At 38.9% G+C, this 1,153,433-nt stretch overlaps 1 protein-coding gene, 1 long non-coding RNA gene and 1 pseudogene across 6 annotated transcripts; 2 read left to right on the forward strand and 1 right to left on the reverse strand.

The window, feature by feature from the left end:
- Positions 1-14,617: 14,617 nt before the first annotated feature.
- On the reverse strand, positions 14,618-928,706 carry p120ctn (adherens junction protein p120). Of its 5 annotated transcripts, none has more exons than XM_067140688.2 (18): positions 928,133-928,704; positions 843,522-843,619; positions 800,462-800,630; positions 742,955-743,147; positions 711,644-711,868; positions 682,514-682,639; positions 588,456-588,665; positions 538,092-538,311; positions 507,865-508,018; positions 505,065-505,204; positions 465,806-466,044; positions 402,709-402,780; positions 332,671-332,816; positions 286,191-286,443; positions 258,016-258,154; positions 187,998-188,343; positions 83,035-83,127; positions 14,618-15,513 (listed from the first exon to the last, which is right to left on the reverse strand). In XM_067140688.2, exons 2-18 carry the CDS (start codon positions 843,566-843,568, stop codon positions 15,325-15,327), a joined length of 2,961 nt encoding a protein of 986 aa, XP_066996789.2. In that variant the 5' UTR covers positions 843,569-843,619; positions 928,133-928,704; the 3' UTR covers positions 14,618-15,324. The 5 variants fall into 5 exon arrangements, with proteins under 5 accessions (XP_066996789.2, XP_066996790.2, XP_066996791.2 ...); XM_067140689.2 differs by lacking the exon at positions 928,133-928,704 and adding an exon at positions 927,817-928,073; XM_067140691.2 differs by lacking the exon at positions 14,618-15,513 and adding an exon at positions 39,441-39,612 and having other exon boundaries at positions 928,133-928,705.
- On the forward strand, positions 56,977-71,957 carry LOC136864852 (piggyBac transposable element-derived protein 4-like; annotated as a pseudogene).
- LOC137498534 (uncharacterized) lies at positions 632,763-633,774 on the forward strand. Its single transcript, XR_011017815.1, has 3 exons — positions 632,763-632,903; positions 632,993-633,087; positions 633,189-633,774. It is a non-coding gene; the product is annotated as an uncharacterized lncRNA (long non-coding RNA).
- Positions 928,707-1,153,433: the final 224,727 nt, after the last annotated feature.

Below are 1,153,433 nucleotides of genomic sequence, written 5' to 3' on the forward strand. Positions count from 1 at the left end.
GTAAGGAAGGACATTAAACATATGGAACTAGACTTACCAGAGCTGGTCGAGCTGGAGGCATGCGGGATTGCCATGCCAGTGCGAGGAACACTCATCAATATCATATCGGCATACGCCAGACCTAAAAGCATTAACACACAAGACATCGAAACGGTACTAAGGCTAAATCGAAACACGATCCTAGGAGGAGACCTAAATTCGAAACACGCCAGCTGGGGCTGCCTGAAACCTAACGCAGACGGCACAAGGCTGTACAACCACATGCTATCCCAGGACTATGTGGTAACAGCCCCCAGTGAACCCACGTTCCTAGCGCCAAACGAACAAGTCGACGATATACTGGACATAGCCCTACAGCGACATATTCCTAAAAAACACAGCATTGAAGTCATAAACGACCTAGGGTCGAGGCATCAACCAGTGATATTTACACTGGAAGCGAATCCAGAGGAATATGAGAATAACCCCAAGCGCCGACTCAACTATAAAGCAGCCAAATGGGGTAAATTCGAAAGAAAACTCGATTCACTCCTACAGGGGACTGAGGACATACAAATAGTAAACCCAGCCCAAACGGATGAATCCTTAAAAACACTCATAAATGCAATCCAGGCAGCCACAATTGCGAGCATCCCGGTACATAAACCTAAACAAAACACTAACATCGAAATACCGGCCCATATTAAAGATTTAATACGTACGCGCAAACAACACAAGCGCAACTGGGCCCGATACCACCGCGATGAAGACCGGATACGTAAGAATGAACTCAGAACTGAAATCGAAACCGAACTAATGGAACACAGGTCGCGGATCTGGAATAACAAACTGAGTACGTTTGACACAAATACCAGACTGGTGTGGAACTTAGCGAGATATTTCACGCGAGAAACACACGTGATCCCAACAATTAAGGGGCCTAACGCACCAGTATACGAAAACCAAGATAAAGCCGAGGTGATAGCCGACTCACTGGAAGAGGCCTTTACGCCCAATGACGAACCGTCAGACCCCGCCTTCATTAGACAAACAGAGGCAAGATAGCGGAATTCCTAGCAAACGCACCTAAGCCCGAGGTTAAGAAGACTAATATCCATGAAATTAAGTGGATAATAGATCACCTTAACCCGAAGAAGGCACCCGGCCCAGACGAGATTCAGAACATAATACTCAAAAAGCTAACTCCGAAAGCCCTCGCACTACTCACTAAAATATACAATGCAATGTTCCAATTGCAGTATTTCCCGGAACAGTCGAAAAAGGCCAGAATCCTTGTATTTGGCAAACCAGGCAAGGACAAATCTAACCCTAATAATTACAGGCCCATCAGTCTCCTGGACGCCCTCGGCAAAGTATTCGAGAAAATACTGCTGAAAAGGCTAATAGCACATATTAAGGAAAGAAGAAACATTCAAAATGAACAATTCGGTTTTAGGAACAGCCACTCCGCCCCGCAACAGCTTACCCGGGTCTTAGAACAAGCGACCATCGGACTAAACAAGCGGAGGGACACAGGCGCGGTATTCCTTGATATCCAGAAGCATTCAATAAAGTCTGGCACGAAGGCCTATTAGCGAAATTAATAGACCTCGAATTCCACCCAGGGCACATAAGATTAATTAAATCATACCTGGAAGGCCGAGAGTTCCAAGTAGATGGTCACAACACACTGTCAAGCACGCGACCGATCAGGGCGGGCGTAGCCCAAGGGTCACTAATAGGGCCAATCCTGTTCATCCTATTTACGAATGACATGCCCACAGCGGAACTCACTACCACGCACCTCTACGCGGATGACACTGCTATCACAGTACAACACCCTCAGCTAGCATGCACCCGAAAGAGACTACAAGTAGCACTGCGAACCCTCGAGCCCTGGCTAACCAAATGGCGTATCAACGTCAACGTTGACAAATGCCAACCTGTGATGTTCACTAGGAAGAACAGACGCACACATAGGCCAGCCAATATAAAACCGCTCAAACTATTTAATCAAGATATAGCATGGCACGACAAGGTCAAATATCTAGTAGTAGTCCTTGATAGAAAACTAACTATGCTATATCACATTAAAGACATCCAGCGGAAAACACACGCACGACTGTCACAGCTCTATCCTACACTGAATAAAAGATGCAGTATTAACAAAAGAGTAGCAATCAACATGTACAAGGCCCTAATTAGGCCAATAATAACGTACGCAGCCCCACCTGGGGCTACACTGCTATGACGAACCTGGATAAGCTGGAACTAACACAAAACAAATGCATTCGAGCAGCGGCTAGACTCCCGTATGACACACCAATACGCCGCCTACGCGTAATTGCGGAAGTCAGCTCGATAAGGCAACACATACGGAAACAAACACTCCGAATGTACACGAAGTCATGGGATAGTAAGGTCAACCCACTAGTCAGTGGAATAGGACGCTATGACGTCGACCTATACACCAAATACCCCACGCCGAAACACATTCTGTTCAGCCACAGGGTTAGGAGGCCGGGGGCCCAAAACCGCCCCCCCCCCCTCTTAAGCTGACACCAACCCACTACAACGTCATCGGTGTACCTACTCTAGCGGATTAACATCGAAAACTGTAAAAGCTGTCTGGGAAAACTATAGTGCACTAGTAAAACATTTTAGTGAGGCCAAAACTGACCACCAGAGAGACTCCCAAGAAAGGGCAAAATTCCAAGGTCTAGAGAGTATGTTAACATATGTGGAATTCCTAGAAAATATTGCAATTATGTATCTATACATAGCGCTTAAACGTCATGGGTGTACTCTTGTTGAGTTAGCTGATTTGACATTAGAGATGCAGAAACGAGAGACAAGTCTGACAGAGGCTCAAAATGCAATCAAGTGCACTATAAAACTGTTTGAATCTATGTGTAACTCAGCTTCTGGACAATAGTACAGAACAGTTCTTAAAGCAGCAAAAAACAAAAAGTTTAGTAACATAGGATTGTGACGTACCCACTTGGCCCACAGATGTTTGACAAAATTATAACGTGGCGGGTCACTTTAATATTAAAATAAATAAATGATACGTCATTGTTTCTCCATAAACAGTATCCCAAGGGCGCCAGTCTTCAAGCTTATGGCTTGAAAACGAAAGTTGATAATTAATAATAATAATAATAATAATAATAATAATAATAATAATACGTAATGAGACTCAAAAACTCCCAGGGGTGAGGGGAACGGAACACAAATCATTAAGTACTCTAACTTGGAATTTAAGGATCATTAATAATAATTTCAGAACATACAAATTAAAACAGCTATTTATTAGGATGAAAAACGTGACGTAACGGCGTATTAACAAAATCTGAACTTACGGAAGCAAAAGAAAAATTGAATGAAATTAACTCTACGAAAATGAACTGTTGCGCGAAGACTTGCAGCAACTTATGCCATAAGCTCACCATATGTACACTCTGTTGTCTTGAAGCTGATGATGGGTGGATATCTAGTACCGGCTGCCTCATCTGTTGCTGGATTCCAGTCCTACTTCTACATTTCCCGTCTTTAACACTTCCTACTGTACTCCTTACATAAAGTCGTAATGAGTCCTAATTTTAAATGCAAAACCACCATGGGTTATGTTCATGGAGAGAATACACTTGTATTCTTCCGTATTACGGAACAGTAGTGTAGCTAAATTCATAATAAAAGCTCTCCTCCCCTATACTAGTCAAAACCGGTCTCCCGTTGACTACCTCTCGTCATTGAGGTAACAAGTCCCAATGAGAGTAACTTTTGAGTAGTATCCTACGGTACTACTCAGATGCGAAGTGAACTAAGTTAAAAACTTATCCGATGTGCAGACGTAGAATCGTAGTAAGAGTGTCTTCCAAGAGTGAGAATCAGAATCTCAATCTCCTCTCCAGCTCTTGTCGGCGGGTATATATCGGTTCAAAAATCTCCTTCCATCAGCCATATCACATGGTCCAGTAAGATTCGAGGTCTCATCCCTTCTCCTATGTATTGCTGTGAATCCATCACGTTGCTTCATTACGTTCATTCACATAGGCTGAACTTTCCCGCTGAAATAAAGCGTCAGGTAGCTGTGCACCATCATGCTGAAACCATAGCTGTCGTCGAACACCAAGTGGAACGTTTTCTAAAGCGTCAGGCAAAGTATTGCCCAGAAACGTACGATAGAGGGGCGCATTCAACTTGTCGGGCAATATGCAAGGGCCTAAAAGCACTCCTCCCTCGATTCCAGCCCACAGGTTTATGCCAAAGCATGCCTGAAAGCCACGTTCAGGGGTGAGATGTGGGTTGTGGTCAGACCAATAATGGTTGTTGCGATGGTTGAAAATACCTTCCCGAGTGAAGCTACATTCATCATTCCATATCACATTCTTTATAAAATGTTCGCTATTTTCAACTTGTTGCAAAAGCCATTTACAGAACTGTACTCGAATGCAGTCTTCTGGCTGCTGGTGTTAAGTTAACGTATAATGATATGGATGCAGTTTTTCGTTGTGCAACACATCAACAACCATTGTTTGAGATACCTGGAACTGCCTTGCAATATCACAGGTACTTCGCCTAGGTGAATGGTGAATGGCTTCAAGAAGGACGACCTCTGTCCACTACTTGTGGACGAAGATTACCGGTTTCCCGCAGGCGTTGCTCAAGGCGATGAAAAACATTCTTATAGGGATGGCGCTTGTGAGGGTACCGTGCTGCATACTCACGAGCAGCAGCAGAAGCTTGGTTATCAGATGCACCCAACACTAAAAGCATATCAATGTATTCGCTGTTTGTGTACTCCATCAGGAAGCTGCCCTACATGCACTTGACAGGACCAGTTATGGTTGTGCATTGCATGGTTAGTCGACTAATGCATTCATTTGAATGGATCACACTGTCATGGGTTCGACTATTGTCATGTGACAACAGGGTGTCATGCTTACAAACGGAGTTACACGACTGGAACTAGGGACATGGCATCACGTACACAAAATGAAAAAAACAACCTGACGTAGATTCGAGCCATAGCTCCATCGTGCTTGTGGGTTTGATAAGCGAGCAGTCTACTCAGTGAGCTGCGACGGCAGGTGTGGTAGAGAGGGATGATGCACGTTTCTCTATTACATTACGTTGCGCTGCAGGATGCGACAGTGTTGCCAGCTTCTTGTTTTCGACTTGTTTTCCAACAGCACCAGATCTGATTTGGCTACAGAAACTTTTGTCTTGCAATGGGATGGGGAATCGCATGCCGACCTCCACGTGCAGCATTTTTTGTTCACCCTGTATATACAACCGTTGCCCCCTCTCTACCACGGGGAGGTGAATGTCAGGATTTCACTGTCATTGAAACTGGGACCAAAAGGCATTTCCCAGTTTCTCTAATTCTTTAGATATTTAGATGGTAAAATCATTGATTATTTTCAACAACAAATCATCAAACATAAAATTTTAAGCCCCTTCCTTACTGTGTCATTCTTTTGTGATTTGGACCATTTTGTTATGTGAATCTAAGACTATAAATGCTCTATCCTTCATCTTAATTACCAGGAGATACTTGGTCCCTGCATTTGTTAGCCACCTGTATATAATATATATAATGTACAGGGTGAACAAAAAGTACAGCACGTGGAGATCGGCATGCGGGTGCTCGTCGAAATTCATGACAAATGTTTATCTTGCAAAACCTAGTCCCACCAATAGGTTTAATGGAAATGCGAGGTAAGAAACGAGGCTCTGGCAACGCTGTAACGGCATGCAGCGTGGCCAAGCACAGGTCGCATGAACTCGGCGCTCTGCCGGAGCTGTCTCATTAGTTCAGTGAGACGAGGTAATGCCATAAATGCCGGTTGTGCGGACGCGCCGATTTTCGAGTTGCGTTGGCGCCATTTTTTTTTCAGTTAATGTATCAAATTGTCTCCACTGTACACCTCCACAATGCAATACACTATGTTCTGTCTTACTGTTACAGTTATCTTTATTTAAACATTCAAACATAACATGAACTTCTTACAGACATAAACGACCACTTTGTTTCGTCCATGGCACAAATAAAGCCAATACGTGGAACATAATAGTTTATACAGTAACATTGTCTCTATCCAGTGCGGTACAAGGAAACACACTACAGTACAGTAGGTAGGCTATACTGGATTGCCCATTATGCTATGCACCATAATTCCATAGTATACGTGTGACATCCAGTCTTATCTTCACAGAGCCGGTACCTACACTTTCGAGCAATCTCCACTTTACAGCAGATGTTCAAAGCGACCACCTTTCATTTGCAAACACTTCACCACTCGCTGGAGCATACTTTGCCGGACCCTATGCAACACACCTACATCCACCATTGCTGATGCAGCATGCACGCGAGCTATTAGGTCTTGTACATCCATGGGTGGAGTACTATAAACATGTTCCTTTAAGTGTCCCCACAAATAAAAATCTAGTGGATTATGGTTCAGGGAACATGGAGGCAGGAACATTGGACCTCCATGACCAAGCCATTAATATGCATCACATGACCAAGGGATAAAATTGTCACTTGGTCAGTTGATGATAAATAAAAAGAATGAATTACTTCAGAAAGTTAAATTGACTAAGCGACATTTTATGGATAATCAGACACTTAATGACTTTCTATGTAGTTGGTGATTGGTATAAAAATTGGTATAAAAATAGAACTGACCTTAGTCCTCCTTATGGTGAAAGAAATCTGCCAATCCATTCAAAACTCGAATTTATATGCTAACAAACACGTTCGCGTCAATATCTCGAAATGACAATTTGGCACTTGGTCAAGTCATGCACGATACCACCCAATTGTATGGTGCTGTCTTTGTTTTTTTAGTTTTTTGCTATTCGCTTCATGTCGCACCGACACAGATAGGTCTTATGGCGACGATAGGACAGGAAAAGCCTGGGAATGGGAAAGAAGCGGCCGTGGCCTTACTTAAGGTACAGCCCCAACATTTGCCTGGTGTGAGAATTGGTACGGTGCTGTTTTTTTTGTTTTTTTGTTTATACGTTGCACCGACACAGATAGGTCTTATGGCGACGATAATACGGTGCTGTTAACGGGAACATTAGCATACATGTTAGTAGTATCAAATGCATGAAGAATGTGGTATTTGGATAAATTAAATTGTTTAATTTTATTGCATAATTCTATGGAATTCTTTACTGATGTATTGGCTTGAAAATGAGTGTGACTTCGGGAATTTGTGAATGAAGCGAGATACCTCATAGGTCGGACTATTTTTGAAATTGATAATGGGTCTTATGGGGATGTCGGCTTTATGGATCTTGGGTAGCGCTTTTGCTGTGGGAAGCTTCGGATTCATAATAATCATTTTGAAATTTTCAAGGTCATTAAACAATAATAATAATGTTATTTGCTTTATGTCCCACTAACTACTTTTAAGGTCTTCGGAGACGCCGAGGTGCCGGAATTTAGTCCCGCGGGAGTTCTTTTACGTACCAGTAAATCTACCAACACGGGGCTGTCGTATTTGAGCACTTTCAAATACCACCGGACTGAGCCAGGATCGAACCTGCCAAGTTGGGGTTAGAAGGCCAGCGTCTTAACCGTCTGAGCCACTCAGCCCAGCAGGTCATTAAACAGAAACGAAATGTTCTTAATGATGGTTTTTAGGTCTCTTTGTATTTTATTACTTGGATCTTTTTTTATTATAGAGTTTTTGAAGTAGTTCTCTGCAAAAAACGTATGTGCTTTATTAATATAGTCACTTTTGTCCACGATTACGGTAGCATTCGCTTTGTCAGCCTTTATTATTATTATTATTATTATTATTATTATTATTATTATTATTATTATTATTAAGTCATTGTGTTTGACTTTTTTCTCTAGTTTGTTTACTTTAGCTATGTGTTCTGTGTTGGCTTTAATGGTTTGTTGTTGATTAAGGATAGAAAATAGCTTGCGTTTGACTTCATATCGGACCTCTTCTTGTATGTTTACGGGTAATTTATTAATGGCCAATTCCGATTCAGCTATGGTGGAAATTAAATTAACACGGTTAGAAGGATTACCCCACATATGTTTAGGTCCCTTACTCAGCACATCGAGACATCAGCATCAAGATTACTTTTACCTTTGTAAAGTATCTCACATGTGCCTCAGATGAATAAGAATGGATATCAAAATATGACGACCCTGCAGTGGAAATCGGCTCTATGAATAGGAACTTGGAATGTTAGAACCCTGCATAAACGTGGATCCTTCAAAATCCTTAGTCAACAGTTGGAGAAGATTAGAGTGGGAATTGATGCAATTCAAGAGACTAGATTATTAGGTAATGGTATACATGATATGGAGAAGTATACACTTTTTAAGGGTGGTAAAGAAACTGAACTCTATGAATATGGTACTGCATTTTGTGTCCAAAATTCACTAGCATTGTCAGTGCTGTCCTTTGAACATGTGAATGCAAGATTAAGCTATTTGAGGGCATATGCTAACGGTTTAACATATCACTGGTGAAATGCCATGCCCCCACAAACTACAAGGATGATCACTTTAAAGACTCCTTTTATAAGGATTTGTTAGAACTGTGGAATAAATTACCCGAACATGTCAAAATGATTTTGGGTGATTTCAATGCAAAAGTTGGAAAGGAAGAAATTTTTGTGCCAATAGGAAGGGAAAGTCTGCATGACGAAAGTAATGATGATGCCACTAGACTAATCAATTTTGCTACATCCACAAACATGAATGTGCAGAGTACCACCTTCCCACATAAACAAATACATAAGGAAACATGGTATTCAGGTGACGGTAAGACTACCAATCAGATAGATCATGTACTAATTGATAACAGGCATAGAAGCTCCATAACCGATATCAGAGCTTACAGAGGAGATGAGATAGGATCATAACACATTATGATAATTGCTTCTGTTAAAATTAAATCTAAAACTTCTTGTAAGTCACAGACTGAGGAAAGATGCAAAGTAGACACTGAGAAACTGAAGCAGGAGGATGAAAGATTAAAGTATAATGTGGAAATTAAAACAGATCTGATATTCTGGGAGAAGATCCTATAGAAGACATTGATGAAACAAATTACCAAGTTTGTGAACGAATGAGGAATAACGCAAAACAAATCATAACAACATAGCAATGAAAGTTATACCAAAAGGTGCTAGTAAGAAAAAGAAATGGTTCGATGAAGCATGTCAAGATGCAGTTAATGAAGTGGCAAGATGGCGGAATAAGTGGCTGCAGTCGAATAAGAATGTAGATGTTGAGGAACTATACAGAGAAAAACAGAAAGAATGTAGTAAATTATTTTGTAGAAAGAAAAAAGTCTACCTGACACAACAAATAAAACCAATCCAAGATGACTACAGAAACAGGAACATCTGCTAGATGTATGGAACTGTCAACACAATTACTTTTTTTTGCTATTGGCTTTATGTCGCAGCGTCACAGATAGGTCTTATGGCGACGATGGGGCAGGAAAGGGCTAGGACTGGGAAGGAAGTGGCCGTGGCCTTAATTAAGGCACAGCGCCAGCATTTGCCTGGTGTGAAAATGGGAAACCACGGAAAACCATCTTCAGGGCTGGCGACAGTGGGGCTCGAACCCACTATCTTCTGAATACTGGCTGCACTTAAGCGACTGCAGCTATCGAGCTCGTTCAACACAATTAAAAAAAGGATTTCAACCAAGATCAAGTATTATGAGAAGTCTGGAAATTTAATTACTGATCAGGACTAATTATTAAATTACTGTAAGCAATACTTTGATTCCTTGCTGAATTGTACTGATCCAGAAATCTGTATTGGTAAACCATCTAGTTTCCCATCAGAAGAACAAATACCAGAGCCATCGTATAAAGAGGTATTACGAAGTATTATATGTTTAAAAAACAATAAAGCTTCAGGTAGTGACAACATTCCTGCTGAGCTTATTAACCCATTGAGCCCTGCATATTAGTTGGATTGAAACTGCATTGGCACTGGGATTATTTTGGAGGAAATATAGTGTCGCTTTATATCATGAGAAATTTCTTACTTACAAGACCATTAAAGATTTAAATATACATGAAAACAAAAGGCTTTCATACCATAAACTATGGAACAAGGAATTCAGTAAACATTTCATTTTATTAGCATCATGGGACCGTACTCAGTCCGCCTGCTGAGCTATAACACGATCTTCTCTTTGCACTTCCTCTTCGATTTCCACATCTATCTGTTCTTCAGGAGTGTTGCTCACACTAGTACTAATATTACTACTAATTTCACTGAAAAAATTACATTCCTAATCATCATTACTTCCTAAAAGGGGGTTATATATCGGTAAATATCAGTTCTATACTGGCAGCCATCTTGTTTACAAGCGAATCTCAAAGTCTAGAGATAGCCCACTTCAAACTAATATTACCAAGCACACTATCGATATATATTAGCAAAGAGCATATAACATTGCAAAGAAAGAGTCCCTACACAAAGCACAAATGCAACTCACTCTGCCATCTCTTGAGGAAAAGTTGAATTACGTAGTAAAATGAGACAACGGAACAGTTCCGTGGTCCGGAATTTGGTCCACCGAGTCGAAGCACGGAACAGTTCCGTGGCTCGGGCCCAATGAGTTAAATATGGTGGAAAAAAGTACACAAGTACATATATAAGATCATTCTAAGGATATGGCATGACAAAGTTATTCTAAAAGAATGGCAGGGATCAATTATTGTCCCAATTCATAAAGGAGGGGATAAGGAAGAACTTCAAAATTATCGTGGTATATCTCCTATAAACACGGCGTACAAAATTCAGTCTTTTCTTCTTTTACAGCGTTTAAAACCATTTGCTGAAAATGTTACTGGGGACCATAAGAATTATTTTGGTAGTAACAGATCCACTACAGACAACATATTTGCAATTAAAACTATTAATGATAGGGTGTGGGAACACAAGGAGTCTGTTCATTATCTCTTTATAGATTTCTTCAAGGCATATGATTCAATCCACAGAGAAGGGCTGTGGAACATCATGATGGAGTTTGGCTTTCCCATAAAATTAATTAATATGTGCAAACTGTGTATGGATGGTAATGTTAGCTGTGTTTTGCTCAAGGGCAGAAAATCAAGTTCCTTCCAGAATAAAACTGGTCTGTCTGAGACAAGGGGATGCACTATCTCCTCTTCTATTCAACAATGCACTGGAGAAGATTATCAGGAAATTAGCTCTTCTACCTGCGGGCATCATATTGGGGAGACAACATAAAGTCCTTGCATATGCGGATGACATTGTTCTTATCGGCCGCAATGAATTAGAAATTAGGCAGTTATTTGTGAAACTAGAGAAAATGGCAGCAAAAACTGGCTTACGGGTAAATGATAAAAAGACATTACATAGTTGTACAGAGACCGAATCATGAGATGGTTGACAGATTGCCTTTGAAGATTGGGGAATATATATTTAAAAGAGCAGAGGAGTTTAAATTCCTTGATGTATTAATCGATGAGCAAAACCGAAGGCAACAGGAACGCCAAGTAGAATTAAGAATGCAAATAAGGCATTTTACTCTATGAGCCCTATATTAGGCTCTAAGTTTTTAAACAAGGAATGCAAAAATGATTATCTACAATACAATCATTCAACCACTACATCTGTATGGATCTGAGACATGGAGTATAACCAAGAAAGAGCAGCAGCAGTTGCAAGTCTTTGAGAATAAAGTTTATAGAAAAATATTTGGCCCATGGTTCAATCCTATCTCTCAAAGCTGGCAGAAGAGATCTAATTATGAGATTTATACCCTCTCTCAACAGCACACTACAATGGGTGTGATGGAATCCAACAGACTGCACTGGGCTGGACATGTACTGAGGATGCAGGATAACAGAGCACCAGTAGATCTATACAAGGAATATCTTAATTGTAAAAGACCTTCAGGAAAACCCTGAAGCACCTGGAAGAATGAGATCAACAAGGTATGCCGGACCATTCAAATTGATAAGTGGGAAGAGCGGACTCAAGATCGAAAAGGATGGAAGAGGATTGTGAGATCAACAGTTACCCTACAACCCTTAGCAATAAAGTTATATGGGGGTCAAAAATGTGAGAATTTCTTTTCTATTTTACAAGTTGCTTTACGTCGCACTGACACAGGAGGCCTTATGGTGACAATTGGATAGGAAGAGGGCTAAGAGTGTGAAGAAAATGGCCGTGCCTTGTTTGAAAATGGGGAAACCACAGAAAACCATCTTCAGGGCTGCCAACAGTGGAGAATTTCTTAACCGACTTCATATTCTGACCAATGATTCGTATATCATTGAATAGAGAATCTTACGTCTGATATATGGGGATTAACAATGTGAGAATTCCTTAATTTACTACATATTCTGACCTATGATTTACATATCACTGAACAGAAAATCATACATCTAATTTCTTCTTTTTTTTTTTTACGTTGCACCGGAACAGATAGGTCTTATGGTGAAGATGGGATACAAAAGGCCTAGGAGAGGGGAGGAAAAGGCCATGGCCTTGATTAAGGTACAGCCTCAGCACTTGCCTGATGTGAAAATGGGAGACCACAGAAAACCATCTTCAGGGCTGCCGACAGTGGGGGTTCGAACCTGCTATCTTCCGAATACCCTTTACACACTGTAACCACTCAGAATAACATGACTTACACAAGTGCATACGTCGACTGGTATGGAACGATAGAGTGGTATGCGGTAGTTTGAGCCTGCTCGGGTTATATAATTACTCATCCGGGTCGCTAGGCAATCGCCCAGATAAGTAAGTTCATTGTAAATAACATCAATAATGTAACAGGCATAAAAATAAAATCAGTAAATCAGTTTTTATTTATTTATTTTACAGGGAGAAACAGTTCTCACGCATATTCTTTGGTTTGCAGTCAATGGCCCATTACCTTTCAAATGATCCTTAGCAACAATACCATCAATTACGGTACCCACTTGTAAATAAAATTGTATTGAATTAACTATCTAACATGTTTTCCATTTCACCCACTTGTGTTGTGCAATATTTTCATGAAAACCCAGCAGAACAGTCCATCACCTGTCCCCACCCATATAAAAAACACAATAAAAACGCATAACAGGACAGGTGTAGTCTAAGACATACATTGCATATAACAGAAGAAAAAAAATATTGAAGAAGGTATTTAAAATGGTGGATCAATTAAGAGACTAAGAAAGAACACAACTATAGTAAACTGGACTCTCTTAATAGTGAGCATTGATGAAAAGAATTGAAAACTAAAAATTTGAAGCCAAGGGACAGTGGAACTCAAGTGAGTAAATTATAATACAGGAGAGGTATAGAACTGGGTAAGAGTAGACCATTCTGCCTTTTGCGTTTCATTTTTCATGTAAGAACACTGATTTTTTTCATTTCTTTTTACATAATTCTGTATGATCTGTTTTAAAACACAGGAATGGTCTAATATAAAATTAGAGAGTACATCACAGAACTTAGAGTACAAACACCATTCACAATATCATTTGCGGACGATTTTCAAGTCTGCCCGTTGCCAAGTACTATTTCAAAATATACAATCTACTTAAAAAACACATTTAACACGTCGGTGACGAGCCCCGAGAAATTACGGTTTTATTCACGACCTCGTTTTCAGTCTCTCTGTGGCATCTCTTGACCATATACTGACCTATTTCGGACTTGCACATTGAGTAGAATAAATCGTAGATGTATATCTACCACTTCTTTTATTCATGGCCTTCTTTTATTCTTTGATATAGTTTTGAAATGTCGACTTTCTTTCTGCTTCAGTAAATGATAAGATGGAGTGCTCGTGTAATACAGTGTTAGCTGACGATGACATTTTAGAAGAATTGTATGCCGATGATCGTTCAAATGGATATAGTGATTGTGAGTTAGTGGCAAAAGAATGCGAGATTGATAGTGGAAGTAATATTCAAGACCCTACATGCCATAATTAACATAATGTGCTCATTTATTCAAGTGACTCTGGTGATGACAACGATGTATAAGGAAGTGATGCTGAAGATGGTTTTATAAAGACAGATCCATCAACTTTAAAGATAAAATCTTGACTAGTTTAATATTTATGTACACTTTTATAATCATGTACGCTCTAGTACGCTGAGTAAAAATATGTCCGGTCCACAGGGTTTGTGACAAGCTCAAGCATCCGTTCAGCAATGTGTTATGAAACAAAATACTAGATTTAGGAGTTTCATGAATAATAAATTCTGTAACAAGGGAACAAATAGACAAGCATCATAGAACAGGATGACACTGAAAATAAAATAGCTTGAACATACATATTATGACAACCATTTCACTTTACACTGTCTTTTTCTGCTCACACCAATAAAGATTTTATATATGTATCCCCCCCCCCCCCATTCTATGATGTGTCTATTATGTACTTATCTCAGCAAATCTCTCTTATTTTCTATTTTTCCTTTTCCAGCACGTTGTTGCCTGTTATTCTTCAATAATTTCCATTGAAAGGGAAGATGACATGAAAAAATAAAAACTGTCGTTGACAATACAAAAGGGAGAGGGTGTTGGTTTCCTTGATTTTTAAGTGAGAATGTGTATTGCCAAATAGTATGTATATAAAATCAGAATAAAACAAAGCTTCATTTAAAACAGTAATATAATAATGAAAATAAAAAACAAAATCTCTTCATGTATACATATGAGCAGGTTTACAAAGGGTATCTTGTGTCTTGTTCTTGCACATGTAGCATCTTTCACAGTAACTCATCCAACTATTCAGTATTCTATGTGATATAATAAACTTGCATAATGTCTTGATGAAGTTATAACAACACATCGCAGACCAGTGAGGGATGTCTTGAGGTCACAAGTAAACACTACCACAAATTGTGTTTTTCCTTTATAACTTCCTTTTGTAGATATAGCAATACAAGGACAAACATTAATACAAATGGAATGCTTGTTCTAACACCAACACACAAATATTCACTGTTATAAGTTAACCTGAACCTGAGAATAAGACTCAATAGGGGTCTTTGGATGGCACTTCCACCAATCTGACAAGTGACCAGGTAATATAATGTTCAACACGTCAACTGTGTTCCCCACCATTTTCGGGTCAGGACATTTTCTTTTAAAGCATTGCAATCATTCAACTTATCCTTTTATATTTACAATTATTTCACTTGCACTCCAACTGTAAAATATACACTTATTATTTAAAACTTGATGCTGATGGAGTAACTGAGCATACGGCTTAAAGAGGTACATTAGAATGCTTCATCTAAATTGCTAGGATATCTCGTAAATGACTATTGACAAAAGATAGTTGAGTGATGTTCAGTTTCACACCCATGAGTCCCCACCAGCTGGATTTTCACTATGACTGTCCATCACTATTCCCTTAGTTGGTTCTTCATATCCCCAAAGATCTCCAGGACCTGGAGGAAGCTGTCCTGCACCAGCCTCATACTGGCGATTTTTCTTCTTTTCACGATTTACTTGAGCATATAGAGGTTCACCTGGTTTTGCGATCTGAAACACCCAATAATCTACAATCAGAAGAATCTCAAACTTGACGTACCTGTTTTTATCAACCGACCAATAGGCTACTCTGACAAACAAGTAAAAGGAATACATCAAACAAATTCGTGTTTAAATGGGACTCTGAATATCATTTCAGATGCTTATTGAATACCAATAATTCATTAATATGGCAATTAATGCATAGATGGTACATCAGAATGAGACAACATACAAGTTAATGTGACAATGTAAAGATGGTTAACAAAAATAAATTAAAACTAATGACATGAAGAAGAAGACTTCTTGCACTTCATGCTTTTTACCAACAGAACTGTTAGCACAATAATGTCCTGTCCACCGGATGATAATTAGATACGTATGATATCAGCTATTTTCTAAAAGAACAAAAATTATGATTAGTACACTGTGTAAGGATGATCATAATTGACAAAGAAAGGGCCATTAAATCACATGAGATTATTTTTTGAGGCATCATAAGGCAACACTGTAGAGTATATGCAGGGTGAACAAAAAATGCCGCACTTGGTGGCCAGCATGCGATTCCTCATCCCATTGCAAGACAAAAGTTTATATAGCCAAATCGAATATGGTGCTATTGGAAAACAAGTCAAAAAGAAGAAGCTGGCAACACTGTCACATGCTGCAGCACATCGGAATCTAATAGAAAAACACGCATCATCCCACTCTACCGTACCCGCCGTCGCAGCTCACTGAGTAGATGGCTGGGTTATCAAACCCACATGCACCATGGAGCTAGGCTCGAATCTACGTTTGGATTTTTTTTCTTTTGTGTGTGTGACGTCAGGTCCCTAGTTCCCATCGTGTAACTGTGTTTGTAAGCACGACATCCTGTTGTCACATGACAATAGTCGAACACATGATAGTGTGATCCACTGAACTCAATGCATGAGTTGACTAACCACGCAGTGCACAACCATAACAGGTCCTGTCAAGTGCATGTAGGGTAGCTTCCTGATGGAGTACACAAACGGCGAATATGTCGATATGCTTTTAGCGTTGGGTGCATCTGATAACCAAGCTTCTGATGCTGCTTGTGAGTATGCAGCACGGTACCCTCAAAGGCACCATACCGATAAGAATGTTTTGCATCACCTTGAGCAACACCTGCGGGAAACCAGTAATCTTTCTCCACAAGTAGTGGACAGAGGTCGCCCAAGGACTAGACGTAATCCAAAAAGAGAGGACGACATTCTTGAAGCCGTTTACCAATCACCTTGGCGAAGTACCCGTGATATTGCAAAGCAGTTCCAGGTATCTCAAACACTGGTTGTTGACGTGTTGCACGACGAAAAACTGCATCCATATCATTACACGTTAACTTAACACCAGTGGCCAGAAGACCGCATTCAATGAGTACATTTCTGTAAATGGCTTTTGCAACAAGTTGAAAATAGCGAACATTTTATAAAGAATGTGATATGGAATGATGAATGTAGCTTCACTCGGGAAGGTATTTTCAACCATCACAACAACCATTATTGGTCTGACCACAACCCACATCTCACCCGTGAACATGGCTTTCAGGCATGCTTTGGCATAAACCTGTGGGCTGGAATCGTGGGAGGAGTGCTTTTAGGCCCTTACCCATTGCCGGACGAGTTGAATGCGCCCCACTATCGTACATTTCTGGGCAATACTTTGCCTGACGTTTTAGAAAATGTTCCACTTGGTGTTCGGCGACAGCTATGGTTTCAGCATCATGGCGAACCACCACACTTCGGAATAACTGTGCGTAACTGGTTAAATGAAGCGTTTCCAGGGAAATGGATCGGTTGTGGAGGTCCAATGTTCTGGCCTCCACATTCCCCGGACCTTAATCCACACTACTTTTATATGTGGGGACACTTAAAGGAATATGTTTATGGTGCTCCACCTCTGGACGTACAAGACCTAAAAGCTCGCGTGCATGCTGCATCGGCAATGGTGGATGCAGGTGTGTTGCGTAGGGTCCGGCAAAGTATGCTCCAGCGAGTGGCGAAGTGTTTGCAAATGCAAGGTGATTGCTTTGAACATCTGCTGTGAAATGAATGTTGCTTGTAAGTGTACGTACCGGCTCTGTGAAGATAAGACTGGACGTCACACGTATACTATGGAATGATTGCGCGCAGCATAATGGGCAATCCAGTGTAGCCTACCTACTGATCTGTATTGTGTATCCTTGTACCGAATTGGATAGAGACGATGTTACTGTATCCACTATTATGTTCTACGTATTGGCTTTATTTGTGCCATGGACGAAACAAAGTGGTCGTTTATGTCTGCAAGAAGTTCATGTTATGTTTGAATGTTTAAATAAAGGTAACTGTAACGGTAAGAGAGAACATAGTGTACTGCATTGTGGATGTGTACATTGGACACAATTTCATACATTAACTGAAAAAAAAAAAAAGGCGCAAACGCAACTCGAACATCGGCGTGTCCGCACAACAGGCATTTATGGCATTACCTTGTCTCACTGAGCTAATGAGACAGTTCCGGCAGAGTGCCGAGTTCATGCGACCTGTGCTTGGCCACACTGCATGCTGCAACAGCGTTGCCAGAGCCTCGTTTTTTAACTCGCATTTCTATTAAACCTATTGGTGGGACTAGGTTTTGCAAGATAAACATTTGTTGTGAATTTCGACGAGGAACTGCATGTCGACCTCCACTTGCAGCATTTTCTGTTCACCCTGTATAGTACACATTCACTCTTTCTGGCTTTTTGGATTTTGAGATCATTCAAAACCAACTTCTTGTCATGGAAAAAAGAAACACCACCCCACGTTACTACTACACACACTTCCTCAAATCATCAATTCTAATCCATACTATCGAAAGAATTACCTTGCAATGCAACACATACATCATAGCATATAGAATAAGAAGTATGAGCACTGTACGTGTTGCCATGGTATGCTGGCTAGATGGTGCAGTGAACACCTGAGACCTAGTGTGATGAACAATGGCATGCACAACTACTGCTAACTACATAAGAAATATAGAAATACAGAATTCACAAGTATGGAATACTACAGGAGCTGGACAATTTGGAGTATTTGCAAGATAATTAACTCACTTTCATCAGCATACATAGTTCTTATCCTCTTTCAAGTAGTGGAATACAAGTTTAGGTAGTAAACACAACACATGGCTTTTACAGCTTCATCACTGTGAGATTTTCCCTGGAATTACATTTAAACAATCTAGACACCCAAGGAAAATACTGCACACCCTCCCATAAGCTGATAGCACACGATAGTTTTGCCGCAAAAATTACTATTTCCACTCGCAACAATACATTCTATACACTTTCCCGTGGCTGACAGTAAAAAAACACAAATAGTTTAAAACATACAAATTTTAACACACACACACACACTCTCTCTCTCTCTCTCTCTCTCTCTAAAAAGTTTCCTTTATAATGCTTGTCTAACTAGCATTAATAGCTGTTAAGTTTGTCCTTAATGCTGAGGAAGGAATTTAAAAGTTCATATTAAAAACCACTGTTGATCTCTTGGATGAAGTAAAAAATTAAAACAATTAACATCTATGGTCTTGCTTCTTGTTAGAAACAATCCTGCTAAGAAGATCTTATCCTCCACACAGTTATGGACTTTCTTCCTCATAAGACATATTTAAAATGAGTTGCCCCATGATAAATAGCTTTATTGGATAAACTTGTCTAATGACAGTTCTTGTCCAAATGTAAACAGAGTGGATCAAACAATCCTGCCATGCCGTTGAATTGAGTGCCTGATTTTAAAATAAGGAGAAATAAACTTAATACTGGTCCGTGGTGGAATTTTAGTATGTAAAAAACTCAACTAACAAGTCAATAAATTCCACCTTTAATAATCTTTGATTATTCTTACATTAATAGAACTATTTAAAAATGGTACATGTTTCGGCTGAAGATGTTTTCAAAAGAATACAAAACATGTACCCTTTTTAAATAGATTAATGTTCTTTCAATGTAGGAATAATCAAATAAAATTAAAGTGGTGGAAACGTGGAATTTTTCAAACTTGTTAGTTGAGTTTTTCACTTACATAATGTACCAGCACAGTGAATGCCTTCTCACTCTCCAGCCAGACACGAACTAACAGCACATGTTGAAATAAGCCTGAAGAATTATAACGGAAACATTTTAGTGAGTATGTTAACATTTTTACATTTTTGACTATTTGTGTTCTTAGTGTTAAGTGAGGTTAACGGATTTTAGAACAGGAGGAATTTTTGTTTATGACGTCAAATTTGCTGATGAAGAGAATGGCCATTTCTTGAAATAACTGTGTAAACTAACAAGTTTATAATATATATTGACAGGGCGGACCTAACAACTACCCATGGCATTTTTCCACGAACTTAGTCAATACGGACCAATAATGGTCAAATTTGTTGATTCTAGATACTTTCAGGTCTCTTACCTCCAGTTTTTAAGATAGGCCTATTCTATGCCCATCCAGTTTTCACTCTTGTACAGCAAAGTCAGCCTCACAACAGTGATATAAGGATCTTTCTTAGAGAATGCTGTGTAACTTGACTAATACATGACTGCAGAAAAAATATACATATGTGACGCTCTTCAGGAAACCATACCTTAAGTCACGAAATTGCATTTTTGGTTTATTTTATATTCTGATAGTAGATAAATTTGTGAAGATTATCATGAAAACCAGAAGTCTCTAAGTTACAAACTGATTACTTTATGTAAGTTTTGAAGTTGTAAGACAGAATTTAGTGAATTTCGACAAAATCAATTGGAAAATGGGGTATAGTACTCAGATAATATATTAGTGACTTAAGAAATTGAACGTTTCACTGGATACAGGAATATCAGCTTTGTGTATTAAAATAATATCCATAAACATTTAGGAGTTTTACTCTCCATAAATTAAATATGTAAACATGTTTAATAATAAGAAGAAGAAGAAGAAGGAGAAGAAGAAGAAGAAGAAGAAGAAGAAGAAGAAGAAGAAGAAGAAGAAGAAGAAGAAGAAGCTAGATCCAGAGCTGGATGGTTACCAAGGAGGTTTCAGGAAAGGACGGTCATGTGTGGAACAGATTATGAATCTGAAATCTGTCCTTTCATATCTTAAACTAAGGAGCAAGCCTTTCGTAGTAATGTTCATAGATTTTAAGAAGGCCTATGATTCAATTAACAGAAATACCTTACTTCAGATCTTCAGAAATTTTGCTTGGGCAGTAGAACAAGAGCGATCTTCCAACACACTCTCACCAACACCATCTCAAATGTGAAGTTCAGAGGAGAGATTTCAGATGCCTTTGAAATACGGACAGGAGTTAGGCAGGGAGATGGACTCTCAACAGTGTTGCTGAACTGCATTCTTGAGAAAGTGATCTTTGAATGCCGCAGAGAAATGAGTTATGAAGGAGTTGAAAGCGGAGTCCAACTAGGCCACAAGAACAAGAACCTTTCAATTGACTGTCTAGCCTTTGCAGACGATCTTGCAGTTTTCGCTAATTCCTTGGATGTGACCAAGAAGCAGATCAACCAGCTCCAAACACAAGCTGCAAAGGCGGGCCACCAAATCTCCTTTGAGAAAACGAAATACATTACAAACATCAAACTGGCGCCAAGTGAACTAGACGGAACTCGCGGAAAAGTCAAGCGGGTTAAAAAATTTAAGTATCTTGGTGAATGGATAGAACCTAACATGTCCAAAAAAGAAGCCTTTGCATCATGCATGAATAAAATTGAAATGGCTTACCACCTGACTAAAAATTTCTATAACAAAAGATCTATATCTCTGAATGCAAAAATCAAACACTATTGCATTGTCATCCAGCCAGAGGCTCTACACGAGGTGGGATGTCTCGCCATGAAAAAAAAAAAGGCATGATGCAGAAATTGCAGGCTAAAATTTTGAGGAAAATCTTGGGTCCAGTCAAAGACAATGGTGAGTTTAAGAGACGGCACAACCAGGAGTTGTACTCGCATGTGGAGAAAATAACCAATGTGATGCAGAAAAGGAGGATTGCTCTTTATGGACACATGGGCCGATGAAGTAAACACGGTTAACCAACCACATTTTCACTTTCCTCCCAGAAAAAAAGGCAAGGGGGGGGGGGGCATGGTTCAGTGAGGTACAGGAAGATTTGCAGGAGATTGGGATTTCATTTGAAGATATCCAAGGGTGTGACCCACTTAAAAGAAAAATTCCAAGAACATCAAAGTTTCCAACCAAAGCCGAAGCTGAAAACTAGAAAGGCATGGACAAATGAGCGAAAGGAGCAACACCGTCTACGAATGAAGGAATACTGGACCAACATTAAAGCTCAACGGAAACAGTTGAAATGACGTGGTCCATAGTTGGCCGAAATGAAACGAGAAATAATAATAATAATAATAATAATAATAATAATAATAATAATAATAATAATAATAACGGTAGCAGGTAGGGACCCTCTTTGGGGGCAGTCCTACCCAGGGAATGGCACCCCTGCCTATGCGAGTCCCAGAGCACACTGTAGCATCGGATAAGAGTCCCAGATCAGGGTTGAGAATGAAGACCTCAATGACATCTTCGGGAGAGTAGGTGGACTTCGGTACGGTGGAGATGGCAGAACAGTCAACCCTACACTCGGGGATTAATATGAGTGCAACAAAGCCACACAGTCAATGGTTTCCAGGGCGGCAGAGGAAGATTCCCAGTGGCTTGGAGGGCAGAAGAATCAACTCCAGGTCTTACCGTCTTTGTTTTACTCATGGACAGGGCATTGCTCTGTCCCACAAGTGCCACTGCACAACAACTACCATGATGGATGGAAAACGTTTGGAAATTAATAGCCCAGCCAGTAAAATCCAGGGCAAACTTGTTGGTCTTAGGGTACAGTATTCTGGGGGCCCTAACCAATCATGTTTAGATCAGTTGGAGGGTCCATCACCCCCCAAGCTGAAGATGAAGCAGAAACACTTCTTTGGATCACTCAATGTAAACACTCTTCCGAAGACAGGTAAACAGATGGAACTAATAAAAGTACTTGCATAACATCAGATAAAACTACTAGCCATCCAGGAAACAAGGTACATATCAAATGAAATCTCAGTAGCAGATAACTTCAAGATACTAAAGGGAAAACCTGCCATTAAAGTTAAGAAATCTGAGAAAACCAAGAACATGATGGTAATACTTGGTACAGCCTCCTTCGTTCACCACTCAATGGTAGAATCCATCGTGGATTTCAGATCTCCATTTCCAAGACTGTCTATACTGACACTAAAAAACGGCAACAAACTGTATACTGTGTTTAATGCCCATGGTCCTATTAATGACGACAACAAAAAGAATTCTCAGAAAGTACAGGAGTTCTTGTCTCAACTTGAAAAAGAAATATTCAGTACTCCAGACAGGCACACCATGATTCTAACGGGGAACTTTAATGCTCAGCTAGGGAAAGAAAAGAAGCACAGAAAGGTGACAGGTAAATACCCAGCTCACCATAGGACTAACAAAAGTGGTGAAAGTTTAATAGATATCTGTAAATCTTTCAACATGAAAATAATGTCCACACAGTCCAAGAGAACCCCAAAGCAGATGAAGACATGGCGGTCACCCAACACTCTGCTAGGAGAGTTCCAAATTGACCATGTTGCAACCAATAACCCCAGAGAAATAATGAATGTTAGAGTAAAACAAGGAGCAAACTTCGATTCAGACCACTATCTGACAAGGATCAAAATGAAGTTCATTCCTAACACCACCAAGAAGAAAACTTTCAGGATACAAAAGTACAGAATTGAAGAACTGAAAATAAACCAAGATATAATAGAAAACTATCAGAAAGAATTGGATTTATTGAACACACATAAATGGGATGAAATGGCTCAAAAAATCCAAGAAGCTGCAAAAACATACAATATTTCTTGCTAAAAGGAAAAAAGCATCCATGGTGGAATAATGAGTGTGAAGCTGCTCTTCTGAGGCATGGAATATATGGAACTCCACCAAATAGGATTTTGAAGGGTTCAGAACTCAAAGGAAATTGACAGCCACAGTTCTCAGAAACACCAAATGAAAATTTGAAAGAGAGCAATTAAGGGATATTGAAGAAAAGTTCAATAAGAACAACACAATAAATTTCTATAAGGTCTCCAAATCAAAACTTAGAAAATTCTCTCCACCCAGTATTGGCTTCAAGAACGATTTTGGTAAATTGATTCTGAACAACAAACAAAATTGTGAACATTTGGCCAAATACTTTAAAGTATTACTGAATTGTAAGCCTCCAAAGAAAGAGATGTCTTTCCAAGAACCCCAATCCAAACTCCAGAAGGATGGTATCATTCACCCGTTATATAAAAAAGATAATACAAAACTAATGTTAACAACTATAGAGGCATATCACTCCTGTCAGTTGCATATAAGATATTGTCTAAAGCGCTCCAGAATAGAGTACAATAGAGAATCACACAGATCAAGAGTTGGGGGAGTACCAAGCAGGATTCAGGAAAGGATGGTCCTGTGCAGAGCAGATATTTACCCAAGACTTTAATCAAAACTAAAACTTTAGCAGCAGAGAAGAAGGTAATTATGACATTTGTAAATTTCAAAAAGGCATATGACTCGGTCAACAGGGACACATTAATAAAAGTGTCAGAAGAATTAGAATTAATGACAAAACAACAAATATAATACAACAGACATTAACAAACACTTGGTCACAAGTAAAATTCTTTGGAGAGTTACTAGAAGCATTTGAAATCAAGACAGGTGTGAGGCAGGGAGTAGGCCTCTCCCCAATCCTTCTCAACTACATCTTACAGAAGGTGATGAGGGAACGGCGAAAAGAAATGAGTCAGCAAAATATTCAAAATTAGAATTAAAGAAGGTTCAACCTATTCAATACAAAATGTGTTGTACAAGATGTTCACAACGTGTTATTTATTATTACTAGTACCGGTTTCGACGCTTAATGGCGTCATCATCAGCTAGAAATCACAAAGTGGGCAGGGTACATAACATAAAATTGTATACACGATACATGCATTGCAAAGTACAAATGATTGACAGTTTTTACATTAAGAGCTAGATGAATAATGAGTAAAATATGATGGCATAATATAACGCATAGAGGCGTTATAGTCTAATGAGGTAGGTAGGTAGGTATTGTACAATAAAATTGATCTGATGAATGAGAGTAAAAGTCTTAGCATAATAATAAAACGATGCAGTAAAATTGTCCACTCTTCTGTTGTTATCAATGGAGATATATCAGTCCAGGTCCAGTGTTGTGTGTGGTTGGCAAAACCATCAAATATTTGTTTAAGGCCGGTACGCCTGACGTTGAGTGGTTGAATAAGGTTGAATTTTGAGGTCGTCTCAGCTCAACATAGGTGATGAAGCTTAAAAGGAAGAAAAGCTAAGTTAATGAAATGGATAGCTAAAGATGGGTTCGCGGCCGAATGTGATGGAATATGGGACTCGCCTTGTTCAGCGTGCTGGTTGTGTGTTGTGAGAAGGGTTGTGGACGAGTGAGATGGATGTGAGTAAGTTGAGTGTGAGTGGAGGAGAGGTGGGAGGGGCAGGAAAAGGAGAGGTGGGGGGAGGAGAGAGGAGGGGTGTGGAAGGGATGGGAAGGCGGAGTTTAAGGCGGGTCAGGGGGATGGAGTAGTGGTAGTGTGCGACATAGGAGAGTGTTGTGCAGAGCGTAAAAGATCAATTTCTTCTTTGTGGATTTGATGCCTCTAAAGACTTCGATTAGGAAGTCGAAAAGAATATTAGATTTTTCTGAAATTTCATTGAGCTTTAGATTGGGATTAAAAAATTGGTCTAAATAAATAAAACAGTTTTCAGTAACATCGAGTAAAGGGCCTTTGTATATGTTCTTGAGAATTTCTAGGGCTTGTTCTATGGTAGTGAAATTATGCTTTGAGTCATGTATGTGGTGGCCTATTGCAGAAAACCTATTATACTTAATGGCATTAACGTGTTCTAGGTATCTAACTTTGAAACTTCTTCCGGTCTGTCCGATGTATGAGGATAAACAGTTATTGCATTCGAAACGATAAACACCTGACTTTGCGTGAATGTCGGATTTGTTTATCGACTTGGAATTGTGCACTATTTCTATATTTCTATTGTTGGTTCTGTACGAAATTTTAATATTATGTTTCTTGAAGATGTTAGTTACACTGTGTATGTTTTCATTGAAAGTGAAGGTGGCGTATAGGGCGGGGTTAGGTCTGTCTTTGGTTAATGTTGACTTTAGTCTGTGTTTACATTTATTGATAATGCGTTCTATGAATGAGGAATTATATCCGTTATATTTAGCGATGCCACGTATGGTATTCAGTTCTTTCTTTAGATTTTCTTTAGATAATGGTATTTTTAATGCTCGGTCTACCATACTGTAGTAAGTGGCGCACTTATGTGTGTATGGGTGTGTGGAGTCTCTTCTGATAGTTGCCGCTGTTTGTGTTGGTTTTCTGTAGATATTATATTCTAGTGAGGAAGGCAGTCTCTTAATTGTAAGGTCTAAAAAATTTATTGAGTTATTGGACTCGGACTCCAATATAAATTTTATATTAGAATCTATATTGTTTAAATTGTTGAGGGTGGTAGCTGCATTTATCGTTCTGTCATGTAGAATAACCAGAGTGTCATTGACATATCTGGACCAGAAAAGTATGTTTGAGAAGATATTATTGTTATTAATTGCCGTGTATTCTAGGGAATCTATGTATATCTCCGCCAAAATTGCTGAGGCCGGCGACCCCATAGCCAGTCCATCTTGTTGGTATATACATTTGTCAAATGTGAAATAGTTGTTGTGAATCACTAGTTTAGGACCTGCATGAAATCCTGGATCTCGAGTTTACTTTTCGGTTATTTTGAATTATGGAAAGGAGTTTTTTAGTGTTAATGCTGGGATACATATTGTTGATTTCAAATGAATGAAAGGTGTATTTTAAATTTGTTCAGTTTTTTGATTAATTCAATAGTGTTTTTTATGGATTTATTCAACTGGAATTTATAATTTTTACTAAGGAATTTCTGAATGAATTGGGCCAATTTGTATAAGGGGCTAGGTCTGTAGTTAATGATGGGGCGTATGGGGACGCCGGTCTTATGGATTTTGGGGAAAGCTTTGCCAGTAGGCAGACTGGGATTCATATTAAGTAATCGCGTTTTTTCTTGTTCTGTAAAAAGGAATGATGTATTTTTAAAGTTTGTTTTAGAAGACGTTGGATTTGCTGAGTCGGATCTTTCTTAACTATGGAGAAGGAGCCATTATTGAAAAAACTTTTCGTTTTTTCAATATAATCGGTTTTATGCATGACAACAGTCGTATTGCCCTTATCGGCTTTTGTAATGATAAGGTCGTATCTTTAATTTTCTTCGCGAGTTTAGTGATATGTTCTCGTTCTGCGAAGGTTTCTTTGTATATACTACTATTAGTGGATGTTGTTTTGTTTTTTAGGTTATGGATTTTGTTTAATTTCCGTTTAACGTCCAATCTGACCTCATCTTGTAAGTCTGAAGGCATTTTGTTTATGGCTGTTTCTGATGCTATGACTAGTGTGGTAGTGATATTAACTTTATTTGGATTTGGCCAATTGTGTTTTGGTCCTTTTTCAAGGATCTCGTTTTCCTTGTCTGATAGTTTTATTTTTGTCAAGTTAACTACTGGGGGGTGAAAATGTTCTATTAAAGACTCTTGGTTACGGGTACTCGGTTTATTAGAAATTTTTGTGGTTGGTCTGTTTAGCCTTGCATTATTTTTCAGATTGTTAAGTTTCTTCTCATGTGTTGCTTGTTTTTGCACCAGTATGTTGAATAGTTTTTCCACGAGTTTTGTTTGAAATATGTCCCATTGAGCTTTGGAAAGTAAGTGCGCTGTCTCAAGGTGTGTCTCATATAGTTTATTGTTCAAGACAGATTTTTTTCTTGTATAAGAATCTTATTTCATTCTTAAGCCAAATTATATTTACTTTGATTTGGGTTTTCGAGTGTTGAGGGGATTTATGTTGTATTTTTTCAAGTTGGTTGTGAGAAAATTCGGAGTTAAATTGTATGATAAACATTGTTTCAAGAAGTGAATGTCCTTGCCCAATTTTGCAATCTTTATTTTTAGGCCCATGTATTGGTGGGCTTTAAATTTTGCTTGGTTAGCTTTGTCATTATAAGTTAAGAACATTTTCCCGTATTGAACTGAGATTCACAGTTAGAATTAAAGAAGGTTCAACTTATTCAATACAAAATGTGTTGTACAAAGTGTTCACAACATGTTATTTATTATTACTAGTACCGGTTTCGACGCTTAATGGCGTCATCATCAGCTAGAAATCACAAAGTGGGCAGGGTACATAACATAAAATTGTATACATGATACATGCATTGCAAAGTACAAATGATTGACAGTTTTTACATTAAGAGCTAGATGAATAATGAGTAAAATATGATGGCATAATATAACGCATAGAGGCGTTATAGTCTAATGAGGTAGGTATGTATTGTACAATAAAATTGGTCTGATGAATTGAGAGTAAAAGTCTTAGCATAATAATGGAACGATGCAGTAAAATTGTCCACTCTTCTGTTGTTATCAAGTGTTGTGTGTGGTTGGCAAGACCATCAAGATGAGGTCAGATTGGACGTTAAACGGAAATTAAACAAAATCCATAACCTAAAAAACAAAACAACATCCACTAATAGTAGTATATACAAAGAAACCTTCGTAGAACGAGAACATATCACTAAACTCGCGAAGAAAATTAAAGATCACAACCTTATCATTACAAAATCCGATAAGGGCAATACTACTGTTGTCATGCATAAAACCGATTATATTGAAAAAAAAACGAAAAGTTTTTTCAATAATGGCTCCTTCTCCATAGTTAAGAAAGATCCGACTCAGCAAATCCAACGTCTTCTAAAACAAACTTTAAAAATACATCATTCCTTTTTACAGAACAAGAAAAAACGTGATTACTTAATATAAATCCCAGTCTGCCTACTGGCAAAGCTTTCCCCAAAATCCATAAGACCGGCGTCCCCATACGCCCCATCATTAACTACAGACCTAGCCCCTTATACAAACTGGCCCAATTCATTCAGAAATTCCTTAGTAAAAATTATAAATTTCAGTCGAATAAATCCGTAAAAAACACTATTGAATTAATCAAAAAACTGAACAAATTTAAAATACACCTTTCATTCATTTGAAATCAACAATATGTACCCCAGCATTAACACTAAAAGAACTCCTTTCCATAATTCAAAATAACCGAAAAGTAAACTCGAGATCCAGGATTTCATGCAGGTCCTAAACTAGTGATTCACAACAACTATTTCACATTTGACAAATGTATATACCAACAAGATGGACTGGCTATGGGGTCGCCGGCCTCAGCAATTTTGGCGGAGATATACATAGATTCCCTAGAATACACAGCAATTAATAACAATAATATCTTCTCAAACATACTTTTCTGGTCCAGATATGTCGATGACACTCTGGTTATTCTACATGACAGAACGGTAAATGCAGCTACCACCCTCAACAATTTAAACAATATAGATTCTAATATAAAATTTATATTGGAGTTCGAGTCCAATAACTCAATAAATTTTTTAGACCTTACAATTAAGAGACTGCCTTCCTCACTAGAATATAATATCTACAGAAAACCAACACAAACAGCGACAACTATCAGAAGAGACTCCACACACCCATACACACATAAGTGCGCCACTTACTACAGTATGGTAGACCGAGCATTAAAAATACCGTTATCTAAAGAAAATCTAAAGAAAGAACTGAATACCATACGTGCCATCGCTAAATATAACGGATATAATTCCTCATTCATAGAACGCATTATCATCAAATGTAAACACAGACTAAAGTCAACATTAACCAAAGACAGACCTAACCCCGCCCTATACGCCACCTTCACTTTCAATGAAAACATACACAGTGTAACTAACATCTTCAAGAAACATAATATTAAAATTTCGTACAGAACCAACAATAGGAATATAGAAATAGTGCACAATTCCAAGTCAATAAACAAATCCGACATTCACGCAAAGTCAGGTGTTTATCGTTTCAAATGCAATAACTGTTTTTCCTCATACATCGGACAGACCGGAAGAAGTTTCAAAGTTAGATACCTAGAACACGTTAATGCCATTAAGTATAATAGGTTTTCTGCAATAGGCCAACACATACATGACTCAAAGCATAATTTCACTACCACAGAACAAGCCCTAGAATTTTCTCAAGAACATAAACAAAGGCCCTTTACTTGATGTTACTGAAAACTGTTTTATTCATTTAGACCAATTTTTTAATCCCAATCTAAAGCTCAATGAAATTTCAGAAAAATCTAATATTCTTTTCGACTTCCTAATCGAAGTCTTAAGAGGCATCAAATCCACAAAGAAGAAATTGATCTTTTACGCTCTGCACAACACTCTCCTATGTCGCACACTACCACCACTCCATCCCCCTGACCCGCCTTCCCATCCCTTCCACTCCCCTCCTCTCTCCTCCCCCCACCTCTCCTTTTCCTGCCCCTCCCACCTCTCCTCCACTCACACTCAACTTACTCACATCCATCTCACTCGTCCACAACCCTTCTCACAACACACAACCAGCACGCTGAACAAGGCGAGTCCCATATTCCATCACATTCGGCCGCGAACCCATCTTTAGCTATCCATTTCATTAACTTAGCTTTTCTTCCTTTTAAGCTTCATCACCTATGTTGAGCTGAGACGACCTCAAAATTCAACCTTATTCAACCACTCAACGTCAGGCGTACCGGCCTTAAACAAATATTTGATGGTTTTGCCAACCACACACAACACTGGACCTGGACTTATATATCTCCATTGATAACAACAGAAGAGTGGACAATTTTACGGCATCGTTTTATTATTATACTAAGACTTTTACTCTCATTCATCAGACAAATTTTATTGTACAATACCCACCTACCTACCTCATTAGACTATAACGCCTCTGTGTGTTATATTAAACCATCATATTTTACTCATTATTCATCTAGCTCTTAATGTAAAAACTGTCAATCATTTGTACTTTGCAATGCATGTATCATGTATACAATTTTATGTTATGTACCCTGCCCTCTTTGAGATTTCTAGCTGATGAAATAACACGTTGTGAACACCTTGTACAACACATTTTGTATTGAATAGGTTGAACCTGCTTTAATTCTAATTGTGAATCTCAGTTCAAGACGGGAAAATGAAGTTCTTAACTTATAATCAGCAAAATATCCCGCATGAATTCAAGATAGGACACAAGAAGGCTGGACTTAAATTTGAATGTCTTGCATTTGCAGATGACTTAGTGTTCTTTGCTGAAAATCTAGACTGCGCCGATGACCTTAGATGTTAGGCCCCTTTAAACATCATCATCATCATCATTGAAAATCTAGACACGCATAGAGGTTTTGCAAGAAACAGCCGAAAAGGCAGGACTGCAAATATCCTTGGAGAAAACTAAGTACATGAACACAGATCCCTAAGAACCAATATGGACAATGAAGACCAAGTATGGTGACATAAAGACACACCACAAATTCTGACACTTAAAAACAACAGGAAGCCAGCTATCCAAGAAAGAGCAAAGAAGATGGAGATTGCATTCAGACTATGCCAGGAAACCTGTAAGTCTAAATCCCTCTCCTATCAAGGCAAACTAAGACACTATAATACTGTGGTGAACCCTGAATGCCTCTATGCAGCAGAGACAATTGCCAGAAAGGGGATTACCAAAATAGAAAAGAAAGAGGGTAAATTTCTGAGGAAAATTCTGGGACCCAAGAAAGCAACAAGAAATGAGTTTACTTTCCATATGAGATCAAATCAAGAGCTGTATGAAAAATGTGAGAACATTTCAACCTCGATAAGAAACGGCGACTGACTATCAATGGACACCTGAGAAGAATGGGACCGGAACGCCTAGCAAATAAGATCCTCATCTTCCAGGAAAGAAGAAAGACCCAAGTACCATGGCTGAAAGAAGTTCATCAGGATCTTGAAAAATGTGGCATTGAGGAGGGAGATATTACAAACATAACGGTGTTCAGAAGACAATTGAAATAAAAATCTTGTAGGTTCCACCTTGCTCAATACAAATACACTGTTGTTAGATGGTTTTTACAACTTATATTTTTTTGCAGAACTAGTTTCGGTTCTCATTTAGGCACCATCAACAGCTGCATAATAAGTCAAGAAAAACTTGGAGATATAACAATATAAAACAACATATTGATATAATTAACTCCTTAATATCTATCTAATGTTAAGTTTAAAAACTCTAATTCACAACAAGATAACCCTTGTGAGTCAAAAATGTAAAATCTTTATCTCTGAGTGACGAGTTGTCTTCAATATTCTGCGATGGCTATTATTCTATACACTTGTACAAATCAAGTTCAAATATAATCTTAAAATTGAAAAATTAGAGCTGAATCAAGTCCTGTAATGATCCTATAGTAAGTCCAAGGCTTGTGAGCATGAAACAAACATTTATGTAAAAAAAAAAAAAATTAATTATATATTAATTTTGGAGATAAATTTTCACACTAATTGTTCAGGGACCAGTGGTGGATTGGACAGACCAAGCAACCTGAACACAAAGAGAGTTACAACTCTGAATATGTCCAAGATGCTTACTCTTTTCAATAGTAACAGATATCTCGACTCTCAGCACCACTTAACAGGCTACTCAGCTGTTGTCCACAAATCATGACCTAGGACATGACTGCAGAAAACCATTTCATGAACTATGTTCAAGTTAAATGTGAAGTTTTCAGCATGCAAAATCACAGTGTGTGTCTGTTAGTTCTTCTCCAATTTCTTTTTTTGGAGGCTTAAATGAACTTAATTTTATGGAGATGGTTTAGTTTTCAAAGCCAATTTTGCAGGATTGGAGAAGATTTGTAAGATGAAGACATATTTTGGCATTGGCATCTTGTACAAGCAGTTGAGTGTCATCCAGAGCATGGGAAACAACATAGCTTTTATAAATTGCAACAACTATTCTGCAGTGATTACCTTAAGAGCAGGTTTGGTAAGATGATGTTAAGACTGACTCCTGTCACAGAATTATTGGGACTAATAGTTAAGAATGTCACTTTTAGGAAGGGCAGCTTACATTATAAACTGGAGAACCTACAGGAATGACTTCAAATAAATTTGGAGTCATCTTGTTCCTTTGTGAAATTGGGTATTTCAGGGCTGAGAAATTCTATGTCTATCACACAGATGTTGACAAACAAGTAAAGTGACAGGCTGAATCTACTGTCACCATTTTGTGGGATCTGAAGTAGAATGGGAAGGGAGGATAACCAATAGGAGGGAAGGGTTTTGAGTTTCAAGCAAATCTAATCAGTTTAGCAACACAAAGAATGCAGAAAAGGAGGATATAATGAATCCACCGTTTTCATTCTTTTGGCAAGGGAGAAGTAGAACAGGAAAGTTGAAGACTGTTTGGTAATAAGGTTCATAAAAACAGGATATTTTAGCACAACAGATGTTGGAGGAGAAGGCATGTTATTTTCTGTTTCAGACAAGGACACAATATCTGTATTGCAAAACAAACCTTCAATGTTTGTTCTATAGAAAGAAACACAGGATCATGTTGCATCTGATTTCTACATAAATCAGAAAGAAATAGATTAGTAACAAAGAACACAATTGTTGTTGGTGCAACACACTGAGCATCTAATAGCATCCTTCAGACTCACCTTGCTAACCTGAGAGGCAGCGATTACAGATACTTGTCGCACCGACACAGATAGGTCTTATGGCGACGATCTGAGACAAAATGCCAGTGAGATGAAGCGTTTGCATGTAGGGTCAGATGCTTTGGTTCAGGTTTTGTTAGGGCCTATTACTTTGCAAAGCTTCTCACTTTAGAACATGACAGGAAATTGTTAACAATTAGCAAGTTTTTGAGCATTTGTGAATCTGGTCAAACAATCAAGAAGGAATTATGTTTTGTAGGTACTGTATGAGATGAGTTCAGAGTCCACAGGTCAGAGAGATGGCCAACACGTGACAGACATACTGATAGATTCTGATAAAGCAAGAAAATTGTTAACAAACAATATTCATAAGCTGGACTGTACTTTAATTGCCATATAAACTTGTCTTTGTTGTGTGGTGATGTGCATTCTCTTTGGTAAAAGAAAGCAGGACAATAATGTAACGTTGGCTACTACATTTTTGACACATGACAATGAATCTCTGAAAGTCAGATGTGTGGGTATTATGGAACATGCAAAAAGGAAAGTAATGGAAGAAATCAAACTTGCTGCTCTGGATTTTATCAAGAAGAGATGGGGAAGGAAGATACAAATATTGATTACCACAGCTTTCTTAGGGGCAAACCACAGAGGTAATCATCCCAAATCAGGAAAACTGATTGTTACCTATACATTATAAACTATGACTGAATTTTGAGATTCCTGAAAGGAATGCTGGAATGGGAGGATTCCTCTATTGTATTGTGCAGTAATTTATGATAGCAAACCTGAAACCTGTGCCTCATCTTCACTGCATCTTGTACAAAAAATTGGGGACCTTTCCCCAAATGTCTGCCTGCCATAACTTACACTTTCTGTACTGATGAGATCACAGAGAGAGGTCAATAAATGTAATTTCAGACATAAGCAAAATATCATTCTCATAAGTAATGAAATGGATGTGATTTCTTCAAGTTCTTCCATTGTGTAGATTACTCTTAGAAGAGGTTCAAGGTTTTCCACTCACCATTGTAACCGTCCAGGCTTCTCCAGCCCTACTAATTTAATATAATATCATTTTACGTGATATCATCTGATATCAAGTTTATCCGCCATCGGCAATTATTCGTAATAACATATTTATTCAACGTCAATCATTTGTAATCAAGGCCTTTTGGAATCATATTGTATATATAACATTGTTTTATTATTTAAATTATTATATTATGTAGGATAGGAATTCATTATGTTGTAAATACGGTCAATATGTTGAGACATAGTTGTTTTCATTTCATCTCATATTTGTGTATACGGAAAGTTATTCTTGAAGCTGGGATTTTGTGTGACTCATGGGTTTAGCGAAGGCAGTAAACAGCGACCCGCGCGCGAGGCTTGCAAGCTGGTCAGAGTACATCATCGCCATGCGTACTGGACTCGAAGAGAAAGAAGAGAAGGGGAGATGATAATGCGATCTACGAATCAGATGTTTCGTTATATAGAGATCTGAGATAAAGCTGTTACCAAGAGTGGGGGAGCCCGGTGATATTATCAAGAGCGGAGCGAGATACCTACGGATACTCCATCACTACTACTTCTACTGTGAACATCTACTTTGAACGACGTTATCTGATTTTTGAAACAGTGTGTGGTCGCTCCGCGACATAGTTATTTTTGTACAATGTGTTGTCGCTTCGATACTGTGCTTACGTGCGGTAATGTTATCGGATCTACGTGAGACGAAACAAGCTTATGGCTTGTGTTATTTTCAGTAAATCTTCTGGATGAAGAACTATGTTTAGTTCAAGTCCATGGAATTTGGTACAAGTCTGTACCGTATAAATAGTATAGCTCAGTTGGATTGAGATTTCTACTAATATGGAAAAATTCATATCTCTGAATTTTCTCCTCTTACGATCAACGCTGATCAGTTTTTACAAGTATAGGGCCAATGTCTAATTTAAAGACTAGGCAATTAGGGAGTGTTAGTCCAGATAGCCCATACTACATCAGAGAAGGAAGGAAGGATGCCCTTGGAGCAAATTCTACATCGAGAAGAAGAGAACGAGTAACCACGGAAACCAGATGACTTCAACGGAAGCTGAAATTGGTGAGCTTCAATTAGATAAAGCAAGCAATTAGTAAATTCAGTAAAGTAAATTCTAAATTCCTCCACGCTTTAAGGAAACTTTTCCGATCCATCTCATTTTTTTGTATAATAAATTCATTTGTATTTATATTGCATTAATTTTCTTTCTTAAGCGATACTCAATGGTTAATTATTTAAAATCCTACCCCTGTGATTTAAGTGTAAGTCTCTATGCTAGTAAATATAAATTTTGGTTTTTTACAGTTTTTTTTTAAACTGTAACCCTGGCGCCCAAACATCACATAGAGAAATGGGAAACCATGGAATGTTAATTGTTTCTATTTGCGTGGCAATTTGCGGGCAAGCCACAAATAGTTTATTTGATATTCATGTGCCCCAAGATAATAACTTTCATCTCCCCAAGTGTTTTGATGAGGGGTCGAACAGTTACACCATCACACTGTATTTGAAGTGAAGTGTAGTCTGTTCATTCTGCTGCTGTTATGAAACATCACCTAGAATAAATCCTAGTAGAGTTCAGGTGATGTAGTGGTAATGAAAGTTGTTTCAACTGGTAAACGTACTTATCGGCCCCTAATAGAGTTCAGCGATAATAAATATAACTCCGACATCTTCCTTTCACATTAATAACTGTGTCATATCAGTTAATTCATTGAAAGAGCTTATGAAATTTATCAAAGGTCTTCTAGATGCAAAGTTTGATCCAAGAGATTGAGAAGGTAAATCAATTTAAAACTCTAGACATCATTTCTTCAATGCTTACTTAGTCTGTCCTAGAATAAGAATGTTCTATTTATTTATTTTTTGCTAATGTGATTTAACATCACACTAACACATCAAAGGTTTTCAGCGATGCAAGGATGGGAAAGGGCTAGGAATGGGAAGGTAGTGGCTGTGGGCTTAATTAAGGTAGAGCCCCAACATTTCCCTGGTGTGAAAATTGGAAATCATGGAAAATCATCTTCATGGCTGCCGACTGTGGGATTTAAACCTACCATCTCCCAAATTCAAGCTCGTAGCTACGCAACCCTAACTGCACGGCCAACTCGGTCGGTGTTTGAAGTACTGTAATACTGATGAGCCTGAGATAAGGAGTTCTTGACCCTGTTAGGTTCACATATTCTGTGACCTTGTTTGCCAAACTCTTGCTGAAGGAAAGTTGGGAACAAAAGATATGCTAGGATGCAGAAATATAGCCTAGATAGAAGAGAAGTTTGCATAATGGGCAGAACAATTACCAGGACAGCAGATAACAGCAAAGTAAATCACCTCAGCAAACGTTTGGGAATCATACTCTTTACATACTTCCCGTGATGTCTGTAAATCTGCTTTTGACATAGGTGTGGTTTAAAAAAGGTACTACCACAATGAAACAGTTGTTAGCACTAAGAGTACCATTGCTAAGACGAATCAGTGCTAAGGAGTTGCATTTCTTTTTTTAAAAATCAGGATCCAAATGTTCATGTAACAAAATGTTTGGGACTTGTTCATAATCTATAGTATTTCTGGATGTATTCTTTCACCACTCTGAATTGGATTCAGAAAGGGGGAAAATCAAGAACTGTTGTGATAGATAGACCTCTGACTTTTAGGAGCTAAAATTTTTATTTTAGATGCCAAAAATATGCTCTCAAAAAAAAAAAAGTTCTGAAAATATATTTTAGACAGCTTCAATATTTATCCATTTTAATATACATTTATCAATTAAAATACCATTTTTAATTTACTAAATTTATAATAACTCTTGGGAGGAAATATAAAACAAATTTCACCTCTTTGCTACAAACATCAAAGAATATAATTTTACCATATGATGTGAAGTGGGAAAACTCATGTAACCTTTTAATTAAAGAAGACTTGGAAGCTGGCACTTTCTTGTTTTCAGCAGGTCAATAGACATTAGTGACAGATTACAGGCATTTACTGCAGAAGGTCCTTAAAGACATTTGGAAAGCATGTTTTACAGCTTCTCGGTTTCAAGATTTTCTTTGAAAAGTATTTCAAGAATATACTGTTCAAGATACTTAAAACGAGTCAGCAAATATTTTACTTTCTCAGAATAAATTAACAGTATTTTTAATTGATTTAGGGATAAAAAATAGGAATATAGGCAAATACAGATTCTAGTGCCAATTTAGGCATTTTTAAACAATATAGGACCACCATTTTTAACCTTAAAAATACACGGAAATTGTAAATACAACTTCATTTTAAATCATCTCATAAGGAACAAAATAGGTTTTTGTCTAAAATCTGAGGCCTAGTGATAAACTACAAGAAGGAGATCCTGGAGTTCTTATGGGGAGAGGAGAAAGAGGTGTCAACACATGCAAAGAATACCCAATTCAGTTGATTTACTTTCTCAAGGCCATAATGTTAAGTGTCTCTTCAGTTGGAAGGCCCTACTGGGTTGATGCAGTATGAAGAGTTGAGAAATGAAGATGTCGTGGATATTAGAGGGGGAGAAGATAAATTCAAACAAACCTGTCACAGTGTGCCAGGTACAAGATACTGTGACTGTATGCTTTAAGCCATGATCACACGATATCAAATATTGATAATAATTATGTCTAGATATAAAATACATTTGAAATATTTAACTAGTAGAGACTGGGGAAAGAATTGTGTCACCAACACATACAGACAGAGATAAGCTCTTTGTGTTCAGAGGTTGGGAATTGTAAGACTGGTACAGGAGCACCCGTTAGCCAAGATGAGGCGTATGCCTCTATTTTGAAATAAACTGCTGCTTAAACACAAGGAGATTTTCAAATTAGCCACTGACAACTGAGTGTAAAGAAGTCAATACTGAGAAATAGACTTGAACGACTTGGACTCGAAATATACAAAGCACCCTGGGTGAAGCTAGGAGAAGCCATAAAGTTTGATTTGCCAGTCACCTGAAAATTTTAAAAGATATTTTAAGATCATAGATGCCACATCCACAATGTTCAATACAAAAAAGCGCCACCAGTATTATTTGAATGGATTGGTTAGGAAATAATAACAGGCTCCAAACGAGGGCAAACTTGTTTGAAAATTTGTGTGTAAATAAATAGGGGGAGAGACAACAATGTGGTGTCTAGTTAATTTCAGAGTTTTGTTCTGAGGAAGTCAGTCAGATTTTTAAACAGGCAGTCATCTCAGTTATATTCACAGTCCTTACTGTACTTGGTGTTTGAAGCATGCCGATTCTTAATTGTCATAGAAGATGCATACTTATTTTGTGATGGTAAAAAGACTATAATTTTGTCATGCATCTTGGGAGAGACACTTAGCCATTTCAGTGCTTTGAACGGAGAGACTTCTATTGGAAACAAGTATAATCAACGAGATTACAGTTTAAATATCAAGTGACTTCTTAAGTCAGTATATTTATGTCCAATCCTTGTCCCGTTTCCCTACAGGGTTTGGTATGAAGTGAGATGTATCTTCGTAGTGAGTATTTTCTTACAGCTGGATGCCCTTCCCATCATCAACCTCCTTAAGGAAGACGTCATATATGATAGCAAGAAGGGAGAGGGTGAAGCCTGGTGTCGGCACATAGCCTATGCTTGTTGAATAGCACCAAGGCTTAACGTTCCTATCCAACAGACGAATCACCATCGACAGCATCATATGCCCTCACTCAACACTGTGGAGAGGTTTGAAATTAAATCCAGGCTTCTGGTATGCAATCTGGTGATTAGAAATTGTATACCACCACATCTCCTACCCTGTCAGCCAACATTCTGATGGTGAAACTTTTCCAAGCAACAGGACCCGAACTGGCTAAGCAAGGTGTCAGTTCATAAACACTTGAGGCCTTAATAATCATGACCACCAGGCAGGCTAAGTGAAAGTAAATTATTTTGTTATTTCAACTCATGTGACTGAAGTTCAGTATTAGTGAACAAGACCATTAGATATTCAGATCACAGTGGGACTGACCAAGATAAAATATGAGTTAGAGTATAGTAGAATCATTAATACTTGAAATCGAGCACTTTGTGTCAATTAATATTTGTGGTGCTACCTGTTCACTCATGGAAGAAAGAAGACTGGTGCATTCTGGACTTGGCTAGCTATGGTTGTAAGCAGTAACCCAACCAGGATGAACCAAGGACCACTGATGACTGTTTCCCTGGACATCGACGTCATGGAGGAGTAAAAAGATGGGACCGCCCGCTCCAAGGTCCATTCCAGATGCAGTAGGACGAGTACTCTAATTATTTTAAGAATGTTTAACCACCTAGGGGAAAATTCATAATAATGATAATAATAATAGTAATAAAAATAATAATAATAATAAAGTCGTAACTATACGTAACCCTGCATCTATGTAGATAGAGCCGCCGCTTTGAGGCTGGCAGTGTTTTCTTATAATTATATAGGAAAAGTGGGTCCTTTACCTTCTTTAATAAAATTTCATGTCACTGCCATTTAATTAAATTATGATATTTTTAAAGTTGACGTAGCGTAATGAATATTCAGGCAATGAAGTTACTGTTGGTATTCCAGTAAATAATGTTCAACTTGGGATGGCTTGAAGGTGTTATCTTAAGACAGCACATGTACAGGGTATGATTTGTCTTCTGTATGTTTCTTTGTTGATAAACTCAATTTGATGCTTGACAAGGGATCCGAGTATCCTCAATGTAAATATTTTATGTATACAGTAGATAATGTGTGTCCAGTGTTATTTCAGTAGGTGATGGTATGGTATCAGACAATTTTGTGTGGAGATATTTGGGATACCTCAGTTCAATTTCATATTTCAGAAGGTGCAACATTGTTAATGAATGTGGAACATCTAATATAGGTGTTTATTTCTTCATACAATTTGATGATCATTTGTAAGTTGCTAACAGATGGGATCTCAGTTTGACACCAAATAGTAATAAATAACTTTTGTACTGTAAAATTTTAACATGTCTTCACATTATTAAATTCACTGATGTTAATTTAACGAGTGTAAGATTTTCATGATAGGAATGTCGAGGCATGTTCGGACATGATGAAAGGCCACATTGGCGTATTCAGGATCATCAAAAGGTATTAATTATATTCTACTGTGAAATTGTTCAGGGAATTTTCGTCAAAATTTGTACTTTACAAGCACAAGCTAGGATCATTTTCATTTGTGCCTTTGTCATGGTAAATTGAAGTCTCTCTTGAAATCATGTCAATCACAAGCTAGGACTGTGTCCACATCTGTTTTTTCTGTTGTGGTAAATGATAGGTTTCTTGAGATAATATTTCAGAGGTAATGTCATTTTGGTAAGAATAATTTTGGATAGAATAATAATGTTATTGGTTTTTACGTCCCATTAACTACCTTTTTAAATGGTTTTCAAAGATGCTGAGGTGCCGGAATTCAGTCCCATAGGAGTTTTTTTATGTGCCAGTAACTCTACCGAAACAAGGCAGACATATTTGAGCTCCTTCAAATACTACCGAACTGAGCCAGGATTGAACCTGCCCAAGTTAGGGTCAGAAGGCCAGCCTGACAATTTAAGATAGATACTGTCACAAATACGTGGGTAGAAATGTCATATAGGGCATGTGGTTCTTAGTGCCATTGTGTTAAAATATTATTCACCATTCATCAGTGAATACCGTTTTATGAATTGCACAAGTTGTCAACAAGCCTCGGTAGTTGATTTAGGAACCATCAGGTTGCTAATGTTTCACTGCATTAAAGTACCCTAGCATCGCATTAGGATCTGGAGCTATATAGGTCAGTATTTTTATCTGTATTTGGCTACAAATTTATGGAAGAGCGCAAAGTCTTCTTTTTATCGAGTTGTTCCGTCGAGGTATTTTTCCGAATTGTCAGATATTGTGCATTACTCCCAAGAGTGTCTTATGTCATAAGGTTTAAGCACGTGTTGTTTTCATCATCATCCACGTCCATGATTACTGTATGTGTATGCCTGAGTCCAAGCGTCATCGTAAAATAATTCTTACAACACAGAAGTGAACTAATTCTGATATATGTGTGTGGCATTTGCATGTAGTCACGTGTTACTTCCACAGGAGAGATGGTGTATTATTTTTGGATATTGTTATTTGGATTGTGATCAAAACATTAGTCGAATTTGCAGATGCTAGTAGTAGCAATTTTTAGAATATTCATTGAATAGTAGGTTAATTACTTGGTTTTTAAATGGCAACACAGCTTTTGTTAATGTCTAGACGACCTAATTCACATTTTGGTATTTGATGTCTAGATTGTTGTTCTGACATCTGTTTATCTCAGAATGTAGTATATATATTTGATTACATATTCCAGTAATTGTACTTTTTGTTTTGTGTTTCGTTTCAGAAATTAAACGTGTTTTTCAGATGTGTTTTTAATATGCGTGCAAAGTAAGTGGTTGAAACCTACCAGTGTTAGATTTCAGATTTATTCATTTGATTCAAGGTTTTTGTGTGTGTTAACCTTTCAAATGGTAATGACGAAATAAACTGTCATAGCCGCATGGCTTCCTAAGTGGCTTTGACAGAATATTCCATCATCACATTGTAAATGTCTTTCGGTGATGGGTATGACAAGTTATTCTGTCATAGGATCCCAAGATCGTTTTCCTCTGTGCGTGTATGTTAGTTTCGAGCTTTGCCTACAGCAGCACTCTCCTAAAACCATGTGACCGGGCGAAATGTTTTTGTTCCGCGCCCAGCTAGCAGCAGGCTGGTGCAAGCGGAGCTCGGAAACATCTGCGAGAAAAAGAACTATTTGATTTATTACACTGTGACAATTCGGAGAGTGATGTGTCATCTGATAGCGAGACTAATGTTGAAATGTCAGGAGATAGCGAGTGCAATGGTGAAAGCGACTCAAGTGAACGTGACGGTAGCACTAGCCGTGATATTCAGCTCGGTGTATGGACAAAGGTAGGATCTGAATGGCCAAGATTTACATTTACGATGCAACCTGGACTAAATGTACAAAATGAAGACGTAAATAATCTGCTAGAATATTTTCAATTGTTTACACTCTTGAATTAGTGGAACTAATCAGTAGGGAAACCAAACGCCATGCTCAACAGCTTTTGGAAAGCACACCAACCTTGAAACTATATTCGAGAGTGAATCAGTGAACTGACATGAATAAAGATGAAATTATGACTTTACTTGTATTCTTTCCCTTGCAAGGCATTCATCAGCTACCAGACAACAAGAGCCATTTTTTCTTGTAGACATATATTAGAGACCCCAATATTTTTGGAGCTGTTCTCTGAAAGAAGATTTTCTCCCCTTCTCAAATTCTTACACTCCATCTATAACGAAGCATACAATGAAGCCACATGTGGTCCGAAGAAACTCTATAAACTGAAACCTATTCTGGACCACTTGAATAGCAGGTTCCGAAGTGTGTACACATCTGAAAGCGATGTGTCTGTAGATGAGACTCTTTTGTTACTGCTGCTTCCCGTTGCTTTCCTCACTGAGCCAGATTCTCTTTCCTTGCCCTTGGCACTGTAATCATTTTAATAGCTTGAAAGTGAGACTTTGTTTTTTTAAACCTGATGAAAATACCTGACCAATTAAAAGTATCACACCGTAAGTTCCTGTTGCTTTCCTCAGCAAGCCAGACACCTTGCCACTCATACTATGATAATTTTTGACAGCTTGATACATATTCTGTACTTTTTGAACCTGATAAAAATACTATACTACACAAGAGTATCTCACTACTGTATATGTTACTTCCCAGTACCGTACCTTATGGAAAATGTGCCACTGTATTAGTAGCTACTCAAAAGATATGTATCACTTGAAAGGTTAAAATTAAATTATCGACCCACTCATTTAGAGAAGTTACAGTAATAGTAGCTACTCCCCTAGGTGTGTAAACAAGCATGGTGAGGATCCCACAGTGATGTTACAAGGAAATGGGATGGAATATTCATCCAAAATAACTTTGAATAATTATAGTATCGTCATTGGAAAACTAACACTGGCATAATTTATATTATAGTGTAGTGTACTTATCTTATAACAATACAATTTTTGTGTGTTAAACCTGTTTGCACTGGGCGAGTTGGCCGTGCGGTTAGGAGCTTGCAGCTGTGAGCTTGCATCCGGGAGATAGTGGGTTTGAACCCCACTGTCGGCAGCCCTGTAGATCGTTTTCCGTGGTTTCTCATTTTCACACCAGGCAAATGCTGGGGCTGTACCTTAACTAAGGCCACGGCCGCTTCCTTCCCATTCCTAGGCCTGTCCTACCCATCGTCGCCATAAGACCTATCTGTGTCGGTGCGATGTAAAACAAATAGCAAAAAAACCTGTTTACTCAAGTTTACTTATAGCTGTTGTTTTCCACCTTGCTGTATCTCCATTTGATTAGTTACGTGTTCCCCATTTTTGCTGACTTAATTCTTAATACGAACTGAGTACGCTTTTAGTTCTGAGTTAGACTGGAGCATTAACATATTTTTAAGACATATGGGGACAATACATCAAGTGAATAATGTTGCGGTGTTCTGTGAATTATTGCCTAATAACAGAATGAAAGATTCTACACTACTTGAGGTGACAGGGATAGACATGCCTAGACCATTGATAGTAAAGTGTGGACAGAAGGCTTGGATTGTAATTTTTGTGTGTGTGCCATTAAACCAGCGGGTTGACCCGCCCCTTTGTGATATAGTTTTATGCAACCCCTGTGTTTAGTGCAATTCTGAAATACACTGGTCCCTCTCCCTAAACTGGGGTAATATAATGAGATGTGTGGAAGACACCAGGAATCTCGAGTGACACTATTTATAAGTAAAGAACTGAAATCTTTGCGGATGATGTTATACTGCATAGAGTAGTAAGTCAGTCATGGGATTATGAGCAACTACAACAAGACCTAGACAATGTTGTGAGATGGACAGCAGACAATGGTATGATGATAAACAGGATGAAATGTCAGGATGTAATTTTCATCAAGAGGAAAAGTCCTCTCAGTTTTAATTACTGTGTTGATGGCGGGATACAACCTCGTGGGAATCACTACGTACCAAGGTCTTAATACGAAGTATATTTTTTTAAGTAAGTACCGTTTATAAATATTGCCGCTGCAGCGTTACAATCGTCGTAACAATTCGAAACAAGACCAATTTTGCTTGTTGTTTTAAGGGGCCTAACATCGAAGGTCATCGGCCCAAGACCAATTTTACAAGGATGATTCTACCCCATACATTAAAAAAAAATGTATTTATAAGTATAGTAAGAACAAGTGTATGTGTGCTTTTTGTTTTTTTAAGACTTCTAATCAATGTTTTTTTATGCAATATTTTTCTGATCTTAGTGGACATAAGTGCACGTTTGTTATTTATATAGGAATTGTGTGTATGACAACTCTTTACTGCCTGTACATGCCTATTTTTAATCATCTATGCTGGAAATAAGTGGCCGATGATGTCTCAAAGAGATGAAACATGTCCTACAAATATTTTTGACATTAATGTACTTTAATTGCTAACGTGATTATATTGTGTATTGAAAAGGTGGAAACCTGAAGTCTTTTTATTTTGAAGTAAGTGGTATGTTCTGAGCTGTCAGTGGAGAGATGGCATGGAATGACATTAGTAGACAAATAAGCTTGAGTGGAGATTTTAAAATTCAGAAAGATCATAATTTGAAGATAAAAGATGGAATTAAAGAGGACAAATTGGGGCAAATAAGTAAAGGACTGGAAAAAATATCAAGAGAAATATTGGATAAAGTTCCCAGTTCTTTGAAAACATTTAGGAAAAGGCTGGGTGACAGCCCTAAATGCAGATCATCATTAACTGATTGATGATTGATCAATTCATCATGGGTACCCCGAATGGACCTGTAAAATGAGAACAGGTATGAAGAACATGCATCTCATAACAGGTGGTGCACACACAGACCAGAACAGGTATTGTATAGGCTGGAAACTGCAAGCCTCACAATAAATCACTTGGCGGGAGGGGGGGGGGGGCAGTTGAAGATATGATAGTGGACAGCGCTCAAGGGCACAGAGGTTCAAATCCTGTGCAAATAAATATATATTTATGCCAATTGCCTGGGATGTGATAAGGTTGCATACTTATTAGTTTTCACTAACTGATTTGGTTATTTGGCTCTGAAAAGGGCCGTTGACATTTTGGCATAGGATATGGAGCTTGGTTGGATGAGGTGGTGATGGTCTGTGGCTAGGACACATGATATCAGTTAGCTAAGTGTTGCAAGCTTCGTAGGACATAGGCAGGGCAAAGTGTGCCCCGCTGGAACAATAACAACATGCGATGGCAGGTAGATATGAAATTTTCCAGACTCTGGAGATGTCACTCTGACCCACTGCAACATGGTTACAACAGGAGGTACACCCAAATACCAGGAACAGGTATTGTAGAGACTGGGAACTGCCCGCTGCATGTCAAGCCTCGCAATAGCTCACCTGGCAGGGGCGTGGTCGGAGATAGGATGGTGGCCAGTGTTTGAGGGTACAGAGGTTCGAATTCCACTCAAGTAATCTTCTTTTTACTGCCAATTATCTGGGATGTGGCAAGTTTGCATACTTAATAGTTTCCAAAGACTAATTTGTTTATTTGGCCCTGAAAATTGTCATTGGTATCGTCGCAAATGTTATGGAGCTGGGTTGGAGGATGCTAGGAAACATGTGACAGGATTTCAATTGCCTATATGGTTTGATAAAGCACCTACTCAAACTGATGATCTCCATGGTCAATACAGCTGCACGCAATGTTGTAGGACCGTCACATATTGCAACATCTCCAGTGTAACAGATTTGTATGCCGTGGTTATGAGCTATCTAAAGTGACCAGGATTAGCCAGTTCCAGTTCATACACCAGTTATTTTACATGGTCCCATAGAAAACATTCCAGGGACGCAAGATCAGGTGATCTGGCAGGCCAGGGGGATAGGTCTTCCTGTTCCTATCCATTAATCAGGATATGCTGCATGGAGATGGTTCTGGGTGACCACAGCCACATGCGTTGGAGCTCTGTCATTTTGAAACCACATCCTGCAGCGGTCAAAAAGTGGCACATTCCAACAACGGTGGTAGTTCATCTTTGAGAAACTGCACTTAGCATTCTCCCGTCAGATGGCCCTTAACAAAATGGGAAGCAATGAGGTGATCTCCCACAATGCCACAAATGTACCTTCACGCACCATTGTACCTGAAAAGCTGCCTAATGTATCCAATGGAGATTATCCACACTCAAGTAGTGCATATTACGGCAGATAATGGTTCCACCGTTTGCGGAACCGTGCTTTGTCCGTAAATAAGATGGTCATTAAAAAGGCCGGATCAGTGCTGCAGGGTCCCTTGACTGAACGTAACCCGGGCTTCGAAATCATGACCACAGAGCTCCTGTTCTATGTCCAGATGGTAAGGGTATGCAGTATCTGCATAACAGACGACCGGCAGATGATCATATCCTGTGTGCTAGTGTGAGGGTTATGCTGGATAGCATCCAACACAACCTCTTCATTGTGAGCAGACGTCACAGAATGAACTCGAGCAGGCCATGTCCTTCCCAGGGATGCAGTAGCAAGAAGACATCACTCCACACTCTGAAATATCATGTCTGTCTATTGTAGTTTATCCGGATAGTGTTCTTGATACAGACATTATGCCTGGTATGCATTCAGTCTAGCTTCTCCATAAATGAGTAACATATCCACATACTCGTAGCTGGAATACATCATGATGCGGTGAATAAGTTTTGTGTTGTGATTTGCCTCCAAGAAAGGGAGTTCAGGGAGTTACCTGCCATCACATGTTGTTATCAATCCAATGGGGAACACTTTGCCCAGCCTGTGTCCTACAAAGCTTGAAACAAATACGATGTAGTAACTGTTTACCTGTGTCTTGGCCATAGATTATCACCTCCTCATCCTCATACAACCATGCCCTATGCCAAATAAATAAATCAGTCTGTGGAAACTATTAGGTATGCAATTCCAGGCAATTGGTGGTCAAAAATACTTGCAACGCACTCTTTTCCTACTAATCACAAACCTATTTGGTACCTCACAAGTAAAAGCGACCCATGGCGTTCCCTGCGTGGTGGTACTAATCACAAGGAGTTTCATAGTTTTAATACAATCATCCCTTGGCTGCCCCTTTTAGTCACCTCTTACAACAGGCAGGGGATGACATGGGTGTATTCTTCGCCTGCGTCCACCACCCACAGGGGGTAAAATGCATTTGAAAAGACGGTGGATCATAGCAGTAAACTGCAAGAAGTAATTTGAGATTTATACATTTTCATTAATACAAAATACGTAACTCTTTACAACATGCATTTTTACCATCTTACAAATAGGTTAACAATTAGAAACAAATTATTATAGCAATGCTATATATGCAAAGCAAACTGCAGTAGGCCGTCTTTCCTAGATAACACATATCATAATAGATACACGTTGTATTGTTTTGCCATAGTATTAATTATAGCCAGTAGAATAATAATAATATACCGTACTGTACTACAGACCAAAGTGTGAAATTTTATAGTATTTACAACCTAACGAAATGGGTTTGGAAAGGCAGTAAACAAATAAAATTATACATATAGGCCTACATTATGCAATAGCTCATAGAAATAGTGTATTTTACATCCACACATTCATGTCCTCATCCTGAGGTGGTGCATTTCTTTTCAAGCACACCACTAATGGCAATGAGCTGCATGCACCGTTTTAACCACATACCAACCCTCATGCTAATCTTAAGTTTCTGGCAGTGTCAGGATTCAAGCCCGGGCCCCCGAGGAAGGCAGCTAGTAGCACCAACCGTTATATTACAGAGGTAGACTCGATCATATTATAAAAACAGACACACAATATAATCACTTATTGGCAACTTTAAGTGATTCTGAACTTTTCTTCTCATGCATAATTTTTGATCGTATACATGCCGTTTCAATATCAGGAATTGCAATATGTCCAACATCAAGCCTTTTTATCAGAAAAAGTTCCCCTACTCTCTTCCCCCTGTTGTAGTTTTCTTTCCCTACGTTTGAGATGCGAGGTCGAGACCATCCACAGGGTCAATCAGTACGTGAGGTGATATGTTCTGAGCAAACTGAATAAACAACAGCTGAAATATGCTAACATTTCATGAAAACAATTATTCGCCTTCATGAAATAATGATAGTTACCAAGGCCTTCCTTAGAAAAAATAATTATGTTTAAAATTAAATCAAATTAAAATTTAAAGTTAATTGCCTCCGTAGCAGCATTAACCTACGCTAAGATGATATCGTGTTAGAAATAGACCAAGGATATTTTCCTGAAGACAGCATCGTTGAATGTGTATATGAACACTAATCTTGTTATCACCACTACTAATAGACTGCATAAATTACTACGTTGCCTCTATCGTGAAATGGTAGGATATCTAGTGAACCAATGTTTCTTTCTCACACCAGGCAAATGCTAGGACTGTAACTTAATTAAAGCCACAGCCACTTCTTTCCCATTCCTAGGCCTTCCCTATCCCATCATTGCCATAAGTCCTATCTGTGTTGGTGTGACGTAAAGCAAATAGCAAATAGAAAAAAAAGTTTCTTTCTGATCACATTTTTTGCAGTTATTGCTCTGTTGCTATTTCCTGCAAACTGTTTTTCATGTAAATTTATTATATAACCACACTCTGCAAGTTTGGAATAATGTGGCCAATTGTTGTTGCATAAAACACTCTGAAATAGACTTATTATTAAGTCGGCCAAGGAAGCGTGCGGCGAGACGATAGACGATATGTGCGCGGTGAAACGCATTAACTTACAATGTTCGCCACTCGCAGTGCAGTGGTGCATTTCTCCCATCAGTGCACGGAGCCTACAGCGACGGTATTACTGCTGAACCAGAAGCACCGACAATACCGTTTATGGCAATCGCAAACAGAGTGACACTAAGAACCGATCCCTGTGGGACTCCATTTTCTTGAACGTGGTATTGAGAATATGCCCTCCCACCTCGGACACAGAATAGATGGAGGAACAAAAATTTGCAATTAATACCAGCAAGTTACCTCGGAATCTCCATTGATGCAAGACTGAAAGGATACCATATCGCCGTGTGGTGTCATAGGCCTTTTCTAAGTCAAAGAAAACAGACACCAAATGCCGTTTGCGGAGAAATGTATCCATGACAGAACTCTCCAGGCATACCAGGTGTTCAGTGGTCGAGCGAGCGGCTCAAAGACCACATTGGTACTCGGACAAAAGTCCTTGTTTCTCTAGACACCACACAAGTCGGCGATTTAACATCCTCTCAAATAGCTTACACAAGCAGTTAGTGAGACAAATAGGTCTATAACTTCCTGCATACTTAGGATTTTTGTCAGGCTTGAGGACAGGAATGACTATGCCCTCTCGCCAATGAAACAGAAACTCACCCTCTATCCAGATTCGGTTGAACACTTGAAGGAGATATAATAGACTATCCTCACTAAGGTGTTTCAACATTTGGATATGGACATTGTCTGGCCCGGGAGACGTGTCCTTGCAAAGCACCAAGGTGCTGCAGAGTTCCCACTCTGTAAAGGTCACATTATAGTCCTCCGAAGCTTGAGTGGCAAAACTAAGGTGATGACGTTCTGCCTCCCGCTTCAAAGCAAGGAAATCACAATGGTAATTCCCGGAGCCAGACACAGCCGCGAAATGACTTGCAAGATGGTTAGTAATCGAGAGTGGTTCAGTGACAATACTGCCTAAATGGAAATTCCCGGTACAGAAGATGATCCATGGATACCCGACATACGTCAAAGTTTTGTCCACACTTGAAACGATGGAGTATGTGATTACATAAAATCAGCTTCATGGTCCGTATCGCACTTCAATAGATTCACAATTAAGTATTTATTTTCCACCTAGTCGATACAATGATTGCTTAAGACAATTTTTAATGGTCAAAAGTGGTACATGTTTCGTATATTATCAACATCTTCAGCCACATAACACTGTTTAGATGAAAAATGTATAAAATTGACAAAGTAATGCTTTAGAGGAAGTGTCCTTAAAATTAACATAAGATTGACAAGATTAAAACAAACAAATAACTCAAGAGAAAATATATAAATTATTTCTACAATAGAAAGCAGTCGTCAAGGAAACACTTGTACAATATTCCATAGAGAAATTGTCCTAATAAATATTCTTTTCTTAATAATTCATGAAAAAAGATCAATTTATAAATTAAAAATTATACAATTTATAAGTAATTATCGAAATGAAGAAATCCTGATATCACAGTGCGGCTCTTATTATTAATGTAGATGAAGATATAACTAATTCCTAGTTGTCAAATCTTATTAAGCCTGCTTTCCTTTGGAACAGTAACTCCTGTCATTCTTTCACAGTTTTGCGCCGGGTGAAATATTGATGATGCGTTCTTCCTTGCTCTTGCACCTGAGGAGGTGGAGGAGCGGGGGATATATGACCTGTGGCAGTCATAAATTTACCAACATAGAACAAGACCTGACCATCATAAAAAAGTTAAAAAAGGGCAGCTTAATGAACACATATGAAGACCTGTACATTCATCTAGACCAACTTGTAAAGAAAAATGATAACCTTAATGAGGCTGTAGAATATAAGAATCCATTATATTATCAAATTCTTGTATATTTGAAAATGCTTGAGAAGGATCACGAAAAAAGAATTGGAATTTCTCCTCCTACAGATAGCCCTACAACTTATTCCTCCTCAGTTGAAGCTATAGGTGACAGCAAGGAAGTTCTTGACACACCTATATCCCCCGCTCCTCCACCTCCTCAGGTGAAAGAGCAAGGAAGAACGCATCATCAATATTACACCCGGCGCAAAACTGTGAAAGAATGACAGGAGTTACTGTTCCAAAGGAAAGCAGGCTTAATAAGATTTGACAACTAGGAATTAGTTATATCTTCATCTACATTAATAATAAGAGCCGCACTGTGATATCAGGATTTCTTCATTTCGATAATTACTTATAAATTGTATAATTTTTAATTTATAAATTGATCTTTTTTCATGAATTATTAAGAAAAGAATATTTATTAGGACAATTTCTCTATGGAATATTGTACAAGTGTTTCCTTGACGACTGCTTTCTATTGTAGAAATAATTTATATATTTTCTCTTGAGTTATTTGTTTGTTTTAATCTTGTCAATCTTATGTTAATTTTAAGGACACTTCCTCTAAAGCATTACTTTGTCAATTTTATACATTTTTCATCTAAACAGTGTTATGTGGCTGAAGATGTTGATAATATACGAAACATGTACCACTTCTGACCATTAAAAATTGCCTTAAGCAATCATTGTATCGACTAGGTGGAAAATAAATACTTAATTGTGAATCTATGGGAGTATGTGATGTCATAGACGTCACATCTCTCCCACGATGCTTTCTTACTTTGGCGAATAAGAACTCGCGCCTTAGCACAGAGTTTTTTAAATGTTACCAAGCTGGCCACAGTAGGCTGCCTACAATAATGTTTATGAGCGTGACAGCATTCTTTGATAGCTGCTGCAATTTCTTCGTTCCACCAAGGAACGAGTTTTCGGTGAGGAGTCCCTGAGAAGGAGGGAATGGACTCCTCAGCAGCAACAAGGATAACTTGGGTGATGTAAGTTATATCGCCGTCTATGGTCCGCCTAGTTTCGTCGTTAAAGACAGCTAGTGATGTATGTGCTGTAACGTACACTGAAATGAGTTGGTTCACCTGTGCTCAAAATACACCAATCCAGCTCTGTTACTAATGTTTCCAACTCCCTTCCCCTGGGGCAAGGTGTTTCAGAGCCCCACATGGGGTGATGGGTGTTAAAATCACCCAATAAGAGGAAAGGAGGTGGAAGCTGATCTATAAGATCAATGACATCATTTATGTTAAGAGACTGGCCTGGTGGAAAATAAATGTTACACAATGGTGCTATGACAGGTAGCGGTATCCGCACCACAACTGCTTCCAGTGGGGTTCTTAGAGGAACCTCTTTGCTATAGGTATCAGAACGAAGAGAAATACCCACGCCACCGGATGCCCGGTGAGCATAATATCATTCTGGCAAGTATAGTCTGAAATTTCTCAAGACCGTATGATGACCTGGTCTGAAGTTTGTCTCCTGAATACAGACTATACTCGCCGCGAACTCACTAATGAGCTGACGCAGCTCAGCAAAATGCCTGTCATAACAGTTACTATTCGACTGTAACAGTGCCATAGTGTGGACTATAAAAAGAGTGTCAGGTTATGAGCGACAAGATGCTCCTAAATCTAAACACTAGCAACATCTACATCCAAAGAAGTAGATGACAGCTCGACATCCATCCCGTCATTAACAGACGGTGGGACTGACAACCAGAACTTCGACGCTTACCGCGGGGAGGGGGAGTCCCCCTACGAGGGGAGCGTCCAGATTTAGGAACAGGCATACCTGCTGGAGCGCCCGGTAAGGGTGCTCCCATTCTCCGCCTTCTTTTCGAGTTTAGACGGGCTGGAAGATCATTTCGCAGCACTGGTCAACGATGCCGCCTCCGCCGGCTTGGGCACAGCTTTCGCTGACCTCTTAAGGGGACATAGCCTTCCCTCCCCTGCTGTGCCAGATTAGGACTGCCAGCCGGCACAGACTTCTTGTTGTTCGAAGGTTGGGTGGTCCCCCCCTTCGAGCTTTTATTCTTTGCGACTTTGCTCTCAGGAGCAACAGTCACAGCAGCAGTGATCATCATGGGTAACGATGTTGTGAAAGACGAACCTGGGAGACTCTGAGCTATCATGCTGTAGTCTAGTGTACTGGCAGGTTTATTTGTGGAATTAAACTTACGGCGCGCTTCCTGGTAGGAAAGACCATCCAGGGTCTTGATCTCACACAGATATGTCGGACATTTCCAATCTCGAGGAGAATGAAGACCAGAGCAGTTAGTGCACCTGTACGGAGTTGTGCATTCCTCCGCGCCGTGACATACTCTTCTACATGTACCACACACAGACTGATTCGAACAACGAGATACCATATGTCCGAATCTCTGGCATTGATAGCATCACACAGGAGGCGGGATGTACGGCCTCACATCGCAACGATAAGTTGTCACCTTGACTATGCATGGTAACACTGATAACATGAAAGAGACGATAAAGGCACCAGTGGCAACGTCTTCACCATTGACTTTAGGCGCAATGCACCGGACGTGTGTCACGCCACGGTTCTTCATGTCTTCCGAAGAGGACTCCGCGAACCAGATTTAAGAATTTGTGCTCCTCCAATTTGACGGGGATTTCGCCAAAGTAGTCGCACTTAAGCAACTGATCGGCTTGCAGTGCTGTACGAGTCTTCAAAAGCAAACTACCATTGTGCATTTTCTTGAGATCCTCAAGTTTACTGTAGACACCTTCAATGTGTGTACTAAAAAGGATAGATTTTACCAGCTTAAGATCATGCCCATTGGTTCTGGTAGCAACCAGAAACCTAGGAAAGCTGGATCCCATTCCCTCATGCTGCGCATGTTCCCAGGGAGTTGAACCTCTCAAGGAAGCAAATGTTAAAGACTTCGGTGGGGGACCACCTTGGGCAGGTCGAGTACGTTTTGAAACCATGCCCGAAATCATCCTCTCCGAATGCCACCCACTCCGATTAGGGGTCTTTGTAGCCGAACCAGGCAACCCACCTGGCCGTAGCTGGCATTGCCCGGGGTCCGATGTTCGATGATGCCCAGTACGGTATGACTGAGGCAATGAGCACTAGAACTCCCTTCCTCCAATCACCCACAATAGCATGTAACCCATAGCATATTCAGAGCACTAAATATAGAGAACAAATAAAAACAAATAATAATACGTCCTTCTGACATTCTGCTGTGCAGGGACCTGTGTTGTCAGGCGGATACTACTGCAAGGGTAGATGACGCTCACACCCGCCACTCTCTGGGTGGTTACTGCATGGGCTTTCGGGCGTAAACGCACATCAAGAATTTTGAATCGGTCTACAAGTTACCCTCAAAAAACAATAAAAAATGAAGAGGAGACCATGGCCACATGACCCTTTTAGTCGCCTTCTACGACAGGCAGGGATTACCTGTGAATGAATTCAGCCCCTCCCATCAACAGGGGGTTCAACACATTGTACCAAACCGCAATCCATGTCCGCACTTAGGTTGCCCCTTTTAGTCACCTCTTACGACAGGCAGGGCATACCACGGGTGTATTCTACATGTGCGTGCCCCATCAGCAGGGGTTTAAAGATAGTTTAGCCCGGGAGCTGACTTCATTCTTACAGAATACTGCTGCTCGCAACTGTGAACTCACTGAATTACCTTTGCTGCACCTAGAGTTAACCTATTATACTACCACTCTGGGAGAACACACATCCTAACTACTTGAAGTTTACTGCCTGTTTCAGCTTTGTATCCCCAATCTGACATTCAATTCTCTTGGATTTCTTACTTACTGACATCAATTTAATCTTGGAAAAGCTAATTTTCATACCATACTCATTGCACCTATTTTCAAGTCCCAAGATAACAGACTGCAGGCTTTTGGTACAATCTGCCATTAAGACCAAGTTGTCACCATAGGCCAAAATGCTTACTACATTTTCAGCTAAACGAATCACTCCCTGCTACTTAATACCTTTCTGCAGATGATCCATGCAAACTATGAACAACAAAGGTGAAAACTATATCCTTGTCTAACTCCTGTAAGTACCTTAAACCAAGAACTCATTCTATCATCAATTCTCACTGCAGCCCAATTGTCAACGTAAATGCCTTTGATTGATTTTAATAATCTACACTTAATCCCATACTCCCCCACTACGGCGAATCTCTTTTCCCTAGGTACTCTGTGATATGCCTTCTCCAGAGCTATGAAACATAAACGTATCTATCCCTCCCGTAGCATTTTTCAATTACCTGGCACATACTGAAAATCTGATCCTAACAGCCCCCCCTGTGGTCTGAAACCACACTTGTTTTCATCCAACTTACTCTTAACCACTGATCGCACCTTCCCTTCCAAAATTTCAGTGAACACCTTGCCTAGTATACTGATTAATGAGATACCTCGTTAGTTGTTGCTATCGTTCCTGTTCCCTCTGCTAGAGATAGGTTCAATTCCTGCTTTTGTCCAATCAGAAGGTACCTTGATAACCCTCCATGTTAATCTTATTACTCTGTGAAGCCATTTCATCCCTGTCATACCACTGAATATCACCACTTCAGGTCTAATTTCATCTATCCCTGCTGCTTTATGACGATGGAGTTTATTTACCATCCTTTCCACTTCATCAATCAACTTCATCAACATCATTATCCTCCTCCCCATGACGACTTGGCTGTTCGTGACATCACCAGGAAGATTTCCTTTTACAGTGAAAAGATGTTTAAAATATTCCTTCCACCTATCCAGCGACTCCCTGGGATCTATTATGAGTTCACCTGATTCACCCAAACCACTACTGATTTCATTTTTCCCTCCTCCCCATCTAAGATTCTTTATTACTGTTCAAAAAGGTTTCCCTGCTGCCTGATCTAGTCTTTCCAAGTTATTACCAAAATCTTCCTACAACTTCTCTTTGGATTCAACAACAATCTGTTTCAATCTGTTTCTTTCACCTATGTACAATTCCATGCTTACTGTCCATTGTTTAGAACTTGTCACTAATCATATCTATGTACTTCCGTCTAATTCCTTGTCCTGGAGATTTTCTACCCTTATTCATCTGCAGACAAATTTCACCTTCTCTATCCTAGGCCTAGAGATACTTGGTTCACTACAGATCAGATAATGGTCTGCATCATAAAAAAAAAAAAATCACTGGAAATCACGCACATTCTTAACAGATTTCCTTAATTCAAATTCGGTTATGATATAGTCTATTGTTCACCTAGTACTCCTACCCTCCCATGTGTAGCAGTGAATAGCCTTATGCCTGAAGAATGTATTCATACCTGCTAATCCCATACTAGCACAGAAGTCCAGCAAATGCTCCCCACTCCTATTAGCTTCCCCACATTTACCAATAACCTGTTTGTATCCTTCAGTTCTATTTCTAACTCTTGCACTGAAATTACCCATTAGCACTATCCTAGCCTTGGTGTTGACCGACTATATCACTCAGTGCTTCATAAAACTTGTCAACTTAATCCTCATTTGCACCCTCACACATGGCGAATACACTGAGACAATTCTCATCGTAATTCCTCCAACTGCCAAATCTACCCACATCATTCAGTCATTTATGTGCCATTTTGTGTGCAATAGTATTCCTGATAAAATGTCCTACCCCATACTCTGCCGTTCCGATTTTGACACCCGTCAAGTACTCTTTATAATCTCCTATCTTTTCCTTGTTATCTCTCCTTATTCAAATATTATTAAATGCTAACATATCCAGGTGTAACCTCTTTGCTGACTCAGCCAGTTCTACTTTCTTCCAAAAGCCCCATTAATATTGATAGCTCCCCATCGAATTCAATTTTGTTCACCAAGCTGTATCCTAGGAGTCCATCGCCAGTCAAATGGGAATGGGACTCCGTTACTCCCATAGGCCCTGAGGCTTGCTTAAAGCGTTCTGAGCGAGCTCGGTGAAAATTCTGTGGAAGTAGAGGATGTTTTAGAACAGTGGAGAGGTTCTGACGAAAGTATGTCAGTTTCAGGTGATTTGAGTGATGTGGATGACATCGCTGTATGCAAAGTCCTTGGTTCGGGATCAGATACGAGTGATAGTGAGCAGAATGGTAATGTGCATGTCACGGCTAATACATTTCGATGGGAAAACATGTCTAATTACGTTGGTAAAATAGAACAGTTTATAAGGAACCCAGGACCTCAGAATGAAGCAGTTGGGGAATGTGATGGTGTGAAAGTTTTTTAAGGTGTTCTTTACGGACGAGTTAGTGGAACTAATAGTTTGTAAAACAAATTTATATGCTAACCAAAGTATCCGAACGTACGAATAATGTGAGTCAAGATCAAGCTATCTTTGGTCATTTTAAAATATACACAGGCAAAGACACTGTATTTGAAACAATACACACATCAACAGACACAACAAAAACTTATGTTATAGTTTTATCAGAATGAGGGATTGGAAACCAGTCATGAAGGGCGAGATATACACTGCGATTGCTTTTTATATGCTAATGGGTATAATACAAAAGCCTATGCTAAAAAGCTATTTTTCTAAAAACTCTATTCTGTCTACATCAATTTTTGGGTCTGTTATTTCAATGGATAGATTTGTATCAATTAGTAATTTTATGCATTTCGACAACAAACTTTTTGAAATTTATCTGATTATGTCCTACCTAAGAAATAAGTTCCAGACTTTGTACTTACCAGAACAGAACATTGCAGTTGAAGAGTCACTAATTCTATGGTGGGGTAGGTTGTCTTTTAGGCAATATATACATCTAAAATCCGCAAAATTTGACATAAAATCGTACGAATAATGTGAGTCAAGATCAGGCTATCTTTGGTCATTTTAATATATACACAGGCAAAGACACTGTATTTGAAACAATACACACATCAACAGACACAACAAAAACTTATGTTATAGTTTTATCGCTTGTGGAGCCACTTCTCAACGAAGAATACAGGTTGTGAACGGATAATTTTTATACATCACCTGCTTTGGCTCGTGAGTTAAAATCACTGAAAACTGACTGGGTAGGAACTTTGCACATCAATAGAAAGGACATCCCGAAAGATGTGATCAACACAAAAGTAAAGGAGGAAATTATAGCTTAAATGTAACAAAGGCTTTTCAGTCTGTCAAACATACAGCAAATACAATGTAAATTATAACATCATAAACATACCTGTAAACAACACACTAACATACAAAGAATGACATGTTTCGTCTACAAGAACATCCGCAGATTCTATCAAATCACTTTAAAAACAATCTTATATATGTACAGTATTGTTTACGCAGCGTAAACTTGTCAATGAAAGAGAGTTTAGTGATAACATGAAACAGTAATGACAAAAATAAAAATATATACAAGTATTAATATAATGAAAACTTGCGTACTTATCTAGACTGCCGATGTTAAGTCCATTGTCACCAAGCACTATTTCAGGACTGTGGTCATGGGAAGATTTTGGTGAGGCACGCTGCGCGTGGAGAGGGGAGGGCAAGAATGGAAGGGGCCCTGTAAAGCGATGTGGATCTCTCCTATTGGATGATTGATTGAGTATACTGTACAGTGGGGAGGGGAGGGAGAAGTGGGGCGGAGTGGCTGGGGCACTGTGGAACCTTCCATCAACATTGGAGAGGGGAGAGAGGTTACTGACCTACTCCATGTTAAATGTACTTTTATGTAGTATGGATGAATGCAAAATTAATAATTTAGGTGAATAAAGTAAGGAACGGTATTATTATTATTATTATTATTATTATAAAAACACAGTTATAAAACCGGAAGCTACATATGCAGCAGAAACACTCTTTTACCTGAATAAACAATCAAAGACTGACAGACTTCAGAAAATTGAAAGGAGGATTGGAAGAACCTGTATCAACAAAAAATATCAGAAAGATGGACAGTGGCGGTTAATACCTAACAAAGTCGTGTACAAAGAGCTAGAACCCATTACAGATACTATGCGTAAGAGGAGACTGGGATTCTTTGGACATATCATGAGGATGCAGGACTCGAGACTTCTGAAACAACTAGTACAACACAATCTCGTCTCAAAAAATACCACAACCGGATGTAAATGGATCAGAGAAGTAAGAGAGGATCTGAAGGAAATAGGCCTTACAACAGAAGACACCAAAAATAAGATAAAATTGAATACAAAACTCAAGAATACAAACCTCCGCTTTACCCTTACACAAAACAAACCAACAACACGCACATTTTCAACTGAGGAAAGGGCACGAAGATCGGAGCGTCTGAAGAAGTACTGGGAGGACCGCAAAGCCCGAACAATCCCTTCAAAGAGACCTGAACGACGGACTGACTAAAGTGATCCTATGTGGTCATAAAAGAAGAAGAAGAAGAAGAAAAGCAATTTAATGAGTAGGTGTTGTCAGATATTATGTGAGTAGAGTGAATAGGGGGGAATTATTTAAATGTGTATGCTCATTCAGGTTATTTGCATTAGCATTTTTTGCGACGTAAATTTCTATTACTTCTTTTATATTCAAAGATTTACTTTTATTTTCGAAGTGTAAAATTTTTAGATCAGTGTTGATGTCTGTGAAATGGTGTGAACAGTCGTATATGTGCTCCCTGAAGGCTGAATGCCGATTATATCTGATCGCATTTTGTGTTCTTTGTATCTTGTATGGAAATTACGTTTTGTTTGACCTATGTATGTGGCGTTGCAGTTAGGTTCTTGGCACTTGAGTTCATATACTCCTGACTTTGAGAAAGGGTCCTTTTTGTTTAGGTTGCATTTGCTGATGTGTCTCTGTAGTGTGTTATTCGTTCGAAAGGCTACTTTTAAACCTTGTTTCTTGAAAATGTTAGCTACTTTGTATGTGTTATTGTTAACATAGTTGAGAACCACGTAGTTTTTTTTGTCATGTGTGGTGCTTTCCTGGCGACTTTTCTTATGTTTATTTAACAGTTTATCTACTGTGCCTGGAGGATGGTTGTTTTCTTTCGCGATTTGTTTAATGATTTGCATCTCTTCGTTGAAATCCGTTGCGCTCATTGGTATGGAAATAGCTCTATGTATCATTGTATTCAGTCCTGCTATTTTGCGTGTGTATGGGTTGTTCGAGTTGTTGTCAATTGTGTGCGACGTCTGAGTGGTCTTTCTGTATACTTTGTAAGATAGGTTGTCATTATTCCTGTTGATTGTGATGTCTAAATAGTTTATTTTCTTGTTATTTTCTGGCTCCATTGTGAAGCTGATGGATTTGTGTAATGAATTTAGAGTGTTTAATAACTGGTGTGCATTAGTGATGTCATTATCATATATGCATATGACGTCATCCACGAATCTGCTCCAATGTAAGATTCCTTTTGACAGCTGGCCCATTAAGAAGATGTTTACGAAGTTATTCAGAAAAATGTTTGCTATTATACCTGATAACGGTGAGCCCATGGCTAATCCTTCTTTTTGGCAATAGATTTTGTCATTGAATGCAAAGCAATTTTGGTGTAGTGTTGTTCTAAGAAGGCTAATAATTTCTTTGGTTTCTTGTAGAGAGGTGTTTTCTTTAAGAAGATTTTCGATAATTTTAATGGATTCATCTATTGGTATGTTGGTGTACATGTTAGTGATGTCAAAGGATATCATACGTGTGCTCTCTGTTATTTTAAGTTTATTTAGTTCTTTAATTAGTTCTAAGCTGTTTTTAATTGATCTGTCTCCTTTTTTAGAATTAGGTTCAATTGTTTGCTTAAATTGTAACTTGGCACATCTTTAAAATTTACTATTGGTCTAATGGGACACTGCTCTTTATGTATTTTGGGCAGGGCTCTTAGTGTGGGTAGTTTAGGATTTTTGATGGTGAGGCTTTCTTTTTCTTGTTTTGTGAAAATGAAGTCTGTTTCCTTGATAGCTTGCTTTATTTGGTTTTGAAATTTATTTGTAGGGTCGCGTTATTTTTAGGGTCGCGTTGCAATTCTTGAATACCGTTGTTGTTGATAAATTCTATTGTTTTTTCCTATGTATTCGTCTTTCTTCATTATGACTGTTGTGTTACCTTTATCCGCTTTCGTGATGATAAGGTTGTCGTTTTAAATTTTGTTCTTAACTGTTTTCAAAGCCGAGTATTGAGTTGCGTAATTCGGTTGTTTGGTGGAATTTTCATGTGCGATTATTTTTAGGGCTTCGTTGGTGGCTACGTTTTTTATTATTTCTCTTTTTGCAGAGGGTATTTTGTCGCAAGCAATTTCTACATCAGTGATGAGCTGTTTTATGCTGTTTTCGTTATGACGTTCCTGGCAGTTGAATTTGAGACCTTTCTCTAGCAGATTTATTTCATTCTTTGAAAAGGTAGTGTCTGATCTGTTAATTAGTCTAGGGTGAAAATTCGCGAGTTTGTTGAGCTTAGCGTTTTCTGGATTTTTCTGTTTAATCATTAGGTTATGTATTTTATTGTCAATGACCTTCTGTTTCTGGATTGCTTCCTTTTTAATGTAATTGTGTAAAAAGTTGGAGTAGGACGTCCATTGTGTGTGGTGCCAGAAGTTGCTTAGGTTTAAATGGATGCGTAGAATTTGTTTATTGATTTCCTGTTTCTTTATGTACGTGAATTTGATTTCGTTTCTGATCCACAGTAATTGTGATTGAGATGTTGATATTTTAATGTTATTTAATGTTATTTTGCTTTTACGTCCCACTAACTACTATTTAAGGTCTTCGGAGACGCCGAGGTGCCGGAATTTAGTCCCGCAGGAGTTCTTTTACGTGCCAGTAAATCTACCGACACGGGGCTGTCGTATTTGAGCACCTTCAAATACCACCGGACTGAGCCAGGATCGAACCTGCCATGTTGGGGTTAGAAGGCCAGCGCCTTAACCGTCTGAGCCACTCAGCCCGGCTGTTGATATTTTAGCCGAAGTTGTTGTGGGTTAAGCTTTTTATGGGTATGTACTTAGGAACGAGCTTTAATTCTAGACATTTCTTATTAAATGTAATTGATTTGTCAATGTTCATTGGTCTAACTGCAACGCCACATACATAGGTCAAACAAAACGGAATTTTCATACAAGATACAAAGAACACAAAAACGCGATCAGATATAATTGAATCGTGCAGTCGAGTAAGGAACTAAGTCAAAATCGGCCATTTTCATTTTATTGCCTCATTTACCACACATAACCAAGCCCTATCGTTTGGTAAAGGAAAGAAATAAGTCAGCCTTCTCCTTGTGGGAGAAACTGTGGATGGACATCAGGCATATTGTGAAGAAACGCACTAAGTCGATGACTTAGTGCGTTTCTTCACCACTTGCTATTCATGACTTAGTTCCATTCTTTGCCGCACGTTGCATGCGATGTAGGTATAACAGGGGATATTTCAATTTACGGCGTTGGTACAACACAAAGGACAACATACTGGAGGGAAACAGAAATCGTACGGTACATGGTGGGTTATAGTGTACAGTATTTCAGTTTGTATCTCGGTGGATGACAAAGTGATCTATGTATTACGTTTGAGAATATGACTCCGAAAAGGAAGGCACAGCCTGAGGGCCATTAACATAGTGTTCTGAAACACGCAAGACTCAGAGGACTGGCATATGTGAATAAACGTGGGAGAGTTGTGGAAGGCAAAGAAACCGGTTCTGACTGCAGGTAAGTAAGGAGCTTGAGAAGTATTACTAGGGATTGTTTAGTAAATAATATTCTAACATGCAACCAAACTTTCTACTCTTGTTTTAGATAACAATACGTATGGTACAGATTTATACTTAGTATTAATAATATGTTATTCTTCTAGATGCAGAAAGAAGTGCTTTGAGATTATAAACGAAGAGGCTCGCATGTCCATTCTTTCCAAGTTTCTTCAACTTCCTAGTAAGGATGCACAAGATTTACACTTGCAGCGCCCCATCGAGAAGAATGAAATTAAGACCAGAAGACCGAGGAATGAAAATTCAAAGCAGCGAGCAGCAAGTTTCACTTACTTTGTTATGGATGGCAACAATAGAAAGAAGGTATGCCGTTCAGCTTTTATGAGCATGCATGCCGTCACTTAGAAAAGAGTATTCCGTATCACAATGCTTCTTCTTCATGGAGAAATTCCCAGGGACAAGAGAGGAACCAATCCAAATACCAGAAAGATACCGGAAGATGTCACTAAACTGATATCCGATCATATTCAATCATTCCCTCTGAAACGGACTCATTACGGAGGGAAAGAAGTGCATTACTTAAATGCCCGCTTAACTATTAAAGAAATGCACAACATGTTTGTCACAAAATACCCGGAGTGTGGAGTCAAGTACAGCTTCTAGAGGACTTATTTTGTTGAGAATTACAACTACCGATTCGGACGACCACAGATCGATGTCTGCGGCAAGTGTGAGGAGTTCACAGCTAAACTTAGGAGTCCACATATTTGTGAATCAGCAAAGCGTGCAGCTCAGGCTGAATATGATGTTCATAAAAGAAGAAGCAGGAAATTCTACAGGTCTTTGAAAGAAGTTGCAACACTATGCAGAACAAATGACAAAGTGACAGGCCTTGCCTTTGACTTTATGCAAAATCTGCCCCTGCCACACATACCGGTGCAAGAAGTGTTTTACATGAGACAGTTGTGGGTGAATGTGTTTTGTATTCATGATCTTGCAACGGACAAGTGTGTTGTGTATATGTATCATGAAGGCCAAGGAAAGAAGGGTGCGAATGAAGTTGTTTCTTTCCTGAAAGATTATATAGACGAATTTGTGTCAGAAAATGTTGACCAGTTACACGTTTTCTCTGATGGTTCTCCAGGCCAAAATAAGAACCATACGGTCATAAGACTAATGCTAGGCCTGGCAGCTTCAAATCGATTTAAGGAGATTAGACAGTACTTTCCCGAGAGGGGTCATTCATTCCTACCATGCGACAGGGACTTTGGGCTATTTAAGAAAAACATTAAAAAAGTAGACAGAGTTTATACTATCGAAGAGTATATGGCAATTATTGTAAACAGCAAAGCAAATGTTACAGTTAAGTTAGTAGACTCAAGTGCAGTATTTAATTTTGACAAGTGGTGGCCTGAGTTTTAAAAAAAAGTGACTGTATCAGCTGAAACATCGACAAAAAATACTCCTCGTGCTGGAAAGATTGCATTTTCTCCTTCTTCGTTTAAAGAATACAGATATAGGGCAGAGAAACCAGGAGTTATTGTAGCACTTCCCTTCATAAACAGCATTGTGAAATATACGTTTCATCTTGGGAAAGGTAACTTTTGCACATTTTCCTTGCAACCAATGGCAGCATACAGAGGGTGGGGTTCCAATAAAAGCTGAGAAAATAAAGGACTTGCGTAAACTGTTGAAATATGTTGCGAATGAGGATGCTTTGGCATTTTATTTGGACATTATTTCGCAGCCAATGAATTCCCCTTAGGTTAGTAGTCTCGGTTGTAATACTGTAGTTATTTGGCGCTTCAAGGTCATTTGTATTTGTTTTCCCTGTTTTTTTCTGTTGGATAAACTGTAAACAGTGCTTATGTATTGCATTAAGCTATGTTTAATATATAACAAAGGTTGGTGTAGTTTGTATGAGAGATTTATTCCCAAACTCCAAACTTTTTTCGGTATTATTGGAGAAAGGAACTAAGTCAAAAAAGTTTAAACGGTCATAAAATTTATAAATTTTTGTTGAACATTTTTCTGTTACCTCCATTACATATCTATCACTGATCTAAATATTATATAAAATAATGGGAACTATTCATTGAAGCGTGTCGAAGAAAATCAGTTTTTTTGCTCTCCTGAAAAGTAGCAAAATCTGACTTAGTTCCTTACTCGACTGCACGATTCAATTGGTATTCAGCCTTCGAGGAGCACATATACGACTGTTCACACCATTTCACAGACATCAACACTGATCTAAAAATTTTACACTTCAAAAATAAAAGTAAATCTTTGAATATAAAAGAAGCAATAGAAATTTACATTGCAAAAAATGCTAATGCAAATAACCTGAATGAGCATACACATTTAAATAATTCCCCCCTATTCGCTCTACTCACATAATATCTGACAACACCTACTCATTAAATTACTTTTATAATAATAATAATAATAATAATAATAATAATAATAATAATAATAATAATAATAATACCGTTCCTTACTTTATTCACCTAAATTATTAATTTTGCATTCATCCATACTACATAAAAGTACATTTAACATGGAGTAGGTCAATAACCTCTCTCCCCTCTCCAATGTTGATGGAAGGTTCCACAGCGCCCCAGGCGCTCCGCCCCACTTCTCCCTCCCCTCCCCACTGTACAGTATACTCGATCAATGATCCAATAGGAGAGATCCACATCGCTCTACAGGGTCCCTCCCATTCTTGCCCTCCCCTCTCCAAGCGCAGCGTGCCTCACCAAAATCTTTCCATGACCACAGTCCTGAAATAGTGCTTGGTGATTATATTAATACTTGTATATATTTTTATTTTTGTCATTACTGTTTCATGTTATCACTAAACTCTCTTTCATTGACAAGTTTACGCTACGTAAACAATACTGTACATATATAAGATAGCTTTTAAAGTGATTTGATAGAATCTGAGGATGTTCTTGTAGAACAAAACATGTCATTCTTTGTATGTTAGTGTGTTTTTTACAGGTATGTTTATAGTGTTATAATTTACATTATATTTGCTGTGTGTTTGACAGACTGAAAAGCCTTTGTTACATTTAACTAAGTCAACACTGGAGAACATGGCTTCATTCTTAACAAATTGTAGCTTGGTATTCCAATCAGGTTTCCGTCCTAAAATGGCATGATAAGAAAGATGTCGCAATGATTTCTACATTCCATGGGGCAGAAATTGTCACAAAGAAAACAAAGCGTGATCAGGAAAAAGGAAAGCCTGTTTTGGTTGCCGACTATAATGATCACATCGGTGGAGTCGATCTGAAAGATCAGCTACTTCATGGCTATCTGTTAGAGAGAAAAAAGAGGACCAAGTGGTACATCAAGTTATTCAGGAGGTTAATGAATGTCGCAATTCTAAACGCAATGATCATTTGCCGGAGAAATTCACCTGAAACCAGAATAGATCATTCGAAATTTAGGGTGGATGTCGTCCAGGCACTGCTTGTGGAACATTCAGGTTCATTATTTTGAAAGAAAGGTGCCTGGACGTCATTCTTCAGACAAAAATGTGCCTCGTCTCGCTGAAAGGCATTTCCCTGAGAGAATCTGACCAAATGAGGGAAAGAGTAGGCCAACCAAACGATATGTCGTGTACTACAAACAAAAATTCGGAAAGAGACATTGTTTTTGTGACTCAGGCTGCAAAGCGGGTCTCTGCATTGAGGGATGCTTCAAAATGTTCCACATCAAACTCGACTTTTCAGGTAAGATAGCATCATATTTTTGAAAAAAATGGAGTTTTCTAAACAAGTATGTGAACGTTTTATTGAAATCTGTAGAATAGTACCAAAGATGTGCTACTTTGAATAAAGCTTTGCACAAATCTGAGAAGGTTTGAACACCGCATTCAGAACTCCTCCTGCAGCATAGACACTACCGGGCATTTAAATCCACCGTGCTGAAGGGTTAATATTCATACACCTCGTTTGCCTTCCTTGATTTTTCCTCTATGCAGCATCTACCTTTCCTACAACCACACAACTTCAACATTCTCGCACTTCTCTTTCGGCCATTCTTTCTTAGCTGACTTGCACTTTCTATCTGCTACATTCTTTAGTTGCCTGTATTGTTTCCTGCCCTCCTTATTTTTTTGCATTCTTGTATTTGCGCCATTCCTCAGTCAGGTCTAATATCTCCTGAGTTATCCACTGATTCTTACTTGAACTTATCTTTCTTCCTAACTTTCCTTCAGCAGCCCTATTTAACTCATTCCTCATGAGTGACCACTCTTCATTACAGGTTATTACAATAATATAAACATTTATTATATCCTCCTATTCCATACAGTTTTCATCTGCCGAGATTAATTTTTATTCTACCCAAACATATTTCGACTCCATTTGTGTTGTCCTCAGTGGGTTATTTTAGATTAAAACATTATCAAATATTACTATATTTACGGAGTATATTTCTGAAAATTCATACTTCTTAAAATTATGTAAATAATTCCATTTTTGGAATTATTTAGATAATTTTAATAACTATATATTTTAGCAATATACTCCATAAATATAGAAATATTTTATAATGTTTTCATCTAAAATAACCCACTAAGGATGACTCAAATGTAGTCTAAACATGTTTGGGTACAGTGTTGTGAGTTATAATGTCCATCTTCAATTCCTTCTGTGGTCAAGGTTATGACCTATTAGATGTGTTGATGTGATCCATTGGATATAATTACTTAGTGGCAAAGGTAGTCACCTGAGTATTGGCGGGAAAACCATACTTCATTGGGTTAGGAGGAAATGCCAACCCAGAACCCTGAACATCTGGGGTTGTCCCTCTGCGGTTAACAACCGTAGTTGTAAATAGGAGCTTGCTCCACCCAAGGTTAACTACCTTCGAAAGTCAACCATGGAAAGGTCTTTTAGGAAAAAAATTCCACCGTCCTGTCCAAGAAAGCAGGAGAAGGCTACATCGGATTCGGTGGGTAGCCACCTTGAAGGCATCAACGAGTCGGAGCGTTGGCAATCACCCATTCCTATGCCCGCACATAAGAACAGGATTAAACAAGATCAGATCAACTACATTGCAACTTATAATATTAATTCTCTACTTAAAGCAGGAAAACTAAGGAACATGATGGATGAATTAGATAAACAGAAAATTTTAGTAGCAGGACTCCAGGAGATGAGAAATACTACAGAAGAACCATTTGAATCTCAAGGCTACAGAATTTACAACGGGAAACCTGGACTAAGGGTTATGAAACAATGTCCCCAATTTGGAACTGGGTTTATAGTCAATGTGAAAATAATATATTCGATAATTGATTTTCAAGCCATCTCACCTAGAACTGCAACTTTGAGTTTAAAAGCATCCAACAAAATTTATACCATCATAAATGCCCATGCTCCTACTAATGAAAATAATTTTCTAACAAAGACTAGGAAAGAAGTGGAAAAGTTTTGGGATCTCCTTGACCAAACTGTAAACCAAATAAATATTAACAACGTTAAGTTCCTATTAGGGGACTTCAATGCCCAACTTGGAAGAGAAAAGAAATACCGAGATATCATTGGGAAATGGGCTCCACATAAACATACAAATAAGAATGGTCAAAGACTTGTTGAACTCTGCAGAGAACACAAACTGATCTCAAAGTCCACCTAGTTCAAAAGGAGGCCCAACAAACTTAAAACTTGGAAACATCCTGATTGGAGAAAAGGGGAATGGCAGCTGTAACACGTATTTATGGACAAAACCTTCCACAGAGAAATCTACAATGTTAAAGTATTAAGAGGAGTAGATATAGGTTCAGATCATTACATAGTCAAAATCAAAATTAAGTTCACACCACTAAAAAAGAAACCAAAATGCAATAAACAAAAGAGGAACTTTGATCCACACCAATTAATTAGGAATGATAAATATAGAGAAATCACACAAAACATAAAACTGACAGATAAATTAGAAGAACTGGTTCCAATTCTCAGGCAACAAGCTGAAAATTTAGCCCCACTGAACACATGTAAAAGACATGCCTGGTGGACCTCAGAATGTGACAAAATTCATGAAGAAAGACATCAGGCATGGTTAAAATTTCAAACACACAAAACATAAGAAAGTGCAACCAAACTCAAAAATATCAGGAAAAAGTTCACACAAATTATCAGGAAAACCAAGAGACAGTCGCAGAAAGATCTAATCAACTCAATAGAAGAAAACTACCACAAAACCAATTCCAGAGACTTTTACAAAAAGGTTTGGAAGACAAGTACAAAAAATTTGCCCCTCCCACATTAACCCTTTGGATGCCGACCCATAATAGGGCATCATATGAATAGAATGCCAAGCATGTTTCAATGGATTTTCCATTACTGTATAAAATTTGTTATTTACGCCTCATTTTAAAAGATATGGAAGTAAAATTTGGTATGTGAGCTTGATATACTCCAAGGAATATAAACATGTGAATTGCATTTCAAAAAACAAAATTTTGTGGAATATTGTGCACAAAAATAATATTACTTTTTATTTAAAGAAAGGAAAAATATAATTTGAAATTAATTAGCACATTTTACACTAAATCCAAAGTGACAAAGTGAAGATATTTCATCTTAACTCTTATCGGGGATGATATATACCAATTTATATTGTTAATGTAGGTCTATTTTCCAATTTATAAACTAATTTCCAAAAACATTGAACATGTGGAGAGAAAGACACCAACAGTGTAACCTGTCAACGATTGGATATTTTATGAATTTTGGGAGATTAATAGTAATCATTTGAGAGAACTGTGTCTAATAGCAGTATTTGTTACTACAGAACAGTTCAGAAGATCAGAATAACATACAAAATCAACTAATAGTGTCAGGAATGAAAGTGTAAAGAACAGATTGAAATATTCTATGGGTGGAGCATCAGGATGAGGTAGGCCTACATTTTTGGTCCTGGGATTTGATAAAAATGGTGGGGATGGACAACATTACTTTCAGGGAATATGCATTCAGTCCAAGAATCACCTAATTCACTGTCACTGACATTTTCATTAGCACTGTTACTATAACTCTTTGACGTTCCACGAAATGTTGTAAGCCCATTAGCCAATGGCACGGCTTCATCATCCCTGGTGCGCTATCTGAAGACCCCAAAAACATCATAATCATCACTTTCGCTAAAATTAGAGTCGCTTACATCTTCAAAGCACCCCAAAAGTTCCTCAATTTCTTCTCCCGAATTAGGCCTACGTGAGGACATGCCTTGTTGTGATAAACGTACTATTTACAACTTTACTACGACCTAAATAAATCGCTAAGTAACTATAAATACAGTAGAAATAATAATAAAGTTAATATATTACGATAAGTAACTCAAATGCATCAATTAGAACGTAAAATTATTAAAAACAAATCACAACACGCGGACATAAACAAACAAGGAGGCTGCCATATTGGATCATAGACGTCAAGCGCTCACAGATCATACACTCAAAATCGACGAGTAAACTAGCAAAAATGAAGCTATGTCAGTGCAATCTAATGACATAAGAAGAATTACAAACATTCTACCTTCTTTCTACTTGATTTGTGGCGCAATATAGCGCCTTACAGCATAACTACACGACTTATACGAGGGTGCCGATCGAATCGGCATCCTGGCATTTTTCGTACAGAATGTAAGTGCCGATGCATCGGCACCTTGGCACTGTAAGAGTTAATGCTGAAAAGTGAGGATGGAAAAATGACACATAATGACAACGAAAATGCCGAAATCGTGGCAAAAGCATTCATTAAACTTTTGAATTGTGAAGAACCCCAGGAACGTTTAGCAATTAATACAGACACGCCCATCAAAACCCCGCCTGAACTCATAAACCCCCCAACAATCCAAGAGGTGGAAATAGCACTCAAAGAGTTGAAAAATTATAAGGCATGCGGAGAAGACCAAGTTTTCGCAGAAATGTGGAAATATGCCAGTGATAAATTTCGAACATCCTTACACATGGCCCTAACAAAAATCTGGATAACAGAAAAGTTCCCTGAACATTGGACCACAGCCATAATCCACCCACTCCACAAAAAAAGGAGATAAAAGCAATCCAGATAATTACAGAGGTATCTCTCTCTTAGACTGTACATACAAGATTTTCTCCAGAATCCTATACAGGAGGATCAGAGAGCAACTAGAGGAAGAATTAGGTGAATACCAAGGAGGCTTCAGACCTTGGAGAAGCTGGGCAGAACAAATCATCACTTTAAAATTAGCCATAGCATATTACAAGAAGCAAAACAAACCTCTTGCAATAACCTTCGTGGACTTTAAAAAAGCTTACGACTGTATCCATAGACCTTCAATGTTGAAAATTTTAAGAAATTCTGGACTCCATCCAAAATTAATCAAATTTATAGAACTCGCCTTAACCCCTCAGCGCCGACCTCTATACGTGGTATAGACCCAAACATGGTTTCACATTTACGGCTATAGCGCGAAGAGTTTTGGAGTTATGGGTACGCAAATTGTTTTGTGTCCAAGAAGAAATTTTGGAGTTTATCATTGTAAAATAAGAATTGAAGATCGTTAAAATGTAGTTTTTTTTTTGCAAGAATACATATTTGTCAAGTAAGTCTGAGCCCTAATCTCTGTTTTTATTTTAAGTCTGTTTGCTTCATTCTTTCCCGCAGAATAAAATAAAGAAATCATGATCTGAGTAGTTTGTCTTTTCGCGTGATGTTCTTTGCTCTATTTGTACATTTACAGTGCAGTTTATTTATTATATTTACCTTTATTTCTCGGCTTGTAATATTTTCGTAACTCTCCACGAGCGCTCTGTGCAGGCATCAGTTAGTGCTGCTTTCCGTCATACGATATGAGAACCAGCTGTGAATGGTATATATCACATTTGAAAGACAATGTCTCGACCTTTTATCTGAAATATGTATCGAGTTGGTTTATTTCCTCATAAATGTTATTCCCCTCATTCAGTTTCGTACTGCTGCCTTCGGTCTTGCTGCAGCTTCATCAGTCCGTGTGACGCGCCGCGCTCAATGGATAGCTCCAGCCGTGGTTTGACTGACAGTAACGTGCTTGAAATATTGTATACTTCAGACGAAAGTTTAGTCGGAAGTAGTGGTGACAGTATTACCAGCAGTGATAATGAAATAGATGATTTGGCTGTGGCGGATGCAGTGGTAAATGATGAGAGTGACGATGAGGAGGAACCAGTACTTGGAAATTTCATGTGGGAGATTATGGATAATTATACAGGTCAAAGGGAAGTCTTCAACAGTGAATTCGGACCAAGAGGTGGTGCACAAAATATAAGTGAAATCGTTGAATGTTTTGAAACGTTCTTTGATATTAGTATAGTAGAGTAAATTGTGAAAGAAACTAACAGGTATGTGGCACAATATCAGAAAGCACGTGGAAATCTTTTTTCGTTTCGGTCACCTGTTCGATTCTGGACACAGCTGAAGCAAGCAAGCAAGCAAGCAAGCAAGCAAGCAAGCAAGCAAGCAAGCAAGCAAGCAAGCAAGCAAGCAAGCAAGCAAGCAAGCAAGCAAGCAAGCAAGCAAGCAAGCAAGCAAGCAAGCAAGCAAGCAAGCAAGCAAGCAAGCAAGCAAGCAAGCAAGCAAGCAAGCAAGCAAGCAAGCAAGCAAGCAAGCAAGCAAGCAAGCAAGCAAGCAAGCAAGCAAGCAAGCAAGCAAGCAAGCAAGCAAGCAAGCAAGCAAGCAAGCAAGCAAGCAAGCAAGCAAGCAAGCAAGCAAGCAAGCAAGCAAGCAAGCAAGCAAGCAAGCAAGCAAGCAAGCAAGCAAGCAAGCAAGCAAGCAAGCAAGCAAGCAAGCAAGCAAGCAAGCAAGCAAGCAAGCAAGCAAGCAAGCAAGCAAGCAAGCAAGCAAGCAAGCAAGCAAGCAAGCAAGCAAGCAAGCAAGCAAGCAAGCAAGCAAGCAAGCAAGCAAGCAAGCAAGCAAGCAAGCAAGCAAGCAAGCAAGCAAGCAAGCAAGCAAGCAAGCAAGCAAGCAAGCAAGCAAGCAAGCAAGCAAGCAAGCAAGCAAGCAAGCAAGCAAGCAAGCAAGCAAGCAAGCAAGCAAGCAAGCAAGCAAGCAAGCAAGCAAGCAAGCAAGCAAGCAAGCAAGCAAGCAAGCAAGCAAGCAAGCAAGCAAGCAAGCAAGCAAGCAAGCAAGCAAGCAAGCAAGCAAGCAAGCAAGCAAGCAAGCAAGCAAGCAAGCAAGCAAGCAAGCAAGCAAGCAAGCAAGCAAGCAAGCAAGCAAGCAAGCAAGCAAGCAAGCAAGCAAGCAAGCAAGCAAGCAAGCAAGCAAGCAAGCAAGCAAGCAAGCAAGCAAGCAAGCAAGCAAGCAAGCAAGCAAGCAAGCAAGCAAGCAAGCAAGCAAGCAAGCAAGCAAGCAAGCAAGCAAGCAAGCAAGCAAGCAAGCAAGCAAGCAAGCAAGCAAGCAAGCAAGCAAGCAAGCAAGCAAGCAAGCAAGCAAGCAAGCAAGCAAGCAAGCAAGCAAGCAAGCAAGCAAGCAAGCAAGCAAGCAAGCAAGCAAGCAAGCAAGCAAGCAAGCAAGCAAGCAAGCAAGCAAGCAAGCAAGCAAGCAAGCAAGCAAGCAAGCAAGCAAGCAAGCAAGCAAGCAAGCAAGCAAGCAAGCAAGCAAGCAAGCAAGCAAGCAAGCAAGCAAGCAAGCAAGCAAGCAAGCAAGCAAGCAAGCAAGCAAGCAAGCAAGCAAGCAAGCAAGCAAGCAAGCAAGCAAGCAAGCAAGCAAGCAAGCAAGCAAGCAAGCAAGCAAGCAAGCAAGCAAGCAAGCAAGCAAGCAAGCAAGCAAGCAAGCAAGCAAGCAAGCAAGCAAGCAAGCAAGCAAGCAAGCAAGCAAGCAAGCAAGCAAGCAAGCAAGCAAGCAAGCAAGCAAGCAAGCAAGCAAGCAAGCAAGCAAGCAAGCAAGCAAGCAAGCAAGCAAGCAAGCAAGCAAGCAAGCAAGCAAGCAAGCAAGCAAGCAAGCAAGCAAGCAAGCAAGCAAGCAAGCAAGCAAGCAAGCAAGCAAGCAAGCAAGCAAGCAAGCAAGCAAGCAAGCAAGCAAGCAAGCAAGCAAGCAAGCAAGCAAGCAAGCAAGCAAGCAAGCAAGCAAGCAAGCAAGCAAGCAAGCAAGCAAGCAAGCAAGCAAGCAAGCAAGCAAGCAAGCAAGCAAGCAAGCAAGCAAGCAAGCAAGCAAGCAAGCAAGCAAGCAAGCAAGCAAGCAAGCAAGCAAGCAAGCAAGCAAGCAAGCAAGCAAGCAAGCAAGCAAGCAAGCAAGCAAGCAAGCAAGCAAGCAAGCAAGCAAGCAAGCAAGCAAGCAAGCAAGCAAGCAAGCAAGCAAGCAAGCAAGCAAGCAAGCAAGCAAGCAAGCAAGCAAGCAAGCAAGCAAGCAAGCAAGCAAGCAAGCAAGCAAGCAAGCAAGCAAGCAAGCAAGCAAGCAAGCAAGCAAGCAAGCAAGCAAGCAAGCAAGCAAGCAAGCAAGCAAGCAAGCAAGCAAGCAAGCAAGCAAGCAAGCAAGCAAGCAAGCAAGCAAGCAAGCAAGCAAGCAAGCAAGCAAGCAAGCAAGCAAGCAAGCAAGCAAGCAAGCAAGCAAGCAAGCAAGCAAGCAAGCAAGCAAGCAAGCAAGCAAGCAAGCAAGCAAGCAAGCAAGCAAGCAAGCAAGCAAGCAAGCAAGCAAGCAAGCAAGCAAGCAAGCAAGCAAGCAAGCAAAGCAAGCAAGCAAGCAAGCAAGCAAAGCAAGCAAGCAAGCAAGCAAGCTTTATTTATCCTGCCAAAGTTAGGGATGTACTCCCTTTCTTACATTTAACCAGTCTTAACCTAGAACACTTAATAATAACTACTGATGATAATAATATGATAATATGAACAATAACAACAGTAATAGCATTAACAAAGGTAACCACACTTAAAAAAAGATCATATCATCTATATAATATAAATCGAACGTAGAGTACATTAAGAATATAATTATGAATAATGAGTTCTATAAAAACTACTTAAGAAAAAGTTTAGAAAATATATACATTTCTACAGTACACCAAAATATTGCCTTCAGTTGAGAGGTGAAGAGAAGGATTAGTTAGAAGGAAAAGAAGAAGAAGATCTGTTAAAGGAAGAGGGAAATGTTGATGAGGCGGCGGTAGGAGTAGGTGTTTTCAGGTCATAATTTGATGATTCATGGATGTTTACCTAGTATTTCGACACAGGCATGTTTAAAAGCTAAGCTGCTGGACATGCTTCTGACGTCCACTGGTAAGGGATTCCATTGTCGGGCTGCGGAAACGGTGAATGATTTTGTGTAGATTGCTGTTCTGTGTACAGGAAGGTATAAACACATGGTGCTGCAGGATCGGTTATGGTCTGTGGAGAGGAGCTTCATTCGATCATGGAGATAGGCTGGTTGAGAACTTTTAAGAATAGTATGCAAAAAGCAAAGAGTATGAAGTGTGCGTCCTTCTTGCAGGCAAAACCACTCGAGCTGTGTGTAAGACGGTGTGACATGGTCAGCGTAACGAAGTCCACAGATAAATCTTACACAAGCATTCTGAGCACACTGTAATTTCCTTCCCCAGTCTACTCCTAGGTTGTTGTAAACTATATCGCAATAATCAAAATGAGGTCATGCGAGTGATTCAACAAGAATTTTCTTTAGTTTAAAAGGGAAAGTGAATTTGAATTTACTGAGACAGTGTAGCGTTCCGTATATTTTTCTACACACAGATATAGTTTGGGCAGACCAGGACAGATGTTCGTCAAATATTACACCAAGATTTCTTACATTTTGGCTATACTGTATCGGAGTACCACTTATGGACAACTGTGGTAACGCTGTTCGATTGAGTTTGAAAAGTAATTTAGGGTAACCAATAATTATTGCCTGGGATTTTGATGGGTTTAATTTTAATCCGTGATTTCTGGCCCATATATCAATGGTCATCCAGTCTTCATTCAGGTGACGTGTTTGAGTGTCGGTTTTCGGGTTTGCTGTGTATATATATATCTGTAGGTCATCAGCGTATAAGTGGTATTTACAGTGTTTTAATCCGGAAGATATGCCATTTATATACAAAGAGAAAAATAGGGGGCCCAGTACAGATCCTTGTTGTATTCCTACGTCGATATGCCATTTATATACAAAGAGAAAAATAGGGGGCCCAGTACAGATCCTTGTTGTATTCCTACGTCGACCGTACGCCAATTTGAATATTCATTGCTATTATCAAGTACACACTGCCGGCGACCGGTGAGATAGGATCTGATCCACTGGAGTGCACTCGCTGAGAAATTTAAACTATTTAATTTGGATATAAGTATGTCCCTGTCAACAGTCTTTACTAAAGTCCAACAACGCTAGAACTGTCAGTTGTTTGTTGTCCATAGCTTGCCTTATGTCATCAGTCACATGTGTTAATGCACTGCAAGTGCTGTGTCTCGGTCTAAAGCCGGACTGGTGGATATCAAGAAGATTGTGTTGAATAAGATAGTCGGTAATTTGCTTGTGAACTGTGAATTCTAAAGCTTTTGACAATATGCATAAGATGCTAATCAGTCGATAGTCACCAACGTCCTTCGCCAGTTTTATTTTCGGAAGCGGGCGAACTATGGCCATTTTCCATATTTCTGGATAAGTCCCCTGTTGCAGTGAGTAATTAAAAATATTCACCAATGGATAAATGATGTGGTGGAGAATTTTCATGAGCATTTCATGGCCTATATTATCTACGCCCCTAGCCCTGGTCTTGATGCGTTTTATTGAGTCAATCACTTCTTGCGGTGTGACGTGACTGAAGTAAAATTGATCTCTTTGTGGAGATGGTGTATTATCATATGTATTAATAGTTTTCTCCTTTATGACCGGATTAATTCCCGTTGGCGAAATAAAATGGTCGTTTAATTCATCTACGTTAACATTTAGTTCATCGTTAGATTTCTGGTTATTGATGCCAAAATATTTCATAGATTTCCACATCGTCGAAGGGCGTACGTCAGAACTAATCAAGTTGGGGGCGTAACGTAGTCTAGCGCTTCGAATTTTAGAGTTCGTTTTATTACGCAGTGTTTTATAAGTCTGGTGGTTCACTTCCGTTAGGTAGTGCTTGTATCGTCTATGAGCAGCGTCTCGTTTAGCCATTAAGTGGCGAATTTAGTCATGTATCCACGGTTTAGGAGCTCTGGAACCTTTTCCCGTATGTACTGGGGCGTGCCGATCGTAGAGTTGCGTTACTAGGTTATTAAATGTTGAGACCATTTCCTGTAGATTATTGGCGCGATTTATCTCCATCCACGGCATGGAAAGAGCATCTTCTTCTAATTTATCTGCGTCAATTCGTCTGAGGTCCTTGAATGATAATATTTTCGACCTTGGTTCTGGAGTTTGTAATTGGTAGGACAGGTAGATTAAGCTTGTCTACATACCAAGGGCCTCCAAAACTGTTCAAAATATATCCTATTCTGTGTCATTTGAGTAACAAATTTCAGTCCCTGTACTTACCACAGCAAAATATTGTTATTGATGAAAGTCTGACTCTGTGGAAAGGGCGCCTCTCGTTTCGGCAATACTTGCCACTAAAGGCCTCAAAATTTGGCATGAAAACATTTGAACTGTGTGAGTCAAGTACTGGTTATTTGTGGTGTTTTCTTGTATACACAGGGAAAGGAACTCTCACCGAATCAACTCTTATCACACCAGAAACCCCGAAAACTGCAGCAATTGTCTTGAAATTGTTAGAACCTTTGTTAGGCCGCAGACACACCTTATGGATGGACAATTACTACAATAGTCAGAATTAGCGAGGGTTCTAAAACATCATTCAACAGACTGTGTTGGGACACTGAAACTGAACAGAAAAAACGTTCCCAAGGAAGTAAAAGAATTAAAAAAAATCTTAAGAAGGGGGAAATAATAGCTAGGCATTCTGGGCCTGTCACTGTGCTAAAATGGTGTGACAAAAAAAATGTTACGTTCGTGTCCACATACCACAATGAAGAAACAAAACGTGTTACTAAGAGGGGGAAAGAAACAGTAAAGCCTTTATGCGCGATAGATTACAACTATGGCATGGGGGGGCGTTGATCTCAAGGACCAGTTACTACATATGTTTTTAGTCGAAAGAAAGAGAACAACTAAATGGTATATAAAGCTGTTCAAAAGACTATTGAATGCAACCGTCCTAAATTCTCTAATAATATTCAGACAAGCCACAGGGACGAACATTGAGCAGTTATCTTATCGCATTCAGCTGGTAGAAGGTTTGTCTACAAAATACGCTCGCACGGGCAGGGAACGAAACATTCAAGGCCGGCACGCATCAGATAATACAGTTCCAAGGTTGCAAGAAAGACATTTTATCAGGATATTAGCACCAAAAAGTGAGTAATCCAAATCTCAGAGACGTATCGTGTGTTCAAAACACGGCAAAAAGAAGACGTCGGTGTACTGCTGCCAGGAGTGTGAAGTGGGTCTCTGTCTCGAAGAGTGCTTCGAACTCTATCACACGAAACTCAATTACTAAGGTAATGTGAAAAAATTATGTAATTATCTGCATATACATAGTTCTATCATAAGGAATTCCAAATTTCGTGAATATCATGCTACTCTTATACTTGTAGTAACGCTTTAAGTGAATCAATGTATTTGAGACGCGCGTAGTTGAAATCTCATCCAGCCGCGGGGAAGGAAGCTCTTTAAATAGCTGTGACGCTGAGGGGTTAACCAACACTAAATCAAAAGTCAAGTTCATAGGGGAATTCTCTAGCCAATCATCATAAAAACTGGCTTAAGACAAGGAGATTGCTTCCCACCACTGCTGTTCAACTGCGCCTTGGAATGATGGAATGGTACAAGAGTAACCCAAAGAACATCCGAATTGGAAGACCCAAAGACAACATAAGTTTAAATTGCCTAGGATTTGCCGATGACCTTGCTCTCTTGTCCAACAATATTCAGGAAACCAGACAACAAGTTATATCACTACAGGAAATAGCACAGAAAATTGGTCTTGGAATATCTTTTGAAAAGACAGTAATCATGTTTACTGACAGAAGACTCATAAACAAAATTGCCATAGGAAACCAAGAAATCAAAATTGTAGATAAATTTAAATATCTGGGAGAAATCATAACATATAACCTCAACGAAAAGCCAGCATGGCATAACAGAATAAATAAACTGACCAGAGCACAATATGTCACCAAGAATACCTACAATAAAAAGGCCCTGTCAATAGCACCAGAAATAGCATATGCAAGCGAAACCATCTTCAAAACAACTAACACTGCACAAATAGACAAAGTACTCAAAATAGAGAGAAGAATCATTAGAATGTGCATCAACAAATCATATGAAAAAGATGGACACTGGAGAGTAGCTTCTAATGAAACAGTCTACAAGGAAATAGAACCAGTAATGAGCACAATCAGGAAGAAATGCATTTCAGTTTTTGGACATCTAATCAGGACACAGAGAACAGGATCATCAGGAGAATTTTAGAAAAATTATGCAATAGTAAGTGCAACATTAAGTGGATTACTGAAATCAAGGAAGATATGGATTAACTACAAATTACAGTGGAAGACCTAAGAAACAAAACCGACAAAATCAAGAAACTCACAGACAAGCAAACGAGACTGAAAATCAGAATCAACAGACAATAGGAAGGGTGATTTCCGATGAAGAAAGAAGGATAAGATCAGAGAGAATGAAGAAGTACTGGGCTGACAGGAAACTGAAAAATTGTTTGTATAAAGTTGCCTAGAGTGGTCCAATGAAGGCCATAAAATGTACATACATACATACATACATTATCATTATAGACTGTTATGCCTTTCAGCGTTCAGTCTGCAAGCCTCTCAGAATATTCTAAACGTCGCCAGAATCCTCGATTTGCAACTAGTGTTGTGGCCTCATTTAGTTCTATACCTCTTATCCTTAAATCGTTAAAAACCGAGTCTAACCATCATCGTCTTGGTCTACCTCTACTTCTCTTACCCTCCAAAGCAGAGTCCATTATTCTCCTAGGTAACCTATCCTCCTCCATTTGCCTCACATGACCCCACCACCGAAGCCGGTTTATGCGTACAGCTTCATCCATCGAGTTCATTCCTAAATTAGCCTTTATCTCCTCATTCCGAGTACCCTCCTGCCATTGTTCCCACCTGTTTCTACCAGCAATCATACTTGCTACTTTCATGTCTGTTACTTCTAACTTATGAATAAGATATCCTGAGTCCACCCAGCTTTCGCTCCCGTAAAGCAGTGTTGGTCTGAAAACAGACCGATGTAAAGATAGTTTTGTCTGGGAGCTGACTTCCTTCTTACAGAATACTGCTGATCGCAACTGCGAGCTCACTGCATTAGCTTTACTACACCTTGATTCCATCTCACTTACTATATTACCATCCTGGGAGAACACACAACCTAAATACTTGAAATTATCGACCTGTTCTAGCTTTGTATCACCAATTCTGTTGAATTTCTTACCTACTGACATCAATTTAGTCTTCGAGAGGCTAATTTTCATACCATACTCATTGCACCTATTTTCAAGTTCTAAGATATTAGACTGCAGGCTTTCTGCACAGTCTGCCAGTAAGACCAAGTCATCAGCATAGGCCAAACTGCTTACTACATTTCCACTTAATTGAATCCCTCCCTGCCATTTTATACCTTTCAGCAGATGATCCATGTAAACTACTAACAGCAAAGGTGAAAGATTACAGCCTTGTCTAACCCCTGTAAGTACCCTGAATCAAGAAATTCTACCACCAATTCTCACTGAAGCCCAATTGTCAACATAAATGCCTTTGATTGATTTTAATAATCTAACTTTAATTCTGTAGTGCCCCAGTATAGTGAACATCTTTTCCCTCGGTACCCTGCCATATGCTTTCTCTAGATCTACGAAACATAAACACAACTTTCATCTGTTCCAATTATGAAAATCTGCTAAGGCGCACATAAAATTATTCCCCCATTTACTATGAGATATACATGCTGGAACAAAACAAAATGTGAAATTGTGATTGGGTGCCACAGAAATAAATAATTAAATTGGTAGAGCACAAATGAACCCTTTCTGTCAAGGCGATGGTCATATGCTGACGAGAAGCCAAACTCTTTTCAGTGCAAAAACAGGTTTTGCAACTGCAAATGGAAAATTTTTTACATGAAAGGGAGAAAAGAGCAGAACAAACAAGTACAACCGGTACGGTAGGTAATAAATATGCAAAATCAAACCATATGTGAAGGGAACACTTACAGGCCTAAAAATCACAACTAAGAAAGGATTGTGGAAGGTGCGGGAGCCCTATTGAGGTCCATCAGAAGGAATGGTGTTATGGGGAAGAAAAGGTTTACGATAACTGACCCTTGACTAAATATGTTGAAAATAACAAATGAAAAATTACAACAAACAAGTTAAATGACATAGCAACTGATACTTAACTCACAAACCAAAGATGTTTAATCCTTTTAGTACCAGTCGCTTATAGGTGGACTACACGAAGAATACCAGGCTTTTTTTAAGAAATTGCATAAATGTCTTAGTGAAGTTCAAATAATGTTTAATTGGGATAATGTTTAGTTTAACCCACTTGTGTGGCTGAGTACAAATGTCGCCCAAGCGTGTGATGAGTATTTATGAGTCATTTGTGTGAGCCAAGTTACAGACTTCCTCTTTCATTCCTTTGTTCCAGTCTGAATTCTCTTCCTAGACCTACCACTGCATTCCAATCTCCCATCACAATTAGATTCTCGTCTCCTTCCCTCTGATATGGTTGCACCTATGGTTGCAACAAAACCACTCTTTGTAGCTCTCCGATTGTTAATTCACTCGTCAGCTGACAGATACCCGAGCCAGTGTGCGAGACTCATCTCAAGTGGAAGGAGACAAGTCTCGTTAGTGAGAAACAAACTTTATTCATATACATGACGAGTTCTGTCTCGCAAGTGACTTCCGTCTCAATCCTCCTTCGAGACTTGTCTCCGAGTTACATCTCATTTTTATTCATATCACCCAATAATGGTGGTTCTGGTACATTTATTAGGATTTATGGTTACAAACACTGCTCAATATGGCCTCCCAACTCAGCAACATGCAGAATCCGTAACACGGTATTGTCGACAGTTACCTGCAGCATATCGGATGAAATCAGAGCAACGTATCATTGCGTTTAGATCAGGCAGAGAATGGATATGTCTCTGATAGACATGATCATTCAAATATCCCCACAACCAGAAGTCGCATGGATTTAGGGCAAGGGATATTGAAGGTCACGCATCTGGAAAATGCCCAGAGATGATGTGGTCATTACTGAAGGTTTCACCCAGCAAATCTTTCACCTGGTCATTGACATTTGGGGTTTCCCCATCTTGCATGAAAATAACGATATGGTCACAGTTATGTTCTTGCAAAGATGGAATCACGTGTTGCACAAGGAGATCCCTATAACATGCAGAAGTCACTGTACACCTAACAGGGGTCATTTCCACACAGAAAAGCGGACCAACAATGAAGGAGCTTGTAAAAACACATCAAACAGTCACATAAGCTGAATGCAAAGGTTGTTCCTGCAATAACTAAGGAACAGACACAACTCAATTCCACCAGAAGAACATTCTGGCATCAGAGTTATGGAAAATGGTACATTCTGACTGCTTGCAGTGCCATATTTTATCGTGGTGGCAAGACTCAGAACTAATAATTATTGTGGCATAATTCACGAGCACATTGCTTAGTTAGCATATCTACAAAATTTCAGAGTCCTACAATCATTACAGCCCGCGCTGTGCTGTGCTGAACACCGTCAGTTTAATAATTGTGGACACCCATTATTTAAGCAGGGTAAAAAATTTGGTGTCAGGTCAATTTGATTTGTTTATTTGTGTCTTTATAATGTGGCGAAGTCAGGGCTCATGGCCCTCTCTTACACTTAACCACACACAATTTTTAGACTTTAATAGCATCAATAAATATCACTGTAATCAATTACAGTTTATGATATAAGATAAGTAAGTTACATAAGGAATAACAATAACACAATTAATTGAGGTTACTATTGATGAAAAAATCATGGGATAAATAAAGAGTGGACAATAACAGAAAGTATCAAATTAATAACTAAAGAATATATTTACTAACTAGCTTAAAGGAAAACTTATTCTAATATGAGGCAAAAATAAATTAACTGAACATTACTCTGTTACAATCTGAGTTCACTAAAAACCATGTTACTATGTTATCTATTTCTGGGAACAGTGCATAGTCTTAAATGAGAAGAGTAAAAACGTAAATGTGATAGCCTAAGATATTTAAATCTAATACATAATTTTTGGTTTCATTCACACATCATTCGCTTTTACATTCAAGTCCCCTTATCCAGCTCCTGCTGGGTGTAACATACAATAATCAAATATTTAAAAATAATATAATATTACTTTAACTTACTGCAGTAGATGGGTAAGTCCTGGCACTGCCCGGAGGAGGTGCATGCGTACCACCTTCAGGATAAGACATATCTGCCATTGGAATATCTTCATTCTGGACACAGTAAAATAAAGCACACTATAAATAATCTTTCAGAGAATATATGTTAAAGGAGAGATTTACAGAGATATACACTCATCATATATTATCTGTATACATGGATTAATTCTGTTTCTATGTTAACAAATAGCAAGTTGTGCATCAGTATGAAAATAATACCACACTGTAGGCTAGGTACAAAATTAGAATTCATTATGGCCTTGTTTCTAATCTTTCACTTATTTCTGTTGTGGCATTCTACTTTGTGTGCTCTGTACTGTATATATATATATACACACACACACTCACTCTTACATTTTTTGAACTTACCTTTTGATGTCTACCCTGCATATGTTTCAACATGTATACCTTCATTCACTCCCACTTAATTTTGTCTGGTCGCTATATTGGATGTTCATCCGTTTCCTTCGTTTACGTATACGTCATGTGCTCAGCTGTTTTCTATGGTTGTACCTTCTGGAATCATTTCACTGCCTATATATTCTCGCCACCTCGCCTGTTTCGGCAGGTGGAATCGAGATTGTAATCCTGGGACGAATGACCACATAGGACCTCGTCATGGCATGAAAGCTTTATCTCTGCCCCATCATTCTGCAGCTGTACTTTAAGGTGAGAGATATAGAGACCATTTTATATATTATTTAACTTATATTTTCTTCTACGGCTACCTTGACAGGAGTTGGGGGAGTGATCTACGCATTCTGGACATTTACCAAGACTTTGAGGATAAACTCAATATTATCCATGTCAAACTACATCATCGAAACTGAATGCCTGTCTTCCATAATCCCTTTACCTATATTTCTCATGTACATCTCACGTTTTTTTTCTGGATGATCTCTCCCATCCTGGCCTTTTATACTGTAGGTTATGCATGTTTTATATTCTGTAAATATGAATTATGATCCCTTGGAATAGATTTTTTTGTATCACATCTTTATACACACTTGAGGTGCCTAGTATCAAACATAGACAAAAGCCATTTTGTTAATTTTTCAGTAGAGGCACATTTTTGTTTCTCTATGTTACCTCCTGATATGAGTGTGAAAATTTTAGTATGCCATATTGCCAGCCCTATGAACGAGAAAACCATGGTTGACACTTAAGAATTTCATTCTAAGGCAATGTAAAATGTTTAAATATGACGATGTCCATTTAGAAACTAAGATTAGCTTTTGTCCATTTTTGATACAAACATCCATGTAATTGTCCACTTATGAAACAAACTATCTCAATATTTGGAATCAAAGTTTCAGGATGACACCAAAGTAAACTTCTGTTTTAAAAGAAATATAATGAAAATATGAAAGAAATAAGGTTATTCTTATACTATGTTCACAATTTAACATTCATTTCAGTTCTAGCTTCACTGTATTTCTGGGCAAATAACCTCTAGTTCATCACATGTGTCTTCAAAACTATCACATTCAAAATCATTAACAGCTTGTTCATTTTCAGTACAACTGTTCTTGTTATTGACCCGACAAGAGAGGCATTTAATTTCTCCTTTTTTTCCAAAGTGCTTACCCCGTCATTTTTCAACATCCTTAAGTTTCTGTGGGTTTACATTCACGCCAATATCAATGTGTAAAGGATTCAAGACATTAGACTTGCCTATCCTGCCTTTGTGACCTTGTGCTCGATACCTGTGTCCAAATAGTAGCCTATGTCACTTTTAACTACAAAATTACCTCTCTTCGTGCAACTCAGTACAGTTTTTTTTTTTTACACTGTGAAATACTGAAATGAAGTTGACTAGCAAATTTCAGATAAATCTGTGCTTGTTCTTTCCAATTCGGTGGTTCCCAGGTTTTTCCAGTCACTTTCACTGTGCCGTACCTTTTGAACACTTCATTATGTTCATCTGGACTTATTATGGTCATCAGCTTCTTCAGGTCTTTCTCAACGAGTCCAAAAATCCTATCTGAGGGCAAATATGAGCATCCAATAATTGGAAATACCAGTTCTAATTTCTTTGCCTCATTCTCCAGCCACGTATAAACAGACACATTGTCAGGGCGCAGTTTCATTTGAGATGTACCTGTTACAACTGACAGATTGTAACATCAGAGTTGTCTGGAATAATAAGATGACTGATCACTTAATTAGGGCAAAACAATGTTCTTTTGGCAATCATAGGACATTAAGAAACAGTCCCTATTTCGTTTAGGTGTCAATAAAAATTCTCTGCTTTTTTTTTTTTTTTTTTTGGATAGTTCTCTTCAAAATTAAGGTTGATCTTTCCTGTTCATTCTTTTCAAACTTAATACATTGCTCTAGTTCCAAGCATGTGGTGCACTCATCTGTGCCTGGAGAAGAAAACCCTAAATTGAACCTGGTATTAAAAATCCTGAGATGTGTTAGGCTTAGCAGGTCAGCAGATGAGTAAATTTGTACTTGCCTTTAACTATAATACAAGTCTCGGATGGAAGTTTAAAAATGGAAATGGAATTGGCAATTCTCCGATTACAGTTGCACAGTATGATGGTAATGTTGATGTTCGTGCAAGTGTTAGAACAGAGAACAAAACCCAATTTGGAACAATATTTTTTTTTTTTTTTTTGCTAGGGGCTTTACGTCGCACCGACACAGATAGGTCTTATGGCGACGATGGGATAGGAAAGGACAAGGAGTTGGAAGGAAGCGGCCGTGGCCTTAATTAAGGTACAGTCCCAGCATTTGCCTGGTGTGAAAATGGGAAACCACGGAAAACCATTTTCAGGGCTGCCGATAGTGGGATTCGAACCTACTATCTCCCGGATGCAAGCTCACAGCCGCGCGCCTCTACGCGCACGGCCAACTCGCCCGGTAATTTGGAACAATAAATATTTTAACATTGAATGGGAAGGAAAATGAATTGATTGACCTAATGGAGAGACGAAAACTCGACATCCTGGGATTAAGTGAAGTAAACTGGAAAGAGAAAGGAATGAAGAAACTAAGAAAGGGGTACACCTTGTACTGGATGGATAACAGTAAAGAGAAGAGAAATGGAGTGGGATTTGTAGTGAATCCGAATGTTGAACTAATAGCTGAGGTTGAGTATGTAAATGAAAGAATTATAATAATGCACATACATGTAAACAAGGAACTACTGAAGATAATACAGGTGCATGCTCCACAGACAGGATATAGCATGGAAGAAAAAGATGAGTTCCTCAATGAACTGGAAACCCATATTGTTGGAGGTGGGATCATGACAATGGGAGATCTGAATGCTCATGTGGAAACTGACAGAATGGGATATGAGAATGCTCTGGGCTCACATGGGTATGGCGACAGAAATGAAGATGGAGAGAAACTGTTGGACTTTTGTATCAGAAATAACCTGATAATAAGGAACACATGGTTTATGAAGAGAAATAGTCATAAGATCAGCTGATATAGTGTGGATGGATAGTATGGAACATTCCATCGATTTTTTTTTTTTTTTTTGCTAGTTGCTTTACGTCGCACCGACACAGATAGGTCTCTAAATTTTACAATATTTAAAATTCTTTCACCGTTCTGATAAATAAATTTGCCAAAAGGGGAAAAAAAATATCAAAACGGTGGAAGAACTTTAAATATTGTAAAATTTAGTGATTAAATTTTGATACAGAAAATTAAGTTGATTACTTGCAACAGATAGGTCTTGTGGCGATGATGGGACAGGGAAGGTCCAAGAGTGGGAAGGAAGCGGCCGTGGCCTTAATTAAGGTACAGCCCCAGCATTTGCCTGGTGTGAAAATGGGAAAAAATGGAAAACCATCTTCAGGGCTGCCGACAGTGGGGTTCGAACCTAGTATCTCCCGAATACTGAATACTGGCTGCACTTAAGCGACTGCAGCTATCGAGCTCGGTCATCGATTTTATAACAACAGACTGAGAATGGGAAAGATACGTCATGAATACGAAGATAATCCCCAGTGAAAGTATTGAAGGTGATCATAGATTATTAACTGTGGAATTAAAACAAGTAAAAATCCCTAAAATTGTATTGAAAAAGAAACCAAAGATCACGATTTGGGAATTGGAGGAGGGGGATAAAAGAATGGCATTTCAAGATTGTATAAAAAGGAAGTTGCCTAACACAGAAATACGAAGTGGAGAAGAAGAGTGGAACAATATAAGATAGACATTTGTGGAAGCAGTAATTGATGTATGCAGGAAAACAAAAGCAAAGGGTTAAGGGAAAGGAGACAAGGTGGTGGACAGACAAAATTAAAAAAGAAATAAAAGAAGGGAACAAGGTGAAGAAAGAAATGGATAAGGAAAAGCAAAAAACGTATCAGAGGGATGAGAATAAGACAGAAAGGTTACATGTGGAATACAAGAGATTGAAACTACAAGTAAAGAGGAGTATCTAGGAGGAAAAGGAGAAATGTTGGGGAGAGTTTACCAACAAAATTGAGCAAGATAGTTGAGGAAATCAGTAACTATTATACACAGTAATAAAATCAAAAAGAATAAATAAAAAGAAATCAAGGCATTAGAGAGAGAAGATGGATCCATAGTATATGATGAAAAGGCTCTTCAGAAGGTGATGGCAAAGTATTTTGAAAAACTTTATAACGAGGACGACTGCTCGAAGGAAGAAGGAGATAAGAAAATGGAAATAATAGATGGAGAAAAAGAAGAGAACCTGATGACATGGTGAAAACTTGAGGGCAGTGAAAGCAATGACCAAAGGTAAAGCAAGTAGAAAAGACAAATTCAATGCTGATATGATTAAGGCAGCAGGAAGCATTAGACTACAGTGGCTATACAGAGCCCTCAAAGCCATATGGAAGGATGAAAGGATACCTGAAGACTGGCAACAAGGAAGCATTGTACCAGTGTTAAAAAAACAAAATAGGAATAAATATGAAAATTATAGAGGTATAACCCTATTATCACATGGGCTAAACATAATGGAGAAAGTCATAGACAAAAGACTGAGGGATGTAGTAGAAACACAGGAAGAACAATATGGCTTTAGACCAAATAGATCAACAATAGACTCAATATTTACAGTGCAAACGATAATGGAAAAACATCTGGAAAGGAACAAGAAAATCATCTTCGTATTTTTGGATTTGGAAAACGCTTATGGTACAGTTAAGAGAAAACATGTATGGGAATGCCTACTGAAAAGGAATGTACCAATATCATTAATTAGAAACATAAATGTGTTGTATCATGAGAGTAAAAGCAGTGTACAAGTGGGGAGTGGTGACTGAAACATTTTATACAAAAAAAGGTCTTAAGCAAGGAAGTGCACTGTTGCCATTATTGTTTATTATATTGATGGATGAAATCATAAAACGTGTAAAACAGAGTATCAGCAGTGATGAAGTGAGTGCTTTGGTATTTGCAAATGATGTGATGATTTGGGGAAAGGGAGAAAAGGAAGTAGAAAGGAGACTGGACATTTGGAATGAAAATCTGAAGGAGTTTGGAATGGTAATTAATAAAAAGAAAACTGTAGTCATGAACTGTGGAAAAGATAAAAAGAGAAGCCAAGTGAACATAGATGGAGAACGGTTACAGAATGTAGAACAGTTTACGTATCTGGGTAGCATTATTAATGGAAGTAATAAAATCAACCCTGAAATTAATAACAGACTAAGTAAAGGTACAAAATTTTATCATCAAGTCAGAGAGTTTTTTTGGGATGACAAAGTACCCAATAGAACGAAATTAACATTATATAAACAATATTTCATATCAAATGTAACATAAGGACTAGAAATGCTGGTAACTAATAAGAGACAAGATAGTAAGATCCAAGCAGTAGAAATGAAATTTTTAAGAACATCCATTTAAAAGGCAAGAAAAGATTGAATTCAAAATATTAAAATCAGAGAAGAGCTAAATACAGAACTGTTAGTAGAGAACATACAGAAAGCCGGACTGAGATGGTTCGGACATGTAAAAAGAACGGGTAGCAAGAAGGGAATTGGAAAGAGAAGTTAAGGGAAAGAGACCAGTTAGAAGACCGAGAATAAGGTGGATGGATCAGATTTGGAAGGAAATTAGAGAAGTTGGACTGGATGTGGTGGAAGTAATGGAGCAGGAAAAGTGGAAGGACAGAAAGGAGTGGAGGAAGCTTGTCAACCACACCCGGACGAATGGAATGGGACATCGATGATGATGATGATTGAAAATGTGCTAAAAGTAAGCTTCCTTTACTTGCAATTCAACTTCTCTACCTTCATTATACATATGCAAGTTCAGGTGGACACTCCAAAACATTGTCTTCCATATTAAACGAAAATATTTTCCCATATATTTATATTATAAGTAAAACGCTGAAAAAAGTATGAACACTAAACTTCCAAGCACGCACCGACAAGAGAATGTAAACAAACGGTCGCCATGAAAATCTGATGTCACTTGTAGCAATCTGATTGGCTGAAACGGTCATGTCCGTTTTTGATAGAAACTATGTTCGGAGGTGTCCAATTATGAAAGAAACTGCATATTTCTAAGTTAAAAATAAAGTACGAGTCACTAATTCAGAGAGAGCATTAAAAATACTATAATGATCGATCATTAACTGAATTTTGATATAGATGGCGCATGTCCGCGTTTGATATTAGGCACCTCACTTATATTTTCAAGCAGGTTGTTACCACTACCTCTGGTTGTAAATTTAACTATTTGGTAGACTCTTCCCATCATTGTGGAATTTGTTTATATGCATTGCCCTATATTTGTCAGGTCCATTATATTCGCTAGTTAGCTTTAGATTTAGGCACTTAATCTTCTATTTGTTTAGGTGACCACACAGTATAGTTTGCTGTAAACAATGTTATATAATTTAGGGTTAAGGGACATGGCACCAAAGAAATATTTTATCATGTCGTTATTTCAGACCTTGACAACAGCGAAGAATTTAACATCCAGTTCAATGGAGAGATCACTAGTTCAGTCTGCAATGATAGTGGTATTTTTTTTTTTTTTTAATGACTGAGCTCGATAGCTGCAGTCACTTAAGTGTGACCAGTATCCAATATTCGGGATCAAACCCCACTGTCAGCAGCCCTGAAGATGGTTTTCTGTGGTTTCCCATTTTCACACCAAGCAAATGCTGGGGCTATACCTGAATTAAGACCACGGCAACTTCCTTCCCATTCCTAGCCCGTTCCTATCCCATCATTTCCATAAGACCTATCTGTGTCGGTGAGACGTAAAACTTGTAAAATAAACTTTTCAATGGTGACCATTACTTAAGTTAACTAGTTCAGTTCAGTCTGCAGTGATAGTGCATTATTTATTTTCAATGGTGTTGAGTACTGAAGTTCACTTAAAGTTTTATTTTTTGTTAGTGGTGGTGGTGGTGATTATCGAAGTTAACTATTCTTTTAATTTTTGTCAACGTTGGTGTTAATTATTGAGGTTAACTATTCTTTTAATTTTTGGCAACAGTGATGTTGATTATTGAAGTTACATGCTCAAGATGTACTTTTTTTTTATGAGGGTACTGATTTACGGATATCAAGTGGTTCTTTCTTTTATGGGTCGTGATGATGGCGGTGGTAATTACCAAAACCAAGTGATAAGTTTATTTTTTAATAAGTGATGTTAGGAGTGTGATATATTCATTCCTTACCGGAGTGATGGTAATGATCACTGAAATCAGTAATGTCAGTTTCATAAAGGATGAAGATCATTTGTTTAACCCATATATGCCCGAAACTTTTGTTTTTGAATGAAGTGTTCATTTTCACATTTGTTGCTTCTTTTAGTGATATTAGGTTAATGGCAACACTGATTTTTTGTTTCTATTAGCGTTACTGTCTGATTGGCCATGGGTCGAAAACGACCCTGTGGGCATATAAACTACCTTTTCCTAAATTGTTGTCATAACATATCTTACAGTTATTTACTAATGCAGACAACCATTATTGTGTGAAATGTTATTGTTTTGTTTAATACAATTATACACAAATACTATTAAACAGATAATTATGAGTTCAAGTGAATTACAACACATTCACAAAAATATTGCAGCACTAGAAAGTTACAAGCACTGTGTGCATCTTACACTGAAGTCTGTCTTCATGAAAAGCTATGCATGAAACTTTGAGAAACATTTATCATGCAACGCGACATTGCATCTCTTGCTTGCTTTCGTGGTTTTACTTTTGCACGAAACACATCTTTTACGTTTCTGACCCACAGTAATCATATGACCATCACTTTCGTGTGCGATTTCTGGGACATTCTTTATGACATTCCTTGATCGGGTAGATGGGCCGGGTTGTGTTCGCGCAACTCCATATTTCAGAAGAAGCGTTTTAGCTAGATCCCTACGAAATGATAGATGCTCATTGGTTCTTCCAAGGGAACGAGATAGAAGGTAGGCATTGTTCACATAAACATCTAGCAGCCAAAATACAATCGATGTGTACCATTTCTTTCCCCAAATTCCAACCCGGTACACAACAACATTGCTATCCATTTGATCCACTCCACGCATATAACCATTGTACTGATGAAAACCGAATGTCTGAGGAATGGCAATTCCTTTCTTCTGTGCTGAAGAGTACCCTTGCGTGGGTCAAATAGGATGAACTCCGTAGTCACTTGACAGGAGCGTAACAACGTTGTTATCATGCCACCTAATTGCATTGATACCGTGTTTCTTGTTTATCATGGTATCAAATGCTCCTCTAGGCTCCTTGCCCATAACATCAATTCCCTTTAGTGGACAGTATCCTGTACGGTCCTTTCTAACAGTTCCTGTTGCCTCTACACCTTTTGTCTGAAGCAGTGACCTTCATCAGCGGGAGGTTGTATAGCCACATCAATAGTTGAAACCTCTTGTTTGGAAGATAACCTTTCAAGCTCTTCTAAAATCTCAAAAGTTATAAGACTGTTTGGGAAACTAGGAAACATGAGAAGAAGAACTTTTAAGTTTTAGTACCGAGTCGGTAATAGATTCCCTCTCCCCAAATATAAAAAACGTTGCAATAATAACGGAAAGAAACTAAGCTGAGCATTAATGCAATTATGATCATATTTGATGAAATGCATGAAAGGTTCCTTAAATGCCCACAGGGTCGAAAACGACCCATATCAAATATCTCGTTTTATTACATGACCATATAGAAAAATTAAAAAACTTGTGACATGTAGTCGTAAACTATATTCTTTACTCTTAGTAACAGCACAAGAACCAAGCTAAAATAATAAACAGCAAAATTGTCAACTTACATTTTCTGCCGCACTGCATCAATACTATGCTGAAGGATGTAACACAGCAATCTGTTTGCAGTTACAAGGCAAACAATACAGCTTCAAATCAACAATCACACATTCACAATAATAGCCAACATGCTGACAAATACATAATGATGATTTTAAGTCGAAAACGAATGCATGGGGATAAATGATGGCAAATGACTATTGTGGGTCGTTTTCGACCCTGTGGGCATATATGGGTTAAAACCAGCCATGTTAGTTGCTATTGGTGGTGTACCGCTATTTTATTATAACAACATCCAGTTATGTTACTCTCTTCATTAATTTCCTTTTGATGGTACCGTTCATAAATGGTTGGGATAAATAAATTTAATTATTATTCAGGGGAACAATAAGATTATTTTTAAATGTTTTAAATATCCATGCTTCTCAGATTTTTCATTCAAAATTATTTATAAAAGGAACATAACCTGAAAGTTATTGTGTGTATTAACTTAAATGTAAACTCAAGTTGTTTATTAATCAATATTGTGGTTCAGTGATACATTCCATTTAAATAAATTTTTAATTTAAACAATTATTAAAGTAACGTAATTTCATGTTAACTGGCTGTGACACAACATGGAGTGATCACTTGTTTTAATGAGATATAAGAATTGCTACCCAGTCCAGAAAGCCAAGAATAACAGCTGAGAGGATTCGTCATGCTGACCACGATACCTCAATCTGCAGGCCTTCGGACTGAGCAGCGGTCACATGGTAGACCATGGCTCCTTGAGGCTGTTGCGCCATGGGGGTTTGGTTTAGTCTGTATAAGAATTGCTAACACTGAATTTTGGAGCACCATGACTTGCCAAAGAGCAAGTTGATCTGCGAAGTAAATTCATTTAGTTTATATACTCGGCACAAAAATTAGGGGAACAAATGTTTGACATGCTGTAAAAGTTTATGTTGTGGAGCATGAAATATGTACAGGTTTATACAAATTGCTACACACCGCAGTAATGGTAATTCAATTGCGTAAAGTTTACCCTATTTAACATAAACACGCTTCCAGTCTCGGCGGGTCTCAATACAAAGTAGTCCACAGTACATGAACCACTGTCGCCAAACCATTGGTGATGTTAATATGCATTAGTTGAGTATGAGACAGTCAGCATGAGGCATCTAAGCGAAGCAGAAGTGTCTCGGGCTGTTGCCCTACATCAAGAAGGGAGAACAATGCGGTATGTGGCTAACGACCTCAGTGTGTCTCCATCCGTTGTGCACAGGGTCTGGTATCGTTATGCGGAGACAGGGTATGTTAGACACCGTGGACAAGATCGCAAACGGAAAAGTACTGCTCAACAAGACAATTTCCTACGGTTATCAGCACTACGCCGGCCCTCCAGCAATGCTAGGGAACTGCGAAGTGACCTTGGAAGAGCTTCTGGCATTCAGCTGTGTGTTCAAACCGTACTCAATCGATTAAGAGAGGATAACATACGCTTTAGAAAACCTGCTAGCGTAACTCCCCTCACTAGGGAACAGAGTAGAGCTCATCTTGCATTTGCCAGAGAACATTGTCAATGGCAACTGAGACACTGGCGTCAGGTAATGTTTACAGATGAGTTCAGGTTTACCTTAAATGGACCGGATGGCCGTCAATGCATGTGGTGACAACGAGGACAGTGATTCGTTGAAGGTCTTATGCAGGAAGTGGACAGACATGGTGGTGGATCAGTCATGGTGTGGGGAGGGATGATGCTTGATAATCGTACGGATCTTGTAGTGGTACCTGGCTGTCTGAATGCTGCGGTGTACATCAGGGACATTGTAAACGACCATACTGCTCCTGCTGCTCTTGGTGTAAGGCCTGATTTCTTGCTGATGCATGACAATGTGACAGCCCATACTGCACGAGACAACAGAGATCATCTCCAGTGATTGCACATCTCTGTGATGGACTGGCCTGCAAGAAGCCCCGACCTAAATCCACTGGAGCACTTATGGGATGTATTGCAGAGACAGATTCGGCAGCGCGAAAATGCTCCACAAACATTACACGACCTCAGCGGAGCACTGGTTGAGGAGTGGGATGCCATTCCACAGGCAGTCATCTGACGTTACGTACGCAGCATGACACGCAGGTGTGCAGCTGTAATTGAAGCTTAGGAGAGGTACAACATGATATTAGACAACTATCATTTGAGTAAGCAGATTGTTCGGCAAGAACTTTACATTGTGATTGTGGTAGTTCACCTGTTGTGTTGCAAATTGTGGTGAATGGTTAAATGCAATGCCAATGGTTTGGTTGTTGCTAGTTAAATAAAGCATACAGTTCCTTCACCAACATGCGTTTCTTTTCACAAATCCATGTCGAGATTCTACACAGCATTAAAAACCTGTTCCTCTAACTTTGTGCTGAGTGTATAATCATCGATTCAAGTATAACCAGAGGTTGTTTTGGTTCCATAAAGGATCCATTCGGTGGCTGATGATATCCTATGTGATATTTTATAATTGGTAGATAACCTTGATTAAGAAAAATTCAGAGTCCGGTCATGAAAACTGAATCTTTAACAAAATCAACCAACGGCGTTACTTGCAATCCGATATTTTTCAGGATTTTCTCTTTTTCATTCCTTTTCTTATTTTAATTTCTAGCAATGGCAATTTACGTCAAATTAAATTAATAATAAAACAAAGCTTTATTCTAAGGCAATCCATTTTAAATCCACATTTATGTTAAATTTTTGTCATCTGTGTTGTAATATTAATTTGTTTATTTTGATGCTTCACATCTATTTAATTCAACAGTTCCTTTCGAGATAGTAAATCCATCTTAGCCCAATTCTTGAATTTGAAAATTAGATTTCCTTGTGTCACCCATTGATTTATGCCAACAAGTGCCAGAAGAACCTGAAAACCCTGAGACAAGAATAGTCTACATCTGCAAGAGCCGGAGGCAGCAGTTGACAATCGGCAAACAAAGGTAAAATACATAGTATGTTGCTTGTAGTTATCACCGAGATCTGATTTCTAAATCAACACATAACACATAAACAACAAATAGCACAGGAAATTGTTTCCAGAAGGTAAAGAGCAGCTATCTTTCCGATAAACCCAGTAACAACCTACCTGGTCACTAAGTGGATGTTATGCGAACTGTTCAGAGAGTAAGATGTAGTAGCTCAGATGGTAGAGGAGCTGTATATGGGTGATAAGTATAAATTACAGTGCCCACTTTTTTAAAACTGCTAACTAGAATATTTTGTGAGCAGTTGCTTTTATGAATACACTAACAATATTAACAGGGAACAGTTATCATAATTCCCTTATTACCGGGCGAGTTGGCCGTGCGCGTAGAGGCGCGCAGCTGTGAGCTTGCATCCGGGAGATAGTAGGTTCGAATCCCACTATCAGCAGCCCTGAAAATGGTTTTCCGTGGTTTCCCATTTTCACACCAGGCAAATGCTGGGGCTGTACCTTAATTAAGGCCACGGCCGCTTCCTTCCAACTCCTAGGCCTTTCCTATCCCATCGTCGCCATAAGACCTATCTGTGTCGGTGCGACGTAAAGCCCCTAGCAAAAAAAAAATTCCCTTATTTTGTTTTATTTCACTATATAGCAGTAGGTATGATATATCTGGTCCATTAATAGCTTAGGTAAGCACAGAGAGAAGGCTCATTATTTCCTTTCACTTTTGTTATTATCTACTTGCACTTAAATAAACACATTATTTTATGGTTTAATGCACAAAACGTGTTAGTTCCTTGTTACATTAATCATAACATAAATGGCCTCCCCTTTTATTTTTCTCTGAAGTACTACTTGCTGCATATGACTTGCATAGCATCTAAATATCAGCCTCGTTCGATCACTCGGTTCAGGTCCAATCCTAGGTCGAAAGCTTAATTCTGATGTGACAAATCTTTTCCCTGTGTTTTCCTTGTATATTTTCTGAATTTTTATTTCCCTGTACTCTCCCTGTTTTTCCAGAAAATGAGTATCTTGATGTAGGGCATATCATTCAGAAATTACAGAAAGAAAAGGTTATCTTAACTCCTTGAAATACCTTTCTATCAATATGTAATGTAGTTGTAAGTAACCAACAGCATGTGGCCCACAATTTTCTTGAATTCCTGCCAAGGGAAAGAAAGGTATTTTAATGTGAAAAGAGTACTTCTGATCCTCATACTCTTGAGACTGATAAGATATTTTAAAGTAAGACCATAACCAAATCTGAACTGATGGCTATGATAAAAGGTTCAGAAGGGAAATGAATACAAGAAAAACCAAAATTCTATATGCAGAAAACAGACATGTTAAAATTGTGAACCAGACCATTGAAACTGTTGACGAGTACATCTACCTTTTCCACATAAACAAACTAGGGAACAACCATCGAACAGCAGAAATTCCTCAGAGACTAGGGTCAGGTTGGCTGACACTCAAGTAGCTATGATTTATTTTGATCGGCAAGGTACACCAGTTAGCATGAAGCCCAAGATACACAACATGTGCATTCTGTCAGCAACAACTTACGGCCTAGAAATTGGGCTTCTAATTTTACCTGGAATCCAAACTATATACATAAAAAGTTCCACATGCAATGGCTAGGAATTGCCTTTGTTAGAAGCCAGTGACAATGTCACTCCACTCTCATCCCCCTCCCAACTATTTTGCAGTTCAATCTATCCATCTCATCTTCAATATTTTTTCAGAAGACTACATTTTGAGGGTTTCTTGCTTTGGTTAATCAATAACTTTTGTTCTCATAACTTGTATCATCAATGGTTTTGCATACCACCCCAGCATGAAACCTCTCTAAGATTTAGTTTCTTATCAAATATTTCCAAAACTCATTTGTCTTCATTTGAGTACATTTCATCATGTAAGTTTAATACTTGTTTACTTTCATCATGTACTCTGTTTGAAAGACTTGGTTAGTATGTTGGTGACAACTAATACAAAACTGACAAGAATAACTCCTAGTCACTGGTAGGATACCAATTAGAATATGGTTCCAGTGTATGGCGCCCCTCATCAGAATTACTAGATTCAAAAACTGGAAATTACTCAAAAGAAAGCAGCCTGATTTGTCATGCATGATTTATGACAAAAGAGTAGTGTTATGAGAATGTCAAAAACTTTGGGCTGGGAAATATTGGAAGTAAGGAGATGAGCTGCTAGACTAAGCAGTATCTATGATCAAAATCTTCTGGGCTATTCTGCCGTGGTCCACTCTTCTCATTTCTGCCACTACTGCTGCAGAAGTCATCTTCTGTGGCATCGTCTAACTACTCTCTCCTGTGTTTCACTGGCTAATGCAGCAGTCGAAACGTCTGGCAGGAAGGAGAGGAGTGGACCATGGCAGAATAGCCCAGAAAATTTTGATTGTATTGACTCCGGCTAGGAAAGCCTTCATACTTTGACAAGTAGTATTTATTACATGTTATCAATCTCAATGTTATGATCCGTATTGAAAAATACTATATGTAAGCAAGTACACTATACAGTAAGGTCCACCTGTTCAATACACAAATAATTTATTGATTAATATCTCATTAACCTTTTATATGCAGTACAGTTTCGTCCAATATTTGGATATCATCAGCCGCTACACTAATGGTTAAGGTTAACATTTATATTAAAATGATGCCCTTAGATGTTCTGGGCCGCACGCGCGCTACACTGAAGGAATCAGCGTGTCCTCCTAGTCCGAAAGGACCGGGCAACCCGTTGAACCTCCTTCGTGCTAGGGATTGGGGCTTGCAATTGTTCCCCATGAACGAGGAATTCCCAGTAAGCGTGAGTCATAAGCTCGCGTTGATTACGTCCCTGCCCTTTGTACACACCGCCCGTCGCTACTACCGACTGAATGATTTAGTGAGGTCTTCGGACCGGTGCGCGGGATCTGCTTCGCGCAGTTTCCGATGTGTCTGGAAAGATGACCAAACTTGATTATTTAGAGGAAGTAAAAGTCGTAACAAGGTTTCCGTAGGTGAACCTGTGGAAGGATCATTACCGAAATTGTTTTTAACAAAAAACATTTCGAGAAGGAGGAGTCGGACGGCCCCGCGCGGTCCTCTCCTCCGGCGAAACACAGGTTTCAAGGAATATTCCTCATGCTTAAGCTTATGTGAGCTATCCTGTCTAGTATACAATGATTAAAAACATTATGTCAACAGCATTAACACAAAACACTACATGTAACCTATGACATTATAAGGGACAAAACATTTCACATCAGTTGAACTAACACAAATATCGTTAAAATGCTTAAGTGAAATCTACTTACACAATGCAATTTATTTATGCACAAAACTAATTTAAACTTTTAAGTAAAGGGTATGTTGCTGTACATAATTGTATGCGCAAAAGTTATTTACATTATTTACACCATCACGTGCACAATTTTCAGTCTGATTTAATAGCTCAAGTTGTGGCTTGCTTTGCTTCCTTCAGAAAGTCAACAGAATATGTAGTTTGTATAACATGCTTCAGAACTTCTGCTCTTCAAAATGGAAATGGCTTTCAGAGTTCCATTGGACATCGATGACCTGAACTGGGTTCTGTTCTTCTTAATCAGGCTAAAACGGCTCGCTAGATGCAGGTCTTTTGATCTGACTCCCGTAGGCGACCTGCGCATTGTGATGAGGATGAAATGAGATGAAGACGACACATACACCAAGCCCCTGTGCCAGCGGAATCAACCAATTATGGTTAAAATTCCCGACCCTGCAGGGAATCGAACCCAGAACCCCTGTGGCCAAAGGCCAGCACGCTAACCATTTAGCCACGGAGCCGGACACTATGTAATATAACAACAACAGACAGAGTGAATCTAGAGATTCCATCATATTTATTATGTCCATCAGCTCCACAGATATTCAACAGTGCCCATTTTGAGTCATTTGCAGCTCGGTTACTTACAACACTAGATAAGTCGTTTATCTGAAGAGGTACAAACTGTCTTTGAAGTTCATTTACAGCATCATCTCAATTCATTTTCTCTTTTACACAAAATAACAGGTAACTTCTCTAAAAATAAATTAACAAAACAAGACAGTGCTTCTTGAGTGGCATCAAGTTTAGCAACCTGTGCATGTTTTAACACATCACTCTTAAAAGGGAACTTGTTAAGCATGTAGTCACAGCCTGCATGAAAATAGTTTGTGATTGATGAGAAAAAGAGAGATTTGTCTTCAACTTGTAGCATCTTAACCAAGTTTGAGGTTTGAATGCCACTAACCAATTCATCATCCTTCTAATAACAATGTTATTTGCTTTACATCCCACTAACTACTTTTAGGGTTTTCGGAAACGCCGAGGTGCCGGACTTGTCCCCGCAGGAGTTCTTTAACACGCCAGTAAATCTACCGACACGAGGCTGTCGTATTTGAGCACCTTCAAATACCACCGGAATGAACCAAGATTGAACCTGCCAAGTTGGGGTCAGAAGGCCAGCGCCTCAACCGTCTGAGCCACTCAGCCTGGCCATCATTCTTCTAATTTTGGATTGGGTGATACTGCACATCAAGTAATGCAGACCATTTAACTACACTTGGCTTGACAAACTTGGTGAGCATCTGTTTCAATAGATCCATCATAAATTTAACAGTGTATGGATATGTGGAGAAGCACTGTGAAGGACTGTATTGATCTTATCAATGATAGGATAGTCAGATGTAAGAAAGTACAAAATGCCTTGTTTAGGTCAGAGGAAAAAAACTGTAACTGGATTCCAGTGGTTACACGATACACAGTTAAAAAAAAAAGGAAAATCTAATTACAGTAGAAGTCCGCTATAGCGAGCACGGCATATAACGAGAACTCCATTATAGCGACGACCCTTTTCTGTTCCTTCAAAATTTCTACATTAACCTGTGTATCGTCCTTCGGTTACAGCAAGAACCCTCTCACTGGCGCATCCGTTATTACGAACTATTAAGCGCGCGCGATTTTTTCCTTTACCGATAGTTATGCACCCCAGTGATGATATTGCATGCGATCGATTACCTTCGGCATCGTTTCCTCGCTATGTGCACTACCGATTTCTCTCGTCGACATTCGAAGGCGATGTCGGAGTCGATTAGTAATATCCGTCGACAGCTGTTCCGTAAAGAAAATTCGAAATGAAAGAGAACATATTTTCGTAATAAATGCGAAAATAACGTGTCCGATAACGGTTGTTAACTCGTTAAAAATTAAAGCTGACTAAACGACCGCTTAATTTTGAGGCTAAATACTGCAATTTTTTAAGATTGGTATACACCTCGAGATATGGCAGGGTGCTTAATTGATTTCATAGGTTAGTTTGTGTTTTGTCGCGTCTGGTTAAATTACGGAAAGGCTATTATGAAAATTTATAGCGATGAAGGTATAATTTCTCTACCGGCGCTTGAAGTGTGTTTTCATCATACGTATAGTACGGTTAAGTTAGGATACGTGACGCTGTTTGAATAAGAAAACTGAAACGTTTGCAACAAAATGCAATCGATCATCTTCGGTACGGTACAGTTTTCTCACTTTGTGCATTTGCGAGTTCTCTCGTTGGCATTCAAAGGCGATGTTGGAGTTGATTAGTAATACCCATCGACTGCTGTTCTCTAAAGAAAATTCGAAATGAAAGAGGATAACACGTTTTCGTAATAAATGCGTAATTCTATAAAGAAAATTCGAAATGAAAGAAGATAACACGTTTTCGTAATAAATACGTAAATAACGTGGCCGATAGCAGTTTTAACTCGTAAAAATAAAGACTGAATAAACGATATCTTAATTTTAACGTTATATACGGAAATTACGTAAGAATGTCGTATACCTCAAGATATGGCAGAGTGCATCACTGATTTCAGAGGATATTTCATATCTTCTCGCGCCTAGTTACGGCTATTTACATGTAAATTTTTCGCGAGGAGGTTATTTCTCTACATGCGTTTCAAATATGTTTTCATGATAGGCTACATATACGGTTAGGTTAGGTGACGTTGTTTGAAGAAGAGAGCTGAGGTATTTTCCACACAAATCTCTGGAGTGATACCGTATTTCTCCCAATCCAAGACTTTTTTCCCTCAGAATCTCATGCGAAAACTCAAGGGTTGTTGCATTCGCGGCCTAACAGTAAGTTAATGGATACCACTGGCAACTACCGCGGTAACCACGCTGCTTCTTTTCACACGCGCACAGAACTCATTGACGTCCGCTTCTTTACTACACATCGCTACCGGTTGTACAGTGTACAGTGCCTGCGTGTTTCTCAAATCTGCAGAATGGCATCAAAATATGCGATCCTTCGAATTCTTAGAAAAGCCATGGCTACTCAGTGGCAGAGTCATAACGCGTCTATTGTACTTGACGCTTAGTAAAATTAAGGTTTCTAGAGAGCAGGAATATTTTCGTGATGGATAGTCGTATTGTAAAGATACGTGGAAAAGGTATTGCCGGCAAATTTTCAGCGGGTTCTAGTCGATATTATGATGCCAAAGTTAATATTTATTAAACACTCGGAAATGTAGAATAATTGTGCAGCCGCAAGAAAATACGGCATACGCCTAACTAAAGCCAATATTTGGCGTTAGCGTGAAGACAAAGGGCTAAACAAAATGCGTACTGTACAAAAAATGCATTCAGTGGTCCACAACAAGGACGCTTTAGAGAAGTCGATGATGAAATTGTGAGGTATGTGCACGAAAAACGCAAGGGCGGTTGGCCGTACCGTGGCCCAATAAACTCGTTCGTTGACATTCAACGTTCACGATTAGGCCTATACATCGCTAGCCGTTGAATTTGGCCGCACCCGACAAGCGAGACGTGCGTGTAGCGGTAGCCGGTTATATCTGACGCTGCGTAAAAGTAACAGTTTTATAGACAGCAAGAATAATTTCCTGATGGATCGTTGTATTGTAGAGACGCATGGAATAGGTATTGCCGGAATATTTTCAACGAGTTCTCTTCGGTATGATGATGCCAATGTTAAGTTAATGGTCCTTAAACCCGCGGAAATAAAGAAGAATTGTGCAGCCGCAAAAAAGAATGAAATACGGCGTGAAGAAGTCAATGTTCGGCGTCTAAAAATAGTCTAAAAATGCGTAGGCCTGTACGATTTTACAAACTTCCTTTTGAGCCTGATTTAATTTTTTTGAAGGAAAAAGTGGGGTTCATCTTGGATTCGGAGAAATACGGAACTATATTTTTTTCAGAATGAAATTAAAAATACACTTTCACGTAGTATCGGATTACGAAAAATAACAAACAAGTAAGCCGTAGTGTGGATATCATCTGCGGAAACGCAAGTTTTGAACAAACTGATTGCCGTTTCATACCGATTTTAAAGTGCAGAAAGGGTTTCCCGACTTTTATACAACAATCGGATATAACGACAATCCGTTATAGCGAGTATTTTTCGCTGTTATGAATTCTCGCTATAACGGACTTCTACTGTACATGGCACTTTAAAACCTTAGCACAAAATAAAACATCAGATGAATTACGCCAATTACATACAAATGAATATAATAAAGGCATGTGGAGTGGCTCTGAGAAACCTACCAGGGTCATTGGGATACGAAGGTTACGGGCTTCCAGCAAAATCAACGGTGATCCCTAGATTCAAGATATTATTTTCCAAAATAAACATTACCAAGAAAATTCAGAACAAAATCCATCTATCCAAACAATCCAGTCAAGCTATTTCCAAAATACAAATTAGATGTAGTTGCCGTAGGGCAAGAGGTTAACTAAAGATATCTTAACATAATGAAACTTCTACAATACAATTTTGAGGCTAAGAGGAACCACAGGATACAAATACTATATTAAATGAAAGTTAATGCGATTTCTGACAATCGCGCCACCTAATGGAAATAGGGGGAAATCAGAAATATTCAAACTTGGCGCAGAGGCCAGTTCAACTTGCTTCTGAGTAATTGGGTGGCAAGTCTGGGCGAGTACGGTGAACTCCTATGTGAAAATACAAGCAAACATTAAATATAAATTAAGGTGGAAATGAAACCAACAGTGCTTACCCCAAGAAAGCCCGTCCCGGGAGGGAGGATTTGCCGACATGCATCTGATCGCTGGACTAACGAGAACGTGAAAGACCATGAAATCTTGCCTCACCCTCTTAAGAAGTTGAGGTTGGCCCTGGTGTGATCACCGAGTGACCAATCAGAGCACAGGAGTGCTCCTATCGCCACACAGATCCACCAATCAAAACCCTTTATCACGTCGCGATGTTTTCACAATATTCCAGATCACCATCTAACTCTAATCACGAACTTTCCATCTTCCAAGTTTAGTAAAGACATGCTTCTAGAATCGACAGGGGCCAATACACTGTTCCAAAAGTCTGCATCACAACATTTCCAGAACCTTACCAAATATCACCAAACTATAATAATATTTTACAATCTAGTAGTTCCTTCGGTACATAAACTTCACAGGATAATATTTTACACCATACAGTAAACATTTCTTTGAAAGAGGCATATTCCACAGGTCATATCCAAGATGGTATTTTACACAACGTAGCAAATGTTTCTTTGAAAGCAATTCTCCACAGGTCTCAGAAACATAAACAGCTTTTCTTCATGAGATGTAGGGGGATTCACGACTTTGAGATCAAGTCAGTCACCTTTAGAGGAACACGCCATTCATTTAGCAGAAGATGAGGTGGAGGAATCCCACTCACTCTTCATTTTCTCGTCATCAGATCTACTGTGTCCTGCTTTGGAAACAGTAAAAAAGGATATACTGGCAGAAATATTTGGAGCACACACTACCACCGGATCCTTTAAAAAATGAAAGAAATGGATCCCACTGATCCCACCTGTCTAGGTATAACCATATTGTGCACACATGCTTCAACAACTTCTTTGATTCGTTTCCATGCATACTTTCAAATTTCTGAAGACGTTCTTTTCTTTCTGCAACTCTTCTCCAATTAATAGGAAATATCAACAAGAATCTCATCAATTCTAACTCAAAGTTGCAGCAGCCTTTTCAGCAGCTATGTTAATTAGATGGCAGCTGAAACCAATTCCAAAAGTATCCTGACGAGCTTCTTTCAATATTACTAGAACTTTATTTTTCTGTCCGATCATAACAGGAGCATTGTCTGAACAGAATGCCAAACAGTTCTTAATTGGCACTTTATTTAATTCCAACTGTGACAATAGCAGCTTTCCTATGTTGCGCCCTGTCGAATCCCCTTCCAATGCTGGTACCGATAGAACAGTACTTATAATACTTTCTTGAGCAGCATCATAAAAAGTAACAACTATGGGATACAACTTGGAATCAGTATCATTCATTTCATCTGTCAGCAAAGAAAATGAGTTATTCTGTAAACAAGAAACAATCACCTGCATTGCAGAATGCGCCATTTTGTTCAAGACAAATACATTGTTTCTGTGCAACCACAACCATATATTTTTGTGATTTCTGACATATATAACATCGTTCTGAACAAACCTCCTGCATGATCAGCTGCACTCAATGGAATGTTCTGTTCCACTAAAAAAAAAGTAAACAAACACTCAGCCTTGATGACATCGTAAAAATTATCTCCAGCTTTGGCAAAGAAAACCATTTATTTTCTAATTATCTCCCTTAGATTTCAAATTACCAAGATGCTGAACACACATTACACGATTAATCAGGTTTTTTTGTCGCCATGTGCTATGTTTACATCACAAGAGCACACGGTACAAAATGCAAATTTGTCTCCTTTTGTAGATTTCAGTATACATGGGAAACCCGAAGAATAGGTTTCCCTAAACACCTGATGATAATGTTTTTGTTTTTTAGATTTACTCATGATTACCAATAAACAACATGATTGTAAGACAAAATAAGCAAAACACACAATTCACGTAACTTTACAACTACATAACCTCAGCTTTGCAACACATGGCAATAAATATGAAGCAAATTAAGTGACGAAAACAATTCACATGTTATTCTGTAACTACAACATGACCCACGCTTTGTAATTCGCAGTGAAGAACAAAAGAACTATTTTTTATACAGGACAGAGAAGGTTATTGAATGAGTCAATGTATTAAAGAACAAGTAGACAGTTATCCAAGAGTCGGTCTCTTTCAACATAAACAAACTGATATCGATCGACTAAGATTCAGGACTCATCTCGTATTCCCTGTTCAAGACTGTAACGATCGGATGAATATAAATCAGAGTGATGTATCAAATGTTCGCTGGTCACACAGTGAAAGGTTGTTCTGGCTTGAATTATAAAAAATGAACTTGGTATGTAAAAATGTAAAATATTATAGTACATCCATAAAACTGTAAAACACACTGCCTTTCTGTAAATTTCACAGAAAAAACGTAAGGTTGGCAGGGATGCATACGCAATATCAATATAACTGACCTTAATAATATCATAATATTTATCTGTAGCCCCCAAAACTTAAGAAGCTGGCTATCACTGATTTATTACAACTACAAAGACATAATGGGAACATTTATAACATACATCAACAACATAGTTACGGTGAAAGTTGCTAATCAAACAGTCATGGAAGGAGAAACCTTGTACAATGAGCCTGTATTTGAAAAAAACGGGGATTAACAGAGGTCCTCAACAGTCCACAGAATGTTCAGAATCGAAACAATATGCCATATGGACCAAGAATTGTTCTTGATGATATTCAAAATATCCAAACTAAAAGAAAGCATGTTTAAGAAATTTAGTAAACTGAAGATCAATGACCTGGATATGGCTTACCAACCTGTCTTACAGATGATTTTAGTGACAGTGCTGAAGAAATCCTGCCAATTTTTAAATCACCATCTCAATTCCAATATTTGCTTATGATTTGCTATTGCTGTTAAATAATATTTCTGTTGGTGAGTTTACCTAGTCCTATGGAAGGCAGTTTTGAAAAAAAAAACCAAACAAACAAAAAAAAAAAAGTGGCATCATTCTTCAAGAACCTGCAAACGGTGTATGAAAGGAAGTATTCGATCTGTGCATACCGGTATATGGTTTTTTATGATAAAATAAGAAATATTTTGTATAAATAAGTAAAGAAATCTTTGATTTTGCTCAGTTCCTTCTGGTTTTCCAATATTTTCTCAATCAACCTCAAATCTGTCAAAGATCATTTTTTTTTTTTCTTGCTAGTTGCTTTACGTCGCACCGACACAGATTGGTCTTATGACCACGATGGCATAGGAAAGGGCTAGGAGTGGGAAGGAAGCGGCCGTGGCCTTAATTAAGGTACAGAGCCGATGACCTTCGATGTTAGGCCCCTTTAAACAACAAGCATCATCATCAATTAAGGTACAGCCCCAGCATTTGCCTGGTGTGAAAATGGGAAACCACGGAAAACCATTTTCAGGGCAGCCGATGTCAAAGGTCAAAAGGAGTGCTAATTATGACTGTGACCACAACATTTTTAATAATCATCCATATCTTGTGTCCCTGCAATGCCAGTAATAATAATAATAATAATAATAATAATAATAATAATAATAATAATAATAATAATAATCAGCAAGGGAGATAAAATGCCTTGACACTCTTCATATTAAAATGATGTCTATTGTCATAAATGCATATGTTACAAAGTGCAAAATATCTTTTTAAACTGAAAATTCACATGATTATTTAGCAACTTGAAGAAAATAAAACTGAGAAGTCCAAACGAGCATCACTCTGCTAATTATACATGTTTTTCTTTCTAGAATTTGCTTTACGTCGCACTGACAGAGACAGGTCTTATGGCAATGATGGGATAGAAAAGGGCTAAGAGTGGGAAGGAAGTGACCATGGCCTTAATTAAGGTACCGCCACCAGATTTGAACGGGTGTGAAAATGGTATAATGACATTTTAACATTGGAATTTCTTTAACCATGTCCCTCTATGTGAGCAAAACTCGATGGATCATTTTCCGTACAGTCCTGTATTGTGCTCTGCACGTGATTGGTCTGTCTCCTCCCATTCTTGCTTTCACTAACGGGAGTGCGGACAGCCTTGGTGAGTGTTGGGGGTAGACATTTTGGCAGTTGACCTCTGTTCTTTCTACGAGTCAGATGTGTTATGTAGGCTGCGTTATATTTCCGGGGTTTATCCCGGTTTACATCCCCCCTCCCCTTTTGGGGTGGGAATTTTATAAAAGCCTTATTTATATCACTTTTCTTCTATTGATCTGATTGCTATTTGTCTTATTTCGATCTGCATTTCCACTCCAACCTTCCATGGATTACTGCGATTCTCGTTAGTATATTGGGTATTTATATTATATTATAGCTGTTTCTCTTAACTTCATTTACTGACCCTTTTCTAGAGCCTATTATTCTTCAGGTTTGTGATTTTAATATATAATTGGGTGGTCAGTAATTTTGATTCAGTCCTTCTCCTGAAAGCTTTCAATCTTGTACTTATCCATGTGTAGATCTTTATCCGTTGGTTATCCTTCCAGTGCCTCCTTTTATTATGCTTATTTAATACTTCTAATATCAGATACTATTCGCATTGTATTATCCTTATGGGACGTTTTCGGGTGATTTCTTAAATTGAATCATTTCACCCCTCCTCTATGAACCGTGTGACCTTGCCGTGGTGGGGAGGCTTGCGTGTCCCAACAACGCAGATAGCCGAGCCGCAGGTACAACTATATCGGATGGGTATTTGTTGAGAGACCAGACTAACGAAAGGTTCATCAAAAGGGAGGGTAGCAGCCTTTCGGAAGTTGCAAGAGCGGCAGTCTAGATGATTGACTGATATGGCCTTGTAATAATACTCAACATGGCTTAGCTGTGTTGTTACTGCTACACGGCTGAAAGCAATGGGAAACTACAGCCGTAACTAACTCCCGAGGACATGCAGCTCTCTCTGTATGAATGATGTACTGATGATGGTTTCCTCCCGGGTAAAATATTCTGGAGGTAAACTAGTCCCCCATTTGGATCTCCGGGTGGGGACTACATGAGAGGGGGCGATCATCAGGAAGATGGATACCGACATTCTGTGAGTCGGAGTGTGGAATGTTAGAAGTTTGAATCGTTGTGGTAGGTTAGAGAATCTGAAAAGGGAGATGGACAGACTAAAGTTAGATGTAGTTGGTGTAAGTGAAGTACGTTGGCAGGAAGAACAGGATTTTTGGTCAGGCGACTACCGAATTATCAACACGAAATCAAAGAGGGGAAACGCAGGAGTTGGTTTAATAATGAATATGAAAATAGGGCAGCGGGTAAGCTACTATGACCAGCATAGTGAAAGAATGATTGTCGTCAAGACAGACACCAAACCAATGCCCACCACAATAGTGCAGGTCTATATGTCTACTAGTTCAACGGATGATGAGGAAATCGAAAGAATATATGAAGAAATAGAAGGTTTAATACAATATGTAAAAGGTGACGAGAATCTAATTGTGATGGGAGACTGGAATGCAGTGGTGGGCCAAGGAGGAGAAGGTAATACAGTAGGAGAATTTGGATTGGGACAAAGGAACGAAAGAGGAACTTAGCTGGTTGAATTCTGCACTGAACATAATTTAGTCCTTGCCAATACTTGGTTCAAACACAACAAATGACGGCTGTTTACGTGGACGAGACCTGGAGACACTGGAAGGTATCAAATACACTTTATTATGATTAGGAAACCAGGAGTTGGATTGCAAAATTTTCCCAGGAGCAGACGTGGACACTGACCATAACTTGTTGGTCATGAAATGCCATCTGAAGTTGAAGAAATTGAAGAAAGGAAAGAATGCAAAAAGATGGGATCTAGACAAGTTGAAAGAAAAGAGCGGCAGGGATTGTTTGAAGGAACATGTGGCACAAGGGCTAAATGAAAAGGCTGAAGGAAACACAATAGAGGAAGAGTGGATAGTCATGAAAAATGAAGTCAGTAGGGCTGCTAAAGAAATGTTAGGAAGGAAGAAATGATCAACTAAGAATCAGCAGATAACTCAGGAGATACTAGACTTGATTGATGAACGACAAAAATACAAGAATGCTAGAAATGAAGAGGGCAGAAAAGAATACAGGTGATTAAAGAATCAAGTGGATAGAAAGTGCAAGGTAGCTAAGGAAGAATGGCCGAAGGAGAAGTGCAATGATGTCGAAGGTTGTATGGTCCTGGGAAAGGTAGATGCTGCATACAGGAAAATCAAAGAAATCTTTGGAGAAAGGAAATCTAGGTGTATGAATATTAAGAACTCAGATGGAAAGCCACTTCTAGGGAAAGAAGACAAAGCAGAAAAATGGCAAGAACATATCCAACAGTTGTATCAAGGTAAAGATGTAGATAATTTGGTTCTGGAACAAGAAGAGGCTGTTGATGCTGATGAAATGGGAGACCCAATTTTGAGGTCAGATTTTAACAGAGCTATGAGCGACCTAATATGGAACAAGGCACCTGGAATTGATGCCATTCCCTCTGAATTACTGACTGCCTTAGGAGAAACCAGCATGGCAAGGTTATTCCATGTAGTGTGTAAGATGTACGAGACAGGAAAAGTCCCATCCGATTTTTGGCAGATTGTTGTTATACCTATTCCCAAGGAAGCTGGTGCTGACAGGTGTGAAAACTACCGAACCATTAGTTTAGTATCCCATGCCTGCAAAATTTTAACATGTATTATTTACAGAAGAATGGAAAAAGAAGTTGAAGCCGAGTAGGGAGAAGATCAATGTGGCTTCAGAAGAAATGTAGGAACACATGAAGCAATCCTAACTTTACGCCTGATATTAGAGGATCGAATCAAGAAGGACAAGCCCACGTACATGGCATTCGTAGATCTAGAAAAGGCATTCGATAATGCTGATTGGACCAAGATATTTATGATTCCGAAGGTGATTGGGATCAGATACTGAGAACGAAGAATTATCTACAATCTGTATAAAAATCAGTCTGCAGTGATAAGAATCGAGGGCTTTGAAAAGGAAGCAGCAATCCAGAAAGGAGTGAGGCAAGGCTGCAGTTTGTGCCCCCTCCTTTTCAATGTTTACATAGAACAGGCAGTAAAGGAAATCAAAGAGGAATTTGGAAAGGGAATCATAATCCAAGGAGAGGAAATCAAAACCTTGAGATTTACCAATGATATTGTTATGTTATCTGAGACTGCAGAAGATCTCGAGAAGCTGCTGAATGGTACTGACGAAGTCTTGGGTAAGGAGTACAAGATGAAAATAAATAAGTCCAAAACAAAAGTAATGGAATGCAGTCGAACGAAAGCAGGTGATGCAGGAAATATTAGATTAGGAAATGAAGTCTTAAAGGAAGTAGATGAATAATGTTACTTGGGCAGTAAAATAACTAACGATGGCAGAAGTAAGGAGGACATAAAATGCAGACTAGCACAAGCAAGGAAGAGCTTTCTCAAGAAAATAAATTTGCTCACTTCAAACACTGATATAGGAATTAGAAAGATGTTTTTGAAGACTTTTGTATGGAGCGTAGGATTGTATGGAAGTGAAACATGGACGATAACTAGCTCAGAAAGAAGGAGAATGGAAGCTTTTGAAATGTGGTGTTACAGAATAATGCTGAAGGTGAGATGGGTAGATCGAATCACGGATGAAGAGATAGAATGATAGGACACATCTTAAGACACCCAGGACTTGTGCAGTTGGTTTTTGAAGGAAGTGTAGGTGATAAGAACAGTAGGGGTAGACCAAGGTATGAATATGACAAGCAGATTGGAGCAGATGTAGGATGCAATAGTTACGTAGAAATGAAAAGTTTAGCACAGGAAAGGGTGGCATCTCCATCCTATCAAACCAGTCTATGGACTGATGATTCAAACAACAACATTATTTCACCTTGATTTTTTGAAAACGGTGGCCATTATCTTAATTATGCCTATCTGTTCCGTAAGCTAACCTTTAACGTAACTCCCCTTGTGGTGAAAAACATTAATTGTAATCAAGTTTGTAATGAGGAAAATGAAACCACCCCTATTTTTGTGCGGTGATTTGTCACATGTTTTTATCACATGACATTCTTTTTCTCGTCGTCTTGGTGATCCTTTATTGTGTGATGTTTTGTTTTTGTGAATGTAATCTGGAGTCTGATTTGATTGGGATCAGTGACACGTTGGTGTTCGATTTCACTCGAGCTCGGCCTAGAAGAGTCTGTGCTGATATTTATCGATTTCTCATTTTATCCAGGGCTTCTTTGGATGATCAATGATATCATGACTTATTCAATTCTGTTAAGTTTGATTAACAATCATTGAAATAAGAAGTGCTCTCTCCTAATATTAACATTGGCCTAGAAGACTTAGTGGTGATAGTTACTGATTTCATTTTTTGTTTTCACCACTTCATGGTTGATTTATTGTGTCAACCCTGTGATTCCCCAGTATTTAATTAATGTATATTATTGAATTAAGGTGTGTTTCCTCCTTGTGTTTCATTGGGCTTGATGTGTCAGTTGTGATATTTACTGACCTTGTTTTAAACTTCCCTTTTACTTAATTTATTTAGGGTTTGATCCCTTTGCATTCCTTGTACGGTGGGTTTTCTGTTAATTGCATTTTGGGAGGGCATTCCCTCCCTCATTTTTGGTCCCAGGGAAAATCAATGTATTTTCACCGTACTAAGATATTGGTTGCATTTCTCTCCTATTATTCTTCTCAGTTTATTTAATTAATAACCTGTTCCTTCTTCTTGCCAATTTATCCTAATACCAAACCCGATCATTCATCCTTCTGTAATTCTTATACACCTTTATTAAATTTTACCTTTCCTAAAACGGGTGTTATCCGTTCATGACAACCGTTTGGAATTTAAGTCTAAATTTTTGTAGATAGGTTCTGATACAGAGGTCACCCTTGCATGATCCACTCTAAGCTTGCTCTCCACTCATTTACCCTTTTGAGCTAAGTTAACTTTGTCCATTCTTGCATGTGTAATATTTTCTGTTCTTATTTGACTTGGGGTGTTATGACACTGTAGTGTTTTTATGTTGTCTGTGTAAGAGTACAGTGTGTGAGAATGTTAACCTAACCTGATCTTGGTATTTAGTAACATATTTATGTTCACCTCTTAACTTCCTGTGTTCCTTATCACCTGCCTCGTTTCAGTGTTTTAATTTATATTAAGTGTATGTCACAGTGCATTATCTGCACACTGCAGTGTTTAGGCTATATTTTATTCATATATATCCTGCCACATCACAGTGAAACACTGGAATGAGGCAGGTAATAAGGAACACATTAACTTAGGAGATGAACATAAATATGTTACCAGGTACCAAGATCAGGTTAGGTAAACATTCTCACACACTGTACTCTTACACAGACAACATAAAAACACTACAGTGTCATAACACCCCAAGTCAAATAAGAACAGAAAATATTAAACATGCAAGAATGAACAAATATAACTTACCTCAAAGGGGTAAATGAGTGGAGAGCAAGCTTAGAGTGGATCATGCAAGGGTGACCTCTGCATCAGAACCTATCTACACTAGAGTCCCGCTAATCCAAACCCCGTTAATCCAAAAGCCCGGTTAATCCGAACTGAAATATTCAATTAAAAAAAAAAAATTCTCGTTACTGAAATGAAAGAATGTATTACAGAATGAAGATTTACCTGCATTATATTAGTCATATTTTACTAGAATAACTTAATGTAAACATAATTACACATCATTCACCATCAATCACTGGTCGTTTATCTTTACAAAGTCTGTTAGTTTCTTTTGCCATAGTGATTGGAACCTACTCGAAGATGCAGTGTTAACCCAGCGTCTCATAATCATCACATCAGTGGGCGTAGCTGCGGAGTGTTGCTCGGCGTAGCGTATGGCAAGTTCTAACGCGGCCGCGGCATCTGAATGTGACACTAGTTGTTCATTGTGGTCTTCTTCGTCGTCACTCTATTCCTCATCAACTCCAGATTCTTTCTCCACCATAGCTCTTTGTAATTTATAGGTCTGTCTGTAACTGGTGACAGTCAGCTTCCATCGACTCGCTAATGTCATTTCTATTGGCTTCCTCACACCCAGGAAGTTTTTGAACGATTTCAAGGAGAATGACATTTGCAGACACTTCTGCTGGACTCTCAATGAATGCGAGACTCTGTCACAATTTCTTCCATGTTTTCCTCATGACCTGCTCACTGACACCCTCACGTTCTGCAGCGCTAGCACTGAGAGTGCGGCAGAGCTATTAAATAAACATCGCAAGCAACTCTTCGCATCCCGGGCACAATGCAAAAGTGTAACCCATACCCAGTTTAGCAGTTTTAGGAGACAAGTTTTAACCTAGTTTTAGTCATTTTATCTTCTACAGGTCCTTAACTACCCTACTGTAATTTTATAGAGTATTTTATTAATGTAACTCCTAAAGGATGGACATTTCAGATTACGGTATGTACTGTACTGTACTGTACTGTACTGTAGAAACTATTTTCCTCAGACGGTTGAGGCGCTGGCATTCTGACCCCAACTTGGCAGGTTCGATCCTGGTTCAGTACGGTGGTATTTGAAGGTGGTCAAATACGTCAGCCTCGTGTAAGTAGATTTACTGGCACTTAAAAGAACTTCTGCAGGAGAAAATCTCAGCACCTAGGTGTCTCCGGAAACTGTAAAAGTAGTTAGTAAGACGTAAAAACGATAACATTATTATTAGAAAATATTTTCCGGTTAATCCGAAAATTTCGCAATCCGAACAGTCTCCGGTTCCAATTAGTTCGTATTAACGAGACTCTACTGTACTAAAATTTAGACGTTAATTCCAAATGGTTGTCATGAAAGGATAACGCGAGTTTTAGGAAAGGTAAAATTTACTAAAGGTATATAAGGATTACAGAAGGATGAACGATCTGGTTCGGTATTAGGATAAATCGGCAAGAAGAAGGAACATGTTATTAAATAAACTGAGAAGGATAATTAATAGGAGAGAAATGAAACCGATATTTTAGTACGGTGAAAATACATTAATGTTCCCAGGGAACAGAAATCAGGAAGTGAATGCCCTCCCAAAATAAAATTCACAGAAAACCTACCCTACAAGGAAAGCAAAGGGATCAAACCCAAAATAAATTAACTAAAAGGGAAGTTTAAAACAAGGTCAGTAAATATCACCACTGACACATCAAGCCCAATGAAAGACAAGGAGAAAACACTTCTTAATTCAAAAATATACATTAATTCAATTCTGGAGAAACACAAGGGTTGACACAACCAATCAACTATGAAGTGGTGAAGACAAACATGAAATCAATAACTATCACCACAAAGTCTTCTAGGCCAATGTTAATACTAGGAGAGAGCACTTCTTATTTCAATGATTTTTAATCAAACTGAACAGAATTGAATAAGTGATGATATCAATGATCATCCAAACAAGCCCAGGATAAAATGAGAAATCGATAAATATCAGCACAAACTCTTCTAGGCCGAGCTCGAGTGAAATCGAACACCAACGTGTCACTGATCCCAATCAAATCAGACTCCAGATTACATTCACAAAAACAAAACATCACACAATAAAGGATCACCAAGACGACAAGAAAAATAATGTCATGTGATAAAAACATGTGACAAATCACCGCACAAAAATAGGGGTGGTTTCATTTTCCTCATTACAAACTTGATTACAATTAATGTTTTTCACCACAAGGGGAGTTACGTTAAAGGTTAGCTTTCAGAACAGATAGGCATAATTAAGATAACGGACACCGTTTAAAAATTTAAAAAAATCTAGGTGAAATAATACAATTTAAGAAATCGGCTGAAAACGTCCCATAAAGATAATACAATGCAAATAGTATCTGACGTTAGAAGTATTAAATAAGAATAATAAAAGGTGGCGTTGGAAGGATAACCAACGGATACAGATTTACACATGGATAAGTACAGGATTGAAATCCTTCATGAGAAGGACAGAATCAAAATTACTGACTACCAAAATATATATTAAAATCAAAAAACCAGAAGAATAATAGGATTTAGAAAAGGGTCAGTAAATGAAGTTAAGAGAAACAGCTATAATATAATACCAAATATACTAACGAGAATGGCAGTAATCCATGGAAGGTTGGAGTGGAAATGCAGATCGAAATGATAAGACAAATAGATTTACATACCAATCAGATCAATAGAAGAAAAGTAATATAAATAAGGCTTTTATAAAATTCCCACCCCAAAAGGGGGGGGGGGGGGTGAAAACCAGGATAAACCCCAGAAATATAACACAGCCTACATAACACGTCTGTCTCGTAGATAGAACAGATGAAGTTTCCAGTTAGCAGTGCAGAAGGCAACCAAATACATCACTTTTCCTGAATACTAAATCCTGCAATACACAATGATAAACAAATAAATAAATAAATAAATAAATAAATAAATAAATAAATTAATTAATTAATAAACAAATGCAACACCTAAAGATATTTGAAAAACTGAGATATAATGCACATTTTAACATTTCTCATGAAACTGTTTCCTAGACCTATCTTAAGATGAGATATTATTTATAATATGTACATAGTTTACATAATACTTGAAATAGTACTGAATTTCTTACTGCTCGTTCATTCTGTCTATCAATAGTTAACTAATAATTCATTCACTCGATCATTCCTGTGCTCTCATACTTCCTTTCACTCTACCAGACTACCGTTCACTCCAGGTGGTTCGGCATATTCAACTACTGTAAACAATAACTAAGTGACAACACGGTTTACTGTGTTGTGCATCGTTGCAACATTGGAGGAGAAGGTGTAGGTTTTCACAGATTTTTATGTCGAGAGAAATCTCCAGAGATATATCCAGCTTAGTTATAAAAGGTTAGTCACACTAAAATCTCACCAACTCAACATAGCTTCGTATGCTTTCCACATTTCAGAGACCAGGACTATGAACTATCAATTAAATATAAAGCCGAACTCCTAAGACAAAATAGAAAGTGTGTGTTAAAAAAGGTTCTGCGCCCGCGCTAAATATGAGGGGAATGAAATCTGTTCCTGCTGCAAAGTGTGCATCTACATATATTACGAAGTAATTTGAAATATTCTAAATATAATTTTAAATTTGTTATTATTCAAAGTATTAATATGAATGATTGGTAGAATGAAAGGAAGTATGTGAGAAAACGAGTGAAAATTAGTGAGCGAACTCATGAAAATCTGTTTTTTTGTTTTTAATTCATTCAGTTAGTTAGATTTCGTTAGAAGAGTGAAATGCCACAATTGGAACTTAAAAATCTTCATTGGATTGCAAAATATGAAGGTCCTAAGTTTTAGGTAGGGGACAGCGTGATATCACTGCTGACTTACGACAGGATATTGCGCGCCACTTCCGTCTGCCTACGAGTTTTTCTCAGTGTTAGCACTTTGCTTGAAATGAATAATCATGTCCAGAAAAATGAAGCCTTATCAATTTAAACCAAAGTGCAAAACATCTCAATTAGAAAACGAACCAGTGGCATCTGTTCTTTCAGTAAGACAAGGAAACCCCAACTGGTGCAAGTGCGAACATTGTGAAGTGATGCCCACTGCCGCTGAAAGTTTCTGCTGTAAAGAGAGTGAAATTATAAATGAAATGTGCCAAAGTGTGACGTGTGTTGTTTGGCACAAGGACTTTTCTAATGTTGTGTTAAATTACAATGTATTATATACTGCATGTTGTCTTCATATGGATAAAATGAATATCCACTATGTGAAGGAAAGACTGGCTATGAAAACTGATGCTAACAGGCAGTCCATAGCCTTTCGCCAGTTTGTATAGTGGGTCAGTTCATCAACTCCTTTAGGAAGAGAGAAGATAAAAGTTACACCATCTTGTGTAGTGAAGGCAATCCAAGAACAAATATCCCCAAGGAGGAGGTACATATGTAGGATTCCAGACTGCTAAGCAGCAAGAATATTAATAAAAATGGGGTTTTCAGCATGCTGATTAAAATTTAATCTTGCTTTCAATGAGTTAAGATAACTAAACTCGAAAATAAGTCGCCTGGGCCTTTAATGGAACTGTTTCGTGTGTCTGCGAGTGTGTGGGTGAATGAGTGAATCATTTAATTTTAATATTATTCATTTTCCTCGGTAGTTACGTCAAGATTTACACTATACATACTCCATGATAACGAGTTACAAAATGATTAGGAGGACTGCAGTAATGAGCAATTCCAACAGTGCCACGATTCTAAACCTGAGGTGATCATCTTGAGTTTTGAGGGGCTTATGTTTGCATGCTTCCTATCAGATGGTGAATGGCAGGTAGTGCATGTAAGAAATAGCTGGTTTTTAGAACCTGCTTTATGTCACATGTCACATTGACAAAAATAGGTCTAATGTTACTATGGGATAGGAAAGGGCTAGGAATGGGAAGGAAGCGACCATGGCTTTAATTAAGGTACAGCCCCAGCAATTGCCAGGTGTGACAATGGGAAACCATGGAAAACCATCTTTAGAGCTGCCGACAGTCGGGTTTGAACCCACTATCTCTCGGATGCAAGTGCACAGCAGCGTGCCCGAAACCACAAGGCCAACTCGCCCGGTAAATAGCCGGTTAACATCACATTTAGAATTGCATATATTACATACCTGGATGGGCCCTTGGTTCACCTCTATATCTCTGCTTAGAGCTACGGACAGCACTACGAGATATAATTATCTTGTAGGCGGTCTGGCAACACCACGCTCCCATAGGCACCCTCTGCTTGATGTCATAGCTAGTCGCCATCCCTCACTTCCATACCATGTTAAGGATGAAAACTTACATCTGGTTAACACCAGGAGCTGTTCTTTCAGATGAGAAAGTATGAGCAGATAGTCTTCATTATATGCTTGTTTTACAGTCTTGAGGTTCTTATCGTACTTTTGACTATGTAAAAATACAATTATACGTCAGAGCACTGTCACCACAATACACCTGCTGGCTGCCATCTAGACTATGTACTGAATCTTAAGAAATGTTGTCAAAGATTGCCAAACAGAATGATCTCAACTATACGCAAGAATAGCTAACAATACACCACCCCAACGGTACAGTTATGCAGCCCAAAATTACTGCCTATCACAAGAATGCAAATCTCTGTTTCCATACCCAAGTGTGAGGGAGAGAATTCTCTGATCATCTTGGTGTTAAATAGCACTTATGGGAATGACGTTTCTGTTGAGCTCAGAGGATGCCGCTAGGGCAGCAGCATTGGTAGAGGTTGAACACAGCTTGCGTCATGTGGTCGAGTTGTTACACTGTGCTCCATCAACAATTTCACGTACCAAGCAGAGGTATTGGGACTAGGTTCTCACTCTCTCAGGCCAGCATCGGGTAGGAGGACATCAATCTCTGCAAAAGATGACCAGTATTAGCACTTTCAAATTTTGCGTGACCGGCACTGTCCTGCGGTTCAAGCCTAAGTCGGCTAAGTCAGTGAGTGGTCAGTGAGAAGAAGGTCATATTATGCTGAACTCTACTCCAGAAGACCTGCTGCTGACCCAGATCTGACATATCAGCATTGACAGAGTCGGTTATGTTTCAGAGATCATCAGGACTGGGTTGATGAATAGTGGGAGACAGTTCTCTTTAGGGACGAATCTTTGTTTAGCCTCCAAATCCAGCATGGACGAGAAAGGGTGTGCAGGATACGTGGAAAAAGGTATATTCTCTATGCACCTTTTCTTCTTTCAGTGGCAATCTCTAATGGTTTGGGTAGGCATCTCCTTAGCTGCCCAAACAGAGCTCACCTTTGAGGAAGGTTGACTACACTGATGAAATCCAGGAAGAACATGTTCTTTTTGTACCATTCACTGGTGAAGATTTCCTACTAACATAGGACAGCGCACACCTTCATTGGGCAAGATGTGTCCTTCAGTACCTCAACGAAGAAGGCCTGCACGCAATCTAGGTCTCAACCCACTTAAGTATCTATAAGACATTTTTCAAAGAAAACTGTGTAGTCTTAGTCCAGAGACCGTGCAGGAGCTGCAGAAGTCCTTCAGAAAGAAAGGGAGCTCATTCTTCAGGAGGACAGTACTCATCAGGATATTGCCTCAAAGGGTTGAAGCTGTGATTCGTAGCATAGGTGGGAACACACTTTTTTGAAAGAGTGTGTGATGGTGCAGAAATACAGAGCAATAACAACATTTAAGTGAAAGAAAATGAACTGCTTTAAACAATTTTAACTTGTACATAAAACAAGGGTGAATTTAGCAAGTTTTTTATCCCTGTGAATAATCTGATGTATATTGTTATTTCTCCTAACGAAAATTACTCTAGATACCTCAATAGTAATGAGTTAACCGACTATCATAAAGATAACACAATACACAAGTTATTTTTTATATTTTTTATGTTTGTGATATTTGAAGTCATTTCTTTTCAGTTTTGACTCAGTTAATTTATAACTGTTGGGTTCTTCAGTCTGTCACAACAAATTTAATAAATAAATATACAAATTGTCTGAAAAAGGAAATGTATGACTACAGAATTATACCTCAAAAAAGAAAGAAATATGTATAGTTTTGACAGACTGAAGAACCCAACAGTTACAAAAAAATAAAAACACACAAGTTGGTCATTGATTTTAATAAAGTAAATCACTTTCTTCGCAAAATCTGAAGGGTTTCAATTTTTTTGTTTGTCAGTGTAGTATAAAAATGTTTGTCCTAAACTGGAATTTACCGAGCTCGATAGCTGCAGTCGCTTAAGTACGGCCAGTATCCAGTAATCGGGAGATAGTGGGTTCGAACCCCACTGTCGGCAGCCCTGAAGATGGTTTTCCGTGGTTTCCCATTTTCACACCAGGCAAATGCCGGGGCTGTACCTTAATTAAGGCCATGGCCGCTTCCTTCCACTTCCTAGGCCTTTCCTCTCCCACCGTCGCCATAAGACATATCTGTGTCGGTGCGACGTAAAACAAAATAGCAAAAAACTGGAATTTTGCATAATATGCAGTTAAGAATTAGATTTTGCTGTAGAGAAATGAAAATGAAATGGCGTATGGCTTTTAGTGCCGGGAGTGTCAGAGGACAAGTTCGGCTCACCAGGTGCAGGTCTTTTGATTTTACGCCCTTAGGCGACCTGTGCGTCGCAATGAGGATGAGATGATGTTAAAGACGACACACACACCCAACCCCCGTGCCAGGGAAATTAACCAATGATGGTTAAAATTCCCAACCCTGCCAGGAATCGAACCCGGGTCCCCTGCGACCAAAGGCCAGCACGCTAACCATTTTCATTGTTGCTGTAGAGAGATTTACAGCCACATGCTACACCAAATTTGAAAATCATTTAAACATCTAGGAAACAGACAGAGAGCAGTGACTTACCATGTAAGAATGTGTGGATAAAGTACACATAAAAGAAAAACATGGGTCCAATATTTTCACCTGCAGCCTTCATTAGTAATGATGGTCACTGTTGGCCAGTAGACACTGTGTGAGGAGAGGTGAGTGGAGGGACAAACAAACATGAGAATGGAAAAAGGGAGTGGTTATCTAATGTTAAAACTGTGTACTTCCCTGGAACTGATCATCAGCTGATGTCCCACTTCGGAATCTCTGAACTGTGGAACATTCACTGAATGTGGTTTGATGGTGCCTGGTGTGAATGGGGACAGGAAGATTTATGTTGGGGTTTTTTGCAGGTATTGCAGTGGCCCCATACATGTTTAGCAAGTGTATTCCTAGTTGAGCCAATGTAGAAAGCTGGCCAGAGTCTGCAGTGAAGCTGGTAGATAATGTTGGATGAAGTACTGGCACAACGACCTTGCATAGGTTAAGAATTGTCAGTGATGCTGCTGGTAAAAGTGGTCCTTAGTTTACGTAAATGACAGGTCTTACAGCGGCTGTGGTCACAGGGGAAAGAGCCAGAGGGGGTTAGGGTTGGCATGGTTCATAATGAGTTGGAATGTACTCCAAGTTTTAAAATTTAATATAGTTTGTGTAGATCTGGATGATATGTGGTTATGAAGGGTACAGGGTTATGTTGCTTAGGGAGTCTGGAGACGAGATCTGGCGGTCAAACAATTGAATGTGGTTACTAGCAGTAAACGTCTTCCTCAGGCATTTGTTGTAGGAAGCGTGGGGTTTAGGGGTTGAACAAATCAGTTTGCCCCCCAAGGGCCAGGCTGAATGGTAGAGATAGTTTAGTGATTCGATCATTAAAAATTCACGTGATGTACTCATCATGGGTGACTCGATGATACGCTGGAGTGGTGATATTTCAAGGAGGACTGGTAAAAAGGTACAGAGTTACCTGAGAATAAAAATTGGACAGCCGTCTCAGCAGGTTGAAAGAGTGTAATATAGCGACAATGTGCAAGTGTTGGTGCTTCATGTAAGGACCAATGATCTTAGAAGAAGGGTGTCAGTAGATTATTTAATGGGAGATGTGTATGAACTGGCGAGAGCAGCTAAGAAAAAGTTTAAGAACGCGAAGATCATGCTTAGTGGTGCAGTGCGAAGGAAGGATGTACCTCTACGGTGGGTGAAGGCTTTGAATGACTGTATGGACTGGTTGTGTCAGCAACTGGACTTGGTGTATGTGGGAGACAGATTGCTGGATAGGAGACCGGGACTTTGTGTGGGACAGACTGCACCTGAACAGGCAAGGCTCCTAAGAGTTAGGAAACCCGCACGAGAGAGTCATTGAGTGGTTCCCGCAAAGATGAGGAAGACTGGAGTCGGAGGAGGGCTGCCAACTGGAGCTGGTGATGGGCAATGAGCAGCCACAGATTATAGACTATGAAGGTAAGACCCTAATACTATTGCAAGTGAATTGTCAAAGCGTGCAAAAGAAAATTATTGAATTTTGGAATATTACTGAATCATGCCATGCAGATATTGTGATTTGTACTGAGTCACGGCTGAATGGGAATGTAAATAGTAGCAAAGTAAATCAGGGCAATTTCTTGATATATAGAAGGGACAAAAGAGTTTAGAGGTGGCGGAGTATTTATCCGGGTGCGAAAGAACAGACAGTTCTTAAAAATGGGTTGATGTGGATCACGAAATGCTGTGTGTGCTCAAGGGAATGCCAACCCCATTCAATTAATAGGAATACACAGGGCTCCTGGTAACAACTCCTCGGTACTCAATAGGCTGTATGACTTATACAAAATTAATTTCATTTTATTGGCCCGTATCGATGATTGACTACTTTCAACGGGATGGGCAGGTCCACCTATTCAATACCATACATACATACATACATACATACATACATTATCATTATAGACTGTTATGCCTTTCAGCGTTCAGTCTGCAAGCCTCTGAGAATTTACTGAACGTCGCCACAATCCTCGATTTGCAAATAGTGTTGTGGCCTCATTTAGTTCTATACCTCTTATCTTTAAATCATTAGAAACAGAGTCTAACCATCGTCGTCTTGGTCTCCCTCTACTTCTCTTACCCTCCATAACAGAATCCATTATTCTCCTAGGTAACCTATCCTCCTCCATTCGCCTCACATGACCCCACCACCGAAGCCGGTTTATGCGTACAGCTTCATCCATCGAGTTGATTCCTAAATTAGCCTTTATCTCCTCATTCCGAGTTCCTTCCTGCCATTGTTCCCACCTGTTTGTACCAGCAATCATTCTTGCTACTTTCATGTCTGTTACTTCTAACTTATGAATAAGATATCCTGAGTCCACCCAGCTTTCGCTCCCGTAAAGCAGAGTTGGTCTGAAAACAGACCGATGTAAAGATAGTTTCGTCTGGGAGCTGACTTCCTTCTTACAGAATACTGCTGATCGCAACTGCGAGCTCACTGCATTAGCTTTACTACACCTTGATTCAATCTCACGTACTATATTTTTTTTTTTTTTTTTTTTTGCTAGGGGCTTTACGTCGCACCGACACAGATAGGTCTTATGGCGACGATGGGATAGGAAAGGCCTAGGAGTTGGAAGGAAGCGGCCGTGGCCTTAATTAAGGTACAGCCCCAGCATTTGCCTGGTGTGAAAATGGGAAACCACGGAAAACCATCTTCAGGGCTGCCGATAGTGGGATTCGAACCTACTATCTCCCGGATGCAAGCTCACAGCCGAGCGCCCCTACGCGCACGGCCAACTCGCCCGGTACGTACTATATTACCACCCTGGGAAAATACACAACCTAAATACTTGAAATTATCAACCTGTTCTAGCTTTGTATCACCAATGTGACATTCAATTCTGTTGAATTTCTTACCTACTGACATCAATTTAGTCTTCGGGAGGCTAATTTTCATACCATACTCATTGCACCTATTTTCAAGTTCCAAGATGTTAGACTGCAGGCTCCCTCCCTGCCATTTTATACCTTTTAGCATATGATCCATGTAAACTACAAACAGCAAAGGTGAAAGATTACAGCCTTGTCTAACTCCTGTAAGTACCCTGAACCAAGAACTCATTCTACCATCAATTCTCACTGAAGCCCAATTGTCAACATAAATGCCTTTGATTGATTTTAATAATCTACCTTTAATTCCATAGTCCCCCAGTATAGCGAACATCTTTTCCCTCGGTACCCTGTCATATGCTTTCACTAGATCTATGAAACATAAACACAACTGCCTATTCCTCTCGTAGCATTTTTCAATTACCTGGTGCATACTGAAAATCTGATCCTGACAACCTCTCTGTGGTCTGAAACCACACTGATTTTTATCCAACTTCCTCTCAACGACTGATCGCACCCTCCCTTCCAAGATGCCAGTGAATACTTTGCCTGGTATACTAATCAATGAGATACCTCGATAGTTGTTGCAATCCTTCCTGTTCCCTTGCTTATAGATAGGTGCAATTACTGCTTTTGTCCAATCTGAAGGTACCTTACCAACACTCCACGCTAATTTTACTACTCTATGAAGCCATTTCATCCCTGCCTTCCCACTATAATTCACCATTTCAGGTCTAATTTCATCTATTCCTGCTGCCTTATGACAATGGAGTTTATTTACTATCCTTTACACTTCCTCAAGCATAATTTCACCAACATCATTTTCCTCCTCCCCATGAGCTTGGCTGTTTGCTACACCACCAGGATGATTTCCTTTTACGTTGAGAAGATGTTCAAAATATTCCCTCCACCTCTCCAGTGATTCCCTGGGATCTATTATGAGTTCACCTGAATTACTCAAAACACTGTTCATTTCCTTTTTCCCTCCCTTCCTAAGATTCTTTATTACTGTCCAGAAAGGTTTCCCTGCTGCTTGACCTAGCCTTTCCAGGTTATTACCAAAATCTTCCCAAGACTTCTTTTTGGATTCAGCAACTATTTGTTTCGCTCTGTTTCTTTCATCTACGTACCAATCCCTGTCTGCCTCGGCCCTTGTTTGGAGCCATTTCTGATAAGCCGCCTTTTTACGTTTACAGGCTGCTCTCACTTCATCATTCCACCAAGATGTTCGCCTTTTCCCATCTTTACACACAGTTGTTCCTAGGCATTCCCTTGCCATTTCTATTACAGCATCCCTGTATGCCACCCATTCACTTTCTATATCCTGAACCTGCTTACTGTCTACTGTTCGAAACTTCTCACTAATCATATCCATGTACTTCTGTCTAATTTCCTCGTCCTGGAGATTTTCTACCCTTATTCGTTTGCAGACAGATTTCACTTTCTCTACCCTAGGCCTAGAGATACTTAGTTTACTACAGATCAGATAGTGGTCTGTATCATCGAGAAATCCCCGAAAAACTCGTACATTTCTAAAAGATTTCCTAAATTCAAAGTCTGTTAAGATATAGTCTATTATGGATCTGGTACCCCTAGCGTCCCATGTGTAGCAGTGAATAGCCTTATGCTTGAAGAATGTATTCGTAACAGCTAAACCCATACTAGCACAGAAGTCCAGCAAACGCTTCCCATTCCCATTAGCTTCCATATCTTCCCCACATTTACCAATCACCCTTTCGTATCCTTCAGTTCTATTCCCAACTCTCGCATTGAAATCGCCCATTAGCACTATTCTATCCTTGCTGTTGATCCTGACCACGATGTCACTCAATGCTTCATAAAACTTGTCAACTTCATTCTCATCTGCACCCTCACATGGTGAATACATGGACACAATTCTTGTCCTAATTCCTCCCACTGACAAATCTACCCACATCATTCGCTCATTTACGTGCCTAACCGAAACTATGTTGCGTGCAATGGTATTCCTGATAAAGAGCCCTACCCCAGACTCTGCCCTTCTCTTTCTAACACCCGTCAAGTACACTTTATAATCTCCTATCTCTTCCTTCTTATCTCCCCTTACCCGAATATCACTTACTCCTAGCACATCCAGATGCATCCTCTTTGTTGACTCAGCCAGTTCTACCTTCTTTCTTCCATAAGCCCCATTAATTCAATACCATATACCATATGTTTTAATATTATTATTGTGAATTATACATTGGAACTAGTTTCAATCTTTAGGTCATCTTCAGCCTAGACGCATTGTTTGGGGGAGATATAATAATAATAATAATAATAATAATAATAATAATAATAATAATAATAATAATAATAATAATAATAATAATAATAATCGTATGGCCTCAGCTACCGCGTGCAGACATTTCGATTTGACGCCATCTGGCTGTCTGCTCGTCAATTTCGACATTCCATTTTATTCTAGGCCCACTAGATGGCAGACCGAGTAAACCGAAACTCTCTTGGGTAATACCAATATAAATGGTCCGTTATTGGATATTATCAATTTTCCAGCTAACTCATTCTTGGTTACCAGCGTCTCGCCCTCGTGTGCTAGGGTGGGCTCATCAGTTGGTACCTAGCACACCTACCAATACGCTGGCTAGTGCATACCGTGGAGGCCACTGCCTAGGCTACATGCAGCCACCGGCAGTGCCAATGCACTAAGAGACTTCGTCTCATTACCAAAAATTGATGCCTGCTTGGCTATCAGATGATATATGTATATGTTGATTCCCATAGGGAATTGGTATTATAAATTTACTCATTCAGGACAAATGTTTCAGATTCCCTATGGGAATCAACATATACATATATCATCTGATAGCCAAGCAGGCATCAATTTTTGGTAATGAGACGAAGTCTCTTAGTGCATTGGCACTGCCGGTGGCTGCATGTAGCCTAGGCAGTGGCCTCCACGGTATGCACTAGCCAGCGTATTGGTAGGTGTGCTAGGTACCAACTGATGAGCCCACCCTAGCACACGAGGGCGAGACGCTGGTAACCAAGAATGAGTTAGCTGGAAAATTGATAATATCCAATAACGGACCATTTATATTGGTATTATAAATTTACTCATTCAGGACAAATGTTTCAGATTCCCTATGGGAATCAACATATACATATATCACTCTCTTGGGTATCCGTGGCTGAGATTTTAATGAATTTTGTTGGGTAAAACACCACATGTGTCACCAGAGATCTTTTACATGCCAACATCGTACGACATGGAGTGTCGAATGGACTTTTTTCCGCCCTTCAAAAATCCGACTACCTCTGCCGGGTTTGAACTCGCTATCTTGGGATCTGGAGGCCGACACTCTACCACTGATCCACAGAGGCAGCTTGGGGGAGATATAACATGCATACACACTTAACTTAATCTAATATGTCACTTATGGTATGTCTACAACTATTTAGATACATTTTGAAGTCCATGTAATTTGATGTATTTGCACATACGTCTTAAAAATTCTGTTGGGTTAATATTGTATTTGTATAAAACACTATGATATGAATCTTAAAAAAAATGTTCAGAAAATAAACACAAAACATTCCAATTGACAAAGTTACTAAAACACATTTGAATATTTCTCTTGGTATTATTTTGAACATGCCGGTGTGTTGTCGCTTGTCATGTTTATAAAATGTAGGTACCTTTGATGTCAAAAATCATTTTGTGTACATACACAGTTAAATAGAGTAGATAAATATACTAGAATGTTCATCAATATACATATTTTTGTACTTTGTCTTTATACTTTATTGTAATTCACCACAGTCCCATTAATCCGAACTGAAATATTCAGTTTTTTAAATTCACCTTATTGAAATGAATAAACATATATAATGAAGATTTACCTGCATTTTATTAGTCATATTTTACTAGAATAACTTAATGTAAACATAATCACACATCATAAACCATCAATCACTGGTTGTTTATCTTTACAAAATCTGTTAGTTTCTCTTGCTGTAGTGATTGGAACCTACTCGAAGATGCAGTGTTAAACCAGCATCTCATAAACATCACATCAGTGGGAGTAGTGGCGTTTTCTCGTCTACGGGTTCTACTGTAATTTTCTACAGTATTTTATTAATGTAACCGCTAAGGAATGGACATTTCAAATTACAGTATGTACTGTAATGTATTGTAGAAACTATTTTCCTCAGACGGTTGAGGTGCAGGCCTTCTGATCCCACCTTGGCAGGTTCGATCCTGGCTCAGTCCGGTGGTATTTGAAGGTGCTGAAATACGTCAAACTCGTGTAAGGAGATTTACTGGCACGTAAAAGAACTCCTGCAAGAGAAAATCCCGGCACATACGCGTCTCCGGAAACGGTAAAAGAAGTTAGCGAACGTAAAAACAATAATATTATTATTAGAAAATATTCTCCGGTTAATCCGAAAATTTCGTAATCCAAACAGACTCCAATGAGTTCGGATTAACAATTGTCTACTGTATTAAAATATTTGGGATTGATTGTTATGATGAACACTTTCTCTAATAATAGACCTGTTGTTATAATTCCATCCATCCGTCCGTCCCTCCATCCATCCTGATTTGTTGTTGTTCGAGTCATCAGTCCATAGAGTGGTTTGATGTAGCCTCCATGCCACCCTATCCTGTGCTAACCTTTTCATTTCTACGTAACTATTGCATCCTACATCTGCTCTAATCTGCTTGTCATATTCATACCTTGGTCTATCCCTAACGTTCTTACCACCTACACTTCCTTCAAAAACCAACTGAAGAAGTCCTCGATGCCTTAAGATGTGTCCTATCATTCTATCTTTTCTTCTCGTAAAATTTAGCCAAATCGATCTCCTCTCACCAATTTGATTCAGTATCTCTTCATTCGGGATTCGATCTATCCATCTCACCTTCAACATTCTTCTGTAACACCACATTTCAAAAGTTTCTATTATATTTCTTTCTGAGCTAGTTATCGTCTATTTTCACTTCCATACAATGCCACGCTCCACACAAAAGTCTTCAAAAACATCTTTCTAATTCCTATATCAATGTTTGAGGGAGCAAATTTCTTTTCTTAAAAAGCTCTTCCTTGCTTGTGCTAGTCTGCATTTTGTGTCCTCCTTACTTCTGCTATCGTTAGTTATTTTACTACCCAAGTAACAATATTAATCTACTTCCTTTAAGACTTCATTTCCTAATTTAATATTTCCTGCATCACCTGCTTTCGTTCGACTGCACTCCATTACTTTTGTTTTGGACTTATTTATTTTCATCTTGTACTCCTTACCCAAGACTTCGTCCATACCATTCAGCAGCTTCTCAAGATCTTCTGCAGTCTCAGATAAAATGACAATATCATCAGCAACTCTCAAGATTTTGATTTCCTCTCCTCGGATTGTGATTCCCTTTCCAAATTCCTCTTTGATTTCCTTTACTGCCTGTTCTATGTAAACATTAAAAAGAAGGGGGGACAAACTGCAGCCTTGCCTCACTCCTTTCTGGATTGTTGCTTCTTTTTCAAAGCCCTCGATTCTTATTACTGCAGACTTATACAGATTGTAGATAATTCTTCGTTCTCGGTATCTGATCCCTATCATCTTCAGAATCTTAAATAGCTTGGTCCAATCAACATTATCGAATGCCTTTTCTAGATCTACGAATGCCATGTACGTGGGCTTGTCCTTCTTGATTCGATCCTCTAAGATCAGACTAAAGTCAGGATGGCTTTACCGTAAAGTCAGGATGGCTTTACGTGTTCCTACATTTCTTCTGAAGCCAAATTGATCTTCTCCCAATTCGGCTTCAACTTGTTTTTCCATTCTTCTGTAAATAATACATGTTAAAATTTTGCAGGCATGAGATAATAAACTAATGGTGCGGTAGTTTTCACACCTGTCAGCACCAGCTTCCTTGGGAATAGGTATAACAACAATCTGCCGAAAATCGGATGGGACTTTTCCTGTCTCATACATCTTACACACTAAATGGAATAACCTTGCCATGCTGGTTTCTCCTAAGGCAGTCAGTAATTCAGAGGGAATGGCATCAATTCCAGGTGCCTTGTTCCAATTTAGGTCACTCACAGCTCTGTCAAAATCTGACCTCAAAATTGGGTCTTCCATTTCATCAGCATCAACAGCCTCTTCTTGTTCCAGAATCAAATTATCTACATCTTTACCTTGATACAACTGTTGGATATGTTCTTGCCATCTTTCTGCTTTGTCTTCTTTCCCTAGAAGTGGCTTTCCATCTGAGCTCTTAATATTCATACACCTAGATTTCCTTTCTCCAAAGATTTCCTTGATTTTCCTGTATGCAGCATCTACCTTTCCCAGGACCATACAGCCTTCGACATCCTTGCACTTCTCCTTCAGCCATTCTTCCTTAGCTACCTTGCACTTTCAATTCACTTCATTCTTTAATCGCCTGTATTCTTTTCTGCCCTCTTCATCTCTAGCATTCTTATATTTTCGTCGTTCATCAATCAGGTCTAGTATCTCCTGAGCCATCCTGATTTATAATTAGCTATTCTCATGTCGCTGTAATTAATTTCCTAACATTCTGACAAATTGTAATATTTAGTGATTGTAAATAGTTTTATAAACAAGTCAAATGAAAAAATATTTCAACCTTTTGTAATTATCAGAATCTCAGACGTATTTCTGGTATATTCAGTGGATAATATTTTAAATAATCAATTAAGATTTATACAGGGCTCAACACAAACTGCAATGAAATGACAGACTGTTATTTTGTTATGCAAATCTATATATATATAATAAGAGTTTTGTCTGTACATTGCTCAGAATTTGAAAATAATGGTATTTCCGTATCGACCAGTCATGACCATAGTAACAAGGAAATGCACTTTTTACTTTTCCGTTATTTCTGTCTGTATGTATGTACACGCATCACGAGAAAACGGCTGAAGAGAATTTAATGAAAATCGGTATGTGAAGTCGGGGGATGAGCCGCTACAATCTAGGCTATAAACAATTTTACTCGCCCTGTATGAAATTGTAGTTTAGGGGAAGGTGCCTAAAATGTAATTTTTAAATACCTATGCTATTGGTCCTATCGAAAAGTACTACATAACAAAATTTATATAGAATACAATTTCCGACCATTTATGCTTTATTCAATTTTACCATACCGACTATGATAAGAGTTGTATTTTAGAGTCGGAAGAAAAGTAAATGTGAAGGCCTACAATATAGAGAGCACATAACATTGATCAACAATAACATTACATTGACCACTGTTTGTGGTGATGTTCTTTGTCTCTTACGTTGCCGCTCAACTCCGATAGATGTGATTACTGCTGCGTACCGAGTATAACAGCCTGACTGAATATTGGCGGGAAATAGCCGGGGAGTTAGAAAACTTTCTTCTTTAGCATGTCATTCCTCTGGTTTATACATTTTCTGATACCGAACTGCTGGTATGTAACTCACTGGTTCATTATAGTATTCCAGCCATTCGATCCCTACTCTGACGTGCTGTTTTGAATGAGCAGTGTGCACTCTTAAGGCAGAGGCTCACTTAGTAGTAGTAGTAGTAGTAGTAGTAGTAGTAGTAGTACCTGGTCTAGAATTAAAATTTAGGCATGTTCCAAATTTTAGCTCCACAATTCACTAAATAACTCAAAATACAACCCTGAAAAGATCTGTTTCTTAAAAAGAGCTTTTTCTTCTTCACTTTTATTAAATTCTACATTCCTGTTATTCAAAATTAGCAGTGAAGAGGGGGTTTCTCGTCTGACTTGGAGGAAAAAATTGCCTCCAAGTCAGATAGATTTTTCCGCCGCCAGTGTAGTGAAATGAGATTTTCTGACTCATCGGGTACTCCTAAGAAACAGATTAGTAAACGGGCATATTTTTTGCCCTGAAACTCTCCACTATTCGACCCTCAACCTGAAAAAATACTAAGAGTGTTCACGGATCACGGCTGTCTGCGGCGTGGTCATTCCAGGTCTGGAACTATGGACTGTTAGATCAGCAGCGTAGTACTGTTCGTTAAAAGTGACAATATGTGTGATTTTTCATTTGATCGAGTATTTCATGTGAAATAATTGCTTTTAGTCGCACCATTCCTACTGACGTCATTGTAATGACCTATGTTCATTTCAGTTGGGAAAATCACTAAGACAGTCTTTCTGAGGATATAAAAAGGCAGGTGAAGAGTGAGTGCCTGCCATTATAATACAATTCCCCTACCTGATTGTGACTGATGGTAGACAAGCAGGCTTGCTCACGTGTACTCTATCTAACCTAGAATTCTGTATACAATGTAGAATTCCGCAGCAAAGCACGGGTACATCAGCTAGTAACGTTATAAATAAGCACTGTAATTTGTACCTTTGACACAACTTTTAATCAACAGCTAACAGATGTCATTCAATCTTTCTTTTAGACTGCTCCTATTTTAAGTATGTTAACATTAAATCTCACTAATTACACTTTAATTATGAATCAGGTGCTTGATTTCACCTTGAGGAGGTACAATGATTGAAGATGTCTTCTATGAAAGGCGAAACATGTCTCATATTTTATAATGTAAAAAGGATCAAATCCTAATTATATAAGACTGTAAAGTATTGAATAGGTGGTTAATGAATAAATTAATTAGCAATATAATAAACATACCACTTAGTCGAGCAGCTTGTCTCCCAAGTCCTTCCAGCCCAAACTTTGCAACATTTTTGTAACGCTACTCTTTTGTCGGAAATCACCCAGAACAAAACGAGCTGTTTTTCTTTGGATTTTTTCCAGTTCTTGAATCCTGTAATCCTGATGAGGGTCCCATACACTGGAACCATATTCTAGTTAGGGTCTTACCAGAGACTTATATGCCCTCTCCTTTGCATCCTTACTACAACCCCTAAACACCATCATAACCATGTGCAATCATATTAATGTGATTACCCCAACAAAGATTTTTTCTTATATTAACATCTAGGTACTTACTAAAGGAACTTTCACACCATTAACGCAGTAATTAAAACTGAGAGGACCTTTCCTATTTGCGAAACTTACCACCTGACTTTTAACCCTGTTTTATCATTATACCATTGCCTACGGTCCATCTCACAACATTATCGAGCCATTTTGCAGTTTCCCACAATCTTGTAACTTTACTCTCTACAGAATAACATCTGCAAAAAGCCTTATCTCTGATTCCACTTCTTTACACATATCACTGATATACATAAGAAAACAAGGTCCAATAATACTACCTTGAGGAATTCCCCTCTTAATTATTACAGGGACAGATAAAGCTTCACCTACTCTAATTCTCTGAGTTATTTTTCCTAGAAACATAGCCACAAATTCAGTCAATCTTTTGTCAAGTCCAATTGCACTCATTTTTGCCAGTAGTCTCCCATGATCTACCCTATCAAATGCCTTAGATAGGTCAATCGCAACACAGTCCATTTGACCTCCTGAATCCAGGATATCTTCTATACCTTGCTGGAATACTACAAGTTGATCTTCAGTGGAATAACCTTTCCTAAACCCAAACTGCCTTCTATCAAACCAGTTATTAATTTTGCAAATATGTCTAATACAATCAGAAAGAATGCTTTCCCAAAGCTTAATGCAATGCATGTCAAACTGACTGGCCTGCAATTTTGAGCTTTATGTCTATCACCCTTTCCTTTATACATAGGGGCTACTATAGCAACTCGCCATTCATTTTGTATAGCTCCTTCATGCAAACAATAATCAAATAAGTACTTCAGATATGGTACTATAACCCAACCCACTGTCTTTAGTATATCCCCCGAAACCTTATCAATTCCAGCTGCTTTTCTAGTTTTCAACTTTTATATCTTACTGTAAATGTCATTGTTGTCATAGACAAATTTTAATACTTCTTTAGTATTAGTTACCTCCTCTATCTGGACATTATCCTTGTAACCAATAATATTTACATATGTGCCAGTTCACTGTCATAAATTGACAGTGGGAACTAAAATGGATGCATTTGCCACGAGAAGAATAGATACGGCACATAAATTCAATCATCGGTATTGAGAAAGTAATACATATAGCATAACCGAGGCGAGGAATATAAAGGTGGCAGTGAGAAAAATAAAAGAGAGCCTAAGACTGTTATAACATTATTATTACTACTTCTCATAAAATACTGCAAGCAAGAAGAAGCCACGTACTCATCGTGAGTATAGTAAGTATATATTACGAGCAGCTAACCGAAATGTGAAAGGATTTATCATAACATTTGGAAGAAGGTGGTTGATATTACAGAATATTGCAGTGAAACACATAAATAAATGTCAAGAAATTAGAGTGGCACATTGAGAAAAAGATTACGTAAAGGATTATGTCACAAATCCCGAACAGCAGAAGCAGATAACATTTAAAGCTCGCCAGCAAGAAATATTTAAGTCACGCCAATTAGTATCAACATATAAAATTTAAAAAAATAAAAAAATAAAAAAAATTGAATTTTAGATAGACATATTGGTAATCTAGGAGAGAAAATCAGAATTGAAACTTACAGAAACGCTTTACTTAACACCTATATTAATGTCAGAAGACAGTGAAGACCCTAAGATGACGAAACTATGTCTGTACGCATTTTTGTTACATTTGCGCAAGGGATGCCCGTCAACATGAGCTAAGAAGACTATAGCCGATGTCCGGGGAAGGCTTACCCGAGATGACGAAGAAGGAAGCATGACCTGTCCCACAACATCCCAGAGACCAGGAGGATGTAGCAGCCAGACCTAAATCGCAGATGTCCCAGTACGTCTTATTCTAACGTCATTGGAGCAGAGGGAAAAAGGTAAGTCATATACGTCTATGGAGTAAGTAAAAGAATAAAAAAAAGTCTTTTGAAATGAAAGGTTATTTCCTTGTGTAATAAAGCGATAGTGAAGCAGTGAAATCTTCGAATTAGCTCATAAATAGTGGATTTTTGTGTGATATCATATATATGTGACAGTGTAGAGGGATGATAGGTAGTCATCTAAATGAAATAGCAATTCTTTGGCTAGGATGTGAATGTGATATATGTAACTTGTCAATGCATTCGTAATGTTGTCTAACATAGAGAAGGGGTTAGCATATATGAATTAAAAGAGTTATACTGACATTGTGGTTAATGCAATGAATAAGATGAAAATGAAAACCTACAACCTGTTTTCCAGTCATTGACTGGGTCAGCGATGTAATGAATGAAGCATATATAGGCTGTTAGTACGATGGGGTCACCACTCCCAAAGTGATATATTAATGACTGATAGATGCCATGAAATGAGAATGGAGAGCGTTGCTGGAATGAAAGACGACAGGGAAAACCGGAGTACCCGGAGAAAAACCTGTCTCGCCTCCGCTTTGTCCAGCACAAATCTCACATGGAGTGACTCGGAAATCCAGTGGTGAGAGGCCAATGCGCTGCCGTCTGAGCCATAGAGGCTAATGAGTAAGATATGGTTGGTAAATTATAAATGGAGGTGATACAGTGCCATATGTAGGTTATAGTTGGCTTATATGAAGCCGTATGAGTTATATGAAATGAAACATAAGTGAATTAAGAAGAAATGGAATATTCAAGCAAATAGATGATGATTATGGAATAATCTGCGTCAACTCAACGTGTACATGAGAGTTGTTGAGATGAAAGAAGAAATATGATGAGGAGATATGAAACGGATGATATATATACGAAGAATGAGTGAATAAGAAGTTGAATAATGATGGTGATAATTATTATTTTGTCGATAAAGAAGAAAATGATTTACTGCAATGGTTATATTGAGAGGATTGATGCAATTTGAGGTTAGTCATATATATTTAATGCCATGATGAGTAATAATTCTCAGGTATTCCATATCCAACACTGAATATGATTTGTATAGCTCACATATAGGAGGTAGGCACATATAAGTCATCGAGATGAATCTATGTAAGGAAAGTTGAGTAGAATATTAACCAACATTACCCCAAATTTCAACCACAGTCATGTTCCTTTGACAAATAGAAATATATCAAAGTCATCGAGATGAATCTATATAAGGAAAGTTGAGTAGAATATTAACCAACATTACCCTAAATTTCAACCACAGTCATGTTCCTTTGACAAATAGAAATATATCACATTTAATTATCACGATTATGCTATTGGTGAGGTTACCTATACATAATTGCTAAAGATATTGGTTATTAGAGTCTTCTTAAATGACATACCATACCTATTTTCATAAATAGCGATAAGTGGGGTGTTGTAAGTTATTAATGACATGTTGATATGTTCCATGAGATATATTTATGCAGTTAACTTAATTCATAGAATTTATGAGAGGGATGGTATCCACATGGGCTATTGGTAATCATGATAGATGATAATTTTGAGGAGCGCATATGTAGTAAATGACTTATCGCTTATCTTTTTCCTGACGTATCCACATATAAGAAAAATGATGTGATTGAAATCCTCGATATTAATGAAAGTATTGATATCCTCAATATTATTAATATTGTTAATGTTACTGATGTTATTGATATTATCAATATTATATTAACGGCATTATGGAGATGTGAAGATATGAATACATAAAAATTAGGATATTTGATTCAAGACAGAGATTGATGTTCAATGATTTTGCTGATAGATCTGTAAATTTTGTAACATTAACAAATGTAGGGATTGTATTCTCATTCAGTCACAAAGGAATTGGACAAGAGATGTGATTTTAATTTACAGGCACAGAATTCAAAGAATTATTTCAGATTTACTTTTTAATTTTCGATACAGAATTGTAAATAATTTATTTTGTTTTAATCAAAGATCTTTGATGAGTTACTTCAATGATTAACGAATTTTAAATGAAGAGAAAGACATATTTCTAATGATATTTCATTCCTCTTTTATTTTCAAGATTTTCAATTATAATAAATGATGATAGGCAAACTTATTGGCATTTTCATATTATACTAGGATAAGTAGATAGTTATAGTAAACCTTAGGTTAAGGATTACGAATTTTACTATGCGAAAATAATTGATCAGCGAGATGGAGACGTCCATTGACTTAGTTGAATGGAATTCAGCCGGCAAACACAGCTAACTGATTATCTCTCCGAACCCACGACCTCAAGAAGCAATGAAAATGGAATTTTAGATGGAAATGAGCTAGTCTGGATTTCTTTGCGGCCTGGCCTGGATGCAGGAATGGTGCAAATACTGCTGACTGAACACTTCTGCCTTTTGAAGATCCTTGGATACACACTCCCATTGTTCATTAACGATTCCTGGAATATCCTTCTTGGAACCTGTTTCTGCCTTAAAGTACCTACACATACCCTTCCATTTTTCACTAAAATTTGTATGGCCACCAATTATGCTTGCCATCATGTTATCCTTAGCTGACTTCTTTGCTAGATTAATTTTCCTAGTAAGTTCCTTCAATTTATCTGTACTTCCACAGCCATTTCTAACTCTATTTCTTTCCAACCTGCACCTCCTTCTTAGTCTGTTTACTTCTCTGTTATAGTAAAGTGGATCTCTACCATTCCTTACCACTTTTAAGGGTACAAACCTATTTTCACATTCCTCAACAATTGCTTTAAACCCATCCCAGAGTGTTTACATTTTTATTTACTATTTTCCACTGATCATAGTTACTTTTTAAAAGCTCCCTCATGCCTGTTTTATCAGCCATATGGTAGTGCCTAATAGTTCTAATTTTAATACCTTCCTTTCTTTCACATTTATTTTTAGCTACCACAAAAACAGATTCATGATCACTAATACCATCCATTACTTCGGTTTCTCTATAGAGCTCATCTGGTTTTCCAGCACCACCTTCAGAATATTCTTCCCTCTAGTTAGTTCCATCACTCTCTGAATCAGATGCCCTTCCCATATTAACTTATTTGCCATTTGTTGGTCAAGCTTCCTGTCGTTCGCATTACCTTTCCAATTGACATTTGGTAAACTGAGATCACCCGCTACAATCACGTTTCTTTCCTTATCGTTTCCCACATAGCTGATTTATCTTATCAAATAATTCTAAATCAGTGTCAGGGCTACAGTTTCCCAGTCTGTACACTCAAAAGACCACCCGCTACAATCACGTTTCTTTCTTTATCGTTTCCCACATAGCTGATTTATCTTATCAAATAATTCTAAATCAGTGTCAGGGCTACAGTTTCCCAGTCTGTACACTCAAAAGACATCGAGTTGCCTATTTATCTTTAGAAATGAGCCATACACCCAGAATTTCATGTTTGTCATTTTTAACTTAGTTGTAGCTTACAAATTCTTCTTTCACCAGAATGAATACTCCCTCTCCTACCATTCCTATCCTATCTCTACGATACACACTCCAGTTCCATGAAAAAATTTCTGCATCTATTATATCATTTCTCAGCCATGATTCAACTCCTATTACAATACCTGGTAAGTACATATCTATTAGATTACTTAATTTATTCCTTTCTTTACAATACTTCTACAGTTCAGCACTAACACTTTTATGTCATCCCTCCTCGACTTCCAGTTCCATGCTCCCTTATCACCGCTCCCTAGGCCACCCCGTTTCCCTGAATGTACCTTCGTATAAACCTTCTAAACAAATTTCCTAATTTATATGTAACACTGCAGTTTATGTGAAGGAGAGGTGGGGGTGTATAAGTGGGAAGGTTTAGTATACTACCTCTGTGTTATTTTTTTTACATATATTGGAAGAATTATATCATATAGAATATTCGATTTCTAATTGAGTTCATTGATATTATGATTAGGATTGACGTACGAATCGATATGAATGTATAGGTTTTCCAGTAAATTGAGCATCTGGCCTTTCTTCTCGGCCTTTAAAATAGTCAGATCTTGATTAATGGAGGTAAAGGTATGTTTTCAACATACCATATGCTGTCCTTTAACAGAAAATCTATTATATTTGATAGCATTCACATGTTCCTTGTATCTTATTAAAAAGATTCATCCTGTTGGAAATACGTATGAAATATTACAGTCTTTGACATTGTAGTTTATAAATTCCTGACTGTTCAAATTTTTTACCTTTGTTTATTGTGTTTATATTACAAAAGTGTGAGAATTCTTGTTGTTAATTTTAAATGTTATTTGCTGTTTGTTCTTCCTAAAAACATTGCCAATTTGATAGATATTGGAGTTATTAAATGTGAAGGAGATATAGGTTCTTTTTTTGTTTTTGTTTTTCTCTGGTAAGGGTAGAAATCCAACATCTTAACTAAAGTATATTAATTTTTTTGGTAATAAATTCTGTGTTATATCCATTCGACTTGGCTATTGATTTTATAGTGTTTAGCTCGTCTCTGATATCTTTTTTTTTTTTTTTTTTTTGGTTAATGGTATGCTGAGTGCACTATTTACCATACTATAATAAGCTGACTTTTATGGGATTGGGGGTGGAGTGAATCCCTTTGTATGGTGGTATTTGTGTGCGTAGGTTTTCTGTAGATTCGGTAGGACAGATGGTTGTCTTGTAATTTGTAAGTCTAGATAATTAAGCTTCTGCTGAGATTCAGATTCTATTGTGAATTCGATGCACTGGTTTATGTTGTTTAGATTAGATAGGGAAGAATCTTGGAATTGATCATTATTTTGGTATGTTCCAAATGATCTATGTATATTTCAAATAAGATCCCTGAGGCTGGCAATCCCATTGCCAGGCCATTCTGCTGGTAGATCTTATTATTAAAATGGAAATAATTGTTGTTTAATATCAATTTTAGAAGAGGTATAATAGCTCCTATGCCAAAACCGCCAATGTGACAATGCTCTCCCTATCCATTATTTCCCTTAAGACTGGTCACGCCTTCCAGCAACATTACACGTGATAAAATTCATTTATGGGTCCGTATTGAAAGTATTTGTATTAAATAACACTAGTATGTTTTTATTGTTCACCCACCTATTCAATACAATACAATCTTAAAAATTAGGACTTCGTCCTTATCAAAATTGTTACCATAGAATTAATACATTGGATGGTATATGTTTCACCTATCATTAGTAGGCATCATCAGCCATATTTTTTACCTTAGGAATAGATAGGTACCCGAATGGAAATGACATGAATACTGTTAAAAACTAACTATGTCTCGTAAAATGGATTAGAGATCGTTAAACAACTATTATAATATAAAATGTAATATACTATTACTTAATAATATTTGTGTCTAAAAACAAGACAATTATTTGAGGATTATGACATAAGTGGTTGATTCTTGATATTAAAAGATATTACAATAAAGATAAAAATCAGAAAGCACATTCCATTCAATTGTCAAATGGCGTGTTGTTAAAAACTTGAGGAAAGTTGAGCACTGGTAATGGTCGTTGGTTCTTAAAGTTGATAAGTATTGATTTTCATTTATATGCTTATAAATTTTGAAGAATATTTGTATGGCATGTTTCTTTTTGATAATATTGGTTGGAATGCTGCTGCCGTTAGCTATACTGAAGTTTGTGTAGATGTCATCAGGCCATCTTCTTTGATGTAGTATTTGTGGGAAGAGATCGTGATAGGTGTGGCTCTTTATTTTTGGACGTGTTGAGGTGAGCGTACTAGTCGAAAGAGAACGTTGTTGTTGTTGTTGTTGTTGTTGAGAACAACTATTACTACAATATTATTAAAGTGGGATTGACTGTCTTCAGACCTAAAATCACTACCATCTAATATATTCAGAAATTAGCTTAAGAAGTGGTTACTCATGCATCCCATTTATTCAGTGCAGCAATACCATGAAATTAATGAATTTGATATATATTGAAATTACAATTTGTTATTAGTTTGCGTATGTACTGTACATTATTTTGACAATGTCTATTGTATGTAACATACTATGACCGAACAAAATTCTATTCTATAATATTTGGCCAATTGTGCTTTGGGTTATTGCTCAATATTTTATGTTTTACTTCATTCAAAGTTACATTAGTTAAATTGACAATTGGTGGATGAAAGCCTTGTAGAATATTAGGGTTTGGTCGATGTATTGCCTAGTGTCGTTTGTTGAACTCCCCAGTTTATCTAATTTAATATCTAATATTTGTTGTTTTTGGTGTGCAATGATTTCAACTTTTTGTTGTATATATGAATGAAAAAAATCGTACTGGGGTCTATTATTATAAATAAAGAGAAGGCGTTCATCATAACTGTATCGGAATGTACACCCGCCCCGTTCATTTAAATGAAGCGCCTTGGAGAATGCCATCTACGATCTAAAACCCGCAACAACTAATACAAGAAGTTCGGATATTCATCTACAGATGTCTCTACTATGAACTTATGTCCTCTGGTGTGAAGATTGATTATTAAAATTGTAAAGTAATTTTATATTCTAAGGGTTCCTAAACTGAACTGATTATTCTTTGTTTTTGGTGTGTTAAAGTTTACAACACTTCTATCCCTTCCCACCAACTTCAGATGGTGGCCAATAGAAAATTGTGTATATTTATTTTTCAGCTAAGTGACATTGTCTGGTATTTATTTAATTAAACAATAAAAAACTGGGGGAGTGTCGGGGCTTAACCCAGTGTGTTCTGGAACCTTCCTCTTAGGTATAAAAGCTGACCCATTTTTGGACCAGGTTATCTTGTTGAGCGTTCCAGTCTACAGCGTGTGTGTTTATGAAGGAGGCGGAAGACGATAAGTCCATCAGCTCAAGGTAATGGCAGTCCTGGTTTAACTAAGTGATAGTCTTTGAAAGTTAACTCGAGGGGAAGGTTTCCAATCTTTATTAATACAACTTTAACTTTCTAAAATGTAAATTCCAAAATTCTCATGTAAATTTCAAATAAGCCAAAGGAACTTCACCAAAATCAGGGAACAGAAAGTGAGCAACCCTTTTGTGTTCCCTATCATCTTAATTTTGAGGTGACTATGATTTTATAAAAATTTTCAGTTTGTAATCTTTGTAACTTAAATATTTTCTCCATCTAGTCACCTCAGTAGTATAGGCTTAGCCTCTGTAACTTTGGGCCATAAGCCCAAATAGGGTTTTTTCTTTTACTTTTCATTTCAATTTTAAAGGAGGGCAAGTGTCCGCCTCCTCACCATTTCGATTTTGGGGCCAGTAACTTTAACCTGCTTTTTTTTTCCCCCCCACAAGGCCTGGTAGGATGGGTACTCGATACCCCTGTTAAGCTTTCTTCATTCCTTTTATGTAATGATGTTAGGCTGTTGAGTATCTAAGACAGTGAATACTGTTGGAATTTGTGAACTGTAGGTTGTGCCTTTGATAGGCCTGGACGTTTCTAGAAATAGGTTCCCACGTGTAAATTTTATAGAGCATAGATGCTCTTTCTATTAAGGTAAAGGTGTTAATGTAAATGTTAAATGGTGCCTTTGGAAGACTGGAATGGTGTAATGTTTGGAGAATAGTCTCCTAGATAATTTTCTTGGAGCAAAGGTGCTCTTGTCATTTATTATATTACTTCTATATCTCATTATTGTACCTGAAATCTTTCCTTTGCTCAGTGAATTGTTTGTTAAAATTTAACATCTGAAAAGAAACAAAACAGAGAGAAAGAAATATAGCTCTAATTTTAAAGTTTTAAATTAATCTTCTGATTGTCCTATATCAACCCATTCATGCCTGCACCTTCTTTCACCTCTGTAAAGAACTGTATCCCTGTAACAGTAACAATCAAATCCAAATATTTTATATTATAATAAGGCATAAAGGCAAAGTACAAAAAATGTATATTGAAGAACATTCTAGTACACTGACTGACAGAGCAAATGCAACACCAAGGAGGAGTGGTTCGAAAGGGATGAAAGTTGGGGAAAAAACAGAGTCGGCACGGAAGAATAAAAAACAGAGTCGGCACGGAAGAATAACTGATGTTTATTTCAAACCGATATGCAGGTTACACAATGCACACGGCATCGACTCAGTAGGATGTAGGACCACCGCGAGCGGCGATGCACGCAGAAACACGTCGAGGTACAGAGTCAATAAGAGTGCGGATGGTGTCCTGAGGGATGGTTCTCCATTCTCTGTCAACCATTTGCCACAGTTGGTCGTCCATACGAGGCTGGGGCAGAGTTTGCAAACGGCGTCCAATGAGATCCCACACGTGTTCGATTGGTGAGAGATCCGGAGAGTACGCTGGCCACGGAAGCATCTGTACACCTCGTAGAGCCTGTTGGGAGATGCGAGCAGTGTGTGGGCGGGCATTATCCTGCTGAAACAGAGCATTGGGCAGCCCCTGAAGGTACGGGAGTGCCACCGGCCGCAGCACATGCTGCACGTAGCGGTGGGCATTTAACGTGCCTTGAATACGCACTAGAGGTGACGTGGAATCATACGCAATAGCGCCCCAAACCATGATGCCGCGTTGTCTAGCGGTAGGGCGCTCCACAGTTACTGCCGGATTTGACCTTTCTCCACGCCGACGCCACACTCGTCTGCGGTGACTATCACTGACAGAACAGAAGCGTGACTCATCGGAGAACACGACGTACCGCCATTCCCTCATCCAAGTCGCTCTAGCCCGGCACCATGCCAGGCGTGCACGTCTATGCTGTGGAGTCAACGGTAGTCTTCTGAGCGGACGCCGGGAGTGCAGGCCTCCTTCAACCAATCGACGGGAAATTGTTCTGGTCGATATTGGAACAGCCAGGGTGTCTTGCACATGCTGAAGAATGGCCGTTGACGTGGCGTGCGGGGCTGCCACCGCTTGGCGGCGGATGCGCCGATCCTCGCGTGCTGACGTCACTCGGGCTGCGCCTGGACCCCTCGCACGTGCCACATGTCCCTGCGCCAACCATCTTCGCCACAGGCGCTGCACCGTGGACACATCCCTATGGGTATCGGCTGCGATTTGACGAAGCGACCAACCTGCCCTTCTCAGCCCGATCACCATACCCCTCGTAAAGTCGTCTGTCTGCTGGAAATGCCTCCGTTGACGGCGGCCTGGCATTCTTAGCTATAATGTGTCTTGTGGCACACGACAACACGTTCTACAATGACTGTCGGCTGAGAAATCACGGTACGAAGTGGGCCATTCGCCAACGCCGTGTCCCATTTATCATTCGCTACGTGCGCAGCACAGCGGCGCATTTCACATCATGAGCATACCTCAGTGACGTCAGTCTACCCTGCAATTGGCATAAAGTTCTGACCACTCCTTCTTGGTGTTGCATTTGCTCTGTCAGTCAGTGTATATTTACCTACTCCATTAAACTGTGTATGTACATAAAATGTGTTTTAAGATCAAATGTACCTATATTTTATAAATATTACAAGCAACAACACACCTATATGTTCAAAATAATACAAAGAGAAATATTTTGAAGTGTTGTAGTTACTTTGTAAACTGGAATGTTTAGTGTTTATATTCTTAAAAAAAAAATTTTTAGAATCAAAACATAGTGTTTTATACAGATACAATATTAACCAAATGGACTTTTAAGATGTGCAAATAAATCAAATTACATGGATTTTAAAGTTAATGTATGTAAATAGTTGTAGACATACCGTAAGTGACAGATTAAGTGTGTAAGCACGTTATATCTTCCCCAAATGATGTATCTACGCTGAAGATGACCTAAAGGAAAGGTCGAAGCTAGTCCCGAAGTATAATAAACAATAATAACAGTAAAATGTATGGTAATGAATAGGACGATGTTACATGTAAGGCAACAATATGCAGAAAAGTTTAATCATTGCAGGTGAATTAAATTTTCCAGGTATAAGCTGGTCTGGTAAGGCTACGGGAAGGGGCTACAGTCAGATCACTGTAAACAAGCTAATTAGGGATAGTGGATTTATCCAAGTAGTAGACTTTCCTACCAGAGGAAACAACATATTAGAAGTTTTCCATTGTTTCCCATTTTCACACCAAGCAAATGCTGGGGCTGTACCTTAATTAAGGCCATGGCCACGTCCTTCTCACTCCTACGCCTTTCCTATTCCATCAGTGCCATAAGACCTATCTGTGTCTGTGCGACTTTTATCCATAAATAACCAAACATGCGAAATTTCTACCTCGCCCGAATCATACGGTATATTTAAAATGGAAATAACTACAGTGAAGCGTTCACCATCATAACTTGTTAGATGCCATTCCCCAATCTCAGTGGTATGAGCTCCATCTCGTGCTTATAGTGGAAGCAGTACCGTTGTATACGTCATGATAGTGAAGATTATTCATTCACTAGTTCATAAGTCTGTTTTCGACAGTCAAAATTACTATCTATAAAGTAACTGGAAATTCTAAATGGACTATTAATATATCTTATGAATAAAAGTCACACTTCGCAGGTTTTATATGGCATTTGAATGGGATTAAAACACGTATTGTAGTATTTTCGTACAAACCATATTGAACGCAGCTGCAGCTTGGAGTTGTGCTTTGATATCTATGGATCTGCATACTCTTGAGAAAGCTACATACAACTGTCCTCTAGTGATTGGAAATTATATTACACCACCTCCTCTACCCTGCTAGCCAACATTCTGATGGTAAGAATATTTTAAAAGAACGGGATTTGAATTGGCTAACCACGGTGTCAGACCATATAAACTTGAAGCATTAACGACCATGACCACCAAGTGTGCTGTTCTATCTCATGCATATCAATAGACACAAAAATGATTCATTCATTTCACTGAAGATAGTATTTTTCATTAAACAGTTCAAGTATGATAGTTATCAATTCATAGTTCTTGTAACCCATAACTGGTACCAGTTTAAGTCTCTCAAATATATCTGTTGAAGGCAACAGAAGCCAAGATATCATGCCGATTGATATGGCTGTGTATCTATGCCATCGTGGTGATATGCGACGACTTTGCTGATAGAAACTTATTTTTCGTTTAAAAAAGTACGAAAGTCATAGTTATGAGAGGTTCATTGTACTTTTCTTGTAAAGAATACATAACAATGTATAAAAGGTACCAATTTTGGCTGCTGAAATCTTTTCGTTTTCTCAATGTCGCTGTGAATAACGGATAGAATTAGGGATTTTATATATATTGTACCAGGAATGCCTACGGCCTGGCACACTGTATTTTTAATTCACAATTTATTTGCGACATGAAGGCACTAGCACTTGAAGACAGTGCGCGAGGTGAATGTTCGAGACATACCTGCAAGCTATGTGTGTGTGAGAGGGAGAGCGCTGCGTCACAGGCAGGGAGCAGGCCGGATGATGTAATCTCCACGGGCAGCCAGCTCACCAGTCTAGAAAGTACTAGAACATTTTCTATACCGGCTAAACTCTTTTAGCTATAAAATAATAAAGTAAATCATCGTGAAGCCCATATTTTAAATGTAAACTGGCCGAAGTTTCAAGAACATCGACCTACATATTTTCAAGGTATTGAGGTGGAAAGGAAACATATTTTTTCGCGAGAAGCAGACAGCCAGCCTCGACTTCGGGTATATAAGTCGCAACGAGAGTTGCAATCTACAACTCGACTATGACGGGTTGTACGGTCACCGTGTGCAGGTGTCGAACCTGAAGCTTTGTCACGTTATGCGAAGTTAATCACCGTACTTGTAAAATTTCTGCCATGTTACGGACTTGGAAAATCCAACGTGTGCTAAGTTGAACTCTAATATTTTCGGTGACATCTCCGAACTTAATAAAATTTCAGCGTGTGCTAGAATGAGTGTTTAACATTGGACAGTGACATATCAGAACTTAAGATATTTCGAGAACTCGGAACTTAGTATTTGTAGTAATCGAGTGGGGACAGTTTTTCTTAAATATTACTTGTATTTGAATTGTGGTATCAAATAACTTGGCAAATCTTAAGGACATTTTATGACATTTCCATGAAATATTAACCCAAGTGAAGTGTAACAACACATAATATCCCCTTAATATTTGTGTTATAAATAATAAGAAACATTTAAATACATCTTACTGTGTAGTACATGGACTGAACTTACACTTTATATTCCGATAAGCTTTGAACTTCAGGTTTTATTTTGAACTAAGTATAACGTGTTCTGACTGACAGAAACATTATTCTCATGTGTAAATAGTACGAATTATATGGACAGTGTTTCAATAACTTGTATTACTTGAACTATGCTTAGAAAGTGTGTCTACCTAAAACTGTGGACACTTTCAAACAGTGATGTGTGCTTCGAAACCATAAATGTTTCAAACTGTGCTTCAATTTCACTCAAGAGCCATAATTATATCAAAATGTGATTATTACTTTGAATTTTACATAACAGACAGTGATCCAAAGAGCGATTCTGAGTACTGTTTACCAGTGACTTGCTAATATTCACTTGATCAGATAGTGCTATTTTTAACACTCGCAGTTAATCGTCAATTGAACTTCCTCTTGTGTCTTCACAATTAAGTGACACCAGAAATTTTGACCGAGTGTTTAATCCTCATATCAACCTAACATCTGAATCGACGTGGGAGATGGTTCGTGGTACGACGTGGGAGATGGTACGTGGTACAGCGTGGGAGATGGTACGTGGTACAGCATGGGAAATGGAACATGGTACAACGTGAGATATGGTACGTGGTACAACGTGGTGCTGACACCATCGAAGGAGTTCCAGATGATGTTCGTAGAACCGCATTCCCCAGTTCCAGCGTCATGAACATTCAGGTGATATGAGTGCATTTAGCATTAAACTTTTAAGCTGTTAAAAGCAGCGATTATTTTGAAACCATTCATAGCACTAGACATTTACGAACTTCCTGAAAATGCACTTTATTCTTTTCAAGTGTTACTTTAACTTCATGTGCTAATCTGATTTCAAGTGCTGATTCACGTTCAAGTGATAATTTAATTTCAAGTGATAATTAATTTAAAGTGATAAGTTAAACAGACTTTAGGAGATTTAAAATAATTTTATCTTAGAGACACACTAGGTTATTCAAATAATATTGTGAAGTGCTTAACTTAAAGAGACTGTAAGCATTATCAGTGAATGATTTAGAGAGACTGTAGGTCTTAAAAGAGAATGATCTAGAAAGGTTACAAGTGTTTATTCCAGAAAATTCTAGAGACTCATGAAACAATATTTAATTTACAAATTTCATGAAGAAAATAAGTTCATTTTCAAATTTCATTTATTGCAAGAATTTTTCAGAATTCAAAATATTCAATGAAACATTCAAGAATAAACTTGACAGAAGATATTTCCAATATTTTCAATGTGAGGTAATAAGGAAGTTATTTATGCGCCAAGTCATTCAAATAAATTTTAATTTTGCAACATAACATCTATTATTTCGCTCTGCGTACTCCTTTCTCTGTACAGGCTCCCAACGACCGAACGCTACCTAAGACCTTTCTCATGCTCCTTATTCCAACTACTTTTTCTGGTACTATATATGTCATGGCAACTATTTTTGTCGCGAACAGGAGACAACACGGGAAATCTAAGATATGCATTTGGAAATATAGGGCATGCACTTATGCATAGTGCCTGAAGACAAATTCTGACTTCAGGAGTTTCTCGTTGGAAAATGACAGAACACAGGCCATTCGTAAACATTGTTTTATTATGGTATAGACAGCAAATACACAAGACTACGTACAAAGGACAGGTCTCCACTGGTTACAGACCTTCGAAATAACCACCCAAGGTTTCCACTGCGCGTTACCAACGGTGGGACAGGCACTGAATACCATTCGCTGCATGTGTATCGCTAACGTGTGACACCCCTCTCCGAAATGCTGTTACGATGTCCTCTTTGTTAGCAAACCGTTGTCCATGTAATGGCTTCTTGACTTTGGGGATTAAATCGTAGTCACACACTTAATACTTCCCGCAGCTCTGCATGGCAATGGCGTGCATTTCTGCCATGGAGAACTGCTCTTTTAATATACGATTGCTGCTTCTGCTTGTTGACTTCCATTTTGTGACGCTCTCACTCATACACTGAACTTGAGGAATGCTTAGACCCATACTGTTGTTTACATACACCATCTAGTGGCACCGTACGCAAGTACATATCGTACGTTTCCAAATGCACATCTTAGATTTTCCGTGTTGTCTCCTGTTCGCGAGAAAAAAAAAAAGTTGCCATGACTTAGACTCGACCTCTGTATATATAGATTTCAAGGTCCATTTTAAGGAATATGAGAAGTTTTCCCTACAACAACATGTTAACCTTTTAAAATCAACAAAAGGAGATCCGTCCATCCAGATATTATTCCAATGTTTTTGTTAATTGCATTTGGCTGATGATGACCACAATAGGTCGAAACATGTATGAAGGAAAATTGACTAAATTTATCTCTTAAATTGTGTGTTCAGCAAAGTATTGAAAGGCGGACCCGAAAATTTAAATTCTTAAGAATTGAAACCAAGAGTTTGTAGTCAATACGGAACCACAATGAAGTTTATTACCAGGCTGAGTGACTCAGATGGTTGAGGCGCTGGCCTTCTGACCCCAACCTGACAGGTTCAACCCCAGCTCAGTCTGGTGGTATTTCAAGACGCTCAAATACGTCAGGCATGTGTAGGTAGATTTACTGGCACGTAAAAGAACTCCTGCGGGACTAAAATCCAGCACCTCAGTCTTTTCAAAAACCGTAAAAGTAATTAGTGAGACATAAAGAAATGAAGTTAATTGTTTGCAAGAGTGACGACGTCTGGGTTATCTCGTAGTCCTCTCAGAGCATATTTAGTATGTGTTTTGACAGGTTGTGTTGGGTAGGAAGAGAGGTTAGGAATTGGGAATTAGATAGACTGATTAGGAGAAAATTAGACACTATATGAAGGGGATGTTCAGGTGGTAGGTGCTGAGGTTCAATACTAGATGGGCCCGTGAAGTGAGTTGGGGATGGCTCAATGTCATGGCTCCTAAACTTGGATAGATAACCATATTCGTAACCTAATAGCTATATGAGACGCTGCTGATAGACGATACAATACCCTACAGAAGTGAACCACCAGACTCATACAATACTATGTAATAAAATGACCTCTCGGATTCAAAGCGTTAAACTTGATTGGACCAGATTCAAGACCTGCGACCTAATTCAACGGGAATTAATCCAATCATAAAAGAGAAATTAATTTGTATGACAACGCACCATCCCCACACAGAGATAAATTTTACATCAGCCATATCACACCATAAGAAGTGATTGACGCAATCAAATGCATCAGGCCAAGGTTAGGGGCTAGATACTGGTAATATGGGCTACAAAATGCTATTCAAAATTCTCCCTCACATCATTTATTCAATGGTATGTACGTCTTTAGCAACAGGGGACTTACCCTGAACCGACGAAAATGGCCACATTTGGCCCACTTAAAGAAATAACACTGGCAAAGGACATCAATGAATATCAGCCGATTAGCATGTTATTTATACTATCAAAAGCTTAAGACTTTATAGCTCACAAGCAGATTACCAATTATCAGAATCAACACAATCTCTTCAATCTCCAACAGTCAGGCTTTAGCTAAGGCACAGTACTTGCAGTGCAAGGTGACTGACGACATACGGCAAGATATGGACAATAAACAACTAATGGTTCTGCCATTATTGGATTGATAGACGATACAAACATTACCCTACAGAAGTGAACCACAAGTCTCATACAATACTACACTATGTGATCAAAAGTATCCGGACACCTACAAAAACATGCGTTTTTCATCTTAGATGCATTGTGCTGCCACCTACTGCCAGGTACTCCATAGCAGTAACCTCAGTAGTCACTCGACATCGTGAGAGAGCAGAATGGGGCGCTCTACGGAACTCATGGACTTCGAACGTGGTCGGGTGATTGGGTGTCACTTGTGTCAGAAGTCTGTACGCGAGATTTCCACATACCTAAACATCCCTAGGTCCACTGTTTCTGATGTGATAGTGAACTGGAATCGTGAAGGGACACGTACAACATGAAAGTGTACAGGCCGACCTCGTCTGTTGACTGACAGAGACCGCTGACAGTTGAAGAGGGTCGTCAAGTGTAATAGACGGGCATCTATCCAGGCCATCACACTGGAATTCCAAACTGCATCAGGATCCACTCCAAGTACTATGACAGTTCAGCAGGAGGTGAGAAAACTTGGATTTCATGGTCGAGTGGCTGCCCATAAGCCACACATCACGCAGGTCAGTGACAAACGACGCCTCGCTTGGTGTAAGGAACGTAAACACTGGGCGATTGAACAGTGGAAAAACGTTGTGTGGAGTGACAAATCGTGGTACCTGATGTGGCGATCCGATGGCAGGGTGTGGGTATGGCGAATGCCCGGTGAACGTCATCTGCCAGCGCGTGTAGTGCCAACAGTAAAATTCGGAGGTGGTGGTGTTTGGTGTGGTTGTCCTTTTCATGGAGGGGGCTTGCACCCCTTGTTGTTATGCGCGGAACTATCACAGCACAGGCCTACATTGATGTTTTAAGCCCCTTCTTGCTTCCCACTGTTGAAGAGCACTCCGGGGATGGCGATTGCATCTTTCAACACGATCGAGCACCTGTTCATAATTTACGGCCTGTGGCGAAGTGGTTACACGACAATAACATCCCTGTAATGGACTGGCCTGCACAGAGTCCCGACCTGAATCCTATAGAACACTTTTGGGATGTTTTGGAACGGCGACTTCGTACCAGGCCTCACCGACCGACATCGCTACCTCTTCTCAGTGCAGCACTCCTTGAAAAATGGGCTGCCATTCCCCAAGCAACCTTCCAGGACCCGATTGAATGTATGCCTGCGAGAGTGGAAGCTATCATCAAGGCTAAGGGTGGGCCAACACCATATTGAATTCCAGCATTAACGATGGAGGGCGCCACGAACTTGTACGTCGTGTTCAGCCAGGTATCCGGATACTTTTGATCACATAGTGTATGTAATAAAATGACCTCTCAGATTCACAGCGTTAAACTTGATTAGACCAGGTGCAAGACCTGCTTTTGACACTGTTGACAGAGACATACTTACACCCAAATTAAAAAGTTTAAATTTTTCCGCAAGTGTACTCCAGTGGTAAGTTTCAATCCCTCCAGCTGCCAGCAGTGTGTATTTAATTATAACAATGAGTATTCAAATTGGCATATGGTTGATATGAGCATAAAAGGATTTGTACTTGGGCCTCCTATTTTTCTCTTTGTATATAGGCCTAACTTATTGTGTATTGATTGGTGGAAAAACACATTTCTTGTCTGTACATATAGGCCTAACTGATAGAGCGTCTAGAAAAAACTGTAAGTAGCACTTGCAAGCAGATGAGTTTTAATTATATACACATACATACACACAGTTAACCTGAATGAAGACTTGATGGATTGAAATCAAACCCACCAAATTCCTGGGCAATAATTTTTGGTTACACCAAATTACTTTGCAAACTTAATCGAATAGCGTTACCACAGTTGTCCAAAAATGGCACTCTAATACAGAATAATAAAAATATAAGGTGGTTTAATATGATGAATATCCGCCCTTGTTTGCCCACATTGTATCAGTGTGTAGAAAAATATATCCATATATCCATATATATATGATTTCCACCTATTCAATACTACACATTATAATATTATGGATTATTTAATATTATATATAAAAGTGTACATTGTTTGGCTCAACTGAAGCATAATCTGCACTGAAAAGACACAAAATGGTTTTTGCTTATTGAACAAAACATCTCATAACAATATGATATTGATATACTTAAAATTACAGGTCTGTAAGGTCTCGTATGAGAACTTATTGTAAAACATGTGTTCAGGACAGCACAGATAAAATATGATGAAAATAACATTAACATCTTGTACAAATTGTTGGCTCCATCCACCAAAATCTTTTTGTTTCAAGAATAAATCTTGGTGTAGTACTGATACAATCTTATATGTACCATAGTCAGTATGGGATTGAAATGGTGTTTAATGATTATTCTTCATAGTAGTAGAAGTCCAGGACAGGATTCTCAAATATTTATGTAATAGACCTAAGAATGAAAATTCTAGTTAATATATTGAAAATGATTCAACGTATTAAATTTGTGGTACATATTAAATGTCTATTATAAGCCATAAATTTCATTTATGTTCCGTATTGAAGTGCAATTTATTTATCTTGTCAATTTATTTCTTGTATTAAATGTCTACTCGCCTCGCAGGTCAGTGGACCATCATGAAAGAGAATGTATGTGTGCTGCTGCTCAGCACTGACTGAAACTTAGGAGCGGAACACGCAAGACTGGCAGCGTGTGTCGGGAGGGGAATAAAGGGTAGAGGGTGAAGGAAATAAAGTTATGTTCGGTTTAAAATTATAACTGAAGGTCTCTTTTAGCAGAAAATTAATTCCTTCGGATATTTAATTCAGATTATAGCTGGGGTTACATTTTATCTCTTTCAATATAAATATTTTTGTAAATATTGAATAGTTACTTTTGTTGGCATAACATAAATTCTTCATATCTTGCTCTATTGATGAAAATGAGTGTTCCACAGTCAGTCATATGTCGAATCATTGCTGAAAATCTATTACATTTCTGGGCATTGTCATGTTCTTGGTACCTAACTAGGAAACTTCTACTGGTCTTACCTCTGTAGCTTGTATCACAATTTATGCATTTCAATTTATATACTCCCAAATTTAGGAATTTGTTTTTAGTATTGAAAAAGTGTTGAAAAATATATTGGAGTTGGTTTTAAATATAATGTTGATGTTTTGTCTCTTGAACAGATTGGTGATCTGATGTAATTTTTTAATGTTATTAAATGTGAATGTGGTATAATTTGTTTTTTCTTTGTTTAATTGAGTAAGTGTAGTGTTTGTTTTGTTTCTAATAATTCATTATCTTATTGATGATGGTCTTATTGAATCCATTGTCCTGGGCTATGATGTATATGGTATTTAAATCCTTTTTATAATTTCGTCTTGATAACAGGATGTTGAGTGCTCTATAGGCCAGACTGTGGAAAGCCACTTTTTTTTCTGGGCTCCTGGACATATGGAATCTTGCTTGATGACATTGCTCGTTTGTGTGGAGTTGCGATGTCATAAATGTGGTTACCACTTCACCTTTTGATGGTTAAATCTACAATTTTTTTTTTTTTTTTTTTGCTAGTTGCTTTACATCGCACCAATACAGATAGGTCTTATGGGCGACCATGGGACAGGAATGGGAAGGAAGCGGCCACGGCTTTAATTAAGGTACAGCCCCAGCATTAGCCTGGTGTGAAAATGGAAAACCATGGAAAACCATCTTCAGGGCTGTCGACAGTGGGGTTCAAGCCCACTATCTCCCGGGTGCGAGCCCACAGCTGCATGCTCCTAACCGCACAGCCATCTCGCCCGGTAATCTAGAAAATGAAGTGAGATTGGATTCTGTTTCTATTGTAAATTTAATATAAGGGTCTGATGTGTTAAGGTAGTCAAGTACATGGTGGAACTGTTTGAGGTCTGTTGATCTATGATCGCTGTCATCATTCCTTGCAAAGAAAAAAAAATTATGGAATGCTACATTGTCTCAGTAAATTTAAATTCAATTTCTCTAAAATGCTAAAAAAAATTCTTGTTGAGTCACTTGCAGTATCTCATTCTGATTATTGTGATACTAATTCATAAGAACCTAGGAGCAGAATGGGGAAAGAAATTACAGTGTACTCAGAATACTTGTGCGAGATTTATCTGTGGGCTTCTCTATGCTGACCATGTCACACGGTCATATTTGTGGCTTGGGTGGCTTCATTTGCACAAGCGCCATACAATTCATACCCTTTGCTGTTTGCATAATGCTCTTAAAACTTCTCAACCAGCCTGTCTCCATGATTGCACCAAACACCCCTCCACACACCAATAAAAAATATACCTGATCCTACAGCATCATAACTTCCCTTCCCGTACACAGAACCACCATGTGAACTAAATCATTCAGCGTTACCTCAGCCTGACAATGGAATCCCATGCCAGTGGATGTCGCAGGCACGTCTAGCAACTTGGATTTTAAAACATGCCTGTGTCAAATTACTAGGAAAATCTTAATGAATCATCTAGTTATAAGTAAAACTACTCTTCCTCCTACCATCTCATCATAATTTCCCTCTTCTCTCATACATCATTTTCATTCTCTTCCTTCTATTTTTCCTTTCTTTCTACTCTGCGTTGAAGGTGATACTTCGGCATCTTCTTAACATCTTATTTTTTCATTAATGCCATTTACACCGACTCAAATTTAATGTTCATATGCATCTTATGAACATACATTGTGCGGTAAGGGGTGCACAGCGGTGAGCCTGCAGTCAGGAGATAGTGGGTTCGAACCCCGCTCTCGGCAGCCCTGTAGATTGTTTTCATTGGTTTTCCATTTTCACATCAAGCATATGCTGGGACTGTACCTTAATTTAGGCCATGGCCACTTTCTTCCCACTCCTCGTCCTTTCGTATCCCATTGTCCCCATAAGATCTATGCCAGTGAGACATAAAGCAACTTTTATTTTTAAAAATGTTAAAAATTATATGAGTAACTTAATATCACTAGGTTAGATTATTTCATTATTATTATTTGCATCAATTAAAAGTAAATATTATTAGTAGAAATGCATAGAGTTAACAATGTTTAAGTGTAAGAAAGGGGGTACATCCCTAACATTACCATGATAAATAAAACGTATTCTTCACAGGGAATCAACTTTCTACTGGTGTCAGAGTGGAAAAATATAAGATTTGAATTGACAACCTGATGCAGATCAGAATAAGACTTTCCACCAAGTAATACTGAAGTGAAGCAGTCACCTACTCCTTAGAAGTAGATTCACAACTCAAGAACAGCTTCAAGTTCATTTCCAAGTTGATTATGCTTCCTTACAAAGCAAAGCGTACTGTGCTTTTGCGTTTTCTGCAACAGTATTACGAATTCTATTACATTTATACACAAAGCTTCCAGTAATACATTAAACCCCGGTTTCCCTTGCTCTGACTGGCACACACTTACTCTAGGATCCAATGATTGCAGAAGAAGGGGACGAAAGCAGCAGCGTGAGACAGGTGGCACCATCTATAGACGCAACAACAGAAACACGAGAGGAAGACAACCAGGCAAAGGCGCCAACTACTGGAGAGAGCAGCAATCCGGATGGTAAAGATATAGAGGGCATAGATCGTTCCCAGAAAACATTCGGGGAAACAAATAACATGAGGACATCTCTCGGCGGCATAAATGAAAGTGCAGCTGAGAGTCACAATAGCACACCATCTGCCGATGACGAGGAAAACCACCAAGGAAGAATACAACATGCAGCAAATCCTACATTTCCAATAACACAAGGTAAGAAACGTAATAACGCTAGAGTCAAGCAGACGACAATAAATGTCGAGACAGTAAATGAGAAATTAGAAAGCATAATGGAATTCCTGGAAAACAAGCTAGATCAAATAATTGAGCAAAAAGTTAACCAAAGTCTAAAAAGCAAAATTACAACAGAAATAAACCACACGGTCAGGACAGCACAAAATGCATTCGATGAAACAAGCACCAGTACACGCGAAGAGAAGAATCAAATTCACCAGAGAGAGACAATAAGGGAAACGAGAAACAAATGGAATAACATATCGCCCTTAACCAATCAAAGACAAAATGATGACGGTGAACTAGAAGCGGCAGAAAAAATGGCATGGCTGCACGTAGGTCGGCTTAAACAGAGCACCACGGCAACTAATATAAGAAAATTCTTGGAAAGGAATGGCATCATAGGACACATAGAATGTGAAGAACTTCATACACTGGGAGACAGAAAAGCTTTTAAGGTCGGTTTCCCATATATCTATCTGGAAGATGCACAGAGCGCGGATTTCTGGCCACAGGGAATAAAAGTCAGAAGATTTCGCTTTCGGAGATATGATAGGAGACCAGAGGAAGAACGAGGGGTGGAACTTCAGTAAACATCTCACCCAATTGAAAAAGAAGAAGGGACCTTGGTCGAGCACGGAAATAAGTGTATTATTATGGAATATAGAGGGAATAAGAAACGCAATACCCCACATATCACAGAAGACAATAGACGACACAGATGTTATGATACTGACAGAGACATTCCTCACAGAACCAATGGAGTTGCAAGGTTACTATGGTATACACACGCTAGCAACCCCGACAGAAGGAAGACCAGCAGGGGGAGTCACAATCTTCATAAAAGGGAAACTGGGAGATATCAAGCGAATCATCAAGGAGGAAAACATGGTCACAATAATCACATCAGAAATTACGATAATAGGAATTTATATTCAGCCAAATACACCTATAGAAAACATAATGGATAAAATATCTATAGCCATAGAACAAACGAAAGCAGAAAGGAACGTTATAATTGCCGGAGATTTTAACTGCAGGATAGACAAAGAAAATACCAAAACTCGCATCCTTCTTGAGACACTGGAAGAAGAAGGCTTCAAAATAGCGAACAAAAAAGAAACACCAACCTACTTTGCACAGAACGGTCATAGCGCCATCGGCCTACTATTTTTTAGAGGAGTACAACTACAATTGTGTAAACAAGAAGGCCTATGGAACTCATCGGCAGCACCAATAAGGAAACACATATCTATAATGACACGCCTACGCATGGAAATCCAAAAAAGAGGAAGGAAGCAAAAAGACCAATTATATAGAAAATCCAGCGGGAAACAGTAGAAGAAAGCGAGGAAAACATTGGGAAAGCTAGAAACCTAATAGAAGAAGAAAGACAAGAAGAAGCCCTAGCAACAGCCACCAAAGTAATAACGAAAGCTATAATAGTAAAGGAAAGAAGACACGCACAACCTTGGTTTGACCAAGAGTGTTACAAGGAAAGAAAAGCAACTCTAAAGGCCCTGAATGCAGCAAAATTATACAGACGCCCAGAAGACTTAACAGCATATGCAGAGAAAAGGAAAAAATATAAAGAACTAATAAAAAAGAAAAAAGAAGAATATACAGAGAAACAAGGAAGGAAACAAGCCGAGGAAGCAAAATCAGACCCATACATAGTGCTGAAAAAGAAGACATCAATCGCAACAGGAGAAATTCATATGGAGAACTGGGAACATCATTTCTCAAACATACTGAATAAGGAAGGGCTGAAGCAAGCATATGACATAGAAACAGCAGAACCCGCACATGCTGTGGAGCCAATAACAATGTATGAAATTAGGAAAGCAATACAAGGAGGGAGAAACAAGAAATCCGCAGGACCAGACAAAATTTACATGGAACACTTAAAAGATTCACTTGGCGAGATGGAAGAACTGTGGAAAGACCTAATGAACAAATGTATACAGACTGGGAAAATACCAGAGGGATGGAACACAGCGACTCTAAAGATATTGTTCAAAGGAAAAGGGAGCAGAACATCACTAGACTCATTTAGAGGAGTAGCACTAGAAAATGCATCCTTTAAAGTTTTCACGAAGATACTAAATGAAAGATTATTGGAAGCCTTCAGTGGGTACATTCCAGAAAATCAATTCGGTTTTATGAAAGGCAGGAGCACGGTCCAGGCAGTGAAATACCTAATAAATCAGGTAGAAGAAGCCTTAAGACACAAACGAGGGAAATATCACGCAGTCTTTGTTGATTTCAAGAAGGCATTCGACTCAATCGACAGGCGAAAGCTAATCGAGAAAATGAAATTGACAATCGGCGAGAGAGACCCACTAGTGAGAATAGTTGAAGCATGTCTACAGAGGAACATAATCCGAATAAACAACAACGTAGAAATTTCTGAAGACATAATACAGACGAACGGAGTTATGCAAGGGGATCCCATGAGTCCCACACTTTTCAACATTGATACAGCAGATGTGAACCGCATAGTAGAGGAAGGATCAAAAGCAGAGCTGATGCTATACACAGATGACATGCTGATCGGAGCGAAAGAAAAGGAGGATGTGCAAAGGGCAGTCCGCAGACTAGAGACCTGGGCGGAGGAAAACAGCCTACAGATAAATGAAGAAAAGACAGTACAAATGACCTTCAGAAAAGGTGGGAAATCAACGCCCAAAGACACCATAACATTACACCAAAAGCCATTACAAAAGGTACGAAATTACAAATATTTGGGAATAACACTACAGACAACGGCGGCGTCCTTTGGTATACATATTCAAGAAAGAACGGCAGCAGCAATCAGAGCCTCATACAGCATCCAAAACATTTCAAACCTATCAATCAGCACGGCGATGAAACTTTTCAAGACGACAGTAGCGCCAGTGATAACATATGGAATTGAGATCGTGTGGGAAAAGCTGAAGATCGGAGACCTGATGAGAATAGAAAGAATAAAAGCAATGTTCATGAAGAGGATTACCCGAGTCGGAAAGACAGCGCCATCCCGGATGGTATACGAAATGATGCGGGAGACGTATTTCATAGAAGACATACGATCACAATTCTACCTACAATCAACGGAAGCAAGCAGGGCACTAGTAAACATCAGGGAAAGGAAGAAAAGTGAAATCGACCTCGACTTCTACGCCTCACCAGCGATGACGGACGATAGATGGACTAGAGAGTGCAACACACAACGCCACGTGATAACACGACTCTCCATACATGGGTTTCACCACAAGATATGCGTAAACCAGAAGTTCCACGAGCCAGACGAAGATTGATAGTGCATTTTGTGTGGACAGAAGTGTAGTAGATATCACATCATAACATGCACGAAAAGAACCAGGACAATTACAGACTATAGCAAAGACTGAAATGTGAAATTTATTTAATGCTCAAACTTGAGTGTACATTTCTCTATTAATTAAAATGATTGCAGTTCTTGATTGCTCTGAAAGAGGGTGATTAAGAAGTCCATTACCATAGGATAGCTCTGCTACTACTGCAAATAGTGAACAATGTGAAGAAGGGAAAGTGGTTATAGCTTTTTGGTTATATATTCTACCCTAACATGCTTGAAGAAAAAAAAAAAAAAAAAAAAAAAAAAAAAAAAAAAAAAAAAAAAAAAAAAAAAAAAAAGGGGGCAAATGCAATTTCGGTCATGCCCCATTCTGCCCACATCTCAACCCTTCAAAACAGTACAACACCCACAAACTCTCTGGCAACATCATGCAGTACACATGATTGTAGGCATGAACACCCCTGGGATGGAGGATGTGGTGATATGTCTCCCTACATGGACATGAGCAGTTTGTGTGTCTGTGGTGTGGTGAAGTCCTTCCATTCTGTGAGTGCTGGTACTAGTTAGATGGGCAACAAATAATGATATACACAATTCAGGAGAAGGTTTATCAGAAGCGATAGAGGAATAAAACTGATGGCATCCAGATGAATCTATGACACAGCACTCCATTACTGGTCACTTACTGCATCATTTTCAGGTCACAAGCAAGATTCATGACAAACCATATACAGGGTGGCCAAGTACAGCTAATGTTATAGTTAAGCTGACAGTTTGTCCAAGAACATCAACAAGGAAGTGGCATCAGTCAAGCTTCAGTATCCAAGGCACTATATATCAATACTGTTTCCATCCCTATAAAATACATTTTATGCAAGAACTTGATGGTGATTAGACTGATATAAGGAAGAAGGATGGAGTTCCGCAAGATGTAGACACCAGCTGAACCTGCAAGGTGATAACATATCCTATGATGCGGCCTGATTCCATTCATATGGAACACTCAGTAACACATAACGCTGTGTAGTGGGCCGTTGAAATCTCCATCCATTGCAGAGGCACATCGGCAGATGGACCCAAGGGTGAATATATAGTACAATATATATAAGAATGTTCTCTGAGTGACAGACTCACTGATGAAAAATTTAAAAATCATTTTAAGGTTAATCTGTGATCCTATTTGGAGGATCTGTCCCTAGCATAAAGACGTAACTTATCCTCCCAACAGGATGGGGCACCCGCACACTTTGGATAGACAGTTAGTCAGTGGCTGGACTAAGTAATCCCTGGGTGCTGGATTTGGGGTCCTGTGGAATGACCACCAAGATTGCTCGACCTGCCACCACAGAACTACGTTCTCTGGGGGTCTTCAGTACACCAACTGGTTCCAAAAATCCACTTGAACTGCAGGACAATTTATAAACAACATGTAAACATGTTACCATTGATGTTTTCACGGCCCGTAATTATAGACATGATATAGGCTTTTAAGGCTTATGTCGCGTCAAGAAAATAAGGTGAAATTCTTTATATTTTGCAGAGAACTTTGATCCATGTCTTCAGAAGAAAATCTCGACTGTTCACGAGGAAGACTTCTCCAATAATGAAAGTTTGAATTTAGATGTTAATAATACAAGTGTAAGTTCATTTGTCACCAGACAGTTCACCGTACATAGTACAGTGCTAGTATTCGAAGCGGAAGCTGACAACACGATCAGAATCGGTCTGGGAGGTGGGGGCATAACAGGTGTACACATATTATGAAAGTATGACACTGACACAAGCCTGAAATGAAACACCTGGTGATAATGTACGAATTTTGAAAACACAGGAACGAAATAACAATAGTGAAAGTACAGGGAAGAGAACTATACATGTAAATCCTTAATGGCTGGCAACCATGTAACACTTAATTGATAGCCAGTGTCCCTGTTGAAATTGTTAGGATTTCTACTTATTTCCACAGTTTCCCGTATAATCCTAGACCTGTAGTGTCTAGTGTGGGTAAGAGTTCGAGCATCTTGGAACATGACATCGACCCAACGATAGGACGTGCTCAGCTAGTGCCGATTTGCCTGGCTGGTTGAGACGAATATTTTGTTTATATTTAACTTGTGTGTTTGACAGACTGAAAAGCTTTTCAGTTACATGATCTGTCTCAGAATGAAAATGGGTTCTACTACTGATTTTTCACTTGTGAATCCAAACTGTTCCTCTTGCAACTGACTTTTCCTGTTTTCTCTAATATTCTTCTTTCCATTATACTGGCAACATGGGAGAGGATGGTCATTCCTCAGCAGTTACTGTACATCTTCTCTCCTTTCTTGAATATTGGTATTATAACCCCCTTTTCCCTATACTTGGGCACTTTTTTTCTCTCTCCATTCACACGAGAGTTTTTTAAAATAAAAACACTGGAATCCCGCTGGTCCTGCAGCCTTGATCATTTCTATCGCTACTTCATCTATTCCCACAGCTTTTCTCATCTTCATCTTTTTAACTGCCCATTCCACCTGTGTCACTGTAATATTTGAATCCTTCTCTGAATGCCTTCTTCATGTGTCTGGTTTCTCATGTTCAGTGGTTCAATAAAATATTCTTTCAATCTATTCATCATCACTTTTGGTTTTGTTGCTAATGCTGCTTCTTTATTCTTCATAAATCCGGTGTTCAGTTTCATTCCTACAATTTCTTATAATTCCAAATAATTTTTTCTCCACAGTTGAAATCTTCCTTTACTTCTTGAATGAAACTTTTCTTCAGCTGCTACTTTTTTGCAAAAACTTTCCGCACCCATGCATCTGGCTCTACTCTCTTCAGTCTTTTGTGTTTTCCATTCCTTCAAACTTTTCTTCTTTTCCTTTATATTTCAGTCTAGCACTCCCATCATGTTGTCTCTTTCCCTCTTACTTTTCCTGATGTTCTGTCACAAGTATTCTCTGCACACCTTACAAATGCACTCTTAAAATTATCCCACTCCTGTTCAACAAGACTAATATCTGTCCTTGGTATCAGTTTTTGTAATTCTTTCCATAACTCTTCCTGAATCTCCTTTTCCTTCAATCTTCAGGTCCTAATCTTTCTTGTTTTTTCCTTGTAGTTTTGTGACCTTGCCTTCTATCAACTTTGCTATCGCTGATCAATGATCACCCACAAAGGCTTCCTCAGGCATAGCTGTACCATCCATAAGATCTTTCCATGTCTTTTTTCCACTAATATGTAATCAATCAACAAGCCCACCTGGTGGCCATGATCCTTAAGGCGTTTAAGTCTAAACGGTCTGACACCATGATTAGCCGGTTTGAGTCACGTTGGTTGAAAAAATTTCACAATCAGAATGTTGGCCGGCTGAGTAGAGAGGTGGTGGTATACAATTTCTAATCACTAGAGTGCGTGCCAAAAGCTTGGATTAAATTCCAAACCTCTCTGCAGTGCTCATATGGAGCGAGGGCATATGACGCTGCTGATGGTGATTCATCCATCGGATGGGGACGTTAAGCCCTGAGCAGACCCCTTGGTGCTATTCAACAGGAGTGGGGTATGTGCCGGCACTGGGTTTCACTCTCTCCCTTCCTACTATAATATATCACGCCATTCATTTCATTTCATTAACTCCTCTGATGAGGTTGACGTCAGGAAGGGCATCCGGTCATAAAAAAACCCACCACAACAGATTCATCTCATTTCATACCCGACCCCGTAGAGACATGGGACAAGGGTTGGACAGGCAAACAAACAAACAAACAAACAAACAAACATGTAATCAATCAACAATTTTGTTCTTCTGTCTCCCCATTCATACCTGGCAATCATCTGACTATTTTTCTTCCTGAACCATGTGTTTCATATTATTAATTGGTTCCTCTAGCGGTAGTCGATTAACACTTCCCCTTCTTAACTCCAGTTGCAATATCCATAATGTACAGCCCCAGAATCTCTTCTCTTCTTACTTGTGCATTCAGATCCCCCATTATAATTATTTCCTTGCCTTCTACAGTATGTATTTCTCCACTTCTTCCAGAAATTGTTCTGCATTCTCTTTATTTCCAGTTTATGGAGCACATACTTGGACCAGATCTTGTACTTCTGTCTTACTGAATCCTTGTAATGATCATTCTGTCACTGATCTTCTTCACCTCCTCCAAATATTCAGGTCATCCTTTCTAATGACCATTCCTAATCCATTTACTGCATCCTGCTCTCCACTGTAAAACAGCCTATACCCTTCCTTCATTTTTCTTTCCCCTCTTTCTCTCCATTTTGTTTCACTAAGGCGAAGTTCTTCCATGAACTCTCTGTCAGGGTTAGGATGTTGACTATCCCAATCGGGATTTATTGTAATTCTGGTTGCCCTCTTGTCACACCTCTCCAAGAACCTTAAAAACTGCACGCAGAATGCAGGGGACGCCCTAGCATGTTCCTATGCCGCACCACGACTGCACTCATATTTAGGCTGTTATTACAATGGGTTTGCCATTCCCAGAGGCATTTTATAGCTGCTGCCAGCAGGTGATGAGGCCGCTCCTTACATGGAAGCCTTTTTCAGCCGCAGACTTGTGGTTCACTTCTGTAGGGTAATTAGTTGTTTATTGTCCATATCTTGCCTTATGTCGTCAGTCACCTTGCACTGCAAGTAGTGCAAAAACGCAAGTTTTGAACAAATCGATTTCCGTTTCATACCGATTTTAATGTGTGTGAAGTTGTTCCCAACTTCTACAAAAAATCAGATATAAAAACCATTTGCTGTAGCAAGTAAATTTTTCGCCGTTGTGAATTCTTGCTGTAACAGACTTCTACTGTATCCAATTTCATTTCTTGTACTTCCCTGCTAATGCATTTTAAGTCCTTAATATCTGACTAAATACTACACTAAGTTGTTGTGGTCATGATACTTACTTGTTGATAGAGATACTACAGGTCATTCATTTTAATCATGAATTTGCTACAACAGAACAAGACAGAAAGTCTACACATATCACCAAATGTCACCCTTCTCAACATATACATCCACATGTATCAATATCATAACCCATCGCACAGTCTGAATGAAATCAATGAGCACCGAAACATGTACTGTAATAAATAATGTTGTAAATATCATCCGACAACATTGTATTGGTATTGAAAAGGTGGAACCTGATAGACTTTAAATAATTGTGATCTCAGTTCAATACGGACAAATAAGATGAAGTTCCTTACGTTTAATGAAATCAATGACACTGACAAATGACAGTTGACAAAAGTAAGATTAATACTTCACAAGTCGGACCCACTCATGCAACCTGCTCGACAACTTCCCCTAACCTTCCCATTCCATTAATGGCAATAAATCAGACAACAGTAGCACTCAAACTGTCACACATTCACAGCTGTGGGCGACTCCTAGTCCAGCGGGGCCAATTTCCGAGCGAGTTTCCAATCTACATTTTGAAGTCATTTTCCCTAGCATCTATACTTATTCTCACCCTCAGAACTTTTGCATCTTGCAGACGTTCATCTGCTTTGTAAACTCATCCATTTGAACAATTTGGGCCGTATTGACAGAACATCAGAAGATAAGAAAATACCCAGCTTGTTCCAAGAACGTATCATACAAATCAAGAATCTGTTTTATCAAGTCAACAACATATTGACTACATCATAGTTAATATCTACATTTCTCAAAATCTCAATTCAGAAATTTCCACTTCTATTTGAAAGACTCAATCAAACCAAGGTCTATGTTCTGTTTCAAAATTTAACATACCCTTCACACCCAACAAAACACAGTGTTACAAACAGGTCATTCTCTTCACCAAGAAGCAGCACTAAGTTTTAAGAATTTCCTAAGATGTACAGTAGTTTTATATGAAAGGCTGAGCGCTAGAGTGGTCTAAACCTCCCCAATGTCGAAATTGAGTTAATTGCGCCATCTGTTATTAGCTTTGAACTACATAATACAATGGATATATACTGAACAAAGTCGTTTTTCGTGTGTAAGCAGCTATGTTATTTTTTGCCCTCGGAAGAAAGCAATGAATATTTAGTGCAACTGTGGTCTAAGCCACTTATGCCTATCAGAATTGGTATATGAGGTCACGTGCACAAACAAAATGGCTGATGGTGTTAGTGTTGTGATGTAAGTAATAGTTCTGATGAAAATTCAATGGAAAGGGACAGTACAAGAAGTCGAAAGAAGACAAGAAATGAAGAAACGTGGGCTAGAAATATGAGGAAGAAAAAAAAAAAAAGAAACACTAGAGAATAATATGCCGGTCATACGGGAAAGACATTTGCAAGAGACAACAAGGTCCACCGTGTAACTGTGTAAATAAGTGCTATGAAGAGATCGGTGAGAATGACAGAAAGGGAATTTTCTAAAGGTTTTGGAGACCAGGCTATTTTGCTCTACAAAATGCATTTGTAAGTGGTAGTGTCAAAGTGAGTAACGTAAACAAACGTTATGGTGAAGATAAAGTAAACAGCAGACGTCAATTTTCTCTCGAATATTTTGTTTGTGTTCAGGGTTATGATAGGAAAATTTGTAAAGAAGCCTTCATTTTGTTACTGGGAATAAGTAATGGTAGACTGAGTCGTGCTTCCACAAGACAAGTGGAAGGAACTCCCAAACATGATGGTAAGGGAAAACACAACAGTAGGCCAAATAAAACTACTGAAACCCAAGAAAAATATGTTCAGGAACATATCAAGTCCATCCCTAAATGTGGAACTCATTATTCAGTGAAAGTTATTCCTCACAGAAGATATCTTCCAGAGGGGTTAAATGTATCTAGACTTTGTTATATGTTGAATGGATGAAAACTGAACATAAGAATGAACCTCTTGTGAGTGAGTACATGTATAGACATATTTTCAATACCAAATTTAACCACTTTCCAAAAGCCTGCAACTGACACTTATAAAACATGTGATGTGTTGAATGCTTAGCTAGAGTGTGCAGGTCAGGAGGAAGGCAGAATGACATTAAAAGCAGATTTACAACTGCACCAAAGAAAGGTTACACAGGCCTATGAAAATCTTAATGATGACATTAAAAAGTCAAAAGAAGTCAATGATATGAAGGTTATTACATTTGATCTGCAACAAGCATTACCAACCCCTCATCTTCACCCTAATGAATTATTTTATAAGCATCAGTTATGGACATATAACTTTTGTGTACATAACTGCACAAGTAATGAAATTTCTATGTATGTGTGGCCTGAAAATTATGCAGGAAGGGGTGCAGATGAGATAATCACTTGTTTGGGTGAATTTTGTGATGAACACCTGCAGGGTATTAAAACACATTCAACTTCAAATCACATAAAAATGCACACCTCATTTTATATTGATCTAACACATGTTTACAATACAACACAGAATTCATATACTCATCACCAAATCCAAATCCATGCGCAGTGCTTCAACATGACATTAATTTCAACATTACTATTTTTAAGTCATTCTCATGAAGGTTCATATGTTTTTTGTACGTCTTTTAGTCTTTAAGAGAATAATTATTCTTTACCATGTTTTGTCAGCTGATGATGGCCTGAAACAAACCGAAACTTGTACCAACCACATTGTGACTCATCATGAGTGATACTAGTATTGATTAAGGTGACCTTAATTAACACTTTATTTTGAGACTGGTAACTGTCAATACAGATCACAATGAAATTTGTAATTTGAAAATATATCTTTGTTTTATATTTTAGTAAACATTCAGCATTTTCAGTGCATTTAGCATTTTAGTACATTAAAAAAAAAAGGTCAAAATTGGATTCAGTGGTAACTTAAAATGGAAATACCGTAGAACAAGACCCCGTGGGAGATAAACATTTTCCCTCTAGTGAAAAATCACTACCCCCAGATTATTTTGTACCCTCTGAAGAATTCTGAAACAAGTAAAAATAATGAAAAAAATGTTAAAAATCAACAATAGAAAAAATGATGAAGTAGTCAAATTTAGGAAAACATTAAACTAACTTTCAAAAATTAAACAATTAATTGATGAACTTCCATGCATCTAACTACTTCTTCCAGCCCAGAGAAATACCGGCCTTGTTATCAAAAAAATAACCTCTAAGCACAAAATATATTTAAGAAAATACTAGGAATGTCCAGAAAGTAAATATAGTTCGAGTATTAAAAAGTAAGCAATTGAGAACAGCACTTACAATGTCATTAAATTCTACATACAGCACAAGTCCATTATAGCAAGAACTCTGTCATAACTACAGTTGACCTGTCTAAAGCATTTGATAGGGTGTATCATGGGAGACTACTGGCAAAAATGAGTGCAATTGGACTAGACAAAAGAGTGACTGAATGGGTTGCTATATTTCTAGAAAACAGATCTCAGAGAAGTAGAGTAGGCGAAGCTTTATCTGACCCTGTAATAATTAAGAACGGAATTCCTCAGGGCAGTATTATTGGACCTTTATGTTTTCTTATACATATAAATGATATGAGTAAAGAAGTGGAATCAGAGGTAAGGTTTTTGCAGATGATGTTATTCTGTATAGAGTAATAAATAAGTTACAAGATTGTGAGCAACTGCAAAGTGACCTTGATAATGTTGTGAGATGGACAGCAGGTAATGGTATGTTGATAAACAGAGTTAAAAGTCAGGTTGTGAGTTTCACAAGTAGGCAAAGTCCTCTCAGTTTTAATTACTGCATTGATGGGGTGGAAGTTCCTTTCGGGGATCATTGTAAGTATCTAGGTGTTAACACATTGCTGACCGGATGCTTGAGCTTGTCACATACCCTGTGGACCGGACATTTTTCTACTAAGCATACTAGGGTGCACTTGATTACAAAAATGTACATAAATATTAAACAAGTCAAGATTTTATCTTTAAAGTTGGTATGAGTACCGACGCCCCTAGTAGTACTCCAACATATGCATGATAAGCAAGCAAAAGCATGTTAATTCAACAACACATCATTAATGTTTACATCGTTGTCGTTGTCAGAGTCACTTGAATAAATAAGCACACTAGGTAAATTACGGCATGTGGAGGCTTGAATATCACTTCCACTATCACTCTCACATTCAGTTTCCATTAATTCATAATCACTATATCCATTTGAACGATCATCAGCATATAATTCTTCGTCGTCAGCTAACACCGTATTCTGCGGGCGCTCCATCTTGTCATTGACTGAACCGGCAGAAAGAAAGTCGACGTTTCGAAACTAAATCAAAGAATAAAAGAGGCCGTGAATAAAAGAAAAGTGGCAGATATACATCTATGATTTATTCTACTCAATGTGCAAGTCCGAAATAGTTCAATATATGGTCAAGAGATGTCACAGGAAGACCGAAAACAATGTCGTGAATAAAACCGAAATTCCTCGGGGCCCATACCCTACCGCTGGCGAGCGTACTAAGAGATTTCTCGGGGCCCGTCACCCATGTGTTAATATAAGGAAAGATCTTCATTGGGGTAATCACATAAATGGGATTGTAAATAAAGGGTACACATCTCTGCACATGGTTATGAGGGTGTTAGGGATTGTAGTAAGGATGTAAAGGAGAGGGCATATAAGTCTCTGGTAAGACCCCAACTAGAGTATGGTTCCAGTGTATGAGATCCTCACCAGGATTACCTGATTCAAGAACTGGAAAAAATCCAAAGAAAAGCAGCTCGATCTGTTTTGGGTGATTTCCGACAAAAGAGTAGCTTTACAAAAATGTTGCAAAGTTTGGGCTGGGAAGAATTGGGAGAAAGAAGACGAGCTGCTCGACTAAGTGGTATGTTACAAGTAACTATTCTCATTTTGGTTCCGTATTGAAGATGACGTATATCAAAAATATTAATATAATATTTATAAACCCACCTGTTCAATACAATACAATGCAATACAATACAATACACTGTTTCATGTGGTTAAAATTTATACATAATACATAAAAGTCAGAGGTACATGTTTCACATTTTTTTTTTTTTTAACGGGCATCATCAGCCTATATCAATCTTAAAATTAATGGATACGTGATCTTTCTAATCTTATAAACTATAGAGTAAAATGTTAGACAATGATTTCATAAAATGTTGTACTATAACATCTGAAATAAGGATATTGCACAGGAAGTATATTAAAAAATACTGTGAATTAACAGTTTTTGAAGATTACAACGTGGTTAATCATGAATATTTGAGCGTTTAAAACCAAAATGGATCCTCTTCTTATACATCATTAGGACTGTGACGGCCTTGAGTGTGAAAGCACAATCATCTAAGAAGGATGTTTACTCCATTCCCATAGCATGAGTTCAAGTTTATAGTAAAATCAATGTCAGTTATTTGAAACAGAAGTGTGCACGTATCAAATGTGTTAATATATGTACGGTTGAATTTATCAGAAAGTCGTAGAAAAGTAGATGGGACATCTTGTGGAGACATTGCTAATGATAGTATGTTGTGTCAATGCTAGCTGATGTCGGTGTTTAGTTATGTTAGTACGTTAATCAATTGGATCCAAAAGACGGTCAAGTGGGTGTTATTAACCCTGTTGAAATATTAGTTCGAAGAAATGATCGAGTTTTACCTGAAACAAAATGTTAGAGAAAGTTAGTTAAATAGTACAAGACTTCCCGTACGTCAAAAATGCCTAAGGAGGTACTTACTCGTACGGTGCGTTTTAAGTACGTAGGGCTGCTCCAGCAACGCTAGCTCGACTGACCTTTCTATTTCTAGTATTATACCGGTGTGGCTGAGGCGGTGAAGGACACGGATGGGGGGAAAGGGTGGGTGGATCCTTGCGTGCAGGTGTTGTTGTTAGAGGGCCGTTAGGAGCAGGATGAGCGGGCCTAACATTTGGTGAGGTGGTGGGAGCTTTAGAACAAAAAGTTCTGAAAGTCTGCGGGATTGTATTATGTTTCGAGTTCACAATACCTAATAACTTAGGAGTTAGGTCATATAAAGGATTTTTTGCCTCTGTGGCATCATTAAGATTATGGTCTTTGTTATAGGCTTGGTCTAAGAAGATGTAAAGACTTTCTAATTCATTTATAAGTTTTCCTTTGCCTATACATCTTAGAATAGTGAGATCCTTATCAACTGATATAAACTGGTGTCCTGTTTCACTCATATGTGAGCTCATCGCTGACTATTTGTTATGTTTGAAGGCATTGTAATGCTCCATATTTCTCGTATAGAAGCTGCGCCCAGTTTGACAACATAACTAAATCCACACTGAGCGCAAGTTAGTCTGTAAATACCAGATCTCGAAAAACGGCTGTTTTCGTAATCGACTTTATTATGATTAAAAAATATACTTTGATTTGTATTTACTGTTCTGAAGGCAATATTAATGTCATATTTCTTCAGTGTGTTCACGATCTGGTGGATGGCTGGGTTGTTGGTTGTACGTAAACGTGGCGTAACTAGTTTTTTTAGGTTTATCCGGAATGAGATTCGTGGATAGTTTACATTTAACTTTATTAATTAAATTAAATATAAACTATCCACCAATCTCTTTCCGGATAAACCTAAAAAAATTGTTACGCCACGTTTACGTACAACCAACAACCCAGCCATCCACCAGATCGTGAACACACTGAAGAAATACGACATTAATATTGCCTTCAGAACAGTAAATACAAATCAAAGTATATTTTCTAATCATAATAAAGTCATTATAAAAAAAGCCATTTTTCGAGATTTGGTATTTACAGACTAACTTGCGCTCAGGGTGGATTCAGTTATGTTGTCAAACTGGGCGCAGCTTCTATACGAGAAATATGGAGCATCACAATGCCTTCAAACATAACAAATAGTCAGCGATGAGCTCACATATGAGTGAAACAGGACACCAGTTTATATCAATTGATAAGGATCTCACTATTCTAAGATGTATAGGCAAAGGAAAACTTATAAATGAATTAGAAAGTCTTAACATCTTCTTAGACCAAGCCTATAACAAAGACCATAATCTTAATGATGCCACAGAGGCAAAAAAATCCTTTATATGACCTAACTCCTAAGTTATTAGGTATTGTGAACTCGAAACATAATACAATCCCGCAGACTTTTAGAACTTTTTGTTCTAAAGCTCCCACCACCTCACCAAATGTTAGGCCCGCTCATCCTGCTCCTAACGGCCCTCTAACAACAACACCTGCACGCAAGGATCCACCCACCCTTTCCCCCCATCCGTGTCCTTCACCGCCTCAGCCACACCGGTATAATACTAGAAATAGAAAGGTCAGTCGAGCTAGCGTTGCTGGAGCAGCCCTACGTACTTAAAACGCACCGTACGAGTAAGTACCTCCTTAGGCATTTTTGACGTACGGGAAGTCTTGTACTATTTAACTAACTTTCTCTAACATTTTGTTTCAGGTAAAACTCGATCATTTCTTCGAACTAATATTTCAACAGGGTTAATAACACCCACTTGACCGTCTTTTGGATCCAACTGATTAACGTACTAACATAACTAAACACATCAGCTAGCTTTAACACAACATTCTATCATTAGCAACATCTCCACAAGAAGTCCCATCTTCTTTTCTACGACTTTCTGATAAATTCAACCGTACATATATTAACACATTTGATACGTGCACACTTCTATTTCAAATAATTGACATTGATTTTACTATAACTTTGAACTCATGCTATGGGAAAGGAGTAAACATCCCCCGTGGATGATTGTGCTTTTTACACTCAAGGCCGTCACAGTCTTAATGATGTATAAGAAGAGGATCCATTTTGGTTTTAAACGCTCAAATATTCATGATTAACCACGATATAATCTTCAAAAACTGTTAATTCACAGTATTTTTTAACATACTTCCCGTGCAATATCCCTATTTTAGATGTTATAGTACAACATTTTATGAGATCATTGTCCAACATTTTACTCTATAGTTTATAAGATTAGAAAGATCGCGTATCCATTAATTTTTAAGATTGATACAGGCTGATGATGCCCGTAAAAAAAGGGTGAAACATGTACCTATGACTTTTATGTATTATGCATAAATTTTAACCACATGAAATAGTGGATTGTATTGTATTGCATTGAACAGGTGGATCAATAAATATTATAATAATATTTATGATATAAGTGGTATGTTCCGAGCTGTCAGCGGAGAGATGGCATGGAATGACATTAGTAGACGAATAGGTTTGAGTGGTGTCTTTAGAAGTAGGAAAGATCACAATATGAAGATAAAGTTGGAATTCAAGAGGACAAATTGGGGCAAATTTTCATTTATAGGTAGGGGAGTTAGAGAGTGGAATAACTTACCAAGGCAGATGTTCAATAAATTTCCAATTTCTTTGAAATAATTTAAGAAAAGGCTAGGAAAACAACAGATAGGGTATCTGCCACCTGGGCGACTGCCCTAAATGCAGATCAGTATTGAGTAATTGATTTTTTTTTCTTTTCATTTTGTCCCTTGAAAATTCCTGTATTAAACTGTGTATTATTCTTCAGTTACAGCAAGAACCCTACCACTGACGCATTTGTTAATACGAGCGATTAAGCGTGCATTATTTTCTTCGTTATTGTTATTTATGTGGTCCAACAATTATACTGAATGCGATTGATCATCTCTGGTATAGTTCTTTAGCCATTGCACTAGGGAGCTCTCTTGTCGACATTCAAAGTTGATGGTGATGTCGGAGATGATTAGTAATACTCGCCAACTGGTGTTCTGTGAACACAATTCAAAATGAAAGAGGACATGTTTCCATAATGAATGTGTAAATAACTTTGCAAATTGCAGTAGCTAACTCGTTAGAAATAACGGTTGATGTAAACGATCGCTTAATTGTAATGCTGAAATGCCTTTGCTGGTGGGACCTATTGTTTTCAGTGCACTATGTCTTCTAGTATAGGCTAGAGTAAGTTTGTTACTTTCATTGACCTGTCTCAGTCTTATCCTTGGCTTTGACAATATGAAAGTGACTGAGGTATGAGCAATGCTAGTAATATCATTTCTTAAACAGCCAGTCCCTGCTATGAATGGTATGAAAATATTGCTCATAGGGTCGGCAGATGCATGCATTTCAAAGGGCTTGGCAGACTGATATGTAATAGAAAATTCTGGCTCAGCGAGGAAAGCAACGGGAAACTATCTCACCACTCATTTCCCTAGTATGCCTCTTCAGTGATGCCTAGGCCATATATGACAGCTGATGGCGGAGCTATGAAGGATCCAACCAGCCTTAGGGCCGAGGACTGAACGTACACATACATGTACTGAAATTATGTAAGAATATGAAAAAATGAAATGGCGTATGGCTTTTAGTGCCGGGAGTGCCCAAGGACAAGTTCGGCTCGCCAGGTGTAGGTCTTTGGATTTGACTCCCGTAGGCGACCTGCGTATCGTGATGAGGATGAAATTATGAAGAAGACGACACATACACCCAGCCCCCGTGCCAGCGGAATTAACCAATGATGGTTAAAATTCCTGACCCTGCCGGGAATCGAACCCGGGACCCCAGTGACCAAAGGCCAGCATGCTAACCATTTAGCTATGGAGCCGGACTGTAAGGATGTGATATACCTCAAAATACTGCACAGAGTGGATGATGGATTTCAGAGGTTAGTTTATTCACAAAAACATTGTTAGGGCGTTTCTGCAGGGGACAAGGAAGGAGAACGTGTTAAGCGAGAAAACGAAGTATTGAATATAGAAATAAGAACTATGCAATAGTTATACGTAGGCCTAAACACCTGATATGATTTTTTTCAACATTCTTGCATTGTACATCGCGTATGTACGGGTACAGTGAAAGGTTTAGGTTTTCCATTGGGGTATACCAAATAACAACAGTGTATTAAGAGGTATGTAAAATACCAGACAGAAACCATAAAAACATTTGCACTGGGGCCATAAAAGTATCTGCGCATTATTGCAGATCACACTTTTTCTAAAACAAACGTCAGCTGAAGCTCGATGTTTCAGAATTATTTTTTTTGCTATTGGCTTTACATCGCACCAACACAGATAGGGCTTATGGAGACGATGGGATAGGAAAGGGCTAGGAGTGGAAGGAAGCGGCCGTGGCCTTAATTAGGGTACAGCCCCAGTATTTGACTGGTGTGAAAATGGGAAACAATGGAAAACCATCTTCAGGGCTGTTTCAGAATTAAACACTGTTTTCTAGTCACACAAGTCGACCATCAATTATCGAGATGTTAAACTCGGCCACGTACGAGAGGATGAGTTTGACAGTCGTCTTGAATGCAACACGATTTTGATCGACTTGAGTCGAAACTTGAAGGTGCGAGCGTCAACATACCTGCCAGCGTCGAAATATGCAGATGCCTGTCTAATTCCTGGATTTTAATTTCCGTCTTCATTCATAAATGATTTACATGACTTCCGCAGTATTCACAACTGGACTACCTCAAGACAAATATGCACCATGCTACTCAACTTCAGACGATTATGTTCCTTATTCGTAGGCAATTATCATTATAAGCCATAAATTTCATTTTTGTTCCATATTGAAGTGCAATTATAAGAATAAATTGACAAGAGTGTGTCCACCTTTTCAATACAATATATCAAGCAAATGATATTACATAAATCTTGGGACTAGTTTCAGCCACTTACTGGCCATCTTCAGCCAAATAAAAATTAAACAAATCATGTGATAACTAAAACATATGTAAACCAGACAAAGGAAGGTAGGAATAATTGTAACAAACAAAAATCAAGGTTATGATCTTGTCACAACATGATGTCTGTAAGTTGACTTAGGACCTCAGGCAAAGGTAGTCTATCACGCAACAAATATTCGCCACCCTTCACTATATCACTCATAAAACAGAATAAATTTCTCAGCACACACAGGCTTACTGTGTTATTCAGCAATACCAATGAAAACTGGAGAGCAAAAGTGAACTTTCCTCAGGCTAATGGCGTGCTTCATTGAGGTGTAATTTATCCTGTGAAGTTTACAAATTCAAGGCCATTTCCCATTTTCGTGCAACTTTTCCTGACCTGCCTCCTGTGGTGAGGGCTCTAATATGTGTTGGAGATCATGTTCCTTTGACAGGAGATGACAAAGAACATTTTTAGGACTAGGAAAAATGTGATCGTACTAAGTGGTGAAAATTTGTGATGCGATAAGTGAGGGTTTTCATATAGATTTTATATGACGTGAATTTAGACACTGAATTTACGACACGCTAAGTGAGAAATTGCCTTAGTGAAGAACACATTAAGGATGTTTCACTGTATTTTCTCACGTCTGGTTAAATTTCTGATGATGATGATGCTTGTTGTCAAAAGGGGTCCAAAATCCAGGTCATCGGCCCCTCACAAAGGTACTTACTGCTAGTAAAGTATTTGTCATGTTGCTGTACTAATGAAGAGTAGCGTAGACTCATGGTATTCCACACATTATGGTACTACTCACAGGTAATGTAATACATGCATGTAACTAAGACCTATGTTGTTTCTCACATAATGGCACCACTTACAGGCAACGCAAACTTATGGTGTTCCTCACATAGGTGTACTAACCACAGGAACTCGTACTATCCTGTGGTGTTCCTCACATAGTGTGTACTGATCATAAGCAACGCAGTCCCATGGTGTCGCCCATATAGTGGTACTAATCACAGGCAACGCCCAGACCCATGGTGTTTCTCACATAATGGTACTATTACAGGCAACGTAAGCCTGTGGTGTTCCCACGTAGAGGTACTAATCAAGGGTACTGTAAATCTCACCCTGATTCACACTCTGTTGCTACTAATCACAAACCTATTGTGTACCTAACATAGTGGTACTACTCGCAAGTAAAGGCAACCCATGGTGCTCCCCCCGTGATGATATTAATTACAAGTAATCTCATGGTTCTAATTCAATCATCCCATGGTCGCCCCTTTTAATTGTCTGTAACGACAGGCAGGTGATTCCATGGATGTATTCTTTGTCTGCGTCCCCCACCCACAGGGGTGCTTGAATTTCTGAAAGTCTATTCCTGTGTAAATTTATAGCAAAAAGGTTATCATTACTGTACTGGCGTCCAGCACCATGGCTAAATGGTTAGCATGCTGGCCTTTGGTCCAGAGGGTACCGGGTTCGATTCCCAATAACCTTAAATGGTTAATTCCCTTGGCTCGAGGACTGGGATATTTGTGCTGTCCCCATCATCCCTGCAATTCGCACGACACAAAACACTACCCTACACCACAATAACATGCAGTTACATACACATGGCAGATGCTGCCCACAGTCATCGGAGTGTCTGTCTTACAAGGGCTGCACCCGGCTAAAAATAGACACACAAATTTATTGTTAGTATTATTATTATTATTATTATTATTATTATTATTATTATTATTATTATTATTACTCTACTGGCGCTTCAAGTATGTTTTCATGATACATATAAAGTTAAGTGAGATTTGGTGATGCTGTTTGAATAAGAAAACAAAGGTTTGTCACAGATTCTACTCCAATTTTTGTGAATGAAATTGAGCATATGGATTCACAATATTTCAGCATTAGAAAAATAACGAATAAGCCATAGTACGGAAATCTGCAAAAATGCAAGTTTTGAACAAACTGATTTTTCTTTCACATTGATTTTAAAGTGTATGGGGTTTCCCCCAACTTATAAAAAAAGATAATCATATATAACGACAATCCGCTATAGCGAGTAAATTGTTCGCAGTTATGAATTTCCGCTATAACAGACTTCTATTGCACCTTAATACTCCTTTTAACATAATCACCATTCAAATTAAGGAAAATCACATCTTGGCACTAAGTTGCTCAGCACGAAGTGTGAATTGTTTCCAGTGAAATGAGTGGAGTAGCTCCAGTGATGTGCATTAGGTTGTTGTGCAGAAACAATGCCAGAGATCCATACACCAATTTATTTTTTTATTTTTTTATTTTTTTTAATTTTTTTAATCGCACATACTAAGTTTCTTCAAAGTTTAACAGTTTGCTTCTGTATACAGTGCTCTGGCATGAATTCCACTAACTAAAATCCCCAGCCATCACAGAATACAGTGGACATGATTTTTCTTGCAGAGGCCATTGTTTGCTTTCTCGTGGCACGTGATAAATCCAAGCTTCATCACTGGTGAAAATTCTGTCCCAAAAAACAAAAAAACAAAAAAACATTTCCTTCCCGTTTATACCACTACAAACATTCCAAGGTGCTTCCATGTGTTTGGTTTGGCACCTATCTCAAACACAATTTTTTGAAGAGGAAATGCTGACTCACAATTTCATGCAAAGAAGATTTTGAAATGTCAGAAAATTGTACAGATAAATCAGAAATTGTGAACTACCTCTTGGAATAAATTTTTGCTTCAATATTGTGCACCAAATATTTGTCAGCTAGGGATGAGTGGCCACCACGCTCCTCAACATGAACATTATCACTTTCTTCATTAAAGGACCTAATCCACTTTCTAACCCAGCCTTCATTTATCATATTCAACCCATAAACTTAAAAATTTTGTAACTGTACAAGTGTACGATCCCCAAATTTTTAGGTTAGGAAATTTTCGTAAAATAATTTGTAATATTGAAGTCATGAAAATCATGTAATTTTGTTCATTTATAATGTAAAACATAATATTATAAGAAGAATTTGTAGTAGGGAATTTTGTATATGTTTAACTTTAATTTGTGTAAGTGTCTGCACATGGCATGGCAGTGTAGGTTGCTCAAGAATTGTGCAACACGGAAAACAGCGGCTGTATCGGGAAATTGAAATAATAACATTAAGTTATTTATTAGACCACCTAATCAATACAAAATCGTCTTGGATGATTTACACAAATTTGTTAGCTAATAATGGGACATGTTTCGCCTTCCCTGAAGGCATCATCAGCCATAGTCTTAACCTTAAATTAAAAATAAGCGTCTAAATAACATGTAGTAATGAAATGAATTTTAAAAATCTTGAAGAGATTTGAAGTAAAATAACATTAAAAATAACAATGATGGTTTGAAAATACAATGTGATGAGATACAATAGTGGAAATATTAACAAAATTAACATTAGAAGGCTGCTAAAATAAGTACAATGGATAAAACAACAGATTGTTATACAACAAGTAGTAAGATTGCATAAAAGTAAAGTTGATAGTCATGGCGGTTATAATTAGACGATGGCGAAAAATCTTATATAATCAAAGTAAAGAGGAGAGAATAAAAGTCGAAGTTAGTCGAGAGATCCAAAGTTCATCATGATCTTGAAGATAAAAGACGAAAGTCAGATGCATATGGTGAAGTTGTAGAACACGTTGAGGATATGAAGTTGGTGAATAGAAGTTGAAGAACAGTTTCAAATAGGATCACTATGGACCATCTCAAAATTTGAAGTGATGTTTAAATGTTGTAAATTGTGAGTTTGTAGATATTCTAGTTGAAAAAGCATATAAAAGTGGAATCTGTAAATGGAAGCAAGAAACGTAGAGTTAATTGTGTGAAAAGATATTTGAAAAATATGGAAGTAGAATCGTATGCACTTACCATTTGACGGTGACAAAGATAGCTTGTAATATTATGAGTTAGAAGAATTTGCAACCGTAGACTTCTTGCTACGTGTGTTATAACTGAAGTTTTGTGCTGGAGGGGGATCTGTTTGCGTTGACGTAACTATTGGAGGGGGGCTGCTATTGGTGGGAGGGAAGGAAGAGAGTGTATTACTGCGCGTGTTGTAACGGTGTAAGGCTATTGGAGGGAGCGATGTTCCGGTGGGTGTGGCTATGGCTTTATTGGTTGTATTTGAATTAAAGGTACTAGCGGCGGGGGGAAGGGAGGGGGGTATATTAGCTGTAGGGGAGGTGGGAACTCTAATTGATGTGAGGTTGAAGATTTTTAAGAATTTGTTGGTGAGGGAAGTTGATTCTCGTAATAAAATAAGAATCTGTTCATACAAGGGGCTTTTTTTATCAATAGTGTCGTTTAGATTTTTATCTTTATTAAAATGTTGGTCGAGGAAAATAAATAAGTTTTCATATTCTGTCATGAGTTTGCTTTTATCGACTCTTTTTAGGATATGGAGGTCTTGTTCTATTGTGGTGAATTTATGCCCGGTGTCCCTCATATGGTTGGCCATTGCGGAGAATTTGTTGTGTCTTTGGGCATTGTAATGCTCGGCATATCTGGTAGAGAAGCTGCGGCCAGTTTGGCCAACATAAGAAAAATTACATGTAGAGCATTTCAGTCTGTATATTCCTGATCCAGAGTAACTATTGTCTGTGATGTTGATAGAGTTGTGATTGAAGAATAAATTACGATTAGTGTTTTTTGTTGTGTAGGCTATTTTTATTTCGTGCTTCATTAATGAATTGGTTATCGGGTAAATGCTATGGTTAGTGAACGTGAATTTAGCGTATTTTGGTTTGACAGGTTTTAATGGGGTTAAATTGGTAGCTAGTTTCAGTTTAGTTTTATTGATGATTTTATCAATCATACTCGTGTTAAATCCATTGAATTTAGCTATTTCCTTGATGAATAGTAATTCTTTCTTTAAATTAGTAGAGGACATAGGGATCTTTAATGCTCTATATATTAAACTGTGATAAGTGGCTTTTTTATGTGAGTTGGGATGTAAAGAATCATAAACAACCATAAAAAATGATTCTTTACATCCCAACTCACATAAAAAAGCCACTTATCACAGTTTAATATATAGAGCATTAAAGATCCCTATGTCCTCTACTAATTTAAAGAAAGAATTACTATTCATCAAGGAAATAGCTAAATTCAATGGATTTAACACGAGTATGATTGATAAAATCATCAATAAAACTAAACTGAAACTAGCTACCAATTTAACCCCATTAAAACCCGTCAAACCAAAATACGCTAAATTCACGTTCACTAACCATAGCATTTACCCGATAACCAATTCATTAATGAAGCACGAAATAAAAATAGCCTACACAACAAAAAACAGTAATCGTAATTTATTCTTCAATCACAACTCTATCAACATCACAGACAATAGTTACTCTGGATCAGGAATATACAGACTGAAATGCTCTACATGTAATTTTTCTTATGTTGGCCAAACTGGCCGCAGCTTCTCTACCAGATATGCCGAGCATTACAATGCCCAAAGACACAACAAATTCTCCGCAATGGCCAACCATATGAGGGACACCGGGCATAAATTCACCACAATAGAACAAGACCTCCATATCCTAAAAAGAGTCGATAAAAGCAAACTCATGACAGAATATGAAAACTTATTTATTTTCCTCGACCAACATTTTAATAAAGATAAAAATCTAAACGACACTATTGATAAAAAAAGCCCCTTGTATGAACAGATTCTTATTTTATTACGAGAATCAACTTCCCTCACCAACAAATTCTTAAAAATCTTCAACCTCACATCAATTAGAGTTCCCACCTCCCCTACAGCTAATATACCCCCCTCCCTTCCCCCCGCCGCTAGTACCTTTAATTCAAATACAACCAATAAAGCCATAGCCACACCCACCGGAACATCGCTCCCTCCAATAGCCTTACACCGTTACAACACGCGCAGTAATACACTCTCTTCCTTCCCTCCCACCAATAGCAGCCCCCCTCCAATAGTTACGTCAACGCAAACAGATCCCCCTCCAGCACAAAACTTCAGTTATAACACACGTAGCAAGAAGTCTACGGTTGCAAATTCTTCTAACTCATAATATTACAAGCTATCTTTGTCACCGTCAAATGGTAAGTGCATACGATTCTACTTCCATATTTTTCAAATATCTTTTCACACAATTAACTCTACGTTTCTTGCTTCCATTTACAGATTCCACTTTTATATGCTTTTTCAACTAGAATATCTACAAACTCACAATTTACAACATTTAAACATCACTTCAAATTTTGAGATGGTCCATAGTGATCCTATTTGAAACTGTTCTTCAACTTCTATTCACCAACTTCATATCCTCAACGTGTTCTACAACTTCACCATATGCATCTGACTTTCGTCTTTTATCTTCAAGATCATGATGAACTTTGGATCTCTCGACTAACTTCGACTTTTATTCTCTCCTCTTTACTTTGATTATATAAGATTTTTCGCCATCGTCTAATTATAACCGCCATGACTATCAACTTTACTTTTATGCAATCTTACTACTTGTTGTATAACAATCTGTTGTTTTATCCATTGTACTTATTTTAGCAGCCTTCTAATGTTAATTTTGTTAATATTTCCACTATTGTATCTCATCACATTGTATTTTCAAACCATCATTGTTATTTTTAATGTTATTTTACTTCAAATCTCTTCAAGATTTTTAAAATTCATTTCATTACTACATGTTATTTAGACGCTTATTTTTAATTTAAGGTTAAGACTATGGCTGATGATGCCTTCAGGGAAGGCGAAACATGTCCCATTATTAGCTAACAAATTTGTGTAAATCATCCAAGACGATTTTGTATTGATTAGGTGGTCTAATAAATAACTTAATGTTATTATTTCAATCTAATATCATCAATACGGACCAAAAATGATATTTATTACATGTAATGTATCGGGAAAGACGGTTGAAGTCATTTGGAAGTGTTACAACATGTGGTATAGAAACCTAGGCTTAGACCGGGAAGTGGATGCTGAAGATGATAATTCATCAATATGGATAATTGTGCAAGTTCGCCATTTGCGAATTGGCAGCTTGGTAACGAATCTGAAAGCTCCAATTTCAAACGAGGTCACATTGAACAAGAGACGCTTGAAGATGTGGCAGTGGTAGTGTTGTTTCCAGTGGATTTTAGTAGATGCTACGCCACATGGAGCGAGCCTATATATGTCTGAGCATGCAACGAGTTTCTCAGCTTGCTTGTCATGGAGTGATGGGTGAAACATATTGTGCATGCGTGCTACGAGTTTATTTTTAATGTGCACGAGTTTGCGGTTACTGACCACTGATACTGAGGTTGCTGTTGAAGACGATTGCCACTGTGAAGTCTTTGTTGTACGAGTTCCTCACGGGTGCATTACTGCAAAATTAGCGAGTCATGACGAGTGCATTACTTGTTAATTCACATTCCCGGTGAGCGGATGGTGGAAAATGCTACACGGTGTTCTTTTGTGAGCAAGACTCTTGATTCCTCACTGAGGAAATGCACATTGTGGGCAGTCTTTTTATGTGTAATTAGGAGGTAATATGTTATGCACAGAACTAATTACGACTTGACAGAAACGTAGCTGAAGTGTTTATTACTTGCTCATTCTTTGAATAATACAACATGCTTGTCATTATTTATTAATCCTGCAGCAGACATTTTACATTGTGGATGTGTATGGCTCAGTTATAGAGTATAGTGAGGTGGCTGGGTTTTTTTTTTGTACCGTTATGACATATGGTAAGAGTCCACGGTGATGATGCCAATGTGCTAATGTATTTAATTATAAGTTAAAAACTTCATTTTCCCGTATTGAACTGAGATTCACAATTAAAATATCAAGGAAGGTTCAACCTTTTCAATACAAAACGTGTTGCATAAGATGTTCACAACATAATATTTATTAAATAGTTAGAACCGGTTTCGACGCTCATTGCGTCATCAGCTACAAAAATCACAATGGGCAAAGTACATGTCATAAAAAATTGCATTAATAACTCTTGCATGGCTGAATACAAATGGCAGACTGCTTTTTCTTAAAAGCTAGAAGAACTTGAGTAAAATATGATGATGTGATGTGACACATAAAAGCATAGTAGTTTGATGGGTAAGTATTGTGCATAAAATTGAACTGGTGCTTTGAACATAAAAGTCTGAATATGATGATAAAACGATGTGGTAAAAACAAAGTAGTAAAATAGTCCACTCTTCTGATGTTCAATTTAGGCACCAAAGTCCAGGTCCAATGTTATATAGCAATACCAACAAAAAGATTTTGTCGAGGCCGGGACACCTGATGTTGGGCGATTGAATAAGGTTGATCTTCGAATTAGTCTCAGCTCAACAGGGTGGTGAGTCTTGTCCACAACTCTTCTTACACCACACACTCAGCACGCTAAACAAGACTCACCACCCTGTTGAGCTGAGACTAATTCAAAGATCAACCTTATTCAATCGCCCAACATCAGGTGTCCCGGCCTCGACAAAATCTTTTTGTTGGTATTGCTATATAACATCGGACCTGGACTTTTGTGCCTGAATTGAACATCAGAAGAGTGGACTATTTTACTACTTTGTTTTTACCACATCGTTTTATCATCATATTCAGACTTTTATGTTCAAAGCACCAGTTCAATTTTATGCACAATACTTACCCATCAAACTACTATGCTTTTATGTGTCACATCACATCATCATATTTTACTCAAGTTCTTCTAGCTTTTAAGAAAAAGCAGCCTACCATTTGTATTCAGCCATGCAAGAGTTATTAATGCAATTTTTTTATGACATGTACTTTGCCCATTGTGATTTTTGTAGCTGATGATGACGCAATGAGCGTCGAAACCGGTTCTAACTATTTAATAAATATTATGTTGTGAACATCTTATGCAAGTTTTGTATTGAAAAGGTTGAACCTTCCTTGATATTTTAATTGTAATGTATTTAAGGTTAGGAAGGGACAGTCTTCATATCCGTAGGATAATCAATTTGAAGCTTGGCCTTCAGAATTATGTACGGTTGTGGTATATAGTTTGTGGATATGGTTTATGTATGTTTATATTAGGCTCATCACGCGGTGATAATTGTTGGTTTCGGTTTGGTTTTATTTTGTTTTTGGGAGTAAATTGACGTAGTGAAACTTGTGGTAAATCCTTTATAAGTAGAGTGAGGAAAAACCTGGCATGCTACCTAAAGTTAATTTCAGGTGTAAATAGCAACAGGTAAGGTTGTAAAGTAAGTCTGGAGCTTCGTCAGCCTGATGACTGTCGCCTTGGAGAGGGAGTTGCTCGTTGCTCTACAAAGTTAATTATTCCTGTAATTGTTTTTGCAGGTGGCCCCCAATCTTGTTATTTATACTTATCCTACTGACCATTCATTTAATTTAGTATCTTCAATAGCTTGTAGATGTTACAATTTCACTGTGAATTTTGTGCAGCTGAATATTTTTGGTGTTCACAAATTTAATTATCTCATAATTCAGAACTGATAAACTGCTCAATCATTTTAAACATGGCAACTGACACACAGTGATACCCAACATCAACTAAAACAAAATGGCTAGGCTGGTAGATTGTTTAATGGAAGAAAGTAAGTAGACATGCGTGAGATATGCACGGACAGCACACCTTCTAGTCATACGGATAAAACAAAGAACTATATGAAATTTACGCAAACATTTGTCAGAGAAGGAAGCAGGATGGATTTCTCTTACATTCCTAAATTAAGTACTGATTTACCTTCAGTCATCCAGTACAAATGGGAAAAATGAATTTCAATCAGGCATTGAATTATTTGGGATTAAATGTAACTAATGTAACTAAATGTATTCTAATTCATTATTCAGGTATCTTTCATATCTTTGACATGCTAAGGTGATCCATCTGCATTTTCTGTATCCAGCCCAACACAGTAAGCTTCCTAATAACAGGACAGAAAAAGAAATTGCCTCTGAAGGCCAGTAGGACACTTAAAAATGTTGGGAAAGCCAACGAATATATATGTATGAAACTGAAATTGTTTCAAGGTAATAGAATTTTAATAAAGTTTTACAAAACTGTTTCTATGTAGCGTATGACCAGTTGTTTTATATATATGTTTAAGAGGAGCTGTGGAAAAAATTTGAAATACTTAAACGACCATTCCCTCCTAGACCCATTGCAATCTGGCTTCAAGAAGGACAGCACTGCATCAGCCCTGCTCAAAGTAACTGAGGACATAAGACACACAATGGACCAAAGACTGGTGATAATACTTACTTTCCTCGATTTCAGTAGTAGGACATAAGACACACAATGGACCAAAGACTGGTGATAATACTTACTTTCCTCGATTTCAGTAGTACATTTGACACTTAAAACATCTAGGCCCTAATAAGCAAGATGAAATCTTACTCCTTCGATCAAGGAACCTCTCACTGGCTAACCAGGAAGGCAGGCACCCCACAGGGCAGTAATTTTTAGGCCCTTTGCTCTTTATTTTGTACATAAATGACATCATATATAATTTAAAGAATTGTAGCTACCATCTTTAAATGGATGACTTACAAATATATCGTCGCTGTAAGAAATCTGATTTGCCTCAAGCCATGACAGACATCAGCGCTGACCTTCAGTAACTTAATACTTACTCCTTGAAAAATTCCCTCCAGAACCCCCTCAAGACTCGAGCAATCATTACTGACTCAAAAATTGTTGACTACACTATGAGATGAGATTATTGCTCCAGTTATACTGAATGATAGAGTTATTCCATTCAACCAAACTGTGAGAAATCTTGGAGTGACAATGGTCTGAACATACTAAAAGCGTTTATAAATAGGTATTTTCGATACTTCATACTGTTACATAATAAGCTCTGCTCTTATGGATCGATCACTATAAAGGTTAAGTGTAAGAGAGGGTCAAGAGCCCTGACTTCACCACCTGCAAAGGCATAATAAATAAATAAATAAATAAATAAATAAATAAATAAATAAATAAATAAATAAATAAATAAATAAATAAATAAATAAATAAATCTACATAAAAATAAAATAATTACCAATACTCTTTACTACTACTACTACTACTACTACTACTACTACTACCACCACCACCACCACCACCACCCTCACAATGGATAGGAAACTCTGCTGATTTTCAAACCCATAATTACACTAACACGCTCTTTACATTTGTTTATTACTGCCTTATAAACCATAACAAAACTGTAATTCATCAAAACTATGTAGCTGAATTTATCATTTGGGTATCAAATACTCATATTTTAAAGTAGCTTAGAAAAAAATTACTAAATGCAAGACAAGATATTTATGCTCCTAACAAAGCTACCGACTAAATTCCTCAATAAACCAAAAACTGTTAAATAAGAAAAATGCACAATATTGAATGAATGACACAGTCTGTTAAAAAAATTAAAATGTACGAACTAGAACAAGTTAAAAAGTTCACAATCATTGCCTTAAATTATCTTATTTAAGAAGCCTGAGAACTCCAAAGGCTATCTAGTACTTTAGGGAATACATCTGTAAGAAGTAGTACACAGCCTTGCTGTAAACATGTATTCTGTTCATTCATAAATAAATCTATAAAAATGAATACAGTGCTCATAATATCACTCTTATTTCTTTATTCTGACACATACTTGGCAGAAAAGGTATGAGTGCAAAGCCTAAAACAAGATTGTTTTTCAAGACAAAATTTGAAGGAAGTGGCCTTAATTTGGTGAAAAAGGATGTTTCACCTATTTAAATGAGAATACCCAATCTTTTCTGTACTCCTGATCTTCATTCCACAAGGTAGAGTTAAAGAAACTTGAAAAAAATTACCTGTATTCCATGTACAGAATAAGTTAATTGAACAGAAAGAGGAATATATAAAACATGGATTTTAACCTCTTAACCGGGCATGACGAGTTAACTAGACTAGAGCCTTTGAAAATTGTATCTGCTGGGCGGGACGTGTTACCTCTTCTCTTACTGTTGATGAGTTTAGTTCTACGATCGCTTTATAGATGTCAGTAGGTTCCAGACTTGCTGAGCCACAGTGTGCGGCAATATTTCATTTCATTTTCTTCCGTACATAATGACTAAGCGCACTCGTTTGGATCATGAAACTATTCTTCATCTCATTGAATCAGATGACGAATTAGGTGACAACTCTTTGGATAGCAACGACAGCACAAGTGGTGAAAGAGACAGTGAACTTGCTTCTGAAAATGAAAAAGAGGGAGAAGATACTAGCTTGTCTACAACAAGAGATGCAGCCACTTCGAACTGGCATAGCCAAGGTTATCCTCGTGATACTTTTACATTTGTATCGGATAGTAAAATAAATACTGAAGCAGTTGCAAGAAGTCTAATTACATACTGAATTTTGGTTTGAATAAATAAATGCAAATCAAGAGAAACCATTTTTCCCTTTGGGAAAATCAAATGATGATAAATATGTCTTGTCTCTTGGTCATGGACATCCATCAATGGCTTCTAAATTCAGATGACCATCAGCCATAAGACATAGCCCACAAGGTTGCTAGATAACGCTGTATGACCAACAATCCATACCTTACAACACAGCCTGCAAGAGTTACACTTCCATCATACCTTCTGTGTCGCTAACTTCTGTAACACAAACTTTCTGCTGACCACCACCATAAGACATATTTATGTCAAAATGGGCAGGTTGGATAACTAGTCATCTGTGAAGGCCTGCACAATGGGCGGGACGAGTTCCTTCGTCATTCGCAGAAGCATAATGGGCGTGACGAGGTAACTAGTCACCCACATCACGACAATGGGCGCGACGAATTAACTAGTTTTCAGCCAAAATATATTCCCTGCTACGAACGCTTGTTTCTCAGTGGAAACTCCCCAGTTAAGAAGTTAAGAGCCAATTACAACAGAAACATTTAAAAATGATTGGTCATACCAAGACTGGAAAAAAGATCACCTCACCGGCATTTTTTATGTTCACCAACTATCAACAATTTTATCATGAAGCAATTTATGGAATCCCTTTTGAATAAAGAATGAAAAACTGCAATAAGAAGTGAATTCTTATGATATGGATATCACAGAAAAGAGGACAAAATACACATGGAAGACAAAATACCAGTATAATATAACTTTATTGCAGTGTGAGATACATAATGCTTGTAGTTTAAAAGGGGCTAACATCTAGGTCATCGGCCCTGTGAGATACAGTATTATCATAAAAACTACAGAGCAAATAATGAGAAACCAGCATCAAATATAAAAAGGTTAAACATTTTTGTCTTTAAAAAAGAACCTCTACAGGTCCTGTTCTTTCTATATAATGGAAAAATCCTGTTTGTGCCTTTACATTCATACCCCTCAGAACTGCCGTTACTAACCCCATTTCACGTGATATGGAATTACCAGAGAGAAGAAAGAGAGAAAGGAATGTGTAAGTGATGATTTAACAGGGCATCACCTGTTGATATATCGATGGGCCAGGACTCCTGGATGCACTATTCACATTCGTACTGCGTTGCATTGTTCTATCTTCATATCGCGTGCCACCCTGACTGGCCATTGGACGATTTAGTGTGCTATTTGCATTGTTAGGCGAGTTAGGACCAGCATTCCTGGCAGCAACAGTTTTGGTGACAAAGTCCTGCTCCTTCCAGCCGTGTTTCTTATACACTTCACGTAATTCCTGATGTTGCCACATAGTAAAAAGTACTTGACCAGCAAACTTCAACACTCTTGGCGTATACTTTTGCCGGTGACGAGTAATAGTCATTAGACGTTCCACACCCCCAGCTTCCAATAGTGATCTGAAAATTTAAGAAGAAAAAAAAGAGACATATTAACATTTTTAAAAAAAATTCAAGAGCGCTATCTTTCCCTATGCAACAATTTTCTTCCTTCCAATTTTGCTTTATCTCTTGCACTATAAATTATGAATGTATATAATAGAACAAACACATGTACGAATATTTATCAAACAGAGGAAACTAGGACAGTGGATAGACAGATACATACATACATACACCAACGCAAATAATGCAAGGACACATCAGAGCATATAGGCGAGGAATAGAAAGGAGAAACACAGATGGCAATAAGTGAACATGTGGAGTAGGTGCTCATCTCTCATTGTGCGTGGGTGACCAGGTTCTTTTCTTCTTCCATCTGAATGAAACTTGCTTTTTCTTTGTTTTTTCTTTTCTTAAGCTAAACTGGATTTTTCTTTACTCTACACTTCATACATCCCACTGAAGATGATTCAAGAAGCAATTCCATCTCCGCAAGGGTTAATGAGTGTGGCTGGGATCTACAAAAAAGTTTATCAGGGGCTGGAAAGAAATACAGCACAAATCCACTATAACGAGTACGGCATATAATGAGAATCCCGTTATAATGGTAGTTTTTGTCTGTCCCTTCAAAATTCCTATATTAAACTATGTATTATTCTTCAGTTACAGTGAGAGCCCTATCACCGATGCATCCAATATTATGAGCGATTAAGCACGTGCAATTTTTTCTGTTACCGACATTTAAGAACCCAGCAATTATACTGCATGCGATCGATCATCTTCGGTATCGTATCTCCACTATGTCCACTAGCGAGCTCCCTCGTCGACATTTGAAGGCGATACACGTAATAAATATCATTTTTGGTCCGTATTGATGATATTTGTTTGAAATAATAACATTAAGTTATTTATTAGACCACCTAATCAATACAAAATCGTCTCGGATGATTTACTATTAGTTAACAAATTTATGTAAATCATCCAAGACAATTTTGTATTGATTAGGTGGTCTAATAAATAACTTAATGTTATTATTTCAATTTGAAGGCGATGTCGGAGTCGATTAGTAATACCCGTATCGTCGCCATAAGACCTATCTGTGTCGGTGCGACGTAAAGCCCCTAGCAAAAAAAAACAAACAACAACATGTAATACCCGTTGTCTGCTGTTCCGTAAAGAAAAACAGAAATGAAAGAGAAGAAAGTTTTCGTAATACGTGCGTAAATAAAGTGTCCGATAGCAGTTGTTAACTCTTAAAACTAAAGGCTGAAATAAACAATCGCTAAATTTTAATGCTAAATACTGCAATTAGGTAAGAATGGGATACACCACAAGATATGGCAGAGTGCATCATTGATTTCAGAGGTTAGTTTTATATTTTCTCGCATCTGGTTAAATTTCGGAAAGGTTATTCCCATCCAAACTTACAGCGAGATGATTATCACTTTTCTACTGGCACTTGATATTTTTTTTCATGGCACATACGGGGTTAAGTTAGGTTAGGTGACACTATTTGAAAAAGAAAACTGAAGCGTTTGCCATAAAATGTGACCTTTCTCGTCGACATTCGAAGGCAATGCCGGAGACGATTAGTATTACCCGTCAATTGCTGTTCTATAAAGAAAATTAGAAATGAAAGAACAGACCATGTTTTCATAACAAATATGTAAATAACGTGGTTGATAGCAGTTGTTAACTTGTTAGAAATAAAGGCTAAGTAAACGATCGCTTAATTTTAATACTCTATACCGAAATTAAGTAAGAATGTGATACAACTCAAAATACGAGTACATCACTGATTCAGAGGATAGTTTATATTTTCTCACATCTAGTTAAATTTCGGAAAGCCATGCAGTTTTGTAGCGAGGAGGTTATCATTTCTCCACATGCGCTTGAAATAAGTATTGTTGCGTATATGTAATTTATATGATAGGTTTAATTATAATGCGTAGTATAAATCAAAGATAGGAACTGATTAAGTCAATAAGTAGACACTAAAGCATGGACACATCTTGCTTCAAAAATAAGAATAAATTGACAATACAATATATCAAGTAAATGATATTACGAGGATAATTTAAAAAATAAGGTCTTTTTTTTTTTTTATCAACACAGAAATCTGTTCGTGTGGCTGTTGGTCACAATATTGTGAAGAGTGTTTCCCATGCTCGCATATAAACATACGCATTCCGCGCTGAGACACTCGGTCTTGGCTTGGCAGCCGTTGAGTACGGAGCTCCTGTTGGATGTTACCGCCTACTGCGAAGTGTGCGCAGTTATTCGTTTTTTTAATGCAACAGGTACTGAACCGATTGAAATCCATCGCCAATTGACGGATGTGTATGGTGAGTCGTGCATGGATGTAAAAAATGTTCGTAAGTGGTGTAGAGAGTTTGCAGCCGGTCGGACTGAAATTCACGATGAACAAAGGAGTGAGAGAACGTCAGAGACAGTTGTGAAGGTTGAGCAAATCGTGCGTGGAGATCGGCGGATCACCCTGGATGATCTCTGCACTTTGGTTCCTGAGGTTTCCCGAACCACAGCTCACAGAATTTTAACGGAAAAGTTGAAATACCGGAAGGTGTGCACAAGATGGGTTCCTCCCAAGTTGACTGAAGACCACATGCGGCAACGAGTTGATACTTCCCGCACATTTCTTCAGCGATTTGCAGCCGAACAGGACAACTTTATGGACTCAATTGTCAGGGGTGACGAAACCTGGGCGTTCCACTTTACACCCGAGACCCAGCAGCAATCACGCCAGTGGCGGCATCCCTCTTCACCAAAGCCGTGGAAATTCAAGCAAACACAGTCTGCCGGTAAAGTCATGACAACTGTGTTTTGGGATTGAAAAGGGGTATTGTTGGCCGACTTTATGCCCGCTGGGACCACAATTAATTATGACAGGTACTGTGAGACCCTGAAAAAACTCAGATGGGCAATTCAGAACCGGAGAAGAGGAATGTTGAGCAAGGGTGTAAATATTCTCCATAACAACGCTCGCCTGCACGTCGCCTGGCAAACCGTTGCTCTCCTGCAACAGTTTCAGTGGAACATCATCACCCACCCACCAACCCTACAGTCCCGACTTGGTGCCCAGTGACTATCACTTGTTCCCTAAGTTGAAAGAACATTTGGCTGGAAAGTGATTCAGCACGGACGACAAGGTGAAAGATGAGGTTCATAACTTCCTGAACAGCATGGCAGGGAGCTGGTATGATCTGGGCATACAAAAACTGTCACAGGGTCTACAAAAATGCATCGACGGATATGGTGATTATATAGATAAATAGCTAAATGTTCAAGCTGTAAAATGATGTAAACCATTGTAGAAATAAACAGGTCTATGTATTTATAAAAAATAGGAGACCTTATTTTTGGGATTACCTTCGTACATAAGTCTTGGGACTAGTTTCAGCTACTTAGTAGGGTTGGGCACTATGTCCCTGTTTCGGCACAAGGTGCCGGTGCACAGTTATGTTCCGCTGTTCCAGAACACCGAGTGTCAATTGTTCCGAAACATTCTCAAGCGAGCCGGAGACACTGACTCGCTGTCTCATCAGAAGCGCCACTATGCACTGCCCTTCGCCTACTAGCTGAACTGTGCAGCGGGCGCACGGGACGCGGGACTGTAGCTGCGCAATGTAGAGAGAACTTCCGGAGGCAACATTACATGCTCCGCGGCAGTGGGAACTGGGAGTGTGCCTGTACGGAACGTGCTGTGTGGTGTGTGCCTGTGTGTAGTTATGGCCATGGTCCAGCATAAAGCTGCAGGGAACGTGAACGAACAGTCGGAACACTGAAATTCGCGCCCAATAATCACGTTAAAGGCTGCTTTTAGGTTAAGATTTTTCCGGTCAGTATAAAATACACATAACACGGTTACAGTGGCAGTGCAGGTGTTTAAAAGTAACCAATTCAAGAATATTTTCACCAGTTGAATGTATTGGCCTGTATTGTGAGTAATTAGTGAGTAATTAATATCTCGAAAATTTCCCTCAACACTTTCTCGGGGATTGACGTTAAACATTAATTTGGACTTTAAAGGAAACTTTTAAGCCCAAGAAAAATATGGGTCGTCGCTTTGGAATTAAAAATATAACTGGATGAATACATTGTTGTACTTTCGTGCTGTTAGGCCGGGCGCACATTGAGAAGCAGTTGGCCGCAGAGCAGGGAAGAGCAGAGCAGAACAGCTCGAAGCTTACGAATTGCGAAGTAGACGTGAGCGCAAATTGCCACGCAGGGTCTCGTCGGTTTTCAGAAATAACATGTTTTCTTTAGACTCTGTGATACTGGGGCATCCAGTATTAAGAGGCTCTTTTTTTCTTTTTCTTCAAGCATTCGCGATTTTTCTCATTTTGTTAGTCATCTTCACAATTTCCCTTGTGCTGATGGCAACGCGGTTATTCAGCTTAAGACAATCGCAATAAAAACAACCACCTTCGCCAGTTTACAAGACTGAACAATATTTCTATGTTACCGATGTTCGGCGTTCATATGGACTAAGCAAAGAATTTAATTCATGATTATTTTTATATTTTTTACGTCGCACCGACACAGATAGGTCTTATGGCAACGATGGAATAGTAAAGGGCTAGGAATGGGAAGGAAGCGACCGAGGCCTTAATTAAGGTACAGCCCCTCCCCCCAGCATTAGCCTGGTGTGAAAATGGGAAACCACGGAACACTATCTTCACGGTTGCCGACAGTGGGGTTCGAACCCCCTATCTCCCGAATGCAAGCTCATTGCAAGGCGATCCTAACCGCACGACCAACTTGCATGGTAAATTCATTAATAGGATCACAGTGGGGGAGAGGGAAAAATATGTATTTACAAATGTACTGCTAGATTTTCATCTAGTTGTCACAAGACACAAGATAGTAAAATCAATCAACATTGACAATCTGTTGTGAACGCGTTTGCATTTATATTTGACAAGACATGATAAATGATTTTCCATATTTATCTCTTCACATAAATGTGATGATGGATGACGGCGACGGATTCGGCGATGATGCTCTCCATAATCAGCATTAGATCTTTGTCTTAAATTCTATATGTTGCGAGAACTTGGGTCACGGATTGTTTCATAGATATATGAGGATTACATTCTTTTGTTTGCTGTTTGTTTAACGTCGCACTAACATATCGAAGGTTTTCGGCGACGGAAGAAGGGTGGAAGATTGGGAAGGTAGCGGGCGTGGCCTTAATTAAGGTACAGCCCCAGCATTTGCCTAGTGTGAAAATAGGAAACCACGGAAAACCATCTTCAGGGCTGCTGACAGTGGGGTTCGAACCCACTCTCTCCCGAATGCAAGCTCACAGAGGCGCGACCCTAACCGCACGGCCACTTGCTCGGTGGATTACATTTTAGGCTTTTCTCTAAACTACCTTTTTACGAAGCATGAATAAAATGATTTATAGCCTAGGCTGTAGTGCCTTATTCCACGAATTTACATACCGATTTTCATTAAATTCTGTTAAGCCATTTTCTCACGAACATACATACATACATACATACATAAATACATACATACATACATACATACATACATACATACATACATACGTACATACTGCATTGCAGACCACATGATTCACATAGTACCTACAAAACATGGTGAGACTGAATGGCTGTGGTAATTTTCTCCTCCATTTCTTAACTAACTGCGTGACACGTGCGCAGGAAACTGTATTTCGAAGACTGCGGGTGGTAGGCGGAAGTAGGTGCAGAACCGGCCTGCTCTGCTCTGTCCTGCCCTGTCTGTCAACTTGCGATGGTGCAATGATTTGTGTGGATTACAAAAATCTGCTCTGCGCTGCACTGCTTTAGCTGCTGCTTCTGCGTCCCAATGTGCGCCTTATGCTCTCTGCACTTCGAATTCCTTCCCTCTCAACTTCCATTTACTTTCTTCAATATCTCGAAAATTTCCCTCAACACTTTCTCGGGGAATGATGTTAAAAATTAATTTGGACTTTAAGGAAACTTTTAAGCCTAAGAAAAATACGGGTCATCGCTTTGGAATTAAAGATATAACTGGAGGAAAAAATGTTGACACTCCAACACAGGGCGGCACACAGCCGGTATCGACAGGCAGATAGCCAAGGCCAACTAATCTATCTAGTGCGGCCTTGGCACAGCACGTTCGGTTCAGGCACATTCCAGCTGAAGCGGAGCATGTCCTGTTGCCTCTCGAAGTTCTCTCTAGGACGCAGTTACAGCCCTGTGTCCTGTGTCCCGTGTCTCGGCACTCTGTACCGAAACACTCTGCCTCAAGTTCCTAATGTTGCGGAACAAGTGAATGTTCCAGTCTGCCCAACCCTACTACTTAGTGGCCATCTTCAGCCAAATAAATTTAACAGATTATGTGATAACTAAAACATTTATAACAGAGACAATGTTGCAGGAATAATTATAACATTAAATTAAAAATAATAATAAAATTTATGGTTATGATGACCTTGTCATGACTGATGTCTTAAAGTTCACTTAGGACCTCAGGCAAAGAAGTAAATCTGGAAATGATAGCCAGAATTGGGAATGAATCAACATACAGAAAAGAAAATTAAAGGAGAAGTATTATTTATGAGACTCACCTCTAATGTCTGATGGAGAACAAGCACTGACTTGCTGGAGGAAGCATGCAATGTAAACAAAGGAGTAGGTAGTGAAGGAGGGGAGGGGGAGGGAGGGGAGAAGGGGTGTCTAAGGTGGAGCTGAAGGATGTGGAGAGAAAGACTGCTGCTGATGGGGAAATTCAAAGAGAGAAAGAATTATTTTTATCTGACTCATGAGTACTAAAGATAGGAATTAAGAGGCCAAATAAAATGTTTGATTACTCTAAAATTTCATTTAGATTGAAGTTAGGATTGGAAAACTGTTTCAGATGGATAAAACAATTTTCTGTGATATTGAGCAGGGGGCCTTTCTCAGCCCCAGCATTTGCCTGGTGTGAAAATCGAAAACCATGCAAACCATCTTCAGGGCTGCCGATAGTGGGGCTCGAACCCACTATCTCCCGGATTCAAGCTCACAGCTGCTCACCCCTAACTGCACGGCCAACTCGCCCAGCAGCACCTTACAAATGATATTGAATGCAGTTATAGCTCGGAGTTGTGCTTCGTCGACGGATCTGTGTCCTCTTGAAAAAACAACGTTGTAAGCAACGCTGAACGATGGCAGCTGTGTGAGCTGTTGCGTTATCGTGTAGGATTATGAAGTTGTCCAAAAGATCTGGACGTTTGATGTGCACTGCACGGCGCAATTGGTACAACAAAAAGGAATTGTAATAAACATCTTTGTCCACGGACACTGGACGGCCTGGGCGAGTCAAATCGGCAGTTGATACTCTACCCCATTTGAACGTCTCCACCTACCTCGCCACTGTTATATAGGGCATTGAATGCACACCTAATGCTTCCCGTAGCTCTGCATGGCATTGGCATGCATTTCTGCTGCGGAGAACTGCTATTTTAATATACGATCGTTGCTCCTGCTTGTTGACTTCCATTTTGTGACACACTCACTCACACACTGAACTTGGGGGCATGCTTAGACCCACACTGTTGTTTACATACACCATCTAGTGGCATCATACGCAAGTACATACTGTACGTTTCCAAATGCATATCTTAGATTTTCCATGTTGTCTCCTGTTTGAGAGAGCACATGGGTGATACTAACCATAAGTTCACTAATATCACCACAACATGAGAATTCTGAAAGTTATACAATATTGCTCAATTCCTTTAGAACAAAAATCATGAAATTACAACAAGAGTCATGATAAGATACAAAGATCAAACAATCAAGGAAAATTGGGCACAATTAATTTCACCTTGAAGGTAGGTTAAAAAGACATCAATCCAGCAGAAGAACCATTAAAAAATTGTCTTCATGATTTTGAATAATGTTCTTATTCTTTAGCTCAGGAGTGTCAGATTTTTAGACACATGCAAATCTTTTGGGAGCGGACAACTCTTGATGACACAGTAGCTTTTCTCATTTCATGGTCTTTGGAACTGCCAGGCTCGGCTTTTGGGATTGTAAATGATGCTAAGCTAGTGGTTGATCTACATTGAGCAATAACAAGCAACTCATTTTTACAGAAACCCAGTACTGGATCCCACTGCTCTAACAGCCTCTGCAGACACCTTCTTAATGATAGCCATCTTGTGCAAACATGTTTCAATATCTTCTTCGTTTCCTTGTTGTGAAGCTCTTGGAATTTCTTAAACCCTTAACTGGGTTAGGCGTCAACAGCTGTCACACGAGTATTGGGTTTGACGCCTTTAGGCGTTCTTGTACTTCTAAATGTGTTCTTACGTAGGGTTAGCTTCCTATAGGCGTCTGACTGTTCTTAATCACTTCTGCCATCTACTATCATAATTTAAAACAAAATCCATTCATATTAGATGTGATTATTGCCGTTCTATTCATTTCTATCTGGATTCACGCCAGTTGGGTAGTTCGCGCCTAGGCGGCAGTCCAACAGCAGTCTCGTGTTGCCTCGTACGGTCCGCGCCAAATTCTTTGTAAATAATTTATTTGTGTATATGTACAATGAAATAACTAAATTTGTGAGTTGTTGTCATGGTTGTTGTTGTTGTTGTTACTAAGATACAGTTGTTCTGCAAACTCCACTGCCATGTTCTGATAACATTTTGTAAACTGGTCTGTATATGATGGTAAACTGTTCCATGTGACGTGATAATGGCTTGGTTAGGAAAGACGTTAAATTATCTGAGAATCCGCGGACCGGATGTAGGAATCACTCAAGAAAACATTGTGTTGTGTGCCTGTCAAACCAGAGGCGACGGGAAACTGTCGACTACTCTGAGGAATGTGACGTGGACTTCGTGCTTGCCCTTGCTTCCGTATTTACCACACTGTGCGCAATTTCTGAATGACGTATGAACCAGAAAGTATGTAGAACCTATTGATGCATATCTGAAAACTTGAAAAATGTCATCATAATAATGAAAGGAACACTTTTTAAATTCACGTTTGTATGAACACACTGTGTATATATGTATATATTTATGGGTTTACAAGAAAAATGGTAATAACATAATGCTATTGAAATTTTACTATATAACTCATAATTTAAATAAATCAAGTAAAATATATTTTTCTGTTCAGGGGACGCCGGCCCATGGTGTAGGGGTAGCGTGCCTGCCTCTTACCCGGAGGCTCTAGTTTCGATTCCCGGCCAGGTCAGGGATTTTAACCTGGACCTGAGGGCTGGTTCGAGGTCCACTCAGCCTACATGATTAGAATTGAGGAGCTATCTGATGGTGAGATAGCGGCCCCGGTCTCGAAAGCCAAGAATAACGGCTGAGAGGATTTGTCGTGCTGACTACACGACACCTCGTAATCTGCAGGCCTTCGGGCTGAGCAGCAGTCACTTGGTAGGCCAAGGCCCTTCAAGGGCTGTAGTGCCATGCGGTTTGTTTTTGTTTTTTGTGTTTACATCTGCTGCACGCTACTGTACCCATTCCAAAATTGCGCGTTGCGCTGAATAATTACCCACTGGCTGGTTGATGTTACGAAACTATTCCCCAGTTAAGGGGTTAAGGCATTCCTTCCTCTTGCAACTCTCTTCTAAATAATAGAAGATGTCGACTAACAGTTAATCAACTTCAACAGGCAAACTGCTTGCACCTTTTTCAGCAACCAAGTTAATCAAATGGCATAAGCAACCCAGTACAAAGACAGTTGACTGTGCTTCCCTTAAAACAGCAGCAACCCCATTCTTCTTTCAAATCATGACTGGAGCATTGTCAGAACAGAACACTACACAATTATGAATTGGTATTTTGTAACACACTAACTGTGAAATGACCAAATTCCCAATATTACGTCCCGTTGAATCACGCACCAAGACTGGGACAGACAACACTGAGCTAACTATCTTTTCCTGCTTTGCCACAAAACAGGTGACGATAATAGGGTAAAGCTTGGCATTACTATTACTGTTCCCATCTGTAGCTAAAGAAAATGGTTCACATTGCATGTAACCAACGAGTTCACTTCTTGAATCCATAGCCATCTCTTTCAAAATTTGTGTGATTTTCGTATGACCACAGCCATATGTTTTTGCAATTTCGGAACCTGGAAACCTTTTTCCTAAACAGACCATCAGCATGATTGCCAGCAGCTAACAGGATATTATGTTCAATTAAAAATGAAGTGAACAAGCTTTCCGCTCTGACTATATCAAGGTCGGCTCCAGAAGAGGTAAAAAATGAATTAATTTTCTGACTGCCAACCTTAAATTTTGTATTGGAGACGTGTTTGACAGATTTAATATGATTTACTAATTCTGTTCTACCTCCGTGAGAAACGTTTATATCACACGAGCATATGGAACAGAATGCGAATGTTTCGCCTTTCTGTGATCATATAAAACAAGGAAATTCAGAAGAATATGCCTCCCTAAAAGATTGATAATATCATTTCCTAGTTGAACTCATTACGAACACCACTAAAAATACTAAATCGCTTACAAATTCGTCACTCATTTCCACGAGTTTCAGAAGAACCGACAATGTTACTCATAACATCATACCCACACACGAACAAACCCTTTCAAATGCTACGAAGCACGACACAGTTACTAAAGTTATATATAAATTCACAGCCTGCTACTTGTTTCGGAACATCTCGGTGAAGAGTGAATGAAATAGTAGTCGAGGTCGAACAGGTGACAAAAGCACGGTGAAAATCGATAATGCGATTATCGATACATTTACTGGTCGAATTTCAGCTACTATCGAAAGTGAAACAAATCCGATTTGGACGCAAAAAGCGAAAACAAGCATGGATATTCAAAATCCGTAGAGTAACGTTGTTCATCCGTACAACCATAAAACACATTCAAAATCCGTACATTTTACGGAAAAACCGGAATACTTGGCAGGTATGAGATTTAGAGTTCTTACCGAAGCCTGAAGGGTGAAAGGGGAGTCAAACTCACTGCATTCGAAGCTCAAATGAAAAGAAAGTTTTTAGCTCACCCAGTCCTCACACATGATGAATTTGCAGATTAATGGAAATAACAGAGTACGTGTAAAAACACACACTTCAGCTGGAGTCCCTGCACACCAGACCACAATCGAAGCTGGACTGATTTTTGAGGGAATAGTCAACGAATTTTATAGGACAGAAGGAATGTCATCGAACAAGAGAGATGAAGATGACGGGTGCACAAGGCTGAGGAGCAGGTACAGAACAAATTCTTCTTCTCCTTTTCTTTGATTAGAGGAAGCCGTTACAGTTTTCATGATACATACAGGGTTAGGTTAGGAGGGACGCTGTTTGAAGAAGAAAACTGGAACGTTTATCAGTGTGTCCTCTGGAGTGATATTATAATTTTTTCAGAATGAAATTTTTAAAAATTAAAATTAAACGTACACTTTCAAGTAGTATCAGATTTCGAAAAATAACAAATGAGCAAGCCATACTATGGGTATCTTCCACCAAAACGCAAGTTTTGAACAAACTGATTGCCATTTCTTACCACTTTTAATGTGTATGGACTTTTTGTCGACTTTTATGAAAAATCTGATAAAACTGTGGCAGTATTAAGACAGCAGGGGAAATCAATGGAAATTTCTGAATTTATTGTTTCAAAAATTATTTTTTCTGGTAATGTATAAGAAATTATCATGTTTGGACCTTTGAACTTGGAAGAATTCTGTTTCAGAAACTCCTTTTTATGTGTTGTATCAAAATTATCATTTATCTGTAAATTTTAATATTTTAGTTTGTTATCAAAAATTGTGAAACGGCATGTACATACAAGTGCAGTTCTAGAAACGCATTTCCTGTTGCATAAAATACTTTTCTGGAACGTTTATTATCAGCAAGAGAGAAGAGACTTTTCATTGGAGAAATTAAGAGTTTATGTAATGGGCGCATATGAAATTCGAGGGTGAAGCCCATAATCTGATTGGTTCTTTTGGTGGTTGCACCATTTCCTGTTTCTCAAACTTATGTGCTCCTTCGGTGGGAGCGAGGTAGTCTCTGCATCTTTGATTTTTGACCATCCTAGAGAGCAGACGCGCTCCCCCATCGGTTCCCTCATGGGATACCTGGTCTCAGGGTAAGCACCGATTCTTCTTTCATTTCGGTTATTAACTTCATTTAAATGTAATTTCTTTTCTTGCGCAGGAGTTTATCCCTGAAATTCACATTCATTGCCAAATTTGTCGAAATGACTTAGGTTGTACCTTTTGTTTCAGAGGCAAATTTTTTTAAAACCTTGTAACTAATAATGTTTGCCTCCCAGTATTTCTGTGTCACCTAACACATGTGCTCAAAATCTATGTTCATTACCGGAAGAGTTTTAGGTAGGGACACAAGTTTTCTGTGGCTCTATGTTGGGACCTTTTTTTTCTACCCTGGGTACATTGGGATTAGCCCTCATTTAAATCGTCATGTATGGCTGCATACTTCCTTTGAAAGTTGTGATTAAAATGTCTTTTGTGCATTGCACATGTCTGCAGGCGCGGTTAACACTTAAATTTACTTTATAAATATCTTTGAGTTGTCTGACTCATTGGCTGAATGGTCAGCGTCGAGGCCTTCGGTTCAGAGGGTCCCGGGTGCGATTTCCGGCCGGGTCGGGGATTTTAATCTTGTCTGATTAATTGTTCTAGCCTGGGGACTGGGTGTTTGTCCTAACACTTTCCTCCTCATACTCAGACAACATACTTCACTATCAACCACCACAGAAACACACAATAGTACTTACATCCCTCCATATAGGGTTGGCGTCAGGAAGGGCAGTCGGCTCTAAAACATGGCCAAATCCACATGTGTGTCACAGTTCGCACTCACAACCCCATAGATGTGGGAAAAGCAGTGGAAGAAGAAGAGAAAAAGAAGAAGAAATACATTTGAGTTTTTGTTTTGGTCTATCTGTTATGAGATTTGCTTTGTTTCCTTTTTAAAATAAATGTGTGTTATCCAAGGGCAATTACTCTCTCTGTTTCCTTTCTTCACAAAGGCTACTTTCCATTACCTCGCAGGGTTCCATGCTGCTTTCCACAACCATTTCGTTGTTGTCGTGTTTCCTTTTTTTTTGCTAGGGGCTTTACGTCGCACCGACACAGGTAGGTCTTATGGCGACGATGGGATAGGAAAGGCCTAGGAGTTGGAAGGAAGCGGCCATGGCCTTAATTAAGGTACAGCCCCAGCATTTGCCTGGTGTGAAAATGGGAAACCACGGAAAACCATCTTCAGGGCTGCCGATAGTGGGATTCGAACCTACTATCTCCCGGATGCAAGCTCACAGCCGCGCGCCTCTACGCGCACGACCAACTCGCCCGGTTGTCAATTCTTAGCGAGTGATAATGTCAAAGCCTTTACCTCTGTTCAGTTCCGTAATTTCTGTTTTGATTTGTCAATTTCTCACATAACGACCACCCCGTATTATCCGAGACCTAATTACACCGAAAGAGTTAATAGAAATCTTAGATCTGCTCTTATTGCCTATCACTCTGGTGACCACTCTAAGTGGGATTCATCGCTCAATTGGTTGTCTTTGATGTATCCACAAAGATGCAAACAAAATGCTGTCAATTGTGTACACTATTTTATTTACAAACTATATTTACATCTTCTACAAACACGCACTAAATAAGATGCCATCTTGAAACAAACACTTGACTGCGAAGATTAAGAATAAGACGGCGACACTTGCATGTCAACCAAACTACCAATCCAACAAGGTCTACACATCTGACTTCAAACACTCGACTAACACGACTTCCACAAGTCACATTAAAACAACTCAACTCTACCGTCAAGACTGTCTCTTTATATACGATGCCTGTCCAGGCTTATAAAAGAATATGACACAACATTTATTCTCATAAATTCAAGAGTCTCCAATAGGCTATTTAAAATGTACTTATTGCAATGTGTTGCAGATTCAGGAAATCGCTCACAACTTCCGCATAATCGCATGGTGCACTTTCTTGCTGAAAGATCACGTCACGAGGAGGTTGTGGCACAACATACTGCTCCAACATGTCTAGGTAACGTGTTCCATTAACTGTAGGCTCCGCGAAGAAGAATAGGCCAATAACCCTGTTCTTTAACAATCCACACCACACATTCACTTTTGGAGAGTCCCGTTCCAACTCTATCACTACGTGGGGGGGTTTCAGATCCCCAAATGCGGCAATTGTGCTTGTTTACCGTGCTGGAAATATGGAATGTAGCCTCGTCCGAGAAACAGACCGAATCGAGGAATGCCTCGTTTCCATCAATTTTTTCCAGAATTGTCTCCGCGAATGCCTTCCATAGCGGCCCATCCTGAGGTTCGATTTTTTGATGAAGATGTAGTTTGTACGCCCATAGCCGCAACCTTTTGTGGACGACATCATGTATTGTCGAACAAGGTAATTGTAACTGTCTACTTGCTTGTCGAATTGACTTACGAGGGCTCCGCTTGAAGGACTCGCGGATTAAATCAACAGTAGCCTCTGAAACTGCGTGCTTGGCGTGGCGACCCGACATCGACAGCAAGGTCGCAGATTCTCGACGGCACCTGTCCCATTTCATGATTGTTACATAAGTGGGAATATCATCAGTTGGTAACAGTCCATACTCACGCCAAAATCTAATGTTGTACTAGTGTAACGTATTTTATCTCTGCGAGCGAAAGCACACAGAACACCTTCTGCTGTGGAGTCCACATGGTTACTGGCACGCTTCTTGTGAACAATGCAGTTATGCGCATGCGGTACCACCGCCACTGCAAGCGAACACAGAAAACATTTCGAGTTACCCTAGTAGTAGAAACAAACCGCCAATAAATATCTCCATTATTTCTGAAGTTATTAAATTTTATATTATTATACCTTTAACCCGGACACCTTGTATATATACGATCATAATTATACCAAATAAAGTTTGTATACAACATAAATAATAATATTCATACTAATAGATGTAAACAACTTCATAGGCACACCTCACAAGTAATAATAATAATAATAATAATAATAATAATAATAATAATAATAATTGATATTTGCATTATTTACCCATGGTTAAAGAATATTGTTTCCAAGTTATATTAGTCTATTACACTTGCGTCATCTTTATCCTTTAATATTCCTGTCCATGAGAGTCACAAGCAAACGCCTGCTTCATTATTGCTAGCTTTTACTCCTAATTCTCCACTTTCAAATCTAGCGTCCATTAACGATCTCCTTCCTGACGTTGCCAACCCAGAAACAATCCGTGCTACTTGGCATCGTGCATGTAAAAAATTTTAAGGTTTATTACGCTCAAGTTCAACGTAGCTACAACCACGGGCAAAGGCCGCACAATCTGTCTGTGGGTAACCAGGTGTTTGTTAAAACTCATCCTGTCAGTAGTGCTGCGAACCATATTATTAGTAAGTTAGCAACCAGATTTCAAGGTCCCTGCACAATTTTGAAATTTCTTACCCCGGTATCTTTATTGATAAGTAATCCTGAAAGGAAGAGGACCAGTAGAGTGCATTTATCGCAGATTAAGGTACCCTAGTTATTAGTATTGGTGATGTGAATTCCTTTATCTGTGACCATTTATGTCTTAGTTGTAAGAAATGTCTGTATTAATTCATGGCGTGCCAACCTACATGTGTGTTATCTCTGTGTGTATAAACCTTTGTGTAGGATTAAGAATAGGAATTGTAATTGTGATTTGTGATTATTTTAGGTATCCCCTTTAGGCATTTTTTTAATGTATTGGATTTTATATGGTAATGATTAGGTCATGTAAGATTTTGGTTTTATGGTCACGACTTAGGAAATTGCAACTGTAACCTTGAGGCTCTGGGGTAAACTCCTGTAGATTTTCCTGTCTTATCTTTCGTCCTTTTTCTAAATTAATAAAATAGTGCTTGCCGTGGGTTTGCTGGTATCCCAAGCGTTGAAGGGAGGCTCTCAATTGAGCAATTACTGAGCCACCGGTTGGGTGATGTTTGTTTAATTACCGTAAAAAAAAAACCACCTTTGGATATCGTTTTTCTTCGTCGAAACCCTTCAGAATTGTTGGACGCTGGCCTTGCCTGATCTATTCTCCTTTTCTGCTGCGTATCTGTTTATGTTGCAGCTGCTGCAAATTTTTTTATCTATCTGGTGGACACAGTGATCGGGCCAGCTAGAAAGACGCCTGGTCCACATGCACACTTTGGACGATCCAGCGTAGCGCATCCCCTCTTGACAGAGCTCCTACTACAAGGACAGATCAGTGCATTAGTTTACACTCAGTTGTCGTGCGCTGCTTTCTAATTTCTCATTGTGTAGTAACTGTGGTTAGCAGTGGTTTACGTTAGGCCTATCTGAGACAGAATGGAAGGCATTAAAAGTAGTCTGCATTGTAAGGTGCTAAAGAGTCAGACTCGTGCAACAATCTCGAACATTATATATAGACTTTATGAAAAGGGGGGCAATGGAAGGAAAGTTTGTGATAGATTGTAAGAAAGTGCAGGAAAGAGTAGCAGCAGCGGTTGGAGTGTCAGAAAATTCAGTGGAATGGATTAAGAGCGAAAAACAAAAAGCGATAGAATTAGGAAAAACTTATGGATAGTCTGTTTGAAACACCAAACAAAAAAATTATGTGCACAAAGAACGTTACTGGGACGACTTTGACGAAGGTGCCGTATGCTGTATTGTTAACAATTTTTTATTTAGTTGAAAAATGTTTACCTACCGTTTCAAAAAGTTATTGAAAAATTAAAGTTCAAAGAATCCAATGCTAGTGTCAAGCGAATCCTTTGATCATTATGATATCGTAGGAAAAAAACTAACACTAACAAGCGCATCTTAATGGAAAAACATGACATAAAATAAAGGGATTTGTTTATTTGAAAAATAAAAATAAAAAATTGCCCAGTATTGGGCAGAGGATAGGCCTATAGTGTACACGGATGAAACCTATATACATACGTCAGATGTATCCAGCAAAGGCTGGTCTTATAATTCAATATCCGGTATATCAGCGCCCATGTCAAAAGGAGAAAGGCCTATAGTAGTACATGCTGGCGGGGAAATGGGTTTCATCGAGAACTGTCTGCTAGTCTGGAAGCCTGGCAGCAAGAGTGGCGACTACCACGATGACATGAATAGTGACAATTTTTTTTAGTGAGTAAAAGATATGCTTATTCTTAATCTTCCACCTCGCAGTGTTCTTGCGATTGACAACACGTCATATCACAACAAGGGAGTAGATCGTGCTCCAACCTCCAGCTCACGGAAAGTGATGATGATCTCCTGGCTAGTGAATAGGAACATTCCACACTGTGAGACGATGTAAAAACACGAGCTTTATGAGCTTGCATATGGACAAGAAAGGCATTCCACCTATCAATGCTATTTATTATGAAGCAGACTTACATAATAATAATAAATACATAATAATAAATAGTATTGATAGGTGGAATATCTTTCTTGTCCATATACGTGTATCCAATCAATACGGAAATGAAACTTATAAATAATGATACTTTATGAGCTTATCAAATTCCACAAGCCAGCACACAAACCCTACTTCCTACATGAACTCCTGGAATAGTACAGACACTCGATCCTTCGACTGCCCCAATATCACCCTGAATTAAACAGTACTGAAATAATGTAAGCAGAAGTGAAGAACTGGGTAGCTTCTCACAATGTCATTTTCACTATTGACAATGTAGAGAAACTCGCTAGACAGAAATTCACATCAATGTCCACTGAAGACTGGAAGCGTATATGTGAACACGCAAAGAAGGTGGAGAAAGACTTCATGAGGGATGAGGAACCTCTTGAAGACATTATAGAGTCCTTTGTGATCTAGCTAAGAGCTGACGACACGTCATTCCATGAAGACGACAGAAGTGATGACGGAGGACTCAGTGGAATTGAAGAGTCGTAGAGGATATTATAAAACACGGGTGTGCTCATTTTGTGAATATGGTGCCATTAGTTTATTATTTCAAGTGTCATTTAAGTTATCTTTGTACACGTACGTTGTTGCCTTTTACTCAGTATATGTAGACTCTCTATGGTGTTTATCAGTAGCGTAGCCAGGATTTCAGTTTGGGGGGGGGGGGGGGGAGGGGGCATTCGCCCAGAATTTTATTTTGATAGGTGTCCAAACTTCCAGAGTTTAGGTGGTATAGAATACCTAAAAAGGAAATTAGTGTCCTTGGATCCAAGTAAAAGTGGTGGATTCGTGCGGATTCCGGAAGCTAATAGTAATATTATTCTTCTTCTTCTTATTATTCTTCCACCCCTCCTCCCCGCTTTTCCCACATCTGTGGGGTCGCGGGTGAGAACTGTGCCGCACATGTGGATTTGGCCCTGTTTTACGGCCGGATGTCCTTCCCCGTGCCAACCCTATATGGAGGGATGTAATCCCTGTTGTGTGTTTCTTAGGTAGTTGGTAGTGTAGTATGTTGTCTGAATATGAAGAGGAATGAGTTGGGACAAACGCCTAGTCCCCGAGCCAGAAGAATTAATCAGACACGATTAAAATCCCTGACCCGGCCGGGAATCGAACCTGGAACCCTCTGAACCGAAGGCCTCAACACTGATCATTCAGCCAATGAGTCGGACTCTGGAAGCTAATATTAATATACGTTATATATAAAATGCTTAATAAAAGTAGATTCGTTAAAACTCCTGGGGTATCTGGACTCCTTGGACGACAATCCCCCCCCCGGCTGCCACTATTACTCCCATCCCAACGTAACTGCAGCATTTCATATATTCCGAGTACAAGTGAAATGAATGCAAGAATAAACAGTGTGAGTGAAGAAGCAATATTCTGGTTTAGCATAAATACGGTAATGTTATTATAATAATGATCATGTTATAAGTAATAAGGAAGTGACATTTTATACAAGTAATGCGGCGGAAAAAAAAAAACCCACACACACATCGAATACAGGTTTCTCGCCCTTCTTGTCAATGGCTAGATGATGAAGCCAAGAGAATGATGGCCCACCCTGACTCGTTATTTCGACATTATAAACAAACCCTAGATGACACAGACTTTGAATCTTACTGCATTTTAAAACATCGCACAAAGCAGTTAATCAGAAATAAGAAATGTATATATTTCCGGAATTTAGCTAAGAACTTAAATTATAATCGTGCATGGGACCAACTTAGAGCTCTGGGAATAGGAAAACATCAACAGAGACAGACGACTTCTGATATTCCACTTGACGAACTGAACGATTACTTTAGTAGAACAAATATTCAACCTACCCCAATTAACTGCACTGAATCACTGCCATCCCCTCCAGCCAATCAACCATTCACATTGTCACAAAAAATCAGGTTGAAAAGGCTTTGCATTCCACTAAATCAAAGGCTACATGTGTAGATGATATTCCTATTACTTTTATACATAACATTATGGGTGCTGTCCTGCCTATACTACTGACGCACATACTGAACTACTGTTTACTAAACGGAAATTTCCCTACTGTCTGGAAAACAGCCAATATTATACCGGTACCTAAGATTTTAAATGCATGATCACCCTCTGACTATCGTCCTATGTCTATACCCCCTGCGCTTTCTAAAGCCTTTGAACGTTTAGTATACGAGCAAGTTCTGGAATACCTAAATCATAGTGCTCTTTTGGACCCTTTGCAATCTGGATTTAAGAAGGGCCACAGTACCGCGACAGCACTTTTGAAGGTTACTGAAGACATTAGAAACGCTATGAACAAACGACTGCTCACTATACTTATCCTTCTTGACTTCAGTAGCGCCTTTGACACTATAGTAATTCCAACTATGATAAAGAAGACGAAACGGCTAAATTTCGACCTGGCTGCGCTTAAGGTTTTTAGTTCTTTCTTGAGTAACCGTCAACAGCATGTAATAGTAAACGACAAGGCTTCTAAATGGAAAATTGAACTTAGTGTTGCTCCACAGGGCAGTATTCCTGGGCCTCCAATTTTCTGTATTTATATCAATGGCATACCATCTGTGACAGGAAATAACACACACCACCTCTATGCTGACGATCTTCAAATATATCGACACTGAAAGACAAGATATTAACAATGACTTCCGACGACTCAATATATATGCACAACGAAACTCTCCTATACTAAACTGCACAAAATCTCAGGAAAACATAATTGGATCACAAGAATTACTCAGCTGCTCAAACAATGTCGCAATCCCGCCTATCCTACTGAATGGTAACATTATTCCCTACATTAAAACGGTTAAAAATCTTGGCGTAATGATGAATGAAACAGTTGATTGGTCTGATTACATGAAAGAAATACGTAAAAAGATTTTTGGAGTGCTTCACCCTCTTAAACGGCAGAGGGATGTATTTCTATTTGAGCTACAGGCCAAACTCATACAGACACTCATTCTCCCTATTCTTGATTATTGTGATGTTTCAGTTGAAACGACGACAGAAGAAACACTTGAACTTCAACGAGAACTGAATTCCTGCCTGCGATTTATTTACATTATCAGGTACGATGTTCATATCACCCCATACTATCAGACTGTCTCATGGCTGATGTCTGATGAACGTCGCCAGCTACACACTTTAACGATGGTATTTAGGTTGGTAACTGAAAGTCAGCTACTATATATTTCTTCTAAATTCATCTTTTTATCATCATTTCACAACTTAAATACACGTTCTAGATTCATTTTTTCTATTCCACTGCACCCCACAAAAAAGTTAATAGATAATTTGTGGTGGCTGTCCCCTGCTGAGGACAGCTGACTTAATGGTTGAATATGAATGTGTGCGTGCCTGAGGATTAGTCATTTTTAAGAGTTATTAATATTAATTAGCTTTAATATTAACCCTTTCGCACTCAGCGCGCCGATCTGAGAGGTTATGGTGAAAACGCTCACGGCGCCGATATATCGGCTCTGTCTTATTTATGGATTTTGGTCATTTGCGTAGCTGTTAAATCGCAACAGTTGATCGTGACGGTACACTAAAGCGTTGAATTTGCGTTTAACTCAACAGACATATCCACCAGCCCTACAAAATATTTTTATTTTCGACAAATGAAATCTGTTGACCGTGAATGTTTATGTTGTGGTTATTTGAAGATGTTATTGCGTGGATCTGTTTTGATTGGCTTATGAATACAACAAGTTGATATTGCTATGAGTTTTGTTTATAGTTTATTTCATTTCTTTGGTATATCGTGTGTTCGATGCACTTCGTAAACTACAATTTTACTCCTTTTCATAACTCCGTTGTTGCACGTGCTTGCGTCATCCTTTTATAGTAATGGCTAGGCCATATTCAAGGCCGAATGAGGCCGATATCCATGAATTTTCAGATGATTTAGACAGTAATAATGACCTTCTTTTGCCGAAAGTGATTCCCGTTATGTGGGAAGTGACACGGTCCTAACTGCTCACCGTGCATCGGACCGCGAGGCCCTGACATCGATGACCGTTACATGTACACTGAATAACTTTGTGCAATGCTTCATGAGTGAATTGCAGCACACACATCATATTGATATCAAATTATTCAGAATCAATTCATCCACGTCTAGGAGTAAAGAAGGAAGACGCAACAATGTCTAATTTTTCTGTCTTTGAAGACAATTTATTTTAAAAAATTATTTTCAAAATTTAATAATTTTTTTGGGCTTAACCAATAACAATACGTCCGAGGTATATTCATATCTGAAATGCTCATAGTTTCCTGTATTAGTGTGATTAATTTTATTTTAATGTGTGTTAAACTCTTATGTGGTGAATTTTTGTAATTTACTTTGGAAAATAAAAAATTGGTCTGAGTGTCTTCGAGCAAACACCTGCATATAGGCTGAGTGCCAAAGGGTAAATTTAGTTAGTAATATATTTAAATTTATTTTCAATTCTATTTATTTATGTAGTTTTAACTATTTTAAGTATCTCAGTATTTTATTTAATATTCTGATTAGTATGTGGTTAAGTATACGGCAGGGCCTGGAGCCCTAACTTCGCCACTGTACAGAAGACACAAATAAATAAATAAATAAATAAATAAATAAATAAATAAATAAATAAATAAATAAATATAGAATATAAAGCGTATGGGTATATATATTTTGTTAGTTGGTAAAGAAAAATTTCACGTCACAATATTTGCTTGGTAGGGTTTACCTTGTCCTATTAGTTTTCTTCGCGGTTAGGGTCGCTCAGCTGTGAGCTTGCATATGGGAGATAGTGGATTCGAACCCCACTGTCGGCAGCCCAGAAAATAACTCCATGTGGTTTCCCATTTTCACACCTAGCAAATGCTGGGGCTGTACCTTAATAACGCCATGGCCGCTTCCTTCCCACTCCTAGGCCTTTCCTATCCCACCGTCGCCATAAGACCTATCCGTGTCAGTGCGACGTAAAGCAAATTGTTAGTCAGTTTCCCTCGCAAGCCAGGGATACAGAATATAGTTACAGTTTTGCGACACTAATATTCGTATGTATAATTTTTATTAATGCGCCATAACCAACAACACGGAGCTGTTGCCATTTCAACACCGTTTTAAGGGCCACTGACCCAAGCCAGGATTTGAACCTGTGAACTTGGACTCAGAAGGACAGCGACTCAACCAACTGAGCCACATGAAAAGGAGGCGTTTGTGATTATTGTTATAAAAAGATGCCGTTAGTATTTTTAGAAAGGTTTTATGAGCAGCATTTATTACGGCATACGTTTTCCAACTGTCCTAAATGCACGAGGCCGGACAGAAGAACTAGCTGGAAGCTAAAGAGCCTTGCAGGGATGTCGCTTCCTTCTCTGTTCACTTTTCCAAACCAAACTCCATGGCGTAACAGCCCCGAAGGGCCATCGCCTACCAAGCGACCGCTGTTCAGCCCGGAGGCCTGCAGATTACGAGTTGTCGTGTGGTAAGCACGACGAATCCTCTCCTCCGTTATTCTTCGCTTTCTAGACCAGGGCCGCAATCTCATCGTCAGATAGCTCCTCAATTATAAACACGTGGGCTGAGTGTACCTCGAACCAGCCCTCAGATCCAGGTAAAAATCCCTGGCCTGCCCGGGAATCGAACCCGGGTTCTCCGGTAAGAGGAAGGTACGCTACCCCCTACACCGCGGGGCTGTCTGGTTACTTTTAGGTCTCCTTATTTTAGAATTTGACTTAAAGCATCCTGCATTCGATTTCCAGCACTGACAGAGTTAAGAAAGTCATGGGATGGGGAAGACACGACCTTGTTTGTGGGTGTAGTAGAGTTGGCCTTGAGTCTTCCGTAATCGAAATATCTACGACCTGGAAGGTAGTCACCTTCATGGGGTGTAGTACCAAAGTGGTTCCTATTTTTTTTTTAAGAAGACAAATTAAATGAAATTTCTACTTCCTCACAACGAAGAACGATATTATCAATTTTACGAACAGTTTCAATAATGCAGCCGGTTTATGTTAAAAGTACAGAAGCTATGATTGTACATGGTAACAATCAAAACCATCTATATCTACTGAAGATCCGTCACCGCACTTGGTAGGACCGGCTTTTTTTTCATATCCACCAGGCGAGTTAGCCGTGCTGTTAGGGGAGCACAGGTGGTTGCTCGCATCCGGGAGATAGTGGGTTCAAATCCCACTGTCCGTAGCCCTAAAGATGCTTTCCCGTGGTTTCCCATTTTCACACCAGGCAAACACTGGGGCTGTATCTTAATTAAGACTACGGCCTCTTCCTTCCTACTCTTAGCCCTTTCCTTTCCCATCGTCACCATAAGACCTACGGTGCGATGTAAAGCAAATTCTAAGTAAAAAATAAAAAAAATCTTTTCACAACCTCTTCCAAGGCAAAGTTGTATCCATGCTACTGGCCTCGACTTACACCCCATCCGCTGAAATTATTTTGTGGGTGTGCCACTGCATCCACTCACCATTTGAGATACAAGTAAGCCCAAAGAATGGTTGGATACTCAAAATACACCACCATAAATGACGCGGTTATGGCTCAAAAGTATAAAGAAAGGTAAGGGACGGGATCTAGTGTTTTAAGTAGAATCCATATCAATACAACGTGACTTCCCATTTTAAAAATGTTTCATGCATCGACTGCGATTAAAGCCTGAGCTGTCCTGATGAGAAGATAGAACCATTGGAACAGAGTTATCACGCCCGCCAATTACAAAATATTTACCCGCAATTTTGATGGAGCAATTTGAGGTTCCAATCAGTCGCCGGGCATTTGACAGAATATACAGGCCTACATATCGAACTTAGGCACGCATCCGCGATTGTCTTGCTATTGCTAGAATTTAAAAAAAAAACTTTTTCATAACTTACCGAGGATTAACATAGTTTTGGCTTCTCAGTGGCCCTCTTCAACAAATGTAGTTATATGGCACAAAATGCGGAACTGACGTACAGCTCAAAATCCTTTCACAGTCTTCCCAACGCTGCAAATTAAACACAGCACATCTCTCAACCACGGTACAACCCGAGGATCCCTAGGATATTGTTGTTTTCTAGAACCGATGTGCAAAATCTGACACTATGTTGTAAGCTTGCAGCTGTTTCTGGTCGTGGACCCAGTTATCTTGGTGGTCACGTTCCGGCCCCCAACTGAGTAATCCCTTGGTAATTGCCCTTTTCCTGTCCGGCTCCATGGCTAAATGGTTAGCATGCTGGCCTTTCGCCACAGGGGTCCCGGATTCGATTCCCGGCAGGGTCGGGAATTTTAAACTTAATTGGTCAATTTCGCTGGCAGGAGGGCTGGGTGTATATGTCGGCTTCACCATCATTTCATCCTCATTACGACGCGCAGGTTGCCTACGGGTGTCAAATTAAAAGACCTGAATCTGGTGAGCCGAACTTGCCCTCGGACCCTCCGGCACTAAAAGCCATACGCCATTTCATTTCATTTCATTTCATTTCTTTTTTTGTTGCCCTTTTCCTTGTGTCTTGACATTTGTCAACACACGGTTACATTCCCAATACTGAGGCCTCTACAGGGAAATATTCCCGCACATCACAATCCTAAGTGTTTTCCTTTCATTCAAGCAGTACAAATATGGAGAATTATGATTAGACCTATTGAGCCTTGCTAGTAAATTCTTTGTCGCTACGTTAATTTAACATTTCGGCATAAGTTTTTAAGTTGTTCATACCGTACGAAAAACAACGGCTGATCGTCGCTCTAGTTTCAGGAAATATTTTGGGGGAGGCCCGGCCCCACTGCCCCCCTCCCCCTTGGCTACGCCAGTGGTGTTTATTTGTATGAACTGTATTTTTTTTTTTGTACCTGAGAACCATTATATCGTTATATATGTCATACCATTAAGTCACATTTCTTATTTTACAAGAGAGCAACAAAATCTTGGCATTAAGAACTAGGGACAAACTATCATATAGTCTAGCACTGCTTTCTCGCCTTATAGCAAAAATACTACTTTTTGTTCTTCTTCTTCTTCTTATTATTATTATTATTTCGTTTCACCCTCTTTGTGGTACATTGGATCAATCCTTTCTCTGTGTGTTCTTCTTTTCTCAGTGCCCAGTATTTCTTCATTCTTTCTGATCTTTGTTTCCTTTCGTCTTCCGAGATAATAGATTTGGCTTTTAATGTAGATCTGTCTTGGAATCTTATATTTTCTTCTTTAGTTATTACTTAAGCTGTTCGACCGAATAGTGAGTTTTTTGCAATTTTTAATTCTATCAGGTCTTTTTCAGTTTCTCTAAACCAGTTCGATTTGGTTTGGGGTTACGAAAGAAGTCAAAGATGTGTTCGGTTAATCTATTAGAGCTCAATCTGAGAAGAAGATAACCGTAAAGACATATCCTCCTGTTTTGCATAGTATCAGAGAGTTGTCAATTTCTTGTAGTGCGTTTCATTCTTGATATATATTCTTCTTCTTCTTATTATTATTATTATTGACTTATTTTACATGGCGTGGCTCAGGTTATGAAGTCTGCTGTTATAGGAAACCATATTCTACACTATACATCTACAGCATCGTAAAGTTAATTCTACATCAAGTTATAATTTAAAATAATGATTACGCAAATTGATACACGAAAAAGATTTTAACAGCTACTATAATAAAGAGGTTAAATTATATTCTAACTCCTTATACCTATCTATCATCTGTAACACTTCTAAATAAATTCATTTCGGTTCGGTATGTCTGTAATTTACAGCTGGAAGGGAATTCCACTAACTGAAAATCTGCGGAGTGTTACATGTCAGTTATAACAAATATCTCGAGTCAACTGTACGTTGCCACAACATCAAGAGAGAAGGGGAAGTCAGAGTTCTTGCTCCCAAGGCTCTGCTTTCTCACTCTCACACTTCCCCTCATTGGCTATCTTCCTAGCTGGCCAGATCTCTACTACTGTGCCTGTCTGGATGCTGCACTACACTATTTGGTCGCAATGGTCCAATACTGGGATCGGAGTTGACAGAATGTTCCTGACTTTATGTGGTTGGACTGAAAGTGTACGGGGAGTCTGTTGGCAGGTGGCCTGTGTCGACAGCTACCTAAATCAGAGACATCCAAAAGAAAAGGAAGTGGATGCATATTGATGTTCCTACAGTGAATAGCAACAAAATTGTGAAGCGTGTGGCAAAACCTCCAAATTATATGAAATATTTCGCAGTTTTCAAGCATAGCTCGAGTTTGTGAGGTGGAAGATGTGGCAGTGTTAAGACAGCAGGGGGAATCGATGGAAATTTCTTAATTTATTGTTTTAAAAATTATTTTCTTGGTGTTGTATAAGATATTATCTTGTTTGGACCTTTGAACTTGGAAGAATTCTGTTTTAGAAACTTCTTTATATGTGTTGTATCAAAATCATCACTTATCTGTGAATATTAATATTTTCGTTTGTTATCAAAAATTGTGAAACGGCGCTTACCTACACGTGCAGTTTTAGCCTTTTCAGAAACGTGTATGCACAACTGTGCGGGTTCGTATTTTATTTATGTCTGAGCTTATTTCACGCTTTCTTGGCGCTAGACCGGACTGTAGTGCTTGTGCGGGACACGTACAATGTACTTCAGTTGTTTTTATTTAGTGCTTGACCACCAGGGGGCAGGAAGAAGAGTTTAAAAATATAGTTCATCGGCAAGATGGCGGGAAGCAGTAAAGCCTAAAGTAAGTATTTTATTTATTGCATTCATATTAATCTAGAAGCTTTACTGAATATCAGAATGTAATCAATGAAGTGTGTAAATTGTTTAGCGAATGTACATTGTCAACTTATAACTTCGTACGTAATACCATGAGGTTTTGAGTGATTATATGCACAATTGTGACGGCTAGGTTTGCCTACAGGCAATTCATGCGGAAGTGCTGGGTGCAGCCACCAAGAGGACTGTGAAAGCAAAATTTGTACTCTACGTGAGAAATGTAATGTACAAGATTTTAATTGTTTTAAATCGTTCCACACTGTAAAATAGAACATTTGATCATGTACATATGTATATTCACATGTACTGAGCTGAATTTTTTAAAAATATTCTTTTTTGTAAGTGTACAAATTGAAAATGTACTGGGAAATAGTGAATGTGATTATTCTGCACAAGAAATATCAGAAAGTGATTACAGTACAGAACCTGCAGACTCTAGTTCTAGTTTGAATCCCCGTTCGGTATGAACGTCAGATGGAGGTCAGATTTCAAGGCATGTTCAGAGAGGAAAAATGATGACAATGGGTTAACCACATATATATTTTTAGAATTTTAGTGTATTAATTTTAATATTCATGGTAGCCTAATCAATTACAATTAGTGAAAAGGAAACATATAAGATAAATAGAGCATAAACTATAAGAGAAAAGTATCAAAATTCATAAGCAAAGATGTTGATATTACAGTATTTACTTACTAGCTCAAAGAAAAACTTGTTAAATATTCAATCTGGGTCAAAATATTACTAAATTACAATCTCTAGGAACCAGTGCATAATCTTATGAGAAGAGTAAAACACAGATGGGGATAACCTAAGATACTTACAGTGAATATGTATTATTTGACTTCATCCACACATCATTCACTCATTCATTCATGCATTCATTCAAGTCAACCGTATGTCGCAGTGACTGCAGTCAATGTCTCTTCATAAGACGTCCAGTTGTAGTGTGTCTGTGATGAATTCTGTAACATTTTTATATACATCTTCACCACGTTCCACGGTAATACCATACTGGAGGAGATAGTTATGACTGTACCGAGCCAAGCCGTCAATCACTTCGTTATGACAATTTAGACTCTCATTCATCACCAATATCTTTAGGCTTGGTTTCTCAGAACTGACGCATGCGAGGTGCGAGGCCGACGTTGCATACTTTCGTCCCAATAACTCTGCGAGGCTCGTGGTTTCCCAGGCTGCGAAGCGGATCAGTTGCCGAGCATATGTCTTGTTCAATGGATCTCGCAGCCTGTGTGCTTCTGTTGGAAGAGGAAGCGGATTATGTGTCAGTACTGGAGGGTTTTCTTTACCCCTATAGCAGTATCAATGGAAACTGTTGATGATCTTGTGATGTCAGCCTATATCGTCCACAACCTTCTCCGGAATGAGCGAATTCCTTGCCCGAATGAACACTTTATTGGCAATTTGGAATTAAGAAAACATTATTCCTCTGGCAGCTGACAACGGGGGAAATTCTACACATGATGCTTTCATGATAAGAGACAGTTTCAAGAAATATTTTTGTAGCAGGGAGGGAGAATTGGCATGGCAAAGAGAATATGCTAACAGGATGGAGTGAAAGTTTTTTCTAACGAACAAACATGTGTTTGTTTACCTATAGTTTACTTTTCTGCGACCCAATTAGCATAATAACGGGTTGAACACCGTTATTAAAATAAAACACGTGATTTTATTAAATGAACAATACTGAACTCCAATTTTGTAAAATTATATATATTGGCATATTTGATATTAAAGTAATGGATTTATTGGTTGATATATCATTTCCAACTATGTTATTTAATCCTTTGAAACTGAACTCACTATATTTGTTATAAGTAACATCAATAATAATAATAACAATAATAATAATAATAATAATAATAATAATAATAATACTAATAATAGACACTCTACCACCGTTCCACAGAGGCAGCTACCACATCAATGAAACAACAAAGAATCCCAAGAACGGAGGTTCCAAATGACAGTAAATTAACATTAATCGTCTGGTACCTCCGTTTTTGGAGTTTCTATTTTTACGAACTCTTTCCTTCTCAAAACGATTGTATAATCCATTAAACTAGCAACATTTATTAGCCGTTCTATCCAGCTTCAGCGATATCATTTTCCGTAAGTTGTCTTTCACAACACTATTTTTGTAGCTCTGGTGTTGTTATACAACACTGGGTGCATAACTTCTTCAGTCAGTTCCTCGTCCATTTTCGTCCGTAAAGCTCATCGTGTTGCTTAAAACAGTGAAAACAAGAACAGAACAATGTCGCCTCGCACAAATCTGGCCGGACGAATCAGTGCGCGGTGACGCTGCGAAGTCTCATTGCGAAGTTGCGCACACTGCTCACCGCACAGCTTGAGAAACCACTTGCATAAGCTCGTGTAGTCTGAATTTGTGCGAGGCAGGCCTCGCACCTCGCACTTCACATGCGTCGGTTCTGAGAAACCAAGCCTTTTGTCTATAGTTTGTAGTTTCACTGGAAAATTGGATCTTGTAGGTTTCAAAGTCGGCAGCCAGACTCAGTATTTCTTAAGGTGGGTTGGCAGTACCGGCAACAGCACTGCAACCAGGAAGCAAGGGATCGAGTGAACCTTGCCAGTCGAAGAGGAGCATGCTTGTCATGGAGTCCTAATAGTGAGTAACAGTGAGAAATATTTATGTCCATGTAATGCAATTGTCACATGTTGTTCCAAGGTACATCATATGTGTCACAGTGTAGCTGACCAATCCCCATGGCACTACAGCCCTTGAAGGGCCTTGGCCTACCAAGCGACCGCTGCTCAGCCCGAAGGCCTGCAGATTACAAGGTGTAGTGTGGTCAGCACAACAAATCCTCTCGGCCGTTATTCTTGGCTTTCTAGACCGGGGCCGCTACCTCACTGTCAGGTAGCTCCTCAATTCTAATCACGTAGGCTGAGTGGACCTCGAACCAGCCGTCAGGTCCAGGTAAAAATCCTGGACCTGGCCGGGAATCGAACCCGGGGCCTCTGGGTAAGAGGCAGGCACGCTACCCCTACACCATGGGGCCGGCACAGTGTAGCTGACAAGAGTCTATATTTAGCATGCCTCTGTAGGTTACATATTTAGCTTTATACTTCGGCATCTGTAGCGAGTAGCAGAAATAAATGTGATCGTGTGTAGAGATACCGGGAACAGAAATTTGTCCATGTTTGACAGCCTTCTGGGAATTATTTAACACTGAAATCTTTCGAACTAAAGAGTAAAGTAGGCATAAACAAACATTTCGTTATCACGCCGCGAGGTCCACATGCTCCTTCTGTATCGGTAAATCTATATACAAATAAAATAACTTGTCCTGACTGACTGAACGACTGATTCATCATCGCTGAGCCAAAACTGCTGGACGTAAAGAAATGAAATTTTGGAGATACATTCATATTAAAATGTAGGTCTTCACTAAGGGAGGATTTTTAGACATTCCATTGCTAAGGGGGTGAAAAAGGAGGGGTGGGGGTGAATTTTAGAAATGAGTGTATCTATATCTTGAAAACTGAACAGTTTAAAGACATGAAAATTGATATTCGGAATCTATTTTTAAAATAAAGAAAAATGCATTTTTTGTTTTCGGAAAATCCTGTTAAGGGAGTGAAAAAAGGTGAAAAGGGGGTTGAATACTTTTTATTTGGATACTTATATCTCAAAAACGGAAGATGTTACAGATGTGAAAATTGGTATTTGGGATATCCTGCAAAAGTAAAGGAACATGCACAATTTGTTTTCTGAAAATCATCTTAAGAACAGTGTTCTCCCCAGAAATTTTCGTCAGCCGGGTTGCAGGAATGGGTAGCCAGGTGGGGAATAGAATGTAAAAAAGAATATGATAAAATTGTAGTTTATTTCCCTCAGGTTATTAACAGTAATACCAGACAAGTATACATGAACTGCAAAATTGAACTATTTCAGTGTTATTATCACAAACAAGACATAACAGAGTATCCTGAACTCCTAGTGTCGCAGTGCACATTCATAATCGTGTAACACCGGGGCTTACCACTAGATTTCTGTGGAGTGCCGATGGGCTTGTGAAGTCCCACAGAATCAAGTGCTCGCGTGCGATTCCATACTAATTGAGACACCGCGCACGACACAACGTGATAGTCAAGCTAAGTATTTAAAATCCTATGTAATTGATGCAATTATGCTGCCAATAATTAAGATTTATAATTTGAACAAACAGTTTTACAGTGTTTACATTTTTATTCAGAGCATCCAATGACTCAAATAAAAATATTATGTAACTAGCACATAATTATATACGCTATGTTAGCCAGACGGTCTGGAAAAAAGGCAGGGTGGTGCGCCCATTAAATAGGTCCTACGGAGAACACTGCACGGGGAATGTTAAAGGGCATGGCTGAGTGGCTCAGATGGCTGAGGTGCTGGCCTTCTGACCCCAACTTGGCAGGTTCGATCCTGGCTCAGTCTGGTGGTATTTGAATGTGCTCAAATATGTCAGCCTCGTGTCGGTAGATTTAATGGCACGTAAAAGAACTCCGACGGGACTAAATTCCGGCACCTCGGCGTCTCTGAAAACCGTAAAAGTAGCTGGTGGGACGTAAAGCAAATATTATTATTATTATTATTATTATTATTATTATTATTATTAAAGGGGGTACATTTTTAGAATGAGCATATGAGGTGCCTAATATCAAACATGGACATGCGCCACCTATATCAAAATTGAGTTAAGGATTGGCCCTTATAGCATTTTTAGTGCTCTCTCTGAATTAGTGGTCCGTGTCTTTCATAATCAAATATTTGTACGTAATTTTTTACATAGAAATATGCAGTTTCTTTCATAATCGGACAACTCCAAACGTAGTTTATATCAAAAACGGACATGAACGTTTCAGCCAATCATATTGCTACGAGTGACCAGAGAATTTTTATCGACATCTTAAGGAAAAAAGAGGAGGACTGCTTTTTAATGTCCTGTGATTGCCAAAAGAACCTCGTTTTGCCAAAAATTAAGTGATCAGTCGGCTTATTATTCCAAACAACTCTACTGTTACAATCTGTCTGTTGTAATAGGCATGTCTCAAAGCAAACTGCGCCCTGATAATATGTCTGTTTATACGTGGCTGGAGAATGAGGGAAAGAAATCATCAAACGAAATACCATCAGCGTTTGCCAATGAGTTACGATCTAATGATTTACAAGGCTTCACTTCAGTCAAGTTGATTGCTGATGGCTGCGCCGGCCAAAATATAAACAGTAATATGTTGGCGATGTGGGCAAAGTGGCTTACAACGTATGCACAATCCTCTGTTGACAAATTAAAACTGGTATTTCCAGTTACTGGACACTCATATATGCCTCCAGATAGGATTTTTGGACTCATTGAGAAAGACCTTAAGAAGATAACGACCATAGTAAGTCCTGATGAATATCTTGAGGTGTTCAAAATGTACGGCACAGTGAAAGTGATTGGACAAACCTTGGAACCATTGAATTGGAAAGAACAAGCACAGATTTATCTGAAATCTGCTAGTCAACTTCATTTCAAGATTTCACAGTGTAAAAGAATTTCTCGGGAGTGCGAAAAGAGGCAATGTTGTAGTTAAAGGTGAGGCCGGCTACTATTTGGAAACACGTATTGAACGCAAGATCACGAAAGCATGACAGGTAAGTTTAATGTTAATAAATCCTTTACTTCTGATATTGGCATGAATGTAAACCCACAGAAACTTAAAGATGTTGACAAATTTACTAGGAAAGCATTTCGGAAAAGATTCAACATTAATGCCTCTCTTAAGTGGTATGTCGAAGTCATCAATAAGAACATTTGTAGTGAAAATGAACAAGCTGTTAATGATTATTTATGAATGTGATTGTTTTGAAGACCTTTGTGATGAACCAGAGGTTATTTGCCCCAAAATACAGTGAAGCAAGAACTGAAAAGAATGTTAAAAATGTTAACAAAGTATAAAATGGAAGTTTACTTCCGTGTCATCCTGCAACATTTTTCCAAATATTGGGATAGTTTATTTCAAAAGTGGACAATTACATGGATGTTTGTATCAAAAATGGACAAAAGCCCAACTCTGTTTCAGAAATGGACATCATCATATTTGAACGTGTTTTACATTGACTTAGACTAAAGCTCCGAAGTGTCGACCATGATTTTCTTTTTCATAGGGCTGGAAATATGACACACACAAATTTTCACACATATAACAGGGGTTTAACACAGAGAAACAAAAATGTGGCTCTACTGAAAAATTAACAAAATGGCTTTTGTTCAAGTTTGATACTAGGCACCTCATATATAAAGTATGTATCAAAAACTTAACATATTACAGATGTGAAAATTGGTATTTTTAATATCTTTTAAAAATAAAAGTAACACCCTTTGTTTGTTTCTGAAAAAAAAAAAAAAAACAGTGGGGGGAGGGGGGGGGGGAAGGGACTGAAAAAGGGGTTGAATTCTTTTCATGTGGATACTTATATCTCAAAAACTGAAGATGTTACAGACATGAAAATTGGTATTTCGAATCTCCTTTAAAACTAAGGAAAAACGTATTCTTTTGTTTTGTGAAAAATCCTCTAAAGGTGGGGGGAAAAAGTGAGAAAGGGGTTGAATACCTTTTTGAGTATACTTGTATCTCAAAAACTGAAGATTTTACAGTCATGAAATGTTTTATTTCAAGTCTCCTTGAAAAATAAAGAAACGCATATTATTTGTTGTTTTTGGAAAACATACTTGAGGGGGAGGGTGAACAGGACTGACAAAGGCGTGAGCTTTTAAAATTAGTATATCTCAAAAACATAACACGTTACAGATGTAAAAATTGGTATTATTAATCTCTTTTAAAAATAAAGTAGGCCCTAACAGATACTTTTTCTTTTCGGAAAAATATTTGGGCGGTGAGGCGGGGGGGGTAAAAAGGACTGAAAGAGGAGTTGAATTATTCTTATTACGATGTATCTCAAAATCTGAAGATATTACAGACATGAAAAATAGTATTTGGGATCTCCTTTAAAAATAAAGAAACACGCTCATTTTTGTTTTTGTAAAATCCGCTTAAAGAGGTTGTAAAAAGGACTGAAAAGGGGTAGAATTCTTTTTATGAGGGTACAAATATCTCAAAAAACTGAAGATGTTACAGACATGAAAATTTGTATTTGGAATCTTCTTTAAAAATAAAGAAACCCGCATTCTTTTGTTTTTGGAAAATACAATTAAGGGTGGGTAAATTAATTGAAAAACGAGTTTAATTCTTTGTATGAGGATACTTACATCACAAAAATAAAGGATGTTATGGATGTAAAAATTGGTAACTGGAATCTCCTTTAAAAATAAACAAACATGCATTTTTTGGGGGGAGGGGGGGGAAATCAACTTAAAGGGGGGGGGGGTGTAAAAGGAGTTGAATTCTTTTTATGAGGGTACAAATAAGAATTGGATTTAAAGAACATTACACCCCTAAGGGGTTCAATAAATCAATACTGATCTGCATTTAGGGCAGTCGCCCAGGTGGCAGATTCCCTATCTGTTGCTTTCCTAGCCTTTTCCTAAATGATTTCAAACCGAGCTCGATAGCTGCAGTCGCTTAAGTGCGGCCAGTATCCAGTATTCGGGAGATAGTAGGTTCAAACCCCACTGTCGACAGCCCTGAAAATGGTATCCGTGGTTTCCCATTTTCACACCAGGCAAATGCTGGGGCTGTACCTTAATTAAGGCCACGGCCGCTTCCTTCCCACTCCCAGCCCTTCCTTGTCCCATCGTCGCCATAAGACCTATCTGTGTCGGTGCGACGTAAAAAAAAAAAAAAAAAAAAAAAAAAAAAAAAAAAAAGATTTCAAAGAAATTGGAAATTTATTGAACATCTCCCTTGGTAAGTTATTCCAATCCCTAACTCCCCTTCCTATAAATGAATATTTGCCCCAGTTTGTCCTCTTGAATTCCAACTTTATCTTCATATAGTGATCTTTCCTACTTTTATAAACGCCATTCAAACTTATTCGTCTACTAATGTCATTCCGCGCCATCTCTCCGCTGACAGCTCGGAACATACCACTTAGTCGAGCAGCTCTTCTTCTTTCTCTCAATTCTTCCCAACCCAAACATTGCAACATTTTTGTAACGCTACTCTTTTGTCGGAAACCACCCAGAACAAATCGAGCTGCTTTTCTTTGGATATTTTCCAGTTCTTGAATCAGGTAATCCTGGTGAGGGTCCCATACACTGGAACCATATTTTAGTTGGGGTCTTACCAGAGACTTATATGCCCTCTCCTATACATCCTTACTACAACCCCTAAACACCCTCATAACCATGTGCAGAGATCTGTACCCTTTATTTACAATCCCATTTATGTGATTTCCCCAATGAAGATCTTTCCTTATATTAACACCTAGATACTTACAGTGATCCCCAAAAGGAACTTTCACCCCATCAACGCAGTAATTAAAACTGAGAGGACTTTTCCTATTTGTGAAACTCACTACCTGACTTTTAACCCCGTTTATCAACATACCATTGCCTGCTGTCCATCTCACAACATTTTCGAGGTCACGTTGCAGTTGCTCACAATCTTGTAACTTATTTATCACTCTATAGAGAATAACATCATCTGCAAAAAGCCTTACCTCCGATTCCACTCCTTTACTCATATCATTTATATATATAAGAAAACATAAAGGTCCGATAATACTGCCTTGAGGAATTCCCCTCTTAATCATTACAGGGTCAGATAAAGCTTCACCTACCCTTATTCTCTGAGATCTATTTTCTACAAATATAGCAACCCATTCAGTCACTCTTTTGTCTAGTCCAATTGCACTCATTTTTGCCAGTAGTCTCCCATGATCCACCCTATCAAATGCTTTAGACAGGTCTATCGCAATACAGTCCATTTGACCTCCAGAATCCAAGATATCTGCTATATCTTGCTGGAATCCTACAAGTTGAGCTTCAGTGGAATAACCTTTCCTAAAACCGAATTGCCTTCTATCGAACCAGTTATTAATTTCACAAACATGTCTAATATAATCAGAAAGAATGCCTTCCCAAAGCTTACATACAATGCATGTCAAACTTGCTGGCCTGTAATTTTCAGCTTTATGTCGATCACCCTTTCCTTTATACACAGGGGCTACTATAGCAACTCTCCATTCATCTGGTATAGCTCCTCTGACCAAACAATAATTAAATAAGTACTTCAGATATGGTACTATATCCCAACCCATTGTCTTTAGTATACCCCAGAAATCTGATCAATTCCAGCCGCTTTTCGTTTTCAACTTTTGTATCTTATTGTAAATGTCATTGTTATCATATGTAAATTTTATTACTTCTTTAGCCTTAGTCTCCTCCTCTATCTCGACATTATCCTTGTAACCAACAATCTTTACATACTGCTGACTGAATACTTCTGCCTTTTGAAGATCCTCACATACACACTCCCCTTGTTCATTAATTATTCCTGGAATGTCCTTCTTGGAACCTGTTTCTGCCTTAAAATACCTATACATACCCTTCCATTTTCACTAAAATTCGTATGACTGCCAATTATGCTTGCCATCATGTTATCCTTAGCTGCCTTCTTTGCTAGATTCAATTTTCTAGTAAGTTCCTTCAATTTCTCCTTACTTCCACAGCCATTTCTAACTATTTCTTTCCAGTCTGCACCTCCTTCTTAGTCTCTTTATTTCTCTATTATAATAAGGTGGGTCTTTACCATTCCTTACCACCCTTAATGGTACAAACCTGTTTTCGCATTCCTCAACAATTTCTTTAAACCCATCCCAGAGTCTGTTTACATTTTTATTTACCGTTTTCCAGCGATCATAATTACTTTTTAGAAACTGCCTCATGCCTGCTTTATCAGCCATATGCTACTGCCTAACAGTCCTAATTTTAAGACCTTCCTTTCTATCACATTTATTTTTAACTACCACAAAAACAGCTTCATGATCACTAATACCATCTATTACTTCAGTTTCCCTATAGAGCTCATCTGATTTTATCAGCACGACATCCAGGATATTTTTCCCTCTGGTTGGTTCCATCAGTTTCTGAATCAGCTGTCCTTCCCATATTAACTTATGTGCCATTTGTTGGTCATGCTTCCTGTCGTTCGCATTTCCTTCCCAATTGACATCTGGCAAATTCAGATCTCCAGCTACAATCACATTTCTTTCCATGTCGTTTCCCACATAGCTGACTATCCTATCAAATAATTCTGAATCCGCATCAGTGCTACCCTTTCCCGATCTGTACACTCCAAATATATCAAGTTGCCTATTATCTTTAGAAATGAGCCTTACACCTAGAATTTCATGTGTCTCATCTTTAACTTTTTCGTAGCTTACAAATTCTTCTTTCACCAGAATGAACACTCCCCCTCCCACCTTTCCTATCCTATCTCTACGATACACACTCCAGTGCCGCGAGAAAATTTCTGCATCCATTATATCATTTCTCAGCCATGATTCAACTAAACTATTCATTCCTCCAAAAACCATTTGGCGTACAAAGTTGTAATTGTACAAGAAGGGTTTTCTTTTAAGTCCTAGGTGTAAAATACCATATACTTCAAAACATTTCTCCTCTAAGAGGTTTAGATAGTAGCTGACTTCCGAAACCGTTTCAGGCACGAACGTAACTTTTTTTTTTTTATGAAGGGTGGTCTTCTATATCCTAGATGTTAATAAATATTTCAAAACATTCACCCCATAAAAAAATATTTATTCCCCCATTACTGTTCAAGGTACAAAATCAAAATTTCACAGGTTGGTCGCTTTTACGTCCTACATATTAAATCAGATAGGGTTTAAAACATTCAAATTCTACTGCACGGGGTTCATGTGAGTGGTAGATTATAAAACAAATAATCATTCCCCAAAACCGTTTGACGTACAAACTGAGGACGTATTTTACATGCTCAGCTGACAGTGGACTCTCCAAAACTTTCATTTTAAAGCCGTGGTGAAGCACGGGTATCTTGCTAGTATAAACATAAATGAAAACTGACGGATAAAACCACTGGGTCTAAACATATTTGATAACAAAAATAAACACATTTTTAACTGTGCACATCATTATATTTATAAATTTGTTGACAATGTTAAAATTAAGCATGCATTTTAAATTAAGAGGATATCTAGGAACATTTAGATGCATGGGGTGGAACAATATGGAATGAAATCTAATGCCAAAAAGTGTGAGATCATGATCACAACTAGGAAAAAGGAGAGACCTATGAGAGGGATAATGCTTAGGAAGGTAGAGATTTTCAAGTACCTGTGAAGTATCATAGAGGCAAGTGGACGAAATGTTAAGAAGCATGGAAGACAAGCAGGAGCGTTCCTGAAAAGTGTCAGAAGCCTGGTTTGGAGCAGCAAGGATGTCCCTCCGAGAAGAAAAAGTGACATACAGGACGTGCTATGTACCTATTCTGACATATGCAGCAGAAACTTGGCTAACGAGGCAGAGAGCCATGACTAGGATACAGGCAAGCGAAATTAAATTTCTGAGATGCAGGATAGGAGTGACAAGAATGGATAAGATGAGAAATAAAAAGGTTACAGATATAGTAAAAGAAGAGCCACTACAGAACAGGATAGAGGCATCTAGACTCAGATGATGTGGACACATGAAGAGAATGACAGGAACGGATACCCCGGATGATGCACGGAATGGAGATAACAGGAAAATGACCAAGAGGAACACTTCAAAGATGATCGATCACATTTAGTATAATCGCTGGAGTCCATAAATATTGGTAATGGAATACACTAAACACGTTTAATTGCTCGTAATAACGGATGCATCAGTGATAGGGTTATCGCTGTAACCAAAGGATAATACACAGTTTAATATAGGAATTTTCAAGGGGCAGAAAAAAGCTGTCATTATAATGGAGTTTTCGTTATATGCCGTTCTCGCTATAGCAGACTTCTACTGTAGTTAAAAATAGTCCTCGCGCTTATAATTATTAGCCCGTTTTTCAGTATACGGTTTCCTTCTTTTTATGATTCATTCCAGTAACATTAGCTCTGTCATTCATTTTAATCATCATCATCATCGTCATCATCATCATATGCAGTTTCCAGTGTTGGCTGGGTCTAATTCGAACATACACCTCTCCATCTCCTCTTGTGTTCCCAACAATTCTTCTTCACTCTTGCTCATTCCTCTCTTTTTCTGCACACATTCTTCCACTCATTTTATCCACCTTGCTCTTGGTCTTCAAATTTACGATGTTCTAAGTGAGAGATAGTCGTAATGAGGAACGCACTACGACGTTTCCCTGTATTTTCTTGCTTCTGGTTAAATTTTGGAAAAACTATTCCCGAGTAATTATAGTTCGTATAGGGGAAGAGCTTACTTGAGGAAGATTTAAAGAGCAGGTAGACAGTAATCTGATTCTAGAAAGGTGCTCTGATGTTTGAGTATGCACCAAGACATAACAGTGCAACACTTGGGAAAAAGGTCTTGGGTATGAGGTGAGCTGAGAAGGTTGAAGACTTATTTCAATATTCTAAAACTCTTGGGGAGGCAAGGATGACATGTAATAATGAATGTTACAAGTTTCATGGTCTAGGAGGGCTGCAGACTTTGATCCATTGCCTAGGCATTTCAGATGTTAAAAATAACATATAGAGTAACCCCTGGTAGTAAAACACCTACTGAAATGGTTGTTCCCACACCAGATTTTTGGGGGACTTGCAACCTGAACCCTCCCCTGCATTCTATTCCTTACCTACATTATATAATTTATCCTAACCCTACACTAATTCAGTTTTAACAGTCAATTATTCTACTGGGTGTGCACAGTGCTATCGGCTCATTTCCACAATGTTATGGAAAAACTGAAAAGAAAAAAAAAAAAGACGACACTTTGTCTTGTCTTTTCTTGTAATTCTCCATCACAATGTCTGGTCGAGGTTCATAGCAACTTTCTCCTGTGGTTCTAGGACTGTCCTCAATTACCTGAACTCCACATATTAAGTGCATTTCACACAGTAAACATCTCCCTCATTTCTTGATGTCCACCCCCACAACCCTAAAAGAAAATTCAACACTTCAGATATCTAATTTCCTGGAATCCTGATTGTTTCCTGGCAAGAAGATCGGAGTAAATTTATATTTGAACATCCTGACTTGATCTTGTAATCCCTTAATATTTCTATAATGCTGTTCTTAAATGTACTCATACCGGTTCCAACACAGTCTCCGTATCCCTGTCAGTCCCATCTGGAACATACTTTACTTCTGAAGAGTACATTTTAGAGATTTTTCTTAAATTTCAAAGTAAAAGCCTTGCCAGCAGACTAATGTCATTATCACATCAATGTCATACACTACATCAAATAATGTTTGTAAATCAAAATTTCTCAGAAAAATCACATGGTCGTATAACATTTTCAGAAGCACGACAAGAACTAAGTCATGTGGCCATGGACAGACTGTTCTACCATGGTTAGTTTGACAGGGAGCTCTCTCTGGTAACCTTCACAATGCAGTGAAAGTTACGAACCAAATATTAAAAGAATTGTGGAGTCAAAACAATCAAAATAAAATGCACGTACCAGCAATCATAATACATGCAAAGGAAAATTTAGTTTTGTGTTTTGTTTATTTATTCATTTTTACAAGATCTGTTTATTAAACCTGTTTTCTATTACCTGATTCAGAATAACAGTAAAATATTGTTTGTTTATGATTACTGAAGGACATTTGTTTATTTATTTATTATTAATTCCTTTATGCGAAAAATATTACAGATTGTCGAATATTTTCTTGTAAATGTATCTTTTAGCGAGAAATATTACAGATTGTCGAATATTTTCTTGTAAATGTATGTTAAAAAGTATGTTTATGTTAGTGATGCATGATCAAGAGCTTCAGCTATTAACTTGCCAGTGCACGGCTCACAAAAAGTTACATGAGTAAATGGGTTGGGTCTCGCAGACCCATCAACAAATTTCTTGTTTATAGTATGCTACAATATTTTTATTTTCAATATTCATTCTCTCCTATTCCGATAACATTATAAACACATTGCTGTCACAAAACCGTTGATGATTAACACTTACTTAACATTTTACAAAGCATTTCACTAACCACTGCAAATTTACACAACATTTTATTTGATCACAAAATTCGGAACTTATCAAGTCAAAATTTATGAAATCATCATAACCTTATCTTCACTATCCAGAATGTTCACTGGAACATTCACATTTCAGCTTCACATTCACTGCACACGAATACGGAGTGTTCAAGACACAGGAACTTTCTGCATAAACAGCACGAGTAACGAGTCGTTCTGTCTGTACAGTATGCACGACGTCTTCTTTTATTTTCTGTGTTTTCACTTCCTGCTTCTTCCATCACCCCAGATGTCCTTCCTTCAGTATCGCGAATGCTCTCTGGAAGATATCGTGAGACAGCTCTTTCTCTTATTTGTTCTTCAGTTAGAAGAAACAAGAGTTTCTTCAAAAAATTTCTTCTGTTCCTTGTGTCTGGAGAGTTAGGGTTGTTGGCTCTGAATATTAACTAAGCCTGTAATATTCAGCAGCGCATAGAAGACCACCATTGTCCAACGTCTGGTGTTTCGAGCCACGTCGTAGAATGCCGTTCTCTCGTCTACACGGTCTACACCACTCTTAGTTGAATTACAGAATGCGACTATTTCAGGCTTCCTCGTTTCTCCTATAGTTTCGTCAGTTTTATCATCTCTGTGCATCGACGGCAGTAATATTTTGCTAGTTGCTTTACGTCGCACCGACACAGATAGGTCTTATGCCGACGATGGGACAGGAAAGGGCTAGGACTGGGAAGGAAGCGGCCGTGGCCTTAATTAAGGTACAGCCCCAGCATTTGCCTGGTGTGAAAAATGGGAAACCACGGAAAACCATTTTCAGGGCTGCCGACAGTGGGGTTCGACGGCAGTAAAACAACAATTCTTCTCTTATTTGGAACATAGGAAACCAACGTCATGTCCTCTTGGAAGCCAAATAAACTGCCGAGAGGTTTTCGTTTTGCAGCTACAACAAAACTTGTGGGCAACTCTCTCTTATTTTTTCAAACAGTACCGACCATGGTAATATTATGTTTATGCTTCGTTTTTTGACACTAGGGTACGAGGTAAACCAGTTGTCAACTGTCAAACTACGTCCACTTCCAGACACAGGGATGCACATTCTCTCTACATCAGCAGGTCTGAAAGTCGCATCTTGATATGGGCCTTCAGGTTGCTTACCACAGTAAATTCTTAAATTGTATGTATAAAACATCTTTGCATCCACTAGATCGAATACTTTAATTCCATATTTACCTGGTTTCATGGGAATGTACATTCTAAAACTGCACCGTCTCTGGAAAGACCAAAGCATCTCATTTAATTTCAATTTCCATTGAATGTTTCCATCAGTTTTCTTACAGCTGCCAATTTATCACCTCCTCTTCTCTGCTGCCTGGTCCCCACATCATCAAAGCGAATACATTTCAGAAGAAACCTGAAACGTCTGAAAGCCATACTTACTGGAAAGCAATCCGTTCCGAAGCCATCAGTAGAGCAGAAATCTTGATTATTCATTCTTCCACCGTGAAGGAAACCCATACCATACAGAAGTCCTGTAAGTGCTCTAATTTCTGAAACTGTCGTAGGTTTACAGTCACTGGGATCTTCATATCTGGAAGAAATTTCTACAATGAAGATATTCATGTACGCAACAATACTTTCGATCATACCACTGTTGAAAAAACAAATTCCAGCATTCTGCAACTTCTTTTGCTCCTTTAGCAGGCCCTATTACCCTGGGCAGTTTATGCACAATATTGTTCATTCTTGTACGGACATTTGCGGTGGGTCTCATTTTCTTCCATTTTGTAGTTTGATCTCTACCCATGAAATGATTGTTGGATTGAGACTGATACGTTCTTGAATCATTTCCTTCTACCTCTTCTTATTCTTCTTGCACATCTGCGTCAGTCTCAGAGTCTGTATTATGGTCACTTGTAGTAACGAATTTGGGTTCTGCATCAGAATCAGCGATATCGGATATATCCTCATCTGATAATAGTTCTTAAAATAGTGTGGCAAGTCATTCCATATCACTTGGATTGCTGACATCGTAACGCTCCTTTTCCTTAGACCTACGAAGAAACCAATTCATTAGCCCAGGTCAACCCATTTTCAGTCTCACCTCTGTACCAAAAACCCAAGGAACTACAGTGAAAGACAACCAGGCTAGCTAGACCACGGATTTGGACAAGACACTAAGATATAATCTTCTTTATGTACACGGTTAAAATTGAAAGACTAAAATGCTTATGATAAAAAACTTACATGACTGCACGGATTGGGTCTCACGGGCCCACAGAGCACTATAACTTACCACAGCTCACGTACAAAAGCAATCACTTCCATGCTCGTCTGCAGGAGTACTACACCAGTGAAAACAGAAGCCGGAAATATGCAGCTCCTGCCGTCTATCAGAAAATCTAGGAAATAAGAGTGCATGGGTCTCACAGACTCAACCAATGCACTGGCAGGTTAAACATGTATCTGTACACACAAGTTCTCTCCTCCAGTCTCTCTTTCCACAACAATATGAAAATTATCTATTATTTTTATGCATTCATAATTATTTTGAGAAGGAATCATCTATGCATTAAGGGTGTTTACAACAGTTTCTCTGTCACTATGATGTGAAATTTATGTAATTACAATGAATATATTGTTCCTAAATTTACACACAACATGAACTGATCATAATTTTCACTTGTAAGAACCTCCCTAGTTAACCACTTGACGTACTTTGACAGATCTTGTTTATTTCCGGACCCGCTCCAAGCTGGTTTCATTTGTGAAAGGATTTGATATTAGTAAGGTAACATCTTGACAGATGGAAGCACAGCAAAGTATGTCACAGCAGACATTTGCCACGACTGTTACGCTTATGCAACCCTCACATAGTAGCCAGCATCCTTGAGACAAAGATTCATTCACACAGAAGTGAATGTTATTTACAGAGTGTGGATTTTCAACAGCTAAATTCATACTAATCAGAGAAATCAGGGATGTATTTTCCAAATCAGTTACCACACTTTCTTTGTACATAACCAGTAACTTTTCATACTTGTGTCTGAAAAAGGAAGGTGTTATTTTTCCTTCCCAGCAGTTTAATGTTGCACTAACTCGTAAAGCAGTAGGTCCTCTTGAGATGCTGGAATAGGGGAGTATTAGAGCTAGGAATGTAGCAGTGATGGCCTTATTTAAGATATAGCTCCAAATACATTTGCTGTGAAAATGGGAAACAACAGAAAACCACATTCAGAGTTGACGATGGTGGGGCTCAAACCCATCATCTCCTGAATGCAAGCTTAAAGCTATGCGACCCAAACTGCAGACCCAACTTCCCTGGTATACTTAAATTAGCCATCAGCACAACACTATCTTAGTTTTTAACCCTTGTGACTGTATTACTCAGGGTCGCATAACACTTGTCCACTTTAGAGACAAATTTACTAAAAGGATTCTCATCCCTGACATATCAGCCATTTCCCTAGTTAACCACTCGACGTACTTTGACAGATCTTGTTTATTTCTGGACCCGCTCCAAGCTGGTTTCATTTGTGAAAGGATTTGATATTAGTAAGGTAACATCTTGACAGATGGAAGCACAGTTTTATTCCATTGATGTATTCGATAAACACTTCTGTGCAGTTATTCCGTGGAAAGAATAACTTGTATCTTAGCAACCTCAATGTAAGCGAAATCATGGCTGCCTCCAAGTTGAGTAACGAAACGATTATAAGGGATTTTTTAGAAGAGAGTGACATTGATACAGTAATAAGCGACAAAGAATTTAGTGGAAATGAAAGTAGTGAAAGCAGTTCGAGTGATAGTGACGCGAGCGCTGGTAGGAGTGAATAAAGTGCTGTTTTTCTGTCAAATATGTAACTGAATTTTAGGCCTACAACTGGGAGCACGTAAGTAATACACCAGAGTATCATTCATGCATCGCAACAGGTGAAATAAATAGTGTTGTTCAAAGGCATCTAGAACAATGCCCGAACGAAGTGCAAGTTGTGAACGTATTTCTAACAGCAGACGTTTGGGAACATCTAACCAATGGGACAAATGCTTATGCAAGTAAATGTCCTGTATCAGGTGCCAAGGATATAAATAGGGTAATGTCATGTGAAAAGGAACACTGGTTTCCTGTATCTGTGGATGAAATGAAAGCCAGATTACCTTGAAGTGGTAAAGTATGATGGAAAAAAGAAGTTCAGACCCTATCTTGTTGTTGTTTACAACTGTGGAATGGGTGATGTTGATTCCCATGACCAGAGACTCTCATCATTTCCCTTGATGAGTAAGTATGTAAAAGGATACAAAAAAATTTACTTCTACATGCTAGACATGACATTTCTGAATTCCAACATCATTCAGTGTATCCTCAACCCTGACAAGAAGTGAGTACACTTTACCAGCTTCCGGATCAATTTGGCCGAACAGCTGTTGGTAAGTGTGACCTTGCCTGACTATCCAAAATGACGATGCCCAAGCCCTGGGGATACACCACCGAGACTTCAGGGGAGGCACTTGGGACACCTTCCAAACAAAATAACCCCCAAAACGAAGAAGGTTATCCCATCACAGAGATGCAAAGTCTGTGAGTTCTAGTAAGAAAGAAACCGGACTGCTCCTTAGGACATACCGTCTATCGTTAGCCTACCCACACAAATCGCTATCTTCATGCAGATTCTCACCACCATCCAGCACAAAAAAAAGGCATTCTCACGACACTCGCCAAGAGGGCATTGGCATTGTTGGCTACAGTCATAAAAAAAGGGTGTAGTGTAACAAGCAAATATAAATAAAAATCAGCTGATTCTTGTATTCCGATCATTTGTAGTTCTGAGTAGGCAGTTAAAGTATCCGTAATTTATATTTCAGACCCTCGATATTTCAGTATTTATGAGCGGTTAGGTAATAATCAAGTTCATACATTCCAATAATTGTAATTCAAGTCCCTGGCATAGTTTAGACAGAAATACTTATGAGAAATTATTGTAAACAACTTCATCTTTTTCAGCATTTAAGGACACTTTTATTCTCCGTCCCGCAGAATAGGGAAAATAATAGTAATCCACCATCTGTAATAATCACATAACCACATTTCAGTTGAGAATTGCAGTGTACATACGGTATATTAGATAGTATCTTGTCTGTTATATTCGTGTGTATTTTTGTGCAAACGGCAGGTTTAATTTCTATTACAGCACAGGAGGATAAAGTAGTACTAACATTAATCTGTCCATGTGTTTAACTTTGTTGGTAATCTTAGAGTACCAACCGGTAGTTCTTGCAAATATCTAATTTAGGCCTAATTAGAATTTTCATTTCTATTTGTGTTCAGTAATAACCTAGGATAGTCTGAACATAGTTTAATCATTACTGTAGTGTAGTATAGTATCTTATTAGAAAATAGTGTGTTTATTCTATTACTGTGAAATATTTGTGTAGTATAGTATCGTTACTGTGGTATCTGTAGTAACTCTCTTACTAGAATTCTGTTGTTGTAATTAGGGTAGACTTAACTGCAGTTAGGAATTGTGTAATTCTTGTGTATTATACTCTGTTTCCAGTAATTAACAGCAATTTTCATCCTGTTAACGTGTTGTAGAAATAAAAAAAGTCATACAATAAAGTAGTATTGTAGTGTAGTAGTAGCCGATATTAATTATTGTCGTGTGATCTTTGTGAACTAACCTAGACATTTTTTTTCCTTTCATTTTTATTTTGCACAGAATGTTATCTTATTCTTCCTTTTCATTTCATTATTTAGTAAAGAATGGCTAAGGAGTGCGAGTGTAGGAACTGTGGGTGTGGCCAGGCATTAAGGAGTATGAGGGAAGAGTTGGAGAGTTTGAGGGAGATAATTAGGATTCTCTCAGAGGACAGGAAGGAAAGTAGGCCTCCCTCAAACAATGTACAGGATACAGTAGGTGTAATAGAGGGATGGGAAGGAAAGGGGGAATTGTAGAAGACAGGTGGTCTAATGTTTTAAGGGGGAGATTGCAGGCTAAGGGCTCCATTCAGGATCAGAATTCAGGACAGGCGTCTGTGAGAAATCGGTACAGGTCACTGCAGGTAGAACAGCTGAGGAAAGATGAGGAACAGGGAACTGTTGTCGAGAAGTGTGGAAGTAGGTGAAAGGGAAGAGGTAGGAAAGAGAAATGTGGAGTAGCGGATGGGAAAAGACAGGTTGAACAGGGTCATGGTATGGAGAAAAGGGAGGAGGAAGTAGATCTGCAGCTGTCAGGAAAGATAGGACTGACCAGGAGGGGAGGGGATCAAATGAGATGGGTAGGGTTGAGGCTCTGGTCACGGTGGATTCCATCGTTAGACATGTCGGGGAAGTGTGTGGAGAAAAGGGTACCAGGGTAGAGTGTTATCCAAGAATTAGGTTAAGGCAGATGTTGAAAAAAGTAGAAGAGAAGGAGGAGGGAAAGGAAAAGGTGGTAGTGTTTCACGTTGGTACTAACAATATAAGAAAAGCAGGAAATAATTATAATTTCGTGTGGCTATTTCTAGCCGAGTGCAGCCCTTGTAAGGCAGACCCTCCGATGAGGGTGGGCGGCATCTGCCATGTGTAGGTAACTGCGTGTTATTGTGGTGGAGGATAGTGTTATGTGTGGTGTGTGAGTTGTAGGGATGTTGGGGACAGCACGAACACCCAGCCCCTGGGCCATTAGAATTAACCAATGAAGGTTAAAATCCCCGACCCGGCTGGGAATCGAACCCGGGACCCTCTGAACCGAAGGCCAGTACGCTGACCATTCAGCCAACGAGTCGGACAGAAAAGCAGGTATAAGTACCAACATAGTTGGAGATGTGTGGGACCTGGTAAATGCAGCATGGGTGCAGTTTAAGGAAGCAGAGATTGTTATCAGTGGAATACTGTGTAGGAGGGATACTGAATGAAAGGAGATTGGGGATGTAAATAAGACTATGGAGTGGGTATGTGGGAAACTGGGAGTGAGCTTTCTAGATCCTAATAGGTGGATAGGAGATAGGGATCTGCGCTCAGATGGCCTTCACTTAAACTGCAGTGGTACAAGTAAGTTAGGAAATTTGTTTAGATGGGTTATATAGGGAGATATTTCCAGGGAAACAGTGTGGCCTAGGGAGCGGTGTTAAGGGAACAGGGAACTGGAAATCAAGTAGGCATGACATAAAAATGTTAGTGCTCAACTGTAGAAGTATTGTGAAGAAAGGAATAGAATTAAGTAATCTAATAGATATATACTTAGCAGATATTGTAATAGGAGTTGAATCACGGCTGAGAAATGATATAATGGATGCAGAAATTTTCTCACGGAACTCGAGGGTGTATCGTAGAGATAGGATAGGAATGGTGGGAGGGGGAGTATTCAGTCTGGTGAAAGAAGAACTTGTAAGCCATGAAAAAGTTAAAGATGACACACACGAAATTATAGGGGTAAGGCACATCTCTAAAGATAATAGGCAACTTGATGTCTTTGGAGTGTACAGACCAGGAAAGGGTAGCGCAGATGCTGATTCAGAATTATTTGATAAGAAACGATGGGAAACGATAAGGAAAGGAACGTGATTGTAGCGGGTGATCTCAATTTACCAAATATCAATTGGGAAGGTAATGCGAACGACAGGAAGCATGACCAACAAATGGCAAATAAGTTAATATGGGAGGGGCACCTGGTTCAGAAAGTGATGGAACCAAATAGAGGGAAGAATATTCTGGATGTGGTGCTGGTAAAAACCGGATGAGTTCTATAGAGAAACCAAAGTAATAGATGGTATTAGTGATTTGAGGTGAAAGAAAGGAAGATATTAATACTAGGACTATTAGGCAGTACCATATGGCTGATAAAACAGGCATGAGGTAGTTTTTAATAAGTAACTATGATCGGTGGAAGTCGGTAAATAAAAATGTAAACAGACTCTGGGATGGGTTTAAAGCAATTGTTGAGGAATGTGAAAATAGGTTTGTACCTTTAAAGGTGGTAAGGAATGGTAAAGATCCACTTTATTATAACAGAGAAGTAAAGAGACTAAGAAGGGGGTGCAGGTTGGAGAGAAATACAATTAGAAATGGCTGTGGAAGTAAGGAGAAACTGAAGAAACTTACTACGAAATTGAATCTAGCAAAGAAGTCAGCTAAGGATAACATGATGGCAAGCATAATTGGTGGCCATACAAATTTTAGTGAAAAATGGAAGGGTATGTGTAGGTACTTTAAGGCAGAAACAGGTTCCAAGAAGGACATTCCAGGAATCATTAATGAACAAGGGGAGTGTGTATGCGAGGCTCTTCAAAAGGCAGAAGTATTCAGTCAGCAGTATGTAAAGAGTGTTGGTTACAAGGATAATGTCCAGATAGAGGAGGTGACTATTACTAAAGAAGTATTAAAATTTACCTATGACAGCAATGACATTTACAGTAAGATACAAAAGTTGAAAACTAGAAAAGCAGCTGGAATTGATAAGGTTTCGGGGGATATACTAAAGACAATGGGTTGGGATATAGTACCATATCTGAAGTACTTGTTTGATTATTGTTTGCATGAAGGTCCTTTCAAATGAATGGAAAGTTGCTATAGTAGCCCCTGTATATAAAGGAAAGGGTGATAGACATAAAGCTGAAAATGACAGGCCAGTCAGTTTGACATGCATTGCATATAAGCTTTGGGAAAGCATTCTTTCTGATTATATAAGACATGTTTTTGAAATTAATAACTGGTTTGATAGAAGGCAGTTTGGGTTTAGGAAAGGTTATTCCACTGAAGCCCAACTTGTAGGATTCCAGCAAGATATAGCAGATATCCTGGATTCAGGAGGACAATTGCACTGTATCGCGATTGACCTGTCTAAGGCATTTGATAGGGTAGATCATGGTAGACTACTGGAATAATTGAGTGCAATTGGACTTGACAAGAGAGTGACTGAATGGGTGGCTCTGTTTCTATAAAATAGAACTCAGAGAATTAGAGTAGGTGAAGCTTTATCTGTCCCTGTAATTATTAAGATGGGAATTCCTCAGGGCAGTATTATTGGACCTTTAAGTTTTCTTATATATATCAATGATATGAGTAAAGAAGTGGAACAAGAGATAAGGCTTTTTGCAGATGACGTTATTCTGTACAGAATGATAAGTTACAAGATTGTGAGCAACTGTAAAATGACTTCGATAATGTTGCGAGATGGACAGTAGGCAATGGTATGATGATAAACTGGGATAAAAGTCAGGTTGTGAGTGTTTACAGTGCTGCCATGTCAACGAAATTCAAGCCATAATGAGGGAAAATAATATCCATATTCTTGCTATTAGCGAAAGCTGGCTTAACCGAGCATACCCTCTGGTATGGTACATCTTGACCGGTATTCCCTCTTATGTCATGATAGATCCGATGGCAGAAGAGGCCTTGTACTGCAGAAACGACTTAAAAAGCCGGGTGATATTTGTATCATCTAACAATGCACAGCTGGGGCCAAAATTCATGTTTGTTGAAGTCATTATTAACCAACAGAAACTCCTTATAGTTATTGTATACAAGCCGCCCAAAATAACAAATATGACTGAATTCGAATTTCGCTTACTTGACCTACTGCCTAGTTACGAGCATATCAATGCCATAGGTGACTTCAACATTAACCTACTTACTAAAATGCACGAAAATAAACAATTTATTGAAGTTTTCTTCCTGTGATATGACCATCCTCCGTTTAGAGCCTACTAATCACACTTACACAGAAAACTATGAAACACACACGCTCATTGACCACATTGTGACAAATAACCCAAACAAAGTTATAACTCACGGCCAGATTCCAGTCCCAGCCATCTCCACTCGTGACCTTATCTACCTATCCTACTCCCTCCGAATGCCAAAATATAAACCTAAGTATGTTATTTCCACAAACACTAAAAGGCATGGATATGGACAAGTTAAGACATGACACTTACAATCTACCCTGGAATGACATACTCCTATTGGACGATATAGACGCGAAAGTAGACAAGTTTAACTCCCTTGTAATCACTCTGTACGATAAACACGCCCCTAAGCGACAGATAAAGATTACTCGCCCATCTTGTCCCTGGCTAAATAATGAAATTAAAAACACGATGGTCCACCGCGATGCACTTTACCGACGCTTTAATCGAACTCGTGACCAAAGTGACTTCGAAAATTATCGGGTCCTTAGAAATAGAGTTAAACAGCTCGTTAGAAACCGTAAATTTACTTACTTGCAAAACATGACTGCAAACATGAATTCTAGCAGTGCTTGGAACACGCTTCGTTCCTTAGGCATAGGGAAACCTCGGCAACAACCTCATGTGCCAGACATACCACTCGATAAGTTAAATGAGTTTTTTACTGAAGAAAGAACACCACCTAATGTACTAAATTCCCCAAACACAGTACCCAACTCCGTTATAAACCCTTTACCTGACCAGCAACTTTTTACATTCCACCCTGTTACTGCTAATAAAGTTAAAAAAGTATTATATTCTATCAAATCAAAAGTCAGAGGAGTGGATGATATCCCTATAACTTTCTTACACAACATTATTGGTGCTGTTTTACCTTTTATTACCCACATTTTCATCTACTGCCCTAAAAACAGAACCTTTCCTTCACTATGGAAACTAGCTAATGTTATCCCTGTGCCTAAGAAACCTGACCCCTCCCTTAAATCCGACTACAGACTAATTTCTATCTTACCAGCGATTTCCAAAGCACTCGGGCGTCTCGTTCATGAGCAGGTGTTGGAATACTTAAACAACTATTCTCTCCTGGACCCACTGCAATCTGGCTTCAAGAAGGGACACAGCAGAGCAACTGCCCTGCTCAAAGTGACTGATGACATACGGCACGCAATGAACCAAAGACTGGTGACAATACTTACTCTCCTCGATTTCAGTAGCGCATTTGACACTATAAACATCCAGACTCTATTAAACAAGATGCAATCTTACTACTTCGATCATCGAACTATTAATTTCTTTTCATCGTACCTCAGAAATCGCACGCAACGAATTATAACTCTTGATCAAACCTCTCACTGGCTAACCAGGAAGGAAGGCACGCCGCAGGGTAGTGTTTTAGGACCATTGCTCTTTATCTTGTACATAAACGACATTTCATCTAATTTAAAGAATTGTATCTTTATGCGGACGACTTACAAATTTACCTCCGATTTGCCTCATACCTCTGATTTGCCTCATGCCATAACAGGCATCAATGCTGACCTTCAGCGACTTAATGCTTACGCCTTGAAAAATTCCCTCCTCCTTAACCCCTCGAAGACACAAGCAATCGTTAATAATGCTACTTGCTTAACGTCCCACTAACTGCTTTTACGGTTTTGGGAGACGCCGAGGTGCCGGAATTTTGTCCCGCAGGAGTTCTATTACGTGCCAGTAAATCTACCGACATGAGGCTGACATATTGGAGCACCTTCAAATATCACCGGACTGAGCCAGGATCGAACCTGCCAAGTTGGGGTCAGAAGGCCAGCACCTCAACCGTCTGAGCCACTCAGCCCGGCCAAGCAATCATTACTGGCTCTCAAAAATTGTTGGCCACACTAAGATACGAAACTATTCCTCCAGTTATACTGAATGGTAGAGTTATTCCATTCAGCCAAACTGTGAGAAATCTTGGAGTGACAATGAACGAAACTTTAAATTGGTCCGAATATATTAAGAATATGTGTAAAAAAATATTTTCGATACTTTATTCGGTTAAAAGAAACAGCGATATTTTACCTTGTAATTTGAGAGTCAAACTCATACAAACACTAGTGCTTCCCATCCTCGACTACTGTGACATCATTCTGGTAGACGCAACAAAAGAGCAGACTTCGAAACTTCAGCGAGCGCTTAATTGTTGCCTTAGATTTATATACAGTCTAAGTTATGATACACATGTCACCCATTACTATCACATTATTTCATGGCTGAAACCTGACAAACGACGAACGTATCACATACTGATACAGATATACAGACTGCTCTCTGAAGACAGACCACTGTACATTTCATCACAGCTTAAGTATTTGTCCTCCTTTCACAACAGTAATACCCGCTCTGATAGATAGATAGATAGATAGATAGATAGATAGATAGATAGATAGATAGATAGATAGATAGATAGATAGATAGATAACTAAATAAATAACTAAATAACTAAATAAATAAATAAATAAATAGAGGATACAGATCTCTGCACATGGTTATGAGGGTATTGAATGATTGATTGATTGATTGATTGATTGATTGATTGATTGATTGATTGAGGGCGAGACAAATTTGTGATCCATCAAATATCCAGGTGGAGAGGGACACGCTCAAGGGTAATGGTTACAGCGATTTGCAGATTTATAGAGCCCTGCATCCCAGAGAAACGACCAAGCAAAGCACACAGAAGGAAGAAGTGAAGGGAACTGCCTACTTGCCTTACATTTACAACACCACAGATCGAACTGCCAACATCCTCTGTAAGCACAATATAAAAACTGTGTTTGGCACCGCCACTAAAATTGCTCACAGTCCGAGTAATATCGAGGAAAATTATCCACACTTTTACATCCTGGGGTATACGAAATTCCCTGTACTTGCAGTAAGATATACATTGGCCAAACATGCCGGTCCATTGGTACCCGTATCAAGGAACATGAACGTAATATTTGTCGCAACCAACCAGACAAATCGGCCTTAGCTGAGCACACTCTGAAATAAGGCGTCTAGGGCAGGGCCTCCCAAACTTGGCTTGGCTCAGACCAGCGTGTCGTCTCGGGGCGACTCTGCTAAGCTTGGCTGAACTTGGCTCCGATTTGGAGCGCTACGGAGTAAGTGAGGAAGAGGGAAACAGGCAGAGCGAGCGAGACAGGCGTGGGAAAAGAGAGAGACAGCGCTATTGCTCCAAAGCAAGCATTGTATTTTTTTATATAATATTCCCTCACCAACAAATAAACCTTCAGTGGGGTTTTGCACTCTGGTCAACCAAGCAAAGTTGTCTTTTGCACCATGCAACAAACTGGTGCATGCACCCTGAGAGGCCCTGGTCTAGGGTATTGTGCAGAATGGTTATGGCTACGGTCCGCAGGATGTCATTCATATAGGTCAAACTGGTCATAGTCAGTGTTGCCATCTTAGCAGATTTTCCGCTAAATCTGGCAGAATTAGAAGACTGTCGGCGGAGAAATATACCATTTAGTGGACAGCGGATTTTTTGGCAGAATTCTAGATTTATTATAGCGGAATTTAGCGTTTTATCCATTTTACTTTTTTTTAAAAATTTGTACTCCAGTCTGCCTCCGAGCTATTCCGTATTTCTTGTCAGGAGCTAGCAGTCACATGAGGAAAACATGTTATTTGATTTGATGTTATGAGATCATGGTATCATAAATTTGTAATGCGTGTGGAAAGGGTGCTTATCTCTTAGTTAACGAATGACGAGAGATAATGAAACTGTGAGAGAGTAGCATTTATATTTATGCTATGAAGGAAGACCGTTTAATGAACTGGACTGTTCTGTGTGTGGCCCTTGAGGTAGGGGATTCATGTAGTTTGTACCCGCCAGTAAAACGCCTATCAGTTTTAGCTCGCCGGCTCGCAGGTAGGGGGTTAATCCCAGTGAAACTCACAGATCAGGTGAGTGCAGACATTTACTTTATTATTATTATTATTATTATTATTATTATATAATTCGCTGGGGCCATCAAGGACCACGTTAAGTCTTCTTGCATTTGACACTGAACTTGGCCTTCTTTAGAGCCCAAATTTCCCTCATTAATTGTGAGTGGGCCTGCTTATGCTCCCCTGTCCAAGGGGCACCGTGTCTTCTCTTCGGTTGCTCGTCTCGGTTTAGCCCGTTCGTCAATATTTTCTTGCAGAAGCGAACTTCTGCATCTTCTGCTGAGATATGTAGCATTTGCAGGTCTTCTTTGGTATTTCTAAACCAGAGAATTGTGGTTTTGGGATTTGAATCAAAAATGTGAAAGATTGTTAATAATAATAATAATAATAATAATAATAATAATAATAATAATAATAATAATAATAATAATAATAATAATAATAATAATATTGCTCATTATTTGAGATCGGGTTTCTTGGCGGAATTTTAGCGGATTTTTAGTAGTATTTAGTGGATCTTGAAAATATAAGTTGGCAACACTGGTCACAGTGCCCTGGACATGCACCAACTGTGATTTGTGGTTGTACCTTGTAGCACCCCATACCATAAGGCCTTGAATAGGCGCTTTATGTCTTGTGGGAATGCCGTCGATGTGATGCATCTCCCCCTGCCTGCGATGAACCAAAATGTGGCCATCATTTTCAAACATACAGAACCTGGATTCGTCCGAAAACACTATCTGCTGCCTTTCCTGTCCACAGAGACATTGTTCCAAACACCATTGCAATCTAGTATGTTTATGCACATTAGTAAAAAATAGGTGGAGAAGTCGACGACGCGCCAGTAACCAGATCGTAATAAATGGTGATGGACTGTCACTCCTGATGGTGTACGATGTGTTACACTGTTCCACTGTCGTGCAAGAGCCAAGGACGCAGATCTGTCCTGCAATGCCATTCAATGAGGTGTCGATCTTCTCTGGGGGTGGTCTGGGTGGTGCGACCAGACCAATTTCGTTGTGTTCTACGGCCTTCTGTGAAACATTTTGTACACACCAGTCGCACTGTCGACACACTTCGTCCCACACGAACAGCAATTTCCTGTATGGATGCAACACCTTCACTCATGCCAATAATGCACCCTCTTTCAAACTCACTCATTTGATGGTACGGTTCTTGCATACGTCTGCAAGGCATCATGCATGACTGCTCAAGTCACACTGATCCATTACTTTTGGTTTATAGCGACAAGAACTACAATTTTACCAGTCGGTCGTGGTGCGCCGAGATATCGATGTGGACCTTGAAGCTGAGGGCCAACATGGTTCAAATTCTAATCATTTCTTCAGAACATACTAATACACATGTTATACGACCTTCCTAACTCTAATCTTTCAAAATGTTCTGGTTTTTCTGAATATGAGTGTGCTAAAGTAAGTCCAGTTGCCCTCATTTTTGTCAGTAATCTCACATGATCTACCCTATCAAAAGCCTTGGATTGGTCAACAACGATACAGTCCATCTGACCTCCTGAATCTAACATATCTGCTTATCTTGCTAGAATCCTACAAGTTCAGCTTCATTGGAATAACCTTTCCTAAATCCAAACTGCCTTCTATCAAACCAGTCAGTAATTTTGCAACCATGTCTAATATAGTCAGAAAGAATGCTTTCCCAGAGCTTACAAACTACACATGTCAAGCTGACTGACCTGTAATTTTCCACTTTACGTTTGTCACCCTTTCCCTTGTACACTGGGGTTACTATTGCAAATCTCCATTCATTTGATTAGCACCTTCATGCAAACAGTAATCAAATACAGTAAGTATTTCAGACATGGCCCTATATCCCAACCCATAACCGTTAATATATCCCCAGAAATGTTATCAACCCCAACTGGCTTTCTAGTTTTCAACTTTTGTATTTTTTTATACATGTCTATTATCATAGGTAAATATCTGTATTTTGCCATTATTAGTCACCTCCTCTATCAGGACATTATATCCAATTACCTTTACACATTGCTGACTGAATACTTCTGCCTTCTGTAAGTCCTAAGTCCTTCCTGGAACCTGTTTAAGTCTTAAAGTGTCTATACATGTCCTTCCATTGTTCCCTAAAATTCATGTGGATCCCAATTATCTTTGCCATCATGTTATCCTTAGTTGATTTTTATGCTGAATTCAATTTCCTAGTGTGCTGCATCAATCTCTCCTTACACCCGCGACAATTCCTAACTGTATTATTTTCTTTCCAAATATGCACTTCCTTCTCTATCTCTTTACTTCCTTGTTACAATATAATGGGTCCTTACTATTCCTTACCACTGCTTTAAAACCACCCCATGCTCTATTTACATTTTAATTTAACATTTTCCATTGATCTTAATTGTTTTTAAAAAACGTCCCCATAGTTTCTGACAAGGGAGATCAACTCTCATACAGGGACTGCTACGGTAGCTGTGAAGGCCCTTCAGGAACTCTGAAAAGTGGTGGCAAAAGTGACTCTGGTTAAGACACAGCAGGTCGTTATGCTACTTAGGTTCCAGAATGGGTAAAAAAAAAGTAAATAAATGCAATGTAAAGTTTATTTAATCTTATACCAGTTGTATAGTATCATTTGAAGTAATTCCACATACTGTATATTAGTTGACTATATTTGTAAGTAGTACACGAGATAATATAAGTAGAATTTTGTAAACAATATAAATTTATTAAGGATGAGCTGTGTGTTTAATAGAAAAAATTGTTAGCGTAAATTGTATAATATTGTATTATAGGAAAATTTTCTTCTCTTGTTAATTTAATATTTAGTGCTTGACAATAATGTATTTTAGTGTACCATTTGCCACCGAGGTAGACACCTCATTTTTCAAGGGGGAGCGGGAAAATGACTATGGATACGGGAAAACGATAAATGCGGGTGACATAAAACAGGGGAAAGCAAAATAATACAATATGGGTACTGTATTTAGGCATTCTTGGAGTATTATCACAACAATAATAATAATAATAATAATGATGATGATGGCATGTGGACTCCGAAGCAGGGTGCAGATCTTTCAAGTTGTCGCATGATAGGCAATCTACGCACTTACGAAAATGCGGCTCTATCCAAGATGAATCCTAATGCGTAAGTCGGCCCGCACACATAGCTCCCGAACTGTTGGAATTAACCAACAGAAGTTAAAATCCCCGATCCGATCATGACCTCTTGAACTGAAGACCAACAAGTGATAATCATTTAGCCATGGAGCCAGACATGCTCATACTATACATAACTGTATCAAACCATTGCAGTCATGATATACATGATGAAAATAAAACGCGTGACTTTTACGCCGTTTCGTTTCAGTTTTCCTTACATCTCATAGTAATCTGAAAACCTTCAAGGTCAGTTCTCCTATTGAAAATAAATTATATACGTGGATATTATGGCGATAACCTGTTTTTTGTTTGCTATTTGCTTTACGTTGCACCAACACAGATAGGTCTTATGGCAACGATAGGACAGGAAAGGCCTAGGAATGGGAATGAAGCGGTCGTGGCCTTAATTAAGGTACAGCCCCAGCATTTGCCCGGTGTGAAAATGGGAAACCACGGAAAACCATCTTTAGGGCTGATGACAGTGGGGTTCGAACCCACTATCTCCCGGATGCGAGCTCACAGCTGCATGCTCCTAACCGCACGGCCAAATCACCCGGTGCGATAACCTGTATTTTGGTAAAGATTCTGTTCACCCTTTGCAAACGATAGCTTAGAGAGCCCACATGGCGCGGGTCGGACGTCACAGAGGTTAGAAATTCAACATGGCACGCCTCGGACGATGTCACTGCAGGCTAAGCGATGCTGCCAACTTAGGAATTAGTTTGAAGACCAGGCTAGTGAAAAGATTATTGGTCTGGCTTGGTTAGGTCTGGCTTGTAACAATATAACTGGGCAGGGGGCAACAAGATGTCAACAGGTCTCTAGCATCCCACACACATCACAAGGTACAACGCAATTAATAACCCTGTGACTAATTAAAACGTACTCGGCGCACGCCATGACTAATCCGAACTGGGCATTTTCTCATTTTCAACGAAGCTGGAAGCCGTAGTCAACCAATAGCAACACTGCAAATGGTGGCAAATTTGAGTTTTACAAAGCCTCTGTTTTAATTCTTCTCTACCGGGCGAGTTGGCTGTGCAGTTAGGAGCGTGCAGCTCTAAGCTTGCATCCGGGAGATAGTGGGTTTGAACCCCACTGTCGCCAGCCCAATAGATGGTTTTCTGTGGTTTCCCATTTTCACACCAGGTAAATACTGGGGCTGTACCTTAAGGCCACGGCCGCTTCCTTCCCATTCCTAGGCCTTTCTTATCCCATTGTCACTATAAGATCTATCTGTGTCAGTGCGACGTAAAGCAAATAGCAAAAGAAAAAAAATAATTTTAATTCTTGTAAACAAGAATACTTCTAGGGGCCGGTTAAAGGGTCGAGGAAAAGCATTGGCGCCAGGAGGCTCGTAGTGAGGTTGCGCGTGAGTAAGCTGCGCACAGCACTCCAGCCTATGAGATCCTTGCTCAAGACTAGCAACTAGTAATTGCTCGTACATTGTCGCATAAAAGGTTGCTACTATTATACGCTAGAGTATTCAGCTGCCTCTTTAAATTTGAAGAACTTTTGCATATATTTTTCTCACGTACAATCGATCTATGTGAGAAAATTGTGGTTGAGGACAAGTATATTTTTGACGATGAATGTGATAAAACGATAGTTCGAGGAACAATAGGTACAGGGAAATTTAACATTGGTTTATATGAAAAATTTTTGGGACTGAATAAATTGAAAAAAAATGAAATGGCATATGGTTTTTAGTGCCAGGAGTGTCCAAGGACATGTTCGGCTTGCCAGGTGCAGGTCTTTTGATTTGACTCCCGTAGGCGACCTGCGAGTCGGGATGAGGATGAAATGATGATGAAGACAACACATACAGCCAGCCCCCGTGCCAGATAAATTAACCAATGATGGTTAAAATTCCCGAACCTGCCGAGAATCGAACCCGGGACTGCTGTGGCCAAAGGCAAGCACGCTAACCATTTAGCTATGGAGCTGGACACCGAATAAATTGAACGATGGATACAGGAAAACGACAGTTCCGGGAACGATGCATCAAGGTTCTACTATATTTGCATTAAGACAACTGCTGGAGAAACATTATACGAGTATGGTAAGGATATGCTGATGGCATTTTTGGATACAGAAAAGGCATATGACAGTGTATGAAGAGTTAAGGATCAGGAAGCACACACAAAGAAAAGAGTAAGGAAATAATCAAGAGAGTTAAGAGCATGGAAGAGAGAAGTAATAGTTGTGTGAAGGTGGGAGGAAACCAGACACCACTGTTCAGGTTGGAAAGTCATATAAAACAAGGAAGTGCTCCTCCACCTCCATTGTTCGTTATAATAATAGACAGAGTACATTATAGTGTGGCCAGAAGGAATGGAGAAGATTAAATGAAAGCATGGGGCGATAGAGAGGAAGACATACATGGACGTCGTCAGAGACCAAGCAAGTTGGCTGTGCGGTTAGGGGCGCGCAGTTGTGAGGTTGCATTCAGGAGATAATGGGTTCGAACCCCACTGTCGGCAGCTCTGAAGATGTTTTTCTGTGGTTTCCCATTTTCACACCAGGCTAATTCTGGGACTGTATCTTAATTAAGGCCATGGCCACTTCCATCCCACACCTAGCCCTTTCCTATCCTAGTGTCGCCATAAGACCTATCTCTGTAGGGGAAACGTAAAGCCAATTGTAAAAACCACATACGTCAGAGAGATGGGTAATGAATACAAGAGATAAACTTAAAATATATGCCTGAGAGATGAAGTTCCTTAGGAGTAGGATTAAACTGACAAGACTGGACAGATGGAAAAATTAATGAGCGAGAGGTGGTGAAAGAGGAACCCGTAACATCTAGAAGATTATAGTGGTATGGGGACATGCACAGAATGCATGCAGAAATATTGAAAAAGGTTTGGTATGAGAATGGAAGGTAGCAGAACAAGTGGAAGGCCAAGATAAAGATGGCTACTAAGGGTTAGGGAGAGTGTAGAGACTCAGGACTCAAACAGAGAAAGGCATAAGAGAATGCAGGCCGAGAGAGGGCAGTGGAGGGGCTTATGTTTCCTACAGATGCAGTAGAAGGTTGGAAACTGTTAAAGGAAGGGAAGAGGAGGGGATTACTGAAAGGTATTGATTAGCAGAGTGAGATTCAAGCAGTTGGATGCTATGAAAATACTTTGATTTGAGATAAAGACCAGGTTGTACAGATGGACTATATAACAAGGTAGTAGTTTTAACAGGCTCAACCAAACATTTAGCACGACTGTGATACAAGCCGAAGCATCAAGATAATGGCTGAAAGGAACTGTACTTTGTAACAAAGTTTCTAAATCAAACTCCTCTTATACTGTTCTGTACATAGATTAATTATCTTACAAGACTGGGGAGCTTGGCCTATTCAGAATACTGTATCCTTAGGCAGGAAGCAAAACACATTAAAATTCGCCAGAAACTGCAGGTAGGATGTGGGCCACTGCAATGCAAATAGATGAAAATCATTTACCTAGGAGACTAAAGGACTTTGTTGTCAAGAGACGAGAAGCAGAAGCATGCTAGAATAGGCTAGTTGTATTTAGTGATTTCACAGTAAAATACATCATAACAGATTGCAATTCTAGCAGGAAATATGGAACTCAAAGGCACCAACTTGACAGATTTTCTAAAATACTTTAACATGAAAGATTTTAGAAATAGCTACAGTGAAACCTGTATTCAGCAACCAGCGATGGTTCCACAAAAATAGGCCTTTTAGTCAGGTGGTCTCTTGAAAGGCATAGGCATTTTAAAATAATTTTAAGTACTAATACTGTAATGCATATATACAGTGAAACCTCGTTAGTAGGTTCCTCATTAACACGTTTTCCCGTTTAGCACATCGTAAATTTGAAGTCCTAGTGGGGATGACATAAAATGTTAGTGCGGAACTGTAGAAGTATTGTAAAGAAAGGAATAGAATAATTTAATATATATATATATATATATGAAGGGCTTAATGGAAAAAGGGGGTATACCACCAAAGTGTACTTTTGAGATATTTAGCATCTTATTAGATTGCCTGTAACTTCATCAAAACAATAAGAATCAGAAAATGTTTTAAGGATTGAGTGATGTAGGTACTGTATTAACTTCCTGCAAATGTGGGGCTGAATACGTTGATTTTTATTGTAAAAAATGTTCAGTTGACTACTGACATGTAGATGATATTGTAAATAAAACACAGATTTTCAAATACAACAAAAAAAAAAAAACTCTAATTAACCTCGTGTACATTAAACACCCTAAATAACATCAAGCTCATTGGTTTCTTCTATTTCATTTTCATTGTCTGATTTCAAATTCTGATAATAGCCATGAAGTACGGGAGGCACAAACTTTAACATGGACATTATATCACGCAGTTTAGCCGCTTTGATGGGCCTACCATTAGGATACTTTGGTTCCAGAACAGTGTCAATTTCTGTGCCCTTCCCTTACCCTTCTGCAGACTTATGGTAGTACATTGGCCTATATCACTGTATGTGAACCGTACATGCACTTTACGCCCTCCCTGGAACGTCATAACAGATGCCTCTTGGAAGTCCACGCTTATGCCAGAAGGGGTTTTGTTTCTTTTTATTAGCTTCTTTGTTAATGGAGTTAAACTAACAAAATCCTCTTTCTGCAAATCCTCTACAGTGAACGGTTTCTTTTTCCTTGCATTTTGGATCAAGTTCGCCAATTCTTGAGGGGTGTAAACGTATTGGGTACGTCGCTTTAACTTTTCAATGATGCCAAAATCTGCATCCAAAGGCAAATATGCATGGCCAGGCACCAAAAGTCTATGTTCTATGCTCTCAAACCAGCCCATTTCAATCATGTAGATCCACACACACACATAATGGGGAAGTTATTTTGTCCCACACAAGATCACTATAAACAATGAGGTGTTTCATGTTTCCTCTAATTTTGGGGATAATTTGAAGCAAAACTATTTCATCCGCTCCACGTCCTGCCATACACTCTGGCCACACAACCAAAAAGATATGCATTTTGGATATTTCGATCTCCTAACTTGTAAAAAGCATTAAAAAGTTCTTTCTTCCTGTCTTTTGCAATATCCTTGTAGCCACACCATTCTGTTTTACAGCACTGGATACTGGTACACACTTTAGCAGGTATAAACTCCCCTCTGCGTGCAATATATTCTTCTCCACCGTTATGTGCCTTCTTCCTGCAATTATCTTCCAATTTTTCTGGATTTCTCTTCCTCTTTCTTGCTTTTAATTTCTATATTGTCTTCATTTATAAACAAACCACTACTTTCTGCATGAGCCATATTGATTATAAGCCCAGGTTTGCAACCTGCTCTCCCATTGGTTGGTTAGGTAATCATTTAGCTAGTCGGAACCCAGGCATCAGAGAGATTTGGGATACCTCCTTATTCCACTCAGAAGTGTGAGACTGCTCTGTAAGGCCTGTTATATTATCCTCTTTAGTCCTGACATGGAGCAATCCTGCACTCTGATAGTTCAGTAAACAGATGCCAGATGGACCCAGCTCACATAATATGCACTTAGCTCAATTTTCACCAAAAGGAGGGATACCCCCTTTTTCCACTAAGCCCTTCATATATTTACCAGATATTGTAATAGGAGTTGAATCATGGCTGAGAAATGATATAATGGATGCAGATATTTTCTCACCGAACTGGAGAGTGAAAAAGTTTCAAACAAATGTATAGAAAAAAGTGTGTATCGTAGAGATAGGACAGGAATGGTGGGAGGGGGAGTATTCAGTCTGGTGAAAGAAAAATTTGTAAGCTACGAAAAAGTTAAGGATGAGAAACATTGAAATTCTAGGTGTAAGGCTCATTTCTAAAGATAATAGGCAACTTGATGTCTTTGGAGTGTACAGACCGGGAAACTGTAGCGCTGACATGGATTCAGAATTATTTGATAAGAGAATCAGCTACCGGTATGTGGGAAATGACGTGGAAAGGAATGTGATTGTCATGAGAGATCTGAATTTACAATATGTCAATTGGGAAAGAAATGCAAAAGACAGGAAGCATGACCAACAAATGACAAATAAGCTAATATGGGAAGGACAGCTGACTCAGAAAGTGACGGAACCAACTGATGATGATGAAGATGATGATGATGCTTGTTTAAAGGGGCCTAACATCGAGGTCATCGGCCCCTAATGGTATGAAATGAAATAACAACAAAAAGTTCAAAATCAACCACTGACCACAAAAAAAAAAATGTCATGAAGAATGAATGGATGGACATGAACAAAAAAAAAACAAGAAACAAGCAAACAAAAAACAGTGGATGCGACTCAAAAAAAAAAAAAAAGATCATAAATAATAGTATTACTGACCAAGGGACCACTAGTAAAGCACAACCCTGAATCGAGGATGCTTGATGTCTAAAGGCGTCCAAAATCCAGGTCCAGGGCCCCTCAGAATGATACATGTCGCGAGTAAAGTAGAACCATGATATTTGTCATGTTGGAGTACTAATCAAAAGTAGCGAAGACTCACGGTGTTCCACACAAGATGGTACTACTCACAAGTATTGTACTTCGTACAGGTAACGCAGACCTATGGTGTTTCTCACACAATGGCGCCACTCATAGCCAACACAAACCAATGAGGTTCCTCACCTAGGTGTATTAACCACAGGGACTCTTACTACCCCATGGTGTTCCTCACATAGTGGGTACTTTTCTTTTTTTTTGCTACCTGCTTTACGTCGCACCGACACAGATACGTCTTATGGCGACGATGGGACAAGGAAGGGCTAGGAGTGGGAAGGAAGCGGCCGTGGCCTTAATTAAGGTACAGCGCCAGCATTTGCCTGGTGTGAAAATGGGAAACCACGGAAAATATAGTGGGTACTAATCACAGGCAACGCAGACCCACGGTGTCGCTCATATAGTGGTACAACTCACAGGCAACGCCCAGACCCTCGGTGTTGCTCACATGGGTACGACTCACGGGTACTGGAAAACCCATGCTGATTCACCGATTCATTGCTACTAAACACAAACCTATTTCGTATGTAATACAGTGGTACAACTCTCAAGTAAAGGCGACTCATGGTGTTCCCTGCGTGATGCTAATAATCAAAAGTAGTTTCATGGTTCTAGGAAAATCATCCCTTGGTCGCCCCTTTTAGTCACCTCTCACGACAGGCAGGGGACACCGTGGGTGTATTTTTCGTCTGCGTCCCCCACCCACAGGGGGTAGAGAGAGAGAAAAAGAAGAATAAAGAAGGGATCCGTCACTTCGAAAAATGAAGTAACGGACGAAGAAAGGAAAGGGCCAAGAAGGGCGTGAAAGTGAAAGACTCCCTAGGAATCGAATGCTCTAAAACCGTCGGGGTCGGAAAAGAACAAGACTTGACCAAGGGAGGTCGGACAGGATAGACGAAAGTGAAGAGCCTGGCACAAGTAAGTGGAAACAATGCCAAGACTCAGCTAAGGGCCCTGTGGTCACCAATCAACACTCCGAAGTTGAGAGCCCCTTGGGCCCCTTTTAGTCACCTCTTACAACAGGCAGGGGATACCGCGGGTGTACTCTACATGTGCACGGAACCAACTAGAGGGAAAAATATCCTGGACGTGGTGCTGATAAAACCAGATGAGCTCTATAGAGAAACTGAAGTAATAGATGGTATTAGTGATCACGAAGCTGTTTTTGCTGTAGTTAAAAATAAATGTAATAGAAAGGACAGTTTCAAAAGTAGGACTATTAGGCAATACCATATGGCTGATAAAGATGGCATGAGGAAGTTTTTGAAAAGTAATTATGATCGGTGGAAAATGGTAAATAGGAATGTAAACAGACTCTGGGATGGGTTTGAAGTAATTGTTGAGGAATGTGAAAACAGGTTTGTACCTTTAAAGGTGGTAAGGAATGGTAAAGACCCACCTTATTATAGTAGAGAAATAAAGAGACTAAGAAGGAGGTGCAGAATGGAAAGAAATAGAGTAAGAAATGGCTGTAGAAGTAAGGAGAAAATGAAGAAAGTTACTAGGAAATTGAATCTAGCAAAGAAGGCAGCTAAGGATAACATGATGGCAACCATAATTGGCAGTCATACGAATTTTAGTGAAAAATGGAAGGGTATGTACAGGTACCTTAAGGCAGAAATAGGTTCCAAAAAGGACATTACAGGAATAATTAATGAACAAAGAGAGTGTGTATGTGAGGATCTTCAAAAGGCAGAAGTATTCAGTCAGCAGTATGTAAAGATTGTTGGTTACAAGGAAAATGTCCAGATAGAGGAGGTGATTAATGCTAAAGAAGTATTAAAATTTACATATGATAACAATGATATTTACAATAAGACACAAAAGTTGAAAACTAGAAAAGTGGCTGGAATTTCTAGAACCTGTGGCTGGAATTCCAGCAAGATATAGCAGATATCTTGGATTCAGGAGGTGAAATGGACTGTATCGCAAATTAACCTGTCTAAAGCATCTGATAGGGTGGATCATGGGAGACTTCTGGCAAAAATGACTGCAACTGGACTAGACAAAAGAGTGACTGAATGGGTGGCTATATTTCTAGAAAATAGAACTCAGAGAATTAGAGTAGGCAAAGCTTTATCTGACCCTGTAATAATTAAGAGGGGAATTCCTCAAGGCAGTATTATTGGACCTTCATGTTTTCTTATATATATATATATATATAAATGATATGAATAAAGAAGTAGAAACAGAGGTAAGGCTTTTTGCAGATGATGTTATTCCGTGGAGAGTAATAAATTACAAGATTGTGAGCAACTGCAAAATTACCTCGACAATGTTGTGAGATGGACAGTAGGCAATGGTATGATGATAAACTGGGTTAAAAGTCAGGTTGAGAGTTCGACAAATAGGAAAAGTCCTCTCAGTTTTAATTACTGCGTTGGTGGGGTGAAAGTTCCTTTTGGGGATCATTGTATCTGGGTGTTAATATAAGGTAAGATCTTCACTGGGGTAATCACATAAATGAGATTGTAAATAAAGAGTACAGATCTCTGCACATGGTTATGAGGGTGTTTAGGGGTTGTAGTAAGGATGTAAAGGAAAGAGCATATAAGTCTCTGGTAAGACCCCAACCAGAGTATGGTTCCAGTGTATGGGACCCCTCACCAGGATTACTTGATTCATGAACTGGAAAAATCCAAAGAAAAGCAGCTCGATTTGTTCTGGGTGATTTCCGACAAAAGAGTAGCGTTACAAAAATGTTGCAAAGTTGGGGCTGGGAAAAACTGGGAGAAAGAATACGAGCTGCTCGACTAAGTGGTATGTTCTGAGCTGTCAGCGGAGAAATGGCGTGGAATGACATTAGTAGACGAATAAGTTTGAGTGGCGTCTTTAAAAGCAGGAAAGATCACAATATGAAGGTAAAGTTGGAATTCAAATTGGAGCAAATATTCATTTATAGGAAGGGGAGTTAGGGATTGGAATAACTTACCAAGGGAAACGTTCAATAAATTTCCAATGTCATTGAAATCGTTTAAGAAGACCCTAGGAAAACAACAGATAGTGAATCTGCCACCTGGGCGATTGCCCTAATTGCAGATCAGTATTAATAGATTCAATCTATATAAAAATACCTCACTTAACCCGTCAAGAATTTTCGTTATTATTGCTTTGTATGATCACATTTTCCCCAGCCCCGAAAATGTAATTTGTCAACCCTTGTGATAGAAAAATGATTTCCAACTGGGGTAAGAGCCATCATCACAGTTGCGTGATTACGAAAGATGGCCTTAAATTCGTGAACTTCACAGGATAAGTTGCACCTTCGGGTAGCAAGCCGTTAGCCTCAGGAATATTTTGCTTGCCAGTTAGCAGCGAGATTGCTGATTAACACAGTGAGCTTATAGCTTGTATTTCGCATTCCATTCGGAAGTTAGAAATTTATTTTGTGTTTAGTGGTACAGTAAAGTGTAGCGAATATTTGTCGCATAATACGGTAGCCTATATCTGGATTAGGAACATAATCATGTGAAACTGACTATTGTGGTGATAGCCTAGTTATGGATATGGAACAAGTCATGAAATTCCTTACTAATGAAGAAAAAATTCGAACCTGTCAGAAAGTGGACTGGCGTCCACATCTTTAAGTGCACAGAGGTCGCAAATGTTGAACTCACACCTTCGAGTTTTGACTATCTTTAGAGTGGGTCAAAGTTTATTCAAAATGGCGGCCAAAGTCATTCCCGCCGCTCGCACATGGTCGAGTGGAACCTCCAATTCATTGTCTAAGAGTGTGACGAGAAAATAATTCCTAATAACCCACTGCTCCGAAATAAAAGGCTTGTATTAACATTTGATTTAGAAAGAGTATGATCTGCAATAATACTTTGATATTTTTACTGGTCTCCGTGCACATGTTTTCATATTAGTTGTTTGGTGTTTTTCACACCTTTTAAAGCACTTGTTATTTTATAAGCCCCAGCGGGAAAGCTGTCATATTCTTTTTCTCTTGTGTTTTTCCACACCTTTTAATTCTTTCCTAATATTTTTAGAAATGGTAGATAAGTTTTCACTGTACCCGTGGATACGTGGCGTAAAATGCTCTCATGTTGGAAAGAAATGTTATCTAGTGTTTTCATATCCCTGTTGGATAGTTTTTATTCATATATTTAGTAGCACGTTTTCTAGCTTCACAAGTTCTTTTTTGTTGTCCCCTGCAGAAAAGTCTTAACGAGGTTTTACTGTAATTAAAATGCATACAGTATATAACTAATTTATTTTCACTGGTTCACATTTAATATAGTTTATATTCACAATTCTAGCTTTTACTTATCACTGTCCTCTAAAACTGTAATAAACTGAGCTTTGCTGCTTTCTAACGCAATTTATTTGATATATAAATATAATTTCATTTTACAGACTCTCTGTCTGTTGATACTTTCAGCATTTACACAATCTTTCAGCGAACCTGAGAGGTATAAAAATACATTGCCTTCATGGGGTTTGAAATTGGTTCTTCGGGGGAAAAAAAGGCACTATCTCCAAGAGAGTTGTCACTGTATAGGACTTCAGCTGCATCCACTTCTATCGTCATGTGCAAAGATAGAACTGGGAAGCAGTATCATCAGCGCATTTTAAGTTAAGTTTCAGGACTGGCTTTAATAACTGTGGTCATTCCTCACATCTTTCTACATTTGTTCAAGGGTAATGTTTTGATAAGTCCAAAGACACCTATTCTAATTCTTGACCAAAATTATTACTTACAGACATTTACACATGTTGCACGACACAAGTTATACGATTATTTCAGCGTAACGTTTTTGACAGGCAAATGAATATTACTTGAAGATTTCAGTATACAGTAAATGGGTGAGAGGTGAAAATTAGTCAACTGGCAAATCATTTGTAAATTTTAATGAGTCTCATAAGAATCATACTCTGATCTTTAAATGATTGCTCAGATTTCATTATACTAAAAGTTTTTTTTTTAGTAATGAACAGAAAATTACTTAAATACGAAACACCTCTGATACAGGCCATCATAAACGTAACTATAGATCATAATGTTGTGTGAAATCCAACACTTTACAATTGTCAAGGATAGTAACAGAAGTAGATTTCAATAACGAAAATAGCAGGACAGTAAGACCATGAGAGAAAAACTTAAGTTGAGCTTGTAGATCAAACCTGTTTCATGATATTGCTTCACTCTTCCGAATTATTCAACTATGATAGAAAATAACAGTTTGGTAAATAATTCTCATGAAGAGATATTGAGAAGAAAAAAAGTAGCACCTTGAAAATTCAGCATTCTTCTTGATTACTTCGTTTAATGTAGCTAGAACAGCAGCAATAGTGTCATCAGAAGTTCCTTGATCATGTTGAGGATTTCCCGATGGAAGTTTCTGTACGAGGTCTCTCATTGCATACTTGCCTGGTGAAAAAGACAAAAATTTCAACCTGAATTAAACACAGAAATGACAAAAATACGGATATATGCTTCAGTCCTACAGATATGTTCTCCTTATAAACCTGTTTCTCATACAATAGAATCTGTTAAGATATTTGTTATGAAATAAATGCATTGTCAGTTTCATTATATGTTACTTCAAATCACTTCAAAAACAAATGTAAATCACACACACTTCACTAAACTAACCACAACTAGTTGGGACAACAATGTAGGTCTCCTGCAAATAGTTCAGAGAATGTATGAGACACATCTGCTGCAGATATAAAAGCTCTTGATCAAGTGATGCAAGTTCATAAACATAGCTACAAATTGTACAAAGGTGCACTAAAGATCAACTGTTAACAATGGTAGCAAAGACAGACTTCAATTACAAGCTGATAAAGTCAAATACTGTAGTAAGAACAGAATGACAGTTATGTATACAAAAAAATTTAAAATCCATCAGTTTTCAAATGTGATCAAATCTAGAGTGTCCACCACAAAACATATCAGGCAGAAAGGGTGGGATGACAGAGTGGACTAAAAGTTGTATGTTGTGAAAACTGTACATTTGCTGACAAAAAAAGTCAGTTATGTATACAAAAAAATTTAAAATCCATCAGTTTTCAAATGTGATCAAATCTAGAGTGTCCACCACAAAACATATCAGGCAGAAAGGGTGGGATGACAGAGTGGACTAAAAGTTGTATGTTGTGAAAACTGTACATTTGCTGACAAAAAAAGTCAGCATCACCTGAAAGGTACTGTTGCCCACAACACGCACAGGTGAGAGGATAGGAAATGTAAGATGCCCTTATACGGCTACAGGACATGGATTGTCATGTCTCTCAGCCTGGGACATAATATATCCGTCCAGTGGCCACATTAGTTACAATGTAATGTACGTACTACGTTTTGTCTGGTGGTCCTGTTACAGTTTTATGCGCCTCAGCAATCAAGCAATCATGCTGTTCCCGGCTTGAGACCTGCCACTAAGCCAGCATGTCGGCTTACGCCTCCCAATTCTCATAAATTTCTTATCCAATGTGTTGCCGTACTCTGTGGAATGCCATAGCATTGTTTCCAGTCCCTGCTGCGGTTAATTTCCTAGTAGAACAAAACCAACTATTTGCTCATAAATGTGGGTCCTTGGTGTGCCACAGTTGTCAGTAGAATGACTTACCTGTGTGTAATACAGCCTATACATATATTTTGTCACGTATTGGCTCAACACAACTAAGGTTATGTTACAAGGAGATTCCCACCTTCCAATACTTGTACAATTTCTTCTAGCTAATTTATTGTTTACAAGACATAATTCAGCTTAATCTCTAAGTGTGATACTAAATAGAACATATTTCTATTCATGAGGTATATTTTTGGTCTTATGCCGTGTAATTAATTATAAAAACACACTCAACGCGTTTCGAAAGGAACCTTGCCTTTCTTCATCAGGAGACACAGAGAAAATGAAACGACGCATAACAGGTTGCTAGGAGAAAGCAACAAGGAACTTGAAATGGTGCCCTAAGATGTAAACGGGACACCATTTTAGCCCCAGATAGACACAATGAATGGCAACAGCAAAGCATTGCTCTCTAAAGGTTCTGATAATAGGTAGTCATGATTCACTGAGGTTGTAGCCTGTATCGCAGTTGAAATTATCTGGGTGTTTACGTATTTCAACCGCCTCCCTGATAATTCTTGGGCGATATTGCTTTATACGGGCAAGAACATCCACTTCTTGGAACAAAACATCATGATCAGGTGTTAAGGCATGATCAGCAACAGCTGATTTATCAGGTTGGTTGAGTCTGATACATCTGGTATGTTTTTTGATGCGAGTACATACCGTTCTTGAAGTCTGCCCAATATAAACCTTGCCACAAGTACAGGGAACTCTGTAGATACCAGGTTGTTGCAATTTAGGCAAACTATCCTTAGTTGGTCGCAGGAGTTGCCTAATCTTAATCGATGTTCCAAAAACAGTTCGTACATGGTACCTCCGTAAGATTTTAGCAATACGATCCGTTGTGTTATGTATGTAAGGTAGGTAAGCAGTTCCTTTTACATCTTTTTTCTTAACAGACGTCCGATTATGTGTCTATTTAAGAGCCATTGAGATTAAAGCTCTGCTGTAACTGTCGCTCTCAAAGGTGGTTCTCAAGGTGTTAATTTCCTCTTGTAGAGCCAACACTTCACAAATCTTCCTGGCCCTGGTAGTCAAAGTTTTAAGGATACCATGTTTCTGGGCAGGGTGATGGTGAGATCTGCGCGGAGATATCTATTGGTGTGTGTAGGCTTACGATAAATGCTGTGTCCTAAAGATCCATCCTCTTTCTTGGTGACGAGAACATCCAAAAATGGCATTTTGCCATCAGATTCCATTTCCATGGTGAAACAAATGGAAGGGTGCTGGCGATTAAGGTGATCCAGAAAGTGACCAACATTGTCTTCACCTTCCGTTCATACGATAAACGTATCATCCACATAACGCCACCAGATCTTCGGTTTGCAAGGTGCCGACGACAAAGCTTTCTCTTCGAAGTTTTCCATGAAGAAATTAGCCACAACAGGAGAGAGAGGACTTCCCATGGCCACGCCATCTGTCTGTTCATAATATTTCCCATTCCATAGAAAGTAGGAGGAGGTCACGCAGTGGTAGAAAAGCCTTGCGATCTCTTCAGTGAAAATATCATTAATGAGAGACATAACACCATCAACAGGTACTTTCGTAAAAAGAGACATCACGTTGAGACTCACCAAGATATCGCCTGGCTGAAGTGATATAGTTTTTAACTTCTCAATGAAATGTGTGGAATCCTTAATATAGGAAGGGGTGTTACCCAGGTGTGGTTGAAGTAGACTACCTCAATATTTAGAAAGGGCATATGTCGGGGAACCAATTGTACTCACAATAGGCCTAAGAGGAACACCTTCCTTATGTATTTTAGGAAGCCCATATAGTCTTGGAGGAATAGCATCCCCTGGAAGGAGACTCTTCGCTGTATCTTCTGGAATAGAAGATTGCTTGACCAATTTGAGGGTCGCATTTGAGTAGCGAGTTGTGGGATCACGACTGTTAATCCTGTATATGGGATCAGCTAACAAAGACAAGATCTTGTTGTCATAATCATCCTTATTCATCACCAATGTCGCATTACCCTTGTCAGCGGGGAGAACGATTATATCAGAATTATCCCTTAGATCTTTTAGCGCCTGGATTTCACCTTGTTTTAAGTTGGACTTAGGTGGATTAGCGGTCTTGAGAACTCTGGAACATTCTTGTCTAACTTTCTCAGCTTCTTCAGGTGTGAGGTTATGTACCGAGGATTCTATAGATGTAATAAGGAATTGGAATTCTTCTAGGCGCTACAGCAAAGTTTAGACCTTTAGCGAGAACTGCCTGTTGGGTTTCATTCAAAGGCATACTGGACAAATTTACAACAACTTTGTTGGCATCAGGTCTAATGGCATGTGGTTTCTGCATCCGACAACCTTTCATATTTGGAAATATGCCTGCCACTTACCTGATCTAGTGTGCTGTTGGCTTGCACTGCAGTAATACAATCAAAGACCTTCCATAATTTCTCATTTACGAAGTTTGAGAGGCGTAGATGCAGCTGAAGCAACTCCTTCGAGATTAAATCCAACTCCTTACACGTCTGCTGTATCCTCTCTATCAATAAAGCCTTGCTTGTACGACGATAGATTCGCATAGCTTTTGGTGTTCTGAAGGTATGCTTAAACATAACAAAATTTGGGAGTATATCGTGGTCCCGGCATCTTAGGAGAAAAGTGAGAGAGGAAATAAGACATACCTTCTTGCGTCGTAATCTACTAAATTTAGACATTGATGGAAAAATATCCTCCCCATAGAGGTTTCTAATATTATCATTTAAACTTTCACGGCCCGTGTAACTATTCATGAGGTATATTTTTGGGCTTATGCCGTGTAATTAATTATAAAAACACACTCAATGCATTTTGAAAGGAAAAAATATATTAAAAAAGGTCCAAAAATATACCTCATGAATAGTTACACGGGCAGCAGGGTTCTCCTCCACATGAATGAAAATGATACTTTCTTCCAACTTGTTTTCTTGGATGAGACTTATATTTTTATGAGTGATGGATATTCATATATTATGAGCATGTAACAAAAAAATTTGTAACTTCAATAAGTGTATTTAGATTCAAATATACATTTCTCTTTTAGGATTACACACAAACTCCTGAAATAAGCCATAGAAAGTTGGAGGCCTATTTCCGAGGATAGATGACTGGTCATTATTTATCCTGGAACAAAAGAGGGCTTTGTACCTGGTATGTTTATCCATTAGTTTACTGTTATTGTGTATTTAAGGTGACTAGATGATACGGGAAGAGGCATTGTGACTTACTTTCCACAGAGTTCCATCAATGATTTTTGTCATCCTTCGCCACTCTTAAAGGATCTCTGGTTACACATATTCCTTTTTAGAACAAGAATTAACTTCACAGAGGTATTGTGATAGTATACATACCGGGTGGTTCACCAGCCGCCTGCAATATAATTTTCTGCATCCTGTCATGTTTACTACAATTCTGAAATACATCGGTCCCTCCCCTTAAACCATGGTAATGTAATAACATGTGGTTATTGGCTAAAAGCCAGCAGTTTATTTGGTCCTGTAATGGGCCGTATGGGTCCTCAATCAGCCTCGGGAAGTCAATTGAGTAGAAGGGGTTCGATTCTCGCCTCAGACTCCCTCGAAGTGGTTTTCCGTGATTTCTCACTTCTCCAAACAAATGCCGGGATGGTACCAACTTAAGGCCACGGACGCTTCCTTCACACTTTCTTGCCTATCCCTTCCAATCATCCCACCCCCCACAATGCCCTGCTTAGCACAGCAGGTGAGGCCACCTGGGCGAGGTACTGGTCCTCCTCCCTAGCTGTACCCCAGACCAAATGTCTCGTGTTTCAGGACACTAACCTTGAGGCAGTAGAGGTGGGATCCCTTGCCGAGTCCAAGGGAAAGAAAAAAACAACCATGGAGGATAAACAGACTTTCTAGAACCTCCGAAAGAAGCCACAGATGATTTAGGAGACAGCTGTCCAACTATACAAAACGTTCTCCTTTGTTTCCATCATCTAGTATCGGGAATCACACCTAGATGCAGATGAGGAGCTAGAACGATATGCTGGGGTTACGGTTCAGTCTTGATTATTAGAACTATATTACTTACAAAACCGAACCAAATGTCTTTTTGTTTAACTCAAAAGGGAAGGTTGCAAAGTGTTAGTGACCGCAGCATGATAGTAATCGACGCTCAGCCAACCTGACCGGTATGCCTGCCCTAGCAAGCCCAGCCTGCAGAGGAAACCAAGCCCTGTTAGCTGAGCCGCCTTGATGTGGCCCTCGTGACGTAACATGCCCAGCCTACCTCTGTAGTACTGTCGCACGATACAAGCCTAGCTTAGCTAGCAGACACACGTATGAGCCCAGCCAAACCTGAGACTGGTTACTGTTCATTTCTACTTTTGACGAGTCACAGACCAGAAGCCAACGGAGTGCCAAGCCTTGAGTCAGTAAGCCTGTGCATACAAAACGCGTAGCAAGCTATAATTCAGGGTAGGGTTGAAGGATGGCCAATTTGGAATCTAAACACCGCACATCTTTCGCTACTGACTGCATAGAGCATTCAATGTTAAGATGGAGTGGGAGAAGAGGTCTGTATAAATGCAGGATGCAAGCCATCCAGTGAACAAATTCTTATTAGAGAATCCTGATAGATCACTCTACGAATTGTTGTTCTAGTGAGTAACATGTATGATTCCTACCTTGTCCTGCTGACCCAGACTACTACTCCACTGGACATCGCTACTTCTCCACACTGTTGTGAAGTTGTTTCTACCTAGCAATTTTCATCGCAGGATTTTTAACAATGAACTGGCTCATGGCAGTTAAACTCTACACTGGATACGTCACCTCTCTGCTAATGGTCAGTGCCAATTTCAAGAATCACCTATCCGGTACAATGTCACAATCGACAAAGCAAAGTCTCACCGATAATACTTTCATTCTTAATACCTCTATTCTAGAACAACTATTGAAGGTGTACTGTTATAATTTGATTTGATTCAATGTATGTTTATTGTGACTGACACGAGAACTGCAATTCCTTGGTTGAATTGTTAGTGGTGCTTTCGTACTGGTGCCTTTCTCTGCAGCCTGAAAATTTGCTGTCTCATGTGCTTGGAGTCCTATTTTCTTTTTTATAGCAAGTTGCTTTACGTCGCACTGACACAGATTGGTCCCATGGCAACAATGGGGCTAGGAGGGGGAATGGAGCAGTCATGACCTTAATTAAGGTACAGCCCGAGCATGTGACAGGTGCTCAAATGGGAGACCACGGAAAATCATCTTCAGGGCTGCCGACACTGGGGTTCAAACCCGCTGTCCCCCTAATACTAGAAACTGTGTAACGAGTTAGCAATCATGGGATCAATAGCTTAGGGTTACACTTTGACTTGTCATACTAAATATAGTGAATCTAAAAAGGACAATAAAACTGATACATACATCATGTACATCTTCATTACAGACTGTTATGCCCTTCAGCATTCAGTCTGCAAGCCTCTGTGAATTTACTGATCACTGCCACAATCCTATTTTTGCAACTACTTCTGTGACCTCGTTTAGTTCTATACCTCTTATCCATAAATCGCTGGAAAATAAGTCCAACCATCATCGCCTTGGTTTCTTTCTACCCTCTTACCCACCATAACAGAGTCCATTATTTTCCTCGGTAACCTATCCTCCTCCATTCGCCGAACACAACCCCACCACCGAAGCCAGCTTATGCATACAGCTTCATCCATAGAGTTCATTCCTAACTTAGCCTTTATTTCCTCATTCTGAGTACCCTCCTGCCATTGTTCCCATCTGTTTGTACCAGCAATCATTCTCGCTACTTTCATGTCTGTTACTTCTAACTTATGAATAAGATATCCTGAGTCCACCCAGCTTTCACTTCCATAAAGCAAAGTTGGTCTGAAAACAGACCGATGTAAAGAGAGTTTAGTCTGGGAGCTGACTTCCTTCTTACAGAATACTATTGATTGCAACAGAGCTCGCTGCATTAGCTTTACTGCAACTTAATCTCACTTACTATACTACCATCCTGAGAGAACACACATCCTAAATACTTGAAATTATCTACCTGTTCCAGCTTTGTATTCCCAATCTGAGATTCAATTCTCTTTGATTTCTTACCTACTGACATCAATTTAGTCTTTGAAAGGCTAATTTTCATACCATACTCATTGCATTTATTTTCAAGTTCTAACATATTAGACTGCAGGCTTTTGGTACAATCTGCCATTAAGACCAGGTGATCAGCATAGGCTAAGACTGCTTTCTACACTTTTGCCTAACTGAATCCCTCCCTGCCACTTAATACCTTTCAGGAGATGATCCATGTAAACCATTAACAGTAAAGGTGAAAGATTACAGCCTTGTCTAACCACTGTGAGTACCTTGAACCAAGAATTCATTCCACTGCCAATTCTCACTGCAGCTTAACTGTCAACACAAATGCCTTTTATTGATTTTAATAATCTACACTTAAACCCATAGTCCTGTAGTATTGCAAACATCTTTTCCCTTAGTAATCTGCTGTACGACTTCTCTAGATCTATGAAACAAACATAGCTGCCTATTCCTATCGTAGCAATTTTTTACCTGCCGCATACTGAAAATATGATCCTCTAGAGCCCCTCTGTGGTCTGAAACAACACTGGTTTTCATCCAACTTCTCTCAACCACTGATCGCACCCTCAATCCCAAGTTGCCACTGAATACTTTGCCTGGTATACTGATTAATGAGACACCTCGATAGTTGTTGCAATCCTTCCTGTTCCCTTGTTTATGTATAGGTGCAATTACTGCCTCTGTCCAATCCGAAGGTACCTTACGAAAACTCCATGTTAATCACATTACTCTATGAAGCTATTTTATCCCTGCCTTCCCACTATACTTCACCATTTGTCTAATTTCATCTATTCCTGCTGCTTTATGACAATGGAGTTTATTTACCATCCTTTCCACGCTGTCAAGTGTAATTTCACTAACATCATTGACGTCCTCCTCCCCATGAGCTCGGTTGTTTACGACACCACAAGAAAGATACCCTTTTACATTGAGAAGATTTTCAAAACATTCCTTCCACCTCTCCAGTATTCCCTGGGATCTATTATGAGTTCACCTGATTTATGCAAAAGACTATTCATTTCCTTTTTCCCTACCTTTCTACGATTATTACAGTCCAGAAAGGTTTCCCTGCTGCTTGACCTAGCCTTTCCAATTTATTACCAAAATCTTCCCAAGACTTCTTGGATTCAACAAATATTTCTTCCGTTCTGTTTCTTTTCTCTACATAAATTCCCTGTCTACATCAGTCCTTGTTTGGAGCAATTTCTGATACGCCTTCTTTTGACATTTACAAGCTGATCTCACTTTATCATTCTACCAAGAGGTTTGCTTTTTTCCCATCCTTACACACAGTTGTTCCAAGACATTCCCTTGCTGTTTATATTACAGCATCCCTGTACGCCACCCATTCTCTCTCCATATCCTGAACCTGCTTACTGTTCGGAACTTCTCACAAATCATATCCATGTACTTCTGTCTGATTTTCCCATTCTGAAGTTTTTCTACCCTTATCCATCTACAGACAGATTTCACGTTCTTTCGTCTAGGCATAGAGATACTACATATCAGATAGTGGCCTGTATCATAAAAAAATCTCCAGAATACCCTCACATTCCTGAATTCAAAGCCTGTTATGATATAGTCTGTTATGGATCTGATGCGCCTACTCTCCCACGTGTAGCAGTGAATAGCCATATTCTTGAAGAATGTATCTGTAAAAGCTAATCCCACAATACCACAGAAGTCCAGCGAACACTTCTCATTCCTCTTAGCTTCCATATCTTCCTTGTATTTACCAATCACCATTTCGTATCCTTCAGTTCGATTTCCTACTCTCGAATTGAAACTGTCCATTAGCACTATTCTATCCTTGCTGTTGACCCTGACTACAATGTCACTCAATGCTTCATAAAACTTGTCAACTTATTCCTCATCTGCACACAATGAGACAATTCTTGTTCTAATTCCTCCAACTGCCAAATCCTCCCACATCATTCGCTCATTTACATGCCTGACAGAAACTATGTTGCGTGAAATAGTATTCCTGGTGAACAGTCCTATCCCACACACTGCCCTCCCCTTTTTAACACCCGCCAAGTACACTTTATAATCTATCTGTTCCTTGTTATCTCCCCTTACCCGAATATCATTAACTCCTAAAGACATCCAGATGCATCCTCGTTGCTGACTCAGCCAGTTCTACTTTCTTCCATAAGCCCCATTAATATTGATAGCTCCCCATTGAATTCCATTTTGTTTGCCTAGTTGTTTCCAAGGAGTCCCTCGCCTGTCAAATGTGAGTGGGACTCCATTACTCCCATAGGTCCGAGGCTTGTTTAAAATGTTCTGAGCGTGCTCGACGAAAAGTTCTGTGAAGCAGGATGCTATCCTTACAGATAGTCCAAGTGAGGATCTCTTCTCTAACAGGTTAGGGACCACCAGTTCATTTCACAAGGAGCACAAGGAGGACCATGACTCAGAATATGTCCGAGACGTCCACTCCCATTCCATAGCAACTGGTATCCCGACTCTCAGGACCACTTACTAGGCCACTCAGCCGTTGCCCACGGTTCACGAACTAGGACGTGACAACAGTAACCAGTGGTTGTCCAATACTAAAACTGGTAATTAATACACTTGCTATTCACAAACGTGTGTGGTGTTGCTTTGGTTTACCTTGGAAGCCTATCTTATGGAGCATCTATTCTATTGGTCAATAAATGGTTAGGACAACCACAAAATCCAAATTCTGAGATTAATTACTTTCTAGTAGAGTAAAATAAAAATAAATGGGCCTATGGAAACCCAAAGGTTTCAAAGCACTTTGAGAGAATTGTTAAGAGAAGGAAAAAAATTATGAATATTCAAGTAGTCCAAAGACAATAGTCATGATTGCATTCAGATAGGCAGAACTGACATCGTCATTTGCAAATTCATTTCTGAGATATAGCAAAAGAAAGTAAATCACCCAAACAACAATGAAAAACATCTACGTCATTTAACTTGAATGTAAGTTTTGTGAATCATTGCTGACTTGTGTTCTTGCTGAAATTTCTATATGCAACAAAAGTTACAATTTAAATTAAAATATGGACTGAATCTTCATATTGTAAATTAATAGTATAATAAAATCTGAAGTTCACTTCTACTCTTATGCTACTAATACCCATAACGATTAACTTTGTATTCTGAATTATTTAGAAAATACTGATAAAATGATACCAGTCTGGGTTACTCTATGACAGAATTCACCAAAATGACTCAACTTGCACAGGCACACTTCCATTAGCAGGAGGACCTAAAGAAAGTGTCACCTTAAAGACTTCTTGGCTAGATAATACAAGGGAATTCATCTATATTAGTCTGTAGCAGGGGTTCCTAGAGTGGTGTAACTGCCCATAAATCCTAAAGCCAGAACTTGAGCGGGTACCGTGATGAGTCAGCAGGTGGTGGATAGCCAGCACCTGCCTGGCAATGTGAGCTGAATACAGTAAAACCTTGTTAATTCGAAGTCACTGGGATGCAAAAATTGGACTTTGAATTAAGTGATTTCGAATTAACAGCCAATGCGTAATTCAGGAAACAATTTTTTCTAAGACCCGTTACTGCATGCAATTAACCTTGATTCACAGTTTAAATCTTTCAAAAGCCATGAAAAAAAAAAAACCTATTTCCAAAATGTATCCAACAAGGTGCATTTACAGTGTTCAAATAATGCACTCGGATAACTCGCTAACAAACATAACTTCAAGCAACGAAAGAAAACGCACACGATTCAAAGACTAGAACAAATTACGCTGACTCTCTTGTGCAAATGCCTATTTGTTGCATTACTGTACTGTTTGCATTTATCAGATGCCTTTTACTTGCACGGAAGTGCCCAATGCCCTTAAAATATCGTGGCTTATCGAACTTCCCTATGACGAGGGGACAAGTCTCTCACTTCAGTGTGCATTGCAATACAGTACAATGACCCCCACCCTTGTACGATTTCTTGTCTGGTACTTCTCTCCTTTAAAACCATGTCTGTTTGGGCTAGGCATTAAAAAAGAATACAGTTTCATTGGCATTGACAATATTGTATGGTGTGTACGAATTAAATGCACCACGCTTTTTCGCTAACTATCGGTATCGTCAGTGTTCGTGGATTCTGCTTCTCCGCACACTGCCTGCTACGTGTGGAGTTCCTTAAAACGCTGAATACAAAAGAATTACGATTTTACTTGAACTAAGAAACTATGAAGCACACTGTAGACACACTGAAGTGAGTAAAAGTACAGAAAGCTACTCCAGCACGTTCCAGAAGATGTGTTCTATCATGACGCAGATACATTTTGAATTTAAATTACTCTGTAAAATTCTATTTTTATAAAAAAATGTACAGGCAGTTTTGAATCAACTGTCTGAATTTCGGTAATAGGACCGACATTGTTCTTCAAGTTACGAATTATCCGTATTTCGAATTAAAACAATTTAAATAACATGCAAAACCGTACCTCATATTTCCGGGAACGAGAACTTCTTTGAATTAGGTGGGATCTTGAATTAACCGATTTCGAATTATCAAGATTCTACTGTACTTGCAACCTGAGGCAGGCCTGTCTCTGAATATATACCAAGGTGCCTTGCCTTAATCTGTGCCTATGGGAAGCATGGCACAAGGGAGATGCATTTCAAACAGAGCTTCAGAGAAAAACAGCAAAATCCCCAAGTAAGTAGCCTTAGTCGAGCATTTCGGGATCAAGTGGACTGAGCATTCCCCGTGGTACACATGGGATAAAAAATGGAACCTCAAGAAAATTAACGTGAACATTCAACCTTACAAGCGGCATCTTTATCCACAGATAAGAAGACTCTAAGATGGAGGAAACTGTTACCATTTTCAGAGGGACTGTGGGGGATGAGAAGGCTAAGGCTGAATCAAAACCCAAGAGAATCTCATGAACCCAACGAAAGAAACCAATTCGAAAGAGAAATATGAGAGAAGGTAATATCCAAAAGGCCTAAAATTCCGGAAGCTATTGCAGGATCAAGTGAAGGAACCGACAGACCTCGCTACGACTACAGCACACCAACATATATACACAAGCATCCTAAAAAAAAAAAAAAGAGCTATCAGGTACAGACTTACCTATAAGGACACTACTATGGGAATTCAAATGGCAGTGATCAGCAGATAGCAAATCTATAAACTGAATCAGAAACAAGCAGACTTGATTCAAACGAAAATACATGAGTCAGTGGATATTAATCCTCCTGAGGAAGTACCATCTCAGTTCATCAAGTCCAAATTCTCGCAGGGTTCTCTGGATTGCTTGTGAAAATAAGGATACCAAACAATGGCACAACCAGACAGTGAACAGACTTAGTTGTCTTCAAGAGGGAGTGAAGTGGCACGTGGTGGAAGTCCTCCTGAAGAGGCCAAGGGTCCTTGTCTGGGTACCAACCACTGGAGATGTAAATACCATCAACATAAGGCTCAGTGATAAAAAACTAGGCTTTAATGTCGGTGAATGGACATTTGTGTCATAAGACGACTGAAAAAGGACAAATCTTGGCCTTTCCAAATGAGCTTGACTCATTAATTCTGCTGAAGTCGAAGTAGTTTAAGGCCTTCTGCGCTTTAAGCAAGGTGGAGTTTAAAACCACTAACACGGAGTTTTCCACACTTCGTTATCGTGTTGGCATCCTATTACACCAACTGATTTTATGTGGCACCCATCAAGCAACATTTATTATGACGCGAACAGAAACCAAAATAATAAGGACTAAAAATTAATGGCCAATAATTTTAATTTTTTGTTGCAGTTGTAGTGCACTGAAAAATCATTCAAAGACCCAAAACATTGTATATCCAAAATAATAAAATAATAATAATAATAATAATAATAATAATAATAATAATAATAATAATAATAATAAATTCTAAAGGTAAGCAACATAACAGAAATTGTTAATGAATTACGTGAGCTTAGTGAATCTTGCAGATCTGCTTCATGTATCATGTTGGATGTATGACAAATTCACAAAAATCTCTTCATCTAGCATTTTCAAACTTTGTTTCATTGTCATTGTATTCATCACAGCAGAAAAAGCACTTTCATATGTGTATATTGTAGCAGGGGTTCTCAAACTTTTTTTGGTTTGTGGGATAATAATTTTGCTGTACATAATTTTGCAGCATATCTCTAATGTAGAAAGAACCACAGGAATTTCAAATGCTAGGGAGCAGTCCTACGAGATGAAGAACATTAGCGGATGATACACGAACTACAGGAGCGCTCTAGAAACATGACAATCACTCCCGAACCATAGTAGAGCATATTAAACCAATCTACGGTAATCTGAAATTCAGTAATACAGAGATATTTTTATGTAGTGTGTGGTTGACTGCTGATAGGCACAATATTTTGCAACATTACAAAGCTGAAACAACTATAGCTTTTGTGGAATATGGAGAAGTTTTGAGTTGTTAAACGCAAAAGATTAAGAATCAGTGAAGAACATAGTGAAGATAGAACGAATGATTCACCCGGATCAAGTGATACTATGCTACTTGCGCAAAGAACTTACTCGTCTGGTGCAGTGCACGTGTATCATGAACGTTATTTAAGCCTCGAGTATACCGAATCTAAAAACATAAATGTATGGTTCAAAGCAAACGAGAGAAACTTGGCAATGAAACCCAGTCATTTAGATAAATACTATTTCTGTTGTTTACTCTTTTCTCAAGTTAAAGAAGCCAAGGTAATGAATAAAGTAACTAAAAGTTAATAAAAAAGCACTAGTAGCTAGCTACAAAGTAGCAAACATTATTGCAAGGAAAATACAGACACATACCATGGAAGAAACTTCAATTTTATCTGCTTGTAAAGAAATAGTAAAAACAATGTAAGGGGAAACTGCCAAGAGGCAGATATCTGAAGTACCTTTGTCAAATGGTGTTAATGGTTACGTCGCGCATTCCTATCTACAAAATGTCACTGGAAAATTTCTCACAAATGGAACATAATTGCTTTTAATTAAATGAAGTGATAAATCTGCAGTAAATTAAGGAATACCATCGTTATTAGAGAAATACGAATACATTCTTAAGGCCTATAGACAGGACTCCTTTACATCGTATTCCGTTGCTGGTGCCATCTTTTGTTAATTTCTTGAGGTCCAGGGCTAGCACAGAGGAATGGAATAATTGCTTTTACTTAAATGAAGTGAAAAATCTGCGGCAAATTAAGAAATACCGTCGTTATTAGAGAAATATGAATGCATACTTAAGCCCTGTAGACAGGACTTCTTTATGTCGTATTCCGCTGCTGTGCAGTCTTTTGTTAATTTCTTGAGGTCCAGGGCTAGCACCGAGGAATGGGAGTGCTATGTCTGTGGATTCTCATTATCTTTGTCCATATGACTAGAGCGCCCAGTTCAAACAGCAAAATGGAGGTCAACAGCATTCACGATGTTATTTCGTTCTTCAATGAGGCAAATGACCATATTATAGTGATGTAGCTGGAAGTCTACCGAAAAACAACTAAGGACGCATTCAACAACTTGGTGCTGCACATTACAGAGAAATATCGTAAGTACCACAATGATTTTTGTTGAAAGAAAAATAGCATGATCCCTGGACCAATAAATATTTTTTTATTTTTGTTCGAACAAAAATAGTATGATCCGTGGACCAGTAAATCACTAGTCCACAGAATTCTTCTTATGTACATTGGCCATAGCTTTTTGTCGCCTATTAATGCCATTGACAACTGAAGCAATGAAACGAAAGCAAAGAATTTCAGTGAACACAGACATCACACCCGAAATTGTTGAAAGTGTAAGACAAACAAAAGACATACGTGTGTTACTGTGAGCGTAGCACCAAAAGTACTTGTAAAGTAGGTATATATAATATTCTCCAAAAATAAAATATTTCTTAATTAACTGCAGATTTTAGACTTCAACTGTGTAAAAGCAATTATTATGTTCCATTTGTGACAAATTTTACAGCGACATTTCATAAATAGGAATGCGCGATGTAACCGATGTTAATGCTCACCACATACATAGAGGACATGTCAGCTAATAGGGAGGAACATTCAGGGAAACGCGATGAACTAGGGAGTAGTGATATAGGTAGAAAGATCTGGAACACAAGTAGGGATGACATAAAAACATTAAGTGTTGAACTGCAGACGTATTGTAAAGAAAGGTATAGAAATAAATAATTAAACAGATATATACTTACCAGATATTGTAAAAGGAGTTGAATCATGGCTGAGAAATTATATCATGGATGCAGAAATTTTCTCATGGAATTGGAGTGCTTATCGCAGAGATAGGATAGGAATAGTAGAACGGGGAGTATTCATTCTGGTCTAAGAATAATTTATCAGCTAAGTAAATGTTAAAGATGACAAACATGAAATTCTAGGTGTAAGGCTCATCTTGGAAGATAATAGGCAACCTGATATTATTGGAATGTACAGACCGGGAAAGTGTGGTGCAGACGCTGATTTGGAATTATTTAATAAGATAATCAGCTATGTGGGAAACTATATGGAAAGGAATGTGATTGTAGCGGGTGATCTCAATTCACCAAATGCCAATTGGAAAGGTAATGCGAACGGCAGGAAGCATGACCAACAAATGGCAAATTAGGTAATTTGGGAAGGGCAACAGAATCAGAACATAATAGAACCAAGTAGAGGGAAGAATATTGTGGACGTGTTTGTGGTAAAACCAGATGATCTCTAGAGAGAAACCGAAGTAATAGATGATATTACAGATCATGAAGCTGAATTTTGTCATAGTTAAAAATAAATGTGATAGAAAGGAAGGTTTTAAAAGTAGGACTATTAGGTAGTACCATATGGCTGATAAACAGGCATCAGGGAATTTTTAAAAAGTAACTATGATCAGTGGAAAACAGTAAATAAAAATGTAAACGGACTGTGGAATGGGTTTAAAGCAATTGTTGAGGAACGTGAAAACAGGTTTGTACCTTTAAAGGTGGTGAGGAATGGTAAAGACCCACTACATTTTAACAGAGAAGTAGAGAGACTAAGGCTTCGGCCACAGTGCAAGCGGCGAGCGGAGCGTTGCCGCTATCGAAAAGTTGAAGAGTGGGGAGGAGAGAGCGCCTGTGTGGACATCTAGCGAGAGTCAGTAAGCGGCGCGGCATCTCCCCTGAACGAGGTGATTAGATAATGGCAGTTTCAAAGGTTTCTCATTTGTCTCTGCTTGTAGAATTTTTAAAATCTAAAATGAAGAATTTGACGCAGGACTAGGAGAGAATTTCGTAATCATCCAGTAAATAAATAACGTGAAATGCATGGGGAGTTTCACAATTTATATGGAGAACTGAATTGATTTCCTGGTAAGATTTTTGAAATATATTTTTATGTCCATTCAAACTTTTGACTTTTTTCTGAAACTTAAGGCGCAACTGGAGAAGCAAGTCACCAACTTCCAGAGACCCATAAAAGTCAGATGTAATGACGAACACAAGTTTTCATATCGCCAATATATTATAAAGGACAATAATATTAATTAAACAATAATAATAGGGTGTACAATAATGATGATGATGATAATAATAATAATAATAATAATAATAATAATAATAATAATAATAATAATAATAATAATAATAATAATAATAATATGCATTAAAGACAATGTTTATGTCCATAACCGTGATTGATTTTTAACTGTATTTATCTGGTATATTTAAGATCATTCCAATATCTTTCCATGCTTCCCTTGTCACTATTAGGTTTTCGACGTTCTTCTCTCTGACGTTCCATAGGAAAGTTCAGGTTTGAACTTCAGAAATTAGCACTTTCACCTCCTCTCTTGTTAACTCACGAACAGTCGTTGCGAGCAGCGCACCTGAAATCTCAAACAGGAGTGAACACCTGGTGGCAGGCAGTGTTGTCCTTGAGCCAACTTCCCCTCCAAAATGACGCGCCGCTGGCACTATGGTCACATGCATTTGCTAACGAAGTTTGAGTCTCATCTTTGCCGCCACACAACGCAACGCTCCGCTCGCCGCCTGCACTGTGGCCGAAGCGTAAGGAGGTGCAGGTTGGAAAGAAACAGAGTTAGAAGTGGCTGTGGAAGTAAGGATAAATTGAAGGAACTTCCTAGGAAATTGAATCTCGCAAAGAAGGCAGCTAAGGATAACATGATGGCAAGCATAATTGGCAGTCAGAATTTTTTTTGTGAAAAATGGAAGTGTATGTATCAGTAGCTTAAGGCAGAAACAGGTTCTAAGAAGGACATTCAAGGAATCATTAATGAACAAGGGGAGTATGTATGAGAGGATCTTCAAAAGGCAGAAGTGTTCAGTCAGCAGTTTGGAAAGATTGATGGTTACAAGGATAATGTCCCGATCGAGGAGGTGACTAATACTAAAGAAATATTAAAATTTACATATGATAACGACATTTCAATAAGATACTAAAGATGAAAACTAGAAAAGCAGCTGGAATTGATAAGATTTCTGGGGATATAATATAGAAAATGGGATGGGGTATAGTACCATATCTGAAGTACTTATTTGATTATTGTTTGCGTGAAGGAGCCATACCAAAGGAATGAAGAATTGCTGTAGTAGCCCCTGTGTACAAAGGAAAGAATGATGGACATAAAGCTGAAAATTACAGGCCAATCAGTGTGACATGCAATGCATGCAAGCTTTACAAAAGCATTCTTTCTGATTACATGAGACATGTTTGCAAAATTAATAACTGGTTCGATAGAAGGCAGTTCGGGTTTAGGGAAGGTTATTCCAAAGAAGCTCAACTTGTAGAATTCCAGCAAGATATAGCTGATGTCTTGGATTCAGGAGGTCAAATGGACTGTATCGCGAGTGACCTGTCTAAAGCATTTCAGAGGGTGGATCATGGGAGACTACTGACAAAAATGAGTGCAACTGGACTAGACAAAAGAGTGACTGAACAGGTGGCTATATCTCTAGAAAATAGAACTCAGATGCCCGGTTTCATCAACACATGTTAGTACTTAACAGGGTGTTAAATCATTTTAACATACGATTTAAGAAAATTTGCGTTACATCAACAACTGTTAACATTAACAAATGTTAAACTGCATATTAAAGTTAACATCAGCCATTTCCAATGTTAAATGGCTAACATTAGCATTTAGCAACCTGTTCCAAAATGGCTGCTGTGAATCTCGCTTTCGATGCGGAATTGCTCTATTTAGATCTTTTACAAAACAATCCTGATAGAAGAAGAGTTCAGCGACGTAATGACTTTTGAAAATTTGACGGATACGGAATTTCTTCATAGATATAGGTCATCGAAAATAGTCGTTGCTAAGGTTGTTGACGAAATTCGAGTGAGGTTAGAATATCCTACGAAGAGAAACTTAACCTCTTTCTCCAATGTTGCAGGTACTGATAATATTACGATTTTTTGCTACTGGTTATTTTCACATAATGGTCGGAGACAATGCTGGAATTTCTAAAGCCACTGTTAGTAGAGTTGTTTGACAAGTGCCTGCAGCAATAGCATCCATGAGGAGGAGGCATATAACATTACATTCCCTTCAGCAGAAGAGCGTCAGCAAATTATCCGCGACTTCTATGAAATAAGCCGTTTTTCTAGTGCTTGTTCTAGGTGCAATAGATTACACACATGTAAGAATCCAATCACCTGGAGGCAATTGGGCCAAAATGTATCGTAATCGGAAGGGATATTTCTCTGTTAATGTTCTGGTGATTAAAGAGCGGAACCTCCAAATCAGGGATATACTTGCTAGGTGGTTTGGTTCTGCACACGACAATACAATATTTAATAACTCCCATATCGGAGCACAGTTTGAAGTTGGACAATTAACGAAGTGATTTTGTTAGGTGACAGTGGATACCCGCTAAAAAAGTATCTGTTAACCCCATTGAAACCATTGCGGACTTTCTCCCACGCCTCGCCCTTTTGTTTTATCGTCAAGCCATCCGTGCGCTTGCACTCAATAACTTATATACATTTACTAACTAATTCAATTAACAACTCTTTTTCGAAGGAGGAAAAATTAGAACTACGATTCCGTTTCACTTCTCGCGCTATATTTTACAGCTGTATGCAAACAAAAGCGCATCGGAACGCGCTGTAAAACAGCATGTTCGTACCACTGCCTCCTTGATTCGCACCAGTTCGCAATATTGGGAGAGTTAACAGTCGATTAGTTAACATTTCACAAGAAAAGTTTGATGAAACGCAAGAAACCTAGCAAGATGTTAAAATTTTAACTCCGTATTAACTAACTACTTGTTAGTACATATTTAACATGTGTTGATGAAACCGGGCCAGAGAATTAGAGTAGGGGAAGCTTTATCTGACCATGTAATAATTAAGAGGGGAATTCCTCAAGACAGTATTATTGGACCTTAATGTTTTCTTATATATATATCTATCAATAATATGAGTAAAGAAGTGGAATCAGAGATAAGGCTTTTTGCAGATGATGTTATTCCGTATAGAGTAATAAATAAGTTTCGAGATTGTGAGCAACTGCAAAATGACCTCAATGTTATGAGGTAGACAGTAGGCAATGGTGCGATGATAAACAGGGATAAAAGTCAGGTTGTGAGTTCCACAATTAGACAAAGTCCTCTCAGTTTTAATTACTGCACTGATAGGGTGAAAGTTTCTTATGGGGATCATTATAAATACCTACGTGTTAAAATAAGGAAAGAGCTTCATTGGGGTAATCACCTAAATGGAATTGTATATAAAGAGTACAGATCTCTGCACATGCTTATGAGGGTATTTAGGGGTTGTAGTAAGGATGTAAAGGAGAGGGCATATGAGTTTCTGGTAAGACCCCAACTAGAGTATGGTTCCCTCACCAGGATGACTTGATTCAAGAACTGGAAAAAATCCAAAGACAAGCAGCTCAATTTGTTCTGGGCGATTTCCAATAAAAGAGTAGCGTTACAAAAATGTTGCAAAGTTTGGGCTGGGAAGACTTGGAAGTAAGTAGACGAGCTGCTCGACTACATGGTATGTTACAAGTGATAATTCTCATGTTGGTCCGTAGTGAATGTGATATTTGTCAAGAGTATTAGGAAAATGTTTATTAAGACCACCTTTTCAATACAACACAAGTTGTTATTAAGATTTAAACGATATGATAAAGTCTTACTCGGTACACGTTTCCCCCTCCTTCAGGGGCATTAACAGCCTTGACTGAAACCTTGAAATCATTGGTCAGAATCTTGAGCAATCCTTATATGTTAACAAAGATGATTTGATTTGATTTGAAGATTAAAAATTCTTATTATTTCATGTTTGTATAATACCTTAAAACTGACACAATAAAAACATGTATGATTGTGGCTGATACAAATGGTTGCTAATGAAGAAAAAAAGAAAAAGAAAAAAGAAAAAAACACTTGATGGTAAAAGAAACTTTTCTAAAGTCAGAATTTGGTCATTCCTTTCTTATCACTTGTGAAAATCATCAATGATAACATCACATAACATAGTGGCCTCAGTAAGTTTGAAATTGAAGAGTTTATGAAGATCCTAAACTTCGTGTTAAACAACAACTATTTCACTTACAATGGGAGGATCTGCCACCAAAACTCCTTAGCTATGGGTGATCATATATATCTGGCATCTTGGCTGACATCTACATCGATTAGGCTGAACACACTAAAATAGTGACACAAATAAAAGGTTTATGCCTGTGGCTCTGATATGTGTACGATAGATTTCTAATTATCGACAAAGAACAAGATCCTGGAATTTTTAAATAAACTTGACCATAACATAAAGTTCACCAAGGAGGATGAGACTAAGGATTCCATAAACTTTCTCGACATAATGATCACACGTATAAACAATGACTTTGAATTATGAATTGTTAGAAAACCTACCCACTCTCCTATAACCATTAAAAAAACTTCTTTACACTCCAACTCTCATAAACAGGTGACGTTTCGTAGTTTAATTTACAGAGCTCTAAAAAATTCCTCTTTCATCTAATAATCTAAAAACTGAACTCAACTATATAAAGATTCTGGCAAACTTTAATGGGTTTAAAACTGAAATGATTAATCGATTAATCAATAAGAACATACTTAAATTAACCACAAATCTCATCCCAGACAGGTCTAAAAAAAACTAAATTTGTCACGTTTACATACAATAACCCAGCCATTTATCAGGTTGTGAATACCCTGAACAAACAAAACATTAATGTAGCGTTCAGGACAGCGAATACTAATCAGAAATATATTCTTTAATCACCCACAATCAATCATAATAGTAGCTGTTATTCAGGATCCGGCATACACACACTAACTTGTACACAGTCTCACATACCGGGGAAACAGGCCAGAGTTTTTATACTAGATACATGGAGTATTACAATGCCAACAAGCATACTAAATATTCGGTGATGAGCTCTCGCGTGAGGGAAGCAGGACATCATTTCACATCCATAGAAAATGACCTTAACATACCTGCCAACTTTTAGAAACCAAAAAATAGGAAGATTTTTTAATTCTTGGATTTCATCACATATATTCCACCAGGTCTAAGTGAAAAAATGTCAGGATAAAAGGTATACATATCTACAGTTACAATGAGAATTGACCAATAAATTTAAAATCTTAAACTAAGAAAACATAAAAATGGTTACAAGAAAATGTACCTGATCACTCATTTATGACACATACGAATAATAATATTTTTCACACCGACACATGCAACAAAATGCTTCATACCATATTTTCTCGTGTAATTAACACACTTTTGTGACGAAAAATACAGGCGAAAATTTTGGATGCATAATTTATTCAAGGAATTCAGATTTTTACTAATTATTTAGAATTCATTTGCATTTAAAAGATACATCAAATATGATATAAACACAATTGGTTCAACTCATTTGCGGTTATCGTAATTTGGTGTAAAATTCCGGCGTGAGATTTTTTCTGAAAAGTCAAATAGGGTATATCGGGTAAGTTAGGCACGTGGTTTGAAGTACCGACACAAGAAAATATTATGCCCATTACGAGCTGACAATACGACCTGAAATGAAAAACATGAACTAATAAAAGTACAATTCATGTAATGTCATAACAATGACATACTGGCAAAAAAGAAAACTGTCCAACACGAGAAGGGCTGTGCATCGAAGGATGGACCCTGCTACATTACTCCAAACCATTCGTATGCAATCTTGAACGAGTGACGTGTCCATTCAGCCTTTTACTTGAATACAAACATGGATCACTCGCGGAAATTTTGCTTTAGGCATTGTTTTTCGTTTTAGAACAATGTAAGGTGCAAGCTTTCTGCCATCAGCTGTTACAGCAAGCATTGCAGTACAACCGTTGTTTTTTTTGCTTCCGGTAGCGCATACGGTAACAATGTATGTTCCTTTCTTATCGATTGTTCGACTTTGTGGCATATGGAAACTGATTGGCGTCTGACCTGCGGTTCCTATAAAGGAGATCAAATATCGCTTCATTTTACGCTTCTCTATCACAAAGTGATGAAAATGGTCGAAATCATTCTTCATTTTTTGACGACATAATAGTTAGTTGCTTGAAGTGCACTTCTGTTACTGCGGTAGCGCACGTTTCGTTTGGACACTGAATACTTGCTGCCCGCTGCCCTATTCCCATTTGTTTCAGCGTAACTGATCACCGTGAGTTTGTATGATGCAGTATTACTCGAATACTGTGGACTGACAAACAATTTTGAGATCACAGAATGTTACAGGTAACAACTCTCATTATTGTTCCGTACTGAAGATGACACTAGGCATAGAATCTCAAGGATTCAATCCTTGAGATTCTATGCCTATCACAGAATGTTCCGTACCCAAAACACTCGTAAAACTAGTGCAGTGGGATTCCAAATCCGGCTAATAACATCACGTTGTCCTGTATTTGGAATGCCCGCTTTAGCAATAGGAACCCTGCTACTTGAGTAGTTGACATCTTTATTTCAAAACCCATCTGGAGCTGCGTGATGGATGTTCGAAGTTGTGAGTGCGTCAAATACGTGAAAAATTCTTTTCCTCCACTTTGGACCCAAAAATATTGGGATGCGTAAATTATGCAAGGGCGTTAATTACGCGAGAAAATATGGTAGTTTCCTTCATCAGACGGTAAAATGAAGGGAAATTTATAGGTTTTTTTTTTTTGCTAGGGGCTTTACGTCGCACCGACACAGATAGGTCTTATGGCGACGATGGGATAGGAAAGGCCTAGGAGTTGGAAGGAAGCGGCCGTGGCCTTATTTAAGGTACAGCCCCAGCATTTGCCTGGTGTGAAAATGGGAAACCACGGAAAACCATAAATTTATAGGTATCTCTGAACACTTGGAGATAACGTTTGTTATATTTTTTGGCTATAACAAGAAAAGAAACACCAGAAACTGTCACCGATATAACCACCCTTAAAAACATTAAACTCGTTAAAATGACGCACTTAAATACGCAAAACTATCACATACAAAACAATTCAATATGTCCCATACGTTATTAACATACGATTGACAGCGTGGGAAAGCATAGAAATGCCAGAAAAAACACGTGGCCTACAACTCCAACGAAACAACGCACAGAAACGATGTTAAAAGCGTGCGAACAACAATTTAACAAACTCATTCATTCGTCCCGATTAACTGAGTCGCTAGCGCGCGCAGCCTGGTGAGCGGGAAACACAATACACGAAGGCGATGGTGTGGAATGATATTAGGAGACGAATAAGTCTGAGCGGTGTCTAAAAATTGGAAAGATCACAATATGAAGATTACGTTGGAATTCAAGAGGACAAATTGGGGCAAATATTCGTTTATAGGAAGGGGAGTTAGGGATTGGAATAACTTATCAAGGGAGATGTTCAATAAATTTCCAATTTCTTTGCAATCATGTAAGAAAAGGCTAGGTAAAGAACAGATAGGGAATCTGCCACCTGGGCAACTGCCCTAAGTGCAGATCAGTGGAGACTGACTGTCACTTTTTTTATCCTGTCTTTATCCGGCCTTTTCTTTATCCTGCATTTCAAACTTCAAGACTGATAACCTGTGAAGAAAGCCCACCTATGAGATTTTATGCTTGCCCTTCTAATGAAGCTAGGAAGAAGAAACAAGCTCGTTGGGGGTAAGAAAAAATGGATACAGAAGAAGTGGGGCCAATGATGGGAGTGACTATCAATTTGAAATGTGGATATTTTCTAGTATAATTTAACAACTTAAAGAACTGTTACTACGGCCTTTTATGGCGAAAATAGTTTCCTAATGCTACTATTATACTGTAAATGCTGCACTACTAAGAAACTAGGAAATCAAGTTGACAGCTACTGGTCTGACCTTCCTTAATAAACAGTCTTCAATCAGAAAAACTTCTGGGCATGAAATAAAGGTTGTAACAAATAATGTAAACTACTCACTTAAGGATCTTGTGTTCTTGTCTGAAACAACTAAAAAATAAATGAAAAATCCACACACAATGGACAACTTTAAGGTGAAGATGATTTTGTCACACACTTCACCAATAGAATTAAGCCATTAAATTGGTACTAATTGTGAGACGATATTTCCAATTATTACAAATTCTATACAAGAATACATATCCTGGCATTCACAAAATTATATTGTTATATAAATATACTGAGAAACTTGCTCAGGAATCTGAGAAAATATTTCAAGACATAATTAAGTTAGAAATGGATAAACATTGAGATTGTACGTTTTGCATTTTCAGTGTGAGTCACTGGACCAGAGAAGTGATTTTAAGCTACAGGATAAATATTGCATGACAACAAGTTTGTCACAACTGTTTGAAGAATAACTAAGAAGACATTTTCCAATGTATGATCATATCACCCATATTCGAAATTTCTCAAAGTGTCAAGTCATTTTTCTCCATTTTCCAATACAGTACAGTAAAGAGTATAGCCATTATTACTAATTACTAGTCATGATTATTTCTTTGCAACATTCAAATGCACAGTTATGGTGCAGCACCACTCTGTTAAGTAAATTTCACTATTATTTAAGATGGTTGTACTGTAAACTTACAAAAGTTGTTCAAAATACTTTGCTTTTAATACATTTTAACAATATTGCTTTAATGAGGTAAGTACTTTTATAAGTGTGTATTTTTCAGGTATGTTATAGTGTTCTACGTGTATATTTTGTAGAACTGGTATTGATGAGAAGAGAGCCAATCTCTCTCTAGACGGCAGTGTATGAAGGTGTGGAGATTGTCCCTTTTTGTTTTCTCTCTATTTCTCCCTCTTCACACACTCACCTGTCAGCATATTTTTCCTGATGTTTTCCTTCCACTGTTTCTGTCTTTCTATATATATATAAGTGGTGTAATTAGCATATTGACAAAACTCAAGTTATATTAGCTAGCACCTCTTCCTTTTTCACAGTATATCAATGATCTATCTAAATCTCGTAAGTACAGCAGGCATCACATATACGCAGGCGACGTGCAACTGAACATGTTGTAGACCGGATGACATTTTAGAAACAACGGAGAAATTAAATTTAGATCTCAAGCCAGGAAACAACTGGGAAGTAAAGCATGGACTGTCTCTCAACCCTGACAAATCCCAAACAATCTTTATAGCCAATCCGCGCAACTCTTCCAGTGACACGGATACGGAACAAAGTCATACCTTACAGTACAACTGTATATATATTTGAATCACTCTCCTACTTCCTCGTCCTTGTTCCTTATAAATCCTCTTCCTTCTGTCTACTTTTCCCTTCCCCCGTACCTTTCTCAACTTGGGTGGAAACTCACAGGACAAGAGTTATATTTCACAGATAATTCTATTTTGTTTAGTAACTCTGCTTTGTTTTTACAACTTTATTGTTTATGTATATCTTAAAAAAATTTACTCATTTTCTGTATTATTGTGCTCTTTCCTCTTGACTTTTGTAATTTTAATGTACAAGTAGTTACTGTTCAATAGTACACAACAGACGATCCAGCACATGATCGCCAATTGCAAGACAAGGAAGTATAATGGCAGTGCTAGTGACTTTGCTCTCGTGACCTCAGAAATTATAGACTACATCTAAAATGTACACTGCTGTTTGTAGAAAGTGAAACACCAAGAATGAGAGCTGTTATCACAACGCAATTTATTCCACATATTAGGGACATGACAAGACACAAATGATTACAATTACAGAACTGTACATGTACGGTGACCGTGGAAATTCAGTACGGCGTCGCGCCACAACGCGCTGCAATCAGAGCCACTAGACATCGTGGCATGCAATCAAAGAGCACCTGAATATGCTGCTGCGGAATACTCTGCCACACGGTTTGTAGGCGCGTCCATAAATCATCAACAGTGGCTGCAGGAGGACCTGAACGAACAAGGTGCCGACCGACCATATCCCAGACATGTTCAATGGGCGACATATCCGGTGAACGGGCAGGCCAGGGAAGCAGTGGTATCCGTCGTTCTTCGAAGAAGGCTTGCAAATTCCTCGCCACATGCGGCCGGGCATTGTCCTGCTGGAATATGGCGCCTGGAATGGCCTGCAGGAGGGGCAATGCTTCGGGCTGTCAAACCTCCCTGATGTAGCGGTAGCTGTTCAGATTGCCCTTAAGACGTAGGAGGCGAGATCGCATGTTATAGGCAATTGCGCCCCAAACCATCACACTTGGCGTTTGTCCGCTGTGCCGCTCAACAATACAGTCTGCCTGATGGCATTCACCACGGCGGCGTCTAACTCGTATGCGACCATCACTGTAGGCCACATTGAAGCGGGACTCGTCCGAAAACACTACATTTTACCACTCAGCATGCCAGTGTCGGTGTTCACGTGCCCATTGCAGTCTATGGCGTTGGTCGTTGCTGGTCAATGGAAGCTGGCGCAATGGCATGCGTGCCACCAGTCCGGCCCTCAGAAGACGGCATCGAACCGTTGATGCAGACATGCCCACACCCGTTGCAGTGCCTCAACATCGAGCCAACACCGTGGACAAAGCTGTTCTGTCCGTTACGGCCAAGCGGACAAGATGGCGGTCACCTCGCGCTGTGGTCACATTGCGTCGTCCAGTACCCTGTCGGTGCTGTGTAAAGCCCTCTTCTTTCCACTGGTTCCACATACGCCTCACCGTTGAAGCAGCATACCCTGTACGAGCCTCAATATCATGGTACGACAGACCCATCTCCTGGAGCCCTATCATTCTGCCCCGTTCGAATGCACTCACATGCTGATATTCCCTTCTGTGATGTCAGCGAGACATAGTCGCACTTATGTACAAGCTTCCACTTCGTATGACGGCTCCGCACTGACTGAGCGTTGCGTAAAACTGCCCGGACCGGTTACACACAGAAGGGCACTGCTGGGCCTATGTGCACGCCATCTCTCTGCAATTTGAAACACTTATCATGATTCCACTGTCTACATGTCCTCTGATTTTGGCGTGTTTCAGACCATTGCTTCTGAGTGTTTCACTTTCTACAAACAGCAGTGTAGATACAAGTATACAGAAGTGTACTTCCTACCTAAGACAGACACTGTATCTCTAGCCATACACTAAATAAATGAGTTCAATAGTTCTACATAGTTTATGATAGGTTACTTTTCAATAATATATAATTAGTTGGTTATCAACCAGATTTTGATACTGGTTAGGTGTACAACAGAGACAGCTGTCCCTAACATTGCCAGGATAAATATATTATCTATCTATCTATTTGAGTCAACAATGCAAAATAATGGCTTCCACCTCAACAAATTATTCAGCCAGTCAGACAAATCATAGATTAAGCGGGTGGGGAGGGTTTTTTTTTTTACTGATAATACCTATCAGTTCCTTGTTGCGCTGATCAATTGCTAGATTTCGAAGTGCAGTAGCCACAGCACAAACGACACGATCCACCTCCATACGCAACAATTCCACAAGAATTGGAAGCCCCTTTTCCTTCCGCACAGCAGCTCTGATTTCGATACTTGGTTGCCAGTAACAAGCTGCAAGATTTTGTAGAGCTCCAGCAGCAGCTTCAAGAGTTTCCGGGTTGGAGCAGCTTTGCAGTAGAGACAAATAGGACTGGACCACCTGAAAATGAGAGGCAAGTGTTCCTTTAATGTATTTCCTACACTTGCTTTTGAGAGGCTAATACATTTACAATACACAGAAATAAAAATGGTTCACATCATATCAAGTAAAAACATTAGCATGTGATGATTTCATTGCAACATTTATCTAAGCAGTCTTTTGCCTATGCCAATTTTTTTGTATCATGTCACACCTTCACAATAGTAATAATTTTTTTTTCCCCCCTTTCAAAGATGCTTTTACTTCCAACGTTTAACTTCAACGAATGAGAGAGCATATACTCTATGTTCTAAATTGGTTGTAACTCTAATTTCTGACTTCAGTTCTTGTTACTAATATTGTGTGGTCATGCTCAGGAAGTTTGTACAGCGACACTGAAAAACACAGCAACTGAAGATCAAGTGATGCAATTCCACAGCTCCAAGTATCATGTTTGTAACTAGTGATACAAGATTTAGATCCATCAGTACTATTAACAGTTTGAATTAATACCTCAAGCTAGTGTGAGCTAGTGAATGGAAAATATTAGTGATAAGTGAAATTTTTTTGTTAGTAATCTAAAATATCAACAACATTTCACATCAAGGCTACAAGAACAAGACACTTCCTGCTATATAGACATGGGATATTCATGCTTGTGAAACAGCAGCAAAACATAAAAGTATTGGGATTCCCAAAAGGTTTTTTTACAGCTGGATGCCCTTCCTGACACCAACCACAGTCAAGGAGCTAATGATGATGAAATTAATGGCAGTGAATGAGACTGGATAAGGTTGTGAAAGGAACCGGCTATGGCTTATGAATTGGAACTGTCCTGACATTTAGCTGGAAGTGAAAATGGGAGAAATAAGAAAACCATTCTCAGGACAGCCAACGCTGGGGTTCGAACCCACGCGTCTCATGAATGCAGACCTTGACTCCATTGCCGCCTGGTTAATTTCACTAATATTTAAATTGTTGAAACTTTACAAGAGTTACTCAAAATGCTTCCCATTTAGTTCAATATTTTTTCACAACATTGTTTTACATAATTACCACAATTTTTACAGAAATCTTTGTTAATGTTTAGTGCTTCACACTCTTCTTCGATGATTGCTCTCGAATGTTCAAAATTTGTAGACTATCGTAAAAAAGTTATTTTCAAAAATTCCCCAGATTGGTAAGTCTAATGGTGTTGGATCACATGACCTTGGGAGACAGTTGTACCACGCCTACCAAACCACTCATCAAAGTCCTGTTGATGTATTTCCTTACCAGCACTCTTTAATGTGATGGAGTGCAATCGTGTTGCCAAATTAAGTTTATGCTCTCAAAGGACAATTTAGGGTCAGGTAAAATTATGTGTTGTAACATTTCCATGTACGATTCACCAGTTACAGTGCCATTCTAAATGTGCTGACCAACAATCCAACCAATCAATATGCCAGCTCACACATTTATGCCTGGAGCATTTAGTTCTTGCTGAAGTACCTTGTGTGGATTTGTCTTACTGCAATGTACACAGCTGTGATAATTGACAAAACTGTTTAGTTTAAAGGAAGCTTCATCTGTAGAAGGAATGTGATTCGGAGAGTTGTCTTCAGCCCCGCTGCCTATTACTACCCACTCAGGAAACTCAACTCACTTGTCGAAGTAATCTTCAGTCAACTATTGACGCAGATCATTTTCAAGGATTTCAAAATACAATGCAAAGAGCTGATTTAGATTGTAAATAGCTCACCTGGATGGTGCTCAAGTTTGAGGAAATTTGTCAACAAACAGATGAACAACTTTATCACCATCCTTGTTAGTCTTTCACCAACACTGTAAGGCGAACCCATGTTGTTCCCTTGTAAGTTTACGATTCACCTAATGCTGAATACAGCATAACACAATCAACAATGCAATCAACATACTGCAACAACGAACATTAGCTTTATAACATACCATATTGTGACACTTGGTATTAATAAGACGGGATCACCATGCCTACGTACTTCACTCAGATGAAGAAATCAGGGTAAGTCACGAGCATCTCACAGAGCCTGTAGAAAGGAACATGCTGGAGTCAAGAATTATGTGCTACTGTTAAACGGACATGAAAAATAATTTATATCTTTATATTTTGAAGAAGAAAATCTAGTACTTTGCAACAATATCCAAGAAGTAATGCTGACCAAGACTAACTACAATATGTCAAACCATAATATCAAAACCAAAATGGTGGACGCCGTAGGGGGAGCAGCTGCCAACTGTTCAAGGTTAGGACGACATCTAAATAACTTAATTTCCACGCAAAACCCTTACATATTACATTACTTTTTTTCCAGGAACTCCAAGATTAATGTCAAAAACATGTACTTTGTTGACAATAATTGTTAACTGAAATGATGGACTATAAATGCAAAGGTTACTAATGAATGCATAAGTCAGGTTAAGTCATTACCGTACTTTAGCATTGTTTAAAATACACTCGTGTTCATAAAAACCAGAACACCCTGAGAGACGAGATACCAGAACTTGATACCAGAAGAGCTTATAATTTTTCCTGAACAAACTGGAATGATCTATCCACTTTCCTATCAAACTGCCTACCTGTTCACACTTCAGATTTCACTGGCAGTACTGACATAAACAAGATATGGCAAGACTAGAAGAAAATTTTCTTCCAATGCGTAGAAGAAACCACACCTATAGTAAATATAACCAGCAGACTGAAATCTCCATGGATTACCAAGGAGATAGTGAGAGAGATTCAAAGAAGGGACCACCAGTACCCGAAATGGAAAAAAACCTGACTGATTGTGAGTGGGAGAAATACAGGCTGGCTAGGAATAAGGCTAAACAGTCTATTAGAGATTCCTACGATTCTTATATTCACAGTCTCAACACCAACTCCAAGGAACTGTGGGCTTTTCTCAGAAGTAAAGGTTGCAACAGAGTGGCATCTGTATTTAAACATAACAGTATGGCAGTCTCCACAACATAAGAAATTGCAGAAACATTCAACAGGAAATTTAAAGATAACTTCTCCGCCTCTACTGAGGATGAGAACATGCTCTATTCAAGGACAACATCTACCCCTCTCTTCCCTCTAACCAACCTGTATTTCTCAACAAATAAAGTCGAGGAGAGCCTTCTGAAACACGACCACATGCTGCGACCGGGCCGGACGAAGTGCCAGCAAGAATTCTCAAGAATTTTGCAGCCACCTTGGCACCCTCTCTTTGGGCTCTCTTTCAACTACTCCATGAATACAGGGTCTGTGCCTGTGGAGTGGAAAGAAGCCAACGTAGTCCTGGATTTCGGAGACGGAGATAAGGAAAACGTACACGATTACTGCCCAGTTTCGATAACATCAAGGGTCTGTAAATGTATGGAATGTCTAGTAGTTAAATGTATGTTGGATTTTTCCAAGGAGAGAAACCTGTTAAACTCAAAACAGCACAGCTTCATTCCAGGAAAATCCTGCACAACACTTTTAACAAAAGTCACTGATGTCTGGCAGTTCTCTCTGGAGCAGACTGATATCTCAAAATAGACTGTGTGACTCAGGAATGGAACAAAGCTTTTGACCAGGTGTCATATTAAAGACACCTCTTAAAACTTAACAATTACAGCATTCAGGGTAAACTGCTGGCATGGCTGAGGTTATTTTTGGTGGGTCGAATGCAATGTCTTGTCTACGGAGTAGCCAAATCTGATCAAACCACAATTACTTCTGGAGTAATTCAGGGCAGTGTGATACGGCCTCTCCTGTACACAATTTATGCTCTCGACTTACCGGATTATGTGAATTCAACCATGGCGCAGTATGCCGATAACACAGTAATTTACAGAGCCATGAAATACAATGATGATATTGAACAATTCCAATCAGATCTGGATAGTACAGCTCTGTTGTGTGAGGTAAATAAAATGTAAGTTATACAAATATTAAGAAGTGTAAATATATAAGACTACCGGGCAAGTTGGCTGTGCGGTTAGGAGCACGCAGCGTGAGCTTGCATCCGGGAGATAGTGGATTCGAATCCCACTGTCGGCAGCCCTGAAGATGGTTTTCCGTGCTTTCCCATTTTCACACCAAGCAAATGCTGGGGCTGTACCTTAATTAAGGCCACGGCCGCTTCCTTCCCATTCCTAGGCCTTTCCTATCCCATCGTCGCCATAAGACCTACCTGTGTCGATGCGATGTAAGCAAAAAAAAAAAGACTAAGCAGAGCTAGACAATCACTCCAGAACCAGCCTACTCTATGAGGAATCCATCTACCGACTTCTAACTCCATCAAACTGCTTGGTATTCACATTATGGACAATCTAAAATGGAATAAGCACATGGAGGAAGTGAGGTGTAGATGTCCCCCGGAGAAAAAGTAAAGCCCTGCGAACGGCTTATATTTCCCTGGTGCGGCCCATACTACTGTGGCGGCCTCTAGTATTAATATATGTGTATAAACTCATATATGTTTTATAAACTCCTTGAACTTTGTTTATGTTTTGAAGACTTTTATATATTGATGTTCTGTGCTTCTAATATCTTTATTCTCTCTGATTATTATTCATGTTTTTACTTTCGTCCCCACGATACTTGGAGTATTAATTAAACACATTAATACACCATCCCTGTTCTATTATTCAAGTACATAATCATCATCAATTACTACATTGGTGACTCCCGACGTGATATTAAAATACGGCGCGGAACACATTTTGTGGTTAGTCAAGTGTGAAAATGACAGATGCCAGCAACGAAACAAATCCACCGCCAACAACAGTATGGAACGAAGCGGGTATTGCTCGCATTTCAGTGAAAATTCCGCCCATCTGGAAGAAAAAAATAAAGGTATGGTTTCTTCAAGTTGAAACACAGTTTACTATGTTGGGTATCACTAACAAAACCACGAAATTTAATCACGTTATTGCGTCTTAGAAGCGGATATTGTAGAATTAATTTCCGACTTTTTATCTCGACCATTATCTACCACTCCGTTCACAGAGCTTAAAGCAAGACTAATTCAGGAATTTGAAGAGTCAGAAAATAGGAAAGTGACAAAATTATTAACAGAATTAGAATTAGGTGATAGAAAGCCAACTCAGCTCTTGTGTGAGATGCGAACTTTAGCCGGTACGCAAGTCAAGGACGATTTCTTGAAAACCATATTTATGCAGAGGCTTCCTGTTACCGCACGTTCTATATTAGCTACGAGTAAAGATAATCTGGACACCATAGCCATTATGGCTGACGAAATTGTTGAAATTTCACAACCGGGATTAAATGTTTGTGCTCAAACCGCACAGGCACCATCCACCATTGCAGTTGATAAAATAAATTATGTCAGTAACAATCGTATCTCAAGACTAGAAATGCAGATCGCTGAATTAACACTGAAAATCAATGAATTGAAAACGTCACGTTCTTCAAGAAGTAGCTCACGATCATCTCGATCCTCGCCAAGAAGGTCACGAGACAGGTCCCCATCAGCCCATTCTATTAATCCTAATGGAGCACTATGTTGGTATCATTTTAAATATCGCAGCAGGGCAAAGAAATGTCAGAGCCCATGCTCATATCAACCACCTTCTGCTCAGAATTCTAACATGCAATCAAACTAAAACGCTCCACACTAGCGGCAGCAGGTGATCGGAGTCATTTTTCACGCCGCCTATTTCTCACGGACAGAAGTAGCGGAAGTAGTTTCCTGGTCGATACCGGAGCTGATATTTCTGTGATTCCGTCTTCGGATAGTGATCGCCCAAAAAAGACAGATCGTAAACTTTATGCAGCAAACGGCACTGGTATTAACATTTACGGAGAGCGTCTACTAGTACTCAGTTTGGGTTTACGGCGCAATTTCACATGGAAATTCGTAATTGCAGATGTGCAATCACCGATTATTGGAGCCGACTTCATTCACCATTACAACCTTATCGTAGATCTAAAGAACAGGTGACTCATTGACCCATTAACATCAGCAGAGACACCTGGCACATTGATTAAAGTCTCAGACATAGAAACAGTTTATGTAATGCCACCAGATCAAAAACATGCTGACATTCTAAAGAAATTTCCCAACTTGCTCCATGAAAATGTCCATTTTGACATCCTGTAGCAGCAAAGGCACGACGACTACCACCAGATAAACTCAAAGCAGCTAAAGCAGAGTTCCAACAAATGATCGATATGAAAATCTGCTAGCCATCAAAGAGTGCCTGGGCAAGTCCCCTCCACTTAGTTCCCCAGAAAGACGGATCCAGGAGACCTTGCGGAGACTACCGCGCTCTCAACAACATCACCAAGCCTGACAGGTATCCTATTCCTAACCTTCAAGATTTTAACAGCCAACTACATGGAAAACGAATATTTTAAAAAATAGATCTGATCAGAGCTTACCATCACATCCCTGTACATCCGGATGATGTACCTAAGACAGCAGTGATAACTCCATTTGGTTTGTTCGAATTTTTGTGCACCCCATTTGGACTCCGTAATGCGGCTCAAACGTTTCAAAGATATATCGACAAGCGAGTACAAACCATTGTTGACTATCCGCTACCCACAACAGTAAAAGAACTGCGCCGGTTTCTTGGCCTCATTAACTTTTACCGAAGAGCACTACCAAATTCAGCCAGTAAACGAGCAGAGCTTTTGAACCTTCTCCAAGGGACTAAGAAAAATGACAACAGAAAAATTTAATTGGACAGAAAATCTTCGACAAGCCTTTAATGACCTAAAAAATAGCTTGGCCGATTCAGCACTTCTAGCTCATCCATCTTCAAATTTACGTCTAATTTTAATGGTAGATGCTTCAGATTATGCTATTGGTGCATCATTGCAACAAATCAAAGACAATAATCTGCAACCATTAGCATTCTTCTCCAAGAAACTGACAAATGCAGAGAGGAATTACTCAACCTACGACAGAGAACTCCTCGCTGCCTACTCAGCTGTGAAGCACTTTCAGTACATGCTTGAAGGACGTGATTTTCCGATTTACACCGAACACAAGCCACTCACTTTCATGTTCAAGCAACGTTCAGACAAAGCTTCTCCACGTCAGATCCGACACATTAGTTTCATCGGACAGTTCACCACAGACATACGTTACACTACTGGAAAGGAGAACATCGCAGCTGATGTTTGTTCACGAATGGCTTCAATCACTATACCTCCAACTGTTACCAATGGAAGAAATAGCAGAAAGCCAACAATGTGACGAAGAACTTCCACACATTAAGAATACGTCACTTGCACTTCGAACAAGAATGTTGCCCAACGGTAAAGAACTCGTTTGCGACATGACTGAAGATGATTCGCCCATATGTACCTCAACAACTACGACAAGCAATTTTCAACTCGTTACACAATCTAGCCCACCCTGGGATTCAAGCAACCATTACTTTAGTAAAAAAGCACTTCATTTGGCCATCACTAAAAAAGGACGTAAAGACCTGGACATCAGCATGTATTCCTTGCCAACGAAGTAAAGTCTGGAGACATACTAATAGTGCAGTGGGACAGTATCCTCCAACGACAGCAAGATTCAGTCACATTAACGTGGACGTAGTTGGACCACTACCTCCATCACAAGGATATCGCTATTTACTAACAATTATTGATCATTTCTCCCGATGGCCAGAAGCAGTTCCATTAGCCGACATCACAGCAGAAGCAGTTTCATTTGCCATAGTCTCAACATGGATATCTCGTTTTGGCGTGCCTCATATCATAACTACTGACCGCGGAAGGCAGTCTGAATGCCAACTTTTCAAATGCCTTACAAGCACACTGGGCATCGTCCACATTAAAACGACAGCATATCATCCGACAGCAAATGGAAAAATTGAACGCTGGCACCGTCAATTAAAATCTGCTTTGAAGGCACAGATGTCTGATGATTGGGTTTTGAAGCTTCCTCTGGTCTTGTTAGGACTTCATTCCTACATAATTCCACAAGTCAATACCTCGCCAGTGGAAATGACTTACGGCTTAACAATTAGGCTACCAGGAGCATTTCTCAACGAACAGAAATTAGTAACTGACATCCCAACCTTCGTTTTCAAATTGAAGGAACAGTTAAGGAACCTAAGACCAGTCCCAACAGAACATCACGACCACAAAAAGATCTTTGTTCACCCACGGCTGATGACGAGCAAGTTCATTTTCGTTCAACATGATGCTGTCAGAACACCTCTTCAATCACCGTATGATGGGCCGTATCCAGTCCTGTCTCGCAGTGACAAACACTTCGAGGTGGAAATGCCAACACTGAAACAAACTATTAGCATTGACAGATTGAAACCTGCCTTCCTTCTGGCAGACCAATCATCGGACAGCAAGGAAGACATATCTGGAGAAACTACTGTGGACATTCCGTCGAGTTCCATTCCAAAAACTGTCAACCTTCAGAAGAAGACAGGCAGCACTCAACCCAATACACCCGCACAACGGATCACCAGATCAGGTTGAAGGGTCACCTTCCCTCGAAAATACATGGATGCTGTCACTGCGGAGGGAGTGTGTGGTGGCCTCTAGTATTAATATATGTGTATAAACTCATATAAGTTTTATAAACTCCTTGAAATTTGTTTATGTTTCGAAGACTTTTATATATTGATGTTCTGTGCTTCTAATATTATCTTTATTCTCTCTGATTATTATTCATGTTTTTACTTTCGTCCCCACGATACTTGGAGTGTTAATTAAACACATTAATACACCATCCCTGTTCTATTATTCAAGTACATAATCATCATCAATTACTACACTACTATATGTTCTTCCTTCCTGGCACCCAACAACAACAGAAAATATGAGGAAACTAGAGGGTGTCCAGCGACGAGCAGAATGTTTAATTAACAAACACATCCAGGTCATTGCCACCAGTAAACTCGTTATGTAAACAAATAGACGTAGCCATCCTTAAGAAACCCCTGACAGACAACACACACCTCTCCCCTTTCCACTGCCTGAAGCTTAGTTACCACTCTGTTAAGACAGCCCAAGGAGTTACTTTTGTCCCTTCCCCCTCCAGAACAACCCCATATTTAAATAAATTTTATGCAAGGTCTGCTCGTATCTGGAATCTTCTACCATCTGAGGTAAAACAGTTTCCTCTGCCTCACTTCCTCCGCAAAGTTAAGAAAATATACATGTAAATAGAAACCCATATGTGATGTATATAACTTGTATAAATTAGAATTTCAAGAAAGATGGGTCCAAGTACAGCTGAATGTGGGCGAATATGTATGCGTGAGCGTGTGGGAGTGGTTGTGAATGAGTGTGTATACAGGGGTATGAGTGGCTAGGTAATAAGATAATTATTATTCTAAGGACACAGTGTTTGGAGTGTAAATATGTACATTTAAAATTGTCTACATATATGGAAATATTCAGTACAGTTTATGAACACATACATGTGGGGATGGAGGCACTTCAATGTCCGTGGGGCTTGCCCTTTCTCCATCTACCACCAATTTTACATGTACAATTTAAGGAAAATAAATAAATAATGATAATTCCACTCTTCATCAACACTACCTGTCTCATACTTTGGCAACTTAGTTGCTATCAAATTTTGAAAATCCTTCTTGATTTCTTCATTTTTCAGTTTCCATTCTTTAATCTTTGGCAAACTCTTTACTGCAGATGTAGCTTTAAGTATGCAATTTACATCCACCACTAAAGGCCTGTGGTCGTTATCCAAGTTTCAACTGGGATAACTTTCGTATTCCTCACTTTTTCTCCAATTAATTTACCAGTTATTACATGATCAAGAACAGTCTTTGATTTCCCATCCCAGCCACATCTTATGGCTATCCCGTATTTTGAAGAATGTTTTTCTTCATTAAAAGATTGTTCCTTACACACAAATTTAGAATATGTTCACCCTCTACATTTCTTGTTCCATATCCAAAAGGTCCCATCACCAACTCGTACCCAGATCTATTGGCCGCAACTTGGGCATTTAGATCCCCAATTATCATAACACTGTCTTCTTGTATTTAATCTTCCAAATCATGCAGGAATTCTGTTTTCTAATTATCACTGCATTCTTGCTGAGGGGCATACACTTAGATTATTGTACGACTATTCTTCCGTAACTTTACTCTGGCTATCATTATTCTATAATTTACAAAGGTAATATCTGAGATATCTTTGTGGAGTACAAAACCCACTCCATTTTGTGCTTCCTATCTATTTCCATGCTAGTATAGTCTGTAACCCTCTCTTAATAATTTTGAATTTGTCTCTTTCCATTTTGTCTCGCTCAATACCCGTATATAAATCTTACTTCTTTCCATCGTATCTACAATCTCTTCATTCTTGCCTATCAGAGTTATCACATTTAGAGCTCCTATTCTCGGTTTGTGTTTGAGTCCAGTCCCAGTATTTTGTCTTTCATTGATATTATTTCCTGTATTACTAGGATTAGCTTCAAACTATGGAGAGTTGTCATTTGTTTCAAGGATACATGGAGTTTAGCTTAAATTTGGTTCAGTTTTCCATTTCTTCCATCCATGGCTCATTCTTTGAATGAAAGCAAAACATTATAACACACTTCTGCTGACCTGCTAAGCCTAACGCATCAGAGGATTTTCTTTTAGGGGTTATTCCAATAGGCTTTGAGGATCCCTCCTCTTCCCACAAGGCAGTGGGTTCCTTCTGTACTATCCACAGATGGACAGTTTACCTCTCTTTTTTTGGGGGGGGGGGCTAGCTGCTTGACGTCGCACCGACACAGATAGGTCTTATGGTGACGATGGGATAGGAAAGATCTAGGAGTGGGAAGGAAGCGGCCGTGGCCTTAATTAAGGTACAGCCCCAGCATTTGCCTGGTGTGGGGTTGTCTCCTATGCCAGTTCAGCTGTATTGAAAACTTTCATTTTACACCTTTACTGCCATTAAAGTCTACACACGTATCCCTGTGCATGGGACCCATATTATACCCCATGGGACTGGGTCCTTACCAGAACTTAGCCGCTACCGTAGCTTTGACTACAGTATCGTTCCCCATCCCCGTGGTGTGGGCGCGCTTGACAGGATTTATCCATGTACAGTAGACACAGATCTTTTCTGACATCACATGGACTGGGTTAAGGAGGCTGTCTGATGCCAGCTCCAAGGTAAAATATATTTCATTATACTTAGATAATGTTTTATTATATAATAGAATGATACAAAATGTGTTAAACCAAAAATCAACACACATTTTAGCATAATTTTCTTTTCAATGTGCCTTTTCTACAATCACAGCACTGTCTCTAGTGATCCTGCACACATCGCAAAATGAATTCTCTTTGTTCTTCATTAGCTGTTAAGAGTCTATAGAAATCTTGCATTAACTTCACTCTTTTCTCTGCCGTATCATTTAACACTAAGGTTTTTCGTAGTCTCTTTGGCATTGAAGTAGGAAATGTTTTCATGCCAAAAAGCAGGATTCATATTTATGAAATATGAATCTATGTTTAACTTCTTCACCAACAATTCCAAACACTTGACTGAAACTTATCAATCCCCTTTCCTGTGTCAAAGATTTAAAATGTAATCTGTTAATATAGCTCACACAAAACGGCTAAATTTAAATTTATGCAATAAACTACATTAAAACTTACCCAAATGTTTTGTAACTGCACCAGGTAGAACGGTGTACCTCCTTTCTTTCCTAAGGTTTCCCGCTTCAGATTTCTAACCATACATGTTTTTGAGTCATTGATAAAGTGTTATCAAATAGTGACATCATACAGATCTCTTCATTTAAATACCACAAGTGCCGACAAAACTTATTAAAAAAAAAAAAAAGTACCAAATGCAGGAGTAAAAGAGTAATAATACCTATATTTAAGAAGGGGGAAAGAAGATATGCGAATAAATAATGTTTTTGATTTTATTCCCCACAGGGTGGGGGCAGCAGAATAATACCCATCGTATCCCCTGCCTATCGCAAGAGGTGATTAAACAGGACCCCAGGGGCGAGGGGACCCCGAGGACCTTATCCGAGTCCTAGCATTGCTTCCATTTTTCCTTTTTTTTTTTTAAACAATTTGCTTTACGTCTCACCAACACAGATAGGCCTTACGGCGATGATCAGGTAGGAAAAGCCTAGGAATGGAAAGGAAGCGGCCGTGGCCTTAATAAAGGTATAACCCCAGCATCTGCCTGGTGTGAAAATGGTAAACAATGGAAAACCATCTTCAAGGTTGCCGACTGGGGTTTGAACCCACTATCCCCTGGGTGCAAGCTAACAGCTGCGCGCCCCTAACTGCATGGCCAACTCACCCAGTCTTCCACTTACTTATGCCATGCCCCTCACTTTAATCTATCCTATCTGACCTCCCTTGGTCAATAGTCTTTCTTTTCCGACCTTGATGGTATTACATACGGAGGCCTAGGGAGTGTTTTATTTTTACACCCTTTGTGCCCCTTGTCTTTCTTTGGCTGATATTTTCATTTTTGAAGTGGCAGATCCCTTCCATTCTTTTCTCTCTGATCATAGGTCTTTCTGCTCTGATGATGGGTGGCCTACATGCTGTCAGGGGAAGTGGGGTGCGGGCAGTATATCACTGCCCAATCAGATGAAAGATCGCCTAGCGGTGGCATTGAGAACAACTCAATCGCCCGGGGAATTAGCCGCGTTCACTTTGCTCTACGAACTACTGTGTTGCCGAGTAGTTTTACAGTGCGCGTGTGGGTATTACAAAGAGCTTGTTTGACAAGTTTGTTTTAGGATTATTCTTGTTTTATGAGTAGACGAATAAGTTTGAATGCTGTCTTTAAAAGTAGGAAAGATCACACTATGAAGATAAAGTTGGAATTCAGGAGGACAAATTGGGGCAAATATTTATTTATAGGAAGGGGAGTTAAGGATTGGAATAACTTACCAAGGGAGATGTTCAATGAATTTCCAATTTCTTTGAAATCATTTAAGAAAAGTCAAGGAAAGAACTGATAGGGAAGCTGCCACCTAGGTGACTGCACTAAATGCAGATCAGTATTGATTGATTGAATTCTTGCCGAATCTTTTACTGCATCCACGATTAGTGTGTTCGTGCATGTGATGTGACATTAGTTTGTTTCTATTCCATTGTTTCTATTTGCGTTGTTGTATGTTGTTGTATGTAATAACTGCACTAAATATCTTACAATGGGGAAGACAAAGGAGATAAAGATTTTTTTTTTTCGCTATTTGTTTTACGTCGCACCGACACAGATAGGTCTTATGGCGACGATAGGACAGGAAAGGCCTAGGAATGGGAAGGAAGCAGCCGTGGCCTTAATTAAGGTACAGCCCCAGCATTTGCCTGGTGTGAAAATGGGAAACCACCGAAAACCATCTTCAGGGCTGCCGACAGTGGGGTTCGAGCCCACTATCTCCCGGATGCGTCTCTCAGCTGCGCGCTCCTAACCACACGGTCAACTTGTCCGGTAGGAGATAAAGAGCCAGGCTAGAAAAAATGATCAGCAATGTTCATGATTATTTTCAAAAGGAAGCAGAAAATAATGGCCCTTTAGTGAGTGAGTGGAGCAGAGTGTGTCGGAAGCTTGTCAAGTTAGTACGCGAACCGTTCAGCGTGTAGTAAAGGAAGGTAAAGACAGTAAGTACCCAGTCATCTGGTTCCATCTTATTTCAATCACTGTGCAAACGAATCAAAAAGATCTGTATAACAAAGGCAATCAATGGATTCCATAAAGATGTAATAAGAAGAACTCTCCTCAGTTATTATGTAAAGGGTGAATACCTGACACTGAACAAATTACATGATGGTATAGACAGAGATATAAAATTTAAATGGGGAGTTACTTCAATGTGGAGGATACTAAAGTCTATGAGGTACAAAAGCAACGACAGGAGAAGAGTTTTAATGGGGAGAGCCAATATTTAATGGGGAGAGCCAATATATTAACAGCCAGAGTAACGCTTTTGAGAAAAATGCATCTTCTGAGGATTAAGGCCCCCTTGCCCCATATATTTTATTCACCAGAGTTACCCTCCAACGAAAATCTGGCAAGATAAAGCAGGTACAGGAGGTTTAAAAGTTCCTGTGGGGTAAAGTGGACGAATTATTGTTTGTCACGTAGGTTCCAGTCACACTGGTTTCCTACTGGAATGTAAATTGATTTTCAGGCCAAAGGTGAAATCAACCAGTGATAACTACCACACTGATATGAATGCTATGGTTTTTAACGAGTGATTTTTGAAATTTTTAGATGCTCTTGATGAAAGGAACATCAAAGGCACAGTGATTGTAATGGACAATGCCAGCTACCATTTGGTACAGCTAGAACGAATCCCTACAGCGAACACACTAAAAGCTGATATTATATCGTGGTTATCTGCTAGGAATATTCCTCATGACAGCAATCGCACCAGAGTCGAACTGTTGTGTCTTGTGAAACTAGTCAAGCCAAAGACAAATATGTACGAAACTGATACACTTGGTGACAGAAGGGGTCACACCGTTGTTCACATACCACCCTATCACTGTCAATAAAACCCCATGGAGCTGGTTTGGGGAAATGTTAAAACTGCTGTACGGAAAAGGAACAAAACGTTCGAACTAGTTGACGTCCAATCTTTAATGGAAGAGGAACTGGATAAAGTAACTGAGCAGGAGTGGAAAGCTTGTGTGTCACATGCTGAAACATTTCAAGAGGACGATTACAAAAGGGATGTGGTATTGGATAGTCATGGATGATATCATCTCAAATCTGCAAGACAACAGCCACAGTGAGGAGTCGAGTGACGAGGATTTTTCCGGTGACAGCTCTGGTGACGATGACGAGTGTCGGAGTGCTGTAACACGGATAATTCAGCTGGAATAAGGTAAGGTAAAGTAAGAAAATAAGCAAGAAAATGTGTTTTGTAACTCTGTACTTTTGACTGAAGTCGGTTGTCAGTGCACTCGTGTACACTATTAATTAACTCGTATCATACAACATCGAAGATATAATAAAATAATAAAAATAAATAAATAAATGAAAATAATAAAACTTATCTATAGGCCATACTCTAACTACAACAAACGAAGCTCTGTATTTCATAGTTATGTGGATTTCAACACAACTTTACCATGCGCGTGGGCACTCCTGGCAACGTAATAGTAGTGGCCTCTATCTCTTTCCCTTAATGGCCTCTCGCGTCATGCTGGACTGATCAGCCCCATGCTCCCCGCTTCTCCTGATAGCATGTAGGCCGCTCGCCCTCAGAGCAGAAAAGACCTATAGTGTTGAGAGACATGTTGAGGTCATCCAACAGAATTTTGTGGCAAGTACCATGGCTGACCCCTATTGTTGCTGCGAGATCGTCTACCAATTGGGTGAGGTTAGTACGCACCAACGTTGCAACATCTTGGATCTGGCGTTCCGTTATAACTGTTTGTGGCTGACCAGTACGCACATCATCTTCCAAACTAACCCGTTCTTGCACAAAACGCCAGTGACATCTAAACACAACACTGCAACTAAATGCGTCCTCACCGCAAACCTGCCGCATCATTTCAAACGTTTCGGCAGCGGTTTTGCCTAATTTCTGGCAGAACTTTATGTTTGCCTGTTGCTCAAACTGTGACATGTCAAGGTCTGACGGGCGCATTCAAATCACCGTCACAACAACGACCGTACGTCTGCTTCCAGTGCATGCTCTCAACTGTCTCTTGCAGGGACGAGAGACTAACTGGCATGGTATCATAACATGGCGCCACCTATGCACTATAGTGCACCACAGCGCCATCATGCGGTCAGTCTCAGAACTTAATGACTGTACTATGTATAACACTATAACATACCTTTACAAATACATACTATTAAACAAAGAATGACATATTTCGTTCTACAAGAACATCCTCAGATTCTATCATATCACTTTAAACCATGTGCATATACATACAAATATTGTTTACATTGCATAAACTAGTCAATGATCATGAACTGGTGATGTTATGAAATCTTTTTTTTTTTTTTTTAAAGATGAATGTATCTCTACAGTCACTTTAGTAAATTAGGATATTTTCCAGTATGTCATCCGTTACCTTCCGCAACTGTGTCTGGACTGTGAGAATGGTCTTGTAGAATGAAACACGTAATTATTTGTTTAACAGTGTGTACTTTTGGAGGTATGTCATCGTGTAATATATTATATTTTGAATTTCTGTGTTTGACAGACTGAAAAGCCTAAGTTACATTTAACTAAGTCGACACTGGAAAGGATGACTTCCTTCTTAAGAAAACTCCTTGATTTAGAAAACATTTACATTAGTGTACCCAGAGCTAAGGTATGGAAAGTAATGCAACAGAAATTATTAGGGAAACAAATGATGGAATATGAGCATGCAATGTACCAAAATTGTTGCAGCAGTGTCCAGACATATGTGGGGAGAACAGAGTGGTTTTGGAATGAAACTGGACTCCAACAAGAAGTGTTATTCATAATGGTTAAGGACAAAATTGCTAAGGAGACAAACATGAAATATGGGGAGGGGAAGTTAAAGACATTGCTGTTTGCAAATGATATTGTCGTGTGGGGAGCAAACAGAGAGGAAGTACAAGGGCAACTTGACACACTGAGTGAAATTATTAAAAATCATGGTATGAAATCAACATGGAAAAGAGTAAGACAATGGTGTTTACTTGAGGAGAAAGGGAAAGGAATTATAAATATAAAGGAACAAAACCTTGAAAAGTGCAGAACTCCAAGTGCTTGGGATGTGAAATGATGCAGGATGAAGGGCTGGACATGGAGATCAGTAAAATTATTGAACAGGGAACTGCATTCTATTAGTGTGTGAGAAACCAGGTGTGAAGGAAGGTAATACCAATGAAGTGTAAAGAAGTGATGTATAAGATGTACTACTGCCCAATAGAGATATATACAAAAAGAGAGGAGAATAAAATCCAGGCCAGAGAGATGAAATTTTTAAGAAGTATGATAGGAAAGATAATAAAGGACTGAGTTAGAAATGAGGACATCACAAAGTAAATCGGAATGGCAAAGCTTTTAGGCAGAATGGAGAGGGAATAAACTGAGAGGGTTAGGACATGTTAAGAGGATGGAAGAGGGAAGGATGCCAAAGCAGATGATGGAGACCCACATGGCTGTCCTCCCCAACCACCACCAGACTACTCGCCAGGCCACGAAATCCTGAGCTTATATAGGTAAGCCAGGGGCGCATGTACCCCAAAGAGCACTGGCGAGAGCGGCGGTGGCTCAGCAAGCAGCCCCCCCCCAAGGAAGGAGCCAGTCGCCTGGATAAGGAGGGGAACCACTATCCCGCTCCGAATGACCGACACCCCAGTCGGGGGAACCTCTCTCGTGCTTTATTCAAATACATACATACATACATACATACATACATACATACATACATACATACATACATACATACATACATACATACATACATACATACAGAGACAGCCACTACTCCAGAATCATAACAAGAACATATGAAATACATAGAAAGTCAAAACATATACAAGAGTCAAGCACGTTATCAATGACTGCGAAATAAAACTTTAGCTAGAAAGACAATTAAGGCAGACAATCCAATGATGAAGAGAAATATAGACAATGGCCAATCACTAAAATGTCCTGGAGAGTAGGCGATGTTATGGCTGCTGGCAGGGTCTAGGCGACCGCACTCCCTTAGTGACTGCTGTGGCATGTGCCCCTTGAGCTCCACGAATGCCGCGGTCCCTGCCACGCCGAGACGTGCTGCGGCTGACCGCGGGCGCTCGGGTGGGCTGCTGGAACTGGAATCCCGGCGGCAGGGGAAGGACATCATCCGCTACCATGGAATCAAGCTGCAATGAATACTGCCAGCTCTTAGTAAGGGCGCAGTATAATAATGATGCACGAATCATGAAATATTCCCTTTGGCCATGGTCCATATGCGGGCAAATGGAAAGGGCCCATAGGATGGCATGGACCTCATGTTGGATGCGACCTTTTGGAGTAGCCGGAACTAACGCCTTCAATGCTTCGGCAAGCCAGATGACGCGGGCAGTATCGGGCATAGGAAGCACCTTGCTGTAGAAAGTGGGTGCAAGGGCCCGCCAGTCGTATGCAGGATGAACTTGCGGCTAAAGGACCTCCGGTGCGTTATCAAGCTCCTGCGATACCTGAGAATGCCCATCGTCCTCATCGTGCTGTCGGAGTTGCTGGACGTCTTGACGAAGTGTTTCCTGTTGATCTTTGATCTGCTGGATAGCCTGTAGTATGGCTTGTAACGTTACTTCTTCTTGAGCCACGGTATCAGTTGGCGGAGCAAGGTTATGTAGCGAACAAGATCTACTGTGTAAGCTAACTATGACGGGTGTACCCGTGACTGGTTGTGCTGATTTGCCAGACTTCATGTGTCGAACAGCAGCGAAAATGACTGTTGCAACAGAGAAGCTTGCAAGAAATCAGCTTCATTTCCCATATCAAATCCTATTTACAATGAATCAACAACAGCAAATTTCCACCTTTTTGATACTTATAATTGCATTAAGCAAATCAACCAATCATATACAGTATATGTTTCATTATATTTGGGACATCTTGAGCTGTATTACAACACTTAGGTGAAATTACAAAGTATTTATCTTCTTATGTTCTTAAGAATACAGCTAAAGATGTTCCAAATGGAATGAAACATGTACTGTATATGACTGATTGATTTGCTTAATGCAAATATAAGTTTCTAAAAAGTGGAAATTTACTGTTATTGATTCATTGTACAGAGAAGCTTGTCGGAGCAATGAGTGGAGGGCAAGAGAGAGACACAGACTAAGGTAATTGAAAGCAATCAAGAATAGTACAATTAGAAGAAACTTGGATTGGAACAGAGTTAAGGAGGAACAATGGTGGTCAGACAGAAGAAGATGTAAAAGTGCCATACACATCCCTACTAGTGTCATGCATTGTTCGAACTTGAGACGGGTAACCAAGGCAGAACATCATGTGCCTTGCTGCATATGCAACCAGTATCACGCGTGAGTGGAGCCTGTAAGCTAAAATGCCCGAGTTTGCTCCAATTCGTTTGACAGGCATGTTTGAAGCGAAGCTTGCTGACTAGGGAGGATGGCCTTGCTTGCTTTACTAACATAGCAAGCAATGTGGTTTTTTCAGATATACGAAATCCCTTATTTACATAGAGCAAAGCCCGGGAATTTGGAGGTATAAAAGGGTGAAGGAATGGTTGAGTTACCTGTTAGTTTTGAGCTGAAGTTCACCACGCCACGTGAATTGACGGACAGCGTTATGGCTAAAATTCAAAGCAGTAAATATAAACTAATGAAGAGAGATGGTCTCAGTTCTTATGTTTGGAAGAAGTTCCTGCTTGTGGTCACTGCAGATAGTCAGCAGACAGGGTACGTTTCCTGTGAAATGTGCAATGCACTGTTAACATATAAGTCCGGTACAACTCATTTAAAAAAACACATTTGCAAATTTAATGCTGACTTTTCTCGCCAAGTATTGCCCGGCATTACAAAGCAAACCATAACTGGCGCGTGTGTTTTCATGTGTGTCAAAGATTTCCGACCGTTTAACACTGTTGTCGGAGAAGTCTTCAAATAATTACGGCAAGAACTGATTAATAACGGTGCTAATTTTGGAAAAGTAGATAGTGTTGATATGTTACCGCATCCTTCCACCATCAGTAGAAACGTCCAAGCAAAGGCAGATGAAATACGAAGCGAAAGAATGCCGCTGATTATTTTTGCTATGCACGACAAATGTTGCTCGGCTACTGTTGATAAGTGGACTGACCAATACAACCAAACCCATATCTGACGCTGACTACGCAGCATATAGACAGAGAGTGGAAGCTGATCAGTAATGTGTTTTTTTTACTACAAAATTTCCAAATACAAAGAAAGCGAGTGCAAGTATAATTGAGGAAGTTCACAAAAGAAGAAGACATCTTTTTTGTAACAGATCAGGGTTCAAACATAAAGAAAGCTTTTGAAGAACATAGACGTCTGCCTTGTGATGTTCACTGCATAAATACAGCACTTGCGCACGTATTCGATGAAACGAGATTTCTTGTGGAAGATGCTCCAGTATCTGCAAACACAATCAACGCCGCAAAGGCAGTAGTGAGGTATCTGAAAAATAGTGGTCTTGCTGCCCAGCTTCAAACAACGGTACAGCAAGAAGTAATGCCAAGGTGGAATAGTCTCTATACGATGTTACAGTCTGGTTTTGAGCAGTATGAACAAATTGTTGCGCTGTTGCAAAATCATAATGCCTTCCAAAATTTAGATGGCTTCATTTATTAGGTTGCAGAAGACATGGTAGCTTTCCTTAAACCATTCAAAGCTGTGAGCTCGCATCCGGAAGATAGTGGGTTCAAATCCCACTGTCGGCAGCCCTGAAGATGGTTTTCCGTGGTTTCCCATTTTCACACAAGGAAATGCTGGGGCTATTCCTTAATTAAGGAGACGGCCGCTCCCTTCTCATTCCTAGGCCTTTCCCGTCCCATCGTCACCATAAGACCTATCTGTGTCGGTGAGACGTAAAGCAAAATAGGAAAAAACATTCAAAGAAGCAACCGATGATCTGGAACATGACACAGCACCAACAATTCACTTAGTACTCTTGTCGTCCCATAAACTGCGGCAGCACTGCTCAGTCAGTGACTCAGACAGTGAGCTATTTGTTAATGATTGACTTCTTCATTTTCTGTCACTTAATTACATTAATATTATATTGAACCTTGATTTTACTTTCAGGAAATCTGTAAAATAAAAATCAGAGCTCACAACCTATTAAATGGAAAGGTACAGGTCTCAACTGTACACAAAACAGCCGCATTTCTAAGGCCTCCGTTTCATTACCTAAAAATGTTAGAAGAAGATAAAAGTAAACACGTAATGGACGAAGTCAGATGTATCTGTATAACATCTGATATATCAGGTTCGTAAAATAATTTGCTGTGTGTAATTACTTAAGTGATTTTATTACAATGTCCATCAAGAAAAAGAACAAATTCAGTGAATGGATAAGCGACAGCTCAGCTCCTGGCGACGAAGTAGGGATGTATTGCAATATGAATGCTCGTGAAGATGATGACGACCTACTGCGATGGTGGAAGGAACGCGAAACCAGTCTGCCTACTCTGTCAATAATTGCCAGACGTACGTTTTGCATCCCAGCAACCAGTGCAAGTAGCGAAAGAAACTTTAGTAAAGCTCGAATGCTTTTAACGAGTCGTAGGAGTCAAGTAGACCTAGACCAAGTCAATGACTTGTTATTCATTCATAACAATCAGAAGAATAAATAATTCATTTGCAATTAATTCCCAGTTTGGAGCTAGAGTTTGTGCACTAGCCATAGAAAACCTTGAACAAGGAGGAATTTAATTACTGTTTAGGTTTATTTTTAACTTTATGTGTTATAATGACTTAACTTGAACAGTTGACATAAAATGTCTTTGGTATAGTTAGTAGAGAAATATATAGCTTATGCATTAATAATGTGTATTTAGTTTCCGTATGAAAGCAGTAAAGTATGCTAGCCAGGAGGAATACATGTGGCAGCACGTGAAATTCATTAACAATTTCTCCGACAGGAGCGATATTTACTACATTATTTTCCAGTATTGCTTACCTATATATACGAGGCCGCCCGAGTTCAGTATATTGTAGAATCACAGTCTAAAAATACGAGTTTAACTATTGACAGTTACATGCTCAGTCAAAAGTCCACCACTGAGGCAAAAGCGAATGTTTCGATAGATAAAGGTGCATGAGACAAACAGCAGAGTACGGCTAAACAAGAACGAGGGAAAGCGAGCACTTCTACCTGAGCCTGAGACAGCACGTGAAGGAGCGAGTATGAAGGGGCAAGTTCGAACGAACATAGCTCGCCTCGCCTGTGAGAAGCAACGTTCGGTCATAGCCATACTCGCCAAATATGAACCAAGCATAGAGCGTGTTTTGCACAACACTAATCTCTACCCAGTGGGAGCTTGATTAGGGAAGTGGATGATGATGATGATGATGATTAATTGTCCTGTATATAAAAAGTGAGCAGAAATTTCTCTGTTGTCAACAACTGTATATAAATATTAGGGTTTTGCGACATCTTTGACCAACAGTTCCACATATTTGCATGTAGAAACTGGTAACGTGAATGATAGTGAGGTTTAAGAAACTGTGTGAAAGAAGCCTCAACAAAGCTAGGAAAAATATTTTAAAAAATAAATAATAAAATAAAATAATAAATAAATAAAAAATAAAATTTGTAACAACTTGTCAGTAATTATTTCAATATTTAGTCAGAAATGATCTGCCTCAAGCATTATTTCCCCGAGACACGCTAATAAATTCAGTGTTACCTCGCTTATATTCCACTACTTATAAGTCGACAGTGTAAAGTATGGCTTTCTCCTTAACAATGTTCCCATATTCAAAGTTGTTTAGTTGTTCAAAAAACATTTTTATTGGTCGCCTTTGATTTTCAATGCTCACAATATACATTACAATCAACAAATTCACATTTGTAACCTTTTATGCTTCCCGCCATTTATGCAACAGCAGGCTGTACGAAAGGAACAAAATGACCAAAGCAAACAACCATGGTCTAACTCTTAGTGCGGAACTTATCACGTGATACAGCATTCGTCATGCCCGAGGTTATTTCATGGTTATTTTGTTTTATACTTGTTTTTGTTGTTGCAGTTGTTATTGTTATTGCTGCTGATTCATTGCTTTTCGGACCTTCTACTTTGTCATAGCAGGGGGAGAGGTGATACTCCCACATGTCGCGTTTCAGGTGGCGGAAAGTGGGGTCCTAACGAGCTTGCCGGAAGACTTGAGTGAAATAAAATACCTGTCGCTAAAAATACACACATTAGACTAGGTGCTTTTTAAAGGTACAGACAAAGGTTCCAAATTTACAATACTTAAAAACTATGTTTAATTAGGGCGACACTAACAAATGTCGGGGCATGATTCGTCCTCCTTTTTGCTCATCAGCCAAAAATACTTGTAAGATGACTAAAATAGACAAGGTTACAAATACACATTAAAATATGATTCAGGTTGTCAAGTATATGAAGTTAAAATACATAATAAAATTCAAAGAATGTTCTTTAAATGCTGAAGCTCAAATGCTTCTTTTGTCCTGCTGAAAGGAAGATAAAATAGTTGAACAAATGTAATAGTTCCATTAAAAATTCTATGATCAAGCTCTTTTTATGCTGGCGTGATGTGTTGTTGATAATTCTTAGTTAAGAGGTTATGAGGCAGGCGGAATATTTGACTGTAAGTACACACAAGTAGAGAAGTTGTGCCATAGTTGAATATTCCTAGAATGAAAGCGATGGCTATTAGCAACGTTAAAAGTAGGCAAGGTTGGTCAACGGCTTTGGAGGTGGAGGAGGGCGTTTGCTTATTCCTCAATGGCGGAAAGAGCGGAGGAACCACTAGTCACAACCTACTACCTTTTAGTTGGAAAAAAAAAAAAAAAAAGCAGCTAAAGGACTGCCCCCGACAGAACAGGCAGCCATCCTACCATCCTACAGGCTGGAAAGAGGCAACCCCCTGTTGGTTGTGTGCAGAGAAGACTGCCCGGCCATAAAATGAAAAAATTTGATAGTCACGAAAATGTCGAACACAGATGAAAACTGGACTGCCTCTATGATGACAACCATGCAACAAATAAGGAAAAATGAACTAAGAATGGCTACATGGAATGTACTGAGTTCGGGAAGAGTGGGTGCATTCAGCAACTTGAAAGACCAGCTTAGAATGTATAAAATAGGAATAACAGCAATACAGGAGATTAGCTGGAAAGAGCACAATGGACTCAGGAGATTTTATGATGTTTAGTAGTAGTATAGTAATTCCAAACTCTGAACCAATAAACGGTAGGATGTGCACATCGAGAATTAAAATTAAATTTTGCAATCTGACTGTGATATGTGCGCATGTCCAAACAGAAATAAATTTACAAGAGGGTGCACCTTTTCAATACAATATATCAAGTAAATAATATTACATCAGTCTTGGGACTAGTTTCAGCCACTTAGTGGCCATCTTCAGCCAAAATAAGATTAAACAGGTTATGTGCTAACTAAAACATATGTATACAAGACAATGTTGTAGGAATAACCGAATGAAAACCTACAACCTGTTTTCTAGTCAGGGATGTAACAAATGAACCATATATATAGGCTATTAGTACAATGGGGTTGCCACTCCTAAAGTGATTTATGAATGACTGATAAATGCTATGAAATGAGAATGGAGAGTGTTGCTGGAATGAAAGATAGCAGGGAAAACTGGAGTACCCGGAGAAAAACCTGTCCCGCCTCTGCTTTGTCCAGCACAAATCTCACATGGAGTGACCGGTATTTGAACCATGGTATCCAGCGATGAGAAGCCGACGCACTGCCGCCTGAGCCACGGAGGCTCCCCGCAGGAATAATTATAACATTAAAATACATATAAAACAAAAATTATGGTTGTGATCTTCTTGTCATAATATGATGTCTTTAAGTAGGGTTAGGACCTCAGGTAATGAAGTAAATCTCAATAGTGAAATGTACAGTATATATGATGTCTGATGTTGAACACACACTGACATGCTAGAGTTAATTAAAAGTTTTACTTTGACAGTTCAACCTTTTCAATACAAAATTTTTTGCAATGCAGTTTACATTACAAATGAAACATGTATTTGGTACTAGTTTCGACCTAAGGTCAAGGTGGTCATCAGCCAATAACACAAATTGGACAGCATATCAAATGGTCCATAAACAATGTACATATGCTATAAAAGATTGTGGTTTGACGCTAGAAGTTAGAAGTTGAAAAATAGTCGCTATGGTGATAAAAGTTTAAAATTATGCATAAAATGCATTGAAATAAGGCACTTAACTGCTCTTGAAGGATGATTCAAGTTGATTAGTCTGGATGCTGAAGATTCTTAAAACTTGCGTATCATTTGTTACAAAGTTCTGATAGCTATAAGTCATTATATGGTAGCAGTGGCATTTAGAAATTAAGTAGTGCACATGCAGTGAATAATGTAGAAACATGTTACATTGATGTCATTCAAAGAGCTTCAAGTTTGATGTCCTTAAAAACTGAAGGCAAAAGTTGCACATGAAGGTCAAATTATTTCTATGAAGTAGGTGGTGAAGATTCGCAGTTCAATGCGGAAACAAGTGGACTGATAAATAATAATTGTACCGGGAGGTACACCTCAACCCCATAATTTTAAAAGAAGTGCTTTAAGGAACGCTATCGCTATAACAAAATGTGAAACAGCTACGGCAGGAATTTGGGACATTGACCAGAAGATGTCACCAGTGAATTATTGAGTAATGCGTTATTTTGAAGTTGCCTAAACTGACTGGATTTATTTGTTTTGTTTTGGTTTACGTCAAGAGATTTGAACTTTTCTCCATAGATGTCATTACAAAAAATTGAGGTAAACCACACTGGTGCAAGGTAAAAGAATTACTGATTTAAAGAAGTTTTTTGTTATTATGTTTTCTCAACTAAATTAATGTTCATTTATTTAGTTATTTCAAGGTTTGCAACACTTCCTTCTCATTCTGCCAGTTTTTGAATCTGGCCAATCATGATATTTTTGTAATTATTTTTTAGCCAATAATAGGTTTCTTGTACCTTTTGAATTCAGTCAATAAAAATGAGAGGGTGTGTCCGGATTTAGTCCAGAATCCTCCCGAACTGTCACCTCGGGTATATAAACTGTGGCTTTTTCAGGCTACCTGGTCTTTTGATCGCCATATTTCTGAGAGTGTGTGTTAAGACAGGAGGCCTCATTTTTTGCCAGGCAGTTCAACAGCCAAGGTAATGGCCACCAGTCATATCTCTCTGTAGCTACCTCCACAGACTTACACGAGAGGAAATTTTAGAGATGTACAATAGTCTGTACCTGAATCTAGCTGACTTTAAACTCCCCAGCAGCATATGTTGTCTTCTTCCTGGTCTCACTAGCAGTTTTTGAGAGGTTTAGTTAGCAGTTTTTGAGAGGTTTACTTTCCTTCAGGCTGTTTTGAACCCTTGTTGTCCAGACACTCCAATGTGGTCTAGTCTATGCTTGTCTCTCATTACACTACTATTTTGTCCTGAACTGCTAACTTAACACTCCTAACACTAGCTTTGAGTTTCTCACTTGCTTCACAACCCATGTTGAATTCAGCAATTGCTGATGTGACAAGCAATCTCCAGTTTATTCTTTGACACAAACACTTCCGTCAGGCACATAGCCAAAATTACACTATGCAATGATTCATTGCCATCCTGTGTTTTACCTACTGTGCATGGCTCTAAAACCTCATTCGTAGCAAGTCTTTGATACACACGTATTATTTTACAAACTACCTATAGAGTGTTGCTATTGCCATCTGTATTATGTATGTTAGGTATTCAGCCGGAAGGCCGGTTTGATCCTCATAGCCCTGTCAACAGCTATAATGATAGCCTAGGCATCACCGAAGAGGCATACTAGGAAAATGAGGAGTGAGATAGTTTCCTCTTGCTTTCCCCACAGAGTCAGAAGTTGCTATTACATATCAGTCTGCCAAGCTCACAGAAACGCATGCACCAACCAACCCCAAGAGCAATATTTTTTACACCATACATAACAGCGTCTGGCTGCATAAGGAATGGTATTACTAGCATCGCTCATACCTTGGTCACTTTCATATTGTCAAAGCCAAGAATGAGACTTAGACAGATCAATGAAAGTAACATATTTATTCTAGCCCGTGTCAGAAGACGTAGCGCACTGTAAACACTACATCTTGCCAGCAATGACATCTGGTAAATCTGCGAAAAACAACACTGAAGATGATATTTATTTAGTGACAATGTGAGGCAACACCCACTTCTGCAGGATCATTTAAATGGCTGCTAAGGGCTTTAAATGGCTGATATTTAAGTAAAATAAAGCACAAAAAGAAAGTACAAGATATGAACATAGTACGAACGTAAAAAAAAACAAAAATGGAGTTTTTTCATCATTTTCATCTAATTTCACTGATATATTGGCCAGAGTAAAGTGTAGCTTTCACCGAAGTCCCAGTCTCATCCATGGCTGTGACAATATGGAAGCTGCTGGGGTATGGGTGGTGCTGAGTAATGGCATTCAGAGCACGACTAGTGCATCTGAGTGTTATGAAAGGTGTTGCTCATAGGGTCAGTCGTGCTGCAATAGCACTTTCTGACCCAGTGAGGAAAGCAATGGCAAACTACCTCACTCCTCGTCTTGCCTAGTACGCCTCATTTTGGTGCTGCCATTGGTTTTTGCTGTTTCCTTATAACCGCATAACCTTTGGTGGTGCTATTTGAGGATCCAACCAGCCTCTGGGCTGATGACCTAACAGACAGACATTGCCTTAAGAGAATAAATAAAGGGAATCTGATGAGCATATACAAGAATTTCTATATATGATTGGACCATGTTTTCAATAAGAATAACAAATTACTGGGGAGGTATTAAAGACAATGGGGTGGTACATAGTGCCTTATTTAAAATTTCTCTTTGACTATGTCATAAATAATAGTGTAATACCAAAGGAATGGAAGGAATCTATAATAATACCAATTTATAAAGGAAAGGGTGATAAAAGGAAACCAGAGAACTACAGACCAATCTGCCTGACCAGTATAGTTTGTAAAATACTGGAGAGTTTAATATCAAAGTACATCAAAGGGATATGCGATAATAAAAATTGGTTCATGAGGAGCCAGTATGGATTTAGAAAGAAATTTTCTTGTGAGGCACAACTGGTGGGATTTCAGCAGGACATATCAGATCAATTGGATTCAGGAGGTCAGTTAGATTGCATAGCCATAGATCTTTCCAAAGCCTTTGATAGAGTGGAACATGGAATCTTATTAAAGAAATTGGAGGGAATAGGATTGGACGTAAGGGTTACACGTTGGATAAAAACATTTCTAAATTCAAGGGTTCAGAAAGTCAGAGTAGGAAATAATGTATCGCAGGAAGAGAAAGTTTGGAAGGGAATTGCACAGGGTAGTATAATCGGTCCGTTACTTTTCTTAATATACGCAAATGATTTAGGGAACAATATAACATCAAAAATAAGATTGTATGCAGATGACATAATTGTTTATAGTGATATAAACAACATTGAGGATTGTTCAGAATTACAAAGGGACCTTGAAAGTATCCAACAATGGGTTGAAGAAAACAATATGAAGGTTAATGGAGGCAAATCAACTCTTACAACTTTTACAAACAGGAGCTTTAAAACTGAATTTGAATATACATTGGATGAGGTAGTTATCCCAAGAGATGGCAAGTGCAAATACTTAGGTGTGAGATGTGAAAGTAATTTGCACTGGAAGGGTCATGTTGATGACATTGTTGGGAAAGCATACAGATCGTTACATGTCATAATGAGGCTACTTAAAGGATGCAACAAAGATTTAAAAGAAAAAAGTTATGAGTATGGTTCGTCCATTATTGGAATATGCAAACAGTGTTTGGGATCCTCACCAAGAATACCTAATAAAAGAAATAGATAGTGTGTAGAGGAAAGCAGCAAGATTTGTAACAGGGGATTCTAGGAGAAAGAGTAGTGTATCAGAAATGTTAAAGGAACTTGGGTGGGAAACTTTAAGTGAGAGAAGGGAGAAAACTAGACTTATAGGAATATATAGAGCCTATACAAGAGAAGAAGCATGGGGAGACATCCGTGAGAGGCTTCAGTTGGAAAATAATTGTATCGGCAGGACTGACCACAAATATAAAAATTAGAAGGAATTTTAGCAGAAGCGATTGGGGTAAATTTTCATTCATTGGGAAGGGTGTGAAGGAGTGGAACAGTTTACCAGGGCTAGTGTTTAATCCTTTTCCAAAATCTGTACAGATATTCAAGAAGAGAATAAACAACAACAGAGAGAATAAATGAAGTGTTAGAGGGCATTCGACCAGTGCAGGTTATTGTAAATTAAAAAAATGTGTGTGAATAAATTAATTCCATCCCCTGGTCTAAGGAGTTTGGACAGCCAAAGTAGGGGACTACCTGTAGGGGTGAAGTACAGTGGGGACTTCGAGGGCCCTGGGACCGCTACGGTAGCTGTGAAGGCCCTTCAGGAACTCTGAAAAGTAGTGGCAAAAGGGGCTCTGGTTAAGACGCAGCAGGTCGTTATGCAACTTTGGTTCCAGAATGGGTAAAAAAAATAAAAAATAAAAAAAATAAGTAAATAAATGCAATGTAAATTTTAATCTTATACCAGTTGTATAGTATCATTTGAAGTAATTCCACATGCTGTACATCAGTTGACTATATTTGTAAGTAGTACAGAGATATTATAAGTAGAATTTTTTAAACAATATGAATTTCTTAAGGATGAGCTGTGTGTTTAATAGAAAAAATTGTTAGCGTAGATTGTATAATATTTTATTATAGGAAAATTTTCTTCTCTTGTTAATTTAATATTTAGTGCTTGACAATAGTGTATTTTAGTGTACCATTTGCCACCAAGGTAGACACCTCATTTGCAAATAAAGAGATTTTGATTTGATTTTGAACAATCTGAATGATATTCAAGACGTCAGAAATCCACTATAGGAACGAATACTTTTCATCTTAACGTCACAGAAAATCAACAGTTTAAAGTTACCGTCTATATAACCATAATTTTAGTATTTTAATACATTTATTTAAATTTGAAAATTATGTGTGTAAAATGTTTTAGTTTTAAAATCATATACAGCAAATAAGTGCAATAGTATTAATGTATTTATCACCTGAATTCATCATTATTGGATCTGTACCTGTCAAGAATGAATGAAAGAATGACCAAACAAACAAATAAATGGGGGACACAAACCATACTTTGTGTATTTACTACCACCATGTTAGAAGACTAAATACAAAGACTACCAAAATAGATACTGGTACTCATGCATCAAGATTTAAATGTAATACTGTAGTATATACGTAATTTCAATATTGAGCTCTACTATGATTTTTATGAAATATTAAAAAAAAATCAGTTTTTACAGAGACAACACAATAATTCCAAAAGAGAATTATAATCTGTTGCAAGGAGGTCCTAAGTATAGAGCCCTTTCACATTTCGTACAGTGATATAGAATGACATCAATAAATAACATTCAGAATTCTTCACAACGTAACACTGAATTTAAATGATGGTGTGAAACTGACGCAGAATCACAACCTCTTGTACTGGAAGATCTTTACAATCCTTCTTTGTTTGTTGAATTTTGTTGTTGTTGTTTGAGTCATCAGTCCATAGACTGGTATGATGTAGCTCTCCATGCCACACTATCCGGTGCTAACCTTTTCATTTCTACGTAACTACTGCAACCTACATCTGCTCTAATCTGCTTGTCATATTCATACCTTGGTCTACCCCTACGGTTCTTACCACCTACACTTCCTTCAAAACCAACTGAAAAAGTCCTGGGTGTCTTAAGATATGTCCTATCATTCTATCTCTTCTTCTCGTCAAATTTAGCCATATGATCTCCTCTCACCAAATCGATTCAGTATCTCTTCATTTGTGATTCGATCTATCCATCTCACCTTCAGCATTCTTCTGTAACACCACATTTCAAAAGCGGCTATTCTCTTTCTTTCTGAGCTAGTTATCGTCTATTTTCACTTCCATACAATGCCACGCTCCACACGAAAGTCTTCAAAAACATCTTTCTAATTCCTATATCAATGTTTGAAGTGAGCAAATTTCTTTTCTTAAGAAAGCTCTTCCTTGCTTGTGCTAGTCTGCATTTTAAGTCCTCCTTACTTCTGCCATCGTTAGTTATTTTACTACCCAACTAACAATATTCATCTACTTCCTTTAAGACTTAATTTCCTAATTTAATATTTCCTGCATCATCGGCCTTCATTCGACTGCATTCCATTACTTTTGTTTTGGACTTATTTATTTTCACCTTGTACTCCTTACCCAATACCTCGTCAATACCATTCAGCAGCTACTCGAGATCTTCTGCAGTCTCGGACAAAATAACAATATCATCGGCAAATCTCAAGGTTTTGATTTCCACTCCTTGGATTGTGATTCCCTTTTCCAATTCCTCTTTGATTTCCTTTACTGCCTGTTCTATGTAAACATTGAAAAGGAGGGGGGGGGGCAAGCTGCAGCCTTGCCTCACTCCTTTCTGGATTGCTGCTTCTTTTTCAAAGCCCTCAATTCTTATCACTGCAGACTGAGTTTTATACAGACTGTAGATAATTCTTCGTTCTTGGTATCTGATCCCATTCACCTTCAGAATCTTAAATAGCGTGGTCCAATCAACATTATCGAATGCCTTTTCTATATCTACGAATGCCATCTACGTGGGCTTGTCCTTCTTGATTCGATCCTCTAAGATCAGACGTAAAGTCAGGATTGCTTCACGTGTTCCTACATTTCTTCTGAAGCCAAATTGATCTTCTCCCAACTCAGCTTCAACTTGTTTTTCCATTCTTCTGTAAATAATACATGTTAAAATTTTGCAGGCATGGGATAATAAACTAATGGTGCGATAGTATTCACACCTGTCAGCACCGGCTTTCTTGGGAATAGGTATAACAACATTCTGTCGAAAATTGGATGGGACTTCTCCTGTCTCGTACATCTTACACACTAAATGGAATAACCTTGCCATGCTGGTTTCTCCTAAGGCAGTCAGTAATTCAGAGGGAATGTCATCAATTCCAGGTGCCTTGTTCCTATTTGGGTCGCTTACAGTTCTGTCAAACTCTGACCTCAAAATTGGGTCTCCCATTTCATCAGCATCAACAGCCTCTTCTTGCTCCAGAGCCAAATTATCTACATCTTCACTTTGATACAACTGTTGGGTATGTTCCCGCCAACTTTCTGCTTTGTCTTGTTTCCCTAGAAGTGGCTTTCCATCTGAGTTCTTAATATTCATACACCTAGATTTTCTTTCTCCAAAGATTTCCTTGATTTTCCTGTATGCAGTATCTACCTATCCTAGGACCATACAACCTTCGACATCCTTGCACTTCTCCTACAGCCAGTCTTCCTTAGCTACCTTGCACTTTTTATCCACTTCATTCTTTAATCGCCTGTATTCTTTTCTGCCCTCTTCATTTTTAGCATTCTTGTATTTTCGTTGTGCATCAGTCAAGTCTAGTATCTCCTGAGTTATCCACTGATTCTTAGTTGATCTTTTCTTCCTTCCTAACATTTCTTCTGCAGCCCTGCTGACTTCATTTTTCATGACTATCCACTCTTCCTCTATTGTGTTTCCTTCAGCCTTTTCATTTAGTCCTTTTGCAACATGTTCCTTGAAACAATCCCTCACGTTCTCTGCTTTCAACTTGTCTATATCCCATCTTTTTGTATTCTCTCCTTTCTTCAATTTCTTCAGCTTCAGATGGCATTTCATGACCAATAAGTTGTGGTCAGAGTCCACGTCTGCTCCTGGGAAAGTTTTGCAATCCAACACCTGGTTTCTGAATCTCTGCCTAATCATAATGAAGTCTATTTGATACCTTCCAGTGTCTTCAGGTCTCATCCACGTATAAAGCCGTCATTTGTGGTGTTTGAACCAAGTATTGGCAAGGACTAAATTATGATCAGTGCGGAATTCAACCAGCTGACTTCCTCTTTCGTTCCTTTGTCCCAATCCGAATTCTCCTATTGTATTACCTTCTCTTCCTTGGCCTACAACTGCATTCCAGTCTCACATCACAATTACATTCTCGTCACCTTTTACATATTGTATTAAGTCTTCTATCTCTTCATATGTTCTTTCGATTTGCTCATCATCCGCTGAGCTAGTAGGCATATAGACTTGCACTATTGTGGTGGGCATTGGTTTGGTGTCTATCTTAACGACAATAATTCTTTCACTATGCTGGTCATAGTAGCTTACCCGCTGTCCTATTTTCTTGTTCATTATTAAGCCAACTCCTGCATTTCCTCTGTTTGATTTTGTGCTGATAACTCGGTATTCGCCTGACCAAAAATCCTGGTTCTTGCTGCCAAATTACTTCACTTATACCAACTACATTTAACTTTAGTCTATCCATCTCCCTTTTCATATTCTCTAACCTACCACAACGATTCAAACTTCTAACATTCCACGCTCCGACTCACAGAATGTCAGTATCCATCTTCCAGACGATCGCCTCCTCTTGTGTAGTCACCACCCAGAGATCCGAATTTGGAACTAGTTTACCTCCGGAATATTTTACCCGGGAGGAAGCCATCATCAGTACATCATTCATACAGAGAGAGCTGCATATCCTCGGGATAGTTATGGCTGTAGTTTCCTGTTGCTTTCAGCCATGTAGCAGTATCAACACAGCTAAGCCATGTTGAGTATTATTACAAGGCCATATCAGTCAATCATCTAGACTTTCGCTCTTGCAACTTCCGAAAAGCTGCTACCCCCCTTTCGATGAACCATTTCTTAGTCTGGTCTCTCAACAGATACCCATCCGATATGGTTGCACCTGCGGCTCGGCTATCTGTTTCATTGGGACAAGCAAGCCTCCCCACCGCGGCAAGGTCACACGGTTCGCAGGGAAGGGTTGAATTATATGTGAAACAAAATGCAAATTCAATTAAACCTCAAAGAGTTGATAGTAAACTTTCATTCAATTAACAATCAGTTACGTAATGAAGAGTGGGATGAACTGGAAAGTTTGAAAGATCCGAATGAGGCACTGGTTTGTTTTTACAGGATATTTGATTCAATAATGTGAAAGAACTGTATATATAAACAAAAATATTTGAAGAAAACCATGTATCCATGTTGGTTTACAAAATAAATTATTTTCTTAATAAAACTAAAGAAGCATCATCAAAAACACTCAAAATTTTCAGACGTCAATCTGAATAAATACTTGCTTTAATAAAGCTTTAATTAGTAAGGCATATAAATCCTATGTTTTAGAATCAAAACAGAGTATTTCTAGTAATCATAAAGCCTTCTGGAACTTTGTTGAATATAGAAAGAAAAACAATAAACTTTCAAATCCAATGCCATTCAACAGAGCTATTTTAATTAATAGTAAAGAGATTGCGCATGCCTTCGCTTCATATTTTAAGAGCGAGTATTAACGGGTACCTTCTTACTATATTACAGAATCGGATATAATCGGATATATTAGAAACACCTCATATTTTGCCAATTTGTAATATTGATGAAAAGGAATATTCAAAAGCGGTAAAGAAACTACAGCCTAGTAAGTCAAGTGGGCCCCACGGTGTACCACGATATGTAAGGAAGCACTGTGCTGAAGTATTAAGGAAACCTTTAGTTATCATATGTAATTTCAAACTAAATACTCAAATATTTCAAGACATTTGGAAACTAAGCTGAGTTTGTCCAGTCTTCAAGTCAGGAGATATTATCAAATTGGAGAATTTCAGACCAATTTCTATAATGAATGGTCCAGCAAAGGTTCCTGAGCAAATAATATTCTGTAGGATTTTCAAACAGGTTAGAAAATACATTTCCCATCAGCAACATGGCTTTTATCCAGAGAGGTCCACTGTAACTAACCTTACAAACTTTACTTTACTCATGATATTTGTAATGCACTGGACAGTCAAAGACAGGTAGATTCGATCTATACAGATTTTTCAAAAGCCTTTGACAGACTGGATCATAATATAATGTTACTCAAACTATGAGATTATGGGTTATCATACTCCTTTTTGACTCTTTATGTCTTCTTCCCTGTCTGGTAAGCAACAGTTTGTAATGCACTTTCAAACCAAATCCTTCACGTATGTTGTTAATTTCGGTGTAGCAGAGGGTTCCAACATAGGACCTTCTTCTTTTTCACTGTCTTCATTAACGATCTCCCTCAGGTTATTAAACATTCAAATTGTCTCTTATATGCTGATGATTTAAAATTATAGAAAACTTAACAATTATGAAGATTCATTGAAAAAAAAAAAAAAAACACCACCTTTGACAATATTTATGTTTGGAGCATCAACAACAAAATGTAGTTTAATATTAATAAAAAAATTCAATATGACAATTTCCAGGAAAAACACTTATTTTATTTGAATATAAAATTAATAATGTAATATTTCAGAAGACAAATTCAGTAAAGGATCAATGGCACATAATGCACAGTACAATGTCTTTCAAAACACAAACAGAAAAGGGGGTTAATGAAGGATACAAATACTTAGGTTTCAGAACAAGATACTCTAGAGGACTGAAAAGCATACGTACTTTGACCACACTATATAATACATTTATTCATAGCAAACTTTAATATAAATGCATTGTGTGGAATCCATGTTACCAATCTTACAAAAACAATGTTGAAAAGGTCCAGAAGGAATTTCTTAGAATTCTCTTCTATAAAAGTTATAGAAGTTCAGCTCTAAAGGGAAAAGTCACTTGTAAAGACTTACTTCAGGAATTTACATTCTTCATTCTTATTACCTCAGGAGAAGTTAATCAGCAAGTATTTCTGTATAGAATAACAAAGTGTACAATAGATGATAGTGATTTACTGGCTAGGGTGAACTTCAGCGTAAAGTTAACTAATTTGAGAACATGGCAACGATTCTACCGCGGATGTTCCACGTTCGTTAGTCAATGAAATTCATCACTGGCTAATATATGTGTGAACAGTTTAATCAAATAGCCTAAAATGTTAATAATATTGATTTTGCAATGTCAATTCGCAAATTTCTGTTTCACATTGGTTTACACACATCTGACTTGTGAAGTTTCTCTATGATTAGTATTAAGCTGTCTTTACTAAATATTATAATATATATTGCTATATAGATCACTTCATTGTAAATTTTGTCTAATGAATACAGTATTTGTTATTACTGTAGTTTTTTTCACTGATAATATTAATTAATGCACTTATTAAAATTTTAAAACAAATTATGTTTCTACATGAAGATGCCTTGTTTTTCTGCAAGATTGATTTATTTTGTTTAATTCTGTTCTCTTTTTTCAACCTTTTAAACATTTTCTATAAATAAATAAATAAATAAATAAATAAATAAATAAATAAATAAATAAATAAATAAATAAATAAATAAACCTACGTATATTAGCATTCTAGAGTATTACGTTCCATTATGGATCAGATTTTATAGATTTTAATATTCTAGGAAATCCCTTACATCAAACCTAGCCACTCTATTATTAAGAGGGGAAATGTTTGGGTATGGGTAGCTGCTTGACGACAAAATTCCCCACACACAGTATGGGACTGGCTGTACTTTGTGTGCAAACCTCACTGCCTTCCTTTATACTGGTATGACGAATCATTTCTTGTTGTTTAAATTTTTTCTATATGTTTTACGTGGCACTGACATATACAGCTCTTACAGTGATGATGGGATAGGACAAGGAATGAAATAGGAAGGAAGCGACCGTGACCTTAATTAAGGTGTGAAAGTGGGAAACGACGGAAAACTATTTTCAAGGCTGCTGACACAGTGGGGTTCGAATCCACTATCTTCCGAATGCAATTTTGTTGTTTACTAGTGTACAGGGAGCCTCCGTGGCTCAGACGGCAGCGCGTCGGCCTCTCACCGCTGGATACCGTGGTTCAAATCCCGGTCACTCCATGTAAGATTTGTGCTGGACAAAGCGGAGGCGGGACAGGTTTTTCTCCGGGTACTCCGGTTTTCCCTGTCATCTTTCATTCCAGCAACACTCTCCATTCTCATTTCATATCATCTATCAGTCATTAATAAATCACTTTGGGAGTGGCGACCCCATCGTACTAATAGCCTATATATGATTCATTCATTACATCCCTCACCAGGTCAATGACTGGAAAACAGGTTGTAGGTTATCATCAGTAGTGTACAGGGGTGTCTGAATACTTTTGATCAGATTGTGTATACGCAGACGTGCCAACCTTTGAAGTGGGTTATCAATAATCCCTGCTCCCTCAGAAAAGGTTCGAGTAAATTCAAAGCTTGCACCAACCTTCTCAATAATGACACTCCCTTCACCCTTCCTGACAGTAATGTATTCTAAAATACAGTAGAGTCCCGTTAATCCGAACCCTGTTAGTTCGAAAGTCCGGTTAATTCGAAATGAAATATTCAATTTTTAAAAAAATATCTCCTTATTGAAATGAAAGAACATATTATAGAATGAAGATTTACTTGCATTTTATTAGTCATATTTTACTAGAGTAACTTAATGTAAACATAATTACACATCATAAACCATCAATCACTGGTCGTTTATCTTTACAAAGTCTGTTAGTTTCTTTTGCCGTAGTGACTGGAAGCTACTCGAAGGTGCAGCGTTAAACCAGCGTCTCATAAACATCACATCAGTGGGCGTACAAATGGAGTGTTTCTTGATGTAGCGTATGGCAAGTTCTAAGGCGGCCGCGGCAACTGAATGTGACACTGGTTGTTCATTGTGGTCTTCTTCGTCGTCACTCTGTTCCTCATCAACTCCAGATTCTTCCCCTACCATAGCTACAATTTCTTGGTCAGTTTGTAATTGATGACTGTCAGCTTTCATACACTCGCTAATGTCATTTTCATTGTCGTTTTCTCCTCTACGGGTTCTTAACTACCATAATGCAATTTTATACAGTATCTTATTAATGTACCGGCTAAAGAATGGACATTTCAAATTACAGTATGTACTGTACTGTATTGTAGAAACCATCTTCCTCGGACGGTTGAGAAGCTGGTCTTCTGACCCCAACTTGACAGGTTCGATCCTGGCTCAGTCCGGTGGTATATGAAGGTGCTCAAATACATCAGCCTCGTGTAAGTAGATTTACTGGCACGTAAAAGAACTCCTGCGGGAGAAAATCCCGGCACCTAGGAGTCTCAGGAAACAGTAAAAGTAGTTAGCGGGACGTAAAAACAATAACATTATTATTAGAAAATATTTTCCGGTTAATCCGAAAATTTCGTAATCTGAACAGACTCCGGTCCCAATTAGTTCGGATTAACGAGACTCTACTGTATGGAAATTCTAAGTTCCCATGGAGGGAATTAGATATTTTTCCACCAATAGAGCATATCAAAATCAGATCAAAAATTAGATGTATGGCTTTTCAGGCGTTTGCTGTATATCGTATTGCACAATAACATTCGCAAACTACCAGTGATAAAACTGTGATAAAGCATACTTTGTAGCTTGCTTAACCCCCAGCAGCTGCTTTTCAGAGTAGGTTTTCTTGAAGCATCCTTCCCCTTTTGATGACATTTTCATCTTTTGAACTATGGGCAATTCCAATGTAGACGAGTTAATGTAGGCCTATATTCTGTCCGATTTTTCCTATCAACACTGAAAACTCCTTCTCTGGGAGAGTTGTCGTCTGGTACACTTAATACTGCAAATACAGAGCAGACGTGCCAACTTTCAAAAATAAAAAAAAAAATCAGCAGATATTTTGGCGGCATATCCTGACATGTTACGACACAGCATTGATGACGTAACTATGACAAAAATGTAATACATTACACTACCGAATTATGTCAATTTTCTTATTTATTTATTTATTTATTCATTTAAAAAAACTGAAACACTGCATGTATCCGAGTTTAAGAACACATGACTCTTCACTGTAACTGCCTTACTCCTCTTCATAAATTTCTGAACTGGATTTATGCCCAAAGCACTGGCCTTGCTGAACAGGTTATAATGTTAAATTCTCTTCCAGAATTCTTTCTCGGGAAGCTTTGATCTGAATTGAGCTTTTTTTTCCTTATGCGTATTCTAAAAAATAGTCTCACAGTCGGCATTGCTATGTGGGAATGATAAAATTAAAAGCATTCTGCCATATCTACGAACAGCTTTTAACTACTTGGTGAAACTGAAACGTAAAATGAATAATGAGAATGGGTGCCACCTCCTACAAAAGATTTACAAGAATAATTGACTCTGTAGAGCATGAATGAACTCCTTCTCCCAAGACGATGGCCATCAGGCTGACAAGACTCCAAACTTGTTTCATTACCTCACTCTCACCTGTTACTATTTAACTCTGAAAATAAATTTGGGTTGCATGCCAGGTTTATCCTTACTCCACCAAAAGCACTTGCCGTAAGTTTCACTACTAGAATTTACTCCCGAAACCAAACTAAAACAAAATAAACACCAACAATAATAATCATGGGGCAACACCAACACGTTACACGTTTTGCCATTTACAAAAATTAACATCCAAAAACAGGATCTGCTATTTAGATACATATTTCTGAAGGCCATGTTTCAGATTAACGGTTTCATATGGGTAAGACGGCTGCACATTCTTAATCTTATTTACATGAACAAAATAGCACCATCATCGTGGAAACAATTTACCAACGTGTTATAACTGTACAAAAAAAAAAAAAAATCCCAGTCACCTGTTAATTAAGCCATATACCTTCACAATATAAAATAGCTACTGTGGAATTAATAAATAACGACAACCATGTTGTATTAGTCAAAGAATGAACAAGTAATAAACACTTGGCCTACAGTTTCATACCTCCTACCTCCATATTATACATATAAACCATCTCGCACACTGTACATTACCTCAGAGTGGACTAGACCAGAGTATGACTGACAAATGAACATTATGTAGCATTTTCCACGGAATACACACCGGAAATGATTAGTCATAACCTCATAATACACTCGTAATGACTCCACAATGCCTTCACAACCAACTCCGTAATGGTACAGTGATGACTCCACAATCATGGTTCTTCAACATTACTCACTCTGTAATGGATAATGGATGAAGACCTCCTCATCACCAAAAGACCGCTGGCAGCAATGCTACAACTGAAAGATCTTCAAGAATTTCTCAGTCAACTCAAGCACGTTCAAAATCAGAGCTTTCGGACTGGTTACTAAGCGGCTGATATGCAAATAAGCAAACACTTGGGTTCATTCACATTGGTGAATTACCATCTTCAGCCTACACTTCTCGGCTGTACCTCAAGATTCCACGCCACTTGTTGCAACACTTTCAACCAATTGCAACTGTCTTTGCTGATATAGTCACTGTATCCCATGATGCACTATCTTCACTGCTAGGCCATGTGCTTGGATGTGCCTTTGTGGTATATGAAAACAATCTTGAAATATTTTCAGAACAATATAAGCTTTCTTCAGACTGTTCAGTTTTTCAAGCTGAACTTCGGGCCATAAAGTCATCACTGCACTGGTGCATACATAATGGCAAAAATGCAAAGGTATACAGTGACTCATAAGCAGCACTAAACACAATAAAGGACGAGTATAATTTAAATCCAATCTGATATAAGATTCATAATCCAGAATGGCCCCCACGTGTGTTTATGCTGGGTTCGAGGAGACACGGGGACAATCGAAAATGAGAAAGCAGACCTGTTAGCAAAAGAAGCTGCAAAATCTGTGACGGAAGTATCATATGATAAAGCTCCAATATGTTACCTGAAAAGGAAGCTTAGAAATCACACATCTCTTCAGTGGAATAACATCTGGACAACAAGCACAACAAAATCCGTAATGCGAGAACTGTTCTTTCCTGAGATCCAACATTGATTCCAATGCAAAGTGCTTGTGCCTAATTTTTGGCTTACACAATTTCTATCTGACCATGACAAATTTAAATCATATTTTGAGTGATTTAACACCAACATCTGACGATTGCTTATGCTTTTGTGGATCCTCTGAAACAGTGCAGCATTTAATTTTTGAATATCCTGCTTTCGAAAGACCAAGATGTACCCTAGTATGTCACCTGAACTTTTGTGACACTGCATTGAACAAACCTCTCTATTACATATATTTAAAAAAACAATGTTGTTATAATAATTTTTTAACTTTCATCCACTGCATCTTTAATACGCTTTCATCATAATGTTCAATCTGTTGCAAATTGTATGTAACTGTTAAATTATAGCCCTAATATGCTTTTGCACAATAGGGTTCCCTTCTATTTTCATTGGAAATTCAGTAATAATAATAATAGTTGGCACCTCTGTATATATATATATTTCAATAATTTAGTAAGCAATCTAGTTACCAAACTATTTGGAAAAGCAAGGATAAAATTCGATCGAAACAGACTTTCAACGTATTAGGTCGTGTTACGTACATGTAGTACGTGTTGAAGAGATGTTAAGTACAGAACAAAAATGGCCAGCCGGACACCAGTGGGATCCGAACCCACAACCTCCCGATTTCGCGTTGGTTGCTCTACCAATTGAGCTATGGTGGCCTAGGCCATCTTTGTTCTGTTTGAAAGGATCGTGAAAATTCAATATTCAAGGATAAAATTGTTGCTTTATTTGAACAGAATGGTTTGAAAAATAAGCGGCTACGAAAACCTGAATGTAGCGACATGGATGAAGCGGTGCTTAAGTGGTTTAAGCAACAGAGAAACTACAATGTACCCTTTAGTGGACCTCTCCTTATGGTGAAAGCGGAATAATTTGCCAAAAAAATTAAAAGATGAAGAATTTTTGTGCAGCAGTTGCTAGACTGACAGATTTAAGCAGCATCACAACATTAATTTTGGCAAAGTGAGTGGCGAAGCATATAGTGTGAACGCTGAAACAACCCAAGAATGGCTTACTACCGTGTAGCTTAGGGTGCGCGAAGGATATGCTGATTGTGAAATCTTTAACGCAGACGAGAATGGCATTTGCTTTAGACTGACACTGGACAAAGCTCTGAAATTCAAAAGGTGAAAAATGTGTTGGTGGCAAGTTATCTAAAGAGCGAACAGCAGTTCTAGTTTGTGCTAATGCAGATGGAACTGAGAAGAGAAAACTGTTCGTGATTGGCAAATAAGAAATCCTAGATGCTTTAGGCATTTAAAATATCTGTCGGTACACGACACAGCTAACAATAAATCCTGGATGACTTCCAAATTGTTTGAAGCTGTTATGAGATGTTGGAATCGGAAGCTTGGTATTCAGAAATGAAACATCTTGGTTCTTGTTGACAACTGTCCACCTCACCCTATAATCTCAGGTCTGGACAACATTAAGCTTGTTTTCCTTCCTGAAAATACGACAAGCATATTGTAGCCCATGGATCATGGGGTAATTAGGAGTCTGAAATGCCACTATCATAAGCTGATATTGTTGGAAATGATAGAATACATCTAGAAAAAAAATCAGGATTATTCTGTTACATTGACAGATTTGATCACATGTATTACAAAAGCATGGAAACGAGACACTACCAAAACTATCAAGAACTGTTTCCACCATGCCAGAATCGCATCAATCAAAGAAATAAATGCCACCAAAACTGAAGATACGTTTGATGAGGGTGATGATCTGCTGTTATCTGCATTTCTGCGAGAAACCAACTGTAATATGCTCAATCAGTGTGACTATAAAACGTATACTACAATAGATGATGACCTAGTTCCAACTCATTTGCAAAATTAAGATGAAATTGCAAGTGAAGTGAAGAATAATGGTCATGGTGACCATGAAGTGGAGGAAGGAGGAAGAGGAGGAGGGTAAAAGAAACAGAAATTAGTAAAGTGCCTGTGCGTACAGTGACTGACACTTTATAAGCTGTTAGAATTGTTTTAGGAACCTAGGGGATACCAAACCCCATGGCACTTAATGCCCTTGAAAGGGTTTTGGCCTGCCCAGCAACTGCTGCTCAGCCCGAAGCCCTGCAGATTACGAGGGGTCGTGTGGTCAGCATGACGCATCCCATCAGCCGTTATTCTGGGATTTCGAGACAGGGGCCGCCATCTCACCGTCAGATAGCTCCTCAATTCTAATCACGTAGATTGAGGGGACCTCGAACCAGCCCTCAGGTCGAGAGAAAAATCCCTGACCTGGCCGCGAAACGAACCCGGGGCCTCCGGGTGAGAGGCAGGCATGCTACCCCTACACCACGGGGCCGGCGGAACCTAAGGGATGGAGCAGAGAAATTACTAATGAAGTAATGAACATAGAACATAATTTAGAAAGTGTGTATTGGAGAAGTAGGAGACAACAGAGCAAAATGACTGATTACTTCACTCCTAAGTACAGAAGTTTGTTGAGTACTGGGCGAACTGTTTTAACACAGAATACTGTATTTATAATTATAAGTGTACCGGGTGGTACACCTCTACGCGACGCAAGTTCAAATCTTGCGCCAATTGAGACTTCTCTACTGGAGAAACCCAGAACTTTACCCAATGAACTAACTCTACTAGTTATCAGAAGAGGTCACTGAGAGTTTTTGATTTGCTTTTGTTTTTCATTGATCAAGAAGTGTGAACATTCTCTAACAGATGTCTCTACCAAAAAAACTATGGTAATACACTCTGGCGCAATGGAATGAACTCTCTTGAAGACATTTTGTATTCTTAAGTTTAGTCTTTACTAAATTTTGTTCTTTTATTTTTGGGGTTGGCAATATTAATCTTTCTGTCCGTCAGTTTTGAACTCAGCCAATCCCGAATTTCTTTAATTAATTTTTGACCAATAGTGTCTTTCTTCTTCTTCTTCGATGTTGATGTGTAACTTTTAGCTACCCAATCACAAATTGAGGGGGTGTGTCTACTCATTCTTGAAAGGTCTTGAATTTTCCACAAGGGTATAAAAACTGCTGATTTTCTTGTCTCGGGGCCACTAGTATAACATATAACTCAGTGTGTGAATATGTAGCAGGGGGCGGGAAGCGCCTCGTTCTTCAGTCAGCAGATCTTCAATAAGGTAATGGCCTTTTAACACCTTTATTTCTTGCTAGCTCAGCAGTTTAACTCTCGGGAAAGGTTCGAAACCTATAATATGTAACCTACCACTTTTAAAATGTAAATTCCTCTTCTGTCTATGTACAAACTACAAATCTCTTTAACTGTAGAGCGGGGATAGAGAGTGCTTTTCCCTCTCGAGCTCCCCTTCATTTTGAAATTGAGGTGATTACGTTTTCATAACCGTTTCTACGCTTCCTTAATGTATTAAAGTTTTCTCATACGGGTCACCTCCCTAGCTTGGGATTAGCCCCTGTGTATCGGCCTAGAGCCATTTAGGTTTTAAAAGGTGTATTTGGAGTGCAAGTTCACGCCTCCAGTCCTCTCTGTACTTTGGGCCAGTAACTTAACCTGATGTTTTATTTTCATTGCGAAGGCCCTGTAGGTTGGGTATTAAATACCCCTGTTTCCTTGTGTGCCTTGAGGGCAGATAGAAGTGAAATTCGTTGTAGCCTTTGATAGGTTTGAACTTTGAGAGCGGGTCTGCTCTTTCCTAAATTTGATTTCTGTGTGCCTCTAGGAGGCTTAACATTGTAATTTGGAGCAAGTGCTCCTTGGCATGATGGGGTTTTCTGCCCCTTTGTTCGATTTTGTACCTTGGTAAACTTGGGCTAATAGCTCAAGGATTGTGATTGTGGGGCTCGAAGCCCAGACCTTGTAATAATCCCCTAACACTTGTAATTTCTTTGTATCTGATTTTGGCTTGTTGTTGACTTGTTAAGTTTTCAAATTCTATGTTACCATTGTTAAGTTTTGAAAATATAACCTTTGTTGAAATTTTAATTCATCTTTCGAACTTGTAGTTAGACCCATTCCAGCCTGCACCTTCTTTCACCTCTGCTGATCCACCAAAAAACACTGTAACAATAAGTGTATTTTATTATGTTTACGATATGCTTAAAAGTGAATACATAAATCTAAAATAAACCTAATTAAGTTTATGTTACTGTATTTTTCATTTTACACCTCACTAGACTGATAATACGAATCTCTGTTACTACGACACTCGCTTATAACAACACAATTTTTCAGGTTCCTTGGATGTTGCTATAACTAAGTTCTACTGTATAACTTGTACTTTTACTTCACTATGGATAAAACGAAACTTAATGGCCCCTGATGGATTCCTTAAATTAAATCTGGCCAGCAATAGGTACCAAGCTGGCCAACCCGGTAGCTGTAAAGGCCCTTCAGGAACTCTGAAAAGTGGTGGCAAAAGGGGCTCTGGTTAAGACGCAGCAGGTCGTTATGCTACTTAGGTTCCAGAATGGTAAAAAAAGAGTAAATAAATGCAATGTAAAGTTTAATCTTATACCAGTTGTATGGTACCATTTGAAGTAATTCCACATACTGTGTATCAGTTGACTATATTTGTAAGTAGTACAGGAGATATTATAAGTATAATTTTGTAAACAATATAAATTTATTAAGGATGAGCTGTGTGTTTAATAGAAAAAAATTGTTAGCATAAATTGTATAATACTGTATTATAGGACAATTTTATTCTCTTGTTAATTTAATATTTAGTGCTTGACAATAATGTATTGTTGTGTACCATTTGCCACCGAGGTAGACACCTCATTTGCAAATAAAGAGATTTTGATTTTGAATTTGATTTTGAACCCTGTCCTAAATCAACATACACAGATAAAGACTGGTGAACAACTCTCCTATTTGCACGATTAGGAATCTGAAGACAAGAACCGTAGTTTGAAGTTTTGTGGGACTGTTGATACTGTGATCATAGCCATTGGAACTCCAGTTTTATGTGGTATCCGAACCACAGAGACCCAGCTTTTTCTTTGAAAAGTCCCATGTGCAATGGCCGGGATTCAGGACACAGCTGACTTAGTGAGGACAGTGACAATGTCACGACCCCAATAAAAATACCCAAAGAGTTAAATACAGTGTGGTATGGATGTATCTTACATAATAATGAAAAGGAAACATACAGATGAAAACACGCTCTTACTTTGGAGAAAGATGGTTTTTAAATAATTACCACAGCAACTAATTAAAACAAGTCGTACTACTACAAGTCTGTCTACCCCATGTCTAATTAAATTAATAAACTATTTTGTATTTTTGGTGTACACTAGTGTACATATATGTTTATTAGCTAAGTCAAAACTGAAAAGCATGACTTTCATCTTAAGTAATTAGAGGCAAGCAAATTTTCCTCAAATGCACTGCTATTTCCAAACCTGATGTTTTTCACACTCGCTGCACACTCCACTACCCTCCACTGAATTCAGCTAATGACAATGTATGGAGCCTGAAAGCATTCTTGTTCACAACAATGATCTATCACATGAAGAAGAGTAAAACAAAATAGTTCTTCAGGCCTGTAAGATATGCATAATATTGTATAAATGTTTATTAAAAAAAAAGAACAATTTCAAAGCACCAAACAAAACCACTATAAAATATAACTTTAAATACAGTAGCTTACTGAATCAGAAATCATTAAGGTCACACATAACACTCTAAAGGACTATCATCCAGCTTTGAAAGCAAATTATATCAGAAATAACAACCATGACATGCCACATTATATCACCATTAAGCTGGAATAGAAGTACGTACTTCTGGTTGCCAAAGCAGTTCCATTCCTTTAGCTGGTTCCATACGCTGGGTTGTGCTTCTATTGCTGCTAGTAGCAACCTCTTTCTGTTGAATAGGTTGTATGTCCTTTTTCTTTTTACTAGCTCCAAAACATCCTAAATTGTCACCTAAAATTGGAAAAACATAATCAGGGCTGGAATAGCAATAATTACATCATCCTAAAATTAATAATATCCATAATATTTTATGGATTTTATATATATGTCCTTCCTGCTCGGTGAATACTTTCTTACTTGACACGATAACACATGTTTTATATCATGAGAGGTTGCAGGAAGGAAAATGGCTCACGCTTACCAATTTTAGCACCTACTATTTGGCTTTTGCAGTAAATGCTCTGACGAAATATATGTATGTACCTTGCTCGACTACCTCTCAACTGGTAGTAGCATAATTACTTTCAAAAATATTTTCTCAGTATTAAAAAAAAAAGAAAAACCAAGAGTATTGCAAAACCTGATAAATATACGCACATTTTTGCACAGAGCGAAAGGTTGCGTGTGAGCAAATTGCATAACATGTGCATCTGGGCATTTCAATGACAAAATGTATTCTTACTAATAATAAAGTACAAAATTTAAAAGAAAATATTGAACAGAACTATAAAAATGTACAAAAGACTTGTTTATTTTTACATTCCTGGATAAATGTGTTGTAGTTTACAATGCTAGCCAGTGCCAATGATTTCACCTGCACATCTTGCACAGGTTGCTTTGCTGAGATCTTTACAAATTAGGATTCAGCAGGAGATGCATGTTATTGTTGGCTATGTGTTATTCCTTCAAGCACAAATTCTATATTAAGTAGTTTCCCTCTGCAAGAGGTCCTTCAGGTCACTCTTGCATAGGGTCCAGTTTGAGACTTCAATTTTCCTGGTTTTCAGTTGTCATCAAAAGAGGTGCCTAGTATGAAACATGCACAGAAGCCATTTTGTTAATTTTTCCGTTGAGGCACATTTTTGTATCTCTATGTTAATCTCCCGATACAAGTGCGAAAACTTTTGTGCGCCATATTGCCAGCTCTATGAACAAGAAAAACAGGGTCGACACCTAAGAATTTCATTATAAGGCAATGTAAAACACGTTCAAATATAACAATGTCCACGTTTGAAACTAATATTAGCTTTTGTCCATTTTTGATACAAACATCCATGTAATTGTCCACTTTTCAAACAAACTATCTCAATATTTGGAATCAAAGTTTGAGGATGACACCAAAGTAAACTCCTGTTTTAAAAGAAATATAATGAAAATATGAAAGAAATAAGGTTATTCTTATATTTTGTTAACAATTTTAACGTTAATTTCAGTTCTTGCTTCACTGTATTTCTGGGCAAATACCCTCTAGTTCATCACACAGGTCTTCAAAAGAACCACATTCATAATCACTAACAGCTTGTTCATATTCACTACAACTGTTCTTATTAAAGGCTTTGACATGCCACTTAAACAAGACATTTAATTTCCACTCTTTTCCAAAGCGCTTACCTAGTAATTTGTCAAAATCTTTAAGTTTCTGTGGGTTTACATTCACACCAATGTCAATAGGTAAAGGACTAATTAACATTAGACTTGCCTGTCCTGCCTTTGCGATCCTGCGCACAATACCTGTGTCCAAATACTGTAGTAGCCTACCTCACTTTTAACTACAAATTGCCTCTTTTCGTGCAACTGAGTATAATTTTTTTTCCACTGTGAAATCTTGAAATGAAGTTGACTAGCAAATTTCAGATAATTCAGTGGTTCCCAGGTTTTTCCAATCATTGTCACTTCCAATCACCTTCTGAACACCTCATGATATTCATCAGGACTTATTGTGGTCGTCGCCTTCTTCAGGTCTTTCTCAATGAGTCCAAAAATTCTATCTGAGGGCAAATATGTGTGTCCAATAACTGGAAATACCAGTTCAAATTTCTTTGCCTCATTCTCCAGCCACATATAAACAGACATATTGTCAGGGCGCAGTTTGCTTTGAGATGTGCCTGTTACAACTGAAACTAGACTTATAGGATTATATAGAGCCTATACAAGAGAAGAAGCATGGGGAGATATCCGTGAGAGGCTTCAGTTGGAAAATAATTATATCGGCAGGACTGACCACAAATATAAAATTAGAAGGAATTTTAGCAGAAGCAATTGGGGTAAATTTTCATTCATTGGGAAGGGTGTGAAGGAGTGGAACAGTTTACCAGGGGTAGTGTTTGATCCTTTTCCAAAATCTGTACAGATATTCAAGAAGAGAATAAACAGCAACAGAGAAAATAAATGAAGTGTTAGAGGGCATTCGACCAGTGCAGGTTATTGTAAATAAAAAAAATGTGTGTGAATAAATTAATTCCATCCCCTGGTCTAAGGAGTTTGGACAGCCAAAGTAGGGGACTGCCTGTAGGGGTGAAGTACAGTGGGGACTTCGAGGGCCCTGGGACCGCTACGGTAGCTGTGAAGGCCCTTCAGGAACTCTGAAAAGTGGTGGCAAAAGGGGCTCTGGTTAAGACGCAGCAGGTCGTTATGCTACTTAGGTTCCAGAACGGGTTAAAAAAAAAAAAAAGTAAATAAGTAAATAAATGCAATGTAAATATTAATCATATACCAAGTTGTATAGAATCATTTGAAGTAATTCCACATACTGTATATCAGTTGACTATATTTGTAAGTAGTACAGGAGATATTATAAGTAGAATTTTGTAAACAATATAAATTTATTAAGGATGAGCTGAGTGTTTAATAGAAAACATTGTTAGCGTAAATTGTATAATATTGTATTATAGGAAAATTTTCTTCTCTTGTTAATTTAATATTTAGTGCTTGGCAATAATGTATTTTAGTATACCATTTGCCACCGAGGTAGACACCTTATTTGCAAATAAAGAGATTTTGATTTGATTTGAACATTGTAACAGTAGAGTTGAGAATAATAAGCAGACTGATCACTTAATTTTGGCAAAACAAGGTTTTTTTGGGCAATCATAGGACATTAAAAAACAGTCCTCTTTTTCCTTCAGAAGTCGATAAAAATTCTCTACCGAGCTCGATAGCTGCAGTCGCTTAAGTGCGGCCAGTATCCAGTAATCGGGAGATAGTGGGTTCGAACCCCACTGTCGGCAGCCCTGAAGATGGTTTTCCGTGGTTTCCCATTTTCACACCAGGCAAATGCTGGGGGTGAACCTTAATCAAGGCCACGGCCACTTCCTTCCCATTACTAAGCCTTTCCTATCCCATCGTCGCCATAAGACCTACCTGTGTCGGTGCGACGTAAAACAAAAAAAAAATTTCTCTTGTTATTTTTGTGGATGGTTCAAAATTAAGGTTTATATTTCCTCTCCATTCTTTTCAAACTTAATACATTGCTCTAGTGCCAAGCATGTAGTGCACTCATCTGTGCCTGGAGAAGAAAACCCTAAATTGAACCTGGTATTTAAAATGTGCCGAAAGTAAGCTTTCTTTACTTGCAATTCCACTTCTCAGGCTGACACTCTGAAACGTTGTCTTCCATATTAAATGAAAATATTTTCCCAAATACTTATATGTAAAATGCTGAAAAATGAAAACCATGAACAATAAACTCCCAAGCATGCACCGACAAGATTATATAAACAAATGGTCGCCATGACAGTTTGATGTCGCTTGTAGCAATCTGATTGGTTGGAACGGTCATGTCCGTTTTTAGTAGAAACTACATTTGGAGGCGTCCGATTATGAAAGAAACCGCACCTCTCTATGTTAAAAATAAAGTACAAATGTTCACTTATGGAAGAAATGGGTCACTAAATCAGTGAGAGCATAAAAAATATTATAGTGATCGGTTCTTAACTCAATTTTGATATAGGTGGTGCATGTCCGTGTTTGATATTAGGCACCTCAAATATTGTATTGTGGGTTTGATCGTTTCCTGGCTTGATCAAGCAGCAGCTGCCACCCTAAATTCATCAGAAATGAATGGCAAGGGAGAACCCTATCTTGTTCAAGTGTCAGGTAGTTTGCTTTGTAAATTTAGGATGAAGAAAAAAATCGTCAATGGCCATCGGTCCCCACATTTATATGACAGGTTGTAAAAGGTCATGATACTGGGCTTTTTATTTATTTATTTATTTATTTATTTATTTACGAAGCACAAGATACAGCTACACTGAGCAAATTTCACTTGCACTGTCAACAGACTATTTAACAAACATAAACTTTCATAATAAAATATAACAAGATCAGGTACACATCCTACTAATAACTGTCCAAATCGAAAACCATGAGAATGTCCATGTTCATAGCCAAGTCGTCGTGGGTCAAGATGGCGGTATAATTCCTTCACATCAACTTATCCGTTAGATACTATTTACACACCTCTCGAATACACTTTTATTTGATGCTATATCAAGCTCTTGTCTCCTATTAATATTGTTAAAGAGTGTTGGGAGGCGGATTAGGAAAGATCATTGAAGTATTGAGTGCTGAGTGTGGGGAATGTGGAGAAGGTCTTTGGTTCTGGTGGAGCGGGAAGGAACGCGGAGAGAGAAGAGAGAAACAAGATGTTCCGAGTGGTAATGTCCATTTAAGATCTCGTGGAGGAAACTCAGGTCAGCTACCTGTCGCCTGATGTGCAGCGGTGACACATTAATTGCCATTAATACCTGCTGCGTAGACAGATTTCTGAGCTTGGGGTTTCTGTTCCTTACAATTGCAGCAAGGAAGGACACTGCTCTGTCTAACTGCTTAGTATTGGAGGGGGCGGCTGTTGTCCAAATCGGAGAGCAGTAGTTTAAGAGAGGTTGAACGATCGTGAGGAAGAAGTGACGAAGAGCAATGGGGTCAGAAATTTCTGTGAAGCGATAGAGAATGCCTAGTAATTTCATAGCCTTGGTTGTATATGTTTCTATATGGGTCTTAAATTGTAATTTTGTATCGAATATTACACCTAGGTCACGCTGTTGCGTAACCACGGTGATGGGCTTGTCGAGTAGGTAATATGATGTCGGTAGAGGAGATTTCCGCAGTGTTATGGTCATGTGGCTGCATTTTTGTGGATTGGGGATAAGTTTCTAAGTACGGCACCAGTTCGAGGGGGCATTAAGTGAGGACTGTAGCAGAGCTGCATCTGCTGGATTCCTGATCTCCCTAAATATCTTGCAGTCGTCAGCAAAGAGTAGGGTATTCGCTGTTTCGTTGAGTTCGGATGGCAGATCGTCCATAAACAAAGAAAACAGCAAGAAGCCAAGAGTACTGCCTTGTGGGACACCGGAGGTGACTGGTAACCATGAGGATGAAGTGCCTGATATTACCACTCTCTGCCAACGGTTATGTAGGAAGCCAGCAAGAAGGGTCAGAAGACTGCCATGTATATTAAATTGTTCGGAGAGTTTATGGAGCAACAGAGTATGGTCAACAGAATCGAAAGCTTTCGAAATGTCTACGTAGCAGATATCCAGCTGTGATTTAGCTGCAATGGCGTGTGATGCAAAGCTATGCAGAGTGGCCAGGTTTGTTAGACAAGAGCCACCTGGTAGAAAACCATGCTGCTTGGTTGAGATATACGGCAAAGTGAATGCGAGGAGATGCTGGTGTATAATTTTTTCAAAGATAAAGGATAGTGTGGGGAGAATAGAGATTGGTCGGTAAGATGAAACATAAAATTTGTTGCCTGATTTGAGAAGTGGAACAATATTTGCCTGTTTCCAGGTAATAGGAAAATAGCCTGCAGCAAAACATCTGTTAAATAATTTAGAGAGAGGGACGCAAAGAGTGCTGGCAGTATTTTTTAGGAAAAGAGGACCTATAGTGTCAGCTTTGTTGGTACGAAGAGTTTGAAGAAGGTTATGAACTTCACTTTACCGAGTAAGTGGCTGCATGGCTTGATTTACATAGCTATCAGCTTACATTCGGAAGATAGTGGATTTTAACCCCACTGTCAGCAGCACTGAGAACTGTTTTCCATGGTTTCCCATTTTCACACCAGGCAAATACTGGGGGTGTACCTTAATTAAGGCTACGGTCGGTTGCCTCCCACTCTTAGCCCTTGCCTATCCCATCGTCGTTACAAGACTTATCTGTGTCAAAGCAATGTAGAGCAAGCTGTAAAAAAAAAAAAAAAAAAAACTGGGCTTACAGGTTTCTCCCGAGTCCTTATCGATCCCATCAGTCTCATGCTGCACTGAAAGAAAAAGGAGAACTCTGTTTCTCCTGCACTTGCATGAAACTAATGTTTCATTGTGTGTGAGAACATAAACGAACTGTTGACTGGTTACTTGCTTCCTGGTGGTTCTGTTGTCAGATCTTTAAGAATTTATTTATTATTTTTTCTGATGGTCCCTATGAGAGTAAGATTTTTACCTAGCAAGTTTCTCGTCAAGGGAAGTAAAATAATTGTCACAAGTGACAAATTGTCACAAGTGACAATTTGTCCTGTGTTTAAGATAGATGACATCAGCCTGATGACAATGGCCCTAGGCAGGGCTTCGATCTTCACGCCCACGGCCGTCAACTTGAAAGACCTGCACCAGGCCTTTCTGGAGACAACAGACCATTATCATAATTCTAGGCTGCCATGAAAAAAGGGTACAAGTCAAAAAATGACATTTTTCAGGAAACTCTTTATTTTCTTGAAACAAATGATTGGAAGAACATTTCCCATGTTGTTAATAACATTGTTGTGGACTCAATTACCTGGAAGAGCTTTATATTCAAAGTAAAGTATTTAACGATTTATGTGACTTAGTCTATTTCTCCCGTGGTAAGAACTAGACTTATACTATCGTGACCGCTGAATAACATAATACACACTTGTAAGTGATGAAAATCAAAAGAACAAAAGATAATAATAATGTCTGACCATAGAACAAAGTCTGCACAGGATCTACAGCTAAATGACTAACAGGATAGCAGCACCAATTTAGTCACCGTGGAATTCTTCTGTTAGGGTACGTGTCCTTATCGTCATTTGTTTTGAGATCTTTGTAAAAGTTATGGAATGTAAGTAGAATAAGTGGGAGAAGATCCAAAATGTCTTTCTTTTTTTCTTTTGAAATTGGTAGTGTGCCATGATAATATTGTTCAGGCTGCAGTGAAATGCCCATCTTCACTCTACAAATGAAGCTTAATAAAATTGTCTCCGATTTAGCTGCTCATCACACTGAGGCAGACAATGCGTACCTTCAAAAGGACAAAGACAAGAAACGTTCCAGCTCAGGTAGTTCGATGCTATGTTAACCTTCGACTTACAACAGTGTCTGCCGACTCCGTTTTTTAATACTTCAGTTGCTTTTTGTAAACGGCCACTGTGGACATATTCTGTGAAAAATTCCCGTGGTCATCTAGTTAGGGTATGCTGAAAGGCATTTTGCAATGTATTCTGAATATCCAGGAGATGTCTTTCTACAGCCAGAGGCGATAGAAAAGCTAACGTGCCAGAAGGAGGCGCAAGCAAAAGAAGAAGATATACCTCTAGGGATACGGCTACATCAAGTAAGGGCAACTGCAGCATACAATCTTCTATCTGCATTTCGATGTGAATGCCTTGAAGGAAACTGTGACTACTGCTTGATAATGTATGATCTTCAGAAAGCTTTACCAACCCCAAAAATACCAACAAGAGTGGTAAGGCAACTCTGGGTGTACAATTTCGGTATTCATATAAGCAACCAGAAAATTGCCTTCATGTGTATGTGGGCCGAAAACGTTACTTCGCGAGGTGCTTCAGAGATTGCATCATGTCTATTGAAGGTGTTAGGTGTACCTGAAAATACTTTGGGAAAGCAGAAGTTAAGATTCTTTCCTGACTCCTGTTCTGCACAGAACAAAATTAATATCCTATATATGATTTATTATGCTCTTGTGATGACAAGAAAGTTTGACTGCATAGAACATTACTATCTTGTTCCTGGACACACCTTTTTGCCTTCAGACTGTGATTTTGGTGTAAAAGATGATCAGAAAACGGACTATGTATTCACACCAGAAGATTAGTTTTGCCTCGCGGAACGTTCAAGAGTGAAGAATCCTTTTCATGTGATAGAAATGAAAAGTGAAGACTTCAAAAAGTTCCACAGTGCCACATCGTGCTTCGTTAGAAACAAGAAAAGTAGGTCAGGTGTTAAAATGCCACTCCGGAAGATTGCCATTCTCAGGATACACTGTGATAAACCAGTATATTACAGTACAAAAACAGCTATTCTGAACTTTGTCTGTGGGAGGAAGTGCAAGTACTACATACATTACCTGGGAGGCCTCGCAGAGAGAAAACACAAGCACCACTGGAAGCACTGAACAGAATAATTCCTTCAGAACTGGAAAGTCTATATCCTGTAGGAAGAAGAATTAATAAAGCTAAATACAAGGACTTGATGTCTCTTCTGCCGTACATACTGCAGAATCACCATACTATATACCATGCATTCCAGCCAGATGACTCGAGCACAGCTGAGGATGTCGAGGAAGACCCGGATATCTGAAGGTACTGAAATATTTTGTGTACTCAGGAATTAGGTCAATTTTTCAATTAACTGAAGTTCCAAATATTTTTTATAATGGATTAAAAGTTTTTATAGGAACCGGGTAACGAAGGCAATTCTTGAGTAGGTACTGTTAGCGAACCTATTGGTAGAAATGCAAGGTTATTTTATTTGGTTGTTTGCAGGTGGAAAGGGCCTAAGAAGCCGGTTAAATGATGGCATTACACCCCGAAAATAATTTTCCTAAAGAGTTTTGAAATGTATGCTTTGAAATGGTAAACAATATATGTTAATAGGAATGATTTTCTCATTATTGGAGAAAACACAATACTCTAAATACCTCAGTTCCCTCCAACTCTGGCATAGCCCATTCTATCACTCACTGCTCCAATTAGAAATGGCAGGATCTGTAAGAACAGCATCCACCCAGCATTTACCTGGAATGGGAGGGGAAACCACAGGAAAATTTTGAAAAATGGCTGATATAGAGATTTAAACCTGCAAGTTGCACGATTTTGCAGATAGATTTTTATTTTTCAATGAATCAATCAATCAAGCAATTAATCAATACTGATCTGCATTTAGGACAGTCATCCAGGTGGCAGATTCCCTATCTGTTGTTAGCCTTTCCTTAAATGATTTCAAAGAAATTGGAAATTTACTGAACATCTCCCTTCGTAAGTTATTCTAATCCCTAACTCCCCTTCGTATAAATGAATATTTGCCCCAATTTGTCCTCCAACTCTCTTCATATTGTGATCTTTCCTACTTTTAAAGATGTCACTCAAACTTATTCATCTACTAATGTCATTCCACGCCATCTCTCTACTGACACCTCGGAACATACCACTTACAAACAATCACTCTCACTCCTTTTGTAAAATAAGTGAAACATACCACTTAGTCAAGCAGTTTGTCTTTCTTCTCCCAATTCTTCCCTGCGGAAACTTTGCAACATTTTTGTAACGCTGCTCTTTTGTCGGATACCACCCGGAACAAATCGAGCTGCTTTTCTTTGGATTTCTTCCAGTTCTTGAATCAACTAACCCTGGTGAGGGTCCCATACACTGGAAACATACTCCAGTTGGGGTCTTACCAGAGACTTATATGGCCTCTCCTTTACATCCTTACTACAATCCCTAAACACCCTCATAACCATGTGCAGTGATCTGTACCCTTTATTTACAATCCCATTTATGTGATTACCCCAATGAAGATCTTTCCTAATATTAACACCTAGATACTTACAATGATCCCTAAAAGGAACTTTCACCCCATCAACGCAGTTCTTACGCATTCTAAGCTATCCTGGTCATATGCAAGATTAAAAACCGATAAATAACTGCGCTCAAATCTAACAAAAGTGCAACTGGCACTCGTACGGTATCCAGTTCCTTGGAAAGCTAGTGTGTCAACAAGGTACATACAAAATACTTCTCAATTGTCAATGACAAAAAAAGGAACAGGCTAGATTCTGAGGGATATGATTTGTAGGTTATCACCAGGTCTCAGTGTAAGGTACCAAAACCCAAAGAACACACCAGCTGCTCTATTGTGATGGTTTAGGGGAGTGGGAGGTAACGTGGAAGTGCCTTCGCATAGCAACATTCAAGTACAGTGAGGTGCGACATACATCATTATTTTACTAGTGCAACATATAAATGCCAAGCACATAAAAGAATTGTATAGCATTGTGTGTTCAATTAATTACAGTACTTTACATTGAAACAAACGTGTTGCGACGATGGAATAGGAAAGGCCTAGGAGTTGGAAGGAAGCGGCCGTGGCCTTAATTAAGGTACAGCCCCAGCATTTGCCTGGTGTGAAAATGGGAAACCACGGAAAACCATTTTCAGGGCTGACGATAGTGGGATTCGAACCTACTATCTCCCGGATGCAAGCTCACAGCCGCGCGCCTCTACACGCACGGCCAACTCGCCCGGTAAGGAAATAAATTAACATACACACACAATTTTCCAAACTGAATTACATTATACATCCTTAATGTATCAAAAAGGAAGCATATCCTATTTTTAATGAACATCTGTTTGTGCCTAGGAAATGTCCTTTCAATGCCACATGCCATATTGATGGAATGGGATATCAAAGGATCAATTTTGTCGGATATATACTATTCTTTCTGGTGCCTGATCCATCGCGGATGTCGGAGATCATCGTGGTGACGTCTTTTAATACGACAGCTATGAAGAGCTCCTCGGCATTATGTCGCACCATCTGCAAGTGTTATCCAACCAAGAACCTCTCCATCAATCTTGTCTTGCAGGGAAGAGCTGCAGGAGGAGGTACTTAAGACTCTTTCTGCATCATATGGCTGAAATGATGCAATTTCCTCTTCTTAATAGTAAACAGGAGTTCAGCCTCAGAACCCATTCATCGAAGGACTTCTTCGATGGATACATGCTGCACCCATGCCATACTGAGTAGGCGCCTGCAGATCCACATTATTTGGAGGGCTTGGATTTTCTTCTCCATGGCATAGATTAGTGTCCAAGCTTCGACACCCTAGATGTAATACACTATTTGCCTCTTCAAATTATGGTTCAAGTCATGACCTTGTAGCATTTTTTCCATTTTAATGAAGATGTTTCTTGCTCATTGAGTGTGGCATTTGATTTCTAAAAATACATTATGATGATGCTCGTTGTTTAAAGAGGCCTAACATCTAGGTCATCGGCCCCTAACGGTACAAAATGAGATGAAATGAAATGACAAATTAAAAGCCCAAAATCCTCCACTGACCACAATTCAAAACGTGAGGACGAAGAATAGATGGATGGATGGATGGATGGATGGATGGATATGAATTTAAAACATGGAACCGACCAACAGTGCCTCACATGCACAGAAGCTGGCATAAAACAATAGTGTTACTGACCAAGGGACTGCTTCTATAGCACGATACTGAATCGATGATGCTTGTAGTCGAAAGGAGACCAAAATATACAAGTCATCGGCCACTCATAATGGTACTTATCGCTAGAAAAGTAGAACCTAGTAATTTCAAATGTTACTCAAAATGCTAAAATCCCCCTTTCAACTTAATTAAATTAGAATCGTATTTACAGTCACTCAGTACCTTGAACTTAACCGGTACAGATTCAGTCGATCAGTGGCGCCGCAATGTGTGAAACACAGTAGGTCTGTAAGCTTCATGGAAATTAATTAAAAAAGGATTTAAGTCAAATTGGGACTCCCCTCTACCTGATATAACGTTGAAGGAGTTTAACCAGAATTACCGTGAAATTGGCCACTTAGATGAAATAGAGATTCAAAGACTGATAACTGGCAGATTAATAGACAGACAGTCTTGGTCATTGCATACTTTTGTTGATGCCAGTCAACATGCCAACGGAGCACTAGTGTATCTCAGGACCCACCATAAAAATCTGAGATGGTCTAGATCTTGAGTTCGCACCTCAATCATTTGAATGTTTTTCTTATGTCTGCAATAACACCCAGCTCTTTCTCACGAAACCTTAAAAAAGAATTTCAGGGATAATTTGAACATAATTAGGACCTTTTATTAAGCAATCGTTTAGTGATAGCCCTTTGTTTGTTTTACATGAAGCATCAAAATTTTGTCAAACTGGAGTAATCAGACTTTCAGGTTTGATTACAGGTCGGTGTGGAAGATAATGACAAGATTTCTCAATCTCTTCCTGTGGCACTTCTTCACTAAAACCTTCCGCTGCCCAGTCTGCAAACATTTTGCCATATTGTGAAAGGAGACCTGTCTTTTGCAACTTCTGCCTAGTCGTCTGAATTTTTTCTGCTATTTCCTTATTGGACTGGATTTCCAAATGACCTTCCTTCCAAGGAATACCAACTGCATAATGTCCATCTTCTTTCTGGGTTAAAGTATTAAGTAGATATTGCTTCGCTTCTTGTTCTTCAGATGATTTGATTTCTACTGGATCCTGAATACCAATTGTTTCAAGATTCCATAATCTGTGATTGAACCATCTCTGTAAGCCATTGTGATTGTTGTATTTGCCATATTCACTTCAGGGGAGTTGTTAGTTCTCCACCGAATGTCCATCCTAGCTTTGTTTCAATAACTGTAAGACCATTCTTAAGCCGAACAATATTTCCAGTTAGAATTTTAGCATAGATATCCATTCCAATAAGAAGCTGAATTTCTGGACAGTTATCACCCACATTGCTGATCCATATTTTATTCATTCTAAGTTCTTGAAACAAGGTAGAGCACGCTGAAACTTGTGGGACTGACTGGCAAATACGTGGCCCCTGACTTCGATCTCACAATCATTGTTACCGCCTGATTTTTGGAGCTTGATTGTGTACTTCTTATGATTTATTTCTGGTCTTGCTTCCACCGAACAGAACATGGGAAACCAATTCTTCAGCACAGGATTTCAATCAGAGTTCTTCAGCTGTTTTCTGCAAGAGGTACGATCGTTGAGAGCCACAAGTCAAGAAAGCTCTCGCTGGTGGGAGGATTTCAGAACTATGAAATTGAAGACTTATAGACATTCAAGAGTTATTTTTGGAGCCACGTGTAGTTGATGTCGGGCTGCCACGCCAAGCACGCAGTTTCAGAGGCTACTGTTGATTTAGTCCACGAGTCCTTCAAGCGGAGCTCTCGTATGTCAGTTCAACAAGCAAGTAGGCAGTTACAGTTACCTCGTTCGACATTACATGATGTCGTCCAAAAAAAGTTGCGCCTACGGGCATACAAACTGCAGCTTCGTCAGAAAATCAAACCTCAGGACAGGCCGCTCCAGAAGGCATTTGTGGAGACAATTCTGGCAAAAATTGATGGAAACGAGGCACTTCTCAATTCGGTCTGTTTCTTGGACGAGGCTACGTTCCATATTTCCGGCATGGTAAACAAGCACAATTGCCGCATGTGGGGATCTGAACACCCCCCCCCCCCCCCACGTAGTGATAGAGTTGGAATGGGACTCTCCAAAAGTGAATGTGCGGTGTGGATTGTTAAAGGATAGGGTTATTGGCCCATTCTTCTTCGCGGAGCCTACAGTTAAAGGAACATGTTACCTAGACATGTTGGAGCAGTATGTAGTGCCACAACTTCTTCGTGACGTGATCTTCCAGGAAGATGGTGGACCATGCCATTATGCAGAAGTTGTGAGGGATTTCTTGAATTGTGAGTTCCCAGATCGCTGGATTGGCAGAGGTAGTCCATCAACTGCTTGGTCCCCTAGAAGCCCCGACATTACGCCACTTGATTTTTTTCCTGTGGGTGTTTGTCAAGAATCACGTGTACCAGACACTATTTCATTATCTACCAGATCTCCGTCATCGCATTCATGCAGCTATCGTAAATGTTACGCCTACAATGCTGCAGAACACTTGGAGAGAAGTGGAATACGGATTAGATGTCTGTCGTGCCACTAATGGTGCGCATATCGAGGTTTATTAGGTATGTAAACAAACCTTTTGATTTACCCTACTTGCAGAAACAAACCACAAGTAAATATCTCCACTACTTCTCAAGTTATTAAATTTTATATTATTACACCTTTAACCCGGACACCTTGTACAATGAAACTTCTTTGTTACACATTGGCTAATAGATGTACTACCTTTCTTTAGCTGTTCCATGTTTCCTTCTCTTCTTGGGTAGGAATAATTAATCATGATTACTTACAATATAAATTCCTCTCTTGCCTTGGACAGGAATGTTCACAGTAATTTGCATATATCTTCAAGATTCAAGATTCTTATTAGTTATTAAGTAACTGTTCCGGCCTAGCTATGGCTAGGCCACCTGGTTGATCACTGCCACTTTAGGACAGATAGCAGCACCCTTCAGTGTGTATTTATTTTGAAGGCCCCCAGCCAGAAGTGGTGTGGATGGAAGGGGGAGGAGCGACAGTTATGCTTGGGTGCCTCGAGTGACAGGCGATGGGAGGATGTGACTGAATTATCGAGGACATCTGCCAACCAATGAACAGTATTCTGTATTTATAACTTCTTGTACACATGTCGTAAATGTAACAAATGTTATTTAATCAAGTGAGTAATTTACATTCAAAACATGGTCAAATACAGGGCCGGATTATCTACACCACGAAGACCTCGTGAAAGCAGCGTGGTGTGTAGTATGGACGGCTAGTTTCAACAGTCACTTGGAAATACTGGGAAGTTCACTTTAATATCATCGTCAGGCAGTCCCAGGTTCGATGTTCCAGCACTAGAGGTAAACTAAGCTGAGAAGGCTTCTTTTCAGGCTCTGTTTTTCTCCTTGTCTTTGTGTTATCCCCTCCATCATGGAATCCTCAACAAGGCAAAAGATTCTCAAGCAGTGGTCACGATTTAAAGCGCAACTTACTCACTCGGAAACCTTTGTTGAGAATTTCATTGCTTAGCAACATTCGAATTTACATGAAATTAAACTACGATACGAAGACATGAGTACATTAATGTCGAAGTTTGATGACATGCAGTCAGAATTAAAATTAGGAGACATTGAAAATGAACAAGCTCATGATCAGGCGCGTGCTGAATTCAAAACCAAATATGACAAGGTAAAGGGCGAAACGTGTAAAATAATAGCGAACCTTGAAGAGTCATCACGCGACACGGCAGATTCAGGAAGAACTCAGGTCAGCAGCGTTGCGAGTTTAAAGTTTTTCAACACAATCGTTGTTCTCTCAGAGGACAACGTGCAGAAAATCAGCCTCCAGTTTTAACTGCAAATCTCCGAAACCATGTATTGAATTTCTCATATAGATCAATGGGATGTGGCATGAGTACTGTACATGTACATATTGGCTGGAATGGACAGCCCTGGCGGCCGGTGTACCCAAGGCCAGTGATAAGCAGAGCTGCACGCACTAGCAGTCGAGTGTTTCACTGTATCCAGCAATAACGCAACATTTTGATGGTTGTTTAAAGAAAGCAAGATGGTGAAAATGACTTCCTCAGAGGACGACGTTTTAAATCCTATTAACGCAGCAGATTTTGTAACGAGTTCTTTTCATGAAAAGGTGTTTTCGTTTACTGGAAAAATTATCTGAAAAGGAAAGAAAATGGACAATATCTGATTGATTTTATGGAAAATAATCATAAAGGAGTGCAACGTTTTGAGGAGGTTTCTCCACAGTGGAGACAGTGAAAGCGACGCTACTGATTCCGTTTGTGAAAACCTGCCAATCGCAAGCGAAGCTCCGGGTCAAAGTTTGAAACTAGAATATGACTCTCCAGAATCTAGCAATGCTCTGAGACCGCTGTCATGAAAATCGTCCAGTTCTAGTTATGTTCTTAGTCACGTAAAAAATGTGCCAGAAAATACCGGGATGGAGTAAAGGAGGAGGGCTGTAAAATTCTGGTTTAATGAAGATGGTAAAAAGCGATTATCACCTTCAGACTTCAAAAAAAATTTGGTTTAGTGAATTTGGAGCGATATCTTTACTTGTGGAAGACGCAGTTAGAAAATATGGGTATGCCGGCAAGTTCGATTGATCATAAGAAAATTATGTACGAAAAACTCTATTTCTGTTTCCAGGAGGCAAGGAAGGGTGATGATGATTTATGACTGTGGGCTTTGGAAACTGCATGTGATCTATCAAAATTCTCTGCCTCTCATTCCTAGATTAGCAGTTTCAAGAAACAAAGCAGAATTGGAAGCAGGGAAATTACAAAATGTTTATCCCGTTCATGTATTCAGGACAAAAACAAAAGAATAAGGCTGCAGAAGAATTTCTAGAGACGGCTCGAGAACGATTCTCCATTATACCCGTCCTCTATTAACACCATTCATCAAAGCGGGTTTGAGCGCGAAATGCAATCGAAAAGGACTATCTTTTGTAGGTGAGAAAATCATGCACATGATAGCCCAACTGGTTAATTCACTCAGAAAATCATACACCATAATATCAACAATCAGTACGGATGGTTCTTTGTTCCCGAAATTATTTATTGTACTGCAGGAGTTGACCCAAACCTTCGGTTCTCAGGTTTCAAAAATATGTTCAAACGAGATTACATTGTTGTCAGTGGGGAAAACAGAACTGGAAATATGTCTCAGAAAAGGCTTTTTTCCCTTCTCTGAAAACAATTGTGCCCTGCTTTTTGATTTATGGACCACATGCAGTGGTTTAGTCACAAAGACATCCCTCTACGCAAAACAATCAAACTACTTCAGATTCCTCCAGGTACCACAGGCATAATTCAACCATTACACAAATTCTTCTTCCAACAATGGAAAGCTTTTAACCACTGATTAACAGAAATTCTAACTTTGCGTATTGATGTTCAAGTTGAGGTTCACCACAGAGACAACCCTTAAACTTCAGTCCTTCATACATTTTCAGTTTTCACATACACGATTTTGGGATATGATAAAATATTTATTGTTTACAATGAATTACACAAGAGAGTGACCTCCAGAGTTCGCAGTGCCTGCTAAATATTGTTCGGAGAAGAAGAAAGAAGTGTGTGAAGGACAGTATGATAATGAAATTCTAATTCTTTGTGCTTAGTGTACAAAGGCTTGTGTTATCATCATGCAATTTATACCAGTCATTTCTGCTATATTTTTGTGAGTGACCAACAAGTGAGTGAAACAATACAACTTCAAAGTGGGTCAAGAGATTGCATGCATATACGCCCCGCCACACCACAACTCAGAGTTGGCTCAGGGATGTCCAGCTGCGCCACTCAGCATGCTTGAGGATTCGAGGTATGATTTCAGAGCCTTGCAGTTAAAACTGAAGGCTGATTCTTCGCACACAACCCTCTTATAGTACAACAATTGTGTAAAAAGTCGAGGTAGTTTTCGACATATCTTACCTGATACTTCTCTTGCTGATGACCCATTGGATTATGCAGCCCCTAAACCATACTAAGAACCCAAATCGGTCAATATTGGTGAATTAAAAACAGCACGCATCAACAACTCCCACTGTATCATTGAAAAGTCAAACGGATACTCTTCTTATCCCAAAATACGATGAAAATGCAATATAAGATATGAGGGCAAATTGGAAAGTAATGCACAATAATTTTTTTCTCCCCTGGTATTGTGGCTAATTTGTTGAAATTTCACGAAGGCATAGTTTGAAGTTTGCGCTACACGGGGTATTTTGTTTTCATGTGCATCAATAGCGAGAGAAGAGCAGTGAAGTGTAGTTCGATACCTGTGGGCCAAAGGGTATAGTCTGGATCTCCCGACTAGTGACGGTGGAGCGCTTGTTGTAGTGGACAAGACGGGAAGCTTCAGCGGCGATACGCTCGAAAATGTCGTTGACGAAGCTGTTCGTGATGCTCATCGCCTTGCTGGAGAAGCCAGTATCAGGGTGTACCTATTTAAGTACTTTGTAGATGTAGATGGCGTAGCTCTCCTTCCTCTTGCGCTTCTTCTTCTTCTTATCTCCCTTGGAGATGTTCTTCTGGACCTTGCAGGCTTTCTTGGCGGTCTTTCCGCTAGTCTTAGGAGGCATGGTTGTCTCGTGTAGCTACTGAGAATCCAAACGAATGGCTGGGGGCACTTACACTGAGTGAAATTAACAGGGACATGCGTGGCGTGTATGGGAACGACTGTCTGGATCATAGCAATGTCTCCAGGTGGTGTGCATTCTTCCAAGAGGGCCATGTGAAATTTAGTGATTCGCCACGCTCCGGGCGGCCGGCAACAGCTTCAACTCCGCAAAAAGTCTGCGCCATTGAGGCTCCAATTTTGAACGACTGGTGTTCACCTGTGAAACTTATCGCAGACATTCAATATTTCCTATGGGGCAGTGTATGAGATTGTTCATGACACACTGAAATTCCGTATAGTTAGTGCTCGCTGGGTGCCTAAGAACCTGACAGACTACCCCAAGGGCCAGAGAATGAAGACAAGCGTGGATCACTTAACGTGTTATGCTACAGAAGACACGACTTTCTGAAAGGCCTCATCACTGGTGATGAGTTGTGGGCGTAGCACTATGCACCCGAAATCAAGCAGGCCTCTATGGAGTTGAAACATTCTAAGTTCCCCAGTAAGAAAAAAATTCAAAGTAACTCAATCTGCTAGGAAAGTGCTTGTGACAGAGTTCTGGGACATGTTTGGTGTGTTTTTGTGGACTTTACTGATCACAGGACCACTGTGAATGCTGCAACCTACATTAAAACTTAGGTTAAGTTCCGTCGTGCCCTTCGTGGCAAATGCCGCAACATTAATGCTGACGGTGTCAAACTTCTTCATGACAATGCCTGTCTCCATGTTGCTGCTCCGGTTCGTGAGAAACTTGCCAAATTTCGGTGGGAGGTGTTGAAGCATCCACCACACAGTCCGGACCTGGCACCGTTGAACTTTCACCTGGCTGGCCAACATTTTGCGACAGATGCAGAAGTGAAATCCACAATCTGCAGATGTCTGTACTCCATCCAAGTGGACTTCTACGAACAGGGCATATTGAAACTGGTACCACGATGGGAGAAATGTGCGGAGAAACTCCTGTGACTATGTAGAAAAGTAGGTCAAAGAAGTAAGTTCATTTGTGCTTTGTTAGATTTTGGTACATATTAAAATTTTTCGGGAAAAAAACTATTGTGTGTTACTTTCCGATCTGCCCTCGTAATAGGCCTAGTATGTGCCTGGCTGTTGAACGAGACTGTGCTGACTCACTACATAATGTACAGTTTGATCCATTACTTCCAGTTAGGCTTTTATTTTGTTAATATACATAATCTGGTATTAGATTTCCTTCTTATCTTAGAATAAGAAGAGTATTCATTTGACTTTTCATGGACACTGCGGGAGTTGTTGATGCGTGCTGGTTTTAATTGGACTTGCACCAGTACTGATTGGTTTGGGTTCTACTTAGCGTGGTATAAGGGGCTGCATAATCCAATGAGACTGAGTTAATGGTAAGCAAGAAAATAAGTCAGGGTTTGTCTTATACTTGTTTTTAATGTGAAATGTTTATACAGTGATGGTTGTTAGTGAACTGTAGGAGGACTACATTTTAACTCGCGGTTACTCTCACGATGAGTGCGGTGCTCACCTCTGTAGTATAGAGTTTTCTGCTGGAATTTTACAAGACCTCTACTTCTGAAACTCCCTATACCTTTTAGACTTATTGTTAGGGGGAGGATGTGTCAGTCATTTCCATTATCTTTGAAAACCAAGACTCCCGAATCCATTAAGAGCCGCGACAGTGCATGTTTGGTGAGCGGTGTGCTCAGTAGCGAGTAACAGTGCTACTCATATTGTGCGCATTATAATAAGTCAGGGTTTGTCTTATACTTGTTTTTAATATGGAACGTTTATACTGTGATGTTTGTTAGTGAATTTATACAAGTTACAATGACATCCACTGATCAGATACCTTAGTGTTTGGGTGAAACAGTGGACAAAGTGGACTTGAACAAGGTGATAGGAATCAAACAAACTAGGTTTAAGAAAATGATCACAACTCTGAAACAGAGTGTCTAAAAGTTCGGAGGAAGAAGAGGCACTTTTGTTGATTGAGGGCTGGATTCCATTCATTTTAAGGAAGGATGGAGTCACCAATTGAGGCTTCCATGGTCCCGCTACAAGTTTTCGAACCCGAAAACAAAATTTGCAAAGTGTTCCAGGAAAAATGCTGAAAGCAGCAGAAGTAATGACTGACTGTGTAAATTATTTGTTTCCTATTATGCAGGATTATATGTTTGCATTATTTTAGTTCATACTAAACATACTCCTCCCATCTCAAATTAGTTTAAATTTAAGTATTCGTATTCCTAAATAAATAACTATTTTTTTAAAATTTAAGCATTAGTGGTCCTAAATAAATTGTTTGTCTACCCCTTCGCCTTGTTTCTTGATACAGGGTCGGGAATGAGGTCAGATGAATTTATATCTCTTGTTTTACGGCTGGATGCCCTTTCTGATGCCAACCTCTGTTGAGGAACTAATGAAGATGAAATGAATCGTGGTGAATGAAATTAGGCGAGCAGATGGAAGGCATAGGCTGTGGCCAATGAATAGAAACTGTCCCTGCATGTGCCTGGAAGCGTAAACAGGAATCCATTGAATACCATTCTCAGGACAGCTGACGGTAGGGTTTGAACTCATACGTCTCCTGAATGTAGAGGTTGGCTCCTTAGTACCCCGCTTGGCCGTGTTCCTAAACGAACAAATATCTCAAAATAACATATTAAAAATACTACAATCTTTATATGGGCATATTATGGCCTTAAAAAGGGAGAGTGCAGCGCCCACTAGCGAGGAACGGTGCACGTGAAGACCTAGCGAGTAACGCTGGGTTAATCTGAATAACTAGCAGGATTTTAGAGGTTTCATCTGATAACATTTTGTTTTGATAATGAACATGTTTTAATATGAATTTTCAATGTCTAGCTATATAAAATGACAACAATTTACGTGCATAGTCTTACTTTACAAGAGAACGTTCTAATGTGTAATAAATTTCATGTTTTAATATCAATATTCATGTAATTAGGTTTAAGTGCTTTCTAGAATATGAGAAATTTTACTTGCGATGTTTTTTTTGCCAAGGAAGAGCATGGCAGTTCATGAAACATGTATGAAAATTAAGTATTGAATTAATCCTGCCAATGTACTTCACTTATACCACCTACATCTAATTTTACGCTATCCATTTCCCTCTTCAACGATTCTACAATGATTCAAACTTCTAACATTCCATGCTCTGACTTGCAGAATGTCAGTCAGTATTGATCTTCCTAATGGTTGGCCCCTCCTGTGAAATCCCCACCTGGAGATCCGAATAGGGGACAATTTAACCTCTGGAATATTTTACCCAGGAGGAAGACATCATCAGAAAATCATTCATTCATACAGAGAGAGCTGCACGTCCTCGGGAGTTAGTTAAAGCTGCAGTTTCTCGCTGCTTTCAGCTGTGTAGCAGTATCAGCTAAGTCATGTTGAATATTATTACAAGGCTATATCAGTCGATCATCCAGACTGCCAGCCTTGCAATTTCCGAAAGGCTGCTACCCCCACTTTCGATGAACCATTAGTTAGTCTGGTCTCTCGGCATATACCCCTCCGATAGAGTTGCACCTATGGCTCAGCTATCTGCTTCATTGGGATGAGCATGCCTCCCCACCGTGGCTAGGTCACATGGTTCTCAGAGGAATACATACATACATGCAAACATATGACTTGGGTTCAACCCCGTAAACTGTTTATGTCCACGGTATGCAGAAATATTTGAAGTCAAGTGTATGAAGGCTTCCTGTGTCCTGTTGTTAAAAGGCACATGTTCACCATCAAAACACTGAATTTGTAGAATATATTATTCATTCACTGTCTTCACGGTAACTAGATTATCATGTAGAAGAAGATTATAATCAAATTTTAAGTCAAACTACCATTCGTTTGGAACATTTTGGTATTAATATAAAGATTTCATTCAAATGAGATTTTCAAAAACTCTGAAAATACCGAGACACTATTTTATTTATTTTGAGCAAGTTTTACAGAAATATATCAGTTATTTCTATCATATAAGTAACCAGATTATCTTCTCCTTAAATAGTATGAAATATTACAGGTGTGACTGAGCCCAGCTGGTGGCTACGATCACTAAAGCATGAAGTCAATGTATGGTCTGACATCATGGTTAGATGATTTCAGTCCTGTTCGGCAATAAAAATTTAACCATCAGAATGTTGGCTGGCAGGGTACAAGATGTGGTGATATTACAATTGAAGCAGTGAGAGCCAAAATTTGTTAAGGCCACTTTCAGCTACATAATTATTGTAATGGGCTGATTTTCTCCATGTACTACATGTGGGGAGAAAAATAGTGCGGAGAATATGTTCATAAGTCCATCTTTGAGGCTGTCCTTAATCAGACATGTGATATAATTTATTTGTGTGATCTCTTTGACATGTCTTAATCCAGCTTTAAGGTTGCCTTATTTGTATATTTTCCCTGACACTTTCTAGTCAGATGTTACTGTTGCCACTGAATTTGTTTATGCACCAGTTGGTCGTCTTAAGTTTAATAAAACCTTATAAAAGGTGATTACATGTTCTTTCACATCAATTTATTAAACTTAAGAAGAAAGCAAGATAATGGAAAAATTACTTCGTCCGGAACGTTTAAGCATGGACCCAGAATCCAGTAACGCTCAACAAGAATGGAAACATTGGTACAGCATGTTCAAGAACTTCATTTTGGCGTATCAAGTAAGTGACGCTGACAAATTACGCATATTGATCAACCATGTTTCACCTACCGTTTACGAATAAATCAATGAAGCCAAAACTTATAATGACGCCATTAGTATCCTGGTTAGTATTTTTTCCAAGCCCGTGAACGAGATATTTGCCCGACACAAATTGGCAACTAGGAAGCAGCTATCTGGCGAAACTGTATCGATATATATACAGTCTTTAAAGCTTCTGAGCAAGGATTGTAATTTTAAAGCTGTGACGGCAGAAGTGAACAGAGACGATTGTATTCGCGATGCTTTCATTGCCGGCCTTCTCGACTCAAGCATTCGTCAGAGGTTATTGGAGAATCCTAATCTTACTCTCGAGGAGGCTTCGATGAAAGCAAAGGCTTTAGAGTCGGCATTGGAACAATCTATTCAGTACCAAGGACCTGCTTTAGTCAATACTGTCCAGGAGCATCGTTTCTCTAGTTCATCTCACTCAATCGGCGAAAGACGTGAATGTAGCTCGGCGGGTAGTGAAATATCAGGTGAGGTTGTCGTCGCAACAACAAAGAAATGCTACTTCTGTGGACTTAATTATCACAATAGAAACTCTTGTCCAGCAAGGGAGGCCATTTGCCGTGCCTGCTCAAAAATCGGCCACTACGCAAAGGTGTGTAAGAGCTTCAAGTTCCAACAAATCTTGCCATTGTCATACCATACTTTTATCTTCTATTTCTCCACTGGGTTGTTTATCTAAAACTATAATACCCATCCGTTTGAATGGAATGAAGACCAACGCTCTAGTTGATACGGGCAGTTCAACAAGTTTTATTTTCGAGAAGCTGGTCCAAAAGCTCAAAGTACCTATTTCTGCTAGCGGCCTCACCGTTACTATGGCTTCAACGTCGCTTAGCTCTAGTGAAAGGAGCCTGTTCTGTAGATATAAAAATTGAAGACCACATTTACAAAGATGTTGAACTTAACATTTTGGCAGACCTTTGCTCTGACGTCATTTTAGGACATGATATACTTGGCCGTCATTCATCTGTAGAGATTAAATTTGGGGGTCACAGAGAACCTCTGAGTATCTGCGGATTAACAGTCGCGAAGGTCGAACCTGTTCGACTTTTCCGAAATATACCTCCAGGTTGCAAGCTAACCGCCATAAAGTCCCGACGCCAAACAGCAACTGATACCAAATTCATTGAACAAGAAGTTCAGCGACTTTTGAATGAGGATGTTATAGAAGAAAGCTTTTCTCCATGGCGTGCTCAGGTTCTTGCTACCCAATCAGAAAACCACAAACGCCGTATGGTAGTTGACTATTCACGAACAATAAATCAGTATACCGAGCTAGATGCTTACCCACTCCCACGTATCGAGGATATAGTCAACAAAGTAGCAAATTATGAAGTGTTCAGTTCAGTTGATTTGAAAAACGCCTATCACCAGATCCCCATCTGTGAGGAGGATCGCCCTTACACAGCATTCGAGGCATACGGTAAACTTTGGCAGTACAAACGGATTCCATTTGGCCCCACAAATGGAGTACCTTGTTTCCAAAGAACAATAGATACGATTATCAAAAATGAAAGACTTAATGGGGTTACTGCTTACCTAGACGATATCATTGTGGGTGGCAAGACCAAGGAAGAACACAACTTCAATTTGAAGAAGTTTCTGAAAGCCGTGCAAAAGTATGAATTCACGATCAACGAGAAGAAGAGCGTTTATTCGGTCAAAACAATAAAGCTACTGGGTTATATCATCTCGAATCATGAAATTCGCCCAGATCCCGACCGATTGACACCTTTACAAGAGCTCCCATTACCAACTGACACTGCTTCTCTTCAAAGAGCGATGGGCATGTTCACTCATTTCGCCAACTTCATCCCAAGATTCTCCCAGAAAATACATAACCTTTCAAGTGGTAGTTTTCCATTAAATGACAAAGCTATTGAAGCATTCAAAGCGCTGAAAGATGATGTGAAAAATGCACTAGTATCAGCTATAGATGATAAAGCTATGTTCACTGTAGAGACTGATGCTTCAGAACACACCATTGGAGCAACACTAACACAAAATGGACGCCCCATTGCGTTCTTCTCTCGCACACTAAACCGATCTGAACAACGACATTCATCCGTGGAGAAAGAAGCGCAGGCTATCATTGAATCCGTGAAAAAATGGAGACATTTCCTGCTAGGAAGACATTTTCGACTCATCACTGACCAGAAGTCAGTAGCCTTTATGTTTGATACTAGACATCTTGGTAAGGTGAAGAATGAGAAGATATTGCGCTGGAGACTTGAACTCTCGTGTTTTGATTATGAAATAGTTTACAGACCAGGACAACATAACGAAGCTGCAGATGCCTTCTCCAGAGTTTGTTTGGCTATTGAGTGTTGCGGACCTAAACTGAAAATCCTCCATGAAGTTTTATGTCACCCTGGTATAACACGGCTTAATCACTTTATTAAGTCGAAGAACTTGCCTTATTCGCTAGAAGATGTAAAGAAGGACATATCAGCTTGTAAAATTTGTGCTGAATTGAAACCTAGATTCATCAGGCATGAAGGTAATCTCGTCAAAGCTACCCGTCCCTTTGAGCGCATCAACATGGACTTTAAGGGGCCTCTACCATCCAAATCTAGAAACCGTTATTTCCTCATATTAGTTGATGAATATTCCAGATTCCCCTTCGCCCTTCCTTGCCCAGATGTCACCTCGTCCACTGTCATTTCTAAACTTAAGCAACTTTTCTCCATATTTGGATTGCCTTCATATGTTCATTCCGATCAAGGCTCAGCATTCATGTCCCAGGAATTTAAGACATTCTTCACGGCTGTTGGTGTGGCGAAAAGCAGAACGACTCCATACAATCCAAGAGGTAATGGCCAAGCAGAAAAATATGTTGGAGTTGTGTGGAAAACTATAGAACTAGCTTTGAAATCAAGGGGAATGCATATCCAACAGTGGGAAGTTGTACATGATGCCCTACATGCCGTCAAATCACTGCTGTGTACTACTACCAATGAAACTCCCCACGAGCGGATGTTTAAGCATCAGAGAAAATCCAGTTATGGACACTCAATCCCCTCGTGGCTTCTGACTCCAGGTCCAATACTGCTAAGGAAGCATGTCAGGCAATCTAAGTACGGAGCACTCGTGGAAGAAGTTACTCTTCTTGAAGCAAATCCCGAGTATGCTCATATACAACACCAAGATGGAAGGGAAACTACTGTTTCGACTAGAGACCTGGCACCATTGCCTACTTCAATAGGCATTTCTGAAGAAAGGGGAGAAGAAGATGCCGGAAGAGTAATAGATGGATAACGTTCCCATGGAAGCCCAGAACATTACCAGACCCCTGTCTCCTCACCCGGATCCTCAGATCCAGCTCCATGCGAGATGGAATCTCCTGAATCATTAAGGTTAGAAGAAAGGGGTCCAACCGCGTCTCCCACTCCTGACCAGCTACCGAGACGGAGCACAAGAATCCGTCGCTGTCCCGCCCACCTTAAGGACTATTATATAGGCGGAGGTGAATGATATAATTTATTTGTGTGATCTCTTTGACATGTCTTAATCCAGCTTTAAAGTTGCCTTATTTGTATATTTTCTCTGACACTTTCTAGTCAGATGTTACTGTTGCCACTGAATTTGTTTATGCACCAGTTGGTCGTCTTAAGTTTAATAAAACCTTATAAAAGGTGATTACATGTTCTTTCACATCAACATGCATATCATTGTGCGGGCCATATGTTTGTAAGAACTGACTCATATGTTGGCAAGTCTATATTGGTTATTTGCATACGCCAATTGTTCCACTCTCCTTTGGCCGTTTTGTAATTTTTCGAGATGGCAATCCTGCCATCGGCAACAGGAAACAATTATGTGTATGTTAATAGTACAATGTAGACAACAATAATTTAAGAGTTATTGTTTAGTGTGTTCTGTGGCAGTGATTGTGTAAGACACTCATATAACTGAAGTATAACATATCTGGATAGTGATTGCATTATGGATAATCCACAACCAGGAACATATGCACTGTGGGCAGCAAGCCCAAGTACGTAGGTGCTTTGAAAAGTTCTCGGAATGTACTAGAATTAAGTATCTTGCCTCAGTGGAACTGCTTTTATTTTTCAACATAGTCTACCTGTAGATTAATGCATTTGGTCCAGCGATGTTCCAATGCCTTGATCCCATCTCGAAAATGAGATTCCTCCAGGCCTGCAAAATACCTCTCCAATTCAGCTGCCAGTTCTTCCCTTGTAGAAAATTTCCGACCACCGAGGAAAATTTTCAGCTTGGGGAATAGATGAAAGTCTGATGGTGCCAAATCAGGTAAATAAGGTGGATGTGGCAACAATTCGTACCCCAGTTCATGAAGTTTTGCCATGGCAATAACTCTTGTGTGCGGCGGAGCGTTGTCCTGATGAAAGATGACCTTTTTCCTTGCCAAACCAGGCCTTGTTTCGCGTATCTTTTCCTGTAGTTGGTCTAGGAAGTTTGCATAGTATTGCCGCGTAATTGTTCAGCCAGTAGGAAGATAATCTATCAGCAGAATGCCTTTTGCATCCCAGAAAACTGAGGCCATGACCTTTCCAGCCGAACGCACTGCCTTTGCTTTCTTTGGTGGTGGGGAATCACCATGTTTTCACTGCTTTGACTGCTGTTTTGTCTCTGGGGTATAGTAGTGGACCCAAGTTTCATCTGTAGTCACAAACCGGTGCAAAAAATCTTGTTGGTTGCACTGAAAACGGGCCAGACTTTGTTCGGACATTTCCAATCTGGTGTGTTTATTGTCGAATGTCAAGAGCCACGGCACCCATCTTGCGGATAATTTTTTCATACCCAATTCTTTGGTTAAAATATAATATACCCGTTCAGAAGACATCCCTACAGCTTCAGCAATCTCCCGCACTTTCAGTCGACGATCCTCCATGACCATTTTATGCACTTTTCCAACAAATTCCGGGGTCGTAACACTTTTTGGCCGTCCACTACGCGGATCATCATCCAAGCTCTCCCGACCAAATTTAAACTCGCTGGTCCACTTGGCAACAGTTGAAAATGAAGGAGCAGAGTCCCCCAGTATGTTCTGAAAGTTGGCATGAATTTCCTTTGCTTTCATACCTTTCTTTACAAAGTATTTAATCACTGCTCGAATCTCAGTTTTTTCCATTGTCACAAATCACTACGCGGGAACAACAACAAAGAGTCGTCACTACCACACTCCTGCAGCTAGAGCACTGACGCGCCACGTGTTCACTCACAAAGGATGTGTGATTATTGCGCGGGAACCTCGTTGCTCTAGCACTGACATCTAGCGGTGATTCTGAGAACTTTTCAAACAGTCTTCGTATTCTGCTTCCAAAAAAACAGAAATCTCAACCCAATCAATGGCAAAGAAATATCTGCAAGTGTGCTTGATCTGCAGTTGTGTGTATTATTAATTTTTCTTTTCATGTAGGACCATTAGAAACCATGTCAAGTAACTATAAGGCAAATATGGAAGCAGTTTTTGCAGTCCAAAAATGTTGCATTCTTTCCTTGGCCGCCTGTCTTCTCTCTTCTCTCCAGCTGCTGTTCTCCTTTTGCTCATCGTGGAAGCCTTTCAATTTGCTGATCACTGACCTGTATTTTGATCGGTTGGAGATGTTCTCGTGATTCAGTCCCATGCTCTTGAGGTCCTTCCATACTTCCTTGAACTATTTATCCAAACTTTAGGTCTGTTGTCCAACACATTAAAAATCTGCTTTGTTAATTGGGTTACATCTATCCTGAACAGATGTCAGTTGAACTTCAGTAGTAGTTTTCTTATTGACTCCATCAGCCATTCATTATCCCTGTATAGCTCTTCCTCTGAGTTTATACTGCCCATCTGTTATGATAGAGTGCATTATTTTGCAAAGGATCTTGAGCGCATACTTCTCTGCTTCTCTCAGTCCAGCCTTTCGTGTCATTTTCACTTGTGTACAGGCACTCTGGTTTGATCACCATGTTATAGTGTCCGAGTATAGCTTTTCTTGAAATTGCCTCATTCTTCCTTAGAACACGCATCCTACAAAAAGCTGCAGTCATCTTTTCTTGCCTGCTGTTGTTAGATTCTTTCTCACTAGTTTCCATCTGCACTATCTCACCAAGATATCCGAAACTGTACACTTTTTCTAATTTACTATACTCTGTTGTTAGGTGTTGAGGTAATGTACAGATATTGGTTATGTACATTGCTTTCTCGAAATAAATTTGGAGGCCAGCTTTCTCTGCTCTTTCAGCATGTTTAATTTTTCCACAGCTCTCTGTATGTTTCTTGACAGGATTGCCAGGTCATCGGCGAAGGCAAGGCAGTTGACTCTCACACCGGTTTTTCAGCCTCCAATGTGAACTTTGTTCAGTAACCCTTTCCCGGCTATATCCTTTTCCCATTCTCGGATGACCTTTTCTAACATGCAATTGAAGAGAACTGGGGAGGGGAAGTCACCTCGTCTGATGTCAGTTTCAATTAAAAACTTTTTGGATAGTTTACTCATGAATTTTACTTTTGAATGTGCCTGTGTTAGAGTTTGCTTGATAATTTCCACTGTTTTACAGTCCACCCGAAATTCAATTAAGATGTCAAACAATACCTCCTGGTTGACTGAGTCATAGGCTGTCAAAGTCAAAGAAGACCACTACCAGGTTCTTAGAGACGTAATTTTGCTGTAACCTTTTCAAGCACCATATCTGCTCAATGCAGAACCTCCCTTTCCTGAATCCACCTTGATATTCGCCAAGCTGATGATCTAGTTGCTCTACTAGCCTAGCCTGTAGTGCTTTGGAGAGTACCTTGCAAGTACGAGGTATGATAGAAATGCCACGATAATTGTTAACGTTAGTTCTATCACCCTTTTTGTATAGAGGATGAATCATTGCTGTTGTCCATTCACTAGACACTACTTGAGTTTCCAAGATCTTTTCCATCTCTTAATTTAGGACATTAATGGTAATTTCTCTTACACTTTTCAACATTTCTGCTGTGATCGAGTCTTCCCCGGCGGCTCTGTTATTCTTCAGTTCAGCAACTATCCTCTGAAGATCAGTAGGAGTAGCTGAATCATCGTTTCTTTGCTCTAAAATTATTCTCGGCTATTTTTCTCTGGGTTCTTCACAATTAAGCAGTGTCTTGAAATACTTGGCTAGGATCTCACAGTTTTCTTTATTGTTCACTGCCAGTTTCCCATCATCTCCCTTGAAGTTCATAAGTTCTAACTTGATGGTTGATAGCCATTTACCTGCTGCTTGAAGGTCCTGTAAAAGTTTCTGCCTTGTTGCTTTTTAATTCTGACTCGACGCTCTCAATTTCTTCTGTGATTTTGGTTCTTTGGAAGGTTTTTGCAGTCTGCTTCCATACTTATTTTTCACTCTGAGAGCTTATCTTCTGTTTTGTCTGTGTACCATATTTTAAAGACCTTTGGTCTTTCGTCTACTGCCTTATGACTATCTTCCGTCCAACCATATTCTTAAACCGGCGTTCCTTCCCAATTTGCACAATGAAATCACCCATTAAAATTTTAACATTGCCAGATGGCATTTTTTGTCTTGTGGTTTCTAGTTGGTCCCAGAAGACGTCTACTTTTCAGAGTTTCTTCGTTTGTCTTTGTTTATGGGGCATGGGCATTGAACAAATTATACCATTTGTTTGCACATTTGAATGTTAGTATAGCGTGTCTGTCTGAAGGGGAGCTGAAGTCTGTAATGGAGTCCATTATTTGCTTGTGCACACAGAATGCTGTTCCGAGTTACACTGATTTGTTCCAATCATTTTCCCAGGTTTCCATTTGAATATCCTGTAATAACCTGAATCAAACGTATCTGAATCTGTGACACACGTAACAGAATTTTCTGTTTTCCATCTCATCTAGAGTTAGTTTCAATTTCCCAGTTTGAAGTAGAGTTTGTATGTTGACTGTTCCAAAATAGTTATGCTTCTTAGCTCGTAAATTAGACCTGGTTACATTGACTCTTGTTTAGTTTTGCCTAAAGCACTTCCAGTTGGCTCCAACTGCTTGTATGTTAATACAGGCTCCCCAGAATCGGAAGGCCCGTGTGCACCACCTAAAGAAACGGTGGATTCCTGTTGCCGGTTACCACCTGGCGTAGTTCTTTCCGAAAATGTTTCCATCATACATAATTGTTACTTTAGAGTATATTTGGGAGAGATATCTCTGTCCAATGTTAGAACTACGGTTGTAACCCATACAGCCGGTTCGTTCACTCCCTCTGCCTTTGGGAATATGCCTCTTTCACCAGAGGCTGTTCACCTATGTTCCTTTTTCCCTCAGTTGATTCTCAGATGCTTATTTGGCTAGGTCTTATTCGCACCTGCCTGTAATCTACAGGAACATTCCCTATCAGCCATTGGGATGCGCTGTGTCGGGGTTGTCGATCCCTGCCCCAATGTCTCATGCAGGATTAAGTCCAGCCCCTACTCAGTTCAGAGCTAAACTCCCATATAAGCTAACTGGCGTATATTATTATATATATTAGTTTCACAGGAGTATACAGGATTAGCCAAAAATTTATACCATTCGCCTAACCATTACCATGACATTTATAATTTTTAAAAACAGGAAAAACCATTATTATTTCATTTGTCTTAGCCAGATGTTGTTCTTTCTTGATCATATGTTCTCGTTTTACCTGTCCTGTGCTCATTTTTATATCTGTTCTATACTTCTCACAGCTGTGGGAGGTAGAAGACCTGTTGAATGATTCAGGGGCAGCAGGAATATGCTTTGAGTTTGAAAAGAACTTGCCGCTACAAGTTACTAATATTCGGAAACAGTATTACAAACACCAGCTATGGATGCACAATTCTGGAACCACGGACTCAAAAACCGGTAAGGCTACCATAATAATAAATTATTATATTTATAATATATTTGAAGAACCACCTTTCCAATACACAAAATCCTTATGTTTAGGATGAAACCATTAAATCACAAATTGGACATGTTTCGCTCAATCTTAGTGAGCATCATCAGCAATAGAAAACCTAAAACATTGGTAGGTCAGGGCCCTGATCCTGGTGTATATCACAAAAGAATGTCTAAAATACATTGGTAAAATGTATGAATTTAACACTTTAAAAATAATCAATACGATTATTTATGTCTATTAAAACAAAAATTAATCATTCAAATTGTTTAAAATGTAAAACCGGAATGGATGGCTACCTACCAATGTTTTAGGTTTTCTATTGCTGATGATGCTTACTAAGATTGAGCGAAACATGTCCAATTTGTGATTTAATGGTTTCATCCTAAACATAAGGATTTTGTGTATTGGAAAGGTGGTTCTTCAAATATATTATAAATATAATAATTTATTACTTTGAACTCCAATACGGTTGAAAAATGAGATTTATAACTTACAAGGCTACCATAGTCATATATGGCGAGCATTATTGTGAGAAGGGTCCAAATGAAATCCTGAGCGGTTTGCTTCGGTATGCAAACAACAGGGTTCCTAGTGGTACAAAATGCCTGCATGACTTCATGGAAAACCATTTTTCACAGTGTATATTTGCATTCTGGCAGCATCTTGTAAACACAAAATACAAAAATATTTATATTTACTTATTGCTTGCCTGTACACAGTTTCATGCCAATTGACAGGGCATTTGTCAAAATTGAAAAGTGTCATCAATGAACGGAGAAAGTATGGTCAAAACTCATAAAAAAGGCAAACAAAATGAATACCATTTGAAGTATTCTACCTGAAGCAACCCAGTTGTAGAGGCGTATAACTTCAAAGAAGCTCTCGACCCTATCATATGTCCCATTCCCCACATCACAAGGTTGAGAGGTGTTACGATCGTCCATGGAACCCTTCGAAAGGTGTGGGAAACAGTCCACCATGCTGACCAACACATGTGGCAACCCTCAGAAAGAGACAGAAATCCAGTATCCTCTTACATGTCACTGAGCATCTCACTAAGCTGAGCGATTTATTCAGGCTAATGTGAAGGGACAAGCTGCAGAACATATGACACCACCTTGAACGTAATGCCAGCCATATTCTATGCTGCTTTGTATGAATCAGACGAATTGCTGCATGACACAATTATTGAAAATGAATGATACTGTGCATATATCACTGATAATTAAATTATCATAGTAGCAGTACGGCCAAAATTTGTCATGTTCCACAGTGTTCATGCTAAAAGTTGGTAAACCCAATTTTTTTAAATATAACATTTCTTCCCTCCTATGGACTAAAAAAATAGCAGGAATGTATCAGATTGCACTTACATAAAAAACCCTTCTAGAGTAAAAAAAAAAAAAATATATATATATATATTCCACAACCAATAAATAAACCCTTATTTAGGATATTTTGAAAGTTTGAAATACTTCTCTTAAAAAAGGTTAGAATTTGGACTTATCAATTTTTGGCACTCACTGCTTCAATTTTTAATCACTACTGTAGACTGCAAGACAAAAGCCTGGATTTTATTCCAAACTTAACCACAGTATTCATATGGAGTGAGAGCATATGACACTGTTGATGGTGATTTGTTTATCAGATAGGGACGTTGAGCTTCCAGCAGACCCCTTGTTGCTAAGCAACAGAAGTAGGTAAAGTGCCAGCTCTGGGCTTTACCCTCTCTATTTCTACAATCATATATTGTCATGTCATTCATTTCATCTCAATAACTTCTCTGAGAGGCTGACGCCAGGAAGGGTATCCAGTCATAAAAACTTGCCACGAAGATTCATCTCAATTCATACCCAACACTGAAGACAAATGGGACAAGGGTTGGACATATATAAATATATTACAGGTGTGAGTTGTCCTGTGATGACCCGAACTTACCTTGTGTACCCCCGGCACTTCATATTACACTACCTTCTGCCGGCTTTGTTTTGCACTTACTAACCGTCATCTTGGACAATCAGCTGACTCTCCCGCTCCCCTGACATCAACTCCATGTCTCGCAACTTCTAGAAAGAAGTTTAAGATCATATAAATACTCTTCTCCCGGCCTAACTTGCCAGGTTGAACGAGAGGTCGTTCCCAGCTGGATGTGCGAGCGCATAACATAGGACAGAGCTGGTTCTCTGCTCCCATCGACCACTGGTGGTCTTCAGGTGAGACATAGAGGTCACATTATGCAAAGTATCTTTTCCTTCATCTTTCTCTGGATGGTGAGGGAGTTGGGAGTGTCACCAAGTTACTGAGAACTAAATCCCATTCTGTGTTCATGAGCTACAGATCTTTGAAGCACGCTTGGACAAACACTTTTCAGTGCATTAGAACTACTTCTACCTTTCAAGCATAATTCTAATCTATGTGTGTTTGGAGTTATTCCTTGTGCATCCAATGAGAACATTTTTCTAACGTACTGGTCGTGTCTCTGTTTCCTTTATCTTCCCCCCCGCCATCTCATTCTACCCCATATCTTGTTCAAATTTTGTACGATGATTACATAGATGTAAGACATGCTTGTATAAGAATTTAGCAACCTTTGTCTAACCATGTTGTTTAATGTCCTACTCAATCTTGGTGAACAGGGTTAGTTGTTCACTTAAACTCACATACTCTTCTCAGTAAAATAATTTTGACACTAGTCTTTGTATATGTAGCGATCTAGATCAACTATTTCAAGTAAAACTTGTTTTCATCACCCTTGCCTCAACATCACATGAGAAATTTGTCTCAAATTCCTGTTGGAATTATTTATGTTATTTTTTTGTACCCCGCTGGTTGGTAATGTACGTAGTGTGCCATTTCACTGTTAGCAGTGAATATCGTGGAACAAAAATGGACGCTATGCCGCGAGAACATTAAAAACAAGATGCAAATCTAACCGTAAATGTCAATAAGATTGTATTTTCATCAGGGATAAGCCGAGAAATAACATCTAGAAGGTGGTGAAAAAGAAAGAAAGATACAAGATTGTTATAAATTTATTATTATAAGAAAATCATTCCAGAAGAAACCAACTTGAACAGATCACTACAACGTATTAACACGTAAAGGAGATGACATTCATATAAGAAGGCTTAAACTGAAAAGGAAACATAAATTAACATCAAGAAAATTGAGCGAGACTACGTAAGTACTGCATACTCACGTATTAACAAGCTGAAGAATTAGAACGACTTGTCAGAATCGTTACGCAACCAGCTACGTCACGAGATACCACGCGAGAGAAGCGTACAGCATCATAAGCTACTCGCAAGATAAGAAATACTACAGCGATTAGAAACAAAATACAGGAAATTAAAATCAGATTATAATTGAAATCTTTATAGCCATATTAGTAGTCTGCAAGATCTGACTAAAATTTAACTGAAAGAAGCATTATTCTCAATATATTTATAAAATCATACAAGGCTTTGAATACTAAGATGATGAAACTGACCATGTTAATCTGTATTTCTGTCCTAACTGCGCAAGAAATGGCCAGCATCATGCACTAAGAAGACCGAGGCAGGCTGTCTGGAGATGGTGACCTGAAGCCGGTAAAGCTATTCCTAGATGACAGAGGAGGAGGAGGAGAGACCTACCCATATGTTTCCCAGAGACCAGCACGATGTTACAGTCGTATTTGAGAAGATGTCCTAAGCATATGGACACACCAGTGAGGGAATACTGGGAAGAAAAGATAAGTTTATTGAAATAACATTACCGTAAGTAACTTAGTACCAGTATCAGTCGCTTATAGGTGGTCTACGCGAAGAATACCAGGCTTATTTTTAAGAAATTGCAATGTTTCAGTAAAATCTTTATAAATTGGTTATTATTGAAGATATGCCTTCAAAATTTTTACTTATTATAGAAAGGGAGTTGCTTTACATGTTTCTAAATTCACAAGCTATGTTATATTAACGCTATAAAATATAAAAAATTATTAGTTTAATAATTATCAAAATAAAAATTGAAGTAATACAAATTAAAGTGAAAATTATGCACTGAAAAATATTATTGTCTGCAAATACATGCTCTTGGTTCACTATGTGCAAAATTTCAATATCCTAGGCACTAAAGTTTATAATTAAAAAAAAAAAAAAATTCACTATACAAAAGTATACATTTCATGCTGGTTCACTTTTATCACTTGTGATACCCTACGCAGATGGCATGAAGACCCTTCATACAATTGGAACAGGCAGTTCATGATCTTTTTACTAGCCCTCCATCCTTTTTTGCTGCACACAATGCATCTTTTAAATAACCTGCCATCTAATTTCACCAAAAGTTAACCTTCCCTAGGTGGACATAGCTTGGGTAAGGCATTGTTTATTAGGTTTTTCTCCTGGATCCATTCCTTTTCTATAGATTCTATTATGGAGGAAGTGAACTTGAGCCGCATCATAACTTTACTAAAAGTATCCTGTTTATAAATCAAGTAGAATTCAGCACCATTCGCGCAAAGATACAAAATACCACCTTCTTCCAATATTTTAGTGTTCGGCGCTCATTAAAGTATGTGTACAGCATCATGTCAGATGCGTCAACTCCCCCCACTGAATTGTTATATTCGAGGACTACAACTAGCTTTCTTACTTCAACCTCCTGTCCTCTATGCCTCTTGACCAATGTTTTAGTGTGTGCTGTGCAGGATGTAGACGAAAGTAGTACTGGATTTTTCTGTGATTTTCTTTCCTGGTACCCAGCAACAAGAATCTCATTACTCTGAAAATACTTCTCTTGTCCTACACCAATGTTTTCCTTTCAGCCCCTGTGGAATATCTTTTCTGTTGCGTCTTAGGGTGCCTGTTAAGTAAGTACCGTTTTCAAATAGGTACTTGGCCAAAGGAATGCTGGTAAAAAAATTGTCAGTGAAAATGTGATAGCCTTTCTTCAAATAGTTTCCCATAGTCAGTAATGTATGAGCTACTACATGTCCCAAGCCGAACTTCTTAATTTTCTCTTTGTCTACATCACTCTTAGCCCCTCTGTAGCAATAAAACCCCAGGCAGTAATTGACGACAGAGTCACAAATCATCCAAAACTTAATGCCCCACCTGTGATGCTTCTTATTTGGGAGGTACTACATCAGAGATGAATGCCATTTCATGCCCACAAACGATTCATCTACACTCAATTGCTGATGAGGTGTGTAGTGAAACCGGAAGAGTCTATTGCCATGGTCAATTATTGGCTGAAATCTTGCACATGGATCATATTTAGGGTGGCCAGGCAATAAGGTGGAAAATTTTCAGAATTAACTGAAATCCATTGCGAGAAAACATGGTACCGAACCAATGAATCTGTCTTGAATTAGTCGACCAGTATGAAAGTATAGTTGGCCTTCTTGTAATACCCATTTCCGATAAAACTGCCACAAAGGCTTTTATTTCTGTGACAGTAACAGGTCTCCATTGTTGAGCTGTTGAATGGGGCGACAGTGGCTTTAGAGAAGAGAGGAACTGATTTGCATACCTTCACAATTCAATTCAAAATATATACAGCAAAGAACAGGTCAAAATACTGCACAGGCTCTGCCTCAGCGGGAGGGGCATGTTTAGGACAAGGTGTTTCGAGATACAGCAGGGAGGGCTCGAACCGGGTGTCATTTCCAACTGAAACTTCACTGAACAATGTATTATGCATATAGGCATTGTTGTCATTACTGCCTGCATCACGGCCTACACTGTCTTCATTTCCGTAACTTTCCGAATCGGCATCACTGTCACTTTCACTAATGACAATACCACGAGGTTTATTGTACTGTGGAATGTCATCGCTACTCTCACTTCCTGTCTCTGAAATAACATCACCATGACCCTGATATAGTTACATCTTCATCAGACTCAATATAGTCATCATCGGCAGACTCTTAATATATTCAGCTAAATCGTCATCGTTCTGGAACACATCACGCACGGCAGAGGCCATTTTCCCACTCACAAACTTTCATGGTGTACAGAATATAGGTCGCATTGAAAAAAATCATATCTCCGTAAATAAAGCGATTGGCGCGATAGTTGTGGTAGATTTAGAAACTACAAATTCCAAAGAGTCGAGATCACCTGTATTGTGCTGCTATCTGTCCGAAAACTGAGAATTACAAGCAAATATAAAACTGCTTGCATATGGAGCGCTATTGCATTCCTGGCAATTTTTGCTCGCTCGACGAGGAACGCTTTTGCGCTCTCTGGTATTCTAAGAGTTAAATAACATGTTTCTGAAAAGTGCCATTTTCTATTTGTATGTAATATATGTGTGCAGTGCTGTCATAAATTTATATTCAAGAAAAGTGATGTTACGTGTGGAAAAGCATTGATTTAACAACATAGGATGATGATAGGTAGTCATCTAACCAAAATGACAAATCCTTTGGATTAGGATGTATTTAATCAGTGATAACCAGGTTATGCTTTCGTAATGCTGTCTATATTGAGTAGAGAGGTTAACTTACTTCGGCTGTTAATATGTTATGACATTGTGGTTAGTGTTATGATTATATTAGGGTGTTATACTATGAAATGGAGATAATATAATGCCATATACGGGTTGTATTGAGACCATACGAGGACATACGAAGAATGTGAGAGGAATCTGAAGAAAATTGAGAAGGAAATGGAATATATAAGTGGATGAATAATAATTATGAAGAGATGGATATATTTTATCGATATTAAGTCAGCTGATGCAATTTAAGGTTAAGAGTAAATGTATTTGATTCTATTAACGTATATTGATCGTTCAGTATTCCATATATAGCACTAAATACGATCCAAGTAATTTGCATATGTCTGTTAGATACCTGTAGATCATCAAAAACGTATCCATATAGGGAAGTGAAAATGAAAATATCCCACATTATCCTGAATTCTTAACCACAAATATGTTTATTAAAAAAAAAAAAAATTGTTAAGAGGCTTGTTTGCTCATTTTAAATGGTATCACTGAAGAGGTTCTCCGTAATTGGATGATAATGACATTGGTTATTAGTCTTCTTAGATGACAGACCACAGAATTTCCAGAAATAACATTAAATAAGATGTCAAGTGTTACTGGTGACATGATAACATCAAATATGGTAAATATAATTGGCACTTAAATTAATTTGGGAAATTTATATTTATTTTTGATGAATGACTTAAATAATGATCAGTAATGGTAATTTATGATTATTAGAGTGAAATGATGTTTCAATGACTTATCTTTATCTTTTCTTCCTTGTGTATATGACTATAAAAGACATATAATTTGAAATACTCGATAGAAATGAATGGGAAAACGAAACCTTTCCTTATACGAAAGGTTGATAAACGTAATATAATTGTAATTATAAAATGTTGACAGATAGATGCATGCAAAACAAATTGAAAAGTTCTGGATAGATCTGCAAGGTATTGTATAAAATTTTAGGACAAGAAGTAAGGAATTATGTTGTGTATAAGCAAAGGAAGAGTATCAGCCTGATTTTAATTTAATAATTTGCAAAAAATAATATGCAACTCTGAATTATTTTCTATATTCAACAGAAATAATGTATATAGCAAGGACTTATATTTTCTTTGATATTAAAGGCCTTTAAATATTCCATATAAATATTAATTAGATTAGTTAGGTGGAGAGATAGCTAGATTTTCTATAAGATATTCAACTTTCACTCTATTTTCAAGACCTTTCAATCTAATAAAGAGATGTTAGGTGAATTTATTATTATTATTATTTTCAATGGTACCTTAGGTTAGATAAGTACTTATAAGTATCTCTAGGATAAGAATGATAGAAATTTATGACGACAAGAAATAATTCGCGAGATGGAGACGTCCAATGAGCTGATATGATAGAAATTTATCCATTCTCTCTTCCGATGACTCTACTTCTGAAACCTACGACCCCAAATCGATACTGAATTGATGAATGATGATAAAATTGAGCTAGTTTGGATCTTTCTGCGACTCGACCTCGACGCAGGAACGGCGCAATACATATATATTTAGTGAAGTAAAGGTTGTTGTTATTATTACTGAAACTATCTTTCCTTTAATTAAACACATTGTTACCACCCTTTTACATCCCGGATACCTCTGGGCTTGTTTTCCACTGCATACTTCTGTTATAATAAGTGTTACATTATTACTCATTTTGATCTTAAACCTATAGTCCAGGGCCTCTCAGGGTGCATGCGGCCGTGCACTGCACAGCGCAAGGTGCAGGAGACGACTTCACTAGGTTGACCCGAGTGCAAATTCCCACTCCAATTCCCCTACACCTATCTCACCCGTTCGGTCTGTCTTCGCCTTCTCCACCTTCCCCGCTGATTCTCCCCTCACTGCGAAATGTTTACGTGCAGTGAGCAGTGACACTGTTGTATGGGACAATGTTACCAGTGTTAAAACACTGTTCTTTCAATTTGGTTTGAGCAGACAATTTATCTTCGCTAGCTCTTCTTTTCCTTTATTTCTGCAATGATACCATTTATGCCTGGAACAAGGGACCGGCTGACAGCAATTCTGAGAGCCTTCTTTAAATTACAATCAGAAATACTAGCATGCAATCTAGTTTTTGTACAAGTCAAACCAGGAAAAAACACCTTTCACATATGCATGTGGAAACAAACAATCTTAGCTGCTTCTCGATGCAGCTTAGGAAAATCTTCCTTCGACAAATTCTCGTAGAATTTGAGCAAAGCCTTTGTATTGGAAAATAGATCTTTCTGATTAACTTATCACATAATTACTGTCCCACGGATTAAGCATTTGGCTTTATTGTCATGACTGACAAAAAAATACAAAAGTTCACAGTTTGATTGAAATGGACTTTCGGAAGTTTTTTTGCTTCCTTCGAAGCAGGTTGCTCCATTATTATGTTGTGGTCTTGCATTTATCTATTTCACTGATAAACAAGCCGTCTGTCACTGAACGCTTCGTCGCTCTCAGCACACTACACCATCCAAGTCGAGCCAAGTTTAGACGAGTCGGACCGATGCACAGTGCATGGAGTCTCTGCGCCTCGATTTGCACGCGTGAGATTTTGAGCGTTTGAGAGGCCCTGCTATAGTCTGTTATTGAACGCAGTCTTCACCCTCAAGTACTGTAACAGAGCGATGTATGGCCCATGACAATTGGATTCCCGAAACACTAGACAAAACCTGAGATCATTAATTTTATTTGTGACAACATTTTAAGTTTATATTTGAATTTGTTTTGATTTATTTCAAATTTTGAACGGTCATATTAGTACGTATTTTGAAGTCAACTGCAATGCTCAAGCTAGTGCGTTATTTGATTCTTAAAGAGTGGAACCAGCAACTAGCAGAAAGGAGTAAAGTTGCCAACCTCACTTCACTTCCCATGACACTAATATGTAACTGCTAGCAGAAGTTTTTGATGAGAAGACATTATCAGCGTTTTATAAAAAGGGACCTGCAAAAAACACAAATTTTAAATAAAATATTTAAATTAGTATTTTTATTAATGCTTTTCAGGAAGCTATAGCAGTCCACCTCCAAATGACACAGAGACATGTATACAAAGAACCTTTTTACTAAACGATGTTAAATATTCACTGCTCAAAAATTAAAACCATTCTCAATTACAACAATATATTTGATAATGGTAACTTATCTGTGAAACTACAACAGTGTGTCTATAGTAAACTGTAGATGTTCCTTACAGAATAGAGGGCTCTTTTGTTACTGCATTACTTATTCTCTGTTCAAGTCATCTGATACATGTTAGTTTTCAGGATCCTTGTTGAGGCATATCATGCTATGTATGACATATTGAAATTAATTAGGTTGATGGAGCACCCCTCTTCATACTTGTATTTATGCTCAGGTAAATTCAAAAATCTGAGAAAGAAAAAGGAAGTACGAATTAGAATAACTGATAGAGAGTGCCTGCTAAATGGTTTGTGTGCTATAGAGTGTGTGTTACTTACGTGTGGGCTGGATATGTCCTTTAAATATACTCAGGAGTGTGCTGCACACTGTTGCGAGTACGTCGTGTGGCTGTCGTCGTGTTCAGATTGAGAGGTGGGGGGAGGGGTGGAGTGGGGTGTGTCTTTTGGGTTGTGTGTGGGTTTGTGTCTGTTTGATTCTTTTTAAATATGTTTCTTTTAGAATGGGAATAGCTGTGTTGAAGAGAATGTTTGTTTTATCTGTATCATTTAAATTGAGGTTGGGATTAGCGTATTGGACCATATTGATATAAAAATCTTTCATTATATTGAGCAATGGGCCTGTGGGGTATCTAATTCTTCGATTATCCATGCTTAAAATGATCACTCACACTTAAAATTATGACATGAGGCAGGTAAGGAGCATTTTGTTGCTGCTAGATTTTTATTTTTTATTAATTTTTTACAATATGCTTTACATCTCATCGACACAGCTAGGTCTTATGGCGATGATGGGATAGGAAATAGATAGGAGTGGGAAGAAAGCGGCGATGGCCTCAATTAAGGTACAGCCCTAGCATTTGCATCGTGTGAAAATTGGAAACTGCAGAAAACGATCTTCAGGGCTGTTGACATTGAGGTTTGAACCCACTATCTCCTGAATGCAAGCTCACAGCTGCGCGACCCTAACTGCATGGCCAAATCGTTCAGTGATTACTATCTTTCAAGAATGAAATCTGTCATTCTGTTTCTAATTACTGGTATCGCATACTGTAGGTGTAATCTGTTAATAAATGATTCCTTTTCTCAGGTTATTTTCTAAATTTATGTTATACTGAATCAGTTTTGACAAACAGATGGACCTCACAGTTATAAATTAAAAGTTGAAACTGAAGAAAAAGGGTTCCATTATAACAAATGGTACGTAATATGCCATACCATCTCATGGCTAAACACCTGAAATTCATGCTGAAATCTTCAGTTCACCCAGCTCTCTTACACAGCTATGCCACGATCACATGGCTGGGAGCTGTGAATATATTCCTATCAGTTAAAACGAAGACTGTTATTTAATCATTATTTACATTTTCAGTTCAATATGGGTCAGTTCAAAAAGGGTCTGAAGGTTCCTCGAAGTTGATACTTCTATTTTTACAGTACAGCATGCAAAAAAAAAAAAAGTTCCACATTAGTGTCAGAACATCAAATCAAGACTATGCGTCATCGTTAGGAATAAACATTTTAATGTGACTGTTCCAGTGAATTAATTTCTTCTAACAACGTAAGTTATCAGAATATACTGGAAATGCAAAATAAGCACTAAACAACTCATGGAAAATGATACAGAGGGGAACAGTGATCCAGTGCCATAGCTTTCAACTCAATACATGAACTCAATTTTCTTACAAGGGGAGGCCACGACGTTTGGATCACCAATTATATTCACACTCTGTACACTTTTAGAAGTCAATTAGGACAACAATATGCAACTATTACGGCGCGTACTTAAGTGGTCGAGAAAATCGTAAAAGAAGTTTCCGCATTGAATATGTAGCGATGCTCTGCGATCATGAGGATGAGATGGCGGCGTCTACTACATTACTACACCACATTAACCCTCCTTTAGTCGCTCACAGAGATTTCCTTCGGGCCGATTACATTTTGCACGGTACCGAATTTCTCAGTTGAACTGTTGGTCTCCCCACCACTATACCTTTCTCCTTGTTCATTTGGACTTGTCCTGTCAGCATTTTGGCGCAATCGTGCATCCTGTGAGCAATTGTGGGATCATTGTTGTGACAAGTGACATCACCTGGACATTTCCTCCGTGTGCAAATAAGCAAAAAAATCTTATATTTTAATGCATATTATTTAATTTTCTAGGTCGATGACTTTGTTGTTCTGTTCTTCTAAACGTATTTTAGAAAAAAATAATTTCATATTCCATATGATGTGATCGTCGTAGGTAATATCATAAGACCATTCGTCACAGTTAAGGTCTACAGTATTCTGATTTTAGATCAAACAAACTGTGTAAGAATGACCTACTAATACTTAAAAGGGTTTCTTTTAACTATACCGAAGAATACTGCAAATGAACATCCCAAAACAACATCTCAAAGGACGAAAATTTTGCGCATTCTTAGCCCTGGAGGTTACACCCGTGCGCGACTAGTAACGCAATAATTTTCGCGCGACTAAAGAAGGGTTAAGGAAGTTTGAACTCTGTGACACACACACCAGACGCAAGTTAATCTCCACTGAGGAACAACATTCAAAAAAGAACCCCCTGTTACTTACATACATAATATTACAAGATAATCATGGCTACAACATGCCACAGCTGACCAACAAAGTGTCACCATAATGTTAAAGACAATCAACATTGGGTTCGTAAACAACTTTTAATTTTTTTAATATATTACTTTCAAGTTTCAAATTTTTAAAAATAGTTGTTATATGACCATCAAGTTTTATACTAGTAAAGATCAGTGTTTGTGTATAATATGGATATCCACTCTAAGCTAATTAGTATATTTTCATTATAGTAAGATTTTGGTAATAACCAGGAAAGGCTACGTCAAGCAGCGGGGAAACCTTTCTGGACAGTAATAAAGAATCTTAGGAAGGGAGGGAAAAAGGAAATGAACAGAGATTTGAGTAACTGAGGTGAACTCATAATAGATCCCAGGGAATCACAGGAGAGGTGGAAGGAATATTTTGAACATCTTCTCAACGTTAAAGGAAATCTTCCTGGTGGTGTTGCGAACAGCCAAGCTCATGGGGAGGAGGAAAATGATGTTGGTGAAATTACGCTTGAGGAAGTGAAAAGGATGGTAAATAAACTCCATTGTTATAAAGCAGCAGGAATGGATGTACAATGACTGACAGAGCAAATGCAACACCAAGGAGGAGTGGTTCGAAAGGGATGAAAGTTGGGGGAAAAACAGAGTCGGCACGGAAGAATAATTGATGTTTATTTCAAACCGATATCAGGTTACACAATGCGCACGGCATCGACTCAGTAGGATGTAGGACCACCGCGAGCGGCGATGCACGCAGAAACACGTCGAGGTACAGAGTCAATAAGAGTGCGGATGGTGTCCTGAGGGATGGTTCTCCATTCTCTGTCAACCATTTGCCACAGTTGGTCGTCCGTACGAGGCTGGGGCAGAGTTTGCAAACGGCGTCCAATGAGATCCCACACGTGTTCGATTGGTGAGAGATCCGGAGAGTACGCTGGCCACGGAAGCATCTGTACACCTCGTAGAGCCTGTTGGGAGATGCGAGCAGTGTGTGGGCGGGCATTATCCTGCTGAAACAGAGCATTGGGCAGCCCCTGAAGGTACGGGAGTACCACCGGCCGCAGCACATGCTGCACGTAGCGGTGGGCATTTAACGTGCCTTGAATACGCACTAGAGGTGACGTGGAATCATACGCAATAGCGCCCCAAACCATGATGCCGCGTTGTCTAGCGGTAGGGCGCTCCACAGTTACTGCCGGATTTGACCTTTCTCCACGCCGACGCCACACTCGTCTGCGGTGACTATCACTGATAGAACAAAAGCGTGACTCATCGGAGAACACGACGTTCCGCCATTCCCTCATCCAAGTCGCTCTAGCCCGGCACCATGCCAGGCGTGCACGTCTATGCTGTGGAGTCAATGGTAGTCTTCTGAGCGGACGCTGGGAGTGCAGGCCTCCTTCAACCAATCGACGGGAAATTGTTCTGGTCGATATTGGAACAGCCAGGGTGTCTTGCACATGCTGAAGAATGGTGGTTGACGTGGCGTGCGGGGCTGCCACCGCTTGGCGGCGGATGCGCCGATCCTCGCGTGCTGACATCACTCGGGCTGCGCCTGGACCCCTCGCACGTGCCACATGTCCCTGCGCCAACCATCTTCGCCACAGGCGCTGCACCGTGGACACATCCCTATGGGTATCGGCTGCGATTTGACTAAGCGACCAACCTGCCCTTCTCAGCCCGATCACCATACCCCTCGTAAAGTCGTCTGTCTGCTGGAAATGCCTCCGTTGACGGCGGCCTGGCATTCTTAGCTATACACGTGTCCTGTGGCACATGACAACACGTTCTACAATGACTGTCGGCTGAGAAATCACGGTACGAAGTGGGCCATTCGCCAACGCCGTGTCTCATTTATCGTTCGCTACGTGCGCAGCACAGCGGCACATTTCACATCATGAGCATACCTCAGTGACGTCAGTCTACCCTGCAAGTGGCATAAAGTTATGACCACTCCTTCTTGGTGTTGCATTTGCTCTGTCAGTCAGTGTAATTAGACCTGAAATGGTGAAGTATAGTGGGAAGGCAGGGATGAAATGGCTTCACAGAGTAGTAACATTAGCATGGAGTGTTGGTAAGATTCCTTCAAATTGGACAAAAGCAGTAATCGCACCTATCTATAAGCAAGGGAGCAGGAAGGATTGCAACAACTATTGAGGTATCTCATGGATTAGTATACCAGGCAAAGTATTCACAGGCATCTTGGAAGGGAGGGTGCGATCAGTAGTTGAGGGGAAGTTGGATGAAATCCAGTGTGGTTTCAGACCACAGAGGGGCTGTCAGGATCAGATTTTCAGTATGCGCCAGGTAATTGAAAAACGCTACAAGAGGAATAGGCAGTTGTGTTTATGTTTCATAGATCTAGAGAAAGCATATGACAGGGTACCGAGGGAAAAGATGTTTGCCATACTAGGGGACCATGGAATTTAAGGTAGATTATTAAAATCAATCAAAGGCATATATGTTGACAATTGGGCTTCAGTGAGAATTGATGGTAGAAAGCGTTCTTGGTTCAGGGTACTTACAGGGGTTAAACAAGGCTGTAACCTTTCCCCTTTGCTGATCGTAGTTTACATGGATCATCTGCTGAAAGGTATAAAATGGCAGGGAGGGATTCAGTTAGGTGGAAATGTAGTAAGCAGTCTGGCCTATGCTGAAGACTTGGTCTTGATGGCAGATTGTGCCGAAAGCCTGCAGTCTAATATCTTGGAACTTGAAAATAGGTGCAACGAGTATGGTATGAAAATAAGCCTTTCGAGGACTAAATTGATGTCAGTAGGCAAGAATCTCAACAGAATTGAATGTCAGATTGGTGATATAAAGCTAGAACAGGTCGATAATTTCAAGTATTTAGGTTGTGTGTTCTCCCAGGATGGTAATATAGTAAGTGAGATTGAATCAAGGTGTAGTAAAGCTAATGCAGTGAGCTCGGAGTTGCAATCAACAGTATTCTGTAAGAAGGAAGGCAGCTCCCATTCAAAACTCTTTACATCAGTCCGTTTTCAGACCAACTTTGCTTTACGGGAGCGAAAGCTGGGTGGACTCAGGATATCTTATTCATAAGTAAGAAGTAACAGACATGAAAGTAGCGAGAATGATTGCTGGTACAAACAGGTGGGAACAATGGCAGGAGGGTGCCTGGAATGAGGAGATAAAGGCTAATTTAGGAATGAACTCTATGGATGAAGCTGTATGCATATACCGGCTTCGTTGGTGGGGTCATGTGAGGTGAATGGTGGAGGATAGGTTGCCTAGGAGAATAATGGACTCTTATGGAGGGTAAGAGAAGTAGAGGTAGACCAAGACGACAATGGTTAGACTCGGTTTCTAACGATTTAAAGATAAGAGGTATAGAACTAAATGAGGCCAGAGCACTAGTTGCAAATAGACTATTGTGGCGACGTTTAGTAAATTCACAGAGGCTTACAGAATGAACGCTGAAAGCCATAACAATCTTTAATGATAATGTATGTATATAAGTAGGATCTACCATGATTATGTCATTGTAAGTTCTCCATTTGACTGACGATGGCATTCATTATGCTGAAACTGGCCCCGTGTAATAAATAATAATGTGGTGATTTAAATAAATTCTTTACTTTGTGACACTCGATTCAACACGGATCAAACAATGAAATTCTTGATGTTGAATAGTGGTTACTGTTCAAGCTCAATAATTGCTGGATCGAGTCCTGCTGAGTGTTTTTTTTTTTTTTTCCAACATTGGTCATATTCTTTCATATATATTAAAATTCAAAGGTAATGTAACGAACAAATACGTGTATTTGCATGAACTTTTATTGAATTTCCAATGTTATTTGGCTGTTTATTAATTTTTGTCATTACAAAAAATATATTATCTATAATTATCACGGTTCATGCTGTGGGTTACTGTAGTCACGTCCTAGTTCGTGAACCATGGGCAACGGATGAGCGGCCTAGTAAGTGGTCCTGAGAGTTGGGATACCAGTTGCTATGGAATGGGAGTGGGATATTCTGAGTCATGGACCTCCTTGTGCTCAGGCGGCTAGGACTATACAATCCACCGGTGGTCCATAACCCGTTAGAAGAGAGATCCTCACTTGGACTATGTGCAAGCAGGGTAGCATCCTGCTTCATGAATTCACCGAGCTTGGAACATTTTAAGCAAGCCTCGGACCTATGGGAGTAACGGAGTCCCACTCCCATTTGACAAGCGAGGGACTCCTTGGAAGAAACTCGGCGAAGGAAATGGAATTTGATGGGGAGCCACCAATATTAATGGGGCTTATGGAAGAAAAAAATTAGAACTAGCTGAGTCAGTAAAGAGGATGCATCTGGATGTACTAGGAGTAAGTGATATTCGGGTAAAGGGAGGTAACGAGGAAGAGATAGGAGATTATAAAGTGTACTTAACGGGGGTTAGGAAGGGAAGGGCAGAGTATGGGGTAGGGCTGATTATCAGGAATACCATTACACGCAACATAGTTTCTGTTAGGCACATAAATGAGCTAATGATGTGGGTAGATTAGGCAGTTGGAGGTATTAGGACGAGAATTGTCTCAGTGTATTCACCATGTGAGGGTGCATATGAGGATGAAGTTGACAAGTTTTTTGAAGCATTGAGTGACATCGTCGTCAGGGTGAATAGCAAGGAAAGAATAGTGCTAATGGGCAATTTCAATGCGAGAGTTGGAAAAAGGGTGATTGGTAAATGTGGGGAAGATATGGAAGCTAATAGGAATGGGAAACGTTTGCTGGACTTCTGTACTAGTATGGGTTTAGTAGTTACGAATACATTCTTCAAGTATATGGCTATTCGCCGCTACACAGGGGAGGCTGGGGGTACCAGATCCATAATAGACTACATCTTAACAGACTTCGAATTCAGGAAATCTGTTAGGAATGTACGAGTTTTCCAGGGATTTTTCGATGATACAAACCACTATCTGATCTGTAGTGAACTAAGGATCTTTAGGCCTAGGGTACAGAAAGTGGAAACTGTCTGCGAAAGAATAAGGGTACAAAATCTCCAGGACGAGGAAATTAGACAGAAGTACATGGATATGATTAGCGAGAAGTGTCGAACTGTAGACAGTAAGCAGGTTCAGGATATAGAAAGAGAATGGGTGGCATACAGGGATGCTGTAGGAGAAACAGCAAGGGAATGCCTTGGAACAACTGTGTGAAAAGATGGGAAAAACCAAACATCTTGGTGGAATGATGAAGTGAGAGCAGCTTCTAAACGTAAAAAAAGGCTTATCAGAAATGGCTCCAAACAAGGCCCGAGGCAGACAGGGATGTGTACATAAATGAAAGAAACAGAGCAAAACAAATAGTTGTTGTTTTTTTTTTTGCTAGGGGTTTTACGTCGCACCGACACAGATAGGTCTTATGGCGACGATGGGATAGGAAGGGCCTAGGAGTTGGAAGGAAGCGGCCGTGGCCTTAATTAAGGTACAGCCCCAGCATTTGCCTGGTGTGAAAATGGGAAACCACGGAAAACCATTTTCAGGGCTGCCGATAGTGGGATTCGAACCTACTATCTCCCGGATGCAAGCTCACAGCAAATAGTTGTTGAATCCAAAAAGAAGTCATGGGAAGATTTTGGTAATAACCTGGAAAGGCTAGGTAAAGCAGCAGGGAAACCTTTCTGGACAGTAACAAAGACTGGACAGTAACAAAGAATCTTAGGAAGGGAGGGAAAAAGGAAATGAACAGTGTTTTGAGTAATTCAGGTGAACTCACAATAGATCCCTGGGAATCACTGGACAGGTGGAGGGAATATTTTGAACATCTTCTCAACGTGAAAGGAGATTTTCCTGGTGTTGTTGTGAACAGCCAAACTCATGGGCAGGAGGAAAATGATGTTAGTGAAAATACGCTTAAGGAAGTGGAAAGGATGGTAAATAACTCCATGTCATAAAGCAGCAGGAATAGATGAAATTAGACCTGAAATGGTGAAGTATAGTGGGAAGGCAGGGATGAAATGGCTTCATAAAGTAATAAGATTAGCATGGAGTGTTGGTGAGGTACCTTCAGATTGGACAAAAGCAGTAATTGCACCTACTATAGATCTAAGCAATGGAACAGGAAGTATTGCAACAATTATCGAGGTATCTCATTGATTAGTATACCAGGCAAAGTATTCACTGGCATCTTGGGCGGGAGGGTGCGATCAGTAGTTGAGAGGCAGTTGGATTAAAACCAGTGTGGTTTCAGACCACAGAGGGGCTGTCAGGATCAGATTTTCAGTATGCGCCAGGTAGTTGAAAAATGCTACGAGAGGAATAGGCATTAAACCTAAGGAACTTGATCTTATTTGCCCATATTGAACTGAGATTACAATTGAAATAAAAATCTTGTAGGTTTCACCTTTTTCAATACAAATACACAGTAGTTAGATGGTTTTTACAACATATATTTTATTGCAGAACTAGTTTCGGTGCTCATTTACGCACCATCATCAGCTGTATAATAAGTCAAGAAAAACATGGAGATATAACAATATAAAACAACATGTTGATATAATTAACTTCTTAGTATCTATCTAAGGCACTGGTTGCAAATAGAGGATTGTGGTGACATTTACTAAATTCACAGATGCTTGCAGACTGAACACTGAAAGGCATAACAGTCTTTAATGATAATGTATGTATGTATGTATGTATGTATGTATGTATGTATGTATGTATGTATGTATGTATGTATAATTATGGACAAGTAAACTACCAAATGCAGCAAGTTTTCCTGAAAATGTATGCCTGTCATGATTTGTAAAATCCCTCATACCTGACAGTGAAATAGGTTAAGACACCCGGAAAAACATGACCAGTGTTGGAAGAAAAAAAAAAGAGCAGGACTCAATCCAGTGATTACAGAGCGTGAATGCTAACCACTTGACCTCTACCATATCGTGCTCACGATTGCAACGCACTAGAACATATTCGACGCGAAAACTTCTCGTGTGATTTTCTCGAGAACGCCTAAGTAGTATGCCTTACTACTTGCACATTATGTTGTCCTAATGGACTACTAAAAGAGGAGAAAGTTTGAAGATAATCTATGATTCGAACGTTGTAGTCTCCCTTGTTAGAATTATCAGATGAAGATATTCCTGTAACAAGAACCTGATAATCCAATATGAATAAAATATTAATAAGAACCCGGTAACCCAACATGAATAAAATATTATGGTAGAATTAAAGCTGAAGAACAGGCGTGAAAAGTAAAATTGGAAATTGTGTACACCTCGTATCTCAGCAAGAACGGTATATCAGTCTATCAACTCTACTAATGCTTGCTTGTCGTTTAAAGGGACTGAGCATCTACGTCCTCGGCCCTTCTACTACAGCACTGTGGTTTTATTTTCTCTGCGGCTTCAATATAGGGAGCTATCAAATTTGCACAGACCCAATGATGGAGCACTAAACCTCATAAAATGTAGTAATTAAATGTTCAATTCAGATCTCATAGCAGCTAAAAGTAATTCAATAAGTACTCCTACTCTCATAACAACACACAAAAAGTTATCAGCAGTCATCGGATTTACATGCTGTATAAAACAGCAACATATGTACATAACTATGATGCAAAAAGTAGGGAGAGATGAGTTTAAGTATGCACTTATTTTCATGTTATTGAGCACTTTTATGAAATGCTAACGTAAGATTCCTTTACCAGATTCAAGCGATTCACCCACATCAATATAAAAAAATCCAACCTTGATCATGAGTAAACAACTGAATGAAAAAAAAAAATCACACTACTTAAAACAAAAGCAGTTGCACTAGCAGAGGCGCAACCTCTGAAGTGGGTTATCAGTAATCCATTTTTAACTCGCGTACCGTCCCCCTCAAAACGTTTACGAGTCAAATGCAAAGTAACCCATTTGCCCTTTCCAAAAGCAATCTATTCTAAAGTATGTCATATTACACAATAAAATTTGCTCATTACCTGTTAGTTCAATGATAAAAAGTCCTTGCAGCTTATTTTGCACCCAGCAGCTGCTTTTCAGTGTAGGTTTTCTTGAAACCATACTACCCTCCTTAGATGACATTTTCATCTTCAAAACCATAAGCAATTCCAGTGTAGATGTACTTTATAGGCCAGAATGCTGTCTGATTTTTCTTAACACTGAAAACTCTTTCTGAGGGAGGGTTATTGTGAAGTACACTTAATACTGCAAATTCAACATTACTTAAGGTTTTATACTTAATTTGTCCACTTTCATTTTTATTGATTTTGGGAAATTACAGTTCACAACAATCTTAGGTCCATGTACAATATATCCCGGGAAAATATCACACTGGTAAACTGCAAATTCCTCTTAAAGTTTGTCGTGTTCATTTTCCTTGACCAAACTTGGGAATCATTGAACAAAATATTCAAGAGATGCATAGGAAACCTTCATTCTGAGAGAGATGCCTACAAATTGGCACGAAGAAGAAATTCATCATCACAGGGAAATTTCCTCATAATGTAACTGCAAGTTAAAAGACCAGTAAGTTTCCTCCTACCAAGGGAACTGTCCACACTGTCATATCAAAATCAACAATGAAATTGGGTAGAGAGGATGAGGGGTACATAAGAAAGCAATGGAGGAAACTTCAGCTGTCATTTCGATCTGTAAGGTCCCGAAATCGATACGGATATGTCTAACAGAATTGCATGCGTTAGCGTATAGCTCGACGTGGACGGTCCCGTGACCAGCTGAAGCGACCGGGTTACCTTGATCTTCGTGTGCTAGCCAGCTGACATGTTCCTTCGAAAGAGCTGTCATGAATCTGGGTAATGTTCTAGAGTATGCTTTACGTTATTTCTGTGGAAAAGGTTTCTCCTCTTACCGTGAAATAACTTCAGAGAAGGCAGCACTCCATTGCCAGGAACAAGATGTGTTATGGATCCGATTTTGAGCCCCAAGTCTGATTCCCGTAAATCCAGTGAAGAGACACTGCAGTCACCTAGCAAATCTGCTAGTTCAAGCTATGCTTCCAGTCTAAAGAACAAAGTGAAACACTATAGATCTTATGTACAAGAGAAAAGCTGTAAATTTATGGTTAAATAAGGAGGGTGAGAAGCGGCTTTCATTAACCACTGTTCGCAAAAGTTGTCATAACGCGACATCACTACGACAACTGTATAGGTGGAAGAATCAATTAGAATCTACATCAGTCAGCCCCACTGAACACGAAATTGATGCATACAAAATTATTTTCTCGGTTTACAAAAACAAGAAGACTGAAGCAGAATATATGCGAAGAAGATCTGCGACTGTGGGCCTTGGAAATTTCAAGACAGATTTCAATGGGGCGAACTAATTTCAGCGCATGTGCTAGTTGGTTGAGTCGTTTTAAAAAAAAGTACAGAATAGAAAGTAAAAAAAATTACAAAATTTGTAAAATTTGTAAAAAGGACTCTATCGTTTGTTGGTGAGAAAGATACAGAAACAGTTGCTTAATCAGTTAGTGCACTCACCCCTTCGTACACAATTATGCCTACAATTAGTATGGCCGGTACTCTTTTCCCGAAATTATTCATTGTTCTACACGAGGCAAACCGGACGGAGGAACTTCCTTTTTGTGGTTCTCATCGGTCGTGGAGGTGGATGAGGTCATGCCAGACGGACTGGCTGTGAAGACACAACTCAATGGTATTTCGAGTCTGCGGCAGCCGTTGCAGTCGTGGTACTAGAACCTGCATGTTGCATTTCATTTGTGCCACAGGGTATAGTTTGAAAGACAATAACAGACCTGAGAGAAGAACAGCGCTTGTAACCCATGAGCTTGGACGAATGAACATTGATATTGCTGCCTTAAGTGAAACCAGACTGTCCACCTAAGGTAAACTTACAGAGTTCAGCTCAGGTTATACAATCTTCTGGAAGGGAAAAGATGAGGGAGAACATTGCAATCATGGTGTGGGATTCGCTGTGAAGACCACATTGGTGAATGATTATCAGCAAACTCCAACCGGTGACAATGAAAGAATTATGACTCTCCAAATCCCACTCTCTGGAGCCAAATCTATAACACCCACCTCCGCATATGCTCCCACCTTGGATACTGATGTAGAAGCTAAAGATCAATTCTACAACCTGCTGAGCACTACCATCACCAAAGTACCACCAAGGACAAACTCATACTACTTGGCAATTGTAAAGATCACCAATTATGAGGCAATGTGACGGGAAAACATGGACTTGGCAAATGTAATGCCAATGGTCTACTGCGCCTTGGTTTATGTGCTGAACATCAACTCTTCATTACTAATACTCAGTTCCACTGGCCTAATCGGTACAAGACCACTTGGATGCATCCTCGCTCAAAGCACTGGCACATCCTTGATTATATCATCACCAGGCAATGTAAAAAAACTGAATCCAGTCAGCAGTGATAGTACAAATCAGGAATGGGCCACGCTTCAGAAGGTCATCACTGAGACAGCTGAGGAAACAATTGGTTTAGTGAGGAAAAAAGACAGGACTGGTTTGATGAAAATAATGAAGAAATTGAATGTCTGATCAATGCCAAACGGGAAGCCCACCTATCCTATCTTCAAGATCCATTTTCCAATGTGAAGAAATCATATTTCTTGGAAGGTAAAGGAAAATGTCAGGCACAAATTAGGGAAATTAAGAATAACTGGTGGCAACAAAAAGCTGAAGAACTGCAAAGACTATCCGATGCCTGTGACCTGCAAAACTTCTATGCTGGCATAAGGGAGTCATATGGTCCAATTCGATCTTCATCGGGGTCACTGAAGACTGCTGACAACTCCATCATTTTAACTGATACTGGAGAAATTTTAGAGTTGGAAGGAACGTTTCTCTCCGCTTCTAAATTGTGTCTCCAATGTTGCTGAGGACTTTATTCGTAATGTCCCTGAGCAGCCCCAACAACCATGGATGGCAATTCCACCTACGTACAGAGACTTCACCAAAGCACTCATTCAACTAAAACCAAGAAAGGCTCCTGGTCCTGATAACATCCCTCTGGAACTGATACAAAATGGAGGTATACCCTTGAAGACTAGAATTTTCAAACTCATCCTCTTGATTTGGGAAACTCTAGAAGTACCTGACAACTTGAAGAATGCTACCATCTTCACTATCTTCAAGAAAAGTGATCGTAGTGTATGTGGGAACTACTGTGGTATATAGCTTTTGTCAATTGCAGGTAAAATCCTCGCAAGAATTCTATTAAACCGGCTCCGAGTTATCTCAAGAGAGGATTTTGCCTGAGTCTCAATGTGGTTTCCGAACCTCCAGACGCACAACAGATATGATCTTCTGTGCTAGACAACTCCAGGAAAAATGCAGAAAACAACAGCAGTTTCTGTATTAAGTTTTCTATGATCTGGAAAAAGCCTCTGATTCAATACCAAGATCTGCTATGTGGAAAGTATCGAGACATTTTGGATGTCCTGAACGTTATGTGGAATTGGTTCAAGCTCTTCATGATGGCATGTCTGGACAGGTTCTTCATGGTAACTCAGTATCATATTTGTTCCCAATCACTCATGGATTGAAACAAGGCTGTGTGCCTGCTCCTACACTCTTTGTACTGTACATGGCTGCAATGATGCATGAATCATCTGCAAACAACTTAGGCATGGATATTACATTTTGTTTTGATGGAGGTCTTTTCAATCTGGCAAGACTTCGCTCACAAAGACGTACTCTGGTTACCTGGGTGACAGAATTACAGTATGCCGATGACACCGCATCTAATGCTCTAACATCTGCAGAACTACAACAGTTGGTTAACTGCTTTAAAACTGCATGTGATTGCTTTGGTCTTGCCATTAATGCAAAAAAACAAAAACAAAGGTACATACACAAACTGCCCCAGGATTAACTTTTCCTAAGTTTAGTATCTCCATCTTAGACACAACACTGGAACAGGTTGATAACTTTTCATATCTTGGAAGCATCTTGTCTAAACTGTGTACCTGTGAACAAGACGTTGATAAAAGAATTGGGACTGCTCATGCAGCATTCGGACAGCTAATGCACAGAGTCTTCATGAATAATGACTTAAAACTGCGTACCAAATTCATGGTTACATAAAATGAACTTCATTGTAAAGCCTGTATTGTCGTAAGTATACTTTGAAGGTTGAGTCAAATGTTCCACCTTTACAATACCAAGATTCTTTATTATCTAATTATTTACAAATCACTTTTTAAAATATGACGTGACATGTTTCGTCTAACTTCGAACATTTGACTCAACCTTCAAAGTATACCAAATTCATGGTGTACAAAGCTGTTGTCATTTCTACGCTGCTGTATGGCTGTGAAACTTGGACATTCAATCGCCATGATATCAAAAAACTTGACCACTTCCACCAACAGAAAATGATATTCATCTTGAATATTAAGTGGGAGACTATGTGACTAACACGGCTGTTCTTGACAAAGCGCAGGTAAGTAGCACTGAGGCAACAATTACCGCTCATCAACTGAGATGGTTAGGCCATGTTCACCGCATGGGTGATACCAGGCTTCCCTGCCAGGTTCTTTATGGTGAACATTGCTCTGGCAGTTGACCTCATGGAGCCCCTCTTAAGCGTTTTAAAGGCCAGCTGAAACAACACATGAAGACAAAAGGTAGAGATGTACAGACATGGGTAGAATGTGCTGTGGACCGCTCACTGTGGCGGAACACTACATCCACCCCTGTCAACTTGTTTGAAAGAGAACACCGCAGACATTAATAGGCCAAGCGCCAGGCAAGAAAACTCTGTCAATTACAACCCCGCCCTCCTCCATCCATTCAGTGTGATTTGTGTGGGCGTATGTTTTATGCCAGGATTGATCTGTTTAGTCATCGTAAACACATCCATAAACTGAGTTGAACTGGTCAATGTGTGTAGGAAAAAGTTATATATACTCTGATCGAGTTACACAGCCAATGACGACACGAGGCAACCGGAACTTTCAGTCCGAGAGTTTCCTATGAAATGCTTCATGCCAGAAATATAATTGTAACAGCCACAACATCAGGGAAAATGGGAGAAAAAGGAATTAAAGTATTGGTTTGAAGAATCCTTCTTCCCATTTGCAGAAGAGAAGAGTTTGCTACTGCTAGATTCCTGGACTACTTACAGTGATAAGAGCCATCTTGAAAACATTCCTCCAGCCAACGGTATAGAAATTCTCCAGATTCCTCCCAGCACTACAGGGAACATACAGCCCTTGAACAAGTTTTCCTTCTGGCAGTGGAAGGCTTTGTACCATAGCTTAACAGACATTGTGCCGACTTGCGAAGACTTTCAGTTTGATGTTTATCAGAGAAACAGCATGCTGAAAATGCAGTCCTTCATTCATTTTCAATTTCTTTCCCTACGGTTCAAGGACATGATGAAATATTCATGATTCGCAACCAATTATACAATGGAGCGACCTCGCGAGTTTGAAGTGCCTGTGAAATATTGCCTTCAAACAAGTAAAAAAACTGAAGAACAATGTGGCCTCAAAGTGCATATTCGCTGTGCATGGTGGCAAAAATATTTGTGTTTTTATCATGCAATTAACGCACCACATTCATATTTCACATTCGTTCCGTAACAATAAAGTGACTTTGGCATGTGGCAGCCAGCCAGTTCGTTCTCTCTTTCTCTCTCTCCAGCACAACTGTAACTCCACTCCGCTGTGTGCCGCGTGAGCCAGCAAGAAGCAAGGTTTGTCCAGTAAGCTGCGTTGTTACACAGATTTTGTATCAAGATTTTGAAACCTTCCAGTTCGAAATGTAAGCTAAATTTTTGTACATTGCTATTGTACGGGTCTCCTCATGGTCTCTGCGAAATTTCATTGTCGATTTTGATATGACATTATGGACAGTTCCCTTGTAAGAATATGTATGGGTGCAGCACTTTGCTGCAGAAATAAATTCAGTGAGCTGAAGACAGGAAGTGTACTCTGAAGAAATTAGCAAAACAGTTTTGTGTGTGGATCTTGTATGAAAGATTTTACAGTTTCAAACTGCTTGGTGCTCTCATTTTTATGGTGGGGTTCACTACAAAACATCACTGTTGAAGCTTCCCACTGCTCAAGAACTCGTTTAATACTCTGAAGAAGCGAGAGCCAACGGGTACCGACATATTTCAAAATTCTGTGATCCTCTGTGCCACAAACAGCCTGATATACTTTCAATGTGTTTTGCCTGTTAGAACTCGTATCTTATCAAGATAGTAATATAACTGAACCAAAAAGTTACTACATTGACTAGTAATTGGACTGCTGCTTTCTGCGCACGGATGTGTATGAGATGACATGAGCAACCTGGGACATAAACAAAAGAATGCCTGTCCTTCACAAATTTATTTTCCCCTATCATAGTGTATGCATTGCCAGATGAAAAAGAAATGCAATTTTCCCATGGAATGGCTAAAGGAGACAATTCATTATTAATAACAGAGGAAATTCCCTCACCTATTTTGTCAGTACTCTCTAACAATGACAATAGAAGAGTTGATATTTGGCCTCTCTGAGCATTAAAGAAAGAGACAAGTATAAGATAAAGTTTAACTGCATTTGAATTTGTACTACCATCAGCAGCGAAAGAAAAAGGTGTTATTTGCAAAAGTTCACTTATTTCCTTTTTTGCCTCAGATCCTGTGTATTGAACTAAGGCAGAGGTTTCAGTTCTTTCACAACCATATTTCTAAGGTATTTTAGAGTCGGGGAACATTGATCTAAATACATTTCTAGCATGATCTGAAACGAAATATTATGCTCCAAAAGATATGACAGGAACAGCAATTCGGCATTCATCACTGCAGTTTCATTAATTTTTACAAAAAAAAACGATGAAAAAGACTGGTTTCGTAATTTTGATTCACCATATGTGTGATGTTTCTTCGATCCTATGAGTCTTGTGGAATTGTCTCATCCATCGTGAGCCACAGAGAAACCACATGAACACAAACTGCAGAACACATGGTTTTCACTACCACGCAAATCAAGTAGGCATGGCCATTCGTTTGTATAACCGTCTCAAAATTTCTGTAACACTGCTGTCTCCGTAGAAGAAGATGCAATTTGACTATTGCTCTGCTTCATTTGACAAAACCAATCACTTATTTTCGAATCAACGACTAGGACAATTAGAATTAAAATACACAAAATATACCACTCACGCCTACGAACACAACAAAGAGAGAGCCGAATGCGCACACTGGAGAACAGCAAAGCAAGGAGTAGAGCCTACTTGACGGCCGACTTGATGCTTCTAGCTAAGAGAGCAGCATATATCTATATAGCTGGCCGTGATTTCACAACGCTTGTGGGAAACAAAAGGAAGTGACGACCAAATAACCGCCAAATACATTTAGTTGACAACTCACAAACACTGAAACAGGGTGGATTGAGCAGTAATGCTCTAAGGGATTGAACATTTTACTTCTTTCCTTTTTCCGTAGAAATTAATTTTTATCGTGTTAATATTGCTTTTTCATAATAATTTCCCCTTTGACTGTAATGCCGCAATCGTGAAGTGAAATCCGTAATCATTACGGACAATCCATAATAGTTGGCCCCTCTGCACTAGTACAAACAATCCGTGCATTGTTTGCTCGACATATAAATTTGTGTTCACTGTTAAAACATTTACACAGGTCTCCTACGACAATCAATACTCTTATTATTATTATTATTATTATTATTATTATTATTATTATTATTAGTAAGACTCATAGAAAACCATGTAAAAAGACACAAGCATGAAGAAACACACTTGGACATACATTCCTCTTTCATTTTACAGTGCACACCATTCTTGTCCTGACTATAATTTGCTTTGCAGTACACTACAACAAACATCTTCTGGTATAAATCTGTGGTGTTTGTTAAAATCACCTTCAATGCGGAGAATGATCTCTCTACATCTTTGGATGTGATAGGACGGTACCTGAATTCAGGAGTGAGTGTAGATGTTAAACATTTCGGTAGACCCACATTATCGCTACCAGCCAAAGATTTAATTATAAGCTACCATGATGTCGTAGCCAGGATTTTGTCTGAGGGCATCATGATATCTTGTTTGCAGATGGAGTCCCGAGGTTTTCTGGGATACTTCCCCGTTTACAATCACTTTTTCCTTGATCTCCTGCAAATTACAACCCACATTTTTCTAGCTTCTCGATTGATTCTAGTATGATTTGGAAGTGTCTTGATAATTGCTAGTTCCCTCTGAACCGTTTCATTGCTGGAAGCCACTTTTGCCTCCAGAATAGAGTTGACATCACTGACGTCAAATTCTTCAATCGCACGCTTCACTCCAATGAAATTAAGACAATAGAAAAATGCAGATTCAATCCAAGTTCCCCAGCATGTAAAGATGTGCTGGAGGAGGAACATCCAGTAGGCAATGCCTGCGAGTCTCACTCCGCAGAGGTGATTTCACAAATACTTTCTATGGAAATAGTGCCCTTATTTCTTCTGCAACCCTGTTAAGGCCATGAGCTGCACACATTGAATGAATCAAATGAGAAAATACCTTCAATGCTGCAATGCCTTATAACATACAGCTTACAGAATCAGTCCGAAATACCTGGAACTGACTGTCCTACCCACCTGAAGGCCAGAGAGGTGTATCAAATCATTGCCAAAGGGAGTGACTGCAAAATTATTTTTTCCCTTTCAAACACTTTGCAACTTCCTGACCAACATGTTTTCTACATACCACCGCAAGCATCCGTATACTCCTATACAGCACTCCAGATCAGACAGTCAAGTAACTCAGTTCGGATTTCCTCCATCACCGAATTGTAATATTTGTCCAAGTATGCTTTCCGAACTGTAGACATCTGAAGAATAGCCTGGGTGCAATACTTCCCAAGAAAGCTATGAAAATGAGGACAGGTTAATGTATTCCATGGAATATTTGAAGCAATCATTGCGCAAAACAAATCACGGGTAAACCTATTTTGTCCTGAAGTGGATGGAAGTTCTTGTGTCAGTAAGGTTTCCTTTGTCTTGCTGCTACCAATTCACTTAGCAATTACATGAGTTGAGATACTAGAGTGCTGTGTGAGTTGGTACGTTTCTTTCACAGGGAATTTGTTTGTCACAAACCTGACAAAATTTTATCATCTCTGGTATAATTTGCATTGCCTCCAATCCAGCATTTTGCAAGGTAATTTTACTACTTTGTCTTGGCATTGTCTGTGACTTTTCTTAAAAGCCAATCTTGGAAACACATCATCAGACAGTTCACTAACAATACAGCAATAACCAGCACTGAAATATTTAACTATTAACTCACATTTACACGCCTGAGATACATCGTGGACTTTAGGAGCGGGTAAAACTCTGAGCACTGCACACAGACTAATTTGTTTTGTTCACAGGTATAGGGTTCGCCACACTGAGGTTCGTATCATCAGCAGGCATGTCACTTCCTATAGTGCATTAGACCAATTTGCCTGTAGTGTCTTTTCTTTACCCTCTGAAGCAATATTTACCCCATTCTTGGTATGGATGATTGACAAGCCAGGTCTTTCGGTGGGTGTAACGAAGCACTCAGTTGATGGTTATCTCGACCCTGGACTGTCGGTCCATGGAGTGACCAATTAACGCATTCTCTAAAATGCTGACAGGAACTGATGCACGCTGTGTTCTTGTCTTTCTTGATTTTTCCTTGAAGTCTTACACATCTGTAATGATCATTCAGAACAAGGTAACTCATTCCGAAAGAGTTCATGGCATTACTTTACATTTTCTTGAAGACTGCTTGTAAACACGTTAAAATATGAATAAAACAGTCAAAAACATGCATAGTAAATCCGAAATTTGAAATGTATGGACTAATCTCAAATATATGTAAATATGCATATACAGGGAGTATAATTTAAGAATTCACACTACTGCTCACAGTCTGCAGGAATCCCCAAGGCAGCGCCGTGACAATGTCAAGCTTCACAATTATAAAGCTGGATTTCCCACCTAATCAATTCATATTATTTATATTTATGTATTTAATACATTTTACAGTACCAGTTTCAGCCTTTATTATAAGCCATCTTCAGTTGCTGAAGAACCTTGATTTTAGTAAAATAACGTACAATGTTAAACCTGACTTATTTCTAAGGTTAAATGATACAATATTGTGATAAAACTTTTGTCAAATTGGAGTTGTAAAGAGTATAAAATTATATCTAAAAGTTTGTTCGTGAAGTGTCGCTTCTGTGGTCTCGATGTTCTATTAATACACTCTTAATTAATTGTACATTTCTATGTTAAAACAAGTACATATTTTGCATGTTTAAAAGATGCCAATTTTGGTGAAATGAATAAAATGAGTTAAATGTAAAATGTTTTGGAGTAATATGGCGAGAGCATTCCTTCTTGCATAACTTGTGATCTGTTGGAAACTTGTAATAAGATGTATCGGAATATCTAAAATGAAGGAAAGAAAAAAAGGGGTTTTTCTGTTAGAGAATATCCATAATATGTATTGTGGGCGTAAGTGAATTTTGATTTACTCTACTGTTGTCTCCAGCCGGTTGCTTACGTGTTGTGTACTGCTTCTTGTGTGGCGAGGACTGGCATTTGTGACAGTGGGCGGGGAACGGGGGTGGAGCAAAGAGGAGTGCTTGAGGAGGAGGGTCCTGGATAGGAGGCTGTGTGTCCTGTGGAGTCTTGGTTGCGTATTTTTGTTTCTGCTTGTTAACTTTATTTAAATAAATATTTTTTACAGGATCAAAGGCAGCAATGAAAATGTTTTTTTTTTTTTTTTCTTTCCATTATCTTGTTGAGATTAAAGTTCAGATTGACAAATTGGTCCATGAAAATATAAAATTCCTCCCCGGTAGTGCCTTTTCTTTACCCTCTGAAGCAATATTTACCCTATTCTCGGTATGGATCACTGACAAGCCAGGTCTTTCGGTGGGTGTAACGAAGCACTCAATTGATGCTTATCTGGACCTGGACTGTCACTCCATGGAGTCACCAATTAACGCATTCTCTACAATGTTGAAAGGAATTTATACACACTATGTTCTTGTCTTGATTTTTCCTTGAAATCTTACCACAGCTGTAATTTCACACATTCCGAAAGAGTTCATGGAATTACTTTATTATTTCACAACACAACTGCTTCCGACTGTTTTGTTCACAACATTCTTGAATCATTTTTTGCTGAAATGACAGAAGAAGAAAAAGAAAGGTATGGCTATTTCCTGCAGGATGATGCGACAGCCTATACGGCCCATGCAGCAGTTACAGGAAGTGTTCGATGGTGATCTTTCTATCATTTTACATATTCCGATACATCTTATTACAAGTTTCCAACAGGTCAGAAGTTACGCAAGAAGGAATGCTCTCACCATATTATTCCAAAACATTGAACATTAAACTCGTAAGACAATCTGATGTCGATCAGTACGCAACTATAAGAAGATTTTTTTATTCATTTTACCAAAATTGGCATCTTTTAAACATGCAAAATACGTACTTGTTTTAACATAGAAATGTACAATTCATTAAGAGTGTGTTAATAGAACATCAAGACCATACCCGTGACATTTCACAAACAAACATTTATATAATAATAATGCTATTTGCTTTACGTCCCACTAACTACTTTTTCGGTCTTCGGAGACGCCAAAAAACAAACATTTAGATATAATTTTCGACTCTTTACAACTCCAATTTGACGAAAATTTTATCACAATATTGTATCATTTAAACTTAGAAATAAGTTGCCTTAAACTTAGAAATAAGTCGGGTTTAACATTGTATGTCATTTTACCAAAATTAAGATTCTTCAGCAGCTGAAGATGGCCTATAATAAAGACCAAAACGGGTAATGTAAAATGTATTAAATACATCAATATCAATTTTTTTTAAAGTATTGATTAGGTGGGAAATCCAGCTTTATAATGTGATCATTGGAACTATCAATACAGGGCTAATGAAGCTAATAAACCATGTGTCAAGCTTGGCGTGAGAAGAAGTCTTGACAGCTTAAAACAGTTTGTTAGTAACTACTGGACTTGAAAGGCACGTTGTGAGGTTATTATCACGATGGTTAAGTACACTACAGTGCAGAGAATATTTTTGGTCGAGTGTTATTTGCACAAGAAGAAACCAATTAAAACGTGCCTTGGAAAATTCCCTAGACAGTTTCCCGGTTCTATATTACCATCAAAACTTTACGTGCCACAATTCGTTCACAAGAAACACAGTACTGGTTCAGAAATTAATTTTTAATAAACAGCAAAGGAGAACAGCTCTCATACAAGACCGCAAGTCAGTCTACATAAGTCGCTTCAGAGAGTAGCTCAGGAAACTGGTATTTCACATTTGTCAGTACGTAATACAAAACAATTATTAGATTTACGATGTTACCAGACTCAATCAGTCCAGAACATACAGACAAAGGATTTCGTTGCAAGAATAAGATTTTGCAATTGGCTAAGAAATAGTGTCCACAATGGCATTGTGGATAAAAACTTTCTTTTAACGGGCAACGAAGCATGGTTCATTCCAGTGGATATGTCAATTCACAGAACATTAGGATCTGGGATACAGAGAACCTGCACATTTTACAGCTGAAACCCCTGCATGATATGAAGGTGGGTGTATGGTGCGCTATTAGTGCCCGATGAATTATTGGTCCGATACTTTTTCAGAACACAATTACTTCCGACCATTATGTTCACAACATTCTTGAACCATTTCTTGCTAAAATGACAGAAGAAGAAAAAGAAAGGTATGGCTATTTCCTGCAGGATGATGAGACAGCCTATATGGCCCATGCAGCAGTTACAGGAAGTGTTCGATGGTGATCAGATCATCAGTAAAAGCTTATGCACCCCCTTGTTCACCTGTTTCAAGCACCTATGACTGTTACCTATGGGGAAATCTCAAACGAAAAGTTTATAGTAGTAATCCTCAAACAGCAGAATAATTAAAAATCACTGTGCATTTTACCAGTGTCCATGAACTGCAAAGTGTGTTTCGAAATCTCATTACAAGATGTGAAGATGCATCCCAGCTCAAGATCATTTTCAACATCTTCTGTAAACACTGGTGAGTTCAGTTTAATTTATTTATTTGTCCTGATGTATATGTGTACAGGCAGTGAGTTCAGTTTCGTTTAGTTTCTATAGGCGTAATCATGCCACGTCTTTGAGACATTTACGTCCGCTGACCATTGCAGGCAATGAGCTTGCTGTCACCACTTCTCTGCACTCCTATGCCTCGGTACTTTGCTACAAAGTCTTAAATGATAATCCCTGTATATGCATTATTAAACTTAATAATTAGTCTAATGTCACCTTCAAATGCATTTCCTTGTTAGTTTTTGATGTCTACACATTGGTAAACAAAATATGCATTTGCATAAAAAATCTGATAACTAGTTACCACATAACTGAGGGCGTTAAGAGTGGGAGGAGGTTATAACCCATTTATTACTGGCCTTGTAATTTCACTTTGTGCATTTAATTGCAAAAGAGTTCCAATCTCTGGTCATTATTGTGATACTTTTATATAACTAAAAACTACAGTGACTGTAAATATTTTGTCTACATAATTGGAAAACTACACTTATTATGTCAATACCTGAGGTATTATATTCACAGTTTACCCACAAAGCTTTTTTTAAAGTTATTCGCAAGAAGACCGCAACAGTAGTAAAAAATTTATATTCGGACTGTACAATTTACGCTGCGAGACACAGGTTGACACACCAGTGTATTTTGCAATAAAGATACAGACCTATAAATATAACATGAGATTATGCAAGTAATATTCTCTGAATACTTAAATCAGATCACAGATAAATATTGTTTCAACAAGTAGAAGCATGTACACCGATTTGTGACATGTAGAGTATTAGCAGCGTGGAAAAATGTCAGTGGGTTCTTGGTGACAACAGGGACTTCCAGCAATTACAAGATATATGCTGAATTCTAAGTGGTAGCAGAATTTAAATATGCACCAACAATGTAAGTAGAGGTGGAGAGATCATTCAATAATTAAAAATGTGTTATCAGATAGAAGACTCAACTTAAAAAGTAGAAAATTTTAACAAGTATTTGATGTCATGAGCAATCAATGACAGTATCTTAATGATTTTTAAAGAATAGTGTGTGTTGACAGAGATAAAAAATAGATTTGGTTCCTTTATATGACAATGAATTCACATGTGTATTCAGATATGTTACCCTAATCAAACAAGCCATTGTTTAAGGTTAATTTCATTTCATAATGAGTTGCATATAAAATATGTTCATGTTTCATATTTACTGTGCCCCAGGTCCAGCTATTTTGCCACAAAATGTCCATAATTGTTGTTATAAAACCAACATTAAATTAAAATTACAGTGCCTACTCTCCTCTCCTGGACATTTTGCATTTCTTTTAAAGTCACATTCAAATGCTTTTTGATTAATAACCAGCATATGGAAGCTGATGTTCTTCAAACAAGTGAACAATGTTTCACTTTTTCGTGTGAGTAGCACCTAATAATCAATTTCCACTTGTATCAGTCTTAACCTGATAGGGCACATAAGCTCGATGCAGCCTTGTGTTTTGGTCACCAAATACAATCTGTCAAGGTGACAGCTGGGTCATTTGGACTTAAGATGATTTTGTGTCTACAGCTCAAATATACTGTCAGGCTATGTGTTAGAAGGGAATCTTGTATCTGCTGCCTTTTCTGGCTTTATCACTTCTTAAGATTTTCCATGATAGAAAAGCAACTCTGTGGACAACAGTAAGGTGTTTGTCGTGAATCAATATTCATCAGGGGCTGCCTGGCCAAGGCGGTAAAGGCGTGCTCGGTCCGCCCGGAAGGACGTGGGTTTGAATCCCCGTCAGGAAGTCGTAAAATTTAAGAAACAAGATTTCCACTTCAGGAGGTGCATATGGCCCTAAGGTTCACTCAGCCTACACCAAAAATAAGTACCAGGTTGATTCCTGGGGGCAAAGGTGGCCGGGCGTAGAGCTAACCACTCTGCCCCATCACGTGCCGAGGTTAACAATGGTGGAAGCCTTTACCTTCCACTCCTTCAAGGGCCTTCATGGCCTGTACGGAAGTGACTTTGCTTTGCAATATTCATTACCAATTTCAGATGACAGATTTTTTATTTTTAATGCTATTTGTTCGGGGCTTCGACCTATGTGAATCCCTTGCCCCTACTGCCACCATATTGTATGAAAACTCCGTGTAATTGGAATGGCTGTAGTGTGGAATGTTGTGTGTGAAGAAAGGAATATTAAGGATGTCACAAACACCTACCCCTGACCCAGCCAGGAATCGAACCAGGGGCCGCCAGGTGACAGGCGGCCGCGTTGCCCCCTAGACCGTGGGGCCGGACCAGATGACAGATACACTAGTACATCAAACCCAAATGAGTAATGTCTGTTAATACTCATATAGCATTCATAAATAATAATAATAATAATAATAATAATAATAATAATAATAATAATAACAACTGTGATTTCACATCCTTTCAACTGACAGATTTTAAGAGAGGCCAGAGAACTACAATTTTGCTCTGAACGAGGTTTTTTAACATGCCAGTAAGAACTCTTAAATGTCAAACATGCCAGAACTTTATTCCCCTAATTGAGCACAGAAGGCATATTATGCTAACCTACTACACTATGCAGCTGATCAGTTGCTCATATACCAAAGGAAGACTGGCAAAATCTTGTATTCTATTATTTGTTATAACAACCTATGCCTTACACTCAAGCAGATGGTAGATATAGAAGCAGAAGGCAAAAGAAGACAGATAGCAATGACTAAAATATCCTTACAAAATGGAAAAGAATGATATTGTTCAAAGTATATTCACTCAGATATACAGTGGAACTTTCCACTATGAGACTATCACTGTAATGCATATGTGCAAAGTGGTCAAACTTTTGTATAACAAAAACACATTCTAAACAATAGATAATATCTCAGCAGACCAGATGTAAAAGTAAACAGTCATTCAAAATTATGTTTTGAGCAGAAGTTCAACATGCAGTAAAAATATAAGTTCATGGCTGTCCGGTGTAGCTCCACACATATACAGGTAAAGGCTCTTTTCTCTCCACTTTTTACTATTAATGCAGAATACCCAACAATTCCTATACTACTGCTGTTCATGGTAGTCCGTTCTACTCATTTAGTGGGTACAACGGACCTGTGGTTTTTCAGAGATTAGGATCTCTCAAACCAAAGATAACAAAAAACAAAACAATCGAGACCAGAGTTGTCAGAATTATTATTATTGTTCAGTGCATTCTTTTAGATATGAGATTCATTTACTCCCTGCTTCCAGGAGCTGAAAATGAAAGGACAGAATTCAGTGAATGCATCAGTGAGTTTTGCAGAAGATATGAAAAGTCTATCAGCTGGAAAACAAAGAATGAACGGAGGATGTTACGGGTAAGTTTACACGACTTACGAGGAACGCATCCCATTTCCAGGTTGGAAAAGCACAATATTGTTGAAATCGGTGAAACTAACACACAACATCTGGTTCGTACATGTAGTATTAGTTACTAATGGAAAATCCTTTCCACAAGAAAACAATGGTAAGTTTAAATTTAGGTGGTGAGGAAAAAAAAAAAAAAAAAAAATCAGCCTCTGGGAAGAAAGATGATCTATAGCAATAGGAAATACATTCAAACCAACATCATTATGAAACTTCACAAAATAATCCAACTTTCACCATGATCAGTGAATGAAGAACGAGTCACTGCACCAATCAAAAAGTTCACTCCAACTAAATCAAAAGCGAGCTCCTTAGGAGTGGGAAAAATTTCAGGACCAGCAGATGAGTAACACCTCTTCAAGAACTCTTATTGGTTTAGATAGAGTGAATTTTCGTGGTCAATGTAGGGAGTTGTTATTCATTTGCTACTCATGGTGCAAGTGAGAAGTGTTTCATGATCACTTTATGAACTTAGACAATAACCACTATGTAAAATGTACCTGATTGTACCCAAAGGTGGAATTTCCATACTTTTCCAAAGAACAAGATGTTCTATTAGCAATCAATATTGTGTCCAAAACTAAAAATTAAGTGGTTCCTTTTACAATATAACGAGTGTTGTGCTTCTGACCTTGATGTGAGGTATGTTTCTCGTTACAAAGGAACTACCGTATTTCTCCAAATCCAAGATGACTTTTTTCTCATAATTTCATGCAAAAAATTAAGAGTCGTATGCATTTACGACGTAACACTAAAAACACCACTGGCAGGTCACCACGCTGCTTCCCGCACGTGCATAAAACTCGACCTTCAACGCCTGAGTCTTTCTTAGGTCTATAGGCTACTTCACTAGCCGCAGCAACCGGTTGTACAGCACCTATGTATAATGTCACTAGTTCTCAGGAAACAGTGAAGAGAGAATTACATTCTACATGGCAGGAGACAGACCCACAGCCTGGCGACAGACAATCCCCTGAATAGATATTAAAAAAAAAAAAAAAAATGACCCCCATATTAGCCTCAACAAAAATGTTTCTCAGGTCCGTAGAATGGCACCACAACATACGAGTCTTAGAAAGACCATGGCTACTCAGTGGCAGAGTTATAAGGCATTTGCTGTACCTGACACTTAGTCAAATTAACAGTTTTACAGACAACAGGAATATTTTTATGATGGATTGTTGTATTGTAAAGGCACGTGGGACAGGTACTGCCAGTAAATTTTCAACGGGTTCTTATCGATATTATGGCACCAATTTTAATCGAATGATTACTGAACTCATGGAAATAAAGAATAATTGTGCGGCTGCAAGGAAATGTGGCATAACTAAAGCCAATGTTCAGCGTTAGTGTGAAGACAAAGATAGCCTAAAAACATGTACTGTACACGAAAGGCATTCATATGATTTCACAAAGCACTTCTTAAGCCTGATTTTCTTTAAGGAAAAAGTGGGTGTCGTCTTGCATTTAGGGTCGTCTTGGATTCGTAGAAATACGGTACTTTTGTGTAATACTAGACGAATGATACTTGCACCATTATCAATGTAAATAGGCACATAAAGCTTGCAATACCATTCTTGTCAATCAAGATAGTGGCAACAGCACTGTTAGATTGTATTTGTTGGAGATTAATTGGTGACTCGTATAAAACTACAGGTCAATTCTACAAACAAGAACAGATCTTTGAACAGCTCAGTGACCTACTATTATGTCCCTGGCCATACGTAATAACGAATTACTTGCAGTGCAACAATGTGCAGATCCTACCAATGTTATAGGCATGAAAGACAATAATAAACAAGATGAATTCAATTCCTCAAATCGGTTAAGTAAATCTTATTCACCTAGGCTCGGTTTCACTGTTTGAGACGACTCGATGTTTGAAGATTTAGCATCTGTGTCACTGATTTCACTTTCTGTAAAGAAAATGAAGTGCATGTAATATGAAATAAAAGACAAAGTACATGAAAGAAATACTTTTAGATTTTTCTTCCAAGTCAAGATATAACTGAGAGCTAACTTATAAGCTTGTGTTTTAATATCATTCCCATCAGTGCTTCGATTTCCACTCAGTACCCATTAATATGGAACATACAAATGAGAAACTCACTCTCCCTTAGGAAATAGTACCAACAGTAAACCAAAGATGAATTAAAATATAAATAACAAAACTATAACCAACCACTGGTTATGGAAGCGTCATCAACTTGTAAAACCAAAAGTTGAATGTATGTAAGTCTCATTAACATTCAACTTTCAAAAAATAAATCATTCAATTTTGCTTCAGACAGAATTTTAGGTTTTAGGTAGTGAATATCCAAGAAACAACATGAACAAGTGAATGCTGGTATATTAATTGCTTGAAAACTATCTGTATCTCACAAAATTCGGCACTGCCATAAAGCAGGAGACCTTCTGAAAGATTTTATTATATAAGAGGTTTCTACCATAACTGATTAAAACAATACTACAACACAGAATTAAAGAATGAACAATTAACATGCGATAACAAGCAATAAACGTCACATTCTCTTTCAATCATTTTAAGATTGTAATCTTAAAGAAGCCTAAAGTTACGTGATTCTAAAACTCTCCTATTTTGCTATGGGCCAGTAATCTTGCATTCTCATCTTCGAGCTGGGAAGGGGTGAAATCTGCTCCTCCTCAGGACTGAGGACCTTGAGGAGATGGATTTACTATTAAAGTCTCCGAAAGGTTGGCACTAGATAGAGGTCCTTCTCCTCCTCCTTCATTTCATGTTCATACAGTTCTTTCTCTTCCACATGGCAGGCCAATTAAAGCCTATTCTCTAATCTCATGAAGCAGCATTTCGTCTTCCACTAGCGTCTCATATACTGAAAATTCAGCAGTAATAAACCATGAGTGAGCCAACAGTCCTTTACCAGACTAATATGGATGAACGAACATTCATTCATACATATAGTGAAGTGTTAGTTAAGGTACAAAGTAAGGAGCGTGCAGAGTGGAGAGCTTCCCACAGAAAAATTTCTAAAATGCAATGAAAATTTGTAAACGGTTAGGGAAAAGTAAATAGTTTACTCTGCCATTACTGTATACTGTCCTACCTGACCATTCCCAGAAATGATATAGCTAATACTCCTATTTGACATAAAGGGGATCACATATTTTTTCATCTCTCATGATATTAAAGAAGTCCATGAATTAGACAAAATGATCCGGGTATGTAAGGTATTTGAGGACATGTAATTGAGCGCCTGCAGTTAGGTGAAAATTAATTGCTGTACTTTTAACTTTTCAAGCATCAATGCCATGCTAAGGTAAGAGATGAAAATGCATGCTGTGATTGTTGTGATACACATAAAACACTGATGGTGAGATTGCGTGGCTTTTGAAAGCCAGCAGGTAATTTGTGGACAAAGTTCCGAAGGAGTTAGAAGCCTCTGGCAGCGATGTATCGCACATAGCCATGTGCATATAGCCTTCACAGCCTTCGGACAGTATGAGAATGCCTTAGTTCTTACAACATGTGGAGAATCCCAGAACGTCCACGAGGACCACTGCCATAGATATCTAACACCATAAAGTGCACTGAGATGCATGAGGACATTCTATGCATGTCTTATATCATAAGGAAAGGGCATTTCTTGTCAGCACCCACACAAGAACAACAGCTGTTTCAAGCAAAGTGATTAATGAAAAGTTGAAACATCTGGAAGAACCTGGCCTGCTCTGTATTTCCCCCCCCCTGGTGAAATATATTTCTACCAGGACTACAAGATGAACAGGAGAAACGACACGTGGATATGAGCCAATTCTTATGATGCCATATGATATAAATTCTGTATTGATCCATATTTTCAAGTACTCAATGTTTAAAAGGGTAAAAGGGGGTCCACCTATTCAATACACAATTATTAATGAGATTGTAACTATTACAAGATGTTAGATTAGTATGTATTGAATAGGAGAGCATATTCAATTTCCTTTGTAAGGAGATTATAACCATATTTTAATTAAAAAATCATTGGCTATATCCTCATTAAAAATATCAATGGGACTGGTTTCGACCTTAAGCATGAGGTCACTCTCAGGCATTACAATGAACCAAAGTTGGAAAAAAAAAGGTACAGAACATCTAAAATATGTGATGAAACAAAAACATTTTTAAACTTTGTAAATCTTTGATATCGGTAGTGACGGTTTAAAGATATAAAGTATACAATATTAATATTATGTGTGAAAAAAAACTTTATCAAGTTAAATGGCACTTTGTCAACTTGTAGGCGTAGAATACCACCAGTGAGAATTATGACTGCAGTTACTTACAATACGCGTTTACTGGATGTGAAGTTTTACAATCTTATAAAGGATGGACATCGACAATCAGCAGAACTATTGAATTCACTGGCCCAGTAGATGATTGTAGGTGGTTTTCAATATGGATCAATTGTTATTAACCAGAATACATGTCCTATCACACAACTTCATGGGTGTCCTTCTACAGGAAGCTACTTACTATAATTACTACAATTTCGTTACAAGGTTGTTCAGTCCTCACCCGACCAATTGTGTAACGCTACTTCCACTTCGTAAGTGAGCGAGTGTCTTGAAAAGGTGCGTAAAATCAACCGTTATTGGGAGGGGTCATGTTATCACTCTTTTCCATGCTCGTTTTTTGTACACATATATAGCAAAACAGTGTTCGGAGAATGGGTTAACACTCAGGGTGACTGCTGCAAAAGTTATTGTGGCCCGTTGCACACAACAGGAGCCCCTGGTGAAATAATTGCCTAGGAAAAGTGTTAATCGCAGTGCACTGGGGAAACCCCCTATTTGCGTGCCAAGAAATCCACCGACTCCAACACATAACGTAAAAAAAAAAAAAAATGTGAAACTGAAAACAAGATAGTTCCAGGGGCCTGTTCCACGAATGAACTTTGCAACTTTGCACTTTTCAGTTCAGATTTTGTTCCGCCATCACTTTTCAGATTTAACTTGCAAAGTGAAAACTGAAAAGTTAGGAATCTTTTCACTTTTCAAGCCTGTTATGTTCCTCCGTTGGTACAGAAATGCAAAGTGCAAAGAAATGAAGTGAAAAGTTTTCATAAATCTTGCAAAGAGATGATTCCCTTTTCATCTGTTAATAAGTATGTACAGTACACTAGTTTCTCGGCGTAGAATTTTGTTTAGTGATATAAACACTTAACGACGTGAGCTTTTGTTAGCATCAAGTGAGGACAGTGATGAAGAATACAATAAGAGAACATACAAAGACAAGATTAATTTCCATAACCTCACTTCGACGGACTTTCGCGAGTGATTTCGTTTTACCCCAACACAGGCTGACTATATTCTTGAAATTATCGGTCATTTATTGAAACATGCAACAAAAAGAAGTCAATTCCTTTCCGAAAAAGAAATACTTATATGTGTACATTGGTTAGTAAATGGTGCCCAGCTGCACGGTGTAGCAGCAATGCATGGGACATCGGAATCAATTATTTGCAGAACTGTTATCAAAGTCATAGATGTTACAGTAAATGTAATATTATCTCACAGTAGGTTGGCCCGATAATCCACATAATATAGCGACGGGATTTCTAATGAAGGGTGAATTTCCTTCTGCATGTAGATGTGTTGATGGTACTCTCGTTAACAATGACATGTGTCATCATTTGAGAGGTTATCTTTAAAGTTGTCAAAAAGGATGTCACGTTTCTCCTTGACAACTTCCAGCACAGACAGCTTCTTGTAATACTAACCTTTCTTTTCCATTATAAAAACTTAAACGGTACCACAATTATACCGCCAAGTTCGCCGCGAAAAGTAAAGCATTACAAACAGAGTATTTGGCCTATACAGTTAGCTCATGGAATAAACTTGATCGGATCACTCATTCGGAAAGACTTTTCACTTTGCGAAGAAATTGAAAAGTACAACCTAGATCATGGTGGAACAGAAAGACTTTGCAAGAAGTGAAAAGTGCAAAGTTGAAGAAAAGTTGCGAAGTTCATTCATGGAACAGGCCCCAGGAATACATTACACCTATCTGTCGGACAGATATTCCACAACTGTATGGAACAGAATCAAGCCAGGTGCAGATTTATAAGGACACGGTCTCAAGTCATACTACCATACTACCATAGATCTCTGAGTTTTTATCAGAATACTGAACTGGAATTAGGTATTTGTGTAAATCACTTTCATGACATTCATGTGAAGAGTCCTGATGCAAGTCCAATGGATTTCTGTGCATTTGGACTGTTGTAAAGGACATCTCCAATATCACCATTGATGCACCCAGGATGGTCTGTGGAAAGCTTGCACGAATGAATGGAACAGAATTCCCATGCTTGTGTTCCAAATGGAGTTTGCTTCAATGGAAACTTTGATGTCTACGATTGTTCACACCGCTGGCAGTACTGGAGTTCCAACAGAATGGGACAGGTGGTGGTGGCGGCTAGGTATCGTGTAAGGCGAAGACCCTTGAAAATCTGATGGCTACAAACTGAACAATCTTCCATATATGTATGCTTAGAGTTACCATATCTTCTGCAATCGGAGAAGTATTACCTCTGTTGGTGATAAATCACTTCACGCAACTGAATTTGCAGGCTTCCACAAACTATTCATGCTCATCCCAAGGATCACATTAAAAGCCTAGTAGTAGTAGTAGTAGTAGTAGTAGTAGTAGTAGCAGTAGCAGTAGTACGGCCTCAGCTACCGTGAGTAGGCATTTTAATTCCACACCATCTGGCTGCCTCCTCATCAATTTAGATGTTCCGTTTTACACTAGGCCTACCAGGAAGCAGAGTAAATCGAATCTCTCTTGGGCCTCTATGGCCAAGTTATAATTAATTTTGTTGGGTGAACAACAAATGTGCCACCACAGATCTTTTACACGCTGAAATCATAAGATATGGGGTGCTGATTGGATTTTTTCGCCCTTAAAAACTCCACTTCACAAAGGAAAAATTAAATGTATCCTCCTAATTCAAAACAAAACATAAATCCATCATTAGATGGAGCAATAAAATTCAAACTTGTTTCAACTCGTTTGAGCCATCTTCAGTGAAATAAGGGGTGTTATCTACATAATACAAGCTAAAAATATGCTAAAAACGTAATGAAAGAGACATGACGGAAATAAAAACAACAACAACAATATAGAATATTTGTATCACTAGATGGAGCAATAAATAACTCGCTGTGACAAATTCAGTGAAAAAAAGGTTAATATATAACATAATTGAATCCAAAAAGTGTACTAAACCTAAGAAGAAAATAAAATAAAATAAAATAAAATAAAATAAAATAAATGATACAGACGGATACAAAGCAGTAAGTGCTAATAGTGAAGTTGCGGACCTCTTAGTCTAAAATTTTTTAGTTTGATAACAATTCAAAAAATAGGACGAAATTAGTGTGTTGAAAATTCAGGTTGACAGTCTGTCTTCGTAGGAACACCATCACCACAAATGGCTAGGAGGGGAGTGAAAAAGCTTGATAAACCAAGTTTGAGAGGAGACAACGTGCCAGGTGAAATGTACGTAATAAGTGATAGAAAAAACGCTGATGAATTAAAAATTTTAGAAAATCAGCATTCTCAATTTCTTCTCAATTTAGCGGTCCCATTCTCGAAGATTGTTTCCAATGTTGGCTAGGAAAATTGAGAAGCTGTATAGCTTCTCAATTTTGTCATTGCCCTCCCGACCATTTAAAATAAGGCAAACACACCTAATAACTTTTTTTCCCCGCTGAATTAGCGAGTTATTTATTGCTCCTTCTAGTGATGTAAATATAGTATACTGTTGTTGTTTTTATTACCGTCATGTCTCCTTTGTTTTTCATTTGCTCCTACATTATATTTTTGGCACATTTTTAGCTTGTATTATGTAGATTACTTTAACCCCCCCCGTCCTTATTTCACTGAAGATGGCTCAAATAAGTCTAAACATGTTTGAATTTCATTGCTCAATCTAATGATGGAATTATGTTTTGTATTGAATTAGGAGGATACATATAATTTTTTCCTTTGTAAACAGGACCAAATCCACATGTGTAACGCAGTTCTCACCCATAATCCCACAGTTGTGGGAAGAGTGGCAGGAAAAGAAGAAGGTAATGATAACGATAATAATATATTCGCAAAACCGACAGGAGCAAATACAATGTTTAAAATACAGCGGATATCTACCAGTACTAACCAAACCGGGGCACAGAATTAGTCTCACATCACAGGGATGGAACAGTGGGGGGGTCAATAATTGAGTCCTGAATACAAGTACTCCGGGATCAAGATAACTGCTTCTTTTCACCGAGCAACAAGTAGTATTGTCTCAAACTATAGGCCTATTGTATAGTGATACTAATATTTAATTCATCATTGCGGGGATTAAACCGTAGCACTATACACAAACAGGGGACCACGACAGTTGCTTGTTTTCACTACTAAAGAGAAGGTTTTTGTTATTTCTATTAGTACCACACGTAAAATGGAACAGTATATTATGTTAACATAAATATGGAGCTAGGTAATATAATTCTGTCTACCCATCGGTTAACTAATCATATTATTTCAATCTTCTGCGTGTGTTAAGATTATATATACACCGATAAGTATCTGTATAAATGTACACTTATATGTACCAGTATAGTTTGATGATACTGTGTTGTATATTCTGATATGTAAAACCACCTAACCTGGAATATGGTAATGTTAATTTTTTAATTTAAATGTAGACTAACTTTACAGTCATCACATACATTATTCAAGACAATGACTATACTATTTTATGCGACAAGTATTATAATGTAAATGTTATTATAGGCCTAGCTACCGACAGAGAATTTCTAACCTCTTCAATAATTGTGACTTGTAGGCCTATAACCCGTATAAATCTAAATTTTGAAGTCTTACGTCAAATAGACTCTGAATACATACACACAGCATAAACAAAATAAATAACATCCTAAAACAATGACCTAGTCAAGTAGCGGCTCGTGACTCGGATGGCAGGTGGGGCTAATGTGGGTATTATTATTATTATTATTATTATTATTATTATTATTATTATTATTATTATTAGAGCCTCCATGGCTCAGGGGGCAGTGTGCCGGGCTCTCACAGCTGGATTCCATGGTACAAATCCCGGTCACTCCATGTGAGATTTGTGCTAGACAAAGCAAAGGCAGGACAGGTTTTTCTCCGGGTACTCCAGTTTTCCCTGTCATCTTTCATTCCAGCAACACTGTCCAATATCATTTCATTTCATCTGTCAGTCATTAATCATTGCCCCAAAGAAGTGCGACAGGCTTCGGCAGCTGGCACAATTCCTAACCTCGCCGGTAGATAGGGGCTTCATTCATTCCATTCCTGCCCCAGTCGAGTGACTGGAAACAGGCTGTAGAATTTCATTTTCATTATTATTATTATTATTATTATTATTATTATTATTATTATTTATGTAGGTTTTGTTGCTTCTGTTGTGGTATATACACACAAATTAAACATTGTAATTACCTTTTTATTGACAGTATCAGTACAGTTAAGCCTGCTTGATTCCAATTCATGCTAATAGTAAAATACTTTAAAAGTTAAATTATTTATTAAGGGAATGCGTTCGTCAATTCTTCTGCGATGCAAACAAATCAATCATTTTTCGGTTGAATTCCGCAAATCTCTGCAATGATGTCCTTATGAATAGTAAGCACAGCTAATGCATTTAAACGTCTTTGTCCCATTGAGTTCCTTAGATAAGTATTAACTCGTTTTAGAGTACTGAAACAACGTTCTGATTCCGCGGTTGAAATTGAGGTTGTAAGTACTATATCTGATAGTTTGTGTACTTCTAGTAAGGCTGTTTCCAGATTGTTTTCCTTCATTAGGGTGCAAAGAGAAAGTACACTTGTTACACTCGCAATTGTATCATTCCTTTAAAGCACAGTTAGTTCACATTCTAACTTATCCCTCTTAAGCATGGGATAATTGTTCACTGCACTGGTTACAAATACCATAGGAAAACCAACATTATGTTCAATGAAAAATTGTGGATCAATTAAAGAAAAACACTGTATGTGCTGCGCTTCTTCGAAATGGTGTTTCATCTGATTCACAATTATGTCACAGGCTTCCTTAGCATCAGCACTTACGTTCACTTCTTTCCGTGCAGGTTTTGTTGGGTGTTCAGAATTTCGTTCCAACTCAGGTAAATTCCTTCTGATGTTATTCATTGCAGTTTCGAAATGCTGAATTGCAGTATGAACGTTTAGGGCATCGGTTGATGATTTATGCAGTGTGTTGTACAGAATGTTAACGTGTATCAGAATGGAATTAAAAAATTACAGAAAATACAGGAACTTCTCAACATTCAGATGATTCTCTAATCCTACTGCCTCTCTAACTGTAACTTCATCCCAACCATCATCATTTCGAATGGTGTCAAAACACTCAAGAAGAGAATCGTTATTGTTGGAGACAGTAATAACAACTCTGCTATGAAAATTCCAGCGTGTTGCTACAGTTTTTGCAACCGCACTGTCACAGACAGATCTCAATAAATCAGTGCGCTTGGAAGAAGAAGAAGAAGAAAAAAATGAAAAGCACTATATATTGATGAAAAACAACTTCACTGATTTCACAGTAGAGCACGCTTTCTTTATTACAAAGTTTAGCTGATGAGCGTAACAGTGGATGAAATGTGCACGAGGAAATCTGTCTTTTATCTTTCCCTGCACCCATCTCCCCACAATAAACAGTCAGCCATGTGTCCCTGTCAAACAAAGATAACGCAAATGTTCTTGATTCACGAAACTCTGATGAAGCTTAAAATCTCTAGGTTGATGCGTGCGAAGTCTTTTAACTTCTAATTTTTCTTCTACATTTACCCCACTAGAGGAGAGATCATCACTTGGACTATGTGCAAGTAGGGTAGCATCCTGCTTCATGAATTTACCGAGCTCGGAACATTTTAAGCAAGCCTCCAACCTATGGGAGTAACGGAGTCCCACTCCCATTTGACAGGCAAGGGGCTCTCTGAAAACAACTTGGCGAATGAAATGGAATTCGATAGGGGAGCTATCAATATTAATGTGGCTTATGGAAGAAGGAAAGTATAGAACTGGCTGAGTCAGCAAAGAGGATGCACCTAGATGTGCTAGGAATAAGTGATCTTCGGGTAAGGGGAGATAACGAGGAAGAATAGGTGATTATAAAGTGTACTTGACAGGTGTTAGAAAGGGAAGGGCAGAGTATAGGGTAGGACCGTTTGTCAGGAATACCACTGCATGCAACAGTTTCTGTTTTGCACGTAAATGAGTGAATGATGTGGGTAGACTTGGCAGGTGGAGGAATTATGAAGAGAATTGTCTCAGTGTATTCACCATGTGAGGGTGCATACGAGGATGAAGTTGACAAGTTTTATGAAGCATTGAGTGACATCATAGTCAGGGTCAACAGCAATGATAGGATAGTGCTAATGGGCGTTTTCAATGCTCGAGTTGGAAATAGAACTGAAGGATATGAAAGGGTGATTGGTAAATGTGGGGAAGATATGGAAGCCAACAGGAATGGGAAGCATTTGCTGGACTTCTGTGCTAGTACGAATTTAGCAGTTATGAATACATTCTTCAAGAACAAGGCTATACACCACTACACATGGGAGGCTAGGAGTACCAGATCCATAACAGACTATATCTTAACCAATTTCGAAACCAGGAAGTCTGTTAGGAACATACGAGTTTTTCGAGGATTTTTCGATGATACAGACCACTATCTGATCTGTAGTGAACTAAGTATCTCTAGGCCTAAGATAGAAAAAGTGAAATCTGTCTGCAAACGAATAAGGGTAGAAAATCTCCAGGACGAGGAAATTAGCCATAAGTATATGGATATGATTAGTGAGAAGTTTTGAACAGTAGACAGTAAGCACGTTCAGGATATAGAAAGAGAATGGGTGGCATACAGGGATGCTGTAGTAGAAACAGCAAAGGAATGCCTAGGAACAACTGTGTGTAAAGATGGGAAAAAGCAAACATCTTGGTGGAATGATGAAGTGAGAGCACCATGTAAACGTAAAGAGAAGGCTTATCAGAAATGGCTCCAAACGAGTGCTGATGCAGACAGGGAATTGTACATAGATGAAAGAAACAGAGCAAAGATAGCAGAGATAGTAGGTTCGAATCCCACTATCGGCAGCCCTGAAAATGGTTTTCCGTGGTTTCCCATTTTCACACCAGGCAAATGCTGGGGCTGTACCTTAATTAAGGCCACGGCCGCTTCCTTCCAACTCCTAGGCCTTTCCTATCCCATCGTCGCCATAAGACCTATCTGTGTCTGTGCGACGTAAAGCCCCTAGCAAAAAAAAAAATAAAAAAAAATAGTTGTTGAATCCAAAAAGAAGTCGTGGGGAGATTTTGGAAATAACCTGGAAAAGCTAGGTCAAGCAGTAGGGAAACCTTTCTGGACAGTAATAAAGAATCTTAGGAAGGGAGGGAAAAAGGAAATGAACAGTGTTTTGGGTAATTCAGGTGAACTCATAATATATCCCAGGGAATCACCGGAGAGGCGGAAGGAATATTTTGAACATCTTCTTAACATAAAAGGAAATCATCCTGGTGGTGTTGCGAACAGCCAAGTTCACGGGGAGGAGGAAAATGATGTTGGTGAAATTACGCTTGAGGAAGTGGAAAGGATGGTAAATAAACTCCACTGTCATAAAGCAGCAGGAATAGGTGAAATTAGACCTGAAAAGGTAAAGTATAGTGGGAAGGCAGGGATGAAAAGAGTAACAAGATTAGCATGGAGTGTTGGTAAGGTACCTTCAGATTGGAAAAGAGCAGTAATTGCACCTCTCTATAAGCAAGGGAACAGGAAGGTTTGCAACAACTAACGAGGTATCTCGCCGATTAGTATACCAGGCAAAGTATTCACTGGCAAATTTGAAGTGGTTCAGAGGAAGCTGGATAAAAACCAGTGAGGTTTCAGACCACAAAGGGGCTGTTGGGATCAGATTTTCAGTATGTGCCAGGTAATTGAAAAATGTTAGAAGAGGAATAGACAGTTATGTTGATGTTTCGTAGATCTAGAGAAAGCGTATGACAGGGTACCGAGGGAAAAGATTTTTGCCATCCTGGGGGACTATGGGATTAAGGGTAGATTATTAAAAGCTATAAAAGGTATTTATGTTGACAATTGGGCTTCAGTGAGAATTGATTGTAGAATGAGTTCTTGGTTCAGGGTACTTACAGGGGTTAGACAAGGCTGTAATCTTTCACCTTTGCTGTTCGTAGTTTACATGGATCATCTGCTGTAAGGTATAAAGTGGCAGGGAGGGATTCTCTTAGGGGGAAATGTAGTAAGCTGTCTGGCCTATGCTGACAACTTGGTCTTAATGGCAGATTGTGCGGAAAGCCTGCAGTCTATTATCTTGAAACTTGAAAAAAGGTGCAATGAGTATGGTATGAAAATTAGCCTTTCGAAGACTAAATTGATGTCAGTAGGTAAGAAATTCAACAGAGTCGAATGTCAGATTGGTGATATAAAGCTGGAACAGGTAGATAATTTCAAGTATATAGGTTGTGTGTTCTCTCAGGGTGATAATATAGTGAGATTGAATCAAGGTGTAGTAAAGCTAATATGCAGCGAGTTCGCAGTTGCGATCAACAGTATTCTGTGAGAAGGAAGTCAGCTCCCGGACAAAACTATCTTTATATTGGTCTGTTTTCAGACCAACTTTGCTTTACGGGAGTGAAAGCTGGGTGGACTCGGGATATCTTATTCTTATGTTAGAAGTAACAGACATGAAAGTAACAAGAATGATTCTAACAATCTAAAGATAAGAGGTACAGAACTAAATGAGGCCACAAATAGAGGATTGTGGCGATGTTCAGTAAATTCATAGAGGTTTGCGGACTGAACGCTGAAAGGCATAACGGTCTATAATGAACGTATGTGTGTTACTTATTCCAAATTTTCTATCAATTTTCTTTTAAAGGAAAGAAATAATATTTCAAAATTTTGTGCATTAACTTATGCTCTGGTCAATTCGTTGTCTGCCCATGCACCCCAGCAACTTCTTACACGTCTGTGATCGACGGTATTCCTGTAACAAATACTATTACAATAGATTCTTGTTCTTTCATTTTCTGAATTACATGGGTGGAGTTTAGTATGTACTGAGCTATTTGCCCTATAAGAAGCTGCAGAAATTTGTCCCAGTATTGGACCATGTTGTAGTAAGATAGCACAACTTTTAATTTGGAAGAATGTAATTTTTGTGAGCACATAGGCTTTATAAATAAAATAAGAGTTTTGTCTCTACTTCGGTCAAAAAAGTATGGAATTTGTGCGGTCATGTCCAAAATAAGAAGAAAAGTTTTTTTTTTAAATTTTCAACATAACTGCATCACGAGAAATGGCTGAACAGAATTCAATGAAAATCTGTATTTAAGGTCAGAGGAGAAGGCGCTGACTACAATCTAGGCTATAAACCATCTTATTCAAACTGCTTGAAATAAGAGTTTATGGGAAAGTTAAAAATTAATTCTCAAATATCTCCATTAATAAAAGGGCGATCAGAAATTTTTTGTTTGATGGCTGTAGAGTCCTGAATTGGGATGCCAATCAGTCAAAATCGCTGTGAGCATTGCGGCACTCACCTCACCGACAGACCAGGTTGAAGATCCCCGTGAGGTAAAACACTGTGTCCTGCTGTGTGAAGAAATCCATAACGCCTACTGCACATCTTCATCCGACAGGAAGCGTAGACCCTGCGAGGCCTTTTTGAGGAGACCACAAGTGCGAAAATTGCATGGGGAGAGGTCAGGACTACAAGACGGGTGCTCGAGTGTCTCCCACTTGAATTGTTGTTGTCCGTAATGGATAAGGCTGGCCTCCCGGATCAATCAGCGTCTTGTGTCGAAACATGACCTGCATGGAACTTGGTGCACCATTCCACAATGGTGGTTTTCGAGAGACATTCTGCCCAATAAACAGTCTTCATTCTCTGAAGGATGTCCACTGGTGTTTGTCCTTCAGCAGCCAAGAACAGAATAACGACTCGTTGGTTTTGTTTGGACGCATTTGATAATAACTTCACCATAGTTCACGTGGCTGCATTTTATGCACGCACATCGACAATACTGCCACACTAATCACTCTGACTACATATCTGTGGTTACATACCTGCATTGGAGTCGCGCTACGTTGCATGTCCGCTGTAGCAACGCCCTCAAACCGAAACTTTTCGATCATGCCTTATTCTTGTCCTATCAATAAATGCTACACAACAAAATTTGTAGAAAATAAAATTTGTGATCTCATATGCAGCAGAAATTGATCCAACGACGAACAACAGAAATATTCATTATTTTATGTTCTTGTGTCCTACAGTGTTCATGTTACCAAATAATCCTTTGCAACAGAAAGACTAGGAAAATTAATTCTTATCTTCCATATCTCATACATTCCATTGCAGTAGAAAGGTAAAATGATACTAGATTGTATTTTCTGTCCCAAAGCCTGTGAGCAGAGGTCTGTACGACTTCCCATTTAGAGAAATTTCCTCTCCAAGAGGAAGAACTCTGAATATTTGTGGAGAGAAGAAGGAAAGTTAGATAAATTTCTTTTATTTTTGATTTTGCCATTCCTCTGGATCATACACATCATACATACAGGAGCAATGGTGGCAGCAATGCACCACAGAACTTTAAACACAATGGACTTGCCCTTTCCAAATTGCAGGGCATATCTAACCCGTTTAACTGTAAATTCACAAATGACTTCTCTCCACCAGACACCACTGAAGGCACACTGATACTGTGCCAGGGCCGATGACCTTCGATGTTGGGCCCCTTAAAACAACAAGCAACAAGATACTGTGCCATTCCACTATTCCAGAAATAAAACTCAATTGAGTCGGGATGAATGCGATTAGTGCCAATGAAGTTAAACAGAATGAATAAATTATATAAAATGTCAAGGAAATTCAGAATAATGTGAAGTTGAAATGTATAAGATCATAATGGCAGTGGTAAAGACAAAATAAAAATTCCAATTATTAAGTCCAACACTTAAAAAGACAAATGAAAAAGCAATCCAAGTGAACGGACGTATTGCGATCTAGGAGCTGATTAAGTAATATAACACTATTGAAAAGGAAGAGAATTTAAGAAAGAAAGGTAATTTACAATGTTTAAATAACAATATAATGCAAGAATATATGCGAAGATTAATTAAATACGTATTGCATATTAAAATACACAACTGGAGAATTGGTTAGTGATGGCATTGAAAACTTCAAGGACAAAGCCTTGACTACAGAAGAAGATATTCAGTATAATGCAGCATCAAGGTTTAATATTTGATAATGCTATTCTGTATGAGATAAAAGCGAAATAATTGCGAACATATTGGAGGTCTAATAGCAACTGAAATTTCACAAAGCAATATTAAGCGGAATGTAAAAATTAAGTTATGTTAAAAGGCTTTGAAAACGTCAATATGTTACAGCTGATTTCACCAATGTGTGTTGTCTTTTCAATTGAGCAATTCAAGAACCCGCCAAACAGGATGACCAGCACCCAGAGCTGTGGAGGGTGAAAGAATGAGGATATCAATCCGGAAGCGAAGGAAAAACATAAGTTTCTTAAATAAAATGTATATATGTTGGTAGATAGTAACAAAGGTAACCCATCTGTAGTTAAAGCCTAGATGTTGTATCGTTATTGTCGTCAGAGTGACCTAAATTGTGTTAGATATTCGCAAGTGATTACCTATCATATTGATATAAGGGAAGAGGTAGTCTTCTTAAGAAACAAGACTAACCCCAGTTAGGGAATGCAATGTAGTAATAAGATAATGATATTTCAATTAAAGCAAAGAATTCCAACATGCTATGCCATATCATTTATGAAGTGTTAATGAGCAGAATATTTTTAGGATTTTCGATAATAAGCCAAGCGATATGTTAATAGAGAGGTTACATGTTATCATAATGAATTAGGATAATATTAGATATGGATATGACGGCAGAGAGAAGACATGTTAGTATTATTTAAGAAGATATTGATCTAATTATATGAATAATTGAGAATAAGGTTATTTGTGCATCAATTGATTTATATTACAAGTGATTAAACTCATTTTTTATCTGCACTGAAGTTGCGATACCATATGGTATCAAGTAGGTAGTTGTCAATAAACAAATTGTATGTTATAGTAAAATGAGTTATATATGCACAATATTTGGAAGAATAGGAAGAGAGATGATATGAAATGAGTAATGATGAAGATATTAACGTATTATATGAAAGAAATTAGGAATGTATTGACTTATATATTATATATATGAGATGAAGATGGAAAATTTGAAGAGAAAGGACAGATTATTGACGCAAATTAAATTTGTATATGTTCAAGATGCTATGACATTGTATTTGTTCGAGAATTCATATCCTACTGATAATGATGACGTGGTTTCACATTTATGAGATATTATGGTATGGTAAGATCATCAAAAGGAATCCATATAAGATTGTTTAATTGTTCACTTGGACATTTTTAACTTGGTACTTCTACTTTAAAATCACATTTTCATAAAATAATAATGGTATACATAGGTTAACATGGATGATTATTACCGCATTGTATAATAAACATAACTGAATAGATATCACATAATGACTTCGAGAATAATGTTCCCTAGATATCAAAATAATTTGCACGAGGTCCCGTATTGATATATTTAGGCATACATGAGAATCTGATTACCGACTGATTTACGTTGAAAAGTGAATTAATAAGACATAAGGTTGATTAACATAGTAACTTCAATGCGAATAGAAGCAGATTTTTGCTGTTAAATAAGAAATTTATCATTATCCGGAAGCTTACCCTGAGATACTACAAAACAAGATGAATAGAGCTTGTCCTAAGTGACAGTGATAAAAACTAATGTGTATACAGAAAAATATAATTGTATTATATTAATGTAACCAATAATTTCCCATGCAGATGTGCATTTTACCACTTTCCTTTGTGAATGTTGTATGAAAGTTAACAGCTCATTTCAATTGTGATATTAAAATGATCGACGCAGGTAATAATGATCAGTGACAATTATTTTAAACCAGCTGACCAAACATTAATTAATTTCTGAATTTAATTTCCTTTTATCAACATTTTTATTTCTTGAATAAATAATGGCAGTTAAAGTTTATATGGGATATTATTTAAAATTTTCTGTAGTAATGTAAGTCTACATAGATTTAAGCTGTTGGATTATCGCTTTTCTTGGGGCCCAGTGATACATCAGATGGAGACGCCCATGATAGAACTATATTGCGTATCAGCATTGTCTTGATCCCACATTAAAAATAAATATATTTATAAAGATGAGAACAATGAACCCTGAGAGACTGGTCGGGGTTTCTTTTACGTCATTCACCCTGGACGCGGTAAGGGCATAATACCAAGGACAGAACACAACCCCCGTCTCTTTCGCCTCGCCAGCCTACATTCCTCAGAACAGGATGTTCTGAGATAGCTTGCAGAGAACCTGCCCCCCCACCCCCTTCCAATGCTGCGACAGGCCGAGGCTTGATACCTGCTCGGATTCTCCACTACTGTGTACACGCGCTGGTGCCCTGTACAACCTGCAATAGTTGTTCCCGAGTTCAAAGATGGGGATAAGGAAGACGTGGACTCCTACCACCCTTTTTCATTAATGTCTGGCATCTGTAAATGCATCGAGCACCTGGTTCCTAAATACCGTACATACTGAAATTCCTAAGCGAATGCAACCTGTTATCCAAGCCAACATGGCTTCATTACATGGAAATTCTGCACAATCCTTTTAACAAGGGTTGTTGATGACTGGCAGAACTCTTTAGCACAGACTAACATCTCCCAAGTAAATTGCGTTCCTCTCGACTTAAGCAAGGCTCTTGACCGAGTTCCTCATCAAAGACTCTCATTAAAAACTTAGCAAATATGGCATCGAAGGTACACTGGTGATGTGGTTGAAGTCATTCCTGGTAGGTGGAATACCGTGGTAATCTCAGGAGTATCACATGGGTCGGTGAGCCTTTCTTGTACATGGTTATTACACTCTATTTTCCAGGCTGTGTGACACCCATTATGATGCAGTATGCAGAAGACTCAATAATTTAGAGAGCCATAAGAAATGATGAAGACATTAAATCACTTAGAGCAGATCTGGGTGGAGTGGCAGTACAGTGTGATGTAAATAAAATGGCTTTGAATGCAAACACATGTAAAGGTGTAAGCTAAGGTATGGCCTACTACACATAGCCTTCCACTGTGCAGCAAAATTCTTCCTGTGTTCAATTCACTGCAAAGTACATTCCAAGAGGTATAATATTCCCATAATACGACCTGCTCTACTATGTGGCCTTCCTGCCTGGCATCCCATCAGCAAGGAAACATGAAGGAGTTAAGCACTGTCCAACATCGAGCAGGGTGACCCATTTAAACATAATGGTAATAAAGTTGCAACTAAACCATTACCATATTTTAACGACTCATGTAACCAAATAGACCTAGCCTTTCCTCAAAAACCTCTGGATGGCACTGTTGAACTGTTCCCCTTCAACTGCCTCCAGCTATCATACCGCTCAGTCCATAGAACAGGCGTCCCACTCTTTTCTCCTTTCGCAAAAACAATCACTCTGCTTGACTCTGGAATAACCTTCCTCCACAACAATTTTGCTGCAAAGTGAAGGCTCCAAAGGGCCTTAAAACCTATCTCTCACATACATGGTTATTTACATCACACTGTACTGCCACTCCACCCAGATCTGCTCTAAGTGATTTAATGTCTTCATCATTTCTTACGGCTCTCTAAATTATTGAGTCTTCTGCATACTGCACCATAATGGGTGTCACACAGCCTGGAAAATAGAGTGTAATAACCATGTATATTGTTATAGAATCTGAGATGCTGTTCTCCTGCACAATGCTAAGGTGTAAAACTGTATATATGTAACATACGCAGATTTTATCATGTACAGAAACGTATATTTAATCAACGGAGATGGGGACACTTCTGTGAATGTGGGGCTTGCTCTTTCCCTATCTGCCGCCCACTAATTGTGGCAACAATTTTTGGATACCGTAATAACAACAGCACTCGCATGAAACCTGCCGACATCAAGAGAAATGTGCTGTGTATTTCTCTGCGACACCTCAGCGAAGTATTATCATTGAAACTGACAACTAAACACCTTTTAAAAAAAAAAAATTGCTATTTATTCGGGGCGTCTACCTAAGAAGATCTTTTGCCCCTACTTTGCACCATATGTTGTGTACCTGCGCGTATTTGGAAAAGGCGGAAGTGTAAAGTGTTGAATGTGAGGAAAGGAACATCAAGGATGACACGAACACCTAGTCCCCTGACCAGGGATATGAATCATATACAGTACAGTTAAAAAACCCCGACCAGGCCGGGTATCGAACCCGGGGCCACCGGGTGACAGGCGGACGCTTCGCCCCCTACATCGCAGGACTGGATACTAAACACCTTACTAAAGCAGTCAATACATATGCCATATCACTGCTCACATCACACCTTTGGCATCATAAAATGGATCCAAAGGGAACTTCAGCAGCTACAAATGAAAAGAGCAGTCTCACTCACCTGGTACCATATGCATCATCCTAAATCTGAAACTGAACATTTTACACTTGTGAGATTAGAATGTGGAAGGGACTTCTTATCCAATGTACTAGGGGCATTAAATATAAACCGGAATTTAAAATTATCAGCTCCGGTAGTGAATAAAAATGGGTGGGGCTTCAAGAGGATGTTGGTGGGGATGTCCGGAGTAGAGGTCTTGATGCGTTACTGATCACAGAGCGACCGCTCGCTTCAGTACGCAATGAGCGAGCAAGAGGTTCACACGCCCATTGCACAGCACATCATCATCATCATCATCATCATCATCATCATCATCAAGTTTCTGGCAAAAGAAGGCACCAAAGCTTCGGAAATTTTGAGAAGGCTCCGTGCATTGTTTGGGGATGCGCTCTTTGAAAGACCCGGGTGTATGAATGGCACAAATTTTTTTTTGGCACGACTGGAAGAAGTGGAAAACAAGCCTCACCAAGGACAACCACGGACGAGCATCATTGCATACAACATTTATGCTGTACGTTACCTCATTAAAGAAGATTGGCGCATAAACATTACTGAAATTGCTTTACTCGTAGCAATAAGCTTTGGAAGTGTTCAAGCCATCATCAATGAACTCAACCTTTGGAAATTGTCTGCCTTGAGGGCTCCTCGTCTCCTCACCCAGGAACAAAATAAATTCCGCTAGGATGTTAGTCAGGGGCATCCGAATTGCTACGAGGAGGAAGGATATGATTTTTTGCGACGCATTGTGATTTCTGATGAAACTTGGGTTCATGACTACATCCCAGAAACAAAACAAGCAAGCATGGAGTGGTGGGAACTAGGTGCAGCAAGCCCAGTCAAGGCCAAAACACTCCCTTCTGCTGGAAAGGTGCTCACAACTGTTCTTTGGGACTATAAAGGCATTTTGCTTGCAGATTTCTTGCATGAAAAAAGGACAGTGAATGCAGCCTATTACTGCTGCCTTTTGGGCGTGACAAAAGCCGCATATCACAACAAATGCCGCCGTCTACCAATCCGAGATGTTCTTCTTCTGCACAACAATGCAAGGCCACACACTGCTGTTGTAACACGGGAAAAGCTGGAGGAAATGCATTGGACACCTCAGGAACATCCTCCTTACAGTCTAGACTTGTCACCTTGTGACTACCACTTGTTTGGACCACTGAAAGAAGAATTGAGAGGAAAGCAATTTCATGATGATGCAGCAGTAGAGGAGTATATGCACAACTGGCTGTGCACACATTGTTCTTTTATCGAGGACGGCATAAAAAATGTCGCCAATTCAGTGGCAAAAATGTGTCTCAATTTCTGGAGACTAAGTAGCAAAATGAGGTGCCTGTTGTGTATTTTTTGGTGGATTCAATAAAATTGTACAAAATAATTCTGGTCTGTATTTGATTCACCTAGAAAATTAAACACAACAATCAGATATCAAATCTACAAGAATATTTTAACTCCAGAGCTGAAACACCGTGTCTTCTTCAAGCTGCTTGCACAGCTGATATAAACTACACACCTCTCAATCCATTGTCACTGGAAATGTCTGTATCTGCCACACCTACAAAGGAGATGAATACAGCCGCATGGAAGTAAAAACCTCTTCACGGGAAATACTCAATACTCCCCCCCCAATGAACCGTGTTAGCCTCATATCGACAAGTCTGCATTGCATGTTTGGCTAACCTACTCTGGTCTATTCCCAGAAACAGGAGGATTTGTTTTGGCCATCCAAGATCAAACTAATAAGCACAGACAAGATCAGGTAGCTAAAACCATTCACCAAAAACTTTCTGTAAAATGTGAATTTTTTCAGTCATTAACTTCACATTGGAAATATACACCTCCACCCACTCTTTGAAAACTCTTCATACTAGGTTCTATGGTACCAAAATGTGATAACCGAAGTCATGCTCAGCAACAACAGGCCAGATATTATTCTAAACGTCATAGCAAAAACATCTGCATCCCTTATAGGAACTGCTTGTCGAAAACACCTCCAATCTGCAAGCAACTATAGCCACAATGATAACAAAACACACAGAACTGGAAATAGAAATACAACGCCTATGGAAACTAGAATCTGTCATCACATTTCCAATAGTGGTATTATGTACTTGCGTTATTCCAAAAAGCTTGCACAGCTTTCTGGCCACATTAAATCTGCATCATCACATGTGTATTGAACTGCACAAAGCCACTCTCTTGAGCACCTGCCACACTGTGAGAAAGTTTTTATGAACGAGTTTTTTTCTGTGTTAAGGTAAACAGCATGAAAATCCAGGCCCCAGTTCCAGTGATACTGGATGATATATTCCCAAAGAAAGTAGATGAAAAAGTGTTAGGGACATCATTTCTGCACATTTGTTATATTTATATCTATGTTGTAATTATTTCCATTGTAAATATTTGTAGGTATCTGTACTGTTTCATAATCAATAGCAGGACTCCTTGCTTAGGCTGAGTCAGCCCATTATGTTACAGGCAATTCAAGCCATGTTAATGTAAGAAATCTATTTCTCTTCCACCTATTCAATACATATGTTAGAGTTAAATTCTCATTAAAATAAGAAATTGGTATGTGTTTCACCCTTTCCTATGGGGTATCATCAGCCATGAATGAATCATTTGTATTGCTCTATACTCACTTTCATCATTTTGTAACAATATTTTTAAACTTTCATTCATATTCAACACTGACCATGGCTCAAGGTCATCGATATTGTTCATTTTTCCTCGTAATTAAATCAAGTTATTCATATAATGACGGCTTTTTTAAGTGAAGTTTTTTAATGTATTCAATTTTGTAGTAGATTTTAGATCAATTTTAACCAGGTACCTGACATTGTTTGAGGTAATGATATGGCTGATAATGCCCCACAGGAAAGGGCAAAACATGTACCAATTTCTTATTTTAATGAGGATTTAACTCTAACTTTAACACTGAATAGGTGGAGGAAAATAAATTTCTTACATTTCTACATTTATCATAAGATTAATTTCAATACGGATTCACAATGATTTTCATTACGTGTAATTCAAGCAGTTTCATCCGTGCTGTGGAGGCACTGATAGGAATGGGGAGTTTACAACCTGACCGGAACACAGCAAAGCAATCTTTACCCTTGTCTGAGGGCAGATCATTCCAGCACTGGAACATGGCATTGGTAGATTGCAAGCTTGCAGTATTACTGCTCACTACAAATGCATCTGGTTTTACTTCATTGGTGAACTTTGTGATCGAAAGGCATGGAAGAAACTCTTTTCCCAAAATTCTCAGATATTTTATCTCAATTCAATACAATCCAGCAAATAACTTACAAAGGAAAGAAATCAAACAAATGTCTTCTTCCTCTGGAAGTTCTTAATCATTAGAAATAATGAGGGAAGCTTGTCAAAAAATACATAGCAAGCCTACTCGTAAAAGTAGATAAGATTAATAGACCCAAACCACCACCACTATGGCCAAGGAAAGGGCAAAGATTACATTTTTAACTGGACTGACGATAATGCTTCTCACAAAAAGAAATCCCCCTCACAAAACATGGAACATGTTAAATATACCTAATGTGTGAACGGGGATTCAACAAATGAAACTAGTATTAAGACCACCTGAACATCACCTTACACAGGATCAAATACAAGCAAGATATAACAAGACGTCTCCATAGAACATCAACAAAATAATGGTTCATACTAAAAGTCTACTGGAAAGCAATTCAACAGAAACCACCTACAAGTCCATATGAATATTAAAAAAATAAAAATCATACTTTTTAAAATATATATAGAATTTGCTTCATGTCACACACAGATAGGTCTTATGGTGACAATGGGATAGGAAAGGACTAAGAGTGGGAAGGAAGTGACCATGGGTTTATGGTGCAGTCCCAGCATTTGCTTGATGTGAAAATGGGAAACCACAGAAAACCATCTGACACTCTGGTTTTATTTAACAGGAACCCCGAGAATACAAAGGACATGACCTGAAATACCACCATATACAAAATTCATTTTAATGTGGACAAGTTTACATTGGAATCACAAAATGCAGCTTGAAAATGGGAATAACACAAGACAAAAAATACTGAAAATACGAAAGCCAGAAACATCAGTGGTAGCCAAATATATAAGTAATACAAATACAAACCATTATGATACAATTTCAAGACACCGAGATACTGAGCAGAATATCAAACTTTCATGTTAGACAACAAAGAAGACACTGAAATTCATAAACACAATTTCAATTGAAAAGAAGATACCTACCTCAATAATATATGGGATTTTAAATTTTTTTTTCTACTGTTTTAACGTTGCACTAACATATGGAAGGTTTTCAGAGACAAAGTCCTAGTAAGGACTAGGAATGGAAAAGAAGTGGACATAACCTTAATTAAGCTATAGCCCACAGCATTTGCCTTGTGTAAAAATGGGGAACCATGGGAAACCATACTAAATGCTGCCAAAGTAGGGAATTCAAACCCACCATCTCCCAAATGCAAGCTCACATCTACGTGACCAGAAGTGCATAGCAGTCCTGCTCAGTAATCCGATACTTAACACTAGAACCACCGGAGCGGTCAAAATGACCGCTACACATTTTCAAAGCCTTAATTTGACCACATTTTTTGTCCTAATGTAAAGAGCTTCAGTGACTTTTCCTGATTACCGGTCAGAATCATCCGTATTAAATTTAATTAATTTTGCGTCATTGGACAGGACGTAGGTAACGAGTATACCTAGAACCGCCGGAGCGGTCATTTTGACCGCTGTATTGATTATCATAATAAAATGTGTTAGAACATGTGCTTATTCCTCTGGTTGAGATAAAATTTGTTTATAATTACTCTCCCTGCAATAATGTAAGCACAACAATGAAACTCTGATAGTCTATGCACGGCTATTGGTCAATTTCCTCTTTATTCATTTATTGAAAGGCGGCTACGAGGGCTAATGGGTCACTGTGTTTTACTGTGTTTTTTCTATACTTCTCTACTGTTATGTAAAATGGTATTTCCGTTAATAAAGTATTATTATTATTATTATTATTATTAAACTCTCCTCTGAGAGTAGTGAACATTCTTCCGCTCTCAAAATCCCCTTCAAGGCCTCCCTCACCCCTCCTCTCTCCGTGAGCCAATCACAACCTTGGGACAACTGTCCACTAATCTCTCTCGGGAGTCTGGAGCCACAGCTTCGTCAGCTTGTCACAGACCATGGGTCGTAGACCACCGTCCCTTACCGATGAAGAATTACTCACTCTACTGCATGACATTCCGGATGATATGCCTGAAGTTGAATGTGACCCAGATGTAGAGGACCTACGAGAAGAAGCTACGGACGAAGATTACTACCAACCAAGTGTCCATTCTGAAAGCAGTGATTCAGATGATGCTGAATACCAAATTGTTGAACCAGGTAAGTTACAATAATGATATACGTTATCTTGATGCCAACATTTCAACTTTGGTACTGAAATTCAACATTTAGACTGCAATTACGCCTGGTATAGGCCGAGAACTCAAAGTTATCAATTGTTCTATTACAGCAGCAGAAAATGTAATACGAAAAGCTGGAAATAAGAGGGGACAAATCAACACAAGCCTCCCATGAACAAGTAATACGTTACTAGGTACAGACGGCATCACGGAGTGGACTGTAGGGGAGTTTGGGAAGACTACACCTGGCAGGATGGCTTGTCACAACATCTTGAAAGAAAATCCAGGACCTACTCCATATTCAAAGCGGCATGTTTCTGACGACAGTGTAGCGAGTGCATGGCGTCTTTTTATTGATGAATCTATATTGAAACACATCAAACACTGTACGGAAACGGAAGAAAAGCGTGTTCTAGGTAATGAATAGTCGAGTGTAAGTTTAGAAAAACTGGAGGCATTCATTGCCTTAGTGTATGCTCGTGGTGTTCTTGGAGCCAGTAACATTGAACTTGATGAACTCTGGTCTAAAAAGTGGGGGCCACCATTCTTCAGTGAAACAATGAGGAGGAATTGTTTTCGAGAAATTCAAAGATTTTTGCGTTTCGACGTCAGAACTACAAGATCAGAACGTATGAAGACCGATAAATTGGCGTTAGTATAAAAAGTATGGAACAAATTCACTGAAAATTGTCAATTGACTTATATTCCAGGTGAAAATCTGACGGCTGATGAGCAGCTTTTCCCAAGCAAAACAAGGTGTCCATTCTTACAGTACATGCCGAACAAACCAGATAAATTTGGAATTAAGTTTTGGCTTCTTTGGACGTTGACTCAAAGTTTCTGTGCAATGGGTTTCCTTACCTAGGAAAAGATGATCTCAGAGGACGTGACGAGACTTTTCCCGAAAGTGCAGTAATGAAGTTGATGGAACCCTTTCAAAAGAAGGGGCGAAACGTGACTACAGACAACTTTTTACAACAGTGAAACTTGGTAAGAAGTTGAAAAGTAATGGTACAAGTATTGTTGGAACCATTAGACGATCAAGGAGAGAAATACCTAAAGCTGTGAAGGCTATGAAAGCTAGTTTTTACGACTTGACTCTCCTGAAACATTCCAATGACACACTTACTGTTTATCAAGGTAAACTAAACAAGAACGTCCTTCTATACAGTACTTTGCACTCAGAAGTTGAACTTCAAGCTAATCCCAAAAGGATTCCCGAAACAGTAGACTTTTACAACAATACAAAATATGGTGTGGACGTGGTGGATCAAATGGGAAGAAAATATACTGTTCGATCTGCTACCCGAAGATGGCCTGTTCATGTATTTCATAATATTCTTGACTTGGCAGCTATCAATTCCTGGATCATTTTCAAAAAAGTGACCGGGAAGAAGATCAGTCGCCGAAATTACATCCTGAAGCTAGCAGAGGAGCTTCGTATGGGGTACATGGAATCGAAACCTAAGTATGTGGAAAGAGAACCCAAATTTAGGGAGCCTGTGGAAAGAAATGTACAGAGGAGGCAATGCCAAATGAAGAAATGCTGGAATAAGACAAACTTTACCTGCAGAAATTGCAAACAGCAAGTGTGTGGTTCTTATTCAAAGGACATAACTAAGGTCGTGGTATGTAGTTCCTGCTTCTAAAGACGCAGAATTGCATCAGCGTGTGCAAATACACTAAAGGAAAAGAAAGACAGTGTTTCAAAAATATGGTGTGGTACGTGGATTTGGCAAACATGTTTCAGGTCATAAATTACACTAAATAAAATGTTACAGTAATTTTCTTTTCTGTTAATGTGTAATAACTATTTTACAGTTTAGACTAAAAGAATTTGAAGTAAAAGCAATGTTTGTTTATTAGATAAGTGTGTTTTAGAGAAACATGTCTGTGTTTGTAATAAATTAGGAAAATATTACATTTGCAATACAATGAAATAATTGGTTTCTTTTCTGCTTTAGATCCCATAATTAATGTTTTATAAACTTAGTAACACATATTTGAAAGTATGACAATGAGTTACTATACGTATTTAGAATAAAAATAATAATTCCAATACAGCGGTCAAAATGAACGCATCGGCGGTTCTAGGTATACAATATGTTCCGGCGGTTCTAGTGTTAATATTCATGGACGTAAGCACTATGGCCACAATCTTAAGACGTCATCCAACCAACGAACCAACTAACCCACTACACGTTCCACTGGTAAACTCAAGACCAGCCTGAGACAAGTCTGGGGTATAGTAATAAGCATCACTGAACAACATGGAAAAAGACAACCTTAACAACATTGTGCTCTGAAAACAAACAAAAAAACTCCAACCATCATATTTCTCGTTTTATGTAGGAATTTCTCTCTGAGTATATAAATTCAGTGCTTGAGAAGACTATATCACTTAGTCCAAAGATGCCAGCTGGACTTCCACAGGAACACAAGCATACATTCGAAGTCCAACTCAATCTAACAACTTGAAAACAGACTCTTGGGATAATAAAAAAAATACTATTAAATGCTTCAATAGCCTCAACAGTTTTTCCTGTTTCCTTGCATGTATATTGGTGTTAGCCTGGTTGTAATCTACCATACTATAAATTAACCCAATAGATTCCATTTCTGTTATTAAATGCATGTATTATATGAACATCAAGTTTTGCAACTTTTACTTTGAAATATTGGTTAATAATGCAATAAATATGTATACAAAATCATTAAATGTGGGTACGTAAAGATGGTTTTTAGCTAGTTGAATTACTGGGTTAGGTACAGTCTCAATACGATACAGGGTTATCACATAATATTACTGTCAGAAATATTTCTTGAAGAGCGGTTTTCTTAAACAGGTTTCACAGACAGAATGTTAGGAGAGGGGCTCATGAAATTGCTAAATACATTTGATAAAAAATGTACGGAAGTATAATTTTCAACACATACTTGAATTTTTAAATGTATATGCCCTATTTGCATTAGCATGATTGAAGACAGGAAAGAAAAAAGAGAAAGAAAGATTAGCAATGCCATGTTAAAATGTAATATGTTAATTAAATTGTAATGTGAAGCTGATGCTTGAAAATACCTCATAATTTCATTTGCGTGTTGTAACAAGCATGAAGGCAGTAAACGGCTATGTATAAGACGACTATGGTGTTTATGATTTTGGCCGTAATGTTGTGTATGTTTGTTTTAGTTATTTTTAACATGGAAACATTGTAGTCTTATACACAGCCGTGTGCTGTTATCTGGCCATGGATCATGTTTGTTGCAACACGCAACAACTTTATATTACACTTGCTTGGGACTGAATTAACATATTACATTGTAACAAACACCATTATCAATTTTTTCCCTCCTGCTTTCAATTAGGCTAAAGATAACAGGACTTTATAATTAAAAATACGTTAAGTTTGTGTAGAAAATTACACTTCCAAAGATTTTTAAATTAACTGTATCCACTAATTTTATGAGCCCCTCTCGAACTGTTCTATCTGTGAAAGTTGTTTTTCACAATGCCTTGTTGTTTAACACATTGGCAACTGGCCTTGGAGATCTCCATAGTACTGCGGCCAGCGGTTGTTCACAGACCCTGGAGATATCAGTTTTTATTTACTGGCTTTGTTTTCAGCTCGTTGAGCTGTCTGTTAGTTAGAGATTAAACTGCTTGCCATCATGTCATGGAGTAGAGGGATCATTGATGTTGGTTCTGATATGTTTTTTCCACATTTATGATCATTATAACCATGAAAACAACCAATATACGTGGGTGATCTTATGTGCCTAGAGACAATTGTCAAGATGACGCACCATGCCAATGTGCCTTGTGTGACAACGAAATATTACAAGATTTATACGCAAATTCATTATCTGATGTGCATAGTGACCATGATTTAAGGCTGATGACATCAGCTCATCATTGGAAATGTCCACGTGTTTTGGCGAGTGACAGTGATTCTAGTAGAAACGATGAGGAAGTTTATTTACTGGGAATGAATACACGCTTTTTTGATGATGAGTTGTTAAATATTTTGTAAAGCAATCTACCCTATATCATAGTCATAATGTACATAAATATAAAACATCCCTGAAGACACTGAAGTGCACTGACATTTCAAGTTATTGAAATGAAACGGTTTTTTAGCAATCATTATTTTGATGGGAATGGTTAGAAAAGACAAATTCAGGGATCACTGGAGTAGAGAGCCTTTGATTGAGATGCCTATTTTCAGACAGCTGATGACTTGCAATCACTGGGAACAAATATGGAATACATGGCACTTTTCGGATAATTCAGCGCAGGATGATCCAGCAGACTGGCTTCATAAGGTCAGACCTACTCTGCAATATTCTGTGGATTGATTTCAGACCTTATACAAACTCGTATGGGAAATATTACTTGACGAGGCTATGATTCTATGGAGAGGCGTCTAAGGTTTAGGACTTATAATCCTGGAAAGCTCGCAAAATATGGTATACTGGTGCGAATGATGTGAAAAGCCACTACAGGATATATCTGTAATTTGGAATGATATAGTGGGGAAGGTAAAAGGCTGGAAGAAATGACTTTCTGTATTGAATCCACATTTAAACATCTGGCATCATGTCTACCAAAACAATTACACTGCCGTTTGATGGTTTCATTGCCGCCGTCCTGCTTTGCTTTTTAGGGCGACTTCTGCATCCTGAATCAGGATCTGATGTTAATTTTTCCCCATCACATCACATTTTCTCAAAAATCCTATATTACATATTACATTTATTTCATCACACGCACGCTGTTACGAAGAGTGTTGCAACGCACGGTTTTGGGTGAGTGGCGTCATTCTCTCGTTGTGCTTCATCCGTGACAGTCTGAGTTGTGTTTCGCTTGCTAGTGAAAAGAGATTTTTGTCTTCGCAAGTGTTCTATATGTGAGTGACGTACTGTGTTAATATTTTTATTGAACTTACATCTATCAACATGCCACAACGTGGCTACAAGAACAATCCAGATACATTCGGCTATGTATGTGGAAGTTTTGTGCCAATGAGACAGCAGGCAATATAACCAAGTTCGTGAGAAAGGCCTACTATGCCTGCTTTGGCTTGAATCTTGGAGACCAAGACAAGCCGTGGGCACCACATAAGGCTTGTAGAGCCTGTATGGAGCAGTTACAGCAATGGGTGAACGAGAAGCGACCTGCGTTGCCATCTGGTATTCCAACGGTGTGGCGAGAACCCCCAGACCACAGTACTCACTGCTACTTCTGCTCTGTGAATGTGAAGCGATTTAACAGCAGCAACAAAGGTAACATTGTGTTTCCAAGCAATATTCGATCGGCAATTTTACACGTTCCTCATGGCCCTGATACACCAGTACCACAGCATCCAGAACATTTACAAAATTATCCCTCTTCTGAATCTGATGCAGAAATGGCGGGCACTAACTCTGACTGTGATTTCTCCCTTGAATGTGTTGAAAAAGAACCGAGACTGTTCAAGCAAAGTGCATTAAATGACTTCAAGATCTTGGCCTTACAAAGGAACTTGCCGAATAACTTGGGTCTGGACTTCGTGACAGGAACATGTTGGCAACAGGGATGATGTACTATTGGTACAGACATCGCGAACAAGAATTTACACCCTTCTTTCCTGAAGAGGGTGCCTTGGTGTACTGCAACATCATTCCAGAGGTTATCTTAAAACTAGGAGCACCTTAGCATGAGACTTTTCATTGATGCCTCCAAGCGTAGTTTCAAGTGCGTCCTTCTTCACAATGAGAACAAACTTGCATCCATTCCCGTTGCTCATTCAGTTATTGTGTGAGAAACATATGGAAATCTCGAAATGCTGTTGTGTAAACTGAAGTACCAGGAACACAAGTGGCAAGTGTGTGGTGATTTCAAAGTGATAGGTATTCTGTTAGGTTAACAAGGAGGTTACACAAAGCACCCCTGCTTTCTGTGTGAGTGGAACAGTCAAGCAAGGTTACATCACTGGACTCAAAACGAATGCATTGTAGGGTAAAAAAAAAAAACATCAAAAACAAACAATTCTTGTTCACAAGAGCAAAATACTGTTACTTCCGCTTCACATCAAACTAGGGCTTATGAATCCGCAACAGGAGGTCCCTGGCGAGGAGTAACATCCCTCAAACCCTAATGCTGGACCTTGAGCGTGTATCGTGACGAGTCAACGGGAGGCGGATAGCCGGCAACTGCCCAGTAGCGTCAGTTGACTACTAACGAGCCAGACAGGTGTTTCTCTGAATATACTGAATAGGAGATCGCGGACCACCTCCCCAACCCCAAGGTGTTAAATGTGGCTTGCCTTAATCCATGCCGAAGGGGTGCATGGCACATGGGTGATGTGTCACTAACAGAGACTCAGGGAAAATGGGTTACCTCCCTGAGTAAGTACCCTTACTCGGATAAACGGAGCTCTGTCTGAGTGGACCATTTATTTCTCCGGTACTCGTAGGACCAAAACGGAGAACCTAGAACAAACCTTAAGCAAAAGCTCAAACTCAACTATACAAGGACAGACTTATCATCAGAAGACTAAAATGGAGGTGACTGAAAAAACTCCAGGAAAGGTTACAGGACCAGGAACATCAGGAACTGGGATCAAACCTAAAAAACTTTCTGGAGCACAAAGAAAGAAACTAAAGAGGGAGAAGAAGATGAGGGAAGGGACCTGAACCAAAAACTAACCGGTCAGGAGCGAAAAGACCTCAACTTTCAAAAGACCTTGCTAAGAATCAAGCACTCCTAAACAGCGACTACGAAAGCATCAAACAAGCGAATCAATGCAACCTTCGAGCTACAGGCACGCTGTAAAAGACATCAAGGTAGCCGTAATGACTAAAAACCAAAAACTTAACCACGAACAAGCAGACCTGGTGAATGGGAAAATTCTCGAATTGCTGGATGATAACCCTGAACAGGTGTCACCACAATTTCTGCATAATAAATTCTCACAGGGTATCCTCTGGATGATCCGTGAGAACGAAGAAACTAAACACTGGTTATCCAGAGCTATAGACAGACTTGGCCGCCCTTGCAAGGTGTAGACTCCAAAGATCTCCGAAGGAGGCCAAGGGTCCTAGTCTGGATCCCAGCTACAAATGTTGTGGAAACCATCAAATCTTATAAGAAGCTAGAAGCAAAACAATTTAAGGTCTTCTGTGGCCTAAACCTGTAAACCACTGAAGGGTAAACCCAGACCCAAGGGTGTGAATGAGCAGTCCAGATAAATCTTCAACACAGTAAGGCTGCCTTGGCAGCACTGTGTGTGGTGATGAGAGACTCTGACCTGGCTCTCATTCAAGAACCTTGGGCATCAAAAGGCAATATACAGGGATTGGGAGGGGTTGGAGGTGAACTGATATACAGCTGGACCAACCAGACTCCCAGAACCTGTATACCGGTACTTGCCAAAAAAGGATTAAAGTTACTGCCGTTGATGGATTTCTGTTCCAGAGACCTCACGACAGTGGCAATCCAGACATCATCACAGGAAGTGTCAAGGAGAATTATCCTTGGAGCTGCATACCTTCCTTATGATGATGAGCAGTTACCACCTACCAAGGAAGTAATGGACTTAGTTGCAAGGTGTGACAAGGATGGAGAACAACTAATTTTAGGATGAGACACCAATTCACACAACCTGGCATGGGGAAGCAATAACAATAACCCACAAGGTGAGTCTTTGTTAGAACTCATTTTGGATTGCAACTTGAACATAATGAATAAAGGAAATAAACCTACCTTTGTGATCAAAAACAGACAGGAGGTTATCGATATAACTTTATCTACCCCCTATATAGGGAGCAAAGTAAGTGAATGGCATGTACCTGAGGAAGTAAGTTGTTCAGACCACAGATATAATATTCAACATGGCAGGACTAGAACGCCAAACAGAATACTACAGAAATCCTCGGAGAACTGAATGGGACAAATACAAAAGTGAATTAGTTCAGAAACTCAGGGGAATACACAGAAACATTAAAAGTGTAGAAGAGATGGAAATTGTTGCAGGGCAATTACAGGATGCAATAATTTCAGCCAACAAAGAAACCTGCCCTCTGGTAGCCAGGCAGTCCAACAGGAAGATTCCTTGGTGGAGCAAAGACCTGGCAGACCAAAGAAGACAGGTTAGAAAACTATTTCATACAGCAAAAAATCAGGAAAATGGGAGAAATACAGGAAATCCCTGACTGATAACAATAAAGCTTTAAGATCGGCAAGGAGAGATTCCTGGTGAAGGTACTGTACGGAGATAGATGAGACTCCGGAATGCGCCAGACTTCAACAAATTCTCTCTAAGGATAGCCGAAACAGCAACGAGAGAATGGAAATTATACCAGAACCGCGGAAGATACCATGAAAGAATTATTTCATGTACACTTCCCCGGCTTGGAAATCATAGAAGAAACTTCTGGAGGCTGGGACAGCCCAGAACTGGAGTTTCCATCATGGAAATCAGACAGGAGAGACTGGGAAGTAGCCAGGAAGGTAGTCAACTATGGAACTTTAAAATGGGCAATCTGCTCATTTAAACCATATAAATCCCCAGGGAGTGATGGAATTATGCCCATCATGCTCCAAGAAGGCTTTAATGTGCTTGTGGGGATTATGATAAATATATTTAGGGCAAGTTTAGCCCTAGAATATATACCAATGGGGTGGAGACACTGCAAGGCGGTATTTATACCTAAACCCAGGAAAGTTATGGACCGGGTTAAGTCCTACAGAACTCTCACACTCATGTCTTTTATTCTCAAAACCTTAGAGAAAATGCTTGACAGACATACTGGGGATGATGCACTGGCTGAGAGACCTCTGCACTGGAACCAGTATGCCTATCGAGCCGCAATGGCAACGGAGACAGCCCTTTTCCTGGTAGTACAAAGACTGGAAAAAACTCTGGAACAAAAGGAGGTAGCATTGGGAGCTTTTCTGGATATTGAGGGAGCTTTTGACAATACCTCCTTTAAATCAATGATCACAACTGCCTGAGAGCGAGGACTAGATGGAACCTCTTGTAGGTGGATCTACGCCATGCTCAAAAGCAGAGTGATACATATATCATGCATCAACATGTATGGAAACCAGCCTGTCTGCAAGGGTCACTGGGGGCAATGTCCGCAGGGAGGGGTTTTATCCCCTCTGCTGTGGAACCTCGTGGTGGACGGACTGCTTAACAAAATAAGCAAACTGGACGTTGGCTATGCTGATAATATTGTCATTATAGTCCAAGGAAAATTTGCTAACACCATTAAGGAACGAATGCAAATGGCACTTAACGTTGTATACAACTGGGCAGAAAATGAGGGACTTAATGTAAGTCCTCATAAAACAGCCACTGTTCCATTCACCAGAAGAAGAAATCTAAAGGGACTAAGACCCCTGCTTCTGAGAGGTGAAGAAATTAAACTGCAGGGAGAGGTTAAATACTTGGGAGTAATCCTTGACTCCAAGTTAACCTGGTACCAGCATTTGAGCAAAATATATAACAAATTTGTAACCTTCTTCATGATTATAAGGAGGATGTATGGAAATACGTGGGAACTAAGACTAGTATGATACACTGGCTGTATACTAAGGTACTGAGACCCTCAATAACATACGTTGAACTGGTATGGTGGACTAAGTTTCAGAATAAAACATCTCTGGTACAACTAGATAGAATTCAAAGATTAGCCTGCCGAGCAATTACTGGAGCATTCAAAACAACCCCTAGAGCAGCTATGGAGGCCTTATTAGACCTGGCCCCGCTTGACATTTTAATCAAGGGAGAAGCGAGGATGGCATTCCATAGGCTAAAACAGGGTAAAATTGGAAGTATTCCAGATTCACAATCAGGAATATCATCAATAACAAAAATTGTAGAAGACTCCACACTTGATATGCGGTCAGACTACACCTCCACACAGTATAACTTCAGTAAAACATTTGAGGTAATAATTGAAACAGACTGCTGGAAGAAAGAACCTGAGCATCCTAAGGACGCTCTGATCTAGTTTACAGATGGATCAAAAGCTGACTCAGGGGTATATGGAATGAGACCAGATTAGCTTTCTGCTGAGAAGATATCCTACGGTATTCCAGGCAGAAGTTTATGCAATATTACAATGCATATATGAAATCATAAGAAGATCCTATACCAATAAGAAGATTCTTATATATTCAGACAACCAGGCAGCACTGAAGGCTCTAATAAGCCCTAAAGTGAACACAAGACTGGTGGAAGAATGTCTCGATGCCCTAACTAAACTGGGAGAACATAACAAAGTTAAACTGATATGGGTCCCAGGACACAAGGGCTTTGAAGGAAATGAAAAGACTGATGAACTTGCTCGCAAGGGATCAGCTTAAAACTTTCCTGGACCAGAGCTGGCTCTAGGAGTATCCAAATGCTCCTTAAGAGAAGCTATCAAAGACTTGATCAAAAGAGAACACAGGAAAAGATGGAAGACCAACCCTGGTATTAAACATGGGAAAATGTTGATCAAAGAACCATGTAAGAAAACAGCTAAAAAGTTACTTAAATGTAACAAAATTCAGGCAAGATACATAGTGGCTCTTCTCACGGGCCACGTTCCCGTGAAAAAGCACCTAAACAAAATGGGAATAATCAAAGGAAACCTAGACTGCAGATTATGTGGGAAGGAAACAGAGACAGCCCATCATATAATCTGCTCTTGCGAAACTTTAGGGCGCAAAAGGTTCAATCTTTCTGGGTGACCGACAATTGAACCAAAATAAATTCATACAGAATCCATTATGGGACTGTTATCAAAGACACAGGGATAATGGACTGGAGTTAATTACATAGGGCAGTACAATAAGCCTCAAGGCTGCAGTACATCCGGAGATTAGCTGGTGGGCCTTTCATATATATATATATAGGGGAAGATCTGGCAGTACCGGACGGCGTACAGTATCGGACAGTGTCACTTTCTGGGAATCGCCGCACAATTGCAGCACTCTTCAGTAAGTGCTTACAAGCTTGTTGTGATGGAAGCGTGTGGTCGCCATTTTGAGATGGTTACTTAAGAAGTGTAATTGTGGTGTGAGATTTCGTGATTTTGTGCTCAGTGTCACTGTACGAGGATAACTTTCTTGGCTAATAACGTCAGCAAAGGTAAGTGCAATATCAATTAACGTACGGTTCATCAATTACTATTGGTTAGTGCACAATTGAGTGGTATAATATCCCTGTGGCTTTAATACATTCAGCTTCTTGACGCATAAACTTTAAACGAATGGGTCGGGCAGTATCGGGCAGACGATTGGCGGGCAGTATCGGACAAGAAGCTTGTAAGTTTTCTCGCCGACTATAAGAATTTTCTATTTTGTTTCAGCTCAAAATGGAGAAGAAACATGGAAAATGGACAGAGGAAAGTATGAAAATGGCCATTAATGAAGTAAAAAGTGGAAACAGAAGTATCAGGGAAGCAAGCGAACTCTTTTCTGTTCCCAAAAGCACATTAGGCGACAGGGTAAAATGAATTTCTTCCGGAAATGAGCTTACTTTGAAACCTGACTTGGGTAAATTCAAATCTACTTTTAATGAAGAACAGGAGGGCACACTGTACACGCATGTCAAAATGCCGGACAACCAACTAATGCCTCTCAATAGAAGAGAATTTCTAAGATTAGCTTATCAATTTACTGAACAATTACAAATTAATCACCAGTTCAATAAAGAAAAGCAAATGGCTGGAAAAGACTTTTTACTCATTTATGAAGGGACAACCCGACTTGAGTTTAAGGTTTGCAGAATCCACGAGTTTGCAACGTGCTACCAGATTCAATGAACAGTAGGTGAAACAATTTTTTGATGAACTCATTGAACTGATGGAAAAATATTCATTCAAACCATTGATGATTTTTAATGCTGATGAAACTGGGGTATCTGTAGTGCATGAAAATCAGTTGAAGGTCATTTCAGTGAAAGGTAAGAAACAAGTAGGAAAGTTCTGGCGAACGGGGAAAGAACGTCACCGTTCTGTTGTGCATTAATGCTTCGGGGGACCAGTTTGTTCCTCCCTTATTTGTTTTTCCACAGGTAAGAATGGACAGTGAACTAACAAAAGATGCTCCCCAAGGTAGTGTGTTTGATGTGCAACCGAGTGGCTGGATCACGAAAGATGGATTCCTTAAGTGGATGAGAGCTTTTTCTGAAAGAGTGAATCCAAGTGAAGAGAACCCGGTGCTGTTGATTGTTGATGGCCACTGTAGTCATAAAGATTTAGAGGTGATATTGTTTGCTCGCTCCAGGAACATCCACATCTTGAGACTTCCACCACACACTATCCACAGACTGCAGCCTCTGGATAAGGTTATTATGAAGTCCTTCAAAAATGCATGCAATGAGGCATGCTCTTTGTGGATGAGGAAGTACAGCAATTTGAAAATCTCGCTGAGACACATTTCTGGGCTGGTAAATGCTGCATGTACCAAAGTGTATCGTATGGATCTGGCTCAGTCGGCATTCGCTTGTACTAGTATCTATCCGTTGAACCCCAATATTTTCAGTGACTTGGACTTTAACTCACCTCCTACTGAACTGACACCATGTTCGTCTGAAGTTGCCCGTACATGCCAACGTTCTACCATAGATATATCACCCGAACCACAACCATCAACTTCAAAACACGCTGTAACTTTCGATTCCACACCTTCCTCTTCAAGACCAGTCTTGCCAGTACCAAAGGCCACCACTTCTTTAGAGATAGGCCTACATAGCTCCTCTTTGTCCCCAAGTGAAAACCTAATTCACAACATCTGTCCACTTCCAAGTGCTAAGAGTGTAAATTTCAACATACGGAAACGGTGTGGGGACCAAAGTGAAATTCTCACATCACGCTCTTACATCCTCCTCAAAGAAAGGCAATGAATAAAAGGTGCCCATTCAGTGCAGACGACCGTCGAGTCCAATATTAAATCCACGAGAGAATTAAAAGGAAATATTCGGCGCAGTAAAACTGCAAGGAAAGAGCTGAAATTTCACACTGGAGACGACGAAACTGATTGCATCATCTGCGGGGAAAATTTCGCTGAGGACTGGATCCAGTGCAGTTTATGCAAGGGTTGGGCTGATGAAGAGTGTGTGATGTTTGGAACATTACAGCATGAGATAAATTATTGAACTGTCTAATTAATTGATAAGATGTATATATTTAATCACTGATAGGTCATTTTTAAATTAATATGTGTGTGTGTATATACATATATATAGGGTTTTAATCGTCAATTTCACATCATCATTTCATTTCTTTGTATCGCGGCTATAACGTATTCTGAACGAAGCACATATTGGGTAAAGTATTTCAACATCATTCATATTAATAGCTTGCAGTAAATTTTCCAATAGCCGTTGTGAGGTGTCCAGAGTCAGCAGGCTAATTTCAGCCCATTTCCAGGAAAAGTACGTCATCAAGGCTACGAGAGACCTCACCCTCTCCACCTCATGAAGAGACAGTTGATACATTATGAACGCCCACTTTTTGAACTTCGCTACCTGACGCTTTATTTCAGCGGGAACGTTCAGCCTATGTGAATGAACGTAATGAAGCAACGTGATGGATTCACAGCAATACATAGGAGAAGGGATGAGACCTCAAATCTTACTGGACCATGTGATATGGCTGATGGAAGGAGACTTCTGAACCTATATACGTCAAAGACAAGAGATGGAGAGGACATTCTTATTCTGACTTATAGACACCGAGACACTCTTGGAAGACACTCTTACTACGATTCTACGTCTGCACATCGGAGAAGATTTTAACTTAGTTCACTTCGCATCTGAGTAGTACCGTAGGATACTACTCAAAAGTTACTCTCATTGGGACTTGTTATCTCAATGACGAGAGGCATAGTCAACGGGAGACCGGTTTTGACTAGTACAGGGAAGGAGAGCTTTTATTATGAATTTAGCTACGCTACTGTTCTGTAATACGGAAGAATACAAGTGTATTCTCTCCATGAACATAACCCATGGTGGTTTTGCATTTAAAATTAGGACTCATTACAACTTTATACAAGGAGTACAGTAGGAAGTGTTAAAGCCAGGAAAAGCAGAAGTAGGACTGGAATCCAACAACAAATGACGCAGCCGGTACGAGAGATCCACCCATCATCAGCTTCAAGATAACAGAGTCTACATATGGTAAGCTAAAGGCATAAGTTACTGCAAGTCTTCGCGCAACAGTTCATTTTCTTAGAGTTAATTTATTTCAATTTTCCTTTTGTTTCCTTAAGTTCAGATTTCGTTAATACACCGTTACGTCACGTTTTTCATCCTAATAAATAGCTGTTTTAATTTGTATTTTATGAAATGATTATTAATGATCCTTAAATTCCAAGTTAGTGTACGTAATGGTTAGTGTCCCGTCACCCTACCCCTGGGAGTTTTTTGAGTCTCATGACATATTATTATTATTATTATTATTATTATTATTATTATTATTATTATTAACCATCGCTTTCAAGCCATAAGCTTATATGACTATTAAAGTGACCCGTCACGTTATAATACTGTCACACATCTGTGGGCTGAGTGGGTACATCACAAGTATACAAATCTTGAAGGGAATGAACTTTATTATAAATGTGACATGTGCAGTGTGAAATAATGTAACAATATATAAGAAAGTAAGAACACTCCTTTGAAAGCAGACTGTCCGATACTGTGCACCATGTTTTTAAATCTTTAAGATTGTTATGTTTCCTAAATTACTGATGAATTGCTTTTGTTTAATGTTAGTATGTAAGAGTTCATCAGTAGTCATAAGGGGAATAATAAGGTTCCTGAAAATCGGTTATTTGTTTAATTCCACACTAGTCTACCTTTTTAACTTGAGCATTTGCTTAGGTGTCCGGTACTGCCAGACCTTCCCCTATAGAGAGAGGGGGGAAGGGCTTATGAAGCAATTCGTTAAGGTCCTAAACAATGAAGGTGAATGTTTTCAGTACCTGTGTCATCGATTCCCAGGCATCAGCAATTCCAAAATCAAGGAGGGTATTTTCACAGGTCCAGATTTCAGAAAACTAAGGAATGGTAAAGACCCACCTTATTATAATAGAGAAATGAAGAGACTAAGACGGAGGTGCAGACTGGAAAGAAATAGAGTTAGAAATGGTTGTGGAAGTAAGGAGAAATTGAAGTAACTTACTAGAAAATTGAATCTAGCAAAGAAGGCAGCTAAGGATAACATGATGGCAAGCATAATTGGCAGTCATACGAATTTTAGTGAAAAATGGAAGGGTACGTATAGGTATTTTAAGGTAGAAACAGGTTCCAAGAAGGACATTCCAGGAATAATTAATGAACAAGGGGAGTGTGTATGTGAGGATCTTCAAAAGGCAGAAGTATTCAGTCAGCAATATGTAAAGATTGTTGGTTACAAGGATAATGTACAGATAGAGGAGGAGACTAAGGCCAAAGAAGTAATAAAATTTACATATGATAACAATGACATTTACAATAAGATACAAAAGTTGAAAACTAGAAAAGCAGCTGGAATTGATCAGATTTCTGGGGATATACTAAAGACAATGAGTTGGGATATAGTACCATATCTGAAGTACTTATTTGATTATTGTTTGGTCGGAGGAGCTATACCAGATGAATGGAGAGTTGCTATAGTAGCCCCTGTGTATAAAGGAAAGGGTGATAGACATAAAGCTGAAAATTACAGGCCAGTGAGTTTGACATGCATTGTATGTAAGCTTTGAGAAGGCATTCTTTCTGATTATATTAGACATGTTTGTGAAATTAAAAACTGGTTCGATAGAAGGCAATTCGGTTTTAGGAAAGGTTATTCCACTGAAGCTCAACTTGTAGGATTCCAGCAAGATATAGCAGATATCTTGGATTCTGGAGGTCAAATGGACTGTATCGCGATTGACCTGTCTAAAGCATTTGATAGGGTGGATCATGGGAGACTACTGGCAAAAATGAGTGCAATTGGACTAGACAAAAGAGTGACTGAATGGGTTGCTATATTTCTAGAAAATAGATCTCAAAGAATTAGAGTAGGTGAAGCTTTATCTGACCCTGTAATAGTTAAGAGGGGAATTCCTCAAGGCAGTATTATCGGACCTTTATGTTTTCTTATATATATAAATGATATGAGTAAAGGAGTGGAATCGGAGGTAAGGCTTTTTCCGGATGATGTTATTCTCTATAGAGTTACAAGATTGTGAGCAACTGCAACATGACCTCGAAAATGTTGTGAGATGGACAGCAGGCAATGGTATGTTGATAAACGGGGTTAAAAGTCAGGTTGTGAGTTTCGCAAATAGGAAAAGTCCTCTCAGTTTTAATTAGTGCGTTGATGGGGTGAAAGTTCCTTTTGGGGACCACTGTAAGTATCTAGGTGTTAATATAAGGAAAGATCTTCATTGGGGTAATCACATAAATGGGATTGTAAATAAAGGGTACAGATCTCTGCACATGGTTATGAGGGTGTTTAGGGGTTGTAGTAAGGATGTAAAGGAAAGTGCATATAAGTCTCTGGTAAGACACCAACTAGAGTATGGTTCCAGTGTATGGGACCCTCACCAGGATTACCTGATTCAAGAACTGGAAAAAATCCAAAGAAAAGCAGCTTGATTTGTTCTGGGTAATTTCCGACAAAAGAGTAGCGTTACAAAAATGTTGCAATTTTTTGGGTTGGGAAGAATTGAGAGAAAGAAGAAGAGCTGTTCGACTAAGTGGTATGTGATATACTAACAATTTGTTGGTTGTTTTGATCCACCTTTTCAATACAATAATTTGTATACAATAATACAATACAATACAATAATTTGTATTGAAAAGGTGAATCAAAACAACCAACAAATTGTTAGTATATCATAGCATAGTTCAATACGGGTCTAATAATGAGATTAGTTACATGTAAGTGGTATGTTCCGAGCTGTCAGCGGAGAGATGGCGTGGAATGACATTAGTAGACGAATAAGTTTGAATGGCGTTTATAAAAGTAGGAAAGATCACAATATGAAGATAAAGTTGGAATTCAAGAGGACAAACTGAGGCAAATATTCATTTATAGGAAGGGGAGTTAGGGATTGGAATAACTTACCAACGGAGATGTTCAATAAATTTCCAATTTCTTTGAAATCATTTAGGAAAAGGCTAGAAAAGCAACAGATAGGGAATCTGCCACCTGGGCGACTGCCCTAAATGCAGATCAGTATTGACTGATTGATTGATTGATTGATTGAACTTCTTTCTGATGCTAATTTTGAAGACGTTATGCGCGCTGCAGAGCAATCAGCATGGACAGCATTCCGGAATATGGTCAAAAACTTTCTTGGAAACACAAAGGATGCAGACTACAAGCAAATGCTCGTTTCTTTCCAAGATTTAGGCTCCAAAATGAGCTTGAAAGTGCACATATTACATTCACATATGGACTATTTCCCCGAGAACCTAGGAATACTGAGCGAAGAGGAAGGAGAAAGATTCCATAAGGATCTACGGGAAATGGAACACAGATATCAAAGGAAATGGAACAAAAACATGCTGGCAGATTACTGCTGGTTACTAAAGAGGGAAGGTCCAACTACTCCTCACACACGAAAGCAAGGCAAAGATGTTTCTTATACTAAGGTAGGACATTACAAAATTGAAACCGTAGACTTACCATTCTCAGTATGTTATGAGGCTTAATGCGTGGTAAATTTTTGTCCATTTGATTGTGTTTTAATACAGATCTGTTAAAACAATACACTATATATCTTTATATTATGTTCATAAGTATACCAGTGTAAGATAGGAGTGTTCAGATGGGTGAAAATAATAAGAAAGACGCGTTCTTTGCATGTGATAACACAGGGCGCCAGGAAATTTCTCTGCAGCGGCTACACACCGCTGTGTGAGGCTGCACCAGCAGTTAAGTTGGCAGCACGGCTGCTGCCGCTTGTATCAAAACAAACAACGAACAGTAAACTTTGTACTCACCACAGCAATTCAAAACAGATGCTGGAAGTGTTGTCCTTGTGTTCAAAGACAGACTTCAACATGTCTACACATATTGCCGAAGACTTTCACTAAAGTTTCTTGCGTAACGGACCAATTTACGTGGACTTCGTTGCATTATATCGGAAATTTTATCAAGTGTTTCGTCTGTTAAAAGCGTAGGCCTGCCTTTTCCCGGTACATTGTGGACTGAGCCGGTCACACAAAATTTACTTATCAAGTCTGAATGGTATCCTGGTTTGGACACTTTGAATTAGGAAACCGTGCCTGATATTTTAGTTTAAAATTTTCTGTAAACTGATCGCCTTCGCGAAAAACCTATTGCACAAAAAAAAAAAAAAACCTCTCTCTTCAGTAGTAAACATTACCGCCTGTATTCTGTTGTACTATTACAATAATCTATCTGAATGTTCGCTCACTGCAATGCACACTGACGATTTCAACAGCCCACAGCTAACACGTGTGGCTTTTCCTGTACTGCTACCCTGTTGACCTTGGCCTGTCTGCGAGCGAGCGAGCGACGGTGACAGATGCGACACCGTGCTGCGAACTAAATTGCTCATGCTACCTTATCCACTAGCATGCAGGCACTGCGGAGAACATTTCCTCTTGCCCGTTAGTAATCTTGCATGTGCACGTGCTGCATATTTATCAAATTTTCAATTTGAATTTGCACAAAAATCTGATGTGATAGGGGAGAACTGACTTCAGTTCCAGAATCAGCATGCCCGATATATAAAAGATCACTATGTAAACATCATGCAATGATCGGAAAGTTTGAATTTGCAGGCCAGTGTTATTATAACAGTGTGGTAAATGCTGATAAATTACTCATAGGGTAGACAAGGGTTTGCAGGACTATATGGGCCAATAGGGGACTTCCACCTGAGTTTTCAGATGCTGTAAACAGTATGAAGAAAGAGGAAAGCCTGTATTGCTAGGAGGGAGATGTGGTGTTACAAGGTTGGAAGGACAAGAGAATGGTATTTGTCATACTGCTCGTTTCTGAGAAAAATCATCAAGGAAAGCAAGGACGTAGTCCTCTGGTTGATAAGTTGTGCCTACTCAAATCCTTCATTTTATAGAACCCAGAACCCTGCAAAAAATCCAAATTACAAATTATTTCTGCCAGAGAGAAATAGATAGTGGGCATAAACATAAACACAGCAGCCAGAAGTAGACGTTCAAGAGGATGACGAAGAAGAACAAGAAGAAAGTCCCAGCAAAACACCCACATCTCAAACACCTAAACAGGACAATCCTCGAAAGCAATCAGGGAACATGAAGAAGCACGAACTGGTGGCAATAGTAGGTTCAGGGTACAAACAAACCTCCTTCAAAGGCCTGCAAATTCTGCAGTGCACATAAGGTGAAGAAGGCAACCCACTCTATCTGCTCTTTCTGCCAAGTACCTCTTCCAGAGGTACCCTACATCACAGAACTATTAAACACTTCAACGAGTAAAAGTTTGAACCTGAAATGATCAGCAGAACAGAACTTATAGCAGTTTTAGTAAATTAGTGCATCCTAAATTCATCCAGTCCAAGGTGTTGGTTAGCGAGTAAGCTGCCCAGTCAGCAATTTGTTAACCCTCTCATGCACGCATTTTCAGTTTGAAGTGAAAAAAAATATTGTCTTCATTTTTTATTCATTGGAAGGTTACAAAATACAATCACGCTAAAGAAAAAGAAATAATAGTTCATTTTCTTTGAAAATTCCAATGACCTCATATGAGGCCTATGTGCATGAAGGGAGTCTATACACAACACAACACAACTGAACTGAGGAATAATTTTCTTGGGAGATACTGTGCGCTAGATCTCAGTTTTACACGCACGTTTTACGAAACTAAATTTTGCATTAAGGAGTGGCTGTTGTTATTTACTGCTATGGAATTCCTCAAAACACTGTGGACAAAGGGCATATTGGCAGCGAAGGCAGACATACCTGTTTTTCCTTGAACAACCGTAAATGTGGCACTTCTATCCTTTCTCAGCTTATTGGTAGCCTTCACTTTCAACCATTTTTGGTTGCTGGTGGTGTCTGTGAAGCGGGTCTTCCTTTCTTGGGTTGATGATTGCTTCCCATGTAAATGAGAGAAGTAGTTACTGAGGACTTGAATTCTAACAGATCCAGCTTCTCACAATCTGGGTTCATTCTCCAGAGGATCCAACAGTTTACAATGGTCGCATTCAGTAGATAATGGAATACTCTGAAGTACTCTCTTTTGTGCCTTATGGTGTGGCGATAAAGACCTACGAGCGAGTCCATTAGATGTCCGCCACCCATGTGGGAACTGTAAATGCTGATGGAATATGGTTGTGAAATTTCAATGATTGTGCGCAGTTTTTGCCACCATCTCTTAGCAACACCTACAGGTTCTGCTCCAGCAAATGTAGGTGCTACGAGTAAAAATGAATTATCATGCCAGCAGGTTATTGTGATGTTGGGCTGTGACGTAACAGAGTACAACCCCCTCTGTTCCTTCCTCATGGTTTTCACAGACCACAGCTTGAGATCAGCACCACAAAGCCTGTTACCTCTGATAGTCCTGGAAGCATAAATGCCATCTTTAAGAAGTTTCTAGAGAAGATTTATCGACGTAAACAGATTATCAAAAGCTTATGGATTTTGAACTTCATTTCTTCACGCAGCCTAAGAACATCATCACCAACTGCTCCAAATTCAGAATGACCTTCACCATTTTGCACTTTTCCTTGATAGATCTCAAAGCTATGGATGTATCCTGAGGACTGGTTAAGACCCGAATTTTGAAGCCCTATTTTTAAGGTTTACTTTTCATACATTGTTTCGGCTTCGATCGCCCTTGGGACCATCTCATCAACTGATAAAAATTCTTCTGGCTGGGAAGAACATCTAAAGATGTGCTTGAAATGGTCAATCATAGGACGTAAACGTATAAGCCGATCACTGATGTCTGCTGGAATGTTCTGATTATCAATGAAGTGCAAATACTTCCGTATCTCGCAAAAGCGATTGTATGTCATATTGTCAGGTATTACTGACAGGGCGCAGAGTATATTGTGACATTCGTTGTGAAGACTACGTTTCCTTCATCCATTTTGTTCTAAATGCATAGACATGAGAATATATGACAAATGTGCCATGAAACATCAGCAGTCTGTCTTGGTTTGCATCAAAAATTCCACCAAAACAATACAATACGGTGTAGTTCTATTTGAGGTTATGACTGTGAACCATAAACGTCTCGTACATTTAGACCTCGTATGAGGCCCCTATATTATTACACAAAATAATGGTAATAAATTGCATGTACAATAAAAACACTAATACCATTGGAAAGAGCATGCTTTTCTGCTATATTAAACATTTTTACTTATCCGTTGCACATAAATGTGAAGGACATATCAATTTCAATAATTCAGTCTCCATATGAAACACACAAATAAAAAGAGCGCCAGAAATGCCTACAACTTTGCAGCTGCAAGGAAGTGCTGCCATCTCATAGATATAGTGGTAACTAATATCACACCTCACAAGAGGTCTAAAGTGAAGAACAGAGTCATAATTTTCCACAAATTCATAACAATATTAAATAAACGGCGCACTAAATGAAACATAATTTTGAGACCTCATATGAGGCTTGTGCGCAAGAGAGGGTTACAAAATATCGCTGGTAGTAATGTTAGGTGACTCACCCTGTATATTAATGGGGTTTATTTACAACATTTAAAAATCAATATTAATTTCATCTTCCAGTAAAATGACATCATTTTGTTTCTGCCCATTGAAATTATCTTAAACAGGTGTCTTCATTCAATGCATCATATTGATCAACTAAGTAATTTAGAAGAGTTCCCTTCTTGTTTCTATTCCTTGAATTTATCTATAATTGTCAAATATTTTAAAGTTATCTGTGTCCTTAAAAGATCACAAGTGCGATAAACAAGTGAGGAGACAGGATGGTGAATGGACACTGCTCAAATCATGAAAACATTAACTGCAAAATTCTACAACTTTTCTAGTACTGGAATAAATGAAGGCAAATGCATTCTTATTTATGTTAAAGTGAGTAGGTTCATGCATATTCATTCCTATCTTGATTTCTTTAAAGAAATGTACTCCACTGATCTTACATGGTTTTAGATCACTGAGATGGAAAGTAATAAAAGACTGAAGAAGAAAATTCAGTGAAACAAGTGAAACTGCAACTAACAAACTCCAGAAGACAGCTACAGAGTTTAAAGGACTGCTCTTCAAAGTACCTTACACAAAAAATACAAAAGCATTCTAGGTCCTACACAAAAGCACAGCTTCTTTTCTTACATGTAGCATGCAGATGAACACATGCAGACAGCATGGAAGAAACATATAAGGGTTGATTATCAAACATTCAAAATATCACCACTATGTAAGTGAACTTACCTTGGCAAAGGCTGTATGCTACAAAAGACAATTGTATGATAAAACACAGAAACAATATTTAATTACCTAAAGACAATGCATAAAAGGTAAGGGACAAGGATAATTTATTTCCAAGGCTGCTAAGAACAGAAGGAGTGAGATATGACAAGGTGTTCAGAAGTGGAGTTAAAAAACTAACACATTAATTGTATTCAAAAGATCTGAAATGAAAACAAAGGGAGATATAAATTATCTACAATGTGAAAGGTATATTCTGAGGTCTCTAGAGCTTAAAGAGATAATGATAATTAAAATTTTGAACAAGCAACAATATAATACAGCATCCCTAAAGAAATGACCAGTGTGAGAATATACTGGATGAATCTAAACATTTGTAACAAACATCAAGGGGCGATTTCTGAGGCCAAAACAAGAAAAAATGTTCCAAAAACATATGCCCAACAATGTGTTGGTATTGAGGTACAGGCGAGTTGCAAATGGCCACTACCATACTGGCATTTTTGTTGACGGTAATGTGTTTAGTTCACCAACAAGGCCACATATGGAAGAGATGGCATCACCGCATGCATACGGGCAGTTGAAAATACCCATGGTAAGACTGTCCATAATTATCAACAGAGTTTGGGATGCAATGTACGATGTGGTATTATTAATAATCAACTGATAATCACAAACATTATACCCAGATGGCTAAACTGAACAGCCTATCTGATCTATCTTGAGGGACACACTGCCTGTACTACTGGAAGATATGCCCCCAGCAGTTTGTGCATGACAGGGCTCCAACACACTTCAGTTTGCATGTATGCTGGTTTTTTGGACAACAGCTTTCCATGACAGTGGATCGGGCATCGAGGTCTAGTGCACTGGCCTGTCCAGTCTCTTGACCTTAATCCACCGGACTTTCATCTGTGGGGACACATGAAAAGTGTGGTGTTTGCTACTCCAGTTAATACCTGGAATAGCATATCAATAATGCCTGTGCAGCTGTTTGACTGGACCCACATAGTTTTGAGCAGCTTCTCCAGTCTATGCTGAGGTTGCTCATGGGAGCATCTCCTGGGATATGGCTGATGTGCATCCTGTAATTGCTTAATATGTAACTCAGTAACAACACACTGTAGGACAAAATGTTAACATAGGAACAATTTGTTCTTATTTTGATTCAAGGAATTACCACGTGATGTTTATTAGATGCCCCTGTACAGCACAGGCTAATAATTAACACAAGCAGTTCTTGTGTTGTTAAAAAAAATATTAAAAGAGGAATGGTTAAAATTCAACAGTTCAGTCAGTTGTTTCCTACATTCATAATAACCATTCTCTTTCTCTGAATAGTATGAACACACAGCACTGTGGTGATCAAGTACTTCAGTCACTTGCTTTTCCCCATGAAAATGCACCGCACTTTCTACGAAACACTATAGTAAATTATTTTAAAATCAACAAACATGAAATGAAAAATTTGTCCACGCAAATCTTGTAACTTTACACGGCTGTTACCGCAACCATAGCTATGGGACTGCCCGTTCCTACATGGAATCTGATAGCAACTTCATTTTGAAAATCTATTTCAGCCCTAGGATAGTAACCAAATTAAATACAATTTACAACCATGTTGACGAACTAAAGGAGATTAATATAGGATCCTTCAATGAGAGCAGAAATGCAAGACATCCCACAAACTTATCATTCCACAAATCATTCATAAAGTATTGCAGTACCTACTCCCTGGCCTATTATGCACTGAAAATTGTAAACAAAAGAGCAGACTCGCTGTAAATTTGTAAGATTGTGATCATTCACCCTACATAACAATTCCTACATAAGACATGCACAGTTGCAGTCCAATGGTTACAATTACACCTTTCTATAATATTCACAGGTAATATTTGACATGACACCCAGTGGAATGTAGCAATATTACATTTGAAAAGTACCAATTTGGAAAGAACCAATATAAGCAACCTCTTTACAGACAAACATTAGATTATGCTCTGGCAGCACCAATTATGTCAGGTTATACACAGCTGTAATAGCTATTACAACAATGTAACAGGATAGCAGAGCAGTAGTTAACATTGGATGAAAAGATCTAGTCGGTATATTAACAAGCTGAAAGCTAACAAGAAAGGCAAAACTGGTCCAAATATGGCAAACACAATCAAGTAAAATATAATAATCTTTATTACGCTGAATATACTTGTATCATAGGCCAGTAGTCCACAAAATGTAGATTCCCTTGAGGAATTAATACTATTCTCATATTCCCACTACGGAAGATGCAGGTAGGCAATTTACTATCGTATTCAAAACTATATTTCAGCAACCTAACAGATAACAGCACTACAAGTTTCCAAACTGAACTCCTTTCTTGTTCATCCCACAACTGCACTGTTGCTATTATTATTATTATTATTATTATTATTATTATTATTATTATTATTATTTACAATTGGCTTAACGTCACACAAACACAGATAGGCCTAATGACGATGGGATAGAAAAGGCTTAAGAGTGGGAAGGAAGTGGCCATGGCCTTAATTAAGGTACAGCCCAAGCATTTGTCTGGTGTGAAAATGGAAAACCACAGAAAACCATCTTCAAGGCTGCCAACAGTGGGGCTCGAACCCACTATCTACCGGATGCAAGCTCACAGCTGTGCAGCCCTAACTGCATGGCCAACTTGGTATTATTATTATTATTATTATTATTATTATTATTATTATTATTATTATTATTATTATTATGTGAAATTTTTAGTCAACTACCATTTCTTCAGCTCACCCCAGGCATCTCTGGAGTAGCTAGAAGCATCGTGGCTCATTTGGGGTTTAAGGTTAGGGGTGAAGGTCATTTCTAGAGCCATGTATTTATTCAGGTGAAAATTGTAATGTAGGATCCATTACGATTCAAATCTTGGCCACCTGGAGGAAAAGCTGTGCTTTCCACAGCCGTTTCCTGTTTCGGAAAAATTTTCTGACTTCTTTGTGAATTGTTTAATGATTTGGAACTTGACCATCTGAGAGAATTTCTCTTCAAATAACCAAACACCATGACAACAGCCCTGAAGGGCCTTGGCCTATCAAGCAACCGCTGCTCAGTCCGAAGGGTTGCAGATTATGAGGTGTCGTGTGGTCAGCATGACAAATCCTCACAGCCGTTATTCTTGGTTCTCTACACCGGGGCCGCCATCTCACCGTCAGATAGCTCCTTAATTCTAATCACGTAGGCTGAGTGGACCTTGAACCAGCCCTCAGGTCAGGTAAACATTCATGACCTGACCGGGAATTCAACCCGGGGCCTCCGGGTAAGAGGCAGGCACGCTACCCCTACACCGTGGGGCCGGCTTCTCTTGAAATACCCTCCAGATATCATGAACAGATTCCATACAGGCATATGAATAATTAATAAGAAGTCTTTGTGGAATTCTAGGTAGACTTCATAATTAGACACACACATTGTTTATTCCTATGTTGAAACAACACTGACTGAGTGGCAAAAGATTTAAGCACAACGCAGCAGTTCTGTAGAGACCTCTTCCCCTGTGGCTAGCCTTGAGCAAAGGCTTATCGATCAATGGAGTTCCATTGGCTGTCTGGTCATAATTGGATGACCTCTGAACTTTATGAGTTGCAGTTCATAGTTCTTTTTGACAGACTGTTCACGCTCACAAGGTCATAACTTGCATTTCAATTGGATGTTCCAAATGCTTTGTGTTTCATATCTCTTCAACTGTGATGGTTTCAATAGATGCTAAAATGCTAACATGATCCCATGCAGAGAGAATTTAAGTAACTTCAAAGCCTTAGTGGACCAAATACAAACCATGCACTTTAGAAATACAGGGATTAGTTGCCAGAATGAAAGTGCATATTTAGAAAAGTAATTGCTTGAAACTCAGAAACAAAGGAGGAAGAGGAGGATACTGCAAAATGTGACAATGAAGATCACCCTTTAGACTTCAAAATCTGTGGCTCCAATACAGGCTGAGTGCCTACAGCTTAAGCATCAAAGCAAAAAGATTGTTGGTTGTGGATCAGCAGGCTTACATGAAATAATCTCTGAAAATTAAGCAAAATTTGCTTTAATTTCTTTGTCTCCCTCATGGGCTGAAAGGCCATTGTAGCAACCTCAGTTCAGAGGGACACAGATTTGATTCATGGTTAGGTTGGAGGTTTTACATGCCTCAGGTTAATTTCCCTCGCCTGAGGACTGGGAGTTGCAGATTTTTTTTTGCTAGTTAGTTGTTTTACGTCGCACCGACACAGATAGGTCTTGTGGCAACGATGGGATAGGAAACGCTTAGGAGGGCTGCCGACAGTGGGATTCGAATCCACTATATCCCGGATGTGCAGTTTGTTTTAGAACAAACTTCTTCATTTGCACAAGCTATTTTTAATCAATGTTATGTAATACAGATCCACCTTGTCAATACAATAAAATACAATACCTAGTTTATTATCTAACACACATCTAGATACAAGTGTATGTTTTGAGAATATAAAACCATGCTCTTCTTCAGCTTTTGGTTACAATCACTTAAGCATATTAGACCTGTTAAAAATTGTACAGTCCAACATAAAACTGCCCACAAACAATCTCCAGTTTAAAAAAACATTCAAAATTCAAATATGATAGATATTCATGTTGTGTCATGATCCTCCAACATTTCATCTGAAAGTTCATATGTACTGTGTTGTTTTACAGTTTTCAAATGCTGGTGTGTAACTACTACGTGAGCGACATATTCCAAACATCCCTCATTGGTCTCTTATTGTTCTTCCAAGTAATGCTGACTCCCTCTGTCCCTGCTTTTGATGTAATCACTGCCAAGGAACATCCAAATGGAAAAAAAATTCATCCACAATATAAGTTTAGCTTGCCAGATTAAAGCAAAGAGAAATGAACTAATATATGAGGCGTCTAGTATCAAAACCGGCCAAGTCACAAAATTTACAAAAATGAGTTAAGGTTATCAATTTAAAGTAGAAGTATAGCACTATCAGGTGAAACAAGAATATGCTTTAAAATCGTCCATGTCTTCATGTTATAGACCCCTGAATTCTCGGTCGTGCAACAGAATCGGCCAAGTCATGCAGCCAGTGAATTCAAAACCGGCCAAGTCAAGGAACGAGCGACAATCTTTATGATGCAGCATTATTGTCTGGAATCTTGTCTTGTTACATTAAGCAACAATGTGATAATACCAGTAGGCAAAATTGTTCCTTGTAATGTATATTCTTTGAAATTATTATATTTTGTTTTTGTTCGTTTGCAACACTGATTTACGTATTCGCGGGCTTCTTACCGTCACTGGCGCCAAAGCAATCCTATTTCCGGTGTGCTCGTATTTTGTCATTATTGTGTGCTGTAACGTGGATATTGTTCCGAGTGGAGAACTGAAAGATTTACTTTCATATCTTGTGAAATTGTACAAAAATTGCAACAAAAACGGCCAAGTCAAAATTTAAATTAACAAAAAAGATGGGTTAATTATGAGTTAGATTTCTCAAAACAGCGGAACTTAAATATTAAACCATTAAGGATATAACTGTGAAAAAAAATCTTTTCTGACCATCATTGCTTTGTCTCTACAGGTTTTTCGTCCATATTGAAAAATATGCCTTGAGTGACTTGGCCGGTTTTGATACTAGACGCCTCATATGATGGCCCTACTGTGACTGAACGAAATATGAACACAATGCGTTAATAAGGAGCGATCTACATTAAATGCAGAGGCCCTAAAAATCTGTTTACACCTCCAAGTAAGTTGGCAGACTGTTAGACTGTCGAGCAAGTCAGTTGTACGTCAGGAGGGATTGAATGGGAGGAGTGTGCGGTGTGGAGGGGGGTCGTCCTTCCCACTTGTATCCTTCATTTTCTCTTTTTTCTTTCCTTCTCTTTATGGGATACTGGATTGCTAATTTCAATAACGGGTTTTCTTCTGCAATGTGTTCATTTCAACTATTCTCCCTGTTCTGCTTTTGTGATATGTAAATTTATAATATTTTTTGAGTACATTTATGTGTTTACCTTTTTGCAAGGAGTGCAACAAAACAGTATCATGTTTAATATTGGTGAACTGGTGGTTATTGTCATACATGTGTTTACACATGGCCGAGTATCTGGCATGTTTCCTAGCATTGACATGCTCTTTGTAATGCACTGCCACACTTATTCCCGATTGTCCTATGTACTGTTTATCTCATTCCTGGCATGTCGTGATGATGATGCTTGTTGTTTAAAGGAGCCTAGCATCTAGGTCATCAGCCCCTAATGGTATGAAAATGAAAAATGAAAATGAATGTAATGATAATTTAAAAGTCCAAAATCATCCACAGACCAGAATTCAAAACGTGAGGACGAAGAATGAATGGATGGATATGAATCCGACCTGAAACACCCCACATTACCAGAAACTAGCGTTAAACGATAGTGTTACTGACACAGGGACTGCTTCTAAAGCACAATCCTGAATTGATGATGCTTTTTGTCTGTAGGGTTCCAAAATCCAGGTCATCGGCCTCCCATAATGGTACTGATCGCTAAGAAAGTAGAACCATGGTATTTGTCATGTTGCAGTTCTAATCAAAATTAGCGTAGACTTGCGGTATTCCACACATTATGGTATTACTTACAGGTGATGTAATACGCACATATAGTGAAGACCTATGGTGTCTCTCACATTGCGGCACCATTTAGAGGCAACACAAACTTATATTGTTTCTCACATAGATGTACTAATCACAGGGACATGTACTATCCCATGTGGAAAGTGTAATTAATTCACCTTTTTTCAATACAAAGTATGTTGTTAATACAATCACAACATTTTTATTTAGAATTGGTTTTGAAGTCTTTGGACACCATCATCAGCCAAAATAGGTCATATGAACAAAGATATAGAAGTATTAAAATTCATATTATGGACCCTTAATAATAAATAACATTAATTGGATGAAATAAAAAAATGACAGTACTTAAAAGGCAATCTTACAATATTTACAAGTTATGAACTTGGTCAAATTATAAAATGAAAATATCAACACATATTTTAAAATCTTGATCACTTTGTGATGGTTTAGAAAGTCTTTAGCGTGGCATTACTAAACACTGGGCGAAAATTGAACACAGACATCTAAGAACCGATGTAGAATGTAGTTCCTCCGCAAAAACATTGATGATAAGATAAAATATGTAAGTTTGATAGTGGCTTGTAACATCAGTTCATAAGATGAAACCATACGACACGAGGTACTTAAACATGTGGATCTTGCACAGGCACTGACAGAAGAGTAGTTATATATCCAGAAAGTTCTCGATCCAATGCGGAGCCTAAAGTATGAAAAAGAAAGTTAAGAGTTAAAACGAAATAACGGAAAAACGGCAAGATATTAAAAACTTAAGTAAGGGACTCACCTCGAGCGGCCTGATGTGTGTACAGAGTGTGGCGAAGAACTAGGCGCTAGAGCGTACTGGAAGCGTAGAACATTACTAAGGGAGGGAGAGGGGTGGATCAGGAGGGAGGAGAAGAGGGGTAATGGAAGGGGCGGAGTCAGTTGGGATGATAAGGAACGATAACGCGATAACGTGTTACGTATAATCTGAAAGAACAAACTATTTTTGGGAAGTTTAGTACTGTTGAGAATTGAAATAAGAACACCAAATAAAATTCTGGGCTTCTCGGAAATGTCATTCAGGTTCAGATTCGGGTTGAAATATTGATCTAGATGTATATACAGTAGAATTCCATTAGTCCAGCATCCAACAGTCCGGAACGCCTGATGGTCCGGCACCATTCCAGGATTTTTTTATGTTACTTTTTTTTACGTTTGTGACAGTGAAAGCGCACGGCGCTGTTCGAAACCACCTGGAAGTGCCCACTACCTACGCTATTGTTAGACACAATCGGCATTGCTGGCTGTCACCACACACAGGTTCAGTTCATTGTTTTGATTGCGAGCACTTTTCGCTACAGTATTTTTCCTTGCGATCTAGGATCCGTATCACAGTAGTGCAGTAGTGTAGTGAAGATAAATATCAGAGTGCCCTGTGGAAGTTTTCTTTGTATTTAAGCAGTGACTATGTTCTCTAAACCGAAACCTTCTTCAAGTTCCAAATCAGGAGAGAAACGTAAGCACATAACTCTGACCATCAACCAGAAACTAGAAATCATCAACCGCCTGGAGAAAGGTTAGAATATAAATATTTTTTTGAAAGAATTTAATATTGGCTTGTCTACCATTTACGACATAAAAGAACAAAAAGATGAACTAATGAAATTGCTTCTCAATCAGGTAACAACTGAAAAATTGGCTTCCAGACAAACATTAAAAAAACCAAAACTGGAACAATGAGATAGCTTATTGTACAAATGGTTCAGTGTAGTATGTTCCGAAGGAAAGCCGGTAACAGGGCCAATGGTTATTGAAAAGGCAAAGAAATTTGGACAAGACTTAGGTGTTGTAGAAAGTGAATGCAATTTCTCTGATGGTTGGCTCAGAAACTTTAAGTTTCGGCATGGAATTTGAAGACTTGATGAAACTGCAGAGACACTTTCAGCAAACCAAGATTCAGCAGAAAAATACCAAGACGAGTTTGAAGAAATAATTGCAGTTAATAATATAACAGCTGATCAGATTTACAATGCTGATGAAACAGGCCTACTTGGCGGTGCTTACCAACATCTACTCTAGCTCCGGGAGGTAAAAAGGTGGCTAAAGGGTTTAAAAACAAAAAACAAAGACAGATTGACAGTTTTGCTATGTGCTAATGCATCAGGAACCCACCGCACAACTCCTTTTGTAATTGGTAAATCTAGAAAAATCTTCTTTTGGACTACACTTCTGCCTCCTAATGTTACGTCACTCATTCAGCCAATGAATCAAGGGGTAATCCAGAACTTTAAATGTTTATATAGGAGTTCTTTCGTTCACAGCCTGTTAAATGCTGAGTGTGATGTAACTGAATTTCAAAAACAGTTTAATATACAAGGTGTCGCACTGTCCTGGGCTCAAGTAAAAAAAAGTTACTTTACAACAGTGCTCTGGAAAACTTTGGCGAACTGTGGATCCTACATTTGATTCAACACTACAGACTGTTGAGGAGGAGGAACATTCTGAATCAGTGTCTGAAATTTTGGATGTTGTAAGAAGTGTAACCAACAACAATCCTTTGGATAACGTATCTGAAGAGGAACTCGCGGGGTGGATTCAAATGATAACAATGAACCTACCGAACAGGAGCTAACTGATGAGGACATTTTCCAAAGTGTATTAAACCCTCAACCTATACATAATCTAGAAGAGAGTGACTCAGATGAGGAAACCAAAGATGAGGAGATAATCAGCTGGGAAGAAGCCGCAGAGTCCCTAAATAAATTCCTAACTTTTGCTGAGTGTAATACTAACTGGATGGTGCTATGCATCAATTGACCAAGCGCCAAAATGGATTTTTTAAAGATTATTGCACCATCTGGTAGCTAAAGGTGCAAACTTTACATAGGTTATTGTTCATACTTTTATTCTCAATATGATTTCGCGGGAAATGAATTTTTACCAAACGCCAACCTCTCAATCATTAAATTGAAGTTTTGCATCAAATGACAAACCACCATTTCCAAGTCTGAATTACGCATCAAATGACCACACGACAAGTGTGCAGTCGCTTGCTCATGTGGTGCTAAATGTATATTCCCACGTAGCAGATTCCCGCACAGATTTTCTTCCCTGCGGCATACGCCCAGATTCTAAAATCCTCTGATATGGAAAAATCGAAGTTGGATGAAAAACTGGAAAAGTTTCGTTTTGACCTTGAAAAAACACTGCCATTGCCCCGTATCCCACAGATGTTTTTTTTTTTTTTTTTTTTTTTTTTTTTTACAAGCGGCAGTTGTGGTTATATAACTTGGGATTCATAGTGGGAAAGATAATAAAGGTTATTGTTATGTCTGCTTGGAAGGAGAAGCAGGACGAGGGGCTCAGGAGGTTGGATTCTGCTTGTAAAAGCATCCCGTGGAAAACGAGCACAAAAGTCATATTGTGGTCATATTCTTGCTGAGGCCAGAATTGTAATATAAAGATTGTTCTACTTCTGGAAACAGTTTTGGAACTACACCCTACCATTGAAACGATTACGCAAATATTTCTATTTCCATGCCATAGCTTCCTCCCTAACGACAGCGACTTTGGAGACATAGAACGTGCTTTCAAATTTCAGCAGCGCCTCTATACCACTGAAGACTACATAAATGTAATTAAGAAGTGCCGAAGGAAGAACCCGTTTGATGTGCACAGAATGACTGGACCGGATTTTCATAGTACAGTTCATCTGAAGAAGCACATTGTTCACAGGAAGACAGGCCACAAACAGTGAGAAGTTAAACTGGCTGCATGTGAGAGAAATAGAGTTGAAGAAAGATAAACCTTTTAGCAATTCCTTCAAAATGCATTTTGATGCAGAACGCACTGTTGAAGTGAACATTAAGAAATCTACAGTTGGTCGTGGCTTCAGAATGAAAATGGATCACCTCTACATGGTCTGCTCACTCTGTTATGGCCCAAAGGAAAACCAGTTTCAGAAGCAAAACTGAACGACCTGCGCTCTCTCATGCAGCTAATTCCCAATGATGCTAAGCCTTTCTATAAGGGCTTGTTTAGTGATCCTGGAATAGATGGGTTTTATTGTGGAAATATGGATATTGAACTTGAAAATTCTTAAAATCCTGCATTATATTACTCTTGGAGAAACTGTGTGTTTATGATGCCTTAATACTATGATCTACCAGTGTAATTTCTATAGTACAGTATATTCTAAAATTCATGTTTTTTCTATGTCATGTTGTATGCTGTTATGTATAATTTAATCCTGTACTTAAATAAGCAATACAATTAGTTAAAAGGTACCATATTTCACACTGCACTGAATTTTAAAAAGTCAAATCGATCACTAAATGACAATTTTATTTGTTGGTCAAGTGATGCAAAACAAAAAACTAATGTAACCGTAATGAAGCATCAAGTGATCAAGCACCATCGTCTCAGATTACGATGTTATACTTCAAATATCCCTAAATTGAATACATTAAGAAGAAAATGTATGTTTTTATCTTCATTTTGGTATATAATACCTCACATTTAACAGGAAATATGAATTAATGCAAAGGATTTTGCGTTTGTGTCAATATCTCAAAATCTACTTTTGGCGCTTGGTCAAGTGATGCTTAACACCATCCAATTATAATGGCACTGAACTTATTGATTTACATATCATCAGCAATAACTTTTATGCCAAGCGACAACGATCTCAAAAACTAAGAGATATTCAAGATTTATTTAAGTCACACTAAAATATTGTACAGTACATGTACGGTATGTAAACTGAATGTGTTGAATGAAAATTTGGTGCTGCCCTAATTTTGAGCTAAAATTACTTAACTAATAATCCTGCTGATCAACATTTTACTGCAAAACGTCGTGCTACAGCTGTTTTCGCTGTACGCCTTAACCTATATCGTAGTAAGAGGTACCGCCCGACAACCCGCATTTTCGGTAATCCGGCACCGGGCCGGTCCCGAATGTGCCAGACTATCGGACTTCTACTGTAGCAGGTTTCTGTTATATCTAGCAAGGGGCCTTTGCTCAACATATCCAATATTGTTAAGTCCTGATCTATTCTGTTGAATTTATGTTTATAATCCTGAATGTGCTGAACAACTGCAGAAAACCTAATGTATTTGATATCCGGCCAGAGGCTCTACATGCAGGGGAATGTCTCGCCATAATGGAGAAGTTGGAGGCCAAGGAAAGGAAGATTTTGAGGAAAACCTTGGGTCCAGTCAAAGACAATGGTGAGTTTAGGAGACGGCACAACCAGGAGTTTTACTCGCACGTGGAGAAAATAACCGATATGATGCGGAAAAGGAGGATTACTTCTTATAGACACATGACCCGAATGAGGTCAACACGGTTAACCAACCGTGAGGTACAGAAAGATATGCAGGAGATTGGGATCTCAGGAGCAGGACCCACTTAAGAAAAAACTCCATGAACATCAGAGTTTCCAACCAAAGCTGAAGCTGAAAACTGGAAAGGCATGGACGAAAGAGCAAAAGGAGCAACACCATCTACGAATGAAGGAATACTGGACCAACATTAAAGCTCAACGGAAACAGTTGAAATGACGTAGTCCTTAGTTGGCCGAAATGGAACAAGAAGAATATATATATTTATTATTATTTTGTACCTTCTTACAACACGTTTCTAAGAAACCATTTACCTGTAACTGAGCTTTCGTCCACATCAATCATATTGGGTCTTTAGCTCTTTGTTCACATTACGGCGTGAAACACGAGATGCAAAGTGGGAAGACCACGCGTAACAGTTTTGAGGAACTGTGCTTCTGTGTGTATCATCACCTGAAAGCCTAATACAAAGCACTTCGGATAACTACAGAATATCTGTAACCTGCTAGCAAGTAACAGGGTAGGAATATCAGTAATGCCTCTAAACTGTTACAAAATTATCGCTCGCGCCTGCGCAAGAGTGCACATTTAAAGCGAGCTGCTATGCTTCCTAATATCTGTTAGCCAATCAGAAACTCCTACCCTCCCCTTGGTTTTACTCAGACAGTTACTTTTGTATTAGGGTCTCTAGAGGAACATAAAATTTCTACAACCGATGGAATAGGATACAGTATCATGTTACCGTATGTAACTACCATCTCTAGCAGCTATCAGCTTGCATTTGTAAGATAGTGGGTTCAAACCCCACTGTCGGTATCCCTAAAGATGGTTTTACATGGTTTCCCATTTTCAAACCAGGCAAATGTCCGGCTCCATGGCTAAATGGTTAGTGTGCTGGCCTTTGGTCACAGAGGTCCCAGGTTCGATTCCTGGCGGGGTCGGGAATTTTAACCATAATTGGTTAATTCCACTGGCCCGGGGGCTGGGTGTATCTGTCGTCTTCATCATCATTTCATCCTCATCACGATGGGCAGGTCGCCTACGGGCGTTAAATCAAAAGACCTGCACCTGGCGAGCCTAAGTCCTCGGACACATCCCAGCACTAAGAGCCATACACTATTTCATTTCATTTACCAGGCAAATGCTAGGGCTGTACCTTACATAAGTCAATGGTGCACTTCCTTCACTTTCCTATCACATCGTCGCCAAAAGACCCATCCGCGTTGGTGCGACGTAAAGCAGATTGTAAAATTTAAAAAATAAATCCTCATGTAATGTGTGTGTGCCAGGAGGACAAGAAGTCGAAATTTCCAGGTATTCAAAGGTTTGACACCCAAAAGACAAATATCCTAAAAGTATCACATATTAAGATGATTTTGAAAAAGATGTTCGTAAGACTGTGAATTTTATGGTAGGGGTAAATTTACAACTGCCCTTAAAGATATTATAGCTCTGAGGAAAAAATAGCTCACAAGCATTGCACATTCTTGACGTGAATAATACTGGAAGGTTTGTTATTTCAATATAAGAAAACTGTGGTCAAAATTTCTAATGTAGTGCTGCGACTTAGTTGCAGCAAGAGCAACATTTTACAAAAAAAAAAGTGATTGCCAGCAATCTCAAAAACATGGACTAAATTAAGGTTAAACAAAATTATATAAGTATGCCTACTAGGCAAACTTCCAAAACTAAAGGTAATTGAAAAGTGCCAGTGGGAATGTGAGGCTGACATTTAAAATGCCATGCAGGTTTGAATACAACAGATTTCACCGAACAGGTCAAGTGGGAGTTCAGGTTATCAAATTAAATTAAATGTAGTGCTCGATGATATAACTAAAAAAAAAGTGGGATGTCCATATAAATATTCCACAATATTACAAATGAAAGATATTTTATAAATTGAACAGATTTTAGAACCAATTATGATAAATTCACATGACAGATGGAATCTCTCAGCATGTGTAACATGTTCCGCAGAAAGGGGGTTGGTCGAATTTTTTAATTTGAGTTATTCGTGGTTCAAAAATTGGCATAGGATACTGAGCATTAAAAAAAGAGTTCACAATTCCAGGTGCAATACTTCAGAAGATATTAATTTTTCACTATTGCTATTAAATAAACTATATCTTGGTAAAAATGTAATTACAGCTTTCACTAATTTTCTTACCAAATGTACAAAGTTTTCAGCACATCAATTAGTAAACTCTCGAACTACTGTGTAATTTTGTTTGTTAAGAAGACCCATAGGTAGTGGAAGAAGTCAAAACATAGAAATGCAAGTTTTACATCACAACCATTTTCTTTAGCTATCCTATAAAATTTCCATTGCAGACTTTGGGCGCCCTTTTGCACAACGGGTCAAATATGGAAAATTCTAATATGATTTGACAGTGGATGAGGGAGAGACAGTGACAGTCCCACTAGATAGAAGTATCAAGGTATGTTGCATTTAATACTGCATAATAATTCACAATACTTACTGTTGTTTCCTTTTTTTCAGTCTGATCTCCAAATATTAAGTGCATTTCAAAGAAGATCTGGTGCAAATAAATATCGAAGCCTCAATTTAAATCAGGCAAAAATAGTGTATACTTCATTATGTATCAACAGCCTCACCTCAGATTTTAATAGTTTAGCAATATATCAATCATGAGAGAGCTACTTAATCATCATCTCCATACTTCCATTGCCCTTGAAGAAATATAAGTTGAAGTTTTTACATAGTTTTAAATTGGTTGAACCTACATCATAGTATATCACATCTGACATATGATGATCGAAAATAACTTTGAGACGCTATGTTCCATCTCTCCATACTTACATACCACATGTCAAGTGAGAACCTGACATGACAATACAACACACTATTCAGGTAGCAATTAGCTGCTGCTTAAAACACATAAGGTTTGATGTCGAGTGTAGTGTAAGTTTCAAAGCCACTCCAATAACAAAGGCTGCAGCTGGATAAGCATGGAAGAATGTGCCAAGATTTAATTTTGTTAATTTTGTCCTCAGGGAGAGCTTCCTGTAAAAACTGCCCATAATGATAAATATTAACTCTGAACTGTCGCAGTGATAGATTTAAATCATGTGGTAGTGATGGTAAAGCCTGCATTTTTTAACACAAAGTGAAAATATAATTATTTACAATTCTTAACATCAAACTATGTTGCTTCAAAGGAAGCAAAGCTTTTTCCTGCACCAGTCATAACCCGATAAAATAGCTGGTTTCAGGCTTACTTTACTGATGATGTTACATTTTTCAAGATGTCTGACATGAAAGACATCAACAACTGTGGTATTAAGTACCCGACTGATCTGAGTGACCGAGAAGTGAATAGGCTTCATTCCCACACGGTTTTTGTCACAGATCATGCAGCTGGATTGGTTGAACTCCTTACTGAACTTACAGGGTCTCTGTATCCTATCTCTCATCTCCTTTACCCCAAACCCAACTTGATGCCAGTTTTACCTTCATTTGTGAGGGGAATTTTTCTGCGGCAATTAATGATACTTTGATTAAGCTCACTCCTCTACAGCAGGCTGCATGTAGAGACACATTTGTCACAGCTGCTCATTCTTCACAGTGAAAGCTAGCCACATTGAAAGCTAAAGACCCCAACCATAAGCATTTTGTGTCAATTTCTCAAGCTTTGTATCCAAAAAATATAATTTTGAATAACAATGATAAATTAGATGAGCTTGAGAAATTGTTTGGAGTAACAGATCTCTCACGAAACGATATCTGGTCTGGTTACTGTTCTCTTAAACATGCAATTCAAACCCAGATGAAAGAAAGTGAAAAATGTGACGTCATGCTTGCATTAACTGTGGTTCAGACAGAGTTCAGCATATTTGCTAAATACTGTATTGAGTTGTTGTGGACCCCAACGAACAATGTAGATAGCGAGCGCATGTTGTCTCATTACAACACAGTGGTTACAGACAGACAGTGCAAGTTGAAAGAAAGCAAGGCTGAAGTAGACAATGCTTTCGTTTGAACAATGAATTTTTATGGTGTGAACCAAGGACAATAATTGCACTTCATGAACTTCGAATTGTTAAAATTAATAATACCATGCGATTATTTTAACTTTGTAAATAGATGCTAATTTTTCAGGTCCCTAGCAACTAGGAATTTTTCCTGATATTAAGATGAAGAAAAGAACTACTCAGGAAAATTGACAGTTCTTATAAGAAGAGCTGACCTTTCCTTGCGATTCTACATTTTACTTTAAAGGAAACACTTCCTTTTAGGAATTTATTTTTGATCATCTCTGATGTAATGTCAAAGAAAATTTTAAAAAATGTTCCATAACCATGTGCATTTTTTTAAAGCAGCCTGGATTTGAGGCTGGGGAATATGATTACCTTACAAAAATCAGATACATTTAAACCTAGTTAGGAAAACATATTGGAGAAACAAAGTGTAAGACTGAATGCAAGAGAAACAAACGCGTGCCAACCGAAGGGATAAAATAATCTACAATCTTTTATTAGATGTGCTTGAAACTTACCTTTATGCTGAGCTCCAACTCTGCTCTGTGTAGGAAGAGGGTGCTTGTCATAATGTGGGTCTTCTACTTCTTGGCATCGATATGAAAGGTTTCTCAGAACACACACACAATTTTCCACACTTTTGTTGCCAATATTTGATTTTTCTATTGCTGAACGCACAACATAAAGTAAGGAGTCAACTAGGCCTTCACATTCACGCAGTTTCTTCCTGGCATATTCACCAGCTGAACTGACATTCCTGAAAAGAAAAAAACCAATCACAATATCACCTTGTACATGCTGAGAATCAAAGATTAGTTATTCACCAAAATTTGAAGTAGCTGCAGTGACAAGCATTCTGCAAGCATATTCATTGTTAAAATGTGTATACAAGCTACTAAAAATTATCTCAATCAATCTCCAGTTAAAACATACAGGCTACATATTGGTTTCAACACAACTGTGGACATAAATGAAAGTAATGAATCCTAATAATGCAACAAAACTGTACAAGACATAGAAATAATCAATATTCAATACAAAAATGACATCCTATACAAAGATAAGTTTTGGCGAGCCATGAAATTGCAAATTTCAGGAATCTGGTTGTTGGAGACTTGCTTTGTCCCCCACAAGAATTGTTCACAAATTCCTATTAATAACAAATATATTAGAATCATGGCAACAATAGCTGAAAGCATTAAATTAATGAAAAATGTTATAAATGCAATTCAGATAGTGGCATACATCACCAGCCAATCAAATTCCTGCTCTACATTTGTGTACAAATTAACATTTGACTTCAGTGCACATCACTGCTATTTCTGATTGTTAGTCAGTGTCACCAATACACAAATTTTTACCGTAGATCTTATTAATTTGTTTATTTTTGAAATGCAAAATTATTATATATTCTGCTCTAATCAGAACATAGTCTGGCTCTGAGGGTAATTGGATAACAGCTGTCCTTTGGTGCAAGAGGTCCTGGGTTTGATTCCTGGCCAGGTAAAGAATTTTAACCCTCATTAGTTAATCTATAAGTCTAAAGTTTTTCAGTCTGTCAAAACTAATTTATGATTTTTAAAAATTTAGAAAATATCTGAAAAAGAAAACATTTAACAATAGATCATACCAGTACCTGAAAAAGAGAGGATTTAGAGTGAACAAAAGTATAAACATAAATGGTATTACAGTTCTTAATAATCTTCATCAATCCATAAAGAAATAAAAAAAGTATGATTTGATAGAATCTGATGATGTTCTTTCAAGTACAAAAGATGTCATTCTATTTTTAACTAAATTATTTCTATTCCACCTATAATCTGTTGCTATAAATTTTTTTTCATGTTTTTTCTGAATTTTATTTATTCATGAAGTAGTTTTGACAGACTGAAGAACCAAACAGTTATAGATTAACTAACTCGAAATTGAAGTCAAAATTGAAAAGAAATGGCTTCCAATGTTTAATTTTTTTTTTATTTTTTTATTAGAGAACTTCAATAGTTAAGTCCTCAAGCTTGGGGTCTCAGTATATGTGCCATCTGCAACATTAGAATTCACCTTATGTAGAGCCCCATCCTCATAGAAGCTCAGGTCACCTATGGGCATCAACTTAACCTTTACACTGCTACGCCCGAGGTATCTCGGGCGCGGTAATGCGCCACGTCCTTGCTGCGCCCGAGATATCTTGTCGGTAACTTTAGCTAAAGTTCTGAACAGGAAATATATATACTTTTGGAGTTTACGTTGTTTTTCAAACTTGAGAGGCAGCAAGCTACATCTTTTAGCAGTATAATGGGCCATCAGTCAAAACGGAGACTGCATTTTAACGCTATTTACGGTCAAATATCTGAAATAATGCACTCAGCTCAGCGCGCAACCTAGGTTGGCAGTCCCGCAAAGCACCTGTATCCAGGGTTTGCAAAAATGGCTTCAAGTAGCGGACGGCGCGTTCTTTCCGAGTTCGAACTTATAGAAGCTGTGAATACCCTTGAATCGGAAGATGAGTACTCAGATATCAGTGATTTTGGTAGTGATTACAGTTCTAGTGACAGTCATGACAGTGATAGTGCTGAGCCTGAAGTACCAGCTCCACAAACCAGGAAAAGAATTTGTTCCGAACCTGATTTATTTCAATGGCGCATGGGTAATATGTTTAGTCCTGTAATACACACTTTTGATGACAGATCATCGGGTATACCATTCGGTGTGATTCATGATGAACCAGCGGTTTTAGATGTATTTCAGTGCTTCTTTTCACGAGAAATCATGGAGCATATAGCAGTTGAAACAAACAAGTACTTTGTATTTGTTACGCAAACAATGCCACCGTCTCCAAGTTCAAGGCTACAGAAATGGAGGGAAACCACACCTGAAGAACTGTACGTCTTTTTCGCCGTGACAATGCTTATGGCAAGAATGAAGAAACTTACAATTCTTGAATACTGGTCAACTGATCCTCTAATAATGACACCGCAGTTCTCGGATTTCATGTCTAGAGACAGGTATCTCTTATTATTGAGGTTGTTACATTTCAATGACAACAACAGTCAGCCTGAAGGTGACCGGCTGTATAAAATAAAGCCTGTAATTGACCATCTCCGAAACAAATTCAGAGAAACGTTCACCCCGTTTGAAAACATTTGCATTGATGAAAGTTTGACGCTTTTCAAAGGCAGGCTTTCATTCATTCAGTTTATCCCATCTAAGAGACACAGATTTGGAATAAAGACATTTGTTATCTGCGATTGTGAGACCAGTTACGTGCTGGATTTTATTGTTTACACAGGGTCAACTACAGAAATAATTCCTGAACGTGAATTTGGGGTATCAGGTGCAGTTGTCTTGACGCTAATTGAAAGGTACTTGCAGAAAGGACATACACTGTGGATAGATAACTGGTATTCAAGTCCACAACTGTACGATCACCTACACAAAAACAAAACCAACACATGTGGTACCGTCAGGAGAAACAGGAGGGGTATGCTGAAGTTTACTACAAAATTGAAGAAAGGACAAACTGAATCAAAAGTGACAGATAACATGATTGCCATCAGGTGGTTCGATCGTAGGGAAGTTTGTATGCTGACCACGCGACATACAGACAAAATGATACCTACAGGGAAGACGGACAGACAGACAGACAAGACTGCCTGTAGAGAAACCCCATTGCGTTGTTGAGAATAATAAGTATATGGGTCCTGTTGACCGGTCAGACATGATGATCAGTTCTATAGAATGTGTGCGGAAGTCAATGAAATGGTACCGAAAGTTCTTTTTCCACCAGCTGGACATCACTGTTCTAAATTCTCATGCCCTCTTCAATGTCAAAACAGGACAGAACATATCACTAGCAGATTTCCAGCTACAGCTTATAAGGGAACTCATCCAGAAGTACCATGTGTCTAGACAAACCAGTAAAAGAGGACGTCCTACATCTGGTGACCAACCACTCAGACTAACGGAGAGACATTTCCCATCCCCTGTACAGCCTACTCCAAAGAAGAAATTTCCTACAAGATGCTGCCATGTCTGCTCCAACACAACAACTGGCGAAAAGAAGAGGCGAGAAACCCGGTACATGTGCATCAAATGTGACGTGGCCCTCTGTGTTCACCCCTGCTTCGAAATATACCACACATTAGTGAAGTTTTGAAGACGGTACATTGGAGTGTCTGTTGTAAATTATGAAACAATTTGGTGTAAATTAGGTGAGTTGATATTTTAGAACTTGGTGTTTTCACTACATTTCTTATTTTGGCCAACCCTGGCTTAAATTGAATTTTTGTTACATTACTGTAATAGTGAAGTGTTCCTTGATTGCTTTTTATTATGAAATAATTAGTCATAACCGATCTATTCAAGGCGATGACCAGTGAGTACTTTGACTATTATGGATAACCCTGATTTGAAAAATAGCTAAAATGTCTCACATTCGTAACTGTTGAAACGGTGTTGTCTAATTTGGTGAGAATTTAGCGCTTGTGCAAATGGAATATAGAATTTTTTATAGGAAAGTGCATTTTTGGCTCACATGGACAACCCTGATTTTTTTGTGTTGTTAATTTTTGTGAAAAAAAAAAATAAAAATGAAATCTGTTCTGGAATTATTTGCCAGTTCATGTGAAATATCTTGCACAATTTTCATATTTTTCATGTATTGTGAGGCATTTTATTTTTAAAAAATAATTCAGCACCGAGGTTTCGGATAGTCGCTCACAATATTAGCAGCGAAAAGGTTAAAACACCTGCATGAGAGCCTCTTTGGAGGCCACACACAAAGAATACATCAACAGCTGAAGTATTCCTGTCTCACCATTTTTTCTCTTAGTTTTATTTCCCACCCAATCAGAGGTCTTGTGGTGATGTTGAGATAGAATAAGGCTAGGACCAGACAGCAAGTGACTAACCTTAACCCCTCAGGTTAGTTTGACGTACATATATAAACACAAACAGTTTTCATATCTCAGGGATGGTTCAACACACACGTGTATGAATTCTATTAGCTGTGTAGGAAATGTTCACTTCCCTGCCATTCGTTGGCTGCCCATGCAAACTACTAGTACTGTTTGAAGTGGAGGGTGTGTGTCCTTGGAATGAAATGGTACTGTGTTGTTGGGTCAGTGGTACTATAATCTATTAGCTTCATAGTCCGTATTGATAATTCAAGCACACAAATATGAAGGATGAGTTCTCCACCTAATCAATACTTTATTTTACACAGTGTCAATATTATTTACATAAAAGGACAGTACCGATTTCGACCTGTAAATAGGTCACCTTCAGCTGTTGAAGAACCTGCTTAATAGTGACTGTACAGAATAAATACTATTACAATTAAACAAGAATGCCATTTAAAAAAACATGAATGCCACTATTCTAAAAAATACTTAAGGTTAAGATATATACATATGGTACAATTTTGGACATTTAGAGGGCTTTTTCCCTGGCCCCATGATTTCTACATATTTCAAAAATTATATTTGCTGAGGTTGGATACAATTCTAAGAATTTGTCAAGAATCACTGCCATTCTGGTGTCAAGATCGAATATCTATGTTATATGCCAAATACCATGTCCAACGGTTTTATGAGATGTGTTGCCACTACTACAGCGGTTACACTAAACACAGTAAAGGAAGGAAATTAAGTGCAATTACACAGTACCAAAAACCACTACACACTCAGTGAAAGATCAGCTGAAACTACGCAGATCTGCCCAGATAACAACTTTAGTAAATATCAGCAGGGCCAACTAGATGACAATAAACCAGGAAGGTGGTACGGAGCAGGGAACCAACCGAGGGCATGGATACGGCTTAGGTTGCAGTTTCAGAAATAATCAACAGTGATCCTTAATTTTCAAAATATTATTTACAAATGGACTTTACAAATAAATTCCGAACAAATTTTAAATAAATTTTAAATAAATTTGTTTGAAACTTTTACAAATTCCGCCATGCGGAAGGTACCAACACATGACGATAGTAAAATCTGCATGTTCTGCTGAGACACACCAACTATTAATATACGTTCTTTGACAATACTTTCCTATAAGTTCAAAGATTCAAACAAACTATACATCTAGTAACAAATCCAGTTGTACAATGCAATTTAGTAGGTAAGAAGAAACGTAATACGCTATTACAATTTACAGTGAAGTTAAATGTACCTTTCAAAACTCTAGCGTACATCAAGTGACACGGAACTACCAGAGGCATAACCCCAAGGTAAATACATTAAACTACAATTTACATATTTAGCAAAACAAGGAACGGGGAATGCCTCGAAAACAAACAGGCAAGCCCAGCTGAAAATCTAAGGCATCATAAATAATCAAGTGGCGAATCTAGGTGAGGTTAGGGCAGACTCCTATATGAAAAAGCAAGCGAACATTACAGGAAATTTAAGCTGGAACAAAAATCAAGAGTGCTTAGCCACAAGGTGGCCCATCCCGGTAGCGAGACGACGTCAAAACTTCGTACAACCAGACAGACTGCTGACAGACCACGAATGCTGCCTCGCTCCCCTTATAAGGGAAACCCTGGCCTTGGAGTGGCCAATTAGAACGGATGAGTCTGCCTATCGCCACCCAGATTCACCAATCACAACTCTTACTTCAGTCGCGAACTTTAAATACTTTCTCGAATACACACGATCGCGAATCTTCCATTTCCAGAACAGTCAGAAAATACTCTCTAGAATACATAACCAACAAAAGGCAACACACCCTGTTCAAAAATTCATGTAACAACTTTCTGGGTACATCCAGTAAATATAGAACTGAAATCTACTATTTACAAATACCATATGTTATCAAAATAATATTACACTGTACAGGTTAGGTCATTACAAATAAAACGTATCACCACACTTCAGATCATACAGCAAGTACTACGGAAGGTTTACAAATAAAGTCTTCAATAAACACTTTCCACTTTCCAACACATTCTACACCTGTGACAAGATGATTCAAAGTGCATTGTTGGGCCGCAAATATGCGGGGACGTCGTATTCATTAGAATAAGAGGTTCCGTAACCTGTTTACAGATACATAGCTTATTCTTAGTCTATATCAATGCTGAAAAACATGTTAGTGAATGCCACTATACTAAAAAAATATGTTAGTGAATGCCACTATACTAAAAAAATATACTTAACGTTAAGATATATACATATGGTACAGTTTTGGGGGTTAAAGGGCTTTTATCCTGGCCCCATGATTTCTACATATTTCAAAATTTATATATGTTGAGGTTGAAATTGGATACAATTCTTAGAGTTTATGAGGAATCACTGACATTCTGGTGTCAGGCTGGGATGTCTAATATTAATTCCAACACTATGTCCAATGGTTTTATGAGATGATTCAACGTCCCAGCTACACTGAGCGCACCGGCAGATGTTTTTCTATTCGATAGAACGAACACATCAACGCCACTAAATATAATCACTTTTCATCCATTGGGCAACATGTTGAGGAACACAAGCATAAATTCACTAACATCGAGAACGACATGGAAATTTTAAATATGAACCCCAACAGGCCCACTGCTCAATATATTGGAAGATTTTTACATCAACATGGACCAATACGCTAATCCTAACTTCAACTTAAACGAAATCACAGACAAAACAAACATTCTTTTCATCACAGCCATACCCATTCTAAAAAACACATATTTAAAAAGAATCAGCAAACACAAACCCACACGCACCCCAGCAGACTCACCCCACCCCACACTACCCCCTCCACAAGCTGCATCCCCCTCCCCCCGCCTCTCTTTCTTAACGCTATGACAGCCACAAGACGTTCATGCAACTATGTGCAACACACTCCCACTATGTGAGGAAATATCCAGCTCACAGTAAAAAACACACACCCCATGTACACAACCTTTTTAACAGGCACACACTATCAGTTATTTTAATACCTACCTTCCTCTTCTTCTTTCTCAGATTTTTTAAAACTTACCTGAGGGAACACAAGTATGAAGAGGGGATCACCCATAACTCACTTTCATGGATTTCAATATGTTGCACACAACAACGTAAACCTCAACAAGGAAGTTTGATATAGACTAGCATGTTTTTCAACTTTGATATAGACTGAGAGTGAGCTATGTATCTGTAAACAGGTTACTAAACCTCTTATTACCGAGCTCGATAGCTGCAGTCGCTTAAAAGTGCGGCTAGTATCCAGTATTCGGGAGATAGTAGGTTCGAACCCCACTGTCGGCAGCCCTGAAAATGGTTTTCCGTGGTTTCCCATTTTCACACCAGGCAAATGCTGGGGCTGTACCTTAATTAAGGCCACGGCCGCTTCCTTCCAACTCCTAGGCCTTTCCTATCCCATCGTCGCCATAAGACCTATCTGTGTCGGTGCGACATAAAGCCCCTAGCAAAAAAAAAAAAAAAAAAAAAAAAGACCTATCTGTGTCGGTGCGATGTAAAGCAACTAGAGGGGGAAAAAAAAAAAACACACACAACCCTCTTATTCTAATGAACACAACGTCCCCCACATATTTGCGGCCCAACAATGCACTTTGAATCATCTCATAAAACCGTTGGACATGGTATTGGCATTTAACATAGATATTCGATCTTGACACCAGAATGACAGTGATTCTTGACAAATTCTTAGAATTGTATCCAACCTCAGCAAATATAATTTTTGAAATATGTAGAAATCATGGGGCCAGAGAAAAAGCCCTCTAACCCCCAAAATTGTACCATATGTATATATCTTAACCTTAAGTATTTTTTAGAATAGTGGCATTCATGTTTATTTTAATGGCATTCTTGTTTAATTTTAATAGTATTTATTCTGTACAGTCACTATTAAGCAGGTTCTTCAACAGCTGAAGATGACCTATTTACAGGTCGAAACCGGTACTGCCCTTTTATGTAAATAATATTGACACTGTGTAAAATAAAGTATTGATTAGGTGGAGAACTCATCCTTCATACTTGTGTGGGTCAGTGGTGGCCCGCCCTAATGTGCTACTGTGCTATATGACACTCAGAATTTTATTGATTAAAATAATTTTAAATTTAATTAAAAGTAAATAATAGTCTATAAAACATTTCTCAATAGCACAGTCTCTCCTTTCTTCAAACAGGCTCGCTCAGGATGCGGTAAAAGTAACTGCATGCTGCGAATCTTCACATCACATTAGGTTGCGAACTACAGTAGCATAATAACAATATATTTGGTCCGTTATTGGACATTATAAATTTTCCAGCTAACTCATTCCTGGTTGCCAGCATTTCACCCCAGTGTGCTAAGTTGTGCTCATCAGTTGGTAAATAGCACACCAACCAAAACACATGGCTAGTGCATACCGTGGAGGCCACTGCATAGGCTTCTTGGAGCCACTGGCAGTGCCAATGCACTATGAGAGAATTTATGTCTCATTTTCAAAAATTCATGTCTGCCTGGCCATCAGATGCACTGGCACTGCCGGTGGCCCCAAGTAGCCTACGCAGTGGCCTCCATGGTATGCACTAGCCATGCGTCTCAGTAGGTGTGCTATTTACCAACTGATGAGCCCTACTTAGCACAGTGAGGCGAAACCCTGGCAACCAGGAGTGATTTAGCTGGAAAATTTATAATGTCCAATAATGGACCAACTATGTTGGTATTATAAATTTACTCATTCGGGACAAATATTTTAGGTTCCCTATGGGAATCAACATCTGTATCATCTACAATACTATCGTGTGCGTTACAGCCTGCAGTATATATCTTGTTGAAGTTGAAAATAGCATTAGGCAGACCGACTCTTGTCTCACTATCAGTTAGAACTGGCCTGCGGTGTGCTTGTAGGCTGCCCGCTAGTGGACCTATCTGAACTCTGAACTACTTAGCACAGTGAGGCGAAACCCTGGCAACCAGGAGTGAACTAGCTGAAAAAGGCGGGGAAAAAAGCAAAGATGGAGAGAGCTGTTTTTGTATATTTGTGTGTAATGATAACTGTGATGTAAAATTAAAGTATAGCTTTGGCTATTGGCTTCACGTCGCACCGACACATATAGGTCTTATGGCAACGATGGGGCAGGAAAGGGCTAGGACTGGGAAGGAAGCGGCCGTGGCCTTAATTAATTTGCCTGGTGTGAAAATTGGAAACCACGGAAAACCATCTTCAGGGCTGCCGACAGTGGGGTTCGAACCCACTATCTCCCGAATACTGGATACTGTCCGCACTTAAGCGACTGCAGCTATCAAGCTCGGTAAAATTATAGCTAAGGTGGATTCAGTGTGTTGTGTACTTCACTGCAAGTTATTCCGGCAAGTAGAGCACCCTTGATCGCTATCTGCAGCATGTACATGAAGTGTCTTATGAGTTTGTTCATGTAGTGTTCCTTTTGTGAAATCTATAATGAATTCAGTCAATAGTTTATTGACTAATCCACTGTTTACAACCTTAGGGCGACCAACACCTGATCTGATTACAAATCAGAGAATAAAAGGCAGTAGAAAATGTGTTTATAATAGAAAATTCATAGGAAAGTGTACAAAAACAATTGGATATGGGGTTGTGACATAATGCATGCTCTTTTCTCTTTGGTAATAGCAATTCATGTTCGTGGAGTAGAACAACAGAATGATAATATTAAATACACAACGTGTTGAATCTCAGTTCTATCGGTGATGTAAATGTAGCAACACAGCTAAGTCGTGTACAACATGAAGAAAAATTGAAACACAACAACTGGAAAGTGCTTTACAAAAATTATCAATTGTATCAAGTTCTGTAAGGCATTTCAGCTTACAGTGCGAGGGTCATGACAAGACGAACAATTCTGAAAATCCTCATGTCTTCTTAGGACTAGTAGATTTTGTGACATGTATAGATAACACAGGACAGGAACAGATAGAACTGAATCAAGTGTTTAAGGAGACCTCTAAACTATTCAAAATGAACTATTGCAGCATATGTTAGAAGTTTGTCATGAAGCGATAATGCAGGAAATGAAGGAAGCCGATTTTGTATCACTAGTGGCAGATAAAACAGCTGGTATGTCTCAACACTCACGTTTAGTATTGGTTTTTCTTTACCAGAATAATTGTGAGCCACTTGAAAGGTTTAGGGGATTTTTTAAACTGGAGGGTCAAAGAGCAGATGCAGTTTCTAATTGCATCTTAAATTAACTATATCCTCTGCTTGAAGACAAACTTCACACAAACTAATCGTGCAGACGTTTGATGGATTTTTCATGATGAGTGGCGCATCAGGGGGAGTTCAAACAAAAATAAAGTTCCAGTATCCTAGTGCACACTTCATACATTGTTATGCTCTTCAATTTAACTTAATTATGCAAAGAGCTGCTTCACAAAACAAATCCCTAAAGGTGTTTTTGCTTGATTTATCAGCTTTCCCCACAAACTTTTCTAGGTCACCACAACACTTGTCTGTATTGAAATCAGTGATGGCTCGTTGAATTCCGAGCTGTCCTGCGACTCAGTGGAACTTGAGATCTAGGACCGTGAATGTAACATTTGAGAACAAGGTAAATTTTAAAGAATGTTTACTAGAATTGGAGAAAATGCCACATGAGAAAACTTGCCATGGAGTGACTGGTTTGCAATGTTACCTAACAATGAATTTTTTTTTCTATTTGTTTTACGTCACACCGACATGGATAGGTCTTAGGGTGATGATGGGATGGGAAAGGCCTAGGAGTGGGAACGAAGCAGCCGTGGCCTTATTTAAGGTACAGCCTGGTATGAAAACAGGAAACCAGGGAAAACCATCCTCAGGTCTGCCAACTATGGTGCCCGAACCCACTATCTCACGAAGAAGAATTTATTTACTGGCAAAATAATGCCACAGGTAACCTTTTATACAAATAGTTACAATCAAGATCGATAGATGCAATCAAAGAAAGGAATTCAGTGTCTAACTTCATAGGTATTGTGAGGCAGATACAGAAGGCATAGGCCAGAGCCATGCTGAAACAGAATCTTCGTTACCTTGTATGGGAACGAAAACAGATGGCAGGCAGATTGAAGCAAGAGAAGTGTGTGGCAGAATTACACAATGGGCTCACCATCACTTTAGTTCATTACATCATCTTAATGCAGTGAATTTATTGAGCTCTATCAACTTCTGTGACTACTCTGAAAACTTTCCAGAAAGGGAACTTGAAACAGCTATTCAATATTATTCAGCTCTGGATATGAACAAGACGATTACAGAACAACATGTTCTGTATGACAGGCAGGACTTCAGAAATGCTGAAGGCTCTGTTCCATTGCTTCAGCATATAATATCACACCATCTACAGGATAAATTCTGAGAAGTAACAAAGTTACTCAAGATTCTGATTACAACTCCAATGATGTCAGCAGAACTCAAATGCTCTTTTTCATCACCGAAAAGAAAAGAAAAGAAAAGAAAAGAAAAGAAAAGAAAAGAAAAGAAAAGGAAAGGAAGAGAAGAGAAAAGAAAAATTCTTAAAGAACACCATGTCCCAGGAACGCCTCACTGCACTTGCAATGCTGTCCATCAAAAAGATGCTGATGTCGTGCATAGAAGGCTTCAATACCACAGTGACAGAGAAGTTCTGCGCTAAGAGGCGAGTTTGTGTTTTTTTGTTTTTTAAGACTGTAGCACACTTAGCACTTTTGTCACAAGCTGCCACTATGCTAGGTAGCACATAACAGAGATTATTTCATCAAATACGGCCGGGCTGAGTGGCTCAGATGGTTGAGGCGCTGGCTTTCTGACCCCAACTTGGCAGGTTCGATCCTGGCTCAGTCCGGTGGTATTTGAAGGTGCTCAAATAAGTCATCCTCGTGTTGGTAGACTTACTGGCATGTACTGCGGGACCAAGTTCCGGCACCTCGGCATCTCCGAAAACCATAAAAGTAGTTAGTGGGACGTAAAGCAAGTAACATTATTATTATTATTATTATTATTATTATTATTATTATTATTATTATTATTATTATTATTATTATTATTATTATTTCATCAAGTTCACTTTGCTACCTTATGGTCAGCTGACAGTGACCAGCATGGCAGGCTCATCACAACGTTTACACTTAACTCAGACAAGTTCAGTGAACATGAAAGTTTAGTGAAACTAGTAATGAGACCAGGTCAAGTGATAAGAGTTCGTGAGGACGATTATGCATTGTCGCTGGTTTTGAGAAGTTCATAACGTGGATGTGATGCTTAATTTTGTAAAATCACCATTGCAAAAACTAGGTTTTTTTGTAAAATCGCCATTGCAAGAACTAAGACATTTTCAAAGAAGTCAATGAAAAATTTTTGTGTATGAATTTATGTAAAAAATATTGAGATTTTCAGGACTCATTAGAAAGACATTTAATTTTATTTAATTGTTATGATTGTATTTTGGTATTGGAAATCTCCTGTAGTTGAGCTTGTTGTAACTCGCAATCTGTTAAACAACCTTTTGTATCACCCTGTACTTGCCACGTGGAGGCTTCGATAACGAAATCGCTCAGTTTCGCAATCGAAACCTCTAGAATGTGTTGCCCATATAAGGTAAATTGTTTTAATTGGTCGGAATAACGGCCTTCTTCATTGGTGAAAATTACAGGTCGAATCGTAGTAAGCTTCCCTGATTGGCTGTTTGATTGTTTCTCCATTTCTGGCCTTTGGCTCCTCGGTAGGAGAGGGCTCTTGTAAGCGACTTTGGTTTTCGTACGTCCTCACGGTCAGATGCACTTCGAGTGTAGTCCTGTCAGCGGCTCTAGTCACCTCATGGTAAGCACATTTCCTTTTCTTGAATTTTAAATTAACATGTAAATTAATTTGCTTCGGAGTTTACCTTAGACCCTGGTTTTCGCCGTTTTGTTTTCTAATGCCTTAGCTTGTCAGCTGGGTGTATCCTTTCTTTTGGAGGCAATTCCCTTTTATTAACCTGTTCAATTGTGGAATGTAAAATTTAATTTTCCGTCCGGGGTTGCCTCCCGTGATCCTGCGCCAATTTAGTGTATGCCGTTTTGAGCTATGCCTCTCTCGCTGATGTGTATTAGGGAGTCAGCAACTCTAAAGGCCTCTGCATTGAATTTTAAATTCCTTTGTCAGTTTTCCTTGTAAATTATATGTAATAATTTGTAAATCTCCTTTTCTATTTTCCTTGTAAAATTGTTATAATTGACTTTATATTCCCTGTCAAATTTGCCCTGTAAAATTCTAATTGCAGAAGTTGTTCTCATTTTCTTAATGTGATCTTAATATTTTATGGTTTGTCGCTAGACACCTTCTTGAGGATCAGAACTTGTAATATACAATTTTGATTTTCTGAAGAACCATAGATAGGAACCTCGTGGTTTGTTTCCCCTTTGTTTTTCATTATTGATCATGTTACTTTATACTGTATTTTAAATTTCTGTTATCCAACTATGCTAAAATTTCTTTATTTGTTAGTAAATGCAGACCAAAGGGTAACCGCTCGAATATCTTTTTCCCTACAACATCACATAAGATCACGTCCTCTTAGGGATACCTGTCCGCTTCCTACATCCTATCTCTAGTTGTCACGCTGGTAATCTTGCTTATCTTTGCTCCCAGCCATGTGTATGTTTTTGAAACTTGCGATATTATTAATGACAGATATTCCTTCAGGTTTGTTACTTTGATTATTACTTTATTACTTTGATTTATATGTGCTTTAATTTAATGTGACCAGCTCCAGGGAGGGAGTTACATCTGTTTTGCAATGGCGATTTTACAAAATTTAGCATCACATCCATGTTATGAACTTCTCACCACTGGCAACATGCATAGCTTGTGAGCACTTATCAAGTAAACAATGAAGATAGCAGTGAGGATTTTTTTTTGCTATTTGTTTTACGTTGCACCGATACAGATAGGTCTTATGGCGATGATGGGATAGGAATGGCTTAGGAATGGGATGGAAGCAGCCGTGGCCTTAAGATACAGTCCCAATATTTGCCTGGTGTGAAAATGGGAAACTATGGAAAACCATATTCAGGGCTGCCAAAAGTGGGATTCGAACCCGCTATCTCCCGGATATAAGCGGTGAGGATGTTAGTGATGAACAACGTGAGTGGTCATGGACATCTGATTCATGATATGCGCCTACAAAAAATGAACTTTACGGGTGAATTCCATCAGGAAGTGCTTTAAGAGTGTTTTTTTTTTTTTTTTTTTTTTTTTTGTGTGTGTGTGAAGAATTGGTGGACATAATTGTGAGGGAGACAGATAAGTAAGCAGCAAGAGTAAAATAGGACAGCAGCCCCTTGAACAGCCGGTCCTGAATGATTTAGTGGAAAGATATCAATAGGGAAGAAATTGACTTTGTTCTTGAGATTTTTATGTTGCGTATAGTTAAAAATGTTTAGTTTGCATGGAGGAGAAGACCATCTACTGGTGCCTAGACTTTGACATGGGCTTAGGTTTTGAAACTTGCTTCAAAACATTCCATGCTCAACTGGATTTCTTACAGTTGGACTGCTTAATTTCCTAATAATTAAATATTTATAATGTTGTGGTTGTTTCCTGGCATAAAACGTGGACAAGAAAAGCACCAAATATGAACAATGCTTGTGTTGCTATGTAAAATTGTTTTAACTTGCCAGAATGACTTACCGCTGGAGGAGTCCTGCAAGTTGAATTAATATTATTGGCTTGAGGGATTAAGGTACAGCCATTTGTGAGAATGGGAAACCATGGAAAACATCTCCAAGGCTGCCAACCCAACAACTCCTGAATCCAAGCTAATGGCTACAAAGCTCAAACCGTGCAGCCAATTTGCTCAGTGTAGTCTCCCCTTCGAGATACTTGATGATCCATCAATGTGAAACTGGATGAATACATACACGAAAGAAAAGCGATTAGCTCTGCTTTATGGAAAATCAATTCTCAGCACTTAAAATCATTTTTGTAATCCTATTAGACAGTACACATTTTATCTAAGGTACAGTAGTAAGAAAATGGCGGCCGGCATAGTGCGAGTGTACAGTGCCACCTGTTATATCCGGCGAAAACAGCAAGAACAACCTCATCTACGAACAAACTTTGTTACCGAGACCATCTGTGTAATGTTCTAGTTGAAAAAATATCACTAAACCATGACACTTAAAAGAAGCGAGTCAAAGAATAAATCTATTTGAAAGTCAACTGAGCAACTTCCAAGCTCGCCTAGCAGCAGCGAACACCAGTGCTGGCACAAGTACTGCTAACCCATGTCAAGAAATACTGAGCCTGGCTGCCAACTTTGAAGCCTACAGGGTCCAATTTTCCACTGAAATTGCCAACCTAAAGGCAGAGATATAGGCGACGAACGAGACTCTAAACTGTCACAAAGAAATGATTGACGACTTTGCTCAGTACAGCCGATGTAACTGTCTCTCACTGCATGCCATTGCCGAAGAACCCAATGATGGCATGTATAAAAAAAGTTATGGACTTCTCAAAGAGAAGTTAGAATTGGACATCTCATTAGGAGACAGACTGCTGCCACATGCCGTTTCAGTGGAAACAAACAGCAGCTGAAGCCTTAGTGACGGGAAGATGACCAATCATTGTAAATTTTCTTAGGTTTCAAGTTCGTAACCGGGTTCGGAGAGTAAAAATAACTCCTCAAAATTCTAACCTACTAATAATTGAATCACTGGCCAGTGTCACAAAACAGATCAGATCAAATCAAATCAAATTACTTTATTTGCAAATGAGGTGTCTACCTCGGTGGCAAATGATATACAAAAATACATTATTCTGAACTACTACATTTTATGTTAAAAAGAAGACATTTTTCCCAAAATACACTATTACAGTAAAACTTCGTTAATTCGAAGTCCCTGGGACTCAAAAATCGGACTTCGAATTACGTGATTTCGAATTAACCGCGAATTCGCAATTCAGAAGTACCAACCCTTGCCGTGTTACAAAATATTCTATGGCCCATTACTGCATGCAGTTAGCCTTGATTCACAGTGTATACCCTTCAAATGCCATAAAAAAAGAACTATTTCCAAAATGTATCCAAGAAGGTGCATTTACAGTATTCTTTTTTTTTTGCTAGGGGCTTTATGTCGCACCGACACAGATAGGTCTTTCGGCGACGATGGGATGGGAAAGGCCTAGGAGTTGGAAGGAAGCGGCCGTGGCCTTAATTAAGGTACAGCCCCAGCATTTGCCTGGTGTGAAAATGGGAAACCACGGAAAACCATCTTCAGGGCTGCCGATAGTGGGATTCGAACCTACTATTTCCCGGATGCAAGCTCACAGCCGCGCGCCTCTACGCGCACGGCCAACTCGCCCGGTCATTTACAGTATTCAAGTAATGCACTCGGATATCTCACTGGCAAACAACCTCACGGAACAAAAAAAAAAAAGAAAGAAAAAAAAGGACGATTCAAAGACGAGGAGAAATCTATCCTGGCTCCCATGTACGAGTGCTTTATTAATTGGATTACTATACTTTACGCATTTTAGATGCCTTGTATTTACAAAGGAAGTACCCGATGCCCTTAAAATCGAACTTTTCTATGACTCTATAAATAAAACATTTATTGCAGCAAAATAGCCGTACATTAGTGAAGGGTGTTATAACAATTTAGCACTTGCACCATTGGACGCATAGTCTCTGATTGATCTAGTCCTCTTGTTGCAGAGTTCTAAGTGATATCGTTCACATAACTGTCCACATAATGTACACTTGCATGAGTTTGACGGTTCGTGGTATGTTGTGTTTTCGCAGATGACATGGTGGAATCCATGTACTGCAAGTCTTGTAAACACGTGCCTCGTCTCAAAATTTGCTGCTGTCCATGTACGATCAATCATGGCCCCAGTTCCACAGAATTCCGTGGGTACTTCTTCTCTTTTCCTCATTAGTGTCCTTAGTAGGTTCTCCGATGCCGTTGTGTTAGGCAGGGGGTACATTGTCCTTAAATCCTCTATGAGGAAAGTTTCCCGCGCGAGAAGGTAGACTAATCTGGATCTTGTTGTTTTTGCCACTCCGATTGCTTTTTTGATGTATGTTGCTTTAACTCTTTCCAGTGTTGCTAAGTTCTTTTCATTCAGGTGTGTCCATATAATTTCAATCCTACTCGGTCGGCCAACGGAGCAAAGCAAGGTTGTGTCCCGCAGGCCGCACTCGTCGGCGGCGGGCTACGACGCTCGGTTTCGGCTCTCGAGCCAGCCAGCTCCCTGGTTGATCCTGCCAGTAGTCATATGCTTGTCTCAAAGATTAAGCCATGCATGTCTCAGTGCAAGCCAAATTAAGGTGAAACCGCGAATGGCTCATTAAATCAGTTATGGTTCCTTAGATCGTACCACTTTCTTGGATAACTGTGGTAATTCTAGAGCTAATACATGCAAACAGAGTCCCGACCAGAAGTGGAAGGGACGCTTTTATTAGATCAAAATCAATCGGTCGGCTCGTCCGGTCCGTTTGCCTTGGTGACTCTGAATAACTTTGGGCTGATCGCACGGTCCTCGTACCGGCGACGCATCTTTCAAATGTCTGCCTTAACTGTCGATGGTAGGTTCTGCGCCTACCATGGTTGTAACGGGTAACGGGGAATCAGGGTTCGATTCCGGAGAGGGAGCCTGAGAAACGGCTACCACATCCAAGGAAGGCAGCAGGCGCGCAAATTACCCACTCCCAGCACGGGGAGGTAGTGACGAAAAATAACGATACGGGACTCATCCGAGGCCCCGTAATCGGAATGAGTACACTTTAAATCCTTTAACGAGTATCCATTGGAGGGCAAGTCTGGTGCCAGCAGCCGCGGTAATTCCAGCTCCAATAGCGTATATTAAAGTTGTTGCGGTTAAAAAGCTCGTAGTTGGATTTGTGTCCCACGCTGTCGGTTCATCGCTCGTCGGTGTCTAACTGGCATGGTTCGTGGGATGTCCTGCCGGTGGTGGCGACTTGAAAGCGCGCGGCCGCCGTGGTTATCCGCGTGCGGTTCCTGCGCACCGTAGGCGGACCCCGATGAAATCCTACCGCGGTGCTCTTCATTGAGTGTCGAGGTGGGCCGGCACGTTTACTTTGAACAAATTAGAGTGCTTAAAGCATGCCACCTGCGCCTGAATACTGTGTGCATGGAATAATGGAATAGGACCTCGGTTCTATTTTGTTGGTTTTCGGAACCCGAGGTAATGATTAATAGGGACAGGCGCAAGACGGACCGAAGCGAAAGCATTTGCCAAGTATGTTTTCATTAATCAAGAACGAAAGTTAGAGGTTCGACGGCCATCAGATACCGCCCTAGTTCTAACCATAAACGATGCCAGCTAGCGATCCGCCGAAGTTCCTCCGATGACTTGGCGGGCAGCTCCCGGGAAACCAAAGCTTTTGGGTTCCGGGAGAAGTATGGTTGCAAAGCTGAAACTTAAAGGAATTGACGGAAGGGCACCACCAGGAGTGGAGCCTGCGACTTAATTTGACTCAACACGGGAAGAACAATTTTCGATTTGAAGAGCGCCATTGCTGTGTAAAGACTTAGTGTTCTGATGAAGCTTATGTCGTTTATCGCTCTAATTGCTTGTGTCACTTTCTCTATTGTGTGTGTAGTGAAGCATTTTGCAGACGGCTATCCTTGTACAATTTCCCGCCATGGCACTTCTCTTGTACTTCAGAAATGTAAACACTTGCCGCGTCACAAAGTATTCTAAGACCCATTAATACATACAATCACCTTGATTCACAGTTTAAAACTTTCAAATGCAATGGAAAAAACCATTTCCGAAATGTATCCAACAAGGTACATTTACAACGTTCAAACAATGCACTTGGATAAATCTATGACAAACATAACCTCACGCAACGAAAGAAAAAAATCACACAATTCAAAGATGAGGATAAATTGTGCCGGTCCCCCTGTGCAAATGCATTATTTTTTGGATTTCTGTACTGTTTCCATTTGTAGATGCTTTGTACTAGCATGGAAAGGGAACGACGTCCTTAAAACATTGTAGTTTATCGAACTTTCCTATGACGAGGGGATAAAGTTTCTCGCTTCCATCCCATGTGCATTACAACGTACTACTATGGCCCATTTAAAACCATAAGACCGTTTGGGCTTGCATTAAAATAAAGCAATGCAGTTTCACCGGCAATGACAATATTGTTCGATGGCTACGAATTTATTATCTGAGCTACGCTTTTTCGTCAACTGTCGGCATCGCCAGTGTTCGCGGATTATGTTTTTCCGCACACTGCCTGTTGCGTGATATTACGGCGTTCCTTAAAAGGTTGAATACAAAAGAATTCCTATTTCATTCAACTTTAGACCCACCGAAGTGAGTGTAAGTGCGGAAAGCCACCCTTCCACGTTCCGGAACGCGCGTTCTATTATGACGCAGAGCAGATACATTTCGAGTTGAAATTTCTCTGTAACATACTATTGTTTTAAAATGTACAGGCAGTTTCGAATTAAAAGTCTGAATTATCCGTATTTCGAATTAAACAATTTAAATAACATGCAAAACTGTATCTCATGTTTCCGGGAACGAGAGCTTCTTCGAATTAGACGGGATTTTGAATTAACCGATTTCGAATTATCGAGGTTCTACTGTATACAATTAATATTTTTTTCTATTAAAGACACAGCCCATCCTTAATAAACTTATATTATTTACAAAATTCTACTCATAATATCTTCTACTTGCACACATAATCAACACATTGGTTTAGTTTTAAACCCATTTTGGTACCTAACATGCATAACATTCAGATCCTACAGAGCTATGGATATCCTAGGGCATATTCGGGTATGGACAGTCGAAGGACATATAGTAGTGCTACTAAAGAATGAAAGAAAAGAATATATTAATACAGTAGATGAATTGAATAGAGTTCTAAACTCAGTAGGTGTAACAGTGAATCAAGGGTTTAACTCACTCAGTGCCAAGCACACCTATTGGCGTTTAAAAACTAGAGCGCTGGCAGTGCCAAATATGTCCCTTGACGTTTAAGTACATATGTTCAAATAGTTGATTGAAGCTCCCACAGATGTCACCCAAATACAGTCTTTCATAGATTCAAAATGAACGATCAATGTATTGATCGATAAACATGCGAACCACATTCCTTAGTAAAGTAACCTCATGCTGACACCCAAACATGTGCTATCTTCACTTGTTGAGTAACCGTGTGTTTGTTCTCAGTGTCTTTGTGCTCTTGTAAATAGGGCTTGTAAATCATACAAAAGTGCAAATTACTCGCAGGAAAATGATATATGGGGTATGTTAGAAGAAGTGTATGCTTATTGTGGTTCGCAAAATGATTTAGTGCCTTGTGTGGAGGAAAGCGATAGCGATTCATCTAATGAAGTCATGAGTGCTGAACCTGATGAGGTAGGTCCAGCAATATTTGAAGATTTATTTTTGGAGGATATATCTGGTGTCGAATCAGACGACTAGTCAGACACCAATCAACCTGGACACAGGCCCAATTATTTAAAGAACGCAGGTATGAGTAAATTACCTAGTCACGAATCTTGCATGGCATGCTTCATGTTGTTTTTCATGCCGGCATTTCTGTCATTTCTCATTTACAGAAACTAACTGATACACACAACCATTTTTGACCACAGTAGCAAGACCATTTACTAAATATTGCAGGTATGATAATTGGAGGCCTGTTGCTTTTGATGAGATGAGAAATATTTTAAGACTCTGGATGATGACCAGTATCATAAAAAAAACCTAAGTTAGAAATGTATTGGGCAACAAAAATGTTTACTACTCCCATGGTCAATGAAGTCATGCCTAGAAATCACTTTCAGCTCATTTTAAAATGTTTACATAATAATAATAATAATAATAATAATAATAATAATAATAATAATAATAATAATAATAATAATAATAATAATAATAATAATATGGAGAAGATTATTGGAAATACACTATATAAAGTTAGATCTCTTATCAATCACTCCTTTTCTTTGTTAAAAACTGTGTATGTACCCGGTCAGAACCTTGCCCTAGATGGTGAATTGCTTGCTTGGAGGGGAAGACTGGAATTTCGGGTGTATAATCCAGGAAATCTTACAAAGCATGGGATAATGGTAAGAATGGTGTGAGAGTGTTACGGGATATATATGTACTGTAATTTTGAAATTTATTGTGGCCAAAGTGGGAGCCTCAACAAAACTGTGACGAATCTTTTACAACCATTTTTAGGATTACTGTCCCTGGCCAAATTAATATGACCACCTGATATTTTCTCTCTTTTTGGATTCATTTAATCATTTTTGACACTGGAAAGTGTTTGTAGGAAGACTGTAAGTGCATTTATATATCAAGGAAACATTTAAGTGGGAGAATTGTGAAAAATATTGTATGTTGATCACACTGTTTACATGTTGGCGCCAATTCTAGTGGTAAGTTAAACCTAATCAATTACTTTTCATTTCTGCTTGCATGTACATATACTTCACGCCCATCCACAATAAGTTTATGCTCCTTTGGGAGAAAATTAACAACATTTTCCAATTCTAACCTCAAACCGTTATGTTTTCAGAATGGGCTTAGAAAAGGACCTGTCACCAACCAAAAGGGGAATGATTCAAGGTCTTTTGACTGAAACTAATCTTTCAGAGCGAGAAATAGCAAAAAAGTTGGAGTTTCAAAAACTTCAGAGGCTAATATCAGTCGTACGTTACGTGAAAAGAACACTCTGGCATCGAATCGTAAGGGCAAATGTGGCAGAAATAAGGTGCTGTCACCTCGCGGTGAACGAATGTTGAGAAAAATAATAATAGAAGACAGAGCAGCAACGAGCAGCAACATAAGGAAATTAAACAATGCAGGAATTCCAGTGTCTACCAGAACAGTTCGGCGGAGACTGGCAGACTTGGGGTTCAAAAGCTGCAGACCTGCTCGCAAGCCAAGACTTAATCCAAGGATGATGAAGCAACGGTCGGAATTGGCTAAGGCGCACAAACACTTCACTGTAGAAGACTGGAGATCAGTTTGTTTTCCAACTCTTCATTTTGAATTGAAAATTTTCCATAGTTTTAAAAATTTTACAAAGTGGTTTTGTGTTTCAGGTATGCTTTAGTGACGAAAGCACCTTTCAGATTTTAATAAACAAGGCTCAGTTTATTAAGAGAAGGCCATTGGAAAAATTCAATGATGATTGTGTGATAAAGACTATCAAACATCCAACTTCGGTGATGATATGGTCAGTGATTAGTGGCAGAGGTTTGGGTAGGTTGTACATCGTTGAAGGTACGATGAAACAACAACAGTACATCAATGTTCTGCAAACTCGACTTCTTCCACAACTTCGGGATTGGTTCAAAGGAAATGAAAAGAAAATATTTATGCAAGATTGTGCACCCTGCCATACGGCAACGACTGTCAAAAGATTCTTGAAGGTAAAGGAAGTTCCTTTGTTGGACTGGCCAGGTAATTCTCCCAACCTCAACCCAATTGAGAATGTATGGGAACTGTTAAAGAGGGAAGTGGCAAAAGAATGTCACTACGAGGATACATTTGCTTGAATGGATCATTTTCCACTGGAACCACAACCAGCAATTGAAAGATATGATATTACGATGCATAGATAGCATGCCTCGCAGAGTGCAGGCCGTTACTGCAGCAAAAGGAGGACTGACAAAATACTAGTTTTGACAATTAAATGAGGGTTCAAATCTGAGTTTTGTGACTAGTTGTGTTATTCTGTGTGTATATGTATAAGTCTAGTCACATTTCACACAAGATAAATAAAACATGAATGAAACACATAAAGGCAATTTAAAGTTTATTTTCCTAGGTTTCCTTACGTGGTCATATTAATTTGGCCAGGAATTGTAGGTCACATTGTGTACATTGATAACTTTTTCAAAATTATTACAAAGGATGGGTTTTGGGGTAGTTGGTACTATGAGAAAGAATCACGGTATCCCAAAGAAAATGAAACAGGACACAGACAAAAAGAGGAAAGGGGAAATGACGTTCAGAAGGTATGGTAATATTATTTTACGGGCCTGATGATAGAAGCAAATTGTAAACATGATATTCACAGTACATTCTGCCCAAATGGTAGAAATACGTAATAGAGGCAACCTGAACAGTGCATGATGAAACCCAAATCCATAGCTGACTACAATCAATTCATACATGGGCTTGACACTGCAGATCAGCGTGTGTCTTACTACCTTTTCTAAAGAATACAGTGAAGTGGACAAAAAAAGTGTTTTTATACTACCCTCTTTGCGCAGTCTGTAGTTCTCACTCTCTGTAAAAAAAAAAAATGCATAAAATAATATGTGTCAAGTACAGGAAGAATGCCCCCCCCCACTTAAACAGAGTTCAGAATGGGGGGTTTCCAGGAGTGAACAACAGTCTACACAGTTTAAAACAGAAAGCCATGTTCTAAGGTCCAATGTGTCCACCCTTCTGACAGCTTGCTGTAATTGTTGCTCTACCGGGCGAGTTGGCCGTGCGCATAGAGGCGCACGGCTGTGAGCTTGCATCCGGGAGATAGTAGGTTCAAATCTCACTATCGGCAGCCCTGAAAATGGTTTTCCGTGGTTTCCCATTTTCACACCAGGCAAATGCTGGGGCTGTACCTTAATTAAGGCCACGGCCGCTTCCTTCCAACTCCTAGGCCTTTCCTATCCCATCGTCGCCATAAGACCTATCTGTGTCGGCGCGACGTAAAGCCCCCAGCAAAAAAAAAAAAAAAATTGCTCTGCGACTGCCATACTATAATGCAGAGCAAAATGGTGCACATATAGCGATGGTATAACTGCTGAACCAGCAGCAGAGACAATTACGTTTATGGGCAAACACGAACAGAATGACACTGAGAACCGATCCCTGTTGGACTCAATTTTTATGAACATGATATTGTGAATACGCCTTCCTATTCGGATACGGAATAGACGGAAGGACAGAAATTTGCAATATAAACTGTCAAGCTATCTCGGAATTTCCATTGTTACAGGACTGAAAGGATATCATATTTTGCCAAGTGGTATCATAGGCCTGTTTTAAATCAAAGAAAACAGCCACCAAAAGCTGCTTTCGGAGGAATGCATCCTGGATAGAATTCTCCAGGTGTACCAAGTGGTCACTGGTGGAGCGGGCAGCTCAAAAATCACACTGGTACTCGGAAACAAGTCCTCTTTCATCCGAACACCACACGAGTAAGAGATTCACCATCCTCTCAAATAGTTTACATTGACAGTGAGACAAACAGGTCAGTAATTTCCTGCATACTTAGGATCATTGCTGGGCTCAAGGAAAGGAATTGCTATTCCCTCTTGCCACTGTGATGGAAACTCACCCTCTACCCACATTCAGTCGAATATCCCAAGAAAATATAAGAGGCTATCCTTGCTGAGGTGTTTCAAATCTCGTTATCGACAATGTCTGGTCCGGGAGTAATGTCCTTAGAAGACACCAAGGTGCTGCGGAGTTTGCACTCTGTAAAGGTCACCGTTTAGTGTTCTGAAGCTTGAGAGGAAAAACTAAGATGTTGACATTCTGCCTCTCGCTTCAGAGCCACGAAATCAGGAAGGTAATTCCTGGAACCAGGCACAACTGCGAAATGACTTGCTAGATGGTTAGCAATCGTGGGTGGATCAGTGACGATACTGCCTGCAATGGAAATTCCCGGTGCTGAGGATGGTCCTTGTATACCCGAAATGTGTGTAAGTTTATAGTCCACCCTTTAGATGATTGTGTATGTGATATCATGAATGATGCACACCTGTCCCATGAAGCTTTCTCACTCTGTCAAATAGGAACTCGTACCTTAGCGCAAAATTTTTTAAACGTTACCAAGTTGGCCATTGTAGAATGCCTACGATAGCATTTATGAGCACGACGTCGTTCTTTTATAGCTGCTGCGATTTCTTCGTTCCACCAAGAAACAAGTTTTTGTCGAGGAGTCTGAGAAAGAGAAGGAGCGGACCCCTCAGCAGCAGCAATAATAACCTGTATCAGTTATACTGTTGTCTATGCTCTGACTGTTCGAGTCGTTAAGGACAGCTAGTGATATGAATTTGGGCCGATCAAAACTGTAACAGGCTTATAAATCTCTTTTTTTCCCCCCATATTGCCTGAACACAACTAAGGTTATGTTACAAGGAGATTCCCACCTTCCAACACTTGTACAACTTCTTATAGCTAGTTTATTGTTTACATGACATAATCCAGTTTAATCTCTAAGTGTGATAATAAATAGAACATGTTTCGTTCCAATTATAGAACATCTTCAGCTAAAAGATTTAACAAAAACACGTTCGACTGTGAGGTAAACAATTTCATATATCCTTGTACACCTCACCAACATACATTCCTACAAGGTTTTCTCCTTTAAAATATCTCCCTTCTTACTTAATTTCTTCATGTTTCAGATTTATCACAACATTCTAACTTCAGATTCAACTTCACTACGGTGGTTCTCAAGAGTTCCCCAGACAATCATATGTTAGAAAATCTTTTATATTCTTAAGTTTATCTTCATGACTCAACAAGTATATACTTCTCCAGCCTAAAACGAAGACCCCTTATGCTGATTTTATTCATTAACTTGGACATTGACTTGTTCGAAATTTTAACCCAACATGAATGAACATTTTAGCTCATCATAATCACCATATATATTTTAATTGTCCTGTCAATTTTTGTTAAATCTTTTAGCTGAAGGTGTTCCATAATTGGAATGAAACATGTTCTATTTATTATCACAGTTACAGATTAAGCTGGATTATGTCATGTAAACAATAAACTAGCTATAAGAAATTGTACAAGTATTGGAAGGTGGGAATCTCTTTGTAACATAACCAAAACTGAAACTGTAGAAAAGTATATACCCCCAATTTTAGGAATACCACAAGGTATTCCGAAAATGTATAATATAATAGACTTTCGGCGATGGGACAACATATGCAGGAGTGTAATAACAAGTTCTGGTCTACTGAGCAGGATATGATGATTCTTAAAACAGCTGATAAGGGTACTTTAAATAAATATAATCAAAAATTGTTTTATAAATTTGAAGCAATACCACAATCTCATTTTTAATCTCAATGAGATATCCGAGAGATCTAATATCTCATTTCATTACATCATACTGTTTTAAGACAGGAAAAATCAAATAAAAACAGAGACCTTTTCCATCACAACACATCTAGGTCACCCACTCTCCATTCCCCCACCCTTCCGTAAGGATATACATGCTGGGGGCGAGTCTCATATCGCTTACTTAGCTAACCCACAGCTTGCACATGTAAATAATCGCCTTTTTATTTTACTTACATATCCCTTTCTTGGTTTATTGTGGTCTGCACTGAAAATAAACTAGGATTGGACTCGTGTACTTTAATGTAACGCAGTAAGAAGTTCCCTAGCAGATAATTAAGTACTGGGCACCGTCAAGAACACAGATAGCTTCACAGTATATGATAAGCTATCATATAACGCATTCCTAGACGATTCTGCTTTCATATAACAAAATACATGTGGTATCTTCTAACATAGATTTTTTAAAAACATTCTTAATAGACTTAGCTCATGCAGTGTGCTCGCACTTGTGATTAACGGTGTTCTGTAAGAAGGAAGTCAGCTCCCGAACGAAACTATCTTTAGATCGGTCCGTTTTCAGACCAACTTTGCTTTCATAAGTTAGAAATAACGGACATGAAAGTAGCGAGAAAGATTCCTGGTACAAGCAGGTGGGAACAATGATAGGAGGGTACTCGGAATGACGAGATAAAGGCTACGTTAGGAATGAACTCTATCACAGATATTTTCATGTATTTTAGAAAGTGTGTTACGAGAAACTTGTATTACGCTCTCAGACTCAAAAGACTCTTACAGACACTTGAAGTGTGCCTGCGCTATGAGTTGAGTGTATTGTTTCTACATTGGTTGTTCCTCCTCCTGTCCCTTCCCCTTCCCTTCTCAATCGTAGTCTTGGTGGCTGGTTGTATCCAGCGTTTGGGTCTCATTATAATTTTGTCGCTCGCTAGAGCATCTACTTGGGAGGTTCCTTTCGAACCCAATGCTTCTGGGCTGCTAACATTGGAGCGTAAGTCGTGAGTGAATGTTACATGTGTATATTGAGTGAAAGGTTAATGCTTGTGGCCGCGAATGGGTGTGTAATTGGGTTTGAGTTGTACTTCTGTGTGTGCTGTGCTGTGTGGATGTGCGGGGTTCGTAGCCCAGGGGCCTATGGCCAGTTGAAGGCAGTTTCTTTTTCTTTAATGTTAATGTTTAATATTACATTCTAGTACTACTGGTTTTTCTTTATATTTCCTGGGGGTAATAGATCTTTTGTTTTCTCTTGTATGTACGAGCCCAATAGTAGTTTATTGGTTTACTTTTGAAAGAGTGCTTCAGTTATAATGTTGTAAATATGTTACCAGTGAATAAAAGACAGATGAATTTACAGATGGAACGCTCCCTAACCTTGGTCCACCTAGCTTCTTCTCTGGGTATGTTCCTATTTTCCTACGCCCTAATGCTAGCACCTTCTCAACTCGATGGATGAAGCTGTACGCATAAACCGGCTTCGGTGGTGAGTCACATGAGGCAAACTGAGGAGCATATGTTACCTAGGCGAATAATGGACTCTGTTATGGAGGGTAAGAGAAGTACAGGGAGACCAAGACGATGATGGTTAGACTCGGTTTCTAACGATTTAAAGATAAGAAGTATAGAACTAAATGAGGCCACAGCACCAGCTGCAAACAGAGGATTGTGGCGACATTTAGTAAACTCACAGAAGCTTGCAGACTGAACGCCGAAAGGCGTAACGGTCTATAATGACAAGGTATGCATGTTTGTCAGTAACTATGTATTTTATAATCATAAATTAAAAACCAAGAATATGTATTTTTGTTTAAATTTTAAAACAACATCAGATTTTAATGTTCTTCATTGTATATAATTATGTCATTGTCATGTCAATTTTTAAGATGTATAGCTGATGATGACTTCCAAGAAAAGTCTAAACTAGTAGCATGGTGTTTTAACTCAGTTACTGTAATAAATGTGTATTAAATAGGTGGAACCGTTTCTTCATTTGAATTTTAAGTCTCCTCCCGGCGCAGGAAGATGGAGAACCCCGGAGGGTGTTAAGGGTGTACATGTTTCCAAATAGGAGGAAGGCAGAACATAACTGAACAATCAGTCTTTGAGTTAATGCAAGTTAGGATTGTATTTCGATGGAAAGTACATGTTGCACACTGCTGTCATTACATTCAACGGGGCACAAACTGAGTTACTAGCGGCATATTTTCTTTAAAGATGTCGGAGAAGCATAGGGTAAAGACAAACCCATTCGCTAAGCTATCCAAAGCTATTCGGTCCTTGGAATAGAGACTAAATCGTCTCATAGTCATGTCATGTTTAGGCCTCAGACGAAATTCCTGTAGACAGACTATGGTGACTGCATTGACAGATATCAACTGAAGTAACTCAGCTAGGTGGCATGCATAACCATTGTATTTCAATTGCAATAGTGCCAATTGTGTTGATGAGTGGTGCAACAAAATTAGGGCAATTCGTACACTTATATGCCATTCTCCACAGTCATGATCACCATCACCATCCATGAGTGATAAGTAGTTCAACCTCCAGTTTCTCCTCAGATGAGAGAAGTACGGCAGTTGAACACTCCATGGATGGGAGCCTTGTGATTGGTGGGGCCTTATTCCTGGGAGAACTAGGTTCTCCTCCAGAATGGGATCAAAAAAGAGGGCATCAGGGCCTCTTGCCCTTGCTCACCATTTCCCTAATATTTTGAGATCAGGCGGTGGGTAGCTGGATTACCTTGGGGATGCAGTGACCACCGACTGGTTTGGAGAAGGCTTCTTTTCTGAATTTTTAGGGGAGAGCTGGGTCTCTCCCTTCTCCCCCTTGTTGTTCTGGGCATTGGTAACAGGGCTGGAAGGTTTTCCAGCCATAGTTGGGGGATGTGTTTCTCCCCCATGCTGGGGGAGGATTTTTTTTTTTTTTTTTTTTTTGCTAGTTGCTTTACTTCGCACTGACACAGATAGGTCTTATGGCTACAATGGGATAGGAAAGGCCTAGGATTGGTAGGAAGCGGCCGTGGCCTTAATGAAGGTACAGCCCCAGCATTTGCCTGGTGTGAAAATGTGAAACCATGGAAAACCATCTTCAGGGCTGCCGACAGTGGGATTCAAATCCACTATCTCCCGGATGCAAGCTCACAGCCATGTGCCTCTAACCACAAGGCCAACTCGCCCGGTTGGGAAGGATTTCTCAGCTGAATGTTGTCAGGAAAAGCCCTTCTCAGGCAATGTCAGCAGTGACATACTTTGTAGCTTCCCAAGAGGTATGGATACCTTCCTGGGTTCTCCAGTTCCTTCGATTACTATGACATGTTGCTGGCTACTCTGAACTTTCAATGCTTTAGCTGTACCAGTTACTGGTACAAAGCTCTCTGGTGTGATCTGTACTTGGGCCACCCCTTTCAGCAAAGGAGACAGAGAACTCCCCAGGAGCCATTGATTTAAACTTTCTTCAGGCGTCTGGACAAGACAGCTTATCCAGAGTTTTGATCACCTGGATCATCTTCTCCTGCTTGAATGAGGAACACTCCTTGGAGATTGGAGCATGTACACCTAGGCAGTTGACTCTCACAGGTGGTAGTGTGCAGTCAACATCAGCACGCTCGCTTTTCCCACACATTCTGCAGGTTGCTGAAACTTTAACTCACAATGAGATGTGGCCAAACTTCTGGCAGTTGTAACACCTTATTGGAACTGGAATGTATGGCTGAACAGTCAGTTGGTATATAGCAACCTTTATACTTTCAGGCGTGGTCTCAGTGTCGCGGGTCAACATGAAAGCACCTGTATTTAGCAGCTTATAACAGATGCCAGTTTAAACTCTTCACAGCGATCACACCCTGACATGCTAGGTTTCGAATCATATCATCGGAAGCCTTCAGCAAATCCCTGAGGAAGGTAACTCCCTTGCAAGAGTTTAGGGTTTGGTGCTTCTTGACATTGATACCTTTCTGAATATTTTGGCCTGAGTTGCCATCTGGACTGTTCTGCTGTCGATGTCTTATCAAGTACGGATCCGCCACACAGCTTCCACATCTCGACTTCGCCAGCAAATATTTTGTCTATGGCATTGCTTATTAGAAAAGGACTGTCATCAAGGAAACTCATTTAATCGACCCTGAAGGCTACTAGGAATCGAGGTAGATGTAATCAATAGGCACTGGAGTATGCTGCTTTCTTTTCTTAAGGTTTGTGGACGCCTTTTAAAGGTGCCACAATTAGAAGAAGGAGGTAAAGAAGAGGGGTCCATTTTGTTCCCACGAGTAGCTCGGGAAATGAATAGTCAAACTTTGGCAGAACCCTGCATGACGAGGTGAGGCTGCATACTCCAGAAGTTGCTCAGCATCTGGTGGTGCACCGCTAGCGACTAGTCTCCCAGTAGCCAAGCAACACCTCACCAGGGCCAGAAACTTGTAATTCTGGTAGAATGAAAAAACAATATTTCTCTCTTTCATTCATTCATTCCTTCATTCAGAAAACAAACATTCTACCCGAGGCAAGAAAGGCTGACTAGACAGTCTGAGAAATTTAAAATGAAGGTAGTTATAATAAAAAAAGGGAGAAGCAGAAATGAAGGAAAAAGAGCACAGGCACCCCTCAGGCAACCCGGAGGACACCTTGTACTCCAAGGCCAATCCACCATGGGTAACACTGAGGTGGCACAGACCTCAGGATCAACGTGCGCAAAAGCCCCCACACTGATGTCAATTCTTGGATACCATAGAGGGGGCTCAAGACGAATTTGAATAACAAGATACCATGTGTCCTAACCTTTGGCATTGATAGCATTGCATTAGAGGTGAGATGTACAGCCTCACAATTCAACGATAAGTTGTTATCTTGAATTTTCCTGCTAACATTGAGAATTTTAAAGAGAAAATGAAGGCACCGGTGGTAACGTCTTCCTTGCTGACTTGGCGTGTAATGCACTGGAAGTGTACAATGCCACGGGTCACGTCTTCCATTAACTCGTGAATATTTAAAATGAAGTTCCAGTGGAACATGACTCTGCAAACCAAATTCAAGGATTTGTGCTATCCCGCTTTAACGGGGATTTCGCTAAAGTGGTCGCACTTAAGCAACTGACCAGCTAGAATGGCAGTGCAAGTCTTTAAAAGGAAACTACCGTTGCGGATTTTCTTGAGGTCCTCAAGTTTTCTGTAGACACCTTCACTATGTCTACTAGAAAGGATGGATTTAACCAGCTTGAAATCATACCCACGGGTTCTGGTAGCAACCAGGAACTCACGGAAGGTGGATCCCATACTTTCACAATGTGCTTGTTCCCACGGGGTTGACCCCCTTAGGGAAACAAAAGTTAAAGATTTGGGTGGGGGACCACCGTGGGCAGGTTTCACTCATTTTGAAGCCATGTTCAAAATCTTCCTCCCCAAATGCCATTTACTCTGATCAGGGGCCTCTGTAGCCAAACCTAGCAGTCAAGGCAATACCCACCTGGTCGTAGCAGGTATTGCCTGGGGTCCGATGCAGGATGATGCCTAATAAGGACCGACAAAGGCAATGAGCACCAGGGCTCCCTTCCTCATATCCATCCTTTATAGCGTAATCCAGAGGATAATTATAGATTAAAAAATAAAAAATAACAATAACGTGCTCTTCTGGCATTCGGCTGTGCAGGGACCTGCGTTGTCAGGTGGATACTATTGCCGAGTACACAGTGCACCCAACTGACAGGTTGGGGATACCATCTGGGCTTTCGATGGCAGTCACACAGAGAAGAGGCCCCTACCCAAGCAGCACGCACATCAAATTTTGAATCAGTCTACAATCAATCCTCAAGAAAAAATAGAAAATAAAGAGGGGACCGATGACCATATGATCCTTTCAGTTGCCTTCTACAACAGATAGGGAATTCAGCCCCTGCCTTCCACAGGTGGTGCAATTCAGAGTACCAAACCACAATCGATTTCCACACCTAGGTCGCCCCTTTCAGTTGCCTCTTACAACATGAGTGTATTCTTCCACTGTGTACCCCACCCACAGGGGGTTCGACATCAGGTTTCTCACACTCTGGTATAATGCATTTCCCTGTTAAATCCTTTTACTGATCACCACGTCCACTCCTGCATCAGTTCACTTGCCAAGTACTTGAACCTCTCCACAATTTTAAGGTTCTGTCCCTTCATTTTTATCATTCCTTTCCTTTCCTTTCCTTTCATCTAGTCAACACCTGATTTATTCTTTTCCATGCTGATTGCCATTCTATAATTTTCAATAATCTCAATCAATAAGTTGAGTTGCCCTAATACATCATCTCTCTTTGCTCCCAACACTGTAATGTCTTCTGCAAACATAATTTACCTTCAACTCCCTGTCCCCGTATTTGACCTCTGTCTCCTCCTTCACAATTTTGTCCACAACCATTATGAATACCAGTGGTGACAGCACACTTCCTTGTCATAGTCCAGTTTCATTGTAAAACCTCTCTGTTCTCCCCACAGGTGTCTGGACACTATGGCAACAATTTTTGTACATAAATTGCACCATGTTCTATCATTTGTTCACCAAATCCTTTCATTACATTACTTCCCATACTTTTGCTCTGGGCACATTATTGTAAACCTTTTCTAAATCATAATGTCATCACCATATGTCCTCCATAATTCCAATGTTTTACCAATAACTGCCTCATACCAAAAATGGGGTCTATTGCTGACCCACCATTCTGAAAGCTATATTTTTGTTCTTGTAACTGTCATGCACCTTTCTTCTCATTTTCTTTTCTAGTACCATTTCAAATAATTTTGCTGCCCGAGACGCGAGTGTGATTCCACGATAATTACCACATTTCTTCATGCCCCCCCTTCTTAAACCTAAGTGTTATTACCCCTTTGCTACTGTCATTTGGTATATGTGCAGTATGACATTTGATAATATAAACCTTTCTAAAAGCACTAATATTTTAGTGTATAATGGTTGAGCTTTATACTCCTATATGGTAGCAAAACATGAACCACATGTAGAAGACAAATCAAATGCCTTGAAAAATACCATCAAGGACGGCTACAGAGTATGCTCAAAATAACCTGGCAAGGTAAGCGAAGAAATGTCAATGTTCTGGAAGAAGCTAACCCTATTAGTATAGTGTCCATGATCATTTAGCATCAGATGTGGTAAAATGGCCATGTGATTTAAATACCAATCGATGTATTGCAAAACAAATACAGTACTCAGAAATAAGTGATGGCAAAAAAAGTAATTAAATAAAACATCAAAATCTGTAACATTCCCCTGAACAACTGGGAAGATCTTCCTCATGATCCCACTGCTTGGAGGAAAGCCATCTATAGCAGGGCTGAAAATTCAAAAACATTTGCTGTCAATCTGAAGACGAGCTAGAAGGAAGTTCCAGCAAGGTGTTCTAATAAATGGATCTCCTCCAACTCGGAAAACCTGCCCAAACTGTACAAGAATAGGCAGTTCAAGGATTGGTTTTTCAGTTCTCTGAAGATTTAACCTAGAAGCATGTTGCATAGGAAGACCATCATACTTGTTTACAAGTGATCGCCCGACAATGACAAGTTAATATATAAAGAAAATGTTTATTATTTTAACACCTATTCAATACAATGCAATTCAAATGATTTTCATTACTTGTAATTAAGACAAGTTACCCTTTCAGATCATCATATATTAAATTCTTGGCATTATTTCAGATTTGATTCACTTGAAAACAAGACCCAACTAGAGTATGGTTCCAGTGTATGGGACCCTCACCAGGATTACTTGATTCAAGAACTGGAAAAAATCTAAAGAAAAGCAGCTCGATTTGTTCTGGGTGATTTCCAACAAAAGAGTAGCGTTACAAAAATGTTGCAAAGTTTGGGCTGGGAACAACTGGGAGAAAAGAGACGAGCTGCTCGACTGAGTGGTATGTTGCAGGTTATAAATTTCATTTTCTTTCCCTGTATTGAAGATCTACTTGTAATACAAATTCTTATAATTTTGTTAATTACCACCTATTCAGTACAATAAAAACGTAGTATAAACTTACATATTTATTAAGATGTTGATATGGTACATGTTTTTCTGTCCTGTGCTCTGAGTGTAATGGTTGGTCTTGGTGGTCCCAGATGACTTTATGACTTCTATCCATGTACAGTAGTTAGCTGAAGATAAGTGAATTATACCGTGTGTGGCAAGATCTGTGGACGTAATCTACATCCCAAAACAGTCTAAACCTTCACACGCTATTTAAAATGGGCTTGGATGTAAAGATCGAAGAGGAACCAATATGCTTTCAGGAAACTTCAAACAATTCATGCATTTCCACTGATATTAAGGATGAAATATGTATAGATGAACACACAGTAGGTCCATTGGTCGCTTATTTCAAGGACGAAGACAAATATACCAACGAGCCATTTTGGAACATACGAGAACATTTTAAGTTCTATATCACATTAAAAAGTGTTTCATCAACAAGTTTGTTCACGAACAAAATTCTCCTATTGACAATATAAAATTAGTGCCAATACATTTGTATAAATGTTACTCCAGCAACAACGAGAACAAGTCGAATGTCCATAGCAATTATCAACTGCAGAAAATTGTCAATATGGTTAACAAGGTTTTAACGACAATCATACAAGTTAAGCGACATTGAATCAATACAATTAGCCAGATCTCAAAAGTTTTTTAATTTTTTTAATTTTTTTAAATTTTTTAAATAATTTTAAAGGATGTTCACCAGATGAGTTTCATCAATAAAATGTTAGATAGATTTTAGACAAATATGTTTTAACTTAAAGACATAATTTTATTGTTATATGACTTATAAAATATTATAAAATTTGTCAATCAGGTTTATAAGCATAATCTTAATCCAAAAGAATTGTTTCATGATCTTATATAACCTTAAGTAAATAATAATTGGCTGATGATGCTCACGAAAAAGGAGTGAAACATGTACCATATCAACATCTTAATAAATATGTAAGTTTATACTACATTTTTATTGTATTGAATAGGTGGTAATTAACAAAATTATAAGAATTTGTATCATGAGTGGTATGTTCCGAGCTGTCAGCGGAGAAATGGCGTGGAATAACATTAGTAGACGAATAAGTTTGAGTGACGTCTTTAAAAGTAGGAAAGATCACAATATGAAGATAAAGTTGTAATACACGAGGGCAAATTGGGGCAAATATTCATTTATAGGAAGGGGAGTTAGGGATTGGAATAACTTACCAAGGGAGATGTTCAATAAATTTCCAATGTCATTGAAATCATTTAAGAAAAGGCTAGGAAAACAACAGATAGGGAATCTGCCACCTGGGCAACTGCCCTAAATGCAAATCAGTATTGATTGATTGATAGCAGCAAATTAAGGATATCAAATATTTTAATAAATTACTAGATAAGACAAAATTCACAGCTTCTATGAAAGCGTAATTTCAATGTGCCATATATTAATTCCTGTGAACATTTATTTTTACGATGGGCAATCAATCAATCAATCAATCAATCAATCAATCAATCAATCAATAAATATCAAGTGAGTTGGCTGTGCGATTAGCTGTGAGCTTGCATTTGGGAGATGGTGGGTCCAAATGCCACTCTTGGCAGTTTTAAGATGGTTTTTCTGTAGTTTCCCATTTTCACAGCAGGCAAATGTATGGGCTGCAACTTAATTACAACCACAGCTGCTTTCTTCTCAATCCTAGCCCATTCCCATCCTTGCATCACCGAAAACCTTCAACGTGCTGGTGCAATGCTAATACTCAATAGGTACAACCTTTTGAATAGTAACATATTACTTCCTTTTCATTTACTGAGCACACGCTTCATTCCCAAGATCTCAAATTTTGCGGTATTAGCTCATTTATCGGGTCGATGCTTAAGCCTGTAGGAATTTGATGTAAGCTGGGGTCACCAATATAGCTACGAGCTTCTTTATCATTAGTCAAATGTTATTTTTAGTTCCATTGTTGCACTTCCCAATATGCTTTGAATTATGCTGCTCTGAATAGAGTGAAGCATCAGAAGAATGGTTGATGCTCGAATGCTAAGTGACAAAAAAGAAACATTTGTGGCATATTCTTCTGTTTGAGCTAAACAGAGCAGCAAAAGCAGCTGAGACGGCTCGTACCATTTACACAGTGAACAGGAATGATTAAACCGGGGAGAATATGCATGAAAGTGGTTTAATTGTTTCTAACTTTGAGCTGAAAGACTATCGATATGGTGACTTCGACCTGAAAGACTACTGATGTGAAGACCAATGGTGTTACATGGAAACCAACCTAATGACTCAATTCATGATGACCCACATTAGTCAAACAGAGAATTAGGAAATGTAATAAACTGTAACCAGTCAACAGTCATGCAACAATTGCACCCCACGTGAAAGGTACATAAATTGGGGAAGTGGGTATCATTTGTGCATCTTGGCTTTATCCTTATCGGTTACCTCATGGACAGCGTTGAACATTCTTGTCCAGGACTATTATGGGTGATGAGAAATAGTACCTTTATGTTAACATCAAGAAACGAAAGGACTGGGTGAACCCTAAAAAAAGGCAAACCCATGTTCAGGAGCTACTGTCCATCTGAGAAAAGGTGTATTAAGCATTTGGTGGTATAATGTGGGTATCATGTTCTGAGGGTTGCTTTCCAGAAACATAACAACCACTATTGACATTTACTGCCAACCATAGAGACGTCTTGCAGCCACAATAGAAGAAAACCAACCGGCATAATGTCAAGTGTTCCTACTGCATGACAATTCACGTCTGCATGCTCCGAACGTGACAAGAGCAGTTATCCAGGAACATGGCTGGGAGGTTCTTTCATAACCCCTTATTATGCGGGGTTTTTTTTTATTTTTTTTTTGTAGACAAGGAAAGTATTCCACCGATCAATACTTATTTATTGTGAATGAATTATTACACTAGTACCGGTTTCGGCCTGCCATGGCCATCATCAGCTAGTACATAACATTTATAGTCATTAGACAAAATTACAAAGATGTTACGTTAGATCATCCGGATGTCTAATGAAGAATGGAAGTAAAATATATTGCAGTATTGTTATGTTAAAATATTTGTGATTAAAGGTGGTGGTGATGGTTACAATAAACTACGACCTATTTAGTGTATATGGATATGAGTACATTAAATACATTGAAACATACAGGCCACAGTATAAAACACTTGAAAAATTATAACACATTAAAATATAGTAGATATTTTAAAAACGTCTATTAAAACTTGGGTAGTATTCCAGTAAGTTTTATATATACTGCGAGACAGGGTTTGGTTTTAGAGCAGTTGGTGGCGGCACCTTGTCTATGCACGTATGTGGTTGTTATCTGTAAAGATAAGTTAATGTAAGTATAGTGTTCGTATGAAGGAATGCCTGGTGTATGTATGAAAATGAAAAGAGTACTTACTATTGTTGTTGTGGAGGTTGTATTTGGAGACTTGCTGTGTTGAACTGCACAATACTCAATTTTCAAAAAAAAATTTAATTACAAGAGTTCTTCCAACACATCAATATAAAGTATATCAGTCATAGAACATTCTCGACGATCACCTAATACAACTAAATTAGCACAACCACCACAAGAAGATTGAAGAATGAGTGCTACACAACATGAACCCAAATTTTAATAGACTTTTTAAAATATATACTATATTTTAATGTGTTTTATACTGTGGCCTATATGTTTCAATGTGTTTAATGTACTCATATCCATACACACTAAATAGGTTTTAGTTTATTGTAACCATCACCACCACCACCTTTAATCACAAATATTTTAACATAACAATACTGCAATATATTTCACTTCCATTCTTCATTAGACATCCGGATGATCTAACGTAACATCTTTGTAATTTTGTCTAATGACTATAAATGTTATGTACTAGCTGATGATGGCCATGACAGGCCGAAACCGGTACTAGTGTAATAATTCATTCACAATAAATAAGTATTGATCGGTGGAACACTTTTCTTGTCTACAAATTGATACCAATCAATACGGAAAATGAAGCTTATAAATAATAATCTTGCGTTCTTTATCGAACAATATGCAAGGAAGCTGCTTTACTGACAAATTATCTTCAAACTAGGCTTGCCGACTTCTTGAACACCATCCCAGAAAGAAAACTTCTTCAGTCGTGGAATTGAAAAATTGCCCCAGCGTTGGCAGTAAGTCATTACTAACCCAGGCTATTATAGTACTCATGATGATAATTAGTAACACCAGTGTGTAGTTTGTATCGCCACTGTATCCCATTATTGCAAGTTTGCAACATGGACTTATGAATCAACCAAAACAATCAACTGTTCTGTATCATTTACAAAGTGAAATAATGGCATCAATATACTGTCCAGAACTGCTTTAAAATACCCAATTTCAAGATAGGATATTATTCTCAATAAAGTTCGTGTTCATATGACATATGCCTGTTCATATGACATGCCTTATCAGCCTATGAACTCTTCCCATTAACAGATCATAATGGCCATTTATGGGCAATCCAGCATCTACTAATTTATATTCGGGGAAAATATTAAACACCACGACTTACCTGAATTTGATTATTTATAGATCAACATACAGAGGACACGTAGTTAAAAGCAACATTCCCTGAGACCTCACAACCTGGGAGAAATAAAAAAATAAAACTACAACTGCAAAACCAGTACTGAGGCTTCTCTCTTGAAGTAGTGATCAGGAGTATCAGATATTTGTGGACAAGGTTGTCAATTATGGAAGAGTTCTTTACTCACCTGAGAACACCAGATGCATTTCTGAAGATTGTAGACCAGCAAGTTTCTCCAGAAGATGTGGAATCCCAGCCAGAATGAGGAATGATGATGTGATTTACAACAACAGATAGGCCATCATCGATTATTGACCGCTTGAGATCCTGCAATTGGACAGAAGAGATGTAGGAAGAAACACTCCTGATTACTACTGACAAAATAAATAAAGTCTGTTTTAAACCTTTAATTGCAATGTATGTACTTGTTAGACGGCCCATCAACATTCTGGTATATTTTGGAATTATTTGCTTCCAATATTTTGCCTGTGCATGAACAGTTTCTTCTGAAATAGTCAACATCATTTGTCTCCCCCATGTTTTTGCAACTGACACATGTTGTGCTTCATAAACAATAATAGTATCAAGATTTCAGTGAGTTGTACAACAGGACGTATGTGCCACAGTCGTATTGCAATAGCTGGTCTCGCAGAACTAGGGTACTGGCAACATACGTAAGGCATTGGCCGTGCATTTTATCAACTGTCAGAGAGAGAGAGAGAGAGAGAGAGAGAGAGCAAGAGCGAGAACATTTATTGGGTCATCCTGAAATAAATTAGAGTGATAAAAAGACAGTTTTATTCGTAATATTATGGAAAAATTGATCCTGACATATTTTAACATGTTGCAATGTAAAAACAAACCAAACCAAGTTACATTAAAAAACACTTATTCTATGCCTTGATGAATCAAAAGTATCGTCCTGTAGATAAGTTCGGAAACTGACAATTAGAAAAGAAAAAAAAAATGAAATATGTTGTCAATACGGAAAACAAAAGAAACATACACACATGCAAAAAAAAAACAAAAAAAGCAACAACATGAAACCGACAGACTGCCTAGCAGGTCAGCTGTTGATCGCAGCAAGGGAGGAAGAAATTTTATGAAAATGACTGGAAGAGTTGTGACTATGTTTTATCGTGAAGGATTGTTAATATATCGAAACAAATGTTGGTTTGTTCAGTAATCTCATTTAAATTGAAAATATGGTTTATCCTTTGATTTCAATGGATGAAAATACTTTCATAGATGTTAAGTTATTCACCCTTATTTTCTCTATGGAGAATTAACAAATTGTTATCAATGGATGTGAATTGATGATGGAAATCTGACATTGTTCCTTCATAGCTGAAAATCGATTAACATGTTCCTGGTAACGGATATAAAAATTTCTACCAGTCTGGCCAATGTAGATTGAAGTGCTGTTTTGACACGAGTTTGCAAACACCTGAATTGGAATACATGTTATTCTTATTGACTGGATGTGTGTTATAAAAGATGTTGGAGTTAGTATTCTGAGTTTTGAAAGGTATGGTAAACTTTTGTTTTTGAAATGGGTTTGTGATATGGAAAATTAGTTAATTAGTTAAGGCCATGGCTGCTACCTTTTCACTCCTAGCCATTTCCTATCCCATCTTCACCATAAGACCTGTGCGTGTCAGTGCGACGTAAAGCAGATTGTAAACAAACAATGAAATCACTTGCACCTGGTCAAATATTTTTACTTCATACAAAATGAGGCAAAATTTTTCCTTCCGCAGCCCAGAGTTTTTAACATTATAAGGAAGCTAAAATAATGCATATCTTACTTGGAATACCTTGTAGAGGAGAGATGTGTTCATTGCGATGTCTAGGAACACACCATCCCGCCCCCAGAAGTATATTTACTTTTATAACCTAATAAGAGCACTAGCCGCCATCGGCCATGGCTAGCGTAACTACTCGCATTCTCATTGGTGAACGTGAATGGAATGAGACGTCATTGCCATCAATGCTGATAGGTACATTGTGTTACCAACCCCGGCTGAATAAAAGCACAAAGAAAAAACACCAATCGTGTTTCCTCACAAAACTAGGTGCCTAAGGCCGCTTCGCGGCTTCTAACTGTCCAGACCAATGGTCTTGTCCACGGCAAAAATCCTAACTGTCCAGACCAATGGTCTTGTCCACGGCAAGAATTCTAACTGTCCAGACCAATCGTGTTTCCTCACGAAACTAGGTGCCTAACACCGCTTCGCGGCTTCTAACCGTCCAGACCAATGGTCGTGTCCACGGCAAGAATCCTAACTGTCCAGACCAAAGGTCGTGTCCACGGCAAGAATCCTACCTGTCCAGACCAATGGTCTTGTCCACGTCAAGAATCCTAACTGTCCAGACCAATGGTCCTGTCCACGGCAAGAATCCTAACTGTCCAGACCAATGGTCTTGTCCACGGCAAGAATCCTAACCATCTAGACCAATTGTGTTTCCTCACAAAACTAGGTGCCTAACGCCGCTTCGCGGCTTCTAACTGTCCAGACCAATGGTCTTGTCCACGGCAAGAATCCTAACTGTCCAGACCAATGGTCTTGTTCACGGCAAGAATCCTAAACAATAATCACCACCAGCAACAGTAACAGTAACTACCACTGATTAGTTCCTAAGTATAGAGGTTGGCAGCCCTCATCGCCTCTCGGCAACATTCTACTCGAGCGTGCAAACAAACGACAGTCGTACAGTGCGCCGCTGAATGTAGCGAGTGCTGGGCTGCGGAAGGTAAAATTATAATACAAACTCAAAGTAGTTTCATTATTTTATTGTGACCAAAATATACGAAAACAATTTGTCCTCCATATTTCACATTTTTATGGATATTTTTAAGCAATGTATACTTATTTTGATACTTGGTAGGTATATTCCCTTCTAATTATCCTTCATCTGCAAACCATTGAACAGAAAAATAGTTTATCTAACTGCTTGTCTCAGTTTTTATATGAGAAGGTTCTTACCTCACATGATGAAAGATTCCATAGTACTCCAGTAACCAGCTCTTTTACTTCTGAATCTGAAGACTTCTGTAGTAAGCTGATAAGTGAAGGAATGCCACCAGCATTTTTTATGGCTCTTTTATTTTCATCATTTTGTCTGCCATAAGATAAATTTCTGGAACAATAATACTACATTTACTCACATATCCATAACCATAGCATATATCACGCACCCAAATTGTATTGTGGAATTAAGGGAGAGAATTATCACTGCATATATCTGGCATTGGCTGTTAGGTGTAAACATAAATGTGAGAGGAATACATCATGTGGCAAGCATGCTCACACACAGTCTCCCCTTGCTTGGATGAAAGCCAGGTAAGAATGTAAAAACTGTATGATATGGCAATTACTTGTAGGAGGCCTAAAACTTTTCTTGTTCTCTACAGTGAAATTGAAGACAGAATGGCCAGGGGAGTATTTCCGATTAAGAATTGAAACTTACCTACTTTTACACATTTGTAAATATTGTCCCCTTCAGACCATACATACACCTTCATTTCATAATTATTTGGTCAGTGGCTGCCCATATTAAATAAATGTGACAACAGGAGCACTTGCGAACCTCTTACTTCATGAAATCTACATCAGTAGCACCTTGCACCAGAGCAAGGCCATGACTGATGGAAATATTCAGTAACATCAAGATGGTAGACAGACACAGGATGCCGTGAAGTGAGTTTATATTTGAATGCATTTTGGTTGTTGTAACCTTCAAATAAATTTTATCTGTCTATCCTGCTTGAAGAGTACATAATTGAAGCAGGGAAATCAAAAACATACTAACTCCAGTAAACCTAATTTTACAGGAGAGAGAAAAAACCAATTATTCCTTTCACTGGTTTTAAATCTAATGTGTTTATGTGCTAATATTAAGTGAAAGTATATTCTTTATCAATTAAATGCTTCATAACCTAAGTGTTGATATTATTTAATGCTATAATTAGAATTAAATAGTGGTGGAGTTAGGGGTTTTTTGACCTCCAGAGTGTATGAAATAATCAAAATATAAAAAATGTGACAAAACGTAACAGTATGTCATAACTACCATATGAGACGATAGATTATGAAAGTTTATTATAAAAATTAGCACTGTTATATTTTTAAATTTCAAAGGTACAGCGTGAGCCTGAAATCTATTAAATACTTGAATCTCAATCATACTAAAATACATAAATAAAATGACAAATAAGCTTAAGACTTTCATTACAGGTATTCTGTTTCACTTTCACTCTCTTGTTCAGTCTGTGAAACAGCTTTATTACTGGCAGCAAACAGTGTTTTGTAATACATCCTACTTTCCTCAGAAAGGAACTTCAATAAATTTTGCAAGGGTGAGTTGTATTTTTGTTGAGTGGGAAAAGATGCAGTTGTATTGGGTCTCTGGATGTTAAATCAACTCCATATTGTACCTTTCATAGTTTTACTCAGATGGATTTCATTTTTGTGAGATGCTGAATATCGTATCACCTTACTTTCTGATATGAGGAATTTCTCGGTTGGACTATGCTTAGTTTCTTTAGTACTTTGGTTTCCCTTGAATATTTTAGAGAAATGTTGAGGGTAGTCATATATCATAGTTTGTTGAACCTGTACAAGATCATATCCATCTACCTGTAAATAAAGCATGGAATGCAAAAACTCTCTAATTCCATGGAATAAGAGGCGTTTTGCTTCCCATGGATTTTAAAAGCACCTCCTGTATGCACATGAACGACAGAATTACGGCGTTCCTACCTTCCATTGAAGCGGAATACACTAAGAAGTCCCATCCTACCCATAACTCAATTTCGCCAAAAATTGGAGTTAGTTGGTTTTTGATCTCCCTGCTTCAATTGGGTCAACAATACAACACAAAATACTGAAAATCAATGTAATATTGGGGTACACACATGTAAAACATCTTACCACAATGGTCTTATAAATTCAATGCCTTTTCTGGATCTATATCCAAGTTATTTAGATCATTGTGCCTGAAGAGAGAACGTGGATGATTATTATTATTATTTTTTTTTTTTAAACTTGGGTCTACAGAGGTTAAATTGCAAGTTGCTGAACTTACTAAAAATTAATTAAAGAGTGATGCTTTATTACTTTAAAACGTATGTTAGTTTTAATCACGTTTAATTACCTAATTACCCACATATATCTTGCATCCCGATTTCTAAACTCAAATTTTTGAGGGGAAGAGTGCGACATATGGTAAATGTGGTGATTAATATCACAAACTTAATTGTGAAGGAGAGAACAAAAGCACAGAATTTATTCCTAATACAGCTGCAATGTGGATACTACCAATCAATACAAGCTTGTCTCAGTCAAGAGTTGCAGAAAAAGGTGTTCTATCATAATTCTCCAGCAGGCATGCATCAGTATAAAGAGCAACGGCACGACCATTTTTATAGTATCTGTTGTTATAATTGGCAGGAAAGTGTTTTCGTCATAGTTTATACAGCCTGAGAGATCATCCCCCAGATGACCCTAGTTCCATAAACTTCACCATGCCAGTCATTCTTAGTACTCTTCATATCAATAGGTACATTGTGTGTAGCACTCTGTTCATGTGCAGCTGGCCATGTAATATTTGTTTCACCTTTCTTTCATGATGTTTAGCTTTTATTACTAAGTGTGAACATAGTAACAGTGTTTAGTGTTAAATACGTCTGATAACTGTTTTAATCATTATTTAGATAAAACTAGGCCTATATACTACATTTTTTCGTATGTTATTTCTTTTTTATTCTTTGCTAGTGCCTTTACATCGCAGTGAAATAGATAGGTCTTATGGCGATATGGGATAGGAAAGTCCAAGGAGTTGGAAGGAAGCGGCCGTGGCCTTAATTAAGATACAGCCTGCCTGGTGTGAAAATGGGAAACCACGGTAAATCATCTTTAGGGCTGCCGACAGTGGGATTCAAACCCACTATCTCCCAGATGCAAGATCACAGCCGCACGCCCTTAACGGCACGGCCAACTATGCTATTTCTATTAATAATAATAATAATAATAATAATAATAATAATAATATTTGATTTACGTCCCACTAACTACTTTTTAAGGTCTTCGGAGACGCCGAGGTGCCGGAATTTATTCCCGCAGGAGTTCTTTTACGTGCCAGTAAATCTACCGACACGGGGCTGTCGTATTTGAGCACCTTCAAATACCACCGGACTGAGCCAGGATCGAACCTGCCAAGTTGGGGTTAGAAGGCCAGCGCCTTAACCGTCTGAGCCACTCAGCCCGGCTTGCTATTTCTAATGTCATGTGTGATTAGTTTCATTTTTCTGTATTGATGATATAAGACTCACAATTACAGAGCTTTCTGATATTCCCATCTAATCAATACTATATATGTTGTATATATGTTTGGAACAGTCAAATTTAGAACATCAGAATGAGTGCAGCATAGATAGTGATGGTGACACATGTGAAGAGGAGACTGTCGAGGCTCATGAGCAAGATAGCAAATCGGAACAAAGTGCGTAATCTTGTGGCGGTGACACAACAAACAGCAAAGACAGATCAAATTATTTCTTTCTAGCTGATAAGTGTCAGAGCAAGTGGAAGAAAACACCAGTTTCAATTAGCTGGAAGACTGCTAGTAACAACATCATAAAAGTGTTGCAAGCTAGCAGAGCTTGTGCAAATAATGTGGTGTGTGAAATGTCTGCTTTCCTGAAGTTCATAGATGTACATAATAATGATAATATTGTGTTATGCACAAACAAGTGCATCGCAACTAAGAGAAAGGATGTGCGATACTCAAGAGAAATACTGCTAGGATACAACCAGGACAGAAGTATTACGTGGCAAAAAAGCTCACCACACTAATGTTCTTGAGCTGTGGGCCCAAGATGGAAGTGGAGTTAAATTATTACGTGCAGCATTCAGCTACAATAAGTTCCTTTTTCCTCTTGCATTCACCAAGACAAAGTCAGCAAGAATATCAGGGAACAAAAAGACCAGCAACCATTAGTGAAACTATGGATGCTTTCATCAAAAACTATAAAAAGAATTACAGTATAGTGAATTTGCAGTCATAGATGAGATCTTACAATCATTCAGATGCCGATGTGGGCTTGTTCAGTATATGCTGAATAGACCCACTAGTTGCGGTTTACAACTGTACGCCCCATGCTGTTCGAAGACATTTCTTACGTGTAACCTTGTGGTGTACTGTGGTAAACAGAAAAGCAATTGCCCCTATGTTGTATTCAATGCTCCAGCTGAAACTGTTAAGAGACATTCTTCCACTAGAGATCACCAATAGGAACATCACGATTGACTATTACACTAGTATTCCATTTGAAAAAAATAACTTATTAGAAAAAAAAACCCTGACTACAATTGGAACCCTAACGAAAAACAAGAGAGAGATTCCACGAGAATTTTTGCCAGATAAGCAGCAATCCAAGAGATCATCACTGCTTGGATTTCAGGATGACCTGACACTTGTCAGTCTTGAGCCCAAAAAGAACAAATCCAACCTTCCTTTCTACAATGCATGATGGACCCGATATTGATGATGAGAAACCAAACATGATTCTTGATTAAATCATTATGAATACAGATCGTGATTAAGTTTATATTGCACAAATAGGTGGACCTTCATTTTAATTTCTTATTAATACGAAAGTTTGGGCAGACACAATGGTGGTGTTGATGATGATGATGATTATTATTATTATTATTATTATTATTATTTAAATGGGCCTTAACAGCTAGGTCATCGGTCCCTAACAATACGAGGTGCCATGAAATGAAATTATAATTAAAACTTCAAAATGTATCTACTGACTAGAATCCAAAATGACCGAGCGAGTTAGCCGTGCGGTTAGGGGCACAAAGCTGTAAACTTGCATCCAGGAGATAGTGCGTTCGAATTCCAATGTCAGCAGCCCTGAAGATGGTTTTCCATGGTTTTCCATTTTCACAACAGGCAAATGCTGGGGCTGTACCTTAATTAAGACCACGGTCGCTTCCTTCCGACTCCTAGCACTTTCCTATCCCATTGTCGTCATAAGACCTATCTGTGTTGTTGCGACATAAAGCCACTAGCAAAAAAAAAAATCCAAAATGAACGATGAATCCAAATCGATCAGTGGATCCGATTCACAATGCCTTATTTTCAGGGATTATCCTTGTTGTCCAAACGGGTCCAAAATCCAGGTCACCACCCTCTCAAAATAGTACTAATCATTGGTAAAGCAGAACCATGATGTTTCTTCTATAGTAGAGTTAATCACAGGTAACGAAGAATCATGGTGTTCCTTGTATGGCGGTACTAATTACAGATAATGTAGACACACGATATGCCACACACAACAAAGACCCATGGTGTTCCTCACATAAGGGTACTACACATGAACAACGCAAACCCACGAGGTTTCTCACATAAGGGTACTATAAGAAATAAATTGACAAGAGGATCCACCTTTTTCAATACAATATATCAAGTAAATAATATTACATCAGTCCTGGGACTAGTTTCAGCCACTTAGTACCCATCCTCAGCCAAATAAAATTAAACAGATTATCTGATAACTAAGAGCCTCCGTGGCTCAGATGGCAGTGCGTCGGCCTCTCACCGCTGGATACCGTGGTTCAAATCCCAGTCACTCCATGTGAGATTTGTGCTGGAAAAAGCGGAGGCGAGACAGGTTTTTCTCCGGGTACTCCGGTTTTCCCTGTCATCTTTCATTCCAGCAACACTCTCCATTCTCATTTCATAGCATCTATCAGTCGTTAATATATCACTTTGGGAGTGGCGACCCCATCGTACTAACAGCCTATATATGCTTCATTCATTACATCCCTGACCCGGTCAATGACTGGAAAAGAGGTTGTAGGTTTTTTTCATCTGATAACTAAAACTTATGTACACTAGACAATGTTGCAGGAATAATTATAACATTAAAATACATATAATGACAAAAATGATGGTTATGATCTTATCATAATATGATGTCTTTAAGTTGACTTAGGATCTCAGGCAAAGAAGTAAATCTCTAATGTCTGATGTAGAAAAAGCACTGAGCCATGTTTACTAAGTGGCTGAAACTAGGCCCATGTTCACATGACTTGCCTGCTTCCTCCAAGTGCTTGTTCTACATCAGACATTTACATCTTTGCCTGAGGTCCTAAGTCAACTTAAAGACATCATATTATGACAAGAAGATCATAAAGATAATTTTTGTTTTTATATGTATTTTAATGTTATAAATATTCCTGCAACAGTGTCTTTGTCTGGTATACATATGTTTTAGTTATCACAAACTGTTTAATTTTATTTGCCTGAAGATGGCCACTAAGTGGCCAAAAATAGTCCCAAGACTGATGTAATATTATTTACTTGATATATTGTACTGAAAAGGTGGACGCCCTTGTCAATTCATTTCTTATAATTGCATTTCACTATGGAACAAAAATGAAATTTGTAGCTTATAAGGGTACTACTCAGAAGCAACATAGACCCATGGTGTTCCTCAGAGATAGTAATCACGGGCGTCGGCTGGATCCGTGGTGTTCCTCGTATAGTGGTACTAAATCATAGGCAATGTAAACCCACGGTGTATCACACATTATGGCATCACCCACATGCAGCGCAGATCCATGGTGTTCATCACATAGTGGTACTAATCATGGACAATGCACAATCCCGCGGTGTTCCTCACATAGTGGTATTACTCATAGGTAACGCAGACCCATCGGGAAAACAGTGGAACCAACCCATTCAAGCGCAGCGTTCGGCATCTATTCCCGCTAGACACCAGTCTCCGTTGCTCTGCCTCAGTAGAATGCACACAATGATACCAATCACAGGCAATCCCCAGACCTGTGGTGTTCCTCACAAAATGGTACTACTACTAGGTAACACCGACTTATGTTGTTTCTCACATGGTGGTACTAATCGCAAGTAGTCTCATGATTCTAATTCCATCATGCCTTGGTCGCCCCTTTTATTCACCTCTTACGACAGGCGGGGTACACCATGAGTGTATTCTTCATCCGTGTCCTCCACCCTCTGGGAGTAAATAAAAAGGAACCGACACTTCGAAAAATGAAGTACCGGACAAAGAAAGACAGTAGCCATGAAGGACGTGAAAATGAAAAACTCCCTAGGCCTCAAATGCTGTAAGAACGTCAGAGTCAGAAAAGAACAAGACTTGACTAACGGAGGTCAGACAGGATAGAAGTGAGGAGCATGGCACGAGTAAGTGGAAGCAATGCCAAGACTCAACTAAGGGCCCCGTGGTCACCAACCCACGCTCCCACGTTGAGAGCCTCTGGGGGCCCTTTTAGTCACCACCTACGACAGGCAGGAGATACTGTGTGTGTATTCTTCATCTGAGACACAATGTTGATCAAATGTGCAGCTCTCATACAATTTCAAGGATAACTACCCACTGAGCTCTAGCACTATTTTTTCAATATTGCTGGAATAAATGCCCCGGTTAGCCAATAAACCAGAAAAGGCTGTTCAGAGGAGGACATTTTTACACGCACTGGCCTTGTACCTTCTCGAAGATCATATGAAACTAAGAGTTAATATACTGCACCTTCCTTCTGATATTTCTGCTTTTTTAAATTGGGTATGGAACTGAACAGCCCACCAACCTTCACAAAGAACAGGGAAAGAAGAGAGGCAACTTGATCATGATGATGATTGTCGTTAAAAGGGTCTAACAGCCAGGTCTTCAGCCCCTAATGGTACCTTCTTTTTTTTTTTCTTTGCTATTTGCTTTACGTCGCACCAACACAGATATGTCTTATGGCGATGATGGGAAAGGAAAGGCCTAGAAGTGGAAGGAAGCGGCCGTGGCCTTAATTAAGGTACAGCCCCGGCATTTGCCTGGTGTAAAAACAGGAAACCACGGAAAACCATCTTCAGGGCTGCTGACAGTGGGGCTCGAACCCACTATCTCCCGATTACTGGCCGCACTTAGGCGACTGCAGCTATCGAGCTCGGTCCTAATGGTACAAGGTGCAACGAAATGATAACTAAAACTCAACATGTATCCACTGACTAGAATCGAAAATGAATGATGATGAAAAAACTATAGCGAAACACAAATGATCAGTGGATCCAATTCTCAATGTCTAAATTACTGGGATGATTCTTATTATCTAAAGGGTTCCAATATCTACGTCACCGGCCCCTCATATTGTACTAATCACTGGTAAAGCAGAACCATAGTGTTCCTCCTATAGCAGTACTAATCACAGGTAACGTAGACTGATGGTGTCTTTTGCAAGGTGGTATTAAACACAGGTAATTTAGACCCACGGTATGTCACAAGCAATGGCATCACTCGCAGGTAATACAAACCCATGGTGTTTTGCACATAAGGGTACTACTCACAAGCAACGCAGACCCCTGGTGTTCCTCACATAGTGACGCGTGCCAGTATTCCCGTAGTATTCCTCACTTTAGTCGAATTATTACTTTTTATTGCAATTGGCTTTACGTCCCACCGACATAGATAGGTCTTATGGTGACGACGGGATAGGAAAGGCCTAGGAACGAGAAGAAAGCGGCCGTGGCCTTAAGGTACAACCCCAGCATTTGCCTCGCGTGAAATGGGAAACCGCGGAAAACCATTTCGGGGCTGCCAACAGTGGAGCTCGAACCCATTATCTCCCGGATACAAGTTCAGAGCTGTGCACCCCTAACCGCACGGCCAACTCGCCCGGTAGTGGAATGAAATCACAGGCCACATATACTCGTGGTGTTGCTCACATACTGATAGTAATCATAGGCAATGTAGACCCACGGTATATGACATTATGGCAATGCCCACAGGTAACAAATCCCATAGTGCTCTTCACATAACAGAACTACTCTCAGGTAACGCAGACCCATGGTTTTCTTCACATTGTGGCACTAATCACAGATGCCAGCTAAATCCGTGGTGTTTCCCACATAGGGTTACTAATCACGGGCAACGTAGACCCATGGAGTTTCTCAGAAAGCGGTACTACTCATAGGTAGCGCAAACCCATTCTCAACAGAGAGAAACAGGCACATTCCAGCATAGAATTACAGCACATGGATATTACTCCACGCAGCCGAATGCCCCCCCCCCCCCCCCCCCCCGCCTCGGTTGAATACACATGATAGTACTAACCAGAGGCAACACCCAGACTCGTGGTGATCCTCGCATAAAGGTACACCTATGTTATGTTGATCCATGGTGTTCCTCACATGGTGGTACTAACTGCAAGAAAAGTTGACCCACGGCGTTCCTCACGTAATAGTGCTAATCACAAACAGTATAATGGTTCTAAAATCATCCCTTGGTCGCCCCTTTTAGTCGCCTCTTACAACAGGCAGGGGATATCGTGGGTGTATTTTTCATCTGTGTCCCCCACCCACAGGGGATAGAGAAGCAAGTATGCTCCAGGAGGTTGAATACAAAATATGACCACAACAAAGTGAGAGAGAGAGAGAGAGAGAGAGAGAGAGAGAGAGAGAGAGAGAGAGAGAGGGGGGGGGTGGGGGAGAGCATGTGTATGTACACATTTCACGTGCAAAAACCAAAACTTGCCTTAACTGTTTGAATATCATTTGTAAGTGTCCGTGTGTGTATCTACTAGACATTCACATTTTTAAAAAAACATTCAAACTGTGTCATAACTTGTGTTTATTGCTTGTAAATCATTTGTAAGAGTGTGTGTGCATCCAGTGGAGGTAATAAAAGAGATTCTGATTATATTCCCCATCATTAAAATTCTGTGGGAGAGTATGGCACAAAGTGCAACGCACACCTGCTTTTGTAACAAAGAAAGACGCTCCTGTCAGAAGGTTAAAACATAGCTGAATGATGTAAACAGAACAACAGCATTTAAAATGAAAAACCTGAAACATGTTTGAAGCCTGAGCATGCAATAATCAGATAATGGTATTAAACTAACAGGAGTAGAACCTATAATGGATGTTTGTATGGTACAAGTGGAACTCACATTTAAAAAGATGAAAGGAAGGAAATTGTGGAAATTGTTGAATGCTGGCCAAATGTCAATTTCAAAATTCCATTCTACTCTATCGGAAGGCAGAGAAACTGAAACTTTATTGGACAACACCTACTGCCGAGATTTAATTAATTCTGATAGAACATTTATCTTTGTGACCGAATTATACCTCAAAAAGGCCTTCAGCTATTCGGTTGTGTGTCAAGTACGTACAGCATATGCCAAACAGATATTAAGTACAAAGCAAAAACGGCTAAACGGACACTGAAGGGACTAGAACCAACAACCTCTGGAGGTCATGTACAATGCTCCACTGATTAAGCTACAGCCACCTCGCTATTTTTGATAGAATCTTAGTTACAGGTCTGGGACTATTATCCGCATGACTGTAGGACAGCCACCAGGTTGGAGAGTTATATTCCCTCGCAGCTGCAACCTACAAAGCTACTCACCTGGCGGCCGATTACACTAAAATAAATTCTAAGATAATTGTACATCATAACTGATTTCCTCATACACATGATGTTACAGAAAGTCAGGCTGACCTTCCTTATTGCACGTAAACAGTGATTAAGATGTAATTATGTACACCACAATACGCTTTCTCATATTACCATGTGATCTTTCAGCAAGCCGACCTTCCCTATCGTGTAAATACAGTAAGTAGGTGATTAAGATGTTATTGTAAAGTCACGTTCCAAGCCATGTTTATTTAGGTTAAGAAGCAATGTATGAATTTAATAACCCATTACCTTGTTATTTCTGCCAAAGGATTGGTGACAATCTAAACCAATAAGTCTCATGTCAAACAAATATGTTGTTTCACTCTCTAACTGGTGACTGACGGGTATATAAACCCTGAACAACTTTTACTGATGTTCATAATGTAGCATTAAGTTGTAGAGTTAAGACTGATCAGGTTCCGTCTAACTTGAGAATAAAGTCATTTGTTAAAACTTGCTGTCTAGTGTCTTCATTCCCAAGAAGTCTGGAGAGCAGTTTTCACAAATAAATTAAGACCGTAAAAGGGAACGCAAAACTTAACCGGGGGCCCACCCGGGATTGGCAAGCCGTTTATCCTAGCCAGATAAACACTAAGGAGCGTAGGTGAACTGCCAACATACATAGAGGAGTTGCAATAAACCCACAGCCTTCCGCAGGTACTGCCACCTTGACAAAGGATATATGGCATTGCCAGGTATTTGTGGAGGCTTGCGTGCTCGAAGAACAAACCTTAGCGCTATGCCAGCAGGAGCTACAGCTCCCAGTATGACCACCCAAGCTTAACAGGTATAAGGAGATGAGCCAGACTAAGAGCAGTACCCTGGTCCTCCAGGTTAGGGATTGGACGTGGAGCCAACAACCCTACCCCAGAAAAAAGCATTTGTTACAGAAGCAAACGACGAAGGTAACCGGGCAGATGTAACGGATAAGTGACCCTGGCAACTGAAATGGCATATGAATGGGTATTTCACAACATGGAATGTAAGAAAACTGAGTAAACTTGGAGGATTAATGAATCTCAAGAAGGAGATGAAGAAATATAACCTGATGAAAGTATAATACAAGAGATAAAATGGAACAGACGTGGAATACTTACAACTGGGACACACACCTTGTTCTATAGTTGTGGAAACAGAGAAAAAAGCATTTGTTACAGAAGCAAACGACGAAGGTAACCGGGCAGATGTAACGGATAAGTGACCCTGGCAACTGAAATGGCATATGAATGGGTATTTCACAACATGGAATGTAAGAAAACTGAGTAAACTTGGAGGATTAATGAATCTCAAGAAGGAGATGAAGAAATATAACCTGATGAAAGTATAATACAAGAGATAAAATGGAACAGACGTGGAATACTTACAACTGGGACACACACCTTGTTCTATAGTTGTGGAAACAGAGGATACAGAGGTACAAGGTTCCTTGTTGACAATGCATATAAGAACGTCATATTGAACTTTAGGCCCATTAATGACAGAATGTGTGTTGGAGTAAAAGACCGCTTCTTCAATATTTTTTTTCATATGTACATATGCACCAACAGAAGATGCAGAGTCAGCAGAAAAAGTTATATTTTATGAACAACTGGAACAGAGTTAGCACTAGTGGCAAAGCGAGATGTTAAAGTGGTCATGGGGGATTTCAATGCCCAATTTGTAAGAGGAAGTGCTTACAGGGAACCAGCTGGTAAGGAGAGTTTGCATGAGATTTCAAATGGTGACGGTGTAAGGTTGGTTGATATTGCATATGGATGCGAAGGAAGGATATAAGGAAAGTAACATGGTGCTCCCCTGATAGGATCACAAAACAAAAATTGATTATGTGCTCATAGATGGATGGCATTCATTCATTCATTCATTCATTCATTTAATTACCTTCCACAGACTGTACAATTACATATTTTGAAATATGCCAACAGTATACAAATCGTCAATTGATTTCTTACAATAATGAACATTTTGAAAAAGAGAAAGGGAAAAAAACCACACAAAACAAGAACCCCAAATACCACAATGTTACGACAGCACATCCTAACTTTTAAAAATAATAAGTAATATTAATAATAATATATTTACAAGACAAAATAAAAATCCAGGAGTGTGGTGTTAACAATACGTACATAATGAGACAACATTTTTAAGGCTATATACTACATACTAAGAAAGTTTTTTCTTTTTTCTTTTTCCTAGTTGCTTTACGTCGCACTGACACAGATAGGTCTTATGGCGACGATGGGACAGGAAAGGGCTAGGAGTGCGAAGGAAGTGGCCGTGGCCTTAATTAAGGTACAGTCCCAGCATTTGCCTGGTGTGAAAATGGGAAACCACGGAAAACCATCTTCAGGGCTGCCGACAGTGGGGTTCGAACCTACTGTCTCCCGAATACTGGATACTGGCCGCACTTAAGCGACTGCAGCTATTGAGCTCTGTAAAAAAAAAAGTTTACAAGTTAATAATACCATCATAACCAGCACTTCATCATGTATTCTTCTGTACTACAAGAGCAGCTACTCTGCAGGAGATTTTTTTAAAGCTGTCATAAATAAACTGAAGGGACTAATATCTTTAAACTTATTTGGAAGCGTATTATATAATCTGATTCAGAGAGAGAGAGAGAGAGAGAGAGAGAGAGAGAGAGAGAGAGAGAGAGAGAGAGAGAGAGAGAGAGAGGGGGTGAAGAAGTGGAGTGAGAGATAAGGCTTTTTGCAGATGATGTTATTCTGTACAGGGTAATAAATAAGTTACAATATTGTGAGCAACTGCTGCATTATGACCTCAATCTTGTGAGATGGAGAGTAGACAATAGTATGATGATAAACGGGGTTAAAAGTCAAGTTGCGAGTTTCACGAATAGGAATAGTCCTCTCAGTTTTAATTACTGCGTTGATGGGGTGAAAGTTCCCTTTGGGGATCATTGTAAGTACCTAGGTCTTAATATAAGGAAAGATTTTCGTTGGGGTAATCACATAAATATGATTGTAAATAAAGTGTACAGATCTCTGCACATGGTTATGAGGGTATTTAGGGGTTGTAGTACGGATGTAAAGGAGAGGACATATAAGTCTGTGGTAAGACCCCAACTGGAGTATGGTTCCAGTATATGGGACCCTCACCAGGATTACATGATTCCAGAACTGGAAAAAATGCAAAGAAAATCAGCTTGATTTGTTCTGGGTGATTTCTGACAAAAGAGTAGTTTTACAAAAATGTTGCAAAGTTTGGGCTGTTAAAACTTGGGAGAAAGGAGGCGAGCTGCTTGACTAAGTGGTATGTCTTTATATAATAGCAATAAGTCATTGTTATAACAATAATATAACTGTAATAATAATCACTGTAATAATAATATAATAACTTGTTAATATGTAAAGTCAAATATCATCAATATGGATCCAAAATGATTTACATCACATGTAATAAGTGGAATGACATCAGTAGACAAATAAGTTTGAGTGGTGTCTTTAAAAGTAGGGAAGATCACAATATGAAGGTAAAGTTGGAATTCAAGAGGACAAATTGGGGCAAATATTTGTTTATAGGACGGGGAGTTAGGGATTGGAATAACTTACCAAGGGAGATGTTAAGTAAATTTCCAATTTCTTTGCAATCATTTAAGAAAAGGTTAGGGAAACAACAGATAGGTAATCTGCCACCTGGGTGACTGCCCTAAATGCAGATCAGTAGTGATTGATTGATTGATTGATTGGTAATTGTTTTACTCTTGTGCTCGATAAAAATATTATTTCTTGTTCGCGTCTGGTAATTGTGATTGTCAAAATTCTTTCTGAAGTGATCAATTTTTTTCTTCATGTGTAGAATGCATTGCATGATGTATATGCTTGGTAATGGGAGTATCCATAGTCTCTTGTATAACGGTCTGCAATGATCTAACATGTTACGTCTCGCCATAATTCTAAGAACTCATTTCTGTATTCAAAATATAACATCGAGGTTTGATTCATAGCAGCCCCAGAGACCTATAGCATAAGAGATGACTGAATGGAAATATCCAAAATATACTATTCTAACACATTCTACACTACAACTATTAGACAAAATCCTTAAGACAAAGCAAACAGAAAATTTTTCATCTATATGAACACCTAAACATTTTGTGGTCAACATATTTTCAATTGCATCTGCATTTAATGTAAGGTAATTTTTTGCAGTTTTGTCATGGTAGTTAGATGCCTTGAATTCCATGTATTGGGCCTATTTTTAGGTTCATTGTTAATTTGTTTTTTCTCAACCATGATTCTAACTTGAACAGGACTGCACTGGCTGCAATTTCTATAGACACAGGGTCAGGATTATTAATAATTATGTTTGTATCATCGGCATACAGAAGTGCAGTTTCTACTGGATTATTGTGAGGAAGATCATTCACGTAGATCAAGAAAAGAACAGGCCCCAAAATACTACACTGCGGAAAGCCCAAGTCTATGTTTTTCACCTGAGAGTGATATGTCTCATTATACCCTTTACTGTTACAAGGTGTAATTTCAACAAACTGGGATCGTTTATCCTCTAACCCCAAACTGATATAATTTGTGCAACAATGTTTCATGATCAACAGTATCAAATGCCTTTGAAGTATCAAGAAATAGTCCTATTACAGTTTCATCATTAATCAATAGCATTTACGACCAACTGTGTAAAATGTGAGAAAGCAGGTGTCCTGGAAGTGGATAGTTGTCGAGGTGCATATGGAGATAGTGATCATTACCTGATACAGAAAAAGAATTGCCAAATACAGAGTGATTAAGAGAGCTCTTATACCCAGGTTTGATGATTTTCAGTTAAGAAAGGATGAGAATACAGCACAGCAAGATGCAATGGTTTTGACAAATAGCCTCGATGAAGTGGAAGATTGTACAGGAGAGGGTATTGGAGCAAGGTGGCAAATGGTTAAAGGTATAATATACAAAATGGCCGAAACTGTTTTGGGCAAAGAGAAACAATGAAGAAATCACCACTGGTTTTATGAAGATTGTAGAAAGAAAATTGAAGAAAGGAATGAAGCAAGAAGGAGAATGTTACAAAGATGAACAAGAACTACTGTAGAAGAATACAGGGAGAATAGAAAGGAAGCAGACAAGGAATGTAGGAAGAAAAAGAGAATTTGAGAAACAGTGGATTGAAGAGTTAGAAGAGAGAAAGACTGCTCAGGAAACTAGAGAGTTTTATGTAACCCAGAGCAGTTTTCTCTAAAGATGAGGAGGGAAATCTGATTGGAGGTAAAGATTGAAAGTTAGACAGTTGGGTGGAGTTTTTTAGTGAATTGCTGAATATGGAATCAGGATATGAAGGTGGAGTTGAAAATGGAACGGAAGAGATGGGGCACGAACAAAGAAGAGAAGAGGTGGACTTGGAATCAATCGAGGAACCTACATTGCAAGAAGTTAAAGATGGAATTAAGGCCTTTAAAAACAATAATGCACCTGGAGAAGACAACATTACAGCAGAAATATATCTTTCAAACGATAATGGTATAAGGTTGGTTGATTTTACTAACGGTAGCATGCTTAATAAAAACATGCTTAATAAAAACTAACAAGGTGGTTGCATGAGATTATGAAGAGAAATGGCAAAAAGAGAAAATGCCAGAGCAATGAAATATAGCAATACTCTGCTCTGTACATAAGAAACATGATAAAGCAGACTATGGGAATTATAGAGGAATAGCACTGCTGTGTGTTGCTTGTGAAGTTTTAACAAAAATCATAGCTGGGAGACAGACCCTACATTAAAGAGTATCTAGATTACCAGTGCAGCTTCAGAATTAATAGATCCAATACGGACCAGAATTTTACAATCAGACAGGTCCTTGAAAAATGTTATGAGTATAACATTGATGTTCACCAGCTCTTTATTGATTTTAAACAACATTTTAATGGTATCAGAAAGGCTCAGCTATCGAAGGCAATGAAAGAAGCAGGAATGATACTTGTTGTTTAAAGAGGCCTAACATCTAGGTCATCGGCCCGAGGCAGGAATACGTAACAAACTGACAAGATTGGTTCAAATGACTCTGAAAATTACAATATGTAATGTAAAGGTTGAGGGTACTTTATCAAAAGCTTTTGATCGTAACCAAGAATTGCAACAGGGTGATGTACTCTCCACCCTTCTGTTTAATATTGCCTTGGAGAGGGTAATGCGAATAATACAAGAGATCAACCCACGTGAGACATAGTTTAATCGAGTGACACAAGACCACTTATAGGTGGACCTGCCCATCCTGTTGAAAGTATTCAATCATCAATACGGACCAATTAAATTAATTTCAAATGACACAAGACCTTGCATATGCAGATGATATTTATATGCTATCAAGGAAACAGGATCTTGAAGAGAAGTTGGAAAAACTAGAAAAATATGGGGCTGAGATGGGACTGACGATTAATCAGTCAAAAACTAGGTACATGATAGCGTCTAGGAAAAAGTATAATGAAGCAGAAAAATGTGTGAATTTGAATGGGAAAGAATATGAATGCTGAAAGAACTTCAATTATCTAGGGTCAACGGTAGCTGAAAACAATGATATGAGAGAAATACATGCTAGGATAGCAGCTGATAATAGGAGTTACTTTGCCTTAAGCAAAGTATTTAAAGCAAGAGAACTTGGCAGGAATCTGAAGCCGACTGTTTATCGCATGGTAGTGAGACCTGTAGTGATTTATGGTGCGGAGACTTGGACAATAACACTTTAAAGTGATGAGGAGTTGATTCGGAGATGGGAAAGGAAGCTACTGAGGAAAGTCTATGGACCAGTAAAGGATCGTGGACTCCGGCAAATCAGGAATAATAAAGAAATCAGAGAGCTGGAAAGAAAGCAGAGAGCAGTCAACAGAGAAAAGTGGGTTGAGACTGTCCAGGATGCCAAGGCCCTACATGGGTTGTAGCGCCAAGGAGTAAGTAAGTAGTAAAGGTAGTAAAGTAAGTAGTAAAAGTAGAAAGGAAGGTTTTCAAAGTAGGACTATTAGGCAGTACCATATGGCTGATAAAGCAAGCATGAGGCTGTTTTTAAAAAGTAAACATGGTTGTTGGAAAATGGTAAATAAGATGTAAACAGACTCTGGGATCGGCTAAAAGCAATTGTTGAGGAATGTGAAAACAGGTTTGTACCTTTAAAGATGGTAAGGAATGGTAAAGACCCTCAAGGCAGTATTATTAGAAAGAAAGAAATGGCGTATCTCATTTAGTGCCGGGAGTGTCCGAGGACAAGTTCGGCTCGCCAGATGCAGGTCTTCTGATTTGACGCCCGTAGGCGACCTGCACGTTGTGATGAGAATGAAATGATGATGACGACGACACATACACCCAGCCCCAGTGCCAGCAAAATTAACCAATTAAGGTTAAAATTCCCAACCCTGCCGGGAGTCGAACCCGGGACCCCTGTGACCAAAGGCCAGCACGCTAACCATTTAGCCATGGAGCCGGCAGTATTATTGATTATAACAGACAAATAAAGAGACTACGAAGGAGGTGCAGCAAGGAGAAATTGAAGAAACTTACTGGGAAATTGAATCTAGCAAAGAAGGCAGCTAAGGATAACATGATGGCAAGCAGAATTGGCAGTCATACAAATTTTAGTGAAAAATTGAAGGGTATGTATATGTACTTTAAGGCAGGAACAGGTTCCAAGAAGGACATTCCAGGAATAATGAATGAACAAGGAGAGTATGTATGAGGATCTTCAAAAAGCAGCAGAAGTATTCAGTCAGCAGTATGTAAAAATTGTTGGCTACAAGGATTATGTCCAGATAGAGGAGAAATTGAAGAAACTTACTAGGAAATTGAATCTAGCAAAGAAGTATTAAAAGTATTAAGTATTAAAATTTACATATGATAACAATGATATTTACAATACGATACAAAAGTTGAAAACTAGAAAAGCAGCTGGAATTGATAAGATTTCTGGGAATATACTAATGACAATGGGTTGGGATATAGTACCATATCTGAAGTACTTATTTGATTATTGTTTGGTTGAAGGAGCTTTACCAAATGAATGGAGAGTTGCTATAGTAGCCCCTGTGTATAAAGGAAAGGCTGAAAATTATAGGCCAGTAAGTTTGATATGTGTTGCATGTAAGCTTTGGGAAGGCATTCTTTCTGATTATATTAGACATGTTTGCAAAATTAATAACTGGTTCGATAGAAGGCAGTTCGGTTTTAGGAAAGGTTATTCCACTGAAGCTCAACTTGTAGGATTCCAGCAAGATGTAACAGATATCTTGGATTCATGAGGTCAAATGTACTGTATCGCGATTGACCTGTCTAAAGCATTTGATATGGTGGATCATGGGAGACTACTGACAAAAGTGAGTGCAACTAGACTAGACAAAAGAGCGACTGAATCGGTTGCTATATTTCTAGAAAATAGATCTCAGACAATTAGAATAGGCAAAGCTTTATCTGACCCTGTAATAATTATGAGGGGAATTCATCAAGGCAGTATTATTGGACCTTTACGTTTTCTTATATATATACATTGTAGCGGGAACGCCGCTACGGAAGAGAATTTCGAAGTATGTTTGTTGAACTTCGCTTGAGGTGGAGGATAGGCAGCCTGCCGAACTCAACGACGTACTCGGCGAGTGACGTAGCCGCCTTGAGTGAGTTCTACATAACCATATATGGTCATGTCCCAGCCCATCTGCAAAAGTCTATTTTGCGTTAAAATATTGCTATTTTGACACTGTCATCTTGAAGACCATTATAATAAACGCAACCGTGTACTTTAGGAGTTATAGGGGTAGATAATACCCATGTTCTAGATACTTCCCCACAATCCGGTATAAAAGGAGGGCAATCCGGACTACAAATTCAGTATATGTCACTCCACCGTCTCTGCAGCATGGGTGACGGGAGGAGCGCTACGAGTGCGGACTGAACCTACAGTCAGATAAATCTTTGAAATTCGAGTGTTGCAACTTTGTTATTTTCTTCAAGTGCCGCATTAGGACTTGTACTCCGGTGACTATTGAAGGAAATTAGAATTCTCGTGAGTGTCATGACTTCTCCAGGTAACATGTTTGAACTTGTATTTCGAACTTGTACTTTCGTGGACCGATTTCAGGAACACAGAAATTCTCCGAGTGTGAAAGTTGGACTTGTGTTCTACAACAAAGCTGTGGCAACGTTAACTTTCATGTGAATGGTATGATTTTTTCCATGTACCACATTGAACTTACGTTTCATGACAAACTGTGCAATTTAGGGTATTTTCAAACATTGCGTTCGATTGTGAAAACATGAAATACTTTCCGAGTGCTGCATCAGGACTTGTATTTAGACTCTTGTCAACATAGCAGACTGTGACAACTCAGAGTACACATGCCATGTTCCGAGGGAACATAGAACTTTCCAGTGTTATAAGTGAACTCTCAATTTATGGAGTTGGACTTTTCCAAGTACCATTTTTCTTTAATGATTATTTACTTTGCTTATCGATGGAACAAGACATTTTGAGAGTACTATTTCATTTACTAAGCTTATTGCAAATGTGCCAATGTGTTCCGAACCTTCGTGAACTTTGCATTGAGAACTGTGGTGACTATAATTGGTAACCCTATAGAACATTCTAGTTTACCATGCCTGTGTTAGTAAACTCATGTCATGAACATCGACATTTTACACATTAATTCAACCAATACAAGGTCAAATATTTAGTTCAATCATCCTGTTTTTCAAGTGATGATTTAGGAATGTTTTCGATTCAATGAAGTGTTTGAATCAAGGATTTAGTAACACTTGCCGTATTTCATTGTACGAGTAGATGCAATAATTCAAAGGTCATATCTATTTAACAGTGCTACAAATAAATGGAGTGCCGTATGGAGAACTTGCATGTGAATCACGTCTCAAAGATCGAACCCCGGAACGTGTGCGTCTGGAGAATCGAGAACTCTTAATTCCAGAACTTCGAGAACTTCTCATCCAGGTGGGCATGGTTTCTACCCAGGCCGTATCCAGCACCATCCCAGGGTCCGGAGTTACCAGCCGGCCACGACACTTCAATTCTACTTATGAAGGTGATATTAACTTGACTTCAATGATCAATAAACTCAGATTATTAAAAAATCTCTCAGTTCGATGAACTACACCCCTCCCTGTACCAACTCCAATGTTTTTAAGCCACACCCTAAGATATAGTCAATGCTCATCAAATTAGTGTCGAGCGCCTCAAAGATAAACATTTTTTTCCTGGTACAATATATGATATGAGTAAAGAAGTGGAATCAGAGGTAAGGCTTTTCGCGGATTATGTTATTCTGTAAGAGTAATAAAGGGTGGTGCACGAATAGTTGACATATTTGAAAAGCAAATATAAAATGTAACTTATGTACTATGTTGTTAAAATTTTGCCCATTTCATGGAAATATAGGTACAGGTGACACTGTTGCTTTGTCTCCAAATGCCTGAATACCAGTGAAATTTCTGCCATGGCCGACCGCAGCCGACTCTCCGTTCAGCAGCGCGCCAAAACAGTTATAATTTATTGCGAATCAAAAAAAGTTTCGGCGACACAAAGGAAATTTCGAGCCATATTTCAGATTAGGTGGGCACCAGCAAGGAACACCAACCTTCGCTTATATAGAAACTTTGAAGAACAAGGAAGAAAAGGGACCACGTGCAGCAGCAGTTCGGTCCCTGTGGGTCACCATGCAGCGCAACCCACACAAGTCAACACGGGGAGCTTCACGAGGAAGTGGAATATCGCGCCATTCAGTTCAAAGAATGTTTGTTACACGGTGACCTTCAGTTGTACCCACACAAAATAACTGTACTACACAAGCTCACAGATCTTCAGAGGGAGAAGAGATGGCAGTGCGCCTTATGGACTCAAGATAAAGATGAAGTACTATTTAACACTTGGTTCTCTGATGAAGCCTATTTTCATCTCAACGGGGCAATTAATAAACAAAATGTGCAGTTTTGGACTACAGAAAAACCAGATATTATTCACGAAAAAGAGAAAAACGTATGGTGAAAAAAGTGAGTCTGTCGGTAGCTCTGTCAAGTCATGGGTTAATTGGACCACATTTCTTCAGTCAGACAGTTAATGCACAGTGATACAAGGACATGCTGCGGAATGAATTCATGCCTCAAATTCTCGCTATCCCTATTCAAACGCAGTGGTTTATGCAAGATGTTGCAACACCTCATACAGCTAACTATGTTCTTGAGTTTTTGAGGGGAGTATTTGGTGATCATGTAATGTCTCTTCATTACCCACAGTACAACAATAATTGTGGATTCACATGGCCTCCTTAAAGCTCTGATTTAAATCCTTGCGATTTATTTTTATGGGGCTATTTGAAAGAAAAACGCTTCGCTTCAAGACCTCATAGCCGCATGGAAATGTGTGCTCGGATTGTGCAGCTCTGCAGTGAAATTCATGAAGACCTGTGCCCCAAAGTCGTCAGAAACATGCGTACTCGTCTCAAAGAGGTTATCCGCCGCAGTGGAGGCCACGTTGAACCTGTGATACAGTGAAATGTATTTCCAGGGTACAAGCTGCCTGTGTCAAAATTTCATTGGTGTTTTGTGAAGAAAAAGAAAAAAAAGTTGTTATTCTAAAATTAAATGTGTCAACTATATCTGCGCCACCCTGTAAATACAGTTACAAGATTGTGAGCAACTGCAAAATGACCTCGATAATGTTGTGAGATGGACAGTAGGCAATGGTATGATGATAAATGGGGTTAAAAATCAAGTTGTGAGTTTCACAAACAGAAAAAGTCCTCTCAGTTTTAATCACTGCGTTGATAGTGTGAAAGTTCCTTTTGGGGATCATAGTAAGTATCTGGGTGTTAATAAAAGGAATGATCTTAATTGGGGTAATCACATCAATGGGATTGTAAATAAAGGATACAGATCTTTGCACATGGTTATGACGGTGTTTAGGGGTTGTAGTAAGGATGTAAAGGAGAGGGCATATAAGTCTCTGGTAAGACCCCAACTAGAGCATGCTTCCAGTGTATGGGACCCTCACCAGGATAACTTGATTCAAGAACTGGAAAAAATCCAAAGAAACGCAGCTCAATTTGTTCTGGGTGATTTCCGACAAAATAGTAGTGTTACAAGAATGTTGCAAAGTTTGGGCTGTGAAGAACTGGGAGAAAGAAGGCGATCTACTCGACTAAGTGGTATGTTGCAAGAGACTATCCTAATTTTTTCCGTATTGAAAGTCTGTTAAAAGGAGAACAATAAAACTTTGATTTTCACCTATTCAATACATTAAAAGTTATAAAATTTGGATCTCTTCCTTATTTTATTGCTTAATTGTTAAAACAGGACATGTTTCGTTCATATTTTGAACATCTTCAGCTATAAATATTCTTACAAGGTTAAATTGGTAACACTGTTCTAGAACTTACACTTATAGTTTGCCATTAACAAACTTATCCATAATAAACTTTTTTTTAAAAATCTTAAATATAAAGTGTTTATATATTACATCGTCTTATTGAAAATAATATGACTATTTGTTGAGTTTGAAACTTTAAAACCTTATTCTAATATTTAAAATACAATGCTATTAGTTAGTTTCTGTATAAATACATTTATAATCTGTTAAATTGCTGAATGTCTTAAAATTATTTGTTGTATACACATTAAAACATTTTGCAACAACTGGTGTAAACTTTTTTTACATGTTGTACCACATGGAAATGAAATCTTAATACACTCTCAAAACAGCCGAGTTTAGGCGTGAATATTATTGTTTTTGTCCACAAAATGACAAAACTGATGTGCATTGTCATTTTCTCATTTTATGGACGAAAAGAATAATATTTATGCCTAAACTCAGCTGTTTTGAGAGTGTATTAAGATTTCTTTTCCATATGGTACAACATGTAAAAAAAAAGTTTACACCAGTTGTTACAAAATGTTTTAATGTGTATACAAAAAATAATTTTGAGACATTCAGCAATTTAACAGATTGTAAATGTATTCATACACAAACTAACTAATGGCATTGTATTTTAAATATTAGAATAAGGTTTTAAAGTTTCAAACTCAACAAATAGTCATTATTTTCAATAAGAAAATGTAATATATATATAAACACTTTATATTTACAAGGTTTTTTTAAAAAGTTTACTATGGATAAATTCGTTAACTGCAAACTATAAGTGTAAGTTCTAGAACAATGTTACCAATTTAACCTTGTAAGAATATTTATAGCTAAAGATGTTCAAAATATGAACGAAACATGTCCAGTTTTAACAATTAAGCAATAAAATAAGGAAGAGATCTGAATTTTATAACCGCTTTTAATGTATTGAATAGGTGGAAATCAAAGTTTTATTGTTCTCCTTTCAAGTGGTATGTTCCGAGCTGTCAGTGGAGAAATGGCATGGAATGACATTAGTGGACGAATAAGTTTGAGTGGCGTCTTTAAAGTAAGAAAGATCATAATATGTAAAGTTGGAATTCAAGAGGACAAATTGGGACAAATATTCATTTATAGAAAAGGGAGTTACGGACTGGAATAACTTACCAAGGGAGATGTTCAATATATTTCTGATGTCATTCAAATCATTTAAGAAAAGGCTAGGAAAACAACGGATAGGGAATCTGGCACCTGGGCTATTGCCCTAAATGCAGGAAATAAATAATACAAACCCTATAAATAAAAGTGATATCCAGTCAAATAATAAGGTTATAACAATTGAACTTCTATTTAAATTTAATACTTCTCACTCAATAAAAATCACGAAATCGTATAGGGTCTTCTCGTCTTTCATATTCATTTAAGCCTTTTGACTCAAAAGTTAAATTCTATTTATTACACGGAGACAGTTAATGTTTCGTCAAACCATTCATTCCAGCCTTCAATTAAAAGACTAATGATTATGCTACCTTTGTACGGTCGAAATATCAGTACTGATTGATTGATTGTAAACTCACTAACACACCTTCGAAACACCGCTGACTTCACCTGCTGCCAAACTGTTCCAAGCTGCTGTAACCAACTCAAGAGGAGAAGCCCAGCTGATCACTACAGAAAGAGGATGCAGAGATTGCTGTTCATCTTCATCTATTCAAATCTGGAAGTGATCAATGGTTGTCCAACAAATTTGACTAGTGCTATTTCTAATTTATGTGTAGGGGTAAACTGCCATTTCCACATTTTTAGATATTATTCTGTGAACCCAAGTGTAGAATTAGCCTGGTTCATTTCATTCTGAAAGACTCCAAAGAAGAGTAGTATACTTCCACAATCCATTTTCATTCAGAAAAACTTCAAAATAAAGTTTATTTCCACAATTCCATTTTTTTAAGTAATAATTTATTGCAGCCAATGGCCATACACACAATCATACACAATGATTCCATTTTTCATCCAAAGAAAAGCTCATGTAGTGGTTTACATCCAAAATAATAATAATAATAATAATAATAATAATAATAATAATAATAATAATAATAATAATAATAATAATAATTAGGATTAAGAAAATAAACCATTGAAGCTATTTTTAGAGAGTAGCTACAATAAATAAGAATACACAAAAACTCAAACTACTGAAAAACTATTCTGAGTAGTTTTTACAATAAACAAGATTAAATAAGCATAAAGCACTGACACTAACTCCTATTAGACTCCCTAAGCTAGAAAGCAGCGACAGTTTACACCAATGAAATTATTTTCAGAGGATAGTTACAATAAACTCAACTTAACATAATAATCATTACCTAAAATTTAAGTCTTTTCCGCTGACAAACTTGGCATGAACAATGACCTAGTCTAAACACTACCGGGAATAATATTACATTTTTTTCCCCCCTCTATGTCATTTGGCAATTATTAAGGAACATTTGAATTACCATACAGATGGAAGGGGAAATACTGACAAAAATTTGAATACACCCATATACAACTACTACCCAAGTTTGATGGCATTTCCCCATGCAGTTTAGATTATTTCACTGCTAGATGAGACTCTTTTCTGAATAACCTCAAGAGAACAGCAACCATCCATCACGCGGAACTTATTGATAATGTCTTCTTCAATGTAATCAAATCAAAACTAAAACAAGAAGCACGGAGTATACTACAGTCTGCCCCACCATGTTTGAAAGTCTAAGTATACAAAGTTTGAGACGTTTAGTTTTAGTAACACTTCCTATACTGAGACCTGTGGAATATGTCTCTGTCAAGAAAGGTTTACTAGATGGTGTAAAATATTACTGTAGAATATTTTATTTGTATTCCCTTTATCTATCTAAATTTGGAAAGGTACCTACTGCCTTGTGAATTATTATTATTATTATTATTATTATTATTATTATTATTATTATTATTATTATTATTATTATTATTCTGTGATATTTCTTAGTGTTCTGGAAAATTTTGTCACACGGACTTTCAGAACAGGGTGTGTCGGCCCCTGTCAATTCTAGAAGCATGTCTTTACTAATTTTGGAAGATGGGAAAGTTCGCGTTTAGAGTTAGGTGATGTTCTAGAATATTGTGAAAACATCACGATGTGATAAAGGGTTTTGATTGGTGGATCTGGGTGGTGATGGGAAAACTCCTGTGCTCTGAATGGTCACTCGGTGATCACACCTGGGCCAGCCTTGCCTTCTTAAGACAGTGAGGCAAGATTTTGTGGTCTTTCGCTTTCTCGTCAGTCCAGCGATCAGACGCACGTCGGCGAATCCTCCCTCCCGGGATGGGCTACCTTGAGGTAAGCACTGTTGGTTTCAGTTCCACCTTAATTTATATTTAATGTTCGCTTGTATTTTCACATAGGAGTTTACCCTACTCGTCCAGACTAGCCACTCAATTACTAAGGTGCCTTAGCTTTTCAGCTGGGCCTGCCTGTTTGCTTTGGAGGCATTCCCCTTACCTTTAGTTTTGCAAAACATGTAATTTGTAGATTAATTTAATTTCCCTCGGGGTTTGCCTCTATTAACCCCATATCACTTGATGCATGCTAGTTTTTCCTCTGCCCCGCATCAGAAGTGCTTTTTGTGTAGGAGTAAGTTGAACCGGCCGGTGTGCCAAGTTTCAATATTTCCGATTTCCCCCTATTTCCATTATGTGGCGTGATTGTCAGAAAGTGCGGTAACTTTCATTTAATATTGTATTTGTATCCAGTGGTTCCTCTTAGCCTCAAAACTGTTTTGTAGAAGTTGCATTAGGGTTAAGATATCTTTAGTTAACCTCTTGGCCTAAGGGGAAAGCTCTTGGCAACTACATCTAATTTGTATTTTGGAAATAGCGTAACTGGATTGTTTGGATAAATGGATTTTGTTCCGAATTTTCTTCGTTTTTTTTTTTTTTTTGTTTTTTTTGAAAATAATATTGTGAATCAAGGGATCACCGTTGATTTTTCTGGAAACCCGCAGCCTTCATATCCCAATGACCCTGGTCGGTTTCCCAGACCCGCTCCATATTCCTTTTTCTTAGTCGTCATGTTGCCCAACCTAATGTTCATTTGTTTGTATTGGCGCAGTTCATCTGATGTTTTATTTGGTGCTAAGGTTTTAACGTGCCATGTAATTTAATTTCTTTCCCCTTTTCTTAACTGTGTATCCTGTAACCACTAAACACCGGTTACATATATGAACATCTGCACAAAAATTAACGTTGCTCAACTTATACAGTTTAGAAGAAATGTAACAACCCTAACATATGATGCTCTTGCTCATTATTAGCAACATCATTTGAGTAACTTAATCCTTATTCTTCCCACATGTATATACAAATACATAACATCTCCCACACCAGGCGAGTTGGTCGTATAGTTAGGAGCACGCAGCTATGGGCTTGCATCTGGGAGATAGTGGGTTCAAACCCCACTGTCGGCAGCCCTGAATGTGGTTTTCTGTGGTTTCCCATTTTTACACCAGGCAAATGCTGGGGCTGTACCTTAATTAAGGCCACGGCCACTTCCTTCCCATTCCGAGGCCCTTCCTTGCCACAATACCTATCTGTGTCGGTGCGATGTAAAGCACATAGCATTATGCATTATTACATCTCTCAGACAGAGGGAGGCAAGTCACTTGATGGAAGAGTTTGCGGGAAGAAAGGATCTGTTTCGCGAACATTGTTCATTACTTCCTTGAGCCCAGTAGCTCAGTGACTGCTGATCGAAAGCAGGTGCCCACTCTGCTTGTTTACTTGTTCTAAGTTTATTGTGAATAATAATACGCAACGTTTATCATTTATACTGTTTAATTAGTTGGAACTGCAAACATCCGTGCAGTATGTGTGTACAACTTTTATTATAATTTGGATCCACCTTATTCAATACATAAAAACTGTTGTTGAGATGAAATCACAACATATATTTCAATCAGAACTAGTTTCGACGCCCTTCTGCGTCATCATCAGCTGATATAGGTTCTTGGAAAAATTGGCAATCACATAAGTTTATCGACGTGAAATTGAACACAATTTAAAACCATATTAACAACTTAAAACTGTGTTACGATTATACTGTCTCAAAGTCCATATTTTCTACAAGTCCGAGACTTGCGAGTCTTAAACCATAAATTGATGAAAAGATATGCAAACCGGTTTGCTCGCTTATAAAATAACATGGATTTAAAAGAAACACAACTTAAAAATAAAAGTCTTGAAGAAACATTGGCTTAATTTATCACATTTCTTAAAACGTGACGTAGAATCATAGTAAAATACTTCAATAAAATCTTCAGAGTCGCTTTAATGGAGCAATCCTAGTGAGATGCAAACGAGTAATCGGTCCTTTAAGACGTTAACAAGTACAACGTTCCCAGTTCAATGCAGACCTGCAATAATAGGAATGTAATAAACTATCACTTAACTGAAGAGGCAATATATAAAATTACGTCTTATAACGTAAATGTTTTTACGTGACTCACCTCAAAAGATCGCTGTCCATGCGAAGCACAATGAAGCCTAGCGAGCAGTGTTATGATAGTAATCAAGTGTCCAAGGTTGGTTGGGACTGAAGGGGGGAAATAGGGGAAAGTGGGAGGAGCAACTGAGGAACGGCAACTTGTTGGAGCTCCGGAGGGCGGGGTCATAAAAAGCAACTAGTAAAGCTATTACGCATAATATGAAACACCGTCCTATTGAACGGGATATGTACATTTTTAAAAAACTCAATAAGGAAATCAAATAGAATATTTGATTTTTCAGAAATTTCATTTAAATTAAGGTTTGGATTAAAATACTGTTCCAGGTGTATATAGCAACCCTCTGTAACATCCAGCAAACTTCCTTTTCATAAGTTCTCCAAGATCTCAATGTCCTGTTCTATAGACGTGAATTTATGCTTTAGATCATGTACATGCTGACCTACCGTGGAAAACCTGTTAAATTTTATGGCATTAGTATGTTCCGTGTATCTAATATTAAAACTTTGTCCTGTTTGACCTAGATATGTGCACCCACAGTCGTTACATTTAAATCTATACACACCCGATCTGGAATATGGGTTTGATCTATTAACTGAGGCTGAATTGTGCAATACAACTGTATTATTATTATTATTATTATTATTATTATTATTATTATTATTATTATTATTATTATCAGTACGAAACAAAACCTTGACATTATGTTTCTTGAAAATATTAGTAAACTTATATATATCCTTATTATAAGTAAATATTGCGAACACCTTTGGATTAAGTTTGTCTTTGGGCAAAGTGGTTTGTAAACGGCACCTGAACTTGTTGATGATACGTTCAATAAAGCATTCACTAAAACATTAACCTTAGCCATTGAACGGATTATATTGAGTTCTTTATTCAAATTAGCTTTTGTCATGGGGATCCTAAAAGCCCGTTCTACTAAACTATAGTATGTAGAGTTTTTTTTGACTCTGTGGGTGTTCTGAGTCTTGTCTAATAGCGACTGCTGTTTGGGTAGGCTTTCTAAAAATACTATAAGCAAAAGATGAATCCGATCTGTTGATTTTTAAGTCAAGAAAATTAATTGATTCATTACTTTCTGACTCTTACTAGCAATGGCGATGACAGAATTGTTTGCACTGAATATTTTCAGAATAACTTTCCTTACTAGTTTTATGTCGCACCGACACAGATAAGTCTCATAGCGACGATGGGAGAGCAAAGGGCTAGGAGCAGAAAGGAAGCAGTCGTGACCTTAATTCAGGTACTTGTTGAAATAGATGAAATCATAAAATGAACCATTTGGCATGAAACAACTCAAAATTTATACAAAAGTGGCTCCATATTTGATGTCATACTTTGTCAGCATCATATTTGGGTTACACACTAAGCTTCAACAACATCTTAAAGAGTGATAAAATTGTTCTATAATTCATTATCATCATCTTGAATTACTTCACCAGAAATTCTAGTGTCTTCAACTGCCTTCTTTGAACGAATGTCCTTCAAGAGCACATGATCAACAATGTTAGAAAGGGAAATTGGTTCCCGTTTGTAATAAACTGCCATGTACAGTAATTCATAACATTGGCCAATTTTTAAAAGTTATTAGTTCCCTGTTTCATCTAGAAAGTTTGGGGTAAAGAGGTCAACAGTTCCAAGCATTTCATTCATCTAAAGTCTGTATGATAATTAGTCTGGATGTGGTGTCTATGTTCATGTGTTTATTTGTAATAATTGTGCAAGGACTGTGAAGGCCTATTAATATTCCAGAATTTGTCTCAAATTTCAGAAAACTATTTGCTTCCCTTAGCCAACATGTTAATGAAAAATAAACATTACCTTAAAGCTCCACATGCATTTCGATAGACATCCGGGCTTTCATGACTTAGTAGCATAACAAGAGGTGGTATTCCTCCCAATGATCTAGTCTTTTGTTTGTTGGGATCATCCATATAACATAAATGCTGTAGGTACGCAGCTGCATTGGCTTTTATAACATTGTTCGGGTTATTAAGGAATCCAATAACTTCTGTGAGATTCGGATCTCTCCATCGCATCCCTGAAAGTAGACAAAATATCATTCATGTTTAATTACAGTACAATAATTATGAAAGAAATGATAATGATACAATGAACTTACAAACATGATAATGTCATGTGGCCTCTGGACAAGCCCATACAGGCCTATTTAGGCAACACCCATGTGTGACCAAGCATGTCTACGTGGAAGGTGATTATTATTATTATTATTATTATTATTATTATTATTATTATTATTATTAAGGTGCAGACTTCTATGACATGTCATTTGTTCCAGGGTTTTATTATTATTTCTAACTATATAAAAATACTAGCTGATGTACCCGTGCTTCGCAACGGGATTCTCATAAAGACTGACTTTGTGGTTTTACTAACTGAAATCAACATAGGTCATTACAAAAACGTAAGTATGAATGTAGCGATTAAAAGCAATGCTATCATATAAAATACTCTATCAAATGGAAAGCCGCACGTTTTATCACTTTTAACGAACAGTGCTGCGGTTAGATTGCGGTGCCAATCTAATAGTCCAAATTTCCAGAGCTGGGATGACCAGGTCGCAGATTGCCATGAACACTCATCTGCCATTATTCAGCTAAATATGCACACTGTTCATTCCAATCAGTGCCTCAGAGTTGGGATTGAATAGCCCAAATGCTATGATGATCCAGTGTGTTACGTACCAGTAGTATCAGAAAATTTATAAACCAGGGGAATGGAATGCTAAAGAAGAACGTTATCTAACTCCCCAGTTACTTCCCATCAATATTCAGGCAGGCTGTTACACTCTGTACGACTGGGCGAGTTGACCGTGTGGTTAGCGGTGCGCAGCCGTGAGCTTGCATCCGAGAGATAGTGCATTCGAACCCCATTGTTGGCAGCGCTGAAGATGGTATTCAGTGGTTTCCCACTTTCACACCAGTCAAATGCTGGGCCTATACCTTAATTAAGGCCTAAGGCACTCCTAGTCCTTTCCTATCCCATCGTCGCCATAAAACCAATCTATGTCGGTGCGACGTAAATCAAATAAAAAATACTCTGTACGCAGCAGTAATCCTATCTACCGGAGATGAGGGGCAACAGAAGACACAAAGCACACCATGACAAACAATGGTCAATGTAATGTTATTGTTGATCAATGTTACGAGCTTTCTATATTGTAGGCCTACACATTTAGTTTTCTTTCGACTTTGTGATTTGTAAAATATTTTATACCGTAAACTGTAGTTTCTTATTCTCCGACTTTACATACCGATTTTCATTAAATACGGTTTACCCATTTTCTCGTTACTCGGCGCTGATATGGACTTACTGTAGTAACAAAACTCCAAATTCATTAATATCTTTGTGATCATAGCCAGTACGGTAACAATGTATGAGACATGAATAATAAGAAATTTAATACTGTATAACCTTAGTTATGTAGCATTCATCGATTACACCTCTAATAAGAAATATTTGAGAATTACATTTTAGGCCTTCCCCTAAACTACCATTTCACTCAGAGTGAATGAAATAATTTACAGCCTAGACTATAGCGACTTATTTCCTGACTTTGCATACCGATTTTCGTCACGATAGGACTACTAATAACAACAATATTTGAGAATTAAATTTTAGGCCTTCCCCTAAACTACCATTTTTCTAAGCGTGAATACAATCATTGACAGCCTAGATTGTAGCAATTTATTCCCCAACTTTGCATACCCATTTTCTTTAAAATACGACCACTAATAGCATAAATAGTTGAGAATTCAATTTTAGGCCTTCCCCTAAACTACCATTTCAGTCAGCGTGAGTAAAATGTTTTATAGCCTAAATTGTAGAGGCTCATCCCCCGACTTCACATACCGATTTTCATTAGACCACTAATAGCATAAATAGTTGAGAATTCAATTTTAGGCCTACCCCTAAACTACCATTTCACTCAGCGCGAGTAAAATGATTTACAGCCTAGATTGTAGAGGCTCATACCCTGACTTCACATACCGATTTTCATTAAATTCTCTTCAACCGTTTTCTCGTGATGCGTGTACATACATACATACATACAGACAGACAGACAGACAGAAATTACGGAAAAGTAAAAAGTACATTTTCTTGTTACTATGGACATGACCGATACAGAAATACCATTATTTTCAAATTCTGAGCAATGTACAGACAAAACTCTTATTTTATATATATAGATATGTGTAAGTCTTCTGAAGGAAATAGTGGGGTATTAATTTTGCCTTAAGTCATATTTTGGACCTTTTCGAGATACTGGTCATATATTTCTGCTTAAAGCTATAAATAGCCATATTTTTCTCATTCTTCTTCCCATTTGTACTGTGTTGTTTTATATACCTTACGTACAGGTTGCAGATGTTTTGAATATCTTGCAGTATTTGATGTCAAGGCAACCGAAATACCTCTACTCAAGCCGAGGTAATTAGTCTCCCAAGGCAGCTAAATCAACTATGAAAGTTGTTGTAGTTGTTGTGCCTCTTCCGAAGTAACTCCTCTTCTTCCAGCCAACATGATCCCCCGCAGGGCCTCTCAAAACATATGAAACATGGGTGACTCTCCAGACTGCTGGGTGTTACCATTGCTGTTATGTAACTTGAGGGTTTGTCCTGTATTTCCATGCTCTGACCTGCATATTGTAATTTGTGAATAACAGACATCCAAGAATTGCTCATTTTTTAGTCTTGCTATAATTTATATTGTTTGGGTATTTCTTAATTTCTATAGCCGCTAAAATTTTCCAGGGAATAGCTGCCAAAATTTTGGTTCTGTCAAATGAAATTTTGTGTTATGTTTTACAGGAATGCTTTATTACAGCTGAAATTTCCATGTCTTTGTTCTAGGTGTGATGGATATGTTCGTTAAGTCGGGTAGAATTCAGCTGCTTTGTTTCGCCTGTCTAGCAGGCACTGCAACTACATTCGATGTGGTAGACTCCAGGGGTGGCAGATAATGAGTTAACTTCCAGCATGGTTTGTAAAGGGTCTTGATGTCATATTTGTCAGTATTTGCCAAATCCTGCCTGTTATGTTTCTGATGTCTATGAGACAATTATGATGATTACTGATGTTCAAAGGGGCCTAATATGCAGGTCATCGGCCTAATGTGTAAAAGTATTGCCATATTTGGATGGGTTGGTCCTGTCTCCTCTGTGTTTGCCTTCTCTTTACTTTGTTCTAATTTCCTAACCACTCGTCAGATGGAGTTCTATTGTTACTCTGTTCAGCTTTGTGTACGTCATGTCAAAATTCCTCCCCCTAAACTTAGCTGGCGAACAAACAAACCCAAGCTCCAAGGTCCCTGAAGAAAATGCGACATGTGCTGCTGAATGCAGACATTCCCTACCAGTTACTAGTAAGGGCTATGAAAAAGAAGCAGCAATACAGAAAGGGGTGAGGCAAGGCTGCAGTTTGTCCCCCTCCCCCTCCTTTTCAATGTTTATATGAACAGGCAGTAAAGGAAATCAAAGAAGAATTTAGAAAGGGAATCACAATCCAAGGAGAGGAAATCAAAACCCTGAGATTTGCAGATGATATTGTTATTTTATCTGGAACTGCAGAAGATCTGGAAAAGCTGCTGAATAGTATGGGAAGTAATGGAGTGCAGTCGTACGAACTCAGGTGATGCAGGAAATATTAGATTAGGAAATGAAGTCTTAAAGGAAGTGGATGAATATTGTTCCTTGGGTAGTAAAGTAACAAACAGTGGCAAAAGTAAGGACATAAAATGTAGGCTAGCAAAAACAAGAAAGACCTTTCTTAAGAAAAGAAATGTGCTCACTTCGAACATAGGAAATAGACGTTTTTGAACACTTTCATCTGGAGCATGGCATTGTATGGAAGTGAAAATGGACGATAACTAGCTCAGAAAGAAAAAGAATAGAAGCTTTTGAAATGTGGTGTTACAGAAGAATGCTGAAGGTGAGATGGATAGATCGAATCACAAATGAAGAGATACTGAATTGAATGGGTGAGAGGAGGTCCTTGTGGCTAAATTTGATGAGAAGAAGAGACAGAATGATAGGACACGTCGTAAGACACCCAAGACTTGTGCAGTTGGTTCTTGACGGAAGTGTAGGTGGTAAGAATGCAAGGGATACACCAAGGTATGAATATGACAAACAGATTAGAGCAGATGTACAATGCAGCAGTTATGTAGAAATGAAAAGGTTAGCACATGATAGGGTAGCATGGAGGGCTGCATCAAACTAGTCTATGGACTGATGACTCAAACAACAACAACAACAACAACAACATGTATGTAATGTTATTAGTGTAGAGAAAAAAGACCGGCCTGAAGTTTTTCTTCTATCATGTTAAGTTCTGGTTAAAGTAAATCATACCACCATTGCAGTGCTGCTTGATGATGCTATGAAGCTACTCTGGCCAGCAGGTGTAAAGAGGTAAACATTCCATTGCTTGTAACTGACACTGTCCCATACATGACCAAGACACAAAGGACATCAACTATTTTACCCCAAAATGCTCCATGTTACGTGTCTCATGCATGGTTTGCATAGAATGGCAGAAGAGATTTGAAGCAGCTACCCCAACTTGGACATGTTAATTTTTAACATGAAGGAAATCTTCCTGAAGGCTCCACTTTGAGTAACAGAAGATGAAGGAAACAGCTCCTCCTCTACCTCTTCCTCCTCAACTTATCCGTACTCACTGGGGGGCGGGACATGGCTCAATCACTCATCTTGAAACTGCAGGGCCTTCCTCTTTGTGATGCACTGGAAATTGTAAAACAAATTGAGGATGATCTAAAGCGAGCAAAGGTAAAAGCAGTAAAAAATTGGGAAGGATGCTGTTGTCTAATGTAGGTTATTCTACACTTCGCAACATAAGTGACATTCTTTGCTCGAAGCAAAACTGGAGGATTCTGAACCAGAATTTTTCCTGGATGAAATAAGTTTATTCAAATTTGCTCCCCTAACATCATAAGATGTCGACCAGACTTTATACAGGTATAAGAACATCCTATCTCACAACTGAAGAGGCTTCCAGTTAGCCAAATTGAAAACACAATGACACCAAGGGGCCTGGTTAACACTCAATATCTCATCCAATGGGTGAATCATGATAAACAGTATCATTTGCACTTACTCCATATGAAATACTGCAAAGAGGTTAAGAATTGAACCCCAGCTTTTGGCATGCAAGCTAGTGATTATGCATAGTATATAAACACCTCTCCTAGCCTACCAGCCAACATTCTGATAGTGAAATGTTTCTTGTAGTTCCCCCCACTCTCACCAACAGGACTCAAACCAGTTAACCAAGGTATCAGATCATACAAAGACCTTAATGATTATGGCCACTGGGTGGGCTAATATAAAATGGACATTGGATCTAATTCACAATGCCTTATCTTTGGCAAAATAATTAAAACATGAATGAAAATGCAACAAAATTCAATAAAGCTTAATATTAAAAGTGAGATCACATATAATAAGAATTTAAAAGCTAAAAACTAATTTGAATCATAGAACTAGTAGGGGTAAAAAAAAATTTAAAAAAATTTAGATTAAAAGAGTTACTAAAAATAAAATCCATTTACAGTAAAACAAAAGTTTAAAAATAACTGAAAATGTCTGTTAAAAACTATAAAATAAAAGCCCAAAATTTTAGACTACAGCACAGATTAGCCAGGTCCCTATCCTCTGCAAGGATGTGTACTACAATCAGAAGGGCACCACAACTAAACATCAGAGGAGGTCTCCTCTCTTTAGTAAGTTAAGACTGCATCGCTACACCATGCCAGATCCAAAGAAGGTACAATACCTCTGCCATCCTTGCACTGGGAGACTCAAAGGGAAGTCTTCCATACCTTAATTGTTCTCAGCTTATCTGAAAGAGAAGTTTCTTGGCATTTCTCCTCCCTGTGAGACAGTAGCAAATGTCTCAGCTGAGAACATGTATCATTAGCTGGAGCCTTGAAAGTGGGAGGGGAGTGTGACTGCCTCCAGCCAACCTGATCAGCTACTTATTTCCTGCTAAACCCACGTGACTTGCGAGCCACAGAAATATAAGTCCAGCCAGCAGATCATGGATTCATCACACCAGCAGATGTTGCAGGAAACACATTTCAACAGACGGAAATGAGTTCAGAGAGTCGAAATGCTGACATTCATTGGATAGCTTGTACCGCAGACCTTCAAGAATGGTACAGATTTCTCTTGTCTACATGCTGCATATTACAGGTAGAGCCCTCGAGCCAACCGAGTAAAGCACATCTAATACTGGATGCCGGCTTACAACGGATCTGAAAACCCTCTGATGAATGGAGGCATCCACGTTAGCTTTTGGAAAGGTGCATAGATACAGGATGATGCAAGGTTGATTTACTGTCCACGGAGGCACCTTACCAGGCACTCCTAAACAAGGAACCAAAGGTATATCGAACATTCAGTAAGCGCCACCCACGCATATTCCAACCTGCTGCATTGCTCATTGATAGGCAGCATACAGCCAGCAATTCTGCTTTGGAAAAGACGGATAGCTTGGATGAACTGGAATCTGCCGTAAGTTCACAATATATGATAACATCACTTGCTTGCGTCTCAGGTGTAAAGGTAGTACACGGACTCAACGGGCAGGCCCGCTATAGTACTTGTACGGAAACGATCTGTAACCAGCCTAACTGTGCTGTAGTTTAAGCTATTAAAAGTTTATTAAGAACAAATTCGCCTGCTGATCCAAATGCTGCACTGTCACAGTCTCATTTCAACAAAATGTGTACCTTATGGAAACATAGGAGCACTGTATAACCATTTTGTGCCACTACCTTTGCAGGCAATACCTAGTGTTTGCAGTGCACTATGTCTTGTGGTATGGGCTAAAGGAATTTTGTTGCTTTTATTGATCTGTCTGTCTTAGTCTTATGAAGGAGTGATGCTAGTAATGCCATTCCTTATGCTTCCAGTCTCTGCTATGAATGCTGTGAAAATGTTGCTTATAGGGTTGGTTGGTGCATGCATTTTGGTAAGCTTGGTAGACTGATATGTAATAGCAACTTGTGTGCTCAGTGAGGAAGGCAACGGGAAACCACCTCACTTCATTTCTGTAGTACGCCTCTTCAGTGATGCCTAGGCCACCTATGACAGCCAAAAGTGAAGCATTTGGGCTGAGGACTGAACACACAAGTAAACCTCAACATTTTTAGTTTCTTAGTGCAATTAGTTTCTTAATTGACAGCCATGTGGCACCCCCAATAATTTACTATCAAAAACAAGCCCATGGAGTTTATGTGTGCTAGCAGGAATGTTTTTTTAAAGTAAACGCACTTATTGTTTTGAAAATATTTTATTGCTTTGGATTCTACACATCTTAAACTACTTATATTTGTCCGCTCCTCCTTTGAGATTATAGTCATCAAAATGCTTGCCACAATGAACAACTAGAGGTGAAGGAAAGATGGAAATCACTCGACATCAGAGAGAGAGTGAGTGTGAGTGAGTGTGAGTGAGTTTGGGGCACATTATCTTGACGGTAGAATAAGGGGACAGTATTGGTTGGCGCTATTAACGATGCTGTGTTGTTATCACTGGTCACGAGATTTTAAGATTGGAAACAAAGTTATGATATCCTGATTCAATTTCAGTGCAATTTGTTTTGCCATGTTTATGAATGTCATTTATCTTTTCATTTTGCTTTTAATAAATTTAGAATTTTATTTTCATCTTTCATTGTTTAGCAGAATGGCCCTTAGTAGTCAGATGATCCTGTTTACTTCAGTTAGGATTGCCAAGTCCAAAATTCATGCAGTACCAGTGTGCCCTAGTTGATGGTTTTCACCAGCGATTTCCACTGCATCTTTGACTCTGAATATTTTATTATCTGTGTGTCATTTACATAACATTATGTGGGTATTATGCTGGTGTACACTGGGAATGATGGCATTTCTAATGTTACATCAATTCACATGTACCAGACATGTCACAGTGGGCAAGGGTGAATCCTCTCTAGACAATATTTAATTACAATAGGCCTCCCTCTTGCGAGGATGATAAGCACAAACTTGTTTCTTCCCTGGGTTAGGCTTTAGGTGGTTCTAGTTGTAATATTTAGGTTGCCTCTCGAGAGCAATGGCTAACTTGTCTCCACCTCTTGAAAATCCTTCACCATGCAGTGATGTCTGCGTAGAAGAAGCGCCTTGACTCTAGATGATCTGGCTGGTTATTCATGTAGATGGTATCCGGAGACTACACACTGCCATAAGGCAGTCCACGAGAAAGAAGTAGGAGGATATTCATAACACGTGTTAAAACTGGGAGGGTGAAATTGTCCATAAGGAAAATTATAGAATGAAACAGTTTCTGTACTTTTAGGCATCTAAATCAATGAATGATGCAGACAGATTTTTCTTTTTACAATCTGCTTTACAATGCAAAAACAGAGGTCTTATGGTGCCAATAGGATAGAACAGGGCTAGGAATGGGACGGAAGCAACCATGGCCTTAATTAAGATACAGCCCTGGGATTTGCCTGGTATGAAAATGTGAAACCATGGAAAACCATCTTCAGGGCTGCCAACAGTAGGGTTTGAATCTACTATCCCCCGAATGCAAGTTGACAGCTACGTAACCGAAACTGTACAGCCACTTGCTCGGTGGATAGATGTTGTAGGTTGCAGGAATTAGAGTAGGGCGAGAACTTTCTCTTTCTATTCACCCTGTGAAGGCGCAGATGAGGATGAAGTGGAGAAGTTCCGTAAAACACTGAGTGACGTCATCTTGGATGCAAGAATTGGAAATAAAGCTGAATGAGCTCCAAGGAAAATTACTTTCACATTGGTCTGATTTCAGCCTGACATTGCTGTGTGGGAGTGGAAGTAGGTGGATGCAGGATATTTTATTCCTAACTCATAAGTAGGGCCCAGATATTTTAAAAATGCATACGCAAATGCATATTTTGAATGTTAGAGCATATTTTGAATGTTATTGCATATATGGGTATATTTTTCTTTTATGTGTGATGTATTATTTAAGATTTTTGAATGAAATGATAAATCTAATGAACTCTATATGCTGTACATCCCTTGGCAACATGAGAAGCCTTCCCCTGATCAAGGAAATGGCTTTTAGTGTCGCAATACAAGCAGATAGACGAATAATGACCCATTTTACAACAGCTATTTCCTTCTTTCTGGCATTCCTTTATCCTTACAGTAGCCTCCCGAGGGTTGCTTAAACAAGTGTGTTTATCTGTTAAATTGCTGGTCTATTGCAGTGTTTTACCAGATTAAACTGTAAAAATGCCTAAAGATAAGAACTCTACGTCTTTTTAATTAAACAGTGGATACCAATCAATAGTGACTATAAAAGTGACGGTGATGTAGTATACTGCGAGACAAAGTCTCTCATAGTGCATTGGCACTGCTGGTGGCTCCAAGTAGCCTACGCAGTGGCATCCACGGTATGCACTAGCCATGCGTCTTGGTGGGTGTGCTAGGTACCAACTGATGAGCCCAACCTAGCAGACAGGGGCAAAATGCTGGCAACCAGGAATGAGTTAGCTGGAAAATTCATGATGTCCAATAACGGACCATTTATATTGGTATTATAAATTTACTCATTTGGGACAAATATTTCAGGTTCCCTATGGGAATCAACATCTATATCATACTGTGAAGTGTGCAATAAGAGTGTAAAATGTGATTAAAAATTTCAAATTGAACAGCCTTCGGAAACAACTTCACATCTTAGACCAAATGACCAGAGTAACAATACACTAAAGCTACTTTTAACCAACGTGAAATCACGGTGTAAAGTTAGTACATTTTCTGCTAATATTTGTAAAGCTTTTGTATGCAGCAACATTCCACTGCATAAACTGAATATCAACATCTACGCTCGTTTCTTGAAAAGTATTGTGCTAATAATCAAAAGGATACCGGATGAATCTACCCTTAGGAAGAACTATTTACTTTCAATGCACGCTTCTGTCGATCAGATACGATCTGACATAGGAGGGAACTGTGTCTGAATATCAGTAGATGAAACAACCGATTCGTGTGCAAATTCATAGTGGGTAAATTATGTCGGGAAGAACCCGGCAAACTTCATTTACTTTACTGCAAAGTGCTAGGGAGAAACCCAACCACGCTACAGTTGCAAGATATGTTAATGATTCCCTGGGACTTCTGTGGCCTAGTGAATCGAAGAGTGATTGTTACAAAGTGTGGCTCTTAGTCACGGATGCAGCTTCGTATATGTTGAAAGCTGGTCAGTCTCTTAGAGTATTTTTTCAAAATCTCATCCATGTCACTTGTTTGGCCCATGGATTGCATCATACTGCAGAAGAGATATTTCTATTTGTCAACAAAGTAATTTCAAGTGGGGAAAAAATCTATTACTAAAAGCACCGGCTCATGTACAGTTGTACAAAACTCATCTGCCTCAGGTTTCTCTTCCGACGGAACCTGTTCTTACAAGATGGGGAACTTGGTTATCCACAGTATCGTTCTACCAGGAGAACTTTAATAAAGTAAAAGATGTAGTTAAAAGTATTGATGATGGTCATATTGCATGTGTTCGTGTAGCAAAGTACGTTTTAAATCTGAAACTGTATATAATGATATCAGTTTCATCCATGTGCATTATTTGTCACTTTCAAAGGCGATTAAGGGCCTAGAAACTTGTGGTGCACCCTCCTACACGAATCCCTTCAGTTAATTCAAAACACCATTAGTTCTTTAAATGGTGTCCCTGCTGAAACTGGAGAAAAAGTTAAAAAGATTCAATCCATAAGTAACTACATAAATGTAATCAGGCAGTCTTTGCCAGAATAATGTTCCGAGCAGTCAGTACCAGTGTACAAGTATTCCCCAGTTACGTCTGTCGATACAGAATGATCATTATCGGCATATAAATTAATTCTGTCCGACAACAGAAAGTCCTTGACCCCTGAAAACAATGAAAAAGTGTTGATAACCTACCGTCATGCATCATTTTGCAAGGAATGAAACATGTTTTGTAAGTTTAATACCGAGTTAAAATTAAATAATACATTTGGGAAGTGTATTTTGTTTTATTTTTAGTGCATGTTTTCAACATTTTTAGTGCATATGTACATGCATATTTTTGGAGTTCTTAGTGCATATGAATCCGAGCCCTACTCATAAGTAAAAGACATGAAAGTAGTGAGAACGACTGCTGGCACAAACCTGTGAGAGCAATGACAAAAAGGTACTCAGAATGACATAAGGGATAAGCTAAGAACAAACACTATGGATGAAGCTGTGGATTTAAATCAGCTAGAGTTCAGTAATGAAGTCACATGAGGTGAATGGAGGAGGACAGGTTACACAAACGAATAACGGACATGGCCATGAATGGTAAGAAAAGCCGAGGGAGACCTAGAACAACGATTGTTAGGCTCAGTTTTTAATCATTTGGAGATATAAGCCATTAAACTAAGGTTGGTTAGCTGGAAAGAGAGTAGGACGTAAACAGCCTTGTGAAGGTGCGCCAATTAATCCATTTATTTATTTATTTATTTATTTATTTATTTATTCATTTATTCATTACAAATAATCTCGAAACACTCAAAGATGTCTTGGTCCACTGATCTTAGTGTAATGATGAAGTGAGAGCAGCTTGTAAATGTAAAAAGAAGGCTTATCAGAAATGTCTCCAAACAAGGGCTGATGCAAACAGATGAAACAGAGCGAAACAAATAATTATTGTTGAATCCAAAAAGAACTTGTGGGAAGATTTTGGTAATAACATGGAAAGGCTAGGTCAAGCAGCCGGAAAACCTTTCTGGACAGTAATGAAGAAATTTAGGAAGGGAAGGAAAAAGGAAATGAACAGTGTTTTGGGTAATTCAGGTGAAATACTAGATCCCAGGGAATCTCAGGACAGGTGGAGGGAACATTTTGAAAATCTTCTCAACATAAAAGGAAATCTGCACAGTGGTGTTGCAAACAGCCAAGCTCATGGGAAGGAGGTAAATGATGGTAAAATTACGCTTGAGGAAGTGGAAAGGATGATAAATAAACTCCACTGTCACAGAGCAGTAGGAATAGATTAAATTAGACCTGAAAGGGTGAAGTATAATGGGAAGGCAGGGATGAAAAGGCTTCATAAAATAATAAGATTAGCATGGAGTGTTGGTAAGGTACCTTCAGATTAGACAAAAGCAGTAATTGCACCTATCTATAAGGATGGGAACAGGAAGGATTGCAACAACTAGCGACGTATCACATTGATTAGTATACCAGATAAAGTTTTCACTGGCATATTGGAAGGGAGGGTGCGATCAGTGGTTGAGAGGAAGATGGATGAAAAGCAGTGAGGTTTCAGACCACAGAGGGGCTGTCAGGATCAGATTTACAGTATATGCCAGGTAAATGAAAAATGCTACGAGAGGAATAGAATAGAATAGAATAGAATAGAATAGAATAGAATAGGAGGAATAGTTGTGTTTATGTCTTGTAGATCTAGAGAAACCATATGACAGGGTACCGAGTGAAAAGATGTTCACCATACTAGGGGACTATGGGATTAAGTGTAGATTATTAAAATCAATCGAAGGCATTTATATTGACAAACGGGCTGCAGTGAGAATTGATGGTAGAATGAGTTCTTGGTTCAGGGTACTTACAGGGGCTAGACAAGGCTGTAATCGTTCACCTTTGTTGTTCATGGTTTAAATGGATCATCTGCTGGAAGGTATAAAGTGGCAGGCAGGGATTCAGTTACGTGGAAATGTAGTAAACAGTCTGACCTATGCTGACAACTTTGTCTTAATGGCAGACTGTGCCAAAAGCCCGCAGTCTAATATCTTGCAACTTGAAAATAGGTGCAAGGAGTATGGTGTGATAATTAGCCTTTCGAAGACTAAATTGATGTCAGTAGGTAAAAAAATTGAATGTCAGATTAGTGATACAAAGCTGGAACAGGTAGATAATTTTAGGTATTTGGGATGTGCATTCTCCCAGGAAGGTAAAGTAAGTGAGATTGAATCAAGTTGCAGTAAAGTTAATGCAGTGAGCTCGCAGTTGTGATCAACAGTATTCTGTAAGAAGGAAGTCATCTCCCGGACGTAACTATCTTTACATCGGTCTGTTTTCAGACCAACTTCGCTTTACGGGAGCGAAAGCTGGGTGGACTCAGAATAACTTATTCACAAGTTAGAAGTAACAGACATAAAAGTAGCGAGAATGATTGCTGGCACAAACAGGTGAGAACAATGGCAGGAGGGTACTTGGAATGAGGAGGTAAAGGCCAAGTTAGGAATGAATTTGATGGATACTAGTGGCTTTATGTTGCACCGACACAGATAGGTCTTATTGCGAAGATGGTATACGAAAGGCCTAGGTGTTGGAAGGAAGCAGCCATGGCATTAATTAAGGTACAGCCCCAGCATTTGCCCTGTGTGAAAATGGGAAACCATGGAAAACCTTCTTCAGGGCTGCCAGCAGTGGGATTCAAACCCACAATCTCCCGCATGCAAGCTCACAGCCGCACACCCCTAACCACGTGGCCAACTCACCCGGTAACTCGATGGATGAAGCTGTACGCATAAACTAGCTTCGATGGTGGGTCACGTGAGGTGAATGGAGGAGGATAGGTTACCTACGAGAATAATACACTCAGTTATGGAGGGTAAGAGAAGTAGGAGAAGACCAAGACACGATGGTTAGGCTCAGTTTCTAACGATTTAAAAATAAGAGGTGTAGAAATAAATGAGGCCACAACACTAGTTGCTAACAGAGGATTGTGGCGACATTTAGTAAACTTACAGAGGCTTGCAGACTGAACGCTGAAAGGCTTAACAGTCTATAATGATGTATGTATGTATGTATGTATGTATGTATGTATGTATAAACATAAACTCATACAAACTTAGCAAACAGCATAACAAGCTTCAAGAATGTCACATAAGCACTTACAAGAGACAGAACACTTCTGTTTTGTTGCTCTGTTGCTCCATGCATGATCTGAATGAGAGCATTTCAGTAATCAGTCAAGGAAGTTTTGTTGTTAATAAAGATCAAATTATTGGCAGATCATTAAAAATTCATAGTTAGCAAAATATACTTTAAGTCCATCAAATAAAATAACATGAGATAAAATTTAAAAAATGAATCAAGAGAGGTAACAAGTGTAGCCTATACTACCAGGAACCTCAGGATATTTGGTATTTTTCTGAATTCCTGACATCAACGAAGAAGAATAAGGTAAGGCGGCCTGCAAAAGGTCAAGTGAAAATTTTGACAATTAGCTATGAGCTGGAAAACATCTATTACCAATGTCAAAATCACACAGAATACATGCCTATTCGAAATATATTTTTGTTCCTTAAAGGAAAATTGCATTCCACTTCTTCAAAGGGATTTTACCAAATAAAAAGGAAACCTAGATGAATATTTAACAGCAATTTATGGCATTAGGAAACTTTCTCCATTATGGACAGTATTCCATGGATAGCAGTTCCATCAAGGGCAGGTATTACTGTACTTGTGAAGCATGCTAAAAATAAGATGTTTACTTTCCATCAAATTCGGTGATATTGGTACCTGTACCTTACTTGAAGTGTTCAGTCATTTCTTTCACTATTGTAGGTCTTAGCCGGCTCTCCAAGGCATTTGACAGAGTGGAACATGGAATATTATTAAAGAAACTGGAGGGAATAGGATTGGATATAAGTAGAGGCATGATTTTATGGCATTAATTTTTGTACGATTTCGCGAGAAGGATACTAATTTTCGTGTTATTTTGCTAAATAGATACTGCCGTATCACTTTAATTTTGCTTTAATGAAATTCGAAAATGAATCATTAAAGGTTTCATTACTATCACTGATCGTTGATTGCGGAGATTTAATTGATAGACTGTACATACCTGGTACATACTTTTAAAGCCATTTCCAGACTGCAGGGTCGTCTACCTTCTCTAGCGGGATGTTGGCTTTGAATAGCATCACTGTTTTTTTCTTGAATAAATTCTATTTTTTCACTCTTAGCTTTATTTTGCTTATCTAATGAGAGTTCTATTGTTGCCTGCCGTTTCCCTGTTGGAGTGCTAAATTTACATCCTGAATGTTCCTTACCTTTAAAACAATGTTTTGAGACAGTACCTCTTTTCTCCCAATCGATACAAACATAACAAAATTAACACATTAAAATATTGCTTTCCAAAACATATAAACCTTCACTCGCAAACTGTTTAGCTCTACTGTGCACCGTTACACTTTTAATAATCTTGACCATAGTGGCCGGTATTTGGATCCATATTGACTTAATAACAGCAAATATGTTGGAAGATGGTCCACCTAGTCAATACTATACCGTTACACGTGTTGAGCGACCCATCTTCGCTACTGTCTGTGATCACATTCTTAATTTTACATGACCACAAAGCCGAAATACACCAGTCAATTGTGCTGCGTGTAGACGTCGTTAGTGATCGAGGATTGCACAATGCCGTGAGGAGACAGGCTGGGGTGGGATTACCAGCCACCACAAGAACAACATTCGAAACATTTCGTTTGGCAAGAAGCCTGGAGCCAACCCCTTTTCTTTGATGCCATGTCTTGGAGAGATTTTCCAGAACATTAATAATAACATATTCCTTTCCTGTTGATGGATCTTTGTTCGATCTTCCTTTTCTTTTCATACATAATCTTGGAACAAAATGTCAAGTTCGTTATTCACTACAGATTTTGCTGTAATATCGCGCTTATCATGAAATAATTGAATTTCGCTTTAAAATGGCCTTATCGCTTTAATTCGCTTTAATTCACGAACATAATATCCATATTTTCTTAACCAGAAACAAATGATTCGTAAAGATATTGCAAAATCGCTTCAACATATTTTTGGTTGCGTTTATCGTTAATGAGAAAAAATCATGCCTCTAGATATCAGGGTTATATGTTCGATAAGAACATTTCTAAATTCAACGGATCAAAAAGTTAAAGTAGAAAATCATGTACCCCAGGAAGAGAAAGTTTGGAAGGGAATTCCACAGGGTAGTAAAATCGGCCCTTTACTATTCTTAATATATGCAAATGATTTAGGGAACAATGTAACATCAAAAATAAGATTATACGCAGATGATATAATTGTTTATAGGGATTAAATAACAGAGGATTGTACAGAATTATAAAGGGACCTTGACAGTTACCAATAATGGGTTGAACAGAATAATATGAAGATTAATGGAGGCAAATAAATTGTCACAACATTTACAAACAGGAGCTTAAAAACTGAATTTAAATATACTTTGGATGAGGTAAGTGTCCCAAAAGATGGCAAATGCAAATACTTAGGTGCGAGATTTGAAAGTAATTTGCACTGGAAGGGTCAAGTTGATGGGATTGTTGAGAAAGCATACAGATCGTAAAATGTCATAATGAGGTTACTTAAGGGATGCAACAAAGAATTAGAAGAGAAAAGTTGCAAACAGTGTTTGGGATCCTTACCAGGAATACTTGATAAAAGAAATAGATGGTATGCAGAGGAAAGCAGCAAGATTTGTAACAGGAGATTTCAGGATGAAAAATAATGTATCAGAAATGTTACAAAACTTGTGTGGGAAGCTTTAGGTAAGAGAAGGGAAAAAACTAGACTTATAGGACTATATAGAGCCTATACAGGAGAGGAAGCACGGGGAGATATCCGTGAGAGGCTTCAGGTGGAAAATAATTATATCGGCAGAGCTGATCACAAGTATAAAATTAGATGGGATTTTAGCAGAAATGGTTGGGGTAAATTTTCAGTCATTAGGAAGGGCGTGAAGGAGTAGAACAGTATACCTGGGGAAGTGTTTGATCCTTTTCCAAAATCTGTACAGATATTCAAAAAAAGAATAAAACGGCAACAAAGAAACGAAAGAGGCCATTCGAACCTGTGTAGATTATTGTAATAAAGAAATTTTGTAAATAAATAAATAAATTCTGTCCAAAAGATGGCAAATGCAAATACTTAGGTGCAAGATTTGAAAGTGATTTGCACTGGAAGGGTCATGTAGGGGACTGCCTGAAGGGGTGAAGTACAGTGGGGACTTTGAAGGCCCTGGGACTGCTACGGTAGCTGTGAAGGCCCTTCAGGAACTCTGAAAAGCAGTGGCAAAAATGGGCTCTGGTTAAGACGCAGCATGTCATTATGCACATTAGGTACCAAAATGGGTTTAAAAAAAAAGCAATGTATATTTAAATCTCATAGCAATAGTGTCTAGTATTTTTTGAAGTGATTCCACATACTGTATATGAAATGATTATGTGTGTATGTACAGAAGATATGAGTAGAATTTCGTAAATAATATAAATTTATTAAGGATGAGCTGTGTGTTTAATAGAAGAAAATATTAATGTAAATTGTATAATACCGTATTTCAGGAAAACTGTCGTCTTTTCTTTTTAACTTAAAATGTAGCTGTTGAGAATCTATTTTTGTGTATCATTTGCCACCGAGGTAGAGACCTCATTTGCAAATGAAGTATTTTGATTTCATTCTAGGTTTTCTTCTCTCTTGCATCCCTTAGTGAATGGTATAAGAAAGGTGAAGTTTGGTAAACCAGGACCTCAGTGCCGATAAGTTAGAGATATAAATAGATAAAATACCTTTCAATTAATTTACCTTATCTTGCTCCCTAAAGACAATGCCATATATATATGTGGTCTTAATTTACTAATGTTAATGAATCGCATAAATTTTCAGCATCGACTTTTCTCTTCCTCTCAACCATTCCTTAACAATTACTATGATCCAGGCCAGGTCATTATGTTCTTCTTATGCAAGTCTTATCATAATCTGGTTTTCCATGACCTCTCATTTCTTTTATTTGTACTTCTTAATTGCATACTTTTATTTATTTATGTATGCATTTATTTTTTAATAAGTCCAAATCTCTATTACTCTCTATTACTCTGTGAATTCATTTTTAGGTCTTCATTTCTGTCTCCCCTAGTCTTACGTAATTTTTACAAAAATCACATCTGCTGGCTGCAAGACTCAAGAGCTTGAGTCACAATAAGCATGCAATATGGCTAGTACATACTATTTTTTATCTTTCATTGGTGTATCATCGTTCAATAGGTAGATTCCATGCTCTGTCATATTAAACATTTTCAAGTTGTAACCTGTGGTTTGTTTGAAGATCTAGTTTTGAATACTCAATTAACTGATGACTGAAGGGCAAAAAAGTAAAGCTGAAAAATTTTTGGCAGGAAAGTTAAAATCCTTCAAATTTACTAACCCTTTCCAGTCGTTCGTCATGCACAGCATGACATTCCCTTTTACGGGTTGCAGTCTACTGTCACACATGGCATGACATTTCTCTCAGAGCTTATATAATTCACCATAATGAACAGAACTCCTGTACTTGCCTGCCATCTGTTGCTTGAACATTGGAACAAATGATTTCAAATGTCTTCAGCACATGGATGTACAGGAGGTACACAAATAAAGGAATGTAAAATCTATGATCTGTGACACGAAGTAAACAAACATGGCTCCTTTCTCTTCGAAGAAAGCTAAGTTATATATGACAACGAAATATCATTTGTGTATGAATGTGATGAAATAAGTGTTGGCGATAATGAATTTGAAGATGAAATAGCAGAGAGTAAATCTGATGATTATGCAGGTGATAGCAATGAGAATAATGATGAACCAGTGATAGAAGAGGAACCTGTTGCTGTGCAGGATGCACGTGATGGTTGGGGGAAATTTATCAGTAGCAAGAGCAATTGTAAACAGCAAACATATAATGAAAGTAGTAATGGATTTTTGTGTCATGGTAGGCCAGTGCCAGAGAGCCCCATTGATTTCTTTCAGTTATTTTTTACTGATGAACTAATTCATGAAATTGTAAGAGAAACCAATAAGTATGCTGCTGAGAAGTTAGCCTATAAGGTAGTGCAGAAACATTCATATGGAATAATTGGCAAGAGGTAACTGTAACTGAAATGAAAGCCTATTTTGGTGTGATTTTGAATAGGGGTTTAAATCCAAAACCAGATATCAAAGATTATTTCTCAAAAGAATGGTTGAACCATGCCCCTTTCTTCTCTAGTGTGTTTTCTCATGAAAGATTCCAACAGATTCACTGTATGTTGCATGTAGGTTCCAGTAGCCCCGAAGGAAGTAACGGGATGGAGAGCAGAGTCCTGCAGCCAGACCCACCGCGCAGCACTTCAAACCCACGGGCTCCGGCAGCCCAGCCCGTACAGTGCCGTTCTCTTCTGACGCGGCAGCGTATTGGCCCACAGCACTGGGCTCATACGGCCCACCGCAGTCCACCGCACTGGGCGGGCTCAGTAAAATAACCTTGAGTACTTTTCCACAATAAGATGTGCGCCGTGCACAACGAAATGTTCATGTCACACTACTATTCGGATCATTCACTCTACGAATTCCCGTGCGCTAATAACATATTTTAAAGTAGGCTAATCGCATTTGGAAATTAAACGGTAGATATTTCTCCTGCACTGTAATAATATATAATTGAAAACACAGAAACTTTATTATAAACTAATATTCGTTTGCAATTGACACCAAGTTAACTGAAAATGAATCTAAATAACACGAAGCATATTCATAGGACTTCATTCGCGTTTAATTCAAAATAAAATACAAACAGAAATAACGTGCAATATGCCAACAATAAAAACAAATCTCAACACAGCTTTTACTTAGTGTTTGTAGTTTATTGGTCATTGTTAATGGTGGTGGAATGGAATTACTGTGAATGAAAAGAAGAGCATCAGCAATTGTCTGGTTGTAGAAGAGAATGAAGCCCGCTGAACTGAAATTACTCTCTGAAGCTTAACTTGATGCTTGCATACATATTACTTTCTTACCGATCTGGTGAAATTTTGAATAGTTTTGTCCGTTTGTTCTCCAATAGGACGCTATATCCATTTTCTTCCATTCCACAATTTTGCTTTAAATATCTTTAGCTCATCTGTTGGAATAGGAGCATCATGAACGTCAATCCACGAAGAAAACTTAATTACTTTGGCAGGTTGTGGCATAGTCGTGGAGTCTAATGACACGGAAACATTAGAATGCTCGTCATACAAGCACACCCCGTTCATCGTAAGTTCTATATCTAATCATAAAAGGAAAAAAATCAGTCCGACTCCTTTAATCTATACTAATATAATAAAGAAAGAACACGAATTGTGTTAGTTTGTGTATATCTGGAGGGTAATCTCAGAAACTACGGAACGATTCTAAAAATCCTTTTACTAATGCAAATATACATTATCCCTGAGAGACATGGGCTGTATTTTATTTTCAAAACAATTCGAGGTGGGGGGAGACATGGGAGATATAAAAATAATAGGCTAATATAGGCAAAATATCGAATTTGTCTTGCAAGGACGAGACTAAGCTCATTTTAAGCCCCTTGACCCAAAGAACAAATCTCGGTAAGACCTACGGGCCCAAAAACCATGCCTTAAGGCCCTAAAACCGACCGTTATGTAGATATTGGCGCCACACTACCCCTGCTCTCGGAATCGGATAAGGAAACGAACTGCCGTAACCATGGCAACGCCAGCTCTAGGATTCTACAGCAACGAGATTATGCGTGCACGTTTGGGCATAGCTGCCAACCAAAATTTGTACACATAATCCCTGAGCATATGTACAATATATCTCGAAAACTTAACATGTTAACAGACGTGAAGTGGTATTTATAATCTCTTTTAAAACTAAAGAGACATGTTTTATTGTGTTTTCAGAAAAGACACTTAAGAAGGGGAGGGGGGGGGGGGGGGACTGAAATGTGGGCTGGCGAGAATTCTTAGGATGAGCATATCTACGGTATATCTCAAACACTTAACACGTTACAGATGTGAATGATATTTTTAATATTTTTAAATTAAAAAACAGGTATTATTTTGTTTTTTGAAAAACCACTTAACATGGGGGGACTGAAAAGGGGGTTGAATTAATTTTATTGGGGTACAGATATCTCAAAAACTGAAGTTGTTACAGACGTAAAAATTGGTATTTAGAGTCTCCTTTAAGAAGAAAGAAATACGTATTCTTTTGGTTTTGGAAAATCCAGTTTAGAGGGGATGAAAGGACTAAAATATTAGTTCAATTTCTTGTATGAGGATACTTATATCTAAAAACCTAAAGATGTTGCAGACGTGAAAATGGGTATTTGAAATCACCTTTAAAAATTAAAAAGCACTCATTTTTGGGGGTAAAATTAACTTCGGAGGGGGGGGGAGCGTTGAAATAGGTTTTGAATTATTTTCATGAGGATACTAATATCTCAAGAACTCAAGATGTTACAGTCGTGATAATTGCTATTTGAGCAGCTCCTTTATCAATAAACACGTATTTATTTATTTTTTGTTTTCGGAAAAACCACTGAAGGGACTGAAAAGAATAAAAAGCAGGTGAATTTTTGAAATGAGTACTGGTAATATCTACAGTGTATGTCAAAAGCTTTACATATTAGAGACATGGAACTTGGTACATGGAATGTCCTTTAAAAATAAACAAACATGTCACTCTTTTTTGTTTTCGGAAAATCCACGTAGGTGGGGGTGGAGGAAGGGCTGATAAAGGGGTTGAATTCTTTTTATGCGGATACATATATCTCAAAACCTGAAGATGTTACAGATGTGGAAATATTTATTTGTAATCTCCTTTAAAAATAAGGAAACCTTTTTTTTTTTACTTGAGAAGACGTTCTCACGTGTACAGTTCTGTCACATGGTCATCTCAGCCCCAAAGGGCAATACCACACACTTGGTTTACAAAGAGTTTCTGGGGTAAATGAAACTCAGTTTTTCAGTGAGGTTTTATACTTCAGGGATTTTCAGATAATGTCTCAGTACAGTACCGAGGAACGATTACTTTTATCAAATTACGAAATCCACACGAAAAGCCGCGGGTAACTGCTAGTGTGTACATAAAGTTCACTGCAGATCGTACAGCACACACAATTAACGTCTTTCCCATCACCGTCAACTGCAGGCTTGAATACCAATCAAATACGACTTTTAAGTGTAGGATCCGGTTCACAAGTCTTGTATTGTGCGGTTTTTAGTTCATTTGTTCCTTCCTTTTTTTTTTACTTCACGGGATAGACAGAGAAGTCAAACTGAAAACCACAGCAAATTTGATCGGCTCCACTCAACCGTAATGCAACGCACTCCACTGACACGCAGTACACTGTACACATTGAAGCAGTCAGCCCATAGAACTACCACAGCGCTGTCCTTGGCTCACCACGTACGAATGACATAGCGCTGGCCCAGACCGGCCCGTGCGATGATGTCACGGGCTTCTTATGTTCGAGCCTTTCAAAGCCCATTGCAGCCTACTGCCGAAGCAGCTCATGGGCTGGGCCTGTCTGCAGGACTCTGATGGAGAGTAGAAAGAAAAAAAGTAGGAAATATAGTGTCATACATGAAGACAAAGTTTCTAGACCATTTCATTCCCGGTAGAAATGTGGCGGTTGACGAAAGTACTGTATCTTTCAAGAGCAGGATAGCTTTCAAGACATACAAATTTCAGAAGCCCACTCACTAAATGGGGAATGCATGATATTTGTGTCATCTAGGATATTGTGAGACTGGATGTGTGTGTTGTTTTGAACCATATTATGGCCAGGTTACAACAAGAGGTTTAAAATGGCAAGACTTGCCATTTACTTCAAGAACTGTCATGCATTTATGTACTGAACTTCGAGTAAGGTCAGATGGTTCTGGATTTCACCTCTTCACAGACCGTTATTACACTAGTGTGCCATTAGCTCAAGAATTACTAAGAAATAAAGTTGATCTGACAGGAGCTGTGAAATCAAACAGAATAGGATTACCTGAGGAGTTCAGAAAGAAAATAAAAATGAAAAAGAACGAAGTTGTGGCTTATGGAGAAGATGATTCAATTATGATATTTGCATGGCATGATAAAAGAACTGTACTGATGCTTTGTACATGTCATGATGCTGGCACACAGACTGTGCAGCTAACAGTCAGAATTGGGAAGTGTGACATTGAGAAACTTAAGGCAATTACAGAATACAGAAAGAAAAATGGGACCAGTTGACCGTGCAGACCACTAGACTTCAAACTACAATTTTTGCAAGAAATCACTGAAATGGTGGAGAAAGATGTTTTTTCTGGCTGTTGGAAGTTTGTGTTGTAAACAGTTTCATTATTTTCAATCTTGTACAAGATACTGAACAGCGAACAAAATGGCAACATAAGACATTTAGGACACATCTGATAAGAGACCTTGTGGGATAAACCATAAATAAAGTTAAAATAGGCAGGCCAGCTGCGTGTATGCAGCAAGAAGAGAGACTAAATGGGCTTTCGCACTTCCTAGGGCAGTCGGATAAGCGCCAAAATAACGACTGTGCGGTTTGTAGTGACCGCAAGGCACCCAGGAGGAAATGCACTGTATATTTTTGCAAGACATGTACCTGTTAAGAAGGGTAAAATGACCTCAGACCCTGTTTATTATACAAGGGAAATATGAAAATTAAAAAGAAAATGTAGAATAGTAAACAGGAAAATAAAAGAGGGTAGGGAGAGTAGAGAAACTAGAAAATAGCTAATGAGGGAACTGAATAGAGTGAAAAAGCAAAAGAGAATTATATGAATGGCATACTTCAAGAGGGTAAAGACCACAAAGGGAAATGGAAAAAGCTGTATTCATATATCAGGAATCAAAAAGGAAAAGGAATCCAAATTCCTACAATGGTGTACAATGGTGGGAGAAGAGGGTGAACACTATTCAACAGATACTGAAAAGCAAACCTATTTAGTAGGGAATTTAGAGATTCAGTAGATGATTGTCAAGAGTTGGAAACCGAAACAGAAGATAGAGAGGGAGAGACACAGAGGGAAACAAGAAGCTTCTCATTCACAAATGAAGATATTTTCAGAGAAATCCAACTGCTTCAGCAAGGAAAAGCAGCAGGAAGTGATCAAATTACTGGGGAGATATTAAAGACAATGGGGTGGTACATAGTGCCTTATTTAAAATTTCTCTTTGACTATGTCATAAATAATAGTGTAATACCAAAGGAATGGAAGGAATCTATAATAATACCAATTTATAAAGGAAAGGATGATAAAAGGAAACCAGAGAACTACAGACCAATCTGCCTGACCAGTATAGTTTGTAAAATACTGGAGAGTTTAATATCAAAGTACATCAGAGGGATATGTGATGATAAAAATTGGTTCATGAGGAGCCAGTATGGAATTAGAAAGAATTTTCTTGTGAGACACAACTGGTGGGATTTCAGCAGGACATATCAGATCAATTGGATTCAGGAGGTCAGTTAGATTGCATAGCCATAGATCTTTCCAAAGCCTTTGATAGAGTGGAACATGGAATATTATTAAAGAAATTCGAGGGAATAGGATTGGACGTAAGAGTTACACGTTGGATAAAAACATTTCTAAATTCAGGGGTTCAGAAAGGCAAAGTAGGAAATAATTTATCTCAGGAAGAGAAAGTTTGGAAGGGAATTGCATAGGGTAGTATAATCGGTCCGTTACTTTTCTTAATATACGCAAATGATTTAGGGAACAATATAACATCAAAAATAAGATTGTATGCAGATGACAATTGTTTATAGGGAAATAAACAACATTGAGGATTGTTCAGAATTACAAAGGGACCTTGAAAGTATCCAACAATGGGTTGAAGAAAATAATATGAAGGTTAATGGAGGCAAATCAACTGTTACAACTTTTACAAACAGGAGCTTTAAAACTGAATTTGAATATACTTTGGATGAGGTAGTTATCCCAAAAAATGGCAAGTGCAAATACTTAGGTGTGAGATTTGAAAGTAATTTGCACTGGAAGGGTCATGTTGATGACATTGTTGGGAAAGCATACAGATCGTTACATGTCATAATGAGGCTACTTAAAGGAAGCAACAAAGAATTAAAAGAAAAAAGTTACTTGAGTATGGTTCGTCCATTATTAGAATATGCAAACAGTGTTTGGGATCCTCACCAAGAATACCTAATAAAAGAAATAGATAGTGTACAGAGGAAAGCAGCAAGATTTGTAACAGGGGATTTCAGGAGAAAGAGTAGTGTATCAGAAATGTTAGAGGAACTTGGGTGGGAAACTCCAAAGTAAGAGAAGGGAGAAAACTAGACTTATAGGATTATATAGAACCTATACAAGAGAAGAAGCATGGGGAGATATCTGTGAGAGGCTTCAGTTGGAAAATAATTATATCGGCAGGACTGACCACAAATATAAAATTAGCAGGAATTTTAGCAGAAGCGATTGGGGTAAATTTTTATTCATTGGGAAGGGTGTGAAGGAGTGGAACAGTTTACCAGGGGTAGTGTTTGATCCTTTTCCAAAATCTGTACAGATATTCAAGAAGAGAATAAACAGCAACAGAAAAAATAATTGAAGTGTTAGAGGGCATTCGACCAGTGCAGGTTATTGTAAATTTAAAAAATGTGTGTGAATAAATTAATTCCATCCCCTGGTCTAAGGAGTTTGGACAGCCAAAGTAGGGGACTGCCTGTAGGGGTGAAGTACAGTGGGGACTTCGAGGGCCCTGGGACCGCTACGGTAACTGTGAAGGCCCTTCAGGAACTCTGAGAAGTGGTGGCAAATGGGGCTCTGGTTAAGACGCAGCAGATCGTTATGCTACTTAGGTTCCAGAATGGGTAAAAAAAAAGTAAAAAGTAAAAAGTAAATAAATGCAATGTAAATATTTATCTTATACCAGTTGTATAGTATCATTTGAAGTAATTCCACATACTGTATATCAGTTGACTATATTTGTAAGTAGTACAGGAGATATTATAAGTAGAATTTTGTAAACAATATAAATTTATTAAGGATGAGCTGTGTGTTTAATAGAAAACATTGTTAGCGTAAATTGTATAATATTGTATTATAGGAAAATTTTCTTCTCTTGTTAATTTAATATTTAGTGCTTGACAATAATGTATTTTAGTGTACCATTTGCCACTGAGGTAGACACCTCATTTGCAAATAAAGAGATTTTGTTTTGAAGAGAACCCAGGACTCCATCCCACTACATGCTTCGAGAGGTATCACAACCTGAAGGAGTATCATCTCTGATGTAATGGTAAGCAGTAAGAAACTATTTTTGTCATTTATAATGTGGTGCAACTAGTTATATCTGAAAGAAAGGGCAGACCTGGGAGAGCAACTAGTATTAGTTACCAAGGACTGGAAAGGGCTAAATATCCTCAGGCAACACTGCATTTATGTATGCTGTAACCGCAATGTTCTGGGTAATCAATAAAGTCCTCTAAACTATGTGATGATTCTCACTTTGATTTCCATGCACATTATTTATAACAATCCTCGTCAACAAGGCTGAAAATAGAACATATTTTACACATTCAGGGAACAGCACTATAGATTTAGCTTTCTATAAAGGGCAGAACATTAAGCTATTAAATTACACTGCATGTCTTACCACAGAAGAGGCTATAATAAAGAAACATTGTCTGGTTTCAGCACAATTTACCATCTCAAGAATGGAAAAGAGAGAAATGACAGAAGATACTAACCCCTCACGACAGATGAACAAAGATATTTTTTGACTGAAAACTGAGGAATGGAAAGAACTCTATTAAACACATAAAGAGCAACAACATACACACAGCCGCCCTTTTCCAGGTAACGACAATGAAATCAGCAATTATATATAAGCGGAAAAGAAGATCACGAACATGGTTTAACAAAGAGTGCTACAAGATGAGAAAGAGAGTCATGGATGTCGTGCACACAGCAAAATTCAACATGAGCCAGGAGGCAATAAAACAATACAGCATTGTCAAGAAGGAATACAAAACACAAGGAACACCTGGAAAACGAGGCGATAATAGTAGAAGAAGCAGTCAATGACCCCATTTTCAGCATTGAACCCTAGGAAAGCAAAAGGTAGTGGAAAAATCGACTTGGCTATTTGGGAAGAACACTTCAGGAACATACTACATGTAGATAAAGATGGCTGAAATCTTGAGGTAGAAGTATCAGGTACATAAAAAAAAAAGAAACAGACCCGTTCACTACGGAGGAGGTATATGAAGCTACCGTGTCACTAAAAAGCAATAAGGCCATAGGGCCTGGTGGGATTTGCTATGAACATGTGAAAGACTCAACAGAGACGTTACATTCAGCGATCTAGCCCTAATGAACCTCTGTCTCCAAGTGTACGATATCCCCAAAGCATGGAGAATTTCGACTATCAGAGTAATACCTATATAAATGGTACGTTATTAGACATTATAAATTCAGGACAAATATTTCAGCTTCCCGATGGGAATCAACATCTATATCATCAAAGGCACAGGTGAACAATCAGATCCAAACTCCTACAGAGGGTTAGCTTTAGAAGAGAACACAGTCAAGATTTTGACAAAACTTCTCACGAAAAGGATTACAGATGCAGTTGACCATTAACTCCCAGGTTTAATTAATTTAATTTCGTGTGGCTATTTCTAGCCGAGTGCAGCTCTTGTAAGGCAGACCCTCCGATGAGGGTGGGCGGCATCTGCCATGTGTAGGTAACTGTGTGTTATCGTGGTGCAGGATAGTGTTGTGTGTGGTGTGTCAGTTGCACAGATGTTGGGGACAGCACAAACACCCAGCCCCCGGGCCATTGGAATTAACCAATGAAGGTTAAAATCACCGTCCCGGCCAGGAATTGAACCCGGGACCCTCTGAACCCCCACTGGAGGTGAGCTGCATGTACCATTTCAACCACATACCAGCCCTCCTGCCAGTTTTAAATTCCTGGCAGTACCGGGAATCGAACCCGGGCCCCCGAGGACGGCAGCTAATAACACTAACCGTTACGCTACGGAGGCGGACAACTCCCAGGTGAACAGTTTGGATTCAGCAGCAAAGGTCAGAGTAGTCTCCATACCATTAACAACCTGATCAATGACATTGACGAAACCTTATGACATCCGAAATACAAGTTTCATGTAACATCTGTTGTTTATGCAAAAGCATTTGACACATTAAGCAGGCCATTAATAACTGCAAAACTGGAAGCCATAATGGGGGAAGACAACAAAATCACAAAACTGATAAGCAACATTCTGACAACTACCTACCTACAAATTGATGATCCTGTTACAAATTTGAATGGGATAATGCAAACCAATGGAGTGCTGCAAAGCGACCCATGCAGCCCCTGGTCTTTAACATCGAGACAGATGATGTGGTGGTGGAAACTAAGCTTGAAACAGCGAATGTTAATATATTCTTGTACGCAGATGAAATCGTCGTTGGTTTGAGTTCCCTACCTGAATTGCAACAAGCCACTGACGATTCAGATAGATGGGAATTGGATAGATAACAAGATGAAAATCAACAATGAGAAAACTGTAAAAAAGAGGTTTCAGAAAAGAGGCAGAGAAGCAGCTAGTGACACGATTTACCTAGAATCAATCCCATCAAGTCAGTAAATACGTTCACATATCTAGAATTGACATTACAAACAACAGCTAAAGCCTACAGAGACCACAATGTCTTGAGCAACGGCAGCAACCAAAGCCATATATGAAATTAAAACAATCACGAAGCTTTCACTGGGAACCACTATGAGATTATTTGCTGATGATAAACCTAACCGTAATATGTATTTTATTTGACCCTGTATTGACTTGTCTAAATCTATTAAACAAACTATTTAAAATAGTTTATGTTGGGTCCACCTTGTCAATACACTTTTAATGCTAGAAAATGATTTATTCTATCATACATGTTCCAGGAACAAATATGCATTCCCTTCATCACTGATGAAGCACGAAACTGATAAGCAACATTCTGAAGACTACCTACAAATTGATGACCCTGTTGCAACTTTGAATCTGATAACGCAAACCAATGGAGTGCTGCAAAGCGACCCTCTCAGCTGGTGCCATATCTGGACATGGACAAACAATAACCAAGACCTGCAACACTTTGTTAACTCGATGGCGGTACATGGATACCATTATAAGCTGTGCAAAACCGAGTACTTCCATGACCCAGATGAATCCTGCATATGTATTATTTAACTTATTGTTTTATATGTAAATAATGCGGTATGCAATGCAGATACCATGTACTCACTTGTACAAATCGGAGTCAAACATGAGTAATGACTGTGTAGAGGATCATTCTAGTTGGTTCTCAACTCTATGCACAATTTGTGCACGGTATCTTAAAAAAAGAAGGAAAAAAAAGATATTTATAACCACCGTATTAGAAAAATATTTCAGATTCTTTATGAAGCCTTCCGACTGCAACAGCGCTGTTAGCAGTTATAATTACTTGTAGGCCACCAGTGCCAATATCTATATTTAAATACTCTTTACTTTCTTTAGGTGTCAGAATTGGCCACGTAGTAATGGTTATCCTTTGTTTCTACATAGCAGCAAATATTTGAATAATAATGAATATGTGTTTTTCTGGAATTAACTATCAAAATTTGTTTTCATCCCTCATTTATCGGTCCTCTTGCCCCTAATATGAAAATATAAATAATAAAGTTAAAATCACTAAAATTAAGTGCATGTATATAATATTTGCACTACATCATAATGGTGAAAAATGACATACAATAACACTCACCCGCGAATTCCAACTTTCCGATCATTGCATGAAGTTTAGATAGTGATCTGTTATATTTCTGGCATGCTGATTCTGGAACTGAAGTCAGTTTTCCTCTATCACATGAGGTTTTTGTGCAAATTCAAAATGAAAATTTGATAAATATGCAGCACGTGCACATACACATTACTATTATCACATGTAAAGAATGCTTGTTTCATATTATTTTCACCCTTCTGAACACTCCTATCTTACACTGGTATAGTTAAAATAATATAAAAATATGTAGTGTATTGTGATAAAAGATCTGTAGAAAAACACAGCCAAATGGACCAAAATTTACCACGCATTAAGCCTCATAATGTACTGATAATGGTAAGTCTACGGTTTCAATTTTGTAATGCCCTACCTTAGTATAAGAAACGTCCTCGCCTTGCTTTTCGTGTGTGAGGAGTAGTTGAAATTTCTCTCTTTAGTAACCAGTAGTAATCTGCCAGCATGTTTTTGTTTCATTTCCCTTGATATCTGCGTTCCATTTCCTGTAGATCCTGATAAAATCTTTCTCCTTGCTCTTCGCTCAGCATTTCTAGATTATCAGGGAAATAGTCCAGATGTGAATGTAACATGTGCACTTTCATGCTCATTTTGCAGCCTAAATCTTGGAAAGAAACAAGCAATCTTATCCACCATTAGTTTGTAGTCTGACTCCTTTGTGTTTCCAAGAAAGTTTTTGACCACATTCCGGAATGCTGGGCATGCCAATCACTCTGCAGCGCACATAACGTCTTCAAAATTAGCATCAGAAAGAAGTTTTCTGATATCTGGACCTGTGAAAAAACCCTCCTTGATTTTGGAATTACTGATGCCTGGGAATCGATGACACAGGTACTGAAAGCATTCACCTTCATTGTTTAGGGCCTTAACAAATTGCTTCATAAGGCCTAGTTTGATATGAAGCGGAGCTAACAGTGTTTTGCTCTTGTGAACAAGAGTTTCTTGTTTTATGCTTTTCGACCTTACATTCATTTGAGTCCAGTGATGTAACCTTGCTCAACTGTCCCACTTACACAGAAAGCAGTGGTGCTTTGTGTAACCTCCTTGTAAACCTAACAGAGTACCTATCACTTTGAATTCACCACACACTTGCCACTTGTGTTCCTGGTACTTCAGTTTACACAACAGCATTTTGAGATTTCCATATGTTTCTCGGATAATAACTGACTGAACAACGGGAATGGATGAAAGTTTGTTTTCATTGTGAAGAAGGACGCACTTCGAACTACGCTTGGAGGCGTTGATGAAAAGTCTCCAGTCAATAGGGTCATACTGTGGTGCTCCTAGTTTTAAGATAACCTCCGGAATGTTGCTGCAGTAAACCAAGGCTCCCTCTTCAGAAAAGAAGGGTGTAAATTCTTGTTCGCAATGTCTGTACCAATAGTACATCGTCCCTGGTGCCAACATGTTCCTTTCACGAAGTCCAGCCCCGAGTAATTTGGCAAATTCCTTTGTAAGGCCAAGATCTCGAAGTCATTTAATGCACTTTGCTCGAACAGTCTCGGTTCTTTTTCAAAACATTCAGGGGAGAAATCAGTCAGAGTTAGTGCCCGCCATTTCTGCATCAGATTCAGAAGAGGGACAATGAAAATGTTCTGGACGCTTTAGTACTGGTGTATCAGGGCCACGAGGAACAGGTAAAATTGCAGATCGAATATTGCTTGGATACACAATGTTACCTTTGTTGCTGCTGTTAAATCCCTTCACATTCATAGAACAGAATTAGCAGCGAGTACTGTGGTCTGGGGGTTCTCGCCACACCATCTGAATACCGAATGGAACGCAGTTCGCTTACCGTTCACCCATTGCTGTAACTGCTCTATACAGGTTCTACAAGTCTTACTGTATGTGGTGCCCACGGCTTGTCTTCGTCTCTAAGATTCAAGCCAAAGCAGGCATAGTAGGCCTTTCTCACTAACTCTGTTATATTGCGCCGCTGTCTCATCGGCACGAAACTTCCACATACATAGCAGAATATATCTGTATTGTTCTTGTAGCTACGTAGCGGCATGTTGATAGATGTAAGTTCAATAAAAATATTAACACAATACGTCATTCACATATAGAATGCTTATGAAGACAAAAATCTCTTTCCACTAGCAAGTGAAGCACAACTCAGACAGTCGCAGTTGAAGCACAATGAATGACGCCACTCATCCAAAACTGCGCATTGCCAGCTATGTTGTACATAGTTGTCGGCTCTACACTCTGAGCATGATAATACAGGACTACGAGGTGGCTGGAGGACGTTGAATTAATAAAATAACAAAATAAATTAATACATTTTTTTTTGCTATTAGTTTTACATTGCACCGACAGATGGGTCTTATGGCGACGATGGGATACGAAAGGGCTAGGAGTGGGAAGGAAGCCTTAATTAGGGTACAGCCCCAGCATTTGCCTGGTGTGAAAATGAAAAACCACGGAAAACCATCTACAGGTCTGCCGACAGTGGTGCTCGAACCCACTATCTCCCAGATGCAAGCTCACAGCTCCGCGCTCCTAACCGCATGGCCAACTCGCCCGGTGATATAAATTAATAAGAGAAAATGGAAATCTAAATTAAAGAAACACTCTTCCTAACAACGTAAGAAGTGCGTTAATGCATGTGATGAAATAAACATAATATAGGATTTTGAGAAAATATGATGTGATGCAGTAAAATGAACATCGGATCCTGATTCAGGATGCGGAAGTCATCCTAAAAAGCAATACAGGATGGCACCAATGAAACCATCACAAGACTGTGTCATTTATTCACATAAGGTGAATGATAATTTGAGACGGCAAAGATTAAATGGGCCCCACATAGTTTATGTCTTATGACACATCACACTCTTACCAGCCATTTATAGAGATTATTTTTTACTCTCATCAGCTGTGTGTAATACATTAGAAGTTCATTCTTGACTATAGTGAGTATGGCATATAACAAGAACCCCATTACGAAGACAGATTTTTAACCTGTCCTTTGAAAATTCCTATATTCGTGGGTTACTATTATCATGTTCTACATTGTGAACCATGGGCAACTGCTGAGTGGCCTAGTAAGTGGTCCTGACAGTCAGGATACCAGTTGCTATGGAATGGGACTGGTCATCTCGGACATATTGAGTCACTACCCTGCTTGTGCTCTGGAGGCTAGGACTATACAATCCATCCATCAGTGGTGTTAGAGGAGAGATCCTCACGTGAACTAAGTGTAAGTAAGGGTAGCATCCTGCTTCACATAATTTTTCATCGAGCACATTCAGAATGTTTTAAGCAAGCCTTGAACATACGGGACTAACGGAGTCCCAATCCCCTTTGACAGGCGAGGGACTCCTTGGAAACAACTTTGCGAACAAAATGGAATCTGATCCGGATCTATCAATATTAATGGGGCTTATGTAAGAAAATAAAATAAAACTGGCAGTCAGCAAAGAGGATGCATCTGGATGTGCTAGAAGTGATTGATATTCTAGTAAGCGGAGATAATGAGGAAGAGACAGGAGATTATGAAGTGTACTTGCCAGGTGTTAAAAAGGAAGGCTGGGGTGTGCGGTAGGGCTGTTCATCAAGAATACTATTGCATGAAACATACTTTCTGTTAGGCGTGTAAATGAGCGAATGATGTGGGTAGACTTGGCTGTTGGAGGAATTAGGACAAGAATCGTCTCACTGTATACACCATGCGAGGGTGCAGATGAGAATGAAGTTGATAAGTTCTATGAATCCTTGAGTGACATCGTAGTCAAGGTCAACAGCAAGGAGAGGATAGTGCTAATGCTAGTGCTAATTTCAATGTGAGCGTTGGAAATATAACTGAAGATTACGAAAGGGTGATTGATAAATGTGGGGAAGATATGGAAGCTAACAGGAATGGGAAGTGTTTGCTGAACTTCTGCACTAGTATGGGTTTACCCATTATGAATAAGATCCTGAAGCATAAGGCTATTCACTGCTATACATGGGAGGGTAGGGGCACCAGATCCATAATTGACTACTGTATATCTTAACAGACTTTGAATTCAGTAAATCTGTTAGGAATGTACGCGTTTCCCGATGATTTTTCGATTATACAGATCCCTATCTGATCTGTAGTGAACTAAGTACCTCTAAGCCTAGGATTGAGAAAGTGAAATCTGCCTGCAGACGAATAAGGGTTAAAAAAATCTCCAGGGTGAGGAATTTAGAAGTAGATGGATATGATAAGTGAAAAGTTTAAACAGTGGACAGCAGCAGGTTCAGGATATACAAAACAGAATGGGTGGTAAAAAGGGATGCTGTAGTAGAAACAGCAAGGAACTGTCGTGACACACGACTTGAAGCGATGGTAAGTCAGATTGCTCCCCAAGCGGTATGGGAGTTTTACTACAAAGGGCCTGGGAGATTCGCTACGTGTGAAAGAGACGAAGACCACCGCTTCCAAAATACCTCCTTTTTAATTGAAGACCGATGAATATATAAATATATACAGTATATACAAGCTTCTCCTCAACCTCGAATAGTAATAATATTACCATCATCATCATCATCATCATCATCATCAACAACATCATCATCGAAGACCTGTCTGACAGAGCTTCCGCTCGCACTCCCGGTAGAATCGTTCCAAAAAAGCCCCGTTCCAGGGTGTGTACCCTGGTTTTATACACTCTCCCCGATACGTCCAACATTCTAGAACAGTATCGAAGTGCTTTTTCCTATGGACACTGACTACAGCCCATCAGAATGGAAACGCCCCTTTTTGTTCAACAATTATCCACCTTTTCTAGAAGACATACTACGCATTTAGCAGGGTGCAGTTTCCTGCTTCATGACTCACCCCAACTCGACCAAGCCATTTCTTCTATTTGCACAACTTGTTGCCTTTCTACATTCTGTATGCCTTCCTATTTCAAGATGCTTATGATTATTATTTTTACCATAAATCTCTTCTTAATATTATTCATTTTACTTTGGCTTCACGGCCATCACATAGATATGAATATTTAATCATATTTTCCCCTATAATATTAACCCTTAGCCCTCTTTTTCTTCTGAACACTCCTCCCTGTCCAGCTCCATTTAAGAATCTGCTTGCAAAGGGATAACAGAGAGCACAAACGTACTGACAGCATATTTATAAAAATCAGCTAAAGCAAACACAAAATAAATATAACATAAGTACGATACAGTATGCAGGTGCAATGTTTAGCATTTTCAAACATGAAATTATCTCAGAGTCACTTTTTGTCTGTAATAGTGCATTGTGTGAAACTTCCCAAACCACTCGCCGGGATGTAATCCAGGCTTTTTTCTGCAAGTATTGCTGAAAAAATCCACTCTCGCATCGTAATTTAGGCTTATACTTCATTGCCATATTTAGGACTACCCTAAAAAAAAAATTGAATTCAGGAAAAGTAACATCTATCCACAACCTCCTAATAGACTTGCGTGTGAGGGGCGTTACCTTTTGAATGTTTACACTAGCATACCGGGTTAGTCTTGCGCACAATTTCTGACAATAACTCGTCAGTCAAGAGTAATAAATGGAAAAAGTCAAGTTCATTCAACCTTGCGGTGTTTTATAAACTGACGTACCTGTGAATGAGCTTTTGAAATCCAAGTCAGTGTCATGGTACTTCCTCCATCCATCAGAAGAGGTACCAGCATTGCCATTTAGCATAATTTTCTCATTATCGGGATTTTTATCACTCAACTCGCCAACACAATCTCATTCCACAATATCTTCCTCACCACTTAATTGAAAATCACCCCCACTATCGCTGAAATCAACATCACTTTCACCCAAAAGCCTGGCTATTTCTTTCTCACGTTGCTCGAACGACGCCATGTTGCTAAGCAATGTTTGTTTACAAACTCACATGGTCTGCAAAGAATTTGCACAAAGCCTGATTGCAAAGAGATTATAGCTATACACTGCTTCAAATTTTCGTCGAAGGCTTGCAGTAGCTTACTATACCTGTAATTCACGCACGCGTATGCCGACAAAGGAGTTATATAGGGAAGAAAATAGGATCTATGCGGGAGTGCTAAGGGTTAACATACGTCTCAGTGACACCACTCTTCCTACGTTCCTGGTCACAGGTTCGATCCTTGGAAGAGTGATAGCCCTGAGCTCAAAACTGGGGCGGACACGACATAACTGCCTAGAAACAACTATGTGAAAGGATGGTAAAAACCAAACATCATGGTGGAATGATGAAGTGAGAGCAGCTTGTAAAGTTAAAAAAAGTGTGTATCAGAATTGGCTCCAAACAAGGACTGATGAAGACAGAGAATTGCACATCCCACTCTGATGAGTCTAGTGTCAGACCTAAGACGAAGCACTGGTTAATAGAGCAAACGCCTGAAAAGCCTTACATCTGATATGTTTTTGACATGTTCAATTGGTGAAAAAAATGTAATTCCCTCCAAGGGAATTTAGAATTTTCCATTCGGAATTGCTAGGCGGGCAATAATTCCATTGTGGAGATTTATCTCCTGTATGCAGTTATCAGACTTTGCCTCTTTTACAGGCTTCTGATAAGTTCACCTGCATACACCCCTGCATCAGTGGGTAGGGTCTGACACATCCCACTCTGATGAGTCTAGTGTCAGACCCAAGACGAAATGCTGGTTAATAGAGCAAATGCCTGAAAAGCCTTACATCTGATGTTACTGGATACTGGCCGCACTTAAGCAACTGCAGCTATCGAGCTCGGTCTATGGAATCACTGGACAGGTGTAAGGAATATTTTGAAAATCTTCTGAACATACATAGAAATATTCCCGAACAACCTAGCTTATGGGGAGGACGATAATGAAATTGGTGACATTTTGATGAAGTGGAAAGGATGGTAAATAGACTCCACTGTCATAAAGCAGCAGGAATAAATGAAATTTGACCTGAAATGGTGAAATATAGTGGGAAAGCAGGAATGAAATGGCTTCATCGAGTGATAAAATTAGACTGTTAAAATATGAATGAAGGTTCCATCTATTCAATACTAAATATATGTCATACAAGATATTAGTTTACAACATGTTATTTATTTATTCATAGTACTGGTTTCAACACACAAAGAGTGTCATCTTCAGCTTAAAATTGCGAACTGGGCAAGTAACATATTATATTACTATAAACCATATACGTACAATATGGTATAAAATACATATAGTGACAATTTCACACTTAAAAATGAAAAGTAGATAGGTGGTATGTTGCAACGCATTACAAGCATTATAGTCTATGATTGTGAAACTGTTGATATAAAGTTACACATTCAATGTTCGATTGATGATGTGGGAGTTTAAAATCTTGATATACACATTAAAATATCGAAGTAAAATTACTTGATGTTAAGGAAAACTGTTTCATTCATCTGGGCCAGTTTTTCAACTCTAAACCTCAATGAAATTTCAGATAAACCTAACATCTTGTTCGACTTTTTAATCCAAGTCTTTTTAAGACATTAAATTCACGAATAAGCGATCGATCTTTTATGCTTTGCACAATACTCTCTCGCGCTGCACACTACCACCACTCCGTCCCCCTGACCCGTCTTAAACACCGCCCTCCCACCCCTTACCCTTCCCCTTATCCCACCCCTTCCCACATACCTGACTTATCCATGCCTACACACGCTCAGTCCACATCTCTTCTTCACGTAGCAAACATCAACCACGCAGCACAAGGCGAGTCCCATATTTCATCACACACGACCACGAATTTGTCTTGCCCCATTTCAAGTAATCTAATCATCTAATTAGTTTTCCTTTTTCTTTATAGGCTTCACTATCCACACTGAACTGAGACAATTATAGTCTAATTAAAACCATATTCAACCCACCACTTATTAAGTGCCGGCTATAATCATATAGACTACTGGACTTCGACCTATATCTCCACCGATACCAACAGAGGAGTGGACTTCAATTTTACTTCGATATTTTAATGCGTACATCAAGATTTTGAACTCCCACATCATCAATCCAACAATGAATGTGTAACATCATCAACAGTTTCACAATCATACACTATAACGCCTGTAATGCGTTTACCTACTTTAAATTTTTAAGTGTGAAATTGTCATTGCATGTATTTTATACCATATTGTATGTATATGGTTTATAGTAATATAATATGTTACTCGCCAAGTTTGCAATTTTAAGCTGAAAATGGCACTCCTACGTGTCGAAACCGGTACTATGAATAAATAAATAACATGTTCTAAACTAACATTTTGTACGACACATATTTAGATTTGAATTGGTGGAACCTTCATTCAAATTTTAACAGTAATCTCAGTTCAATATGGAACAAAATGAAGTTTTTAACTTTTAATGATAAGATTAGCACGGAGTGTTAGTAAGATACTTTCTGATTGGACAAAGGCAGTAATTGTACCTATCTAAAAGCAGGGGAACAGGAAGGATTGCAACAACTATCGAGGTATCTCACTGATCAGTACAGCAGGCAAAATGTTTACTGGCATCTTGGGAAGGAGGCTGCGAATAGTGACTGAGAGGAAGTTGGATGAAAAGCAGTGTGGTTTCGGACCACAGAGGGGCTGTCATGATCAGATTTTCAGTATACACCAGATAATTGAAAAATGCTATGAGAGGAACAGATAGTTATATTTGTTTCGTAGATCTACGAAAGCATACGACAGGGGACCAAGGGAAAAGATGTTCGCCATACGGGGGTCTATGGGATTAAGGGTAGATTATTAAAAACAATCAAAGGTATTTATGTTGACAATTGGGCTGCAGTGAGAATTGACAGTGGAATGAGTTCTTGGTTCAAGGTACTTACAGGGGTTAGATAAGGCTGTAATCTTTCACCTTTGTTGTTCATAGTTTACATGGATCATCTGCTGAAAGGTATAAAGTGGCAGGGAGGAATTCAGTTAGGGGGAAATGTATTAAACAGTTCGGCCTACGCTGACGACTTTGTCTTAATGGCAGATTGTGCCGAAAGTCTGGAACTTGAAAATAGGTGCAATTGAGTATGGTATGAAAATTAAGCTTAAAGAGACTTAACTGATGTCAGTAGGTAAGAAATGCAAGAGAAATGAATGTCCGATTGGCAATATGAAGATCGAACAGGTAGATAATTCAAAGTATTTAGGATGTGTGTTCCTCCAGGATGGTAGTTTAGTTGTTGTTGTTGTTGTTGTTGTTTGAGTCATCAGTCCATAGACTGGTTTGATGCAGCTCTCCATGCCAACCTATTCTGTGATAACCTTTTCATTTCTACGTAACTATTGCATCCTACATCTGCTCTAAACTGCTTGTCATATTCATACCTTGATCTACCCCTACCGTTCTTACCACCTACACTTCCTTCAAAAACCAACTGAACAAGTCCTGGGTGTCGTAAGATGTGTCCTATCATTCTATCTCTTCTTCTCATCAAATTTAGCCAAACTGATCTTCTCTCACCAATTCGATTCAGTATCTCTTCATTTGTGATTCAATCTATCCATCTCACCTTCAGCATTCTTCTGTAACACCACATTTCAAAAGCTTCTATTCTCTTTCTTTCTGAGCTAGTTATCGTCCATGTTTCACTTCCATACAATGCCATGCTCCACACGAAAGTCTTCAAAAACATCTTTCTAATTCCTATATCAATGTTTGAAGTGAGCAAATTTCTTTTCTTAAGAAAGCTCTTCCTTGCTTGTGCTAATCTGCATTTTATGTCCTCCTTACTTCTGCGATCGTTAGTTATTTTTCTACCCAAGTAACAATATTCATCTACTTCCTTTAAGACTTCATTTCCTAATTTAATATTTCCTGCATCATCGGCCTTCATTCGACTGCATTCCATTACTTTTGTTTTGGACTTATTTATTTTCATCCTGTACTCCTTACCCAAGACTTCGTCCACACCATTCAGCAGCTTCAAGATCTTCTGTAGTCTCAGATAAAATAACAATATCATCGGCAAATCTCATGGTTTTGATTTCCTCTCCTTGGATTGTGATTCCCTTTCCAAATTCCTCTTTGATTTCCTTTACTGCCTGTTCTATGTAAACATTGCAAAGGAGGAGGACAAACACCAGCCTAGTCTCACTCCTTTCTGGATTGCTGCTTCTTTTTTCAAAGCCCTCGATTCTTATCGCTGCAGACTGATTTTTAAACAGATTGTAGATAATTCTTCGTTCTCGGTATCTGATCTCAATCACCTTCAGAATCATAAATAGCTTGGTCCAATCAACATTATCGAATGCCTTTTCTAGATCTACGAATGCCATGTACATGGGCTTGTCCTTCTTGATTCGATCCTCTAAGATCAGACGTAAAGTAAGGATTGCCTCACATGTTGCTACATTTCTTCTGAAGCCAAATTGATCTTCTCCCAACTCAGCTTCAACTTGTTTTTCCATTCTTCTGTAAATAATACGTGTTAAAATTTTGCAGGCATGAGATACTAAACTAATGGTGCGATAGTTTTCACACCTGTCAGCACCGGCTTTCTTGGGAATAGGTATAACAACATTCTTCCGAAAATCGGATGGGACTTCTCCTGTCTCATACATCTTACACACTAAATGGAATAACCTTGCCATGCTGGTTTCTCCTAAGGCAGTCAGTAATTCAGAGGGAATGTCATCAATTCCAGGTGCCTTGTTCCTATTTAGGTCGCTCACAGCTCTGTCAAACTCTGACCTCAAAATTGGGTCTCCCATTTCATCAGCATCAACAGCCTCTTCTTGTTCCAGAACCAAATTATCTACATCTTCACCTTGATACAACTGTTGTATATGTTCCTGCCATCTTTCTGCTTTGTCTTCTTTCCCTAGAAGTGGCTTTCCATCTGAGCTCTTAATATGCATACACCTACATTTCCTTTCTCCAAAGGTTTCCTTGATTTTCCTGTATGCAGCACCTACCTTTCCTAGGACCATACAACCTTCAACATCCTTGCACTTCTCTTTCAGCCAATCTTCCTTAGCTACCTTGCACTTTCTATCCACTTCGTTCTTTAATCGCCTGTATTGATTTCTGCCCTCTTCATTTCTAGCATTCTTGTACTTTCGTCGTTCATCAATCAGGTCTAGTATCTCCTGAGTTATCCACTGATTCCTTGTTGATCTTTTCTTCCTTCCCAACATTTCTTCAGCAGCCCTGCTGACTTCATTTTTCGTGACTATCCACTCTTCCTCTATTGTGTTAACTTCAGCCCTGCATCCCAGATTTCAGAGGATATTTCATATTTTCTCACACCTGGTTTTAGTGAGAAAGGGAGTTCAAAAAATAACTAATGAAAAAGTTGTAGTGTGGATATCCTCTGCGAAAAACACAAGTCTAGAACAAACCAACTGCCGTTTCATACTTATTTTAATCTGATATAAAGACAATTCGCTATAGCAAGTGCATTTTTTGCCGTTATGAATTCTTGCTATAACAGACTTTTACCGCATCATAAAAACGTTTTGCATTTATCATTTAAAAAGAACGATAGGTTATCATGATTAATGAACGTCTTGAATGAAGCTAGCAGAAAACAAGCCGTTAAGAAAAGAGGAAACTTAAAGGTGGGTCTTAGCTGCATAGAAACATTTGCTAACATGGAATTAGAAGCCACGGATCTTGCATTAATTCAGATTAAATTAAAAAGAACTGTGATCACTCAATGAAGAAGTCCGAGCAATTCAGTTAGACTTGGAGTTATTTGACGAATCTGAGGATACTCAGCATGACAAATACCACAAGGAATTCGATAATTGTATGACACAGTGGAATCTACGTGCCCCTTCCGTAAATGATTCTTGCCGTAAAAGAAATATAAGGCTTCCGAAAATAAACCTACCAACTTTTGATGGTATTTTAACCACATGGCTGCATTAAAAGGACACCTTTGGAAATGTGATCATAACTAATGAGGAATTGTCAAATAAGGAAAGATTTCAATACTTGCTCTCATCACTTAAAGGTGAAGCTAGGGGCACAATAAAAAACATCAGCATTTCAGACTCCAACATTACACATGCCTACAATCTAAGCATTTCAGACTCAAACATTACACATGTCTACATCTAATAAAAGGCAGATACCATTGTCCAAAACTCATTGCTTCTGAAAATATCAAACAACTGTTACAACTAACAAGTAAAGCAAATTCTATGCAACCAGAAATGAGTTGTTTAATAACCGCATCTCAAGGTAGCTTAGATGCACTTTCATCATTAAATGCCCAACCCAGCATTCAAGGTTTAATTCTGACTGAATTACTGTTATCGCATGTTGATAGAAAGCTAAGGTTAGAGACTGAAAACATGTATGCTAATCACGATGTCATTAACTTCAATGATCTTCTCAATTGTGAAGTTCTTGGAAAAGAAATGCCAAACTTTGCAGTTATGCATGACTACTTTTTTTCCCAAGCAATCTCATGGCTCAGAACGAGGAAAACATCAACAATTCAATATACCTACCAAACGACATCAGTACATGTCTAAAAACAATTAGTGTTGTCTTTGTAAAGCTTCACACAAACTATATGCATGCCTCGAGCTTTTAAGTTTAAACATCAGCAACAGATACATGGTGGTGAAAGATGACAATGCTTGATTGATTGATTGATTGATTGATTGATTGACTGATTAAGGTTTGTTGTTTAAAGGGGCCTAACATCGAGGTCATCGGCCCTTAATGGTACAAAATGAGACTAAATGAGAGGACAAATTAACAGTCCAAAATCCTCGACTGACCAGAATTGAAAGCGTGAGGACGAAGAATGAATGGATGGATTGATATAAAGTTAATACGATCAGTGGATCCGACCTACAGTGGCTCACATGCACAGAAGCTGGCACAAAACAATAGTAATACGGACCAAGGGACTGCTTCTATAACACGATGCTGAATCGATTATGCTTATAGTAAACTGCGTTGTCATAGTTACCTCAAACTGCGGCGTATCACCCATTCATATAGGCTGAATATTTAATCAATTATGTTGGCCTAATGCAATTCAGTAGACTTTGACTCTTTCCTGAAAATTAAATGGCATATGGCTTTTAGTGCCGGGAGTGTCCAAGGACAAGTTCGGCTCGCCAAATGCAGGTCTTTTGATTTGACGCCTTAGGCGACCTGCGCGTCGTGATGAGGATGAAATGATGATGAGATGATGAAGAAGACACACACACCCAGCCCCCGTGCCAGTGAAATTAACCGATTATGGTTAAAATTCCCGACCCAGGCAGGAATTGAACCCGGGACCCCTGTGGCCAAAGGCCAGCAAGCTAACCATTTAGCCATGGAGCCGGATGACTCTTTCCTAAGCTCCTGCTAATAATTCTGGCATTTAAGACGGAACACGTCATTGCCGATAATATGAGATTTCATATTCACTAAACTGACAATAACCTCAACAAATGCACATGTTAAATAGAGAATATAACTGCACAACTAGCCACTGATTAACTTACAAAAAAGAAAACTAACGACGAAAATAATATTCAGGAAACAAACGCGTAAATAATTACATAAACCAGCAACAATTAACACAGCTAACACAGTACTACTCGGAATAATATCACAAAATCAACTGAGAGCAAGCGAACCACGTGGCGATAGCTTCCTTAAATGAGGCACCTCTGTTATCGCTGCCACAGCAACAGACCATTTTCGAGCAGCGTTAGTCAACTTTTTCTCGCCGGTGGCGCTAAACGTCACACTTCAACTCTCGTGGGCCCAACTATAACAGTTCAGTGTTCATATTAGCACGGAACTCAGTCTTGTTCTTCCTCACCATGAAAATGAAAATCTACAGCCTGTTTCCAGTCATTCGACAGGGTCAGGGATGGAATGAATGAAGACCCATCTAGTGGCGAGGACAGGAAATGTGCTGGCTGCCAAAGCCTGCCGCAGTCCTCTGGGGCAATGATAAATGACTGACAGATGAAATGAAATGCTAATGGAGAGTGTTGCTGGAATGAAAGATGACAGGTAAAACCAGAGTACCTGGAGAAAAACCTGTCCCACCTTCGCTTCGTCCAGCACAAATTTCACATGGAGTGACCGGGATTTGAACCATGGTATCCTGCGGTGAGAGGCAGACGTGCTGCCGCCTGAGCCACGGAGGCTTCAATGATGATAATAATAATAATAATAATAATAATAATAATAATAATAATAATAATAATAATAATAATAATAATAATAGGGAGGGAGGGAAAAAGGAAATGAACAGTGTTTTGAGTAATTCAGGTGAACTCATAATAGATCCCAGGGAATCACTGGAGAGGTGGAGGGAATATTTTGAACATCTTCTCAATGTAAAAGGAAATCATCATGGTGGTGTTGCAAACAGTCAAGCTCATGGGGAGGAGGAAAATGATGTTGGTGAAATTATGCTTGAGGAAGTGGAAAGGATAGTAAATAAACTCCATTGTCATAAGGCAGCAGGAATAGATGAAATTAGACCTGAAATGGTGAAGTATAGTGGGAAGGCAGGGATGAAATGGCTTCCTAGAGTAGTAAAATTAGCGTGGAGTGTTGGTAAGGTACCTTCAGATTGGACAAAAGCAGTAATCGCACCTATCTATAAGCAACGGAACAGGAAGGATTGCAACAACTATCGAGGTATCTCATTGATTAGTATACCAGGCAAAGTATTCACTGGCATCTTGGAAGGGAGGGTGCGATCAGTCGTTGAGAGGAAGTTGGATGAAAACCAGTGTGGTTTCAGACCACAGAGAGGCTGTCAGGATCAGATTTTCAGTATGCGCCAGGTAATTGAAAAATGCTACGAGAGGAATAGGCAGTTGTGTTTATGTTTCGTAGATCTAGAGAAAGCATATGACAGGGTACCGAGGGAAAAGATGTTCGCTATACTGGGGGACTATGGAATTAAAGGTAGATTATTAAAATCAATCAAAGGTATTTATGTTGACAATTGGGCTTCAGTGAGAATTGATGGTAGAATGAGTTCTTGGTTCAGGGTACTTACAGGAGTTAGACAAGGCTGTAATCTTTCACCTTTGCTGTTCGTAGTTTACATGGATCATATGCTGAAAGGTATAAAATGGCAGGGAGGGATTCAGTTAGGTGGAAATGTACTAAGCAGCCTGGCCTATGCTGACGACTTGGTCTTAATGGCAGACTGTGCCGAAAGCCTGCAGTCTAACATCTTGGAACTTGAAAATAGGTGCAATGAGTATGGTATGAAAATTAGCCTCTCGAAGACTAAAATGATGTCAGTACGTAAGAAATCCAACAGAACTGAATGTCAGATTGGTGATACAAAGCTAGAACAGGTCGATAATTTCAAGTATTTAGGTTGTGTGTTTTCGCAGGATGGTAATATAGTAAGTGAGATTGAATCAAGGTGTAGTAAAGCTAATGCAGTGAGCTCGCAGTTGCGATCAGCAGTATTCTGTAAGAAGGAAGTCGGCTCCCAGACGAAACTATCTTTACATCGGTGTGTTTTCAGACCAACTTTGCTTTACGGGAGCGAAAGCTGGGTGGACTCAGGATATCTTATTCGTAAGTTAGAAGTAACAGACATGAAAGTAGCAAGAATGATTGCTGGTACAAACAGGTGGGAACAATGGCAGGAGGGAACTCGGAATGAGGAGATAAAGGCTAATTTAGGAATGAACTCGATGGATGAAGCTGTACGCATAAACCGGCTTCGGTGGTGGGGTCATGTGAGGCGAATGGAGGAGGATAGGTTACCTAGGAGAATAATGGACTCTGTTATGGAGGGTAAGAGAAGTAGAGGGAGACCAAGACGACGATGGTTAGACTCTGTTTCTAACGATTTAAAGATAAGAGGTATAGAACTAAATGAGGCCACAACACTAGTTGCAAATCGAGGATTGTGGCGACGTTTAGTAAATTCTGAGAGGCTTGCAGACTGAACGCTGAAAGGCATAACAGTCTATAATGATAATGTATGTATGTATAATAATAATAATAATAATAATAATAATAATAATAATAATAATAATAATAATAATAATAATAATAATAATGAATTTCTAAATTCAGGGATCTATAGAATGAAATGTAATCAATACCTGGCAAGCTATGTACATCAGACAGGCCGAAATTTTAATATCCGCTACCAAAAACATGTCAACCCAAAAAGATTCAATAGATTCTTGGACACGAGTGAACACATGCAAGATTTCAATCACTCCTTTACGTCCATTCGCTACCAAAAACATGTCAACCCAAAAAGATTCAATAGATTCTCGGACACGAGTGAACACATGCAAGATTTCAATCACTCCTTTACGTCCATTGAAGATGGCATGAACACAATGAAGATCTTACAGAAGGGCAAATTACTCAATATCAATTCACTTTAATCTAAGATTGAATGCAGCACCTCAATGAAATTTCAGAGAAAGTCAATGTCTTAGATGATGAAATCACAAATTTTTACAGTAAGTTCAATTGTTTGTCATCACCATATTACACGCTGGTCTCACGTAGTATGCATTCCAGTCCTCACTACCTTTGTTCACATTCCCCTTCCCCTACCGTGCTCCCCTCTGCAGATAACATTGCTCACACTCACACAAGGACGAATGTGTTACCGACATAGTGTCAACTTAGCCAGCATACAGATATGATCTGACAAAATATGGAGCTGTTGGAAGAGAGTTTTATGTCTGTTTTTCTACATTTTTATCTACAGGGTTCTTCTTTTCCTACATCTTGCTTACCTAGTTTTAATATTCGTCTTAGTAATTTTTCGTTTTCCTTCTAGATTTCGCATCGTGCGACATGACCTGACGGCAGTTGATTTCCACTGAATAGTCTGGCTGGCATTAAATCAATTTAATCTACATTTGTAAATTTGCAACATTTCAGACTTTTTAAATTTTATATATGAAGTGGAACAACAATTTTAATTAATCAATTGTCATGATTTTTGAGTGAAACAATTTTAAGGAACAGAAGAAACTTTTAATTATATCGTCATTTCTTTACGTAGGACTGTTCAATGTCAGACTCATTCTGACATCACCATACTACATCAAAAGACTTTCATCTGATGATTTTTCAACATTAAACTTATTTTAATTTAAATCATATGAATGTAAATTTTATTCATGTTTTGTAACTTTTAATATATTAATTTTAACTTATATCTAGACAGCTTAAGATGGCCTAATGTGGCCAGAACATGTCCTGTTGTTTTAATATGATGCTTTTACAACTTTGAATTGTAAATAAATTTACAGGTATTGACTAGGTTGAACCAATATACTAGCTTTTCAACTTACATAACATAATTGTCAATACGGATCCAAAATGAAATTTATTTCATGCAGAAATCACTGGACAAAATGGGAGACTATTGCATATTGGATGCACCCCCTCCTCACTTTTTGCGCCTATAAAAGCAGAAGGGGGGAGGGTTCTAATACACGAGGAAATATAGCAAATAATGGAAAATATTTGGGGATATGGAAAGGATCTGGTCATGATATTCATATATGTAACAAAATCATAAAGAGTTCCCAGGGAGAATGTTTGAGAAACAATGGTCAAAGAGAGGCTGGGTACACAAACTCTAGAAATGGTGCAGGCAATGTACAAAAACTGAGTCAGCAGCGTACAAACTCCGTTTGAGAAGATAGAATGGTTTAGAAATGAAAGTGGACTAAGACAGGGGAGTGTCCTGTCTCCTTCTTTGCTTCTAATGGATACGGACGATGATGCTTGTTGATTAAAGGGGCCTAACATCTAGGTCATCGGCCCTTAATGGTACGAAATGAGACGAAATGTAATTACAATTTAAAAGTTCACAATCCTCCACTGACCAAAATTCAAAACATGAGGACGAAGAATGAATGGATTGATATCAATGGAGCCGACCCGCAATGCCCCACATTCCCAGAAACTAGCATTAAACAATGGTCTTACTGACCAAGGGACTGCTCCTAAAGCACAATAATGAATCTACGATGCTTGTAGTCTAAAGAGGTCCAAAATCCAGGTCATCGGCCCCTCATAATGGTACTTATCGCTAGGAAAGTAGAACCATGGTATTTGTCATGCTGCAGTACTAATCAAAAGTAGCGTAGACTCGCGGTATTCCACACATTATGATACTACTCACAGGTAATGTAATGCTCACATGTAACACAGACCTATGGTGTTTCTCATATTGCGGCACCATTCACAGGGAATGCAAACCTATGGTGTTCTTCACATACGTGTACTAACCACAGGGACTCGTATTATCCTGTGGTGTTCCTCACATAATGGGTACTAATCATAGGCAAGGCAGACCCATGGTAATGCTCACCCATGGTGTCGCTCATATAGTGGTACTTATCACAGGTACTGTAAAACCCAGCTGGAAGCACACACAGTCGCTACTAATCACGTACCTAACATAGTGGTACTACACGCAAGTAGAAGTGACCCATGGTGTTCCCAGCGTGATGGTACTAATTACAAGTAGTCTCATGCCTCTAATTTGATCATCCTTTGGTCACCCCATTTAGTCGCCTCTTACGGATACGGACATAAATTGTAAAGGGGACGAAGGAAGCATATCAGAATAGGAAGATGAAGTTGTTATTATTATTTGCAGATGATATTATGGTCTGGGGAACAAACAGCGAAAAAGTACAAAACAACATGATCATAGAACAAGAAAATTCAAACGTATGGTATGAAAATCAGAGGAGAGACGAGCAAGACCATGGTGATATCAAGAGGAGCAAGAAAAGGGAAATACAGTGTTAAAATCAATGCTCAAAGCCTTGAAATTGTTGACAGTTTCATATACCTAGGTTAGGGGCCGATGACCTTCGATGTTAGGCCCCTTAAAACAAGCGTCGCCGTCATCATCATCATCATCATCATCATCATATACCTAGGGAGTGAATTAATGCAGAATAGAAGGCTGGACATGGAGATCAACAAGAGTGTGCTATAGGGCAATGTATTCTACTACAGTGTAAGAAATCTTGTCTGGAATAATGAAATACAAAGGAGTTGTCAGGATATAATGTACAAAATGTATTAAGTACCCTTATTGACCTCAGCGGCTGAGACCTCGAAAATGAATATTAGGGAGGATACTAGAATTCAAACCAGCGAAACAAAATTCCTATGAAAATTATAGGAAAGACATATTGATAAACAAAGATGTCGGAATGGAGGTCAGAATGGAAAACCTAAATGGAGTTAATAATAATGTTATTTGTTTTTACGTCCCATTAACTACTTTGGCGGTTTTCAAGATATGCGGAGATGCCAGAATTTAGTCATGCAAGAGTTCATTTACGTACCAGTAAATCTACTGAAAAGAGGCTAACGTATTTTTGAGCACCTTCAAATATCATCGGACTGAGTCAGGACAGTACCTGCCAAATTGGGGTCATAAGGCCAGTGCCTGAACTGTCTGAGCCACCCCGTCTGGCTCCTAAATGAGAGAAACGATGGGAGTAAACTAAGATCGTTTGGATATGTAAAGAGGATGAAGGAGAAAAGAATACCAGAACAGACGATGGAGATAAAGTTTGTGGGAAAATGAGTGAGAGGGGGACATAGAACAAGGTGGACTGATTGGATAAAGAAGGGTGCAAGAAGAAGCAACCTGGACTGGGACAAAAAGATGGAAGAGGAATGGTAGAAGGAGAGAGAAAGGTGGAGGTGGAGAAGTGCCATAAATGCCCTGAGCTGGCAGAAGCCGGATAAGGAGAAGATGGCGATGATGATAATTACAGAAATAAACATAAATGTTTATACATTTTTAAACATTTTTGAATAAGATTGGATAGGATCAGCAACAGCAATATGTGTCATTCTATTTTAATTAAGTTTTTTCTTTTCAAGATATAATTCTGTTGCAATATGTTTTCTTTTTCAGGTAGTTTATAAATTTTATTCAATATTAATTTCGGTAGACTGAAGAACGTATCAGTTTTTAAATAAAATAAAACATTAAATGACAAACAGACCCAAGAACATAATGCTAGGATTATTATTAATATTATTATTATCACCCTGTCACCCTGGCACATTTGGAATTTTGCTAGGAGATTAATACTGGTTACTCCTCATGCCACAAACCAAGAGGGACTAAAATCTACAATCCAACATCCAGCAAAAATCAGTCAAATTTAACATTATCACTCTGACTTACTGCATAGTGCAATAACTGATTAGGCATTAACTTCCTGTATTCAAGATTCAGAAGATATTTAAAGGTTACTTAATTAAAAATTGAAGATCACGACAGTATGTTCAAATGCATTGTGAACCTCGTTTCAACACAAGTCATTTTCTATAGGCAGAAAAGGAAAATAACAGCAAATAAATAAAAATTATGCGAGTTTACCGTCCCATTAGTTGCCATCAATTTTATCAATAATAGTGTGTCAGAATTCTACTTTGTAAGTAAATACAATAATGTGCCAGTAAATCTACTTTCGCAGATCTCTTATATTTAAGAATTATTATATGTACCACATACGGGAAGATTCAACCTCAAGCATAGAAAGAGAGCTCTTAACCAACACTACACTATGCAGTCACTTTCATTACTCGCTTTATTTAAAAGTAAATAATAGAAATTAATTCCACATACCCCTCTGATCATCATCAACAGAAGGAGAGGGAATCGAAGGATGCATGGATAGATGTTTTCTCAACTCTTCCTCATCTTCAAATATAGTTCTAGTAGAAGGCCCATTCTCTTCATACGTTCGGGGGTCAGCACCATTGCTACTATAAGCTGCAGGAACTGTACCATATGGTGAGGGAGGGGCGTAGCCATACATTAGCTTGGAATCTTCACCTGGAAAGTTCACAAATGGGGCAAAGTTAGAATATTACAACCACCTTAATTCACATACAAACTGGCCATAAATTTTGCAACAAGCATATCTTCTTGAGAAGAAAGATTGCTCAGTAAATAAATTTTAAAAAGCAATTACTGAACAACAAAAATCTAATAATAATAATTATTGAAATGTAATTTACTTGTAGTACATGACATAAATCCTTCCCGGGCGGATCTTTAATATGAATTTATATTTTGAGATATCTGAAGTCATATACTTTCTGTTTAACCCTTTCATGGCCAAATCATTTAAGAAATTATTTTTGGGAACTAAACATGTTTTTGTAATGATGGAATGTCAAGGAATGAGAAGCTTTTTTTTTTTTTTTAATTTCATTCGCTGGAACTTTGGAAGAAAAAAATTTGGGAACTATATATCCCAATGGCTGCCAGTATGCCTATGGGCCGGTTCTACCACCTACTGGTAAAGTAGCGCGTAACTTGCCCTCCGCTTAAAAGGATGTTTCCGTTCGACCACTCCCAGGTAGCACTATCGGCAGCACAAATCATCGTTATCCGGCGCGTAATTTATCGGCCACTTCGAGGGCCCAATAAGACTTTACCTGCTGGGCAAGTTTTGAGAGCTGAACAACATTAGCTGTATTTCTGGTGACATACAACTCAAATTAGCTTAGTATACTAAAAAAAATGCATTATACTGTAACAGTGATCGATATTGTATTGCAAGATTTTGAACATTAATGCTTCCTTTGAGTTAGAACGGTCACACCAGCCTCTCGCATTGATAGTGTAGGGAACACATTTTATACGTCAAGCTTTCATAAAGAAACTCTAAAAGGATATAAAATCAAAACCTATTTGGAAATAATTTCAAATGGGATTTAATTTTCTACTTTTTCAGTTTTCAGACACCAGGTATAACTTAGTTCTATGTATCCCTATTACACCAAGCTTTCTCGTAGCGTAATGGCTAACGCGCTCGGTTCATAAGAGGAGGTTTGCAGGTTCGAGTCCTCATTATGACGAATCTTTTTTATTTTCATTATTAGCGTTGGATTAATCTGTATGCCTCTTTACATACGGTCTTTTGTTAATAATATATTTCATTGAAATGTTTAACCACAATATTATGTCTACTAGGAAAATGCTTTATATGTGTGCTACTTATAGAAAGTGATGTTACGATTAATATAGCATATAGGACTGTCGCCCAGGTAGCAGATTCCGTATCAGTCGTTTACATAGTCTTCTTGTAAATGATTTCGAGGAAATTGGAAACTATTCCATTCCCAAATTCCTCTTCCTATGATGAATATTTACTCTGATTAGTTCCTTAACAGTAGCTTCCAACTTTATCTTCATAAAGTTAAACATTAGAATGAAATGCATTGTCAATAAATGGAAGCATGTGGAACTAAACGAGGTCACAGAGCTAGTTGCAAATAGAGCATCGTGGAGATAATCAATTCACAGAAGCCTGCAGATAGAATCCTCAAAGGCAATAAGTCCGTAAGAAAGATGTGGGTGTATATACGTACATGGAAGCGTGTGAAAAAGAGTTAAGAACAACGGCAGGGAATGAAAATAAATTTTTTAATGTAAATTAGAGAGACGATGAAAACCTGCGTACCTTCTATTAAAGAGCGAGCAACTTGACCAATCTACTACGATAATACTTTCCAAAAACGCTGCCTTACATGACAGGTTATAACTCGCGTAAGAAAATGTAGTCTTGAGATTTTAATCCCAATTAGGTATTGATTTTGAAGCTCATAGACTGAAATCACACAAGCTTGACATATCCATAACTCTTAAGACTCCCCTTATTAGGCTTTTTGATGATAATCAACAGATGCAAGCATAGGAAAATAAGACGACCGAAATGAGCTTCATACATTTGACGATAGATAGCACCACACTCGAAAGCGAGAAGTCGCTGAAAATCAGTCTAGCCAACTCTGTATATCAGTGTTTAGCTCTGGCTAGCTACCCAGCGCTTGCGCGGAGGTGGTTGCACGCAAAGCAAAGTACCAGCTGATTTACACCCCCAGGTAGTTTACCTCCCGGGCAGCTGCCAGCCGCTTTACCAGCAGATGGTAGAACCGGCCCTAAGTGACACAAATGTGGGAACTATACTTCCCAAAAACCAAATGCTAGCACACACAAATCAGGACATAAAATGTGAATATGTCCATTCATCTTATACCACACAGAAGTATAACTAATTTATACTGAATAAAGCTGTAACCATCATTTCAGGTAGAATAAGGGGTGTACAAAGTGAAAGCCAAACGAATAATACATCCACAATTATGTATTGGAAAGGTAATCTGAACACATTTATTTATCATGAAACAAGCTATTAATACATTACATTTTACCTTTCATGGAATTTCTGGAACTCGGTAACATAATAACATGAAATAAAATAAAATAACAAAAGAATTCTGGAGATGAATAATCATGGCAAGATGAAGAACTTATGTTCCTGTGTTTCATCTTTACATAAATCCTATTTATTTACCCATACTGGGAAAAAAATATGCTCAATCTATGTCTGAAGCACCACAGAATATTTTATAACACAAATAGCTTAGAATTGCTAGCATCCACCTTTCTGGTGCAGAAAATCACTTCACTTCCCAAAAATGCACGCTCCTGGCAGCCATTACACTACACACATGCAAGCAAACACGTTCACCAACCTAGAAACTGCAAATATACCAGAGCAGAATTTTTTCTAGATTTTCTGATGTCAAAACCAGGTAGCAGCACAAATCAAATGTGGGAATCAGGTCACCCTTTGGCCCAATAGCAGAAAAAATTCAGTGCGAATTATATCACCCTCTGGCCACGAAAGGGTTAAAACATCCTGAGTTTACCAGAAAAAAATTAACATTCAAGCACACACAACAGATCTTAGGACACTGACACACACTGTATTAATTGGAGGTTTCAAGAAAGATTATGTACGAATGACTCTTTCTGCATGGGATCCAGCCGGAAAGATACAAGGGCGGGGAGAGCACAGGAAAGTTATTTGTATATTTCACAAGGAAATAAAATGGCGTAGGGTAGATTCTACCCCATACATGTGTGTTTGAGGGTTAAAAACTCAGCCATATTTCACTGGTTTACTCTGTAATCCAGTAGAGTGAACTGGAATGTCAAAATTGGGACACACATAGCCTAAATGGCTGCTCATGGTAACTGAGGCTATACTGATATATTATTGTTATTTATTACCACCAAATTACACTCTTCATTTCCCTTTTGGTTAACATTTTGGTCATTATTGGTACATTTTTACTTACTCCATAGAATTCTCTAGTGTTCTCTAGCCAATAAACTTTGTCCCTGCTGTTTGTGCATTTCAATTACCTTACTGCACATAACCTCCTGAAAAACTTCTTTCCCAACAGTACCCTATTCACATGCCATATAGCAGTTTCCTCACAATGTCCACTTATGAATGAAAACCTACAACCTGTTTTCCAATCATTGACTAGGTCAGGGATGGAATGAATGAAGCTCCCATCTTGCAGCGAGGATAGGAAATTGTGAAGGCTGCCGAATCCTGCCGCACTCTTCTGGGGCAGTGATTAATGACTGACAGATGAGATGAAATATTGGTTACAAGGATAATGTCCAGATAGAGGAGGTGACTAATACTAAAGAAATATTAAAATTTACCCATGATAACAATGACATTTACTGTAAGATACAAAAGTTAAAAACTACAAAAGCAGCTGAAATTAATAAGGTTTCGGGGGATATACTAAAGACAATCGGTTGGGATATAGTACCATATCTGAAATAATTAGTTGATTATTGTTTGCATGAAGAAGCAATACAAAATGAATGGAGAGTTGCTATAGTAGTAGCCCCTGTGTATAAAAGAAAGGGTGATAGACATAAAGCTGAAAATTACAGTCAGTGTGACATGCATTGCATGTAAGCTTTGGACAAGCATTCTTTCTGATTATATTAGACATGTTTGCAAAATTAATAACTGGTTCGATAGACAGCAGTTTGGGTTTAGGAAAGGTGATTATTCCACTGAAGCTCAACTTGTAGGATTCCAGCCAGATATAGTAGATATCCTGGATTCAGGAGGTCAAATGGACTGGATCGTGATTGACCTATCTAAGGCAACTGATAGGGTAGATCATGGAAGACTACTGGCTAAAATGACTGCAACTGGACTAGACAAAAGAGCAACGGAATGGGGGGCTATATTTCTAGAAAATAGAACTCAGAGAATTAGAGTAGGCGAATCTTTATCCGACCATGTAATAATTAAGAGGGGAATTCCTCAAGGCAGTATTATTGGACCTTTACGTTTTCTTATATATATATATCAATGACATGAGTAAAGAAGTGGAATCAGAGATGAGGCTTTTTGCAGATGTTATTCTGTACAGAGTAATAAATAAGTTACAAGATGGTGAGCAACTGCAAAATGATCTTGATAATGTTGTAAGATTGACAGTAGCCAATGGTATGATGATAAACAAGGTTAAAAGTCGGATTGTGAGTTTCACAAATAGGGAAAGTCCTCTCAGTTTTAATTACTGCGTTGATGGGGTGAAAGTTCCTTTTTGGGATCATTGTAAGTACCTAGGTGATAATATAAGGAAAGATCTTCATTGGGTATACAAATAAATATGATTGTAAATAAAGTGCACAGATCTCCGCACATGGTTATGAGGGGATTGAAATGGTGTATGGCTTTTTAGTGCCGGGAGTGTCCGAGGACAAGTTCGGCTCGCCAGATGCAGGTCTTTTGATTTAACACCCGTACGCGACCTGCGCGTCATGATGAGGATGAAATGATGATGAAGACAGCACATACACCCAGACCCCGTGCCAGAGAAATTAACCAATGATGGTTAAAATTCCCGACCCTGCTGGGAAACGAATCCGGGACCTCTGTGACCAAAGGCCAGCACGCTAACCATTTAGCCATGGAGCCGGACATGAGGGGATTTAGAGGTTGTAGTAAGGATGTAAAGGGGAGTGCATATAAGTCTCTGGTAAGACCCCAATTAGAGTATGGTTCCAGTGTATGGAACCCTCACCATGATTACCTGATTTGTTCTGGATGATTTCCAGCAAACGAGTAGCGTTACAAAAATGCTACAAAATTTGGGCTGGGAAGACTTGGGAGAAAGCTGCCCGACTAAGTGGCACCAATTTTGGTAATGAGACAAAGTCTCTCAGAGTGCATTGGCACTGCCGGTGGCTGCAAGTAGCCTACACAGTGGCCTCCACGGTATGCACTAGCCATGCGTCTTGGTGGGTGTGCTATGTGCCAACTGATGAGCCCAACATAGCACACAGGTACAAAACGCTAACAACCAGGAATGTACGAAAATCAGAAGGAGGAGGATATTAATCCAACAGTTATAGAGATAATGCATGTTTGTACAATGATGATGGTAGCTGGAAAATTTATAATGTCCAATAACAGACCATTTATATTGGTATTAAGTGGTATGTTCCGAGCTGTCAGTGGAGAGATGGCGTGGAATGACAACAGCAGGCGAATAAGTTTCTATTTTTTTTTTTTGCTAGTTGCTTTACGTCGCACTGACACAAATAGGTTTTATGGCGACGATGTGACAGGAAAAGGCTAGGAGTGGGAAGGAAGCGGCCGTGGCCTTAATTAAGGTACAGCCCCAGCATTTGCCCGGCGTGAAAATGGGAAACCACGGAAAACCATTTTCAGGGCTGCCGACAGTGAGGTTCGAACCTACTATCTCCCGAATACTGGATACTGGCCGCACTTAAGCGACTGAAGCTATCGAGCTCGGTCGAATAAGTTTCAGTCGTGTCTTTAAAAGTAGGAAAGATCACAATTTGAAGATGAAGCTGGAATTCAAGAGGACAAATTGCGGCAAATATTTGTTTTTTAGGAAGGGGAGTTAAGGATTAGAATAAACCAAGGGAGATGTTCAATAAATTTCAAATTTCTTTGCAATCATTTAAGGAAAGCCTAGGAAAACAACAGGTAGGAAATCAGCCACCTGGGTGACTGCCCTAAATGCAGATCAGAATGTACTGATTGACTGAAATGTTTCCAGTGTCGGAGAGATAGGAAAGGGTTAGGATTGGGAAGGTAGCGGCCGTGGCATGAATTAATGTACAGATAAGCACACCAGACAAAATATTAGTCATCCTAGTGTGCACGCACAGATGGATTGTTAAGCCTGTACAGATGGTGCAGCAAACGAGTCCTGTGCTCAACCGCACACGCACTGCCTCTACGTGGGCATAAAGCCGTAGTGATCAGAGAGGCACTGGTGTTTCAAGCGGACAGTGTACGTCAACATGGGTAGATGTAAAGATGTGACAGTGGCAAAAGTGGACAATCGTGTTTGGCCGTACCCATGGCCATACAGTGCGTGAAGTTGCTAGATTTGTTGGTGTTTGGCCGCAGACTGTTCAACGTGTCTCCAAGCAGTGGTGTACTACACGTGGCCACGAAACACAACATCAGAAAAGTGGTTGGAAAAAAGATCCTGACAGAGAGGGACCAGAGACGCGTTTCACGGCTTTTGAATCAATATCACTTCCAAACCCAACAGGAATTGCTGCTGTTAGCGAGAGAACATTGCGAAGGGAACTGTGTGCATTGAACCTTAGGAGTCATCACCTCGCAAGAGGGCATTGCTCACACAGGCACATAGAGCTGCGTATTTTCAATGGACTAGAAATCATCTAACGTGGACAGTTGCAGACTGGCGGAACGTAATGTGGTCTGACGAATCCTCTTTTCACTTGTATTCCAAAGATACACGTCATCGAGTGGACCATGGGCCAAATGACTTATATCATGCTTGATGTGTGCAAGGTCAGATTCAAGCCGAAGGTGGGTCTGTGATTTTTCGGGGGTGTTTTTCGTATCATGGATTGGGCCCACTCACTGAGCTGACCACTAACATGAACCAGGATATTTATTTAAACATTCTGGATGATCAGGTGTTGCCTTTCAGACAACAAGAGCATGATGAGAATGGTACTGATAGCCTGATTTTTCAAGATGACAACAGCAAAGATAATTGGACTGGATGCATACGCGACTGGTTTTGTAAACACTCCCCCATCCTAAAACATCTTGATTAGCCTAAAAAAATCACCCAAACTAAACCCCACTGAAAATCTGTGGGACATTTTGGAACAGCGGGTAAAACGCAGACATCAGCCTTTCTGAAATTTGGTGGAATTGCACAATCAACTCCTCGGTGAGTGGCTTAACCTGGATGCAAAGTACCTGCACAACCTTCTGAATTCACCTCCGTGCCAAATGCAGGCAGTTAGCAAGTCCAGAGGCGGAGTTACACGGTATTATATGATGCTTGTAATGATTTCTCCAAGGATGACTAATTTATTGTCTGGTGAGCTTATTTGTCTGGTGTGAAAATTGGAAACCACTGAAAACCATCTTCAGGGCTGCCAACGGTGGGATTTGAACCCACTCAGCCTTTGGGCTGAGGACTAAACATACATCTCCCGAATGCAAGATCACAGCTGCGTGACCCTAGCCATATGGCCAACTCACTCTGCCCCTTTATTCTAACATCCAACTATCTTCACACACAGCAGACTGAATACCTCTGCCATCTGTATGACCTTACAATGTGCATTAATGATACTTTAATATCCTTCCCGAACATCTTTCTGCCTTAATATAACTATACATACCCATTCAATTTCCCCTAAAATTCACAAGACTGCCAGTTACATTTGCCATCGTGTCATCTTCAACTGACTTTCTTGCTAAATTCAATTTCCTAGTAAGTTCCTTCAATGTGACCTTACTTCCACAACTACTCCTAATTCTATTTTTTCTTACCTGCACTTCCTTCTTAATCTCTTCATTTCACTTTTATAATACAGTGGGTCTTTATTATCTCCCACCACCTTTAAAAGAACATACCATGCTTACTCGCATCACTCCCCCCCCCCCCCCACACACACACACACACACACACACGTCGGTTTGAACGATGTTCCATTGACCGAATGACGCTTGAAAATGTTTCAGTTGTAGCGTTTCTACCAGTACACTTTTGGCAGACACTACGCCACGTGTATGAGCGTGCAAGCCCAAGGCTATGCAGACGACATAAGCCTGATGGCGGTAGGAAATTTCCCCAGCACGGTTTCCGAGCTCGTATAGAGCTCTCTACGTAGGGTGGAAAGATGGTGCCACGAGACAGACTTGTCGGTTAACGCCGATAAGACGGAGCTCGTGGTATTTACCAAGAGGAGGAGGCTAGACGGACTGTCAGAGCCTTTCCTATTTGGGAAAAAACTAGCTAAGACAACCTCAGTTAAGTACCTAGGGGTAATCCTTGAGGCAAGACTGAGCTGGAAGAAACATATAGATTATAAGGTGGATAAGGCTCGCAAGATTATGTGGGCCTGTCGCAGGGCCGTCGGGAAGACTTGGGGCCTAAGACCTAAGGTGGTCCAGTGGCTCTGTACCTCTATTGTACGGCCCACGATTACCTATGCATCTTTAATCTGGTGGCCAGGTTCGGAGAGTAAAACTGTGACCACCAAGTTAAACAGTGTCCAAAGACTTGCGTGTCTAGGAATAACAGGGGCACTGGATACTACACCATTATGTGCAATTGAGGCCATCCTAGGTTTTCCCCCCTTACATTTATATGTTAAGGCAATAGCGGGAATGAGTGCCTATCGCCTCTGGTCACTCGGAGGATGGTCCTTCAAAAACCCGAATAGAGGTCATGCCTCTATTCTTACAAGGCTTCACCAGACTTGCCCTATGACAATGATGATCGGGGATCTGATGAAGCCTAGCTTTAATTTGGATTATAAACTTACAGTGGTGATACCCACAAGGGAGGAGTGGGCCGCGGATGCTGGGGCCCGTCTTAAGTCTGGGGGCTGTACATGGTACACAGATGGCTCGCGGATGGAGACGGCCACAGGCGCCGGGGTCTGGGGGCCTAAGACAGGGCTCTCCCTTCCTATGGGTAAATATGCTACTGTTTTCCAGGCTGAAGTATACGCAATACTATCCTGTGCTGTATATATATGGAATATGCCTGGACACAAAAGACACATCACTATTTGTAGTGATAGCCAGGCAGCACTAAAAGCACTTTGGCAGTTAAAACAACATCAAAACTGGTATGGGAATGCCAAAGGATGTTAGATCAGCTGTGTGAATTTAGCTCAGTTACCCTATTATGGGTCCCTGTGCACACAGGTATCAGTGGAAATGAAGAAGCTGACAAACTAGCGAAACAAGGCTCAAAAGGTTCTTTCACAGGACCAGAGCCTTTCCTGGGAGTGTCACTCCGAAGCGTGAGACTGGTAATATCCCAATGGACAAACCAGTCTCACTTAGATATTTGGAAGAGGTTAACTATAGCAAGGCAGGCACGTGAACTTATCAAAGGGCCTAGCCAAAGTTATAAAAAGGTCCTAATGAATTTGAATACGACCAGAATGAGAATGGTAGTTGGACTGCTAACAGGCCACAATACCTTACAGAGACACCTACACATCATGAAAATCACTCAGGATCCGATGTGTAGAAGATGCGGTGAGGAGGAAGAGACCTCCGCGCATGTGTTATGTCAGTGCGAGGCTCTTGCTAGCACTAGACATCGATACCTTGGCTCACATTTTGTGAGCCTGGAAGACATCAGGAATGCCAATATCTGGACACTGGTATCCTTTATAGGAGTACTAGGGCTGGACTAGGCAAACCTGTTTAAGGGGCACAAAGGGTCTTCATAGACCTACGTGTGGAGCTCTGTGAAGACAGGGCTCGCCCATTTCTTATCTATCTATCTATCTATCTATGAGCGTGCAACGAAAGGATTTTCATTTATGGAGACATTACTGCACCTAGTGACTGCATCAACCATAACGGAGTAGAATACAATGGCATTAAGGAGTCATTACGAGTTCTATACAATGTTATGATGTAATTCATGGTGTGAATTCTGTGGAAGATCTTACATAGCGTTCATTTCTAAGTCATACTCTGGTTTATTCATATCAAAGGTAATGAACAGTGTGTGCGGTGGATTATATGTGTAATATGGAGCTAATGTGCTGTTGTGCACAGATCTGATTATGGCTAGATGAAACTGTAGACCAAGTGTTTATTGCTTGTTCATTCATTAACGGATACAATATTGATGTCATCATTAATTCTACAGTAGCCATTTCACATTGTGAAGGTGTATGGCTTAGTGAACAGAGTATAGTGAGGTGACCGGGATTGTTTTTTTTTTTGTACGGTTATAACACGTGCTAAATTGATTCCACGGTGATAATGCTATTTGGTTCACGTAAATGAGGTTAAGAATGGGCAGTAGTATTATCCCTATGAAATGATCAATTTGAAGTGTGGCCTTCAGAACCATGTATAGTTGTGGTGTATAGCTTGCAGGCGTTGTTTGTGGATGTTTATTTTTGTAAATGGCAAAATGAGTTTGTCTCATCACATGATAATTGTTTTATTTTATTTTGTGTCGGGAGTAAATTCACACAGTGAAACTTATGGTAAATCTTTCATCAGTGGAATAAGGAAAAACCTGGCATGCTACCCAAACTTATTTTTGGAGTTAAATAGTCACAGGTAAGGTAATGAAGCAAGTTTGGAGCCTCATCAGACTGATGACTGACGAAACCTTGGGAGAAGGATTTCATTCCTGCTCTACAGAGTCAATCATTCCTATAAATCTTTTGTAGGTGGTGCCCAATTTTGTCATTTAAAGTTTATTCAAGTTAATTATCCGTTTCGTGTTTCTATATCGCCAAATGGTCACAAGCTTCAAGAAGCCCAGGATATCTAATGCAATGGATGGCTCAGAGGATGAAGTTAGGACAACACAATGGATACAAACAAATCTGCTGACAAAAATTGTCTATCTACAGGCACTTCTTCCAGAGAAAGCTGTGGAGCATAAAGGATAGGTACACCGATTTTACTTACGCACTTAGTGAGCTAATGTTGATTCTTACATTTTTGTGCCTGATTTTTTTTTTTTATTATTCTGGGATATCTGAAGCCATCTCTTTTCAGTTATGATATAACGGTTATAAAAAGAAAAGAACAGATCATTATGCAATGTTTATGTTGCTCGGGCTGACCCCAAGATCAAGTTCACCAGTATTGCCACCGCTTTTGAACTTCACAGCACGAAGTTTGAAAAAAGTCTCACTACTGGTCAAATTGTGTTATTTCAGATATGGTATTTGCTTTTAAATATTCATTTGATACATAAGTGAAGATTTTGAAGTTATATATCTCAATTTTACATCAGATTTTTTCCATCACCTCATAATATCCACGTATTCCCCCCACCCCCTCCAGTTTTGCCCCCTAAATCTTAAGAAAGAGGGGGGGGGGGAGAAATTATGCAAGTATATCTGGTACCTATTTTCACATTCTTAACAGCTGCTTTAAACCCATCCCAAAGGCTGTTTACATTTTTATTTACCATTTTCCATTAATCATAATTACTTTTTCAAAATGCCCCATGCATTTTTAATATTAAGACCTGCTGAAATTTTGCTTCCTAACTGAGTTACAACACTGAGTTGCTACTGATAGATTACAAAATGGAATAGGGTAGATGTTCTCTTTTGTCATTTTGTCAAATGTATTCTAATTTCTTGGGTGCCCAGTTTGAGCTTCACATTATTGTTTTGTCAATAGTTTTATTTTCTACTCTGATAGGGCTGATAGAATATCTCAATAAATGTATGTTCACCTACTTATTTTCAGGCAGCAAACTCCCGTAACACCACCATTTCCTAAATTTTATTTCCTATTACTTTCTGTAAATATTTCTGATGTTTTGAATGTAAGATAGAGGATACAAAATCATACATTGGTGCGGTATATCACAGCAAGTGGTGCACAACAACTTGCGAATATCTTTTAAATGTTAGGACAGGCTGACTTTGTGAATACATCAACATTTTAACTACTCTTCAACAACCTTCGTCAAGACAAGATAACAGCAACAAGAGGAGTGCTAGGTGATGATGCTAGTATTAGCTTTCCTCTCAGACTGGTGTATTAAAGACTTTAATTCTAATGCGGCTGTTCAGGATTTAAAAAGTTCTGCCTACCACCTCACAATATCATGCTCATATCCACTAATAAGCTATTCAAATAATGAAACACAATAACGGTTCCAACAAAAAAGAGAGGGTTAACACAGATTAAGAGATGTGAGTTTTCATGTTTGTCTTCTCTCCTATTTCTGATGCTTCCTCTTACTACAGTAAACTGTCATTGTTTTTATTCTGAAATGTGTCCCTATCCTTTTACATATGACCCAATTTGTCACTTGCTTGTTCCGTTCCTTTACTTATACTGACCCATTACATCACTACTTTTCTCCTCATGCGTTTGCCCTGTTCTTCCTAGTCTTTCATCATCAGTATATTTCTCGCACTTTCTTTTTCCTGTATCAGTATATTTCTCGCACTTTCTTTTTCCTGTATTTAAGTGGTTTTCTTATTATCCTATTCTTCGCCACATCAAGATTGGAGATCACTCTTGAACATCTGACTATGTTTGAACTGGGCGTTTCTCAGGCTTCGGGCCTCAGAGTTTATTATTAGCTGGGTGCAGGGATTTTAATTGTTAACAGTAAATTCCCTTGGCCTGAGAATTGGGTGTCTGCACTCTCCCTAACATTTCAGCAACTTAAATACCATACACAACACTACCCTCCACCACAATAATATGCAGTTTCACATACACAGCAGATACTGCTCACCTTCACCAGAGACTCTGCCTTACAAGTGTTGCATCCAGTTCCAATACCCCATGGTATTAGAGCCCTGATGGATCTTAGCCTACCAGATGATCGTTGCTCAGCATGACAAATGCTCTCGACCATCATTCTTGGCTTTCTAGACCAGGGCAGCTATCTCACCATCAGACAGCCCCTCGACTACTCTCACGTAAGCCGAGTGGACTTCGAACCAGCCCGTAGATCAAGGTAAATAAATATTCCTCACCTGGCCAGGAAACGAACCTGGGACTTCTGGATAAGAGGCAGGTTCACTACCACAAGATTGTAGGGGTCCAGCTGCAATTACCACAACACGTCTGTCCTCTTGATGATGTTCGAACCAGAAACAAGCTCATCATGGGATGACAACAAATGAATCTAGAATAACTGGGATCAACGAGAGAGACCGTTGAAGATACAGAGATTATTTCCGACCTTTGTGTCTCCTCTTTCCATACAATAGCCAGTCTTAGTAGCTCAGATGGTAGAGCTCTGACCTTCTGAGCCCAACTGGCCAGGTTTGATCCTGGCTCAGTCCAAGGGTATTTGAAGGTGCTCAAATATGTCAGCCTCATGTCTGTTTACTGGCACATAAAAGAACTTCTGAAGGACAAACTTCTGGCACCTTGATGCCTCCAAAAACCGTATCAGTGGTAAACGGGATGTACAATTATCACCACCACCACCTTTCCAAATATGTCTAGATAGGCAGAGTTTGACAATCCGTGCTGACCAACAAAAGAATAACCGATATCTTATTTTTATAACTGAACAATGGGTCGCAACAACGTTTTAAGCAACTGAATTGTGCGATTTGAGATTTCTGAGCAACAAGGTTGCATCTGTTCCTCTGCTTCTCTGGAAATGATTGTAACAATCATATGGACTCTGGTTACGTCAGCAGGATGTTTTCAACTGCTGGCTTCCGTGGAACAATGTTGCATATATGAGAAAATGAAGGATGCTAGCTACACCCATGCTGCTGTCATGTGATACTCAGCAACATGTAAATAGTGGCAGAAAATGGAAAAGAAATGTGGCTGAGTGGAAGCAAAACATTTGGAAGAGATGCGGAGATGAAAGGGAAGAATATATCAATAATAATAGTAATAATGTTATTTGTTTTACATCCCACTAACTACTCTTTTATGGTTTTCGGAGACACCGAGGTGCCAGAATTTAGTCCTTCAGGAGTTTTTTTTTTACATGCCAGTAAATCTACCGACACGAGGCCGGCGTATTTGAGCACCTTCAAATACCACCAGACTGAGCCAGGATCGGAACTGCCAAGTTGGGGTCAGAAGGCCAGCACCTTAACTGTCTGAGCCACTCAGCCCGGCAAGAATATATCAGCTCCGAGAACATTGTAAAATGTGCTCTATCAGAACCAAGTGAGGTATGTACTGTAAAACAATGGCGTTTGTACTAAAAAATCTACAGCCTGTTTCCAATCATTCAAACGGGTCAAGAATGGAAGGAACGAAGTCCCAATCTAGCAGCAAGGATAGGAGTTGTGCCAGCTACCGAAGCATGTCGCACTCCTCTGAAGCAATTATTAATGCCCGACAAATTAAATGATATTGGAGAGTGCTGGGGAAATGAAAGATGACAGGGAAACGAAGTACCTGGGATAAAACCTGTCCCGCCTCCACTTTGTCCAGCACAAATCTTGCATGGAGAGACCGGGATTTGAATCACGGAACCCTGTGGTGAGGCCAGCGCGCTGCCGCCTGAACCACTGAGGATGGTGTATATACTGTGGTAGGAAACTAAGAAAAATTCTTAGAATATCTATAGCCTTCATAATAACAAAGCTATGAACTGTTTTGAGATAATAACCTACCATACTTACTTGAATCTAATATGCCATGAAATCTAAGGTGCACCACAATTTAAAAGGCTTGAAATAATTAAATATTTGTTCATTCCCATTAGGTATGAGTAAATACTGCAGCTTTGCTAGTACCTATGTAACCACACTTTTACCCACTATTAAATACTAAATAGTTTTGGTACATTGAGTTTGTTTCAGGTCATAGAACGTGCACGTAAGAAAGGTTGTTTCAGCAATACCATAAGTGTGCAGGGGAAGCAGGGGCTCTGTACAATAGCTTCAGACATCATACACAGCATACAATGTCCCTGAAGGTGGAGAACTCAAGAGGTGGTAGGTGGAGGAAGGTGTATCTTGACGACAAGCCACTGTAGTCTACTGACTGAAACACGATACAAAATGAGGGTGTGTAAGAAGACAGTGTGCGACACATTTAAAGCAGCCCCAAGAAGACTACAATGCCTTAAAAAAAAAAAAAAAAAAAAAGAAGCCCAATGTTCAGCTGCAGGATAATAGAGATACTCACCAATTGGGAACATGCATCATTTTCAAAAATATTTTTTTTGAAAAGTACACCAATGAAATAGTACGTAAACGTATTACATTGTGGTATGTTGCCTTGTTTTCTACCATTAAAAAAATATTTAATAGTGCCTTTCCGCAAGGCGAGTGAAACGGCCTCTGACGTAAGCGGCGCGCTGTGACGTCACGATCCCGTATCGCATGGAGCTCTACCAGCCGTTGTGCATCAGCCGTTGCTAAAGCCGATTGTTTATTATTCATGATCGCGAATAACTTCAGAATGACAGAAGAAAGGTTCAAAACAGCACAATCAGACAATCTATCATGTGTAGATGTCATCATTCTTGAAAAATAGTGACTTTTGTGGCCGCAGAATTTCGCGGATAAAAAGCAAGTTTGTAAGTGGCATCTTTTATATACGTGCAATGTACTGTAACCCATAGTATTAGGATAACAACTGAACCTGGATAGATATCACATCACTTTCAACATTTCCTTCTAGACTGATTCCCCTATTAAAGAATAACATTACATTTTCGGGCTTTCAGCATTAGTAAAGTAAGAAATCGGATTTCAGCACTAACATAAACATATAGGTAGCATTATAGTACTAGTCCGCTTCTGTGGTGTAGTGGTTAATGTGTGCCATTCCCGGAGGCCCGGTTTCGATTCCCGGCTCTGCCATGAAAGTTGAAAACGAATAGTACGAGGGCTGGAACGGGGTCTACTCAGCCTCGGGAGGTCAACTGAGTAGAAGGGTTTCGAATCCCACCTCAGCCATCCTCGAAGTGGTTTTTCGTATTTTCCTACTTCTCCTCCAGGCACCTAAGGCCACGGCCGTTTCCTTCCCTCTTCCTTGTCTATCCCTTCCGATCCTCCCATCCTCCAACAAGGCCCCTGTTGAGCATAACAGGTGAGGCCTCCTGGGCGAGGTAATGGCCCTCCTCACCAGCTGCATCACCATACTCAAAGTCTCACGTTCCAGGACACTGCCCTTGAAGTGGTAGAGGTGAAATCCCTCGCTGAGTCCGAGAGAAAACCAACCCTGAAGGATAAACTGATTAAGAAAGAAAGAAAGAAAGAAGGAAAGAAAGAAAGATCATAGTACTATAGGGCTATAATCTATCATTCCCAAAAAAATATATATTTATGGTTGGGACAACTGGCCTACTCACTTCCGGGGCCCATGAAAGAGAATTAAATATCTTTGTGGAGGGAAAAAGTTAAACATGATAAAGGTAAATATGACTTCATCTAGTTTTCACAAGTCGGGCTGAGTGGTTCAGACTGTTGAGGTGCTGGCCTTCTGACCCCAACTTGGCAGGTTCGATCCTGGTTCAGTCCGGTGGTAGTTGAAGGTGCTCAAATACGTCAGCCTCGTGTCGGTAGATTTACTGGCACGTAAAATAACTCCTGCAGGACTAAATTCCTGCACATCGGCGTCTCCGAAAATCGTAGAAGTAGCTAGCGGGGCGTGAAGCCAATAACATTAATTACATTTGGCTTTTAACAAGCTGAGCATATCAGGAAAGAAAAGTGTCCTGGTGACATTTTAGTCGTTCAATACAGGAATGTCTTTGGGTGCTGTGACTTTAATTTTTTTCTGTTTGCTTTACGTCACACCGTCACATAATGGCGACGATGGGACAGGAAAGGCCTAGGAATGGGAACAAAGCGGCCGTGGCCTTAGGTACAGCCTCAACATTTGCCTGGTGTGAAAATGGGAAACCACGGAAAACCATCTTCAGGGCTGCCGGCAGTGGGGTTCAAAACCCACTATCTCCCGGATGCGAGCTCACAGCTGCGCGCTCCTAACCGCACGGCCAACTCGCGCGGTATTTTTACCCTTCGGTTTATTGACTTGGCTTGTATAACCTAAAACTTAGGCTAAGTTGGATTATATTTTAAACACCTACATCACTATTTTCACCTGTGTGCAATTATGTTATTTATTTCATTAATATTATGATAATTATTATAATTGAGCATTGTTAACTTATAAGACTCCAACAGACAAGCATTGGTTTTGTGTAGAGTTATACATTTGTTAAATTCACGTCGTTTCCTTTCATGATGTACACGCCTATTCTTTGCTACATTATAGGGTATTTAGATATAGCCTAAATTTCTTTACCAATTAAGCTCTTCAATAAAGACATACATAACTGTCCCATGCCAAGATATATTGGTAGAATTGGAGCTGTCAAAATGGTTCATAACCCCTTTGATTTATTATCTTGACATGGATCACCCAAAACATAGGTTAGGTTTGGAGAATACTTTAATAATCAGCATTATTTAATGCACCGTTTATTACTTTCATATTCCAAGATGTAATTGAAGCATTTAAATAAAGCATCATACATTAAAATTTAAAGTTTTACCACTAGAACAGCTGACATGGAAAAGTGATTTGAAAATTCAAACAAATTCATCTTACGTTAAAATTTTCAAAAAAATAAACTGTAGACTTTTCCGATATATCACCAGCATTTCTCCAGCTCGCCAAAATCCATTTCTCCCTAGTTTTAGCGTCTTTGGAACGTTTATAAACAATTTGTTTGGGATGGTATGCGATGCGCTATTGCACATCGGAACTCTACACCATTTATAAGTTTTCTGCCTCACTGTCTGCACAGGATTCATTTTAAGTCTAAAATATACCACTCAGATTATTATCCAATGTATAGACCTCGAATTTAACCATACTAGACACCAACGTAAAGTAGAAATACGCGAAGTGTATCCTACTTCTCACAGCACACTGCGTGTTATTTCGTCTGCTAATTCATTCAACCTGTACGATGACGTCAGGCCAATGAGATCGCGTACTTGCGTGACGTGACATTTTCGTAGATTTTTATCATGTTTGGAGTTATTATTTGTACATTCTGATCACATTTTTGAATTCTGCATGCAATTTTGTATCAGATTAGCATATTTTTAATTAAAACCCCGGATCATGCATGTTCCCTATTGACATCTAAGTGTCATTGACCCTGCAAAACATTTAATTCATCAACACACTCACATCATTTCCCAAACAAGACAGTCACTACAGCAGAGGAAAGAGTCATAAGGATTGTCTTCCTGCCAAGTTTAACTTAACTATCATGCCTAGATTATTTACTGAAATGTATCTAGATTCCTATGTTTCAAGGTGAACATATTCAATTTCTTTTACTGTGAGTACAAACTAAGATTTGGCATGCCTCTCTTGGATATCTGAACAACACGTGATAAACATTACATTAAACTGTGTTCGTGTGATGACGAGACTGAAAGACAGGGGGTGTTGAATGATAGTCATAATAGTCCACCTTGCTCAAAACATAAAAGTTGATTAAAAACACTTTAAAGACACATGTTTCGGCCCTAATGGGCCTTCTTCATTCTTCAAAAGGAACCAAATTTATAGAAATTCTCGAAGGGAAAAAAAAAAAAAAAAACACCAGAAAGATAAGGAAGATTTGATCTTGAAGAGTTTCAACTTGTTACTACTTAAAAAACTACAACAAAACCGAAAATCATAATGAATGAATGAATGAATGAATGAATACACTTCTCTCCCAGTTACGGATGACCACCAACTGGGGACAGCATATTCGTTAATTGTAATCTAAAACATTACATGTAGTTAAATTTGAACATACTCCAAACGCACAAACCAATAACTGAAAGCAAGCTAAAAAAAATCCAAAGATATTCAAATTCGTTAACAGTTAAATAATGTTAATATATGTTGCATACCACATACATATTATACATCTTTATAAAAACAGCGAACAGAAACCCAAGTCCGGGACAACCGCCCACCGGGGAAGGGGACAAGGTCCACCCACCACGACCATTACACTCACATGCAACCAGAATTATTAATTACGGTAAATCAAATATATTTAACTCCACACAACCGACTGGAAACAAAGAACGGATATCCCCCTCCTCCAGTCACGGATGGCCACCACCCTGGGGAAGAGACCGTCCGATCATCGCATCCATCGCTATTACATGTCACTGGTTCTGTTCAATTTTGAAATACTCACTTGTAACTGATACCACATTCAATTATAGTTTACTACCACAGACATATTCTTTAATAGTTACTTAAATATATCTTTGAAAGTATACAACCTTATCCTTATGAGGTATTTCCTGGATTTTAACCAAGTTGTACAGTCCAGGATACCTCTTCTGTAACTAGATGTGAATTATAATCACAGCAATAGAACCAGCTTTTGGGTGGTGCTGTGATTATAAGATCTGCGGCCGTGAAAGCCTTTTTTGATGTAGATGTGAATTATCTCTGTTTTCTTTACATTTCTTTCCCAAATACATCTAATAATATTAAGTAAGTTTGTTATTTTTCCTGGTTTCTTCCATTCTGTGTTTAATAGCCTTGAAAGTGTGTAGAGTTCATGTTAATTTAGAATTTTGTCCAACTCTTTCCTTTCTATGTATTTCTGTCTAATGTTTCTTGTTTCTTTACAGTCCTTAATCAAATGTGCCACTTCCATATTTGAATTACATAAAATACATTTATTTTCATCATTTTTCTTTTAAAGCTTTATTTGTATACACTCCCATCAACCACCAGATTATTCCTCTCATTTCCCTTTTTGTTAACATTTGTGCCCTTGTAGTCATATTTTCACTTATTTTACAAAATTCTATTAGTGTTCTCTTGCTGTTGCATTCTGCCCTTCTTGTTTGTCTTTCTAAATCTTTCACTCTTTGAACTACTTTCTCATGCAATCTCTGTCATTCCTTGATATATTAGGTTCTTTCCAACACAGTCCCTGTACCAATACATGGTCTCCTTGCACATGCGCAGTATGAAAAATCCTTTCCAACGCAGTCAAAATTGCGTTCATGTATTCGTCCGTGTACTCAGTCAGGCGTTCCAACTAAATCTTCGCATCAATCCCTGGCGGTCGGAACTAGTCCGCAGTCTAAAGCATGTACTGAGCCGTACATTTCTGTGACATGCCCAGAAACACTGTATCGTTGCCTCCTGCTGTACGATGATTTCTTTGGAATTCATTAATCAGCTGTTTTTATGCACATTGAGCGCTCTTCTCCAATTAATAAATTAATCAGCTGTTGGGTTACTGAGGTTAGGATGGATAGTGACGACGATTTTTTACACTCTTCATCAAGTGAAGAAGAGCCGGTATAATTTTTCGCAAAAAGAAAAAGAAATGAAAATTATTTATGTGACGGTAATTAAACATCTTTCTTTAGTTATTTGTATTGTGTTACAAGGAACATGTTGCACAAGGACTAAATGAAAAAACTGAAGGAAACACTATAGAGGAAGAGTGGAGAGTCATGAAAAATGAAGTCAGTAGGGCTGCTGAAGAAATGTTAGGAAGGAAGAAAAGATCAACTAAGAATCAGTGGATAACTCAGGAGATACTAGACCTGATTGATGAACGACGAAAATACAAAAATGCTAGAAATGAAGAGGGCAGAAAAGAATACAGGCGATTAAAGAATCAAGTAGATAGGAAGTGCAAGGTAGCTAAGGAAGAATGGCTGAAGGAGAAGTGCAAGGATGTCGAAGGCTGTATGGTCCTGGGTAAGGTAGATGCTGCATACAGGAAAATCAAGGAAACCTTTGGAGAAAGGAAATCTAGGTGTATGAATATTAAGAGTTCAGATGGAAAGCCACTTCTAGGGAAAGAAGACAAAGCAGAAAGATGGCAGGAGTATATCCAACAGTTGTATCAAGGTAAAGACGTAAATAATTTGGTTCTGGAACATGAAGAGTCTGTTGATACTGATGAAATGGGAGACCCAATTTTGAGGTCAGAGAGAGGAACAAGGCACCTCGAATTGATGACATTCCCTCTGAATTACTGACTGCCTTAGGAGAAACCAACATGGCAAGGTTATTTCATTTTGTGTGTAAGATGTATGAGACAGGAGAAGTCCCATCCATTTTCGGAAGAATGTTGTTATACCTATTCCCAAGAAAGCCGGTGCTGACAGGTGTGAAAACTACCGCACCATTTGTTTAGTATCTCATGCCTGCAAAATTTTAACACGTATTATTTACAGAAGAATGGAAAAACAGGTTGAAGCTGAGTTGGGAGAAGATCAGTTTGGCTTCAGACGAAATGTAGGCACACGTGAAGCAATACTGACTTTACGTCTGATCTTAGAGGATCGAATCAAGAAGGACAAGCCCACGTAGATGGCATTCGTAGATCTAGAAAAGGCATTCGATAATGTTGATTGGACCAAGCTATTTATGATTCTCAAGATGATAGGGATCAGATACCGAGAACGAAGAATTATCTACAATCTGTATAAAAATCAGTCTGCAGTGATAAGAATCGAGGGCTTTGAAAAAGAAGCAGCAATCCAGAAAGGAGTGAGGCAAGGCTGCAGTTTGTCCCCTCTCCTTTTCAATGTTTACATAGAACAGGCAGTAAAGGAAATCAAAGAGAAATTTGGAAAGGGAATCACAGTCCAAGGAAAGGAAATCAAAACCTTGAGATTTGCCGATGATATTATTTTATCTGAGACTGCAGAAGATCTCGAGAAGTTGCTGAATGGTATGGATGAAGTCTTGGGTAAGGAGTACAAGATGAAAATAAATAAGTCCAAAACAAAAGTAATGGAGTGCAGTCAAACGAAGGCAGGTGATGTAGGAAATATTAGATTAGGAAATGTTGTCTTAAAGGAAGTAGATGAATATTGTTACTTGGGTAGTAAAATAACTAACGATGGCAGAAGTAAGGAGGACATAAAATGCAGACTAGCACAAGCAAGGAAGAGCTTTCTTAAGAAAAGAAATTTGCTCACTTCAAACATTGATATCGGAATTAGAAAGATGTTTTTGAAGACTTTCGTGTGGAGCGTGGCATTGTATGGAAGTGAAACATGGACGATAACTAGCTCAGAAAGAAAGAGAATAGAAGCTTTTGAAATGTGGTGTTACAGAAGAATGCTGAAGGTGAGATGGATAGATCGAATCACGAATGAAGAGATACTGAATCGAATGGGTGAGAGGAGATCGATTTGGCTAAATTTGACGAAAAGAAGAGATAGAATGATAGGACACATCTTAAGACACCCAGGACTTGTTCAGTTGGTTTTTGAAGGAAGTGTAGGTGGTAAGAACGGTAGGGGTAGACCAAGGTATGAATATGACAAGCAGATTAGAGCAGATGTAGGATGCAATAGTTACGTAGAAATGAAAAGTTTAGCACAGGATAGAGTGGCATGGAGGGTTGCACCAAACTAGTCTACGGACTGATGACTCAAACACTTTGTGTTACATTAGGCCTATAGTTTATGAAGGCACAAAAGGTAACAGGTGAAACAAAACATCATTGAAATACGAAGTATTTTCCAGAAGCAAATGTTCCTCAGTATAATGAAAATGGGTTTTTTGAGCATTTCCGCATTAGCCGAGGAGTTGCTCAAGATATTACAAATCGATGTGAAAGAAGTGAGCATCATAAAAGAAATTACGGACAATATGGGAAAATATTGGCATTCCACCAGGTTAGTATAGTAATTGCGTTACTCCTATTCCTTGGGGTTCACGAACGAGAATCCATTCCAACACAACCCAATCGTGTATCAATCCCGGAACCGATACGAAGTCAGCGCATGCGTATAGAGCGGTATATGGATGTGTCCATGTACTGACAGCAAACTGCGTGTTGGAAAGAACCTATAACTTACCCAGTATGATCCCAAGCCTATGTATTCTAGAAGCTACTTCACGCCATCCACCCAGTAGCCTTCTTTTAGATGTTTCATTTGGTGCTGATAGGCTATGCCTAATATTTCACCACCTCCCTCCTGTCTTTAATCTCAACGAATACTTGACTATTCGTTTTGCAATATCACCCCGTATACTCACCCCTTCACACATCATTCTACCTCCACTCTTTGCAGTACAGTTTGGCAGTCCCATAATTATTTTGGCAAATTTGCTAACGATTACCTCTAATGCTACAATTCCCTGATCTATTCCCCAAATTTCTGATCCATACAATACCTTAGCTTTAACTACTGCATTAAATATGTTTTCCTGAACTTTGTATTCTATGTTAGGCTTCTTTTTATCTAATACTTTGATACTAGCTAAGGCACTTAATCCCCTCATTTTTGCTCTTTTTATTTGGTCAGTTCATCTACCATTACTACTTATAATCGTCCCTAAGTATTCGATCCTTTTTTTTTTTTTTTTTTTTTTTTTTTTTTACCACTTCTAACTTTGTCTTACCCATCCATCACTGTTCACTCTTAGAAAGCTTTACACCCCTTTTACAAACCATTACTCTGGTTTTCTGTGGGTTAACCTTTAAATTCCATTCTTTACAGTAGTTCTCTACCTCATTAATACGATTTTGTATCTTATTGAGTGTTAATGCGAGTAGAATGACATTGAATTGATTATTTTCACCATGTTGGTCCGTATTGACTTATATTCAAATTTCTGCAAAATATTTTCACCGCCTTGTCAATACTTATACATTTTATTTTATTTTATTTAATTACCCTACATGTACATGTTTCGAAAGCCACCGCTCTCTTCTTCAGCGGTGCCAAACATTAATTGATCCTTGGATTATGGTACAATGGTATAATATAACAAGTACATATGAATTTTGAAATTGTTACAACAATTTCTCTTAGTTTCACCTTTCCTATTTACTATGGCATTTGTTGCAGATTTTACTGGAAATTTCCTAACTAATGTAATCTATCAAATTAATCTCTATATCTTAATTTATGTCCTTATTTACATCTGAAAGAATAATTATTTCTTCTGGTCTAAATTTAACATTTACTTTTCATTTAGTGGAAATCCTTAAATAAATCAATTTGTAAAATAATAGATAACATCTATAAATAGACTTTATCCTAAAATCGTAGAATCATAAATAATAAATATCAATTCATAAAATAATAAATAAATAACATCTATAAAATTAGTTATCCTTTAAAATGTTTCTGCTCTCTTCTTTCTTCTTAAAGTCTGCTATAATTTTCTAGACCTTTCATATCAGAATATCTTCTCTTAATCTCGTCCAATTCTTCATTCCATCTAATTTATCCAAAAATTGAAATGATGTGATATTGGTCTGAACCCAAACAATATGTCCTCCTTCCTTCTTTGTTGTCAATCTGCTACTCTGCTACTGGTCACGCGATGACCATGCTGGTCGCTTTCTAACCGTCAAACTCTTCAGCTCGACTGGTTGCCAAAATTTAACCTTGACCGAAGTATTCTTGTACTAGTTTGAATAAACAAACGTGTTCTGCTCTCTGCTTTTAAGATTTACTTGTCATTTAGTGGAAATCCTTAAATAAATCAATTTGTAAAATAATGGCAGCAATGGTTGTCGAATATAAATAAATTTAATGCATAGGCAACTTTGATAGTAAAGTTTGACGTAATAAGAAAAGCCTTGAAACATATAAAAGATGTGCATTTATATATGCAATAGATATACAGTAATCACAGGCAGACCTGTAGTCTTACTGTATCGGTACTTTTGCATTATAGCTGACGAAGGTCTATGTATTATTTTATTTTTTTCATTATTTTATTTAATTATCCTTGATATCTATGCCGAAGGTCTATGTATTCAACAAGTACCGATATTATAGTATCACACTACAGTCTTCTGGGTATAATGGCATTTACATATGTGAAAAGTTAAATGGGTATTGTACGAACTGGTACAACAAAAAACAATTACAAGGCAACACAATAAATGACTCCGTAACAATTACATCGGGCAAACTCCCCGTCAATAACTGATAGTAAGCAAAAACAATCTTTGGTCTATTCGAAACATTAAAAAATAGTGAAAAGAAATCCGAAACAAATCACAATTAACAACAGGCACCGTACTTTTTTTTTTTGCTAATTGCTTTACGTCGCACGGACACGGATAGGTCTTATGGCAACGATGGGATAGGACAGGCCTAGGAGTTGGAAGGAAGCTGCTGTGGCCTTAATTAAGGTACAACCCCAGCATTTGCCTGGTGTGAAAATGGGAAACCACGGAAAACCATCTTCAGGGTTGCCGACAGTGGGATTCGAAACCACTATCCCCCAGATGCAAGCTCACAGCCGCGCGCCTCGAACCGCAAGGCCAACTCGCCCAGTCCAAGCGTTTTCATAAACATTTCAGAGCACGTAAACTGACTAATACAACGTGGAAAACAATGGAGAGATATAAGGAAGGCTGATAGAGTACGCAAAGTGTAGCACCGGTTCTCTTCGACAGCTAAGCGGCCGGCAAGCGCGGGGAGAAGGGGAACGTGCGGCGGCGAACCAATTGGAGCGGGGTGGGGAGGAGGTGCAGAGGCGTGTCTCCAGATACGCAGTGTGCCAGCTTAGCATTGGCCAGCAGGTATTCATCGCTGATCGCGCGGAATTCGAAATGTCGCAACTTTTAGGCCCCGTAGTTAACGCCCTAATGAATGTTGGCACCCAAAATTGATGCCGACATCATTTTTACGTGTACCTCAATGTGTTTTCCAAGTTTCATCGCGATCGGCGATTTACCCATTGCCGATGTTTCCTTGTAAGAGAAATTGTAACAATTTTCAAAATTCATATATACTTGTTATATTATACCATTGTACCATAGTCCAAGGATCAATTAATGTTTGGCACCGCTGAAGAAGAGAGCGGTGGCTCTTGAAACATGTACATGTATGGTAATTAAATAAAATAAAATAAAATGTGTAAGTATTGACAACGCGGTGAAAATATTTTACAGAAATTAGAATGATATTGTCCGCAAAGATTAGGCCTGGAATATCTTGATACTCGAGACATGGATAAGCTCCTTTCTCAAATTCTTTAGAGTGGAAAATATTGTTAATAAACAATACAAATAATATGGGGGACAGTTAACTCCCTTGTTTAAGACCCACTTTAGAAGTTCTCTCTCCCTCTACTAAACCATTTTTAATTTTGACAGTACATTTAAATTCCGAATATATACTATCAATTGCTCTTATAATTTTAACTGATACTCCAATCTGCCCCAACTTGTGGATGACAGCTCTTCTACTCACCGAATCGAACGCCTCCCTTTCTCTAATATTTCCTTTACTTCGGCGGCTGAAATTTCCTTATCTAAATCAGGCAGGGTGCACTCCAATCATCTCGAGACTCTCATCTTCTGTACATCCTGTTTCCAACTATCTTCACCACGTAATAATTTACTAAAGTATTCTATCCATTCTCTATGACTTATATTTACCTGAGTTATATTTTTTCTATCTTTACAAATTTGATTTATTCTGTGCCATACTTTCTTAATATCATTATTCACAGCATCTCTGTTTAAGTTGTCAGTCTGTTTCTTCTGCCATAGATCTTTAGTTCTTATCAATAATTCTTTGTACTCTTTCCTTTTGCTACAGATGCAGTTCTTGTTCATGCCTGCCTATTTTTCTGAATGTGTCTAGAGCTTTCATTGCCTCTGCTTTTTTCTATCAGCATTCTTCATTGTAACAGCCACTATTTCTTTGTATTCTTCCCTCCCGAGCCCGCATTTTATGTCCTGCCATCAGTATTGTGTTTTCTATTAGCTTCGAAATATTCCTTGAATTCTGCGCTAAGGTCTTCTCTCCATATAAATTTTGTCACTGATCTCCCTTTAACATTACTTTGATAATTTCCCCCACTATTCTCTTCCGTGCTTACCATATTTATAATTATGGGTAAGTGATGGGATTCTCCCCAACCTTTAACATTTATCCTCCTTAGAACATAATACTAGATCAATTGCACTACCACCTGTTCCTGTTATAAACGTTAAATTACCCCTTTAATCACCTGGCCACCACCCATTTAAAATATAGAGTTCTTCTGTTCCACATAATTCTAATAGTTTTTTGCCATAGTTATTGCAAACTTTATCTTGACTAGTTCTTTTTCCAATTATTTTTCAGCCTCTTTACAATAAAGTAGTTTTAAGTTTGCAATCCTCGCACTGTAGTCCCCCATTATTACAATACCTATATCCTCATGTATATTCTTTAATCTGTTTACTTCTAATGCTAAGTCTGTGAAGAATTCCTTGTTTGCCAATGTCGAGCCCTCGGGAGGATTGTATACAAAACCGAGACATAGATTAACATCCCTCTTCTCTTTTACCCTTGTTTTCACTCAAAGTATTTCTTCTATATCTGATTCTATTATTTCAATTTTCTCCTTTACTTCTTCCCTTATCAAAGTGAGTATACCACTGGGATATCTACCTTTACGAGCATTTCTGCCCCTTGCCTTGCTATACGTTTTAAAACCTTCAAAATGTACTTCATATCCCAGTGCGATCCAACTCTCAGAAAAGGTAATGATATGCATTTCTGCCATTAACAATTTCACCTGTTCATTTCTTAACTTGTTCAAAAAACCTTCAATGATGACCATACCAATATTCCATTCTAGCTATTTCTTACTTTTACCCTCAGGCGAGTTACTTGTTTTACTTCTAGTTATTCTCTCTTTCTCCAGTTCTAGAATACTACCCTCTGGTGAACTAATAATTTCTTCACCTGAATTGTCTTTCCGTCCTTTGGCCTTTTTGACCCAGAAGTCTATTACACTCAAGGATTTACCTTTCCCAACCAAAATCTTGGTTCTGTCATCAGACGGGTCGCTGCTCCCTGGATTCATGTTGATTGGACAGTCACCTGGTTGTCCATCCCCCTCTACTATGTGTTCGTCACTCTGCAGTCTTCCGTTCTGTATAGTATGAAGGTCGCTGTTGTCATCAGATTGTACGTTATCAGCCATGGTACAGGCAGCTGACTGGCACATTCCTTGCTCTACAGACAGTTGCACTTCCTGGTGCGATGAACTCGACTGTCTGTCCATTTCCCGTAGCTGTGCAATTGACCAAATACGCGACCAATTTCTGTCACCTACTATAAGACGTTTGCCTCTTATGTATGCTTTTAGTCCATAGTTCCTAGCTTATACTAGATGAAATTGCAAGACTCTCTGTTCCATGACTGTCTCTTTATCCATATCACTTCCCACCCAAATCCTTTCTCCTTTTAAGTTCTTCCCAGTAAGGATAATTTTGTTCGTCTTCAGAGCCGAAATCAACTTAACTTTAAAAGGTCTTTTCCCTTTGACTCTCCCCAGTCTATAAATTTCATCAATATCCTCTTCTTTACAATTTCTCTTTATATGATTGTTTATAATATCCAACACTACTCGTTAGATCATTCAAATCCTCCTTTTCGTTCTCCGTAATGCCGTATATGAAAATATTTTTCCTCTTTGCATCCTGGATAGTCATTTTCTGTTGCCACTTTAATTTTTCCATTTCCCCTTCAATCACCTTCATTTTCTACTTGAATAATTCTATTTCCCTAGAGTTTTCCACCACCTTTTCTGTCATAATTCTTATCTCTTCTTTTATACAGTCTTTCATTTCTGTCATATCATTTCTCAACTCGCGAATTACCTCCCTCGTTTGCTCAATCTGGCAAGCATCTCTGACTATTTCCCTAATCTTTTCTATGTCCTCCCAGCTCAATGATCCCATTGGGCCAGGGTTAACTTTTATGCCTCCTATTATAAGAAGAATTGCCACTACTGCTGCAACCATCATAGTTCCCGCGAGCACAGATTGTTGTAGGTGCACCTTACCACTTGCCGTACACACACGCGCGCGCTTCACTTGCCCGTGCCATCGCCCTATGGCCGCGCGATACTGCTCTACAGCAATATTCATTCTTCTCACTCAGCACTCACTGAACAATACAACCTCTCACTTCACTAGCTTGATTACAACTGAATCATAAAGAATAATATATTTTTAAAACCCACATTCTTGTAGAAAAGTATCAATCACATCAGAAATATAGTGCTGTAGAAATGTTAGGAAATTGACAATTACAAAAAATTACATGAAATATGTTGTTAATACAGGAAAAAGAAAAGAAAAGAAAAAAAGAAAGAAAAAAAACATAGCCAAGACACGAAACTGACAATACTGCAATGCAAAGCAGGTAAACTGTTGATCATAGCAATGGAGGGGGAAGAGGAAATCGTGCGGCAGAGAACTTTCATGAATTGAAGGGAAGAGTTGTGACTTTGTTTAATTAGAAAGATTATTAATGTCTCAAAAAGAACAGTAGTTTGTCCACTAATTTCATTTATATTGAAAATGGGGTTAAAACTTTGATATAAATGCATGAAAATGTTTTCATAGATGTTCAGTAATTTGCACTTATTTTCTCTATGAAGATGTGAATTCATGATGGAAATCTTACATATGTTTAGAGGCATGATTTTTTCGCATTAACGATAAACGTGACAAAAAATAATTTGAAACGATTTTGCGATATCTTTATGAATCATATGCTCCTTGTTAAGAAAATATGGATATTATGTTCGCGAAATAAAGCGAATTAAAGCGATAAGGCCATTTTAAAGCGAAATTCAATTATTTCGCGATATTACAGCGAAATCTGTAGTGAATAACGAACTTGACATTTTGTTCCAAGATTATGTATGAAAAGAAAAGGAAGAGCGAACAAAGCTTAATCAGCAGGAAAGAAATATGTTATCATTAATGTTCTGGAAAATCTCTGTAAGACATGGCATCAAAGAAAAGGGGTTGGCTCAAGGCTTCTTGCCAAACGAAATGTTTGGAATGTTGTTCTTGTGGTGGCTGGTAATCCCACCCCAGCCTGTCTCCTCATGGCATTGTGCAATTCTGGAATACATAATGATGGCTACAAGCAGCACAACTGACTAGTGTATTTCGGCTTCGTGGTCAGGTAAAATTAAGAAAGGACTGATCACAGACAGTAGCGAAGATGGCTCGCTCGACAAGTGTTACGAAGCACAGCAGAGCTAAACGGTTTGCGAGTGAAGGTTTATACGTTTCGGAAAGCAATATTTTAATGTGTAAATTTTGTAATGTTCGTATCGAGTGGGAGGAAAAAGATCCTGTCTCAAAACTTTTTTTCTAAATAAGGAACATTCAGAATGTAAATTTAGCACTCCAACAGTGAAATGAGAGGCCAAAATAGAACTCTCATTAGATATTCAGAAAAAAGCTAGAGTGAAAATACAGGATTTATTCACGAAACAACAGCGGTGCTACTCAAAACCAACATTCCGCTGGAGAAGGTAGACGACCCTGCAGTCCGGAAATAACTTCAAAAGTATGTACCAGGTATGAACAGTCTATCAATTAAACTTCCACAATTAACGATCAGCGATAGTAATGAAACATTTAATGATTAATTTTAGAATTTCATTAAAGCGAAATTAAAGCGATACGGCAATATCTATAACGCAAAAATTAGTATCCTTCTTGCGAAATCCTTCAAAAATTAATGCGAAAAAATCATGCCTCTACATATGTTCATTCATAGCTGAAAATCAATAGGGCTTTCTAGCGTAAACAAGTTCTTCGTAAAATGGATAATGAAATTTCTACCAGTTTGGCTAATGCAGCTTGAATTTCAGTTTTGACACTTGAGTTTGTAAACGCCTGAATTAGAAAATGTTATTCTTGTTGACTGTATGAGTGTTATAAAGATGTTGGAGTTAGTATTCTGAGTTTTGAAAGCTAAGGTAAAATGTTGTTTTTTATATAGGCTGGTGATCTGAAAAATTTGTTTATTACTATTATTATTATTACTATAGGTGAAAGTGAGGTATTTCTTTTTGCTTTTTAGTTCCTTAGCACGGGAAGTGGAGGGTTCATTTTATAGTTTATGAATTATTGTATCAGCAAATTGCTTATCATAACCATTATGAAGTGTTATATTATAAATGTTATTAACATATTTTTTTTTTAAAGTACTGGCTGATAGAGGGATGTTAAGGGCTCTACATATATATTAGGCTGTAAAAAGCTGCTTTCTTTTGGGTGTCTGGATGTTGAGAATCATTTCTTATAATAATGACAAATTTGTGTTGGTTTAGTATAAATGTCATAAGTGAATGAATTTATGGTTTTTCTAGTGACTGGGGGGCCAAAAAGTTCTAAGAATTGTTGACTTCAGATTCAAGGGTTGATTTTATATGTGGATCTAATGAATTCTAGTGTTGAAGCAAAGTGTTTTCTTTAATAAGGTGGTGGGTGGTCAATAATACTAAATATGTCATCTATGTATCTCGTCCAGGGTACTGGATGCCTTGGAGGGTATTAATAAATCTAGTATAGTAAAAACTGTCAACATAAATATCGGCTAAAATGTCAGAAGCAGGAGAACCTATGGAAAGCCCATTTTTTGTTAAATAGTACAATTGAAAGAATAACAATTATTTCCCCAAAATTTTAAGAGGAATCAAGAAATTGTTCATTTCCATTTTACTCGGCTTACTACGAGTATTAAGATATTTTCCTATGAGTTTTGTTTACTGGTATGTTAGAATACATGTTTGGGATGTCAAAAGAATGAATGGAAAAATGGGGTTGTAAATTAACATTTCAAGTTTTATTACAAAAATCAATTTAATTTTTGACTAAAGTCTTAGCTGCAAAGAAATAATGTCTACTTAACCCCTCAGCGTGGTAGATTTAAATGCCCAGTCGTCTCTGTGCTGCGGGAGGAGTTCTGAGCTCGGTGTTAAAACTGCCACAGATTCACGCAAGGCGTTATTGGAAGCAACACAACTTCCGTACTATTTTACGGATTTCAATAAAACTTTCACATGCATGCTTAGAAAACTCCATTTGTTTGGAAAATATGATGCTATCTTACCTTAATAGCAGAGTTTGGTGTGGACCGTCTTGAAGCATCCCTCAACGCAGAGACCCGCTTCGCAGTATGGACACCGAAACATTGTCTCTCCGAATTTTCAGTTTGTAGCACACGACATAATCGGATAAGTTTCGAAAAGTTTGGAGGGTCCTCCCTATGTATCAAGTACCTCATTGTCGTTGAAATGCATAAAATTACTAATGGATCAGATACGCTCATTGAAATAACTGACCCAAAAATTGGCATAGACAAAACAGAGCTTTTAGAAAAATAGCTTTGTAGCGTAGGCGTTTGTATTAGGGCCATTAGTATATAAAAAGAGCAATCGCAGCGTATATAGCGTCCTTCGTGACTGGTTTCCAATCCCACATTCTGGAACAAAGTGGTAATAAGCCTCTGATCGGATTCTTTGCTCAGCATATACATTTGTTTCATGAACTATTAGTTCCAATAACTCGTCCGTAAAGAACCTCTTAAAAACTGTCACACCATCACATTCCCCAACTGCTTCATTCTGAGGTCCTGGGTTCCCTATAAACTGTTCTAGTTGACCCACATAATTAGACATGTTTTCCCACCAAAATGTATTGGCCGTGACATGCAGATTGCCATTCTGTGCACTATTAATCATATCAGATTCCAAACCGAGGACTTCACGTACAGCGATATCAACCACATCACTCAAAGAACCATCTGAATCTAACAAACTTTCGTCAGAACCACTCAACTGTTCTAAAACATCCTCTATTTCCAAGCTCGATAACCCACACTTGTTGATAAAAGCCATCTCCACTCAAGACTGACGGAATGCAAGACAGTGTGAGATGAGGAAAAAGGATGGGGAAAAAAAAAAGTCTCAAGTGAGCCCTGAATAGATAAAATTTATGATTCTGGTGACAGCCAGGTTCTTCCCCGAGAGGAAATGAAGGAATAATGCAAGAAGAGTGCATAGTGGTTGCCAGATAGCAGACAAAAACAGTGCTTGCCCCTGGTGGCAGAGATAAACACTCCTTGAAATATCACTCAAATTTCAGTGACTATTGAAATAGGGATCAAGGTATATTATTCGAAAACTCAAACCTTCCGCTTCAAGCAGAATTAAGTTAAAACAAAACCAGCTTCGATCGTAACAGCTAGATCGCAGTACAGTACACGCATGTACCATGCGAGCAGTGCTCGTCACTCCACCGTGCACGATGCTCACTGCATGACGAGCAGAGCTCCGCACTGCACACTCAAAGGTTAAAAATATATGAATAAACGGACGAATTTCATAAGTGGGACTATTTTTTAAATTAACACTAGGTCTTATGGATATACCTGTTTTACCTATTTTCGGGAAGTGTTTTTTGCAGTTGGTAATTTACTAATCATAATGATTAATTTTGATGTTTCTTGTTCTGTTAACAAGAACTGAGAATTTAAGTATTTGCTTTTCTTCTGGATGGAGTTAGTGGGAGCTTTCGTGACAATTCTAAATTAGTTATCTGAGAAAAACTGTACAGTTTTATTAATATATGCAGTTTTATCCATGAATACAGTTGCACTGCCTTTATCAGCTTTAGTGATAACCTAACTTTGATTTTACATTTTAAATTTTTAAGTCGCCTATTAGCAGTCTAGTGATTATTGAGGATCGGTTGTTCAAGCATGTTTCGAAGTTTATTTTTAATTATGTATCCTGAATTCATTTTGAAGGTATGTTGGGAGCTGATTAATTGCAAATTCAGTCTCTGCTATTGCTGTTATGACATTGTTTTAATTAGAAATATTCTAATTGTGTTTAGGTCCTTTGCTTAATATATTGGCTTCAGTAACGACCAAGGGAGTATTGGAAAGGTTTTTAATCTGTCTGTTAGGCCAGAAGCCCAGAGGCTGGTTGGATTCTCAAATAGACCACCAAAGGCTGTGCAGCTTTAGGAAAACCACAAAAACCAATTGCAGCACCAAAACAAGGAGTGAGGTAGTTTGCCATTGCTTTCGTTACTGGGCCAGAAAGTGCTACTGCAGCATGACGAACCCTACGAGCAACACCATTCATAACACTCTGACACACTGGATGTGCTCTAATGTCATTACTCAGCACCACCCATACCCCAGCAGCTTCCATACTATCACAGTCATGGATGAGGCTGGGACTTGGGTGGAAGCTACACTGTGCCATGAGATATATGCAAAAGAACTAAATCCATCAAGAAATGTCAGCAGGCAGCAGTTTTTAATAGGGGGATGAAATATGAAAGTATTATCTATAGACTTAGGTGAAAAGGTATTATTATGAATGTTATGAATATGGTTATATTTGGCAATCCTGTTGGTGGTTTTTTTTTTTTGGTATGAAATATATTGAAGTTTATCTTTGACATAATGTTGGAAAGAATCCCATTCTAAAGGTAGTGGGGTTTTAAAAGCTTCTAAATGTGTATTATATTCACGATAAAATAAATGTTCTTATATAAAAAATTTATTTCACTTTTGATCCACATTTTATTCATTTTTAGTAATACTTTCCTGCTCACAAAGCGCCACAATTTTTCCTTTGAATGGACGGTAAATGCTGTGGGATTAAATAATTAGTTACTTTCTTTTTTCAAAAAGGTAATGTACACTGACTTAGCAAATGTCATGGGATAGTCACCTAATAGCATGTGGGGCCTCCTCTGGCCCTGCGAACTGCAGTGAGATGCCATGGAAGTGAGTCGACAAGTCCCTGGTAGTCCTCTGGACGCAGCAGACACCAAATCGTTTGCAGAGCGGCCACCAATTCTGGTCTGTTATTGGGTGCAGGATACATGGCACGGAGCCTGCGTTCCAGGACATCCCAGATATGCTCGATAGGGTTCATACTGGGGCTCCTGGATGGCCATGGCAGTCGTTGGACCTCCGCTGCATGTTCCTGGAACCATTTCCGGGCGGCGTGGGAGCGATGTGGCGGCGCGTTATCATCTTGAAACGCCGTAGAACTGTCTGGGCGCTGGAAAGCCACAAATGAGTGGATATGGTCTCCGAGCAGATCAACATACCACGTACCATTCAAAGTCTCTTCCAGAACAACTAGGGGGCCCATTCCATACCAGGAAAATGCACCCCAGACCATAACAGAGACACCAGCGCCCTGAACCACACCTTCAGGGCAGGCGGGATCCATCGCTTCATGTGGTCTGCGCCATACACTGTGTCTCCCATCGGCATGGTGCAGTTGAAATCGTGATTCGTCCAACCATATCACGTTATACCATTGTTCCAGTGTCCATCTCTAGTGACTGGCGACAAATGCGTGTCGTTGGGCCCGATGACGTTGGGTTAACAGTGGAACCCGTGTGCAGCGCCGGCTCCCGTACCCCATAGAACCCATGTTCCTAAGGATTGTTTACTGGGAGACGTGTCTAGCACGGCCTGTATTGAATTGAGCCGTGATTTGTTCCACGGTTGCCCGTCTGTCACTATTGTCAGATGTCACCGGTCATGGTCAGCGAGGGTGGCTGGACGGCCGGTCGTTTATCTGTTGTGGACGGTGACACCCGCATTAAACCATTCACGATATATCCTGGACACGGTTGATCGTGTGAAGCAGAATTCCCGCACCGCTTCCGAAATCGCACTTCCCATCCGTCGGGCACCGACCACCATACCCCGTTCGAACGGTGTCAGCTCACGACGACGATCCATGTTACACCAGTCGCATGCACAGCCACTGCTCACAAGGTCTCCTATACAACTGCCGCTGGCACAGGGGGCGTGTGGTGCGCAGACAACACACCTGTGCATTAGTGCTCTGCTATCCCATGACATTTGCTCAGTGAGTGTATTTACCAATTGTAGTAAGTTTGATTTTGAGATTTAAGACATTAATTCTTGACTGAGCTTGGTGAGCATTTGCACTGCAATTTAAAAAGCTCATCATTGTTCCGTATTGACTTTATAGTAAAGAAAATGTGCAATTTCAGTAGTCAAGTAAACTCCGAGCAACAATGTAAAAACTTTTATGGGTGATTTTAACGTACGAGTCTGAAGGGAACAACAGTTTAGAAAAATAGTTGGCTCTACCCGAATCATAAACACAAATGAAGAAAAAAAGGCTTCTTGAACTGTGTGAAAAGTTTCACCTTAGACTCCTGTCCGCTTACTGAAGAGACTTCCACTGAAAAAGAAAACTTGGTGCTCGCTGCAAAAAGACATTGGTCAATATCAACTGGACCATGTTGCCATTTCTAGACAGAACACTAGAAAAATTATGAATGTAGAAGTTTGGAAATGAGCCAATCTAGACTCGGATCACATCGACACACATAATATTTAGGCCTCTTCCATTAAACAAGAAAAGACTGTGTGAATAAGGTCATAGATGTAAACCATTAAAAGCTGCAAGATAAGAGAAAAGAGTTTCAAAGATTGCTGCGAGAAAGGAAATTGGAGACCTGGGCAGATATCTGGGAAAACAAGGTAAATGCAGCCAAGGAAATTGCACCATTTCAATATGCACATAGACACCGAACATGGACTGAAGACTGCGGCGACGCAATTGACGGGAGAGCAGAGGCAGACAAAACGAATGACAGATTCGGGACATACAAGCCAAACGAAACGAAATCTCTGAGGAGATCTGCAGCACTGAGACAGAATGTACAAAAAAATTTCAGAATCTTCTACAGAACTGCCAAGCATCAAGCTTGAGTTTTTGAAGGAAGGATGGAAAACTGGTAGAGAACAAGGATGAAAACTGTCATATCTTGGCCAGATACTCAGGAAACTGCTAAATTGTGAAGAACCCAATGATAAGTGACCTGGGGGAAATTCCCAAACAAAGAAAAAAAGATTCAGTGCCACCAGACGAAAAAGAACTTCATAAAATTAATTGCGGACCTGAAGAATAACAATGTCGCAGGTGAAGACTCAATCACAGCAGAGATCCAGAAAAGTGGTGAAGAAATCACAATTAAAACTTTAAGGCAAGAAATGGAAAAATCTGGGAATCTGAAAAAATCCCTGTTGATTGGAAAGCTGCTCTGATTCATCCTTTACATAAGAAAGGTGATAAAACTGATCCTAATAACCATTGTGGCATATCCATCATCCCAGTAACGTATAAGGCACTATCCACATCACTGTAGACAAGGCAAATGGAGCAAATAGATCATGCTTCAGAAAAGGAAGATCATGGGTGGAGCAGATCTGGAGCCTAAAAAGAGTACTGGAAAAACTACTTCTCCAAAGATTTGGTAGTGGCCTTTGTAGACTTCAAAAAAGCATATGATTCAGCTGACAGGGAAGTACTGTTTGACATACTGGTAGAATGGAAAATTCTAAATTACCATGGAGGGAATTAGATATTTTTCACCAATAGAGCATGTCAAAAATGTCAAAAACATATCAGATGTAAGGCTTTTCAGGCGTTAGCTCTATTAACCACGGGAATTTAGAATTTTCCATTTGAAATTGCTAGGCGGGCAATAATTCCATTGTGGAGATTTATCTGCCGTATTAAGTTATCAGACTGTGCCTCTTATAAGGACTTCTGATAAGTTCACCTGCATACACGCCAGCGTCAGTGGGTGAAGTCTGACACATCCCACTCTGATGAGTCTAGTGTCAGACCTAAGACGAAACGCTGGTTAATAGAGCTAACGCCTGAAAAGCCTTACATCTGATATGTTTTTGACATACTGGTAGAATTCGGAGTAAACGCCAAAACAACTGAAATCATTAAGCAGGCATTAACGCCCCATTCAAAAGTAAACTTCATGGGGGAGCTCTGGAAGGAGTTTGAAATCAAAACACGGGTCAGACAAGGAGATGAGTTATCTCCGGTTCTCTTCTCTACTGTGTTTTGGAGAACATCATCTGCGAATGGCAAAAAAACTAGACAAGAGAGGACTGCTCAACCAAGTATACATTGGAGGATCAAAAAATGCCATCTAGAGCAATGCCTTGCAATCACAGATGACCTTGTGATTGAGTCAAGAAACACTAACACAGCTACAGAACAGATAAATATACTAAAGCAGGAAGCAGATAAAGCAGGATTCCATTTTTTTTACAAACAAATATATGATCAACATCAAACCAGTCACTCATAACTTGAAGACAGAGCATGGTAAGATAGAAAGAGTTGGCAGCTTCAAGTACCTCGGAGAAATCGTACAGCTGAAAACTAGCATCTCAGACATATTCTGAGTCATGGCCCTCTTTGTGCTCAGGTGGCTAGGACTATACAATTCACTGGTGGTCCATAGCCCGTTAGAGGAGAGATCCTCACCTGGACCATGTGTAAGTAGGGTAGCATCCTGCTTCATAAATTTACCAAGCTCGGAACATTTTAAGAAAGCCTCGGACCTATGTGAGTAACGGAGTCCAACTCCTATTTGACAGGCGAAGGACTCCTGGGAAACATCTCTGCGAATGAAATGGAAGTCGATGGAGAGCTATAAATATTAATGGGGCTTATGGAAGAAAGAAAGTAGAACTGGCTGAGTCAGCAAAGAGGATGCATCTGGATGTGCTTGGAGTAAGTGATATTCGGGTAAGGGGAGATAACGAGGAAGAGATAGGAGGTTATAAAGTATACTTGACAGGTGTTAGAAAGGGAAGGGCAGAGTATGGGGTAGAGCTGTTTATCAGGAATACCATTGCATGCAACATAGTTTCTGTTAGGCACGTAAATGAGCGAATGATGTGGGTAGATTTGTCAGTTGGAGGAACTGGGACAAGAATTGTCTTGGTGTATTCACCATGTGAGGGTGCAGATGAGGATGAAGTTGACAAGTTTTTTGAAGCATTGAGTGACATCGTCGTCAGGGTCAATAGCAAGGAAAGAATAGTGCTAATGGGCAATTTCAATGCGAGAGTTGGAAAAAGGGTGATTGGTAAATGTGGGGAAGATATGGAAGCTAATAGGAATGGGAAACGTTTGCTGGACTTCTGTACTAGTATGGGTTTAGTAGTTACGAATACATTCATCAAGTATATGGCTATTCGCCGCTACACAGGGGAGGCTGGGGGTACCAGATCCATAATAGACTACATCTTAACAGACTTCGAATTCAGGAAATCTGTTAGGAATGTACGAGTTTTCCAGGGATTTTTCGATGATACAGACCACTATCTGATCGGTAGTGAACTAAAGTATCTCTAGGTCTAGGGCAGAGAAAGTGAAATCTGTCTGTAAACGAATAAAGGTAGAAAATCTCCAGGATGAGGCAATTAGACAGAAGTACATGGATATGATTAGTGAGAAGTTTCGAACAGTAGACAGTAATTAGGTTCAGGATATAGAAAGAGAATGGGTGGCATACAGGGATGCTGTAGTAGAAACAGATAGGGAATGCCTAGGAACAAGTGTGTGTAAAGATGGGAAAAGGCAAACATCTTGTGGAATGATGAAGTGAGAGCAGCTTGTAAACGTAAAAAAGGCGGCTTATCACAAAAGTCTCCAAACAAAGGGCTGAGGCAGACAGGGTTTTGTACGTAGATGAAAGAAAAAGAGCGAAGCAAATAGTTGTTGAATCAAAAAAGAAGTCGTGGGAAGATTTTGGTAATAACCTGGAAAGTCTAGGTCAAGCAGCAAAGAAACATTTCTGGACAGTAATAAAGAATCTTAGGAAGGGAGGGAAAAAGGAAATGAACAGTGTTTTGGGTAATTCAGGTGAACTCATAATAGATCCCAGGGAATCACTGGACAGGTGGAGGGAATATTTTGAACGTCTTCTCAACGTAAAAGGTAATCTTCATCGTGGTGTTGCGAACAGCCAAGCTCATGGGGAGGAGGAAAATGAGGTTGGTGAAATTACATTTGAGAAAGTGGAAAGGTTGGTAAATAAACTCCATTGTCATAAAGCAGCAGGAATAGATGAAATTCGACCTGCAAAGTATAGTGGGAAGGCAGGGATGAAATGGCTTCATAGAGTAGTAAGATTAGCATGGAGTGTTGGTAAGGTACTTTCAGATTGGACAAAAGCAGTCATTGCACGTACCTATAAGAAGGGAACAGGAAGGATTGCAACAACTATCGAGGTATCTCACTGATTAGTATACCAAGCAAAGTATTCACTGGCATCTTGGAAGGGAGGGTGCGATCAGTCGTTGAGAGGAAATTGGATGAAAACCAGTATGGTTTCAGACCACAGAGAGGCTGTCAGGATCAGATTTTCAGTATGCGCCAGGTAATTGAAAAATGCTACGAGAGGAATAGGCACTTGTGTTTATGTTTCATAGATCTAGAGGGTAGCGAGGGAAAAGATGTTCGCCAAACTGGAGGACTACGGAATTAAACGTAGATTATTAAAATCAATCAAAGGCATTTATGTTGACGATTGGGCTTCAGTGAGAATTGATGGTAGAATGAGTTCGTGGTTCAGGGTACTTACAGGAGTTAGACAAGGCTGTAATCTTTCACCTTTGCTGTTCGTAGTTTACATGGATCATCTGCTGAAAGGTATAAAATGGCATGGGAGGGATTCAGTTAGGTGGAAACGCAGTAAGCAGTCTGGCCTATGCTGACGACTTAGTCTTAATGACAGATCGTGCCGAAAGCCAGCAGTCTAATATCTTGGAACTTGAAAATAGGTGCAATAAGTAAGGTATGATAATTAGCCTTTCAAAGACTAAACTGATGTCAGTAGGTAAGAAATTCAACAGAACTGAATGTCAGATTGGTGATACAAAGATAGAACAGGTCGATAATTTCAAGTATGTAGGTTGTGTGTTCTCCCAGGATGGTAATATAGTGAGACTGAATGAAGGTGTAGTAAAGCTAACGCAGTGAACACACAGTTGCGATCAAGAGTATTCTGTAAGAAGGAAGTCAGCTCCCAGATGACACTATCTTTACATCGGTCTGTTTTCAGACCAACCTTGCTTTACGGGAGGGAAAGCTGGGTGGACTCAAGATCTTATTCATGAATTAGAAGTAACAGACATGAAAGTAGCGAGAATGACTGCTGGCACAAACAGGTGGGAACAATGGCAGGAGGGTGCTCGGAATGAGGATATAAAGGCTAATTTAGGAATGAACTCAATGGATGAAGCTGCATGCATAAACCGGCTTCGCAGGTAGGATGTTGCGAGGTGAATGGAGGATAGGCTACCTAGGAGAATAATGGACTCTGTTATCGAGGGTAAGAGAAGTATAGTCCCGGGCGTGTAAGGATGTACCCTAAGGGTGCAACCTTACCCTTTCTCCCCTGTAATATTAAGGTATTGATTTATAGGTACTTTTCTTGCTGTTGGGTCGTTTTCAGTGTCGGTAACCATACAGTTTAGGGACCCTACTTGCCGATACGACGTCTTACTGTTACCGTTAATCTGGCATGTTGGCAACGTTCAGTCATTGTTCTAGTGTGAATTGCGTGTTGCCACCGCATTGCCTTGAAAGTCACTAGCGATACATTTGCGAGAATATTTAAAGCATATTTGCTTTTTCTGTGGGATTGTAAATCTATTTGGCTAATACCAGGTAAGTAGAATTGTGGCATGTTCGGATAATGCATTTAATAACATAGTTTGTGTGAAATGATGAGCACATCTTTTTATTAATAACGTTCCTATTTCGTCCCATACTTATACGAACAGAATTCGATTGGGATATCTAAGAAGGAAGAAAAATATGCAAAAACTCCTCCGAAAAGGAAACCAAGGTTACGTCCTTTACAAGCATCAGGTCAAGAAATGCTTGTACATTGCTACGAGCAATTGAAACAGGAAGACGATGAAGAAGGTATCAGTCGTAGTGATACGAAGATAATGGCAAGAGTTGCATTATTAAATGGGGTAAGTGTTCGTTTTTATCTTGTTTCTATGATAAGTTTCTGGCATAATGACAATCAGTTGAAATGGAGCAGTATTTCATTCTGAACCTAACCTAACCTAACCTGATCATGTAGGCCTAGGCCTATACCATGTCTTGTGTCGACTTCGGTACGGTTTATAGACTTAACCTTTGTGTATTCATGTTGACTTACGGTATATGTGTATGTAATATATTTCTGTGTGTGTATTCTTACAGTGTAGTTTCGGTTTAGTCCGAAAAGTAATAGGAAATTTCAAGAAGGGAGTTGAATTTTCTACACCAGGTAAACGCCGAAAGCGTGAACATCCAGTGACCGGCATAGACAGTTTTTCTAAGGAAGCGATAGCAAGGTTTATTTATGATAAATTACATAAAGGTAAGGTGACTTCATAAGGAATCTATTGCAACATTATTTATAGAAATTGCCACGCAGGTGAGATAAGCTCCCAGAAATGTTTTGTGCATGTATTGTCATACAGCTCTTTTGAGTCCCTTGTAACTCTCTTTTTTCTTCCTACAGGAGAAGTCGTAACTGTAAGAAAGGTTTTCGACCACATGGAAGCAAATTATGACACTTATTTGTACAAGGGCTCCGAAACATCATTAAGAAGAATTTTGAAGGCCATGGGGTTTGTGTGGAGTAAAGGTGATCCCTATGCGTATGTTAGAGAAAATGAAGACATTTGTTTTAAGAGATCCTGTTTTCTGAGGGAATACATGCATAATAAGGACAGTGAGAAACCAAAACCTGTTGTTTTCTTGGATGAGACTTGGATTTTTATGAATGGTGAATATATATGTTATATATTACATTTTATATAAAAAAATCTTGGAATAATTTATCTTCATCAGGTGTCTGGTTTCAATTGTGCATTTGTCTTTCAGGATCACCCACATACTCCTGGAATAAACCACACAAATCTGGACATGATATTCAAGGAGTAATTCGTCGACCTGTGTCTGAGGGAGGAAGACTGGTTATTGTTCATGCTGGAACGAAAGATGGCTTTGTACCTGGTATGTTCTTACTTTATTTTACTTCATTTTATTGTAGTGAGGTGATATCTCTTTACATAGTTATGAGGGTATTTAGGGTTTGTAGTACGGATGTAGGGGGGGGGGGGCACATAAGTCTCTGATAAGACCCCAACTTAAGTACAGTTCCTGTGTATGAGACCCTCACTGGGATTACTTGGTTTGAGAATTGGAAAAGTTCAAAAGACAGAAGCACGATTTGTTGTGAGTGATTTCTGACAAAAGAGTAGCGTTACAAAAATGTTGTCGGGTTTGGGCTGGGAAGACTTGGGTGAAAGGAGACAAGTTGCTGGACTAAGTGGTATATTCCGAGCTGTCGGTGGATACGTGGTGTGGAATGACATTGGTAGACGAATACGTTTCAGTGGTATTTTAAAAGTAGGTAAGATCACAGTACAGTGATAAAGTTGATGAAAAGTGGGGCAAATATTTGTTTTTTTTTAAGAAGGGAGTTAGGGATTGGAGTAATTTACCAAGGGAGATGTTCAATGAATTTCCAAATTCTTTGCAATTATTGAAGAAAATACTAGACCTATCCCTGAAACTACATCTTCCACCTGGGCGACTGTTCTAAGTGCAGATCAGTGGTGACTGATTGATTGAAATTGACTGGCACTAGATCGGAAGTGGCATTATAACTTACCGCTCATTGAGCTCTGTACGTGGTTTTTGATTTTGACTTCTCCACTGTTAAGGGATCTCTTGGTTATTAAAAAGACTTGCAGGTATTCACTTTAGGCCAATGATTAACCTTAGAGAGGTACTTCAATCAAAACTTACTCAGTGTATTTTCATATAATATTACTGGATATTTGTATCAGTAAATTACTTGTATTGTAGGCCTATTTATTATGTTTATTCTGCATTCGACAATCTCCACCTGAATCAGTGCTTGATACCTGACTGTTAAACACCTTCCAAGCCTCTTATTTCTTACTGCCTGATATAGGTTCAGTGTTCGCAGCAATTACATTTGTTGTAAGGTATTGAAATGGGTGTTTATACTTATATCTTTAATGTAAGTGATCGTGGACTTCTAATCCAGATATAGGCCTACTAATGGAGATACATTCATGAGAGATGTTACGATAAAGTAGTGTAAGTAGTAATTCATTGACTTCATCATCAGGTGACTTTGCTACATAGTAGTTGGTTTCACTTAAAAACAGACAGCTTTTTGTATCATTCAACAGAAATCACATTTTTTTATTAATAGGCCTATCCTTGAAGAGGGGTGATCTCATTTTTAGGGAATACTTTTTTTTAGAAGAAATAACTTCATACTAAAACTTAAAATTCTTACAGGTGCTGATTTGATATTTGCTACAAACTTGAAGAGAAATCAGGATTACCCTGGTGCTATGAACAGCGAGAAATTTCAGATGTGGGTGAAGACGCAATTAATCGTAGGATTAAGAAATATAGGACCCTGTGTTATTGTAATGGATAATGCACCATATCACTGTAAGCTTGTTGAGCATCAACCAACAACGAAATGGAGGAAGGATCAATTAGTGGTAATTATACTTAATTGAATATTTCCTTCTACTGAATGATGTTTAATGATGTTACAGAAATTAATTTTTATTTTTCCTTTAATTTACAGTCATGGTTAAGGCAGAATGGAGTTTCTCCACCAGAAAATGCTACAAAAGATGAGCTGCAAAGGTTGTGTAATATGAATCGAAGTCACTTAAAGAGGTACAGAAGCACGTAAACATAAGTTTAGATAATGTTGTTTACACTCGTGTATTTGACTTTCATGTATGCATAACAATATTTCTCTGTTTCTTTAAAACCAGGTACATTGTTGACGAGATGCTGCACAGTGAAGGCCATACTGTCTTACGACTTCCTCCATACCACTCATTTTTCAATGCCATCGAATTTGTATGGTCTGTGGTAAAACAGTATTATAACAAAACAGTGGCTTCAAGACCTGGTCACGGATTGGACAGAGCTACAGCTGTGTGGAAAGAATCTCTTGATCAGGTAGGCCAAGTGGAAATGTTATTTACTGGATATAGGCAAGTGGAGTTTATAATATACTTGTCAGGTTGTGATACTTCAATATATCTTATAGGTGACAGCAGAGATGTGGAGAAATGAAGTGAAACACACTGAGAAGAAGATTGTCGAGTTCTACAATAATGAGGTGAGAGGTCTTCCTGAAGTGGAGGAACTAGTCATTCATCATGGAAGCAGTGAATCAGAGGAGGAAGATGAAGAAGATGAAGAAGAAGAAGAAGAAGAAAGAAGAGAAGCCGAGGAGTTAGCTGTACCATTGTAAGAGCCATTCCATGAGATTAAGAATGTTATAACTTTGCTGGGAAATAATACATTTCTGATTGCCCCGTCCTTTCTGATATAACGAAGTTACATTTCAAAATTGTGGGAATTGTGTATCTACAAGTTACAGGGCGGTATAGATGTGCAGGTGGGGATCAGTGTCCAATCGCAGTGGAATTATCTAGAACTGCTGTGGCGCAATGTGAGGAGGAGCGGGCGAGGGAGGGAGAGAGAGAGGGAGACAGAACTCTGTCACCAATACACGATGTAAACATTGTACACCTGTTAAAATACTGACATAACTCAAATTTTATACACTATCTAATGGTTTTCCACAGTTCTCTGAAAGTCACAACTCACATATACTGTGTATATATAGAGAGAATTACATATAAAAATACCTGTGTCCACAATAAGTAGCCCACATATTAAATATAAATCAATTTGCTTTACGTCGCACCAACACAGATAGGTCTTATGGCAACAAAGAGGATAGAGATAGGAAAGGGCTAGAAGTGGGAAGGAAGCGGCCGTGGTCTTAATTAAGGTACAGCACAAGCATGTGTCTGGTGTGAAAATGGGAAACCACCGAAAACCATTTTAACGGCTGCCGACGGTAGGATTTGAACCCACCATTCCCCGAATGCAAGCTCATAGCTACGCAACCCTAAACGCACGGCCAGCTAACTCGGTCATCTTTGAAAATGTCTTTTTCTATCAGCAGAGGCTTTTTTAAAATCGTCATATTTTGTATAGGCTACAGGAGATGTACAGTAGCCCACTGGTTTTCTGATTAAACATCATTTATTTAAGCTATTGCATCAGTCTACTTACATACTCACTGTCCACGTACATCGGTAACCTCGTGATTCGATTATTGAAGTATTGTGCAATGATGTGACATACAAACTAAGAGAATACCGAGTGGTTCTTCCAAATATAAAACAGACAATTTCGAGTGGTCATGAGCATGACTCATAGTCATAGGGTAGGCTAAATAATGATGTTATTGGCTTTATGTCCCACTATCAACTTTTAGGGTTTTTTTTGAGACATCGAGGGGCTGGAATTTAGTCCTGCAGGAGCTCTTTTATGTGTCAGTAAATCTACTGACATGAGGCTGAGCACCTTCAAATACCACCGCACTGAGCTCGGCCCTGCCAAGTTGGGTTCAGAAGGCCAGCGCCTCAACCGTCTGAGCCACTCAGCCAGATGTGGAGGCTAGAGAGCTGAGTTTAAGTAATTGTCGAACGTCAACTAGTTATAAAGGTACTGATTGATTAAACTAATACAGTAATTAGAATAACCTAATTGACTACCTACTTACAACCTAGGTAGTTTGGAATTGTGTTCTATCTTTTTAACACTGCAAATAAATCCATGTATTGTTTAAAACTCCCTGTAAGAAGAGGACAGTGAATGCGAATAGGTATTATTTTCAAATGAGCTGAGCTCGAGAGTCCATTATAGCATACGATTTTTTCAGTGTACCATGACTCTGTATGTATTGCTTCAGAGGAAGTTCGGCTCCCCGCCAATGTCCAGTGTACCGATAATGAACCGTGTGTGTGTGTTGTGTCTCACTGATCCATGACTGCATACGATTCTTTCAGTGTGCCATGATTCACTGTGGCTCGCTGCAGCGAAAGCTCGACTCCCCGCCAGTGTCCAGTGTGCCTATAAGGAGCCGTGTGTGTCGTGTGGCTCACTGAGCCGTGATTGTGCATGATTTGTGTGCTGTGAGCTTGCCGTTCCTGTGAATCGATTCACTCGGATACTTGAATGAATCGATACACTGCTTCAAATCATGCACTCAGTAGCCTACACTAGTAGAGGTACATAGTACATTACCATTAAGATAGATAGCATTGCAAAGTAATTCGTCTTTACCATAATAATAATAATAATAATAATAATAATAATAATAATAATAATAATAATAATAATAATCGTATGGCCTCAGCTACCATGTGCAGACATTTCAAGTTGACACCATCTGGCTGTCTGCTCGTCAATTTTGACGTTCCGTTATACTCTAGGCCCACTAGATGGCAGACCGAGTAAACCGAAACTCTCTTGGGCGTCTGTGGCTGAGATTTAATTAATTTTGTCGGGTAAACACCAAATGTGTCACCAGAGATCTTTTACATGCCGACATCGTACGACATGAAGTGTCGAATGGACTTTTTTCTGCCCTTCAAAAATCCGACTACCTCTGCCGGGTTTGAACCCGCTATCTTGGGATTCGGAGTCCGTCACTCTACCACTGATCCACAGAGGCAGCTGTCTTTACCGTGAAATACATCGTCGTCGTACATGACTGAATTACTATCAATATATCTTAGAGAAACTGTAATGTACATGAAACCCAAATTGAGTTTAATTTCCGCGATACATTCTTCCTATATAAAGGAGACCATGTAGCTTATCCACCTTCATTTCAACCACATAAATATTCAGCAAAAACTGCAAAATCACATTAAAGGACAAATACAATTTTTTAAGCAGAAATAGTCTGGAACATAGATTAGTGAGGTTGGACATCCTGCCCGTCATCTTTCAGGAGTCGCTGTTGAACATACTGTACTTGTCAAAACTAGTAAGTTTCTATTTTACACAATAATAGTGAAATGTTGATTAAGACGACGTACACCCATTCCCCGTGCCAGAGAAATTAACCAACGGTGGTTCAAATTCCCCACCCTGTTGAGAATCAAACCCACACCCTGTGACCAAAGGCCAGCACGCTAACCATTTAGCCATGGGGCCAGACAATAATAGTGAAAAAGCATGTTCACTGCAGCTATTGTTGACTGGATATTTCTTCTCTTTAAAGAACAGTGAGTACCACGAATTAATATCCTGTTTTGTTGATTCCTGTAAACTTCGTATGTACGGTTTTGGTTCGCCAGTTCCTAGCGTATCTACTGAATGAAAACTTTGTAGACCAATGGATTCAGTTTTATGTTTATTGCCTTCAGTCGTCACGACAGTTTTTTCAATGATAGGAAAAACTTAAAACGGTCCACCTTTTCAATACAAAAAGTTATATTTTATTTATAACATGTATTTGTACTTGGAACTAGTTTCGACGCTGTGTTTGCGTCATCATCACCGTTTACCGTTGCTCTTTTATAGCTCTTCTCAGAAGAACTCTCAAGGTTTCACCTTACTTTTTCCTGCCTGCTGGCTCTTTAGAAGTGTGTGCGCGTGCGTTTTGTATTGAAAAGGTGGACCGTTGAAAGAATCCAGGCGCATGTTACATCGGCTCTAAAAGACATTCCGGAAAAGGCCTTCCAGGATGCCTTCCAGGCATGGAGAGTGAAGGAGAATTTCCTGTTGTATATGTTTATCAGGAACTCAAGGGAGACTTCATTAGTTAGTCGGAACATAGAAAAATGATGAACTCTTCTCAGAAGAACTCTTAAGGTTTCACTTTACTTTGTCCTGCCTGCTGGCTCCTCAGAAATGTGTGCGCGTGTGTTTTACATTCAGGAATCATTCAAGAAGAACACTTTCGCACTGCAAGATGTGTGGTTAAGGTTATTTTTAATTTGTATAACTTTTGTTTTCTCAACGATTCATTTGTTTCCTATATTCGTCCCTGTTTTTATCTCCTTGTAAGATGTGTATTGTTTAATGTAACGCCTTGTGTAACATAAATGCCTACATGCTTGCCTGTTTCCCATTTTGGCTGATGATGACGCAAACACAGCGTCGAAACTAGTTCCAAGTACAAATACATGTTATAAATAAAATATAACTTTTTGTATTGAAAAGGTGGACCGTTTTAAGTTTTTCCTATCATCCTTCTCAGTTCAATACGGACAAAAAATGAAATTCTTAAGTTTTTTCAATGACAACAGTCGCTCAATTACAAATCCTGTCGAACCTAACCTAACCCTGCGACAATCAGTGGTTTTCGATGGATCACTACCTAACCGGTCATTATAATTTGTTTTCGGTGGATCACAACCAAACCTGTCCCTATCAGTGGTTTTCGGAAGAATACAGTGGTTTTGTCACAAGTCAATACAGGCTCTTGAATCAATGTGTGAAAATGGGAAAGTGTAGAAAACCCTCTTCAGGAATGCCAATCTCTAAGTCCATAGTCTTTTTAGCGTTGTCAAACAGCTGAAATTCACTTTAGAAGTAATTGTAACAAGTCGTATATAGGCTCTACAGATACATAGTACATTACCAATTCCATCTCGATTGCTATGATACGCACACTGCATAGCGGTTTCGCTCTATAGATAAATCATATTATAGTGAAAAAAATTTGTTAAAAAAAAAATATATCTGTCTGGCATGAAGGTCCAGAAGGAAAATACTTTCATTGGAATTCTTATTTATGTGCTCACCACCCTACTAGGTTTAAATAAACCTTATAAATACTTTGTAAGACCCATTCTCGAATATGGATCTTCACGTTGGTTTAATAAATTCCCTAGAGAAAGTTCAAAGAAGAGCGATGCGTTTCGTAACTGGGAATAGAATGAATACCATTAATTGGGAAAGTCTTGAATCTAGAAGAACTAGAGCTCGCCTGTGTGGTCTTTATAAGAGCTATACGGGAAGGGCTGCTTGGAGTTGTATTAGGAATAGGTTAGAACCTCCCTCATACCTATCGAGAAATTATCATAAGCATAAAATTAGGGCCAGAAACCAGCATACGGATGTGGGCAAGTTTTCCTTCGTCAACAGGACCATAAGGGATTGGAATAAATTACCTGCGGCAGTCTTTGATAGATTCCCTTCTGGTATAAAGTCATTTAAGAAGACCATTTGTGTAAAATGAAAAGTAAAAGTTGTAAATTACGGGCACTGAATTTGTGATTTTCTGCTTGGTTTCGATTGTGAAACTGGGAGGCTTTTTCTTGTGGTATTCTCTTTCCAGGGAAGTGCTTGCTGTACTCATGTTTTTGTAATTGTTGTTGTTCTTGGTTAATTAACAATGTTTTTAACTTTATTTTATCATCACTTGTAACGTTAAGCTAGTAGTAAGCTCAATCTGTAGTTTTGTTAGCCACAGTGGCAAGTATTGGAAATAACTAAATTGTGTATGAAACTGTACATGATGCTGGATTTAGAATGACTAGTAGTATTTCTTGTAATATTTTTTTCCATGGAATTCCTTTTTGTACTTGAGTTGTTGTAGTTGTTGGGTAGTATGATTTAACTTTATTATCACTTGTAGTGTTAAGCTAGTAGTAAGTTCAATCTATAGTATTGTAATTTGTAGTGTTAAGTACTGGAAATACTTAAGTTGTGTGTGAATATGTATATAATGACACTGGATTTAGAAAGTTAAATTAGTAGTATTTCTTGCTTGTTGTAAAGTTGTTGTTGTTGTAGGGTAATTATGGTTTAACTTCACTTTATTATCACTTATAATGTTAAGCTAGTAGTAAGGTCAACCTATAATATTGTAAGCCAAATTGTTAAGCACTGTAAATACTTAAGTTGTGTGTGAATTTGTATGTGATGTTGCTCGATTTAGAATATTAAACTAGCAGTAATTCTTGTTATATTTTCCTTCCATATATCTGCTTCTTGTACTCTGTTTGTTTGTTTGTTTGTTTGTTCTAGTTGGGTAATTATGTTAACTTTATTATCACATTACTGTAAGTGACCGTTGCCACCGGGGTATTTCCCATTTGCAATTTATTATTAATAATAATAATAATAATAATAATAATAATAATAATGATGATGATGAGTGACAGGGGTTTAACGTAATTTGGAAGGAATGTTTTGCGTATGATGAATGAGTACCAGTTAACTATTGGGGGCAAAGGCGGTCATGCGTTGAGCTAACCACTCCACCCCACCCCACCAAGTGCCAACGTCATGGATAGTGGAAGCCTTCACCTTCCCCCCTTCCAATGGCTTTCATGGTTTGTACGGAGATGACTTTGCTTTTTGCTTTTTAAATATTAGTATTCATGTTTATTATGTTTGTTTATTCATACCCCTGCTTTGTAATTCAGTGACCATGGAATGGCTCTAAATGTTGTAAATTATATTTATATTTACTTGTATTTATTTCCTTTTTCCTTATTGCACAAGTTTGTTGTTGTTATTATTATTATTACTACTACATATCGCTTAACATGTAAATAAACTAATATTTAATGCAGTAAATAATGCTTATCTCTTCGGATTCATTTCTTCGTTGCATATTCGTTTTGCTATGACAACATGACTTCTTTATGATATATATAAATATAAGATAAAAGTATTTCTTCCCAAACATATTTGTTATACGTGCACCAATCAGAGAACTAACTAGGGAAGTACCTCTTACTAAGGTGCATAATGTTTTTGCATACATGTATAATTGAAGAATTGAAGATCCATATACAGGTAAGTGGGTCGCCCATGTGGTAGGCCTATTACGCGTCATAGGAAACTGAGTGAACTGGCTGTGCAGTTTGATCACATTGCTGTGAGCTTGGTTTCAGGAGATGTATTCGAACCCCACAGTTGGCAGGTCTGAAGTTTTTTTTTGCCCGTCATTTTCATTTCAGGCTAGTGCTGTGTCTGTACGCTTATTTACATTTTAAATCCTAGCCCTCTTTCCTATCCAATTCTTGCATCACAACCTGTCTTCATGTGATTTAAGCCAATATATATGTAAAAATCTGGTAATGTTGTTTGACTCATAGTGCTCCTGTACATTGGTTTCCATTATGTTGAAAGCTTGAGATACACCAACTTGTAAGCTGAAAATATGTTTAAAATGCCAAATGCCGAAAACCGTAAAAGTTCTTAGTGGGATGTAAAGCTGTTAGCATTATTATTAAAAGGAAGGACATATGTCTTATGTGGTAAGTCCTTGAACTTGCAGAAATCGCAATGAATTATACAATCTATATTCCCTTCCCCCTTCCTTTAAGAATGCAGTTATAGTAATGCATACATCAGAATAAAGGCAGGAAATGTTTAACATTAATTTAAACGAGTGAAGGAGAGAATGTATGACTAGCTCAGGTTGGCGGATTCGAGTTCGGCGGTATTTGAAAGTGCTCAAATACTCCAGCCTCATGTCTAGATCTACTGGTACATAAAGAACTCTTGCGGGACGAAATACTGGCACCTCGGTGTATGTGAAAACGATAGAAGTAGATAGTAGAACTAATATTCAATTCTGCAGTGAGCTTGAAAGCTGACCTAATTTCCGTTCACGTAGCTTGGCACATTAGTATTCCTATATGTTTCCAGATAACCGTGAAGATATAACCAGCCTGCAGGCTGAAAATATGCCCAATCTCTCTCCTTAGGCTACTGGTTACCGGTATTGAAGAGAGAAGGAAATGTTCGCGCAAAAGAAAGGGAAGTCATTGGACTTTCGAAAATCACACTGCAAAGACTTATTAAACAAATTGCATCGTTTAACACGCCCCTCTTTTCAAGAATATGGTTATAGTACGCCTACTGCATATCAAAATAAAGACAGATATATGTAACATTAATTTGAGTGAGAAAGGGTGTTTATTTCCTTAATTTCTCATTGAGCGTGGAAACCGACTTAATTACGAATATCTTGATTTATTTCATCTTAACTTTTATCATTTACTAGGGTAGGGAAACATTTATTATCGGTGTTTACATTTAGGTTAGTTTGTTATGGTTATTTCTGGTGATTTTAATATGTAACCAGGCAGGTTGGCAGCAGTGATCAGCCATTACAAAAAAGAGAAAAGAAGAGCATCGGGCGGCGATATTTACTTTCTGGGGTATTTCGTTACGTGGCGATTACTATAGAGGTGGACCAAGACGACGATGGTTAGACTCCGTTTCTAATGATTTAAAGATGAGAGGTATAGAACTAAATGAGGCCACAGCACTAGATGAAAATAGAGGAGTTTGGTGACGTTCACTAAATTCACAGAGGCTTGCAGACTGAACACTAAAAGGTATAACAGTCTATAATGATAATGAATGAATGAATGAATGAATGATGTTTTTATTGATTAACATCGATATTTTTACATTATTGTTGTGGTAAATGGGACATGTTTTGCCTATATTTTTAGGCATCTTCAGCTGCTGTTCCTACTACCTAAGATCAAAATAGCCAGGATCCAGATTTTGCTTAGTAATAAAATACTTAAAATTGTTAAGCTGACATTCATTGTTTTAGACATGATATAGTATAGGCTTATTTTCCTGACACGGCACAAGCCCAGAAGCCTGTACAATATAAGTATGGACCATGAAAGCATTAATGGCAACATGAATTGTTTTAATTAAAAATATTTTTGTGGGTATTATGTGTTCTGTAGAAACATCCAGCTGATGAGGATAGTTATGACTAGTTAATTATGTTAACAAGTACCGTACATAAAAAGACTTAGCTTGTATACAATTGCTATGTTTAAAAAAGTGAGTTTACAATGATTGTACATTTGATAAAAACATAATGATATGCTGTAAGAAACTTGTGATGACATTGGTTGGTTTAGATTATATTAGTCTGAAATATCCACTGTGTGTGCTCTCACTGGAATCTCCCCTCCGCGTAACACACACAGATACAACAAGAGGCGCACGGAATAAGCCACTGCCACCGCCAGTTGGACAGAGCAGGCCAGCCACAAGAGAGGTGAGGGAGTGAGCAAGAGCCCGCTTAACATCCCCATTTTATACTTCAGTTAACACTAACTTCACACCTAAGACACATTTTTTTCGTTACAGATTCCCAACATCAACCTTTGAAACATGCAACAAGACCTAGTTGCTTTACGTCGCACTGACACAGATAGATCTTATGGCGACGATGCGATAGGAGAGGGCTAGGAGTGGGAAGGGAGCGTCCGTGGCCTTAATTAAGGCACAGCCCCAGCATTTGCCTGGCGTGAAAATGGGAAACAATGGGGGAAAAAATCTTCAGGGCTGCAACAGTAGGGTTCGAACCCACTATCTCCCGAATACTGGATACTGGCCGCACTTAAGCGACGGCAGCTATCGAGCTCGATGCAGCAAGACCGTATCATTTTTTTTTTAATAGTGGCTTTACGTTGCACCGACACAGACAGGTCTTATGGCGACGATGGGATAAGAAACGGCTAGGAGTTGGAAGGAAGCGGCCGTGCCCTTAATTAAGGTAAAGCCCCAGCATTTCCATGGTGTGAAAATGGGAAACCACGGAAAACTATCTTCAGGGCTTCTGACAGTGGGATTCGAACCCACTATCTCCCGGATTCAAACTCAGAGCTGCGCGCTCCGAACCGCACGGCCAACTCACCTGGTATAACAAAATGTCACAACCACCTTGAGAAGTCCCCTCTTCAAACCCACACAGCGATAGGTGGGAGGATTTTACATAATTTAATCACCATAAAGCATCATTCAGACTAGTGATTTCACAATATCTTACGGAAAAGCTAACAAATTTTATTCCCAAAGTGACAATCAGGTCCATGATGATTGGATATAATCTAAACCAACCAATGTCATCACAAGTTTTTTTAAAGCATATCATTATACTTTTATCAAATGCACAATAATTGTAAACTCATTTTTTAAACATAGGAATTGTATACAAGCTAAATGTTTTATCTACGGTACTTATTAACATAAATCAGTAGTCATAACTATCCACATCAGCCCGATGTTTCTACAGAACACACAATACCCACAAATATATTTTTAATTAAATCAATTCATGACAGCTTAACCATTTTAAGTATTTTATTACTATAAGCAAAATCCAAGATCCTGGCTATTTTTATCTTAGGTAGTAGGAACAGCAGCTGAAGATGCCTAAAAAACATGCGAAACATGTCCCGCTTATGATGCAACAATAATGTAAAATATATATATGTACTAGCTGATGTACCCGTGCTTCGCTACGGAATTCCACATTGTATACAGAATTCTAGGTTAGGTAATGTACACGTTGTGAGCAAGATTGTCTTAAATTGTATAGCTCTTAACGTTACTCTAGAAATGCGATGGGAGGTCACCAAACATCTTTTCTCGTATGAAGACTGAGGGAATTTTCACTGTAATGGTAGACCCAATTTTATACCATTAGTCACGATCAGGTTGGGAAGTTTTCATTATAATGCCTTTTTACATCCTCAGAAAGACTGTCTTAGTGGTTTTCCCAACTGAAATGAACATACAATGACGTCAATAGGAATGGAGCGATTGAAAGCAATGCTTTCATACTACGAAATACTCGATCAAATGCAACACCACACATTTTCCCACTTTTAACGAACAGGACTACGCTGCCTATCTAACAGTCCAAAATTCCAGACCTGGAATGACCAAACCGCAGACAGCTGTGACCCGTGAACACTCTTCGGCGGGGAGAGGGTCGAATAGTGGAGACTTCCAGGGCAAAAACTATGCCCAATTACTATTGTTTGCTAGGAGTACCCGATGAGTCGGAAAATATCAATTCACTACACTGGCGACGGAAAAATCTATCTGACTTGAAGGCAAATTTTTCCTCCAAGCCAGTTTGGAGTAAATTGAATGTAGAATTTAATAAAAGTGAAGAGAATGAAGCTTTTTTTTTAAGAAACGGCCATTTTCAGAGTTGAATTTTGAGTTATTTAGTGAATATTGTGGTGCTATAATTTGGAAAAGACCTAAATTGTTATTCTAGACCAGGCTATACTACTACTACTACTACTACTACTAATAAGTGAGGCTCTGCCTTAAGTATGCACACTGCTCATTCAAAACAGTGCATCAGTGTAGGGATCGAATAGCTGAAATACTATGATGATCCAGTGTTTTACGTACCAGCTGTATCAGAAAATGTATGAACCAGAGGAATGGCATGCTAAAGAAGAAAGTTTTCTAACTCCCCGGCTATTTCCCGCCAATATTCAGTCAGGCTGTTGTAGACGGTACACAGCAGTAATCCCATCTATCGGAGTTGAGAGGCAGCATAAGAGATAAAGAACATCACAATAAACAATGGTCAATGTAATGTTCTTGTTGATCAATGTTATGCACTTTCGATATTATAGGCCTTCACGTTTCGTTTCCTTCCGACTCTGAAATACCACTCTTATCATAGTCGGTACGGTAAAACTGAATAAAAAATAAATGATCGGAAATTGTATTCTCTATAACTTTTTATATAGTACTTTTCGATTGGACCAATAACATAGGTATTTAAAAATTACATTTTAGGCACCTTCCCCTAAACTACAATTTCATCCAGAATGAATAAAATTGTTTATAGCTGAGACTGTAGTTTCTTATTCTCCGACTCTATATGCCGATTTTCATTAAATTCTGTTAATCCATTTTCTCGTGGCTCGGCGTATATACGGACTTAGCAACAAAAATACAAATTAATGAATATCTGTGTTGTCATAGCTGGTACGGTAAAAATGTAAAAATGTATAACTTTGGTTATATAGTATTTATCGACACGACAACTAATAAAATCAATATTTGAGAATTACATTTAGGCCTTCCCCTAAAATACCATTTTACTCAGCGTAAATAAAATTACTTATAGCTTAAATTGTAGTGTCTCATTCTCCGACTTTGCATACCAGTTTTCAATGAAATAGGACCACTAATAACGTAAATATTTAAAGAATGAAATTTTAGGCCTTCCCCTAAACTACTATTTCACTCAGCGTGAGTAAAATTATTCATAGGCTAGATTGTAGCGACATATTCTTCGACTTCCCATACCAATTTTAATGAAGATAGGACTACTAAAAACATAAATATTTGAAAATTAAATTTTAGGCCTTCCCCTAAACTACATTTCTATCAGCGTGAATGAAATTATTTATAGCCTAGATTGTAGCGACTTATTCCCCGACTTTGCATACCGATTTTCATTAAATTCTCTTTGGCCGTTTTCTAGTGATCCGTGTACATACATACATACATACTGAACCCATGACCTTTGTGCCCTAAGAACATTATAAGTAATATGACAAATTAAACTTAAAGTTGGATTCTTGATAGCATGGAGTTGACACGTGACGAGGGGGTGATTACCTTCGGTCCCACGCTCTGGGGTACGTGACGTCAACCACACGTGTCGACGGCGGAAGAATCTCAAGTAATTTTTATGAACTATTTCAAAGCGCGTGTACACGGCGTGACAACGCCAAGTCAAAAAATATAGTGCCTATCAAAGGAGGTCAATCATCTCACAAATCGAACCCGTAAAATTTTTAAATGTCCATGAACACTACCATCAGAAATGTAGCAAGCATGTAGTCAATTTCAAAACTCTTGAAATTACAGTTTAGGTAAGTCAGAAAATTTATAAAATTTTCTTGGCGGCAAAGGGAGAGACCTGAAGAGAGGGGGTAACTGCTATAAATATGAAGGGACGCCATGACGAAGCTTCCTTCTCCGGCATTTGTGATACAAAGCGGACGAAATTGTTGAGTCGCTCCGCGAAATCAAATCAACGAAAGTAGACTGAGTTCGACTGCAGATTTTAGCCAGTGTGGCTAAGTCTTGACTCCATGGGGAGATAGTTTTCTTGAGAGAAATAAGTGTATCAGATAGGACGGTCAAAGTACTGAAATATTCTAATGTGATTAAGTAATTCGTGTGCGGGAGTAATTATAATCCATCGTGTGCGTTCAAGCAATCAAGTGAAGGGTATTTTCTTTTTTTTTATGCTTTATTCCAGGAAACCTGAAGAAATAATTATAAATTGTAAAGCCATGAATGTAAAAATGGCTAAATAAAATGCCAGGGTCGCAGGTGAGCCCTAAGACGAATACTGGCATGAAGACATGAGGTAGGTGACTTCCCATCTTACTGCCTCTTATATCTCATCTCGTGATTTCTAAAAGTGTATTTTGCATGGGGATATACGACGCAGTGGTCACCCCTACTAAGTTTTGTAAATGTGAGGGTACGACAAAAAGAGTCATTTGTTTTATTTTCCACTTGGATAAAATTTTGAAGTCTTGCGAGTGCCATATAATGTTGTAAAAAGTTATTGAATAGGGTTCCGAAGTGATATCACGTCCAATGTAGATCGTCATCCGTGTGAGTGTACTGCCTGTATTTTGTGATGTCAAAGTAAGATGTTCATTCGATGTAAAATTCTTCTGTCTGCAATTTGACGTTAATAATAATAATCCATGGTCACTCATTTTCAATCGAGTGGAAGCGCGCTGTCGGGTGAGAACCTAGGGGATGAATTTGGTCACGGAGAGAAACGTTCTTTTTTAATGCCCATTTTAAACTGTGTCTGACTGACAAATAAAAGATCTAGTAGAATGTTTCAGTCATTTCTCGTAAAAAAAATCAAGTTATTAAATACGATATCATTTATGCAAAGTTATTCATGAGTAATGCATTGTGCGATATTAGATGTTGGGATTTCTAGTGAGGATTTTATTCCAGTTCTTTGTCGATGATAATTGTGGAGCTGGGAAACAGAGGTTAGTTTGTGAATCAGGTTGGACCTGTCATTGAAGCCGGGATACGGAAGCCCGAGGAATGTTTTATATGAGTTGAGATGAGATGTGCGAATCAGGTTAGAGTCCTGTCATTGAAGCCGGGATATGATAACCCGAGGAATATTTTATAATGTTGAGAATGGAAAGAAATTCATAGAAATCCATAGCGGTATAATTGGCGACGCGTATAATTAGTGTGGGCATCTTGAAGCATATCTGTGCATTTTGTTGGTTAGAATATCGTATTTGTTTAATCATGTCGGCAGAGTTTAAAGGGAGCATTTTGAGAAGTCAGTCAGGTAGAACGAACCGGGTGGTTTATGTAACTGCCGAGCGAGCATGGGGTGAGAGACCTAAGCGGACAGCGGGGATAATAACGGGACAGTGGAGTTGAGATTGTACTGTAATTCTCGGCCAGGAAAACGTTAAATGCTGGATTTAGTTGAAATTTCATAGCCGGTATTGATCTAAGTATTGCGAAATACTGTAATTGGGGACGGAATGAACATTTGAAACCATGAACTTTGAGTATAGGGAACAGAGTAACCCAATTTCAGGATTGTCCAAAATATAGAGCGATGGTCGTGATGATCGATTTGTCTGCGAGGGGTGTGCAAAATTCAGTGATGACGAGATATGACATCGTAATGATATGGCGAGTTGTTTGCTTTGTACGTAGATTATTAGGATATCCAAGTGTTAATAACGGTTAGGATTAGATTAGATTTTTAAGCATGATATCACGAGATGAGATATATAGCTGGACATGAATGATGTAACAAATTCTTTTCCAGCCAGATAAACATCGCAATATTGAATTCACATCACAGCTGCGTATAAATTTGTGAGGAAACCAGAGTCCGCGGAGATGAAATTTGTTGTTTGTTAATATTTCGTTAAATCATTTAAATTTATTAAATTATTAAATTCAGTGAAACCGAATTTTGAAATAACTTTAATCAAGCGAATAACTTGGAGATGCATTCTGGAAATTTTAGTTTGTTGTCTGGGGAATATAAAAAAAATAAAGTAAAGATTAAAGGGACATATCCGAAGGAAATGGATTTTACTGCCACAAAGTTTGTGAGCATTGCTATTGTTGTAATTATTGAACTTTGATTGATTGAGCAGTGAATGTGCTGGGGATAGTAAAGTGGAAACTTTGGTCATCAACCGATGTAACTTAATTGTGTTTAGCCTTCAGCCTAGAAACTTGGATGGTCAGGGGGTCATCAACCTCAGTGACTTAGATTAGGGCCATATGCCATTGTAGCATCATTTCCTTGCGGTCATCATCCACAATGACTTTAAAGTAACTTAAAAGATTAGAGGTCGGTCCATGACATAGACGCAGGTCACATCGATTCAATTAAGGGTCCATGCCGTAGAACCACTGTGTGGCACACACCGATTGGACGGCCTTAATTATACTCAGAGTCCAGAGTTCGTGTTACGAGGGCTGGACCATAACGAATCACTATGATGGTACATGTGATCTCACATGGAAGCCGAATTTAAGGATTTCCAGACTTTCCTTTCTTAAATGATTAATAATTGAGACAATGGTTTCTAGTAAGAATGCCCATCAGGCAGTTATGTTAAAGTCTCACACCAGTGTTCTGACATTTATGTAAAAATGATTGTGGTGTCCAGTGGACACAATTGACTATGACACCGTTGACATAGTAAATTACTTCAGAATTTTCCTGAATAAATAGGAATCCTTTAAATGGACCTTTCATTCCAGTAGATAGATTAGAATTAATGAACCCTACCTTTACCTCAGCAAGTGACGAAGAACCCGAAACGACCCAAGAGACAGATCTCATGAACTTTGCTGATAGGTAAGGAAGGTAGGTATCCCTCAATATGGACCTAAAGGGTTCATTAAAATGGCTTCCAACGTGGTGGCATCAGTCACTTAACGATGGGGCATAAGTCACGATAACGATGAGGGAACCTAAGTCACGATAACGATAAGGATATTTTGGAAAAATCGTGTACTAGGGGAAAAGAGAAATAATGTTGAGGCTATGCCACATTATGGATGATAAAATCGTGCGCCAGAGTTGATAGTGAACTCGAAGAAATAGATAAACGCCCGATGAGTAAGGCTAGGAGATACCATTATGAGAATAATTTATCTACTGAATGAAAGGTATAATTTAAGTGTGTTAGTGTAATTTCCCAAATTTTTGAATACTGGTTTGAGTGTTTTGGCTGATCACTTTGATCGAGTGAACATTGAATTTCACATTTTATTAAATAAAATTTTAGAGAATATTGCATTAACAGTGTGATGTGTTAGATAGGAGGATGTTGTGATGTTTATCGTTGTAGTCGTATTATACGCCGTTGAAGTCTCGGGCTCACCGATGACCTATCGTTTTCTGTTAAATACAGTATGTTTATGCAGGAGGGAGAATTGGCCCAAGGGCAGGTGGTCCAAATGATCAAGGACTTAATGGAAAGGATGGAAGCCAATAGGAAGGACTTAAGTGAGAGTATTAAATCTATGGGTGTAAGGTTGGATAATAAGCTAGAGACAGTGGACAATAAATTAGATAGTGCGGATGTCGAATTAAAAGGTATGAAGGAAGTCGTAGGAACAATGGACAATAAATTAGATAGTGCAGATGTAGAATTAAAAGGTATGAAGGAAGTTGTTCAAAATGTTGACATTAAAGTGCAGGACACGCAGGATAGTTGTAAGGAAGCTAGCGTTGATATTAGGAAGGACATTGGTGACTTTAAACATGAAATAAATCAGCAGTTTATAGAAACTCGCGAGCTACATCGTGTTCTTAGTGAAAATCAGGACATAATTAGAGGAGACCTCGATAGGCACGTCAACGAAAGTAGGGAACTACATCAGCAGTTGAGGTCAGATCAAGCTGAGCTTAAGGCCGATCTGAAGACAGAGGTAGAGAAGTTCAACATCATGCGTGAAGACGATAAGTCAAAGGTCTTCACAGCAATGAATGAACATAAGGAAATGTTGTGTAAAGAGATAGCCGTCGTAAATGACAAAGTAGACCAGTTAGCCGAAGACGTCAAGGCAACTGTAGACCAGCGTATTGAGGCCATTGACTTTAAATTAATCCAGACAAATAAAGAGGATATAAGAAATTTAGGCATGACTCGGGAAGAAACGCCTAGGAGTATTGAGGTGGTACAGGTAGACTTGAAGGAACCAAGTGAAATTATAAAGGCGGATGCGAAAGACTCGAACAAGAAGTTAGACACAGTGGAGGTTATACTGGCCCGTCCACTTGAATATTTTACTAACATGAAGTCTCCTAAATCAGCACCACAAGTAACTAAGCATGTGGAAAACCAAGTGAATGTCGCAAACCATATCGAAGAGAGTAGACCGGATAGGGATGTCTCGCAGGCAGTCATACAAGAGAATAATGAGCAACGGTTTGAAACCATACTAAACCAGGATAGTAAGAACGTGGAACAGCTTAGCTACCTGTACGGAAAGTGGAATAGACGCCGTGATCCATGTAGGAGGAACCAGGGTCGATGTCGGGAAAATTCTTACCAAAGACGCAGACGCCGTTGTGGAGATGAAGCCGATAGAAGATGGAATAATTACAAATCCAGACATTCTGATCTATGGCATGGGTCTGAAGAGGAAAAAGCAAAACCTAAACGATTTGGTGCCAATAAGAAGAAGAGGCCTAAGAAAAGCAGCAGTGATGAGAGGGATGAACGTTCAGACGAGGATGCCAGTAATGACGAATATAGTCCGTCAAGAAAGGCTCAAGCAAATGCGAAGAAGGGTAAGCCTGCTACTAAAATGAAGATGAGGATGATGAAGAAGATGTGTAAACCAGCTGCTAAAAAGAAGATGAGGATGATGAAGAAGAAGAGTAAGCCAGCTGCTAAAATGAAGATGATGATGATGATGATGAGGAAGAAGAAGGGTCAGCCAGCTGCCAAAATGAAGAAGATGAGGAGAATGATGAAGAAGGAGAACGGTGAACCACCTGCAAAAATGAAGAAAGTCAGTGACAACGATAGTAATGAGGACAGGGATTTGAACCCAGAAACTTCGCATTTTGATGTGAATGCAAGTTCGTCGAGAAGTTGGAAGGACAAACCACCTAACTTCCAATAAGTCAACTACCATTCACTGGAGATCTACCCCGCAACCCCGAACTCTCCAAGCAACCAAGAACTACCAGGAAGCTGAAGGCATCAACCAGTATCCGCACACCAGAAGATGACCAACTGCATAAGAGAGAAGAAAGGAATTTATGTTCAAAGGTCATGTATCAACAGACGTCAAAATTAGAAATTTCGCCATCTGGAGTATTTAAAGGAAATTCCTTGTCACTGTGCGAAAGGAATTCGTGTCTTGGGGGAAATATGAACCCATGACCTTTGTGCCCTAAGAACATTATAAGTAATATGACAAATTAAACTTAAAGTTGGATTCTTGATAGCATGGAGTTGACACGTGACGAGGGGGTGATTACCTTCGGTCCCACGCTCTGGGGTACGTGACGTCAACCACACGTGTCGACGGCGGAAGAATCTCAAGTAATTTTTATGAACTATTTCAAAGCGCGTGTACACGGCGTGACAACGCCAAGTCAAAAAATATAGTGCCTATCAAAGGAGGTCAATCATCTCACAAATCGAACCCGTAAAATTTTTAAATGTCCATGAACACTACCATCAGAAATGTAGCAAGCATGTAGTCAATTTCAAAACTCTTGAAATTACAGTTTAGGTAAGTCAGAAAATTTATAAAATTTTCTTGGCGGCAAAGGGAGAGACCTGAAGAGAGGGGGTAACTGCTATAAATATGAAGGGACGCCATGACGAAGCTTCCTTCTCCGGCATTTGTGATACAAAGCGGACGAAATTGTTGAGTCGCTCCGCGAAATCAAATCAACGAAAGTAGACTGAGTTCGACTGCAGATTTTAGCCAGTGTGGCTAAGTCTTGACTCCATGGGGAGATAGTTTTCTTGAGAGAAATAAGTGTATCAGATAGGACGGTCAAAGTACTGAAATATTCTAATGTGATTAAGTAATTCGTGTGCGGGAGTAATTATAATCCATCGTGTGCGTTCAAGCAATCAAGTGAAGGGTATTTTCTTTTTTTTTATGCTTTATTCCAGGAAACCTGAAGAAATAATTATAAATTGTAAAGCCATGAATGTAAAAATGGCTAAATAAAATGCCAGGGTCGCAGGTGAGCCCTAAGACGAATACTGGCATGAAGACATGAGGTAGGTGACTTCCCATCTTACTGCCTCTTATATCTCATCTCGTGATTTCTAAAAGTGTATTTTGCATGGGGATATACGACGCAGTGGTCACCCCTACTAAGTTTTGTAAATGTGAGGGTACGACAAAAAGAGTCATTTGTTTTATTTTCCACTTGGATAAAATTTTGAAGTCTTGCGAGTGCCATATAATGTTGTAAAAAGTTATTGAATAGGGTTCCGAAGTGATATCACGTCCAATGTAGATCGTCATCCGTGTGAGTGTACTGCCTGTATTTTGTGATGTCAAAGTAAGATGTTCATTCGATGTAAAATTCTTCTGTCTGCAATTTGACGTTAATAATAATAATCCATGGTCACTCATTTTCAATCGAGTGGAAGCGCGCTGTCGGGTGAGAACCTAGGGGATGAATTTGGTCACGGAGAGAAACGTTCTTTTTTAATGCCCATTTTAAACTGTGTCTGACTGACAAATAAAAGATCTAGTAGAATGTTTCAGTCATTTCTCGTAAAAAAAATCAAGTTATTAAATACGATATCATTTATGCAAAGTTATTCATGAGTAATGCATTGTGCGATATTAGATGTTGGGATTTCTAGTGAGGATTTTATTCCAGTTCTTTGTCGATGATAATTGTGGAGCTGGGAAACAGAGGTTAGTTTGTGAATCAGGTTGGACCTGTCATTGAAGCCGGGATACGGAAGCCCGAGGAATGTTTTATATGAGTTGAGATGAGATGTGCGAATCAGGTTAGAGTCCTGTCATTGAAGCCGGGATATGATAACCCGAGGAATATTTTATAATGTTGAGAATGGAAAGAAATTCATAGAAATCCATAGCGGTATAATTGGCGACGCGTATAATTAGTGTGGGCATCTTGAAGCATATCTGTGCATTTTGTTGGTTAGAATATCGTATTTGTTTAATCATGTCGGCAGAGTTTAAAGGGAGCATTTTGAGAAGTCAGTCAGGTAGAACGAACCGGGTGGTTTATGTAACTGCCGAGCGAGCATGGGGTGAGAGACCTAAGCGGACAGCGGGGATAATAACGGGACAGTGGAGTTGAGATTGTACTGTAATTCTCGGCCAGGAAAACGTTAAATGCTGGATTTAGTTGAAATTTCATAGCCGGTATTGATCTAAGTATTGCGAAATACTGTAATTGGGGACGGAATGAACATTTGAAACCATGAACTTTGAGTATAGGGAACAGAGTAACCCAATTTCAGGATTGTCCAAAATATAGAGCGATGGTCGTGATGATCGATTTGTCTGCGAGGGGTGTGCAAAATTCAGTGATGACGAGATATGACATCGTAATGATATGGCGAGTTGTTTGCTTTGTACGTAGATTATTAGGATATCCAAGTGTTAATAACGGTTAGGATTAGATTAGATTTTTAAGCATGATATCACGAGATGAGATATATAGCTGGACATGAATGATGTAACAAATTCTTTTCCAGCCAGATAAACATCGCAATATTGAATTCACATCACAGCTGCGTATAAATTTGTGAGGAAACCAGAGTCCGCGGAGATGAAATTTGTTGTTTGTTAATATTTCGTTAAATCATTTAAATTTATTAAATTATTAAATTCAGTGAAACCGAATTTTGAAATAACTTTAATCAAGCGAATAACTTGGAGATGCATTCTGGAAATTTTAGTTTGTTGTCTGGGGAATATAAAAAAAATAAAGTAAAGATTAAAGGGACATATCCGAAGGAAATGGATTTTACTGCCACAAAGTTTGTGAGCATTGCTATTGTTGTAATTATTGAACTTTGATTGATTGAGCAGTGAATGTGCTGGGGATAGTAAAGTGGAAACTTTGGTCATCAACCGATGTAACTTAATTGTGTTTAGCCTTCAGCCTAGAAACTTGGATGGTCAGGGGGTCATCAACCTCAGTGACTTAGATTAGGGCCATATGCCATTGTAGCATCATTTCCTTGCGGTCATCATCCACAATGACTTTAAAGTAACTTAAAAGATTAGAGGTCGGTCCATGACATAGACGCAGGTCACATCGATTCAATTAAGGGTCCATGCCGTAGAACCACTGTGTGGCACACACCGATTGGACGGCCTTAATTATACTCAGAGTCCAGAGTTCGTGTTACGAGGGCTGGACCATAACGAATCACTATGATGGTACATGTGATCTCACATGGAAGCCGAATTTAAGGATTTCCAGACTTTCCTTTCTTAAATGATTAATAATTGAGACAATGGTTTCTAGTAAGAATGCCCATCAGGCAGTTATGTTAAAGTCTCACACCAGTGTTCTGACATTTATGTAAAAATGATTGTGGTGTCCAGTGGACACAATTGACTATGACACCGTTGACATAGTAAATTACTTCAGAATTTTCCTGAATAAATAGGAATCCTTTAAATGGACCTTTCATTCCAGTAGATAGATTAGAATTAATGAACCCTACCTTTACCTCAGCAAGTGACGAAGAACCCGAAACGACCCAAGAGACAGATCTCATGAACTTTGCTGATAGGTAAGGAAGGTAGGTATCCCTCAATATGGACCTAAAGGGTTCAATACATACATACATACATACATACATACATACATACATACATACATACATACATACATACAGACAGACAGACAGACAGACAGACAGAAATTACGGAAAAGTAAAAAGTGCATTTCCTGGTTACTATGGACATGACCAATACAGAAATACCATTCTTTTCAAATTCTGAGCAATGTACAGACAAAACTGTTATTTTATATATATAGATTACATTTCAGGCCTTCCCCTAAACTACCATTTCACTCAATGTGAATAACATTATTGATAGCCTAGATTATAGCGACCTATTCCCTGACTTCGCACACCAATTTTCGTGAAGATACGACCACTAATACAATAAATATTTGACAATTAAATTTTAGGCCTTCCCCTAAACTACCATGTTTCTCAGCGTGTATAGCCTATATTGTAGCGACTTATTTCACATGTTTGTCTACCGATTTTCATTAAGACACGACCACTAATAACATAAATATTTGAGAATTAAATTTCAGGCTTCCCCTAAACTACCATTTCACTCAGCGTGATTAAAATAATTTATAGCCTAGATTGTAGCGGTTCATAACCCGACTTTACATTCCAATTTTCATTAAATTCTCTTCAACCGTTTTCTCGTGATGCGTGTACATACATACAGACAGATAGAAATTACGGAAATGTAAAAAATGCATTTTCTTGTTATTGTGAACATGACCGATACAAAAATAGCATTCTTTTCAAATTCTGAGCAATGTACAGACAAAACTCTTATTTTATATATATAGATATGCAAAGAAGGCTTCCAGTATTGTGTGACTGTTGCATAACGTCATCTCAGGTGGCCGCAAATTAATATAATAATAATAATAATAATAATAATAATAATAATAATAATAATAATCATCATCATCATCATCATCATCATCATCATAGTATGTAGTTCGGACATAAAGTAGCCAACAAACCTGGCTATTTTTCACCCAGAGGGAAGCCATTGTAATCAGCCAGAATACCAGCGGGAAAAGCAAAGCATTGGGTATGGAGGAAATGCCATCCCAAGCTGAGTATCAGGCTCTTTCCAAGGCTTGCAACCATGGAAGTAACTTGGTCGATGTGAAACAACACAGACCCCAAACTACAAGTTTTCAACTATAAAGCCTGGAGAAAAATTCAAAAGGAACTAGGACCCCAGGTGGTAACCAATCCACTGTCGCCTTGAGGGACGCATGCGGGCCTTCGGATTCTGTGGAGCCTGCACTGACATACATGGAGATATAGGAGACTCCTAGAAACAAAACCAGCCACAAACACTAAAGCTCCTTTAAAAACTTCAATGCCAACTCCCTTTTGAAAGTTGGTAAACTCGTAAAGCTCACAGATATCCCTCTCTCATTATGAAATTGTTATCGCACCAATTCTAGAAACAGGGTTCACTGATGAAAATGGCTTTGAATTACAATGTTACAGAATCTGCAAAAGGAAAACTGGCAAACATCTGATGTTGCATTAAAAGTAGACTGTATAAAATAAAAAATAAAAAATATTACCACAAGGCATGGCTTATATTACCTTATAATTTACTCATGACAGTTCAAACACATCTTAAAGTAGTTGTAAGTAGCACACATATTTTGATGATATTAATTACAGAGAATTAAGGCTTGTTCTACTTGTGATGTCAAAGACAAAGACAGCAGTTTATCCAATACAGTCCAAGTACAAGATGCCATACTAGCAGGAGGCGGAAGCTACAGAGCCCAAAGAAATTAAATCAGTCTTGCCAACATTGAAATATACAAGATTTAACAAAACAAAATTCAAAAGAGTAAACAAAAATACGATATGTAACATTTGACAAAAACCAATTGTCACAGATCAAAAACAGGATTTGAGTAAGTACATCCCCCAAGAATTCTATACAATGTTTGTTCAGAATAAAATTGATTTACCGAGCTCGATAGCTGCAGTCGGTAAAGTGCGGCCAGTATCCAGTAATGGGGAGATATTGAGTTCGAGCCCCACTGTCGGCAGCCCTGAAGATGGTTTTCCGTGGTTTCCCATTTTCACACCAGGCAAATGCCAGGGCTGTACCTTAATTAAGGCCACGGCCGCTTCCTTCTAATTAATAGGCCTTTCCTATCCCATCGTCGCCATAAGACCTATCTGTGTCGATGCGACGTAAAGCAAATAGAGGGAGAAAAAAAAAATATATATGATTTAACTCCACATGAGAAATTATTGACACTACAGTTATGAATCTCATATCACAATATTCCATATTGGCAATGTATAATGAACAAAATTCCCTTAGAAGAAATAGAAAATTAAAAATCCACATTAGTCAATACAATTCAATATATATTAAATGTATTGACTCAACAATTAAAAGGTCAGGTTTAATAACTTTGGTACATGTTTTGACCAATAGTTACGCCTTCCTCAGCCAAATATTATAACAATGAATGGAAAAAATGGGGGGAAAACATATCATGTAAAACTGAAAATAAACAGCAAACTGGAAATTACCAGCAACAGCCCTTCCTTGAGTTGCATATTTTGCAAACTAGATAATCATAATATTTCTGATTCTGACTGATTTAATTAAAATATTGACAATCTTTTTCATATAGAAATGTCCATCTTAATGAAAGGTGACAAATAAAAATCAGTCTTAAAATTTCTAAATTTCAATAAAAGAAAGCAGAAGGGGGAAAATTGGATTAGATGAACACAAGCCAGATCTAGTAACATTTGTATTGGAAGTGAAATTAAATTCTTATACAAGATAAAGGCTCATGCGATTACCAATGCTCATTTGGAAGCTCCTCTCCATCCAGCCCCATTAGAATTGGATTCTTCAAAGCATCATACTGACTTGAAAACTTTTTAATATTATTTCTCACCATAAATGTACTAGTGGATTCTCTAGCAAATATCATAAATTGATAAATCAAGTAAATGAAAATGAAAACCTACAACCTGTTTTCCAGTCATTGACCGGGTCAGGGATGGGATGAATGAAGCATATATAGGCTGTTATTACAATGGGGTCGCCACTCCCAAGGTGATTTATTAATGAGTGATAAATGCTATGAAATGATAATGGAGTGTGTTGCTGGAATGAAAGATGACAGGGAAAACCGGAGTACCCGGAGAAAAACCTGTCCCGCCTCCGCTTTGTCCAGCACAAATCTCACATGGAGTCGCCGGGATTTGAACCACGGTATCCAGTGGTAAGAGGCCGACGCACTGCCGTCTGAGCCACGGAGGCTCTTGATAAATCAAGTAAAATCTAACATTAATGCGAATAATAGCTTGAAAAGTGAAGTTCCACTTCATGAAATCCTGTTACAGGAATTGATTCTAAATAAAATCAAGCCCAACCATAGGAGTGAATTGGAAACAAATCTACTTCCACTGATATACCAACCCTAAATGATTCGATTGATTTTTGGAAAGGAAACGTCTGACATTGGAATTCACAGAATCCAAGAAATCTGTTATTGAACATAACATATGAGAGCAAATATCCAAACTAAAGGTGATTCACATTACCAGCAACAGCCCTTCCTCAAGCTGTACATTTTGCAAACTTGATAATCATAACTTTTCTGATAGTAAAAGGTCAAGAAACTAAATATTGAATAATGCCATAAATTAGTTCGGAAAAAAAAAAACTTTGCCATCTGTGTTTCTCTGCTTCTCATGTTTCTAAACAGTGTAAATAACACAAATGTCTCCAGTGTAACTGAACCCAGAACTAAATTGTTCATAAGGAACAGACAACTCCCTATCATAATGTAAATGTTAGAAGTTCTGCAACTGTTTCACCCACTGCTACGAAGGTTGTATCAGAACTAGGCTCAAATGTTTTGCTAAGCACAGCTTGTGTTGGAGTAAAAATTAGTTCAGGAGAAATTGTACTAGTTAAAGCGTTGTTGGATTCTGCAAGTCCGTTATTCTTTGTGTCCTCTAGTCTTGTTAAGATACTTGATTTCCGCACAAGGTCTTGTCATCTTCCCCTTGTTGGTATAGGCAATGCCAATATTTCTCCCGTAAGCTCCATGTGTAAATTTGTTTTGTTTTCGCACGTGTCAGATTATACATTAAAGTTCAATTACCTAGCAAGTTGGCCGTGCAGTTAGGGGTGTGCAGCTGTGAGCTTAAATTTGGGAGTAGTGGGTTTGAAACCCACTCTCAGCAGCCCTGAAGATAGTTTTCCGCGTGTTTCCCCATTTTTACACCAGGCAAACTCTGGGGCTGTACCTCGATTAAGGCCACAACCGCTTCTTTTCTACTCCTAACCCTCTCCTGTCCCACCGTCGTCATAAGACCTATCTGTGCTGGTGTGAAGCAAAGCCAACTGCAAAAAAACTTGAACTGTGCAATTGTACACACTATCACAAGACCATTTCCTACAAAGCAAATTGATTGTTCTACTTGGAATATCCCTAGTGATACCGTACCAAGTGATTCTACATTTGATTAGCCTTCTCCTACTGATATTTTGCTTCGAGAAAAGGTATGTAAATTTCATGCATGAACACAGTGCACTGGGACACATGGAAATTGCACCCTCCGAGAGTTCTAATACAATAAGGTTTTACTTGCCCCATCATTGTGTGCTACTACCAAACTCCAAGTTGTGTTCAATGGAAGCTGTGAATCTTCAAATGGAATATCATTTAACTCCATGTTAATGGATGGCCCCATTGTTCAGCCTGATTTATTGTTAATTGTTTTCAAATTCAGAACTTATTTTGTTGCTCTTTCAGCTGCTATTACAAAAATGTGCAAATGTGTGTTAGTTCACTCTGACCAAACAACTCTTCAGGAAATTGGCATGAACCTTCTGATGAAGAAATCAAGGACTACCGTCTCACTACTGTTACATACGGTACTAGCTCTGCCTCATTTCTTACCGCAAGATGTCTAATTCAATTTGCCAATGAACAAAAAGAATCTCACTCCATTGCATCTGAAACTATTCACTCTTGTTTTTATGTTTATGATCTATGAACAGGTACTGGCACAGTTGAAAAAATTACCGGGCGAGCCGGCCGTGCGGTTAGGAGCACGCGGCTGTGAGCTTGCATCCGGAAGATAGTGGGTTCGAATCCCACTGTCGGCAGCCCTGAAGATAGTTTTTAGTGGTTTCCCATTTTCACACCAGGCAAATGCTGGGGCTGTACCTTAAGGCCATGGCCCCATCCTTCCAACTCCTAGGCCTTTCCTATCCCATCATCGCCATAAGACCTATCTGTGTCGATGCGACGTAAAGCCACTAGAGAAAGAAAAGTTGAAGAAATTAAGGAGCTTAAATCAGAAGTATCTTATGTACTTTGCAGTGCACATTTTCATTTTAGAAAATGGACATCAAATTGTACAGAAACCCTTGCCAATTTCCCTGTGGAAGACTGAGAAAAATTGTCACCTTGTAACCTAAGTAAGGATTAAACTATCAAAAAGGTTAGGTACTATTTTGCATCCTGAATCTGATCAAATTCAATTTCAAATAAACTTGAAAACCACTGAGAGAAGCTTCCTTAAAACTGCTGCCTCCATATTTGAGCCCCTTGGATTGTCAGGATATACCATAGTTAAGTTTCTTGGGCAACTGAAAATTAGCTGGGATATGATCCATTAGATCCATCACCCAAAATTGTTCAGATTTGGAATATCGAAAATGAGTTTTCCTTCCTTAACGAACATTTTTCACTGAAGATGGCTCAAACGAGTTGAAACATGTATGACTATTATTACTCCATCTAACGATGGAGATGTGCATGTATTGAATAAGAGAACATATTAAGTTTCCCTTGTAAAGTGAAAACCATCAATACAGAATGATTCTAATATCTTGTAACGAACTTAAGAGTTTGCTAAGAATAAGGCTGTTGAAATCCACGACTTCTCTCATGCTTCAGAAGCTGCCTGTGGTGCATGTGTGTATGTTAGGACAGTATCTGATAATGATGAAGAATCGGTGATCCTTTTGACTTCCAAGTTGACAGATGCCTCATTGAAACAGCAATCTACTGCCTGCTTAGAGCTTTGTATTGATCCATTGCTTTCTATACTCATGTGTAAAATCAATGAATCTTTCAAACTGCCTGGTTCACTCTCCACATACTATTGGACAAGCAGCACACAGTTTTTCTATGTTGATTACAGAAACATGCCAGTTGTCGGAAAAACTCCGTTCAAATCGTGTTTCTGAAATTTTGTACCTTACTTCTATTTCAATGTGGACTTGTCGTCACAAGGTTTTCTACCATCACAAATGCTTTCTCTTGATGTATGGTGGCATGATCCCACCTGATTACACAAATTGTCCCCAGTTTATTCTGACTTAGTCGCTGGCATTACGACACCGGTAGTGAAAGCAGAAACTAAATCCTCTTTGAGAGTGCTGCTAAGTGAAGTACACTCACCCGAGTGGGAAATAGTTTATAGCTATGTTCTCAAATTTATTTCCAATGTCCGCTCTACTAAGGATGTTCGTCTCATTGGTCCACTTATTCCTGAAGAAATAAAGGTTAGTGAAATGAAGATACAGTAATAGGTCTGATACAATCCAGTGAATTTGGAGAACTTCATAAACTGAAGTTCAACAATGCAGTTTGACAATATTTTTAAGAAACATAATATTCAAGTTTATTTTAAGACTTATAATACCAATGCTAGATTACAATACAAATAATAATAATAATAATAATAATAATAATAATAATAATAATAATAATAATAATAATAATAATAATAATAATAATCCTAAATTCAGGGTGCTATAGAATGAAATACAATCCATGCAAGGCAAGTGATATAAGTCAAACAGGTAGGAATTTTAATATCCACTACTGGTCCATAACCCGTTAGAGGAGAGATCCTCATTTGGAGTATGTGCAAGTAGGGTAGCATCCTGCTTCATGAATTTGCCAAGCTCAGAACATTTTACATTCTCCGTTCGGAGTCCCACTCCCATTTGAATGGCGAGGTACTCCTTGGAAACAACTTGGCGAACGAAATGGATTTCGATGGGGAGCTATCAATATTAATGGGGCTTATGGAAGAAAGTAGAACTGGCTGAGTCAGCAAACAGGATGCATCTGCATGTGCTAGGAGTAAGTGATATTCGGGTAAGGGGAGATAACGAGGAAGAGATAGGAGATTATAAAGTGTACTTGACAGGTGTTCGAAAGGGAAGAGCAGAGTCTGGGGTAGGGCTCTTTATCAGGAATACCATTGTACGCAACATAGTTTCTATTAGGCACATAAATGAGCGAATGATGTGGGTAGATTTGTCAATTGGAGGAATTAGGACTAGAATTGTCTCCCTGTATTCACCATGTGAGGGTGCAGATGAAGATGAAGTTGACAAGTTTTATGAAGCATTGAGTGACATCGTGGTCAGGGTCAACAGCAATTATAGAATAGTGCTAATGGGCGATTTCAATGCGAGAGTTGGGAACAGAATTGGAGGATACGAAAGGGTGATTGGTAAATGTGGGGAAAATATGGAAGCTAATGGGAATGGGAAGCGTTTGCTGGACTTCTGTGCTAGTATGGGTTTAGCAGTTACACATACATTCTTCAAGCATAAGGCTATTCACCACTACACATGGGAGAATAGACGTACCAGATCCATAGTAGACTATATCTTAACCGACTTCGAATTCAGGGAATCTGTTAGGAATGTACGACTTTTCCACGGATTTTTCGATGATACAGACCACTATCTGATCTGTAATGAACTAAGTATCTCTAGGCCTAGGATAGAGCAAGTGAAATCTGTCTGCAAACAATTAAGGATAGAAAATCTCCAGGACGAGGAAATTAAACAGAAGTACATGGATATTATTAGTGAGAAATTTCAAACAGCAGACAGTAAGCGGGTTCAGGATATAGAAAGTGAATGGGTGGCATACAGGGATGCGGTAGTAGGAACAGCAAGGGAATGCCTAGGAACAAGTGTGTGTAAAGATGGGAAAAGGCAAACATCTTGTGGAATGATGAAGTGAGAGCAGCTTGTAAACGTAAAAAGAAGGCTTATCAGAAATGGCCCCAAACAACGGCCGAGTCAGACAGGGATTTGTATGTAGATGAAAGAAAAAGAGCGAAACAAATGGTTGTTGAATCCAAAAAGAAGTCATGGGAAGAGTTTGGTAATAACCTGGAAAGGCTAGGTCAAGCAGCAGGGAAACCTTTCTGGACAGTATTAAAGAATCTTAGGAAGGGAGGGGAAAAAAGAAATGAACAGTGTTATGAGTAATTCCGGTGAACTCATAATAGATTCCAGGGAATCACTGGAGAGGTGGAGGGAATATTTTGAACATCATCTCAATGTAAAAGGAAATCATCCTGGTGGTGTTGCGAACAGCCAAGCTCATGGGGAGGAGGAAAATGATGGCGAAATTACGCTTGAGGAAGTGGAAAGGATGGTAAATAAACTCCATTGTCATAAAGCAGCAGGAATAGATGAAATTAGACATGAAATGGTGAAATACAGTGGGAAGGCAGGGATGAAATGGCTTCATAGAGTAGTAAAATTAGGATGGAGTGTTGGTAAGGTACCTTCAGATTGGACAAAAGCAGTAACTGCACCGATCTATAAGCAAGGGAACAGGAAGAATTGCAACAACTATCGAGGTATCTCATTGATTAGTATACCAGGCAAAGTATTCACTTCATCTTGGAAGGGACGGTGCGATCAGTCGTTGAGAGGAAGTTGGATGGAAACCAGTGTGGTTTCAGACCACAGAGAGGCTGTCAGGATCAGATTTTCAGTATGCGCCAGGTAATTGAAAAATGCTATGAGAGGAATAGGCAGTTGTGTTTATGTTTCGTAGATCTAGAGAAAGCATATGACAGGGTACCGAGGGAAAAGATGTTCGCTATACTCGGGGACTATGGAATTAAAGGTAGATTATTACAATCAATCAAAGGCATATATGTTGACGATTGGGCTTCAGTGAGAATTGAAGGTAGAATGAGTTCTTGGTTCAGGGTACTTACAGGGGTTAGACAAGGCTGCAATCTTTCACCTTTGCTGTTCGTAGTTTACATGGATCATCTGCTGAAAGATATAAAATGGCAGGGAGGGATTCAGTTAGGTGGAAATGTAGTAAGCAGTCTGGCCTATGCTGACGACTTGGTCTTAATAGCAGATTGTGCCGAAAGACAGCAGTCTAATATCTTGGAACTTGAAAAGAGGTGCAATGAGTACAGTATGAAAATTAGCCTTTCAAAGACTAAATTGATGTCAGTAGGTAAGAAATTCAACAGAACTGAATGTCAGATTGGTGACACAAAGCTAGAAGAGGTCGACAATTTCAAGTATTTAGGTTGTGTGTTCTCCCAGGATGGTAATATAGTGAGACTGAATGAAGGTGTCGTAAAGCTAATGCAGCGAGCTCGCAGTTGCGATCAGCAGTATTCTGTAAGAATGAAGTCAGCTCCCAGACAAAACTATCTTTACATCGGTCTGTTTTCAGACCAACTTTGCTTCACGGGAGCGAAAGCTGGGTGGACTCAGGATATCTTATTCAGACATGAAAGTAGCATGAATGATTGTTGGTACAAACAGGTGGGAACAATGGCAGGACGGTACTCGGTATGAGGAAATAAAGGCTAATTTAGGAATGAACTTGATGGATGAAGCTGTTCGCATAAACCGGCTTCGGGGGAGTGGTCATGTGAGGCAAATGGAGGAGGATAGGTTACCTAGGAGAATAATGGAAGTAGAATAACAGAGAAGTAGAGGTAGACCAAGACGACGATTATTAGACTCTGTTTCTAACGATTGAAAGGTAAGAGGTATAGAACTAAATGAGGCCACAACACTAGTTGCAAATTGAGCATTGTGGGAACGTTTAGTAAATTCACAGAGGCTTGCAGACTGAATGCTGAAAGGCATAACAGCCTATAATGATAATGTATGTATGTATGTATGTATGTATGTATGTATGTATGTATGTATGTATGTACTGAGAACATGTCAAAGCAAAAAGACACAGTAGATTCTCTGGCATGAGTGAACACATGGAAGATATTAATCACTCCTACTCTACCACTGACATGAAGTCCAACTCGTTGGCTGAACGGTCAGCGTACTGGCCTTCGGTTCCGAGGGTCCCGGGTTCGATTCCCGGCCGGGTCGGGGATTTTAACCTTAATTGGTTAATTCCCATGGCACGGGGACTGGGTGTATGTGTTGTCTTCATCATCATTTCATCCTCATCACGACGCGCAGGTCGCCTACGGGAGTCAAATAGAAAGACCTGCACCTGGCGAGCCGAACCCGTCCTGGGATATCCCGGCACTAAAAGCCATACGACTATTCACTATTCACTGACATGAACACAATGAAGATCTTACAGAAAAGCAAATGACTCAATATATGGGAAGATATTCATATTCACGTAGATCAAAGATTTAATGCAGCCTCCGACCTCTTGAAATTTCGGAGAAAGTCAATGTGTTATATGAAGAAATCATAAATTTTTATAAGTTCAATTTACTGCCATCACCATATTACATGTCGGTCTCATGTACACATTCTATACCTCGCTCCCTTTGTTTACATTCTCCCTCCCCCCTGCAGGTAACATTGCTCACACTCTCACAAGGACAAACGTGTTACCGACTTAGTGTCAACTTAGCCAGAGCACAGTTATGATAGGACACAATCACAGAGATGAGTGAAACCGAGTTGTATGTCTTCTTTTATTTATTTTAGTCGATATGGTACTTCTTTCCCTACATCTTGCTTCCCTCGTTTCAATATTCATCTTAGTATTTTTTCGTTTTCTTCTAGATTTCATATCTCTCAAAATGACTCAACTGTTTGGCTGGCATTAAATTGAATTTAATCTACACTTGTAAACTCCAGAATTCTAGAAGTTTTTATATGCAGTGGAACAACAATTTTAATGAATTACCTGTCAATAATGTTATGTGAAACAAATTTTAAGGAACAGAAGAAACTTTTAATTGCATTATCATTGTAATTTATTACATAAAACTGTTCATTGTCAGACTCATTATGACTTCATCATATTATATCAAGCAACTCTTTCATCAAATCTTATAGCAAGCACCAATTTTATTTTTCAAAAATATATCATATGAATGTAAATTTTACTCATGTGTCATAATTTTCAATATATTCTTTTTAAGTTATTTTTAGACAGCTGAAGATGGCCTAATTAGGCAGAAATATGTACTGTTGTTTTAATATGTTGTTTTTACTATTTTGAATTGTAAATAAACTTGTATGTACTGACTAGGTGGAACAAGTATACTAGGTTTTTCAACGTATTCAACAATGCAGTTTTCTCTTCAAGCGCACTGAAAACTTTGAATCCCTTCCTTGATGATAATGGTCTGTTGAGTGTCTGGTTAAGTCATGAATTCTCAGTTGGAATATAAGGAAAAGAACCTTATCATTCTTCCACCCAAAAGCTTTGTTACTAAACTGGTCATCAAACAAGAGCATGAAATGTTACTGAGCACTCCAGCCCTCAGGCTGTATTGTTCTCTTTGGGAAGCAGGTTTTGCATTCCACGAGGGAAAACAGTTATTCGTGGTATAATCCATTCATGTTACAAGTGCTTCAGAAGCAAACCGCCTTTTACCGCTCACAGAATGGGTTAGTTACCCTCATAGAAAGTAAAACTGCCTTTAGCCTTCGTTAATGTTGGTTTCGATTATGGCGGCCCGTCATCTTAAAGGGCAAATATCGTTACAAAGACAATGCATCTTGAAATTGTAAAGAGTCTGCTGACTCAGAATTCCTTTGTTGCCTTTAGACGATTCACATCACAGAGAGGATTTCCGATGAGTGATAATGGCAAAAATTACTAAGATGAATTACTAAGATTTTTTTAAGAACAGAAGTGCTGAAATAAAAGCCTATTCAGCCAATTTTGATCAGAAATGAATCAAAATCCATTCCACCCTTCAGTCTTCATTTTGGATTTTGGAGGCTGGAATAAAGTCAGCAAAATCACTATTGAAGCAGCCCATAGGAAAATCCCTACTTTTTTATTTTTTTAATTACAATTAGCTTTACGTTGCACTGACACAGATAGGTCTTATGGCAACGATGGGATAGGAAAGGGCTAGGAGTGAGAAGGAAGTGGCCATGGCCTTAATTAAGGTACAATCCAAGCATTTGCCTGATGTGAAAATGGGAAACCACGGAAAACCACCTTCAGGGCTGTCTACAGTAGGGTTCGAACCCACTATCTCCCAAATACAAGCTCACAGCTACGCAACCCTACCCGCACACAGCCATTTGCTCTGTGAAACGTGAAACTCCCTTCTTAATTTCGATTTGTATCAAACTGTGATGAACTCAAGAGCTCTGTGTTCAACGACTGACAACCCTAAAGATCATAGTTATCTGAAACCTGTACACTGTCTTGTAGGGAGACTACTGACTTCTGTCCCGCACCCCCACATCGAGACACATTCAAAAGCCCCTTTTCCTGTCTACATACAAAGTGGAAATTGGGGCAACAGTTGTATCAAGTTTTCTGGCAGAGGTTGTTGTATGTCCGGCGCTCCCCTTCTCGCTCCTCCAGCCAGCTGCACGCGCGCCTGTGTATCATTCTGCTAGCTTCGACGCGCAGCCCTCAGTGCGCGTGCCTGACCATCGAGTGTACTATAAATAGGAGCTCCCTGCCTGCTCACTTGCCCACTCGCCCCGGTGTCCAGCTCCAGAATACACCCTACGTCGAGCACGGAGGCTACTCCTCTTGAAAATGTGTTTCGACCAGGTGGACTGAATTTCTGGCAGTACGAGGTTTCACCTCTGGTCACCGCTCCCTTACCTGTTTCCGCTGCCTATGTCCCGTAATTCTTTTACAAGCCATTTTCATTCCCTAATTTATGCAAGCTCCCTTAGTTTCGCTAGGTGGAATTTCTTCAATCAATTGAACTTGCTTTTTAGGAATTCAGGCACTTCAACAAACAAGGACTCTCTCAAGACATTTATGTTAGTGTGCCAGATAGTTCTCGACTATCAACGTGTCAATTCACAAAGACTATCTTTTCAAGATAGAAGTGTATATAAAGACTGTAAACCTGTACATATTGTATAAAGACAGACTTTTCTCAAGATTCAATATTCCTTTTTGCTTCAAAATAAATTTCAGTTATTTGTGTAAATATCATAAAGTGAAGCAATAAAAGTTGTGTTTTGTAAACTTCAACCTTGGTTACAACACAACTCTATGGCGACGAGGTAAAAACGCAACAACCTACACTTCTTCGACCCCAGTTGCCAACTCTATGGCGACGAAGTAAAAACGCAACAACCTACAATTCTTCGACCCCAGTTGCCAACTCTATAGCGACGAGGTAAAAAAGCAACAAACTACACGTCATCAGCCCCAATCGCCAACTCTATAGCGACAAGGTAAACACGACACTACAATTCAACAGGCCCAGTTGTCAACTCTACGGCGACGTGCTAAACAACAACGACACTCCCACCAGTTCTGACACACAGCTTACCTTACTCTTTCTTGCACGCATCTCGCAATGGCTACTGCGGAACAACTCGCTACGGTCTTCCAAGCCTTACAGCAGCAACAACAACAGTTTATGCAACAACAACAGGCAGCATTAATTCAGGCTATTCAAGCTATTTCTGTCTCTACACAGCCATCAGCTATTCCTCCGTTCTCTGCTTTTGATCCAGCTAAGGAAGAATGGTCAGTTTATTTAGCCCGTTTACAACAGCATTTCATCTGCCATTCTGTCACAGAAGATCAACGCCGCCGCGCACTATTTCTTAGTTCGGTTGGCAATGCTACGTGTGAATTACTACGTAAATTAAGTCCGGAAGAGCACTTATCTGAGGTACCCTTCACGCAGCTCTTGGCCCGTCTCACGGAACACTATGCTAAAGCTCCTCACATAGTGGCTGCTCGCTATAAATTTTTTCAGTGCAGAAAGCAACCCCATCAGACACATACTGAATGGATAACTGAATTGCGTGGTCTAGCTAAACCCTGCCAATTCATCTGCTCCAAGGACGGTTGTGGTTCATCCTACACTGATTCTCTCATTCGGGACATGATAATTTTACATACTCCTGAAGACAAAATACGTTTTGACGCTGTCAAACTGAGTAACCCTTCTTTAGAAGACGTCCAGCGTATTGCTACGGTTTATGAGCTTACTACCAAGACTGCCGCAGCCATAGCTTCTCCACACGAAGTTGCACAAGTCTCGCCTCAGGCCCGCAAGTCCTCTGCTACAGTGAACCGTACGGATAAGGCGCTCTCCACCAAGCATTCTCGCCAGGTTCCCTCTCGTAATGCTACACGGAAGCCCAATTCTAAAAGCACCTCGAAACTCCTGCCTTCCTGCCGAGGTTGTTTCAAGCATCATGAACGTCGTGACTGTCGTTTTTTCAAAGCTACTTGTGAACGATGTAATAAACTTGGACACATCAAGACTGTCTGTCAAAGTTCGCTCCGCCCTGCTAAGACTACTGCAGCACGCCGGAAGCATATACAGCCCCGCCAAGACATGGAAGTTGATCAGATCAATCTTATTCTTCCCACAAAGGATTCTCACAAAATCATCATTCCTCTCTCATTCTCTGATCGATCTGTCGATTTTCAATTAGACACTGGATCACCTGTCTCTATTATTAACCTGACTACCTACCACGACTTAGGTTCACCTTCATGCTCTCCAGCTGACATCCAGCTCGTGACATTTAACAAGAAGAAAATTGACATCAAAGGTCAAATCAAGCTTCAGGCTAGTTATAAAGGAATTCAGAAGGCCATTCCTCTTCTCGTAGTTAACAACTACACTGCATCAAACATTATGGGCATGGATCTATTTAACTTATTTGGTTTCCAGATACATGACAACATTAACGTCGTATCTACATTGCATCCTACTTCTGACGTTACCGCTCTCCTAGCGCAGTTTCCTGAAGTCTTCGACTCTCAGCTCGGAACAGCCAAAGACTATACAGCTCACATACAGCTGAAATCCGGAGCTAAGCCTCGCTTCCTCAAATCACGTCCAGTACCCCTAGCACTTCAAGACCAGGTTACGAAAGAATTAGAAAGATGGATACAAACTGGAATTGTTGTACCAGTTACTTCTAGTCAATGGGCTACTCCACTAGTGGTAATCAAGAAACCTGATGGTAATGTTCGACTTTGTGGCGATTTTCGATCTACAGTCAACGCACAACTCGACACAGATATCTTTCCTATTCCACGTCCAGAAGACTTATTCCGTCGTCTCTCTGGTGGACAATTCTTCTCTCGAGTTGATCTTAAAGAAGCATATCTCCAGCTACTTTTAGACGAAGAATCTAAGAAATTTCTCACACTCAACACTCCTCTCGGACTGCTACAGCTCCAGCGGCTCCCATTTGGTGTTTCATCCTCAGCAGCTATTTTTCAGCGCTATTTGGCTCAACTCACCGCCTCCATTCCCGGTTGTGCTAACTACCTGGATGATATTATTGTTACTGGAAAAGATCATCAGGAACATCTAACCAATCTACGCCTCCTTCTCCAGAAATTGAAAGACAATGGACTATGAGCGAATCTCGCTAAATGTACCTTCTTTCAGCCTCAAATTCACTACCTAGGACATATACTTGATAAGAATGGAATTCGTCCTAGTACCCAGAATGTCTCAGCGATAGTAAACATGCCAGCACCTCACAACCTCAAGCAGCTTCAGTCCTTCATAGGCAAAGCGAACTATTATAATAAGTTCATTCCACGCTTCGCTACAGTGGCAGCTCCCTTAAACGCTCTACGTAAAAAAGGTGTTAAGTTTCAGTGGACTCCGCAATGCCAACAGGCATGGAAAACAATCAACAACGCCTTAATTCAAGCTATACAACTCACTCATTTTCAGCCCGACAAAATCATCACGCTAGCTACTGACGCTTCAGACTACGGTGTCGGTGCCGTTCTCTCCCAGAAGGATCGTCATGGACAAGAACGCCCCATCGCCTTCGCTTCGAAAACACTTAATGACCATCAACGTCGATACTCACAGATAGAGAAAGAAGCTTTAGCCATCATCTTTGGTATTCGCCGTTTCAATGAATATCTCTATGGCAACCATTTCCTGATCATTACCGATCATAAGCCTCTCGTACACTTATTCCATCCTGGTAATAAGATCCCAGAGAATTCCCTCAGAAAGCTTCAAAGATGGTCCATGTTCCTTTCTGATTATTCCTATCAGATTGTATATCGAGCCACATCCCAGCATTGTAATGCTGATGCCCTCTCCCGCTTACCCGTTGGTCCTGATACTGCCTTCGATTCTCAAGAATCTGAATGTCTTCAGTTGGACATAGAACTTGAAAATACTGTATCCAGTTTTCCTATTGATGCTACCTGCATAGCTAAAGCTACGGATAAGGACAGTACCCTTGCTACTGTACGTACTTACATCCGCAACGGTTGGCCTCTTCAGAGCACACTTCCTGCCCACCTGGCACCTTATCATCGTATGCAGCATCGTCTCACGACTCGTGCCGGAGTTGTATTACTAGAAGCAGGCACCATCTTCCGAGTGGTTATCCCACTTAGCCTACAGAAACAAGTTCTCGAATTATTACACCAAAGCCATTGGGGTATCTCCAGAACAAAGCAACTCGCCCGTCAACACTGCTACTGGCCCGGTATTGATGCCGCCATCGAAAAGCTAATACGTCATTGTGAGCAATGTCAAACGAATCAGAACGCCCCGTCTTCTGATCTTGCTTCATGGCCTCCTGCTACTACTACATGGGAACGAGTTCACATCGATTTCGCAGGTCCTGTCCTCAATTCCATGTGGTTAATAGTCATCGATTCACTGTCAAACTTTCCATATGTCGTGGATATGCATTCGACTACTACAACCGAAGCTACCATTCGTGCTCTCCAGAAAATCTTTACTACAGAAGGTTTACCGCAAGTACTCATTTCGGACAACGGACCTCAATTTACAGCTACTGCTTTTCAGAACTTTTGTACACATAATGGCATTCGTCATATCCTAGCACCACCTTTTCACCCTCAATCTAATGGTGAAGCTGAACGCTTCATACAAACATTTAAAAGAAGTATGAAGAAAGCTGTCTCTTCAGGCTTAAATAAAGACCAAGCCTTGCTCCAACTCTTAAACAACTACAGAACTCTACCCGGCGCTGATAATATCACTCCTGCACAGAAGCTCCATGGACGACCTCACAGAACTTTACTTTCTCTGTTACAGCCTCTTCCGACCCAGCATAAGACCTCACCAACGAAGTTCTCCCTCAACGACAAGGTCTACACCAGGACATTCAAATCCAACCCACTCTGGATACCTGGAGTCATCTGCAGATCTTTGGGTCATCGTCTATACGAGATACAGACTACGGAGAAACGTATCTGCCGCCATCAAGATCAGATACGTCTGCGCTACCGCCCCTGTCCAGCTATTGATGCTATTGCTAAACCAGATAAATCTATTGCTGAACGAGCTTTAGATCATTTAATAACAATGGGTTCCTTTCAGGACGAGACAGCGCCACTCCGCCCAGTTCCAGCTCCGGACAATACAACTGAGTCATCAGCAGCTCCGCCCCAGCATCGCAGTCGCCGCCAGCGCCGCCGCCGTTTCACGCCGTACCGGCGTATTTAGGAGGGGAGGGTGTTGTATGTCCGGCGCTCCCCTTCTCGCTCCTCCAGCCAGCTGCACGCGCGCCTGTGTATAATTCTGCTAGCTTCGACGCGCAGCCCTCAGTGCGCGTGCCTGACCATCGAGTGTACTATAAATAGGAGCTCCCTGCCTGCTCACTTGCCCACTCGCCCCGGTGTCCAGCTCCAGAATACACCCTACGTCGAGCACGGAGGCTACTCCTCTTGAAAATGTGTTTCGACCAGGTGGACTGAATTTCTGGCAGTACGAGGTTTCACCTCTGGTCACCGCTCCCTTACCTGTTTCCGCTGCCTATGTTCCGTAATTCTTTTACAAGCCATTTTCATTCCCTAATTTATGCAAGCTCCCTTAGTTTCGCTAGGTGGAATTTCTTCAATCAATTGAACTTGCTTTTTAGGAATTCAGGCACTTCAACAAACAAGGACTCTCTCAAGACATTTATGTTAGTGTGCCAGATAGTTCTCGACTATCAACGTGTCAATTCACAAAGACTATCTTTTCAAGATAGAAGTGTATATAAAGACTGTAAACCTGTACATATTGTATAAAGACAGACTTTTCTCAAGATTCAATATTCCTTTTTGCTTCAAAATAAATTTCAGTTATTTGTGTAAATATCATAAAGTGAAGCAATAAAAGTTGTGTTTTGTAAACTTCAACCTTGGTTACAACAGAGGTGGTCAAAGGAATACATGCAATCACTCCAGCAGAGAAGTAAGTGATTACTGATTGGAAAATGGAGTGCACCAGTAGGAGAGTGATTCTTCTAAGGGATGATAACTTTCCCTCATCGATACGGAAAACTGGTATAATCCAGGTGGTCCATCCGGGCTGTGACAATGTCACTCATGTGGCCACTGTGAAAACAAAAATGGTTTCCTTTTGCTGTGCCATAGTTAAACTGGGTCTATTGCCCAAGGATTGTAATTAATATTTGTATAGTCTATAGTGCGTTTGTGTATGTTTGATTATTTACTAGAGTTGTAAATTCACAAATCCTACAGTGAAATTTGTTTGTGTGTTGAGATCCCTCAATGGGATATGTTGACAATACGATGTCTTGGCAGCACTCATTTAATGCCGAATGAGTGACATTCAAACTTTTGTAGTTGCCAATACACTCACGATGCATCGTGGGAGAATCAAGACAGTATTTCGGAGGAGCAGATGTGTTTCTCACGCTGCCAAAATTTGTAGTAAACTACTTGAAAATTGAATGTAAATGATATATATTTAATATGTTTATTGCAAGTATTATTAAAGTGTATCAACGTCAGTTATTCAGTATTTTGAGTTTAGCCATGTAGGGCTGCCTGGTCCTCCAATCAATTGATATTTTTGCATATGCACCTATGGAATCATTTGCTAGTACATGCTCCAGTATAGATTGTTTCATCAGTAGTTACATAATAATGTTCGAATGCAACCACATTAAATACCCCTCCCCAAGTCTACATTTCAGAGACCACAAAGGTAAACTTGTCCACAAGGATAACTCAGATCTAGGCAAAATATTTGAATCTCTTGTCAACTGTGAAGAACCAGATTCACAATTTGCCTTTGAAGAAACCAGGCATCCCAACCAAGACTCGTCTCCACCTACAAAGGAGGAAAGCAACCAGAACATCAAGTCATTTCAGAACAACGCATCTGGCAAAGATGTGATAATTACTGAACTCTGTAAATCCACAGGTGACAGGTGACAAACTGACAGAGATTTTTCACTAGGTCTGCGAAATAGAGAAAATTCCAAGTGACTGGAAAGTAGCCTTGTTAAGAAAGCCTTCATAAGAAAGATGACAAAGATGATGTAAGTAACTACCATGGCATCTCCCTCCTTTCGATAATGAACAAAATTCTCCTTACAGCCCTTCAGACCTGGGCAAAACAGCAACTAGATTCATAATTGGGTGAATATTAAGGAGGGTTTAGGAAAAGACAATCATGTGCAGAGCAGATGGTGAATAAATACTGAATATTCACGACCACATTGTAATTGAAATAAACTCTGAATCTAATATGATGCGGGTTCAGATCCCACTGGTGTCCGGTTAGCCATTTTTGTTCTGTACTTAACATCTCTCTGACACATACTATATATAATAAACATGACCTAGTAGGTTGAAAGTTTATTTCGATCACATGATTAATATCAAGTCTGTTTTAACATACCGGTATCTGAATGTCAGAAATAGGAAGTCTGTGGTTACCTTCCTCGACTTCAAAAAAGCCTAGGATTCCATAGATCAACACACTCCTTTAAATTCTAGAGGAGATGGGTTTAGAGATCATAACGAGAGCAATTATCCAACCGACTCTAACCAACACAACCTCCATGAGTGAAATTAAGAGGAGTGATTTCAGACATCTTCAAAAGCAAGACAGGTGTATGCCAGGAAGGCGGATTATTGCTTCTACTCTTTAAATGCATACTGGAGAAAATCATTTACGAATGGCATGAAGAAATGTTCAAGGAAGAGTTCAAGCTTTGATGCAAGCGCGGTAACAGGTATAACTTGAAAACAATACTCTCTCACCCATGGGTAACTAATGAAGATATCGAGTTTGAAATTATTATTATTATTATTATTATTACTTGTACGTATAGCTGTGAAGCGTTACATCCATTTAGTATTAGTATTACTATTATTTACGTAGTTGAACGATCGTATTATGTGTGAGATTATGTCATGGAACATAGGTCGTACACAGACATGTTCAAGAAGAGAATAAACAGCAACAGGGAAAATAAATGAAATGTTAGAGGGCATTCGACCAGTGCAGGCTATTGTAAATAAAAAATGTGTGTAAAAAAAAAATTAATTCCATCCCCTGGTCCATGGAGTTTGGACAGCCAAAGTAGGGGACTGCCTGTAGGGGTGAAGTACAGTGGGGACTTCAAGGGCCCTGGGACCCCTACAGTAGCTGTGAAGGCCCTTCAGGAACTCTGAAAAGTGGTGGCAAAAGGGGGCTCTGGTTAAGACGCAGCAGGTCGTTATGCTACTTAGGTTCCAAAATGGGTAAAAAAAAAAAAAAGTAAATAAATGCAATGTAAATTTTAATCTTATACCAGTTGCATAGTATTATTTGAAGTAATTCCACATACTGTAAATGAGTTGACTATGTTTGTAAGTATAGGAGATATAAGTAGACTTTTGTAAACAATATAAATTTATTAAGGATGATCTGTTTGTTTAATAAAAAAAAATTGTTAGCATAAATTGTATATTATTGTATTCTAGAATTTTTCTTTTCTTCTCTTGTTAATTTAAAATTTAGTGCTTGACAATAATGTATTTTAGTGTACCATTTGCCACCGAGGTAGACACCTCATTTGCAAATAAAGAGATTTTGATTTGATTTGACATCGATATCAGTTCCGTTAATGTAAGTACCTGTAAAATAAATATTATGTAATTTATTCTTACCTGTATAAATAAATTTTAATCTGTAACTGTGAAACGCACTGTAACTTCCAGAATGGTATAGACACTCAAACAAATGAGAATATTTTGGACACTATTTCTATGTATTGAACACACTGCAATATTCAAAAAGGTAGTTTCTTTTGTAACGTATCTTTCTGGAAATCTGGCCAGATATATATAAAGAGATGATCTTGACGGTGAAGTCAGTTATTGTTGAGTTACTGAAGTTGTGGTTTGGAAGTTATTGGAAGAGACATGGCTGACATGCCGAGTTAAGGCAGTTTCCATGTTGAATTTATCGGTGGTCATCTGTTTTCAAGTGTCTTTCCAAGTGTAACCTTGGTGGTATTCGGTGTCAGTTGTCAACTGTTTAACCCTTAGCACTCACGCGGCGGGCCATGCCCGACAACAAGAATATCCCGCATAGGTCCTATGTCGGGCAATGCCTTGCCCGACATGACATTCTTCCCTATATAACCCCTTTGTCGGGTTACGCATGCATGAATTACAGGTACAGTAAGGTACTGCAAACCTTCGACGAAAATTTGAAGCCATGTATAGCTATAATCTCTTTGAAATCAGGCTTTGTGCAGATTCTTTGCAGACCATGTGAGTTTGTAAACAAACATTGCTTAGCAACATGGCGTCGTTCGAGCAGCGTGAGAAAGAAATCGCCAGACTTTTAGGTGAAAGTGACGATTTCAGCGATAGTGGGAATGATTTTCAATTAAATGGTGAGAAAGATATTGCGGAATGAGATTGTGTTGGTGAGTTGAGTGATAAAAATCCCGATAATGAGAAAATTATGCTGAATGGCAATGCTGGTACCTCTTCTGATGGATGGAGGAAATACCGCGACACTGACTTGGATTTCAAAAGCTCATTCACAGGTACCTCAGGTTATAAATAACCGCATGGTTGAATGAACTTGACTTTTTCCAATTATCACCTTTGACTGACGAGTTATTGTCGGAAATTGTGCGCGAGGCTAACCGGTATGCTAGTGTAAACATTCAAAAGGTTACGCCCCACACACGTGAGTCTATTAGGGGGTCGTGGATAGATGTTACTTTTCCTGAATTCAATTTTTTTTTTAGGGTAGTCCTAAATATGGCAATGAAGTATAAGCCTAAATTACGATGCGAGAGTGTTTTTTCAGCAGTACCTGCAGAAAAAGCCCGGATTTTATCCCGGCGCGTGTTTTGGAAAGTTTCACACAATGCACTATTACAGACAAAAAGTGGCTGTCTGAGATAATTTTAGGTTGGAAATGCTGAAAATTGCACCTGAATACTGTATTGTACTTGTATTATATTTATTTTGTGTTTGCTTTAGCTGATTTTTATAAATATGCTGTTAATATGTTTGTGCTCTCTGTTATCCCTCTGCAAGCAGATTCTTAAATGGGGCTGCAGAGGCAGCAGTGTTCAGAAGAAAAGGAGGGCTAAGGGTTAAAGATGGCAGCTTTACTGATATTCTACAAGTGAAGTGTTTTTGTTTTGTGTTACTGTGATTAAGGTTATGTGTGTGTTAATTTGTGAACATATGTGAATAAAACTAATTGTACCAACTGACAGCATCTTGTGTGCATCTGTGTGGATATGTTAGCTTTGTCTTAGAACAGGATACGAGAAAAAAGTTGGTTTCGATTACAACGCAGTCATGAAAATTCAATATTCACTGATAATAGATTGCCTAGCTTTTGCAGATGACCTCCCTAGATACTGCTGCAAAGCAAATCAACCAACTTTAAAACCAAGCAGCAAAGAGGCTGGGCTCCAAATCTCTTTTGATAAAACAGAGTTTATCACAAATATAAAGCCGGCTCCTAGAGGTGAAAATATAATGAGCAGAAAAGTGTAAGTACTTAAGCGAGTGGATAGTACCTAACAACTCTGAGAATGTATCATTCACATCTAAGATCAACAAGATAGAAGTGGCATACCTACTACCTAGAGATATCTACAACAAAAAATCAGTGTCCATCGATGTGAAGGTTAAACACTGTTGTTCAATCATTCGTCCAGACGAATGCAGCAAAATGCCTTGCATTCAATAGGAAGGTTCTAATAGAAAAGTTCGTAGCCAAAGAAAGAAAAATCCTGAGACCAATCAGAGAAAATGGTGAATACACAAGACGGCATAACAACAAACTGTATCTGCATATCGAAACACAGAGATTGACCAAGCGGATCTTTTCCTACTTTTAAACAAGAAAACCAAGGGACCCTGGTTCACCGAAGTTGAGAAAGAGCTTCAAGAAATAGGAATCACACATGAAGACATCCAGGAACGTGTTAGTCACCAGAAAAAAAGTTTGAGGATAGCAGCGATTCCAAGAAAAGCTGAAGATGAAAACAGGCAAGAAGTGGACTGATGAAAAAGAAATGAGGCTGACAGAAAGCAAATGTGGGAATACTGGGAAAAGATTAAAGCTCTTTAACAAACATATTACAACAACAACAGCAATAATAATAATAATAATAATAATAATAATAATAATATAGTGTATTCAACATTACTTTCAATTTCAAGAAATGCCGAAGAGTCTGACCTTTGCCCTGATAGGAGTTCTTCAACATGCCAGTAAATCTAAGCACTCTTAAATGTCAACTGGTTCAGCCAGAAATCGAGCCTCCAATCATTGGAATATGGACTAGTATTTAACCAAATATGTTACAGAACTAGCCAGATGACATAGTTTGTTAACTGTAAGCAAGATGATAATTAGCTTAGGAAGTCAAAGAAATCTACATATCTACATGCATTCTGACCAAAATTACAATTTCCAGTCTTCATAACAATTCCCAATATTCCCGTATACTTTTGACTGATGGGAACAGTTAGAAGTAATTTTTTTCTGTATTCTCATTAGCTTACAATACAAATATCAATTTACGTAATTAAAATCAACTAGTACAAGTTTTGTCCTTGTATCGTGGACATCATCAGCTACAGCTTAAATATTATTTAAAATAAAGGTATCGCATAACAAGAAATGGGTAAAATTTTATATATATATATATATATATAATCTAAAATATCAAGTCCTTATTTAAAAGCCTTTTGGTGATTTTAAAACAAGGCACAAACTTGGGCTTTTCTTAAAATAGATCATGTTGATTCAGATTATGTTATACCATTTTTTGAGTTTGGAGAAAATCTTTACTTGTGCTGTGTGGGTTGTTATGCAGAAGCCAGGTTGTTAAAAGTAAAGGTACTGAAAGAACATATCTGTAAAAAACAGAAAAAAAGCTGTGAGCGTTGAGAGAGAAAAAAAGATGGAGGGGGAGGATAAAAAATAAATGGGTTTGCTGGCTTAATTTGGCTTATCCGCGTCTTGCTGAAGAGGGCCTAATGTGCAACACACTTAGTTTTGCAGATTTTTACAGTGACAATATGGAAATATTATGAAGTTTATAGTATGTAAGTACTCTCATCATTAAAACAAGAGTAATCAAATATATCTTTTTACCATTTTTGTTTTCCCCTTTTTAATACTAACTGAGCACATTTGGCATCATTTTAGAATGCCAAACATTCATGATAAAACATTTTAATGCTATCTACAGTAAATTGATCATTGTTTTCAGGTTATATCCGATTTATTGCACTTACTCTGCCTCTTTTCCCACACTCTGGTGAGATCATGGGTGCAATCTGTGTAGCACATGTGGATCTCGACCAGTTTTACGGCCAGATACCGTTCTGGACACTAACGCTGTGTGTTGAGAGATGTATTCACTGTTGTGTCTCTCTATGGTGGTTGGTAGTGTTGTATATGAATGAAAAGGTGTGCATGAAGATGAACACAATCATGCAAGTGCAATCAATATCATTGACTGGGGATCAGTTTTAATCTAAGTTCAGAAAATGATCAAAGATGAGACCGGTGTTGTATAACACTGATCTAAGATCAACTATCAATTTTGATCCCAGATCATATGTGAGCGCTTGGCAACAGCGCAGAAACAGCTGAGTATCGTGAGTCGCATTGAGCAGTGCGAATCTCTTTTCCTTTGTATTGTGTGTGCCGAGCGAAAGAAAGAAAAAATTACTGAAATGAAGCAGAAGGACCATTCTAATTTTTTCAAGGAGTACAAGAATGCCCTAGTTCAAATCGTACCAGGCAAGTTGGTCATGAGGTTAGAGGCATGCAGTTGTGAGCTTGAATCCAGGAGATAGTGGGTTCGAGCCCCACTGTCAGAAGCCCAGAATATGGTTTTCCGTGGTTTCCCATTTACACACCAGGCAAATACTGGTGTTGTACCTTAATTAAGGCCATGGCTGCTTCCTTCCCACTCTTAGGCCTTTCCTATTCGATTGTCGGCATAAGACCTATCTGTGTCGGTGCGGCATACAGCCAATTCTAAAAAATAAAAACATGAGGTAACTTCACTCTTAGAACCATAAGCTTACTGAGACAAGGGAAGCGCCTTTACGCAACCCCAAATGTTCTTTCTATTGCTGACCTTGTTGCTTTATGTGCTTGATTATAAGCTCGCTCTGCAGCTGTTTCGGCATGAAGTACTGGAGTCAGCAGGTAACGACAACACTGATAGCCATTGTCTCCCAGGAGAAGGCCTATGCCTTCTGCAATGTCTCCTGTTTCAAACAGAGCATGCACTCATAAATTAAAGAAGATATTGCTATCGTGAGCAGATCCTAGCCATCTTGCCATGATTTTTATTGACCTGAGCCGAGCATCACAAATAACTTGAACATTTAACAAAAACCACCCATGACAATTCCTATAAACTTCTGCGGTATCACCCCCAGGATATATTATAGGTATGTGGGTACAATCTGTAGCGCCTAGAACACCAGGGAAGTGTTGTACATCGAAAAAATAACGATTTTCACCACGTCAATTTATTCAGTAGGCATTTTGATAAACTTGGGTTTCAGTGCAGCAATAAGATTAGATACACGATGAATGGCTCTGCAGACTGCCGCTGGGTCTACATGCAGTAAATCACCAAGGACTAACTGAAAACTTCCCGTGGCAAAGAATCTCAAAGTTAGTAATACCATATGCATTGGAGACAACGGTTTGTTTTCATGGTTTAACTAGAATATCACGCAACCTGAGTTCTAGCTGTTCCACGGTATCTTTTCCCAAGCAATCCCTCAGTTTAAACTTATCACTCAATTATCTCATTGGACTTCCTCTTTCAGAGAACACACGGGGAGCCTGATGAAATTTATCATTTTCATCATCAGAAGATATATCCGAGAAATCAGAAAAATCAGACATCTGTAAAATACGAACGAGATAAGATAATAACGTAAGCAATTTGTTGAAGTTATGTTATAAAATTATTACATTGCACTGCAGTAAAAGAAGCGTAATATTGCCTATATACGGACAACAACTATAGCTAGCAATGTATGAGGTTAGACTTCAGTGGGGTTATTTTTAAACCATTTATCGTAACAACACAGGTAATATTTTATTAACAATCAGCTGTTCTTGTATCTCAAGTAGAAAACAACTCCTTGAACTAAGATCAAAGAGTTTGATCGGAGAAATTTCTCCAGTCAAAGTTGATCTTAGTTCAGTGCCAAGTGATCTCAGATTAACATTTATACAATACAAATGTCCGAGTTTTGCGTGAACCGAGATCAATTCCGTCTCTGATCTAAGATCAAACGGTTTATACAATCGGCCCTGTAACTTCCAAAAAGGCACTAGAACAATGGAGAATATTCTGTACATTATAATCTATGTATTAGGCACTCTAGAATTTTCGAGAAGGTATTTCTTGTAACATGTCTTTCTGGAAGCCTGGCCAGGACATATATAAGGAGACGATCTTGGCGCTGACTGGGGAGTTACTGGTTAGTACAGTTATGGTGTGGCAAGAATATACTTGTGTCCTCGTGACATGCAGTGGTTGCAGTCTCCATATTGAAGTGACAGTCAGTTGTTTTAATATGGTGGTTTTGCTGATGTTCTCTGAGTGAAGTGCTTTGTTTGTGATACTGTGACTAAGGTTGTGTGTGTGTTAATTTGTAAATACATGTGAATAAATAACTGAACCAACTGACAGCATCTTGTGTGCGTCTTTGTGGATACATTAACAAACACCCAGTCTCCGAACTAAAGCAATTAACTGGGTACAATTAAAATCCCATATCCAGGCGGGAATCAAACCCACCACCCTCAAAACCGAAGGCCTCCGTGTTCACCATTCAGCCAATGAGCCAGACTCCACTATAGTGTACAGTATGAAGATTGAGTGTGTGTTGTACTCCATGATCTTGCTACCATAACTGCAAGGAAGCCATTAAAATTAATGGTGTGTCCTGCTAGATAATCTTTAGAGTGGTCAATGTGGATGGAGTAGAGCATATATTCCAAGAAAAACATGTACCTCCTGTAGAAAAGCCAGGAAACAACTGCAAAACATATACATCGTATGAATTAATGTCTTATTTCTAGCGCAGAACCATTATCAAAACAAAGTAGCAACTCCAGCAGGAATAGCAGGAATTAAAATAACTCACTGTAACGATCGACAGGTCCTCCCGGCGATGGTGTTATTCGATAGTGGTCTTGGCGTGGAGGAATAAGAGAAGGGTCCAACTCGTCATATCCAGGCTGAGAATAGGGTGTCCCTTTCCGCAGGTAATCTGTAACATTTCATTTTCCATTAAAAACAAATACATTTCAGGTATTCAAAAGAACAGAACAGACTAAGGTCTCATTCCTGAAATTACTTTACTATTGTAGACAATCTAGAAATAACTACCACTGAGAATATGTTGACGAAGGTGAAACGATAGAGCAGTTAAAATACGGCATAAGTTTTCTCATGGACAGAACACACGCACACACGCTGAAGTAGTGCATTATGCCGAGGGAAAATTTGTAATGAATAGGTCAAAAACCATAGGATGAAACATTTGAAAAAGTGAACAAAAATTATTCCTGGACTAAATACAGTATTAGGTCTACCGATCAGCTGAAGGAATTAACTGACAAACCCATAATTTCAAGTAGTCAACTGCAGCAGATGTGGGGTGTCTTTATTTCCTGTTACTAATTGGAAACAAGCAAAGGTAGCTTTCTTAAAGAATAGAGAAGAAAGCAGGATCTTTTGAAGTTAAGTTCTCATGTACATTACAATTAAATAATACCAAACAAAAGAGCTTGTAGTTTTAGACTAGTGTTCACATTATGAATCAAACAGCCACCTTGGGGAAAAGCCGTGTAATGATACAGAAACCAAGCGCAGAACCTTGAGTGAAAAAATTCACACTGGTAATTTCTGTAAGATTTATTCAGACATAATCTGCATTTATTGGGACATGTGCCTGATAGCATTTATAAATTAGACACCAATTCCATTATATATAGGTATTATATTCATTCATTTTAGATTTAATGTTGTATTCTTCTATGTAAAGTAAATTTTAGGCTAGTGAGTGTTGTGCAATCTGATTAAAATCAGCATGAAGAACTGTCCTTTGGAAACAAATGAAATCCCAGTGTGTAATCATGTTCAAGGTCACTATGAGACCGGAAATATGACTTCTAGACCAAATATTATCAATGTGAGAGAGAGGGAGACACACACACACACCTAGTCTTGCGGACCTTCTTCGTACTCCAGCCTTTATTGATGCTGTACGTCATCTGTGGAAGTTCAAACCATGTAAGGGCAACGAAACTTTGCTCTATTTTGTGATACTGAAGTGAAGATAAAAACAGTGTAAATGTAAGATTATGTGGTGCATAAGAAATCAATATATCGACGAGAGTGCTAAAGGGATAGTGGCAAGTTTTCAGTGCTATTTCATTTATTTTATTTGAAGACTAGCTGATGTACCCGTGCTTCGCTATGGAATTCCACACTGTGAACAGAATTCTAGGTTAGGTAGAGTACACGTTGTGAGCAAGATTGTATTAAATTGCATAACTCTTAACGTTACCCTAGAAACACGACCTACCATCAGTCACAATCAGGTTCGGAAGTTTTCATTAAAATATCAGACACTCACACTCCACTGTCTTTTTACATCCTCAGAAGGACTGTCTTAGTGGTTTTCCCAACTGAAATGAACACAGGTCATTACAATGTCGCCAGTAGGAATGGCACGATTAAAAGCAATGCTTTCACATGAAATAGTCTATCAAATGAAAAAACCACACTTTTTTCACATTTAACGAATGCTGCTGATCTGACAGTCCAAAAGTTTCAGAGGTGGAATGAGCAAGCCGCAGACAGCCGTGATCCGTGAACACTCTTCGTCCTTTTTCGGGGGCGAGGAGGCGAACAGTGGAGAGTCCCAGGGCAAAAAGTATGTCTTTTTACTAATCTGCTTCCTAGGAGTACCCGATGAGTTGGAAAATCTCAATTCAATACACTGGCGGCGGAAAAATCTAAGTGACTTGGAGGCAAATTTTTCTCCAAGCCAGAGCAGAAACCCCCTCTTCACTGCTAATTTGGAATAAAATGAATGTAGACTTTTATAAAAGTGAACAGGAAGAAGCTTTTCTTAAGAAACGGCTCTTTTCCGATTTGACTTTTGAGTTACTTAGTGAATTGTGATGCTATAATTTGGAATAGGCCTAAACTGTAGTTCTAGACCAGGTCATACTACTATTACTACTACTACTACTAAGTGAGTCTCAGCCTTAAGTGGGCATACTGCTCATTCAAAATAGCACGTCAGAGTTGGGATTGAATAGCTGGAATACTATCATGAAGCAGTATGTTACGTACCAGCAGTATCAGAAAATGTATGAACCAGAGAAATGGTATACTAAAGAAGAAAGTTTTCTAACTCCCCAGCCATTTCCCGCCAATATTCAGTCAGGCTGTTATACTTGGTACATAGCAGTAAATCCATCTATCGGAGTTGAGTAGAAGTATAAGAGACAAAGAACGTCACAAAAAACAATGGTCAATGTAATGTTATTGTTTCACAATGTTTCGATATTGTAGGCCTTCATATTTAGTTTTTTTCCGACTCTGAAATACCACTCTTACCATAGTCGGTAGGTAAAACTGAATAAAACCTAAATTATTGGAAATTGTATTCTCTATAACTTGTGATATAGTAACTTTCGATAGGACCAATAACATAGGTAATTAAAAATTAAATTATAGGCGCCTTCTCCTAAACTACAATTTCATCCAGGGTGAATAACATTGTTCATAGCCTAGACTGTAGTTTCTTATTCTCCGACTCTATATACCGATTTTCATTAATACGTAATTTCCACACAAGATATATAGAACACAAAATTCAATCAGATACATTTGGCCATCGGATAGCACACAACAGTTCACACCATTTCACAGACATCAACCCAGATCTTAAAATTCTACTCATCGAAAAATATTTCAAAATTATTAATATGCATTCACTTCCTAATACACAAAAATACCTTATAATATACCCCTCCCCTCTGAAATTGACAAAGTCATGGCTCACAACACTTCCCTCCTTCCCCAAAGAAGAGAGTCCAAAAATAAAAGCATATCTTTGATCATTACAGAAGGGCTGTATGATTTTCCTCTTCTTATGATGTGGGTGTTCACATCACCAGTGACAATGAGATAATCGTCATAAAGTGTTTTGGGTATTCTCTCATCAAGCATTCCAAGAAAGGGCATGACTGCAGAGTGACTGTCACAGACTTACAACTAGTCAACCACAGTTCGTCACTTGACCAATGTACATGGGATTTTTTAAATAAGTCACTTCCCCTGTGATTTGGGTTCTGCATAAAACTAGAGGTCCTCTGGTTTTGATCCCAGTTACAACACTTGCATTATATCATAAGCTAGATTTTTCATTGCCAAGGAGGTATCGGTCATTGTGGGTAGACCTGTTTGCATAGCATAGGTGATACAGAAATGGGTTTTTCTTTCATATGCAGTGTAATTTTTCTCTCCAGGCTGTCATCATATCCCTGGCATCAGAGATAGAACTGTAAGACTTCATGGATACAACAATACTGATACTATTTGATGTTCCCCTAGTACCGCTGAATATCATCTTAATTATTGTGTCCCATGTCATACTACTGGGAGTATATGTTAAGACTTCATAGCAAAGTACCCAGGCATATGAGTGCAAAGAAGCGGTGACAGTGAGTGCAATGCACACAGTGGCGAGGAGTCATCGTCGTCTCAAAGAAACCGTACAATTATGCCTATAAAAACTAAATGAAACTGAACTTGCCAGCTATATACATGCTCAGGATAAATAAATAAACTAGTAAACGAAGCTGAACTCGCCAGCATTTACAAACAATGTTCAAAGTCCCATCTCCTTGAGGTGCTTCATATCTTACGAGATTTCAAAACACACTTTGCAGTTCATGAACACTGATGGAACGCACAGTGTTCCTAATTTCAGTTTTGAATTCTGCATTTCCAGAATTATTCCTCTAAATCAGATGGACGAGGAGACCATAGCCTTTTACTGATGATCTGATCATCATCAAACACTGGCAACTGCCGCATGGAGCTATGCGCAGTATGGCTGTCACACCATCCTACTGGAAATAGCTGTACCCTTTTTCGTCTTCAGGTACTTCAGGACAAATTTGTTGAGAATGCTGTGAATGTCCTGAAAAAAATATCTGACCGATAATTCATCAGGCACTGAAATGTCTTATGGCTTTTAGTGCCGGGATATCCCAGGACGGGTTCGGCTCGCCAGGTGCAGGTCTTTCTATTTGACTCCCGTAGGCGACCTGCTCGTCGTGATGAGGATGAAATGATGATGAAGACAACACATACACCCAGCTGCCGTGCCATTGAAATTAACCAATTAAGGTTAAAATCCCTGACCCGGACGGGAATCGAACCCGGGACCCTCTAAACCGAAGGCCAGTACGCTGACTGTTCAGCCAACGAGTCTGACCATCAGGCACTAACAGCGCACCATACACCCAACTTGAGGTCGTGCAGATGTCTCTGCTGTTAAATGTGCGGGTTCTCTGTATCCCAGATTTTACTTTTCTGTGAATTGAGATATCCTCTCAAATGAAATCATCTTTCGTCACTCATAAAGAGAAAGATCAGATCCATGATACCATTATGGACAGCAAAAACAAAACAAAAACCCCATGGCACTGCAACCTGATGGACTTCGTCCTACCAAGAGACTGGTGCTATGCCCGAGGCCCTGCATATTACAAGGAGATTATTAGGAGAAATGCATATTATCATACAGGTTGGTTTGAATAGCTCTCTTGCAATGTAAATTTCAATTTCGAGAGGATAACTATTTAATAAATTTGAACCTCATTGACGGTTTCCACTATCTGTCACATACATTTTACCTGGCAGTTGTTTTCATCTCAAACATAGTTTCTCAAGATGATGGCTCAATGAAGACAGACTGTTGTATAAATTTTAGCACATTGAATTTGTCCTCGTTTTTTAATTGTAATACACTGCACGTTTTAGACTAAGAGGTCCACAACCTCGCCATAATCACTTATTGTTTTAATTCCGTCATGTTTCACTTCTTTTCATTCTTTTCTTCATTATGTTTTAACACATTTTTAGCATCAATTATGTAAAAAAAAATTTAACCCTTTTCACTGAAGATGGCTCAAACGAGTTGAAACATGTATGACTATTAATACTCTATCTAATGATGGAGATGTGTATGTATTGAATAGGAGGACATATTAAATTTCCTCTGTCAAGGAGACGTATAGTCAGTGCAATGAATTCTCTCAGCCGTTATTCTTGGTTTTCGAGTCCGGGGTTGCCATCTCACTGTCAGATAGCCCCTCAGTTGTATTCATGTAGGTTGAGTGGACCTCGACCTGACCTTCAGTCATCATCATCATCATCATCATCATCATCTGTTTACCCTCCAGGTTCGGTTTTTCCCTCGGACTTAGCGAGGGATCGCACCTCTACCGCCTCAAGGGCAGTGTCCTAGAGCTTCAGACTCTTGGTCGGGGGATACAACTGGGGAGTATGACCAGTACCTCGCCCAGGCGGCCTCACCTGCTATGCTGAACAGGGGCCTTGTGGAGGGATGGGAAGATTGGAAGGGATAGGCAAGGAAGAGGGAAGGAAGCGGCCGTGGCCTTAAGTTAGGTACCATCCCGGCATTCGCCTGGAGGAGAAGTGGGAAACCACGGAAAACCACTTCCAGGATGGCTGAGATGGGAATCGAACCCACCTCTACTCAGTTGACCTCCCGAGGCTGAGTGGACCCCGTTCCAGCCCTCGTACCACTTTTCAAATTTTGTGGCAGAGCCAGGAATCGAACCCGGGCCTCCGGGGGTGGCAGCTAATCACTACACCACAGAGGCAGACCCTGACCTTCAGTACCAGGCGAAAATCCCTGACCTGGCTGGGAATTGAACTGTGCTCTCTGGGTGAGAGGCAGACGCGCTACATCTGGACTGCGAGGCCATACAAAATTCAGTAGCCAATTGCAAAATCTTATTCTTGCTGTGAAATCTATAGGCTGTATGTTATGGACTGAACGAGTTCGGTAAGATCGTAAATGTAATAATTTTGTTGCGTTACATGCTGATTGATGTGAAATCCCAGTTTCCTTATCTATTCTCCAAAGGGACTTATGTGGATAAACTAGCAATCTTGCCTGTATTTATCTTGTAACCTCTCCTTGTGAGAGCTGTTCTCCTCTTCGCCGTACTGAACTTCAGTAAAACATTCAGTTTTTTAAACTGCTCCATGTCTCAGACCGACGCACATAGGTCTTGTGGTAATGAAGGGATGGGAAAGGGCTAGGAATGGGAAGGAAGTGGCCATGGCCATAATTAAGGTACAGCCTCAGCATTTGCTTGGTGTGAAAACAGAAAACCACAGAAAAACATCTTTAAGGCTACCGAGTGGTGTTCGAACCCACTATCTCCCAAATGTAACCTCACAGCCGCACGTCCAACTTAATCGTAACACCATTCACACTATTTTGCATTAGTGCCTAATGAATGCCACAGGAGGATACTTGGACTCTAAAGTCTGGAATATTGGTTAGGATGTTCCTTGTTCCCTTGTCCCGCTTCTCTTCCGGGTGGGATACGAGGCGAGATGAATCTGTCGCAGCAGACTTTTATGACTAGATGCCCTTCCTGACGTCAACCTCATCAGAGGAGTTAATAAGGATGAAATGAATGACATGATATATGATAGTAAGAAGTAATGTAATGAAATGGCGTATGGCTTTTAGTGTCGGGAGTGTCCGAGGACAAGTTTGGCTCGCCAGATGCAGGTCTTTCTTATTTGACAACCGTAGGCGACCTGCGCGTCGTGATGAGGATAAATGATGATAAAGACAACACATACACCCAGCCCCCGTGCCAGCGAAATTAACCAATTATGGTTAAAATTCCCGACCCTGCCGGGAATCGAACCCGGGATGCCTGTGGCCAAAGGCCAGCACGCTAACCATTTAGCAATGGAGCCGGAAATAGTAAGAAGTGAAAGGGTGAAACCCAGAGCCGGCACATAGACTACTCCTGTCAAATAGACCCCTCAGAAACACTTCTGTAAGTTAATACGGTGATGGTTGAATACTACTTTTTTTTGCTAGGGGCTTTACGTCGCGCCGACACAGATAGGTCTTAGGGCGACGATGGGATAGGAAAGGCCTAGGAGTTGGAAGGAAGCGGCCGTGGCCTTAACTAAGGTACAGCCCCAGCATTTGCCTGGTGTGAAAATGGGAAACCACGGAAAACCATTTTCAGGGCTGCCGATAGTGGGATTCGAACCTACTATCTCCCGGATGCAAGCTCACAGCCGCGCGCCTCTACGCGCACGGCCAACTCGCCCGGTTTGAATACTACTGCAATCATTATTTGTTAATACTGGTTCATAATATAACCAACTCTCAATCACTGACAAGTTTACACATCGTAAACAATATTCTACATATATGCATGATTCAAAGTATGTGACCTTGCCACGATGGGGAGGCTTGCGTGTCCCAATGATGCAGATAGCCGAGCCACAGCTGCAACCATATCGGATGGGTATCTGTTGAGAGACCAGACTAACGAATGGTTCATCGAAAGGGGGGTAGCAGCCTTTCGGTAGTTGCAAGGGCGGCAGTCTAGATGACTGAATGATACGGTCTTGTAACAATACTCAACATGGCTTAGCTGTGTTGATACTGCTACACAGCTGAAAGCAACGGGAAACTACGGTCGTAACTAACTCCCGAGGGCATGCAGCTCTCTCTGTATGAATGTTGTACTGATGATGGCTTCCTCCCGGATAAAATATTCCGGAGGTAAACTAGTCCCCCATTCGGATCTCCGAGTGGGGACTACACGAGAGGGGGCGATCATCAGGAAGACGGATACTGACATTCTGCGAGTCGGAGCGTGGAATGTTAGAAGTTTGAATCGTTGTGGTAGGTTAGAGAATCTGAAAAGGGAGATGGATAGGCTAAAGTTAGATGTAGTTGGTATAAGTGAAGTACGTTGGCAGGAAAAACAAGATTTTTGGTCAGGCGACTACCGAATTATCAACACAAAATCAAACAGGGGAAATGCAGGAGTTGGTTTAATAATGAATAAGAAAATAGGGCAGCGAGTAAGCTACTACGACCAGCATAGTGAAAGAATTATTGTCGTCAAGATAGACACCAAACCAATGTCAACCACAATAGTGCAGGTCTATATGCCTACTAGTTCAGCGGATGATGAAGAAATCGAAAGAATATATGAGGAGATAGAAGACTAAATACAATATGTAAAAGGTGACGAGAATCTAATTGTGATGGGAGACTGGAATGCAGTGGTAGGCCAAGGAAGAGAAGGTAGTACAGTAGGAGAATTTGGATTGGGACAAAGGAATGAAAGAGGAAGTTGGCTCGTTGAATTCTGCACTGATCACAATTTAGTCCTTGCCAATACTTGGTTCAAACACCACAAACGACGGCTGTATACGAGGACGAGGCCTGGAGACACTGGAAGGTATCAAATAGACTTCATTATGATTAGGCAGAGATTCAGAAACCAGGTGTTGGATTGCAAAACTTTCCCAGGAGCAGACATGGACTCTGACCACAACTTGTTGGTCATGAAATGCCATCTGAAGTTGAAGAAATTGAAGAAAGGAAAGAATGCAAAAAGATGGGATCTAGACAAGTTGAAAGAAAAGAGTGTGAGGGATTGTTTCAAGGAACATGTTGCACAAAAACTAAATGAAAAGGCTGAAGGAAACACTATAGAGGAAGAGTGGAGAGTCATGAAAAATGAAGTCATGTAGAAATGTTAGGAAGGAAGAAAAGATCAACTAAGAATCAGTGGATAACTCAGGAGATACTAGACCTGATTGATGAACGACGAAAATACAAGAATGCTAGAAATGATGATGATGATGATGATGATGATGATGATGATTGTTGTTTAAAGGGGCCTAACATCGAGGTCATCGGCCCCTAATGGTACAAAATGAAATAACAAAAAAATCAAAATCATCCACTGACCAAAATAAAAAAATCGTCATGAAGAAGGTATGGATGGACATGAACAAAAAACAAAAAAACCAACAAAAAACGAGCAAACAAAAAAGGAGTGGATCCAACTCAAAAAAGATCATAGACAATTCATTATTGACCAAGGGCCCACTCATGAAGCACAATCCTGAATCGAGGATGCTTGATGTCTAAAGGGGTCCAAAATCCATGTCTAAGGCCCCTCCGAATGGTATATGTCGCGAGTAAAGTAGAACCATGGTATTTGTCACGCTGCGGTACTAATCAAAGGTAGCGTAAACTCACGGTGTTCCAAACATTAAGGTACTACTCACAAGTATTGTACATCATAAAGGTAACGCAGACCTATGGTGTTTCTCACAAAATGGCGCCACTCATAACCAACGCAAACCGATGAGGTTCCTCACCTAGGTGTACTAATCACGGGCGCCGGCATTCCCGTGGTGTTCCTCACATAGTGGGTACTAATCACTGGCAACGCATGCCTACGTGTCGCTCGTATAGTGGTACAACTCACAGGCTCACACGGGTACAACTCACAGGCAACGCCCAGACCTGTGGTGTTGCACACACGGGCACGACTCACGGGTACTGGAAACCCACACTGAACCCCACTCGAGTGCTATGAATCACAAAAATATGGAGTACCTAACAGAGTGGTACTACTCGCAAGTAAAAGCGACCGATGGTGTTCCGCGCGTGACGATACTAATCAAAAGTAGTTTCATGGTTCTAATCCAATCATCCCTTGGTCGCCCCTTTTAGTCGCGTCTCACGACAGGCAGGGGATACCATGGGTGTATTATTCGTCTGCCTCCCCCACCCATAGCGGGGGGGTCCACGAGAGGTATTTTATTTCCCTCAAGTCCGCCGGCAAGCCGGTTAGGATCCGCCTATCCGCCACGTGGGAGTATCACCTCTCCTCCTGCTAAATGCTAGAAATGAAGAGGGCAGAAAAGAATACAGGCGATTGAAGAATCAAGTGGATAGAAAGTGCAAGATAGCTAAGGAAGAATGGTTGAAGGAGAAGTGCAAGGATATCGAAGGCTGTATGGTCCTGGGAAAGGTCGATGCTGCATACAGGAAAATCAAGGAAACCTTTGGAGAAAGGAAATTAGGTGTATGAATATTAAGAGCTCAGACAGAAAGCCACTTCCAGGGAAAGAAGACAAAGCAGAAAGATGGCAGGAGCATATCCAACAGTTGTATCAAGGTAAAGATGTAGATAATTTGGTTCTGGAACATGAAGAGGCTGTTGATGCTGATGAAATGGGAGACCCAATTTTGAGGTCAGAGTTTGACAGAGCTGTGAGTGACCTAAATAGGAACAAGGCACCTGGAATTGATGACATTCCCTCTGAATTAGTGACTGCCTTAGGAGAAACCAGCATGGCAAGGTTATTTCATTTAGTGTGCAAGATGTATGAGACAGGAGAAGTCCCATCCGATTTTCGGCAGAATGTTGTTATGCCTATTCCCAAGAAAGCCGGTGCTGACAGGTGTGAAAACTACCACACCATTAGTTTAGTATCTCATGCCTGCAAAATTTTAACACGTATTATTTACAGAAGAATGGAAAAACAAGTTGAAGCTGAGTTGGGAGAAGATCAATTTGGCTTCAGAAGAAATGTAGGAACACGTGAAGCAATCCTGACTTTACGTCTGATCTTAGAGGATCGAATCAAGAAGGACAAGCCCACGTACATGGCATTCGTAGACCTAGAAAAGGCATTCGATAATGTTGATTGGACCAAGCTATTTATGATTCTCAAGATGATAGGGATCAGATACCGAGAACAAAGCATTATCTACAATCTGTATAAAAATCAGTCTGCAGTGATAAGAATCGAAGGCTTTGAAAAAGAAGCAGCAATCCAGAAAGGAGTGAGGCAAGGCTGCAGTTTGTCCCCTCTCCTTTTCAATGTTTACATAGAACAGGCAGTAAAGGAAATCAAAGAGAAATTTGGAAAGGGAATCACAGTCCACGGGGAGGAAATCAAAACCTTGAGATTTGCCGATGATATTATTTTATCTGAGACTGCAGAAAATCTCGAGAAGTTGCTGAATGGTACGGACGAAGTCTCGGATAAGGAGTACCAGATGAAAATAAATAAGTCCAAAACAAAAGTAATGGAGTGCAGTCGAACAAAGGCAGGTGATGTAGGAAATATTAGATTAGGAAATGAAGTCTTACAGGAAGTAGATGAATATTGTTACTTGGGTAGTAAAATAACTAACGATGGCAGAAGTAAGGAGGATATAAAATGCAGACTAGCACAAGCAAGGAAGAGCTTTCTTAAGAAAAGAAATTTGCTCACTTCAAACATTGATATCGGAATCAGAAAGATGTTTTTGAAGACTCACGTGTGGAGCGTGGCATTGTATGGAAGTGAAACATGGACGATAACTAGCTCAGAAAGAAAGAGAATAGAAGCTTTTGAAATGTCGTGTTACAGAAGAATGCTGAAGGTGAGATGGATAGATCGAATCACGAATGAAGGGATACTGAATCGAATTGGTGAGAGGAGATCAATTTGGCTAAATCTGACGAGAAGAAGAGATAGAATGATAGGACACATCTTAAAACACCCAGGACTTGTTCAGTTGGTTTTTGAAGGAAGTGTAGGTGGTAAGAACGGTAGGGGTAGACCAAGGTATGAATATGACAAGCAGATTAGAGCAGATGTAGGATGCAATAGTTACGTAGAAATGAAAAGGTTAGCACAGGATAGGGTGGCATGGGCCGCTGCATCAAACCAGTCTATGGACTGATGACTCAAACACAACAAACAAATGTTACATGTTCAGGTGAATTAAATGTCTTTTCATTATGTATCAATAATGTAAAATTGATTGCAAAAGTGTATTGAAAGGTGGAACAATATAATATTTCTCTTATGAGTATTTACAAGTCTATTAGTGTTTTTGATAGACTGAAAAACTTTAAAGTTACATTGTCTAAGTCGACACTAGAAAAAATGGCTTCCTTGTAAACTATTTATTTGTTGTACATCACCAGTTCCATTTCAATTATTGACAGTTTTCCAGCCTGTGTACTTCTGTTTAATTTCCTTGTCCGAGATATTCTCGACCTGTATTCGTCTGGAGACAAATTTCACTTTCTCTACCCTAGACCTAGAGATAGTTATGGGCATAAGAGAAAAAATTATATTGTTCCACCTGTGAATACGCTTTTACAAAGAAGTTTACATGATTGATACAAAATGGAAAGACATTTATTTCACCAGAACATGTTTCAGTTCTCCTGAACCATCATCAGCTGGCTGATAGATAAAATGACGAAAGTAATTTTTAAAAATACTAGAAAAAATAATACATAAATGGATGATGTGTTATGAAAAATAAAGTACCTTAACTCCTATGCACTCTTAAGCGGACTGATACGCCGGGGTGCAAGGTCGCATACTAGAGACGTTTGTTACATCTATTGGCTTTTTCTGGAAACATTTCTACTTGAAATCTGTTCTTGGTGTTTTGAAGTGTCACCAGAGTGCTCTGGTATGCTTTCTTTGGCAAAGAGAATTGATTAAAATATCAATCGAAAAATCTATATTCTGTTGTTGACAAGATGGCTGAGAAGGAAGTTCCTTGCTCGCGTGATATGCTCAGTCATAGAGAAATTCAAAGCTTACTTGATGTTTTAGGCTCTGATTTCAAAAGTGATAGTGAGGAAGAAGTTATTAGTGATCCTGTGCATGTTATATCGAATGATTCAAGCGAGTGTGAAAATGATTTTAGTGAAAATTATGAGCAACCTCATCAATGGAATTGGGTGCTTGAACAGAATTCTCCACTTATTCACAACTTTTCTGGAGCATGTGGATTGAATCCTGGTAGTGGTATACGTAGAAATGTAAGTAGAGATTTCATTTTCCAGAAGTACTTAGATGACAACATTGTACAGTTCATAGCAGACGAAACTAATAGCTATGCCAGTGCTGATCCCAACGTTTCTCAGATGAACCCGAATGAAATATGTGGACTTTGTATTCTAAGGGGACTGGTACAAAAACCAACAGTTTATAGTTACTGATGCAAAGATGTAAGTATTAATACGCCCTATTTTAGAACTGTCATGCCTCGCGGGAGATTTCTCGAACTGAGCAAATCTTTACATCTGGCTAACAATGAGGTAGCTGATACTTCCGATCCTCTTAGAAAGTTGCGCCCAGTTATGGAAATGATTGAAACCAAATTTAGAACATTGTACACACCAGGCAGGAACATTTCATTACATGAATCACTGATGAAATGTAGAGGTCGCCTTCATTTCATTCAATACAACAAATCTAAGCGAGCACGGTTTGGTGTAAAGTTTTATAAACCGTCGGACTCAAAGAATGGTTACATACATTCCTTCAAAATTTCTGTACGTCAAGATAAAGTCGATGAAATGCCAGCTAGCAGCAAGATAGTGATAGATATGATGTCACATTGTAACTTACTGGATCAGGGCTATTGTTTATATGTAGATAAGTGGTATTCATCACTGGATTTGTATCTTTATTTACACTCAAATGGACAAATGTATGCGGAACAGTCAGGGCTAATAGGAAAAATATGCCCAAAGAAATAGGTAAGGTACAGCTCCAGAAGGGGGAGGCAACTATATATTTTTAAAACAATATGTGTGCGATCAAATGGAAAGATAAGAAAGATGTTTTTGTGCTCTCAACAATGCATGGACTGGACTTTGCTTGCACTGTCAAGATTGACCGGAAGACTGGAGTTATTACACGTAACTAATCTCATGATTAGGCCCGTATTGAAATTTGCTATAAATGCTTACAATATAGTAACTATTTCAATCCACCTATTGGACGGGAGTTATCCTATTCAAACCCACAGCTAACATATCCTATAATGCTAATATGGGAGGTGTAGAGTTAGGAGACCAACTTCTTAGTCAATTTCATGTTATGTGTAAAACACACAAGGCATACAAAAAGGTTTTTTTTTTAATATATATTTTCGATATGATCTTCCAATTCCCACATTCTGCACCGAATTGTCAATGGGAAACAGGGCAGAACATTTAATGTTTTCAAACATAAAATGGCAGAAGAAATTACTGGTTGTTCATTTCAAGAGGCGGTTGTAGCTAGACATTCTGTCACACCTGGAGAGTTACCATCATGATTGACTGGCCGACACTTCCCAAGCAAAGTGGAGCCCTCTGCTGCAAAGGCTTCCAGAACATTAAAACGATGTGTTGCACGCCTGAAACACAAACAGAGGAAGGAGACCACCTGGCAGTGTGATCAGTGTAAAGTTCCACTTTGTATGGACCATTTCCAGCCATACCACACACTAAAGAACTTCTGAGGTAGATAATTTAATGAAAAATTTAAATTTTCAAAGGGATTTTTTTGTATGTTATATTTCTGTATTGTTCTGTTTTTTGTGTCATGAGCAATAGCATGGAATCTCAATGATAAACACGTCCTGTGATAATACGTGCAGTAGATCACCCACTATACTGTTTTAACCGAAAGCTTGCAACACCAAGGTTGCATACTAAAAATTTGGCGGATTCCTAGCAATGTCAGTGCACAGGGCAGGTGGGTGCATATGGGTTAACAAGCAGCGTCGTGATTACGAAAATCCACTTATGTGTCGAAGTATTAAATGCACATTTCATTATTCTAGTGTATTTTTGCGACATGACTATAAATCCTCTATTAGGGTTCTTGCTTTTAATACACTGTGTTATTACTTGGATAAAAGTGGAGTTATCTATTTACAGACTTATTATATTAAAAAGGATTGTTAATACTCTGTTGAAGTGGACTGAAGTGCAATTTATGTTGTGGGAACTCCTCTTTTTATTACTGGTATTTAACTTAGGACGAAACTTATATGGAATGACAAAAACAGAACAATCATTTGTTTGCTTGAAACATTGATGGTTCATCCAGAGAACAAACATGTTCTGGTGAAATAATGTCTTTTCAATATATATGAATAATGTAAAGTTGTTCGTAAAAGTGTATTGAAAGGTGGAACAATATAATTTTTCTCTTATGAGTAAATGTAAGTGAATATAGAAGTATCTTCATGAAATTTATTGTGCGCAATGCGAACGATAACCAGGCTAAAACAATGATGAATGAATACCTTAATACTAAGATCAAGATATTAAAGATTGGCAGATGTCTTTTTTTAAACAATGTTTACTAGAAAATTTACCAGTAATATTCAATTTTTGAAACTTTAACCAAATGAAACTTAAAAAAACTAATTGGATGTGGAACAGTCAATAATTAAATTCTCTCCAGATCAGAAATGAAATTACATTATAAAACATAATCCAAAAATGCACATATGGCCACATTTGGTCCCTTTAGAGTGGGGATTCCTTCTAGCATCGTATACAACACAAGTTGTTTCACATACTTTCTAAAAAAAAAAAAAAAAAAATCCCAAATAAGTTGAGAAACCTAACGACTAAAAACAGACAAACTCTCTAGAAAGAAATAACAATCTAGGAACAATAACACACACATTTTTCATCCTCCTGTTCAGAATCTCACAAATATAACTTTAAATGAATTTGAGCAATCTATTTTAAGTAAAGGCCCCGAACACAATTGTAATTTGCATAATCCTAATTATTTAATTACTACCATTACCGAAACAGAACAAACCATAAATAAATTACCGGTACCAATAGGTAAATAGAACGAAAGACACAAAATAAAGAAATATTGTAACTAAATAATCTTGTTAAAGAATAGGATTCTCACAAATCCAGCATTTCCAACAAACAGATCATGAACTTAAAACAGAAGATAAAAACAATAATATTGCCATCACTAAAGCCAACAAATGTAATACTACAGTGTTAATGGCAAAAAACATATATATAAAAAACCAATTATGTCGATAAAACTGAAAATTTCTTTTTGAATAACAGTTTTTCGAGAATAAAAAAGTACCCCACTAACAAAATACAAAAGAACTTGAAACAATTACTCAACAACCCCAGATTTCTTCTCAAAGAACACAAAAGTTCCAAAATGTCAATCATGAAACGAAGACTCCCTACTGCACATATATTACCAAAAATTCACAAAGAAGGTGCTCCAATTAGACCAATTATAACTTGTGAAATAGTCTCACCTACAGAACTGCCCAATTCGTTCAAAAATTTCTAGAAAAACACTACCACTTTTCTAGCAGAGCTTCTGTTAGAAACAACAGAATTTTGCAATATTTCCAAAACATTAAAGCTACAACCCTATCGTAAAATATATTCTTTAGATGTAACTAACATGTATTCCAACTTACCAACATATGAAACTATTACCTTAATTAAAGATTATTTAGACAAAGCAAACTCAACAAACTAGAAATTGAATTTTCAAACATTCCAAAATTTGCGTTTAAAAAAACTCTCATCTAATGATGTTGTCCGTGGCAGCTTTAATTTGTTTCCAAATAATTAACTTCTTCAAATAAATTCACTTCTGTCAGTGGATGTACTTTTGATAGTTGAACAGATTAATTATAGCATGGAATAAGCATCCACACAGATTGCATAGAATTGTTAGAATAGAGTGTGGTTGTGCTGCACCGAGTGGTTTTGCTTCTGTCCTGGCCACTTCATATCTGCATCGTTCCCCTTCAAACAGAGTGACAGCAGCAGGGATGGTCCGGCACCAAACTGAACGGTTTTGAGCAAGTGTGCCTCAGGTTTGTGGATTGAGTCCTGTCATCTTCATAGTGGGCTTAAGCTAGTCCTTGTACCACCTCACGGGGGCTCCACAACTATGGTGCTGAAACAAAGTTCACCATACAGGATTTGGCGTGGAAATCTGGCATCACTCACCCAACGGGTCATGGCCAATCCATCTAAGCTGATGACCACTGATGGACGCTCTATGCTCTTGGCATACGCTTTCTCAAGAACAGCAATGTTGGTGACATGGTCTTCCCTTTTGACCCTAAGGATAGATGGAATTTTTCGTTGGTGGAAGCATTGAAGCTTTTTCGAGTCTCATTGGTAAAGGTCCAAGTTTCACAACCATACACCAATGTTGTGACGACAACTCAGTCAGGTGTGATAGTCATCCAAATGCTGCATAGGCAGCACCAATTCTCTTCTCCACATCTTGCTCACTGTTACTGCGCACAGATAGGATACTACTCAAGTACGAAAAGTGGTCTACCTGATCCACTGGAGTATCTGAGATGGAAATGTTGAAATGTAGAAGGGTTGTGCCTGGTGAAGGTTGTACCAGGACCTTGGTCTGTTGAACGTTAATGGTGAGACCGAAATGATCAAATGCACTCTTGTAGCAGTTAAATGACTGTTGCAGTTCCTCTGGTGTAGGTGATGCAGCATCATCTGCACACAGCATTTTGGTGACCTTTGTAACCTGGATGAACCTCAGGGAGTAAAGTCTTGTTAAGTTGAAAAGCCCTCCATCTGAACGATACCTAATCCCCAAAACTGGGTTGTTCATAGAAGATTCATGTAGCATGGCAGACAAATACAATGCAAATAGCACACACCTCTGATTCAGTCCATGAGTACTGTAATAGGAAATTCATCCGAGATCCTATTTAATTACAACGAAAAATGTTTTATTATAAACCACCTACTATAACATCAAAATGTTATTACATTTAGAGTTTCCTCATTAACATGAAGTTATATGCGGGACATGTTTCGCTCCTTTATAGAGCATCATCAGCCAATCTAGAATCTGAAAGGTTGGTTTATGTTCGTAACTAATGACTTAAAAGCTATTTCTACATTTTACAATCTTAAACTCATTTTACTAAAATATCCTACTCTGATGGCAAACCTGTCTGGTCATGCCATCATGGAGGGCCTGAACGAGATCAACGGATCACCGAGGACAGCCAAAGTGTTTCAGTACCACCCATATAACAGGTCTTGGAACAGAGTCAAATGCGTTTTCCAGATCATAAAAGACTAAGAAGAGAGGATTCTGTTGCTCTATCTGCATTTTTCCTGAAGTTGCCTTGCACAGAAAATCAGATCAGTAGTGCCTTCGGAAGTTCGAAACCCACAATGAAACTTTGGAAGGACTCTCTGAGACAACCTGGAGGCCGTTACACAGAATTCTTGCGAGAATTTTACTTACAATAGATAAAAGTGATATACCCTGATAGTTGCCACAAACACTGCAATCACCTTTCTTGAAGACTGTGATAATAGTGGCATTTTTTTAGTTTACCAGGTACTTCTCTGACTTCCCTAATTTTGAGGATGAGAGCAAAAATCCTCGTTTTGAGAGACTGACCACCAGTTTGAATTAACCCCAGAAGGATGTTATCTGGACCAGGTGGCTTTCTGGGTTTCAGACGATTGAGAGCTGCAGAGAATTCTTGGTAAGTTGGTGGAGCTGCCATCAATGGTCGTTCTGGCTGTTGAGGCACATTGAAGAAAGTCATCAGCAGTGGTAGGACGAATTAGGAGGGTGGAGAAATGCTCCTTCCAATGCTCCACGATTTCATGGCTGTCGGTAAGAGTGGTAGAGTTGTCAGCAGTTTTCAGTGTACCTGTTGAAGGGCGAGATGGACCATACAGCTCTTTTATTCTTGCATAAATGTTCCTCAGGTCCTTAGCATCAGATAGCTTCTGAAGTTCCCGAGCTTTCTGTTGCACCAGGTATTCTTAATTTCTCTTATCTTTGTCCGACATGTTCTTTTATGTTCTAAAAAATGTGCTTTCTTCGTGCTGGAGGATGGGTCTTTAAGATGGGATGGATAGGCTTTCTTTTTGCACTGATGAGACATAAAATGTCTTCACCATTGTCATCAAACCAGTCTTGTCTCTTCTGCTTTACCAATGGTTTCCTCGGCTGTTTTCATTATTATCTTCTGCTAAGTGGCCCATTCTTGCTAAACGTCATTTGTGCTAACTGGAGTAACTGTTAGCTGTACATTGATCATATTCTGAAATTCCGTGGTAAAGGATTCATCCTGAAGTTTAAACGAGTTTAACTTTCTTTTGGTCAAGATTTGGAGATGCCTAAGTGATTTAGGATGTATGGAGATCCTAAGTTGACAAGTAAGACGTTTGTGATCAGTCCAACAATCATCAATATTTCTCGCTGTTCTGGTAATAATTATGTCCTCCTTATCACATTACTGTGTTATGACATAATCAAGAACATGCCAATGCTTGGATCGAGGATGCATCCAGATGGTCTTGAAGCGGTTAGGCAGTCGAAACTGAGTATTGGTGACGAGTTCATGTTCTGCACATAGACCAAGCAGCAATAGTCCATTTGCATAACTATTGCCAACTCCTTGCTCAACCATCACATTTTCCCATAGTCTATTATCTCTCCCAACTCTGACACTGAAATAGCCAAGGAGTACGAGCTTATCTGCAGATGGTACCCTGGAGATAGTAGTGCTTAGCTGATTGTAGACCTCATCCTTTACATCGTCAGCAACATCTAAGGTTGGAGCATAGGCCGATATGAGAGTCATAAAAGTACCTCCTGACAGTGAAATGCGGAGAGTCATAAGTCTATAGCTGATTGCAGTGGGAGCAAGTTGGTGATCAATAACCAGTTTAGTCTTCACAGCGAATCCCACACTATGGATGAGACATTCTTGCTCCTTTCCCTTCAAGAAGATGGTATATCCTCCCTTCCAGAAGATGGTATATCCTGAATCAATCTCGGTAATTTTTCTTTCTGTGGACAGTCTGGTTTCACTCAAAACAGCAACATCAATGTTGAGTCTAGAGAGCTAATCGGTAACAAGAGCTGTTCTTCTCTCATGCCTGTCATTATCTGACACATCAAGTAAAGTTCTCACATTCCATGTTCCGATTTTCAGAGTGTGATTCTTTTCTGCTTTTGATTTCTGACCGCATGAGGAGTGGCCTGCCCAAACACAGATGCTGGACCAAATTCCCAAGGAGTCACAAGGTCTCAGGGAGACTACAAACATACATCTGCTGCCAACATGCAGATCGGAACTAGGGGCTACCAGTTTCACCTGTATAACCTGCCCCCACCATCCATATCCCATCACCCCTAAACTTTGGAAGAAGTGAGTGACATTTGGAAGAAACGCCACTGGCGTGGGTTTGTTTAGGGTGGATCTCAACATGCCAGGAAGTGACCCACACATTGTGATCTCGGAGCCGTATCCTGCGGAACATTTGGAATGAGACATGCAGGATCAAACCCCGAGACTGCAACAAAACTGCCACAGACTCAAAGTACTACTGAGGTGCACCTCTACAGACAGTTCGTTTGGCATAACCTCTTCTGCGCCCAGGACCATTGGGAACCATGAGAGAAAAGGATTCCTCCTCCGCTTCTTTTGCCACTGGGCCAAACACTTGTAATGGGTTCCATTGTCATTTTCTACACTGATGGGACCATCAACCTACCTAAAGAGGTTCATCCACCCAAAGACATTGGCCCCTTCAGGGAGTCTAGTTATTTACCGCCGCCCTACACTCGGCGTTGAGTCTCTGGCTGTACGGACTTGCTCCATTACAATAATAATAATATTATATGTTTTATTTATTCTGGCAAAGTTAGGAATGTACTCCCCTCCCTTTCTTACAATTAAACAGTCTTAACCCAGAACACTTAATAATAACTACGGATGACAGTAATATGAAAATAATATTAACAATAATAACAGTAATAGTATTAATAAAATTACATGCAAAAAAATCATACTGCCTATATAATACACATCGTACGTAGAGTAGGCCTATATTAAAAATGTGAATAATGAGTACTATAAAAATATTACTTAAGAGAAAGTTTCGAAAATAGATCGTTTTTTACAATATACCGAGATATCTCCTTCAACTGAGAGGTGAAGAGAATGATTAGTAAGAAGAAGATCTGTGAAAGGAAGAGGGAAATAATTATGAAGAGGAGGTAGGAGGAGGTTATTTCAGGTCAAATCTTGACAATTCATGCATGTTTACCAAGTATTTCGACACAGGCATGTTTAAAAGCTGAGCTGCTGGACATGCTTCTGACGCCCTCTGGTAAGAGATTCCACTGTCGGGCTGCGTTAGTGGTGAATGATTTTGTGTAGATTGTTGTTCTGTGCACAGGAAGGGGTAAAGACAAGATGCTGCAGGATCAAGTATTTTTGTTATGGTCTGTGGAGAGGAGTTTGATGCGATCATGGAGATAGGCTGGTTGAGAAGTTTTAAGAGTATTATGCAAAAAGCAAAGAGTATGAAGTGTGTGTTGTTCTTGCAGGTGAAGGCACCCGAGCCGTGTGTACAACAGTGTGACATGGTCAACATAACGAAGTCCGCAGATAAATCTTACACAAGCATTCTGAGCACACTGTAATTTCCTTTTTCACTCTATTCCTAGGTTGTTGTAAACTATATCGCAATGATCAAAATGAGGTAATGCGAGTGATTCAACAAGAATTTTGCTTTAGTTTAAAGGGGAAAGTTAATTTGAATTTGCTGAGACAGTGTAGTCACAATATATTTTTCTACACACAGATATAGTTTGGACAGACCAGGACAGATGTTCATCAAGTATTATACCAAGATTCCTTACGGTCTGGCTATACTCTATGGCAGTACCACTTATGGACAACTGTGGTAAAGCTGTTCGATTGAGTTTGCAAAGTAATTTAGGGTAACCAATAATTATTGCCTGGGATTTTGATGGGTTTAATTTAAATCAGTGATTTTTGGCCCATATATCTACAGCTATCAAGGTGGTGTTTTTCTGAGTATAGATTTTTGGGTTTACTGTGTATATATATCTGTAAGTCATCTGCATATATTGGTATTTACAGTGTTTTAATCCTGAAGCTATGTCATTTATATACAACAAGAAGAATAGGGGGCCCAGTACAGATCCTCGTTACATTCCTACGTCAACCGTCTGCCAATTTGAATATTCATTGTTGTTTTTAAGTACACACTGCCGGTGAGATAGGAACTGATCCCCTGGAGTGCACTCGGGGAGAAATTTGAACTAATAATAAGCTATAAATTTCATTTTTGTTCCGTATTGAAGTGCAATTATAAGAAATAAATTGACAAGAGGGTCCACTTTTCAATACAATATATCAAATAAATAATAATACATCAGTCTTGGGACTAGTTACAGCCACTTAGCGGCCATCGTAGGCCAGATGAAAATTAAACAGATAATGCAAACAGCAAAGAGTATGAAGTGTGCGTCATTCTTGCTGGTGAAACCACCCAAGAGTTACAGTTATGGTTAACCATAATTTTTATTATTGTATGTATTTTAATGTTATAATTATTCCTACAACATTATCTTTGTTTGGCATACATATGTTTTAGTTTAGTCTAATAATGCTAGAACTGTCAGTTGTTTGCTGTCCATAGCTTGTCTTATGTAATCAATCACATGTGTTAATGCAATGCAAGTGCTGTGTCTTAGTCTATAGCCTGACAGGCTATCAAGGAGATTATGCTGAGTAACATGGTTGGTAATCTGCTTGTGAACTATGAATTCTAAAGGTTTCGACAATATACATAAAATGCTAATCGGCTGAAAGTCACCGAAGTCTTTTGTCAGTCTTATTTTCAGAAGCGGGCGAACTATGGCAATTTTCCATATTTCCGGACATGTGCCATGTTGCAGTGAATAATTAAAGATATTCACCAATGGATAAATGATGTGATGTAGAATTTTCATAAGCATTTTGTGGCCGAAATTATCTATGCCCCTAGCCTTGGTCTTGATGCATTTTATCGAGTCAATCACTTCTTCCGGTGTGACGTGACTCAAGTAAAATTTACCCCTGTGTGGAGATGGCATGTTATCATATGTATTGTTTTCTCTTTCATGACCGGATTAATTCACATTGGTGAAATAAAATGGTCCTTCAATTATCTGAGCTAACATTTAGTTTTTCGTTAGATTTCTGGTTACTGATGCCAAAATATTTCAAAGATTTCCACATCGTCACAGGGCGTACATCAGGTCTAATCAAGTTATGGGCGTAACGTAGTCCAGCGCCTTGAATTTTAGAGGTCATTACATTATGCAGTGTTTTGTAAGTCTGGTGGTTTACTTCCATTGGGTAGCGTTTGTATCGTCTACGAGCAGCGTCTCGTTTAGCCATTAGGTGGCGAATTTCATCATCTATCCACGGTTTAGGAGCTCTGGAGCCCTTTCCCGTATGCACTGGGGCGTGCCAATCGTAGATTTGCGTTACCAAGACATTAAATGTTAAAACCATTTCCTCTACATTATTGGCATGATTTATCTTCATCTACAGCACAGAAAGCCCATTTTGAGGTCCCTGAATGATATTTTCATCCTTGGTTTCGGGCTTAGTTATTGGTAGGACAGCTGGATTATGTCATTCCCAGATAGTCCCGGGGTTGATGTTTGTCCATTTTGCGACTTTTGCCGAATTGTTTGTTATTATTAGATCAAGAAGAGTGTGACTGCAATTAGTGTGGCGGGTTGGTCCGAGGGGTAAGATTGTCATGTTACATGCTTCAAAAGTATTACGAAACTGTCGACTTGAAGCTGTAGTACTGTCAACAAATTTGTTGAAGTCTCACATTATAACAACATGTTCATAGTCTGGCAGAAGGTTTAGTGTTTCAGTCTCAAGGCCGGTCAAATGTCCTAATTTCGGAGGCTTGTAAACCACTCCTAGCAAGCATTCTGCTCTAAACAGTGTTATCTCTACAAACAAAAACTCCGGTTTACATTCATACTGTAAAGGTCAATGGCTAATTACTTGAGGGTTGAGGTCTTTGGCAGCATAAGCAGCCAACTCCCCTTGCCGCCTTTACCCTCACGGTCATTTCGCAGGAGTTCTTTTACGTGCCAGTAAATCTACCGACACGAGGCTGTTGTATTTGAGCACCTTCAAATACCACCGGACTGAGCCAGGATCGAACCTGCCAAGTTGGGGTTAGAAGGCCAGCGCCTTAACCGTCTGAGCCACTCAGCCCGGCCGAATGTAGTTCTGTAGTGATGTAGTAGTGATGTCTGCAGGTTACATTCTAGGAATATCACACATGCGGTTGATACAATGCCTTGTGCCATCTGCCAACTTAATTTCGACATCCCCGTGATCAGTCCAAGTGTTCCTCAGTCCATAAACAGTGATGGCAGCCTTAAAAATTGCTAGACGAGTTGCAGTCAAGTCCTCCTGTATCGTGGTAGGTGTACCTCTTAGTTGTTTCCGTTTAAGAACCTCTTTCCTGGAGCAGAAGGACGTGAACTTCCACAATGATGGACCAAGGTTTTCCGGGCCCATTCGGTCCTACTCTGTGGCTCCTATCAATGTCAGTTTTGGTTACCTTGGCCTCAAGTTTATTGCAGAGGCTCACAACAATGTTGTCTGTGTTCTCACCATCACTTTCAGCAATACCAAACAGACGTAAACTTTATCTTCTTTGGTACTGATCCCGGAAGTCACACTTCACCTTAACCTCTTCTTTACAATGTTTTATTTCATTTTTGTGCCACCCAAGTTTTTGTTTAGTTCATTCACCAATTCGGCATTGAACTGGAGACTCCACTCAAGTTCTTTCACCACAATTTCTGGCACCTGTCTCGCAAATGCACTCACAATACTTCCGAGAAGCGTTCCGAGAGCACGGCCTTGTCCAGTGCCTTTCTCACCGCCTGTTCGATTTGGTTGGCACCACTGCTGACACTATTGCTGCTAGCTTTATTAGGATGACGACCCATTTTGAATATTATTCTAATATAAACTATATTGATTCAAAACTGGTCTCAACTTGAACCCTGGCACAAGTTCCACAGATTTGCACACTTCCACACCACACACTGCTTCTGTTCACCTACAAAATTAACTTCAACAGAGAGCCGATTTACTTGCATGCTTCAGTAAGCAGAGAGATTAACGATATCCGGCTAAACTACATTTAATGATGTAACATATCAGCAAAAGGGTCTACCAATGGGTTCGAGCATCTTGGTTGAAGTGTACATAGGTAATTTAAACAGTCTATGATCATCAATAAAATTAATGGAATTTCTTCTGGGCAAGATATGCAAATGATATTTTTGTTGTCATAGATCAATGAAACACTGAAGGCCAAACTCTACTATAAACAGTCTTGATTCCCTTTAAACCCCAATATTAAATTTATTACAGAGTTTGAAGATTAAAAAGTTCTGAATTTTTTCGATCTTAAAATCACTAGACACAAAAATAATCTTACATTTGACATTTTTAGGAAGCCATCCCAGACCATTATGTTATTAAACAAGATTCCCTCCATCCTGGGAAGCATATAAAAGCTGCATTTCACAGCATGGTATATGGAGCTCACAATGTACCACTTTCCAGCAAGAATTACAAAAAAGAAATAATGTAAACAATATTTACGCCATAGCTTCCAACAATGGATACAAGGTTTTTATCGACAAAATTCACAGAGATAAAAAATAAAAAAGATCATCACACTCAAATAAGATCCCAAGAAAGGTAAAAATTTAGCTGGATTTTTCCCTTTAGTATTAATAATAATAATAATAATAATAATAATAATAATAATAATAATAATCATCATCAATACCAGTTCACAAACATTTTTAGAACACACAATATCGCTAATGCTTTCAGAACCATCAACACTAATGCCAAACCTTTTTGTAACACATATCAACCACATCAATAAATAGGCCTATTTCATAGCTGCCAACTTTTAGAAATCAAAAACAGGAAGATTTTTGAATTCCTGGACTACATCACATATATTGCGCCATGGTCTAAGAGCAAAAAAAAAAAAAAAAAAAACAGGATAAATGGCATACATATCTACAGTTACAATGTGAATTGACCATTAAATTTAAAATCTTAAACTAAAAAAAAACAAAAAAAAAACAAGCAAAATGGTTACAAGAAAATGTACCTAATCACTCTCATTTATGACACATGCAAACGAATAACAACACAGTCAAATCTCGATATCTCGAACCTCCATTACTCAAATTTTCAGTATCTCAAAGTAACTTTACTTTTCCAGCCGTTTGTCCTATTCTTCACGTGTATTTATTTCTCTATTACTCGAAATTCGGTTACACGAATTTCTCGATTTCTCGAAGCAAACATTTACTCCCTTGAAGCTAAAAATACTCTGTAACTGGAATTTTGTGCAACATTAACTGTGTAATACGGCATTTGTGGTTTGTGAGGAACAGTTAACAAGTAAAGAAAGGGTTACAGTGAAGCTGGGAACTAATATGACGGGAACCGAAAAACTCGAACTTCTAGTGATCGGAAAATCGGCAAAGCCTCGCTCTTTCTCGGGTGTCAATTAATTACCGGTCACGTACGAAAGCAAGCCCAGAATTCGCGGATGACAAGCTCCATTTACAAAACTCAACTGCGTGGTATTGACGAAAAGTTTCAACGTGAAGGGTGGAAAGGTTAACCGCAACAAACAGAAGAGACTAACATATTTTTTTCCAAAGGTGTTAACGGAGCTATATTTCTTGTTTCACTACAGTATGTATTATATAATAAGTGTTATAATTAAAGTGATGCTGTAAAATAGAGTTTCTTTGTATATTTTTACAAATTGAACTGTGCCCAATGTAAGGCCACTTACATTTGCCAGACAGATATGAGTACTTTAACTACATATAAAGAACATGTATGGAGCCTCAATGGCTCAGGCAGCAGCGCGCCGGCCTCTCACCGCTGGGTTCCGTGGTTCAAATCCTGGCCACTCCATGTGAGATTTGTGCTGGACAGGTTTTTCTCTGGGTACTCCGGTTTTCCCTGTCATATTTCATTCCAGCAACACTCTCCAATATCATTTCATTTCATCTGTCATTCATTAATCATCGCCCCAGAGGAGTGCGACAGGCTTCGGCAGCCAGCATGATTCCTATCCTCGCCGCTAGATGGGGCTTCATTCATTCCATTCCTGACCGGGACGAATGACGGGAAACAGGCTGTGGATTTTCATAAAGAACATGTAAAAGCCAGAAAATATAATGACTTCTGGCTATTAGCGACACATATGATTCAATTATGTGCTATACATGCTCAAAAACGGTATCCTCTATATCTCGAAATTTCGATAACTCAAAATAAAATTTATCTCTCGAGGTGATTCAAGATATCGAGATTCCACTGTATTTTTATCACCAACACATGCAACAAAACGCATAACAGTTTCCTTTATTAGACTGTAAAATGAATGGAAATTTAATTTTATAGGTATCTCTGAACACTTGGAGATACCGTTTAGGTTTTTTGGTCATAACACGAAGAGAAAATACCGGTACCAGAAACTGTCACTGACACAACTCCCTGAAATTCATTCAACTCATTAAAATTATGAAGAAAGAATGAACAAAAATGCACAGAAATATGCGACACTACCACATACAAAACAGATGTTTCATACATTATTAACATACGACTTTGACACAGGGAAAAGAACAGAATCGCTAGATAAAACACGTGGCCTACAACTCCAATTAAATTACGTACAGAAACATGTTACTAGTGCATGAACCACACATTAAGAAACTCATTCTTTCGTCCCAATTAACTGAGTCGCTTGCACACGCTAGCCTCCCTTGCTTGTAGGACAACTACCATCCCAAATCCCCACTGTAAAGCACACATGCGGCTGTAGTGAGCAGGAAACACGATACACGAAGGCAACGGACGATACACTTGCAAAATAAAGCATGAAATAAATACGCTTGAAAATGAGGCTGGGTAAATTACACGCAAGCACATACAAATTTATCCTTTATCGTAGGGGAAGAGTACTGACCGTACTGGAGGATATATTGGTCAAAAATAGGAAGAATTAATTTTTTTTTAAATTGGAAAATCGGAAGACGAGTTAAAAAAACGGATAGTTTCCGGGTAAATCGGAAGGGTTGGCAGGTATGCTATTTACAATCTGGCATTTCCAAATTGAACTGTGCCCAATGTAAGGCCACTTACATTTGCCAAATAGATATGAGTATTTTAACTAAATATAAAGAACATGTAAAAGCCAGAGAATATAATTGATTTCTGGCTATTAGAAATCATATATGAGTAATTTCAGTAACACTTTCAGACCATAAATCAGGACTTAAAAATTCTGCAGACAGCTAACAAGGACATGTTGCTCAATAAATACAAATACATCCACATACAATTTGATCAAAAGTTCAATACAAACTTCAAATTAAACAAAATGTCAGAAGAAATCAATGTCCTCATTAATGAATTAATTAACTACACATCAAAAACTAGAACAAACAGAACATTCAATATTCAGTACGACACAGACAAGGAATCGTTCCTTCCCTGCCCACATGCCTACCCTCTCCGATTCTCCTCCCTCCCCTCTTCCAAATAACAGAAATCTGCCCATCAGTCAAGCATCAAACATGATGTGAGTGTGCACACAGGAGGGAGGACGTTCAGAGGGACCGAAAGATGTGGGAATAAACACTAATCGTTATTTTCTATCAGTTCAACCTATTTTCCTGCATTCACTCTTTTTTGACACCTTCAGAATATAAGTACGATTCAAGTTAATGAATGATTGTTCCGTACTGGACATTCCATTTAAGCTCCATCTTATGTTAAACACCAGTAATAACAAGAGGAGTTCCCACAATATGAATTGCAGATCGGTCCACCTCCTCATCGAATTCCATTTCATTCACTAACCTGATTCTAAGGAGTCTGTCACTTGTGAAACGGAAGGGGGACTCTGTTATATTAGACCCATAGATACAAGGCTCCTTTAAAACATTTTGATCTCTGTGAATTCTGTGAAGCAGGACCCTATTTACACGTAGTCACATTGAGAATCTCTCCTATAAAGGGTTAGAAACCTCTGGTGGATTGTATCGCCCTAGCCACCTGAGCACAAGGAGGGCCATGACTGAATATGTCAAAGATGCCCACTCCTATTATCTTCAACAATCCCAAACACCAACTGCTTGCATGCTAATAATGGCTATATATGGCTGCAATTATGTCACAATTTGGAATGTGTACACAAATGAAATGAGATCCTATTCCCACATTTACCATGAGCAAGTCTGGAAATCCCAAGGACTAAACCACATTCGCTAACTGCTTCCCACTTCCATCATAACTAATGCACTTAATTATGCATAATAGGAAAAGTAATGCCATCTTAGTCACCAAAACGAAGTAAAACAACTTTACCATGTGGCAGTGTTTGCTGGAGCGGAGGAGATTCACTCTGCTCACTTGGACTGGGTGGAGTAGGTGGTCTTTCTCCATAACTAGGTTGTTCCGAGTAGTTTGGTGCTTCACCATATGGTGGAAAAGCACCTGCATAAGGTGGATTTTGGTAAGGATATTCAGGTTGTGGTGGATACTGTTCATAGTCCTGGTAATTTGGATGGTATGATTCTGGATATCTCCGAGCTGAAACAATCCACAACCAAGTATTACAATACTAATTTGCAAGTCATTAATAAACTATGAATAAAGGTCTCATTTTTAGGTACAGAAAATATTTGCAAAGTCTGTTACAGAACACTGTGTGGTACTACTTTGATTTAATTGAGTCAAGTAGCTGTTCAAGCATTATGTGGACCTATTGAAGTAGTAATGACATGAATTATAACAAGATGTCATGAAACGAGATCAAACTGGTACCAAAATTAGATTGAAAAAGCTAAAATTACACAACAAGTTCAACATAAGAAGTTATCTTCTCTTGGCTGCACTAATTACCATCATAGCAAGTAAATAAAACTACAGTACACAGCACAGAGCATTAGGTGGCCACTAGTTTAGTCCATCTCACCATTACATATTGCCCAAGTAAGATTGAAAACCTAAAATTCGAAGGTAAGAAGCATGTATTCTACTCTGTATTCTGCGTTGTGTGATAAGTACCGTTATAACCACTGCCACTATAAATTGAGGATAATTATGTCCACCTTTTCAATACAAATACAATGTGACGTCATTAACACATCACAAATTTATTACCTTTCAAAAAGTTGGGACAGGTTTCGGCATTATTTGTATGCCATCATCAGCCATAGGAAACTTTGTGACAAGGCTTAAGTACAATATTAACATGACATACAACATGAATATATATAAAAATTGACCATATTCTTACACAACTATTAAAAGAATTTTGGTGTAGTCCTTAAAACTTAAGATTAAAATTGGATTAAAATTGGAATAAGAAGTGAACACTTAAAGCAGACAGCACAAGAATACTTACCGATATGGACCTCCCTTCTAAATAAATGTTTAGAATTAGGAAGTATACCAGACGAATGGAGAAAGTCAACAATCAAGCTATTATACAAGGGAAAAGGAGACACAGAGAACCCAAACGCGTATAGAGGAATAGCGTTGGAATCTACATTACTGAAACTCCTAACAGGAATCCTCGCCAAAAGGCTGGCAGAGAAGCTAGAACCCCTTCTACCAAAGGAACAGTTTGGTTTTAGAAAGGGAAGGTCCACGACTCTGGCAGTAGAAAACCTGTTGGAACAAATAAAACAGACGATAGAAAGACCAAAAGGAAAACTATATGTGGTTTTTTGATGATTACTCAAAAGCCTTCGATACGGTCAACAGAAAGATATTAATAGATAAACTGGAGGAACTAATTGGAAGAACGAGCACAACGACCCTGATATTGAATATACTGGCAGAAAACTACATACAGATAGATGATGGAATAGGCATATCTGACTGGCTGTCGCAGACGAACGGTGTCCTCCAAGGCGATCCACTCAGTCCTATCCTGTTTAATGTTCTCACGAACGATGTCACCAAAGGAATGGCAGGAACAAGCACATACGTATACGCTGATGACATGGCCATCGCAGCGACAGATATAGATAAACTGCAAGTATCGCTAAACACACTATGTGAATGGGCAGAGAGAAACGACATCCAGATAAACGAAGAGAAGGCGGAATTGGTAGTATTTAGGAAAGGAGGAAGACTCACTGAAGCAGAGAACATCAAATGCAATGGCAAACTACTCAAGAGGGCTAACAATTTTAAATATCTAGGTATCACAATTCAAACAACGGGAAAGAGTTTCAGTTTACATATAAGATCTAGAGCAGTGGCGGCCACTAGGGCTATGAATGAAATCAGGAACATCACACAACTATCGATCAGCACAGCTATGGACTTGTTTAGGTTAAAGATACTACCTGTTCTGACGTATGGCCTAGAATTAGTGGCAGAATACCTCACGTACAAACAGCTGGAAGAATTGGAGCGAGTATTTTAGGAGTCCCGCAGAATGCAAGATCGAGGCTAGTATATGAGCTTACCAGGGAGACCTTAATAGAGGATCTGAGATGCGAGCTCATACTTCAAGCTAGTACCAGCTTCAAACAGCTTATACAAGATCTGCATGAGAAGAAAAACAAAATACCAGAGGACTTCTATGCAACATCTGCTATGCAAGACAGGACCTGGATGGAAGCTAATCATGATATGCGACACGTGACGACGAGATTGGCGATCCATGGTTTCCACCACAAGGTGTGCTGCAACAAATTATTTCACGAACCAAATGACGAATGTGTGTGTGAGTTGTGCTTGGAATTCTGTGATAGGTACTATATTGTAAAATGCAGGAATAGACAGAAATCCATCGTAGCTTATAGCAAAGAAAAGTAATGTGTATGTAATGTAAATGTAATGTAATGGTATTCTCCACGGCATGTGCGCATTTTTCAATAATAAATAATTGGTAGCATATTATATGCAACATAATATGACTTATTACTTCTATACAATTTTTGACTAAAGTTAAAACTTTGTCAGGTTCTTTAAATACTGTATTACAAAATGCTGATTTAGCATTCAGTTAAAAAAAAAATTTCAATCTTTGAAGATTTTAATAACTGCTAGGTGTTTAAAGGCAATTGTGCATTTTGGTCACTACGTTGTCGAGAATAAAGCCAGAGAGTTCCTCTCTGTTTCCAATTTGATAATAGATGAACTTATTTTAATACAGCTAAATTTAATGGCTATAACAGCTCCTTTATAGAGAAAATCTATATATATATATAATAACTTGTCCTGACTGACTGACTGACTGACTGACTGACTGATTCATCATCGCCGACCCAAAACTACTGGACATAAAGAAATGAAATTTTGGGGATATATTCATATTAAAATGTAGGTGCTTGCTAAGAGAGGATTTTTGGATATTCCGTCGCTAAGGGGGTGAAAAGGGGGGTGAAATTTCAAAATGTGCGTATCTATATCTCAAAACTTTAAAAGTTTACAGATGTAAAAATTGGTATTTAGAATCTTCATTAAAAATAAACACGTATTTTTTGTTTTCAGAAAATCCCAATAGGAAGGGTGAAAAGGGGTGAAAAAGGGGTGAAAAAGGGGTGAAAAAGGGGTTGAATGCCTTTAATGAGGATTCTTATATCTCAGAAACTGGTCCGCACATTTGACGACGGTCCAGAACATTATTATTATTATTATATTATTATTATTATTATTATTATTATTATTATTTGTTCTGGACCCCACAGCAAGATGCAAGACCACTACTTGCCGCTAAATTACATCTGCTGCCATTGTCATTGTTGACAATGTGACCAGCACCATAGTCGCGCGTAGGCAAGTGTGCGGGATTTCTGGCGATACGAATTACATACTTCGTGCATTACTGACTCTATTATAGAGGTGAACCAAGGCATGAAAATTTTTGAAGTCATACAAAAAGCCCCCCTGCTCAATATTACAGAAAATTGTTTTATCCAAGAAGGGTACACGGGAAAAAAGAGGAATGTCAGTGTAAAACAAAAAATGAATTAACCCTACCCCTATATACTTTATGGTCAGGAGAATAGTTTAAAACTATGTCCAATCAGGTAAAGGGAATAGTCACGGAAATATATCAAGTTTAAGAATACATGTACAATTGATGAAAGGGGAATGTCATCACAGAACAGGAAACAAAGGGTGAATGTCAGTTTGGTATGTGGCAGCACTGTTTTACACGATGCTGAGTTGATAGTCAGTTGTTTCATCTTACAGTATGTTAGTTCACGACTGTTGTTTATTGCGTAGTTTGCATACAATGTCTGAAGAAGAGAATGGCAACACAAAGATGGCATCAACCAAGAAGAGACCTAGTTTCGGTCGAGTGAGTGAGGTAACAAAGAAACTTGAGGTACAATCTCATGAACAAGGAGAAGACTGCCATTGAAATAGGTTGCAGTGTTTTACAAACATTTCTGAGGACAACAGAAAAAGGCTTCTTCATGACTTTAATCTGCTCAGTACTAGAAACGAACAGAGTATGTAGTTACTTATCTGGTCGAATCGACATTAAGCCAGTTGCTCAAAGGATGTCTAGGAAAACCAAATTGGAAGCACAGTTTCATGATCAGAGTTACAAGTATAACGTTAGAATCCCAATAAATGGGAATATGGTTGAAAAAAATGTATGTTACAAAGCATTTCTGTCCATCTTCGGTATTTCTAAGAAACGGCTAGAGACCATACAAAAAATCTAAAGGCTGCTGCACCCCAGGTTGACAGACGCGGAAAACATACAACTCGACCGAAGAAGCATTCAGAATAAATACTGCATTCTATAGAGGATCACATAAAGTCTTAGAGCAAGACAGAACCATTATAGTCTCCACGATTCATGAAAAGTGTACTTGCCAGATAGCTTATCAGTTAAGAAAATGCATGCTATGTTTATGGATAAGAATTCCAATAGTCATGTGTCATATGAAACTTACCAAAAAATATTCTGTATCAAATTTAACATAAGTTTTGGATATCCTCGCACGGATACGTGCAGTACATGCGACACTTATTCAGCTGAGGTTTAACTTAGAATGTCACAAATGGAATCACTTTAACAAAGATTGTGCAGACCATAAGGAAATTAAAGCTCAATTATATAACTTAGGCATTCAAAACAAATTGCAACTTAGAAAAGCTGAACAGTTTTATACACGTGAACGACTTGCGAGGCTCACTTCCAAGAAAGATTTTGATAGGGAAGCAATAATGATGGATTTCCAAAATAATTTATGCATACCAAATTTATCCACTAATGACATGTATTACCGCAGACAGCTGTCACAGTTCTCCTTCAATATACATGTTTTGTCTAGTGGACACTCTGTATTCTATACATACCCAGAGACAGTTGCACATAAAGCAGCAGATGAAGTGTGCTCTATGTTACATCATTTTATATCTTGTGAACTTGAGGACGAGAAAACACTTGACATTCTTCTGTGATTCTGCATGTGGACAGAACAAGAACTGGACTGTTTTCAGATTTCTCCTCTTTATAGTGCAACATGCCAAACGCCTAGATTCTGTGAAAATAGTATTTCCAATTCATGGGCACTCGTACTTAGAGTGCGATAGAAACATGGCACTAATTAATAAGAAATTTGCAGCTGAAACGCCAGAAGACTGGGCAGATCATTTTAGGAGTGCCAGAAATAAGCCCTTCCCTTTCCACGTAATCCAAGATGATCAACCAATGATTCGTCAGTGGACCAAGTTTTTGACTCCCTTGTAGAGAAAAGTCTGCCCTTTTAAATCAAGACCAATAAGGGAACTTGTCATCTCCATTGAGCATCCACAATTCATGGAATACAGACCCAGTTACAATGGCCATTGGGAACGACCTGTTGTAAATACTCCAAAATCAACTCCACACTTCCCAGAAACACCAGTTAGTGAGTTTGTAGTTCCAGAGGCATCTTATGAACATAAGTATAGGAGTTAGTGTACATGAAGATACTCTACATTCGCAAACATGCTGGAAATAATGAGATTTTAAATTTGTAATTTATTTCTATTTCAGGTTTACATCCAATCTCTGCAGCAAAATTTTCTGATCTGCGTGTCCTTATTTTTTTTTTTTTTTGCTAGGGGCTTTACGTCGCACCGACACAGATAGGTCTTATGGCGACGATCGGATAGGAAAGGCCTAGGAGTTGGAAGGAAGCGGCCGTGGCCTTAATTAAGGTACAGCCCCAGCATTTGCCTGGTGTGAAAATGGGAAACCACGGAAAACCATTTTCAGGGCTGCCGATAGTGGGATTCGAACCTACTATCTCCCGGATGCAAGCTCGCAGCCGCGCGCCTCTACGCGCACGGCCAACTCGCCCGGTCTGCGTGTCCTTAGATTATTTTGTGGACCAGAGGGAAGATCATTCATTGATACACTTCCTCACTATTAATTGACAGGTTATTTGTTAGGTTTTGTTAAAAGTGACATTCCCCTTTATTTCTGTGACAATGTGTTCATAAGACTGACATTACACTTTACTTTCATGACAAATGTGTATTTACTTCATTTAACATTTTTTTTCAATTATAAAACTTAATTCTATATTTTCATTATTATCAATTTACAATACAAGTACATTAATATAACGTTATATAATATAATACTTCATGTACATGTATTATTGTAGACAGTATTAAAGGTTGAAACTTTCAAATTTAATTATCCCAGTTGGTAGAAAATATGACATTCCCCCTCTTCCCCTGTACCCATCAACTGTAAATAATAGTAATGCATCTTACGTTGGTCAAACAGGTAGGAGCTTCCATACAACATACTTAGAGCATATTAATGCCCTGAAATATAACAGATTTTTGGCCATGGGGCAGCACATGGGTGATACTAACCGTAAGTTCACTAATACCAACCAAGGCATGAAAATTCTCAAAGTCATACAAATAAAAGCACCCCCCCCCCCCCCCACTCAATATTACAGAAAATTGTTGAAAATTGTTTTATCCATCTGGAACAGTTTTTCAATCCTAACTTCAATCTAAATGAAATTTCAGAAAAATCAAACATTTTATTAGACCTTTTAATTCCCATCTTTAATAATCATGTCTCAGATAAAAAGAATTCTTTCTTTTATAACCTCTTTAAATTCCCCTTTCAGTAGCAGTCTTCCTTTCTGCATTCTTCAGCACCACCTTGGACACACCTTCTCTCCTCCCCTTCCTCCCTTACCCCCTCCCCTCCTTATCTGCTCCTTTGTTTACATTGCCTGCTTCCTACAACAAGTCAGTGCTTGTTCTACATCAGACATTAGAAGCGAGTATCTTAAATAGTTTTTCTCCTATTCAACTTATTTTCTCTATGTTTATTCATTCCTAATTCTGGCTATCATTTCCAGATTTACTTCTTTGCCTGAGGTCCTAAGTGAACTTAAAGACATCATATTATGACAAGAAGATCATAACCATAATTTTTGTTATTATATGTATTTTAATGTTATAATTTAGGAGTTGGATGCAATAACAACGTACGTAGACTTACGTTATTTTGAGAAACAGAAGCTTGAAGTTTATAAATGTTCTGAGTTAAAAGTAATATTAGGAATCAACCTGAATTTCATTTAAGGACATTTAAAAGAGCTAGGAAATGTATTTCCCAAAGAATTTTATTGATCTGTTAGCTAATAAGAAAGACAGAGCTATTTAAAGTTTCATTTTATACGCTGTTATTGCATGAAGAACAGGAATATTATATTTTGCCATACACCAGTATTGATCAGGGAGTTAGGAAAGCATGATCGCCCACTATAGAGGAACAAAAGTGGCAGTTTATCCCACCTCAGTTCTCCAAAATGTCTAAACTTACTAAAATTAAGAACAGATTCCTTAAAAAGAACAAAAAAATTGTCAACTAAGAAAGATAAAACCATTAAGTTTATTCCTTATTTAATATTCACCTTTTTCGTTCTTTTGCGTAAAGGGTCAAGATAATTTTGTTACAGTGCTCTCTCCAACTATGGTATTAGGCTACGGTAATTACCCTCTCCCCAACAAATAGTTGAAATGTTATAAAATTAGTAACATTCCTTTCTGAACAACTTTTATTCCTATATTATTTTACAAAATGATTCTCTAAACCTAAAAGAAAAGAAAAGGAACAAAAAACAGATCACAAAGTATATAGTTGGTATTTAGACATTGTGAGTCTTACTTGTTTGAAATACTCAAATGCATCATTGATCAAAATCAGGATGATTCATCTTCACATGCTGCATTAGCAGACTCTACGGAATCATTACACACAGACATGACATTCACATACCTTTCAACATTCAGTTTTTAAGTATTTCATCAGTGAAATATCAACCCTTTTGTCTGCTTTTACACTACACTTTCTTACATCATGTAGCCTCAAATCATTAAAACTGAGAAAGCTATCATTCCTCTTTAAGATGGTAAATGGCACATAGGAGTGTAGGACTATGACTCTGATACAACACCATTTTGGTAATAAAGTCACACAAACTTCTGTATCATGAATCTGTTGCTTTTAGCAGAGGGCATTCTTAGAAACATAGGTCAAAGTGCTGATACCCAGTCTTTTATTAAATGTGACGCCACAAAACCTTCTCTTCCACTCGCTGACATCTTCTCCAGTCAGAGAACTGGCGGCAACTAAATGTGCCACTCGTGAAGCAAGCCTCATGCAATAACAGCATAGCGCATGGTACCAGTTTTAGTGAGCTCCTGACCTCTACCGGCATCCTAGCGAACTAAGACCTGGACTAGGTTGTAGTGAAGGGACCAGGAAATCTGAAAACAGTATTCATGCAATAACAGCGTAAGTAGACTTACGCTGTTATTGCATCTAGCTCCTCAATTATTCCCGCAACATTGTCTTTGTCTGGTATACATATGATTTAGTTATAACTAGGGCTCGGATGTTTAGGAAAAGTCATATCTTTTCCTTGTCTCCATTTTCTTGCCTGATTGGATTTTGGTGCATATCAGGTGATTATCGTCACAATTAAGTGATTTTTAATTGTCATATAAATGCATATTTTGGCTTTTTTTTTTTTTTTTTTTTTTGCCAAAAGGTCATATTTTGAACTATTTTAGTAGAAAAGTCATATTTTGGTCATAAGTCAACGGTTTGACGACAGCTATAGCTGTGCAAAATCATCTTCAACTCATCGAATGCTAACTAACATTCACAAAACTGTTTCTCGGTACCACATCTGCAGCTAATACAAGTGGTATACTCTGCCTCTTCTAACAACATTGCGCAGGAATTGTTTTCCAACAGTTTGTTAGAAATTCTGGCATATATTAAGTCGATTTTGAAATTATATCGAGTGCAATTAGTCGTTTAGAAGCTCCTAGCTTAGAAATTCATGCAAGTACTGAAATTGTAAGAAGTGTTGAACTTTCAGTACAACAATCACATGGACTTTTAAAATGTTATGTGATCTGATAATCTTAGCGAACTTAGTACTTTAGAGGTACCTACCTATGTATTCATAAATGTTTGATAAGTAAATGAAGGACAATAGACTGTGCATAACTGTTAAAACATGTATATTCAGAAAATTAATATGAAAGTAAGAATAAAGAATTTAGTCAACAAATATGTATTAAAGGAATTGCCGTTTAAGTTACAACTTATTTTAAAATTGCCATTTTTTAGATTAATCACTTTTGGGTAATATTTTGTAATTTTTACGTCATACGAGGACAGTTTGAAAAGTTCTCGGAATCACCGCTAGATGTCAGTGCTAGAGCAACAAGGTTCCCGCGCAATAATCACACATCCTTTCTGAGTGAACACGTGGTGACGACTCTTTGTTGTTGTTCCCGCGTAGTGATTTGTGACAATGGAAGAAACTGAGATTCGAGCAGTGATTAAATACTTCGTAATGGAAAGGTTTGAAAGCAAAGGAAATTCATGCTGACTTTCAGAACACACTGGGGGACTCTGCTCCATCATTTTCAACTCTTGCCAAGTGGACCAGCGAGTTTAAATTTGGTCGGGAGAGCTTGGATGATGATCCGCGTAGTGGACGGCCAAAAAGTGTTACGACCCCAGAATTTATCGCAAAAGTGCATAAAATGGTCATGGAGGATCGTCGACTGAAAGTGCAGGAGATTGCTGAAGCTGTAGGGATGTCTTCTGAACGGGTATATTATATTTTAACCAAAGAATTGGGTATGAAAAAATTATCCGCAAGATGGGTGCCGCGGCTCTTGACATTGGACAATAAACGCACCAGACTGGAAATGTCCGAACAAAGTCTGGCCCGTTTTCAGTGCAACCAACAAGATTTTTTGCGCTGGTTTGTGACTACAGATGAAACTTGGGTCCACTACTATACCCCAGAGACAAAACAGCAGTCAAAGCAGTGGAAACATGGTGATTCACCACCACCATAGAAAGCAAAGGCAGTGCGCTCGGCCGGAAAGGTCATGGCCTCAGTTTTCTGGGATGCAAAAGGCATTCTGCTGATAGATTATCTTCCTACTAGCCAAACAATTACGGGGCAATACTATGCAAACCTCCTAGACCAACTACAGGGAAAGACGCATGAAACAAGGCCTGGTTTGGCAAGGAAAATATTTCATCTTTCATCAGGACAACGCTCCACCGCACACAAGTGTTATTGCCATGGCAAAACTTCATGAACTGGGGTACGAATTGTTGCCACATCCACTTCATTCACCTGATTTGGCACCATCAGACTTTCATCTATTCCCCAAGCTGAAAATTTTCTTCGGTGGACAGAGATTTTCGACAAGGGAAGAACTGACAGCCGAATTGGAGAGGTATTTTGCAGGCCTGGAGGAATCTCATTTTCGAGATGGGATCAAGGCATTGGAACATCGCTGGACCAAATTCATTAGTCTACAGGGAGACTATGTTGAAAAATAACAGCAGTTCCACCGAGGTAAGACACTTAATTCTAGTACATTCCGAGAACTTTTCAAACCACCTACGTATTTAGTCACTTTTGAGGTAATATTTCGTAACTTTTGAGGTCATATTTGCTTGCTTATTTGGGCTATTTTTAAGTCTTAAACATTCGTGCCCTAGTTATAACATAATCTGTTTAATTTTTATTTGGCTGAAGATGGCCACTAAGTGGCTGAAACTAGTCCCAAGACTGGTGTAATATTATTTACTTGATATACTGTATTGAAAGGGTGGATCATCTTGTTAATTTATTTCCTATAATTGCACTTCAATACAGAAAAAAAAAAGAAATTTATAGCTTATAATTAAAGAAAATGATCATGTTCTTTTGAGAAGAAAGAAGTCATTTTTCTTTTAAATTAGATAATTTCTAAATCTCATTTAATCATAAATTTGTTTTGATAGACTGAAGTACCTAACAGTTACAGATTAACTGAGTTGAAACAGGAAAGAAATGGCTTCCACAAAAAGTGATGAATCTGAATCATTTGATGGTGATGACTCAACTAAACAATTAAATCACAGAAAATGTATACATTAAGGCTCCACTGATTAACATTTAACAACAACATATTAAATGTTAACTGGTGACACCATCAACATGTTAAATGTTAAAAACTGTTTCATTTAACATTGCGTCCACACTTAATTAAAGTGTTAAACTCAGATGAAGAGGAATTGGCCTTTGTTATTGTCACTGTTACTCCCTGTTATGATTTATAGAAATGCAGTTTTATTGGGCACATTTCCTCCCCTCATCCTGCTCATTGCTTCAGAAGCAATCCAATTTGAAATATAAACTTCGTCCGCTCCCCCCCTCGACTTCAGACTTTTCTGAACTTTTTTGTAATTCTCGACTGTACTGGGAGCGGAGGGACGCTAGGTTTTTTTTTCGATGCACTTGTGGGAACAATTATAGATAATTTTGAGTTCCTGGAAACTGTCGGATTTCTTCGCTTTATCTCTGTATTCGTTTGATGAGACATCCCACGAACAAGGGCCTTCAATTATATCATTAATTAAGGCCAGTGTAATCTCCTTGCTCCACTACATTTCTGACTATAAATTTTAGTATAGTGCAGTGAGAACGACACGTGGGCGTACTGTATTTGTAGCTTGTAACTAGACACGGGAATGTGCCTATTTGCCTATTTTATTCCTGTGTTCAGAAATGTAGGCTTTTGAGATATAAATCCGTTTCAGGGTCTTTTAGCTATATTTCGTTGGTTTTATTGTGCCTGTAAATGCCCATTTCAGGGGTTTGTGCCTATTTGGCGTACAATTGCCTATTTGATGCCTCTTGATTGTACTTTTTTTTTTTAAACGATTTTCTTCCAGTGCATTATATTGTAGCTAGTGTGCTGGACAGAATAATTACCTTCTCTTTTCTCAATATCTGTTTACCCTACGAACAAAAATAGAAATTCTCAGAAGTCACCAGAAATAGTTCTAGGGGAATTTCCATAAGGAGAAACAAGGAACAATTTGACCTCGAAGCCTTCAACCCCTCCAACCTCCTAAGACATATGCGAGAACAAGTCAACGTCGAACTATGTTGCACAACCCATATGCCCTGTACCTCCCTTTTGATGCGAACTGTTATACGCATACGCTTTATGTTCAGAACGGGTTGTGATTTATTGTGAAGTGAAGAAGAAGAAGACAATGATGAAGAAGTGTGTTTGGGCAACGCCCAAAGAAAAATCGTCGAAGTCCTACTGGCTGAAACAGTGTATCGCGGGGAATTCCAATTTCACTACAGATGGAAGGGTAGTCTGTCAAGCTTGCTGGAAGGAGGAACGTTTGTTCCTTATATATTTTTTTTGTGATTGAGAACTATTATCGCATTTCATTGTAGCATATATAGGCCTATTAATTTATGTATTGTGGCAAGTTGTTTTGTTCCAATGCTGTATTAATCGTGAATTTTCAATAATTTATATTACTAAAATGTAAATAACCATTAAATTACTGAACAATGAATTAGAACGCCCGTGGTCTCTTGTAACAGAATGGATGAAAATTAAATTGGGTATTTTGAACTGTGATTCGTTTCCTGTGAAAATAGAGATTTACAACTGAAATGCAATTTTTAAAACTTCCTTTAAAAATTTGCGAATTCTATTAAACTTCCGCTACGCCTTCAAGAAACACAGGTTGCAGATCCAATGTAGCCCGGCTAGGACGATGCCACAGCGTGTTTTACAAGGTTGCCAAGACTATCTTTACAAGACCAGGCCAGCGAAAAGACCGTTGGTCTGGACTGGTGAGGTCCGGTTAGTAAATGTTGTGCTTGAAGTGAGGGAAGCAAAGGAAGTCTGAAGGGCATAAGCTCCCAGGTTAACAAGCCTCTAGAATCCCCTCTAGAGTCTTGCTAAATTGTGACAAAAATTAGTTTTGGGTTACATATCACGACAATTTCATATTATTTTACATGTAACTAATCTCATTTTTAGGCCCGTATTGAACTATGCTATGATATATTAACAATTTGTTGGTTATTTTGATTCACCTTTTCAATACAAATTACAGTTTGTGTTGTTAAGTTGTAATGTTACAACACTAATTTACCGGGACATGTTTCGCTTTTATTCATAAGCATCATCAGCCTATACAATTGTCTCAAGGTTTGTCATATTTGGATTGTTGTTACAAATTTCATTACATTGAATGTAAATCTAATTTCATAGATAACAATATTTAAAACACAAGAATAATATACACATTAAAAATTATGACAATGTGATTTGCAATGTTAAAATGGAGTAACTCTTAATTCTAAAACACATTGATGTCCAAAACACAGTTTTTACAATTTGAAAATTTGGCTAAAAATTGTTTGCAATATTAAAATAAAATTGATTCAACTATAATTTTGGTATTAAAATTTGAGTCATAAATATAAATATTGGATGTTAATATGTAGGAGCTATAGTTTCTGAAGTGTGTTGGTTTCTAGAATACAGTAACATTTCAGTATTGAGAATTTTAGTTAAGAATTGTGCTCTCTAAATAATGTTATTTCAAAAGACTAATTTTGCATTATGTGTGATTAGTTTTAGCTCTACTCCTTGAGCCACAACAGACAATAGTCACAGTAACGCAATAAGGTCCACAAGATTCTGTAGCAGCAGACAAAGGGATGCTTCTTCCATTCTATAAATTGAAAGAAACATAATCAGATACTCAAAATTTGGATTGAAGCCCCTTTTAACCATAACTTACATCAAAACAATCAACTTCCAACGGAGAGTCTGGCCGCTACAAACAAGAATTAAACATGTCAATATTTCCTCTGATCAAATTGCCAAACTGCAGCAGCAAGCTTCATCAAATCTAGAAGCCATTTTCCAACGAACCCAAAACTTCAATTCTAGTTTATCATCAAAACTAATCACGCATAATGCAAAATTACAGTCTTTTTTTTGAACGAGGGTTGCGGCCATGTGGGCACACATGATGCACGATCTATTGCAGGCAACAGAAGATAGTCTTCATGACAGCTAACCCGGCTGACTGGCAAATAGAAACAAATAAAATGTTCACAAATCTAAGATTTATAGCGTCTCCATTTTCATTATTCTATATAAGTAAGAATACTGCCAGAGCCAACTTGGTGGGTCCTTGGCAAGCATAAAGGATGGATCACTCCCTACGCTACTCCAGTATCGTTTCACGTCTTTTTTCTTATATTTTTCACCCATGAACTCAACACGATACTGCCAAATTATAACTGAAAATCCTTGAGGACATATTTCCACGTAAATTACCAATTCTCTTGTTTCTACTTTAAAGTTTTGTACTTCTAGAAACATCATCTCTAACAGTCTTTTTATGAAATAAATGCATGATATATACTAAGCATTATTGCCAATTAGCCCAACTGTAGAAATTTAAGATATAGGGACAATGTAATTTATGTCAATTTTATTATCTTCCAGATCAAATGTGAGAAAAGTACCACATAGATCAACTTAGAAATACTGCGATGCATCTGATACAGTACAGAAATCTGTATCAACGCAGCCTTCCTACCAATCCACTTTGGGCAGCGACCATTAACCATTTTCTTCACACCTATGCACTGCAAAGTTGGGAGCTAATATGCCCCTGCATAAACCGGAGCATCTTCAAATTTCAACAAACTGCCGGGAGCAAACACTAAGTTGTAGAAGAGTGCCATGCCCCGGGTGGAGTCAATTAGGATTGTGGAAGAAGTCAGGGGAAGTTTTGACCGAACCACTGGGAAAGCAGCCTGTCAGCGAAATAAAACCAGATAAAGTGACTTCATTGAAGTTTTGTCCAATCAATTTATGTTCAGTACAAAAACATTATGCATGACAGGAGAACAAGATTGTTACCGGAAAACATTGAAACATTGCTTGGAAATATAAATTATAGTAATTGAGTGTGTTATTAAATTATAAGTAATTTTTTATGCCTATTTTGTTGCCTATTTTACGCGTTAATGCCTATTTAAATGTCTATTTTGGATAATTTAAGAGCCTATATGACTGCCTATTTTAACTGTTTTAAATGCCTATAATTCTTGTCTCTACTTATAACAAAGAGCATGAGTGTTGCGGAGTGTTGTAACTACGAGAAGCACGTCCTTTACGTCGTTCAGGCTATCTGTTGGCATGGAAACAGCATGGAAGTTGCCAAAGCTGTGCAGTCATCTCCGAACAACTAATTGACTTGACACGTTTTCCACTTGGAGTGGAAAACACGTCAACATGTTAAAAGTGTTAACCCTAACATTCTGAGTTAACATGCAAAGTCAATTGGAAGACACAATCACAATACACACTTAAATTGTTACATGTTAAATTTAATTTGGAATATTCTCTTAAAAGTGCATATTTTGCATTTTTCTCCTGTTAAGGCAAATTTTAAAAGTATTTTGCATTCTGAGCGCAGACATCACCTTCTGCAAAATAGTGCTGGGAAGTATGGCACGTACTTGAGGTAAGTGTTGGCAACCTGTGAACGATTCATGCCATGTTCCAGAAGCTGAACCGTGCTGATTATCACCAAATAGACTATTTGACAGATGAGAAATAGGTTTAAAATTAGCAACATCAACACTAGATCCAGCCATCACTTTGTCTTCCTGCCATCCAATTATAGTACCAATTCCTAGAATTTCACTTACAACAGAGCCCTCTTTACCCCATTTTGTAAACACAATTTCTTTTCATGTACAATCAGTTATTTTCCAGTCAATTCAGACAAGAGTTATAACCGCAACTCGAAGCCAACTCAACTGAAAGAGGTAAATTTGAAAACAAAAACACCAGCCTCTTGTAATCACAGCTGGACCAACACAAAGTAAATTTTTTTGCTATTTGCTTTACATCGCACTGACACAGATAGGTCTTATGGCAACGATGGGATAGGAAATGCCTATGAGTGGGAAGGAAGCAGCCATGGCCTTAAGGTACAGCCCCACCATTTGCCTAGTGTAAAAATGGGAAACCAAGGAAAACCATCTTCAGGGTTGCTGACAGTGGGGTTTGAACCCACTATCTCCCGGATGCAATCTCTCAGCTGCGCGACCCTAACCACATGGCCAACTCGCCCGATGAAGGTAAATTTACGGAAGACTTGAATTAAGCATTCGTCTCGGGAAACATACCACTACTGGCTAAGCAAAAAAATAAAAATAAATATAAGAACTCACTCCAGTTTTTGAAGTACTATACAAACTAGTCAGTCTCAGATGAAACAACAACTAGTTTCCTGAGCTTTGTAAAGGCTGATGGAAAATATATTTGGGTCTCACTAGATGAAACAACATATGTGAATCAAAGATGTGTAATTAACTTCGTGTTTAGAATTCTAGGAGATAAATTATATCTACGGACTATGAAATTATACATTTTCCAGCTAAAAAAAATTTATAATGTCCAATAACGGACCATTTATATTGGTATTATAAATTTACTCATTCGGGACAAATATTTCAGGTTCCCTATGGGAACCAACGTCTATATCATCTGATGGCCAGGCAGGCATCAATTTTTGGTAATGAGGCAAAGTCGTTCATAGTGCATTGGCACTGCCGGTGGCTTCAAGTAGCCTATGCAATGGCCTCCACGATATGCAACTAGCCATGCGTCTTGGTGGGTGTGCTATTTACCAACTGATGAGCCCAACTTAGCCCACTGGGGTGAAACGCTGGCAACCAGGAATGAATTAGCTGGAAAATTTATAATGTCCAATAATGGACCATTTATATTGAGTCTTTGTTAACCTTCCTTTCTTTTTTCCTTAGCATTCTGTGTTCAGCTACTGCACTACTTCTGTAATATAGCATGCCTGGCTTGTGTACCATGGAGATGCAGTTGTGTGAATTGTTCTTTCCATTCTTCAGCTATAACCAGTTTATTTGTGACAACGAGTGTTGTCATGGCAAGCTCAAATCAGCTTACTGTTTCCTTAATAAGATGAGGGACAAGATTATAAAACAGACCCTGCTTACCTACTCTAACAATAAACACTGTCATACTATTTTTTTTTAATAGCTTGAATGTGTTCTGAAATTTTTCAATTTTCTTCTAATACACAGTATAACCTCGATTACCCGGATCAACTGGGACCAGGGCCGATCCGAGTTAACGAAAATCATCATCTCCGAACAACTAATAGTAGGTACTGCATTCCCCTTCAAAACAACTTTCTTCATGGACCGATCAAACAATTCCGGTTTGAAATGTACTGAACATATTCTGGTGTAAGCAGGTATCCAATTTTTCCTTCTAATGGCCTTAACCCTTACCCCTCGAATTAAAGTTCTCTGTGTTGCCTCTACTACTCGTATTTTAAATGTACATTTTTATCTTATATGACCTGTATTAATCTTTCACGATTTTGGAGATAGCACTTGGTTTTAAATGATGTAGTTAGGCTATGCACGTTTACAGCAAGCTATACGGGAGCAAATAAAAGCAATATGTAGAATTTAAGACGAATTATTTTGCATTATTATTATTATTATTATTATTATTATTATTATTATTATTACCGTTATCGCATACCGATTGGTTTCTTTAATAATTTAGTGTACAAATTATCGCTAAAAAGCAATTGAAAAACTCTATTCAGTCTCTGTTTTCATACCTCGCGGTATTATGTAGGCTGAAACCACTGTAAACGGCAATTTCTTGAAATCCGAATCTGTTGATTTATAATTGTGCCAGCCGTCAGCATCAGGTACATGTTGGGTTACGGTACACAAACCAACCATCGTCTGTTCACTTTTAGGCATCGTGAAATGCTATTAGATATATTCATTAGGAGCAGAGGTGCGAAAATACTGAGGTTTTGTGTGTTGCCTGACATATACAACATATATATGACTACTGTCGAATTTTTTATTATGGACACTCGAGTTTAGGCTTTAATTACAAACGAACCAATAGGCCTATGGAAATTCGAGTTATACCAATATTTTCCTTGTTTAATTCTACGTTACCGTATATAAGACGCATTGTTTTCGACGTTCATTAAATATTTTTTATTTGTGGTTGCAATAAATATTGCCCGGGTTTTTGGCTTCTTCTCTACGATGCGCTCACTTAGGAATATATACAAGGAAAACGACTTGTCTGATTCTAATGAAATTTTTATATGTTATAACCACATGTATTTGTAGTGTAATACTAAAGTTACAATTTTTTTCAACCACCCCGAAAAAAGTTCTTATCATTTTACTAAAGCAACTCTTTCTCAGCCCAGGATAAACGTACAACAGCAAACCTGGGCTTATTTTGAAGCACGCAGTCATGGTTATCAGAAACTACAACAACAACTGTAACCATACAGAGTGGTACCGAATTTATGAAGAGTAATATTGAGGAGAGGTTTTGTCCACGTCGGACCGTGCGATTAACAGCAGGCCGGGTGGTGAAATTGGGCGCAGTGTTGCCGCGTTCAGTAGTAATCAAGCGCGCAACGAACACAGTACGATCGCTCCGGGCAGTTGTGAAACGGAATGCCCGTGACCTTGGTTTGTCCGGAAGCCATTTTCAGTTTTCCTATGTTCTGCATGTTGACCACGTCACTTCAAGATGGCTCCGAGACCGCCGTTATCAGAGGGTGAACTTGCAATGATTTTTTTTTTTTTTTTTTGTTATTTGCTTTACGTCGCACCGACATAGATAGGTCTTATGGCGACGATGGGAGAGGAATGGGAAGGAAGCGGCCGTGGCCTTAATTAAGGTACAGCCCCAGTATTTGCCTGGTGTGAAAATGGGAAACCACGGAAAACCATCTTCAGGGCTGCCGATAGTGGGATTCGAACCTACTATCTCCCGGATGCAAGCTCACAGCCGCGCGCCTCTACGCGCACGGCTAACTCGCCCGGTAGGCCTTAGTTTCAAACGCCGGTAAAGAAGCTGGAACAACTGACTAAACGACATCGACCAGATGTACAGATTATTTGGTTACCAGTGGCCCATTGCGAGCGTAATCCAATCGAGCTCATTTGGGCTTACGTAAAAGGGAAAATAGCAAAAACAAATATAGCTAACACATTAGAAAATGGTAGAGGTATGGAAGCAGTTTACGCTTTATGCCGAGAAGCCTTACGTACCGTGATCCCTGAACTCTGGAAACAAGGTATTAAACACGCGGAAAAAATTGAAGACCACTACTGGGGAAAAAGATGGACTGTCTACAAATGTCCCTTATTTCGAGTCAGTCATAACATGAATGACAGCAGCACCGATTCTTCGGAACACAGTGATTTTTCAGACGAAGAAAATTGATAGAATTAAATACCGTAAATATATGTAGCCTAAATAATAATTCAAATAACTCTTGTAAAAATTGTACAGTGTGATATTTCTAAATTAGGAAGTTAACCATTTTTAAACCTGCCGTTGAAGGTCCAAAGCCATGAGAAAAGGTGATGGGAAGTGGAATTTATAAGAGGAAATAAAATTTAAGGTTGAAAGTAAACGAATGAATGTAAAGGAAAAGCTGTGTTCGTTGCGTGCGTGAATAATGCTGAACGCGGCAACACTGCGCCCAATTTCACCACCCGGCCTGCTGTTAATCGCACGGTCCGGCGTACACAAAACCTCCTTTCAATATTACTCTTCACAAATTCGGTACCAAACTGTACTGTTACAGTTGTTGTAGTTTCTGATAACCATGACTGAGTGCTTCAAAACAAGCCCATGTTTGCTGTTGTACGTTTATCCTGGGCTGAGAAAGAGTTGCCTTAGAAAAATGATAAGAACGTTTTTCAGGGTGGTTGAAAAAAATCGTAGCTTGAGTATTACACTACAAATACATTTGGTTATAACATATAAAAATTTCATTAGAATCAGACAAGTGGTTTTCCTTGTATATATTCCTAAGTGAGCGCTTCGTAGAGAAGAAGCCAAAAACCCGGGCAATATTTATTACAACCACAAATAAAAATTATTTAATGAGCGCCGAAAACAATGTGTTTTATATAAGCTAATGTAGAATTAAACAAGGAAAATATTGGTATAACTCGAATTTCAATAGGCCTATTGGTTCGTTTGTAATTAAAGCCTAAACTCGAGTGTCCATAATAAAAAATACGACAGTAAAAGAGCACATGGCGGCCATGTTTGTTTACTATGTGAGTGATTTGACAGCTGACGGCTACACTGCCATCTAAATAATGGATTTTTGACTGATTGTCGAATAGTATCTGGATTCTACAAAGTTCCACGCGGAACCAAAAGATGGCAGTACAGTATAACATCGTGTATTTTGTCGGCTAAGAGACGGCAGACGAGCGGTGGGCGATAAAATGCCGTGTCGGGTCTCCCCCGACATGCGACCGGAACGGGAATATCGTAATGTCGGGCCTCACCCGACAGACGAGTGGTAAAGGTTAATCCACTCTGGTCTTTCCTCATGAATAGGAAACCCCACGAAAAATTGACCATAAAGAAAAAGTCTAAACTAAAAATTCTTACGAAAAGTGGACGGTGCTTCTGAGTTACTGTAGTACATATTACAAGCCATGTTATTCCAGGAATATTTTTCGATTTCCGATTCGTGCAACCGTATGCACAACACGACATTGTAAGAGCTACAACATCAACTAAATATTAGTATCTCTTTTACGTTTTAGCGTGTCATACAGTGTTTGCATCTGAAAATTCCCGCAATTACAATTTGCGTTCATCGTATTCACTTCAATTAGCTGTGATAGATTTGACTATCAGAAGACAGCATGCGTTCTCCCGCCTATTTATGACCACAGCCCCTATGTAGACCACTGTCATTGGGCTTCACTCTCAGAGCTCCAACGCATCTCCCTGTATTCTTTACTCCCTGGTTTGACCTGATCTTTACATTAAGACATATGATGGAAAAAAGATGGGAGTTTGGAAAAGACATAATGATGGCATTTATTGACATTGAGAATGCTTATAACAGTATGCCCAGACAGTTGGTAGTATGCGATATACAAAGGAAAAAACAAGTTAACAGAGTGGAAGTGCAAATGATAAAAGCGATGTACAAAAATTGTGTTAAGTGTGAAGACTAGTTTAGGAAAAACAAAATTGTTTAAAGTTGAAACTGGTCTCCGACAGGGAAGTGTACTATCCCCCATACTATTCATCACAGTCATAGATGAAATTCGTAAGAATATTAAACAGAGATTGGGAAGACAGGCAACAAAAGCCATATTGTTTGCAGATGATATTAGCGGTATGGGGTGAGGATGAAACGGAAGTGCAAAAACAAGTAGATGTATGGAATCAAGAGACAGAAAAATTTGGGATGAATGTAAGCACAGAGAAAAATAAAAAAAATAGTGATGGCAAGGGGAAGGAAGGAGGGAAGGAAGAGGAAAGATAAAACTGAATGGTAAAATTCTGGAAGTAGTTAAAAGTTTCAAGTGTTTGTGAAGTGTGACCACAGAAGATGGAAACATAACCGAGGAAATTGGGAAAAGAATACAACAAGCAAACAGCTTCTACCAGAGTGTAAGCAGTATTTTGTGGAACCAAGATGTCCCAAAGAAATATAAGAAAGTATTATATTCAACATATATTATGAACCCACCTAACCTATGTAGCTGGATTGTGGACTACAACAAAACGATAAGAGCGTAGAATACAGGTAGCGGAGATGAAATTCGTAAGAGATACCGAGGGAGAAAGGATAGAATTAGAAATGAAATGCGGAAAAGGACAGGAATCTTGAAACTTCAAGACAGGATAGGAACAACAAAGCTAAAGTGGTATGGGCATATAATGAGAATGGGCAAAGAGAGTATGCCATAAAAAACTTTTTCAGAGAAGTTAACTCCGAGATATCTGATGGATTCTTCTTGTGATACCGCTTTAAAATTTCCACTGAAGAAGAATGATATTCAAGCCTATCTCTCTAAGACTATTCATTGCCTCTGTAACCTTTAACGCATATTTAGTTCTAAACATCTCTTAGTTAATATATACCATGTGTCAAAAATAAAATATGTCATAAATGAGCACTAAACTACACTATTCTATTCATAATCTTATTTAAAATCTCTTTGCCTTGTCTGCTGTAGGTTTTGATTCGGTAACACCAACAGAGGTCAAGGGCAGAGTGAATGCTTAAACATTGAACAAAACCAACAGATTTCATATTTGGGTGTCAAAAACAAACATTGTCCAATATGCTAAAGGAGGAGTACATATTGATCCTGATACTGATGTTCTACTGACAGGCATGTTGTCCGAGGCTAAGGTCAAGGTCAATTATGTTTATGTATGGACAAGATTCACTTACTGTGGAGTGAGGAGCTACCAAACTAGAAAGTGTTTGAGGGTGGATGGAAGTAGCTGCAAAATTTACTGACGAAAACTTGGGTTTGGAAGATTTTAATAAATTTTAAGACACACTAATTTTAATAAATTGACTGCATTTGTAGGTAACAGATGGCTCAAACAGCTGTGACATCAATGGTCATCTTTAGAGCATCACGCCAATCACTGCAAAACAGACCATCATGGTGTGTAATCCAACTGTTTGCTGAAAGGTTTTCCCTTTTGAGGAAGCTGATACCATTTCTAGAATTCTTGATCTCTCAGTAATTGTCTTATTCTCTTAAAATCCGAAAGACCATTCTTGGAATTTAATAAGCTGACACAACGTGAAATAAGTAGGTTTTGTAGGCAGTTATTACTCTCCTCAGAGAGATACCTACTTCCCAAAATACCTAAGGGTTTCCATTTATTTGTAGAGTAAGAAGGGTGCTGATCTGTTGCAGGACAGTTTCCCGCTGGGATCGGAAAATTCCTAGACCTTTGAACTTCTGGTGTGTAATTATCATATCATATTAGGTGTGTCGGCAGGAAGCTGAAGGATTTCTTACCGTGTGCATTTTATCATTTTGTTGCTATCTTTCAGAAATTTCAGAGGAATGCATTTCAGTGCAACCGCCTGAAATGGAAAAATTAATGCTGGGCATACTGAAGAAATTATGATGAACTTTTGGTCAGCCTGAAGGAGAGAGATGACACTGACTCCCATTTTGAGACTTTGACCCTGCATCGTGCTGTGTGTGTTCCGAAAATTCACTCCGAGATATCTGATGGATTCTTCTTGGGATACCGCTTTAAAATTTCCACTGAAGACAGAAATTACACCGTAATTAAGCTGACCTTTAGATACGTTGATAAGACACTGATTTAGACATAATGATATTCAAGCCTATCTCTCTAAGACTATTCATTGCTGTTTCAGTCAGATCTAGAGCAGAAGCTTTGTTTTTACAACAATAACAGTGTCATCGGCAAATCCAAGTACCGTGAGTGACTTCAAACCTTCTACGAATGGAAACCCTTATTCCCTACCTACTGATTTCTCGGAGAGTTCATTCATCATATGGTCCAAATGTTTATTGGTCAAATAGGGAGAAGTTTCAAAACTCGGTATTTGGAACATGTAAATGCTGTCAAGCATAATAGATTCTCTGCTTTAAGGTTACATGCTCATGAGGCTAATCATCATTTCTCCATCATTCAACAAGATTTGGACATTCTTTATTTCAGTCAAAAAGGCCTCTTTCTCAATATCCTTCAGGAGTACTTTATATCTCTAGACCATGTTTCTAATCCTGCTTTCAATATGAATGAAATTTCAAAAAGAAACTAATGTCCTCATAGAGTCAATTATTTCCTTAGCACCAAAGTATCACGGTCAAAAATTCAATACAAGTCTGACAAATGATCCTAATAATTCCCCTCCTCCTCTCATGGTGCCTTCCTCATTCCAACTTTCCCCTCTCTTTTCCTTCCCACCCTTACCACTCGCTCCCCTTCCTTCTACTACCTCCTCTGCTATGTCACAACAAATTCAAAGCTATAGAAAACACTGAACAGCTGCGCTGGGTAACCTCAAAGGGAAAGCCCTCTCTCTTTTAACAGTCACATTCCCATTATTTTGTTTCAATTTGGACAAGTAATTTTCTTCTTTCTCTTTTAGATATTCCCCCATTAACGCCCTTACAGACGGATAAGACTTACTTTATGACACTGGGATATCTTTCACTTATTGAAACCAAAGAGGATTGTTCCTTCCATGATATGGCCGTTCACATGCACATCAACAAATATTAACCAGTTTTATTTGTGTCAGCAATGTCATATATACTGTATATATTTTACTATGATCCATAGTGGGACTACCAATAGACAATGGCACTTTATGTGTCCCTTAATCGACATAAGCGCAGTTTCGAATGCACCTACACCGAAATCATTTTCAATCTTGTTATCTACTAGTTTTTATCCCAAATCCACTTGACCATTATCAAGTGTCTAAATGTGCACATAATTTTGTGCATCATAACTTTAGATGTTTGTCTTTGTAGCCTTAACTCAGGAGGTTTAACCCCCTTTTGTTTATAGCCAATTCCAGGCATCACGTGTTTACATATGTACATTTCTTTTTGACATATATATGAAACTTACCATCTAAACAAACTGAAATTTATGCATAATAACGTCTAGATGATACTTATCCACCTCCACAAATTTCATTGTTGTAAACCTGATGCATGCGATTTTATAAAATTATAAACGTAGCGATCGGTGTTTACATGGAACAGACTTTTGATTTTACATATCTTCACGTTTTTTCTAAATTCTGCAAATTGTGGCAACTTTTATTGGTAATGTTAAGATACTGTTTACAAGAAGGACAAAGGTACATTTTGCGAAGGAAAAAAACAAACGAAATGTGCAAGCTGCATATTGTCGGCGTAATATAGTTAAAGGCAATCATCGCATGTTTACTTGACATCGTCCCGCGATTACACACACGAATCAGTGCTATTGCGACATGGCATGAGGGGCTAAAAAATCTTAAACTCTGCATCAAATACTATCACTGAATGATAAAATGTACATTAAATATTGCAGTAAGTAATAATAAAGAAGGGTGTGATGGCGCAGCGGTCAAGCTGCTTGGAACCATCAAGATGGACTGGGTTCGAGTCCCAATTAATGCATGTGTGATTTTCGATGTGAAAGTCACGTCTGCTGGTTCGGATTTCACGTAAAAATGAGGTCTCGTGGCTTATGCTACTGAGAATATCGGTCACATAAAACTACAAGCTTCATTGCTCCAAATTGTCGCCGTCGTTAATAATGATAATAATAATAATAATAATAATAATAATAATAATAATAATAATAATAGACATGATACTGTATAGGCTTTTGGGCTTATGTCGTGTTAAGAAAATAAGGTGAAATTCTGTATGTATGTTTCGCAGAGAACTGTGCTCTGCGTCATCAGAAGAAAATCTCGACTGCCCACGAGAAAGGCTTCTTAAACAAAGACTTTTTGAAATTAGACCTTATAATAGAAGAGGTCAGCTTCCGTTTCGAACGCTAGCACTGTGTCACGTCTGGGGAGCCATCTGGTGGCGAATGAATGTACCATTTCCACTTCTATTATAACGTCTAATTTCAAAAAGTCATTGTTTAAGAAGCCTTTCTCGTGGACAGTCGAGATTTTCTTCTGATGACGCAGAGCACATTTCTCTGCGAAACGTCAAGAATTTCACAATATTTTCTTGACACGGCACAAGCCCAAAAGCCTATACAGTATCATGTCCATAACTATGGGCCGTAAAAGCATCAATAATAATAATAATAATAATAATAATAATAATAATAATAATAATAATGAATATAACTACAGATACTGGGACTGACATGTGGCCTACTTAATAAAGTAAAGTGTTTTTATGAATTGTCACACAATTATTTAACACTAATAACAATAAATGTAAAATGAAGTAAAATATTTAGAAATAACTGAACATACAACGCTTAAGTAGCCTACAGTTTGAATGAAAGCTTGGTCAGAAAAAAATACACAAGAACCTTGTTTATCCAGCCCTCATTAATCCAGATCTCCAGTTTATCCGGATCAAAAATAATTAAATTTATTTTTACTTGATCAGTACGTCTTTGACGGCGTCGACTCTTCACGAATGTGTTTTCTGCCAAGGATAGTTAAGGACAGGAATTGCAAGTAATTCGGCCACGGTCTATCAAAGGTACCATCCTGGCGTTTGTCTGGAATTGAGAATGGGAAACTGTCGAAAACCACTCCCAGGACGGCCGAGGTGGGATTCGAACCCACGCTCTTCTGAATGCAACGCACTATTAATTCACTGATGGTGAATTCAAAAATGAAACCAGCACATCAGAAAAAACAATGACTAATGGAGAGGCAAGAATGGAGTTGGACAAACTGATGGACTCTTTAGAATCCTTGACTAAAACCGTACCGGCAGAACTGTTGTTAGTAAAAGGTCATGATCGTGCTGCGCACAAACACACTACAAATGTAAAACAGAAAAACTCACATTATTTTAGTGCATAAAACAGACTTAAATTTACGACAAGTGTTCTGATATTTTTTTGTACATTTGAAAAATGGTATTACTGTACAACGTACGTTAATAGATTATACAACATGTACTGTATGTGTTTTTAGTCTTTTCCGGATTATCCGGATTATCCGGATTATCGATAATCCGGATCTGTTCCGGTCCGACTTAATCCGGATAAACGAGGTTCTTTGTATAATAAAATGAAAAAACAATTTTTGTTCATTCTGCTTCTGATACAGGCTCATCAGAATACCATTTCTCACTAGTAAAACGAGTCGCCGGTAATATTCTTTCAATTTCACTTACATTTAAAAAACCGCTCGTCTTTCATCGGTGGTTCACAAAACAGTTCACTTGCGAAAGCTGGTTACAAAATAAATATCACCATTACATCCAGTTATGGTACAAACACAATATTTTGAATGTTTCTTCCCACTGTATTTTACCCACTTCAGAAGCCGTTATCACAGGATGGATTTTTGTCATATGCTTCGATCTTGTAGTCTGGATGTAGAGAGAGTGTGGTAGTAGTTTCAGAATAATATTTTCTTGCCTGAACTATATATTTTTGAATGGTTCCACATAATGAATATCATGTGTTCCTGGTACTGCAGAAAAATATACTTAGGTCGAAGTCCACAAAAAGAAGACCAACATATTGCGTGATATGGGTATTCCTGTTTCTTGCATTGTGATGCACATGAATCATTTTTTTAAATTATTGTCCAGAACTGTCGTTTACGGAGATAAAATCTCTTGCTCAAGGAGATGGCCAAATGGTATCATCCGGATTGAGAAATACAAGAACTTCTTGATTTGGAAGTGAAAACATCCTGCGCACACCAAATTATACACTCAGCGCAGAAAAAAGTTGCTGTTTCTTCCGCGGACTCACAGCGTGCTCCCTACGCTTTACAGCTTTCCCCAATGTTTGTTCGCGTTTATAACCAGAAAGTGGCATACCCGGCTCTGCAATCGATATTGATGGTTGTGTTGTTGGACTTGTAGAACAGGAAGTAGCTGTCGATTAGCCCGGAAGTTTTTTCTGAGCTCTGTGTTTCTTCACCAATTCTCGTATCTGTTGGCGGCATACACATAACTGGGCAGGTGTCATCTTTCTTTCCGCAATACCGTTCACAACATTCCTTGTGAGTAAGCAGCATTATTAAATATCACCTCAGTGTGAACACCGATTGCTATTCTAAAATATGTCCTTTACAAGTGAGTGTGATGCAGAAACTGAATCTTGTCGGCAGCGTGTTGCGGCAGCGGGGAACTTCCCGGTCGCCTGCTCGTAAGACCGCTGTAAACATGTGACGTATTTTACTATCAGCTTCGTATGAGAATCCATTTGAAATTTTAAACAAATGATATAGCAGCTTGAAAGGGTGTGCAGTATTGACTTTGCATACTAAGTTTTATTCATATTGAGCCCCACACTTTTCGTCTACAGAAACTTTTATACTTTTTTCGTCATGTGTTTTACATGGCCTGCAGCAATAAATTTTTCGCTTTATTACACCTTATATAAACTGTTAATAACCTAAATAAGTACTTTACTGCAAGGAGAAAGAGCAACAGAATTAACATTTACTATAATTATTTTCATAACTTTTCATCATAATAAACAGGAATTCCTAAAACTATTGAGAAATATCAAATGAATTTAGCCTAGACATAAAGGTTCAATTAAGCACAAAATTAAAAACTGAAAGACATCAATAAATTAATACACATCATAAAATTAATAAAACGTCATGTTTTATCTATTATGAAAAACAATTGTTAATTTTTATTTTCAGTATTACTTTTTCCTGCTTGGGTGGACTATTCTCTGGAATTAACCTTATGACAACAGTATGTCCTAATTCCAATTTTTATGATGAACAGCTGAGGATGACCACTATATATGGTCGAAGCTAGTACTGTTTGAGAGTAAAACTATGTATTGATTAGGTGGAGAATATACTAAAGTTTATTGTTTATAATCTAACCTCACCTCACATAGGCTCTTTACCATTTCCCCTTAGAAGTGTACTATTAAGGGCATTACTTGTAGGAGCTGAAGTGGTGAAGTAACCTGTATGTGAGATTAACGTGTGTTAACGTCACACACAGGCTCTTTACCATCTCCCCTTAGAAGTGTACTATTAACGACTCTCCTTGGAGGAGCCGAACTGGTAAAGTGACCTGTACATAAGGTTATTACATGCGTTATCCTAACATTGCCCACAATCATTAATCTTGCCCCATAATCGCTAACCTAACCTCATACAGGCTCTTTATCGTCCCCCTTAGAGGAGTCCAATTACAGGCATCCCTTGAAGGAGTGGAACTCGTAAGGTAACTTGTAGGTGTGTGTTAACCTAACCTTGCCCACAAATGCTAACTTAACCTCACACTCTCCCCTTATAAGTGTCCAATTACTGACTCCCCTTGGAGGAGTCAAACTGGAATAGTTCAACAGCAAAGAACACACGTGCAGATGTTCATTTAGTTCAGAACACAGCAGATTATATGCTGACTGTTTACAACTTTCCTGTTCATTTGTAATTACACATTGATTTTAAATTTATGAACAGGGTATGATAACATCAGACAATGGGTGTTCTGAACACACAAAAGTTGTATGCATTCAATTTTGGCAGGGCGTGCCTCCATCTTGCTCACTTGTGCTACGTGTCCAAGGAAACTGAACTAACTGCTAGCGTGATCTGTTAACCATTTTTGCAAAAAAAAAAAAAGAGTAACTTATGAACTAGCCATCAGTGTGTGCACAATCCTACTTTTCTTCACGGCTATCAGAGCGCTCTGCAATGTCTTTCGCGCTTGCGTGTTGGCCATTCCCCCTCCAAGCATGTGCACTATGCATTACCCTTTCCTCGCACATCCCCTCCCCCACGAGAACTCAATAAAACCCAGCGGAGAGCCTGTCTCTCCATCACTCTTCCACGAGGAAGAGTAGCCTGCCAGGCAGTAGGATGCCAGCAATATTTTTGGTCGGGGGTTTGGAGGCGACCTCCTAGGAAAGAGAACAGGCTCTCTCCCTTCCCCTATTTTTGGTCGGAGCCAGAGGTGGCCCCAGGGGGAGGGGGGTGTTAGCGTCCTTGGTTGCCAGTTTAGGTTATGATATCATGAAGTCATAACTTCAGCTAAGTGAGCTTTGGCCACTCCACGTAGGTGACTACATGATTTTATCAACTTCGGGTCAATGACCTTGCCTGTACAAAAACAAGCTGACTCAGGAAAAATTCAAATTTTCTGCCAAAATCGTGGGAAAATGCAGATGCAGCACTCACCGATGATTAAGAAAATACTGTATATTGCTCATTCTACTGACGATGACTGCTTTATACACCACGTATTTTGTATGAACTGCTTGGATAGCCGACCAAATGCCAAATGAGCAGCATGCAGTTTTCCACGTCCTCTTCTGTGGTACATCATTTAGACAAGATTCTTCGAAGGTATGAGAAGTGATCTACCTGTTCCAGAATGACATCTGAGGCAAAGACACTGAACTCAGCCAGGCTAGTCCCTGGAGCAGGTTGGGCAGTGATCTTGGTTGTATGTGCACTGATGGTGAGGCCAAAACGATCATATGCATTCTTGAAGTTATTCATTGACTGCTGTAGGTCCCCAGGAGGTAAGAGTAGGTGATGCAGTATCATCAGCATACCGCACTTTATTCTGGTCACGTAAGTTAAGTGACGTGAACGAAGAAGTCTTGTCAACCTGAAGAGACTTCCATCAAAGACAATACCTTACATCGATGACAAAAGCATTGGTCAATGATGAATGGCATAGCATAGCAGCGAAGTACAAAGCAAAGAGCGCTGGGCAAGTACACACCGTTGCTTCGGTCCATGTGTGACAGGAAAAGCATCAGATGTTTTCCTGATGGAGAACATGACCAGGCATACTATCATTGAGTGCTTGAACCAGGCCAACAAAGTGTTCAAGACAACCAAAGCATCTTAACATTGCCTACATAGCAGGCCTTGGAGCATGTGTAACCATGCCGTGGATAAATTGAGTAAGTATTCAACATCCACAAATGATTCCTATAGTCCCAATTATAACTGGCCTATGTGATAGGTTTGCTTTTGAAGTTTCACAAATGATAGTGCATCTGCATATTTCTGTGATTACACCCAGAGGTATCTTAATTCATATCATCACAAGTGCTGGATAACAAGAGGTGGATCAATTAACTAGCTCCCATATTTTTTTTTTTTGCTAGGGGCTTTACGTCGCACCGACACAGATAGGTCTTATGGGATAGGAAAGGCCTAGGAATTGGAAGGAAGAGGCTGTGGCCTTAATTAAGGTACAGCCCCAGCATTCGCCTGATGTGAAAATGGGAAACCACGGAAAACCATTTTCAGGGCTGCCGATAGTGGGATTCGAACCTACTATCTCCCGGATGCAAGCTCAAACCGCGCGCCTCTACACGCACGGCCAACTCGCCCGGTAGCTCCCATACTCTCCTCATCTGAATCCACTAGACCTTTTCCTATGGGGGTACTTAAGAGTCACTGTTGTATTTGAGTGCTATGGATGGTGCAGCAATTCTCCATTCATCAACTGTGACTACCTGTTACATTTTCACACACAACACCAAGCATTTTTGATCATACTCAGAATGCAATGCAAAGACAAGGAGGGGCCTGTATTCAGGCAAAAGGTGGACATCTTAAACACTTGATACGATGTGTGTAAATGAAGAGGTGTGTATTGACACAAACCGGACGTGACCTCCCAGGAATCAAATCCAGGATCCTCTAAACAATTTCCCTAAGGTGCTGGACGAATAATAATAATAATAATAATAATAATGTGAAACAAATCTCACCTGGATCGATGGGAGTGTACGTTTCTTGACCAGTCAACAACTCATAATTGGTAAACTGTGAATGTGGATAGGTTGGCGCAGCAGATGTTGGAAGAACACCGGGACCAGAGTACGGGAGGCCAACATAATCTACTGGCTGTCCGTCAGGTCCTACATGGTGTACTTCACGCACAACCTTTGTTAAAGTCGTCACCTAAAACAAGTAAGAAATAAATTGTTTAAAGATTAATCCTCCTTTCATATGCTTATGCTTTGCTAGCCCTAACACAAGAATTGTGCAAAGTAGGAACAAACATAATTCACAAACTGCCACACATCCCTATATTTTTTACAGTAGTGGAGTTTCCTATGAAGAGAGCCTGAATATCACAGACTCTACTAGATGATTATCTTTACATTGAAAATCTCACATTTAAGCCTATGTGACAAAATACTACCCTAATAGGATTTTTTAAATTAGCTTGATGTCGCACCAACACCAACACAGATAGATCGTATGGCAGCGATGGGACAGGAAATGGCTAAGAGTGGGAAGGAAGCAGCCATGATCTTAATAAGGTACAGCCCCCAGCATTTGCCTGGTGTGAAAATGGGAAAACACAGAAAATCATCTTCAGGGCCACCGACAGTGGGTTTTGAACTGACTATCTCCCAAATGCAAGCTGATAGCTATATAACACAAACCACACAGCTGCTACTCAGAGGTCTCTACGGTTTTAGTCAGAATTTGTGGAACATGCCTTCAAGCTTGCAAAATATTTCTTCCTATAAAATTTCATTACATGATCCTATTGAGATGTTACATTCCTCTGCAACTTCCCAAAATGTCAAACATCGATTAGAATGCACAATTTCATAAACCTGTCCAACATGAGAATCATCACACTCACCAGCCTGAAATCTTGCACAGCAGTTGGTTGCAACCAAGAACCTAGGGAAGATAGATCCTGTGCTTTCATGCTGCACTTGTTCCTGGGGGTTGATACTCTGAGGGAATCAAAATTTAAATACTTGGGTGGAGGATCACCCTCGACAGACTTGAGACGTTTGTTTCCAGCCATGCCCAAAAACACCCTCCCCAAATGCCACCACATTAATCAGACGCCTCTGTAGCCGAACCAAGCAGCCAAGGTAATACCCATCTGGTCGTAGCAGGTACTGGGTCCGATGCCTAATACAAGCAGACTGAAGCAATGAGCACTAGGCCTCTCTTCCTCAAATAACCCGCAATAAGAAGTACCCCATACTGCATACAGAGTGATAAGCGTAGATTTTTGGCATTTGGCTGTGCGGGGACCTGTGTTGTCAAGCGGATGCTATTGTTGAGTATATGGCACTCTCAGCCGACAGGATGACAAGCGAAACATGTACTACCAATTTACGAATTCACTTAAGGCAAAATATATTTTATCGATTAGGAGGAACTATTGTTAATTTATCCATAATGACATGGTTCTGTCTATTATTGTCATTAGGCCTAAAGGGGGGATAGTACACACCTATAGAAGAGTTTTGGACTAATGATGGAACAGGAATAATTACAGCAAGAAGTTGTATGTCTTCGAAGCGGTTTTCACTTTTGTTCAGGAGTTTGCACTTCAATGATGAAAGCACTGGTGTTGTAAGACAAAAACCTGGTCACCTTGCCGCAGTTCACTCTCTGGTCAGCAAATTTGTATCAGTTTATTTCTGAAGACATTTTGTAATAAGGATGACTGCAACGATCCTGAGAGACAAAAGATATGTGGGAAAAGGGAACGATCTGTTCCATGTGGTTGGCAGGGTAACCACACTGCAACAATGAAGTGAGATTTTTGTAATAATTTTGTATGCAAGAGACACTGAAGGAACATTACAAAATGTATTAGATGTGACAGAAAAGGTATGAAACTTTCCAATGAGGACTCATCATGAGGGGATAAACTGGGATCGATTTCTTGGACATGGCGATTAAGTGTATTTTTCATCCTGTCTTTGCTGTCTTTTTTCTTCCCTATTATATCTTATTTCCTTGTATAGTTGTGCAAATATTACAATATTATCATTTTTTTACTTTAATGATATATCTACTGTTTAACTTAATTTCAGTAGGCAAAGTATCCAATGCCCCTTTCAGAATTAGATCACATATCAATGCTTATCCATTATAAGTACATCAATATTAATCACTGATACATGTTTTCAATTTTATACAAAAAGTAACATTAAAACAAAAGAGAAAACCCCATTAAATAAAAGGTTTATGCATTTGGAAGCACGTAGACGACACTGGTTGACAAAGTCTACCGCTCACCTGGTAGTGCAACTCTAACTGGCGCATCTGGTCTAGGGTTAAAAATGTTAAAATGGAAGAAGTTTCCTCATCGGTCTTACATGAGCCTGGTCAGCCTGTTCACAAAAGGCTGCACACGCAGTATCCCACTGTTAACAATATCTGTTTCCTTGAACTTCTTCCGTGCTGCTGTAACCAGATCCCACACATCCTGAACTATGTCAGTACATATTCCTGCTTGCCTTACATTATACGTACCAGCACAGAAAATTACCTCTTCTGCTTTCACTCCTCATTCCCTTCTATTTTCCTCAACATCTACCTTAACCAAATTCCTGGATAACACTCTACCCAGGTTCCCTTCCCTCCAAACACTTTTTCCGCATGCCTAACAACCGAGTCACCCATAACCAGAGCCTGAACCCCACCCACCTAATTAGATGAGATGAGCCTTTATTGTGTCCTTAGTGCTTATTCAATTTAATATACTATCTTGAGTGGGGAGATGCATAAATTTACTGTATGTGTTACAATAAAGTAAGCTGACTTTACGCGTGGGAGTTTTCTTTACATTTTCCCTTATCAGGCGCGTCCCAAGTGGTGGATAGGGGGGCTCGCCCGACTTGTTTGGAGTGTCTGAGGGAAATAAAATACCTCTCGCAAACCAAAAACAGGTATAGATGTTGATTCCCATAGGGAACCTGAAACACTTGTCCCGAATGAGTGCACACTGGAGTGTAATGCTGGCAACCAAGAATGAGTTAGCTGGAAAATTTATAATGTAAAATAACGGACCATTTATATTGGTATTAGATATTTACTCATTCAGGACAAATATTTGTATCATCTGATGGCCAGGCACGCATCAACTTTTGGTAATGAGACAGTCTCTCATAGTGCATTGGCACTGCCGGTGGCTCCAAATAGCATATGTAGTGGCCTCCACAGTATGCACTAGCCATGCGACTCGGTGGGTGTGCCATTTACCAACTGATGAGCCCAACTTAGCACACTTGGGGTGAAACGCTGGCAAACAAGAATGAGTTAGGTGGAAAATTTATAATGTCCCATAATGGACCATTTATATTGGTATTAAAAACTGGTATTGCCAGGAAACATCTTGAGGCATTAAGATTGTTACTAGCCCAAGCCAAGGCTTGGAAGAGGAAGCCTCACCCACACATCCTGGAGAGGCATCCATGGTTCCTACACATGGGTTATACGGTGGTTCAGGTGAAGTGGTGCCGGTGACTGAGGTGAAGGCTCATTGCGAGGTGCTGGAACCAACACATCACTTTGCTCAACATGGCCTGTATGAGCTGCGGGTTGGGAACTGGAGGAACCCAACCTAAGGCGAAACTCATGGCTGTGAAGTCAGTCATGGGAATGCCAAGTGAAAACCTCATAAGTAGACCTACTGAAGGGGAAACAAACCTGGCTAGGTTACGGCCAGGGGCAGACTGCTTGATGCATGACAGAGAGGCGTGGTTTCTGCTACTGAGACCCTTGAGTTGCGGGAGGACAATGTCTCGCTGCATGCCTCATCACAGATGGTGAAAACGTCGCTCAGGACCCTAGAAGGGGAACCCTATTCAAAAACTTCTACATCAAGGGGAAGTCATGAAGCTCCAGCAGAATAGATCCGGGAGCAAGCCCAAGATGAACAAATGGAGACAAAGTCCCAGAAGGACAGGCTGTCGCCAACATAAAACAAGAGACGGCAACAGAAGCTTCAGTAGAGCAGGCTGCTATCACAAGCAAATCAGGAATGTCCGTAGAGAAAGAACTGAAAATTTCTGCATCAAAAAATCAACAGGTTGCATATTGACAGAACACCTCGCGAGGATGGAAGCCAAAATAGCGGCTGGAACTTGGACGGAGAAGCAGCCACGGAACAGGGATCGGTGAGAGGCTATCCCTCCAACAACGCCCAAAATGCTAAGGTCAGAGGATAGTACGCCACCAAATTCGGCTACAAAACCACCCACCAACATACAGAAAGAAGAACGGGTCATATCCTTTTCGGAAAGACCCACTTCAATTAAGGTGGCCATAGTATGGTACCTAAAACCTTTCCAGATGGGGAACTGAAGGAGGAAGACTTGATAGAGCTCTCACCTGTTCTGATAGCGCAGATGAAACCGCTGTCAGACAGGTGTTTTCCAGGCTTCCTCGAGTCTCCAAGGCTGGAAAGTGGAGCAATGGTACTGATCTGTGTAAATCCCGAAACCAAACATTGACTGGAACAGACAGTAGCCAATTGCAACCATTGGAAAGGGAAGAATTTGGAGGTGGCAAAAGCTAAGAAGGTGCTGAACACAACGAAGGTCATCACCAAGTTTCTACTTCCATTTGACTAGATAAAGGTAGAAGATGCTCTTGTCAGAATCCATCAGCATGACACCAAACTTCCACCGAAAGAGTGGAGAGGGCTGAATGCGATAACTTCTGGCAACACAGGAAGGAAAATAGTTTTGGCCCTTAATGAAAGAGATTTTGAAGAGCTCAAGAAGAGAGACCTTATGGCCAAGCTTGGACTTGAGCAGACCAAATTCCAAGTAATTAAGGGAAAATCAAAACCTAGCATTGGCAAGGATGGTGCTTAAAGTTCTTCAGACCAAACTTCAACATAAAAGAGCAGCCGTCGCCAATTTCGTCTGGATGTTCAAGTCGAGAATGTCAAGGTGGCTCTCATACACGAGCCATGGTTAGTTAAGTGCAGAAGAGCAGGACAGGCGAAATCTGGAGGTAAGCTAATGTAAGACATCACATCGGATGTGCTCAGAACATTTCTACTTGTAAGCAGGAGATTAAAATGCCTTCTGTTACAGGAACACTGTTCAAAGGATCAAGTGATGTCCAAGATAAAACTTGGAAACTGGGAAGGACCCAGAGAAATAACAATAGGCCCTGAACCCTTTCATACGATTCAACAGATCTGCCTCCATGGGAAGATGTTGGAAGAATTAATTTGCAAAGCAAAGAGGAAATGTGAACACCTAGTACTTGGAGCAGATGCAAATGCACATCACACTGCAGGGGGGCAGTACTAACTGCAATGCAAGAGGTGAGTGATAATATCAACCTAGAAAGTAAACCTACATTCATAAATAAGAATCATAGAGAGGTAATAGAGATCACATTAAGCACCACACATATTGCAAACTTCATTAAGGGTTGGAAGGTGCTGGAGGAGCCATCCTTGACAGACCACCGTCATATCCAATTTGCGATAGATGCAAGACTATGTGGTATTTAAATGTACAGAGATCCTAAAAGGTCAAACAGGGATGGATACACAGAAATTCTAGTGCAGACTGTACAAAAGATCCGAACAAACGTAAGGGGACAGAGGGAATTGGATGAGGCAGTGGAACAATTAGAATAGGCCATTTTAGCCACATATCACGACAGCTGTCCCCTCGGAGAAGAGAAAACTGCCAAAAAAGTTAGATGGTGGATTAACAATCTAGCCAAAATGAAGAAAGAGGTTAGAGTGTTGTACAAAATATCATCAAGAGATGGTATGTGGGACGCTTATCATAGGAAACTCACCGAGTAGAACCTAGAGATGCGGAGAGCAAAAAGAAACCCTTGGAGACTGCTCTGCAAGAAAATTGAATCATACACTAAGGTAGCAAGGCTCCAGAAGGTTCTTAAAACTGTTGTTGTTGTTTGATTCCACGCTCCGACTCACAGAATGTCAGTATCCATCTTCCTGATGATTGCCCCCCTCTCGTGTAGTCCCCACCCGGAGATCCGAATGGGGGACTAGTTTACCTCCGGAATATTTTACCCGGGAGGAAGCCATCATCAGTACATCATTCATACAGAGAGAGCTGCATGTCCTCGGGAGTTAGTTACGGCTGTAGTTTCCCGTTGCTTTCAGCCGTGTAGCAGTATCAACACAGCTAAGCCATGTTGAGTATTATTCCAAGGCCGTATCAGTCAATCATCTAGACTGCCGCCCTTGCAACTACCGAAAGGCTGCTACCCCCTTTCGATGAACCATTCGTTAGTCTGGTCTCTCAACAGATACCCATCCGATATGGTTGCACCCGCGGCTCGGCTATCTGCATCAGTGGGACACGCAAGCCTCCCCACCGCGGCAAGGTCACATGGTTTGCAGAGGAGGTTCTTAAAACTATACATACAAATCAAGTGGGAACACTGGAAAAACCTGATGGAACATACACTCAGACGGGAAAGGAGACACTGGAGATATTGCTAGCTTGTCATTTTCCTGAGGCTGAGGAAGTAGAAGGGGGGGAATGGTTGAAACAGAGGCTAGAGCTAGAAGAGCAGATTGGAACTACACCAACCAATTAATTAAGCCTAACCATGTGAGGTGGGCAATCAACACGTTTCAGCCCATAAAGGCTTTGGGGCCAGATGAGATGCTCCCGATACTCCTGCAGGAAGGACAGGAGGTCATCATCACGGTCCTGACAGACCTTTTTAGAGCAAGCCTAGTTCTGGAGTACTGCCAAAATCATGGTCTACTGCTAAAGCGGTATTTATACCGAAGCGTGGAAGGGCGAACTACACCCAACCCAAAGCCTATAGACCATTATGCTTAAATTCCTTCATGCTATAAGCAATGGAGAAAATACTGGATAAATATATCTGGAAAACTGTGCAACTGAACTCAACATACATACATACATACATACATACATACATGCATACATTATAGACTTATGCCTTTCAGCGTTCAGTCTGCAAGCCTCTGAGAATTTACTAAACGTCGCCACAATCCTCGATTTGCAACTAGTATTGTGGGCTCATTTAGTTCTATACCTCTCATCTTTAAATCGTTAGAAACTGAGTCTAACCATCGTCGTCTTGGTCTGCCTCTACTTCTCTTACCCTCCATAGCAGAGTCCATTATTCTCCTAGGTAACCTATCCTCCTCCATTCGCCTCATACGACCCCACCACCGAAGCTGGTTTATGCGTACAGCTTCATCCATCGAGTTCATTCCTAAATTAGCCTTCATCTCCTCATTCCGAGTACCCTCCTGCCATTGTTTCTTACCTGTTTGTACCAGCAATCATTCTTGCTACTTTCATGTCTGTTACTTCTAACTTATGAATAAGATATCCTGAGTCCACCCAGCTTTCGCTCCCGTAAAGCAAAGTTGGTCTGAAAACACACCGATGTAAAGATAGTTTCGTCTGGGAGCTAACTTCCTTCTTACAGAATACTGCTGATCGCAACTGCGAGCTCGCTGCATTAGCTTTACTACACCTTGATTCAATCTCACTATATTACCATCCTGGGAGAACACACAACCTACATACTTGAAATTATCGACCTGTTCTAGCTTTGTATCACCAATCTGACATTCAATTCTGTTGAATTTCTTACCTACTGACATCAATTTAGTCTTCGAGAGGCTAATTTTCATACCATACTCATTGCACCTATTTTCAAGTTCCAAGATATTAGACGGCAGGTTTTCGGCACAGTCTGCCATTAAGACCAAGTTGTCAGCATAGGCAAGACTGCTTACTACATTTCCACCTAACTGAATCCCTCCCTGCCATTTTATACCTTTCAGCAGATGATCATGTAAACTACGAACAGCAAAGGTGAAAGATTACAGCCTTGTCTAACCCCTGTAAGTACCCTGAACCAGGAACTCATTCTACCATCAATTCTCTCTGAAGCCCAATTGTCAACATAAATGCCTTTGATTGATTTTAATAATCTACCTTTAATTCCATAGTCCCCCCAGTATAGAGAACATCTTTTCCCTCGGTACCCTGTCATATGCTTTCTCTAGATCTACGAAACAAACACAACTGCCTATTCCTCTCATAGCATTTTTCAATTACCTGGTGCATACTGAAAATCTGATCCTGACAGCCTCTCTGTGGTCTGAAACCACACTGGTTTTCATCCAACTTCCTCTCAACGACTGATCGCACCCTCCCTTCCAAGATGTCAGTGAATACTTTGCCTGGTATACTAATCAATGAAATACCTCAATAGTTGTTGCAATCCTTCCTGTTCCCTTGCTTTACATGAAAATCAGTTTGCATATAGACCTGGCAGATCCATTGAGACAGCACTTCATCAATTGGTTTGCAAACTAGACGAAAGCCTAAGATACAAGGAAACTGCTCTAGCAGCATTTCTAGATGTAGAAGGGGCCTTTAGCAACACAACCTACAACTCAATGATTACAGCTGTTGAAGAGAGTAGGGTGAGCAAGACTGTCGTAAAATGGATTAGATCTATGTGAGACGGGAGAAAAATAAAGGCAACTCTGTCTGATGAGGCGATAATGGTTAGAGCCACTCGAGGTTGTGCACAGGGAGGAGTTCTTTCTCCTCTTTTGTGGAACCTTGTGGTGAACAAAATCATAGCCATGCTCAACGAACAGGGATTTTACACACAAGGATACGCAGATGATCTAGTTATTGTGGTAAGAGGAAAGGTGATGAGTGTTATCCAGGACCTCATTCAAAGATCATTTAACCTCGTGGAGAACTGGTGTCATGACGAATAACTCACAATCAACCAGAACAAGATGACACAGGAAGAAATTAGAGGGGCGAGAACAATGAAGCTCTTTGGGCAAGAAATCTATATGGAAGAACAGGTGTTGCACTTAGGTGTAATATTACACAAACCAGGCGAGTTGGCCATGCGGTTAGGGTCGCGCAGCTGTGAGCTTGCATCCGGGAGATAGTGGGTTCGAACCCCAGTGTCGGCAGCCCTGAAGATGGTTTTCCGTGATTTCTCATTTTCACACCAAGCAAATGCTGGGGCTGTACCTTAATGAAGGCCACGGCCGCTTCCTTCCCAATCCTAGGCCTTTCCTGTCCCATTGTCGCCATAAGACCTATCTGTGTCAGTGTGACATAAAGCAAATAGCAAAAAGAAAAAACTATTAGACAAAAAGTTAACCTGGAATCCACATATAGAAAGAAACACAACCCGGGCTAAGAACTTGCTGTATGCATACAAGAGGGCAGTCTGGACAACACTGGGTCTAAAGCCAGCAATGGTAATGTGGATATAAACTATGATCATTAGACCACTGACGACCTACACAGCAATCATCTGGTAGAAGAAAGCAAGTCAAGGAAAAGTCAGCAGCAAACTAAATAGCCTTCAGAGAATGGCATGTATAGCCATAAATGGGGCAATGAAAACTATGCCGACAGAAGCCTTGAACACTTTACTAGATCTCCCTCCATTAAGTAATTTTATAGAGGGACAGACCAGAATGAGCTCATATCGACTGGAGCAAAATGGAAGCTGGAAGACTCAAAGGCCCAATCTTGGTCACTGTAAAATTAACACAGGAAGTTCTACACATGTCAGCTGATTATATGATTCCAAAGTATATCTTTGAGAAACCGTTCGAGATACAGATAACTGAAAAGAAAGACTGGGACATTAACAGATGGAAAACTGATAGGGAAGATATAGTGTGGTGGACAGATGGCTGAAGGACTGAGAAGGGAACAGGAGGAGGGATCAACGGGGGGGAAACCTGAGAGATCAATCCAAATGGGCCTGGGCAGACACACTACAGCTTTCCAAGCTGAATTGATAGCCATCACTACAAGCCTTGAGAAAAATCTGAAAATAAACGACAGAGATAAGAACATTTTCTTATTTACAGTTAGCCAAGCAGCCATTAAGACACTTGAAGCTGTCCGGGTTACATCCAAAATTGTTTGGTATTGTCACACACTTCTCCTGAATCTCTCGGAGTACAATGTTAAAATAACATGGGTACCTGGGCATGCAAGCATAGAAGGTAATGAAAAAGCAGATAAACTGGTGGAAAGGGTCAGAAACAACTTTTGTGGGCCGAGAACCAGTATGCGGGATCTCTTATAGACAAGCCCGCCTGTACATATATAAATGGGTACAAAAGAAACAAATGGAAAACTCGAAAAATTCTCCAGGACGCAGGCTTGCAAAAGAACTACAGAGCCCAAACAAGAAGCATACTAAGGAACTGCTGGAACTCAGCAGAGAAAATATAAGATGGGTGGTAGAACTACTGACCGGACACTGCCATCTTAAAAAGCACCTACACAGAATTGGAGTAATAAAGAGTCAATGTATATAGGAAATGCAATGATGCGGAGGAATCAGCTGAACACATACTCTTCGAATGCGAGGCGCTGGGAAGAATTAGAATCTCCACACTGGGCTTACCTGATGAAGAGAGAGGAAACATCCGAGAATACCCAATAAGGAGTACCTGCAACTGTTTGAAGGAAGCAGGTATGACTAGGTGTGTATGAAGGAAAACACATGGTAGCAAAACATATTTGAGATTGACGCTAAAAGGAAATTTTAAAGAGTCCCCATGAATAGAAGAAGCACAAGAAGAAGAAGAAGAAGAAGAAGAAGAAGAAGAAGAAGAAGAAGAAGAAGAAGAAGAAGAAGAAGAAGAAGAAGAAGAAGAAGAAGAAGAAGAAGAAGAAGAAGAAGAAGAAGCTGACTTTCGTGTCGAGTTGCGTGTGTTGTGTTTGACTGTTGGTACAGTTGTGATGGAGTAGAATTCAGATTTTGGATGTGTGTTTTCCTCTGGCCGCATTCATAAGTAGGTGGTTTGAAAAGTTCTCGGAATGTACTAGAATTATCTTACCTCGGTGGAACTGCTTTTATTTTTCAACATAGTCTCCCTGTAGACTAATGCATTTGGTCCAGCGATGTTCCAATGCCTTGATCCCATCTCGAAAATGAGATTCCTCCAGGCCTGCAAAATACCTCTCCAATTCGGCTGTCAGTTCTTCCCTTGTCGAAAATCTCCGTCCACCGACGAAAATTTTCAGCTTGGGGAATAGATGAAAGTCTGATGGTGCCAAATCAGGTGAATAAAGTGGATGTGGCAACAATTCGTACCCCAGTTCATGAAGTTTTGCCATGGCAATAACACTTGTGTGCGGCGGAGCATTGTCCTGATGAAAGATGACCTTTTTCCTTGCCAAACCAGGCCTTGTTTCACGTATCTTTTCCTGTAGTTGGTATAGGAGGTTTGCATAGTATTGCCCCGTAATTGTTTGGCCAGTAGGAAGATAATCTATCAGCAGAAAGCCTTTTGCATCCCAGAAAACTGAGGCCATGACCTTTCTGGCCGAACGCACTGCCTTTGCTTTCTTTGGTGGTGGTGAATCACCATGTTTCCACTGCTTTGACTGCTGTTTTGTCTCTGGGGTATAGTAGTGGACCCAAGTTTCATCTGTAGTCACAAACCAGCCCAAAAAATCTTGTTGGTTGCACTGAAAACGGGCCAGACTTTGTTCGGACGTTTCCAATCTGGTGCCTTTACTGTCCAATGGCAAGAGCCGCGGCACCCATCTTGCGGATAATTTTTTCATACCCAATTCTTCAGTTAAAATATAATATACCCGTTCAGAAGACATCCCTACAGCTTCAGCAATCTCCCTCACTTTCAGTCGACGATCCTCCATGACCATTTTATGCACTTTTGCGAGAAATTTTGGGGTCGTACCACTTTTTGGCCGTCCACTACGCGGATCATCATCCAAGCTCTCCCGACCAAATTTAAACTCGCTGGTCCACTTGGCAAGAGTTGAAAATGAAGGAGCAGAGTCCCCCAGTGTGTTCTGAAAGTCGGCATGAATTTCCTTTGCTTTCATACCTTTCTTTACAAAGTATTTAATCACTGCTCGAATCTCAGTTTTTTCCATTGTCACAAATCACTACGTGGGAACAACAACAAAGAGTCGTCACTACCACACTCCTGCAGCTAGAGCACTGACGCGCCACGTGTTCACTCACAAAGGATGTGTGATTATTGCGCGGGAACCTTTTTGCTCTAGCACTGAGATCTAGCGGTGATTCCGAGAACTTTTCAAACTGTCCTCGTAAGTACTTGATGTAAATGATTCTTATGAGGCACTGTGTGATTAAGGTAGTTGATCATATGTAGTCTTGTATAACTTAGGAGTTTGTGAACTTTTCAAGTTACTTTGAGTCAACTCTTATAATCATTGCCCAATGTATCCTGTCGTTGGACTTATTGACATCAGGAATATGTCTGTCCTAGTTCAATTAAGTGATATTCCACAGTCGGTCATAACCCGCTATATTTTATGTGGATGAAAGGGTGATGTCTGAAATCTGTGTTTCTTTCCTGAGTATCTCAATTCGTTACTGAATGTATTTTCTTCTGTGCAAATAATGATGATGATGACAATAATAATGATTTAGTGGTTGAAATTAGCACCACAGCACTGGCGCGGCACCACTTCCTTGGACAGCTTGGTTATCATATGACCGAGACAGGCGGTGAACAAGCAACATGGCTGCCTGGAAAAAGCTATCAAATGCGTTGTGCGGACACTGCTAGGAAATATCTAAACAAACCTGTTGGCTATGTGTTATGCGGATGTATCATTATTTATGTGTGTCTAAATAAACCAGTATATGTACAGTTAAATACTTTTCATCCTACTATGCTTATAAACCGGCATATGGTTTCTAACACCATGTGCTCTCGGGGACCAATCCGAACGGGTCGGAACATGGTCATACCCTGCCGGATGCGTGAAAGTGTCGCACACTCCCAGCACTAAAAGCCATATGCAATTTCATTTCAATGTTATATTACATGGTCCTCCGATGTATGTTTGTGTATTTTCCAAGTGCTGACAACCTCTGATGAGAATATTGGAGCACGTGTAACATCATCCCTGCAGCTTGCTGTAAAAGACGAGCTGGACAAAGGATTAAAGGATAAATGCACATCATAGCAGCAATACCACAAGGTCAGTCAATCCTTTCATTTTTCCTTTCTTTCCTAAATATCATGGAGTCCAATGATAAAAAACTGTTGGTGAAAGAACGAACAGTCATTAAAGGGTCACTAACACGCATCAGTAACTATGTCAACAAGTTTCTGGCGGGATCCAAAATAAATATATTACGCAGCAGAGTGAAACAAATGCCTTAACTCTGGGATGAATATAAGGGTGCTCAATGTAAACTCGATATTTATGACGAGAATTATAAAAATCATGAACGGGATAGGGAACAATTTGAGAAAAACTATTACAATTTAGAGGTGAAAATGACCACAATGACAGAGCAGAGCATAACTTCCAAGTGGAATAACGATCAATTATCTCAGCATTCTTGCGATAATTCTCAACAGACTTCTGTTAGGTTAAGATCGCCCATTATTTACCTCCCAACATTTCATGGACAGTATGGGCCATGGACACATTTCCAGGACACCTTTCAGGCATTAATTTTTGATAATTTAAAACTATCAAACATGCAGCATTTTCACAATCTACTTTCAGTACTTAAGGAAGAGCCTATCAATTAATTCAGAACATTCCTGTTTCTAACCCTAACTTTTCAGTAGCTTGGGAAATCGTATGCAAGAGGTACAACAACAGAAAACTGATATAATGCAACATATTGTTGTGTGTTGGTGGGGTAAATAAATGAGTACACAACCTGACAGCATCCTATTTCTAAGATTTATTAGCTAAGCACTAAACTATGCAGGACTACACACAACTTTCGCTCAAAACACACACTTCAACAGTTCGCACGCGCTCTCTCTCTCTCTCTCTCTCTCTCTCTCTCTCTCTCTCTCTCTCTCTCTCTCTCTCTCTCTCTCTCCTCAGTTTCTCACTTGCTCTCACACTACACAGTTTTACATTCGTACACATGGTCCCACGACGCATGGCTACACTTCTCTCCTTCGCCGTCAGTCCGCACTGTAGCACGCTAGTCTGACAATCACAGCAGTTCACACACTTCACAGCACTGGCAGTAGCTCAAGACTGAACCACACCAACTGCAACCCAGGCAAGTCACTCCTCCCTTATACATACCTGCCAACTTTACAAAACCAAAAATCAGGAGATTTTGATATGAAAATCAGGAGAAATCAGGAGATACATTATTGGTCAAAACTGCTTATTCTACATCTAGCACAGTACAGCACTATGATATATTTATAACACTTATTGTCTCAAAGCCCGACTGTTGCTATATGAAGCTACAATGTTAAAAATTACACATCTCTATTCCCTCACAGGAAGTATGCGAGTGAGATGATCGGTCTCTTGATAATATTTCCAAAGATAGCATGAATTCATGCTCCACACGTGTGAATCAGTCATGCACTTAGATGCCATTACTTAGCAAATGCATAGATTAATATATTGCATCAAGCTTCCGTGCGATTATGCGAAGCGCAATACTATCTGTATCAAATAACTAGCTGATGTACTCGTGCTTTGCTACGGAATTCTCAGAAAGACTGTCCTTACAGTTTTCCCAACTGAAGTGTCAACATAGGTCATTAGAATGACGTCAGTACGAATGTTGCGATTAAAAGCAACGCTGTCATATGAAATATTCGAAAAAATGAAAAACGGCACATTTTCTTACTTGTAACGAAAATAACACGGTGTCGATCTAACAGTTCAAAGTTCCAGAGCTAGAATGACCGGGACGCAGACAGCCGTGAACACTCCTGTGTAATTATTCCATTTAAGTGTGCACACTGCTCATTCCAATCACTGCCCCAGAGTAGGGATTGAATAGCTGGAATACTATGATGATCCAGTGTGTTACGTACCAGTAGTATCAGAAAATTTATGAACCAGAGGAATAGCATGCTAAAGAAGAGCGGTAACAAGGGGAAATGCAAGTTTTAATTTTCCGTAATTTCTGTCTGTATGTATGTACGTATGTACATATGTACGCCCATCACGAGAAAACGGCCGAATGAAAATCGGTATATAAAGTCGGGGAATAGGTTGCTACAATCTAGGCCATAAATAATTTTATTCACGCCGAGTGAAATGGTAGTTTAGGCAAATGATGGGGCTGTACGGCCGCTTCCTTACCGTTCCTAGATCTTTCTTACCTGGACATCAGACCTATCTGTGTAATTCTCAAATATTTATATTTTTTTATTGGCCCTGTTGATGAATACTACATAACTAAAGTTATATATTATTAAATTTCGTATCGTTTATGTCTTATACATTTTTACCGTACCGGCTATGATAAGAGATATTCATGAATTTGGATTTTTGTTGCTAAGCCCATGTAAGCGCCGAGGTACGAGATCTAACTTCCCTGTTACTTTCCGCCAATATTCAGGCAGGCTGTTATACTCAATAACAGTACGCAGCAGTAATCCCATCTATCGGAGATAAATGGCAGAAGAATACACAAAGCACATCACATCAAACAATGGCCAATGTAATGTTATTGTTGATCATTTTTATGAGCTTTCTATACTGCAGGCCTTCACATTTAGTTTTCTTCTGACTCTGTGATATTAGAGCATCTAATGTAAAGTGAGTCCTCCTTTCTTTCATGACTCCCTCTTGTGATATTCCAGCGATCGTTCCTTCATGACTTTTTTCTCATTCTTATAATCATCTTCACAATTTAATTTCATTTTAGTCGGTACACTAAAACTGAATAAGACATAAATAATCGGAAATTGTATTCTCTATTACTTAGTTATGTAGTAATTTTCGATAGACTAAGATAGGTAATCAAAAATTAAATTTCTGGCACCTTCCCCTAAACTACCATTTCGAACAGGGTGAATAAAATTATGTATATCATAGACTGTCGTTCCTTATTCCCCGACATAACATACCGATTTTCATTAAATTCTGTTCTCCCATTTTCTCGTACCTCGGCGCTTATATGGGCTTAGCAACAAAAATCCAAATTCATGAATATCTCTTATCATAGCCGGTACGGTAAAAATGTATAAGATATAAACGATACGAAATTTAATAATATATAACTTTAGTTATATAGTATTTATCACCAGGGCCAATAAAAAATATAAATATTTGAGAATTACATCTTAGGCCTTCCCCTAAACTACCATTTCACTCGGCGTGAATAAAATTATTTATGGCCTAGATTGTAGCAACCTATTCCCCGACTTTATATACCGATTTTCATTAAATTCTCTTCAGCCGTTTTCTCGTGATGGGCGTACATATGTACATACATACATACATATATGCATACAGACAGAAATTACGGAAAATTAAAACTTGCATTTCCCCTTGTTACTGCGGTCACGGCCGGTACGGAGATATTCCTTTTTTAATTCTGAGCAATGTGCAGACAAAACTCTCTATTTATATTGAGATAAAATTAGACAGAATTTTCTCCAAATGGCTCCTAAAATCTCTAGAAAAGTCACTAGTCGTTATCATTGAAATTCTGTCACTAAATTACTAAAAAAGACTCCGTATATAACGACTAGTCTCCAGAATCGTCTAGACTGATGTGAACGAACACGAAACAGCACGCGAGAACGAGAGATTGACAATCGATATACGCGTCGCGATATACAGGTTTCAATAAACATCGCATATTCGCGCACATTTCGCGCATTAATAAACGTCGATATTTCGTTTGAAAGCGGCCAATGAGCGAAGGACTTCCGGCCACTGGCGTAAAAAAAGCTGAAACAGCGGGATTTGAAAACAAATGTCTGAACTTCACCAAAATATAAGCTAAAATCGGGAGAAATAATAGAATAATCGGGAGGCGGGAAAAACTGTCGAAAATCGGGAGTCTCCCGCCAAAATCGGGAAAGTTGGCAGGTATGCTTATATATCTGCGTCTGTCCTTCCAGAACAGTCCGGATGCTGGATGTGCCCAGGAACCTCGTGAGATGGAAGACTCCAGATTAATCATCTGGTAATTTCCATAGTCCCATGCCGCGCTACCACGGGCAGAAGCGAGAGGGGGCCGGTCTAGCTCTTAAGTCTTGCTCGTGATTGGCGCGGCTGAAGCGTAAGCCGGTGGGCCGATACAGTGACGTCCCCACCCATGGCAAGTTGGCATGGTGAATGCTATAATGATTAAAATATTTTGCTTCAGCAGCTGATGTTACACAAAGTAGATCCTGATACCCATAAAGAAAGAATACAAAACGAAAGCTCCCAGCGATGGTTTTCCAAGACTCACTGAGCTCCACCTTTATGGAAGACAGGACACAAGTCAGAGAACCGATGACGTCAACATGGGAACAAATGGGGAGCGCGGCAAATCCACCTCAAAATCAGTACGTGAAAAGCAATGAAGATCCAATTTGAGTTAACTTGTGTATCTATAAAGGGGGAAGTGCGATTATTATGATTCAGATTATCTCTTACATCGGCGTGATGGTTTTCTGCAATTTAACACAAGACAGCGGTATGATTTTGTCAAAAGGAAAGGTTTATGCTTCAACTGTTTTAGGTAACACAGTATCAATGCCTGCAAATCAGATAGCTCTGAAATAAGCCAACATAGACATCGCAGTTCGATTCACTTCGACAGTTCCATACAGAATCAACCGACTACAAACAAGGATACCCAAATCAGTAGAGGTATTACAGAGGACAAATGAGGGCAGAGTAATGCAAGTTACTGCACACTTAAATTCAAGCCACAGTGACAAATAATGCTGTCCACTGCAGCAGTAGGAAGTTGCAGACAACAACGGTGAAACTAGAATGGAGACTGTCAGGTCCAATAAAGTTGCAGGCTCGGAGTAGGGAGGAAGTGAAAACTCCACCCACTTAATAATTTTTCCTCAGAGAAAACTATAACCTCAATAAGAAGTGAACAACTAGAAGAACAACCCCAGAGGTGCCAACCTTTGAAATGGCTTTTCTGTAATCCCCCCCTCGTCTACCCTCCAAAAAATGTTGGAGTCAAATCCAAAGCACACTCATCCCTTCTGTATAATGACACCCTCTTTGCCCTTCCTGACAACAATCTATTGTAAAATATATCCTATTACACAATAAATTTGCACATTACCAGTTCTGTAATAAAACATTCTTTGTAGCTTCTTTCCCATGCAAAAGGTGCTTTCATGTGGAATTTTTCTTGTAGCATCCTCCCGCCTGTGAGGACATTTGCACCTTATGAACAATAAGCGATTCCAGTGCAGATGTGATTATTGTAGGCCTGAAGTCACGTTTTTTCCTATTAACAATGAGAACTCTTTCTGTGGGAGAGTTATTGTCAGGTACCATTAATACTGCAATAATACAAGACAACATTTTATAGTAAAGAATAGCAGAGTAGAGTTCCTTCACCGGACGAGTTGCCCGTGCGGCTAGGCACGCGCGGCTCTGAGCTTGTCCGGGAGATAGTGGGTTTGAATCCCACTGTCGGCAGCCCTGAAGATGGTTTTCCGTGGTTTCCCCATTTTCACACCAGGCAAATGCTGGGGCGGTACCTTAATTAAGGCCACAGCCGCTTCCTTCCAACTCCTATGCTTTTCCTATCCCATCATCGCCATAAGACCTATCTGTGTCTGTGCGATATAACACCACTAGCAAAAAGAGTTCCTTCAATTACAATGAATTTCACGATGCTCAGGGGTATTAAAAGGAAGTGACCATTGAATAAATATCGTTGCCAACTCACAAGCATTGAAACAAAGAGAGTCGAGTACTAATGCTTGAAAAGATTCATGTTTCCTTCTTTCCTTATTTTTTCCGTGGAAATTATATTTTTGTTATAATGTTACTTTACCGTAAAAATTTACCCTTTGACCGTAATGCCGTAATCATGAGAAGAAATCCAAAATAATTACGGATAATCCGTAACAGTTGGCACCTCTGCAACCCTAACCAAAGAAGAGCAGTATTGCGAGGAACATTTCACAACTAACACCAGACGAGACGATAGTGGACGTTTCATTGCGAGATTACCTATCGCAGAAAGCCCACAACTTGGAAAATCTTACAAAATAGCACAGAAACAATAATTCAGATGGAACAGAGACTTGAGAAGAGACCTGATCTGCGAGCTGATTACATGAACTTCATGGAGGAGTACGAGACCAAGAGTCATATGAAACTGGTTCCAGATATATACAGGGATGAAGAAACATTCTGCTATTTCCCACATCATGCACTTCTGAAGGCAGAGAGTACCACTACTAAAACATGGGTTGTAATTGATGCTTCCTGCAAAACTGACAATGGAGTTTCAATCAATGGTACTTTTGCGGTGGGACCTACAGTACTGTTCAACAAGATCTGTTGTCAATTGTGACAAGGTTTCGCACACATCAGATTGCGATGATGACACACATTTCAAAAATGTACCATCAGATCAGAGAGGACGACGAATCACGACGCCCAGTGTGCAGTGATTTGCTCAATGGTTCAAGAGTTTGAAATAAGAAGAAAAACAGTAAAAACATCAACCAAAAGAATATGTAGTAGGTTGTACAAACTATGTGGGGTGGTTGTGTGTAAACCCTTCTTTTTACAGACATTGAGGATATTAAGTTGTGAAGTGGATAATGCTCTCGAACATATAAAACACTCGGAAGGAGTTCATGATTGTCATGGAGTAGGTGGCAGAAAAAATAAACTTGACGATACGCGTGTACAAGAGGGAATAAAACATATTAACAAATTTCCCAAATATAAGTCTCATTACAGAGGAGCAAATACGGAAAAAATACACTGGAAAAAATGCATAGCTTGTACTGTGAAGAAGTAATGAAACCAGTAAGATTGTCTTCTTTAAAAAAAAAAAATTGACCAAATTCAACTTGTGTAGAAAAATACTGAAGAAAGATACGTGTAATATGTGCGATCGATTAGAAGTTGAAATGAAGCATTGTGCGGGTAACAAAGCTGCAAACTTTGAAAGAAGAAAAAGATTTACATTTGGAAAAGGCAGCAAAAGGCACAGGCAAAGAGGAAGGAAGACATGCTCACAGCCAAGGATCAGCCTGATGTGGAAACCTTGTGTTCCGACTTAGAGAAAACTTGGCCCCTACCTAAGATTCCTACTAGCATTGTATATTATGAAAGGCAGGTATGTGTCTATAATCTAAGTATTCACAGTGGCAAGGACAACAAAGGCTACTGCTTTTTTTTTTGCTAGTTGTTTTATGTCGCACCGACACAGATAAGTCTTTCGGCGACGATGGGACAGAAAAGGGCTAGGAATGGGAAGGAAGCGGCCGTGGCCCTAATTAAGGTACAGCCCCAGCATTTTCCTGGTGTGAAAATGGGAAACCACGGAAAACCATTTTCAGGGCTGCCGACAGTGGGGTTCGAACCTACTATCTCCCGAATACTGGATACTGGCCGCACTTAAGCGACTGCAGCTATCGAGCTTGGTGGGTACTGCTTTGTCGGACTGAGAGTGAAGATGGTCGCGGAGCTCAGGAGGTTGGTAGCTGCGTTAAGAAACACATCCAAGAAAATCTAAGTTCTGCGAAGAAACTTATTCTTTGGCCAGACTCATGTGGGGGCCAAAATCAAAACATAAAAATAGTTTTAATACTTAAAATGATTTTGGAAATTCACCCCACGCTAGAAAAGATTACTTTGCGCTAAGTTCTCCCAGGGTACAGTTGTTTGCCCAACGACAGCGATTCTGGAGACAGAGAGCGCGCTGAAGCTACAACAACAGTTGTACACTGAATGACTATATGAATGTGATGAAAGTATGTCGTACAAAGAATGCTTTGGTTCTTCACAGAATGGAACAGTAAGAATGCTTTGGAACACAAATGCTGGAAAAACAGGTAACAAACCGTAACATTGACATGGAAAATCGCAAAATAAACTGGCTGTAAACGAGAGAATTTGAAATCAGAAAAGACAAACCTCTAAGCATTTTCATGAAGAGTAACTCTGACCAGAACACTGGAGTTGAATTAGGTAGTCAAAGAAAATAAAGGAAAGGAAGACCTTCTGCGCAACCAGTTCATTTGAATGAACACTTAATTCAACTGTGGCCAGGAAAAACCAATTTCCAAACCTAAATTTGAAGACTTGAAGTCTCTACTGCCGCTGATTCCAGAAGATGCCAGACCAATGTATCGGTCTTTTTACACCAATAATAGAGTGGAAGACTACATCGATGGGTTCAATGGACAACTTGACTTTGGAATAGAAAGTGAATAATGACAACTTTTGATTTCATTTATGTTTCTTTAATTTTGTTTAGTTACTAAGCAGTATTGTCTTTCATGCTAATTAATGAAAAAGACTTCCAATGGCACCTTTTAATTTTAGGGGTTTTGTTTATAAGATTCATCAAATATATTTTGCTATAATTCATTTTTTACGGTATTGTGATTCAAGCCAGGTGATGAAAAGCTTTAACGTATAAAATACATAATGTCAGGGTTCATTTCGGATTTGTTGTTGTCTTGTAAGCTTTATTATTTCCAATTTTATTCAGTTGTTTTACATTACATCACTATGTTCTGTGCTAATTAGTAAAGAATAAAGTACTTTTTATTGCAAAATCATGCGTATTATTGCTATTCCCTCACACTAAGAAAAGGAATTTCTACAAAACCGTCTTGAAAGCAAAATTAACTGACTTATTTCATAATTCCATAACGTTAATTGTAGATTTCACAAATGTTTTGTTTCTTACGTAACGTTATTTATAACTTCATTTACGATTGTGTGTCCAATATAGTGAAATGGTTATTTCTTGAACTGTAAATTTCAGACACATTGTGTAGTTTACTTATGCTTCATCACAGACTAGTCCTAATGCACTGTTTAGTTATGCATAACGCGATCAAAGGACTTACAAGTCACTTAGTCTGTTGATGCAAAACAAAAATGCACAATCAAAAAACAAACGAAAATAGACTGTCATTTTATTTATTTTTAGCATTGTTTGGTAAGGTTTTACGAACGAGTTCAAAATAATTCTAACTTATTGCAAAAAATTGGGAAAATTTAACAATAAATAGATTTTTAGTCAACTGGAAACTTGGAGTTTAATTATCCCAGAATGATGTTTTGGCGCTTTGTCTAGTGATGCATAACATGGTCCAAATTATGTATGAAAATTTCCTTACCTAAAATCAGGGTTCATAACCTTGTAAAATTACAACATACACTGCATAATCTGGCAAAAACATCCACCTGAGCCTCTACGCACTTACCAACTGAAGACCGTAATGTATCCTTCCTTGCTACAAGATGTTTAACTCAGGTGACCGATGAAGAAATCCACGTGCTTCCTACAGAATCTCACATATTGAAGCGGAACATCTACATGGACTATGTATTGTGCGGTAGCGACACAATGGAAAATGCTATACAGCTGCGAGAACTAAAAGAATTGCTGCAACACGGAGGCTTCCCACTCCGTAAAATGACTTCAAATAACTCATCTGTACTCGAGACCACATCAGCAGAACCCAGATAATCACGTTATCACATGTACAATGTCAATACGCTAGGATTGCTATGGTATCTTTTTCTTGACAAGTTTCAGTTTGAGATCCACATCAAGGAGAACAATAGAGACTCTACAAAACGAAAGGTCCTTTCAATTGAAGAGGTGGATTCCAAAATGCACTAAGTCAATTTTCTGTTATTTTGCATTTTGCGTTTGTAATTGTTTAGAAGGCATCAGTTTTGAGATGAATACTTGCCAAGCGGTTATTAGTCATGCAGATAATCAGATAGAAAAATGGAGGCTTTACCCAAACTGTGCTAAGGTGGTGTTCTTAGTCATAGTCTGCTATAATGTGCATGAGAGGTAGAACACGAGGTGTCCACTTCTTTAGTTTCCACATAGTTCGGTATTACAGTAGTAATATTTTACCACAACATTTCTTGTGGAACCGTGGAACAATGTGTGATTTTGATTTAGAGTATTTAGTTAATGAACTGGAAAATAAGAGTAGGAAGAGAAAACTAAATCCAGAAAATTGGGACAAAAACAAACGCAAGTATGCTCGGAATAGTAGTAGTGCCCATGACATTCCTAGCAAAGACTTCAATCATTATATAACAAAACAATACATAGCAGGAGATTTGAATAAAGAAGATATTGTTTATTTTCACAATAAGTTGTATATTCTTAAAAACAAAACCTGAGCAAGACAATTTTCTTGTCAAATATATGAGGGTTACAAAACCTAAAACTCGCCGGCCAAGAAACAAGACCAATCCAAGGCCAAGATTAGGAAGAAAACTGGACATATCATACATGTGTGGAAAAAACTTTGCTTCTATAACGAAAATAACGATGAGGAGATTGAATGGTATAGCAAAGTATTGCTCAGCAAATGGTGAAAACAGCCCTGAGAGGAGAGGAGGCTCTTGAATTGGACTTAGGGATGTGGAGATTTCACAACCAATATCTGATTTCCTGAAGACACTGAAGTGCAGGGAAAGTCACTATGGTCGGGAGGGAAAAGAATCCATGTTTACATAGACCCTTCTCTTTCTGTTATGAAATGTTGGCAACTTTGGAAGACCAAAAGAAATGACAAAGGAAATCCAAGTGCATCATTCAGACTAAGCTTTTTTTCCTAACCAAATTTAACATATGATTTGGAAATCCAGAAAGAGATATCTGCTCATTTTGTGAGGATTGCAAAGTTCAAGTCAAGAATTCCAGAAGCCTAGGTGAAAAAACGGAATGGATGACAAGATCATCAATCAATCACTCCTGATCTGCATTTAGGGCAGTCGCCCAGGTGGCAGATTCCGTATCTGTTGTTTTCCTAGCCTTTTCTTAAATAATTGCAAAGAAATTGGAAATTTATTGAACATCTCCCTTGGTAAGTAATTCCAATCCATAACTCCCCGTCCTATAAACGAATATATTCCCCAATTCATCCTTTTGAATTCCAACTTTATCTTCATATTGTGATCTTTCCTACTTTTTAAGACACCCCTCAAACTTATTCGCTTGCTGATGTCCTCCCACGCCATCTCTCCACTGACAGCTCAGAACATACCACTTATTACATGTCATAAACCTCATGTTTTATCCGTATTGAAAGTTGTTCACTTTCATTGGATTTTATATTACATACCACTTAAGTCCAGCAACTCGTCTCCTTCCTCTCAAGTCTTCCCAGCCTAAACTTGGCAACATGTTTGTAACGCTACTCTTTTGTTGGAAATCGCCCAAAACAAATTGAGCTGCTTTTCTTTGCATTTTTTCCAGTTCCTCTATCAAGTAATGCTGGTGAGGGTCCCATACACTGGAACCATACTCTAGCTGGGGTCTTACCTGAGACTTATATGCCTTCCCCTTTACATCCTTACTACAACCCCTAAATACCCTCATAACCATGTGCAGAGAGAGATCTGTACCCTTTATTTACAATCATATTTATGTGATTACCCCACTGAAGATCTTTCCTTATATTAAGACCTAGGTATTTACAATAATCCCCAAAGGGAACTTTCACCCTATCAGCGCAGTAATTAAAACTGAGAGGACTTTTCCTATCTGTGAAACTAACAACCTGATTTTTAACCCCATTTATCATCATACCACAACATTATCGAGGTCATTTTGCAGTTGCTCACTATCTTGTAACTTATTTATTACTCTGTACAGAATAACATCATCTGCAAAAAGCCATATCTATGATTCCACTTCTTTACTCATCTCATTGATATATATAAGAAAACATAAAGGTCAAATAATACTGCCTTGAGGAATTCCCCTCTTAATTATTACAGGGACAGATAAAGGTTCCCCTACTCTAATTCTCTGACTTCTAATTTCTAGAAATATAGCAACCATTCAGTCACTCTTTTGCCAAGACCAATTGCACTTATTTTTGCCTGTAGTCTCCCATGATCTACCCTATCAAATGCCTTAGATAGGTCAATCATGATAACAGTCCATTTGACCTATATCCAAGATATCTGCTATATCTTGCTGGAATCCTACAAGTTGAGCTTCAGTGGAATAACCTCTCCAAAACCCAAACTGCCTTCTATCAAACCAGTTATTAATTTTGCAAAAATGTCTAATGTAATCAGAAAGAATGCTATCCCAAAGCTTACATGCAATGCATGTCAAACTGACTGACACGTAATTTTCAGCTTTATGTCTATCACCCTTTCCTTTATACACAGGGGCTACTATAGCAACTCTCCATTCATTTTGTATAGCTCCTTCATGCAAAAAATAATCAAATAGGTACTTCAGATATGGTAATATATCCCAACCCATTGTATTTAGTATATCCCCCGAAACATCAATTCCAGCTGCTCTTCTAGTTTTCAACTTTATATCTTACTGTATATGTTATTGTTGTCATAGGTAAATTTTAATACTTCTTTAGTATTACACACCACTTCTATCTGGACATTACCCTTGTAACTAACAAGCTTTACATACTGCTGGCTGAATACTTCTGCCTTTTGAAAATCCTCATACACACTCCCCTTTTTCATTAATGATTCTTGGAATATCATTCTTGGAACTTGTTTCTGCCTTAAAGTACCTATATACACTTTTCCATTTTTCACTGAAATTTGTATGACCGCCAATTATGCTTGCCATCATGTTATCCTTAGCTGACTTCTTTGCTAGATTCAATTTCCTAGTCTCTCTCTTTTAGTCCAACGCTTCATAAGGGTGTAGTGGCATCATGCGACAATCCTTCTGGTGATCTTCCTCCAGGAGTCTCTGCTTTGGGCATGGTGACTTGCTTGCTGTAAGCTCATCCTGGTCAAGTTCTTGATCTGGTCCATCCATCGTAACAGTGCACGTCCTCTAGGTCTTCGGCCTTCGACTTTTCCCTCTATGATAAGTATTTCCATTGCCTGCTGTCTTCTGGCAATATGACCAAAATATCTGAGTTGTTTTTGGTTGATAAGGGTCGACAATCTTGTTCTGATGCCAAGTTGTTGCAGGATCGATTCATTAGTACGATGTGCTGTCCATGGTATTCGCAGTAATCTCCCATAGCACCACATTTCTAGAGCATCAATCCTGTGGCGATCCGCCGTCTTCATCGTCCCAAGTTTCTGCTGCATAGGTCGCAATAGGGAAGATCAGAGTTCGAATGACGGTGAGCTTTGTCTTGGAAGTGATGGAGGTGTCCTTCCAGACGGGAGTAAGTTTTTCTATTGAATTTCTCGCAATCACAATGCGCTTACGGATCTCAGGTTCACAGTCTCCAGTATTTGTGACTATAGATCCTAGATACTCGAAGTGACTGACAACCTCATACAAATGCAAAGAGGGGAAGAACTCCACCTAATCACTGTTTATTATTATTATTATTATTATTATTATTATTATTATTATTAAAAATACAGGACCGGTTTTGACCCTAGCGGGTCATTCTCAGCTGCACATACATATAACACGTACAACTGCAAACATTACCATATTTAGAAAGGAATATCATGTGACTGTAACATGTCAGGTTGTACTCATGAGTAGGGCATTCGTCAAATTGCGCATCTGAAAAAAGTGAGTATTCCTAAACTTAAAACTAACTTATAAGTATTCATAAAATAAAAACAACATGTGCATAAAACACTTTCATGCTTGTGAATGTCAGAGTTCCTTGCACTGTTTCTTAATTCTTCAGTTTGAGAGCTATCATTAAGCTTATAAATTACGATGACAACCTCATAATCCACAATTCTTGTTATGGCAGGTCTGTTGTTATTAAAAATGTCTACAATCATCACTTTGGTCTTTTTATTGTTGATTTCAAGAGCATATTCTCTGCTTTGCTCGGCTAACCTCCACATGATGGCTTCTAGTTCATGATCATCTGTTGCAATTATCACAGTGTCATCCCCACATCTGAGATTGTTAATTTTCCTGCCACCAACTGTGATGCCGTCACTCCAGTCTTCGAGAATCTCCCTCATAATGTACTCAATGTATACACGAGGGGGAAAGAATGCAACCTTCTTGCACTCCAGCACTGGTAGAAACGATGTCTGAGAAGTCACCATTAACTCTCACTGTCACAGTGTTCGAGGAGTACAATTGTTGAATCAGGTACACTCAAATGTCTCGGCGTCCCCATCTCAATGAGTATAGCCGAGAGCTTTGACCATTTTACCTTGTCGAAGGCTTTCTTGTAGTCCACAAAGTACAGGAACATCTTGATATTGTACTCCCTTGTCTTCTCTATGAGCTGCCGGATGTTTAGGATCTGCTCAGGAGTTCCTTTGCCTGGAACAAACCCGATTGTTCTTCTGAGATTTATGGAAGTAAGAAGGTCTTCAGCCTTTCGTTCAGCACTGTGAGCATGATTTTACTGGCATGGGAGATAAGGGCTATTGTTCGATAGTTTGCACAGTCAAGTGGAGAACCTTTCTTGAACAATGGTACGAAGACAGAGTGACACCACTGGTCTGGCCAATTTCCAAACGTCCATATCTTCTGACATAACTTGTGGAGGATGTCGACACCTAGGTCACCCATGTTCTTTAGGATTTGAGCAGTGATTCCATCTTGGCCTGGTGCTTTCTGGTTCCAGAGCTTTTTATTGCATGTTCCACTAAATCTCTAAGGATCATTGGTTCAAAGTCTGTTGGGTTCTGGTGACCTGGCATTGGTTGTGGGTCATCAATGAACAGCTTCATGCAGTATTCTCTCCATACTTTGGCGATGCCCACTGCATTTGTGATGATATTCCCTTGGTCATCTTTAATAGTCTGAGTCTTAGGCATAAACTCTCGTGCTAAGTATTCCACCTTGTCGTATAGTTCTGCGCTGTGATTTTTGATCGCATGTGCCTCTAGTTCTTCACACAGTTTCTTAATGTGTTCATTCTTGTCTCTTCTACAAGCGTGTTTGATATTACTGTTCATTTTTTTCATTAGTCATCCTTGATGTTCTGGATCTGTAACGGAGGCAGATTTTATGTCTCATTTCAACCAGTGCCAAAGTTTCGTTAGTCAAGCAGTGTTGTCGCTTCACTACGGTGTTCATCTTTGGGACCTTGTTCGCTGCATTTGTGATCCATTCTTCACTTCTCTTCCAAACGATGTCACAATTTCCCTCTAGGTCAGGTGGCCCAGTGCATCGCAGCGTTTCTTGGAAAGCAATTGGCTCAGGGGCCGCTAACTTTTTTGAGTTTATTTTGACGACTAGTTTGCTCAATTTAATTGTAAGGTAGGCCCACAGTAAACGATGATACGATCCGCATTCGGCACTAGGTCTTGTTTTCACATTACGGAATGAGGTTCTCCATCTTTTATCGACGAAGGATGCAATCAATTTGGTTCTTAAAAATGGCCCTTCGGGGAGGTCCACGTAAAGAAAAGACGTTTGTGGTGTTTAAACATGGTATTCATAATAGAAAGATTGTTGTCGGTTGCAAACTGTATCAACCGATTGCCTCACTCATTACGTGCACCCAGGCCATACTGTCCTACAGTTTCTCGCAGGTGATTGTCCATCGAGGTGGTTCCTAATTTTGCATTGAAGTCTCCCCATATGATGGTAATACCTCTTGGTTTAAGTGATGCTATTGTATTTCCCATGTCTGCATAGAAGTCTTCAATCTCTCGGCCATCTGCAGCAATGGTGGGTAGATATACCTGGATCAGGTATAGTTTATATGGTTTGGTGTTGAGAGTGAGGGTCAGTATTCTTCCATTGATAGGTCTGTATTCCTCAACATATTGGGATATCCGCTTATCAACAAGAAACGCGACGCTATTCTGACCTGTATCATTTGTCCCGGCGATGTATATTACATGGTCATCTGTTTCAAAATGCCCACATCTTTTCCAGTGAGTTTCTGACAGTCCACAAAGGTCGATTTGATGTTTCTTTAGTTCTCTTTCTACAATGCGAAGTTTTCCTGTCTGAAGTAACCCTCTCACATTCCATGTAGCTATTGCTTTACCTTCGCGAGGTTGGTCTGCATTTGGTCGATCAGTAGCAGGTTTACTGTGCAAGGCCTGATCGTTCACCTCTGCACGTCCGGTCGCACATGTCAGATTGTTCGGCCCAGACCCAAACTGACGCCGATCGCTACTCGGGTCGTGCAGCATACCAATATTCATTGCTTGACTGTGCATGATGCGCTCATGGGATGATAATCAGGTAGCTTCCCCTTGCCTTCCTGATCATATGCCGTAGGCCATCCAGTGGCTCTTTCTTCTTTAGGGGCAGTTTCCCACCCCAAGGACAAGAGGGTGCCCTGGACCTCTACCTGCTTGTCCGCCCTCCGGGGAGGCCGTTGGCACTTGGTAAAGGGGGACCACTTATACCGGTGCTCACTCGGTAGACGCAGTTTAATGTCATGCCCAGGACACCGATTTCCCAGTAAGTTCCTTCAATTTCTCCTGCTTTTCTTTATGGGGCCTCTAAATAATAGTTCCTAATTAGCGTCGACCTCTAAGGTTTTTTGCTACCATGTTTTTCCTTCATTCCCACCTATATATAAATGCTCCCTTCACAAAGCTGCAGGTTGGTCTTATTGGGTCTTCTTGGACTTTTTCACTCTCTTCACCTGGTAGTCCTAGAGTGGAGGGTCTAATTCTACCCAGTGCCTCACATTCGAAAAGTATGTGTTCAGCTGATTCCTCTGCTTCATTGCATTTCCTACATATATTGTTTCTTATTACTCTAATTCTATGTAGGTGTTTTTTCAGATGGAGTGTCCTGTCAACAGTCCTACTATGCATCTTATATTTTCTCTGCTGAGTATCAACAGTTCTTCAGTATGCTTCTTGTTTGGTCCTTTTATCAGTTCCATTGCAAGCCTGCATCCTGGAGTATTTTTCTAGTTCTCCATTTGTTTCTTCTGTACCCATCTGCCCATGTAGTGTAGGGCTTGTCCATAGGAAAACCCACATACAGGTTCTGGTCCTACAAATCTGTTTCTGCCCCCTTTCCTGGCCAGATTATCTGCCTTTTCATTTCCTTCTATAAATGCATGCCCCGGTACCCATATTATTTTGGCAATGTTGTCTAACCCCTGTAAGTACCCTGAAACAAGAACTCAATCTACCATCAATTCTCACTGAGCCCAATTGTCAACATAAATGCCTTTGATTGATTTTAATAATCAACCTTTAATTCCATAGCCACCAGTATCGCAAACATCTTTTCCCTCGGTACCCTGTCATATGCTTCCTCTAGTTCTACGAAACATAAACACAACTGCCTATTCCTCTCGTAGCATTTTTCAATTACCTGGCGCATACTGAAAATCTGATCCTGACAGACTCTCTATGGTCCACACTGGTTTTCATCCAACTTCCTCTCAATGACTGATCGCAACCTCCCTTCCAAGATGCCAGTGAATACTTTGCCTGGTATACTAATCAATGAGATACCTGATAGTTGTTGCAATCCTTCCTGTTCCCTTGCATATAGATAGGTGCAATTACTGCTTTTGTCCAATCTGAAGGTACCTTACCAACACTCCATGCTAATCTTACTACTCTATGATGCAATTTCATCCCTGCCTTCCCACTATATTTCACCATTTCAGGTCTAATTTCATCTACTCTTGCTGCCTTATGACAATGGAGTTTTTTTTACCATCCTTTCCACTTCCTCAAGTGTAATTTCACCAACATCATTTTCCTCCTCCCCATAAGCTTGGCTGTTTGCAACACCACCAGAATGATTTCGTTTTACATTGAGAAGATGTTCAAAATATATTCTCTCCACCTCTCCAGTGATTGCCTGGATCTTTTACGAGTTTACCTGAATAACGCAAAACACTGTTCATTTCCTTATTCCCTCCCTTCCTAAGATTCTTTTTTACTGTCCAGAAAGGTTTCCCGGCTGCTTGACCTAGCCTTTTGAGGTTATTACCAAAATCTTCCCACAAGTTCTTTTTGGATTCAACAAATATTTGTTTCACTCTGTTTCATCTACGTACAAATCGATGCCTGCCTCGACCCTTGTTTGGAGCCATTTCTGATGAGCCTTCTTTTCACGTTTACAAGCTGCTCTCACTTCATCATTTCACCAAGATGTTTGCCTTTTCCCATCTTTACACACAGTTGTTCTTAGGCATTCCCTTGCTGTTTCTACTACAGCATCCCTGTATGCCACCCATTCACTTTCTATATCCTGAACATGCTTACAGTCTACTGTTCGAAACTTCTCACTAATCATATCCATGTACTTCTGTCTAATTTCCTCATCCTGGAGATTTTCTACCCTCATTCGTTTGCAGACAGATTTCACTTTCTCTACCCTAGGCCTAGAGATACTTAGTCACTACAGATCAGTAGGTGGTCTGTATCATCGAAAAATCCCCGGAAAACTCAAACATTCCTAACAGATTTCCTAAATTCGAAGTCGGTTAAGATATAGTCTATTACTGATCTGGTACCCCTAGCCTCCCATGTTTATGCTAAACCCATACTAGCACAGAAGTCCAGCAAACGCTTCCCATTCCCATTAGCTTCCATATCTTCCCCACATTTACCAATCACCCTTTCGTATCCTTCAGTTCTATTCACAACTCTTGCATTGAAATCGCCCATTAGCACTATTCTATCCTTGCTATTGACCCTGACCACGATGTCACTCAATGCTTCATAAAACTTGTCAACTTCATCCTCATCTGCACCCTCACATGGTGAATACACGGAGACAATTCTAGTTCTAATTCCTCCAACTGACAAATCTAACCACATCATTCGCTCATTTACGTGCCTAACAGAAACTATGTTGTGTGCAATGATATTCCTGATAAAGAACCCTACCCCAGACTCTGCCCTTCCCTTTCTAACACCCGTCAAGTACACATTATAATCTCCTATCTCTTCCTAGTTATCTCCCCTTACCCGAATATCACTTACACCTAGCACATCCAGATGCATCCTCTTTGCTGACTCAGCCAGTTTTACTTTGTTTCTTTTATAAGCCCCATTAATATTGATAGTTCCCCATTGAATTCCATTTCGTTCGCCAAGTTGTTTCCAAGGAGTCCCTCGCCTGTCAAATGGGAGTGGGACTCCGTTACTCCCATAGGTCCAAAGTGTTCTGAGCTCAGTAAATTCATGAAGCAGGATGCTTCCCTACTTGCACATAGTCCAAGTGAGGATCTCTCCTCGAACGGGTTATGGACCACCGGTGAATTGTATAGTCCTAGCCGCCTGAGCACAAGGAGGGCCATGACTCAGAGTATGTCCGAGATGCCCACTCCCATTCCATAGCAACTGGTATCCCGACTTTCAGGACCACTTACTAGGCCACTCAGCCATTGCCCATAGTTCACGAACTAGGACGTAACTACAGTAACCCAAACTAATTTATAACAAGCCTCAAAGAGGCTTGAAAGAAAATTAACATATGGTAAAAGACTAGTAAAATGTTGGTTTTAAGGACTATGCTATGAATGAGAAGTTTACAATTGGTGATAGTATTTGCAATACTGACACTGGAAGACTACTATTATAAGTAAAATGAATAAAGCAACAGCTTTTTATAGACAAGTGGTAAAATTGCTAAAAAATGATGTTGACCGACTAGCGTTTAGAACTAGATAATAATTAGAATGACGATCAAAATCGTATTTTATAAAACATAATGTTGAATAAAATCATGTTGAAAGATGGTCAAGTGACCTGTAATTATTTGTTTACGTAAGATAAAAATCAAAAGTCAATAGCATATGGTGGTGATGTGGTTTATTTTGATGAAGAAGTACGAAGTTGTAGTTGAAGGTTAATATACAATGTTGATATTGGATCTATGTGGACCATCTCATTTGATATGATGCTATAACGTTGTTAAGGCATGTAGGTTTGTTGACATGCTGGTCGAAAAGGCAATGTGACAGATGAATGTAACTAACATGTTGAATGTTGGATCAAAAATAGAATCTGTAAAAAGGAAGCCAGAAGCGTGGTGGTAATTATATGAAAAGAAAAAAAAAAAAAAATGAAAGAATCGTAACAAATTTTAGGTGGAAATCTTGTACACTTACCAAAACAAGCAAAATTCACATTCACTAACCATTGTATTCATCCAATTACCAATTCCTTAATGAAGCACGATTTAAAAATAGTCTACACAATAAAAAACATTAACCGTAACTTATTCTTTAATCATAACTGTCACAGGTGAACAATGTAGAGGAAGTGGAAAATGTTTATTGAAGACTTTATTTGTAAAGTGTGGTAATATGTTTTATTTGTAATGACCTAACCTGTACTGTGTAACATTTGTGTGTATAAATAGTAGATTTCAGTTCTGCTATTTTTTCTTTTTTTGCTAGGGGCTTTATGTCGCACCGACACAGTTAGGTCTTATGACGACGATGGGATAGGAAAGGCCTAGGAGTTGGAAGGAAGCAGCCGTGGCCTTAATTAAGGTACAGCCCCAGCATTTGCCTGGTGTGAAAATAGGAAACCACGGAAAACCATTTTCAGGGCTGCCGATAGTGGGATTCGAACCTACTATTTCCCGGATGCAAGCTCACAGCCGCGCGCCTCTATGCGCATGGCCAACTCGCCCGGTTCTGTACTTAATGGAAGTATCCAGACAGTTACATGAATTTTGGAACAGGGTGTGTTGCCTTTTGTTGGTTATGTGTTCTAGAAGGCATTTTCTAACTATTCTGGAAATGGAAGATTCGCGAACGTGCGTACTCGAGAAGTTTATTTAAAGTTCGCAACTGAAAGTAGGAATTGTGATTGGTGAAACTAGGTGGCGATGGGCAGACTCATGCATTTTGATTGGCTACTCCAAGGCCAGGGTTTATCTATATATAGAGAGCAAAGCTGCGTTCGTAATAATGCGGTCTTGTCTTGGCCTGGTATGCCTTAGTCTGTCTTGGTCTGTCTGAAGTTTTACGTCGTGTGCGATGCTTCGCTACCGAGATGGGCCACCTTTGGATAAGCACTCTTGAATTCCGTTCCGGCTAAAATTTCCGTCGGGTAAGCACTCTTGAATTCCGTTCCGGCTAAAATTTCCGTTACGTTCTGTTGCTATTTCGTATAGGAGTCTGCCCTAGCCCAACCTAGATTCGCCAAATTAATTATTTATGACGCCTTAGCTTTTCAGCTGGGCTTGCCTGTTTGTTTTCGAGGCATTCCCATTTCTTATTTCACTAAATATGTAGATTGTAATTTAATATATTTACCTTGGGGTTTCCCTCTGGTAGTTCAGTGTCACTTGATGTACGCTAGAGTTTAGGAGAGTACGTTCACTTCACTGTAAATTGTAATTGCTTTTTACGTTGCTTTTAACCTACTAAATTGCATTGTACAACTGGATTTGTAAGTAGATGTATAGTTGGTTTGAAGTTTGAAACTTGTAGTGAAGCCATTATCAAAGAACCTCTAAGATATGTGTATCACGGAGCTTATAGTGCGTAAGTTGTAAGTTAGTGGATTTTGTTTCGGAATGTATTTGTAAAATTTCACTTGTAAATAACATTTTTCAAATTTAAGGATCACGGTTGATTTATTTCGGAATCTGCAATCCAAGCCATGTCCATGCCCTCGGTAAGTCCTGCCTGTTTCCACTTTCCTGGTTTATTGTCCACTAGTTGGCCCTACTGATATTTACGTATGTTTTGTTCCGCGGAGATCCGCGTAATTTCAGCCAATGTTTCTCCGAGTGTGTAGTGGTTTCTGATATCGTGAAGTTGCTCTTACCTTCCCCCCTTTACTGTTTTAGTGCTTTGTTTTGTATAACCACTGTAGTAGCAGTTACAATAACTCTATTAACGTCACTGATAATCGCTACTCTGGATAAGGTATATACAGATTAAAATGCTTTACATGTCATTTTTGTTATGTTGGCTGAACTGGCCGCAGCTTTTCAACCAGATACGCCGAACATTACAATGTACAAAGACACAAATTCTCTGCAATGGCCAACCACATGAGGGACACATGGCATAAATTCACTACAATAGAACAGGACCTTCATAAACTCGAAAGAATTTAAAAAAAGTAAACTGATGACAGAATACGAAAATATATTCATATTCCTCGACCAGCAGTTTAACAAAGATAAGAATTTAAACAATATCATTGATAAAAAAAGGCCCCTTGTACGAAAAGATTTTATTACTATTACAAGAATCAATTCCCCTCACCAATACATTCTTCAAAATTTTCGACCTTAAATTAACAAGCACTCCCACCTCTTCTATAAGTAATACACTCCCCCCCCCTTCCCCCCACTGCTAGTACCTCCCATTCAACCAATAGACCCGTAGCCACACCCACTCTAATACCGCTCCCTCCAACGGCATCCCACCACTACAATACGCGCAGCAATACACTTTCCTCTTTCTCCCCCACCGCTTGTAGCTCCCCTCCAAGTACTACAAACAAGCCCATAGTCACGCCTTCGCAAACAAATCCCCCTCAAATACAAATCTATGGCTATAACACACATAGTTAGAAATCGACAGTCATCAACAACTTTCAGCTCATTACATGACAAGTTACCCTCATGATCGTCGAATGGTAAGTGTACACGATTTCCACCTAAAATTTATTATGATTTTTTTTTTTTTCCCTTATATAATTAACACCACGCTTCTGGTATCCTTTTGCAGATTCTATTTTTGATCCAACATTCAACACGTCAGATACATTCAACTGTCACATTGCCTTTTCGACCAGCATGTCAACAAACCTACATGTTGTGATAGTGGTATGTTCCGAGCTGTCAGTGGAGAGATGGTGTGGGAGGACATCAGTAGACGAATAAGTTTGAGTGGTGTCTTTAAAAGTAGGAAAGATCACAATATTAAGATAAAATAGGAATTTAAGAGGACAAATTGGGGCAAATATTCGTTTATAAGAAGGAGAGTTAGGGATTGGAATAACTTACCAAGGGAGATGTTCAATAAATTTCCAATTTCTTTGCAATCATTTAAGAAAAGGCTAGGAAAACAACAGATAGGGAATCTGCCACCTGGGCGACTGCCCTAAAATGCAGATCATTAGAGATTGATTGATTGATTGATTGATTGATTGATACAGTTGGGGACTAACATTTTGATGACATCCCTACTTGATTTCCAGTTCCCTGTTCCCTTATCACTGCTCCCTACGCCACCCCGTTTCCCTTAACGTACCTCCCTATAACCCTTCTAAACAGAATTTCCTAACTTAAATGTACCATTGCAATTTAAGTTAAGGCCATCTGAGTGCAGATCCCTATCTCTTACCCACCCAATAGGATCTAGAAATCTCACTCCCAGTTTCCCATGTACCCACTACATAGTCTCATTTAAATCCCCAATCACCTTCCAGTAAGTATATCTCCTACATAGTATTCCACCGATAACTATCTCCGCTTCCTTAAAATTCACCCATGCGGTATTTACCAGGTCCTACACATCCCTAACTATGTTGGTACTTATACCTGCTTGTCTTACGTTGTTAGTACCATCGTGAAACACTACCACCTTCTCCTTTCCCTCTTCCTCCTGTTCTACTTTCCTCAACACCTGCTTTAACCTAATTCCTGGATAACACTCTACCCTGGTGCCCTTTCCTCCACACACTTTCCCCACATGTCTAACGATGGAATCCCCCATGACCAGAGCCTCAACCCTACCCACCTCATTTGATCCCCTCCCCTCCTGGTCAGTCCTATCTTTCCTGACAGCTGCAGAAGCTACTTCCTCCTCCCTTTTCTCCATCTCATGACCCTATTCCACCTGTCTTTTCCTATCCACTACTCCACATTTCCCTTTCTCCTACTTCCACACTTCTCACCAACAGTTCCCTGTTCCTCATCTTCCCTCGGTTGTTCTACCTGCAGTGACTCGTACCGATTTCTCACAGACACCCGTCCTGAATTCTGATCCTGAATGGAGCCCTTAGCCTGCAATCTCCTTCCCCTTAAAACATTAGATCACCTGTCTTCTACAATTCCCTCCTTTCCTTCCCATCCCTCTTTGACACCTACTGTATCCTGTACATTGTTTGAGGGTGGCCTACTTTCCTTCCTGTCCTCTGAGAGAATCCTAATTATCTCCCTCAAACTCTCGAACTCATCCCTCATACTCCTTAATGCCTGGCCACACCCACAGTTCCTAAACTTTTACACAAGCGTAGATCAAAGAAATGTTATGAGGTAATGAAGTCTGAGGAAGATGGATTGTGAAGGTTGCCTTTGATATGTTGTAGAACCAGCCCCCTCCAATGATCAGGATATCTGAAACATTCTATGCACGACAGATACGGTTGTATAATCTTGCCTTTGTTATTCATGAGAAAGAACAGCACAAAAATAACACTTTCATCTACACTTGGAGTGAAGATCAATCCGGAAGTGGATCGAATGAAGTTATGTCTGCACTGCACAACTTCCTACGAATCCTTGAAGAGAAAATTATTAGAGAGAATGCCCCACCATGTCCTCATACCCTGAGACTCTTCAGATTCTGCAAGCAGGAAGAACAAAAATGCAACAATGTTGGGTTTTCTACTGAACCATGTTAACACCAGTCATGTTTTCAATGGTTTTCAGTGTAGTAGAGCACTACTTCCCGATCAGGGGGCACAGCTTTATGCCTCCTGATGAGTACTAGCTAGTCCATCCTGGCTAAACATGGTAGTGTAGAAGTTCTTGGTAAAGACTGGAGGCGAAACTTCCCAAAAAATTCCTCCAATAGAGTTTTGACATTGAAATTACCATTTTTGATGATGGAGCAAAGGGTGTTTATTTACAAAAAGGGGTATAGAAGCAGACAGGCCAAAAACACACACACAGGAGACCCAAGTATATACAGTGTTCTGAAGAAGACATCAGGCTATTCCTGGTGATCCGGCTGCAAATCCTGCTCAGAAATCGAGGAGAGAAGAACAAGATTACGTGAGTTAAAGAAGAAGGATGTGGAGAAACTATTAACATTTGTGCAACTCAATCCAAAGGAGAAGGCATTTTATGAAAAAACTCTGGGCCACTGAACATCACTGGCTAAGGACAATGATGATTTTTACTGGAATGAAGAAAAACCTCTTCTGTAACATAACCCTGATGTCAAGCTGTAAGATGACTTTAGTTATGTTCCAATGAGGTAGCACTCAGGAATGCTTTTGTTTTTATAATCTACGTACTTAACCACTCATACTTTTTCCAAACTGCACTTAGTTCATTTTTGAAAAAACCCAGCATTAAAATCCAGTACTTTTCCAAGAATGGACGTTTGTATTACAAAAATAATAATGATCATTCTACCTTTAAGAGGCAAGTAAGAAAGGCTGTGGTACAAACATTATGAATAATACCTAAATCACTGGCTTAGCCAGGGTGTGGGGGGGGGGGGGGGGGGCAGGTAGGCCGGACCCCTCAAAATGTTTCCTGAAACTACAGCGAGGAAAAGCCGTTGTTTTATGTTTGGTACGAACAATTTAAGAACTTAGGTCGAAATGTTAAATTAACGTAGAGACAAAGAATCTACTAGCGCGGGGCAGTAGCGCCATACATAACTCTCCATATCTGTACTGCTTGAAGGAGCTTGAATGGTAGGAAAACACTTAGCATTGCGATTTGCAGGAATACTCCCCTGTAGAGGCTTCAATATTGGGAATATAACTGCATGTTGACAAATGTCAAGAGATGAGAAGGGCAATTAGCAAGGGATTACTCTGTAGAGAACCAAAATGTGACCACCAAGATAACTGGGGACATGCCCAGAAACATTTGCAGGCTTATATCATTGTGTCAGCTTTTGTAGCTCGGTTCCTCATTACGATATCCCAGGGACACTGACACAGCTGGGTCGCGATTGTCGGGTTGTTCCATGGTTGAAAGATGTGCTGTATTTAAGCTGTAGTGTTGGGAAGACTGTGACAGGATTGTGAGCCGCACGTTAGTTCCTGATTTTGTGCCATATTAGCTACTTTCTTGAAGATGGAGCATTTTGTCATAAAGAAGCCAAAACTACGTAACTTACATCCTCGGCAAGTTATGAAAAGGGTTTTCTTATTCTAACAGCAGCAGTAGCATGTAGTAGCAAGATATGATCATGGATGCATTCGTAAGTTCTACAGGTAGGCCTGTCAGTTTTGTCAAATGCCCGGGGACTGACTAGAACCTCAAATAGCACCATCAAAATGGTGGGTAACTATTTTGTAATTGGCAGGTGTGATAACTCAGTTCCAATGGTTCTATCTTCTCATCAAGACAGCCGAGGCTTGAATCACAGTCGATGCATGCAAAAAAGTTAAAATGGGAAGTCACGTTCTGTTGATTCAGATTCTATTTCAAAATGTAGATCCCGTTGCTTACCTTTCTTTAGTACTTTTGAACCATAACCACTTCATTTATGGTGGTGTATTTTGAGTATCAAAATATTCTTGGGGCTTACCTTAACTTAAATGGTGACTGGATTCAATGGTGTACCCAGAAAATAATTTCAGTGGGTGGATGCAAGTCCAGAGCAGTAGCGTGGATACGACCTTTTCTTGGGAGAGGGATATAAAAAGAGAGCCGATCCTACTGAGTGCAGTGAAGGATCTTCGAATTGATATTGATGGTTTTGATTGTTATTATGTAATTATATCCAACAATCAAAATCATAGCTTCTGTACTGTTAAAATAAACCAGCTGCATTATTGAAACTGTTCATAAAATTAATAATATTGTTCTTCATTTCTGAGGAAATAGAATCGTCATTTAATTTGTCTTCTTAAAAAAAAGGAACCACTCTCCTACTACGGCCCATGAAAGTGACCACCTTCCATATCATAGATATTTCCATTACGGGAGACTGAAGGCCAACTCTACTGCACCCACAAATAAGGCTATATCTTTTACATCCATGACTTTATTAACTCTGTCTGTGCCGGGAATCGAATGCAGGATGTCTTAAGTCAAATTATAAAATAAGCAGACCTAAAAGTCAACTGCCGGGCCCACAGTGTAGGGGTGGCGTGCCTGCCTCTTACCCGGAAGCCCCAGGTCGATTCCCGGCCGAGACAGGGATTTTTACCTGGATCTGAAGGCTGGTTCGAGGTCCACTTAGCCTACGTGATTATAACTGAGGAGCTATCTGACGGTGAGATGGTGGCCACGGTCTAGAAAGCCAAGAATAATGGCCAAGAGGATTAGTCGTCCTGACCAGTGGTCGCTTGGTAGGTGATGGCCCTTCGGGGCTGTTGCGCTATGTGGATTGGTTTGGAAAAGTAAACATAGAAGAAAGCAACATCCCTTCAAGGCTCTTTAGCTTCCAGCAAGTTCTTCCATCCGGTCTCATATATCTAGGACAGCTGGAAAATGTACATACTAATAAATGCTCCCCATAAAACCTTTGTAAAAATACTAACTGCATCTATTTACAACAATAAGTACAAACGCCTAATTTTCGTGTGGCTCAGTTGGTTGAGTCGCTGTCCTTCCAAGTCCGGGTTCGTAGGTTCAAATCCCAACTTAGGCTGGTAGCCTTTAAAAGGGTGTTGTAATGGCAACACCTCCGTGTCAGTATCTGGCACGTTAATAAAAATGATACATACGTATATTAGTGTCACAAATCTGTAACTTTATACTACTATATTCTGTATCCCAGGCTTGTGGGGGGAACTAATAGGACAAGGTAAACCCTACCTAGCATTATGTTGCAACATGTAGTTTTCTTTACCAACTAACAAAATATTTATACCCATACCCCTTGTGTTCTATATATACACACTATGTTGTGTGTGTGTATTTCTTCGCTGCATTATTCGCAAAAATGTCACTTGCTTTATAGCTTATCACATGACCATTATTACAATAAATTTACCGTATTTATTCTAAACCAGAATATTGCACCTTTACGCTAACTATTTATTCTTGCATTCATTTCACTACTATTCGGAATATATGAAATGCTGCAGTTATGTCAGGAAGAGAATAACAAATGAAGACGAGGGCCTGTGCAGAGGTGGGGGGGGGGGGGGGGGAGAGGGAGGTTCGAAGGAGTCCAGACATCCCCAGGAGTTTTAACTAATGCACCTTTATTAAGCATTTTATACATATTTTATTATTAGCTTACGGAATCCGCATGAATCCACCACACTCTTACTTGGAGCCAAGGACACTCATTTCCTTATTAGGTATTCTATACCACCTAAACTCTCTGGAAGTTTGGACACCCACCAAAATAAAATTCTGGTTGAAGACCTATCTTAGTGCCCCTCCCCCCCACAAACAGAAATCCTGGCTATGCTATGACCTAAATATATTAAAAAAGAGCTTCTCCTGAAAAATACTATTTTTTGACTTAGTGCATTTTGGAATCCACCTCTTCAATTATAGCCTCCATATTTGATACACTCGGGCTGATGGGACCCATCGTCATGATGCATAAAATTTTCATATAACAATTGTGGCAAGAAAAACTAGGATGAGATGAACCACTACCATCCCCGTTACTTGAAAACTGGATTAAAATCTTTACTGATCTTCCAGCACTAACACAATTCCACAATTCATATCAACAGGGCGATTCTTTGCAGGAGAAAGCTAGTCTAAATACAAATTCACAACTTCTTACAAGTTTCTGAATGGGCTCACGCAGCGTGGTTATATCTGCAGTACCAACCAATACAGTGAAATTTCAGTGCATTTGGTATGTTCAAAATCCAGAGCTGCTCCTCCGAAACAACAGTCTCTGCCTAGGTTAGAATTGCGTAAATCTCTTTTGCTAGCATGTCTAGTTGATAAGACTACCAACACACTGAACCTGAAAATAGACAACACATTCTTGTGGTCTAACTCGACAATGTACTCTCGTGGCTTGCAGCTGAACCAACAGGATGAGTTTATACATATATGGAAAAGAAAGTTTGTCGCTAATCATGTCCCTGAGATAGATCAGTTGACTGGAAGAGCTGAATGGGGTCATGTTATACCAGAAGACAACCTGCCTGATGTTCTTTCAAGGGGAGAAAGACCACTCAAAGTTATAATGTAATGAACAATGGTGGCATGGACCAGCATGGTTAGTACAAGACACAATTAGCTGCCCTACTGACGACACAAACAACACTGCAGAACTTCCAGAAAGAAGGGATACGGTAAAATGTTTAATTGGTGCTACTCCATCTGATGAAGCTACGACAAGGTTCTCATCTCTCCGTCATATACAGATTGCAAGAAATTCATGTTCAATTCTTGAAGACACAATGTAAGAAAACCGGGACCATTATCCGCAGAAGAGCTCGTAATTGGACTTATGATAAGCATCAAGCTTGCTCAATATGCGACATTTGCAACAGAAATATGCAAGTTGAACTCATCAGTTTCACAGCCAAATTCAATAAGAAGTGTGAACCCACTCCTAGATGGGAACGAGGTATTACTGGATGCCTACAATACTCTTTGAAACCATTTGCAGAAAGGTATCAGATCACATTCTAACGTCATAATGTAACCCAGTTGATTGTGACAGATGAGCATGTTTATCTGCTACATGCTCATGTAATTCATGTAACAGCTTCATTTAGGTCCAGATATTAGATAGTGAGCATAAAGAAAGGATACAGACAGTCATTTACAAATGTGTGAAGTGTTTTACACGAGCCTCGACAGCAACACAACTCATGGGGCAGCTACCACCTCCTCGAGTGACTCCATCGCACCATTCTTGAATACGGGAGTTGATTACACTGGCCCACATACATTGAACAGCGTGTAACCAGGAGCAAGGTCATGGCAAAATGCTATGTAACATTGTTAATTTGCCTTTGCACCAAAGCAATACACTTTGAATTAGTTCATGACTTGACCATGCAGGCCTTCACTGCCGCCTTATGGAGATTCACAACCAGCAGTAGTTCAACCTGAACTCACGACTGTTCGTTAGACTCTCTGACGACCCTAATAAACCATCATACCTAACTCCTGGCCACTTTCTAATAGGAGCTGCCCTGCTATCCTTCCCTGAACCTGACCTTAGTGATGGCATGCATTGTTATACTTCCAGACAGCGCTACAGCAGAACTTTTGAAGACAGTAGTCTAATGACTATCTTAATAGCTTACAACAGTGGCAGAAACGGTTGATGAGCCAGCCTAACCTTCAGCCTGAGGCTATTGTCTTAGTTAGGGACAACACCACTACTCCTCTCTCTCTTAGCAACTTGCAACGGTCGAGGAAACTAATCCTGGGAGGAATGGACAAGTATGTAGGTCACCATTCGTACCAGGATGGAATATTAAAGCATTCTGTATATAAACTTTGTCCATTGCCAGCTCAAAACTGACACTTGCAATGACATTCTGTATCTCATTTTGTGTTGGTGTTTAATCCTCTGTTCTTGTATTGTAAGATTTTAATTATGATCAGTGTCTTTTATTGCCTGTGTTTGGTTCTGTAACTTCATTGTAGGATTTAGAATTTGTTCAGTTGTCATTATCTGAAAGCTAAGTAATTTTTTCTCCTTCTCTCTCTGTCTCTCTAAGTTATATCGGTTGGAAGTTGTGTGTATTCTTGTACGCAGTGATCCATAACAGATTGGTGATGAAAGAACTTCATAATATTGCTATTTGTTGACTGTAAATTCAACATTTGTTGCTGCTGTTAAATGTGATACATATAGGTGTGGCAGTATGTTAGTGCCTTGTAAGTGCTGTCTGTCTATATCGGTCCCTCAATCCTGAGGATCGTGATCTCTGAAGATATTTCTTTGTACCCATTTCCATCCTCCACGGTCTTCTGCTATACGGGTAGATTGTATGAACGATGTCTTTCTTGCACGTTTTATGCCACCTGTCCAGCGTATAGGTGCTCGCCCATGCTCCCTCTTTCCCGGCACGTTTCCCAAGATTATGTGCTTTTCAAGGCTTCCTTCTCCATGACGCCTAATATGACCAAAGAATTGGAGAATCCTCTGTTGACATTTTGCCGATAACCTGGTACTGATGTTCAGCTCCTTGAGGATGGATTCGTTGGTTCGAAATGATGTCCAAGGAATGCGAAGCATTGTTCTCCAGCACCACATCTTGAATGAGTTGATCTTACTCAAATCTGTAGCTTGTAAAGTCCACGTTTCAGCACCATAGAGAAAGATAGAGAATACCAGTGTCTGTACTAGTCTCATCTTTAGCTTTACAGAAATGGAGCGATCCTTCCAAATGTGAGATAACTGAGACATGATATTCTTGGCCATGGCAATCCTCCTCCTGATCTCTATTTCACAGCTGTTGTTGCTAGTTACAATGGCACCAAGGTACAACATTTCTGAAGCCATTTCCATTTCGCTGAAGGCACTGAGTGCATTCAGCTTGCCATAATTTTTGTCTTTTGCATGTTGATCTGCAAACCCAAACTGATGCTCTCAGTTCTGACACGGTCTAAAAGCTCTGTCATTTCTGCCTCATCCATGGCAATCAATACAGTGTCATCTGCATATCGGAGATTCAAGATTCAAGATTCAATATCCTTCTGCCACCAATAGGAAATCCACCAGTCCATCCAGCCAATGCAGTTCTCATGATGTACTCACCAAAAATATTAAAAAGCTGGGGTGACAATATACAGCCTTGGCGAACGCCCCTTTGTGTCTTGAAGATTTCAGACATCTTGCCATTTATTCTGACAACTGCTGTGTTAAGACTCATATAGATTCTTTATTAACCAGATAAGATGTTTTGGAACTCCCATTTCCAATAACACTTGCCAAAGTTTCTCCCATTGAACACAGTCAAAGGCTTTCCTATAGTCTAGAAAGCAAATGATCATTGGAAGCTGGAATTCTCTGCTCTTTTCACTTAGTTGCCGGATGTTCATCAGCTGTTCTCTTATGCCTTTTCCTTTGACGAAATCAGCTCGTTCAGGGGGAATCTGTGAACTAATATAATCTTGGAGTCTGTCTTTCAAGATATACAACATGATCTTGCTAGCATGTGAGATTAAAGACAAAGTCCTATAGTTATCACATTTCATTGTTGAGCCCTTTTTATGCAAGGGGATGAAAATGGATGTAACCCACTCAGCTGGCCATTTGCCATTTCTCCATATTTTATTGCAAATGTCTGTGATAATTTGAGCACCAATATCGCTCGTCTCTTTCAGTAGTTCAGCTGTTATGTTGTCAGAACCCGGTGCTTTGTGCGGTCGCAACGATGTAATTGCTGTTTTTTTTTCCTGAAGTAAGACGTCTGCTTCTTGTTCAAAATCTCGCCATTCAATCGTCGGCTGTACTGTATCTTCTTTATACAACTCCTCACAGTACTGTTTCCATCTATTCAATACAATTTCAAAATCATGTATCCTATGATCATTAGAATCTTCTATGGACTATTTTTTTTTTTTTTTTTTTTGCTATTTGCTTTACGTTGCACTGACACAGATAGGTCTTATGGCGACGATGGGATAGGAAAGGCCTAGGAGTTGGAAGGAAGCGGCCATAACCTTAATTATGGTACAGCCCCGGCATTTGCCTGGTGTGAAAATGGGAAACCACGGAAAACCATCTTCAAGGCTGCCGACAGTGGGACTCGAACCCACGATCTCCCGATTACTGGATACTGGATGTATGGCTTTTCAGGCGTTTGCTCTATTAACCAGCATTTCGTCTTAGGTCTGACACTAGACTCGACTGACACATCCCACTCTGACGAGTCTAGTGTCAGACCTAAGACGAAATGCTGGTTAATAGAGCAAACGCCTGAAAAGCCATACATCCAATTTTTGATCTAATTTTTGATATGCTCTATTGGTGGAAAAATATCTAATTCTCTTCATGGGAATTTAGTATTACTACTGGATACTGGCCGCACTTAAGCGACTGCAGCTATCGAGCTCGGTCTATGGACTATAAACGAAGTTTGTATTTATTCGACAGCTGTTTTACTTTCCGGTATATATCTCGTGTCTCACTGTGATGGCCATGAGGTTCAATTTTTTCACAGATTCCCGACATATACTTATGTTTGTCTAAGCGGCAATTACGCTGAATTTCACGACACGGCTCAAAGTATCTGGCTTGAATATGCAAGCCTGTTTCTTTCAGTTGTTTCCACTGTTCTATGAGCTGTCACGTATGATCACTCATCCAAAACTTACGATGACTCTGTATTGGAGAAGAATGTTTCATTGTAAAGGTCATTATATTTTGTTTGAGGTTTTCCCATGTGGACCCTTCATCAGTACTGTGCTCCCTTCTAGTGTTCAAATGAACATTTTGGATTTCCACACCAAAAATCCATAAGTTTTCACCTTTTACTTTTTGCATTTTACAAGGTACACAGCGCATACCCCTGAGTTTCAACCTGAACACCATAAACAGTAGTTGGTGATCTGAGCCACAATCTGCACCAGGGTATGTTTTTGCATTGATGACAGAGGATTTCCAGCAATTGTTAACCAATATAAAATCAATCTGATTTCTATGAAGACCATCAGGGGAGCACCAGGTATACAGTCGAATATGATGTTGAAAGAATGTGTTGGTTACACATAATTCACGTTCCATACAAAACTGTAGTAGCCTCTCTCCACTATAATTTTGCTTTCCAATGCCATTATGGCCCACGATGTGTCTAAACTCATTGTCAGTGGTTGTTTTTCCAATCTTTGCATTATAGTCTCCAAGAACCACTGATATTTCCTTACTTGGGATATTCTTCATTACATGATCTAGTTCTCCATAGAATTTCTTGATTTCTTCTTCGCTCGAAACAGATGTAGGCGCATACACTTGAATGATACGGAGTTTACATGGTGCTGCCGTTAAGTGTTAAGTGGATGCTTCTGTCATTAACACACTAACATCCATCCACTAGATTTGCCAAATGCGGAGGAATAATTACTGCAACGCCATTGGCGCTTTCATCATCTGGATCAGAAAAGTACACTGTATTACCCTTAGTGGTGCAGAAGAAGCCATTACCTTTCCAGTGTGTTTCAGATAGACCTAGCAAGTCTAGATTGTGATTTTCCATTTCGTTCTCAATGACCTGAAGTTTCCCAGGTTGCAAGAGTCCCCTTACATTCCAAATTGCTATTTTATTTTGGCGTCGAAGAGATGTTCTCTTTACAAAAAACAATATAAATATAAGTCACCACCTTATCAATACAAAATTTATTCACATTCAGCTAGTAAATATGGTCAAGACCGGTTTCGACCCCTAGGGGGTCATCTTCAGTTGATATGCATAAAAGATATATTTTACAAAAACATCACATATAATGATTAAAACTTAAATTAAATCGAACTGATCATAGGCCTAAATGTTGGTATGTATGTCTTGGTACATTTGAGCTATTGTATGTGTCAATCCTAAGTTTTCCAGCATACAGTGTCAAGGTAAGTAGTTAGCTAATATACATCATCCATGAAATTACATGCTATTTTTCATGTTATCACTATCTAATTTGGGTTGTACAATGTGGAATGAGATATACATACATTTGTGTAAATTAATAGTAGTAAGTTCAGTAATATACATTAAAAATTGGTTCTTAAATTACATTAATTGATTATTGATCAGTCGTATGAAAATGTAGAATTATTGGTTTGGACACTTGTGATTAAAATATTAGTATGCAATACCTTGTTGGCATATATCTTAAATACTAAAGTATCAGTTTATAAAGCCTATTATTCTTATTTTATGTCTTGGAATAGGGTTAAACTTTTTTAAAAACTCATCTCAGATCTCAACAGGCAGCTACACAGAATGCATGGTTCCAACACCTAACATACTTTGTTTTCACAACATATATGCTTCTACGATAAAATCAACGTGCACCCTACCAGGACGCATAAGATTCAACGCGTTCTTACAAATGTCACCAACTCAACATATTACGGCACACAAAAAGAAGAACATGCTCCATCAATATATTCAAGACTCTTAATAGCTCTAACAACAGTAGCTGCCTAAAATATCTCCAGACATACAACCAAATATTACCTGAATTGCAAGCAGATTATACAAATACTTACCTAACCGCAATTTTGTATATAGTTATATATTTTTACGGACCCATTTTATCGGAACATTATAACTAATCAAATACTGTTGTGAAAACCTCGTTAACCCCATTTTACCCCCAAAATTGTATATATAGCACCACATATCAATAAGGTTAACGCAATGTATTTTTAACCAGGCATATATATACACCACTGTTTTAGTTATGTGTCCAATTTAACAAGATTATCCAATGCCTATGCTAAACAAAACAAGTAGTTTTTTAAAAAGTTTAACCCTATTCCAAGACATAAAATAAGAATAATAGGCTTTATAAACTGATACTTTAGTATTTAAGATATATGCCAACAAGGTATTGCATACTAATATTTTAATCACAAGTGTCCAAACCAATAATTCTACATTTTCATATGACTGGTCAATAATCAATTAATGTAATTTAAGAACCAATTTTTAATGTATATTACTGAACTTACTACTATTAATTTACACAAATGTATGTATATCTCATTCCACATTGTACAACCCAAATTAGATAGTGATAACATGAAAAATAGCATGTAATTTCATGGATGATGTATATTAGCTAACTACTTACCTTGACACTGTATGCTGGAAAACTTAAGATTGACACATACAATAGCTCAAATGTACCAAGACATACATACCAACATTTATGATCAGTTCGATTTAATTTAAGTTTTAATCATTATATGTGATGTTTTTGTAAAATATATCTTTTATGCATATCAACTGAAGATGACCCCCTAGGGGTCGAAACCGGTCTTGACCATATTTACTAGCTGAATGTGAATAAATTTTGTATTGATAAGGTGGTGACTTATATTTATATTGTTTTTTGTAAAGTAATATCTATCAATACGGAAATGAAACTTATGAACAACAGTAGATGTTCTCTTTACGATGTTACTCCTCCCAGTCGCAGATTTCCCACACAAGGCCTGGGAGTCTACCTCATGTGCCCAGTCACCAATTTCACACCATTCAGCCTGGACCTGAGATGGCGCCGGGTGTCAACCGGATCGCTTGACGAATTCATTTCCAAATTAGCCATATCCATCAGAGATTCTCTTGGGAAGGTAGTGTGGTAGTTTCCCCTTGCTTTCCACACTGCAGTATCATGGCCGTTGAGGCTTATTCAGCAACGCCCATAATAATCCAGTGATGAGCCGATCCAAAGTCATTCTTTTTACGCCTCATCCTGGTACTGATAGGTACTGCTGGCCCTCTATCAGGGATGGATTCCAGTGGCATTTCCTCCACTGAAGGGACCATCACCCCACTTAAAGGAGCTCATCCGCCAAAAGCCGTTGGCACCCTTAAGGAGTCGGGTTATTTACCGCCGCCCAACACACGGCCTTGGGTCCTGGCTGTACCGTCTACTCCATTACCGAAGCAGGGTAACCTGTAAAAGCTGCTGCCTTGTAAATGTGGCAAGGGGCTGCCAAAGGCTAAGGGAGATAACCCTGACAGAAAACCCTCTGCAGTGTTAGGCTTAGCAAACCAACTGCACCGAGGTAAATGATTGTTCCTTTTAAAACTAAAACCACCCTCAGATGCAAAAGTGTTCAAATTACTGGACATGGCAACTTTTCAGGCAGCTCATGAAATTATGAAATTATGAAGCTCATTGTAAATGCAGGAAGAGAATGGCATTAACCAAGAAACAGCTGAGAATCAGAACACTCAACATCCTTACTCTCACTAACAAATGTGAAGAACTCTTACACATCATGGACAGGCGTAAGCTTCAGATATTGGGGCTGAGTGAGACAAAGTGGAAATACTGTAGAAAGAAATCTCTGAGAAATTAATATATGTTATACTGGAGTGGGAACATGAGTGAATCCTTCATAAAGATTTAGATATAGAGACAGATGCCACCTGTGTGAATGACAGGATCATACAGATGAGATTACGAGATGGAAATGTGCATCACACTTTAATTCAAGTATACGCACCTCAAGCAGGATGTACCGCAGATGAGAAAGAATTCCTTACCGAACTTGACGAACAACTGACAAAGGAGAATACTATTATGTTTGATCTGAATGCCCAGGTTGGTAAAGAGAGAGAAGGTTGTGAAAACATCAATGATCTCATGGCTTTGGGAACAAGAAACTCCAAAGGAGACAACTTGATTGATTTATACGTGCGAAACAACTTAGGCATACAGAACACATGGTACCAGAAGAGGGAGAGTCATAAAATAACAAGATACAGTAGTTGAGATGGAAAGCTGAAGACAGTGATAGATTATATCATCACTGATGGTAAAGTTGGTCGGTATGTTAGTGATGTCAAAAGTCATATCCATCAAGTGTCTATATAGCGACCATTAGCTATTAATAGCTGACCTTAAAGATGCCCATGTCCCCAAAGCTAAGTGCACGAAAATACCAACAATTAAGACCTGGTTATTGAAGGACTCTGAGAAGAAAGGGAAGTATCAAGCAAGGGTAACAACAAAATTACCCAAAACTGAGATTAGAGGGGTAGAAGAAGAATGGACCTTGTTCAAAGAAACTCTTGTAAAGGAAGCTGAGGAAATCTGTGGGGAAACAACTGCAAAACCAATAGAGAAGGAATGCCTTGGTGGAATGACAGGGTGAAGACAGCAGTAAAAGAAAGAAATATGGTGAAAAGAAAATTTTATCAAGTAAAACAAAAAATGGGTGCTTAGAAGAAATGAGGTAGAAATTGAAGAGCACACACAGGAATATCAGACCAAGAAGTTGGTTGTAAAATTACTAATCCAAGAAGAGAAGAAGTGCTGCGATGACTTTACTACCAGTATAGAGGAAGACTGCCAAGGAAGTAGGAAGTCTTTATATAAAGTAGTAAAAAGAAATAGAAGTGAATATGGAAATGTCTTTGTGCTGGAAACAAATTACGGTGATTTGATAAGAACATAGGAAGGGATCAGAGATGAAAGAAATGAAGAGGTACTTCAGCATGTTGTTAAATGGAGATGGAGACAACACCACCACCAACTGCAGAATAGACAAAATCCAGGAAAACCCATCCCCCATTAAGATGGCTTGAAGTTGAAAGAGCACTAACGAACATGTGAAATGGAAAGTCCTCAGGCTTCGATAATCTCACCTCAGATATAATAACGGCAGCTGGAATACCACGCTTAAATTGGCTATACGGAGTACTCTCGGTGATTAGGGAAGGAAACAAAATCCCAGAAGATTGGAGAAAAGGAATCGTCATCCCACTGTTTAAAAAGTGCAACAGATGGAAATGTGGAAACTATAGGGGCATAACATTGTTGTCACACTCCCTGAAGCTGTTGGAAAAAATCATTGAAATGAGACTTAAGACGATAGTGGAACCTTTGCTTGAGGAAGAAAAACACGATTCAAGAAAGATCGAAGTACTATAGATCTCATTTTTCCACAAAGAATGCTTACAGAAAAGTACTGGGAACATGAAAAGAATCTTGTGATTACACTTTTGGACAGTGAAATGGCCTAGGACACTCTCCTGGAACAAGATCTAGGAATGTCTGTAAGAGCTCAACGTGTAAAAGTACCTGACTGGCAAAGTAAAGATGCTATACCAGAATTGCTACAGCTGTGTTCAGATAGACAACGGAGGATCAAAAGTGTTTGGGACAAAGAGAGCTGTCCTACAAGGAAGTTCCTATCACCACTCTTGTTGTTGCTGTTGCTGTTGTTGTTAATGATGATAAAATGATGATGATAATGGACAAGATCAAAAAGTCTAACAAGAAAATAGACAGCAGATGAAATGTCCTGGTATTTGCTGATGATGTGCTGTAAAGGGGAGAAACAGAAGCTGAAGTATGGAAAAACTGACCGAGTGGAAACAATACATTCAATAAATTTAAGATAAGTACAACAAAGACTCTGAAAATGACCATCATCAGGAAAGGAGCAAACTCAAAACTTTTTGGAAGGAGCAAAATTAGAACCAGTTTCTCACTTCAAGTACCTCGGAAGCACAATCTCCAAAAACAACCCTGTCAAGATTTAAATCAAAGAATTTCATTTTTGTCCGTATTGAACTGAGAATGGCAGATAGGAAACTTAAAAGGGTCCACCTTTTCAATACAAATAAATGTTATAGTTTATTTACAACATATATTTACACTTGGAACTAGTTTCGACGCTGTTTGGCGTCATCTTCAGCCAAAATGTGGGAAATAGGCTAGCATGTAGACATTTATATTACAAGGTGTTACATTAGTGTGATTAAATGAGAGAACATGAAGACGCGAAGTACAATGTCAGTTTCAAAGTGGTCATGAAGGGTGAGTCAAAATTGTATAAACATGAGATAACATAATCACTTAAACAATAAAACATATAAACTGTAACAAAACCATGCAGAAGTACGAGATAATTGGCATTGGAGATTTAAATTATTTCAGACACTCTTCCATTGAATGTTGCCTGCCGCGAGTGTAGTACAAAACATAGGTTATATTTCAATAAACACAATCTTCTCAAAAATGTACATATCATTATAAAAAATATTTGGGTTGAGGTGAAATTTGGCAGTTAGGGATTGAAATCACTTATTCAATAAGCGCCAATTCAAAAAACAGCTGTAAAGGGTGAGACAAGAGTTGCACAAGCGTGAGTTTGGGTTCGATAAATGCAAAAAACACGAGAGACCCTCGAAAATGTAGGTTCGTAATGGATTTGGCACAAAAGGTCTGCGTTCAATCATTCGTTGAATGGCACCGGTGCGAGTGTAGTTCAAATGTGAGTTAGGATTTAACAGCCTCATAGAATTGCACGTGACATCTGAACTTATGTTGCGAGATGGACTTGGCAGTGAAGGTTCGAATTGTAGATATTCAGTAATGTCAATTCAAAACAGTCCATGAAAGGTGAATGCAAAAGCTATAATTCATACAAGGACTCATAAAATAAAATTTTCAAATACAAATAACATATTCAACTTTTCGTGGTACACGGTGAAATTGGCAGTTAAATAATTAAAATTTGTAGGTTTCTTCGTCAGGTGCCATATAAGTCAAGCGCAGCGTAAGTATGAGACAGGGTTAAACATATCCAAACTGGTACAATGCATATTTGAATCCAAGTGTGAGATGAACATGGTAGATAAAGAATCACTTTGTTGAGGGTGTAGTAAACATATTCAGCTCGACAATAGATATAAAATTGGAATTAAGGAAGACGTTCCTCTAAGCTCTCAGAGCAGCAGCAGCAGTTGGTGGTGTGTAATGATCTATTTCTACTTTGCATGTTATTTTACCATTGTGTTATTTGTGATTAGATCAGTTCTTATTTCGTTGATAGTCTTGGTTTGGATCATATTTGTTCTACGGCATAATGACAAGTTAAGAGTCAAGAATTGGAAGATTTTTTTTTTTTTTTTTTTTTTTTTTTTTTTAAGACTACCTTAATTTGTTGCATTGGAGAACAGGTACCAAATTAAGTCAAATCAAATCAAGTTAATTAGAGATAAATCAACCCCTCAAGCTGGCAATTTAACTCCGAGCTGCTTACTTCCCCGGTGGTATTTAAATTTAAGCTTAACAGAGGTTTAGACACCATCAAGTTAGAATTCATAATGATAAGTCTACAAAATATAATTTATTGAAAATTTTAGGAATACTTACAAAGATCATTACCAATGTTTTCCAGCAATATACATGACGGCTGCAGTTCAGAGTTGTCCATAACCACCCACAATATTTACACGAATATATTATTTGGATAAGTTCCATTATTTCAGGCATATTTACAAAAAAAAAAAAAAAAAAAAAAAAGAGCAAGAAATATTTTTGTTGAAAATTTAGGCGGTCTCAAAATGTTCATGTATAATTTTCAGGAGAGGCTTAATTTTAAAATAGCTTTTTAGGCCCCATATTGTCAACAAAAATGTAAATATTGCAAGACAAGTACAAACCCGTCCCTTGACACTCAAGAGATTACAGGGGCTTCTAAAAATGTGTGACTGGTGAAATAGCTCTTCAGGGAGGGTTTCTGCATTATCCCTCTCTACAGTTATAAGCCCTAAGAATGCAAATTTTCTCCTCTGTCACTGGCTCTCACTTCCTGGTGCGCAACCGTGGTTTCAAGGGAGCGCTAAGTAGACACTGTGCCGCATACCTACTTGTCTCTCGAAAAATTACATCAATGACTTTGTCACCAAATAACAGCAGAAAAGCAAATAAAACCGACTCAAAACGCTTTTTGGTACCCAGCACACCCGTGAGGATGATCTTTTGTATGTTCATGACGAGATCTAACTCTCGCCACAACCAGTGAATAGCGAAGTTATTACAGCTGAAGCCATTTCTTTTTCACCTGCTCTGTCTGCCACTTCTGCAGTAACCTCTTGTTTTGCATAGTCACTGTCACATCCCTACGAAAAATACTGCTTCCCGATAGGTCACTTTCACTACTGTCATCTATCAAAGGAATAATTTCTGCACACTGAAGAGAATGAGACGGACTGGTCATTCTTCTGCAACTGAGTAGCATCTAGCCTGCGAAGCAAAATATACCTGCAAAGTATTTTCTTTCGGTACTTCACCTTTATAAATGGCAAGAACTTTCAAGTTAGATACAGTTCACAAAGCATTCTTCAGATGGCAGGAAAGGATGCGATACATTCTAAAGCAACTTCTTTGAAACTCAGGGCACATTTCATCTTCTATCCCTGATCAATATGAGTCAAGAACAACATATATCGATCAATTTCGTATTAGTTCCAGTTATGAAGCCAAGATGGCAGGAAAATACACAACTTGCTCGATTCGTAGGGTGAAAATAAGGTGAAAAAATTATCCCAGAAAACAGCAGTCATGCACGCGTAAATAAGTGTTCTAAGTTATGCCTGTACTGGCCGTTCATGGTACGTAGTGGCAGGAATGAGTAGTCGGGAGGAGAACAATACGTTAAACTTCAATATGAAAAAAACGTCAATTAATTTCTCTCAGGGCATTAACAATAATATAAGACAGGTAAACATTAACTGCAAAATTTAACTATTTTAGTGTTAATATCACGAACAAGACATAACAGAATATTTTGAACTTAGTGTTCTATTGCTCATTCCAAATCATGTAACAGAGGACTTAGGCCTACCACTCTGTTGTTGTGGACATGTGGACTGCCATACTGCTTTGCGATGTCATGTGGAACAGAGGGCATGCATGCTTTTCCACGCTATTCGAGACCCCGTTCGGGCACAACACTACATGGTAGTCAAGCTCAACATTTTATCTCTGATGTAATTATGCTGACAATAATGATTTATCATTTAAATTTAAAGTTTTACAGTATTTACGTGTTAATTTGGAGAACCCAGTGACTCAAACATGTATTAGTATTATGTTACTAGGATATATCTAGGTTGTATTAGCCAGAGAGTCTGTAAAACGGGCAGGGCAGTTCGCCCATTTAAAAGGTCCTGCGCAAAACACTAGACTTTATCAAAATCAATGTTGGTAAATATAATAATTTTTTATAGGTACTGAAATAACATCTAAATAATTGATTAATGATTGGATGACTTGTAATTGTTAAAGTTTTTAAAATTTCAGTGAATTTAATTCTGGAAAAGGATGAGCATTTCATTCATTTAAATTCACACAATTGTAAACTTTAACTTTCTAATGGAATGAGTGTAATATTTCATTTATTAGGAGACTACGAATTTTGACAAGTTTGGTTTGATTGTAATTAATTGGTGATCTTTTGTTAGAGATCATTTTCCACTATCCTAGTTATTTAGGATGCTGGATAATTTACAAATAAATCTGTGCACTATTTAACATAACGTGCCATCATTCAGTATTGTCTAATATTGCACTCAAAAATATTTACAAATATATATGCATTTATGTTTAAATTCTGTTAAATCTTTAAATACTTGTAATTTGGAACTTATCTGAGTGAAATATTCCAACAGTGCTTCCTCACTCTTAATAGCATAGCATGATTTTTCAGAATCTGATTGTGTTCTTTCCAGAATGAAACGTGTCATTCTAGTTTTAATTAAGTCATTTCTTTTTCAGGTATAATTCTGTTATCACGATGAGCCATATCATAATATGCTTCAATAATGGCATAAGTCACATAGAGTCACAGGGAGTGAAGGCAGGAACCCTGGATGGCCGTGCCATAGGCTGTAAGAACCCTGTATTGCTCCGGAAAGAACAAATTCATCGAGTTGGAATTGAGCCGCAAGCCATGATTTCATTCATGCAGACCCCTACTACAACACCAAGCCCAACCGCAGCAACCAGAAGGGGGTGAGATTTGAACGAGGGGATCTACAGAACAATTGTCACAGGTTAACGAACCTCTCTTCCCCAGGGCTGGAATCATCTGAATTTAAAGCAATAAATCTGCCACTATGCTAAATTCCACAGATCTGACATCACACAATTAAGAACAAAATTATCGAATGCCAGGAGTTGATAATATTATTTACTTGTGCTGAATTGAGAGAAGTGCGTATTTGCAGGAGTGGCCATTGACATCTGGTAGGCATGATACAGATGTTGATTCCCATAGGGAACTTGAAATATTTGTCCTGAATGAGTAAATTCATAATACCAATATAACTGGTCCGTTATTGGACATTAAAAATTTTCCAGCTAACTCACTCCTGGTTGTCAGCGTTTCACCCCAGTGTGCTAAGTTGGGCTCATCAGTTGGTAAATAGCACACCCACCAAGACGCATGGCTAGTGCATACCATGTCCTCACAGGGACACAGAGTACTGCCCCCAAGTATAACAACAGCCTGATGCAGTGATAATGATTGGTGGAGATAATTGTTCTAGAGGCAACTATACACAAGCTTTATGCAATAAATAAGAAATTTGATAAATACGAAATGAGAATCAAGTGTGGAGAAGAACGAAAAAGAAAGAGAGCGTAACTTTTTGGATATGGAAATCAGCAACAAGATACAACTTACTTTTCTCCATCACAAAGAATGGAAAAAAAACAGAGTGATGATATTACAATACAACAACACTACATACCTATGAATACATGTGCACCCGAGATCTGCTCAGTAACAGAAATGGATGAAAATTGCACATGGACAGTAAAAATCCAATTTCTGAGAAGTATGTTACAAAAGACAATACGTGAGAAAACAATTAAGACCCGATGACAGAATTAAATGATGATTAAACGAAAGGAACTCCAAGAAAAACCCAGGATATGATGAGTGAATCTGGTTATGAACAGTATAAACCAAAGAGACTTGGACTAAAACATGGTAATGCAAGAGAACGGGGTGGAAATACAGAGTAAAATGCAGAGGAAGTACATTCGTCCTGACTCCACTGCATCTGGATACGTAAAAATGGTAACGATGATGATTTCATCCTTGCAGTAGGTTCATAGTGGAGTTTCATTACTCTCCAATAACTGAACTTCTTCTGATAACTAACAAGCGTGCATTAAGTGTGGGCCAGCAAATTATAGTAATAATTGATTCCACAGTAGTTTAATACTGATTTAACTAGGCAACTTATTCTGAGAAATCTGGATTCTCTAAACATATCAACATTAAGAAACACCATTTATTAGCCAAAATTTTAGAGGAAATAGAGCAGATTACTTACCTGTTGTGTGGTTTGCTGCTTTTGTGTACGGGAGACGAGAGTAGCTGCATCTCCACTTTGAACAGAGAGGTGAGATGAGTTTGGAGAATGATTGTCTTGATGACCATTAGTTGGATGATATGTCACATCCAAGGAATATGAGTTAGTTTGGTGCAGCTCAGGTTGACCTCTGGAAGAAATAATAATAATAATAATAATAATAATAATAATAATAATAATAATAATAATAATACAGCAGGAACAAGAAGATAAAAAGGAAGTTTCTTCTCCATTGTCATAATCTGCCTTCCCCTCCTTTATTCATGCAAAAATTTACAAAATTTCTTTCAAATTTCACTATTACTAATGATCTACTACCTTTATGTCAACAAAGGACTTTTTTTGGTGTCTTTTGTGAATGGACAATGGGCAAAAATAACTTGGAGTTTGATTTATATGCATATGAACAAATATAATGAATATGGACTTACACAGCCCATGATTAGTAACACGAAGTGCTCATAATCCTATACCCACATCTAGCAGTGACCGTATCTTCAGTCTCCAAGGCAGAAATTACACCGACTGAGACCGATTACCTCGGATCGAGTAGGGGTATTTCAGCCGCCTTGACAAAGAATACTGCAATGTATTCGAAACGTCGGCAAACTGTACGTGATGTGCGCACAAGTACAACACGGTTCAACCCTGAAATTAAATTAAATAATTCTTCAAACCATGGAAGCTTCACTTCCAAGATGGCGGAAGAAAATTTAATGAAAATCGGTATGTAAAGCCGGAGAATAATGCACTACAATCTACGCTATAAATAATTTTATTCATGCTGAGTGAAATGGTAGTTTAGGGGAAGGCCTAAAAATTAATTCTCAAATATATGTCTTATTAATCTATATATATATAAAATAACTTGTCCTGACTGACTGACTGACTGACTGACTGACTGACTGACTGACTGACTGACTGACTGACTGACTGATTCATCATCGCCGAGCCAAAACTACTGGACGTAAAGAAATGAAATTTTGGGAATATATTCATATTAAGATGTAGGTGCTCGCTAAGAGAGGATTTTTGGATATTCCGTCGCTAAGGGGGTGAAAAGGAGGGTGAAGATTTAAAATGAGTGTATCTTTATCTCAAAACTTTTAAAGTTTATAGATGTAAAACTTGGTATTTAGAATCTCCTTTAAAAATAAAGAAACACATACTTTTTTTTTTTTTGGAAAATCCCAATGGGAAGTGTGGAAAAGGGTGAAAAACGGAGCTGAGTGCCTTTAATGAAGCTACTTATATTTCAGAGCCTGAAGATGTTACAGACCTGAAAATTGGTATTTGGGAACTACTTTAAATTTAGAGAAACAGGCATTTTTTCGTTTTTGGAAAATCCAAATAATGGGGGGGTGAATATTTAAAATGAGTGTGTCTACATCTTAAAATTTTAAAGGTTTACAGATGTAAAAATCTGTATTTAGAATCTCTTTCAAAAATAAAGGAACACGTATTTTTTTTGTTTTCTGTAAATCCCAATAGGTGGGGTGTAAAGGGGTGAATAATGGGTTGAATGCCTTTAATGAGGATTCATATATCTCAGAAACTGAAGATATTGCAGAACTGAAAATTTGTATTTGGGATCTCCTTTAAAAATAAAGACACACGTTTTTCTTGTTTTTGGAAAATCCAATTAATGGCGGTTAAACAGGAGTGACAAATTGGGGTGAATTTTCCGAAAGACTATATCTACAGAATATCTGAGAAACATAAAATGTTACAGACGTAAAAAGTAGGTATTTGTAATTTCCTGTAAATGTAAAGAAACATAGGTGTTTTGTTTTTGGAAACTCCACTTAAGGGGGAATAAAAAGGGTGAAATTTTAAAATGAATATTTCTACAGTATATCTAAAAAAAACTTAAGATGTTACAGAAGTGAAAAATTGTATTTTTTATCTCTATTAAAAGTAAAGAAACGTGTATTTTTAGTTTTTGGAAAACTACTTGGGGGGGGGGTAAATTGACTGAAAGTGGTGTTGATTTCTTTTAATTAGGCTACTGATATCTCAAAAATGAAGATGTTACAGACGTGAAATTTATATTTGGAATTTTTTTTTTTTTTTTTTTTTTTGCTAGGGGCTTTACGTCGCACCGACACAGATAGGTCTTATGGCGACGATGGGATGGGAAAGGCCTAGGAGTTGGAAGGAAGCGGCCGTGGCCTTAAGGTACAGCCCCAGCACTTGCCTGGTGTGAAAATGGGAAACCACGGAAAACCATCTTCAGGGCTGCCGATAGTGGGATTCGAACCTACTATCTCCCGGATGCAAGCTCACAGCCGACACACATTCTTAAAAAACAAATACGATTTATTTCTTTAAACCCAGTAAACCAACCTGATCTTGCTTAAAAATTAACTATCCTTAAATTTTTGGCAATTTCTTCTTCTTCTTTAGTAAGCACTAATGGGCCACATAATTGAGTGTTGTTATCACGGGACTGTTTGAACCACTTCAAAACACACTCATCAATATTGGCAAATTCACCACATCTCATTCGTTTCCTCTTTCACCAGTTTTGTAAAACGCAGCTCCCCACAATTTTGTCTTTATTTATTATGTATGTTGACAACGTGTTAGGCAAGATTTCATACCCTTTGGCGAATTCAGTCTTTTTCTTTACTCCTCTTTGTGCTTCTCTTAGCACTTCAACTTCTTTTGCAAGTGTTAAACTACTGTATGCAATGTGATATTGTGAACACATGGAAAGTGAAAGGTTCATATTCCACTTCAGGATGGAGGAAGGGGATGATTTCCGGTGGACAAGTGCGGATACCCATTGACAAGCGATGGTCAAGGCACCAGGGTAGACAGGGTGGAGCCACTAAGAACCCATTGTTTTATTTAGTTGCCACGGTCAATATGGAACAAATAGGACATACAAAAGGTCAAATTCCTTAAATTGTTGTGTAAAAAATTATTAAACAGAAATTTCCCACAGTTGTCCATCAGAATATTTTTGTATTGAAAAAACACTCTTTCGAACATCATATGAAACGGCGGCATGCGAAAATTTAATTGTCATAGATTTCATATATAACCAGAAGATTGTTAATGAGAGCTTAGATGTGTACGAGGAGTCCAAAGATTTTATTCAGATGCCAAACACCAGTGTCTTTAGACCTCTTAAATCACTCATTATGTCATCCATGATAGTAATACTGCCTTTCAGACACAACCCTCACATTTCTAATTTAGTGGCTGCTGTTGCTACATTAGAAAGATGAAAATCATATCTTCGTCTGTCCACATTTTTTCATAGATAACTGCGCTTCCCAGATGCTTTCAGACTCATTCAGACCCAAATCCAAAATGAATGTCTTAATGGCTTCATAGTTGTCTATGTAGTACTTTGCTGCTTTAGTCCAGGTTCTCCATCTTGTGACAGGGGTAGGACGAAGTATTGTCAACCTGTAGCCTGGAGAAATATCAGTCTTCCACTTGCTGCTTTTAGAAAGATGATCTTTACCAGTGAGATGAGCAAATTCACATCTACAAAAAGAAACTATCGCTCATCACCCAACGCGATTCAGACCATGTACTAAACAATTAACAAGTATCATCTTGGAATAAAAATCTGCAATCCTTCCATACCTTTTTGCATGTATGAAGCTCCATCACTGCACAATGAAAGCACATTTTCTTACAGTACACTCAAAAGCCAGAGTGAATGTAAACAATCATTAAAGAAACCAGCCACTGTTGAATAATTTACTTTCTCCAATACACTCATATGATGAAGGTAAGATATTTTTCTCTCTCTTTTTCTACTCTTAAAATACCAAACTCAAAATTTTCAACACATTTGGTCTGCATCTGTTGTCTGATCTATTGAGACTCATACACAATTGTTTCTAGCATTCTCCCTTAGTTAAGTTAAATTATACAGTTCAAGAATGTATCTTTTTCTGATCGCTAATTCCTCTGGAAAGTTGTGGTTGGTATACTTTTCAAGTGGGATGTCTGTAGAAATAAAAGCTTTAAACAAATCCTGGTTGAACCGTGAAATCATTGGTCCTGACATTCAAAGAGATGTATCGACATGTAGTTGTTTAGCACTAGATTGAGAATCCTTTGATTTTATATACTTTGCTGTTCGTATGTATTGTTGTAATTGAAATATTTTGGATGCAGGAACTGCAACTCCAAAATATTAACCATCCTTAAGTCTTTGAATTCACGAACATGTCGAAGAACATCATTTGGTTGAATACCACTACCCTAGATCAGTGCAGCGAACTTGTAGTTGTTGCACATATAAGAACTATCTCGCCAGCCTGCAACAGTGTGGTGGGTTCTGTGACAATCTGTTCAATTGCAATTAATTAATGTATATCTAAGATTATGGACTGTTCAATATCCTTAGTAATACAGTGTTGGAGATCATGGACAGCATTCCGGAATGTGGTCAAAAACCTTCTTGGAAACACAAAGGATTCAGACTTCAAACAAATGGTGGATAGATTGCTTGTTTCTTTCCAAGATTTAGGCTGCAAAATGAGCTTTAAATTGCACATGTTACAGTCACATCTGGACTATTTCCCCGAGTATCTAGGAATGCTGAGCGAACAGCAAGGAGAAAAATTCCATCAGGATCTACAGGAAATGGAACGCAGATATCAGGGGAAATGAAACAAAAACATGCTGGCAGATTACTACTGGTTACTAAAGAGAGAAATTTCAACTACTCCTCACACACGAAAAGCAAGTTGGGGTCTTACCAGGGACTTGTATGCCCTCTCCTTTACATCCTAACCACAACCCCTAAACACCCTCATAACCATGTGCAGAGAAAATGGCAAGAATGGTATACATTTTATGATGGAAGTGGAGTGGTGGACTGTACGTATAATAAAATCTGCACACAGCGATGAACACATTGAGCAGAAAAGGAGTAGCCAGCACATTGAACAGAAAAGGAGTAGCCAGCACAATGTTTGAGCTACGTGCAATACATGGTAAATTTTCTAGTGCTGATACCAACTGGTCAGGTACAGGCCACGATTCTAGTATTTGGACAAATTCTGATATCTGCAAAGCTATGACCAGCAACAGTGCGAATGTATTACTTCTGGGGGGTTGCATCATGGCTTCTGATGCTTCTCATTATAGCAGAACAAACAGTTTGTAACAGATGGATAAAAAAGGAATCCTGTATAATTGAAAGATGCTTCAATCAGGTGAAACAGTGTTTTTGTATACTCCAATAAAAAAATAAGATTAGCCACAGACAGTAAAACTGTTGATACCTACTGCCATGCATCATTTTCTAAGGAATGAAACTTGTTTATAATTTTTTTTTTTTTTTTTTTTTGCTAGGGCTTTACGTCGCACCGACACAGATAGGTCTTATGGCGACGATGGGATAGGAAAGGCCTAGGAGTTGGAAGGAAGCGGCCGTGGCCTTAATTAAGGTACAGCCCCAGCATTTGCCTGGTGTGAAAATGGGAAACCACGGAAAACCATCTTCAGGGCTGCCGATAGTGGGATTCGAACCTACTATCTCCCGGATGCAAGCTCACAGCCGCGCGCCTCTACGCGCACGGCTAACTCGCCCGGTGTTTATAAATTTAACACTCAGTTAATATTAAATAATTTGTTTGGTAACTGCAATGTGTTTTATTTTAGTACATATTTTCGTGCATATTTTCAATATTTTTAGTGCATATATGCATGCATATTTTCAGAGTTTTTAGTGCATATGAATCCAGGCCCTAATAATATCCTACCGATGAGTGATACTTCTACAGATATAAATTGAAATTCTCTGGAGAACATTTCATTTGGGAGAAAGTAATTTAGAATAATTACCTTGCACAGAACTTCAGTGACAAAAATAATGTGTAAAACAAAAAAGTTGTGAAAATTGTCTTAATGTGATACAAATAAATATAACATTTTGTGTGTTCTATATTATGTTTTCCTTGTTTGTTTTGCTACAGAACAGGTATAAATTGACATTACACACAGTTCTTTACGTTTTACCTTTCTTTTACAGCATCCAGAAGTATAAGTAGACCTGGGATTTTAAGGCAAATGCCTATTTCATTCCTTACAAAATAACATGATTTTTTTTTAAATATGTTGACGTTTCATGATAAGCCCCTTACATTAATAGAGTTTTATAGTGCCCTAAAATGGCTATTTGGACCTTTAGAGCCTCTTTTACTATTTTAGTGCCTAAAATTGCCTATTTTCTATATTTAAAATAAAGGTCAACTGTAATTTTTACAATCACACAATGGACATCCCTGGAAGGAGCAGAACAGTAGAGGGTGTGTTTTTCACAGAAATGTGTTCTTCCCAGACAACTGTCACCAAAGAAATGCTGAGTGAAGGGTGGAGGTGGAGGATTAGCTCAGAAGAACAACGAGCAGGTAGTAAATGACATACAGTGTTAGAGTGACGAGGTGAGGGGGAGGATTATCTAGGAAGAACAAGGAGCAGGTAGTAAGAAGGGACATACCATGTCAAGTTACCAAAGAACACCTGTTTAAGTGAATATAGTTCATCATGCCTAAAACGAAATCATCTAAGAGTGCGCTTATACAAAGGATTGTACAATTTCCAGGGATGACTTTTGATGGCAAGATTATTTTCTGCCAGTACTGCAATAAACAGGTATGTGCATATGTCTTAAATTTCATTTTAATCTAAAACTAAGGTTTTGATATTGGCTCCTCTAATTAATTGTAGAGACGTAGTCCAGGCGACCTGGGTTCGATTTCCAGTACCGGCAGTAATTTAGAAATCTATGAGGTCTGGAATGGTGTTGACCTAGCATCGTGAGGACAATTGGGAAGCTACACTGGACAGAGGTCACGGAGGCAATGCAATACGGCTGAGGGATGTATCGTGCTGACCACACGCCACCCAATATCTGCAGGCCATGAGCTGGGCAGCAACCGTTATTAAAAGCCAAGGCCCTTCGGGGACTGTAGTGGTCTTGTTCTTAATTAACTTTAGAGTAATAATGGCTTAATTTAAATAGTTCAAAATTACAAATTTTATTCAATAGCTCACCTTTTCTATTCCTCATCTTAGGCTCTAATTGACATCACTTTGTGTTTTAGATTTCACATGAGAAAAAAATGCCACCTTCAGCAGTATGCAGATACTGCCAGTCACAAAGCAAAAGCAGCCATGAAAAGTAACATTAGACAGACTCAGCTCACACAAACTATATCTCCTACAACTCATAATGGTTTCTATGCTGATATGTGTAGAGCTCTAGTTGCAGCAAATATCCCCTGGAATGCTGTGCATAATCTTGTTTTCAGAGATTTTTTTACAGAAATACACCAAGCAGCACATCCCATCAGCATCTACATTAAAGAAAAACTGCTTAGATATTTGTTACAATGAGGTCATTTTGTCAATCAGGGGGGATACTGGGGAGTCTTGCATATAGTTGTGTGAGGACAAAACCACTGACTCTGTGGGCAGGTACATTGCTAACCTTACAGTAGGAATACTGGAACCCAATCAGGCATCTACCGCTCACCTTCTTTGCTCTAAACAGCTTGAAAAAGTCAATAGTCAAAGCATTGCATACTTCATCAACAAGGGGTTGCAATTGTTGTATCCTGAAAGTGTTGATGATCCTAAAGTCCTTCTCCTTGTCCCCGATGCTGCTTCCTACATGACTGCCACTGCACCTCTCCTCAAAACATTCTATCCTCCTTTAATTCATGTTACTTGCATGGCCCATGCGTTGCACAGACTTGCAGAAACAGCCAGGGCCGAGTTTCCTGCAGTAAATACTCTCATTTCAACAATGAAGAAAGTGTTCTGTAAGGCTCCATCAAGAATAGCCATCTTTTGAGAGAAACTCCCCTCTATTCCCCTTCCACCACAACCAATCATCACCCGTTGGGGTTCCTGGATGGAAGCTACCCTGTATTATGCAAGAACATACATATATACATACATACATACATTATCATTATAGACTCTTATGCCCTTCAGCGTTCAGTCTGCAAGCCTCTGTGGGTAGCATCCTGCTTCATGAATTTACCGAGCTCAGAACATTTTCATTATGCAGGACATCCTGAGGAAATCATGACTGTGATAGAGAATTTGCCTTTAACGGACAACTCTGCATGTGTGTCGTCTGTCAAAGAGCTGTTAAATGATTGTTCCAGTGTTCAGAGAGACATTGCGTATATTCGGGCAAACTTTTCATTTCTTCCAGTCACCATTACAAAAATGGAGGAAAAAGGAAACAGTCTCAAACAGCAATTTTCTGTAATTGAGGAAGGTGAGAATAACATACAAAGTGCTACGGGCAAGGTACGGGATAAAAATAAGATACAAGTGGTCTAGTGTACTGCAGAAGAATCCAGGTTATTCAGTGCTGAAAAGGGTACATCAGGTAATGGATGGGGAAAAGGTAGACTTACCAAGTGAAATTGAATTGAAAACTGTAGGTAAATTTTCCTAGGCCCCTCTAACATCTGTGAGTGTGAAGCGCTCTTTTTCTGCTTTCAAAATGATTTTAACAGACAAAAGACACAGCCTGACTGTGGAAAATTTAGGAGAAGATTATTGTTATGTACTGTAAAGCAACCTACGAATGAAAGTACTGCAGGAATGTTCCTCACAAATAATAAACACATACTTTATTCACGTTTACACATTATTGGATGCCTACAGTGCTGTAATTGTGTACAGTGATTTTAGTATTAAGGTTTTAGATCACTACTGATAATGCATAACTTTTTTTGACACATGACTTTTTTATATTGTTTTTGATAAATGTCTTTTTATCCTGTCTTAATTTTGCAGTTATTTTGGTTAAGAATAGGGATACCATGTTTGTTAAAGTAAAAAAAAAGTACCACATTACAGTTTAAGTGTATATTGTAATATTTTAAAGTCTATTTCCTGCCTATCCACACATTTTTAAAACATATATTAAGGCAGGGGATACCATGGATGTATTCTACATGAGCGTCCCCCACCTGCAGGGGGTCCTGATGTTATGTGTACACCGCCACTTCACTCAGTTCAGTCAGGTTTCGTGCTGTTATCACCTGATTTATTAAAACTTGCTTCTCATCCATTCAAACTGCATAGTGCCATGCTACTGCGCCATGCAATATTGTATTTCAAAGCAACTCCGAGTCAAGTAATTAAGAGTCGTAAGAGGTTTCAAGGCGTTGAATGAATTACAGGAATCCTCACTAGATGATAACATACATACCAGTGAAAAGATTGTGATTTATTACTATCAAGTAAGGAAAGTTCGTATAAAGATACATTAGCTAGAATACAGTACAAATTTAAGTCTATATGGTCTCAAGCGGAAAGAGGTCAGACTATTTCAAACTCTTCAGAAAGAAAGAAGAAACATTGATTCGAGCCCATTCATACATACAAGGAAACCAGGGATCATCACCTTCAAAGACATTGGGTGATATGAATAAACCAGAGACGTATCTTGTCTCATAAATATTAAGACATGTCTCAAATGTATATGAATAAAAAACCGATGTCTCAGCAGTGACCTTTGCTCCTTGAGACACAGCTCGTTAGCGGATTCTCCCGGAGACACATCTCCAAATGTATATGAATAAACTGGAGTTTAGTCTCTCTGAATGGAGACTGGTCTCAGAATTTCTTGAGACAGCCCAGAAGGTGACTCAAGCCGATAGAATCAGGCTGAAAACGTGATGGCGGAGTTTATGATGGTTTTACAACGGAGGAGAAAAATTTATAAAGCACGAAGAAATTCTCTCGAACATGATTATAAAGATCTCTACCGTTACCGGAAAGAAAATGTGGAATGGTTAGCACATTTTCTGGAGCCAATATATGAGATATTCATATAACAATAATGATAAAGATGATGACGATGATAGCCATTTGCGATAGGATTTACATGCATCATAAAGTCTAAGATGTTCAAAATCAAACCAGAAATATGCAAAACCATGCAACATACAATTCTGATAATTTTCTTAGTAATTATTAAATTAATTTAATTATTCTTAATCTATTCTACATTTGTGATTTTTTCTGTACGTTAACATTTATTCTATTCACAAAATACGACTAACATTTTATAAATGAAATTAATTCACAATCACGGAAAAGGCCGAAACAAAACATAGCTATGTTTAAGATATGATCTACAATTATTCAAGGCTTTCATTATTCACTTTGTCCTGCTCCTTAGCTGAATGGTCAGCGTGGTACTTTTCGGTTCAGGGGGCCCCCGGGTTCGATTCGCTGTCGGGTCAGAGATTTTAACCTTAAATCCTCAACATTCATGCAACTCACACACAACATTATCCTCCACTACAATAACACGGCAGATGACACCCATCCTCGTCGGAGGGTCTGCCTTACAAGGGCAGTACCAGGCTAGAAATAGCCATACAAAATTATTATCTATTATTATTATTATTATTATTATTATTATTATTATTATTATTATTATTATTCACATTTTGATATCTGAAAGGATACTTTTTTCAAGTCTGAAAATTATCGCTCTCTATCACATGTTGGCCAAATGGTATTGAACGAATGTGCGAGTATCTTTAGTCCTTGTGTAAGCTACCCCATTTATGTTTAAGTGCCGTAAAATTCCCTGCCCATGCCTTTTTCGATTGCACTGTTTCTAAGTTTATTTAAAAGTTTCAACCGGCGGCTCGTGCCCTTGAAAAAAATAGGCTGTAACTGGTTTCACAACATTTAACAGATTCGCATAATGACAATATTCGGCCAATGATTTGCTGCCTCTATGAGTGCTGCTCTTTCTCAACCATAGCACCAAAATCTCACTTGCGCTGAATACTACGAGGGAAGCATTTGGTTTGGATCAGACAGATTTCGATGAAACTTCCATGAATTGCCAATCTACCTGTCTTAAATTTATTGCTGATATTCACTTTGTCATAAAATCAACGACATTGTTATAATTAATTGCTAAAGAAAAGCTGGGTGGTTTGCAGCTGTACTGACCTCGCGTATGCACTGTAGAAATGCACTGATAGTTCTATTTTAAAGTTACATTAAACAGTGCGCTATAGAGTGAAAATTAGATTTTGACAACATGAACAGAATGTCTTGCTCGTCAAACCCATTTTACTAACATGCACAGGATATGAATATTTCAAAATATTAGGCTTTTAATACTTCTTTGTCATTTACAATTGAAGCTAAAATATGTAATATGAAATCCTCGTCATTTGTATATAAACTTGCATGCTATAAATAGCCTTAAACTTTCGGATTCTTGTTGAGAGCGATTTATTTTGTCACACTGCGTGTAAACTATATAACAACGTCAATCATGCAGCGATGTTCTGATGTCTTAATTGATCATCCTACCATGTTTCATTGAAATCGCTGCCATCTACACACCACGTTCCATGTACAACTGGAGCAAAAATTTATTGTCAATAAATACCGGCACGGAAATGTTATTTCACGGCAGAACGGTTATCACCATTGAGTTCCGGATGTCTATAGCTCATCATGTTACTAAGTTTCATTGAAATTTGTCCGGTCCAAATCAAACAACTCCCTTGTTAGTTATATTCGTTAATGAATATGGATAGCATTTTATATTATTTCTATGTTTTGAAAGTTTGAAATTTAGACAGTTTATGCAACAGTATATAGGTACTGGTTGTATATTATATACCGGGTGAGTTGGCCGTGTGGTTAGGGGCGCGCGGGTGTGAGCTTACATCCTGGAGGTAGTGGGTTCAAGCCCCACTGTCGGGAACCCTGAATATAGTTTTCCATGGTTTCCCATTTTCACACCAGGCAAATGCTGGGACTGTACCTTAAGGCCACTGTCACTTCCATCCCACTCCTAAACCTGTCCCATCGTCGCCATAAGACCTATCTATGTCGGTGCGACGTAAAAACAAATTGTAGAAAAAGTACATTATATGCAGAAACACCCCTAGCTTTGCACAGGTATGATCAATAAACTCCTCATATTCATGAAGAATGAAGTTCAAAGCGTGTTTAAAAAGTGTTTGAATGACTTTCAATGACCGCAGAAAATTATGCATTTGTATGTGGATCCTAAATATGATGATAAATACAATGTAACTTCTTACACAATATCTTGAAGGAAACTTACAAGAAAAGAAACCTTAAATCAGTCGTTCCCAAGCTGGGGTTCAAGTATACTAAGTGTACGAGCCACTACGTTTACGTAAGCCTAGAAAGAATTGAAATAAGAACTAGTGATTACTGAATATTGATAGCTAGAATAGGCTCCCAAGTGAAACATAACTGAAGAAGAAGAAAAGTCTGTCAAGAACTATTCTAAATGAAAAAAATATCGGTGGGTGTTCCATTTCGGTTGTACTTGTTTGTTCTGCTCTTTTCTCCCTTTCATGTAAAATATTTTCCATTTGCAGTTGCAAAATCTGTTTTTGCACTGAAATGAGTTGTTCTGTTTTTTCGAGAACACACTGTCGCTTTTCAATCTTTTTCGCTTTTAAATCTAACACTTTCATTTGATCCAACAAAACCACTCTTCGTAGCTCTCTGATTGTTAATTCACTTGTCAGCTGACAGATACCAGAGCCAGTGTGCGAGACACATCTCAAGCAGAAGGAGACAAGTCTCGTTAGCGAGAAACAAACTTTATTCATATACATTACGAGTTCTGTCTCGCAAGTGACTTCCGTCTCAATCCTCCTTCGCGACTTGTCTCCGAGTTACATCTCATTTTTATTCATATCACCCATTGTATACATTTCCATCTCAACAGCTTCTCAACTTTACAAATTAGAACTAAATGAAAAGGTCTATACGATCTATACGACATATTGAGATCAGCGCCAAGGGGTTAAAGGTACTGGTGAATGCTGTATTGAATAAAGTTGAGAAAGTAAAGCTACACTGTTGTAGAGGCTCACATTTGTCATTTGTAGGCAATATTTAATGCTGATGTGGTGCCTTTGTATGTCTCCAACACATTTTTTTTCTTTTTATCAGGAACTCTTTGGTCTGAGATGATGCAAAACTTTTTGTGTGTGTAAAACAATAATAATAACAATACAATGATTCAGAAATCTATCAAGAAGAAAACACGTTATGTTATGGGGTAATATTCCTCACCTTTGTCAAGTAATCCCGGTCACTCCATGTGAGATTTGTGCTGGACAAAGCGGAGGTGGGACAGGTTTTTCTCCGGGTACTCCGGTTTTCCCTGTCATCTTTCATTCCAGCAACACTCTCTATTCTCATTTCATAGCATCTATCACTCATTAATGTAAATCACTTTGGGAGTGGCGACCCCATCGTAATAACAGCCTATATCTGATTCATTCATTACATCCCTGACCTGGTCAAAGACTGGAAAGCAGGTTGTAGGTTTTCATTTTCATTCCTCACCTTTGTCAAGTATTATATACAAGATGTATCTGGGATAAAATTTCATCCTCAGTGAACTCTGATGAGTTTGCATTGCATTATAACTTTTTTTTTTTTTTTTTTTTTTGCCAGGGGCTTTACGTCGCACCGACACAGATAGGTCTTATGGCGACGATGGGATAGGAAAGGCCTAGGAGTTGGAAGGAAGCGGCCGTGGCCTTAATTAAGGTACAGCCCCAGCATTTGCCTGGTGTGAAAATGGGAAACCACGGAAAACCATTTTCAGGGCTGCCGATAGTGGGATTCGAACCTACTATCTCCCGGATGCAAGCTCACAGCCGCGCGCCTCTACGCGCACGGCCAACTCGCCCGGTGCATTATAACTTATGGAATTATGTATTGGAGTAGAGGAGTATTACAATTCCAGTTATAAAATAAAAAATTGTAAGAGTCACAAATAAGGGACCCAATGTTTCTTGTAGGATAGTTCTGAGAAGAGCTCTTTTCACGAGATGATGTCATTACTCCACATTCAGATGACAATGAATGTGGAGTAAAATTTGTGGAATGGGCTGAAATAAACAATCTTCATCTGATTTCATGACCCAAAATATTGTGGTATTTTTCGATCAGCAGCATGGAACAAAGATTTTAATCCTGACTTGTGTTTTGTTACCAGCAATGAGAGTGGACACCCATCATTTGCTAATCACAAAATAATTGGAAATTTTCCTCATAGTCAACATCAACCCACAATATTGGAAATTGGTATCCAAACTCCTATTTTATGGTCAATAACACATGCTCAATAGAATTTGAGCAAAGCAAATTGGGCTAGATTCTCTGCTGAACTGGATAAATGCATTCGGTGGATTCCTACAAAGCACTACTGTTATATGCATTTTTTTAGGTGCAGTTAAAATGGCAGCTAAGAAGAGTAAGCGTAGAGGCCATAGAATGGAATACGTTCCTTGTTGGAATGCTCAGAGTGAAGCACTCTAAAATGAGTACCTACAGAGCAGAGATCCAGATATTGCTGATGAACTCCTGTCCATTATGGATGTTACTCGGAGGGAAACAGTAGAGAATATCTTCCTAACCCGTTCTAGCAGAAAGGCATGGGGACTCCTCCGTAAACTTGGTGAAAGCCCACACTTGGTTAAAAAATAACCTTAAGTTACGCCAGATGAAATAGCATCTCGTGTTGTAGTAACATCCCAGCAGGTATTGCCAGAAACATACCAAGTACATACATACCAGCTCCAAGCACTGAAATCAAGAACACCACAAATGTCAAGCTACTCTCGACCATTTACACCACAAACATCGATGTGGCTCCCAAAGACGTTAAAACGAATAACGCTCCTTTGATGGAATTCATCCAGAATTTCTCATCAACATGGGAGAGAATGCTAAAAGATGGTTGGCACGGTTTTATACCATCGTTTTGCAGACTGGACAGCTCCAAGCAGACTTCAAAAGCACAAAAGTGATTTCCAACTTGAAACTAGGTAAAGCTGCTAACCATCCAAGTAGTTACAGACCAATTGTCATTCTTAGTTGTCATAAGCTCTTTCAAAGGCTCATCTACAACAGAATTAGTCCAAGTATTTTTGAACATAATCCACCAGATCAAGCCAGTTTCAGGCCCAATCACAGTTGCTGCGATGAAGTACTATATTTATTTATTTTTTAGTTAAAAACTTCACTGAACTGAGAAGCACAATAAGATAAGGTAAATTTAAGGGTTCCACTTTTTCAATACAATACAATACAATTATATGGTGCAATGTACAGTATAACAACATGTTTAATATGGTACCAGTTTTGACACTATATTTGTGTCATCAACTGGTAGGCCTACCATATTTAACATGTTGTGATACATTGCACAACATAACTGTATTGTATTGAAAAGGTGGAACACTTATATTTACCTTATCTTATTGTGAACATCCTACAATGAAGCAGGATTTTGGAAACAGCTCAAGACATCAGCCGCATTCACTGATCTCACAGCAGCAGATCACCGGGCGAGTTGGCCATGCCGTTAGGGGCACACGTCTGCGAATTTGCATCCGGGAGATAGCGGGCTCGAATCCCACTGTCGGCAGCCCAGAAGGTGGTTTTCCATTGTTTCCCATTTTCACACCAGGCAAATGCTGGGGCTGAACCTTAATTAAGGCCACGGCTGCTTCCTTCCCACTCCTAGGCCTCTCCTACCCATTGTCGCCATAAGAACTATCTGTGTCAGTGCAACGTAAAGCCACTCGCAAAAAGAAAAAATAACAGCAGCAGATCTCACAGCACAGTCTGATGATGATGATGATGATGATGATGATGCTTGTTGTTTAAAGGGGCCTAACATCGAAGGTCATCGGCCCCAACAGCACAGTCTCGAGGGAAGGATTAATTTATAAGCTCCTCCTAATTCTGCCCTGTAGAACCATCACGTAGGTCATAAACAACATGCTCAGTGACAGACATTTCCAGGTGTGTAAGAGCATGGAAAGAAACAAAGCTTAAAAATACCTCACCTCTCCTCTGCTGTTCATTTGGTACATCTCTAACCTCCCAGAAACAACATCCAGAAAATTCTGTTATGCCGATGATATAACATTAGCCATTCAACTTCAGGACTACAGTGAAACAGAAAATGCTACATAGAGACCTGATTGCACTAGAAACTCTCTTAAAGAAATGGAGTTTGAATCCTAACCCTACCAAAAGAGGGGTTTCTTGCTTCCATCTGAACCACCATTAAGAATACACTAAAATCAAAATTATACTTTGCCATCAAGATCGGCGACATGACTGGTATCCAAAATATTCAGGCATTACTCCAGATTGCACACTTTCTTTTAGCATCATTTTCTGAACCTGTCTAAAAAGCTTAAAACATGCAACAACATCCTTCAGAAATTATGTGGCTCAAGTTGAGAAATATCTGCAATAACTTTATGATCTTCTGCTTTTGGGACTGGTTTTCTCTTGTGCACCATTGTGGTTAAACAGTCGTTACACATGACTCATCGTAACTCAGCTAAATGATAGTAAGCGTTTAACATCTGGCCCCATACAATCCACTCCCATATATTGGCTCCCAGTTCTATCAGATATAATGCCACCTGATTTAAGAAGAACAAATGTCCTAATTAGAGAGTACACGAAGATCTGCATAAACTTTCACCTACCAGTTTTAGAAGACCTTCCTGCACTCAAACTCCAGTGGCTTAAGTCACGTCACCCAACCTTACATGATAGAGCAAGAAGGGTTGCTATCAACCTTAACCCTTTGGAGCAATGGAGAGATCTCTGGACAGTCACCACACACTTTTCTCTCCACATCTTTTCTGGCGAGCACCTTCCCAGTGGACATCTACCATGTAAGATGAGGACCACACTGAATCTAGTGAGGACAAAACAGGGAAGATGCAAGGACTCCATTTACAGGTGGAATGATACTTCAATGCCAAAATGTGACTGTGGAGCCCCATAGCAAACAGTTCTCCATATAGCAAGTGAGTGCAAGGTGTGGTGGTAACCAGGTAGTTTGAGTGATTTTCTGGAACCAACATCCGAAGTTCAACATTGGATCAAGGAACTGGACATTCAAATTTTATATGATGCCCTGAGATTCAAATTTCTTGTTTATGTACATATGTATATAACTTTAGATATATGTGTAACTTACTACTATAACACTAAATAATAAAATAATAATAAATGGACTCTGAAGGCATCTGGACATAAAAACTCCCCGTGAAGATTCATCTCACTTCATACCCAAACCCGTAGAGAAATTGGACAAGGGTCGGATTACAGACATCATTTCAAATTTTTTAAAATCCCTTCAGCCAAACCAAAACAGTAAATGCTGAACAAGAAATTACTTCATAACTTACCTTATGATGATGAAATCTGTGGATATGCAAAGCTTCCTGTACTTGCTGTCACCAATAACTTCATACGAATCATAATGATCTTACTACATTCCGGCTGTCACCAATTATTTCACAAGAATGAATAATGAGCTTGCTGAATTATGACGCCCCTTTGCAGTTCTGCAGTATTTTTCCACCAATGTGAAAGCAGAAAAGGTCACGATGCTAGATACAAATTAAAGTTTACGGAGGTTTGTCAAACTACTGTAATGCTGAAAGGCAGCAACATTCTGTATAATACAAAAAATTAAAACGTGGTGTACGTACGTATAATAGCGTTATTGGTGTAACATCCCACTAACAACTTTTACAATTTTGGGAGACCTGCAGCAGGTGTCTGAATTCCATCCCCATAAATGTACCAACACAATGCTGATATATTCGAGTACCTTCAAATACCACCCCTCGACAAGGAAGCCAAGAATAACATCTAAGAGGATTTGTCGTGCCGACCACACGTCACCTTATAGTATGCAGGCCTGTGAGCTGAGCAGTGGTCATTTGATAGGCCAAGGCCCATAAAGGCTGTAGAGAGAAAAGGGGGAAGGGGGGGGAGTATAAAACTGACATATTCTCAATCAATCTCTCTCTACAGTGCAGGATGTATTCGTTTCTACATTGTTTTCAGTCTCTCTCAAAAGGTCTCCTTTACAGACATAGGTACCATCAATAACTGGCCATACAGTCTTAAGCATTATATGCACATTTTGCAATGATCAGAAATTTGTAATCAGATGTCCAGTGAAAGAAATTGTATGGCTGTGATGTAAGTAGATTCCTCTGCTATTCAGAGATTACTCTTAGAAAGTGGAATTCTGTACAACATATGTCATTTAGGGAGATTCTCCAAATACGTAAGTTGCAGCGACAAAAATATCTGCAATTTCTACTAGTGGTAGTGAGAGTCCATCAGAGAACATTGAAACACCGAAGTCCGTTTCAAGATCAGTTTCAGTAATTTCCCTTCTATCATTAGGAAATGTAATAAGCAAACGCAAATATAATTTACACTATCGAAGAAGTTATTAAAAAAAAAAAGAATAAAAAAAAGATTTAGTAGTTATGAAAATGTAATCTAGAAGGGTATCCAGCTTGAATATTCATGCAACATTTGCTTTATAACCTGCTGTGCAGCAAATCCAAATGATACATCCATCTTCCTCCTGCACATCCCTCCACTACATACAACTACTTTGAAAACTTCTACATATCCCCTTCAGACCATGAACAAACAATTGTGCGGGTTCATGTTTTTTTAATATCTGAGCGTATTTGATGTTTTCTTGGTGCAAAACCAGATTGCAGTGCTTGTGTGAGACATGTAGCACATACTTGAGTTGTTTTTAGTTAGCACTTGAGCGCCAGGGTGCAGGAAGAAGAATTTGATCGGCGAGATGGCGGGAAGCGGTAATGCCAAAAGTAAGCAAGTATTTTTTTGCATTCACATTAATATAGATGATTTACTGAATATCAGAATGCAATCAATGAAGTGTGTAAATTGGTTAGTGAATGTAAATTGTGAAGATACTACATCGTACATAATACCAAGAGGTTTTGAATGTTGATATGTACAACTGTGCGGGCTAGGTATCCCTACAGGCAATGCATACGGGAGTGCTAGGTGCTGCTGCCAAAAAGACTGTAAAATCAGAACTTGCCCTAAATGTATGGACTGTAATGTATACTTCTTTAAACAAAGATTTTAATTGTTTTAAACTGTTCCACACTGTAAAATAGAACGTCTGATCATGAACATATGTATATTCACATGTATTGGGCTGAAATTTTTTTTTTTTTTTTGGTAATTAGTGAAAGTCCTGGCATGCACAATTGTGTGAGTGTTTTTTTTCAGGTGTTAGTTTTTATTTTGTAAAATAAACTATAGATATATGTATTCAAGAGCATTTTAGTCAGTTTTTGACATAAAAACAAAATTTCACACCTTGAGTTTTCTTTCTGGTCTAAAAGGGATATACTCAGAGAATGTACACTGTTTGGAGTATTAATTAACTTACACTTCAAACAGCATAGTCATATGAACTCATTATTCAGACAAGGTATGGGAAATGGCTGTAAACAAACAGCAGCAGAAGACCTATCAGGTAAAAATGAGCTCTATACTTTCACTCAGAATTTTGAATTTCTGAGAGAAATCAACTACCTTTTCAGTCAGTAAATTAAACTCCAAGCTTTCTATGAAAATATGTTTGATGGAGAACAAATGATATGCTCAAGAAGCTCACGGTAGTAGGAGTATTTATATATTAATGCACCAGAACAAAACATTTGCCGAAGAAAAGCTGGGTCTTGGTTTCACATCATCTAAATTGTAGGCATGACATAATGGTATGCACCAGAGGGAAATTAGCACAAAATTATAGTTCAGGTAATATCAAAAGAAAAGCACAATACAGGCGTGCAACATGCTAAGTGCAATGCCAATACCTCTGAGTAATCTCCGTGTGAGTAATGCTGTGCTCCTGCCGCTGCTCTATCCGCCGGTTCACCAGCCTGTGTGGCCAAAATGTAAAGCAGATGACTGGTTAGCCTTGACACTAATTATCTGTTAAGTTAAAGCTCTAACAAATAGTGCAATAAAGATGGGGTCCATACACCACCTTCACCACAAAAAATCATGCAAAGATATAAAATATGCAGCAGCCAAAGGTTGAAAGCAAGTATGGTATGTTTCAAAAAAAACCAGCTGTGTTAATATGCTGAAATATCTCATGAAGGAGGTTCTGCTCTGCCCATAACAACCAACAGGTTTGCTAGTGGCTGGAATGCCAGCGGTTTTATTTTAAAAATAATCTTGTACAGGACAGTTACCACAATTGTGTTTTAGTTCACACTTACGAGTCTTCAAACACCATATGTCACTCACCCGGCCCCTGCCACACAAGTACAGTGGGCGTAAGTGACAATCTCGATAAGACTTCAATTTGCCAGCTGTCTATAGTACAGGCAACAATATTTTGAAAGGAGTATGGAAAAATGAGTGCAATACACAACACTCGAGCAAGACTCAAGAATTTGTCACCACATTTGTGCAGGAGTTCAAACAAACAGGAGATTCAAAACTGTTGGGAAAATAAAAAGGTACTGTGAATTAATTAAATCATGAGTAACAATGTGCATCATAATGATATTATTATTATGTGTGATTACACCACAATGGGCCATAGGCCTATACTGTCCAACGCTTTGCAGCAAAAAGGGACCTTTTACACCAGTGCACAACAGGCAGTTCAGCAACCAGCAATTCTACCAGTGAGAGGACAAGGCAATACACAATCTTCCTTTAGTATTATCATAAAAATTCTACCCATTACAATTAAACAAAAATACAGCAAAACCAAAATAAACCATTAATATCAAACCACAGCCAGTGTATACAGCCACATCACCATTTAGTGCACAGCTACAGAGGTACCTGAAATTCAATATAAATAGGTAATACAGGAGAGTAACAGGAAACACCAACAATTGATGGGATATGGTGTAAGATGGAAGTTGATAATTTTTCAATAGGCAACCAATGTCCAGAATATATATTCCAGAACTGATAAATATCAAAGTGGCCAGAACGATGTAAGGACAGAAGCTTTAAAGTCTACCTGACAACATATCTATTATGAGTACATACTAAGAGTTGAAGGCAATGACCGAGGCCTATTAAATAAATTGAAAACACAGAAAGATAATTCCCAGGATTACCAATGATCATAACGAAGATACTTTTGGTCAAGTGCACAACAATATCTATCCAACCAACTCACTTGTAGCGTGGCTGCAGTAACAATATGTAATATTTAACTACCTTTGATCAGAACAATACGTTGATTGCATGCAATTAAAATGGCCAGCAATGAGAAAGCCACCTGCCATTTGGATGATAGGAAGTTTCCCATCTACTCTGCTTCAGTAACTGTTGAGAAGAGATGGAATTCAAAAAAGCAGGTAAATTCAGACTAGAAAAATGCAGTCTCACAATATTCTCCATTTGTTGATCCAACCTATGTGCAGTCTACTTTGTATCATGAGGTTTATGTTTTAAAAGTTCAAATTTTACGTCGGGAGCAGTATCACGATGTAAGGTGACCAGAATGGATAAATAAGGCTGTGTTATTGATTTGACAAAAAGCCTTCTGAAAACAGAGGCAAGGTTGTGCACTATTTGATGCACGCCAAGCTACCATGAGAGAAATACATAGGTCATACTGAAATTAAAGAGCAACAATTTCTTAGAAGTCAAAATCCATTAAAATAATGTAAGTGCATCATCACACTCTTTACTTAACATGAAGTGTTGTGATGTTATTAGTCAGGATGTTTCATTTTGACTATGAGCTGTCAATTAATTCCTTGTTGAGAAGGAAATTCTTGCAGCTGAACTTCTCCACAGACATCAGTGTGCATATATGGATTTCACCATGAGTACTAGTAGTGTTAGGGGATTGGTAAAAACTTTCAAAGATGGAAACACAAACATCCAATACCAGCCTTGTAGCAGTCACCCTCGAACAGCCTCAACAGAACGCAACTGAGAAAGTGCTGAAATCGTTAAAGAAGATAAGATGTGACATTCTGTATGCTACTGCAGAAAAACTTGCAGTAGCACACAATGCAGTGCAGGGAATGATTGGAAATTTAGGCCATGGAAATATTTGTAACTGCTTGGTCCCATGTTTATTGATGGAAGACCACAAGGTTCAAAGAACCATCACTCGAGACCTTCTTCAGAGATTGCCAACAAAAACGTAAGGCAAGACAAGACATCAAACTGGGAAATTTTTATAGGCACAGTCAATTGGAATGGGGTGGGAAGATCATGATGCTAGACCAAGTTCCAGTGCAAGGCTATTTTTAAAGTTTACAAAATAGTAGAGAAAATGTGTGCACAGAAAAGGAGATAAGAGTACAAAAGTGAAGAAAAGCCTGCAGATTTTTTAAATGTGATTCTTTAATAATAAATCCTGGTTCATGAAAAACTTAACCATTAATTTAACAGCTATGAAGAGGTGCATGGGTCTCGAATATCCACAGCAATTAGCAGGAGACATCATCTCATTTAAGCCAAACTCTTCTCATAGATACATCTCTAAACCTACAATGAAGTTTGCTGGGAAAGTCCATGGAACCATGATGCGCATCTACGAGTGCACCCTAATTTTTTTTTAAATTTATTTTGTGAGCTCGAAAAGTACCATCTTAAATCAATAATTCAATGAGAATTATGCCGGACACTATGTGAAACATACTGGTTATAATTCCTTTCCCATACTGCTCCATCTGACCTTTGCCCCTCAAACACTCTAGTCCGAGAGTATAATAAGATTTCCACCAACACTTTTCTGTCAGTCCACCAGGATATCAGGAATGCCTGCCGAGGAAGACTAAAATAACATCACCCACCAGTAAGAACAGGTAAGGAAATAAAGAGACACATTTTAAGCTTTCCAAATAATGGAGAAATCAGTTGATACGCTTAGCTGCAGAATGGTATATACCAGGGGTGGCCATTAACCTTAATTCTGGGAGCCGCAGAATTAGGAGACAAAACTGCGAGCATGTTTAGAAAATGGTTCATAAAATGAAGACAGATTTTTCATTTTACAACAAATGCAGGAACATTTATTTTCTACACTACACAGAACATTATTGTTCAGGTACACACCAAGGAACGAGATTTTACTTCTGAGAAGTGCTTTTTCAAGTGTTCATTTTTTCGGTTAGTTTTTTTGAAATCTGGCTGATAATTGGTAAGCTCAGTTCGCAGAAGTTCACTTAAATGTTCATTAGTTAGTTCAGATCGACATTTAGATTTAATAAATTTAAGCGTTGAGTACAGTGATTCACACACAAAGCAGTCCCAAAGATTGGGAATGGCACACTCTTTTGTTAGTGGATATTTTTCTTCTGTAACATTCTTCCAAAATTCTGTGGTAGAAACGCCACTTCTTTGAGTCCTTTCAGTCCTCCATCCTCTTGCAGTTCTAGTAGCCCCAACTGTACAGCTGCAGTATCCTTTGTTATTGGTGATGAAACAGGACAGCCATTGCTCGCAACATCAACAGCAAAATGATTTTCCAGGAATTAAAATGAAGCTTTAAGTGATCTCAAGTCATTAAATCTGCCATTGATTTCTTCAGCAAGGCCAGACATTTTACTCATGTAATCTTCAGTTTCCACCTGATCGTCAGGAAGGCTTTCAGTAATTTTATTCAAACATTTGAAGTGAAAAAAAAAACATGGTTTAGTCTGAAGGTCTTTCCCAGTATGCTTTAACTTGCTATGAAAGCTAAGTACAGTCTGAGCCAAATCAGAACTAAGTTTTTCTCTTCCTTGTAAAGTTATGTTTAGCATTGTTAAATGCTGGACCACATCTGTAAAAAAAGCCATATCTAACAACCACTGGGGGTCAATAAGTTCAGAAAATGATTTACCTTTCTCTTCCATAAACTGTTTGATTGGATCAAGTAATTAAAAAAATATGCCAAGAACATTGCTTACAGATACCCCCCTTACTAAGCAGTTCCAATATACATCATCAGCAAGCTCGTCATTGTTCATATCGTCTATAAAAATTTGAACTGTCAGCGTGTTTTGGCACATGAGCGAATACAGTTCACAATTTTTAGAACTACCTGCATAATATGCGGGTACTGAAAATATTTTGCTGCTAAATGTTCTCTGTGAATAATACAAAGTACAGGTAGGAAATCAGGAACTGATGTGTCAGCATTTAAAAGCCCAATAAGCTCTTGTTTCATGCCAGCCATAGATGCTGCACCATCGGTAGCAATGCTGACACTATTACCGATAGGCACTGAGTTTTTCCGTAAAACACCATCCAAGGCTTCTTTAACGTCACAACCACGAGTAGCATCCTATCAAATTAACCAGGTCTAAAAGTTCTTCCACCACCTGCAAGTCCCTTGACCCATACCTCACAAATATGGCTAGTTGTGGTTTGATATCAGTAGACTCAGCCAGAGCCAGACTTACTGCTGAGCACTTGCTTAGAGTTTTTTGTAAAATATTAAAATTATCCACACTAATAACAGAAAATCACCTTTCTATTGTGTGTCTAGCAGCAGACATTTCGTTCATCAGTTTCTGCAGTTTCTTATTTTCGGGTTCTAAAACAGAAATAACTTGTGCCATGTTCTCCTGTGTAAGGCTTTTTTGCTTTTGCAATATTAAAAGCCAAGATGAAGCCAGTTTCTGTTGTCATATCTGCTTCCTTGGTAAAAATTGACATAACCCTACTCTGATCTTGGAGTTTTTCCTTTAGTGATTTCAGTTTGCTTTTCCGTAACTGAGAGCCAACAGGAAAATATTTGTTGAAACCACGGTGGGTAGTGTCATGATGGCATTTTAGATTACTGGCCTTGAACTTTGACAATGTTATTTGACACAAAAGACACATTGGCTTACCATTTCACTCTAAAAAAAACCAAATTCTTCCTCCCAGTCGGTATTAAAACCTCGACTCGCCTCTTCATATTTACGCTTCTTAGACAGCATTGCAACTGTTCGGACACCAGGCCACAACTGTACTGAAACAGTACACAGAAAATTATTGACACTCGCTACTGCCTATACGTGAACGCGACTGGCTTCACCCCATGGCACTGACTCACTGACACACTCTCCCGCTCAAAGCACTATTCAACGGAAGGTCCCGGAACTATTTTCACCGGGCCGATGACTTAGACGTCAGGCCCCTTTAAACAACATGCATCATCATCATCATCAACAATTATTTTCACCTCCCATCTCTCACCAATGTCTTACAGCGCTAATAACGTTAAACCGCACATTGCTGCTACTGACTGCCGCCGGCCATGAGATGATGTTAGATTCCATTAATTATATCGTTTAATTTTACTCTAAGGTTGGTGTCAAGAGCCGCAAGAGACTGACTCAAGAGCCGCATGCGGCTTGCAAGTCTCGTGGCCAGCCCTGGTATATACTCTCTAACACCATTCATATCCCAGGAGGTTATGAGCTAACACATGGGACTTGGGACATGTTTGAATCGACTTTGTATGAAACGCTGAAGAGGTGCAAACCTACTGCATAAGTGAAGCTTCCGTAGTTCACCTACCTGCGGCTGCGGAGTGATACATCAAACAGTAGAGTACATCAAATTTGACTACCTTCTTCGCTCATACCACAGACCATACGCAGATTTAATAGATGCCCCGATTAACATAATTCAGTGGCTTCACAATCTGGATATTCACTTATGACCTGCTGAGAACATCACCTGGCTGATGAAAGGGTTTTCAATGTTATCTTTGTGTGTCAGTGTGTGCGCACGCATACGCATAGTAATTTTTACTGTTCATGCATTGGCCATACACTGAAAATGAAAACCTACAACCTGTTTTCCAGTCATTGATCGGGTCAGGGATGTAATGAATGAAACATACAGTTACTCCCATAAATATTCGGTCAGTCTGATTTTTCACACACTTTTATTGGGTAGTTATTCTTACACTATAATGATAACGTTAAATACAACGAAACATGTAGGAAAACATAGTAACACGTTCTACAAACATTGTGATGTAATTCAAAATCTTCTGACAGTCATTAGTACGCCCTCTGTCGTACATTAAATAAAAGCAATAATTCCCGTGGCACCTCAAAAATATTCGGCCACTATACAAAAAACAACATAAACTCGCATAATTCACAACAATGTTACACATTCAGTACTTTGTACGTCTACCTTGATGTTTTAGGACCTATTTTAGTCGATTCGGCATACTGGCGATAACTTTCTTGATATAATCAGGGCTTAATGCCGCCCATTCTTGTATCAGTCTCCTCTTCAAGTCGCTGAAGGAACTTGGCCGCCGCAATTGCAGAGCTGCCTTCATTCGACTCCATACCTTCTCGATGGGGTTCAGGTTGGGTGATTGTGGTGTAGTTTCAAGACCTTCGGGCAGTTTTACAACAGCCACTCCCTGACAAGTTACGACTTGTGCTTGAGGTCGATATCTTGGTAGAAGTTGAAAGTACACTGTATACCAAGTTGTTCCGCAAATTGTCGCAAATTGTTTTTGAGGATAGCCAAATACCCCTTGTTTTGTCAAAGTACCTTCAATGAAACTCAGTGCACCAACCCCGTTCGATGCTACACATCCCTACACGATTCCTCTTCCTCCACAATGTTTTTACCGTTGCTTCTAAATTGCTTGTTCTCAGTTCCTCGTGACGTTTCCGCCACACAAATTGCTTGCCATCGGACCTGAAGACGTTGAACTTTGACTCATCAACAAATAACACATCCTCCCACCAAGCACTGGATTTGCGTACGAAGGTTTTTGCGAACTCCAGCCGCTTGTTTTATTTACTGCACTAATGTATGGTTTCCTCCTAGCTCTTCTGCGAAAGAACTCATTCCTTCGCAGTGCTCTTCGCACGGTATCAGTACCCACCTTCTTTCCACACTCCTCTAAAACAGCTGCTGCCAGTTTCGGAGCACTAATTTTCGGATTTCGTTTTCCATTCTGAAGCACAACCGCTCCTCTCGTTGTGTCAGCCTTCTTGGTCTGGCTATCTGGGGAATTGAATCAATTCTGTCTTCATTTTTGCATCGTCTTATTATATCTCCAATTGTTGTTCTGGTTATGTTAAGCATCTGCGATATCTTTCTTTGCGATTTACCTCGAGCACGATGGAATATCACGAGCTGGCGTTCTTCAAAAGTGGTATTGTGTTGTCTTTCGCACCCCATTTGATACCATTCTGCAACACTGCAGCAAATGATTTCTGCACGACGTGTCTCGCGACACCGCACTCCTGAACTGAACGTTTTGCAACGCTATCTGCCCTGTCTCCGTCAATGAACACAACGGCAATCCCGGCCTTTTCAGGTGACCGAATATATTTGAGGCATGTCATTTCACCCATGTCCACTATGGCCTTTCTTTTACAGAATACTGTATATCAATGTTGCGTGATTCCTCTTCGGCCTAAGCAACCAAATGTAGTTTCATAACTTGGACACATTTGGTTTCACATTCGGCTCATGGGTGCGTTATTGTCATCACTTTTTTGTGGACTTCATCAGTGGCCGAATATTTATGGGAGTGACTGTATATAGGCTGTTATTACAATGGGGTCGCCACTCCCAAGGTGATTTATTAATGAGTGATAAATGCTATGAAATGATAATGGAGAGTGTTGCTGGAATGAAAGATGACAGGGAAAACCGGAGTACCCGGAGAAAAACCTATCCCGCCTCCGCTTTGTCCAGCACAAATCTCACATGGAATCACCGAGATTTGAACCACGGTATCCAGCGGTGAGAGGCCTACGCACTGCCGCCTGAGCCACGGAGGCTCTTTGCCATACACTAAATAAATGAAAATGACAAGTGTAATTTTACACCTGAACTTAAACCTTCATATATTGTTAGTCTGAAAATTTTCCTGCAACAATTGCAGGTTGCCATGATAAATAGAGCGTTAAACATATGCAGGGTAATTTTGAGCAATGGGAATAAACTGCAGGAGACAGTTCCTGAGGGGTAAGTAACAAAAATACGTCATATGGACAGTGTCTGGAAATGATCGCGTTCTATTATGGCTGTTTAGTCGTGGCCTGGCCCACGCTACGTAGCAACCATAGGTAACAAATTTCATATTACTGCATACTGAAGAGCAATATAATGTAAAACAAGAGCCAAAAGGTTTCCACCTATTCAATACTAAACAGTAGCGCATGAAAAGTTCCATCTTAAATCAATAATTCAATGAGAATTAGGCCAGGCACTAAATAGTATACTAAATAGTACTGAATAGGTGGAAACCTTTCAACTCTTGTTTTACATTACTATGCAGCAATGTTGCAAAGTTAACTACAGACAGTTGGGAATAAAATAAAATCCCATCTACTTGTATTTCAAAATAATAATTTTTCATTGTAGACCTACATAACTGTGAACATAGCATTGTAAGCCTAAACTTATTATTTAAGAAGGCAGTCAACAAAACAAATACAGAGCGAGTTGGCCGTGCAGTTAGGGTCATGCCGCTGTGAGCTTGCATTCGGTAGATTGTGGGGTTGAACCCCACTGTCAGCAGCCCTGAAGATGGTTTCCCATTTTCACACCAGGCAAATGCTGTGGATGTAACTTAATTAAGGCCACGCCACTTCCTTCCCACTCCTGTCCCTTTCCTATCCCATTATCAACATAAGACCTATCTGCGTCGGTACAACATATGGAACATTACGGAAAGTGAAGTTCAAAGCAAGGCACTTTGATTTTTTTTTAAATGCTCCATTGGTGGAAAAAGAAAAATCTAAGTCCCTCATTGGGAACTTAGACCTACCATTAGGAATAGCGAGGCAGCCAACAATTCCATTGCGCAGATTCATCTCCTGTATGCTGTTATCAGATTGTGCCTCTACTAATGGGCTTCTGATAAATTCACCTTCATACACCCCAGCATAAGTGGATAGGGTCTGACACATCCCACTGTGATGAGTCTAGTTTCAGGCCTGAGATGAACCGCTAGTTTATAGAGCAAACACCTAAAAAGCCTTACATCTGATAAGTAAAGCATGTTGTAAAAATAAAAATAATAATAATTTCTCTACCCCATCCATTATTATTATTATTATTATTATTATTATTATTATTATTATTATTATTATTATATTATCATTACCTGTATATCAGGAGTATACCTTTGCCAGCTATTTAAATTGCGCCAATGGACATGAACTTTTAAACTTTCAAAAAACTTTCTTCTTTGACGGTGAGATGTCTCTGCTATCTATTTGTTAATGATATCTCGTGGACTAAAAAACAAATTAAATGACGGAGAAATTTCTGTTTTGGGAGTTGGTAAACCTTTTTTGAGGATTTTTTTAATGTAGCGAAGTTGCCAACACTTCAACTTATTCCTCTGTCACATGCCTGAAACTATGTTCTCTAGCTAATCAAACACGGGGGTAGTTCCGCGGGGGGGAGAGAGTTTCAACCGCTTCTTAATGTAATTTTGTCTGTTGGTGGTTGAAATGTAGGACTTTCTGTGCCGTCTTCGGACTCTAGCTCTATTCCCTACTGGGAAATATGTAATATAAGGGAACACGAGTGGTGATCCTCAGTTGTCTCCCCTTCAACTTCTGAGTTGGGCGACTAAAGTTTTCAACCTCTAAATTTTGAAAAAATATCTCTGTTTTAACTTTTATACCTTTAGTCGCCCTTTTTAGTACAGGATTTCCCGAGCTCGATAGCTGCAGTCGCTTAAGTGCAGCCAGTATCCAGTATTCGGGAGATAGTAGGTTCGAACCCCACTGTCGGCAGCCCTGAAAATGGTTTTCCGTGGTTTCCCATTTTCACATCAGGCAAATGCTGGGGCTGTACCTTAATTAAGGCCACGGCCGCTTCCTTCCCACTCCTAGCCCTTTTCTGTCCCATCGTAGCCATAAGACCTATCTGTGTCGGTGCGACGTAAAGCAACTAGCATTTACAGTACAGGATTAGCTTCTGTGTCTAAGCGCACTTAGGTTCTCGTCTTTTCAGAAATTCCTAGAAGGAGTGCTGGTGTTTTGCCTCCTTGCCTTTTGTTGATAGCCTATTATGTGTAACCTTTACTTTTTACTCTTAAGGCCTTGTAGTATGGGTAATTATGCCCCTGTTTATTCTGTATTTTTCTTAAGGTAACTATGTCTTAATTTTGGTTCCCTTTGGGGACAGTAATTAAACTTATTGTGGAACCTTGCAACTGGTAAGCCCACCATGGGGCAACTATATACGGACACTTTGAAGTGGGGTCGCCCTATGGGTTGCCTAGTATAATTGTGTCAAAAGCAACTGATTGCCTGTTTAAGACTAGACTCTTGTAATTTGGAGATGAGACTCACTATAAAGTGTACCTGTTCGGAGCAAACTATGTTCTGCCACAATACTGTAAATGCCAGGAGCAATTATGTTCTTTAGTTTGTAATTTAGCGACTGGGACTTCCTCCCAAGTTATTTTGTACCTGATTTAGGACTTCTAAGTCCAAGCTGATGAGCTCATATTAACATTTTCAATTATTCTTTGTTATACAAGTAAATTTTCTATCTCTCAATTTTAGAAAGGAAAGAAAGAAATCTCCAAATTTGTTCTACTAAAAGTAGCTCTTAGTAATCCCCTGTCCAGCCATTCAACCCAGGCGCTTCCTATTCCTCTGTGAGCCATGGAATACCCAAAATAATAACACCAGCAAAAATAATCATAATTTTAAAAAATACATCATTAAATACTTCTCTATTTATAACAAAACATATTAGTCAGCCAGATGACCTTATGAAGATGTGTAATTTCTCTTTGTTTTTTCACCTGTCTAGGAATTATTTTGTAGCAAATGTTCATAATATTTGCACACTCGCAGTGAACAAACATTTTTATCTGGCTATTTTCAATTTGAAACAGTAACTGCTTCCTGAATCTCTAGCAATTCATGAAGAAATACGTGATTCACGCTGTTATTGTTAGTTATGACTCACAAGGTTTTCTTTTTTTGCTTAACGTCGCACCGACACAGATATGTCTTATGGCGACGATGGGATAGGAAAGACCTAGGAACTGGAAGGAAGCTGCCATGTCCTTAATTAAGGTACAGGCCCGGCATTTGCCTGGTGTGAAAATGGAAAACCACGGAAAACCATCTTCAGAGCTGCCGACAGTGGGGCTCGAACCCACTATCTCCCGATTACTGGATACTGGCCACACTTAAGCGACTGCAGCTATAGAGCTCGGTCACAAGGTTTTCAATCCACATAAATGTATTTATCGTAAGACATCTTTACAAGTTGTTAAATCTGTACCCGTAAGATGTTTTGACTAGAGAGTCTTATTACCTATTTGAAATGGCTGTTTTATTCCCAGTGACCCCAAGAAACAATCTTCCATCTTTCACATTAATTCCACCAACTTGAAGATTCACGACTTTTTCGCTCTCAGAAATTTGAACAACATGCTACAAATAAGAAATACTGTATGTATTCTTATTTCTTGAAGGTGATAATTCAACAGAAGTGGGTGATATGCTCAAACACTGAGGGTGCAGAAAAGGCACTCTACATGTAAATTAAATATGTCCTTATAATTGCAGACAAAACACACTTTGTTGCTTTCTTTCCTTCATAAATATGGGACCAAACTGGGTATTTAGGCAACTATCAACACAATTCTCATTGTCTTCCAACAACAATTTCAACTTTTATTAAGAAGCATCAATATGAGATATTAAATAGATCCTGTTATTGATATTATCCCAAAACACATATCTATCACAAAATTCTATGAGAGAGAAAAGGAGACTCCCTCCTGTAACCAAAGAATTCCTATGTATTATCAAGTCATGCACATGTTGCAAGTGATATGGATGGTAGCAGTTTTGAAGGAAAATCTTTCAAAATTTCATTTGGTAGGCAGCCACAGTTCACATACACTTGCATACTGAAATCACAGTTTACTCAAATTCACGAAAAAAACAGAGCGATTGCATTTATGGAAACATGTCTTACACAGTGCTGCTGGCTTGCCACCCTTATACCACAGGGATTCTGTGTAGAGAAAGACAAGTGCTGTGGAGGTTAATGATACCACCCTTCAAACATGGCCTCGTCGGTAAATAGGATAGACGACAGAAAATCTATTTAAAAAATCCGCAGCAAAAGTGTTCTTGTAGATACATCATTGATCCTGGTATAATGTTCATTTAGTGAGGAAGTCCATGCCACCAAGATGCACATCTACAAGCCAGCCAGCCAGCCATCTTTTTTTACTTTAGAGTACCATCTTGAATTGATGACAATGGTAAGAGCCAGAGGAACAATCCCTACATGATTTGCTGACTTGTGTAAGCAGTTTGATCTTGCTGAAGCCTTCATAAATATGCTCGCCTTAACAGTGCTCAAACGTTCTATTTATATGTTTAGGAACCATGCTTATGGGCCGTAACCCATGCCATTGTTGGGAGATTTTACCAAGACCTTTTTAATAAGCCGAATACCTTTATGTAATTTTTAACAGTAGCTAGTTTTGCAGGGTGATTATGAGCAATGGGGATGAATTACAGCAGATGATCCATGCGAGGATAAGGAACATGCAAGTTTAATGGACATACACCCAGAAATGCCTGGGTTTCTTGCTAGAAGGCGGAACTGTTCCCCTTGATGGCAGCACACTCGCTTATCGGCAACATAAGATTAGGCATCCCCTTCACTGCTGACAGACATTCCCCGTGGGAACGGTCTGTCGTTAATAAGTCATGCACACGTTGCAAGTGATATGGATAGTAGCAGTTTTGAAGGAAAATGTCCCATACGGTCATCTGGTTTAACCAATGCTGGCAGGCCAGCTCCCTGGTACTGATATGGGGAACATATTCCACAGTATTGATCACATGTTCCTCCATTGCCAGTGCAAACACCTGCCGCACCGGCCTCTTATGTATACCCATTTCCATAAATGAGCATGTTGCAAACAAACTGTGAATACATTGATTCTAACATTTTATAGCATGGTTTCTGTTGACAGGGATACTTTCACTGGTACAGCTGTGCATCCACCGTCATTTGCCCATGTGTACGTTAAGACCGTCAGCCTGCGTTCGACTAGAATACCAGACCTTCTTCCCACAGCACTGCACTACACTTCAGTTCAGTTCACACATCCGCTTCAAGTTGAGTTGGCCACCTACTATAACATCCCAAGAGTTGGCATTCGAAGTTATACACTATACTTACCCTCTCATTTCCAATCAACTCAGTGTCAAATATATTGAAATCCCATGAGATGACTAACCCCACATTTAACGTTTCTCAGATGTTAATAAAAGAATCAATAAGGGAAAATTCAACAAGACAAAATTAAATTAGTTATACCGAATAATAAACTTCATCCTCCTGTCTGGCCAGAACATCCCGCTCTGGTAATCAAGTAGACCATACAGCCAGCAACTCAAAGCCGAGTGCTGGGCAGTGGTAATAACCTAACTTCCTAAGGGTGCCAATGGCTTCGGGAGGATAAGCTCCTTTAAGTGGGGCGATGGCCCCTTCAGTGGAGTAACTGCCACTGGACACCATCTCACCATGCCACATGAAACTTCTTTGAAAGGATCAAAGCAGAGATCTATGGGACTCTGCTGACTGCCAGTATCAGCAGTAGAACTGGCGGCAGCTGAACCTGACAGTAGTCAACAACAGTGTCCAGGTCTCAGTCAGCAAGACTAATCAAGATAATCGGTAGGTGGCCTCCCTGCAAAAGTGAGGCAAAAGCTAGGACACCTGTCTCCATGCAGAAAGTGGAAAATATGTTGCCAAAGTTGAGAATTGGCATGTGGAACGTCGGCATGTTCACCGAAAAAACCTCCTAACTAGCAGATATTCCAGAAAGGCGCCGAATGGACATCGCAGCTGTGCAGGAGGCAAAGTGGAGAGGAAGAAAAGCCAGAAACATCGGACATGGCTATAAGCTCTTCTACAACGGTGATACCAATGTAAGAAATGGTGTAGGAAATTATCCTCGCCAATCATCTTATCAGAAGGCTGATTTCAGTCACACGGATCAGTGACCGTCTAATGGCAGTAAGACTGCTAATGGACGATACCACCTGCCTCACTGTGATCTCTGCATATGCGCCTCAGGCTGGCTGAGATGGAATCACAAAACAAAATTCTGGGAGGAGTACGATTATCTAGTGCAGCAAATGCCACATGAAGAGAAAAAGACTGTGTTGGGTGACCTTAATGGTCATGTTGGAAGGACTGGCAAGGATTATTCCGAATATCATGGAGGCTTTGGTTACGGAATGAGGAATGACCAGGTTGAAGAGATCCTCCAGTCTGCCTCAGCGTACAATCTAGCTGTAGTCAACACATACTTTCAGAAGAAGGAAGAGCACCTTATCACATACAAGGTGAAGACCTCATCAATGGCACAAGACCGAGTGGAAGAGAAAGTCATACGTACACAAGCGACTACATTGACTGCAACCGTGATCTGCTGAGACAGTTTGTTGATTGCAAGGTCATCCCAGGAGAGCCTCTGACATCTCAACATAGGCTTTTCATCGGAGAGCTATTGCTACGGTGTCCGTTAAACAACAGAGTCAAACCAACTACGAAGATTAAGTGGTTCAGGCTGTAAGATAAAGAGACAGCACAATCACTCATTGATGATATCCGGACGTATATCATCCAGGACAAGCAGGAGAACAATGACACCCCAGATCAAATGTGGACGAGATTCCAGAAGTACTGTACCAGTAGGGCACGGCATCACCATGGAGTTTCTAATGGCAGACTGAACATAGACAAAGAAAACCTGCTGGTGGAAATATAACGTCCAGGAGGCACTGAAGGAGAAAAAGACTGTTTAAAGCATGGTGGAAAGAGAAAGACAACTCGAATGGACAAGACCTAAAGGAAGAACATAAGATCATCAAAAATCAGGCCAAGAGAGTCGTAACAATAACTAAAAGTGAAGCGCAGTAAGGCCCATAAGACGACTTGGAGACACCAGAAGGTGTGCAGCGGATCTACAAGGTCACTCTTCAGCGCGAAAGACAATCCAGGGATATTGTTGCCACCAAATATATCCATGATGATCGGGTAACATTACTGACTAATGACAAAGCCATTAACAACCACTGGAAGAAGTATTTTGAAGGGTTACCAAATGAGGAGTTTCCAAGGTACAGAGCAGCTTCGCAGTGTCCAGTTGAGGGCCCTGTGCCTGAAGTCACCCCTTCTAATATTGCAGCAGCTGTGTCAATGATGAAGAATGGCAAAGCGGTTGGCCCTGATGATATTCCAGCTGAACTATGGAAAGTCCTAGGAAATGAGTGGTTGACGAAATTGTTCAACAAAATCCTCGCTGAATATCCAATACCTGAACACTTCCATCTACTATGGAGAAAAGCACTGCAGGCGTTTCAGATAGTTTCCGTGTTGATGTTGGTGTATATCAGAGGTCGGTACTGAGCCCGGTACTGTTCAACATTGTCATCAATTACCAGACGGAGCAGCTGATGACAGACCTGCCGTGGACCATACTTTAAGCAGTTTTGGTTGGTGAGTCATGTCAGGAGGTTGAGGCAGTCTTGGAACGATGGCAGGTAATACTAGAGGCAAATGGATTAAGAATAAGTCGCAAGAAGATAGAGTACATGTTCTTCAACTTTGCACAGCCAGGGCGAGCGGGCCCACACAACGTCTTCCTTGCTGGGGAACCACTGATGATGACTGACAAGTTCAAATATCTTGGATCAGTCATCACAACCGATGGTAATATTGATGCAGATGTCAAGCACCGCATCAGTGTTGGTTGGATGAAATGGCAGTCTCTTACTGGTGTTCTGTGTGACAAGCAGATGCCAGTCAAATTAAAGGGCAAAGTGTACAAAACCACTGTCCGGCCTGCCCTCATGTATGACCCGAATGTTGGGCAAGGCAGAAAAAGCATGACCAGCGAATGCTTGTCACACAGGTGCGGATGTTGCAATGTTCGGCGGGAGTCACTCTGAGTGACAAAGTGCACTATGAACAATTGCGAGGATCCTTGTACCCATCAGCGACAAGATGGAGAAGAAACAGCTCCGCTGGTATGGTCACATCAGAAGAAGAAATGAACACCGTATAGTATGGAAAGCGCTTTCCATCGAAGAGCCAAAGAGAGGAAGAGAGCATCCTAAGGCAACATGGAAACTAACTGCCGAGGCTGCTTTAAGGAAAAGTGAGGTGTCATTAGATCTGGTACAAGAACGTCGGACATATTCTATCCGAGTCAGACGAGCCGACCCTGAGTGAGCTCGGAAGTGCCCGTTTTATGGGTACATATACAGCCAGGAAAGAAAATGAAGAAGAAGAAGAAGATTAATAAACTTCATCCAATCAGATTGATTTCATTTTAACCACATTCAAACAAATTAACTTCCTGCCAAACTGGGGAAAGGAAAGAGTAAAGAAATGCAAGTGTATGGACTGTGCGTGAGCAGACTTTAACCGCTCGAATACCACGCGCCGAAAAATCTGCTTTCATCCGGGAGATAGTAGGTTCGAATCCCACTATCGGCAGCCCTGAAAATGGTTTTCCGTGGTTTCCCATTTTCACACCAGGCAAATGCTGGGGCCGTAATCTTTTTAATTACACGGCCGCTTCCCTCCAACTCCCAGGCCTTTCCTATCCCATCGTCGCCATAAGACCTATCTGTGTCAGTGCGACGTAAAGCCCCTAGCAAAAAAAAAAAAAAATCTGCTTTTGCTCCTCGATCGAAAAGTGGCAGAGCTGGCTGAATTGGCGCAATAATTTCTTACTTTTTTAAGGCCAGGTGTTTCATTCTCTTAGAAAGCTGATTGTTCAAGCTTAGGTAAGATGCAAATAGTTTCCTCCTTGGAGATCACTGTTGTGAAGGAACAGAGTTAATAATCTCTGATGTTGAGAAGCTCCAAGTTTTTCACAACATAGTGGGTTGTAGTACAGATGGTTTTATTGCCGGCATGGATGACAAGTTGATGGCCTATTTAGAGGAAAATGGTACAATAGATGATGAAACAGAACCAAATGTGACAGTGCTAGTAATGTGATACCAGGAAACTTGCTATTCTCAGCAGTACGGAAGGGGGAGTACCATTTTGGGCCCAGTACATCAGACTTCCACTAACCTCCAAATATCTCCAATAATATTAGTACAATCTAAAAGGTACAAATAATGCTAATCACAGAAAAACTCACTTCCAGCCATTTACAGCCAATTCATTTTACCATACAAGCTCTAATAATTGAGATACTCATGAGTAGGGGTCGGAAGTTCATGCATTTGCATGTTTTTTTTTTTTTTTTTTTTAGGGAAAAAAAATGTATGTTTATACATTATGTGCACAAATTATAGATTATGAGCACGAATTATGGAATTTTCAGTCATTTGAACATGCATCTACAGTGCATATAACTGCATATTTTTGTGATTTTGATAAATGCATCATATTTTAATATTTTAGCGCCTATATGGCATATTTTAATCAGTTTAATGGTTTTTACAGTACATTTTAATCAGCTTTTTTCATCTGGTTGATGTTAGCAGTAATGTTGTGCATGACGACGCAACTTGTCATGTGCTGAGGAGTTATGTCACGCAGTGTAACCCCTGTTTCATCATCTACCCTCACGTTTTGTGTTTAGCTGTTGACTGGCTGTCCATTGAGTCGTGTAACGGTGTTCTGAACTGGTTGTGACCAAACTATGTTTCGCGTATGAAGTATCCCTTAAAAAGTTCTTTAAATGCCGAAAATAAGAGCAACTGAGTTGTAGATTAACTCATTTACAGAAGGAGTTTTCAGGTGACTTAATATCTACAGATAATAGGGTATTGTTCTGTGGAGCGTGTGAGAAAACTATAGGGAGTGAGAAAAGATTTCAAATAGTTCAACACAAACACAGTAAAACATAAGGAGAATTTAACTAGCAAATAAAGAGCCAGTTCAAAAACAACTATTAGTGCGTTTAGGAAGTAGATTTAGTGAATTTTCTTATGAGCTGTGCCAATCATTTTTAGCTGCTGATATTCCCTTGTATAAAATTGTTAACCCCACATTAAAACATTTTCTTTCCAAATACACTCGACAACATGTGCCTGAAGCAAGTACGTTGTGTAAGACTTACGTAGGACATTGTTACAATAATGTATTGTCAAATTTACAAATTGAATTAGCGGATCAGTTTGTGTAGTTGTCTATTGATAAAACCACTGATTCTGAGGGCTGATTTATTCCTAATGTTATTGTGGGCGCCTTAACACTTTGAAGACAATGTCACCCCATGTGGGGTGATGGACCCTCATACAAAGTAGTGTGTCCAGGCCTCTCGATTTCAGGCTGTCGCACGAAACTAGCGCTACCATTCGCTGTTGTATTGCATTGCTTGTTCACATAAGGTGTTCATAGAGTGCAGCGTAGTGCCCATTTCTTTCTCAGCATGCTGTGCACTGCGCAACAGACAGTGGAATTTCTCTGACATTTGTTGCAACCATCAGAATTCAATTGTTAATGGCAAGGAAAATAATGTGGATTGGAGTTTATTATTGCTTTATTGTTACATACTGGTTGAGATTTAGCACTCAGATGAAATTGTAAACCGGGGCTACGTGTAAATAAATACAATGTTTCTGCAAACCTGAGAATGTTCCCCAGTAATTGTCACTGGCTGATGATTTGGTTGAATCATTGCCCGGTGCAGCACCGGAATCTTTGCTAATGTCCTCACTACACAAACTACTGTCGAATTCCGGCCCTGAAAAGGTGGCATCACATTGCAAATCCTAAATGTCAACATCTCTTGATTCAACATTCGAACCCTTTTCAAGTTGTTCTTCTATCTCTCTATCGGTAATCATGGCTTACTGAACACAGAAACACATAACATGAATTAAATTCTTGTCACAAAACTGTAAATTAAAGGAACTCGTTGAAACGCGCGTAAAGCAACAGCTCACAACACAGAGCACAGTGTTCCACAACAACAAAGGTACAAAGGCTGTCACCCCTGTAGGGGTGACATGCGCTTTCTCTGTTGCATAGTCAACCTGATAACCATATATCACCCCAATGGGGGGACACAAAAATAGTAACTTTGAACATGAATTTTGTCTTTGATTATCATCTACGAATGAAATTACGAACATCCGTAGCCGACAACCTGAAAAATGTATATACATTTCAGCAGTTTACCACGAAAAAAGCAAATGTACACGTCGACGCTAAAGTGTTAAATAAGGAATAAGAGACAATGCCATATCTTCTTAATGTGTGCGAATTGCCGGCCACTAACAATGTAACTGTAACACAGTGTGTGATGGACTCACTGAAATTATTATGGACATCTGGATTCAAATACAACCGGCTACTTTTATTTGTTACCGATGCAGGTACTTATACGGTAAAATCAGGACAAACACTGAAAGGCATTTTTCCTAACTTACTTCATAGAACTTGTTTGGCACATGCTCTTAACTGCATTGCTGAGACAATACACAATTCTTTCCCATTGGTATATCGATTTGTGGCCTATTCAAGGAAAATTTTCATTAAATCTCCTTCAAGGTTCAAGTTGTTTAGATCAACAGCACCCAATATCCCACTTCCTCCTTCGCCAGTTAACATGATGGGGAACATGGCTGGATAGTGCTTAGCACATATAAGTTCTCAAAGAGGTTATTAATTCATTGGACTCGAATGAAGCTGCAGCAATACAAACAGGGCAAAATATTCTGTCAGGCGTCGAGTTAGAAGAGATTCTTGTTTCTATAAATGCCCATTTTTCTTTTTTGCCAACCGCCATAACATCACTGGAAGCTGTAGGATCTCCCTTAAAGGAAATACTTACTGTTTTCGAAAAAACGATATCCAATGTAAATTCTGTTCCTAGTAGTATAGGACAAAAAGTTAAATAAAAAATAAATTACGCGTCTTCAAAAAATCCTAGTTATAAACAGTTGTGTGATATTCAAGACATTCTCGAAGGAAAACCGTCTGTCACACCAAGAGACTTGCCTTTTTCTGGGGAGCAGTTATCACAATCTAAATATGCCCCAATAACATCTTGTGATGTCAAAAACACTAAAGAACAGATCGATAAATTTAACAAAATTTAACATTCAATCCAATCATTCTCTCCACTCATTCGATATTGTAAACATGTATCCTAGCATACAAATCTCCAAAATACACCCCATCATTCAAAACAATTTAAGCAAATACAGCGGCCTAAGTATACTACAAATACAGGATTTCATGCCCATGCTTAAATTACTTATAAGCAACAACTATTGCACTTTCGATAATGTTATTTATCAACAAGAACGATTGGCTATGGGATCGCTGGCCTCGGATATCTTAGCTGAGATTTAATTGGATTTTTTGGAACACACCAAAATTGATGATAATAATAATAATAATAATAATAATAATAATAACAACTTGTAACAACATCCTTTTCTGGGCAAGATTTGTAGATGACACAATAGTAACTATGGATGAGAGCATTACAAACTCAGCTACCACCCTCATTAATCTAAATAATATTGACCCTTCATAAAATTCACACTTGAATCCGAAATTGAACGAAATATAAATTTTTTGGACCTAACTATTATCAGGCACCCAAGCTACTTAAGATACAAGATTTTCAGAAAACCCACCCAAACAGTCACTATAATCCATCAAGATTCTTTACACCCCCAAATTCGCAAATGAGCAGTATACAACAGCATGGTATACCAAGCCTTCAGCATTCCAATGTCTAAAGAAGACTTCAAAAATGAGTTGAACACTATTCGTAATATAGCTAAATCCAATGAATACAAGTTTCTTTATAGAAAAAATAATCAATAAATATAAATACCACCCTTCTACCACCTTGGAAGAAGATAAGGAAAAAACTCCTCCCTTTCTTCAACGAACAAATCTGCAAAGTCACCAACATCTTTAAAAAGCACGATGTAAAAGTAGTTTTCAAAACTAACAATAGGAATGCACAAGTCTTTTATAATGCCACATCCATAAATTATTCAAAATCAGGAGTGTACAGGATCATTTGCAACAGTTGTAATTCTTCTTACATCAGACAGACCGGGAGGAATTTTAATATAAGGTACTCTGAACACGTCAATGCCCTGAAATACAAAAAATGTTCAGCTGTAGGACAGCATATGCATGACTATGATCACAAATTCAGAGACATGAAACAAGATATGGAAATTCTCAAAATCAACAAAGGACCCCTCCTTAACATTACCAAAAACTGCTCCATACATTTAGATCAATATTTCAACCCCAATCATAATCTTAATGAAATTTCAGGAAAGCCAAATATCCTTTTTGACCTTCTAATTCCCATTTTCAGAACATCAAACCAACAAGTCATAACTCAGTTTTTCATAATATTCACAGCTCATCTCCTCAGCAGCCATCCTTTTCTCCCGCATCCTTCAGCCCCGCCTTAATTCCCCCCTCCTTCCCCTCCCCCTCTCCTAGACCATCACCTCTCCACCCCCTTTCCTGCACAACCTCTTGCCTTGCCCCACCCCTCTACCCTTGCCCCGCCTCTCCCTCCTTGCCCGACCCTTCCTTTTCCTTTGAACCTCACAACAGTAGTTAGTCTGAAGCACACACAACAATAGGCCACATACCACATGCCGTATTGAGAGGTAAGTCTCATATAACCTATGCCATCTAACTAACACTCTCTCCTTCAAATCATTAATTTTATTTTTATCTAATTTATTCAGGTTAACTTCATGGACACCGCAATGAATTGCAAATTTTATACCAGACACAATGTATCTGTTTTAATCACATCTTCATGTGCCGTCCTGACAATGTCCAACAACATTTCAAACGATTTAGCAAGCTTCACGAGAGCATCTCATTTTATTACGTTGTTTGATGTGGAAACACCATCTAGCAGTTCTGCGTCAGCTGGTGGTTATTTACAGCGGCGTCCAATGACTTGCATATGGCTAACACTACTCAAATAGATTTGGTGATTGACTACGGGATTAACATTTACCAGTTCCTGTTTACAATTGAATTAGTAATGATTAGCAGTATTAGAACTAACAGTTCTGTGAATATTAATACATGAAAGAGTCTCCATGATGAGCGTACTCAAGATGCAAGAATTTAGAACCTAGTTATTTTCAAATTTACTCATAATTTCATCCCACTTTTTAATGTCAATTTGTATATATTTGTTTCATTTGTTTTATGTCAATTGTGTGCATGTACATTTGTTTAGTTATTAGATGTTTTACATTAAGGCTGACGATGGCCAGCCCCAGCCGAAACTACTCCCTAGTTAATGTAATTTAGAATATTGCATATTATAGTATTGAAAGGTGGACCATTACAACATTAATTTAACAATTATATTGTGATTGCAATTCAATACGGATCAGAACCATGAAATTTATATCCTATGATACAAAATCAGATATGTACAGGTTTAAAAGCAAGGAAAGGATATCAATGAATTTGCATAAAAGTATAAACAAACAGATATAAACAGAATTTTTCAAATGAAATTACCAACTGATCAGTAGCAAATCAAGTAACATTACAATTAAAGTACAAAACGTTCTGTCTATGACAATGGTATTCCAGGTTTGTGATTTTTCGGGACAAAGGCATTTAGACAGAAATTCATTGAAACAATGACCACGGAGATTTTTCAGAAGGACAATATTGGAAATCACTATTTTATTTGTAAACAATACAGTCATTTTAAACCTTTATACCAAATGAACAGTGGACATGCAATGTTTCCCACAGAATTACGATCATCTTATTTTTACAATCTGCTTTATGTCACACTGACACAGATAGGTCTTATGGTGACGATGGGATAGGAAAGATCAAGGAGTGAGAAGGGAGGGGCTGTGGCCTTAATTAAGGTATAGCCCCATCATTCATTATGAACATCAATCAAGAAAATGCAAATATGAAGGTAGTAATAATTCTCCCTTCTTTTACTACTCATCTCACCTTCAGATGTGCATGTAATGTACAGTATGTACTATGAAATTAGAAGTAAAAGTAAGCTGGTTGTTTAACATACACCTATTAGATAATGGCATACCCACCATCCAATGCATTAAAAAAGCAACAGGCAACATCAAAATACTTCATTCACTTTACTTACAGACAAGAGTCGACCAATTGGTTGCTACTGGTCATGACGACCTTCATTGATGTCGGATCAGGCTTGGAGTTGATGGGGCCATCCAAGCCCCACTACACCTGCAACATGTTTAAACCTTTAACCTCAGCAGATGTTTTCTGTGGACATAAAGGAAATTACAGTTCATCCAATGACAGTCAAAAACAAACTGACAACTAGAAACTTTAAAAAGTACATGTATGTTCAGGTATTTTTTTTTAGCATGCACGATTTTCTTGAGACTTTATTCCTACTTTGTAATTCAAATATAGCCTATAAACAAAGATTACAAATTTAAACAAGTAGTTCTTAGAAACACAGAGTATATAAACAGCTGCTCGGAATGTGACCAATTGTGCACATTCATTAAGAAATCTACATGTTACTGGTGAAGCCTGATTTTAGTACAAGCTCATTGTTCCTAGGCCAAACTAGTTTATCCAAAGAACATTCAAATTTGCCCTACTCTTAAAACTAGTTTAGTCTGAAATTGCACTTTGTAGGACAAATGAGTTTGGCCTAGTCAAAGATGACATTTATGTGGTCTAAACAGTGAACATCTACGATTCTGCATACAGTTATAGTACAAATGTCAATGTCATTCAGCTAGTGGGAAAGTGGTTTCTCAGGTCTGACAGGAACACTTGTCGATTTAGTACACAGGTGCTCATGCTGGGCATTCTATCCCGTGGGCCCCCAGTACTGTAAATGAGCAGGCTGGCAGGCAATGAGCGCAGCGTATGCTATACAACCACAGTAACGTGGCTACGTCACAGGCCATGAAATTTGGGCAAATTTCTCCCAGTCACTCTCGATCACTGTTGCGATACCAGGGTTTGAAATGGAGGCAGAAAATAACGAAAGAAAGAGGACAGAAAGCCACGTCGTTTTCAATTTACATCGTGAGAAATAAGTTATTTATGTTCATTGCAGTTTATGTATTTTGACTGGATACAATAAAGAGTTAGGCCTATAACCTCAAATATTTTTATTTTCAATATTACATTTTAAGAGCTGGTTTAGAAATATTTTTAATATAATACGGAGTTAAGATGGATAAGCTGTGGCTTATGGTGGTTTGGGTTTAAATTACCTGACAAACTCACCAACGATCCAATCATGCTTACTGTGAATAACATCAGTTAGGTTATTTATTTGAAGGCATAACATAGACCTATTTCTTAGATACATTTACATTGTTGTACTTTAATCCTGGATAGTAAATATATATGTGCTCACAAGTGATGAAACTCCCTCGCCATTTAAAGGCTACCTATTATCAACGGACGCCTATTAAAATACTATTTTCAAAAATTCAGCGAATGGGGAAAGTCACACAACACTACAATACTGTGCAAAACCATTGTTGCATTAAGTAATTATATTACTTTTTGCTTAATGAATAACAAGAATTTTACTTTCTTTTTTTTTAATGAAAATACTGTCATTCCCATCCAAGGAATTGTAAATCGTAGCTTGTACGCTTAAAACCTGTGCTTTTGTAGAATGTAACACATCAATTATAATGTATCAGTTTTCTTTGAATGAATAAAGATAAGAAATTAAAACTGACTGTTTATATCGAGCCCAGTATAAATCAATGAGTTAATTGTTATAGATGGTCAAATTAATAAATTAACTTATTTTTATTATTTCAATCAAATATCATAAATACGGATCAAAAATTATATCTATCACATGTAGTATAAGCCAAACCGGAATATCTTGAAAATGTCAGTTATTTGTTGTTGTGATAATAGAGTTTCATTTTAAATAATGTAACCCAATCAGCACTTCGCTGAGTAGAGGAGGAGAGCTTCATAATCACAAACGATCGTCAATGCTCCAGCTGTTTCCTGAAAATTGTGTTCGCTCTCTCGCTTCACAGTGGCGTATGTATACTACGTAAGCTTCCTGCATTTACATCACGCCAGCCAGGCCACATTGGGCTAGCCTCAACGGGCACCCAACTGAGCATCTCTGATTTAGCATGATCTGTCAGAGCCGGTGCACAGGATATAGGGATGAACAGAAGGCAAAAAAGTACCTGTATTAAGTTCTTTATAAAATTACCACTTATATTTACTTGTTATTGCACAGTGAGGTGTAGTATCAGAACACTAATTCTTTTTCTCATAGAAACCAATATAATCAACTTTTGTTTTTAGTTATCTGATGCAATTGCACTTAATAAAACTGCCCTGACACCATTGAATGTTCAAATAATTTATTATATAATTACATTTTATTTATTTATTTATTATTACACAAACAAATTCTGGTGAAATTTTGAGCTGTATGTGATTGACTTCTTTCTGCTGACACATATTTGATTAACAACTTTTGATGCAGTATCTGACAATCTTGTCCTGTCCCATGAATATTTGAATGCTGCATTTCCCAACAAAACCTTATTCTTGTGAATAACTTCCTCTTCATGTAAGAACTTTTGAAAGTAGGTTTCCAACTATGTTGTTATTTTTTAATTTGCTACTTGCTTTACGTCACACCGACACCAATAGGTCTTATGGCGACGAAGGGATAGGAGAGGGCAAGGAGTGGGAAGGAAGCGGCCGTAGCCTAGATTAAGGTACAGCCTGAGCATTTGCCTGGTGTGGAAATGGGAAACCACAGAAAACCATCTTCAGGGCTGCTGACAGTGGGATTCGAACCCATTATCTCCTAGATGCAAGCTCACTGCTGCGCACCCCTAACTGCATGGCCAACTCGCCCAGTCCAACTATATTTTGAACAATGAGAAAGCAAATAAAAATATGATTTTGAAGGACATGGTATTAACGTGAGCACAAGCCTGGTGAACAAAATTAAATTATAATATGGTGATATATATCTACAGTGTAACTTTTGAAAAACAGTGTGTTTGGTGCTAATATCGTTAAATCCTTTGTTGCATATCTGAAATACACAACATTCTTAAATTGATGATGATGATGCTTGTTGTCTAAACGGACCTAATATCTCAGTCATCGGCCCCATTTTTAAATTTCCAGTTGGTTGAAACTAATGCAAGATTATAGTAAGTATTAGAAAATACCTGTGAAACATTTGATTAGTAACAGAATGACATGTTTCAATTTTGCAATACAGCTTCCTTCTTAACAAAAGATCATCATCAGATTCCATCAAATCAAATTTTGTTTACTTTTAAGAATGGATGAATATTAAGAACAAGTGTAAAAACATTTATGTGAAGATTCTGTGTTCAATATCTTAATAAATGTAGAAATGTTTTTTAATTTATTGTAATATATTTCATCCATTGCACTTCCTGTCCTCTCAGCTGCCCAGAGTGGACTACATCACAATAGCCCAAAGGCCTTCCTGATAACTTTACACTCATGTGCTTCGGTGACATCACCAGTTTCAGTGGAAATGTGCTTGCAGTCTACCGTATTTATGTATGCAGACATTTGTTTTAAGACAATATTTTGTAGAAAAAAAAGATGATGAAACTTTTCCTGTTGAAGGTGCTACAAAATTTATTTACACTGTAAAGTGTTTTGCTGCCTTGAATTCCATACAGCACAACCCTGAATAACGTGGTGTGCTGCAGGTAGTCCCAACCTCCCCAACACAACAAAACTGCTTGAAAGGTTTTAATAGTACTGGATGCACCTAACCATAGTTCACTGAGGTTTTTGGAAGTGTGAAGGTTGAACATGGGTCGCATACGAACAAGTTACACAGTTACAAGTTATACAAATTAGAGGTGGTAAAATATGCAGTAGAAAATAGTAAAAGGGAGGCAGGAAGGAAATACGATATTGACCCTAAAAATGTTTGTCGCTGGATGAATCAGAAGACATCTCTTGGAAAAACCAATAAAAACATATGATGATGCTTGTTGTTTAAAGGGGCCTAACATCTAGATCATCGGCCCCTAATGGCACGAAATGAAACGAAATGTAATGACAATTCAAAAGTCCAAGATCCTCCACTGAACAGAATTCAAAACGTGAGCCCGAAAAATGAATGGATGGATATGAATTTAAAACAACCAGTGGATCCGACCCGCAATGCCCTGCATTCCAAGAAACTCGCGTTCAACAATAGTATTACTGACCAAGGGACTGCTTCTAAAGCAGCCGGGCTGAGTGGCTCAGACGGTTGAGGCGCTGGCCTTCTGACCTCAACTTGGCAGGTTCAATCCTGGCTCAGTCCGGTGGTATTTGAAGGTTCTCAAATACAAAAGCCTCATGTCGCTAGACTTACTGGCAAGTAAAAGAACTCCTGCAGGACTAAATTCTGGCACCTCGGCATCTCCGAAAACCGTAAAAGAGTAGTTAGTGGGACGTAAAGTAAATAACATTATTATTTGCTTCTAAAGCACAATACTGAATCAATGATGCTTGTAGTCTAAAAGGGTCAAAATCCAAGTCATCGGCCCCTCATTATGGTACGTATTGCCAGGAAAGCAGAACCATGGTATCTGTCATGTTGCGATACTAATCAAAACTAGAGTAGACTCGCGGTATTCCACACATTATGGTAGTACTCATAGGTAATGTAATGCGCAACATACGTGAACTAACCACAGGAACTCGTACCATCCCGTGGTGTTCCTCACATAGTGGGTACTAATCATAGGCAAGGAAGAACCATGGTTTTGCTCATATAGTGGTTCTAATCACAGGTACTGTAAAACCCAGCCAGAAGCACACACTGTCGCTACTAATCACAAACCTATTGTGTACTTAACGTAGTAGTACTACGCACAAGAAAAAGCGACCCATGGTGTTCCCTGCGTGATGGTACTAATTACAAATAGTCTCACGGTTCTAATTCGGTCATCCCTTTGTCACCTCTTACAACAGGCAGGGGATACCGTGGGTGTATTCGTCTGCGTCCCACACCCACAGGGGGTTGTGTGTTTGGTCCGGGAGAGCTATTTTATTTCGCTCAAGTCCGCCGGCAAGCCTGTTAGGACTCCCCTATCCGCCACCTGGGACGCGCCACGTGTGACTATCACCTCTCCCCCTGCTACGCCAGTGTAGTAGGTTCGTGGAACCAATAAAAAACAGACAGGCCTTTCAGGGTAAAGAAGCAAAATACCCTCAGGTGGAAACAGAGATGCTAGAATATGTGCGCAAAACAAGAGCTCAAGGTTTTGATGTGTGTGTTGAAATGCTCCAGCTTGAAGCTCGAAAGATAGCCAGTAAACAGAACATTTTATCTAATGAATTCAAAGCCAGCTATAGATGGGTATGGCATTTTATGAACCGACATGATGAGGCAAAAAGGCGGCCGACATCAATGGTGCAACGTCTTCCGGAAACATACCAGGAGAAGCTACTCGAGTTTCAAAACCACATTACCATGCTTCGAAAGAAGAATGACTACAAACTGGTGGCCATCAGTAATGCTGACGAAACAGCTGCCAGGAAATAAGACAGGAAACGAGCTTGGCGCTAGTACAATTCAGGTGCATAAATGTGGCGTGAAAAAGCAAAGTTGCACTGTGATGTTAACAATCACTGCTGATGGGCACAAACTTATACCATACGTTATATTTAAGCGTAAGACTCTCCCCAAAGAAAAGTTACCATCAGGTGTTATTGTTTGAGTGCAACAAAACAGCTGGATGACTGAAGACCTTTTCATGGACTGGTTAAAAACAGTCTGGTTTCTGTGACCGGGTGCACTCCTACACCCACGTTTGATGCTTGTACTTGACAGTTTTCGGGGTCATTTGAGAGAAATCATTAAGGAAAGGTGTTGGCAAGAAAAGTGAGATATGGTGATTCTGGTGGAATGACTGGAACCTCTCAATGTTTCTATCAACCCCTCTTCCAAAGCAAATTTGAGACACTGTACCGTAAATGGATAAGCAGCGCAGCAGAAGCAACTCCAAGTGTACGCCTTAAGAGAGATTTTCCTTTCACATATGTGTGAATGGCTTGCTGCAGCATGGAAGGAAATATCTCCAGACATCAATTTCTAATGCAATGGATGGAACGGATGACGACGCGGTGTGGTGTAGGTCTACATCAGACACTGAAAGTTAATCTAGTGATGACCAAGGTATTAGTGAGTGATCAGTAATTCAGCTCAAGGTGGTAATTAATTACGGTAATTAGGGTAAAAGCACCAGTCATTGACACCCTTAAGGAAAATTTATACTTCATTTAATTCTACTTCAGTTTCTTTTTCGTCTGAACTTCTTTTCATGGTGTGAATATAATCTACAGTTCTTTCTTTATCTAGGATATATTTGTTCTAACAATAACGTTAGTAGTTAACTGGATATTTTTCTTTGTTTCAAATGTAAAAACTTAACCAGTCATTGACATGCTACAGAAACTTAAAACACCAATAGATGACACAGTAGAGAACCAATGGTTGACAGTTATGAAAATTATAACTAAGTATATCATCTTTATTAGCAATTGCAGCATAGGAATATAACATTAGAACATGAAATAAACTGAATTCTGTCAATAATAAAATACAATAAAATGAAAATACTTCAATTGTGTTCCTAATAACACAAAGATATCTGAGAGTTGGGGTAAACTCTGAAATTTGCAAAAGTTACTATTTAGAAGACAGTCTTACATAAACACATAGGCCTAACATCTTATTTTGGAATTTTATTCATCACATCACAGGCAGATTGGCAGACATATAAACCAATTAATTAGCCTATTTGCCTTGAAATGTATTTTCTACTGTCCCATATTTAAGCGATATGATCTACCAGTCCACTTCTACTGAACAAGGAAACTGGTAATGAATTGTTGAGCCTGGCTTGCCAAAAGTTAATGGTTTAGGTAGAATTTGAAGGATATCATTTGCAGAAACATTCCTTTTGTCACTTTCATTTTTAACGAATACATTCCTCAAACGATTAAGAGGGTTGAAGATAACAGCTGTGGCATTATCTTCATCGAGAACCTCTGTTATTTGGAGAACGTATTTGAAATATTTCTTCATTTTCTTAGTTTGGTATATAACAAAAGTACCTTCTTGGATTGCGATATCATCGTATAGGCGAGGCGAATTCTTAATAAACTTTCTCTCACTTAGGCCTAACAGACGTTCTTCCACTGGTTCATTCACTGCCGAAACACTGCCTTCATCTTGCATTTTAGAGGAAGATTCTTCGTAAGTCACAGGATCTAACTTTGAAGATAAATCGTTGACATCATCTTGGTGCTGAAGTTATAAATTTTCAGTTTCTGACTCGTCAGTGAGATGGATGCTTACATCGTCAATACTGCTTCCTGAAGGAATCCATTCTTCTTCTTCCTCCGAAGAAATGATTTCACGCTGTTTCTTCCTTTTCGTGACTGTTTTCTTTGCCATAGTTTTTAATTTCATTGCTTCTTCTTTCTGTTCCTTCTTCTTTTGCCTTTCCATGGCCTTCACCTTCTTGCTTTCCTCTAAATCTAACTTCTTCCTTATCTTACTCTTGTGATATTCCTGCCACAATTTCGAAGGGACAACAGATGGTAGCGTTTCTCTTTTCCTCTTCTTCTGCACAGTAGAAACATCTGGCCCGAAAAGTATATTTTTAAATGGACTGGGGACATTACTTGGCATTCTTCTTGGTGTTGTTTCAACACATTTGCTGGTTGATTGCACTGGGATGTCTTCGTTTCCGGGTTTGGTATTTGGTGCTGAGTTAATAATTGAACTTGTTGATGGCATTGTGGCATCTTCCGAGATTTGTGGTTCTAGTTGCTCTTCATGCTCAATCAAATGATCAGTGTTTTTCTCCAGGTGTGGGATCACATCATGACTAATACACTTGGTTTTAATTTCTCTCCATGCATAATACAACGATGTGTCCTTTATCTCTCCATCCCATTCTTCAGCTCCTTGAAATTCTGATAATTTTCCTTTCCAATAACATTTTCCAAAACTTTAAGTGCTATCTTGTTCTCATTCAAATCAAATTTTGAAATGACATTTACATTCAGATTTTCACTTCCAGAAGGAAATTCATGGTCTAACACAGCGGATGGATTCCAAGGCACTAAACCACACTTCCTAAAGCCGTTCTGGATGGCTATGGAGGGGATGTCATTAAGCACCGATTTTAAAATCGGTGCAAAATCTTTCTTTTTTCAAGATCGGCGAATCCATATTTTCTGTTCTCCATGAATGAACCTTCTCCTTCCAGCGTCCTTTCAATGATCTGAAAACGGAAACATCCATCGGTTGGATGAGATGTGTTGCGTTGGGATAAAGGGCTATGAGAATGATACCCTTTTCTGCGCAAAATTCACTAGTGTGAAGAGTCATGTGAGAGGAATGGCCATCGAGGAAAAGAATCACAGGAAGTTCAATGTTATTGCTGTTGAGCCATGGGTAAAATACGTTGGTGACAAATTCTTAAAAAACTGCTCCGGTCATCCACCCACTTTCTTAACGGCCTATTCCCCAATCTGAGGGAATGCTGGCTGCAATTACTGATGGGATCCTTTCATATTTAAACACAATTAATGGAGGGGCCATCACACCTGCTGCACTGGCTGTTATCATGACAGTTAAACATTCCTTTTCATCTGGATTTACCTTTTGGTAAATCTTTTTTTCTCCTTTCTTTGCTAAAATTTTCCCTCCTTTCGGATTCAAAAACATCCCAGTCTCGTCTGCATTAAAAACCCTAACCGGATTATCTAGTACATCCAAAACATTTTCATCACGCAGGTAATTATATATTTCTTTGTACCAGTTTTGCAAGTCTTTGGCTGACACGGATGCTCTTGATGTTGTTAGGTTTTCTGGTGTTCGTAAAGAGATTGTGGGGTGTCTATTCAAGAATGATTTAAACCACTTACGGCCAGATTTGAACTGGGACTTCCTATTTAATCGTATTAAAAGTTGCTGAACACTGTTTATTAATTCCTCTTTCACAATTGGAAAACCGGCCTTTGCCAAGGATTGAATCCAGTTCACAAGCACATCTTCCTCTTCCAGTGACAAAATGGGGTTTGGGCCCATTCGGGATTTTTTAATTTTGCCCTGTACCCTATACATCAGGGTAATTCTTGGTACTCCATGCCTTTTAGCTGCTGATTTCACCGAAGACCCGTTCCTAACATCCTCCATTGCTTGTCCCATTTGCTCCGGAGCATAATTAAGAATTTTTATCCCCTTTTTAGTCATTTTGTGGCCTAAAACGAAAGATAGCATGACATTAGATTAAACGCCAGAACCTTAATAGCTTAAAACATTGATAACCTAGGCTAATAAATAAATAAATAAATTAATTAATTAATTAATTAAGGAATCAATCAGTCACCAATAGTTGACACCTGGAAAACCTGAAGTTGACACCCCCTGTCATCTTTTGGTACGGGCCATTCAATTTCACTAAAATATCTACCAAAATACTCGGAAGTTAAGGTACATTCTACCAATAACAACACGATTCCAAATTTAAGTTAGGTAGGAAACACCCATTATTGACAGGGGGTGTCAATGAAAGGTTATAGGCGTGTTTCACTAAACCAATAATTGACACCCTAACGGAACACTGTTTCCTCCCGCCTTTTTTCACATTGAACACAAAAATGAAAAGAACAACTGTTAAACTTTCAAACTACATGACAGGATTTAGTTAAATAAGTGAACAAGAGGAATTATAATAAGTGAAACACACCCACCTGCTTAACAAATCTGAGAAGAAAACCATGTGCTGTTAAATCTTGCAACAGGCGTCATCACTAAACTACGTCTATCTCCGAATCTAAACACCTCATCAGATTAGTTCTCAGCCATTACCGCCAGAGGGCTTCAGAGTAGTTACCGCCGAAATTTGAACTCTCATGTCTTGTCACACTCCTTATGTTTACTGAGTATTCTCCAGGGTGTCAACAACAGGTGACCCTGTCAATGACAATGCTTTTACCCTAAGGTAATCAAAATTTTTCAAAAATATTTCATCATTTTTTCGTTGTTCCGAGTATAAGTCCCACCACAGTTTCTTGTCTCAAAATTATAATACGAAAAGCGGGGCCTATACATGCATAAATATGCTATATATGTTTGTATGTATTTGAGGTTTTGGGGAAATTATTTTGAGACTTGTGGAAATAACATTTTGTTTGGCCAACATGTGTGGCATTACAGTTTGGATTTTAGCATATGACTTCATACACTCCTGATTTATAAAATTGGTCATTTTTAAATTGCATTATTAATGTGTTTTTGTAATGTGTTGTTTGTTCTAAAAGATTTTGCTTTTTGAATATGTTAGCGAATCTGTATGTGTGTTTGTTCCCGAAATTGAGAACTACATATTTATTGTTTTCGGGTAAAAGAACATTTCCACGAAAACCGATGATATCGCCAGAGTCTGACGCGCATAAGTTACTGGAAAGAGTGTCAGTCTGGCATGGCACAGTCCACCCTGAGCAGCTGAGAGGAAAGGAAGTACAACAGAGTGAATTAATCCTCTGTGAATGTATGGATCTGAGAAATTTCTGCAGACAGGATGTACATGTTTTGGAGTAAACAAGCAAATTCATAAAATGTTACGGCATTACATATTTCTATCCAATACAAAAGTGATATACACAAAAAATACTTATTTCTATACCTAAAAACCTACATACTTCTGAAAATTGCAACCTTTCCAATCAAAATACACTACCTAAGGTTTACATCTAGCAATTGCGCCGAACTACTCATTGCCAAAAAAATAAAATAATAATAATCAACAGGCTCTGCTTCTAGTGGTAGGTTCATCTTTATAGGTTCGGAATTATTATAGAACATGGGTTCTTTAGGTTTCATGTTATCAGGCTTTACTTTCTACTACCCGCCAATGCCCCGTAAACTTCCTGCGTTCACATCACTACCAACACTTTCGTCACTCGATTGTTTGTATGTTCCTTGTATTTCATTCTCAAGATTGCTATCGTCACTACTAGTTTCTTCTCCTAATACCTCATTTATCTGCTCCGCATCAAAAATGTTATACCGCTTTCTATTAGACACGAAAGGGCCAGCTGAAACCTAGTCTGATATCATGTGGTCAAGCACTGAACATGCTTGTTCTCATAGTTTATTCTCTTTGCAGATTTCCTAGTAGTTGCACATATTGTGTGAAAATGGCAGCAGAAGCTACTCCATGGTTCCTTGAATGCATTCTTTGGGGCCATTGTGATATATAAACAACAAAGTGACCACAGAGAATGGAAAGGTTGAGATGTCAACTATAAATCGACAACAGTTTGTGGAAGCAAACTACACTTGTCAATTATATATTGGCATACGTTTCTTTCAAGAGACTTTCTTCTCGGGAATACCCTGTAAATTCAGGAATAATCCAGGGGTCAAATTTAGGCCCTTTAGTTTTTCTTGCATTCATAAATGACTTGCCTGAACAAGTAAAATATTCCAGCTGTCTGCTATACGCCGACGATTTCAAAGTGTTCAAAGCCATTGAAAACATGAACGACTGTAAACAGCTTCAGCTAGACTTGAAAAGTGTATTGGAGTGGGCGACTGAAAATAAACTAATAATAATGCTACTTGCTTTACGTCCCACTAACGACTTTTACGGTTTTCGGAGACGCCGAGGTGCCGGAATGTTGTCCGCATGAGTTCTTTTACGTGCCAGTAAATCTATCGACACGAGGCTGTCATATTTGAGCACCTTCAAATATCACCGGTCTGAGCCAGGATCAAACCTGCCAAGTTGGGGTCAGAAGGCCAGCGCCTCAACCGTCTGAGCCACTCAGCCCAGCTGGAAATAAACTGTACTTAAATGTAGAAAAATGTGCATCGATGTCATTCACCAGAAGGAAAACTCCCATTTACAAGCTAGGTGACAGTGATTCACGATCAGTTTGCAAGATGAAAGACCTCGGGGTTTTATTCGACCACGAACTTGCATTCAATTCGCACATCCTGAAAGTGGTAGCTGAGTCGTACAAGATCCTAGGATTCATTATCAGGAATATAAAACCCTTCAAAAAAACACAAACTTGCATTCATCTGTTCAATACCATAGTAAGACCAAAAGTAGAATATGTCAGCATCGTTTGGAGCCCTAGGTGTCAACCATATGTCTATCAGATGGAAAAATTATAAAAAAGATTTTTAAAATACTTAACAATATAACAAAACTGGCTGCTATCCCCGTATGGTACCCTATAGTGATATCCTTTTAAATTTCGGAGTGGAGAGTTTAGAAATTCACAGACGGAAGGATGCAGTAAAATTTCTTTTTAAAGTTGTAAACTATTGATAATCCTGAATTACTGTCTCTCCTAAATATCCATGTACCTCCCTTCAATTCCAGAAATAACATAACATTTTTTAATGAAAAAACTAGGACGTGTGCCCATGATAACTCGCTGGTAAACAGGCTTTGTAGTATCTTCAACAGTGCCATTCAGATAAATAAATAAATAAATAAATAAATAAATAAATAAATAAATAAATAAATATATTATCATCTTCTTTCTCCAATTTCCAATCACTACAGTTCTTTTGTGTCACTAGCCGCACAAGTTTGGCAGATCCTGGCTCACTTCATTAACTTTTACTGTTGCTATCACTATCCTCAAACTCTGATTCATTTTCCAAAATGTCATTATTGCCATAATCACCATCTAAAATAATGTCTACAAGCGCTTTCAATTTCTCGTCTACATTACCGCGAAACAGCTTCTACTGCATAATGAATACTGAATACCGATGAAAATGAACTGTTATTAACAATTCCAGTGTCACAAAGAAATACAGACAGCATTGTTTACCAACAATACATGCCTCCAGTTTCCTACAGCGTGTTTTGTTAGAAACTATATTGCAAAGGGAATCTAATATATGAAGATAAGCGAGGCGCTGCGTCGTTGCGAGCTGAGCTCGTCATTTGATTCATGCGGCAAAACACCACGCATGACCACAGCTTGTCACATGAGGCGAATGGGTTAGTAGGATCAAATAAAAAAGTCTGATTTGATAGAATCTGTCAATAATATTTCAATAATGAAACATGCCATTCTGTTATCAATTGAATATTTCCTTTCTCATGTATTTTCTAACGTTTATCTAACTTGCATTACTTCTGACAGACTGGAGACTTAAAGGTTATATGAGGCGGTCCGTTCCAAAACTCGTCTTATCCATTTTTTTTTTTTTAATGAGTTAGAGGTAGCGTTGCCTTCTTGGTGATGTTTGTGATAGTCCTAACACAAAATTAAGCACCAAAACGCGCCTTTTCCCATAGAAATCTGTCACCAAACTTAGGCTATTGTTCCATAACTCGCCTTATCCACGGCGCTTGTCGTTCCAAAACTCGCCATATACAATCAACCAACAGGAATGGATAATTTCAGCACGTGACTCACGCTACAATTTACCCGCGTTTTATGCCAGTCTTTCCCCTCTTTGACTTGTTCTTGAACTGTGTTAGTCTTTCATGCAGTTTTGTGCTGTGAATAGAGTGTATTAAGATGACCGAAAATATTGCTCTTGTTGTGGAAGGTATATAAAACTTGCTAATACAGAACAGTTTCACATTCAGGTCGGCCAAAAGACATTCTTGAATGTATTGCATGTCAGGAAAGATCGGGTTCAGAGGATTGCCAGAAATCCCTTCACGACAGGGAAACTTCCAACAGAAAAGAGGAGCTACGATCAAACCAGATTACACTGAAAAGAAGCACTCCGTGAAACGTTTCATTGAAAGTTTGCAGTGTTGTGAAAGTCACTATTGCCGCGGAAAGTCACCGGTCAGACAGTATCTACCTGGAAATTTAAGCATCGCTAGGCTTTACAAAATGTATAACAACAAATCGCCTGAAGAACTCAGGGTGAAGCGGTGGTTCTTCCGTGAAATTTTTACGCGTTGCTACAACATAGGATTCGGAACACCAGTTACTGACGCTTGCTCAAAGTGCATAGAGTTCAAGGAGAAAATTAAACTTGAAAGTTCGAACGTAGCACTGAAGAATGATTTAATCTTGGAACTTCTAACTAAGGGCTGCAGCTTTTTTTCAGAATGCTCCAAGAATAAAGGGATAGCATGGCAATATTTTCATTTGACTGCCAAAAGAATCTTGTGAATCCAAAATTTCCAGATCAGATTGCCTATTACAGTCGCCAATTGTACACCTATAATTTTACCACTGTGAGGGGTACCTCACATGCCAAGTTGACAAAGGAGAATGTTTTTACATACACATGGATGGAGCATGAATTCAACAAGGGGTCTAATGAAACGACATCTGCAGTTTACCATCGATTATCACAAACTGATTTGTCAAACTTCACTACTATACGAATTCGTGCGAGAACCGCAAATCTACAATGATTGCAATGTGCTCATATTTCTTGACACACACAGCTCCGCCTAATATACAAAGTGTTGAATTGGTCTTTCCTATGACAGGCCACTCATTTCTGCCCTCTGACAGGGTATTTACTCAAGTCGAGAGAGAGAGATATGGAAATGCTCTATAATCTGTAATCCAGCAGAATATGAAGACATCTTTAGCAAACATGCTGAAGTCTTCAAGTTTGGCAGAGACTCCTCGGTGAACAATTGGAAAATGATTTCTGAAAATATGATGAAAATGCCTGCATCTTGGCACTGTGAATTTTCTTCAGTGAAACGATTTGTTATTAGCAAAGACTCAGTGGGAAATGCCACCCTTAGAGGAGAACCTCCTTACAACTCAGACATCGGTTTAGGAAAATCGGTAATGAAAAAGGGAAAACGCCTGACGAGATATGCTAATGCCACCTGAGTTATTGCCAGGAGTAAACTTGAATCCCGCCAAAGTAAAGGACGTAAAACGTTTGCTTGAAAAGCATTTTAGAATGGATTGGGATACGAATGTGTTGCTTTCTTTTTATAAGAATCTGTTCACCTCAATTTCTGTAGACGAAAACAATCTTGTTGTAGAAACAGAAGTTCTTTATGATGGACCTCAAGAGGAGGGAACAGATTTGAGTGTTTGATTAACAAAAAAAGTGATGGTTTATTGTTCAAGTTACTTCTATTGCGAGTGCAATGTAGCCTATAAAGGAGGAATTCTCTCCAAATACTATGGATAGGATGTAAATATGATAAATCACACTGCTGTGTTTAATTTATTGGTGAATATCATTATACTGATAGCAAAAAGGTACACGAGTGTAGTGGTGAGTTATATTACAACATTATATTCTCATTCCTTTCATTTTTCTTATTTAAAAATAAGTTGTGTGAGGTAATATATTTCGAATTTTTTTGGGTGCTCCAAAACTCGTCTTATCCAAAATACAAATGTAATTTATTGACGTTCTACTAATTATATTCATAATTCTTCAGTAAGACGACCCTATGACATTGGACTTGAACACGTCGTAATACATTTAAACAAGTGAGACTTATATTACAAAAATTACAGGTTTTTCGCTTTTCCTGAAAAATCACTTATGATGGATAAGACGAGTTTTGGAACGGACCGCCTCATATAATACTTACATCAAAATTGAAAATAAAATGGCTTTTCCTTTAACAAAAAGACAAAACATTATCTGAAAAGAATCTCCAATAAAATTCCAAGTATTTCCTTGACCGAGCTCGATAGCTGCAGTAGCTTAACTGCGGCCAGTATCCAGTAATCGGGAGATAGTGGGTTCGAGCCCCACTGTCGGCAGCCCTGAAGATGGTTTTCCGTGGTTTCCCATTTTCACACCAGGCAAATGCCGGGGCTGTACCTTAATTAAGGCCACGGCCGCTTCCAATTCCTAGGCCATTCCTATCCCATCGTCGCCATAAGACATATCTGTGTTGGTGTGACGTACAGCAAATGGCAAAAAAAAAAAAGGATTTCCTTGAGCTAAGTCTATACTGGGAATGGATACAATAATATTGTCCCAACTTGTCAAACGTCATGCCTGTGGCTTGGTTTCAAAAGTTTACTAAAGCTATTATTCTTGGCTTTTGTACGTCCTTCGAATAGAAGAATTTAGACACGAGTTTCATCATCAAACAGTTTTTGAAGGTCCTATACATCCTGAATTTTTCATTTTAGTAACTCAGAAGGACGCCCTTTCCACGTGGTGGGAGTGAATTTGTTCTCTGCACATTGTTATGAGGGTGTTTAGAGGTTGTAGTAAGGATGTAAAGGAAAGGGCATGTAAGTCTCAGGTAAGACCCCAACTAGAGTATGGTTCCAGTGTATGGGACCCTCACCAGGATTACTTGATTCAAAAACTGGAAAAAAACCCAAAGAAAAGCAGCTCGATTTGTTCTGTGTGATTTCCGACAAAAGAGTAGCGTTACAAAAATGTTGCAAAGTTTGGGCTGGGAAGAACTGGGAGAAAGGAGACGAGCTGCTCGAATGAGTGGTATGTGTATATAGGAAAATATTTAATATTTCCACCTATTCAATACAATACAAGATGTTGGCATTTAAGTTAAAACATTTTTTTAATGTGAGACATGTTTCGCCTCTTACTGTGAGGCATCTTCCGTCACTATCAAAACCTTATTATTTTTGTCAGGCATCAGGTTAAAATTATTCTAAAATGTGTTTGATGATGATTATAGGCGAGATAAATATTTTTACAGTTATTGTAAAAATGTTCATGAATGACTAAAAATCTAATATAATGATAAACTCATGTGTAGTACACTTGATGAATAGGACGTCATTTGATGGTACAATAGCATAGATGATGGCTTGAAGCCTTAGTCAATACTAGATATCTAACACATAGTGGTAGGCATATAAAAAAACATTTCAGTGAGGATATACAATACATTCAAATGATATTTAAAAACTAGTATATTCTTAGGTAGTACACTTAAAGATGGAGGTGTTGTATAATTATAAGTGACAGTTGATGGCTTAAAGCCATAGTCAATGTTTGAAGTACAAGTAAAATAACATGCTAATATATAATGAATAAATATGAAATAAAGTACATTGTTGAATATAAAATGTAAAGGAAAAACATTCCAATTTGCTGGGCAAATATTATTTAACGTTAGCGTATATTTGCCCGTGATGTTTAATGGTCAACAGTTCGTAGGTTATATGTAGATTTGTTCGGCGAGATTGAGTTGACACAAAGTTTATAGTTAGTTTAAATTTATTTTAAGTCATCCAAGTAAGTTTGTAGAGATAATGATGAGCTGTTATTCTCTACGTTGGTATGATTTTGACGCGAAGGTTGAATGGCTGTTGCTTTCTTCATCTGATGACAATGTATTTTCAAAACATTGGTAGTGGAAATTTATATAATTGAAGATATTGTGGAAGTTTGATGGGGCTGTTGAATTATTGTTGTGACTGGTTCGTTCTGAAATGAAGAAAAACTGTAGTTAGTTTTGATGAGAATGAAAAGGAAAAACTTGGGAAGGTTATGTCAAAGTGTTGTTGGAGAGAAGACGTTGGTGCTTACCTATGGCGTTGTTGGCCCATTTGACTTCTTGTGTGAAGCGAATTCAGGTTACTAGTGATCACTAACGTTTTTACTTCTTGTGTTGTATGCATGCCGTCTGGGCGGAGGGGGATGGGTTGGAGGGGGCGGGGTTGTAGGCTTGTGATTGGCGAACGAGAGGGAGTTGTGTATAGTGGGGGAAGCGGAGGGGCGTGAAGCATTTAATGGCTTAAGATTGGCACGTGGAGGGGAATTATGTAAGTTGGGAGGGGAAGGGGTGTGTGATGTATTTGTTGACGTGGAAGGAGTGTTTGATACCGTTTTGAAAATATTAAAAAAAACTTTGTCCTGAAAGTTTACTTTATTGAATAATGTTACTATTTGGTCATATAAAGGGCTTCTATTGTCTATTGGATCATTTAAAATCTTATTAGTATTGAATTTTTGGTCCAAAAATATGTATAAATTTTCGAATTCGGTCATTAGTCTACCTTTTTTTTAGTCTTTTTAAAATTTGAAGGTCCTGTTCAAATGTGGTAAAGTTGTGCCCAGTTTCTTTCATGTGATTGCTCATTGCCGAGTGTTTATTGTGTTTCTGAGCAATGAAATGCTCGGTGTACCTAGTTATGAAGCTTCTTCCTGTTTGTCCGATGTATGAGCTGAGGCACTCATTACATTTTAATCGATAAATACTGGAGCCTGAGTATTTATTATTTTCAGAATTTATTGTATTGTGGTTGAAGAACATTTTTTGGTTTTAATTTTGAGTTTTGAAAGCTATTTTGATCTCTTGATTTTTTAAGATGTTGGTTATTTGATGTATGATTGGGTTGGTGTATGTAAAGGTTGCGTACTTTGATATTTCATTTTTTATTGGGGAAGAGGTTTGCGGATAGTTTCAATTTAACCTTATTAATTAGTTTGTCTATGATGGAGGGGTTGTATCCATTAAAAGTGGCTATTTCTTTTATTGTATTTTTTTTTTTTTTTTAAGATTGGTGGTTGAAAGGGGAATTTTTAGAGCTCAGTACACCATACTGTAAAGTGAAGACTGTTTGTTTGATTGTAGATGTAGGGAACTTTGTTTAATAGTTATAGGTGTGAATGAGGGTTTTCTGTAAATTTGAAAATCAAACTTATTGGAAGTTCTTGTTATTGATGTCAAGAAAATTAATTGAGTTTTGGTTTTCATCTTCTTTAGTAAATTTGATGCTGTTATCTAGATTATTTAAATATGTTTTCACTGTTGTTGAGATTTTGTCAATTATTACTAGCGTGTCATCAACATAGCGTAGCCAAAGATTTAATCATTGATGTTTTTTATTATTTTGCTGTTTTCGAGGTTATCTATATAAATTTCAGCAAGGATTCCAAATAAAGGGTCTCCCATGGCCAGGCCTTCCTGTTTGTATATTTTATTGTTGAAAGTGAAATAGTTGTTCTGTAAGACAAAGTTTAGTACTTTTAAGAATTCTTCTACTTCTATTTTGCTTAAACTGCTGTGTTTGGAAAGATTGTTCTTTATTATTTCTATAGTTTTTTTAGCGGGAATGTTTGATTACATGTTAGTGACATCGAAAGAGCACATTATGTGATTAGGTTTTAAGTTGAATTTTTTAAGGGTTTCACATAGTTCTATTGAATTTTTGGGGTGTTTGTTATGGAATTTGAAATGTTTTTTGAGAAATTTTTGGAGGAATTGTGAAGTTTTATATGTCGGGCTATTTTGGCTGTTTATGATCGGTCGAACGGGAACGTCCTTTTTATGTACCTTCGGTAATGATCTGACGGTGGGTAGTTTGGGGTTCATGTTAATGAGACTTTGGTATTCATGTTCATTAAATAAAAATGAAGAGTTTTTAAAAAGTGTTTTTAGATTACATTGAGTTTTTGTAGTGGGATCCTTTGGTATTATTGTGTAAGTTTCATTAGAGAAGAACCCCTCTGTTTTACGGATGTAATCCTGTTTTTTCATTAAGACTATGGTATTGCCTTTGTCGGCTTTAGTTACTATGATGTTGTTAGTGTCCACTTTTTTTCTTAATTCTTGGATCTGTTTTTGTGAGGTAAAGTTATTTTTGTTAGAAATTTCTTTCACAAGGGCAGGTAATTTCTTTTTAATTTTGTATTTTACATCGTTCTGTTTGTCTGTTGAATTTGTTTATTTATGTTTGCTTCAGCTTCGGCTATTGTGGTGATTATATCTTCTGCTTTATGTGGGTTGGGCCAATTATGTTTTAGGCCTTGGTTGAACAGTTGTGTTTCTTTATCTGAGAAGGTGATGTCAGATAGATTAATTGTAGTTGGAACATTGTTCCAAGGGGAGGGGGATATTTTTATACTACTGTTCTGGTTTAGCGATTTTGCTTTTTCTTCTTTTAAATGTGTTAATTTATGATTAAGGGTTTCTTGTTTTTTGTTCAATGTAATCTGTATTTTATATGTAATGTGTTGTTGATAAGAATTCCATTCTAGAGGAGATAACGATTGCGCGATAATCAAAAGTTCACGATAAAGTTGTATATTTAAAAAAGATTTCTTTCTATACATTAGTTTTATTTCATTTTTGAGCCAAATGTTGTTGATTTTGTTTTGAATGTCTTTAGATTTATGTTTTGGAATGTTTTTCCTTTGAGTTGATTTCAAAAATTTTGGCACCAGATTGGATCTTACACATTCTTCCAGGAATTGAATATCTTTTGCGATCTTACTAATTTTAGTTTTAAGGTTTTGATACTTGTTTTTATTAGCCTGGTTGGCTTTATTGCCCAGCAAATTCGAATGTTTTTCCTCTACATTTTACATTCAACAATGTACTTTATTTCATATTTATTCACTATATATTAGCATGTTATTTTACTTATACTTCAAACATTGACTACGGCTTTAAGCCATCAACTGTCACTTTACAACACCTCCATCTTTAAGTGTACTACCTAAGAATCTACTAGTTTTTAAATATCATTTGAATGTATTGTATATCTTCACTGAAATGTCTTTTTATATGCCTTCCACTATGTGTTAGATATCTAGTATTGACTAAGGCTTCAAGCCATCATCTATGCTATTGTACCATCAAGTGACGTCCTATTCATCAAGTGTACTACACGAGTTTATTTTTAGTCATTCATGAACATTTTTACAATAACTGTAAAAAAATTTATCTCACCTATAATCATCATCAAACACATTTTAGAATAATTTTAACCTGATGAATGACAAAAATAATAAGGTTTTGATAGTGACTGAAGATGCCTCACAGTAAGAGGCGAAACATGTCTCACATTTAAAAAATGTTTTAACTTAAATGCCAACATCTTGTATTGTATTGAATAGGTGGAAATAAATATTAAATATTTTCCTATATACATCTTATGACACTTTCAATACGGACGAAAAATGAATTTCATCACTTAAGTGGTATGTTCCGAGCTGTCAGCGGAGAAGTAGTGTGGAATGACATTAGTAGACGAATAATTTTGAGTGGCATCTTTAAAAGTAGGAAAGATCACAAGATGAAGATAAAGTTGGAATACAAGAGGACAAATTGGGGCAAATATTCATTTATAGGGAGGGGAGTTAGAAATTGGAATAACTCACCAAGGGAGATGTTCAATAAAATTCCAATTTCTTTTCAATCATTTAAGAAAAGGCCAGGAAAACAACAGATAGGGAACCTGCCACCTGGGCGACTGTCCTAAATGCAGATCAGTATTGATTGATTGAAGAAAATACGCTAGGTACTCTGCCATGTGTGAACATATGCATGATAATAATCACCAGTTCACAAACATAGAAAATGACATGTTTTTGCTACACCCCTTAAATAAGGGTAAACAAATTAACATTCAAGGAATTAGAAATTTATAAATTACAAAAACTTGACAACGAAAGTAGTTTAAATGAACACATGGCAGATGATAATCAGTTACAGTAGAGTCTCGATTATCCGACTTAAACGGGACCTGGAGTACGTCGGATCACCGAAAATGTCGGATAATACGGAATAACTTTGAAAATGAACTAAGACAAACAGGAAGGCTATACTGTATTATGTACTATGTTTTACGGGACTCTATTTATTGACTTATTAATTCAATTGTACAGTAGATGCAGTACTCTTTTCTTACTACGCCTGTAGCTATGTGCAGACGTCTTGGCTTGGGCTGCAAGAGTTTTGATGTCATCTTGAAATTCAGCCCAGTCTCATCACAATTAAAAATCTGATCACCGGATAATCCTTCAGCAAGAATTATTTCTTGAAATTGTCTTAAATTTCACAACCTCATCGGATTTAGTTGACAGTTTTCCTTCACAGATATTAAGCTGCCCAATGCCGTACCGTTTTTTCCACCGATCAAGCCACCCAGCCCTGGCAGTAAAATTAGGGTCCCTTTATTAAACTCCTTCTGGATATACACCGCCATTTCTTGCAGAATGGGGCCAGATATTGACAAGCCCTTTTCCTGGTTTTTAGTGAACCAAAGAAATAGTGCTTCACTTACTTTTTCGTACTCACATTTTTCAATGATTTTTTCTAATTTTCAGTGCATCACTTGTTGCTCTGGTAGAGCACCACTTTTCAATTTATTCCCTCGTATATTTCCAGTCTCCCACTGTAACACGTCCAACAGCAAAATCTGAAGCCACTTTTTGGAGAGTTTCCCCTATGTCCAGTCTTTTTAACCCACTCTACTTGTCTTCCACAGAAACAATCACTTTCTTACGTTTACTCGCCATACTCACAGAGGATATGAAAACTATAACATCCGCACTCAACCAATACTACATTAAACAATCCTACCGCATGACTGCCAGTGCTTGTCCCACAGTCGCACCCTCCACACCCCATGTCCCAGAATTGCATCCACCTAAAGTTCAAATTAAGACTACCAGTGTCGGACAACATGGAGTGTCGGATAAGCGAAGGTCGGTTGAGCGAGACTCTACTGTATTTAAACTTGCAATCCAATATCCGAGAAGGAAGGGGGAAGTGCAATAACAACTCCCCTCCCATGCTGCAGACTCCTCCCACTCCACCTCCGCCCCCCTCAAGTCGTTCAACTCACTAGGCAGTCAGTCTGATGTTTGAACTCATAGTGCTCACACACCTGTAAGACCTCCGCATCTTATGTAAGTTACTTTCTATTTCAACGTTGGTTTCTCAGAACGTCATGTTTGCCTTTAGTATCATTACAATGAAGTTCTTTTCTTTTTCTTACTGACAAATGAAAAAGTCCATTTTAACCTGGCAGGCTTGATCTAGATATTAACAGACTTACTTTCCATTAAGATATTGTAATGATAAGCAGACGGTCTCAACACCAAACTGTTGGACTATGAAAGACCATAATAATGCCACATTTAAATACAATGGATCAACAGCCAACCAGCTGTATTTTAATATATCATATACAGACATTTCATAGATTTGGGACATAACATGAAAGATTCTCACGTTTAAATTTTTAATATTGTTAATATTGTTGAATTGTCATTTTGACCGCAAACTGTTGGCACATAGTTAATTTTAAATAAGGTCGTTGAACGCAGACATTTCATAAAATTGGGACATAATATGAAAGGATTTTCATGTTTGAATTTTCTAATATCGTTGTATTGTCATTTTGTCCGCAATCTGTAGGCATATTGTTTGTTAGAAATAAGGTCTTTGATATGTGTGATTTTACTAACAAGCTAAAGAAGAGAATTTGCTTTCTCGAAACATGTACTTGTGTTTGTATGCAAGTGTGTATATAAGTAAATGATAACTTAAATAATAATAATAATACATTCTGAATTGTATTGACTAGATTCACAATTAAGTATTTATTTATCTTCCACCTAGTCGATACAATGATTGCTTAAGGCAATTTTTAATGGTCAAAAGTGGTACATGTTTCGTATAGTGACCTTCCTCTAAAGCATTACTTTGTCAATTTTATATATTTTTCATCTAAACAGTGTTATGTGGCTGAAGATGTTGATAATATATGAAACATGTACCACTTTTGACCATTAAAAATTGCCTTAAGCAATCATTGTATCGACTAGGTGGAAGATAAATAAATACTTAATTGTGAATCTATTGAAGTGCGATACGGACCATGAAGCTGATTTTATGTAATTGTATTGACTAGGCGGAACCTAGACAATCAACTGTTATGGAAGCTTCCCTTTCTCACCAAGTATTCAAATAATGACACTTCTGAGGAGTTAACTTTGAAGAAAACAAAATCTTCCAAAGCGTTATGAAGGAACTTGGAAACAGATTCGTTCAATTTGTGAAAATATCTTGGCTGCCATAGACGAGATTTCACACTACTACCGGCAGGAAAGTTGGAAATATTGTTGGGATATTACAGAAATGAAGAAGCAGTTTTGAAGAAATGTTTTCTCCTAACGTGCCAAGAAATGACTGCTACAAACCATATGATGGTTGCAAGTTTGGTATTTTAATGAAACTATGCAAATTTTGTGGTTAGGTGGAGTGAAGTATGACAATGTTCTACTATTAATGATACTGAGGAAGGCAGTGCAAGGTCTTGTTATACCAAAATGATCCTTGTTACATTCAATGTGCACAGTTTACACAATATATGTGAAGGCATTAGAACAGTATGTCTACACGTGTATAAATGCATTTCTAACAGGGGGAAAAAGTGTTCAAGTCATGCAGAACTGACATATTCAAGAATAAAAATTCTAAAATTCCACTGCCCCCCCCCCCCACACACCGGTAGCAATGTGGTGGGGAACCTGCACTGCATTCCTTTTAATATGCAGAAAATTCTGAACGTTTTGCCTCCACTGTTAATGAACTGAACAAAAATTATGCATTTTCAGAATAAAAAGTCTTTGGTTCATGACACTCGGACAAAAGGGAGGGTTAGGGGAACCAATTTTTTTGGAAATAAGAATCATATAACTTAATATCTAGATTTTTGCATTTTGCCCCCTGATTCCTCAAAAGTTTGTCCAATAACTTCAGAAAAGTCAGGACTGTTTTACAGCAACCATTGGAAAAATGTAAGAGGGTTTATGTGCATGGGAAAGGAATCAATACTGACGAAACTCTGATGAATTTCTGAGAACACTTGTTCTTTCAGTATGCCTCTACAAATGAAATCTTCGCCACAAACTGGTCGATGAAAGAGATGTCCATTTTCTCTCTACAGCCATCAAAAACTGGACTGTGCTTTGACTAGAAACAGAAGGGGAAAACATGTTCTGAGACCAAACATAGCTGTGAACTACACAGTTCAAAAAATTAGGGGAACATGTTTTTGAACATATGCTATGCTCCACAAAACAATATGTCACACCCAGGTATATTTCCAACTACACCTTTATTCTTTACCGTTGAGGTATACAAAATCCTCCACCGACCAGAATTCAAAATGCGAGGATGAAGAATGAATGGATGGATATGAATTAAAAAATATCAGTGGATCCAACTCGCAATGTCATGCATTCACAGAAACCGACATGACAATAGTATTACTGACCAAGGGACTGAGCCTATAGCATAATACTGAATCCATAATGCTTTTAGTCCAAGGGCATATAATTTTCTGGTAGGACCCCAACTAGAGTATGCTTCCAGTGTATGGGATCCCCACCATTATTGATTAAAGAAGTGGAAAAATCCAATGAAAAGGAGCTCGATTTGTTCTGGATGATTTCTGACAAAAGAGTAGCGTTACAAAAATGTAGCAAATTTTCGGCTGGGAAGACTTGGGAGAAAGGAGACAAGTTGCTTGACAAAGTGGTATGTTTCAAGAGACTTTTCGCATTTTAAAACCCGTACTGACGATCAAATTAAAGTAAAAGCAAGAAATTTATTATTCCACCTATTCCAGCTAGTTGAGTATTGAATAGGTGAAATAATAAATTTATTGTTGTTAATTTAAGTGGTATGTTCCGAGCTGTCAACGGAGAGATGACGTGCAATGACATTAGTAGACAAATAAATTTGAGTGGTGTCTTTAAAAGTAGGAAAGATCACAATATGAAAATGAAGTTGGAATTCAAGAGGATTAATTGGTGCAAAGATTGAGTTGTAGGAAGGGGATTTAGGGATTGGAATAACTTACCAAGGGAGATGTGTTCAATAAATTTCCAATTCTTTGCATTCATTTAAGAAAAGGCTGGGAAAACAACAGACAGGAAATCTGCCACCTGGGCGACTGCCCTAAATTCATAACAGTAATGACTGTGTTGACCAAATATACAGCTAATAATGTTCAGCTCTCAAAACTTTCCCAGTAGGTAGAGTCTTATCTGCCCCGCAGAGTGGCCGATAAAACATCCTTTTACGTGAAGGGAGAGTTAATCATTCATTTATTTAACACACTCATTCCACCTTATCAATACATTTAACAGTTTATTGTCATTAACATCCGTACATGTTTCAAAAAGCTTCTATAGCTCTCTTCTCCAGTAGCGTAAATTACCAAAATATTCTTGGACTTGTTACGTACATAATATAACCTCAAAACCCTAACCTTGCCTCATTAACATAATTTTTGATATCCATAAAACTATTCATTCGGCCTATACCAAAAATGAGTACCAGGTTAATTCCGGGGGGCAAAGGCGGACGAGCGTAGAGCTGACCACTCTAACCCACCAGGGGCCGAGGTTATGGATGGTGGAGGCCTTTACCCCTCCAAGGGTCTTCATGGCCTGTATGGAAATTACCCTCCCTTTTTATGAAACTAACCACCAATTCCTGCTTGCCTTACATGGAAATTTTCCATGTTCCTACCAACAACGTAAGGCAAGCAGGAACTGGTACGAACATAGTTGGAGATGTTTGGTATCTGGTTACGGCAGAACAGAAGGAGTTTAAGGAAGCAGAGATTGTTATCAGTGAAATACTGTATACGAGGGATACTGAATGGAGGTTAATTGGGGATTGAAATGAGACTATGGAATGGCTATGTGGGAAATTGGGAGCGAGATTTGTAGATCCTAATGCGTGGGTAGAAGATAGGGATCTACGCTCAGATGGCCTTAATTCGAACCGCAACGGTACATATAAATGAGGAGGTTCGTTGGAAGAGTTATAGGGAGGAACATTCAGGAAAATTGGTGGAACAGGAACCAGTGATGACAGTATAGGAAGCATGAAGTCTGGTAAGGATGACACAAAATTGTCAGTGTTAAACTGCAGAAGTATTGTAAAGAAAGGAATATAATTGAATAATTTGACAGATATATATTTACCAGATATTATAATAGGAATTGAATCACGGCTGGGAAGTGATATTATGGATGCGGAAATTTTCTCACGGAACTGGAGCGTTTACCGCACATACAGGTTAGGACCGAATGGAGGGGGAGCATTTAAACCGGTGAAAGAAGAATTTGTAAGCTACGAGAAAGTTAAGGATGAGGAACATGAAATTCTAGGTGTAAGAATCATCTCTAGAGACAATAGGCAACTTGATGTTTTTGGGGTGTACAGACCTGGCAAGAATGGCACTGACGCTGATTCAGAATTATTTGATAAGATAATCAGCTATGTGGCAAACGATACAGAGAGGAACGTTATTGTAGTGGGTGATCTGAACTTGCCAACTGTAACTGGGAAGAGAATGCGAATGACAGTAAGCATGACCAACAAATAGTGAATAAGTTACGGGAAGGAAAGCTGAATCAGAAAGTGATGGAACCAACTAGAGGGAAAAATATTCTAGACGTGGTGCTGATAAAACCAGATGAGCTCCATAGGAAAAATGAAGTGAAAGATGGTATAAGTAATCATGAAGCTGTCTTTGTCGGAGTTAAAAATAAATACGTTAAAAAGGTATGTTGTAAAAGTAGGACTATTAGGCAATACCATACGGTTGATAAGAGGGGAGTGGGGAAATTTTTAAATGCAATTACGATCAATGGAAAATGGGAAATAAAATTTAAACAGTCTACGGATGGGGTTTTAGGCAATTGTTGAGGAATGTGAAAACAGGATTGTAAATCTAAGGTGGTAAAGAATGGTCAAGACCCACTGTATCATTGGAGATAACTGACAAAAATGAGGCCAGTTGTACTAGACAAAAGAGTGGTTGAATGGTGTGGGTTATTGTAGTCATGTCCTAGTTCGTGAACCATGGGCAATGGCTGAGTGGCCTAATAATTGGTCCTAAGGATCAGGATAGCAGTCGCTATGGAATGGAAGTGGGCATCTCAGACATATCCTGAATCATGGCCCTCCTTGTGCTCAGGCAGCTAGGACTATGCAATCAACTGGTGGTCCCTTACCCATTAGAGGAGAGATCCCCACTTGAACTATGTGTAAGTAAGGGTAGCATCCTGCTTCACAGATTTGACTGAGCTCAGAACATTTTAAGCAAAACTCGGGCCTACTGGAGTAACGGAGTCCCACTCCCATTTGAGAGGCGAGGGACTACTTGGAAACAACTTGGCGAACAAAATGGAATTACACGGGGAGATATCAATATTAATGGGGCTTATGGAAGGAAGAAAGCAGAACTGGCTGAGTCAGCAAAGAGGTTGTGTCTGGATGTGTTAGGAGGTAATGATATTCGAGTAAGGAGAGATAACGAGGAAGAGATAGGAGATTATAAAGTGTACTTGATGGGTGTTAGAAAGGGAATGGCGGAAGTGTGGGGTAGGAATGTTCATCAGGAATACTATTGCACGCAACATAGTTTCTGTTAGGCACGTAAATTAAGCGAATGATGGGGGTAGATTTCGCGGTTAGAAGAATTAGGACGTGAATTGTCTCGGGATGCAGATGGGGATGAAGTTGACAAGGTTTATGAAGCATTGAGTGACATCGTAGTCAGAGTCAATGGGCGATTTCAATGCGAGAGGTGGAAATCAAACTGGAGGATACGAAAGGGTGATGGGTAAACGTGGGGAAGATATGGAAGATAATAGGAATTGCAAGCATTTGCTGGAATTCTGTGCTAGTAAGGGATTAGCAGTTACAAATATATTTTTTAAGCATAAGGCTATTCACTGCTACACATGGGAGGGTAGGGGCACCACATCGATATATCATAACTAGAACCCGGATTATATGTAATATAAAAATGAGACATCTATACTTAAAATGTAGCTAAAATTGACAAAATATAGTTAAATATGTAATAAATAACAAATATGTAACTTAATATCTAAGCTTTATTTGATGTATTCATGTACACAGAAAAGGAAACAAAACCGAAAAAGTTAAAAGTGCAGATATTATTGAATCTCTAATTTTAATTTTGAGGCGCAATTAATAACCAAATATTTTTCCAAATTTTCTGCAGTCATCAAATGCCTTCTGTCTGTTAGGATGTTTTATACTGGTATACAGAAAAAAAAAATGTTCAACTTCACGTGAAATCATTGGCGCGTATGGAATGATACTGGAAGGTAAGTTCTCATTCTCAGGAAGCTGCACAACTCACAGTTAAGTACTTGGCATACATTTGAAAGAAAATTGTATCCTGGGTTCCTTTTCAATACATCATTGAATTTCACTGAAACACACTAACCGATTGCTCCCGGCACAACACTCAATTTACTGATTGCATCTTCCACTATAGACATAGATTCATGGAGGGGCAGTCCAGAAGTTGTCAGCTTTGTAATCCTATTCGGAATCCAACTAAAATGGCTTGTGATATATGCAATCAATGAAGCCACCTTGGAATCTTGAAAGGCACTGATACACACACACAGATGCTGCATTTTCAGGAAGAAATGTTTCCACCACTGACTTCATTGCTTCAAAATTTTCATTAAAGAAGCAGAGCTTCTATCCATGTTCCCCATCTGATCACACGCTGAGGAGATAAAGGCGTATCCGGTAACAATTTCTTGTAGCACTGCATGCTATAGGGAGATATGCAGCAAACATTTCTTGTTGCTGATACTAAACCATTCACTTCAGGTATTTTTTCCAATGCTCTCAGCTACTCGACGTAATCCATGTGCCAAACATGTGAAGTGGACCGTACTGGAGTAAAACAAAGACAACGCAACTGCTGCATATAGGATCCAGTATCTGAGTACCAACACGTTTTCTTAGTTTATACCTAACTCTTTAAGTCCGTTGTTGATGAATCGCGGAACTGTAGCATCATTTGTCTGTTCCAGTGCAGTAAATTAAGTAAGACTTACACAGAGCCTCTCAATTCAATTTACTTGCTAGGAGATTTGCAATGAAACAACCCAAGGCATCGATCGACTCGTCAATGGCAATCCATATGTATGAATCGCAAAGTTCAGCTCTAATCGTTCCCATCGTATCAATGTAGTAGGAGTTCAAATAGTTTCTCCGGAGTGCTGATTCATCCAGGATACTGAAGATGTAACTTTTGCATAGGAATCCTTGAAACATCAGCACTCCAAGTTTATACCATGGTATGTTTGCAGAGACCATTGTCATGCGTAAATCTTTATTAAATTCACTGGTAGAAAGCAAAAAAGATGCCAGCACTCCTTGTGTAAGAACAACTTGTTTCTTCAAGGGAGTACGTTTCATATTTCTGAAATGAAGATCAGTTTCTAAATGCTGTTCTAATTGTGACTTCATGGAGTACCAAATAGGTTTATTACACACACTGCATAGCACGATCCTACCGTCACTTGTAAAGACTTCATCAAATGAAATCAAATCTTTTGAATTTGACGCTAGTTTGGATGCGACTGGTACCATAGCGATTCATTAAATGTGACTCAGAATATGATTCGAGCAAATGTTTTCTAACACGAGTTGTTTTTGCCAAGCTGTCATCCCATCCGCAGGGTAACTTTCACTTTGTGTTTTTCTCCGAAATAGCAGCGACATGTTATTGACCCACCCTTCACACTGTACCGTTACTTCACCAACATAGCTAAGGGATGTGATTTTCTGACAAAATACTTCACTTTAAATGATTGAATTATTTTTAGATGGTAAAGATAGGCAGGCTTTTTAAACTATTTTCAAATGTTTCAAATCAATGTAAAATTAGTGAAAAAAAATTATTTTTCTTTCAAATGTGCAATATCCTTCAAAATATTTAAAATATGTAATATTTATCAAAATATTTATTATGCATCAAAATACATAAAAATACAGTATGTAACTTTAAGCTCTTGCAGGGTGTCTACTGAGTTCCATTTTCAAAATTCCAGTATATTTTCAGTGTATTCTGCATAACTATCAGCAACATTCCAGTACCTAATGCTATGAATTTCTTATAAGTTCTTTAGGAAAAATTACACCCTTCATTCCCAGTCCATACCTGCCAACTTTTTAGAAACAAAAAATAGTAACATTTTTTAATTCTTGGATTTCATCACATATATTGCGCCAAGATCTGAGTGAAAAAGGACATGATAAATGACATGCATACCTACAGTTGCAATGTGATTTGATCATTCAATTTAAAATCTTAAACTAAAAAAAACATTAAAATGGTTACAAGAAAATGTACCTAATCACTCTCATTTATGACACATACATACTAATAATACAGTCGAACCTCGATATTTAAAACTCCATTACTCGAATTTTCAGTATCTCGAACTAACTTATATTTTCCGGCCGTTTGTCCTGTCCTTCACGTGTATTTATTTCTCTATTCTCGAAATTCGGTTATACGAATTTCTCGATTTCTCGAAGCAAACATTTCCTCCCTTGAAGCAAAAAATACTCTGTAACTCGAATTTTGTGCAGCATTAACTGTGCAATACGGCATCTGCGGTTTGCGAGGAACAGTTAACAAGTAAAGAAAGGGTTCCAGTGAAGCTGGAAACTAATATGACGGGAACATAAAAACTCGAACTTCTAGTGATCGGCAAATCCTCGCCTTTTCTGGGGTGTCAATTACCGGTCACATACGAAAGCAACCCCCGAAGTCGCGGATGACGAGCTCCATTTACAAAACTCGGCTGCGTGGTATTGGCGAAAAGTTTCAACGTAAAGGGAGGAAAGGTTAACCGCAACAAACAGAAGAGACTAACGGAATTTTTTCCAAAGGTGTTAACGGAGCTATGTTTCTTATTGCACTACTGTATACCGTCTTCTAAAAAGTAACTATAATAAGGGTTATAATTAAATCAATCAATCAATACTGATCTGCATTTAGGGCAGTCGCCCAGGTGGCAGATTCCCTATCTGTTGTTTTCCTAGCCTTTTCCTAAATGAGTTCAAAGAAATTGGAAATTTATTGAACATCTCCCTTGGTAAGTTATTCCAATCCCTAACTCCCCTTCCTATAAATGAGTATTTGCCCCAGTTTGTCCTCTTGAATTCCAACTTTATCTTCATATTGTGATCTTTCCTACTTTTATAAACACCACTCAAACTTATTCGTCTACTAATGTCACTCCACGCCATCTCTCCGCTGACAGCTCGGAACATACCACTTAGTCGATCCCGTAAAACAGAGTGTCTTTGTATATTTTAAAGTATCGGTACCGTTAAACATAATGTATTCAGTATAAGCCCGTAGATACATATGATTCAATTATGTGCTATACATGCTCAAAAACGGTATTCTCTACATCTCGATATCTCGAAATTTCTAATAAATAATGTTATTTGTTTTACGTCCCACTAACTACTATTTTAAGGTCTTCGGAGACGCCGAGGTGCCGGAATGTAGTCCCGCAGGAGTTCTTTTACGTGCCAGTAAATCTACCGACACGGGACTGTCGTATTTGAGCACCTTCAAATACCACCGGACTGAGCCAGGATCGAACCTGCCAAGTTGGGGTTAGAAGGCCAGCGCCTTAACCGTCTGAGCCACTCAGCCCGGCTCTCGAAATTTCGATAACTCGATTATCTCCCGAGGTGATTAGCATAATAGTTTCCTTTATTAAACTGTAAAATGAAAGGAAATTTAATTTTATAGGTATCTCCGAACACTTGGAGATAACGTTTGTTATGGTTTTTGGCCATAACGTGAAGAGAAAATACCAAAAACTCTCACCGACACAACTCCCTGAAATACATTCAACTCATTAAAATTATGAAGCAAAGTGAAATACGCGAAACTAGCACATACAAAACAGATAGGTATGTCTAATAGATTATTAACATACGACTTAACCGCTAGAAAAAACACGTGACATACAATTCCAACGAAATACGCACAGAAACTATGTTAACAGTGCGCGAACCACACAATACGAAACTCATTCTTTCGTCCCGATTAACTGAGTCGCTAGCACTCGCTACCCTCTCTTGCTTGTAGGACGATTGCCGTCCCGAATCCCCTGCCGTAAAGCACACATGCTGCTGTAGCCAGCAAGAAACACGCTACGCGAAGGCGACGGACGATACACTCGCGAAATAAAGCATCAAATAAAAATGCTTGAAAATGAGGTTGGGTAAATTACACAAGCACATTAGAATTTATCCTTTATCCTAGGGGAAGAGTATTGACTGTACTGGAGGTTATATTGGTAAAAAAAAAATAGGAAGAATTAAAAAATAAATGGAGCCATCAAGTCGCTGGATATTGCCCAATACTTGCTCGGGACCGTGAGAATGGCTTAGCGTCACTAGGAGTTGGCACATCTCGGCACGTGTACAAGATGCTGACCAAGCGATATATTCAGCCAAAGAGAACGTGAGGATGTGGCAAATATGGAGTCTACATCGCGCGAAGTCATAATCCCAGGTTGACCAACGTGTACAATTGCTTGAGATATATTCTGTTATTTGGCGGATTTCCACAGGTCTATAAGTGGAATATAATCAGGAATACGGTATAAAAATTATAGGAAGAGATTTGATATAATCTGAACTGTGTTTTATTGATATGTTATAATTGATATTGTGTCATTATAAATGGCAAGCATTCTGATTGGTGGTTTGTCTAGACAAGCGGGAATCCCATGGTTGCAACGGCGTTACCTACACTTCCTTAGCACCCCAAGCTCTGGAGAGCGTCACTCTGATCGGGCAGTTTGGACAGTGTAGAAGTGTAACTCTGATCGTGGATACTGACGTGAGGTGGACGTTGTTCGATGTGCTCCGAGAATTGTACTTAAAAGTTGCCACGTGAATATATCATTAACAGAGTATGGTTAATAAGACCAATAAACAGTGTTTCAGTCGTGCAGTGGAATAAAGTAACTGATGAAGATTTAATTGCAAATTATATTATCGCAAAGTTCACTACCAATATCTAGACGGTGATAATTAGCCGCAGTGTAGAAAGTGCAGGAGAGACGTTCCATTGTCTCATATCTTCGTGTCGGTCGCGTTTCGCGAGGAACTCTCGATTCGTACCGCGTGCCGCTCTCAAAAACTGTGTACATAAACCCTCAAGTGTAAAATTTACAGTGTATTTATGTGTCAGTGAATTTGACTGAAGGGTTGTTCGGCACGTGCAGAATTGAGCGGTGAACAGATATTCATCTAAAGCCTTCTGTGTTGCAGTGTTCCAATAAATTTCAGCAAGAAGATGGCTTCGCCTATGGAAGAAGGAAGTGTATTTCTACGTGTTGAAGCAGTGATCAACATGGAGTAGACACCCAGTAAGGCAGAGATGTGAGCTGCTGCCATGTATCCAGAGAGTCGTCCAAAATAAGGCGCACCGAGTTCTATAACTGCAATCGCTTAAGTGCGGCCAGTGTCCAGTATTCGGGAGATAGTAGGTTCGAACCCCACTGCCGGCAGCCCTGAAAATGGTTTTCCGTGGTTTCCCATTTTCACACTAGGCAAATGCTGGGGCTGTACCTTAATTAAGGCCACGGCCGCTTCCCTCCCACTCCTAGCCCTTCCCTGTCACATCGTCGCCATAAGACCTATCCGTGTCGGTGCGACGTAAATCAACTAGCAAAAAAAAAGATAAGGCGCATGTGTTAATTATGGAATGTTATATGGGTTATGTTAAAATAGTAGTGCAGTTTGGAATAGGGATTTTATTTAACGTAAAGTAAGCCTGACGACATGTGTTTGTTTCACTTTTATATTGTTGTATATACGGATAAAAGAGAAATGCATGTTCTCTTTATTATGATTTATGACTAGATAGTTGGGATAATGAGGGATTTGTTAGGATTATTTTGTTATTTATGCATGATAATTTAGTTTAGTATTATTCCGTTTTTTCCTTGTATATTAGTGCTAGGAGGATTAGATTGACAAGTTCATCCAATTTTCAAAGTTAAACACTTGCTACGTTATTTTATTTTGGTCATTTAGAGAGACAGTAACAGTTAATTGCATGACGCATGGTATTTCAGAAGCTGTACGTAAGGAGCTACATAACAACGTTGAAAGAATAGGATCTTCGAATTTAGGTTGGAATCTGTTTTTGCCCAATGATTTGCACAGGAAACGAACCGGGTCTCATAATGTAAAAGGCTGTTGTGATTTGTAAGAGACATGAGCAGTTATAATGCATGCGGAGTTATAAAGTGTTTATGCAGGCCGATTGCATACCTGATAAGTGAAAGAATTATGTGTAGTGGATATGTACCTGCTATTGTCTTCTGAGAGAATATTAATTATCAGAATTGACGGAATTGATTCCAGACCAACGAGTCTGATGTGTGTTAAATTGTTAAAGCATGCTAGGAAGGAATACGATTATACGTGACTTTCCGTATAACCGACGAAAGATGTTATCGTATTACAAGCTGATATATTGGCCATGTTTACCTAGACGGCGTGAATGAGATAGTATTTCCGTGTTACAATCTTGGCGGACAGAATCCAAGCCTTAGTACAGTGTTGAGTTCCAACATTTCCTTTCAGCTCACAGCACACCAGCAAATACTTGACGGATGATCGCGCTGTTGAGTGCGCAAATGCAGTAGAAGGCAATGTTGCCCATTGCTTTCCACATGGATATTGATTGGATAATTATATGTTTTTCTCTTACAGCAAGGGGTTTTATGATGTTTCATGTTGTTTGAATATGTAGTCTTGTTGTTTAATGGGGAACAGCCCGAGTGCTGAGTATATTGATGGTCAATCTAGTTCTCACTAGATCCTTTGTGGTGAACCGCGATTCACGTAGAATCTGTGTAGTATGCAAGACGTTTCTCTTTATCCGATGTAAATAGATGTGTTATTTTGCTTATTTTGTTTATTGTAAATATAACGTAGGAAATGCCACTAGTATTTTTCATAATTCATATCATGTCCCATTGCGTCTTAATTTTCTTTTATCTTTGTTTTTCTTTTCATCATAACTTTCTTTTATATTGTAATTTTCCTTTTAACGTTTAATCTTGCGACGACTCTAAATTAAATTACAAACCCGTATCGATGTGAAACTTTCAAGTGTGACTCCATCCGAGATAAATACGTATCAGTATATGCGTACATATGTTGTCATATAACATGAACAATGGACAATAAGAAGAAGATTATTTCTGAAAGTATGTAAGTATTCAATGTTGTGCTTGATACTTCATTTCGCTTTTGTTTCTTTGAACAATTAACGTTGTTAATGTCCAGTTATTTCTTTAATTTTGAGATTTTTGTAATGACATTTTTATTATTTGATTTTCGAGTAGTATGATTCGGGAATATTTATGAATAAACTCATCCTATCCCATATTATTGTTTCTCATTCGAGTTATACCTCCATTTTCCTGTCATTTACTTATATTTAAGTATAGAACTTCGACTTTTAGCCTGACCCAATGACGACTAACCCACTCTCTGCCCAACCCTGAGTTAGTCGGATGTTCATACAGGAATGGAGGCATCGTCCTACAGGGTATTTACCCCTGGGTACGGTACACTATTAAATACGAAATAAAAAAGAAAATACCTACTCTCGTAAATGACATAATAACTAATAATAATCCTAACCTTTCAAAACAAAACCAAAAACTGAAATTAAAAACAATAACGTCATAGTAACAAAAGCTGATAAGGGCAATACAACAGTTTTAATGAATAAACAAGACTACATCAAGGAAACAGAAGAGTTTTTCTCCGATAAAACCTACACATTAATCAATAAAGATCCTATAGTAAAAACACAACGCAATCTAAAAACACTCCTTAAAAATTCAACATTCCTACTGAATGACTACCAAATAATGATCACTATGAATCCGAAATTACCTACAGCAAGATCATTACCTAAAATACACAAAAAAGACATCCCCATGAGACCAATAATCAATAGCAGAAACAGTCCCACTTATAAAATTTCTCAGTTCCTCCACAAGTTCTTAAAAAAAAAAAAAAAAATTTCACAATGCAAAGCCGATCAAAAATTCTATCGAACTTTGCGAAACTTTAAACAAGTTCAATTTACAACCAAATCATGTCTTATGTTCCTTTGATATCACGAATATGTACTCAAATATACCCGTTAACGAAACTATCACCATAATACAAAACAACCTCTCCAAATACAGCGTATTAAGCAAAATTGAAATATACGAATTCATAAGGTTACTAAGTTTTGTTTTACACAATAATTCCTTCACTTTCAACAACAAAATAAATAAGCAAGAAGGCTTAGCTATGGGAGACCCAATCTCCGGCATTTTAGCGGACATCTACATGGACAATCTAGAACACAATAAAATAGTAAAAAACATTAACGGACTCAGTTTATGGCTCCGTTATGTCGACGACACATTGGCAATTATTGATAAACAGCTTAACAGTAGTGATAACATCCTAACGTTTTTAAATGATTTAGACGATAATATAAAGTTCACAAAAGAAAACGAAAACAACAATTCAATAAATTTTCTAGACATCAAAATCACGCGAGTTATGTACCAATTTGATTTCCAAATTTACCGCAAGCCTTCATTTACCCCAGTAACTATAAAAAACGAATCTTTACACCCAAATTCCCATTAACAAGCCACTTATTACAGTTTAGTATACAGAGCATTAAAAATTCCTCTTTCACCGAATAATCTAAAAAATGAATTAGATTTCATAAAAGAAATAGCCAAATTCCATGGGTTCAATCTAGATATGATCAACAAAACCACTAATAAAGTCAGGCTAAAACTAACCACAAACCTTTCTCCAATAAAACCCAACAAACCAAAATTCGCGAATTCACATATACCAACCCAAAAATCCATCAAATCACAAATCCCTTAAGAAAACATGAGGTAAAAATCGCTTACACAACGCAGAATACAAATCGAAATTTATTTTTTTAATCACAACTCAGTCAATTCAACCAATAATAAATATTCAAGCTCGGGTATATATAGACTTAAATGCTCCGTATGTAATTTTTCTTATGTTGGTCAAACTGGCCGCTGTTTTTCAACTAGATATGCAGAACATTATAACGCCCAAAAACATAATAAATTCCCTGCAATGAGTAACCACATGAAAGAAACAGGTCAAAAATTCACTACAATAGATCAGGATTTACAAATTTTAAAAAGAATCGAAAAAGGTAAGCTCATGACAGAATACGAAAACTTATACATCTTCTTAGATCAACAGTTTAACAAAGACAAGAACTTAAATGACTTAATAGATAACAAAAGTCCTCTTTATGAACAGATTTCAATTCTATTACAAAAACCATTCCTTCTGAATAATTTTTACAAAATATTTAGCACCAAATCAGTAAACACGCCCACCAATCCAACACACACACACCACCCCCTTACCTCCTTCCACTGCCGACAACTCCTCCTCACGCGCAGCGAATGGGCCCTCAGCCATGCTTTCTCAAGCTCAACCCCCTCCACCAAGACTTCACAAATACAACACGCGTAGTAAGAGCTCGGCGACTGCCAGTTACTCTAGAACTCTCAATGTAAACTAACATCTCAGCGGTCGAAGGGCAAGTGTCAACACTCCAAATTTAACTTCCACTATTCGGCCCCTTAATTCCAATTATGGCAATTCATTAAATTTTCAAATTATCTCTTTAATTACAGAACTCATCATACCCTTGGCTAATCACCGAATGACAATAACGTTCCCTTCCAACTAATACGCTTAGCTCAACACGCTCAACAGCAACATCACAAACTCTTACCACATCATAGAAGATGGTCTAATGACGCCTACAAAGATTTCAATATAGCCTACGGCACCAACATTTCAAACTAATATCATCTCAAAAGGAACCAGGCCATAAAAACAACTCTTCAAAATCTATAAGCAAATAAATGAAAATCAACATTTATTAACTGCAAGAACCAACGACCATTACCATTGCTTAACTTTCCATAAAAATTTTTTTTTTAACAATACACCATTTGACAACTAAATGGAATGTATTTTCTGATTTTTATCTTCATTGTAATATCTTTTATTATGTCATAATCCTTAAGCAACTGCCATGTTTTAGACTCCATTATTATCACTAATATTGTCAAATAACAGCATACTACATTTTTTATTGTAATCGTTGTTTAACAATCTCCAATATGTTTTATACAACATAGTTTTTAACAGCATTCATAGATTATTTCCAATCAGGTACCTGATCTATTCTAAGGTAGAAAATATGGCTGATGATGCCCACTATTCATGGGCAAAACATGTACCATCTAATATATACTAATTTCATGTCAACAATTTTAATAAGAACAATGTCCTATTTTTTAAAAATTGTATTGTATTGAATAGGTGGATGAATATTAAAACATACAAGTGTTATTTAATGTACGGTATGTTTCGAGCCGTCAGTGGTTAGTTGGCATGGAATGACATTAGTAGAAGAATAAGCTTGAGTGGAGCTTTTAAAAGTATGAAATATCATAATAAGATAATGATGGAATTCAAGAGGACAGATGGGGCAAATATTAATTTATAGCACGAGGAGTAAGGGGCTGGAATAAATTATCAAGGGAAATGTTCAATAAATTTCCACATTCCTTGAAAATATTTAAGAGAAAGCTAGGTAAACAATTATAAATAAATGTAAATATGAGGTAAACAACTGATAGGGAATCTGCCACCTGGGCAACTGCCCTAAACGCAGATCATTGATAACTGACTGAAAATTGTTGATTAAACTATCTAAAACTCCTTAGAATTATTTTAACCATAATAAGTGCTGCTATTAACTAATGTTTAACACACATAAATACCAATTTTTTTGAAGATTTTATTATATGCTTTTGTTTTGAATTTTAATGGTCTTTACAAGGTGTTGTAAGTCAATAACTGAACGGTTGTAAAAAAGCTGTTAGTTTTTAACATTTTGACAAACCATTTTATCATTTTTATTTCTTTATAGACTTGTAATGAGGATACAAGAATTGATTGGATGTGTGATCTGATAAAGAGATACAGTTTTAGATTGTTTAATCATTTTTAATAGTTTTATGGATAACTAAATTTTGTTAATGAGGCAAGGTGTGGGACTGAGGTATATATAACACGCCTGAGAATATTTTGGTAATTTACACCGCTGAAGAAGAGAGCAACTGAAGGTTCTCTAACATGAAGAGATGTAAATGACAATACAAATTAAATGTATTGACAAAGTGGATTGTGTTAAATATATAAAAGTATGAAATGTCTCCTTATGCCACAAAACACTAAATCAATTCTTGTATTCTCTTTAACCTTACAAAGCGATAATCAACAGCTAGCGTAGCAGCAAGGTCACACTTGTTTTGGTTTAGACGACAGAGTGAAGTTGACATTCCGGCCCTGCGGTGTAGGGGGCAACCTGTCCGCCTGTCACCCAGCGGCCCTGGGTTTGATTCCCAGCCGGGGCAGGGGTTTTTAATTGTAATGATTAATATCGCTGGCCTGGGTGTTTGTGAAGTCCTTAATCTTCCTTTCCTCACACACAACATTCCACACTACCACCATTCCAGTTACACGCAGGTTCATACAATATGGTGCCAGTAGGGGCAAAAGATCCACATGGGTCGATGACCCGAACAAACAGTATTTTTTTTTTAAAGTTGACATTGCACGCGACAAGCTTTTGTTTTCCGGCTACAACTAATCCAGATTGAAGTAGTTGTCTGGCTCACATTGTTATTCCATACTAATTAAGGTCAAGGTCCTGTTTGTGTACAAGTTTTGACAAGCCGCCATATCAGTTTTAGATCCACAGAAAGGTCGAGAAGGACTAAAAAAGTAAGGCAGAGACAGAAATAGCTGCTATTAATTATTTTTTCAACACATCTTTATTGAATTACAGTGTATATACTAACTCCTTCAAAGATTTTTATTATATGTTTTTTTTTTTTTTTTTTTTTGAAATTTACTTATGGCTGGGTTTTACAAGGTGACACAGCGTTGTAGGTCAGTAAATGAATGGTTAAGACAGGAAAGTTGTTAGTTTTTAACAGTTTGATATATCATTTTTATCACTTTATTTTATTTCTTTATGGACTTTGTAAGGTTACTGTGAATACAAGAATCGATTTCATGTTTGATCACATAGGGAGTCATAGTTAATTTTTTAATACTTTTGTGGACATCTAAATTTACGTTAATGAGACAAGGTTAGGGTTTTAATGTTAGATATATTTAAAAAGTACAAGAATATTTTGTTATTTTCGTCGATGAAGAGGAGAGCAATTGAAGCTTCTAGAAACATGTATGTTAATGACAACTGTTAAATGAACTGACAAGATGGAATAAATGTGTTAAATATTGGTATGTATGATTAAGTTGTAGTCAACATGGACCTAAGTAGCTGGCCATTCTGGTTAAAATAATTAATTCTGAAGGCAAGTTACGCGCTACTTTACCCATAGGTGGTAGAACCGTCCCCGAGCCTACCAAGTTCATGGTAAATTGTCTGGGGAAACCAATTAACATATATATGATGTATCCACATTGTCTGGAATAACATACCCAAGAGCTTTAAACTCTATTAATACACAAAAAAGATTTGCTTCAACTGGACTATATGCTTTTGTTACTGCAATATTCAGCGAGACCGATTCCCTAGGTAAAAAATGTTACCGACAGGCCACATCCTATTTTAGGCTAACCCTCTGAACGGGATATTATATAAACACACCTGATCATTCCCCAGAACAATACACCGAATGTGACTGAACCAATACAATCCTGCTCCTGAGAAAGCTGTGTTACAACATGTCCGGTTGGCTACACTCTACAGGCTCTTTAACTCCCCGTTCTCTCAGTCTGCAATGGACTACACTCTGATGTATCTTAAGTAAAGTACTCCATTCTGATTTGTGTTGCATGAAGGGTCCAGACGTTCTGCTCTACCTACCTGTCTGAGGCTTTGTTTTCAAATATGAAGGTGATAAAGAACAACGTCAAAGCCAGACTCACATATCGACATTCGGACAACTGCATTCAAATGCCTCTGATTAACTCCAAAACTGAATTAAGAAATAAAATTAATTTATCTTGCTAAATTTATAATAAAATTACTCTGTATGTTCCAAGGAGATGTAATCTAGATAAGTTAAAAGAAATGAGTGTGAGGGATTGTTTCAAGGAACATGTCGCACAAGGACTAAATGAAAAGGCTGAAGGAAAATAGAGGAAGAATGGACAGTCATGAAGAGCGAGATCAGCAGGGCTGCTGAGAGATGTTAGAAGGAAAGGAAAGATAACTAAGCACGCTTGAAGTGGTAACAGAGATAGGTTTCAGACTCTTGTGAAATGACGAATGAGTGTGTAACGTGTTACTCAAGAGGGCTTTCCACCAATTAAAAGAGGAAAATAATTTTATTAAATTAGTTGTAATTATTTAAATGTCTCAATATACCAATGTATACTTTAAGAAAATGCAACATCAGAAAGGCAAGAAAGCTGTACACCAGAGCTATAGGAAAACATCAGAATTGTCTTGCTGTGTTAGCATAACTCAAGGATTGATCAGTTATTTAAAATAGCTTTGTCAGTTGCACTTGGTCTGCATATTAAGACATATTTGCTACTAGCACTGTCGATTAGTTGTTACACATGTTACCAATTTGCTACATTATTTGGCTAATAATAATAATAATAATACATCATCCCGTGTAGGGATTTACCGGTTACCTCCATCGGGCGCGTCCCATTGGAATTGGGTAAGCTCGCTGGCTCTGCCACCAGCAGAGTCAGAGGGTAGCAGGGAAATAAAATACCACCGCGAAAAAAATAACTGGTTCCTTGCCAGGGTTACGGCGAAGACTGGTAAATGACCAGAAGCCAGAAAACATCTTGAGGCAACCTCTAGGGCTAACAACCCTAGTTGTAAAAGGATGGGTACCCGTCCAAAGCAAAGTCAAGTCAAAAAGCATGATGGCAGAACATTTCAAGAAACATACCCCAGGGGGTAAATCTTTGGATAAATCCCTCGTCGTGAACGCCACGGCGCACGAGTCTCGTTCGGATTCTGGGGGAGACTCGGCATCATGCAAGAGACGAGTCGGAGCGCCTCATTGTACCCCGAAGAGTCAAAAACTCAGGCCAAAATCTAAAACCTTTCTAGCAACTTTCAACATAAATTCACTTTCACAAACTGGCAAGCTGAAAACCCTCACCAAAGCACTTCACGAAAATCAGATATCCATAATGGTCCTACAGGAAACAAGGTACCCAGATGAAGAGATTTTTGAAGCCGAACGCTACCGATTTTTCAAGAGCAAAGCGCAATCCTCAATGGAGCTGTGATGCTTGAAACCGCGTTTGCTGTTAGAACCAAGATCCTTAAATCGGTTGCAAATTTCGAACCTGTGAATGACAGATTGTCTATACTCACAATTAAATGTGCGAACAAAACCTACGCCCTAGTTAACGCACATGCTCCTACAAACGATAAGAACAAGTCTGATCCAGACGAAGTTGATAATTTCTGGGACCTACTGGATGAAAAATTAAACAAAATCCCCAAACACCATGTCAAGCTTCTTTTGGGTGACTTCAATGCCCAGCTACGTCGTGAACAGAAGTACAAGAAAGTTATAGGAAATTACCCTGCTCACAAAAGAACCAATCCCAACGGCAAAAGACTGGTGTCCATTTGCGAAAATCACAACCTGCAGGTCATGTCGACCCACTTTCGCCATCTACCCAGAAAGCAAATGACTTGGCATTCTCCCGTCCAAGCTCTCGCCGAGTTCCAAATTGATCATGTTGGAATCTCCAGGAGAAACAGCCCTGAGATTATGAATGTCAATGTAAAGAAAGGCATCAATGTGGCCTCTGATCATTATATGTCTCTTATCAAATTCAAACCAATTCCCGCAAACACACGGAAGACAACCAAACAGATAACACGTTTCGACAATGATAAACTTCGGCAAAGGGTCGAGGAGTTCCAGGAGAAGGCTAGACCAAATGACTGACTTTAACAATGCCAAAAGTCTCCTTGTTGAGGCCGCCAAAGACGTTGCAGAAATCAAGAAAAGCAAAAAGCATGCCTGGTGGAATGGTACCTGCGAATCAGTCCTCCAAGAAAAACTCAATGCGTGGAAACAGTACTACTCTACGAAATCAGAAAATGATTGGGAAACCTACAAAACCCAACGTGCCCAAGCAGCTAGGGTGTTCAGAACTGAGAAACGTAAATACGAAAAATCTCTCATTGAAAAGATAGAACAAAACTTTAGGAAGAATGAAAGCAGAAAGTACTACAGAGCCTTCAAACGCAAACTAACTGGCTATAAACCACCATCTCTATGCTCTTAGCGAAAGGACGGCACACTGGCGACGTCAAATGAAGAAAATTGCAGTATTCTGGCAGATTACTTCAAGAATTTACTTAATTGCTCTAAACCGCAAAGCGCCATTGAGACCAAGGAACCATTACTCACGTACCCAGATTCCAGACCACCCGACAGAGATGAAATCAAGCGCCACATTGCCCGTCTCAAAAATGACAAAGTGCCGGGGGAAGACTCAGTAGTAGCAGAACTATGGAAATATGCCCCAGAGGAATCACTTGATATCTTGCAAAAGCAAATAGAAGAAATTTGTAACAAGGAGACCCTACAAGTGATAAAAATCATTGTTATCCGTATTGAAGATACTGAATGTAGGATGCTAAAAGGTTTGTTTTATCACCTATTCAATACATAGAAATTTTACAAATTAGGAATTTATTATTGATTCCACATGAGACATGTTTCGCCCTTCATTGAGGGCATCTTCAGTCAAATTATCACCTCAAGGCAAAAAATCAGGTACCTGGTTAGTAGTTGACATGCACAAATTAATACATATTATTAATACACATTACAAAATTAAGTATGAGAAACAGTTGTACAATAGTGATGGTTGAACATATAGGTTTATAGAATAAGAAGTCAGCACCAATGTGTAAAATTAAAATAGTAGAGTTCGGCAGTGGTGCTCTGGAGAACAGTTGACGCAATCATAGGAAAATATAAAGTTTTAAAAATATTTACATTATAACATTCAGGGGAGAAAGGGTGTAGTGGTCAGCGTCAATGTTTGTAATAAAAAATAATGTCAATGGTTGGTAACTATATAGTAATTACATTGTCTAATTGAACAGTTGAGAATTTTACAATTATATACATATTTATACAAGAGCAGCTTGGTGAGCAAGGATAAAAAAAATTTGTCTCACCGGCATCTCACACCGATGTCTTCACATAACATTTCGAAGCTACAGAAGTCAACTAAAAGAATAAGTGAAAGTTTCAACCCGCAACATATTCCTAATTAGCAATTACCCACAAATAACTGTCACCATTGTTGCCATTCAAACGCACGGAATACCCATGAATCTCCATCCACACTGACCAGTCTCCGTACTGATCTCGGTACTGCAACCAGACAACTTTCAGCTTGATGCCTATAAAACCCCATTTGGCTATGAAATATTTCCCTACCCCCGGTGATTTTAACTAAGATAAACCTCTCTACATATTTCTGAAATGTCAATGCTAATTTCTTCTTCCAACCTTTAAAACATCAGGACACACTTGGTACTAGAATTTTATTTTTTATTTTTATCCTTGCTCACCAAGCTGCACTTGTGTAAATATGTATATAATTGTAAAATTCTCAACTGTTCAATTGGACAATGTAAATACTGTATAGTTACCAACCTTTGACATTAATTTTTGGTTACAAACATTGATGCCGAACACTACACCTTTTCTCCCTTGATTGTTATAATGTAAATATTTTTAAAACTTTATATTTTCCTATGATTGCGTCAACTGTTCTCCAGAGCACCACTGCCGAACTCTACTATTTTAATTTTACGCATTGGTGCTGACTTCTTATTCTATAAACCTATATGTTCAACCATCACTATTGTACAACTGTTTCTCATACTTAATTTTGTAATGTGTATTAATAATATGTATTAATTTGTGCATGTCAACTACTAACCAGGTACCTGATTTTTTGCCTTGAGGTGATAATTTGACTGATGATGCCCTCAATGAAGGGCGAAACATGTCTCAAGTGGAATCAAGAATAAATTCCTAATTTGTAAAATTTTTATGTATTGAATAGGTGATAAAACAAACCTTTTAGCATCCTACAAGGAGACCCTACCCGGAGATTGGAAAATAGCTTTGATCCATCCATTACACAAAAAAGGCAGCATGAAGAACATCAACAACTACAGAGGAATATCTTTACTACCTATGACTTACAAAATTCTATCACTTGCCATCCTGGAGCGTTTGGAAGCACAAGTCGAACATCAAATAGGTGAGTACCAAGGAGGGTTCAGAAAAGGTCCCTCAACAGCCGAACAGATCCAAAATCTCAAAACGATCATCAGATATTGTACACTAAGGTCCAAGCAGTATGTGTCTGTCTTTGTGGACTTAAAGAAAGCGTACGACTCCATTGACCGGGAAGTCCTGCTAAACATATTAAATGAATTTGGAGTCGATCTGAAACTGCTGGCATTAATTAGAGCCACCCTGACCGATACAAAATCCAAGGTGAAGTTCCACGGATGTCTCTCGCATTCCTTTGACATCAAAACAGGAGTCCGACAAGGTGATGGGCTATCCCCGATACTCTTCAACTGTGTTCTTGAAAAGATCATCAGAACCTGGCGGGTGAGATTACAGGAAACCAACTACAGTCCATTGAGAATAGGAACAAAATCCAAGGGGATCGCAACAGACTGCTTAGCATTTGCCGATGATATTGCTGTTCTCTCAAAGGACATAGAAACCGCTAGAGCTCAAGTTGAAATTTTAAAGGAAATTGCCGAACAAACTGGTTTGCAGATATCGTTTGAGAAAACAGAAGTAATGACTAACATCAAAGAGGCTCCACCAAAACTCCATACAAAATATGGGGACATCACCCGAGTAGACATATTCAAATACCTGGGTAAGATGATCATGAAAAATGGACTGGACAAAGAAGCACTTCAGGAGCGAGTACGCAAACTGGAAATAGCCTACCAAACATCCCGCACAATCTACAACAAAAAATGCCTTTCCCAAAACACCAAGATACGTCACTATGAAAGAGTTCTGAAGCCAGTAGTTCTATATGCAGCCGAAACCCTGTCTCTAAATGCCAACAAAGGACTCCTTGAAGAACTGGAGAAAAGAGAACGCAAAATTGTGAGAGGAATCTTGGGATCAAAGTACAGAAATGGAATCCATCAAAAGAGATCCAACAAAGAAGTCTACAGCAAAATAGAGAAAATTAACGACACAACCAGAAAAAGACGGGCACGATTTTACGGTCACCTGAAAAGAATGGACCGAAGAAAGTTAACTAAAGAAATCTTTCACTTTTTTGATTCAAACCCCAAAACCACAATTCCCTGGTTTAGAAATACCAAAGAAGACCTGCGAATGCTACATATCTCAGCTGAAGACGCCCTTAACAGAGATCTCTTCCGCAAGAAAATATTGACGAACGGGCTAAACCGAGACGAGCAACCGAAGAGAAGACACGGTGCCCCTTGGACAGAGGAGCGTAAGCAGGCCCACTCACAAAGAATGAGGGAAATTTGGGCTCTAAAGAAGGCCAAGTTCAGTGTCAAATGCAACAAGACTTAACATGGTCCTTGATGGCCCCAGCGAATTATATATATAATACATCATTATAGAGCACTACACCTTTCAGTGTTTAGTCTGCAAGCCTCTGTAAATTAACTAAACGTCGCCACAATCCCCTATTTGCAATTAGTGCTGTGGCCTCATTTAGTTCTATACCTCTTATATTTAAATCGTTACAAACTGAGTCTAGCCATCATCATCTTGGTCTCCCTCTACTACTATTAAGGTGGCAGATTCCCCATCTGTTGTTTCCCTAGCCTTTTCTTAAATGATTTCAAAGAAATTGGAAATTAATTGAACATCTCCCTTGGTAAGTTATTCCAATCCCTAACTCCCTTTCCTATAAATGAATATTTGCCCCAATTTGTCCTCATTAATTCTAACTTAGCCTTAATCTCCTCATTCCCAGTGCCCTCCTGCCATTGGTCCCACCTGTTCATACCACCAATCATTCTCGCTACTTTCATGTCTGTTACTTCTAACCTAAGAGTATGATAACCTGAGGCCACCCAGCTTTCGCTCCCATAGAGTAAAGTAGGTCTGAAAACAGACTGATGGAAATATAGCTTTGTCTGGAAGCTGAGTTCCTCCTTACAGAATACTGTTGATCGCAACTGCGAGCTCACTGCTTTTACTTTACTGCATCTTGATTCAATCTCACTATACAGTATTACCATCCTGGGAGAACACACATCCTAAATACTTAAATACTGTTCCAGCTTTGTACCACAAATCTGACATTGTTCTCTTGGATTTCCTACCTAATGACATCAATTTAGTTTTCGAAAGGCTAATTTTTGTAACATACTCATTGCAGCTATTTTCAAGTTCCAAGCTTTCGGTACAATCTGCCATTAAGACCAAGATGTCAGCATAGGCCAGACTGCTTTTCCACGTAACTGAATCCCTCCCTACTACTTTATACCTTTCAGCAGATGATCCATGTAAACTACAAACAACAAAGGCGAAAGATTACAGCCTTGTCTAACCCCTGTAAGCAACCTGAACCAAGAACTCATTCTACCATCAATTCTCACTGCAGCCGAATTGTCAACATAAATGCCACTGATTGATTTTAATAAACTACAGTTTATCCCATAGTCACCCAGTACGGCAAACATCTTTTCCCTCGGTACCCTGTAATACGCTTTCCCTAGATCTACGAAACATAACTGTCTATTCCTAATATCTCATTAGAATTTAGCATGCTTATTTTATTATTGTAAAATATTTGTGTAGTACCAGTATAGTAGATGTATCCATAGAAACTCTTACTAAAATTCTGTTGTTGTAATTAGGATAGGCTTAATTGCAGTATTGTAGTGTAGTCGTATATTAATTACCTTATTGTCCTGTGATCTTTAGGTACTATCCCAGACAATATATCCCTCCGTTCATTTTTTTCACATAAGTTATTTTATTTTTCCTTTTACTTTGATTTTTTTTTCCCGTAAAGAATGACTAAGGAGTGCAAGTGTAGGGACTGTGGGTGTGGCAAGGCATTGAGGGGTATGGGGGAGGAGTTGGAGAGTTTGAGGGAGATAATTAGGATTCTCACAGAAGACAGGAAGGAAGATAGAACTCCCTCAAACAATGTACAGGTTACAGTATGTGTACAAGTGGGAGAAGAAGGAAAGGGGGGAGTTGTAGAAGACAGGTGGTCTAACGTTCTAAGGGGAAGGAGAGTGCAGACTAAGGGCTCTATTCAGGATCAAAATTCAGGACAGGTGTCTGTGCGAATTCGGTATGAGCCACTCCAGGTAGAGCAACAGAGGGAGGATGAGGAGCAGGGAACTCTTGCTGAGATGTGTGGAAGTAGGAGGAAGGGAAAAGGTAGGAAAGGGAAATGTAGAGTAGAGGATAGGAAAAGACAGGTGGAACAGGGTCATGGGAAGGAGAAAAGGGAGAAGTAGCCTCTGCAGCAATCAGGAAAGACAGGGCTGACCAGGAGGGGAGGGGATCAAATGAGGTGGGTAGGGTTGAGGCTCTGGTCATGGGGGATTCCATCGTTAGACATGTGGGGAAAGTGTGTGGAGGAAAGGGAACCAGGATAGAGTGTTATCCAGGAATTAGGTTGAGGCAGATGTTGAGGAAAGTAGAGGAGAGGGAGGAGTGGAAGGAGGTGGTAGTGTTTCACGTTGGTACCAACAACATTACACAAGCTGATATAAGTACCAACATAGTTGGGGATGTGTGGGATCCGGTAAATTCAGCACAGGAGGTATTTAAGGGAGCGGAGATTGTTATCAGTGGAATTCTGTGTAGGAGCGATACTGACTGGAGGGTGCTTGGAGATTGGGAAATATATATTTAAAAGAGTAGAGGAGTTTAAATTCCTTTGTGTATTAATCCATGAGCAAAACCGAAGGCAACAGGAACACCAAGCTAGAATTAAGAATGCAAATAAGGCATTTTACTCTACGAGCCCTATATTAGTGCACCCTTCGGGTCAGGGTGACCATAGTTATTTTCCCAGCTAGTCAGTTAAACGTCTCAGGGTATCCATGTTTCCAGAAAAATGGTTAATTTTTCTATAATTCCATTTAACGTGCGTCCAAAAAGAGATAGTGACACCCTACGCGGTTCAAAATTCCGTAATTCAACGCTCAATCGTGAACTCCGCATACACGTAATTCAATTAACATTTTCTAAGACATGTCCGCTTATCGAGTACCTTATTCACTAAATATAACTACAATCTATCACTACAAATGAGAACTCATTCAATTATATAAAACATAATCTAGAAACATATTTATTAAATTATTGAGAATCGCGAAAGAAATGGTTAAGTCTCAAAACAAGTTCATGAACTTTCAGTCATTAACCTAATAAAACAAGTATTTTAACTCTTGAATAAGTTATTTTAAAAATCAGATCAAAAATTAGATGTATTGGCTTTTCAGGCGTTTGCTCTATTAACCAGCATTTCGTCTTAGGTCTGACACTAGACTCGTCAGAGTGGGATGTGTCAGACCCTACCCACTTATGCTGGGGTGTATGCAGGTGGACGCCTGAAAAGCCAATACATCTAATTTTTGATCTGATTTTTGATATGCTCTGTTGGTGAAAAATATCTAATTCCCTCCATGGGAATTTAGAATTACCATTAAGTTATTTTAAGTCAGCGCTGGCTTATTTCTAATCTAAATTTGCATATCACCACACTCTGGGTTGAGTATTCCTGAAATGAATTCAAATTCTGTTTCATCTTCCTACCAAAACTTAAGTCTGGTCATTTATGTACACAAATATATCATAATCTTCTGACCACAGTCAAAATTCAGTATTTCAATAAATAATTATATCACTTGCGGTGTTAAATATTCATCATCAAAAATGCTACCATTACAGTATTCATATTATTGTAAGAATGATCTGAATTTCAATAAAAGTGTCCTGAATTCTAATATCAGTGATATGAATTATATTAAAAATTATCTGAATTCGTTGGTGCTGAATAAAGTGAAGAAAATGAGAAATCGATTGACGTACTAAGTTTCTTGGTCCTATTGTCATTTAAAATACGACTCCTAGCTTAATATTCGCTTTTATAGTATTTCAAATTAAAAACATTGATGATATCCTATCTCATTATTTCCCTACTCTAGCTAGATAATTTCTTATGTAACGTATCTCAGCCCAATGCGCACACAGCCAATAAGCATTTATCATATACTTGTGTGCAAGTGCCTGCATTACGATATCTCAATATTATATTATCATACTGGTTACATAATAGTTTCATCTTCCATGCAAACAACATTCATTCAGAATACGACATAATCATGCATAAATCTACCCATCACCAGTTGTTACCACTGTCAAATCACTCTCAAACTTCATCTAAATATATATATAATTTTACTAACCATACCTTGCTATAGTTCTTCCCTGGGGCATATTTCCTTTCCGTACTTGCCTTACTCTTGCCCATATACCGCATATTATTTATATCATATACGTCTCATTTCTTACTAATCTGCGCAACATTTCACTTAAAACATCACATACACTGCCATTATTTCATCTATAACCCTCATTTCAACTTATATTTAACTTATTCAGCATCTGCAATTAACGAGTTTAACCTCCAATAATCATTAAATATAACAAGACATGACATTCTTTTAGCGCAGAATTCATTTCTTGCAACACGATTTATCGTATAATTCCACACATAACCCCAAATACGGTATCTACTCTTCCAATATAATCATTCAGCAAAGAGTATGGTAACCTAAATTAAACAATTCAAAATATGCGTCCCTCTATGAAGTAATCTGGGTTCGGATGGTACTATATCATTCATAGATCTTTTTAGCTAACTGGGATTCTAAGCAAACACCTGTTACACTATGTCACTTTAAAAATCGTATTCTCACTCCTCTGGTTAAGATAATATAATAAATACGTAACCACTATGCCATGAGATATCATCTTAAGTTCACACTGACTTAATATATGTTAATATCATCTTAGATATTTCACACTGCACTTCCTTATATTAATTGCACAATTATTTCACGCTTAGGCTATTCAGTTCTATTGCACATACTGGTAATACTTTACATAAGAAATTATACTACTTATTACTATTACTTAGCTCGCCATTCAATATCTTGGGCCTTAGTTGCTCTTCTTCAACTGCTCCTTGGTTTGGTCACAGGCCATGGATCGACAACTGGACAGATCCTCATCTCTGGTAGCTCAGGTTGAGTGACCTCCTCCTCTCGTGTCGGTTGGTTTCAATTGCCAGGACGACATCTCTCTCCAGGTCGGTCTATGCCGATTTAGCAAGCCATTATTTCCTCAGGAATACTGTAGATAATATACATCAATTCTGAAACATATGTATTCATCATGGTTCTCTGAAATCTTAGTATTTATCGTTGATAACTATATATATCTTTGCTAGCCTTCCTCTGCAGAAATATTTTCTTATTCCTTGAGGCCAGTAGAAGATTATTTGCCTCGTCTTAATCGTATATTCAAAGTTAGCTTGTTTTCCTTTGGGAAGTATAATTTTCCAATGATCGCCTCTCTATTTACGATATCGTTGCTATTATTTTCTCCTGTTGTAGTTCAATCTTCAGCTCTCGCGTCTCGGTCAACCTTATGCTTCAAGACGATTAGCGTATAAGTATCCGGACGAAATTTCCAGAATTTCCGGGGTTTATATCCTCCTTACAGTATTTCAGGGATTAGCACGTTGTTTCCTTCAATATTAACGTCGTCTCAACATAATATTTTCGTTAGAAACTATCAATTTTGCTTAATTCTTCAGAGCAATGTTCAGCACATCTTGTCGTTATGAAGTCAATTTTTTAAGTAAGTTTATCTAATAATCCGTTCGATCCTTCTTATTTTTTTAAAAAACAATTAAGTCGATTCTACTCTGTTGCACGTTGCCTTCATAGTGCGGTAGGTTTAAATCAGTCATGGCCTTCTAACATTCTTAAATATCGATACTCTGCTACACATTCCTTTACCTTGGCTGGTCTCTACCTTCCGTAGGCACCATTTTGGAATATATCCAGTAAATGCATCGGGTACATTAGGCTCCAGGTTTTTAACAAGGAATGCAAAAATTATTATCTGCAATACAATCATTCAACCAATACTTCTGTATGGTTCTGAGACATGGAGTATAACCAAGAAAGAGCAGAACCAGTTGCAAGTCTCTGAGAATAAAGTTTATAGAAAAATATTTGGCCCATGGTTCTATCCTATCTCTAAAAGCCGGCAGAAAAGATCTAATTATGAGATTTACACCCTCTCTCAACAACATACTACAATGGGTGTGATAGAATCCAACCGACTGCACTGGGCTGGACATGTACTGAGGATGCAGGAAAACAGAGCACCAGTAGACCTATACAACGGATCTCTTAATGGGAAAAGACCTTCAGAAAGACCCCAAAGCACCTGGAAGGAGGAGATCAACAAAGTAAGCCCGACCCTCCAAATTGATAACTCGAAAGAGCAGGCGCAAGATCAAAAAGGATTGAAGAGGATTGTGAGATTGGCACGGGAACTTCATGTCCCTCAGAAGCCTACGGAGTGAGTGAGGTCTATTAGTGACTTCATTTTTTCCACTAATTGATGGACATTCAGTACCAGTTCCCGAATTTTTCTTTGTCAGTCCACAACAAAGGCACACGTTGGTGGAATTCTTCAAGGCTCTCACATTTAAGGAAAATCTGCCTTGTCCACTGCAATCGTCTGGTTGTTTCCTTTCTCCTAATATATTCACACGTTACAATAATATCTTCACCCGAATAATCGTTTCCACAACACATTCTTTTCCGCTCGTGAATATGAATACGTCTGTAGCCTGTACGGTACTGGGCGGGAGTGTCAGCTGTTTCCATGCAGTCGATCCCTCTCAATCGATAACCAGTGTGAAAAGGTAAATGAATTTAGTCGTTAGTACTCGATGGCAGTTGGTTGCTCTTGATCGTATGATGCTCTGTGTGACACGGTGCTTACAATTCAAAATGAAGTCTGTTAGTCTAACATATTCCACCCTTTTCAGCCTTGTAAACTTACACAACAATGTCGCAAGTTATAAATTTCATATTAGAGCCGATACTGTCAAAGTATCAACTTGTGAAAATTTAAATTTATAATTCCAACTTTACAATACTGTAATTGTCTTTATTGAAAAGACTACATTAGACTATACTCGTGATACATGTTTCGTCCTCTTATGGGACATCTTTAGTTACACATACAACCATTGAAAATACGGTGAGGACAGGTTGAAATAAGTATATAAAAAGTCTTTAGATCTTGTGACGCGGTATGTTGGTGTCTTGCCAATCCTGAATGTTAAAATGGTGCAGCATGAACACAATAAGAAGCATGAAGTCCAGTTGAAACAGAGATTAAAATGTTATATGCATAGAATTGCTCAATTATAAAACAACATGAGTGGTTGTGCGAATAAAATTATATGCATATTGTAAATAAAATAGTGTGATGATAATGCTACATTAAAATAGCTTTCTTGATTAGATGAAGATGGAGTTATGCTGATGACGCAAGTTGAACTTGATTGTGTGTTGACAATATGGCCCTAAAAAGAAAAAAAAAATATGAGTGAACTAAAGAAAAAATTCAACTGAAATGTAAACCGAGTGCCCATCTGGTCACACGCCTCCTTCCCCATCCTACGTCGACCACTCCACCTCAAGTGTTAAAGCTAACTGAGTGACGTCCTCGAAGATCGTTAAGGACTGTCTAGGAGGGGAGGTTGAGAGGAGTTTTGATGTACGAGGAGCGGTGCAAAGCAAAGCATTACTCACGCGCCTTCATGTAAAGAATTTATTAACTCCTCGAAAAGTATATTGATTTCCTCCGATATTTCATTCTGATTATAAATCGGGTTGCATTTTGGATCAATATTTATAAAAATGTTTTCCAAAATATTCAACAGATTTCCTTTCTTACATAAATGGAGAATTTGAAGATTGACAAGATGTCAACACTCCATGTCACAAGATCTAAAGACTTTTTATTTACTTATTTCAACGTGTCCTCCTCTTATTTTCAATGTTTGTACGTGTATTATCGGCACACTTCTTTTTCTGGATAGATTTGTGTATGGGGGTGAGGAGTAAGGAGGGAGCTCTCCCGGTTCTGGTAGTGCTGCCAACTGAATGGAAATGAAATCTGAATTGAATCAATATTATGATCAATCGATATGAAGTTTCTAAACCGTTATTATCTTAAGCCAACAACTGTGTCACACACACATTATATAACATTTCTCGATGCAAATCTTGTTCCTACTATGAATTCTATAGTTTGGCTTTGCTGTGTAAACAACAACAGTACTAGCACGTAAAGTGTACGCCAGATGTCGCACGGCAATGCATATGCGATTCATAGTTTGTGTTTCAAAGGTTGGTAGTACGAATCTCGAAGATTGCCAAGGTCTACCGATTCAGCACTAGGGTGTAAATCTACCCAGAAAACGTGTGCTGATAATAACTGAAGCTGTCCCATAAGAGGACAAAACATGTATCAGGAGTATAGTCTAATGTAGTCTTTTCAATAAAGACAATTACAGTAGGCCTATTGAAAAGGTGGAATTATAAATTTAAATTTTCACAAGTTCAACAATGTTGGTCCATACGCAAAGCTTCAATGAAATTTTCAGTCTTAACTTAGGCTCTCTCTCTTTATTATGAATACCTTGTTACTTTCATCTTAGTTATATCCAGCTTACAAATAAAATATCACGAGTCTTTGTATCTTTCACTCCCGTCTACCAAAGTCAGATCATGAAAGATAAATCCTGACATAATTAGTTCGTCAATCTCAAATACCTTTCTTGTCATTTACCATAGGTCACAACTACAAACTCACTGCAATCATTCTGCAACACCTCAACTCAACATTCCCCTCTGTAGACTATAGCAGGGCTACTCAATTTTCCAACTGGCTACTTCAAAAAACTTATAACTAAGACATAAGGCCTGGATTTTAATGAAAAGTAATCTCGTTTCTAAATAGCCAGAGAAAATTCAGATTGGCAATTAAGTGCATTCTGCAATAAATATTTTAGATATACAAGGTTTTAATAGGTGGCATATTTAATTTTTTTTTTCACATTTTCCAGATTAGATATTTTTTAACAATTAGGAGGAGTTTTAGGTTATTTTCATCACTTTTCATAATTTAACAGGTCATTTTCATCACCTATGATAAAATATTACTTTGTACGTGTTTCTGATAGGTGAAATCTAGGATTATTCATGCTTAGATCAGTGGGAACCTATTTTCTCTTTAAACAATTAAATTCAACTTTGCCCTGTGTATCAGCATAGTTGAAACCTGTTGGATGTTCAAACCACAGTGCAGTGTCTCCACGGAGAAATGTTTCATTTTGTTACTGCTTACTCTGCATTACATCAGCCTCAGAGAAGAAGTGTCACGGACCGCATTATATGTACAATCTGTAAAGTGTGCAACATTTTCCTGTACAGTGAAACTAAAATGCCAAATCAGGAACTGTCAACTGCAAGCTGTTTAAGACAATGTCAGAATTTAGTGATAACATTTTCAGCTGACTTCTATTATTTTGTACAATGTGCTAAATTGAAGTCACTGTAGGTGAATACTCCACCGTATAAACTTAGTAACATATTGGGTGCGAGAAACACTGGCTAGCTCCTGAAAATATGAACAAAAGTATCTCGATTACCGTTAAAAGAAGAACACTTTTGCATCTAGAAGCAAGTCATTCTCCTTGTGTGAAGTGCTTATTAATGCAAATATTCTACAAGAAAAACTACACTAGCGGAAATGGAAAGTTATACACCATGAACACCTTCACCGAATGTCACCAAACTGATAGGGCCGATGACCTTAGATGTTAGGCCCCTTTAAACAACAAACAACATCATCATCAAACCAAACTGATACCCCAGTATTTCCATGCCTCTGAGATATGTTGATTAAATAGATGGCAGCTGGGGTGTATACGTGATGGCTGTTAGGTGTGTCTAAAGTTCCTGTCTCTTTTCGGGTAGAGATCACAACACTGCATGCCTAGAGGACATTAACAGGCAGCTTATCGCCATTTTTTGGAATTTGTTAAAGGTCGAATCATTGGCATGAGGAATATGGGAGCATCATACCAACAGAGTGCGCAGACAGTTGGCTGTAGTGCAATGACTGCAGAACGAGTAGTGATGAGATGGACTCAGGACAACAGTGTGGCACAAAGAGCAAGCATGGGTGTTTCTTGAAGGACTACACCACGAGAAGATAGTAGGATTCGTCGCCTGGCTCTTACAAACAGACAGTTGACCAACAGATGAAATCTGGGCAGAGGTTACAGGCAGAGTGAAACCACGAACAGTCGGGAATAGATTAATGGAAGCTGGGTTGAGATCTCAAGTTGCCATGCATTTTTTACCGCTGACACCAAACCACAGAAAACGGAGACCTGCATGGTGTAGAGCCAGAGTCAACTGGGACATTGAGTGGCATTCTGGTGTTAATCGATGAGTCTCGCTTCTGTTTGTGGCGGTCAGATCGACGAGAACATGTCCATAGATGACATGGTGAAAGGTCACAGGAAGCAGCGATTATAGAGGCGCATACCTCTCTAACTCCTGGAATCATGGTGCGGGAAGCTATTGGATATGACAACAGGATGGATTTGGTACTTATTCAAGGGAGACTAAATGCTCGCCAGTATGCGCAAGAATCGTAAACCCTGTTGTCATACCCTTCATGATGAGGGTACCAAATAGCATATGCCAGCAGGATAATGGAAGAGCCCACACTGCAAGTGACACCATAAACACCTTGATGAATGTACAGATCCTTGATTGGTCTGCCCGGTCCCCCGATTTGTCACCCCTGGATATAATGGGAAGATTTATACTGTCATAGCAGCCTCCAACCAGCCAGTGTGTGTATGCCAGGGGAGTGTGTATGCGAGGATCTTCAAAAGGCAGAAGTATTCAGTCACAGCAGTATGTAAAGATTGTTGGTTACAAGGATAATGTCCAGATAGAGGATGTGAGTAATGCTAAAGAAATATTAAAATTTACTTATGATAATGACATTTACAGTAAGATACAAAAGTCTAAAACTAGAAAAGCAGCTGGAATTGATAAGATTTCTGGGGATATACTAAAGGCAATGGGTTGGGATATAGTACCATATCTGAAATACTTATTTGATTATTGTTTGGTTGAAGAAGCTATACCAAATGAATGGAGAGTTGCTATAGTAGCCCCTGTGTACAAAGGAAAGCGTGATAGACATAAAGCTGAAAATTAAGCTTTGGGAAAGCATTCTTTCTGATTAGATTTGACATGTTTGCAAAATTAATAACTGGTTTGACAGAAAGCAGTTTGGGTTTAGGAAAAGTTATTCCACTGAAGCTCAGCTTGTAGGATTTCAGCAAGATATAGCAGATATCCTGGATTCAGGGGGCCAAATGGACTGTATTACGATAGACCTATCTAAGGCATTTGATAGGGTAGATCATGGAAGACTCCTGGCAAAAATGAGTGCTATTGGACTAGAAAAAAAAAGTGAATGGGTGGCTATATTTCTAGAAAATAGAACTCAGAGAATTAGAGTAGGCAAAGCTTTATCTGACCCTGTAATAATTAAGAGGGGAATTCCTCAAGGCAGTATTATTGGACCTTTATGTTTTCTTATATATATAAATGATATGTGTAAAGAAGTGGAATCAGAGATAAGGCTGTTTGCAGATGATATTTTGTACAGAGTAATAAATAAGTTACAAGATTGTGAGTGGCTGCAGGGTGACCTCGATAGTGTTGTGAGATGGACGGTGGGCAATGGTATGATGATAAATGGGGTTAAAAGTAAGGTTGTGAGTTTCACAAATAGGAAAAGTCCCCTCAGTTTTTATTACTGTGTTGATGGGGAGAAAGTTCCTTTTGGGGATCATTGTAAGTACCTAGGTGTTAATATAAGAAAAGACCTTCATTGGGGTAATCACATAAATATGATTGTTAATAAAGGGCACAGATCTCTGCACATGGTTATGAGGGTATTTAGGGGTTGCAGTCAGGATGTAAAGGAGAGGGCATATAAGTCTCTGGTAAGACCCCAACTAGAGTATGGTTCCAATGTATGGGACCCCCACCAGGATTACTTGATTTAAGAACTGGAGGGAAACCAAAGAAAAGCAGCTCGATTTGTTCTGGGTGACTTCCGACAAAAGAGTAGCGTTACAAACATGTTGCAAAATTTGGGCTGGGAAGACTTGGGAGAAAGGAGACTAGCTGCTCGATTAAGTGGTATGTGATATAGATGTTGATTCCCATAGGGAATATCATATATATATCATCTGATGGCCAGGCAGGCATCAATTTTTTGGAAGTGAGACATAGTCTCTCATAGCGCACTGGCACTGCTGGTGGCTTCAAGTAGCCTATGCAGTGGCCTCCACGGTATGCACTAGCCTTGCGTCTTTGTAGGTGTGCTAAGAACCAACTGATGAGCCCAACTTAGCACACAAGGGCGAAACGCAGGCAACCAAGAATGAGTTAGCTGGAAAATTTATAATGTCCAATAACAGAACAGTATATTGGTATTATACTGGTATTATTAAGTGGTATGTTCCGAGCTGTCAGTGGAGAGATGGCGAGGGAGGAGATCAGTAGACGAATAAGTTTCAGTGGTGTCTTTAAAAGTAGGAAAGATCACAATATAAAGATAAAGTTTGAATTCAAGAGGACAAATTGGGGCAAATATTTGTTTATAGGAAGGGGAGTTAGGGATTGGAATAACTTACCAAGGGATATGTTCAATAATTTTCCAACTTCTTTGCGATCATTTAAGAAAAGGCTAGGAAAACAACAGATAGGGAATTTGCCACCTGGGCGACTGCCCTAAATGCAGATCAGTAGTAATTGTGATTGTGTGTGTGATTGATCTTCATGTGTTAAAGACACGGCAAGAAATCCTTCAAAATGGCATTCGACAGCTGTTTGCTTCCATGCCCATAGCTGCCAACTTTTAGAAATCAAAAACAGGAAGATTTATTCACTCTTGGATTTCATCACATATATTGCACCAAGGTCTAAGTGAAAAAAGGACAGGATAAAACACATGCATACCTACAGTTACAATGTGATTTGATCATTAAATTTAAAATCTTAAACCAAGGAAACATAAAAAATATTTACAATATATTGTACCTAATTACTCTCTCATTTATGACACACACATACGAATAATAATATTTATATCACAGCAAGACACCAACAAAACGCATAACAGCTCCCTTAATTAGACTGTAAAATGAATGGAAATTTAATTTTATCGGTATCTCTGGACACTTGGAGATAAGGTTTCTTATGTTTCTTGGCCATAACGTGATGAGAAAATACCAGAAACTGTCCCTGACACAGCTTCCTGAAATACATTCAACTCATTAAAATTACGAAGTAAAAATGAACGCAATTGCATTGATATATGCAAAACTGCCACATACAAAATAGATCAATATGTCTCGTACATCATTAAGATACGACTCTGACAGGGGGAAAAGCACAGAATGGCACGAAAAAACACGTGATCTACAACTCCAACGAAATTACACACACAAACGATGTTAATAGTGCTCGAACCATAAAATAACAAACTAATTCTTTCGTCCCGATTAACTGAGTCGCTAGCACGCCCTAGCCTATCTTGCTTGTTGGACGATTGCTGTCGCGAATGCCCAGCTGTAAAGCACACACCCTGCCGTAGCGGGCAGGAAAATACTCGCGAAATAAAGCATCAAATAAATAGGTTGAAAATGAGGTTGCATAAATTACACAAGTACGTAAGAATTTATCCTTTATCCTAGGGAGAAGAGTATTGACCGTACTGGAGGTTGTATTGATCAAAAATAGGAAGAATTAAAAATAAATCGTAAAATCGGAAGAAGAGTTAAAAAACGGCAAGTTTCCAGGTAAATCGGAAGGGTTGGCAGGTATGCATGCCACACCGAATAAAAGTGTGTATTCTTGCCCATGGGTTGTCATACCTCATCCTGAAGATGATTATGATGGACAGTTCCGAATGGACTAAGTTTGATAATTTCATTCTTGTTATGTGATGAACATCTCCACATAGTTTGATAATAGGAGTCGTACTTAATGGTGTAACACTTTCCATTGCTGCTAGTGTACGAAATTTACTTAATACTACACGCATCATACTCTTCCAGATAAATCAACATTATGTAAAAGCTACTTAATAAAATGTTATGAAGCAAACTGGTAAACATGTGGACGAGAGAGAAAAGTTATCAACTGATTCAGAGGGACGTTGAATTTAATGTAGTTAGAAACCCATCGTACCGGACAAATTTACTTCAAACCTCAGTCATTCTGGAGTTGTTTAACCACACTGTGGCCTGATGGAGTACACAGGAACATACTCCCCTCCTAACAGATGCACGGTAAAGGCTATCAAGACAGGAAGTAGAGAGAAGTTTGTCCACGTATAACACAGAGTTAGCCGACAACCGCTAATTCTTCGCTTTTGATAACTTGAGGATGACTATGGTGATGTACTGCAATGTTAACTGTCACAGGTGTAGAATGTGTTGGAAAGTGTTTATTAAAGACTATTTGTAAACCTTCCGTAGTACTTGCTGTATGATATGAGGTATGGTGATGTTTTATTGGTAACAACCTAACCTGTACAGTGTAACATTTGATACCATATTGTATTTGTAAATAGTAGATTTCAGTTCTATATTTACTGGAAGTGTCCAGAAAATTTGTGACGCGAATTTTTGAACAGGGTGTGTTGCCTTTTGTTGATTATGTATTATAGAAAGTATTTTCTGACTGTTCTGGAGATGGAAGTTTCGCGAGCGTGTGTATTCGAGAAACTTATTTAAAGTTCGCGACTGAAGTAGGAGTTGTGATTGGTGAATCTGGGTGACAATAGGCGGGCTCATGCATTCTGATTGGCTACGAGGCCAGGGTTTCCCTTATAAAGAGTGCATGGCAGCATTTCGCTGTCTGGCTTGGTCTGTCTGTGGTCTGTCAGCAGTCTATCTGGTTGTCCGAAGTTTCGGCGGTGTGATTTCCGTTCCAGCTTAAATTTCCTGTAATGTTCGCTTGCCTTTTCATATAGGAGTCTACCCTAACCTCACCTAGATTTGCCACTTAATTATTTATGATGCCTTAGCTTTTCAGCTGGGCTTGCCTGTTTGTGTTCGAGGCATTCACCGTTTCTTGTTTCGCTAAATATGTAAATTGTAGTTTAATATATTTACCTTGGGCTTTTGCCTCTGGTAGTTCCGTATCACTTGATGTATGCCAGAGTTTTTGAAAAGTACGTTTAACTTCACTGTAAATTGTAATAGCGTATTACGTTTCTTCTTACTTACTAAATTGCATTGTACAACTGGATTTGTAACTAGATGTATAGTTCGTTTGAATCTTTAAACTTGTAGGAAGCTATTGTCAAAGAACGTGTATTAATAATTGGTGTGTGTCAGCCAAACATGTAGGTTGTATTTTATCGTTATGTATCGGTACCTTCCGCATGGCGGAATTTGTTCGGAATTTATTTGTAAAATCCATTTGTAAATAATATCTTGAAAATTAAGGATCACGGTTGATTATTTCGGAATCTGCGACCTAAGCCATATCCATGCCTTTGGTAGGTTCCCAGCCTCTTTCCACCTTCGTAGTTTATTGTCATCTAGTTGGCCCTACTGATATTTACTAAAGTTGTTATCGGCGGAGATCCGCGTAGTTTCAGCTGATGTTTCACCGAGTGTGTAGTGCTTTTTGGTATTGTGTAGTTGCTCTTACTTTCCTCCCTTTATTGTGTTTAGTGTTTTGTTTTGTGTAACCACTGTAGTAACGGTCACATTAACTAAAGTGAGTTATGCTGAGTAATTTTTTTTCATGTATTATAAAAGAAATGAGAATAACCTCGTGATAATGATTAATTATTTTAGTAGTTGTACACTCATTCTACTTCTGTTTTACAACACAGTTACTCTAATCTATGATTATTTGTCTTAAGACCATTACTAATTAAGGAATTTATTATAATTTTGATTAGGTTCTAGGTCATTTCAAAAGAATTTTAGGAGAATATAAGACATAATTTTAATAAATTTTTTAGGCCATTAGCTTCCTGGCACTAGCTATAAAAATGGGCAGAACACGTTTATTGATTACATTTTTCCTTCAGTTCGTAATAATACGCGATTTAATTGTACTTTACCAGAAGAAATTATACAGATTGCATCATTACAAAACATGCATATAACTGACATCTTCAAACTAACGTGAGAATTGGCATTATTTTCCTCTTACTTACTGGCAAACTGAGGTTCATATGATTTCAGAGCAATCCCAAGACAATTCTTCAAATGTTTGTTTCCAAGGGAGGTTCGTGTGTTGCAGTTTATTGCATTTATGTGGGAAAAGATAGATTCAAAAATGTATGATAACCCGAGCATACTCTATTGATGGCATCTGGAATGTAAGACATTCTATTATTTTCAAGAAAGTGTTATGCCCTCAAGGTCTCGAACTGCACCACCACAGTAATTAAGAACAACCCAAGTTTCTTCCCATTCGGAAATAAGTCTGAACCAAAATATAACCAAAACTCAACCATTCACAAAAGCTGTTACTAGATGCAGATGAAGCGGACGCGGGTCGTGACAACGATAGAAGAAGTTAGCAGCATTTAAAAGAATTTAAAATGGTGAGATATTGTGTACTGTGGCAGCCTATTTTAGTGTTGGTGTTCCCACAGTTTCTGACTGGGTGAAAATAAAAAGAAAGTTTCAAGAGAACGCATCAAAACTGCCTAACAAGAAAACCACGAAGGCCCGTCAAAATAATAAAATAAATGATGATGATGCTTGTTGTTTAAAGGGCCCTAACATCGAAGATCATCGGCCCCTAATAGAACGAGATGGCGTACATGATGGGATATGAAAATTAAAATTTTAAAATGTATCTACTGACTGGAGTTTAAAAAATGGGGATGAAAAATGATAATGAGATTAAAACAATCAGTGGGTCTAATTTGCAATGCCTTATTTTCTAATAAAATAATTGAAAATATAAGTGGGAAAGGGATATGGCATTACCTGGAAGTACAGATATATATACAGGGTCTTTATTAATGCTTGACAAGAACTTTCTCGACCTTGGCCACCGATGACATGCCACTACCGGCCGCTGCCGCGCGCGGTTTCCAGCACTTCTGCAGTTGCTGAGAACTTAGCTCTGAGATAGTAGAGTGTTCAATGAAGCTACTGCGTACTGTATAGTGTTTTATTGTGATTGTGTATCGTGCTGTAATGTGTGTGAAATATTCGTCGCGTGAACGTGTATATCTGCACAATACTTACATTAAGTGCAGAAAATCGTGCACTAGGACAAGACAAAAGTTACGAGCGAAATTTCCAGGGAGTCCCATTCCTATCAATCGGACAATAAAACAACTGGCCTAGAGATTCAAACATACAGGTTCAGTAAACAATAAAAATAGACGTAAAGGTCGTTATCCCCTTACTGAAGCATGTTTGGTACGAGGATCATAAGTAAAAATCTGTGGCCTCCTTGTGGATCAGATTTAACGGCATGTGATTTTTATCTGTGGGGAATGTTAAAAAATGTAGTTTATGGGAGCAACCCTCACACACTAGATGAACTTAAAGACAATATAAGAGCTGCAATTGCATTCATCAGTGCTGAAGAACTTGGTAAAGTAACCGAAAGCTACATTAGGGCCCGGTTTCATCAACGTGGGTTAAATATTCTCTAACCCTGGGTTTGTTAACTTAGGGTTAATATTTTAACTCATTCTTACAAGTCACGCATTTCACCAAGCTATTTCGGCAAAGGGTTAACTAACACCGCGTTAACCCTCGCAGGAAACAGCTGCCCTAATAATCAAGGAGGCAGTGACTAAAAATCAGAGATCATGAACACACTTCTTGCGTGGTTCTTTTGTTTATTTCTTGCGCTGTATTTCGTTTTCTCCCTCAGGTCCGTGGTAGATATTATTCTTTCGTGATCTTGAACGAAAAATGGAAGTGCAGAAGAGAAATAGTGGCACGAATTTTTCTGCTTTAGAAAAATCATTACTTATTGAATTAGCCACCGAGTACCGAAGTATTATATAATGCAAGAAGATTGACGGTATACAATTAAAAGAAAAGGAGGATACATGGGAAAGAATAACAGGGGAATTTAATAATATTGCCCACGTTACAGTGCGATCTACGAAACAACTAAAACAGTTCTATAAAAATTTTAGCTTCTCTGTGCCAAGAGTTGTTTTGAAAGTTGGCACACCTTCACAGCAATAACACGCACGAAAGTAATGCATTTCTGTATAACCACTACGTAATACACAGTATAATGTTCATAAGTGTTGTACTACTGAAGTGGTGGTGTGCAGTTGCATTCCTATATGCCACTGCAGTGCTGTCGTTATCAGTGTGAAGAATGATGTCATTCTCAATTCCAACATTCCTGTTCCTTCTCCTTCCTGTGAGATACTGATGCAGAGTCAAGTCCTGTGGGGGAAGTTAATCTCGGGTCTCCACAGCAATATTGTGTAATACCGCTGTTGCTACTATTACGGTCAACATAGTTTCTAGTTTAGTTCGCAAGCCCAAGTTTGTTTCGATCAGCTGTGTATTCTAACCTCTCGTGAACTTCATCGACGAATTTACTGACGACGGTTTTTCAAGTCTATCTCTTCAGAAATTGTTCCTCAGATAGATTTTCAAAGTCTTTCCTTCTTATTATAGGCCTATTTCTGTTAGGAACACCGTTTAACAAATCTAAATAAAGCAACTCTGCATCAAATACATGATTTACTGTGGCCATGTTGCTTTTAACCTGGAATAAACAGTTTAACCCAGGTGAAAGGAGGGGTTAACTTAACTCCGGTTTTAACCTAGAGTTAAAAATAACCCTCCTTGATGAAATGGAATGAACAGTCAAACTCAGAGTTAAAACTGTTTAACTCGGGGTTAAGGTTTAACCCACGTTGATGAAACCGGCCCTAGGAGATGCATTTTATGTTTGGCAGTGCATGGGGAACATTTTCAACATAAACTGTAAAAATGGTGAATAAAATGCACGATAATGATTTTCAGCATAAACTGTAACCATTGTGAGTAAAACGCATGATAATGATTTTGAGCACCGTATTCTGCCGTACATATGCACATACGGTAACAGGCAACTGAACTGTCACTGGCGGCCAAGAATGAGCGGGAAAGTCCTTGCCAAGCATAAATAAAGACCCTGTACATATATAAAATTAAAGTTAAAAGTTCAAATAACACATTAAAATACACAAACACGAACTAATATAATAAAGTCAACTGGATAAAAGTGCAGTCAACACAAAAACACTAGGACAAAGGACATCATTACACATATCAAAAAAGACCACTATCCCTCAAAAAACGGATGACGAGGTCTGCTGACTGCTCGTCATCTCACAAGATGAGGGAGATTGTACTCGGGAGGTTAAGCCTACGGTGCAGGTCGACCAGGTCCACACATTCCGTAAGGATATGTACCACAGTAAGATGATCGCCGCAAGTACACACCGGAGGGGGTTCTCCTTTCAATAGATGGGAGTGTGCCAGGATACCGTGGCCGATCCGAAGACAACATAATACCATTGCTTCCCTCCAAGAAGCCCGAAGGGAAGTCCTTCATACCTTCGTTGTACCTTTTATCGCTCTCAGCTTATTTGGAAGAGGAGGAGCCTGCCACTTCATCTCCCAATGGGACATAAGCAAGCAGACATCTCAGCTGAGAGCGAATATCACTTGCTGGAACCTTGAAAGGCAACGGGCGCGGTGTTACTGCCTCCTTGGCAGCCTTATCTGTTAATTCATTTCCCTCTACACCCATGTGGCTTGGGAGCCACATAAACGTGATTCTGGTGCCGCCACCCGAACACCCGGCCAGCAGGTCGTGGATCTGCTGCACCACAGGGTGCCGAGGGAAACCAGTATCAATAGGCTGCAGCGAGCTCAAGGAATCAGTACACAGAAGAAAGTGTCAATGCTCATCAGACAATGCATAACACAGCGCTTCACAGATAGCATAGAGCTCTGCTGTGTACACACTAGAGGTTTCCGGAAGAGCACAAACAAACCTATCTTTGTTGACAACGAACGCACAGCCCACCTCCATTTCTGTCCTTGAACCATCCGTGTAGATGACAACTGAACCTGGATGCCAACCAACAACGGACAGAAAGAGCCTCCAATAAATTGAAGGGTCTGTGTTTTCCTTAGGGCCAGTGTGCAGCTCCAGGATTATTTCAGGGCGTCGTATTATCCACGGAGGTGCCCCACTTGATTGTCTGACAAGGCAGGGAACCGAAGGTACATAAACATTCTGCGACTGCTATCCAAGCGTATTCCAACCGGCCGTGTTTATCGAGGATAAGCATCGTACAGCGGACGGTTTCCATTGCGAAATACGGAAGGATAGCTTGGGTGAAGTGGCATCTGTCGCAAATTTGCAGCATAGGACAAAAGCATTTGCTGGCGCCTCAGGCGTAAAGGTGGCACACCAGATTCAGTGAGCAGGCTAGCAATGGGGCTTGTACGAAAAGCTCCAGTCACCAACCTAACCCCGCTGTGGGGGAAGCTATTCAGGTGCGCAAGGACGCTTTGCCTTGTTGATCCATATACTGCACTGCCTTAGTCTAACCTGGATAATACATGTGCCCGATAAAATCGTAGGAGCACCATGCAGTCTGCACCCCAATTAGTACTGCTAAGACTTCATGGTATTAAACTTCTTGGTGCATTGTAATTTCAACTGCCGCACATGTGGCTCCCACGATAATTTGCTATCGAAAAGGAGCCTATGAAATCGGTAAGTGTCAACTACAGGAAGAGCAACATTCCCTAAGAAAAGCTCAGGATCCGCATGAAGAGTTCGCTTCTGGCAAAAGTGAACAACAGTGGTCTTCTTGCTTGAGGACCGAAAGCCATGTTCTAAAGTCCACCGTTCCACTCTCCAAAGAGCTTGCTGTAATTGCCGCCCTGTGACTGCCATATTATGTCCCGTGGGACTCCATTTTCTTGAACTTGGTATTGTGAATATGCCCTCCCAACTTGCACACGGAATAAACAGAGGGCCAAAAAATTCGCCATAAATACCGGCAGTTACCTCGGAATCTCCACTGATGCAGGACTGAAAGGATACCATATCGCCATGTGGTGTCATAGGCCTTTTCTAAGTCGAAGAAAACAGCCACCAAATGCTGATTGCAGTGAAATGCATCCTGGATAGAACTCTCCAGGCGTAATAGGTGGTCAGTGGTCGAGCGAGCGGCTCGAAAACCACATTGGTACTCAAGACAAAAGTCCTTGTTTCTCCAGACACCACACAAGTCGGTGATTTACAATCCTCTCAAATAGCTTACACAAACAGTTAGTGAGACAAATAGGTCTATGGCTTCCTGCATACTTTGGATTTTTGTCAGGCTTGAGGACAGGAGTAACTATGCCCTCTCGCCACTGAGACAGAAACTCGCCCTCTGTCCAGATTCGATTGAACACTCAAAGGAGATATAACCAACTATACTCACTAAGGTGTTTCAACATCTGGTTATGGACATTGTCTGGCCCAGGAGACGTGTCCCTGCAAAGCGCCAAGGCACTGCGGAGTTCCCACTCCGTAAAGGGCACAGTATAGTCCTCTGAAGCTTGAATGGCAAAACTAAGGCGATGACGTTCTGCCTCCTGCTTCAGAGCGAGGAAATCACTATGGTAATTCCCGGAGCCAGATACATCCGCGAAATGACTAGTTAGATGGTTAGCAATCTAGAGTAGTTCAGTGACGATACTGCCTGCAATGGAAATTCCCGGTACAGAAGATGATCCTTGGATACCCGAAATACGTCGAAGTTTAGTCCACACTTGAGATGATGGAGTATGTGACACATCTCCCACGAAGCTTTCTTACTTTGGCGAATAAGAACTTGCGCCTTAGCACGGAGTTTTTTAAATGTTACCAAGTTGGCCACAGTAGGCTGCCTACGATAACATTTATGAGCGCGACGGCATTCTTTAATAGCTGCTGCAATTTCTTCGTTCCACCAAGGAACGAGTTTTCGGCGAGGACTCCCTGAGAAGGAGGGAATGGACTCCTCAGCAGCAGCAAGGATAACTTGTGTTATGTAAGTATTTCGCCATCTACGGTCCGCTTGGTATCCTCGTTAAAGACAGCTAAGGATGTGAACTTTGAACCAATCAGCATGTTTAAGAATCCATCGAGGAGGAGCCTCGACGGATTTTTGCTTTAAGAAAGTAAGAATAATAGGAAAATGGACACTGTCACAGAGATCGTCGTGTGTATTCCACCGAAACAGAGGAACTTAGTTCCGCTGCTGCATAGACTTATGTCTACGCGAGAGCATATGCCATAACGTACAGTGAAATGAGTTGGTTCACCTGTGTTCAAAAGCCATAAATCCAGCTCTGTTAATAATGTTTCCAACTCCCTTCCCCTGGGGCAAGGCACTTCAGAGCCCCGTATGGGATGATGGGCGTTAAAATCGGCCAATAAGAGGAAGGGAGGAGGAAGCTGACCTATAAGATCAGCGACATTTATGCTAAAAGGCTGGCCTGGTGGAAAATAAACATTACACACTGTTGCTATGACAGGCAGCGGAACGCGAACTGCTACAGCCTCCAGCGGAGTTCTTAGTGGAATCTCTTTGCTGTAGGTATCAGAACAGACAAAAATGTCAACGCCACCAGAAGCCCGGTGAGCATAATGTCGTTCTGTCGAGTGTAGTCAAAAATTTCTGAAAACCGTATGATGACATGGTCTGAAATTTGTTTCCTGAATACAGACTATACTCGCTAATGAGATGGCCCAGCGCAGCAAGATGCCTATCATAACTGTTACAATTCCGCTGTAACTGTGTCATAGTGTGGGTGTGGACTTCTGAGGTTTAGGTTAGAAGCAGCGTAATGCTACCTAATCTACACTCACATGAACAAAAAACGAGTGCCAGTTTTGCTCTGCAGTAATGCTTCTGGAACTTGCTCATTGCAGCCTATGAGCACAGGAAAATAATTGAAAAAAACAGGGCTTGGAAAGACATTTTGGCAAATGCTCTTCCAGACTCTTACTGAAACCAAAAATTTTCCTGGATGTTCACCTCTTCATTCTCTGAATGGTTTGGAGATGAATTTGTCCCCACTATTGAGTCCTTTTTGAAGTCTAAAAACCTTCCCAAAAAAGCAGTGTTGTTAATCGATAATGCACCTACACACCCACAGAGTCTGCAGGATGGTGACATTATTGTTCAGGTGTTTACCTGCAAATATCACAAGTCTGATTAAGCTCCTCATGATGATGATTAGAGCTCGGATTCAAGCATATTAGCGTATTTTTTTCCTGAATAGTACACAATGAAAGAAGCCTTGCGGTGGTATTTTCATCTCTCTGGGACCAACAGAATTTGAATTTGAGCATATAAATGCATAAAACCGCGGTTTTCAGAATAGAAGGATATAAATGCATATTCTTGTGGTTTTCGTCTAAATAGTTTGTTTTTCTTCGAATTCTCCCCCGAATTCGGGTCCTGACCATCCTTAAGGTTCGAAAACAGAAGTAATTATTGAAAAGTCTATCTGATGCAAATAGAACCACACGTATTTAACATTTAGTGAGGTCATTCACACACCCTAATTGGTCTCTGCTGGATTAGAGTGCGACTCATCAGATAAGCTCTGGAAGCCCCAGCATCCTTTCACTTTGAAAGGTGAGGTATTTTAGTAGTGTGCCTATTTTGGGAACCAGTATTGTTTTGGTGGAAGATCTGACCCAGTCAAGTGAAGTTTCTGCATGCTACTCTCAGTTCTCAATCGTATCCGTACGTACCTACCGAGTTCTTGTGATTTCTAAGTACGCGATGCCTAAAGTTAAGGAATCTCTGAGCGTTTTACTCCGACGATATGCAAAGGAAGACCCTGACTCGTTTTCTACTGACGGGAAAATTCTTTTCTGCAAAATGTGCAAAAAAGAGGTAAGTTCTTATTGACATTTTCACATCTACGTTCTTAAATATATTACTTGTCAAACAGTTGAAATTTCAAGTAAGCTGTATGTGCAGCATACGGTGCCTACCTACTAGGTAAGTAGAGGGAAGTCTAAGAATTTGGAATGTCGACCCGTTAGATCGTCAGATTTTACATTTCCGAGGCGGAAATTGACATTTGGATTTGCTGAGTTTTCATGGATCGTTGACAAGGTGCTCGTATTTCTACTGCAATATTTGAAAATAATTTTGTAGTCCGCAATATTTTATTTTTGTTCATTCAATGTATTTTTTCTCACTTATGTGTACCTACCTATTTATTTTTAGATCAAGATTTTGAAGGGTTTTCAATTTTCTACAGTCACACGTGGGCACTCAGGAAAAGTCAAAGAATTTAAAAAACGAAACTGAAGAAACAAGCGCTGATACAACCTTTGTTCAATCTGCAACAGCACTCGGACGAGTTCTCTTCCAGAGTTTGTAGGGCGTTCTTAAGCACCAACATACCCCTCTACAAGGTCGAACATGCTGAGATTAGAGCTCTCTACAAGGTCTTTGCAGGAAGAGAGTTGCCTCATGAGTCGATCCTACGTAAAAATTACGTTTCTTCAGAGTATGAAAAGGTATGAATTCATGCACAATTGCTGTATTCCACAATCTCGTTTAAACAATTAAGAAGTAATTTTAACATAGATCTGGCTCTGTCGTAATGAAGGTAATATCTCGATAATATCTTCATTCCGGTTCTTTTTTCACCAGGTTCTACATACGATCAGGGACGACATCGGGCGCCACCCAATTTGGTTATCTATCGACAAGACCACAGACAGTTGTGGAAGATACATGGCCAACGTTATTGTTGGAAAACTCAGTCCCAGTGAACCGGGGAAGGGCCACCTAATTCTGTGCAGGGAGCTGGATGTGACAAACCATGGTACCATTGTGCGAACAGTGCAAGCAGCTCTGCGTAAGTATATTTTTTAATTTATTTTTTGAGCATTTTTGCCAAAGAAGAATAAGTACAGTCTGGCTATAATTTCAATGCATTCTACGTATGCTCAGTGAAAACTCTGATAGTTAAATATCTCTTACAGTCGTACGACATGTCAGAATCCCATTAACTGAACGGTTCACCCTTCATTTTATGCACTGCTCTTTCCAGCTTGCTGTGGCCAACCTTTTCAGATGAGGAGGTAAACGAAGTACTCGCACTGGTGACTGACGCTGCTCCCTACATGATTAAGGCTAGGAAGAGCCTCAAGCTTTTCTACCTGAAGATGTTACATGTTACTTGTCTTGCCCATGCAATGCACAGGGTTGTTGAGGAGCTGCGAGAAAAATCGTCCAGCGTCATTTCTTCACTGAAGAAAATTTTCGTCAAGGCTCCTTCTCGCGTCCGTGCCTTCAAGACTATGCATCCAGAGCTCCCTTTACCTCCCAAACCCATATTGACGTGATGGAGAACTTGGATCTTTGCTGCCTTGTATTATGCTGAAAATCATAGGGCAATTGAAGAGGTAAGACCATTGGAAATGTTTAAAATCTTCTTATTTTTGAGGTTTTCTCTATCATTCCTTTCGTACCTTTTATGTTTACTCCATCATACGGCACCTAATTTTGTAATTTTCTCAGTTATTCTCCTTGGCTAATGTTTTTCAATTATACTTTTTCCAGGTGATCAATACATTTGATGAGGCAGACAGCAAGTACATTGCGAAAGCTAAGGTTGCTTTTAAAATGAAGGGCTTGATGCCATCCCTGACTTTCATAAAAGCCTACACGAGCATCATTTCTGAGGCCATCCTGAAGTTGGAATCACGAGGGATGGAGTTGGTTGAAGTGGTCGCTACAATACAAGGAGTCATCCAAGAAGCCGATTCGTGGCCTGGAGAGACTGGGAAAACCGTGAAACAAAAGTTGGAGTTCGTGCTGGCTTGAAATCCCAGTTGGAGTGCAGTGTTGGACTTGGAAAGGATGCTGCGTATCATTATTTATAAGCTTCATGTCCGTATTGATAGATTACACATATATGGAAAAGAAAGGACTCCACCTAATCAACACATTTTATTGTACTTATAATTCTTCCAGTACCGGTTTCGGCCTTATTGGGCCATCATCAGCTGGCTAACATTGATGCTTTGCATTAGTTACATCACATTGTCTGAAGAGAGATGCCACTTTTTATTAGCATATCCGGATATGTCTAATGGGGCATATTGCTATATTTCTTGAGTAATTTAGGTGTTAAGTTATTTAATAGGCACTCCTTCAGAAAGGCAATGCTTTTGGTTGCATTCATTAGCTTGATCTTTACGTTCTGATATTTATACGCACTACATTTTGCCTGGTTGGCTAAATAGGCCAAAACTGGTACTGGAAGAATTATAAGTACAATAAATTGTACTGATTAGGTGGAGTCCTTTCTTTTCCATATATGAGGATGCTGCGTGGCGAGTCTGCACCGTCAGAGGATTTTCCGAACTACTATGCACAAGAAGCAGCATCATTCAAGTATTTACCTTGCGTGTCAGTTGACGTCGAAAGATCGTTCTCATCACTGAAACTTTTATTGACTGATTTACGAAAATCGTTCATAACTGAAAAAATAGAAAAAAATTCTTGTTGTACAGACCAAAACAGATCTACTTCACTGATTCGCCTGATTCTGAATATTTTGTAAATGAACTTTTAAACTGTAACTTTTATAAGAAAACTTCTCGTATATACTAGCTGATCTACCCGTGCTTCGCTACGGAATTCTAAATTTTATACAGAATTCTAGGTTAGGTAGTGTAAACGTTGTGAGCAAGATTGTATTAAGTTGCATAGCTCTTAACGTTGCCCCAGAAGCACGATGGGCAATGTCTTTTCTCATATGAAGACTGGGTTGGGTAATTTTCATTGTAATGGTAGGCCAGCTTGCCTACCGTCAGTCCCAATCAGGTTGGGGAGTTTTCATTGTAATGGCAGACACTCACTCTCCGCCTGCCTTTATAGATTCTCAGAAAGACTCTCTTACTGGTTTTCCCAACTGAAATGAACATGGGTCATTACAATGACGTCAGTAGGAATGGCGCGATTAAAAGCAATGCCTTCATATGAAATACTCGATCAAATGAAAAACCACACATTTTCTCACTTTTAACGAACAGTACTATGCTACATGTAATTAATCTCATAATAGAACTGTATTGAGGACAATATATTAAAATTATAAAATCCTTTTAATAACAACCACCTACTCAATACATTATATTACTCATTGAATTATAAAATAATCATGAGGTGTCTTAAATAAAGGAACATGTTTCGTTCGACATAGCGAACATCATCAGCCTTAGTTTACAAAGATTAGGTCAGGGCCCTGAACTGAATGATAAAAATTGTTAAAAGAGTGACAATGCCATAATAAAAAGTAAAATGATAACATTAGACATGAAATTATAACAATATGTACAGATTAACAGCAAGTGTGCAGAGGAATACTTTGAATGATGGTAGTCTATAAAGTTAAAACAAACATGAGGTTGTTAAAGTAAAAAGATATAGATATAGTAGATCTTAAATTATATGTCAATGCGTGAAGCGTGGATTAATTATTGACTATGGAGTTCTTAAATTGAGCAAAACAGAAGTTAAAATAGAGTTTATTGAATAGTGCGAGTCAAGCTGAGTCAGTTAAAAGGCGCATGGCGACGAAGCTAAGGTTGAAATGACATAAACTTCAGTAGTTAGGAATTCTGTAGGAGAGCCAACACAATGCCAGAAGGAAATACAGGTTGAACTAGTCCGTATTTACACGCTAGCAGTAGAATTAATCTTATACAACGTAGGACACCAATGTGGACTCGTTAAGTAACTATAACTTGAAAGTAGGGAGAGTTCCAGCAAACCAGAGATGGATGGAGCAGATTATGGCACAATTGGAGTTAGAAATCCTTGGGACTAGTGTGAGGTGTTCGCTAACGTTGGCTGCGCGAATCAAACTGGCGAGTAACCTTATTGCTCTTATTTGCGAACACCTCACACTAGTACCAAGGATTTCTAACTCCAATTGTGCCATAATCTGCTCCATCCATCTCTGGTTTGCTGGAACTCTCCCTACTTTCAAGTTATAGTTACTTAACGAGTCCACATTGGTGTCCTACGTTGTATAAGATTAATTCTACTGCTAGCGTGTAAATACGGACTAGTTCAACCTGTATTTCCTTCTGGCATTGTGTTGGCTCTCCTACAGAATTCCTAACTACTGAAGTTTACGTCATTTCAACCTTAGCTTCGTCGCCATGCGCCTTTTAACTGACTCAGCTTGACTCGCACTATTCAATAAACTCTATTTTAACTTTTGTTTTGCTCAATTTAAGAACTCCATAGTCAATAATTAATCCACGCTTCACGCATTGACATATAATTTAAGATCTACTATATCTATATCTTTTTACTTTAACAACCTCATGTTTGTTTTAACTTTATAGACTACCATCATTCAAAGTATTCCTCTGCACACTTGCTGTTAATCTGTACATATTGTTATAATTTCATGTCTAATGTTATCATTTTACTTTTTATTATGGCATTGTCACTCTTTTAACAATTTTTATCGTTCAGTTCAGGGCCCTGACCTAATCTTTGTAAATTAAGGCTGATGATGTTCGCTATGTCGAACGAAACATGTTCCTTTACTTAAGACACCTCATGATTATTTTATAATTCAATGAGTAATATAATGTATTGAGTAGGTGGTTGTTATTAAAAGGATTTTATAATTTTAATACAGTACTATGCTGCCGAACTAACAGTCCAATGCTACAGAGCTGGAATAACCAAGACGCAGACATCCGTGAACAATCTTCTTCCATTTTTCGGGGGGGGAGGAGGAAGTCAAATAGTGGATAGTCCCAGGGCAGAAACTATGCCCGTTTACTTATCTGTTTCCTGGGAGTACCCGATGAGTCGGAAAATCTCAATTCACTACACTGGGGGAAGAAAGAACTATCTGACGTGGACGCAATTTTTCCTCCAAGCAAGGGAAGAAACCACAGCTTCGCTGCTAATTTGGAATAAAATTAATGTAGATTTCATGAAAGTGAAGAGGAAGCTTTTCCTAAGAAACGGCTCTTTCAGGGTTGAATTTTGAGTTATTTAGTGAATTGTGGTACTATAATTTGGAATAGGGCTAAATTGTAATTCCAGACCAGTTCATACTACTACTCCTACTACTACTAACTGAGCCTCTGACTTAAGTGCATACACTGCTCATTCAAAACAGCACGTCAGAGTAGGTATCAAATACTATGATGAACCAGTGTGTTACGTACCAGCAGTATCAGAAAATGTATGAACCAGAGGATTGGCATGCTAAAGAAGAAAGTTATCCAACTCCTCAGCTATTTCCCGCCAATATTCAGTTAGGCCGTTATACTCGGTACGCAGCAATAATCCCATCTATCGGAGTTGAATGTCAGCATACGAGACAAAGAACATTACAACAAACAACGGTCAGTGTAATGTTATTGTTGATCTATGTTACGCGCCTTCGATATTGTAGGCCTTCACATTATTAACTGTCTTCTGGTTATGAAATACCACTCTTACCATAGTCGGTACGGTAAAACTGAATAAAACATAAATGATCGGAAATTATTTTCTCTATAACTTTTGTTATGTAGTACTTTTCCATAGGACCAAGAGCATAGGTATTTAAAAATTAAATTTTAGGTGCCTTCCCCTAAACTACCATTTCACCCAGGGTGAATAAAATTGTTTATAGCTTAAACTGTAGTTTCTTATTCTCGGCTCTATATACCGATTTTCATTAAATTCTGTTTACCCATTTTGTCGGGGCTCGGCATTGATACGGACTTAGCAAAAAAATTCAAATTCATGAATATCTGTGTTATCATAGCCGGTACGCTAAAAATGCATAAGACGTAAATGATCAAAAATTTAATTCTATATAACGTTAGTTATGTAGTATGTATCGATATGACCACTAATAATATAAATATTTGAGAATTGAATTTTAGGCCTTCCCCTGAACTACCATTTCATTCAGCATGAATAAAATAATTTATAGCCTAGATTGTGGCGGCTCACCCCCCGACTCTAGTATCGATTTTTATTAAATTCTGTTCAGCCGTTCTCTAGTGATGCGTGTACATACATACAGACAGAAATTACGGAAAAGTAAAAACTGCATTTTCTTGTTACTGTGGACATGATCGATACAGAAATACCATTCTTTTCAAATTCTGAGCAATGTACAGACAAAACTCTTATTTTATATATATAGATATACTTGAAACCTGAATGCGAGTATATCGCAGTGTATCATACATACAATTAGAAAATAAAACTCTTATATAAAGATACGTTATTGTTTTTTTCGTTTCACTTTCCTTTCTATAGTTTTTAACGGTATTTTTCGAGCATATTCTGCATATTTAACCGCACTTAATGGGTTTTTCTAGCATATCTATGGAGCATATAATGAGTTTTTCGAGCATATAACACACGGTTTTCGAACATATCTGGAGATTTTATAGAGCATATCGATCCGACCCCTAATGATGATGCTTGTTGTTTAAAGGGACCTAACATCAAAGGTCATCGGCCCTAGACCTAGGTGTAAGAGAATGCTTCAAAAGGCACTATCGGTCGTTATTTCTTACATACGAAGGTTGGTACTTAAATAGTGTCAACTATTTATTTACAACAGATACAAAAGATTTACATGTTAGTAACCTTTACTGTCCTTCAATGTAGTCACCAGAGTTGTGTATAACCCGTTGCCAGCGATGTGGAAGTCGTAGTATACCTTTAGCAGAGCCTGTTCTGTTGATGGTGCGAATGGAGCAGCCGAATCTCTGCAACAGTTCTGAAGCGAATGCCACAAAGTGGTTCCTTCATCTTCGGAATCAAATCGAAGTCACAAGGACATAAGTCCGGAGAGTATGGTGGATGGTACAGTACTTCCCAGTCCCATCGACCGAACAAATCAGCCACAGCTTGCGCTGTATGCGCCCGAGCATTGTCGTGCAAAATGATGGGTGTATACTGCAGAACGTGTTGCCGCTTCTTTCTCATGGCTGGTCGCAGGTGGTGCTCCAGAAACGAACAGTAGTACTGTGCATTGACGGTCTGCCGTGGAGGAATGTAATGCGTTAGGACAACACCATCACACTCGTACACGAGGATCACCATAACTTTCACCGTACTGGGGCTCTGACAAACTTTCGACTTCCGCGGTGACCTATAATGACACCATTCATTCGATTGGCGTTTCAGTTTTGGCGCCTACAATTTGGCCCATGTCTCATGCAGGGTTATGATACGGCCTCAGAAAGTCTCTCCTTCTCCAAGTGCGTCTTAGCAGCGTCGTAACGCAACCATTTGTGAATTTCCGTCAAATCATGCGGAACCCATCGTGATGCAATTTTTCGCATGCCCAGGCATTCCTTCGGGATGTGAAGCACAGTCGTATGCGCTAATCCGGTTTCTTGGGCAAGCTCACGAATCATCTGGTTTCCATGGCTCCATGGCTAAATGGCTAAATGGTTAGCGTGCTGGCCTTTGGTCACAGGGGTCCCGGGTTCGATTCCCGGCAGGGTCGGGAATTTTAACCTTAATTGGTTAATTTCGCTGGCACGGGGGCTGGGTGTATGTGTCGTCTTCATCATCATTTCATCCTCATCACGACGCTCAGGTCGCCTACGGGCGTCAAATCAAAAGACCTGCATCTGGCGAGCCGAACTTGTCCTCGGACACTCCCGGCACTCAAAGCCATACGCCATTTCATTTCGTCTGGTTTCGATCACTGTCCAATGCAGCACTTCTTTTTCACTGACGCTCGTAGGACGACCTGCCCGATGAATGTCCGCCACAGTTTGCCGACCATCGTCGAAGGCTTTTACCCAATATGCCACTGTTCTGCAAGGCAATGTAGATTCCCCGCAAGCCTCTTGAAGACCTTGATAACACTGTCTTGCTGTACGACCCGTAGCACATTCAATCTTGATCCAACTCTGTTGTTCCTGTTTGGAAAACATAGTGACAACATTACATTAGACCGCTAGCTCACAAGTGACCGTGTTTCTCTCGCTTGTGCGCACACAGGTGATGTGGGAAGGGCAAGTCCATTTGCTCTGAGGTAAGGTAGGTATGTAACCAACGTGTACTATCAGCGACAATATTAGATTCCGTTGCATAGCCCCTCCACAGCAGTGTTGCCACTATTCAAGTTCTAACCCTCGTACAGGTTGCAAGCGACAAACGAATCAAAAATTGTTCCTGAAATCCTGAAAAACAACATGAAAAATGTGGTAATACTACTGTGCTCAATCCCGGGAGAAAATAAAGTCTTCAACCCTGGAAGAATGTTGGAATAAACGTTTTCACAGGATTTTAATTGAGGAGGACACTGAGAAAGACTAAAAAAACCTTGCAGATTTAACTGTACTGTGCAGAAATCAACAGGTGAAATATGTGAATGGCGACGACTCTGAACTTGATTTCAATGAACAAGACATTACTGACATGGTACTCCATTAATCGCACAACAATGCAGCATATGAAGAAGATTACGTAGCAGTAGACACCAGTCATGACATCGCAGACATGATATTCAATGCCTTTGAGGTAAGAGTTTTAAATACAGTATGGGTTGTTAAAATTGGCTGCATTGAGTAAGAGTTTTCTCACAAAGTTTTGTTACATTTTCAGGTAGCATTACGATTTGTTGAAAGATGCAACTAACTGCAGCCTTCAGATCTTCTGCTAATGAAACTAGCTAGTAAACAATGGGAAAAGAAAATAGAAGACTTTTCCAGAAAAGAATAGTAGGGCCTACTGTATATTTACAGTACAGGCGCTATTGAACTGCAAATTCAGTTGAGTATTTAGGGTTTCCAGTATATAAAATATGGTTAACATTGTACCACGTTATATATGTAGCCTATAGCCTTCATTTACTTCCATCTAAATCTTCAAAAAATTATTAACCTCTAAAAATGGCATTTAAAATATTATCGCAAATTTTGATTATCCAAAAAACCCTTCCCCCTTTGTTTCAGGTAACAGAGGTCCTACAGCATTTATCATATAAAATCACTATTAACTGGACTGAATAATCGTAGTTATTCTATAAATTCAAGTAATTAACCCCCTTTTAAATGGTATCCCATTTATAGTACATCAATAAAAGTTTTGAAGAAATTCATTTAAGAAACTAAGTAGGCCCACGTTAAGTTAGCCATAAAACTTGAACACCATGATACTTCAAAAACTGCCAGTAAAAATGTTGGTCTGCAGAACCAAATAGTGCTGCACATGTCAATTACTAGAACTTCTAATTTAAGAGGGAAATTCTAGATCCCAATCTACCATTAGCCAATATCTATACCCACCTCATTGTATGAAGTAGTCTGAGATAGGGCGAACTGGGTCTTTCAATCATTAATAACAGAAAAATAAAGATATGCAACAGCAATGATGATATACTCTGGACAAAAAGCAGAATTTAAAAACCTGTTTAATATCACAATTATAAAGGAGATATTTGGTAATAACGGGACAGGAAAAAGCAAGCATTAGGAAGGCAGCAGCCATGGGCCGAAGTTAAAACCCTATTTCCAAAGTGTGGAAATGAGACTTCATTGAAACCAATTTCAAGGCTGCTAACAGTGTAGTTTCATCCCACAATTTCTCAAATGTGAGCTTATAACTACAAGCACTGTTTCACTCGCCAGAAACCACTCGTGTCACATTCATGTCTAATCTCCAGCTTATGTATAAAAGATAATTATTTTCTCAAGCTTTCTCTCCTGCCCAGCACAGTCAAATTAAAAAAAAAAAAGAAAATTAAAAAGAAAGACGAGAGAAGTTTAATTGTTAATCAAACTCAAATATCTTTCCTGAAAAATATTGCTGACGGTTAACTGTGAACTCGCTGCATTAGTTTTGCAACATCTTAAGCGATTTTACTCCCGGTACGACTATAGCCACACCAGGTAAAAAACGTAGTTAAATACAGGAGAAGTACTGGACAGAATACATATGTCAGAAGGTGACCAAATCCTATAGAGTGATACATCAATTACCATCACAGAGAATTGAACCAAATTAACCCCCCAAATCCTACAAACCACTTTCACAACATACTTTCTCATAAAAATTATAAAAATATCTTGGTTATACAAATAATTTCTCTAACCAAGTGTCATTAAATGCTGACCCAGTCAATTCTCCCATTTAACATACTAACAACCAACATGAATGGTGGCCCACTGCTAAGTTCAGAAACCCTCGTATCTCGTACGTCAGAGCCTAGGCCTATACGTACTGTAGCTATTCTTCCTTTGTAATCAGCAAATCTGATATATTTCACTGAATGATTTTTCTGTTCCACAAGATGGGAAATTTTGCCCATTTTCTCAATCTGAAAGCTGTTTCGGTATTTTATTAAAATGCCTAATTGTGTACAATTCTAATGCCTCTTTATGAATAAATATACATAAAATATTACTAAAGATATAACCTGAAGGCAATTCAAAGTAGGTTATTTCCCAGAATAATCCAAAATTCCTAGACAACAGAGTTTCAGAAGAAAGAAATGCACTTAAGAAACATAAATCTAGGCTACTCATCACCAAAATATTATAACAACTTAGTGGAAATCAAAAGCTACACTTTAAAAAACAATCCAACCCTGATTTGTGTTCTATAAAATACCGTGCATTAACTTACTAATATCACAAAACAGGAAATCCCTCCAACCAATTGTAGATATACAGGGTTATTCACCTAACATGTTACACGCAAATAACTTCTGAACCATTAAAGATATCAGCATTCTGTTTTCATATTCGTAAATGGTACGCAGGGTCTTGTAAAATAACATTCTACTTAGTCTCATGGGGTGATTAACAACCGAGATATTGATACTAACTCCATATTTTTAAACGGAACGGCACAAATTCATACAGCTGATTTAAAAGTTCATCCACGTACAAGTTCAAATATATAAGTATTTTCAAAATCGGACAATTACTTTTTGAGATATAAGTAAGAACAGCATGCGCTGTTTTGTATGCCGCATCAGACGGAGTGAAGTCGGGCAAGGACATATTGAGGTGCAAGCAGTTTCCTGGGAGCGAGTTCAGCCACAGAATGTGTACCAGGCATGTAAGTACCTCGTACACATGTGATGGGTTTGCAAAGTGTGTATGACAGGCGAACACATGACAGGACAGAAAGGGTTGATGTGTTTAAAACGAATAAAATAAGTACTTTGCCTTGAAAGGAACATAACGAAAGCTATAATTGTCACTGGTTTTAGTGTACAGTTCATACTACTCTATGAATTGACAACTAAACATAACACAAAACACCGGAAGAGCTCCTTCTAGAAAAGCAAATGTTCAGAGCTGATCGTAGTGAGATGGCAGCAACACTATTATTTATGTTTTATTTTACACGCATTAATCTCCGCAGTGCTCCAGCGCGACTGTAGTAGCGTGCATTCGGGAGAGTGTAGGTTCGAGTCCTGCCTCGCCCAACCCAACATGGATTTTCATGGTGTCCCATGTTCAACACCAGGCAAATACCGGATAGGTACCTTTGTGATACGCCACGGCCAACTTTCTTTCCAAATCCCTCCCATTCCCATGCGTCAGAAAAAATGCTAAACCGAGCGCAGCCTATTACATATCAAAACAAAACAATACTACTTTAATCTCCCTTCCCCGTTGTGTGTTCACCAGTCATACAATAACGTTGCACACCCAGTGTATGTTACGGTACATCACATTATGTTTACAGTAAATGCCTGGTATCCGTTATGTGGCTGGAATCAAGGCCAGGAAGCAGCTTGTGCCTCAATATGTCCTTGCCCGACTTCACGTCATCTGATGCGGCATGCAAAACCGCGCATGCTGTTCTTATTTATATCTCAAAAAGTAATTGTTCGATTTTGAAAATACTTACATATTTGAACTTGTACGCAGATGAACTTTTAAATCATCTGTATAATTTTGTGCCGTTCCATTTAAAAATATGTAGTATCAATATCTCGGTTGTTAATCACCCCATAAGACTAAATAGCACGTTATTTTACAAGACCCTGCGTACCATTTACGAATATGAAAACAGAATGCTGATATCTTTAATGGCTTAGAAGTTATTTGCGTGTAACATGTTAGGTGAAGAACCCTGTATTTATAGGCCTAAACCAAATGATAATGGAGAGATCTTTCTACATACTATATAAATAACAGTTCACACAATGGATGCTACACTGAAAACATAATAAAGTATTATTCACAGTCTTGCCAAATACATATCAGTAGCCTACGTTGTGCTGGGCCGATGACCTTCGATGTTAGGCCCCTTAACACAATAAGCAACCTACGTTGTGAAAATGTTGAACATATTTTACCTGAGCATGCATACTCAGGATCTGAAGGGACAAAACTATTAACTTCCATGAAATACTCTCAATATCATGCCAACATAATAAAGACCGATCCTGTAGGGAATAACAAACTGTATTCTCAACACAAATACCATTTTTATGGCTATTAGCTACAATAACTATTTCATTCTATAGTATCTACAACCCAGTAACTAAAAATCCTGCTTATAACGCAACTTTTCTTTTTCACTACAGTATCAAACACTCAGAAGAGGTTTCAGTGACAATAGCCCAGGACTAGTGGATAAAAGGCTGGACTGTCGTTCAGGTGTTTCCCTAGTGTACGAATTTCCAGTTCTGCTTTGCAATGGCACTGGGGCCTGGAATAGTCCTATGGGTGATTCATATAACTAGGATTAAAAAAAATAAAAAAAACAGGAATCTGAAGAAAAAGATTGCTAGCAATACCAACTTGTAAAATGCAAATGTATTAGTCACATTAATCAGGTAATGCCCAGTCCCGCCTCATCAAAAGTAGATCTCGCTCTGTCGGATAATGCACTACAGAGAGCTGTTGTGACCAGGAATTTGGTGATAATACTTCAGTGCATTAAAATAATCACTCCACAAGAAATACACACAGAAATCAAACTCAACTGCTGGCATTTCAGTAATTAAATTGGTTCATTGTAAGCTTGATACATCTACTTATTGAAGGATAAGCTCTTATAAAATGAAAATTACCAATTACATAAAACTGATAATGAATTGTAATTCGCGGAAAATCCACATTAATGCAAGGCACAATAAATCATTATCTAACCATGTAATTATTATTTTATATTAAGGTGTGTTAGCCTATCGGTATGGAACAGTATGATAAAGAAAGAAGAACCAAAATACTCTATTTAAAGCCAGGAGCACACAGGGAAATATCCTCAAAATTCGTCACAATCACGTGAGCAACCTGAAAATTCATTAGCTAGACAAGATCAGAGGAGAAATAATATTACCTTAAATTAAAATTCACAGCACAATACGGACCTGTAATGTATATACATCAACCCCATTTCACAACACCAGGGAGAATACGTATATAAGCGAAGTCATCCGCTTAGCACGACGACGAAACACTTGCTGTACAAGAGGCCTACATGATATACAGTAAACATATCCAGAAGGGAAATAACGTCCATTAATATAATCATTATACAAAGCTACTTCTTAAATCGGGCGTTGCACTTCATCCATGTTGTGTATGCAATAACGAACATTATTGAAAACGGAGAGGAAACACATTCACCGATTCTCCTATAACATAACCATGAAATAACCTGCACATAATGGATAACTAACTCACCTACAGCCATCGCATGAACAACTTTGTCTTTAGGTTCAGGGGTGTATTCAAAATACAAATGATGGAAACACACGCTATAACTGGATCTTCGTAGCAGTTCTAATATATTAACAACCAACTAGTTCCTTCACAACTCTGTAACAATTAGGATATTTTCACAATAATTTCCACCGAAGTAATGGAACACAAAAAGATTTCTGTTCACATTCGATCAATTCCAGCTAGATATATCGCTCAGTTATTAATTTAAAAATTAGTCCACAATGTAACGAGTCACAATAATTATGAACATAAATTTCAAACTAAAATCGAAGATATCACTCGTCTGCCTATTACGTCAGCAGACAGCTTCGCAGCTTCATTTGTATCCACATTTCTCACATACAGTCAACTGAAGGTACGATGTCTGAATATTTGTTAGTTTCAAAACAACATCCCCAGGAAGCGGCTGCCTGCAATATCTAAATATTGCCACATTCCCCTCTCAGAAACGATAGCATCGCCAACACCCGATAATTTCAGAAATTTTATCCCCACACCCAAAGCATTCTTCGTTGCCTATTGGATAGTGGCGACCATCAACTTGTCTACATGATATATGTCACTGCACCTTAGATCGTTCAACGGCGGTGCGCGAATCTTGATTGAAGATGATGATGCTTGTTGTTTAAAATGGCCTAACCTAATACCCAGGTAATCGGCCCAGGTGTACAAATCTAGCGAATAAATAGTGAAGGACAGAAGAATATCCGTAATCTTCAGTAGTATTTAGAGTTGTAATATGGATATATCTAAGAAGAAGCTTATTTTTACCGTTTTACGTAACCTCATTTAATCTCTGTCATTCAGAAACCTTTAGAAAAATGTAATTACAGGAATGAGGTACTTAATACGGTAGTTACACAATCAGCGTCATATCTCTGACAACTCCCTGTGAACTGATGCAGTTAATAGGCAAATTTTCATTTCACACGAAGATACTTACGGAAATAAATATATACCGTCGGCGGGGAATCTTGGGACATTTTTTGAATTTGATATTGTACAGTTTTGTCACTTATTGACTATTTCCACAGGAGGCAGTTCCAAAGGTTTGTTCTATACTTATACTTCATAAAGGCATTGTTCCCTTAATTGAACTGCAAACAGCCATACATTTATGCCATAAAATAAGGGTGTTCCAAGTTACCCTCCGATGTGGGTTAACTTGGGGAGATTTAATTCTAATAAAATACGAAATAGTGATAAGTTATGGTTAACTTAGGTACAGGAATATTGTAAGAAATGTTACAATGAATCTTCAAATACAATTTAATTACTCTATTAGAATACAAGCCAAAAAATAATTTAAATATTCAATAACATTGTTTTCCTGATTGGGAACAGAATAATAGCAGGTGTGAAATTTCTCTTTATAGTCAATTTTGTATGGAAACGTGTATCTCCCCCTCAACACATTACATGGAATCACTGTCTTCACAATCTGGTCTCTGGTCACATTCAACACATCATCCACATTTGGGACAACATACACGTGACCAGTAGCACACTTCACATATTTCCGTAGAAATTTAACAGTAACATTTTTCCACATCTTTAATTTCAATCACCTGCCCAAAAGAATGTTTTCTGCAATTTTTTTTATCTATCCTTATTGAAAGTTAATTGAAGAATGGCGAATGAACCAGAAGAAAGATCAGTTTCTGCACTAGATTAATCATGATCCTCTTGCTTTTGTTTCTAATTCATCTACAGACACATCACTTGTCAATTCTAGATCCATGCTGGAATCTGAGTCGTGAAGGGAAGAGCAACAGACTCCTCCCCAGAAAAGCTTGAATCTGGATTATCCTCTGAAATCCTGGCTTTCTCTGCTTTTGGAGTAGAGGTCCTAATTTCAGAGTCGAAAACAGTGTTAACATTACTCTTCCCTGCTGGTAAATCCAGATTCTTCTTCCTGATTCTCAAAGGTTGGGTTTCTTTACATCTACTATCATTCAGGAAAGTGTCTGGCTCCATTGCTAAATGGTTAGCGTGCTGGCCTTTGGTCACACGGATCCCGGGTTCGATTCCCGGCAAGGTGGGGAATTATAACCAGCATTGGTTAATTTCACTGACACGGGGGCTGGGTGTGTTTGTTTATTTATTTATCGGTGACAAAAGGTCCCATGAGACTCTGGCTCGTTATAGGGACAGTAGAGTACATACTTTCCTTAAGGCGACACAATAAGTACATTTTCATATACAATAGCTCTTTCAGTAAAGTGACAAGTACATTTTTGGATAACTAAGGCAATTTTTTTTACATGTTAGCATCATAGTTTTCCAGAAGTGAAAATGAAAACCTACAACCTGTTTTCCAGTCATTGACCGGGTCAGGGATGTAATGAATGAAGCAGATATAGGCTATTAGTACGATGGGGTCGCCACTCCCAAAGTGATTATTAATGAATGATATATGCTATGAAATGATAATGGAGAGTGTTGCTGGAATGAAAGATGACAGGGAAAACCGGAGTACCCGGAGAAAAACCTGCCCCACCTCCGCTTTGTCCAGCACAAATCTCACATGGAGTGGCCGGGATTTGAACCACGGTATCCAGCGGTGAGAGGCCGACGCGCTGCCGTCTGAGCCACGGAGGCTAGTTTTCCAGAAGTATATTCTGATATTATCCGCCTCTGTGGTGTAGTGGTTGGCGTGATTAGCTGCCACCCCCGGAGGCCCGGGTTCGATTCCCGGCTCTGCCACGAAATTTGAAAAGTCGTACAAGGGGTGAAACGGGGTCCACTCAGCCTCGGGAGGTCAACTAAGTAGAGGTGGGTCCGATTCCCACCTCAGCCATCCTGGAAGTGGTTTTCCGTTGTTTCCCACTACTCCTCCAGGCAAATGCCGGGATGGTACCTAACTTAAGGCCACGGATGCTTCCTTCCCTCTTCCTTGTCTATCCCTTCCAAACTTCCAATCTCCCACCAAGGCCCCCTGTTCAGCATAGCAGGTGAGGCCGCCTGGGCGAGGTACTGATCACCCTCCCCCGAACAAGAGGCGGTCGAGGTGGGATCCGTCGCTGAGTCCGAAGGAAAAACCGACCCTGTAGGGTAAACAGATGAAGAAGGAAAGAATATTCAGATATTGCATGGCTGTAAGATATTAAATATGGATAATATGTTATTGTATTAAAGTAAGTTATATAGAGATCATATTAAGATATCTGTATAAGAGTAATATTCCTTCAGTTTTTCTTAAAACATATAACCAATTTAGAGTTCTTTATAACATTGATGATTCTATGCCTTCCATACTTTACTGAATTAGAGTGAGGGGGATATTTATATCCTTACTGATCCTCTAGTTTCACAACTATGAATTTCACTAAAATGAGATAAGTTAACAGTAGAGTGGGTTAATTACATAAAGTCTGATGATGAAAATGCAATTTGTTTATGGAAAGGCAGAATATTTGACTCTGAAAAAACTTCATGTGACGGTTTGAGGAAGGGGAATTCATACATGATTTTGATGGCTCCTTTTTGTAGGATTTTCAAATTATTAACATAATATTTCCTACATCTACCCCAAATGTATGTTAGATGTAGGTCGATAATTGCATAATACATACACTTCAACTGTTCATGAGAGAAATTACTGTATCTTAATCTGTGGATTATTTCTATCAAAGGGGTAATTTTGCTGATTACATGATCAATATGGCTTTTCGAGGAAAGAGTTGAGTCTAATATTATACTAAGATATTTAGCTGAGTACCGTACCTACCGGTAGTACTTGCGAATATCTAAATGTAGGCCTAATTGGAATTTTCATTTCTACTTGTGCTTAGTAAGTAGCTACTATACGTTCGAACGTAGTTTAAACATTATCGTAGTGTAGTATAGTAACTTATTAGAAATTAGATTGCATATTCTATAATTTAGAGTAGTTTTGCGAATTTCGAAATTTAATGGTAATTTTCTTTTCTGTTTTTCTGTTCTTCTGTTTTTTCTTGGTAATAACCTGTTGTAATTAGAATAGATCTGAACGTAGTTTAAAATTATTGTAGTGCATTGTAGTATATGTACTTAGTCTGAACGTAGTTTAAAATTATCGTAGTGTATTATAGCATCTTATTAGAAAGTAGTGTGTTTATTCTATTACTGTGAAATATTTGTATAGTATAGTACCGTTTCTGTGGCATCTGTAGTAACTCTCTTACTAAAATTCTGTTGTTGTAATTAGGGTAGACTTAACTGCAGTTAAGAATTGTGTAATTCTTGTGTATTATTCTCTGTTTCCAGTAATTAACAGCAATTTTCATCGTGTTAGCGTGTTGTAGGAATAAAAATAGTACAATTAAGTAGTATTGTAGTGTAGTAGTAGCCTATATTATATAACTTACTGTCGTGTGTTCTTTGTGAACTAACCTAGACAATATTTCTTTCCTTTCATTTTTATTTTGCACAGAATGAGTTATCTTATTTTTTCTTTTCTTTTCATTATTTACTAAAAAATGCCTAAGCAGTGCGAGTGTAGGAACTGTGGGTGTGGCCAGGCATTAAGGAGTATGAGGGAGGAGTTGGAGAGCTTGAGGGAGATAATTAGGATACTCTCAGAGGACAGGAAGGGAAGTAGGCTTCCGAACAATGTACAGGATACGGTAGGTGAAATAGAGGGATTGGAAGGAAATGGGGAAATTGTGGAAGACAGGTGATCTAATGTTTAAGGGGAAGGAGATTGCAGGCTAAGGGCTCCATTCAGGATCAAAATTCAGGACAGGTGTCGGTGAGAAATCGGTACGAGTCACTGCAGGTAGAACAATCGAGGGAAGATGAGGAACAGGGAACTGTTGCCGAGAAGTTTGGAAGTAGGAGAAAGTGAAGAGGTAGAAAAGGGAGTTGTGGAGTAGTGGATAGGAAAAGACATGTGGAACAGGGTCATGGGATGGAGAAAAGGGAGGAGGAAGTAGCTTCTGCAGCTGTCAGGAAAGATAGGACTCACCAGGAGGCGAGGGGATCAAATGAGGTGGGTAGGGTTGAGGCTCTGGTCATGGGGGATTCTATCGTTAGACATGTCGGGAAAGTGTGTGGAGGAAAGGGTACCAGGGTAGAGTGTTATCCAGGAAGTAGGTTAAGACAGATGTTGAAGAGAGTAGAAGAGAAGGAGGAGGGAAAGGAGAAAGTGGTAGTGTTTCACGTTGGTACTAACAACGTAAGACAAGCAGGTATAAGTACCAACATAGTTGGGGATGTGTGGAATCTGGTAAATGCAGCACGGATAAAGTTTAAGGAAGCGGAGATTGTTATCAGTGGAATACTGTGTAGAAGGGATGCTGACTGGAAGGTGATTGGGGATTTAAATGAGACTATGGAGTGGGTATGTGGGAAACTGGGAGTGAAATTTCTAGATCCTAATGGGTGGGTAGGAGATAGGGATCTGCCCTCAGATGGCCTTCACTTAAACCGCAGTGGTACAAATAAGTTAGGAAATTTGTTTAGAAGGGTTATAGGGAGGTGCATTCAGGGAAACAGGGTGCGCTAGGCAGCGGTGTTAAGGGAACAGGGAACTGGAAAACAAGTAGGGATGACATAAAACTGTTAGTGCTCAACTGTAGAAGTATTGTAAAGAAAGGAATAGAATTAAGTAATTTAATAGATATATACTTACCAGATATTGTAATAGGAGTTGAATCATGGCTGAGAAATGATATAATGGATGCAGAAATTTTCTCACGGAACTGGAGGGTGTATCGTAGAGATAGGATAGGAAAGGTAGGAGGGGGAGTATTCATTCTCGTGAAAGAAGAATTTGTAAGCTACGAAAAAGTTAAAGATGACAAGCACGAAATTCTAGGGGTAAGGCTCATTTCTAAAGATAATAGGCAACTAGATGTCTTTGTAGTGTACAGAACAGGAAAGGGTAGCGCAGATGCTGATTCAGAATTATTTGATAAGATAATCAGCTATGTGGGAAACGATGAGGAAAGGAATGTGATCGTAGCGGGTGATCTCAATTTACCAAATGCCAATTGGGAAGGTAATGCGAACGACAGGAAGCATGACCAACAAATGGCAAATAAGTTAATATGGGAAGGGCACCTGATTCAGAATGTGATGGACCCAACTACAGGGAAGAATATTCTGGATGTGGTGCTGGTAAAACCAGATGAGCTCTATAGAGAAACCGAAGTAATAGATGGTATTAGTGATTACGAAGCTGTTTCTGTAGTAATTAAAAATAAATGTGAAAGAAAGGAAGAGATTAAAATTAGGACTGTTAGGCAGTACCATATGGCTGATAAAACAGGCATGAGGGAGTTTTTTAATAAGCAAGTATGATCGGTGGAAAACGGTAAATAAAAATGTAAACAGACTCTGGGATGGGTTTAAAGCAATTGTTGAGGAATGTGAAATTAGGTTTATGCCTTTAAAGGTGGTAAGGAATGGTAAAGATCCACTATATTATAACAGGGAAGTAAAGAGACTAAGAAGGAGGTGCAGTTTGGAAAGAAATAGAGTTAGAAATGGCTGTGGAAGTAAGGAGAAATTGAAGGAACTTACTAGGAAATTGAATCTAGCAAAGAAGTCAGCTAAGGATAGCATGATGGCAAGCATAATTGGTGGCCACACTAATTTTAGTGAAAAATGGAAGAGTATGTATAGGTACTTTAAGGCAGAAGCAGGTTCCAAGAAGGATTCCAGGAATAATTAATGAACTAGGGGAGTGTGTATGCGAGGATCTTTAAAAGGCAGAAGTATTCAGTCAGCAGTATGTAAAGATTGTTGGTTACAAGGATAATGTCCAGATAGAGGAGGAGACTAATACTAAAGAAGTATTAAAATTTACCTATCACGGCAAAGACATTTACAGTAAGATACAAAAGTTGAAAACTAGAAAAGCAGCTGGAATTGATAAGGTTTCGGGGGATATACTAAGGACAATGGGTTGGGATATAGTACCATATCTGAAGTACTTGTTTGATTTTTGTTTGCATGAAGGAACTTTATCAAATGAATGGAGAGTTGCTATAGCAGCCCCTGTATATAAAGGAAAGGGTGATAGGCACAAAGCTGAAAATTACAGGCCAGTCAGTTTGTCATGCATGGTATGTAAGCTTTGGGAAAGCATTCTCTCTGATTATATAAGACATGTTTGCAAAATTAATGAATGGTTTGACAGAAGGCAGTTTGGGTTTAGGAAATGTTATTCCACTGAAGCCCAACTTGTAGGATTCCAGCAAGATATAGCAGATATCCTGGATTCAGGAGGTCAGTTGGACTGTATTTCGATTGACTTATCTAAGGCATTTGATAGGGTAGATCATGGGAAACTACTGGCAAAAATGAGTGCAATTGGACTTGACAAAAGAGTGACTGAATGGGTGGCTCTGTTTCTAGAAAATAGAACTCAGATAATTAGAGTAGGTGAAGCTTTATCTGTCCCTGTAAAAATGAAGAGGGAATTCCTCAAGGCAGTATTATTGGACCTTTATGTTTTCTTATATATATATATATCAATGATATGTGTAATGAAGTGGAATCAGAGATAAGGCTTTTCGCAGATGATGTTATTCTGTACAGAGTAATAAATAAGTTACAAGATTGTGAGCAACTGCAAAATGACCTCGATAATGTTGGGAGATGGACAGTAGGCAATGGTATGATGATAAATGGGGATAAAAGTCAGGTTGTGAGTTTCACAAATAGGAAAAGTCCTCTCAGTTTTAATTACTGCGTTGATGGGGTGAAAGTTCCCTTTGGGTATCATTGTAAATACCTAGGTATAAATATAAGGAAAGATCTTAATTGGGGTAATCACATAAATATGATTGTAAATAAAGGGTACAAATCTCTGCACATGGTTATGAGAGTATTTAGGGGTTGTAGTAAGGATGTAAAGGAGAGAGCATATTTGTCTCTGGTGAGACCTCAACTTGAGTATGGTTCCAGTGTATGGGACCCTTACCAGGATAACTTGATTCAGGAACTGGAAAAAATCCAAAGAAAAGCAGCTCGATTTGTTCTGGGCGATTTCCGACAAAAGAGTAGCGTTACAAAAATGTTGCAAAGTTTGGGCTGGGAAGACTTGGTAGAAAGGAGACGAGCTGCTCGACTAAGTGGTATGTTCCGAGCTGTCAGTGGAGAGATGGCGTGGGAGGACATCAGTAGACGAATAAGTTTGGATGGTGTCTTTAAAAGTTGGAAAGATCACAATATGAAGATAAAGTTGGAATTCAAGAGGACAAATTGGGGCAAATATGTTTATAGGAAGGGGAGTTAGGGATTGGAATAATTTACCAAGGGAGATGTTCAATAAATTTCCAATTTCTTTGCAATCATTTAAGAAAAGGTTATGAAAACAACAGATAAGGATTCTGCCACCTGGGCGACTGCCCTACATACAGATCAGTAGTGATTGATTGATTGATTGATTGATTGATTGATTGATTGATTGATTGATTGATTGATTGATTGATTGATTGATTGATTGATTGATTGATTGATTGATTGATTGATTGATTGATTGATTGATTGATTCTCTCTATTACATGGTCCTTTAGGGCAACATTGTTAGCCGCTGTGATCTTATGGGCTGTTTTATGAAATAAGAAGTATTTTGCTTTAGTCACATTTGTGATCATTTTTTGAGATAAAGCCTTAGTCCGATAACTTGTTCAAGTCACAATTTATACATGCATACATACATACATTATCATTATAGACTGTTATGCCTTTCAGCGTTCAGTCTGCAAGCCTCTGAGAATTTACTAAACGTCGCCACAATCCTCGATTTGCAACTAGTGTTGTGGCCTCATTTAGTTCTATACCTCTTATCTTTAAATCGTTAGAAACAGAGTCTAACCATCGTCGTCTTGGTCTTCCTCTACTTCTCTTACCCTCCATAACAGAGTCCATTATTCTCCTAGGTAACCTATCCTCCTCCATTCGCCTCACATGACCCCACCACCGAAGCCGGTTTATGCGTACAGCTTCATCCATCGAGTTCATTCCTAAATTAGCCTTTATCTCCTCATTCCGAGTTCCCTCCTGCCATTGTTCCCACCTGTTTGTACCAGCAATCATTCTTGCTACTTTCATGTCTGTTACTTCTAACTTATGAATAAGATATCCTGAGTCCACCCAGCTTTCGCTCCCATAAAGCAAAGTTGGTCTGAAAACAGACCGATGTAAAGATAGTTTCGTCTGGGAGCGGACTTCCTTCTTACAGAATACTGCTGATCGCAACTGCGAGCTCACTGCATTAGCTTTACTACACCTTGATTCGATCTCACTTACTATATTACCATCCTGGGAAAACACACAACCTAAATACTTGAAATTATCGACCTGTTCTAGCTTTGTATCACCAATCTGACATTCAATTCTGTTGGATTTCTTACCTACTGACATCAATTTAGTCTTCGAGAGGCTAATTTTCATACCATACTCATTGCACCTATTTTCAAGTTCCAAGATGTTAGACTGCAGGCTTTCGGCACAGTCTGCCATTAAGACCAAGTCGTCAGCATAGGCCAGGCTGCTTACTATATTTCCACCTAACTGAATCCCTCCCTGCCATTTTATACCTTTCAGCATATGATCCATGTAAACTACAAACAGCAAAGGTGAAATATTACAGCCTTGTCTAACTCCTGTAAGTACCCTGAACCAAGAACTCATTCTACCATCAATTCTCACTGAAGCCCAATTGTCAACATAAATGCCTTTGATTGATTTTAATAATCTACCTTTAATTCCATAGTCCCCCAGTATAGCGAACATCTCTTCCCTCGGTACCCTGTCATATGCTTTCTCTAGATCTACGAAACATAAACACAACTGCCTATTCCTCTCGTAGCATTTTTCAATTACCTGGCGCATACTGAAAATCTGATCCTGACAGCCTCTCTGTGGTCTGAAACCACACTGGTTTTCATCCAACTTCCTCTCAACGACTGATCGCACCCTCCCTTCCAAGATGCCTGTGAATACTTTGCCTGGTATACTAATCAATGAGATACCTCGATAGTTGTTGCAATCCTTCCTGTTCCCTTGCTTATAGATAGGTGCAATTACTGCTTTTGTCCAATCTGAAGGTACCTTACCAACACTCCACGCTAATTTGACTACTCTATTTCCATAATTTGTGTTTCACTTAGTCCTTTATAAGTTATTAAGATATCATCGGCAAGTAATTTACATTTTCCCTTTAGTATTAAAGATTGCATGTCATTAATATAAATAAAAAATAGAATAGGGCCTAGTACCGAGCCCTGTGGTACTCCCGGTTTTGTTTGTTGCTTAGAACTTTTAGTATCATTAATTATCACATATTGTGTTCGGTTTGATAAATAATATTGGAGCCATTTGTGTTTTAAACCTCTAATTCCTGTTATTTTAACTTGTTCAGAAGTATTTTGTGGTCAATCTGGTCAAATGCTTTTTTAAGATCTATGAGTAGCTCTGCTGCTAATTTACTTCCATCTAAGGTCTTTTGAGCATCTATTACTGTATCAGATACGGCATTATCAGTTTCTCTATTTGGGAGAAACCCATATTGATTTTTGGAAAAGTAATTAGTTTTACACAGAAAATTTACCAATCTAATTTTTACTACAATTTCTACGAGGTTTCCAATGGTAGCGAATATACTAACTGGCCTGTAATTGGATGGATCTGTATTATCTCCTGATTTAAAGATAGGTACAATTCTGGCACATTTGAGTGATTGGGGTATTTATCCACTGAGAATTGAACGGTTAATAATTTCCGCAATATATGGCACTAAACTTTCAACACATGTTTTTAACATGGCATTGGTTATTTTATCTTCTGTTAAATTATTTTTATTTTTTAGAGTAGTGATAATTTTGAACACTTCACATTCATCAGTTGGAGACATGAAAATAAAATTAGTTTGACTTCCATCTTTTGTGCTGCCATGAACTTGCTCACCTTCAGGAAGACATTTTCTTATATTTTCAGCTACGTTAACGTACCGGTATAGTGTGTTTGTAATGCTGACATCATTTACCACCAGATGGCTGATTTCATGTTTATGTCCAAGCTACCTATTTAACACTTGATTGACTACATACCGTTTTCTTTTTGGTTTTTGCAATTCTGTAATCTGTGTTCATAATACCTTTTTTGTAACTTTTTTAAATTTTGTTATTTTATGACTATTCTTTTGTATTTTCCGTTACTTCTGCAGAGGTTTTTTTACTTTAGTTTTCGAAAACAGTGAGTCATTGATGTGAATAAGTGTTGGTAATTCTTGGGTAACCCAAGGTTTTAGGGGTATATCTTTGGGTTTTGTTCTAGTTATTGAAATAAAGCTGGTTTCAATTCTGGTGCTAATATACACGATAAATGTATTATAATGAGTGTTTGTGTCCATTTGCTCACAGTTTAATTTATTTTGTAGGATATACTGATTTAATTTGTTGTAATTTACAAATTGCTTGCCACCATCTTAGATTACTTGTGCTTCTGGAACTGATTTTTCACTAGAAATTTCACATACCAGTAGGTAGTGATCACTTAAGTTATTTGATATATTGAATACATGACATATTTTACTACTATTTGTGATCAGTATGTGATCAATTATTGTGGAGGTTGTTTTCGATACTCTAGTTGGGTATTACATGTTATATAGCCGTAAGTTGTTATTAAATTGTCATACAAAGTTATGTTTCTTGAGTTTGAGACCAAGTCTATATTTGTATCTCCAAGTATTACTGTACTACTATTGAAGATATTTTCTAGATCGAATATAAAACTTGGCGAGTTACATTCCTGTGGGTTATAGATGGTAATGATTTCATATCTTAGATTTCTTTTTGTAATCATGACTTGCAGCATGCTATGAGATTTATTTACTTCCTTTATGACATTTATTTTCCATTTGTTTGAAACATAAAGCGAAACATCCCCGCCTAACTGCTCTCATACCACATGATGACAAATGAAGTTTTTTAATTTCAAAAGTCTGGGTTAGTGTGTTGGTTAACCAATTATCGGAGATTGCAAGAATATCTACTTCTTCAATCTGATCTAAGATAATTTGGATATCATCAAATTTATTTTTCATGCTTTGTGCATTTACGTTTAGGCTTTTCAATTCAATATGATCTCCTTTCTAAAACTCTATCTTTTATATAATTATTTAGGGTTTCACATGTATATTCCTCTACTTTAAGGAATTTGTTTTCACGATTAATGTTTGGTTATTTAAGGACAAAATTTGAAATTAAGAGAAGAAAGCTTGGAATGGATGTGGGCACAACACAAGGAAAGATTACATTACATCGTTGTTTCCAGTTCAGCTGAAGTGAGCAAGTTCATGCAGAACTTCAGAGTGTGCCAGTAACCTCGAAGGACCGTTCTGGAACTTACGGATATACACTTTGCAGTCCCTGACACATGTGCCAAATATTTTTCCCTGTTGCCGTAGCTCGCGGCATTTTTTGGCGAGGGTCTCATTCCTAAGCGTTAAGTGCTCGTTGAGATAGATGTTATTTACCTAACTATATCAGATTTCGTTCGTTTTAGTGTCTTTTTGTCGTCTGCTACTGAGGATTTCGTCTTTCTTCCATCGATGAACAAACTTCTCGATGATCGGTTGTGGTCCAAGTTTCGTGAATGGAAGTCTGTGTGCAGCGTCAATATCTTCGGACTTTATATCGACTCCCAGCGCCTTGCCAACTTCAGATACTTTCTGCAACACTATTTCATCCTTTTCAGCGGTGATTCATTTAGTGCTATTTATATATTGGTGTTTAGTGCTTGTTGGTAGAAAATGGGAGTAGTGATATGTTGGTAGAAAATGGGAGTAGTGATATGTTGGTAGAAAATGGGAGTAGTGATATTTATTTGAATTTTATAACAAGTAATTCAGTTGATGTTTAGTAAATTACGTAAATTACGTTTTCTAGGACAAGTAAGCTAGCTAGGTGTACCTCGTTTCGATTTCAGGTTTAGGAAACACTTTAGGTAATAATATTAACTATAAAAATACTTTTAAATATCTGTAGGTTCGTTGGTATAATAGCTACAAAGGCAGATTATCATAAGGATTAGTACCATTCCTTCCGCCGCAACTTTTGCGGTATTTCGTATAGATATCTGTTCAAACTATCTCGAAGGTAACAATTTATTAAATGAAATAACACGATACGCTTGTAAACTTCGATTTTAAAAGAAGTTAAAGAGAATACACGGTCATTTCACTGGATAATTACGGTACTTAAGAGTTTTTGGATTGTTGATAATTGTTGCTTCATTCCGACGAGATCAAAGAGTAGGTACGGGCTACATGCACATGGTAGTTGTGTAAACAAATACAAAATCAGCTGATTACTTTATTCCGATAATATGCTGTCTAAGGTCCCGGTTTACTTTGTATTGTATTTTGCACCTTCGTTCATACATCGATTAAAAGTTAATAATCAAATTCCTATAGGGCCTATCGTAATAATATTGCAGTTCAAGCCCCCGGCGTAATTTTGACAGAAATGATTGTAGACAACCTCTTATTTTTCGGCATTAAAGGACACTTCTATTCTCCGTCCCGCATAGTAGGGAAAATAATAGTAATCCACCAGCGGTAAATATCATATAACGATATTTCAGTTAAGAATTGTAGTGTAGGTACGATATATTTAGATAGTATAGTATCTTACCTGCTATATTCGTAGTCCGACTCGTTGGCTGAATGGTCAGCGTACTGGCCTTCAGTTCAGAGGGTCCCGGGTTCGATTCCCGGCCGGGTCGGTGATTTTAACCTTCATTGGTTACTTCCAATGGCCCGGGGGCTGGGTGTTTGTGCTGTCCCCAACATCCCTGCAACTTATACACCACACATAACACTATCCTCCACCACAATAACACGCAGTTGCCTACACATGGCAGATGCCGCCCGCCCTCATCGGAGGGTCTGCCTTACAAAGACTGCGCTCGGCTAGAAATAGCCACACGAAATTATATTATTACCTGCTATATTCGTGTATCTTTGTGTGTGAATCTTTCGTGTGTATCTATTAGAGCATAGTACTAATAAAAATTTGTCTAACCATTTAGCTTTGTTGGTAATCTTTGAGTACAGTAGTTCGTGCACATTTTAAACTTGCAATTTCAATTTCTGTTTGTGCTTAGTAGTGACATATGGTACCGGTATTGTAATTAGGATATGTCTGAACATAGTTTTAAAAGTACTGTAGTGTACTGTACAGAAATATACGAGTAATATCTTATTAGAGATTAGCGTGCTTATTTTATTATTGTAAAAATAACTGTGTAGTGTAGTAGATGTATCTGTAGAAACTCTCTTACTAACATTCTGCTGTTGTAATTAGGATAGGCTTAACTGCAGTATATAATTATGTAATTCTTGTGTATTCATTTCGGTATTTGTTAGGGTGTTGTAGGATATAAATAGTGTACGACTGAGTAGTATTGTAGTGTTGTAGTATACTAATTACCTTATTCTCGTGTAATCTTTGAGTACTATCCTAGACAATGTTTCTTTTCGATCATTTTTTTGCACAAAAAAGTTATTTTATTTTTTAATTTCCTCTTCATTATCTCCATAAAGTATGGCTAGGGAGTGCAAGTGTAGGAACTGTGTGTGTGGCGAGGCATTGATGGGTATGAGGGAGGAGTTGGAGAGTTTGAGGGAGATAATTAGGATTCTCACAGAAGACAGGAAGGAAGGTAGGCCTCCCTCAAACAATGTGCAGGTTACAGCAGGTGTAAAAGAGGGATGGGAAGGAAAAGGGGGAATTGTAAAAGACAAGTGGTCTAATGTTCTAAGGGGAAAGAGATTGCTGGCTAAGGGGTCTATTCAGGATCAGAATTCAGGACAGGTGTCTGTGAGAAATTGGTACGAACCACTCCAGGTAGAGCAACAGAGGGATGTAGAGTAGAGGATAGGAAAAGACACGTGGAACAGGGTCATGGGAAGGAGAAAAGGGAGGAGGAAGTAGCTTCTGCAGCAATTAGGAAAGATACGGCTGACCACGAGGGGATGGGATCAAATGAGGTGGGTAGGTTTGAGGGTCTGGTCATGGGGGATTCAATCGTTAGACATGCGGGGAAAGTGTGTGGAAGAAAGGGAACCAGGGTAGAGTGTTATCTAGGAATTAGGTTGAGGCAGATGCTAAGAAAAGTATAAGAGAAGGAGGAGAGGAAGAAGAAGGTGGTAATGTTTCACGTTGGTACCAAACACGTAAGGCAAGGTGGTATAAGATCCAACATAGTTGTGGATGTGTGGGATCTGGTAAATGCAGCACAAGTGAAGTTTAAGGAAGCGGAGATTGTAATCAGGGGAAGACCATGTAGGAGAGATACTGACTGGAAGGTGTTTGGGGATTTAAATGAGACTATGGAGTGGGTATGTGGGAAACTAGGAGTGAAATTTCTAGATGTAATTGGTGGGTAGGAGATAGGGATCTGCTCTCAGATGGCCTTCACTTAAACGGCAGTGGTACATATAATTTAGGAAATTTGTTTCGAAGAGTATTAGGGGGTACATCCAGGGAAACGGGGTTGTCTAAGGAACGGTGATTATGGTACAGAGTTCTGGAAGTCAAGTCGGGATAACATAAAAGTGTTAGTGTTGAACGTAGAAGTATTGTAAAGAAAGGAATAGAATAAAGTACTTTAATAGATATATACATACCAGATATTGTAATAAGAGTTGAATCATGGCTGAGAAATGATATAGTGGATGCAGAAATTTTCACACGGAACTGGAGTGTGTATCGTAGGGACAGGATAGGAATGCTGGAAGCGGGAGTGATCATTCAGGTGAAAGAAGAATTTGTAAGCTACGAAAATATTAAAGATGAGAAACATGAAATTGTAGGTGTAAGGCTCATTTCTAAAGATAATAGACAAGTTGATGTCTTTGGAGTGTACAGACCGGGAAAGTTGGCGTTGACGCGGATTCAGAATTATTTGATAAGATAATCAGCTATGTGGTAAACGACATGGAAAGGAATGTGATTATAGCGGGAGATCTGAATTTACCAAATGTCACTTGGGAAGGAAATGCGAATGACAGGAAGTACGACCAAAAAATGGCAAATCAGCTAATATGGGAAGGACAGCTGATTCAGAAAGTGATAAAACCAACTAGAGGGAAGAATATTTTGGAAGTGATGCTGATAAAACCAGATGAGCTCTATAGAGATACCGAAGTAATATATGGTATTGGTGTTCGCGAAGCTGTTTTTGTGGTAGTTAAAAATAATGTGAAAGAAAGAAATATATTAAAATTAGGACGATTAGGCAGAACCATATAGCTGATAAAACAGGCATGAGAGAGTTTTTAATATGTAACTATGATCGGTGGAAAACGGTAAATAAAAATCTAAACAGACTCTGGGATGGGTTTTAATCAATTGTTGAGGAATGTGAAACAGGTTTGTACCTATAAAGGTGGTATGGAATGATAAAGACCACCTTATTATAATATAGAAATAAAGGGACTAAGATGGAGGTGCAGATTGGAAAGAAATAGAGTTAGAAATGGCTGTGGAAGTAAGGAGAAATTGAAGGAACTAACTAGGAAATTGAATCTAGCAAAGAAGGCAGCTAAGGATAGCATGATGGCAAACATAATTGGTGGTCATACAAATTTTAGTGAAAAATGGAAGGCTATGTATAGGTATTTTAAGGCAGAAACAGGTTCCAAGAAGGACATTCCGGGAATAATTAATGAACAAGGAGAGTGTGTATGCGAGGATCTTCAAAAGGCAGAATTATTCAGTCACCAATATGTAAAGATTGTTGGTTACAAGGAAAATATCCAGATAGAGTAGGTGACTAATGCTAAAAAAGTATCAAAATTTACATAATATGATAACAATGATATTTACAATAAGATACAAAAGTTGAAAACCAAAATAGCAGCTGGAATTGATGAGATTCTGGATATATACTAAAGACAATGGGTTGAAGTACTTAATTTGATTATTGTTTGGTTGAAGGAGCTGTACCAAATGAATGGAGAGTTGGTATAGTAGCCCCTGTGTATAAAGGAAAGGGTGATAGACATAAAGCTGAAAATTACGGGCCAGTAAGTTTGACATTCGTTGCATGTAAACTTTGGGAAAGCATTCTTTCTGATTATATTAGACATTTTTGCGAAATTAATAACTGGTTCGATATAAGGCAGTTCGGGTTTAGGAAAAGTTATTCCACTGAAGCTCAACTTATAGAATTCCAGCAAGATATAGCAGGTATCTTGGATTCAGGAGATCAAATGGACTGTATCGCGATTTACCTGTCTAAAGGGTGGATCATGGGAGACTACTGGCAAAAATGAGTGCAACTGGACTAGATAAAGGAGTGACTGAATGGGTTGCTATATTTCTAGAAAATAGATCTCAGAATTAGGGTAGGCGAAGCTTTACCTGCCCCTGTAATAATTAAGTGGGAAATTCCTCAAGGCAGCATGTTTTCTTATATATATATAAATGATATGAGTAAAGGAGTGGATTCAGAGGTAAGGCTTTCTGCGGATGATGTTATTCTCTATAGAGTAATAAAAAATAGAGTACAAGATTGTTAGCAACTGCAAATGACCTCGATAATATTGTGAGATGGACAGTAGGCAATAGTATGATGATAAACGGGGTTAAAAGTCAGGTTGTGAGTTTCCCAAATAGAAAAAGTCCTCTCAGTTTTAATTACTGCGTTGATGGGGTGAAAGTTACTTTTGGGGATCATTGTAAGTATCTGGTTTTTAAAATAAGGAAGAATCTTCATTTGGGTAATCACATAAGTGGGATTGTAAATAACGGATACAGATCTCTGCACATGGTTTTGAGGGTCTTTAGAGGTTGTAGTATGGAGGTAAAGGGGAGGACATATAAGTCTCTGGTAAGACCCCAAACTAGGGCATGGTTCCAGTGTTGGGACCCTCACCAGGATTACTTGATTCAAGAACTGGAGGGAATCCAAAGAAAAGCAGCTCGATTTGTTCTGGGTGATTTCTGGCAAAAGAGTAGCGTTACAAAAATTTTGCAAAGTTGGGGCTGGGAAGAACTGGGAGAAAGAAGACGAGCTGCTCGACTAAGTGGTATGTCCCGGGCTGTCAGCGGAGAAATGGCGTGGAATGACATTAGTAGACTTATGAGTTTGAGTGGCGTCCTTAAATGTAAGGGAGATCACAATATGAAGGTAAAGTTGGAATTCAAAAGGACAATTTGGGGCAAATGTTCATTTATAGGAAAGGGAGTTAATGATTGGAATAATTTACCAAGGGAACTGTTCAATAAATTTCCAATGTCATAGAAATAATTTGAAAAAAGGCTAGAAAAACAACAGACAGGGAATCTGCCACCTGGGCGACTGCCCTAAATGCAGATCAGTATTGATTGATTGATCCAGCCACTCTTTGACCTGTTGTAGGCCGTTCCTTCTGGACCACCTTCAGTCCACGTATTGTACAAATGTTCAACTTTGTACGTCACATACGGAGGCAATAAAACCCCATTACCTGCTACCGTGAACATAACTGATGTACTGGACTTGGATGAATTAATTATATTTTCTAGATAAAGGTAACCGCGCCTTACAATCATATTTTTCCGTCCTGGATCATCCGTCATGTTTGTTTCATCATAATTTATCATATGATCAAGTTCAATTACTCTAAAGAGGTGTCCAGTACCGGTACATCAAAATAATTATTTATCATATCAGCATCAACTTTCGTTCGTGCCGTATTCACATTTTGTGCCAATCTTCGTGACAAATCGTCTTTGTGTCGAGAAAGAAACGAGGTAACACAGCCACGACCAGGTAAATGATTAAAAAAATCTCTTCTCACTTAATCCATGCCGATCAAGTCATGACTTGACAACAGGGTGGAGATCAAATCTAGTTAGAGGGAAACCCCAATCCCTAGCTAATTTCAAACACTGAACCATTGTGCTTTCATCTTCTTCAGAAAACACAAATGGGCTGCCAATCCTTCCAAAAAATGAAATCTTGTGTCGACTGAGAGTCGAGATTTTGAGATTCCGAAGTTCACTGATGCTTTTCGAAGAGATGTTTCATTTCTAACTGCAGTCAACGCTTTCTGCAGATGACCATCGCTGAAATCACGATACTTGCGGGGTCTAACCATCCTCTGTTGATTTCTAACCATCACAAGTAGGCCCTACCTAAAACATCAGAAAAAGAATATGTGATAATTTAATCATCATCAAACCATTGTCCGGCTCCATAGCTAAATGGTTAGCGTGCTGGCCTTTGGTCACAGGGGTTCCGGATTCGATTCCCGGCAGCGTCGGTAATTTTAACCATAATTGGTTAATTTCACTGCCCCGGGGCTGGGTGTATGTGTCATCTTCACCATTTCATCCTCATCACGATGCGCAGGTCGCCTATTGGCGTCAAATCAAAAGACCTAAATCTGGCGAGTCGAATTTGTCCTCGGACACTCCCGTCACTAAAAGCCATATGCCATTTCATTTCATTTCATCAAACCATTTGTGGGTAATCCCACAGACGTACTCGGTGAAAAAATTCTTTACACCTGAAGTTGGGTTGGCACTACGGTTAAGGAAATAGTGTTATGTTTTGGCAGGAAAGTAAGAATATGCACCACTACGCGCCAGTAAAACAAATTATGAATAGCCTGGTGTCAGTAATGAAAGATTTTAAGATCAAATTTTGACAACCAAAGTGTAGTTACACTAATGACATTGTAAAAGGCACTTAACTATATGTCCAGTTTATCAAAATTTCAAGTAAAGTCGGAGAGTGTCTTCTACGCGTGCAGGACTGGTAATACTCCAAGCAACGAGCTAGAATAACATAGAGAGGCGGAAGCGCTGCCTGGGTGAAGCTAATAGAACGAACGTCCGCCATATTTCCTGTTGTCACACAAGCAACGGGGCATGGCCTTTAAATGACGAAAAGTGTAGAAAATACGCATTTTAGAATCACTGGGGGAGAATTAAAGACCGTTGCCGAAAGCTTGAAGCATTAAAGCGAATACCGCCACTTCATCATATTTCAGGTCGAGGCCAACATCACGATCAGTCGATTGTAGGGTAGTTCGAAATCATCGCACAGTGACATGCGAATAGGCCTCGAAATCGGAACAAGAGCGTTACCCCGCTTGGCTGTTGTGGTTAAGCGTAAATTAGAATAAAAACGATGGACATAAATATTTATGACAGGAAACCTTAAAATCATAGGGACCTATAATATTTTACAACCTCATTCTGTTCATATTTTTAAAATTATTGCATCCTCATGAGTACTGTGTTCCTTTCTTAATCTGTTTACCCTCCCGGGTTGGTTTTTCCCACGGACTCAGCGACGGATCCCACCTCTACCACCTCAAGGACAGTGTTCTGGAGCGTGAGACATTGGGTCGGGGGATACAACTGTGAGGGAGGGCTACACCGTGGCCTTAAGTTAGGTACCATCCCGGCATTTGCCTGGAGGAGAAGTGGGAAACCACGGAAAATCACTTCGAGAATGGCTGAGGTGGGAGTCGAACCCACTTCTACTCAGTTGACCTACTCAGGCTGATAGAATCCCGTTCCAGCCCTCGTGCCCCTTTTCAAATTTCGTGGCGGAGCCGGGAATCGAACCCGGGCTTCCAGGGGTGGCAGCTGCTCACGCTAACCAGTACACCACAGAGGCGGCCCATGAATACTTTACCACAATAATCGTTTAGTGTAATTATTTATTATAATATAGGGGGGATATCATGTTTTTCCCATTACCATATCATACTGGGATTACTAGCTGAAAGGTAAGCTTGAAAGTTGTCCATTATGAAGTGTGGCATAGTTTTAAAAACCAAGGCAACAGACATCTACAATAAAGGCTGTATACATTTCAAAAATAGCAGTAAAATACTGTATTTACCATACTTGGTGTACGTTTGAACGAAATAAGTTTTTTTTTTTTGTGGTTACGTTTTCTTGGTGGTGGGCGCTCCATTTCCTTTATTTGTAAATGTGAATGAAAATTAAATAGGGCTGGAAATGTACAGAGCATAAGCAACTGAATGAGTGGGATACCATTTATCTCTATTCGCCCTCACAACGCATTGTTCCGTTAATTCCTTGTTCTTTAAACGAAATCTGAAACAAAATTCGATAAAAAATTACCGTGGCTATCCGTACTTTCGCTAAGTAAACAATAAAATGGATTTAATTACAAACAGAAATTACAAAAAGGAATCTCGGCTATAATTCAGTAATACTTACTTAAAGTACGATATATCCCTGGTTCTATTACTCCGATTAGTACAACCATACGCTGAGCTTACGGCTGGCATTCTTGAAAGCGAGAATCTATGTTTTCACTTCTTAAAACTTAGGGAATTAAATTGGCATGCACGATCTCCCTGTCACCTCAACATATGCTTTAGCGCCAATTCACTTTGTTTTGACAACCGTTAACATGGCTGCCCCTTATCAACTTGCTTCAAGCAGAGAGCGCTGATGACAGGCATACAGCCCCTCTATGTTATTCTAGCTCGTTGACTCCAAGTTAAACAACATTGGTTGCCACACTGCTTTCTTAAATGCATTGCTGAAAACAGTCCCCAGTTAGCCGGCCGTTCTGAGTTATCCCCCGTTGACGGTAGGAAATGATTATATTAGCATGTCTACCCCTTAGTCCCACTTCTTGATTCGGGATCGTGGTTGAGGTGAAATTAATGTATATTGCTATATTTTTTTTTGCTAGTTGCTTTACGTCGCGCCGACACAGATAGGTCTTATGGCGACGATGGGTTAGGAAAGGCCTAGGAATAGGAAGGAGGCGGCCGTGGCCTTATAACGTACAGTCCCAGCATTTTCCTGGTGTGAAAATGGGAAACCACGGAAAACTATCTTCAGGGCTACCGACAGTAGGGTTCGAACCCACCATCTCACGGATGCGAGCTCACAGCTGCGCGCTCCTAACCGCACGGCCAACTCGCCCGGTATTGTATGTTATAACGGCGAGTTGCCCTTCCTGACTCCAACCTCAGTTCAATGTATAATAAAGATTCAGTCGGCCGCTACACGCGGTGAGAGGAAGGTAACGTGCCTGCGCTCCGTGTGTGTGTGTGTGTGTGTGTGTGTGTGTGTGTGTGTGTGTGTGTGTGTGTGTGTGTGTGTGTAGTGTAGTGTAGTGTTCTCAGCGTGTGTTGTACTGAACAGTATAACAGTACTGTAAACATTTCTAATAGTTTTGATAGTAACTCCAATTCGAGTGATTGCATTGTGTAACTCTTGTCGCGGCCAACAAATTAGGCGGGTGAGGAAAACTGCGCTGTCGTCAGATATGAGAACGGCAAAGCGACAGATGGTCGAGAGTCGCTTACCTCTGAGACGGATTGGCAACGCTGATCGTGCAGTGCTGTCTAGTTGAAGACCATCCGCTCCAGGCCTCCTTGCCCGAGTCATTCCCTGTAGTGCTGGGCAAACCAGTTCCTATTACAGAACGGTTGTCGCCGAAACAGTTGCTCACAGACAACCGTTTTATAAAATGGTTGCAAAATAACGTACTCCTAGCGATATCGATAGAAATGAAGCAGTGTATCAATCGCGGCAACGTCTCGTGACTTTCCCTATACCGGCCAGTCGGTGATCCATATCATTCTATCCAGTACAAACTGATATGAAAGAAGTGAATCAATTTTAGTATTTCACAGTCATATTGGATTACAGTGCAACATGGGTGCCCGCAACGTGGGGCAAGGGGTGGGGGCGCTTGCCCTCTCCTGGAATTCTAAACAGGTTAAAGTTCAATTGTTTAATATCATACCAGAATATTTCATAAACTGAACTTACTGACAGTCATCTAGCGTCTCTTATAACCGGATTTTGTTTTAACAATTTCATGTTGCTGACGTTATATTGGTTTTTATATTCATGAAAATCGTTCATGTGCCTGGAAGAGATCCTGCGAGCGCCCCTGAAGTGCGACCAAGAACACAATTTTCCATCCACCCTGAAACCTTACAAAATCTATAACACCTTTTATAAACAATGTGCAAAACATTTTATTTCGCAAAGGTATTGCAGAAGTTGACAACAAATGTAGGTATGGTTCCTCGAGCACTTAACATCAAGCCAATTACAGAGATGGATGAGAGCTTATACTTTCGCTTATAGAAGTCCACCGTTTCTTCATAAAGTCTTCTTTTTTTTTCTGCATCGACCTCTTCCGGCTGGTTTTAGTTGGTCTCAAATCTAATGGTTGGATGAATGATGAAACCTTCAGAACAGGATGGCTTAAAAGCAATAATGTTAATTCGTCGGTTGCTTCCTCTGTTGGAGAGACCAGGTACTTCTTCATGGACATTATAACCTTGTCCTCTCCAAGCGTTAGCTATCATTGATCTGGCTACATTATGGCGTGAGGTGCGTAGTAATTCACCATGTGGAGAGATAACGTATTTTCGGAGACGCATAGGTACCCGAAATTTGTCCCACAGGAGTTTTTAACGTGCCAGAAAATATACCGACACGAGGCTGACGTATGTGAGCACCTTCAAATTGTACCGGACTGAGTCAGCATCGAACCTGCCAAGTTGGGCTCAGAAGGTCAGCGTTCCATGGTCTGAACCATTGTGAAAGCGTCTTTGTCATTACAGAGACGGATTTGAAGTCATATGTTTTTGTATTAGTTGGAGTGTAATCAGAATAACTAACAAGATTAACTCAAAAAATACTCAGCCAACTGTACCTTGCAACACTCAAGCCATTGAATTTGGCGTAGCGCTGTATTCTCTCTCTCCGTGACGTCAGACTCATAAGCTAATAGCAGCGCAGCTGCCCGGAATGACCTTCTTGATCTGTGAGTCACATTGGAAAACCCCAATTTCAAGAAATGCAACGATTGCGAAGGACGGTTGTGTATACGTACCGCTTGTGAAACTATGCTGGTGAAGAACGCGACAGCAGAGCGGCACTGCAACTGGAAACTGTTATTTTCTTGTAACGGTTTCATTCAACAACGGTTGTGTTCCCGAAACCGTTGCGATAAAATGGTTGCGTTGTATGTGTCCCAGCTCTGATTCCCTGTCATGCTGCTGTTGAGCTCGCACAGTAAGTTCAGTTAAAATGAACAGTGAATGTGAAAAGATTTGGGCTCACGTCAAGAGAGAAGTGGCAGAGAGGACCAAGACATTCAAAATAAAGGACGTCGAAAAACTCACGTCAGAAGCCATCGACCGTATGACGGCTGCAGATTGGGAAAAGTGCTTCAATCGTGTGGAAAATTTTCAAACAGACGATTGGGCCAAGAAAATAGTAAGGGAAGAAAGAATGGAGCCATTCATCATCAATGTGAATGACGACTCGACAGATAGTGAGATGTGTGATGACAGTGACTAAGAAATCTTCGACTGCCTTGAAGCTAGAAACCGATTCTTAATTCATTGTAAATTAATGTTAACCTATTCTTTAAAGTAGTTCTTTTTCCATATTACTCTGTACAATATACAGTATTCAAATATTTAAAGTTATAATGTAATAAAACTGATACGGATTAAAATGTGATCCGAAAGTATTTACGGCGTCCTGCAGCCTGTGCTGGCGCGCGCACCCCGAACTGCCTCAGCCAGCGACATTTACATGATCGCTTTCCGGGCCATTTTCCAGTAAAATTACAAGACTCACGGAAATATGTTTCAGATAAAAAATATAAGTCAGACAAAATTTTATTGGCTGAAGAAATAAAAACTTGGTCGCTTGCTGAAATTTTCAATACATGATTCTACGGATTTAAATGTACTCGTTCAAGATTTTTTAAAATAATTATTTGAAGTGGTTTATATGGAAAATAGTTATACCACTGAAATCAGCAGTCTTTGCTGAAGCTTGTAGTATAATTTGTTTTGAAACATTGTATGAAGTAACATCAGGAGCTTGAGAGAGAACAACTTGCCTCGCACTCCGAAATGATGTGTTCAGTTAGACATTTCTTTGCCAGTTGCTACATAACCTTGGCAACAGCGTAATTTCTCTGACCCGCCTAATTTGGTGGCCGCGACAATACTCAGAAAACAATCATGGCAACAAAATTCACACGTAAAAATACCTTGAAATGTATCTTTGAACGAGACAACAGACTCATGAATGGATCCAACACTTTTTTGAATTTGAATACGGAGCGGATAGAAATGATTTAGCTGGACAACCTAGAAAATGCCGCCTTCATCAAGGTAATATCAACTACTCATCTTTTAATTCTTTTACAAGTTGCTGTACGTCGCACCGACTCAGATAGGTCTTATGGCGACGATGGGACAGGAATGGGATAGGAGTGGGAAGGAAGCGGCAGTGGCCTTAATTAAAGTGCATCCCCAGCATTTGCCTGGTGTGAACATGGGAAACCACGGAAAACCATCTTCAGGGCTTCCGACAGTGGGGTTCGTTCCCATTATCTCCCGAATTCTGGATACTGGCCGCACTTAAGCGAATGCAGCTATCGAGCTCGGTACTCTTTTTGAAAGACTATTAACATCAGGGTACACACAGGATGACATTACAGGGTGGTCGAACAGGGAAGGTTAAAATCAGTGACAAGGAAACAGTACAGAAAACCGTTCGAGTGTTAAATGTACCACCAGAAGTCCCGATAGAATACTTTAACTCGGTGCTTAGTAAATGCGGCAAAATTATCGATCACAGGAAAGGAGAATGGTCTCAGCAATACCACTTCCGAGTGCATAATTGTATACGTGCTTTGAGAATGGAAATTTAAACGTCTATTCCATCCCGTGCGCAAATTATTTATGATGGACAAGTGCGTACATGTCTAGCCTGTAATTCCACAACTCATTTGCGATAAGAATGTCCCTTACGTCAGACTAGGGTAGCCGAGATAAGGTTTGTAAACACTGCAACTGATACAGGTGACGCAGGAGGGTTAGTGACTAGTCAACCGGACTCTACCCAGTTCGTTGTAAGCAGTGTAGTGAGCTAGTTGATACAGTTCGTGTGCTCTATGTGATCAGTGTGTGTTATTGTCGGCCCTAATCCATTGAATGTGAGTAAGATACGCACAGGATGGCTGCCTCCAATGGCGGAGTTGGTCAGGTTTCAGGGGATAGTTTAGAAGTCTGTAGGGAAGAAGAAGTCCCGATGAATCTGGAATATTCTGGAAATCACATCAGTCAACAAGCTCCGAATGACACGCCGTCGTCACAAGGACTCAATATTGATCGTAACAATCCACAACCACCAGTGGAAAGGGAATATTATTCTCATTCACATCATGGTCCCTACATTGTTTTTATTGAATCACTCGATAACCAAAATCTTGGCCAACCTCATCCCATGGCATTGGGAAGACATTTCTATGAAAGGGATATTTTTGTACCTACAATCCATTTCACGCAAAGGGCGCAATAGTTTACAAATTGTCTTTAATAACGCAGAACAAACTAATAACTTCTTAGGTAATCAACTTCTTGAATCTTTAAAACTCAAAGTCTATATACTTTCTTCAAACGTCTTGCTTGTGGGTATCATACGAGACGTTGATAAAAGTTTACTTGACGATGACATTCGTATGTATCTTACATCACTGGTCTCAGTCAAAGCAGTCCAAAAACTGAAATGGTGAGTGGTCAACAATGATGGTATTTATTAAGTGCCGACCAGTTCTATTAAAGTCATCTTCCGTTCTCAGCAGTTACCTCAACAAGTGTCCCTTTTTCAGGTATACCTCCATGTTGGACCATTTATTTTTGCTCTTTGCTCTTTGATGCATTAAAGATCTCTAGAGTGGTTCCTATACACAAACATAATGATAGATCCAACCCTGGAGACTACCGACCCATCTCAGTACCACCTGAATTATCTAAAATCTTAGAAAATGTTGTCACCGGGCGAGTTGGCCGTGCGCGTAGAGGCGCGCGGCTGTGAGCTTGCATCCGGGAGATAGTAGGTTCGAATCCCACTATCGGCAGCCCTGAAAATGGTTTTCCGTGGTTTCCCATTTTCACACCAGGCAAATGCTGGGGCTGTACCTTAATTAAGGCCACGGCCGCTTCCTTCCAACTCCTAGGCCTTTCCTATCCCATCGTCGCCATAAGACCTATCTGTGTCGGTGCGACGTAAAGCCCCTAGCAAAAAAAAAAGAAAATGTTGTCAAAATTAGGCTTATTAGTTACCTCGAAAAATGCAATTATTTTTCCAGATTTCAATATGGCTTCAGAGAAAAGGCTAGGGTGAATCCTGTCTTAATGGATATTATAATTGAGCTTCAAAATTATATTTATAAAGGCTAAAAGACTGCTGGGTTGTTTATTGATTTAAAAACTTTTGATACTGTTAGCCATGAACTTCTGACAAACAAACTGCAAAAGGCAGGTGTGAGAGGCCCCCACTGCTCTGGTTTAAGGATTTCTTATCAAATCGGCAATAATATGTTCAGATTGGCATGAACAAAAGTGAACTACAAACGATCACCTTTGGTGTAGCAAAAGGTTCCATATCGGGTCCGATTTTGTTTCTCATATATATTAATGACATAGCCCTGTGTTCTTGTAAGGGTAAAATATCACTTTTGGTAGATGATATTTCACTGTTCTATTCGTCAAATTCTGAAGATGAAATAGTTGCAGATATGCAGCATGAGTGTCATATCTTAGATGAATGGTTGAGAAAAAAATTTCTAAAAGCCAATTACTCAAAAACTGTCTTTATGATGTTCGATAAATCACAAAATGACCTAAATGCAACTACAAACATATTACTTTGCACTACAAAGTTTCAATGGATTAAAGAAGTTAAATATCTTGTACTAATAATTGGCCGTCAGGTGAGGAAATATTCTGCTTCCGTATGGGACAGTAGACGGTACAAACTGCGACTGTCTGGCCGAGGGTCAGGCGGCCATTACCAAACCTGACAACCAGAAGGGGGGGCCAACGGCTACGGGCGGAGGAGTTCCCCTTTTGGAGGCCAGATGATGCCTGTGTGCAGGAAATGGCACATAAATTCATCAGAAGTTGGCAGTCAATGGCTACGAAGGCGGAAGAAGGAACTTTGTAAACACCTCAACGGCGGAGTAGGCAGAGGAACTGCGAACCACAAACTGCCGCCTTGCAGATAGGGAGTGGACCCCAAAAGCTAAGGGAAGATGCCCTGACAGAAAACGTGCTGGCATGACGGCTAAGAGGGCAGCCCCCTATCATGCTAGCTTCCGTAGGGCTAATAACCCACGTGGAGCGAAATTAACTATTCAGAGAAACATGAGAGTAGCCGGACGGATAACAAGGGAACAACTTGGCGCGAAAAGGTATATGAGAACTGGTACTTGGAATGTGACCTCTCTGTCAGGGAAGGAGGTAGAAATAGTCGAAGAAATGGAAAAGTACAAGCTTGCCATACTTGGAGTCAGTGAAACCAAGAGAAAAGGTAATGGCCAAATAAATTTGGATAAGGGATATGTAATGAGATACTCAGGAGTCATCAGGAATGAACGGGCAAAAGAAGGTGTGGCCATCATTATGTCCGAAGCAGTGGAAAACAAAGTGACAGGATGGGAACCTATTAACTCCAGACTTATCACAGTGGATCTGGAACTAGAAGAATGTATTACGCTATTGCAGATCTATGCCCCCACTGATGATATGCAAGAAGTAGATAAGGAGCAATTCTATGTTCAAATGCAAAAAAGCTATAGACAAAGCTAGGGAAAGAAGTAGACATGTTATTGTGATGGGGACTGGAATGCTAGGATCGGAAATAGGTTACGTCGAGGACATGGATGTATGGGTCAACATGGAGCAGAACGAACCATCATTACCAATGGTGAAAGAATGCTGGAATTCTGTATTGATAATGAGCTTAGGATTGGCAACACCTTCTTCCCCCATAAAAGTATCCATAAAATAACTTTTGAGGCAGTAGGCCGAGGAGCAAAGAGTCGTATTGACTAGCTTTGTTACATTAAGAACATGACTTATGCAGCACTAGATGTAAGGGTCTTCCGCAATGCAGAAATGAGTACAGAACATCGGCTTCTGGTTATGAAAACAAGGTTCAAAGCTACACCCACACCCTCTCATCTTCGATTTGAGAAAATAATAATTTCTGCATTTAGAGAGAAAGAGGTAAGGCAGAATTATGCTCAGAAGTTGGGGGAAATACTTCAGCAAAGAGAAAGAGAAGAACCTGAGAGAGGATGGAACTTAGGAGAGAGATGGAGTGAATTTAAGAAGAATATTATTAAAGTAGCAGAAGAGGCCTGTGGGAAAACTACAGTAAACACACGAAGGAAACGAACCAAGTGGTGGACTGACGAAGTCAAGGAAGTGGTAAGGAGGAAAAAGGTAGCTTGGAAGGAGTACATGAGAACAAGAAAGGTAGAGGACTGGAGGAACTATGTTGAAGCACGTAATGAAGCAAAGCGGCAAGTATAAGAGGCAAAAGAAAGGAACTGGCAGGAATTTGGTGAAGAAATGGAATCAGATTACAGAAATAATCAGAAGAAGTTTTGGAAGATACTAAGATCCCTCGAAGGCAAAACTGGAAAGAGAATCAGTAACATTAAAAATAGGAACCAGAAGACCCAAACGAGGCCACGGGACATCCTTGATACATGGAGCACGTACTATGAGGATGTGTTCCGCGCAGACCAGAATTTACAAGATGACGCCGGTAATGGGGCAGAAGATGAACTAGAAGAAGGGGAGACAATTATGCAGAGTGAAGTAAGAGAGGCTATCACTGAAATGAAAGTGGGCAAGGCAGCTGGTTGGGATGGAATTTCACCGGAATTGATGAAGTATGGAGGAGAGGCTGTGGTGAAATGGATGACAAGGATATGCCAACAAGCATGGAGCATTCAGAAGATTCCAAAGAATTGGGAGAAGAACATTATTGTTCCTATCCATAAGAAGGCAGCACTCTGGACTGTGCAAACCATCGAGCAATTTGTATTTCCAGTGTGGCCGGAAAGATATACTCTCGCATATTGGAGAGGAGGTTGAGACAAGAAGTAGAGGAAAAATTGGAAGAAGAACAGTGTGCTTTCAGGCCAAGTCGACAAACACACGACCATATATATACACTAAGAACTGTTATAGAGAAACGACTTAGTCGAGGGAAGGATGTTCTAGCTGCATTTGTCGACCTGAAGGCCGCATTTGACTCTAACCCCACGGAACAGCTTTGGGCAGCACTTGAAGGCGAAAAGGTAACAAAGACTCTCTTATGCCGCATTAGGAGCATGTACAACAGAGTCCAGGGAGTGGTAAGAATAGCTGGTGAATGCTCTAAGGAATTCGAAATGGTGAAGGGAGTAAAGCAGGGTGACAGCTTGAGTCCTCTCCTCTTTGTGATCTTCATGAACCAAGTCATTAAGCAGTGTAAAAGAAGAACTAAAAGAATTAAGGTTGGCAACTGGAACATGAGGCCAATATATGTCCAATCCCTGGTCTATGCAGACGACATTCTGATTTTTGGCTGGGAAGAAGGAGGATCTCCAACAAGCTCTTACTAAATGGGCTAATGCCTTCCAGGACCGTGGGATGGAAGTGAATGCGAGCAAAACCAAGATCATTCAGTTCACCAAAGGAGAAAAAGTACAGCTTCAAATCAAGTGGAACAATGAGGATATTGAACAAGTAGAACAAATTGAGTCTCTGGGTACCATTTTCAGAGAGGACGGAAAATTAGAGGCAGAAATAAACAACAGAATTAGAAAAGCTAATCAAGTTTACTATGGTATAAACAACACAATCATAGGGAAGAAAGAAATTGTTAGAAACACAAAAATGCGGGTATATCATGCCGTGTACCTACCAACCCTCCTGTACGGTGCAGAGAGTTGGACAATGCATAAAAAACTGGAGAGGCGTCTGGTTGCCGCTGAGATGAGATATTTGCGGAAAGTTGCCGGGAAAACTCGAAAAGACCATATTAGAAACACCACAGTAAGAGATGAGCTACAGCAAGAGCCAATAATGGATGTCATTGAGAGGAGAGGATTGGGCTGGCTTGGTCACCTAGAAAGAATGGAAGATGAAAGGAAAGCGAAGCAGGTGTGGCGAGCCAGACCAACAGGAAGAAGAACACGAGGGAGGCCACGGATTGAATGGGTGGAGTACATCTTGGGACTGATCAGGAAGCGAGGGAAGACCCTGGGTGAGGTTCAGAGAATGGCGCACGATAGAAGAAAGTTTAGCAAATGGCTGAAATGTCCCGACGCCTAACGGCACAAAGGGAAAGAAGAAGAAGAAGAACTAATAATTGATAGCGCTCTCTCCTGGACACCTCATATATTAAACGTAAAAAAATAAAATCTCTGTCTTGGTTGGTATCATTGACAAGAATATGTACCTACTAACAATTGACACTCTCCGTATAATTTATTTTACAATGATACAATCTCGACTTTCATACTTGTGCTTCATTTGGGGCAAAGCAACCCAAAATAACTTAAATACTCTGGAGGTCTTACAAAACAGGATTATTAGATTTATGTATGGATTTCATCAATAATATTCTCGAAATAAAATATACTCTGAAACAAATATATTACCTCTTAAGAAATTAATCTCATTAAATGCATCACTTCTTATTCATAAAGCCTTGCATAATAAAATGTTCACCATCTCTGAATTTCCTAAAGTCACTGACATCCATTCATATAAGACAAGGCCAAAAAATAAAAAAAAATACATGTTCATCAAAATTATACAACAAGGTTTGTCACTAAGGGAGTGCAACACTTACTGATATCTGAATATAACAGCATTCCTGACAATATAGCAAACATTTCTAAAACTGTGCCATTTCGTAATAAGCTTAAGAAATACCTGTTAGGCACTATAAATGTGTAACAGTTATTTCTCTTGAATTTTTATTTCCAAAAACATCTTAAAAGTCAAAAAGTTGTTCCTCCTGTATTGTTAATCTGATAATAATCCACTTACTTAATATAATCCTCTCCATTAGGTTAATAGTGATACTCAAAGCATATGTAAAACCACTATTATTACTCTTTCACTTTTAGACCTTTAGCGTTAATCCACCATTGTCGTAATTATCTATGTATTGTTCCTCTTGACAGAGCTCTTGCTCTCTGGAACCCTATCTATCGATAAAATATAAATATCTACGCTATGGACATACCCTAAAACAATTTCGAGCACAGGCATACCGTTGCGGAAAGTGTACAATGGGGCAAACAGTTGATCAGTTTACAGCGCAACAGCATAAATGTGCGTATTGTAGAGGTGCCCATCTATCCGGAGCATCGATCTGTCCTGAACAAAAATATCGACAGGAGATCAAAAAGGTAGTGAGTGTTGAGCATAATTTTAAGGCCAAGGCGAAAATAGCATTACCAATGTATCACCCACAGCAGAACCCACAAGACTTTCCACCCCTCCCTCAAGACCAGTCCGCTACTGCTTCTACTCCGGAATATCCGAGGAAAAGGAAGTTCACACAGGTGGTACAGAAAGCTGCGAAGACTATACCCGCACCTGGTTTTGACCAAGCAGGCTGTAATGCCCTTTTGTATCAATACAATATTCCCTCGGTACGAGCCGCTCCCTAGTCTCAGACTCTTATATCTCCTACCCCTTCTACTTCCACAGTTACTAATCTGGCAATTCCGGGTCCTAGCCATCCGATCTTGCAGCATGAACAGAATCTCAATATGCAACGGAATCAACTACAACGGGAAATTCAACAAATTCTCTTCTTATTACTTCAGAATTTGGGAAGAGCATCGCCCATCTCTCTCGTGATATACCAGTTACAAGAAAGGATTGCGCATATTCTCGCCCTTTATGATTTGCAGTTTGCAATGGAACGCAAGGAGTCTAATCTCTAAAAAGTATGAATCGCAATTATTAATTCAAGAAACTCTTGCTAATATTCTTGTCATACAAGAAACATGGTTTTCTACTGTCACTCACTTTCATATTCCACGATTTCATCTTGAACGCCTAGATACCAATGGTAAAGCGGGAGTGGCGATCTTCCTTCATGAGCATATTCCCTATAATCTGTTTACTTTTCCATATCACATTCCCAACACATTAGCTCTTGGCATTGTTTTTAATAATTTGTATTTGATCAACATATACTGTCCGCCAGATGTATATAAAACGGCCTCCCAATGGTCCAGATTTTTTGCGCAATTTGATTCACTAGAACGTGTCATTATATTGGGCGACGTCAATTGCCACCGTACGTTCTGGGGAAGCGAAAGAGATACCGCTAAAGGACCAAATTTATTACGGGCGTTTCAATCACATAATTTTATTATTCTCAACGGTGGGTCACCAACACGACTTTCCCTACCAGGTGCCCCACCTAGTGTGGTGGATCTAACCGTCTGTAGTACCATATGACCCCAATAGTGAATGGCAAACGCTTAACGACACTCACTCCAGTGACCACTTCCCCGTATGCCCGTTACATATGGTTTAGGTAATTTCCCCTTGAATTATAATACGGTACTAGTCCCCATCTTAACAATATTCGATCCTTTAGTAATTTTGACAAACAAGCTCACTGCACATTTATATAAGAACATCTTCTCAATATGCCCCGCCCAACTATTCGAACCTCATACTCTCTAAGTATGTAAATGCCTTTCATCCTTACAAATTCGTTACTCCTAAATTGTCGCGCCAATTTCAGAATATATATATTGGTGGGATAGTGAATGTCATAACTGACCATTCAACGAAATTTTTTATTTAAACAGTTTAGACAAGACATGACATTAGAGCGTTACTTAGCGTTAAAAAGACACAATGCTCTCATCAAACGAGTCTTTCTTGAAAAGCGACGCGTTTTCTGGAGATTGCTTATCTAATCGCTTACGCATCGTATTCTCGCGCCCACCCTCTGGAATGCTACTCGCGCACTTACGAGTGCTGTGGCCTCCCATAATACCCGTTCGGTTATAATGCCCGACATTCTCCTTCCTTTCCTTCATTCGCTAATACCGGATTTTACAGTTCCTCGCCCCTTTCAATCATCCCGTACTACATCCTCTCAATTGACCTCTTTATTAAATCCAATCCAATTCAATGAGTTACAATATGTACAAGGATCCGTCAATAGTTCTGCTCCTGGGCCGGATAGCATTACTTACACGATGCTCAAATTGTTACCTTCCACAGCCCACATTGTTTTGCTTCCTTTTTCAATGAAAATCACTACGCATATACCGGCCCAATGGAATATTTTCCATTTAGTACTAATTCTCAAACCAGACAAGGATCCGAATTCCCATGCAAATTATGGAGGTAATGTTTTGAGTTCCTGTATCCGAAAAATGTTTTTGAAAATTATTCTCAATAGATTCGTGTGGGTACTGGAACAATATAATTTGCTGCCATAAACCCAATATGCATTCCTCAAAGGGAGAAGCACGCAAGATACCATCAATATTTGGATCATTGACCTCTTATTAGTGCGGCATAGAAGGCATAGTACTATTACGTTCTTTCTTGACATTAAAAGCGCCTATGATTCTGTACCCTTAAGTCTATTATGGAAATTTCTAGATTCACACGGATTTCCTCCCACCTTCATAACATTATTGGAACAGTCATACACATATTGTACTCTTATTATTAAATCCAATATTCCCAGGCGTGCCTCAAGGAGATATATTAAGTGTGTTCTATTTGCTCTCTTTATGAGTGACCTTGAGCGTATTTGTACAATACGAGCAAGAGTATTATCTTACGCCGATGATTTTGCTATTTATTTTGCCCACGAAAATGTCGATGAATGTCGGAAGATAAATGTTCAAGTAGTGAGTGACGTTACCGATTGGTTACAAGAGCATGGTTTCACTATTTCTATCCCCAAATGTACCGATATGTTATTTACACATAAACGTGCCTATAATAGATCACCCTTAATCTTGCCAGGATTTTCAGTTCTCTTTGTTTCCCACCATCGTTATCTTGGTGTAATATTGGACCACAAATTAACGTGGAAACAACACATATCGATAATTAAACTCAAAACTGATAATTTCATTAAAATCTTACGAACGGTTACACGCAGAAGTTAGAGAGATGACCCCAAAACCGTATTCTCTTATACTGTGCCACTATTCGATCAATAATGGATTACTGTGCTTTGTTTATCGACATAGCACACACCACCACCCTAACACATTCAGATGGAATTCAATTCCAAGCCTTACGAGTATGCATAGGAGCTTTAAATACTACCCCTACTAATGCATTACTCATTGAAGCGGGTGAATATCCTTTATGGTTTCGTCGACAGACTCTCGCTATCAAGTACCTCCTCAAGCATTTTACCTTATCACAGGCTCTACTCATTCCCAAGGTAATACTTTTGCATACATATTATTCTCAACATCCTCCTCGTGGGATCAGAACCCCTGCAATATATAACGCTTATACGTCTATTAGCTCCCAAGGAATCGAATTTCTTCGAATGCCTAAACTTTCTATGTACTCTATACCTTATGAAGGTCTATGTTTTATACCCTCCATCATCTTTTCTTCAACTGATGCTTTTTCAAGTAAAACAAAAAATTATTATCCTCCCGCCGCTAAATTTAAACGCGTTTGAATCTCCCCCTCTGAGTTGGAGGTTAGTATCTATACCGATGGTTCTAAATCTGTTCATGGCAGTGGCGCGGCTATCTTCATACACCATCCATATACGTTCCTTGCGTTTGACCTCCCCTTTTATTGTTCTATATTTACTGCAGAATTATTTGCAATACGTTAATACGTCAATACGTCAAGCTCTCCTCCTCATTAAGACTAAATTCTTACAAAAAGTCTACTATCTATATGAATGCTCAAGATGTTCTACACGCCTTACGCTCAAAAATACCCTCACTTAATTGGTATTTATATAGTGTAAAATATTTACTATATTCCCTTGAAGAGGCTGGTACGTATATCATACTAGTATGGATACCAGGACACGCAGACATCCCTGGAAACGAGACAGCTGATTTTAACGCCAAACAAGCATGCGACCAATCTACCTTACCCATCTCCATTGCAATACCATCCTTAGATCTTCTATCCGCAACGCGTTTTGAAGCTTACCAGAAATAGCAGCATGCTTGGACGCATTCCTCTTGTAAAAAAGGTAATTTTTATTATCAACTTCAACCCACTATCCGTCATAAACTCTGGTACTTTTACGGCACTTATTCCCGACAGCACATTACAAATATCATCCGCTTACGTTTCAACCATGCATTAACCCCTCAATATAAAACCCGTTTTCATCTTCCTCCTCAAGCTCCATGTGTGTGTGGTTTGTCTAATGGTGATAGCAATCACATCATATTTCAATGTTCGGATTATGAGATACCCAATCGCACTTTCTTATCTGGTTTAGTGCAGGTGGCTATACCCTTGTCTGCCAGTGTTTCTTGCTTATTATTCTCCCTTTCACCTACTCTCATTGACAGTTTAAACCAGTTTCTTGATCACGTTAACATAGTGTTATAATAATACTTCTAGCCTAACTGTGGCCCAGTATTTTCCTTGGGAAACGTGTCTTATAACTCTATGTTCGACTACGGGTAAGCTTACACACATCATCAGTGAGCTACGGGTGTTAAAGTGAGCTATTTCCATATTTAACATTTTGTTTTATTATTATTAAACTCGGCCCAAGTGCCTATTACCAAATACAGCAGAGACAATACGCGACACTCTGCGAGACACTGGCGTAGCCAAGGGGGGGCCCAGTGGGGCAGGGCCCCACCAAAATATTTCCTGAAACTAGAGCGAGGATCAGCCGTTGTTTTACGTACGGTATGAACAACTTAAAATCGTACGCCGAAATGTTAAGTTAACGGAGCGACAAGAATCTACTAGCAGGGCTCAATAGGGCCATACATAAATCTCCGTATTTGTACTGCTTGAATGAACGGAAGACACTTAGGATTGTGATGCGCGGGGTATTTCCCTGTAGAGGCTCGGTATTGAGAATGTAACCGTGTGTTGACAAATGTCAAGACATGAGGAAAGGGGCAATTAGCAAGGAATTACTCAGTAGGGGGCAGAAACGTGACCACCGAGATAACGGGGGGGGGGGGGGGCACGTCCAGAAACAGTTGCAAGCTTACAACATCGTGTCAGCTTTTGCATATCGGTTCCAGGAAACAACAATGTCCTAGGGATCCTCGGGTTGTACCGTGGTTGAGAGATGTGCTGTGTTTAAGTTGCAGCGTTGGGCAGACTGTGACAGGATTGTGAGCTGCACGTTAGTTCCTCATTTTGTGCCATATAAGTAACTTTTTTTGAAGAGGGTCCGTTTTGTCACTGAGAAGCCAACACTATGTGCATCCTCGGCAAGTTATGAAAAAGTTTTTATTTATTTTTACAGTAGCAAGACAATCGCGGAGTCGAGCCTAAGTTCGATAGGTAGGCCTATATATTTTGTCAAATGCCCGGGGACTGATTGTAACCTCAAATGGCACCATCAAAAGTGCGGGTAACTATTTTGTAATTGGCGGGCGTGATAACTCAGTTCCAATGGTTCTATCTTCTCATCAGGATGGCCCAGGCTTGAATCGCAGTCGATACATGAAACATTTTTAAAATGGGAAGTCACGTTCTATTGATACGGATTCTACTTAAAACACTAGATCCCGTCCCTTACATTTCCTTACACTTTTGAGCCAGAACCGCATCATTTATGGTGGCGTATTTTGAGTATCCAACCATTCTTCGGACATACCTTGTACCTTAAATGGTGAGTGGATGCAGTGGCATACCCACAAAATAATTTCAGGCCAGTAGTGTGGATACAACTTTTCCTTGGAAGGGGTTGTGAAAATATTTTTTTATTTTTTATTTAGAATTTGCTTTACGTCGCACCGTAGGTCTTATGGCGACGATTGGAAAAGAAAGAGCTGAGAGTGGGAAGAAGCGGCCGTGGCCTTAATTAAGGTACAGCCCCAGCATTTGCCTGGTGTGAAAATGGGAAACCACAGAAAACCATCCTTAGGGCTGCCGATAGTGGTGTTTGAACCCACTATCTCCCGTATACAAGCACACAGCTGTGCGCCCCTAACCGTACGGCCAACTCGCCCGGTGGATATGAAAAGAAAGAAAAGAAAGCCGGTCCTACCGAGTGCGGTGACGGATCTTCAGTAGATATTGTTGGTTTTGATTGTTACCATGTACAATTGTAGCTTCTGTACGCTTAACATACACCGGCTGCATTATTGAAACTGTTCGTAAAATTGTTAATATCGTTCTTCGTTTGTGAGGAAGTAGAATCTTTATTTAATTTGTCTTCTTAAAAAAGGAACCACTCCGTGAAGGTGACTACCTTCCAGGCCGTAGATATTTCGATTACGGGAGACTCAAGGAAAACTCTACTGCACCCAAAAACAAGGCTGTATCCTCCCCATCCCATGCCTTTCTTAACTCTGTCAGTGTCGGGAATCGAATGCAGGGTGCCTTAAGTCAAATTCGAATATAAGGAGACCTAAAAATAACCAACCGTCCCCACAGTGTAGGGGTAGCGTGCCTGCCTCTTACCGGGGGCCCCGGGTTCGATTCCCGGCCAGGCCAAGGACTTTTACCTGGATCTGATGGCTGGTACGAGGTACACTCAGCCCACGTGTTTATAATTGAGGAGCTATCTGACGGTGAGATGGCGGCCCCGATCTAGAAAGTCAAGAATAACGGTGGAGAGGATTCGTCGAGCTGACCACAAGACACCTCGTAATATGCAGGCCTCGGGGCTGAACAGCCGTCGCTTGGTAGGCGATGGGGCTTCGGGGCTGTTACGTCATGGAGTTTGGTTTAAAAAAGTGAACAGAGAAGGAAGCGACACCCCTGCATGGCTCCTTAGCTTCCAGCTAGTTCTTCTGTCCGGCCTCGTGCATTTAGGACAGTAAGAAAACGTACGCCTTAATAAATGCTCCTCATAAAACCTTTGTAAAAATACTAACTGCATCTATTCATAACAATAATCACAAACGCCATCTTTTCATGTGGCTCAGTAGGTTGTGTCTCTGTCCTTCTGAGTCCGAGTTCGCAGGTTCAAATCCCGGCTTGGATCGGTAACCCTTAAAACGGTGTTAAAATGGCAACATCTCAGTGTCGTTGGTTTCTGACACGTTAATAAAAACTATACATACGAATACTAGCGTCACAAAACTCTAACTTTATGCTACTATATTCTGTATCCCAGGCTTGTGAGGAAAGTAATTAACAATTTACTTCGGACCGACACAGATAGGTCTTATGGTGACGGTGGGATAGGAAAGGCTTAGAAGTGGGAAGGAAGCGGCCGTGGCCTTAATTAAGGTACAGCTCCAGCATTTGCTTGGTGTGAAAATTGGAAACCACGGGAAAACATTTTCAGGGCTGCCGAGAGTGGGGTTCGAATCCACCTCCCGGATGCAAGCTCTCAGCTGCGTGGCCCTAACCGCGTTGGAAACTAATAGGACAAGGTAAGCCCTACATAGCATATGGTGTAACGCGTATTTTTCTTTACCAACTAACAAAAGAACTATACCCATACGCTTTACATTATTTATTTATTTATTTATTTATTTATTTATTTATTTATTTATTTGTTTGTTTGTTTGTTTGTTTGTTTGTTTGTTTGTTTGTTTGTTTGTTTATTTAATTATTTATTAGTGCCTTCAGTACAGTGGCGATGTTAGGGCTCCAGGTCCTCTCGTACACTTAACCACATACTAATCAGAATCTTAAATAAAATACTGAGATACTTAAAATAGTTAAAACTGCATAAATTAATAAAATTGAAAGTAAATTTCAATAAATTACTTACTAAATTAATATTAAAAACTCTTAAAAAATGGCTAATCCTCAGGAACACACACATTCATACTTCAACCATTCAGTCAGCTGTCCTCAGCAGGTAGTCTCGGCAGGTGACCTTAAATCGTGATTTTAAAAAGCTAGTTTCTCTGACCTGAACTGGCGGGGAATTACATAATCTGGCGACAGTCACCACAAATTATCTATTAATTTTATTTGTGCGGTGCAGTGAAATAGAAAGAATGAATCTAGAACTTGTATTTAAGTTGTGAAATGATGATAAAAAGATGAATTTAGAAGAAATATACATTGGCTGACTTTCAGCTACCACTCTGATCACCATCGTTATAGTGTGTAGCTGCCGACGTTTATCAGACATCAGCCGTGAGACAGCCTCTTAGTATGGGGTGATATGAACATCGTACACGATATTGTAAATAAATCGCAGGCAGGAATTCAGTGCTCGTTGAAGTTTAAGTGTTTCTTCTCTCGTCATGTCAACTAAAACAACGTCACAATAATCACGAATAGGGAGAATGAGTGTCTGTATTCATTTGGCCTGTAGCTCAAATGGAAATACATCCCTCTGCCGTTTAAGAGGGTGAAGAACTCCAAAAATCTTTTTACGTATTTTTTTCGTGTGATCACACCAATCAACTGCTTTATTCATCATTACGCCGGGATTTTAAACCGTTTTACTGTGGGAAATAATTCAGTAGGATAGGCGGGATTGCGACATTGTTTGAGCAGCTCAGTAATTTTCGTGACCCAATTATAATTGTCTGAGTTTTTTCAGTTTAGTATAAGAGAGCTTCGTTGTGCATATACAGTACAATGAGTCGTCGGAGGTCGCTGTTAATATCTTGTCTTGCAGTGTCGATATATTTGAAGATCGTCAGCACAGAGGTCATGTGTGTTATTTCCTGTCACAGATGGTATGCCATTGATAAAAATACAGAAAATTAGGGGCCGTAGAATACTTAAGATGAGGTTAGATTCGAAGTCTGTGTCATCTAGGGTTTGTTTATAATGTCGAAATAACGAGTCACGGTGGGCCATCATTCTCTTCCCTTCATCATCTAGCCATGGACAAGAAGGGCGAGTGTGTGTGTATATCTATGTCGCATTATTTGTATAAAATGTCACTTCTTTATTGCTTATCACATGACCATTATTATAATAACATTACCGTATTTATTCTAAACCAGAATATTGCATTCTTACTCAAACTGTTTATTCTTGCTTTCATTTCACTTGTACTCGGAATATATGAAATGCTGCAGTTATGTTGGGATGGGAGTAGCAGATGTAGCCGGTGGACGGGGGGGGGGGTGTCGTACAAGCAAGTCCAGACACCCCAGGAGTTTTAACGAATGTACTTATATAATGTGCATTAATATTAGCTTACGGAGTCCGACTCATTGGCTGAATGATCAGTGTTGAAGCCTTCGGTTAAGACGGTTCCGGGTTCGATTACCGGCTGGGTCGGGGATTTTAATCGCGTCTGATTAATTCTTCTGGCTGGGGACCAGGTGTTTGTCCCAACATATTCATATTCAGACAACATACTACACTACCAACCACCAAAGACACACACAACACTGATTACATCCCTCTATATAGGGTTGGCGTCGGGAAAGACATCCGGCCGTAAAACAGGGCCAAATCCACATGTGCGACACAGTTCGCACCCGCGACCCCACAGATGTGGGAAAAGAAGAAGAAGAAGAATAAGAAGAAGAAAATTACTATTAGCTTCCGGAATCCGCACGAATCCACCACTCTCACTTGGATCCAAGGACACCCATTTCCTTTTTCGGTATTCTACACCACCTAAACTATAGAAGCTTGGACACTTATCAAAATAAAATTCTGGATGAATGCCCCCCCCAAACTGAAATCCTGGCTACGCTACTGCTGCGAGATATCGAGAGACAGCGATTAGAGCTCTGTCTCGCGGAATGACCTGGACTTAACGATTCCGTCATATTATTACGTGTATTTGTTAAGTTTTCAGCGATATTTATGCGTTTGCAGTAAGTTGACATAATTAAATAGTAGCGTGTGTTATTTCTTTATATCTCCTCTCAGCATGACTGGAAAGATATATGCTGTGTTTGGCTACAATAACTGTGATGTGCAGAAGGATTCGCGGTCCTTCTTCCGTTTTCCTCGTGACAAGAAAATGTAAGAATATTTATTGTGTTTGTATACATATTCTTCAAGTGACACGAGATTTTTATAGTACTTCCTAAACTTCTGACCTGCGCGATCCATATTTTAACTGGCTTAAAATATGATAAGCTTCTTTTATTGTATAGCGCAGCGGTTAACCTTCAATACCGATGTGTCTTTGTAGGTGCAATCTGTGGGTTTTGATTTAACTCAGGAAAATTCAAGTGCATATCTGTGGCTGCTTTCGTTCCAAGTTACCCCATTTGGAATGCCGTAATGCGTTGTCAAGCACTGAAGAAAATATGGGTGACTTAAGAAATGTACATATTTTGTTGGAACAAAATGATGATGCAAATTTGCTTTATCCTAATGTAATGGCAAGTATTGCTTATACGGAAATTTTGAATGTTTTTGAGGCTAAATTGCTTCAAGTTAAGAAGAAAATTTTCCAGCTCTTAAATGTTAATTCATTGAATCATGTGTGTATGAAATGTGCCGATATTTTTATTTACGAGTGTCTTAATATGATGATACAATATTTTTAAATGAGAAAAAAGACAAATCTAGTCGTAAAAGTTCAGGCAGAAATGCTAAAGCTAAAAAAAAGCAATGCATAAATGAAAGACCAAGCCCTTTCACAGCAGTCCATTTCACATCTTGATTGTATGTCTAATTTCAGTCTTTCAATAATAACCTATTAAAAATTCTTCATTCGTTTATCCAGAATTGCTTTACCAACTTTGAAGTTAATATCTTAATAACACTGTCTTTCTAGACGTAATTTATTTATCCATTTCAGTATATGCTTTTCCATTGATATTTGAATTCAGCGCGAATTTTCATGTCACGCCACTAGGAGCGCCACTTTCGAATTGTCTCCCATTTTAACAAGGCTAAATCCGGAAGTGTCACGTATTGTCTCCATACTTTATCGTACGGTTGATGGATGAGTGAAGTTATTAGTAAGGGTCTAGTGACTGGGCGATCATTAATAGAGTCCAACCACACCACTCAAGAAAAAGAAGAAGCCCTACCCCAGTGACCTTGCCTGACAACACAGCGAAACCAAATCAGCGCGTCGAAGTGCGGAACGTAAACAAGACACAAGTTCGTACGGTTGACCCCCCCCCCAGAGTTTCCTACTCTTCAAAAAACAACAATCGTCGCCATGAGACCTATCTGTGTCGGTGCGATGTAAAGCAAATAGAAAAAAGCCAACAACTGAACGGATGAAAATAGACAGTAGTGTATCCCATTCCCAAAATTCCTTTCTGCCATCGACAATGAACTCAATGGTGACCCTGCATCTTCTTCCCAGGGGTTTGCTACTCGCATAGATCCCACGCTTCTGAGGCCCCGCTCAGACTGAGTACTTTACCCTACGACCGCCGAGAGCGCTGTTGTACATCACGTCACCTCACTGAACCCCACCTGACAAATACGGGAGCTCCTGTTGGTAGAAACATCTCCCGATTGCTATTGGTCGATTTGAGTTTGAGAAATTCTCGTTCTGCTTGAATGACGCAACTTAATTTCAACTCAACGCAACTTGCTGCTTTATGTGTTTTGAACTTGCCAACCCGTCTTTAATTTCAATTTCGCTATATTCGAGTATGTTATTAATAACAATAATATGTATATCATACATATTTATGTCACGGTATGGCCTTTCGGCTGAAATAAATTCGTAATTATTGCTTTGATGACCACGTGTGAGACCAGTCTACTTTGTCATCCTTGTTTATCTTATTGTTTATTTTCGTTTTCATGCTCTTTGGGTGTTTTTCTGTGAAATTCTGAGTGGAAATTCTTGTTTGAAGAAGTAGAAGATATTTGAGGTAAGAATTCCTTATTATTCTTATTTTATTAACCTCCTGAGGCCAGAATATGAAAAGTATAACACACCAATGTAAATGAAATTCCAATTAATTATAACACCAGCTTTTCGGCCTACTCAATTTTCTATTTAGGGGCTGCCTGGCCGAGCTGGTAAAGGCGTGCTCGGTTCGCCCGGAAGCATGTGGGTTCGAATCCCCGTCGGGAAGTCGTAAAATTTAAGAAACGAGATTTCCACTTCGGGAGGTGCATATGGCCCTGAGGTTCACTCAGCCTACACCAAAAATGAGTACCAGGTTAATCCCTGGGGGCAAAGGTGGCCGGGCGTAGAGCTAACCACTCTACCGCATCACTTGCCGAGGTTAACAATGCTGGAAGCCTTTACCTTTCATTCCTCCAAGGGCCCTCATGGCCTGTACGGAGGTGACTTTGCATTTGCAATTTTCTATTTAGTTTATTGTTTAAAATATTTTTTGCGGGATATTTGATTCTATTTTTAAACAGTGTCCTCTTAAAAAGACACTAGGCCACATGTGGTTATGTAAGTTATTACGTTGATGATTGATAGCTGTTTCTGTTCCCCAAAATAATTTTTTTAAATTTTTTGCATGGTGGTTGTTATTAATAACAATAACATGTGTTTCATACATATTTATATCACGTTATGGCCTTTCGGCTGAAATAAATTCTTAATTGATATAATTCAGTTGATGTAAGGTTATATTATTTCTGATAAGCCACTATCGTTTTGATGGTATTGAAATTAGCAGTAAAATATAAAATGACGACAGTGCCTTTAATTATTTTCTTCTATTTCTTTTTATGCCTCAGACCATGTATGTAAAGTGCCAAATTTGTGGGATATACACCGATAGCGAAGAGATCCGGCAGCAGGGAATCTTATCTTATTTCACCATTTCCCTGTTCTTAAACGTGGATTTGCAAAGAGCGGCTGGATATTGTGGAATGCGAAAGTTGCGGCAGCTTTCTTCAAAGCAGCTGAGGAACCGCACTGTGCGTTCGAAACATTTTCGCCGCTCCAGCTATCCAGAACCTCTATCAAAGACACTGTCCCAGATAGAAGTAAGTAATTATTATCCTTATTAATATTATTAATGCTCACAGTATTGTGACCTATCAAATTTTTCTGTGATTCATTTCAAATTGCTCTCCGGAGGTAATTATGGTAAATTCATCAGTGGCAGACGAGGTTGAACCTCGCTTCTCATAATGAAAGTTACTGTAATGCCCGTCATACCTAGTCTTGCCTTACCTAGTAAGTTGACATTTGTACATCACTTAGAGACAGAGTGTAGCTGAAATTCTGAACAATTGAATGTACCTTTTTAAATTTGTGTCCATGTTCCTCTCAGCCTGTGGGGATCTACCTTTGGAGTCAGTGAATATCAAATTTGCAATAACAGTAAGATTTTCTTCATTAATTTCAACCAAACATGAAGCAGAGCAAAATCAGTTCTGTAAGATCCCTCATTACAGTCAAGTGCTTAACGAATTTAGGTGGACAACGTGCTCAATGTAATTTTATTCCTGTCTTTCCTACCTTAAGAAATGAAGGAGGACCATAATAACCATAGATGTTTATGAATGAATGATGATGTGATGAGATTTGAAAAACAATACCCTGCATTCACTGTAGTAGGGGAGAAAAAAATTCATACCTTACTTAGTGATTTTCCCCCCATATAGATGTGCCTCGACCTGAGTCTGGCCCTCAGACAGGTCCTTCAGCTGCTACGAGTTCTGCTGCTGCTCCCACCGCCTCCACTCCTCCTGTTACTGCTGCTACTTCTACCACTGTTACTACCCTTTGTAGTATTACTGATCCTACTACTACTGCCAATATTGATACTGTTGAACCCTTACCAAAATGCTTAATTCCTTTTCCTTTCCTACAGACATTGGCAAGCTTTCTTCAAAGTGTTAGAATCTCGAGTCAGAGCTGTGAGTAGGTTAGTGATCAAAAAGTTTGGTCCCTCATTTTTAATGAATTTTCTTTGTCTGCTGGACTTCATTACAATGTGACTTTGAATTAATTGATGGGTACAAAGACTATGGACACCTAGGACGTACCAACAGATTTGCTGATCATGCCTTAAGCAGACCCTACACGATCAATAAAACTGTCAGTACCGAAAAATATTGACAGTAATACTGATCGCGTGTGGACTGGAATGATGGAATGAAGGCCAGTACTGAAGCAGATCCGGATTTCCTGATCTGCGAGCGTCAGTACTGTAGAGTGGTGGGGATACTGACAGTTATACTGACCGTGTGAGTGCGCTTGTCATTATTTCTGTCAGTATCAACGGAGCAGCGGTGGACGACAAATGCGTTTCTCACCAAGGCCAAGTAGAGGTGCTTGTGGAACCGTCAAGTAGGCCTATTACAAAAGTTTACGAGCTATATGAAAAGCTGCCAGAATAAACGTACTTAACACAATACTTTACATGTTTCCAGAACTGCTGTACTGATGGAAACTGGTGACATTATAGCGGAAAACTTTAAATCTTCAAAATTTATACCAGTTGTAAGATACCTCACTGTCACCGCTAATCTCTCTGCCACCGATAAACAGCACCGCATGTTTGTATTTTGCCTTATTACAAAAGGCTCTACCAATCTTCAAAATTTATACCAGTTTCGAGATACCTCACTGTCACCTCTAATCTCTCTTCCTCCGATAAACAGCACCGCATGTTTGTATTTTGCCTTATTACAAAAGGCTCTACCATTCGTAGTAATTTCGCAAAAGTACCCTCACGCATTCGGAGATAGTTCTGATAATCTTCTGCTTCGGTATATTGTGTTTCCCTCAACACTTCATATGAGAATACTCTTCTCTTTTCATAAGCCAATCTTTAACCCATCGTTTACGTTTAAAACTGCGTTTCGTGCAGTACTAATATGATAGCTACAAAATGCCCGCCTTTTGCGATCCATTTTGATAGAATACCGCAATTGCATGTTAAAAATCTCATTCCGTAGTTACGGTTATTGACTTTATTTGTAAAGTGAGAATGACGCAATGGTAAGCTAGTGCACTGGTTGGTACTGACCAAAATATTGACCATAATAATGATCGTGTAAGGTCGCTACAATATTGATGCGTACTGTCAGTATTATTGACTCAGTATTACTGATCAGTATTACTGACCGCGTAGGGTCTGCTTTAGTCTTCATGGTTAGAGGTCTCCTCAGAAAATGGAAGCGACGTGTTGCTTACTTTTTCTGCAGAGCCACTGTACCCACTGGGAAATTTGAAAGTTTCGATAAAGGATGTCATTCATGCTTTGCATAAAACTGGCTGGGGAATTGTGGCAAGTGTGCTGCTATCAGGGTCCCACAAACAGCTGGAATGAGTAGCCGGGGAATACTACGTAAAAAATAAATATGATAAAATTTCAACTTATTCCCCTCAGACAGGTAAACATTAACTGCAAAAATGAACTATTTTAGTATTATCACGAAGACGTAACAGAATAGTTTGAACGTCTAGTGTTCTACTGCTCGTTCATAATCACTCGGTTGCTGTGGAGAGCCACACGGGTTTGTTGCGTCCCGCGGAATCGAGTGTCACATACGATTCCACGCTAATCCAGACACCGCTCGCTCACGACACTACGTGATAAGCTGAACTCTGATGTAACTCGCCCAATTATGCTGACAATAAGGAAGATATTTCATTTAAATAAAGAGTTTTACAGTCTTTACATTTTAATTTGGAACACATAATGACTGAAATATGTGTAGCCTCCATAGCTCAGGCGGCAGCGCACCGGCCTCTGATCGCTGGGTATCGTGGTTCAAATCTCGGTCACTCCATATGAGATTTGTGCTGGACAAAGCGGAGGCGGGTCAGGTTTTTCCCCGGGTACTCTGGCTTTCCCTGTCATCTTTCATTCCAACAATACTCTCCACTATAATTTAATCTGTCAGTCATTAATCATTGCCCCAGAGGAGTGCGACATGCTTCGGCAGCCGACATAATTTCTATCCTCGCCGCAAGATGGGGCCTCGTTCATTTCATCCCTGACCCTGTCACTGACTGGAAAACAGGTTGTAGGTATTCAATGACTGAAATATGTATTAATATTACGTAAACCGAGTGAGTTAGGAGTGCGCAGCTGTGAGATTGCATTCGGGAAATAATGGGTTTGAACCCCACTGTCGGCAGCACTGAAGATGGTTTCCGTGGTTTCTCATTTTCACACCAGGTAAATGCTGGGGCTGCACGTTTATTAAAGGCCATGGCCGGTTTCTTCCAAATCCCAGCACTTGCCTATCCCATCGTCGCCATGAGACCTATCTGTGTCGGTGCGACGTAAAGCAACTTGAAATATTATGTAACTAGCAGGTAACTAGGTCATGATAGCCGGGCGGTCAGTGAATGGTCCTAGGGAGAACTCTGTGTATGTGTTAAATATTGTTGAAGACTTCAAATATAACAATTTCAAATTGTAAAATCCTAATGATTGGCTATTAAACTATTTAATTTTGTAATACAAAACACCCGGCAAGTAGGCTACACATATCTGTGAGATTGCGCTCGGGCAGTGGCGGGTTCGAATCCCATCGACGGCAACCTTGAAGATGGTTTCCCTTCTTCGCAATAGGCAGGCAGTTACTAAGGCCGTACCTTAATTAAGGCCACAGTTGCTTCCTTTCAGGCCCATTCCATCGCTGCCATGAATCGGTGCTATATAAAACTCATAGCCAAAAAAATGAGACATCATTATGAAGCCTATAACATCATTATAATTGTTCATAAAGGTGGAAAACAAGTATGTTCAGTTCATGTTCAGTATTGTAATTCAAAATATGCCAAACATCTGCACGTTTCAGACTCCATTTGTCTTAATTGCATTCATAATGACTTTTATAAATTCCTGCCGTACAGTTGTTGTATAATCGAACAATTTATTTAAACTTCATGGGACATGTATTATTATTTTTATTATTATTATTATTATTATTATTATTATTACTATTATTGTTACTATTAATATTATTATTAGGAGATTAAATACAGCATTAAGCATATCTGCTGAATGGGAAATGAAAAATTGCGGAGTTATTTTTCAGAACAATGAACCTTTCAAACATACGGTTTACTGTCCTCATAGTCTGTTCCTTTATATGAGCTCATCATTTCTATAGAATTCTGTGATAATGATCAAATACTGAAGTGGAAGTGTCGTGTGATATTGTGTGGATGAATTTTGTAAAGAAGTCTTAGTTTATCCTATCCGATATACCTCGGTCACCACCTGTTCTTTCATGACCCCGACTGTGTTACGTATGGAGGCCTAGAGAGTCTTATTTCCACGCCTTTCGTGGCCCTGGTCTTTCTTAGGCCGATACCTTCGTAGTGTTGGCCCCCTTCCATTTTTTCTCTCCGATTACAAATATATAGAGGATGGTTGCCTAGTTGTACTTCCTCTTGAAACAATAATCACCACCACCACCACCACTCTTATCATTGTCAGTACGATAAAACCGAATAAGACATAAATGATCGGAAATTGCATTCTTTATAACGTATATAGTACTTTTCGATAGGACCAGTAAAATAGATGTTTAAAAATTAAATTATAGGCTACTTCCTCTAAACTACCATATCATCCAGGGGGAATAAAGTTATTTATAGCCTACATTGTAGTGGATCATTTCCCGACGTAAAATACCAATTTTTATTGAATTCTCTTCAACCAATTTCTCGTGACAGAAATGACGAAAAATTAACACCACCGGATGGTACGAGTCCCTGTGATTAGTACACCTAGGTGAGGAACACCATAGGGTTGCGTTGCCTGTAAATGGCGCCGCAATGTGAGAAACGCCAAAGGTGTGTGTTATATGTGCGCATTACATTGCCTGTAAGTAGTACCATAATGTGTGGAATATCGCGAGTCTACGCTACTTTTGACTAGTATCGTAACATGGCAAATACAAGGTTCTACTTTCATAGCGATAAATATACAGTTACTACAAGTATCATCGATTCAGGATTGTGCTTTAGAAGCAGCCCCTTGGTCAGTAATACTATTGTTTAACGCTAGTTTCTGGGAATGTGGGGCATTACTGGTCGGATCCACTGATTGTTCTAAATTCATATCCATCCATTCATTTTTCGTCATCATGTTTTGAATCCTGGTCAGTGGATGATTTTGGACTTTTAAATTGTCATTACATTTTGTCTCATTTCGTACCATTAGGGGCCGATGACCTAGATGTTGTGCCCCTTTAAACAACAAGCATCATCAACTTAGGCAAGGAGATTTGGGGTGAAGGCGAGAAGTTTGTGGCCCTGACATATACCACGGACTGTACCATCATTCGCCTTACTGTAGGCGAAAGGAAAACCATTATCAGGACAATCAGTGATAGGGGAACGGCCCCTTTCTGTGTCCCAAATGCAGAGGTGTAGAGCCATGGCCACCCCTCCTCTGCTTGTTTGGCCGGTCGGAGTGCAGTGCTGTCGGACAACGGATCAGCCTACTCTACAACCACTGACATCGATTCTTGCCTTCGATATGTAGTACGTAAGAATGGCACTGTATTTGAATGCTATAGTAGCCCCTGTGTATAAAAGAAAGGTTGATAGACATAAAGCTGAAAATTACAGGCTAGTCAGTTTGACATGCATTGCATGTAAGCTTTGGGAAAGCATTCTTTCTGATTATATTAGCCATGTTTGCGAAATTAATAACTGGTTTGACAGAAGGCAGTTTGGGTTTAGGAAAGGTTATTCCACTGAAGCTCAGCTTGTAGAATTTCAGCAAGATATAGCAGATATCCTGGATTCAGGAGGCCAAATGGACTGTATTGTGATTGACCTATCTAAGGCATTTGATAGGGTAGATCATGGAAGACTACTGGCAAAAATGAGTGCTATTGGACTAGAAAAACGAGTGACTTAATGGGTGGCTATATTTCTAGAAAATAGAGCTCAGAGAATTAGAGTAGGCGAAGCTTCATCTGACCCTGTAATAATTAAGAGGGGAATTCCTCAAGGCAGTATTATTGGACCTTTATGTTTTCTTATATATATCAATGATATGTGTAAAGAAGTGGAATCAGAGATAAGGCTGTTTGCAGATGATGTTATTTTGTACAGAGTATTAAATAAGTTACAAGATTGTGAGCGGCTGCAGGGTGACCTCTATAGCGTTGTGAGATGGACGGTGGGCAATGGTATGATGATAAATGGGGTTAAAAGTAAGGTTGTGAGTTTCACAAATAGGAAAAGTCCTCTCAGTTTTAATTACTGTGTTGATGGGGTGAAAGTTCCTTTTGGGGATCATTGTAAGCACCTAGGTATTAATATAAGAAAAGACCTTCATTGGGGTAATCACATAAATATGATTGTTAATAAAGGGTACAAATCTCTTCACATGCTTATGAGGGTATTTAGGGGTTGTAGTAAGGATGTAAAATAGAGGGTAAGACCCCAACCAGAATATGGTTTCAGTGTATGGGACCCTCGCCAGGATTACTTGATTCAAGAACTGGAAAGAATCCAAAGAAAAACAGCTCGATTTCTTCTAGGTGATTTCCGACAAAAGAGTAGCGTTACAAAAATGTTGCATAGTTTGGGCTGGAAGGACTTAGGAAAAACGGGACGAGCTGCTCGATTAAGTGGTATGTTCCGAGCTGTCAGTGGAGAGATAGCGTGGGAGGACATCAATAGACGAATAAGTTTGAGTGGTGTCTTTAAAAGTAGGAAAGACCACAATATGAAGATAAAGTTGAAATTCAAGAGGACAAATTGGGGCGAATATTCGTTTATAGGAAGGGGAGTTAGGGATTGGAATAACTTACCAAGGGAAATATTTTTCCAATTTCTTTGCGATCATTTAAGAAAAGTCTAGGGAAACAACAGATAGGGAATCTACCACCTGGGCGACTGTCCAAAATGCATATCAGAGGCGATTGATTGATTGATTGATTGATTGATTGATTGATTGATTGATTGATTGATTGATTGATTGATTGATTGATTGATTGATTGATTGATTGATTGATTGATTGTGAGTTTCCACTGCCTTTGACCGGCGTTTCATCTAGGCCACAGCAAAGCCCCTTGCCGACGGAATGTCGTGGAAGGTAGCAGCTTATTGTTCATAATACTGTATATAAATAAGCGACCAATTCCTTGGACATAGATCTTATGGGTTGAGCTATCTTGTAACGTGGCATGGGAATGTTTTGTGCTGGATCGGCTGATGTATTGTTGTACGTAGTTCTTGATGCTACATATTTCTGTCAATTTATTGGAACTCCTCCCCTGCGGATGGACTGAAAGGAAGAATTATTTGTACCTCCTGCATGTTGTAAGAGGCGAGTTAAAGGGGAAAAACCACAGAATCTGTAATCGCCCTCTTGTCTTTTAAGCCCTTAAACAATTCATGATTCTATCCTTTTCCGCGTAGCAGAGAAATTTAGATATATCTGTCACATGAAATAGAACATTTTTAGTACTGTAAATACAAGGAATGCATACATTTCTGTAGCTTGACATCGTTTATCATCTAAATTCAGATGATTGATTGAATGATATGTTTCGTTTTAGTGCAATGTGTAGGAATAGAGCACGTGCTATAATGTCTTGGTTTCTTCAAACTCTACTCTGCCAGAGACTTGCCATCCTCTAGCAGATATAAAAGAAGTACAAATCTCAATATTTCTCCGTGTGTGGCCCTATGTGCTTCCTTTGACAGACTGAAAGATGTATCATATAATAGGTTCCTTTAGAAAATACAAGTGGTGTTGCCATAAATTTTTGACGTATCAGTGCAACGTTAGGCTGCAAAAAGAGAGAAAAGTATTTATTATTTTTTAATTTGTCAGTTCCAGTCTTTCTTTCACAAATGAAGTTTCTGTGTTGTATTGTACTGTTTTATGGCTGATGAATATTAATTGATGATTAACACTACTGAATGCAATTTAATGAATTTATGATATACTATGATCACGAAAACTTTTGTGGAGGTTTAACACATTTTTTATACCTGTGATACTGTGGATAGTATAGTAGGTAGAATATAGCTCCATAAATCAAAATATCATGTTTAATTTCAATTTAACTTTGAATCCTACAAACTCCTCCCTCCTTAGCATATGAGTTTCCTTCAATCATTTTGGTTTCTGTGTATGGCTTTCTTTCTTGCATTGTATTTACGGTATATTTCATTTCCTGCATAAGTGGTGTATATTGACACTATTGACTGTTGTGTTTGGCTTAGATAGTGTTAAAGGGGTCTGACGTACGAGGTGATGTTAGTGCCTATTTCTGTCGTAGTTCTTAATCTGAGATAAGGATTGCCAATTCCACTCACCTGCTGGTCACTTCCTTCCTTCCTTCCTTCCTTCCTTCCTTCCTTCCTTCCTTCCTTCCTTCCTTCCTTCCTTTGTGAGTTAACTTCTTTTTTCCTCAGCAGAGAAAAAGCAGCACAGGCCAGGCCGGTTACTCCCTTCATTCATGGCTTTGTGAATTAGTAAAAAATAAAATTATAATAAACAGCATAGGCTGGTAAGCTTTTCTTCAACTAATAATAATAATAATAATAATAATAATAATAATAATAATAATAATAATAATAATAATACACAGGCCAACCTCCAGGTCTATCATTGATCAGAATGAATTATTTTAGAAAAAGGCAAGAGAAGGAAAGAAAGACAAAGAAAGAAAAGAAAAATATATAAAAGAAAGAAATTAATACATTTTAGAGTGGAGGTGGATGAGAACCTGGGGACCCCGTTGCGCTAAACGATTTAAAGCACCCGCCCAGTAATTTTAGTTCACCCTACGACGGCCAGAGGTGCTAATATGCAATGCCCGGCAATCTTTGCGGCAGCTCCCGGCGGTCTTTGCGGCAGCCGTTGTGTACAAAACTGAAAAATAACGTTGAGAGTCACCTCTTATCCATTCTGTTTGCTTCTTACCAGGATACTGCTACTTCCCTCCCAACCTCTAAACAAGATACGGGAATGTCTCAATTACCTGTAGATACGGAAAAAACTTCTGATCCTCTTCACTCCAGTGATGATATCAATCAAAGCAACAATCTTCCAGTATGCATTCGCACCACTCCTACTTCACGTACTTCGGACCTGATGGGCACTGATCAAGTAGTAGAACAGCAAGACAGCAATATAGCACAGCCCCACCGAAGCAAGCATAACTTGATTTCGCTTGCGCACACCTCGGAGAAGTGTTGAGCGGAAGGAAGACCACCCCTAAGTCACATAAAATTAATAATAGTTCGGGAGAAGGTCAGTTTTCAAGTCGAACAAAATGTTTATATATCTCATGTCTCTATCGTTACTCTGTCTTCTCGTTACATCTAGAGTTATAACGACCTTCGCCACCCTTAACATAAACGGAGTGAGAAGTGACACAACGTTAGGTCTATTAGGACATTTCTTAAAGGAGTATGATATTGATTATCTTTTGTTACAAGAAGTGAACAGCAGTCAGGGATTAACCTAACGGAAATTACAATGCACCACACGGAAAGAATATTATCAGCCTCCTTTAATAATATCAACATCATTAACGTGTACAGTCCACCTGGTTCCCTGTTTAAATAGGAAGGGAATTCATATTTCACTCAGGACATCCCACCACATATAGCGACACCGAATACTGTTCTTCTGACGGGCGACTTTTATTACACTTTACACCCACGTGACTCAACAGGTGTTTATAACTTCTGCCCAGGCCTGCAAATGCTGGTAGAAAGAATGCAGTTGGCTGATGTATGGGATACACTTTATGCTCCTCGTGTTGAAAATACATGTTGCCGCGGTGATAAAAAATCTAGGATAGACAGAGCGTATATCTCTGCAACAAAGGCCAATATTCTATATTATTGCAGAATCGTACCGGTTGCTTTCAGCGATCATCATAGTGTAATTTCACATAAACTTTGCCAGATTACCTATTCCACAGCCAGGAAGGGGAGAATTTGAAAAATGAATAAATATGGTTTTAGGCACGAGGAAGATGTTCAGCGATTTAGCGTTACGTATAATCAATGCAAAAACAGTCTTTCGCATTATAGAAATGATATGGACTGGTGAATGGAGAAACTGAAACCGACTATAAAATCAGTTGCAAGGAACATAGAGTATGGATACCGGCTGGAACTTATTGTAGTTTAGAATTCTTTGAGTGGGTAATGTACAATTTACATTCCGAAGAAAAACGTGGAGAAAATGTGTCCAATGAAATGGAAACGATTAAACAGACAACCTTACGGCTAAAAGAACAAAATGTACAACGTCTTCAGCAACACGTTCAAAGATCTACCCTCTTGGCAAAGAAAAGGATACCTTTACACCAATCAATCAATCAATCAATCAATCAATCAATCAATCAATCAATCAATCAATCAATCAATCAATCAATCAATCAATCAATCAATCAATCAATCTGATCTGCATTTAAGACAATCGCCCAGGTGGCAGATTCCCTATCTGTTGTGTTCCTAGCCTTTTCTTAATCGATTGCAAAGAAATTGGTAATTTATTGAACATTTCCCTTGGTAAGTTATTCCAAATTCTAACTGCCCTTCCTGCAAATGAATATTTGCCCCAATTTGTCCTCTTGAATTCCAACTTTATCTTCATATTGTGGTCTTTCCTACTTTTGAAGACACCACTCAAACTTCTTCGTCTACTTCTGTCATTCCACGCCATCTCTCCAATGACAGCTCGGAACATACCACTTAATCGAGCAGCTAGTTTTCTTTCTCCCAAGTCTTCCCAGCACAAACTTTGCAACATTTTTGTAACGCTACTCTTTTATCGAAAATCACCCAGAACAAATCGAGCTACATTTCTTTGGATGTTTTCCAGTTCTTGAATCAAGTAATGCTGGCGAGTGTCCCATACACTGGAACCATACTCTAGTTGGGGTGTTACCAGTAACTTATATGCCCTCTCCTATACATCCTTGTTACAATCTATAAATACCCTCATAACCATTCGCAGAGATCTATACCCCTTATTTATAATACAATTTATGTGATTACCCCAATGAGGATCTTTCTTTATATTAACACCTAGGTACTTACAATGATCCCCAAAAGGAACTTTCTCCCCATAAACGCAGTAATTAAAACTGAGAGGACTTATCCTATTTGTGGAACCTGACTTTTAATCCCGCAAATCATCATACCATTGCCTAGTGTCCATCTCACCATATTATCGAGGTCATCTTGCAGTTTCTCACAAACTTCTAACATTTATTACTGTATACAGAATAACATCAACCGCAAAGTGCCTTTTCTCTGATACCACCTCTTTACTAATACTATTTATATACCGGGTGGTTCACCAGCTCCTTTTCTTCGAAGGTAGGTAACCACACTAACGGGTATATCATAGTCGACCGAAAAACTGCAGTACGGCTCTACTTCTAAATTGACGTTTCACCAGATTTTGGCCCTGTCTGGTGGTTATGCGCTGAAGCATAGACAACCAACCAATCCCAAGCTGCCATTCATATCGATTTATATCGGCAGAGCACGATTTCGAAACCTAGTTGCCAACTCTAATATTTACATTCGCCACGTGGTTAACCTATCTCGCTCAGCGGGTATGATGTTCGGTACGGTTTGCGATCTTTTGCATTTTCCTTCATTATTTAGTGTATTTTTCATATTGTTGGAGGGTTCCAGTGACTCTGAGATCAGAAGTGTGTTCCCTTTGTAGGCCATAACCTCCTTTCTGTGCCAGCCATTAGCCGTTAGTGATGTGTTATTTCCTCATTATCTTTTATTGTTAATAATATATTCTCTTTTAGTGCCAGATAGTGTTAGAAAGTGTAGTTCTTGTGAATTTGTTTTCAATCCATATTCATTCGTTTTTCTGAGTACTGAATTACAATTTAAAAGGGCTGTTTACCGCGGTCATATTGCATCAGCTGTTCTCGCAGACGTAGCGCGCTGTGAACAGAGGGAAGGCGATGCTCATTTGCTTTACGAAACTTCAATTTAGAAGTAACGCCGTGCGGAGTATACTTCTTTATTTGTTTTGTATAACTATACAGTTTCTATAATGCTCGCGAATATGCTGGAAATCATTAACGGCAGTGTTATTTCTATTACTTAAACTATAATGAATGTGTAAGACGATCCCAGCTGCGAATAACAGTAACTGTCTATAAGGACTACAATGTGCTAACAATGCACCACAGTTCGCGGGAGCTAAGTGGCTAAATCACACATTACAGCTATTTCGTCAGCCAAGCTGTGTGGTAGTAGGTTCGATTCAGAGACTGGTACACTTGTTTTGTCGATTAACGCCGTTCGGGGCCTACAGTGACTCTAATACGACCGCATATCATCCTCTTCCACAGAGTGAATTTTTATTTGGTCCTGAAAAGGACCGATTTTAACCGATGTTCCATAGCAAGGCTGGACTGCGAAATGATGTTCTGTAGGTAGGAAGCAGAGTGTCTTGCATATTCAGAGTAACAACTGTTCGAAATGTTGAATACTGTGTTCATTTAACTTTTTACCTTTACGGAGCACGTGGCATACATATTAATTCGATCGTACTTTCTCCATAAATTAGCAACAATTCAAAGAACTTTTCATAGGAATATATCGTGAGGAAATTAATAAGTGCTGTGATGTGACCTGGTAGGTGTAGATTATTATTTGCGTGCGAGGGACTCGGGAGGTTATGAATTCGAATCCGTCCTGAAAATGGTTTTCCGGTGAACCACCCGGTATATAACAAAACATAAAGTTCCAATAATACTGCCTTGTGGAATTCCCCTCAATAATTTTAGGGTCAGATAAAGCTTCACCTACTCTAATTCTTTGAGACCTATTTTCTAACAAGATAGCCACCCATTCAGTCACTCTTCTGTCTAGTCCAGTTGCACTCATTTTTTTCCAGTAGCCTCCTATGATCTACCCTGTCAAATGTCTTAGGTTGGTCAATCGCGATACAATACATTTGACCTCCTGAACCCAAGATATCTTTTATACCTTGCTTCAATCCTACAAGTTGAGTTTCAGGGGAATAATCTGTCCTAAGCACAAACTGCCTTCTATCGAACCAGTTATTAATTTCACAAATATGTTTAATATAATCAGCTTACATACAAAACATGTCCTACTGACTGGCCTGCAATTTTCAGCTTTATGTCTATCAGCTTTTCTTTTATACACAGGGTCTACACTAGCAACTCTCCATTAGTTGGGTGTAGCTCCTTCAAGTAAACAATAATCAAATGAGTACTTCAGATATGGTACTATATTGAAACCGATCGTCTTTAGTACATCCCCGAAATCGTATAAATTTCAGCTGCTTTTCTTGTTTTCAAACTTCTTCTTCTTCTCCTTCTTAATCTGTTTAACCTCCAGGGTCGGTTTTTCCCTCGAACTCAGCGTGGGGTCCCACCTCTACGCCTCAAGGGCAGAGTCATGGAGCTTCAGACTTTGGGTCGGGGATACAGCTGGGGAGGATGACCAGTACCTCGACCAGACGGCCTCACTCGCTATACTGAACAGGGTCCTTGTGGAGGGATGGGAATATTGGAAGGGATAGACAAGGAAGTAGGAAGGAAGCGGCCGTGGTTCTAAGTTAGGTACCATCCCGGCATTTGCCTGGAGGAGGAGTGGAAAACCACGGAAAACCACTTCCAGGATGGCTGAGGTGGGAATCGAACCCATCTCTACTCATTTGACCTCTCGAGGCTGATTGGACCCCGTTCCAGCCCTCGTACCACTTTTCAAATTTCGTGGCAGAGCCGGGAATCGAACCCGGGCCTACGGGGGTGGCAGCTAATCACACTAACCACTACACCACGAAGGCGGACTTGTTTTCAAACTTTGTATCTTATTGTAAATGATAGGTAAATTTTAATACTTATTTAGTATTAGTCACCACCCCCATCTGGACACTATCCTTGTAACAAGGAATCTTTACAGACTGCTGACTGAAACTTCAGCCTTTTGAAGATCCTCGCACACACACTCCCCTTGTTCATCAATGAATCCTGGAATGTCCTTCTTGGAACCTGCTTCTGCCTTAATGTGCCTATATACAGGGTGGCCCACTTTAACATTTCACCGCATATATATCTGGAACAAGAAGAGATATTGAAAAATGACTTTCACGGACATGAAGACAGGGAAGGGGCTAATTAAAGTAAGTACTATGAGCCAGTCAAAAATGTAGGAAAATAGTATTTTCAACATAAACTTACGTTTTTTTAAATGTACACCCTGTATTATTTCGTGCGCAATCGTTAACATGAAAAATCACATAAGTAATGGCGTTTGTTTGATCGCAGTAGGTCAATTGCTTCCCGAGATATTGCAACGTGAAGTTGACGCTTGAGATAAACGAAGCGCGCAGCAGTTGCACATCCCAGAGTGTCCAGCGCGAACCTCACGGTTCACTTACTCGCGATATGATTGCCGTACTACGATGCGACATGTGCTGTACTTAATGTTATTTGCACTGCTATGAAGAGGCTTGAAACAATACCTATTTCCAGTCACACACAATGGAATTATAAAGAAAGGAGTTGTTCGTTGGTGTTCTATTGATCTCTACTACTGTACAGTACTGGAATAGACTTAACGGTAACGAAATTGAATATCACAAGTCGGGGTATTACAAAATCAATCGCTGACCGAGGATCCAGCAGAAGGGGAAAATGCTGGTTTACTGTACGTAGTTGAACGTCAATTACATAATGTTACCTGTCAAGTACAGGACATGTTACTGAACATTTTAAATTACTACATTCCACATGAAATTTTCCACATGGTGAAGTGATGATATAAACGTATGTTTGTACAGTAGTACGTACAAAAAGAACAAACTTCTCAGAAACACACAAACATGTACGCCGGAATGCAACCGGATTTTCCACAACAGAAACTCTACCCAGCATGTTCGAAGAGATCACCATTCACATGGCAACACCGCTGCGCACGCTCCAACACTGATCGACTCACTGCTGCCAGTGTTTCTGGTGTTATTGCAGCACATACAGCGGTAATACGGTCTTTCATGTTGTTCCTTGTTGTTGGAACCTGCTGATACGCCACATTTTTCACATGTCCCCAAAGAAAAATATCCAATTGGGTGAGGTCCGGCGATCGTGCTGGAAATCTCTTTACAGGACTGCCTCGTCCTATCCATCGATTTGGGAACTGTTGATTTAGTGCATTTCATGCCACTATGGCATTATGCACAGGGCATCCATTATGCTGATACCGCATTATTTGACGCAAATTCAGAGGTAAGTCTTCCAGTAATACAAGCAAGGTACGTCTCAATAACTGCCTGTACTTTCTCCCAGTCAAAGTGCCATCAATGAAATACGGGCCAATGATGTGGTGTCCTACAATGCCACAATATAAACTGATGCTCTACTGACGTTAATGGTCTACCTGACGAAGCCAATGTGGGTTATCCGTTGCCCAGTAATGCATATTGTGTAAGTTGACGTTCCCATGGTTTGTAAACGTGGTTCCTTCGGTAAACAGTACCCTACACATAACATCATGGTCTTGCTGAAGAACGCACTGGCAGTATTCCAGACGAATTTGAGAGTAATTGCCGTGAAGTTCTTGATGTAGTGACAAGTGGCATGGGTGGTATTTATGCCTGTGAAGAATGCGTAGCAAGCTTATTCGAGGGATTCCAATCTGTCTTTCTATTTCACGAGAACTGGCATGAGGGTTTATTGCAACGACTGCCAGAACAGCGACTTCTGCTGCTTCATGAGTTACTCTCTTGCTTTGGACCCGCGGTCGTGGAGACTAGCTTCCTGTCACGCGAAGTCTTGTAACAATATTAGTGAAGGCAGGAAGGGTTGGATGATGTCTATTCGGGTAACGCTGTGCATACAGTTGTACTGCTCGTGTGCCATTTTGGCGACATTCTCCGTAAAGTAATGTCAACCTTTTCTTCCTGAGTGAAACCTATGTTAAATGTCTAGAAAGGATGGACAGTTACAATAATGCAACGTTTAACCCTTTATAGGGCAAAACTTTTTTTTGTTCATAATGGCCAAAAAGTAACATACTTACCTTCTAAAGTAAATACTAGAACCAACAAACCTTTAATCAATAGCAGCTAAATCCTTTTATGACAATCACTACTAAAATTGTTTGGCAAAATTTTAACCACAATCCTATTAGGGACATGTATATTTTGTGGTCAATAAATTAACCACATGCATAAATTATATTCATTTATTGAATTTGTTTTATTGGACTCATCAACTATGGTTTTGAATATACATTCAGAGAAGAAAATCATGAATATCTCAAGTGGAGAAGCTAAATTCACAGTACATTGGGTCCAAATGGGCGAGAGAATACAAAGTTTTGAAAACTATTGGGCTCTTTTGCTCTATTAGTAAAATTATAGTGTGGAGGCTGCCGAGTTAGACTTGAGGAGTCTAAGAGTCTGGTTCAGTATCAGAATATGAATCGGATGTTGAAACTATAGATTGCTGGCTCTTATCTGCTTGGTCCGGGTCAGCTGGATCATACATGCTCCCATTCGAATCCTCTTCCATCAACTGTGCACTGATGGTACCTGCCAGTGCTTCGCCACTGCTCGTACTAGTACCTGCTACTGGTATGACTAAGGCATCCTCAGCATCAGAATCACCACCGGCTTCTGAATCTGTTCCTAGTGTATCCCACAGTTCCTCAATTTCAGATGTTCGTAGACGCGGCATGCTTCTGCGACAGTAAATATAAGAAAAACTGATTTATTAAAATAAAAGATACAATAATCATGCACCAGCATTGTATCTCTCTTCATCCAAGACTTCATTTTGCACTGCGGACTTTCTATACTGTTTCAAAGAGCATCTAAACAAGCTGTAATACGTTTACAAGAGTTGTCAAGTTACTGCTTTCATATTGTTATCTCCATATCATCTAAGCACAATACATTCTTATCAATATTTCAACTTTAGTCTAAAAAACACACTTTGTACTCGCCTAATATCACAGTAAAACCACAGGAAACTGGAGAAGAACCAATAATTTAGCAAGAAAAGGAAGACCTGCAAAATGAAAAAGTGAGGTTAGATTGGACAGCTGGTTACAAAGCCTAAAGTATAATCACATATATGGCTACAAGTTTCGCAATCAATTACAGTCATAGCAAAAACTATTACTTTTACTAATAACTCACTGATATAACATAGTATTATACAAATAAATAACAGAAATATTAACTTACAAGCTGAATAAACTTCGTGTGCTGCTATTAGCTATCGGAAATGCACTGTGGTTAAAATTTTGACCACAAAAAATGCGGGAACTTCTCTCTGATGGCCGTACTGAAAACTAAGGTTGTGGTTAATGTTGGGACCACAAAGCGTTCTAGCTGAACACTGATAATGATAAGGTTGAGTTTTGTAGCTAAATACAATATATATTCAACCTTATCTGAGGTGGTTAATTAATTAACCAATATCCTATAAAGGGTTAAAACATTGACACCAATTACTGTGTACAGTACACCAGTGTCATTTACCCGAACGTACCTCCAACAAATCAACCTTTTTCGTAGAGAACCTTTCGCACACTACACAGCGGTGATGTCATATCGTTCCGTTCCAGTACAGACCTTCAGAGACGAGGGGTGTATTGGGTAGTGTAATGGATCGGCTTACACTGACCGGTGACATTAAAATTCGTTTCAGTAATTTTGCTGTACGAATAATGTACAATCTGAAGTAGTACAATACAGAGTAGTGCACTGTACTATGTAGGTAAATAAAACACGCAAGAGAGAAACCGTTATTTACATATCCTTTTGCTGTGGCAGGAAACCCTTCTCTTATTTTCATCCCTCTTGATAACAGTGCCAATAGCATTAAGTACAGCGCTTGTCCCATCGTAGTACGTTAATCACATCGCGATTAGAGGCACGTGAGATTCGCGGTTGAATCTCGGGATGTGCAACTGCTGCGCGTTTCATTTATCTCAATCGTCAACTTCACGTTGCAATATATCAGGATATAATTGACCTATTGCGATGAAACAAACGTCATTACTTACGTGATATTTCATGTTGACGATTGCGATAGAAATAATACACGGTGTCATTTAAAAAAGTAAGTTTATGTTGAAAATACTATTTGCCTACGTTTTTGACTGGCTCATAGTACTTAATTTAATTAGCCCCTTCCCTGCCTTCATGCCTCTGAAAGTCATTTTTCAATATCTCTTTGTTCCAGATATATCTGCGGTGAAATGTGTAAGTGGGCCACCCTGTATACTCTTCCATTTTCACTAAAATTTGTATGACCGCCAATTATGCTTGCCATCATGTTATCCTTAGCTGACTTCTTTACCAGGTTCAATTTCCTATCAAGTTCCTTCAGTTTCTCCTTACTTCCAAAGCCATTTCTAAATCTATTTCCTTCCAACCTGCACCAACTTCTTAGTCTCTGTTATAATATAATGTGCCTTTTCCATTTTTACCACCTTTAAAGGTACTCCAATCCTCAATACATCTTCATATAAATATATTTGCCCATATTTTCCCCCTTGAATTCCAAATGTATATTCATATGGAATTTTGAGAATTCCGTACAAACTTATTCGCCTACTAATATCATTCCATGCCATATCTCCGCTGACTAATCAGAATATACCACTCAGCCGAGCAGTTCGTCTTCTTAGTTCCATGTCTTCCCAGACCAAAATGTGTTTATCGTAACACTACTCCTTTGTTGAAAATCACCCAGAAGTAACCGAGATACTTTCGTTTGGATATTTTACGTTATTCAAATAAAGTGATCCTGGTGGATATTCAAAATGGCAGACCTTGTAGTTGTCTGTGTAGTAGCTGGTCTAAAGAGGGGTGAAGGAAAGTGTGTGTGGAACGTAAAACGATGTGTGGACAGTTGTTGTACCCGTAGTGTCAAGAAAACTAATGAGAAAGTGATAATTACGCGGATTAAGAAGCAAAAACATGATGAACATGGGACCTTCGATGAAATGGCTGCCGAACATATGGACACTATAGTTCACCAAATCAAGTCGGAGCTTTACAACGAAATAGGAAATTGTTAGACTATAAAGAAGAGTCTTAAGAAAAGCACAGGAAGAAATCCATTTTCTTCAGGTTCAAGAAATCATTTTCTACACTACGTTAGCTGTGAAGGCCTTTTAGGAACTCTGAAAAGCGGTGACAGAAAGGGGCTCTTGTTAAGACGCAGCAGATCGTTATGCATATTAGGTACCAAAATCGGTCAAAAATATTATGTAAGAGCAGTTGTATAGTATTATTTGAAGTGATTCTACATATTGTACATAAGCACATTATGTGTGTAAGTGCAGAAGATATTATGAGTATAATTGTGTAAATAATATAAATTCATTAACGATGAGCTGTTTGCTTATTATAATAATTGTTTGTGTAAATTGTATTGTACTGTATTTTAGGAATAGTTCTTCTTTTTAAATTAAAATTCAGAGTTTGAAAATAATGTATTTTTGTGTATCATTTTCCACCGATGTAGGCACGTCATTTACAAATGAAGTGATTTTGATGTGATTTTATCATCTTAGAAGTGAAGAAATAAAAATGACAAAAATTTCAGGATGTACCAAAAGTGAAAGCAGCCTCAGTGAAAACACACGACGTAAGTTACGCATCGCCCATAACAACAGCAAATCGATTTGAATGTCTTGCGAATTCGGAAGAAGATAATATCATTAAACGTACGGGAGATATTGGTAATAAAAGGTGATTAAGCCTAAAGCTCGTATAACTTTAAAGGTTTTTCAGTCGGTCGAAAACACAAATTATAACACATAAAACGATATAACATACCTGCAAGAATGCACATTATTAAACATAGAATGACATGTTTCATTTTACAAGAACATCCTCAGATACTATCAAATCACTTTAAATCATGGATATATATGCACAATGTTGTTCAAATTCCGTTTGTTTAGTTGGGTTTAAAGCAATTGTTGAGGAGTGTGAAAACAAGTTTGTATATTTAAAGGTGGTAGGGAATGGTAAAGACCCACCTTATTATAATAGAGAAATAAAGAGTGTAAGAAGGAGTTGTAGATTGGAAATAAATAGAGTTAGAAATGGCTGTGGAAGTAAGGAGAAATTGAAGGAACTTACTAGGAAACTGAATCTAGCAAAGAAGTCAGATAAAGCTAACAAGATGTCAAGTATAATTGGCAGTCATACAAATCATAATGAAAAATGGAAGGCTATGCACAGATACATTAAGGCAGAAACAGGTTCCAACAAGGACATTCCAGGAATCATCAATGAACAAGGGTAGTGTGTATGTGAGGATCTTCAAAAGTCAGCAGTATGTAATGATTGTTGGTTACAAGGATAATGTCCAGATAGAGGAGGTGACTAATGCTGGTATAAACATTTACATATGATAACAATGATATTTACAATAAGATACAAAAGTTGAAAACTAGAGAAGCAGCTGGAATTGATGATGCTTTTAATGCCTGTTGTTTAAAGGGGACTAACATCAAAGGTCATCTGCCCAGCTGGAATTGATAAGATTTCTGGGGATATACTAAGGACAATGGGTTGGGATATAGTACCATATTTGAAGTACCCCACATATACTGTATAGCCACATAAGAGAACCTATATCCAAAACAACACTTTGACTTTACCCTTAAAATGCAGGGATAGAATGCAAGACATTCTGTCCAGGAAATTAAGATGAACCACATGTACAATTCCCTTATTACTCAAATCCAAAAAACACAAATAGGGGCAATCACAATAACATAAAGAAGAAAAACGCATTCAAAATAGATGTGACAACTCCCTGGATAACATCTGAATTGATAAAACTCGTTAAGCGACAGAACACTCTTCACTCTAAACTTAAGATTGGGCAACACAAAGATAATATTCCTTTGAGAGAGGAATACATTAAATGTAGAAATTCAGTAACATTCCTAAAAAGAAAACTTAAGACGAATTATTATTCGGAAAAATTAAACTTGTATGATAAAAATCCTAAGAAAACTTGGGAAATTTTGAATGAAATTATATATAACAAAAAGCACAACTCAGAATCTTGCAAAACTCTGTCAATATGGAATGTGGTAATTAATGATAAACAAGAAATTGCTAACGAATTCAATAAGTATTTTACATGGATAGCCGATAATCTTGCATCTCAGATAACCACACATGGTATCATAGATCTGAATAGTAACCGTCAGCTTGAATACATTTTTATATCCAACAGATAACACGGAAGTGAAATGTTTAATTACGAATTTTAAAAGGAAAAAGGTTGTGGAGTAGATGGGATTACAGCTACTGTGATCAAAAGTTTTGATGAACAGCTAATAACTAAGCTTGCTACATTAATTAATGAATCTATGGCAACTGGGGTCGTATCGCAGGCTTTAAAAATTGCTAAAGTTATCCCGATTTTCAAAGGAGGAAGCACTAGTAACGCAGGGGACTATAGACCTATATCCATACTACCCATCATTTCCAAAATATTAGAAAGGATTATAAAGGTAAGACTAATGGCTTTTCTTAACAAACACAGATTATTTATCGATCCCAGTATGGTTTCATGGAGAATTCCAGCACAGAACTCGCAGTTACTGATCATATGTCGATGCTTCAGGAAAGCGTTGTCGGTAACCAGATTGCGGCCGGATTGTTTATTGATCTCGCTAAAGCTTTCGACACGGTAAATCACGAAATTCTGTTATCTAAATTAGAAGATGCTGGAATTCGTGGTGTTGCATTAGAATGGTTCCGTAGCTACCTTAGCGGAAGAAAGCAATTTGTTTCCGCCAATTGTTGTCAGAGCACGTACAAGGAGGTGTATTGTGGGGTTCCGCAAGGGTCTATCTTGGGCCCTACCTTGTTTCTGATATACATAAATGATATAAATATTCTAAATTTAAAGGGTAAAATTATGCTTCACGCAGATGAGACAAATGTATTCTACACTGGTGACAAAGTGACTCGGTGATAAATAATATGCAAGAAGACATCATCGCAATAAACAAGTGGCTCAGAATCAATAAATTAACTATGAACGTCAATAAAATTAAATATATGATAATAACTAAGCCGAGTATAAAAAATATTAATCATTCAAATATATATTAACAACACCGAAATAGGTGAGGTCGATCGCTTTAAATATCTGGGTCTAATAATAGATACACATTTAAGCTGGGTTGAGCATGTTGATTACATTGCAAAAAAGATAGCTCCAGTATCTGGGCTTTTGAGAAGATTAAGATATATTGTCCGTAGGAAAGTGCTACTTGCAGTATATTACTCACTCATCCACAGTCACTTACAATACAATACCTAAACGTAATTTGGTCTCGTTGCAGAAAGACCGTCCTTCATGAACTTATGGTAATACAAAATAGAGCAATCAAAGTATCTATAATCTTCCTTTTGACACACCCACTCGATTTCTATACGCTAATAGAAAAATTATGCCCTTATCTATGTGCACTGCTTTTAGATCATCAATATTTATTCACAAAATTAAACTAAATGGTGTCCTGCACGATAGTAACGACGCCCTGAATTCAGACATTCATAATTATAACACACGACAAACAGGTGACAGCTCTCTTTCAAATACACTCATATGAGTATGGCAAATGTTGCTTTAAGTTCTCAGCCATTCAATCATATAATCATCTTCCAACAGATTTAAAATCAGTTTCCAATCTGTCATCTTTCAAAATTAAATTAAAGAAAGTGCTATGAAGTCAGTACCTAAGTAAGTAGATGACTTTCTTGATAAGACTTCGTGTAATGGTAACGTAAAGGAAATATTTAGAGTAACGTTCATTATAACAAATTTATATACTTATTTGCAGCCAATGTGCGCGTACCATATTAATTTTAGACGCTAAACAAATTGTATTGTACAATTTCTGTATATGAGCTTTTGGCTCGTTGGAATTAATGAATAAAGTAATAATTAAAAAAAATGATGTTTGCCTTAAGGAGCAATACCAAATGAATGGAAAGTTGCTATAGTAGCCCCAGTGTATAAAGGAAAGGGTGATAGGCATAAAGCTTAAAATTACAGGCCAGTAAGTTTGAAATTCGTTGCATGTAAGCTTTGGGACGGCATTCTATCTGATTATATTAGACATGTTTTTGAAATTTATTACTGGTTCGATAGAAGGCAGTTCGTGTTTACGAAAGGTTATTCCACTGAAGGTCAACTTGTAGGATTCCAGCAAGATATAACAAATATCTCGGATTCAGGAGGTCAAATGGACTGTATCTCGATCGGCCTGTCTAAAGCATTTGATAAGGTAGATCATGGGAGACGTCCGACTCGTTAGCTGAACGGTGAGCGTACAGGCCTTCGGTTCAGAGGGTCCCGGGTTCGATTCCCGGCCGGGTCGGGGATTTTAACCTTAATTGGTTAATTCCAATGGCACGGGGGCTGGGTGTATGTGTTGTCTTCATCATCATTTCATCCTCATCATGACGTGCAGGTCGCCTACGGGAGTCAAATCGAAAGACCTGCACCTGGCGAGCCGAACCCGTTCTGGGATATCCCGGCACTAAAAGCCATACGACATTTCATTTCATTTCATGGGAGACAACTGGTCAAAACTGGTCAATAGGACTAGACAAAGGAGTGACTGAATGGTTTGCTATATTAATAGAAAATAGATCTCAGAGAATTAGAGTAGGCGAAGATTTATCTGTTCGTGTAAAAATTAAGAGGGGAATTCCTCAAGACACTATTATTGGACCTTAATGTTTTCTTATATATATATAACTGATATGAGTAAAAAAGTGGAGTCAGAGATAAGGATTTTTGCAGATGATATTATTCTGTATATGGTATTAAATAAGTTACAAGACTGTGAGCAACTGCAAAATCACCTCGATAATGTTGTGAGATGTACAGCAGGCAAAAGCAGGCAGGTTAAAATTCTGGTTGTGAGTTTCACAAATATCAAACGTCCTCTCAGTCTTAATTACTGCGTTGGTGGGGTGATAGTTCGTTATGGGGATCACTGGAAGCACCTAGGTAATAATATAAGGAAAAATATTCATTGGAATAATCACATAAATATGATTGTAAGTAAAGGGTACAGATCTCTGCACATGGTTATGAAGGTGTTTAGTGGTTGTAGTAAGGATGGAAACGAGAGGTCAGATAAGTCTCTGGCAAGACCCCAAATAGTGTACGGCTCCAGTGTATGGGACCCTCACCAGGATTACTTGATTCAAATACTGGAAAAAATTCAAAGAAATGCAGCTCAATTCGTTCTGGTTTGTTTCCGACAAAACAGTAGCGTTACAAAAGTGTTACAATGTTTGGACTGAGAAGACTTGGGAGTAAGAAGGCGAGCTTCTCGACTAAGTGGTATGTTCCGACCTGTCAACGGAGAGATGGCGTGGAATGACATTGGTAGACGAATAATTTTTTGCGGTGTCTTTAAAGGTAGGAGAGATCACAATATGAAGATAAAGTTGGAATTCAAGGGAACAAATTGGGGCAAATATTCTTTGATAGGAAGGGGAGTTAGGGATATGAATAACTTACCAAGGGAGATGTTCAATTAATATCCAATTTCTAGGTAAAAATTTAAGAAAGGCTAGGAAAACAACATATAGGGAATCTGCCACCTGGGCGACTGTCCTAAATGTAGATCAGTATTGATTTATTTATTTAATTTATTTATTGATTTATGAACATGCCTATGATTCAGAGTCAATAATAACACGAACAGGGTAATAAGACATATTGATTGTAATAATATTCAACCGTCACCTTATTAATTTATACTGTATAAATACGTCTGTACTTAAAGTGAATCACAAAAGTAATCTGGCACTAGGGTTTTGTGATTTTTAGACCTTTATAAACAGGAAAACATAATATAGGAACAATCTTCGCATACATTGAAATGGGAAACATGTTATAAATAACATAAATCCATTTTCTTACTTGAAAACTTAACAAAAACAACATAAACAATAATGCCTTAAGAAACATGCTCAATATCGCAGGCACAAAAGCTTTCGGGCAACATGTGAATCAAACACACCACAGTACATTTCAAAACTTCGTATGAAGTTCCATTTGATTTATCACAAGCTCCAAATGTTCAGACATGCTGTGAATGTGTTTTCTTGTGTAATCTGGACTTATTTGTCTCCATCATTCTTCCATTATTCTATCCTTTGAAGCTTGCCGTGATGTCACTGGCGTTTGTCTTACTTTTCTTTCAGTTCATCCCATAGATTGTCAATGGTGTTTAAGTACGGACTCTGAGGAGGTGTATCCAAAACTTTAGGGCAATTATACAGCGTCCATTGACTCACAATATCTGATTTATATTTCGGGTCATTGTTTTGATAAAATTTGAATTTGCCCGAAAGCACTAAATTTTCAGCATTTTTCGGTAAGTTCTCTTTTAAATATTGTAATTTTTTGTTGATAATAATAAATAAAATCATAAATAAAAATATATAAATAAAATTACTCAAAACTTAATAAAATTAATAAGCATAATTAACCGAAATGTCCGTAGTATGGGCGCCAGAGTTCACCGGAATGGATCCCTCGAATTTAGATAAGAGCATGATAAACTTTATATCCCAGGGCGTGTACATAATGCTGCATACTGGTACATCTGCTGCAGGCCTTACCTAACCTCCTGAAAACGACTAATTAGGTAGGAACTGCACCTAGGTTCATCAATAACACTGATTCTAAATAGCTAACTATATTCTTAACAAATTCTGTGCATGAGCACCTCATCAACATACAACATTATACATATAATACACACATAAAATATTGCTGGAAGACTCCATATTTACAACAACAACAATAATGAAAACCGTGGGAAAACGAAAGCGAGAACTAAGCTACCATTTGTAGATGGTCCGATGAACAATGTACATGTATGAAGATACACACCCTTCACTGTCTCTATATCAATTCGATTTACCGATTCTCATAATCGGCAGTTATCACATCACACAGATACTGTACCTTGTACTACTGTGTTCACATATTTTAACACTTGTTGTAAAGATATATACACACGTCTGTCGATCCTCAACATATAAATTTATGGAAAGTCTGAGATAGCTTTCACCAACATATAATGCTAGGCCGCCACAAGTGCTACAATACTTAATGCGCAAGCACTCTCCACAATCAGCCACTTTCCACAAACATAACAAGACTACGCTCCAGGAACGTTTGAAGTCCAGTCCATTGCAGCCGTGTCACACCAGTACCGTGTATCAGCACCACTTCCTTCCCGTACAGTGCGTCAGTTGTCGTTCCTTCATACAGTGTTACTGCTTGTAGTTGTAGTAGTTCCTTCTCGTTCCTTTACAATCACTCTCACAATCACCCTTACAATGTTCCTTACAATCTCCTGGTTGCCGCCGTATGATCCACCTTTATAGACATCAACATCCCCCTCCTCTCAGATGAGACGTCTTGATTGGTGCTTGCCCACCAATCATGAGTGAACCTCTTGTCAAGACCAAGCCCTGAACTACTTCTTCCTCCCAAGACAATAACAAACTCTCGGGAGTTTTACATGAATCACCAAATTTTCCTAATACAACAACAAGCTCATCTGATCAGGCTGGGATATATACATGACTCATGAATTTCCCGACACAAGTACATCACAACAAGCACTGGGGCAGCCATATGACTCATTCAAATTACCAGAGTTATTAAAGCAATGTTTTCCCACTCATGCAAAACAAATTACTCATACCTACATATGTGGATATCTTCCAGCTTACCAATATAAATGGCAAAGTATACAAATGAAATAATAATAATAATAATAAAAATAGAATACTGACAATAATATATCTAACTTCTACATATAATTATGGGGTGTGATATATGTACTATCACAATATTGAGGTACTTATGCTTGTCCATTTTACCTTCAATGAATGCTAATACGCCCATCCCAGATGAATACATGGCGCCCCAAATCACGACACCTTCACCTCCGTGTTTGACTGTAAGTTGCAGATTCTTCGACTGAAGCTCTTCATTTGGTTTCCTCCTAACCATAGTTCTTCTGCTTGGAGAGAACATCTGCACTTGATTTTCATCTACAATTTCTACTTCCTCTCACCAACCGACAGGTTTATTTATAGGCTGATTCGTGAAGTCCAATCTTATCTTTCTATTCCCCTCACTTTATCATGGGTTTCTTTCTGCTCTCTCTACCATTATACCCTGATTTTTTGGTAATTCTCCGCACATTTTCAGGGTGAATCTCCTTCCCATATTCCAGAAGCACTGCGGCAGAAATTTCTGTTGACGGTCACTTTGGATTTTTCTGAATTTTTGTTATTACTCCAGTTTCTTCTCTTCTATTCAGCTTCCTTGGTCGCCCTACTTTAGGTTTGTTTTTATTTCTATCTTCTCTGTTGAATCTTTTTATAATATCACCTAGAGTTCTCTTACTTATTTGTAACAATGCGCCAACATCTCTTTCAGAACGCCCTCTAGTATAATGGAAATTAACAAGTTCTCCCTTTTTAAATGATATACTTTTTGCTCTCCGCCCCATCGTACTGTAAAACGTTCGTGTTTACAAAACAGGAACGAAGGACGTAATGAGCTTGTTCTGCCTGTTACTACCACCCCCCACTCCCACCTGTTACTGCCGGCGCGACAAGTGTCCGAATATTGACGTGTCTGCATATTGTGGTGTCTTATAACTAAACTTAAAATTGCATATAGTTAATTACATTTTACGGTGACTTGTGTGTGCTACATTGTACGTCATTATTCACATTACCAAATTGACTGGCAATTGCTTCTTTTGGGCTTCAGATATTGGAAGGGTACTTCAAATCACAAAACATAATAGGGTGGTCGAATACTTTTGTATTTCAGTGTATCTAAGCTGCTAATGAGTAGTCCATCGCCTACAACAACTGCTTCCGGACTGCGGTCGTGAGGTCACCAAAGCAAAGGGGCGATTGGAAAATTTCTGTGGGCACTGAACTCTGTTCCACGGAGAGAAGAGGTGAATTGGCGGAATGTTCTGGACCCTGTTTCTGTCCAGTGGAGAGGGGATGGTTATGTTGCTTCTTCATGTTATAATGTATTTTTATGTAATAGGGAGTAAATGCAAGTTAACTATTTTGATTAAATAAAGAGTTAGAAATACAACATTTATAGTAAATGAGAATAAGAAGAAGATAGGGAAATTGTGGATAGAACAAAGGAAACAGGAGCACAGCCAAAGGATGAAGATATTTCGGAAAGAGAAGAGAAGTAAGGGAAAGAAATGATAATTGTGTCATCATGAGATATTTGAGTACAAAACACTGTCCATAAGGGCAAAAATGATAAGATTAAATGGAAGTATGGACTTGTATTAGAGAGTATCTTACGCGATAATGCAAAGAGTTTAACTGTTTTCCAGATGTTAATTAATTAGGGTGAAAAGGGGGAATATTTTACGTGTATGAACATTCAGATTGACTTGGTTACCTTTCTTTTGTAAATTTCTATTGCTGCTTTAACATGTAAAGGCTTGCTTTTATTAACGACTCTGTTCGTTGTAGAGGTGAGGGGAAGTTGGGGAGTGTTGTGGGCCATGGTTCTCTTCTTCGTGTTATAATACATTTTTGTGTATTAGGGAGTAATGCAAGCTAATGAATTCGACTCAATAAAGGTATGGAATCGAATTAAAGAGTATCATGTAAGTTATTATTTAGTGATAAATGTTAACCTAAAGTCCGTCTCGAGGGGCGAAACACGGTGCGTAATTCAGAGTATTTACTACAGATGAGAATATCGTAACCCATATACCCGACATTTAATTCGAGGATTTCCTCCTGTGGGATTCAAAATCGCTAATACGAAAAGTGTAAGTATTGTCCATTGTTTAATTATGCAGGGTGAAGGGGAATATTTAAAGGTGTTTAATCATTCATTTTGGTTTCGCTGGATTTTTCCGATGTAAATTTCGATCGCTTCTTTAATATTCAAATATTTGCTTTCATTTTTGATGTGTAAAATATTTAGATCTGTGTTGATATCTGTGAAATGGTGTAGACTGTCTTATGTGTACTGTCCAGGGGCTGTGTACCGATTGTATCTGATCGCGGTTTTGTGTTCAATGTATCTTGTGTTGAATTTACGCATTCTTTGCCTATATAAGTAATATTGCAGTTAGGTTCTTGTTACTTGAGTTCATAAACACCTGACTTGGAGAAAAGCTCTTTCCTTTTTAGGTTGTATTTGCTAATGTGTCTTTGTAGTTCGTTCTAAAGGATACTTTGTGCCTTGTTTTGTGCAAATGTTAGCTATATTGTATGTGTTCTTGTTAACGTAGTTGAGGACAATGTATTTTTCTCTTATACGTTTGGTATTTCGGATGTTTTTTCCTTTGATTGCTTAATAATTTATTTACTTGCCGAAGGGTGGTTGTTTTCTTTTCAATTGGTTTTAATATTTGTGTTTCATCATTGTAATCCGTTGTGCTCATTGGAATGGAAATAGCTCTTGGTATCATTGTATTCATTCCTTGTACTTTGTGTGTTTATGTATGGGTGGCTCGATTCGTTGTTAGTAGTGAGTGATATCTGAGTGGGGTTTCTATATAATTTGTATGACAAGATGTTGATGATAAGAAATATTATTTTCTTGTTAGCTTCTGGTTCCATTGTTAATTTGATCGACTTGTAAAGTTATTCAGGAAAATGTTCGCTGTTATGCCTGATAATAATAGTTAATCATTTAATCATTCTTTTTCACAATATATGTTGTCGTTGAATTGGTTTAATATTATTTTCCTATGTTCTTGTACTGAAATGTTATTTTTGATGGTTTTCTCTAAATTTAATCGATTCTTTCATTGGTATATTAGTACATGTTGGTAATGGCAAAGGATATCACTTTTCTGCTATCTGCTATGTTTAGTTTATTTGATTCTTTGATTAGTTCTGGGTTGTTTTAATCGGGCTGTCTTCCTTGAGTGAGAATCTTCTTCTAAATTTGCTTGAGTATTTTGCATATATTATAACTTGGTGCATCTTTGAAGTTACATTTGGTCAAATAAGCCTTGAGTTTTTGTGTATTTGTTTATAACTACTTGTGTGGAGAGTTTCGGATATTTTATGATAAGCCATTCTGTTTCTTGTTTTGTAAAAATGAGGTCTGATTTCTTGATCGCTTTCTTCATGTTGTTCTGAAATATATTTGATGTGTGGCGTTGTAACTCTTTATTCTGGTGAAGGAAACTTATTGTTCACATGAATGGTTTATCGATGAAAGGGATGAAATATTAGGGATAAAATTAGTTTGTGATAATATGAAGGAGGTGGGAATTATAGGAACATATAGGCCTGGAAGAGAGGAAAGAGACATGCAAATATTTGAGAAAATAATAGATTATACTCATAAAAACAATAATAATGATATGGTAATAATTGGGGGAGATCTAAACTTGCCTGAAGTTGAAAGGAATGGAGCTGCAAGTGAAGCCCATGAACAGAAACTGGCAAATAAGTTAATTTTGTAGGGAGGATTTGCACAAGTAGTACAAGAACCGACTCGTCTCAATAACATGCTAGACGTATTCTTGGTTAAACCATGGAAAATTGTTGATAAAACTGAGGTAATTGAAGGAATAGGTGACCCTAAGGCTATAATAATGGATATATGACTCGTACTAAAATGCTTAACAAGAGGGTCACACAAGACAAGAAATTATACAGAAAAACTAAAGTTGATGAATTTGGGACTTACCTTAAAACACAATTCAGTTAAGTTAAGTTAAGTTAAGTTAAGTTAAGTTAAGTTAAGTTCAAATCAAATCAAATCAAATCAAATCAAATCAAATCAAATCAAATCAAATCAAATCAAATCAAATCAAATCAAATCAAATCAAATCAAATCAAATCAAATCAAATCAAATCAAATCAAATCAAATCAAATCAAATCAAATCAAATCAAATCAAATCAAATCAAATCAAATCAAATCAAATCAAATCAAATCAAATCAAATCAAATCAAATCAAATCAAATCAAATCAAATCAAATCAAATCAAATCAAATCAAATCAAATCAAATCAAATCAAATCAAATCAAATCAAATCAAATCAAATCAAATCAAATCAAATCAAATCAAATCAAATCAAATCAAATCAAATCAAATCAAATCAAATCAAATCAAATCAAATCAAATCAAATCAAATCAAATCAAATCAAATCAAATCAAATCAAATCAAATCAAATCAAATCAAATCAAATCAAATCAAATCAAATCAAATCAAATCAAATCAAATCAAATCAAATCAAATCAAATCAAATCAAATCAAATCAAATCAAATCAAATCAAATCAAATCAAATCAAATCAAATCAAATCAAATCAAATCAAATCAAATCAAATCAAATCAAATCAAATCAAATCAAATCAAATCAAATCAAATCAAATCAAAATCTCTTTATTTGCAAATGAGGTGTCTACCTCGGTGGCAAATGGTACATTAAAATACATTATTGTCAAGCACTAAATTTTAAATTAACAAGAGAAGAAGAAAATTTTTCTAGAATACAATAATATAAAATTTACGCTAACATTTTTTCTATTAAACAAACAGTTCATCCTTAATAAATTTATATTGTTTACAAAATTCTACTTTTAATATCTTCTATACTTACAATCATAGTCAACTCATATACAGTATGTTGAATACTTCAAATAATACTATGCAACTGGTATAAGATTAAAATTTACATTGCATTTTTTTACTTTTTTACCCATTTTGGAACCTAAGTAACATAACGACCTGCTGCGTCTTAACCACAGCCACTTTTGCCACTACTTTTCAGAGTTCCTGAACGGCCTTCACAGCTACCGTAGCGGTCCCAGGGCCCTCGAAGTCCCCACTGTACTTCGCCCCTACAGGCAGTCCCCTAATTTGGCTGTCCAAACTCCATGGACCAGGGGATGGAATTAATTTTTTCATACACATTTTTATTTACAATAACCTGCACTGGTCGAATGCCCTCTAACATTTCATTTATTTTCCCTGTTGCTATTTATTTTCTTCTTGAATATCCGTACAGATTTTGGAAGAGCTTCAAACACTACCCCTGGTAAACTGTTCCACTCCTTCACGCCCTTCCCAATGAATGAAAATTTACCCCAATCGCTTCTGCTAAAATTCCTTCTAATTTTTTACTTGAGGTCAGTTCTGCCGATATAATTATTTTCCAACTGAAGCCTTTCACGGATTTCTCCCCATGCGTCTTCTCCTCTATAGGCTCTATATAATCCTATAAGTCTAGTTTTCTCCCTTCTCTTACTTAAAGTTTCCCACCCAAGTTCCTCTAATATTTCTGATACACTACTTTTCTCCTGAAATCCCCTGCTACAAATCTTGCTGCTTTCCTCTGCACACTATCTATTTCCTTTATTAGGTATTCTTGGTGAGGATCCCAAACACTGTTTGCATATTCCAATAATGGACGAACCATACTTAAGGAACTTTTTTCTTTTAATTCTTTGTTGCATTCTTTAAGTAGCCTCGTTATGACATGTAACGATCTGTATGCTTTCCCAACAATGTCATCAACATGACCCTTCCAGTGCAAATTACTTTCAAATCTCACACCTAAGCGATTGCACTTGCCATCTTTTGGGATAACTACCTCATCCAAAGTATATTCAAATTCAGTTTTAAAGCTCCTGTTTGTAAATGTTGTAACAGTTGATTTGCCTCCATTAACCTTCATATTATTTTCTTCAACCCATTTTTGGATACTCTCAAGGTCCCTTTGTAATTCTGAACAATCCTCAATGTTATTTATTTCCCTCTAAACAATTATGTTATCTGCATACAACCTTATTTTCGATGTTATATTGTTCCCTAAACCATTTGCGTATATTAAAAGAAGTAACGGACCGATTATACTGCCCTGTGCAATTCCCTTCCAAACTTTCTCTTCCTGTGATATATTATTTCCTACTTTGATTTTCTGAACCCTTGAATTTAGAAATGTTCTTATCCAACGTATAACCCTTACGTCCAATCCAATTCTTTCCAATTTCCTTAATAATATTCCATGTTCCACTCTATCAAAGGCTTTGGAAAGATCTATGGCTATGCAAACTAACTGGCCTCTTGAATTCAACTGATCTGATATATCCTGCTGAAATCCCACCAGTTGTGCCACACAAGAAAATGTCTTTCTAAATCCACACTGGCTCCTCATGAACCAATTTTTATCATCACATATCCCTCTGATGTACTTTGCTATTAAATTCTCCAGTATTTTACAAACTATACTGGTCATGCTGATTGGTCTGTAATTCTCTGGTTTCCTTTTATCACCCTCTCCTTTATAAATTGGTATTATTATAGATTCCTTCCAATCCTTTGGTATTACACTATTATTTATGACATAGTCAAAGAAAAAGTTTAAATAAGGCACTATGTACCACCCCATTGTCTTTAATACCTCCCCAGTAATTTGATCAATTCCTGCTGCTTTTCCTTGCTGAAGCAGTTGGATTTCTCTGAAAATATCTTCATTTGTGAATGAGAAGCTTCTTGTTTCCACCTGTGTCTCTCCCTCTCTATCTTCTGTTACGGTTTCCACCTCCTGACAATCTTCTACTGAATCTCTGAATTCCCTACTAAATAGATTTGCTTTCTCAGTATCTGTTAAATAGTGTTCACCCCTTCTCCCACAATTGTAGGAATTTGGATTCCTTTTCCTTTTTGATTCCTAATATATGAATACAGCCTTTTCCATTTCCCTTTGTGGTCGTTACCCTCTTGAAGTATGCCATTAATATAATTCTCTTTTGCTTCCTTTTTCACTCTATTCATTTCCCTCATTAGCTGTTTTCTAGTTTCTCTATTCTCCCTACCCTCTTTGATTTTCCTGTTTACTGTTCTACATTTTCTTTTTAATTTTCTTATTTCCCTTGTATAATAAACAGGGTTTGAGGTCATTTTACCCTTCTTAACAGGTACAAATCTCTTCTCTCCTTCCCAAATGATTCCTTTAAATTTAGGCCAATAGAGAAACTAGAAAACAGCTAATGAGGGAACTGATTTGAGTGAAAAAGAAAGCAAAAAGGAATATATGAATGGCATACTTCAGGAGGGTAATGACCACAAAGGGAAACGGAAAAGGCTGTATTCATATATTAGGAATCAAAAAGGAAAAGGAAACAAAATTCCTACAATGGTTGCAGAAGGCGGTGAACACTATTTAACAGATACTGAGAAAGCGAATCTATTTAGTAGGGAATTCAGAGATTCAGTAGAAGATTGTCAGGAGCTGGAAACAGTAACAGAAGATAGAGAGGGAGAGACACATAGGGAAACAAGAAGCTTCTCATTCACAAATGAAGATATTTTCAAAAGAAATCCAACTGCTTCAGCAAGGAAAAGCAGCAGGAAGTGATCAAATTACTGGGGAGGTATTAAAGACAACGGGGTGGTACATAGTGCCTTATTTAAACTTTTTCTTTGACTATGTCATAAATAATAGTGTAATACCAAAGGAGTGGAAGGCATCTATAATAATACCAATTTATAAAGGAAAGGGTGATAAAAAGAAACCAGAGAACTACAAACCAATCAGCCTGACCAGTAGTTTGTAAACTACTGGAGAGTTTAATAGAAAAGTACATCAGAGGGATATGTGATGATAAAAATTGGTTCATGAGGAGCCAGTATGGATTTAGAAAGAAATTTTCTTGTGAGGCACAACTGTTGGGATGTCAGCAGGACATAACAGATCAGTTGGTTTCAGGAGGCCAGTTAGATTGCATAGCCATAGATATTTCCAAAGCCTTTGATAAGAGTGGAACATGGAATATTATTAAAGAAATTGGAGGGAATATGATCGGACGTAAGGGTTATACGTTGGATAAGAATATTTCTAAATTCAAGGGTTCAGAAAGTCAAAGTAGGAAATAATATATCACAGGAAGAGAAAGTTTGGAAGGGAATTGCACAGGGTAGTATAATCGGTCCGTTACTTTTCTTAATACACACAAAAGATTTACGGAACAATATAACATCAAAAATTAGATTGTATGCAGGTGACATAATTATTTAGAGGGAAATAAATAACATTGAGGATTGTTCAGAATTACAAAGGGACCTTGAGAGTATCCAAAAATGGGTTGAAGAAAATAATATGAAGGTTAATGGAGGCAAATCAACTGTTACCACATTTACAAACAGGAGCTTTAAAACTGAATTTGAATATACTTTGGATGAGGTAGTTATTTCGAAAGATGGCAAGTGCACTTACTTAGGTGTGAGATTTGAAACTAATTTTCACTGGAAGGGTCATGTTGATGACATTGTTGGGAAAGCATACAGATCATTACATGCCATAACGAGGCTACTTAAAGAATGCAACAAAGAATTAAAAGAAAAAAGTTACTTAAGTATGGTTTGTCCATTATTGGAATATGCAAACAGTGTTTGGGATCCTCACCAAGAATACCTAATAAAAGAAATAGATAGTGTGCAGAGGAAAGCAGCAAGATTTGTAACAGGGGATTTCAGGAGAAAAGTAGTGTATCAGAAATGTTAGAGGAACTTGGGTGGGAAACTTTAAGTAAGAGAAGGGAGAAAACTAGACTTGTAGGATTATATAGAGCCTATAGAGGAGAAGACGCATGGGGAGAAATCTGTGAGAGGCTTCAGTTGGAAAATAATTATATCGGCAGAACTGACCTCAAGTATAAAATTAGAAGGAATTTTAGCAGAAGAGATTGGGGTAAATTTTCATTCATTGGGAAGGGCGTGAAGGAGTGGAACAGTTTACCAGGGGTAGTGTTTGAAGCTCTTCCAAAATCTGTACGGATATTCAAGAAGAAAATAAATAGCAACAGGGAAAATAAATGAAATGTTAGAGGGCATTCGACCAGTGCAGGTTATTGTAAATAAAAATGTGTATGAAAAAATTAATTCCATCCCCTGGTCCATGGAGTTTGGACAGCCAAAGTAGGGGACTGCCTGTAGGGGTGAAGTACAGTGGGGACTTCGAGGGCTCTGGGACCGCTACGGTAGCTGTGAAGGCCGTTCAGGAACTCTGAAAAGTAGTGGCAAAAGGGGCTGTGGTTAGGACGCAGCAGGTCGTTATGTTACTTAGGTTCCAAAATCGGTAAAAAAGTAAATACATGCAATGTAAATTTTCATCTTATACCAGTTGCATAGTATTATTTGAAGTATTCAACATACTGTATATGAGTTGACTATGATAGTAAGTATAGGAGATATTAAAAGTAGAATTTTGTAAACAATATAAATTTATTAAGGATGATCTGTTTGTTTAATAGAAAAAATGTTAGCGTAAATTGTATATTATTGTATTCTAGAGAAATTTTCTTCTTCTCTTGTTAATTTAAAATCTAGTGCTTGACAATAATGTATTTTTGTGTACCATTTGCCACCGAGGTAGACACTTCATTTGCAAATAAAGAGATTTTGACTTGATTTGATTTGAATTCCGTTCTTGCTGATTCATTCTCTTGGTCTTTCTATGTACTCGTACTTTTCCATTATGATCGATCAATCAATCAATCAATCAATCAATCAATCAATCAATCAATCAATCAATCAATCAATCAATCAATCAATCAATCAATCAATCAATCAATCAATCAATCAATCAATCAATCAAGCAATCAATCAATCAATACATCCATTAATCATTCATTCAATCAATCAATCAATCAATAAATCAATACTGATCTGAATTTAGGGCTGTCGCCCAAGTGGCAGATTCCCTATCTGTTTTTTCCTTGGCTTTTCTTAAATGTTTTTAAAGAATTTGATTATTTATTGAACATCTCCCTTGGTAAGTTATTCCAGTCCCTAACTCCCCTTCCTACAAACGAATATTTTCCCTGATTTGTCCTTTGAATTCAAACTTTATCTTCATAATGTGATCTTTCCTAATTTAAAAGCACTACTCAAACTTATTCGTCTACTAATGTCATACCACGCCATCTCTCTCCACTAACAGCTCGGAACATACCATTTAGTCTAGCAGCTCCTTTTCTTTTTCCTAAGTATTCCCAGCCCAAACAATGCAACATTTTTGTGACGCTACACTTTTGCCGGAAATCACCAAGAACAAATTGAGCCGCTTTTCTTTGAATTTTTTCCAATTCAAGAATCAAGTAAACTTGGTGAGGGTCCCACACACTGGAACCATACTCTATTTAGGGTCTGACCAGAGACATATATGCCCTCTCTTTTACATCCTTACTACAACCATTAAACGCCGTCATAGCCATGTGCAGAAATATGTACCGTACCCTTTATTTACAATTCCACTTATGCGATTACACCGATGTATATTTCTCCTTATATTATCACCTAAGTACTTACAGTGATCCCCGTAAGGAACTTTCACACCATCAACGCAGTAATTAAAACTGAGAGGACTTTTTCTATTTGTGAAACTCATAACCTGACTTTTAACCCCGTTTATCATCATACCACTGCTGCTCTCCATCTCACAACATTATCGAGATCATTTTTCAGCTTCCGACAATCTTGTAACTTATTTACTACTCCATACAGAAAAACATATTCGGCAAAAAGCCTTATCTCTGATTCCACTTCTTTACTCATATCATTTTATATATAATAAAATATAAAGGTCTAATAATACTGCATTGAAGAATTGCCCTCTTAATTGTTACAGGGTCAGATAAAACTTCGCCTACTATAATTCTCTGTGATCTATTTTCTGGAAATATAGCATCCCATTCAGTCACTCTTTTGTCTAGTCCAGTGGCACTCATTTTTGCCAGTAGACTCTTATGATCCACCCTATCAATTGCCTTAGACAGGTAAATCGCGATGCGGTCCATTTGACATCCTGAAACCAAGATATCTGCTACATCTTGCTTGAATCCTACAAGTTGAGCTTCAGGGGAACCTTTCCTAAACCCGAACTGCCTTCTATAGAACAGGTTATTAATTTCGAAAACATGTCTAGTATAATCAGAAAGAATGCTTTCCCAAAGCTTATATGAAATGCATGTCACCATTTACGTTCTTTTACACTGACTGACAGAGCAAATGCAACACCAAGGAGGAGTGGTTCGAAAGGGATTAAAGTTGGGGAAAAAACAGAGTCGGCACGGAAGAATAATTGATGTTTATTTCAAACCGATATGCAGGTTACACAATGCGCACGGCATCGACTCAGTAGGATGTAGGACTACCGCGAGCGGCGATGCACGCAGAAACACGTCGAGGTACAGAGTCAATAAGAGTGCGGATGGTGTCCTGAGGGATGGTTCTCCATTCTCTGTCAACCATTTGCCACAGTTGGTCGTCCGTACGAGGCTGGGGCAGTGTTTGCAAACGGCGTCCAATGAGATCCCACACGTGTTCGATTGGTAAGAGATCCGGAGAGTACGCTGGCCACGGAAGCATCTGTACACCTCGTAGAGCCTGTTGGGAGATGCGAGCAGTGTGTGGGCGGGCATTATCCTGCTGAAACAGAGCATTGGCAGCCCCTGAAGGTACGGGAGTGCCACCGGCCGCAGCACATGCTGCACGTAGCGGTGGGCATTTAACGTGCCTTGAATACGCACTAGAGGTGACGTGGAATCATACGCAATAGCGTCCCAAACCATGATGCCGCGTTGTCTAGCGGTAGGGCGCTCCACAGTTACTGCCGGATTTGACCTTTCTCCACGCCGACGCCACACTCGTCTGCGGTGACTATCACTGACAGAACAGAAGCGTGACTCATCGGAGAACACGACGTTCCGCCATTCCCTCATCCAAGTCGCTCTAGCCCGGCACCATGCCAGGCGTGCACGTCTATGCTGTGGAGTCAATGGTAGTCTTCTGAGCGGACGCCGGGAGTGCAGGCCTCCTTCAACCAATCGACGGGAAATTGTTCTGGTCGATATTGGAACAGCCAGGGTGTCTTGCACATGCTGAAGAATGGCGGTTGACGTGGCGTGCGGGGCTGCCACCGCTTGGCGGCGGATGCGCCGATCCTCGCGTGCTGACGTCACTCGGGCTGCGCCTGGACCCCTCGCACGTGCCACATGTTCCTGCGCCAACCATCTTCGCCACAGGCGCTGCACCGTGGACACATCCCTATGGGTATCGGCTGCGATTTGACGAAGCGACCAACCTGCCCTTCTCAGCCCGATCACCATACCCCTCGTAAAGTCGTCTGTCTGCTGGAAATGCCTCCGTTGACGGCGGCCTGGCATTCTTAGCTATACACGTGTCCTGTGGCACACGACAACATGTTCTACAATGACTGTCGGCTGAGAAATCACGGTACGAATTGGGCCATTCGCCAACGCCGTGTCCCATTTATCGTTCGCTACGTGCGCAACACAGCGGCGCATTTCACATCATGAGCATACCTCAGTGACGTCAGTCTACCCTGCAATTGGCATAAAGTTCTGACCACTCCTTCTTGGTGTTGCATTTGCTCTGTCAGTCAGTGTATTTCCGTGTGTGGTACGGGTATATATTTAGATGCAATGTCTACATCTGTGATTATTTGTTTGACGGTAATTTCGCTATGACGGTCAAAGCAGTTGAACTTCAAAACCTTCTCTAGCAGGTTGAATTCTTTATTTGAGAAGGTATTGTCGGATCTAGGAATTAATTAGCAAAGTGAAAATAGTGTGTTTTCCGTGGTTATGGCTTTCTTGTTTAGTTTGTCCAGTTCTTAGTTTGCAGACTTTTTGTCAATAGTCTTTTGCTCTTCATTTTTTAATTTTTAATGTAATAGTATAAAAAGTTAGTGTAGGATGCCCATTGAGTGGGCTGAGAGAAGTTGCTTAGGTTTAAGTGAATTTAATTTCGTTTCTTATCCATAACTGTGATTGAGGTGTTGATATGTTAGCCGATGTTGATATCAGTTTAGTTGTTATGGTTATGTATTCGCGTATGAGACTCAGTTCTAGACGTTTCTCATTAAATGCAATTGATTTTTCTATATTCATGATTAAGACATTTAGTGATTTGAGTCTTTAGTCTTCATAATTTGCCTGATTGGGTGAATAGGAAGCCATATTTTCCAGTGTCAATTAAGTTAATGTAACTTTAAGGCTTTTCAGTCAGTTTAAAACACTAAGCATAGCGTTTTGTTCTTCTTCTTCTTCTTCTTGTTGCTGTTGTTGTTTGAGTCATCACTCCGTAGACTGGTTTGATGCAGCTCTTGATGCACTCCTATCCCCTGCGAATATTTTCGTTTCTACGTAACCACTTCACCCTACATCTGTTCTCATCTGCTTGTCATATTCACACTTTGGATTACCCCTACCATTCCTACCGCCTACACTTCTCACAAGAACCAGCTGAATAAGTCCTGGATGTCTTAAAATGTGTTCTACCATTCTGTCGCATTTTCTGTTCATATTTAGCCTAATCGTTCTCCTCTTATCAATTCGATTCAGTATCTCTTCATACGTAATTCGATCTACCCATCCCTGCTTCACCATTCTCCTGTAAAGCCACATTTCAAAATATTCTGTACTCTTTCTTTCTGAGCTGGTTATCGTCTGTGTTTCACTTCTATACAGTGCCTCGATCCAGATGATAGTCTTCAAAAACATACTTCAAATTCCTAAATCAACGTTCGAAATGAGCACATTTCTTTTCTTGAGAACACCCTTCCTTCTTTCATTTCATGTCCTCCTTTGTTCTTCCATGGTTAGTTTTTTACTATCCAAGTAGCAGTTTTCATCTACTTCCTTTAAGACTTCAGAGAGAACCATCTTTGGAATTGATCTTGGGGTGTGTTTAAGGACTAATAAAATGAAGTGGCATATGGCTTTTAGTGCCGGGTGTGTCTGAGGACATTTTCGGCTCGGCAGATGTAGGTCTTTTGATTTAACTCCCGTAGGCGACCTGCGGGTCGTAATGAAAATGAAATTATTATGAAGGCGACATATACACCGAGCCCCCGTGTCAGCGAAATTAACCAATAATGGTTAAAATTCCCTACCCCGCTGGGAATCGAACCCGGGACTCATGTGACCAAAGGCCAGCACGCTGACCATTTAGCCACGTAGCCGGACTAAAGACTAATAACCGATGGTGAAGGCGAAAAGTTGCCTTATAGTTAGGGACAAAAAGGGATGAATCAATTGCTTGCAACATGGTTCATTTTGCTGATAATTCTGACAGGAAGAGAAACCATCAGAAAAGTTTACCAGTGAAGAACAGGGTCTAAAACTAGCAACAGCGGTATTTCTAAACTACTATCGTAATAAGTCCCCGTAAATTTTCAGTAGATGAAGGGAAAATCTTGATAGCACTTGGAGCTCGGTGAGTTAAAAGGGTGTTTCTTTACAAATATATACCACTGGACTCTGAGTACGACCAGCCCCGCTCTCACTTCAGTCTCCATTACTATTCATTGTTTTTATTCCTTCTATCAGGCCAGGAGATTTGGATTGGAGATGGCAATTTGTTGTGATGGTGAGAGTTTTAGCGGTTGTTGCCTGTATTAGGAACTGCACATTCCAGTCTTCATTGAGCACTCAGTGTAAGCGGATATGCTGCGTGAGCATGTGCTGAGTTAGTGCAGAAAAATGGGGATTACGCTGGAGCTATATCCAGTGAGGATAGGAAGTTGGCAGTGCAGGAGGATTAAAAAAACGGAAATATGTAAGAAGGTAAAGGGAGGGACAATAGGGAACATGGCAGGGATGCTGGTGGCGGTAGTGATGGTAGCGCTGCTAGTAATAGGGGGTGTGTAGGTAAACCCAGGTCCTTGTCCAGTGGGCGCCCTTGGGTGGGAAGGAAATGAGATGACAAAAAGTCGTGGTAAGGGAGGCGTGTCAAACAGACCAAATAAAGGAAATGATAAGGGAAAAATCGAAGGAGATAAAGGACTTAAGGCAGTGCATTAAAAAGGAGATGGATGGGATGAAAAAAGTAGAGAGTAACGAGAAAGGGGTGGAAAAATGCGAAAGTGAATTTGTTGGAGAGGGAAATGGCTAAATTGAAAAGAGAAGTAGCCTACGGAATCCAGGAACGAAGGAAGAAAATATATATGGAGTAGAAGAAGCTGTGAAAGCAGAAAGTGACACTAGTACATAAGGTGGTTTGATGATACAGATCAAAATGAAGATACATTTTTGCGAGGTGTATACCGATGAGGTTCAAGAATTGCAAATGTGAAAGGGAAAGGTGGTAGGTCAATTAAACTTAGGTTAATATCTAACCTGATGGTGGACATTGTACTAAGGAAATCAGGAAACCTAAAAGTAGAGATGGCCTGAATGAAACAGGATATAGGCAGCGAAGCAAGTACAGATTTGAAAGTACTTAGAAGGCATTTGGGGAGAGCAAGGCAACAAGGGCTGAGAGCATACATTAGAAGCCAACTGCTGGTGGTTGAAAGCGGTAAATGGTCAAGAGAGTGGTTGGTGTATAATATGCAGGAATCTGACACAAACTATCAAGACACCGAATACAAGCTGCAGCGGAAGGTGAAAGGAGAGACGATGAGGTACCAGATCAGGATAAGGGGAAAAAGCTGATGGTGATGAGGGGAGTGGAGTACAAAGCAGTGTAAGGAGAGAGTATAGAAGACTAGGATGACGAGGATATGGCTGATCAACGAGCTGCGATAACAGGAAGCAATGGAGCGACACCGGAAGTAGTTATGGTGGAGGGGAAATAGAAAAGGAAGAGATGTAATGAACACGGGTAGAAGTTAAAATCTATAGGATTTGTGGGGGAAGTAAAGCAAAGCGCAGGCGGTCAGGGGGGAAAAGTGTATGGCAAGACGTCCAAAAAAGAATAAAGCAGTGAAGAAAGAGAAAGAATGAGGAGAACTACAAGCAAAATGACTAATATTGCTGATGGAAATAAGAATAAGGGAGGAAAGGACGGGAAAATATACAGTAGCAATAATTAGGGTGGAAGATAAGCTTTGTAAATATTGAAGGGTTAGTTAGTAAGCCGGACAATGAAGGAGTAAGTAGGATGGTGAAGATTTTCGATATAGTGGCCCTCCGTGAGACATGGCTCGAAGAAGGGAAACAATTAAAATTGAAGGGATTCGTGGGAAGGAATACTACAAGAAAGAAACAGGAGTGGAGGTATAAATCCAGGTGGTATATCGTTATTTGTAATTGAAGAGATAAGTGATCAAATTGTAGAAATAGGAAACGAGGTGGAAAAGGTGATGTGGATTAGGTTTATAATGGAGGGGATCGATATAATATGCGAATGTAAAATCTTTAGAAGGGTTGATGGAGGAAGTAAGTATGGCTATTGAGAAATACGAAGAGGATGGATTCATTTTTTTAGGGGTTGGAACGCGAGAATAGGGAGCTCCAGCCCAGTGTATAGCAAACGGTGGACGGGATTAAAGACGGGTGGGGGAGGGAGTGAAGGGAATGGGAGAAATGGCTACGGGGAGAATTTACTAGAACTTGTACATGGTGAACGGCTGGTGGAAGGGAGATAGGGAAGGAAAAATTACATTTATTACGAAATATGGAGGAAGTGTAATAGTTGTGGTAATTAGTTCGGAAGTTATGTTAGATAGACTATGCAAGTATTACCAAGGACTACATTGTGATTGGTGCAGCATTCAACCAGCCGAATTCCTCTTTCGTTCCTCTATCCCAATCCGAATTCTCCTGCTGCATTACCGTCTCTTCTTGGCGTATCACTGTATTCCAGTCTACCATCACAATTAGAATCTCGCCACCTTTTACATATATTATTAAATATTTTATCTCTTCATATATTCTTTTGATTTCCTTATCATCAGCTGAACTAGTAGGCATATAGGCCTGGACTATTGTACTGGGCAATGGTTTGGTGTCTATCTTGACAACAATAATCCTTTCACTGCGCTGGTCATAGTAGTTCAATGGAATAACCTTTCATAAACCCGACCAGCATTCTATCATACTAGATATTAACTTCGTAAACATGTCTACAATAATAATTCAGAAGAATGATTTTCTAAAGCGTACTAACAACATATGCCTAGCTGACTCGCATGCAATTATTAGCTTTATGTTTGTCACCCTGTCCCTTGTACACTGCAGCTACTATTGCAACTGTCCATTCATTTCATATCGCTCGTTCATGCTGACAATATTTATCCTTTCTCCATGTTCTCGCATATATATTCCCCTTGTTAAATAATATACACTGGAAAGTCCTCTTAGGAACCTGTTTCTGCCATAAAGTATCTATACATATCCTTCCATTGCTACCTACATTTCATAAGGCGGAGAATTATGTTTGCCATCCTTACCTGACCTTTTCTTTAAATGCAATTTCCTAGTCAGCACCTTCAATCTCTCCTTATTTCTGCTACCGTTACTAACTATTTTTTTCTAATCGGCACCTCCTTAAACTCTGTACAGTATTTCCCTGTTATACAGGGTGCGGCAGAAATACCTGACGAATTTCAAACGTAAATAACTCGGCAACGCAACAAGCCCTTTAATGATTTATCGCACAGTTGGAAAGAGCGGTGTTTGTCATTTGCGTCAGCTACACATACACACTAGGTTTTGAAAATAATGTCATCCAAATGCCGACCGTCCTGTTCGATGCACCTCTGAAGACTCTCCCTGAAGTTCTGCATGACTCGCTTGAGCATGTCTTCTGGTATTGCCTCGATTTCTTCACTTATAGCAGTTTTCAGGTCATGTAGTTCTCGCGCCTTTCGTCGGAAGACGCGATCCTTCAAATATCCGCAGAGAAAGAAATCGCACGGGGTGAGGTCAGGGGAACGGGCTGGCCATGGAACGTCACCCTGTAAGAAGATGAGACATCCTAGCCGTGTGCGATGCTTCTAATGTCCTTCGGAATCTGTTTATCATCCACATTGTTCTCTCAAAACAAAATCCAATTCTAAAATACAATAATAAAAGTCGGTTTGCATTTCATAAATCTTCCGAATTCTGCAGCCAGTAATCTCCCATCCAGATTATTTTTACGTTTAATACGTTTGATACAGAACGCTCTTGAAATCACTGATCTCAGCAAAGGAACTCATTTAACAACCCGTTACCTTCATAGCTCGAAGTACCAATCGACTATCTCATAATGGGTCTCGATTCTCGAATTATATCGTAATAGATAGACAGTGTATGACCACCGTATGTGAACTGAACTTGGCCCGTTTGATCCAACCCATTCCGTGGTCTCCGCTACACATTTTCGTCATTGATGTTTCATGCCATCTATTGATATTTGTTCATCTTCCGCGGAAAAATGCAATATTCAATCAATATTTTCTCATCGTACTATAACATTCCGTTATCGACGGTAACTTAATAAGATACCATGGGGTTCTGAGTTTACGAATTCACCGGTATCTCCCATTCGTTATCTATTATTTATTCAGCTGAGCGAGTAATTTAATTTACTGACGAACTTGGACATATGTCGACTGGACATATATGATTTCGTTAATTTTACATTGCCATAAACTTCCAATGTTCTCTTAACTCTGATCCAGCAGCCATTGGAAGGTCACATTCCCCCCTTACTCAAAAATAAAATTTCGTATGACAGGAGAAATTTCATATGTGTGCATAATTCAATCATATATTTTCTTCTTATCAATGACATCAATTCTTATAAAATCTCACTGTATTTTCAAAATAACTCGCGATCAATCATCTGCATAAGTCTTATAATTCTTCGCACAGTCATTTAAGGTACAATATATAATTTTTTGTCCTTCCGACCTCCTTTGAACTACTTTGGTATTCATATTCATCTCATACATCATCAGCTTCCTCGGCGTTCCATATGACTTTGATTTCCTCTTCATTGACGATGGGAACGTGATATCGTTTCAGATTGGATCCATTAAAATGGGAACATTACTTAAAACCTAACTCTGAATTTTACATGCGTTGTTATCCAATACTTCGATGATCTTGAATGGTCCAATGTAAAGATGAGCAAACTTAGAGAAGAATCTCGCAGTAGGATTTGATATTGCCGGTTTCCTTACAAGAACCAAAGCTCAAACTACCAAATGTTTTCGAAATCTTTTATGCCTTAACTTCTTAAGTCGTCTCTCAGCTTGCTTCTCATGCATGCTTGTGCTTGGTGTACACTTTCTTCAGCGTTACGTCTGTTTTCAACTGGCCTACCGATGATATCAATCCATGGGCGCTTCGAATATTCGTTCATGTGAACGACACTAGGAATATTACCGAGAGATTCGTGCCATGTAATGTTCATGCAGTCGGCGATGATCGGTAAGAATGAGGTGCACGTGCAATGACGCTCATGACCGACAATTCGGCAGTATTTCGATATTTCTTTCATGACCCTCTCAGCTGCATTGGCCTCTGGGTGTCTTATAGAACTAAACCGATGCTGGATGTTCATTCTCCTCAATGCCTCCGAAAATTCAACTGACGTAAACTGTGTCCCATTATCTGTCAATATGCACATCGGTTTACCCATTTTCGGTATTACTTCTCTCTCTAAACTCCTAATAATTGCCTTGGAATTTGCCTTCTTATTGGGCTGAAGTGATACAAACATAGACATCACGTCAAGGACGACTAACATGAAACGGTTCCCACGTCTGCCAACAGGTAATCCTCCAAAGAGATCCATTGCGAATACTTCTTTTAGCTGACTTGCTATGACAGGTATCGGTGGTTGATACAGAAGGATAGAATTGTACTCCACCCTCTGAAACGCTTCGCAAGTCTTGACGATTCTACTTATGGTCATTCGGAATCCGACCCATGTGAATGTTTCTCCAATTGTGGCAACTAACTCGTCTAGTCCATCATGACCAATCATTCGATGAATATACCAGATACGTCCGCATCTCAGCTTGCATGGTACCACTACTCTTAATTTTCTTTTATCTTTATCTACGTACATGTATAGGATATTATTTGCAAATACGTAGTCATCCATGGATCCGTTCACCATCTGATTTCCAAGGTCACTATTCGCTGATCTCCTCTGACAATGCTCGATGATTGTCCTTAATGACTCATCTTCAAACTGTAGCTCCGGTAGTTGTTTCATGTTTTCCTGGCACTTTTCACCTTCCCGAGTCATATCTATTACGTTAATCTCTCGAACTTTCTCCGTTGGATTCCGTCTTAAGCTATCTGCCAATATGTTAGATTTACCTGGAAAAAATTCGACTTGCAGGTTGAATTGCTGCGCATAGAGGGCCCATCGTGATACTCTCTCACTAGATAACATTGTCTTTGGTACGAATGTTATTGCTTTGTGGTCGTTTCTAATAACCACTGGATACCCATATACCATTTTCCTCCACTGTTGTAATGCGTAAATGATTGCAAACATTTCACGTTCGGTAGTAGTATATTTGAGCTCATGAGATCTTAATTTTCTTCTCACGAACGCTAGATAAGTTCTATCATTCTCCTCATGTCCATTCTCCCGTAATAGAACAGCTCCAATCCCAATTGATGAAGCATCGGACTGGATGATAAATTTGAGATCGAAGTTTGGATATCCAATTTTAATATTGTTAGCCAGCAACGTCTTCGCATTAATGAAAGCCTGATCGTGACAATAATTCCAACGCCATTTATTATTATTCTTTAGCAGATCTTGTAGATGAGCTACCACCTCTGTATACTTCGGCAATGATAAGCAAAAAACTGGGTCATCCCCAGGAACTGTCGAAAGTGCTTAATTCTTGGCTTTGGAAAACTACATATAGACTGAACTTTAATGGGATTGGGTTTTATACCAGCCCCGTCACTTACATGTCCAACGAACAGAATCTGTGGTTGACAGAATTTTGACTTAGATCGATCAACTTTGAAACCAGCTTCATCTAAATTGGCTAACAGCTGCAGCAGCGAAATCATATGCTCCTCAAAAGTGAATTTTGTTAGCACTATGTCGTCAACATAAATTGTTACAAACTCCTTGATGTTGGGTCTCAAGTTCCTATCCAGGGCTCGAATAAGTGCAGCACTATAGCTGCAAATTCCAAATGGAAGTCTTTCAAAACGTGTGTTTGATTGTCAAACAAGAAACCAGTAAATAAATTGGATTTTCTTTGTAATATTTCGTGGTAATGTGAGGAAGTCAGATCCAATATCGTCAAAAAATTCATGTTCTTGAATCTCCTTATAATCTCTTTGATCACTGGTACTTTATCACATTCAGGGATTAGTTTAGAGTTCGACTGCCGTGCATCTAAACATACGCGGTTTGAGGCGTTACTTTTTCACCACCACCAACGTGGTAAAGTAGGGAGAACGCCCCTTTGAAATTATGCCATTATCGATCATTTCTTGCGTCACGTTCCTAGCATCAGGCATAAACATGTCCTGTATTGGGTATGGCTTTATTTTAAATGGTCTCCAATCTTTCACCAGTAATTTGTATTCAAAATTCTTCACCGCTCCAGGTTGATTTTTAAAGCATTATCATACTTCTTCAACAGATTCTCAATCATTTCTTGTTGCACAAGACTACTTGCTATTCCTTTATCGACGGTACGTTCACATGTGGCGTCTTCCGGACCGTATTTTTCCATTATCTCTTCGGATACGCTACCTCATCTACCGAAATGTTCATCGCTTTATACAATTCGTTTGTTCCTTTATTTTCTACATTTGTTGTGGCATCTTGCGTTTCCTCGCCTATGCGTCCGATTCTACTTTCCTTGTTATTTAAGTCAATAACCATTTTATTTTCTCTATTGAAATAAGACCCAATAATTAAGTTATATTGGATTTTATCCATCACCACAAATGGATGTTCTATCGTAATCTCTCCAATTTCAATAGGTAGGTATGTCTGTATCTTACATTTCGTGACTTTATCTGGGATTATGCCTTTAATCTTCATTGCGGCCACTGGAATTAGAGGGTTGTGGGCCTTCTCTTTCAATTCCAAAAGTAGCATTTTAGAAACGATACTAATGCTCGCACCAGTGTCTAACAACTATGGTACTCGCGTGCCAAATATTATTACCGAGGTAATAGGTAATACTCTCTTTAATTTTATTCCACCAGGTTGACAATCTTCACATAACAAATCCTCGGGTTCAAATTCCCAGGACTCAGTTCCTGCTATAATCCATTCACGTTGCTCAATTTTAATCTATTAAATCTATCTTCTACTGCTGATTCCAAAACGAATTTTTTTCACCCGTCGTTATCCTGAGTGTTAATACTGTACGGCGCAACTCCGGGATTCAGTACCTTATCTGTATACTCTTTCCTTTGTTGCTGCCGATACAGTAGGCTTGTTGCTCCCACACAATCAGCATTCATATCCTGATTCTGGATAGCACTTTCCTATTGATTCCTCCCTGTTGATTCCTTAATTCATCGGAGTTTCTTTCCTTTTCTTTATTCATCTCTTCTTCCTGTCGGATATATGAACGTCTTAGGTTCCATCGATATCTATTCTTGCGGTATGGCCACCTATCTCTATATCGATTCCATCTTCTATTTCTTTGATACCTGGGATGCCCTCTATCCTCGTCGTGAAATGGTACCATCCTTGGTATGGTCGATTTTCCCTTCCGTTCTGGTCCCTCCCTCCTCGATGATTTTTGGTTGTTGACGGCCTTTCACTTTGGATATACCAATCATGTTTATAATTCTGCTCCACTTCTTCAGTTCCTGTCGGCGTTACAACGTTCACAGTTGCGTCGAAGTGTCTCAGAATTCGGCTGTTAACATGTGACCTTGTACCATCGATTTGTCTAAGTATTGATTTTACATGCACTGCAGATTGGACATTTGCTGCAGTGAGCAACCGCTGTATGTCTGGGGAAAATTGTTTAACAATAGCTCTAACCATTTCCATTTCTATGGGCAGCGAATCGAGTTCTTTTAAACGATGGAACTGCATTGCGAAATAATCGGAGAATCTACTCGGCCCCGTCAAAGAATACTTCTTAGAGTATAACTCGAGTCTAATTCCCTGTTGAACAACGCCTCCCCAAAATTTCTCCAGAAAAGCTTGTTTGAAACCAGCATAATCCTCAAAAATATATCTAAAGGCTTTGTACCATATCAATGGCACTCCATCCAGGCGTATTTCAACAGTCTTGAGTTGACGTTCCGGAGATATTTTGACTTCTCGGAAATATTCCTCGATTTCCCTTAGAAACCCGCCAGGAGTCATACGGGATCATATGTTTCCAGTAAATTTCTTCGGCCTGTCTTCATGTGTCCGTATTAAGTTCATCTGCGTGCCGTTTCCCGTATGGGCTACTCCATTATCATTCATACCGATGCTAAATTGTCTTGTTTCAAACTGACTGGTTATTTACGTTTTCCTTCCGTCTTCAGCTGATGTCTGGCGGTCGACCAAGGATGATATGAAATTTTTACTCGTTTCGCTTTCAACTCTCAAGTTCTGCATACCTTTTTGTACCGCGCTTAAATCATACTTCAGCCCTTTTATTTGGTGGTTCATCAAGGTTTTATTTTCACCTGACTCTTCAGTTATTAACTTAAATTTGTCATTAATCTGCTCTCTAGCCTGCGTTTTTCCTTTGTATTCTTTGGTTGGTATTGTCCATTTCATCCGTCATTCTCTCGAATTTTTCTTCCCAGCTAGTTCCCGATTCTTCCATTTTTCCTTGCATCAAATCGACTTTTTATTTGAGTTCCTTAAGGTCCTAACCAACTCGAGCCTGTAATTCATGGATGTTCAATTTAAACTCGGCCTTTAACTCATCGAACTTTTCTTGAACATTTCTTTTATTCTCATTCATTTCCGCAGTACTTCGGATATCCTAGGTCCTAGTAACACGAATTCTTCTTGCATCACCTTCAGATTTTGTTGAAACACATCTCTATTTTTGCAGAAACTTCCTTAATTTCAGCCTTAATTCCTTCTCTCATTTCTTTCCTAGTGATCTCCTGTATGTCATGAAATACTTTCTCATAATTTCCTGCATTCTTTCCTGCGATTCACGGATTTCTGTCTTAGTAACTCCCTGTATTTCTCGTATTTCTTTCCTCGTAATTTCCTGCATTCATTGAATTTGTTTTTCGGCATTTCCTTACGATTCACGAACTTCTTGCATGCGAATTTCCGTATTGTTTGCGATTCACGAACTTCTTGCATTCGCCTCTCAGTATTTTCTTGTGATTCACGTATTCTTGCATTCGTCTTTCTGTATTTTCTTGCGATTCCTGCATTTTGGTCATTTCTCCAGCTATTTCTTCTAGCAACACCTTAACCTGTGCTAGCGACGCCATTTTTTCTTTCTCTTACTTGTCGTTTATTCCTATTATGACTGACTAATAATGTTTAAGTTATTTATTACCTATACCGCAATATTTCCTTATGTATCCGCACACGATACATTTCTGTAATTACCTAATGTAAACTATTTAGCTAATTATGCCATCCAATAATCTGAATGTGTGGGTCCATTCGGATCTGGATCATGCAGAGGCGAACGACCAAAATAATGACAAGTGCAAAGGAATAAACTTCCTCGACCATTCCCGAGTTAATAGAATTAGCTACTTCTCACCAACAAAAGTTTGAGTTTCCGGATTTTCCTTCCAATATCTCGTATAAATTGAATTAAATCATGATATTACCTGATGGAGATATCCTTCCTTTATCCTATCAATACTGATAACAAATAAATATTCCAAGACACCTTCATAAATATAAATGTCAATGCCTCAACGTCAGACATCAGAAAATCTTAGTCCCTACTCCCACGGTGGATGTTATCTTGGAATCTTTCCTTGATGCAATCATTTCATAAGTGATGCTTATATTTCGGGCTTTGGCTATCATGTTTGCTATCAATCAAGTATATTCTTCAGACTCTGGCCACCACGTTTGACTCTAATTAATATGACTGTTTAAAATGTGGACTCTTGCCCATTCGTTGGGCGTCAATTAATATACCCGTGACCTTACACGTATCTCTGATTCAGGGGTCAAGTAGTTAATGTTATGCGAAGATGCAAGGAACTTCACTCAAAGGACGTGCAAGTTCGACGAGTCTGGTCACAGTATCTCACCGTTTAGACTTTCGAGATCTGACTAACGCCCGAGAGTGCATGTTCAACAATTACTTAAAACTATACCATACTATAATATAAGCTTATCCTATGAATGAGAATTCCGAGAAAAATCCTTTTCCTTGGAAGGATATTCCGTTTAATGAATATCATATCACGAAATATAAATTACAAATTAATAGAAGCAGCAACATGAGTGGATGTCTAGTTAAAATTGAATATAATGATAAATTGAAAATGTACACAATCCCTAACTTTTGTTTGTTATCAAATATCACAACAGCGAAATTCCATAGTATAATTAAAACATGTTGGCTCCGCTACTAACCTTAAATTCCAACAAAATAAAAGAAACCAACATATGAGTTACTGAAGGCTTAATTTACGTTACAAATCTATTATTCATATCATTTGTTTTCTGTTTTAAAAAATAAAATTAAAGAAATCTTATTCTTGGCACTAGTAACCGTTGATCCCAAAAATTCATGTCGTTCAGTATTCCGTTAACTTTTAAAATCATCACCTAACTCATTAAAATCTAATAAAACAACTTGAATGCACCAATGACATGTTCGCAACGTTGTCGCTAATACCAACATACGATCAGGAAATATAGGACTACGTTATGATCCTTCTCTAATTACTAAGGTTGCGTAATAAATTGGAAATCAGCCTTCTTTGAACTTCAACAGCTGCATCTAGACAACAAATTCCTGAAAAATAAGGTCATCAATTATAATAATTCAAGACTTCACATGACTCTGCGACCTCTGGTATTCTCTATGAAAAATTCTGCAAATCTACATTCAATGCTAATTACCAATTCTGTGATCCACCAGAAGAATATTATTTAGCAGAAAATCCAGCTACACACCGCTAAAAATAAGATCTACAGATCTCATCTGTGGCATAGTTCACATCTATATGGTGTCAATAATTATCGAAGATTCTATTTCATCCCTTCACGTGTGCGTGTAATTTACTTACATTAAATCTTAGGTTATCGCATAAGCAACTTCAGTATTCTTCGAAAACATCATCACAAAAAATACACTCATACCTAAGTACTCATCATTCATTACCACCATTAAATTCATACGCATGACGAACATGAATCTTTACCTCAATAACATATCACTGGGACTTTCGAAGACTGCATCATCATTAATCATTAACCAACATTAATCATTCACATTATTTGACGATCATATTCCAAACCTCCTTCATCACACATGCGCATCATGCTCAATAAATTCTCAATTCATCTTTCAAATACTCAAGCACACTATTTCTCGAAGGCTACTCATCCTTGCATACCCACATCCACATTGTTCTCTCAAAACGAAATCACATTCTAAAATACAATATTAAAAGTCGGTTTGCATTTCATAAATCTTACGAATTCTGTAGCCTGTAATCTCCCATTCGTACAATATTCATACAATTAAAATCAGCTTCTATCTAGCTCCTTCCTAGCCGTGTCAAATACTTCTAATGACTTTCAGAATATTCTTTTTATCATCCACATTGTTCTCTCAAAACAAAATTCAATTCTAAGATACAATAATAAAAGTCGGTTTGCATTTCATAAATCTTCCGAATTCTGTAGCCTGTAATCTCCCTTCCAGATGATTTTGACGTTTAACGCATAACCCCTTTGATACAGAACGCTCTTGAAATCACTGATCTTGGCAAGTTACGCACATGACATGAAAATACGATCTTAGATGACTCTGATTTACACACATGTTAATCATCTTACGGTCACCTTCAGATAAAATATACCTATGCAATAAATCACACACTGAGGTTCACTTACGATAATATTATCTTAGTAAAATGCAGCGATCATGTTTACAAATCTCCTGCGTAATGTCTACTTTTGATCGCTTGGATTCAAAATATTCCACACGACAGATTATTATTTCTCCCGGATTATTCATGAAGAAAATCACAACATTCCCTGTCCATTATGAAATAAATATCGACGACCATTCGGTATCACTTAAGTTGTTTTAACTATACATGTCACATTCTGACACCACAAATTGATTCTATACTACTTTAAGCAACTACATAGGAGAATAGACGAAATACGTTTATTTTTGGTACTTATCGAAGATAAGATGACGTCGGGAATATGATGTCTCCCACATTTCGGGTCTTAGTTTTATTATTTGGCATCCATCTCAACATTCTCCAGGTCCTTCAGGACCGCCTTACAATTTAGCTCATCATAACCTGGTAGTTAAGCATTCCATAACAAATTTTCTTCATGTGTGGCTACACCGTAATTCATGAAACTTCTAATATGAAATTAGCTCAATGTCATATACATAAATACCATTGACAATATACTGAGTTAACACTCGCCCTATTACCTGAGAGAATAAGATATATCTTTATCCCTTTACAATACATTATCCGTATTATTCGTACAATATTCATACAATTAAAATCAGCTTTTATCTAGCTCCTTCCTAGCCGTGTGCGATGCTTCTAATGACCTTCGAAATCTGTTTATCATCCACATTGTTCTCTCAAAACATAATCTAATTCTAAAATACAATAATAAAAGTCGGTTTGCATTTCATAAATCTTCCGTGTTCTGTAGATAGTAATCTCCCATCCAGATTATTTTTACGTTTAATACGTTTGATACAGAACGCTCTTGAAATCACCGATCTCAGCAAAGGAACTCATTTAACAACCCGTCACCTTCATAGCTCGACGTACCAATCGACTATCTCATAATGGGTCTCGATTCTCGAATTATATCGTAATAGATAGATAATATATGACCACCGTATGTGAATTGAACTTGGCCCGTTTGTTCCAACCCATTCCGTGGCCTCCGCTACACATTTTCGTCATTGATGTTTCATGCCATCTATTGAGATTTGTTCATCTTCCGTGGAAAAATGCAATATTCAATCAATATTATCTCATTGTACTATAACATTCCGTTATCGACCGTAACTTAATAAGATACCACGGGGTTCTGACTTTGCGAATTCACCGGTATTTCCCATTCGTTATCTATTATTTATTCAGCTAAGCGAGTAATTTAATTTACTGACGTACTTGGACGTATGACGACTGGACATATGATTTCGTTAATTTTACATTACCATAAACTTTCAATGTTCTCTTTAACTCTGATCCAGCAGCCATAGGAAGGTTCTAACATACACTGTGTAACTGAACATTACGACATTATCGTGTGCGAGATAGAATGTACAGACTCTGTTTAGACTTCACGAACTGTATTCAAACTTACAGTCGGGAATAGAGTGCATTCAGCGTATTGAATTTGTGCAGTTGGACAGTAACGGTTCGATCGCATTATTAAGTGGAATTTAGATTCAAAATATCATAAATCAAATTACCCTATGAACGTTACACTTATTAATTATGAACCGACAGTGCTGTAACTCAACAAGTGGCGTGAGCAATTTGACGCCACATGCATAGACTTAACCACCCGTGTCATCGTGTGAACTTCGATCGTGGGACATGCTAGCTTCGGGGATACGTGATTGTGGTATTCCGGATCGTCGGAGGATATACGGTAAGAGTGTTCCTGGTTGCCGGTGGATACGTCGTACTCTGGAGCTGTGAGGACGAAGTCAGACGGAGCCAAAAATTTCAATATCCGGAACAAATTAAATGTGATGTGCATCTGTGTTACGTAAGGAAAAGTTAGTTCGAACTTTATGAACTGTGATTTCTAATTTAATTTAATTTAATTTATTTTAATTTACTTTAATTTATTTTAAATTACTTTATTAATTCCAACGAGCCAAAGGCTCATATAGAGGAATTGTACAATACAATTTGTTTAGCGTCTAAAATTAATATATTACCTATACATTTGATGAAAATAAGCACATTAAACTGTTATAATGAACGTTACTCTAAATATTCCAATATTTTATTTACGTTACTATTACACAAAACCTTATAAAGCATTCGTCTATTTACTTAGGCACTCAATCCAGAGCACTTTCCTTAATTTCATTTTGAATGATGACAGATTGGAAACTGATTTTAAATCTCTTGGAAGATGATTATATGATTGAATTGCTGAGAACTTTATACTACAATTGCCATACTTACATGAGTGTATTTGAATGAGAGCTATGTTACTTGTTTGTCGTGTGTTATAATTATGAATGTCTGAATTCGGTGTGTAGTTACTATCGTGCAGGACACAGTTTAGTTTAATTTTGTGAATTAATATTGATGATCTAAAAGCAGCGCACATAGATAAGGGAATAATTTTACTATTAGCGTACAGAGCTCGAGTGGGTGTGTCAAAAGGGTGATTATAGACACTTTTGATTTATCTATTTTGTATTACCATAAGTTCATGAAGGACTGTCTTTCTGCAACAAGACCCAATTACATTTAGTTACTGTAAGTGACTGTGAATGAGTAATATACTGTGAGTTGAATTTTTCTACGGACTATATACCTTTATCTTCTCAATATCCCAGATACCGGAGCTATCTTTTTCGCAATGTGATCAGCATGCTCTAACCAGCCTAAATGTTTATCTATTATTATATATGTTTGAATGATTCATATATTTATACTCGGCTTATTTATTATCATATATTTTGTTTTATTGACGTTCATAGTTAAGTTATTGATACTGAACCACTTGTTTATTGCTTTTATGTCTTCTTGCATATTATTGATTACCATGTCCACTTTATCAACAATGTAGAATACATTTGTATCATCAGCGCAAAGCATAATTTTAACTATTAAATTTAGAATATTTATATCATTTATATACTGTATATCAAAAACAATGTAGGGCCCAAGACTGTCCCTTGTGGAACACCATAATTCACCTCTTTTTCCGTGCTTTGAAAACCATTGACAGAAATAAATTGCTTTCTTCCACTAAGGTAACTGCGGAACCACTGTAATGCAACAACGCGGTTTCCAACACCTTCTAATTTAGATAACAGAATTTCGTGATCCACCGTATCGAAAGCTCTACTGAGATCAATAAATAATCCGGCCGCTATCTGTTTACTGTAAGCGCTTTCCTGAAGCATCGGTTCAAGATCAGCAACTGCGCGATCTGTACTGGAATTCTCCCTGAAACCATACTGGGTTCAATAAAAGATTCTGTTCCTTTGAAGAAAAGCCATTAGTCTTCCCCTTACAATGCTTTCCAATATTTTAGAAATGATTGGTAGTATGAATATGGGTCGATAGTCCTCTGCGTTACCTGTTTTCCCTCCTTTGATAATCGGGATGACTTAAGCATTTTTTGAGCCTGCGTATCCCAGTTGCCATGGATTAATTAATTAATGCAACGAGGTTAGTTATTAGCTGTACAACAAACACTTTGGTCCTAGTAGCTGTAATCCCATCTACTCCACAATTTTTTTATTTTTTCAATTCTTAATGATACATTTGACTTCCATGTTACCTGCTGGATATAAAAAAGGGATTCAAGTTTGCGGTTACTATTCAGATCTGTGAAATCATGTGGGGTTATCGGAGATGCAAGATTATCGTCTATGCATGTAAAATAGTCATTGAATTTATTAGCAATTTCTTATAATTAACTTCCACGTTCCCTACTGATAGAGATGTGCAAGTTTCTGAGCTGTACTTTTTGTTATATATAATTTCCCACGTTTTCTTCGGATTTTTATCATGCACGTTTAATTTTTCCGAATAATAATTTGTCTTAAGTTTTCTTTTTAGGAATGTTACTGAATTTCTACATTTTTATGTGTTATTCTCTCAAAGGAATATTATCTTTGTGTTGCCCAATCTTAAATTTAGAGTGAAGAGTGTTACGTCGCTTAACGAGTTTTATCAATTCAGATGTTAATCAGGAAGTTTCAACATCCGTTTTGAATGCGTTTAACTCCTTTATGGTATGGTGATTGCCTCTATTTCTTTTAATTTGAGCAATAAGGGAGCTGTACATGTGGTTCATCTTAATTTCCTGGGCAGAATGTCTTGCATTCTCTGGCAGGAAATTAGTGTTATTTAAATTATTTTTATCCATGCACTTTAAGGGTAAAAGTAAAATCGAAGCGTTCTTTTTGGATATAGATTCTCTTATGTGACCATACAGTATATGTGATAAGGATGTTATGGTCACTTATGTCATTATCTACATTCGAAACTATGAAATTTACTTTATCTATGTTAACTGCTATATGATACAGAAGAGTTGATGTCTTGTCAGTCATGCGTGTTGCATAAATTTTGCTGCACAGTGTGAAGCCATAGCATGATAGGGTATTTATATACTGCTATTTTTAATGATATTCAGTAAAAGTATCAATATTTGTATCACCAATAAAAATACAAGGAGTATTGTTAGTCTGAGAAGGGAAATCTTTTCAAAGATGTTAAAAACGACGTTGCATTGCTCCTCATAGGATTGTATCGTCCAATTATATGCAGACTATCTGAATTGGAATTACCAGCTGAGATGTCTCGCCAAATCTCAACTCAGATATTAAGCTACGTTTCATTTCATATTTATTAAGTCATTTAAATTTCCACTTTTTATGGATAAACATCCCTGACTCACCACCCCCTTGTGTATCTCTGTGAGCAAACAAACATGAGCAGTTATTTAAATTGTAATATTTGGCGTCGTTACTTTTAACCCAGGTTTTGGATATAACCAAGACATCGACTTCACCTAAGATATGGAACAGTATTTCTAATTCGTCTAGATTATTTTTAACACTTCTACTGTTAATATGCAATATTTGTACCTTATTACAGTCAGCAAGAATGTTATTGTTATGAATAGTGTAGTCATGCACACTCGCAAATTTTAATTCCCTACAGTCGTAGGTATTAGTTTAACTTCCATGTTCACAAGTCACATTCAATTTTTCAAGTAGGGGCCTGCCTATCAATTTCTCAAATGACTTCAATTTTACGCGTAAAGCCAGTGTAATATTAAGTCTTACCAGAGCTACTCGAAAGTTCAAACGAACTTGCTAACGAGTGGAAGAACTTTGAAGGACATTTATAGAATGCAATCGAGACTTACAATTAGACATTTCGTTAGATATTTTTCCAGTGCATTAGAACATGAGTAATATCGATTTTTCTAATTATTTCTCGTATGGACTCTAATTAATTTACGATAATTTTTGAATTAGGTATACAATTGAGAACATCAAGAGTGAACTTTATTTATTTTCACAATAAGTAAAATTGATTAATTATTCCAAGAAAAAACTTTATTTATTTCATTATAGTTTTAAATTGGGAGTTTGCTTGAAACTTCAAGAATAAAATTTGACCATTTTACTGTAACTAAGTGTCAATCAATAGCAGAATTCAAACGTAATGAATATATTTTATCTGATTTCAAATACCAAATTTTGATGGCATGCAAGTGCCATTTGACAAAGAGATCATGATATCACAGGGAATTTTTTTACAATTCCTAAGAGTAATAAAAGGTAGTGTGGCCTACTATGCATTACTTATTGAACTGAAATTCCCTCTCTGTACACTCTCCTGCTCTAAGACCGCACACGCCCTGCGTACTAGTCATGCTCGATCACGCGCGTGATTAAGTGCGTGTCTGTTACTGGTACAGTATGAACCCAACCCTCCTATCGATCCTAACCTATCTCTACGATAAACACTCCGGTTCTGTGAGAAAATGTCCGCATCCATAATTTCTTCAGTCATGAATCAATTTCTATTACAACATCTGGTTAATATCTCCGCGTGGTCAGCAGTAGTCTCATTTAAATCGCCAATCACCGTACATTCAGTATCCCTCCTACGCAGTATCCCACCGATCACAATCTCCTCTTCCTTTAACTTCTACCGTGCTGCCGTAACCAGAACCCACGCATCACCATCTATGTTAGTACCTATTTCTGCTTGTCTTACGTTATTTGTAACAACGTAGAAAATTACCACGTTCTCTTTACTTTCCTCCACACCGTCTACTTTCCTCAACATATGCCGTAATCTAGTTCCTGGATTTCACTTTACCTGCTTTTCTTTCCTCCACACACTTTCTCAACATGCCTAAAAATTGAATCCCCCATGACCAGAGCCTCAACCGCACCCTCCTCATTAGAGCCTCGCCTCTCCTGTTCTCTCTTAACTTACCCAACGCCTGAAGAACTCACTTCCTCATCCCTTCTCTCCCTCTCACTATCTTGTTTCGCCTCGCTCATCCAATCCTCTACGTTTCCCTTTCCTCCTGGTCCCTCTCCTCTTGTCCCACCCCTCCTCTCTATACTCTGTCTGCTGAGAAGCCTGCAGTGACTCATACCGAATCCTCGCCGATATCTCTCTTGTTCCCATTCCCTGATTAAAAACCTAGTCCCCTTTCTTTCCCTTAAATTTGCCCACCTGTCTTCCACAACTTCTCCCCTTACATTACATTAGTTACATTGCAAAATATTTGAAAACTCCCCTAGGGCTAGCTTTGAAAGACCATCAGATTTTAAACTGGATCTGCCATTACCTTGAGCTGGTGGACCCCCGAAGATGGACGAGATGCTCCCGCCTCCTTTATAAGCACACTCTAGACTGGAGCGATCACTAAGGCAACCTGGTCCGGAAACGTGTCAGCTTTTATAGCCGAGGGGAAAGTTCCAGAAAACTCTGGGCTAAGGCCCTGACTCGCCCTCAATACCAAAATTCTCTCATTGGTGAATAAATAAATGTACAAAATTTTTGATTGGTCAACGCCTGGAGCTGGCGGGAAGAGATAGGATTGTTGATAAGATTTGAAAATCAAAAACAAACTTTAAATATTCCGTTTTAGGTAATATTTACATACAAAATTACTCTAGAATTTTAATAGTTCATCTTCACACCAGAGGGCACAACACAAGTTCATAGTAGCGTCATCCGTTGAGAAATGTTCTAACTTCTTGCGTTAGTTGTTCCAAGTTTTATATTTCAGATGGTATTCTCCAAGGCGATTAATTTAAATGTGCGAGACGGGTGTCGCTCCGGTACAGACTTCCACCCCCGAAAGTTCAGCACCGGTCACACCGTTTAGAAATTTTACTTTTTAGAAAAATTTGTTGTAATTTATAGTTAGAAAATATCTTGAAGTCTGTCTGAAGCAGTAGAGGTCCGGGAGTTGCCGTTCTAGTTTGACGGCATGTGCGGCCGCCACTGCCGATACGCGGTTGGGGTCCCCCGAACCCCCAAGTACCCTTAGACACGCCTCTCCTGCTACTATGAGAGGAGTGGCTATGGTGATGTTCGCCAAAGACCACATATTGGAGCACTGCCCTATGATGAAGTAGGCGGTTGGGTTGGGTTACCGTACCACAGCCCTTGCCGGAAAGGATAGTGCTTAAATACGTCGTCTTGAAGGTGACTGGGCCAGACCGGGGTGGGCCCTTACCCCACGCCAGCATAACTCGCCATGTTATAACTCGGCCGTAGGTGACAACGAGGGCACTGAAACAATAACTGGGCGACGGAGATTGTTTTTGTGGAGAGAGAGTTTCTTAATACTTCAGTATGGTGGTGCAGATAAGGCGGGTGGCATCAAGGATGAGTGTGTGAATTGAAGGCTCGGTTTTGGAGGCGGGGGAAAGGTAATGGCAGCCGGGCAACGGAGGAAAAGCAATTATTTTTAGATGGGAATGTTTGTACACTGGTGGAACAATAAAAGGTAATACACAGGAGGTATATTAGTGGGGCAGAAGGTCTCCACTTTTCAATTTGCAATTTACATTACTAATTTTAAGATTGTAAGCTGTTAAGGAAAGAAATATAACTGTTTTATTACTGCCATGACTTAGCAGCCTACACTACAAAAGGATTCATATGGGTTTAATTTGGGACAAGTGCGCCCTAAATATTCTTTCTGTGGCTGGTTTACACACCAAAAGTGAGACCGGTGTTAAGAAATCAAAAATGAATACATGGTCCATAAAATCTGGGGGAAAGCTTGCCTGCAGGTACGGAATTCTTAACCATGACCTGATCTCCGACCTTTAAATTGGTGGGCCTCCGTTCACGATAATATCTCTCCTTAAAGTTTTCATGAGAGGCCTTAAGGTTCCTTTTAGCCTTTTTCCACAGGTCCCTGATATTATCGGAATCTATTGTCTCTGGCAATATCTCATTGATGAACCAAAGATTAGATAACGGCGTGTTGGGAACAAACTTAAACATGAGAGAGGCAGGACTAAACTTGTGCGGCCCATGAACGGCCGAATTTAAAACAAAAGGTAACCAATACAGAGAAGTATCCCACCTGAAGTATCATCTTCATGATGAAAGGCTATCAAAGCAGATCGAAGATTACGATTTACCGCTCAACCAGAGATGGTTGAGGGTAATAATCAGAAGTAGTTACATGGGATATGAAAAAATCAAAACAGAATTTTCGGTTATAAGATAGATGTGAAAGCCTTTGCATTATCGGAAACCATATATTAACAAGGACCGAAAGAAGCGAAGCTAGTATTAAGGCAAGATATCGTGGACTGAGAGGTAGACAGCTTAGTCGGAAATAACCATGAAAATCTAGCGAAGCCATCAAAACATACAAGGATGAATTTATTTCCATTCCCCTTCGATTGAGGGAAAGGTCCGACATAGTCTATATACAAACGCTCCATGGGGGCGAGATGCTTGATGTGATGACAATAGCCCTAGCTTAGTCGACAAGGTGGACTTACTAATCAAGCGAGATTTACAAGCTTTAACCATTTCTCTAATTTCTCTGTCCATACTCTTCCAGATGAACATTTCTCTAATTTTCTCTCTGGTTTTAAAGATGCCTAAGTGTCTCCCTAATGGGGTCTCGTGATAGTTCTTGAAGATCATAGGCACAAGAAGCGCTGAAAAAACTACTTTCATCTTCTGATCGTGCATCGAAGGGCAGCAGAGAACCCCATTCCTCAGCACATAAGGGGCAACATGTTCCCCAAAAGAAAGGAGCCAGCACTGGATCTTCCTGATGATATTTATCGATGTCACGAAATAACATACGGGCATCAGCCAAAATAGCACTAACACAAGAAGAATGGGCATGGAAGGAGAAGAACTGTCCTCCTGTTCACTGGATTCAGCGTCACTAGAAAAAATGCGGCTTAGTCGATTCGCGACCACATTTTCTGATCCTCGAATGTGTCGCACGTTGAATTGAAAAGCTAAAATTCTGATAGCCCAACGGGCGATACGTCCCGTACCACGAGGCCTACCTAAAATCCAACTTAAAGCTTGATTATCAGTTTCAGATTCAAATTTGACACGCTCCAAATAAAGGCGGAACGTCTCCAAGGCAAACAGGACTGCAAGTTCTTTTAGTTCATAGATGGAGTACTTGGTTTCTTGAGACGATAAGGTCCTACACGCATAGGCAATAGGCCGCCTTCCAAGTTTAGTTTCTTGAAGAAGAGCAGCAGCAACTGCAGATGAAGAGGCATCGGTTTGAACTATGAATTTCTTAGAAAAATCTGGCAAAGTCAACACTGGGGCGTTACACATAGCTAATCTACGATCTTCAAACGAAGCTTGCTGCGATGGCCCACATTCGAAACTGACACTTTTCCTACGAAGTAGGTTTTGGGGTGCCGCCCTATTAGCGAAGTTAGGAATAAATTTCCTGATAAAATTCACCATGCCTATGAACCTAGCGATTCCTTTGACGTCCTCTGGCGGCTTAGAAGTCACGTATAGCCTGCGTTCTGGAATGGTCGATAGCAGCACTGTCGGGCGACACAATATGCCTTAAGAATGACATAAAAGGCTTAGCAAAATTATCTTGGATAACTTAACTGTCAACACAGCCTTACGAATGCGATTTAGAACATCCCTAAGACTATCTAGGTGTTCTTCAAAGGTCTCAGAAAACAACATGACAGAGTCGAGGAAATGACAAAGATAATAAAATTTGATGTTGAGAAAACTCTATCCAGCAGCCTCTAAGGACAGCCGCGCCCGTGGGGATCCCGAAAGGCACGTGGTTGTATTCATACAAATACCCATCAGTGGCGAAAGCCGTCAGATGTTTGGATTCTTCCGCCGGAGGTATCTGAATATAGGCTTGGTTAAGATCTAAGATGGTAAAGAACTTAGCCTTACGAAACCGTGAAAAACAAGAATGAAGATCAGGAAGGGGCACTTACGGTTTAAAGCCCTGTGATTAATGGCAGGCCTGAAACAACCTTGGGTTTTCGGCACAAGAAAAATTGGTGATGAATACGCCGCCTTTGAAGGTCAAATAATACCATCCATTAACATTTGATCGACGATCTCTTTAAGAACCTGAATCCGTTACCTCAATCTTATACTCAATCAGGTCAGTGACACCAAGGGTTTCTGAAAATACGTCAGGAAAAGACTGACAAATCCTTCGAATACTTTCAGCCTGGTCCTCAGGTAGATACTTGAAATCTAACGACATCTCATTCTGGGTAGGCGGAATAGATTCAAATGACATAGAATTACATTTCAAAAGATGAATATTACCGTTACTATCAAATTTGAATGTGCACGACTTGCTCTGACGGTCGAGAACAAGACCAGAATGAGACATGATATCGGCTCCCAATATTATATGGCAAGACAACTGTTTAGCCAAAAACAATTTAATTTTCCAAGTGAATTTCGAAATACGGATTTTAGAAAACTTGAAGCCTAAAATTTCTAATGGTGAAGAATTTGCCGAAACGCATTTAATAAGAGACAAACAATAGTCCGGAAATTTACAACAGACTTTCAATTTAGAGTACCACTCCTCAGAAATAATGGAGCTAACGCTTCCTGAATCTAATAGCGCGGTGGCAGGTTCATTATTTACCTCAATTTTCAGAAATGGAACGTATACTGAGGACTCAGAATCAATTCTAAGGCATTCCCTAGGGCTTTCAAATGATAAATTAGGGGAGGTTTCCTCCTTGAAGGATTTGTTGCCTGATTTAACGGGGGCTGAGCCTCTGGAAGCTGAACATTGTGACTCAGCCAATGACACTAATCACTTCCTATCGCCTGAATTAGTGGAGACAGCACAATAAGGTGAACAGGAAGGTGTGCTGTTAAGTGAAGTGCAAATTTTTGCTTGGTGAGAAACCGACCCGCACTTAAAACAACCTTGGGACGGACCTGCTCCGTTTCTAGTTCCACTAGATTTTACTAAGGGACGCTTATTCCTAAGGTGTTCGGCCGATGCGCATGCATAACATTGCGTGTGTGGAAGGCTCGGCGAGGTGGTGGCCGAGAACTGATAGATAACGGAAGGGGCTCCTTGGCGACTCGTAAAGTGCCAGCGTACCTCACTCCCTCTGCTGACACTGACATTGTCTCAAGTTCGGAGAAGGTTTGAGGTCGTGAAGCAAAACATAAGCACGACCTATAAGCTGGAGAAATTCCTTCGACAATGGTTTGCACAATGTGATTTTTGGGAAAATGGAGATCGAATACCCTAGTATGGAATTTTATGTCTTGAATAAAATCGGCCAAATTCTCGTCCAACCTCTGTACTCTGAATTAGGGTTGACATTGGTCTAGCTGGAATAAAGTTAGCCAAAAGATGGGCATGGAAGTCTTCAATAGAACACCTGTCAGCCATTGCATTCACAATTTTGTCCGAGAGGACACCTACAGAATAAGGATAAATAATTTGCAGAATTTGAGAATGAGACAGGGCAAATTCCAAAGCATGATCTTGAAATTCAACTAGAAATCTTAAAAAGGATATCACCTCCTTGGTAGAATTTACCGAGAACTTGAATATGCCTTTAAGGAACATGCCTAATGGGTGAGGCAAGCTGCTGAAACCTGGCGATATAACAGGGGATGGTATTGGAGATTGAGAGAGTTCAGACACTGCATTACTGATAAAGAAGGCTGGAAGTTGTTTTAAATGATCATAAACTTGCTCCGATTGGGCAGATGAACGTTGTGGAACCGCCAATTTCCTACTCTCAATAGACCTACTAGAGTCCTCTTCCGCAGTCACGTTTACAGTTGGAACATTTTCACTTTTAGCACTAGCGGGCCCGGACTACATTTGAGTAACCCTGTACAACATGTCAGAAAAATGATCCAATAAATTACTAGCTTCCTTAGCATGCTCATCCTTGAGTTTTAGAGACAGTAGGTCCATAGCCTTATTGTAAAAATGGAATAATCTAGCTTGAGCGCGCTTAAGTTGATAAGTAGAAGGGTCACTTACAGTACTTCAAAGAAACCTACAACTGACGCTAGCTCGGTGGTATTATCAGTGATAGTGGACAGAGCCTCATCAATATATTTCACCCCGAATACCGGGATACAAATTGGAAATTCTAAAGTTTCCTTAAGTTTGGCAATATCTGCCGCAACCGCGTCACCAGACTGGACCTTATTAATTAGAACGTCATAAATTAATTCCTCCTTGCGCAGGTACCCATGCTCAAGGACTTCGCTAGAACCAGACATAGTGATAGAAAACCTGACAAAATTTGGAAAATTACAGCAACCATAAAATATTTTTAGAGTTCGGTGTTGATTTCTACGAGTAGCCGTCAAAAGGGGCTTTATCCGGATCCAGTTAACCACGCTCAGCTACCACTTGGTACGGGGATACCGTGGTTTACAGGGGTGAAAGAAGGTGCGGACATGAATGGGTAAATATGACACTGTCAGAATAATAATTTAAGACTTTAAAATTGGAGCTATATTTTTTCTTTTTTCAAATTTTAAACTTTTGCACTTTGGTGAGCAAATAGCAATAGATCAGGAACGAGACTAGCTCGTAGTCTTGCATAAGAAAATTAGAAAAATCAACAACCGTTCACAACATGAGCTTGGAGTTCCCAGATCACAACCTTTACATGAGCACAACTGCTCCTTTTTAACCAACAGTCAAGGAGACAGATTTCCCAATTTATTTTACACTGTGTGATGTCTGGAACATCACAGCATGTACTAAATTACTGAACTGTGTCATTAATTGAAAAGATGTATATATTTAATCACTGGTAGTTCATTTTTATATTATTATGTATTGAAACAGGAACGCCCGTACTTCAATCAATCAATTAATACTGATCTGCATTTAGGGCAGTCGCCCAGGTGGCAGATTCCCTATCTGTTGTTTTCCTAGCCTTTTCCTAAATGATTTCAAAGAAATTGGAAATTTATTGAACATCTCCCTTGTTAAGTTATTCCAGTCCCTAACTCCCCTTCCTATAAATGAATATTTGCCCCAATTTGTCCTCTTGAATTGCAACTTTATCCTCATATTGTGATCTTTCCTACTTTTATCAACGCCACTTAAACTTATTCGTCTACTAATGTCATTCCACGCCATCTCTCCGCTGACAGCTCGGAACATACCACTTAGTCGAGCAGCTCTCCTTCTTTTTCACAATTCTTCCCAGCCCAAACTTTGCAACATTTTTGTAACGCTACTTTTGTCGGAAATCACCCACAACAAATCGAACTGCTTTTCTTTGGATTTTTTCCAGTTCTTGAATCAGGTAATCCTGATGAGGGTCCCATACACTGGAACCATACTCTAGTTGGGGTCTTACCAGAGACTAATATGCCCTCTCCTTTACAATCTTACTACAACCCCTAAACGCCCTCATAACCATGTGCAGAGATATGTACCCTTTATTTACAATCCCATTTATGTGATTACCCCAATGAAGATCTTTCCTTATATTAACACCTAGATACTTACAATGATCCCTAAAAGGAACTTTCACCCTATCAACGCAGTAATTAAAACTGAGAAGACTTTTCCTATTTGTGAAACTCACAACCTGACTTTTAACCCCGTTTATCAACATACCATTGCCTGCTGTCCATCCCAGAACATTATCGAGGTCACGTTGCAGTTGCTCACAATCTTTTAACTTATTTATTACTCTATAGAGAATAACGTCATCCGCAAAAAGCCTTACCTCAGATTCCACTCCTTTACTCATATCATTCATATATATAAGAAAACTTAAATGTCCGATAATACTGTCTTGAGGAATTCCCCTCTTAATTATTACAGGGTCAAATAAAGCTTCACCTACTCTAATTATCTGAGATCTACTTTCTAGAAATATAGCAACCCATTCAGTCACTCTTTTGTCTAGTCCAATTGCACTCATTTTTGCCAGTAGTCTCCCATGATCCACCCTATCAAATGCTTTAGACAAGTCAATCGCGATACAGTCCATTTGACCTCCTGAATCCAGGATATCTGCTATATCTTGCTGGAATACTACAAGTTGAGCTTCAGTGAAATAACCTTTCCTAAAACCGAACTGCCTTCTATCGAACCAGTTATTAATTTCACAAACATGTCTAATATAATGAGAAAGAACGCCATCCCAAAACTTACGTACAATGCATGTCAAACTTACTGCCCTGTAATTTTCAGCTTTGTGGAGAGCATAGATTAATGCCAAGGCGTGTACGGTTCATGATTTAGAGAGTACGAGAGAAGGGTAGTGAAATGAGTTCATTCTTAAAGTGGAACTTGCAGTTTATTAAAAAATGCATAGAAATTATATCACCTTGTACAGACGAATGATTTGAATGTCCTGAAAGATGTGGAGAAGGCGTCGTCCTGCGGTGTCGGCGCCGTCCCGCGTCGTCGGCGTAGTCCCATGATAGTGCAGCGTGGAATAGTTGTTTAGCTTCGTATTCTACTAAGTCCCATGAAGGGAGTAGGGAATAGTAAAACTTTCGCACAGAATGTCAATAGAATCTGACACGACACTTCTCTACCGCACTGCACTGCAAATGGTGGCGAGACACCTTTTACTGGCCGAACAAGTTCCACTGTGAATGGTGTTGGACGCACATTACTTTTGGAAAAAGAGATGAATTCAAAATCACAGTTCTGTGAAAATGTTTACTATTGTTCGTGCAATTGTCACTGTCGAACTCGAAGTGATAGGCAATGAAAATAACCTGTAACTTTCTGAGATACAACAGTTTACCACTTCACTTAATCTCAGTGCGAAAAGAAAAGAAATTAAGTCCTACGGACACAGACTTTGTACTGTTTTTAAAAAGCACATGCAATGTTCTAGCTCACGCACACGTAGAAATAAATTAAAGTTTCTGCAAAGACAGAAAAGGAACAGTTTATGACACGGTCTCGTGAAAAAGAACCAAGTTCTATTACGACACAATCTTAACAAAAATTCACGTAGTTTCTCAGAGATAAATTTTCCCTTGAGGCACAGTATTACACGTAACTTAATACAACTTCTCGGCAATAAATGTAGACTGTCTTTCATAGTCCCTTGAAAAGAATTAAAGGTACCGTATTTCACGAAACGTATCAGCACGGTCTTTGAAAGAAAGTATCTGCACAGTCTTATGAAAGAAAATATTAGCACGGTCCTGCGAAGTGAATTAACACTGTCTTTTGAAAATTAAGGTAGGCAGAATCTTATGATAAGAAATGTCGACACTGTTTTTCTTACGGAGTGAATTGACACAGTCTTTAAAAGAAAGGTTGGCACTGGCCTTTATAAAACAAATTGACACTGTCCATAAAAAGAATTGTACTTTCATTAGGGTTCAATTTTACGAAATAACCTAACACAGTCTCTTGGAGAGGAAACAACTGAAGCACAGTCTTTATGCCCTAAGTCCTTTAAGCACAGTTTCAAAATATTTAGTGATTACTGTACAGTCCCTTCAATACAAAAATTCACAAAACGAAATAATGTTACTCTGCTCGACAGACCGATATTATAAGTGATTAAGCTTCCGACTTATACGCGAACTTAAAGTCCGGGGAGAAGGCTTTTAACACTCGTATCCCGTACTTTCAACCACCGGTCCTTAGCCGGACAGAGTAACGAACTGTATCACATCAGCGGGCCCGAACAGCGAGGCGGCTGGTTCACGACGAAGTACTCCCTCACACACTGTTCTCCTCGAGGCTGGCCACCCCCTTATATTGCTCAATGTCGGACGGCAAGACTGGAAATATGAGCTACTTAGAAATTCATATCTCGGCCATTCTTCCGCCGATTTTAATGAAATTTTGGGCAGTAGCATTTGTTGTCCAGGTTTACAAGGTGACGTTCTCCAAATTACGATCTGACCTTCTGTTCGTGATGAAATGCCATCGAATCGAATAGAACTTTCGGTGTGACGTCACTTGGCCTTGGCTGGCACTCCGTAGCAGCGCTCGCTTGCATGCTGTCACCCATGATGCCTGCGCGCTCGGCGCTCGTTTTGAATCCATACTGTCGGGTGTTAGCGCGTTCTCCTCAAGAAATACATGAACGCGAATGCTCACAGGGCATTACCGTTTCATCATATATAAATAGGGTTTTAATAATCCATTTCACATCATCATTCCATTTCTTTGCATAGAGGCTATAACGTATTCTGAACGAACGGCTTACTGAGTAAAGTATTACAACCTCATTCGTATTTATAGCTTGCAGTAAATTTTCCAATAGCCGAGGCCATGTGACCGGGGTCACCAAGTTAATTTCAGCCCATTACCAGGAAATGTGCGTCATCAAGTTTACGAGAGACCTTACCCTTTCCAAACTCTGAGGAGACAGTTAAAGCCTTGTTAACGCCTACTTTTCGAAGTTCGCTACCTGACGCTTTGATTCGGCGGGAAGTTCAACCTATGTGAATGGACGTAATGAAGCAACATGATGGATTCACAGCAACGGATAGGAGAAGTGATAGTACATCAGATCTTACTGGACCATGTGATATGGTTGATGGAGGGATATTTTGAAGCCTTATATACATCGTCGACAAGAGCTGGAAGACAGACTTACTCTTACTTACGACTTGGAAGGACGATTCTAATCTATCATCGGAGGAAGGCTGTACGTCTTGACATCGAAGAAGATCTTAACTTCGTTCTCTGAGTAGTGTTCTACACAAAATTTACTCTCATTGAGACCTGTTATCTCAATGACGAGAGTTAAAGTCAACGGGAGAACGATTTTGACTGGTATAGGTCAGGAGAGATTTTGTTATGTATTTAGTTACGCTACTATTCTGTAATATGGAAGAATACAATTGTATTCTCTCCATGAACGTAACCCATGGTGGTTTTGCTATTAAAATTAGGACTTATTACGACTTTATGTAAGGAGTACCGTAGGAAGTGTTAAAGTCAGGAAAGTCGTAGTACAGCTAGTGTACTATGCACGAATCAGAAGTAGGACTGGTACCAACAATGTGAGATGACGACGCCTGTTTGAGAGGTCCATCAAACATCAGATGCTACATAGATTTTATCCAGATAACAGAGTCTACAAATGGTGAGCTAATGCCATAAATTACTGCAAGTCTCCGCGTTAAAATTCATGTTCTTAGAGTTTATTTCATTCAATTCTTCTTTTGCTTCCGTAAGTTCAGATTTCGTTAATACACCGTTACGTCACGTTTTTCATCAGAACAAATAGTAGTTTTAATTTGTATTCTCGAAAATTCTTATTAATGATCCTTAACTTCCAAGTTAGTGTGCTTAATGGTTAGTGTTCCGTCACCCCACACCTGGGAGTTTTTAGAGTCTCAGTACGTATTATTATTACTATCGTTATTAAATATCAACTATCGTTTTCAAGCCATAAGCTTGAAGGCTGGCGCCCATGGGATGTTATTTATGGAGAAACAATGAGATATTATTTATTTATATTAAAATTAAGGCGACCCGCCACGTCACAATTTTGTCACACATCTGTGGGCAAGAGTGGGTACGTCACAAATACTAGGAGACAAAGTATCCAAAATATGCTCTCTTACAAGAGCACCACTGCTCCTCAAAATTTATCTAGGAGACTACTCTCCAAACATCATATTTTTCCAGCCTTACAAAGGCACTGTTCAACCTTTACATTAATAGGAAGAGAGCCTTTGCCCTATGAATTTACATTTATGAATCTATTTTCGAAATTCAAAATTTCCAGACCTACCTGGGCACAACATACATTTAACAAAATTAAACAGTGTTCACTGTCTTAAATGCTCAACAGTCTGATATCTTAAAGATTAAATGAATGAAATAGAGTTTCACAGGGGTAACGTGTACCCATACTACAAAGGCTTCGGTAAAAACAGAAGGTTAAATTACTGGCCCAAATACCAAAATGGTAAGGAGGCGAACTCTTGCACTCCTAGAAATTTACATTAAATACATAAAACCCTACTTGGGCTTATGGCCCGACGTTACAGAGGCTAAGCCCAAACTACGGAGGAGATTAGATGGAGAAAAATATTTAAGTTACAGGATTTACAAGATAGAAAATGTTACAACATCATAGTCACCTCAAAATCAAATTGAGAGGGAATACGAAATGGTGCTTCACTCTCTATTCGCTGATTTCAGTTAAGTTCTTTCGACTAGTTTGAAATTTACATTTTAGAAAATAAAATTACATTACAAAAGATTTAAAACATTCCCTTAGAGCTAGCTTTGAAAGACTATCAAATTTTAAACTGGATCTGCCATTACCTCGAGCTGGTGGACCCGCCTAAGATGGACGAGACGACTCCGCCTCTTTATAAACACACTCTAGACTCGAGCGATCACTAAGACAACCTGGTCCAAAAATGTGTCAGCTTTTACAGCCGAGGGGAAAGTTCCAGAAAACTCTGGGCTAAGGCTCTGACACACCCCAAATACCAACATTCTCTCATTGGTGAATAAATAAATGTACAAAATTTTTGATTGGTCAACGCCTGGAGTTGGCGGGAAAAGATAGAATAGTTGATAACTTATGAAAATAAAAAAAAGCTTAACATTCCAGTTAGGTAACCTTTAATACAAAATTAGTCTAGAATTTTAATAGTTCTTCTTCACACCAGAGGGCATGACAAAAAAGTCGACAAAAGCAACATCTGTCGAAATATATTCACACTTCTTGCGCTAGTTGTTGCAAGTTTTATATTTCGGATGGCATACTCCACGGTGCTTAATTTAAATGCGCGGGGTGGGTGTACCTCCAGTACAATTATTATTATTATTATTATTATTATTATTATTATTATTATTATTATTATTATTATTATTATTATTATCATTTTATTACTATACCTTGCTATGCTGAAATATCGAAAGGGTTACCGTACCCAAGGAAAACACATGAATACAGCAGGCAAGATACTATCTCGTAAAATAACTACACAAATATTCTTAACTGCATGTAGGCGTATCCTAATTTTAACAGGTTAAAACAACAGAATAGGAGATTAAAACTAAATACTTGATTCTTAGTCGGGTGAACATTCTTTTTCTACCTACGCGGTAAAATAAAAGCGATTTTACCCTACTAGACAAATATTACGCAATGATGCATTTTTTTACAGGTTTCTATAACGTTGCACCAACGCAGGTAGGTGTTATGGCGACGACGACATAGGAAAGGGGTAGGAGTGAGAAAGAAGCGACCGTGGCCTTAATTAAAAGAGCAGCCGCAGTATTTGTCTGGTGTGAAAATGGAATATCATGGAAAATCATCTTCATGGCTGCCGACAGTGGGATTCGAATCCACTATTTCCCGAATGCAAAGTCACAGCTCAGTGACACTAACAGCATGACCAACTCGCTCGGTTAATGACACAGTAAGCATTTCTAATAATACAACTACAATACGGTGCAATAATTCTAAACTGCGGTTAGTCGAATCCTAATTACAACAGGTTAATTGAAACAACATATATGTTAGTTAAAACTAAATCCTTATTAGAGAGTATGTTCGTTTTATTCCTACAAGCCAATAGAAAAAAAAACTGCTCTTAAATGCTGAAAGACCGAGAGTGCAAGTATAAATTAGCCGGAAACTTGAGCTACCTACTCACGAAGGAACTATCGATACGGTCATATCGAAAGCAGCAATGAAATTTCGCAGAGAGAATGAGGAGAGCACAAGAAAGAAATGTAAATAAAGCTTCTATTTCGAGCTGTTAGCTCCTGAAATTTATATGAAAATGTATAAGATTGCACGCGTTAGCATATAGCTAGACGTGGACAGTGCTGGTGACCAGCTGAAGCGAGGGCGTTACGTTGAGCTTTCCGTCAAGGCAGTTAACACACTGTTTACTTGAGAGAGCAGTCATGAAATCGGCTAATCTTCGGAATAAAGGGAGATGGGTCGACATGTGATCGAACTAATTGGAAATCACCCCATGGGTGCCAACACTGTCACTGAGTCGTGTCTGGAGAGAAATAGTGGTAGTGAATATGATAGTAGAAGTGACACCTCATTTGCATTATCTGAAAGAGAAGGCGGCATACCATAACTAGGTACGAGAGATGTTACGGATCCGAATTCGAGCCCTGTGTCTGATTCCCGTCAATCCAGTGAAGCGACACCGCAGTCATCTGAAAAATATACAAGCTCATGCTATGCTTCCAGTCTACAAAAGAAAGTGAAACATGTTGTAGATCTTGCGTACAAGAAGAAAGCTTGCATTTATGGTTAAACAGGGGGGCGGAGGTGAGTAAGGAAATGCTTTCGAAAAATTGTTGTATGGTGTCACTACCATAACTGCACATGTGGAAGGACTAATTAGAATATACGACAGTAAGTTCCGCTGAACACGGGGAACTGATGTATAAATAAATATTTTCTCGCTTTGCAGAAGCAGGAAGGTTGAAGCGGAATATTTGCGATGAAACCTGCGACTGTAGATATTTTCACTGGTACAAACTAATTCCAGCGCATCTGCTGGTTGGTTGAGTCGCTTGGAGAAAATATACGCAATCGAAAGTAGAAACATCACGAAATTTGTACCCCGTAAATACCTCCAAGAAGAAGAGGAAAATCATAGTCACGAAAAAATGTGGGAACAGCTACAGAGCGAATTTTGCACGATATCCCCTTTTAATATACAATACAGTTCAGCTTGGTTAAGGAAGCACTTCAAAAACGATAAAACAGGGCACAATTTCTCAGTAGTCGAACACATTTATTTTAACATACACACATTAAAGAAAAATTGTGAACAACAACAAAAGCACTTAATGCAAAGGAATTCTAAACACATAACACAGTTATCGATACTATTCAAGTCGTATACTTATTTCTACATCTTTTCCCACATAAGTTAATGGTGGTCAGCCCAACGATAACTTACACAACAAAATCAAAGGTTCAATTTTAGAGGCTTACAAACCGTACATCCAGATCTTGTTTCCACTAGTTCACTGGGAGTCTCTTCGGTGATGGTCACGGTTTCTTCTTGGGGTAGTTGAGCAACTTCCTCTCGAAGTCTTCTGCCGATGACTTCACTTTCAATCTGTTGGCCAAGTTCCAGTTCGAACGGATAGATTCTCTGCACTGGTCTCATAAGCCAGAAACCACTCTGGTTTCCCCATCATTTCCCTTGAGTAATTTAACATCTCTTGCCAAAGGCCACTCTACAAGTCTTGTGCTGTCATTTCCCACCAACACTATTTCACCAACTGAAATCGGTCTGTTGGCTAACAGCGTCAACTGTCCCAAGTATTCGGAACGAAATCTCTGTTGGAGGTCTTCTAGCAGCTTTCGCCGGTAGCAAAGTCTCGAATTTAGAGCAGTGGATTCATCTAAATCATTACTTGGAACTCATATCTCTTCGAGTTCCTGTAGGAAAAAACTGGGTGTTACAGGAGTCAAATCACTGGGATTTTGAGACACATAAGTTAGGAGACGAGCATTGATGATAGCCTCACAGTCACACAAAATTGTCTGCATCTCCTCATTCTCAACTGATGCTCGGCCTAGGACATGACGAAGTAGTTTCTTCAGTATTCCGATAGGCCGCTCCCACCAACCACCCCACCATGACGCAGTTGGAGGATTAAACTGCCATATAATTCTTCTGGCAGTGCTGAAAAGGTTAATAGCATCCCAGTTCAATTTCTTACATGCATTATCAGTGCCAGAAAATTTAGTACCATTGTCACTATAGACAAGATATGGCTGATCTCTTCTACTATGAGTCTCCTAAATCTCTGAATGAAGCTTTCAGTTGAGAGGGAAGATATAATCTACAAACGTATTGCTCGATACACTCCGCAAGTATACAAACACACCCATACCTTTTTATTGCTTCCTTTCTCCATTTTGAGACATAGCGGACCTTCTAAATCTACAGCAGTAACTTCAAATATCTCAGCATTTCGCGCTCTCTCTTCAGGAAGAGGTGCCGGATTAACCTATAAATGCTTGACTGTTTGCTGTTTAGATTGAAGATATTTATCCAGAACTGATCGAACAGATAGTCTTCTACGAAGAATCCAACAATTTTATCTAAAGAGAGTCATCATCATCATCTGTGGACCTGCATGACACGGTTCCTTATGTGAATCCATTATCAGGCGAAATACAACAGGATATTCGGAACTATGCATAACAGCTGGTTGACAAAAACCGTTTAGATCCTTTCTATGAGGAATTTTTGTCATTAGGCGTAGAATTCCATTCCTATCAGTAAACGGGAATACATGGATAATTTTGGATCATTCACTCCAGAGAAAGCCTGTTACAGAACAATATTTAAAAATTTAAGCCTAGCCACCATTAATTCGTCTGTTGTCAAGTTACCACGTATCTGTCATGTTCGTATGATCGACAATTATTCACAAATCGATATAACAACTGCGCCGGTCCCGCGTCCAGGTAAGGACGCACAAGATCCAGACTAGCTCTAATTGTAAATGGTACTCGCTGTTCAAAGTTATGGGCTATGAGTTCCGCTAGAGAAAGCGCGCCGGTTAATTCGTGGTAAATCCTAACTTACGTCACAGGACGTCTCCTACACGCTATTAGTTAGATTCCACATATATCACCAGAGAAATCGCAAGTAAAATAATAAATACAGTCTTACAACTAATAACTATCCTAGTAAGACATTAAAAGAATTATGAGGTTTCAATATACATCATTTATTGACCACTTATATCAAAGAATGAGAAAATGTTTCCCTAATCCCTCATTAAATCATGTAGCATTGAGTAATGTACCTCGTCGTATTCATAGAATTCCTTTTATCTAGTCAAAATCGCTTGAAAATGAAGTTATCTCGATCTCTATCGATCTTTAATTTGAAGTACAGTAGTCTAGTACTGTCAAATTGAAATGAAAGAAAAGTTAAGTTCGTGAAATTAATAACAAGTAATAAAGTCCTAGGCCATGGTTATATCAGTCCATTAAATTATTGGCCATATGAAATAATTTGATAATTACGTAAAATATTAAATAGTATTTGGAAAATCAGCTAAAAATTGAAGTATTAAATGATTAAAAAACATACTAAATGACAACGAAAACATTAGATGGATCTAACAAAGTAGAAATGAAAAGAAAATTACATCAATTACTATGTACATCATTTCAGATTGAGGTCGTCTATGAGAATGTAGAACGCAGTTTAAAATATTTGTTAAATATTTCTTTAAGAGTTGGAATCACTTCCTCTTGAACGAAATTGCTCCATAAATTAACTCAAAAGTTCTGTCAGCTATTATTTAACTCATACTTGATTAACGAAAAACATTATCCTGGGCTGCACTTAACGTTTTGTGTCCATACACAACTGAAAATAACATGGAAAATCGTTCTCATCTTTCTTACAACATCAGATAGTTAACATAAGGTTTCATGGTATACAAGCTTCTCATTTCTTGGTGTTTTATCTCAGTATAATCAAAGCTATCTCCGCTTTAAGTCGAAATTTATCTTAAAATAGCATAATCATTTGACATATGTGGCAAATTCTAAGAAATTATTATCTTATTTCAAGGTTATCAATTAATTCAAGTGCGTATTTTAGCTAAAGTTGCATTAATGAACGTATCTTGCTATATTTCTACCAAAATATACCACAAGTAGAAAATCTATCTTGTCAGAAGACTCTATCTTCAACTGTTATTCCTCATATGCGTAACTAAGTCACAGCGATATGTTAGAGTGTCTAAATAAAATCTGAAATTAGCTTATCATGTGAGAAAGTTCTCTATAATCATTAGAAATATTTCAGTTAAGGCTAAATTATTGTCATCGCTCACATCATAGCTCGTTTGATGACCCTTAATATTTATAATAACACTGCTCTAATAGTGCTGAGATCGTATCCTAAGCTACCCCGAATACACTTTGGGTTAAAGTCATCGATTGAAAATAGCACGATTTCAATATCTACCTCAGAATGCATAAATTGGAAACAACATCATCTCAAATAAGACTACATGACCAACCTCTCGAAGAATAGTAAATATCACCATCACTAAACATCACCATCCTATATCATTACTCTTATTCATAAACCATCATTCCATACTTTATGTAAAAACATTTCATTACACAATAAACACATTATTTCATTAATCTCGACGTATGGGTATGTATTACAATCTCCTCATATTACAAAATTATTCCTACTGTCATAGTATCAAAAACGTATCATTATTCTGAGATGTATTATTTCATATCTTTACCGTAAACAGTTCCTATATACGACCTCTTATCATATTAGCCTGGTAAAATTACCACACATGTGTAATTAACTTCTATTTCACACTCTGTGCATTTCACTGACAACGAGCGAAATACGAATTACCTTCTCTCACATCGCATTGACAACATTACGAACGGTTATCACTGGCTGACTACGCCTACATGTGGACTTGACATTAAAGGTAGAAGAATACCTACATCCTGTAACCTCACTTTGATAACCACTTACGCACATATTCACTACGTATTGCTCTGGGACAATTTATTTCAGTAAGGTTGTCTCAAATAAGCTGGGATAGGTAGTATCTATTTCTCTTGACTAGAATGCAAAAATGATTTCACTATGTTTTCCTTGTTTTAAATGTTCTTGTCAGCTGGAGAACCTCTCAGCTGTTTGAAATAGGCAGTATCGGCCAAATATACGTCGTCTAAGGACTGTTGTGACGTATCACTGTAGTAATCTTGATATTTATTTTCACAGGCAGTTTAATTTCACGCAGCGATTTAACTTATGCAGCTAGCGTTGTTGCGTGTTGCCGCGAATTAAAATTCCTGTCAATCCTCGCTGTTTATTCCCGATAAGATGAATTCTCTTCCCGTAGTCGACTGCGACTTGTTTCCTGTAGGTCAATTGAAAGAATGAAGTCAGAAGAAAATCTTCATTTTAATAATAGTTTCAAATAATCTCCATTCGTCATTCTTTTTCCACCGCCTTCTATGTACGGTTCCTTCGGTAAATGCCTGATGAAAAGATTATAATTCCAGCTCGTATTAACGCTTAATGTCTTAACATTGACGTTTTAGTAACTTGAACTCCATTTTTGTTCCGATCAGTCCATTTAAAGAACTGTGAAATGGCACACAACCAATAAAACGTATGCTTTGTCTCAAAGTAAGAAAGCGGACAAAAAACGAATCCGATTAGACTGTAGCTGAGATCATGGAGGAAACAACACTTTATTTCTTGCCACGGGTAATCACTTCTTCATCATGCACTGGTGGTTCTCGTAGTCAGTTAGGTCCGTGCCACCATTTTGAATCTAACAACTTCTTAGCAATAGTGCCACGGGATGGCAGGTCTACAGGATTCATGGTGCCAGGAACGTGCCTCCATTCCTGTCCTTATGTCAGTTCCCTGATTTCTTTAACTCAGTTGGATATAAACACGGCCCATTGACATTCTCTTTGAATCCATGCTAAGACCGCATTTGCATCACTCCAAAATATTGTCTTAACACAAGGGTTGTTGAAATCATGAACGACGTTAGAGTACATCCTAGAAACTATTGCTGCAGCTAATAATTCCAACCTTGGGATTGCCATTTTCTCGTTAGGCTTACTGATTGGAGAGACTTTTGCTTCAGCGAGGATGAGCTGGACATGAACCTGATCCTGATGCTCAACACGTAGGCAAGCCACGGCTGCATACGGGAGTTAATTTGCGTCGCAGAAGATATGAAGTGTCCAGTTCTCTTCTGAGTCTGGCCCCGGTAGCCAAATGGGAATTTTGAATTATTCTAAGTACGGCAAATCCCTCATCCATGTCAAGAATTGTGATGGGAAAGAAGGATTTGTGAACTACCACCCTCGAAACTCGAACTTTCGCTAAAGCATGATGGAAGTTGCTTCGTCAATGAACTGATGTAACTGGTTCGTATCATCTACACCGGTCAAACAAATGTCAACATAAAAAAACTGAGATATCAGTTCTACCAAATCTTGAGAATAAGATGACGTACCTTCTTTACACTGATCTAGTAGAGTCTGCAGGTGGTACTTGATTACCGCTCCAAGAAGATATGGTCTACTTGTCACTCCAAACACAACACGACAGTGTTGATAGAACTCCAAGGTACCTTGACGGTCGATCCATAAGAATCTAAAAAATGGCCGGTCACCTTTAGGGATGATTATCTCTAGAAAAGCACGCCGGATATCAGCCATTAATCTAATTCTCTTCAACCGGAGACGAGGTAATACTGAAGGAAAGAGTTCTATGATATACGGTCCCTATTCAACAAAACTGTTAATACTGGGATTCTTGTTTTCATGTGCCGATGCACGAAACATAGGACAACCATGCGTGGTACTATTGCGCTTCAAGGTATGATGATGCGGCAAGTGATGACAAGAAGAATCCATTGTTTCTTCAGGTACCTCTTCTATTACACCTTCTTGCATCCACTCGTCCAGTACAGACTGACATGCATCATACTAACCTTCAGATTATAATCTTTTTACTGTGGAATGAACACTCTTTACAGCCATATTGTAGTTGTGTAGTGGAGGACGATTTTCTATCCAAGGTAGGCAGCACTCAAATTTACCGTCCTCATTGACCCTTACTGTACCCAAGGAATGTTCATGAGCAGCTTTATGAAGTTCCAATTTACTTTTCCCTTCAGCAGAGTCCAATATGCCAAGAGCATCTAGAGTCCGCAAATCTGATACACGGGATTTTCTTGCCGGCATAACTGTCACAACCATAGCCACAGTTTAATCATCACATCCTTACTATGTACCGGAGGTACTTTACCCATTAAAATCCTCCCCAAACGATCTTCCATGGCCACTAGTCCAGTATTTAGTATCCTGCGGCCTCCTGTATCAATCAGTCACTACTGATCTGCATTTAGGGCATTCGCCCAGGTGGCAGATTCCCTATCTGTTGTTTTCCTAGCATTTTCTTAAATGATTGCAAAGAAATAGGAAATTTATTGAACATCTCCCTTGGTAAGTTATTCCAATCCCTAACTCCCCTTCCTATAAACGAATATTTGCCCCAATTTGTCCTCTTGAATTCCAGCTTTATCTGCATACTGTGATTTTCCTACTTTTAAAGAAACCACACAAATTTATTCGCCTACTGATGCCCTCCCACACCATCTCTCCACTGACAGCTCGGAACATACCACTTAGTCGAGCAGCTCGCCTCCTTTCTCCCAAGTCTTCCCAGCCTAAACTTTGGAACCTTTTTGTAACGCTACTCTTTTGACGAAAATCGCACAGAAAGAATCGAGCTGCTTTTCTTTATATTTTTCCAGTTCCTGAATCAAGTAATCCTGGCGAGGGTCCCATACACTGGAACCATACTTTCATAACCATGTGCAGAGATCTGTACCCTTTATTTACATTCATATTTATGTGCTTACAATGAAGATCTTTCCTTATATTAATAACCTAGGTATTTACAATGGTCCCCAAAAGGAACTTTCACGCCATCAATGCAGTAATTGAAACTGAGAGGACTTTTCCTCTTTGTGAAACACACAACCTTTTAACCCCGTTTACCATTGCCATCTCACAACCTTATCCAGGTCATTTTGCAGTTGACCACAATCTTGTAACTTATTTATTACTCTGAACCGAATAACACCATCTGCAAAAAGCCTTATGTCTGATTCCAATTCTTTACACATATCATTGATATATATATATATAAGAAAACATAAAAGTCCAATAATACTGCCTTGACGAATTCCTCACTTAAGTATTACAGGGACAGATAAAGCTTCGCCTACTCTAATTCTCTGAGTTCTATTTTCTAGAACCATAGCCACCCATTCAGTCACTCTTTTGTCAAGTCCAATTGCACACATTTTTGCCAGTAGTCGCCCATGATCTACTCTATCAAATGCCTTAGACAGGTCAATCGCAATAAAATCTAATTGACCTCCTGAATCAAGGATGTCTGCTATATCTTGCTGGAATACTACAAGTTGATCTCTTTTGTCGGAAATCGCCCAGAACAAATCGAGCTGCTTTTCTTTGAATTTTTTCCAGTTCTTGAATCAAGTAATCCTGACGAGGATCCCATACACTGGAACCATACTCTAGTTGGGGTCTTAACAGAGACTTATATGCCAACTCTTTTACATTCTTACCACAAAACCCTAAATACCCTCATAACCACGTGCAGAGATCTGTACCCTTTATTTCCAATTCCATTTTTGTGATTATCCCAATGAAGATCTTTCCTTATATTATCACTTAGGTAGTTGCAATGATCCACAAAAGGAACTTTCCCGCCAACAACGCAGTAATTAAAACTCAGAGGACCTTTCCTATTTGTGAAGCTGACAACCTGACTTTTAACCCCGCTTATCGTCATACCATTGCCTTGAAAACAACATTATTGTGGTCACTTTGCAGTTTCTCACAATATCGTAGCCTATTTATCACTCTGTACAGCGGAACATAATCTGAAAAAAGCCTTATCCCTGATTAAACCTCTTTACGCGTATCATTTATATAGGCTTACGTAAGAAAACTTAAACGTCCAACAACGCTGCCTCGAGGAATTCCCCTCTTAATTATTACAGGATCAGATAAAGATCCGCCTCCTCTAATTATCTGAGTTATATTTTCTAGAAATATAGCCACCCATTCAGTCACTACTTTGTCTAGCCCAATTGCACTCATTTTTGACAGTTGTCTCCCTTGACCCACTCTATCAAAAGCCTTAGGTAAGTCAATCGCGATACAGTCATTTTGCCCTCCTGAATCCAGGATGTCTGCTATATCTTGATGGAATAGTGCAAGTTGATCTTAATTGGAATAACCTTTCCTAACCCCAAACTGCCTTCTATCAAACCAGTTATTAATTTCGCAAACATATCTAATATAATCAGAAAGAATGTTTTCCCACAGCTTACATGCAATGCATGTCAAACTGACTGGCCTGTAATTTTCAGCTTTATGTCTATCACCCTTTCCCTTATACACAGGGGCTACTATAGCAACTCTCCATTTATTTGGTATAGTTTCTTCATGCAAACAATCTTCAAATAAGTACTTCAGATATGGTACTATATTCCAACCCATTGCCTTTAGTATATAACCCCCGAAAACTTATCAATTCCAGCTGCTTTTCTAGTTTTCAACTTTCGTAACTTACTGTAAATATCACTTCTGTCATAGGTAAATTTTAATACCTCCTTAGTTTTAGTCACCTCCTCTATCTGGACATTATCCTTGTAACCAACAATCATTACATACTACTGACTGAATACTTCTGCCTTTTGAAGATCCTCGCATACACACTCCCCTTGTTCATTAATGATTCCTGGAATATCCTTCTTGGAACCTGCTTCTGCATTAATGTACCTGTACATACTCTTCCATTCTCACTATAATTTGTACAGCCGCCAATTATGCTTGCCATCATGTTATCCTTGATGATGATGATGATGATGATGCTTGTTGTTTAAAGGGGCCTAACATCGAAGGTCATCGGCCTTCATGTTATCCTTAGCTGACTGCTTTGCTAGATTCAATTTCCTACTAAGTTCCTTCGATTTCTCCTTACTTCCACAGCCATTTCTAACTCTATTCCTTTCCAGCCTCTACCTCCTTCTTAGTCTGTTTCCTCTCTGTTGTAGTATAGTGGACCTTTACCATTCGTTACCACCTTTAAAGGTACAAAGCAATTCTAGCTGCGATTAAGTAGGGTTACCATACGTTCCTATTTAGTCGGGACCGTACCGGTTTGGAAACCGGCCCCGTGTTGTAGGGATAGCGTGCCTGCCTCTTACCCGGAGGCCCCGGGTTCGATTCTGGGCCAGGTCGGGGATATTTACCCGGACCTGAGGGCTGGTTCGAGGTCCACTCAACCTACGTGATTAGAATTGAGGAGCTATCTGACGGTGAGATAGCGGACCCGGTCTAGAAAGCCAAGAATAACGGCCGAGAGGATTCATCGTGCGGACCACACGACACTTAGTAATCTTTAGGCCTTCAGGCTGAGTAGCGGTCGCTTGATAGGCCAAGGCCCTTCAAGGGTTGTAGCGCATGGGGTTTGGGAGGTTTGGTACCGGTTTGGAAGCTCTATCCCGTGTCCTGCACGGTTCGTAGTTTTGTCCCGGTTTTTATGGCGACCTCACATGACCTCACGCTGGCTACGTGTCCAGGCTTAACCTTACCGCTCCTAACTTCACATAATATATCCTTACGCTGGGTACGTGTCCAGGATTAACCTTAGAGACCTCGGGTTCGACCGGGCGTTAACCGGGCGTACAGACCCTAGTTCGAAGCCTAAGAGTATTAGCTTAACCTACCCTTAACCTCACATGACCTTACGCTGGTTCATTGTCCAGAATTAAACTTATAGACTTCAGGTTCGACACTCAGGCCTAAGGCCGTTAATCGTACAGATCCTAGTTCGAAGCCTGAGAGTACAAACTTAACCTACGGGACCTACGGTAAATTCCGTGACTTATGCTAACGCTCTTTCTAACTTTGGATGACACCTTGATATAGGGTGTAGTTGCAATTGTTTAGAAATTAACCTTTTGGCACTTTGAAAGCTGATACCCTTGCCGTTATGATTCAAATAGGCAATGTGTTGATATATGTCTGATGAAATCGAGCCTCCTGCGTCTATTGACAGCTTGATATCGGGTGTAGCTGCAATTGTTTAGAAGTTAACATTTTGGCACTTTGAAGGCTGTCACTCTAGTGTTAAAAAAACTACTTTCTGTTCAAAAAAATTCTCGCAACTAAGCAAAAAGCCTAAATTTATTATCTCTCTTATTATAACCTGTACGGGAAAACATGTTCAGACAAAATTTTGGAATACAACAGCAACTAACGCGATTATATGAAATATATTATAGAACGGTGTCCTCACTATGTGCACATCTCAGCAGAAAAACTGACTTTACGAGCTCGAAGGCCGCGTGTTTGAAATAAGTGCAAGCTTTTATTGCGCAATCATTTAGTTAGCATGATAGTCTGCAGTCCAAGAAAAGGAGCCCTCAGGCAGAGATTCATTTTTGGAGTAATGTGCGAGTTGTGTTATTAGAAATTCCTCTATCATGGAACGGCCGATCCCTATATATAGCTGCAAAGGGTGTAGAAAAATGTTTCTCCGGAGCTATCACAGGAGACGCCATGAGATGTTGTGTAAGACTGTTTTTCAATGCAAACACCGTAGAAGGCAATTCGAAAACGCTTACAGCGGGCAACGCCATGAAAACGCGTGTAGTGTAGTTTCATAAAGAAATAAATAAATTTAAAGAGCTCAAACGAGGGCTAAATAAGGTAAATTAGGTGGATACGAAATAATGCAGGGTAAGAGAAAAATCCTACAAAATATATCTAACAGAAAACGTCGCTGCATTCAAAGTTTTACAATAAGGGATTTATTACATAAAATAAACTATTTACAAATACAAGAGCTTGCAATTGTGACTGGGGTGAATATAAGGTTGAGCCGACGACTACCAGTTCACTGCCTTCACGAAACAGCAAGGCTGTAACAAGCATGGGATAATGAAATAAAGAAAAAACGGATATCTGCAGAAATACACGTCTAGCAGTAACCACCTTGTCATAAAATTACTATGCCTCGGCGCATCGAACCCTGAAGCTAACAAATATAAACACATTATGTACAGTGCTCTGACCCGGTACAGATCCCTGGTCCAGTAAAGAGCAAGGCATCGAATATCAATATACAAAGAAAATAATAGAAACACAACTCCCTCATCCAAGGGTCAACATAAAACGGGCAAAACGTTAAAAATGAAGCAGAACAAACAGAAATGAAATCTCTCCAGGCTTCGTAACATCAAGGTCGTCCTTCCCCCTCGAAACACTCGACAAACCGCAGACAGCTATATTGCCGAGTTCCAAGACTGTAACGTCAGACACTACTCCCCTCACCAGCGATTCGAACTAGACAGGCGGCGGCCCTCATATTTATGAGCTCAGCTGATGGCTTTGTAGGCTCTCTGCAAGGAAAGCTTCACTTGTCATAGTACCGCACATTATTTGGCTGCTAAAGCGCTCTCTTAAATACACTAGGGCTACACGCCATCATATCAATGTCACAAGCAATACAACAAAATCTCATTACCGCCACCCCTGGGCTCATCCTTAATTATACAAGGGCACAACCCAGTGTGCCATAAACACATAGCCATAATAAGGCATCTCATATGCATCTAATACATTCTTAATCTGTGCTGGGGCTTTTACACATCAATACACACAGCCAGCTACACGCATAATGCCCAAATTTCTCAAACATAAGAACACGCCCACACTGTCACATAAACTAGGTGAGTTACGGGGTAAATCCTGATCTCCAATACACTACATCCGACCGCAAAGAAATATGCCTAAAGGCTACACTATAAACAGTACCTGTCTGTCTGACATCACTAACATGACTAAGAGAATCCAACCTGACCCGTGAAGATAACACGTACACTAACATAATACTATCGAAATGAAATATAATCACACCAACAAGGAAGATACAACCTACTACCTACGCTACCGTACTGGGTTCGAGCTTGAGGCATAGCTATATATTACCAAGAATATTCCTAATATAAACTAACCTGTTGGCTGACGGCCAACCTTATTCCTAGCTAGATTTTAGATGACATGCTTGTAACAGAATTGGAAAGCTCTCACTTTAAATGATTGATGACATGACGGAGCGGCCCTCCATGTGGACCATTGGATTTACCACATCATGATATACTGTGACGCTGGCAGCAGATACAGGCGGACGACTGGAGACATTATAGCTGGCGAGAACCTTTCTTGCAGCTTCTTAGATGGTTGGAAGATGTCCCCTTCGACGTCGTGCTGAGAAGGTACGCCAGACGTTCCTGGGTCGATTCCCGATGTTGTGCCGGCTTCAGCTCCCGTTATTGCTTCCTCGCAATGAGTGTTTAGAAGCTCATACTGGATTGATGTAGGGGCAACTGAAAATAAATTTCGTATTACACACAGTCCATATACAATGCCTGTTTCCACTAAAACCATGCCTCACACGTTACGTTGACCAAGTCTTGTTCTGAATTTACACTTGGTACATCACTGTCTTCTTCATCAAACTCGGTAACACTATATCTTATCCTCTCATTCAGACAACACTTCGCGGTACCAGAAATAACCTGAGCCTTCATTAATTCTTGCATTACGTTAGTTACAAATTGGACCTCAAAGAAATATGAAGCTACTAGTCCAACAGTCTTTTATAGGCAGTACCTCATCTGATGACAGCAGATCAACACATGTAATATCAAGAATTCAGCTTAATCATGCAGGTTAATTACTTACTTTCTCCCAGATTCAATAGTGCTAGGTGTATGTGCAGCTCGAAGATAAGACGTTGTTATCGATGCCGACTCGCAGCGTGACGACCTCGTTCAAGCAGCCTTACGGTCAGAGAATGAGGCTGACGTGCCAGGCGGTCCTGCATTTATAATCAGGCTAGCGTTACCACGCCGCTTGATCGCGTATGTGATACGCGCGCCCGCGACTCGAAGTTCTCCCGCACAAAGAAAGTCAAGTACCATACTTAAAGAAATGCATTTATAATTACAGCCACGTTGCATATCAAAGTTTAGCAGAAATTATGCAGGTTGCAATTCTCTTATCAGATCCAATGCATCTCTTCCGTAGCCAGAGATATTAAATTAATTCCTTCTTCCTTCCAAATGTTTGTTTGCCGCGATCTGGGGCGCGTCCCCTGTCTCAATTAAGAGGCTTCGCTTGGGCAATAAATTCCTTTAATGAGTCTCTGGAATTTTTCATAATGATGCAGTAGCTCTCTTCCCACGAGAAACGCTTCCTCTGGAATCTTTTATGAAATGAACTATTATTCAATGACTTCCTTGGTGATCTCAGGTAATCTCAATATCTAATGCTAAAATCCAGACTGTTGGTACATGAACTGTATGGTTCAATAAAGAAATAAATTTAAAGAGCTCAAACGTATTCATTGACATACTGATTTATTTTTAAAAAGTACACCTCTGCATGAGAATTTTAATTCTTCCTCTCCGTCTGCTACGAGTTCTGTTACTGTGCATACATCTCAAGAGAAAGAGAAGCGGGATGATAATGATGACCGTGATGATGATGATGATGATGATGATGATGATGATAAAGGAAGATCTCAACGTTTCTGTACCATCAACATCATACCTTTTTAATTTTACTTCATTCTCTAATCCTACTACACGTTCTGACTCCGTGTAAACGTATCAAGAAAGCAAGGATGATGATCTAGAAGGAACAGAAGAAGAGAAGCAAGATGATGATGATGATAATAATAATAATAAGAAGATTTCAACGCATCTTTGCCTTCAAACCATGTTCAGTCGTTACCTACAAATGCCATCACAGAAGCCCGTAATACTTCAAAACAAGTTCTACCGTTTCCTGCACATCAAGTGTATCACGATGCTGGTTACACACAGTATAAAGCAGACATTTTATAAATAGAGCTGGAATTACGTCGTGCGAATTTTATTAAGTAATACATCTTCAAAGCGATGTTGTCACCTGAAAGCTAACTCTCTTTACAGTACAGCACCTAAACACCTCCATATATATTATTCGTATTTCCTCTAATCCTAAGCCTCCTTTCTGTATTAACATATTATAGTAAACAACAATCTTACACACTATTTAGTAACCCCTTCAGGGTGTTAACTTCGTTTCTGGCTGTAGCGCGAGTCTCAAACCTGGATAAAGGAGGAGAGACATCCTAATTTGAACTTTAGATCACATGAAATTAACTCAAGCTTTCAATGGACAGTCATTTACTTAGCATGATACTCAGCCGTCCAATGGGAAGAGCCCAGGGTTCTATTCCCTGTCATATGTAGCGCGAATATTTTTTCGGTTCTGAACACAAAGTTTTAATCTCTAAGTGATGTAAAGAATATTATAAGTTACTATAAGTCTCTATAGTTCATGTCTATAAGCTCGAAAATGTTAAAATAAAAAATTCAAACTTCCAAACACTAAAAACCAACATCGCGTTACTCATCAGCTCAGTTGCTAGCGTTCCAGACCTTTAAGTGGCTTCGCTTTCTAAGGTTACGTCCCTATGAATAAAACACATGTATTAAACTTTAAACCATATTCATAGTCCAATATCACCATCTTGTTCCAAGTTCAGCTCTATGGATTAGACCGTAGTTCATTTCATTTTACCATTTGCTCTTACGCCCTTTTGCCTTTCTGCCCCTTTGACCTTTTATATGCTAGTCCTTTTGCCATTTAGTACTTTTGTACTTTTGTCCTTTAGCTTTTTAGCCGTTTTGCCCTTTCGACATTTAGCCCTTTTTGACCTTTCGCAATTTACGCGGTCGCTCATCTCCAAGACCTAAGGTCGCCTTTCAGCGTTAATCCCCATATGAATGAAGCATATGTATTAAGACTTACACTATCTCCCTAGTCCCATGTGTAGCCCCAACCTTGTTCCGAATTGAGCTTCCAGCATTGCGGCCCCTATGAATAAGCACATGTATTAAAATTTACGCAATCTACCTAGTCCCATGTGTAGCCGCCATCGTGTTCCGAGTTCAGCTTCCAGCGTAATGGCCCCCTATGAACGATGCACATGTATGAAGCCTTACACCATCTCCCTAGTCTTATGTGTAGCCGTAATATTGTTCTAAGCTCAGCCCCAAGCCCTCTGAGGGTACCTTCCAACGTTACACCCCAACAATAAATTGAAAATGTTAAGGGTCCACCTTTTCAATAAAATGGCAATTTATTGATGTGAGTTAAATCATATTTCGTTTATATCAGATTGGTACTAGTTTCGACACTCATATCGCGTCATCATCAGCCAATGAATCAATTGAGCAAATCACAACAGATCAAAAAACAATGTAAAACACAAGACAAGCACCTACAGTGACAAATTTGTTGTTTGAGTCGTTGTTTGAGTCATCAGTCCATAGACTGGTTTGATGCAGCTCTCCATGCCACTTAATCCTGTGCTAACCTTTTCATTTCTACGTAACTATCGCATCCTACATCTGCTCTAATCTGCTTCTCATATTCATACCTTGGTCTACCCCTACCGTTCTTACCACCTACACTTCCTTCAAAAACCAACTGAACAAGTCCTGGGTGTCTTAAGATGTGTCCTATCATTCTATCTCTTCATCTCGTCAAATTTAGCTAAATCGATCTCCTCTCACCAACTCGATTCAGTATCTCTTCATTCGTGATTCGATCTATCCATCTCACCTTCAGCATTCTTCTGTAACACCACATTTCAAAAGCTTCTATTCACTTTCTTTCTGAGCTAGTTATCGTCCATGTTTCACTTCCATACAATGCCACGCTCCACACGAAAGTCTTCAAAAACATCTTTCTAATTCTGATATCAATGTTTGAAGTGAGCAAATTTCTTTTCTTAAGAAAGCTCTTCCTTGCTTGTGCAAGTCTGCATTTTATGTCCTCCTTAATTCTGCCATCGTTAGTTATTTTACTACCGAACTAACAATATTCATCTACTTCCTTTAAGACTTCATTTCCTAATCTAATATTTCCTACATCACCTGCCTTCGTTCGACTGCACTCCATTACTTTTGTTTTGGACTTATTTATTTTCATCTTGTACTCCTTACCCAAGACTTCATCCATACCATTCAGCAACTTCTCGAGATCTTCTGCAGTCGCAGATAAAATAACAATATCATCGGCAAATCTCAAGGTTTTGATTTCCTCTCCTTGGACCGTGATTCCCTTTCCAAATTTCTTTTTGATTTCCTTTACTGCCTGTTCTATGTAAACATTGAAAAGGAGAGGGGACAAACTGCAGCCTTGCCTTACTCCTTTCTGGACTGCTGCTTCTTTTTTCAAAGCCCTCGATTATTATCACTGCAGACTGATTTTTATACAGATTGTAGATAATTCTTCGTTCTCGGTATCTGATCTCAATCACCTTCAGAATCTTAAATAGCTTGGTCCAATCAACATAATAGAACGCGTTTTCTAGATCTACGAATGCCATGTATGTGGGCTTGTACTCCTTGATTCGATCCTCTAAGATCAGATGTAAAGTCGGGATTGCTTCACGTGTTCCTACACTTCTTCTGAAGCCAAATTGATCTTCTCCCAACTCAGCTTCAACTTCTTTTTCCATTCTTCTGTAAATAATACGTGTTAAAATTTTGCAGGCAAGAGATACTAAACTAATGGTGCGGTAGTTTGCACACCTGTCAGCACCGGCTTTCTTGGGAGTAGGTATAAAAACTTTCTTCCGAAAATCGGATGGGACTTCTCCTGTCTCATTTATCTTGCACACTAAATGAAATAACCTTGCCATGCTGGTTTCTCCTAAGGCAGTCAGTAATTCAGAGGGAATGTCATCAATTCCAGGTGCCTTGTTCCTATTTAGGTCACTCACAGCTCTCTCAAACTCTGACCTCAAAATTGGGTCTCCCTTTTCATCAGCATCAACAGCCTCTTCATGTTCCAGAACCAAATTATCTACGTCTTTAATTTGATTCGACTATTAGATATGCTCCTGCCATCTTTCTGCTTTGTCTTCTTTCCCTAGAAGTGGCTTTCCATCTGAGCTCTTAATATTCATACACCTAGATTTCCTTTCTCCAAAGGTTTCCTTGATTTTCCTGTATGCAGCATCTACCTTTCCCAGAACCATACGTCCTTTGACATCCTTGCACTTCTCCTGCAGCCATTATTCCTTAGCTACCTTGCACTATCTATCCACTTGATTCTTTAATCGCCTGTATTCTTTTCTGCCCTCTTCATTTCTAGCATTCTTGTATTTTCGTCGTTCATCAATCAGGTCTAGTATCTCCTGAGTTAGCCACTGATTCTTAGTTGATCTTTTCTTCCTTCCTAACATCTCTTCAGCAGCCCTACTGACTTCATTTTTCATGATTCTCCACTCTTCCTCTGTAGTGTTTCCTTCAGCCTTTTCATTTAGTCCTTGTGCAACATGTTCCTTGAAACAATCCCTCACACTCTTTTCTTTCAACGTGTCTAGATCCCATCTTTTTGCATTCTTTCTTTTCTTCAATTTCTTCAACTTCAGATGGCATTTCATGGCCAACAAGTTATGGTCAGAGTTTTGCAATCCAACACCTGGTTTCTGAATCTCTGCCTAACCATAATGAAGTCTATTTGATACCTTCCAGTGTCTCCAGGTATTGTCCATCCACGTATACAGCCGTCGTTTGTGGTGTTTGAACCAAGTATTGGCAAGGACTAAATTATGATCAGTGCAGAATTCAACCAGCTGACTTCCTCTTTCGTTCCTTTGTCCCAATCCAAATTCTCCTACTGTACTACCTTCTCTTCCTTGGCCTACCACTGCATTCCAGTCTCCCATCACAAATTATATTCTCGTCACCCTTTACATATTGTATTAAATCTTCCATCTCCTCATATATTCTTTCGATTTCTTCATCATCCGCTGAACTAGTAGGCATATAGACCTGCACTATTGTGGTGGGTGTTGGTTTGGTGTCTATCTTGACGACAATAATTCTTTCATTATGCTGGTCGTAGTAGCTTACCCGCTGCCCTATTTTCTTATTCATTATTAAACCAACTCCTGCATTTCCCCTGTTTGATTTTGTGTTGATAATTCGATAGTCGCCTGACCAAAAATCTTGTTCTTCCTGCCAACGTACTTCACTTATACCAACTACGTCTAACTTTAGCCTATACGTCTCCCTTTTCAGATTCTCTAACCTACCACAACGATTCAAACTTCTAACATTCCACACTCCGACTCGCAGAATGCCAGTATCTATCTTCCTGATGATCGCCCCCTCTCGTGTAGTCGCCACCCGGGGATCCGAATGGGGGACTAGTTTACCTCCGGAATATTTTACCCGGGAGGAAGCCATCATCAGTACATCATTCATACAGAGAGAGCTGCATGTCCTCGGGAGATAGTTACGGCTGTAGTTTCCCGTTGCTTTCAGCCTTGTAGCAGTATCAACACAGCTAAGCCATGTTGAGTATTATTACAGGGCCATACCAGTCAATCATCTAGACTGCCGCCCGTGCAACTATCGAAAGGCTGCTACCCCCCATTCGATGAACCATTCGTTAGTCTGGTTTCTCAACAGATACCCATCCGATATGGTTGCACCTACGGCTCGGCTATCTGCATCATTGGGACACGCAAGCCTCCCCACCGCGGCAAGGTCACATGGTTCGCAGAGGAAGACACAGTGACAAATATTAAATTAAAACTAGTTAAAATTGAGGTGAGAAATAATGAGAGTGTGGTGCGTCTGACCATGAAGTAAAATTCTATAAAATCTAAGATGGTAGCACAGTTATTAAGTCTAGGTACACAAGAAAAATAGTCAAGATTGAGGCGTATAGATCATAACATGTATAATTATTCTTGTTAAAAAGAAAGTGTAAAACATGAGTTATCCGTAGTTAGAATAACTCTTGTTCTCTTAATCTGTGGCATTCAACAGGCTTGACGCAGGTGTTCCCGATCCAATAATGTGGTCATGTGGAGATCTTAATTTGACCCAATGTTATGATTATCAGTTCGATATGGAACCGTGGATATGGAACCGTTCAGACCTGATGAAAAGAATTGAAAGCCAAATTAGGCGTGATAAAAATTACGAAAAGAAAGGCAAGGAAAAGAAACGAACTCACTTTGTGCAGCGTGTTGGCGCATTTGGTGAACGGAGTGGCCCTGGGCTACTGAAGAGTACGATGGCAGAGGCCGAGAGGCGGAGAAAAAGGGAAATGGGAGGGTGGTAGAAGAGGAGCCACAGCAGATCGCCAAACAGGGCAAAGATATTAACTTCCTTAAAGCAGTGTATTACGCATGATCTAACTCCTAACTTTTTCAAAGGCACCGTTAAGAAACGTCGTTCTGCGTCACATTCGTCAAAACTCGCAAAAGACTAACAAAATTTGGCTAAGAAGCGAAATATGTTTTTTACAAAAGAAAAAATGTTTTTGAATAATATACTTTACGAGACTCACCTTGGAGCAGCCAATTTGCTTCCTAGTGCCCAATGGAATCTATTCCAAAACCAAATTAATAACAGACTTTTTGACCTATATTTGCAAAAATAACTTTCCTTAGAGAAAAAATTAAACTCTTTAAAAATGAACACAGCTCCACGGAAAAATCGGTGTAAGGGAACTCGTTCGCCACAAAACGTAATTGAGAAATTCCACCCCCCTGTGGTTAACTTGTCTAAAGTAACTTTAAATCAGGAAGAAACCGCTATGCTATCGAAAGGCCCTAAACACAACTGGCCAAACATGAACAAAATATATATAGCCACTAATTTAGTTACTGAATCTGAAGCTACCATCAATAAAATGCCGCTAGAACAACACGATGAACTCAGATTCGGAGTAAAAAGAAAATTAGACAAGATTTTTACTTCGGACAACGTAAACGAAAGATTCTCCTCCATTAATCCTATTGGCAAAAAGTTGATTTCCGAACAGAAACAAATCGTTGACTTAAAAAGAAAATCAGTACTAACGACCTAATAATTACTAAAGCTGTTAAAAGTAATACCACAATTATAATGAATAAAACTATGTCTCTAAAACTAAGGAATTGTTTACCAACAGCACCTTCTCAAAAATTAAGAAAAACCCAAACCAAAAAATTCAGTGATAAATAAAACAAATCTTAAATAATACTTTCTCCCTTTTTACAGATCATGAAAAATCTAGACTTTTAATTATGAACCCAGGTCTACCCACAGCTAGAGCCCTCCCAAATTTATATAAGGCCAACATTCCCATCCGCCCTATTATTAACTATAGGCCTAGTCCTCTGTATAAAGTTTCTCAACATACATATACATGATCATTATAGGCTGTTATGCCTTTCAGTGTTTAGTCTGCAAGCCTCTGAGAATTTACTAAACGTCGCCATAATCCTCGATTTGCAACTAGTGTTGTGGCCTCATTTAGTTCTATACCTCTTATCTTTAAATCGTTAGAAATCGAGACTAACGATTGTCGTGTTTGTCCCCCTCTACTTCTCTTACCCACCATTGCAGAGTCCATTATTCTCCTAGGTAACCTATCCTCCTCCATTCGCCTTACATGACCCCACCACCGAAGCCGGTTTATGCGTACAGCTTCATCCATCGAGTTCATTCCTAAATTAGCCTTTATCTCCTCATACCGAATACCCTCCTGCCATTGTTCCCACCGGTTTGTATCAACAATCATTCTTGCTATTTTCATGTATGTTACTTCTAACTTATGAATAAGATATCATGAGTCCATCCAGCTTTCGCTCCCGTAAAGCAAAGTTGGTCTGGAAACAGACCGATTTAAAGATAGTTTCGTTTGGGAGCTGACTCCCTTCTTACAGAATACTGCTGATCGCAACTGCGAGCTCACTGCATTAGCTTCGCTACAACTTGATTCAATCTCTCTTACTATATTACCATCCTGGGAGAACACACAACCTAAATACTTCAAATTATCGACCTGCTCTAGCTTTGTATCACCATTCTGACATTCAATTCTGTTGAATTTCTTACCTACTGGAATCAATATAGTCTTCGAGAGGCTAATTTTCATACCATACTCATTGCACCTATTTTCAAGTTCCAAGATGTTAGACTGCAGGCTTTCGGCACAGTCTGCCATTAAGACCAAGTCGTCAGCATAGGCCAGGCTGCTTACTACATTTCCACCTAACTGTATCCCTCCCTGCCATTTTATACCTTTCAGCAGATGATCCATGTAAACTGCGAACAGCAAATGTGAAAGATTACAGCCTTGTCTAACCCCTGTAAGTACCCTGAACCAAGAACTCATTCTACCATCAATTCTCACTGAAGCCCAATTGTCAACATAAATGCCTTTGATTGATTTTAATAATCTACCTTTGATTCCATAGTCCCCCAGTATGGTGAACATCTTTTCCCTCGGTACCCTGCTACATGCTTTCTCTAGATCTACGAAACATAAACACAACTCCCTATTCCTCTCGTAACATGTTTCAGTTACCTGGCGCATACTGAAAATCTGATCCTGACAGCCTCCATTCTCAAATTAGTTGTCAATAACAATTTTTTTACCTTTGACAAAAATATTTATCAACAAGATGGAATAGCAATGGGATCACCTGCCTTTGGAATAATAGCGGGGATTTATTTACATTCTTTGGAATACTCTAAAATTAATAATATCAACTTTCCTAACATTATTTTATGGGCCAGATACGTTGATGATTCATTCGTAATTATGAATGAAGAAGTCAATAACGCGACCTCCACCCTTCAGGAGCTTAACAGCATCGATCCCCATATTAAGTTTACACTTGAGTCTGAAACAAATAAATTAATCAATGTTTTACATCTGACTATTCACAGATATTCCTCTACTTTGACTTACAAAATTTTTCAGTATACCTGCACAAACTGCAACTACCATCAGTCAAGACTCCACACATCCCCAAGCACACAAACATGCTACCTATAATAGTTTATTCCACTGCGCCTTCACAATACCCATGTCAAAGGAAGACTTGAACAACGAACTCAACACTATTCGGGCAATCGCCAAATTTGACGGTTATAATAGGTCCTTTATAGAAAAGATAATAAATTCAGACAGTAGCGTAGCTAGGATTTCAGTTGGGGTGGGGGGCAGCATTAAGGTAGTTCCTCATCCAGAATTTTATTTTGATTTTGACTTCCAGGGTTTAGGTGGTACAGAATACCTAAAAAAGGAATGAGTGTCCTTGGATCCAAGTAAGAGTGATGGATTCGTGCGGATTCCAGAAGCTATTAATATTCTTCTTCTTTAGCGTTTGTCCCGCCTGGAGGCGGGGTCCGCTGTGTGGATTTGTTGTCTCCATTTAATTCGGTCACGGGCCATGTCAGGATGTCGTCTTACAGCTTTCAGGTTTTTGTGCACTGTATCTATCCATCGGTGTCTTGGTCGTCCCCATGGCCTCTTTCCAGCGACTTCCAATGTATACGCTGACTTTGCCAGTGAATTGTCTTCTGCACGCAACACATGTCCAAACCAGCGCAGACGGTTTTCCTGCATTTTCTTCTAGATCGGTGCAACGCCAAAGCGTTTCCTAATATTGTCGTTTAAATATGATCCAGTCTGGTGATGCCAGCTGTCCACCTAAACATCTTTGTCTCCATGACGCTTAGTCGACGTTCTACCTCCTTCGTAGCAGGCCAACACTCAGTGCCGTAGAGAGCGACGGGACGGATAACAGTCCGGTAGATCTTAGTTTAAGATGGTCCTTCATCCGACGGTCGCAGGTGACGCCCGTTGTCATTCGCCACTTCAGCCAGGCTGCGTGTATCCTTGTGTTGACCTCATCGCTAAGTCTGCCATCGGCAGAGAGTGTGGAGCCTAGATATTTAAATTTCTCTACTCGTGGTAGATCTTCACCATCAACGTGGATGGTTCCGACTTCTCGAGGATCTAATGTCGTGTACTCTGTCTTCTTTTTGTTGAGGCGCGGGCCGTATTGCGCTAGTCGGTTGTTCCACTCTTCTGTTTGGCGCTGGAGATCAGACTTATTCTCAGCAGCCAACATGACATCATCAGCATAGAGAAGTGTCCATGGTATTGGCTTGTGCAGATCGGATGTAACAGTGTCCATCACAAGGATGAACAGCAGTGGTGATAAGGCAGAGCCTTGATGTACTCCTACAGTGATGCGGAAATCATCGGACGCTCCTGCGGCAGCTTGAATATAGCTCCTTGGTTCTACGTAGAGCATCTGTACCCACTTAACAAGGTGCTCTGGAATGCTATGTTCTCGTAGCGCTACCCAGATTACGTCATGTGGCACCCGATCAATGGCCTTCTCAAGGTCCAGAAAAGCGAGACGAAGAGGCTTATGCTTTTCATGGTGTTTCTCAACTAACAGCCGTGCAGCGTGGATTGCATCTGTTGTGCCACAATTTTTCACGAATACAGCTTGGTCGTTGTAAGTTTGGCTATCTGGCGAATCCTTTTGTCGAGAATACGTTCGAAGGTCTTCATCGCGTGGCACAGAAGTCTGATCGGGCGATAATTAGAACAATCGGCAGGACTTCCCTTCTTGTTGAAGATTGGTACGGTAATGCTCCGTCGCCAATCTGATGGTATTTGACCTTCTTTGATGATCTGATTGAAAAGCTGTGATGGCCATATTGCCGCACCCCATCGTTCACAGCACCAGAACTCTGCCGGAAGATCATCGGGGCCGGTGGCTTTCCCTGGTTTCATCTCCTTCAGAACAGTCTGAACTTTCGTGACGTCAATTTACTTCACTAGGCCTTCAATAACGGAGGTGGTTGGGATTGGTGGGTGGGGAAATTCTTCGGTTGAAAGTTTCTCAAAATAGCTCCGCCAACGGTCTCGCGCTTTCTTCCAGTCGACCAACAGGTCACCTTTTTCGCCATTGATGCCGTGAAAACGTTGGTTGTCTTCCGTTTTGCGGTGCCTCAATTTGAGTAGCCGGTAAGTGTGCCCTCGCATTCGCGCGTGTCAAGTTTTACATATAGGTCTGCATATCGGTTTGCTTTTGTTACAGCAATGACCTTCTTCGCCTCACTAGGGCTGTTTTGTAGGCGTTCAAACGAAATGGTGTTTTATCTGAAAGAAACTCATGGTACAGCTGTTTCTTCTTCCGCACTGCATCTTTAACATCGTCATTCCAGAGCCACGTGTCTTTGTCAATCCTACGTCTTCCTGGTTTAGTTGTTCCAAGAATAGAGTGTGCGGCTTCATGAACGGCGTCTTTCAGTTTAGTCCAGCTCTCTTCAACCGTGGTGATTGGTGACATTGTAATTTTTGTAACAATGTCGGCTTCCTTCTCCTTGTTGCGCCACCATTTGATACTTTTAGGCCCATTTCTGGGTAAGTATTCGGCTCTTGGCGGCTTCATCCGTAGCTTACAGATGACAGGTCGGTGTTGCATCACGACGGTTTCGTACGGAACATTTTTTGTATCTAGAACATCTTTGAAATTCCGTCGTCTCACAAGGATGTAGTCAATCTGAGTTGCATTGGAACCACTGTAGTACGTGATTAGATGAGTATCACGCTTTTTGAACCAGATGTTCGTGATGATCAGATCATGAGTTTCTGCATAATCAAGAATTCGTTGGACATCGCCGTTCTTCTCTCTGTATCCATGTCCACCATGGGCAGTGTGGTCTTCTTTACTCTGTCCAACGTGTCCATTCAGATCACCGGCAACGATAAGGTAGTCTTCTGGTGGCACTTCAGCAGTCTTCTCATCAAGCAGTTTCCAGAAGGCATCTTTTGTTTCCGCGTCTAGGCCGGTTTGTAGAGCGTAGGCACTGAAAAAATGGACCTTCCTTCTATCTTCGACATATACGATTTTCATCAATCGATCATCGTAACGTTGCACCTCAGAGACAGAACCATCAAGTTTTGCCGATATTACAATGCCAACACCTTTAGTTGTTCTTCGGTTTCCGTTGTATATGAGTTTGTATCCACACCCAATGTCGCGTGACTTTTCTCCACTCCATCTTGTCTCCTGCTCTGCGCAGATGTCTATATGCCTTCTTTCAAGTGCTGTGACCAGTTCACTGGTTCGACCAGACATAGTCCCGACGTTCAGTGATGCTATACAGAATGTGCGGGCTCGCTTGTTTAGCCGTCGCCGCCCGTGCGACGGCAACCCTTGCCTACTTTTCGTGCTGGCTGGTCCCTGCCAACACGCGTCGCTTTTAGCGGGGGACGCCCTAGCCATGGTTCCGATTCCATGGGACAACATTTCCATACAGATGTGTCGGTATGATTTCACGACCGGCTTGTCACGGAGCCTGTCGCCAAGGATTTTAGAGCTGCTACCAGCAGGTAGTTAGGCCGCTCCTGACCTGGAGAACGGACGCCTTTTGTAGCCACTCCTCTGGAGAACAAACGCTACGTGCCTCTCTCCATTAACTAGAAGAAAGATAGAGTGCCTCATCTGCCAACTACACCGTACCGATGGTCTCCATCTCCGCCGAAGTTGCCATTAAGGAATTTGACATTTTTATCTCTGATGAAAGTTATTTCTAGTTTGGCCCGAGGACCACGAAAATAAACCAGGATTGTGAGTCCTGGAGGCAACTCTTCCGCTCTCTCCGCCGTTGGGAATCTGAAACTCCTCTTCCGTCTTTGAGACCGTTGGCCAGGTTTCACCTTGTAACCCTAGGCAGGGGCCCTTACAAGATACTACCATCCGGAGCCAGATGGACCCAGGTTTTTTAACGAGGTGTTACACCTCCCCTTCCTCCTTCTCCATCACTTGCGAGATGGGGCCCCGGACTTGGGACCGGCAATGGTGGAGTTGGATTCCAGAAGCTAATAATAATATACATTATATATAAAAGGCTTAATAAAAGTACATTATTTAAAACTTCTGGGGTGTCTGAACTCCTTGGACGACAGCCTCCATCCCCGCCCCCCGCCAGCCTCTGTTATTCCCATCCCAACATAACTGCAGACTTTTATTTATTCCGAGTGTAAGTGAAATGAATGCAAGAATAAATAGGGGCCGGTGACTTTAGATCGTCCATTTCTTCAATATCACTCGACTTCCTTGATTCACACGAATGCCAAACACAAAGAAAGAGAAATCTTCCTTTCCTCACACACAACATTCCACACTACCACCATTCCAATCACACGCAGGTTCCTACAATATCGTGCCAGTAGGGGCAAAAGATCCGCATTGGTCGACGCCCGGAACAAACAGCATTTAGAAAACGAAGATTCTACTTCCTCACGAACGAAGAACGATATTATCAATTTTACGAACAGTTTCAATAATGCAGCCGGTTTATGTTAAGAGTACGAGGCGTTTGAAAAGTCCGTGCAAAAATAAAAACTACTTACGTGTTTGGGGTAAACCTGTTTTTATTTTTAGACATAGTCTCCTTTCAGGCTTATACACATCGTCCAACGATGTTCTAGTTTGTTGATCCCTTCCGAATAATAGGATTTGTCCAAGTCTGCAAAAATATCCATTAGTGTTTGCAATCACTTCCTCGTTTGAATACAATCTTTGACCCGCCAGCCATTTCTTCAAATTGGGAAACAAATAGTAGTCCGAGGGAGCCAAGTCTGGAGAATAGAGGGGGGGTGTGAAACGGGTTGGAATCCTATTTCCATTAATTTTGCGACCACAAATGCTGAGGTGTGTGCTGGTGCGTTATAGTGATGGAAAAGGGCTTTCTTGTGGGCCAATCGCGGGCTGCTTGGGCTGCTTTAAACAACAAGCATCATCATCATCATCATCAGAATAAGAAGTATGAGTAAAGATGCAATATTCTGGTTTAGAATAAATACGGTAATAATAATTTTGTGTGACCGAGTGCAACCCTTGTAAAGCATACCCTTCGATGAGGGTGGGCGACATCTGCCCTGTGTAGGTAACTCGATACGCGCCGGTGGTGCCATCTCTCGGACTTTGCACGGACTTTTCAAACCACCTTGATACAGAAGCTACGATTTCGATTTTTGGATATAATTACATGGCAACAATCAAAACCATCAATATCTACTGAAGATCCGTCATCGCACTCGCTACGACCGGCTTTCTTTTCATATCCACCGGGCGAGTTGGCCGTGCGGTTAGGGGCGCACAGCTGTGAGCTGGCACCCTGCAGATAGTGGGTTCGAACACCACTGTCGGCAGCCCAAAATATGATTTTCCGTGGTTTCCCATTTTCACACTAGGCAAATGCTAGCGCTGTACCTTAATTAAGGCGACACTCCGGAGAAAAAATCGATATTTTGGTCATTTTGGTGAAATTTTTTAATGACTGAAATTGAAAGGATTGACTTTCTCTTTCCTTGTCAAGAAATTATTACGCTGAATTAAAAGAATTTATCACTGTAATAATGCTTTGTTTGCCAATTGTAAATTTACATTTAAATCCCATCTTCTCTCATAATATTCTGCCAAATGTAACAAAATGTGTATGGTATATGTATATTTATCACAGCTATATTAAGAACCCTGCATATGGAAATTTTGATTGCAGAATTTTTCAAGTAGTAGGGATTTTTAAGTCCAAAATTTGAGAACGTAAAAATTACACAAACTTTAGTACGATATATCTCCTTATATAAATTATGTACAGAAAAAACAATACTTAGTGTTTTTAAAATAAGTATTATCTAATTAATTACGAATTTACATTAACATATTAATTAAATTTAACGAAGAAAATGGAATTTGAAATTTCAAAAGAAAAAATATTTTGGAAAAATTATTAGTTATGTATGAAAAATGTTCGTGATATCTCTTCCTTTATGTAGGTGACATTCCCACAAAGTTTCGTAAAAATCCATGCTTTAGGTAAAAATACATTTTTATCTCCGGAGTGTCGCCTTAAGGCCACGGCCGCTTCCTCCCCACTCCTAGCCCTTTCCTTTTTCATCGTCGCCATACGACCTACGGTGCGACGTAAAGCATGGCTCAAAAGTACTAAAGAAAGGCAAGGGACGGGATCTAGTGTTTTAAGTGCATCGACTGCGATTCAAGTCTCAGCCGTCTTTATGAAAAGCTAGAGCCATTGGAACTAAGTTATCGCGCCCGCTAATAACAAAATAGTTACTTGCACTTTTGATGGTGCCATTTGGGGTTCCAATCAGTCCCCGGGCATTTGACAAAAAGATAGGCTTAGCTATAGAACTTAGGCACGCATGCGCGATCTGTCTTGCTACTCTTAGAATAAAAACAACTTTCTCATAACTTACCGAGGATGCACATAGTTCAAAAATTTAAAAAATTTGGCACAAAATGGGGAACTAACGTGCAGCTCATAATCCTGTCACAGTCTTCCCAATGCTGCAACTTAAACACAAAACATCTCTCAACCACGGTACAACCCCAGGATTCCTAGAATATTGTTGTTTCCTGGAACCGACGTGAAAAAGCTGATACGATGTTGTAAGCTTGAAACTGTTTCTGGCCGTGGCCCCCGTTATCTCGGTGGTCACGTACCGACCCCCTACTGAGTAATCCCTTGTTAATTGCCCTTTTCCTCATCTCTTGACATTTGTCAGAACACGGTTATATTCCCAATACTGAGGCCTCTACAGGGAAATATCCCCTATCCTAAGTGGTTTCGTTTCATGCAAGCAGTACAAATATGGAGAATTATGTATGGCCCTACTGAGCCTTGCTAGTGGATTCTTTATCGCTACATTAATTTAACATTTCGGCGAAAGTTTTTAAGTTGTTTGTACCGTACGCAAAACAACGGCTGATCCTCGCTCTGGTTTCTGGAAATATTTTGCGGGGGCCAGGCCCCCTGGCCCCCCTTGGCTACGCCAGTGAATTTAGACACCGGTCTAAGACCACTCTTACTAAAGAAAAATCTAAAACCGCCACTCCTTCCACTCTTACTTTCAACAACGGTGTCTACAAAATTACTAATCTCTTCAGAAAGCATAACGTCAACATTTATTTCAGAACTAACAACAGGAATTCCGAAATTGTGCACAGTTCCCCCTTCAGTCAATGTATCCAACATTACTTCAAAGTCTGGGGTCTACAGATTCAAGTGCAACGATTGTAGTTCTAGTTCTTCATACGTTGGACAGACAGGGCGCAGTTTTACGATTAAGTATTTGGAGCATGTCAACGCTGTAAAATATAATAAGTTTTCGGCAATAGGTCAACACATTTGTAACTCCAATCATAGGTTTACCGACACTGAACAAGATTTATAGATTCTTCAAACAGCAAACAAAGGGCCCCTCGTGAATATAATTTAAAACTGTTTCATCCATTTTGATCAATACTTTAATACTAACTTTATGTTAAATAAAATTTCTGAGAAGCCTGGCATTCTTTTCGATATTCTAATCAACTGGTTTAAAAATATAAGAATTCTAAATACGAGCGCGATCCTTCAAGCTATGCACAACACACATCCCCGTCAGATACCCCCACTAATTCATTCTTCCGCTCCACCAAATACAGTAGAGGCAATACGCGACACTCAGCGAGATATCGAGGGACAGCTATTAGAGCTCTCTCTAGCGGGTAGACCTGAGAACTACTGATTCTGTCATAAGAGCACGTGTATTCGTGTGTGAAGTTTTTGGTTTTATTTATGTGCTTTCAGTGATTTGACATAATTAAATTGTAGTGTGTGCCATTCCTTGATATCTCCTTTCAACATGAGGGGAAAGGTATGTGCTGTGTTTGGCTGCAGTAACTATGAAGTAGAGAAGAATGCGCGGTCTTTCTTTCGCTATCCTCGTGACAAGAAAATGTAAGTAATGTTGTGTTTGTATATATATTCTTCCGTGACAAAGTGATTTTTATAGTACTTCATAATCTTCTGACCTGCTCGACCCATATTTTAACTGGTTTAAAACATAATACGCATATTTTATTATATAGTGCAGCAGTTAACCTTCAATACCGAGGTGGTGTTGTAGGTGTGATCTGTGGGTTTTGAAATGTCACAGAAGTGATTTGGATAAGGTGTACAAGAAAGAAGGGACGTTACGCTTATATAAGAATTATAAGATCTGTTCAGATCATTTCCAGGCCAGCGACTTTAAAAATCCTCGACTATACAGCCAAGGGAGTGTTACACTTTTACTTTAATTGTACGTAAATATTCCTCAAAGCATCACTATCGACAACATTTTCATACTTTTCTTTCTTTATCCCTCTTCTCAGATTAAAGCCGGGATTTTATAGATTTTCTTTGTTAGTAGGCTTCGTGTTAAGAGGAATATTGTCCAGCTTTAAATGTTAATTCATTGCATCATGTGTGTAAGGAATGTGCCGATATTTTTATTGACAAGTGTCTTAATGTGATGATACAATGTTTTTAAACGAGAAGAAAGACAAATCTAACCGTAAAAGTTCAGGCAGGATTGCTAAAGCAAAAAAAGTAATGCATAAATGAAAGATCAAGCCATTTCACAGCAGTCCATTTCACATCTTGTTTATATGTCTAATTTCAGTCTTTAAATAATAACCTTTTAAATAATTCTTCATTCATTTATCCAGAATTGCTTTAGCAACTTCGAAGTTAATTTCTCAATAATAGTTTCTTTCTTATTCTTCTTCGTTTTGCCTCATGACTGATGCGTCGTGACTATCATAATATTCAGCCCTCTAGCCGATGAACCATACTCCGCCATTCTTCCCTACCTAACGCTTTCGATGTGGTTACTCTGAGAGAACACTGCAGGGGGCCGTTCACCATGTCAATCCATCGCGTTGGTATTCGTCCTCGTTGTCTGGTTCCCTGGACTTTGCCCTCAACAATCAGCTTTTGAAGACTACCATCTCGGCGCATTATATGTCCAAAGTAGCGTACAATCCGCTGAGAGACCTTACACGATAGACGAACTTTTATCTGAAGTTGGTTCAGGATTGATGTGTTCGTGCGATGAGCTGTCCAAGGAATCCTTAACATTTTTCTCCAGCACCACATTTCAAAGCTTTCTATCCGTTCACGATCAGGTTTGAGGATGGTCCACGTCTCTGCGCCATACAAGAAGACTGAGAAGACTAGAGATTCAACGAGCTTCTTTTTTGTCTTAATGGCGATGTTGTTATCTTTCCAGATCTTCCGCAGACGGATCATTGCTACCTTTGCTATTTCAATTCTTCGCTTTATTTCATCTTTGGAACCACCAGAATTGGATAGTAAGGAGCCTAGATATACATACTGATGTACAACTTCACACCCTCCAATCTGTTTGATATGTGGACTGTTGTTGTTCTTACGATCGACAATAATGACTTTGGTTTTCTGTCGATTTAGGCGTAATCTAATTTCTAGGCTTGCTTCCTCTACTCTCTTGATCAGCTCTGTCAACTCCTCTTCAGATGATGCTATCAAGGTGGAGTCATCAGCAAATCTCAAGTAGTTGATCTTGCATCCCCCAATGGAAAACCCTTTGTCCCAGCCATCTAATGCAGTTCTTATTGCATATTCACCATATATATTGAAAAGTAACGGTGACAGGATACATCCCTGGCAAACTACAGCCCTTGTACGAAACTGCTGAGACTGTTTGTTTTGAATCTTCACAGTGGCTTTATTTTCCTTATACAAGGACTTGAGGAGATCAATCAAATGGAGGGGCAAACCCATGTCATCCAAAATTTTCCAAAGATGGTTCCATTTGACAGTATCGAAGGCCTTTTGGTAGTCAATAAAGCACAGATATACCGGAACAATGAATTCTCTAGCCTTTTCTATGATTTGTCTTAGGCTTAAGATCTGTTCTCGAGAAACTTTTGCTTTCATAAATCCAGTCTGGACTTCAGGAATTTGATACTCTAGAAATGCCCGGAGTCTCTTGTGCAGGATACGAAGCATAACTTTACTGGCATGTGAAATCAAAGCAATTAAGCGATAATTTTCACATTTTTCCTTGATCCTTTCTTGTGGATTGGGACAAAGATTGACTGTACCCATTCCTCGGGCCATCTTCTAGAATTCCATATTGCTTGGCAGATTTTCAACAGCATTTCAATTCCAGCATCATCTGTAGCTTTCAAGACTTCTGCACTTATTCCATCAGGTCCACACGCTTTTCCAGTTCTCAGCATTTTCAAAGCCATTTCTACTTCATCTCGGAGGATGTCAGGTTCAGGATCTGACTGCTTGTCTATCTTCACTTGGTCTTGTGCATTACATTGTTCACTGTACAGATCCTGGCAGTACAATCTCCATGTTTCCAGAAAATTCTCTATATCCACAACATCTTCCCCCTTTGAGTTCTGTATATTCCAGGAATATGGCTTGAATTCTCGAGTGATTATTCTAATTTTGTCAAAAAGATCCTTGCTGTGGTTTGATTTGCATGGTCTTTCTTTCTAGACGTAATTTATTTATCCATTTTCGTATATGCATTTCCATTGATATTTGAATTTAGCGCGACTTTTCAGGTCAAGTCACTAGAAGCGCCACCGTCGAATTGTCTCCCACTTTAACAAGGCTAAATCCGTAAGTGTCGCGTATTGTCTCTACTGTATTTGGCTCCACCTTAGCCCTACTCCCCTGCTGTAGCTCCTCCACTACCCCCTCCGCTCTCCCTTGCTCCCCACCTCCCGGCCTCTGCCATCGTACTCTTTAGTAGCCCAGCTCCACTCCTTTCACCAACTGCGCCAACACGCTGCTCAAAGTGAGTTCGTTTCTTTTCGCTTGCCTTTCTTATCGTAATTTTTTCACGCCTAATTTGGCTTTCTGTTTTTTCAACAGGTCTCGGCGGTTCCATATCGAACTGGGATTCATAACATTGGGTCAAATTAAGATCTCCACACAACCGCATTATTTGCATCGGGACCACCTGAGTCAAGCCTGTTGAATGCCACAGATTAAGAGAACAAGAGTTATTCTCACTAATGATAACACATGTTTTACAGTTTCTTTTTAAAAAGACTAAATATACATGTTATGATCTACACGCCTCAATCTGGACTATTTTTCTTGTGTACCCAGACTTAATAACTGTGTTACCATCTTCGATTTTATAGAATTTTACTTCATGGTCAGACGCACCATACTCTCATTATTTCTCACCTCAATTTTAACAAGTTTGAATTTAATATGTGTTACTGTAGGTGCTTGTCTTGTGTTTTACATTGTTTTTTGATCGGTTTCGATTTGCTCAATTGATTGATTGGCTGATGATGACGCGATCTGAGTGTCGAAACTAGTACCAATCTGATATAAACGATATGTGATTTAACTCGCATCAATAAATTGTTATTGTATTGAAAATGTGGACCCTTAACATTTTCAATTTACAGTAATCCCAGTTCAATACGGACCTTAATGAAGTTTCTAACTTTTAATGTTACACCCCTATGAATAAAGAACATGTATTAAGCCTTACGCCATCTCCCTAGTCCTATGTGTAGCCGTCATCTTGTTCCAAGCTCAGTTTCAAGCCCCCTGAGAGTACCTTCCAACGTTACGCCCCTTTGTATGAAGTATATGTATTAAGTCTTACGCTATCTCCCTAGTCCTATGTTTAACCGTCATCTTGTTCCAAGCTCAGCTCCAAGCTCCCCGAGGGTGCCTTCCGTCGTTACGCACCTATGAATAAAGCACATGCATTAAGCCTTGCGCCATCTTCCTAGTCCTATTAGTACAATGTGTGTAGCCGATATATTGTTCAAAATTCCAAGTTCAGCTCCAAACGCCCCACCCGGTTTGGCTGCCTTCCAGCGTTACGCCCATACGAATAAAACATATGCATTAGGTCTTACACCATCTCCCTAGCCCTATTAGTACAACGTGTAGCCGCTAAGCTCTTGTAAGGTTGGGGAACCGTTAGGTTAACTCATGGTCAGCATGCGGTTAAACCTAGGGTGTAAAGTTATGTCCGAGTTGGTGTAGGAAAGGACAATCAGCCAAAGTTCAAACGTATGAACGTATGAATGCATATTTTTTCACATGCAGACCGGATAATAACATATACGAGCACCTGCACAAAAAGCACAAAAAAGCTATATTCGCACATTTTTGCTAGGTTAGTAACCCTTGCTGCTTGCAGAAACAATTCTGTTGAGACATGACATTGTTCGCTTCATAATACGTTTTCAGCATTCCTTTTTTCTGTACCGGGTTGAGCGGTTAGGTTACACTAGTCTTCGGTCCAAGAAAAAATCTAGTATTCGATTTCCTGGTTATGTTGAGCTTCAAACTAAGAGAGTTCCAAGTTCGATATCTGGTATTCTTTTGTTCAAAGGAGTCCTAGACTCGGTCTCTTTTTGGGTCAACTATTGATAATGATATTGGCTTTACGTCCTACTACATACGTTTTAGAGTCGTCGAAGTGCCAGAATTTAGGGTATTACGCCCGAGCTGGTGTAAGGAAGGGCAACCGGTTAGGTTAACACCTGGTCAGCGTGAGCTTAAGCCTGCACTGTTATGCTGTTAGCCTCGGCATCGAACTTAGGTCTGTAGGTTTAACGCTCTTAGGTATAGGGTCGAACCCCGGATCTGTGAGGTTAAGCTTGGGCACGTGCTTCAAACTAGGGTCTCTACGGTCAGCGCCTTTAGGCCTGGAGTCTAACCGGGGGTCTGTAATGTTAAACCTGGACGCACGCTTCGAACAAGGATCTCTACGGTTAACGCCCTTAGGCCTGGGTTCGAACCCGAGGTCTGTAAGGCTAAGTCTGGACACGTAGCCAGCGTAAGGTTATTGGAGGTTAAGAGCGTGATGTTAGCTAGCAGCTGGATGACATGTGTGTGGGTGTTGTGGGGGAGGATGATGGATGGTTGACAGTTTGGTCGCATTAATTATGTTAATGAGCCTTTTCGGCGGTCATACTGTCTTGGAGTCGGAGAAGGGGGCACGGTGGCGGCCATGCTGTCTTCTAAGAGGGAAAGAGTTGGTTTTTGATGTCTTGTTGTTGTTGGTGTAGGTCTTGTTCGTAAACAAAAGCCTGATCTCTCCAAGTTCACATGCGTGCGTGGTGGTGCGCGCGTGTAATATGTGGGTTAGTGGAGTAGCGGGAGAGTTTTGTTTTTTGGTGTAGGTCATAGTTCTCCCCCAAGTTCATCGAGGTCAATGTTCCACAAACATGTCTTACCAGCATGCGAGCCTGAGCAAGTCTTTTATTTTTCTTTGTACCATCTCCGCTCTCTGATCTTTTTATTTGCTACTGTTGTAGCAGCAGCAATGATTCTAGTTTTTATTTCTTCTTCCTTTGTTCTTATATGACTCAGCTTATACTAATAATGTAATGAGGATGGAGAGAGGAGTTGGTTTGTGGAAGAAATAAGAAGCGCATTGATGAATTTTACTACAACACATTTTATTTATAAATTTTAATAAAACACATATAAAGAAAAAACTTGGACACACACACATTAGTATGATTTACAACATGGAGTAATGTATACTTATTTACAGAAAGAATATGTTTTTTAAGTCTATCGGTCTCTCCTAAAGGGAACAGGAAGTTCGCAGGTAACACTTCTAGAATGAATTTTACTAGAATACATATAAAGAAAAAACTTGGACACACACATTAGTATTATTTACAACATGGAGTAATGTATACTTATTTACAGAAATAATATGTTTTTTTAAGTCTATCGGTCTCTCCTAAAGGAAACAGGAAGTTCGTAGGTGACACTTCTAGATGCACACATACAAGTATTATACAGAGTTATTTATACATATATTTACAGAAGACGTTGTTTAGTTTAACAGAAAAAATGAGGAGGAAAATGATGAAGACAGTAGATTATACTCTCCTATAAGTTTGGGTTGGATTTTGGCCTTTCTGTAGCTGATAGTGTTCCCAAGGGAGGGTTCTTATATATTCTTCAAGTATACACCGTTTATCATCGTCCGATGTAAGGGCTACTTTGTTCTGACACACGGTGAACACATGATGTAGGTGTGAACGTATTAAGTGTTGTTGTTTCATGACTATGATCTTTTGGTAAAAACAATTTTCATAGTCTTGCATAGTGAGCTTTACATTGCTTTTAACTCCTTTTGCTCTGTGAATGTAACATTCTTCCGTTTCGATTGCATACATTTTTGCCCTAAGCCCAACAAACTTTGTAATGATTTTACCTTTCAATTCGTCTTTCATATAGCCGATTTTCTTACTGTTACAGCACGGTATGCGGTACGGATTGTTAGTAGGATAGTCACCGGTGTCGAACCACTGTGAAACATCATCCCGAAGATCACTGTAAACATCATGGGTGTGAATGAGGTAGATCAAACTATCCGTATCTGTGTAACAAAGTGTAAGCTGATTTTCGTTAGGATACTTTGGTTTCATGTATTCATAGTGAAAGGAGGCTAATTTAACCTTTGCCAAGTCTAAGATGGACATACCTACATACATGGGTTTATCATTCTTCACCTTTAAACGCTTCAGTTCTACAGCTGCGAAATTTTCGTTAAAGACAACACGCCTCTTGTAATTCTGTTGGGAAATGAAGCGAGCAGGTAATATCTACCGCTCCACTGAGTGACAATTTTTACATCTCTAAACCACCGCACATTTATGAGTGTGCGACCGAACACAGAGTTGTTCATTAATTTGTAAAAATTTTGTTCAAATTTGGTTCTACTTTGCTTTCGTTGTTCTGTATTCAGCTCGATGTAAGAACACATCCAGGCTTTCTGTTTAAACCGCAATATTCTGTGAATGCGAACGCAAGACAACCATACTGGAGACATTGCTTAAGCGCTCGGTAGTGAATAATGTAGCGCTCCTTGTCATGCAAGGTAGTTAAAAGCTTTCGCGTAGAAGTAGTCGCTTTGTCAGACGTTGTCATGTGTGTTGGACAGAGCGGGAAGTCGCTATGAACATCATGAATGTGCTCAGGATACGAAATGTCGACTTCAAGGAGGAAACCGAACTCGGCATCATCTTCTATAGTCGTTACATCAAATGTTTCTGTAGGTTCTACCCAGGAAAATTTACTAATAGGCAGCGGTTGCATCATTGCCCATCCGTATAGATTGTTGAGGTCCAGATAAGGAAGATACGAATCTGCTTCATCGGGAAGATAGGATTTCATATATTTGTTATTAGCCTTAGCGTAACGATGAGAACAGTACACTACACCACCACGTATGCCTTGTTCGATAAATTGAACCATAATAATAGTTTTCGTGTGGCTATTTCTAGCCGAGTGCAGCCCTTGTAAGGCAGACCCTCCGATGAGGGTGGGCGGCATCTGCCATGTGTCGGTAACTGCGTGTTATTGTGGTGTAGGATAGTGTTATGTGGCGTGTGAGTTGCAGGGATGTTGGGGACAGCACAAACTCCCAGTCCCCGGGCCATTGGAATTAACCAATGAAGGTTAAAATCCCCGACCCGGCCAGGAATCGAACCCGGGACCCTCTGAACCGAAGTCCAGTACGCTGACCATTCAGCCAACGAGTCGGACAATTGAACCATATCGACGTCAGTAAGCAATTCTAATTCAACCTTTGTTTTCTTTAGTAAAGCTTCCCACGAAAGTCTTGGACTCGTGATGTAATGTGCTGGATCTAGATCGTAGGTTTGTTTGCAGACAAAACGAAAATTTTCGAATACGTCCGCAAGAAGGAGAACATCGGACTTTAAATAGAGGTCAGAGTAATCTCCAAGTGTACGACACTTGAAAGCGTTCCATACACATTTTGCTCTTTCGTATTGTTCATCGGTAATTGTACTCTGTGTTAGTGAGTTGAAGAAGGCTTACTTGGGAGGCAACTGCGTTTCATTCAGAACACTAGTTCGAACTTTTCTGGCTTCGAGAAGTATGTTTGTTTGTGTAATGTGCATACTATTCTTGTCTAAGTAGGAGACATAAAGTTCTAAACAGCAATGGATAAAATGAAACGAATCAATAAATCTCAAGCTCAGGAAATAGAGTATGAGTTTTGTGAACGACTTATAGTTTTCCATATTTGATGGAATAAGATTAATATTGCCTGGGTTTATCAGGACACTTTGTCCTTCTACACTAATATTTCGCTTGCAAAGAGATTGAATGATAAAATGGCTGTCATAGCTGGACAGATTGTGAAAGACAACTGGAATGTAACTTGGGTATCTGTATTAAAGTTTACACAGATTGTGTGCTGCTCCTCGAAGCTGCCCCGTTAAATGATCGTGATCGCGCACCTTAAGATTTTCGCTGGTCTCAACAAATGGTTGCTCACAGATATAACATAAAGCTGCAGTTTCATACTGCTTAACTTCATAAGCAGTTAATTTGTTGATAGGCATAGGGTTGGTATAGTAGCCAGTAAATTGTTCAACAATGCTACTTAATTCTTTAACAAACCATTCACAACAATTGGAACCACGATAGAGATTAAATTTACAGAAATCTTTATTGTAGGAACTATGCAAGTAGCAGGCGATGCTTTGAGCGATATGTTTGTTCTTGTAAACAGAAGAAGATTGTTTCTCGCTCGCTAGATATGGATCGATAGGTTCAAGGATACTTTCTATATCCGCATAAATAATGGAAGGCACTGTTTGTTTATGTTTGAAGCTATTGAAGCGAACAAATTTATCCGTCTCACTAACCAACACCATTGTAGTTGGCGTAAACTGAGAGCAGTTTACCAAGTGTTGATCAAGTTTAACCTTTGTGTAAAAGAATGCTAAACACCGTTCACACACATGTATTCTAGATTTGTGTGTTGATACACTACTGACAATAAGACGAGGTAATTTTTTATCCATGCATAGTGATAGTCAATTGAACCGTCTTCGCTTGTCTGAAGTAAGAGCAAATTAATGTGACGATGAGGATGACGAGCGGTTGTGATGTGAATGGGTACTAGAGTAAAAGAGGTCTTTCTTTCTTTCTTTCTTTCTTTCTTTCTTTCTTTCTTTCTTTAGCTCCACACACTACCCAATCACCGTTCTCATACTGTGCTCCGTACACATTAACGGATAAATTATTTTGCTCTTCAAATTTAGGCAAATGTTGCAATAGGAATACCCTCCAGATTTAAAAGTTGTGAATAATGAGGGTAGGAAGTTGTTCGATTCGGATTGCCTCTTTCAGGCACAGGTCTTAGTGCACTCACGATGCTCCAGGCGACGCAAGTATTATCATTACTTTGAACGTTAATTACAGCTTTTCTTGTAGAGATTATTTTCGGTAACTGTACTGTTTTACCTACAAGAAATCCTACATAAACATCTATATTAATATTTAAGTTAAACAAAGCATGCAATGCCAACCCTGAGTCTCGCTCTTGAAATTCATTTAGTTTCAATAAAAGAGGTTTTACGACATGCATTTCATACCATTCTTTAAGACTGGTGGTTAGCGTAATGACTCTGCTTTGCGTATTAAAGTACAACGGTCGGACTTCTCCGCTGGAAGGCAAAAGATGTTCAGTACTGAGCGATGTGTACACTTTAAGAGCATGTTGGTTTAATGCTTGCCTCACATGCTTTTTAAACCATGGGAAACATGCTTCAAGAAAAAGTTTAAGATCTTTAAATGTGTTGTTAGTGTTGTAAATAACACTCGTGTACATGCGGCGCTTGAAACACGAACTAAGGAAACCCCACGTTAAACACCAGGGTTCGGCGTGAACAACAATGTTAGAACATGAACAATGATTTAAAGATTCTACTAGCATAGTCCAGAAAGAGTTTAAATCCTGCGCTGACTCAATTAATGTGGGTTCATCAAAAAGATCAAGTCCCTCGACGCATACATTTAATCCACTGCCTTCTTGACAATGTTTGAGCTGATTAGCAGGACAAAGTTTGGTGGTTATAAAGAACCTTCTGATAACCCCTGATCAAACAAGTAGGTAATACTATCATCCTCAGCTCGAAATCGTTTTGCCATGATTGAAAAAAGAAAAATACACACACAAAGTAAATAGTGTGTGTTGTAAAATAGAATTAGTGGTAAATTAAACTTGTACCACTTTGTACATGTTTTGCTCTTTGTAAACACAAGTTACAATTGCTGTACGCAATGTTTAACGTAGCATGGGCATCGAGTAATCGACACCTTACACAATAATGTGGAAACGGTTTTATTTCTAATACACAATGCACAAGCTCAGTTTCATGTTCTGTTTGCAAATGCGTAATCAGTTTCTGATGCAGTGGAGAAACATAAGCATCATAGTCATCACAAAATACTGCTAAATACGATTCAAATCTTTCACTTTTATGGTTATACAAAGAAAAAAGTAAAAAATGAACTTCACAATTGTGTGCTTTAAGATTATTTTTATAAAGGAATGTTAATACACAAATATCTATACCAGAACGATGTTCAGATTCTAAAAAAGATGATTCAGAAGTGTAGATGTGAAAGGCGTGAACAATACCGGATGGTGTAATCCAACAGTCTTTAGTACTTTCACAGTCTTCTGTTTCTGCTGTACAAGTAATGATACTCGTAACACTATTTTGTTTACCTTCTTTAACTAGTTTCCACTTCATGGAAGAGTTTCAACTTTTTTTCAAATAATACCTTATTTTGTCCATTCACCTTACCCTAATAGGTGAAACGTCGATACTCTGTGTTCATCTGTGCTATGTCTTCATCGCCTAATGTATGGTAGGCGGCAGGCAGGAACACAGTGAACCGGGCGAGTTGGCCGTGCGTGTAGAGGCGCGCGGCTTTGAGCTTGCATCCGGGAGATAGTAGGTTCGAATCCCACTATCGGCAGCCCTGAAAATGGTTTTCCGTGGTTTCCCATTTTCACACCAGGCAAATGCTGGGGCTGTACCTTAATTAAGGCCACGGCCGCTTCCTTCCAATTCCTAGGGCTTTCCTATCCCATCGTCGCCATAAGTCCTATCTGTGTCGGTGTGACGTAAAGCCCCTAACAAAAAAAAAAGGAACACAGTGATCCAGCTAGGGGTGTCCAACGTCTCGTACAAATCCACCACTATTTTGCGTCCAAAACGCGTGTTTACTGCTTGGTACTGTCGAACCTTCAGCGATCTTCCCACGGGCAGGTCAACCAGCTTCTTCAGCTCACTTGTGTATGACTGCTCTAGAAAGACAAGTTTTTCTTGCAGATTCATGGTTGATGTTGAGGTTGTGGTGGTGGTGCTGGTACAAAATAAACGAAAACATTGAAGAGGATTGTAAAAAGAAACAACAACAACAAAACAAATAACAATAATAACAACACTAATACAATTGTAGTTACACAAGTAAGAAAAACGAATCTAACCTATTCTTCATGTTTCTGTTTTCACATGATAAGGATTGTGCGCGATGGGGACTGTGTGACTGAGCAAGAAAAGATGCTAGTGTCGAACAATAACTTTTACTTTTTGCGGATTGTGCAGGAAATACATACATATCATTAGGAAATGTAACGTAGAAGAGTGTTTTTTGACAAAAATAACACCAATAGTGTTTGTCTTCTTTTTCGATACGATCAATAATTTCATGCATTGTTAAGCTTACCGTGTTTCGAACAATAGGTATTTGATATTGTTCGAAAATAGAATTTCCGTAGAACCAAGAGAAGCGCCTTTTACAAAAACGGCTTTCAAATGTTGCTTTAGGATGTGAGTCTAACCAATAGTATTCAGATGTTAAGTCAAGAACTGTGTTTTCAAATTCTTGTGGATACTGTATTTTATCTTTATGATGAAAATATTCTGCAAGCGTACTATCTCTAGTGACAAGAAAAGAGTTATTGTTCGACAATGACATGTTACCTCTTACTTAGTCAAGCAACAGCAGCGACGACGGCAGCAAAAAGCACGTATGTATTGAGTTCTATTAAGGTGGCCCATTATATACCTGACTGAATCTTTGCGGAGGATAAAATGTTGTCTGTGTGAGGTATTGTATTTTCAAATATTTCTCTTCAAGTGAGATTGCAGTGCACGTGTCTCGCACGTGCGGAAAATCTGTTCCTATGTGGGGGGGTAGGTTCAACACCGGTCTGCATAAGCTTTTATTATCTAGAACATGCATGAAATATAATATGTATACTACACTTACAGTTTTAAGATTTATTTTTCCTTTTTCTTTCTCCTTTACACGGCTTGCAGTCTTTCTTGGTGGCCTTGACACAACTGTTTTTTGCAGTATGTTCCTTACAGGGAGCATAGTCGGGGTACTGGTTTTGAAAACTTTCTGGCAGCAAATGATATACAACAGCAATCTCTTCAGACATATGGAGCAGTAATTTAGCTGAAGAAATATACTCCCAATCGAAACGATTTAAAGAATTAGGTCCGTTGTTACGAAGTTTCTTGATGCACGAAGACACAACTAGCATGTAATTTGCTTGGAACCACAACATCATGGCACAAAGGTGTGATGCTTCGAAATTTTCACTATTTTCAGTCTGATGAGGAAGTATTTTAGGACAACCATAGTCCGAAAGCTCTATCAGCAAGTGTCTCGAAAGAATGTCTTAAATTCTTTTTCTAATTTATGCGTAAAATATAACACATGATCACCATCGGGGATATCTTTCTGAAAACACTGAATACATTTTTGTAAAAGCGTTTTGTAATTCTTAGTGTCTTCAAAGGTAACGTTTAGAGTAAGTCCACACTCACACTCTAACAGCACTAGTTTGATTTTTCCTTCTTCATTACGATAAATATCAACCAGGACAATTCGACCCATAATTAACGGTGTGCTTTCGTCGTCCGTCCAGAAGGAACTGATGGCTTACTAGGTACTTTAGTGTTCTATATTCACTTCGCCAGTTAGCGGTTTGTAGGTAGCGACACGATCTGAATAAGTAAACAAAACAAGCCGCTTTAGCAGGAATAGCAACACTAGTTTCAAATTCAATGCGAATGTCAACAGCCTGTGATCGAATTTGATCATCTTGATGAGAACAATCAATAACATAAATAATATTACCTTGATAACAATCAGCACGTGACATAATTGGCAAGTACTTTTCATAAGTATTTTCTATTTGGTAGTAAGATTTAGGGAATTTTATAAAGTTGTTGTAAATATCTGCATAGTCACTTTTTGCAAAATCACTACGTAAACTTTCATAAGGATAAAAAACATCGTTGAGAAAAAGTTGTACTTTAGTTAGGCTGCAGTGGTCAAACTTACTGCTGTGTACAGTTAGCTTTCTAGCATCATTCTGGAAACCTAGTAAAATAAAACGAGGTTTTTCCATTTGCGAAGAAGATTTTATTTTCCAAATATGCTTCGTTGTTTCAGGCAGAGCTGGGTAATCAAACATCTCCCAAGACCTGTAGGCTAAGTGAAGAGGTTTATTACTTTCAATAGTTCGCAATAATTCTATGCGATTAGTATCGGAAAGGACAATAGTTGGAACTTCCCACCAAATATAATCAATCAATATTCTAGAGTCGTTAGAAGCATCAGCATGATAAAGAGCACACCGATCATCATTGCTTCATATAAAAACCAACTCGTGTTTGTCATTAATAACGACTTGTTTGTAATCCTCTGCAAATCCAAAGAAGTGTGAAAGAGCAATTGCGGCGTGAAACTTTCCAGTTGCACTGTCTACAATAGTAGTCCACCCCGCATTTTTTAAGTGAGTAATTTCATTATTCTGAAAAGAAGCTAGTGATTTCATTGTTGTTGTTACTCCAGGGTGTCGATTCCGATCAATTTCTAAGTTGTTAACCTCATAACGTGATTCAGAAAATAGAAAAGCAGCAAAGTTTCTTTCTAGTTCAGCCGTTCCCTTTTCTCTAGAAGTTCCTTTAGCAACCATACCTACAATATGCATCTCTGACTGAGATGGTAGTATACATTCATTTTGGGACTGGGCAGGAATTCGAATTTCATCATTGTAGCCAAATGATGTGCCTGCATAAGGACGATAACTTCTTTCCTTTATACGTGTTATAGAAGTATCGTAAGATGGTTTCTTCTTTACATCAAGCACTCGCGACAACATGGTGTTAATGCTGTGATTGTTCAACTCCGCATGTTGTTAAAACAGATAGTGCAAGTTCCTTTTTTGTATGAATTTCGAGTTACTTTTTAAGCACTGTGTAGCCAAGCGATTGTAAAAAATGTCTATTTTCTTTAGTGAGCCAACAAGTAGTTTTGTTGTTGCTGTTGTTTTCATTGTCCTTGTCGTTGTCGTTGTTGCTTCTGTTAATGATGTAAAACATATGATTTTTGTCTTCATTAAAAATTATTGGCAGGGTCGCAAATGCAATGACACATACAGCTCTTCACCTCGCAAATCTACCTCTTCGCCTGTTTGGTAAACAAGCGTCACAGTAATTGTGTTCACGCTTCGCGTGGTAATAGGATAATAAAGGATAGGCATTGGTTTCTCTACTATCTTATACCCATAATCCACTGTGGGATAAAAGTCATGGATTGTATGCGAAATATTACCATTCAGTACGGCGCCTGAAGCAATACTGCACTGCACGCGCACTACATTAATAGATGTTACCATGACATTATGGTCAGAAAAGTGGGGTATATATGCTTCTAACTGTTTCTTCTTAAAACCAAGAATACTCCCCAAAGAATTAGGCACGTTAAAATCAACAATCAAGTTGCTTCTCACCCGTACTCTTGTTGTTGTAACTTGTAATGTAAAGTCTAATACTGGAGTCTTTTCGTCGCTTCCTGCTGGAAATTTTAACATTTCAAAATTCTCTGATTTTGGATGGAACTGTAGCATAATATATTTTAAAATTTCTTCAATTTCATAAGCACCGGGATCAACATAAATTGTAACAGCTATATGTGTTGTAGGATTAATAATCCGAACACAGTTATTTTTTCTGTTACGTTTGGTATAGCATGCGAAGTATTCAAGCTTTTATAATCCTACTTCGTAGGGTGCTTCAAAGACTATTGGTTGAGTAAGATTTGTGCTAATTTCCGATCCTTTACCTGTTAACGTGAGGACATACTCTCTTGGACGCATGTTGGTTGTCTGATAAAAATCGAATAAATATTCATCCATTTATAGTGCTGCTAAGAACAGAAGACACAAATGACCGCAAAGAACACTATTACAGGTTTGGTATGGTAAATAATTATACTGAATGGTACACTGTTTGAGGTACTGGGCAAGCTCTAGTGGAGGTTGTAAATCGTCAAAACTGCCAAAGTAGTAGGCTTTCCGCCCTCGCTTTGCATAGACGACCCAGTGCGATCCAGATTTTCTTAATGGTTCTAAGTTCACAATACCACTTTCTTTAGATAATGCTCGTTTTGGTAAAGTGTCTCGCATGTAAACACCACGAAAGTAAGGAATTTTTAATTTACGAGCATAGAACATTAAGTCGTGATTTGATAGAGCTCTATGGGGTAACTTCACTTTCGCCATGGTTTTAGGTAGAGTCCTAAGCCTTTCTTATACGGAGCTAAATATGAACCTCGACTTTTTGAAGGGCTATAGACTCCATGGACTCATTGTGTCGCTTCGCTTCAGCAAGTTGTTTTTTAGCCGCAGCTGCACGGTTAACGGCGCTCACAACACCAGCTGTTGAACCCACAAGGCTTCCAAGAGTAGACAGACCACCAAATATTGGGATGAGAGGAAGAACGCCTCCAACTCGAGTTGGAACAGGAATTACTCTTTCTTTTAAGTTTTCAGGCTTTTTACGATTACCTTTTACGGCTTTTTGGCCGCACGTAATGCTGTGGTTACTAAATTGTTCAAACAACTTCCTGAAGTAGCATGTAATAAAGCTGAGCGTGCTCTTCGTACTATATGTTGTAAAGAAATGTTCTTTTTATTTTGTTTACGCTCTCTTTTCTTAATACTTCCACCAAATTTAGCTTTAGCTTTCATAGCACCAGCTACAGCAAGTGCAGCCAGTCTTTCCTTTAGTGTAGCGTCTTTTGACTTTACACGAGACCAAGTATTTGCTGCAAGCTGTTAATCGGCTAGACGACGTTTTTCACCATCTTTCTTTAAGTAGGCAATGTCGTGTTCTTTACAAGCAGCATCTAGCGGGTTAATACCGGGATCTCCGCGATTTAATCTCTCTTCTAACCGGGTTCCTGGCCCACAGTACTGGAATCCACCCGGCAGGTGTAATTCGAAAGGTAAAAGGTCAATCGCTTTGTTTAAAAATCGTCCGACGAGACCCCGACCGCGTGCGGAAGACTTCTTCTTCTTGTCCTTTCCCTTCTTCTTCTTCATCATGTTTTTGTTGTTACCACTTCGAAGCACATGCATAGTGTGAGGTGCAAGGTAAGAAATCTGGTTATTTTATAACCTAATACTTCCTCTTTCTTTTCTTAATATATACACATGATATTTTTAAATTACTTCAGTGTGCCTATGTCTATCAAAACAGTGCGACAAGAAACTACACTCCCAGTAGTATGCGTAAAAGACGAAGGAGAATAAAAACTTTTACGGACACGTCGCCACAGCACTCTTCTACCTAATACGGTGCGATGTATCGTTAGCGGTCCATCTAATTCTGGAAAAACAACAGTTTTTCTTACCTTGTTAACTCACCCTAATGGACTACGCTTTCAAAATTTGTATGTATATTAAAAAACGCTGCACCAAGCTGCATACAAGACGTTAAAAGGCATTTTTCAGTCAATTTCTGGAATTAAATATTTCCCTTTTTCCGAAAATGAAGCTGTAAATCATCCCTAAGACGCAAGAACCGAACTCTGTTTTTATTTATGATGACGTAATATGTGATAAACAAAATCATATGAAAAACTATTTTAGTTTAGGACGACATTTTGGTATTGACGTATTTTATTTATGCCAAACCTATACTCACCTTCCAAAACACTTAGTACGCGACAATGCTAATTTTCTTATCCTTTTCCAACAGGACGTGTGCAACCTAAAACACATTTATGATGACCATGTAAATACAGATATGGAATTTGATCGTTTTAAAGCGCTTTGTGCGCACTGTTGGAACAACAATAAATATGGCTTTTTGGTTATAGATAAAGAGAGTAGTCTTAGTTGTGGACGCTATGGTAAAGGGTTTGATGATTTTTTCTCTTAGAAAAGTAAGCCATTTTTAAATATAAAAGTAAACGTTTTAAAAAAAGAATTCATTCTATTATTGGTGTTTGAAGATGGCGGATCTTACTCTTATGGTTCGTGAGTGTAAAATATCCTTGATTCGGTTTCAGAACCTATTTTAAACGATGATGTAGCAACAAAAGAATATGTTGATGAAATAATGGTCTCTGCATCTAAAGGTGCTATTCCTCGCACCTTAAAAGGAAACTACTCACTGCGTACAAAACGTCTTGAAGAAGTTGGTGATCCTGTTGATGATGGAGACGCATGCATTAAGCGTTACATTATTCAGACCATTGATAAATTTAAACCTCTTCTTTCAACTGCCGATTCTTCTTCTTTTTCCTCCTCCTCTTCGCCTGCTTCTACTTGTGTGGGTGAACTACCTCTTGAAATGACTAGTGAAACACTTGATGTAAGAGGCAAATGAATTACGTATGTTGGTGCACCTGTTGATTCAGATGATGCTATTCCCTTGCAACATGTAATAGTTTTAACTCAAGATATTGAAAATATACATAAAAACTTCAACAAATCGATGAAATGTGCAAAAAGAGCATGCCTTGTTTTGAAACAGACAAGGAAGTGACTGACATAAAAGGCAAGCGATTGATCAATGTTGGTTCACCTGTAGAAACAAACAGTGCTACTTTCTACATATTCAACATACAACAACTAGAACAAAATTTGAGTGGTTTTACTAAAACTTGGTCCTCACTAGAGCTCACAAAATATGAACTTATTATGGCAGGCAAGGTACTAAGAGGTTTAGGTGAACCTGCAGAGCCAAATGATGCTGTTACTAAGCACTATCTGGAAGAGTACGGTGCTTGTATCGATGATTTTAAATGTTGTTTGATAAACATCAAAATTGTCGTTTTATCCCCGATAAAAATGACATTACATTCAACACAACTCGTTTAATGGATGTAGCAGACCCCGTTAACTCACAAGATGATGTAACTAAAGCGTTTTTCGAAACCCACCATGCAGCAAGCAAAAAAAATATAAACTGCTTAGAAGAAAGAATAAAAGAACGTTATAATGAGTTTCACAACTCTTTAACTGCCACAAAACAAGATTTAGAAACACGTCTAACAGCTAAACTCTGTGCTCTTGAAACAGAACTTCATACTCAAGCAACAATAATTGATTCAACGACTGTTGAAGGTGCATTAAATGTCAAGCATAAAAGAGTAAGCAATCTTGAAGAAGCTAAAGATGTTTCTGATGCCATCTCTAAGGGGCATGTAGAAAGTTATGCTGTAAACAAAACTGTGTATACGGCTCAAATAAAAGCACTAGGGTTGCAAGAAGTAAATATGTTACGAATGTTAGAACAGCATGTAGCCGAGTATTACAATTTAAAAACTTTCGATGAAACTCTAACCGTTCCTCAACAAAGCGCTGATGATACACGTAAAAAAGTACAAACAGTTGAATCCCAACTCCAACCGTATGTTAATATGTTGGAGGTAAATAGCGATGTAATTAGCGTAAAAATAAACGGTTAGGCTATCTGCATGAGCCTCAAGAAGATGATGATGCTGTTACCTTAAAATATTTACATCATGTTACACATCCTCTTGTTAACCAACTAGATAACATAAATGAACAATTACTTGCTCTGCATGATAAGTTAGAGCACTTCTCTACCACTATAGACGTCCATCGTCCATCTCGATGATAAGATTGATGTAAAAAATAAAAAACTCATTCATCTTGCTCGTGGTAGTGATAACGAAGATGCTGTCACGTTCGGTCAGTTTCAAGAACACGTTTCAGCATCTAAATCATCTCTTACAATCATTGGTGAACTGTTAAACAAGTTTGTTAATTTGTTAGCAAGTTTCCACAGCTTCCAGCAAGAAAAACTAAAATCAATTGAAAAACGCATTTTAGAAACACAAAGAGAGCGGGAATATTGTTTTATTTTACGCATCGATAGCATACCACCTTAAGATGATAACTTCTGTTTTATACACACTCCACAATGGTGCTTCTCAATACCTCCTACCATATGATGGGGAAATTAAGCTCATTAACATGTCGCCACTGCCCGAAGACATTACGTGTACGCTTAATGGTGAAACAATTAGTCCTTCAAGTATACAATCACATAGCATTCGTGCAGGAGATGTCTTGGAATTCATGATTAGTAACAAGATGCTAAAAGAAAGACCAGCAATTACCCCTAGCGAGCTGCCTCTGCATATTGAGTTTAATTATACAGCATCTTATTAACACGTGTGTGGATATATCAAGAGAGAGAGACTACAAGAACTATGCAGGAGATGTCTTAGAAAGAAAGAATGGTAATTACTCCTAGCGAGCTGGTAATACGTATTGAATTTCATTCTATTAACATGTGTGTATGGCAAAGCTATAAACAGATAAAGTCTTTAGCACGTGCTGGTAGAGAATACCACACACACAGAGAGAGAACCTCCCACACGGCTCTATAGTCCTATAAAGGAAGACACTGTATTTTGAAATGCATTAGTCAGAGCGTCAAGACGCATCGCAATTAAATTGTGGCAGTATCGTAGATTCCATTACGGAAGCCATCACTCCAGAAGTAATGGCTCTTTCACCAGAACAGTGCGTTGACTTTCTCTACGACTTGAGCAATGCTCATCCGTTTGATGTAAACGGAATTATATGCATTCTCTTGCGAGGTATCACCACGCAAGAGATGTATAAAACTTACAGAAGTGCGTGTTCACGCATAGAAGAAGTGCAGGAACAACAACAACAACAACTTCAACAGTAGCAACAGAAGCTGTCACCGCCACTACCACCACCACCACAAGGACTTCCGCTGACACAACAGATGCGTCAGCATTTGCTACAACAACAGCAGCAGCAGAAGCAACAACAACAACGGCAGCAACAACAGCAACAACAAGAGCAACATAACCAAGAAGCAAGGCACGTTTGTGAAAATATTTTAACTTGCGAGTGTGAATGAGTGATAATAATTTGTAAAAAAAGTTAATATTTTGTGTGTGTAAAAGTGAATAAATTAGTAAAAGAGACAATAAACTCATAAAAAAGTGTAAATATTTTCTGTATAAAAGTGTGTAAATATTTGTGTGTGTTTTATAAAATAAAAATTTCATAAAAGGTATTTTTATATCTTTTATTTCTGTATGAAAGAGGTTTTACATTCTGTTTTGAAATCCATGAATTATGTTCATTTCCTAATCCTAACCATTTTACTAACATCTTATTTCCTTTGCGTCGAACCACCTTCTCCACAAGAAAACCATTCGGATAGTTGGTGCGCTGAAGTTCTTCCGTTTAGAAGCCGCCTGCTACAGGATTCTGCTGATAATCAGGTAATAGGTAAGTTATTGGGTTTGTCTGACGAACTCGATCAATGGTAAAGAGTTCCGTTGTCCAACTAGGGGTGAAACCTTTTTCAAACTGGTGTTTGAATTTAGAAATTCGCACGTCTCCCACTTTAAAATTTTTCTTCCTTGTGTCCGTCCGTTTCATTCTATTATAGACCGTAGTGAGCAGATGATTATCCTTTACATCTTTCGGTTTCATTTTAATAGTACGATGGTAAGTATTATTATAGTCTTTCACCAATTGTTGAAGTTGTGCTACCCATTTGTATGAACCTTGTGCTGTAAACTTCTTCCACATACGGTGATGTAATGTACGATTAAAATGTTCCACAACACTAGCTTTTACACTACTAAAGGTGCTGTAATGGTTAATGTGATGCTTGGCTAACCATTGTTTTACGTGGGTATTATAAAACTCTGTTCCTCGATCTGTTTGCATACTTTTCGGATAGCGTCTGCTTGCTTTATACATTTTATACAACACCTGGGCTACTTCCTTCCCTTGTTTACTTTTCAAAGGTTGACCCCATGCAAATTTTGAGTAAACATCAATGCAGGTAAGAAGATATTTAAAACCTTGATTTTCTTGTGCATACGGAATCATTTCTACCAGCTCTTCCATGTGTAAGTCATCTAAACCTCGAGTAATAACACGACGACGAGGGTAGGGACGTCGCGCTTGCCGGTGAAGTTCAGGAGCAATCTTCTATCTGATTGTGACCATCTTTCTCTGTCAACAGAATAGAAAAGAATGCACTATTTATACAACAAATTTAAGGAAGAAATAATGCAATAGTTCCAGCCTCTCGTAACTCTTTTTCAATAGACATTATTTCGTTGTGATGATTATTATGACCAGCCGATGTAGATGCTATGAGTAATTTTAATCGGTCTACTAATTCATTCGGATCATTCCAAAACACATGGTCAACACCACGCTTATTATATCTCTTCAACACCATACCACGCCCTGTCCTCTTCGACTCAGAAGGCGTCTTTTGAAAGAGTTGTTTTATTATGTACTTGTATTTATATGTCTTTATCGCTTTCAAACGACCTCTCCGAGTGTTTCTCTGTCTATGAGCATTGGTTTGATTCAAAATATATTTGTAGGTTTCCAGATCTTTTTCGTTAATAAAGCTTTCTTGGGGAATCCGTTTAAACAACAGTTCGTACAGACCGCGTGAACCTAAATACCGCACACCACCGATAAGAATAGAAGAACCTTTAAGCTCAACCGTTTTGTTGCTCATTCTATAACCATTATTTACACGTAGAATCCCATACAAACTATCTAGTACTCTTTTGGCTATAGAGGGGGAATTAAACGTAGCCAAATAATCTTCTAACACTTGAGCATTATCTGGATCAATATTATCTTCTTCTACATCTTCTTCTTCCTCTAATACTTCAACATCATTTTCGCCTTCTTCTTCTTCTTCTTCTTCTTCCTTCACTTCATGTCTACTTTTGTTAGCATTCAACCCCGATGTCGTGCGCTCCTTTTCAACAGCTACTAGCTCCTTCAAAGGTTCTGTTACAGGTTTAAATGTCTTCTGCAACAGTGATTCTTCCCTCATCTGACCAGACTGAAGGGCTTAAAATTTAGCTTTCACACTATTTATTGCCGCTACAAGTTTATCTTTGTCTTTCGCTTCGCGTTTTACATCTAAAAGTGTGTCAGACACAGACGCAGGTTCGATATGCTGCTCACGTTTTAATAATAAAGGTTTACCTTTAGGACGACGACGACGATTACCAGGCTTTTTTAATTCGACTGGTAACCAAGTTCTTTGTTGCACGCATCGTCTGCTAGGATTAAAACACCACGTTCAACTATTCCGTTTGCATGTTTAACCATTCCTTTTATTATTCTCACCATCGAATTTTTTCCTTAACTTTACCTCACTACACATCCCTCTCAGTTACACCCAACTCATAAATAACAACTCTTAAGAATTAAACCATCACCACCGCCATCTATTGTCTTCCTAACCATAAGAACTTTAAGACCTTCTACTTATCACCCACACCTTGTTCGCCTCCTTAGTTCGAACGGATAAGAAGCTGCGATAACTTGCATAAAGCACTCTGCGTGAGGTTGGAATCCCCCTAGTAGATACGAAGCAGAAATAAAAATAGCTTAATTAAATATGCACACAGCATAAAGTTCGAATCTGTCGAACTAAGGAGGCGAATATTTTATTTACCACAAGAACACGTGCTGCTCTTGTTTACCATCAACTGTCTCTCTCTCTCTCTCCCCTCTTAGAAGATAGCATGGCCGTCACCGTGCCCCTTCTCCGACTCCAAGACAGTATGGCCACCGCCAAGGCTCATTAAAATAATTAATGCGACCAAACTGTCAACCGTCCATCACCCTCCCCCACAACACCTACACACATGTCATCCAGCCATCACTCAGGCTCCTCCCAACCTAACCATATATAGCACTACCTCACACCAAGCCAAAACCCCCACCCGAAACCGACACTCCACACAACTCCACCCACACACACCATATATGGACATAACCACACCCACACACCACACCCACGCCCATGACGTCACACAAATCCTGCACGCTCATTGGCCCAACACAAATACTGCGCTCTGATTGGTGGTTGCAATCCCCGCATAAACACACTACTACCTTGGCAGCTTGCACCGCACTGTGACGTCACTCACCGGATCATGCCTCGTCCAAGGTCCACTGGATTACGGATGTCGCCGAACTCTCCACTTATAATACCCATGGCACTTTTGCTTAACTCTCTTCTTTTTTAAATCTCGCTGGTAATATCCCGTACTTCCCCTTAATTCTGGAAACGGAGCACTGAAGTCTGTTTTTATTTTGAAGAGGAAACCCAGCCTGAGAAGGAACCCTTTCGTCCCCCTATAAGTATGGCATGTATTTCTTGTAACGTGTTGAATTCTTCACACAAGTATGGCATGTGAATTAACCTCTTTGCCTTCGTCTCTTACTGCTTGTTGCAGTGATTTAACTTCTCACACATTCGGGCCTTCACAACTCATATGAATGTCACCAACACTTTCCTTTTCTCCCATTTGTCCGTCACTTACTGTTAGATTGCCATGGAGTACACCGGAGTGACCATGTGTAGTGTCTATTATTATGAAGGGGCTGCTTACGTAATCCACGTTCAGTTTATCAAATGACCAGTCTGGAAAGTGTTCAAAAATGACACACATATGCTTGCAAGAAAATCTGAAAATATGGTATTCTGTACACGTACACGATGGTTCCCCGAAATCAAAAGTGTATTACTGAATCACTGGAGCTCTGCAGGGAGAAAACTCCTTCGCTGTTAGAAATCACGCGTTGCTCAGGAATGTCACACTGCGCTTGTGTTAGTCTGTTTATTACACGCCTGATAAAATGTCGTGGCCTGTATCCCACGTAGTCAGGAATGACACTATTGTAAGTGTTCACTACCGATGTCTCTATGCGTTACTTCCTCAAAGAGTCCGGTAGATATTTACTGATTACAAATCTGAGCATTCCTAACAAAGTAGTGTTAGAATTGTGCACCAAATAAGAGTGATTCAGAGATCCCGTCCCTGCGCGCAGCCGCTGGCCGCTATCGGGTTCTAGAGTAATAAAAACTGTTTCGGACCGGAGCGGATTCGGTTATGTTCGGCTGCGAGGCCGACGAAGAAGAAAGGCCATAGCGCGTATGTCACACATTGAACGTCACGCGATTCTGCCTGTCTGCCTAGAGACTACATCCCTAGGCTGACATGAGAGATTCTAGTAGCGTGGTAAATAAAATACCTTTCAGCGCATTTCAACCTACCAAATGTACACTATTCGATTACAGATCAAATGAAACATGTGTCTCTTGCTATCCTTGGTTGAAAAAACCTAAAAATCTTACTGCAGTAAAGACATGCACACTCATAGAAAGTAAATGTCGCTAACGTAACTGGTCAATGGACAAGTATATTTAAAAGAATCTATGATTAAAAGTATTGTAAGCTACTTAGAATTATTTTTAATTAACCTGTTCAGACTTAAATTTATTCCGCTCCATATCTAACTCCAACATCATACTTAATTCTTAAGTTTTTCTATCTTTCTGGAAGTCACCTTGGAAAAACGTGATTTACCATTTGACTTGTTCTCGAAATGTCAGCAATACCTTCGTTTTCTCATATTTGTCCATCACTTACTGTTGGATTGTCATGGAGGAGAATTCAGTAGATTTTTTTTGCACAGAGAGACACACTTTCAAGTTCATTTAACTGTGTATTGTTAAAAAAACTCTTACATTCAGCATTATTTATGTCTGATTTTTCTAATTTTGACTTGCTTATCTTTTGAGCAACGAAGAGTTGCTTCCCATATTACACAAAATTCTGTATGGAATCTTTTACAAGTAAAGAGACTGTATGCCACACCAATCCAACTGTAAACACAAATGCCTCAGATGGCAAAGTCAATCAATCAATCAATCAATCAATCAATCAATCAATCAATCAATCAATCAATACTGATCTGCATTTAGGGCAGTCACCCAGGTGGCAGATTCCCTATCTGTTTGTTTTCCTAAACTTTTCTTAAATGACTTCAAAGAAATTGGAAATTTATTGAACATCTCCCTTGGTAAGTTATTCCAATCCCTAACTCCCCTTCGTATAAATGAATATTTGCCCCATTTGTCCTCTTGAATTCCAACTTTATCTTCATATTGTGATATTTCCTACCTTTAAAGACGCCACTCAAATTTATTCGTCTACTAATGTTATTCCACGCCATCTCTCCGCTGACAGCTCGGAACATACTACATAGTCGAGCAGCTCGTCTTCTTTCTCCCAATTCTACCCAGCCCAAACTTTGCAACATTTTTGTAACGCTACTCTTTTGTCGGAAATCACCCAGAACAAATCTAGTTGCTTCTCTTTGTATTTTTTTCCAGTTCTTGAATCAGGTAAACCTGGTTGGTGTCCCATACGCTGGAACCATACTCTAGTTGGGGTCTTACCAGAGTCTTATATGCCCTATCCTTTACATCCTTACTACAACCCCTAAACACCCTCATAACCATGTGAAGAGATCTGTACCCTTTATTTACAATCCCATTTAGGTGATTACGCCAATGAAGATCTTTCCTTATATTAACACCTAGATACCTACAATGATCCCCAAAGGGAGCTTTCACTCCATCAACGCAGTAATTAAAACTGAGAGGACTTTTCCTATTTATGAAAATCACAACCTGACTTTTAACTCCGTTTATCAATATACTATTGCCTGCTGTCCATCGCACAACATTATCGAGGTCACGTTGCAGTTGCTCACAATTTTGTAACTTATTTAGTAGTCTATACAGAACAACATCATCTGCAAAAAGCCTTACCTCTGATTCCACTTCTTTACTCATATCATTTATATACAGGGTTATTCACCTAACATGTTACACGGAAATAACTTCTAAAACGTTAAAGATATCGGCATTCTGTTTTCATATTCGTAAATGGTAATCAGGGTCTTGTAAAATAACGTGCTAATTAGCCTCATGGGGGTGATTAATAACCGAGATATTGATACTAACTCCATATTTTTAAATAGAACGTCACAAATTTATACAGCTGGCCTAAAAGTTCAACTGCGTATAAGTTTAAATATGTAAGTATTTTCAAAATCGGACAAGTACTTTTGAGATATAAATAAGAACAGCATGCGCGGTTTCACATGACGCATTAGACGGCGTGCAGTCGGGCAAGGGCACACTGACGCGCAAGCAGTTTGCTGGGAGTGAGTTCAGCCTCAGAACGGATACCAGGCATGTATTGTAATCATAATGTGATGTACCGAGGCTAGGAAAACAACAGATGGGGAATCTGCCACCTGGGCGACTGCCCTAAATGCATATCAGTATTGATTGATTGATTGATTGATTGATTCATTCATTCATTCATTCATTCATTCATTCATTCATACCGTAACATACCCTGGGTGTGCAAAGTTAGTGAGTGACTGGCAAACACACAACGGGAAAGGGAGATTAATTTTTTTGTTTCGTTTTGTTTCGTTTCATTTTGACATCCATGTGTAATAGGCTGCGCTCAGTTTAGCGTCTTTCCCTACGGATGGAAATGGAAAGGATTTGGAAAAGACGTCGGTCGTGGCCTATCCCAAAGTACTTACCTGGTATTTGCCTGGTCTTGAACATGGGACTCCATGCAAATCACTTTCATGTTAGGCGAGGCAGGACTCGAACCTGCGCTCTCACGAATGCAGAACAGTCTGTCGAGTTTTTTAATCACGTGTAGCGGCTAGCATTCGTAGCTGTCGCCGCGGTGGTCCGGGTTAAATTCCCGGCTCTGATAAGCTATTTAATTCTGGTTGGAGGGCTGGAACGAGGTACACTCAACTCCGTGAGGCAAAACGGAGAAGAAGTGGGTTCGGTACCCATCTCACCTATCCTGGAAGTGTTTCTGTGGTTTCCCATCGCTACTCCAGGAAAATGTCGGGATGGTTCCTTACTTACTACAACGGCCGCCTCCGTTCCAATTCCTCACCTGAATTACAAATACAGTACACTACTACAAACACCACAATAACACAAGTTATCAGACACATTCTAACACACATACAGTACACACACACACACCCAGGCACATAGGGCTACACGACCACGATGTCCAAGCCCCGGAAATGAAATAACAACAACTATTCCCTGTACCCCTTCAAGTGTATTTATCACGTACGTCTGGAGAGGAACTCGAAAAATAAAATGCATTACTAAAAGTGCGACCGTATAAGCATTACTGTTCTGGAATAACTTAGTGTTTGAAAACGTGGATTATGTCATGCAATCGCAGTGTGAATGACGCACGTCCTGCAAACAAATGGAAATAGTAAGATAAGGTAGTGTAGCTGCTATTAGAGGGCGTAGCAGGGGAAAGTCTTGTCCGCCCTGTTCTCCTGGAAAACGTACCCATTAACATACGACAGGATATGTGGTTCCAGCACGACGGTTATCCCGCCCATAATTCGATTGTGGCCCGGCAAGTCTTAAACGAGATATTCCCCGGTCGAAGGATCGGACGTGGAGGCCCCATCAGGTGGCAAGCACGGTCACCTGATTTGACACCGCTGGACTTTTTCCTCAGGGGTACCTGCACGGACATAGTCTACGCGTAAGCGCCAGCAACACCACAGGATCTCAAGCGACATATCATCGCAACATGTGCTGCAATGTCGAGGGAAACTCTTCGGACTGTGACATTATCCCTCGCGACACGACTGCAAACGTGCATTGCCATTGATGGTCAATTTTTCGAGCACATAATTAAATAGACACAATGTGTATGCGGATCACTGAGACGCAGTCCGGCTCCATGACTAAATGGTTAGCGTGCTAGCCTTTGGTCACAGGGGTCCCTGGTTCGATTCCCGGAAGTGTGGGGAATTTTAAGAATAATTGGTTAATTTCGCTGGCACGGGGTCTGGGTGTATGTGTCGTCTTCATCATCATTTCATCCTCATCACCACGCGCAGGTCACCTAGGGCGTCAAATCAAATCCAAAGACCTGCACCTAGCGAGCCGAACTTGTCCTCGGACACTCCCGGCACCAAATGCCAGACGCCATTTCATTTTTTACTGAGACGCACGTATTCAAACATCACCCACCTCGTACCTTTATTATTGTGATTATTCAGCCTCCAGCCAATCAACGATTGGCCACGAATGGCTGTGCCACATAAAGTACTGAACTCATTGCCAACACGGTCTCTACATACAAAATGCCAAAATGCCCGCCTCATAACAATTACACTGACGAGACGTTGTTGTGTTCCCATTCCTACGCCCTTAGGATCATTTCCAATGAAGTCTACCTCGGACATTATTAATTTGCTTTTATGGATGGAGCTCTTCGGTGTCTTGTGTCATGCTTACTTCTCAACTGATACAGTAGTATGTACTGTACACTAAAACCAGTGACAATTATAGCTTTCGTTATGTTCCTTTCAAGGCAAAGTGCTGTACTTATTTTATTCCTTTTAAACACATCAACCCTCCATGTCTTGTCATGACTTCGCTTGTCATACACACTTTACAAACCCATCACATGTGTATGAGGTGCTTAGATGCCTGGTATCCATTCTGTGGCTGAACTCACTCCCAGGAAACTGCTTGCGCGTCAATATGTGCTTGCCCGACTTCACGCAGTCTGATGCGGCATGCAAAACCGCGCATGCTGTTCTTATTTATATCTCAAAAATTACTTGTCCGATTTTGAAAATACTTACATATTTGAACTTGCACGCAGGTAAACTTTTAGACCAGCTGCATGAAATTGTGCCATGCCATTTAAAAATATGGAGTTAGTATCAATATCTCGGTTATTAATCACCCCATGACACTGAGTGGCACGTTGATTTACAAGTCCATGGATACCATTTACGAATATAAAAGCAGAATGCCGATATCTTTAATCGTTTAGAAGTTATTTGCGTGTAACATGTTAGGTGAATCACCCTGTATATAAGAAAACATAATGGTCCAATAATACTGCCCTGAGGAATTCCCCTCTTAATTATTACAGGGTTAGATAAAGCTTCACCTACTCTAATTCTCTGAGATTTATTTTCTAGAAGTATAACAACCCATTCAGTCACTCTTTTGTCTAGTCAAACTGCACTAATTTTTGCCAGTAGTCTCCCATGATCCACCCTATCAAATGCTTTAGACAGGTCAATCGCAATACAGTCCTTTGTTCTCCTGAATCCAAGATATCTGCTATATCTTGTTGGAATCCTACAAGTTAAGCTTCAGTGGAATAACCTTTCCTAAAACTGAACTGCCTTGCATGAAACCAGTTATTAATTTCGCAAACATATCTAATATAATCAGAAAGAATGCCTTCCCAAAGCTTACATGCAACGCATGTCAAACTTAGTGGCCGGTAATTTTCAGCTTTATGTCTATCACCATTTCCTGTACACACAGGGGCTACTATACTAACTCGCCATTCATTTGGTATAGCTCCTTCATTCAAACAATAATCAAATAAGTACTTCAAATATGGTACTATATCCCAACCCATTGTCTTTAGTATATCCCCAGAAATCTGACCAATTCCAGCCGCTTTTCTAGTTTTCAACTTTTGTATCTTATTGTAAATATCATTGTTGTCATACGTAAATTTTAATACTTCTTTAGCATTAGTCCCTTCCTCTATCTCGACATTATCCTTGTAACCAACAATCTTTACATACTGCTGACTGAATACGTCTGCCTTTTGAAGATCCTCACATAGACACTCCCCTTGTTCATTAATTATTTATGGAATGCCCTTCTTGGAACCTGTTTCTGCCTTAAAATACCTATACATACTCTTCAATTTATCACAAACATTCGTACGACTGCCAATTATGCTTGCCATCATGTTATCCTTAGCTGACTACTTTGCTAGATTCAATTTCCTAGAAAGTTCCTTCAATTTCTCCTTACTTCCACAGCCATTTCTAACTCTATGTCTTTCCAACCTGCACCTCCTTCCTAGTCTCTTTATTTCTCTATTATAATAAGGTGGGTATTTACCATTTCCTACCAACATTAATGGTACAAACCTGTTTTCACATTCCTCAACAATTGCTTTAAACCATTTCATAGTCTGTTTACATTTTTATTTACCGTTTTCCACTATCCAGTTCCTTAACAAAATCATGTGACGAATCCACCTCAACTTCCTTACTTGACTGAAGCCATTCACTATATCACATGTAAACTTTTTAATACCTTTCTAGTTGACTAGTTGATAATTACAAATTAGTTTCTATAAGGTACGCGAATGCGGTAAAAACAATAAATCACATTTCCGAAGAGCATTGTAAATGGAAACAATACATATATAAAAATATGCTACTATCATTGTTCTATTGCCATACTGTCTTTCCTTTCTTAGGTCGGCGACACAATAATTTGTTCAACAATAAATTTTTAACTGTTCATTTTCGTCATAACTGGGAATAGTTTGTAAAATTTGGATAAGAAAAAACCTTATCCCTTACAGTACGCAGTATGTTTCTCATTTTTCCACCTGTGATATGATACTTTCTATAGCGTTTATACATGTTTTAAGAGAGCATTTGCACTGAAGTTATTACCGGTCTTTATATTTACAACGAATCTTAAATCTTCACGTATGGTGACAAATGAAGCAACACAAGGCATTCTCCTACCAAGTATCACGAGACAAAATAAGTCATTTCTCCTCAAGCTTAATCAGAATTGTTGAAATAAACTTGTCGGGTTTCTAGAAACAAACTACTGTCTTTCAGGCGCTTCTCGGAATTCTCTGCAAGGTATATTTTATTGGATTCGATACTATCCTGAATAGTTGTTCGAAGAATATTCCCTTCTACATAAGCAAGACGTCTTAATTTAGGAATTGACTTCGAAAAATATGAAAGTGGTTTCGGAAAAATAGTTGGCACATCATTTTCGGTAAATTTCGGAATTATAATAGCAAACTCTTTCAGCTCTCCCTTAACCGTACCCCCATCTACTCGAATTATGTGCGACTCATCAAAATGCTTTATGCATACGGTAACTTACTATTGGGTTTATCAGTTTAGAAAAATCCGTCGGTATGTGACGAAGCCATAAATTAGGGCGGCTTTCATCCGTCGTTAAATAAAAGGTCGCTGTTTTTTAGTTTTCGCATATGTGTAAACGTGACCACATGAAAGTAAAATAACACAACCCAGCATTTTCAAACATTTTTCTTGCGGCAAGAGGTGTGATAGGTGATCTTAACTAATTTAGGGTCGCTGATCACGAATCCGTTGTCCGTTTCTACGTATCACGTCACGTTTTCTCGCAATAGGTATATCAAAATAAGAGATAGACCTGAATATTGCATTTAAAAAGTACTGAAAAATATTGATAATTTTGGAAATATTTATATTTCTTCGTATTATTATATATTTTTAAATAGTTAAAAATTGTCTTGAATTATTATATACAATGAATAATTATTGAGTATAAAATTACAATGAAATATTTAGCATTTATTGTAATATAATACTGATTTACACAAAAACACATAAACAAACAACTCTGAGGCAATGAAAGCATTTTATTTAGACAATTAAACGTGATTTACAAGCAAACAATGTAACTTTTATTCAGTATCATTATGAATTCATAAATGTGAACAAAATAAAATTTAACAGTCCTAGATATCCGCCTGGAATGAACGCTTGGCTCCCCAGCGTCTGACTGCATCAAGTTTGTCTTTTCTAAAACCAACAGTAGTCGGCCATCATTGGTTCATACCACCTCCCCTGGTACCTTCTTTCTGCATCCTTGATGTCCTAATGGAACCTCTCTCCCATCTCTTCATCAACAGCCCCAAGATTTTCCGGAAATTAATCGAGATGAGAATGAAGGAAGTGCAGTTTCAGACTTATTCTACGCAACACTTTCATATCACCCAACATCGTTTTCACCATTGTTTCGTATTGTTCATCCTTTACATTTCCTAGTACTTTCATTATGGCGTCTCTTATTGAATTCCATGCATCAAGTTCCACGGCATTCATCGTCTGTTCAAAGTTTCTGTATTTCAGAAGCTTTCTAATTTGCGGTCCATTAAAATGCCTTCCTTTACTTTTGCATCAGATAAATGTGGAAATTTGCTTGCAATGTACTTGAAACAGGGGCTACTTTTGTCCAAGACCTTAACGAACTCCTTCATGATTCCCAGTGTGATGTGTAGCGGTGGCAAAATAATTTTTTGTGGTTCAACTAATGAAGCATTTGTAACATTTGTAACATTTTTCACACCAAGTGTCAAAATTTGTCTCTTGGGCCAGGAAGGTGTAGACCAGTGTTTGTCCCCAGCTCTGCTGTCCCATTCACATAAATCACAAGGGAATTTAGTGTAGCCTGCTTGTTTTCCTAATACAATACCACACACCTTCAAGTCACTACACACATCCCACCGGTGCTCATGATACTTGATTTTATCTAAAACAGTTTGCATTGTGATATATTGTAATTTTCTTTTAGTGAAACCGAATTTGCCACAGGAATCGAAGCTAGAATGTTTCCGTTATGAAGTAGTACAGCCTTTAAGCTCCTCTTGTAGGAATCCACAAACAGCCGATTCGCCGTTATCACAAAGCAACATTGTGCCGCAATGACACATTTTCAGAAAGTAAATGGCAAATAATACGAAAACTAGATGTGATACAATAGAACCAATGACATTTCTGAAATCAGGAGACCTTATTTAGTTAAAATCTCGTATCAGATGCTTTGCCGCAAAAATCATGCTGGGTAGTGTAATCAACCGCGACAAAGCAACTGCTACGTTATGGTGTCGAACTTCGATTGTTCTTAGCAACATTCCTTACGATTTTCATTAGGTTCACAAGCTACTCACTAGATCCGTACCCATAGCACTGAAGATGTAATGTATCCAACTTCTCTAGTAACTCGTGTATTGCAGCTTAGCATTGCTGAATGAAGAGAACGTTGAGGTTACATGCACATTTTTGTTGATACATATGCACTTACATTTCCATACACAATACTGTCAATGTAAGGAACCGTCATACAACACCAACATATTCCACACAAAACACTAAATTTCCGTAACTTACTACCATTATTCATAATAAACTAGCAAAAACACCACAAGAACGCATGTGCTCACCGGCTTTACACCGCCATTACTCGGATTGGCCAAGCCACGTGATATTACCGGGCATGGCCTGACTTTCTCGTAGGCCTCGGTTTGATTGTGCGTGACGTCAAGTATGGTGCTAGATGGTGGTTAATCTTAGGCCTCCCGTGAGATTTGTGTCTAGGAAATGTCGAGGTGCAGCCAATAATCGGCTATGTTCGGGACTGCTCGAGTCATCTCGGGGATTAGTATCTCCTACCTAGCGATTGCCCGCCATGTGTGGAGCAAGAAGAAGAAGGATAAGAAGAAGAAGAAGCTTTGCTTGTTTTGTTTTGTTTTGTTTTGTTTTGTTTTGTTTTGTTTTGTTTTGATGTCGAGGTGCAGCAATAAAGCATTTCCGCGAGGTGCAGCCGATGCAGCTTTTCGCGAAGCCAACTCTGTGTCTCGAAAGTCTATCTCAGTATTGCTTGTTTTGTGATAGTTTACTGTACGAGCCATTACGCCGAGTTTGCCGTATACTTTGTGTTATAGGCCCTACGTCAGTAGAATAAACTCTTTCCTCCGCTCTCCTCGAGACAAAACAGTGGTAAATTCCAATATTGTGATATATTAGTGTACAAATCACATTAGGTTTAACATTTAGGTATCAAAAAGTATTCTTCTCCTGGATTAATTACACAAATCGAAAGTAGACAATGGTGCAGCGATTGCACTCATAGGTTTGATTTCAATTTGTTGTTTTCTTTTGTTGTAGGTGTGATCGATGGGTTATCAAATTTAGGAGAAATGTGAGGCGTTATAATTAATGAATAAATTTGAAATCTGACGGTGTACGTCGTCGTATATCTGTATAATATATTCGGACCTTTCGTATGTGTTGCTGGGCCATTTGTACGGCACATTTTACACTCCTATGTTGGTAACATAGTGTACTTAACTGCCTGAAATGTGTAGGTTAACGTCATCTATGCGCGCGCTGTGGAACTTTGGTGAGTTTGAACGCTGTTAGACAGATAGCTCCTAACTCTCTGAACTGTCGGCTGTGCACCGAGCACTCTGCATTCTGAAAACGACTGTCTGCTTGTCTGCTGTTTGAACTTAACTGAAGTTAGGCGCTTTGTAATGTCTACGATATATTGCAAGATGGATTTCGTTGGTACGGGAATCGGATAAAGTGGTGTGGTGCATCCCTTTTCGGGGATTAATTGTAAATATAAATATGTAGTTATATTTTAATTTGATGAAAATGATGTAGAGCTTAATGTAGTATTTTGTCGATTGACGGTTGGTTGCTTGGTGCATGGTTCATTATGGATTATTTGGTAATTTTGTGTTCTTAATTTCTGTAAGTACCTCCTCTCTTTATTTGTGGATATGTTTTTTTCTAAATTTTGTAGGCGCCTCGTAGTTTGACGTACTTATTTTGTGAGGCGTAATTTATGTTCGTTTCATTTTCGTCATGTGCACTTGTATGTTGGAGCCGTCGTATGTGCATTATGATGTCCGCTGTACTCTTGGTGTGTTTTGATCGTTTCTCATTTCATTTTTCATATTATTTATTTTATTTCTGCTAAATTTGTGTGTTTTTTGAATTAATTATAGTATAGTTTTTTTGAAAAGGGTGTAGAAAGTTTTCTTGTAGATGCTTGTTCTGGTTCCCTTGTTGATCCCACCCTTTGTTCCTTGGGAACTGGGTCCCTTGTGTTAACTATTCTCTCTTCCACATTTATTTTAATTTTATTTTTTGTGTTTTGGTTGAATTTTGGTTTTGTTGCTTCCTTGTTGTGATACGCTTACCCCATGGTGTCACTAGCCGGACATCATTCTGATATCACTTGTGTGAACTGGCGTGTCAGTTGGTAGCCTTGTCCCGTGGTTTCTGTGTTGAACATACGCTGATGGCTAGTAGCATTAGGCCAGATAAGCATCCAAGAAAATGTGAACCACCAGTGATTTCTGACTTAGAATATTTGTAAGGTGAGGTGAAGTTTACTAATTCTTTTGGTGTTATTTCTTGTTTCAGGCATCATTCCATGATGGCTGGACGGTCGATAATCGATCCGAGCATGCTGAGAAGCGAGGAGCTGGCTTCCGAATTAGAAGTTCGCGGGTGCGTGTCCAGTGGAACCAATGCTATCAACATTCAAGGACCGAGGGAATTGGCCAATTTTTCCATAATGGTACCTCAGTTGGACCGGCAGTCTATCGGTGAGTCGATTGCCCTTATTCTGGATAGAAATGTAAATATAGTTAAATGGTATGTTAGGAAGCACATACGGTGAGAAAATGCGTGTGAATATGTGGAAGAATGAACGAGGGAGTGAAATGTTGTATTAATAAATAATAAATGAATGAATGAATGAATGAATGAATATTGATGAATTAACTGAATTATATCCTTCCTTTGCTGATGTTACGCTATCCAAGGCACAATTGAAAAGAATTAAAGCTAGTGTAGATCACTATTTAAATCGAATCAAGGATCTGCTAACTTTAGACCTTAATCCTGATTATCGCCAAGAAATATTCTGAACTATTATCCAAGGCCATTTCCTTGTCGTGTGATGTTCACGCAATTGAGATGTTTGTCGATGTACAAAAGCTTACCCTCATTGATGTTGATTCACAGGCGAGTAAGGTCGAACATGTTGAAGTACCCACCTCCCGCCCGTCTGGTACATTGTCTCCCCAAAGTGTAGGTAAATGTCAAGGATGCTTACCGGTCAACTCCTTTGTTGTACCTCCTCCTGTCTTAGATTTATTTAAAGGCTTGGCTGACTTCTCTGTAGACTCTATCGAAGAAACTATTCGATTTTTAAGATTCTGGATTGAATTATTAGAAACCGCACATATTTTTGAGTTAACTTCACTAAATGTCTTCCGTGTCTGCTTCCCTCACTGTCAGGGCATGCTAAAGGACGAGCTGCGGGATGCCATTACTGAAAACGTCACCGTGGAGGATTTTCATGACACGATATTGAATAAGTATATTCCCTGGACTGCCCAACAGTCTCTCAAAGTTGTTGTTTTCGGAGGCAATCTTTAAATGAGAAATTGTCGACTTACATAAAAGATGTCAAGTACTATTGCAAGGTCTTCATTTCGGAAACAAATTTGGTGAATAATTTATTAAGGGGTATCTCGCCGCATTACCGTTCTTACATGTGTTTTACTCCGAGACCTGTGACCCTTAAGGAACTCGAGGCTGCTTGTGTTGAGGCATAGAGTGTGCGTTATGAGGATTCGTGCCGTGTGGCGGACGTTCCTCTACCCTCACTTTGTCCTCGGAATGTTTCCCAGACGTTACCTCCGGGTATTAAGCCCGTTAAGAAGTGTTATGTATGTGGTGCTAGAGATCATCTTCGGGACAAGTGTCCGAGCCTGAAACAACCAACTACATCCCAGAATTATAACAATCCCAATTTACATGTTTTATTTGTGGGTCCAAACAACATGTTAAGCGTTCTTCTCCGAATAATCCCAATCCGCTGACAAATTTTCCTCAGAATCAACCAAGAATATGACTAGCCGACACAAAAGAAACTGTGAATTTTTCTCCTGTCTCAATAAGACATGTGAACTTGGGTAACCAGTCTAGTGATGTCCTGTGTCATGTTGATTGCCAGTGTATTTCTGCCCATGTATGTGTTAACTTGCCTTTTATTCCAGCTGAGATCAACGGCGAGCCCGTGTCCGCTCTCGTGGATTCTGGGAGCGTGTATTCCTTAGTCAACATGTCGTGGTATGAAAGGTATAAATCTCCTTGTAACCTTCCTGAACTTCAACCAGTAATAATTAATTGTGTAACTGCTAATGGTTCAACTGTATGTGTTATTGGGTCGATTGTTATCAAAATTAGAATTTTGAAATTCACTTGGAAATTTAAATTAGTGGTAGTTAAGGAATTATGTTGTAACCTTATTTTGGGCGCTGTTTTCTTGACTCATGTTGGTTTGGTAATTGATCTTCAGGAAAGGAAATTGTTTTTCAACTTTTCTCCTGATTCTAAAGTTCCATTAATTGGCAGGCATATTATTGCTTCAACCTTAATTTCTTCCGCCGAAAGCTCTGCTAATGTTGATTCCGCTCATATTAATTTGGAGCATTTACCTAGTGACCATGCTGTACAAATTCGTGATTTGTGTGCGAAATTACGTGATGTTTTCACCGATAAGCTTGGATTGACTAACGTCCTTGAGTACAAAATTGATGTGTCCGTTAACATTCCTGTCAGATCACCACCTTATCGTCTGGCTCCTCCCCGCATGAAAATATTGAAGGACATTATCCAGGATATTCTGAATGAGGGTGCCGTCCGTCCATCTACCTGTGCCTACTCCTCCCCCATCTTTCTTGTGCCTAAACCTAATGGTGGTTATCGCCCTGTTGTTGATTATCGTGTCTTGAACCGCAAGGTGTCTCTCCAGTCTGTGCCGTTGCCTGACATTCATTCTTGTTTTTCTTAGTTCCATGGAGCTAAATTTTATACGTCATTCGATCTGAACAGTGCGAATCTTCAGATTCCTCTTGCTGAAGAGTCTCGTCACCTAAATGCCTTTGCGACGGACTGGAATCTGTATGAATTCTGCCGCGTGCCCTTTGTCTTGACGACTGGTGCTGCAGTTCTCACGCGCCTCCTAGATACTATCCTTTCGGACATTAAATTCAGTACGTATACCATTATTTGGATGATCTTATAATTTATTCCAAAACCTTCCAGGAACATGTCCTACATATCCACGAGGTGCTTACACGGTTAAAGAAAGCTGGCCTGACTGTCAGAATTCCTAAGGTGTCCTTTTCTAAACCCCAGATGTCCTTCCTTGGCCACATTGTGTCTCCCGAAGGAGTTGCTATCGATAAGAGTCGAACACAAACAATTCACGACTTCCCTCCTCCCAAAATTAAAAAAAAAAATTGCTCGTTTCATTGGCATGGCCAACTTCTTTCCGAAATTCGTACCAATTTTGCTGACATTGCTGCCCCTCTCAATGCATTGAGACGCAAAGATGCTAAGTTTGTTTGGGATCTTCCTCAGAAAGAAGCTTTCGAGAAACTAAAATATGCTTTGTCCATCTCTCCCGTCTTGGCTATTCCGGATTTTTCCAAAAAAAAATCATCATACAAACTGATGCTTCGTGTTCCGCTGTTGCCGGAATTCTTCTTCATGAATCCGAACTCGGTAGACGTCCTATTGCTTACGCTTCTCGTGCATTAAGCTCATTGGCATCTAAGTACTCTGTGTATGAACTTGAATGTTTGGCGGTCTTCTTTGATTTGGAAAAATTCCGCATGAATGTTGAGCATACTCCTTTTCTCTTCGAAACAGATAACATGGCCTTAAGTTGGGTTCTGAATCGCCCGCGTTGAACCGGTCGTCTTATTAGGTGGACAATTCGCATTTCTGCCTTCAAGTTTGAGGTACGTCACATAAAATGGACTGATTATGTCATAGCCGACTGTCTGAGTCGTATGTTTGGTGACTCCCTTGGTGAGAATAATGAACCTGTGAGTGTCGATCTTCCTCAACCATGTCATTGTGTGTCGGGTTGTGTCAATGCGATATTATCTGATTGCCCATTGTTATATCACGACATTAGTAAGCATCAGAGGGACACCCTGAGTTGAAACTGATCATCAATGATATCAAAGCTGGTAAACTGGTGAAACTTTATTGTATGCGCAATGGTGCCTTGTGTTGTAAGGCGCGTAACGACAAGAAATGGAAAAATGTTATTATTGTTATTATTATTATTATTATTATTATTATTATTATTATTATTATTATTATTATTATTATTATTATCATTATCTTATCGCGTGTGGTGTCTGCCTCTGGATGCCGTTGTGTACGAATCTAATTGTTGTTGTTGCTATCTTACGAGCGTGTATTTGAGTATGTGATTACTAATATTTTGTATTACCTGACCGGTTCTCTCTTGAAGTGTACGGCATATGAACGATGACTTCTCGTTTCTTTCTGTTCGTGGTTTTATATCGGTGATGCTAAATTTTACTATGCTATTCGGTTCTATTTCTTGGATATGCTATGTGACTGATATTTTTTCTTCAGAGATATCTTGGTGATTGATTCGTGCGACGCGTTTTGCATTTATCATTTTCTGTAACGCGTCGGTGTAGTGAACCCTCCATTAAGAATGGTCCTTAGACAATGTATATATTTTAAATGTAGATAGCATGTAAAATGATATATTTTAGGTTTATTCAAGGAGCTCCTTTCTTAGTTAGGTCGCTAGGGTTAGTATTTCGTTTTAAAAATTCATATTCCTTTAAATTTTCTACTATTTACATAAATTATTTATTTATTTATTTAAATTAAGAGGTGGTATATTTATTTTTAAAAGCCTCACCTTAGAATTTATAAATTATTCGTTCTAATTTAAGAAGCACCATATATATCCAAATTTCTCTTTTTTTAAAAGAAACAGAATTATTATGTATTTATTTTTATTTACTCGAAACTTCAATATTTCTCTAAGTAGATAAAATATATTTGTTTGACCTATTTGTTTGCTGCTATCGATGTAATGGGTTGAATTAATTTTGAATTAATTATAGTATAGTTTTTGAAAAGGGTATACAAAGTTTTCTTGTAGATGCTTGTTCTGGTTCCCTTGTTGATCCCACCCTTTGTTCCTTGGGAACTGGGTCCCTTGTGTTAAATATTCTCTCTTCCAAATTTATTTTAATTTTAATTTTTGTGTTTTGGTTGCATTTTGGTTTTGTTGCTTCCTTGTTGTGATACGTTTACCCCATGGTGTCACTAGCCGGACATCATTTTGATATCACTTGTGTGAGGGGGCGTGTCAAATGATTTGGATGGCATCAAGAAAAAAGGACTACGTACTATATGGCACATACAAGATATATTGAGATTACTTCCAATCCACAGATTTTAGGAATCCTCGGCACTTTAGTCAGGGGTAAGTCATGAATCAATCACTCAGTCTTTACTGATCTGCATTTAGGGCAGTCGACCAGGTGGAAGATTCCCTATTCGTTTTTTTCTAGCCTTTTCTTCAATCATTGCAAAGAAATTGGAAATTTATTGAACATCTCCCTTGGTAAGTTATACCAATCCCTAATTCCCCTTCCAATAAACGAATATTTGCCCCAATTTGTCCTCTTGAAGTCCAGCTTTATCTTCATATTGTGATCTTGCCTACTTTTAAAAACACCAGTCAAACTTACTCGTACACTAATGTCATTCCACGCCATCTCTCCACTGACAGCTCGGGATATAACTGAGATTCAGAATGGACCAAACATGATTTTAATCACTTGTAACATACCACTTAATCGAGCAGCTCGTCTCCTCTCTCCGAAATTTTCCCAGCCTAAACTTTGCATTATTTTTGTAACGCTACTCTTTTGTCGGAAATCACCCAGAACAAATCGAGCCTCTTTTCTTTGGATTTTTTTCCAGTTCTTTAATCAAGTTATCCTGGTGAGGGTCCCATACGCTGGATCCATACTCTGGTTGGGGTCTTACCAGAGACTTATATGCCCTCTCCTTTACATCCTTACTACAACCCCTAAATACCCTCACAACCATGTGCTGAGATCTGTAATCTTTAGTTACAATCATATGTATGTGATTACTCCAATGAAGATCTTTCCTTGTACTAACACCTAGATACTTACAATGATCCCCAAAATGTACTTTCACCCTATCAACGCAGTAATTAAAGCTGAGAGGACTTTTCCTATTTGTGAAACTGTCAACCTGACTTTTAATCCCTATTATCATCATACCATTACCTACTGTCCATCTTACAACATTATTGAGGTCATTTTGCAGTTGCTCACAACCTTGTAACTTATTGATTACTCTGTACATAATAACTTTATCTGCAAAAGCCTTATCTCTGGTTCAACTTCTTTATACATATCATTTATATATATAAGAAAATATAAAGGTCCAATAATAGTGCCTTGAGGAATTCCCCTCTTATTACAGGGTCAGATAAAGCTTTGCCTACTCCAAATCTCTGAGTTCTGTTTTCTAGAAATATAGCCACCCATTCTTCTTCTTTCCTTCTTGGGGCCTCTGAATATTAGTTCCTAATTAGTGTCGACCTCTACGATCTTTTGCTACCATGTTTTCCTTCATTCCCACCTAGATATACCTGCTCCCTTCACAAAATTGCAGGTTGTTCTTATTGGGTCTTCTTGGATTTTTCCTCTCTCTTCTCCTGGTAGTCATAGAGTAGAGAGTCTGATTCTACCCAGCGCCTCCCATTCGAAAAGTATGTGTTCAGCTGATTCCTTTGCTTCATTGCACTTCCTACATATGTTATATCTTATTACTCCAATTCAATGTAGGTGTTTTTTCAGATGGCAGTGTCCTGTCTACAGTCCTAGTACCCATCTTATATTTTCTCTGTTGAGTTTCAACAACTCTTTAGTATGCTTCTTGTTTGGTCCTTTTATCAGTTCCTTGCAAGCCTGCATCCTGGAGTATTTTTCCAGTTTTCCATCTGTTTCTTTTGTACGCATTTTCCTATGTAGCGTCGGGCTTGTCCATAGGATATCCCTCATACAGGTTCGGGGCCTACACAATGTGTTTCTGTCCCTTTCCTGCCCAGTTTATCTGCTTTTTCATTTCCTTCTATACCTTTATGCCCTGGTACTCATATTATTTTAACAATGTTGTACTTTGAGAGCTTCAGGAGAATTGAGTGGAAATACCAGACAATTCTGGATATTATCCGGACTGCCTCTAGTGCCTTAATGGCCGCTTGGCTGTCCGCAAACATGAAAATTTTCTTATTCCTATAGTTCTTTTTCAAATGTCCTTCAAGACATGTGATTTATATGGGTTGCTTTCAGAACCATCTGGAGCCTTGCTGTTTCAGTGTGTGATTCCACTTTCTCGCGTCACTGTGTGCCACCCATTCTCTTCCTCTATTGTATGCCTGTATCCTGGACTCCGTTACATCCATAGGTCCGAGGCTTGCTTGAAGTGTTCCAAGTTAGGTTGATTCTGTGAAGCAGGATGCTAACTTACTTATAGTCCCAGTGACGACCTCTCCCCTGATGGGTCCTAGCCACCTGAGCACAAAGCAGGCCATGACTCGGAATATGTTAGGGTATCTCGAGTCTCAGGACCACGTTATAGGCAACTCAGCCGTTGCCTGTAGTTCTTGAACTAGGAGGTTACTGCAGTAACCCACACCATGAACCGCAAAAAATAATATAATAATACATCTTGGGCTGTTACACAACTACTATGAAATTGATTGGTATTTCACTACAGTTTATCATATTCTTGTAATTTATATGCTGTATTATAGCCTACAAGTTTTCAATTTCATAGTACTATAGCATGGGCTTATTCATAAACAAATGTGTATAACTAATATGACTATTAACTTCGTTTCAATAAACTCCTTTTTTAGGCTAAAACCCAATTCTGCGCCAGCATAAAATCATCCCAGCAGCAGCGTGAGGGGCGTTTTGGGATCAAGAAAAAGAGGGAGTCCACGCAAGAGGGAGAGAGAAGGAAAAGAAGAAGTGGAACATAATGGAACATCTCCAACAGTACTGCTCAGGTGCAGCCAACAATTGTACTGAAGTAGGGTCTATAACACATTTTTCTTACAGGAGTAACAAATTCGCAGTAATTGCCTGCTGTTCGCTGTCGGTAGGCCTTGACAAGGACGAAGAAGTATTCTTATGGGGCTTTTTTGTGGAAAATAATCATCGCTGTGTTTCAAACTTTATCCCCCTTGAAGTTAAAGGTGCTGTGCTGATCATTGCATTTGTGCTATGGGCTTGTATAGTTGGGATTATTGGTTGGAGGTGTTTCACAATTATATTTTTCTCGGACCTTGGCCTTGCGCTCTTCTATGTCCTCACTTAGCCTTCTTTTCAGGGTATTACGCAATTCCTTCAGAATAATGTCCTTTTCTTCGTTTGAAGGTGCTTCCTGAATGACTAAATTTGTATCTGATTCTAAATTGTGTTGATTAGCACCACCAATATATTTAACCGCTAGGTGTATATATTTGCACGTATTAATTTTAATGGAAGAGTCGTGGCATGTACAAACGTATGAATGAATGCGGGTATCGCACTCTGTACACTTCAGGTCATAGCTACAATTATTCATTTCACCCGTTCTTCTGACCACGTACATTTCATTTTTCTTCGCGGATAGAACAGCCCAAACATCCTTACCGCAAATAATTTCTCGTGGTTGTAATAATAATGAATTGGCATGCCTTAGTCTTATTTGTGAGAGTTTTTTTGAAAGTTTGCCTTTATTCATGTAAATAAAGCGGTCATAAAGTTTATCTCTCACAAATCGTATGAGGATATGGATTGCGATGTCCAGTCCCTTTGGCTTCTTACCCTCCATGTATATGTGTGTTATCACTCCATGCATGCGCTCTAGATGCATGTTAGTGTATTGAGCCCGGCATTGAGACGTTTTAAATAAGCCCAGCTAGTTGCAGTGTTTATAATTGGCCTCGAATTAAATACCAAAATCTCTTGTGTCAGGGTCCTTTTTAATTTATTTATTACTTGATAGAGCATTCTCGAAAAAGCAGCCTCGTCTCTTTCCTCCAACAATACTCTTAGGTCCTTGTATTCCTCAACCTGTCTTTCTCGGCCTTCGATTTTAGAAAGGTTTTTCCTCCATGCACAGTCAACATGCCACGAACAGAACAGGCGGAATTTGGCAGGCATCATTACGCATAGCCAGGCACTGTAAAATGTTTCTGCCATGACTGACATGAACATTTTTGGCTGTAGTGTCACTTGGAGAGCCTCCTTAATAACTGTGTAAAACACTTCCATCACAAATGCATCCGTCCTATTTGATAGCATGAACATACACAGAAATCCTTGGCACTTGTCATCTATGACTAGGAAGGTAGTTAGTTCAAATCCGTACTTATTTAAACCATGTGTGCTGTCAATATAAATGAACTTGTCGCCATATCGTAGTAACATTTCTTGCTGCGCCTCATTCATTAGGCTATAATTAGAACGAAGTCCTCTGGTTTTATTTGAGGGTACATCATAGAAGACAGGTTTTGACCCTTGTAAAAGGGTGCTATTCCTCCACGTTCGTCCATTTTTCATGAATCCATGATTCGACACTCGTACAATCATTCTCATGCCGCACAGCTTCCGATTTTAAATTGTACTCTTGCTTAATGTTAAATCGATCTTTTCTGGTCAGAAGATGAATGCGTTCAATGTCAGTTTCACCAATAGAATCTCTAAGATCATCAAGGATTCTATCGAAAGGAATTTTCATAGCAATCTTCGTCGCTAAGTCATTTTTTCCTACAGTGATAATATCATGCGACTTAACTCTTCTTGGTGGCCTACGTGTGTTGCACAAAATGAAACATACACTTCTCCAGACTGAAAAGTAACATCAATTTTTGCTGGACAATGACCACTTATCTTGTTGCTTCCAAGTAATGTCTGGTGACGCTCATGCTTACCCCTTGACTTAAAGGTCCCATCCCTGTGACACCTGTATTTCATTTTAGATGAAACATCTTTACATTTGTACTTGGAGCGACATACAACGAATTCACACACTTGCTCATTTTCTTTTTCACTTTTCCGACTTAAGGAAATCCTCTTCATTCGCAAATTTTAAACTTTCGTTTGCGATACGAATCTCATGAAAATAGTTAAAATGTGCCACCATATCAGATTTTGTAGGACATTCTTCTACACAAAGCGGACACTTCACTTGAGTTTGTTCACATTCATAGTCTTATGTTGTGAATTTATATCCCGTTCTAAACTGTACTTTGTGTGAGAGGTAAAACTACACAAATCACAAAAAATTAGGATTTTTGATAGTGTGCTTTGTTCTTATGTGGTGATTTAAATTTTTCCTGTAGGTGAAGAATTTATTACACTCACTACATACGAAATTGTCCATCGTGCAAGTACAATATGTTTACTGCAATGCGCAATAAAGCAGTTAATTCACATAACTAATTCACTATTTCATGAAGTGGACACCCAAAACACTACAGAAATCTATTAATACTCTGTCTGTACTTCACAGCACCACGATTTAAAATAAACCTCATTACCCATGAAATTAAACGGCAAACTAACCACGATTTAAAAAAAGACTCATTACCCGTGAAATTATGCGGCAAACTCGGCGTAGAGACTTGTTAAGTTAACTATCACAAAACAAGCAATACGGAGGTAGACTTGTAAAGTTAGTTATCTTTCACAAAACAAAGCTTCTTCTTCTTCTTCTTCTTCTTGCTCCACATGTGGCGCGAAATCGCTAGGTAGGAGGTACTAAACGCCGAGATTCCACGAGTAGTCCCGAGCATAGCCGATTATAGCTGCACCTAACATTCGAAAGTATTCGGCCCTGTATATTTTGTGTATTTTAGGGAGTGCACTTGCAGTTGGTAGTTTGAGGTTCATGTTTATCAGTTGCAATATCTGCTGTTCATTTTAAAAATAGGATTTTCGAGTATTTATTTGAGATTCCTTTGGATGATATTAGTGGGGTCTTTCTTGACAATATTGAATTTATCATCTCTGAAAAAATGCTCTGTCTTCAGTTTTATCCACAATTACTGTAGTATTGCCTTTATGTAAGTTGTCCTTGATTTTTTGTTTTAGGTGGTTAAATTGTTTGTTAGCTACTGATCAGTTATTAATATTATTATTATTATTGTCCTATTGTTTGTGAATATTAAGAAATTTATGTTTATATATTATTTGATGAAAAATTAAAATAAAACAAAAATATTCTTCTTCTCCTTCTCCTCCTACTTCTTTTCCCATATATGTGGATTCGGGGGTGTGACCTGTCTCGCACGTGGATTTGGCCCTAATTTATGGCCTGATGCCCTCCTTGACGCCAACACTATGTAGAGGGAAGTAATCACCAGCCCTCGGATTTTACGGAAAAACTTATTTTGTTCTTGAAGAAATGACTTAAAATGAAGTTGTATTTACGTGTTTCATGTACTTATAGAGTTAGAAACTGTGGTACTATTCTGCTTAAAAATGTCTGAATTAACGTTAAAAATTCGTACTTTTATCCCTAAAGCGGTTAAAAATGCCTTTCAGTATATTTCGAGAAAATAAAATATTTGCTGACTTGTGTTCAGTATCCTAAAGAAACTGTTTAAATCGGGAAAATGTAAACCACTCTCTCCGAAATGCCTTAAGAACTGCATTTCATTCTGTGAGAATATTTTGGTGTTCCCGTTTGTTCAGTGTGTGAATTATGCCGAAAGTGTCAGGTTCCAACTCGTCTTTAATTAAAAAGTGGTTACAGGAGTTGCTCCTGTGACGTTTGCACCAAAGAGGTAAATAAAGTTGTTTATTTCCCCCTAACGAGTTATTAACTGCAGTTAAGAATTGTGTAATTCTTGTGCATTATTCTCTCTTTCCAGTAATAACCAGCAATTTTCATCCTATTACGGTGTTGTCGGAATTTAAAAAATCATACCATAGAAATAAGTAGTATAGTACTAGCCTATATTAATTAACTTATTAACGGGCGAGTTGGCCGCGCAGTTAGGAGCACGCAGCTGTGAGCTCGCATCCAGGAGATAGTGGGTTAGAACCCCACTTTCGGAAGCCCTGGAGATAGTTTTCCGTGGTTTCCCATTTCCACAACAGGCAAATGCTAGGGCTGTACTTTAATTAAGGCCACGGCCACTTCCGTCCCATTCCTAGGCCTTTCCTACCCCATCGTCGCGATAAGACCTGTCTGTGTCGGTGCGACGTAAAAGGAACTAGAAAAAATTAACTTATTGTCATATTTCTTTCCTTTCATTTTTATTTTGCACAGAATACGTTATCTTAATTTTCCTTTTCATTATTCAATAAAGAATGGGTAAGGAGTGCAAGTGTAGGAACTGTGGGTGTGGAAAGGCATTGAGGAGTTGGAGAGTTTGAGGCAAATAACTAGGATTCTCTCAGAGGACAGGAAGGAAAGTAGGCCTCCCTCAAACAATGTACAGAATACAGTAGGTGTAAAAGGGGGATGGGAAGGAAAGGGGGAATTGTAGAAGACAGGTGGTCTATGTTTTCAGGAGAAAGAGATTGCAGGCTAAGGCCTCCATTCAATATCAGAATTCAGAACGTATGTCTGTGAGAAATCGGTACGAGTCACTGCAGGTAGAACAACTGAGGGAAGACGAGGAACGGGGAATTGTTGCTGAGATGTGTGGAAGTAGGAGAAAAAGACATTTTTGGACTGGTGGATAGGAAAAGACAGGTGGAACAGGGTCATGGGAGTTGGAGAAAAGGGAGGAGGAAGTAACTTCTGCAGCTGTCAGGAAAAATAGGCCTGACCAGGGCGGGAGGGGATCAAATGAGGTGGGTAGGGTTGAGGCTCTTGTCATGGGGAATTCCATCGTTAGACATGTTGGGAAAGTGTGTGGAGGAAAGGGTACCAGGGTAGAGTGCTATCCAGGAATTAGGTTAAGTCAGATGTTGAGGAACGTAGAAGAGAAGGAGGAGGGAAAGGAGAAGGCGGTAGTCTTTCACGTTTGTACTAACTACGTAAGATAAGCAGGTGTAAGTACCAACATCGTTGGGGATGTGTGGGGCCTGGTAAATGCAGCGTGGGTGAAGTTTAAGGAAGAGGAGATATTTATCAGTGGAATACTGTGTAGAAGGGATACTAACGCGAAGGTGATTGGGGATTTAAATGATACTAAGGAGTGGGTATGTGGGAAACTGGGAGTGAAATTTCTAGATCCTAATGGGTGGGTAGGAGGTAGGGATCTGCGCTCAGATGGCCTTCACTTAAACCGCAGTGGTACATATAAGTTAGGAAATTTGTTTAGAAGGGTTATAGGGAGATACATTCAGGGAAACGGGGTAGCCTAGGGAGCGGTGACAAGGGAACAGAGAACTGGAAATCAAGTAGGGATGACATAAAAATGTTAGTGCTGAACTGTAGAAGTATTGTAAAGGAAGGAATAAAATTAAGTAATTTAACAGATACATATTTTACCAGATATTGTAATAGGAGTTGAAGCATGGCTGAGAAATGATATAATGGATGCAGAAATTTTCTTATGGAACTGGAGGGTGTATCGTAGAGATAGGATAGGAATGTCATGAGGGGAGTATTCATTCTCCTGAAAGAAGAATTCGTAAGCTACGAAAACGTTAAAAATGACAAACATGAAATTCTGCTTTTAGGGCTAAATTCTAAAGATAATAGGCGACTTGATGTCTTTGGAGTGTACAGACCGGGAAAGGGTAGTGCAGGCGCTGATTCAGAATTATTTCATAAGATTATCAGCAATGTGGGAAACGATAAGCAAAGGAACATGATTGTAGTAGGTGATCTCAATTTCCCAAATGTCGATTGGGAAGGTAATGCGAACGACAGGAAGCATGACCAACAAATGGCAAACAAATTAATATGGGAAGGGCATCTGAATCAGAAAGTGATGGAACCAACCAGAGGGAAGAATATTCTGGACGAGGTGCTGGTGGTACAGATGGTACTAGTGATCACGAAGCTGTTTTTGTGAGTGTTAAAAATCAATGAGAAAGAAAGAAAGATATTAAAATTAGGAATACTAGGCATTACCATATGGCTGATAAAGCAGGCATGAGGGAGTTTAAAAAATTCAGCTATGATCGGTGGAAAACGGTAAATAAAAATGTAAACAGACACTGGAATGGGCTTAAAACAATTGTTGAGGAATGTGAAAATAGGTTTATACCTTTAAAGGTCATGAGGGATGGGAACGATCCACTATATTATAACAGAGAATTAAAGAGATTAAGAAGGGGTTGCAGAGTTAGAAATGGCTGTGGAAGTAAGGAGAATTTGAAGGAACTTACTAGGAAATTAAATGTAGCAAAGAAGCCAGCAAAGGATAACATGATCGCAAGCATAATTGGCGGTCATACAAATTTTAGTGAAAAATGGAAGAGTATGTATAGGTATTTAAAGGCAGGAACATGTTCCAAGTAGGATATTCCGGGATTCATTAATGAACAAGGGGAGTGTGTATGCGAGGATTTTCAAAAGTACGCAGTATGTAAAGATTATTGGTTGCAAGGATAATGTCCAGATAGAGGAGGTAAGTAATACTAAAGAAGTATTAAAATTTACCTAGGACAACAATGAAATTTACCGTAAGATACAAAAGTTGAAAACTAGAAAAGCAGCTAGAATTCATCAGGTTTCGTGGGATATGCTAAAGACAATGGGTTGGGATATAGTACCATATCTGAAAGACGTATTTGATTATTATTTGGTCGAAGGAGCTACACCAAATGAATGGAGAGTTGCTATAGTAGCCCCTGTGTATAAAGGACTGGGTGGTAGACCTAAAGCTTAAAAATTACAGGCCAGTCAATTTGACATGCATTGCGTGTAAACTTTGGGAAAACACTCTTTCCGATTATTTAAGACATGTTTGCAAAATTCATAATTGGTTTGATAGAAGGCAGTTTGGGTTTAGGAAAGGTTATTCCACTGAAGCTCAACCTGTAGGATTCCAGCAAGATATAGCAGATATCCTGGATTCAGGAGGCCAGTTGGACTGCATCGCGATTGACCTATGTAGGGCATTTGATAGGGTAGATTATGGGAGACTACTGGCAAAAGTGAGTGAAATTGGACTTGACAAAAGAGTGACTGAATGGGTGGCTATGTTTCTAGAAAATACACTGAAGAAAATTGAATTTGAAACACCCAGAAGGTGTGGTGCTTCATTGCCGCAATTGAATATGCAGGACGAGTGTTCGGTTGTGACTCGATGATTACACTTTCAGCTCCCTATGACCGCAAGATTGGACAATAATCAATAGAGGATATGCCCACCACGTGCTGCAATACAATGATGAATTCGTCGAGGCATGGAGTCAATAAGGCCCTGGATCGCTTCCTGAGGATTTGTGGCCCATGCTTGCTGCACTGCACGGGTCAGCTGTTCCAGAGTTGTGGGTGGCAGAGGACGGTTGGCCAGTTGTCGACCCATCATGTCCCACACATGCTCAATAGGACTGAGGTCCGGGGATCTGGTGGGCCATTCTAAGGTTGTGACGTCGTGGAGAGCTTCTCTCGAGATGAGTACAGTGTGAACCCGGGCATTGTCCTGCTGAATCATCCCATTAGCAATGTTCGCCATCATAGGGACAACCACTGGATTGAGTACCCTATCAACGTACTGTCGAGCAATCATAGTGCCCTCAACAAGCACTAATTGTGATTTCACATTAAAGCCAATAGCTCCCCAAACCATAATGCTTGGTGTTGGCCCTGTGTGCCTCTCAACAATAAGATCTGGGCGGCCCCTCTCCCCGGTACGTCGGCGCACACGATTTTGGCGATCACTGCGGGCAAGTCAGAAGCGCGATTCATCACTAAAGACGACACTATGCCATTCATCGACCCACGTCGATCTTTCTCGACACCAGGCCAGCCTTACACGTCGCTGTTGTGGGGTCAATGGAACACCTTCTGCAGGGACACGGGATCGTAAGCCAGATGCACGCAGGCGATTGCCAACTGTTTGTTGTGTAACGTGGGGTGCCACAGCTGCTCGAATTTGCGCTGCTGTTGCATGGCGTTCCATCCGGGCCATCCGAATGATGCGGCGATCCTCTCTCACAGTTGTCCGTCGCGCTGGGCCTGTGCCAGGTCTACGAATGTGGGTACCTTCATTTGACCACTGCTGCCATACATGTTGTACCGTAGATGCCTGTCGGCCAACACATGCAGCGACAGCCCTTAGCGATAATCCAGCCTCACACATCCCATTTATCCGAGCCCTCTCGAACGGCGACAGATGTTGATAGCGTGCTCTTCTCTGTCGTCGAGGCATGTTTGACGGGGAAAACTTCACTGCACAGACTGCAAGTCAGCTACGCTACACCAGAGTCCGTATACTGGAGTTGATTCCTCCCCGACCAATCACGTGGGGAGACCTGTAGCAACAATCCAACGGGTATGAAACTTTGATCGTTTACATACCGACATGGCATCGTTCCATATCTGGAAAATCAATACAAACGACCAATGCCTTCATAGTGTTGCAATTTCTATTTTCTGAAGTGTAGAACTCAGAGAATTAGAGTAGGCGAAGATTTATCTGTCCCTGTAATAATTAAGAGGGGAATTCCTCAAGGCAGTATTATTGGACCTTTATATTTTCTTATGTATGAAAATGATAAGTGTAAAGAAGTGGAATCACAGATGAGGCTTTTTACAGATGATGTTATTCTGTACAGAGTAATAAATAAGTTACAAGATTGTGAGCAACTGCAAAATAACCTCGATAATATTGTGAGATGGACAGTAAGCAATGGTATGTTGATAAACGGGGTTAAAAGTCAGGTTGTGAGTTTCACAAATAGGAAAAGTCCTCTCAGTTTTAATTCCTGGGTTGATGGGGTGAAAGTTCCCATTGAGGATCATTGTAAATACCTAGGTCTTAATATAAGGAAAGATCTTCATTGGGGTAATCACATAAATATGTTTGTAACTAAAGGGTACATATCTCTCGACTTGGTCATGGGGGTAATTTTGGGTTGTAGTAAGGAGTAAAAGGAGAGGGTATATAAGTCTCTGTTTTTTATTTCGCGTGGCTATTTCTAGCAGAGTGCAGCCCTTGAAAGGGCTCTGATGAGGGTGGGCGGCATCTGCCAAGTTTATGTAACTGCGTGTTATTGTGGCGGATGATAGTGTGATGTGTGATATGCAGAGATTTTGGGGACAGCACCAACACCAAGTCCCCGGGCCATTGGAATTAACCTTTGAAGGTTAAAATCTCCGTCCTGGCCGGGAATCGAACCCAGGGCCCTCTGAACCAAAGGCCAGTACGCTGACGATTCAGCCAACGAAGTCTCTGGTAAGACCCCAACTAGAGTATGGTTCCAGTGTATGGGACCCTCAACAGGATTACTTGATTCAAGAACTGGCAAAAATCCAAAGAAAAGCAGCTCGATTTGTTCTGGGTGATTTTTCGACAAAAGAGAAGCCTTACAAAAATGTTGCAAAGTTTGGGCTGGGAAGACCTGGGAGAAAGGAGACGAGCTGCTCGACTAACTGGTATGTTCCGAGCTGTCAGGGGATAGATGCGTGGGAGGACTTCAGTAGACGAATATGTTTGAGTGGTGCGTTTAAAAATAGGAAGGATCACAATATGAAGACAAAGTTGGAATTCAAGAGGACAAACTGGGGCAAATATTCGTGTATAGGAAGGGGAGTTTGGGATTGGTATAACTTACCACGGGAGATGTTCAATAAATTTCCAATTTCTTTTCAATCCTTTAAAAACAGGCTAGGAAAACAACAGGTAGGGAATCTGCCACCTGGGCGACTGCTCTAAATGCATATCAGTAGTGACTGATTGATTGATTATCAATTTAGCAAAATAAGTATGGTATTTTAATTAATGCCTATGAAAATGCGTACAATTGAAGCTGCCTAAAAGTATTTTAGAAACTGCTTGACAGTCTTTTAGGCAGCTAAAATGACCTTTTAACACCAACACATCCGAAGTCTAGTAATCAATATTGCACGTTTCTGCTGTGGTTGAAAGTGCAGTGTGTTGTCTGAATAAAAACCTACCTTATGTTTTCCTTGACCGGGTCAAGGATGAAATGAATGAAGCATATTTAGGCTATTAGTCCGATGGGATCGCCACTCCCAAAAGTGATTTATTAATGACTGATAGATACTATGAAATTAGAATGGAGAGTGTTGCTGGAATGAAAGATGACAGGAAAAACCGGGAGTACCCGGAGAAAAACCTGTCCCGCCTCCGCTTTGTCAAGCACAAATCCCTCATGGAGTGACCGGGATTTGAACCACGTTATCCAGCGGTGAGAGGCCGACGCGCTGCCATCTGAGACACGGAGGCTCAGTGTGTTGCCTGAATATTAAGAGAAAAGTGGTGGAACAAACACTAATACCAAGTCTCTGAGCCAGAAGAAGTAATTAGACGGGATTAAAATCTCCGATCCGGATGGAAATCAAATCCGGGGACTTCTGAAACGACGGCCACAACGCTGGCTATTCAGCCAAGGATTCTAACAAAATGAACTCCTTATTGAGTTTAATATTACTATCAGTATTAACATTCAACTATCGTAATAGAAAGAAGAAAATAATCATTATTTAGTCTCATTATTTCTATCAATTTTAAACACGTAAGGTTCGTTGTTCAATCTTGCCGCCTAATTATTTTTCAGGGACATGAAAACGTTTTAAAAATATAATTCAGTACCGTACAAACATGTACGGCGTCTAGAGGGACAGATTTTATTTGTACTATTTCTTAAAAATGAAGGAAATTCATACTATAAAACGTGGGAGCGGCTCCACACCCTGCGCTCACGAGACACAGTGCTGGCTTCACGAAAAGCTGCATCGGCTGCACCTCGACATTCCCTCGACAGCAAGACACAACAAAGCTTCTTCTTCTTCTTCTTCTTCTTCTTCTTCTTCTTCTTCTTCTTCTTCTTCGTCGTCTTCTTCTTCTTCTTCTTCTTCTTCTTCTTCTCCTCCTGCTCCACACGTGGTGCGAAATCGCCATGTTAGGTAGGAGGTACTAAACGCCGAGATTTCTCGAGCAGTCCCGTGCAAAGCCGATGATGGCTGCACCTCGACATTCCCTAGACACAAGTCTCCCGTGAGTGACCTACAGTGGCTCTATATGTACAGTGTGACCAACGACTGCTTTATTCTGACTGGCTCCGCCATGTTTTAGCCAAATTTTCAGTCAGCTGATGTAAACATATGTATTCTACACAGCGTAAGGTCTCCTTTTACGCAATTTCAGTGAAATTTAAACTACGTATTACTCATTAGTAGTACCGATAATGTTTCATTATTAGCCACGAAGGATTATTCGTTTTGAAACGTGTGTACATTAATGGGTTTCAGTGTTTTGAGTTTCAAATAAATAACGTGCCTGGCTGTTGTGCTTATGGATGTACAAAAAGACTCGAAAATTTCCAAATGAAAACTAGTCATTAAACACAATTGTTCGTACTTTTATAGGCTCATATTGAAGAAGACATGTGGGGAAAACGAGGGAAGATAGAAAAAGAGCCCTCAAATGGAACGCAGTTCCAACACTTTTTTCTCACTGAGAACCACCGAGAATAAAAAGGAATCCCCCAAAACTAGTAAACGTCCAAGTCAAAAAAGGAGCATGCCAATACCTCAGAAAATGTAAGTGAAATATTTCCAGTGCCTGTATTGGATGAATCTGTAGCATCAGATATTTCTTTTGTGACTTTAAGTGACGGACAATAAGTGAAGTGTTTAGATACCGTTAGTAGGCTTGAACAGTATAAAATAAGTATGAAAAGCTTTTGTTACAGAACCGTAAGCTTAAATATAGGTGTAGTAAATATAATAAAATTATAGAGAAACAAAGTAAAAATGACACATACACAAACTGTTTCTGGGTAAAAGTAACAAGCTGGCCTAACACAGATATTCAAAAGGCACTTAAATTAAGGTTTCTATGTGGAAGGAATGGATGTGGAGAATGATTACAACAAAATTATCCTCTCCCTTCGTTAAGAACCATCCGAAGGAGAACTAAGATTCTCCCTTTTCAGTCAGGAATTTTGTATCGTGTTTTCAAATTCTTGAAACTAAAAACTAATCTGTTTAAATATCCGCAGGTAAGGCAATGTGTTCTTTTACTTGATGACGTGTCTATTGTACTAGGAAATAGAGGAGAGTGCTAAGCATCAAAACAGATCCACTTTTAAATTAGCACCAAAGTTAAGTTAGACTGACTTGTCTCCTACACATTTGAATAAAATGAAGGTATCAATCTCTACTAATGTGATCAATCACGCAGTAAGCAGCGGTCTAAAATTCTTAGCAGAGGAAGAAAGCAGACCTGATTACTTCAAAACAGCATGGTTTATAGACTTGGTAGAAAAGTGGTTTGCAATTTTGAACTCCCGCTGCCAAACTATGACTTTAAGTAAGCTTAACATAGCATCATATAATGAAAGTATCTTCTTTCTGGAAAGGTTTATTGATATTTTTTCCTTATTACAAATTGGAAGAAAGGTCTTTGGAAACCAATGCAAACTGGTGTTAAGATATATACTAAATCCATATTAGATTTACAAAATATTCTGTTAAATGATTGTAATTGCACGTACACTTTGACCTCTAGGTTTACCCAGGACTCTTCAGAAAACATTTTCAGTCTTGTTAGGGCAAAGAAGATAATCATAAATGCATAAACATTTGAACAGAATTTAAAACTAATTAAGTTCTCCCATTACATGAAAAGTGTAAACAAAGGAAGATACGGTGAGGAAGACGGAGAAACAATACCAGGTTTTCTTGAATATATAAAGCACATTGAAAACTCCAAAGTATTAAATGAACCTAACTTACCATAGAGCTTAGTGTTTGAGATGTTAGTCACGAGCTCAAGTGAACAAAACAACCTGTATTGTTTACTGCATTATATTATTAAAAGCACAAATGATAACCAAGAGCATTGTGGTAAATGCATAATGAATTTAGGTGGTTTGAAATCTTATGGTTTACCTTGTGAGAAACTGACCAGATTGAAATGATTCAAAGTTAACAACACGCTGTGCTTTACAAATGAATCTACGTTTCAATTTATTTTTAAAGTAGAAGAGATATTTTCTAACTACATAGACCTTCAAAAATCTCAAATTTTAAACTTAGTACAATATTTTTCATGTGGAGTAAAAAATGAGGATAATGTGTGCCATATTCCTAACTGTCACGATTTTCGGAACAATTTGTTGAAGAGATATATTGTTTTGAGTTTAAAAATCACCTTAAGAACAAGAAAGAGCAAAAACATTTTAGCAGCAAGTCTGTAGCAGCTCATTCATCTTGATTTGAATGAAGGTATTAACCTAATTGTGCTGGGCTGTATTGTCATGATGTCTATGAATAATATGTGTTGGAAACTATGAGAATATTAGGCTATCGATTTGTTCAATAATACTATAATTAATTTGTAAATACACCAATATTTCAGGATTTTCGTAAAATTCTATTTCGTGAGTAATGAAGAGATGCGTTACTATAATTTGCCTAGGCCTACATTAACACATTACAGGTAAATTCATTTTTTGTATAGTGGCCCATATATTTCTGAAAAATAATTCATTTGAGTTACCTACTCATAGGATCATGAGTATTATTCTGATAAAAATTACGCAAACGGAGATTAATAAGTTGTCAGTAAATTTAGTAACACTATGTCTTTTCAATTTAAATTTGGATCCAGTGTATGATTTTGTATGATATTTACAAACCCTTAAAACTGAAAACTAATCTCTTTGAATCTCTCCAGGAAAGGCAATGTGTTATTTTACTTGATGAAATGTCTATTGTACCAAGAAATGAACTTGGTATCTCAAACTAAACAATTGCTTGTCTAAAAAGTATTGAACAAGTACCGTCAAACGGGATTACTCGGGACACTTTTATTTTTTAAATGCCTCTACAACCTGGAAATTAAATGTCACTTCTTTTATTTTACATAAACCCCGGTGACTGTATGTTAATGTCAATTTTCATCAATTAATTAAAGTACGGCATTTGATTTTACCAAGAAGGTACAATTTTGTTACTATTCCAAGTTACTCTCGAGATGGTGTAACTTCGGACAGTAACTTAATTTTCATAATACTCTCCTGATTTGATGTCTCTGTCCCATGTTAAACAATATCTAGGTTAAGTGGGACACTACAGTGACAAAATAAAAGGGAACTAATTGAGGTGCCTAATATCAAACATGGACATGCGCCACCTGTATTAGAGTTAAGGATTTTTCCTTATAGTACTTTTAATGATCTCTCTGAATTAGTGGTCCGTGTCTTTCATAAGCGAACATTTCTACTTAATTTTTAACATAGATATATGCAGTTTCTTTCATAATCGGACACCTCCAATTGTAGTTTATGTCAAAAACGGACATGACCGTTTCAGCTAATCGGAATGCCACAAGTGACATCAAACTGTCATGGGGACCAAAAATTTTTTATAGACATCTGAAGGACAAAAGAGTAGGACTGGTTTTTAATGTCCTATGATTGCCAAAAGAACCCCATTTTGCCAAAAATAAGTGACCAGTCGGTTTATTATTCCAGACAACTCTACTGTTACAATCTGTCTGTTGTAACAGGAAGATTTCAAAGCAAACTGCGCCCTGACAATGTGTCTGTTTATACGTGGCTGGAGAAAGAGGCAAAGAAGTCATCCAACGAAATAGCATCAGAGGTTTTCAATGAATTACGATACAAAAATGTACAAGAATTCACTTCAATCAAATTAATTGCTGATGGCTGTGCCGGCCAAATTAAAAACACTAATATGTTGGCGATGTGTGCAAAATGGCTTACAACGTATGCACCATCCTCTGTTGACAAATTAGAACTGGTATTTCCAGTTATTGGACACTCATATTTGCCCCCAGGTGGGATTTTTGGACTCATTGAGAAAGACCTTAAAATGATGACGACCGTAGTAAGTCCTGGTGAATACCTTGAGGTGTTCAAAATGTACGGCACAATGAAGGTGATTGGACAAACCTTGGAACCACTTAATTGGAAAGAACAAGCACAGATTTATCTGAAATCTGCTAGTCAACTTCATTTCAAGATTTCACACTGTAAAAGAATTGCTCTCAAGAGCACGAAAAGAGGCAATATTTTAGTTAAAGGTGAGGTAGGCTACTATTTGGACACAGATAATGAGCGCAAGATCACAGACGCAGGACAGGTAAGTCTAATGTTAATTAATCATTTACCTACTGATGTTGGCGTGAATTTAAACCCACAGAAAGTTAAAGATGTTGACAATTTAATAGGAAAGCACTTCGGAAAGATTGGAAATGAAATGCCTCTCTTAAGTTGTATGTCAAAGTAATTAATAAGAACATTTGTAGTGAAAATGAACAAGCTGTTAATGATTGTGAATGTAATTGTTTTTAAGACCCTTGTGATGAACCAGAGGTTGTTTGCCCAGAAAAACAGTGAAGCAAGAACTGAAATGAATGTTAACAATGTTAACAAAGAATAAGAATAACCTTATTTCTTTCACATTTTGATTATATTCCTTTTAAAACGGAAGTTTACTTCCGTGTCATCCTGCAACTTTTTTTAAAATATTGGGATAGCTTGTTTCAAAAATGGACAATTACGTGGATGTCTGTATCAAAAATGGACAAAATCCAATCTCAGTTTCAGAAATGGACATCGTCATACTTGAACGTGTATTACATGGACTTAGAATGACATTCTTAAGTGTCGACTATGGTTTTCTTGTTCAAAGGGCCGGCAATTTGACACACAAAAATGTTCACACTTGTAACGGGGGTTAACATAGAGAAACAAAACTGTGCCTCTACTGAAAAATTAACAAAATGGGTTCTGACTATGTTTGATACTAGGCACCTCAATTAATTAATTCTCAAAATAAATCCATTTATCGTCTAATTATTATGTAATGTCTTAATACTGACATAGGTACCATAGTCAAGTTGATTAGAAGAAGGTTAGGTACATTGAAAACGTATGTATCTCTACTCAATACCTTAACTGGCACAATAACCTTCAGGATTTGCTTTTTCCCTTGACATCGTCTATGTCATCAACTGTAGGAAACACACGTATTTTGTTTTTCCTTCCTTCATAACTTCGCAGGAATTTGCACTGGTGGGTTCCGTCATTTTCTATTGAAAGAACTTGTCCTACAATCAACTTTTCCTTCTGTTTCTTAGTGTCTCAGCTCATACACACAAAGTTTTAATGGTTATTTTCTTTGAAAATGATCTACAATACATAAATTCAACCTCAGTAATACTCCTAGCTTAATGTTGCCTTGTATATATATTGCTAGTAAACATTGTAGTTCACTCGTCTGTCGAATTTTGGCGCGTACTCACTGAAGCAAGTGTCGGCAAAGAGCTCCCAAAATGTGGGTCCATCCTGTCCCAACTTGGACTGTAGTCCCAGGTAACCCCGTTTGACGATACCACTTCTACATATCATACAGCAACGATAACATATTAATCCTTACTGAAAATGTTACATACAATATTTTCTTACTTGTTCTGTTACATTTGTGCAATGATTGGAAAGATATATCATGTTAATGTACTGTAAATATCGAGCTAGCTAGGTATACAATATTGTGTATCCATTGGTTAATATGCAGTAGGCCTAATTTACTATAGTTATTTCCTATGTTCTGTATGTGTTTAGATTATCATCATCATCATCATCATCATCATCATCATTTCCCTTTATCCTGCTGTAGCCGGGTAGGGGCAAGTTTGATTATATACTACATAATAACGGTATATGGTACGTGAAAGAAAAAATCTCCTTGTATTCATAACACACAGCATTCAAGACAATGAATCTACCCTTATATATAACGTAGTCTATGTACCATCCAAAATGTATTATAATATAAATGTTATTATAGGCCTACCTGCCTACGAACACAGATATTTTAGCTACTTAAGTAATTGAGAATTTCTGTATGCCAAGTATTATTTAAATGAGAAGTAAGCTACCAGTTCTCAGGGAGTCTAAGTCTGAATATGCCCAATACTGATCTATATGTACAGTACGTATAAGCCAAAATAAATAACACTTTGAACACTGAACTATTATTTATTGAAATAATAACTACCTATATCACCCTCCTTCATCCATCTGCTGTCCGCCTCTGCAGCTTAACGGTTAGCAAATATAAGTCGCCGTCTTCGAACACCCAGGTTCGATTTTCGATACTGCCAGAGATTTAAGAACATCAGGAGGACTGGTATGTGGTTAAAATGTATGTGCACTTCATCTCCATTGGAAATGTGCCTCGGGAAAAGGACATGAGTTTCCTTTTATCAAATTTAATCTAGTGTGTGTTTATATCCTCAACCACTTATTAACATACGGTCCAATCTATATCTAATCATGTAAGTAAGTGCCCACTCGAATATAATGACCCGAATAATTCCTCTGTATGAGCCTTCAGTTTGGTTGTAATTGAAATAAATACGTAAACGGAAAATCAGCTTAATGAGTACATGGCTAAAACATGGCGGCTGGACTGGCCTTGGCCAGACTGTATATATAGGGCCGATTTCAGAAACGGTGTTTAGACGATGTCTACGGTTAAAAAGTACCTAAGCATGGCTGCCGCATTTCAGAAACTGTATAAAACCGATGTTCAACCGGCCATTTTAAAACACTGCCGAGAACACTGTTTAACCTCAAATTAGAGGAGTGAATCACAATGAGAGGTTTTGTACCATGAAACATGTGATTTGTATTTTCATATTGAGACGGTTCCGGGAAGAGAGGTTAGTCCGACGGCCTCTCTGTGGGTCGCCCGCTGCGAAATCGCAGCAGTTCATTTGAAATGTACGGGGAGGTAGAACTTAAAATAAGACTTCGCTTTTCAAGAGACTTGTTTCTTGACAACCGATATATTTCATTCTACATGGGGTAATTTCCATGGAATTATACGTCACCTCGACTACATACATGTCAGAATTACTTGTGCTAACCGTCAGAGGGCTGTCACATACATCAACCGGGAGGGATTCACTTATATTTACTGCCAAGTAAGTACACATAATAGCGAAAACTAAAAAGTAGGTTGTATGTGGTTTATATATATAATCGTCCCGCTAATTCAGATAAGTTTTCGGCAACTATGAAATAGGAAAACGCAAGTGATGGTGATGGTGGTTATTATTGTTTACAGAGGACGGTGTAAAAATAGGGAAACTACGGAAAACAATCTTCAGAGCTGCCGATGATGCGTTTCGAACCCACGAACTACAGAATGCAAACTACATCTGTATGGCCCGTAGGCCTACAGCACATTCAGTTACACATTATTATTGTTTCATCTTCCCTTCGTCGAACCTATTTACTAGTAGATTACACTCACAATAACACCGCTATAATCAAAGCTACACTTCCCCGTATGGTGGCGTGTCGCTTTAGTGTCGATAATATTATGAGATTTAAGTATCACCGAAGGTGATATTCTAATCTGTGGGCAACACATGCATGAGTCATATTTGAGTAAAACAAACAGATGACTAGCGTTCGGCGCGCACACCGACGAATTTCATTGGTTGCGATAAGCAAAGAGTTTCAGGAAAGATACCAACTTCTATCTCATTTTCCAAACCAATATTGAAACTTTAAACAATGTCTAGTTAAACACCGGGTCAAAATTGTTTATGCAATGGAAGATCGTGCTCGATTTAGACGTTTTTAGGAAGACGTCTAAAGCTTAAAACTAGTCATCGTTTCTGCAATCGGTCCATAGAGTCATTGTAGAGTGACCTGCCTAACATTGCTATCTGGTGAGTAGCTTGTGGACTTAATGAAAATCGTAAGGAATGTTGTTAAGAACAATCGAAGTTAGAAAAACCATAAAGTAGCAGTAGCTTTGTCGCGGTTGATTATTTTACTGTCATGTGGTCACGTTTACATTTGGTTTCGGATATTTTAAAAATATTTCTTCACCAAAAAAGCAAATAAAAGAATTAAAAGTAAAGAAATGATTGTGATTTTCACATTTTTTATTTACTTTATTAATGAATTCCAACGAGCCAAAGGCTCATATGCAGGAATTGTACAATACAATTTGTTTAGCATCTAAAATAATATAATACACATACATTGGCTGCAAATAAATAAATTTATAAAAATGAACGTTATTCTAAATATTCCAATATTTCTTTATGTTACATTTACACAAAGTCTTCTCAAGAAGTTTGTCTACTTACTTCGGTGCTGATTCCATAACAATTTCTTTAATTTAATTTTGAAAGATGTTATATTGGAAATTGATGTTAAATCTCTTGGAAGATGATTATATGATTGAATGGCTGAGAAATGAAAACTATTTTTTGCTATATGCTCTAGGTCGCACCGACACAGAACGATCTTATGGCGACGATGGGAGAGGAAAGGCCTAGGAATGGGAAGGAAGCGGCCGTAGCCTTAATTGAGGTACAGCCCCAGCATTTGCCTGGTGTGATAATGGGAAACCACGAAAAATCATCTTCAGGGTTGCCGACAGTGGGGTTCGAACCCACTATCTCCCGGATGCAAGCTCATAGCTGCGGCGCTCCTAACCGCACGGCCAACTCGCCCGGTGGAAGACATTAAAACTACAGTTGCCATACGTATATGAGTGTATTTATATGAGCTCTGTCACCTGTTTGTCGTGTGTTATAATCAAGCAATTAATCAAACCATCACTACTGATCTGCATGTAGGGCAGTCGCCCAGGTGGCAAATTCTCTATCTGTTGTTTCCCTAGGCTTTTCTTAAGGATTGAAAAGAAACTGGAAATTCATTGAACATCTCCCTCGGTAAGTTATACCAATCCCAAACTCCCCTTCCTATAAGCGAATATTGCCCCAATTTGTCCTCTTGAATTACAACTTTATCCTCATATTGTGATCTTTCCTACGTTTTAAGACACAACTCAAACTTATTCGTCTACTAATGTCATTCCACGCCTTCTCTCCACTGACAGCTCGAACATACCACTTTGTCGAGCAGCTCTCCTCCTTTCTCCCAAGTCTTCCTAGCCTAAACATTGCAACATTTTTGTAACGGTACTCATTTGTCGAAAATCACCAGAACAAATCTAGCTGCTTTTCTTTGGATTTTTTCCAGTTCTTGAATCAAGTAATCCTGGTGAGGGTCCCATACACTGAAACCATACTCTACTTGGCGTCTTACCAGAGACTTACATGCCCTCTCCCTTCACATCCTTACTACAACCCCAAAATACCTCCATGACCAAGTGGAGAGATATGTACCCTTTAATTACAATCATATTTATGTGATTACCCCAATGAAAATCTTTCCTGATATTATGACCTAGGTATATACAATGATTCTCAAAAGGAACTTTCACCCCATCAACGCAGTAATAAAAATTGGGAGGGCTTTTCCTGTTTACGAAACTCACAACCTGACTTTTAACCCCGTTTATCATCATACCAATGCCTACTGTCCATCTCACAACAATATCGAAGTCACTTTGCAGTTGCTCAAAATTTTATACCTTATTTATTAGTCCATACAGAATAACATCATCTGAAAAAAGCCTTATTTCTGATCCCACTTCTTTAAACATATCATTGAATATATATAAGAAAATATAAAGGTCCAATAATACTTCCTTGACGAAGTCCCCTCTTAATTAAAACAGGGACAGATGAAGCTTCTCATACTCTGATTATATGAGTTCTAATTTCTAGAAACATAGCCACCCATTCAGTCACTCTTTTTTCAAGTCCAATTGCACTCATTTTTGCCAGTAGTCTCCCATGATCTAGCCTATTAAACGCCTTAGTAGGTCAATCGCGGTACAGCCCAATCGACCTCCTTAATCGAGGATACCTGCTATATCTTTCTGGAATCCTACAAGTTGAGCTTCAGTGGAATAAACTTTCCTAAACCCAAACTGCCTTGTATCAAAACAGTTACTAATTTCGCAAACATGTCTAATATAATCAGAAAGAATGCTTTCCCGAAGCTTATATGCAATGCTTGTCAAACTGTCTGGCCTGTAATTTTCAGCTTTACGTCTATCAACCTTTCCTTTGTATAGAGGGAATCGTTCTGCGATGCGATTTTACTTACGTAAATAAATATCACACGTGAAACGTTCACTTCCTTGTATAAATTGCTTTATTTACACGGTAAGTCACAACACACAATTATACACAGCAGCAAACGACACTACAACACTTAATAGCGGAGTACCCTGAAGTCGATTCTGACAAGTACAAATATCAACAGCACTGACTCGCGCACTATAACATCCACTCCCTTGAACTCACCGACCCCACCTCAGAGCCGAAGAGTTACACGCAGTCCATCACTTGCCTTAGAGTCCAACCTCACTCCGAGTCCAACATTTGACTGAGTCCTAAGAACTGACTTCTCACTGACTGACAGCTCAATATATATACTAACCGATCAACCATCTAGAAATATCGATTTTTGGAAGAGTTCTCACAACACTCTATTGGAACACACACGAAACATCGATCGACCAGGTAGTCGAAATGCGTACTTGAACTTTCATTTACTGTTTACCAATACACGTGGAAATCTCTACAACATTCATAATGTCTCTACATGTATCTGGATGATAAAACCTTACAGTAAGTTTCCAGAACCCTTCATATATACCAAATTATAGTGCAATAAGTCTAATATATGAACATTATGGAATTTTCTACCGCTTTCGACTGTATAGATTTTGAGGTTAAACTTGTCCACAATACGTATTTGAGGTTATACAAAGATATACTACATATTTACAGTGAAACCACGTACTAGTCATAATTATTTTTTATAAAAGATAATTTAGCATTAGCTAAACTATAATTAATATATATTAAACATGATAATTGAAGGTTTTATACCAGTTACTATGTCGTACGTACGACAATTATCACCCCTAAAACCTTTAATATCTACCTTGTATTTTCCTTAATCTAGGTCTAAAATTATATCTAGGTGTCCTTATATCTATTTCTTCGTCTCTCTTTGTCCTCACTACTTAATTACACTTAGACTACCTCAATCACACTGTCTTCTCGTTGGCAGTGTTGCAGTACACATTTCGCAGCCAGATAGTTCGATCGGTGGCCACCACCTATCCATGGGGGATCCGCTGGGACTGGCTGACGGTGTCCCTGTTCTCAGTAGAAATGATCCACAGGTCCTCGTGTGGCAGTCGACACTCCACTGACTTTCCCCTAGCTCGTACCTTTGTGTTTTGTCACGGCCCACCCGTCTTCGAAGTCCACCAGAGTGATGCACGGGAGAGGCTCGCACGTCGTGGACTTGGCCTGTTGAGTCTCCTCTTTTTCCGGGGTGCTGAATTCAATGTTTCTACCGGCATATGGTTTCGTGCCGGGACTAGTATCCTGGTCAGGTGGCACCCTCCTTTGTTGAATTTCGTCGCTACAATGATCCCGTCGTCCCGTGGAGTTGCCATCTTCACAATGCCGGAAGTAGGGGAGCAAAGACAGTTCTACACCCGCCACACTGACTGCGCTTCGGCCGCCGCCGCCACCACACGCTCGTGGGAGAGGCCTCCGCCGCATTGACCTCTGGCAAGGTCATTGACCACAGTAACGTGACGGTGACGTCATCTGCTGACGTTAGCAAGGTCATTAACCTCGCGACGTCATCAGCACGTGCTCTTGTTTGTAAACAATGCCACGTGCTTTTCTTGACAGCTGTCAAGCTGACAGCTGCCAAACAACGCATCGCTAACCTCAGTGCCGCCATCCTGACGAGGCTATACCGCACTGTTGCCACCTTATGCACGTATAGGCGGGCAATTTGAAAAATTCCACGTGCTCTTTGACAGCTGTCATCCGCCATCTTGCATCGCTAACTTCAGTGCTGCCATCTTAACAACACTAAACCATACTGTTGCTACCTTAGGCACGTGGTGGGAGTTAATTTGAAAAATTCCACGTGCTCCTGACACCTGTTAACGACCATCATTAAACCAAGCCGCGTGCTCTTCAAAGCCACGTGCTTTTTTGACAGCGGCCATCTTGCACCGCTAAACTCAGTGCTGCCATCTTTACGGCACTAAACCTCATCCTTATGCACGTGGTGGCGGGCAATTCGAAAAATTCCGCGTGCTTTTTGACAGCTGTCACACACCATCTTGCATCGCTAACCTCAGTGCTGCTATCTTGACTGGGCAAAATCCTCATGGATGCTACCTTAGGCACGTGGGTGCGCGAAATTTGAAATTCCACGGCTCTTATCTTAGGCTAACCTAAGTAAATGGTTATGCTTTATTGACTTCGGGGGAGTAATTTCTCTCTAGAGGTCTACCGCCGTAGCGACGACTGCTCTACAAAAAATATTGCCCTGGGGTCCAGGGCACGGCCACCTCTTACGAGGCAAGCAAGGATGCATTGTCTTACACTCGTATTTATTCCTAGAGAATGTTTAGATCAACATGTGCGCGCCCACCTCCTGCTATATACTGAGGGGAGCAGTGGGAAATGAGTCAACACTTTTTTGCATAGTCAGCACCCGAAGTCTAGTAGTGTAGCAATACAGGATCCAATGCAAGATCATTGAACCCTAGTATTGTAGGTGAGCAATGTCAATTTGCGGATTTTGCATAAGAGTGCAAGCTTAACCTGACAGTCGCCATCTTGAGGAGCGTAACCTTACTTTAACGGCTAGTTGCCCTTCCCGACGCCTTAGAGGGCAGGCCTATCCTCACATCCGCCATCTTCAAGATCTATCCTTAGTTTTACGGCATGATGCCTTTCCCGACGCCAATTGCACAAGATGGCGGCTTTACACAGCTCCTTATGAGACGGCATAGGGGCACTTGCGTAATATGGCTGCTATACATAGGCCTTTATGAGACTCCATAGGGACGCTTGCGTAAGATGGCAGCCGAGGACGGGTGCTATACACACCTCCTTTTGAGACGGTTTAAGGGCGCTTGAGCAAGATGGCTGCCCTCTAAAACCACAAGATGGCTGCTATACATAGCTGCTTATGTGACAGCTTAATGGCGCTTTCGCAAGATGGCTGCTATATATAGGCTCTTATGAGACGCCCCAGCGGCGCTTGCACAAGATGGCGCCTCACAAATTCTACAAGATGGCTGTTATACATAGCTTCTTATGAGACGGCTTAAAGGCGCATTCGCAAGATGGCTGCTATACATAGGCTTTTATGAGACTCTCTAGGGACGCTTGCGCAAGATGGCGCCTGTACATGGGATCTTATGAAGAAAGCTAGCTTAGAGGCTACTGCACATGATGACGGCTGCTGTTATGATGAACCTTATGCATGCGGTGGAGGGCAATTTGAGAAATTCTACGTGCTCTTGTTTGTAAACAAAATCATGTGTTTTTGACAGCTGTCAGTGGCCATCTTTAATCAACAGAGCATCGTGCTGCCAAGTTTAGCTACTATCATGGGTACGTGGTGGCGAGCAATTTGAAAAATTACACGGGCTTTCCTAACAGCTTTCTTCGACCATCTTGCATCGCTAACCTCAGTGCTGCTATCATAACGACACTAAACCTTATCCTTATTCATGTGGTGGCGGGCAATTTAAAAACTTCCACGTGGTCTTGTTTGTAAACAAAGCCACGTGCTTTCTTGACAGCTGTCATCCACCACCTTACATCGCTAGCCTCAGTGCTGCTATCTTTACGCTACTAAATTTTATCCTTAGACACATGGTGGCGGGCAATTTGAAAATTCTACATAGGCTGTTATGACCTCCTCCACTTCCTCCTCCTCATCAGCATTTGTCAAGGCATAGCTCTATCGAACAAGTTTAAACATGCATCGAGAAGGCAAGATCGTGCACGTGTTTTTAACCTGCAGCGATGACGTTATTATAGATGTGCATGTTTAAACCTGTCCGTTGGCAAGAGTGTGCACGTGTTTTTAACCTGCAGAGATAACGTCAACAGAGTTGTGCATGTTCAGACTTGCAGATCACAAAAGAAGTGATTGAAACACAACAGGACTAGAATCGAACACTGTACACGATCTCGTTCTGCTCCTCCTCCTCCTCTGTCAACGCATATCTCTATCGAACAAGTTTAAACATGCACCGCTAAGGCAAGAGTGTGCACGTGTTTTTAACCTGCAGCGATGACATCGTCATATTTGTGTATGTTTTGACTTGATCACATACTTACGAAGCTGCTGTTCAGTACATAGCATGACTAGAATCACATGTCGCTACTTACAACGACAAATATATCAAGACTAGAATTACATACTATAGTTGATGTTGTGAGTGTTGATAACAATAAATAAGTAAATCACATACTATATACCACGTCGTTACCTACAACAAGTGATCAGAACATGTTTACAGCATTGCAAGAGATACTTTTGTACAAAAACAAAACTAGAATCGAACAACAGAACACTGTTCAGAGAGATATCTTTGTAGAAAAAATTGCATTCTCAACATACTTACTGAGCTGCTCGTCTTTTAGCAAGCTGAGATTACAGTTTGAACCGACTATCTTACGATCCGGAGTCTAACACGTTGCCAACCCTACAGTTTAAAGTTGATTACAGCTAAGATACGTCTTCTGTTATTTGCCTGGTGCGATTCGAATCTGCCCGCTCCAAGCTGATAGCTACATGCAGCAGCATGTGAATAAAGGGTAACACAATAATCATTGCTTACCATTACTAGGGCAAAAGGGCTTCTCCTCCTCCTCCTCCTCCTCCTCCTCCTCCTCCTCCTCCTCTACCTTACCGCGACCTCCTCCTCACAGGAGGAGTTAGCTGAAGTTGGAACATTTTTGACAGCATCAGCAACCTCTTCGATTGTTATCTGCAAGAACGCTTCTACTTTGTTAGATGAAGCAAATTAATCTCTATTGGTAAATGGTTTATCTCTTCTACATTTATACTCGCGACGATGTGTAACTTCTGTTGTTCATGATCTATGACTGTTTACAATGTATCTTACAGTAATGTAATCTATTCGTGTTGTGTATATCTGTGGTTATTCTTCAATAAACAACTGCATTGAATGATCTACCAGACTTATGGTTTTGTTATAGTCCTTTTACTACGAGTAGTTACAACCTAAATTTCTTAACATTTGTATTATTCTTACTACAAGTACGCGTAGAAACTGATAACTGTCTCGTCCTAAAACGAAAATGTTACCGTGCTAATTATTATGAGTTAAAACTTTGTGTTCAGAACCAAAGAAATCCATTATACATATAACAGGAATGGAACCCACGGGTCACGTCTTATTAGAATTACCTAATAAAGAATAAAATCCCAAACACTAAAAAACACTACAAATGTATCGAGCAGATACTGATTTCTGTTAGAAAAACGATCCAGTATTCGGGAGATAGTGGGTTCGAACCCCACTGTCGGCAGCACTGAAGATGCTTTTCCGTCTCTCCTATTTTCACACGAGGCAAATGCTGGGGCTGTACCTTAATTAAGGCCACCGACCCTTCCTTCCTAGTCCTTTCCTGTTCAATCGTCTCCATAAGACCCATCTGTATCGATGCGACGTAAAGCCAATAGCAAGAAGGTTAGAAAAACGCAACTCAGTGCACCGCTAATAGATCGGAGATTTTATTCTCTGCAGGTTAAAAACACGTGCACACTCTTGCCAACGAACAGGTTTAAACATGCACATCTATAATAACGTCAGTTTTTCCGCGTACTTGTAGTAAGAATAATACAAATGTTAAGAAATTTGGTTGTAACAACTCGTAGTAAAAGGACTATAACAAAACCATAAGTCTGGTAGATCATTCAACGAATTTGTTCATTGAAGAATAACCACAGATATACACAACACGAATAGATTACATTACTGTAAGATACATTTTAAACAGTCATAGATCATGAACAATAGAAGTTACACATCGTCGCGAGTATAAAGTTAGAAGAGATAAACCATTTACCAATAGAGATTAATTTGCTTCATCTAACAAAGTAGAAGCGTTCTTCCAGGTAACAATCGATGAGGGTGTTGATGCTGTCAAAAATGTACCAACTTCAGCTAACTCCTCCTGTGAGGAGGAGGTCACGGTAAGGTAGAGGAGGAGGAGCCCTTTAGCCCTAGTAATAGTACGCAGTGATTATTGTGTTACCCTTTATTCACATGCTACTGCATGTAGCTATCAGCTTGGAGCGGGCAGATTCGAATCGCACCAGGCAAATAATAGAATGTGTATCTTAGCTGTAATCAACTTTAAACTGTAGGGTTGGCAACGTGTTAGACTCCGGATCGTAAGATAGTCGGTTCAAACTGTAATCTCAGCTTGCTAAAAGAAGAGCAGCTCAGTAAGTATGTTGAGAGTGCATTTTTTTTCTACAAAGATATCTCTCTGAACAGTGTTCTGTTGTTCGATTCTAGTTTGTTTTTTTACAAAAGTATCTCTTGCAATGCTGTAAACATGTTCTGATCACTTGTTGTAGGTAACGACTTGGTCTATAGTATGCGATTTACTTATTTATTGTTATCAACACTCACAACATCAACTATAGTATGTAATTCTAGTCTTGATATATTTGTCGTTGTAAGTAACGACATGTGATTCTAGTCATGATATGTTCTGAACAGCAGCTTCGTAAGTATGTGATCAAGTCAAAGCACGCACAACTATGACGATGTCATCGCTGCAGGTTAAAAACACGTGCACACTCTTGCCTTAGTGATGCATGTTTAAACTTGATCAATAGAGATATGCCTTGACGGAGGAGGAGGAGGAGGAGAACGACATCGTGTACAGTGTTCGATTCTAGTCTTGTTATGTTTCAATCACTTCTTTTGTGATCTGCAAGTCTGAACATGCACAACTCTGTTGACGTTATCTCTGCAGGTTAAAAACAGGTGCACACTCTTGCCAACGGACAGGTTTAAACATGCACATCAATAATAACGTCATCGCTGCAGGTTAAAAACACGTGCACACCATTGCGTTCCCGATGCATGTTTAAAAGTGTTCGATAGAGCTATGCCTTGACAGATGCTGAGGAGGAGGAGGAGGAGGAGGAGGTCTTAACAGCCTATGTAGAATGTTCCAAATTGCCCGCCACCACGTGTCTAGGGATAAAATTTAGTAGCGTAAAGATAGCAGCACTGAGGCTAGCGATGTAAGATGGCGGATGACAGCTGTCAAGAAAAAACATGGCTTTGTTTACAAACAAGAGCACGTGGAATTTTTCAAATTGCCCGCTACCACATGCGCAAGGAAAGGTTTAGTGCCGTTAAGATAGCAGCACTGAGGTTAGCGATGAAAGATGGCGGATGAAAGCTGTTAAGAAAGCACGCGTAATTTTTCAAATTGCCCGCCACCACGTACCTAAGATAGTAGCTAAAGCTGGCAGCACGATGCTCTGTTGATTAAAGATGGCCGCTGACAGCTATCAAAAAGCACATGGCTTTGTTCACAAACAAGAGCACGTACAATTTCTCAAATTGCCCTCCACCGCATGCATAAGGATCTTCATAACAGCAGCCGTCATCTTGTGCAGTAGCCTCTAAGCTAGCTTTCTTCATAAGATCCCATGTATAGGCGACATCTCGCGCAAGCGTCCCTAGGGTGTCTCATAAGAGCCAATGTATAGAAGCCATCTTGAGAAAGCGCCCTTAAACCGTCTCATAAGGAGGTGTGTATAGCACCCATCTTGCGGCCGACATCTTGCTCAACCGTCCCTAGGGAGTCATATAAGTGCCTATATATAGCAGCCATCTTACGCAAGCGATAGTATGCCGTCTCATAAAGAGCTGTGTATAGCCGCCAACTTGTGCAATTGGCGTCGGGAAATGCATCTTGCCGTAAAACTAAGTATAGCCCATTCAAGATGGCGGATGGGAGGATAGGCTTGCTCTCCTAGGCATCGGGAAGGGCAACTAGCCGTTAAAGTAAGGTTACGCCCCTCAAGATGGCGACTGTCAGGTTAAGCTTGCACTCTTATAAAAATCCGCAAATCGACATCACTCGCCTACTATGATAGGGTTCAATGATCTTGCATTGGATTCTGCATTGCTACACTACTAGACCTCGGGTGCTGACTATGCAAAAAAGTGTTGACTCATTTCCCACTGCTCCCCTCAGTAGATAGCAGGAGGGGCGCGCGCACATGTCGATCTAAGCATTCTCTAGGAATAAATACGAGTGTAAGACAATGCATCCTTGCTTGCCTCGTAAGAGACGGCCGTACCCTGGAAACCCAGGGCAATCTTTTTTGTAGAGGAGACCTCGCTACGGCGGTAGACCTCTAGGGAGAAAGTACTCCCCGGAAGTCAATAAAGCATAACCATTTACTTAGGTTAGCCTAAGATAAGAGCCGTGGAATTTCAAATTTCGCGCGACCACGTGCCTAAGGTAGCATGCATGAGGATTTTGCCCCGTCAAGATAGCAGCACTGAGGTTAGCGATGCAAGATGGCGTGTGACGGCTGTAAAAATGCACGTGGAATTTTTCGAATTGCCCGCCACCACGTGCATAAGGATGAGGTTTTGTGCTGTAAAGATGGCAGCACTGAGGTTGGCGATGCAAGATGGCCGCTCTCAAAAAAGCTCGTGGACTTGAAGTGCACGTGGCTTGGTTTAAAGGTGGCCGTTTTTAGCTGTCAAGAGCACGTGGACTTTTTCCAATTAACCGCCACCACGTGCGTAAGGTAGCAACAATAATGTTTATTGTTGTTAAGATGGCGCCACTGAGGTTAGTGATGCAATATGGCGGATGACAGCTATCAAAAATCATGTGGAATTTTTCAAATCGCCCGCCACTACGTCCATAATGTGGCGACAGTGAGGTTTAGCCCCGTCAAATTGGCGGCACTACGGTTAGCGATGCGTTGTTGTTTAAGGATGGCATTTGTCAGCCTGACAGCTGTCAAAAAAGCACGTGGCATTATTTACAAACAAGAGCACGTGGTGATGACGTCACGAGGTCAACAACCTTGCTGACGTCAGCAGATGACGTCACGGTCACGTGATCGAAGTCAATGACCTCGAGGTCAATGTCATTGGGTCAATGACCTAGCCAGAGGTCAATGCGGCGGAGGCCTCTCCCAAGAGCGTGTGGTGGCGGCAGCGGCCGAAGCGCAGTCAATGTGGTGGGTGTAGAATTGTCTTTGCTCCCCTAGGACCGGAGTCGCCATCACTGTTTGCAAGCATCATCCGTGTCTCCGGAGCTCTCGTGCTTTCAGACAGGGCACTCGGCTTTTCCGCTGGGCCTTGAACTACGGACTCCACCATCGCTACAATGATCCCGTTGTCCCGTGGAGTTTCCATCTTCACGACGCCGGAGCCGCCGTCACTGCTTGCAGGCTTCACACGTGTCTCCACAGCTGTCGTACGTTCACACTGAGCACTCGCTTTTACCGCTGGGCCTTGAACTATGGGCTCCACCATCACTACAACTCTCGTGGAGTTGCCATCTGCACGACGCCGGAGCCGTCGTCACTGCTTGCAGGCTTCACCCGTGTCTCCAGGGCTGTCGTACTTTCACACAGCGCGCTCGCTTTTTCCGCTGGGCCTGTTCTACGGACTCCACAACCGCAAGCATCGCTTCGGACGGCTTCCCGTCCGGTTCGTTGTTGTCCTGCACGACGCCAGTGATCACCTCGGTTCTGAGAGAGCGCACTTCGTTGCCCAAAGACTTGATTCGGTCCTTTATTTCTTGAGACTTGGCCTCGATTTTCCACCCGAGTTTTTCGGATTGGGCCTCGATTTTTCAGTCTGGGCCTGAATCAAAGCGGTTAGTTGTGCGTACATCATGCTTACCCGGTCGTTGGTTTGTTCCTCCGAGGTGACATCGAAGTCGAAAATGCCTGGGTCCTCCTCGTTGTCTATCAAATCCTGGCGCATCCTCTCCTGTAGGTCCGCTTTGCTTTCAGCCGTCGGTAAACCTCGGAATGCCAGCGCTTTCCGTAAAATCTTGACGGGGCAAAATCCTCATGGATGCTACCTTAGGCACGTGGGCGCGCGAAATTTGAAATTCCATGGCTCTTATCTTAGGCTAAACTAAGTAAATGACTATGATTTATTGACTTCGGGGCAGTACTTTCTACCTAGATGTCTACCACCGTAGCGGTGTCTCCTCCACAAAAAAAGTGTCCTGTCCTGTCCTGTTCTGTCACGGTCGCAATTTTATCTTTCTGCGATGCTATTTTATTTTACGTAAATGAATGTCACACAAGAACACGTTCACTTCCTTGTATAAATTGCTTTATTTACACAACACTTAATAGCGGAGTGCCCTGAAGTCGATTCTGACAATTACAAATATCAACAGCACTGACTCGCGTACTATACCGTCCACTCTCTTGAACTCACCGACCCCATCTCGGAACCGATCAGTTACTTGCAGTCCATCACTTGCCTTCGAGTCCAACCTCACTCCGAGTCCAACACTTAACTGAATCCTAAGAACTGACTTCTCACTGACTGACAGCTAAATATATATACTAACCGATCAACCGTCTAGAATTATCGATTTCTGGAAGAGTTCTTTTACAACACTCTAATGGAACACACTTGAAACATCGATAGACCAGGTATTCGAATGCGTACTCGAACTTTCATTTACTGTTTAAGAATACACAAGGAAATCTCTACAATATTCGTAATGTCTCTACACATATCTGGATAATAAAACCTTACAGTAAGTTTCCAGAACCCTTCATATATACCAAATTATAGTACAATAAGTCTAATATATGAACATTATGGAATTTTCTATCGCTTTCGTCTATATAGATTTTGAGGTTAAACTTATACACAATACGTATTTGAGGTTATACAAAGTTATATTAAATGTTTACAGTGAAACCATGTACTAGTCATGTTTAACATTTAATGAAATCTAATTTAGCATTAAATAAAGTATAAATAAAATATATTAAACATAATAATTGAAGGTTTTATACCAGTTACGATGTCGTACGTACGACAAGGGGGTACTATAGCAATTCTCCATTCATATGGTATAGCTCCTTCATGCAAACAACAATCAAATAAGTACTTCAGATATGGTACTATATCCCAACCCATTGTCTTTAGTACATCCCCCGAAACCTTATCAATTCCAGCTGCTGTTCTAATTTTCAATATTTGTATCTTACTGTAAATGTCATTGTTGTCATAGCAAAATTATAATACTTCTTTAGTATTAGTCACAGTCTCTATATGGACATTATCCTTGTGAATGTCTGAATTTAGAGTGTAGACCCTATCGTGCAGGGCACTGTTTAGTTTAATTTTGTGAGTTAATATTGATGATCTAAAAGCAGTGCATTAAGGCATAATTTTAATATTAGCGTTTGGAACACGAGTAGGTGTGTCAAAAGGAAGATTATAGATATTTCTGATTGCTCTATTTTGTACTGCCATAAGTTCATGAAGGAATGTCTTTCTGCAACGAGACCAAATTATATTTAGTGACTGTAAGTGACTGTGAATGAGTAATGTACTGTGAGAGAACTTTTCTACGGACTATATATCTTAATCTTCTCAATGGCCCAAATACCGGAGCTATCTTTTTCGCAAGGTGATCAACATGCTCTACCGAGCCTAAATGTTTATTTATTCTTATATATGTTTGAATGATTCATATTTTTATATTCGGCTTATTTATTATCATATATTTAGTTTTATTGACGTTCATAATTAAGTCATTGATACTGAGCCACTCGTTTATTGCGTTTATGTCTTCTTGCATATTACTAATTACCGAGTCCACTTTATCACCAATGCAGAATACATTTGTACCATCGGCGCAAAGCATAATTTTACCTCTTAAATTTAGAATATTTATAACATTTAAGTATATCAAAAACAATGTAGGGCCCAAGATAGACCCTTGTAGATCACCATAATTCGCCTCTTTTTCCGTGCTTTGATAACCACTGACGGAAATAAATTGCTTTCTTCCACTAAGGTAACTGCGGAACCATTGTAATGCAACACCGCGGTTTCCAACATCTTCTAATTTAGATAACAGAATTTCGTGACCTGCCGTATCGAAAGCTTTAGTGAGATCAATAAATAATCCGGCCACTATCTGTTTACTGTAAACGCTTTCCTGAAGTATCGACACAAGATCAGTAACTGCGACTTCTGTACTGGAATTCTCCCCGACACCACACTGGGCTCGATAAAAGATTCTGTTGTTTTGAAGAAAAGCCATTAGTCTTCCCTTTACAGTGCTTTCCAATATTTT

The sequence above is a fragment of the Anabrus simplex genome, chromosome 2 (genome assembly GCF_040414725.1).
Source record: "Anabrus simplex isolate iqAnaSimp1 chromosome 2, ASM4041472v1, whole genome shotgun sequence".
Lineage (NCBI taxonomy): Eukaryota > Metazoa > Arthropoda > Insecta > Orthoptera > Tettigoniidae > Anabrus > Anabrus simplex.

Excerpts from the sequence above, each read along its gene's own strand:
- p120ctn (XM_067140688.2), bottom strand. The coding sequence starts at position 843,568 with ATGAAGGTCGTCATGACCAGTAGCAACCAATTGGTCGACTCTTGTCT. Across the intron at positions 711,869-742,954 it reads GTACACTCCCATCGATCCAG|CTCGGAGATATCCAGAATCA; the intron begins GTGAGATTTGTT and ends GGATTGTTTCAG. Across the intron at positions 15,514-83,034 it reads GGACTTACCCATCTACTGCA|ATCGCAAAACCAGGTGAACC; the intron begins GTAAGTTAAAGT and ends TGGGTGTTTCAG.